This window comes from Ovis aries, chromosome 15 (assembly GCF_016772045.2).
Source record: "Ovis aries strain OAR_USU_Benz2616 breed Rambouillet chromosome 15, ARS-UI_Ramb_v3.0, whole genome shotgun sequence".
Taxonomy (NCBI): domain Eukaryota; kingdom Metazoa; phylum Chordata; class Mammalia; order Artiodactyla; family Bovidae; genus Ovis; species Ovis aries.
In genome coordinates this window covers 51,831,813-52,984,116 of record NC_056068.1, presented here as the reverse complement: position 1 = coordinate 52,984,116, position 1,152,304 = coordinate 51,831,813, and the positions used below count along the sequence as shown (strand labels likewise).

The 1,152,304-nt window shown below is 41.7% G+C and overlaps 19 protein-coding genes, 1 long non-coding RNA gene, 4 other non-coding genes and 2 pseudogenes across 71 annotated transcripts; 14 read left to right on the top strand and 12 right to left on the bottom strand.

Moving 5' to 3' along the window:
• Positions 1 to 14,217: 14,217 nt before the first annotated feature.
• SPCS2 (signal peptidase complex subunit 2) lies at positions 14,218 to 41,046 on the bottom strand. The gene is made up of 5 exons (XM_060400028.1): positions 40,600 to 41,046; positions 26,230 to 26,313; positions 25,471 to 25,630; positions 23,849 to 23,984; positions 14,218 to 15,001 (listed from the first exon to the last, which is right to left on the bottom strand). The coding sequence occupies exons 1-5, from the start codon at positions 41,044 to 41,046 to the stop codon at positions 14,815 to 14,817; spliced, it is 1,014 nt and encodes a 337-aa protein (XP_060256011.1). The 3' UTR covers positions 14,218 to 14,814.
• On the top strand, positions 40,876 to 107,954 carry XRRA1 (X-ray radiation resistance associated 1). 10 transcript variants are annotated; one of them, XM_027979533.2, is made up of 19 exons: positions 40,876 to 41,075; positions 48,076 to 48,143; positions 50,094 to 50,191; positions 56,077 to 56,258; positions 59,260 to 59,331; positions 60,619 to 60,691; positions 63,985 to 64,082; positions 70,379 to 70,512; positions 80,821 to 80,949; positions 81,703 to 81,920; positions 88,384 to 88,424; positions 91,417 to 91,542; positions 101,124 to 101,217; positions 101,989 to 102,104; positions 104,812 to 105,153; positions 105,712 to 105,907; positions 106,679 to 106,794; positions 106,996 to 107,101; positions 107,482 to 107,954. In XM_027979533.2, exons 3-19 carry the CDS (start codon positions 50,098 to 50,100, stop codon positions 107,733 to 107,735), a joined length of 2,391 nt encoding a protein of 796 aa, XP_027835334.1. In that variant the 5' UTR covers positions 40,876 to 41,075; positions 48,076 to 48,143; positions 50,094 to 50,097; the 3' UTR covers positions 107,736 to 107,954. The 10 variants fall into 10 exon arrangements, with proteins under 10 accessions (XP_027835334.1, XP_011951441.2, XP_060256003.1 ...); XM_012096051.4 differs by having other exon boundaries at positions 56,074 to 56,258; XM_060400020.1 differs by having other exon boundaries at positions 40,876 to 41,767; positions 56,074 to 56,258.
• Positions 107,955 to 110,606: 2,652 nt separating this feature from the next.
• Positions 110,607 to 207,857, bottom strand: RNF169 (ring finger protein 169). Its single transcript, XM_012096605.5, has 6 exons — positions 207,340 to 207,857; positions 174,860 to 174,933; positions 141,153 to 141,299; positions 135,280 to 135,398; positions 117,006 to 117,105; positions 110,607 to 116,556 (listed from the first exon to the last, which is right to left on the bottom strand). The coding sequence occupies exons 1-6, from the start codon at positions 207,839 to 207,841 to the stop codon at positions 115,372 to 115,374; spliced, it is 2,127 nt and encodes a 708-aa protein (XP_011951995.3). The 5' UTR covers positions 207,842 to 207,857; the 3' UTR covers positions 110,607 to 115,371.
• Positions 150,851 to 150,988, bottom strand: LOC114118628 (small nucleolar RNA SNORA57). The gene has a single exon (XR_003591863.1). It is a non-coding gene; the product is annotated as a small nucleolar RNA SNORA57 (small nucleolar RNA).
• LOC121816700 (glyoxalase domain-containing protein 4-like) lies at positions 165,670 to 168,907 on the bottom strand (annotated as a pseudogene).
• Positions 207,858 to 230,308: 22,451 nt separating the features above from the next.
• On the top strand, positions 230,309 to 265,448 carry CHRDL2 (chordin like 2). 3 transcript variants are annotated; one of them, XM_012096048.5, is made up of 12 exons: positions 230,309 to 230,925; positions 242,063 to 242,175; positions 247,175 to 247,268; positions 249,164 to 249,306; positions 251,956 to 252,049; positions 253,721 to 253,776; positions 255,756 to 255,924; positions 256,794 to 256,988; positions 260,060 to 260,233; positions 261,057 to 261,111; positions 264,530 to 264,622; positions 265,286 to 265,448. In XM_012096048.5, exons 1-12 carry the CDS (start codon positions 230,844 to 230,846, stop codon positions 265,374 to 265,376), a joined length of 1,359 nt encoding a protein of 452 aa, XP_011951438.1. In that variant the 5' UTR covers positions 230,309 to 230,843; the 3' UTR covers positions 265,377 to 265,448. The 3 variants fall into 3 exon arrangements, with proteins under 3 accessions (XP_011951438.1, XP_004016370.1, XP_060256002.1); XM_060400019.1 differs by lacking the exon at positions 230,309 to 230,925 and adding an exon at positions 230,972 to 231,365; XM_004016321.6 differs by lacking the exon at positions 261,057 to 261,111.
• A 56,618-nt stretch (positions 265,449 to 322,066) lies between these two features.
• Positions 322,067 to 366,540, bottom strand: POLD3 (DNA polymerase delta 3, accessory subunit). Of its 2 annotated transcripts, XR_001020892.5 has the most exons (13): positions 366,374 to 366,540; positions 364,567 to 364,622; positions 352,794 to 352,896; positions 348,817 to 348,856; positions 347,501 to 347,633; positions 342,453 to 342,717; positions 341,749 to 341,821; positions 339,526 to 339,691; positions 336,216 to 336,322; positions 330,247 to 330,356; positions 328,356 to 328,434; positions 323,668 to 324,291; positions 322,067 to 323,128 (listed from the first exon to the last, which is right to left on the bottom strand). XR_001020892.5 is itself a non-coding variant. In XM_004016320.6 (12 exons), exons 1-12 carry the CDS (start codon positions 366,431 to 366,433, stop codon positions 324,089 to 324,091), a joined length of 1,395 nt encoding a protein of 464 aa, XP_004016369.1. In that variant the 5' UTR covers positions 366,434 to 366,540; the 3' UTR covers positions 322,067 to 324,088. The 2 variants fall into 2 exon arrangements, 1 of the variants encoding a protein (XP_004016369.1); XM_004016320.6 differs by having other exon boundaries at positions 322,067 to 324,291.
• A 40,308-nt stretch (positions 366,541 to 406,848) lies between these two features.
• TRNAE-CUC (transfer RNA glutamic acid (anticodon CUC)) lies at positions 406,849 to 406,921 on the top strand. The gene has a single exon. It is a non-coding gene; the product is annotated as a tRNA-Glu (tRNA).
• A 26,552-nt stretch (positions 406,922 to 433,473) lies between these two features.
• On the top strand, positions 433,474 to 435,878 carry LIPT2 (lipoyl(octanoyl) transferase 2). The gene is made up of 2 exons (XM_027979043.3): positions 433,474 to 433,942; positions 434,459 to 435,878. The coding sequence occupies exons 1-2, from the start codon at positions 433,495 to 433,497 to the stop codon at positions 434,686 to 434,688; spliced, it is 678 nt and encodes a 225-aa protein (XP_027834844.1). The 5' UTR covers positions 433,474 to 433,494; the 3' UTR covers positions 434,689 to 435,878.
• Positions 435,879 to 453,678: 17,800 nt separating this feature from the next.
• KCNE3 (potassium voltage-gated channel subfamily E regulatory subunit 3) lies at positions 453,679 to 465,507 on the top strand. 8 transcript variants are annotated; one of them, XM_042233224.1, is made up of 5 exons: positions 453,679 to 453,840; positions 455,277 to 455,368; positions 462,089 to 462,288; positions 462,416 to 462,547; positions 463,567 to 465,507. In XM_042233224.1, the coding sequence occupies exon 5, from the start codon at positions 463,604 to 463,606 to the stop codon at positions 463,901 to 463,903; it is 300 nt and encodes a 99-aa protein (XP_042089158.1). In that variant the 5' UTR covers positions 453,679 to 453,840; positions 455,277 to 455,368; positions 462,089 to 462,288; positions 462,416 to 462,547; positions 463,567 to 463,603; the 3' UTR covers positions 463,904 to 465,507. The 8 variants fall into 8 exon arrangements, with proteins under 8 accessions (XP_042089158.1, XP_042089156.1, XP_042089157.1 ...); XM_042233222.1 differs by having other exon boundaries at positions 455,274 to 455,368; XM_042233223.1 differs by lacking the exon at positions 462,089 to 462,288.
• Positions 465,508 to 514,098: 48,591 nt separating this feature from the next.
• On the top strand, positions 514,099 to 574,532 carry PGM2L1 (phosphoglucomutase 2 like 1). The gene is made up of 15 exons (XM_042233221.2): positions 514,099 to 514,188; positions 514,284 to 514,544; positions 544,734 to 544,901; positions 547,032 to 547,138; positions 547,865 to 547,949; positions 550,810 to 550,893; positions 556,814 to 557,007; positions 558,397 to 558,586; positions 559,136 to 559,233; positions 559,965 to 560,145; positions 562,403 to 562,496; positions 562,817 to 562,946; positions 563,170 to 563,359; positions 567,033 to 567,166; positions 568,991 to 574,532. The coding sequence occupies exons 2-15, from the start codon at positions 514,413 to 514,415 to the stop codon at positions 569,091 to 569,093; spliced, it is 1,890 nt and encodes a 629-aa protein (XP_042089155.1). The 5' UTR covers positions 514,099 to 514,188; positions 514,284 to 514,412; the 3' UTR covers positions 569,094 to 574,532.
• P4HA3 (prolyl 4-hydroxylase subunit alpha 3) lies at positions 571,943 to 649,829 on the top strand. 6 transcript variants are annotated; one of them, XM_060400016.1, is made up of 16 exons: positions 571,943 to 581,774; positions 582,445 to 582,536; positions 583,120 to 583,240; positions 583,709 to 583,864; positions 603,767 to 603,909; positions 604,911 to 605,134; positions 610,082 to 610,231; positions 615,185 to 615,236; positions 617,188 to 617,351; positions 617,596 to 617,772; positions 626,156 to 626,220; positions 628,448 to 628,607; positions 629,561 to 629,623; positions 632,591 to 632,659; positions 633,982 to 634,078; positions 635,071 to 635,686. In XM_060400016.1, the coding sequence occupies exons 2-16, from the start codon at positions 582,452 to 582,454 to the stop codon at positions 635,139 to 635,141; spliced, it is 1,797 nt and encodes a 598-aa protein (XP_060255999.1). In that variant the 5' UTR covers positions 571,943 to 581,774; positions 582,445 to 582,451; the 3' UTR covers positions 635,142 to 635,686. The 6 variants fall into 6 exon arrangements, with proteins under 6 accessions (XP_060255999.1, XP_042088691.1, XP_060256000.1 ...); XM_042232757.2 differs by lacking the exons at positions 571,943 to 581,774; positions 582,445 to 582,536; positions 583,120 to 583,240; positions 583,709 to 583,864 and adding exons at positions 594,605 to 594,827; positions 648,415 to 649,829 and having other exon boundaries at positions 633,982 to 634,062; positions 635,071 to 635,208; XM_060400017.1 differs by lacking the exons at positions 571,943 to 581,774; positions 582,445 to 582,536; positions 583,120 to 583,240; positions 583,709 to 583,864 and adding exons at positions 594,605 to 594,827; positions 648,415 to 649,829 and having other exon boundaries at positions 635,071 to 635,208.
• On the bottom strand, positions 645,106 to 696,152 carry PPME1 (protein phosphatase methylesterase 1). 2 transcript variants are annotated; one of them, XM_012096032.5, is made up of 14 exons: positions 695,947 to 696,152; positions 674,705 to 674,798; positions 674,070 to 674,162; positions 670,258 to 670,315; positions 669,757 to 669,808; positions 665,142 to 665,296; positions 664,178 to 664,268; positions 660,297 to 660,362; positions 656,462 to 656,585; positions 650,914 to 651,043; positions 650,028 to 650,072; positions 648,435 to 648,499; positions 647,652 to 647,719; positions 645,106 to 647,520 (listed from the first exon to the last, which is right to left on the bottom strand). In XM_012096032.5, coding segments are annotated over exons 1-14 (1,143 nt in total). In that variant the 5' UTR covers positions 696,048 to 696,152; the 3' UTR covers positions 645,106 to 647,519. The 2 variants fall into 2 exon arrangements, with proteins under 2 accessions (XP_011951422.2, XP_004016366.2); XM_004016317.5 differs by having other exon boundaries at positions 645,106 to 646,322.
• On the bottom strand, positions 681,079 to 681,150 carry TRNAE-UUC (transfer RNA glutamic acid (anticodon UUC)). The gene has a single exon. It is a non-coding gene; the product is annotated as a tRNA-Glu (tRNA).
• Positions 696,153 to 696,568: 416 nt separating the features above from the next.
• On the top strand, positions 696,569 to 818,083 carry C2CD3 (C2 domain containing 3 centriole elongation regulator). Of its 10 annotated transcripts, none has more exons than XM_060400008.1 (33): positions 696,569 to 696,704; positions 699,345 to 699,614; positions 701,765 to 701,922; positions 711,781 to 711,986; positions 712,569 to 712,816; positions 722,171 to 722,303; positions 722,769 to 722,885; positions 727,318 to 727,465; positions 730,244 to 730,392; positions 730,977 to 731,183; positions 731,611 to 731,723; positions 738,645 to 738,763; positions 743,171 to 743,293; positions 747,602 to 748,096; positions 749,750 to 749,901; positions 751,940 to 752,186; positions 753,829 to 754,009; positions 755,492 to 755,675; positions 756,446 to 756,618; positions 758,252 to 758,375; positions 763,579 to 763,730; positions 764,304 to 764,393; positions 767,527 to 768,129; positions 771,560 to 771,898; positions 781,090 to 781,228; positions 782,703 to 782,767; positions 786,460 to 786,665; positions 787,639 to 787,772; positions 790,031 to 790,192; positions 794,126 to 794,346; positions 796,431 to 797,352; positions 803,186 to 803,297; positions 817,309 to 818,083. In XM_060400008.1, the coding sequence occupies exons 1-33, from the start codon at positions 696,650 to 696,652 to the stop codon at positions 817,447 to 817,449; spliced, it is 6,888 nt and encodes a 2,295-aa protein (XP_060255991.1). In that variant the 5' UTR covers positions 696,569 to 696,649; the 3' UTR covers positions 817,450 to 818,083. The 10 variants fall into 10 exon arrangements, with proteins under 10 accessions (XP_060255991.1, XP_004016364.2, XP_060255992.1 ...); XM_004016315.6 differs by having other exon boundaries at positions 763,579 to 763,847; XM_060400009.1 differs by having other exon boundaries at positions 696,569 to 696,723; positions 763,579 to 763,847.
• Positions 774,671 to 774,742, top strand: TRNAC-ACA (transfer RNA cysteine (anticodon ACA)). Its single transcript has one exon. It is a non-coding gene; the product is annotated as a tRNA-Cys (tRNA).
• On the bottom strand, positions 788,383 to 852,678 carry LOC121816635 (uncharacterized). Its single transcript, XR_006056281.2, has 6 exons — positions 852,630 to 852,678; positions 816,605 to 816,718; positions 803,842 to 804,007; positions 803,319 to 803,428; positions 797,501 to 797,630; positions 788,383 to 790,423 (listed from the first exon to the last, which is right to left on the bottom strand). It is a non-coding gene; the product is annotated as an uncharacterized LOC121816635 (long non-coding RNA).
• UCP3 (uncoupling protein 3) lies at positions 821,343 to 831,785 on the top strand. The gene is given in 7 exon segments (NM_001308581.1): positions 821,343 to 821,431; positions 825,617 to 825,836; positions 826,317 to 826,527; positions 826,785 to 826,985; positions 828,092 to 828,193; positions 828,887 to 829,067; positions 831,433 to 831,785. Coding segments are annotated over 6 exon segments (936 nt in total). The 5' UTR covers positions 821,343 to 821,431; positions 825,617 to 825,710; the 3' UTR covers positions 831,548 to 831,785.
• UCP2 (uncoupling protein 2) lies at positions 852,073 to 858,649 on the top strand. The gene is given in 8 exon segments (NM_001280682.1): positions 852,073 to 852,184; positions 852,961 to 853,117; positions 855,497 to 855,720; positions 855,877 to 856,087; positions 857,008 to 857,202; positions 857,284 to 857,385; positions 857,710 to 857,890; positions 858,203 to 858,649. Coding segments are annotated over 6 exon segments (930 nt in total). The 5' UTR covers positions 852,073 to 852,184; positions 852,961 to 853,117; positions 855,497 to 855,594; the 3' UTR covers positions 858,318 to 858,649.
• A 2,973-nt stretch (positions 858,650 to 861,622) lies between these two features.
• On the bottom strand, positions 861,623 to 874,192 carry DNAJB13 (DnaJ heat shock protein family (Hsp40) member B13). Its single transcript, XM_004016312.5, has 8 exons — positions 874,072 to 874,192; positions 870,074 to 870,177; positions 868,871 to 869,032; positions 865,545 to 865,702; positions 864,393 to 864,506; positions 862,915 to 863,028; positions 862,555 to 862,631; positions 861,623 to 861,962 (listed from the first exon to the last, which is right to left on the bottom strand). Exons 1-8 carry the CDS (start codon positions 874,137 to 874,139, stop codon positions 861,809 to 861,811), a joined length of 951 nt encoding a protein of 316 aa, XP_004016361.1. The 5' UTR covers positions 874,140 to 874,192; the 3' UTR covers positions 861,623 to 861,808.
• An 8,651-nt stretch (positions 874,193 to 882,843) lies between these two features.
• Positions 882,844 to 923,594, bottom strand: PAAF1 (proteasomal ATPase associated factor 1). 6 transcript variants are annotated; one of them, XM_042232749.1, is made up of 14 exons: positions 923,526 to 923,594; positions 922,489 to 922,600; positions 922,229 to 922,339; positions 921,930 to 921,970; positions 918,327 to 918,430; positions 914,640 to 914,729; positions 906,956 to 907,054; positions 906,188 to 906,338; positions 898,260 to 898,454; positions 894,515 to 894,606; positions 893,041 to 893,156; positions 891,425 to 891,507; positions 886,434 to 886,516; positions 882,844 to 884,359 (listed from the first exon to the last, which is right to left on the bottom strand). In XM_042232749.1, exons 2-14 carry the CDS (start codon positions 922,578 to 922,580, stop codon positions 884,282 to 884,284), a joined length of 1,335 nt encoding a protein of 444 aa, XP_042088683.1. In that variant the 5' UTR covers positions 922,581 to 922,600; positions 923,526 to 923,594; the 3' UTR covers positions 882,844 to 884,281. The 6 variants fall into 6 exon arrangements, with proteins under 6 accessions (XP_042088683.1, XP_042088684.1, XP_011951415.2 ...); XM_042232750.1 differs by lacking the exon at positions 922,229 to 922,339; XM_012096025.4 differs by lacking the exon at positions 922,489 to 922,600.
• LOC101104176 (cytochrome c oxidase assembly factor 4 homolog, mitochondrial) lies at positions 923,046 to 926,995 on the top strand. 4 transcript variants are annotated; one of them, XM_042232755.2, is made up of 2 exons: positions 923,046 to 923,212; positions 926,292 to 926,995. In XM_042232755.2, the coding sequence occupies exon 2, from the start codon at positions 926,304 to 926,306 to the stop codon at positions 926,556 to 926,558; it is 255 nt and encodes an 84-aa protein (XP_042088689.1). In that variant the 5' UTR covers positions 923,046 to 923,212; positions 926,292 to 926,303; the 3' UTR covers positions 926,559 to 926,995. The 4 variants fall into 4 exon arrangements, with proteins under 4 accessions (XP_042088689.1, XP_004016359.2, XP_011951419.2 ...); XM_004016310.5 differs by lacking the exon at positions 923,046 to 923,212 and adding an exon at positions 923,780 to 923,853; XM_012096029.5 differs by lacking the exon at positions 923,046 to 923,212 and adding an exon at positions 923,780 to 923,939.
• Positions 926,996 to 931,524: 4,529 nt separating this feature from the next.
• Positions 931,525 to 986,116, bottom strand: MRPL48 (mitochondrial ribosomal protein L48). Its single transcript, XM_004016309.6, has 8 exons — positions 986,015 to 986,116; positions 975,520 to 975,572; positions 974,453 to 974,490; positions 963,427 to 963,515; positions 948,097 to 948,266; positions 937,430 to 937,532; positions 935,809 to 935,898; positions 931,525 to 935,103 (listed from the first exon to the last, which is right to left on the bottom strand). The coding sequence occupies exons 1-8, from the start codon at positions 986,033 to 986,035 to the stop codon at positions 935,029 to 935,031; spliced, it is 639 nt and encodes a 212-aa protein (XP_004016358.1). The 5' UTR covers positions 986,036 to 986,116; the 3' UTR covers positions 931,525 to 935,028.
• Positions 986,117 to 1,022,804: 36,688 nt separating this feature from the next.
• RAB6A (RAB6A, member RAS oncogene family) lies at positions 1,022,805 to 1,106,277 on the top strand. 2 transcript variants are annotated; one of them, XM_042232748.1, is made up of 9 exons: positions 1,022,805 to 1,022,865; positions 1,023,015 to 1,023,310; positions 1,066,196 to 1,066,254; positions 1,077,440 to 1,077,493; positions 1,079,048 to 1,079,153; positions 1,080,926 to 1,081,037; positions 1,087,405 to 1,087,498; positions 1,102,933 to 1,102,999; positions 1,104,003 to 1,106,277. In XM_042232748.1, exons 2-9 carry the CDS (start codon positions 1,023,241 to 1,023,243, stop codon positions 1,104,065 to 1,104,067), a joined length of 627 nt encoding a protein of 208 aa, XP_042088682.1. In that variant the 5' UTR covers positions 1,022,805 to 1,022,865; positions 1,023,015 to 1,023,240; the 3' UTR covers positions 1,104,068 to 1,106,277. The 2 variants fall into 2 exon arrangements, with proteins under 2 accessions (XP_042088682.1, XP_060255990.1); XM_060400007.1 differs by adding an exon at positions 1,048,833 to 1,048,964 and having other exon boundaries at positions 1,022,805 to 1,023,310.
• On the top strand, positions 1,046,416 to 1,048,450 carry LOC114118430 (quinone oxidoreductase-like; annotated as a pseudogene).
• Positions 1,106,278 to 1,119,573: 13,296 nt separating the features above from the next.
• On the bottom strand, positions 1,119,574 to 1,134,888 carry PLEKHB1 (pleckstrin homology domain containing B1). 5 transcript variants are annotated; one of them, XM_042232744.1, is made up of 8 exons: positions 1,134,639 to 1,134,888; positions 1,131,565 to 1,131,640; positions 1,130,045 to 1,130,197; positions 1,129,350 to 1,129,452; positions 1,128,187 to 1,128,226; positions 1,125,415 to 1,125,519; positions 1,121,394 to 1,121,493; positions 1,119,574 to 1,120,827 (listed from the first exon to the last, which is right to left on the bottom strand). In XM_042232744.1, exons 1-8 carry the CDS (start codon positions 1,134,654 to 1,134,656, stop codon positions 1,120,691 to 1,120,693), a joined length of 732 nt encoding a protein of 243 aa, XP_042088678.1. In that variant the 5' UTR covers positions 1,134,657 to 1,134,888; the 3' UTR covers positions 1,119,574 to 1,120,690. The 5 variants fall into 5 exon arrangements, with proteins under 5 accessions (XP_042088678.1, XP_042088679.1, XP_004016354.3 ...); XM_042232745.1 differs by lacking the exon at positions 1,134,639 to 1,134,888 and adding an exon at positions 1,132,428 to 1,133,007; XM_004016305.5 differs by lacking the exon at positions 1,134,639 to 1,134,888 and adding an exon at positions 1,132,925 to 1,133,007.
• Positions 1,134,889 to 1,152,304: the final 17,416 nt, after the last annotated feature.

Genomic DNA, 1,152,304 nt, shown 5'->3' with positions numbered 1-1,152,304 from the left:
GATGCTCTTGAACTGTGGTGTTGGAGAAGACTCTTGAGAATCCCTTGGACTGCAAGGAGATCCAACCAGTCCATCCTAAAGGAGATCAGTCCTGAGTGTTCATTGGAAGGACTGATGTTGAAGCTGAAATTCCAATACTTTGGCCACCTGATGCGAAAAGCTGACTCATTGGAAAAGTCAATGATGCTGGGAAAGATTGAGGGCAGGAAGTGAAGGGGACGACAGAGGATGAGATGGTTGGATGGCATCACTGACTCAATGGAAACGGGTTTGGGCAGGCTCAAGGAGTTGATGATGGACAGAGAGGCCTGGCGTGCTGTGGTTCATGGGGTCACAGAGAGTAGGACACGACTGAGTGACTGAACTGAACTGAACTGAAGACCCTGAAAGTGAAAGTGTAGTCCCTCAGTTGTCACCACCTTTGCGAACATGTGGATGGTAGCCAGCCAGGCTCCCCCAACCATGGGACTTTCCAGGCAAGAATAGTGGAGTGGGTTGCCATTTCTTCCAGGGGATCTTCTGGACTCAGTGATCAAACTCAGGCCTCCTCCACTGGGGGCAGATTCTTTACCATCTGAGCCACCAGGGAATCCCACCTAAGACCCTGCACATACCCTAATCTTGTCAGCAATTCTACCCTTTTGAAACTTTGCAGAACAAAGAATACAAGACCAGTACTGCCTCAATCCTTATCACATACTCCTTCCTGACTATGTAACCTCTAGATAGGAAATCAAGAGATACTTGGGGTAACAGGTAAATTTGGCCTTGGAGTACAAAATGAAGCAGGGCAAAGGCTAACAGAGTTTTGCCAAGAGAACTCACTGGTCATAGCAACACCATCTTCCAACAACACAAGAGAAGACTCTACACATGGAAATCACCAGATGGTCAATACTGAAATCAGATCGATTATATTCTTTGCAGCCAAAGATGGAGAAGTTGTATACAGTCAGCAAAAACAAGACCGGGAGTTGACTGTGGCTCAGATCATGAACTTCTTATTGCCAAATTCAGACTTAAAAAAGTAGGGAAAGTCACTAGATCATTAAGGTATGACCTAAATCAAATCCCTTATGATTATACAGTGGAAGTGACAAATAGATTCAAAGGATTAGATCTGATAGACAGAATGCCTGAAGAACTATGGACAGAGGTTCATGACATTCTACGGGAGGCAGTGATCAAGACTATCCCCAAGAAAAAGAAATGCAAAAAGGTAAAATGGTTGTCTGAGAAGGCCTTAAAAAAAGCTGAGAAAAGAAGCTAAAGGTAAAGGAGAAAAGGAAAGATATACCCATTTGAATGCAAAGTTCCAAACAGTAACAAGGAGAGATAAGAAAGACTTCCTCAGCATCAATGCAAAGAAATAGAGAAAAATAATAGAATGGGAAAGACTACAGATCTCTTCAAGAAAATTCGAGATACCAAGGGAACATTTCATGCAAAGATGGGCACAATAAAGGACAGAAATAGTATGGACCTAACAGAAGCAGAAGATGTTAAGAAGAGGTGGCAAGAATACACAGAACTATACAAAAAAGATCTTCATGACCCAGATAACCATGATGGTGTGATAACTCACCTAGAGCTAGACAACTTGGAATGGAAAATCAAGTGGGCCTTACGAAGCATCACTACAAAGCTAGTGGAGGTGATGGAATTCCAGCTGAGGTATTTCAAATCCTAAAAGATGATGCTGTGAAAGTGCTGCACTCAATATGCCAGCAAATTTGGAAAACTCAGCAGTGGCCACAGGACTGGAAATGGTGTTTTCATTCCAATCCCAAAGAAAGGCAACGTTAAGGAAGGTTCAAACTAGTGCAAATTGCACTCTTCTCACACACTAGCAAAGTAATGCTCAAAATTCTCCAAGCCAGGTGTCAATAGTATGTGAACATGAACTTCCAGATGTTCAAGCTGGATCTAGAAAAGGCAGAGGAACCAGAGACCAAATGGCCAACATCCATCGGATCATTGAAAAGGCAAGGGAATACCAGAATAACATCTATTTCTGCTTTATTGATTACTCCAGTCTTTGGCTGTGTAGATCACAGCAAACTGTGGAAAATTCTTTGAGATAGGAATATCAGACCACCTTACCTGCCTCCTGATAAATCTGTAAGTAGGTCAAGAAGCAACACCTAGAACCGACATGGAACAACAGGCTGGTTTCAAATTGGGAAATGAGCACATCAAGGCTGTATATTGTCATGCTTATTTAACTTATATGCAGAGTACTTCATGCGAATTGCTGGGCTGGATGAAGCACAAGCTGGAATCAAGATTTCTGGGAGAAATATCAATAACTTCAGATATGCAAATGACCACTCTTATTGCAGAAAGTGAAGAGGAACTAAAGAGGGTCTTGATGAAAGTGAGAGGAGAGTGAAAAAGCTGGCTTAAAACTCAACATTCAGAAAACGAAGAGCATGGCATCCAGTTCCATCACTTCATGGCAAATAGGTGGGAAACAATGGAAACAGTGAGAGACTTTATTTGGGGGGGGCTCCAAAATCAATGCATATGGTGACTGCAGCCATGAAATTAAAAGACACTTGTTCCTTGGAAGAAAAGCTATGACCAACCTACACCGTATATTAGAAAGCAGAGACATTACTTTGCCAACAAAGGTCCGTATAGTCAAAGCTAATGTTTTTCCCATAGGCATGTATAGATGTGAGAGTTGGACTATAATGAAAGCTGAGCACTGAAGAAGTGATGCTTTTGAACTGTGGTATTGGAGAAGACTTTTGAGAGTACCTTGGACAGCAAGGAGATCCAACCAGTCCGTCCTAAAGGAGATTGTTCCTGACTGTTCACTGGAAGGACTGATTTTGAAGCTGAAACTCTAATACTTTGGCCACTTGATGCCAAGATCTGACTCATAGGAAAAGACCCTGATGCTGGGAAAGATTGAAGGCGAGAGGAGAAGGGGACAACAGAGGATGAGATGGTTGGATGGCGTTACCGACTCAATGGACAAGAGTTTGACCAAACTCTGGGGGTTGGTGATAGACAGGGAAGCCTTGCCTGCTGTAGTCCATGGGATCACAAAGAGTCAGACACGACCAAGTGACTTAACTGAACTGAACTCACCAGGGAGGGGGTTAGAATTCTTGAGGTGACAGCCGCTTTTGCTTGGCAAAATAATAAAGCCACTCTTTCTTTCTCCTCCCTAACTCTTGTCTCCGTATTTCTGTTTGGCATTAGTGTACAAAGAGCAAAGATTTTGGCAATACTTCTAACAATCTCTGGATGAATCTGAATCTTGGGAACCCTCAACCAAATGCCATATATAAATTTTAAAAACATGTAAAATAATACTATCATATATTGTTAATGGATGCATGTGTGGAGAAAATGCACAGGAAGAGTAAATAGCAAATTCAGGATTAAAGGGTATGATTAAGTTTCCAAGAGACTTCAGTTATGTCGGTGATACATATTTTTTAAGGTGGAAGTGGGTTCATGGTTATCCATTTTATTATTCTTTAAACCTTATTATTTATCTGAAATATTTCACTTTTAAAGACTGGCTCATACAAAGTCCGAGGGTTTTTCACCAGACATCTCTAAACACATAATCACCAACTCTGGATCATTACATCAACTTTAGAAAAATATCTAAAGCTAATGCCAAATCTCTCTCAATTCTTCTTTAGTGGTCTCTATTTAATGCCTGAAGCAGTGAAGTTTAGTAGCAGTCTTTGTATTTGGAGGTGACTTGACTCCAAGCCTGACTTTTCACTTCCTAGCTGAGTAAGCTTGGCAAGTTATTTCACCTTTTTTTTTTTTTTTTTTGCTCTACCGGCTCTTCGTTGTGGCGCACGGGCTCTCTGTTTTGGTGCATGGGCTTCTCATTTGCCATGGTTCTCTTGTTGCAGAGCATGGGCTCTAGGGTGTGCAGTCTTCAGGAGCTGCAGCAAGCAGGCTCAGTAGTTTCAGCTTATGGTCTCTAGAGTGCTGGCTCAGTAGTCGTGGCTCACAGGCTTAGTTGCTCTGCAGTATGCGGGATCTTCCTGGACCAAGGATCAAACCCATATCCCTTACATTGCCAGGCGGATTCTTGACCACTGGACTACTGGGGAAGTCCCAAGTTATTTAACTTCTGTGCCTCAGGTCCCTCATCTGTAAAATAGGCACACTTGGTCCAACTCTTCATTCATAGCTCAGATCAAAATGAAATCTTCTGTATGAAGAGCTCCCAGGCCTCCATGCTAAACAGTTATTTCTCTTCCAAACTCTATTATACTTTGTACAGATGGTTTCTGATGAATTTTGTGTTTGCCAATCTCATCGGTCACTCTAATTAATCCGATAGAGATGGAACCAAATCTATTTTAACGGTCTCATACAGCATTTAATTAAGGATACTATCTGACTATACATCCAAGCAACAGGATGAGACCAATCTGCAGAAATGGCCTCAACCACACCCAAGGGCCTGGACCCAACAAGCTGGAAAAACAACCACCAAAACAACAATCATAAGCCATTATGATCTACCTTGGAGACCAGGTGGTATGCTCCAGTTTGTTATTGACCTTTGCCCCTTGCCTGTGGCATTCATCCAAGTACAGTAGGTTATATTAGCCATGGCAGACTCTATCTTGGCCTACAAAGAAGAGCAATTCTATAATTCATAACCACAGTGGCCAGTGAGTTGAGGTTCACTTGAACACTTTCCAGGGCTGAGGTGCATTACTGATGACTTCAGCTGAAGTTGGGAATGAATTTCATATCAACATTTCCAAAATGATGACTCTCATGATAGAGATAACCTTCTGCTGCTGCTGCTGCTACTGCTGCTAAGTCGCTTCAGTCGTGTCCGACTCTGTGCGACCCCATAGACGGCACACACCAGGCTCCCTGGTCCCTGGGATTCTCCAGGCAAGAACACTGGAGTGGGTTGCCATTTCCTTCTCCAATGCATGAAAGTGAAAAGTGAAAGTGAAGTTGCTCAGTCATGTCCGACTCTTCACGACCCCATGGACTGCAGCCCACCACGCTGCTCTGTCCATGGGATTTTCCAGGCAAGAGTACTGGAATGGGGTGCCAGTGCCTTAACCTCCTGCAGAAGTGCATAAATGAGTAGGGCACCCCTCCAGGAAGTTCCCCTGTGTAACCAAGGGAAGCCTCATTTTGGAGCCATATCCACAGGCACCTGAAGTTTACCTGATCTGCTGGTGGTGTGTCCTTAAAACACTTGAAGGTTGTTCATGATCCTATGGTTCAAGACACCATGTTTTCAGGGAGGAAGGCAAGTTCATGCCTGGCTCCCACACAGGAAGTACGGTCCTGGGGACATATATGATGTCTCTAATTGTTGGGGCCTCCCAAGTGGGACCTACATCATTCAGGGGACACAGATTGACAGTGTCTGTAATGTAACCTCCTGGCACCTGGTAGGCCTCTGGGTTCCCAGTTCATTTATTTTAATCTTTAAAAATTTTGTTTTTGGTTGCGCTGGATCTTTGTTGCTGTGAATGATGCTAAAGCTGAAATTCCAGTACTTTGGCCACCTCATGTGAAGAGTTGACTCACGGGAAAAGACTCTGATGCTGGGAGGGATTGGGGGCAGGAGGAAAAGGGGACAACAGAGGATGAGATGGCTGGATGGCATCACCGACTCAATGGACATGAGTTTGAGTGAACTCCAGGAGTTGGTGATGGACAGGGAGGCCTGGCGTGCTGCAATTCATGGGGTCACAAAGAGTCGGACACGACTGAGCGAATGAACTGAACTGAACTGAAGCTTTCTCTAGTTGCTGCAAGTGGGGGCTATTCTCTAGTTGTGGTGCACGGACTTCTCATTATGGTAGCTCCTCTTGTTGTGAAGCATGGGCTCTAGGGCGCTCCAGCTTCAGTAGTTTGGCATGGCCTTAGTCACCCTGCAGCATGTGGAATCTTTCCAGACCAGGGATCGAACTTGTGTCCCCTGAATTAGAAGGCAGATTCTTAACCACTGGACCACCAGGAAGTCCCCAGTTCATTTAGAATCATTGAAAACAGTTCTTATTTTTGGAAAGACTGCCTGATGACAGTTAGTCCAACCTGTTCCATTTGTCCATATCACCAGTCAGGTGACATCTGTCCATTCCACAGACTGATGAGCTACAAGAATGAGGGTGAGGGACACATGTCCAAAGATTGTGATGTGTTTTGCCTGAGACTACAGGAGTTGAAAGTACACCTGATGTTTCTGATAAGATTTCTCAGCAGGTTAAAGAATTGAACTGTGGTCAGAGCCACCTGGCTCAGTTCAGTTCAGTCCTGTTGACTCTGCGACCCCACGGATTGCAACATACCAGGCTTCCCTGTCCATCACCAACTCCTGGAGCTTAATCAAACTCATGTTCATTGAGTCGGTGATGCCATCCAACCATCTCATCCTCTGTTGTCCCCTTCTCCTCTCGTCTTTGATCTTTCTCAGCATCAGGGTCTTTTCCAATCAGTCAGTTCTTTGCATCAGGTGGCCAAAGTATTGGAGTTTCAGCTTCAAAATCAGTCCTTCCAACGAACACTCAGGAATGATCTCCTTTAGGATGGACTGGTTGGATCTCCTCGCAGTCCAAGGGACTCTCAAGAGTCTTCTCCAATACCACAGTTCAAAAGCATCAATTATTCAGTGCCCAGCTTTCTTTACATTCCAACTCTCACATCCATACATGACTACTGGAAAAACCAAAGCTTTGACTAGATGGACCTTTGTTGGCAAAGTAATGTCTCTGCTTTTTAACATGCTGTCTAGGTTGGTCATAACCTTTCTTCCAAGGAGCAAAGTGTCTTTTAATTTCATGGCTGCAGTCACTATCTACAGTGATTTTGGTGCCCCTCCAAATAAAGTCTCTCACCGTTTCCATTGTTTCTGCATCTATTTGCCATGAAGTGATGGGACCAGATGCCATGATTTTCATTTTCTGAATGTTGAGTTTTACGTCAACTTTTTCAGTCTTCTCTTTCATCAAGAGGCTCTTTAGTTCTTCACTTTCTGCCATAAGGGTGGTGTCATCTGCATATCTGAGGTTATCGATATGTCTCCTGGCCATTTTGATTCCAGCTTGTGCTTCATCCAGTCCGGCATTTCTCATGATGTACTCTGCATATAAATTAAATAACCAGGGTGACAATATACAGCCTTGATGTACTCCTTTCCCGATTTGGAACCAGTCTGTTGTTCCATGTCCAGTTTTAACTGTTGCTTCTTGACCTACAGGTGGTCTGGTATTCCCATCTCTTGAAGAATTTTCCACACTTTGTTGTGATCCACACAGTCAAAGGCTTTGGCACAGCTAATAAAGCGTAAGTAGATGTGAAGAGGAACTAAAAAGCCTCTTGATGAAAGTGAAAATGGAGAGTGAAAAAGTTGGCTTAAAGCTCAACATTCAGAAAATGAAGATCATGGCTTCTGGTCCTATCACTTCATGGCAAACAGATGGGGAAACAGTGCAAACAGTGTCAGACTTTATTTTTTTGGACTCCCAAAATCACTGCAGATGGTGACTGCAGCTATGAAATTAAGACGCTTACTCCTTGGAAGAAAAGTTATGACCATCCTAAATAGTATATTCAAAAGCAGAGACATTACTTTGCCGACTAAGGTCCGCCTAGTCAAGGCTATGGTTTTTCCTGTGGTCATGTATGGATGTGAGAGTTGGACTGTGAAGGCTGAGCACCGAAGAATTGATGTGTTTGAACTGTGGTGTTGGAGAAGACTCCTGACAGTCCCTTGGACTGCAGGGAGATCCAACCAGTCCATTCTGAAGGAAATCAGCCCTGGGATTTCTTTGGAAGGAATGATGCTGAAGCTGAAACTCCAGTACTTTGGCCACCTCATGCGAAGAGTTGACTCATTGGAAAAGACTTTGATGCTGGGAGGGATTGGGGGCAGGAGAAGGGGATGACACAGGATGAGATGGCTGGATGGCATCATTGACTCGACGGACGTGAGTCTGAGTGAACTCCGGGAGTTGGTGACAGACAGGGAGGCCTGGCGTGCTGCAATTCATGGGGTCGCAGAGTCGGACACAACTGAGCAACTGAATTGAACTGTTTTTCTGGAACTCTTGCTTTTTCAATGATAGCAAACCCAGCAGTTAGTGGGATTTAAGGAACCTACAACAGTTTGAGATAGTTATTCTGGGCCATTTTCCTTTGAGAGGAAGGCTCCAGGGGTGACTCTTTTCCAAATGTCATGATCTAGGACTATGTCAAATCAACGAGAATCTAGGTAGCTGAATCAGAATTAAATGTGAATATTCTAGGCCTCCTTTCAGTTAAGCTGGCACCCAGAGGATGTGGCAACCAGGTTGGCCTGTAAACGCTGTTTAGACAAAGAAAACATGCCTGGCCAAGGCCATGGCATATACTAAATTTTCAAAATAAATCTATACAACAATCTTCAACCCCTCTCATTCTTATCATTACTCAGTAAGCTGCTATAATAGTTAACTGTAAGGTCAACTTGCCTTGGACAGATACTTGTGTCAACTTAACTGGACAGTCCCCAGATATTTAGTTAGACATTATTCTGGGTATGTCTGAGGGTGTTTCTGGATGAGATTTCTATTTGAGTCAATAAAGCAGACTTTCCTCTCCAGTGCAGGTGGGCCTTATCCAATCTGTTGGAGGCCTGAATAGAATAAAAGTCAAGGTAAGGGAGAATTCATTGTCTCTGCCTGACTGCTTTCAAGCTAGGCAAGTCTTCTGCTTCTGGAATGGAACTCATACCACTGGTTCCCATCAAGGGCCCAATGAGTTAGTAGCTTTGCTTCAGGCAGCCTGGGGGAATACCTTTCCTCTGAAGGAGTAGCTGTCCCCCTTTTCATGTGAAGACTAAAATGTGGTGGGACTGACTGCATCCCAGAACATGCCATTTCCTCTTGGCTAGGGGACTGCTGGGCTCCTTTTGTTAGTTGTCAAGTCTGAGTTAGTACGGCCCCAAATGGGATCTTAGACCAGAGTAAAGAGGCTTCCATGGGTCAGATATTTAGTTTCAGCAATAGCTCTGTAGTAGCCTAACAGTTGTCCACCTTTTAAAAGATGTACTTAGCACCTGAAAAGTATACTATCATACTGGGAAATGGCCTGAGTACTCCGCCTGTTACCAAGTTTCCAACTGAAACTGTGGTTTTCCTTTCTTTCTTCTACTTAGGAGTCTCTATTATTTTTGTTAGACTACCCAAGAGGAGACAGGGGTCACTTCCCTCTATGCAGCGGTAGTCCTAGAATGGGAGACTTATGAGCATTCACAGTTCAGTCAAACGTACATTTGATCTCAATAACACTTTGAGGCAAAACTGATAAAATGTTAATACGTTGAATCTGTTTAGAGGCTTCCCCTAAAGCTCATTTTAATTTTCCCTTCCCATTGCAAACTGTGTCCAAACCTGTCAGTGGATACATGCTAAGTTGCTTCAGTCGTGTCTGACTCTTTGCGACCCTGTGGACTCTAGCCCTCCAGGTTCCTCTGTCCATGGAATTTTCCAGGCAAGAATACTGGAGTGGGGTGTCATTCCCTCCTCCAGATGATCTTCCCAACTCAAGGATTGAACCCGCATCTCTTACATCTCTTGCATTGGCTGACAAGTTCTTTACCACTAGCACCACCTGGGAAGCCCCAAACCTCACCAGCTGAATTCCGGTACTTTCCTCCCATCACAGGAACTCAAACCATGTAGTTTAAAGTAGGTCACAGCCAACTGACAGACTATGCTTTCTCCCAGCCAGGAGTGTGGGGACATCACAGGAGTGGGAGAGGCTAACCTAATGTTCAACTGGGTCAGTGAGGCCTTTTCTCCTGACTCCTGCTCCATGGTCCATGCCACCTCTCCCGTTCTGTACCTCTCGGCTCCAACAAGCATCTGCAGTTCAGGGACTGCTGGTTTGGTTTTTTGCCACTACCCCCCCCCCCCCCCCCCCCCCCCCCCCGCCAACCCGGCACATCACTGTGAATTTCTGCCACAGTTTCTCGGCACTTTTGACCATTCTGCACTGAGGGCTCCCTGTCCCCATGGGGTGAAGTAGGATGGTGACTTAGATGTTTATATTCAACAGAGCTATAAAAAGGGAATCCTTCTCCTCCTCAAAGATCCCCCAGCATACACAAAGTCTTTCCTTAAAGCAGGAGAGGGAGTGGATCATGAATTTATTTTTGCTTCATGGTTACCTGCCTGGACTCAACAAACTCCTAATACTGAATATTTTGGGTTCACTTAAAAAGCTTTATATCCTTATTTCTGACACCACTTATTTCAGCTTTGGGGAAGCTATTACTCATCAGTCAGCCATACTGCCTTCAACTGGGGCCACAGACTTGCTTGCCTCATCGTCAAAACATCCTTTCATTCTCCTGCTCTGAAAATTGAGCTACAACCAGTCGGACAGTGTGTTTCAATCTCACCTCTTGTTGCTTAGCCTCAAAACATTCATTAACATGTAGGACAACGAGAGGCCCTTACTCCCCTCCTCACATGGCAGCAGTTGCTACCAGGCCCCCGGTTATCCTCTCATATCACTTGGCCCATGACCTTCCTCTTCTGGAAAGCCTTGTCTGTCATGATCCCATCCTTGTTACCAAACTATCAACAGTAGCCCATGAAAGGTTTCAAATTTTATCCTCCTTGCAAACAAGTTAACTTACTTTTTTCATGAAGACTGGCAGATGCCATGAGACTTCTGGATCAGAGACAAATTACTTATAATGCAGCAAACAGCAATGGACAGGTTTGTGCTAGTTCCCCATTCCCCTTCCCCAACAAAACTGACACAGGTAGGCCTAGATGGGTGCCTACATGTGCAGTAGGTTGTATCATAAGAAAAGAACCCAGAGCTTAGGGGGAGTCAACACTTTAGTGAACAGTAAGCAAACCTGCTCCAGGAGAGATATTACCTCCTCTCCCAAGGCTGCCCACTACCAAGAGAACACTGAGATTTGGCCCAGAAGTGGCCGAGGTCTTTGCACTTACACGAAGAACTTGCAGGGATGTGCTCACGGCTTCTGGCAGATTGCCTTTCCCAACACTCATTCCCCAGGGGGTCACCTTTGACAGCATTATACACAAAATCCAGGGCAGTAAGAGCCTGGATACCGAATACTATTCGATATTAATCAACTGTTTCCTAGAGCAGTTTGTCAGTCACAGGGAAATCTCCCCCAGAGAGCCAAAGCTCCCTTACAGCAGCCAAGATTCACTGCAAAAAATTTGGAGTTTTACTGCTGTCTCCGAATGGATCTAAGAGTGGCATGATAAGCAGCAGGAGGGAGCTGGCTGCAAGACAATCCAACACCTGCCATCCCTCCTCACCCAAGCAAACCAAGGTTCCTAACAATTCACCTGGTTTTTGTTCACAAAAGTAGGGAAATTTCCCTCTTCACTCTTGTGTAGATGTGTGTCTCTGTAATGGCTGTCTGAAAAGAAGAGAAATCTACTGCCCACGGGGAAGAATGTTAGTGTCCATGGTTACAATGTAGCAAATCTGAAGCTGATTGCCAGATTAGTCAGAAATCCTCCTGCTCAGAGGAAAGTGAGTGCCAAGGCATACCTTCTGAGCAACTGTCTTTAAACCTACTTCCCAGTACTAGGAGCTTACAACCACCTCCCCAGTGTTCATTAGCAGGCAAGAGTATATTCAAAACATTCTGAGAAGGGGGTCACAGAGAACACCAGACTGTCATAAAAGTTCTATGGCATATAAAAAAAAGCTAATTCTTGAAGTATCTGTGGATAGCAGAGGAGTCACTTGAGCAAATGTGCTTTCGGGATGGACTGTTAAGTAATAACATTAGAGGCTGTCTGTGGGGACAGGGCACATTTTATAAAAAAAAATATTGTGATATTATTAACAGAGCTTCCCTGGTAGCTCAGCTGGCAAAGTCACCTGCAATGCAGGAGACCCTCAGCTGGAAAAGGCATAGGCTACCCACTCCAGTATTCCTGGGCTTCCCTGGTGGCTTCGCTGGTGAAGAATCCGCCTGCAATGTGAGACACCTGGGTTTGTTCCCTGGGTTGGGAAGATTCCCGGGAGAAGGGAACTGCTACCCACTCCAGTATTCTGGCCTGGAGAATTCCATGGACTGTATAGTCTATGGGGTTGCGAAAAGTTGGCCAAGACTGAGTCACTTTCCCTTTTCATTATTAGTAGAAGCTTCCCCAGATATTGTAACTTTCATCAGGGAGAGAAGGTTTGGGTCAAGGGAAGCCAGGGGTGGTGAGAAGATAAGAGAGTTGGTGTTAGAAAGCTGTAAATTGAGTAGGAACTTGGACCCAGAGAAAAATACAACTGTGGGTAGTCCAAGGAACTTTCGCATTTTCTTTCATTCCCTAAGGCTGTTCTGAAGCAAAAAGACTGTTTCTAAAAATATATGAAGCACCAATTGTCAAATACACGTTAGCAGCTCAAATTTGCAAATAATGAAAAACACAGCTGTCTCCCCACTCTTCTTAGCAGTCTTATCCTAGAATACCACAACTGGATAGATGAGGGGTAGGGGTGCATGGCTAGGCTGCTAACCCACTTCTTTATTTATTAAATCAATACTGTCTCAACTGGTTACAGAGTCAGGGGAACACCTTAAGACATCCACACAGCCTAAGAAATCTCAAAGTAGGGTTTAAGGGCAGATTTAAGGGATAACAGCATTCATATTCTTTGTATATAGGCATCTCTAGGCAGTAAGGAACCTTCATTATCTCAAAGGGTACACTGTCTGAAAACTCTTTTGAAGGGTTCTTTTAGTCCTAGAGAAGAAATGAGATTTTCCCAAGGTCACAAATTAAAATACAGCTGAAAACCCAGGTCTCTTGTCTATCACTGAAGGATATCTCTTTTTCTCCCCTTCTCCCAAACTGACTTCTCCCTCGGGATAGTGAAAAACCAGAAGAAAACAAACATACCAATTAATAAAGAAATATCACAGTTAAATTAAAACCATTTCTACCATGGAATATTATGCAACTATTAAAAGTGCATTTGACCCATGTATACTGACAGGGAAAGTACCTAAGAAATATCAAGTTAAAAAAAACACAATGTAATTCAATATTCGTAAAAAAAAAAAAAAAAGAAAGAAAGAAAATACATGTTCATATATGGAAAGAAAATGGTACAGCTGGTATGAAAGAATTCCAAGGAATCATCACGGAGAGGGTTATTCCCTAATAGTAATTCCTTCCTTATAAAAATATGATTATCTGATTATACTTTCAAAAGCTTCAAGTGGCTGACAGAACAGAATTACCACTTGGGGGGTGGGGAGAAGAAACTAGGAGAGAATTACAAGGCCTACCCAAGGTTCATGGAAATACCGAATCCAAGGCTTCAACTTCCTATCTAGTGATACCCACAATCTTCTACTGAAGTGAAGTGAAGTGAAGTCACTCAGTCATGTCCTACCAGGCTCCTCCGTCCATGGGATTTTCCAGGCAAGAGTACTGGAGTGAGGTGCCATTTCCTTCTCCAGAGATCTTCCCAACCCAGGAATTGAACCCGGGTCTCCCACATTGTAGGCAGACGCTTTACCGTCTGAGCCACATCTTCTACTGTGTGAGCTAAATAGGGCAACATTCCCAAGTCAAAGAGGAAAATGTGATAACTGGGGTTTCTTATAAACTGATTATAGTATTAGGTACTAGGCTCAGCTGGAACTGTACTTACAAGGTGAGAAGGACAATATTCCTATAGGACACAGGATCTGGGCAACTCCCAGTTCTTCTCTGACCCTAGTGTGAAAATACTAGAAAAGATGCTGCTCACAACTCTGGAGCCAGACAAAACAGGTTTAAATCCCAGCTCTATTGTTAGCTGTGTGGACACAAATTAACCAATTTTTGTGTCTCAGTTTCCTCTCCTATAAAATGGGGATAATTAAGAGTACCTACTTTCTTAGGGCAGCTGGGAGCACTAGTGAGTTAATACACATACAGAACTTGGAATGCTACCTGGCACAAAGTAACTACTGAGCGTCATTACTGTCATCACTGGAAAGCGAGCAGTTCCTCACCTCCAGGTTCTCAGGGGCCTCTGGCTGAACAGAAACAAAGGAAACCTATGTAGTAACACTGCCAACAGGCACTGCTCTGTTCCTTCCATCAAGACCATGACTCCATGTTTCAGATCTTCTTTCCTTTTATTGAAAAAAATTTTAGAAAATGGCAGTTAATAAAGGGCACAAACAAATCAACAGGGATATACCAGTGGAAAACATAGACAACATAAAACTAAAAATGCCATTGGCTTCTTTAATTAGTTAAAAGCACAAAACGTAACAGGCAGAAAGTCTCTCTTAAACAAATTAAAAAGCTATGTTTTTTCCCCCAATTCTCCCCAAGTCAGATATATACACACCCACAAAAATGGTGTGTGAAATGAAACTGTCATACATAAGAAGTTGTATCCTGAATTAAGGGAAACAGCTGTTGAAACAGGAATTAACATAAAAAGGTCAGCAACAGGTTAACAATTTTAAAAATTGAGTCTTCAAATGCTGCATGGCACAAAGCTATACTCTATAAAGTACTGCTAGGTATGAAGGAGGAAGTCTGTATGGTTTTTAGCAAAAATGCTTTTCCAGAAGAGCAAATCAAAACAATGCAATCAGCAGACCAAAGAGGCTATAGCTAGATATCAGAGCTACAGCTTCTCATAACTGAGCTAGAAGTTTCTACGTATCCAGAATGAACTAAAATTTCAAGACAAAACAGGGACATTTTTAACATTTCTTACTTTATTCATATTAAGTTCTCGGTTTCTTTCTCCTTCACCCCTTAATTTGGCAAGATCCAGCCAAAAGACAGCTGCTTTTAGAAGCAGCTATTTTATTTTTCTTTCTGTGGCAAGACTGTCATGGAGTCTTGATATCTCAGGCTCATATGCGTCCATGACCAGAGTCCCGCTGTGATCAAAAAACTTAGCAATGGACTTGGTGAACTCCGCTTCCCGTTGCTGCTTCGTTCTTCCACTGATGAAGGTCAGTTTCAGAGTGTATTTATCATCGAACCTGAGCAAAGATGACAAACCAAAAACCAAACACAGACATTCAGCCAGTAACAACAGAGCACCAAGAGTTTTTGAAGAATAGCACTGAGCAGGCTACTGGTGATGTAGGGAACATACAGCGTTATCCTTTCCAAAAAAAAAAAATAAAAATTAGGGGACGTTCAGGATAAAAAAATCTGATTTGTAGGTGCTGCTATGTCCCCCCGATTTAAGTACTACGTGCCTCCTTTACCTTGTCATAGACTGCTAAATCACATGGACTATCTTCTTTCACTTCTGCCCTTTACTTCGCTGTTATGGTAGAAGGGTATTGCCAGTATCGTCTTACCTGATTAGGTCCCATTTCTTAATACTATACTTGGGCATAAACTTTTCTGGGAAAATCTTCCCAAATTGAGTTAGATGTCTCGCCTTTGTCATACATACACCATCCATCAGTCACTCCAAATACTTGGTGCCCATCATCTGCTAGGTCTAATGATAGGCTCCTGTGCTGTCAATGAAATTATCTATTGAAACGATAATCACATATTTGTGTTCTTTACTAGTTTCAGGGATTTTTGAGGGGAAGGATTTTGTCTTGTTTTCTATTCTTAGCCTGGCACTTGCTAGGTAATCAAATCATGATGAATAAATGAAGAACCTTTGCTTTCACAGATGTTCCCCAATTCCAGGCTGCTGGGTCCTTGCTCCGTGTAATCAACCTAGCTTCAGGTTCTGTCCTGATCCCAGGCTAGCAGTATCTTTTACTCCATGAATTCCAGAGATCCCTTTTAGCTAGACCTTAAGGTATCCTGAAGGCCTTTACTATCTCCATTCATTCAAGAGGATTTATGACATCAACCCCTGGTAGGCCAATGTTCCTCCCCTGCCATCCCTACCTGTTTCTGTCTCCATTTAATTAGGGCATATTCAGTGGATTGTCAGGTTGATATTACCTTTAGAGGAAGCAGATGCTTGAGCCTCAGATTTTTTCCTGCATATTTAAAAGAGGGAAAGTCCCACCCACTTTATAGGATCATTGTTATAACAGTGCCTATCATTAACCAGTGCTCAAAAAAAAAAAATCACTGCTCAATAAATTGTTGTCTAGCCAGTTACTTTCAACCTGGATAGATAGGAGAAAAGGTCCTTGAATACTTTCAACACCTCAAAAAATTTTTTCAAGCTCTGCTCAACTGCTTCTAACTGATATCACAGTAATTTTTGGACTTTTGAGCCCAGTTCCATGGCTCTGATGGCAGGACACAATCTAATCTAATCTAATAGCTACTCATTGATTCAACAAATATTTATTCAGGACCAACCAGTATTCAGGACTAGGCAGTATTGGATGCTAAGGATATACATCAATGAATACAACAGACAAATCTCTCTGTCTTTTGAGACTTTCAGTGTGTGTGAGGGAACCAGCAATAAAATAAAAATTATGATGTTCTTTTAAATATGCAAAGTCGTCACTAAGCAGATGTTTGAGCATAGCCTAAAAGAACGTGAGAGAACAAGCTATCTGGAAAAAGTATATTCCAGGCAGAATACAGTAAATGCAAAGGCAAGCACATACCCAGAATGTCTTAACAACAGAAAGGAGGCCAATGCAAACAAAACGGAGAGGGAGAAGATGAGAGCCACAGGCTATGGTGTGTCTGCAAATGTGTAGAGGGTGCAGCTACATAAGTATGGACTTCTAAGCTATGCTTAGGATTTTAGCTTTTCTCTGTGTGAGAGGATTTTGAGCTGAGGATTGAGTTGATCTGCCTTATGTTTTAAAAGGATCATTCTGCCCACTGTATTGGAAATAGACTATGGGCAGGGAGAACAGCTGCAGAGGTCCATTAGGACATTATTACAGTAACCTAATTGAGAGATGATGGTCAAGGTGGAGATATTAAGCGGTCAGAATGAATATAATTAGAAAGTAGAGCTGACAGAATTCGCTGACAACCTATTCAAAGGACTGAGAGGTAGAGGAGACAAAATGATTCCAGAGTTCTGACCTGAATAACTAGAAGGATGGAGCTGCCCTTTACTGAGATGAGGAAAACAAGGAAAAGCAGGCTTAGATGAGGGATAGCAGAGTTAGGTTTTAGATATGTTAATTCTGAGATGCTTATTAGGATCCAATGTCAAATAGAAAGCTGGGACAGTGGAGTTTGGAGAAGAGGTCTAGGATGAAACACAGATTTAGAAATCTTCACTATTACAAATGGTATTTAAAGTCCTGGAAGTCTGGCTAGGATTACACCTAGTGAGTGAATACAGACAGAAAAGAGATGCTAGGAATAGGCACTAGTGGCATTTCGAATTTAGAGAAAGGGGATAAGGAATCACAGAGGACACTAAGGAACAGACACAAAAAGATAAGAATTATAAGATTATGGTATTCTAGAAGTCTAGTTTTTCAAAAAAGTGTAACAAGGAGAGAATTATTCACTGTGTCAAATGTGACAGGTCAAACAGAATGAGGAAAGAGAACTGAAGAAAAGCAAATCCAAGAGATAATGGGAGAAGACAACAAAAGGAATAGAGAAATGACAAGACCATGTGAGGAGGATAAGGGAAAAGAAAAACAACTTTCTCACTTGGGACAAATTACAACTTACTTGTATGCCAGGAAAAAATGACCCAGCAGAGAGGGAAGCACCAAGTAATCAGGGAGGGATAGAATCAAGTGGATGACTGGAGAGGAGGCTTCAGATAGGAACTGAGGAAGAAGGCAGAGTGTGAGGAGTGCTGCAGGTGGATAAAGATGGCAGACTTCCGGCTGCTGCTCTCTCCCCAGAAACAAAAGCAGCTGACAGTGAAGTCGGGGAGGAGAGCAAGAGGTTTGAGAACAGAGAAGGTAGGAAAGACCTTCAAGGACAGTGAGAGAGTAACTGGAATATAGAAACACCACGGAAGCTAAGCTAGGTAAGGAGTAAGTGAGACAATGAAGAGAAGAGGGCCAGGGAAAAGATGGTGGGCTCAAGGATTATGGATGCCACTGGGGCTGAAGAACTGTTGGGGCAAGAGAACAAGAAAGAGACAAACTAGAAAAATATAAAGCAGTGGTCAGAGAGTGAGATATTTAAAAAATGAAATTAATTATCAATAATACCAGATATGCAGATGACACCACTCTTACGGCAGAAAGTGAAGAGGAACTAAAAAGCCTCTTGATGAAAGTGAAAATGGAGAGTGAAAAGGTTGGCTTAAAGCTCAACATTCAGAAAAAGAAGATCATGGCATCCGGTCCCATCATTTCATGGGAAATAGATGGGGAAACAGTGGAAACGGTGTCAGACTTTATTTTTCTGGGCTCCAAAATCACTGCAGATGGTGACTGCAGCCATGAAATTAAAAGACACTTACCCCTTGGAAGAAAAGTTATGACAAACCTAGATAGTATATTCAAAAGCAGAGACATTACTTTGCCGACTAAGGTCCGTCTAGTCAAGACTACGGTTTTTCCTGTGGTCATGTATGGATGTGAGAGTTGGACTATGAAGAAGGCTGCGCACCGAAGATTTGATGCTTTTGGACTGTGGTGTTGGAGAAGACTCTTGAGAGTCCCTTGGACTGCAGAGAAATCCAACCAGTCCATTCTGAAGGAGATCAACCCTGGGATTTCTTTGGAAGGAATGATGCTAAAGCTGAAGCTCCAGTACTTTGGCCACCTCATGCGAAGAACTGGCTCATTGGAAAAGACTTTGATGCTGGGAGGGATTGAGGGCAGGAGGAGAAGGGGACGACCGAGGATGAGATGGCTGGATGGCATCATGGACTCGACGGACTTGAGTCTGAGTGAAGTCCGGGAGTTGGTGATGGACAGGGAGGCCTGGCGTGCTGCGATTCATGGGGAAAGAGTTGGACACGACTGAGTGACTGAACTGAACTGAATACCAAGATCTAGGGTGTCTCTCAAAGGAAGTATTTAAGACACTGCAGAAAACAAGAAAATCAGAGGAGAGAAAGTAAAGCTAAGAGGCCAGCATCCTAAAACAATCATCTACTGGGATACTGAAATCATTGATTAAGCCTTCTGAAAGGAGCTATGTTAAAGAGAACGTCAATGAACCAGGAGCCATCTCCAAGCAGAGAGAAGTGAGTCTGTATTTAACTACAAGGAGAATGAACAAGGTGGCATACTTCCTCTCCAAAGGCACCAACAATGTGGCAGTTGGTAAAAGTCAGCAGTCAATGTGGAAAAAAAAAATCAGAACCCTCATATACTGCTAGCGGGACTGTAAAATGGTACAGCTGTTTCGGAAAAGAGTCCGGCAGTTCCTCAAGCAAAGAGTTACCAGACGACACAGCAATTCTTCTCCTAGGTATATGAGAAATTAAAATGTTTGTCCACATAAAAACTTACACATAAATGTTTACAGCAGCATTATTCTTAACAGCCATAAGGTGGAAACAACTCAAATGGCCCTCAACTAGTAAGTGGATTAAGAAAAATGTAGTATATCCATGCAATGGAATATTATTTGGCACAAAAAGGAATAAAATATTGATGACATGTTTGAACCTTGAAAATATTATACTAAGTGAAAGAAGCCAATTACAAAAGATCACATATTGTGTGATTCCATCTGTATGAAATATCCCAAAGAGGGAAATATAGAGACAGAGAGCAGATTAGTGGTTACTTAAGGTTTCGGAGAATGAGGGGATAGAGAAATAACTGTTATATAAAAGGTACAGAGTTTCTTTTGGCAAGGATAAAAATGTTTTAAAATTGACTGTGGTGATGATTGCAAAATTTTTAAAAACATTAAGAAACCATTGAACTACTTTAAATATGGTGTGGAAACTGTATTTCAGTAAGGCTATTAAAAAATATTTAAGTCAGAATGTATACAATGAAATTAGGATGTTGCTTGGGTCTAGAATTCTGCAATTCTGCTTGAGTGCTCTGATACAGAGTATAGATTTATGACAGCTGAGACCAAAATGGCATCTATGAGTCCTGCCAGCAGATAAGAACTCTGGTGCAATATTAGAATGAAGCCCAGCTCCTCCTCACAGGCATCACCACAGGCTGGTAATGAGAGGCTGCATGGCATTGATGCTACACTTACCTTCATATATGTGAGTAATTGGAGAGGCTACTACATGCTAGAACATTACCATGTGTTTTTAGGATAGTGACTGACAGCATGAGTTCAGGCATGGGCTAAATTCACTTCTGAGCTTTATAACCATGGAAAAATTAATTAAACCCTTTGAGTCTGTGTTCTTATCTTTAAAATGGGTTGTTCTAAGGTTTGAATGAGACAATGAGGTTGGCACAATACTCAGTACATAGTAAATGCTCAACAGATACTTGCTTTCACAATTCTTGGTGTACAGCTGAACATTACGGGGGCAGTGTTAAGGTTGCTGACCCTCTGTGCAGTTGAAAATCCACATAGAACTTATAGTTACTCCTCTATATAGATGGTTCCTCTGTATCCACAGTTCCAAATATGTGGATTCAACCAATAATAGATCATGCAGTACTTCAGTATTTAACTGAAAGGAAAAAACTCCATATATAAGTGGACCCATGCAGTTCAAACTCCTATTGTTCAAAAGTCAACTATGTATACCAGCTGGCAACCTAACAACAACTCTACAAGTCATTTTTACCCTCAGTTCAGTTCAGTCGCTCAGTCGTGTCCGACTCTTTGCAACCCCATGAATTGCAGCACGCCAGGCCTCCCTGTCCATCACCAACTCCCAGAGTTCACTCAGACTCAGGTCCATCGAGTCCGTGATGCCATCCAGCCATCTCATCCTCGGTCGTCCCCTTCTCCTCCTGCCCTCAATCCCTCCCAGTATCAAAGTCTTCTCCAATGAGCCAATTCTTCGCATGAGGTGGCCAAAGTATTGGAGCTTCAGCTTTAGCATCATTCCTTCCAAAGAAATCCCAGGGCTGATCTCCTTCAGAATGGACTGGTTGGATCTCTTTGCAGTCCAAGGGACTCTCAAGAGTCTTCTCCAACACCACAGTTCAAACGCATCAATTCTTCGGCACGCAGCCTTCTTCACAGTCCAACTCTCACATCCATACGTGACTGCTGGAAAAACCATAGCCTTGACTAGACGGACCATAGTCGGCAAAGTAATGTCTCTGCTTTTGAATATACTATCTAGGTTTGTCATAACTTTTCTTCCAAGGAGTAAGCGTTTTTTAATTTCATGGCTGCAGTCACCATCTGCAGTGATTTTGGAGCCCCCAAAAATAAAGTCTGACACTGGCTCAAAGTGAGAAATAGATTAAGGGCCTAGATCTGATAGACAGAGTGCCTGATGAACTATGGAATGAGGTTCGTGACACTGTACAGGAGACAGGGATCAAGACCATCCCCATAGAAAAGAAATGTGAAAAAGCAAAATGGCTGTCTGGGGAAGCCTTACAACTAGCTGTGAAAAGAAGAGAAGTGAAAAGCAAAGGAGAAAAGGAAAGATATAAGCATCTGAATGCAGAGTTCTAAAGAATAGCAAGAAGAGATAAGAAAGCCTTCTTCAGTGATCAATGCAAAGAAATAGTGGAAAACAACAGAATGGAAAAGACTAGAGATCTCTTCAAGAAAATTAGAGGTATCAAGGGAACATTTCATGCAAAGATGGGCTCGATAAAGGATAGAAATGGTATCGACCTAACAGAAGCAGAAGATATTAGGAAGAGATGGAAAGAATACACAGAAGAACTGTACAAAAGGATCTTCATGACCTGGATAATCACGATGGTGTGATCACTCATCTAGAGCCAGACATCTTGGAATGTGAAGTCAAGTGGGCCTTAGAAAGCATCACTACGAACAAAGCTAGTGGAGGTGATGGAATTCCAGTAGAGCTATTTCAAATCCTGAAAGATGATGCTGTGAAAGTGCTGCACTCAATAAGCGAGCAAATTTGGAAAATTCAGCAGTGGCCACAGGACTGGAAAAGGTCAGTTTTCATTCCAATCCCAAAGAAAGGCAATGCCAAAGAATGCTCAAACTACCGCACAATTGCACTCATCTCACACGCTAGTAAAGTAATGCTCAAAATTCTCCAAGCTAGGCTTCAGCAATACGTGAACCGTGAACTTTCTGATGTTCAAGCTGGTTTTAGAAAAGGCAGAGGAACCAGAGAACAAACTGCTAACATCCGCTGGATCACGGAAAAAGCAAGAGAGTTCCAGAAGAGCATCCATTTCTGCTTTATTGACTATGCCAAAGCCTTTGACTGTGTGGATCACAATAAACTGTGGAAAATTTTTCAAGAGATGGGAATACCAGACCACCTGACCTGCCTCTTGAGAAATCTGTATGCAGGCCAGGAAGCAACAGTTAGAACTGGACATGGAACAACAGACTGGTTCCAAATAGGAAAAGGAGTACGTCAAGGCTGTATATTGTCACCCTTCTTGTTTAACTTATATGCAGAGTACATCATGAGAAACCCCGGACTAGAAGAAACAAGCTGGAATCAAGATTGCCGGGAGAAATATCAATAACCTCAGATATGCAGATGACACCAGCCTTATGGCAGAAAGTGAAGAGGAACTAAAAAGCCTCTTAATGAAAGTGAAAGAGGAAAGTGAAAAAGTTGGCTTAAAGCTCAACATTCAGAAAACGAAGATCATGGCATCCGGTCCCATCACTCCATGGGAAACAGACTGAGAAACAGCGGGAACAGTGTCATACTTTATTTTGGGGGGCTCCAAAATCACTGCAGATGGTGACTGCAGCCATGAAATTAAAAGATGCTTACTCCTTGGAAGGAAAGTTATGACCAACCTAGATAGCATATTTAAAAGCAGAGACATTACTTTGCTGACTAAGGTCCGTCTAGTCAAGGCTATGGTTTTTCCAGCAGTCATGTATGGATGTTAGAGTTGGACTGTGAAGATGGACTGTGAAGAAGGCTGAGCACCGAAGAATTGATGCTTTTGAACTGTGGTGTTGGAGAAGACTCTTGCAAGTCCCTTGGACTGCAAGGAGATCCAACCAGTCCATTCTGAAGGAAATCAGCCCTGGGATTTTTTGGAAGGAATGATGCTAAAGCTGAAACTCCAGTACTTTGGCCACCTCATGCAAAGAGTTGACTCACTGGACAAGACTTTGATGCTGGGAGGGATTGAGGGCAGAAGAAGGGGACGACCGAGGATGAGACGGCTGGATGGCATCACTGACTCCATGGACGCGAGTCTGAGTGAACTCTGGGAGCTGGTGATGGACAGGGAGGCCTGGTGTGCTGCGATTCATGGGGTCACAAAGAGTCGGACACGACTGAGCAACTGAACTGAACTGAAAGGCTCAACTAGTTTACCCAATATACCAAAAGTCACACAGCTAGAGGTGAGCTGGAATTTGAACCCTGTTCTGGATACTTAGAAGACCTGAGGTGTCAGTTGCACAAAGTACACCTTTCACTAGTCAGAAACAGACTGAATTGTGCTTCTCTGAGTTGCCCCGTTCACTGCTTCAGGATTTCTGATTACCCAGACTGCAGTCAGGATCACAGAAGACAAAGAAGCTAAGGAGGTTCTTCAAAGACAACTGACTTCATACCTCTGGCCTTTATAGTTTTATATATAGTTTATAGTTCTGCTCTCTAATGGCTTCATTTATTGGCCACAAGGAAACAGAATTGTTCTTCATTCTTCCACCAAAGTTACTTTCTCCCACAATTTATCCTCAGAGCACTTCTGTGATAATACAATCTCAGAAGTGTGAAAGGAAAAATCTTCTAGTTCATTCATAATACTTTCTTCACTTTATATGACTAGCACTCTGATCTGCGAAGAGTAGACATATAATAGTCTGTTGATAATGACTAAACACCCAGAGAAAATCCAACCTCAGGATTTAGGAATCTGTGAGGACAGTCATACCTTTTGAGACTGGACGACAGTTGCCAGATATCATCAGGATCCATGCCTGTAGGATCTTTCCTGTGTGCCACAAGAAAAATGCTCTTCTCCTTATACGAAGTATAAATGGTCAGGATCCCCATCATCACAAAATAGGTGCAGATACAGTTAAGGGGAAAATACACAACATACACACAAAAGAGAAATAACACAAACTGACAGGCAAGGGCTACAAAAACTTCCATAATAGTTTTAAAGAACACAGTTTTGTCTTGCTGTAAAAACACTAAATTTTAATTACTTCGTATTCATGCTTATGTTTATTGCAAGAGACGCAAGGATCTCTCTGGTTAGTTCTGCAAAGAACATCTCAGGAAGAAAGGAAAAAGGTAGAGGGCATAAACCAGCTCTCTCTCTTCTGTTCAAGGACAACATATATAAGATCCTCTATTACCCAGTTTGTCAAGACTTGTGTTCATTTCTCCATACAATAAAAAACAAATAACCACAGTGGACTTGACCACATAACTAATTTCAAGGGTGATTAAAAGAAAGGGAAACTGACTTCAAAGCAGTTTACCGAAGAGTCTCATGCTCTACTAAGTAGGCTAGATGGGCAACTACAACAGTTTAGCTTACTGTAAGAACAATTACTTCGTACATACATGTAGGCTTATTATTAAACTCAGTTTTTGACAGTACTAGCTACCGTGTTTGGGTTCTTGCGTGCCAGAAACTGGCATAAGAACTCTGTGTACATATGTCATTTAAATATGGGAAAGTGAATAAGCTTTGGAGTAAAGTAGTCCTAAATTTGAATTCTATTTTTTAACCAATGTAACCTCGATAAATAACTCCTTACTCCAAGGCTTAACACTGTTGCCTCTAAAATGGCAACTGAACAGACTTTTTAGAATTGTCATTAGATTTAGTGATGGTATATATACATTTTAGAGTATAGCACACAGAAGACATTTATAATGGTACTCATTACTATTGTGTATTAAAATGGTATGATTATAAAAATGGCAAGATCCTGTTTTGTTTTAAGCAAGTATAACCAAACAAACGAAATTCCATTAAGGCAGTTTCTTGGGAGGCCATATAATAAGGTTGCTGTCATTGTTCAAACCTCTTTGGAACTCCTTTGGGAACTGTCTCTAGAACCCATGGCATATTCTTCTGAACTGCCTTAATTGTGAAAAAGGTCATAATGGGTTGGTTTGTGTGATGCTGAAGAGTCAAGATGCAAATTCTGGGACTATGACTTGAGATCAGTTTGTACACAGAGGATGAGATGGCTGGATGGCATCACCAACTCAACTGACATTAGTCTGAACAAATTCCAGGAGATAGTGAAGGTCAGAGAAGCCTGGCTAAGTGTTTTGCCACTAGGTGCTCACACTTAACCTCTACAATAATAACTGACAGAATTAAAAATAAAATAACCATACTGAATCTAAAATATCAATAATTATAACAAATTTACAGATGCTCACGTTTCATGATGTTACATCCTAACATCAGCAGGCCCCAAGGTGAAAGTCTGGTTGTTTTTTTTTTTGTAGGAAGCAGAGAAGAATATCAGTAGAGATTTTTTAAAAAACTGTCAGTAGAAAACAAACCTGAGCTTAAAGGATATGATATAACACACAAGGCCAGAACAGGTTTGGACTCTGGGAAGGGATGCATATAATCCCAGATCAAAGCCACAATGGCAAAGAAACAGGAGATGGTACAGATGATGAGGCGACCATCAATTAGACCAAAATTCTCCACATACTTGTACTTTTCCAGAAGTACCTAGTGAGAAGAACAAGGAACCAAGATAGTAGGACTACTTCCCTCCTTGTACCTGCTTTTTTTCTTAATTTCCATGATGAAAGTTATGATAATCATTTAAATGACCAAGTAGTTCTCTCCAATCAGGATTTTGCCACTCAGAGCAAAAAAAAAAAAAAAAAAGACTAAATGTGTTTACAAAAATCGCAGAGAAAAAGCTCATCAACTTCTGACACATTTTAAATCCTTATCTTCTTCTTTAGACTGAAGCTAAAATTTTCTTTTCCCTTTTAAAATAGAGAGATAATCAATCATGCATGCCCGTCCTATATTCCCTCAACCCTCTTGCCTCTAGGCAATTAATCTCAAAAACAACAGATTACTAGTTTTCTGGAATTAAAGAATTTGAAGAGAAATTTGAGGTAAGTAATAATTATATTTTAACATATGCTCCCCTATATGTACTGCAAGGTTCAGAAAATGCTTTCTGTCTCAATTCCTAATACTGAAAACTAAAGTCATTCCAACACACAGAAAAAAAAAAGTCCTGCAAGAGATGTGCCATCAGCTGTACATGAACTAAAAGACACTCCCCCTCACCTCTGTCCCCAATAAAGTACCTTTTTGGCAGAATCATCCAAAGAATTTTTCACAGCTGATCCATCCCATTTGTCAATTTTTACAGGCTTATCGTCAATCTTCCACTGTAAAACAAATTGATAACCTGTGCATTAAAAGACATGGCATCTCACTAAAAGTAAAGTGAACTACTTCCTTAAGAGCATCCTCAAGTATACATAACATTCATTCTCTCTCCTGATGTTGAACAGCTAAACAACAAAACACTTGAAGATGAATTTGAAGGAAACTAGGTCACTAGAATCAGCTGGTAATCATATGATGTTGCCAGTCTCCATGCTGAAAAGTCAAATCTACAAGGGTAGAACACTGGCATGGGTTGTAGAGACTGTAGTGTGAGCTCAAATATCCCATCCCCATTATATCCAAATGTGGGAACAGAAAGGAATTCCATTTGTTCATCCTATCACTCTGCGACTACAAAACTTAGACAACATCCATCCAGACACTAACAAAAGGATGGTCTTCTTTAATACATTTTTGTCTCCCGACATTTTACCAGCACATCTAAGTAAGAAAACAGCAGATTCAGTGTAGCCTTTTGGAAAGAACATTTTGAATTAAAAACTGAGTCCTATCACCAATTAGGTATGTGACTTTGGACAAAGCCTGCTTCAGTTTCCCTCATCTGTATAGGTTTATAAAGGTTCCCAAATACTGTGCTAATTAAAGGCAAATGATTCTCTCACACGCACTGCTGGTAGAAGTTCAAAAAGGTGTAACACCTACAGAAGATAACTTAGCATCTTGGATTCAACTTCCCACTTCTGGGAATTTTTCCTTATATGCACAGACATTAAATAATATAAAAGGTTATTCACTGCAGCACATTTGCAACTGTAAAAATATAACTCAAGTGCTCACTTACACCAGACTGGTTAAACAAACTATGGTTCACCCAGATATCCTGAAAAGGCTAAGGGACATGGGTGGGAAGGAGACTTTTCAATGTGTACCTCTTTCATTGTTAACCATGTGAACAGATTCTGTAAATTTTTTTTTCTCAAATGCAAGTGATTATGTGAATGTAGGTTAAGTGAAACAGGGTACAGAAATAATCTGATAAACCTGTCTTTTTTACAGATCATATGCCCAACTCAATTTTTTCAGATCAAGTGAACAAATATCGAGTGTCATAAAAATTACAAACAAGCAGACAATCCAAAATTCATTTGACTTTAGTATAGATTTTACTGAAGGACAGAGAAGAAATCTTAATATTATTTAACTCTCTGAGCACAAGTTCAGAGATACTGCGGACAAGAAATAAAGAGATGGAATAAATATCTGTAAAACGTGAGATTTTAAAGGAACACAAAAATATAATTCATCAAACTTAATTTTGTAATTCTACATGCTATTACATAGAAAAGAAAAACTACTCTGTGAAGTCTGTTGGGAGAAAATGCATGAGCTAAAACAGTCATACTTCAAGTGATTAAAACTCAAATCAAGGCTTCTCTCCTTTGTGTCTCATAAAAACAAGAATTTTCTTTGAGAAATTACTACCGGCAGCATGCTGTAATAAGATTCTAACAGCCTGCCAGCCTACAAATCAAACATGACACGTAATTTTAAAAACACAAATCGAACCAAGAAGAAATTAACAGGCTATCTAGCTAAATAGCTTGCTTATACTTACTTTTGTAAATCCCATTTTGGTAACAGCGAGCAAAAGAAGGAAACCTGTACAGCCAGAATCCGTGACAGAATTTGAATTATTTATGAATGAAAGTCATTAAATCTTTTTTGGCTCATTCCAAAAAAATGATGTTCTTATAGAAACTCAGCCACACGTCACTACTTGCAGTGCATTAGAGAAAAGAAACTTGCTTCCACAATTCAGAGTATAATTTCTTGGCAATTTTGGGGGATAAAATGCATTAGAAGCCATCACAATCTGTTCTAATATAGCCTCAGTTCTAATTCCACTGATACCTAGAAGGATCTTCAATAAGTGGAACAACAACATTTCCAGTCAGTTACATGACCAAGAAAATTTATAACTGATTTCTGAAGAGATGGGAGCATCATTCATTCGGTGTACATGAAAAACCTTAGCCTATGTCACAGCAAATAGCATCTCTGCTGTAGCACAGAGACACATCTGGAAAAGGGGCAGGAGGGTGGACATTTTCCATCATTCTCAAAAACTGTCCATCAACTAAAATGTATGATATTCACCATGTTCTCTCCACTGCTATTCAAGGTATTTTAGAAACCATTTTCTTACCCTCACTTCTCTTCCTCAACCCTAAGAGTGAATTATCTTCCTTTGTAGTTAATAAATAAGACAAAGCAAAGGTTGGTTTCTTTTATGTTGAACCTCCCAGGATAAATCACAAGAAAATTCTGTGCAGAAAAGAAATATAGATCTTAGACTGCCATCCTTAGAAAAACCTGTGTAAAAGGATGGCTCTTGGCTGGCATGTGGGAGGTTGGCTGGTAAATGGATTCCTACACTGATATTAAAACTTTCCCCAAGTGATAAAGAGTAGCTCACTATGCCTAAACTGTTTGCATAAACAATGTGGTTTATGCTAAATACCTGTTTTTCTTCTAGGAGTCTGGAATTTTGGCACGGACCAGGGAGATGGTGCCTATTTAATCAGCCCCTTAATAAAAACTTGGGCACTGAGTCTCTAGTGAGATCCCCTGGCAGACAACACTTCACACACATCATATCACATTGTTGTTAAAGGAATTAAGCACAACCCGTGGGATTTTAGTGGGAGAGGACTCTCGACTCCTGCCCTTGATTTCCTCTGGACTTCACCCTATTCACCTTTGCCCTTTGCTGATTTTGCTTTGTGTTCATCTGCTGTAATAAATCTTACCCAAGAATATGGCCCTGCGGGTACTTCTAGTGACTAACAGAGCAGGGCGATCCCTGGGAGCTTTGATACACAGGCAGTATTGCCAACTGAGATATAGCAGATGTGGTAACCTGGCACACAATTCCTCTTCCCCTCATTCCTTATGTATTAGAGATACATGTATATTGGGCACAATCAACAATCAGTGTTGACTAAGCTAATATTTGCACTAAGGTCATATACACACATGGTTTAAAGAGTTCTGTTAAGTTATTAAAATTTAAAAAAAAAAAAAAAAAAAAAGAATTACCAGTCCTGCTTTCCCTCCCTTGAGACACTCCTGACCATTGTCCATTTCCCATTCCCCACAGACACTAACTTCAATTCCTTAGGCTGATTTTTGGGGTATCCACCTCCCAAATCTTAGGGAAAAGTTTATAATATTATTTTCAGTGTTCAGCATTAAGTCTTCTGACTTTTTTCACCCACCATGAAAGATGAGATTTAACCAATTCATCCCCTACCACTTTCACATTTACTTTTCCTGCTCCTCCTTCACCATCTTTTGAATATAGTTACAGTAGACCAATATTGATTTGTTATTACATAATACCTTAATTTTTCCTAGATCATTATTTGCAGTTTACAATATGATCATAAATGCTGTTCACAGATTAAGTCATGTAATAGATTAGGATTCCTTTTCTGCATAGTTTTTTGCTTTCCTTGGAGCTATTACTGTTTTCGTGGTCAGACAGTGTATTTCTCACCAATATATTCTCAAATTCTTCCCCAGTTCTTAAATCTCCTCTCAATATCTGCAATCACATGGAGCATTCTGTGAATTTCATCTTACTAGAGAAACCTCTCTGGAAGCCTTCTGACCTGCTTCAGTCTAGGTGGCCTTCTTTCTAGGCCCACTGTGTAACTGTCATCCTGGAGCCTCCCTTTACCATCTCCGAGGGGTCCCTTAACCTCCTCTTGAGCTGATCCCCCTTTCCTTAGATGCCATGTCTTACTCTTTGCCTGGTTTACTATTCCAGCCTCCGTCCATTATCCCCATCCCTCTCCTGCTATCCAAATTCATATATTGAAATCCTAAACCAGAATGTGATGGTTTTAGGAGGTGGTAATTAGGTCATGAGGGGCTTCACGAAAGGGACTAATGCCTTGATAAAAAGACATGAGAGTTTGCTTCTACTGTTTTCCACTATGTGAGGATACAAGAAGGTTGTCTGCAAGTAGTTAAGAAGGCTGTCACCAGATGCAACCATGCTGGCACTGGATCTCAGACTTCCCAGCCTCAAAACTGTGAGAAATAAATTTATGGTATTTTTATTAGAGCAGCCCAAACTGACTAGCATCCTCTTTTTACACATAACATTAACGGTCTAAGAAATTTGCCCAAGGTGAAAGCTAGAAAGTAGTAAAGCTGGGACCTAATCAAGTTCTCATGATTTCAAAACCTGTACTCTTTCATTACTTTACACTGCTTCCCACAAAATACAAGGAAAGGAATTATTAGCCATCAAAACCAAAAGGAAACAGATCTCTGAAGTGACAGTCACATAAAGTATCTTGACTTTTATCTAGTAAGTTATAGTTAATAACTTAAGAAAAGCTTAAAAAGATTTTAATCTTAATATGCCAACAAAACCTATAGGATATAAAATATTTGGAATTTTCCATTTTCCTCCATTTGAAACCAACTGCTATTTGGCTGAAAATATGGTTCAAAAAGTCCTATCTTAAATAAGTCACTTCCCTGCCACTATCAACACAACACACTTTATCAAGCCAGCATATCTGATATCAAACCTTGATGATGAACCATTCACAAAATTTAGGCATTTGATGGCTTTTAGAGAACATTACAAAGATTCAACTTCAGTTATGATTCTCCACTGCAAATTTGAAATAAAAAATTTTAGTACAGTGAAAACTGAAGTAAAGTTATGCAGTGATAAAGATCTCAGTGGATTTCTTCATAAGTTCCTTAGCCTGACAACTGGGCAGTAAGAATCAAAGGATTCCTCAATTCACACTGAAGAGATGAGGATACCAGAGGTAAACTGTGTCAATAGAAGGACCCTACTCTGATTTTAAAGGAACTCGAAGAAATATTATTAACTTTTTATTAATGTTGGCTTGAAGAAATATTAATAAACCTTTTTTCTCCCTTCTTTGGCCTCTCTCAGATTAGACGGTGGCTGCAGGCTGCAAAGACAGAAGATAGCAGGAGATGTGGCACGTGACAGAGGGAGCATATCCTAGATGACCTTATCCACTGGGTTAAGGGACTTGAGACTTTATTCTGAAACAAGCAATGGAGAATATTTTAAGCAGATGAACAATACAACCAATCTGTGTTTTTTTTTAAAAGTCATTTTTAGAGGCAACTTAGCAAAAGGTCTGGAGGGGAGTAACACTGGAGATCAACTCATCAGATGGGGCCCGATTTAGATGCAGGCTTGAATTAGAGCAGCAGCAGGGGGATGAAAAGGGAATATTTATGAGGTACAACTGGCAGGACTTACTATCAGACTAGGTACATTAAATGTGAAAGAGAAAAGACAGAGGTGACCACTCTACTAGAATTTGGGCTTAGATAACTAAGTGGTCATGTTGTTTTCCAAGAGAAGGAGCGCAGCAGGAAAGACGAGAAATACCCATTTGCATATGCTGAGTTTGAGATGTTTAAGCTCTACAGTTAATAGTGATTTCAGAATTTTCTAAACCAAAATAAGATTATGAAAACTTATGGCAGACTCAGAAGCTGATATACTATTTGAGTTGAAAATAACACACCCCTACCTCTCACATGTACACATTTGCGAAAAGATCACAAAGCAGTAAGTTCAAAATAAGAAAAACTTCAATTTGGGGAGCAAATGATGTTTGTCTTGAAGCTTCAGTTCAGTCGCTCAGTAGTGTCTGACTGTTTGCGACCCCATGAATGTCAGCACACCCGGCTTCCCTGTCCATCACCAACTCCCGGAGTTCACTCAAACTCATGTCCATTGAGTCGGTGATGCCATCCAGCCATCTCATCCTCTGTCGTCCCCTTCTCCTCCTGCCCCCAATCCCTCCCAGCATCAAGGTCTTTTCCAATGAGTCAAATCTTCGTGTAAGATGGCCAAAGTATCAGAGTTTCAGCTTCAGCATCAGTCCTTCCAATGAACACCCAGGACTGATCTCATTTAGGATGGACTAGTTGGATTTCCTTGCAGTCCAAGGGACTCTCAAGAGTCTTCAACACCACAGTTCAAAAGCATCAATTCTTCGGTGCTCAGCTTTCTTCACAGTCCAACTCATATCCATATAGGACCACAGGAAAAACCATAGCCTTGACTAGACGGATCTTTGTTTACAAAGTAAAGTCTCTGCTTTTTAATATGCTGTCTAGGTTGGTCATAACTTTCTTTCCAAGGAGTAAGCGTCTTTTAATTTCATGGCTGCAATTACCATCTGCAGTGATTGTGGAGTCCCCCAAAATAAAGTCTCTCACTGTTTCCACTATTTCCCCATCTATTTGCCATGAAGTGATGGGACCAGATGCCATGGTCTTTGTTTTCCGAATGTTGAGCTTTAAGCCAACATTTTCACTCTCCTCTTTCACTTTCATCAAGAGGCTTTTTAGTTCCTCTTCACTTTCTGCCATAAGAGTGGCGTCATCTGCATATCTGAGGTTATTGATATTTTTCCTGGTAATCTTGATTCCAGCTTGTGCTTCTTCCAGCCCAGCGTCTCTCATGATGTACTCTGCATTTAAGTTAAATAAGCAGGGTGACAATATACAGCCTTGACGTACTCCTTTTCCTATTTGGAACCAGTCTGTTGTTCCATGTCCAGTTCTAACTGTTGCTTCCTGGCCTGCATATAGGTTTCTCAAGAGGCAGGTCAGGTAGTATTCCCATCTCTTTTAGAATTTTCCACAGTTTATTGTGATCCACATAGTCAAAGACTTTGGCATAGTCAATAAAGCAAATGTTTTTCTGGAACTCTCTTGCTTTTTTGATGATCCAGGGGATTTTGGCAATTTGATCTCTGGTTCCTCTGCCTTTTCTAAAACCAGCTTGAACATCTGGAAGTTCATGGTTCACGTATTGCTGAAGCCTCTTACTATCATCTAATTTAGAGTACAATTCAGCAATACCAAGATATCTCAAAAAGAGATATTATAGCTCCTGGTAACATAATCTTCAATTTCCATCTTTTTTTTTCTTTTTTAATAAAAATGGCCAAAAAATACTGCAAAAAAATTACTTCTGAATAGTGGCTTATTACTGTCTATGGTTATCGCTAGAGTTAAGTTGTAGGTTAGAAATTACCATGTTAATTATGAGCATGAACATTAATGGCAACACCAGAGTAAATGGAGGTAAGTAAGTGGAGGTAAATAAGCGGAGGTTAAGTAAGCGGAGCTAAGTAAGCGGAGGTAAGTAAACTGGCTCCAGCTATGGCAAGTAGGCACTGAGACATATAAATCTGGGGCTCAGAACAGAGGTCTATATTGAAAACATATATGTGGAAGTCATTAACTTACATACAGTATTTAAGCCAGGACACTGTGTATCTCCTTGGGATGTGTACATAGACAGGGCCAGGGGCTTGCCAGTATTTCCAGGTCAGGAAAAAAAATAACAACAGTAACAGAAAACATAGATCATGGCATCCGGTCCCATCACTCCATGGGAAATAGATGGGAAACAGTGGAAACAGTGTCATAATTTATTTGGGGGGGCTCCAAAATCACTGCAAATGGTGATTGCAGCCATGAAATTAAAAGACACTTACTCCTTGGAAGAAAAGTTATGACCAACCTAGACAGCATATTCAAAAGCAGAGACATTACTTTGCCGACTAAGGTCCATCTAGTCAAGGCTATGGTTTTTCCAGTGGTCATGTATGGATGTGAGAGTTGGACTGTGAAGAAGGCTGAGCGCTGAAGAATTGATGTGTTTGAACTGTGGTGTTGGAGAAGACTCTTGAGAGTCCCTTGGACTGCAAGAAGATCCAACCAGTCCATTCTGAAGGAGATCAACCCTGGGATTTCTTTGGAAGGAATGATGCTAAAGCTGAAGCTCCAGTACTTTGGCTACCTCATGCGAAGAGTTGACTCATTGGAGAAGACTTTGATGCTGGGAGGGATTGGGGGCAGGAGGAGAAGGGGACAACAGAGGATGAGATGGCTGGATGGCATCATTGACTCGATGGACGCGACTCTGAGTGAACTCCGGGAGTTGGTGATGGACAGGGAGGCCTGGAGTGCTGTGATTCATGGGGTCGCAAAGAGTTGGACACGACTGAGCGACTGAACTGAACTGAACTGAACTGAACAATACAGACAGATAAGTGGAGGAGGAAAACCAGGGCAAGTGGCGTTCTAAAAGCCACACAAAGAAAATATTTCAAGAAAGAACTGATCAATGAATCATAAACTCAAGATCAGTAACAAGAAAAACCACTATTGAGATCTGACAAGATCGAGGTCAGAACAGAGAAACGGTGCAGGCAACAGCTAAAACAGGGAGCTGGGCTGTGAGAGGTTATTAACATTTATGATACCACTGTGTTATACAGTGATGAGTAAGTAGTTAAAAAAAATAACTTGATGCTTTAAAGATTACTTCATAAATGCTATAAAAAGAATGAGTTTTAAAAACAGATCTAATTCATGTATCAGAAAACTCATCATATAAAAATGTGCAGTGGTTTTTATTCTTTTCACAACATTATGCAACCATCAACATCTAATTCCAAAACACTGTCATCATCCCCAAAAGAAACTCCATACCCATAAACAGTTATTCCAATTACCACGACCCCACTCCCAGCCTTGGTAACCACTACTTTCTGTTTGCATGAATCTGCCTATTCCAGACATTTCTCATCTATGGAATCATATAATATGTGGCCTATTGTGATTAGCTTTTCTCATTTAGTATATTTTCAAGGTTCATCTGTATCGTGTCATGTGTCAGTGTCTCATCCCTTTTCATGGCCAGATAATACTTCGTGCCATGGATATACCACACTTTTATGGCTTGCTTCCACCTTTTAGCTATTGTAAATAATGCTGCGATGATCAAGTTTTGTGTAGACACATTTTCAATTCTCTTGAGTTCATAACTAGGAGTGGGAGATGCTGAGCTATAACTTTTTCATCATTTTACGTTTCCATCAGAAATGCAGGAGGGTCCCAATATCTCCATATCCTCACCAAAAATGCTTATTTTTCTTTTTTTATGATAGCCGTCCTAGTGGCTTCTCATTGCAGTTTTGATTTGCATTCTTTAGTAACTAATGGTGTTGAGATCTTTTCATGTGCTTACTGACCATTTGTATTAATAGATCTTCTATGAAGAAAAGTCAATTCACAGCCTTTATTCTTTTCAAAATTGGTTTGTCTTTTTTATTATCAAGTTATAAGACACTTTATATAGTCTAGATCCTAGACCCTTATCAGATATATGACTTGCAAATATCTTCTCTCATGCTGTGGACTGTCTTTTCACTTTCGTGATAATGTCCTTTGATATGAAAAACTTTCTTGATGAATCAAAAATAATGAGTTTTGACATGTTTTTTAAGTTTGGTTTGCAAAATGCGATTAAAAGTCTGCATCTTACATCTTTAAACACAAACACAGGCATCACAGTAGTGCCATAAAACTGTTCACTCTGTCAGAGCTTGGTTAGGGTACAGGCATACTACCCTGTTCAAGTTTGGCAAGCAAAGATCCCACTGAACAGAGCAGAAGAGTATATATGACCTGTCTAAGGATGCATGGATGGTGGGTGACAAAGCCATGGCTTCAGCCTAGGTCTTCCAACTTCAAATCAGATGCTCTTTCCACTACTATATTAGCTAGAACATGGTCTGCTCCAGTATGAAAGGCAATGTGCTAAGTAAGGTAAGAGTACTGGATTAAGAGTTGGGCAGCCAGGTTCTGGAACTGTAACTGATTGTGTGGTCTTGGATAAATCACTTCATCTTCCCCTCTCCAACTGTATCAATGTCTGTATGTATGTCTCTAAAATGAGGAGGCTGGAACAGATGAACTTCAAGGTCTCTTCAATACAAACACTTTAGAAAAATCACTACTGATTAAGCAGAATAGTTGAAAATCAAACAAGAAAAAAAAAAAATCTTTAAATGTCCAAATCAGAAGGGATTTAAAAAGTCATCTAAGACAGACGTTCTCAACCTGGATGTAACTATTAAAATGTAAAAGAAAAAAATAAATAAATAGCTATGTGTGAAACCATGCAGCTGTCCAGGCCCCACCCCCAGAGAACCTGATTCGGTTCTGGGATGAGGTCCGGAAGTTTGTATTTTTAACTGAAATCTCAAGAGGGTCTGATGCAAATAGTCTTCATTACACGTTACAAAAAATATTATCTAATAAGTGAAATCCAGAGAAACTAGCTAGTTAGTGGCAGCTGTTTCGTTCAATGTTTACTATGTACCAGAAACCAAGGTAAAAACTATTATTATCCTCACTTTACAGATGAGGAAACTGAGATACAAAGAGATTTATTAATTTGCCCAAGAACACATTTCTGATAAGTGGCAGAGCAAGAATTCAAAGCCAGCCAGCCAGCCTGGCACCAGAACCTATATTCTCAACTACGAAGATATAAAAACTCTGCGTTAAGATCAGGTTGACAGTTCAGCCAGGAGCCACAAATCCACATACGAAGTTAAAAGGGCTGGGTACAGCCTCTAAAAAGCATATTTTAATACCACACGTCAATTTTAATAGCCAAAAAATCCAGCCAGGAGACAGAAATCTGGCTATGAGATTAAAATCTGGATACAGTTCTAAAAAGCATGCTTTAATAGTGTAGTAGTGTCAGTCACTCAGTCAAGCCCAACTCTTTGCGACCCTATGGACTGTATGTAGCCCACCAGGCTCCTCTGTGCATGGGATTTTCCAGGCAATACTGGAGTGTGTTGCCATTTCCTCCTCCAGGGGATCTTCCTGACCCAGGGATCAAACCCAGGTCTCCCACAGTGTAAGCCAGATGCTTTACTGTCTGAGCTACCATGGAAGCTCTGGTGCTTTAATACCACATGTCAATTTTAATAGCCAGAGCAAATTAAGTAAACAAATTTTTTTTATAGCCTGCTACACAGAACAAAATACTTTAATGCATTCTGGGGACATAAGTTATTACAATGATCTAAGTTATTCTGTGATGGAAGCCAGAAAGTTATATTTGCATATCTATTTTTAAGATCAGGAAGCTAGAATTGCTTTGTTCTCCAAGTCAGTTTCAAAGGACCAGAAACTCACATCTGTTTAGGGAAAACTAGAAACACATTTGCATTTCTTTATTACATTTCTTCACAGCAAATAAAACTACAGCTGCAAGAAATAAAAACCCTCCAAAAAAGAAATCGAACTGAAGAAATGTAAAGTAACAGCCCCTCATTTTCTCCATGTTCTCTTCCACAGTCCCTGGTTTTCAGACAGTTAGAAGCACCATGCTCTAAGGCAGTTTCTGAAGACTAGGGTAGCAGATATGAAGTTTTCTCTTTGCTAAATTCAATGCTTCAAGTACTTATTCTATGTTGATCACCACAGAGAACCTCTCATGGGAAACTGACATACTAATTGGGGGCAGGATACAAAACAATATGTCACATTAAGTGACAGCTAAATTCCCACTGCAATAAATGCTAAAGACTTCAGAGGAAGAACAACTCAATGTAAGGCTGAAATCAAGGTTTCCAAGTAAAAACAACTAAACAGCTCCTGATTTATTTTCTCTCTCCTCAGCACCTCACTTCTTGCTTAATTCTGCCAACGTTCTCTTTTGTGAAGCCTTTCATCTATCTCTGCTAGCAAGTTAGGGTTCTCCTCACCTTGTCATGCTGTTTTTATAGCCCTTTACAAAGACCATATAGCAATTTATTATATGACAATATTCACAGTAAGCCACAATTATGTATGGGCATCCACACTGTTTATATAAGGAAATTTAAGTTCAGTAATACCACATAACTTATCCAACATCATATAGTTTTCAACATGCTGCACGAAAATTCAAACATGTCTTTCTTTTTGTATTAAACCCCATATAGCAGTATGGTATGAGGCCTATGAGAAGACTTTTAAATTCTACCACTCCCAACTATCTGAATGATTCTTCCAAAACCACTTAATATATTAGACTCAAAAACCTTCAGCAGGCTCCCTACTCCTACTTCAGGCAATCCATCCATGCCATTCTCTATCTGATTCCAGTCAGTCAACGGAGTACCTAAGAAACAACAGGCATCAACCACACACCTTTGTTCAAGGACATTTTTACCTGGTATGCCATCTGTCTCTCAAAATAAGGTCCCAGCTCCACCAGGGCTCCCACCCCTTTTCAAATGGATCTCAGGGATCATTCTCTCTCTCACGTTAACTTCGTAAAAAGTGCCTAAGTGAATGCCAAATTCTTTTATGTTCAGTATTTTGGACTTACACTCTGCTATACCGAGTATTTTCTGACAGCAGGATTTTTATTTTTTTTTCCTCTGCCATTACATGTCTGAATTAGATATTCTTAAGCTACAGAGGTCATTCATGCGTATCATCTGATTCTCCCCCAAACTCTAATATTTCAGGTGAAGAAAGGAAAACAGTGACGTTAAATGACTTGTTCATCTTCATGTTACTTTTCAGTAATCACTGCCTTAGCAGACTGTCCATGCTTAATATCTGCTTGAAGTGGAGGAAAAAGCAAGAGCACTCAATGGAACAGAATGAACACAGGCCATGAGGTGCTCACCCAGCAAGAAAACAATTCCCAATGACCATCAATCCTCAATACTTTCATATAGCTTGGTGCAATTTCCCATCTCAACTGCTGGACGGGAACAGGACAGAACATGTTCCTATCTCTTAAAGGTTAAGAGTGTGTGTATGTATGTGTGCTCAGTCACGTCTGACTCTTCGTGACCCCATGGATTGTAGCCTGCCAATGAGATTTAGCAGGAAACCCCATCTATCTATGGGATTTCCCAGGCAAAGAATACTAGAATAGTATTTCCTACTCCAGGGGACCTTCCTGACCCAGGAACTGAACCTGAGCCTCTTGTGTCTCCTGCACTGGCAAGAGGATTCTTTACCACTGTGCCACCTGGGAAGCCCTAAAAGGGTGCTGTGCTTAGTTGCTAAGTCGTGTCCAACTTTTGCGACCCCATGGACTGTAGCCCGCCAGGCTCCTCTGTCCATGCGATTCTCCAGGTAAGAATACTGGAGTGGGTTGCCATGCCCTCCTCCAGGGGATCTTCCTGACCCAGGGATCAAACCCAGGTCTCCCACATTGCAGGCAGATTCTTTACCGTCTGAGCCACCAGGGAAGCCCATGTAATTAAAAACCAATGACACCCAGAAAGAGAAGCAAAAAGATCTGGATAGGAACCTCTCAATAAATTTCTTAAGCACTCAGCAGGTGCTTAAAGACACATGAGTCTGAAAGCTGTTTTCAATGAAAAGTTAACAATCCTGACTATGTTAAAAACCCCAAGCTTATCATTTCTCATCAAACTGACCCAGGACCGTACAATGAGAAAACTGGAAGAAACCTTAGAATACATTCATTTTACAGATAAGGAAATAAGACACAGGGAGAACAAGCACATTTCAAGGTCATGCAACTAGAGGCAGAAGCAGTACTGGGATCCAGATCTCCACGCAATTGTTTCTTTCAAAATGCTATGTAAAGGGCAAGAAAGGCCAACTCAGGAAAATTTTTCTTTTATCCCAGTTCCTAGGTCCGCATTAAAAAAAAAGAAAGAAAGAAAAAAAAAAAAACCTGGATGGAGAGAGGGGAAAAGAGGTCAGCGTGAACAGGTAGCAAGCTTATGCATTCTATTCACCCAGGACACATTCACCTGGCCCGGTAGCAGGCGAGAAGAAGGGGGAGGAGGTACGAGGTGGGGGGTGTAGAAGGAGAAGAAAAACAAAAGAAGATAAATCTTAAAGACTTCCTGTTAGGCCGTAGGAGAAGTCGGTACTCGAAGTTCAGTATTCGGGTATCGGGATAAAACGCCTAGAAACTGCAGGAAGCAAAAACCCAAGAGCACTCTGGAATCTGTAGCAGCATGCTAGTGTGGCCGTCGTGGTGGGAGCTTGGAGACTATACTAACTTCGAAGAGTTGCTTTCCTTCAGTCGAGACTCAATCTTCCCTGTCCGTGAAATGAGCAGATTCAACAGTGGCTCCCCAGCACCACCGAGGAAAAGCAATGGCCGCTCTGAAATGTGGGAATAATCAAATTATCTTAAGAAGCTATAGTGGCCGGCATTTAGAAGGAACACTTCCCAGAAGGAAAAAAGTCCTCAAGAGGAGAGAGCCCAGGTTTGAGGTATGTAGGGAGCTGGCTACAAGCGCAAGTTAAGGTTCCCACGGTGGGCCAACGAGAACTCCCTCTGAGAAGCCGCAGAAGAAAAGGGGGGCGAGGATGGGAAGAAGGACTCGCTGCCTCCCTGGCGCTCCCCAGGCCTCGACTGTCCCCAAGGATCGACTTCTCACCTTGTCCAGTAAACCGCTACGACTACTGCCTGTCCCGCAGCCGGAGCCACCGCCAGCTCCACTACTGCCTCCGCCACCACCGGCTCTCCCGCCCTGAGAAGCCGCCGCCGCCATCTTGCTTGCCTCTGCGTTTCCCTCCGCTCCTAAACTTGTCCGAAGCCGATTGGCTGAAACTGACGGCGTGACGTACTGCGCGGAGTCCATCGGGATCCGTAGTTGGGGCTGGCTGACGCGAAGTTGCCAGCGGAAGTGGCCGCGAGGCTTGCCGGGACTTGTAGTAATTAGAAGCTCCAGCCATCGGTTGCCGCTTTCTCGGCCGGCCGCCGCGTCGCGGTTACTAAGGGGTGGAGAAGGTAGTGGCAGGCGCCACGGTGGAGCGGCTCCGAGATTCCCGGGAGGCTCGGAGGCGCGCATCCCGCCCGACCGGGACGTCGCCCCCGCGGACATCTCGGAGGCGGAAGCGACGCCGGAGGCAGGTGCGGCTGGAAACTTAGTTTGCGTGAGGGGTTAGAGTCTCCGCCGCTCCACATGTAGTGTTTCCCAAGGATGGGGTAGGAGCTCGTCCTTATCCTTTTTTAGCCTTGTTACTGCACTTACTGGTTTTCTGGTGACTGTCAGCTGTGACTGTCATATTATTTTCGTGATAAAGAGAACTCACAGTCACTGAGTGCCTGTTGCCTACCAGTCGCTGTCTTAAGTGCCTATATATCCATCCTCTTTTAGTCCCCTGACGAAACAGTTAGATGAGGAAACTTAGGAAATTAACCAAAGCCAGATAACATGTATCAGAACCTAGTTTAGCAGCCAGGTGTTTGTGTCATCGAACCCGTGCCATGCTCCCTTTGTTACCACCAGGGGTCCTTGGACTCTAATCAATAGGAATTGATAAGAGGCCAGGCAAGGAATTGAGGCAAGATTTTATTGGAACTCCACTTGCAGCAGGCTCCCCTGATAGCTCAGTTGGTAAAGAATCCGCCTGAGTTGCAGGAGACCCCTGTTCCATTCCTGGGTCGGGAATATCCCCTGGAGAAGGGAAAGGCTACCCACTCCAGTATTCTGGCCTGGAGAATTCCACGGACTGTGTAGTCCATGAGGTCGCAAAGAGTCGGACACGACTGACCGACTTTCACTTTCCTCTTGCAGCAGCAGAGAGGAAAGCAAGAGACAGGTGTGTGTGTGGGGGGGGGGGGGTGGTGGTGTGTGGCGAATGAGCTGGTCCCTTAAATGGGGTGAGGGTAGGGAGCCAAATGGGTGAGGTGGGCGAGTGGCTTACTGTGGTCTGCCCACACCCTTTGTGGTGCTGTGTGCAGGAATCACGCACAGTATCCTACTTTTGCTCCTGGCACCTCAGAAGTGGCAGTTGGATTTTGGCCTTGTTATGTGTTATTGTTCATAATTTGGGCTTTCCTGGTGGCTCAGAGGTTAAAGCGTCTGCCTGGAATGCAAGAGACCTGAGTTTGATCCCTGCATCGGGAAGATCCCCTGGAGAAGGAAATGGCAACCCACTCCAGTACTCTTGCCTGGAGAATCCCAAGGAGGGAGGAGCCTGGTGGGCTACAGTCCATGGGGTCGCAAAGAGTCAGACAAGACTGATCGACTTCACTTTCACTGGCCCCACCTGTGCATGCATGTAGTTATTTTTAGTCCCTTCTAGTTTATTTGTATTAGTATTTTTTTGCTGTACAAAGAGGTGTTTGTCCAGGTACTAGGTCTGTCTAGTCAAGGCTATGGTTTTTCCAGTGGTCATGTATGGATGTAAGCGTTAGACTGTGAAGAAAGCTGAGCGCTGAAGAATTAATGCTTTTGAACTGTGGTGTTGGAGAAGACTCTTCAGAGTCCCTTGGACTGCAAGGAGATCCAACCAATGCATTTTGAAGGAGATTAGCCCTGGGATTTCTTTGGAAGGAATAATGCTAAAGCTGAAACTCCAGTACATTGGCCACCTCATGCGAAGAGTTGACTCATTGGAAAAGACTCTGATGCTGGGAGGGATTGGGGGCGGGAGGAGAAGGGGACGACAGAGGATGAGATGGTTGGATGGTATCACTGACTCAATGGACGTGAGTCTGAGTGAACTCCAGGAGTTGGTGATGGACAGGGAGGCCTGGGGTGCTGCAATTCATGGGGTCGCAAAGAGTTGGACATGACTGAGCAACTGAACTGAACTGAACTGAATGTAGATGAGAAGCATTAGTCTGTGTGTGTGTGTGTGTGTGTGTGTATTTTGGAGCTGGGAGACACTACCATCAGATTGAGATTAGCTGCTCACATTTGAGATAGAGACCAGAGGTGGCTGAAACTAACTAGGTAGGCAGCCTCTAAGTCTGGAACTTGGTCTTTCTTTTTTCCATCACACAGGTAAATGCCGTACTTTTCTTAGGAATTACTTCCTAGACAGTGTATCATGGGGGTTATGTGCCCTTCCTAACACATTAGTCATAAGTCCACACCTTCTCATCTGGTATTCCTCATAGGAAACTGTAGTTTCCAGGATACTTAGTGAATATCTTTTCCCAGATTGTGTCTTTAAGTTTTGTCTTTGCTGCTTTTGTTATGCATAAAAGTTTATTTTGTGTAAATGGTGGTATAAATGATCCTTTCCTTTCTAATTTGTGATTTGCACTTCCTATTTAAGCTCTCTGTTGCTAAGTCTGCTAAGTCACTTCAGTCGTGTCCGACTCTGTGCAACCCTAGAGACGGCAGCCCACCAGGCTCCACCGTCGCTGGAATTCTCCAGGCAAGAACACTGGAGTGGGTTGCCATTTCCTTCTCCAATGCATGAAAGTGAAAAGTGAAAGTGAAGTCCCTCAGTTGTGTCCGACTCTTTGCGACCCCCTGGACTGCAACCTACCAGGCTCCTCCGTCCATGGGATTTCCCAGGCAAGAGGACTGGAGTGGGGTGCCATTGCCTTCTCCATTTAAGCTCTCTAGCCCCAGAGGAAACAAACCAATTTGATCACATGGACCACAGCCTTGTGTAACTCAATGAAACTATGAGCCATGCCATGTCGGGCCACCAAGACGGACGGGTCATGGTGGAGAGTTCTGACAAAATGTGATCCATTAGAGAAGGGAATGGCAAACCACTTCAGTATTCTTGCCCCATGAACAGTATGAAAAGGCAAAAAGATGATACTGAGAGATGAACTCCACAGGTAGGTAGATACCCAATATGTTATTGGAGATCAGTGGAGAAATAACTCCACAAAGGATGAAGAGATGGAGCCAAAGCAAAAATAACACCCAGTTGTGGATGTGACTGGTGATGGAATTAAAGTCCGATGCTGTAAAGAACAATATTGCATAGGAACCTGGAATGTTAGGTTCATGAATCAAGGCAAATTGGAAGTGGTCAAACAGGAGATGGCAAGAGTAAGCATTGACATTTTAGGAATCAGCAAACTAAAATGGACTGGAATGGGTGAATTTAACTCAGATGACGATTATATCTACTACTGTGGGCAAGAATCCTTTACAAGAAATGTAGTAGCCATTATAGTCAACAAAAGAGTCCGAAATGCAGTACTCGGATGCAATCTCAAAAGTGACAGAATGATTTCTGTTCGTTTCCAAGGCAAACCATTCAGTATCACAGTGTTCCAAGCCTATGCCCTGACGAGTAATGCTGAAGAAGCTGAAGTTAAATGGTTCTTCTGAAGACCTACAAGACCTAGAACTAACACCCCAAAAAGATGTCCTTTTCATTATAGGGGACTGGATGCAAAAGTAGGAAGTCAAGAAACACCTGGAGTAACAGGCAAATTTGGCCTTGGAGTACAGAATGAAGCAGGGCAAAGGCTAATAGATTTTTGCCAAGAGAATGCACTGGTCATAGCAAACACCATCTTCCAACAACACAAGTGATGACTACACATGGACATCACCAGATAGTCAATACCGAAATCAGATTGATTATATTCTTTGCCGCCAAAGATGGAGAAGCTCTATACAGTCAGCAAAAACAAGACTGGAAGCTGCTGTGGCTTAGATCATGAACTCCTTATTGCCAAATTCAGACTTAAATTGAAGAAAGGAGGAAAAAACACTAGACCATTCCGTTATGACCTAAATCAAATCCCTTATGATTATACAGTGGAAATGACAAATAGATTCAAGGGATTAGATCTGATAGAGTGCCTGAAGAACTATGGACAGAAGTTCGTGATATTGTACAGAAGGCAATGATCAAGACCATCTCCAAGATAAAGAAATGCAAAAAGGTAAAATGGTTGTCTGAGGAGGCCTTACAAATAGCTGAGAAAGGAGAAGCAAAAGGCAAAGGAGAAAAGGAAAGATATACCCATCTGAATGCAGAGTTCCAAAGAATAGCAAGGAAAGATAAGAAAGCCTTCCTCAGTGATCAATGCAAAGAAATAGAGGAATATAATAGAATCCGAAAGACAACAGATCCTTCAAGAAAATTAGAGATACCAAGGAATATTTCATGCAAAGATGGGCTTGATAAAGGACAGAAATGGTATGGACCTAACAGAAGATATTAAGAGGTGGCAAGAATACACAGAAGAACTGTACGAAAAGATGTTTCATGACCCAGATAACCACATTGGTGTCCTCACTCACCTGAAACCAGAAATCCTGGAATGCGAAGTCAAGTGGGTCTTGGCAAGCATCACTACGAACAAGCTAGTGGAGGTGATGGAATTCCAGCTGAGGTATTTCAAATCCTAAAAGATGATGCTGTGAAAGTGCTGTGCTCAATATGCCAGCGAACTTGGAAAACTCAGCAGTACCATAGGACTGGAAAAGGCCAGTTTTCATTCCAATCCCAAAGAAAGGCAATACCAAAGAATGCTCAAATCAAATTGCCAACATCCGCTGGATCATGGAAAAAGCAAGAGAGTTCCAGAAAAACATCTATTTCTGCTTTATTGACTATGCCAAAGCCTTTGACTGTGTGGATCACAATAAACTGTGGAAAATTCTGAAAAAGATGGGAATACAGACCACCTGACCTGCCTCTTGAGAAATCTGTATGCAGGTCAGGAAGCAACAGTTAGAACTGGACATGGAACAACAGACTGGTACCAAATAGGAAAATGAGTACGTCAAGGCTGTATATTGTCACCCTGCTTATCTAATTTATATGCAGAGTACATCTTGAGAAACGCTGGACTGGAAGAAACACAAGCTGGCATCAAGATTGCTGGGAGAAATATCAATAACCTCAGATATGCAGATGACACCACCCTTATGGAAGAAAGTGAAGAGGAGCTAAAAGCCTCTTGATGAAAGTGAAAGAGGAGAGTGAAAAAGTTGGTTTAAAGCTCAACATTCAGAAAACGAAGATCATGGGATCCAGTCCCATCACTTCATGGGAAATAGATGGGGAAACAGTAGAAACAGTGTCATACTTTATTTTGGGGGGCTCCAGAATCACTGCAGATGGTGATTGCAGCCATGAAATTAAAAGACGCTTACTCCTTGGAAGGAAAGTTATGACCAACCTAGATAGTATATTCAAAAGCAGAGACATTAGTTTGCTGACTAAGGTCCGTCTAGTCAAGGCTATGGTTTTTCCTGTGGTCATGTATGGATGTGACAGTTGGGACTGTGAAGAAGGCTGCACGCCAAAGAATTGATGCTTTTGAACTGTGGTGTTGGAGAAGACTCTTGAGAGTCCCTTGGACTGCAAAGAGATCCAACCAGTCCATTCTGAAGGAGATCAACCCTGGGATTTCTTTGGAAGGAATGATGCTAAAGCTGAAACTCCAGTACTTTGGCCACCTCATGAGAAGAGTTGACTCATTGGAAAAGACTCTGATACTGGGAGGGATTGGGGGCAGGAGGAGAAGGGGACGACCGAGGATGAGATGGCTGGGTGGCATCACCAACTCGATGGACATGAGTCTGAGTGAACTCTGGGAGATGGTGATGGACAGGGAGGCGTGGCGCGCTGCGATTCATGGGGTCGCAAAGAGTCGGACACGACTGAGCAACTGAACTGAACTGAACTGAACTGAACCGCACAATTGCACTCATCTCACATGCTAGTAAAGTTATGCTCAAAATTCTCCAAGCCAGGCTTCAACAGAACATGAACCATGAACTTCCATATGTTCAAGCTGGATCTAGAAAAGGCAGAAGAACCAGAGATCAAATTGCCAAAATCCCCTGGATCATCAAAAAAGCAAGAGAATTCCAGTAAAACATCTACTTTTGCTTTATTGACTATGCCAAAGTCTTTGACTGTGTGGACCACAACAAATTGTGGGAAGTTCTTCAAGAGATGGGAATACCAGACCACCTTACCTGCCTCCTGAGAAATGTGTATGCAAGTCAGAAAGCAACAGTTAGAACTGGACATGGAACAACAGACTGGTTCCAAATAGGAAAAGGAGTACGTCAAAGCTGTATATTGTCACTGTGCTTATTTAACTTATATGCAGAGTACATCATGAGAAATGCTGGACTGGATGAAGCACAAGCTGGAATCAAGATTGCCAGGAGAAATATCAATAACCTCAGATATGCAGATGATACCACCTGTATTTATGGCAGACAGTGAAGAAGAACTAAAGAGCCTCTTGATGAAAGTGAAAGAGGAGTTGGCTTAATGCTCAACATTCAGAAAACTAAGATCATGGCATCTGGTCCCATCACTTCATGGCAAATAGATGGAAAAACAATGGAAACAGTGAGAGATTTTATTTTGAGGGGCTCCAAAATACTGCAAATAGTGACTGCAGCCATGAAATTAAAAGATGCTTGCTCTTTGGAAGAAATGTTATGACCAACCTAGACCGCATATTAAAAGCAGAGACATCACTTTGCCAACAAAGGTCTGTTTAGTCAAAGCTATGGTTTTTCCAGTAGTCATGTATGGATGTGAGAGTTGGACTATAAAGAAAGCTGAGCACCGAAGAATTGATGCTTTTGAACTGTGGTGTTGGAGAAGGCTCTTTAGAGTCCCTTGAACTGCAAGAAGATCCAACCAGTCCGTCCTAAAGGAAATCAGTCTTGAATATTCATTGGAAGGACTGATGTTGAAGCTGAAACTTGAATACTTTGGCCACCTGATGTGAAGAACTGACTCATTTTTAAAGACTGTGATGCTGGGAAAGATTGAAGGTGGGAGGAGTAGGGAATGACAGGATGAGATGGTTGCTTGGCATCACCAACTCAATGGACAGGAGTTAGAGTAAGCTCCAGTGGTTGGTGATGGACAGGGAAGTGTGGTGTGCTGCCGTCCATGTGATTGCAAAGAGTCGCACATGACTGAGCAACTGAACTGAACTGAGCCCCACCTCATTGTCATAAAATTATTTTCTTCTTACATCTTCCTGTCTATGTCTCTGTCTTCTTTTCTATTTCTGGAATCTTTAGTCCTGTGGCATTTTTCTAGGCCCCAGGCGAGACACATTTTGGAACAAAGTGTCACAGAAGGATATAATTAATGAGAAAGTTAAAGAGATCTAAATGACAGACTAAGAAGAAGTGCAATATCTTATTTTATAGGTGAAGAAACAGGGGAAGAAACAGAATAAAAAAGAAGTCAAGAGGTCTCTTCCAAGATCAAAGATCAAGTAAGTACGAACTAAAGTCATCATATTCTGTAAGTTATTGAGATGTTCTCCAACAGTCATCTCTGACCTTTCCCAGGTGACTGTGTACTCATTCATTCATTCATTTACCCATCTAGCAGATTGTGGTTAGTCCCAAGAGGGATTTCCTGAAAGACAGATTGACTCCATGACTGTGTTTCCCCATCCAGTCATCCATTCATCCCTTCATCTTCCTAACACATTTTTAATGAGTTCTAGGCTCCATGCTAGGCTCTGGGGTTATATAGGTAAATAGATATTATAGGCCACATAGCAGGTGGGAAGTTGGTAAGGGAATAAAAATTATAACAAAGTGATAAGTATTATACTAGGAGAAGTAGGGAGTATCATGGAAATACATGGAAAGGATCTCCAACCTTTTTCAGGGTGGCAGGGATCAGGAAATTCACAGTGCCCTGTGTTGAACCAGAGGAGATAACAAGATCACTCATTCATTCCATGCTGCTGCTGCTGCTAAGTCGCTTCAGTAGTATCCGACTCTGTGCGACCCCAGAGACAGCAGCCCACCAGGCTCCCCGTCCCTGGGATTCTCCAGGCAAGAACACTGGAGTGGGTTGCCATTTCCTTCTCCAATGCATGAAAGTGAAAAGTGAAAGCGAAGTCACTCAGTCGTGTCCGACTTCTAGCGACCCCATGGACTGCAGCCTACCACGCTCCTCCATCCTTGGGATTTTCCAGGCAACAGTACTGGAGTGTGATGCCATTGCCTTCTCCCATTCATTCCATAGGTGGAGTCTATTATGTGCCAGGTGTTAGATGCTGGGAGTGAAGAGATGAGCATCACAGATGCTGTCCTTCCTCAGAGCCTAATTAGGGAGATTAGAAATATGTATTAAAAATCTCTGGGCCAAAAAAAAAAAAAAATCTCTGGGCCTTGGGAGGACCACTGTATCCTTCATTTGACTCACACTTGTTTATTGAGTGCTTCCTGTGAGCTTTCCAAAAGTAGAAGAGAGACAATGAATTGGACGTGTTTCGAGACTTTCAGGTTCAGAGACCATTAAAAGAGTCCCTTTATGATTGTTAGTAATCTCACGAGGTAGAAGGGGTTCCAACCACAAAAGATGTACAGAAGAAACATGCCAGAGTTTAGCTAAAGCAGCAGTTATTTACCTCTGGAAGTTTCAGTGAAGGTTTTATGGAAGGGATGGCATCTGGATTGAGTCTAGAAAGAAGCTTTTTTTTTCTCTATTACCTCATTTAATTCTTAGAACAGTTCTCTGAGGCACAGGTTTAATCCTCATATTATATTTGAGAAATCTGAGGCACAAAGAGGTAAAGTGATTTGCCCAGGGTCACTGAGCTCAGTGGTAGAAACTAGCCTCAAACTTAAGTCCCTGTCTGTAAAATTGTTACCCCTTCCTGTTGCACCCATCTCCTTGTCATATGTTTCTCTTCTGGGAAACATTTTCTCAGGACACCTGATCCCAGCTCTCTACTCTGCTCCTCCCATGAACTGAATCTTCCCAGACCCTCCGTCTTAGGGTCCTACCTTCTTGCCAGGGTCTCCTTCCCCCTGGCCAGGGTCTTAAAGGTTCCTAAACCTCTGCTACCCCAAATTGTCTAAAGCTATCCCAAAGCAGGTTTAGGAATTACTGGATCCCTTTAAAGAAAAATCTCAGTCTCTAAGAGCTCAAGGTTTAAAGAATTTAGATCTTCGATTAGAAATTTCTTTTCCTAAAGGAAGTGGCATTGGAGCCTAATCTTAAAGCATGAGATCAGTGAGATGTATAAGATAGAAGAGCTGTTCTGGGCCAAAGGAACACTAAGAACAAAGACATGGATCTGTAGGGCCTCAGAGAGAGGGTGTGTGTTGGGGGTGGTCCTGGTGGGCTCATAGGCTGTGTTGGGGTGAGAGCAGCCCTGCCCCTCCTCACTCCTCACTTCCTGTTTTCCGTGCTTGGCTTTTAGGGTCATGGCCTCCACAGGACTCTACAAGCTGGATGATGGGAAGCCTCACCTGAGCAACTGCTTTCCAGCCAAAAGCCTGCTTCGGATGCCAGAGGAAGGTCAGGTGACTTCTCAAATCAGAACCTTGCCTCACACCCAGCACCTGCTTCAGAATGTCTCTAACACCCATGTCTTCTTCTTCAACCCATTCACTAATGTTCCCTGCCCCATCCTATTCCTTCCCTTCTAATCCATCTTCCCCCCAGCAGCCTCAGAGAGTCTAATTTTTTTTTGTCCTATTTATGTATGTATTTGGGCTTACCAGGTAGCTCAAACGGTAGAGAATCTGCCTGCAATGCGGGAGACCTGGGTTCGATCCCTGGGTTGGGAAGATCCCCTGGAGCAGGGCATGGCAACCCACTCTAGTATTCTTGCCTGGAGAATTCCATGGACAGAGGAGCCTGGTGGGCTATAGTCCATGGGCTCGCAAAGAGTCTGACATGACTGAGCAACTAACATGTATCTGTTTAAAATGTCTTATTTTTACACAATTGTTCAAGATTACTTTTCATTTACAGTTATTACAAGATATTGGCTATATTCCCCATGTTGTACAGTACATCCTTGAGCCTAACTTACACCCAGGAGTTTGTACCTCCCATCCCTACATGGCCCCTCCATCCCTCTTCTCTGCTTGGAACCACTAATTCTCTGTGTCTGTGAGTCTGCTTCTTCAATTTTTTTATTCACTAGTTTGTTGTGTTCTTTAGAATCTACCTATAAGCAATATCTTATATGGGCAGTTTTTCTCTTTCTCTGTCTGACTTACTTCACTTAATATAATGCCCTCGGGGTCCATCCATGTTGTTGCAAATGGCAAAATTCCTTTTTAATGGTTAAGTAGTACCCCATTGTATATATGTCCCACAGATTTTATCTGTTCATCTGTTGATGGACGCTTAGGTTGTTTCCATGTCTTGGGCTGCTGCAGATAATGCTGCTTTGAACACTGGGGTATGTTTTTGAATTGGTAACTTTGATTTTTTAAATTTATTTTTTTAAATTATTTGTTTATTTTTGGCTGTGCTGGGTCTTTGTTGCTGCTCGGACTTTTCTCTAGTTGCAGTGCATAGCAGCTGCTCTTTGTTGCAGTGTGTGAGCGTCTCATTGCAGCAGCTTCTCATGTCATGGAGCACGAGTTCTAGGGCATGTGGGCTTCCGTAGCTGCAGCGCATGGGCTCAGTAGCTGTGGTTCCCAGGTTCTAGAGCACAGACTCAATAGTTACAGCGCACGGGCTTAGTTGCCCCATGGCATGTGGGATCCTCCCAGACCAGGGATCGAACTGGTGTCTCCTGCACTAGGAGGTAGATTCTTTACCACTGAGCTACGAAGGATGCCCAGTGACTTTGTCTTTTGTGGATATACACCCAGGAGAGGAATTTCTGGATCATATGGTCGTGCTATTTTTAATTTTTTGAGGAACCTCCATAATGTTTTCCTCTGTGGCTGCACCAGTTTCCATGCCCACTAACGGTGTACAAAGGTTCTCAGGGAACCTTCTAATGTACACCACAGTGTTCTCATCTGTTCAGTGAATTCTCACTGCTGTTCTTTACCTTTCTGTTCTACCCCATGCCTTGATTTATGCCCTGTTTCATAGTGTTCTATTTTGACATAGCTTTTTTTAAAAATTGCTTATTTTTTAATTGAAGGATAATTGCTTTACAGAATTTTGTTGTTTTCTGTCCAACCTCAACATGAATCAGCCATAGGTATACATATATCCCCTCCCTCTTGAACCTCCCTCCCATCTCCCTCCCCATCCCACCCCTCTAGGTTGGTACAGAGCCCCTGTTTGAGTTTCCTAAGACATACAGCAAATTCCTGTTGGCTGTCTGTTTTATATATGGTAATGTAAGTTTCCGTGTTACTCTCTCCATACATCTCACCCTCTCCTCCCCTCTCCCCATGTCCATGAGTCTGTTCTCTATTCACATAGTTTTTAACCATTTGCCTGGAATGTTCCAGCTCTCATTCCAGTTGTCCAGACTCCTCCCATCCCACTGGCTCAGCTTGTCTCCCACATCTTCCAATAAGCCATGTCCAGCTACTCCAGCCCTCAGTGCCCATCCTCTCTTGTGAGCCATCTTCCTTTCTGTGTTTCTTGTTTGATGTATAGTCATATTCTGCCTAGCTCCTAAATAAAGTGGCTTAAACTTGACTCTGCTAAATAGTTTTTCAACCATTTATCTAATTAAAGACTCCCCTGGGGCAGGGACCCCTCCTAATGCTGAGCAGAGTCCTGCACATGGAACACTGCTGAGAAGTGTGGTTTCACTGGATTGAATTTATTGCTTTGAAAGTGTAGAGCAAGGGAAAAGTACCTCTAGCTTACCCTGGATGGAGTGGCTTGCTGCTCAGTCTGTACATGGAAGAACCATGTACAGTGGAAGAACCTTCTCCTTCAGCTTGTCCTCCCTACTTCTCTTGAGTGATTTTTCTTTTCACATAGGACCTTCTTTGGCCACCTAGTTGTTTAAAACCTTCCTGTGGAGCTGTCAGTAAGAACTCATGATTTCACGCCCACACTCCCTCACACACACATAGATGGACAGAGAAATAAATATAGCTGTATATATCTTCATGTGTTAGTATACATATGTATATTTCCTGGCCCATGGAGGGCAATAATACCTCAGTTGCAAAGGGATGCTTGGCACCTTAGTGTTGGTTTCTAAATACCATTCTCCAATAAAAGAAGCCAGGGCTTCTCAGGCAAAAAGTTGTTTCTAGGGCTGAGTCAGGAGAAAATACACTTTGAGCCAGAAAATAAAGCAGTGCTCAGAAAAACAATGGGGGCAATTTGAAAGGACATAGGTGCCAACCTGAGGGAATGCCCAGTGGGCAAAGCTGGAACAGTATGAGCTGCAAAATAAATAAAGGTAAAATTGGGTTGTAATCTGTAGAATAAGTTTTAATATACAGTCATGATCTCATACAATATAATTAAACTGATTACATAAATAAGTGGGGGGGAAGAGCAGCTCTTCCTTACAATAGAATTCTAGTTAATAAATGTAGAAGGAATGACGGAAATAGAAAATCACTATCAAAATATCACAATATTAATTTTTACAGGCAAGAAGCTCTACAATATTCTTTAGAGAAATAGAACCAGTAGAATATGTGTGTCTCTATGTATATCCTGCATGTTTTGTTTTCATATACATATATGTGTATATATATGTGGACAAACACACAGATAAATTATATATTTCAAGGAATTGATTTATGAAATGTGGAGGCTGGCAAGTCTGAAATCTGTAGGACAGGCAGGCTGAAAACTCAGGTTTTCATGCTCATGCTGCAGTCTTAAGGGAAAATTTCTTCTTCCTTTGGGAAGCCTGTTTTTTTGTTTTTAAGCTCTCAGGTGAATGGGTAGGCCCACACATTATCCATGGATTGTTTCAGGTACTTAAAGTCAACTGGTTGTCAGAAACACCTAGATTAGTATTTGATTGACTAACTGCTTACCATAGCCCAGCCAAGTTGACACATGAAATTAACCATCATAGATGCTAGAATTCATGGGTTAAAGTATGATGAAAAACAGGTTATTTGTATAGTCTTGAGCTGTCTTTATTAATTTCAAAGGGACTTCTTAGTAGAGTAACTAAGCTGACACCACCTTGGCTGAGTGATCAAAATTAACATCACCAGTAATAAGACATAATTGGCATCATGTGTGCTCTGATATGTTGTGCTGAGGAGGTCACAGCACCACTTCTTGCCAAACTGCAAGACCTTTAGTCTAAATTATGGGGGGAAAAAAATCAAACAAACTCAAATTGCGAGACGTCTTATAAAGCAATTGACTGTTGATTAGTACTCTTCAAAAGTGTCAGGATCACACAAGAAAAATAAAAACTGCAAAACTGTCACGGATTAGGGGAGACGAAGGTGATGTGACAGCTAAATGAAATGTGAGTTCTTGGATAGGACCCTGGAACAGAAAGAGAGCATTAGTGAGAAAACTGAGGAAAGTCAAATAAAGGCTGTAGATTAAATTACTAATATTATGCCATTGCTAATTTCTTGGCTTCAGCCATTGCACTATGATTATATACGATGTTGCCATTCGGGAAACTGGGTGAAGGCTGTACAGGAGCTCTGTGTTACTTTTACAGCTTTTCTGGAAGTCTAAAATTATCCCCAAATGAAATTTACAGGTGTGGGGAAACCTTCCTATGGACAGATACTCTTTCTGCTAAAAGCCTACCACATTAGAACCGACACTCCTTATTCTGACCCTTAAGACCTTTCAGATCTAACTCTGCTGACCTCCTAAGCCTCATCTCTTTTCCTTCATGTCCATCTCCTGACACATTCCTTCCTGGGTGTGCGGGCAGTTTTGGAACCAGCTCAGGCTGGAGTGTTCAAGAGTTTGGACTGCTGGGATAGGACAAAGGTCCATGTGCTAGATGAGGGCAGCCCTGGGAAATGAGTGCCCGGGCTGTCGGGCCCCGGGTGGGAATAGGGACTGGCTCACATCAGGCATAGGGCAGAAGCAGCATCCAAGAGCCAGGATTAGTAGCAGTACTCCGGTGAGCCAAGGCAAGCACCTGAGGCGGGGAATGGGCTATGTGGCAGGGAAACGGTGGTCAGAGGCACCAAGCTGGCCCCCACAGCTCTGTGCTGCTCTTCGCAGTCCCAATCTTTCATGCCTCTGAGTACTTTTTGTGCCCTTTTCTCTGCCCAGGCTACTTAGTTTTTCCCTCTTCACCTGGTCAACTTTCAACATACAAGACCCAGTTCATCCCCTAGGCTGGTAGCTCCCCACTCTAGGCTTCACAGCACTCTTTACATTTATTGAGCACCTTTGAATCCTCAGTCATATTCTTTATAGTCCCAACTCCTGCCATAAAGTCAGTGCTTAGAAAAGGTCTGAATGGATGATTGTGGGTGGGGGCTGTGGCTCAGGGTTCATTCAACCACACTCAGTGTGGTAAGCTCTGTGTAGGCCTAGGGAACATTGAGATGAATGAATCAGAGCCTGTATTCTCATGGAGCTTTCATTCTAGACTGCAAGATAGGCAATAAACAAGTGAACAATGATAGATATTGAACAATGAAGAGTGAACAATGACCAGTATCTGTCCCTAGGAAGGTTCCCCCCCCACCTGTAAATTTTCATTTGGGGATAATTTTAGACTTAAAGAAAAGCTGTAAAAATAAAACAGAGTTCCTATACAGTCTTCACCCAGTTTCCCTAATGTTAAATGAATAAATTACTGATGAAGGAGAGAACAGGTTCTAGAATGTTGTCACAGTTTTTATTGGATAGGCTTAGTAGTGAACCTCATATTCACTTTACTTGTGTACAATTTCTAGTTCTTTCTACAGTGGACATGTATTATTGAGTCTTTTTAAAATGGCAGCTGTCCTTTGATTTTTTTTTATCCTGAGCTCCTAACATGACCTTTGCCTTGTAACGATAGAATTCAGGGTAAGGTCCAGGAAGATGGAACCCATTGAGTTGGTGTCACACAATGGACTTTACCCAAGAGATAACAAATGGTGCAGTAACTAGCTGGCCCAGGAAAAAAGGATCTGCTTAACTGAGGATAGTCAGGGAAGGCTTCACAGAATAGGAAATACTTTATCTGCAGTCATGAATGAACCGTTAAGAGTTCAAAGGCAAAAATGTGGAGGAAAGAACTGGGCAAGTCATTCTACACTTTTGAGTCTTTGCCTTTTTGTCTGTAAAACAGGGGCAGTAGCATGTTTCATTGGGTTTGGAGGCCAATTAAATAAGACAGGTATATAGACGTTCCCCTGCCTCCCACAATCCCAGTTGTGGCACAGTATTTGGTGCATATTAGGTAAAGAGGAGCTAATTTTCATTTTTGCATTAAAGATAAACATTCTGGAAGGGCACTAGTTTTGGCTTTGAAGGAGTTTACTCCTGTTCTCATCTTTTCACTGTTCTCATCTTTTCAGCAGGCCGAGGACACTGGCTAGTGGCTCGGAAAGGTAGCCTCAAGAAGAAGCCCAAGAATGTGGCTGAGACAACAGCTGAAGGTCAGGAAGGCCAGAAGGTTTCTTTTGAGGTTGGAGGGAAGAAAGGGTCTCGACAGGAAAACCGGTCGGACACTCCTGGACAGGCGCTGGACCTGGCTTTTCTGGTGAGAGTGAATGCATTCTGGAAGGGTTGGCAGCACCAGTTGACGACTGTCTCGGTTGGAGGGTGGGGGGCGGTGGCAAGGCCTTGCCCTGCTTTTCTCTGGTACGGTTACCTCCCATCCATCCCAAACTATTCTAATGGGCTTGGCAAATGGAGTGTAGCCAAGATGCTGAAGGGACCCAGAGCTTTCTTTATATGTGAAGTTTTCTTTACATCCACTTTGTGAGTTAGGAGTTATCATCCCTGTTATATTGTTGCCATTGTGCAAATGAGAAAACTGAGGCCCCCAGAAGTAATGTGCCTTGGCTGAAGTTCCTCAGCTAGTAATGAGGACTCTAGTTTACCCTGGATTAGAACTACTCAGAATTAAAACTCTGGTCTATTGACTGTAAAGCCTGTGCCTTTACATTTTATCAGGTAAAAAGTCTTCATTGAGCCAGAGAGACAAAGCAGTAGGTCAAGGTAAACAGTAAATTTAAAAATCCTATTCCAGCACCCTACTGGCTCAGTTGGTAAAGAAGCTGCCTGCAATACAGTAGACCTGGATTCGATCCCTGGGTCAGGAGTATCCCCTGGAGAAAGAAATGGCAACCCACTCCAGTATTCTTGCTTGGGAAATCCCATGGACAGAGGAGCCTGGCAGGCCACAGTCCATAGGGTCACAAGAGTCCGATGCAACTTAGCAACTAAACCACCACCACTATTCCAGCACATAGTAGGGTGTAAAGGCTTCTATTGTGCTCTGGGGAGACTCTGTAGGAGCAGGGGAACTAGGGAGCCTCACACACCACCACTACCTTTGTCCTTGGGGTTTAGTGTCTGGCTGAAAGTCAAGGATGCCGACTAGATATACCTAGTGTCTGAGTCAGGCTTTACAAAGAGGACTGGGATGGTAATTTTTATTTACTCTGTGCAATGCCTCAGTGGCTTTACACAGAAAGACCTATTTTGTAAACCAGTATTAATGTGCGGTCCAATGCTCATAGCTTCCCAAGAAGAACTCCCTGGCAGCTTACTTAGTTCCCAGACTCTGCTTATGGTTCCTGCACAGATCAAATGTTGAAAGAGAACTTTAAGGAGGCATCTCACCTTAAGGTGGGTAGCATAGGCTTTTTGCAGAATACTGTGGTCTTTCTTTGATTATCAGGTCCACTTCTCATTAGGGATGAGGAAGATTGAAGCAGTAGTACTGAGAAGGGGCAGAACCACTTCCCATAGTGTTCTTCTTTTCCCCTTTATTTTCAGCATTTCAACATATCCACATTGAGATCACTTGTTACAATTCTGAGATGACTGTGAAACTCTGGTCATCATATTTAAAGCATAACATCCAGAGGTAGAAAAGGGAACGTCACTGTCTTATATTGATTTTTAAATATAAGCAGCTTCCCAGAACTGGCCTCCTATCCCCAGCAGCCTGCATCTCATTGGCCAAACATATATCACAAGTCCCAGCAGTCACTGGTTAGGGGACCATGACCACCTTGCTTGGATTAGAGAAAGTCAAGACTTAGCCTGTAGAGCGGGGGTTGAAGGATACATCTAGTTAGAGAAATGTGAATGATATTGGGTTCTTTCACAATGAGAAGTAGAGAAGTGGCTCTAGAGAAATGAGCTAACAATGTCTGGTATAGTGGTTTCTCTCCACCCTTTTCTTTCTTCTCATCCTCTATGTATGTCAGATATAGCAGTTTTTGTAAAATTGCCATCAGCCCTCTGCCAAAAAACCTCTTGACAGCTTTCCATTGACTGTGGGCTAAAATCCACAATCGTTTGCAGAGCCACCATGAATCCGCACGATCTAATGAGTGCATCCATAACCTTACCTACCTGTTTTTCATCCTCTCAGAAACACCTTGCTTTCATTTGCCTTAATAGCATTTACAAACCCTGCCACCCACTCTCATGGGACCAGCTCATACTTAGCACTTAAGGTATCAGCTGAACTATTCCTCAAATAGGTACTTCCTCACTTCTACCTAAGATAAGGATCTCCCATTACTGTCTCCCAGTGGCTTCTTGAATTTCTCCTTTAAAATACTTACTGTATTTGTAAATACTTGCTTGCTCATTGGCTTCCATGCAATTTTAAGCTTTATGAAGGCATGAAATACTTCTGCTTTTCTTTGTTGACTTTTAAGTTCCCAGTTCCATGCCTAACCATAAAAGGCACCATAGCTAAATGATTAACTGAAAGAAGGAATGAGATTTGGTTAAATAGAAATAGCAACTTCAAAGTTGAGATTTTTCTTCTACCTTTTAATTGTGAAGGACAATATATGGTAGTCCTAAGAGCACAGTGTTTAGTAATTACAGATTTGGATTCGAATCATAGGTCCATCACTTATTGGCTGTGGAACCTTAGGGAAGTCATTTTCTCTCTCTTAGCCTTATTTTTCTCATTTTGAAGACATATATTCCCTTATGTCAAAGAGTTTAGTTAGGATTAGGAGAAAGTCCTTTTTTTTTTTTGCCACACTGAGTGGCTTATAGGCTCTTTAGTTCCACAGCCAGGGATCAAACCTGCACCCTTTGCATTGGAAATACAGAATCTTAATCAATGGACCGCGAGAGAAGTCCAGGAGAAAGTTTCTTGATATATTTAGCGTGACACATGGCCCAAAGTAGTATATAAATATTTGGCAAATAAATGAATGGATGAGCAAACACAAAAGTTATGACAAATGTTTTGATAATGCCCCAGAAATAAAGATTTTATTCTAAGAACCAGTTAGAGGAAGTGGGAGCTCTGAAAAGACAGAGAAGGAACAGAGAGGAATGCGGCCTCCTAAGAGCCCCATAAAGTCTATGTTTCCACCCCTAACTTATATACGAGAAACAGAGATGGGAGAGCCAAGGTGGCAGCTTGATTCTGAGCAGCTCCAAAGCCTGTTCTTCCACTGTACCAGGCTGCCCTTTCACCAGGGAGTCATTTGTTGTCTTGGCCAATTATATGAGCTTTGCTGGCGCCTTGAGTACTGATTCTTTGTATTGTGTTGCAGCTGAAGCACCACTGTGTGAAGGATCCATCAGACCTCTGCAACATTAACGTGAGCGGCCTGAAGTTCTCCAAGGTACGGCTAGCCACCAGAGGTGTAATTGTGGTGAGCTACACCTGAGGTGGCTCCTGTCTGATTGACCATCATAACTTCCAGAGTCTCTGTGAACTGGGAATCTGGGCATAGGAAGGAGGAGAGTCACACAGGGACTTGCTGGGTGGAAACAACATTCGCAGACACTGTCTTTTGCTATAGATTTGGTATTGCCGTTATCCCATGTGAGGTGAGTTAAAGGAAATAAATAACCTTATGAAAGTGGTTGAATGTGCATAGAATTTTATTGGGGTATGATTCATTGTGTGCAGAGAGTTCCCATCAGAAGAGCCTACAGGAGAAATTTCTCTCAGGTTTCAGCGCCAGGAATGGTATTGGTTCTCCCAAGATGCTGATAACTGGTGTTTTTTTTTTTTTTTTTTTTTTAACATGGCATGCTGGGTCTTTCCGGAGCAGCTATCGAACCCGTGCCCCCTGCATTGGGAGGGTGGAGTTTTAATCACTCGACCTCCAGGGAAGTCTTGGTTTGTTCTTAACTCACAGACTCTGTGACTTATATAATGAGTCATGTTTCTTTCCTTGCACTGGCTAATGGGTAGCTTGGAGCTAGATTTGTGGCCTGTCATCCCCAGTATATATATTATAGCCCATATTTTTAATTTGTAGGCCTTCCATGGCATATAAAGAGAGATTGCTTGTAGAATGCCACACAGAAATTAAAATGTATTAACATAAGTAAATCTCAAAAGATCTGTGTATCTCAACACAAGTGAATCTTAAACATGTGGTGTTGAGTGAAGAAAGCAGGTTGCAGAATGGTATCTACAGTATGATGGCACTTAATATAAAATTTTAAAACATGTAAATAATAACTATATATGGCTTGTGGATACACATACATGTAATGCAAGTATTAAAGAGATGTGGGATGATCACCAATTCAGGATAGTTGTATTTTATGAGAGGGTGAGAGGGAGAGTAGGGATATGTTGCAGGGATATCAACTCTCTGTAGTGTTTTATTTCTTTAAAGAAATTTGAAGCAGAGACAGCATAATATTCAGACTTACTAAAGCTGGATAGTGGTTACACAGGCCTTCAGAGTAACACTTACCACACTTTGCTGACTATTTGAATTATTTCATAATAGGAAAATAAAAGAAGCAGAAAAGCCCTTCCTGCCTTCAGCAAGTAAATGCTCTTGTTCTTAACCCTGAAGTCTTTGCTCCTTCTGATAGCAGCCCTGGAGCTTCAGCAAGGCCTCCAAGCAGGGAACTAATCTTGTGTTCTTTGAAATGCCCTTTCACAGGCTAAGGAAAAGGATTTCAAGCATTTTAATTCAGTGATTTACATCAATGCCTCAGAAAACCTGCTTCCTCTAGGTAAGTTTTCTTCCTGAAAACCACCTCCTGCTTCCTGGCTGCCAGTCTTTCATGTTAGAAGTTGCCTGTCTGTTCACCTGTAACGCCATACATCTTTTTTTTGGAGTGCAACGAGCTGGGTGTGGGAGAACACACAGACCTGGATTCCAGCCCAGAGCCAGCACTACCTATGCAGAACACTTCTCTGTGAGCTGCCGCTTCTCTCTCTATAAATGGAGATGATCCCCTTCCTTTCTTCCTCCCTAAGGCAGGATACTTTGTAGACTCAGACAGGATCAGTACGGTCAGCCCTCCATGTCTGTGTTTTCCATATCTATGGATTCAACCAAACAAGGATATAAAAAATTTAGAAAAAATCCCAAGAAGTTCCAAAAAGTAAAATTTGAGTTTGCCATGCACTGGCAACTATTTACATAGCATTTATATTATATTTACAACTACTTACAGAACATGCTTCCTTGGAGGCTCAGTTGGTAAAGAATCTGCCTGCAATGCAGGAGACCTGGGTTCGATCTGTGGATTGAGAAGATGCCCTGGAGGAGGGCATGGCAACCCACTCCAGTATTCTTGCCTGGAGAACCCCCATGGACAGAGGAGCCTGGCGGGCTGTGGTCCATATGGAATCACAGAGTCGTACATGACTGAGCGACGCAGCACAGCACAGAGCATTTACTTTATGTTTAGTATTAGTAATCTAGAGATGATTTAACGTGTACAGGAGGCTGTGTGCAGGTTATATGCAAATACTACATCAATTTATACAAGGCCCTTGAGCTTCCACAGATTTCAGTGTCCTTGGTGGTGATGCAAGATGGAGGTGGAGGTTGGGGATTGGGGTAGGGGGTGTGTATGTAGGGGTGAGTGGTCCTGGAACCAGTCTCCTACCCATACCAAGGGACTGTATGTAAAAAGTTTTTAAGTCCCTGAGAACTCCTATAGGAGTGTAAAGCCTTCTCCTTTATTCAGCAAATCCACAGCGACCCCTGCTGGGTGTCAGGACAGTATCCTGTTTGGCTTTTAGCAATCAGTGTGTCCAGTTTTCTGTTCTTCTGAGCTCAGTTATAGCAGGATGCGGTAAGTGCAACGATAGAGGGAATCAGAAAATCAACTGGGCCATCAACTGGGCCTCGAGTGTCAGAAGATACTTGTGAGAAAAGGAGTATGTAAGCTGAGACCTAAAACACGAATAGGAGTGACTCAGAAATTAGAAAGTGAGAAGGCATTTCTGGCCAACAGAACAACAGATAGGGGGCAGCAGTGCCTGATCAGGGACCCTGAAGAAGCTTTGTATGTGTGCAGAGGTATAGTAAGAGGAGAATGGAGACTAGGAAGGTGGGCAAGGGGCCCCATATTATCAGCAGCACTGAGTGACATGGACTTAACTCTGCAGGCAAAAGAGAACCTTGGAAGGCTTTGAAATAGAGACTCAGTAGTGGCTGTGAGGAGCATGGATTGTAAGATGGGAGCCAGGAAACCTGGGAGATGGTTGCATTTTTCCAGGAGAGGGGAGGTGAGGCCTCAGGTGGGGCTGTGGCCATAAGGGTAGAGGGGATTGAGACAGAGCAAGAGAGGAGGTAGAAATAAACCAGTCGTGGTAACTAAGGGGCATGTAAAGAAAGAGAAGAACCAAGGGGATTTACTGAGACAGACAGCAGTATAGGAAAGGCAGCTTTAGGGAGAAACAGGACGAATTCAGTTTTGAATGCATGGAGTTTAAAGGGTGTTTTTTAAAGAAGTATGTGACAAAGTCCCTGTCCTTGAGGAAACAGTGTGGTCTCTCAGGAGCCTGAGTTTGAAAATAAAGGCCAGCAGGCATATGGAAAGATGCTCAACCTCACTAGTAAATAAAAGAGCATCCAAGAACTATTTTATGCCTATCAAATATTGACAGAAATGAGGACTGATGACTGCCAGCATTGGTAGGGAGATGGGTACTCTTGTATTCAAGTGGAATAAATTGGTGCAACATCTTTGGAAGGTAGTTTGACAATGTCTCTTAACATAGTCTAGTAGTTCCACTCCCCAAAATTTATTCTACAGAAACACACTTAAACAAGGATGTTCATTGGAAATACCCTGAAAGCACATGTTTCTATTTGACTCTCTAGAACATTCCAACTCACAAAACCAACATAGGCCACACTTGACACCAGGTTTACTTAGAAGGCTCTGGGTAATTCCCCACGTATGCCAGCAGCACAGCATCAGCACTTCATGTTCAATGGAATCCTCATGGCAGTTCCTGAGCAGTTCATGTAGCTGTTCAGGTAGCCATCTGTGAGCCACTGGCTGCTCTCAATGGGTTGATGCCAGCACTCTGGCTTAGAAGCCTTTTTCACCACAGGAGCAAATAGCTGTTGTTACACTCCATAGACAAGGCCCCCAGAGTTTCTGAAAAGGACATGGCCAATCATAGGAGTGCCCACACACAGAGAAGCCCAAAGTTATGGCGCCCCCTTCAGATAGGTATAGTTCTTTTTTAGTTTCTCCTAGTCCAGATGTGACTTACCAACCTGGCGTCATTTTTACCACAGCAGTTTTGCCTAATAACACAGTGACTGTACCATTTTTATTCCGGTTACCAATGGAAGAGGGCTAGAAAGTTAACACAAGGTCCAGTTCTCAAGCAGAAGGGGAAGTGTTCTTAACCTTTTATTCAGATAATCTAGCCACTATCCCTAGGGGTATGGTTAAATAAAATAGGGTATGTCTATACTGTAGAACATAATTCAGACTTTATGCATATCTGTATGTTTTGACTTAGAACATCGTTAAATCATATTGTTAAGGGGAAAAAAAAGCAAGTCACAGTACAATGTGTGTAGTATGAGTCCCTTTTTGTAGAAAGAAGTGTGTGTGTTTCAGTGTACACATAAAAAGTCTAGAGTATTACATGTGAAACTTTGAATAGTTATCTATTGAGATTAAAAGGAACTTTTATTTTTCTATTTTTTAAAAAAACTTTGGTGGAAATGTTTACTTTTATAATCAGAAATAATAAGGATCATTTTTTAAAATGGGCTTTGGAGTTAGATTCAGTTCTTGATCTTTCCATTTAGCAATTCTGTTTCTAGCAAATCACTTAGCCTGGTTGAGCCTTGGATTCTTCAGCAGTGGAATGGAAGTAGTAATCACTCTTTTTCAGAGTTGTTAGAGAGTAAGAATCCCTGTAAGTAAAGCACTTTACACAATGCTGGGCCTAACCCAGTGGGAACCCAGTAAATGACCACTATTTTATCTTCCTGTTATGTCTTTTACAAGTTACAGTTTCCCTCTTTCTCCTCCCTCTTTAGAGGCATTTCACACGTTTCCAGTCTTAAAGGAACTGGAGCTCGCATTTAACGGCATCAAAACAGTCTACGTGAAATACGGAGACTTTAAGTCCTTGGAAGTAAGTTGGAGGTAGGGAGTTTTTGGTGCCCACCTGTTTCCCTGTAAGGAATGGGTGTAAGGAGTCTAGTGATCATAATTTTGGGGAAGGAGATCTCTGGGCCTTTATAGCTACCTTGCTTCAGGTGGTCCTCTGGGAAGGGTGGTGGAATTGGTGGTGATGATAAGGGAGTGGGTTGGTGGAGGTGAAGGCATTATACCTATGCCCATGGTCTTGGAAAACAAATGCCAAAGTAGTCTGTCTAGGAGAGTGAGTTTAAATAGAGTATTTTAGGAAAGAGAATTTGAGGGGTGATCTGGATCCATGAGGTTGGGGCATGGGGTTAAGTGCTGGGCACAGCAGACTGGCCCAGCTGAATGAGAGGTGTTGTGAACTTATTCCTGAGATCCACCCTGGTATGAATCAGCCAGATTGGTTCTAATAAGCTTGGATAAGGTTATGGGCCATAGACTCAGGGATGAGTGTGAAATAAAACAGGGTCTCTCTAAGTTCTATAGCAGACTCTTGGCATCTATATATCCACAGCTGTTTTGTATTTGAAAATATTTTTTTTAATTACACTCTTCTTAGAAATCTTTCTCTTAGATTTCCCATCGTCATGCATCTTCTATACATGTTCTCATACTTCAAGTTAATCACCTATCAGCATCTATGAAAACTTTAGGGTAATTTTGTTTCACAGAAAAGCAAAGCTTTTGTCACCACTTGAGAATCTGCGTGCACAGAGAGTAGAGAACAGCAGAGCTGGATTGAGGTGTGGGGCAGGCATCTGGCCAGGCTCACTCACTAAGTAACGGGCTCTTCCTTACATGTTGGCCTTCTAGAAAAGCTTCAGAGTCACACCTCAGCAAAGTGTCTGCATGTCATGATCCTTGGGGTTTACCTCAAAGAACTGGTAACTTAAATTACTTAATGTACAAACATCAAGAGACAGCCATTCTCCATAAAAACCTCATTTAACCCAGTCTGACCAGAGAGAAACCTTCCACAAGAGTGCACTTTTAAGAGTTACGTGCCAAAGTTTTAAGGTGTTTTAACCACCTGGGATGGTGATCTTCCTGAAGTGGATTATACGTCCTTGTATTTTTAAAGCATGCTATACTGAATGTAATGGTACCTTTTCTCCACGGTTTCCAGTCATATTGAGGCTCACAGTGCTTTACTAGGATTTCTGACAGGAGTGGTTCTCATACTTACCCAGGAAGTGAAGTTCTTGAAAGTCCAATAAAACAAGGAAAGAGAGAGAGAGAAAGTTTACAACAACTCATGCAGCTTTGTGCTAGGTTAAAAAACATGTTATACCAGAGTTTATTATAGACAGAGGGAAACAGGTTCCAGAAGCTCTAGAGATATAGGGAGCCACTTTTTTACCCACAGGCCTGGGAGCTTCTTACAGGTTTCCATTAATTTGTTATTTTGCTTTTAAAAAAGTAGGTATTGAGCTCCTGTGTGTTGTACATTGTTCAGAGACTCCTACATTCCTTACCCCAACCATTTCACACTCCTACTTCAAGTGCCTGTGGGCCCACAGGGAGGGGACATGACTACAGGCACTGACCCTACAGCTGACTTACTGGTTGATCATTAATTGACTTTTTGGAGGCCCTGCCTCATAGTGTGATTGCAACTGATGAAGATTATTTATCCAGCAGACCAATCCGATCCAACGGAATTTGTTTACATAAGAGAACAAAGTCAAGATTCAGAATGTAAATGAGAAGAGGAAATCTGCTCAGTCATTTATCCCCCCTCTCTCTATGGTTTGCGAGGGCTCTCTAAGAAAAAGGATAAACCTGTCAGATATCCTGAATTTGCAGCCAATAGCAGTGAATACTTTAATGTGTAATGAAACTTGATGTCACTCAGCAGATGCAACATCCAAGTTAGGAATCTTCTCTCCTTGTTTGCCAGAAGGGCTGTCACCCAGAGTAGAACTCTTCAGGAGTCAGTTTAGAAAAACAGCTTTGTCATGATTTGATTCTCTGTGCACAAGTCTGAAAAAGAGTCAGCTGGAGAACTGCCTTAAAAGTCAGGACACCTTGTTTGCAGTCTTGGTCCACCACTGCTTTTCCCTAACCTCCTTGGCCAAATAACTTACCCTCTCGGTGGAACTTATGTCTCCCCCTCTGTAAATTCTGGGCCAGCTGTGAAATTCTTTGCCCTGCAAGTTCTAAGACTGTTCATTTCTTTGAACTGTCCTTACTTCCGTAGAAAGCAGATTTGGATCCAACATTAAATAGCCCAAACAGCCAGAGCAAGGGTCAGCAAACTTTTTCTGTAAGAGGCCAGTGACTGTTTTAGGCTATGCAGCCCATAGGGCTATAACTAGTCATAACTGTCATAACTAGTCCACTCTGCTGTTGTAGAAGGAAAGCAGCTGTGGACAGTATGTAAGCAAATGCGCAGAGCTGTGTTCTCATAAAACTTTATGATGCTGAAATTTGAATTTTATTTAATTCTCATACAATGTTATATTATTGTGTTTTTTTCCCCCACCATTTAAAAACATACAAAGCGTTCTTAGCTCACAGGCCATACGAAACAGACAGCAGGCTGGATATGGCTTACAGGCCTTCGTTTGCCAATTTCTGAGCTAGAACACTGATGGAACAGCTCAGTATGGTTGGAATGCAGTGAGACACAGTAGAATATGGTGATAGATGAGCCCAGGAGGAAACAGAAGAGACTGTAGAGAGCCTTGGAAGCCTTTTTAAGAACTCTGACCCTTATCCTATGGATAATAGGGATCCACTGAAGTATTTGGAGCTGACGAGTAATAGGGTCCAAACTATATTTTAGAAAAACCACTGTGGCATGGCTGTTGTATAAAGAATGGATTGGAAGGAACATATGTGAGAATTAGTAAGGAGATAGAATCCATAGGCTTTGTTGACTGTCCACGTATGTGTATGGAGGAGAGAATTATCCCCATCTTTATCTGTTTACCCAAGCCAGATTTCCAGGTGTTCCTTCTTGAAATCTTCTCTCTCTGCCCCTGCCAAGTGGGATAGCCCATTTGTGTGAATTCTCATTGGAATTTGCTGATGGTGGTATGAACTCGGCAGTGCTTTGGTGCTGGGCATCTTTCATGGCCTGTGCAGTCCAATCAAGCCCACTCTATGCCATGGGCTCTAGTCATACCCAAACCATTTGCAGATCTCAGAATAAGCAAGGCTGCCTTTTGCCTCCTGACTTCTTTACATACCACTTGCTGTGCTGTATGTCTTTCTGTCCTTAACAATTTCAGTTCAGTTCAGTCGCTCAGTTGTGTCCAACTCTTTGCGACCCCCTGGACTGCAGCATGCCAGGCCTCCCTGTCCATCACCAACTCCTGGAGCTTGCTCAAACTCATGTCCATCAAGTTGGCGATGCCATGCCACCATCTCATCCTCTGTTGTCCCCTTCTCCTCCTGCCTTCAATCTTTCCCAGCATCAGGGTCTTTCCCAGTGAGTCAGTTCTTTGCATCAGGTTAATACAGTCAATACTTTGCAAAGTATTGGAGTTTCAGCTTCAACATCAGTCCTTCCAATGAATATTCAGGACTGATTTCCCTTAGGATTGACTGGTTTGATCTCCTTGCAGTTCAAGGGATTCTCAAGAGTCTTCTCCAACACCACAGTTCAAAAGCATCAGTTCTTCGGCACTCAACTTTCTTTTTAGTCCAACTCTCACATCGATACATGACTATTGGAAGAACCATAGCTTTGACGAAACAGACCTTTGTTGACAAAGTAATGTCTCTGCTTTTTAATATGCTGTCTAGGTTGGTCATAACTTTTCTTCCAAGGAGCAAGCATCTTTTAATTTCATGGCTGCTGTCACCATCTGCAGTGATTTTGGAGCCCAAAAAAACAAAGTCTGTCACTGTTTCCATTGTGTTCCCATCTGTTTGCCATTAAGTGATGGGGCTGGATGCCATGACCTTAGTTTTTTGAATGTTGAGTTTTAAGCCAACTTTTTCACTCTCCGCTTTCACTTTCATCAAGAGGCTCTTTAGTTCTTTGCTTTCTGCTGTATGGGTGGTATAATCTGTGTATCTGAGGTTATTGATATTTCTCCCTGCAATCTTGATTCCAGCTTGTGCTTCATCCAGCCTGGCAACTTGCAACATGATGTACTCTGCATATAAGTTAAATAAGCAGGGTGACAATATACAGCCTTGATGTATTCCTTTCCCTATTTGGAACCAGTCCATTGTTCCATGTCCAGTTCTAACTGTTGCTTCTTGACCTGCATGCAGATTTTTCAGGAGGCAGGTCAGGTGGTCTGGTATTCCCATCTCTTGAAGAATTTTCCACAGTTTGTTGTGATCCACACAGTCAAAGGCTTTGATGTAGTCAATAAAGCAGAAGTAGATGTTTTTCTGGAACTCTCTTGCTTTTTTGATGATTCAACAATTTGGTGAATACCAGCTAGTCTCTGAGGACAGCTTATGTGTTACCTGCTGTGTGAAGCCCGTCTGGAGCCCCTGGTAGAGGTCAAACATCTATGCTAGTAGCATTGCTACTTAACAGACACACATTATGTATCTAGCTGCCCAACTAGGCTGTGAGCTCACACAGGGGATGGATTGGTTCACAGTAAGCCTTCAATACATAGGCCTTGAATGAAGGGATGTGATGACCATGACAGGCATCATTAAGCATTTACTGTGTTCCAAGCTCTATGCTACAGGCTTTACCTACACAATTTCTCATAAAAATCCATTGTTATTTCTACTTTATAGATAAGGAAACTCAGCTTAAGTAATTTGTCCAATATCACAGTTAGTCAGGACTTAAAGCCAGGTCTGCGAGGGGTATCAGTTAATTTCTGCAGTGGACTCATACCAAACCCAGCCCTCCTCCAACAGTGACCTAGTCAGTTATGTTTATGTGTGATTGACTGTGTTTCACTGAAGTGGTAAACTAGAAACCTTGCCCCTGCACCAGCTGTGTAAGATGCTGAAACTGGCCCCATTCAGTAGGGGTGTGTGTGGGTGGATGTGTTAGCAAGTACTGCTTGCCACACAACAGGCCAGTAAATCAAGAGACAAGTTGTTGGGGCACCAAATAGTGAATTTATTCAGAAAGCCAGCAAACCGAGAAGATGGTGAAGTAATGTCCCAAGAGCCATCTTGCCTGAGATAGAATTCAGGCTTCTTTTCTACTAAAAGAGGAAGGAGTAAAGTCAAACATTTCCGGGTTTAGTCAGCCTCCTGAGAGGAAGTGTTAATTTCTTCCTTCCTGCAGTCATTCAGAGGTGGGCCTGTTCAGGAGTTTTCCTGTGAGCTAAACAGGAATTTTAGCTTATGGCTCATTACCTGGGAGGCAGGATTCCCAGAGAAGGGCCATTACATATAATTTAATTTTATAGGCAACATCCCTTTAGTGATTACCAGGTAATAAAATAAAAAAGGTTCATCCCTATTACAGAGAGGGAGGGAAGGGAGCAAAGAGCTAAAGTAGGTGTCTGGAGAGGCTCTTCTGGAAAGAAAGACTGGAGTGATACCAGGTATCATAATTGCCTTTGTGTTTGCATAGAGAAACTCAGTTTCCTGGCTGGCCCCCAACCCAAGTCGACTATATCATGAATCTCAGTGGCTAGTTAGAATGCGCTTTGTGTTGAGGTGACAGTTTGGGTCATTGTCCTCATAAGCCAGTTCATTTCAACTGCTTATTTTATGTGCACCTACTGTGCCAGGGCCTATGCTAGATTACAGTGACAAGGCGCTTCACCTCAGAGAGTTTATAGCCTAGCCTACTGCTGTGCACCAGGACCTGCTCGCTTGGCACATCCATGTACCAAAATCTCTAGTCCTCAGCCTTATATCCCGTTATCACAGTTACCTGGCTGCCTATAAGAAATACCCTGGAAGCAGTCTAGATAAAGCACTCAAAGTCAAAGGAGGGAGAGAGTCCATCTGGCTGGGAATGAAAAAAGCTTTCAGAAGGAGGGAGCTTTTGAACTGGCCTTTTAGGGCTTGGATTTTGATACATAGAAAGAGGGCATTCCTGAGTGAAAAGCTCAAGCAAAGATCTCTGGATGGGGTGGGGCAAGGAATAAGGAGGAGTCACTTTGGCTAGCACCAGGGGATAAGCAAAAGCTTGCAGTATGGGAGCAAAGGCTGGCAAATTGGTTGGGAAGTAACTCTTGTAGACCTTGAATGTTAATCCAGAGAGTCAGGAGGGTTTTAGTCTGTGGTTGGTGGGCCCCCTAGAAAGTTAAAAAAAAGTAGCCACCTCCCACCTCATGTATGAGCATGATTATCACGAGGAGTGCTTCTGCTTCTCTGTCTTCTATCTTTGCACCATAGTTCCTGGACCTTTCCTTCAACAGCCTGACGGCGGAGGCCATCTGTGACCTGGGGATTCTGCCACACCTCCGTGTCCTGCTCCTCACAGGCAATGGCCTCACCTCTCTGCCACCCAGTTTGGCTGTTGCAGAGCAGTAAGTCCCAGAGTACAAGTATCCAAAGAAATAGTCCAAAGCAGTTCTAAAGGGCTGTAAGGACAGACTGTGAGTGTTCAAAGCCGGGAGAATGCCACCTACTAAAGCTCCCAGTAAAGGTACCAGTAAAAGCAAAGCCCCAAGAGTTGGGGAGGCCTCAGCTAGGGAGTCCACACCCCTCCCCAATAGGGAGTGACACGGGTGTCTGCACGTCACTGTCGTTTCCTCTGATTGCTCATTCGTAAGCTGTGGCTATTGCTCTTGCCAGATTATTTCCCTTCATGAACCCTCTAAATAAGCTTTGCATATTTCCATTCTGCACATTTGCTGAGGCTGTGCCTTCTGGCCAGAATGTACTGGCCCTTTCTCTCTTAATAGTAATACATGTGTAATGCTTACTATGTGTCAGATACTGTTCTGACACTCTTCGGTTCAGTTCAGTCACTCAGTTGTGTCCGACTCTTTGCAACCCCATGAATCACAGCACGCCAGGCGTCCTTGTCCATCACCAGCTCCTGGAGTTCAGATTCATGTCCGTCGAGTTAGTGATGCCATCCAGCCATCTCATCCTCTGTCGTCCCCTTCTCCTCCTGCCCCCAATCCCTCCCAGCATCAAAGTCTTCTCCAATAAGTCAACTCTTCGCATGAGGTGGCCAAAGTACTGGAGTTTCAGCTTCAGCATCATTCCTTCCAAAGAAATCCCAGGGTTGATCTCCTTCAGAATGGACTGGTTGGATCTCTTTGCAGTCCAAGGGACTCTCAAGAGTCTTCTCCAACACCACAGTTCAAAAGCATCAGTTCTTCGGTGCTCTGCCGTCTTCACAGTCCAACTCTCACATCCATACATGACTACTGGAAAAACCATAGCCTTGACTAGACACTCTTAATATATACTAACTAATTTAATCCTCACAGCCCTATGAGGTAAGTGCCCTATTATCATCACCCTCATTTTATAGATGAGGAAATTGAGGCACAGGTAAATTAAATAACTCAACCAGAGTTACAAAGCCAAGTCGCAGAGGCAGAATTTGAACCAAGTCCATCTGACTCCAGAGAGCAGGCTTATGACCATTACTTTCTCATGTTGCTTCTGTACATATTCCAAGGGCTACCTTAGACTGTCCTCTTTCCCTATCAGAAGCCTTTCTATCTTAAGGCTTAAGAGCTTTCTGTCCTAAGGCTTTCTATCTTAAGGCAACATTAAGTACATTCACACTGTTGGGCAACCATCACAATCATCCCAGTCCAGAACTCTGTTCACCTTGCAGAAATTCCATCAACTTTGACTAATGGACATGACGCTTTTAAGAGGAATATCAGATAATTCTTTGGATTCCAAAGATATTCCTTTTTGCCCTCAAGGTAGAGCAGCAATCATACTTACTTCTGATAATTGGTATCAGTCACCTAGCCAATATAATAAACCCCTCTTTCCCTGCCTGTTGGTTCAGTGGAATAAAGAACCCAAGAGGCCAGCATTAAACTTAACTTCCAGTTAAGTCGAACTATTTTTGTGTCCCCTGTAAAAGTATTCCTCCCAAGGAAACTCAGAGCTCTAACTTAGGAACTCAGAGCTGCAGGAATTAGAAGCAAATTGTAAGAGGAGCTGCTTTCATTTTCATTCATTCATTCCTAGGCCCTTATGATCCAGTATGAGAAAAACAGAATCAGTTTTAGTTGCTAGTTTATGTGATACTCCATCCTGTAAGTCAGCATCCAACCTCACAGTGGGTAGTCTCCTAGCTAGTGGAATAAATAAGTTGTCAGAAGACTGTTTTACAGTTCTGTTAGGTCAGCTAGTCCTGTGTGATGGAGTACATGGCAAAAAATTAAACTCCATGTCCTTGAGTCCATTATTGTACTTCTTTGCAATGAAATGTGTTCCATGGTTAAAAACAATGTTATGTGTACTATTTAAATAATGAATAAGACGTTCTGTAAATCCACAGATTGTGATGCTTGGCAGAACACTGTGGTTAGGCAGAGAAAATCCATGTCTCAAATACATACATATTTCAGTAAGAAAAAAAAAATCACTGCTCCTTTTATGAAAGTAAACGTCCACTCTAGTCATCCTTCTACTGGATGGCTAATCCTCCTAGAAATAGTGCCATGTTAGCAACTCAGCATTAGCCTCTGTTATTGGCAGGTTGGGTGTTCAACAGGACTGGTAGCCAAATGAACTTTGTGGAGGGGAAGTATGTAGTTTTCTTCCCTGCTGCCAAGGCCATTTTGCAAGTAGCAGGGTATCTAACTGACATTCATGGAATGGGTCATCTTGTTCACCTGATCATCGAGAGTCTTCTCTGAAGTGGATAGTCTTTGTGAGAATTCACACGAGATACAAATAATTCTCATCCTATTCATTCTGAGAGGTCCATTCACATAATTCTCCCTCAGTCCTCCCTGTCAGCAGTTTTACATTATGGTTTCCAAGCTTTGACTCATCAGCTAAACCACTGCCCATGAATCAGCACAGACCTGCACTTTTGGCTATCTCACCAACCAAGGAAAATGAACAGTCAGATCTATTGTTCTGGGTTTTATCTCTTGGGAGGATTTCTCCTCCCCTGTCTTTCAGAGCCACCTTTGTATGGAGCTATAATCCTGCAACAGTCTGGTTTTGGTTAGTATCAGCATATCATGCAAAACCATTTGTAAATCCAGTTGCATATTGTTTTCCTGCACCCAGTGGTCCTAGAACATTAGTTATGGGTTGACGGAGAAGAAACAGTACAGCAGGAGTAGGCATCATAGAAATCTAAGCAATGTTAATTCATTCAACTTTCCAGATTTGCTTGAGCTGATCTCCAGTATTATTTTCATGTGCTGAGAAAGTTCTGAACATTCAGGTCATGATGCACAGCTTAGTAAATGTGGTCACCTTAGTGAACTGTGGTCAGGTATTCGGTCTCTACCAACATGCAGGAGTAAGCCAGAAGCTGTTTTTCAAAAGGAAAATAGTTACATGAAGAATAGAGCATAACTTTGCTCAAAATATGATTCTGTAATTGATGCCTTACAAAGGCTGTATTCATAGAATGAGTGACCATTCACTCTATTTTTCATCCAAACCAGGAACATCGTTGAGAGGGAAAAGCATCACTATTAATTATATGGTGATAACAGGCGAAAATTTAAACTGTCCTTGAAAACCAGCATATATGGTAACCCTATCTATACAGCCTTAGACAGAACACAGTTGGACCTGCTAAGTCATAATACCCAATACCCTTGGTAAATTACATAATGCCCAGAGAGCAACTTGCATGGCAATTGGGCCTGTTGCAGAGCCTTGCCTTGCTCTTCCTACACAAAACTAGCAGCCTCAGTAAATGGATCAGAACAGCACAAATATTTTATGTGTGGCTGCCCCCCCCCAAAAAAAAGCCAACAAAGCTTTGTAACTTTTTCTTAGTAGAAGGCAGTGAAAGATGTCTTTCACATTGGAGGTATATTCCAACATGCTCCAGATACCTGGACATCAAGAACATTAATCACGGTGTCAGTTTCTTGAATTTTTGTAAGGTTTACCTCCATCCCGTGGCACAATCCATACTGATGTATCTAAAGTATTTTAATTTCCTGCCCTTTAGCTCCAGTCAACATAGTGTTCTGTGGAATACCAAAATAATCAAGATTTCCAAGGATTAGGTTATGATAGAGCTAAAGAATTAAGGTAGCCCCCCAGGGAAGAGAACAAAGGTATACTGCTGTCCCTGTCAGGTGAAAGCAGACTGCTTCTGGTGGTTCTTGTTCATTAATAAAGTAACATCTGGAACATCCTTAGCTATATCACAAGTTCTAGGGGCTGTGTTGATGTGCTACAGTAAGAAGAGTTCACATAGGGAACAGTGGCTGAAATTGGAGTATCACAAGTTCTAGGGGCTGTGTTGATGTGCTACAGTAAGAAGAGTTCACATAGGGAACAGTGGCTGAAATTGGAGTCACCGTGTGATTGAGTAATTTACAGTCATTCTTTGAGACCTGTCTTCTGCACAAGTCAAATAAACAAGATAAACAGGGACGTTATAGGACTCATCATCCTTCTACCTTTCCAGTCTTTAGTGTTTGCAGTAATCTCTGCAGTTACCTCAGAGATGTAGAATTATCTTTGATTTACCGTTTTGGAAGCAAAATTCCTAGGGCTTCAGTTTGGCCCTTCCTATTATAATAGGCCTCATGTTATTGGTCAGTAAAAAAAGTGTGATTATTTTGTCAGTGGCTTAGTGCATCTTTTCTAATGATGTAAGAACTGGGGAGATAACCACAAAGTAGGTTTGTGAGTTTACCAGGTCCCTTCACCTGCTAAATTTCCATTCTTCCTTTGAATCATCACACTTGCCCACTTTTGGTATGGACCACCATGCCTTTCATACCCCAGACTTAGCACCAATTTGCAGATATTTTCTAGTTATATTTGAAAGCGTTCATTAGCATTCTCTATATTGTTGGAAACGTTCTATAGCTTCATTGTCCAGTATGGTAGCCACTAGTCATATTGAGCACTTGAAATGTGGTTAGTGTGACTGAGGAGCTGAATATTTCATTTTATTAAAGTTTGATTAGTTTTAATTTAAATGTAGATAGTCAGGAACTGAATGAGAAATGATGACTCCCCCTGTGGGCAACTCAAATCACTTTTTTTCCTCACCAGATCTAGAGTTCTTTTGGCTATATAGGTCACCAAAATCAGCTTAATTCATTTACAGAAATTGAAGTTGTTTGAAGCTAGTCTTCGGTCCCTGCAAGGATCACAGTTTTCTAGTTCACACTTCCTTTTTGGATTTAGTCTTCCATTGCCCTAACTTAAAACAGGGCCAGTTGATTGGGGCTCCCTTTCTATGACATACTCTGGACCCCAGTTTTTGACCTCCTGGACTAGCAAGGTTGTCAGAATCTCTGCTTAGCTTCTCAGCCACTTCTGGAGTCAGCAGAGAGCCCTAGGCAAAAAGTGGCCCCAAATGTTACATGATTCCCTTCAAGTTTTCTCCTTCTTCCAAATCTTGGTGCCCTAAATTTTCACAGCTTATTAGTTCCCAGATGCCCTAAAGAAGATTGTCTTTTATATATATATATATATGTATGTATGTGTATATAGTCTGGATTTTATAGTTTATACTTGGGAGAGAGTTGGTTCATGGTATTTAGTCTGCAGGACCATAAGCCTTTCCATTTATTTTGGCCAGGTGCCTAGGTGCCTGGTATGGAACCATTTTAAACTAAATAAACTAGCTGGCTATTTTATGAGCCACTCCAATGATACAAATATCAGCTGGAGTTTTTCAGGAAGACAAGCTTGCCCTCCGCCTTCCCCTTCTCTGTTCACTCCAAGGTAGTTTTCCCTTGGTTTGGGGATGAGAGGAATGGGCTTAGTTCTGGTTCTGAGGATACCTGTCTTTAGGATCCCAGACTCAAGTGAGGATCTCCAATTATATGCCCCACCTTCTCTTTCAATAATATCAGCAAATATCCTTATGGCAAAAGTAGCTTTTTATGCCCGGTTTCTATCTCTGGAGTTTTATTTTTAATTTTTTTTAAGATTCTTTTTTAACGTGGGCCATTTTAAAAATCTTTATTGAACTTGTTACAGTATTGCTTCTGTTGTTTGTTTTGGTTTTCTGGCTGAAAAGACTGTGCGATCTTAGCTCCCTTACCAGAGATGAAACCCTCACCCCCTACACTGGAAGGTGAAATCTTCACACTGGACCTCCAGGGAGATTCCTGTCTCTGGAGTTTTAGATTTTGGCACAGTACTTTACTGTCTTTGCATCTCTTACATCTTTTTATTTGTTTTTTTTTTTTTTTAATTTTTATTGGAATATAGTTGATTTACAATTTTATGTTCATTTCAGGTATACAGCAAAGTTAATCTGTTATACATATACGTATATCTGCTCTTTCTTAGATTCTTTTCCCATATAGGTCATTATAGAGTATTGAGTAGAGAGTTCCCTGTGCTATACTGTAGGTCCTTATTAGTTAATCTGTTTTATATATAATAGTGTGTATGTCAGTCCCAATCTCCCAATTTATCCCTCCTTCCTCCTTTCCTCCCTGGTTACCATAAGTTTGTTTTCTCCATCTGTGACTCTTATTTCTGTTTCATAAATAAGTTCATTTGTACCATTTTTTTTAGATTCCACATATAAGCAATATCACATAAGATTTATCGTTCTCTGACTTACTTCACTCATTATGACAATCTTTCGGTCCATCTATGTTGTTGCAAATGGCACTATTTCATTCTTTTTTATGGCTGAGTAATACTCTATTGTGGAGAAGGCAATGGCACCCCATTCCGGTATCTTGCCTCGAAAATCCCGTGGATGGAGGAGCCTGGTGGGCTACAGTCATGAAGCGTCAGACGTCACTGAGTGACTTCACTTTCACATTTCACTTTCATGCATTGGAAAAGGAAATGGCAACCCACTCCAGTATTCTTGCCTGGAGAATCCCAGGGACGGGGGAGCCTGGTGGGCTGCCATCTCTGGGGTCGCACAGAGTCAGACACAACTGATGGTGGCTTAGCAGCAGTGGCAGCAATACTCTATTGTGTATGTATATATATACCATATCTTCTTTATCCATTCCTCTTTGATGGACGTTTAGGTTGCTTCCTTGTCCTGACTATTGTAAATAGTGTGGCAGTGAACACTGGGGTGCGTGTAACTTTTCAAAGTATGGTCCCTCTAGATATATGCCCAGGAGTGGGATTGCTGGATCATGCAGTAGGTCTAAATTATAGGTTTTTAAAAAATATATATATATGTACTTTATTCATCATTCTAGTTGTTTCCAGTGGAAAGTCTATAAAGTAAGACAAGTCTTCACCACCCTGTACTTCGTATTTCTTTACATATAAGAAAGAGAGAATAAATATACTCCTGCTTACATCAGAGAATCAACTGAAATATTTATGCTTTGAAAGCAGTGCGGCTTCAGACAAGTATTATTGTCGTTTTTTTCCTACACATCTGTCCACACTCAGTATGCTCTGTTGGGTCTCCTTTTCTGCTAATCTCTTAAATCTTGGTCCTCCATTGTCCACTCTCAACCCACTGTTTTTCTTTATAGTCTTAGTGTTCTCATCCCTTCCCAAGTCTTAAGTTATTTCTCTACTTCACTTTTGTCATCTGAACTATACACCCATGTATCCTACCTACCGTATCAAACTCATCAGACACATGCCCATGCCAGCATCTCCTCCTCCTGTGTCCCTGGCCTCATTGATGGGCACTGCTTTTCATCTGCTGTGCAGTTGTCCAGGCTAGAAACATGGTCATCAGCCTGAATTCTTCTCTTCCTCACCTCTTACAACCAACTAGGCCCAGAGATGCTTGAGACCAACTAGAAACCACACAACAAGCAAAGCAGCAGCAACACCAGAACCAGAGCCCAGGGCTCCTGATCTCCATTCCCATGCTTTTTCTAATATGGTACTCGAATTCCCATTCCTGAATAGAACCCAACCACCGGGGCAGACTCTTACCTTCTAAGCAATTCCATAAAAGCTACCAGATTTTAAATGGTATCACTTCCCTTTGCTGAGAGAAGGTATAATAAAAAGAGCACTACAGCTGGAAATCTTGGTTTCTTCATTACTGACGGACTCCTGCCACTTCAAAGAACTCTTCTCCCAAAACTGCTGTGGGAAGGGCTCAGCAAGAGAGTCTGATGCTTTCCTGTGAAGCTTTGCATCTTGTCTTCTCACCTACCTATTGATGCCCCCCATATTTCAAGGCATGTGTTTTAGAGAGAAAATGAAACTCCTCTATATTATAATTGGAGCTGAACTTTGAAAAGGCAAAGTAGTGTGACTTTTCACAAGAGACAGGTCAGAGCTAGCTTTTTTATTATGGAGCTTAAGAGGAATTTTTTGAAATCTTACTTCTTAGCTGTTTCATGTTTCACTGGAGTAAAATAAAGATTGGCCAATTAGCTATAGATCAACAGAGCTTCTGTGCACCATCCTATAATTGCTTTCAGGCAGATTAAAAATTCACTGTGTGAAAGTTGGTCCGTTCAGGAAGAGGAAGAGAATGATCTGTGACTCTGAAAAATACCAGGAGCTAAAGGCTTCCTTCCTGCTCTGTTGAGTGTCTCTGGTCTTTGGATTTCAAGCCTCTTGCCCCTCACCTTGCCAGGGCTCTTTTGGAAACAGTATCTGACCCCTTCCTCTTTTTATTCAGAATTATCATGGTTATAATCTACAGAAATCCATCACTATTAGAGTAACAAAAAAGGAAGAATTTACTCTAAAAACAACGAGGTGTCTAACACTCAGGCCTGGGGTCATGCTGAATATCAGTCCTGAGCATTGTGGAGCACCCCAGAAGTTCTGTCTGTCAGCTCTCATACCTACTCCTCTCAGTGACTCACCCCATTTGTCCACAGGTGCATGCCTGTGTTTCTCTGAGCCCCATGTTGAGGCACATGACCAGCCAGAGCTCCTAAAAATACTACAGCTGCAGCCACAAAACAATGATTTGTCTTCCTGTTCCTCTCCTTCTCTCACAGTTCTTAAGAAGATAGCAAATTCTCTCTCCCTTTTTTCCTTTGGCCATGCCTCATGGCTTGTGGGATTTTAGTTCCCCAGCTAGGGATTGAACCCAGGCCCTCAGCAGTGAAAGCCAGTGGTCCTAACCACTGGACCAACAGGGAGTTCTCTCCTTCTCCGTCTTCATGGTTTAGCTTAAGCATTGCCTTCTCTGGGCTCGCCCCACCTGAGTGGGTGACTCCCATCAAGTTTTGTGCCTGCCTCTGCTCTAGTATTGGTCTCACTGTGTGCTGAGCATCTGTTTCCTCCACGAGACTATAAGAACTTTGAGAGGCGAATATGTTCTTTTTCTCTTTGTATTCCCTGTGCCTGGATCCACAAATATGTGTAAAAAAATTCTTGAGTGCGAATGAATGAATGACTGCACAACTGGCTGTGTGCTGTCTTTAAATTCACCTTTAAAATATTGCTGCCTTTAGGTGAACTGTTCACAGTCCCTTTGGGCTTTCGATCTCACTGTCTACCTTTGTCAGCCTCTCTCTCACCCAGCCAGCAGCAACCCTTCCACTTCCCCACCCTTTAATTCACATAGGGCTTGAAGATGTGATGTGAGAGGTGGGCGCTATAGCGGAAAGGGCCTAGGGTTTGGAATCGAATTGGAGCTCTACCACTTTCTGACTATGAGATTTTGGGCAAGTGACTCTTAAGTTTGAATTTCTTCATTTGAAAAGGAGAGTGATCACACCTGTCCTTCCCAGTGCTCCTCTGAGATGACATATATAAAACTACACAATGTCAGGAATGCAGTAGGCTCAGAAGAAAGGCTACTTTCCAGTCCTCTTATTGTAGGCCTGTGATTCACATATGTGTATGTGTGTGTGTGACCAGGTATCCCTATGTGTTTGTTTTTGTGTATAGAGAGGATGAGGTTAGAGGGAACCATGAAAACACAATGTGAGTCATCTATCTCTCATGTGCTTAGAAATAATTACCTAAGCCTCATCCACATGGTGACACAAATGAGGTCATGTTGATGGTTGTACCTAAAATACCACCACTTCTTACCCCACATGTGATTCAGGACCTCGGCCTGTTAAATCCCACTCTCAAGTGTTTCTGAAAATCCTCAGAATTAGAATTTAAGAAAAGACTTCTCAGTTCCATACTGATGTGTGCACTCTACAAAGGCGTTTAGAGGAGAGCCTCACTGCGGCCAGAAATGGTGCCCTTCATCTGTCCTACCTTACCCCACTTGGCCTCTGCCAGGGTCATTATCTCCAAGTGCTTCTGTGGTTACCAGTTGTTGGGGTGACACAACATACTTGGGAGTCTTCCCTGACCCCAGATTGTGCAGTGTTCTTCCTATAGAATTTTTCCCCTAATTTTGCCACCCTGGTATCTTCCATGAACATTACTAATGCCTCTCCATCCTGCCCCAACTTGGTCTCGCTGAGTCCGTCAGTGGATATACGCAACCTTTCTCCATATGAAAGATTGGATGTGTGAGTGGAGTTTGGGGAAGGGGGTCAGTTGGAGAGGGGATTCCACTTTCTGGTACCTCTGTCTGCAAAAACTATTCTTGGGCACTAGAGAAATTTCCAAGGTGGTTAGGCTTCTTTTTTTCGGTGGGAGGGGACCACACCACACAGCATGTTGGATCTTGGTTCCGAACCAGGGATTGAACCCATGTCCCCTTGCTTCAGGAGGCTGGAATCTTAACCACTAGACCATGAGAGAAATCCCCTGGTTAGGCCTCTTGATTGTCCTGTGCCCTTGATCATGACCCTAGGTCTTTGTGCACACAGGGAGGCGTCTGTCACATCGCTGACCACCAAGAGGTACATCCTGAGGTTCCCAGCGCTGGAGACACTGATGCTGGATGACAACAAACTCTCCAACCCCAACTGTTTTGTCAGCCTGGCCGGGCTCAAGAGGTAAAGCTAAAAGCCTGTCTCTGCAGTGCCCTCTGTAACCCCCAAGCTGCTCACACCTTGAGTACTGCTCTGGAAGCCAAAAGGCCTGGCTTTAAATCCCAGTTCCTCCACTTATCTCAGCTGTGTGGCCGTGGGTAAGTCATCTCCCCTCTGAGCTTTAGCTTGAGCCAAAAAAGTGGAGCATTAGTAAAGATATTTCTGATCACATGATTGGTTTAGAAGCAGCAAAGAGGAGATTAGGATGAGATGTTATCAGAAACGAGATCCTAACCCTAAGAGAGGAGATGGAATAAAAGAAAAAAGACTGAGAATCAGATAAGTTAAACTCTTGAGTTCCATCTATAGAAAGCCCTCTATACATCCAGAGATTCAACCAGCATAGAACCCATAATTGTGGAGGCCTGACTATATTTGGTTAAAGCAATGAAATGCTGGCCTTTAAATGATTAAGTTTTGGATCTCTGGAAATTTTACTTGGGGTTCAAATGCTATTTACTGAACACTACTTTGTGCCATATTATTTATACATTTTGTCATTTAATCCTCACAAGAACCTCAAAAGGTTAATAAATGCTACCTCCATTTTAGAGGTAGGGATATTGAGACCCAGAGAGGGTAAGTCATTGGCTCAAGGTCACAGAGGAGGAGTAAGTGTCCAAGACTGATTCCATGTTCATTCCCTAAAGTTGCTTGGTAAATGTCCCTGAGGTATCATTACTGCTGTGATTCTGTATTCACTTTCCTTAATTAAAGACTGAAGAAGTTAAGCCTGGACCAAAACAAGATTTTCCGGATCCCGTACCTACAGCAGGTTCAGCTCCGAGATGGGTCTGGAGATTGGGTTGGAGGCAGGGGGAGTCCCCGGAAACAGCCCCAATCCATGCTGCAGCCCAAGTCGTGGATCTATGAGGCCTCAGATGACCAGCCGGATTATACTATACTGCCCATGAAAAAGGATGTTGACCGGACAGGTTAGTAATACCCCTTGTTAAAGAGACTCTTGACCCATGGTGTGAATAAGCTTCTAAGAATTGATTCTGAAAGTCTATGGCTCCCTGGGGAGCTCCTGCTTCTCAGCTGCTGGGTCTGGGGAGATTGTGGTCTCACATGAAATATTTTAGTAACTTCCTACCTGTTCTATCAGTCAAGATGTTTTTACAACCCAGGTATAAATGGATTTTTTTTTTTTTTAATCTCAAATAGTAAGAGGCTAGAAGTAAGGCTTTCCAGTGATGGTTAATTCTGGGGTGCACTGGCATTCTCAAGGGACTTGGGCTCCTTCCATCCTCTCTTCTCCATCCTGGGCCTGCTTGCTTGTCCTTCCTTGCTTGTCCATTTGCATGTCTTCTTTGGAAAGATATCTATTCATATCCTCTTGATTGTTTATTTTTTTGCTATTGAGTTTTGAGTTTTAAAAAAATTAATTTTTGGATAGGAATCCCTTGTCCAGATACAGTAATTAAAAATATTTTCTCTCCTTCATTAGGTTGTATTTTCATTTTGTTCATGGTTCCCTTTGCTGTGCAGAAGCTTTTTAGTTTGAGGTGTGCAGCAGAGTGATTTAGTTATACATTTATATGTATATGTTTATATTTTTTCGATTCTTTTCCACCGTCATTTATTACAAGACTTTGAAAATAGTTCCCTGTACTATACAGTAAATCCTTGTTGTTTATCTATTTTATATATAGTGGTATGCATCTGTTGATTCCATACTCTAATTATGCTTCCTCTTTCTTCCCCTTTGGTAACCATAAGTTTGTTTTCCATGTGAGTTTTCTGGTTTCATAAATAAGTTCATTTGTACTATTTTTTAAGTTCTACGTATAAATGATATCATATGATATCTGTCTTTCTCTGTATGACTTCACTTAGTGTGATAATCTTGAGGTCCATGCATGTTGCCGCAAATGGTATTATTTCACTCTTTTATATGGCTGAGTAATATTCCATTGTGTGTGTATCACATCTTCTTTATCCATTCATCTATTGATTGACACTTAGGTTGCTTCCGTGTATTGGCTGTCATATATAGTGCTGCTCTGAACATTGTGGGGTTACATGTTTCATTTGACATTAGTGTTTTCATCTTTTCTGGGTATATGCCCAGGAGTGGGGTTGCTGAATCATATGGTAACTCTATTTTTAGTTTTCTAAACAACCTCCATACTGTTTTCCATAGCAGCTTCATCAATTTACATTGCCACTAACAGTGTACAAGGGTTCCCTTTTCTCCACACCTGCTCCTACATTTATTATTTGTAGACTTTTAGTTGATGGTCCTTCTGATCTGTGTGAGATGATACTTCATTATAGTTTTGATTTGCATTTGTCCAATGATTAGCAATGTTGAGCATCTTTTCATGTGCCTGTTGGCCCATTTGTATGTCTTCTTTGGAGAAATGAAGGAATGTTCTAGTTCTGTAAAAAATGTCACTGGTAAATTGATTGCATTAAACTGTAGATTACTTTGGATAGTGTGGCCATTTTAATAATATTAATTCTTCCAATCCAGTGTGTGGTATATCTTACTATTTCTTTAAATCATCTTCATTTCCTTTATCAATGTTTTACAGTTCTCAATATATAAGTCTTTCACCTCCTTGGTCAGGTTTATTCCTAAGTATTTTATTCTTTTTGGTTTCAATTTTGAAAGGAATTTTTTTTTAACTTTCTCTTTCTTATATTTCTTTGTTAGTGTAAAGAACTACAAGTGGTTTCTGTATGCTAATTGTTTTTAAATTTTTATTTATTTATGTATGGCTGTGCTAGGTCTTCATTGCTGTGTGAGCTTTTCTCTAGTTTTGGCAAGCAGGGGCCATTCTCTAGTTGTGGTGCACAGGCTCTCACTGCAGTGACTTCTCTTGTTGCAGAACATGGGCTCTAGGGTGCTCAGGCTTCAGTAGTTGCGGCACCTGGGCTCAATAATTGAGGCTCCCAGACTCTAGAGCACAGGCTCAATAGCTGTGGTGAATGGGCTTAGTTGCTCTGCGGCATATGGGAGCTTCCCGGATCAGGATCAAACCTGTGTCTCCTGCATTGGCAGGTGGAATTTTTACCACTGAGCCACCAGGGAAGCCTTCTATGTGTTAAATCTTGTATCCTGCTACCTTGCTGAACTCATTTATCAACTCTATTAGTTTTGTGTGGAGTCTTTAGGGTTATATATATATAGTATAATGTTATCTGCATATATGACAATTTTACCTCTTCCCTTTCAGTTTAGATACCTTGTATTTCTTTTTCTTGTCTGATTGCTGTGGCTAGAACTTCCAATACCATGCTGAATAAAAGTGGTAAGAGTGGGAGTCCTTGTCTTGTTCTAGATTTTAGCTGAAAAGCTTTCAGCTTTTCACAGTTGAGTATTATGTTGGCTGTAGTTTGTCATAAATAGCTTTAATTATGTTGAGATATGTTCTCTCTGTACCCACTTTGGCAAGAGTTTTTTTTTTTATCATGAATGAATGTTGAATTTTATCAAATGCTTTTTCTGCATCTGTTGAGGTGATCTTGTGATTATTGTCATTTCTTCATGTATCACATTGATTTGAGTCACCACATCTGTTCTCTATGTCTGCATCTCTCTTACTGCCCTGCAAATAGAATCATCAGTAATACTTTTCTATATTTTATATATATGTGTGTGTGTTAATATGTGATATTTGTTTTTCTCTTTCTGACTTACTTTATTCTGTGTAACAGGCTCTGTGTTCATCCACCTCACTAGAGCTGAGTCAAATTTGTTCCTTTTTATGGCTGAGTAATATTCCATTGTATATATGTACTACAACTGTTTTATCCATTCCTCTGTTGATGGACCTGTAGGTTGCTTCTATGTCCTGGCTATTGTAAATAGTGCAGAAGACATCGGGTGTGTGTGTTTGTTTTAGTCGTTAAGTCATATCTGACTCTGCAACCCCATGGACTGTGGCTTGTCAGACTTCTTTGTCCATAGAATTTCCCAGGCAAAGCATACAGGAGTGGGTTGACATTTCCTTCTTCTGGGGATCTTCCCAACCCAGGGATTGAACCCGAATCTCCTTTGGTCCAATTCTTTACCACTGGCAGGTGGATTCTTTACCACTGAGCCAACTGGAAAGCCCCGAACATTGGGATATATGTGTCTTTTTCAATTATGGTTTTCTTAGGGTCTTTGCTGGGTCTTCATGGCTGCATGTGGGCTCTTCTCCAGTTGTGGTATGTGGGCTTCTTACTGTTGTTGCTTCTCGTGTTGCAGAGTGCGGGCTCAGTAGTTGTGGCACACACGCTTAGTTGCTCCATGGCATGTGGGATCCTCCCAGACCAGGGACTGAACTGGTGTCCCCTGTGTTGCAAGGTGGATTCTTAACCACCAGACCACCAGAGAAGCCCAGCACTTTAATTATTAGTCTTTATAAAGTTTCCCTTGCCCTATTTTATTTTTTCTCCTTCATTCTTAATTCCTCCTACCATTTCCCATTTTCATGTAAGTATCTGTTTTTGTGCTGAGTATACTTTCCTGGATATATCTTTGTAAAATATATTAGTTTGTGTGTAATGTGTTTTTTTAGTTTACATAGTGGTAATATGCTGTTGAGCCCATTCTGTTAATTTTCTTTCCACTCAGCACTCTGTTGAAGGTTTTTCTTATTGCTATATGCCCATCCAGTTCTTCCTTTTATCTAATACACAATATTCCACACTGTGCTCTAACCACACTTTATTCATCTATTCCCTTGCTAATGGACACCTACGTCACCTAACCTTGTGTATGTTTCTTGCATATACCCCTGGCCAGAGTTTTTCTGGAATATTTACCTAGGAGTGAGTTTGTTGGATCACAGAGTATATGCATACATAATTTAAATAAATGGTGGCTCTGGTGTACACTCATACTTGAAGAACATCAAAGTTCCTGTTTCCTTACAACCTTGCCTGCGCTTGATATTTCCAAGCTTTTTAATTGCTCTAAGTTTTGTTATTTTGGTAGGTATAAGTGATATTTCATTGTTTTAATTTCTATTTTATAAATATTGGTGATGTTAAGCATTTCTTCATTTACTTAGTTTTCAGCTTTTATGAATTGCTATCTCATATCCCTTGATAGTTTTAATATTTTCTATTTCTTCTTTTATTTTGTAATCACCTGACTGTTTATTTCATCTGCAATGGTAGAGATGACATTTTGAAGAGAAATTCTTAAGTTTGATTTACCCAAGTATATTAGTTTGTTAAGACTGCTAGAATACCACACACTGTTTGGCTTAAACCACAGATATTTATTTTCTCATGGTTCTGGAGGCTAGAAGTCCAAGATCAAGGTGTTGGCAGATTCAGCTTCTTTTTCAGCCTCTCTTTGCCTTATAGAAGGCTGCCTTCTTCCTGTAACCTCATTTGGTCTTCTCTCTGAATTGTCTATGTCCTAATCTTCTCTTCTTACAAGGAGAACCTTCATATTGAATTAGGGTGTATCCTAATGAGCTTATTAACCTCAGTTACTTTTTTAAAGATGCTGTTTCCAAATATAGTCTCATTCTGAGGTACTAGGGGGTTAGGACTATAACATATGAATTAGGGAGGTGATGGGGGATAACACAGTTCAGTCCACCACATGAAACCGGTGCAGTTTTATCATATGGCTTATGCCTTTGGGTTCTTGTTTAAGTATCTCCCTTTCTCATGGTCACAAAGATAGTTTCCTATGCTGTATTGCTTTTCATTTTGCCGTTTGAGTTGATTTTTTCAAAGAGGGTTTGCATATAGTAGATTTTTCTCAGCCCATAAAATATCCCAAATTACCTTTTTTTTTGTTATGATGCTCGAATGCTAGCTCACCGAATAGAGAACTGTAGCCTTAAAATAATTTTTCCTGAGAACTTTGAAGATATTACTTGATTGCCTTCTAAATTCATTGTTACCATGAGAAGTCTGATACCAGTCTGATTCCCATCCCTTTATAGGAAACCTATTTTTACTTCCTGGAATAAGATTTCCCTTTTTTCCTTTGGAAATTTGACTAAGGTGCTTCTGGGTATGCAGTTCTTTTTGTTATTTTGTTAGGTACTTTGTTCTTTCCAAGATAGTTTCCTTTATCTCGGAAAATTTGTATTATCCTTCATCCCATTCTCTGTTTTATGAATTAGCCCCTCAGATGGACCTTTTCTTCTGTACAAGACATTTATTAAATCTTTTGATTATCATACTTTAAAATTACAAAATTAGTAACAGTGTCTCTTCCATAATGACCTAATTTTGTCTTAAAATGAAACAGTCTTTTGAATTCCTTAGAAGACATTAATTATTCTATTTAAAGTTTTTATTCTTTTGGTTAAATGACCTCTCTTTTTTTTCAGATGCTGGTTCTTCTTTTATATTTCATAACTTTCTTTCATGGTGCTAATTTTCCTCAAATATTAGGAAGTGCCTGACTGTACATCTTTTGAATGGTTCCCAGTCTGAACCTTAGAACCCAGGTTCTGGTTTCTGGAGTTCTTTCTTGTAACTGTGGGAAGGGCCAGGACCTGAGTTCAGATAGAGTGTACCTCAGTTCATCTTCCTAGATATGGGGGCTCTCTATCTCCCCAGAAGATCATTGCTTAGCACCCACACTTATGACCATGGCTCATCCTTTAGCTAACTCCTTCTTTTTTCCTTGCACAGACCTTTCACAGATTCCTTTCAGACCCTTGTCATCGGAGTTGTTCTTGCCACATGGTGTTCCACCCATATTATTGCTTATTTCATTTTAATGTAACCTCCTCAATATAGTGTCATTAACATGTGGAAGGGGTCCCATTAGTCAGGGCAAAGGTGAGTGGTCCCTGTATAGGATCCAGACCCAGCAGATGCTTTGCTTTATTAGGTTGAACTCAGCTCTTTATTGGCTCCTCTTTGATGATTTCAAGAATGATATCACTCTGCAGCCTCCTTCTCACTTGTCTCTCCTGAATTCACTGTCTTAACACATTCTATTTTACTAATATAACAAATAGTATTTTCAAATCCTCTGACAGAATATCTTTTATGTCGATTTTTCTCTTCTAAAACAGTTGGTTTTCCTTCTGACCAATACTGACTGCCTGTAGTTCTGAGGCTCCCAAGAGCTTGCATGGTACAAAGTCAGGAAGAAGATTAGTGTGGCTGATATATAGTGAGTGAGGGCCAGGGTAGTATGAGATAAGACTGGAGGAGTAGGCAGAGGCAATCAGAGTTCATCAGGCAGGATCTCCAAAGCCTAGCCAAGGAGTTTGAATTTTATTCCAAGCACAAAGGGCATATTACCCGATGCATGTCACAGCTGACTCCTCTTCCTAGTTAGCACTGAAGCTTAGGACCAAGGAGTACCCCTTCCGGGAGATACTCTGCTGCACACAGTGGGTGGCAGACGCAGACCCTGGCCTCCTGGGGGTCAGTTAGTGCTCTCACCAATCTCCATTCTTTTCTCTTATATTTCAGAGGTCGTGTTCTCATCTTATCCTGGATTTTCAACCTCAGAGGTAGGAAATGCCTACTTTATATTTGTGTCCTTGCATTAAAACATTAGTTTTAGTAAACAAAAATAAGTTGACAGAGCCATGAGAGGCATTTGCATATATAACACTGAGGAAGCCCATTCACTGAACACATATTTCCTGAGTCCTGACCATGTGCCAGGTGCTATGCTGGCCTGTGGAGATATAGCAGGGGACTCAACCGACAGGTCCCAGGCCTCGCACAACCCACAGACCAGCTTCCATTGTTCTTCAGTGGGGATGATTCCTGCCTCAAGTGATCAAGCTGGCATTGAACTGAGGCTGCCACTAGGATGAAGCCCAGTAGTTCCTTAACAAGAACCCTCACCACAAAGCTAGAGCGATCCTGGCCAAACACACTGCCATCTGGGATCTAATCCTTGGTGTCACAGGCTTAGACACTTGATTTTTGTCAGCACAGAAAATTGTCTTTTTTCTCAGGGTAGATACTCACTAAGCAAGTGCAAGAAGACTGACACACTAGTATTTATCTATTTATTCATTTACTAATTTATAGTAAGAAGTACCATTATGCAGTTAGGCAACCTACATCCTTGGGTCACAGCTCAGTATACCCCCTCCCCACAGATGCAACTGGGTGAGAAATTATATCAATTGCTATATTATTGCCACTTAACAAGCCAACACAGCTGTTGACTTCAAACAATGGCAATTTATTATTTCTCACAATTATTTGGGTTGGTTAGGTGGTTCTACTGGTGTTTAGCTAGGGCGCATTCCTGTAGCTGGCAGGTTATCTGGGAGCTGGACTCATAGACAGCTGGCAGGACTTGTCATCTGTATGTTATCTTTTCATCCTGGACTTCTTTGCAGCATGGTGGCATTAGACTTCCAAGAGCAAGGTTCTGAAATTCAGGCAACAGCATTCTCTGTTGATCAAAGCAAGTCATAGGCCAATATAATACTGCAGTGCAATTCTGATGCTAGCATGAGCCCGCAAGAGCAGAGTCCCCAACAAGACTGCCCTCACTTTAGGCACTAGTTGCAAGTGGTGGGGTTCCTGGGCTATTTGTAATAGCAATGAATTCTACAGCTTCCACGATCCCCTCAGGTTCAGTAATTTGCTAGAATGACTCATAGAACTCAGGAGACCATTATACTTCTGATTACAAATTGACTATAAAGGGTGCAAATCAGGACCAGCCAAATGAAAAGATGCACAGTGAGGGCTGGGAGGGCTCGAAACAGAGAGCCTCTTTGCCCTCTCACTGTGGAATGAATTTGTGACACACTCCCAGCACAGCTGATGGGTTCACCAGCCAGGTAGCTCACCAGAGCCTCAGTGGCCAGGACTTTCATTGGAGTTTCATTGCATGGCCATAATTGGTAGAACCATTAGCTACATGATTGCACTCGATCTCTAGCCCCTCTCGCCTCCCCAGAGGTAAGGCTGGCTCAAACCCCAGTCCTCTGATCACATGGTTGTCTTTATAGTATGGCCAGCACCCATCTTAAGTTATCTCATTAGTGTGAACTCAGGTATGATCCAAGGGGTTATGAATAACAAAGACATTCCTATCACTCTGCAGATTCCAAGGGTTTTAGAAGCTCACTGCCAAAAACCCAGGACAAAGACCAGACAAATTCTTTATTGTGCAGCAGCCAGTCTGGTTTCAAAGGATTAGAGATACAGACTCCAGGTCTGAATGGGAGGAGCAGCCAGGTCACTCTGCATAAAGTTGTGCCTAATGGATAGAAGGGCTTGTGGCCATAGAAGCCAGAGATTATTGGCAGGTTGCTTAGTGCTCAGGTCCCAGTTGTGTGCCATCTGAGAATACAGAGTGATTTGAATGGATGGAACTTTTAGTGGCCCCTCTATCAACATCAAATACATCCCCCTCCAAGACAGGGCCCTCTGTGACCCCAGCAGAGCCAGTCATGCCCTCAGGTCAGGACCTTCCTGGCCCTGGATAGGGCTAGATAACTCCCAAGCCTGGCTGGTTTTTTCTTCTCTGTGCTTCAGTCTGACTTACCCTCTTTGGCTCACATGGCCTCCCTCCAGATCAGGAATGGCACAGCTGAGGAGATGCCTTAACAGACTGCCACCACCTTCCCCTCCAGCCTCTGGGAGACTGCATTCCGATTCCCCTGAGAGGAGAGTTCCCAAGCCCCATCACTGGTTTTCATTTTACTCTCACTCATGACTCATCCACTTGTGGCTGTACAAGGTGGAGCCCAGGAAGAAACAAAATACTTGGCCCAAAATAGGTGCTCCACAAATAGTCATTGAATGAGCAGGTGAAATATAAGTGACTTGCTCAAGACTACACAGCAGTTAATGGCACCTAGATGAATCAAGTTCATCTGAAGCCACTCATTAGTCCAGCATCTACCCTGTGATTTCCTTTGGCTCCATCTAACTCAAGGAATCAGCAAGTAAACTGAGTTTGGCATAGTTAATCCAGCAACTTCCATTTTCAACTTGATCATCATCCAGGACTTAGCTGCTGTTTTATCCTGGAATGAAGAACCCTCCACTGTAGGATTGGATGGGTGCATCAGAGCAGTAGTTCAAGGCTTAGCTCACTCCTGCTCTGTCTCCTCACTAGGAAGAGTCCCCTTAATGATGCGAGCATGCACCTGCCCTTTTGCTTTCTGGAGAAATCTTAACCCAACTGTATAGAAGGGCAAGTTCAGGATAAGCCACTATAGGGCAGAAAGTGGGAGGTGAGCAGGGAGCTTCTGCTGTCTGCACTGCTACTATGTCATCCTTTGGCTTCAGAGAACTTGAGACTGGAACTTTGGGTACCAGAGAACGAACTAACTATGTGACATCAGGGAACTTGGAGCCAGAACTCTAGGCCCTTGGTGACATCCCCCCCTTATGACCCCAGAAGCCTCCTTTGGGCCAGCCCCTCTGGAATGGTCATTCTTTCCACCGCCTTCCCTAGGAAGGGTCTGTTGGTCCACTTCTTTATCACCAGGGCGCTTTGACTTTGACTCTTTTCCTTCTAAGACGACCAAGGTATGTGCACTTCCGCCCATATTCGAGATTCTTCCTGTGAAGTCACTGAAGGCAAGGAACCAGACGCTGGCCCCACCCTTCCCAGAGCTGAGATACCTTAGCCTGGCCTACAACAAGGTGACTCTTGGCTTCTCTACCTCTTTCCCCAGGAGAGATGGGAGGGTGGGGTGTGAATTGCTCTGGCCTGAAAGCCAGCCCTCCTGTTCCCTGCATCAGCAGAATGCAGGTTCAGAAATTCTCAGGGTGGGGGTTCTCAGGGTTGAGGAAACAGAAGGCAAGCAGGCAGAGGCAGGAGTCCATTGATTCAGTCACAGGTATTGATTTACCACTCACCATGTGCCAGGCTCTGTGCTGGGCACTGGGGATACAATTGCATGAAGAGATTTGACCTCTGCTCTTGCAGAGCTCGTCACCTACAAGGAAGACTGAGAGTGAACAAATAATCACAGTATAAACATGCCCAGTGTTGCAAAGACATTCACAGTGCTATGAAGTATGTGAAGAGTAGGTCTCATCTCATATTTGGGACCAGGGAAGGTACTCTTGAGAGTGGTGTTTAAGCTGAGATGGAAATCAGGGAGCTTAGTGAGGTGAAGATTGAGGGTTGAGTGACTTGAGATATGTTTAAACCAAAGAGAACAGCAGATGTAAAGTCCATAGAACAGATTTAATATGTGTTTCGTTGACAAGTTTTATGTTACCATGTTTTTCCATGTCCTGTAAAACTTCTGTAAGCCCCACTAATTGAGCCCTACTCAGGTGTGAAATGCCAGCAACTTTTAAGAAACCTGGCTTACATTGCTCCTGAGGCAAGCAGTTAGTACAGCCAAACTCCCCAGGTATTTTCCTCTAAGAGTTATAATTTTAGTCATAACATTTAGGTCTTTGATCCATTTTGAGCTAATCTTTATATGTGGTGTGAGGTAGGGGTCCAGTTTTATTCTTTTGTATGTGGATATGCAATTTTCTCAACACCTTTTATTGAAAAGACTGTTCTTTTGCCATTGAATGGTCTGCTCACCCTTGTCAAAAATCAGTGGACCATAGATGTATCAATATTATGGATTATCCTATTGTTCTTGAAACTGTTAATTTTCATCTTTTCTATTTATTGATCCAGAATAGAAGTTACCCTTTTATTGACTTAAAGAATAATTAGCTACTGCTTTCTTTGGATCTCTCTATTGTCTGTCTACTATTTCATTGATTTTTGCTTATAATTTTCTTTCTCTCCTACTTACAATGAGTTTAATTGACTCTTCTTTTTCCTAGATTCCTAAGTAGTGTAATTTTAGATGTTGATGTAGACCTTTCTTCTTTTTAATATAAGCAACTATAAATATCTTCTTTAAGCACTGTTGGAGCTGCATTCAATAAATTTTGTGTTTTGATTTTCATTCAATTAAAACATTTTTAATTTTTTTGTGATTTCTTCTTTGACCTATGGTTTGTTTAGAAGTGAGTGGTTTAACTTCCAAATATATGGGGCTCTTCCAGATAACTGATACTTGTTGAGTTCTAATTTAATTCTGTTGTAGTCAGATAACGTAATCTGTAAGATTTCATCCTTCTGAAATGTATTTAAACTTATTTTATGGTCCACCCTATATTCTAGGTTGGTGAATGTTCTGTGTGCACTTAGGGGAAAAAGTGTATATTCTGCATTTTGGGGGGATAGTGTTCTATAAAAAGTTAGTGTGGTTGCTACAACAGCGAAATTGAGTAGTTGCAATGGAGGTTGAATGGCCTGCAGAGCCTAAAACATTTATTATCTGGCCTTTGACAGAAAAAGTTTGCTGACCTCTGGTCTAGATGATCAAATTTCAGAATTCTTCAAGGTCTACTCTGAATCTCCTTCTCCTCTTCCTCTGTATTTTCTCCTGAGACTGGCTTCACATATCCATTGCCTATGACCAGTGCCTTATAAACTTTTAACTCCTTATTGTACCCCAGACCTACGTGAATTTCTACTTGAAAGTCTAAAAGGCACCTCCAAAGTAGACATATCCAAAGTGAATTAATGATCTTACCAATTCAAATTTGAATGTTCTTCCATTGTTCTGTATCTTAGTCAATAGCTGAGTTACTTGAGCTGTTGACTCCATTCAGCTACTTGAGCCAAACCCTGGTTGTCATCTTTGATACTTCTCTCTCCTGTACATCCCTCCTCCCCACACACATCTAATCCATTTCCTAGTCTTGTCCAATTTAGGTCTTCATATTTTTTTATGGAATTGAATTAAAATATTGTGTTAATTTTAGGTGTACAGCATAGTGATTCAGTATTTTTGCAGATCATATTCCATTATAGGTTATTACAAGATAATGAGTATAATTCCCTGTGCTACATAGTATATCCTTGTTGCCTATCTATTTTGTATATAATAGTTTATATCTCTTAGTCCCATAACCCTAGTTTTCCCTGCTTCCTTCTCCCCTTTGGTAACTAGAAGTTTGTTTTCTGTATCTGTGAGACTTTCTGTTTTGCATATACATTCACTTTCATTATTATTATTTTTTAGATTCCAGTATAAGTGATATTATATAGTATTTGTCTTCCTCTGACTTATTTCACTAAGCATATTTCCTAGGTCCATCCATGTAGCTGCAAATGGCAGTATTTCATTTTCTTTATGGCCAAGTAATACCACCAATTTACATTCCCTCCAACAGTATAAAAGGTTTCCCTTTCTCCACATCTTCTCCAACATTTGTTATTAGTAGACTTTTTGATGATAGCCATTCTGACAATGTGAGGTGATATTTCATTGTGGTTTTGATTTGCATTTCTCTAATAATTAGTGATGTTGAGCATATTTCATGTGACCTTTGGGCTTTTGTATATCTTTGGGAAAATGTCTATTAAAATCTTCTGCCCAAGTACTATTTACAGTAGCTAGAACATGGAAGCAACCTAGATATCCTTCAACAGCTGAGTGGATAAAGAAACTGTGGTAAATATGTTCAATGGAACACTACTCAGCCATAAAAAAAGAACACGTGTGAGTCAGTTCTAATGAGGTGGATGAACCTAGGGCCTGTTATGCAGAGTGAAGTAAGTCAGAAAGAGAAATATAAATATCATATACTGATGCATATATATGGAGTCTAGAAAGATGCTACTGATGAATTTATTTTCAGGGCAGCAATGGAGAAACAGACTTAAGAGAACAGACCTATGGACATGGCAGAAGGAGAGGAGGGAGAGGGTGAGATGTATGGAGAGAGTAAAATGGAAATTTACAATACCATATTAAAATAGATAGCCAGTGGGAATTTGCTATATGACTCAAGGAACTCAAAACAGGGGCTCTGTGATAAAGTATAAGGGTGGGATGGGGAGGGAGGTTCTGGAGGGGAGGGGACATGGATGGGGTGTACCTATGGCTGATTCTTGTATGACAGAAAACCACAAAATTCCGTAGAGCAATCATCCTTTAATTAAAAAAATAAAGTGGCAGAAAGCAAGAAAAAAACCTTCTGCCCACTTTTCAATTAGATTATTTGGTTTTAGTTTTGATAATGAGTTGTATGAGCTGTTTGTTTTAGATATTAACCCCTTGTCAGTTGCATCATCTGCAAATATTTTCTTCCATTCCACAGACTGCCGTTTTGTTTTATCAGTGGTTTCCTTTGCTGTGAAGCTTTTAAGTTTAATTAGACTTCGTCTGTTTATTTCTGCTCTTTGTTTGGCCTTAGAAAATGCAAAATAATATTGCTGTAATTTATGTCAAAGAGTGTTCTACCTGTGTTCTTGTAGGACTTTAATGATTTCAGGTCTTAAATTTAGGGGATGAAACTGTTTTGAGTTTTATTTTTGTATATATTGTAAGAGAATGTTCTTTTTTTTTTTTTTTGGTTATGGCATCCAGTTTGTGGGATCATAATTTTCCAACCAGGGTCTAAGTAACCTGGGCCCTTGGCAGTAAAAGCATGGAGTCCTAAACACTACACAGCCAGGGAATTCCCAAGAGAATGTTCTAATTTTTTTTTTTTTTTAACACGAAGCTGTCCAGTTTTCCCAGCATCACTTATTAAGGAGACCGTCTTTTTTCCAGTGTATATTCTTGCCTTCTTTGTCATGGATTGACTGTAGGTGTGTGGCTTTATTTCACAGCTCTTTATTCTGTTCCATTGATGTCCATGTTTTTGTGTCAGCACCACACGGTTTTTATGACCATAGCTTTATAGTATAGTCTGAAGTATGAGAGGATTATACCTCCAGCTTTGTTCTTTTTCCTCAGGATTGCTTTGGCAATTCTGGGTCTTTTTTGATTCCATATAAATTTTAGTATTATTTCTTCTAGTCTTCAGAAAAAAGTAATAGGCATTTTGATAGAGATTGCATTAAATTTGTAGATTGTTTTGGGTAGTATGTCCAATTTAATAATAATAAGATATCATGGGATATCTTTTCATTCACTGAATCATCTTTAAATTCCTTCATCAAAGTTTTATAATTTTCCAAATACAAGTCTTTCATATCCTTGGTTAAATTTATTCCTAGGTATTTTGGGGGTGTGATTTTAAAAAAATTTTTAATTGAAGTATGCTTACTGTACAATGTTATATAAGTTCAGTTCGGTTCAGTCGCTCAGTCGTGTCTGACTCTTTGTGACCCCGTGAATTGCAGCACGCCAGGCCTCCCTGTCCATCACCAACTCCTGGAGTTTACTCAAACTCATGTCCATTGAGTCAGTGATGCCATCCAGCCATCTCATCCTCTGTTGTCCCCTTCTCCTCCTGCCCCCAGTCCCTCCCAGCATCAGAGTCTTTTCCAATGAGTCAACTCTTCGCATGAGGTGGCCAAAGTATTGGAGTTTCAACTTTAGCATCAGTCCTTCCAAGGAACACCCAGGACTGATCTCCTTTAGAATGGACTGGTTGGATCTCCTTGTAGTCCCAGGGACTCTCAAGAGTCTTCTCCAACACCACAGTTCAAAAGCATCAATTCTTTGGCACTCAGCTTTCTTCACAGTCCAATTCTCACATCCATACATGACCACAGGAAAAACCATAGCCTTGACTAGACGGACCTTTGTTGGCAAAGTAATGTCTCTGCTTTTGAATATGCTATCTAGGTTGGTCATAACTTTCCTTCCAAGGAGTAAGCGTGTTTTAATTTCATGGCTGCAGTCACCATCTGCAGTGATTTTGGAGCCCCCCAAAATAAAGTCTGACACTGTTTCCCCATCTATTTTCCATGAAGTGATGGGACCAGATACCATGAGCTTCATTTTCTGAATGTTGAGCTTTAGGCCAACTTTTTCACTCTCCTCTTTCACTTTCATCAAGAGGCTCTTTAGTTCCTCTTCTCTTTCTGCCATAAGGGTAGTGTCATCTGCATATCTGAGGTTATTGATATTTCTCCTGGCAATCTTGATTCCAACTCGTGCTTTTTCCAGCCCATTATATAAGTTACAGGTGTACAGTATAGTGATTCATAGTTTTTAAAGGTTGTACTTCATTTGAACTACTATAAAATAATGCCTATATTCCCTGTGTTGTACAGTATATCCTTGTAACTTATTTCATACTTAAGGGTTTATACATCTTTCTTCTCTACACCTATATTTCTCCCTTCCCTCTCCCTGCTGGTCGCTGCTAGTTTGTTCTCTGTATCTATAAGTGTGCTTCTTTCTTATTCACTCATTTCCTGTATTTTTTAGATTGCACACATAAGAGATATCATACAGTATTTTCTTTCTCCATCGCACTTATTTCACTTAGAATAATACTCCCCAAATCCATCTGTGTTGCTGCAAATGGCAAGATTTTCTGTTTATGGCTGAGTATTAGTCCCTTGTATATATCTATGATTCACGTCTTCTTTGTCCATTCATCTGTTGATAGCCACTTAGGTTGCTTCCATATCTTGGCTGTGGTAAATAACACTGCTGTGAACATTGGGATGAATGTACCTTTTCAAATTACTGTGTTGTTTTTTTTTCAGATGTTTATCCAGGAGTAGAGTTGCTGGGTTAATGGTAGTAAATGGTTCCTTCTAGTGTATTTCTCATTTCAGTTATTGCATTCTCTCTAATTCTTTGTTTAAAAACTTCCGCCTTTTCCTCCGGATCCATTCTTTGTCCGAGTTCTCTGGTCATCCTGTTGATCGTTACCCTGAACTCTTTCTCAGGTAGATCGCCTATATCCACTTAGTTTTTCTTCTGAGGTTTTACCTTGTTCCTTCATCTGGAACATGTTCCTATTTCACCTCATTTTGCCTAAATTGCTGTTTCTATTTTAATAGACTTGGCAGGCTGATTCTGTTTCTTTTCTGGTAGGTTCTGGTCCTTGTCATCAATGGTTGTTCTGTAAATAGCTGTGATTTTGATGTGCCTGTGAGAAGAGGTGAGCTCAGGGTCTTTCTGCTCCACCATCTTGGCCGATCCCTGGTCTGGAACGGATTTTTTTTGTGTGGGAGTACCATATGTTGGCTGGGTGTCCCCAGTGTCTTCAAGGTGAGGGCTGGATCTGAGGTGGACAGCAGCCCGGTCTTTGCTCAGGGGGTGCTGGCCTCTATGATAGAGGGTGTGGCTGGTGTTGGATTAGCTGGCACTCCCAGCAGAGACAGAGGCTACTCTATCAAGGGCCAGGGTCTGCTGCCTAGTTGCGGTGGTGGAAACCTTGAGGGTCTGACTCAGGCTGACTCTGTTCCCTTTAAGTGTGTGTGGTTTTCCTTCTCCCGCACTGGGGCCTTTGCCCTGAAGGAGGGCCGTGCACAAGTAAGTGGGGCTCCTGTGCTTTACAGAGGTCCAGCGCTGTGCCTGTGCAGGTGTCTGCAGTTCTACTCAGCTGCAGTCCAAGCTGCATCTTTCCCCCCGTTATGGTTGGCCCAGATCTAGTGCACAGTCGTAGCACAGAGTGGGCAGGGCTGGTGCCTTCACTAGGCTGGGACTGAGAATCTCGGCATTGTGCTTGTGGGAATTGAAGCGCTGCTCAAGCTGTAGGAAGTTGGGCTGCTTCTGTGTAAGTGCCAGCAGTGGCCACCATTGCCCACCAGGCCCCCCGCACCACCTCTGCATCCCTAAATGGATTCTTTTCCTAGAACCTGACTGTCCTAGATCACTGCTGGCCTGGGGTGTTCACTCAGCTCAGATTGAGTGTGGCAAGGCGGCAGCTGCTAGGGTAGACCACCCCCTGCCCTGTCTGGGGGTGAGCCAGCACCCACCCCCTCCTCCCCAATGCAGTCTAGGCTTCAGCCTTTCTCTAGCCCATCCCAGCATTTCTCCAAACAGCCACAGGGTTTGCCTTTTCTGTGTAGGACCCCAGGACTGGACACCCTGTCTGTGTCCTGACCCACTCACTCCCTGGGATAGTATCTACCACGCCATCTCCCTCTTCCTCTTAGTCCCCTCCCAGGGACACAGGTCCTGACCAAGTGCCTTTCTTCTCACCCTGCCTGATTATGTGGGAGTCTCTCTTGTAGCCTTGGTGGTTTAGGAGCTCATCTGCCAGATTCCATAACATTTTCCATGAAAATTGTTCCATGTGTAGATATAGTTTTGATGTGTTTGGGGGGGTGAGGGGAGGTGAGCTCCATGTCCTCTTTACTCTGTCATCTGGATCCCCCTCCTGAAGCAATAGCCTAGGTCTTCATATTTCTAAAAATTCATCAAATAGGTTCTCTATGGACCAACATCTTTAATAAACTTTGGTCTGGCCCATACTTGCACCTCCAGTCTCATTTTGCACCAACCACCCTTTCTCTTTGCTTTTAGTCACACTAGTCTATGGGGTCACACAGAGTCGGACACGACTGAAGTGACTTAGCAGCAGCAGCAGCCTTCTTTAAGTCCATCCAACAGGGTTTCTCCTCTTTGCTGTGGTATCTTTCACACATTCTTCTTTATATGAAATGTTTCTTCTCTGCATTAGAGGAAGTAATGCTACCTGCTGTGACAAACTTAAAATGTCAATGAACGCCAAAGTGTATTTCTTGCTTTTACAAAACCCATTGTGGATATTCCTGGCTGGTAGGTGGCCTTTCACGTGATTCTTCAGAGACCCAGATCTCTTCTGGCCATAGCTCTGTCATCCCATAGGACCTTAAGAGAACTTTACTGAATCCTGTGCAACTGGTCAGGTGGCTCAGTGGTAAAGAATCCACCTGCTGATGCAGGAGACGTAGGTTCAATCCCTGGGTCAGGAAGATCCCCTGGAGCAGGAAATGGCAACCCACTCCAGTACTCTTGCCTGGAAAATCCCATGGACAGAGGAGCCTGGCAGGCTACAGTCCATGGGGTCGCAAAGAGTCAGACACGACTTGGCGACTGAGCATGCATGCACACAACTGGTGGGAAGATAGTTGAGTGAGGAGAGGATCCTGCAGGAGGTTTTGAATGGGCTGCGCCTGGAAATGGCGTTGCCCATTTATCACTTCCACACAGGTGGCATTGGCTAGAACTGAGTCATAGGCCCATGTCTAGCTGCCTAGGAGGCAAGAAGAAACAGTCTAGCTGTATGCCCAGAAACTAGAGGGAATGTTTCGACTAATACAGAGGTTTCTTTGACACGTACTGCATCCCCCATTGCGTTCATTCATTGACTCCTGCCATCCTTCGGATCTCAGGGATGCCCCCTCTTAGCTCTGTGACTAGGTCAGACCACCCTGGTGCTTCCTGTGCCTCTCTTCTGCGGCACTAGTCACTGTTGTAAATGTATGCTTCTCTGTGTTACTCTTCTTCAGTGCTTATTTCGCACCAGGTACTATTCCTCCAGGATAGGAACTGTATCTCTCTCTCAGTCCCAGCTCAGAGCTTGGTACATAAAGTCATTCAGTAAATATTTGTTGACTGAAGGAACCAAAATGAAAGGCACTGAATAGGTAATTGCCCCAGGGCCATCTGGCACTACCCATTGAGGCTCCAGAGGAAGTCAGACTGAGCTACCACCCACTCCCGGCACTTGGTGCTCTCTCTGGGCCCCAAATCTGACTAAACACCTTCCAGTGTGTCGAGGCATCTGAGAGGCCACTGCCCTGCTCCCAACCGCTCTGACTCTATTTCACTGCTAACAGACACCCGGCCCAAGGTTGTCCCCAGATGTTCTCACCATTCTTCTCAACAAGGAGTGTTTTTTGCCCTTCAGAGGCTGGCCTCATGGGGTAGAGTGGCCTCTGGGCCCCGGACACTGGCTGAGCTAATCGTTTTGATGCACGTGTCCCCCCGACCCCCTGTCCCCCAGCCCTCCCTTGATCAGTGCCCAGACAGGCTACAGTGAAAGAACTGTCACTGCTGTTGACAGACTGACGCATGTGTAGAGGTCACACTGAGCAAGGGGAAGTATCAGACAAATTGTATGCTGGAGTCAAAGTCAGTGCCTTGCCACATTTCCAGGCTTCTTGTGAGACAAGTACTACATATATTTGTTCTTATTTTTGTCGCCAACATCCTCAATACTTGGTATAAGCTACATATCCAATATGGAGAAGGGGAAAAATTCTTAGGTTTCAATGTGAAACAGTGATGGTGAGATTTGGGCCAGGAGAGGCACAGGTATTCTGGGTGCAAACAGGTGAAATTGCAGAGACAAGACAGTCCCAGCAGTAAGTCCTGTCCCCAGCAGCCTCACTCCCCCAGCCCCAGTCCCACCCCAGACCTTGCAGGCACGCAACCCTGCATTGTAGGGCCTGGAAGCAGTTGGGGAGAGGTGCGGGGTGGTGTCCATTTGATGCTCTCCTGCATTCCTTACAGATTGCAAAGGAAGATGCCATCCTACCGGTAGCTCTCTTCCCATCCCTCTGTGAGCTCATCTTTCACAACAACCCTCTGGTGACCCATACGAGAGGTATGGTACCTACAAACCTGCCCCCTGAACCCAATCCCCAAGAAGCAATGTGGAGAGCCTCATCCGTGCCTCAGTGCCAAGCCCTGCTCTGCTCTGTGTCACAGGGGGACAAGCTTCATAGTGCACTGGGGGCTGTAGAAAACAGCAGACACTGCTGAGCACATGCTCTGCACTGACTCATCCCAACAGCAACCCTGTGAAGCAGGCATTATTGTCCTTATGCACAGAAGATGAAACTGAGGATCAGAGAATCACAGTCTACCCAAAGTCACACAGCAAAAAAAGGCAGCACTGGGAATGCAATACAGAATTATCTAGATCCTGCGTGAGCTCCATAATGACGCTCTGCTCTGTGGGATAAGTCTGCTGTGACCCCACTCCCCACTTCCGAGCTGGGGAGGCGCATGAAGCCAAACTGCAGAGCCCTCCCCCTCCCAGAACACACTGTATACAGTAGCTGCCGTGTCAGTAGTGGAGCCACCGTCCAAGACGCAGCAGCTGGAGGCATTTTAGAATCCTGGGTCTCTGGAGTGACACTAGGGTATTCTAATCTCTGCTCTACACTGTCTTCATTGCCTCGGGAAAATTCCTCAAACTCTCTGTGCCTCAGTTTCCTCATTTGTCAAATAGGCATAACATAGGTTTCTACCTCCTAGGGCTGGTGTGAGAATTAAGTAAGGTTATACATGTACATGAACAGTGCCTGGCACATAGAAGCCCCCAGTAAATGTTAGCTAACAAAATAATCTTATTTTCCCATCATGGCTCCAGGGGTCCCACCACTGCTAAAAAGCTTCCTCCAGGAGCGGCTGGGAATCCGCTTAATTCGAAGGAAGATCGTAAAGGCTAAGCATCATATATTGATGCCTCGGAAGGACTCTCGGAAGGTAAGGCTTCATAGGCAGGACCCCCAAGCCCAGAGGGAGTGGAGCCTATTCTAATGCTGCAGATCAGCCTGGCAGCAGAGCCACTCCCACCCACAATGCCTGGGATCATTGTTAGGTTTGTAGTAGCAGTTTTGTCTTCTCCTTCCCTCCCTGTATGACATACAGATATACCCAGGAGAGATAAGACAGACAGAGACCCAAAAATCAGAGTAGGGAGGAGTATGGGAGGGCATTGAGTCTGATCCCCTAATTTTCCAGAGGAACTGAGGTCCAAAAAAGACACTGTGGAGAAGTGGGGGGAAATCAGTCAGAAGACCCACATGTCAGTCTGGTGCCATCATTTCTCATAGCTGCCTAAACTTGGACAAAATTTCCAGTGAGTATCAGCTTCTCAACTCTAAAACCTCTGAGTTGCTGAGAAGACTGGATGAAATTGATACATTAACTCCCCAAACCCCCTGCCAGTGCAAGTTACGGTCACCCCTGGTATCATGAATGGCTGTGCCAGCCCTAGAATACACATCTCCTGCCTGACTCTTGGGAAGCATTTCCTGGTGTGGAGAGCGGTCCGCCGTCTCAGTACCTCCCCTTAGCTAGTGGTTCAGACTTAACTTCTGGGATGCCATAAAGTAAGATCCCTCTTTCATCCAAAGGATTTCAGAAATTTCTGTGAAATGCTTCTCCCTCCTGAACTTTGTCTTCCTACAGCCAAAAGCTGGACCAGGCATTGTTGACCCCAGAAGTTAAATAAAGATATTCCCTAGGCCCCTCCCTCTAGAGTCTGCCTGTGTACAGCCAGGCTCTTGTCTTGAGCCTTCAGGGGACCAGAGCTGCATTTAAAACCAGCAATAGAAATCCAGAGGTTTTCCATAATCTTTGCCCCCATCTGCTGCCTTATCTAAGGGTCCTACTACCTCCCTTCCCGTCAGGCAGCTGGGGAGGGGCGGAACTGGGGTGAGCCAGATGCTCAGTACGTAATCCTCTCTCCCGTGTACAGGGCACCCATGCTGAGAACTTGCACACACGCTCCCCCGCAATCCTCACCGCAGACAAGGAAGCAGGCCCAGAGCGGTGAAATAACTTACTTGTTAAAAGGGAATGTTGGGGTCCAGGGGCACCACCATCATTCCAACTAATGGAAGATAAACACACATACCAGTGGCCAAATGAGAAACGAATCAGTGCTCTGTAAATCCTGTCTGACCTCCAACACGGGCTATGTGGAGAGTGTGGTGTGGGCTGCAGGCAGGTTGGAGATGCCTGCATGTCCCCAGTGTGCTCCCAGAGATGGGTTTGGATGTACAGCCTTTTACTCAGTTATATAGACCAAGGTTGCTGGCACTCCTTCCTACGAGACTTGGACAGAATAGGCGGAAAATGGAGAACCTGCCAGAGCAGGCCTGGACCCACACGTGGAACCAGAAAGCGGTGTGAGGTTTCTGTGTGAGAACACAGATGGAGGATAACATGGCCTGCTCTGGATGCTCAGCAGTCCAGCATGCAGGACCCAGTGACTCTCAACCTCTGGCCAGTCAGATTATCCAGTCTTTGCTCAGGAGATAAAGTGGTGGGATAAAGGAAGAACATCCCCAGCACTCCTCCAGCACAAACCTGTGAGAGGGAGGAATCAATGTGGCCCCTTCCCCACCAGCTGGCAAATAATGGCACTTGTTTTGGCCACTATGAGGCATGGGTTCTGAAAAAAGACTGGGTCCCTCAGGCTTCAAATCTAAACACTGAGATTTTATGTATTTCAAAAAGGAAATACTTTCTTAAAAAGAACCTTATTTTATAAAATAGTCATCCTTCCCACTCCCTAGCTCACCAGGCACATTTGAGTACACCATTGAGATCTCACTTGGGAAAACTCTGCAAGATAGGCAGGCAGGGACTGTTTTCCCCTTGTGTGAGCTCAAAACGTAGACTGTGCTTGAGACCTTTCCACTGCACTGCATGGCCTGTCAAAGTACAGATGTAAGTAGACGAAAGACTTCTGACAAAAAATAAGCAATCCACCAGGTAACTAGGGAGGGGAAGCAGAACTAAGCCCAGCTGAGGGAAGCTGGGCACATGGCTCTCTCCTGGCAGATGAGCAGAGGCATAGAGGGGAGGTGACAGGCTTTTGCTAATTAAGAAAGCTGAGCAGTTCAGTGGGAAAGAAATTATTTCCTTGGGTCTAAACCCTGAGAGAGATTTGCCTTATAGGTCTTTGTTATAAGGTGCAGAGACTGGCACCCTGATAGGGGCCTGGTGCTGCTATCTTCCAGAAAATGTGGGGCCATCTCCCCCAGGCCCTCCTAGGAGTCCCTGAGGAAAGTCATGGGCACTGCAGAACGCCTTGATCAGAGGAATGAAGCTACTGAAGGGCAGAGTGATAGAGTCAGGGATCCAGAATGAGGCCTGAAGCCTCTGCCACTGAATAACTCTGTGACCTTGGACAAGTCATTTTACCTCTCTGAGCCTCCATTTTCTTATTTATAAAATGAGGACATTTATTCACTGGGTAGTTTGAGGTGTAAATAAAATGTAACATATCATGTACCAGGCACATCGTAGATGCCCCCTAAGTGTGATTTTTGTCCCTTCCCTCCCCATGAGACCTACCCCAGTGCTTTGACCACTATACTGGTTGGCCTTAGGCTGCTTATGTCCAGGAGGAGAGATTCTGACTAGGAAGCAGACCAATTCAGCCCTTCTCCCGTGACAGGTGAAAACTCAAGTTCCCAAGGTGCCAAAGCAACCTATGATTCTCCCTCACCCATCCATGATGACCAAGTCTTCCTCAAAGGAGATGCTGGAGTCAGAGGCAGAGCTGACTAAGGAGCCGTCTGCCACCAAAACCATTTCTGTGGAGCGAGAGATGCCTATCGAGGGCCTGGGGGGCCCTCCCATGCCCCTCCGGACCTTCGTGCCACTGCCGCCCATTTGCTCCAACTCCACTGTGCATAGTGAGGAGACATCCCACCGGAGCGATGCTGCTGGCCGCCTCAGCCCAGACCACCTGTCAGATGAGGACAGCAAGAGCACAGAGTCCATCTTCTTGACCCAGGTGCCTGGACCCCACCTGCTCCCGCCCACTTGTTCCCAGCTCCCATGGATTCCTGTCCATCCTTAGATGGCTGAACTGTGATAAGGCAACTAGAACTAAGCACAGGGCAGATCTGGAAACCAGAAAGCAGCACCCTTGGCAGAGACTGCCAGCCCCTTCTTGGAGTTTGCAGCCCCCCACTGATCCAAGGTTACTGGTAGGGATGCCCATGGGGACAAATCACGGTCCTCCTTTCTCATCACTTGCAGACCATTCCCCAACCCCAGCCTGGGAATGGCTCTCCTGGTTCTTCAAGACTTAGCTCAGGCTAAGGTAGCAATCCCTCTGAGCAGCTTCCTGGCCTCCTTGGCTGTGTTAGAGCTTGCTGTGGGCTCACCCAGCACCCTTGTGCTCCCCTCTGTTACAGCATTTACCTCAGTGTACGGTCAGTGTCTGTTTCCGTGTCTGCCGCCTCTCACCCCAGACTTGCTTCTTGCCCTTAACAGGATCCAGCATGGGGACCCACACAGAGCTCAGAGGTGTTCATGGAATGCATTTTCTTTTCCTTCTTGGGCACAGGTCAGTGGGTTATCTTCCTCCATCTTCCGGAGGAATGATTCAGAGACAAAGGAGAAAGAACAAAGACCACCATCCACACCCGGAGAGGCAAAGAGGACTCAGAAGAAGCCCCCATCTGCCTCTTTCCCCAGGAAGTACCATGGCTATGAGGAGCTGCTGACAGCCAAGCCTGACCCCACCTTCGTTGAGCCAAAAGGTATGTGAGGAGAATGTCTCTAGGGCAGGGAGCCCTCTCCATGACCCAGAGTAAGTCAGGGCAAAGCCAAGGCTGGTGCCAACACTCTTTTCCAGGCCAGGGTGCTATTTTCCATCTGAATGTCTGTCAAAGGGCCCCTGGGAGTGTCCTGGTCTAGAGCCCTACTTGTCAGGACCCCTGGCCTGGACCTTCACTGGCTTTGAGGGAGTCACAGCTGTTCAGAGATTCTAGCCATTCTGGACCTAACTGCTTTGGTTGGAAGTCTCTCCAGGAAGGGTTTAATGAATAAACACCCAGATTAGTCAGATTCCCCAGGTCCTCCCCCAGCCCAGTTAATCCCTAAAGTGAACATCCAGAATCCTCCCTGTTTGGTTTGAGACAAGGGAGGCAGCATCTTCTCCCACCCCTTGTTTTGGATGATGTGTTTTGTATTGGTGCTCAGCTGTGCTCCTGTGGGTGTCAGTCTCTGCAGTGTAACCCTCCGAGGTTAATGGGTTACCTTTCCCCACTCTTGTGCTGTTTTTCCATTAGGACTTGTTCTGTGATACAAGTATATATTGAATGATGGCACCTCTGGCACCACAACAGATCAGGCCAGGATATGAGAACAGTGTCTTCTTGGCTAGAAAGGGTCTTCTTGGCTAGAAAGGGTCTTCTTGGCGCCCCCATCCTTTTACCCAGGGCTGCTATGAAATGGGGAATGAAGAAGTCAGGGGAGGCATCCAGGAGAAGGGGAATGTGCCTTGACTCGACGTTGTCCTTTTGACCTAGGAATCCAGAAGAATGCACAGGCCTTGCAGCACATGTTGAAACACCCGCTTGTGTACCGCTCCAGCAAGCCCAGGCTGGATACTCTGCAGAAACACTATGTTCCCAAGGAGAAGCGGGTAAGCCTCCACCTCACTGTGCATGTGAACTGCCCCTGTGGACCCTAAGGGACATAAATGGCTGTCACTTGGAACCTCCAAGAGCCACACTTTTCCCTAGTGCCCCCAGTTCTCCCCTGCCTGTTGTTGTGACTGTATGAGGAGGTGAGGCCACGGAAGTCTGTGCCTGTGCTAACACTCTGCTCTCTCACCTCCTGTCAGACCCGGAGGATCCCTGTTCCGCCCCAACGGAAGACTCGAGCCCAGCTGCTGGATGACATCCTCATTCGCATGCGGGCCACCCAGAACATTACAGAGGTGCCACTAGGTATGGCTCAGGGCCCCCCGTCCTCATCAGCCAGGCTCTGAGGTCTAGACGTTTACTCCCCTGCTGGGATAAGGCAGAGGGCTTGTGTCGGAGCAGGAAGAGCCCTTTAGAGCATCTGCCCGACCTTCCTGTGTGCAGATGGAGGAACTGAGCTGAGTGAAGCGGAGAGCTGCTTGAAGTCACAGCATGTTTCCAACGGCTTGAGACGGACTCAGAAGGCGATCCCTCTGGCCTTCTAGTGCCCAAGCTGGAGGGACCATCAACATCCTCTTCCCACTCCATCCCACTTTATGGGGGAGCTCTGGACCCAGTCCCTGCTGCTCTGGGATAGGTGGGACCCCAGGTGACCTGGGTGTCCCTCCTGGCTTTTCTCCCTATAGGAGCCGTCCTGCGCCAGCGGACAGAGCAGCGGCTGGTGAACCAGAAGCAGTTCCTGGAGGCCAAAAAGCTGCTGAAGGAGTTCCGTGCACGCTACCGGCGGCTGGTGCGCTGCTCGCTGCGGTCAGTGTTTGGGACCACAGCACCGCCCCAGGCCCGCCCGGCACTGAGTGGGAGCCAGCCTCAGTTGGGCCGCTTCCTCGAATTCATGGATGAATTCTACCAGGAGCCCACAGCCAGTGACTTGAAAGGCTAGGGCTGTGCACAGGGCCATGGGTGCCAACTAGCCTGTGCCCTGCACCCTTCACAAGGGTGCCACACCCTTGACCGCTCCTTGGGACAGGTTCAGGTCTCCAAGCTCTGCTCAGCCTTGCTTGCTGGCCACAGAGAGTGGGGAGCTGGTCAGGACCTCCCCTTCCTGGGCCAAGCAGGAATCAGCACCTTGTCCAACAGCAATAAAGAGTGAGTGCATAGAGCAAGGTAGCCCTCATTCCTTTCTGGAGCCTGGGCCAGGTTGTTCTATTGTGGGAAAGAAGCCCCAGCTGATACACATCCTTAAGAGTCCCATGGGAAACCTGCCCGAGTCACACAGGTGATAACAGTGTAATCCCACAGAGCTGGGGTAAGCACTAAGACACAAAATGGTTGACGAAACAGAAAAGCAGCACAGAATCTTAAGGCTCAGAGAGGTTAACTTGCCCACAGCCAAGTGTGTGTGTGTGTGGCGGGGGAGGCGGGGGACAGGTCCAATAGTGTGTGTTGGGAGCAGGGCTCAGGTGCAAAACTGAGGCCTCTAGGACCTTGAAATCCTTGAGGCTCTCTCTGTTGGGTAGCCTCTTCCACTGTGATGGCAAATGGAAGGGAGAAGAGGATTGGGGATTTCCTTGTTAGATGGATATCACCACAAAGTTGGGACAAGTTGAGGGAAGGGCTTACATGGAGTTTCCCAAGGTCTTCTAATCCAGGATATAAACCAAAGTCCCATGTGCAAGTACAGGGGGACATGACTCTAAAACTGGATTGTGGACTGTGGAGTGTGCAGGGTCAGCCTGGATGCAGGGTAAGTAAGCTGGTCAAAGCAGCCTAAAGGGTTGCTCCATTCTTGTGCATGCAGTCCTCCACACCTGCTGCAGAGGAGAAGGCCACTGGGGCTGAATTCTGGAGAGTGCACTTCGGGACGGACACTGGGTGTGACCTAGTCACCTGGCCAATGACTGCTCCTTAGACTGCTCTCCTAGAGGTGCCTACAAGTCAGACCTGGCCTATAGTTCCTGGGGTCCAGGAAGTGGTGGCATAGAAATGAAGGATCCACAGCAAGGCACTAAGTCTCACAACCTAAGGTGTAATTAAGGCGATTACAGAAGTAGTCTGGTTGCCACAGGTCTGTGGTGCAGTGTCTGCTGTATCCCAAGTGTGAGACTATTAGGACACAAGTGTTTGCACGCCATCATACTCAACCACAGCCACAAATGGGGCCAGACACATATTTACACCAAGCTGTGTCATACCAGACATACACATTCAAGTTCAGACAGTCTCACGCACGATCACACACACTCTCATAGACATGCCAAGTTCCGAAGTCAGTTCCATCTCACTCACACAGGCACTGGGACCAATTCAGGTAATACCTACAGTGCTACCCTCCACGGCACTCCTGTGCTGGGGCCTGTTGCTGAATTGCCACGTTGGATCACCTAGGCCCAAAACCACCCTTCTGCTAACGTTAGGAAAGAGAATCCACCCCAACATTCATGTAAACCTCACTAGGTTCGAATTCAGATCTGGGATGCTCCCTTCAGCCAGAAACACCTATCAAACCATAAGCTCATAGGCCTGAAAGGCTCCTGAGAACATGCTCGCCCAGCTTCAAGGCAGGAAGTCTCTTGCCGTCTCCCCAGCAGATCACTCAGTTTGTGCTTGCACATCTAGTGACAGGGAGCTCATTCCCTCTGAAGGCTGTCCCTTCCTTTGTTGGGAAAACTAGTGGATGGCTCAAGTCATTGGGCTAAGCATCTGCTCAAGTCCCTCAGTAATCCTAACTCTGCTTTTTGGCCCAGAGCATATCTGCTCTCTCTGCCCAGTCAGGCCAGTCCTTTACCTGTATGAGACTATCCTGAAGAGGCTATACTTATCTAGATTAGATGCTCTTACCTTTCTGTTATTCCACATGGATACCATCTGAATAAACTGGTTTTCCTATCATTTTGAATGCTGAAGCAAGACATTCCAATATGGGGCATCTTCTAAAGCAAAAATGGCACCAGAACTCATATACAGTCTACACTTAGCTCAGATTTGCCTGAGATTGCTCTCCAGAGATAAGACTTTGACTAGAAACAGAACATTCATGAGTTTGCTTTACTGTATTCTCAACTTGGGCCTCTCCTCAGCCTGGCAAACCTGCATTGAGGAATGCACTCTAGTACTGTTCAAATAACACATCATCCCACTTGGTCCTGTGTGGGCAGAAGCATTCCTGATAGGCATGCCCTGTTCTGAGTCCTCTTTGTCAAAACACTCTTTCTGAAGAGTTGGAAAGGAGGCATCTAGCAGCGGCACTGCCAAGGATCCAGGCCCCTTCTGTACTCTACTGCAGACAGCAGGTTGAATAAAACCAAAATCCAAACTATTTTTTTCCTGGGTGTAAGGGCCTAAGGCCTTAAGGATAACTGTACGGAGAATGTACATCAGTCACACACTGACAAGAAAATCCATTAGTTGGCACTTGAGACAATCATATTTCCCTTACATAATTATCCATTCTCACTGGAACTTTTAAGGTTCTGTTGGAGGTTAAGAGTTGAACCACTGAGCAAAATCCCCTGCCTCTGGTGGCACAGCATGGGGAGAATGCAGGGCCAATAAGGGAGAATCTGCCACCATCTGGAGCCAGGGCCCAAAAGCTGCTCTTGAGCTCTCACGGCTTGATCTTTGAGGAGTACACTCCCTATTTTTACCCTTTATTAAATGAGAGGAAAGGAAGAACAAGCCTGGCCTTGCCTTGGCTTTGTCCAACTAGTTGTTAAGACCCCAGAAAAGGTAGAAAGGGAGGCACCCCAGTCTGAGGTTGCCTCCTACAACTACTGAGACAAGGCATTAAGGAAGCAATTATTCACAAAGCAAAGTGTGTAAATATTTTTCTTAGGAAAAAAATACTGATAATACATAGAACAATGTGCACATTCAGTCTTGGCACGTTTCCTTCATCCAATATAACCAGTTTCTAAACTGAAGACTTCTGTATATTTATCTTAACTGTGATGACACGTGTCAAGATGCATTTCTGGACCATCTTCGGAGTAAAGCCTATTCAAGCAGCCTCTTTTCCGAGTTTTCCACCCCTCAGAAAATAAAAAGCAGACCTGCTTCCTCACTGACACAAGAATAAGTCATTCTCGTTGAGTCACAACATAAGTAGCTGTATTTACTGAAAGCCAAGCCAGATGACCAATCTGTGGGTTGTTAAAAAATGGCTGGCCGAGAAAAATTAAGTCCCTATGGAGTTTTTGATTTTCAAAGAAAAGTGAAGAGCTGACTGTGTTCTAATCCCTGGTAGTTAAAAATGACAGGCTGTTCAGTCAAAATATATCATTTCCCAAGATTTCATGTTCACATTACTCTCACTATGGGGCGGGGCGGGTGGTTCCCTGTGTATTCAAGGGATCTGAGTACATTTTAATTCTATCTGAAAAAAAGCAGGAAGAAAAACCTGTTAAAATAATCATTTGGCTATCTCCTTCATGAGCAAATTGTGTGTGTGTGCAGCTTCGAGGACTTAGAGGACTATTGATTCAGACCTTAGATAACTGTAGTACAAAATATGACACAGGGCACTGAACCCCGAGTTCCTTGTTTCTTAAAGAGAAGGAGGGCATCGGGTGGGATAGTGTGGCTTGGGTAATCCCCATGCCCATTCCAGCTACATAACATTTTGTGATGATGATCCAGCCTTCATTTTTCTTCCCCTCCTCACCAGCTGGCCTTCCATCTCAATGAAAAGCCATGCAAGAAAAAGGAAAAGAATCCCAAGTTGCTGCCAGCTTTGGTGACAGGTCTGGTTCATGGAGAGGTTGGTAGGTTGCTAAGTTGAGATTTGAACCACCTCTGACCATGTCAGTGATCCACAGTCTTCCTCATTTCTTGGGGCTTTATGCTAAAAGCAGCTCCTGGAGAACTCTAATTGTCCTATAATCATGGGAGGAGAAAGATCATTCTCTTCTGGTAAAAGTACTTCAGAAACAGAAAGCAATATTGCAGTCAAGTTCACAGAACTGATGGGGGTATCTAAAATGTCCAAGGGTGCTGGATGGTACCTTGAATGGGCCATCCAAGATCATCACTATGGCCCTTTATGAAACCGTTAACGAACTCTCCAGCCACACATGCATTCAAATACATTCCAGGAGACACTGAGTTTAAGAGCATGGACTGTCCTTTCCTTCTTTATATCCATGACCCAGCACAGGGCTGGCAAAAGTTTGAAACTCAGGAAATACCTGTTAAATGGAACAAAAAGGATGAGCAATACAGCCTTCGGTCATCAGCTTCACCAGTCAAGCCAGTGGCAGCTTTCCATCTTAGTTAGTTTGTAATCACATAGCAATTAATTAAGCAGCTTTAATCTCTTAAGGGCATTTTTAAGAGAAAATGAACAACAACAAAAAAACACAGAAGGCATTCATCACTAGTGCTTCCTCCAGGCAAAAATTTAAAGATTCCATTTAAAAAAATAAATGAAGCCATTTACAAAAGGTTTTCTTGGGAAGCTTCAGCCAGAAAGAATCAACCTTCTAAAAAGAGGCAATTATATGAAAGGGGCCCGGGGCTGGATACATAATCCCCAAACTTGACATCAACCCAACAGGCCCAGATAACTTCTTCCAGCGGATACAATCAATGGGTCATGAACATGTTCCCAAAGTATCTTTCCCACTTGTTAAAAAAAGGGCTTCGAGCCCCTTGTCAGGAACCATGTTTCTTGGATTTCCCATTAGGATGACCTCCATCCTCCAACCTCTCGTAACTTCGCCTTTAATAAGAAAAAACACAATGCATATACACAAGAAACAGAGTAAACAGAACGTGGGAAATTTCTATGGTGAAGCAGATTCCAATGATCTGTGAGAAATGTTTGTTTTGGGAGATAGCGTATCTTTCATTCTAGCTCACAAACCCTCCCCATCATTCTGTTTTCCTTCCGTGTCTTTTTCTCTAAAGAATTCATGTCAACAACTCCATTTGTGGCCAACTTCACAATTAAGCAACAGGGGAGGGGAATTCTTTCAGAAGTGTTCAGGTTTTAGTAGTTAAGTATGGGAAGCCTGTTAAAATACAGATAATATCTTAGTGGTTTTACCCTCCTCCAAAGCCAGGGAGATGAAAGATTAACCCTCCTCCTTCCTTAGCCTAAACTACTTGCCTATGTTTGAAGGACTGCTGCTCAGCTGGAAGTCTGGAAACAACTGTCAGTACCATTCAAGGCTCCACAGTAGGGGGTCACTAAACTGGATTCAGCTTTTGGAATATTCACGTAACAGATTTTCACTCTGCAACCTGATGCTGAAACTTGTTGCTAGTACTAAGCAATTTCTTAAAATGAAAGTATTACTTTGGGGAAATATTTAAAATATATATCTTTTCTATTAAAAATATTCATCTTTTTTTTCCAAAAACTAAAATTAGCTCCAACTGAAAAGTTTTTCAAATTATTGGAGATACAGAAAAAGGTGACAAGTGGAAAAATAAGTGTCTTTGCTACTACCAATGAGACTAGCCTTCCAATAACATTTACTAAGATCAAAAAGGAACTCCATGAAATGGCAGTAACTGACATCTCTGAGGGTATTTAGTAAGTCACCCTCCCTGTCCTCTACAGACTACTGCCAGCTTTTCTATCCTGGGCACCAATATGCCCTCCAGCAGCTTTTGGAGGGCCCATGTTGCTGGGAGGACCTAAAACTGAAGTGGTGTGAAGATGAAGTAATGAGATTGGTGTATATCTTCTAAACACACATCTGCACGTGTGCACGCACAGACACACAGAACACACATGTTCAGGTGAGTGACATTCCCCACCAAAGCAGCCACTGAGGAAGTCCCACGTATCTCAGTGATTACCCAGGTACTTCAGACAGCTCTGGAACTCCTCTGGGAATTGTTTATGAGTTGCCCAAGAAAATGACTGACTGCTTTACAGCTGCACCTTGTTTCTGACTCCAAACCCTCTTGATAACCTACTTTCTGTTCCAAAGATTAAAGAGAAGTAGGGAGGTAAATCTTCTAAGAATCAAAAGTAGGAGATACAGTAAATCCTTTGTGATCTGGATAAGCGAGTTATTGTTCTGGACCTTAGCTTCTGCCTTAGTAAGAGGAAGAAGCTGGAACAGACAACCATTAACGTCCTTTCCAGTTTGAATATTAGATGTCTAGATGTCTCCAGACTATGAGGACAGTTCCAGAAATGTTTTCACCAAAGACAACATCATTGGAAAAACTGTGCAGCATCCAGCTGAGGCCACCTGAGGGGGACAGTGTACACTGGGATATGTAAGATCTGAAAGGCTTGTTAAAATGCTAGTCACATGACTTTATAGTAACAGCTCATACGTGCACAGGGAATGCCAGCCCACCAGAGATTCCCTAAAATTCTATCTTAATCCCTACTCTCAATAAGCCCAGATGGGCAGAAGCACCAAGCACCACCAGAGATGCAAAAGACACACGGTGTCACCTGCTAAGGAAAATAAACCCCAAAGATCCATGGGACTGAATTGACCAGCTGCATCCAGCTAGACACCGTGTTTCCACAGTAGGGAGTCTCAGTGCTGTTCTTGCCTGACTTCTGGGCAAATTTTTTGGATTTTAGAACAACACTGCAGATAACACTTGTCCAAAAGGAGAGTAATAATGAGGTCCAATCATAGTTTATCTAACAGAGTGGAACCCCAGGAAAACAGAAGGCTGTAAACTGGAGGGATGTGGATAACTATACAGTATATGTTTGCACTTCCAGTCAGTCTGCACGTGGATTTTGCACAATCAATATTCAAAGCCCAGCCAGCTTTCTCTAGGCTCCCCTGGTATGTCCTTGGATTGCTGTCCATTATGGCAACCTCTTAAGTGTGGAAAAAATCCATGGGATTTGTTGTCGGGAGACCCAGCAATCAGTCTGGGCTGTGTATGCCCTTAGTAGTTGAGAGAACCTGAACATCTGCAATGCAGTTTCATCATCAAAAACTGGGGCTAATACCACTTACATGTGAGGTCTCCTGAAAAGACCAAATTAAACAATGACTATGAATGTGGTCTGTCGACTATATAGTATTAATTGTTATTTTTTAAAGAAGGAATGTAAATTAACTTTTATAGAAGCATAAAAACTGATTTCATTAGGTATGTTTACTTGAAGCAAAGGTAAGAAGGGGGAACACAATCTTTTTGGATTTGCCAGAGAACTACACTGTTGCACTTCTTCGGAGAAAAAAAAAGATGGAACTAATTTTTATCTGCAAGGCTGATTTGAAACACCACCTGCTGAAAGAAGTCAGGAGGTCTATCAATGTAAGAAGGCATCCCCTTTCTCCTCTGCCATCTAACCCTGGCCACTCTGCTCCTGAATCTCATGCCAAGCAGGTGCTGCCAGATTTGGCCCAGATACCCTAAGGGGTGGGCCACCCTAGGGAGCGAGGAGTGCTTCTGGCCTGGGTCACAGGGAGGCAGAGACGGAGTTCCCTTGGATATAGTCTACAAAGGCCCCAAAACCTCTCAGAATCATATTTGACAGTGTTTTGCCATTAAAAGAAACCCAAAGTGAGAACACTCATTTCTTCAGGGTAAATGATCAAGCTCAAAGACCTCTGAGAAAAACAGGTAACACTGTCCATCAGGTGCTACTTGGCCCCCGCCATGCTGCTGGACCGCAGGAGATACTGATCCACACTTCCTTTTCGCCGACTCACAGTCCGCCTTTCGTTGTCAAACATGCGCTGCAACTGCAGAGCCAGCTGCCGGTCCTCTTCCTCTTGCTGCAATTTCTGCTCCATCTCTCGCAGCACTGGGTCTGTGGGGACCAGACCCACCTCGCCACTGCTTTGTCGCAGTTTCTTAAGGGAGCCATTCTGTTCCAAGTGCTTGGTCTTACAGCGTCTTTTCCTGCCCCGACGCAAGGAAGGAAGTGGCTCATCACCTAGGTTGTCTGCCAGAACACCATTAGGCAGATCAAAATGATTCACTGTCTTCAACTGTTTCTTTGTTTTGAGGACCCCACCCAAAACACTGTTTTTAGGTAGCACTGAGTTAACTGCTGAGATTTTCATAGTTGCTGTTATACAGGTTTTATCTAACTTGGCATCTGGGGGTGACCCTGACCTTTCCAACTGCTCTCTCTCCAAAGAAGTCCCACTGGCCCCCACTGGGAGTTCTGAAGAGCAGCAGGTTTCCAATGGGATCTCAGTGCTCTTTTTATGGTCACTGCCCTGTTCTGCTTTTGTCTGGCTAACAGAGGAAAAATAATCAAGGTCAGGGGCGGTAGATCCTGTACACTCAGAGAGAACTTGCCCACTGGACAGTCTCGTATTTAAAGCCAGAAGAGGCTTCTCCTTGCTAGACTTCGTAACTTCAGAGACCAGTAAGTCGTCCCCTGTTTCTGGAGCCAGGGAGGTGAGGGTGGCTTTTGAAAGGGTCTTTTTGATCTGCCGCTCCTGAAAGATCTGCTCCCACTTTTTGAGGATCCGGGGACTAGCCTCATAAGAAGTCTGCTTCTGCAGGCTTCTGTTTAGGTTGCGGGGTGTTGACTTGATGATGAGGGGACTCAGCACGCGGCCATCAGGGAGCCTCTTGGGAGGAGTACACGGTGAGCAGACAATGGGCTTGAAATGGTTTAGCTCTTCTGAGATGCTGTCGTTACTCTCAGGGCTGACAGAGCGCTCTGGCTTATGTAAGGAAGCCAAGGCTGACAGTGAGCTGAAGGGCAGGCGCTTCTCAACAGTCAGGTCGGGAGCCGAGAGGCAGCGGTGGTTCCGGGTGGATAGCAGGACGCCGATGATGGGGTTGGAGGTGGGGGTCATGGCTGTGGCCTGAAAGAGATGAAAAGACGTATGTATACATACATATATAACCTTTTTCTTCATCATTCCTTCTTGATGGTAGAGGGGTAGAGAAGGGTAAGAAAAGACATAAAGGGTGATAACAAGTCTAAGAAATGTAGAAAATCCCTCATTTAGAGTGCACCCACCGTTTAGAGAAATTCCTACACATGAAACAAATAATGAGATTAAAAACCTTTATGAAAACACCTCATCTAGAATTTTGAAGAAGGTTTTTCTAGGAGGCCTCATTCTACTTATCTTGCTACTAATTCAAACTCTCTTCCTTCACATCTGCTTTGTAAAATTCTCCAACATAATGAGTTTGCCTAGGATCCACTGTGCCTCTTCTCATCTGAAACCGTTCTCTTGTGGCCACGTGCAGGAGGCTATGGGATGGGACGAGAGAGCCCAAGAAGCAGCCTGTGTCTGAGGTCTACCTTGGCTCTGCTGGCTGGGGCTGCTCGGAGTCTGCTCTTTGCTCTGTCCTGACTGGTGTCACTGCAGCTCTGACTCCTTTCCATCTTGGAATTTAGGTTCCTAAAAGAGAATGAAGACAAAGCATCAACCGTAGCCTATGACTGCTAAGGAAGAAAAAGATGACAATCTTGTCTGTGCTTTCAAAGCTATGCAGCTATAACAGAAAATGCATTAATTAACAAAATAAGTCTAAGACCAAATCCTGTCCAAAGAAAGAGTTCTCCAGAGAGGACATCTGGTTTAAGTCTTTGTTTCCAAACTTAGATCCTGCCTAAATAACACAAGACCAATGAGAGCAGGCATTATTACTATCCCCATCTTACAGACAGTGGAAACTGAGTCTTGAAGAGACTAACTAAACAACTTGCCCAGAGGCTCACAGCTGACAAGAGGGGACTGGGCATGGACTCAACTCTGACCCCAGGCCTTGCTTATGACCTCTGACCCATACAGTGTGCTGCTGAGTTGGGCATCCAGGCCTTCCACAGTTGGAACCAAGGCTCAGAGGTTAAAGTGTCTGCCTCCGATGCGGGAGACCCGGGTTCGATCCCTGGGTTGGGAAGATCCCCTGGAGAAGGAAATGGCAATCCACTCCAGTATTCGTGCCTGGAGAATCCCATGGATGGAGGAGTTTGGTGCAGGCTACTATCCATGGGGTCGCAAAGAGTCAGACATGACTGAGCGACTTCACCTTCACCTTCAATGGCTATTTCACTCATGCTTAGAGAAATGTAGGGACACCTCACCTTCCTTCATAGAATGGATAGAAGTCCAGTGGATAAGAATCTGCCTTCCAGTCTAGGGGATGCAGGTTTGATCCCCCTTCAGGGAACTAAGATCTCACATGCCTCAGGGCAACTTAGCCCATGTACTGCAACAAGAAGTCCATGCTCCCCAAGAGAAGCCCCTGTGTGCTGCAACTAGAGAAAGCCCACACATTGCAAGGAAGAGCCAGTGCAGCCAAAAAAGAACTTTTAAAAATAATAGTAATTTTAAAAATAGGATGGATACAATATTAAATCACCTTTAGAAACATTTTTTTTTCCTTTGCTTAGGCCCAGACCTCTTCTCAAGCAATCTAAATCATCCATGAAACAAATATTTAAGCACTTATAAAACACCTAGCAATGCACTAGATTCCCATGTAGGGAGTAAAAATTAAATATGCTCTCTCCCTTAATCTACTACATTTAAGCTTCCAAAGGCCTACATCCTGGTGATTAAGCGTTTTCAAGATCACAAGATTTGTCTTGTGCATTATATTATGATTTTACAATGCAAACCAAAAACCAGAGTAGCTGTATTATAACACTGATCTTACTGGGTAACAGCTCTACTCAACAAGCATTTAACATACACTTACTATATGCCAGTCACCTATGAGCATTATCTGGGCACTGGAAATACAGAAAAGAATGAGGTACAGTCTAGGTCGTCAAGGAATCAGAGTCCAGTGAAGCAGACAAATAATTCAATATAACACAGTTAAATGGTACAGTGAAAAATTATGCCTAATAATTTTGCCTAATAATGGCATAAAAGAGTTATTAATTAATTACGTGGGATGGAGTGAGAACAGGGTTGGAAAAGCCTTCAGTGGCATATGTATTTTAAAGGATAAATAAGAATTTACCAGAAGACAAGGTGGACATGTAGCCATGCAGATGATCCCAAACAGAAATTATTTCCTTGAGTGATTTTACTTAGCTCTGGAATGGGATAGTCATATCTACTCTTTTGAGCAAAAGACTTAAAATTTTATGATAGCAGATTAGTTAAGAGAAAACTTATAAAGGAGGTAATGAGGTACATGTCCTCTCCCAATTTGGGACCAGTCTGTTGTTCCATGTTTAGTTCTAACGGTTGCTTCTTGAGCTGCATACACATTTCTCAGGAGGCAGGTAAGGTGGTCTGATATTTCATGTCTTGAAGAATTTTCCACGGTTTGTTATGATCCACACAGTCAAAGGCTTTGGCGTAGTCAATAAAAAAGTAGATGTTTTTCTGGAACTCTCTTGCTTTTACGATGATCCAATGGATGTTAGCAATTTGATCTCTGATTCCTCTGCCTTTTCTAAATCCAGCTTGGACATCCGAAGTTCTTGGTTCATGTACTGTTAAAGCCTGGCTTGGAGAATTCTGAGTATTACTTTGCTAGCATGTGAGGTGAGAACAGTTGTGCAGTAGTCTGAGCATTCTTTGGCATTGCCTTTCTTAGGGACTGGAATGAAAACTGACTTTTTCCAGTCCTGTGGCCACTACTTTCCAAATTTGCTGGTGTATTGAATGCAGCACTTTCACAGCATCATCTTTTAGGATTTGAAGTAGCTCAACTGGAATTCCATCACCGCCACTAGCTTTGTTCGTAGTGATGCTTCCTATGGCCCACTTGACTTCACATTCCAGAATGTCTGGCTCCAGGTGGGTGATCACACCATTGTGGGTGTCTGGGTCATGATCTTTTTTGTATAGTTCTTTGTATTCTTGCCACTTCTTCTTAATATCTTCTGTTTCTGTTAGGTCCATACCATTTCTGTCCTTTATCGTTCCCATCTTTGCATGAAGTGTTCCCTTGGTATCTCAAATTTTCTTGAAGAGATCTGTAGTCTTTCTCATTCTGTTGTTTTCCTCTATTTCTTTGCATTGATCACTTAGGAAGCCTTTCTTATCTCTCCTTGCTATTCTTTGGAACTCTGCATTCAGATGTATGTATCTTTCCTTTTCTCCTTTGACTTTTGCTTCTTTTCTCAGCTATTTGCAAGACCTCCTCAGACAACCATTTTGCTTTTTTGCATTTCTTTTTCTTGGGGATGGTCTTCACTGCCTCCTGTACAATGTCACACACCTCCGTCCATAGCTCTTCAGGCACTCTGTCTATCAGATCTAATTCCTTGAATCTATTTGTCACCCACTTTATAACTGTAAGGGATTTGATTTAGGTCATACCTGAATGGTCTAGTAGTTTTCCCTACTTTCCTTAATTTAAGCCTGAATTTTGCAATAAGGAGTTCATGATCTGAGCCACAGTCAGCTCCCAGTCTTGTTTGTGCTGACTGTATAGAGCTTCTCCATCTTCGGCTGCAAAGAACAGAATCAATCTGATTTTGGTATTGACCATTTGGTGATGTCCATGTGTAGAGTCTTATCTTGTGGTGTTGGAAGAGGGTGTTTGCTATGAACAGTGCGTTCTCTTTGCAAAACTCTGTTAAGCCTTTGCCCTGCTTCATTTTGTACTCTAAGGCCAAACTTGCCTGTTACTCCAGGTATCTCGACTTCCTACTTTTGCATTCCAGTCCCCTATGATGAAAAGGACATCTTCAGGGAGGCCTGGTGTGCTGCAGTCCATGGGGTTGCAAAGAGTCGAACACAATCGAACAATTGAACTAAACTGAACTAGAAGGTCTTGTAGGTCTTCACAGAACCATTCAACTTCAGCTTCTTTGGCATTAGTGGTGGGGGCATAGACTTGAATTACTGTGATACTGAATGGTTTGCCTTGGAAACAAACAGAGATCATTCTGTTGTTTTTGAGACTGAATCCAAGTACCGCATTTTGGACTCTTTCGTTGACCATGATGGCTACTCCATTTCTTCTGAGGGATTCCTACCCGCTCATCTGAGTTAAATTCACCCATTCCAGTCCATTTTAGTTCGCTGATTCCTAGAATGTCGATGTTCACTCTTGCCATCTCGTGTGACCACTTTCAATTTGCCTTGATTCATGGACCTGACATTCCAGGTTCCTATGCAATATTGCTCTTTACAGCATCAGACCTTGCTTCTATCACCAGTCATGTCCACAACTGGGTATTGTTTTTGCTTTGGCCCCATCCCTTCATTCTTTCTGGAGTTATTTCTCCACTGATCTCCAGTAGCATGTTGGGCACCTACTGACCTGGGGAGTTCCTCTTTCAGTATCCTATCATTTTGCCTTTTCATACTGTTCATGGGGTTCTCAAGGCAAGAATACTGAGGTGGTTTGCCATTCCCATCTCCAGTGGACCATATTCTGTCAGACCTTTTCACCATGACCCACCCGTCTTGGGTGGCCCCATGGGTATGGCTTAGTTTCATTGAGTTAGACAAGGCTATGGTCCTAGTGTGATTAGATTGACTAGTTTTCTGTGATTATGGTTTCAGTGTGTCTGCCCTCTGATGCCCTCTTGCAACACCTACCATCTTACTTGGGTTTCTCTTACCTTGGATGTGGGGTATCTCTTCACGGCTGCTCCAGCAAAGTGCAGCTGCTGCTCCTTATCTTGGATGAGGGGTATCTCCTCACCGCCACCCCTCCTGACCTTGAATGTGGAATAGCTCCTCTAGGCCCTCCTGCGCCCATGCAGCCACTGCTCCTTGGACGTGGGGTCTCATATTAGTTGACTGTGTATGCACGGGCTTATTACTGAACTCACTAGTTAGCTCTAATAAGTTTTTTGGTGGAATCTTTAGGATATTCTTTCCTTTAGGATGATATAAGATGATACCATCATAAACAAGGACAATTTTACTTCTTCCTTTCCAATTTGGATGCCTTTTATTTGTTTTTCTTCCTTGACTGCTACAGTTGGGACTTTCAGTACTATATTGAATAGGAGTGGTGAGTGGGCACCCTTGTTTTGCTCCTGATCTTAGAGGAAAATCTTTCAACCTTTCATTCATGCATATGATGTTAGCTATGGGCTTGTCATATATGGCCTGTATTAGTATGTTCCTTCTATGCCCAATTTGTCGAGAGTTTTTATCATGAAAGGATATTTGTATTTTGTTGAATACTTTTTCTGCATTAAGATCTTACAATTTTCATCTTTCATTCTATCAATGTGGTATATCACATTTATTGATTTACCTGAGCTGAACCACCCTTGTGACCCAAGGGTAAAACCAGTTGATCATGGTGTGTGATTCTTCCAATTTGTTGCTGAATTCAGTTTGCTAATAGTTTGTTTGGAATATTTAATCAAGGATATTGACCTCTAGTCTTCTTTTCTTATAGTATCTTTATTTGGCTTTGGTATCAGGGTAATGCTGGGTTCGTAAAATGAGTTAGGGAGTGTTCCCTCCCCTACGGTTTTTTGAAAAAGTTAGAGAAGGGTCAGCATATTAATTCTTCTTTAAATGTTTGGTAGAATTCACCAGGGAAACCATCTGGTCCTGAGTTTTTCTTTGTTGGGAGGTATTTTACTACTGATTCAATTTCATTACTCATTATTTGTCTATTCAGATTTCCAATTTCTTCACAATTCAATCTTGGTAGGTTGCATGTTTTTAAGAATTCATCCATTTCTTCTAGGTAATCTAATTTGTTGGCATATAACTGTTCACAGTAGTTTTTTTGGATCCTTTGTGCTACTGTGGTATCGAGTGTGATGTCTCCTCTCACATTTCTGATTTTTTTTTTAGTCTTTTTCCCCTTAGTTAGCCTAACTAAAAGTTTAGTAATTTTTTTCTCTTCAAAATATCAGCTCTCGGTTTCACTGGTCTTTTCAATTGTTTTCCTGGTCTCCATTTATTTCTGCTCTGGTCTTTGTTATTTCCTTTCTTCTGCAATCTTAGGCTTAAGTTGCTCTTCTTTTTCTAGTTCCTAGAGGTATAAAGTTAGATTGTTATTTGAGCTCTTTCTTTTTCTTAATAGGTCTTCCCTGGTGACTCTATCGGTAAAGAGTCAGCCTGCAATGTGGGAAACTAGGGTTTAGCGCCTGGGTTGGGAAGATCCCCTGGAGAAGGAAATGGCAGTCCACCCCAGTATTCCTGCCTGGAGAATTCCATGAACAGAAGAGCCTGGTGGGTTACAGTCCACAGACTCACAAAGAGTTGGACACAACTAAGTGACTAATGCTTTCACACTATATACTTCCCTCTCAGAACTGCTTTTGGTGCATCCCATGCGTTTTGGTATGCTGTGTTTCCACTTTTGCTTCTTTCAAGGTATTTTTTATTTCGCTTTTAATTTCTTCTTTGGCTAACAGGTTGTTCAGGAGCATGAATTTTCCAGTTTTCCTCCTCTTATTCATTTTGAGTTTCATACCATTCTGGTCAGAAAAGATACTATGTATGATTCTGACCTTCTTAAATTTGCTGACCTGCTTTGTGACTTGTATCATCTATCCTACAGAATGTTCCATATGCAGTTGAGAAGAATGTGTATTCTGCTGTTGGGTGGAATGTTCTATATATGTCTGTTTGGCTCATTTGGTCTAAAATGTAGTTCAGGTCCAATATTTCCTTATTGATTTTCTGTCTGGGTGAGCCATCCACTGTTGAAAGTAGAGTGCTAGAGTCCTCTACTAATATTTGTATTGTTGTCAGTTTCTCCCTTTGGATCTGTTAGTATTTGCTTAAAATATTTAGGTGCTCCAATTTTGGGTGCATATATTATATATTTATGATTATTTTATCTTCTTGATGAATTGACCCCTTTTTCATTATATAATGCCTTTTTGTCTACTCCTACCATTTTTGGCTTAAAGTCCATTCTCTTTTCCCACTTCGGTTTTCATTTGTATATAGTATCTTTTCCCATCCTTTTCATTTACAGCCTACCTGTATCAGCCGAGCTGAAATAAGCCTCTTGTAGGCAGTATATAGTTGAGTCTTGTTTCTTTATTCAACTTGCCACTATATGTCTTGTGATTGGAGAATATAACGCATTTACAGTTAGAGTAATTATTGATAGGTAAAGATTTACAGTGCCATCTTAGTCAGTTCCTAGTAGTTCTGTACTTCTCCTCTAGCCTTCTCTTGTGGCCTACCTTTGTGAACTGATAATTTTCTATAAAAGTATGCTTTGACGTCTTTGTATTTTTTGTGAATTTACTGTAGGTTTTTGCTTTGTGGTTATCATGAGGCCTACATAAAACACAGATATGAGAGTCTATTTTATGCTTGATAACAACTTATCTTCAATCACATACAAAACTTTATGCTTTTACTCTCCTCCATTTTGTTTCTGATGTCACAAAACACTTTATGTCTTTTTATATTGTGTATTCATCAACAAATTAGGTTAGCCGTAGTTATTTTTCAACACTCTTGTCCTTTTAACATTCATACTAGAATTAAGTGGTTAACTGAGAACTTCCCAAGTGGCTCAGTGGTAAGTAATTAATGAGGACAGCCCGTCTGCCAACACAGGAGATGCAGGTTTGATCCCTGGGTCAGGAAGATTCCCTGGAAAAGGAGATGGCAACCCACTCCAGTATTCTTGCCTGGAGAATCCCATGGACAGAGGAGCCTGGCGAGCTGTAGTCCACAGGGTCACAAAGCATCAGACACAACTTAGTGACTAAACAATAACAATAAATGCTAACACATTGCCATGTTACATTATTATTCTTAACCCTAACCCCTCCCAGCTAGTGACTGTTCTAATGTTTAGATCAGAACATCTCTACAATGATAGTTCTATCAAAGGGGCAGTGAGGGGTGTTCCCCTGGTAACTAATGAGCCAACCTGACATCAGTTTTCTTTATAATTAATAACCTCCCTCTCTCTCTGGTTGTGAAGATCACTGCCATGTCCTGCTGTCTGCTGCCCACAGTGGGATGTCACTCGAGTACCTTGCTTCAGACATGGAAGATCCCTCTTTAATCCCATTAAACTACTGATGTCTATATTACTGCCTCTGGGCTCTTTCTTTAGTCTTGAGGCAGGGCAAATACAGGCTTGCAGACCTATAGGGTACAGCTCAACAGACACTGGGAGCATGCACAGGGAGGTGGCCACAGGGTCAGAGCATTTGTGAATGAGGCATGTGGAATGATGGGAGTGCCCATTGGCCAATGGGGAGGAGGCACAGGAGAGGTATCCCCAGTGGCTTGTAGGTGACGTCTGTAATGCAATTAGTAAGAGCTTCATCTCTTTGAAACCCTCTGGAGTACTATCTACTGCTTTCCTAACCTATTCCTTTTGCTCAGTGATTTGGTACCCTGGTTTAGGCAGAAGAGAAATGGGCTTCATCTACAGTTGGAGCCTTTTAATTAGAGAGTTTATTTACATTTAATGTAATCACCGATAAGGAAGGACTTCTGCCACTTTTCTATTTGTTTTCTACATGTCTTACACCATTTTTATTCCATAATGCCTCCAATAATGCCTTCTTTTGTGTTAAATATCTCCTACTATAACCATTTTGATTTTCTTCTTATTTCTTTACCCATATGTGTTATTTTCTTAGTGGTTGTCCCAGGGATTACAATTAATATCTTATTTGAAAACAATATTTCAAATTAATGCCAACTCAATTTCAGTAGCATATATACGCTTTTTTCCTATATAACTCTACTCCCCCAATGCTGTTATTATCACATGAAGGTCACAAAAATCATGAGTGTGAAAATATTGTGGAAACTATCAACATAATATATACATATTATTATTGCAGTATTTGGTCAGGTTAAGAGGCTTCAGTGCTGGCTGAGAACAGTCAGCAGTGAACTTGATAATGTTCCTAAGATTTAAGAGCTCAAACAATACCTTTGCTAAAAAAAACCGGAGAAGTAATTACACCTCCCACCTTTGTGCACATCCATTTCTATATTCCCAAGCCCTAACAAGTACCTGAAACACAGTGGATATATTTAATAAATTTCTTATAAGTAAATAAAAATATGTACAGAAATACCTATGACCTCCTTAAGGAAAGGAGAGAAAACCTCAATATTTATTAGGAATCTATTATCTCTCAGGTATTGTATGTTTTAAATATATTATATCTCATTTAAACCATACAGAAACCCTGTAAATCAGCATCCCCAATTTTATAGACAAAGAACCGGAGGAAGTGATTTTTTTTCCAGGTCACACATGAATCTCCAAAATTCTAAGGCATGTGCTTTTTCTCCCTCAGCATACTGATCTCGCAGTCCGCTCTATTCTGCCACAGCAGATCCAGCACATCTAGGGAAGTTCTCTTTTCCAAACACACAATGAAGTCATAAACAAGAGAAAGCAGCATTGTCTGAAAGGTTTCTAGCTTAAAATTTCCACTGCCAAGGGACCAGATGGTTTCTGGGATGTCTCGTTAAGCTAAAAATACCCACAACCACAATAAGTCTGACTTACAAACAAAGAAGAGGAGGAGCAGCCAGTGTCAACATGCAGCTGGAAAGCTAGAAGACTTAATGCTTATGAAACACTGCTTAAAGGGTTTTCAAATGGTAATACATGATATAAAACATGAGATAGCTCATGTTATTAATTGCTTACTCATCACTCTCCCTCACATACCCATACCACATTAGTTCCCCCCTCCCCGCCACACTATTTTCTTAATGAGACTCTCAGGCCTGGCAGAGCCGAGTCCCACCAAGAAGCTGAAGGCAAGAGAGGATCCTGCTCCTGGCCCCTAACCTAGGTATGTGAGGCCCCTCACCCCAACACATACATACTTAGGTAAAAGCAGAAGCAGCTTCCTAGGGCCCAACTGTAGCTGCCATGCACCCAGATATGGATAAGATTTTGTTACAACCCTTCCCTTGAATATTTATTATTGGGTTATCTACCTTGTGTACACTAGCATTCTTTTTTTTTAAGTGTACAATTTAATGGTTTAAGTATATTCACAGTTATTTAACCATTACCACAATTTTAGAACATTTCCATCACCTCATAAAGAAACCTCATACCCTTTAGCCATCACTCCTAAAACCCCACTTCTCCTCCAGCACTAAGCAACCACTGACCCACTTTCTGTCTATATGTATTTGCCTACTATGGACATACACTAGTATTTGTTTGCTGATGGATGGAACCATTGTTTCCACAGCTATATTGCAAAAGTAATGCAAAAGGATTTGAATTCACTCAAACAACAGGATAACTGGGCAGCTTCTTACCCAGCTCTATACAACTTTGTGGTTTTTTAGAACAAAGTGAAAGTGAAAGTGAAGTCGTGCCCGACTCTTTGCAACCCCACGGATAGTAGCCTGCACCAAGCTCCTCCGTCCATGGGATTTTCAAGGCAAGAGTTCTGGAGTGGGTTGCCACTTCCTTCTCCAGGGAATCTTCCCAACCCAGGGATCGAACCCAGGTCTCTCACATTGTAGACAGATACTTTACCATCTGAGCCACCAGGGAAGTCCTTTTTAGAACAAGACAATGTATAAATTATTTAAACTAACAGAAAGAAGGAAGCTCTCTGTTACAAAGGTAGATCATTTCAAGACAAAGCTCTAAGTGCAGAGTCTTTTGTCACAGGATTCTGACAACGGTTTGCTAGAAAGAACACAGGTTTGTGGAGTCAAGAGAGACCTGAGTTCCAATTTCATCTCTGTCACTTTATTGAGGTGAGAAGTTCTAGGGTGAATTGCTTAATCTCTTTGAACTGCATTTACCTTAGCTGAAAAATAAGAATGTTAGAAATCTTACAGGATTAATGTAGAAGCTAAAGGAAATGAGGTATGTAAAGTACTGAATACGGTAGAAGACCTGGGAGAAAGCTCGTTCCCTGATGCTACTTGTCACCATCCTGCCATATCCCTCTGAAAACCACCAGTATATTTCTATTGTAGTATAACAGAGAGATTCAGTTCAGTTCAGTCTTTGCTACTCCTTGAACTGCAGCACACCAGGCTTCCCTGTCCATCACCAACTCCCAGCGCTTACTCAAACTCATGTCTACTGAGTTGGTGATGCCATCCAATCATCTCATCCTCTGTCATCCCCTTCTCCCGCCTTCAATCTTTCCCACCATCAGGGTCTTTTCCAAGGAGTCAGTTCTTTTGCATCAGGTGGCCAAAGTACTGGAGTTTCAGCTTCACCATCAGTCCTTCCAATGAATATTCAGGACTTATTTCCTTTAGGATGGACTCATTGGAGCTCCTTGAAGTCCAAGGGACTCTCAAGAGTCTTCTCCAACACCACAGTTCAAAAGCATCAATTCTTCGGCATTCAATTTTCTTTATAGTCCAGCTCTTACATCCATATATGACTACTGGAAAAATGATAGCTTTGACTAGACGGACCTTTGTTGGCAAAGTAATGTCTCTGCTTTTTAATATGCTATCTAGGTTGATCATAACTCTTCTTCCAAGGAGTAAGTGTCTTTTAATTTCATGGCTGCAGTGATTTTGAAGCCCCAAAAAATAAAGTCTGTCACTATTTCCACTGTTTCCCCATCTATTTGCCATGAAGTGATGGAACTGGATGCCATGATCTTCGTTTTCTGAATGTTGAGCTTTAAGCCAACTTTTTCACTCTCCTCTCTCACTTTTATCAAGAGGCTATTTAGTTCTTTGCTTTCTGCCGTAAGTGTGGTATCATCTGCATATCTGAGGTTATTGATATTTCTTCTGGACAGAGAGATTACGGACACCTCTAAAACCTACTACTTAAGTTCCACATCACTTCTCCTTAGGATATCTTTCTTTTCCAACTGTAGCTGCCAAGCCTACATGAAATCCACACTTTTAGCAAGATTTGTCCTCTAAACCAGTTCATCTACTGATATCTGTTTTTATCCCTCCCCCAACGATATGCAGATGACACCACCCTTATGGCAGAAAGTGAAGAGGAGCTAAAAAGCCTCTTGATGAAAGTGAAAGTGGAGAGTGAAAAAGTTGGCTTAAAGCTCAACATTCAGAAAATGAAGATCATGACAGCCAGTTCCATCACTTCATGGGAAATAGATGGGGAAACAGTGACAGACTTTTATTTTGGGGGGGTCCAAAATCACTGCAGATGGTGACTGCAGCCATGAAATTGAAAGACGCTTACTCCCTGGAAGAAAAGTTATGACCAACCTAGACAGCATATTCAAAAGCAGAGACATCACTTTGCCGACTAAGGTCTGTCTAGTCAAGGCTATGGTTTTTCTTGTGGACATGTATGGACGTGAGAGTTGGACTGTGAGGAAGGCTGAGCACCAAAGAATTGATGCTTTTGAACTGTGGTGTTGGAGAAGAAGACTCTTGAGAGTCCCTTGGACTGTAAGGAGATCCAACCAGTCCATTCTGAAGGAGATCAACCCTGGGATTTCCTTGGAAGGAATGATTCTAAAGCTGAAACTCCAGTACTTTGGCCACCTCATGCGAAGAGTTGACTCACTGGAGAAGACTCTGATGCTGGGAGGGATTGGGGGCAGGAGAAGAAGGGGACAACAGAAGATGAGATGGCTGGATGGCATCACTGACTTGATGGACGTGAGCCTGAGTGAACTCCGGGAGTTGGTGATGGACAGGGAGGCCTGGCGTGCTGCAATTCATGGGGTCGCAAAGTGTCGGACACGACTGAGCGACTGAACAACACACACACACGCATGCGCACGTGCACACATACACACACACGATCTGCCCTAAACCATCATTAAGTCTTGTGGTTTCTCTTAAATCACTACCTCAGTTTTCCTTCATAGTCTCCTTTCCCTGACAGTTATTGTTTGGACTATTCCCCACATATAACTTGCTAAATCCTATCCTGAGATTTTTACAGAACCCACCAACTGCCCTTACCCTTTCCATCTCATGCCCTGGCCACATTTCTTCCACCCTTTAAAACCCTACTTTAAACCACTTCTAGATACTTCAATCTCAGAGGTGAAAAGAATCAAATCATTCAGTGAAATCCCCTGCCCAGCAAGCAAAAAGTAGGGTCTAACAACCTGTATTTTACATAAATGATATAGAATGAGGTCAACTGATTTTACTCAAGCTCACACTACTGTTTCCCTAAAACCTCCCAAGACTGACTTCTCCATTCTCACACCTCTCTGGCTTGTCTCTTTTCATCAGTTCTAAAGTTAGTCCTCCAGTATCACATCATTTATGGGTCTGGTATCTGTCAGCTCAAAGAGTTCCTATTTTCATGTGTTTGTTTTAAAAATGAGGAACAAGTCAGGATAGTTCAATTCATCCCAACACTAACTGGGCATGCAGTTATTATGACTGAGTCAGGAGTCACTCTCTGTCTCTATCTCTTCTTACACACACACCTTACAGGAAGCACAGACACTGCAAGGCTCTTTTGCTGAGCCCCACTCTGAACCACAAACTCAGGCTTAAAGTATAGGAACATTAGCAAACAAAATAATGTAGTTAATTTCTACTTAATTAAGGTTTAATTATAACTTGGTGCAATACAGACTTTTCTCTTACAGAATCTATAAAAGGATCCCCATAAGCTACTGCTACTGCATTAAAGGGAGAAGCTAACTTTATAGTATAAAGGCTTTATCAGTGTGGTCACTAAATCCCCCCCCACCCAAATCCCACATTAATCTTATAGAATCTACTCTAAACAACAACCACCAGCCAATCTGTTTCCTCCACAACTCCCAGAGTCCTCTTTCCTAGAGACCCTGCAAGTTTGACAATTCTGACAAAAAGCCTCCTTTAACCCACCCACGAGCACAAAGACCTATATCATTAAGCATTTCACAAGTATTTACTGAGCCTCTCCTGTGTGCCAGGTACTGTACTAAATATTGTGAATATAATGGCAAACAAGATTTTTGTCACAGCTTGCAAAGGATTTAAAGTCTAGTGGGGAAGAGACTTTAGAAGGGATTTTATAAAAATCGGGATCTAAAAGAAGGTCAAGGGGGACAAAAGAGTACAGTGGAAAGAGAGAAGAAATCTATCTAACTCATCGTCCTTCTATTCCAGCAGTCTAAGATTTGACAAGCCATGTTTTCTTGCTGGCCTTTAGTCTTTTCACTCTGAAACAAAGGAATTAGATAAGACAATATTCATGATCCTTTTCAGCTTTGGGTTCTAAAATAAAATACAAAATAGTGGCGGCAATACTCACTGAAGACTTAACATATGCCAGAAATCTCACTAGGCACCATTTGCTTAACCTACAGTTTTGTACAGCAGTACTGGCAATACTGCCTCACTTTCCTTTTTTCATTTTTTAAACTGGAAGGAGGATAGACGGTTTGACTATATTTTTTTTAATGGCTAGACCCTATTTCCCAAGCAGAAGTTTAAGTGATTTACAGTAAAAATATGTAAAAACTGAGCCTTAATCAGTTCAGTTCAGTTCAGTTGCTCAGTCGTGTCCGACTCTTTGCGACCCCATGAATCGCAGCACGCCAGGCCTCCCTGTCCATCACCATCTCCCGGAGTTCACTCAGACTCACGTCCATCGAGTCCGTGATGCCATCCAGCCATCTCATCCTCTGTCGTCCCCTTGTCCTCCTGCCCCCAATACCTCCTAGCATCAGAGTCTTTTCCAATGAGTCAACTCTTCACATGAGGTGGCCAAAGTACTGGAGCTTCAGCTTTAGCATCAGTCCTTCCAAAGAAATCCCAGGGTTGATCTCCTTTAGAATGGACTGGTTGGATCTCCTTACAGTCCAAGGGACTCTCAAGAGTCTTCTCCAACACCACAGTTCAAAAGCATCAATTCTTCGGCACTCAGCTTTCTTCACAGTCCAACTCTCACATCCATACATGACCACAGGAAAAACAATAGCCTTGACTAGACGGACCTTAGTCGGCAAAGCAATGTCTCTGCTTTTGAATATACTGTCTAGATTGGTCATAACTTTTCTTCCAGGGAGTAAGCGTCTTTCTATTTCATGGCTGCAGTCACCATCTGCAGTGATTTTGGAGCCCAAAAAAATAAAGCCTGACACTGTTTCTACTGTTTCCCATCTATTTCCCATTAAGTGATGGGACTGGATGCCATGATCTTTGTTTTCTGAATGTTGAGCTTTAAGCCAACTTTTTCACTCTCCTCTTTCACTTTCATCAAGAGGCTTTTAGCTCCTCTTCACTTTCTGCCATAAGGGTGGTGTCATCTGCATATCTGAGGTGATTGATATTTCTCCCAGCAATCTTGATTCCAGCTTGTGTTTCTTCCAACCCAGCGTTTCTCATGATGTACTCTGCATATAAGTTAAATAAGCAGGGTGAAAATATACAGCCTTGACATACTCCTTTTCCTATTTGGAACCAGTCTGTTGTTCCATGTCCAGAGCCTTAATAAAGACCACATTAAGTAATAAATATGAGAAGAGTATACCAAATGTTATTTTTAAAAATCATATGCCATGTTGTAAGGCCATGATGACCGAACTAAAAACTCTGCCATGATCCTAAACTTCTTGACAGTCAAAGCACAGAGGAAAATGGAACTGGACATGTAGCTCTTAGAAAAGACACTGGCTCAACAGAGAAAGTTTTTCCAGATTGAACTTTTGGTATAACTTGCAATCAGGTTTTTTTTTTTTTTTTTGATTCTTCAAGTGGTAAAGAGGGTATGAGGAATGAAGGGAAATAAATTTAAATGAACAACAAACCAGTTTTTCAGATATCTAAAATAAGACCTTAACTTTATAATTTATATCTTATGGTTCAAGTTATTAAATCTTTTCAATTCACATATATTTGATAATTAACTTAGAGATGACCTTGAGTTAACTATTACTCTACCTGCCTATTTGAAAGAAGCTTCATTTTCAAAGAGCTATAGGAGTTTATTAATAGTGTAGCAAAACATTCTTTGTTTTGAACGTTTCAAATGCAAGTAGTCTGAGCTGCGCTCGCAAGATTCAGCCAGAATCTACTGATAGACTTCTTCCAAAATAACCATCCTACCAGGCCTACTTGCTCTTACCTCCATGCTTCTGGGCTTAAGAAAGAAAAGTTTATAGAGTAGATAAGTAAAATAAATGCAGATTAATTTGATTTAAATACAGATGTTTTAAAAAAACGTTAAAACTAGTACAAATGAATTCTCGTTAGGAAACACACTTGCAGAGAAAACCTGTTCTTTAGCTGTTGCTTACCAGATAGAAAAAATGTATTTGAAATACTCCCAAACTATTACCAATGCTAATTCCTTTTTACTTGTGCCAAAACATATAACATAAAACTTACCATTTTAACCATTTTAAGTTCAGAGGCACACTGTGATGCAACCATCATCATGCTAATTCTTTTTTAATATATCCATAAACCTCATCTCAGTGTCAGCACTAACAACTCCACACTATTTTCCTAAATATCATCTAAAATTGAAACAATATTTTCTTAACTAAGAAATAAAACATGTTGACTAAATAAGAGATGCAGTTCACAGTATTACCATAATAGATTTTCCAACCTAAAGTTTCCATAACATCAACAAATAATTTCCTAAAAAGATAACTGTACCAACCAAATCCAATTAATTTTTTTTCAATTGTACTAGTAATTGAACTCAGCCCACAACCTTGTATATTTGGAGGAAAATGCTGAAATTCATAAATGTAGAATATGACTGTAAACATCTCAACAATAAAATGTTAAATGAATATTTTCCTATAAATTAAGCCCATTGTGACTCAATGTTACAAACTACGAGAAAAGATGAGCCAAGGAGCAGGAAAAAAAGATGTCCTACAGATATTCCAGAGCCACACATAATCAGAAGCACTCCCCTTGGTATATATAGACTTTACATTTTGCCCTTCAGAGAAGAATTTTCAAAGTTCCTTGCTAGGCATTTCTAAGTAACAACATATTAACCTTCTAATCACTTTAAAAGAATGAATTACAAGGGCAGAGATCAGAATTGGGAATAAGTAGTTCACCTATACAACGTCTACTCCAATTAATTGGGGCAATTTGGCCTCGACATCGTATTTGGGTTTAATTTCCTTTTTTTCCAAGTAATTTCAAATGAAGAGATATTGAGTAATTGCAGATTGCCGAGAGCAACATTTTTTTGTTTCAGGGGATATTTATTGTAACTTGATTCGAATTAATGATATGATCTTTTTCTCTTTTTCAGTAGATCTCTCTAAAAACCATTAAGATATTTCTGCTATAAATGGGAAAATGTTCTATATATACATTCTGCAGCTGACAATTCTTAGTCAAGCAATCTTGAATTTTTTAACTTTACAGAGCATTTATATTTCAAGCACATATGCACAAAGCAAGAGTTTATCATCATCATAAATGGTAAAGTACACTGGCTTACACATTATATACTGGGTCCTTATTACATCAGTCAAACTGTAATAGAGTGGCCGTTCAACAAATTTCAAATGAATGAATAAATAGTCTAGGAAACAGCCTTCCTGGAAGGAGTCACCATCACCCAGAGAAAGGAAGGCATTTAAGGGAAAGAGAAGTTTAGTGAATTTTACTCACAGAAATACTCAACATTCTGCAATAATCTATATGGGAAAAGAATCTGAAAAAGAATGAATATATGTATAACTGAATCACTTTGCTGTATACTTGAAATGAACACAACATTAAATCAACTATACTCCAATAAATTTTTTTAAAAAAAGAACAGGAAAATCAGAACATATACAAAAAGGATTCAGATATAAAAACATCAGGGATCACAACAGTATGAACTTTATGACATTCTTAAACTTGGTAGATTTTTTTGGTTTTATTTATTAGTGACTAACAATAAAGAGCATTCAGACAAAAAGGATCCAGGTGTATGTCCACAAGTAAACAAGAAAGGCCACTTCATAATGCTGTGTTAAGGAAGAGAAGAACCCTAGAAGTAAGAGTGAGCAACACCAGCTAAACCAAAACAGACAACAAATGGGGTAAAGATCGTGTGTTTTCATATTAAAACAGAGTATGGCATGTAGTAGCTGTCCCCAGAATGTCCACTGAATAAATGATTCCTTCCAGCCTTCCTCCCTTCTTTCATTTTTCCTTCCCTTCCTTTCCCTCCTATCTATCTATCCATCCTTCCTTCCACTGAGGCCTTCATTATTCTTCCATCACCCAACATCCATCCAATTTCTCCTTCCTTTCCTTCCCAGGGCCTGCAAAGTGCAAAGTATCAAGAGATTCCTTGACAAGGGTCTTAAAAACTTTTCAGTTTGCCCTCTTGAAACCTATCAAGATATATTTTACTTCCAGGCACTGAAAAAAAAAAAATCAACTTTGGCCTCAAGTTCCTACTAAGAGAAAAAAGTTCACAAAGAAAATCCATGGCTACCGTCTTCAGTATCAATGGATACTGAATAAGGCTTTATTGTTTCCTCCCAGAATAGAAAGTTCAACTCTTCTGTTCAGCAGAGCAATTAGTACAATCCTATCCTGACGATACCAGAAAAGGATAAGGTTTACTTTTCTTTAAAAATTCAGTTCAGTCCCTTATTTCTTTCTAATCCATATTTGAAAACCAGTTTCCCCCTTCCCCGACTCCCACCTCCCCCAAAGTAACTACAGTAAATCCTTTTGCTCCCCCGCCCCACCCGCAACCCCGTCCCTTTTGCCTCATACCCCAGAATGAAAGAACCCTGACTGAGTTCATTATCAGTCTCTTACCCTGCCAGGAAAGCTAAGGAGTAGGAGCTGCTCTTGGAAACAAATGCCGAGCGGTGTGTCTGTATCATCTTGCCTCGGGAAGGCTCTTCATTCTCTGAATCTGAGAGGCGTGCAGGACACTGGCAGGAGACAAGGGAGACAACACTGTCTATGCGGGTTCCCACGGACCCCCCACAGCTAGAGCCCAAACCTCTCTAACACATGCCCCTTCCCTCAGTCCAAGCGATGATGCCAGCTGCCTCCTGGGATCCCAATCTGGATAGCTCAATACAGCTCAAACTGAATGTATCCAAAATCAAGCTCGCTATTTCTCTTCTCTAAGTCCCACTATGAACCCAGTTAGCAGCCTCGATGTCATCCATGACTCCTTCCCTTTTTTCAAAGTCATAACATTGCACAGAGCTCTTGAGTACCCCAACACACCCAAATATTTTATTTCATTTATTCTTTAACCAGTTCAACTAAGAAAGGCCTATTATCTTTTACAGATGGCAAACTGAGGCTCAGAGCAGTTAATTTGCCTAGGATCTTAGAGTTAACAGGTAGCTAATGCTGGTCCTTCGATCCAGAACATGTTTTCACACTGCCTCCATGCCACTCCTGCTTTGCCCCACTGTACTGAGATGTCTCTCGGATCTAATACCCTACTCTGTCTCTCACACTCTACTCATCATCATCGCCTTTCCTTACATTCTCATCATCTCCTGCCTTGATTATGGCAACAATCTACTTACAGGTCTTGCTCTTTCCAGCCTTTCTTCCCTCTAATCCTCTCCATCCTATTAAGCACACAGAGCCCATCACTCCCCTGCTTAACTGTTGGTGACTTTAGGATCAAGTCTAAATACCTCAGCATGATCCAATAGCCTTCAAAACCTGGATCCAACCTTCTTTAAAGTTTTTCTCCCAGCAGTTCCAACAAAGGTAACTCCTTGAGCTCTACAGCAATCAAACTATTCTCAACTCTCCACATGTACCATCACAGTCTTTCAACACTTCTATTCTTTTGGACATGCTATTAGTCCCTTTCCCTAAGATTCTCCTTCTACATTTTCTGCCTATAAAATATTCACTAGCCTTTCAGAGGCATCTTAAATGCTACTTTCTCTTGAAAGGTTTTTCCATCAGCTTTTTCCATCTTGCTGATACTATTTCATTTACCTTCACTTTATTTTTGAGTTTCGAGTCTTTAAATTTATATTCAATGTTTCTTTTACATGTGCCTTTTACATACAACATATGAGAATTTGCTCATGATTTAATATGAGTTTCTTCTTTATAGTGGAGAAGGCAATGGCACCCCACTCCAGTACTCTTGCCTGGAAAATCCCATGGATGGAGGAGCCTGGTAGGCTGCAGTCCATGGGGTCACGAAGAGTCAGACACGACTGAGTGACTTCACTTTTCTTCTTTATAGTATGTATGTGTGGGCTAAATCACTTAAGTCATGTCTGACTCTGTACAACCCTATAGACTGTAGCCTGCCAGGCTCCTCTGTCCCTGGGATTCTCCAGGCAAGAATACTGGAGTGGGTTGCTATTTCCTTCTCCAGGAGATCTCTCCAACCCAGGGACTGAACCCGTGTCTCCTGCGCCTCCTGCATTGGCAGGCAGGGGGAGCAACTATCACACTGAACTGTAGCTTCTTACTGAGGAGTCTGACTTCTGTTTTAGACAACTGACTTGGACAGTAAATGATTACCTTTTCTCTAAAACTTCTGATACTATTATACAGTAGGTAAACAAAAAAAATGTATAATCATCTAATGATTAACCAGTTTTCTAATGATTAAGTTAATATCAAAGTTAGAGTTATGGACGGAGGCATGCAAGGCATCTTATGGCTCAGAGTACATTGTATTCCTTAAATGTTTTGCTATTCTCTAGGCTGATAGGCACATTCATACAATAGGCTAGGTTTAAAACAGCCTGCAAGAAAGAATTGAAGGATTATAATTTACAGAGCAGCTCTTCAGTTTTGTAGGGTATCTATCATTCCTTAAAACCCTGTTGTACAAACTATTCACTGGAGAGATGTTAATAGCACTAACTCATTACCAAATATTGTGGGAAGCAAGAAAAACCTTTGACATCAATAGACTCAACAGGGGAGGGTAAATAATGGCAATTCTTCTTTATTTAGGATTTTCTACACAATCAATTCAGTACCGAATAAAAGAATGTTCAAATTCCAGCTCTACTACTAGCTACCACTGTCACCAGAAGTTAGCTGCTTTACCTTTCTGAGTCTCAGTTTCTCATCTATAAAATTAAGAATTATCTCTCTACTATTAATACACCTATTGTGATAAACCATTAAAAACACAAGGTGCATTAGCTCACAAGTAGTAAATGGTCAACAAAAGACAGATTTTGTTTACATCAACTTAAGTACTATTACTCTTTTAAGAAAACACTTTAGTGTTATAATACAAATATGCCAGGTTTCTTTTAATTGTTGAAAATAAATTTACATTATTATAAATAATTACATAAAGAGAAAGTACTCCAAACCCCAACTCCTCTCTATTTCTATTCCCACAAAAACCTAAAACCATAAGATAGGAAAATATTTACCTCTCATCTTTAACACTGCATAAAAATAAACCTATAGCATAGATCCCCTGGAAGAGAATATGGCAAACCACTCCAGTATTCTTGCCTGGACAATTTCATGAACAGAGGAGCCTGGTGGGCTAGAGTCCATGAGGTCTCAAAGCGCTGGACATGACTGAGAGACTAAGCATGCACACAGGCAATGAGACACATGGATATCATCACAGTGGTGGTTTAAGACACAAAATATCAATAGGAGATTAATTAGGTAAATCCTACAGTAAAGAATAACTAGCGGACCTCTAAATAATGACGCAGGATTCTTTATTTACATGGCAAGACATCCATGATTTATAATTTATTAAAATAGATCACAAAACAGTATGTATACTAGGTTGCATTTTCTGAAAATAAAAACAAAATATGTTATACATACACACACACACACACACACACACTTAGAAATCTGCAAGGATATTCACCAAAATGTTTATAGCAGTTATCTCTAGGTTGTGGGATGACAAGCAATTTTCCACTTTCAGCTTTATAATCTTTGGTATGGCTATAATTGTTACACCAAATTGTTTTCCAACAATTTGAACTATTATTGGTATTAACTGTCATAACAGATCATAATAAACACTGTGCCTATTTTATTTCCATTCTAAACAAATAACAGATAACTGCTTCCACAATCAGCCCTTGCCTTCCTCTATTTGAATTCAACTTGATAAACATGAATCAAACTCTTGTGATGTGCAAGGTACCATGAGAGATTTTTTAAAATGGTTAAGACATATTTCCTATAGTCAACAAACTTACAAATCAAATAGAGAAACACAAACACACAAATAACCATAACATAAGGAAGAATTAAATAAGTCATATAAAAGTTACAAACTGAGGAAAGGAAAGTTGAGGGGGAAGAGAATGGATAATAGAAGTGGAGAAACAAGAAATTCCCACCAGTTCCAGGAAGGCAACAGCTTTGAACTGGCCATATAGAGAGATTAACAGCATTTCATCAGGTAAGGTTAACGGTGTATCAATGAGATGAAATGCAAGAGCAAGGATCCTCAGAAGAGAAAGCATGGGTTATATGTTTGGGAAAAAGCAAACAGTTCAGCAAACAGTCCCTAGAGTTCTGGGATATAAGCAAGGATAGAAACAGAAGCTAGACTAATACTAAAGACTTAAACATGAAGAGTTCTCATTTAGTTCCACAGGAAATGGGGAGCCACTGAGCTTTTCTTATTTTATTTTATTTTTAGCCACTGAGCTTTTTGATTCAGGAGGGTAAAATGATCAATCCAGCTCTAATCATAATACTCTCTATTAAAAATAATCCTTTAGCTGACCTTCCACTGAGACCACTTGAACTTCTCTTCAGTCCCAATGAATGTATCGTTGGCTAAACTAAACAAAATTACTTGTCCTACACCAAAATTTCTTAAGAAATATTTTATGGTAAAAGTCTCAAAAATATGAAATATAAATGCAGGCAGAAAAAAGGCAAAATCACAAAATCTAAAACTTGAAGTGTTCATAGATCCAATTTTATTCAATGTATAGGCAATTTTGCAAAACTGGCCATGACCAATCAGAACTGGTATTAATACTTCCTGATTCCTTTTAAGATTAAATTTTAGGTTGATGTAATTAATTCCTATTACAAAGATTGAAGTGGCAAGATAAAAAATAATTAGAGCAAATTTCCATCTTTGTTATGAGTGGATATTCGAGATATTTCCTCGAGGAAACCTGGGTCTGGCAAGGTCAACAACAACAGGTTCTTTCTATCAAAGGGCCATAGTAAAGAGTAAGCTCTCTCCCAAAATTGGTTTGTTCTGAAAAGAAATATCTTTCTGGGCAGTTTCCGATGAGAACAATAATGGATAGTCCTGTTGGGGTGAAGAAGCAGAGTTTGCAGTTTTTAGAGACCACAGACAACTATTAGTTCGGGGCTATTAGTCAGAAGAACTACTATACACACAAAACTATCATGTATTTTATTCTTGCCTTCCTAGATGAACCATATTCTCTCCAAAAGCAGTCTTTTTCCTTTTGTAGTTCCCAGTGAACAGAGTTTTAAGAGTACATAAGCATTTCATATTTTTTAAACTGAATCTTTTCAGAAGGTTGGAATACAAATGGTTATTTTTAACAATCAAATAATAACAATTATTATAACTGGGATCAAAAAGCCCCACATACACACTGACAGTCAGCAAATACTATCAATTCAAGAAAGCTTATGTAACCTCAGTTTCTAAAGTTCAGGGAAAACACCTTTGCAAAGAGTAAACCAAAAGCACTGAGAAATTATGTAACATGGCCAAAGTTGTACAATCTGTTATAATGCTGGGACCTGTTTAACAGGCAGACTTCTGGTCTAGAGATTTTTTTCCCTCTATTCTGTTATGCTGTCTTTATATATAATAAAACTTTATTAGTCCACCTAATTAAAAATATAACCTGAAATACGAACAAGACAGAATCATAAAACATTTTAACAGGTATGACTCTAAAGGTATTTAGCTAAGTACATACAGCAAGTAATAGAAGATGTCCGACCCAATATAAATTGCTAAAGAAAAAGAAAACCAATTGTAATCATACATTTGAGCCATAATCAGTGGATCCTCCAAAGGGCTTTCTTGTATTAGTTAAATATACAATTTAAAACCTTTTACAGTAATTTGCTTGGTAAATAAGTAATGAAAAGAATTCAGGCAAGATTTGGCCCAATTAGAAATTTAATTAAGTTAAGTTTAAACAAAGTATCTCATCTAATTTTGAGGACTGACCCTGTAAGCCTGGTGGACTACATACAGTTCATGGGGTCGCAAAGAGTCGGACATAACTGAGCACACACACAGACACACACACACACAAACCTTGTAACTAGAGAACTATGCTGTTTGGGTTATTATAAAGAGTAAAGGGAAATAAAATACAACCTTTAAGGAAAGTTCATCCTCCTAGTTGAGGATATAACACACACAGAACTCCATCAAATAACAACACCTAAGTCAAAATGACAACGTATGTATAAAGCTTACCCAAAGCAGCATATACCACACTAGGTTTTCCTTCTCACTCACCATTTTTCCCCACTGCTCTCCCTTAATCTTTTCACACAAGTCTCATTGTCCTGTTCACAAATCATTTTCTCCAGCTCTCCATCTGGATGCTAAGGTCCTAAGTTGCATAGTCAATGACTGTTACTGATCATCAAGACAGGTTTTTCAGATCCATGTCACCTGGGCTAATGGCTGATTTTGAGACAAGTGTCCATCAAAAAAGTGATCTACTTACATGCTCTAGATTTGTCTTCAGTACTAATGGCTCATCTCTTTTTTTCTGTTCATCTATTTTCCTTTTTCCTATTTCTGTGTCCTCTGGTAACAACTTGTGGATTTGATCTTCAGAGGTTTTCTCCTCTTGTAACTTTTCTTCTCGCAGCTAAAAATACAAATCACATCGAGACAGTAGTTTTAGGCAACAAAAGGCTTAAAAATACCATTTATTCAGTAGTCTATTAGAACAAACAGGAAAGTTCTGAGACTATTTCCTTATTGGATATAAAGCCTCTTATTTTTTAAGTATGTCAGCTTCTACTTGACTCTTACCAAACACCCACTTCATGGCTTAAGATTTAACTGCTCTGCATTCTTGAGCAATATGAAATCACAAAAGCTAAGATAATACACATAATCAAGAACTAAGGTTTATTCACTTAGCCAAAAACTTTCTTTATTTCCATAATCCAAATATAACTGCACTAGGCCAGGAGAATAGCAAAGATGTATGCCACAGAGGGTCAGGGAAGTTGGACTAAGCAAGAAAGGGCTTTGGGCCTATTGGCAACAGAAAAAATGGCTTATAACAGTCCCAATGTCCTACAGTTTATGCTGTTATCTTGTTACCTACAGAATAGGTCAAGTACATGGTCTACAAAGAAAGTTAAGGCAGACTAATATGCTCCTCATTTGAGGGAGGTAGCCTGGCATTATGAAAATAAGATGGCTTTTGGAATTAAGTAGTATCTTGCTATATACTTATGGTATATCAAGAGTTCCTTTCCTAACCTCCCTTTATTCTCTTTTCATTGCCTGGGACTTTAATAAAATTTAAATGGCATAATGTATATGAAAGCAATTTTAGGCTACTAATATTTTTAATCATACTTATAAAACATAAAACTAGAGAACAAATTTTTTCATTGGCTGTCAACTCAGAGTTATAAAACAACAATAACAATAAACAACAATATTCAGTTTTTAAAATTAATATTTCTTTTTTATTTAAGTTATGAAAGTATAACTCATTTATAGAAGACCTGGAAAACACAAAGTTACATATAGTCCCACTATACATTACTATTATTTTTTAAGCAGGCAAATTAAAATTTTTAGTTGGAATTTCAATATCAAACTGAAAAATTAATAGAATGAATAGACAGAAGAGTAGAAGAATACAGTAGACTCGAGGGCTTCCCAGGTGGCGCGAGTGGTAAAGAACCTGCCTGCCAGTGCAGGCTCTCTTGGTCAGGAAGATCCCCTGGAGGAGGACATGGCAACCCACTCCAGTATTCTTACCTAGAGAATCCCATGGAGAGGAGCCCGACAGGCTACAGTCCATAGGGTCACAAAGAGTCAGACATGACTGAAGTGACTTAGCACACACGTGCTCATACTCATGAACCAATTGGCACCATGAACCAATTCCAGATAAATTAAGATTTATACAATTTTCACACAACAGAAGGATACAAATTCTATTCAAGTTCCTATAGACTATAACCTAGAAGACACTGGAACATTTCCAGGGACATAAAACAAGGTGCAAAAATTTCACGGTCTAAAGGCATTAAAATCATACAGAGCCTGTTCTCTTATCATTGTGGAATTATGTTAGAAATCAATATCAAGAGATATTTGAAAATAACCCACATATTTTTAAGTGCAATATGACATCTACCAAGAGAGTTCATTAACTTAGTCATTTAAAGCCTCAATAAAGTTAGACTGAAAAAAACACAGATGGTGATTGCAGAGAAGAAAGCATTTAAATGAGAAATTAATATCCAAGACACTTTAAAAACCCCATGCATCCGGAAATTAAATGTCCATTTTAAAATAATGGATGTATCTAAGAAGCCATAATAAGGAAAATAAGAAAATTTTTGTAACAGAATAAAAATGAAAAGAGAATTTATCAGAATTTGTTGAGCAGCTGAAACTGCTCAGTGTAACTTAAATACAATGTGGAATCTTGAAAAAGGTATGAAAACAAATAATGGACACTGGCATAAGATTTTATGAAATTTGAACAAAATCTGTACTTTAGTTAATAATATCATATCACATGTTAATTTCTTGTTTTGATAAAGATTTAGCCTTATATTTCCAATTTCCATAGGTATGATTCCAATAAGCCTGAACTAGTCTTAACATGCTGAGTCTAACTAAAGAGGTTATGAATATGTAAAGAACACAAAATACAATGTTATATAAGGAGGAGATTCAAATGAAATAATGTACTCCCAACTTCTCAAGTCAAACAAGAACACAAGAGGATGAAAGCTGATCCATAGCTAGAGAGAAAGCAAACCTGAATTCTATGCTAACTGCCTACATGAAAGATCAAAGCCTTTTAACAATCTTAGATGAGAAATTCTCATTCAACAACATGAACACAGGCTTCACTAAGGGGCATTGCACTTGAAGAGAATAGAAAGGCAGAGTGGCAAAAAGAAAACAAGTTTCAGTATCACCTTATCACTTACTGAACTGTGTGTGTGTCAGATGTGGCGCTCAAAAAACAACAACTAAGCTTTACGACTTAGGTTCAGTTCAGTTTAGTCGCTCAGTCGTGTACGACTCTTTGTGACCCCATGGACTGCAGGACACCAGGGTTTCCTGTCCATCACCAACTCCCAGAGCTTGCTCAAACTCCTGTCCATCATTGTCAGTGATGCCATCCAATCATCTCATCCTCTGTCATCCCCTTCTCCTCCTGCCTCAATCTTTCCCAGCATCAGGGTCTTTTCCAATGAGTCGACTCTTCGCATCTGGTCACCAAAGTATTGCAGCTTTAGCTTCAGCATCAATCCTTCCAATGAATATTCAGGATTGATTTTGTTTAAGATGGACTACTTGGATCTCCCTGCTGTCCAACGGACTCTCAAGAGTCTTCTCCAATCAGTTAAGTTCAGTCGCTCAGTCGTGTCTGACTCTTTGCGACCCCATGAGCTGCAGCACACCAGGCCTCCCTGTCCAACACCAACTCCTGGAGCCTACCCAAACTCATGTCCATTGAATAGGTGATGCCATACAACCATCTCATCCTCTGTTGTCCCCTTCTCCTCATGCCCTCAATCTTTCCCAGCATCACAGTCTTTCAAATGAGTCAGCTCTTCACATCAGGTGGCCAAAGTATTGGAGTTTCAGCTTTAGCATCAGACCTTCCAATGAACACCTAGGACTGATCTCCTTGAGGATGGACTGGCTGGATCTCTTTGCAGTCCAAGGGACTCTCAAGAGTCTTCTCCAACACCACAGTTAAAAAGCATCAATTCTTCGGCGCTCAGCTTTCTTTATAGTCCAACTCTCATATCCATACATGACTACTGGAAAAACCATAGCTTTGAATAGATGGACCTTTGTTGGCAAAGTAATGTCTCTGCTTTTTAATATGCTGTCTAGATTGTTCATAACTTTTCTTCCAAGGAGTAAGCGTCTTTTAATTTCATGGCTGCAATCACCATCTACAGTGATTTTGGAGCCCAGAAAAACAGTCTCTCACTGTTTCCACTGTTTCCCCATTTATTTGCCATGAAGTGATAGGACCAGATGCCATGATCTTAGTTTTCTGAATGTTGAGCTTTAAGCCAACTTTTTCACTCTCCTCTTTCACTTTCATCAAGAGGCTCTTTAGTTCTTCTTCGCCTTCTGCCATAAATAAGGGTGGTGTCATCTTCATATCTGAGGTTATTGATATTTCTCCCAGCCATCTTGATTCCAGCTTGTGCTTCTTCCAGCCCAGCATTTCTCACGATGGACTCTGCATATAAGTTAAATAAGCAGGGTGACAATATACAGCCTTGACATACTCCTTTTCCTATTTGGAACCAGTCTGTTGTTCCATGTCCAGTTCTAACTGTTGCTTCCTGACCTGCATACAGGTTTCTCAAGAAGCAGGTCAGGTGGTCTGGTATTCCCATCTCTTTCAGAATTTTCCACAGTTTATGGTGATCCACACAATCAGAGGCTTTGGCATAGTCAATAAAGCAGAAACAGATGTTTTTCTGGAACTCTCTTCCAATACCACAGTTCAAACGCATCAATTCTTTGGCACTCAACTTTATAGTCCAACTCTCACATCCATACATGACTACTGGAAAAACCATAGCTTTGAATAGATGGACCTTTGTTGGCAAAGTAATGCCTCTGCTTTTTAATATGCTGTCTAGGTTTGTCATAGCTTTTCTTCCAAGGAGCAAGCATCTTTTAATTTCACGGCTGCAGTCACCATCTGCTGTGATTTTGGAGCCCCAAAAAATAAAGTCTCTCACTATTTCCAGTGTTTCCCCATATTTTTGCCATGAAGTGATCGGACCGGATGCCATGATTTTAGTTTTGCCAAATTCAGGCTTAAATTGAAGAAAGTAGGGAAATATTGAGTTTTAAGCCAACTTTTTCACTCTCCTCTTTCACTTTCATCAAGAGGCTCTTTTGTTCTTCTTCACTTTCTGCCATAAGGGTGGTATCATCTGCATACCTGAGGTTACTGATATTTCTCCTGGCAATCTTGATTCCAGCTTGAGCTTCATCCAGCCCAGCATTTCACATGAAGTACTCTGCATATAAGTTAAATAAGCAGAGTGACAATATACAGCCTTGTCGTATTCCTTTCCTGATTTGGAACCAGTTGGCTGTTTCACATCCAGTTCTAACGGTTGCTTCTTGACCTGCATACAGATTTCTCAGGAGGCAGGTCAGGTGGTCTGGTATGCCCATCTCTTGAAGAATTTTCCAGTTTGTTGTGATCTACACAGTCAAAAGCTTTAGAGGAGTCAGTAAAGCAGTAGTAGATGTTTTTCTGGAACTCTCTTGCTTACAATAATCCAACAGATGGTGGCAATTTGATCTCTGGTTCTGCTGCCTTTTCTAAAACCAGCTGAACATGCAGAAGTTCATGGTTCATGTACTGTTGAAGCCTGGCTTGGAGAATCGGAGCATTATTTTACTATTGTGTGAAATGAGTACAATTGTGCGGTAGTTTGAGCATTCTTTGGCATTGCCTTTCTTTGGGATTGGAATGAAAATTGACCTTTTCCAGTCCTGTGGCCACTGCTGAGTTTTCCAAATTTGCTGGCATACTGAGTGCAACACTTTCACAGCATCATCTTTTAGGATTTGAAATAGCTCAACTGGAATTCCATTACCGCCACTAGCTTTGTACGTAGTGATGCTTCCTATGGCCCACTTGACTTCCCATTCCAGGATGTCTGGCTCTAGGTGAGTGATCACATCATCGTGGTTATCTGGGACATGAAGATCTTTTTGTACAGTTCTGTGTATTCTTGCCACTTCTTAATATCTTCTGCTTCCATTAGATCCATACCATCTCTGTCCTTTATTGTGCTCATCTTTGCATGAAATGTTCCTTTGGTATCTCAAATTTTCTTGAAGAGATTTCTAGTCTTTCCCATTATTTTTATTCTTTTTTAAAAATTTCTCATTGTTTATTATTTTCCTTTATTTCTTTGCATTGATCACTAAGGAAGGCTTTTTTATCTCTCCTTGCTATTGTTTGGAACTCTGCATTCGAATGGGTTTATCTTTCCTTTTCTCCTTTGGCTTTCGCTTCTCCTTTCTCAGCTATTTGTAAGGCCTCCTCAGACAACCATTTTGCCTTTGTGCATTTCTTTTTCTTGGGGATGGTCTTGATCACTGCCTCCTGTACAATGTCACGAACCTCCATCCACAGTTCTTCAGGCACTCTATCAGATCTAATCCTTTGAATCTATTTGTCACTTCCACTGTATGCTTTGATTTAGGTCATACCTGAATGGTCTAGTAGTTTTCCCTACTTTCTTCAATTTAAGCCTGAATTTGGCAATAAGGGGTTCATGATCTGAGCCACAGTAAGCTCCCAGTCTTGTTTTTCCTAATTGTATAGAGCTTCTCCATCTTCGGCTGCATAAAGTAGAATCAATCTGATTTCAGTATTGACCATCTGGTGAGAGTCCATGTGTAGAGTCTTCTCTTATGTTGTTGGAAAAGGGTGTTTGTTATGACCAGTGCTTTCTCTTAAACTCTGTTACCCTTTGCCCTGTTTCATTTTTGTACTCCAAGGCCAAACTTGCCTGTTACTCCAGGTATCTCTTGACTTCCTACTTTTGTATTCCAGTCCCCTACAGTGAAAAGGATATCTTTTGGGGGTGTTAGTTCTAGAAGGTCTTGTAGGTCTTCACAGAACCATTTAACTTCAGTTTCTTCAGCATTAATGGTAGGGGCACAGACTTGGATTACTGTGATACTGAATGGTTTGTCTTGTAAAAGAACAGAGATCATTCTGTCATTTTTGAGACTGCACCCAAGAACTGCATTTTGGACTCTTTTTTTGACTTTGAAGGCTACTCCATTTCTTCTAAGGGATTCTTGTCCACAGTAGTAGATATAATGGTCATCTGAGTTAAATTCACCCATTCCAGAATTAGGTAATGTGTTCAAATTCAGAGCTATAACCTTTGAACTGGAATTCAAATCTACATTTACCTTGGTGGTTCTCAGCCAAGGATGATTTTACACCTGGCAGTGTCTGGAGACACTTCTGGCTATCACAACTGAGGGGACAGGTGTATGTTGCTACTGGTATCTAGTGGGTAGAGGCCAGGAACTGCTACTAAACATCCTAAATGCATAAAATAGCCCCCAATAATATATATATACACAGATATTGCCATTTAAAAAAAAAACTAAAAAATTTCCTGTTTTATGTATTTTAGCGTTACTTTGTTCAGTGATTAATTGTGTTTACATACTATGTTGTCTGGCTTTTTAAGTGTTTCAGAATGCATCCTTTGCTTCCAAATGATGTTTATGGCTGCTCTCAAAGTTTTTGACAGTGAACTTGTGCTATTGGCAGAACAACTTTTTCATTGCAATGCTGAATCTCTGTGAACACAGCATCAACTTGAAGTTAAAAATTTGCAAAACTGAAAACCCCATATATCTGTTTAAATCTTCATATGAATCATGTTGGTATTTTCTCTACACTGGATTCTGTAGATGCTAGTTTTTGGTCCCTTTTGATGGTTATTTATAAGGACTTGAGAACTTGGTCTCTAGGAAAAGAGTTTTTATACTCAGGGAAAATGGCTCAGATAGTGTCAGACAATAGCATATAACCCTGAATAAGAAGTACTGATAGGAGAAGGAAATGGCAACCCACTCCAGTGTTCTTGCCTGGAGAATCCCAGAGACGGAGGAGCCTGGTGGGCTGCCGTCTATGGGGTCGCACAGAGTCGGACACGACTGAAGCGACTTAGCTGTAGTAGCATCAGTGCCACAAAGTGAAAATATAGGTCACTAACTACAAACCACCAAAGGGTTCCATTCCCACTTAAACCAAGGTCATACACTTTATGTCTGAACTTTTTTTACTTTTCATCTTCATTCATATCTTGGTAGTTTTCCCTGCTTTCCAATAAAGTTTTTCTACGAGGGCTAAAAAAAAAAAAAAGAAGTATTGACAGCTGCTGTTTATTGAACTCTTCCATGTTTCAGACATGAAGTTTATAGAGCTTACCTTATTTAATCCTCAAGGGCTTTGTTTGTACCTATCATCACCATTTTATAGACACAAAAATTAACACTCAGTGGTTATTTCATAAAGTCTGTGTTTGAATACTGAAGAGCTTAGGTTTTAAAGCAAACCACTGGCTTCAAATACTAGGGTTTCCCAACCTCAGTACTATTGACATTTTGGGCCAGATAGTTCTTTGTTAAGGTGAGCAGGTCAGAGTCTGAGCAGAAGGCTTTTTCAGGAATACTTTGCTGGGGAGCAGGAGTTAAGGATGGAACGGTACAACAAGAGACAGCAAGCCAATAAAAGTGGTTGGCCTAATGGTTGTCCTACAGAGGACAGTGTGAGAAACTGTAGGAAATGCAGCTCAAGACTCAAATCTGAAGTGAGAAATGGGTAAGCAAATACTATATACGTATATATGTACGTGTGAGTGTGTCTGCATAAATAGACTCCCACCTCCTGCTGACCAAAGTTTGCTTCACTGGATGTTAAATATCCCTCACACTGGCTTGTACAACTCCAGTAAGTTCCCATGGTAAACACTGTACAGCAACCATAGAGGAGTCCTAGAGCTAAAAGCAAGAAACAAGCAGTGAGAGCCAAAACAAGAGATCTCAGACTGTACCAAGTGAAGTTGCCCACCTCTGTAAAGTGGAATGCTTTTACTGCCTCCATTTTTTTTAATGTTTATTTATTTACTGGCCATGCTGGGCAGCTCATGGGATCTTAGCTCCCTGACCAAGGATGGAACCTGTGCCCCCTGCAGTGGAAGGGGTGAGTCCTAATCACTGGACCACGAGGGAATCCCCTGCCTCTATCTTTAGATACTATTACTGACAACTATTGACTTCCGTATAGTAATCTCATTCTCAGCCACACTCCAAGAATACCATGTAATATTTTTCCTCAAACTATCTTTACTTTGTCATTAATTTTTAAAAATAAACTTTTCTTTAAGGCTGTGCTGTGCATGTGGGATCTTAGTTCCCCGACCAGGAATCAAAGCCATGCGCCCTACAGTGGAAGCATGGGGTCTTGACCACTGGACCATCAGGGAAGTCCCCAAAATAAACTTTTAAAAATCATATCACTATACACACAGTTTACAAATGATAAATGTAAAACATGAAAAATTCTACAAAATAAGCACATCCAGGTGACTACCACCCAGATCAGGAACCCTTTGTGCCTACTCCTCACCCCAAAATATCCACGATCCCAGCTTACAACACCAAAAACATACCTTCACCTGTTCTTGAGTTTTTACATAAATGGAATTTTATGTATTTATTGAATCTCTCTTTCTTCAGTCAACATTTCATTTGTGATCCGAGAGGGAGGGGATGTATGTACACATATAGCTGATTCGCTCTTTTGTATAGCAGAAACCAACACAACATTGTAAAGCAACTACTCCCAATTTAAAAATAAACATTCGGTTTATGAGATTCATCCATGTGGGTGTATTTAGTAGTTTGTTCTTTCTCACTGTTTTATAGTATTCCAATGTTTGACTACCAAATAACTCAATGATTTTATTGCTATAGATACCTGTGTAACTATTAATTTTTTTATTCACAAATAAACTACGATGACCATTCTTAAAAACGTATCCTGATACATATACTATTCTGTGGGATATATTGTAGAAGAGAAGCTGTTTAGTCATAAAGTGGGGGTACACTGCCATAGCTTCCCCAAATTCATTGTACAAATTATACTCTCACCCCAATCTGCAATGTAGCAGGAATGACAGTTGCTCTCAACCTTGTTAACACTCAGAATTGTCTATTTTGGCCATTTCAGTGCATACATATTAATACTGCATTATGACTTCAATTTGTATTTCTCTGATGACTAAAGATCTAGAGCAGTTTTTCCACATGCTTATCGATTATTTGGAAATTCTTTTTTATGACATGCCTATTCACATTGTTGCCGTTTCTCCTTTCAAATATTTGGAATTTCCCCTAATAATTTATAGGAGTTATACTTTTTGGATATGCAGCAATTTTCAAGAAAAAATACATACCTCTAAGAAGCACACACACACACTTTTCCCCCCTCTCATACTAGCTCGCCTTTTTCATTCTCTTGGTAGTGCCTTTTAAAGGCAAGAAGCTCCAGGTTTTAATGCAGTTTAACATTAGTGATTATTTTTAAAGAAATTGTCTCATAGTATCTATTTTTTGGCTCTGTGTCCTGGCGCTTGAGGATAGAACCAGAGGACTGGAAGCTGCTGGTACTGAAGACACGATACCAAGGAGGCCAGAGCCCATTCCTTCTACCTCCATAAATTACATAGATCGGGAATCCCTGCCAAGAAAAGGAGGGTCCAGAGGTACCACCCCCCTTCCCCAAGATCCCCAGCACAAACCCCATGTCTACAAAGTCACACTCACTCAGTCATCGCCCTCATAGTATCTTTAAGGAATTATTTTTTGACATTTCACATACAGATCTACAATCCACCTTGAGCTGCTGTTTTTTCTTTTTTAAATCAACTATGTTAAGGAATAACCTACATATGATAAAATGATCTCATATGGAATGCACAGCTCAACGAATTTCAACAAATGTATATATCCAAGTAACCATATCCCTAATCAAGATACAGAACATTTTTACCACCAAGAAAGTCACCTCAAACCCAATAGTGGGAATTCCCTGGCAGTACAGTGCTTAGACTGTATACTTTTGCTGCCAAGGGCCGGAGTTTGATCCCTGGTCAGGGAACTAAGAATCCACAAATGGAATGCAGCACGGCCAAAAACAAAAACAATTTTTAAAAAAACCACTAGTAATCAATCTCCCACCCTACTCAGCTCAGTTCAGTTCAGTTCAGTTCAGTCGCTCAGTCGTGTCCGACTCTTTGCGACCCCATGAATTGTAGCACGCCAGGCCTCCCTGACACTTAATTTTATAACTATGACTACAGATTAGTGTTGCCTACTATAAAATCATACAGCATATATTCCTTTATGTCAAGATTCATTCACAGCACATTTTTTGTATTCATCCATGCTACTAAGTTCATTATAATACTATATTCCTTATATTCTTTTTATGGATAAGTTATATTCCATTGCATGAATATACCACAGTATGTTTATCCATTCAAGTATTATACATGTGGGTTGTATTTAGTTTGGAGCTGTTATGAATAAAGCTGCTATGAACATTCATGTCTTTTTCTGAACAGATGTTTTTATTTTGCTTGTCTGAACAGCTACAAGTAGAATTGCTCCGTTAAATAGTTGCCGCTGCTGCTGCTAAGTCACGTTAGTCGTGTCTGACTCTGTGTGACGCCATAGATGCCAGCCAACCAGGTTCCCCCGTCCCTGGGATTCTCCAGGCAAGAACACTGGAGTGGGTTGCCATTTCCTTCTCCAGTGCATGAAAGTGAAAAGTGAAAGTGAAGTCACTCAGTCATGTCTGACTCTGCGACCCCATGGACTGCAGCCTAGCAGGCTCCTCCGTCCATGGGATTTTCCAGACAAGAGTCCTGGAGTGGGTCGCCAGTGCCTTTTCCATCAAGTAGCTAAGTGTATGTTTAAACTTATACACTGCCAAAATGTTTCCCATGGAGATATACCATTTTATACAATCAGTCCTCCATATCCATGGGTTCCACATCAGTAGATCTAATCAACCACAGATCAAAAATCAAAAATCAATCTGCCAGATTCCCTGGTAGTGCAGTGGATAAGAATCCTCCTGCCAATGCAGAGGATATGGGTTCAGTCCCTGGTCCAGGAAGATTTCATGTGCTGCAGAGCAACTAAGTCCGTGCACCACAACTTCTGAGCTCGCACTCTAGAGCCTGTGAGCCTCAATTAATGAGTGCCTGTGCCGCAACTACTGAGCCCATGTGCTGCAACTACTGAAGCCTGTGCATCTAGAGCCTGTGCTCCGCAACAAGAGAAGCCACTGCAATGAGGAGCCCACGCACTGCAATGAAGAGCAGCCCCAGCTCTCTGCAACTAGAGAAAGCCTGCATGCAGCAATGAAAAGCTGTGCAACCAAAAATAAAATAAGTAAGTGTTTTAAAAACATCAATCTGCCTTTGGTGGAACCTGTGTACACTGAACCTGCAGATGCCAAAGGCCAACTGTACTCTGCTTTTCATAAGGGACTTGAACATCCACGGATTTTGATATCCACATGGTTTCTGGAACCATTACCCTGTAGATATGGAGGGAGGATCTACTCCCATTAACAATTCATGAGAAATCCAGCTTATTCTCATACTCATTTGGACACATGGAATTCTTAGCCTTTTAATTTTAGCTATTCCAGAGAAAGTAGGGGATATCCCATATGTGATTTTAGTGAGTATCTCCCTGCTGGTTAACTATGTTGAGCATCTTTTCACATTTTCGGTAGCATGTCTTCTTTTGTGAAGTGTCTGTTTTCAATCAAGTTTCTTTTTTAAAAAAATTCTAAATAGAGGGAGGGAAAGATGGCGGAGGAATAGGACGGGAAGATCACGTTCTCCCTCACAAATTCCTCAAAAGAACATTTCAACGCCGAGCAAACTCCACAAAACAACTTCTGTAGGCTGGCAGAGGACATCAGGCAACCAAAAAAGCAGACCATTGTCTTCAAAAACAGGTAGGAAAAAATATAAAAGACGAAAAAGGAGACAAAGGAGGTGGGGAGGGAGCTCCGTCCCGGGAAGGGAAGCCCGTCCCGGGAAGGGAATTTTAAGAAGAGAGGTTTCCAAACACCAGGAAACACTCTCCCTGCCGAGTCTGTGGCGAGCCTTGGAAACACAGAGGGCAACATAACAGGAAGGAAAAATAGATAAAAAATTAAAACCAAGAGATTACAAGCCCACCAGTAACTCCCCCAGCGGAAAAGCAGCACAGACGCCTGCATCCGCCATTGGGAAGTGGGGGCAGGGCAGGGGCGCGCGGGAGGCGCGGGCTGCAGAGCTTTGTAAGAATCGGGCAGGAACGCCCCACGCTCCACCAGAACGATCTAACTTGGGCTAGCAAACCAGACTGTGGGATAGCTACCACGCGAAAAGCTCGAACATAAGACACCGCCAGGACCGAGCACAGAACAAAGGACGGAACGGAAAAAGCCGGCTGCAGACCATTCCCTGCCCGGGGACAGGCAGCCAGAGCCGTAAGGACTGGAAAGGGGCAATTGCAGACCCGGAGAGACTTTACTTACCTAACTGCAAGCAGGCTCCTTTGCTAAGACTTCTGGGGGTGCTGGACAGTCACAGTCTGCCTCACGGGGTGCGCCAGCGGTCCACCCAGAGAGCTAAGCGGCAGCGGCGGAAAAGGTGACAAGCCACGGCGATTGCGCTCGCCAAACTCCTGAACTACTCGGACCTGGGAAGGGCACAAAGCGCAGTCCCAGCCGCATTTGTGCCTCTGAGGGCTGCCTGAGGGCCGAACCTGAGCGGCTTGGACCGGGGAAGTGCACGCAGCCTAGGGCCGGCCCCAGACGGTTCCCGGCTGAGCATCGTAGAGCCGGAGCGGTTTGTGCGCCGCGAGGAAGGACAGGTCAAGCGGGGCAGAGATACTGTGTACACACGACAGTGCTATTTGTTTGCAGCATCCCCGCTCCCCACAGCGCGACTGAACTAGTGAGCCTAAAAACTAGCAAACAGAAGAAGTTAAACAGAGGGAACCACCTTGGAAGTGAGCCCACACGGCCCATAACATCAGAGAAGAGCCAGATATATTTTTAATTTTTAAATATTTTAAAATCATTCTTTTTTTTTTGCCTTTTGCTTTTTTTTTCTTTTTTCCGAGCTTTTTTTAATTGTTAAGTCTTCTATTTCTCCTCTAATTTTTATTTCTATAACCTAGTATTACTATTTAAAAAAAAAAGACTTTTTTTTTTTTTAAGGCAAACACCATATATACTCTTTGGATGGTTGTTGGTGTTTTGTTTTGTTTTTTTTTGTTTGTTTGTTTGTTTTTTAATAATTCTTTTTTTTTTCTTTCTTTCTTCCTTTTTCCTTCTGCTTTTCTTTAATATTGTATCTTTGAAAATCCAACCTCTACTCCAGATTTTTAATCTTTGTTGTTAATTTTGTACATTTAAAAACCCAAACTTCACTACCCAAGTTTACCTGAGAGCGAGATTACTGGCTTGACCACTCTCTCCTCCTCTGGCCTCTCCTTTTCTCCACCAGGTGGCCTCTGTCTCTTTCTCCCCATCTCTTCTCTATCCAACTCTGTGAATCTCTGTGTGTTCCAGACGGTAGAGAACACCTAAGGAACTGGTTACTGGCAGGATTTGTCTCTCTCCTTCTCATTCCTCTCTCTTATCCTCCTGGTCACCTCTGTCTACTTCCTCCCTCTCCTCTTCCCCGTATAACTCTGTAAATTCCTCTGAGCAGTCCAGACTATAGAGCGCACATAAGGAAGTGACTACTGGCTAGCTTGCTCTCTCCTCTCTTGATCTCACCACATCTCATTCCAGTTACCTCTAACTACCCCCTCCATCTTCTCTTCTCCTTGTAACTCAGTGAACCTCTCTGAGTGTCCCTCAAGGTGGAGAAACTTTTCATCTTTAACCTAGATGTTTTATCATCGGTGCTGTATAGATGGAGAAGTCTAGAGGCTACTGTGAAAATAAAACTGAAAACCAGAAGCAGGAAGCTTAAACCCAAAGCCTGAAAACATTAGAGAACTCTTGAATTCAGGGAACATTAAGCAATAGGAGCTCATCAAAAGCCTTCATACCTACACTGAAACCAAGCTCCACCCAAGGGCCAACAAGTTCCAAAACAAGACATACCACGCAAATTCTCCAGCAACACAGGAACACTCCCCTGAGCCTCAATATACAGGCAGCTCAAAATTATCCCAAAACCTTTGATGTCTCATAACCCATTACGGGTCACTCCATTGCACTCCAGAGAGAAGAAACCCAGCTCCACCCACCAAAACTCCAACACAAGCCTCCCTAACCAGGAAACCTTGACAAGCCACTGATAGAACCCCACCCAAAGTGAGGAAGCTCCATAATAAAGAGAACTCCACAAATTATCAGAATATAAAAGGCCACCCCAAACGCAGCAATATAACCAAGATGAAGAGACAGAGGAATACTCAGCAGGTAAAGGAACACGAGAGTTGCCCACCAAACCAAACAAAAGAGGAAGAAGTAGGGAATCTACCGGAGAAGGAATTCCGAATATTGATAGTGAAAATGATCCAAAATCTTGAAATCAAAATGGAAACACAGATAAATAGCCTAGAGACAAGGATTGAGAAGATGCAAGAAAGGTTTAACAAGGACCTAGAAGAAATAAAAAGAGTCAAAATATAATGAATAACACAATAAATGAGATCAGAAACACTCTGGAGGCAACAAATAGTAGAATAACGGAGGCAGAAGATAGGATTAGTGAAATAGAAGATAGAATGGTAGAAATAAATGAATCAGAGAGGAAACAAGAAAAACGAATTAAAAGAAACGAGGACAATCTCAGAGACCTCCAGGACAATATGAAACGCTCCAACATTCGAATTATAGGAGTCCCAGAAGAAGAAGACAGAAAGAAAGATCATGAGAAAATCCTTGAGGAGATAATAGTTGAAAACTTCCCTAAAATGGGGAAGGAAATAATCACCCAAGTCCAAGAAACACAGAGAGTCCCAAATAGGATAAACCCAAGGCGAAACACCCCAAGACACATATTAATCAAATTAACAAAGATCAAACACAAAGAACAAATATTAAAAGCAGCAAGGGAAAACAACAAATAACACACAAGGGGATTCCCATAAGGATAACAGCTGATCTGTCAATAGAAACTCTTCAGGCCAGGAGGGAATGGCAAGACATACTTAAAGTGATGAAAGACAATAACCTACAGCCCAGATTACTGTACCCAGCAAGGATCTCATTCAAATACAAAGGAGAAATCAAAAGCTTTACAGACAAGCAAAAGCTGAGAGAATTCAGCACCACCAAACCAGCTCTCCAACAAATTCTAAAGCATATCCTCTAGACAGGAAACACGAAAGGGTGTATAAACCCGAACCCAAAACAATAAAGTAAATGGCAACGGGATCATACTTATCAATAATTACCTTAAACGTAAATGGGTTGAACGCCCCAACCAAAAAGACAAAGACTGGCCGAATGGATACAAAACAAGACCCCTCTATATGCTGCTTACAAGAGACCCACCTCAAAACAAGGGACACATACAGACTGAAAGTGAAGGGCTGGAAAAGATATACCACGCAAATAGAGACCAAAAGAAAGCAGGAGTGGCAATACTCATATCCGATAAAATAGACTTTAAAACAAAGGCTGTGAAAAGAGACAAAGAAGGCCACTACATAATGATCAAAGGAACAATCCAAGAAGAAGATATAACAATTATAAATATATATGCACCCAATATAGGAGCACCACAATATGTAAGACAAATGCTAACAAGTATGAAAGGGAAATCAACAATAACACAATAATAGTGGGAGACTTTAATACCCCACTCACACCTATGGACAGATCAACTAAACAGAAAATTAACAAAGAAATGCAAACTTTAAATGATACATTAGATCAGTTAGACCTAATTGATATCTATAGGACATTTCACCCCAAAACAATGAATTTCACCTTTTTTCAAGTGCTCATGGAACCTTCTCCAGGATAGATCACATCCTGGGCCATAAATCTAAACTTGATAAATTCAAAAAATCGAAATCATTCCAAGCATCTTTTCTGACCATAATGCATTAAGATTAGATCTCAATTACAGGAGAAAAACTATTAAAAATTCCAACATATGGAGGTTGAACAACACACTTCTGAATAACCAACAAATCACAAAAGAAATCAAAAAAGAAATCAAAATATGCATAGAAACTAATGAAAATGAAAACACAACAACCCAAAACCTGTGGGACACTATAAAAGCAGTGCTAAGAGGAAAGTTCATAGCAATACAGGCATACCTCAAGAAACAAGAAAAAGTCAAATAAATAACCTAACTCTACAACTAAAGCAACTAGAAAAGGAAGAGTTGGAGAACCCCAGAGTGAGTAGAAGGAAAGAAATCTTAAAAATTAGGGCAGAAATAAATGCAAAAGAAACAAAAGAGACCATAGCAAAAATCAACAAAGCCAAAAGCTGGTTCTTTGAAAGGATAAATAAAATTGACAAACCATTAGCCAGACTCATCAAGAAGCAAAGAGAGAAAAATCAAATCAATAAAATTAGAAATGAAAATGGAGAGATCACAACAGACAACACAGAAATACAAAGGATCATAAGAGACTACTATCAGCAGTTGTATGCCAATAAAATGGACAACGTGGAAGAAATGGACAAATTCTTAGAAAGTACAATTTTCCAAAACTGAACCAGGAAGAAATCGAAAATCTTAACAGACCCATCACAAGCACGGAAATTGATACTGTAATCAGAAATCTTCCAGCAAACAAAAGCCCAGGTCCAGATGGCTTCACAGCTGAATTCTACCAAAAATTTCAAGAAGAGCTAACACCTACCCTCCTCAAACTCTTCCAGAAAATTGCAGAGGAAGGTAAACTTCCAAACTCATTCTATGAGGCCACCATCACCCTAATACCAAAACCTGACAAAGATGTCACAAAAAAGAAAACTACAGGCCAATATCTCTGATGAACATAGATGCAAAAATCCTCAACAAAATTCTAGCAATCAGAATCCAACAACACATTAAAAAGATCATACACCATGACCAAGTGGGCTTTATCCCAGGGATGCAAGGATTCGTCAATATCCGCAAATCAATCAATGTAATTCACCACATTAACAAATTGAAAATAAAAACCATATGATTATCTCAATAGATGCAGAGAAGGCCTTTGACAAAATTCAACATCCATTTATGATAAAAACTCTCCAGAAAGCAGGAATAGAAGGAACATATCTCAACATAATAAAAGCTATCTATGACAAGCCCACAGCAAACATTATCCTCAATGGTGAAAAATTGAAAGCATTTCCCCTAAAGTCAGGAACAAGACAAGGGTGTCCACTTTCACCGCTACTATTCAACATAGTTCTGGAAGTTTTGGCCACAGCAATCAGAGCAGAAAAAGAAATAAAAGGAATCCAAATTGGAAAAGAAGAAGTAAAACTCTCACTGTTTGCAGATGACATGATCCTCTACATGGAAAACCCTAAAGACTCCACCAGAAAATTACTAGAGCTAATCAATGAATATAGTAAAGTTGCAGGATATAAAATCAACATACAGAAATCCCTTGCATTCCTATACACGAATAATGAGAAAGTAGAAAAAGAAATTAAGGAAACAATTCCATTCACCATTGCAACGAAAAGAATAAAATACTTAGGAATATATCTACCTAAAGAAACTAAAGACCTATATATAGAAAACTATAAAACACTGATGAAAGAAATCAAAGAGGACACTAATAGATGGAGAAATATACCATGTTCATGGATTGGAAGAATCAATATAGTGAAAATGAGTATACTACCCAAAGCAATATACAAATTCAATGCAATCCCTATCAAGCTACCAGCCACATTTTTCACAGAACTAGAACAAATAATTTCAAGATTTGTATGGAAATACAAAAACCTCGAATAGCCAAAGCAATCTTGAGAAAAAGAATGGAACTGGAGGAATCAACTTGCCTGACTTCAGGCTCTACTACAAAGCCACAGTCATCAAGACAGTATGGTACTGGCACAAAGACAGACATACAGATCAATGGAACAAAATAGAAAGCCCAGAGATAAATCCACACACATATGGACACCTTATCTTTGACAAAGGAGGCAAGAATATACAATGGAGTAAAGACAATCTCTTTAACAAGTGGTGCTGGGAAAACTGGTCAACCACTTGTAAAAGAATGAAACTAGATCACTTTCTAACACCGCACACAAAAATAAACTCAAAATGGATTAAAGATCTAAATGTAAGATCAGAAACTATAAAACTCCTAGAGGAGAACATAGGCAAAACACTCTCAGACATAAATCACAGCAGGATCCTCTATGATCCACCTCCCAGAATGCTGGAAATAAAAGCAAAAATAAACAAATGGGATCTAATTAAAATTAAAAGCTTCTGCACAACAAAGGAAAATATAAGCAAGGTGAAAAGACAGCCTTCTGAATGGGAGAAAATAATAGCAAATGAAGCAACTGACAAACAACTAATCTCAAAAATATACAAGCAACTTATGCAGCTCAACTCCAGAAAATAAATGACCCAATCAAAAATGGGCCAAAGAACTAAATAGACATTTCTCCAAAGAGGACATACGGATGGCTAACAAACACATGAAAAGATGCTCAACATCACTCATTATTAGAGAAATGCAAATCAAAACCACAATGAGGTACCACTTCACACCAGTCAGAATGGCTGCGATCCAAAAATCTGCAAGCAATAAATGCTGGAGAGGGTGTGGAGAAAAGGGAACCCTCCTACACTGTTGGTGGGAATGCAAACTAGTACAGCCACTATGGAGAACAGTGTGGAGATTCCTTAAAAATTGCAAATAGAACTACCTTATGACCCAGCAATCCCACTGCTGGGCATACACACCGAGGAAACCAGAATTGAAAGAGACACATGTACCCCAATGTTCATCGCAGCACTGTTTATAATAGCCAGGACATGGAAACAACCTAGATGTCCAGCAGCAGATGAATGGATAAGAAAGCTGTGGTACATATACACAATGGAGTATTACTCAGCCGTTAAAAAGAATTCATTTGAATCAGTTCTGATGAGATGGATGAAACTGGAGCCGATTATACAGAGTGAAGTAAGCCAGAAAGAAAAACACCAATACAGTATACTAACACATATATATGGAATTTAGGAAGATGGCAATGACGACCCTGTATGCAAGACAGGGAAAGAGACACAGATGTGTATAACGGACTTTTGGACTCAGAGGGAGAGGGAGAGGGTGGGATGATTTGGGAGAATGACATTCTAACATGTATACTATCATGTGAATTGAATCGCCAGTCTATGTCTGACGCAGGATGCAGCATGCTTGGGGCTGGTGCATGGGGATGACCCAGAAAGATGTTATGGGGAGGGAGATGGGAGGGGGGTTCATGTTTGGGAATGCATGTAAGAATTAAAGATTTTAAAATTTAAAAAATAAAAACCAAAAAAAAAAAAATTCTAAATAAAAGTTGGCTGTTAGATATTTTGAGAATATCTTTTCCCAGTATTTGCTTTATTTTCTAAATGCATAGAAGATTTTAACTTTAATAAAATTCAATATATCATTTTTTTCTTCTGTGATTAGGATTTTTGGAGTTCTTGTCTAGTAAATCTTTGCCTACCCTAAGAGCAATATTTTTTTCTTCTAGGTCTTCTTCTGCATAATTTTAGCTTTTATGTTTAGTCTATGATCCATGGTATACAGATCAAGACTGATTTATTCACAGGATAAGTCTGTTCCAACATCACTGTTGAAAAGACAGTTCTTTTGCCACTGAATTACTTCTGTGCCCTTAGGAATATCAATTGACTATTTATGAGGGGGTCTATTCCAGGACTATATTCTATTCCATTGATCTATGTCTTTTCCCTATGCCAGTACCATATTCTCTTGATGACTATCATTTAAAAATCAGGTAGTAAAAGTCCTTCAATAAAAACAGTCATTATTCACAGACATGATCCTCCATGTAGAAAATTCACTAGAATCTACAAAAAAAAGCTACTACAACTACTAAATGAGTTTAGCACAGTTGTAGGATAAAGTATCAAAATGTGAAAACCAATAGTATTTTTATATACTTGCAAGAATTGTAATACTACTTACAGTAATATCCAAAAATGTGAAATATTTAAGATAAATCTGATAAAAGAGCTGGAAAGTGAAAACCACAAACCACTGCTGAGAGAAACTAACGAAGAACTAAATAAATAGAAGGATATCATGTTTATGAGTTTGAAGACTCAATTACTGAGATATCAATTCTCCCCGAATTGATCGATAGACTCTAGGCAATCTGAATCAGAATGCCAGCAAGTGTTTTTGTAGAAACTGGCAAGCCAATACTAAAATTCAGATGGATATACAGTGACCCAAGAAGCCAAAATAACTTCTTACTAGAAAGCTACAATAATCAAAACAGCATGGTACTGGTGTAATAATAAACAAATAGATCAATGATATAATACAGAGTTTAGAAACAAATCCACAATATGCAGGTAACTAATATTTGACAAAGGTGCAGAAAGCAATCCAATGGAGAAGGACAGTCTTTTCAGCAAATGTGCCAGAATAATTGGGACATCCATATGCACAACATATATAAAAATTAACTCAAAATGGATCACAGACCTAAATGTAAAGCCTAAAACTATAAAACTTCCAGAAGAAACCACAGGAGAAAATCTTTGTTAACTTTGGAAAAAGAATTCTTGGATATAACATCAAAAGCAAAATCTACAAAAGGGAAAAAAAAAGAACAAAGTGTACTTTTGGAAAGTTAAAAACTTCTCCCATTCAAAGGGCTCTAAGAAAATGAAAAGAGACTGATACAGGGAGAAAAATATTTACAAAGCATATACCTGATAAGACTTGTATTCAAAAATCTTTCCAAATTCAACAGTAAGAAAATACAAATAAACACATGGAAAGATGCTCAACATTACTAGTCATTAGTTAAGTTCAGTCACTCAGTCGTGTCCGACTCTTTGCGACCCCATGAACCACAGCACGCCAGGCCTCCCTGTCCATCACCAACTCCTAGAGTTCACCCAAACCCTTGTCCATCGAGTCAGTGATGCCATCCAACCATCTCATTCTCTGTCGTCCCCTCCTCCTCATGCTCTCAATCTTTCCCAGCATCAGGGTCTTTTCAAATGAGGCAGCTCTTCGCATCAGGTGGCCAAAGCATTGGAGTTTCAGCTTCAACATCAGTCCTTCCAATGAACACTCAGGACTGATCTCCTTTAGCATGGACTGGCTGGATCTCCTTGCAGTCCAAGGGACTCTCAAGAGTCTTCTCCAACACCATAGTTCAAAAGCATCAATTCTTTGGTGCTCAGCTTTCTTCACAGTACAACTCTCACATCCATACATGACCACTGGAAAACCAGTGGTTTTGACTAGACGGACCTTTGTTGGCAAAGTAATGTCTCTGCTTTTTAATATGCTGTCTAGGTTGGTCATAATTTTCCTTCCAAGGAGTAGCGTCATTTAATTTCATGGCTGCATTCACCATCTGCTGTGATTTTGGAGCCCAAAAAACTAAAGTCAGCCACTGTTTCCCCATCTATTTGCCATGAAGTGATGGGACCAGATGCCATGATCTTCGTTTTCTGAATGTTGAGCTTTAAGCCAACTTTTCCACTCTCTTCTTTCACTTTTTCAAGAGGCTCTTTAGTTCTTCACTTTCTGCCATAAGGGTGGTGTCATCTGCATATCTGAGGTTATTGATATTTCTCCCACAATCTTGATTCCAGCTTGTGCTTCCTCCAGCCCAGCATTTCTCATGATGTACTCTGCATAGACTTTAAATAAGCAGGGTGACGATACACAGCCTTGACGTACTCCTTTTCCTATTTGGAACCACTCTGTTGTTCCATATCTAATTCTAACTGTTGCTTCCTGACCTGCATACAGGTTTCTCAAGAGGCAGGTCTGGTGGTCTGGTATTCCCATCTCTTTCAGAATTTTCCACAGTTTATCATGATCCACACAGTCAAAGGCTTTGGCATAGTCAATAAAGCAGAAATAGACGCTTTTCTGGAACTCTCTTGCTTTTTCCATGATCCAGCAGATGTTGACAATTTGATCTCTGGTTCCTCTGCGTTTTCTAAAACCAGCTTGAACATCGGGAAGTCACAGTTCACGTATTGCTGAAGCATGGCTTGGAGAATTTTAAGCATTACTTTACTAGCATGTGAGATGAATACAATTTTGCGGTAGTTCGAGCATTCTTTGGCACTGCCTTTCTTCAGTTCAATTGCTCAGTCGTGTCTGACTCTTTGCGACCCCATGAATCGCAGCACGCCAGGCTTCCCTGTCCATCACCAACTCCCGGAGTTCACTCAGACTCACGTCCATCAAGTCAGTGATGCCATCCAGCCATCTCATCCTCGGTCATCCCCTTCTCCTCCTGCCCCCAATCCCTCCCAGCATCAGAGTCTTTTCCAATGAGTCAACTCTTCTCATGAGGTGGCCAGGGTACTGGAGTTTCAGCTTTAGCATCAGTCCTTCCAAAGAAATCCCAGGGCTAATCTCCTTCAGAATGGATTGGTTGGATCTCCTTACAGTCCAAGGGACTCTCAAGAGTCTTCTCCAACACCACAGTTCAAAAGGGAAATACAAATTAAAACCACAATGAGATACCACTACATAACAACCAGAATTGCGAAAATTAAAAAGACTATCACTATCAAATGTTGGCAAAGACTGAGAGAAACCAGAACATTCATACACTACTGGTAAGAAAATGGGAAAACCACTTTGGAAAAGTTTGGCAGTTTCTTAGAAAAGGAAGCATACATACCATATGATCCAGCCATCTCAAGTCAAGTATTTATTTAAGAGAAAAAAAAATTATTTTGTACAAAGACTTGCAAGTGAATGGTCACAGTAGCTTTATTTGTAATAGCTAAGAACTGAAAACAACCCAAATGTCTATTAAGAGGCAAACAGATAAACAAACTGTGACATGTACAATGAAATACTACTCTACAATAAGAAAGAATAAATTATTGATACATGTAACTAGCTGAATGAATCTCCGAATTACTACGCTGACTGAAAAAGTGAAACAGAAAAGCATTAAGCAATTTAGACCAAAAAGAAAAAGCATTAATTGGACTTCATCATAACTAAAAACTTTTGTGCAAAGGATACTAACAAAAAAGTGAAAAGACAACCTATACAGTGAGACAAAATATTTACAAATCATGTATCTGGCAAGGATTTAATATTCAGAATTCATTAAAAAAAAAAAAACTTACAACTCAACAACAAAAACACAGCTCAAAATTGAGCAGAAAGACCTGAACAAACATTTCTCCAAAGAAGAAACACAAAGTTATCAATAAGGACATGAAAAAAGGCTCAACATCATATTCATTAGGGAAATGCAAATCAAAACCTAATGAGATACCCACTAGAATGTTTATTTTTTTAAAAAATCAGAAAATAACAAGTACTAACAAGAATGTGAGTAATTGGGGCCCTCACACATTGTAGGTAAGAATGTAAAATTGTACAGCTGCTGTAGAAAACAGTTTAATGATTCCCTTGACCTGGCAATTCCACTCCTAATTATATACCCAAAATAAAAGAGGGAGTCAAACAGATACTTGTATTCCAATGCTTATGAAGCATTATTCACAACAGCCAAAAAATGAGAACTCAAGAGTCCATCAGGAGACCAAAGGATTAACTAAATGAAACGCTGTTGTTGTTCAGTTGCCCAGTCATGTCCGACTCTCTGGAACCCCATGGACTGCAGGACGCCAGGCCTCCCTGTCCCTCACCATCTCCCAAAGTTTGCCCAAGTTCATGTCCATTGCATCGGTGATACCATCCAGCCATCTGATCCTCTGATGCCCTCTTCTCATTCTGCCCTCAATCTTTCCCAGCATCAGGGACTTTTCCAATGAGTCATCTGTACACATCAGATGAACAAAACACTGGAGCTTCAGCTTCAGTATCAGTCCTTCCAATGAGTATTCAGGGTTGATTTCCCTTAAGATTGACTGGTTTGATCTCCATGCTCCCCAAGAGTTTCAGGAGTCTTGTCTAGCACCACAGTTCAAAGATATCAATTCTTTGGTGCTCTATCTTCTTTACAGTCCAGCTCTCAGAACTATACGTGACCACTGGGAAGACCATAGCCTTGACAAAATGGAATATCCAGCCATAAAAAGGAATGAACTACTAGAACATGCTACGATGTGAATGAACCTTGAAAACATGCTGCGTGAAATAAGCCAGGTCACAAAAGCACAAATATGGTATGATTCCACTTACTTATCTAGAATAGGCAAATCTGTAGAAAGAGAAAGTAGGTTAGAGGTTAACGGGGGTTGGGGGTATGATGGAATGAGGCGGTATGGATTAATGGGTACAGAGTTCCTGTTTGGAGTGATAAAAATATTTTGGAGAAAGAACAGCGATGATTGCACAACACTATGAATGTATACTCAAGGCCAATGAATTGTATACTTAAATTGGTCAAAATGACAAATTTTATGTCAGATATATCTCACAGCACTTAAAAGTTTTTTGTGTGTGTCATATAACTTACTATATAAGTATCATTAAGTTCCAGCTAGCGTTGTATCCTTTTAGATACAAATAAATAACCTGTATGACAGGTTCACTCAAGGCAATCATCTAGCAGGAGGCTTCAACTAACCTTCAGGTTAGAATCAAATAATTGAATTGTCTGACAGCTAAACACAAAAGCAAATGGAATTCCTAGCCATAGGGCAAGCCTCCACTGAAGGAACAGGCTGTGGAGCTCACTAGATTCTTCAATCCTGTTCATTCAAGGGTGGAGATGCCTACAGAATATTTGTAGCTAATCATGTCATGAATAATGCCCATTTTACCATGAAAAATTATTTATCTTCATAATGACAAAATATGAGTGATGGGTATATAGGTATTCATTTTATTGACCTTTTTATTATTTGTTTAAACATTACAAAAATTAAAAATTTAGAAAACATTTATAATATTCACTATGCTGGTCAACAAACCTCAGCTACTGGATGATTGCAGAAATAACTAAAGGGCTTATAGGAGCCTCTGTAGAGAAAGTTCTGATTACTGTCTTTCAAATGCTAAGTAACTACTCCAGAGTATTTATTCCCTATTATTAATAGTACTTCAAATGTTAACTAGCCATACTTAAGAATTTAGAATAAAACAAATATGAACTTCTTTCAATTTGGAACCATGTCCTATTCATCCTTGATATCTCCTCTCCCACTTTAGTACTAGACATAGGGCCTGTATGCACTAAGTTTAATTCCACAAACATTTACAGCACATGAGAATCTATGTGTTAAGAACTGCTTTTAGAACTAAGGATATAGCCCTGACCAAAAATGACAAAGTTTTTTGTATGAGGCTTATACTCTGTAAGAATGTGATTGAAATGAAAGATGTGATTGGACTAATCAATTTTTAATAGGTCTCCCATCAAATATCCCCTGCAATACAAACTATACCTATTTTGGTGACCACAGCAGTCCCCACGTTTTGGGGGAGCTTCTCTCAATTCCACAGTGAAAGATAATCAATGCAGTGGTGTCAGGAACACAGGGCTTGTCGGAAGAATGCTGTTCAATGGCACTTTAAAAAAAATCTGGATGTAACTGCTCTCATTAAAGTTACAGGCTTATCAAAATTCCCTCAATCAAAGGTAATGTTCCATACATCTGTCTCAGGCTAGAGAAGAATTTACTACTAATGCAATACAGTCACACATAGAGTGTGCCCTTCCAGTAATGGCAAGGATGACAGTGAGAGTTCTCCTCTAAATGGACTAATAATGATGGGATTTTTCTAAAATATATCAGACGTTTCAAAGATTAAAATACACAGATCTTTACCACCCCAGCCTCTCTAGCTGTGCAGGAAACAACCAAGTTATGAGAGCATTTATCACATAATGCATGCATTAGGCCTCACAAGTGTTGAAACAGGAAACACTAATGCTTGTTACACATGATGTCTTCAGTTAACCTGAAGCCTTGTTTTATTTTGTGAAGCAAACCATTCATCATTTTCATCTTCTGCCATGGCATCATCCAATAATCTGCTTCTCTCTGGATCCATCTTTTAGAGTTTTCAAAATGCTTCATCTCCCACAAAGCAAATTTCATGTCCATCAGAGCCAGGCAGAATGATCACTTGCACTGTTGCTTTCCCTAGAGTGTCCAGACTCACAAGAGAAAGTCAGAATCCCCGGTTCTCCCATTTTATCAAGTCTTCTGACAACTCTTTCTAGGGGCAAGAAAAGGCAATTTGGCCAAAAGCTGCTGCAAGATCACTGCCTCCTAGATGTTCTATAGCTCCAGCTTACACTGGTTATCAGCAGAGCCCAACAAAGTCCTCTGCTTCTTTTCATCTTTTTCATAAACTTTCATTCCTACTAAATTATACCAGCAGCCAAAGGACTTCTCAAGATCAGACTCTGGAAGAGTTACTTTTAATATAGGATCTGTCTGCGGTGGACTGCAGTTCTGCAAACAGAATTTATATCCTCCAGGGGCTTTGGTTTCAAAAACACCTTCTGCAACCTCATTGAATGGCCACTCCAGCTTCCTGGCATTGTTGACAGCCTGGCTAGAAGAGTGAAAAAGTTGGCTTAAAACTCAACATTCAGAAAACTAAGATCATGGAATCCAGTCCCATCACTTCATGGCAAATAGAGGGGGAAACAATTGAAACAGTGACAGACTACTTTCTTAGGCTCCAAAATCACTGCAGATGGTGACTGCAGCCATGAAATTAAAAGACACTTGCTCCTTGGAAGGAAAGTTATGACCAACCTAGACAGCATATTAAAAAGCAGAGACATTACTTTGCCAACAAAGGTCCATAGAGTCAAAGCTATGGTTTTTCCAGTCGTCATGAATGGATGTGAGAGTTGGACTATACAGAAAGCTGAGCACCGAAGAACTGATGCTTTTGAACTGTGGTGTTGGAGAAGACTCTTGAGAGTCCCTTGGACTACAAGGAGATCCAACCAGTCCATCCTAAAGGAAATCAGTGGTGAATATTCATTGAAAGGACTGATGCTGAAGCTGAAACTCCCAATATTTTGGCCACCTGATGTGAAGAACTGACTCATCGGAAAGACCCTGATGGTGGGAAAGACTGAAAGAGGGAGAAGGGGACGACAGAGGATGAGATGGTTGGATGGCATCACCGACTCAATGGATATGAGTTTGAGTAAACTCCAGGAGTTGGTGATGGACAGGGAGGCCTGGGATGCTGCAGTTCGACGGGGTCGCAAAGAGTCATACACGGCTGAGCGACTGAACTGAACTGGCTAGAAGCGAGTGTGATAATCACGAAGTCATTGTCAAGTTTTTAGTCTCCGATGCCCTAATTGTAAGTCAGTTCTACAACAAAATGATCAGCCTCAGGTCCAAATCCATCCATCGTTTTACTTCATTTCCCACCATTAAGGCCTTCATTGCCAGGACATCACGATAGAAATGCCGTTAGGAAATGGTTTTCCACTTTGAACATGAAGTGCAGAACCCTGCAAGTCACCATGACCTCCTACAGTACCCACCCCTCACACGTACAGTGCCACACCACCCACAGATGATCCCAGCACAGTAGTCCCAGTGGCACTTTAAAAATTAGAAGCTTGTGCATCCATAATTGTCTCATTTTCTTATCTAAATTGGTAAAATGGTATACCACCCAATGACAGTAGACTACAGAAATAATTTGTGAGAGTTGTAGGACCTCTGGCCTCTTGGTGCTTCCTTAATCTTTCCCCTGTGCTCATTCACTTTAGTAGGATCACACTCTCTGCAATCCGAAGGACTGTAACCTGCCAGGCTCCTCTGTCCATGGGATTCTCCACACAAGAATACTGGAGTGGATTGCCATGCCCTCCTTCAGGGGAAGCTCCCAACACAGGGATAACAAAATTCTTTCCCCAATCAATGCAACAAGATGGAGGGCTGAGCACATTCTAATATTCTCCTTCTGCTTAAAACAACATGAAATGTCAGGAAACTTCTCTTTAATGGAACAGATCTATAAAAGTACAGAAAAAAATAGCATGCCATTAGCAAACAAGATCACAAATATGCAGAAGATGGAACTAGTTTTCGCACTTAAAGGTGTGAAATTGCTAAATAAGCAATTCACACACACAAAAAAAGAAATGGCCAGTAAGCACAAGATGCTCCTCCTCTCTAGTAATTCAGGAAATGTAAATGAATACAATGAGATATTTCATTCAGGAGAGAGCAAAATATTAAAAATAATGAAAAGGGACTCTTTTTTACTGTTGATGAGTTAGGTTGAAAAAGTCTTTTTAATATCCACCAAAATACAAAGTGTATATACCACTTGACCCACACTTTCACTTCTAGGAATCTAACTTAACATTTGCTCAGACATATTCACACATGTTCAGTGCAACATCTCTTCAAAATTGGGGAAAATGGGAAACAATTTAAATGATTAGTGGTTAAATGAATTACGTACGCCTCATCCACACTATGAAGTATCATTCGGTATGAAAAAAGTACCTGTATGAAAGCACTTGCTTCCCATCCACACATACAAAAAAAACATACCATCAGGAAAAAAAAAAAAAAAACTGGCTACAGAATAGATCATATCTTTCCTCAAAACTCCTAGGTTCTTTGAAGTCTTTACCATTAGACTGTAACACTCAAAACCCTTCTCTGGGGTAGTCACCTACTTTGCCTGTCAACTTCCCTTATTCACAGAAAACCTCAGCACCCAAGTTTCTGCCCAGATGCTCCAGTGATCATTCCTGAAGATTTCAATAGCAGTATTTTCTCTCAGGTTCTTCACTTCCTTCCAGATAAATCTTTTCTTCCATCCTATCTCAGTTACCTCCTCCCATAATCATACCCCAAACTATCATGCTCAATAACTAAAACTACGTCTCAGCATCACATTTAAGCCTCTTACATTTAGACTGCTGCTTCTAGGTTTCCAGCTTCACTAATATGCTAGTCACCCTACTTTCATAATTCTTCATCACCGTCAAAACTTCCAGTCCACCAACTCTACCATTCTCACTGCCCACCATGCCCCTCATGTTCTCAATTCCTTCCTCAACCAACCTTTTTAAAGTAACCACAGTCCAAAGTTACAACTTCCTCGCATACACCTTCAGGCCCACTGCACCACTCCCTCTCATGCTTCTTAGCATACTTACGAATCCTGGCTAAACCCAACCCATTGCTTACTCCGTGTTCTAATTGGTCTTGTTTCCATTTTTGTCCCATGAGGCAGAGACAGCTAGCTGCCTACCCAGTATTCATTTTTTCATTTCTTACTAAAAGAATCCTAATTTTACTGAGGAAGCTAATGTACCCAGCTAAAACACTATGTTTCCCAGCTTTCCTGACAGCCACAGGGAGTCTGTGACACTGAACTACAAAATATAGGCGAAGTCACTGGGTGGGGCTTTGGAGAAAGCTCTTTAAAAGACCAAATTTAGCTGACATATGCCCTTCTGCCTTACCTTCTATCTAGATGGAGTTCTAGAGAAGGATCAACTATCTCACACCACAAGGAGACAGGCACACTAAAAGATGTCTAAACAGAAAAACAAAAGGACCCTGAACCTCTGATGTCCTAGAGCTGCCTATCAGTCCTGGACAGTTTACCTCCAGCTTTTTTGTTACTTGAAAAAATAAAACTCCTAATTTATTTGAGTCATTATGTTGGGGTCTCTACTGCTCCGCTTAGTTGCTCAGTCGTGTCTTACTCTTTGCGACCCCATGGACTGTAGCCTGCCAGGCTTCTCAGTCCATGGGATTCTCCAGACAAGAATACTGGAGTGGGTTGCCATTTCCTCCTCCAGGGAATCTTCCCGACCCAAGGATCGAACCCAGGTCTCCTGCACTGCAGGTGAATTCTTTACCATCTGAGCCACCAGGAAAGCCCAAGAATACTGGAGTCTCTACTATTGATAGTAAGTACAATTCCTAATTCCTAGCCCCATTACAGTTTATTCCCCACAAGGCAAATAGAGACCGTTTAAAAGTATGAAAGCGAAAGTCACTCAGGCATGTCCGACTCTTTGTGACCCCATGGACTGGTCCATAGGATTCTCCAGGCCAGAATTCTGGAATGGGTAGCCTTTCCCTTCTACGGGGTATCTTCCCAACTGAGGGATAGAACCCAGGTCTCCATTATTGCAGGCGGCTTATTTACCAGCTGAGCCACAAGGGAAGCCCAAGAATACTGGAGTGGGTAGCCTATCCCTTCTTCAGTGGATCTCTCTGACCCAGGAATCGAACTGGGGTCTCCTGCATTGCAGGCAGATATAAGGAAGATCATATTACTGGCTTCCCATCACACTTGAAATAAACTTAGGGTCCTTACCAGGCAACTAGGTGGTCTCTGATATGGCCCTCCTCTCTCTCGCAACTCACATCATACCAAATCCCCATATCGCACTTCCATCCACAACTTGTACACTCAGTTCCAGCCAAGTGAAGAAGTCGCTCAGTCGTGTCTGACTCTTTGCAACCCCATGGACTGTAGCCTATCAGGCTCCTCTGTCCATGGATTTTCCAGGCAAGAGTGCTAGAGTGGACTGCCATTTCCTTCTCCAGGGGATCTTCCCAACCCAGGAATCGAACCCGGGTCTCCAGCATTGTAGACAGATGCTTTACTGTTCCAGCCAAGGTGTTCCTTTAACAAGGAAAACCTGTTTCCATCTCAGGGCCTGTGTATTTGCTGTTTCCTTTGCTGGGAATGCTCTCTCCTCACAACTTTACTTGGCTTGCTCCCTCACCTCTTCCAGGTAGCAACTCAAATGTTGCCTTCTCTGACATTTTCCCTGATCCCTATATTAAAAACAGTCGTTTTGTGTCTCAAGTTTCCCTTCCACTCCCCTGTAACTCTTCCTACCTTACTTTATTAATATATATTAAATACTTTTTTGCTTATTTACTGTTCATCTTTCCCACTAGAATGGAATCTCCTTGACAGCAAGAACCTTGGGTGTCTTTTCTAGCATCATATCCCTAGTACTTGGCACACAGTAAGGACATAATAAATATTTGCTGAATAAATGAATATACATCACGATCTCATTTATACTGAAAAAGACTAAAGCATATGTGAGTGTGTGTGTGTAAGTACATTAAAAATCTAGGATATACACAAAACAGTTGATGCTAGGTATCTCTGGGGAAGAGAGTGGAAAATAAAAAATGAAGAACTTTCACAGTTTGCTCTGCATATTTTTGCATGAAAAAGACAAAATTAGCTATAACACATGACAGGAAGAAAATTTTAAACATATTTAGAAATATAAACCTATTTATAGAATCATAAAATTTAGACACTCATAGCAACCTCAGTAAGCATAACACTACACCATGGGTAGAAGGATCTATGATTACAAGCAAACATCTTTTAAAAGACCTAGAATCAGGGGAATAAAACTTCCTGATAACTTTTTTATAGCCTTTATAAAGGTTTTACTGTCATTTAAACAAAATAATAAAGTATACTAAGCAAAGTGTATTGTACATCAAATTAGTAATGAGTTGTATAGAATTAATTTCCATCACTTGCTCAGTAAAAACTTTTAAATATCTCCCTTCCCTAGGGATTCATCTAGATAATTATATATTTGTTTTGTTTCAGAAAATAAGCATTCTAAAAGACATCTTTTTTATCAAGTTCTCCATCCAAACGTCTAGTATCTTAATTTTTTTACTTTATGGAGGCATTATTTTTACATGTTATATAATTCATCCATTTCAAATATATAATTCAATGATCTTTAGTAAATTTACCAAGTTGTGGAACATACCATAAATCAGTTTTAGAAACCTTTATCGCTGCAATAAAATCTCCATGCCCATTTACTGTTAACCCCCATTCCCACCTCTACTCAATCAGCATTAATCTACTGTCTCTACACTTTTGTCTATTCTATACATTTTCTATAAATAGAAACATACAATATGTGGTTTCTTTCATCTGATTTCTTTCACTGAGCATCTCTTCCAGGTTCATCTATTTGGTAGCACGTGTCAATGTTCCATTCCTTTTTGTTGCTGAATAGTATTCCACTGTATGGTTATGCCACAATGGTGGCGTATCCGCTATAATTTGGTTCTACAACTTGGATTTCCATTTTCCAGATAATACAATGGGTGAAGGATAACTTGGGTACTTGGGGAAGGGGGGCAGGGAGACTCTATGGCTAAATTTATTCAACACAATGACATAGGTGAGTGCTTTTCAATTCCAATCCAGTTTATACAGAATGAGATTGTCATGGCTTCACTCAACAACATTATGCTATCAGTCACTTTTAAAACTATTTTTTCTGTCCCTCCCTCCTAACAGGAACAAAAGGATAGTTCTCCAAGGTTTCTTTCTCTCTACTAAGGTTTATAAAAAATCTCTACACTTACTATGCCTTCTGCTTTACTTCTTTTTTCTACCTCTGAGTCCTTATTTTCTCATTATATTCAAGCTGGTAGCTTTAAAATTTCCATATTCTCCAAATTTCTAAAATGTTGCATTAAAACTAAATATCTGCATATTCTGGAATCTTATTTAAAAGAAATCTGTGGTTCTCTTCATGTAGCCCCTGAGAACAATTACTTTCTATGTAGAAAAAAGCTTTGTAACTGATTTAAAATGAAAAACAAAAAACTCACAACTCTAATATAAAAGGAGCAAGTGGGTCCATGTCAACATTTGACACTCTCATTTAAAAGGAAAGATCAAATATATAGTAATTAAGCATAGTCTTTTTTCTCTTCTCTTTCTCTTTAACATGACCTTTCATTCAGTCTAAAATGCCACAATAATGTTATTGTCTTGCCTCTGCTTTACGATGATGTCCGATTCAGATTAAGTGGGTTATTTGTCTTTATAAAATATTAAACATTTACATGTAGAGTGATTATCTAACCATTATGATCTTAGGTAACGGATGGTGGTTCAGGGAGAAGGCCGGGGAAGGATAATACAAATCTTATACTTCTTATAATCAGACTTTTTGAAGTTTTAATTTTCCAAATGATTCCCAGACTATTAGCTTGAAAACATCAAAAATAAGATGATGTGGACACAGCTAAAAGCTTTCCCGATGGTAAATGTTCTCTAACTAGAAAATTATTCCACTACCCCTTTATCAGTCTAAGTTACAGTTCTTACAGAACACACGTAATTAGAGTAACCTTATAAGATAATGAAAAATAATACAAGCTATTATTACTAAAGGTTAAATGTTAGCTTTTAACTAACATTTAAATGCCAAGAACTCCTCTCCTGGTAGCCAGTTACTGTGGCAGGTATATGATACGCTCTGTGAGCTACATTATCATCTGTTTGCTATAATGCAGACAGGTTCTACGTTATCAATTTTTAAATTACCTATTAAATTTAAACTTCCACTAAGTACTCTTTATTGTCATTATTCCAATTTACTTTAAGAAAACGAATGGCATAATAATATGTATACTATACCTTTTTCAGGCTTTCATATTCCTCACGGAATTCCCCAGGCTTGCTTAATTTGATTGGTGCTCTGAATATAAACTCTGGAGAAATGAGAAAAGAAAACACATTTTAACAGAACCTTCTAGGAACGAACCAAGATCTTGTCCTACATCATAAACCACATAAAAACTGTGGTCATCTTCCCACAATTTGAAAATTCATTCATTCATTTAACCAATACTCATTAAAGGGTATAAACCAGGCACAGTCCTAAGCACCGGGGAGAAGCACTGAAAAAATAAAGTCCTTGCTATCATGGAGCTTACAAGATTGTGGAGGGAAACAGACAAGTGTGTGTGTATAATACCGCTGATGGTACTAAGGGCTATGAAGGAACACAACATAAGATGGAAGGAAAAAACAGTACGCAGAGTGGTCTGAAGGGTCTCACTGATAAAGGTAACATGGTAAAAGACCTCAAGGAAAACTGTATTTAAAGCTCTTAGTTCGGGACTTCCCTGTCAGTCCAGTGAGTAAGACTCTGTGCTTCCACTGAAGGAGGTGCAGGTTTGACTCCTGACCCAGAAACTAAGATCCCGCACACTGCGTCACTGGCACGGGAAAAAGTTATTTACTTAATTTTTTTTTTAAAGTTCTCAGTTAAATATTACCAAGTGACATTTTTAAGCTAACGTTTTACTCATACTGTTTCTACTTCTTTTTCAACACTGCCAACAGAGTACAACCTATAAATATTTTCAGTAAATACCCTGATTTTTTTTTTTATCCTCAAAGCCTTCAGCAGTTTTGATCAGCCTATAGAATAAAGTCAAAACTCTTCAATGTCACTGAAGGTCTTCCAGAGACTGGTCACAACGTCATCTTTCTAAAGCACTGTCTCTCTCAACTCTTGACTACCTAATTACAATATATATGCCACATATTTCTAAACCTTTTATGTTGCTTTCTCGGCTGAAATTCTGTGTTCTTCTCTTCTCTATATATAGTTTTAAATCCGAGATTCCAGACCCACAAGAGGCACACAATACACATTGGTTATATAAAAAATAAAAATCCAACTTAGGAACAAATAAACGGTAAGTCCTAAATGCTATAAAAAGGAAGGAGAAAACACACACTTCAGCCTTCCAACATGTACATGACACTTCTATACACCCCCATGTATATATTTAGTGACTTAAACATGGTATTTAAGACTTACTAATAACTCTACATCCATTCAGGTTGATAATATCTGTTGTAGAAAAGTGGGCTCCTCAAAAAGGTGACTTTCATCCTTTTTCAGTTGTCTCAACTACTTTAGAAAGACTCATTTACACCAGAGAAATGTGGAAGACCCTTAGACAGAAACACTGGACCTAATGCAGATGCGGAAAACAGGAACTTAAAGCTGTGCCAAACAGGAGAGAATTATTAGACCCAGGGCTTGGGAGGAAAACATTCCATCACCTTCATCCACTTAAAAAATAAACTCCTGATGACTATCTTAATCATATCGCTTAAGAACATTTCTAATTATAGGCAAATAGTATTCAAAAGCAGGTGCTCTAAAAGAGCAGTGGAAAGGGAAGAGAAAAGCAAAACCCTTAAGACAAAAAAAAGGAAAATATTTTTAACCCATTTATGAAGAACTTATTCCTGAACAATATTTCATATACATTTTCTCAGTGAATCTTCACAGAAACTTTGCAAAGCAGGTATTATAACCATTTTACAATAAGGAAAATGAGGGGTTAATGACTTCCCCAAGACCACAGAACTAGTACATGGCAAAATTAAGAGAAAAAGAATTAAGGTATAAAGACGGAAACTATATATGATGAAAAAATGAACTCATCAAGAAGATACAATAATTATGAACTTGTATGAACCTACCACAGAACAAAACAATAAGACTATAAGAGAAACTAATAAATCCAAAATTATAGTAAAAAATTTTAACATATCCCAATTCAAAACAGATCAGGCAGAGCAAAGGTAATAAAAATACAGAAAAATTGAACAATAAAGTTAACAAACTTGATTATGTATTTATGAATTCAATGAACAAAATATATATTCCTTAAAGCAACAAGGAACAATTAAACACACACTAGGTCTCAAAGAAGTTATAAAAATTTTCAAAGAATTCATATTATACAGACTTTGCTCTTGGATTTAACTGCCATTTTCCAAGCCAAGTTCTGTAGCTACCTGGCTGATAACTTTAGCTTACCCAATATTCTTTCTCAATAAATTCCTTTTCTGCCCGAGTAGACTTCTACTGATAACCACCACTGGGAGGGGAGTTTGGGAGAGAATGGATTCATGCATACGTATGGCTGTCCACCTGAAACTACCACAACATTGTTAATTAGCTCCAATATAAGTGGTTTAGTCGCTATGCCATGCCCAACTCTAGCGACCCCATGAACTGTAGCCCACCAGGCTCCTTCATTCACGGGATTTTTTTCCAGGCAAGAATGCTGGAGTGAGTTGCCGTTTCCTTCTCCAAGGGATCTTCCCGACTCAGGAATCAAACTCTCGTCTTCTGCACTGCAGGCAGATTCTTTACCAACTGAGCTACCAGGGAAGCCAATATAAAATAAAAAGTTAAAAAAAAAACAAACTAACAACTACAGGCTGACTATTTTTCACATGGTACTATGAGATGATTCAGAAGCAAAACTCAAAACTGGTTAAGGAAAAAAAAGAGAGAGAAGACAAATCACTCCTAAGGATAAAAATGAGGACCAAATTAGAGGTATGAAGTGACTTTAAATCTCCAGTAACTATTAAAACAACATTACAATGAGTGATCTTGCATATGAATTGTTTTGCGTATCTACAAGTATATCCATAGATTAAGTTGCTGGAATCAGAACTGCTCTAAATCAAAGAATATGTGCTTCTGTAATTCTGGCAGACAATACCAAATCCCCCTTCATAAAGTCTGTGCACACTTATAGTCCCCCCAGTGATGCATGAGACTGCAATTTCCTCACACCTTTGAAAGCACAATGAGTGCTGAAATTGTTTAGCTTTTCCAATCTAATTGGTGAAATTCTGTACCTTATGTGCTTAATGAATGAAACTGAGTACTTTTCATATATTTGAGTAATTTACATTTCCTTTGATATGAAAAGTATATACATTTCCTTTACTCTTGTTGGAGTTAACTTCTTCTTCCAGATTTGTTAAAGCTGTATGTAAGAAAAATTACCCTTGTGTCACATGAAGAGCAATACTTTTCTCAGTTTATCATCTGTCTTGACTTAGCTTACAGTGGTGATTTTTGTGTAGTTATATTAACCAAACTTCTCCTTTATGACTTTTGCATTTTGCATCATATTTGGAAAGACCTTCCTCGGGCCAAAATATAGTAACAAATTCTATCACAGTTTCTTCTGGTACTAAGTGTAAGCCTTCTCATATCTACTTTTAAAAATTCTAAATCTATATTTTCATTTGGAAGCAACATAAGGAGCATACTCTTATTCAGGCTTTTAATAAGTCTACTATCCAACACAAGGGACCAAAAATACTTTAGTGACAGACTAATAAAAATGATTATAATTTTTACTTACTATTAGAGAATTTGTTTTCTTTAAAACAATTCTTGATGGCATTTAGAAGAAAATGCCCAAAGAGCCTAACATCTTTTTTATATAGTGTAAATAATATAAAATTAAAAGCCTGATCCCAAACTTAAAAACTTCCAGAGTCTCAGATAAGTCAGTCAGTCTTAACTTCCTCTTCTAAAAATCAGAAAAATACCTACTACGACAGCCAAGTATGAGGATCAAATGAATATAATGAAAAGTGAAAACACTTTGTAAACTATTTTCAGACAGTAGAGTGGCATGCAGTAGAATCTAATAACTATAAAACTGCCTCTGGTATTGACGAGATTAAGATATGGTAGTTCGGTCTTGTTTATTTGCAAGTACAACTTAAGAGAAACGAAGATAATTACCCAACTGCTTTGATACATTTATTATATGAAAAGTTAAATTCACTTTGGGATACTTACTAAGAAATCTCAAAGTTCATATATAAGGCCAAGTAAGAACTCAGCATACTGACAAAATATTCCTATGCCTTGACTTGACTCATTTGAGGGTAAACGGTAATGACAAGGGTAGGATTAATTTCTACTCACCAAGATTAGTACTGATATAGATTATCTTACTGTTGGATTAAGATTAATGAATCAATGCTTTAAAGATAAAAAATGCTAAACAGTCACTTTTTGCAACTTCTCCCAACAGAACTGTGCTTCATTAACTGGCATCATGCCCAAAAGTTCAAAAAATTACACAGTCAACAAAGTAATTCTTGAATACAAAAAAAGTTAAGCATAAAAGGTCATGAACTGGTCCAATGTGACATTAACTTAAATATTTAAGCCTTTTCCTATTTTAAAAATGCCCTCTAGAAATGTCAACAAGGCAAAAATAATTTTTTTCTTCCCTACTGGCTTACAACAAGAACATATTAGGTTCTGACACCTGCTCTGTCAGTTAAGTGAGAGTATCTAGATATATCAAAGATTCTCTTTGCCTTGGTCTCATCTATCAAATGGAAATTAAAATACTGGCCAAATCTACTTCACAGGAATGCAGAGGATCACATTTAGTAGTAGCAGTAATCAATGAAGAATCCCTATAATAAAAGCAGCTAACATTTAATAAGAGCATCACATGCTAAATGCTACATACATATACACACACACACAATGCAGAAAAGACAACAATAGCAGGCCTAACTGCCTATCTTAAAGCTTGAGTACAGGGTTAGCCCTTAACTGGTGGCTAGGAAGATTTTGGGAGAGTTCTCAGGCACCCTGATTAGGTACAGGCTCACTGTTACCTAACTGTCTGCATAAACTATGTAGTTATGCTGAATACCTTTTTTCCTGATGGGATTCTGGAATTCTGAAACATGTTAGGCAGACAGTCCCTATATGATCAGCCCCTAATAAACTTTGGGCAATAAGCCTCTAAGAAGCTTCCCTGGTTCGCACCATTTAACACGTGCAGACACAACTTGTTGCTGGGGGAAATAAGCATGTCCTGTGAGACTCAACTGAGAGAGAATTCTAGAAGCTTAAGCCTGGTTTCCCCTGGACTCTGTCCAATGTTCCTTTTCCCTTTGCTGATTTTAATCTGTATCCTTTCACTGCAGTGAATCACAGCCACGACTGGGACTATATGCTGAGTCCTGGGGGCACTGCTAGTGAATCATCAAGCCTGCGGGGGGCGAGGGGGCAGTGTCTTGGAGCCCTCCTGAGACACAGACACACAAGGCATGGATTAAAATCTCGTCAGATCTCAGTTTCTGCTGGAGAAATGAGATTAACTTCTCAGGAGAATGTTTTACCACTGAGCCACCAGGGAAGTCCCATATATGGTTTTTTGTAAATATAAATTTATTTATTTTAATTGGAGGCTAATTACTTTATAATATTGTATTGGTTTTGCCATACATCTACATGAATCTGCCACGGGTGTACACGTATTATCTGGCTTTATGGTGCTTCACTTTCTTACACTTGACAGGTATCGTGGTTTTTACAAATTGAAGGTTTATGACCACCTTGTTATGGTCAGATGATGATGAGTATTTTTAAATTAAGGTATGTACACTGTTTTTCAAACCATGATGCTACTGCCCACTTAACAGACTACAGTGTAGTATAAAACGAACTTTTATGGGCACTGGAAAACCAAAAACTTTGGTTTTATTGCTTTATTGCAGTATTCACTTTATTATGGTGGTCTAGAACCAAATTCTCAGCCTCTCCAAGGTATGCCTGTAATAATATTCTTATCTCATTTTCATTTACTACTCAATAGGTTTCTCTAAATTCTGAAATACTCTATTATATAATGGGTAAAAGTGCTATTAGGATTTAAACTTACGTAAGTATAGCTATAATATCAAAATAATTTCTTAGAAGCCTTATGAAATATGGTTTCAATCCACCTGGACTATTATGAGAAATGAAGCAGGAAAAAGGTCAGAGAAATGAAAATCTCCTCTTTTAAATCAAAGTCATTTACAATGCCTCTTAAAGGTTACTGGAGAACATGTATACACTTAACATTTTAATTATACTAAGATATTTATCAATCATGATTAACCTTTCAGGTTCCCTGAATTTTAGTACAGAAAGAATACTAATTTAACAACAAAAAATAGTTCCTATCTGCTGATGTGGGACTTAACTTTTCTTAATTTTCTCTTTACTTCCCTCTACCTTTCTAGAGTCATATCAACTCCCTCCACTCCAAAAGCTGAAACTATGGTTGCAATGCCTGCAATACTATCAAAAAAGGAGAGCAACAGGAGAAAATCTACATGATTTGGTAGCGTGATGCCTTTTTAGATAAAATATAAAAGACATGATTCATAAGTAATTCACAAGACAGACTTCATTAAAATTAAAATTTTCTGCCCTGCAAAAGACAATGAGAAGAAAAGCCACAGACTTGAAGAAAACATTTGCAACAGATGTATTTGATATGACTGTTAACCAAAATAAACAAAGAACATCAAAACTTAATCAGAAAACAACCTGATTTTTTTTTTAATGGGCAAAGACCTTAACAGACACCTCATCAAAGAAGGTTTAATGTAAAGAAGATGTATCAAAAAAGCAAATGAAAAAAAAAATGCCCAACATCATATGTCATTAGGGAATTACAAATTAAAACAAGATGCTGCTACACAATGTTATGCCTCAGCAGGTAAAAAATCCGCCTGCAATGCTGGAGACACAGGAGATGCAGGTTCAGTCCCTAGGTCAGGATAATTCCTCGGGTCAGGAAGATCTCCTGGAGGAGGGAATGGCAACCCACTCCAGTATTCTTGCCTGCAGAATCCCATGGACTGAGGAGCCTGACGGACACAGTCCAAAGGGTCACAAAGAGTCTAAGCGCGCATACACACACTACATCCCTAATTAGAAGCACTAAAACCCAAATCTCTGACAATACCAAATGTTGGTGAGGATGTGGAGCAACAAGAATTCTCATTCATTGCTGGTAGGAATTCAAAATGAAAGAGTCAATTTGGAAGGCAATCTGGCAATTTCTTACAAAACTAAACATATTTTTACCGTGTGTGTGTGTTTGTGTATGTGTGTGTACGTTACTTCAGTCATGTCCGACTCTTTGTGACCCTATGGACTTATAACCCATCTGGCTCCTCCGCCCATGGAATTCTCCAAGTAAGAATACTGGAGTGGGTTGCAATACAATCCAGCAATTGCACTCCTTGATATCTACCTAAATGAGTTAAAAACTTACATCCACACAAAAACCTGTGAATAACTGTTGATAGTACTTTTGGTCATAACTGCCAAACTTTGGAAGCAACCAAAATATCCTTCAGTAAGTAAATGGATAAATAAACTGAGGTACATACTGTGAAATTATTAATAATCAAAGAAAACTCAGCCAAAATTAGAGTAGGGACAGGCCTGTAGGGGGAGTGCTCATGTCCCTCTGTATCTGTCAGTTACTCCAAATAGGAAGAACTATAAGGAGTACGTCAAGGCTGTATATTGTCACCCTGCTTATTTAACTTCTATGCAGAATACACCATGAGAAACGCTGGACTGGAAGAAACACAAGCTGGAATCAAGATTGCCGGGAGAAGTATCAATAACCTCAGATATGCAGATGACACCACCCTTATGGCAGAAAGTGAAGAGGAACTAAAAGCCTCTTGATGAAAGTGATAGAGAAGAGTGGAAAAGTTGGCTTAAAGCTCAACATTCAGAAACGAAGATCATGGCATGTGGTCCCATCACTTCATGGGAAATAGATGGGGAAACAGTGGAAACAGTGTCAGACTTTTATTTTGGGGGGCTCCAAAATCACTGCAGATGGTGACTGCAGCCATGAAATTAAAAGACGCTTACTCCTTGGAAGAAAAGTTATGACCAACCTAGATAGCATATTCAAAAGCAGAGACATTACTTTGCCGACTAAGGTGTGTCTAGTCAAGGCTATGGTTTTTCCTGTGGTCATGTATGGATGTGAGAGTTGGACTGTGAAGAAGGCTGAGCGCCAAAGAATTGATGCTTTTGAACTGTGGTGTTGGAGAAGACTCTTGAGAGTCCCTTGGACTGCAAAGAGATCCAACCAGTCCATTCTGAAGGAGATCAACCCTGGGATTTCTTTGGAAGGAATGATGCTAAAGCTGAAACTCCAGTACTTTGGCCACCTCATGCGAAGAGTTGACTCATTGGAAAAGACTCTGATGCTGGGAGGGACTGGGGGCAGGAGGAGAAGGGGACGACCGAAAATGAGATGGCTGGATGGCATCATGGACTCGATGGAAGTGAGTCTGAGTGAACTCCAGGAGTTGGTGATGGACAGGGAGGCCTGGCGTGCTGCGATTCATGGGGCTGCAAAGAGTCAGACACGACTGAGCAACTGAATTGATACACCTGTATCTGTGACAGCAAGGTGTTGCTTACTTTACTATCTAGCAAGAAGAAAACTTCCTTCCACCGAAAATCAACTCTACCAATCAGACGTGCAGCAGCTCAACCGATGAGAAGCCTCCATACTTTGTACTCCCAGCTTCCTCCATGGACTCTTTGGCTATTACAGCCCTTCCCAACATCCCTATTTTCCCTGTAAAAGCAAATTCCCCTTCCTTGTTCTCTGGATTTGCCTCCAGTCTGCCATAGTTTGCATATCTTAAATTTCAATTTTTCTGGCTATTCCCAAATAAACTCACTTTTGCTGGTAAAATAACTATTATATTTGAAAGCTGATAATCCGGAGAATGGAATATTATTCAGTGCTTGAAAAAAAAATGAACTTTAGACACTCATGAAAGAAATTAGAGATGACCCTAACAGATGGAAGGATATACCAGGTTCTTGGATTGGTAGAAATCAATACTCTCAAAATAATATACTACTGAAGGCGATTTACAGATTCAGTGCAATCCCTATCAAATTACCAATGGCATTTTTTCACAGAATTAGAACAAAAAGTTCTAAAATTTATATGGACACACAAAAGACCCCAAATAATCCAAGCAATCCTGAGAAATAAAACAGAGCTGGAGGAATCTGACTCCCTAACCTCAGACTATACTACAAAGCTACAGTAATCAAAACGGTCTGGTACCGCTGCAAAAACAGAAATACAGATCAACAGAACAGGACAGAAAGCCCAGAAACAAACTCACACACCCAACTAATCTATGACAAAGAAGGTAAGACTCTACAATAGAGAAAACAGTCTCTTCAGTAAGTAGTGCTGGGAAAACTGTAAAGCTCTATGTTAAAAAAAAAATGAAATTAGAACACTAACACCATATAAAAAATAAACTAAAAATGTATTAAAGACCTAAATATAAGGCTGGACACTATAAAACTCTCAGAGGAAAATACAGACAGAACGCTCTTTGACATAAATCACAGCAATATCTTTTTTGATCCACTTCCTTGAGTAAGTTAAACTAAGGAATTTGAGGGATTTATGAGGTGTTACTGCACATCCATCCTTGGTAACAAAGCTACCATTCTGGTGAGTGACAGTGATAATCGGGGTAGCTATGTATGTGTGGGGGCAGGGATCATATGGGATAGCTCTGTACGTTCCTCTCACTTTTGCTGTAAAACTAAAACTTCTCTAAGAAATAAATTTGAGGGCAGGGGAAGCACTGCAACAAGATGTCAAAAGAACCAGAAAAGGCAACATCACCCTCCTTAATCCAGAGAAATTAGTCCCAAATCCCTCCACCAGAACCTACTGGGATTTTCCAAGTGTTTCAGTAGCACAGAAACAACCACTCACCCTTCCTTCATCTCACAGAAAAGAAATACTAGAAACTATTTCAGGTGTCACTGAATGTTGAGTATCTTAGTATTTATGAATCCAGTGGTGGAAATACTTTTTAATGCCTGTCCTCTGACAATCACAGTTGACCCTGGAACAACACACGCTTGAACTGCACAGGTCCACTTATACACAGATTTTTTTTTTTCAATAAATACCTACTACAGAATCATATGTTCTGAGGTTGAATCCAAAGTTGGCTGAATCCACTTATCCATCATAAAGCTACATATAGATTTTCAACTGTGCAGGGGGGTTGGTGCCTCTAATCCTCGCAAAGTTCAAGGGTCAACTGCACCATGCATATAAGGAAGAGAAACTCTGTAAGGCTACAATACCCTAAGAATGACAGACACCCATGGTCAATGACCAAAGCTGAGTACTGCTTTCGGTCTAATGTGAACTGTAGGAGCAGCTGTACTTCCTTGATGGTCCTTCCTGAAAAGGATCTTCTCTAGGGTGGTGTGACTGGTTATTAATAAAGGCAAACAAAACAAACTATAAGACTAGTATCTTGCTAACTGTACCAAACCCTCAGGAATAAAGTGTCATTGTCAAAGCATCCACACTCAATACAAAATCAGAAAAAGAACCTCTCTGAACTATACTCAGAAGACACTACCCCGATAACTCTCAAATCCAAAGATACCTATGCTTGAGTTTTTATCCCCGTAGGTTCAGTTTCTTATCAATGCAGCAAAATGAAAAAGAATAAAAAGAACTCTAGCCTTAAAGAGTCCCAAAATCTAGATCCTAATCTGGACACTCCCACTTACTAGTTATTTGTCGTTGGGCAAATAAAAAAATCTCTTTGCTAATTTCCATCTCTATCTCCACCACCAACATCATTCTGATGACTGGCAGTTATGTAGTATTTTCACTATGCCAGGTCCATTTCTAAGCACTCTATGTATTTTTAACTCATCTAATCTTCATAATGACCCAATGGGGAGATGCTATTATCCCTATTCTACAGATAGAGAAACTGAAGCACAGAGCATATAATTTGCCCAAAGCCTCACTGCTGTAAGTGAAAGAGCTATGATTTAAACTCAGGCAATCTAGCTCCAGAATCAGTGATTTTATCCATTATTCTTCATTACCTCTTAAACATTTAAAAAAAAAAAAGAAAATGGGAAAAAAAAGCTGAACAATCCTATATAATAGTGGGCAAAAGGACATGTACAGGCAGTAGATGTATTTTTTTGGAAAAAAATAAATTCAGATGACATTAAAATATGCTCAATTTCACTCAAGATATTAAAAACTTTTAATTTTTACTATTTTATTATGCATTTTTGGCTGCACTGGGTCTTGGCTGCTGCACATGGGGGCTACTCTCCAATTGCTATGTGTGGACTTCTTATTCTGGTAGCTTCTCCTGTTGCAGAGCACGGGCTCTAAGGTGCTCGAGCTTCAGCAGCTGCAGCCTATGGGCTCTAGAGTGTGTGGGCTTCAGTAGGTGCGATGCTTAAGTTTAGCTGCCCCAGGGCACATGGAATCTTCCTAGACCGGGAATCAAACCCAAGACCCCTGCGTTGGCAGGTGGATTCTTAACCACTGGACCGCCAGAGAAGTCCTATTAAAAACTTCTGAAACAAAATACTTTTATGTATTAGATTCACATACATAAAAAAATTTGATAAAGACCAGAGTTAGCATGGGTATTCATTATCTTAATGATAATACATATGTACAAAGATATAGAACAAGAATATCCCCTGCAGATCAATCACAATACTACAGAGTGGAGACAACCTAAATGTCCTTCAGTTTCAGACTAACTGAGTAAGTTATCAGTGTCTGGCATACAGTGGATCCTTCTCTGCACTGTCTGGTTTTATTCCTGGTCTGGTCTCTTGGTTTACATGGTAATTTTTTTTAGAATGCCATCTACTGTGCAATGAAAAACTATAAAGGCTGTGGATGATATTGGACTCCTATAAAAGATTCACCATGTTCTGTGACTGGCAGTCAGACTCAGAGTAAATCACTTCACAATCCAATCAGGACATGAGCTGATTCAAGGTTGGCTGCAGGCTTTGTAAAGCTTGAAAACATCTATCCTAGTTGGTAGCCCTCCCAGTCTAGGGTATTTACCAAGACTGCCTTCCTGGAAGGGTCCTAAACTCTTTTCTCCTCAACGATGAAGAAATGCTGAGACCTCTTTGCTTTTCATTAGCCTTCTGTGGAGCTTTTTAGCCTTTTACCCTGCACCAAGACTTTGCCTCAACAGAAAAAAGGCAGGTGGAGAGGCTGTGGAGGTGGGGAGATGCACCCCCCTTCTCTCTGGGATTTTGGCCTCTCAAGTTCTGGTTAGCTTGGCAGCCCTGAACTATAATTTTTGTATCCCTAGCCCCATGAAGAAAGCTCTGCTGGATTTTTTGCTTCTTAATAGCAATACTCTCCCTTTGCCAAGAATCCACACAAGTCTGAAGTCCTGGCTGCCTTGGCAACTCACCAATGCCTTCATATAGATCTTTTCTTTTTTTTAAGTCAGGCTTTTCTAGTTATTCTCAGCAGGAGTTTTGGTCTGCGACAGTCTGCTCCATCATAGCCAGAAGCAAACTCTACACTCTTTATAAGCAGTGGAGAAGACAAAGTTTTTATCATGAAACCACAAACCATTACTAAAGAGGGAATAAGCAATGAGGGAGAAGACAAAAGGAGAGAATATTCTTTAGAGAAAGTCAAGAAAGGAATCCAAAAAAAGGTAGGAATACATGTGGGCAAGTCCTAGAGAAACTTACAATCTTACAAGGGAATAAAAAAACATATGTGAGTGAAACTACTACAGAATGTCCAAGAGTTATAAAAGTGAACAGCTAAGTGCTGCATGAGGTAGAGGTGCACAAGAGCAAAAGGAGGCAATGCATCAACATCCATCTTCTACAACAAAATCGACGTAAGTGCAGAGATGCACAGGAAACAAGAGGCCATTATCCATATTAATCTCAAGGTTACCTGCTTATACTGCCCACCAAACTTCTGAATTACCCTCAATAAGGAGAAATTTTAATGTTAAGTTAAGCTTCCATTTAGAAGTAGGAAGGTGGAAACAAGGGGAGTGAACCACAAACATGGTCTAAAACAAAACTAAAGTGCTTTCCATTTTATCTGTATTTTCAGTTTACCCTTCTGACTCTCCAAGAGTGCAGATGATAGTCAAGTGGCAACTGTCTTAAACTAATGCCACTGCTTGTTTACCTACTTGCCCAAGACAGTAACAATTTACAGTAGGCAATATGAAGAGTGTTTACCTGGAAAGAGGAAGTACAGAGAGAAAGAATTAAAAGCTAATAAAATGTTCATGCCAGATTTTAAGGCTGCTTACCTAAGTACCATAATTAACACTACAGATCACTTCTCTAATAACTTAAAGCCATGATTTAAAACTATCCTTGGCAAAGAATTAATAAAATCAAAGGTCACTGCTCACATACCAAGAAGTTAAAAGATGTTTATAATTTTTGACCTAATAATATCATTTTGTCAACAAAGGTCTGTCTAGTCAAGGCTATGGTTTTTCCAGTAGTCATGTATGGATGTGAGAGTTGGACTATAAGGAAAGCTGAGCATTGAAGAACTAATGCTTTTGAACGGTGGTGTTGGAGAAGACTCTTCAGAGTCCCTTGGACTGCAAGGAGATCCAACCAGTCCATCCTAAAGGAGACCAGTCCTGGGTGTTCATTGGAAGGACTGATGCTGAAGCTGAAAAACTCCAATACTTTGGCCACCTGATGCAAACAGCTGACTCATCTGAAAAGACCCTGATGCTGGGAAAGATTGAGGGCAGGAGGAGAAGGGGATGACAGAGGATGAGATGGCTGGATGGCATCACGGACTCAATGGACTTGGGTCTGGTTAGACTCCGGCAGTTGGTGATGGACAGGGAGGCCTGGAGTGCTGCGGTTCATGGGGTCGCAAAGAGTCAGACACGACTGAGCAACTGAACTGAACTGAATAATTTCTAAGAATCTAAGAAAATAATCTAAAGTATAGAAAAACTTTATATATGAAGATTTTCATTGCAACATTGTTCACAATTACAAAACAAAGACTGATTATAACCTAAATATCGAATACTGAAGGACTGACTAGGCTAATTATGCAAGTCGATAGACTGAGTATGCCTTATAATTTCAAACAAGAACATTAAATATGGAAACAGCAATAACAAATGGAAAAGAAACAGCAATATAATTATAGAAGTCACAAAGGGAGAAGAAAATATTAGTGATAACATATCATATCAAGTTATCATACGTTAAGTGTGTAAGAATAATGGAAACCATAATCAGAGATCAGGAAGTTAAAAAGGGAAGTGAGCAGTGAGGAAGAGGGAGGTGCCGTAGGAAGAGAAAATACACCAAAAACAGGCACGAGACTCTTTCCCCAAAGCCCTTATTAATAGAGCTTATTAGCTAAGACAAAGGCATAAAAAGTTGTAAGAGATTTAAATAATTATAGAGACAATGACAGGTGCAAAGTCACAAGATGGAACAACTGCCAAACGCATCTTACAAGCAAACGCTGCAATAGCTATCTGTAGGAGCAAGAGATCAAAGCCTGGGAAGGAGAGGCAAGGCTTTGGGAAGGTGGAATGAAGCTAAGTCTAACTGGTAAAACTCAGATCAGTTAGAAGACGGAGGAAGAGCAATTCATGTGAACAACAAAGCATGACCAAGAGTGTGATAACACTACTGAACTGCACACTTGAAAGGTTAAGATGGTAAGTTTCAAGTTATGTGTTTATTAACACAATTTTAATTTTTTTAAGCATGAAAGCTGGATAGTAAATAAATATGTTCTACTCGAGCAGAAAGTTTATGTAGGAGAGTGGGATAGGCCAGAAAGGGTAGGTTGAGGCCAAATTAGATAAAGAAATGTAAACTCATCCCGTCAACAACAAGGATCATACTACCATATTTAATATTATTAATATAGTAAAACTATTAATAAACAAGAAAGCCTCAGTTATCCAGCATGCTTGGGGAACACAATGTTCCTTAAGTTTATGGGGTAACAATGCCAAATTTGGGCAGGATCTTCCCCATACACAGTTACAGCACTTCACCATCCACACATGTCTGCCTGGTAACTTCCATAAGTAGAAAGATCCCAGGCTGTGGAGACCAACCAGACTCCACACTTACCAATGTGCACTCAGCACAACACAACTTGTCTAGCCCTCAGTTTCCCCAATCCTCAAATAAATTGTTATAAATGATTAAATGACATGATTTAAAGTAATGCTTTGTACAATGTTGGATATACAACTGATAATTATTAAATGTTAGATACTTCCTTAAAAGGAAAAATTCTACTTAATCTTTTCAGGGATAGCAATTTCTCAGAATTGTAGGAAAGTATAAGGAATTTATGAAAAAAATGGCATCAGAGATTTTTTTCCTCTATATATGCTCATTAACTTTTAACGAAAATTAACAATAAATTTTCAAATTCCAAGTTGTATCTTGCTTCCTTAGTTTAAAAAATTAACATGATTTGTAACTCAGTCTGGAAGGAATAATAAAGGAGTCTTAAGCAGCCTAAGGCTTTGTAGACTCATGGCCAGATAGTAAATACCCAGTTTTGCAGACCAAGACACCTGCTCAATTCTACCAGTGCAGCATAAAAGCCGTCATAGGCAATATAAACAAGTATGGCTGTGTTACAATAAAAATTTACAAAATAAGCAGGAGGCTGGATCTTGCCTGCTGAATGTAATTTCCTAACCCTGGTGCTATAGATTCAATGCTGTGTCCCCCACAAAATTCACACATTGAAACCGAATCCCCAGCATGATGGTGTTTGGTGATACGGTCTTGGAAAAGTGAATAGGTCATGAGGGCAAAAAGCTCTCATGAAAGGTTAGGGTGCTTTACAAGAGACCCCAGCGAGCTCCTCTGCCCCTTCCACCAAGTAAGGACACAGCAAGAAGACAGCCCTCTATGAACCAGGGGAAGGCCCTCAAGAGACACTGAGTCTACCAGTCTTGATTTTTGACTGCCACACTCTAGGACTAAGAAATAAATTTCTGTTATTTATAAGCCACCTAGTCCATGGTATTCTGTTGTCACAACCCACATAGATTAACACATCTGGACTATAGAAAGACAAAGAGTAGAATTTGTGAAAGCAGGTATTAAGTAACAGTAGAGTCGAAGTGTGAAGAGTACAGTCAAGGTGTGAAATTCCTTGTTGAATCCAGCAGCGGCCCAAACAGTAACGCAGAGCAAGGCAGCCCACACTGGGTCAGCACAGTCAGAGCATGAGGCACACCATACAAGGGGCCACAAAAGCAGACGTCGGTACAGGACTGCTGCAGAGACAAAGGTCCTGCAGATCGAGACCATGTGGCCGTCTCCATCACTATATCCACAACCGCACTGGTAAACATGCCTTTGGGCTTAATTTCCGCTCTTAGAGTGTAGGATGTGGAACCATATCAACCTGCATTCAAATCTACTATCCACTGGATTTGTATCTACCAGTATTTACCCTTGTGAAGCCTGTTTCTTCGTCCATAAAATGGGAGTAATACCTACCTAACAGTAATACCTACCTTATCATCTAATCTTCCAGTACTTTCTTGGTAAAGACTCTTATGTTAAATGGTAGCCTAACTGACCTGTCTCTAAGACTCTTTTTCTATCTATCTCCAATACTGCTTTCCTAGTTCTTTACAGAGATCTGACCCTATCATCCTCCTACTTAATAACTTTCATTGGCTTCCCTCTGCCTCCAAGATTTATAAACAAGACCAAGACTGTCACTCCAGCCACATTTCCACATCCCAACAGTCTCCCCTTCCCAGTCTTCACACAATCACTGTTCCCAGATATGCCAGACCCAGTCTCTCTCTGACTGTACACATGACACTTTCTCTTCCCACGGTGTTTTTTCTCTTTTCACTATAATTAGTTCAAAGCCCTGTTTATTGATCTCTCTTCTGTAGGCCCTCGCAACATTCTGCACTTAGCTCAGTATTGGCAGGACTTATTATCTGTGTTATAATTACTTGTTTCTGCCTCTGATTCCTCAAACTAGGAGATTTTCTTGAACCCATGGGGATGATCTCTAGGTATAGTACATATAAAATAGCGATTTAAATTTTTTTGTTGTTGACTGAACCAGTGATAAACTGCTTTAATGCCAGGACCCCTTTGTACGAAGTTCTTTTAAAGAATTTGTTGTCTGAAAGAAGATCAATTTGTAAAGTTTTTCTTTATAATGAAGGCAAAGGTAAACTTTTGAACCTGCGTCTCATATGTCTCCTGCTTTGGCAGGTGGATTCTCTTTACCACCAGCGCGACCCGGGAAGCCCAGGTAAACTTCAGTAAAGTCAAAGTCAACTTCAAATTAACAGAGCTCAGTCTTTTGAGGTTTTACCATAATAGTTTTACAGAAACAAACACTAGATGGAACATAAGAAAAATGGCAAGACGTCAGTAAAGGGAAAATAGTTCCACTGCTATTTAGAAAAATAAAAACCAAAACTGGATAAAAGTTGTCTTCAAGCTGAAAAGTTTAATTGTACACACCTCTGATGAGGAAGACTGGCTTAATAGCAATTCATGAAAAAAAGAAAAAGAAGTTCTATTGCCTACAATTTCAGGATATGCAAGGCCAATGCAACTTTTGGCAGTATTAATAAGAATTTAGCATCCTAGAGCTTCCCTGGTGGCTCAGTGGTAAAGATTCTGTCTGCCAACACAGGAGATACAGGTTTGATCCTTGGTCTGTGAAGATCCCACATGTTGCAGAGCAACTAAGCCCGCACGTCACAACTACTGAACCTGTGCCCTAGAGCTCAGGCACCGCAACTACTGAGCCCATGTGCCCTCAAGCCTAGAGCCCGTGCTCCACAAAAGAAGCCACGGCGACGAGAAGCCCAGGCACCACAACTAGAGAGTAGCCTCCACTTGCCACAACTAGAGAAAGGCTCATGCAGCAACGAAGACCAAAAACAGCCAAAAATATAATAAGTAAAATTATTTTAAAAATAAAAAATAGAACCAGTTGTTATATGATTTTTTTAAAAAAAGAATTTAATGGAGTATTACTCGGCCATTAAAAAGAATACATTTAAATCAGTTCTAATGAGATGGATGAAACTGGAGCCTATTATACAGAGTGAAGTAAGCCAGAAAGAAAAACACCAATATAGTATACTAACGCATATATATGGAATTTAGAAAGATGGTAATGATAACCCTGTATACGAGACAGCAAGAGACACAGATGTACAGAACAGTCTTTTGGACTCTGTGGGAGAGGGAGAGGGTGGGATGATTCGGGAGAATGGCATTGAAACATGTATGATATCATATATGAAACGAATCGCCAGTCCAATTTTGATGCATGATACTGGATGCTTGGGGCTGGTGCACTGGGACGACCCAGAGGGATGGTACAGGGAGGGAGTAGGGAGGGGGGTTCAGGATGGGGAACACGTGTATATCTGTGGTGGATTCATGTCAATCTATGGCAAAACCAATACAATATTGTAAAGTAATTAACCTCTAATTAACATAAATTTATATTAAAAAACAAACAAACAAAAATAAATAAATAAAATCAATTCTGATTCCCCCCCAAAAAAAGAATTTAGCACCCAGATGGAGAAACAGTAAACCCCACTACTTTTTTTCTTTTGCACTGGTCAGGCATTATTTAAAGCATGAGGGTCAATTCTAAGTGGCGTTTTTAAAGATGAGCAGAAGGGTAAAGGAATATATAATCAAAAATATTTTAAAGGATTTTTTAAGAACTTTTAAATGTATTAAACGTTTACTGAGTATCTAACACAGTCTAGGTACCATGTTAAGTGCCGAATACACAAAGACATAGTCCCTGACCTCAAAGAGTTCAGTGTAATGCCAGAGACAGACACACAAACAAGGAACTGAAATCCAGTGACATGACCAATACACATACTTGCATGGTGGCACAAAGGAAGGTAATCAACTCTTTTATGAGAAAAAATTCAGAGTACTTGTTTCACCTGAGTATAACCTGACAGAAGGAAGGAAGAATACAAAAGGTCAAAAAGGTTTCAAAAAGCATTCTATATTACAAGAACTCTAAGTAATGTAGTGAAAGTGAAGTTGCTCAGTCGTGTTCGACTCTTTGCGGCCCCGTGGACTGTAGCCCACCAGGCTCCTCTGTCCATGGGATTCTTCAGGCAAGAATACTGGAGTGGGTTGCCATTTCCTTCTCCAGGGGATCTTCCCGACCCAGGGACTGAACCCAGCTCTCCTGCATTGCAGGCAGACACTTTAACCTCTGAGCCACCAGGGAAGACAAGTAATGTAGTATGACCAGAATATGGGAAAGGAAGATAGAAGACCAGAGGGATGAATTTGAGAAATTTAACCTAAAACTTTAGATGGACACAATCCTGGCATTTAAATATCTGAATACCGAAACTAAAGAAGAATGTCTTGATTCACTGGAAACTTAACCTTCAAACACTGGACAGTAATGAGTACAGAGTCACTGGTTTGGGAGAAATATCCCGATACACGTATAAGGTCTATCTGCCCCTGGTATTCTAGAACTCATCCCTAATTACTGAGAGCGAACATCATTCCAGATGTTTTATTGGTCTTTCAGATTCCCTTTTTGTGAAATGTCTATTCAAATTCCCTCACCATTTTTCTAATGAGGCGTTTGTCATAATGATTTGTAGTTCTTCATGTATTTTGGACATTAATTTTGGTTGGTTATTACGTTGGAAATATCTTCTCCCATGCTGTGGTTCATCTCCCTACTTTATCTTTTATCACACGAAGTTTTTAATGTGACCAAATTATTAATCTTTTCCTTTATTCTGCATTTCCTATTTGTATAAAAAATTTTTCCTATCCCATTATAGATACTCTTGGTATATTCTAAGTTTTATAGCTTGACCTTTTGCTATCCATTTGCTATTAACTTTTTGTGTATGGTGTGAAGTAAAGATTTTTCTTATTCTCTATAAGCTAACCATCCACAACTGAAAATAACTTTGCCCCACTGATTTGTAATGCCACCTGTCATGTATCAAATTCAAATATATGAGGACATATTACTAGACTCTTCAATTACTTTTTTGGGCCTGTTAACTACTTTTTGGGCCTGTTCAGTGTTCTTGGCCACTAATCATTTGTATTGACAAATTCCACTAAAAAAATTAAAATAAAAAAAATCCCACTTATTCCAAGTGTTCTAGCTTTTACAGTTAATAAATGAACAATAAATACTATCAAATGCTCTTACGGTAAAGCGTCTGCCCACAATATGGGAGACCCGGGTTCAATCCCTGGGTTGGGAAGATCTCCTGGAGAAGGAAATGGCAACCCACTCCAGTACTCTTGCCTGGAAAATCCTATGGACGGAGGAGCTTGTTAGGCTACCGTCCACGGGGTCGCAAAGAGTCGGACACGACTAAGCGACTTCACCTCACTTCAAGCATCTACTGAGATGATCATATGGTTTCACTCTTAATTTATCAACATGGTAAATTACATTAGTCTTAATATTAAGCTGAACTCTCATTCCCAGAATACTACTACTTGATTGTGATTGTGATTGAAAACTAGACTACTAGACTAGTGCAGATTTCACTTGGACTGGCCTCTTTTATTCCTCTCTATATTGTCTTTGTGTAATTTTGATATCACACTGTAAAAGCCCCCTGAAATGAGTCTAGAAACATTTTTTATTCTCTGGAATAGTCTGTACAAGGATTAACCATCTGTCTATATCTGAATAACCTGTAAAACCATCTGTGCCTTGTGTTCCTTTAATAGAATCTTTTCCTGCTTTTTACTATAAAAATGTCTCAAACATTAGAGACCAGTACAATGAGCCCCAACATATTCATCACCCAGCTTCAACAGTCAATCCACTGTCAATCTTATTTCATCTATTTCCCTAATGGTGCTTGTCCTCTCTCCCCTTGAATGAATTATTTTTAAGAAATCCCAGATACCATATCATCTAACTTCTAAACTTAGCATCTCTTAAAAATAATGACTCTTTAAAATATGTAACCAGAAAACTGCCACATTAAAAATCTGGTAACTTTTAATACCAACATCCAGTCAGTATTCAAAATCGAACAAATATTTTTATAGTTTTTCAAATAAGAATCCAAATTAGTCCATACACTTAAATTGGTGGCATCTTTTAATCGGCAGGTTTTCCTTTTTTAGTTTTGGCTGCACTGGGTTTTCGTTGGTGCGCTCGGGCTTTCTCTAGTTGCGATGAGCAGAAGCTACTCTGTTGCAGTGTGTGGGTTTTCATTGTGGTGGCTTCTGTTGCAAAACATGGGTTTTAAAAAATCCTGATATTTACAGTCATATTTCCTGCTTCATTTCTAATATTATTTATGCTTTTCTTTTCCTTGATCAATCTTGCCTGAGATTTGTCTATAATACAGAACCTATATTAATATTTTCAGTGAATTAGATGTGGGGTTTATTAATCCTCTTCAAAAAAGCAAAGAGATTCCAAAAAAGCATCTACTTCTGCTTTATTGACTATGCCAAAGCCTTTGACTGTGTGGATTACAACAAACTATGGAAAATTCTTCAAGAGATGGGAATACCAGACGACCTGACCCTGCCTCCTGAGAAATCTGTATGTAGGTCAAGAAGCAACAGTTAGAACTGGACATGGAACAACAGACTGGTTCCAAATCAGGAAAGGAGTATGTCAAGGCTGTATATTGTCACCCTGCTTATTTAACTGATATGCAGAGTACATCATGAGAAACGCTGGGCTGGATGAAGCACAAGCACAAGATGGCTGGGAGAAATATCAATAACTTCAGATATGCTGATGACACCACCCTTATGGCAGAAAATGAAAAAGAACTTAAGAGCCTCTCGATGAAAATGAAAGACGAGAGGGAAATTTGACTTAAAACTCAACATTCAAAAAACTAAGATTGTGGCATCTGGTCCCATCACTTCATGGTAAATAGTTGGGTAAACAATGGAAACAGTGAGAGACTTTATTTTGGGGGCTCCAAAATCACTGCAGATGGTGATTGCAGCCATGAAATTAAAACACGCCTGCTCCTTGGAAGAAAAGTTATGACCAACCTAGGCAGCATATTAAAAAGCAGAGACATTACTTTGCCAACAAAGGTCTGTCTAGTTAAAGCTATGGATTTTCCAGTCGTCATGTATGGATGTAAGAGCTGCACTATAAAGCTGAGCACCAAAGAACTGATGCTTTTGAACTGTGGTGTTGGAGAAAACTCTTGAGAGTCCCTTGGATTACAAGGAGATCCCACCAGTCCATCCTAAAGGAAATCAGTTGTGAATATTCATTGGAAGGTCTGATGTTGAAGCTGAAACTCCAATACTTTGGCCACCTGATGCAAAGAGCTGACTCATTGGAAAAGACTCTGATGCTGGGAAAGATTGAAGGCAGGAGGAGAAGGGGACGACAGAGGGTGAGATGGTTGGATGGCATCACCGACTCAATGGACATGAGTTTGAGTGAACTCCGGGAGTTGGTGATGGACAGGGAGGCCTGGGATGCTGCAGTCCACAGGGTTGCAAAGAGTCGGACACGACTGAGCTGAACCCTCTTCACTGTTTTCTACTCTACTAATTTCTATTCTTATCTTTATTCTTTCCTATCTTCTACTTCCTTTGGGTTTAATCTGTGACTTTTCTAGCTTCTTCAGTTGGCCACTTAACTAAGTAATTTTCAGCTTTTCTTCTATTCAAAAACCTGGGACATCAATTTTTTCATATTAATATTGCTGAAATCGGGATATTTCTTACAATTAGCCTTACAATCACTGTCAGGAAACAGTGATGGTGCCACTGTCACTGCTTATATATGTACTAACATAAACAATAAGCTCACAAAAGTAGCAGTTATTTGGTAGTTCTCTCTGGTGGCATGGCTAGACTTGTAATTTCTCAATGTTAGTCAACAAACCTTTACAGACCATCTGAGAAAGAACTATGAGTCTCACCTGAAAACGTTCTGTTGATACCTTCTGGCCAGTTCAACAAAACATCAGAATCAAAACTGGATGGGTGTCAGCAGTTTGAAGAAAATGCTGGGGATCGCTTAAGAAATGTTCTTCACCAATGCTTTCAATGACATAGTGAGCAATACTATATAGGAAAACACAAACCTCTATGACTCCACCAGTGATTTGGAAAATCAGACTGTGAATATGAAGTCACAGGAACATTCTAATTTATTACTTTATGTCCTTTTATAAATCTGTGTATGAGTGATATGCTAAATCTATCTCTAAGTAAACCTAAGAGTTCTTTCAGTAAGTAAAAAGTTTAAAAGTCTAAGTGATAGAAAAGCACTGTATTTGGAAAGCAACAGTCCATCTGCTGATGATGACATCTTAAGATTTAATGAAATATGATATAGGCACTTATATTTATCCCAGACCAGGGATAGAACCCATGTTACCCTGCATTCACAGAGAGATTCTTATCCACTGTACCATCAGGGAAGTCCAATCCATACATTTTTTGTTTATTTTTGCTTTTCATTTTAAAAATAACAAGTTAGGAGGTGAGGGGAATCAGTCATATCAATATTTGTCATTAGTTTCTAATTTTATTGTATTAGGGTCAGAAAACATGGATTATATATTAAGCTCTGGTATTTGATGAAATGTTTTGTGCCTAGTTACATAAATATTTTACATTTGATTAAAGAGAATGTATAGTCTTTAATTTGGGAAGTGTATGGTTCTATATATGTATAGTAGATCAAGTTATACATTGTATTTCTTTTAGTGGTTATGCTTAAATTTTTAATATGCATTTGACTGAAAGCCTAATCAATATCTCTATCCTCCTCCTGAACTATATATAACTCTTTAATGCTGACCACTTTCCCTCCCAGCTTATACTTTTATCATCTGGTATTTTAGTTCTACTTTAGTTTTAGCCCCCACAAATCAACCATAATTATTTTTGTTTTATACAGTCAATGCTTAGTTTACCTATCAATTTCTTTGTTCATCATGATTTCTTGTATCCTATTCTCTCCTCTAAGTTATATTTCTTTCTTTCAGAAGTGGGTACTTTTACGTAATAGTTGTTTCAGAAACAGTACGGTAAATTCTCTGTATTTTTGTTCATCTGAAAATACTTTTGATTTCACTCTTGAATGATAACTCAGCTGAGTATGAAATTCAGATCTCTCTCAGTACTTGGAAGACATTAGTCAGTCTTCTGGTTTCTCCTATAAAGAGACATCTGCTCTCAGTCTGGTTCTTGGTCCTCTGGCTTTCCTTTTGGTTGCTTTTAAAGTGTCTCTGGTGTTCTGCAGTTTCATTGCAATGTATTTAGTCGTGGGAGTTGTTTTGAATTGCTTGTTTAATCCTTGCTAGGCTCTCATGGATGAGATGATTGGATGGCATCACCAACTCAATGGATATGGGTTTGGGTGAACTCCGGGAGTTGGTGATGGACAGGGAGGCCTGGCATGCTGTGGTTCATGAGGTCGCAGAGACGAACATGACTGATGAACTGAGGTTCTCATGAACCTTAAACTTAAAACTTCACTGTCTTTTATTAATTCCAAAAAATTCTCATCTCTTTTAATTCCATGTCTCCCTCATTTTTCTCCTTCTGAAATTGCTGTTAGATGTTAGGTCTTGTTCCGTTTTTCATTTCCCTACCTCTTTCATATTTTCCTTCATCTTACTATTCTGCATTCTCAGGATTTCCTCATACCTAACTCCAGGCTTACTATTTTCTCTTCATCTGTGTAAACCACTGCTTATTTGTTGTTGTTCAGTCAGTAAGTCGTGTCTGATTCTTTGCAACCGGTGGACTGCAGCACGCCAGGCTTTCCTGTCCTTCACTATCTCCCAGAGTTTGCTCAGATTCATGTCCATTGAGTTGGTGCTGCTATCTATACATCTATCCTCTGCCATACTCTTCTTTTGTCTTCAGTCTCTCCCAGCATCAGGGTCTTTCTGAATGAGTCAGCTCTTTGCATCAGGTGGCCAAAGTATTGGAGCTACAGTATCAATTCTTCCAATGAATATTCAGGGTTTTTTTTAACCTCTCTGATTATATTATTATGTTTCTTTTCAAAGATATGTTTCATGTCTTATTCATTTATTGGGCTGCAATTTTTAATGTCTTTCATCACTTAAAATAGGCTAATTTAAATTACCTTTCAAACTGCTTCTACTATTCCAGTTCTTAGAGCTACCATCCTGCTTGTTTTATCTACTGATTCTCATTTGTGGTAGAAAATGGTTTTCTTGTGTGTCACTTTTAATTATAAATTTATCTTCTGCTGGGTTTATTCTTCTGCAAGAATTCCTTGTGGCCCAGGATATGGGAATACTCCTTCAAGTCTTTCCTTTCTCCAGATGATCCAGGCGTATCACTAGCTTGAAGCTAGCTTTTATATTAATTTCTCAGCATGGAGATACCTGAACCGTATAATATAAACTCAGGTCCCAAACATGAACAAGGCATAGATCTTGTACTTCAATTCCTCAGAGAAGCTTTTTCTGTTTTCTCTTTGTATACAGTCCAGGCAAACCAAGCCAAGATTTCTTATTAACAATATTTGTGTCAGTGGGAAGATTTTTCTTTATCTCACCTTTTCACCTAGGATGCAGCACATCAAGAATCCCAGCTTGATGAAAAAGTCTTGGTTTTGGTTCCTTCTTCCACACAGTTAAAACTCAATTACTAGGAATAAAAAGCCAGAAATAACCCTTCACTCCATTCCTTCATTCTTGTCCAGGGCAACACAGCATGAGCTCAAGGGCTTAATGAAGTTCTGGGTTTTAGTTCCTTTTTTTGGGGGGGGGGGGGGGGAAACGTAGATATCTTTCTGTCTTTTTCCTGCAAACTCAGAAATGCATTTAATTTAAAAGAACTGTTGTTTATCACCCAGCTTTTCTGGATACCTGTAGCAACAGAGTCACAGAATCTCAGTGACTCATCTTGCTAAAAGAAATTCGGGATCTCCAATCCATTTGCTACATTATTCCCTATAGGAGTGATCTCTCTAAAATGCAAAGATGTGCTCCTCTTTCAAACTCTTCCTAGCATGGCATTCAGAGTCCACTATTATCCAGTAACTGCTTATTTCTGCAATTCTGCCTCCCTCCACTCTCCCACACATACTCTGTGCTCAAAAACTATCCATATTTGCAATCCTCACAACTCTCCTTTTGTTTCATACTATGCTTTTTTATTAGGGCTTCCCTAGTGGCTCAGAGAGAAGGCGATGGCACCCCACTCCAGCACTCTTGCCTGGAAAATCCCATGGGCGGAGGAGCCTGGTAGGCTGCAGTCCATGGGGTCCCTAAGAGTCAGACACGACTGAGTGACTTCACTTTCACTTTTCACTTTCACGCATTGGAGAAGGAAATGGCAATCCACTCCAGTGTTCTTACATGGAGAATCCCAAGGACGGGGGAGCCTGGTGGGCTGCCGTCTATGGGGTCGCACAGAGTCGGACACGACTGAAGTGACTTAGCAGCAGCAGCACTGGCTCAGATGGTAAAGCGTCTGCCTGCAATGTGGGAGACCTGGGTTCGATCCCTGGGTTGAGAAGATCCCCTGGAGACAGAAAAGGCAAGCCATTCCAGTACTCTTGCCTGGAAAATCCCATGGAAGGAGGAGCGTGGTAGGCTACAGTCCACGTGGTCGCAAACAGTCGGATGCGACTGGGTGACTTCAATGCTTTTAAATGTATTGGTTCCCCTCACTTTTATCCTGCCTTCATCCACCTACTAAATACTCATGGTCAAGTGTCTGCCTTTCACTGAAGCCACTGGTGACCCATCTAAGCTAGGTTCTCTTTTTTTGTGAAAAGAGCTAACATTTGTTGAGCTCTTTAAATGTTAATAATTCACTGAAATAATTCAGTTAGTCTTAACAACAACCTTACAATTTTGTTATCATTACTATCTCCATTTTCAAAATGAGGAAACCAAGGTACAGAGAAGTTAAGCAAGTGCCCAAAGACAAACAGCTATAAATGGCAGACCTGGAATTTGAACACAGTGTCTCCAGATCCTGCTCCATTAACTTGCCCTATTAACATATACTATACTGCCTTCTACAATTATATCTTGCATTACAGTCACTGCATTTATTACCCCACATTCCAGCTGCATGCTTATATATCAATCTTCTTAACTACACTGACCTTAAGAGGCAGAATTATGTTTTATTTCTATTTGCAGCCTCAGTGCCTAGTACACAGAAGGCCCACCTGAAATCGTTACAAAATTAATGAATAACTGAAGGAAACATCTCCAGAGTCACTTTTTTAGTCTAGCCCTTATTCATCTATTGTCTGAACTACTAAAATAGTCCCCTAACTCCCTTCCTCCAATTTCTATTCACATTTCCTCCACACTCCAACCAACACTGTCTTTCTAAAGCATGTTATGACAATGTCATGCCATTACTTAAATATTTTCAAGGGCTCCACACTGTCTATAGGATAAAGTCCCAAATTCCTTCAGCATGACATACCATGACCTTCATGAACCAACTTCTGAAGTCTCTTCTCTGCTCCTTCCCCACTGCAGCCCCACATTCCATCTATATTTAACTTCTTGTCATCTCTGAACATGCCAAGTGCCTTCGTGCCTTTGCACATGCAGGTTCTTCTGCCAGGAATGGACATCCTCTCCTCCTTCACCTGGTGAATTCCTGCACTTTTTCCAATACACAGTGCAAGTGCCTTCCTCAAGTTTCCTCAAAAGATTGTCAGTTACCCCACTGCTCTACTCTTCCTGGCATTATGCATTTACCTACCACTTGGTATTATTATTTGATAAGGTGTGCTGCCCCAACCAGACTCTAGTCTTAAAGGACATGAACTATGTCTTATTCATCTTTTTTATTGTATTATCTTACACAAGTGTGTGCCCTAAATGCTCACTAAATTAGTGAAATGAAATTTGGCGATTTTTTCCTGCATCCTACACTAAAGCAAACTACTCAAATACAAATGAATTCAAGACAGTCAAGTCTTCTAAGATTAAATGGAAGTCAGAAAGTGGAAATATGAATGAAAAACAAATACCACCTAAATTCCTGCTCCTCAATCTTGAAGCCTATAGCATGGAGCTATTCTGTTAACGGTGATTAAGGCTTAGTTTACAAGGCAATCTTATCCTGAGTTTTAAAAAACACAAAGAATATATTTCCACATTAGTAAGACACATAAGGACACTCCAATTCTGGAATATGTGTTAGTATGGATTAAAAAGTTGAGTCATTTTATACATTTTAAGACAAATCCCTTCAGACAAGGGAAATTCCTGTCCTTTTACACTACAATCACATGATTTCATTATTCACTAGTCCTAAATGCAATTTAGGTTGCACACATAGCAAACACTGTCTGCCAACTGAGTAACAAACCAGAACTACTTGCTTTTCACAGAAAGAGGAAATTTTTTAAATGCTAAATATTAACCCTAAGTGAACGGGGAGGTTGGATGGGATAAAGGGAAGGAATAAATGGGGCACTCTTCAATATTTTTTTATTTATTCAATTTATGAAATGCATTTTAACACTACCAAGAGAAAAAAAAATAAACTGTCAGTCTGAAAGATTCATCAGCCTTTGTCTACATTTTCTCTTCAATTATTACTCATGGCAAAAAGAAAAAGAACTGTCCTAAAAGATCTTGGTTTCAAGTACAAAGGCAGCATAATTTAGAATGATCATCCTTGATCTCAAATCAAAAGACTAAATAAATTCTTAAAATTAATTATTATCAACAAGGCGTAAATGTTCTAATAGTTGCAAATCTACCTATGTACCATGTGGTAAATTTTCTTTAAAAAAAAAAAAATCAATGGCTCAGGGACCCCTGCTGGTGGTCTAGAGGTTAAGAATCTACCTTGCAATGCAGGGGACACAGGTTTGATCCCTGGTTGGGCAACTAAGATCCCACATGCCACAGAGCAACTAAGCCCGAGTACCAGCACTACTGAGCCCAAGTGATCCAGAGCCCACATGCCACAACTAATGCAGCCAAAGAAATAAACATTAAAAACAAAATCAATGGAGCAGGACTGTTTCTATATTTAGAATATAAGTTGTAAGAGGGAAGGATTTCTGAGTATTTCATTCACTGATGTCACCCAAGGCTCTAGAACAGTGTCTGGCACAGAGCAGACACTCATTACATATTTGCTGCCTATTGCTCAAGATGGTCCAAATACTTTATATGTCAAGACAAACAATGAGCTGCAGATCCTCAAAGAACACAAAGTTGAAATCTAGGTTCATCTTGAAATGATCATTGACTTAGCCCTCAACACACAGGGCTGCACAAATTAACTGATATAGTATCCAAAAGCAAATTGACAATGTATACAAGAATAAAATAAAATATTTTATACAGAAGTCCTTAAGGTTCTGAACTTTAAAGTGCCAAAAAGCTGACAAAAACAAATATATCACCAGCACAACCAAAATTTTCAACACATACAAACTCTTGCACTTTTTTTCAGAAAAAAAATTCGATTTGACTCAATTCCAAAAGAGCCACAGGGCTTCAAGAAATTTAAAACAAAACAAAACAAAACAAAAAAAACACTAAGAATTTCACTTAAATAGCAGTGATTTTACTACAAAATTTCATTTTCAGTTTTACAAAGCAGGACTACCCTTGCTTTTATCAACAGACCTAACTATGCCAAAAGAACACTACTAAGCAATATACTTCAGAATATACTGAAGTATAATGATATTGCTAATTCTATTGTTTCCCACTCAAAAAAGTGTCATGTAAATATGAAGCTGGTGTTTTTTACTTTTTTAATTAAAAGCCATCATGGGACTTCCCTGGTAGTACAGTGGATAAGAATCCGCCTGACAATGCAGAGGACACAGGTTCTACCCCTGGCCCAGGAATATTCCACATGCCACAGGGCAACTAAATCCCTATATCACAACTGCTGAGCCCAAGCACCACAATTACTGAAGTCTGAGTGCCTAGGCCCTGTGCTCTGCAACAAGAGAAGCCACCACAATGAGAACCCCCACACCAAACCAAGAGCGGTCCCTGCCTGATGCAGTAAGAGAAAGCCCACTCGCGGCAACAAAGATCGAAGGCAACTAAAAACAAATAAATAAAATAAAAGCCATCATGAATATTTAACTGTGAGTTAGGCTATGTTTTAGCCCTTATGTAAAGTTTAGCCTTTCAGCCCTTGTTATCGGCTACTAACCAACAATGACCTGGTCACTCTGTTCTGGGCTTCAGTTCTCTCTTCTGTAGAATGAGGGGCCTGGGTTAAAACAACAATTCTTAATCTTTTTCTCTGCAACCCTTTGAGAATCTGATGAAAGCTACAGGTGAACTCTTCATAAAACTGTACATAAACATTGTATAACAATTTTATAAACAATTGATAATGGCAGAACATTGGAAACAGTCTAAATATCCCCCAGTGGATGATTAAGTAAATTATATTACATCCACTCAATGAAATTCTTTGTAACTATAAGTAGAAAGAAAAAAACCTTCTATGTACTGATATGAAAAGATACCCATCATGTATTGTTTTATGAAAAAAAAAGCAAGTTACAGAACAGTAGTTATAATGCATAACCTTTTGTGTAAAAAGACCAAAAAAATAAAATAAATATATTTGAATTTCCATGTATAAGCATAAAGAAATTGGAAGAATAAACATGAATCTCTGGTGAAAATGGAAAATGAAGAAAGGGATAGGAACCTTTTCATTGTATACTTTCTTTTATTTTTGTTTGAATTGTGTGAATTGTCTATTAAAGTCTAAACTTTTAAAATATTGCACATAAACTCAAGAGATCTAGACAACCTGCTAAAGCTAGATTATTATTCCCAAACTCTGTTCAGCAATATTCTTCTATAATGTTTTGACTTAACAAGTATATAATTATATACACTCAATGATCCAACAGTAAGAACATTTAAGGAAAAATATTTTTCATAATGGTCCTTATACAAACATACAAAGTAATCGGTGGACACTCAGTGCCTCAAAACAGCCTAATTTGGAATCTCATTTTCTATCATTTTTCTTAATCACTGATACACAAATTTCTTCAAGGAAAAAGTTCGCACCAATTATCAAGTCATATGTCCGCTTACCGTTCAAATCTCAGACCAGTTATTTCACAAGGAAGCCCAAGTTTTGGAAACAAATTTCTGTTTTACTTGACCATATAAATCTATAGTACGAGTAGGAAGACCAGAGAAATATTCTCTTATTTTTTTTACCATAATCTCAGAATTTGAGGCAAATTAAACAGCATACGAGATCATCACACGCATTCACAAATTAGATGATGTTTGGGAAGTCCTTCATCTTATCTGAGCAGCAATCAGATGCAACTGGGTTTTCATCCTTGGGCAAGTTACTCAACCTCTCTTGGCCTCAGTTCCAGGTGTAAAATGGCAATAAAAGTACCTCATAAGGATGTTATTAAGCTTAAAAGGAATAGGAAGGTACACAGAAAGTAAGACAGAAAATAAAAGGTATCCTAGGATAGCGGCAGGTGTCTGACTGCCTGAATCAAAACAGACTGCATTCTGGAACCTGTAGTTTTTAGGGACTGCACTTTCATATGCAAGCAATGCCTCTTTTTCCCTACTGAAAATAACACATGGCAGAATTCCCGACCCCAAAGATGCAAATATCTGGCTTTTCCTAATTATGTTTCTCGAAAAATCTCTTCCTGGGTAAGCTTTTATCAAAGAACTCTAGCTGTTGTGTTGACTGGATATGTCTGAATCCTAAGTTATAACATAATTTTGTTTTGTGTTTTCAACAGGGCACTTTCTATGTCAAGCTCAGCACCAGACTGGCAGGCTGCTGGGGGGTGGGGAGGGGAGGCAAAGCCGTCGAAGGCAACAACAGTCCTTCAACAGACCTGTAACTGGCAGGAAAATAGTAGGAAACTTACACTGCCATGGAGACAGAAGCAGCCGCAGCCAACCAGTCTCGACTTTCAAAACTTTTAAACCCCATCCGTCTTTTTTTGCAGAGCACTACTGGAGCTTATTATTAGTATTATTATAAATATAAATAGCAGTTACTTATTACTTCTCTACATGCCAAGCTCTTGCTAAGCATATGTTTTTCAAGATTCTGTGAAAATTGCACATATGAGCTCATACTCTCAACCCACTCTACCCTCAAGTCTGAAAAGCTCCCTTCACATCCTCAAAATCAATCTGCCCCCTAAACTTCGTATACTCCACACCTCTCACAGACCCACTCAGGCCCAGGAGTCACATCTTCACAAGCCCAAGCTCTTCACCCAACATTAAACCAAGCACTTCTCGGAACCTCCACAGCCCCTGCGAAGTTTAGTACCCTCCTCCACTCACCAATTCCAATCTGGCCCTAACTTGTTCCAAGAAATGCTACGACTCCCTCCAAACTTCTGACTCCAAACCTATCGTGCCTGTACTTCATTCCGAAGTTCAAAATTCAGAAACACAAACTGAATCCGGGCAGAGCCCGGTTCCAACCCCACGAGAACTCTTTACACCCGCTCGAGCAGGGCCTGGGACCCTCCACCCTCTAAGCAGGCCAGGCCGGGGCGCGGCGGCCTCGCTCCGGACCCCAACGGGAGGAGGGAAAGCTCCACCTGGCTCCGCGGGCGCGGCGCGCGACTCCAGCTCCGGCCTGGGCCCCGCGGCGGCCGCGCCCCCGTCCCGACGCGGGCGGCAGCGCTCCGGTGGGCCGCGGCGGGCGCGCTCGCCCAGCACCTCCGCGTCGGCCTGCCAGTCGTCGCGGGCCCGACGGCGGGCCCAGCCCGCTCCGCGGGCGCGGCAGCGCGGGCAACGCGGGCCCGCCGCGTCGGCAGCGCGTTGGGCGCAGCCTCGGCACAGCGAGTGGCCGCACGGCAGGGCCGCCGCCTCCCCCGGGGTCTCTAGGCACCCGGCGCAGTCCGACTCCTCCGGCCGCGGCGGTGACGGCGGCTGCAGCAACGGTGGCGGCAACACCAGCAGCGCGGGGCCAGCGGCAGGGCCCGAGGTCCCCGTTTTGGCTGCCGCCATCTCGTCACAGCGTCCCCGCCGACCCCGCCGACTCAGAGCTGCCGCCGCCGCCGCGGAAGAAGCCCGAGTACTCGGACCTGCCGCCGCCATCTTGTTTCCCGTTTGTAGGGAGAGTCCGTTGCGAGGGAGAAGAGTAGAGGGCGGGGCAGTGGGCGGTGGGCAGCCCTGTATGCATATTCATGAGGGGCGGGGCCCCGGGCGCGTTCTCCCCGGGTCGGGTTGGCGGGAGGTGAAACCTCATTAATATTTATTAGTCACCCTTTATCTGGGGCTTCCCTGGCGGCTCAGAGGTTAAAGGGTCTGCCTGCAAAGCGGGAGATCTGGGTTCAGTCCATGGGTCGGGAAGATCCCCTGGAGAAGGAAATGGCAACCCGCTCCAGAATTCTTGCCTGGAGAATTCCATGGACGGAGGAGCCTAGCAGGTTACAGTCCACGGGGTCGCAGAGTCGGACACGACTGAGCGACTTCACTTTCACTACCTTTTATATATCTGGTCCTCGGCCTTGCTTTTCAGTCTTTGCCACTTCCTCTTAGCTGAGCCAAATCACGTTGAGAACTGAAAGGATTTATTTGGAAACTCTAAGCGATATTGAACTTTATGAAGCTATTACACTCATTTATCCTGCAGTATCCTGATAACTAAGGCTACAGAGAGTGAGGACTATGTGAATTACCCAGAACCCTGCCTCAGTGCTTCATTTATTGTGAGGTTAGCTGTTGTGACTTGAGTCTAGCCCTACTAGCAGCTTCTTGTCAGTTCACACCTCAGTATACACTCTCTTCAGATTCCTTCCTGAAACTCCCCTCCTTTGGCTGGGAAAAAACACAGTTTCCTTGATTTTTTTTTTTTTTTTTTTCTGCCCTCAGCTCTTTTTCAGACTCTTTCTTGAGTCCTCCCTCTTGTTTTAGGGGCATAAGTGGGGTTATTCCTCGAGGCTCAGACCTCAGTCCTCTTCTCTTCTCACTCCTTTCCGTGTATTGCCCCCTGCCCCCAGCCCCTACCCCTACCCTATGTCACATTTTCTTCCAGCTGAAACTCCTGAATTGATACTTTCGGTCCAGACCTCCTGAGTCCAGCCCTGCATAGTCGACTGTCTGATGGAAACATAGTTTTGGATGTCTGCATCCCTCATGTACCAAACTAAAGTCACTGTCTTCCACCCTCCTTTCAACAGCTTTTCTGATTTGCCTCATTCTAGTTCAGTTCAGTCGCTCAGTCATGTCCGACTCTTTGTGACCCCATGAACCACTGCACGCCAGGCCTCCCTGTCCATCACCAACTCCTGGAGTCCACCCAAACCCATGTCCATCGAGTCAGTGATGCCATCCAACCATCTCATCCTCTGTCGTCCCCTTCTCCTCCTGCTCTCAATCTTCGCCAGCATCAGGGTCTTTTCCAGTGAGGCAGCTCTTCGCATGAGGTGGCCAAAGTATTGGAGTTTCAGCTTTAACATCAGTCCTTCCAATGAACACCCAAGACTGATCTCCTTTAGGATGGACTGCTTGGATCTCCTTGCAATCCTAGGGACTCTCAGGAGTCTTCTCCAACACCACAGTTCAAAAGCATCAATTCTTCGGCACTCAGCTTTCTTTATGGTCCAACTCTCACATCCATACATGACTACTGGAAAAACCATAGCTTTGACTAGACAGACCTTTGTTGGCAAAGTAATGTCTCTGCTTTTTAATATGCTGTCTAGGTTAGTCATAACTCTTCTTCCAAGGAGTAAGCGTCTTTTAATTTCATGGCTGCAATCACCATCTGCAGTGATTTTGGAGTCCAAAAAAATAAAGTCAGCCACTGTTTCCCCAGCTATTTGCCATGAAGTGATGAGACCGGTTATTTCTAGTAAAGGTGCTATTCTTCCAGTCCTTCAAGCTCCAAACCTGGTAATCTTTAATCTTTACTTCTCCCTCACTCCCCACATCTGTCAGTTTCTTAGTCCTGTCAATTCTTCCACCAAAATGAACGTTTTCCTACCTATCCTCTCCTCTTCATCCCATTCCCACTGCCCAATTCAGTCTCATCATTCTCTCACCTACGTTATTGCAATAGCTTCTATCAATTGTCTCGCTACCCACAGACACTCTTCCTCCAATCCATCCTCCATAGCTCTAGATTTACTTCCTGAAGAACAGCTCTGACCACACCATTCCTTCTTGGCTTAGTCACTGAATGAGGTGCTCAGACTTTGATGCCAGGGCCCTTTCTGGATGCAGAGGGTGTGGGAGAAACAATGGCTTCCCTCTGACAGAGAGATGGTCCTGCTACAGCAATTCTCCCACCCTTTGCTTTTTTTTTTTTTAACTTTAAGTAGATTTGGAGCAGGAAGGCATTAAGCAAATGGCATTTCCTGTTGGGAATCTTTATAGGAAAGCACAAGTTTCGTAAGGAGAGCAAAATAAAAAAAAGTACATAATGTAATGGAAGGGATCAGAGGCCCTGGGTTTTCATGAGATTGCCTGGAAACAGTGTCTGAGCTGATAGTAAACCAGTCCAAGGCAGAGTGATTGGTGGAAGTCAGACAGCAGAGAAAAGAAAGACGTGGATTCCCAAAATGAGAACCAGATGGCTACAGGACAGTGAAGAATTGAAGAAGGGTCAATGAGTAACTGAAACAAGGGCTTGTGTGCACGGAGGCCCAGACAGTCAGAATCCTGCCAAACACAGAAGTATGGGCTTAGCCAGGCTGTCCTTCATCCAGAGGTCCTCTTTATTACACTTCCCACTTTAGGTTCCTGAGGACGCTTTAGCCAGATTGTGACAAGGGGAGGGGTGAGGGGCTGTGGTCCAGAGATCAAGCCTATTACCGTTAGAGATGCGGCCCTTGGTGTGGGTTGTTCACTCTTGACAGTCGGGGGCTCTTAAGCTGAAGTCTGTTTACTATTGAAGAAGCTGAACCAAAGAAGTGTAGCATGGCTTGTTAGATATGAATAAAGACAAGAAATTTCTTTTTGCAGTGGGAGAAAGCAAGAGTTCAGAGTAGTACTAGATCAAAAGCCAGGAGATCTAGAATTGGTCATGACCACTTTCTCCCTTTCACTGGGCTTCCCTGGTAGCTCAAATGGTAAAGAATCTGCCTGTAATGCAGGAGACCTGGGTTCAATCCCTGGGTCAGGAAGATCCCCTGGAAAAGGAAATGGCAACCCACTCCAGTATTCCTGCCTGGAGAGTTCCATGGAGAGAGGAGCCTGGTGAGCTATGGTCCATGGAGTCACAAAGAGTCAAAACATTACTTATTTATTTTGGGCTGTATTGGGGTCTTTGCTGCTTCGAGGGCTTTCTCTTGCTGGGGAGAGCAGAGGCTACTTTCTAGTTGTGGGGCATGGGCTTCTCATTGCCGTGGCTTCTCTTGTGGAGCACAGGCTCCAGGATGTGTGAGTTTCAGTAGCTGTGGCACGTGGGCTTACCTGTTGTGGTGCTTGGGCTTAGCTGCTCCATGGCGTGTGGGATCTTTCCGGATCAGGGATTGAACGTGTGTCTCCTGCATTGGCAGGAGGATTCTTTGCCACTGAGCCACCAGGGAAGCCCCTAACTTATATAATTTCTAACAAACTCTCTCTGGACCTTAGTCACCTCATCTTTAAAACAAGAGTGCTCAAGTTCATCAGTTCTCAACCTGGGGAGCATTTCAGAAAGACACACACACACACACATATGCCAAAGTCCCTTCTCAGATCTACTGAACCAAAAAAAACTGAGGATGGGATGCCAGCATGTAAATTTTTTATAATGCCACAGGAATTCTAATGAATACTCCCAGATCAGGCCACTACAATAGAGTGGTCTATTCAAAGACCAATTCAAATGTCCTTTCTAGCTCTAACAGCCTAGAAGTTTCTGTTTGAGGGAACGCCCCATTTTATGCAGTTTCGCTGAGACTGAGGAAGCTGAACCACAGGGGTAGTCTTCTCCCTGCCCCAGGGCAGACAGAACATGACATATGACCTAGGCTCAGCCACGTGGCCACTCCTCTCTGAACTTCAAATCTTCAGGGGATGACACAAAAAGATATCGACAAGTTTAGAATTATTCACAGGAACGGATGGACTTCCCAGGTGGTACAGTGGTAAAGATCACGCTTGCCCATGCAGGAGACAAAGCAGACACAGGTTTGATCCCTGGGCCGGGAAGATCCCCAGGAGTAACAGTAATGGACAGAGGAGCTGGCGGGCTGCAGTCCATGGGGTCACAGAGTCAGACGCAACTGAGCACACACAGCAGGCATGGACACAGTAGGTGTCCAACCACAGTGGGTCCCTTGGGCATTGCGGTAGAGGGGGAAGTGTCCCTACCATGGTGACGGTGGTCATGCCAGAGTGCTCCTGAGGCATAAGCTTGGCTGTAGTGCCTGCTGCCTGGCCTTCCTAGGTTACAACCTATTTTTCCACATGCAGGTTACCAGCCTTCCTGTCAACTCTATACCCTTTGAGTAAATTCCTTTTTTTCCCCATTAAATTGCTCACAGTGTCTGTTGTTTGTAACAAAGTACTCCAACTTAGAAACAGGTTGTTTCTAAAGTGGCACCTGATCATAGTTGTCAGGGCTGCTTCCTACATTATGAAACCATCTGAAAAGCTGAGCCCAATAGCCTGGAGCAGGAGAAGCTGGGGTGCAGGTGATGTTTTTCCCCTATGCTCCCACCTGTGACACAGTTAATGCACTCATCGAGGATGCCAGCTGGAACAGGTTGTGGCACAGCCACACCTACCAGGGCTTCCTCTCCAGCTACCTTTGCTCTGCCACTCGTGCCATACTTCGTGAGGGTTGCATCACTGCCATCCTTCTCATAGTGGTCCATACCACTGCTCTGGCTTTAGCCCTCCTCATCCTCATCACCCTATGGATGGAGGGGCCTGGTAGGCTGCAGTCCATGAGGCCGCTAAGAGTCGGACACGACTGAGCGACCTCACTTTGACTTTTCACTTTCATGCATTGGAGAAAGAAATGGCAACCCACTCCAGTATTCTTGCCTGGAGAGTTCCAGGGATGGGGGAGCCTGGTGGGCTGCCGTCTAAGGGGTCGCACAGAGTCGGACACGACTGAAGCAACTTAGCAGCAGCAGCAGCAACATCCTCATCACAGCAAACCTTCCCTCTTCCGGCCAGGTGGAGGCTCCAGCTACTTCCTGCTAGACTAAAGGCTATTGTTTTGGTTCCAGGTGGAGACAGGCTGTTCTTCCTTGCAGCCCCCAAACCTCTTCTTGCCAGCCCAGGCACTGAGTCCCTCCACAGGCCTCACACACCTAGGAAGGCTCAGGCCCTCAGACCCTTCCAGCCCCACCCCTCCCTCACCTTCCTTATCTCTCCTGGTGGCCTCTTCTCTTCCTCCCTTAAACCAGATTTCCCCTTGTGATTTGCCCCTTTCCCTTTTGCTTTAAAGATTTTTTGCTGCATTCCTAACTATCACTCATCTTCAGGGCCTTCCCTTTTGTTTCAGGGGAAGAAGCAGTTTTTGCAAAACTAATCCTTCTACCTGTCATCTTTCCAGCCTCCTCCAGATTCTTCCCAAATACTCCACAAACACGGAAAAGACTTGGTCCCTGCCCCAGTCAAGGTCACAGCCTAAACAGAGAGACAAAATTATACATAAATGATTATCACGGGGGGCGGGGGTGGTGAAAAAGACAATTAGAACTACAAACTCTAAAGCTGAGACACATACAAGGTGCTTTGGAAGCAGAAAGCTAAGTTGGGGTGGGGAGGGAGGGAAGGTTTCACAGAGGGGGAGACCTGTGAACTCTGATTGGAGGGTGAGGAAGAGTTCACTAGGTAGACGCAGGGAAGGCATTCCAGGCACAGGGAAAAGAGCAGAGGTGCAAATGTATGAAAGTTCAAAATCTGTGTGGGACTGGTAAAGAATCTGATGTGGCTAGAACAGTGGGTGGACATGAGCCTAGGACACTGGAGAAGCAAAGGAACTAGAATTTATTAAGTAACTACCTACCACATACTAAGCACATGCCCAGCAGTAATCCATCTATCTCATTTAAACATAAAGAAACCAGATAATCACAATGGTGTGATCACTCACCTAGAGCCAGACATCCTAGAATGTGAAGTCAAGTGGGCCTTAGGGAGCATCACTACCAACAAAGCTAGTGGCGGTGATGGAATTCCAGTTGAGCTATTTCAAATCCTAAAAGATGATGCTGTGAAAGTGCTGCACTCAATATGCCAGCAAATTTGGAAAACTCAGCAGTGGCCACAGGACTGGGAAAGGTCAGTTTTCATTCCAATCCCAAAGAAAGGCAATGCCAAAGAATGCTCAGACTACCACACAATTGCACTCATCTCACATGCTAGTAAAGTAATGCTTAAAATTCTCCAAGCCATGCTTCAGCAATACGTGAACAAACCATAAACTTCCAGATGTTCAAGCTGGTTTTAGAAAATGCAGAGGAACCAGAGATCAAATTGCCAACATCTGCTGGATCGTGGAAAAAGCAAGAGAGTTTCAGAAAAACATCTATTTCTGCTTTATTAACTATGCCAAAGCCTTTGACTGTGTGGATCACACTAAACTGTGGAAAATTCTGAAAGAGATAGGAATACCAGACCACCTGACCTGCCTCTTGAGAAACCTGTATGCAGGTCAGCAAACAACAGTTAGAACTGGACATGGAACAACAGACTGGTTCCAAATAGGAAAAGGAGTACATCAAGGCTGTATATTGTCACCCTGCTTATTTAACTTATATGCAGAGTACATCATGAGAAACACTGGGTTGGATGAAGCACAAGCTGGAATCAAGATTGCCAAGAGAAATATCAATAACCTCAGATATGCAGATGACACCATCCTTATGGCAGAAAGTGAAGAAGAACTAAAGAGCCTGTTGATGAAAGTGAGAGAGGAGTGTGAAAAAAAGTTGGCTTAAAGCTCAACATTCAGAAAACGAAAATCATGGCATCTGGTCCCATCACTTCATGGCAAATAGATGAGGAAACAGTGGAAACAGTGGCTGACTTTGTTTTTCTGGGCTCCAAAATCACAGCAGATGATGATTGCAGCCATGAAATTAAAAGACACTTACTCCTTGGAAGGAAAGTTATGACCAAGCTAGACAGCATATTAAAAAGCAGAGACATTACTTTGCCAACAAAGGTCCGTCTAGTCAAGGCTATGGTTTTTCCAGTGGTCATGTATGGATGTGAGAGTTGGACTCTAAAGAAAGCTGAGCATTGAAGAATTGATGCTTTTAAACTGTGGTGTTGGAAAAGACTCTTGAGAGTCCTTTGGACTGCAAGGAGATCCAACCAGTCCATCCTAAAGGAGATCAGACCTGGGTGTTCATTGGAAGGACTGATGTTGAAGCTGAAACTCCAATACTTTGGCCACTGGATGTGAAGAGCTGCCTCATTGGAAAAGACCCTGATGCTGGGAAAGATTGAGGGCAGGAGGAGAAGGGGACGACAGAGGATGAGATGTCTGGATGGCATCACTGACTCAATGGAAATGGGTTTGGGTGGACTCGGGAGTTGGTGATGGACAGGGAGGCCTGGTGTGCTGTGGTTCATGGGGTCGCAAAGAGTTGGACACGACTGAGCGACTGAACTGAACTGAACCCTGTGAGCTGAGTATATTATTGTCTCCATTTTACAGAGAAATAAAATCAGGCTATTGCGTGATCATTGGAAGGTTTAATATTTGAAACAAGGGAGTGATGGGTATAGATTTGTATTTTATACGGATGCCTCTTGATCCTATAATTATCCGTGAAAAATAAAAACAATCTAAGTAGACTTCATCCCACTCACATGAAGTTGAGATATCACTGGAGTAAGCACGTAACATTCATATATTCAACAAATATCTAACAAATACTACTATGTGGTAGGATAATACAGGATGCAATTCCAGTTGAGGTATTTCAAATCCTGAAAGATGATGCTGTGAAAGTGCTGCACTCAATATGCCAGCAAATTTGGAAAACTCAGCGGTGGCCACAGGACTGGAAAAGGTCAGTTTTCATTCCAATCCCAAAGAAAGGCAATGCCAAAGAATGCTCAAACTACCACACAATTGCACTCATCTCACACGCTAATAAATAATGCTCAAAATTCTCCAAGCCAGTCTTCAGCAATACATGAACCGTGAACTTCCAGATGTTCAAGCTGGTTTTAGAAAAGGCAGAGGAACCAGAGATCAAATTGCCAACATCCACTGGATCATAGAAAATGGAAGAGAGTTCCAGAAAGACATCTATTTCTTTTTTACTGACTATGCCAAAGCCTTTGACTGTGTGGATCACAATAAACTGTGGAAAATTCTGAAAGAGATGGGAATACCAGACTACCTGATCTGCCTCTTGAGAAACCTGTATGCAGGTCAGCAAACAACAGTTAGAACTGGACATGGACCAACAGACTGGTTCCAAATAGGGAAAGGAGTACATCAAGGCTGTATATTGTCACCCTACTTAATTAACTTATATGCAGAGTATATCATGAGAAATGCTGGGCTGGATGAAACACAAGCTGGAATCAAGATTGCCGGGAGAAGTATCAATAACCTCAGATATGCAGAAGACGCCACCCTTATTTATGGCCGAAGGCAAAGAAGAACTAAAGAACCTCTTGATGAAAGTGAAAGAGGAGAGTGAAAAGTTGGCTTAAAGCTCAACATTCAGAAATCTAGGATCATGGCATCTGGTCCCATCACTTCATGGCAAACAAGTAGGGAAACAGTGGCTGACTTTATTTTTCTGGGCTCCAAAATCACAGCAGATGGTGACTGCAGCCATGAAATTAAAAGACGCTTACGCCTTGGAAGGAAAATTATGAGCAACCTAGACAGCATATTAAAAAGCAGAGACATTACTTTGCCAACAAAGGTCCGTCTAGTCAAGGCTATGGTTTTTCCAGTGGTCATGTATGCACGTAAGAGATGGACTGTGAAGAAAGCTGAGCACTGAAGAACTGATGCTTTTGAACTGTGGTGTTGGAGAAGATTCTTGAGCGTCCTTTGGACTACAAGGAGATCCAAGGAGTCCATTCTAAAGATCAGTCCTGTGTGTTCTTTGGAAGGATTGATGCTAAAGCTGAAACTGCAATACTTTGGCCACCTCATGCGAAGCGTTGGCTCATTGGAAAAGACTGATGCTGGGAGGGATTGGGGACAGGAGGAGAAGGGGAAGACAGAGGATGAGATGGTTGGATGGCATCACTGAGTCGATGGATGTGAGTTTGAGTGAACTCCGGGAGTTCGTGATGGACACGGAGGCCTGGTGTGCTGCACAATTCATGGGGTCACAAAGAGTGGGACATGACTGAGCAACTGAACTGAACTGAACTGAATACAGGTATGGAGAATTCAGCAGTGGACAAGACAGGGAGGTGTGGATGCTGACCCAGCTTTGGTGGGACCAGCTTTAGTTACAGTATCTGGCACATTTCAGATGTTATGGAATGAATGTATGTTCTCTCCTTTCAGCTCAGTTCAGTTCAGTTCAGTCGCTCAGTCATGTCCGACTCTTTGCAACCCCATGAATCACAGCACGCCAGGCCTCCTTGTCCATCACCAACTCCCGGAGTTCACTCAGGCTCACATCCATCGAAACCCAAGTTAGATGGTAGGTGTTGCAAGAGGACATCAGAGGGCAGACACACTGAAACCATACTCACACAAAACTAGTCAACCTAATCACACTAGGACCACAGCCTTGTCTAACTCAATGAAACTAAGCCATGCCCGAGGGGCAACCCAAGACGGGCGGGTCATGGTGGAGAGGTCTGACAGAATGTGGTCCACTGGAGAAGGGAATGGCAAGCCACTTCAGTATTCTTGCCTTGGGAACCCCATGAACAGTTCCCTCCTTTAGTTATGTCTATAGTGTTTAGCAAGGTTTAAAGTTCAGTGCATTGCCAAAAAAGAAAAAAATTCTCTTTAACACATAGGCACATTGGTGGAGAAAAAAAACTCTTTGATTTCTTTAAGTGTCTCCCTCTAGATACCTAAAACCCCACCTTGAGTCTGCAACTTGTTTCACTTTCTCTCTCTGCTGCTCCCTCCCATCCCCTGGTCTTGCCTTCTCCTTTCAGTACCCTCAGGCTCTGGTCCAAGATACCAAGCAAAGAATTCCCTCTTTTATTTGGTTGTTCTTCTAAGGGAATAAAGTGAAAGTGAAAGTGAAGTCGCTCAGTCGTGTCCGACTCTTTGCGACCCTGAGGGCTGTAACCTACCAGGCTCCTCGGTCCATGGGATCCTCCAGGCAAGAATACTGGAGTGGGTTGCCATTTCCTTCTTCAGGGGATCTTCCCAACCCAGGAATTGAACCCAGGTCTCCCACCTTGCAGGCAAATGCTTTAACCTCTGAGCCAAAGGCAATGGCATTCTAGTACTCTTGCCTGGAAAATCCCATGGATGGAAGAGCCTAGTAGGCTGCAGTCCATGGGGTCACAAAGAGTCGGACATGACTGAGTGACTTCACTTTCACTTTTCACTTTCATGCATTGGAGTAGGAAATGGCGACCCACCCTAGTGTTCTTGCCTGGAGAATCCCAGGGATAGTGGAGCCTGGTGGGCTGCCATCTATGGGGTCGCACAGAGTCAGACACGACTGAAGTGACTTACCAGCAGCAGCAAGAAGCAATATCAGATATGCAGATGATGCCACTTTTATTACAGAAAGTGGAGAACTAAAGGGCCCCTTGATGAAAGTGGAAGAGGAGAGTGAAAAAGTTGGCTCAAAGCTCAACATTCAAAAAACTAAGATCATGGCATCCGGTCCCATCACTTCATGGCAAATAGATGGGGAAACAGTGGCAGACTTTGTCTTTTGGGGCTCCAAAATCACTGCAGATGGTAACTGCAGCCATGAAATTAAAAGATGCTTACTCCTTGGAAGGAAAGTTATGAGCAACCTAGACAGCATATTAAAAAGCAGAGACATTACTTTGCCAACAAAGGTCCATCTAGTCAAGGCTATGGTTTTTCCAGTGGTCATGTATGCATGTGAGAGTTGGACTCTAAAGAAAGCTGAGCGTTGAATAATTGATGCTTTTGAACTGTGGTGTCAGAGAAGATTCTTGAGGGTCCCTTGGACTGCAAGGAGATCCAACCAGTCCATCCCAAAGGAGATCAGTCTTGGGTGTTCATTGGAAGGACTGATGTTAAAGCTGAAACTCCAATACTTTGGCCACCTGATGCAGAGAGCTGCCTCATTGGAAAAGACCCTGATGCTGGGAAAGATTGAAGGCGGGAGAAGGGGACAACAGAGGATGAGATGGTTGCATGGCATCACCGACTTAGTGGACATGAATCTGGGTAAATTCTGGGAGTTGGTGATGGACGGGGAAGCCTGGCGTGCTGCAGTCCATGGGGTTGCAAAGAGTCGGACACGACTGAGAGACTGAACTGAACCAAAATTTAAAAAGCCCTTTAGGTCCAACAGATAGCAATTAAGGAAATAAAATGGGAAAACACCCCGCCTTAACTCTCCTTCAGAGTGAGACACCTAAAAGACAAAACTTTCAGGGCCACTGGGAGTCCACACAGGTCAAATTTCTGGGACACAGGACAGGTGGAGTGGAGGGACAGCCTATCTGGCAGGGCAAGCAAGAAGTATCCTGCACGCTTTCCATCCCATCCTGCTTTCTTCTATCTTCTAACTCACAGTCTGCATGATCTTTCTGAAGCATGAGTCTGGGGAGTGGGGAGGGGAGGGGATTAGATGAAGAGGATCAAAAAGTACAAACTTCCAGTTATATATGATACCAAGTACTGGGGATATAATATACTACTTGATCTCCTCCCACCTTCAATCTTTCCCAGCATCAGGGTCTTTTCCAATGAGGCAGCTCTCCGCATCAGGTGGTCAAAGTATTGGAGTTTCAGCTTCAACATCAGTCCTTCCAATGAACACTTAGGATTGATCTCGTTCAGAATGGACAGGTTGGCTCTCCTTGCAGTTCAAGGGACCCTCAAGAATCTTCTCCAACACCACAGTTCAAAAACATCAATTATTCAACGCTCAGCTTTCTTTAGAGTCCAACTCTCACATGCATACATGATGACTGGAAAAGCCATAGCCTTGACTAGACAGACCTTTGTTGGCAAAGTAATGTCTCTGCTTTTGAATATGCTGTCTAGCTTGGTCATAACTTTCCTTCCAAAGAGCAAGTGTCTTTTAATTTCATGGCTGCAGTCACCATCTGCAGTGATTTTGGAGCCCCCAGAAATAAAGTCTGACACTGTTTCCACTGTTTCCCCATCTATTTGCCATGAAGTGATGGGACCAGATGCCATGATCTTTGTTTTCTGAATGTTGAGTTTTAAGCCAACTTTTTCACTCTCCTCTTTCACTTCCATCAAGAGGCTTTTTAGCTCCTCTTCACTTTCTGCCATAAGGGTGGTGTCATCAGCATATCTGAGGTTATTGATACTTCTCCCGGCAATCTTGATTCCAGCTTCTGTTTCTTCCAGTCCAGCGTTTCTCATGATGTACTCTGCATATAAGTTAAATAAGCAGGGTGACAATATACAGCTTTGACGTACTCCTTTTCCTATTTGGAACCAGTCTGTTGTTCGATGTCCTGTTCTAACTGTTGCTTCCTGACCTGCATACAGGTTTCTCAAGAAGCAGGTCAGGTGGTCTATTCTGGATGGACAGTAACACTGACCAAACTGAAACATTTGCCCCCAGGAGGTTCTCCCCTCCAGGCGAGATGAGGCCCATTTCCGCTTTGTTCTGGATGTTCAATGGCTCTCCTATAAAATATGTATTGGGTTTCCCTGGCGGTTCAGAGGTAAAATAAAACCCGCCTGCCAATGTAGAAGATGCGGGTTCAATCCCTGGGTTGGCAAGATCCCCTGGAGAAGGAAATGTCAACCCACTCAAGTATTCTTGCCTGGGAAATCCCATGGTCAGAGAGCCTGGTGGGCTACAATCCATGGGGGTCGCAAAAGAGTCAGACACGACTGAGCAACTGAACAACATCAACAAAATATGTATCAGAAAGACTGAGAGGGAGGGTGAGAGTCGGAGGACACTGGGATTCAGGAGTGGAACTTCAAATTCACCGATCTTTAGATTCAAATTTGGCCAAGAGGGACAATGGATTTCGTACCACTATCCCTGTCTAGTTCTTCTGAACCCAAACTAGCTGGCGACAGGAGGTAGTGCACTGAGGATCAGTGTCTTTTCATGTGAAATAAAAACAAAGAGAGAATGGAGGAGTACAATTCCTCAATTATTCCGAAAACAGGAAAAAACAAAACAAAACAACCTGCCTTAGAAGAGAGTACTGTGATGGGAGCAGAAGAAAAAGTCAGGGGGAATGCAGAAGAGCCTCATACAGACAGACTTGCGCTGGTTTGCACAGAAACAGATACGACATGGGTTTAGTTCCTTTGTCTTAAAGGAGGATAGGATTCTGTACCAACCCACCAGTGACTGACTGATTTGTTCTCTAGAATGGCCATTGTTCCACAGTTCTTTGTTTTCTAGGCTCCGGGCTTTGCTACCTCCATCCCTGAGAAAAGCCTACGGCCAAGTCTCCTGGGACTGTGATGTTGCTGAGTGACCACCAGGGGGCAAACCAAGACTACGAAGCTCTCCCCACCATCCCTTCCACTCAGTTTCCATGGAGTCAAATTCAGCCGGAATCTGCTTTAAAAATCACCCAAGGCTTTTGATCAAACATCTTTGTTTACAGGCAAGAAAGCCAAGGTCTAAAAAAGAGAAATCATTTGTCAAGGCCACGTAGTGAATTAATGGTGATGTTGGAACCAGAAACCAAGTGTACTGGCTATTTCAACGTTATACAGGTTCTACCACATCAAGCTCTCTTCTGTCTCATATTTATTCTAGAATACACTGGTTTTTAGTAATGTATTTTCCATAAAAACGACTTGTCTCTCTAGTTAGATTGTAAGTCCTTGGGCCCAGGGACCATGGTTTGCCCAGCACTGTGTATCTTCTCCTTCAGGACCTAGCATTCGGCTCTGTAAACAGCCTAGGCCCAACACCAGATGCAGGATTTCAACAGACATTGTGAAACTGCTATCTGGTGGGCCCAACCATGGTTCCTGAGAACAGAGAGATGGAAACAAATGACTATAATTCAGGAGGTGAGGTGGTTTTTTTTTAGGCCACACTGTGAGGCATGTGGGATCTTAGTTCCCTCACCAGGGATTGAACTTAGGCTCCCTGCATTGGGAGCACACAGTCTTAACCACTGGACCACCAGGGAAGTCCCAGGAGGTGAGTTTTTAACAGTGGTGTAGACAGAGTGCTGTGGAAGAACAAGAAGAGGAAGTGACCTGGATGGGATACAAAATTGAGTTCTAAAGGAAGAATGAGAACTCATCAAAGACAGGAAATGGGAATTCTGAATAGAAGAAATGGTAGAATAAGCCAACATATAGAGGCATGATAAGCTACCCACTCCAGTATTCCTGGGCTTCCCTTGTGGCTCAGCTGGTAGAGAATCTGCCTGCAGTACAGGAAACTTGGGTTTGATCCCTGGGTTGGGAAGATCCCCTGGAGAAGGGAAAGGCTACCCACTTCAGTATTCTGGCCTGGAGAATCCCATGGACTGTATAGTCCGTGGGGTCGCAAAGAGTCAGACACAACTGAGCAACTCTCATTTTCACTTTCGTAGAGAACGAAGGCATGGTGTGTCAGGTGAAAGCGATTGGTTCTGAGTAGCTGCTGCTGCTGCTAAGTCGCTTCAGTCGTGTCCGACTCCGTGCAACCCCATTGACAGCAGCCCACCAGGCTTCCCTGTCCCTGGGATTCTCCAGGCAAGAACACTGGAGTGGGTTGCCATTTCCTTCTCCAATGCATGAAAGTGAAAAGTGAAAGTGAAGTCGCCAGTCGTGTCCGACTCTCAGCGACCTCATGGACTGCAGCCTACCAGGCTCCTCCGTCCATGGGATTTGCCAGGCAAGAGTACTGGAGTGAGGTGCCATTGCCTTCTCCATCTGAGTAGCTGCAGGGTAGTAAAGAAGCTTGAGGTCAGTTGCAAAGCTGATGTCTACTCATTCACTTTTCATTCTGCAGACAGTAAGTACCCGCCAAGTGCCGTACAGCACTGTTGTACATAATGATGGTTGTGAGATGATAATAAAAGTGAGGTTAGTAATAATAATGATGAAAATAAAAGTGTGGTTTAATTCCAAGGATTTGGTGTCTTGAATTTAGTGTTCATTCCTCACGGAATCAGATAATCCAGATAAATATTCTATCCTTCTTTTATTAAAAAAATATTCAGTAAGCCCTTTGTTATGTGCTCAGCACTGTTCTATGAACTAGGACTATAACAGTGACAAAGAATTGAGGTCTAGGCTATTATAGAGCTGTCATTGCTCATGGGGAAGGCAGATAATAAACAAATGAAGACATGCCTTTCAGATAATGATGTGACACAAAGGAAGTGAAAGAAGGCAACAGGACAGGAAATAACTGAAGGGGGACATCATTAGACAGGTGGCACAAAGGACACCTTACTGAGGAAGCGCCGTTTGAACTGAACGAACTGTCAGCTGGGGGAAAGCTGAGGGAAGAACATCCCAAGCAGGAGAAATCTCCAGGGCAAAGACCCTCTGGAGTGTATAGGCAGCCTAGGGACAGAAAAAATTAGAAAATTAGAAAAAATTAGAGCCTAGCAGGCACTGGGAGGATGGTCTATAGTCAGAGGGCAGGCAGAGGCCAGGTCATGGAAGGGTGTTCAAAATATGGCAAAGGGTTTAGATTTTACTCTAAATGCAATGGAAACTTTTGAAGCAAGACAGTGATGTTGAATGATTTATACTTTTAAAAGCTAGCTCTGGTGGCTCCTCACTCTACCTTTGGGTGGATACAGTGCCTGCCACTGTCTGGCTGTGGAATCCAAAGTCATGTAGCACTGTTTACTGGTGCTCTAGCTTCATCTTCACAGACCTATGGAAGGAAGTCTCTGAGGACAAACTGCTTTTTGAAAGTCCCCCTGAGCTTGGGGGAGGAGGAACAGAAGGTCCATTCTCCTTGGTGCTTGGTGAGTGCTGATGCTGGCAGTGAAGGAGGCCTCTGGTCAGTTGCTAAGCTTAGGACCTGGATGAAGGATGCTCCCACTCCACGCCTTCCATTAAAGACACTTTGTCCCCACTCAGCGCCCCTCCTGAGGGCTCTGTGAAATTAAGAGCTGTGTGTTCCTTCATCCTGCTTTCCTCAGAATCACTGTGTGCAGGCTGTCCCATGAAGAGACATAAGGAGGAAAAAAGGACTTAGGAATATCCACATAGCCACATAAGTACCCATACAAATAAATATGGATGGGGCCATGGACCATGTTTTGCCCAGCGCAGTATATCTTTTTTCATTCCAAAAGCAATTTACTTAGGCTAACTATATGCACAATATCTGGAGATCCAAATGAATATATCCTAAAATAACTAGTTTTTTAATTTTGTATCAAAGCTATCTATTTATTATTTTTATGGGTGTGTTGTATGGTATGCGGGATCTTAGTTCCCCAACCAGGGACTGAATCTGCACCTCCTGCAGTGGAAGTGTGGAGTCTTAACCACTGGACTGTCAGGGAAGTCCCAACAGTAGGTCTTAAATGATTTTTACATGGATGAATAACTCTGACCTGACTGAAGGTTGGAAATGGAATGGTGATTATTCACTTTACAATAACATCAACTTTAACAGCTCTTTTAAATATGACTCTCCTATTTAATGTATCTAAATTGGATCTAACTTTCAAGAGTCAATTCATTCATCCTTTCCAGGACATCAAGTAGAGACAGTGTACTGAAACTCGCTTATAAGGGCTCTGGAGAAAGTGAAAGTTGCTCAGTCGTGTCCGACTCTTTGCAACCCCATGGACTATAGAATTCCATGAAAGGCTATGCACTCCAATATTCTGGCCTGGAGAATTCCATGGACTGTATAGTCCATGCGGTCACAAAGAACTGGACACTACTGAGCGACTTTCAGATATACAGGATTATAGAGTCAGTGGAATTCTCCAGGCCAGAATATTGGAGTGCGTAGCCTTTCCCTTCTCCAGGGGATCTTCCCAAGCCAGAAATCGAACCCAGGTCTCTCTCATTGCAAGTGGATTCTTTGCCAGTTGAGCCACAAGGGAAGCCCAAGAGTACTGGAGTGGGTAGCCTATCCCTTCTCCAGTGGATCCTCCTGACCCAGGAATCAAACCGGGGTCTCCTGCATTGCAGGTGGATTCTTTATCAACTGAGCTATCAGGGAAGCTGGAGAGACCAGTGGTAAATTTTCAGCAATTTTCCAAGCTGATGGTTAAAACTGATCATTACTAAACATTAAATTAATAAATTTACAATTAAATGTTATACTTGAAACATTCAAATTCTTGCCTGCTAATTAGTTTACTGCATTTTACTATCAGTGTTCTTGAAGTTATTTACATGTCCCTGTAAGATGGAAATACTGCATAATGGTGTCCAACTGTATGCTGCAACCCCATATTCAATGATGTCCATTTGTAGCCTGAAATTGGCCCTGATGGGAATATTTACACCATGGAAACTGGCAAGTGCTCTAAACCAGGGCTTTTTTCCCCCTGGAGAATGGACTGTTAAACATTTATCAGCATACCTCAGGTGTAGTATGTATTATGTAGTCACCTTATATTAATTCTCCTATGGTGAATCTTGCTTTTAGAATCTTACTTACAGAACTAAATGGACTGAGTTCAGAAAACTTGCCTTGACACTGAAGTCTATGATCCTTATTGCTATATTAATTTTACATAAGCAAGCAGCCTGCAGTCCAGGAAGCCTGTTGGTCACAAATAACACGTCACAAGAGAACTATTTGAAAGAATAAGAATCTTGTTCAACAAACCTCTCTTTAGCAGTTACTATGTACAAAGATGTATGCTGAAGGCTAGGGAAAATATTAGATAAATACCAGTGTATGTTCTTTTAGAGGAGATGACAAAAAACCTTTGGTGATACAATGTGAGAAGTGCTATAATGAAGATACAGAAGCATGGGGGAAAGAAGGTCATCAGAGAGACTTCAGTGAGAACCTGGACTATAAGCATCAGTGTCTCTCTTGTTCTCCACTGTGTTCCTAGCACCTTGCACAGTGCCTGGCACAGGGTTGGTTATCAATAACTATTGGATGAATGAAGGAATTTACCTTGATCCTGGAAAAATAAGACAGATAAGAGTGTGTAGAGGCAGGGTGTTTGAAAAACACAGGGACTTCCCTGGTGGTCCAGTGACTAAGACTCCGCATTCCCAATGCTGGGGGCCTAGGTTCAATCCCTGGTCAGGGAACTAGATCCCACAGGCTGCAGCTAAGGGCTCAGAGGCCACACCTACAGATCCCCTGTGCCACAACTAAGACCTGGCAGAGCCAAAACAACAAATAATTTTTTAAAAAAAACACACCATAACGTACAGAGACCTGGGTAGGGGAGAGAAGAGGAAGAGCTCAGCATATTTCAAGAGAGAGAAAGTTTAATTTTAATGTGGCATGAGGGGTCCAGGGGCTAGAACTGATAAGGATGAGAGTACAGAAGAGGAGTTCTCTGCCTCAAATCTCTGTAGAGCTCCAAAAAGACCAAAGGAGTTGGCTTGTTCTGTGCAGCCCTGAGGTCAGCGTTAGGAGCAATGTGGGGAATCTCAAAGAAATCAGATTTAGTTAGAGAACTTTCTAACAGATCTGTCCAACATGCGATGGGCAGCTAGGAAGGCTGTGGGCAAGTTCTCTAAGAGGGTAGCAGACAGGTGGCAGACAAATAGTGCAACAGATTGTTAAGGGTAGATAGATTTTTTTTTTCCTGATTAGATTTTGGAAGAATTGATCAAATCTCCTTTTTAAGAGTATTAGATAATATTTGGGCTTCCCAGGTGGCACAGTGGTAAAGAATCTGCCTGCTAAGGCAGACCACACAGGAGACATGAGTTTAGTCTTTGGGTGGGGAAGATCCCCTGGAGAAGGAAATAGCAACCCACTCCAGAGTGAGTTTCCAGGCAATTTTCTTGCCTGGAAAATTCCATGGACAGAGAAGCTTGGCTGACTATAGTTCATGGGGTCGAAAAGAGTCAGACGCAACTGAGCAACTAAGCACAGATAATACATGGAAAATCATCATGAACAGCATTTCTACAGAAGACACAGAAACTTTCCTCAAGGGCTTGTTTCTTTTTTTTTTCTTTTTGCTGTTTTTATTTATTTATTTTTTTGGCTGTACTGAGAGGCATGTGGGACCTCGGTTTCCCAAGCAGGGATGGAACCTGTATCTCCTGCGCTGGAAGTGCAGAGTCTTAACTGCTGGACCGCTGTAATTTCCAAAGGCTTGTTTCTTATGTCAATCACTGAGAGCAATAGGGGTGCTGAAGGGTCTCCCATGAGAAAGTAAATATCTTTTCAAGTCACTGAGGTCCTCACTCCATCATGAAGCAGTTATCTATCCAGTATCTGTGTGTATCAGGGACTTTGCTAAATTCTGGAAATATAGATACAAAAGAAAAAAAACAAACCCTGCCCTCAGAGTGCAGGGCGGAAAAGCAAATATTTACACTTCAATAGTTAAAATACCATTTGCTACCAAAAATTTGCTTCGCTTGGGGGACTCAGGGAAGCCCTGAAAGAGAAATGACTCGGAGCTGACTTTTGAAAAGTAAAACAGAATTCACTACATGAAGGAAGAGAAAGATAGTCTAGACAGAAGGGAGACATAGAGAAAGCCATGGAGATTAGACAGTGCGTGGGCAGGTGGGGAGGCAAGTGGCTGGTGAGAGTAGGGTAGGTGGCAGTACGTGCCACAATGCAAGCGGCCTTGAATCCAGAGCTGCCTCACTGGAAAAGACCCTGATGCTTGGAGGGATTCAGAGCAGGAGAAGAAGGGGACGGCAGAGGATGAGATGGCTGGATGGCATCACCGACTCGATGGACGTGAGTTTGAGTGAACTTGGAGAGTTAGTGATGGACAGGGAGGCCTGGCGTGCTGCGATTCATGGGGTCACAAGGAGTCGGACACGACTGTGCGACTGAACTGAACTGAACTGAATCTGTCGACAATTGGAAGTCGATAATGTTTTATCCTGTTATTTATTTAATAAACTTTTTATTTTGAAAGAATTTTAGACTGACAGAAAAGTTTCAAAGGTAGTACAGAGTTTTTATCTAAGAACCATGGATCTTTCACCCAGTTTCGCCCAGTGTTATCACCTTACATAGCCATGGCACCTTTGTCAAGACTAAGAAACCAATGTTCGTACATGACTATAAGTTAATAGACTTTATTCTCCAGTTTTTCCACTCATGTCCTTTTACTATCCCAGAATCCAAGCCAGAATATCACATTGCACTTAATATTTTTTTTTTCTTTTTACTTTCAATAATGGTCTTAAGTGGGAAGATGATGTGATCAGGTTTGTCAGTAGGAATAATCTACGTAATTTTTACGGCAAGTGTGAAGAAAATAGATTGGAGGTGCCCACACTAGGGGCGGAAGACTTGCTAAAAGGCTACTAGCGAAGTCCAGTAAGAGATGATGATGGCCTGAACTCTGAGAACATTAAGGATGGAGAGGTGTGTTAACACCTTTTTGATCTTATGGTAGAGACCTTTCCTGAAGTAGAATGGATAGGATATAGGGGAGGGCAATGTCAATCCATCTCCTTTATCTGAGTTGAATCTATGTATATAGCAGACTTTAAACAAAGATGGAGAAAGGAAAAGATCTCTGTCCCAGATCCTTGGGATGAGATTATTTCTTCAATTAAACACTAAACTTAACTCTGAGTGCCCTGAAAGCCTAAGCAAAAAGGGAAGCACGATGACATTTCCTTCTCCAGGGGATTTTCCCCACCCAAGGATCTCATCATCTGTTAAAACGAAGCATATTCAAGGGAGAGGAAGTGGCCAGGTTGGAGAAGAAGAAATTAAGCCTAGAGGGCACCAGTGGCAGATAATGTTTGTCTCTGATTCAGAGGGCTCTGGGGAGGCTCTGTTTATTTTCTTTCTTTCTTTTTTTAAGATTTCATTGATGTGGACCATGTTTAAAGTCTTTATTGAATTTGTTGTAATATTGCTTCTGCTTTAGGTTCTTATTTTTTGACTATAAGGCATGTGGGATCTTAGCTTCCAAACCAGCTATTGAACCTGCACCCTTCCCACCCCAACCCCTACACACTGGAAGGCAAAGTCCTAACCACTGGACTGCCAGGGAGGTCCCCCAGAAGCTCTGTTTCTGGGAACACTGGTTCCTCCAGCACTCTCTGTTCTTGGAGAGCATCAACTGGCAACACAGGAGGTGGGGACCCCAGTTATCTTTACAGACACAGTCAGAAGTGTTTCAACCTGGAAATGTGATTCCCTACCAGAGCAGGATGTGGTTCAATATCCCTTCTGTCTTATCTCTTACTCTTCCCAGTCTGCTCCCCTCCAACATTTACTGAATTTCCAGCAGCTCTGCAAGAAGTTCCCCTGGGGAGGAAGTTGAGGTCCAAAATGGGGATGGATGAACTTACCCAAGACATTCAAGCAAGCTAGGGAGAGAGCCAGGACAGGGGCCCTGTCCTTTTGAGTTCAGAGTTTGAGCGTTTCTTGTCTGGACAGAGCTGGTGGTTCTCTTCTCCAGTTCAGTTCAGCTCAGTCACTCAGTCATGTCCGACTCCTCTTAGGTCCTATTAATTCATACACTCATTTACCACGAGGTATGGGGCACCAAGGATGGGCTGAGGTGGGGGGCTCCAGGCCCTTGCCCCCACCCCGACCCCATCAATTTCAGATAAGAAAGACAATGCTTCCACCTAAGGCACTTACTCAAGAGGATTGATATGACCAACCCTCTCAGAAAGGTGCAGGCCCTACCTGCAGAGGCAAAGGAAAGACTGAGTCCTGCTTCTGGAGTGCCAGGGTGGGGTGGGAGGGAGCAGAAGATTCGCAGAGGAAGGGCCAGGGATCCCGCATGGTGCCTCTAGATTCGGGGATAACTCATCGGAGCATTCCAGGCGCATGGAATTCGGACCCCTTCTCTTTGAGATCTGAGTGATTTGACGTGCTCATCCCACGTGCGAAACAACTGTGGGAAGACATTAAAAACATTAAAAGATACTTAAGATACTAAGGTCCCCATTTTAGCATGGGGATCTGGGAAACAGACTCAGGTGGAGTGGCCAAGACAATTAAGAACAGCAAGTGTCCCGATTTCATCCAGAGGCGGGGTTCTGTGCAAGCACCGTCGAATTCCCTCACCTGAGCGCCTCTCGGTTCCACAGCCCGCTTCGCCTCTCCGACCCCGACATCTCTCTCTTCCCCACCAGAAAGTTTCTAACAGGGTTCAGTCCTCCTGGGCTCAGGGCGCCGCGGGGAGTCAGGGGTTAAAACCCGTGGCCCGGGTGGCTCCTTCCTCCTCCCCAGCCCCCTCGCCTCCTCTCGGCGCGGCGCCTGGAGCGTCTGTCCCAGAGACCGGCACGAGAGAGGAGGGGGAAAGTGGGCCTGTTTCTCGGGTGGCCAATCCACCGAGCCCGCGGTGCCCCAGAGGAGGCGCCAGGGCTAGGCCAGCGCCAGGCCGGGGCTGCCTGCTTCCCGCGGCAAAGTACAAATGCGCCCGAGCGCGGCGCCTGGCGCCCTTGGCGTGCACAGCCGGCCCGCGCGCAGCCTCCCCCCGTGGCCGCCGCGCCGTCGCCGCCGCGGGTACCGCCGCGCCGCCGGGCTCCAGGACCCGGCAGCCCGACCCCGAGCTCTGCGAGCAGGGGGCGCCGGCCGCTTCTAGCCCGCACGCCCGGAGCAGCCCGCCGGCCCCGCGCGCCTGGCCCAACGCTGCGCGCTCGGCGGACTCCGCTCCTCCCTCTCCCGTCTTTCTTCTCCTCCCCTCCCTCTCACCTTCTCCTTTACTTTAATTGCTTTCCCCGCGTGCATACCTTCCTGTATCCCTCCAACCCTTTCCCTGCGTTTGCTTTCCACCTTCCTCCTGTTCCACCGTGGACCTCCCTTTTTGTCCTCACCACCTTCTTCCCAACCCGTCTCTGAATCTCTAACCCTAACCCTCGCCGGGTCTGTGGACTGCTTTGTGCCCCTGGGCGTCGGTGTCCCCCTCATCTCACTTTCCCCCAAGTCCCCTCCCGGCTCAGCGCTTGAGGGCCTGGCCCTGGGGAAGAAGGATGGTTCCCGAGGTAAGGGTCCTCTCCTCCTTGCTGGGACTCGCGCTGCTCTGGTTCCCCTTGGACTCCCACGCACGAGCCCGTAAGTAGCGGAGTGGGTGTGCTGGGTGGCAGAAGAGGGAGCCCTCGGGATGTACTGGAAAGCGCCGGGACTTGGAACCCCAGACTGTTCTGACAGCCATCCAGGGAGCACCTGTGCCGGGAGGGTGGCGGCTTCTCTGCGGACCAGTTCGGGCTGACCAGACTGGGGGGAACTCGGCAAGACTCAGAGCCAAGGGGGCTGCGGCCACGGACCCGAGGGTGAGGGACCTGAGAGCGGTGGGAGAGAGGGCAGGGCACGGTGCTTCTTCTGGAGGAGCGGGGGATGCTTATTCCTAGCAGAGAGTCTGGCATGTTTGGCGGCAAGTGTGTGATGATGAAGAAGCTATTGCATTTAAAGAGAGCCGGTGGAAAGAAAGAAGAGTTAACTAGGAGGACTTTCCCGTTGCTTTTCTCTTTTGAGGCTTACAACACTCCGGTCAGGTGGGTATTATCATTTGCATTTTACAGATGAGAAAACTTAGACTGAGAGAGGAAGAAACTTGCTCACTGTTGACAGAGCTAGTGAGCCATCTGAAGCCAGAACCCTTTAATTCTCTATCTGATGCTTTCCCCCCAGTCCCACAGCACCTGGAAGGAACTCTGATTTTGAGCTGTGACATTGGGAGGCAGCAGGGCACAGGGAGATAGACCAGGGTCTTCATTATCCCAGATCTGCTGACCACCAGCTGGTAGGAGGCAGATATGTCTCTGAGCCTCAGTTTCCTAATCTATAAAATGGGAGTGAAAATCCCAGGACTGTTCTGAGGATTAAACTGAAGAAAACATGGAAAGCAACCAGCACCAGCAACTAGCTGGTCCATGGTAGGTTCTCGAAAAACACGTTCCCTAAATCATGTTTTTCCACTTGTACACAGTGTAACCTCCGTCAGTTGATATCAACTCTCTGAACCTCAGTTTCCTCACTCTTTCCACAATAGGCTGGTGGCGGACCTCCTACCCATCTTTTGACCCTCTCTTGGAAGGCGGGGAGGGTGAAGAACAAAACCAAAGATTCTCTTAAAAAGAAGGAAGCATCTTAGTGTAAATGCAGACATACCCAGTAAAGAAACCAAGGCCCAGCACGGGCAGTGGTCCCCAGGTTACGCCGGGTGCAGCCTGGGATGAAACCCCATTTTCCCAGCCTAGAGCACGTTCCTCTCCACAGCTCAGCTCCTCCATCTCTGCCTTCTTTTGCACATGACTTTCTGGAGCCAGCATTGCTGGGTATTGTTTCATTCCTGTCTCTGATCATCAGGGCAGGCTGCATGTCTGTTCGTCTCTGGGCGGCCACCAGCATGAGATTCACAGAAGTCCTTAGTAACAAGTCCTAAAAAGAGCCCAGTGTTAGTTCCAGTCCTGGCTCTGCCCCTTAGTAGCTGTGTGGCTTTTTGGAAGTGACAACCTCTCTGAGCCTCACTTTCTGCATCTAAGACACACACTCACCTGAAGGCTTCTTGGGAGGATTAGAGCAGATGACTGTTAAGTGCCCAGCACAATGCCTACTGCTCTGTCAGTGTCTCCTCCTCCTCCCTGAGGCCTGGAGGTTTCCTCCCAACACCTTCTCGTTGCTTCTTAAAAGAGAATTAGCACAGGATGCCCTTACTGCCTGCCTCCCTTCTACTGGGCACATGGCTCTTAACCCCCCAGATTTCATTGCCCTGGATGCATCTTAGAAAGATGGCCTAGAATCATCTTTATGTAGATTGCTCATATCCTCCCCACAGCTCTCCTCCTTGCTGCCCAGAGCCTGTCAGCCCTCTACAGCCTAGCTTAGGTCACACCTCTTCCAGCAAACTCTCCCTGCCACCTGATCCACTCTGATCTTCCCTCCTCTGTGTTTCCACTCTTTGGGCCATACTGCTCACTAGGTGCTGCCAGTATTCCATCTCCCCTAGACTGGAGCCTAGTTACCGACATGCAAGAAAAACCTTGGAGCAGAATTGTTGAGTTAAGGTGACATGGAGGTAGTCAAAGGGGTGTAAGATGCTGCGATTTCAAAGCTGAAAGAACTTTTGAAAGTCTTCTGTTTCTATCCCTCAGTGTACCAATCCTTACAGTTAAACCGAAGCCCAGAAAGGGCAAGTGACTTGCCCAAGGTCACACAGCAAATTTATTAAAGAAAAGAACAGAGACCTGGATCCTAGTCCCTGATTTATCACTGACTGGTTGTGTGAATTAGGACAAATCATTTCCTTCTTTGAGCCTCATTCTGTGTAATGCTAATAACCTATGAATCTAGAAACAATCCTATAGTCATTTGCTAAGGTCTTGTTTGAAGGTCTCCTGTGAAGGCCCTCATTGGAGAAGGAAATGGCAACCCACTCCAGTGTTCTTGCCTGGAGAATCCCAGGGACGGGGGAGCCTGGTGGGCTGCCGTCTTTGGGGTCGCACAGAGTCGGACAAGACTGAAGTGACTTAGCATCAGCAGCAAGGTCTTGTTTGAAGGTCCCCTGTGAAGGCCCTCATCTTAGTTTAGTAAGTTTAGTTAGTAAGATCTGGGGCCTGTTGTAAGTAAGAAATCTCCTGATGACATCTTAGGTGCTTTCAGAAGTGGTACCCACAGATAGAAATTCTCAAACCCTGTGGTGTCTGATTCCTGAGATGGCCCCGTCCTGCAGAATGTGTAGGGCCTGTGAACATGTATGGCAGCTTGCTCATTAGTTTAAAGTGTAAGGGTATTCAAGCAAAGGTTATTCTATCCTTGGCTCTATTTCCAGCCACAGATTGAGCCTTGATCCCAGCCCAGACTGAGTCTCAACTCCAGCCACAGACTGAGCTCTAATCCTCAGACGCTACTATGGATCAAGCCCCATTTCCATTCCCACCTAAAGCCCTTAGCCACGGTGAGCCCCTGATCTGGTCGCTCGCCAGTGCAGTCCCAGGCTGAGCCACATGCGTGTATGACGTCAGTCACGTTGGGCACCCATCCCCACTTCTGTCTGTGGAATGAGAACCCGCCCAGTTCCTTGACTCCCTCTCCAGTGCTCTCTCCTCTGTCAGCTCCTCTTCTCTGTGCTCTTCCTTTGCCAACTGTACCCCCTCTCCTAACTCCCCCCCCCAACTTTAAGGTGTACAGCTGCTTCTGTTTTTTCATCTCTCCCTCCATCCAATCCTGACTTCAGGAGAGAGTTGGTTATCAGGCAAAACCACTAGCTCTTCTACTTCCAAGGTTTATGTATACTATGGGAATCAAAGTTTTTGGTCCCAGGTGACAAAACCTCAGACCCCAGAGGCAGGGTGGGGCAGGAAAGGAGCTTCCCTGATATGACATGGTACAGATGGAGTCAGAAGGTCAAGGCTCCAGTCCTGGCTCTGCCTCCAGTTCCAACTGTGACCCACGGCAGGTTGCCTTTGTCTTCCCTTGACTTTTCCCAGCTGTAGAGCAAGACGGTGGGAGTCAAACAGATAATCTTTGAGGATCTTTCCAGCTTTAACATCTCATGATCCTAAGACCCAAAGATGCTATTGCCTTGGTTCAGGGTCTGCTCTGGCCTTTGGAAAAGGGAATTGGGGGAGTGTGGGTCTGCAGCCTGGTACCCTTGCCCTCCAAGGAGGAGTGGATAGACAGACATCCACTGAGAATCAGAAACCAACAGAAAGGGCCTAGAGGGCCTGAGACAGTGGGTACAGAGGGCTGACATCTGGCTCCGGTCAGACCCCTCTCTGCCTCTATCTAGAGGTTCTGCACCTCTCTCCCACCAGTAGAGGTCTCTGTCTCACTCACTCGCTTGCAGGCTGTCGAGCAGACAGAGCTGGGCAGCAGCTGTGCAGTTGTTCCAGCTGTTGCACCTGTTCCAGGGCTGGCCTCTCAAGTTCCCCCAGCCGCCGGCCATGGCACCAGGCTCTGGGAGAGAGACTTTGAATCCTTGGACTCCCAAAGAAGAGGACTGGCATGCGAGCAGTGCTGCTGGAAGGTGCAATGCAGAGGTCATTGCCAGCATCCCTCTGCCTCTGGGCAGGATCTCATCCCAGAGAAGCCTGTTTCATACTCTTTTACCCATACTTATAGTCAGGATTCTTCCTTTATCTCAGCTAAAACCTTCCGTTTGCAATTCAAACCCATTTCTTCCGATCCTGTCCCTTAGGGGATGGGCATTCCTATGAGAAGCCCCCATCTACCTGGATCCGAGGACTGGCATTGGAGTTCATGCTGGCAAAAATGAATTATCTTAGACCAGGCTCAGACTCTCTTTGGAACTGTGTCCACATCTGTAAAATAGGGGATTGGACATAATCTCTCAATCCCTAACTTTCTAAGATTTTGTGTGTAAGTCACTCAGTGTGTCCAACTCTTCGCAACCCCATGGACTTAGCCTGCCAGGCTCCTCTGTCCATGGAACTCTCCAGGCAAGAATCCTGGAGTGGGTTTCCATTTCCTTCTCTTTCTAAGACTTTTTGAACCTATAAATGTATTAATACATGTCCATGGAAGAAGAGAATGTAAACAGAGAATGCAAATGTAAATAGTTTCTTCTCTACCCACTGACCCTTGCCAGGCAACTGAGCTGTCTTTCCTGGTTTGCTGACTCTCTCCTTTAAGGTCCCTCTATGCTCCTGAACATTTATCATGTGCCAGATAAGAATTCAGGTTCAGAGAAGCCAGGGTCCTTTCCCTAGACTGCACAGCTCATCTACTGAGGAGCCGAGGTTTTTACTTCTGATTCCCTTAGGAGGCCTCCCTCATTGAGTGCCAGTACCCAGCACAGAGCTTATGTCTCAGAGAGGAGCAAGTTTGTTGGTGTGAAAGGGAACTATAAATAAATAAAGTACAGCAGAGTGGGCATGAGGGAAGAAATGTAAACGTTCTCACATCCCCATGCAGGCTGGCTCACTCAGGTTTCCTGAGTTCTTGCAGGCTAGGGTCAAGCCAGTCGCAGTTCCAGCCCCAGGTCCACCTGGTGCCCTTCTCTTGGTCTCATCCTGCCTGTTCTGCAGCCCGGAATATTCTTGCTGTCTTTTCTGCCTCCCCTTGGAAGAATTCCCAGCAACACTACCCACTCCTGACTACTCCTTAAGAGATCTTAAGAGATCTTAAAAGACCATGAGAGTCTCAAGGCAGACTGTTGGGATGACCTTGGATGGGACAGCTTGGAAATTTGGACTTACATGTGAAGATCTTGAAATCACTCAGCCTCATACCTTCCTGGGCTCCTGGCTTTTTTGTACATAATGTTTGGTGAATAGTTTAGGAGTTCAGATGATGGGAACTGGAAAGGGGAGGTCCAGGGTCAATTTCTGTTAGGCGGCAAGGTCAAAGTGCCCAAAGAGATTTGGCTCTTCTGTCACAAAATGAAGTTCTCTTTTTGTTGAAGCAGGAGGTTTCCAAGATGAAGGACCAGCAATAGCCTCCTCCTCCAGAACTTCCCTTAACTCCATTCTTTCATCCCACATTCATTTACCAAGCGCGGATTCTGTGTAGGCTCTGCACAGAACACTGGGGATACAGAAATGTATGCCATTGGCCCTTGCTCTCAAGAGACTCACAGTTTAGTAAGGAAGAGAAGTCCATTCAAAAAGTACTTCTAACCTAGTATGATGCAAATTGTGGCAGAGGGCTGAACTCAGTCTGTAGGACTGCCAGAAAGGACTGGCAAGTGGCCTGGGAGTTTGGGATGGCTTCACAGGATGGCATTTAAACAGGCTTTGGAGGATGAGGAGCTGGTCCAACATTGGAGATGGAGAATCACATTCTAGGTGAAGAAAGAGCATGGGTTAAAAAGGTACAGAAGCATGAAGGAGCAAGGGTAGGGGCTGGGTGGGGATGGGAAGAGTGAGAAATTTAGCAGGAGGATGTGAGGCTTAAAAAAGGGCCACCACAGAGAGTTCTGCTGAAAAAGCAGGTGGGAGCCTGCTCATCATAGGCTGGAGTGACATGATAACACTGTAACAAGATAGCAGAGTCTGTCTGATAAACGTGAGTGAAGTCACTCAGTCGTGTCCGACTCTTTGTGACCCCATGGACGGTAGCCTGCCAGGCTCCTCTGTCCATAGGATTTTCCAGGCAAGAGCACTGGAGTAGGTTGCCTTTCCTTCTCCAGGAGAACTTCCCAACCCAGGGATCGAACCCAGGTCTCCCACATTGTAGGCAGACGCTTTACCATCTGAGCCACCAGGGAAGAGCCCTGATAAACGTAGCGACCTTGAATTCAGATTAGGTCAATGAAATTCAATCATCAGGCTAGGTACAGAGATTCGGCTTTGGCCTAGCCAAGTGGGTGTTTCCTGCAGGGAGAGGGACTAGCACCCAGCACACCCCAGGCACCTTCAGGGGACTACCTGGACCACAGTCACTCCCGCCCCTGTGCCTTTGAATGCAACTTCTTCTCTGCCCGACTCCACCTTGTTAACTCCTTCCAGATCCAGTTCAGGCATCTGCTCAGGGAAGACTTCCCTGAAGATCCCGGGCTTCCACTGTTATGGCATTTGTCTGACTGTATGTATTATATCTATCTGTCTTCTTCGTTAGGCTGTAGCTCCTTGAGGGTGGGCACTATGTCTTATTTAGGCATGTACCAGGTCCATGGGCACGTATAGCTTGATATACAAAATGCTCAGTACATGAATCAAGGAACCAATGTTACTATTACTAATGATAATAAAACATCAAAATTAATGATAACATTTACTGCCTATGTGCTAAGAACCCCACATTCACTTGGTTATTCAGGCATGAAACCCCAGTCCCACCCTTGACTGCCCCTTCACCCTCTCCACCCTTATCAGTCTGTCTGAAAGCCTACCCACTGTACCTAGTAGGTAGTCCTCAAATCTGTATTTCTGTCCCCCAGCACTGCTTCTGCCTTGCTCCAGGTCAGCATGATCTCAGAAGAGATGACTGTAACAACCTCCTGTGGTCTCTCTGCCTCCAATCTTGAGATCTAGAATGTTTGGCCTTAGTGGCAGGTACCATGATGTTCTGGGTACCTGGGGGTCTGCCCGTAGGATTCTGGGAGTAAAAAGAATAAACTATGAGAAACAGAAATTGTTAGGGTAATTTGGGGTCAGCAACAAGGTCTGCTTTTTCTCTCTTTGTTTTTAGTCTGCCATTTGGCTGAGCATCTAATATGTAGCAGGCATTAGTCATATTATATATGTTATTTGACTTAATTCTGCAATAACCCCCAAAAGGTCAAGATTATTACTCGACCATTTGACAAATATGGAAACTGGGGCCCGAAGTGTTTAAATAGCTTGTCTAAATGCACGTCGCAAATAAAGCCAAATTCAATTGGAACCCCAGCCTATCTGACTCTGAAATCAGAGTTTGGGGACTATATACACACTGGGTGAGGGGTATGAGACCTGTCCCTGTTCTTCTCTGTCTCTCTAAAGTCTAGAACAGCTCCAGTCATCCTCCTCAAGCAAAAACTTCCTCCACTAATGTCTTCCTGGTTTAGACATCACTGCTGGGGGCCATTAACTCCTTAAGTCCCCTGAGAGAAGGAGCAATTGGTCCCCAAGTTGGAGACAGAGATGATGGGTGGCCTGAGATGTGGTGGCGGGGTGCCAGGGCCGGAGTGGGAAGACCACAGAGGACCACAGGAAGGAGATGAGAAGGGAGGGGATGTGAGAAACAGACTTTGCTCCTTCTCTGTGTCTCTCAGGATCGGCTGCACTGGCTGCCTGGGCCTCATCCTACCCTGTTTGGAGCCCCTGCGAGCCTAGGTGCACAGAACCATCCACATATCCTGAGTCATGGAAGCTTGAGTGATCAAATCTTAGAATCACAACATCATGCAGTTCTAGGAGCTTTGTTGTCTCATGATATGCAGGCTCTCAGAAGCTTGGAACTCTCAGATCTTAAGTCTTAGAAAATTAGAACCTTAGAGTCTTAGAATGTTGACATCATGGATTCATAAACCATCTGTACAGAAAACCTGTGAAGATCAGAGTTCATGCCTACTCCTTATTTTGAAGATGGGAAAGTGAGGCCCAGAGAAGGGAAGCAAGAGTCTTCCTCAGCATCACACAGTGAATTCGTGGCATAAGGAGCTAGAGCCCCTTACCAGCCAAGTGCAAGGATGGGGCGCGTGCCAGAGCTGCATGACGGAGGCAGCCTGCAGTCTTGCCAATTCCTCCTCCTGCCTGGTTTTGGTGTGGCCTTGGGCACTCACCTCCCTAGAAAAAGAGGGAGCTCCAGGCAATGCCACCCTTCCTTGTGCTTCTCACCTTGGAGGGCGTAGTGGGGTGGGAATTGTAGCTCCTGGGGTTGAGGGACAGTTTGCCAGGCCCCCCATATTCTTAGCTGCTGCCAGGTCCATCAGTGGGGGGCAGGCGCCTCCTGACCTGGGCATGGGCTGATACATTCTCTCTGTCTTCATGCTCTAAGCAGGCGAGGGGATGGAGTGGGGGTGCCAGCTGGCACAGGGGCCAGGCTGCAGGGAAGATGGAACAAGATTTCTTCAACAGCAAGGCTAAGTCCTGAGGCCGCAGCAGTGTTGCAATTGCGCCCTTTCCTGGTCGGGGGAGGGGACTGAGAAAGAAAGACATTATTCAATCCTTGGAGAGTTGGGCTGGCTCTGACAAGCACCCCAGCTGGGCCTGTGTCCTGCCCTCTTTGCCAGCGGAGGCTGAGAGATAAACACAGCTCATTTGATATGGGCCAGCCGGGGCCTTGCTGGGAATGGGATCTGCTGTCTGATCCCCCCTCTACTTTGTGGGGCTGGGGAGCAGATGGGGCAAACCAAGCCGTGGTCCCCAGTGGCCACCGAAGCACAGACCCTGAGGGCGTCATGGCCATGGCCTCAAATCTTTGTTCTGGGAAACCCAAGAGACACAACAGAAGCAGTGCAGGGAGCTGAGGAGGCTGCTCTCAGCTTCTCACAAAGGCAGCTTTCTAAAGGTTAGGAATGGCCCTTAGCTCCTGTCCTCCATTCCAGCCCACCCTCAACGTGGAGGGGGAATTCCTGTCTCCAGGGCGAGCTGCTCCTGCTCCTGTAGTGCTTTCGACGCTCTGCGATTCTGCAGAGTTTAGGTGTCTAAGAGAATGATTCAGAAAGTGTGAGACTCTAGAAAGTGTGCAGGACGGAGGCATGGAGAGCAACCTCTGGGTTCTAGATTAATAGAGGACCAAGGGAAAAAAAACCTCCAGTACTTTGGCCACCTCATGCGAAGAGTTGACTCATTGGAAAAGACCCTGATGCTGGGAGGGATTGGGGGCAGGAGGAGAAGGGGATGACAGAGGATGAGGTGGCTGGATGGCATCACCGACTCAATGGACATGAGTTTGAGTGAACTCCAGGAGTTGGTGATGGACAGGGAGGCCTGGGGTGCTGCAATTCATGGGGTCGCAATGAGTGGGACACGACTGAGTGACTGAACTGAACTGAAGAAAAAAAATTTGGGAAAGGGGGATGGTGGCCAGTGGGGACAAGAAACCTCTAGGCCCTGAGTTTGAGCCAAAAACCGTAGCAGGTAAGGTGGACTGCAGGGAAGTCTGCTTGGGAGCATGGGGTCCTGGGTTCAAATCGATAGCTGGGTGGCCTCAGACAAGTCAACTTGGTCTTTGCGGCTCCTCAGTTTTCTCATCTAGTTTTCTTACAATTAACAATGGTAAGTAACAATCCCAATGACCCTGCAAAAGTGCCTTATCCTCTTGAATCTGGAACAGATGATAATGCCCATCCAGCAGGGTCATTGTTACCATAATCGTCGTAATTATAGCATTCAACTATGTGTCAGGAACTGGGCTAAGTGAGTGTTTTCCAAGCATTATCCAATTTAATTGTCAAAACATTGATGCTAATAAGATAAGTAATTTATATAAATAGAATATCATCGATAAACATTGGTTCCTTTCTCCAACTTTCAATCTCATTTAATTTAGTCTGTCTTTATGGACACTTAGCTTGTTCTGGGCCTTCCAGATTCCCCCCTAAAAGAGCTTAGATTATTCTTTACGTAACGGAGAGTGTTTTGTAGAATGATAGCATCCTTTCTCTGTTGTAAAAATCACGAGGTACCTGTATGCGGGAGGGTTGGCAAGGGATAGGGCCAGAGGCAGAGCAGCAGGGCAAGGAGGCCTCAGCCCCCAACACGAAGCCCTGACCTGGGGCTGAGCTGGTGAGGGGTGAGGACACGAGATTCAGGACAGAGCTCAAAAGACTGGGCAACTGACTGGCTATGGAAGGACAGAGGGGTGGAGGTCTCAAGAAATCAGGATTGCAGGAGAGATACTTAACCCACATAAGGAAATAAACTATTTCAATCATTCTTAAAAGCATTCATCTACATATTGACAACATATCAATATGACAACATATCAACATATCAATTGCTTGTATCAGTTGTAAATCATTTGTAAACATCATTTGTAAATCATTACAAAAACAATCAATTGATGTGCAAGTGGTAGCACCATTGACCATTTTTAAGGATATTTTAAAAGTCAGTTTTGTAGCAACCTTTCACTGGGCAGCACTTTGCTTTCCTGATTCAAACACTTAACGGTCAGAGCTCACTGAGATATAGGGACACAGAATAGTATGAAAGCAGGAAAGCTGCTGTCAGTAGCTTTATTCGAAAGATATATCCGTGGCCCGGAGTGTGTGTGTGTGTGTGTGTGTGTGTGTGTGTGTGTGTGTGCGTGCGCGCGCGTGCATAGGCAGGTGAGCAGCAGGGGGCAAGAGAGGATGGTGCAGAGATGTAGTAAATGAATAAACCAAATGGGACAAAGGAAAGGGAAGCAAGCGTGACTGTGAGAGCAGAAGGAGCCGTGCTCTGAGAGTCAAGAGGCTCCGGGTGTCATCCTTGCTCCATGACTGACTTCCTGTGTGTCCTAAGAGGTATAGTCTGGCCTCTCTGGGCCTCAGATTATTCATCTAATTATAATAACTAACATTTCTACCACAGTTTAAATCTGTAAAAGGCGTGTTCACTGCTTGATCCTCTAACCACTCTGTGAGAGAAGTGTCAAAGTTCGGAGAGGGCCAGTGACATGCCCAGAGTCACACAGCCAGTCAAGCTGATATTGAAACTCAGTCATTCTGGCCCCCTGACTAGGAGAGCATGTCCTATGGATTCTCTTTTGCTTGAGTGTCCAGATGACATCCTTCCTAGAGCCAGAACGAAGGAGGGATGAAGCAGGGACTCCGGGCTGGAGCCTCCTGGGACTCACAAAGTACTGGTTGGTTTGCCAGGCCCAGACATGTTCTGCCTTTTCCATGGGAAGAGATACTCCCCCGGCGAGAGCTGGCACCCCTACCTGGAGCCTCAGGGTCTGATGTACTGCCTCCGCTGCACTTGCTCCGAGGTAGGTTCCTCTGGCCTCCTGTGACGGTATGTCTGGGAGACTGAGGGAAAGAGGACAGCCTGACTTTGGAGTGGAGGGTACTCTGGAAGCAGGCCCCATAGAATTGGGATCTATCGGCAGCAGCTGAGGGACTTGGGGCCACACCACTTCCCTACTGAGTACTCAGGCATGGGCATACAGGCCTACTGTGGGCCTCCCAAGAGAAATTGCACAGTGGATCAGTGGCTGGGCTGGGATGAGCACACGGACCTCCCCCCTCTCACCCAGCCTTCTTTCCTGCTGCCACCAGCCTCCCGTGCCTACACAGCAGAAGGCAGAGCCTTCCTGACCTGACCCCCTAATCCTTCCTTTCCTCCTGCTTTCTCCTCCAGTGGCCTTTCTTGCCGCCCAGCCTTAGGATGCATGTCCCAGTGCCGCTGGTCTAAATGTTTGTTCTTTCCAACTTTGCACAAATGCCACCTCCACCAATAGCTTTACCTGATCCCTCACCTGAAAGTATTTTCTTCTTCTGGGAGGCCACATAAGTTTCTCTGTCCCTTTCTCCTGATCACTGTCAACCAAGTACAATGGTTGTCTGTCTGTCAGTTACTGCCCCTCCTCCATGGAGCTCTGGGAACAGGTCTTCCTGGGTACTCACTCTTGCCCAGGTTGGGGTCTTGCTGAAGGCTGTGCCAACTAGGGCAGAGACCAGATTTTTTTTAATTTATTTATTTTAATGGGAGGCTAATTACTTTACAATATTGTAATGGTTTTTGCCATACATTGACATGAATCAGCCATGGGTGTACATGTATTCCCCATCCTGAACCCCTCTCCCACCTCCCTCCCCATCCCATCCCTCAGGGTCATCCCAGTGCATCAGCCCTGAGCACCCTGAGAGACCAGATTTTTTTGTAAACCTCTGTCCTCCCACCCCACCCCAACCCAGCACTCTCCGCAGGACCTTGTATAGCCAACAAGGTGGGGTAAATGAAACCCGTATGGGGTCCAGAATTCCCAGGCCAGGTGTGGGGCTAGAGGATGGGGAAGGAGAGAGTGATTGAGGACGCTTGGATCCCCTTGGCCCTGGCTCAGCTGCCGGAGACCAGCCTCACTGTTGTGAAGTCCAGAGCTCTGTCTGTCCAGGTGCTGGTGCTGGGGAGGGGGTACTTAGTCCCAGCTAGGGCCAGCCCCTTGGACCCCTCTTTCCCTGCACGGCCAAGGCTGTGAGAGCCTCCCTTGTTAAAACAGTCCTCAGAGTGGGAGCAGGGAAGACCTTCTGAGGAAACACCAGAAGGTGGAGCGGTGTGGGCCAGCCCCTCTCCTGACCCTGACCACGGGGGTCTTAGTCCTCTGGGGTCTTTTCCTCTGACTCCCCACTGCTTCTACCATGTTGGCCCCTGGTCAGACCTGATGCCAGTGGGAGCACAACCCCCAATCCCTGCTTCCCCTTGGTTTCTTAGCACATCTGAGGCCAATCAGCCTTTTCAAAAAGAACTTTGTGAAATATAGCCAAAAAACAAGAAGGAAACCATAACAGAAAATTCCAGACATATCATGCGGTCCAGTTGACCAAGTCCAAGTTTTGTGATCAGTGGAGCTAATTCATTTCTCCCTCCCTGGAGTTCACACATACACAGCTTCCTCACCCCAAGGGGCTGCAGCTGACATCCCCAAAACACACTCTGAATTCCTTCCTTCTTCCCATCATCATCACTTCCCCTAATCTAAGCCGCTTTCCTCTCTCACCTGGGCTGCTGTGTGAACATCCCAGTCTCCCTATACCCCTTTTCCCTTTTTTAAACCTTTTTTGGTGTTGACCACTTTTAAGGTCTTTATCGAATTTGTTACAATATTGCTTCTGTTTTAGGGTTTTTGGTTTTTTGGCTGTGAGGCATGTGCTATCTCAGCTCCCGCCCAGTTAGGGATCAAACTCGCACCCCGGCATTAAAGGCAAAATCTTAACTCTTGGACTGCCACGGAAACCCTCTTCCTGTGCCCTTTCTAGTCTGTCCGCTGCAAGGCAGCTCAAAGGATCTTTTCTGAACATAAAACTAATCATGTCATTCAGAAGCTCTTAAAACCCTTCAATAGCTTGTCATTGCACCTAAAGAAAAATTCAAATTGCCCGCTGTGGGATCTACCCCATCTGAACCATCTGATTTCTGCCTTGTTCTCCAAGCTCATCTCCTACCTGCGTCAATGCTGCAAACTCATTCCAACTTGCTCCTCCACTCGGAATGTTCTTCCCCCAGATCTTCCCAGGAATGGTTCCTTCTCATCTCACAGTGCACGACATAAAGTTACCTCCTTATGAGGCTTTCTCTACAGCCGTTTCTAAAATAGTCTAACCTTGTTAACGCAATCACGTTACCCTGTTTTATTCCTGTTATAAATTTAACATCTGACATGATCTGGTTCCTACTTGTTTATTTTTTATAGTCTGTCTCCTTCTCCGCTAGGATGGAAGCTCCGTGAGAGCAGAACTCTTGTCTCTTGCTCACTGTCCCCAGTGCAGAAGAGGACATGGCACCCAACTGCCATGCAGTAAATATTGAGTGAATGAATGAGGCCCTGTTCCCTCCACCTGAGGCATTTCCGGCATCACGGAAAGTGCACAGACCTACACAGTGCTCACCTGCTGTGTGTCTTAGGCAACCTCTCAGAGGCTCTTTTCTCATTCTGAAATCGTGAATAATAATACCTACCACTAGGGTTGTTGAGAGAATGCAGTGAGATAATACATTTCTATATAACATAATGCCTCTAGTAGCCATTCAATAAATGCCCCTAATTATTAAAGGCCCATTTATTTTAGAGAGCTGGCAGCGCACCAGGCTCCCCCGTCCCTGGGATTCTCCAGGCAAGACCACTGGAATGGGTTGCCATTTCCTCCTCCAATGCATGAAAGTGAAAAGTGAAAGTGAAGTCACTCAGTCGTGTCCGACTCCTAGCAATCCCATGAACTGCAGCCTACCAGGCTCCTCTGCCCATGGGATTTTCCAAGCAAGAGTACTGGAGTGGGGTGCCATTGCTTTCTCCGAATTATTCAAGGCCCATTTATTTTAGAGAGCCTATGATAGAGATGCTAAAATGTTTGAATTTATGAGTTACACTGCAGTGGTTAGATTTTTATGATTTTGCAACTGTACTCCTTATACTCACAAAATTTGTCTTGTAAAACCTGTTTTGGGGGGCAAGTTTGATAAAATCATTAGCCCTCACTGATACACCTTAATGTTACATGTTTGAAATCATCAGAACCACTTGAATGCTTCCTCCATGAAAGCTGTATCTTCAGTAGCTGGAATAGTACCTATACAAAATAGATGCTTAATAAGCAGTTTTTATATAAATAAATAGAACCTCATTTTCTTCGATTAAAACAGAATAATGACTTTAAAAAAATAAATAAATAAATGCCCCTAGTAGCCATTCAATAAATGGTAGTTATGATTTTCCTGAGAGATACCCTTTGACTGCAAGGCCTCATGCCTAGCCCCCACCACCACCTTTTGTGCCCTGGGTATTTCTACCTTACTTCCTGCTGCATCTCACTCATCATCTCCATTCCTTGATACCTTCAAGGCCAGAATCAAGAGACAGATTCTAACTCTTCAGATACCAAAGTTCCTTGCATTCTATCCCAGTTTCTCATCTGAAGGGCTCCATTCATGCTCTGGATGTTTATCCAGCACCCCTGGGTCCCAGGCCTCAGGAAGGCCACTTTTAGAGCTCAGACAGATTCTGTGGACTCTAGGATGCCCTTTAGCACTGATTAATCCTTGTGATCACCTCTGGCCATTTTAGGAAGCCGTGAGCCCAGAAGGACTAAGGCCTGGTCCAGGGTTCTCCATGAGGCAGGAAGCTGCTTTGGTAGAAGTGTTTTGGGGGCTCTCAGGTGGGCCAAAGGTCTGGAATCTCACTCGGCAACTTCAAAGTTTAAACAAAGCTGACTCCAGTTGACCAAGAAAGAGACCATCTCTCCTTCCCCTGCTGGTTCTCATTCATTCACTCATTCAGACTTCAGCAGGCACTCGCTTGGAGCAAGGCCCCGTGCTGACAATTCCGAGATGAACATAATGAGGTTTTGTTGTTGTTCTGCTGAACAGAAGAGACAGATGTACTGTTACAACCCAGGGCAACACCTCTTAGAGCAGAAGGGGAAGGTGTGAGCTGCCTGAGACAGGCCGACAGACTGCCCGGGAAAGCCTCCAGGGGGGCCTCCAGCTCTTCCACGTCTGCCCGTTGTCCTGTGCGTGTTTCTCTGCCCCTTCTCTCTCCTTTGCTGTATTTGAAAAAGCCTAAGAACTTCAGGCCCTTCCTCTGGTTCCAGTCCCAAGGCTGTGTGTGGGATCACCCACACCTCTCCGAGACTTAGGGAGCAGATCACAGAGCCCTGAGTCTTCTCCACTTCCCTGTCACCTGCCTTCATGTGTCACAGTCCTGCATTAGCCACGAGGCTCAGGTCCAGAGGTAAAAGAACAAAGCCTTGGAGTTAAGACAGCACAGTCAAGATCAATGTTGAGGGACTAATCTGGCAGTCCAGTGGTTGAGACTTGCAATGTAGGGGGTGTGGGTTCACCCCTGGGGAAGCTAAGATCCCATGTACCTCAGGGTAAAAACCCAAAACATGAAACAGGAACAATGTTGTAACAAATTAAATAAAGACTTTTTAAATAGTCCATATGAAAAAAAAAAATCTTAAAAAAAAGTCAATGTCAAAATAACCCAAGTCTTTTACTCGGATTTCTCTCCTTAGTCCCTCACCACTAAGGGACACAAGATCTGTGCAAATCCAGGCACGTGGTGTGCTCCTCCTTGGTGGGAAGGAACATGGATGAGTGCGCCACACAAGTGAGCAGGCGGGAGGGAGACTGGACATGTGGAATTTGTCACTTTTATCCCACTGCAGGCTGAAAAGGAGTGCAGCGCCCCATAGTCGGGAGGGGGTTTGAGGAGAGGACGGTGGGAGGCAATGGCTCTTTGGAAGCAGGACTGACCCCTGTGTCCCCTTCAGAATGCCCACGTGAGCTGTTACCGCCTCCACTGCCCGCCCGTCCACTGCCCCCAGCCCGTGACTGAGCCGCAGCAGTGCTGTCCCCGCTGTGTGGGTGAGTGGCCTCGCGTCTGCCCCTGTACCAGCCTCCCACCTGCCCAGTGGCCCTTGACCCACTCCTGACACAGCCAGAGGAGGTCCCTGGAATGAGAAGGGCAGACTCCAGCCACCAGAGCTGCTGAGACCCCAAGGTGCTCATGGAATGCATCCTCCATGGATCCGCGAGGAGGGCTGGGGTGGCCACAGACTTCTCAGCCTTGAGTAGCTGTGCTTGGCAGGAGGAGGGAGGGAACGTGGGAAAGAGCTGAAGGAAAACAGGCGTGCTTGACCTCTTGATGGCACAAGTGGGCTTCGTTCTCTCAGGGGCTGGCCAAAGCCTGAGAGAGTGGATTTACCCTGTGTAAGTGAAGGTGAGTGAACTGGGGCTGGGAGGCCCTGCAGGGTGACCCCAGGGTTACCGCCCGGGGCTGGGAATGGCCACAGGAGTTGACTATGTGCTCTGAGACTCCTCCTGTGCTGTGGTTTAGAGGTTCTAATATGTGCCCCAATGCTAAATGTCCATGATTTTAAGAATCTACGAATAGCCTCTGAGACTGGGATTCCAGGAAGCAGAGGTAAGAGAGGAGAGAGGGGAGGTGATCTGAGAAGAAATTGACATAACCAAGGGGCAAATGAGGGGCAGTCAGCAGGGTGGCCAACTCGGAAGGCAGGAGATGCCAAGAGGAGGACCCATGTTTAGTAACATCGAGAAGGTGATGAGGGGAGGGGTTCCCAGGTTGTAGCCTCAGCTCCAGACTCTGGAAGCAGCTCTCTTGGGGGATTGGGGACCTGTGTGGAGTATGGTCGTAGAGGGGCTTCTATTCCAAGTGGGATCCCAGGAGGGATCTGACTGTGACTCCAGCTTGGGTCATGGTTTCCTGGCTCTGGGTTCACTATGGGAGCGGGGTCTCTAGGCTTCATCCTGCCCAGTGAGGGGGCATCATACCTCCTCCCAGCAGAGGCTGACCCCAGGAGTCCTGACCGCTCCCTCCTGTGCCTCAGCCCAGCCCCCTTCTTTCTGCCATGCTCCTCACTCCCTCTTTCCCAGCCTTGCCCCTTTGCCTGCCTTGTCTGCATATTCCTGAAAACTCATCTCAGCCATCGGCCCCTTCAGGAAGCCTTCCCTGACAGCCCTTCCTGGCTGAGTTAGGGGTGCCTCTTTTACGCTGCCACAACTTCTGTGCTCCCATCTCCCCTAGCCCAGACCATACCAGTGTCACTGCCTGGGGCCTGTCTCTCTACCCAGTGAGACCATCAGTTTCCTGATGTGAGGGGGCTGGGCCTTATTTGCACTCCATTCCCAGCACATAGCATGGCACCTGGTGCAGAGAAGGTGCTTAGGAAAGGTGCCTTGAAAAAAGGAGCAGGAGGGCTACCCCTCTATCCAGTAGGGTGAGGACAGGCTAACTGGCAGGTGATGCAGGGGGTGTCTGGTGGCCAGGGAGCGGAAGGCACTTACTCCAAGATCAGGCACAGTCCAGATCACACCAGTGAACTCCACTCGGATGAAACTCCATACGGAACCTTGTTTTGTTCTCCTCTGTATCCCCAGAACCTAGAACAGTGCCTGGCACTAACAAGTGTCCATGGATGCTCACTGAACGTTGAGTGAACTAGCACAGGTCTCAACTGAGTGGCACTCAGTGGAGCTGAGGCTTCTGGCCTTGCCTTATTGCTTCAAACAGAGCCACCTCTGACACTCAGGGGCATAAAGGCCATGGGAGGGAGTGACATGGTCAGAGAGGAATGTCAGGGTTCTTCTTGGTTCATCAATATGAGGTCTGGCTGGGAAGGCTGAGGCCAGAGCTTGGTTTAAGGGATAAGATACAAACATTTCAGAGAAGTGGCCCAGTTAGTTCTGATAAAGCTCTAGACCATTTTCTTCTTCCTCCTTCCCCTCCCCACCTACAGAACCTCATACCCCTTCTGGGCTCCGGGCCCCACCAAGGTCCTGCCAGCATAATGGGACCACGTACCAACACGGAGAGATCTTCAGTGCTCACGAGCTGCTCCCGTCCCATCTGCCCAACCAGTGTGTCCTCTGCAGCTGTACCGTAAGAACTTCGACTCCCCTCTCATGTAGGCCAGTGGTCTGGGCCCTGGGGGATTGTCCCTTCTGGTCAAAGGGCATGAGAATGAATGGGCTCCAGGGAAGGGAACATCTGTGGGTGGGAACCTCCTGCTCAGGGCTTCCACGCAGTTCTGAGCTGCCTGGTCACCTCGCTCTGGCCCTGGCCATTTCTGTGTCCTCTGTAGACTGCACTCCTTGAGGGCAGGAGACATTCTCAACTCATTTCTGTATCCTGCAGGGCCCCCAGCTCAGGGCCTGGCACATAGCATGAATGAATGATCAGTGATCAATCCTGGGGTACAGAGACAGGGCCAGAGTCTGTAGTAAATGTAATTTAATCTGAAGCTAATTAAACTCCCCCTGCTTTGGGCAGAGCTGGGCCTGGGGTCAGGTCAGGCAGAGCTGAACCAGCAGTGTTATCAGCAGACAGAGACTGGAGTCAAGCAGGACCTGAGCTGGAAAGTCTTCCCCTCTGCCTCGGGGGTTCCAGGCGTGGCCCTGCTGCACATTTGTAGGTGGCCTTCAGCATGTCATCCTCACTCTTGGGCTTAGTGCATCTGTGCACTGGTGGGAGAAACCCCTGCTATCTCGATTTCCCTACCACCTGCCCAGCAAACTTCTCTGAGCCTCAGTTCTTCTGAGTGCTTAAGGGGGTCTAGGCTTCCCTGGTGGTGCTAGAGGTAAAGAAACTACCTGTCAATGCAGGAGGCATAAGAGACATGAGGCCGGGAAGGTAGTCTGCAGGAGGGCATGGCAACCAACTCCAGCGTTCTTGCCTGGAGAATCCCACGGACAGAGGAGCCTGCTGGGCTACAGTCTGTAGAGTTGCACAGAGTTGGACATGACTGAGTGTGCATGCATGCACACCCGGGAGTCTAACAAGGTGATCTCCAAGGTCCTCTCTGATTAAATAATCATCTGATTCAGCAGTGATGAGAGGGTACGAGGTCCATTCTAGGTGTCAGGCACCCAAGTTTCAGCTCTGGTTCTGCCATGGTTCCATCCGTGACCATCAGAGACAGTCATCTCTCTCGGATCTGTCTCCCATCTTTTCAGTGAGAGGATCCCATCATTCTGAGTCTGAATTGCAAAGTATCTGTGCTGCAGAGCAAACAACTTATAATAAAAGGGACCACTTAGAAATCAACCTAGACAATGGTTATTTTTGCAAGGCCTGGGCCTCTTGAAGTAAACTAGGGCACTGTACCTACTAGGAAATGCCTTATGTTTATATACAGTATCCCAAAGGCCCTATGAGAAGGCTATCACTAATCATAGTCTATAGATAAGAAAACTGAGGCTCAGAGCAATTAAATGATTGGCCTAAGGTCACATGACTTCTCAGGTGGCACAGCAGTAAAGAATCTGCCTGCTAACGCAGGAGAAACAGGAGATGTGGGTTTGATTCCTCAGTTAGGAAGATTACCCGGAGTAGGAAATGACAATCCACTCCAGTATTCTTGCCTGCAGAAACCCATGGACAGAGGAGCCTAGTGGTCTATAGTCCATGGTGTCGCAAAAAATCAGACATCACACACACACACACACACACACACACACACACACACACACACACAGCTAGTTAAGTGGCATACTCAGAATTCAGACGCAGGGCCACATGGTTCCAAACCCACACCGTTTTACCTGTACTGTGCTGCACCTGTAGAAGAGGGGGCTGTGGGAAGAGAGAACTCATGGTAGGGGAAGGTGTTATCTTGGGGCCTGGAGTGAGTGGGAAAGGTGCAGGGACCCTCCTCTGAGCTGCCTGGGCCTTGCCCCAGTGCTTGTGATCCCTTGTCCCTTCCCCCTGGATACTTGGGTCTCCCCTTCTTTCTTCTCATCCCTGTTTATATGGGACTTGTTTGAAGGATCAGAATCCTTACTTCTGAGACTCGCTGGAAAAGGAATAGGGGAAGGATTCAAAGTAATCTCACTCCTTCCCAGGGATACATTGTGCCTTGCAGTTTAAAAGGGGTTTTCATAACTGTTCCCTCATTTGATTTCACAACCCAGATGGAAGTGTCCCCATTTCACAGATGAAGAAGCTGAGGCCCAGAGAAGTGACTCACCAAAGGTCATCTGGCCTCCTGACTCCCAGAAGGCCCTTTCTGCTGCAGTCTTGCCTTTCCAGGCTGGGTCCTGAAGTTGGGGACCTAGAGTTTGCATAAGAGCAAGATGAGCTCAAGGAGACATGCCCTCGTCCTGCTCATCTATGCTGGTCTCCCTGTTCTAGGCCAGGGGAGAAGGACATTGACCCAGGAGGAAGAGCCTGAAACATTCTGCTGTGTCTCTGACTTCAGGGGATCCAGGCCTCTCCATAGTCCCTTCCAATCTGTAGGTTGGGAAAATCTCACCTCACCATGGCTTGCTGTGAGAGCCTAGGAAGAGCCTGGGTATGAAAAGGCTCAGAAGCTGGAGGATAACTGTTACCTTGGGGCCTGGAGTGAGTGGGAAAGGTGCAGGGACCCTCCTCTGAGCTGCCTGGGCCTTGCCCCGGACACTGTGCTGCTCCCCCTCTGCCCACCTCAGAGGAGACCTCAAGCCGTGGACCGCCAGGGTGGGGGCTATCCCAGCCCCAAGGCTGGTCCTCAGCAGAGCTCGTCTCCCAGCTCCTGTGTGTTCTGTCTGTCAGGAGGGCCAGATCTACTGCGGCCTCATGACCTGCCCAGAACCAGGCTGCCCCCCACCCCTCCCGCTGCCTGCCTCGTGCTGCCAGGCCTGCAAAGGTGAGTCTGTCCCTACATCTGGCAGTGCGCACCCACTGCCTCAGGGACCCAGCCATGGACTGTTCAGGGGACCCTCAGGGGTCACCCGGCCCCTTCCTTCCTCAGGGTGGTGGCTTAGCTGCACCCCTCAGACAGCTGAGCCTGCGCCAGAGACTGATGTGCAGTATTTGTATTATAATCCCAGGGAGCAGGAAGGAGGGGACAGAAAGTGAAGCAGGGAGGGAGGCAAAAACAGCACAGGAATGTGTTGGGGAGCTGGCCTTGACTTGACATCAAGCGTGACCTATTGCTCCAAGTAGCCTTCTGCTCCTCAGAAAGGCCTGGAGGTGATAGAGGGAGAGGAGGAATTGGTCCACCAGCCACCAACTCCCACTGGTCAAAGATTCACCCCAAGGCGGGGTCACTCCCTCCCACTCCCCGCTGTGTTGGGCTATCCTGGGAATGGGAGCGGGAGTGGGGATGGAGGGGGAGATAAGACATGGGGGCGGAGACATGGAGGAGGTGTGGCATGAGGGCACCTGCTGCCAGACTGAGTCTGAAGGAAGCTGGCTGCAGTCCATGTGAAGAGGGTGCTGCTGCAGTGCCTGCAAGGAGGGGACAAAATGCCTGCCAAGATGAGGCCAAGAGGATCAGAAGAGGCACAGGAGAGGGGTCTGTAGAGCAGAGACCATGTCTCTTCCTGTCTTCCTCATCACAGAGCTGGGCACAGGCCTGGGTTCACTGGGGCTCCAAGCCCCTGTGTCAAGCAGAATCCTGGTAGCATCTCTGTACGGAACAGAGAGAGACAAGACAGTGGCGAGGGCAGGGTGAGCAGCTTGGGCAAAATGAAGTGCCTGGATGGCCAGATTGTTCCCTGTGGGCCGAGGTAGTCCAGGAAAGCTTCCTGGAGGAGGCAGACCTCGAGGAGGGTGGTATTCCACCATGGAATGCTTCCCCAGATGTTGGCATTGTGGAAGAGCACTAGATCAGAAACCAGTTTAGTCCTGGTCCTTCCAGTGAATTCCTGCAGAGTCCTTCCCTTCTGTGGGCCTCAGCCATGCTGTGTATGTACGGAGCGAGTGCGCTTGGTAATTTCTAGCAAGCAGTCTGATTCCCGTGTTCTGGGTCTTTGAATCCAGATTGCTCAGTGGCAGCCAGACTGTATGTGAGGCAGGGGTAGAGGGGCTCTAGGAAGCTGCAGGACTTCACAGGGTTTTGAGTGCTGGGGCCCAGAGAGGTAGGGGTGGAGGAGTCCTAGGCTTTTCCAGTGGGAGGGACAGAGAGGCTAAGGGTAGCCAGGGAGCGTATAGTGTAAGCCAAGCCTAGTGACTTCAGGTGTGGCTGGGCTGAGAGGCTGCTGGGGGTGGGATTCACAGCCCCTACACCATCTGAGATGAGCACTGAATGACCTGCTCTGGCCTAGCCAAGGGGTTCAGTCTTAAGTGACCAAGAGGCCAATGTGGAGATACAGTCTGCAGTTCAGTTGCAGGGATTTCACCAACCCAAAGGTGAGGAGACGTGTAATGAGAAGTGAGAATAAACACCCATGGGGCCAAGGGAACTACTGGTAAGGGGCTGCAGGAGTAGGGCCAGGCTTTGGAGGGGCAGAGTCTAGAGGTGGGGAGGCCCACAGGGCTCCGGCCAGGAAGGCTGAGGAGGTGGAGGCTCACGGACTTCCCTTTGGGTTTCTAGATGGGTCCAGTGAGAAGTCGGCTGAAGAGGACACCACGCAGCCACACCGAGGGGTGGTGAGTGCATAGCTTTATGGAGAGGGTGGGGAGGGGGGGTGAGGGGGCTGGTATCCTGGGCCTGAATCTCCTTGACTGTGGAGCAGGCAATCCCAGTTATTGCCTTCATGTCTCATTTGTCCCCTGGGTCGGTTCCATTAGCCACCACCAGGTTCCAGGCTCCTCTTTAACTTCCATTACAGCTCCCAAAGTGGCTGGTGAGGAAGGAGAGGGCTGAGGGGAAGAAACAAAAATGCCACACAGGGCAGAAGCAGGCCTCAAGCATCCTGATTTCCCTCCTGGAAAATTCTGACACTGTCCTGTCCAGAGCCTGTGTCTGTCCTTATTCAGGCCACCTCTGAGCAGCATGTCTTCAGAGGGAGTGGCCTCTGACTTGGGCCAGCCTTCCATCCCTCTCCTAAGGGTCCAGTTCTCTGGGGCTACCTCACGTTTCCGGCTCCGTCTTGACCCCTCTCCATCTTGGTCTAGCGTTCAGATGAGCTAAACTGCCTGACTCTCTCTGGTCAGAAAGGAAAGAGCTGGGAGAATGGGCTCACACACTGACTCACGTTCCCGTCCACCAGCCGGTGCTATGCCTACCCTGTGAACAGCTCTGCCTGCGCTTACCGCCTGGCTCACCTGGACCCTGGGGCAGTCGAAGTGGGACTCCCCTCCCCAGAGACTCCTCAGAGGTCTGAACTAATGAGCCCTCCCTGCTCCTCTGCCAGCTCACCCCCTTCCCAGGTGGGCCTTCTCGAGAGGGTCCTGACCACGCCCCCACCTCCCTCCCTGTCCCTGCCATGCGTGCGCATGTGCTGTTGCCTCAGCTGTCTCCAAGTCTCTGCAACCCCATGGACTGTAGCCCGCCACACTCCTCTGTCCTTGGGATTCTCCAGGCAAGAATACCTGCTGTGCTCTCCTCCAGGGCATCCTCCTGACCCAGGGATTGAACCTGCATGTCTTATGTCTCCTGCATTGGCAGGCAGGTTCTTTATCACTAGTGCCACCTGGGAAGCCCCTGTCCTTGTCATAGGAGGCAGCTAAGTGAAACCCACCAGACTTAGTTGCAGTAAGTAGTTCCAGCTATTCACTGAACTGCTGGATGACGTGGGTAAGTCATATAGGGGTGTTGGGCTCTTCAATCCCTTCTTGCCTCTATTTTACTTGACAAATATTTCCTGGCTACCTCCTGTATTCCTGGGCCCGTGCTGGGGGCTGGGACATAGTATTCACTCTGGGAACTCCTGTGGGCTCAGTGCAGACATTGAAGGACTGTCTCAGAGACTGTACGGTCAGGAAGGGGCTGCAGAAGAAGGAATGTGACTCAGTGTCAGTGAGGGGGTGATAAACCCCACCCCTGTCCCCAGCCCACTTGCTCCTTTCTCAATCCCCGATTTTTGGGCCAGGGAGCTCCTGCTCTGTTTCACGGCCGTCACACACACCCTTTGCTTTCATCGCCAACCCTCTCAAGACCTGATCTGGCAGTGTGGGGTCTTGAGGTGTTGGATTCAGAAAAGGGGCTCCTAAGATCCATCATCTCTGGACAGGACCTGCTCTCAGTCCTCTCTCCTAGGGGATTCTGCAGTTGGGTGGGATCTTTGGAGGTCCAGCCCCTGTCCCATCACCTAAATCTTCTCAGGCAAAGAATGTCCTGACGCTCATGCTCACTCCGTTTCTTGAATATTAAGTCCTCGGGGTCCCTGATCACTCACACTTTCCACATCAAGACCTCAGCCCCCTCTGGTTACTTTTCAGCCCCAAGGTTCTGGCGCTGCCAGCTGAAGAAGGGCTCTGTGGAGGCTGGACTTCCAAACCACTGACCTCCGAGAGTCTTCAAAGATTCATTGCCTGGGAGTGTCTTTGACCCTATCAGACGTTCCTTCTGCCTAGAGCCTATGCTGTCCCAACAGCCACCTTCAGGCCTCTCACTGCAGCCTGTTTTTCTGCTTCTGCGCTGGCAGCGGGCCTTCAGTGATCTTCCTCTTTCCTGCCCTTCGCAGAGACATTCCCAGGATCCGTGTTCAGGGGACAGCGGGAGAAAGAGAGACCTGAGCACCCCGTCCCCCACCGGGCCCAGCGCCTCTCTGGGCTTCATCCCTCGCCACTTCCGACCAAAGGAGGCAGGCAGCACCACAGTCAAGATTGTTCTGAAGGAGAAACATAAGAAAGGTGGGAACCGGAGCCTCTGTTGACCCTGAGGTGGAAAAGGGGGCCCCTGTCTGCTCCCACTTCCCATCCCTGCAATCTCAACTTGGCCATGGGCTGGTAGACTCATAGAACATTAGATCTAAACTTCCATCTGACAGATGAGGACACTGGGGTTCAGAGTATTGAGTTAGAAACAGAACCAGTCCTGGAACTAGGACTACAGGCCATATAACAATATTCTTTTGAGCATGATTTTGCTGGGAATTGAGAGGCAGAGAAGAGAGAGATGAAAATGGTCCCTTTCCTCAAGGGACTCATAGACTAGTAGGGGAGACAAGCATGTAAATCAGTTATTACAAGATAAGGAGGTACTGAGGGAAAGGTTTTGATGAAGGAAGGGGGAAGCAGAGCTGGGCTGCAGGAGGATGATTGGGATGGCAATCTGTGGCAGCAGACGGGCAGAGAGACCTCACTGCACGTCACCCTGATTGGTGGAGAGGGAGGAGCCACAGTGGCATCTGACAGATGGGACACTGAGGTTGTGAAAACAGACGGGACCTGCCCACACTCGCATGGCCCACTATTGACAGCACAGGTCTCCTACCGTCAGGCCAGCCCTCTCCACACCCCACCATGGGTGCCCATGGCAGGCGGGGAGGACTCTTCATCTTCAACAAGAACTTGCCGGCCCCACCTCTGTCCTGAGTGCTGAGATGGGGGATGTCTGGGACAGGGGACTGGTTTATTCCCTGGCCTCTGCTTTACAAGCAGTGTGGCTGGGCCAGACTGGTGAAGCAGGGGCACCCCAAGGACCTACCCCCACCCATTATTGGACTCTGTCCCAAGCCCAAGGTACTGACCCTCCTCCCTTCCTGCCTTCCTCGGCCCAGCCTGTGTGCACGGTGGGAAGACATACTCCCATGGGGAGGTGTGGCACCCGGCCTTCCGCTCCTTTGGACCCCTGCCCTGCATCCTGTGCACCTGCCAGGACGGCCGCCAGGACTGCCAGCGGGTGATCTGCCCCACTGCGTACCCCTGCCACCACCCTGAGAAAGTAGCCGGGAAGTGCTGCAAGATTTGTCCAGGTACAAAGAGAGCCTGGGGGCAGGGAGGGCACTGGCTAGAGCAAGGCCTGGGTCTCTCTCCCCAGGGCACAGACACGTAGAACATCCTGTTTGGGCATGGATAGATGGGGCAGGGGCTCAGAGTCACGGGATTCAGGGGCGTTTAGATGTACGGAATGCTAGAAATATGGCAGTGAGAAACGCCCAACTCAGTTATGAGGCTTACAGAACCATGTAGTGCTACAGATTCAGAGGCTCTCAGGCACACACAGAATCAAGTAATGTCCTGGATTCGGCGAAGTCATAAAAGCTTAGGCTATTAGGACTTCTTTTTTAACTAATTTATTTTTTATTGAAGGATAATTGCTTTACAGAATTTTGTTGTCTTCTGTCAAACCTCAACATGAATCAGCCATAGGTATACATATATTCCCTCCCTTTTGAACCTCCTTTTAAGAGGAATGGTCAACATTTATTGAACACTTACCATGTGCCACATAGGTGTTTGGCATGAGGTCATGCAATCCTCACCACAATGGGCAGGGTAGTCACCTACATCTTCATCTCCATTTTACAGGATGAGAAGAGAAATACCTTGTCCCAGGTCCCAAAACTGTAAGCGACAGAGTTGGGATATGAACCCTGTCTGTCTTATTCCAAAGACAATGCTCTCCTTTTTTTTTTTTTTTTTTGGCCATGCCATGAGGCTTGCTGGATCTTAGTTTCCCGACCAGGGATTGACCTCAGGCCACAGCAGTGAAAGAGCCGAGTGCCAACCACTTGGACTGCCAGGGAATCCCCACAAACACAATACTCTTGATTACTATTGTCTTCCTTCAGTCCTCATAAACACATGGGAAAACTGAGACCCAGAGAAGGGAAGGGACTTTCTTAAGTTACACAATGGCGCTGGAACTAGAAGTCCTTCTAAATCCTCTCCCGTATCACACTCATCATCGTCATCACTGCCACCATCACCTCAGCCTCTCCCAAGCCTTTCCTTCTATGTGTGTTCATTGTGGGCCTGTGTTTGGTGGTATGAGTCACTCAAAAGACTTGATTCCTTCCCTTGACCTTATGGGTCTATTTTAGAGAGAAAACACAGCCGAGCAGTTTTAAGGCAATGCAGGGCAGTGTGGGATTAAGGGCATGAGTGGAAGGCATAAGCAGGAAGATTTTAAAAGCTAAGGGTGGGAGGAAACAGCGCAGGGTGGGGGGAACAAAGCTTCTAGAAGTCAGGCCTCCAGAGTTGCCGGCTGAGTTCTTTCAACAGTGACCTTAGGATTAATGGCTGTGCAGGAAAAAACGTCAGAGCATCTCATTGAGAAGAGCAGCCTGTGACTGTCAGCAGGAGCTGTTGTAAGGGGCGGGCCTGTTCCCTCAAGCCTGGAAGGAAGGCAGGTGGGGTCGAAGGCACTGTCCTGGTCATGTCTCTGACAGGGCTGGCTACAAAACTGGAAGGAGAAGAACGGGGAAGAAACAGAGGAAGGAAACGCTGAGAACCGACTGTGCACCCAGTATTATACTATCATTTCAGAGTTTACTTAATTTTTCCATCTCAGTTATTTCACAAATGAGATAGCCGAGTGGCTATGATTACCCTAAGTCTCCACCTGCCCCAGAATTTGCTGTCAGGAGATGTGTGTGCATGGGTTCGCTCCCTGACATACTCATCTACCTAACTTACTCTTCTAGGCAAAGACAGGTTACTTTACCTTTCTGAGCCTTAGACATAGAGCTGATGAAAGTGCTTTATGAATTGCAAATCAAAACCTAGACATAAGGGATAACAGTCACTTATAGGTTAATAAACGGTAGGGGCAAGGTGAGAGAGAAGCACGATGGCATGATGGTTGAGGGTTCACCTTGAATTCTCTTTTTCATTTGGCCATGCGTGCAGCTTGCAAATTCTTAGTTCTCCAACCAGGGATCAAACCCAGGCCCACAGCAGTGGAAGCGTGGAGTCCTAACCACTGGACAGCCAGGGAATTCCTTTTCCTTTCTTTATTTTAAAATAGATTTCTTTTTTTTCTTTTGGCTCCACTGCACAGTTTGCAGGATCTTAGTTCCCCAACCAAGAGTTGACCAGGCCCTCAACAGTGAAAACACAGAGTCCCAACCACTGGACCACCCAGGAATTCTCTCGAATTCTCTATGAGAATGGCTGCGGCTCGCTGCTGGGCTCCTTCACAAACACATATGGTCTTGGGCTCACCCTCAGATCCTACTCCATTTTCCCTTAAAGGGGACAGCTTACAGCTTTTAGCTGGACACCTCAAAGGTCTTCATAACTAGTAAGAGTCTAGAAGGTGGGGAGATGCGTAGGGATTTAGTCCTTCAGTCCCTGAAAGACAATCAGGGAGTATTGATACATGGAAAGTTCTGGGAATGTACTTGAAATTCCAACATGTCAAGGCTTTAGGACTGGATCCAATTTGTAGGATCCAGAAACAAACTTACCACCATCCCCATCATCCTCACCCCCACCCCCTACCCCTCCCACCACCCTACAGTCGCCATCATCACGATTATCACCACCTCTTCCATATGACGCTCCATCATCATTACTGCCATCAGCACCTCAACCTCTCCCAAACCTTTCCTTCTGTTCCTTGTGAGCCTGTGTTTGGTGATGCGAGTGACTCAAAGGACTTAAAGAACAGGATTCCTGCCTTTCCCCCTGTGGGTTTATTTTAGAGAGAAAACATACCCAAATGAAGCAACCACAAGGCAATGCAAGGAGCATGGATCTAAGGGCATGAGTGAGAGGCATAAGCAAGAAGGGTTAACAAGCTATAGGTGGGAGGACATAGGGTGAACTAAGCTGTTCCAGGTGGGCTGCCTGGAGGAGGTGGATGGAATGTGAGCTGGGCCCTGAAGGGTCAGAAGCTTTCTGACAGGCTAATCAATGGGAGGAGACTAGGGGAGAGGCCCCCTCTCTGTTCCCCAGAAATCTCCTTGTCTTCCCAGGGGCACCAGAACTTCCCCAAAGGACCCTAAGGACCCTGAGGGAGATGTCAGCCCAGTGGTCCCTCTTCCTGGGCTATCAGGAGTGGGGAGACAGAGCGTTCACAGCTCCTTGTCTCTCCCAGAGGACAAGGCAGACCCGGGCCACAGTGAGATCAGTGCCACCAAGTGTCCGAAGGCGCCAGGTCGAGTTCTCGTTCACACGTCAGTATCCCCAAGCCCGGACAGCCTGCGTCGCTTTGCCCTCGAGCGTGAGGCCTCTGAGCAGGTGGAGATCTACCTCTGGAAGCTGGTGAAAGGTGAGCACTGGCCCGTTCCCACTCTGGCCTGACCCCCTGCCTGTGCTCCAGCCGCCCCCTCCCGGGGTGTTAGGGAACTGGTTAAGTGCCTCTGGCCCAAGAAGACCTGCCTCAGGTCATCTTCCAGCTCTGAGTCCCAGATTCCAAGAGAGAGGAGGACAGTGACTCTGACAGTTGCGATACTCTCACCCACTCTGAGATGCCAGAGCCTGGCAGTGCTCCCTCTCCTGGGGGAAAGGGGTTGTTACACTTTGTGAGGAGCCAGGACAGAGTACTGCCTACCCCGAAGAACCAAAGAGCTGTCCATTGGTAGAATTTCAGCAGACTGGGAGGAGAGATCTTTTCAGGCAGGAGGGCCCTCACAGCACCCTCAAGTCCTCAAGGCCAGTCTCATCTAGCCTTTCCTTTATGGTGGATCCTATCCCTCTACGGTAAGTCAACATATTTCTCATTCTGTGAGAAAATTACCCTGATCAGTAGGCTGCATCTATCACCAACTGAAGGTTAAGAGAAGGGAATTGCTGAGAGTTCAGCTTTGGGGCTCTTCTTGTTAAACGTAAATCCCCTGGGTAGAGTTAAACAAATTAAACCTTTAACTGGGAATTAGTTCTAAGGTCACTTTTCTCTACTGATGTGGTTGGCTGGCAGTGGGGAGGTAAAGGGGATGGGGGGGTGGAAGAGGGAATGATAATAAGAATGATGACAATGATAATTACAACCAATGTGTGAAGCACTTTGAAATTTACAAAGTGCTTTCACATTCATCATCTCATTTGATCCTCAACGATCCTGAGAGTTAGGTATTATTATCCCCATTTTACAGATGAGGAAACTGAGGCTCAGAGAGGTGAAGTACCTGGCCCAAGGCCACACAGCCAGTAAGTGGAGGAGCTAGAGCCCAGGTCTTGTGACGTCAGATGCGGCTCTTTCCCTGCTCTACTCTGCCCCCTGTCGTGGGAGGAATGGACCAAGAAAGCGGAGCTGTTCAGCCTGGAGAAGAGAAGACTCAGGGGAACAGGAGCGCTGGCTTCATGGCTCTGAAGGACTGCCCCAGGCAGAGGGAGCAGTTGTGCTCTGAGTGACCACAAGGGTCGAAACAACAAGCAGGGGCTTTGGAATCAGACAGACCTAGGTTTGAATCCCGGCTCTGCCATTTCTTAGCTGTGTGGCCTTGGGCAATCACTTGACCTCTCTGGGCCTCAAATTTCTCTTCTGTGAATGGGGGAGAAGGGGCTTGAGAGGCTTAAGTGAAACGACATAGGTACCACCCCTGACCCATAGTAAGTGCTAAAAATGTCTGTATCCTTCTCATCCCACCTCATTGGCTGAGTTAGAATGGCAGAGAAGCACGTTTCTTTTAATGAGAGGAAGTGCCTTCTCAACCTGAAGTCTTCCTGCAGTGGAAGGCAGGGAGCAAGTTCCATTCACAGAAGTGTGTAAGCAAGAGCAGGGAGGGGACTTGACCGGAGGCTGAGGGGGAGATTCAGTAATCCTTATGGTTGCTCTGAGCGTTGGGAGTCCTTCAGTCCCTGGACAGGTGGGGTTGCAAGTTTATGCTGGGCCTCCTCCCATCTGCTCTGGCATCACAGAGAGTAAAAGGCTTAGCCTCTGTCCTCAGGCCCTCATGGCTTGCAGGAGCTCTCTGGGAGTCAAGCTGGTCAGGGAAACCTTCATGGAGGGTGGGCCTGGACTGGACAGGATGTAAAAAGGCAAGAGGGGCACACTGCAGCGACAGCCTCAAACTCTTGCTCCAGAGCCCATGCTTATATGTCTGGCGCTCTGTGACTGGTGAGTAGCAGGTACTATGTATAATGTGTTGCAGTTCACAGGTGTAAGAAACCGGAAGGGTATGTATTGTATTAAGCCCCCATTTTGCAGATAAGAAAACTGAGTCTGAGAGGTAAAATGACTTGCTCAAAATCACACAGTTTAAACAGTAAAGATTCAAACCCAGGTCTTACTGTCCCCAGTGTCACCTCCACAAAGGTGACCTTATGCTTTTGGGGAAGGACCCGAGGAAGGTGCAGGATGGCAGAGATGGGGGAGTCACAGCTCAAGGCCAAATCTCATTACCAGGGTTGCAGTGAAAAGGAAGAAGTGGGGAGGACTCCTCAATTTCACAATGCCAGGCCCTGCCACCCTCTCACTAGCAAACCTACCCACCCTATCACCTCCTAAGCCCCTGGGTGGCTGAAATACCCCATCAACACCCCCATTCCCTCCCTGTCCCAGACAGAGAAAGTCAAAACGAACTCTCCCAAGGGCCGATTGTCAGTGGGAGACTGTTGCTGTTTCCTCACCCAGACAAGTGGAAACAGCAACCTTGGGAGCCAGGAGAGGAAGAGGAGAATTGACCTGGAGACAAAGTGAGCTGAAAACTGGGCTGAGGCCACCCCAGAGCGGGGCCAGCTCCAGGCCCAGAATCTGAGCAGAGAACTGGCTTAGCGTTAAGGATTTTTCAAGTCTAGCATTTCAAGAGAAGGGACCTCAGGGTTCTCAATTCCTCCTCCACTAGGGAAGGAAGTCCCTCTGTTAGCCTCCCTGATGGTCTTGAGCCCCTGGCTGCACTCAGCCCCACCTCACCTCCAGACAAGGTGGTTCACTTGCCATTCTGGGAATGGCTGTGCTCGAGAAGGTTCTTCAGTAAGCTGAGCCTGTCCTGTCTCTTGGAACTCACCCACCACTACACCTCTGCCTGGGACACACAGAGCCCAGCCACTCTCAGGCCTGGAACACCCTTCAAAGGCCAAAAGGCACAACCATGACCCTCAGACAAGCTCTTGCTTCTAGGCCCAAGAGCCCAGACCTTTCAATCACGCTTTGCAAGGGACAGCATGGAGACGACCCTCTTCCCAGTCACTTCTCCAATTTGTGTTTGGGGGTTTGTTCAGTGGCAGGCGGGGGCACCAGGACCCATCCCCATCTCATAATTGTGATGCAGCCTGGACCTCTGGAGCAAGTCTCTCCCATATTCTGTCCCTGGTACCTGGGTGGGGGGGGCCTGAGCACAGCGCTGGGCATTCCCAGCTTCCTCGAGCTCAGTCCCAGGACCAGAGCAGTCTGTGCCCCTAGGTGGGACCCCACCCGGATTCCCATAGGCAAGGCCAGTTCTTGGTTTTCTTGAGGGTGGTACTGGCCTAGCAGAGGCCTTGCTGTCACATCTGTTCTTTCTGGCCGCAGCCCCTGGTGGCAACAGCTGGCGCGACCTCATAGCCCAAGTGCTCAGGGCTTTAGCACCATGTGTGGTGCCCGTGGCCAGCTCCCCGGGGGATACAAACATCGGGAGATCCAGCTAATACCTCATTCCCCCTCAGGGCCTGGCCTAGACTGGGTACTCATATATTTGCTTATCCATGCATCCAGGGATTCATTCATTCATTCCTTCAGCATGCCCAATATGAGCCAGGTTCAGGGAACCCAAGAAGAGAGTCCTCTCCATTCCCAGTCTGGTGGAGGAGGCAAGAACAGACACAATGGTAGCATATTAGAAACAGGAACAATCACAAACAGAAGCCAAGAGGTGTGGGCAACCCAAGGAGGAAATTATAACCATTTAAGGAAGGAGGGAGAATCAAGAAGACTTCCCAGGTAAGGCTGGGAGGATGAGAAGTTCACCTGTGGCAACAGAAGCCGGAGTTTGGCAGAAGGGATGGCAAATGGGAAGGCTTCACCCCTTGAGGGACCTCAAGGAGTTGGTTAGACCTGGAGCACAGGCAAGGGATGGGGTGAACTGAGCCTTGAGTGGAAAGGGAGCCTACAACCCTGACACCTGTAATGCTTTGGTGTCTGAAGCAAATCACCTGTTGATTTTTATCATACGTTCTACAGTCCAGAAAAAAAAAAAAGACTGATTAGGCCCTACAGGCCTGGTGGCTTCCCAGCCTCCCTCCCTCCCTCCTTCCCTCCTTGCCCCTTTGCACTGTTGACAGATGAAGGGTGTGAGCACAGGATGATGATGGTGAGAGGAGCAGGGTCATGGAAGGAGGGGGTGACAGGGTAACAGGCATGTTTTCCAATGCCTGCAGCCGGGATCACAGATGAGAGGCGGGGGTTAAAGGTCAGAAGTCTAGGGTAGTGACCCAGGTAAGACACGATGGGGTCTAGAGGGGAAGGGTGACATTGGGGGATAGGGTAAACAGATTCAAAATATTTAGGAAACTGAGTCCTCAGGATTCAGTGTCTGGTCAGAGTAGGGGAGGGAAGGGAGGTGACTGAGTCTGTCCTGGGTCTAAGTCACCCCGTTTCACTGACCACACACCCTCTCTTTCCTGCTCATGCCTTTGTCTTTGCCCTCAGGAATCTTCCACTTGATTCAGATCAAGAAAGTCAGGAAGCAAGACTTCCAGAAGGAGGCGCAGAACTTCCGGCTGCTCACCGGCACCCACGAAGGTGGGACCCTGGGCCGAGGACAGGGGCCTGGGAAGAGAGTCGGGCTAGAAGCTGGGGAGTTCCAGGCTGCTGGTGCTGGGAGGGGGGTGCTGTCAGCCACAGACGTCAGTTCCCGGCACAGGAATCCAGTGGGTGTCTGGGCCAGAGATTTCCCAACTCAGGCGCTCGAGAGCTCGGGAGCGGGAAGGTGAAGCAGAGCCAGCTGGATCTGGTCTTGGGGCAAGGGAGACAGGGCTGTCAGAGGGGACTCTGAGCCCCTAAATCTTGGTGCTGAGTAGTCCCTCTACTGGAACCTCTCCCACTGAAACCTCCTAACCACCTTGCTACAGAGGCCCCCAGCTTACTCCCCACCACCCTGAGGAAGATGGATCCAGGTGGGTGGAGAGGAAGTCACAGAGGGGAGGGTCACCAACAGGTGTCAGGTTAAAGGTGGGCTCCTATGCCAGAACCCTTTGGGATTATGGGGGTAGGATGGGGTCCCCATCTCCTTCCTCTCTGGGCTTCAAACCCAGCCTACTCGGTCCTCCTTGTCCCAAGTTTTCCCCACCCCAGTCACCCTGCCTCAGTTGTGCACATGTATGCACACGCACATACCACCAACACACCCTTACACATACATAGACTGCACACCCACACACGACTCTTCCTCTTTCCTCCATTCAGGTCACTGGAACATCTTCCTAGCCCAGACCCCGGAGCTGAAGGTCACGGCCAGTCCAGACAAAATGACCAAGACCTTATAACAAAGATCTGAACAGTTGCAGATATGCGCTTTATCATTTTTGTTGTTATATATTAATAAATAAGAAGTTGCATTACCCCTTAACCCTGCCTGTTGAGTCCATTTCCAGTCTCTGTGTGTTCTCATGATTACAGGCAGGCCTGGTCATCCCCATTTTACAGGACTGGGAACTGAGGTGCAGAAGGGGCAGAGGCTGGCCCCAGTCCTCACAGAGAGTAGTTTTGAGAGCCAGGGCTAGTACCCACCCCACGCCCCACCCTGCCTTCTGACCCAGGCCCTTGTCTGCCATCGTGGCCTCTCCCCTGCTCTGGGCTGCTGCTGTCCCCAGCCCCCCAGCTACAGCGCCTTCTGCTTTTGTGGGCAGCCCCCCTTCCCATAACTCTTTGGCACTGAGCCTAGTGAGGGGGATTGACTCTAGTCAGCCAGCCGAGGGGTATGCATGGAGCCTCAAAGTACTTTCCCAGCAGATAGTGCAGGGGTCCTGACAACCGTCAGCTACACTCTACAATGAGGACACAGAGTTGAGGGAGAAGCAGTAATTTGCCTGAAGCCGCAGAGCAGGGTGGTAGCAGATTCGGATTTGTATGCCAGGTCTCTCGCTCCAAGCTCGCACTCCTTCCCGTTCCACCGTGACCAATGTTATAAACCCGAATATTCTCACCTCAGAGGCTTTCCAAGGCTTGGCAGTCAGATTGCCAACCTTGGCACCACGGTCTGGGAAGAAGGCCTAACAGTTACAATTAAAGACATCAGTCCTTTATCCTGCCCATGGGTACAGTTCCTTTCCCTTTCAAAGACGTTTTAATGCCCATGATTCTGCTTAATGTGAACAATATAGGAATTACTCCTATTTTAGAGAGGAGAAGACAGAGGTTCAGGATCACCCAGTGTCTTCCCCAAAGCCTCACAGTGATGAGTGGTGAAGCCAGGACCAGAGCTCGGACCTACTGACTTGCAGGCCTATGCTCCCATCCACAGTCACATGTCACCCCCCCATCCCCAAACCTGATGGGAAGCCATGGAGAGATGGTGTCAAGTGGCCTGTAAGCTGGATTTTGCCACCTGCAGCCACTTGGCTCTGCTCTGAGCCCCTGTCTTGTCCCTGGGCATCTGAGGTTGGGGAAGTCAGCTAAGCTGCCTCCCAACACCGCCCTCACTGAGCAGGGAGGGGTATCATCCTCCCCAAAATCCCCCTGCCCACTCCCAGGGCCTTTTCTGAGACAGTGGGGTTTGAGGAACATGCCTGAAGTCTTCCCCTCATCCTTGGAGTAAGAAGACATCCAGCTCCTCCCAGCTTCTGCCTGTCCCTCCTGGAGAAGACTCCTCATTCCAGCCTGGCTTGCTCACCACATGGGGTTAATGTGAAGTCCAGGGTGGCTTCTGAATCTCCTGAGTTGAAAGCCTAGGAATCAGTTACCACTGTTAACTGGTCATCCTTCAGCCTAGCTCAGGTGTCTTCTACTCAGTGGAGACTTCCCTGCCTCCTGGAACCTACCCCTTCCCCTCCCAGCACAGGGACCCCTTCCCTCACTGGAGAATGGGGTTGGAGGCAGGGATCTGTGAGCAGAGGCATTTCCTGGGCCTCAGGACAGGAATGACTTCCCCGTATACTTGTCCTGATGTTGCAGGCCAACTGCCTCCCTGGTTTCTCTGAGGACTTATTTGAAGATTGTGCTATACACCCCAAATCTTTCCCACCGTGGGAGGTATGTTCAGCACATCAGAACCTCCTGATTTTGATCCAGAGCTTTCTGAGTGTGTCAACACACTCAGAATCTCTAAGCAGCTCTCCCAGGGTTTGACATCACTCTGAGTTGTCTTTTCCTTTCCTTTATTCATTCTTAAAACACTTCCTGAGCTACTCTGGTCTAGGCCTTGTGCAAGATGACCAGCACGATATAAGGAACCGACATGGTTCCCTGCCTGTCCTGAGTGAGCCAAAATCTTGAGCAGGAGATGAGTCTTTACAACACCATGAGTGCAAGGGCTGTGACCACAGGGCCATGGGGAACACAGCCCCTGCCCAGATGGAGAACACTTTGCTGGGTCTGAAGGATAAGCAGGAGTTAGAAGAAAAGGTGGAGGGGAGAGAGGGGAAGGTAGGTGGACAGTGGCACAGGAAGAGACCGCTGCGGGGAGATGGAAAACAGCTTCTTACAGGGAGGACCACAAACAGTTCACTGTTGCTGGATAATAAAATGTGAGGCAAAGAGCAGAAGGAGCTGAGGCTAAATACCTAGCCGAGAAGCTTTGGCATCACCCCGAGGGCAGCAAAGAGCCCTGGAAGCGTTTCAGTGCTTCGGTCAGGTTTGTGGTTAGAAAGCTGGCCCTGCCTGCTGGTGAAGGGCCGGGTGGAGGAGTGAGACGGAGACCAGGTAGGAGGCTGTTGTGGGATCCAGGGAAGGGAGGACAGTGCCTGGGCAGGAGAGAGGTGCCGGGGCTGGGATAGACGTCAGGCTGAGGAAGAGCAGGGAGTCTGGTGGAGCTGGTGCCTCACGGGGTGGCTGAGGGGAGAACCCAGGAGTTTCAGCTGTGCTGAGTCTCAGACGAGAACCCCAGTCCTTCGGGTATACTATGGTCTAGAAAGGAGGCTGCGCCAGAGACAGAGATTTGGGAGCTGTTAGCCTGCAGGTGGTAACTAACAGCTGGAGATGGGAGATGCTGGCCTGGGAGAGACGGTAGAGTGGAAAGAGGAGGGAACTAGGACAGAGCCCTGGGGCATCAGCAAAGGAACCGCAAGGAGGCAAGAGAGAAGTTAGGAGAGGGCATGGCTGAGTCCAGTGGATGAGACCTGGAAAGGGCTCTCCACGGGGAGAGGGGGCTTCTGGGGCCCATGGCAATGGACATGTCAGGGGAGCTGGGAGGCAGGAGCAGGTTGTGGGGGGCTGAGGCAGTGTCTGGGAGAGGAGGAGACAGATTGAGTGGTGAAAGAGGGGAGAGATGCAGGGCAGTGGCTGACAGTAGACATAAGATAGAAGAAGCGGGTTTTTCAGACAGGATTCAAGCAAGTCTTGGTGATGAGGAGATCTCATGGGAAAGGAAAAAGTAGAAGAAACAGGAGTGAGGATGGAGGAAGGGAAGGTTTAGGAACAAGTTAAGATCCACTCATACCAGGGGCTTCCCTGGTAGCTCAGCTGGTAAAGAATCTGCCTGCAATGCAGAAGTCCCCGGTTTGATTCCTGGGTCGAGAATATCCCCTGCATAAGGGTTAGGCTACTCACTCCAATATTCTTATGCTTCCCTGGTGGCTCAGCTGGTAAAGAATCCACCTGCAATGTGAGAGACCTGGGTTCGATTCCTGGGTTGGGAAGATCCCCTGGAGAAGGGAACAGCTACCCACTCCAGTATTGTGGCTTGGAGAATTCCATGGACTGTATGGCCCGTGGGGTCACAAACAGTCGGACACGACTGAGTGACTTTCACTTTCACTTTCCATTCACTTTCTACTCCATAGTGACTTTCCATTCTTCCTCAGTCACCAACTTGCTGCCTAACTCTGGCTGGGCTCCCCATGAGTGTGACGCAGGAGGAGGATGGAGTGGTCTCCAGGTGCTCCCCAAGACTGCTGTAGGGAGTCCCGTGGGATCCGCCATCCTGCTTGGTGGCCAGGCTGGGCATAGCCTGGGCTCTGGGTGAAGCACGTACACCCCTTCCCACATGCACGGTCAAATCCAGTGTCTTATCTGATGCCCAGGACGACCCAGTGAGGTGGAGACGGTCAACTACATGGTGAAGAAGAAGAAACTTCTGGGCAAGGAAGGGACCTAATCAAGATCACACATCAGTAAGTGGCGGGGGTTGTGGGGGAGAGGGTGGATTCCAGGAGGAGGTCTGGGATTCTGCTCCTGAAGGATCCCAGAGCACTGGAAGGGCCAGGTCTTGGGCTAGGACAGGCACAGCCTCTGCTCCACTCAACTTTCTCACGTAGCTTTCTGGCCTCCAAACTTGATCATCCTGTTATAAGGCCAAGCCTGGCCTCCAGGTTTCCTGGAGAGGCTCCCTCCTCCTCCTCTAGCAACTGTGAAGCCACCTCCCCGTGTCCCCTCACGAACCCTGGGCTCTGGGAAATGGCAGTATTTCTGAGAAACAGGACGTGGCCTGTGGTTTGGGGCTGGCCTGGGGGTGAGGGAAGGCCTGGGGCCCCACCAGGCACAATGGCATCTCTTTCCAGGGCAGGCCTGGCCACCCTCCTTCCCCTCACCCTGGTCCCTGGAATAGACCCACTGCCGGCTTTCTTCTCCTACAGGCTCAGTCTGTGGAAGATTAACAGGAAGTGCCTTAGGAGGTTGGCTGAGGTTGGGAAGGGGTGGGGTAGCATGGGTTTCTGCGCACAGGAGTTATCTTCAAAGTCAAAGTGTTAGTTGCTCAGTTGTGTCTGACTCTTTGTGATCCCATGGACTAGAGCCCGCCAGGCTCTTCTGTCCATGGGATTTCCTAGACAAGAATACTGGAATGGGTTGCCATTCCTTTCTCCAGGAGATCTTCCCGACCCAGGGATTGAACCTGGGTCTCCCACATTGCAAGCAGATTCTTTACCACCTGAGCCATAACCTTCTCTAATGGGAACTGGGACGAGGATCTCTGGCCCCCAGCTCAAGGCTGTTTGAATGACCACATGACATCTAATGTCTCTCTCCACATTTATCCATCCCCAGCACAAAACAGAGCCCACATAACTCACCCAAAGTCAAAGAGCAATGAAGAGCTGGGGCTGTGACTAGAACCCACAGGGTCTGCCCTCTTCCCTCTGGCCCACGATATCTGGGATGAGGATGAGATCTGTCTTTTCACAAGCCCCCTGCCATCAGCCTCTCCTCTTCACCCCTTCTCCTTCCTAGCAAGTCTTGCCTATCAAAACAGCATGATCTTTAAAAACACAGATCTCACCCTGTCTCCCCTCCATTAAGCACCTGCTTTAATGTTTTCCCTTTGTCCTCAGAATACTATCGAAATTCCCTCTCCTGGCCCTTGGGGATCTGGCTCCTGCTGCTCCAATTCTCTCACCTCTTCTCCCAGCTGCATCCCAGGGTCCAGTTTGCTGCTTCATCTGATCAAGCTGGGATGAACGTGGGCTCTAGGAAGACTTGGGTCACAGGTTTCAACACCATCAGGGTGTTCTCTCTCTCTGTTTCACCCTGCATATCAGCACTTCCTTTCCAATCAACTCTTTTAAGAAGCAGACATACTGTGAACTGTTCCTGATAGCTGTGAACTGTTCCTGATAGGAGAGGCTGATAGCATCCTGATAGCTCCCTGTCAGATAACATACAAAGGCTCTTCCCTTCCAATTCCAATAGAAAGTTCCTAGGGAAGAACTCAGATGGTCCATCTTGGGTGATCAGGAAGGAGGTATTAGAATCCTGTGATTGGATTGGGGGAGTAGCCTCCCCAAATAAGAGTGTGGATAGCACACACAGGGTCAAAAGGAATCCCTGTTTCCAGGCTATCATTTCTTAAACTACTGTCCTCTCTTCCATAACTTAACCACGCTGTTCCCACTTTCTGGAATGCCTTTCCCTATTCTCTGCCTATAGTGGCCCAACTTAGATTTTAAGCCCTCCTCTGAATGGCTCTCATGGTCCCCTCTGCTGCCCCCGGCATTGCACATTCTTCTGTAATTCAACTTTCTGTATCGCAAAGATCTGCTCCTGAGCCTTTATCCCGCTGGTCAGCAAGCTTCTTGAACCAGAGACCACATTGCAGTCATCTTTGCATTCCCAGCCCCTATTACAGCCTCCATAATACATGCTTTTTGAAGAAGAAAGTAAGGGAAATAATGATGGTGAAGACAATGGTGATGTGATGTGGTTGACTACTGACCTATAGTAGATGTTCAATAAATGTTGAGCCTTCAGATGATCACCACTACAATTTGTACCATCATCACCACCATTTCCACCACCATTGCTGCTGCCTCCATCACAAAGACCACCCCTCTCATTTGCAGGGTCCAACCAAGAATACGAATGGAGCCTACTTATCATATCCTAAACATTTAAAAGCTATAAATCAAACTAAACAAACTATTAAATAAATATCTTCTATCTTCCTACTTTGACAAACGTAATTTCTTAATGACCCGGAAGGCCAAATTTTAAAATTTCTGACTTCTCTGAATTCTTTGCCAGAACACAGAAGCACAGAAAGGGCAATCCCCAGGTTCCAACTTTTGGCCCACCTCTCTTCTCATTCCAGCTCTGCCTAAACTATGAGGGGGCTTCATACACACATGGACTAGGTGGAAATACCCTAGCCTGCATGTCTTTGGTGGTTTTAAAACATGCCTAACATGTCTACAAGTGCTTTTATACTGCTCTCATTGAGAGGTGTGGCCCATGTCCCCTCCCCTTATATTTGGGTAGGCTATGACTCATTTGTAACCAATAGATTATGCTGGGTGACTTCCAAGGCTAGGCCAGGAAAAGCAACACAGCTATTTCTCTGTTTACTAAGATATTTGCTCTAAATAACAAGTCCAACTACTCTGAGACCACCATACTGTGAGGAAGCCCAGAGCACATGGGGAGGCCATACATAGATGCTTCAGTCAACAACTCCAACTGACCTCCTAGCCAACAGTATCAACCATCAGATATACAGGTAAAGACCCCTCCAGATGACTCTAGCTCCCCGTTACTGAGTCATCCCAGCTGAGGACCAGACATTATGGAGCAGAGATGCACCATTCCTATTGTGTCCCATACAAGTTCTTGACCCACAGAATTCACAAGCATTAAAAAACAATTGTTTTACAAATAGTTCTGAAGTTTGTGTTGAAATACAAAAAACCTAATAGACAAAATAATCTTGAGAAAGAAGAACAAAGCTAGAAGTATGGTGCTTCCTGATTTCAGACTATACTACAAAGCTACAGTAACCAAAAACAAAAACAGACACGTAAGTCAGTGGAGCAGAATAGAGAGAATGAACCCACACTTACATAGGTCATTAGCATACAATAAAGGAGGCGAGAATGTACAATGGGGAATAGACATCCTCTTCAATAAATGGTATTTGGAAAGCTGGAGAGCTACATGCAAAATAATCAGACTGGACTGTTTTTTCATACCATATTCAAAAATAAAGTAAAAATGGATTAAATAGTTAAATGTAAGATGTGAAATCATAAAACTCCTAGAAAACATAGGCAGTACACACTCTGACGTCAGTCTTAGCAATATTTTTGGGGATGTGTCTCCTCAGGCAAGGAAAACAAAAGCAAAAATAAACAAATGGGACTACATCAAACTAAAAAGCTTCTACACAGCAAAGGAATTTATCAACAAACTGAAATGGCAGATTAAGTGAATGGAAGAAGGTATTTGCCAATGATACATCTGATAAGGGGTTAACATGCAAAATATACAAAGAATTCACATAACTGAACATAAAAAAAAAAACAATTAAAAAATGAGCAGAGGATCTGAGTAGTCATTTTTTTCCCAAAGAAGATAGACATATGGCCAGCAGACAAATGAAAAGATGCTTAGCGTCACTAATTATCAGGGAAAGGCAAATCAAAACCACAATAAGATATCACCTCACAACCTCAGCATGGGTATTATCAAAGAGACAACAAACAACAAGTGTTGGAAAGGATGCGGAGAAAACTGAACCTTTGTGCACTATTGGTGGGGTGATAAATTGGTGCAGTCACTATGCAAAACAGCATGGAGATTCCTCAAAAAATTAAAATTAGAACTACCATATGAACCACAATTCCACTTCTAGGTATTTACCCAAAGAAAAAAAAATACTAATTTGAAAAGATATGCACATCAATGCTCACTGAAACATTATTTATAATAGCCAAGATATGGAGGCAACCTAAGTGTTCATCAACATATGAAAGGGTAAAGATGTGATATATATACCTACGTACAGAACAGAAAATTTCTCAGCCATGAAAAAGAATGAAATCTTGCCATTTTTGATAACATGAATGGACTTAGAAGGCATTATGCTAAGTGAATAAGTCACACAGAGAAAGAGAAATACCACATGATCTCATTTATATGTGGATTCTAAAAAACAAAACAAACAAAATAAAAACAGACTCATAGATACAGGGAACCAGTGGATGGTTGCCAGAAGGGAGGGACGTGGGTGGTAGGCAAAATAGGTTTAGGGGATTAAGATTACAAACCTCTAGTTATATAATAAATAACTCACAGGAATGTAATATACAGTACAGCATAAAGAATACAATCAACAACATTAGAATAACTTTATATAGAAACAGATGGTTACTAGACTTATAGCAGTAATTGTTTCATAATGTATACAAATATAAAATCATTATGTAGCAACCTGAAACTAACATAATATTGTACATCAATTACATTTCAATAAAAAAATGTAAAATTCCCTCCAAAAATATTTGTTTTAAGCTAAGCTTTGGCATAATCTGTTATGTAGCAATAGTAACTAGAAAAATGTCCCGGTTTCATCCAAACCCTCCTCCCTCTGCCCATTCCCCCTAGGAAACACCCCTCAGGCTTAGAGAACAGATCTGGGGAAAGGACTGCACAGCCCTGGAAGCAGACTTGGGCCGTCTGGGCAGAGAATTCCAGAATCCTGGGTTCCCTGGTCTAAAAGCGGGATAAGTACACATCCTTTTGAACCTATGGACTCCTTGCACTACATGGGTAGGGGTGCAGCTGAAAGGGGGTCAGAGTGGGGCCCTCTAGAGGGTGTGGTCCAGGATGGTGGTCCCCCCTGCCTGGATCTAAGGGTGGTCCTACCCTTCACTATCACCACCACCATCACCACCCATTACTACCAGCACTGGTGACATAACTGTCCACCGTGTCTCAGTGTACTCTCAAAAAGATCCCAGTCTGATGAGGAAGAAAGCCATAAACATGACAGCTGAGGGTGACAAGCACTCTGATAGCAAAAAGCACTGAGGGGCTGTGAGAGACCATGGTGATGGGGGAGGGGTTTCAGAAAAAGCTTCCTGGAAGAGGGGATACCCAACTAGTGACTTTAAGGGAGTAGCCAGAGAAAGTGGGGAAATCACATTCCAGCCCTAGGAAACAGCATGTTCAGAGGCCTGGAGACAAATAAGTGTGGTACATCTGGAGAAGTGCAAGCAGATCAGCCCAGCAAAACAGTCGGGCTGGGCAGCAGAGGCGGGCTGTACAGGCAGCCGGGAGCAGGAGCAACAGGCTCTAAAGGAAAGCCTGGAGAGGTAGGCAGATGCCAGCCCTTGCAGGGCCCTCGGAACAGGGATGGGACTCGGAGGATGCCCTCCCATGGCTGTCAATGCTGATGCCTATTCTGATTGCCCAGAGCCTATGCCAAATCAGGAGTAATTCTGAATATCACCCCCATTTTTTTTTTTTTTAAGCCTGGAAGTGTTTTTAGCAAAGAGGTGACTCAATCACATTTGTGTTTTACAATGATTCCTCAGGCTTCTGTGGGAGACAAAGCCTTGGAGGGAGCCAAGAATGGAAGCCATCCATGAGTAATTTATCACAGCTATCGTGAGAGAGATGATGGCAGCAGGACTAGGGTGTGGCAACAGAGAAGCAGATGGAGTTAAGCACCATTCAGAGGGTAGAATCAAGGAAGGCAAAGGTAAGTGAGACATGGCCTCTATATTCAGTGAGCTCACAGTGCAAGAAAGCAGAAACGTGGACGTGCATAGCAATTAAAACCAGCTCATTTCACCCTCATCATGAATCTCAGAGGCAGATACCAATATTTCTCTTTTGCAAATATTCTGTGGCAGATGCTGTTGGTTGCCCCCTTGGCAGCCATTCCCCAACCTCCTCTTTGCTAGCAGAAGCCCATTTGGTTAGGTGTTCAGCAACTGGAGTGAACCATGACTGACCAAACGCAGCTCTGGCAACCCCACACTCCTCTGCCAGTAACTGGTCTAGGGCTGGGCCTCAACCCCATTTCTGGCAGGATGTCGGTGGGGGAGGGGCACAGGGCTTGTCCTCCACATTGTAGAGAAGAGTCACAGGAGAAGAGAGCCTTCTTGCTGCTGCCCTCCCTCTGCCTCCTGCTTCCTACTTCAGAGGCGATCAGTTAAGGACATAAGACATGGAGCTGAAGCAGCCATCTTGTGACCATGAGGCAGAGGATTATGAACGTCAGTAATGCTGAAGAAGGCTGTAGGTAACTGAATTGATGAACCACAATGAGCCAATCTGGGGGCCACTTACATTTTTTTTTAATTAAGAAAACAACATATATCCTCATAGCTTAGGCCACTGTAGCAGTACTGCCAATGACCCTCTCATCCCTTCCATATTTTCATACTTGTATGCTTCCAGTGTTGGAGAAGACGATGGCACCCCACTCCAGTACTCTTGCCTGGAAAATCCCATGGATGGAGGAGCCTGGTAGGCTGTAGTCCATGGGGTCGTGAAGAGTCAGACACGACTGAGCGACTTCACTTTCACTTTTCACTTTCATGCATTGGAGAAGGAAATGGCAACCCACCCCAGTGTTCTTGCCTGGAGAATCCCAGCGATGGAGGAGCATCGTGGGCTGCCATCTATGGGGTCGCACAGAGTCAGACACGACTGAAGCCACTTAGCAGCAGCAGCAGCAGCATGCTTCCAATGTGCTTTCACTTCCAACAGTCAGTATCGATTTTTTCTTATCAGAAGACTACCCTCAGATTGCTGGAGCCCACATTGCCTGTGAGTGTGGAAAGCCAGAAAAGCTTGGGAATTTACACACTCCCTCCCACTCAAAGGTGCCCCTTAACCAATGATGGATGAGTATGGAGGTATTGGTCCTCCAGCTTCCTTGCACTGATCTGTATAGCTCTGAGGAGAGATCTGTACTATCCCCAGAAATCCTCTGCAAGATGGCACCAAAGTTCCCTTTTGTGGGACTTGGCCTGTAGAGTCCTCTTCTCTACAATGTGGAGGACTCGCCCTCTCAGTCCCACTTCTCTCCTTCCTTACAGCTGGTTTGTCTTGGAAATACTTCCTAACACAACATTTTCACACTCTCAATTTCCTCATCTCAAATTCTGCTGCTGGAAAGCCATCATTGGTCAATTTTCTGTACTTTCAACCTAAAGCATCCTAACAGATATAACCCAGCAAGGTGAAGGTCTCATAGCAAGTTTGCACAAAGGTAGGTTTCCTGCTTGCAAATTCTATTTGTTAAATTCACTAATTAACAAGCAGAAGATTAAAAACTTAATTTTGTAAAGTGCTATATTCTAAGCATAATAACACTAATAACAATGGTAACTAATTACAACCACTTACTGAGCATCTCCCATGAGCCTGGCACCAGGCTAAGGCTTTGTGTTGCGTGTGTGTGTATCAGGTCGCTTCAGTCTTGTCCAACTCTTTGCGGCCTGTGGACTGTAGCCCACCAGGATCCTCTGTCCATGGGATTCTCCAGGCAAGAATACTGGAGGGGTTTCCATGCCCTCCTCCAGTTGAATCTTCCTGACCCAGGGATTGAACCCATATCTCTTGCATCTCCTGCATTGGCAGGTGGGTTCTTTATCACTAGTGCCACCTGGGAAGCCCAAGGCTTTACTTTAGTGACCTCTTAATCTTTACCAGAACCCTACAGAGTAGGTACAATTTATATCAGTTTTTTAGACTGAGTAACAAACTACCACAAATTTAGCAGCCTAAAACACATTTATTATGGGTGGGGCACTGGGCGAAATAGGTGAAATAGGTGAGATGGATTAAGAGATACAAACTTCCAGATATAAATAAATTGCAGGACATAATCTACAGCATTAAGAATATAGTCAGTGATACTAATAATTTTGTATGGTGGCAAATGGTTACTGGACTTGTCAAGGTGATCATTTTGTAATGTATTTGATTGTCAGGTCACTATATCGTACACCTGAAACGAACATAATACTGTACATTAACTATTCTTATAAAAAAATACATTATCGCACAGTTTACATAGGTCATAAGTGTGAACACAGCTTTGCTGGGTTTTCTGCTTTAGTGTCTCACCAGCTCACAATCCCCATGTCAGCAGGGGCTGAGGTCTCATCAAAAACTTGACTGGGGGAAAGATCCACTACAAAGCACTCTTGGGTTATTGGCAAAACTCAGCTCCTTGTGGTAAAAGGACTGGGGTCCCTGTTTTCTTGCTCACTGTCAGCTAGAGGCCACTCCTGGTTTCTACAGACCACCACATGCCCTTTACATGGGCCCTCTCACAACACAGGGTTTCCCTTGTGGCTTAGCCGGTAAAGAATCTGCCTGCAACGTGGGAGACCTGGGTTCAATCTCTGGGTTGGGAAGATCCCCTGAAGAAGGGAAAGGCTACCCACTCCAGTATTCTGGCCCAGAGAATTCCATGGATGTATAGTCTCACAACATAACAACTTACTTTTCAAAAGTCAGCAACAGAGACTATCTGACTCCAAGGAGGGTCTGGTTCCTTTTAGGAACTTTTACTTTATTAAATTAGGTCCAGGCAAGATAATCTTCCTTTTGAGTAACTCAAAATCAACTGATTCGAGACCTTAATCACATCTGCAAAATCCCCTCACCTCTGACACACTCCACTGGCCGGAAGCAAATCACAGGTTCCACTCAGACTCAAAGACGGGCATTGTACAGGATATGAAATCACAAGGGCCATCCCATAGTCTATTCGCTACATGAATATTGTCCAAATCGCATAGCTGTGGAAACTGAGGCAAAGAGGGATTTTAGTAATCTTACCCAAAGTCATAGGCTTCCCAGGTGGCTCAGGGGTAAAGAATCCACCTGCCAGCGCAGGAGACTTAGGTTTGATCCCTGGGTCAGGAGGAAATGGCAACCCACTCCAGTATTCTTGCCTGAAAAATCCCACGGACAGAGTAGGCTGGTGGGCTATGGTCCACAGAGTCACAATGCGTTGGACACAACTGAGTGACTGAGCATGTACCCGAAGTCATACTGCCAACGAGTGGAGGCAGAATTTCAAACCCATGCCCTCTAGTGCAAAGTCTGAAGTCTTAGCCATGACACTGCAGTGACTGCCCCCAAGCACTTTCCCTTTCCTTAAGTCCCCAAATCCCCTCAGTAATCACAAGGAGGAAATAGAGGCTCAGAGAGGCTAAGGAACTTGCCCAAGGCCACACAATCATGGCAACAAATCAGGTTTATCAAACTTCCAAACTCAAGATCTTAACCAGCGTAGATGGTAATTAGTGCTTTAACAGAGGACTAAATAGTGCTGGAATATTTCGTAGAAGACTGATGCAGGGGCAGGGTGGGGCAGGAATGGAGGTAGCCCTTCAACAGGATAATAAAGCAGTGACAGAATTTGTCTATTTGAAAATGGGGGAGATGAGAGAGGGAGGGAGTGTTATGTCCAACTGGGACAAAGGCAAGGAAGCAAGAAAGCACAGGTGTCTGTGTAGATTCCGGGGACTTAAGGACAGGGTTGCTAAGTCGCTTCAGTCGTGTCCGACTCTGTGAGACCCCATAGACGGCAGCCCACCAGGCTCCTCCGTTCCTGGGATTCTCCAGGCAAGAACACTGGAGTGGGTTGCCATTTCCTTCTCCAATGCATGAAAGTGAAAAGTGAAAGTGAAGTCGCTCAGCCGTGTCCGACTCTTTGCAACCCCATGGACTGCAGCCTACCAGGCTCCTCTGTCCATGGGATTTTCCAGGCAAGAGTACTGGAGTGGGGTGCCATCGCCTTCTCCATGGGACAGGGTAGGGATGCTGTTTTGGAATAAGATGGGGGACTATGAGAAAGGAGGCTGGAGATAAGGCCAGGACCCAATTTAGAACGTTAGGCTGAGGAGTCAGAGTTTTAATTTGAAGGCAGTCGGGATTCACAGAAGGCTGTTGAGCAGCATCAGTCATGCACACACAAAAATGCCTTTAGAGGGGTTGGTTAATGGCTGCGCGTGGGAGAGGGGCCTGTTTCGAGTTTCTTGCCGCTAATACCCTTTCCCACAAAAGGGCACCTTTGGTCCTTCCAGAGCCCCAAAAGGGAGAGTGGATGAGCCAGGCTGTGCCCATTTTACGGGCAAGGACACTGAGGTCTAGTGAAGGACATGCTGCTCTATGAGGGGAATGAGGGGCTCAATGTCCCTCTTGCCATGGTGCTGGGGGAGTGGGGACCAAGGATTACATTTTTTCCTGCAGACTATGGAAAAGCCATAGTCTTCATTCACCCTCTGCACACCCCATATTCGCCCACAAGAACCAACATGGGGACAGTTCCAAGCATCGGTTCTGGGACCCCAGGTCATAGGTTGAGATTCAGCAGGTGTGGAGTAAGGCCAGGCTTTGGCATTTTAAACAAGCATCCCAGGCAGAGCTGAAGGTCCTGGCTACTCTTTATGAGGCCTCAAGAGTGTAAGGGTCAAACCTCAGGTAGTAGAAGGCTGCTCATGGCGGGACCTTCCCCTTCAAGGTCCCCTCCTCACCGCCCCCCCAAATCTGGTGGCTGCCTCAGCCCCTCATATTGGCCCTCATCACAAGCCACTGGCTCCAGTCCTAACCCTTCAACTCCCTCTGCCATAGGGCAGTTGCCAAGTGAAATTTCCAAAGAGCCAATCTGCCCTTTCTCACCCGTGTACACACACACACACACACACACACACACACACACACACACACACACACACCACGCACACACATCCCACCACACCACCCCCCACCACCACACCAACCCCCCACCCCTGTTCCCTGGCCTCTCCCCTAAGAAGCGTTTTCGGTGCTTTGCCTCAGGGCTAGCCCTTCTATTTCCTGACGTCAACCCTCCCAGCGCCCACGTTAAGGGCGGGCTGACCGGGTGAATGCTATTATTAACGGACACACCGAGGTTCAGAGCGCCAAGAACGTGCCCTGGGTCCCTCCATTGTAAAAAGGCGAGATTCGAACTCAAGGCGGCTGCTGGGGAAGGCTCCAGTTCCCGCAGCAGCCAGCAGGGGTACGCGGAGCCCGGGGGATCCGCGAGGCTGAAAGGCGGGGGTCGGGGCGGGGACGCTGGAAGAACGGGGGCTTTGATTCCCATCTCCCGGCGCAGACCCAGACACTAATTAAAATCGCCTGGGCCGCGGGGGCGGCGGGGCGGGCACAAAGCCGGCTTTGACCTGGCGGCGGCGGCGCTGGCGGGCGCGGGGCCGCGCGGCACAGGGGCCGCTTGTGGGCCGTGTTTGTTTTCGCTCGTAAAGCGCAGCAGCCGAGCGGTGCCCTGGCGGCGAGGGGGGCCGGGGCCGGGAGAGGGCCCCTGAGGCCACGACCGCCCACCCCTGCCCGGCCTGCCCCCCGATCGGCGGCTCTCGCCACCCCCCACCCCCACCCCACTCGGGGGGCCACCTAGAGCCCCATCTCTTCCCTCTCGGAGTGTCCCCATGCAGTCCATGGTAAGGATGGTAACCTAGCAGTATCACTAAGAGCTCAGATTTGTTGAGTGCTTACTGTAGTACAGGCCCTGGGCTAAAGCTTCTCCCACTTCACTTTGTGTCTCCTACCCTCATAGCTCATTGGTAAAGAATCCGCCTGCAATGCAGGAGAACCCGGTTCGATTCCTGGGTCGGGAAGATCCCCTGGAGAAGGGATAGTCTGCTGCTGCTGCTGCTGCTGCTGCTGCTGCTGCTGCAGCAGTCGCTTCAGTCGTGTCCGACTCTGTGCGACCCCATAGACCGCAGCCCATCAGGCTCCACCGTCCCTGGGATTCTCCATGCAAGAACACTGGAGTGGGTTGCCATTTCCTTCTCCAGTGCATGAAAGTGAAAAGTGAAGGTGAAGTCACTCAGTCTGTCTGACTCTTCAAGACCCCATGGACTGCAGCCTACCAGGCTCCTCCGTCCATGGGATTTTCCAGGCAAGAGTACTGGAGTGGGGTGCCACTGCCTTCTCCGAGGGATAGTCTACCCACTCCAGTATTCCTGGGCTTCCCTTGTGGCTCAGCTGGTAAAAAAATCTGCCTGTAATGCAGGACACCTGGGTTCTAATCCCTGGCTTGAGAAGATCCCCTGGAGAAGGCAATGGCACCCCACTCCAGTACTCTTGCCTGGAAAATCCCATGGGCAGAGGAGCCTGGTAGGCTGCAGCCCATGGGGTCTCGAAGAGTCAGGCAGGACTCAGCGACTTCACTTTCACTTTTCACTTTCATGCATTGGAGAAGGAAATGGCAACCCACTCCAGTGTTCTTGCCTGGAGAGTCCCATCGACAGAGGAGCCTGGTGGGCTGCGGTCTATGGGGTCGCACAGAGTCGGACACGACTGAAGCGACTTAGCAGCAGCAGCCGGTATTCTGGCCTGGAGAATTTCATAGGCTGTATAGTCCATGGGGTCACAGAGTCGGACAGGACTGACTGACTTTCACTTTCACTTTTCACTTTCCCCATTTTATAGATGGAACCCCGGGGAGGTTCAGTGCCTTGCCCAAGGTCACAGAATTCTAAATGAAGAGCCAGGCCTGGAATCCAAGCCCAGTGACTGCAGAAGCTACAGGAGGCTGCCTCTCAGCAGAGGGGGACCAAGGCTTAGGCCAGTGGGGAGTGTCACAGGACGATGGGTTTCAGCAGGAATTATTTTCCTGGTCAGAACCTGCTCCCTGCCTGTCAAGCAGCAGGTCAGAGTGAGCTCCCCAGTGCTGGAGTATTCAAGCAAAGACCCAGCAGGAGCAGGGCGGCTGTCTGAGGTCCCTTCCAGACTGATCACTAGGTTCCCCTGGGAATGTACCTGTGGCACTGCCCTCCAGGGGAGGCTTTCATCCTGGGCTGTCCTGGGTGGTGGGGTGGAATGGAGTAGTGTGTGTGCCTGCAGGGGTGCAGGTCTGTGTGGGTGGGAGCCTCCTCCTGGGGAGCCCCTGTGTTTGGAAGGTTCCCCTGGCCACTCAGGTCACAGAATCACTGAACTGTAGGCCTACTCTCTGGGCCTTTACACCAGGGCCTCCTGTGATGAGAACTTGCTCCCACCATGTGGAAGTCCCTTCCAACCACTTTTTCACCTGACTTCTACTCATCCTTCAGTTGTCAGCTCTAAGCAGGTGGCACCGTCTCAGCACCCTGGGAAGACACACTGATTGAGCAGTATTAAAATTCAAGGCATTTCTGGTGCCTTGGGATCAGAGTTCAGCCTCAGTCAGAACAGACTCAGTGAAGACCGGGCAGGGGACTTGGGGTGAGGGTGGGCATCATTAGAGAGATACCGAGCCTACTGGGAGCCTGGGTTCATCACGTGCATGCAGTCGGGGGTGGGGGGGGGGGGCGACAGACCAGGCAGCTGACAGTTCCCATCCAGTGACATGACCACTGACAGAAGGGCGCTGTGGCTGGGACTTTCCCATCTGAGACTGGGCCTCTGCCGACCCCAGCTATAAGCCTCTTCACCTCCCTTCCGCCACATCAATCCCCCCGCATTTGCCCTGTGTCTACAGATGCCTGGCTGGGGAGAGCTCTGACCTGGATGGAGCCCCCCAGTGATCCCAGGCACCTGTGAGGAGAAGAACACAGATGAGGAGGAGGGGAGGAACAGGAGGGAGGGAGTTCTTCTCAAAGACTCTCTGCCTCCCTAAGCCCTGGGAGCCAGAGTTTGGACAGAGACACTATTAACACAAAATTTGCAAACATGGCTTCTAAAAATAGCCCCAGCTGGCAAGGCCCACCTGGCACACGCTGCACCTTTGCGGCTGCTGGCCTGCTCCCCTCAGAGCGCCGCCTTGGTCTGTCAGCAAGCGTGTCACTCTGCCCTCCCCCCACCCAGCGTGAGGGCGGCCACAGCCCTGGGTCCAACCCAAGGGAGAAGCTGAGGCTTGTCCCAGTCTGATGGGGGCTACGGGGATGTACAGGCCGAGGGAACGGCGGTTTTGCCTATAAGGTGGTTGGAGGAGACGGTGCAGCCTCCAGGGAGCTCCCCAAATCAGGGCAGAGGTCAGGGATGGGGGTGGTTAGGACACATAAGTACAAAGAGACCAAAGTGGCATTTAAACACCTACAAAGAAAACTGCCCGATTAGAGTAAAGCATACCAAGAAGATGAAGGAAGAAAACAGGCATGGAGGAGGTGGGACCTGGAGAATGGTTCATGGATCCAGATGCGGGTGAGCATGTGATCAACTCCCAGCACACCCTTAGGCTCTCAGAACTGAGAAGCAGCCTGAGGGTTCTTCTTATCCAACCCCCTTGTTGAACAGATGAGGAAACTGAGGCCCAAAATGGTAGTCTGACTTCCTCCAGGTTCCTTAACAAGCCAGTGGCAGGACTGGGTCTGCCGGCCCAGTGCCCTTTCCACAAGGCCCCTTGGTCTCCTCTGTTGGCTGATGGAGTGACCCTTGTTAATAATGAGTCTCAAAATGCTCCTTTCCCATTATTGGCTTATTCGGGAAAGATTTACTGAGCACCTGGTGCATGCCAGACTCTGGGTTCACAAAGGTGAACAGGACAGGCAGGCCCCTGCTTCCTGGTAAGTCCTGTTACACTCTAATGGCCAGAAGGGCTCAGGTGTGCACAGAGCTCTGCTGTGTTCAAGGTGCTTTCACGTGAACCTTCAAAACAGAATCCATATTGTGTTTCCCAGGTGACAGTTGAAGAAACCGAGGCTTGGGACAGTTGATGTCTTGTCCAAGGTCAGGCAGTAAAGTCGGAATTGGAGCCTCTGCATATTTCCCTAGGAGGCCTTGGATTCCTTCTCAATCAGTGAAGACAGCCTGTAGGAGGTGTCACTTGCCTCTGGAAGCCTTCTGTCCTGGATGTCCGGGTGGATGCGAGCTGAGAGGGTCCTGGGACGTCCCGTGACTAGAAACACCAGATTGCCCTCAGTGCCTCATCTTTGGCTGGATTCAGTGGCAGCCTCTGGACACGTTACACAGGTTGATCCCAGCCCTCAGAGAGTCACGGCAGAGCCTGGCTGCTCCCCACTAGGTAGCTTCTCCCTGACCCCGCCACAAGTCAGACCAGATGCGAAGACCCTTTCCTGGAATAAAAGCCAGAGCTGTAATCTTCCTGGCCCTCACACAGGCCACATGCAGGATCTAGAGCAGGAAGGGCCAGTGGTCGGCAGGGCAGACACCTGACTTCCCTCCAGGGGGACCTGACTATGCCGGGTCCCTCACGAGAGCCCTGGGCATTGCCCCCTGTGGTCTCTAGAACCCCAGGCTTACCCGGAGTAGGGGTACCTACCATTTCTTCCTCTTTTGGCCTTGCCACAGTGAATTCTACTCTGCAGTGGGCTCGTTCCGGGTGGGCTTCTCTAGGGCCTGCACAGTCACTCTAGCCATTCCCCTACACCCACAGGGGCACCTAACCACATCCACACCTGCCCACTTGTTGCCTAGAACTTTCCAGAACACCTCAATGCCACAATTGCCTTGAGTCCTCATCTGTCACACATCTGGTGGGCTGACAAGGTTCTGACCGTGAGCCTAGGGAGTCACTGACTGTTTCACTCTGTTCACACTCCGAGACTCATCTACAGTGAAGAGATGACTCTTGCCTTGGGGAGCCTGCCACTCGCATAGCCCCTGCTGATGAAAATGGCTCCTGTGGACACATAAATTGACAGGTTTGAGTTACATGCCCCTTCTACCCACCACACCTCAGGCAAAAAAACCCCCATCTGTAGACTGGACCTCAGATAGACTAGTGTTCACCCTGGCCTGGAAATCCTGCCCCCTAGGGGCACTCCAGGATAAGTAGTTGTTGTTCAGTTGCCCATTCATGCCTGACTCTGCAACCCCATGGACTGCAGCACGCCAGGCCTCCCTGTCCCTCACCATCTCCCAGAGTTTGCCCAAGTTCATGTTCATTGCATCAGTGGTGCCATCCAGCCATCGAATCTTCTGAAGCCCTCTTCTCCTTCTGCCCTCAATCTTTCCCAGCATCAGGGACTTTTCCAATGAATCATCTGTTACATCAGATGAACAAAATACTGGAGCTTCAGCATCAGTCCTTCCAGTGAATATTCAGGGTTGATCTCCCTTAAGATTGACTGGTTTGATCTTTTTGCTCTCCAAGGGACTTTCAGGAGTCTTCTCCAGCACCACAGTTCAAAGGCATCAATTCTTTGGCATTCTGCCTTCTTTAAGGTCCAGCTCTCAGAATCGTACGTGACCACTGGGAAGACCATAGCCTTGACTCTACGGATCTGTGTCAGCAGAGTAATGTCTCTGCTTTTCAACACACTGTCTAGGTTTGTCATCGCTTTCCTGCCAAGAAGCAAACATCTTCTGATTTCCTGGCTGCAGTCACCGTCCACAGTGATTTTGGAGCCCAAGAAGAAGAAATCTGTCACTACTTCCACCTTTTCCCCTTCTATTTGCCATGCAGTAATGGGGCTGGATGCCATGATCTTAGTTTTTTTTTTAATGTTTAGCCTTAAGCTGGCTCTTTCACTCTCCTTCTTCACCCTCATCAAGAGGCTCTTTAGTTCCTCTTTCCTTTCTGCCATTAGAGTGGTATCATCCAGATATCTGAGCTTGTTGATGTTTCTCCCACCTATCTTGATTCCAGCTTATAACTCATCCAGCCCAGCATTTCTCATGATGTGCTCAGCATATGGGTTAAGCAAACAGGGTGACAACAGACAGCCCTGTTGTACACCTTCCTCAATCTTGAACCAATCAGTTGTTCCATACAGGGTTCTAACTGTTGCTTCTTGACCCTCATACAGGTTTCTCAGGAGGCAGGTAAGATGGTCTGGTATTCCCATCTCTCTAAGAGCTTTCCAGTTTGTCGTGATCCACACAGACAAAGGCTTTACCGTAGTCAATAAAACAGAGATAGATGTTTTCTGAAATTCCCTTGCTTTCTCTGTAATCCACCGAATGTTGGCAATTTGATCTCTAGTTCCTCTTCCTTTTCTAAACCCAGCTTGGACATCTGCAAGTCCTTGGTTTGCATAATACTGAAGCCTAGCATGCAAGATTTTAAGCATGACTTTATTAGCATGGGAGATAAGTGCGATTGTCCAATAGTTAGCATCCTCCTTTAGGGATCTGAATAGTTCTGCTGAAATTTCATCGCATCCACTAGCTTTAATAACAGCACTGTTTCTTAGGGCCTGCTTGACTTTGCATTCCAGAATGTCCAGCTCTGGGAGACTAGCCACACTATCACAGTAATCTGGTTCATTAAGATCTTTTTTATACAGTTCTTCCATGTATTCTTTCCATCTCTTCTTGATCTCTTCAGTGTCCACTAGGTCTCTACCATTTTTATCCTTTATTGTGCCTATCTTTGGGTGGAATGCTCCCTTGATGTTTCCAATTTTCCTGAAGAAGTCTCTAGTCTTTCCCCTTTTGTTGTTTTCTTCCATTATTAAACACTGTTCATTGAAGAAGGGCTTCTTGTCTCTTCTAGCTATTCTTTGGAACTCTGTGTTTAATCGGATATTTCTTTCCCTCTCTCCCTTGCTTTTTGCTTCTCTTCATTCTTCTGCTATTTGTAAAGCCTCCTCAGATAACCACTTTGCTTTCTTGTTTTTCTTTTTCTTTGGGATGGTTTTGTTTGCCCCTTCCTGTATAATATTACAGACCTCTGTCCATAGTTCTTAAGGCGCACTGTTATCTAGATCTAGTCCCTTGAATCTATTCATTACCTCCACTGTGAATTCATAAGGGATTTGATTTAAGTCATACCTGACTGACCTAGTGTTTTTCCTGGTTTTCTTTAGTTAAACCTGAATTTTGCTATGAGAAGTTGATGAGCTGAGCCACAGTCAGCTCCAGGTCTTGTTTTTGCTGACTGTATACAGCTTCTCCATCTTTAGCTACAAAGAATACAATCAGTTTGATTTTGGTATTGACCACTTGGTGATGTACATGTGTAAAGTCATCTCTTGTGTTGTTGAAAAGGGGTATTTGCTATGATTAGTGCATTCTTTTGGCAGAATTCAGTTAATCTTTGCCCTGCTTCATTTTGTTCTCCAAGGCTGAACTTGCCTGTTACTCCAGGTATATCTTGACTTCCTACTTTTGCATTTTGGATTCTAATCCCCAATGCCATCCGGTCCCATCACTTCATGGCAAATATATGGGGACACAATGGAAATAGAGACTTTATTTTGGGGGGCTCCAAAATCATTGCAGATGTTAATTGCAGCCATGAAATTAAAAGATGCTTGCTCCTTGGAAGAAAAGCTATGACCAACCTAGACAGCATATTAAAAAGCAGAGACATTACTTTACTGACAAAGGTCCATCTTGTCAAAGCTATAGTTTTTCCAGTAGTCATGTATGGATGTGAGAGTTGGACTATAAAGAAAGCTGAGCGCCAAAGAACTGTGGTGTTGGAGAAGACTCTTTGAAAGTGCCTTGGACTGCAAGGAGATACAACCAGTCAATCCTAAAGGAAATCAGTCCTGAATATTCATTGGAAGGACTGATGCTAAAGCTGAAACTCCAATATTTTGGCTACCTAACGCAAAGAACTGACTCCTTGGAAAAGCCCCTGATGCTGGGAAAGATTGAAGGCAGGAGGAGAAGGGGACAACAGAGGATGAGATGGTTGGATGGCATCACCGACTTGATGGACATGAGTTTGAGCAAGCTCCGAGAGCTGGTGATGGACAGGGAAGCCTGGCATGCTGCAGTCCATGGGGTCACAAAGAGTCAAACACGACTGATTGACTGAACTGAACTGAATTGCTGATGATGAATAAAACATTCTTTTTAGGTATTAGTTCTAGGAGGTCTTCTAGGTCTTCATAGAACTGATCAACTTCAGCTTATTCGACACTGGTGGTAGAGGCATAGATTTGGATTACTGTGATGGATAAGTAGAGGATAAGTAGAGGCAAAGTCAATCTGAAGGCAGTAAGGATATTCACACTGGCTCAGTGGTAAAGAACCCACCTGCCAATGCAGGAGACTCAGGAGACATGGGCTTTATCCCTGGGTGGAGGAGATTCCCTGGAGTCAGAAATGGCAACCCACTTCCGTATTCTTGCCTGGAGATTCCATGGAGGAGCCTGGTCGGCTACAGTCTATGGGGTCACAAAGAGTCTGACTTGACTGAGCACATGGATAAGAATGTTCACAGCCTAACCTGTCCAATACTTTCTTCTAGTAAAGCAGCTACCATGAACTCTTTTGAGAAAGCACTGCTGGGCAGGTGTTTTTGTCCAGGGAAGGCCATTGATCTGTCGAGAGGTCAGGAGAGCATCGGCTCTCAGGGTCTCTGGACCCCTAGTTGTTGTCTGCAAAGGGTCAGCTGGTGAAATGATTAGCTCACCAGTGGTGACTAGCTCAGCCTGTCTGCATGTATCCCTGCAGGAGTCTGGACTGAGCGGGTCAGAGCAGTGGCATGTGAGAGTGGAGTGGGTGGAGGGCTGCCTTGGTGCCTGAGCTCTTCCCAGTTCCAGACCATGTGTCCCCTCAATGCAAAAATTGATTCCTAAGATGGCCTGAGAGAACTGCTGCTCCTTGCAACCAAAATGCTTGTCTAGCTAACAGATTCTGTGTTTTAGGGGGTTTAAGTGGGAGGTACAGAACACAGGCAGGAAAGAGAAGCCGACACTGCAAGAGGCTGGGTCATGGGACCAGGAGGGGCTAAGGTGGGAGCTGAGGCTGCACCTCTCAAGGGGGATGGAGGGGCTGCTAAGCCAACAAAGCCACAGTTTAGACCCTGGTATCAAAAAGGCCATTCCTCCTGAGAAGTCCCATGCTCCCTTGCCACCCCAACATGTACCCACAATAATCAATGGGTCTCCGTTCCTTGCAACCTGGAGCAACTCACACTTAGCACTGGACTCCTGCAAAAACCCTCGGGCTGGAAGGGAGAAGAATGCCCCAGCCATGGCATTAGCTGCCAGGTGACCCAGATCAGTCACTCAGCCTCTCTCAAGCTCAGTTTTCCCATCTGGAAATTGGGGCAACCAATTCCCATTTCTCCATTTCCTCTTGCAAAACATGATGTTAGCAGGGGGCGGGGCTGTGCGAATTAAATGAGATCACAAATTGGAAACCACACAGAGACTCAGCATCCAATTACACGTGATTCATCGTTTATGACCTCAGCCGCGTGAAAACACCAAATGGCAAATCCTTGCTTCTTTCCTTTCTCAGGTTAGCAGATTCTTCAGTTATTTTCAGGAAAAAAAAAAAAAAAAAAACCTTGGGTGCCTGGCACCATTTGGGTCTGAGGGGCAGAAGAGAAAAAGACCTTAACACAGCCCTCCAAGGGTTCATTGTCTGGGAAGACGGGACTCACACAGAACATAATTGCCACCATTTTGGAGAGCACCCACTGTGCCAGCGCCATGCAGAGGCTGTGCTCTGTACATGATATTTCATGGAATAAATCAACCCCATCAGGAGACTACCCCATCAGGTATTATTCTCAGGCTGCAAATGAGAAACTGAAATTCAGTGAGGCGACTGGGAGGCTTGTCCTGCTTTGTACTGTTAATGGCAGAGAAGCTGTGCTGTGCCCAGGAGGAGCTGCCTCTGAGCATGTGGTCATTACAGCATCCCTGGCTGCCTGTGGGTTATATTGAGAGGGTCTGGATGAAGCAGGAGGGGCTGCCCACTGTGACTCCCTAATAGACATTAGACTCTACCCTGGCCTTATGCTGGGAACCAGCGTTCAGAGCAGAATCAAACTTTTACCCCCAAAGAGCATGTGGTGGGGCCAGAACTGCCTCTCCACCCCACATCTCCAGGTGTTCCCCTCCCAGGACATCTGCTCCCGTTCTGGCATATCTGATCCGTCAACAGTAAGAATCACAGCATGCACACCACTAGCTCCTCAGAAAGACTGTGAGTTCTGTGACAGGTTAGAGGGAAGGAATCCCCCTCACTTTTGACCCTCCATGCTTTTGACCCTTAACATGCTTGTTAAGGTCTAAGGAATTGGGTACAGCTCAGGGTCTTGGCAGAGCACCCAGTGTGAGCCCAGGACATCTGCTGAAGACACACAGCTGCCCCTTACTGTAGGTAAATGTGTGTGCCAGGCTCTGTGCTGGGTGCTCACTCTACACCATCTTATTTAACCTGCACATGATATGTTATTGTGATCCAATTTTACAGACGAAGGAATGGGAGCTCAGGGATGTTCAATGACTTGCCCAAGGTCACACAACTAGTAAATGATGGAGCTCGGTCTCCATCCTGTCTCTTGACTCACAATGCCTCACAGCATCCTTTTGGGTAAAGATTAAATTCATCTGGCATTTGAAACCTTTTGCAGAATGACCTCTAAACCATGCAGCAGCCTGGTCTCTCTCATCACTGTACTCAGGCAGGCCGGCTCATTCCCACCAACACACATCTGTGTTTCAGAAAACTAGAGAAAGGGGATGTACGAACACTGGAGGAGAGGCCGTGTCTCCTTGGGACTTGTGAGTTTCTTTCTCCCCAACAGTACGCCAGGTTGGGCATACAGTCAGTAGGAATCGAATGACTGAACGCCGCAGACTGTGTGTGTTATCCTGGGCAAGCACAGTCCCTCTGCGCTCCGGCCCTCTTCTGTCTGGAAGGAACAGGCTTCAGAGGATCTGAGACCTCACCAGCTCTGAACCTCTTCCCCTGAATGGATGCAGCTCCCAGGTCTCGGCTGGTCCCCGTTCACCTCTGCTGCAGGCCCTCCCTCGCTCCAGACCATGGCAGTGGCAGTGACCGACACCCCATGCCCAACACACAGCACACCAGTTCCCTGGAAGCAGGTTTCTGTGAGTGGCCCAGCCCTAGTGGTGGGGCCCCATGAGAGAGGTCTCAGGAGCGCTGAAACAAGAGGTAGGGACCCCTGCTTCTTGTCCTGTTATCGACTCTGCAAAGTGATGCCAGGCAGATCGGTTCTCCCCTCTCAGCCAGTTTCCTCAGTAAACTGGGGGGAAGAGAGGATACTGGATGGTCTCTTAAGTGTGCTTTCTGTCCTGATCACCAAAGTGAAAGTGAAAGTGAAGTCACTCAGTCGTGTCCGACTCTTTGCTACCCTATGGACTGTAACCTATCAGGCTCCTCTGTCCATGGGATCTTCCAGGCAATAGCACTGGAGTGGATTGCCATTTCCTTCTCCAGCGGATCTTCCCGACCCAGGGATCGAACCCAGGTCTCCTGCATTGTAGACAGACGCTTTACCGTCTGAGCCACCAGGGAAGTCCCACCAAGGGGTTCGCTAAGTGAAGGCATTTCAGACATTAGTGGGGAAGATGGGAGGGACTTGACAAGTCTTGGGCAGCAGGACTTCTGCCAGGAAGCAAAGCTGTTCTGTCCACCTGGACAGCTGAGCAACTCAGTGGAGGAGGGGCAGTGACCTAGAAGAGGAGAGGTGCCCGAGACAGGTGGGACAACCAGGGGAGGGAATGACTGGAGAAGGCAGTGAGGCTGCGAGGGGAGAAAGCAGAGAGGTGGAGCCGAGAGGGAGGGTGGGGAGCACAGAAAACAGACCAGAGGGGAGGGAATGGGCGTGGGGCTGCACTGGACCAGTCCTCAATGGCACTCCTGGGGCAGGAACCAGCAAGGGTGACAGGGTACTGCTGATCGCCCAGAATCAGATGTGCAGACATGGAGCTGGTCCAAAGTCACTTTCTGTTTTCCATAAGGAAAAAAACAGAACCGCTAACTGAGGGAGTGTTGGGGACAATGCTGCCTCTCCTAAACTCTTCTGGAACAAAACTGTAAAATCACAGTGACATCAACTAACTGAAAACAATATGCACAGAGAGAAACCTGGAAGGACCTCTTGTCAGGGAAAGAAGAAATACAATAGGAAAAAGATACACCAGACTTCAATTGTATACATAACAGTTTATTTCTCAAGCTGGAGGGTGGGTTCATGGTTGTCAATAACATTACTCTTACACTTTTTCATATGTTAAAATATTTCATATTTTAAATCTCCTTATAAGGAAATTGGGCTTCCCTGGTTGTTCAGACAGTAAAGAATCTGCATGCAATGTAGGAGACCTGGATTTGATCCCTGAATTGGGAAGATCCCCTGGAGAAGGGAATGGCTACCTGCTCCAGTATTCTTGCCTGGAGAATTCCATGGACAGAGGAGCCTAAGAGGCTGCAGTCCATGGGGGTCACAAAAGTATTGGACACAACTGAGTGACTAACACTTTTCATAAGGAAATTTGCTAAAATCTTAACAGTGGTTCTTTGGGACTGTGGAATTATTATGATGGCTTTTTTTTAATAGTAAATATCTCCATTTATTTAGGTCTTTAATTTCTTTTAACAATTCACTCTAATTTTTAGTGAAGTTTTTCCTTATTTTGTTACATTTATTTCTAAGTATTTCATGTTGTTTTGGTACTATTATAAAATTTTTAAAAAACTTTTTATTTTTATTGGAGTATAGTTAATTAACAATGCTGTGATAGTTCCAGATGAACAGAAAGGAACCCAGCCATACATATACATGTATCCATTCTCCCCCAAACTCCCCTCCCGTCCAGGCTGCCACATGACATTGAGCAGAGTTCCCTGTGCTGTACAGCAGGTCCTGCTGGTTATGGAAGTACATGATTGTCATATCTTCCTTTTGCTTTTAGTATTTTCCAAATGTTCTACATTGAGCAGATATGGAAAAAATAACTAAACTTTTTAAAATAAATAGATACACTCCTCCTGCCATGACCATAATTTTAATCTTTAGTGGAAATTAAACACAACTGTTTGAGCCACCTCATCCTCACGTTCTTTCCCTCAAAGATTTCCAGGCTCAGTAAATCACTAGCCTCCTCTTTCACCCTCCGCTGCTACCCTAAAGCTGATACTTCTCCAAAGTAAAGCTTCCAGGCCTCTTAGTTCTCAAGCCCAATAACCCTCTAAGTTGAGAGGAAAGACATTAGGTTTATAATAAGAAAGACACAGGTTTGAAACTTAGCTTTAGTAGCTACTGGTTGGTCATTTAACTACTCTCAATCTTAGTTCCCTATTTGTAAAATGATCCAAGGTTTTCATGAAGATCAAAGGAGATGATACATTTAAAATACCAGCACTAATTAGCAGTGCCTGGAACATAGGAAGTATTTAATAAATTATCATTATCACCATCTTCATTACCATCATCATTGTTGACTGCCTACCACTTCCTCCGGGAAGCCTTCTTGACTTGATGATAGAAAGACTTCAGTCTGACTTGGGCACCAAGCTGGTCTTCTTCTGCAAAATGTCTCGATTCCCATCTCAACTCCATCACTGTGTGACAGGGAGGGTAAGTTCCTTCTCTTTCCTATGTCTTTGTTTCCTCACCTACAAAATGGTGGTGTAATAGTCACAGACTACTGTAATAGTCTGTGACTGGGGTAACCATACAGTTTATCCTTCAAGCCAGAATAAATGTTATCAGTAATCTCCCTGGGATGACAGGTTTAAGCCAGGATAGCTCTGGGCACACTGAGAAGTCTGATCACTCCACCCTGGACAAAATCCATTACCTTCCTGCCCTCCAGTATGGTAGGCAGAATAATCCCACCCACTCCACCCCCCACTCTGCCCCCACAAAAATATCTGCTTCCTAATCCCTAGAACCTGAGGGTTTGTTAGATCACATGGCAAAGAGAATTAAGTTTGCAGATCAGTTGCTTGAGATGGGAGATAATCCTGAATTATTTAGGTGAACCCAGGGTAATCATGTAACCCTAATACACTGACTTCACTGGTGGCTTAGACATTAAAGTCTGCCTACATTGTGGGAGACCCGGGTTTGATCCCTGGGTCAGGAAGATCCTCTGGAGAAGGAAATGGCAATCCACTCCAGTACTCTTGCCTGGAAAATCCCATGGACGGAGGAGCCTGGTAGGCTACAGTTGATGGGGTCATAAAGAGTCATACACGACTGACCGACAATACTTTCTACTTTCTCAGTACACTGACATGGGAGGGAGAAGAGGAAGAGTTAGAGTGATGCAGTTTAAGAGAGACTTGACCAGCCGTTGCTGACTTAAAGATGGAAGAGGGCCTGAAGTCAAGATATACAAGCTTCTAGAAGCTGGAAAAAATAGGAAAATGGGTTCTCCCCAAAACTTTCAGACAAGAAATCAGAACTGCCAATGTCTTGGTTTTAGCCCAGTGAGACACATTGTGAACTTCTGATCTCCAAGACTAGAAGATAAAAAATATGTACTGTTTTAAGCCACTTAAGTTTGTGAGGATTCATTACAGCAACAATCAGTTCAGTTCAGTCGCTCAGTTGTGTCCGACTCTTTGCGACCCCATGAATCACAGCACACCAGGCCTCCCTGTCCACCACCAACTCCCGGAGTTCACTCAGACTCACATCCATCGAGTCAGTAATGCCATCTAGCCATCTCATCTTCGGTCGGCCCCTTCTCCTCCTGCCCCCAATCCCTCCCAGCATCAGAGTCTTTTCCAATGAGCCAACTCTTCGCATGAGTGGCCAAAGTACTGGAGTTTCAGCTTTAGCATCATTCCTTCTGATGGAGGAGCTGGTGGGCTGCAGTCCATGGGGTCGCTAAGAGTCAGACACGGCTGAGTGATTTATGCATTGGAGAAGGAAATGGCAACCCACTCCAGTGTTCTTGCCAGGAGAATCCCAGGGATGGGGGAACCTGGTGGGCTGTCCTCTATGGGGTCGCACAGTCAGACACGACTGAAGTAACTTAGCAGCAGCAGCAGCAGCAGCTTCCAAAGAAATCCCAGGGTTGATCTCCTTCAGAATGGACTGGTTGGATCTCCTTGCAGTCCAAGGGACTCTCAAGAGTCTTCTCCAACACCACAGTTCAAAAGCATCAATTCTTCGGCTCTCAGCCTTCTTCACAGTCCAACTCTCACATCCATACATGACCACTGCAAAAACCATAGCCTTGACTAGACGGACCTTAGTCGGCAAAGTGATGTCTCTGCTTTTGAATATACTATCTAGGTTGGTCATAACTTTTCTTCCAAGGAGTAAGCGTCTTAATTTCATGGCTGTAGTCACCATCTGCAGTGATTTTGGAGCCCCCAAAAATAAAGTCTGACACTGTTTCCACTGTTTCCCCAGTATTTCCCATGAAGTGCACACCCAGTATGGCTCAGTGGGTCCATTTGGCTGGCTGCTCCAGCAATGCTGTCCTTGGAGTGTAAGAGAACTAAACTCCAGGAGAGTCAGGTTCTAGTCCCTGCTCTGATCCTAACTCACCCTGGGACCTTGAATAGCTCAGGAATTCCTCTTGGGACTCTTGTTTTCTCTCTGTAATATGGAGGTTAACACTCCTGCCTCATCTCTCTTTGTGGCGGGTGGGAGTAGGGTTGTCAAATGTTCAGTGGCTAAAGCTATGCTCAGCTCTGTGCTGGGGAGGAAGGCTCCTAGGTGAACCAGATCTGATCCCAACCCCAATCCCTGCTCTTGAGAAGCTCCTATTCTAGATGGGGGAACAGACAGACTTGTAAGCCAGTGATTAAAATACAGAGTGATGAACACAAGGATAGATGGTTATAAGCATGCATAGAGGACATAGATAGACCTACCTGCTGGGAGGATGGTCAGGGAAGGCTTCCTGGAAAAGGTGACATAGGAGCTGGGCCTTAAAGAATGAGTAGGAGTTAGCCAAGTGAAGGAGATAAGGAGGACTGGGAAGAGGAGAAAAGAACAATCCAGGGACTTCCCTCATGGTCCAGTGGCTAAGACTCCTCAATCCCAATGCAGGGGTCCCGGGTTCAATCTCTGGTCAAGGAACTAGATCCCACATGCTGCAACTAAGAGCTTGCATGCTGCGACTTAAAAAAAAAAAATCCCACAACTAACAGCTGGCACAGCCAAATGAACAAATAAATATTTTTTAAAAAGAGAGAGAACAATCCAGACAGAGGAAGCGGCAGAAGCAAGACCCCAGAGATGTGAATCAGCACAGCGGGGGGGTCAGAGGTACAAACAGCCTGGTGGTGTTGACTTGGAAAGCCTGAGTGTAAACGGGATGCCACAGGGATTAAGTGGGATGACGGGCGAAGGCATGACGTGAGCAGGCTGCATTATGGGTCTGTGTGTCCCCCAGACCAGTGCTGGGTCAGGAGATGGTCTGTAACATACAATTCCCTTGACCTGGCTTAAAGTGATCCCTTCTGCTTGTCTCATCCTCACATTTCCCCCAGACGGGTGCCAAAGGCTTGGCAGCTTCCCCAGTCTGCTGTGGGGGAGGGGTGGGATGGTGCCATGCAAAATTACAGCCACTGCAGAGAGGCCGGTGTGACCTTAGGAGCTGGGTTTCATCACTCTGAAATCATGTTCCTGGCCTTAGCCAGAGCCAGAGAGGAGGGGAGGGGAGGGTGGGAAAGCAGAGTGGGTGGCAGCAGGTTTGGGCAAGGTGCCGGGGCTGGAGGAGAAAGCAGCTGGGACCAGCGGGGGGTGAGATTCCAACTTGGGTGCCATCCATCATGCTGTGTGAGCTCAGGCCACGTCCTTGCCCATTCTGGGTCTCTCTGGGTAGCACAGGTCCTGGGTACCATTCCCAAGGCCCATGCGCCCTGGAGTCTCCTTGCAAAGGGCAAGAGGCTTGGACTCTCCTGGTCATTTCTGTAGAAGTGGCTCTTTGGGGTGGGCAGGAGCCCAAGCTGGGCCCGTCAGGCTGCAGGGCAGGGCTGTCCTGAAGCATCCACACACGCAGGAGACCCATCACACACGCAGGAGACCCACGCCTCTGGGAACCTGTGTGATGTCGATTGGCTCCTGTCAGGGTCAGACCTGGGGCGATAGCTCTGAGTTTCAGGTTGCCCAATGCACACTGCCCAGTCGTCCTTCCTGCTTGCATTCTGCGTCTTTGGTCGGTTCTTTTAAGTGCTGGTTCCTGGGTAAGCTTGGGTGTGTTAGTTTGCTATGGCCGTCATTACTAAGTACCACATTATTAAGTACCACTCAAACAACAGAAATTCATTTCTGGAGGCTAGAATTCCAAGATGAAAGCGTGAGCAGAGTTGGTTCCTTCTCCTTGGCATCTCACCTCTGCTTGTAGATGGCCATCTTCTCCCTGCGTCCACACTTAGCCTTTTTGCTGTGTCTGCCTATGTTCTATTCTCCTTCTCTTATTAGGACACCCATCATACTAGATTAAGTCCCACCCCCTAATGACCTCTTTTAAGTTAATTACTTCTTTAAAGGCCTGTCTCCAAATATAGTCACATTCTGAGGTGCTAGACTGCAACATATGAATTTGAGGGGGGGGCACATTTTAGCCCATAACACTGGGCTTTTCCAGTATTTTCTGACCACCAGTGGAGCCATTTTTTTTTTTTTAATTGGAGAATGATTGCTTCACAATATTGTGTTGGTCTCTGCCATATTATCAGGTCTTCCCAGGTGGCGCTAGTGGTAAAGAACCTGTCTGTCAATTCAGGAGATATAAGAGATGCTGGTTCGATCCCTGGGTTTGAAAGAGCCCCTGGAAGAGGGTACATTAACTCCAGTATTCTTGCCTGGAGAATCCCATGGACAGAGGAACCTGGTGGGCTACAGCCTGGCAACCATATGGTCACCAAGACTCAGACAAGACTAAGCGACTGAGCCAGCACTCCCATATGTCAACATGAATCAGCCATAGATATAAGTATGGCTGAGCCTCCCTCCACCTCCCACCCTCAGTGGAGCCTTTGTAACACAGATGTCTGGGTCCCTATCCAGAAAGTCTAAGTGTAAGCCCCTTGTGGGCAGGGACTTAGCTCATGGCTGTATTCCTACTGCCTAGAACTGTGTCCAGTATGTGGAGAGTGCTCAGTAAATATTTGGGGAATGAAGGGATGATTAGTAAGTTTGGGATGAGGCCCACATGTTTGCCAGTAGAAAGTTCCATGGTTGATTTTGAATCATCTCAGGGTGAAATCCCCTGAAATGTGATTGGGTTTCATCCTTCCTGTTGCTGGATAGGAAGCCTAAGGCTCAGTAAGGAACAGAAATACCAGGCCTGGCATCCCAGGAAGAATGTGGGCTCACTGTACCTGCCCAGTACCTCTCCAGAAGGCCTTGGCGTCTAAGGAAAGGAAAAGGGTTGGACTTGATAACCCTAGGCTCACCAGCCCCAGTCACCTTGAGTCTGGCCTTTTCCTCATCATCCAGAAGGGTGTTTCTAGAATGCATGTTTGATCATTTCCCTTCCCTACTCAAAATTTTCTTTGGCTTCCGAGTCATTAACAGGATCAAGTTCAAACATTTACCTGCTGTGATGCTGTTGTTTATCATAAGAAATATATATTTCATCTTTATCCCTATTTATGGCACTAAAATCCATGGAATTTTCTAAGTTAAGAGAGCTGCAAGTGTGTCTTTTGTTATTTATAACAAGCACCTTTTCAGCACTCCTGAGTTGTTGCCAGAGGAGCCCACCCTAGATTTCAGGGTTCAAAACTGTCAATCTCACTACCCCCCCATATCTGACTCTAGGGAGGGGAGGGGGTTGGGGTTAGAATTAATCACTGATGACCAATGACTCAATCAACTGTGCCTCCATAATAAAGCCTATATACAAAGCTCTAAACAAGATTGCCGGGAGAAATATCAATAACTTCAGATATACAGATGACACCACCCTTATGGCAGAAAGTGAAGAGGAACTAAAAAGCCTCTTGATGAAAGTGAAAGAGGAGAGTGAAAAAGTTGGCTTAAAGCTCAACATTCAGAAAACGAAGCTCATGGCATCTGGTCCCATCACTTCATGGGAAATAGATGGGAAACAGTGGAAACAGTGTCAGACTTTATTTTTTTGGGCTCCAAAATCACTGCAGATGGTGACTGCAGCCATGAAATTAAAAGACGCTTACTCCTTGGAAGAAAAGTTGTGACCAACCTAGATAGTATATTCAAAAGCAGGGACATTACTTTGCCAACAAAGGTCTGTCTAGTCAAGGCTATGGTTTTTGCAGTGGTCATGTATGGATGTGAGAGTTGGACTGTGAAGAAGGCTGAGCGCCGAAGAATTGATGCTTTTGAACTGTGGTGTTGGAGAAGACTCTTGAGAGTCCCTTGGACTGCAAAGAGATCCAACCAGTCCATTCTGAAGGAGATCAGCCCTGGGATTTCTTTGGAAGGAAAGATGCTAAAGCTGAAGCTCCAGTACTTTTTGGCCACCTCATGTGAAGAGTTGACTCATTGGAAAAGACTCTGATGCTGGGAGGGATTGGGGGCAGGAGGAGAAGGGGACGACAGAGGATGAGATGGCTGGATGGCATCACTGACTCGATGGACGTGAGTCTGAGTGAACTCCAGGAGATGGTGATGGACAGGGAGGCCTGGCGTGCTGCGATTCATGGGGTCACAAAGAGTTGGACAAAACTGAACTGAAACTACAGGGTTTAGTGAGTTCCTGGGTTAGTGAACATGTCCACATACTGGGAGGTGGGGATGGGACACCCCAGTTCCATGGGGACAGGAGCTCTTGCACTTGGGGCCTTTCCAGACCCTGATCTTTGTATCTCTTTATCTGGCTGTTCATTTTTATCCTTTATAATACCTGGTCTGACAAACTGGTGCTGTGCTGTGCTAAGTTGCTTTCAGACATGTTGACCCTTTGTGACCTCACGGACTGTAGCCCACCAGGCTCCTCTGTCCAAAGGGTTCTCAGGTAAGAATACTGGAGTGGGTGATAAGCTGGTAAACATTAGTGAATGTTTCTCTGGGTTCTGTGAGCCACTCCAGAAAATTAAGTGAACCTGAGGAGGAGGTTATATGGACCACCCACTCTCAGCTAACCTGACAGCAGCTCAGGTGGGGGTGTTCTTGTACACTGGAGCCCTTCACCTGTGGGATCTGCCGGTAGAGGATGTCAAAACTGCATTCATTGTTTGGTGATGTTGGAAAACACACTGTGGACCTGCCAACAGCTGTCTTCTTCTCCCGTGGCCTCAGTCTCAGCCCCTGCTCAGCCTGTGGATCAAGGCACGTGAACCCCACACCATCTCCTGAGCCTGTCCCCCTCCTCACCTCAGTGTGCCATGGGAATTATCTCCTCAAGCTCCCACTGAGCTTGAGGCCTTCCCTGATGGGCTGGGTTGGGGGTGGAAGGGGCCCCGGGGCTCTCCGCTGTCCTTCCCTCCCTCATATACTCCTCATGCTGGCAGCAGGGCATTCTCATGTCTCCTCAACTGGACAGGCTGTGCTGGTAAGCTGTGTCTGTGTCTTGGCGCATGCAGGGGGCATAGTGCTGGGTCTAAGTCCTCAGCCGGGCTTCGAGGAAGGAGGATGAACTTTGAAGGGAAGAACAGACGCTCTGGGAGGTAGCAGCAGGAAGGGCAGAAGAAATTCCAGCACAGGGCCTCAATGGGAGAGTCATTCTACAGAAGGTGACATTCTTTCTGTGCCCATTCCTCCCCAGTATTGGCAGAAGTAGACCTGGTGATGAGGTTCCTGACCTCCACCCTGTCCCCTGCATCACCTACCCAGGAAGGCCTGTGCACCAGACAGGTAGGGAAGCAGAGGCTCAGCCTCAGGCTGGTAGGGCTGGCCTGGTAGCTCAGGGAGGTGAAAGAGCAGTGGTCTTGAGGGGAAGAGACTGGAAAATAACATTAATGGGGAGAGGCAGATGGCCGGGGGTGCTGGAGTCCTGATTTCTGCTCTCTGCATCATAGTTCAGCCTCAGAGAAGCTCCCCTGATCTGACCTTCCAGTAGGTTCTTGTCTTTCCAGGCCTCAGGTTTTTCAGCTGAAAACGGGGGCAAGTGGGCTGGACTAGGTGGTGGCTGAGGTTCTCTCTCACCCTGGCCTTGAAGCTTTGCTGAGAGTGTGGCTACCTCAGAGTTGCTGTTTGAGGGGACTGTCTCCAGGCTGGCACATAAATTGCTGGGGCTCACATCTAGCCAGGCACCGGGGAGACGTGTCTCTGGGCCTGGAAAGAACTGGAAGCAGCTTCCTCAAGCTTCCTGCACTGGACTTTGTCCCGCAGTGCTGGCAGGCCCAGGGCGGCCCTGGGCTCTAATGAGGCTGGCCACCTGGAGGGTCATGGGAGCCCAGCTTGGCCTACTTCGTGGTGAAGCCATGGTCATCTCGCTACCTAACCCTGAAGTGTTGCTCCCGACTGTGGCCTCGGGGATGGGCAGCACCCTTCATGGGCCACCTGGGACCCTAAGGAGGACATCTGGCTGGGCAGGGCCTGCAGGAAGCTCCAACCCACAGGGTCCCAGGGACCAAGTCTCTGGCCATGTGGACACCTCCATTGGCCCCACACTCCCTGGGGCCCGCCTGGCCAGGACAGGGCCTGCTGTCCTGGGCCCGTGCCTGCAGCCATTCGCTGGGCCATGAGTTCAGATTCAATTGGTGAAGACAGGCCTCCTGGGATGAGCCAGTTGGCCCCTGTCTCTTATTTGCTTCTCAAAGTTGGAAAAACTATGCTGTGCCCCTGGCAGTACTTGCTGCTGCTGGTTTTTCTTTCTTCCTTTTTTTTTTTTTTTTTTTTAAGAAACAGAAAGTAAGCCCTGTGCTTACTGCAACCAAATCCATTTTATTGGCCCTCTGCATCTCCCACTACAATAATAATAATCCCTTACATTTGGTGAGTCTTTTACAGTTTACAAAGCACTTTCTTATGCTTTCTCCCTTTTTAGTCCAGGCAACAGTTTGGGGAGGGAGAGGGAACTGGCATTATTGTCCCTGATAACAGGTGAGGAAACTGAGCCTCAAACAGTAAGGTCAGCTGCCCAAGGTCATGTAGCAAGATAGGGTCCTCAGACCCTAGTCCTGGGTTCTGTCCCCTGTACCACACACCCCTCTTGTCACTTGAATACCCAGGGTCTCAGACAACTTCTTCCAAAAAAAGAAAAAAGGGCAGAAGGCTCAGATGCACCCTTGCCCCTGGCTCTTTTTATTTCTGAACTTTTTGCCTTGGTAAACTTAACCATTGTCTAACCAAGACTATCACCTCTAAGTCAATGACTCCAATCTGTGCTTCCCTCTGAGACCCGAGATCTCCAGAGCCTACCAGGTCTCTCCAGGTATCGTTCATGCTTCTACCTGCTCCTTGTACACCCAGCTTAGAAAACTCAGCATTAGCTTAGTTTTTGTTCTCTTTCAACTTCTAAAGCCAGTTGGCCGGGTCCTGAGCATTTAACTTAATTCCTTTATTCGTTCAGCAGATACTGATTATATGCTGTACCCTTTGAGTCGACTCTGCATACCATTGTTACATACTACACAGTCCTGTGTTCCTGTCTGCTTTTGCTTCAGTTCAGTTCAGTGGCTCAGTTGTGTCCGACTCTTTGCGACCCCATGAATCGCAGCACTCGAGGCCTCCCTGTCCATCACAAACTCCCGGAGTTCACTCAGACTCACATCCATCGAGTCAGTGATGCCATCTAGCCATCTCATCCTCTGTCGTCCCCTTCTCCTCCTGCCCCCAATCCCTCCCAGCATCAGAGTCTTTTCCAATGAGTCAACTCTTCGCATGAGGTGCTCAAAGTACTGGAGTTTCAGCTTTAGCATCAGTCCTTCCAAAGAACACCCAGGGCTGATCTCCTTCAGAATGGATTGGTAAGATTTATAAGATTCATTCATGTTATGGCATGTATTAATACTTCACCCCTTTTTATAGCTGAATAATACTTTGTTGTATGAATAGACCACATTTTACGTATCTGTTCAGCAATTGATGGACATTTAGTTTGTTTCTACTTTTTGGCTATTAGGAATAACACTGCTATGAACGCTTGTGTACAAATTTCTGTTTTGACATAAGCTTTATTTCTTCTGGATACATATCACTACCTAGGAGTAGAATTTCTGGGTCATATGGGAACAACTATATGTTTAACTTCTTGAGGAGCTACCAAATGGTTTTCAAAAAGGGCTGCACCGTTTTACATTTCCACTGGCAAGGCATGAGGGTTCCAAGTTATCCATATCCTCAAAAACACTTGTTACTGTATTTTTTATTAAAGCTATTCCGGTGGGTGTAAAGTGTTTTCTTCTTGTAATTCTCATTTGCATTTCTCTAATGACTAATGATGCTAAGCATTTTTCTTTTCATGTGTTTATTGGCTGTTTGTGTATCTTCTTTGGAGAAATTCTATTCCAATTCTTTGCCCATTTTTCAGGTAGGTTATTTATTTATTGTTGAATTGTAACAGTTTATTATATATTCTGAATGCAGTTCCCTTATTAGATAAATCATTTACAAATATTTTCTCCCATTCTGTGGGTGATCTTTTTTTATTTTTAGAAGCATCCTTTGAAGTCCAGTTTAACTATCTTTTCTTTCATCATTTATGCCTTTGGTGTTTTAAGAAGGCTTTATTTAACCCAAGTTTATAAAATTTTAAGAGTTTTATAGTTTTAGCCCTCATATTTAAGTCTATAATCCACCTTGAGTTAAATGTTTTTATTAAAAACTTTTAAATTGTGGTAAAATATCCATAACATAAAATTTACTATCTTAACTATTTTAAAGTACACAGTTCAGTAGTGCTAAGTACATCCATACTGCTGTGCAATCAATCTTCAGAACTTTTCATCTTGTGAAGCAAACTCTTATTAAAGAATTCCCCATTCACCCCTACCTCCAGCTGCTATTCAGTTTGCTTTTACATATAATGCAAGAAAGGGACCCAAGTTTATTTCTTAGCATGTGAATATCCAGTTATTGAAAAAACTATTCTTTTCTCATGAAGTGTCTTGGCACCCATGTCAAACATCAGTTGACCATAAATATAAGTATTTAAATCTGGATGATGAATTCTGTTCCATTGATCTATATGTCTATCCTTATGCCAGCATCAGGCTGTCTTGATTGCTATATCTTGTAGCAAGTTTTGAAATCAAGAAATTTGAGATTCCAACTTTCATCTTCCATTTTGAGATAGTTTTGACAATTTATGGCCCCTTATATATGCATATAAACTTCAGGATTGGCTTGTCAATTTTTGCACATACACACAAAAGCAATCTTTTGCTAAAAGATTTTGATAGAGACTGCATTGAATCTGCAGATCAATGTAGACAGCATTCCCATCTTAACAATATTAAATTTTTTGATTTATGAGAGAGGGGTATCTTTCCACTTACTTGGGTCTTCTTTAATTTCTGTTGACAGTGTGGTGTGGTTTTCAGAATACAAATGTTGTATTTCTTTGTTAAATGTATTTCTGTTCTTTTTGATACTGTTCTAAATGGAACTGTTTTCTAATTTAACTTTTAGATTGTTCATCTCTAGTTTGTAGAAATACAAGAATTGACTTTTGTGTATTGATTTTGTATTCTGAAATCTTGCTGAACTAGTTTATTAGGTTTAGTTTTTTAGTGGATTCCTTAGGATTTTCTACTAGAAGTTTATGTCTTCCGAACATAGAGATAGTTTTACTTCTTTCTTTCCAAAATGGGTCCTTTTTATTGCTTTTTCTTGCTTAATTGCTCTGGCTAGAACTTCCAGTACAATATTAAATAGAAGTGGTAAGAGATATCCTTGTCTTGTTCTTGATCATACGGGGAAAGCTTTCAGATTTTTACCATTAAATATGCTGTTGGCCATGGGTTTCCATCAGTGCCTTTTATCAGGTTGAGGACGTTCTCTTCTATTCTTTTTTTTTTTTTAGTGTTTTTTATTTTTAAATCATGAAACCATGTTAGATTTTGTCAAATACTTTATCAGACTATTGCGGTAATCATGTAGTTTTTAACCTTTATCCTATTGATAAGATGTTATAGTAACTGATTTTCAGATGTTTAATCAATCTTACATTCCTAGGATAAATATCACTTGGTCAGGGTGTGTAATTTTTTTTATATGTTGCTGATTCAGTTTGATAGTATTTTGTTGAGGGTTTTTGCATCTTTACTCATAAGAGGTACTCGTCTGCAGTTTGTTTGTGATGTCTGGTTTCTGGTAGTAGGGTAACAGTGATCTCACAGAATGAATTGAGAAGTGTCTTCTCTTTGAATTTTTGGAAGAGTTTGGCAAAACTGGTGTGAAGTCTTCTTTAAATGTTTGGTAGAGTTCATTTCTTTCTATTGCTGAGTTGCATTCTGTTATATGAATATAGCATAATTTGTTTATCCATTCACCTGTTGATAGATATTTGGGTTGTTTCCAGTTTTGGAATAAAGCTGCTATGAGCATTAGTGTAAAAATCTTTATATGGACATATGTTTTCATTTTCGTGGGTAAATATTTACAAGTGGAATTGCTGAGTCATTTGGTAGGTACATGTTAGCTTTATGAGAAAGTTCCAGACTGATTTTCAAAGTGATTGCATCACTACACTTTACACTCCCATCAGCAATGTATTTTGCTTACTCCACATCCTCACCACATTAGGTATTGCCAGCCTTTTAAATTTTAGACATTCTAGTGGGCATGTTGTGATATCTCAATGATGTTTTCATTTGTTTCATTGATAAATAATGATATTAAGCACTTGTTCATGTGTTTATCAGCCATTTGTTTATCTCCCTTTGTTTAGAGTCTGTTTTTCTTTTGCCCACTTTTTAAAAACTGGATTTTAACTTGGTATTCTTAATGTTGAGTTGTAGGAGTTGTTTATATATTCTGAAGAAAATTCCTTTGTCAATATAGATATGGCTATAGATAAATGTATCATGACTATTTACTCTGTCTATTGCTTTCCTAATCATTTTCTTAATGGTGTCTTTTGATAAGTAGAAGCTTTAAATTAAACCTTTAAATTTTGATGAATACTATTTTATTGACTTCTCTTTTATGGTTATTTCTTTCTGGGACCTGTCCAGGAAATCTGTGCCTAGCCAAAGATCATTAAAATAATCTATGTTTTCTTCTAGAAAACATTTTCATAGCCATTTGTTTCAGCACTGTTTGTTGAACAGACTTTTCTTTCCACATTGAATTGCTTTTGCTCTTCGGATGAAAATCAGTTGTGCGTGCTACATCTCTTCAGTTATGTCTGACTCTTTGTGATCCTACGGATTGTAGCCTGCCAGGGTCCTCTGTCCATGGGATTCTCCAGGAAAGAATACAAGAGTGGGTAGCCATGCCCTTCTCCGGGGATCTTCCCAACCCAGGGATCGAACCCAGGTCTCCCGCATTGCAGGCAGATTCTTTCCTGCTGAGCCACTGGGGAGGCCTGAAAATCAATTAACTACTCATTATTTCTGGACTAAGTATTCTGCCCCATTGATCTATTTTTTTCATCTTTATACCAGTATCACACTGTCTTGATTACTGTGGCATTACTGTAAGACTAGAGATCAGGTAATGCAAATTCTTCAACTATGTCCTATTTCAAGATTGCCATTTGTGACAACATGGATGGACCACAGATTATTCTAGATCTTTTATATTTCCATATAAAAATTTTTCCCAGTTTTATTGAGAAATAATTGGCATATATCACTGTATAAATTTAAAATATATAGCATGACAATTTGATTTACATATATTATAAAATGATTTTTGGAGAAGGAAATGGCAACCCACTCCAGTATTCTCACCTGGAGAGCCCTGTGGACAGAGGAGCCTGGTGGGCTGCTGTCCATGGGGTCACATGGAGTCAGACACGACTGAAGCAACTTAGCATGCATGCATGCATTGGAGAAGGAAATGACAACCCACTCCGGTACTCATGCCTGGAGAATCCCAGAGATGGAGGGGCCTGGTGGGCTGCCATCTATGCGGTCACACAGAGTCGGACACGACTGAAGCGACTTAGCAGCAGCAGCAGCAGCAAAATGATTATACCACATTTCATTAACATCTATCATCTCATATACGTATAGTAAAAAGAAAAGAAAAAAGTAATTTTTAAATTTATAAATGTTATAAGAGATAAAGAACTCCACCTCTCCTTCCTCATCCTCTTCTCCAAATTTTATCATAATTTTAATTATATTGATAATTAGCTTTTGCATCATTATAACAATGAAAATATTATCTGGGCTTCCCTTGTGGCTCAGCTGGTAAAGAATCTGCCTGCAATGCGGGAGACCTGGGTTCAATCCCTGGGTTGGGAAGATCCCCTGGAGAAGGGAAAGGCTACCCACTCCAGTATTCTGGCCTGGAGAATTCCATGGACTATATAGTCCATGGGGTTGCAGAACATCTTAGGAAACAGTGGTTATATGTCCTTTTTTGTTGTTGCTAATTGAAGTGTAATTGATCTACAACACTATGTGAATTCCAGGTACACATCATATGATTTTATATTTCTATAATTACAAAATAATCACAGTCTAGTTACCATCTGTCACCGTACAAAGTTACTATAATATTATTGACTGTATTTCCCATGCTCTACACCTGACTCCTTTATTTTGTAACTGGAAGTTTGTACTTTTTAATTTCTCTTGCTTATTTCATTCATCTCCCATTACCTCCCCTCTGGCAACCATCTTTTTGTTCTCTGTATCTGTGAGTCTGTTTCTATTTTGTTCTATAAAACATTATACATACACACCACATCTTTATCCATATATCCATATATCTAATAATGGACACTTAGATTCTTTCCAAATCTTGGCTTTTATAAACAATGCTGCAATGAACAGTGCTGTGCCTATATCTTTTTGAATTACTGCTTTTATTTTCTTTGGGAAAATATCCAGAAGAGAAATTGCTGGATTGTATTGTAGTTCTATTTTTAATTTTTTGAGAAACTACCATATTGTTTACCATAGTGGCTACAACAATTTGCAATAGCACCAACAGTGCACAAACATTCCTGTCTTCCCACATCCTGTTATTTATTATTTGTTGTCTTTTTAAGGATAGCCGTTCTGACAGTGTGAGGTGGTATCTCACTGGTGTCTCATTTCCCTGATGACTGGTGATGCTGAGTATCTTTTCCTGTGACTGTTGGCCATCTGTCTGTCTTTGGGAAAATGTTTAGTCAGGTCCTCTGCTCGTTTTTTAAATTGGTTGTTTGTTTCTTTGATGCTGAGTTGTTTGAGTTCTTCATGTATTCTGGATTTGAATCCCTTGTCAGATATATCATTTGCAAATATCTTATTCCATTCAGTAGGCTGCCTTTTCATTTTGTTGGTAGTTTCCTTTGCTGTGCAAAAACTATTTAGTTTGATTATTCTCATCTGTAATGGTAAATTCTTTACCTCTGTTCTATTTCAGGATGGCTATATTCTAGATCTTCTATATTTCCCTATAAATTTTAGAACCAATTTGTCAATTTCTTAAGAGGATTGCTAGAAATTTGATATTGCTTTGAACCTCTTTATCAATTTGGGGGAACTGACGAATTAATATACTGGGTTCTTCCAACCCATTAACATTATATTTCTCCATTAATTTTGAATTTAATTTCTCTTCTCAGTGTTTATGGTTTTTGTTGTAGAGGTCTTGCACACATTTTGTTATATTTAATCCTAAATATTTTGTTTCAATGCTATTATGGATAGTATTTAAATTTTTAAAAAATTTCAGTTGCTTATTACTAATTTGTTAATACAATTGATTCTTGTATGTTGACTTGGTATCTCATCACTTTACTAAACGCACTTAGCTCCATAGTTTTTTTTTTCTTGTTTGTTTAGATTTTCTTAGGTTTTTCTACGTTCATGATCATGTTCTTTGAGAATAAAGACAATTTTACTTCTTCGTTTGGAAGCCATACTTTCCTTTTTTATGTCTCTTATTTAGTTGTCTTATTCTATTGGCCAGAACTTCCAATGATATAATATTAAATGAATTAATAATGGCCAGTATCACTGCCTTGTTCCCAGACTAAATCGGAAAGTGTTCAGTATTTCACCATTAAGTATATAATTAGCCACAGGTTTTACATACATTCTGCTTTACACATTTAGAATGCTTTGTTCTTTTTCTAGTTTTTGGAAAACTGCAGGGGGTTTTCCCTTTTTATCAAGACTAGGTATTGAATTTTGTAAAAATATGCATGGCTTATTTTCCATGCACTGTTGAAAAGAACAGATATTCTGCAGTTATTGAGTGCAGTGTTCCGTAAATGTCAATCAGGTAAAATTGGTTGATAAGGTTTTCAAATCTGCATATTGTTGTATTGACTGCTTTTCCCCCGTGAATATGGATCACACTTTCCCATTTCTTTGCATATCTCATTTCTTGTGTTTGTTAGATAATATATTCTAGCAATTCTGAAATCTGGTCTTTCTTCTTTTAGGGGTTGTGTTGTTTTGGGTGGTTTAGTAGTTTGCCTGGAATAAATCTGTGGAACCTATAGTGTGCAGCCATTGGTATCTATCTTATTTTTGTTTTGTTTCTTGAATTCTTGACTTTATTTTTAAGCCTTGCTTCCTAGGGATTGCCTCTGTGTCAGCATTGCTAAGTAGTCAACCAGTCATTGGTTAGAGGTTGTATTCAAACACTCTAAGCCCATAAGATTTTTGTTTTCTTCACTGGTTCTATGATGAATCTAATGTGTGGGTTAGAAAGTACATTCAAAATCGTAGCAGTTTACAAATCTGCCCCAGCTCTTACTTTCTGTTGAGTGCACTCCTGTCCCCTCTGCCTGTTTATATGGCCTTAAGTTCTACCAGGACTATGTGGACAGCCAGGGCACTCTTTGGTCTCTCCGTGTACAGTGTGCACTTTTGTCCACAGATCTCTGTGTACACTCTTTGGTCTCTCCGTGTACAGTGTGCACTTTTGTACACAGATGTCTCCTGTGTACACTCTTTGGTCTTTCCATGTACAGTGTACACTTTTGTACACAGATCTCTCCTGTGTACACTCTTTGGTCTTTCATGTGTTTTGGTGGAGCTGTTTGGGAGTTTATCAAGGCCCACTATATTGGCTCATTTGTGGTATATCCGTATTAAATTTCTGGTCCTTTGCTTGCCCCAACCAACACTGCAAACTCAGGCCACCTGAGTTGTTGGCTTTCCCTGTTTGTGTGTGTGTGATCAGCCACTAGTGTGTTTCTTAGTTTTTGTTTTGTTTCTTCCTCTGCATGACCTGACCTTTTAAACCTCTTCAACCTTGAATCTGAGCTTTCTTGACTTTGCTTCAGCCATATTCGACTATTTTCTTAATCTATCCAGGCCTTTACACTGCCTTCTTCTCTGTATGAAACTGTATTATTCTTTTTTTAATTTATTAAAACTGACTCAAATTAATTTTTTTAATTTATCAGAACAGACTCAAATGTGTTCCTTCTTATGGCTGAGTAATATTCCATTGTGTATATGTACCACCACTTTCTTATCCATTCATCTGTCGATGGGCATCTAGGTTGCTTCCATGTTCTAGCTATTGTAAATAGTGCTGCAATGAACAATGGGATACATGTGTCTTTTTCAGCTTTGGTTTCCTCAGGGTATATGCCTAGGAGTGGGATTTCTGGGTCATATGGTGGTTTGATTCCTAGTTTTTTAAGTAATCTCCATACTATAAAACTCTTAGAGGAAAACATAGGCAGAACACTCGATGACATAAATCAAAGCAGGATCCTCTATGACTCACCTCCTTGAGTAATGGAAATAAAAACAAAAGTAAACAAATGGGACCTGATTAAACTTAAAAGCTGTTGCACAGCAAAGGAAACTATAAGCAAGGTGAAAAGACAACCCTTAGAATGGGAGAAAATAATAACGAATGAAACAACTGACAAAGGATTAATTTTCAAAATATACAAGCAGCTCATACAACTCAATACCAGAAAAACAAACAACCCAATCAAAAAGTGGGAAAAAGACCCAAACAGATATTTCTCCAAAGACATTCAGATGGCTAACAAACACATGAAAATATTCTCAACATCGCTCATTATTAGAGAAAAGCAAATCAAAATCACAATGAGATATCACCTTATACCGGTCAGAATGGTCATCATCAAAAAGTCTATGAACAATAAATGCTGGAGAGGGTGTGGAGAAAAAGGGACACACTTGCACTGTTGGTGGGAATGTAAATTGATACAGCCACTATGGAACTTTATTCCTCAACTTGGCTTACCGATTTAGAAATTGGCATCACTTTATTCACTCCTCCTCTTGTGTATTCACTCATCAAGCATTTATGGAGGCCCATCATGTAGCCCCTCTGGAGGAGGGCATGGCAACCCACTCCAGTATTCTTGCCTGGAGAATCCCATGGACAAGAGGAGCCTGACAGGCTAGAGTCCATAGGGTTGCAAAGAGTCGGACCTGACTGAGTGGCTAAGCAAAGTGGAGCATAATGTAACAGGTGCTATGATCTAGCAGTGAGAAGGGTGTACATAGTCCTTGTCCTCATGAAATTTACCCTGCCTCCTTACCATATGCACCAAATCTCGACTTGAGGCCCCTTCTAATCGAGAAGTTTCATGGTGTCCTGTACTTCTCTCTCATAGCCCTTCTCTTAAATATTGTAATTATTATACTTCTTACCAACAGTCAACCCTCACTAGATTGTAAACTCTGTGGAGGCATGAACCACGTCATCCTGATCTTTAATATTTCCCCTCCCTAGCACCACATTAAACATTTGTTCAATCAACAGTAAATTGCTGAAAAGTCAGTTTGGCTCTGAAACATACCCAGAGCATAGTCTGTGCAGGGCCCTGTAGGAGACAAAAGCACAGGCCTCTCCCACCAGCCAAGTGCGGGTAGTGAGCACCAAGATCTCTGACTCTTGGGCCCATAACCCCACTCGGGAAGCCAACAAGCCCATGATGATACTCTCTCAAGTCTGCTGGCAGTGGTCACTCATGCTGATCTCCCCACAGACTCAGCTTCTACTAGTTTCCTTCCTTCCCAGTACTTTCTTTATGACTGTGCTGGGTCTTCATTGCTGCTTGTGGGCTTTCCCTAGTGGTGCAAGGTCTTTTCACTACAGTGACTTCTCTTGTTGCAGAGCATGGGCTGTAGGTATGGAGGCTTCAGAGTTGGACCATGTGGGCTCAGCAGTTGCAACTTACGGGCTCTAGAATGCAGATTCAGTAGTTATGGAGTACAGGCTTAGTTGCTCCACAGCATATGGGATCTTCCCTGACCAGGGATCAAACTCGTGTGCCCTGCGTTGGCAGGAAGATTCTTAACTGCTGGACCACCAGGGGAGTCCCTTCTTAGTACTTTTTTTGCCCTCAGTCCACAGGGTTCTATCAGCTTCACAGACCCCCCGCTTACATCTCCAGGAACCACACCGCATTCTAAGACGCAGCAGCCACACATCTGAGTACTCCCTGTCAGTGAATGACCAGACCCCATGTGAGGTACCTTTCAGCTTCCTCCTAGGCCTTGGGGAGTTGCGTGCTTCCTATAGCTGTTCCTGTTTCCTGTCCCTATAGCTATGGAGAGAGGAGTGGACTGAAAGGTCAAAGATGAAGTTCTGCCACTGACATGCCCAGTGGTCTTGATAAGTCACCTGGCCTCCCTAGGCCTGGTTCCTTATCTGCAAAATGGGGTGCTATCTGCCCACCTATCCTCGGATGTAAGGAAGGGGTACAGATTTCCCTTTTGACTGTACTTGGGCTCTCTCTGTAATGGCAGGTCTTGTCTTCCATGGTTTCCCTTTGCCTTTAGAGTGACACAGTCCTTTCCACAGTCACAGGCTTCTCAACAGTCTGGCTCAGCCTACCTCTCTGGCCTCAGCTTGGGTACAATCTTCCTGTCGATCACTGCACCCCAGCCACATTCCCCCACCAGGGCCTTCACGTGTGACTGAAATCCTTTAGCCGCTTTGCCTGGCCAACTCTTACTTATCTGTAAAGTCTGAGCTTAAATGTCATTCTTGCTGGGATAGCACCCTGGATGATCCCCAATATAGTTAGGCCCGTTATATCTTGTCACAGCGGCTTCTGCAGATCCTTTGCGGGGCTTATCACAGCAGTCCTTAAATACCTGTGCATGCCATAATTTATTTGGTTGCCTCTCCCTTTCAAAACTCTATGAGGGCAGGTTCTGTTTCTGACTCATTTGTGACTGTATATTTTCAGGGATTGGCAGAGTGCCCATCCCAGACACACAAGGTAACTTCAAATATACATATATATTTGGCTGCACCCAGTCTTAGTAGCAGTACATGGGATCTTCTGTCTTCATTGTGGCGTGTTTGGGTTCTTTAGTTACAGCATGTAGGACCTTTAGTTGCAGCATATGCAAACTCTTAGTTTTGGCATGTGGGATCCAGTTCCCTGACCAGGGATGGAACCCAGGCCCCATGCTTTGGGAGTGTGGAGTCTTAGCAACTGGACCACCAGGGAAATGCCAAAGTAACTTTTTTAAATGAATGAACTCTTATCTTAGAGCATCAGGGATAGAGATCTAATGGCTTCATTTTACAGCTGACAGAATGAAGGCCCAAGGAAGAGAAAATGATTTTTCCCAGATCTCATGGCCAGTGAGTAGAAGAGGTAGTTTTAAATTCATTAATTCAAGAAATCTTCTCTAAGACCCTACTATGTTCCAGGCACTGTCCTAGGTGCTGGAGATGGAACTATGGCCAAAGTAGGCCCTGACCTCCTAGGACTGACTACACTGTGGTGGAGGAGATAAGCAGAAAAACAAATAGCACTTATCATCATTTCAGGTGTTATATATCTGTGAGGAAAGAGGTGCTCTGAAGACAAAATCCCATAAGCAGCAAGGACTCAAACCCATGTTTTCTGCTTCCAAGTGCAGGCTCTTTCCACTACACCACGCTGCCTGCTCTAAGTAAACAAACAAAACCATAATTTATGAGGCTCCTTCAGCTGCCTGTGTGTGTGCTTGGTGGGGTGAAACCCTCATGAAGTCCATGAAAAAGGGCCAACATCATCAGAAGCAGCAGCTGACTGGCTTGCCTGCTAAAGCAGGTGTCCCGGCATTAGCCAGCCTGGCCTCTCCTGCCTTGAAACTTCACATCTGGCGCCCAAAGAGAGAGGGAGTGTGTTTAAATAAGACAGTTATTGACCAAGTGGATTGAGGAGGTTGGAGTTGGCTCATCTCTGGGAATGATGCAAACCACAAGGGGACAGTACTCAGGAGGCGGACAGAAAAAACAGATGGGCTCAAACTGCAGGCGTGACTATGAGCACCCCAGCCCCCATCACTGGGGGAGGCAGGAGGAGGCCTCTTTGCTGCCGAAGATCTGTTTACTTTTCACTTATAAAAGAGCCCTCTGATGCCTGTTTTTGGAGAAATAGAATGTGTACTCAGACCCCTGGCTTTCCTCTAAACTGTTGCAAGTAGAAGTGGGGTTGAAACAAGAGTTCAGAACATATGCAGAAGGATGTGTCAGCCCACTGAGAGGGACAGGTGCTGGTGGCTCAAGGATCGGACAGGTGAGCAGAATCGCAAGGCTGACCACTCAAACACTCCCTCCTCACTTCGGCAGAGCATCAGATGTGATAGGCCAATGTGTTGTCTATAACAAAGGTTAGTTGAAAAAGAAACAAATGAAGGATGACAACTCACTTTACTCACACAGGTAAGATTAAAGTCCAAAGCACTGCTTTGAAAATAATGATAATTATTTACTGACCAAACACTATGAACTGGACACTTCCTGGTCTCTCATCCTCATACTCATCTGCTCGTAGATACTGATATTATCTTCATCTTACAGATGAGCAAATCAAGGCTCAGGGAAGTTCAGTGACTTCTGAAAATTCACACTGGTAGTGAATGGGCATTCAGCTCCAGTCTGTCTCAACTCTAAAATCCAAGTACTTTCTATTAATACAAAACCAAGAAGTGACATCCACTTGCTTGAAAGCAAAAAGTGACGCTTTCTAGCTGCTCGGCTGCTTCTAATGTGTCATTGGCTAAGAAGTTATGCAACTCAAGCTGTGAGTTACACACAATTCTAAGTAAGGGTGGAGGCTTTACGCAAAGGCTTCAGGATAGCTGGTCCCTTATTTTAGGGTAAACCTAGGAGTTTGCAGCCAAAAGTCCCCACTGCTAGAGTAGAAGCCTATCACTGTCCAGTCCCAAGCATAATGGCTGTTCAGGGAGCACCTGATGAGAACCCTCATTACAATATGAAAGATGGCTTACTGTGTTCCACGCCACTGGGAAAGAACTCAGGAGAGGATGGTGATGGGATCCTCAGTCTGCCCCTCAAACCCCAACTCTGCCAAGGCTAGTCAGGTAGCCTCTCTTCATTTCTTAATTCATAAAATTGGGCTGATATCTCCACTTCACAAAATTATGAGTAAATGATAAAGTATATGAAAGCACCTGGTGTGTAATAGGTGTACAATAAATACAACCTTGTCATATTTATTCATTATTCATAGGAGATGAGTTTAGTTGACCAGTCTGGGACTGTGGGTCATTTTGGCCCAGAAAATTCCAGGGAGATACAGTCAGTTCCAGGTCTAAATCAGAGTGTGTGTTCGTGCGTCAGAGAATGGCCTACATGGTTCCTTAGTGGAACTGTGGAACCAATCCCATCTCCATGGTTTAACGAGGACCATGGCTCAGGCAAAAGCCAGAGGATTTCCAAGCATGAGATGACCCAGCAAAAGGCTACCCAGGCCACATTTGAAGTCACCCCAATCCTCTCCTGTCCTGAGTTTCCAAGGGGATCACAGAAATTTGCCTAAAACTGAACTAAATCCAATTTCATATTATGTTCATCTGGTTGTTCTATCTCAAGATACAGGTGCAGTTTGGCTTTGATTTGTGACCTATTTCAGATTGGTGATTCTCTCTTCAGGCTACAAAAGGCGATTTTTTTTAATGTACGAATCTCAGATGTTACAATTTATCAATGGCTTTCTACTGCCTGTAAAGTCTAGACCACTTAGCAAGCCTCTGTGATGTGGCCCCTGCCTACTTGTCTCAAAGCCCCCTATTCCTTCCCTCGCTGAACCACGTGTGTCTGTGTTCTCAGCCACATCTGGCCCTTTGCGGCTCCATTAACGCTCTGTGCTCTCTCACGTCTATGCCTCTTATGTAATATGTCCTGTTCCTTTCACCTGCGGTGCCCTTCACTTTCCCAGTTGACAAACTTTTATTCTTAGTTTAAGAACTTCATCCCATGAACCCTTAATCCCTAAGGCAGTCACAGACAACCCTTCTCTGGGCCCACACCGACTGTGGGCACATCCTTCCTTTACGCAGCGGAGGGAGGACATGACACAATGGAAAGAAAATAGGTTTCAAGTCAGAAAGCCTAGAATTTAAACTCCGGCCCTCCTCCGGGCCAGCTGGAGAGATGTAGCCTTCCAGCCTAATGCATGGTCCACTCATGTAGTTCCCCTGACATAAAGACAGATGCAGGGACTGTAGCCAAAAGATTTAGTGACCTGAACCACCAGTAAGGTCATCTGTATCTGACAATTCGGAAGTTGTAATTCATTTTACTCCTTTTGTCCCAGCCTCCACATTGGCCCACACATCCATCTGACAGGGTCAGCTTCCTATACAGATCTGCTAATCGCAGTCACTCAAGTATTCTAGTTCCTCCAATTTTTCATTATAAATTTATTATTGAAAACAAATGCATCTCACCTCTGCCACTTACTGGCCAAATCATTTAAACTCTGAGCCTCTGTATTATTTGTTGATGAAAAGTGTGGTGAGGATTAAAGAAAATAGATCTAGCACAAATTCTGGCCCACAGTAAGCACTGCTGCTGCTGCTAAGTCGCTTCAGTCGTGTCCGACTCTGTGTGACCCCATGGATGGCAGCCCACTAGGCTCCCCTGTCCCTGGGATTCTCCAGGCAAGAATACTGGAGTGGGTTGCCATTTCCTTCTCCAATGCATGAAAATGAAAAGTGAAAGTGAGGTCGCCCAGTCGTGTCCGACTCTTAGCGACCCCATGGACTGCAGCCCACCAGGCTCCTCCATCCATGGGATTTTCCAGTCAAGAGTACTGGAGTGGGGTACCATTGCCATCTCTGACAGCAAGCACTAGTGTTTTATCATTATAGCACATTTTAACTATTTGTCTATGTCTCTCCCTCCACTAATTCCTCAAGGGTAGGAAATTCATCTTTGTATCCCCAGCATCTAGCACATAGTAAACTTTTGACAGAAGTCTGTGAGATGCACAAAACATACATGTTTGGCCTTTACAATGACTTTCAGTTCCAGGAAGCAGAGAACTTGTCATGTGCTTTTGTCTTTCATAGCAGCCACCGTGACTGCTGGGCAAATCGGTAAGCATTCATTCAAGGCACATTCATGAGAAGACCAACACATTCTTCTTAGCAGTTGCTCTACAGTGGAAAAGTTACATGATGTGAAGTATGAAGACCTTGGTTCTAGCCTTAGTCCACCTCCTTACTGGGAGGGGGTTAAGCATACTTGATAAATGACCTGGGCTTGTTTTCTGCAAAACAGGGGAGAGAAAAATCTTGAGGTTTATCACAAGGGTTGAAATAAGGTCAAGTGAAGCAACACAAAAAGGTGGAATATAACTTAACAGGGACAAGGGAAACTCTCCTATCAGGCTTCATGGTTTCAGGAAAATGGTTCTGCTTCTTGTACCTCCTATACCAGGAGAGGCTAAAAAAAGAAGGAAAAAAAAAAAAAACCCACAATACCAGATTATGCTGTTTATGTAATCATCACATATCTTTTAGGAAAACCTGGTTTGGGGAAGACTCCCTTGGTCTAATCCAGAGCCATCAGAGGCTAACAAGTGTCCTGAAGCCACTTTACTATCTGTGAACTCAATATGGCTTCAATAGGGCAAAAAATTGCCAAATTTCTTGATTTTCTTACAGAGGTTAAGTTAAAGGCAAGGCCAAGAATTGGACAATCTTTTCCAAGGAAAAATAGTGTTCTTGATTTAGACTAAAAGCAACTAAATGGATTACTTAGCAAACTATGTTCTATTTAGAAGAATTTCCTGATGATCTAAAAATTAATCATAAAATTTTATTCTAGCTTCTCTTTAAATTCTTCCCAACAGTTATTAGTTTACTTGTCTAACTATGTAATTTAGTAAGTATGGTATACTGAACATAATTGAATCTTTGTTTATGGATTCAAGACCACTTGGCAGGAATGCTGTAGAGAAGACTCAGGCAGAAGATGGGTGGTTGAGTTGGATAAACAGTAAGATCGCCTTCAAATCTGACAGCCTGGGATCTGAACAACCTAGCTGTATTGTCATTTGTAAAAATGCACATGACTCATAATCAGGCAGTATGGAAGTGTGAGCTAATATAGAGCCAACAGCGGTACAGCATAGGGTTAAGGCTGCAGGCATTGAAGCCAGATTGTCACAACCGATAGCCTGCCTGTCACTTGCTGACTCTGTGATTTCGAACAAGTTGTGTTATTTCTGTTTCAGTTTCTCATGTGTAAAATGGGAATAAAAGAAAGAAAAAAAAAAGTACTTGTCTCTTAGGGTTGCTGTAAGGATTAAGAATTAATATATCTGGGAGGAAGAGGCAAGATAGGAATAGGCGATTAAAAGGTACAGACTACTAATATAAAATAAATAAGCCGAAAGGATTTACAACACAGGGAATATAGTAAATATTTTATAATAACTATAAACTATAACTTTTTAAAATTGTGAATTACTATATTGTATACTTAATATTATATATCAACTATACCTCAATTAAAAAAAAAACCTAATACATTCAACATTCTTGGAACAGTACCTGCCACACAGTAGGTATCCTGTTTTGTGTTAGCTAAAGTGGAAGTGAAAGTTGCTCAGTCATGTCCGACTCTTTGCGACCCCATGGATTATACAGTCCATGGAATTCTCCAGAATACTGGAGTGGGAGCCATTCCCTTCTCCAGGGGATCTTCCCAACCCAGGTTTTCATTGCAGACTCTTTACCAGCTGAGCCACTAGGGAAGCCCTTGTGTTAGCTAAATATATGTCAAAACAGGGCTTCCCAGGTGGTGCCAGTGGTAAAGAACCTGCCTGCCAATGCAGGAGACCTAAGAGACGCTGGTTTGATTCCTGGGTCAGGAAGGTCCCCTAGAGAAGGAAATGGCAACCCAATCCAGTATTCTTGCCTGGAGAATCCCATGGACAGAGGAGCCTGGCGGGCTACACTCCGTAGCCTTGGAAAGAATCTGACACAACTGAAGCGACTTAGCACAGCATGCATGTCAAAATACTAGGGACTAACTGCCCATGCATCATTTCATTAGAGCCTGAAAACAGCCCTTTAGGGTAGATGGTATAGCTCATTCTAAAGATGAAGAAACAAACAAAAAAATAAATAAAGATGAAGAAACAAGTTCTTGGAAGATGAGTACCTCACTTGATGTCAGTGCCTGGCACAGGGTTTGAATCCAGAGCCCACTGCCTCCCAACTTGTGTTTCTTCCATCACAGCTCTCTGCTTCCCCAGTATGTCAAAATTGTGTGTGCAAAACTGAGTTGAATTTACACTGATCCAATATATGTAGATCCTGCCTTTTGGAATAACCCTGGGCACATGTTTGCTATCTTGTCAATATTCTCATTTTTAAGGTAGGGCAGAAATAACCCCAGTAAGGATTCACTTTATCATGGTTTACTTACACTGTGATTATGTAAATAGTCATGTTCAAATAGCTAGATAAAAATCCACTAAAATGGTGAACCTCCCTTAGCCTGTTTCTTGTCTTAAATCCTTTGTTATTCTTTACATGGGACTATAAATTTTGCCCATTATGATTATCCCGGTTCTCTTCTGAATTAAGTCCCTCTTGCCCCTCACCTAAGCACCATCTCAGCTGCTATACAATGCTATTTAGTGTGCGTGTGCTCCACTCCAAAATGCTAACCTCTGAGCTCTTGCAATCCCTCAAGTGCCTTATCTAGGACTAAATATAACTAGTATTCAACAACTCCTTGACCCTTTGGATTTGAATGACCCAAGGTAGATGCTGAACAATGTGATTTTTTCCCATTCTTCAAGAGCAGTTCAGTAGAAGACATAAGAACCTTGAGGAAGCAAGCCTAAAGGACTGAAAAAAAGACTAGCTGTGAAGAACTTTTAGTGTTAAAAAGAAAGGCGGGGGGAGCCAAAGTGAAGCCTCAAAAAACAAGAAGTCTGGCAAAAAGCAAATGAGAAAAAAGAAGGGCAGAGGTGGTGGAGGAGCCAGACGATAGTTAGGGGTTGAAATGAAGGGGAATTCTAGAGTTAAGGTGGGTTTGGATCAGAAGCCTTCCCAAGTTTCTCAGGCTCAAGAGCCTGGGTGGCAATCTGTGGGTGGCCCACACTTAAGAACACACGAAAAAAAACTGGACACAGATACAAGTGGTGAGAAGTGTCAAGCAGCAGGGAGTGGCAAGAGTCAATCCTAAATGCAGTCATTTGGGTACAATGTGCCCTTCAGAGAGGGCATGGTGACAACATGGGCTGATTTACAGAGCCGCCAGGGTAATAATTCAGAAAGCAATACTGCCTTTTCCCAACAAAACGAGGCAGCCCCAGAATGTTTCATGGTGGTAAAAAGCTGCATGACAGCATACTGAGGTCCCAGAACCAATGAAAGGAGACAAGTTTACCAAAACGAGTCTTGACACAGAGTACGTTTCTGGCAAATATGTTATTATGCACTCACCCTACTCAGGTCCTGGAGCAACTATTTCATTTCCTTATATGGCCCTTCTCTTCAGCTCTCTCCTGTATAATAACTAATGTCTTCTTAGAGAAACAAAGAAAAGGAATAGAACTGTTCCACTCGTCCTCTGTTTTTCAGGGAAATGAGCAGAGGCACATATCACTGAGACGTCAGAGGAGAACTACCAGTTTTTTAAAATCACTTTTTGAAAACTTGAAATCACTTCTGCTAGAGAAAGCTGTGTTGATGCAGGAAGACAAGGGAAAATACTGCAACTGCCTATCCTGACTGCCAGAATTAAGCAGTCTTACTTTAACCAGGACATTTTTAATTCCATTAGAACTTTAAATACCACTAGAACTAAGATACAATGTGTGAGCATGAGCAGAAACACTCCCTATATGGCACACAAAATCAAAGAAAATGCCAGCTGTCATGCTTAAATAAAAATCAACTTCTAATGTTCCTCTTCTTCTTAAAATTCTTCAGGTGGCCCCCACAGTTTTCAAATAAAATCCAAATTCCTTAGCAAGACCCCGACTTCACTTCTTGGTGTATTTTCCTCCCTATCCCAAGTTCTAACAGTTCCTTTCCCCCTAAAAGTCATGTTCCTCTGCCTGGAAAAATCCTTTCATCTTTGCTCGGTAGACTCCTACTCATCCTTCAGAAAAACTGCTTAGTTTTCTCTCTTTTGGGAAGACTTCCCCAACACCCACCCTCCCATGGGCTCTCAGAAGACCCTGTGCTCATTTACGATTGCACACACCATGTGATGCTACAATTTCATTTTGCTTCCTCGTTTCTTCTACTAGTTCCTGAGGACAACTAGTAGAAGAAACTAGGATTTCTATAGAATTTCTAGGATTCTATATTCCAGTGGTCACGACAGACGCCTGACATGATGCACAATGTTTTCATGAATAGTAAAGATAGTCATTTGTGAATCTTACTTTCTCTCAGTAGGAAAATACACCCTTCTAAAACCTTGCATAAAACACTATAACAATCTTCCTTCCCTCTTTGACTACATCTACAGCCGGAATGATGATTTTGAAAGAGTGTAACATCTGGGTCATATCCTCGATAACATTTCAGGAAGCTGGTGGCTAATTGCATCATTTATGACATCAGGAAGGAAGCCATCGTTTGCAAAGCACCTACGTGTTCTGAATTTATTCCGTGTATAAATTACTTCACTCTTGACAATCCATGGTAACTTGTCTGAGCTCTAGTTTGATAAAGAACCTGAGGTTTAGAAATCTGCCCATGGTCATACAGCCAGCAAGTGGTGAAGCCAGACTACAATGTGCAGGATCAGGACAAGATTTCCTTCTGAAGGAACTAAAAAATGAAGTTGGCTGAAACTAAGATTTCCCACAGGGCTGAAAAGTGATGAAGACAGCAAATAACTTGTCCATCTCAGACTATGGGTATGCTATTTTAACAATATAAACTGAAAACCAGCCTTCTTCCTGTTCAGAGTTTGAATAATTGCATACACTCTTGCTGTCCTGTCAAATAACAGACTCATCAGACATTCAGTTTGAAGCACTGTTTTAAAACAACTTCTCAAATTTATTTAACTCATGTGAATAACATGGTAGGTTTGTTTTTTTTTTTTTACAAAAAGAAAAAAACAGCCAGTACTTACTACTTACCAAGCCTTACAGACGGCTCAGAGTGTAGGCAGCGTACTGGGCACAGTGATCACAGGATTTGCATTATCCTTGCAAAGACAGAACTCCACCAGCACCAGAGTTTTCCAATTCGAAATGTGATTTTATTAGAGATCCCAATGTAATTTTTTAAAAAACGATTAGATTGTTGCTTTTTTAATTTTCCATTTCTAGTTAGAAAAATGACTAGAGGCAATGACAAAAATAACCATTTAAAAGGGATTTCTCTCCAGATATTTTTTTTGTAAAGGTTTAAGTTCAGCCTTTCCAGCCTTCTCTCTGTCCTTTTACGTTTTAAAAAGAAAGGGGTTTGGAATACATCAACCTTTACTCAGCTTGCTCACAAAGCCTCTGTCTTCTCAAGTTGTAGACATATCGCCAGGACTCATCTCCCAAACCTCTGGTTTTAATCAAGTCCATGGGGTGCCTGGCTGGAGGGGCCTGGGTGACAGTTGCTTAAAGAAGCTCCTATTAATTCAAGGTCAGTCACAAACCTAACCTTAAACGGTAGATGGCTGACTGCATCACTTACGACATACACCAGGCGAAGGTGGATGGAGCAAGAGGCAAGTCAGACATCCCTCCTCTGTTAGTCATGAGTCAGGCCAGCAGCTGAGCCTGTGTTCCTTTCCTCTCCTCGGAGCTCACTGCGCAAGGTCAACCACACCACCTCATCCCCCAAGCTCACTGTCCAGCCATACAGGAAGGTGCTTCCAAGTTTTCACCAGAATAAATTATTTTCCACGAATAAAAAATGAAAATGTTTAGAGGTACCAATGACTTGGCTCTCTCCAGCTCTCCTTGGGGAAGCTCTACTTTTAAGCACGTGGGGAGTTAACATCACAGAGGAGCGACACTGGCAGCCAAGGTGCTTTGCTTCTTCCTCATTACCTTTCTGGAAAGCTGCTGTTTCTAACATTCAGGTTGCCTGAAAAGGAGAAATTGTACTTACTGTTGCACACTGTGTGTAAGAAGGGACTTCTCTTTTTAGCCTTCATTTCACTGTGTGGGCTTCCCTCTCTAGGTCTTGAGAGTGGGAAAGGGAGAGTGGAGAGGAGACAGAAATCACAAAGAGCAATAAACAGCACACCCTAAGTCAGCAACATGACAAGTCCTCTAATATCATCAGTGCTGACTCTACGTAAGTCCTGGTGGGGTTGAATACATCATTACTTTCCATTTGTGCTCTGCCTCAGGCTTTTCCCTAACCACTAATTGCGAGTAAAGGTCTAAGAGTAAGAGCTTTTGTGAAAGGGCTAGAACACAAGTAACATGCAGGTCTGTGGCCAGGTGTGTCAGTGTACTTTATAATGGAGGAAAAGAGGAGTACAGGCAGATTTTTGTTTCAGCCTTAGTCCAAGATTTAAAAGACTTACAGAAAATACTTCACACAGAAGGGTGGTAGTGGGGAAGGGAGGGTGGGGGAATGACAGACACACCCAGTAAAATTCAGGGATAAAAGAATACCTGCACAAGTCCGCGGAATACAAAAGAACAAGGAGGATCACTTCCTGAGCCATACATGGATGGGTAAGGGCGAAGGATGGGTAGGCCACAGTGGATTAGCCACTAGTGGCTTCAGTGATAATTCAGAAACCTGTTCCAATATATTTCTGCAGTGAAATCTTCTCCTGGACAGGTCAAAATTGTGCTTAAAAATATGTCATTAGAAGGTAACAGCTTTTCAAATATTCTTTTGCCTCTTGCGTCCAGGTGATTTCTTTTTTGTTGAAAACCAGAAGCCATATAAACCTTACAGGGTGGAAGAACAGTCTTTTGACACAGGCGAGGCGAGGCGCTGGATGAACTTACACAGTAAGTGAGAGTCTGTGCGTCCTGGGCTTGTCCCTTGACCACACCACATCTCCGACCTAACAGAGATGGCAGTTCACTTTCTCTGGAAGAAGCCAGTAATGGCCGCTTGTCTGTTGGCTTTGCCCATAGCAGCAGTTCCCTTCTTTGGGCCCTTTCGTTCCTCTTTGGGTTCCTTTTTCACAGCCATGGCAGGAGGCCTATGGACAGAGGAAGTCTTCATCTTAAGCTCTTCTTCACTATCTGTGCAGGATTCACTCTCGTAGACTTTCTCAGTCACTGGTGGAACGAGGGGAAAAACAGGATATGCGTGGGTTAGGTCATTTAGAACACTGCTCTCTCGAGAGACTAAGCTGTCTGGTTCACCCTGATCCCCTCAGCCCCACTGACCGAGGGAGGTGTGCTCACCGATCACCACAGCTTAATACTGCTGGGAGATCAGATCCCACCTCAGGTAGGAGGCAGTATCTTGAGCTCACAGCCTCGAGCTGTGGCTCAAAATCATCATTACCCCTATTCTGTCACTGCTGTGTCCCATGACTTTGAGTGGGCCCATATCATTTGGCTGCCCAAATCCTGCATTTGGGCCTTGGTCTGTGCCAGCTAACTGGCTGAACTCTGCATCAGAACCGTCTGCTTCCGGTCTCAAACACTTGCTTCTACCTCCACGCTCTCACTGACTTCTTAGTCTCACCTCCTGACCCACAGTGCTGCCATCGCCACCTCTGGTTTTCCTGCTCTTAATCTCGTTCCACCCGCTAGTCCCTGTCCTGCCTAGCTAGGCTCACTGCCATGGTACCTCCTGGCTAGCCCTGCCCTGGTGTCACCGAGGGTCCGCATGTCCTAAGTACAGAGAACTGGAGATTAGTTAGTCCCTCCCTTGTTCAGTTCTTGGTTCTCAGTGACCCAAGAGTTAGAAGTGGCCTGCATCGTGAAGATACTATCTCAGGCAAACTCAGTCAGATGGCAAACCTGATAGTTTTAAGGAAAGAGGATGATAAAATGAGAAAGTTAACAGTGCTTTTACTCCTCATAGGCCAAGGGCATAGTTTGCCTTTTCTCCTACCAAAATATTCACTGAATTCTTCCCACAGGAAACTTGAAAAAAATTTACATGAGTGAGGCGTCACTATAAGGAAGCCCCACAGGGCACAGGCACAGACAATGGCTTCCAACAATGATGTTCTGGAACCCACGAGGTTCTTCAGTGCTACTGCAGTGTACACGGCTACCACAAGGAACAGCACAATGCCACCCTCCTGTGACTTCAGAGAGATCAGCAGCTCCACAACCAACATCATCTAAGCCCTTTCTCAGCAAATGACGAGAAATGGAGAACACCTTTTCTTAGCGGAAGAGAGTAACCTAATATGCATAATAAATATTCAAATGAGCAAACTGAAAGGTATTTTTTTCCCATTAAGGAACAGTGATAGTTTCAAGCTCTCAATTATTGATCATTTCTTTCAAATAAAATATGTCAGTCAAACTGTTCTCCAGGGATAGGCTTTGGCATCAAATACACCTGTGTTCTAATACCTAGTCTGTCACTTACCTAACCTTAAATTTTAACGTGTATCAGAATTACTTGAAGTTTTGTTTAAGCATGGATGGCTGGGCTTTATTTCCAGAGTTTTTAGATTCAGTAGGTCTGGGGCAGACCTGAGAATTTGCTTTCTAACATGTTCCCAGGTGATGCTGACATGCCGCTGGTCTGGGGACCACACCTTGAGAATCACTGTTCGTTGCTTCCCTGTAAAAGGTCATCTGCTGCCTCAGAGAAAGTACAAATACATCCAGTAATCTCTGGCAAGCTCTCTTTAATGCTGTATTTCCCCTCACAATTGGCCATGCTGCAGATCAACTGGCTCAAGGTTGGAGTATTCCTTCACCTTATCCATCTACTCTTATTAAGGCTGCATAATTAATGGTTGTCCTCCCGCCCCCACCCCGCAAGAGTTCCTAGGATTTATCATTACTTTCAAGAGCCTAGAATTCACTTTGGCTGACTCCTGCCAACTTGGAGGCTAAATAAACACTAGAAAGTTTAAAATATATACTGAGCATTCTTGGAGGCCTTAAGGCTTCCCAGACCAGAGGCATTAGCATCTCCCATGAGCTTATCAGAAATTCAGAATCTCAAGTCCTACCCCCAGGGCCTACTGAATCAGAATTTGAAATGTGGCAAGATCTTCAAGTAATGTATATACTCAGCAAAATGTAAGAAATGTTGCTCTCAGATTATTTAGAAAACGTCCATGGTAGACCTATAGTGCAACAACTATGATTGCAGAACATCATCCCCATTCTGATGCCAAAGTACTATATAACTGGATTTTGGAACAAAATTATGAGCTGTTATTTACTCAATATCTCAAATCAGGCCATACAGAAAAGACAAGAATTACTACAAAACTTGCTCCTCCATAAGCTATATTCTGTATTAAACTGGTGGCATGTCTATAATATTAAACTTCAGCATCAATTAGCTCATTATTTCATGACTAACCACTGGCTGTCTCATTGCCAATTCTATCCAATCCATTGCTTAAAGGAGTTAAAAATCAGTCAGGGCAGCATCAACAGAATTTCTTAAGCAGAACACTTGGTATAGCCCTTAAGAGCTAAAAGGAGCATTTCTATATTCAAAGCTGTAGCTACTTCAAACTACAGAACAAAGGAGATTTCAACTTAAAAATACAGGACCTTTATTTTAGCTGAACAACATGCCACTTTTCTGGGCTGCCATAAAAAAAAAAAAAAAAAAGGCCCAGTTTGTGGGGGTAACAGAATTCTTTTCCACTCAACTGTTTTGCTCTTATAAATCTACCCTGTCCAGAAGTCTACCCCACACATATCTCAGGGGCCCAACTCCCCAGTCCCTGCAGTGAACTTACAGAAAGGGAAAGATCAGCTTTTTAAATCTACAGAATAACTGCTATCCAGCACAGGACAGGACAAGCCCCCTGAGTTGGTACATTTGGAACAGTCTGAGCACAGAGAGGAAAGCAGAACTCTTTTGTTGGTTACAGGAGCCAAGATTCATTAAGCTGAGCTTGGAATAAAAACTTTTCAAAAAAAAAATGTGCTATGTGAGCACAGTTTTCATTGTTGCATCCAAGGCTCTTAATAGTCCTGTCTGGAGACAGGAGTACAAAAAAGTTCACATCCCATACCTGGCCAAAACTTGAGAACTGGGTTTTGAACAAAGCAATATGTATTTAGCCACAAATTCCCAATGAACTCTCATAAAGGTATTTTTGATGCTTTTCTTTTGGGGTAGCAGGAGGAGAAAACTAGCACTGATGCTTCTGTCCTCAAATTTAAAATGAAAATGAATTTAAAAATTCAATAGTAAATACATAAATTACCACTAACAGTCAAACCAAGAGACCTGAAATTCATGACTAGAAGACTGAAAGCAAAAACAAATAAAACAAGACTAAAGTCCAGAATTCACAGGCTCACGAGAAAGTTGGCACTGCAAAGACAAAAATCTCCTGTGTAAGGAATTTTACTCCCCAAGCATATGCACAGCGAAAATGGCAGAGGCCTTTTCAGATGAGTGAGGTAGGGAACCCGAGAGGCTCAAGATTGATGAGATGTCTTCACTAGTTTTAACAACCACACTGTTTGGAAAAGTTGATTCTTCATAGTCAATTAAACCTTTTTAAGACAAAAATGTGAACCAGAAAAGGAAAATCAAGAAACGGAAAAAATACTTCTCTACAAGAGCTGAGGTGTGGCAGGTGCCACAGGAAAAAAGAAATGACACTTAAGGGCCATCTCACTAACAACAGGTTGAAGAGCCTAAACCCACAAGTCTTCACAAACACAAAAGGTAGTACCAGGATTTGAACATTTCATCGGGACTCAAGTGATGACTCAAAGCCCGAATACTATTTTCCCTCTAGATCTCTGTAAAAGGTACATGCTTTTATCTAACATGACTTACAAAACAGGAAACACACAGGAAGTGATATGAAAGTCATACCCCTCTAAAGAACAAATGGGACAAAATACGAAGAGGACTCCTGACACTCTCTTCAGGGTGTCATCTGCAGGAGCCTCTTTTCCACAGTTCAAATGTATAAAATAAACGTTCTAAACAACCCCACCTGTTTCTCAGAGTCTTTGATAATACTTTTATCCGAGATCTTGAGTGTACCAACCAAACAGGAAGCAGGTACTCTGTAGTTGCAGCGTTCCCCGTACTCAGCCACTCAGTGTGGGCCACAACCAAGCAGCCAGCATCACATGGGCATGAGGCACCCTGCTCTGTGAGGGATTAAGGTGCTCTCTACGGTCATAACTCTATCCCTGGAGCCAAAATTTTTTCTTACCCATGCAGCCCTCCTCATCTGTAAAGGTTTTAGATTTCAGCACACGTTTTCGTTTTCTTTTGTTTTCTCCATCGGAGCCCTAAAGGGTCACAGGAAGATCAGAGGATACAACGTTAAACTAACCAGTCAAGCTGTAGAGAAGAATAACAAAAACTTTTTTATCTTTTAACAATCACCCTCCAATATTTTATGAGGATAACAAGTTACACAAGGCATCTACAAATTTCCCTTTAGGGGACCAGCTCAACCACAGACAAGTTATGCTTATTGATACCTCATTGTGAGAAGAGAAGCAGCATGTTGAGCAAAGAACTGTGTTCATTCAGTCAACAAACTTTTGTTGGAGAGAGTAGGCACCATGGTTAAAAAGACCAATAGGACAATGGCCTTAGTTGGAGGAGAGAGACAAGGAAAACAGACCACTGTGATAAGGGCTTTAATGGAAGGCCACAGCAGATACTAGAAGCGCCCAGAGAAGCCCCCTAGACTGCAGGTCTCCAAGGCATCCACCCTTGCTGTGGATACCTGCTAGTTCAGCCTCGACACTGCAGCATTACAACTGTCTAACTTAGTATCAAAAAGATTTTACTTATACCAACTTCTTTTTCTCTCCACTGGTCTTTCACTCCGTTTTCTTTTAAGCTAATGAGGAATTTAGTGCAAAATTTAAATGACAGTCAATGAATTAAGGAAAACTAATAACCACCCTTACGGCAGAAAGTGAAGAGGAACTCAAAAGCCTCTTGATGAAAGTGAAAGAGGAGAGTGAAAAAGATGGCCTAAAGCTCAACATTCAGAAAACGAAGATCATGGCATCCGGTCCCATCACTTCATGGGAAATAGATAGGGAAACAGTGGAAACAGTGTCAGACTTTATTTTTTTGGGTTCCAAAATCACTGCAGATGGTGACTGCAGCCATGAAATTAAAAGACGCTTACTGCTTGGAAGGAAAGTTATGACCAACCTAGACAGCATATTAAAAAGCAGAGACATTACTTTGCTGACAAAGGTCCATCTAGTCAAGACTATGGTTTTTCCAATAGTCATGTATGGATGTGAGAGTTGGACTGTGAAGAAAGCTGAGCGCCGAAGAATTGATGCTTTTGAACTGTGGTGTTGGAGAAGACTCTTGAGAGTCCCATGGACTGCAAGGAGATCCAACCAGTCCATTCTATAGGAGATCAGTCCTGGGTGTTCTTTGGAAGGAATGATGCTAAAGCTGAAACTCCAGTACTTTGGCCACCTCATGCGATGAGGTGACTCATCGGAAAAGATTCTGATGCTGAGAGGGATTGGGGGCAGGAGGAGAAGGGGACGATCACTGACTCGATGGATGTGAGTCTGAGTGAACTCTGGGAGTTGGTGATGGACAGGGAGGCCTGGCGTGCTGCAATTCATGGGGTCGCAATGAGTCGGACACGACTGAGCGACTGAACTGAACTGAATAATCATAAACATTATTTATACTCAAAGATGCAGACAAGACCCAGCTGAAGATTACTGAAAACTGTATTCCCCCATCTGCAGCCCTTTTCTAGAAGAGCAACAAACACGCATAAGTTGTTTGTTCTACTCTTTCACAAACTCTGCTACACTTAACTGTGCACAACGCCAACAGAAGCTGGACAGCACAGCTGCTCTGAAACTGGAAGTCATGAAACACTAAAGAGCCCCCAGGATTGACCTCGGCTACATTCCTGAGATGATGCCCTACGGCTAAACTTGCCCCACCTGTGAGAAGAGAGGGAATGCCCATCCTGTACCACCTACAGGAGAGCAGGATGAGACACGAGCCAGCTACTGCCACATGTGAAGCGCAGAGGAGAGAACTAATGCAGCAGAGTGGCTTCATCTTTGGGCGATAAAGGACACATCCCAGTAAAGTTTTACCTTGACAGGAGGAGGCTCCGGCTCAGTCTTCAGCACTGGTTCAGGAGAAGGAGAAGGAGGAGGTGGGGATGGTGACTCAGCTTCATAAGCTCCAGGAGAGTCTGGTATGACTGAAATAAGGGAACAAGCTTAGATAAGAGAACTACGGCAGCGTCTGGTACAACGCCCTCTCCACTGGCTCTCTACACTCCCATGTCCAGCAAAGGGTATTTTGCAAGCAGTAATTCATGACAATGAAGGATTCTACAGTTATATATCTATTTATTAATATATAGATAACTAGACAGATATCTTTAAAATACACATTTTATCAATTTTTATACAAAGACAATCAAAGAATCAAAAATTTTTAGAGCTGACATTGTAAAGCAATTATAATCCAATTAAAAAAATTATTAGAGCTGGAATGTACCTTAGAGATCATCTTAGCTAGCTTCTAACTTTATAGATAAGTCAGGGTATGCAGTTGTTTTAAAAATATCCACTGGTTATCTATCATGTGTCATCTATTTCACTGACATTACTTCACTTTCTCCTCACAACAAAACTAAGAGACAAATACTATCATTCATACATTAGAGTTGGGTAAACAGAGGTTGTGAGAGGTTGATTAGCTTGCCAGGAGCACAGAGCTTGCAACTGGGGCAGGAGGTTTTAAACTCCCCAGTCAGTCTGATTCCACAGCCTGACTATTTCAACTATCCCATGCTGCCTACCACTCAGGGACAGACATTTTCTTAAGATGAAGTGGAGAGAGTCCTCAGATTATACCAAGTGTGAGCACCTTTCAACTGAAGAGCTACAACTCCATTACAGCTACATTTGAAACACACCAAAGCATTTATCATTCCTTACGCTTATGTCACTAAAAGCATACTGAAGGAGAACACTTGGGTTAATAATAAGTTAATAATAAGTTAAGGCAGACCAATATGGATCCTAGCATATGAATGTGGGGAAGTTTTTTAAAAATCTCTTTGAATTTCTGTTGTATGCAATAAATAATAGTAACAGTGATTTTGTGACTGTGATTTAAGGATTATTTGCAATCACCTGAAATGTCTGTAAGACTTAAATTTTCCAGCTGACAGTGAATAGCATAAACCATGGGGTTGTGGAATTATCTTTGAAACAATGATCACAATTATAGCTCTAACAACGAAGACTTACTCATTAATATGATCAGCAGGAAAAGAACATTTTAAGGAGAGAAATATCACTATGGAAGTGGTACCACCTGAAAGAGAGCACCACCAGAGGGATCCCATCAGTTTTGAACAGTTCCAGAAACTGTAGTCTTAGTTTAAGGCCCATGAGAAGGGAAGTGAAAATCCTCAGCTGACCCATTGCTTAATCACCGCAAAGAAACTGCTGGTCAAGAGACTGGGGAGCTGCTTAGCCTCACCTGCTCCCTGAATCTCCTGGCTGTATTCAAATTCTTAGCACAAGTCTTGGATCTGAAATTCTCCCAACTCATTAGGTCAGTGTTAAAAATTATGACAGTGGAGAGTTCAAGGCCAAATGACCTAAAGAGGTGAAGCAGAACAGCCAGAAAGAAACAATAAATTACACACTTCAAGTATGAAATGGGCCCCCAAACTTTATAAACTGTAGGAAACAGAAACATAAAAGCAAAGTGGTCCAGCTACTAACCAGCACTGGGAGGCTAGAACATGACAGGAGCCTGAGAAAGAAAAAGTCCAGTCAAACCACCAGAACCAAGCACCCATCCTCCTGAAGGTATAGCTATTAAGAAAGCTGTGAAGCAATGAGTTACAGTGGTAGGAGAGAAGTTTATGCAGTGAGGACGCCAAAGAAAAGGAATTTTGAGTACTCAGTCATAAATTTATGAGCTCTTATTCTGTTTCCAGTTCTGCAACCACTTGACTTAACCAAGGAAAACACATAATCCCAGTGGCACCCTCTAAGACCCCTCTCACTGCACGTATGGAGCTGTTTAGAGTCCCCCTTCAGACTCTAGGCTCCATACAGGCAGAGGCACCACCATTTCCCTAGCGCTGAATATACAGTAACATTTTTAATAAAAGAATCATTTTCTGAACTATAATTGGGATGAGGAGCTTCTAAGTCAAGGAAGATGCAGCATATGCTTCCCTCTCCCTTCCACACAACCTCACTGAGAAACCTAACAATAATAAAGGAAAGAAATGTAACCCCCTCATAATAGGGAAGAGAACATCACAGGAGCCAAGAACTCTTAAGGAATAAGAAATTTCAACAAACCCTTGGAAGATGGAAGGCAGATGGGAAAAAGTTGACAAGAGAAGCATCAGTCAATTAGGTGAGCCTGATAGGAGAGGTTACTAATATATAAAACTTGTACTTTATCTGATTTTTGAAATTGTATATATGTATTACTTAGTTTAAATTTTTTAAAAAAATTTACAATATTTTAAGAAAGGATAGGGAAAACAACTAGAATTTTCTGGGCTTACAAATATTAATCATTCATTTTTATAATAACCCCACAAAAATCACTATTACTATTTGTTTTATACAACCAAGGTTCAAAGAGGTTAAAAAAAAAAAAACTTGCCCACTTTCATATGTTAGAATCCATGTCAGTCTGCCTTAGTCTTTATTACCAAGATGACCATACTCCTTCAACATATTTTTAGTGACATAAGCTATGGAATGATGGATGCATTGGTGTGTTTTAAATATATTTGTAACTGATTTTGCAGCTCTTCAGATGAAAGGTACTCAAGTGGTGAAATATCACTTATCCCAGGAAAGCACCCTTCACTGGGGCAGAATAAGAACTGTGGTAAAGATAATTGCTGGGATCTAGCAATGTAACCACTGTTTACCAGTTTTCTGGAAGAGATGGGTAATTAGAATTCCTGGAAACCATTCATAGCTTCCTAGGAAATTTTTTAAACTACTTATCTTAACCTTCAAAAAAGGGCTGGGGGTGGGTCATTTGCTTACCATTCTCTATAAACAATTTGCAAGGACTGAAAACGGTAGCCAAGACTGAAACATACCAGTTAAAACTACTTTTTCCTAGCAATACAGATATTACTCTTCATGTTATTTCTTTCTGGGTCTGGCCTTTCTTTACTTTAGAAAGAGAGTATACAGAACTGCTAACGGTGCTTATGATTCTGCCAGGGAGAAAGAGAAAGAATACTTTCTTGGGTATATAGTTAAGAATATGAAGTTGAAGGGAGTTTTCTGAGACAAGGTACTTTCAAGTATATTATTACCATTAAATGCTTACTGAATTTCAACAGGAAAAGTGGGGTGAATATTAAGAAAACTGATTATATGTTAAGCATTGCCCTGGCACTTTTCAAACAGCATTTTGTTTGATGTTCATAAAAGGCCTATCTTATGTGATAACATCCTATCTTAGAGAAGAGAAAACAAGGAACTGAAGAAGTAACCTGCCTAAAGTCAGTCACTAGTGGAGGTAAGATTTTAAACCCAGGTCTGTCTGACTCCAAAGTCTCTGCCATTTGCTCCACTTCTGTCGCTAACTTCTAGCTGAAGATAGCCTACTGAACTGACAGCACATACTCAGCATAGCAGGAATAAAGCAATAGTAGGTTAGAGACTGTATGAAGGTTTAAAGTAAAATCCCACTGGCTCTGAGACAAAGAAGAAATTTAGGAATAAAATGGCAATAGTTTATAAATTTAGTCAGATGCCAAAAATTATCTTTCCCAGATAAAAAAATCTGAGAGCCTCTGCTCTATATCATGTTATTATAGGCTGTCCACCTCTTTCACATTTCTTCTCCCTTCCAGACTAAATAACCCTACTCTTATTTCTAGTCACTTAAGAGTATCATTTTTGTGAGCTAAGGATCAGAACTACAGAGAGTATTTCAGAAGTATGTAAAGAGTGTTCAATCAATCACAGTATTACAGCTGACTTCTTCACTAATACTAGTTTATTTTTAAACTAGTATTAGTATTTATTTTTAAACTAGTATTAGTTTTAAGTAAACTAGTATCTAGTTTATTTTTTAATGTATATTAAGGCTAATGATTTCAAAGACTTATCCAGAATCTTCCTCAAGTTCTTTTCCTGGTTGGAATTAGGGATGACTGTTCTAGTTAGCACACCTTCCTAAGTTACCTCCTAAGTTATTTTCCTGTGTATCTGCAGAGTTGCCTCTATTTCTTCAACTCAACCAATCCAAATGTTTCTTGATGGCTGTTTCATCTACACACTTCTAAGTCTTCCTTCTGTGGTCTTGGTTAAAGCATTTTGATAAATGGCATGGAATGAGGACTCAGCATCCCACCGGGATGCTTACAATACCACATTCCTATCTGTTTCACAGTCAACGAAAACCCTGAGTCCAGGGAGGAGTCAAAGGTACAGCTCTGCCATAGACACAGTCAACCTGCTTGTACAGTTTCTTAGGTCTGTTCATTTCCTTTGTGTGACTGTCATCTATAATTTGTTTTTCAACTCACTCGAGTTAATACCCCCTCAGTTTGGGTTGCCTGTTACCACTTTTAGTGCTTCTTACAGTAGGTTCTGGTAACACTGGAGTTTAAGAAGTTTAGCTTTGCCCTTCAACAGCATAGCATTCATTTTGCATTCATTTCTCTTTAATCTCTTAAAGAATCTCTCAGTTTGTTTGCTTTCATCTACCTTTGTATGATGCTGAATCCCTTTGGATGAGAGCTCTGGCCATTTCCTAAAATGCTTTATATGCCATGAATTCATGGAGAATCAATCATAGCACCTCAAGCTTTTCACCACCAGTTCTCAGAGCAGGCTTTTCAGAGTTGAAGTCATATGGCATATCAGTCCAACCCAGGAATCTTTCTCTTTGGACTTTAAAAAAAAAAATTGACTTGGCTGTCCTGGGTCTTAGTTGCAGCACTAAGGGATCTTCATTGCCACGTGCATGAAGAATCTTAGTTGCATGTAGGATCTAGTTCCCTGACCAGGAATTGAACCTGGGCCCCATGCACTGGGAATGCAGTCTTAACCACTGGACCATCAGATAAGTCCCTCCTTTTTCTATGTATTTTCATTTACACAATTTGGGATGAATACTTGAATTGGCTCTTAGACTACTTGATATTCTCTTAAAAGGCACAATAATTTTCCAGGCGAGATTCTTGCCCTTACTCTATTCACTTATTTTACAACAGTGTCTACAACTTAAAACTAGGAGGGTCCACAGGGTCATTCCTTTTCAACAACAACAATGCAGATTCATCTTGGTGTGGTTTTACTTACGTGGTACAAAACAGTACCATTACCCCTGATGCCTACAATCTCACTTTTTATAAGACACACATGAAGGTACCCAAAGGAAGAGCTCCATTTTATTTTTTTAAAAATAAAATATCCTTGATAATAAATATAATAATAATCCTTATTCTCCTCCTCTTTGTGTTTGCTACTTTCACAAATTACCAGAAGATTATGGTTCTTGTTAAAAGGTTAAAAGTTGGTTTTGAACAGAAATAGGTACACTGTGTCTCTCAGTGCTAGGATTACTATTGTCACTGCAACCCATAATAAGCAACTTTTTAGCTTCTTGAACTAAAGTCATCACAAGAAGAACTGACCCTTCTGTGGACCGAATATTTGTGTTCCCTCAAAATTTATACGTTGAAGCCCAAATCCTCAATAGTAGCAGGAAGGGGACCTTTGGGAGATAAAACGAGGACAGGATCGTAATGAATGAGATTAGAGACACAAAGAAGATGATTTCTTGCTCTACTATGAAGAACACAGCAAGGAGGTACTCTTCTACAAATGAGGAAGAGAGCCCCTCCCAGGAACTGAATCAGCTTGTACCTTGATTTTGAACTTCTCAGCCTTCAGAACTGTAAGGAATAAATTCCTGTGGTTTACGCCTCCCAGTCTATGGTATTCTTATAATAGCAGCCCAAATTGACTGAGACAATCCCACTAGCCAAAAATTAAATTTTTAAATTAAACTTTAAAATAAAAAAATTAGCAACGCCCACCTTCATCTTCACTGCTATCAGACTCAGGAAGTTTGATTCTCCTCCTCTTTTTCTTCACGTTTTCAGGTTCTTTCGTCTCATCATCAGATAACTCCGCTTGCTTCCTCCTGTGGCCATTAGGGAATAATTTAAGCATGTTACACAAAATAAAAATATAAGTATTCATATGCTACTCAGGGCCTTGCTTCATAATTCATGAACTTAATTCCAGAGGGTAGAAAATAGAAGTCATAAAAGACCAAAAGGATACTCCGCTCACTGACCACATACAACTAAGTCACTTCAGAATAAAAACTTTCTCTAGCTCTCTAAAGACCACTGTAAGCTACTTACCAGATTATTGAAATTTTCTCTAAATTCCTTACTTCCCCTACTCTTGATTCAGTTATTCAACAAGCATTATGAATGCAACAGTTGAATGACTGTTGATTCAGTCATTCAACAAGCATTAAATAAGCAGCTACTACTTACATAGACTTTTTATTAAACACCAGATGCAAAGATCAAAAAAGTACCATTGTTCTCAAGAAGCTCTGACAGGAAAAACAGATACAAATACCACTGACTATAAAATACAATATGATAAATTTTTCTGAACAAATAAATGTTAAGTGACATAAGTCTTATTTTAAAACTTCAAAATCTAAACAGTTTATCAGATAGAAAAGGGAGACATAATTTTAAAAAGAAAGAACAATATGAACAAAGGCACAGGTAGAAAACACTAAGGTGATTCTAACTCTAAAATCACTGTGGATAGTGACTACAGCCATGAAATTAAAAGACGCTTGCTCCTTGGAAGAAAAGCTATGACAAACCTACACAGCATATTAAAAAGCAGAGACATCACTTTGCTGATAAAGGTCCATATAAAAAGCTATGGTTTTTTCCAGTAGTCACATACGGATGTGAGAGTTGGACCATAAAGAAGGCTGAGTGCCAAAGAGTTGATGCTTTTGAACTGTGGTGCTGAAGGACTCTTGAGAGTCTCTTGGACTGCAAAGAGATCCAACCAGTCCATCCTAAAGGAAATCAACCCTGAATATTCATTGGAAGGACTGATGCTGAAGCTGAAGCTCCAATACTTTGGCCACCTGATGCAAAGAGCCAACTCACTGGAAAAGACTGATACTGGGAAAGACTGAGGGCAGGAGGAGAAGGGGACGACAGAGAACGAGATGGTTGGATGGCATCACCAACTCAATGGACATGAGTCTGAGCAAACTCCAGGGGACAGTGAAGGACAGGGAAGCCTGGTGTGCTGCAGTCCATGAGGTTGCAGAGTCAGACACCACTGAGCAACTGAACAGCAACAATGACCTAATAAAAAACCTAAATCCATCTTGACATTATTTAGCTCTTCTATCTGGATATTCCACCACACTATTCATTCAATCAACAATAATTTATCAGATACAAATAAGGATAAGACATAGTTTTTACCTTCAATCATATTTCTTATATAACAAATATCAATACATTTTTTTTACCTTAAGCTAGAAAAAGAATAAACACAAAGTAGAAGGAAATAATAAAGAGCAGAAATCAATGAAACAGAAAATTTTAAACGGTAAAAGTTATTTTTCAAGAAAACTTATAAAATCAGTAAGACTTTTATCAGATTGATAAAAAGTATATATTACCAGTACCAGGAATGAAAGAAATCTGTAGCAATACCTACAGATTCTATAGATATTCAAAGAATAAGGTTATATATATTAAGAACAATTCTAACTTAGATGAAATAAATTCTTTTAAAAACACATTCAAAACTGACCACAAAAGAATAAAGATATACTTGAATAGTTGTATTTAAAGAAATCAAATTCATAATAAAAATTTTCCCACAAAGAAAACTCCAAGCCTAGATCCACTGGTGAATTTTATCAAATTTTTAAGAAAAAAACAATACATCTCTTACATAAACTCTTTTGGAAAACAGAGGAAGAAGAAACTCCTTTTAACTAATCACATGAAATGAGCGTAACTGTGATCCTGAAATCTGGTAAAGACATTACCAGCAAAGACAATATAACTGACTCTACCCCCATAAATGTAGATGCAAAAAAAATTCTTAACATTAACAAATCAAATCTAGCAATATATAAAAAGGATAATACATCATGACCAAGTGGGGTTTATCTCAAGAATGCAAGGTTGGTTTAAAATTCGAGAACCAGTCGGTATAATTCACCACATTAACAGAAACACCATACGTTACCTCAATAAATGTAGGAAAAGTATCTGTCAAAATTCAACACTCATTTTATAAAACATCAAAGTAGGAACAGAAAAGAGCTTCCTGAATCTGGTAAAGTTCATGTATTAAAATGCCAACTCTGCGACCCCATGGATTGTATAGTCCATGAAATTCTCCAGGCCAGAATACTGGAGTGGGTAGCCTTTCCCTTCTCCAAGGGATCTTCCCAACCCAGGGATCGAACCCAGGTCTCCCGCAGATTCAACTGCCAGGCGGATTCTTTACCAGCTGAACCACAAGGGAAGACCATGTGTTAAAAACATATAGTTAACATCCCACTTAGTGGTGAAATACTGAATGTGATCCTGGCAATAACCATCAGTGAGTGTTGTACTCATGGTAGGAGACATTTTAATCCATCCCTATCACACGTTCTGAGGAGGTGAGGCCCACTGGACAGAGCTCTGACCCTCTGGAACTTCAGCATTTTGTTTATGTTTTCTAATAGAGTGGCCGCAACCTTGCCACAAAAGTTAAGTATTTCCGGGCCTATCAGTGCTGACAGTGTCCTTTAGAATTTCTTTCAACACACCAGTTCCTACCAACTATGAGGTAGTGTCTCAAATTCCTGGATTCATTTTTAACAGCTTGTGTGCTTTTTATTTTCTTTTCTAATTACATTTTACCACTTGAAAAATAAACTCATTGATACAAAAAGAAAACAAAGAACTTTTTCTCTTAAATTTCACTTAAACCCTCATCTGGCACTCTAAGGTGAAAAGCAGACACAGAGACATATGCTCAGGCACACTTAGGCCATGTCCACAAATATAAACTGAAGTAAAGGAGAGAGGACCATCAATTTAGATCAATGGGGCCCAAAAACACTGGCTTTGGGCTCTACGTTATCCAAACTGGTTGATTCAAGTTCTGCTTCATTAGATAAGCTATGGAGCGTCTCTCTTTATTTTGGTTATACAGCTGTATCCCTAAGGCATTAAGTAGGATTTAGTACTCAACTGAAAACTGCCTGCCTGTCAATAAGCCCAAACAGACCTTTTCACCCCCAGCAGAGACACTTTTCCCTCACAAGCAACAAAATTTTCCTACCTTTTTTTTTCTTTCTGTTGCATCTTAACAGGCTCTGCTTTTTTGCTAGATTTCTTCAGGCCCACAGGGGCTGCCAGCTTTGGTTCAGTGACAGACAGTGGAGGTTGCTCCACTTTTTTTTCTTCTTTCACTTCTTGTTCTGAATCCAAATTGACTTTAAGTTTATCTATAAATAAAGTATAGCAGATGATATATAACCCCGTCGTGCAATATTAATTTATCATTCCTTTGACAGTTTACTAAGTGCCAGGTAATATATTAGGAACATGGGCTAAAGGGATGAAAAACAGTCCCCGTCCTAACAGAGCTCATGGTCTAGTCAAGAGAACATTTCTCCTTTCCAACTACCACTCTAGTTGAAACTGTTTTCATTTCTGCCTCCTGCTAATCCCTCATTATATCATAGCCCCCAGGCCAAATGATAGTAAAAGTAGGACTTAGAAAAAGATGAATACAAATTTATGAAGTACCAACATTCTCATTTGTTAGACGAGGAAATTAAGAGTCAGAGGGATTAAAGATGTTTCCCAAGAGTATGCAGCTTATGAATTATGACAGCAGAAAAGCATCTCCTTTTTATACTCAAAAAAATATGAAACACCTTTTTAAGCAAAGAAAGATAACAGATGACGACTTTCTAATTTGTCACCAATGCTGCAATTTTTAAAAATATATAAAACATTAAGGTGTTTGTTACTAAGACAGAATTCATATATCATAAAATTTACCCTCATAAACTATACAATTCAGTGCTTCTTAATTCCAACACCACTATCCAATTTTAGAACATTTCATCACCTCTAAAAGAAATCCTGTACTCCACACACCATCCCTTAACAACCACTAATAGACTTTCTGTCTCTATAGGTTTGCCTATTCTGAACCTTTTGTATAAACGGAATCATGTAACATGTGGCCTTTTGTGTTCAGCTTCTTCTATTTTGCCATTTTCAAGGTTCATCTATTTTGCAGCATGTATCAATACTTCATTGCTTTTTATAGCTGAAAAAATTCCATCTGTCACATACTGTTATCCATTCACAAGATGACAGACCTTAGCATGATGTTTTCATACAAGGAGGAAGCCCTCCTTATGCACTGTGTGTGTACATGTGCTCAGTCATGTCTAGCTCTGTGCAACCCCATGGACTGTAGCCCACCATGCTCCTCTGTCCATGGGATTTTCCAGGCAAGAATAATGGAATGGGTTTCCATTTCCTCCTCAAAGGGATCAAACCCGCATCTCTTGTATCTCCTGCACTGGCCTTATGCATTGGGCCTGAAATAACACAATCATGCTTTCCCAGTAACCTGAAAGTAGCAAATTTTCATTATTTTTTTTAGAATATAAGAATGTTTTCTGATAGCTTTTATAGAAAATAAAAAAACTATCACCCCAATCTATCCCCTAACTACCATTTTGACCATCACAGAAAAGCAGATTTCTGACTAATTTTGCTTGCATAGGCATGTAACAAAAATGCTTCCCACAGAATCTTTGTAAAGCATTATGCTCCAAGAAGTGTGCCATAATTACCCTTCAACTCCTGCATTCTTCCTGGTATTCTGGCCACATACCCTCAGGGAATGTGTATTTGATATGAGAAGTACTGAAATATGTGATTATTGGTTCTTTTTATTTGAAAGAATTCTCACCCAAATATATATTTTTAAATAAAGGAGATTTGCTTTCTCAAAATGTAAATATTTATAAATGGCCGTTACTACCTGGGCCCTCCTAATTCAAACTGAAGTCTAGTTCATTACTGTAAGTAATCTGCAAAAATAAGAAAGGCAAAAAATTTGTTTTTGTAGCCCCTTAGGAAACAGAATGGTCATACCAGGCAAACTGACAAAGCATCCAAGATATTAACACTACACTGTTTAACCAAGCAACTTCCCTTTTACTTTAATCACTCATTTTCAAGAACCCTATGAAACAAATATTTAACTCTCTTTCCAAGGCAGGAAGTAAAATCAGAAATAAGTAAACTATCCTTCAGATTTCAACCAAACCCAGCTCACCCGTAAAATCCACTGTTTCAGTTGGTTATGTTCATCAATACACAGGTTTATAGACTGCAAATTTATGTCAGGATGTAGGAAAACCACATAGTAGTGTGTTAGGTGGATAAAAACTGTACAAGGTGGCCTTCACCTCAGATAAAAGGTTATTATATTAACATTCACATATTAGTCAAAGGAACCTAAGAACATGCTTACTCATAGCAGCTTTTCCAAAAAAATTGCTTATGACATTCCCCTTCCCTGGTGCCTTGGGGCCTACTGAAGATGCCTGAAAGCAAAGCAAAAGAAAACACACATGATTTTTTTTTCTGTGTTTAGGCTGCTCTTCAAGAAACAGTCAAAAATGTCAATAGTGGAAGACACTGTCATGATCATAGAGCCTCTATATTATCATGCCAAAATGAATACAGATACTAGGTATAAGAACAAAGCCAGACCACATAGTGTTTGGTATTCATTTCCAAAGCTTAGTTTCTCATAGTTTTTATAAAATTATTATCCATGAGTGTGCCTAAACATTTTTTTATTGTATTTAAAAGAACTACTTACTTTGACAGAATTAAAACAGATCAGAGGCAGTATGGTACAAAACGGGGAAAAACCTCCAGAACACTACATTTGTAATCATCATAAAGGGAACTGAATTCTGGTTCTACCACTTAACAGCAATATGACATCCAAATTACTTAACAAGATGATTTCTCCCTCACAGAACAGAAAATGAGGATTTAAACAAAGATTAAACTATCGGCCCAAGAATTAAACAATTTACACCAAAGTAGAAAAAACTAAAACTAAATATCAGAACCTTATATAATTAAACTACAACCACTGGAATTATTAAATGCTTTTCTAGTTACCCATTCTGAGCTGTAAACGCATTTTTATAGAAGGCTTACATTCGTTACTTCTTTAGCCTCTGTTTTGGCTTCCTTACTGGCATCTTGGGCTTTAGAAGCAGCTTTAGAAGCAAACATGCCCATGATCCCTCTGGGCTGCTGGGGACTCTGTCTGGGGACAGGTGGGCCATGACCATTGGTGGTCAACTCGTTCCCGGCTTGCGTCTCAGGTGACACCGGAGGATCTGACTGCTCAAACTTTTCAGAAGATGAGGGTTCAGCAGGAGCTCTAGGGACCGCAGCTGCACACTGGATGGCACTAAACCTGAGGACAGAAATGTTACATTAAATTAACTGTCAATATCAAACCTTATTTTCAAACTCTTGCCTCTTCTACACAATACTTTCTAACCCTAATACTATAAAATTAGGAAATTGTAAAACTAAAATGGATTTTAGAAATAAGTTTGTGCAACAAGTATTTGCACACTTGAGAAAGGTGAGTGAAGTCCTAGATTATACATCTTGTTGGTAATAAAACTAAGACTGAAAACAGGTGTCTTCTACCAAATTGTACAGGTATTTTTGCTTTTATGAAAAAGCATCCTAATTCAAAATAGTAAGAATATACCAAACAATAAGAAAATATTAGTAATTTCACCAACTTTGGTAAACCAAATGGTTTATTTTTCAAGACCCTCCACCTTATAGGGCTAGATATACCATAAATATTGACTGACTCAAAATTAAAGCTTTAAATATTAACAAATTTCCTGGCAACTCTCCTGACCAGAATAGATCATGGTTTAGAACACGGAATAAGCTGGGAACAGAGCCACTAGCTCCTGTAACCTGTGGTCCTTTATAGTTATTTGTTAATAATTTATAATAATCTCAACTAATAGCACCAGAGAAGTATGCCCATAGCCAAGTGAAAACTTTGGCACAATTTGCATGCCATATTAAAGGGAACATTCATCTCCTCCTCTGTCATCATTGTAGATGTGCCTGTTTCACAAAAGTCCATAATATAGTGTTCTATGTTGTGAATGGGTAACTCATCCATCCTTCTCAAATGGTTGTACTTAAAGCAAAGTTTTCCAACATTTCCTGACAAAGAACAACATTTTATTTCCCTCAGTCTTTTGCTTACTGAGGATAGGTGAGAGCTCCTTGAGGGTGAGTGTATTATTCATCTTTTGTATTTCAGGTACCTAGTACAAGACCTGGCACATACAAACACAGATTCAAAGACAGATTATTTAAGACAGTGAAAGTGAGTCTTCTGGCTTCTCTCCCTTCTTTAGTGTATCATCTCAACTCGGGATGGGAGAAGATGCAGGTTGAGAAACTACGTGATGACAGCAATTACCTTAGAGATCAACCAGGCACAACTTTGAGATTAACTGGCCCAAGGGAAAAAACCTGGATAAAATCATTTAATTTTTGAAGTAACTTTAAGGCTCAACAGCCCCCAAGCTAGAGTTCACAGCTCCAGAACCCTTCCACTGATTTATTACAGTCTATACAGAAAAACCTCGCATTAACACAAATATTCAGTGCATCAGAGTTAAGAACAGACGGAAGTCATTTCCTTTCAACCACCATTCTTCCTCTCTGGCCCTGCAACGCTGCCATGCACAGGAAAGAGCAATGTTTTAGTTCACTGCCAGCATCTAAAGTTGGCCCCAAGACAACTCTTTCTCCATTTGGTCTACATTTCCACACCTTAGGGTCAGGACCAGAAACTGGCCATGAGGAAGAGACCAAGCTAGACTGGGACCATGTCTGAAGAGAGAAGAACCTGGTCAATCTAAAATTTCAGCTTTCTTCCTGTCATAGCACTTCTTAAAACACATGAAACAATGAGTCAGATCTCAGTTGACCCATAATTCTCAGGACCAAACACAAACTTCTTTATTGGAAATAAGTTCTTCACATTTCTTTTTTATTTTTTCTTCACATTTCTACTGAGGATATTTTAAGTATTTAAGTAAAGTTTCATTAAAGTGCCTCCTACTATCACATTTCTACTTGCCATGTTTATTTTAGTGCTCTCTATGCAAATTTAATTTTGGGCTTCTGTGTCACTTTTATTCTAGTTTCCTTACTTGCTAGATACAATAAAATTGATTTTTAGAGCTTGACATGCCAAAACTAGATTTTAATGCAGATTATTTTTGAAATCTAATAAATTACATAAACATATCAGGGTGTTTATGTTTTCTTATAATCCTTCTCTAAAAGACACCAGACATAAATTACTCTTTAGCAGTATAATTATATTTATCTAATAAATATTTGTATGCCCATTACATTCAAGGTTTTAAGCAGAAGAAAAAAAAAGAGTCAATGTCTACCATTAATTCACTCAACAATTATTTATTTAATAGTTACCAGGCACTGTTTTAGGGATACAGTGGTTAACTAAATAAACGATCCCTATTCTCATGGAACTTACAGAAATTATTTTTGGCAATTCTATATCCACCTGGATATAGACCCAACTGTATCAGTTAATCCACCTCTTCCAGCGTTGTCAACCATTTCTTCTTTTTATGGCTCTTTACTAATAATACAAGTTCAAGGCATTCTCAACTTTAAAAATGGATACATTTCCCCCACCCCCAAGTCTCCATTCCTCTGTAGCAGGTTATCTCTTTTCCCTCTGTTTTACCATCAAATTTCCTAGAAAGTTGTCCCTATTTGCTATCTCACTTCCCTATATCCCCATCTACCCAGGTGACCAGAATCTGGCTGCTCCACTGAAACTGCTCTTACTAAGGCCATCACCTTCAGTTCCTATTACATTCCACTTCTCAACAAGGTTTGATACTGTCAACTATTCCCTCCTCCTTGAAATTCTCTTCTTAAGTTTTTAGAACTCCATACACTCATGATTTTCCTCTTATCTCTGGCTGCTTCCACTTAGGTCCCTCTTTTTCTGCCCACCCCTTAAAAAATAGCTATTACTTAAATAGGGCTTACTGTGTGCTAAGCACTGTTCTAAGTGCTTTACAAGTATGTATTCACTTAATCCTCTACAACCCTGTTAGTCATTCAGTCGTGTCCAACTCTTTGTGACCCCAGGACTGTAGCCCACCAAGCTCCTCTGTTCATGAATTTCCCAGGCAAAAATACTGAAGAGGACTGCTATTTCTTTCTCCAGGGGATGTTCCCAACCCAGGGATCAAACCCAGGTCTCCTGCATTGCAGGTAGATTATTTCCTGTCTGAGCCACCAGGAAAGCCCCTACAACCTTGAGGATGATACTATTATTAGTTTCATTTCAGGAAAATGAAGTAGAAAGGTTAAATAATTTGCCCAAGGTTACACAGATAGTAACTGTGGCTATAGTTTAAATTTCTGCTCTTCTTTCATCCTATACATTCTCTCTGCATGATGGTATCTACTGCTGTAGCCCAACTAATTACCTATTTTCTCTGATTCCAAAATGTCTGTCTTTACCTCCTATTTCTCTCCTTAGCTCTAGACCCCCGTATCTATTGCACTGGGCATCTCCACTTGGACTCCCCATCCGGTACTCAAACTCAACATATCCAAACCCAATTCATTATTTTTCCCTTCTCCCAAAGCTTGCTCCTCCTCATATATTCCCATTCTTAGTGAGAGAATCATCACCTATCCAGCAATTCAAACCAGAAACATGGCCATCATCCTTAATGACATGAAGCACCCCCCCATCTCCACCATAACACACTCTCTTGGTCCCTTAACACTACCAAACCATCCAGGTTTTGATGGTATGATTCTTTAACCTAGGTACTTCTCCACTCCCAATACCAACTCTATACTTCAGAGACTATCATCTCTACCCTGAATCACTGCAACATTTCTCCTTCATACTGGCCCGTGTACAGATTATTTCCTTCAGATCCACTTTCACCATCACAGCCAGAGTGATCCTTCTGTAATACAATTCTCATCACTTCAATCATCTGCTTCAAAATCTTCAGTGGCTTCCCTGTGCAATAAAGCCTAAACTTATCCTAGTAGTCAAAGCATAGTGTCTGACTCCTTGCATCATTATCTCCTGCCCCTCACTCTAGTTTTCAGGTATAGAAAACTACTGTGGTTCTGCATAAGCATCGTGTTTCCTCTCAGCCCTGTCCTTCCTCTCCCACTTCCCTCTGATTGGCTACTTCTACTAGGCCTTTAAGCTTCAACTTAGATGCCATGCTCTTCTACAAGCCATCTGTGTCTTCAATCTTCACTCCACCCCAACAGAAAAGGCGGGGATCCTCCTACACACTTATCCCTATTGTAGCACTGTCACACTATACCATAACTGCCTCCCATAAGACCATCAGTTCCCCAAGCAGGCATCAGGCTACAGTCACTCTACAGTATGTGGCATGTCACACGTACTCATCAGACCTTTGCTGAATTAATTCAAATTATCTTGCTTAGTGCATGTCAAAGCAGTAGGTGTTCAATATATGTCTGAGAATCTGCTCTGAACCCTCCATACCACCTCACAAAGTAGGCATTATTATATCCAACTTAAAAATGATGAAACGAAAGCCCAAAAGAGTTTAAGTAACTTGTCCAAAGCCACTGGGCCATTAGCAATGAAGTAAAAACTCCAGCCCATGACCATTAATTTCCAAAACCACGTACATTATAGTCCACCTCCTCCCCGTGCTGTGAAGGATACAAAAGATGAATAAGGTCTGATACTGGCTGTGGAAGATCAACTGATTTTGGATGGGAGGTAGAGGGATGTCAAATTAGGAATAGTTTTTTGAAGGACAACATGTCAACTGGTTCTTGAAGGGTGGACAGGAATTAGACAAGCAGAGACTGGGGTAAAGGAGTAATGAGGGGGCACAACAAACAACATTTCTGGTGGCAGTGACAGGATAAATACATGAGAAGTAGATTTATGGGGAGTCTAGTGGGGTTTGCAATATGGGTTGTGGCTATTTTTCACCTTATGATGTACTAATAAAACCAGGCATGTGTCTTACTGCAAGATAAATGAGGTTTTACTAGACTTGGCGTTCACTCTTAAGAGGCAGCCACTGTGTAAACATCTTACAAAATCAATTCGTAAAGAAGCCCACAAGGAACATTAAGGAGCTCACTTGCTGCAGTTCTGCAAGTTGCTTTTAAGGATGTCATAGTCGGTATTGAACAGAGGCCCACTGTCCTTCAGCATGGCTTTCTGGATGCTGTACACATGTACGCTGGCAGTCACCGCTAGCTTGGACTTCACTGCTACAAGTCAACAGGAAAAGCAGTCTGTTAATACACAAACTTCATAGCATGTGGGGACTTTAACAAGAAACCCTTCTGCATTAACACCATTTGTAATCGGTGGTGGTCCACAAAAGCTCTAAAAGGCCAAACAGTCATATATACAGTATAGTATCAACTCTTCTGTCTGTGACAAGGACATTATGATGGGTAGGTGATGATGAGTCAGTTCTAAGTACAGTACTATGAGGGTATCACTCATTCAGGGGATACTCAGTAAATATTAATGAATAACTGATGATACTATGATGTTGTTTTTTTATCCAGTCAGGGTAGAATCTTATACTCTAGCATATATACATAGCAACTGAGGAGTAAGTAATTTCTACCTGAGAAGTCTTCGATTTTAGTTTATAAAAAGAAACTCTAAAACAATACTACTAATAATCAGGTAAGTCTTCAGAGGAAAATCACAAGAAACAATTTTAGGCTCCATGACGGAAGGGACCATGCCTCACTTGTTCCAAGTCCCTAGTGCCTAGCATAGAGCTTGACATAGAGTAGATACTTACTATGTATCTATTGAATGAATAAATCTACCACTGTGGGAATTCAGAAAGAAAATATTGGACATTTTCACTATATTGAATAATTCAGTTAATTTATAAGAAAACACTCCAGTGGTAAGCATCTTTATATACAAAGTATGACAGTGGGTTTTGTCTTGAGACATCCAAGATCACATGGCTGTTACAAAATTCCTTTGACTTGGGTATTAAAAAAATAGAACAGTAGCATTAACAGTCTTGAAGTGGTAGACAAATTTAACTTAGAAGTTATACTATGCCTTTCTGACTTTATAAAATCATTCTTTAATTTTCTTCCTAAAAAATTGCTATGGAATACAACACAATATTTAGAGATCATTGTCTTTTTATAGTTAATGAGGTGTTCCATATAGTATTCATAAGTGTTTTACACATCTATCACGAGTTTTGAAATTCTGTGATAAAAGTGCTTTATAAATGTTAGCAGCTACTGGCCTTAAAAATGGTAAGTTAGTGGAGTATCATATTTTAACATGTTTCAGAAACTACTAATAAAAGAATACATGGCTCTCCAGTAAAACAGCTAAATATATATGCAATGTTAATGACACTGGTGCCCTAAGAGGAAAAACTTGCTAAATCGCTAAAATACTTACCTTCCAATTTATCTTCTCTCACTACTGCAACCTTGTGGCACTGTAAGGAAACAACACTTCATTAGTATTTAAAGTATTAATAGTGCAACCTGCAGTTTTAAAGTTTCCTTACCAATAATTCAATTGCATTGGGATGTAAAATTAGAAACATTAGGTTCTTCTGAAAACATATGTTCCAGACTCATTTTTAACTTGCTTTCTTTAAAACTTCTCAATCAGGTTAAGGAAAGTGAGAGAGTATATGTAAATCAATAACAAAAACAAAAAAACCCAAATTAAAAAAAAACAGCATCTCTAACTTGCACTTTGCCTACTGCAAGGAAAAGAGGAATTTTCAGTAAGTAACATAACGAGAATTACTGTATAATCATATGGAACCAGTTAAAAATTGGATCTGTCTCATACCATACAAAAAAAAAAAAATTCTAAATGGATCCGAGATCTAAAAGTAAAGAATTAAACCATATATGCACAAGAAGAAAATATGGGTGAATTCTTCTACAAACTAATATAACCTGAGAATAAAGAAAAGTTTCTTGACTGCAATTCAAAACCCAGAAGTAACTGAAGTTATCCATAAAACTAACAAATCATTTTTGGATAACAAAAAAACGATTTTAAGTAAAAAGACAAATGGTCAAGTGGGAAAAATATCTACAACTTACATCACAAAGGGCTAACACATAGCTTCTAAAACAGAGAAAATAATCAGATTGTAAATAACTCAAATAACTATCAATAAGGGACTGCTGAATAAACTAAGGTATATCCATCAACGTAGGATCATGTGGCTATAACGAATAATGAGGAATATTTCTGGGGTCGGCCCATTTTAAAAAAAAAGAAATATTTCTATAACTGCCAGAGTAATGCTCGGGATCACTTACAAACCTTAAACTGCCTTTAGTCATCATATTGTCAGTAAAATTATTGGTTTTGCTTTTCTCAATCTCATGTATCTAGCTAAAGCAAATACATGTTCATTTTAATGTTAGGACAACCAAAGTTTACAACATAAGAAAAAAAGAATAATATAAAATTAAGTTTTTAAAAAATGTAACTGTAAATTTGAGCTGAGAATACTGGTATGTCTTCATAATGCATTTTCTTTAAAAAAAAAAGAAGCATTCTTAAAAATGTCACGTTCTGCAAAACTGTACAATAAAAATTACAGAGCTTGTAAGAAAAAGAGCATTAGGAGCTAATCAAACTCAAAAGGAGCCCTAAAAACAATAATTGGTACCCTCAGGAGAAAACATGGCAGCTGAGACAGTTTAGTATCTCTAAACGCTGCCTTAGGGGATATTCAGTTCAGTTCAGTTACTCAGTCATGTTCAACTCTTTGCGATCCCATGAATTGCAGCACACCAGGCCTCCCTGTCCATCACCAACTCCCGGAGCCTACTCAAACTCTTGTCCATTGAGTCGGTGATGCCATCTAACCATCTCATCCTCCGTTGTTCCCTTTTCCTTCTGCCTTCAATTTTTCCCAACATCAGGGTCTTTTCAAATGAGTCAGCTCTTTGTATCAGGTGGCCAAAGTATTAGAGTTTCAGCTTCAACATCATTCCTTCCAAAGAACACCTAGGACTGATCTCCTTGCAGTCCGTGGAACTCTCAAGAGTTCTCCAACACCACAGTTCAAAAGCATCAATTCTTTGGCGCTCAGCCTTCTTTATAGTCCAACTCTCACATCCATACATGACTACTGGAAAAACCATAGCCTTGACTAGATGGACCTTTGTTGGCAAAGTAATGTCTCTGCTTTTTAATATACTGTCTAGGTTGGTCATAACTTTCCCTCCAAGGAGTAAGCATACAATTTCATGGCTGCAATCACCATCTGCAGTGATTGTGGAGCCCTCCAAAATAAAGTCTCTCACTGTTTCCACTATTTCCCCATCTATTTGCCATGAAGTGATGGGACCAGATGCCATGATCTTAGTTTTCTGAATGCTGAGCTTTAAGCCAACTTTTTCACTCTCCTCGGTAAAGCATCTGCCTGCAGTGCAGGAGACCTGGGTTCGATCCCTGGGTTGGGAAGATCCCCTGGAGAAGGAAATGGCAACCCACTCCAGTACTCTTGCCTGGAAAATTCCATGGACTGAGGAGCCTGGTAGGGGTCCATGGGGTCGCAAAGAGTCGGACACAACTGAGCGACTTCACATTCTTTCTTTTGCTTGCATCAAGAGGCTCTTTAGTTCTTCTTCACTTTCTGCCATAAGGGTGGTATCATCTGCATATCTGAGGTTACGGATATTTCTCCCGGCAATCTTGATTCCAGCTTGTGCTTCATCCACCCCAGCGTTTCTCATGATGTACTCTGCATAGAAGTTAAATAAGCAGGGTGACAATATACAGCCTTGATGCACTCCTTTTCCTATTTGGAACCAGTCTGTTGTTCCATGCCCAGTTCTAACTGTTGCTTCCTGACCTGCATACAGGTTTCTCAAGAGGCAGGTCAGGTGGTCTGGTACTCCTATCTCTTTCAGAATTTTCCACAGTTTACTGTGATCCACATAGTCATAGGCTTTGGCATAGTCAATAAAGCAGAAATAGATGTTTTCCTGGAACTCTCTTGCTTTTTTGATGATCCAGCGGATGTTGGCAATTTGATCTCTGGTTCCTCTGCCTTTTCTAAAACAAGCTTGAACATATGGAAGTTCATGGTTCATTCACGTATTGCTGAAGCCTGGCTTGGAGAATTTTGAGCATTACTTTACTAGCATGTGAGTTGAGTGCAATTGTGCGGTAGTCTGAGCATTCTTTGGCATTGCCTTTCTTTGGGATTGGAATGAAAACTGACCTTTTCCAGTCCTGTGGCCACTGCTGAGTTTTCCAAATTTGCTGACATATTGAGTACAGCACTTTCACAGCATCATCTTTTAGGATTTGAAATGGCTCAACTGGGATTCCATCACCTCTACTTACTTTGTTTGTAGTGATGCTTCTTAAGGCCCACTTGACTTCACATTCCAGGATGTCTGGCTCTAGGTGAGTGATCACACCATCGTGATTATCTTGGTCTTGAAGATCTTTTTTGTACAGTTCTTCTGTGTATTCTTGCCACCTCTTAATATCTTCTGCTTCTGTCAGGTCCGTAACATTTCTGTCCGTTATTGAGCCCAACTTTGCATGAGATTTCCCTTGGTATCTCTTGAAGAGATCTCTAGTCTTTCCCATTCTGTTGTTTTCCTCTATTTCTTTGCATTGATCATAGTTCTGTTTCTCCTTGTAAATCACTAAATTGCCATTCCAGTCTGGAATCTCACATTCTTAAGACTCTATTGATACAAGACAAATCCAGTAAGTATTTTGATAAATATGGCTTCTGAACTTACGAGTCACAGGGAAAGTCAAAAGAGAAGAGGAAAACATGCATCCGTGATTCTCTGAGGATCTTGATCCTTGGGCTAAATTCTCTAGGGCTAGTGGTATGGGAGCAAAAGAACCTTCAGGTGAGGTTTAGGAAGTGAGAACCGAAGAGGTGTTCCTCAGTTTGGGGAGGAAGCAAGAAAGAAGGAATTAAGTTCCTAAGAATCAGTCCAGTACAGGAGAAGGAATGGAGTTATTTCAGCAGAGCTTCTGGGGTAAAAGCTCAAATTAAAATCAAGTTCATTTAAAAAATAATTATACTTGCTGAACACCTGTGTGGCTTGACATCTGAACAGGCTGGAAATTAACCACCACTGTCCCCAATATAGCTTCAAAAGGAAGAAAGAGGAACAGAAACAGCCTGGAATGTCTTGTTGCCTAAGGAAATTGTACAATGATGATAATAGTCTCTGTTTTGATATTACCCAAACTTCTTGAGAGTTTTAGGTTTAGTCTAAAAATTCAAAATAACCACTGTCTTCAAGTAGCTTTTTAAAATTTCCATAATACTGGATCTTGCTGTTTTTGCCCTGTGTTATGTTACATAACACTATTAATAGCTCAAACACATTTAAACTCACTATAAGATTCTGAGAACTTACAGAATGTCCATTCTGAATGAGACTGCCAGACACTAAATAGGTGACATGCAGTTGGGCTCCTGAATTTTCCTTTCGCTTCCTTTCAACGTAATCATAGAGCATCCTGTTACAAACAAAATACACAAGTAAGTCATTAGTAAAAGTTTATCTCACCCACTCTTAATTCATGACTTAAAAGTCAGGTACAGTAAATCTGACAGTCCATCAAACATTATACAGAATATTTTTGCTCTGTTCATGGACAAAGAATTAAAAAAAGATGAATGGAACATAGAGGGTGGGGTCAACTTGTATACAGCCAGCACAGTGACCAAACAACTGAAATAAAAGAAATCTAATAATCGGTCAAGTGAGACTGAGCCTGCATTAAAAGAAGTAAAGACATACAATGGCTAGAATAATCGATCAAGAATAAGTTCAGTCACTATCTAGCCATGTGACCCTAGACAAAATAGTTTTTCTAGGCCTGTTTTTGTCTTGAGGTATAATTACAGAGGGCTGTATGAGATTGGCAATTCTTTTACCGTGGGATCCATAATCCTTCACCCCTCAATATTTTAAGCAAAATGTGTGTTTTGCAAGGGGAAGGAGGCGGGGAGAGGGTGCAGATAGTTCAAGGTTTTCAACAGATTTGCAGAAGGATTAATGCCAAAACATTAAGAACCATCTTGTAGATGATCACAAGGGTCCTGCTCTGAAATTCCAATTTTAGGATCATTCAGAATCAATGTTTCAAAACCACAAAGTAACAGTTTACTCACACTGCCCAGTAATCATTAACCTAAGACTGCCAAACATTCACTATAGAAATAATGTTGCTTTTAGTAACATTCCCTAAATTTGTTTTTATCCTTGCGATCTGATTAGCATCAGAAGTTGACTCCCCTCAATAACTTACAGTTTAACATCAAGGAAAGAGACATCATTTGTGTTGTTTATTTCAAGAAACATTTACCAAGCCTCTAGAATATGTCATACTTCTGCCAAGGATGGCGAGAAACGAAAGTTCCAAGAGAAACTCAACCTACACTGTGGACTACTCTCTTAGCTTCCTTGATCTAATGCCTCACTCACCTCCTGCCACTCTTGAACTGGCTCTGCTCTACTTCCTGCACAGACTTGACCTCCTCCTCCTCTGTACTGCTGGGGTTGTCTTCAGCTACCTTTTCACTCTCTATTAGAGTGGCCAATCATCTTGGTTTGCCTGGATCTGAGGTCTTTCCTAACATGGACTTTTAGTGCTAAAACCAACAGGGCACACCAAGGATGACTGGTCACCTTACGACATACTCTCCTTGACCCATTTCATTCATCCCCCTGGCTTCATTTATTCCCAACAACAACATCATCTGCTCAAACCATCCAAGCCAGAAATCTGGGAGTCATTATCCCTCACTTCTCCCAGTATGGTGAGGTGCCAAATCTTGTCAGTTTTACCTCCCAAGTAATCCTCGACTCCCTGCCCTCCAAATCTCTTGACTGGACTATTTCAATTCCAAGTGTCAATGCCTTCCTCACACCCCCTTCCCCTTCACTATCCACAAAGCGGCCAAGGTGAAGTTTCAGAAATGCAAATCAAGTCACCTGTCAACAAAACTTAACTGGGTGACTACTTCATGCTCTATCCCTTGGGGACAGAATAGTGAACAAAGCAGTCAAAGTTCTTACCCATTTAGAGTTTGTACTGCAGAAAAGAGAGACAAATAATAAGCAAACAAGAAGTTAGATGATAGTAAATCTACAGGGAGAAAAAAAAACTAGAAGAATAGAGTGTCTAAGAAGTTTTGCTATTTATATAAGATTAGGGAAGGCCTCATGAACAGAGCCCTGTGGGAAGTTACAGAGCCACCAATGTGGATATCTCAGCGAAGAATGTTCTAGGCAGAAAAAGCAACAAATTCAAAGGTTCTGAGGCAAGAATGTAAGCAAGGTGCAAGGAATAGAAAAGGTGAGTGTGCTGAATAAGGAAGAAGGAAAGAAGAGAGCCAAGCGCGAGACATGTAGGGCTTTGTGGCCCATTAGGAAGGAAGTCATTACAAGGTTTAGAGCACAAATAACATGATCTCACTTTTTAGGATTTCTGACTGCTGTGTGGAGAATATACTATTTAGGAGCAAGGAAGGGAAGCAGGAAGACCAGTTATAAAGCTACTGCAGTAATTCAGGCTAGAGATGACAGTGGCTCAGACTAGGGTGGTAGTAATTAGTGGATGAATTCTGGGTACATCTTAAAGGAAGAAACAACAGGATTTGCTGATGGACTGATTGTGAGGTATGAGAGAAACAGAAATCAAGGATAACTGGACTAAGCAACTCAAAGAATGAAGTTGTCATTCACTGAGATGGAGAAAAGCAGGAGGAGGTGATAGTGGGGGTGGGTGGAAAATAACTAGAAATTAAGTTTTCAGTCCAGTTCAGTTCAGTTCAGTTGCTCAGTCGTGTTCGACTCTTTGTGACTTCATGAACTGCAGCACGTCAGGCCTCCCTGTCTATCACCAACTCCCAGAATCCACCCAAACCCACGTCCATCGAGTCGGTGATGCCATACAACCATCTCATCCTCTGTCGTCCCCTTCTCCCCCTGCCCTCAATCTTTCCCAGCATCAGGGTCTTTTCAAATGAGTCAGCTCTTCGCATCAGGTGGCCAAAGTATTGGAGTTTCAGCTTCAACATCAGTCCTTCCCATGTTTTGGGGCATGTTAAATCTGAGATGCCCATTAGCCATTAAGTGCTGTTGAAAAGGTAGCTGGTTATTCTTATCTGAAGTATTACTCTTTGTTCAAAAGTTTTCAAAGCGCCCTATCCCCTAAGGAGCCACAGGTCCATCAGTGACGTATACGACTTTTCTTCTTCTGGCCCCTGTATTTCTCACCATTCTCCCATACTCACACTATTTTCAGCCTTATGAAACATTCTGAAGTTCTCCTAGCTCTTCTATATGCCCTGCGTTCTGCCTTCTGCTCAGACCTCATCTACCTAATTCTTCATCAAGACAGCAGCTCAGGTATTATCTCCTATGTGAAGCCTTCCCTAACACTGCTAAGCGAGCAAGGCAGCCTTGCCTTCTAGGTTCTAACAGGAACTGTCCCACATCTGTTATTATAGCACTTACCACACTGTATTCTAATTGTTTATATATCTGCCATCCCCATTAGACTATAAACACCTTGAGAGGGGAAAAAAATCAGCATTTTTGTTGATTTCTTTCTCCTGTTCTCTTTAGTATTTCCTTCCATGCAGCAATTATGTTAGAAAAGATGAGGAACACAGAGTCATGAACATTTTGGTTTATTTATGCTAATTAGGACCATACTAGCAGAAGAAACGGTAGGCAGGGATTATACCAAGATACTCTCAGCTTGCTGGTGAAACGCATTGTCTTTTATCAACAACTCATAGTCTTGCTTGCATCAATACAGTCATTGTCCTCTGTGCACCCGTCTCACCAGATCAACCAGTTCTGTTTTACATTAACAAGATGGTCAACACTGCACAAACTCTTTAAAATTTTCTGCATGTCTTTTGAATCTTTAAAACATGTTCATCTAATTTGATTATGTCAAACATCTCAGCAACAAAACATGCAAAATATTCTTAAATATGAATGACAAATATGACTTTCTACAAGATACACTTCCTACCCACATGATTAACTATACACCTTCTCACCTCTTCTGATCAGTTCCACACATAATTTTCCCTAAGATATATAAGGAGTATAGTCTATATTATCTTCCCTAATCTAATTCCTTCACAGCATTTTTAGAGCCTGAAATTATCTTAAATCAATGATGGGAAAGACCTTGTCTGTTAAGTTTGCTGTTTTATAACAGAGCCTAGAATAACGCTAAAAATATAGTAAAACCTGAAAAAATATTTCTTTATTGAATCCAGGAAAACAGTAACAACCATGCCCAGTCACTGCCCTCAGTGCCAACAGTGATAATTTAAATGCTCTCACTATAGATAAGAGAAAAAAGGATGCCAGGACATGCTAAATCTCTGTTTTCTCACGTGTTAAACGAGATTGATAATACCCATTATATTGGATTGTTATAAAGATTACATGAAATAAACATTTGTGAAAATATCTACCATAGTGCCCAGAACTCACTCAACAAATATTCACTGGCACCTATTATGAGCTGGGAAAGATGGAAGGCAAAAGGAAAAGGGTGTGGCAGATGATGAGATGGTTAGATAGCATCACTGACCCAATGGACCTGACCTGAGCAAATTCCAGGAGATGGTAGAGGACAGAGGAGCCTGGTGTGCTGCAGTCCATGGTGATGCAAAGAGTTGGACATGACTTAGTGACTGAACAACAATATTATGAGCCAGGTGTGAAGATACAATGAATGCGGCAGATGTATTTTCCAAAGACGGCTGCCACAACATCTCCCATTCTGCATGCTCTTCTTCATCCTCCCAAAGACAGGTAGAGTCATCCTCTCCCCTTGAATCTGGGAAGGCTAGAGATTCATTGTAACCAAAAGAATGAAGCAGACACAACACTGCTTGACTTCTGAGGCCAGTAAGAAAAGGCAATCAGCTTCTGCCTTGCACTGGGACGTGGGTTTTTACAGCCATGAATTGCTGGGTAAGAAGCCTCACTACCTGAAAATATGCTCTTAAGAAGCCCAGGCCATATAAACAGGTCATACACAATGACTGGTCAATAGCTCCTGCTGAAGTCCGAGCTGACAGCCAGCAACAACTGCCAGACATGAGAATAAAGATGCCTACACACGATCAGGCTTCAGTCACTGACACCTCTCAGCTGAGGCACCAGACACTATGGAACAGAGACAACCATTCTCATTGCACCTTGCCCAAGTTCCAAATCAGAAGAATCTATGAACATAATAAAACGGTTATTTCAAGTTGCTAAATCTGGGGGCAATTTGTTACAAAGCAACAGTAACTGGAACAGTGATGACCCTGATAAACATGTTCCCTGCCTTCATGGAGTCTATATTCTAGTGGGAGGAGGGCATACAATAAGTAAGAAAATGTCAGCTGGAAATAAGAATTATGAAATGCTGGAATACTATATATCCACATGCAAAAGAATGAAGTTGGGCCCTTTGCTTATACTATATGCAAAATGATATCTGAAAAAATAGTTATAATTTATAGGCATACCCCAGAGATATTGTAGGTTCACTTCCAGACCACTGCAATAAACTGAATATCAAAATAAAGCAAAGCAAATAAATTTTTGGTTTCCCAGTGAATATAATAGCTATGTTTACACTATACTGTAGTCTATTAAGGGTATAACACCATTATGTCTACAAAACAATGTATACACCTTAATTAAAAAATAATTTATTGTGGACTTCCCTGGTGGTCCAGTGGTTAAGAATCTGCCTTGCAATGCAACAGGCACATGCTCGATCCCTTGTAAGGTAAGTAAGATTCCACATGCTGCAGGGTAACTAAGCCTGCGCATCACAACTGGAGAGTCCAAGCGCCACAATGAAAGAGCCCATATGCCACAGGTTAGGACCCAATGAGGCCAAGTAACTAATTTTTTTTTTAATTTGTTGCTAAAAATGCTAGCCATCCTCTGAGCCTTTAGCAAGTCATAATCTTCTCACTGATGGAGGGTTTGAAACATGATGAGAATTACCAAAATGTGACACAGAGACAAGAAATAGGCAAACGCTACTGGAAAAATGGCACTCATAGATTTGCTCAACTCAGGGTTACCACAAACCTTCAATGTGTAAAAAAAAGAAAGAAAGAAAGAAATGTAGTATCTGCAAAATGCAATAAGGAGGAGTACAATAATATAAGGTATGCCTATACACATTTTAGGGCTTCATTTATAAGTTACCTTGACCCAACATCTAATTTGAAAACTACAGTGTACTCTAACTGTGAGGAAGTATAATAAGAACAAAATATGTAGAAATGTTAAAGTGATAATTACTGATTTAAGAGCTAAGGCACAGAACTCTCACAAGAAAACACAAAATTAAATCTTCATGATTTACTTGGGTTAGACTATGCCTTAGATACAATATAAAAAGCACAAGCAAGAGAAGAAAAAAAATTAGACACTATCAATAATAAGAACTTCTGTGCTTCACAGGACACCATCAAGGAAGTGCAAAGACAACCTACAGAATGGGTGAAATCATTATCTGATGAGGACAGCGTTTCTAGAATATGTAGAGGGACGTCCCTGGTAGTCCAGTGCCTAAGACTCAGCACTCCCAATGCAGGAGGCCACAGTTCAATCTCATACGCAGCAACTAAGAGTTTGCATACCACAACTAGGAGATCGCATGCTGCAACTAAAAACATTCCACATGACACAACCAAAAAGGATCCCTCACGCTACAACTAAGACTCAGCACAGTCAAATAAATAAACAAATCCAGACTTGACTACATAAAGAACTCTCACAATTCCATAATAGTAAAGACAAAAGAAAAACCCGTGGAAAAAAATGGGCAAAGGATCTGAACATGTATTTCTCCAAAGACACGTATGGTCAATGAGCAGAGGAAAACATGTGCCATTAGCTAAAACATTAGCCATAACAGAAATGCAAATCAAAAACATAATGATAAAACTTCATACTCACTAGGATGGCTAAAATTAAAAGACAGATGGTAGAAAGAGTTGATAAGAATGTTGAGAAAGTAGAACCTCATACCTTGTTGGTGGGACTATAAAACAGTGTAGTCACTCTGAAAAACAGTTAATCACCTTAGCTCCTCAAAATGTTACATATGACCCAGAAATTCCAATCTTAGGTGTATACTAAGAGAACTGAAAACATATGTCTACACAAAAACTTGTACACAAATGTTCACGGTAGCATTATTCATTAAAGCCCCAAATGTGGAAACAACCCAAATGTCCATCTGTTGATTAATGGACAAATAAAGTGTTGTATATCCATATGTTATGGGTTGATTTGTGTCCCCCAAAAGAGATATGTTGACGTCCTAACCACCAGTACCTCAGCATATGACCCGATTTGGAAACAGGGCCTTTGCAGGTGTAATTAGTTAAGACAGATCATACTGGAGTAGGGTGGGCTCCTCATCTACAACTGTATCCTTATAAGATGGCTATGTGAAGAGACAGACACACAGGAAGAATGCCAAGCGACTATGAAGGCAGACAGTGGGATTACACAGCTACAAACCAAGGAATGCAAACCACCAGAAGCTAGGAAGAAGCAAGGAAGGATTTTTCCGTACAAGTTTCAGAAGGAGCATGGCCTGGCCAACATCTTAATTTTGGACTTTAAGCCTCCAGAACTGAGACAATAAATTTCTGTTGTTTCAAGCCGTCCATTTGTTAGTATTCTGTTATGGCAGCCCTAGAGGACTTACACCATATAGTGGGATATTATTCAACCACAAAAAGGAATGAAGTACTAACACATGCTTTAACATAGACAAACCTTGGAGATATGCTAAGTGGAGGGAATCAGACGCACAAGATTGCTTATTATATGATCCCATTTATATGAAACGTCCAGGATAGGCAAATCTATAGAGAGAAAGTGTGTTAGTGGCTGCCTGATGCTGGGGGGTTGGGGGGCAGGAATGATGAAGGACTGCTATGGATACAGCATTTCTTTTCTGGGGTGATGAAAACCTTCTCAAATTAACTATAGTGCTGACTGCACAACTCTGTAAATACATTAAAAACCAGTGAGTTGTACAGTCTAAATAGGTGAACCATCCGATATATGAAATATATCTGAAGAAAGCTTTTCAAAAATAATTATGAAAAAAAAATTACCAGAGAGAGAGAGGAACAGAGGATTAGGAAAGAGCTCTTACATGAAGTAATGTGTGAAATTTGAGCTGAACTGTGTACCATGAGGACAGCTGTGAGAAGAGCATTCCAGGCAGAGAAAATGGCACAAATTTCCTTGGGTGAGAACAGGCTTGGCATATCTAAGGAACAGAAAGGTAAATATGGCTAGAATATAAGTGAGGTAGAAAGTGTTATGGGATAAAGTTGGTAGACAGGCAAGGGCTAGAACGTGTGCATTAATTCCATAAAAATTATAGGAAATAAGGGTAGCTACAGTAAAATTCCACCTCCTGAGAAGAGTTGACTCACTGGAAAAGACCCTGATGCTGGGCAGGAGTGGGGGCAGGAGGAGAAGGGGATGACAGAGGATGAGATGGCTGGATGGCATCACGGACTCGATGCACATCAGTCTGGGTGAACTCCCAAGAGTTGGTGATGGACAGGGAGGCCTGGCGTGCTGCGGTTCATGGGGTCGCAAAGAGTCGGACACAACTGAGCAACTGAACTGAACTGACAGTAAAATTCCAGGCAATTTATATCATCTCCAGTCCTCAATATGCACCTTTAATCTCAATAGGCTTATATATTAGTAGTAATAGTTACCTCATTTCATATTTAAACATTCATAACTGTAACAATTATTCTCATGGGTATCCAGTCCTAAAGTTACCTGAACCTGCTAGGTTTGGGCCTGGACTAGTCTTAGCAAGAGTAATCTCAAACAGTCAAAATCAGTATAAACCTAGCCCTAAGCCAAGAGTTTTAAGTCTTGAAGGCATAAACATCTCAGTCAAAACTACGGGACTTCCTTGGTGGTCTAGCGATTAAGAATCCATCTGCCAATGCAGGGGGCACAGGTGTGTGCCGGGGGCCAGCGTGAGGAATTCCGCCCATGGCAAAGGTCATGAGGAAGGAGGCTTGGCATACGCAAAGGCGTGATCAAGCCTCAGGAAACCCCCTGTTCCCGAACATCTAACCCCAAAACCAGAGTCTGTTTTATGCTCTCACCTACACCTCTGACTTTACGGGGGGCTCTCCCCCATAACCGTTTCTCTCTGAGAAGGAGTAAACGTGCAGCTCCAAGGCAATAAAGGTTCTTGGGCATGACAAGAGTGTTTCAGCTTACGGACTCCTCTGAAGGTTATCTAGCCCACCTGTATAGGTTTGTCCGGCCACATGTGATTGTTTACAGCCTCCCAACCTGAGAGGCACGAGATGTTTCAGACTTACTAAAGGCAAAATCTTTTGGGGAGTTGGAAATTATTAGTATAGTGTGTTGGTTGGGAATTATATTGGTGAAGGGTTCTTCATTTGTTGTGTCAATAATTGCTGCTAATTCCCTGCTCTGGGTGGGACAAGAATGTCTCAGGTCAAACCTCTCTGCTGACAGATTAGCTTGTGTGACAGGATTATCCATACTCCTGCCACTAGGCACATGATTGTTTACTACCTCTTAACCGTAAACAGCACAGAGAGTTTTGGAGTATTTTGAGAGTCTTAATTAGCATAGGACTTTTTCTTCTTGTTGAGTCAATGACTGCCGCCAGGCCTCCATATCCTTAGGCACTTGAGAATATATTAATCAATGTATTTGGAATATAGCAAAGGAAATATAGTTGTTTGATGTTAGCAATACTAGACTTTTTGAGTTAATGGATTTTCTCTTTTGTAATAGATCACTGTACTTTGTTATAAATCACTGTGTCCTTGCTATCTAAAAATGTAACTTTATCATATCTTAAGACTAAATAGATCTTAAGGGGAGCATTGGTGAAAGGATTTTCATTTGTTGGGTTGATGTTTGCTGCTAAATCGCCATGTTCCCTACCCTTATAATGAATATAACTAGCATATAGGAAGAAATAAGTATTAACCTTTAAGCATATAGGAGAAATAAGTATTAACCTTTAAGACTAATCATGTTAACCTTGGGTTGAATAAATTCCTTTCTTGATTGTAACTCACTACACCCTCACCCTATAGGAATGTAACTTTATTTGGAGGATGGTGCCTGGTTTAAGAAAAAACACCCTTGGAAGAAATAAGTTTTTTGGTTATCAGAAAGAAAGGATCATAAAATGTCAGCAGGTCTCACTCATGGCCAGAAGATGATGTAATATCCCTAAGACCTTTTTTTTATACATTTATGTGAAGCACCTGATTTTGACAAAGGTCAGGACTGCTGACCCCCACGTGACTCTGTATTCATCCCTATGTGTAACAAAAGGTATATAAGCAAACCCAAAAATAAAGAAATCGGATCAGTTTCCGGAAAGACTGATTCCCCCATGTCGCTTCTTTCTTGCTCCCGTTTTTCTGGCTAAATTCCCATCTGGAGCATGGATGCTATTCCACGTAATCCAAGTTATTCAGCCTCCTTTTCTCCACTAATCTTCCTACTACACTATCCATTTCTAATCTCTCTATATCTGTGATTAAATATGTATTTTTCCAAAGACGCCGACTCCGTCCCCACCTTCGAATCACCCTGGATCCACCGGGGCTGGACCCCGGCAGGTTTGATCTCTGGTTTGGGAAGACCCCACATGCTATGGAGCAATTTAGCCTGTATGTCACAGCTACTGAAGCCCTCATGCTCTAGAGCCCTGGCTCCACAACAAGAGAAGCCACAGCAGTGAGAAGCCTGTGCACTGCAACCGGAGAGTAGCTCCCACCTGAGAAAGCCCACGCGCCAGCAATGAGGACCCAACGCAGCCAAAAATAAATAAAACTCCTAGAAGCTCTGTAAACACTTAACTGTTGTGTTGAGGAGCTGAGGAGGGACGTGAACCTCAAATATCTGCTGGGACTGGAGTGGGGGAGTAGGGCATGGGTCTAGAAATCAAGTTTCTACCTATACCTTCTGTAAAGTAGACCCTCCTCTCAGCTTCAAACTCTCAGCTAGTTTACCTCAGTTTCCTGGGCAGGAGAGCTGGCCCAGGAGCCCCCTGAAGCGGGTGTTCCGGTGTGGCCTAAGCGCAAGCACCTGAGAGCGGGTGGACACGTGTATGTACACCAGACAGGGACACGAGGCTGGGGCTTTCAATTACAAATAAAGACTGAATTCCTAGTTGTAATTTTTACTATGAATGTGAGATTTTTCTCCTTGCTTCTGTCATTAAGAATAAAAAAAAACCTGTGATCTACCATAAACTCCTAAATCTGTCAAACAAGCAAGCCAAATCAACCCATTCTAGAGATCAAGGATTTTTCTAAGACTCACAGAATGTTCCTATGATTCAAGGAATAGGGAAAAATAAGACCACCATCAGGAATAAAGCAAATGAAATAAGTATTTAACTCAGTATATGTGCTCTCAGTCTATTCACCAATTCCTACCCACTGGACATTTGCAGGTGAAGAAATTTTGAAGTTAATCCAAAAGCCTGCCTTTTCCATTTTGGTTCCAAGCTGGACTACCAGTTTCAGCAAGGAAGGTGATAGGGCAAAATTCAAGAAGGGTGATAATCTGTGTCATCCTAAACTCTCCCTTTTTAGTTTCTCTTAAGTGTTCTCCCCTGTCTTATACTGTTATATAGCCTGCGTCAAACACCTGTTGACCTCATTATGGAAGTAGTTCAATAACACCCAGAGACGGGCCTAAGAAGCACATGTGAAAGTGCAAAGAAGATGTTTGAGATAACAGACACAGAAATATGAGATGTAAACAACTGGCTAGCCCATTTAATAAGTTTTTTGAAATAACAAAGTGATTAACCAGAAGGCAAGGCTACAAATAAATCCAATAAACATATCACCACACATTTGTATACAAGTCCACCCATCTCTTAACTAATAGACAAAAGCAGTAAAAGGCAATAGAAACACTATGCGTTCCCATTTCCCTGGGTAGGGGAAGAGGGGGTGGGGAGTGGAGTTCTAATCAAGAGACTCTCTGTAAAGCTAACAACAAAGTAAAAGAAAACAAACAAACAAAACAAAAAGTTCCAATCTGATTAAAGTTAGTGATAAATTGTACTTACTGTTTGGCCTGATTAACATGAACCCCTAGTGTATAGCTCAGCCATTTGTATGTTACCTGCAAGGAGTTTTTAAAAAAAATTTTATTAGATGACTGCAGAGTGTAGGTCAGCCCAAAGGGCTCCTAAAGATTCTGAGGAGATTACACCTTATAAATTACATTAAATGCCACCCCAGTTTTGCCAAGAACCATCCATCTGGGCAGGTAGGACTCAGACATTTATTTTAGAAAGAAGTCTGCATCACAGATTAATACAAGAATCTAAAAAGGTTGAATATACAAAGAAAAAGCTCTCAATTTCCTTACACTCCCTGTTTCACCCTGGTCCTTCTTTTCACATTTCTGTCCTTTTATGGGGCCACCACCAAAAACTATTCTCAAACTCACTCAGAAACTTAAGTTACTTTGGAGTGTACAACTCAGAAACTTCTGAAGAAAGTTGCAGCCACATAAATAATAAAGGGCACAGGTGGTGCAGGGGTCAGGGAATGAGTGAAGTGGATGAATACTCTATCAGAGGTTAGATTGGGAATTACTGGCCTCAAGCTTTGCTCTTCCTTCCATTCTTCCTTGAACTGTCATTTGCCACTTCCTTGTAACCTGTCACCCTCCCCTCAAAGCCTTCCAATTCGAAATGCTGAGTTTCCAGTAATTAGAAGACTTAGCACAGATTGGGCAAAGACAGTGTGATGTAGAGGAAAGCAACAGCAGAACAGACATAGACTGGAAAATTGATTATCCCGTGTGTGTGTGTGTGTGTGTGTGTGTGTGTGTGTGTGTTAGTCTCCCAGTCGTGTCCTACTCTTTGTGACTCTCATGGACTATAGCCCAGTAGGCGCCTCTGTCCATGGAATTCTCCAGGCAAAAATACTGGAGTGGTTGCCATTCCCTTCTCCCAGGAGATCTTCCCAACCCAAGGATCAAACCTACATCTCCTGCGTGGATTATCCCTTACTAACCACAAGTTAATCTTCCCTGGTGGCGCAGAGGTTAAAGCGTCTGCCTCCAATGCGGGAGGCCCAGGTTCGATCCCTGGGTCCGGAAGATCCCCTGGAGAAGGAAATGGTAACCCACTCCAGTATTCTTGCCTGGAGAATCCCATGGACGGAGAAGCCTGGTAGGCTACAGTCCACGGGGTCGCAGAGTCGGACACGACTGAGCGACTTCACCTTCCTTCAATCACAAGTTATTGGCCCCTCTGCTTCAACTACCTTTTCTAAGGCTACTCCCACCGACCTCTATGGGTCACTGTAGAAAAGTAAACGCAATAATGTATATCCAAAGCTCACAGTAGGCACTCAATCATCACGATTTGAGAAACCCTCTCACATCCATCGTCTCACTTGATCTTTACTTCAACCCTGTAAGGCAGGTCAAGCCTGAATCAATAACAAACTTCGAGGAAAACGAAACCAACTGACGGTCGGATTAAACAACCTGTTACTTAACCCGGTCAAAACACAATTTCCTCAACTGTAAACTTGAGACTTCAAACGCCAACCACCTTGCCAGAAACGTGTAGAGACACCTTAGAAACAACATCAACTAAGGCTCCTCCCTCCCCGCCCGACCTCCGTGGCCCTCGGTCTGCGCAGAGCCCAGCACGCCCACCCGAGGAACCTGGATCTGCCGGCGGGGCAGAAGTCCTCCCCGGCGAGTCCCCGCCCTGCCTGGGGCATCAGGAGTGGGGACCGTCTCCACTGGACCAGCCCCATGCGGGAACACGCAGAGGGATCAAGGCCCCTGCCGCCCTCGCTGGGCCCGAACCCCCAGTCGCACGCCCGCATTCCCCAGTCCTAGCTCCTCACGATCTTGTTCTGGTCCGTGACGAACTCGTCTATATTTTCCAGATAAAACTGGTCCGCCATGGTGCCGCGGCGTTCTGCTCCGCCGCAGCTGAGCTCCCCTAGCCGCCACAACCGCAGCTCCCGCCGGCGGGAAACGTCTTTTCTCCCTCCCAGGTCCCGGGTCGTTTCCCACGGCAACGAAGGCGACGCGCTACGGCGGCCGCTCGAGGGTCAAACTAGTCTCGGAGGCGGCGCAGGCTGAAGTAGGTGGAGCTAACAGGAGCTGACGGAAGGGAGGAACAAGGGGCTCAGGCGTGGTCTGGAACGGCTGACTGTAGAACCTTAGTGTCAATCCAGGCTCTGCCAGTTCGTGGCTGACACACTGCAAGACACCTCACCTCTCTAGGAGTCGCGGTCTTCCCACCCGTAAACTGATGAAATAATCTTGCCCTGTCACACATTGAGTCAATGAATATTAATTAGGTACCTAGCCTGTTTCCAGCCACTTCCTAGGCACTAGGACACAGCAGTGAACAATAAAGACAGAAATAAATATTAAAAGTCCTGCCAGCTGGGATAAAGTACTGCCTGTTACAATCTCTCAGAATTGAGAGATTAGGGAAAGTTTTCCAGAATGAATGAGAGAGGGGATGTTTGCTGGGAAGAGAATAGTTTTCATTATAGCTGAAATGTTGGGAGAAAAGGACACGAGGAGAGATGAGACGAAGGAAGAAGCCAAACTATGCTGTGCCTACAAGGTTTGCGTTAAAGGGCACGTGAACTCTATTCTCAAGAATTGGGGAATTTCAAATAAAATTTCTCCTAACATCAGCTAAAAAAAAATCCTTCCGTATAAGCTGTGTATTTCAGAACGGCAGCACAGTGAATAATGGAGCTGGCACTAGAGTTAGGGTTTTGATATTTGTTGTGTGAACTTAGGTAAATTGCTTAACCACTGCAAGCTTGTTTCCACATCTGTAAGATGGATATAGTAATAGCCAGAGAAGGCGATGGCACCCCACTCCAGTACTCTTGCCTGGAAAATCCCATGGGCGGCAGAGCCTGGTAGGCTGCAGTCCATGGGGTCACTAAGAGTCGGACACGACTGAGCGACTTCACTTTCACTTTCACTTTCATGCATTGGAGAAGGAAATGGCAACCCACTCCAGTAATCTTGCCTGGAGAATCCCAGGGACCGGGGAGCCTGGTTGGCTTCCATCTATGGGATCGCACAGAGTCGGACATGACTGAAACGACTTTGCAGCAGTAGCAGCAGTAATAGCACCCACTTCAAATGTTTGTTGCAACATGCATTCATTCAGGATATAGTTAGCAAAAGCCTAGTAGGGGCCTGGCATTGTTCTGCAGATACAGCTGTGATCAATAACATAGGGAGCCTGTCCAAATGTAGCTTACATTTTCTTGGAGATTTTTGAGTGAGGGATCATAGCAGCTTAAAAATTAATTTCTAGTGTACTAGAAATTGAGAACCCAGTAAACTTGGTTTCCTTTTGAGTCAGGAAAACCCACTAATGAATTAGATGAGTGGAGAATGAGAAAGATGGTAATAAAAATTGCCTAGACTTGGAACCTAAATCTATATGTTAATAGTGATATATTTGACTGTGAGATATGAAGACTGAGAGAAAGTGCAAATGAGAAAATTAAAGAATTTTATTTGGCCAGAATATAAACCAGATAATATATACATAACCCTTGTGCCATGCCTGCACATGATGAAATCAACAGTTAGTATCTGTACTTGGGATTGGTGGGCTTCCCTGGTGGCTCAGATGGTAAAGAATCCACCTTCAATGTGGGAGACCTGGGTCAGGAAGATCCCCTGGAGAATGGAATTGGCTACCCACTCTAGTATTCTTGCCTGGAGAATTCCGTGGTCAGAAGAGCCTGTTGGGCAGTCCATGGGGTCACAAAGAGTCAGACACAACTGAGCAACTAACACACACACTTAGACTGGTGACACTGGCTTTGCTGGTGGCTCAGATGGTAAAGAATCTGCCTGCAGTGAGAGAGACCCAGGTTCAATCCCTGTGCCAGGAAGATCCCCTGGAGAAGGAAATGGCAACTCACTCCAGTATTCTTATCTGGGAAATCCCATGGACAGAGGAGCTTGGAAGGCTACAGTCATGGGGTCGCAAAGAATTGGACACAACTGGGCGACTAACACACTCCCTGGTGACATTGAGCAGAGGAGTGAAAGAGGCACAAGCGCCAGATTTCAGTGATTCAAGAAGTGAGGAAGAATGAGAAAAAGAACTGAAGATAGAGCGTAGAGACAACTCTGGCTAATTAACTCCGTGAAACAGAGAGGAGAGTGGGGTGAGGATCATGACTTTCACAACAAGTCTGTCTGAGCAACAGGGGTGGGAGATGGTGGTGGGTGTTTGTCTGGGAAGGAAGTAAGATAGGCCTTCTGGAGTCTTTTCTATGTAGAAGATCCTCATGCAGGCTTGCCTCAGAAACTGCAGGCCTGAATCTGCAGGAGGAGAGCTTGTGACACACCCTCAATTCCCATTGAATGGAAATTTTTCCAAAGGCCTTTTTCCCCCTGGATTCCCAGCAGCCAGCATGGCCATCGCTGGCAGGGCGTAGGCCCTTAACAAATATTTGTTGACTGATAACTAAATGGCAGAATGAGTAGATGGATGGATGAATGGAATTGAATTAAACATTGTTCTGCTCTATAATCCCTCTTGTTGATTTTCAGAACATTGTGGAAGGTTTTGTCTTTCCTTTCCATCCACCTCTGAAATGGTTACATAGTCTATTATCAGCGGGAGCATTATTGATAAATTAACTGGGGAGATTCAGCTGCCTTCAAAGTCCCAGTGATCAGAAAGAGGGGACAAGGGGTGACCTTTTGTGGACAAAAGTCAGGACCAAGCCCATATCCTAAACAGGCTTGAGACTTGCAAAGAACACTGCTGCTGGAGACTCCAAAGGGAGGCGCCATGCATTCCTACATGTACAATCTTTATAGACAGGATTTTATCTAGTAAACACTCCATATACTTTGAGTTGACTAATTTGAAGCGTCTTTAGTTCAGTTCAGTTCAGTTCAGTTGCTCAGTCATGTCTGACTCTGCAACCCCATGAATCACAGCACGCCAGGCCTCCCTGTCCATCACCATCTCCCAGAGTTCACTCAAACTTACATCCATCGAGTCGGTGATGCCATCCAGCCATCTCATCCTCGGTCGTCACCTTCTTCTCCTGCCCCCATCCCCCCCAGCATCAGAGTCTTTTCCAATGAGTCAACTCTTCACATGAGGTGGCCAAAGTACTGGAGCTTCAGCTTTAGCATCATTCCTTCCAAAGAAATCCCAGGGTTGCTCTCCTTCAGAATGGACTGGTTGGATCTCCTTGCAGTCCAAGAGACTCTCAAGAGTCTCCTCCAAGACCACAGTTCAAAAGCATCAATTCTTCGGTGCTCAGCCTTCTTCACAGTCCAACTCTCACATCCATACATGACCACTGCAAAAACCATAGCCTTGACTAGAAGGACCTTAGTTGGCAAAGTAATGTCTCTGCTTTTGAATATACTGTCTAGGTTGGTCATAACTTTCCTTCCAAGGAGTATGCATCTTTTAATTTCATGGCCGCAGTCACCATCTGCAGTGATTTTGGAGCCCCCAAAAATAAAGTCTGACACTGTTTCTACTGTTTCCCCATCTATTTTCCATGTAGTGATGGGACCAGATGCCATGATCTTTGTTTTCTGAATGTTGAGCTTTAAGCCAACTTTTTCACTCTCCTCTTTCACTTTCATCAAGAGGCTTTTAGTTCCTCTTCACTTTCTGCCATAAGGGTGGTGTCATCTGCGTATCTGAGGTTATTGATATTTCTCCCAGCAATCTTGATTCCAGCTTGTGCTTCTTCCAGTCCAGCGTTTCTCATGATGTACTCTGCATAGAAGTTAAATAAGCAGGGTGACAATATACAGCCTTGACGTACTCCTTTTCCTATTTGGAACCAGTCTGTTGGTCCATGTCCAGTTCTAACTGTTGCTTCCTGACCTGCATACAGATTTCTCAAGAGGCAGGTTAGGTGGTCTGGTATTCCCATCTCTTTCAGAATTTTCCACAGTTTATCGTGATCCACACAGTCAAAGGCTTTGGCATAGTCAATAAAGCAGAAATAGATGTTTTTCTGGAACTCTCTTGCTTTTTCTGCTTTTGAATATACTATCTAGGTTGGTCATAACTTTTCTTCCAAGGAGTAAGTGTCTTTTAATTTCATGGCTGCAATCACCATCTGCAGTGATTTTGGAGCCCCCCAAAATAAAGTCTGACACTGTTTCTACTGTTTCCCCATCTATTTGCCATGAAGTGATGGGACCAGATGCCATGATCTTCGTTTTCTGAATGTTGAGCTTTAAGCCAGATTTTTCACTCTCCACTTTCACTTTCTTCAAGAGCCTTTTTAGTTCCTCTTCACTTTCTGCCATAAGGATGGTGTCATCTGCATATCTGAGGTTATTGATAATTCTCCTGGCAATCTTGATTCCAGCTTGTGCCTCTTCCAGCCCGGCGTTTCTCATGATGTACTCTACCTTTCAGTATTTCTTCCAAGACTTCATAGAGTAAGAGACAAAATCAGATGGTAGACTCTCCCCAAACTGACTCTCCTCATCTCCCTGTTCCCTATCCCATGAGAAAATGCCTCCATCCTTCTGATCTCCCTGGACCTGCCCTATTTCAGACCTTCCTTATCATCAGTCTTCTGTTTTTAAGTTGTTTTTCATCGTATAAAGGAAATGCATGCTCATCCACATCTTCTCTAGCCTGATCTCTGTTTCAACCTTCCCCCAACCCCAATCTGGGTCCCTCTTTAACACCAGTTTCAGGATGACATTTCTAAAACACAGAACTGATGATGTTATTCCCGGCTTAAAAAACCACAATCCAATTTTAGAACACTTCCATTGCCCCCCAGAAGTGCTCTTGTGCCCTCATTCCCTGCTTACGCAAACAGTCCCTATTCTCACCCCCAATATCAGGCAACAAAGGGTCTGCTTTCTATCTCTATAATTTTTTCTCTTCTAGAAATTTCATATAAATGGAACCATAAATATGTAGTTTTCTGGGTAGGGTTTCTATTATGGACTGAGGTGTGTCCCCCCCATAAATTCATATGTTAAAGTCCTAGCCTTCAGTAGCTCACATTATAACTGGCAACAGGGTCTTTAAAGAGATAATTAAGTTAAAATGAGGTCATTAGGGTGGGTCCTAATCCCTGGTGTCCATATTAGAAGAGGAACCTAAGACAGGCAATCCACTGCACACAGAAGACCATGTGAAGACCCAAGAAGAAGATGACCATCTATAAGCAAAGAAGAGAGCCCTCAGAGGTCAACCCTGATGACATCACGATCTTGGACTTCTAGCCTCCAGAACTGTGAACAAATAAATTTCTATTTTTTAACTCTCCCAGCCTGGTACTTTTTTATGGCAGCCCTAGCAAACTAATATAGCTTCTTTCATGAGGCACAATGTGTTTGAGCTTCTTTTAAGATAGTGTAAATATTAGTAGTTCTTTACTTTTTGTGCTCGGTAGTATCCAGTGGATGTACCATATTTTGTTTATGTATTCACCAGTTGATGGACATTTGAATTACTTCCAGTTGTGGTGCTAAAACTCCTGCTAAAAAATTTGCATACAGGTCTTCACATGAACATATGTTTTCATTTCTGTTGGGTAGATCCAAGAGCTTTCAAGATCAAGTTTAAGTTTATTACTTCTTCAACCTCACCTCTCATCCTTCATTGCTTCTTACCTTTACTTCAGCACCATAGATTACTCATAAGTCCTTGCATATACTATTCTATTTCTCACCTATAAGTCTTTACATCCATGATACCCTCTCTGGGCTTTTGTTTCCTCATGGTAAAATGGAGATAATAATCAGACATATTGAGTTTGAGATACTAGTGGAATAAAATCTAACTAACAGTACCTCTCTTGCCTGGAAACTCCCATGGACGGAGGAGCCTGGTAGCCTACAGTCCATGGGGTCGCTAAGAGTCGGACACGACTGAGCGACTTCACTTTCACTTTTCACTTTCATGCATTGGAGAAGGAAATGGCAACCCACTCCAGCGTTCTTGCCTGGAGAATCCCAGGAACAGGGGAGCCTGGTGGGCTGCCGTCTGTGGGGTCGCACAGAGTCGGACACGACTGAAGTGTCTTAGCAGCTCATCTAGACAGTGCTTTACACAAGTTTTCAAAGCTTATTTACATCCTTTATCTCCTTTGATCAACTTTCTCCAATAGTCACAGATTATAGGTTAGCAGCTATGACTGTGAAAGATAGTGAAAGTCGCTCAACTGTGTCCAACTCTGCGAGCCCATGGACTATACAGTCCATGGAATTCTCCAGGCCAGAATACTGGAGTGGGTAGCCTTTCCCTTCTCCAGGAGATCTTCCCAACCCAGGGATCAAACCCAGGTCTCCCTCTTTGCAGGCAGATTCTTTACCAGCTGAGCCACAAGGGAAGCCCAAGAATACTGGAATGGGTAGCCTATCCCTTCTCCAGCGGATCTTCCTGACCCAGGAATCGAACTGGGGTCTCCTGCATTGCAGGCGGATTCTTTACCAACTAAGCTATCAGCAGACTGTAAAAAGGGCCAGAAATTACTCCCTTCTCTCTATCTATATCTTTCGAAAGCATCCTCCCACCCTGACTCTGGTTTGCTTTTGTGATTCACTTTGACTAGAAACATGCTTGAGTATAGGGGTTTCCCTTCTCTTATTTCATGAGGAGTCCAGAGATCACCATGTGGATGAGCCTAGGTTAGGCTGCTAGAGGACAAGAGGCCACGCTGGAGGAGAATGAAGGTACCCCATATATGTGAGTGAGGCGACTACCCAATTCGCCAGTGGACTATAGATCCAAGGAGGAGCCTAGCACAGATCCGTTGAGCTAACCAACACCATTTATTTATTTATTTAGCATCTGAGCTAAATAAAGTGATCATAGATTTAAGACACGATGTTTCAGGTTGAGTCATTTTATGTCAATGCTAACTGATACAGATATTCAGTACAATAAAGCTTTGAAGCTAAGCAGTCTGGGTTTGAATTCTAGCTCTGCCATCTACTAGCAGCGTGGCCATGGGAAAGCTACTCCATCTTTCCAAGCTTCAGTGTCCTCATCTGAATAAAGAGGGTAATGGTAGTGCCCATCCCCTGAGGTTGCAAAGATTCAATAAGATGATAGACGTCAGGCATTCCCTCATGTGCTACTGGGCTCAGCATAATTCCCTAAGAGGGACCTATTGTTCAGATGAGTCACTAAAGATTAGAAAACTAAACTCCCAGATGTTTAGTGACTTTCTTCAAGATCACATGGCCAGAAAATGACTGAACCTAGGGCTGACGCTAGGACTTTGTGACCTCCACCAAGTCCAGGATTCATGATAGACAGTGGTGGAGATTGACTGGTGGTTGGGAGGGTCATTCATTGTTCACCTGATGACAGATTTCATACTGGTCTCAGTGTGAAAGCCAAAATAGGCCAAAGTTAATGAACGACCAAACTGAAGTTTTATGAAGATTAGTTTGGTAACACAAAGTACAAATCACTGGCAGGCATTGATGGTCCCATATCTTCATTCTCTGAACTCCATGTCTATCCAGGTCTGTTTTTTGTTTGCACTGTTTCTCACATCCACTCTTTTCTTTCCATTTTCTTACCTTAACCTGTGCCCCTTTCTGAAGCTTAACTTCCTATGGTGTGGCCTGTTCCAATCCTTTCTCTTCTGCCTGAAACTTCTACACTTTGGACTCTGTGCTAGTATGTCACTGATGCTCACCACAGGACAGATTCTGCATGTGGGTTTTACCCAGCAGCTGGCTAGATGTCTTCCAGATAAGAAATGAAAGACCTCAAGACATCTCATTCAGAAAACCAAGGGCCTACAAGGATCCGACCAGTTCTGCAGGCAGTATCCAAAGCCTGACAAAGACTGGCAGGTACGTACCATCACTGAGCAGCAGATGGCAGTGTCAGCACTTCCTTTGTCATCTCCCAGCAGGAGCTGCTGGTGCTCCTTTTCACAGGAAAAATAAGAAGGAAGATAGGACCTTAACAATCAATCAGAAAACACTCTGTGGTCAAACTTTAACTGATTTAGTTGCCTGAATTGAAAGAAAAGGGGATTTCATATAAAAATAGGGTTTCAGGCTTTATTTATTAACTCAAACATCCACCTGCCATCTTTTGTCCAGCCTGTGCTCTCCTGTTCAGTTTAGTCTAGTCGCTTGGTCTTATCTGCCTATTTGTGACTCTATGGACTGCAGCACGCCAGGCTTCCCTGTGCATCATCAGCTCCTGGAGCCTGCTCAAACTCATGTCCATCGAGTCAGTGATGCCATCCAACCATCACATCCTCTGTCGTCCCCTTCCCTCCTGCCTTTTAGCTTTCCTAGCATCAGGGTCTTTTCCAGTGAGTCAGTTCTTCACATCAGGTGGTCAAAGTATTGGAGCTTCAGTCTTTCCAGTGAATATTCAGGACTCATTTCCTTTAAGAGTGACTGGTTTGATCTTCTTGCTGTCCAAGGGACTCTCGGGTCTTTTCCAACACCACAGTTCAAAAGCATCAATTCTTTGGTTCTCAGCTTTCTTTATGGTCCAACTCTCACATCCATACATGACTACTGGAAAAACCATAGCTTTGACTAGATGGACCTTTGTTGTCAAAGTAATGTCTCTGCTTTTTAATATGCCATCTAGGTTGGTCATAGCTTTTCTTCCAAGGAGCAAGTGGCTTTTGATTTCATGGCTGCAATCACCATCTGCAGTGATTTTGGAGCCCAAGAAAATAAAGCCTGTCACTGTTTCCATTGTTTCTGCATCTATTTGCCATGAAGTGATGGGACTGGATGCCATGATCTTTGTTTTTTGAATGTTGAGTTTTAAGCCAGCTTTTTCACTCTCCTTTTCACTTTCATCAAGAGGTTTTTTAGGTCCTCTTCACTTTCTGCCATAAGGGTGGTGTCATCTGCGTATCTGAGGTTATTGATATTTCTCATGACATTGTACAGGAGGCAGTGATCAAGACCATCCCTAAGAAAAAGAAACACAAAAAGGCAAAATGGTTGTCTGAGGAGGCCTTACAAATAGCTGAGAAAAGAAGAGAAGTGAAAGACAAAGGAGAAAAAGAAAGATATACCCATCTGAATACAGAGTTCCAAAGAATAGCAAGGAGAGATACAAAAGCCTTCCTCAGTGATGAGTGCAAAGAAATAGAGGAAAACAATAGAATGGGAAAGACTAAAGTTTTCTTCAAGAAAATCAGAGATACCAAGGGGATATTTCATGCAAGTTTAGTTCAGTCGCTCAGTCCTGTCCAACTCTTTGCGACCCCATGAACCACAGCACGCCAGGCCTACCTGTCCATCACCAACTCCCAGAGTCCACCCAAATCCATGTCCATTGACTTGGTGATGCTATCCAACCATCTCATCCCTTGTCGTCCCCTTCTCCTCCTGCCCTCAATCTTTCCCAGCATCAGGGTCTTTTCAAATGAGTCAGCTCTTAGCATCAGGTGGCCAAAATATTGGAGTTTCAGCTTCAGCATCAGTCCTTTCAATGAATATTCAAGACTGATTTCCTTTAGGATGGACTGGTTGGATCTCCTTGCAGGCCAAGGGACTCTCAAGAGTCTTCTCCAACACCACACTTCAAAAGCATCAATTCTTCATCTTCTTTACAGTCCAACTCTCACATCCACACATGACTACTAGGAAAACATAGCAAAGATGGGCACAATAAAGGACAGAAACAGTATGGACCTAACAGAAGCAGAAGGTATTAAGAGGTGGCAAGAATACACAGAAGAACTATACAAAAAAGATCTTCATGACCCAGATAACCATGATGGTGTGATCTCTCACCTAGAGCCAGACATCCTGCAATGTGAAGTCAAGTGGGCCTTAGGAAGCATCACTATGAACAAAGCTGGTGGAGGCGATGGAATTCCAGTTGAGCTATTTTAAATCCTAAAAGATGATGTTGTGAAAGTGCTGCACTCAATATGCCAGCAAATTTGGAAAACTCAGCTGTGGCTATAGGACTGGAAAAGGTCAGTTTTCATTCCAATCCCAAAGAAAGGCAATGCCAAAGAATGTTCAAACTACCGCACAATTGCACTCATTTCATATGCTAGCGAAATAATGCTCAAAGTTCTCCAAGGGAGGCTTCAATAGTACGTGAACCAGGAATTTCTGGATGTTCAAGCTGGTTTTAGAAAAGGCAGAGGAAACAGAGATCAAATTGCCAACATCTGTTGGATCATAGAAAAAGCAAATATCTATAGCAGCATTATTCATAATGGCAAAAATATGGAAAAGACCTTTAAAAAAACAAAAATCAACAGAGTAAACTTGAAGATCTAATTGGCTTTATTCAATTGTTCTGCCAATGCAGGAGACATAACAGAGAGGGGTTTGATACCCCAGTTGAGAAGATCCCCTGGAGGAGGGCATGGCAACCCACTTCAGTATTCTTGCCTGGAGAATCCCATGGACAGAGAAGCCTGGTGAGCCACAATTCATGGGGTCAGAGTCAGACACAACTGAGCGATTGAGCATGCATGCAGTGATTCATGAATCCAGCAGCAAATAGCGTATTTACTAGATAGGATGTACTCAAAGGAGTTGTACAAAATGGAAGGTCTTTTTAGGTAGAAAAAATTTTTTTAAAAAAGAGACAGGACAAGGAAGTTATTTGCAAAAGAAAAGAAAGAATTGTTTCAGGCTAGCTTACCTTCCCTAGGTGAGCAGCACAGGGGGAGTCTTATCACACTTATTACCTCACTAGTGTTGACAGGAAATTCCAGACTGACAAGTTTACAGTTCCACTCCTGGGAGTGGCTGAAACTGCATTCAGGTTAGGTATTAACACTTAGTGAGGTTTAGCAGAAGTGACTCCATTTTGGGCTTATTTATTTTGAACAGACCCAAATGTCCATTAACAACTAAATGGATAACAAAAGCTGTTATATATTCAGCTGTTATATATACAGCTGGAATAATATTCAGCCGTAAAATGGAATGAAGTACTGGTACATGCTACAGCACAGATGAACCTTGAAAACATTGTGCTAAACAAAGTAAGCCAGTTACAGATGACCAGATACCATATGATTTGTATGAAAGCCCAGAGTAAGGAAACCTGGAGACAGAAAGTTGATTAGGGATTTGCTGTGCCCTGGGAAGGGACAAGGGAAAGGGGAATGATAGTTAAAGGGTATAGAGTTTTTCTTTTTGAGAAGATAGAAATATTCTAAAATTGACTGTGACAATGATTGCACATACCTATGCATATACTAGGGCTTCCCAGGTGGCTCAGTGGTAAAGAATCCGCCTGCAGTGCAGGAGTTGCAGGAGACAATGCTGGATCCCTGGGTCAGGAAGGTCCCCTGGAAAAGGGAATGGCAGTCCACCCCAGTATTCTTGCCTGGAAAATTCCATGGACAGAGGAGCCTGGTGGCTACAGTCCCTGTGGTCACAAAGAGTCTGACGCAACTAAAGTGACCAAGCACGCACACATGCATATACTAACATGTGAACTGTATAATGTAAATGAGTGAATTGGAAAAGACTCTGATGCTGGCAAAGATTGAAAGCAGAAGGAGCGGAGGGCAACAGAGGATGAAACTGCTGGCTGGCATCACTGGTGCAATGGACATGAACATGGGCAAACTCTGGGAGATGATGAGGGGCAGGGAGGTCTGGCGTGCTGTAGTCCATGGGGTGGTGAAGAGTCAGACACAACTGGTCAATTGAACAACAACAACAACAAAGCTGTTAAAACACTGGCAGAAACAAAGGGAGCCAAGGCAGGTACAGCCTCAGCCCAGATCATGCTACAGATGCAATTCAATAAGAACACCTCTGCCACCCTTACCCTTGCTCTGAATATTGGACCCAGAGGCCACTATCAACTGTTGATCTTGCTGCCCCCAAACCTAGATGTTACAACTACTGCCCCACCACTACCAAAATGAATTCTCCATTGTCCCTGCTTACTTGGAATAAAAATGTCTTATTCTAGGTTCTGGGAGAATGTACCCGATTGACTGAGTCTGAATCATATGTGCATACATACTCTAGCTGTAAGAAAGGACTGGGAAAGCAAATATCTGGCCTTCATCACTTCTGTAAAGAAGATAAGGTCTGCCCCATCCAAGATTCATATGGTAGACAATTCTCCAAACACAAGAAAGGGGTTTCAATGTTGGGCAAATGAGCAAACCAACCAAACAACAAACAAAAATGAACATCCTGGGCTCTGTACATATGTATGCTTGCTAAGTTGCTTAAGTTGTGTCAGACTCTTTGTGACCCTATGGACCGTAGCCCTCCAGGTACCTCTGTCCGTGGGATTCTCCAGGTAAAAATATTGGAGTGGGTTGCCATGCCCTTCTCCAGGGGATCTTCCCAACCCAGGGGTCAAACCTGTGTCTCTTTCATCTCCTGCATCGGCAAGAGGGTTCTTTGCTACTGATGCCACCTGGGAGATAGATGTGAAAGTGAAAGTCACTCAGTCGTGTCCAACTCTTTGTGACCCCATGGACTATGCAGACCATGGAATTCTCCAGGCCAGAATACTGGAGTGGCTAACTGTTCCCTTGAAGCCACCCCAGTTAAAATGCAAATATTCCAAGGGACTTCCCTGGCAGTTCAGCAGCTGAGAGTCCTTGCTTCCACTGCAGGGTACTTGGGTTCGATCTTTGGCAGGGAAACTAAGATTCCGCATGCTGCAGGGCGCAGCCAAATAAACAATTCTAATACTCCAGAATGCTCATTCAGCCATGTGTGCTTGCAATCACTGTGAGAATTTATTAAGAACCTAAAAACTCTTTGTTAGCTCCATGCTAAGCCTCATGGAATCAGAAACAAATAAAACACTGACCTGGACCTCAAGGTGATCACTGTGAGCAGGAGGAAAAGATGGAGTGTTATGGGTCACAGGCTAAAAGTACAAGGAGTGAAAGAGGGGCTCACAGGAGTGACTGGTCAGCTCTCCTTGGGGAGAAGGTTAGAGAGCCTTCACAGAGATGACCTCGAGGAAAATCTTAAGAGGTGGGTTGATGCCTTGCTAGGTGGAAGGGAGGATATAGGGGCCTTGTGCACCTAAGCACAGGGGGGAACCAGGAACAACGCTGGGCTGGAAGTGTGGGGTGACTCAGGGCACAGCAAGAGCAAGTGGAGAAATCACTGGGACCAGATCAGACCAAACAGTTTGGTGTTCCCTCCTTTCAACAAAGAACTGCTGAAGGGTATTTTGTTTTCAAAACTTTGTTTTGACGCTGTGCAGAAGGTGAACGGGAGGAGAGAATGGGCAAAGAGGTCAGATGCCACTGCCATGATCTCAACGTTAGATGGCAGAAGATGATCTAGCCCAGGGTGGTAGCAGTGGCTATGAGAGGGACAGAAATGGGTGTGAGATATGTGTCAGTCACGCAGTTGTGTCTGACTCTTTGTGACCCCATGGAATGTAGCCTTCCAGGTACCATTCTGTCCATGGGATTCTCCAGGCAAGAGTACAGGAGTAGGTAGCCATTCCCTTCTCCAGGGGATCTTTCCAACCCAGAGATTGAACACAGGTCTCCTACATTGCAGGGAGATTCTTTACCATCTGAGTCACCAGAGAAGCCTTAGATATGAGATAATGGGTAAGGAAAAATTTAGTTTACCTTATCTTTGCAGAACTGCCTAAGGGGGGACTTCCCTAGTGGTCCAGAAGCTAAGACTCTGTGCTCCCAATGCAGGGGGCCTGAGTGGTCAGAGAACTAGATCCCACTTGCCAAAACTAAAAGATCCTGAGTGCTGTGCTGAGTCTCAGTCTCAAAAGAAAAATGAGCTGTTTAATAGAGAGAAGGACCCTGATGACCTTCAGGATAAACCCTTGCACCCATCTGTCCCATCTACACACTCACTCACTCACTCCTCCCTAACACTTTTTGAATCAGAGCTGGAGATACAAAAGTGATTTGCAATTTAGAGGAACCCTATCTGGAGAGGAGACAGGAATCGAAACAGACAGTTGTGAAGAGTGGGATGGTTGCTAGGAAACTGCTGGATGGAAGACGCTATGAGAGCGTTGTGACTGGGGATTTCAAGGAAGACTTTATAAAGAAGAGTTGAGATCTCTTTTAAAAGATCAGGAGGAGTTGGCCAAAAAGAAAATGCTGGGAAGGAGGCAATGGAGGCAGAGAGAAGAGCTTGTTTTGCAGCCATGAAAAGGTGCCTTGCAGTCCTCCAACTAGGGGAGTGTCATAGACCAAAGGCAGATGGTACCCAGATGGTACTCTTTAGAGTCCAGCATCCAGGTCTGCGATGAGACTAGCACAGACTCCCATGAGTTGTTCTCAGTGGAGGACAGGGCACAGCAGGGAGACTAAGGCAGGTATATTCTTAAGGAGCAAGGGATTCCTCTGACTTCTGACAGCCATCTTTGGCTTCAGGATAACACAAGCTTTCTTAGACCAAATGGCCATCTAGGACACCTGAGGGTTCACCCAACCCTCATCTCACTTCTGCTCACTCAGGGTCAGACTTGAATGGAGGATTCATGATTCAGCCATACTCTCCCTTCCCATTTTTGTAAAATCTTGTAGGCTTTGCTTCTTGGAGAACCCAGATTAACACATTTGTGTAAAAGTATACATTCTTGAAGGACTTTGGACTTCACTCTGGACTAATTCACAAGACTAGGGACACTTTTAGTAAAGTATAATGAGACAAAATCTGAAGCTTGGAGATGTATGGCCTAGGGATGCAGAGAGAATGGAGAAGGTATGAGAGAGCAAAAAGTTGTACAGTTGACCTTTGAACAATGCAAGAGTTAGGGGTGCCAACTCTGCACAGTCAGAAATCCAAGTATAACTTTATGGTTGGCCCTCCATATTCATAATTCCTTCTTACCCACAGTTCCTTTCCATCCAGTTTCACATCCACAGATTCAACCAAACGCAGATGGTGCTGTACCTGTAGTATTTACTATTGAAAAACATCTGTGTATAATTGGGCACACGAAGTTCAAACCTATGTCAACTATGAGGACCTTTTCATGTTTGGAGAGTTTCTCATCTTATGACACAGACAGAACTGGCTTCTTAACTCACTTTCCCAGCATTCCCTACAACTAAGACACAGCACATGATGAATATCCTACCAATTAGATATATCTGCCTTAGGCTTTGAATTGGAAGCTAGTGCGGTAAAGAAGCAGGAGTGTGCAGAATCAGTGTTAGCCATGGCTGGTAGCATGGCAGAGAGGCAGAGTCCAGGATCTTGGATTGGTCATCTTGATGGTACTTGAGCGGTCCCAGTCCTCAGGGCAGGGACTGCCAATGTGTTCACTGGACCACTTCTATATGATAAATTTGGGAGTTGATCCTGGGAGAAAGTTCCAAGCCTGGTTCTTCACCTTTCATAACAAAAGTGTGTTGTTCAACCACTCAGGCATGTCTGACTCTTTGCAACCCCATGGACTGCAGTATGTCAGGCGTCCCTATCCTTCACTATCTCCTGGAGTCTGCTCAAACTCATGTCGTTTGAGTTGGTAATGCCATCTAACCATTTCATCCTCTGTCGCCTCCTTCACTTCCTGCCCTCAATCTTTCCCATCATCAGGGTCTTTTCCAATGAGTCAGCTCTTTGCATCAGGTGGCCAAAGTATTGGAGCTTCAGCTTCAGCATCAGTCAGTCCTTCCAATGAATATTCATGATTGATTTCCTTTAGGATTGACTGGTTTGATCTTCTTAAGGGACTCTCAAGAGTTTTCTCCAACACCACAATACAAAAACATCAATTATTTGGCACTCAGCCTTCTCTGTTGTCCAGCTCTTATATCTGTACACGACTGCAGGAAAAACCATAGCTTTGACTATATGGACCTTTGTCAGCAAAGTGATGTCTCTGTTTTTTAATATGCTGTGTAGGTTGGTCATAAATTTTCTTCCAAGGAGCAAACAGCTTTTAATTTCATGGCTACAGTCACCATGTGCAGTGATTTTGGAGTCCAAGAAGATAAAATCTATAAGTTTCCATTTTTTCCCATGAAGTAATTTTTCCCATCTATTAGCCATGAAGTGACAGGAATGGATGCCATGATCTTTGTTTTTTGAATGTTGAATTTTAAGCCAGTTTTTTCACTTTCCTTTTTCACCTTCATCAAGAGGCTCTTTAGTTCCTCTTCACTTTCTGCCATAAGGATGGTGTCATCTGCATATCTGAGGTTATTGATATTTCTCCCAGCCATCTTGTCTCCAGCTTGTGCTTTATCCAGCCTGGCATTTCACATGATGTACTCTGCATAGAAGTTAAATAAGCAGGGTGACAATATACAGCCTTGATGTACTCCTTTCCCAATTTTGGACCAGTCTATTGTTTCATGTCTGGTTCTAACTGTTGCTTCTTGACCGACATAAGAAAATCTATGGCCTTAAACAGTGGAAATCTACCCCTCATGGTTCTGAAAGTTGAAAAGTCTAAAATCAGGTTGCCAGCTGATTCAGTTCCTGGTGAGAGTCCTCTTTCTGGTTTGCAGAGTGTCTCCTTCTTGAGGAATCCTCACATCGCAGACAGACAGAGAGAGAGAGAGTTCTGGTCTCTCCTGATAGGGGCACCAACCCTTTATAATGGCCTCTACCTGATGCTCTCATCTAAACTCAATTACTTCCCAAAGTCCCCCCTCCAAATAATATCACTACTGGGATTAGGATTTCAACATATGAATGGCAGGGGTAGGGGGACAATCAGTCTACAGCAACCTATTCACTGAGTGACCTTGAACAAGTCACTGATCTTTCTGAGCTCCAGCTATCTTATCTGTAAAATGGGAATATTGAGTTTTACCTCCTTCATTGTTGTTATTATCTGGTCCCTCAATCATGTCTGACTCTTTGCAACCCCATGGACTGTAGCCCACCAGGCTCCTCTGTCCATGGGATTATCCTGGCAGGAATACTAGAGTGGGTTGCCACTTCCTCCTCCAGAGGATCTTCCTAATCCAGGGATCAAACCCACATCTCTTGCATCTCCTGCATTGCAGGTGGATTCTTTACCACTAAGCCCCTTGCAAAGCCCCCTTACCACCTTCATGGGACTACTATGAAGATTAAATGAAATAATAGGTACAAAAACACATTGTAAACAAAAAGGTGAGCTCTACAGATGTTTGTAATTTAACAGGGCCAAGCACACAGTGTGTTAGACAGAGGTGCTTTTTAAATGTTTCAAGTAAGAAGAAAGGATAATAATTGTTTTTAGAGCAATTACTGTGTGTCAGCCACCATAATAAATGCTTTATTAAAATTTTCTTTCTGATAGCCTAAGGTGATCAACTTCCCAGTTTGCCTGGGACTCCCCTGAAACTCACATATCCTGGGAATCCCCTGAGATCTGAACATAGGTTTGAGTATCATTTCCATCTTGTTGATAAGAAAAATAAGACTTAGCAGATTATGCAACATGCCCAGAATCACATTTAATAAGTGACAGAGTCAAAATGTGAACCCATGGAACTTCCCTGGTGGTCCAGTGGTTAAGAATCTGAGCTTCCAATGCAAGGGGTCACAAATTCAATCTCAGTTCAATCTTAGTTCAGTCTCAGCACTAAGATCCCACATACTGAGGGGCACTGTCAAAAAGTAAGAAAAAAAGGAAAGAAAGTAAAGAAAGAAAGAAATTGTAATCAGAGCTATCAAAGAGGAAAAATGAAAAGAGAAGTCCTTAGAATGAAAGAGGGTATCAAAACATGCTGTCTTAACCATAGGACTCTAGTCCAGTTTGGTCTCAGTGGCTGGTGCTGGGAAACTTGTTTAGAGAAGGTCATAAGCTGGGCCCAGCCCCAGGTCATCTGCTCCTCCAGGGCAGTTCCTGGCAGATCACAGTACTTTGTTTTTTTACTTCTTAGAAAGTCTCTTGTCGTATAGGGTAATTAAACCCTCATGCTTCATCCTGTTTATATTTTGCGTTTGTCTTTTGTTTTACTTATGAATGAAAGAGCTCGTCAACTTTCCTAATCCAAACTGCTTATCCTCTTAAAGCAGGTGTTTTGGGTCTTACTATAAATATGTATAGGCTTCCCAAGTGGCTCAATGGTAAATATCTGCTTGCCAATACAGGAGACACAGGAGATACATATTTGAGCCCCAGGGTGGGAAGGTCCTCTGGAGGAGGGCATGGCAACTCACTCCAGCATTCTTGCCTGAAAAATTCCATGGACAGAGGAGCCTGGCAAGCTACAGTTCATGGAGTCACAAAGAGTCAGACATGACTGAGCAACTGAGCATGCACACATAAATAGGTATACAGAGGTGGAGGGATTCTATGCCCAGCCAGTGTCAGAAGCAGACCATTTCTTAGATGATAATAGGTAGGTTTTGCTCAGGGTAGGTCAGGAGAGAAAGAAAGTCTAGTTAACCTCAAGATCAAGATTCCTTCCTGTTCAGATACATCTAAAGTGGCCTCATCTTGTTGTTGTATAGATGCCCAGTTGTGTCCAACTCTTTGCCACCCCATGGACGACAGCATGCCAGGCCTCCCTGTCCTTCATCATCTCTCGAACTTTGCCCAAGTTCATCTCCCTTGCATCAGTGATGCCATCCAGCCATCTCCTCCTCTGATAATAGGTAGCCTATTAGGTAGCCTAGTCAGGTTACCATAGCCTCTTCTCCTTCTGCCCTCAATCTTTCCCAGGATCAGGGACTTTTCAGATGAGTCGACTGTTCACATTAGGTGACCAAAATGCTGAAGCTGAAGCTTCAGCATCAGTCCTTCCAATGAGTATTCAGGGTTGATTTCCCTTTAGATTGACAGGTTTGATTTCCTAGCAGTCCAAGAGACTCTCAGGAGTCTTCTCCAGCACCACAGTTTGAAGCATGGATTCTTTGGCGCTCTGCCTTCTTTAAAATACAGCTATCACACCTGTTTGATATGTTGGGAAGACCATAGCCTTGATTGTATGGACCTTTGGGGCAGAGTAATTTCTCTGCTTTTCAATACACTGTTTATGTTTGTCATAGCTTTCCTGCCTCTGTAGGAGGGAATGCAAACCACGCCAGTATACTTGCTATGAGAACCTCATGAACTGTATAAAAAGGCCCCATCTTATCTCCTGTCAATTCTCTCATGCTGTGCTGTTTAACTGAGGGTCCAGAAGCTGACATGTGACCCCAACTCTGCCTCTAGTGAAGTGTTTGCCCTAGATAAGTCTCTCCCTTCTCAGAGTTTCAGTTTTCTCATCCATTGAACAAAGAGGAATCAGGTTACCAGATTAGGTACTTTCCTACAGAGTTCCTATGGTATTGACACCTATGATACTATAATAGTACATATAACTGAACTGCTTCCTCAGGATAAGGATATTAAATTACTATTTACAAAAAAAAAGAAAAAAAACAACAGTTAGAACCAGACATGGAACAACAGACTGGTTCCAAATTGGGAAAGGAGTACGTCAAAGCTGTATATTGTCACCTTGCTTATTTAACTTCTATGCAGAGTATACCATGTGAAATGCCAGGTTGAATGAAGCACAAGCTGGAATCAAATTGCCAGGAGAACCATCAATAACCTCAGATACACAGATGATACTACGCTTCTGGCAGAAACCAAAGAACTAAAGAGCCTCTTGATGAAAGTGAAGGAAGAAAGTGAAAAAGCTGGCTTAAAATGCAACATTCAGAAAACGAAGGTCATGGCATCTGATCCCATCACTTCATAGATAGGGAAATAATGGAAACAGTGACAGACTTTATTTTTTTGGACTCCAAAATCACTGCAGATGGTGACTGCAGCCATGAAATTAAAAGATGCTTGTTCCTTGGAATAAAAGCTATGACCAACCTAGACAGCATATTAAAAAGCAGAGACATTGTTTTGTCAACAAAGGTCTGTCTAGTCAAAGCTATGGTTTTTCCAGTAGTCATATATGGATGCGAAAGTTAAACTAGAAAGAAAGCTGAGCGCCAAAGAATTGATGCTTTTGAAGTGCGGTGTTGGAGAAGACTCTTGAGAGTCCCTTGGACTGCAGGGAGATTCAACCAGTCCATCCTAAAGGAAATCACTCCTGAATATTCATTGGAATGCCTGATGCTAAAGCTGAAACTCCAATACTTTGGCCACCTAATGTGAAGAGCTGACTCCTTGGAAAAGACCCTGATGCTGGGAAAGATTGAGGGCAGGAGGAGAAGGGGACGACAGAGAATGAGATGGTTGGATGGTATCACCGACTCAACAGATATGAGTTTGAGCAAGTTCCAAGAGTTGATGATGGACAGGGAAGCCTGGCATGCTGCAGTCAAGGGGGTCACAAAGAGTTGGACACGACTGAGCAACTGAACTGAACTGAATATCCTCAAACTGACAAAAGAAGAAAATGTTTCATTTATAAAATATAAGGGATTGCAGAACAAAAATAGGTAGATATGAAATAAAAGCAACTTGATATGATAAGACTATAAATGCTATAATTGAAAAACATATATATATCAAGGGAAGAATTTAGAAAATATAAACTTCAGACTAGATCCAGTTAAAAAGTTGATTATTGAACCACTGGGGGCAGTGTACCCTTGTATCTTGTTTTTCCCCAGTGAATTGCTTCTGAAGGCATGTCTGGCTGGGTTGTGTATGGGGGTAGATGTGAATGTGTGCAAGTGTGTTTGCATGAGTATGAGTGAGAGTGTGGGTGTGTATACAGGTCATTCTCAAAACAGATAACCTCAGGGCTTACATGAAATTCCCGATCTGGTGAAAGCCATTCCCTGCCTGACTCTCCTGAATTGGCTTTTCCAGACTCAGCTCCTCCATAAAGACAGGAATGAGCACTAATGCTGGAGTTACACTTGGGCTTGGATCCTAACTCCACCCTGTACTTGCTATTTGACCTTAAGCAAGTTTCTTGCCTAATCCTGAATTTCATCAATGGTGACAAAGAGCTAACAGTCCCTAACTCAGCATAGTTAGAGACTGGAATGGAAGGAGTTATGTCAAGTACCTGACTTAGAAACTAATGCATTGGATACCTACATCAGGATCAAGTATGCAACTTGTGAATCCCAGGGCAAAAAAGAAAATATGGGCCTCTTGTTCAGAAATTATCAAGAATTTCAAGATGGCAAGGACAGAACATTAAACCAAGCACAAGCCCCTTCTAAGCACAAGGCCCTGGGCATCTACACAGGTTACATCCTCTTGATATTAATTTTCTTTCAGGCAGGTTAGCTGAGCTGTCGGAAGAAGAATGATGGATGGAAGAGGGATGTCATAAGTAATGGCCCTCAAGTAACTCAGGAAGCATTAATTGAGGCTTGGAAATCTTTCCATCCCTACCCCCTCCCTGAAGTTGCCCTGGCCACGGGAAGGCACAGATGAAGGTCAGAGCAGGTGAGTCACTTGTTTCCTTAAACACTGAGAATATTTTTTCCTACTCTATGAATTCGGCCTCCCTCCCTTCCAGATGCAGAGGCTTAGCTCAGGATAAGACAACATGCATCCTTTCCCAGAGAGTCAGTCTTCACTTCTTTTACGTCACCTAAGTCCTTCTGGATCCCCTGGAAAGGAACTGAGGGCCTGGGGCCCAATGACAAGGGAAGGAGTGGCTGAGGGAGGTCACTGTCCATTGGGCAGAAGGGATCCTCCAGACCAAAGTACCTCTGAACACTTGGAAGCTGGGAAGTCAGCCAGCGTTTCATCTTTTGTTTTTTCCTCCGGGGGCTTCCTGTCCCAAAGGTGGATGGAGAGGGGTCATGGGGGACTTCCTGACCTCTACAAATAAATCTTTCCATTGTCGTTGGCCAGGCAGAACTTCCAGGCCAGACAGACCAGGTAGATGGGCAGTAACAGACGGAGACAGCAATGCTGCCTGCAGAGGAAGCTCACCCCTAGTTCCATCAAAGTTCTCAGCAAGAGGAGGCTACACATTGCTGGGTGGAAAAAGTGATCATGGAAAAGGCCAGGACTGACTGCCTACAGTGGGGGTTGGGGTGTATAGAAACTGAGTTGAGGGGAGCATCAGAGAATGTGAGGGCTGAAAGAGACTCCAGAGTCATCTAGCATGTTCTTTGTTGATTCCCAGTACCCAGACAGTTTCTGGCACATAATAAGGCATTTAATGAATAAATGAGAGAATCTAGTCCAATGTCTTTCTTTAACTGAGCCAGAGAAGCAAGGCCCAGAATGGAAAAGAAAGTTTCTCAAGGACACACAATGAGTTAGTATCAGAACCCAGACTAGAGCTCAGAGTTCCTGAATCCTAAACCACTGTTCTTTCTATTTGGCATAGGGGTGTATGTGTGTATGTTCAGTCATTAGGTCATGTCCAGCTCTTTGCAACCCCATGGACTGTAGCCCTCCAGGCTTCTCTGTCCATGGGATTTCCCAGATGAGAATACTGGAGTGGGTTGCCATTTCCTTCTCCAAGGGATCTTCCTAACCTAGGGATCAAACCTGTGTCTCCTGCTTAACAGGTGGATTCTTTACCGCTGAGCCATCTGGGAAGCCTAAGCATAGGGGAGAGTAGCGACTTTCTCCTCCTTCTCTATGCTGAGGAAGAAAGGGGATTTCAATAAACCTGCTCAGAGAGCTTGACATGTGACTCTAAAGTTGAGTCATCATAAGACACAGAGTTTGACATACATTTGAGAAATATAAAAAGGAGAGACTGATGAACTTGGAGGACAAAGAGAGAGGTGGTTACTGCCAAGAGCTGACTGTTCTCTCACTGGCCATGGGGCAAAGACACGTGTATCCTGGGGACTGGTATGGATCTAGAAGAAGAGAGCTGACCTGGATCGTCTTAAAAATGACATGCCCTCAAAGCATGGAGGGCACTGTGACTCCAACAAAGAGGATGATGGACCGCTAGAAGCTCAGGAGCTAACCTGGAGGAGAGGCCTTGATTTGTCAAGGGAAGTGCAGGTGGAGCTCTGGGGGAGGATGTCCAAAGGACCTGCTAAAGCCTTCTGAGCAGAACTGGTTTTAGACATCTGATCTGCTCCAGAGAGCAGTGTCATATCAAAGCTGGTGCTCTGTGTTCCTCCTCTTCTCTCTTCCTTGGAGGCAGAGATGATATTTCTTGAAATTAATGAAGCTTATATTTCAGAACTTCTCACTTGCATGGGCCCCCTTAGGCCCATAAATCTTATATTTAATTTTTATCCTTTTTCCTCAAGAGTGTATTAGTTCTCTAAAGATGTGTAACACATTACCACAAACTTAGCAACTTAAAGCAACACAAATTTATTATCTCATTACCATATGCTGGAAGTCTGATATAGCATGTGTGACTCAATTCTCTGCTCAGGGTCCCAGGCTGAACAAGCTATTAGTTAGGTCTGAGGCTCAAGGGCCTCCTTGAAACTCACTGGTTTTGGGCAGAATTGTGTTCACTATGGTTGTAGGACTGAGATCTTAATTACTCTGCTGGCTAACAGCTGGGGATCCCTGTCAGCTCCTATGGTCTACTCCCGATACTTTGCCATGTAGCCACTTATTATGAACTGAAAGTCTTGTGTTCCCCCCTCCCCAAATTCATACGTTGAAGCCCTAAATCCAAATGTGAATGTATTTGGAAATGGGACCTTTGGAAGTTAAAATTAAAATTAACTGAGTTACCCAACAGGATCAGTGTCCTTATAAGAAGAGACCTCAGAGAAGGCTCTGTGTGCACCTAGAGAGAAAGGGGCTGTCTACAAGCCACGAGGAGTGCTCTTACCAGAAAGTGACCATGTTGGCACCCTAATCTCAGACCTCCAGCCTTCAGATCTGTGATAAAATGAATCTGTTGTTTAAGCCAGTCATTCTGTGGTATTTTGTTACAGCAGCCTGAGCTAATACATTACATGCCCCTCCCCCACCCCCCAAATCACAACACCGATGTTTGCTTTCTTCCAGACCAGACAGAGCACATCTCTCTCTCTGACTTTATCTTCTTTTTAACACTTAATAAGAACTGGAGAAATTTCATTACCTGAGGATCAAAAAATACCTACACATCAAGCAGCAAGGAAAGATCTATTTGGTAACCTAATTTTAGAGAAACTGGTGGGGAAAATAAGTATTCTACTTGAGACAGTATGAGTCCAGCTTGTTCAACAAATTAGTTGCACTTATAAAAGAGGAGGCATAAATACAGTAAAACAAATACACAGCACAGCAACATGAGCACATAATGGTTCTGAAAGCGGCCCAAGTGGAGAAATTCCTAGACTGGACCACGAGGGATTAGATTGTAGTCCTGACTCTTTCACTGACCACTTAAGTTGCCGTGTGGAATGTAGTTGCAGTGTGGAATATACACACAGCAAACAACCCACAGAGAAGAATGGACAAATGATAGTAATGCAGACAATCCATAGAAGAGGAAATGGAAATGGAAACTAAACGTATGAAAAGATGGTCAAATCCACTCTTTGTCAGGGAAATGCACATAAAAAAAAAAAAAAGAATAAAGTTTTTAAACAGTATGTCTAGTAAAAAAATAAAATAAAATATTGAAAATACCCAGCCCTTGTTAAAGAGTAAGGAAATGGTACCACATTACTGGCGAAGGTATAATATTGTACTATAATCTGTTTGGAAAATCTTCTGGAGGAATCTATTTAAATTTAAAATGTATATTCCCTTTGGTCCAGAAACCTGTTACAAGACTGAATACCATTGGAGTAAAAATATCAGTACCTAAATATATACATAAGAATATTTATAAGTACATTGTTTATAGTGGCAAACAAAACAGAACTAGAAATAACCTGAATGTCCAACAGGAAAGAAATAATTGAATACATTTTTATGTACTTATATTACATTATGGAATATAATCTAGCTATTAAAAACATGAATTAAATCTATCTGTATTAACCAGGAGGAATGAGCACGACATATTAAGTGAAAAAGCAAACTGCACAGTAATGTGTATTGCATGTCCCTATTTTTCTTAAGGGAAAAAAGAATCCCCTTTTTTATACTTTGTTCTTTGTATCAGAAAAAAGAAAGATATGCAAAGTTACACAACACAACGTTAATGTTGGGGTGGAAGATGGTATTAAGGGAGTGGTAAAGGCATTAAAAGGAAGAATGGGGGAAATTATTAGTGTGCTTTATATGTTAATTTTTTCATTGTTTGACTTACCATCAAGTATATGTATTACTTTAGATTTTTAAAAAATATGTTTAAAAATTAAAAGAAAAAAAGAGTAAAAGCATAGGTTTAGCAGTTCAAAAAACTCAAACTTGACCTCTCCTTCACTGGCTGGGTAACCATGAATGACTGATTGAAACCTCTCTGAGCCTCTGTCTTCTCATCTGTTAAGGTGGGTATGATACCTAGCTCCTAGAGTTGTGAGGATTAAAAGAGATCATGTATTTAAATGCTGAGCACATAGCAGGTATTTTAATAAATAGTAGTTATTATTAGCCCCACTCAAGATAGGGGCGGGGATTGGATTCACTTATGGATTGGATTGACTTATAGTCATGTATAGATGTGAGAGTTGGACTATAAAGAAAGCTGAGCACCAAAGAATTGATGCTTTTGAACTGTGATGTTAGAGAAGACTCTTGAGAGTCCCTTGGACTGCAAGGAGATCCAACCAGTCCATCCTAAAGGAGATCAGTCCTGAGTGTTCATTGGAAGGACTGACATTGAAGCTGAAACTCCAATACTTTGGCCACCTGATACGAAGAGCTGACTCATTTGAAAAGACCCTGATGCTGGGAAAGATTGAGGGCAGGAAGAGAAGGGGACAACAGAGGATGAGATGGTTGGATGGCATCACCGACTCAATGGACATGAGTTTGAGTAAACTCTGGGAGTTGGTGATGGACAGGGAGGCCTGGCATGCTGCAGTCCATGGGGTCCCAAAGAATCGGACACGACTGAGTGACTGAACTGAACTATATGAAGGACCTAAGCTACTCCATTTTGTTAAAGAAGACTCCATTTTGTAAAAATTCCCAGAAAAGAGCTTTTTGGAAATCCCTTAACCTCATCCCACCACCCTGGGACCAATCAGAACCCATGGCAAGCCCGGGAAATGGGAACCAATCAGAACCCAACACCTAACCCATCAGAAGATAACCAGTTAGACGTCTCCCAACCCAGAAACTCCCGTTTTTCAAATTTCTCGCACGAGAATACCCTATATAAGCAATGAAACCCAGAGCTCAGGGCTCCTCCCTATAGCCGCTGTGTCGATATCGGTGGGAGCCCCAGCTCGAGCTTGATAATAAAAACTCTCTTGCTTTTGCATCGAATATTGGCTCCCTGGTGGTCATTGGGAGATTTTTGCCACTCAGGCATAACATATATAGGAACTCTGAGCAGGTTAATGATTTGGCAGCTTTCAGCAGTTTCATCCTTCAGGAAAACAAAATTCACCCTAATCATGTTAGTAGAATTTCAATATAGAGACTGTAAGGTATAGTCTGGGCAGAGGCAGAAAAGAGGGAAAGATGACCTCAACGGAAGTAGGTTACCTTTATTCAGGCAAGGAGGGGCGACAGTTGGCCTAACGACCAGGCTGAGTGCAAGAGGGATCAGGGAGGCTTCATATTTAAAGGGAGGTTTGTGGAAGCGATCAGGGAAACTTTAGTCAGGTGGGATGTTTTGGTTGAGATGGCATTTAGTTGAGATGGCATTTGTAGTTAAACAGGGAGTAGAAGGTTTTGGGCAGGGGGTGATAAGTCCCAGGTAGATGTAACCGGCCCGGAGCATCAGGGCGGGACTTAAAGTTCGGTTTTGTTTTCGCTGAAGTTAGATGATTCAGCAAGGGCCTTTGAGACCGTTGTTTTCTTTTCTAGGCCCAAGAACTCCTTCAGAGACTTCATTAAATTGGGAGTTGGAAGACTGAAAATAGAGAAAAAGGCGAGAAAAGAGAGGATGACTGGGACTTCCCTGGTGGTCCAGTGGTTGAGAATCTGCCTTCTAATGCAGGGGACACGGGTTCAATCCCTGGTAGGTGAACTAAAATTCCCCCACATACTGTGGAGCCACTGAGACCACTCACCGCAACTACTGAGCCCGTGCTCTGCAACAAGAGAAGTCACCACGATGAGAAGCCCGCGCACCTCAACTAGATAAAGACTATGTGCAGCAGCAAAGACTCATCACAGCCAAAACAAGGAAGTAAATAAATAAAATAATGACTGCATTAGCAGTTACCTCCCCAGGCATGGACAAACACAGAGAAGAGTCATCAATCAAGAGGTTTAGACGTGTTCTGGGAGGGCGCCTTCCCCAGCAACCCTCAGATCTGGAAACTGGCACCAACTGCTGCTTTCAAGGTCAATGACCTTTGCCAAGGAGACACTGACAGGAACAAGAAATAGAACAAAAGGAACAAGTCCCATCTGCCTCCTGCAGTGTTCTAGTCTTCCTCCAGTGCCCCTTGCAGGGACAGCTTCATAGAGGACCACGCTGGCAAAGGAGAAATGGGGTTTGCAGACTCGCTGCCCATCTCAGGGTTTGGAAGGGTAGATTGGCAGCTAAGAGATTGCCACAACTTCTTCAAACCAGCTTTCTTTAACTATTGTTCTACAATTAGACAAGAGGAAGGGCAGAAAGGAGGACCGGAGGTGGTAAGCTAATCCTCACCTTTATTTTCCGGGGCAATCCAGCTGTGAGTCAAATTTGCTTACTTCATTCCACAAAACAAAAGCCGTTTGTTGGTCCAATCTAGACTCCTCAGGAAGCTGTTGAGTGAGCACTCATTGTTATTCATCCTTATCTTAAATTAATCAAAAGTGTCTTTACAAGGACTGGAATTCGATGTCCTAGAAGGGCTCTCATATACAGACACAAATTTTCCTACCTTGTTCAATTTCTTGTAGTGTTTTGGTATCCAGAAATGTTTGTACAATGGGTATGCTCAGTCGCTCCAGCGTGTCTGACTCTTTGGATTGTAACCTGCCAGGCTCCTCTGTTCATGAGATTCTCCAGGCAAGAATACTGGACTGGCTTGCCATGCCCTCCTCCTGGGGATCTTCTGGACCCAGAGATTGAACCTGCAGCTCCTGTGTCTTCAGCATCACAGGTGGATTCTTTACTGCTGAGCCACCAGGGAAGCCCACCCAGAGATGTCTGGGCTCCCCTTACAAGCCAGAGTCTTATAAACTGGAGCAGCTGCCTACACCTTCCTCTAGGTCAGATCACCAGCAGGTCACTTCATCTCTTTGGGTCCTCAATTTCCTCTTTTAAATAAGAATTTTAGGCTCCATATTCCTAAAATTCCTCACAATTCCAGTATTGTATAATTTTGCCCATTCTACGAACAAAATGAAACATGGCTCTTCTTTTTTGAAGAATAATAAACTAAAAATGGGTTTTCAAGAATGTTAGATGACTCAGGCGAAGCTTAGGGTTTATTACTGCTATTGCATTTACATTAAAACTGCACCTTGACATGAAAGAGTTTGATACTTTCACTGAATCTAGGTATCAAATATCAATTAGATTTATTAAGGGCCAACATGGGCCAAGTTCTACAATGGAGATCCAGAAGAAAGATAAAATATCACTTTAACTCCTGATGAAACCATAAGTGTAAGAATAACTAATAATGAAACAGAGGGAAGGGGGCTGGGCACAACCTTTGTAAGAATAACAGAAACTGAGGACGCAACATAAATTGGTTAGAACCAAATGGATCCAAGATGGCAGACAGGTCGACTTCCACTAGACTTTGAGCCTCAGTATATGCTCACTGTAGCACATCACCAAGCTGTGACACGTCCACAGGTGCCGTGACAGTTCCAAGACCAACCACCCAACACCAAAAAGTGGGCAGTGGCCCATTTCCTGGAAATCTCTGCCCATCCCCTCAGTAGTTGGAACATTCCTCCCACTCATTAGCCTGTGAAATTACCCAGCCCATAAAAGCTGCCCACACCACGTTTCAGGGCCCTGTCGCCTTCTCAGATGGGCCACACTCTGTCTATGGAGTGTGCTTCTCTCTAAACAAACTGACTTCTTTGTCTCTCATTGCATTCTTTCTGCGATGAGACATCAAAAACCTGAGCTTCGTTAAATTCTAAAACCAGGAGTGTGATCTCAGTTGGAAGACTGTGGGTTTTGGCTGGGTTCAAGTCCCAAGCTCATGGGTTCAAGCCCCAATCTGAGGTGCATGTTTTCAATATGATAACAAAGCAAAAGGTCAATACTCGAGTAATATACCAAATTTTGTTCTGGGATGAAATTGGTTTGGTGCATTGAACTGCTTTGTTGGTTGGTGATACAAGAGTAGGGCAGTTTCTCAAAGCAAATAAGCTGAGTTTTTTTTGAATTTTATTGTTGTTGTCCAGCTGCTAAGTCCAACTCTTTGTGACCGCATGGACTGCAGCATGCTAGGCTCCTCTGTCCTCCATGATCTCTGAGAATTTGCTCAAATCCATGTCCATTGAGTCTGTGATGTTATCTCACCATCTCATTCTCTACCACTCTCTTCTTTTGCCTTCAAACTTTCCCAGCATCAGGGTCTTTTCCAGTGAGTCATCTCTTTGCATCAGGTGGTCAAGGTATTGGAGCTTCAACTTTAGCAACAGTCTTTTCAATAAATATTCAGGGTTGATTTCCTTTATGATTGGCTGGTTTGATCTCCTTGTAGTCCAAGGGAATCTCAAAAGTCTTCTCCAGCACCACAATTCAAAAACATCAATTCTTTGGTGTTCAACCTTCTTTATGGTCCAACTCTCACATCCATACATGACTACCGGAAAAACCATAGCTTTGATAATATGGACGTTTCTCGGCAAATTGATGTCTCTGCTTTTTAATACACTGTCTAGGTTGGTCGTAGCTTTTCTTCCAAGAGGCAAGCATCTTTTAATTTCATGGCTGCAGTCATCACTTGCAGTGATTTTGGAGCCCAAGAAAATAAAATCTGTCACTACTTCTTCTTTTCCCCCTCCTATTTGCCATGAAGTGATGCTACTGAATGCCATGATCTTTCATATCTACCTCACTTATTTAAAAAGAGGGAGAAAAACCCTCTGGCTACTAACAGGGCAAGCAAACTTGATAATTGACTCAAAAAGACATTAATCATCTTAGAGGCAATAAAGAAAAATTTCTAAGTTAAAACTGATCTACAAAATAAAATTTTGGATGGAGTTTATCAGACTGAAAGAGTGGCTTAATCCCCCCATTCCAATTCTGTACTTGTTCTGCTTTTCTTTACTTATGCCACTGACCCAGCCTAAAGGCCCTTTTCATGGCTTGTTTGAATATTTCTCATCTTCTGTCATCCTCCAGGATCTACACAGTTTAGCTCAGCTCTTATCTGAAAACTTTCCAGGGTGTAAAACATTGGCTTACAGTCATCTGTCCTGTCTACTGAATGGACAGGGCTGAATTGAACAATATCTGACCGTATCCCATCTCCTATCATCCACAATTACAATCTCTCACAAGAACATCTGCTTCTGAAGATATCAGGTCCTAATCTTTGAAAATTGTGTTACCTTATGTGGAAACATGGCCTTTGCACAAATATGTAAAGACCTTGTTACAGGAAGATTATCTTAGATTATTAGGGTGGGGCCTAAATGCAATCACACAACACCTTCTTAGAAGGAGAAAGAAGGAGATCTGATGACTCGCAGTTGAGGAGGAGGCGATATGACTATGGAGGCAGAGATTGGAGTGATGTGGCTGTAGGCAAGCTCTGATAGCCATCAGAAGCTAGAAGAGGCAAGGAATGGAGGGAGGCATGACCCTGCACTGTCACCTTGATTTTGGCCCAGTTAAAATGATTTTGGGCTTTTAGACTCCACAACTATGAGGGAATAAATTCTGATATATTTTTTATAATTATATATGTAAATTATATATAATTTTATATAAATACAATAATTATTTTATTATAATAAGCCACTAAGTTTGTGGTAGTTTCTCACAGCAGCAAAAGGAAATTAATATAACCCCATTGAGATTTAACCATACAAACTAGTAGGGTACTGAACTCTCTGCTGAACCATGGCATTTAGAGCTGGTCCTGCTCACATGAAGACATCAGAATTATGGGATAGAAGAGAACTAATGCTTCTGTAATTCTTGCTGTTGCTGGTTGGGTTCTTCAGAAGCAGATGCTCAGATGGAGTCTAGTGTGCTGGATATTTTTTAAGGTGAACACCTGTGAAGAGAAGGGAGGTTTCTTTTTTTTATATATTTATTTGGTTGTACTGGGTCTTAGTTGCAGGGTGTGGAATCTTTAGTTGTGGCATGCAGGCTCTTACTTGTGGCATGTGGGATCTTAGTTCCCTGATCAGGGATCGAACCTGGGCACCCTGCCTTGGGAGTGCAGAATCTTAGCCACTGGACCACGAGGGAAGTCCCAAGAGGAGAGGATTAACATAGACCAGGAGCAGAACTGTAAATGTATTTTGTGCCCTGTCCATGTGAATATGAACTGTTTCTGATATTCTTCTCTGATTGAAATAGAAAAAAAATTTATTTTGCAAGTCAGCAGCTGCATATCATGTACCTGAGGCCCTGTTAGTCTGTCCCAACAAAGAAATCACAACTTGCTCATTCATAATTGCAACTACTGCTTGGTTGAGTTTGCTATGGTGTGCTATCATCCTCTAGGATCTATCTAGCATACTATTTAGTAGCTATAAATGAAGGTACTACTTGGTTAAATTTATGAAGCCTACTGTTATCCTCCAGGATTACATTATTTCTGATGAATTAAATGGAATATGATGTGGACCATCTCCCTTGCATCACTTAGATCTTTAAAACTGTCACTAATTTCCAGCCTCCTGCCTAGGGTATGATATTGTTTCTGATTTATGACAGGATAGGAGGTAGTTTCAGAGACTTCTATTTGGTCCTTCCTTCTATGATAGCTCTTATCACACAGGCCAAAGACTCAATGTAAGGTTGTATCAGCTACCAAATATGTCAGCTTCAGTCACACACTTGAATAATGGGAAAAATTATCATTGAGTATGGCGGCAAGCCTAGTAGACCCACGGAAAAAAGAACCAGCTATTATTGGGTCTCCATTCTCAGAGAGGAGCCATGATAATGCTTTGGATCTCTGGGTATAAATGTCAACTTGGACCCTATAATCAACTCTCTCCAAAATATTTTGGTGTTCTCATTTTCACAGTAGGTGTAGGACTGCGAGGAAAATCATCACTGTGTGTACCTGCCAGAATGTTACAGTGTTTTTTCCTTCGGGGACTTAGCCTCTTCTTCATTCAATGCGTCTGGTCTAAGTGGCTCAGGATGGTCAAATTTTAACTGGGGCCAGAACTTTCAATGACTCTTTCAAAGATCTTAAATTGTACCCACCTGGTTTCTAGTCACCTCTATAATCTAGTGGTTAGGTACTGCCACCTGGTTCCTATTATTTTTGTGGTTTAACATGTTCATTTCTGTTCACTGTGCCTAGTTCCGTAACAGCTTCTCCTACCACTAGTCCTAGTGTTCCGAGGAGAGCCACCACTGAATTTTTCAGTCATTGCAGTGCCTCTCTTAGCAGCGCATTCATTTTAGCCTTGGTAAATGGTGTAAAGTTCCTCTGGAGCATAGTTATCTGCGAATCTTCTGGCCTTCCAGAGGGTATCCGCTTCCTGGAAACTTTTCATTCTTTCTTCCACCAATTGCATTGGCACTTGTGACTTAAAAAAATTTTTTTTAAATTTTTGATCCCTGGTCAGGGACTAAGATCCCATGTGGGATCAAACCTGTGCCACCTGCAGTAGAAGCATGGAGTCTTAACCACTGGACCACCAGCAAAGTCCCTACTTGTGACATTTTTACTTTTACTTAGTAAGAGCTATCAATTTTCCTAAGCTTCTAGGAACCATCCTTACAGGAAGTGTGCTTATCTACTAAATCAAACTCTCCTCTGTCTGGTCTTAGGTTTTGGTTCCCTAGATCAAGCCTCCTCAGAATCCAGACTCATGTACGGGTGGCTCATGCTAATAAATGATGGTTAGGCCCTGTAGTTCCTTTGCAGTTCCTTTGGTGAATAATCCTTTTCTTCCTTTAATAGGCTCAGCACATCTCCAGCTGGATTTGCTATGACTTTGCCCCCAGGGTGGGCCTAGCGTGAAAGTGTTAGTCACTCAGTCGTGTCCGACTCTTAGAAATCCCGTGGAATGAAGCCTGCCAGGCTCCTTTGTCCATGGAATTCTCCAGGCAAGAATACTGGAGTGGGTTGCCAAGCCCTCCTCCAGGGAGTCTTCCAGATCCAGGAATCAAACCTGGATCCTTTGCATTGCAGCCAGATTCTTGATGATCTGAGCCCCCAGGGACTAAGGCCTAGTGGCCAGGGGTATAGGTGGGGACAGTACCTGAGAAGGCACACTTTTTTCTTAAGGGTCTGAGTTCTCTGCTTTACTTTCAAGTAAGAAGGGTGTGCTACCTCTTAAAAGAAGAAGAGGGGTCCTGCTGCATGCTCAGAGGATTTAGAGGAGTCTGGAAGATCAAAATACACCCAGATGTCCTGTCCTAAGTGTCAGAGTCCCATTAATCTTGATATAACCTGCCTTGGTTAGTGATTTACCTTCTCTGGGACTTACGTACTCTATTAAGACCCCGTACAGGTCTTCAGCCTTCTCTGCCCTCCTTCTGCAGGAAACGAGAACCTCCTTGTTAGCTTTCACACTTGGCTTTCATTGCTTGTTAGTCACCTGCAGCTTTTTTTTATTTTCTTTATTTTTTTCTAGAATATGCATGGATTTTTTTCCAATAGTCACTCAGTCCCGTTATCCTTATAGTTACTATTTCTCCTGTATTTCTCAAATGCTTATGACATCATACTGAGGACTTCCCCAGTGGTCCAGTGGTTAAGACTTCACCTTCCAAAACAGGGCATTCAGGTTCCATCTCCGGTCAGGGAATCAAGATCCCACATGCTGCATGATGAGTGCAAAAAGAAAAAAAATGAAGACATGTCACCAGTTAGTCTAGCGCATTCCCCTCCATGGGCATATAATCCTAATTTGTCACCAATAAGAACTGAACCACTACCTTTCCTGCCCCACCCATTGCCAGTGATGCGATCCTCATTGCCAATGAGGTGGTTAGTGATCTAGTTTTAAAATCTCATCTTACCACCTGCTTTTTTGGACTGCCAGTTTCCACAGGTTAGTCCTCCAGGTGCTGATGGTGATATCTGTAGAAGGAAGGCCTGCAGAAAATTTATTCAGGATCCGTATCTGTGGAAAGGAGGGAAAGGAAGAAAAACTGGGCAGAGGGAAAAGCTCAGATGCCATGCAGGTCTGACAAAGCTTCAGCCAACCATGGGATCTCTGGAACATTTCTAACCCATAAGAATTGCCCCAGGGTGGGCCAAAGTGCCCAAAACTTTATACCCCTGTTTCACTCCTTCACTGAGAATCAGGTGCCCCTGCAAGACCAGACCTTGGGTAAAATAAATCTCTAGAAAGCTGAGGCAAAACCTGAGTAAACTGACAGAAGCTGTCTTAGAGCAGCACTCCTAGCATTTGGGGGCAACCAATCCTCCTTGAAGTGAGATCTGGGGCAGCATATCTATAACATTAAATTAGGTTACAGGGCAATTTATTCCCCAGGGCATTGATGAAGAGAGTAGATCAATCAGCCAGCAATTAATGGAGCCAAACATCTTGGTGTGATATCAATGAGGAAGACAGCTTAACAGAGAAATCAAGGAAAAAAGACAGAGAGCCCTGATAAAACCACTGTTAACCCAGAGTGACACAGCACATATTGAAGGCTGTGTCATCTGAGAAGTGACATCAGAGGCTTCACACTATGGAGGAAACAGACTTCACTAAATTATTGCAGCCAAACCCTTAAGTGAATGAATAAGCAAACATCAACAAAAGCCTCAGAGAGGAGAGAAGGGAATTAGGATCCAAAGTGGCTGCAATACATTACCTAAAATGTCCAGTTTTCAACAAAAATTACAAGACATACAAAGAAACAAGCAACTGTGGCCCATACACTGTTTTGTTTTAAAAGCAGGCAACAGAGACTGCCTATGAGGAGATATTGATGTCAGATTGAACAAAGATTTCAAAGCAGCCAATATGTTTCATACATTCAATGATCAGCATTCAAAGTTCAAAGAACTCAAAGAAACGTGTTTAAAGCAAAGGCAGATAAACTGACTGTCTCATCAAATTGAAAATGTTAACCAAGAGATAGAAATTATTAAAAAGGAACCAAATGGAAATTCTGGAGTTAAGAATTAGAAATAAGTAAAATTAAAAATTCAATAGAGTGGCTCAACAGTAGATTGGAATTGGCAGAAGAATCAGTAAACTTAAAGATAAATTGATAGAAATTATGCAAATTAAAGAACAGAGAGAAAGAAGACTAAGGAAAAATGAACAGACCTTATGAGACGCTATTAAGGACACCAACATATGTGTAAAAGAAATACCAGATAAGAGGAAAGAGAGAAAGAAGCAGAAAAAATATTTGAAGATACCTGGCTGGAAACATCTCAAATTTGATGAAAACCACTGATACGCACATCCACACCTACCAAGCAGGAGATGTGAGTTCAATCCCTGGGTTGGGAAGATGCCCTGGAAAAGGAAGTGGCGATCCACTCCAGTATCTTGTCTGGGAAATCCCATGGACAGAGAAGCCTGATGGGCTACAGTCCAAGGGGATCGCAAAAGAGTTGGATACAACTTAGCAACTAAACAAAAACAACAACACATCCAAGTAGTTTAATGAAGTTCAAGTAGGATAAAAACAAAGAGATGCACACTCAAATGTATTACAGAAAAAAATGCTGAAAGACAAAATTTTGAAAGCAGAAAACACAAGCAACTTGTACAAGAAAGCCCCAGTAAAATTAACAATTGATTCCTTGTAAGAAATAGTGGAAGCCAGAAGACAGTGGGAAGATATATTCAAAGTGCTGAAAGTAAAAAATTGCATCCAGCAAAGCTTTCAAAAATGAAGGTGAAAAAAACACTCCCAGATCAATAAAAGCTAAGACAATTTTTCTTTTTTCTTTTTTTTTTTTTTGCCAGCAGACCCACTTTGAAGGAAATGCTAAAGGAATTCTTCAGCCTGAAAGTAACTCACCCAAGATGGTAATTCAAATCCACACAAAAAAACAAAGAGGCTGGTAAGAGTAATTATGTTATCTTTATAATTATAAAAGATGAACAAATACCTTATTTCTTCTCTTTTATTCTATTAACTGATTTTAAAAGCAACTGTATAAAGCAATATGTACACTTTTTGAAAATGACATTAAAAGCTAAAACAACAACATTAAGAAAAAAAAAACACAACACACAGAATAGAGGCACACAATGCTTCCTTTCCCTCTTGTGAGTCTCCAAGTACTATTCTTAATTATATTTGTTTTTATTTTTCTTCATCTATCTTTAAATGGGTCCTGACTCTGTAAGGGCAGGAAGTGTCATTAGCATAGTTCAGTGAGTACTTCAATAAATAATTGTTGATAGTGAAGATAGTCTGAATCTACCACAGCAGGGAAAGAACATTTTGAATAGGAGAGTAGTTACATGTGGACTCAGGAAAGTTAGCCAACCTCTATTGTAATCACCTGTGGAATCTAGACAGGAGGTACCCTGGAGCCAGCTTGGATTCCATCAATGTTATCAGATTATTATTTTTTTTAATCCCACAAGCTAAGAAATCTTTCTATCCTGATAACAGTCTGCCTGCTTTCATTCCTGATAAAATTCTCTGTGAAGTCCAGACAAGAATAATGGCACCGGCCCTAGGCCTCTGGGGGTATTTAACAGCCGGGGCCATGATTTCTTGGTGGTGTCAGCAACTACCCACTTATCTGCAGCAACCAGCACAAGCACAGGACCACGTAGGCAGGCTCATGATGTGAATGAGTGAATAGAACATCAAAGAGAGAGAATTCAAGGCCAGAAACAGAATCTTCAGGACAAACTTTTATAATAGAAATACTTTAGCCTACACCAGAGGACATCAGAAGATTTAATAATAATCATCTTCAGGTTTTTATAGCCTGGGATCAGTGGCGCTGGTAAATGTGTAACCAGTCTAAGAAAAACAGAAAGCCATTGCTGATTTCAATGGTATAAGTCCTCCTGCAATGGCCAATTTCAATCTACTAACATGCACACCATAGCTTTGAGAGCAAGCTCACTTTTCCAGCACCATAAAGTATTTCAACACTGGGGCACACCTGTGCAATCATTTTATTTTTCTTTTCTTAGTTTATACTTCCCCAAACTCTCTCACTACTTTGCACTTTGCATTCCATGATCTCTTTAGCATCTAGCCTTTTCCCAGTGCTCATCTTCCCATGTCCTTTAAGGCTCATTTCAGGAATCACCTCCTTTGAAAGAAGACATGTTTTCAGACTTCCCTGATGGTCCAGTGGCTAAAACTCCATGCTTCTAATGCAAGGATCCTGGGTTCGATCTCTGGTCAGGGAAGTAACTAGATCCCACATCCTGCCACTAAAAGTTTCCGGGTGCTGCAACTAAGACCCAGCTCAGCCAAATAAACAAATGTTAAAAAGAAAAAGAGAAAAAAGCCACAGTTTGACGATCTCAGCTGGATTCGGTGCCTCTCTTTGCATCCCCACAGTCCCTTGCTCTTCCCTGAGTCACTGCACTCATCACATCTCTATTGCTTTGTCTGTTTGCCTCTGTTTCCTGGCCCTCCTCCATACCCACCATGTAGTCCTTATGGGAGCTGCCTATTACACTATACCTTCGCTGTCCATGGGGCAGGTGTACAACCGAAGTTAGATGAATCTGAGTCTGGCCATAGGAGTTTTTGAACTGGAACTACAGAATTAAAACTGTAAATTATGAGATGGGGATTTAAGCCATCAAGGCAGAGGCTAATCTGAGAAAAGTCCTAGATGCAAAATAAACAGAAATGGATGGACAGATATGTGATAAATTAAATACAGCAAATGTTAACCACTGTAAAATTTAAGTGGTAGTATATATATGTACAAATTTTTCAACTTTTCTGTATATTGAATTTTTAATAACAAACTATTGAAGGAGGGGGTAAGAAATAGACAAGGGTCACAGAGTGAGAGAATTCTGGGGAGATTCCACACTCTGGGTTCAGCCATCTGAAGGGCGTGTCTGATTTCTTGCTCTGCTCATCATGATTACCTAGAAAATTTTTTCCCCTTTTTGCTACGCTAGATCAAATTGGAATTCTGTCACTTGCAATCAAGAAGGTCCTGACTAAAAGAATGTATAATGTAGTAGAATGCAACTTTTTTCATGCCTACCTTCTCTGTTAAACTTTAAACTCTGAGAGGGGCCTTCCCTGGTGGTCCAGTGGTTAAGAATCTGCCTGACAACACAGGAGACACAAGTTCGAGCTGTGGTTCGGGAAAATTACACATGCTGTGGGGCACTAAGTCCTCATGCTGCAACTACTGAGCCTGTGTGAGCAACTAGTGAAGCCTCTGTGCCCTAGAGTCCCCACTCTGCAACAAGAGACGCCACCGCAGCGAGAAGCCCACACACCTCAGTGAAGAGTAGCCTCCACTGCAGCAACTAGAGAAAGCCCAAGAACAGCAATGGAGACCCAGCTCAGGCAAAAACAAATAAATAAACTTTAAAAAATAAAAATTAAACTCTGAGCGGGCAGGGATCCTGCATTATCTATCTATCTATCTATCTATCTATCTATCTATCTATCTATAGTCATTCCATGTTCTCCAAAAACAGGCAATTTAACAGAGTGGTAAAAAGCATAGGTTTAGCAGTCAGACAGGCCTAAATGTATATTACAGCCTAGCTCTGCGATCTTACTGTGGGATTGTATACAGCTACTTAACTTAAATCTTTCTCATACTTGGTTTCCTCATCTGTAAAACGGAGATTATTTGCTGAATAGAATGTGAGAATGAAATAGGTAATGTATGGAGAGCATTCAGCCAATTGTCTAGCCTGCAAAAAGTGCTTGATAAATGTTAGCAATAATTACTGTTATCAGGTGATTCATATGACCTCACATTCTCTTATTCTCTGTCCTCAGTTTTTTTAATTATTAAATTTTCTCTGTTCTAAATTGCCACTGGTTATAAACCACATTATAGATTTAATAGCAACTCATCATAAAAATAAGGAAATAATAACACATAAAATATATGGTAAGGCAGTATAGTTTGATGGTTTAATATGTGAGTGCTAGAGACATATTGCTGCTGCTGCTGCTAAGTCGCTTCAGTCGTGTCCGACTCTGTGCGACCCCATAGACGGCAGCCCACCAGGCTCCCCCGTCCCTGGGACTCTCCAGGCAAGAACACTGGAGTGGGTTGCCATTTCCTTCTCCAATGCATGAAAGTGAAAAGTCAAAGTGAAGTCACTGAGTCATGTCCAACTCTCAGCGACCCCATGGACTACAGCCCACCAGGCTCCTCCATCCATGGGATTTTCCAGGCAAGAGTACTGGAGTGGGTTGCCATTGCCTTCTCCCCAGCCAGACTAGGAAAACTTATATTTAATGCGACATTGGGTGGAGCAATCAGGAAGGTCTTGGCTCAGTAGTGCCATAAACAGTCAGGAAAATGTCACTTTCAATGAGAAGAATATCAACCCATTGAAATGGACCCAGAACTGACTCAGATGTTTGAATTAACAGAGCAGAACATTAAAACAGTTGTTATAACTGTATTCCATATGTTCAGAAAGTAAAGGCATGGAAGACATAAAAAAGACACAAATATAACCTTTAGAGATAAAAACCTCAAATGTCACTGATGATAAATACACTGGATGGAATTAACAATAGATTCAATATAGCAGAAGAAAACATTAGTGAATTTAAAGGCATGGAAATATAAACTATACAAATGAAATAGAGATAAAAGTGAGTTAAGAATAGTAAAAAGAACATGAGTTAAATGTGGGACAACTTTGGTCTAACATACACGTAATTGGAGTCCCCAAAGAACAGAACAAAGAGGAAGACAGAAAAAATATTTGAAAAAATAACTGCTGAATTTTCTTCAGATTTGGAACACAATACTCAGTGAATGTCAAGCTGAAGAGACATGAAGAAAACAAGGCACATCGCAGTTTAATTGTTCACAATCAGTGATAAAGAGAAAATACTGAAAGCAGCTAGAGGAAAAGGCAAGTTACATTCAAAAGAGTAAAGATAAGGGTTACAACAGTTTTCTTATTGGAAACAATTCAAGTGAGACTATAGTGCAGTAAGATCTTCAAAGTACTGAAAAAAAAATGTGAAAGTAGCATTCCATATCCAGTGAGAACACCATTTAAAAAAAATCAAAATAAAGAAGTTTTCAGACATAGGAAAACTGGAAGAATTCATCACCAGGTGACAAACACTGAAAGAAATGCTAAAGGAGTTTTTTTAGCAGGAAGGAAATACCTGATGAAAACATGAATCTTACACAAAGGAATGAAAAGCACAAGAAAGGGTATCTGCATGGGAAAATATATGAGTTATCATTATCTGTATTTCTTTAAAAGAAAATAGGGACCTCCCTGGTGGTCTAGTGGCTAAGACTCTGCACTCTCAATGCAGGGGGTCCAGGTTCCATCCCTGGTCAGGGAACTAGACCCACATGCTCAACTAAAGATCCTCCATGCCACAGCTAAGACCCAGGGCAACCAAATAAATAAATAGAATAAAAATAAATATTAAAGAAACTGAACCATTTAACAAAAAGAACAAAGTAATGTAGAGTTTATAACATATGTAAAAGTAAAATGCATGAGAACAATTGCACAAAGGGCAGGAGAAAGGAAATGAAAATACACTATTTTACAATTCCTGTATTGTACTAGAAAAACCTTGGTGTGTCTTCTGTGTCGGAGAAAACCTAGTTCTTCCTTGCAGTGTTTCTCTTCTGTGTGTTTCCTTGACTATTCACACAGACCACTTCTGGTCACTAAATGTGCAGAGGCTTTCCACCACATCAACAAGCAATTCTCAAACACCAAGAGAGTCCCACAGGACTGCTCCTTGCCCCTCACACACACTTCAGATACCAATCAAAAATCCAGATCATCACCTGGGCTTCTGACCAGCTGGCTATAAATCAGAGGGTTCCTTGAGAAGGTTCAGTTAATTTGCTAGAGCTGCTCACAGAACTCAGGGAAACACTGACTTACATTGAACATTTTATTGAAGTAGATGGTAAAGGAAACAGGAGAACACCAAGATGGAGACAATGCACAGGGTGAGGCAGATGGGAAGGGGCACGGAGGTCTATGCCCTCTCTGGGTGCACCATTCTCCCAGAACATACCCGGAAGTTCTCTGGACCCCACACTTGTGAGTTTGTGAAGGCTTCATCACAAAGGCATGATTGATCATCAACTCTGTTTTCAGCCCTTTCCTCTTTTCAAGAGGATGGACCTGAAAATTCCAAGCTTCCAATTATGGCTTGGTCTTTCTGGCGACCAGCCCTCATCCAGGAGTCCAACCAGAGTCACCTCATTGGAACAAAAGGCACTCCCATCACCCAGGAAATTACAGGAGTTTCACAAACTCTGTGTCAGGAAAGGTGGTCAAAGACCAAAATTAGAACAAGAGATGACCCTAGTGTTCTTATCACTTAGGAAGTTACAAAGATTCTAGGAGTTCTGTATCAGGAACTAGGGGCAGAGACCAACATATAGCTTCTATTATCTCACACAGACTATATGTGAAATGGTAAAATATTGACTGTAAAAAATCTAAAGATTTATAGTCTAAACACTAAAGCAATCACTAAGATACAAAACAGTTAAAGCCTATTAGCTAACAAAGGAGATAAAACAGAATTATTTTTTAAAATGTAATTAGACCAAAAGAAGGCAGAAGAAGAGCAAAGAAGATGTGCAAAAGGAAAAAGAATACAGATAGATACTCTACTTGCTGTGCTGTGCTGTGCTTAGTCGCTCAGTCGTGTTCAACTCTATGCAACCCTATGGACTGTAGCCTGCCAGGCTCCTCTGTCCATGGGGATTCTCCAGGCAAGCATACTGGAGTGGGTTGCCATGCGCTCCTCCAGGGGATCTTTCCAACCCAAGGCTCAAACCCAGGTCTCTCGCATTGCAGGCTAATTCTTTGTTGTCTGAGCCACCAGGGAAGCCCAAGAATACTGGAATGGGTAGCCTATCCCTTCTCCAGGGGATCTTCCTGACCCAGGAATTGAACCAGGGTCTCCTGAATTTCCGGTGGAGTCTTTACTAGTTGAGCTACCAGGGAAGCCCAGATACTCTATACAGATAAGTAAGTAGAATACTTGGAGCAAAGACTAATATAAGTACCAAAGAGGATCATTTCATAATGATAAAGGCATTAGTTCATCTAGAGCAGTAGTCCCCAACCTTTTTGGTGCCAGGGACTGGTTTTGTGGAAGACAACTTTTCCATGGTCAGAGGAGGTGGAGGGGAGGGGATGGTTTCAGGATGATTCAAGCACATTACATTTATTGTACACTTTATTTCTATTATTATTACATCAACTCCATCTCAGATCATCCGGCATTAGATACATTGGGCACCCCTGATCTAGAGGACATAACAATCCTAAACTTAATTAAGGCAACATAATAAAAAAGTTTTAAAATATGAAACAAAAACTGATATGCCTGTAAAAACAAATCCACAATTGTAATTAGAGTTCACTTTCCCTCTCTAAATAACTGAAAAAGAGAATAGGCAGAAGAGGATCAAAGAATATAGATTTAAACAATAATATTAAATACTTAATTGATATGTATAGTATACTCCATCCCAAATAACAGAATATCCATTCAGTTCAAGTTCATATGGAACATTTCCTAGGACTGATTGCATTTGGGATTGTCAAACAAGTCTCAATAAACTTAAAACTATACTGAGATCACACAAAGCATGCTGTCTGAATGCAATACAATTAAACTGAAAGTCAATAATAGAAAGATCTCTGGAAAAATCTCCCAAGTATTTGAAAACCAAATAATATGCTTCTATATAACACATGGATCAAAAGAGATGTCAAAAGAGAAATGAGAAATTATTTTGAACTGAAAGGAAATGAAAATACAAAATATCAAGATTTGCAGGGTAGCAGTAGCACACCAAAGCAGTGCTTAGGGAGAACTGTACAGCATTGGATATATATATTTAATATATATAATGTATGTAATATATATATTATGTGTGTGTATATATATATATACATAAGAAAAAGAGAGGTCTCATTATGTCCTTTTCCATCTAAAACCAAGAAAAGGAAAGGCAAATTAAACCCAAAGGAAGTGAAAAAAATTAAGAGCAGAAATCAATGACATCAAAAAGAGAGAAACAGAGGTGAACAAAATCAAAAGAAAGTTCTTTGAGATCAACAAAATCAATAAACCTCTAGATACACCGATGAGGAAAAAAGAAAGATGACAAAATTATCAAGAATGAGACCTGTGACATCCTTACAGATTCGACAGTTATTGAAAGGACATTAAAAGAATATTATTAATAACTTTGTATCAATATATTTGACAGCTTGAATGAAGCGGACAATTTCCTTGAAGGCACAAACTGCCAAGGTTCAGTCAGGAATAAATAGATATTGAAAATGCAAACTAATCTATAGTTTCAGAGAGCAGACTAAGAATTGCCCAGGAAAGCATAAAGGTGTCAGAGGAAGGGATTGCCAAGCGGCATGAGGAAATTTGGGGAGGTGATGGAAATGTTCATTATTGTGATGATGATCTCAAAACACATATGTCATACGTCAAACTTATCAAATTATAAACTTAAAGTATGTGTAGTTTGCCTGAGTGGGTGCTAAGTTTCTTCAGTTTTGCTAGACTCTATGCAACCCTATGGACCGTAGCCCACAAGGCTCCTCTGTCCATGGGATTCTCCAGGCAAGAATACTGGAGTGGGTTGCTGTGCCCTCCTCCAGAGGATCTTCCCTACCCAGGGATGGAATCTGCCTCTCTTACATCTCCTGCATTGGCAGGCAAGTTCTTTACCACTAATACCACCTGGGAAGCCCAGTGTAGTTTATCATTTGTCAATTACATCTTGATAAAATGTTAAAGAATAAAAAATGAAATGAATCAATTCTTCATGCCATATACTGTGGAAGATCCCTCTTTCACATCTCCAAGGGTTTGGGAAGGTGTCTTACCTTCTTCTCCATCAGTCCCAGTTGCACTGGGCTGTTTTAGCAGCTCTACTGGGTCCTGCTTCTGACCACTGCCTTTGGTCCTTGCTGTTCTATACCTGATGCCCTTTGCCCCATGCTGGACACCAACACCCTCCTTCCTGTCCTTTTTTCTCCCAAGACGGTATTAACACATGGCTATTACTAAAGAAATACAGGTGATGGGGAGCAATTACATCACAGACAAGAAAGAAATTGAATGTCAAATATCACTCCCCCAAACGTTTATTTGGAGTACGAAATGGCAACCTACTGCAGTATTCTTGCCTGGAAAATTTCATGGACAGAGGAGCCTGGTGGTTTACAGTCCATGGGGTGGCAAAGAGCTGGACATGACTGAGTGACTGAGCACAAAGTTTTAATAGCCATCTGTATCAGAAGATTCTTTTCCACTGGCTACATCTCTCTGTAGGCTCTTTTTCTCTCTTTAAATTTCATATATTTCCCCTCTCCCTATTCTTCTTTGGTGTTTTAGCAGGGAGGCAAGTGTGATCTTAACTCCCTGACCATGGAGAAAGACTCACCTTTTATATCCCCAAAGGCTGTTGTGGTATTTTTCTAGACATATACAATCTTTTCTCTACTAATGAATATGGCATTCATTCCCTGGAAGGCAAATAAGACTATGCTAAGTTTTGTTTTCAGTATTCATTTTTTCCCCTTCTTGCAATGATTCACGAAGATATACTACAATAAATGTTATTACAGCAAATGCCAAAAAACTTAACCTGGCCACAGGCCTTATGCTGATACTCCAACAAAACAACTTCAGAAATCATAGAATGTTGAAGCTAGGTAGGACTTCCCCAAGCACTCATTTCCCTCACCCATACCCCTACCCTCATTACACAAAATGTGAGAGTTTAAATGATTTGCCCAGATTAGATACTGTAGTCAAGGTCAGGGACTGGAGCCCAAGTCTCCTGGCTCTATTCAATTCCATTCAGTATAACAAACACCAAGTGAGCCCCTGGGAACCCAGCCAAGGGAAAGGAGTGGTGAAGGTTTTCTGGGAAGGGGCTCTGGGTCTAGGTGACTTCACTAGGTCAGGGCTCGGAGCCAGAGAATGTTTGATTGTTCCCAGACTCTGGATAATCTGTCCCCATCTCCCACCCTCAATGGGTGTGTCCTGGGTAAACTGACCCTGTATAGTACAAAACTAGATTAAATTCCTACAATTCATGAGGCCAAGCTGAAGGTATGAGCACACAGGAGGAGAATTTAACTCCAGTAAGAATTTTTCAACCAGCAGGCAGGATTAACACAGGTGGGGTTTGCAGGGTGTGCGTATTTGGGGCAATGGTCATAAACTAAGGCAATCTGCATGTCTGAGAGTTAAATTTGAACTCCAGTTCTGCTGTTTGAGCAAATTCCCTTCATCTCCGTGAGTCTGTTTCTTGACCTATAAGATTGAGATTAACTATGTCTATGCAAGGACTTCCCTGGTGGTCCAGTGGCTAAGGCTCCATGTTCCCAATGCAGAGTGCCTGGGTTCAATCTCTGGTCAGACAACTAGATCCTACATGTTGCAACTAAATTTCCCATATGTTGCAATGAAGATCGAAGATCCTAGAAGCCACAGCTAAGACCCAGGGCAGCCAAAAAAACACAAAAAAACAAAAAAAATCTCCATGTAGACTGGTTGGCAAGATTAGATGAGATAAAGTAGGAAATGTTTTTAGTATTAATGGTAGCTATTAGAATAACTGTTACTGTATTCCAAGCACCTGCTCAATTAATCCTCACAACAGCCCTGAGGGGTAAGGTTTTATTAGCCTGACCTGAAGCTTGGAGAACTTAAAGACTTTACCCAAATTACTCAGTAGTCATCACCAAGGTATCAACCCCAGAAGCACGGCTGCAGCGGAAGGTATACGTATTGAGGGCAGCAGAAAACGGTAAAGGAAATGTCAGATGTGCCTAACCCTGGAAGATGCAGTTGCCTCCTAGAGGCCCTGCGCACCTTTTCTTGGAACTACATGATAATAGGTTGTTGGTTCATCTTCTTGGAGGTCATTCTGACCTTAGGTGGATGAGAATGTACACTAAGGAGCTAACAGAATGTTTCTCAAATTCAAGTAATGAATAGGTGGGGCCTCTGTTTAAAATTCTCACAGACTCACCCCAAAGTTGACTTAAGTTATTTTAATTTTAATACCACTTACATATTTATAAGCACAACACAGTATATATGCCTATGCTTATGGCTCTTCTACAACTCTAAACAAAAACATGTAGAAAATAAAACTATAAAACCTACAAAATTCAAATATACACTTCAATTTAATGTGACTGAAGATGTTGTCTGGCTGAAATTAAACAGCTGTTTGAAACCTGACTGGGGCACAGTTCTTTTGAGCCTGGTACCCATTGCACTGTATTACTATGCCATCTACCACCATGCTTCCCTGGTCAAACTCCTGGAAAATCTTCATCTTGACAGCATACCAAGACCGCATGTGACTTTCACTTTGCACAGAAACATCATTTACAGTAAGTCCACCTCCCTATTTTCCTGGCCAGGCTACAATTCACATAGCATGATTGGGTACTAGAGTGACCACAAACATAAAGTGAATGCCAAAATGGCAAGGCAGGTGGGGGTCTTTTAGCCAATTCAGAACACATTTATATTAACTTGTCTGGATCATTGCCAAAATAAAATGCAACATTTAGAAGATCTCAGAGACACATCTCAGGCTCCTAAAAATACATCTATTGGGCTCAAGGGGGTCCACAGACTCAGATTTGAGACTCTCTGACCTAATCATTTCCAAAACTCTGGGATGTCTTTTCCTGAAGAACTATAATGCAGAACACTCGGCTCCTGTGATGGGTCATACACTTCTGCATTTGCTATTCTGCTGTTTCCCCCTTTATCTGCCTGGTGACCTTCTACTTGTCCCTCAAGTGGATTGTTCATCTGGAAGCCCTACCTGGCCTCTGCAAGCTATGTGAGACTTGCCTGCTCTGCATCTCTACCGCACTGCCTACACTCAGTCCCCAGGCTCATAGCCCCTGCTGGTATGATCGTTTATTTACCCTTTTGCCTTGCCGCCACATCATCCTTTCTATCCCTTAGACTGCAAGCTCAGAGCAGTCTGATCCATTTCTGGTCCATACTTCCCTGCACAGGGAACTAGATCCTACATGCTACAACTAAAAATCCCAGCACAATCAAATAAATTTAAAAAATAAAAAAATTTTTTAAGTATATCCTAGACTCATAGAATATTAAAGATAGAAGCTAAAGTACAGAAAGGGGAAATGACTTGCCCAGGTAGCCAGCTAGGATGTGAAAGCATCAGGCCAGAAACCATGTGCTCTGATTCCTATTTCAGTGTTTCTGGGGACATTATTTATTTCCCATTTTTTCATTCACTTATTTTTGGTTTGGGCTGCCCTGGGGAAAAACTGTGATTCCTTGTGACCTCACTTTCCTGTGACAGTGTTTTGGGAACAAATTGGATTCTCACGGTTCTCCCAATGGTGGCAAGGTGCCCATGTCAGGCAAGGTATTTTTCATAATGAAAAAGAAACAAAGATAGCGTCAGACTTCATTTGTAATTTCCCCATAGCAGCCAGAATCTAGAAATCTCTTTGTTCCTTTCTCAGCTTATTATGCTGCCCTTGTCCTTGGTAAAGTGAAGCAAGAAGGTGGATTTGGAGACTTAAAAAAAAAAAAAATCTGTACTCTTTTGTTCATGTATGTATTTACTTAGAAAAGCATTTATTTTTGCCACACAGGCCAGTATGGACATCCTGAGATTCCCACCCAGCTTTCCTCCTTAATTTAGCTATCTCACTTCTCTCCCATGGCCACAAACACTAGTGTCATCCCTGACCTCCGGACATCCTCTTCCTTCCAGGCAGGGAGGCAGCCCGCCTCCTCACGCCCTCCCAGCGAGCCATCCTGGCTTTGACCCCACAACTACCAGATCTTCGTTCAACATTTAATCACTTCCTCCCCCGACACCGGTTTTGCACTCCTTCATCCTGCCTCTGGGCCAAGGCCCGGAACCCAGGTGCAGAGAAATCCAGAAGCAGAGAAGAAAGAAACTCAGACACACAGGTCATCTACTAGGTACGAGGGACCTGCTTTGTGTGTGTGTCTGACTTCTTTTACTCAGTATATCATTTATTTGTTTATTTTTATTATATATATAATATAAAATGTACCATTTTAACCATTTTTTAAAAGTATACAGTTCAGTGGCATTATTGCATTTACATGGTGGCACAACCATCACCATGATCCATTTCCAAAACATTTCCATCATCCCAAACTAAACCTCTGTACCCACTAATAATAATTACCAGGCCCCCTGCTCCCAGCCTCTGGTAACCACCAAATGCTTTTATATAAACTATTTCATTCAGTCCTCACATCCACCTTATGAGGTAGGTATTGATATCTCCATTCTTAACATCTGAGAAACCTGAGGCTCAGAGAGGTTAGGTAACTTACCCCAAGGTCATTCAGCTCCTGAGAGTCCAGGCTGAGAGTCAATTTCATCTGACCAGGCTCTTCCATTCTTTTCATTTGTGGGCTCCTTCTCAGTCCGTGGGACTTCCCTGGTGGCTCAGACGGTAAAGCATCTGCCTACAATGCGGGAGACCTGGGTTCAATCCCTGGGTTGAAAAGATCCCCTGGAGAAGGAAATGGCAACTCCAGTACTATTGCCTGGAAAATCCCATGGGCGGAAGAGCCTGGGAGGCTGCAGTCCATGGGGTCGCGAAGAGTCGGACATGACTGAGCGACTTCACTCTCAATCTGTGAGAGAGTGAGGTGTGATGTGGAAAAAGTGGTCTTTGCCTTTAAACAGCCTGTTCTTTAAAGAAGAGCAAGTTCTGTTTGTCTAAATGTGTGGTTCAACATGTGCAGAGGTTTCACAGTGACAGTACAGCTGTGGTGCCAACAACTGGGACTCTGTGTTACCATCCATTCCTTCAATATTTACTGGAAGATTTCATCACATCTCCTGGGCCCAGAGAGCCACCAGACACCACCCTGACCTGGAGGAGCTGACTTCGTAGTACAGAAGGCAGGGATCTAAACAGAAGTATAAAAGGCAGTGTACTCTCCTCTATGTGGAGGGCCATGGAGTGTAGACAAGGAGCAGAAGGCCTCCGGAGGAGGAGACATGTCAGCTGAGCCCTGAGGGATGAGGGGGAGGAGGGTGGCCAGTGGAGAAGACGAGCTAGAGTATTCCAAGCAGGGGTCCAGGAACAGAATGTCCTAGAACACAGAGGGATCAGGAAGCAGCACGGTGGCAGGGGTCCTGGCTGGGAGGTGGACCTGGGAAGACAGGTGAGAGCTGGATGATAAACACAAGGGAGTTTGGACTCAAGTCTGTTGGCAACAGAGAGCCAACAATTCCCATCTCCAGCCCAGAACTCTGTTCTCAACTTCTATCCATTTGCATAATATTGTGCTGTTATTTCCTCTTGGACATCTTTTTTTTTTTTTTGGCGGCGTCAGATCTTACTTGTAGCACTCAGGCTTCCCCCTAGTTGTAGCCCATGGACTCTCTAGTTGTGGCACAAGGGTTTAGTTCCCTGCGGCATGTGGGATCCCAGTTCTTCGACCAGGAATCAAATCCAAGTCCTCTACGTTGGAAGGCATATTATTAACCACTAGGCCACCAGTGAACTCCTTTACACTTGGATCTCTTATAGTCATCTCTAATTTTATATTTCCCAAAATGAACTCTGATTTACATGCTTTCTTGCCCAATCCCAAGAGCAGTGCTACTAAAATATTTAGGGCACAAGCCCCCAAAGGTCCCCAAGGTTTGGGATCAGTATCTTGAAGGCCATCGCTGTGCTGGGTATTAACTCTTTAGATGCTGGAGAGTGGAAGGATCTGAGGGTCCCAGAGGAAAGTCCAGCCAGCTAGGACAGCAAAGTGGCTTGGAGCAGCAGTGCTTTTTGTGATGGGTGTGGCCAGTATCAGTTGTATGCAACCCTGCCCCCATCAAACCTAACCCTCCTGTGCTTTCCTCATCTCAGTAACAGCATCACCATCTGCCCAGGTACTCTCACTGGAAACCAAGGCAATATCCCTGGAGTCCAGGCCAAAAACACAATGGGATTCACATAATGTAAGTCTAAATATTTCAAAGTTATAGATCACATTAAATCAGTTACTTATTAAGATACAAAGTCTTCTTAACTATATCAAGGCATTTTTTTACATAAAATAAAATGCATACATTTTAAGGGTATGGTTTGAGGAGCTTTGACAAATATATTATGCAACCACCCCAATCACTCATGAATAGAGAATATACCCATTACCCCAGAAAGTTGCCATACGCCCATTTATAGTCAATTTTCCCTGCATTCCACTCCAGGCAATCATCCATCTAATTTCTATCATCATTGTAAGCTTATTCCAGAACATCAAATGTCAGGATTCTTTTGCTCAAAACCTATGGATTTTTGAGCAATGATTGAATGTTGATAAAAAGTCAAAGATGACTGAATTTAATGGTGTCCTATTGGTGGACAGTAATATTCAATAAAAGAAATATACAGTTCATGGATGATAACATAATTCATAAAAATTTTTCTTACATTCACTTAGAAGAATCAGTAATTATGCAGTCATCAACATTTTCAAATAATTTTGTTTAATTGACAATAAAGCTTAAAATTAGATAAACTTTGTCGAGTCACATGTTTAAACTTTTTTTTTTACCTTATTAATATCCATTAGAGAAACTTTTCAGTAGCAACTGAAATTGTCAACAAAATCCTTGGAACAATATTTTAGATTAAAAAATACACATTGTGAGTTTTATGTACTATGATCAAATATTATGGGAATCCATAATAAGTTACAACAGTTCAGTTCAGTTCATTTCAGTCACTCCATCGTGTCCAACTCTTTGTGACCCCTTGGACTGCAGCATGCCAGGCCTCCCTGTCCATCACCAACTCCCGGACTTTACTCAAATTCGTGTCTGTTGAGTAGGTGACGCCATCCAACCATCTCATCCTCTGTCATCCCCTTCTCCTCCCACCTTCAATCTTTCCTAGCATCAGGGTCTTTGCAAATGAGGTAGCTGTTCGCATGAGGTGGCCAAAGTATTGGAGTTTCAGCTTCGGCATCAGTGCTTCCAATGAATATTCAAGACTGATTTCCTATAGGATGGACTGGTTGGATCTCCTTGCAGTCCAAGGGACTCTCAAGAGTCTTCTCCAACACCACAGTTCAAAACCATCAATTCTTCGGCACTCAGCTTTCTTTACAGTCCAACTCTCACACCCGTACATGACTACTCGAAAAACCATAGCTTTGACTAGATGGACCTTTGTCGGCAAAGCAATGTCTCTGCTTTTTAATATACTGTCTAGGTTGGTCATAGCTTTTCTTCCAAGGAGTAAGTGTCTTTTAATTTCATGGCTACAGTCACCATCTGCAGTAATTTTGGAGCCCAAGAAAATGAAGTCTCTCACTGTTTCCATTGTTTCCCCACCTATTTGCCATGAAGTGATGGGACTGGATGCCATGATCTTAGTTTTCTGAATGTTGAGCTTTAAGCCAACCTTCACTCTCCTCTTTCACTTTGATCAAGAGGCTCTTTAGTTCTTCTTCACTTTCTGCCATAAGGATTGTGTCATCTGCATATTTGAGGCCATTGATATTTCTCCCAACAATCTTGATTCCAGCTTGTGCTTCATCCAGCCCAGCATTTCACGTGATGTACTCTGCATATAAATTAAATAAGCAGGTGACAATTTACAGCCTTGATGTGCTCCTTTCCCAATTTGGAACCAGTCTGTTGTTCCATGTCCCTTTCTAACTGTTGCTTCCTGACCTGCTTACAGATTTCTAGGGAGGCAGGTCAGGTGTTCTGGTATTCCCATCTCTTTCAGAATTTTCCACAGTTTATTGCAATCCACACAGTCAAGGCCTTGGCATAGTCAATAAGACAGAAACAGATGTTTTTCTGGAACTCTTTCGATGATCCATCACATGTTGGCAGTTTGATCTCTGGTTCCTCTGCCTTTTCTAAATCCATCTTGAACATCTGGAAGTTCACAATTCACATACTGTTGAAGTCTGGCTTGGAGACTTTTGAGCATTACTTTATTAGCGTGTGAGATGAGTGCAATTGTGTGGTGGTATGAGCATTATTTGGCATTGCCTTTCTTTGGGAATGGAATGAAAACTGACCTTTTCCAGTCCTGTGTCCACTGCTGAGTTTTCCAAGTTTTCTGGCATATTGAGTGAAGAACTTTCACAGCATCATCTTTTAGGAATTGAAATAGCTCAACTGGAATTCCATCACCTCCACTAGCTTTGTTCATAGTGATGCTTCCTAAGGCCCACTTGACCTTGTATTACAGGATGTCTGGCTCTAGGTGAGTGATCACGCCATCGTGGTTATCTGGGTCATGAAGATATTTTTTTTTATAATTCTTCTGTGTATCCTTGCCACTTCTTTTTAGTCTCTTCTGCTTCTGTTAGAGCCATATAATTACTGTCCTTTATTGTGCTCATTTTTGCATGAAATGTTCCCTTGGTATCTCTAATTTTCTTGAAGAGATCTCCAGTCTTTCCTATTCTATTGTTTTCCTTAATTTCTTTTTCACTCATCACTGAGGAAGGCTTTCTTATCTCTCCTTGCTATTCTTTGAAACTCTGCATTCAGATGCTTATATCTTTCCTTTACTCCTTTGCTTCTCTTCTTTTCTCAGCTATTTGTAAGTCCTCCTTAGACAGCTATTTTGCTTTTTTGCATTTATTTTTCTTGGGGATGCTCTTGATCCCTGTCTCCTGTACAATGTCACGAAGCTCCGTGGATAGTTCTTCAGGCACTCTGTCTATAAGGTCTAATCCCTTGAATCTATTTCTCACTTCCACTGTATTATTATAAGGGATTTGATTTAGGTCATACCTGAATGGTCTAGTGGTTTTCCCACTTTCTTCAATTTAAGTCTGAATTTGGCAATAAGGAATTCATAATCTGAGCCACAGTCAGCTCCTGGTCTTGTTTTGGCTGACTGTATAGAGCTTCTCCATCTTTGGCTGCAAAGAATATAATCAATCTGATATCGGTATTGACCATCTGGTGATGCCCAGGTGTAGTGTCTTCTTTTGTGTTGTTGGAAGAGGGTGTTTGCTATGACCAGTGCATTCTCTTGGCAAAATTCTATTAGCCTTTGCCCTGCTTCATTCTGTACTCCAAGGCCAAATTTGCCTGTTACTCCAGGTATTTCTTGACTTCCTACTTTTTCATTCCAGTCCCCTATAATGAAAAGGGCCATGCTCAGTAAATCTTTAATCCAATTTTCTGTTGATGGGCGGGGTTGTGTCCCTTTCCTATTGTTTTTCCTGAGGCCAAATTATGGTAGGGGTAATGAAGATAATCCTGACCTCCTTCAAAAGGACTTGTGTTTTGCACTGTTGTATGCAGTGCCCCTGATCCTGCAGCAGGCCAGTGTTGATCCAAGCCTCCTCTGGAGATTCCTAGACACTAAAGGACAGAAATGGTATGGACTTAACAGAAGCAGAAGATATTAAGAAAAGGTGGCAAGAATGCACAGAAGAACTATACAAAAAAGATCTTAATGACCCAGATAACCACAATGCTGTGATCACTTACCTAGAGCCAGACATCCTGGAATGTGAAGTCAAGTGGGCCTTAGGAAGCATCACTACGAACAAAGCTAGTGGAGGTGATGGAATTCAGTTGAGCTATTTCAAATCCTCAACAATGATGCTGTTAAATTGCCTTACTCAATATGCCAGCAAAGTTGGAAAACTCAGGAGTAGCCACAGGACTGGAAAAGGTCAGTTTTCATTCCATTCCCAAAGAAAGGCAATGCCAAAGAATGTTCAAACTACTGCACATTTGCACTCATTTCACACACTAGCAAAGTAATGCTGAAAATTTTCCAAGCCAGGCTTCAACAGTACTTGAACAGTGAACTTCCAGATGTTCAAGCTGGATTTAGCAAAAACAGAGGAACAAGAGATCAAATTGCCAGCATCTGTTGGATCATCAAAAAAGCAAGAGAGTTCCAGAAAAACATATACTTCTGCTTTATTGACTACACCAAAGCTTTTGACTCTGTGGATCATAACAAATGTAGAAAATTCTTCAAGAGAAGGGAATATCAGACCACCTGACCTGCCTCTTGAGAAATCTGTATGCAGGTCAAGAACCACCAGTTAGAACTGGACATGGACAATGGACTGGTTCCAAATTGGGAAAGGAGTACATCAAGGCTGTATATTGTCACCCTGCTTATTTAACTTCTATGCAGAGGATATCATGCAAAATACTGGGCTTGGTGAAGCCCAAACTGGAGTCAAGATTGCTGGGAGAAATGTCAATAGCCTCAGATATGCAGATGATACAACCCTTATGGCAGAAAGTGAAGAGAAACTAAAGAGCCTCTTGATAAAGTGAAAGAGGAGGGTGGAAAAAGTTGGCTTAAAACTCAACATTCAGAAAACTAAGATCATGGCATCCAGTCCCATCACTTCATGCCAAATAGATGGGGAAACAATGGAAATCATATCACTGCAGATGGTGACTGCAGCCATGAAATTAAAAGATGCTTGCTCCTTGGAAGAAAAGCTATGACAGTATACTAGACAGTATACTAAAGAGCAGATACATTACTTTGCCAACAAATGTCCATCTACTCAAAGCTATGGTTTTTCCAGTAGTCATGTATGGATGTGAGAGTTGAATCATAAAGAAGGCTGTGTGCCAAAGAATTGGTGCTTTTGAACTGTAGTATTGGAGAAGACTCTTGAGAGCCCCTTGGACTGCAAGGAGATCAAACCAGTCAATCTTAAAGGAAATCAGTCCCGACTACTCATTGGAAGGACTGATGCTGAAGCTGAAACTCCAATATTTGGCCGCTTGATTGGAAGAACGACTCATTGGAAAGGACCCTGATGCTGGGAAAGATTGAAGGCAGGAGAAGGGGATGACAGAGGATGAGATCGTTGAATGGCATCACTGACTTGATGGACATGAGTTTGAGCAAACTATGGGAGTCTGTGATGGACAGGGAAGCCTGACATGCTGCAGTCCATGGGGTCTCAATGAGTTGGACACAAATGAGTGACTGAACTGAACTGAGACCCAATATTTCCCTTTATGGTCAAGATTGCTAGTAAAGGTCACTGTTAAAGGACATACATTTAGTTATTCATTCAATTAATGAGTCATTCATTCATTCTACAAATATTGACAGCCTAAGAACTTACTTGGCACCAGGTACTAGGCTAGGTGGGATCCAGAGATCAAACTATACATTACCTACCACAAAGGAGCTCATATTCTCAAATCAACAGTGATAAACACAGGACATGAATTCAGATCCCCAACTTCCCAGCCTAGATCCTTCCAATTCATACTAGAACCTTTCTCAGGCTAAAGCACTGAGTTCATCTTTTATAGGAACCAGGTCATTTGAGTTACTTTCCCTATCACATATTTATTTATTGATTACAGCCTCTCTGGGACAGGGCCTTATGTAATCCAACCTCTGATAGCCTGGAGCTATCTAAATGTTTTGTTTGCTTTTAAACAACAGTACTTCCATTGATGACTCACAATAACTTTTGTAATCTGTTCTGAAACCTACCATTGTATATGTCTGTCCATGCTATCTGGTCTCTTTCTTAATTTCTTGGCCCAGAGCCTGATTTTGATTGTTATTCCTTGTTCCAGCTCCAATTCTCACTTCCTTCTTCCCAACCTCTGTGGACTAGTCCTATACACAAAAATTAATTGTAGATTAGGTCCATATAGTCAAAGTAATGGCTTTTCCAGTAGTCATGTACAGTTGTGAGAGTTGGACCATAAAGAAGACTGAGCAACAAAGAACTGATGCTTTTGAATTGTGGTGCTGGACTATTGAGAGTCCCTTGGATTGCCAGGAGAGCAAACCAGTCAATCCGAAAGGAAATCAACCCTGAATATTCATTGGAAAGGCCAGTGTTAAAGCTGAAGGTTCAGCATTTTGGCCACCTGATGCAAAGAGCCGATTCATTGGAAAAGACCCTGATGCTGGGAAAGAGTGAAGGCAGCAGGAGGAGGTGGCAGAGGATAAGATGGTTAGATACCATCCCTGACTCAATGGTCATGAGTCTTGAGCAAACTCCAGGAGATAGTGGAGTACAGAGGAGCCTGGCATGCTGCAGTCCAGTCCATGGAGTCTCAAAGAGTTGGACACAACTTAGCGACTGAACAACAACATATCAGCGACATAAGGATTAGTTGATAGTTAATGTTTAAGTGCCTGTACTCCCTTAGCTTCACCAATTGCATATAGAATCTGGCCACACGCTCTTTGAGGGGCTACTTTCTTGTCTAGGAGTGGGGCTGGAGCCAAGAGAGATCATACCACTGTGGGTTCCCTCTCTTGGCTAGTGGCCCCATCATCCTTGGACATCTTGTCCATTTTAACTGCTGAGCAGTATTTCATTGTATGAATATATCACACTGTATCAGTTCTCTTACTGGTAGATACCTGGGCTGTTCCCAATTTGGGAATATTATAAATAAAGTTGCCATGGGCTTTGCTGTACAAATCTTTTTGTGGTATAAATGTTTTCATTTATCATGGGTAAATTCTTAGGAATAAAACTGGGTCATAGGATAGGTGTATATTTAATTTCATGAAAAATGTCAGACCTTTATCACAAGTGTTTATGCCATTTTACACTATCACAAGCAACACGTGAGAGTTCTGATTACAATTTTGCTAACACTTGTTGTCTTTATTCTTCTTCATTTTAGCCATTCTGGTGATGGCATAACAACATTTCATTGTGGTTTTAACTTACATTTCCCTGATGACTAATGATGTTGAGCACAGAAAGACAAGGAAAAGAAAACAGACAAATAATAAACAGAGAGAACAAACACAAATAAAATAAAGGGTCAGACTTAAGCCTTAATATGTCGGTAATCAAAAAAAAAATGTCAGTAATCGTGTGCTGCGTGCTCAGTCATGTTCAACTCTTTGTGATCCTATAGACTGTAGCCCACCAGGCTCCTCTGTCCATGGGATTTTTCAGGCAAGAATACTGGAGTGGGTTGCCATACCTTCCTCCCGGGGATCTTCCTGATCCAGGGATCGAACCTGGGTCTCCTGTGTCGACATGCAGTCTTTTCCACCAAGCAACCCCGGAAGCTCAATAATTACCTTAACCTAAAGGACCTAAATAGACCAATTAAAAGACAGATTGGCCTAATGGGGAAAAAAAAAAAAAAAGCATAACCCAACTGCTGCTGCTGCGGCTAAGTCGCTTCAGTCGTGTCCGACTCTGTGCGACCCCATAGACGGCAGTCCACCAGGCTCTGCCATCCCTGCGATTCTCCAGGCAAGAATACTGGAGTGAGTTGCCATTTCCTCCTCCAATGCATGAAAGTGAAAAGTGAAAGTGAAGTTGCTTAGTCATGTCCGACTCGTAGCGACCCCATGGACTGCAGCCTACCAGGCCCCTCCGTCCATGGGATTTTCCAGGCAAGAGTACTGGAGTGGGGTGCCATTGCCTTCTCCGATAACCCAACTATATGCTGTCTACAACAAACTCACTTTACTATTTTCTTAAATATTTATTTGGCTGCACTGAGTCTTAGTTGCAGCACACAATATCTTTCATCTTTGTTGTAGCCTGTAGGATCTTTAGCTGCGGCATGCAAACCCTTAGTTGTGGTATGTGACATCTAATTCCTTGACCAGGGATTGAACCCAGTCCCCCTGCAATGAAAGCACAGAGTCTTAGCCACTGGCCCACTAGGGGAGTCCCTAAACTCACTTTAAATATAACAATAAAGGCAGATTAAAAGTAAAAGGATGGAAAGATAAATCATGCAAAATTAATCAAAGGAAAGTGGGAGTGGCTAGAGTAATATCATATAAAGTAAACTTCAGAGCAAGAAAAATTATCAGAAACAATTACATTATAAAGTGATAAAAAGGGTCAGTTCATCAAGAATATATAGAAATCATACATGGATATGCAATAAACAATGGAGCTGAAAACCATGAAGCAAAAACTGATTGAACTTAAGGAAGAAATAGGTAAGTCCACAATTAGGTAAATTGGAGACTACAGTACCTTTCTCTGAACACTAGTTGATAGAATAACTAGACAGAAAATCAGCAAGGATATAGAAGAACACACCAGCACCACTGACTAACAGGTTCTAATTAACATTTATAAACCACTGCACCCAACAATGGCAACCACTCCAGTATTCTTGCCTGGAGAATCCCAGAGACAGAGGAGCCTGGTGGGCTGCTGTCTATGGGGTCGCCCAGAGTCGGACACGACTGAAGTGACGCAGCAGCAGCAGCAGCAGCAGCAGCAGCAGCAGCAGCACCCAACAACAGCAGAATACACATTCTTTTAAAGTGCCCACAGAACATATACCAAGACAGACCGCATGCCGGGCCTTAAAAAATATTTTTTAAGAACTGGGATCGTACAGAGCGTGTGTTCTCCATCCACAATGGAATCAAATTAGAAATCAGAAAGATAACAGGAAGACAACATACTTCAAAGTAATCCATGGGTTGAAGAAGTCTCAAGGGAAATTTTAAAAAATATGTTGAACTGAATGAAAGTGAACATAGATCACTATGAACATATGAACATAGATCTACGAACATAGATCAACTTTGTAGGCTACAGCTAAAGTCACACAGAGAGGGAAAAGTTTAGCTCTAAATTTAGCACCAAATTCATACAGTGAAAAAGAGGAAAATAATCTCAAATCAATTATTTAAGCTCCCACTGAGAACACACAGGAAAAGAACCAAATAAAGCAAGCCAAAGGAAGGAAATAATAAAGATAAGAGCAGAAATAAATGAAATTGAAAACATAAAAACAATAGAAACAATAAAACAAAGAGCTGATTCTTTGGAAAAAGTAATAAAATTAACAACCTCCTAGCAAGACTGACAAAGGGGAGATAAGATAAAAATTACCAACATCAGGAATGACAAAAAGGACCCCACTATAGATCATGTAAACATAAAAAGGATGATTAAGTGAATACCACAAACAGCTCTACACACACAAATTTGACAACTTAGATAAAAGGGACTAATTCCTTGAAAAACACAAACTACTGCAACTCACCCAATATGAAATAGATCATTTGAATAGCTCTATAGCTATTGAGATAATTGAAGTTGTAGTTTTAAAACTCCCCCAAAGAAATTTCCAGATGGTTTCACAGAGAATTCTACCATACATTTAAAGAAGAATGAAGACAATCTACACAATACGTTTCAGAAAACAGAAAAGGACAAACTATCCAATTCATTTTAGAAGCCAGCAATACCTGAAAAACCAAAGAAGGACAAAAGAGAAAACTATTGACTAATATATCGCATAAACTTCGATGCAAAAATTCTCCACAAAATACTAGCAAACAAAATACAGCAATGTATAAAAAAAATTATACAGCACAACCAAATGGTATTCATTGCAGTTGTGCAAGGTTAGTCAACATTCAACAATCAATCCAAAAAAATCAGTCAATGTAATCTACCACATTAATAGGCTAAAAAGAAGAAAAATCTCATGATTATATAAATCACTGCCAAAAAAAAAAAAAAACTTTCACAAAAGTCAACACCCTTCATATTAAAAACTCTCAGAAAACAGGAATAAAGGAAAACTCCCTCAACTTGATAAAGATCATCTACAAAAAACCCTACAACTGACAGAGTACTTAGCAGTGAAAGACTGAATGTTTTCCCCCAAAGATCAGAAAAAAGGGAAAGATGTCTGCTCCGACTACCCTTGTTCAACATAGCATTGGAAGTTTTATTCAGTGCAAAAAAAGCAAAACAAGGGAATTTAATTCTGATGCATATTCATCAGAAAGGAAGAAAATAGAACTGTCCCTATTTGCAGATGATAAGACTGTCTAAGGAATCTACAAAAAAAACCCCAAAGTCTTAGCACTAATAAGTGAATTCAGCGAGGTATCTTGCAGGATGCAACACAAATGTTCAAAAATCAGTGGCATTTCTATATATTTTCAATGAACATATGGACACAGAAATTAAAAATACAATACTATTTATATTCACTCAGGAAAGAGAGAAAACTTAGGAATAAATCTAAGAAAGCACATGTAGACTTATATACTGGAAACTACAAAATGCTGATAAAGGAATTCAAAGAATATCTAAATGGTAAGAGTACCATGTTTATGGACTGGAAGACCCACTGTAGCAAATATGTCAAGTTTTCCCAAATTGATATATAGGCTTAATGCAATTTTTCTCAAAATTCCATCAATATTTTTTCAGATATAGACTATTCTTAAATTTATATGAGAAAGCAAATAATGAATACATTTTGAAATAACTAAAACAACTTTGGAAAGAGGAAGAATAAAGTAAGAGGAATCAGACCACCTGATTTCAAGACATTATTACAACAGCCAAGAATACGTGTGGAGGGAATGACACGCAGATTAACAGGAAAGAACCCAGAAATCGGTCCACTCAAGGATGGTCAACTGATTTGTGACAAAAGTGTAAAAGCAATTAAATACAGGAAACATAGCTTTTTGAACAAATGGTGCTGGAGCAATGCAACATTCGTAGGCAAACACACACATACACATACAACAAAAAAAACTAAGCCAAAAGCAAACAAAAAAAAACCATGACCAAAGTTTCAAAACTTAGGGGGAAACAGGAAAAAGTCTTAGGGCAAGGCAAAGACTTCTTGGACCTAAAACACAACCCATAAAAGGAAAAGTGGATAATTTGACTTTATCACAAAAGACCCTGTTAAGAGGATGAAAGTACAGGCCATAGAAGGATAGAAAGTATTTATAAACCAGACGTCAGTACTTAGAACACATAAAGAACTCTTACAACTCATTGAAACATGTAAAATATCATGTAAGAAAGGAATCGCCAGTCTAGGTTCAATGCAGGATACAGGATGCTTGGGGCTGGTGCACTGGGGTGACCCAGAGAGATGGTATGGGGAGGGAGGTGGGAGGGGGGTTCAGGATTGGGAACACGTGTATACCCGTGGCAGATTCATGTTGATGTATGGCAAAACCAATACAGTATTGCAAAGTAAAATAAAGTAAAAAACAAAAACAAAAACTCAACAGTAAAAAGACACAATCAGTTAGAAAATGGGCAAAATACATGAACAGATATTTCATTGAAGAGGAAATACAGATGGAAAACAAACACATGAAAAGATGTTCAACACCACTAGCCATTAGAGAAATACAAATTAAAAATCACAGTGAAATACCATTATACACCTATCAGAATTTCTAAAATAAAAAGTAGTGGTAAGGCCAAACACTGGCAAGGATGCAGAAAAACAGCTTTCATATGTGTATTGCCAGTGGAAATGTAAACCAGTACAGCTACTCTGGAGAGCAGTCTGGCAGTTTATTGAAAAACTAAACAGACAGCTACTATATGACCCAGCAACTATATTCTTGGGCATTTATTCTAGAGAAATGAAAACTTACATTCACATTAAAAATTTGTATACAACTATTGGTAGCAGCTTTATTCATCTGACAACTGGAAATAACCTAGCTCTTCTTCAGTGGGTGAATGGTTAGATACAGTATATCCATATCATGAAATATTGCTTATCAATAAAAGGAAATGAATTATTGATACATACAACAACCTGGATGGGTCTCTAAAAATCATGTTGAGTGGAAATAAAAGCCAGTTCCCACAGTTTACGCACTGCATGATTCCACTTATACAACACAGATTATTGTTTGCTGGGAGTCAAGTAGTAGTGTGGCTATAAAAGAGAAATATGAGAGATCCTTATAGTGGTGAAAATGTTCTGTATCTTGACTGTATTGCTACCAATATTCCAGTTGACACTAGCAACACATTACCTTTGAGGGAATCTAGGTAAAGGGCACACAGGACCTCTCTGTATTATTCCTTACAATTGCATGTGAGTCTACCATTTTCTGAAAATGAAACATTTAACTAAAATATTACCTGTTTGCTTTTTCTCTCATCTAAATCCTGATTGATGCAACACACTTCATCAAATTGGGGAATTTCTCCTTGCTTCCTAGTTTTATGAGAATTTTACTTAGAATAGGTGTTGATTTTGCCAACTGCTTTTTTTTTTTTTTTTTTGCATTTATTGAAAGCAATCATATGGCTTTTCTCCTTTTTTGGTGAATTATATTGTTTGATTTTAGAATGTTAAGCCAATCTTGCATTCATGAGATAAATACTACTTCATGATGATATATTAATTCTTTTACACACTGCTGAATAAATTTGCTAATATTTGCTTAGGAATTTTGTCTACATTTACGAAATGTCTTTCAGACACCTATGAAAGTGATCAGTGTTATTAGCTTTAAAAATTAAAAGAGACTTGAGCAAAAGTAATAAAATATTAAAATTTGATAAGCCTGGATGGTGGGTAAATAGTAATTTGCTATTTTATTCTCTATACTTTCTGCTTTCTTTTCATTCTTTCAATTAAACTATCCTTGGTTGCAGTTTAGAAAACAGATTCAGAGGACAGATTGAGGACATAAAAACTGGGTTCTGTATGCTATTAGGATTACAGAGGTAGGATAGCTTTGTGTAACCTCTTCACATAGCCTAACACAGTTGTGCTGTGCTGTGCTAAGTCACTTCAGTCGTTTCCAACTTCCAACTCTTTGCAACCCTACAGACCCAAGCCCACAGGCTTCTCTGTCCATCAGATTCTCCAGGCAAGAGTACTGGAGTGGGTTGCCATTCCCTTCTCCAGGGGATCTTCCTGACCCAGGGATCAAACCTGCATCTCTAAAGTTTCCTGCTTTGGCAAGCAGGCTCTTTACCACTACCACCACCTGGGTACTCAGTAAAAATTTACTGAGGGGTTTCCCAGATGGCCTGAGTGATAAAAACCCGACAGCCATTTTAAGAGACAAAAGAGACTCAGGTTCGATCCCTGGATTGGGAAGATCCCCTAGATGCGGGCATGGCAACCCATTCCAGTATTCTTGCCTGGAGAATCCCATGGACAGAGGAGCCTGGTGAGCTATAGTTCATAGGGTCACAAAGAGTTGGACATGTGAAGCAGCTTAACACACATACACACACACACACGTTTATTGAATGAACTTAGATTTGTTTAAATCACACTTCAATACAACATAATGGATACTATGATCCAGATCCACCCTCAGGATCTTGTCAGTCATCCCCCCAGTTTCTGGGGGTAGTTGCTCATAAATCCTAATTCCTCCCAAGGAATTGCCCTCTTTGAAAGGAAAGAGTCTTGCCAAAAGTCACAGTACCTCTCCAGATACAGCCTCTATCACTGATCAATGCAAGGATATAAATTTCTCATTCCCTTCCTTAATTTGGAATAATTCTGAAAGGTCATCCCAGGCTCAGAGCATTCTTGGGGATTGGCAGAGGCTTCTGATGAGCTAATTTCACAACTCAACCTCTCTTTCTGGCCAATCCTGCTTCCATCACTCCATTACAAGCTTGGTGTTGACAGTAACTTCTCCCCAGCCTACCCTAACTAACCTCTTGAATGTTAAGCTCACTCTTCCTCAGGGAACTCCACTCAGGATACACATTATCCTATTTTACTTTTCTTTTCATAGCAGTTATCAACATGTGCAATAACCTTATTTATTTAATACTTTAATATTTGCTTATTGCTTGCTGTAAGAATGTAAGAGCTACAGGGCAGATTTTTTGTTTTCCATACACGGTGCACTACTATATCAAGCACCTAGGGCAGGGCCCGCAGAACATCAGTAGGTCCTAAACACTGGTTGTTGGACTGAATTAAATGAGACACACCTTGCATTGCATTCAATATCACAGTAACTCAAGTCCATGCCCCAACCAGTAATACTGAAGAAGCTGAATGGTTCTATGAAGACCCACAAGACCTTCCACAACTAACACTCAAAACAGACGTCCTTTTCATTATAAGACACTGGAATGCAAACGTAGGAAGTCAAGAAATACCTGGAGTAACAGGCAAACTTGGCCTTGGAGTACAAAATGAAGCAGGGCAAAGGCTAATAAAGTTTTGCCAAGAGAATGCACTGGTCATAGCAAACACCCTCTTCCAATAACACAAGAGACAACTCTACACATGGACATCGCCAGATTGTCAATACTGAAATCAGATTGATCATATTTTTGCAGCCAAAGATGAAGCAGCTCTATACAGCCAGCAAAAACAAGACCAGGAGCTGACTGTGGCTCAGATTATGAATTCCTTATTGCCAACTTCAGACTTAAATGGAAGAAAGTAGTGGAAAGCATTAGACCATTCAGGTATGACCAAAATCAAATCCCCTATGATTATACAGTGGAAGTGCGAAATAGATTCAAGGGATTAGACCTGATAGAGTGCCTGAAGAACTATGGACAGAGGTTCATGACATTGTACAGGAGGCAGTGATTAAGACCATCCCCAAGAAAAAGAAATCCAAAAAGGCAAAATGGTTGTCTGAGGAGGCCTTACAAATAGCTGAGAAAAGAAGAGAAGAGAAAGGCAAAGGAGAAAAGGAAAGATATACCCATTTGAAAGCAGACTTCAAAAGAAAAGCAAAGAGCGATAAGAAAGCCTTCTTCAGCAATCAATGCAAAGAAATAGAGGAATACAATAAAATGGGAAAGACTAGAGATCCCTTCAAGAAAATTAGAGACACTAAGGGAACATTTCATGCTAAGATGGGCACAATAAAGGACAGAAATGGTATGGACCTAACAGAAGCAGAAGATATTAAGAAGAGGTGGAAAGAATACATAGAACTGTACAAAAAAGATCTTCATGACTCAGATAATCAGGATGGTGTGATCACTCACCTAGAGCCAGACATCCTGGAATGTGAAGTCAAGGGGGCCTTAGGAAGCATCACTATGAACAAAGCTAGTGGAGGTGACAGAATTCCAGCTGAGCTGTTTCAAATCCTAAAAGATGATGCTGTTAAAGTGCTTCACTCAATATGCCAGCAATGTTGGAAAATTCAGCAGTGGCCATAGGACGGGAAAAGATCAGTTTTCATTCCAATCCCAAAGAAATGCAATGCCAAAGAATGTTCAAACTACCGCAGAATTGCATTCATCTCACACACTAGCAACATAATGCTCAAAATTCTCCAAGCCAGGCTTCAACAGTACATGACCTGTGAACTTCCAGATGTTCAAGCTTGTTTTAGAAAAGGCAGAGGAACCAGATTTCAAATTGCCAACATCTGCTGGATCATTGAAAAAGCAAGAGAGTTGCATAAAAACATCTACTTCTGCTTCATTGACTATGCTAAAGCCTTCGACTGTGTGGATCACCACAAACTGTAGAAAATTCTTAAAGAGCCGGAATACCAGACCACCTTACCTGCCTCCTGAGAAATCTGTATGCAGGTCAAGAAGCAACAGTCAGAGCCAGACATGGAACAACAGTTTGGTTCCAAATTGGGAAAGTAGTAGTCAAGGCTGTATATCGTCACATTGCTTATTTAACTTCTATGCAGAGGACATAATGTGAAATGCTGGGCTGGATGAAGCACAAGCTGGAAATCAAGATTGCTGGGAGAAATATCAATATATGCATCTCAGATATGCAGATGACATCACCCTTATGGCAGAAAGTGAAGAGGAACTAAAGAGCTTCTTAATGAAAGTGAAAGAGGAGAGTGAAAAAGTTGGCTTAAAACTCAACATTCAGAAAACTAAGATCAAGGTATCCTGTCCCATCACTTCCTGGCAAATAGATGGGGAAACAATGGAAACAGCCAGAGACTTTGTTTTTCAGGGCTCCAAAATCACTGCAGATGGTGACTGCAGCCATGAAATTAAAAGAAGCTTGCTCCTTGGAAGAAAAGCTATGACCAATCTAGACAGAATATTAAAAGCAGAGACATTACTTTGCCAACAAAGGTCTGTCTAGTCAAAGCTATGGTATTTCCAGTAGTCATGTATGGATGTGAGAGTTGGACTATAATGAAAGCTGAGTGCTGAAAAATCGATGCTTTTGAACTGTGGTGTTGGAGAAGACTCTTGAGAGCCCCTTGGACTGCAAGGAGAGCCAACCAGTCCATCCTAAAGGAAATCAGTCCTAAATATTCATTCGAAGGACTGATGCTGAAACTGAAACTCCAATACTTTGGCCACCTGATGGGAAGAATTGAGTCATTGGAAAAGACCCTGATGCTGGGAAAGATTGAAGGCAGGAGGAGAAGGGGACAACAGAGGATGAGATGGTTGGATGGCATCACGGACTCGATGAACATGAGTTCGAGCAATTTTCTGAATTTGGTGATGGACAGAGAAGCCTGGTTTGTTGCTGCCCATGGGGTCGCAAAAGGTCGGACACGACTGAGCGACTGAATTGAACTGACCTTACTGCTGCTGCTGCTGCTGCTAAATCGCTTCAGTCGTGTCCGACTCTGTGCGACCCCATAGACGGCAGCCCACCAGGCTCCCCCATCCCTGGGATTCCCCAGACAAGAACACTGGAGTGGGTTGCCATTTCCTTCTCCAATGCATGAAAGTGAAAAGTGAAAGTGAAGTCGCTCAGTCGTGTCCGACTCCTAGCGACCCCATGGACTGCATCCATCCATGGGATTTTCCAGGCAAGAGTATTGGAGTGGGGTGCCATTGCCTTCTCCCACGGAGGAGCCTGGCGGGCTACAATCCCTGGGGTCGCAAAGAGTCAAAGAGTCAGTCTAAATTGTTAGACTGAGCGACTAAGAATTCAACACCTGCGTGGCGTGAGGCCAAAAGACTGGACAGAATAGACGCTGGACTGTGGTACAACCCCTGCTCACCGTCCAGAAGGCTCGGAAGCTAGGAACTGACCTTACAGTATCAAAACACTCCCTCAACAGCCAGTAAAAAGCATTTAGGGGTGGAGGCTCCGAGTCCCCGCCCCTCCCGGCCCGCCCCTAGGCCCGAAAAGGAGGCGGGGCTCCGCAGACGGCGCGGCGGGCGAAATGCCGCAACCGGCGGTACGGCTGGTGTGGCTGAGTCAGGTTCCCTACGCCGAGTTGCTGGCGTTGCAGCAGCGTTGGCTGCGGCGGCTGCAGGCCGAGCCAGGGCCCGAGGCGGGTGCCCTCCTGCTCTGCGAGCCCGCGGGGCCTGTGTATACCACCGGGCTGCGCGGCGGTCTGACATCCGAGGAGACTGCGCGACTGCGGGCCCTGGGTGCCGAGGTGCGCCCCCTTGGCCGGGGCGGCCTGGCCACCTTCCACGGCCCGGGCCAGCTGCTGTGCCACCCGGTACTCGACTTACGACCCCTCGGCCTGCGCCTGCGCACCCACGTGGCCGCGCTGGAGGCGTGCGCCGTGCGCCTGTGCGAGCTCCAGGGCCTACCCGGCGCCCGCGCGCGGCCCCCACCCTACACTGGAGTTTGGCTCGGCGAGCGCAAGATCTGCGCGATCGGTGAGCGCCTTGGGGCGGGGCCTGGCGGGGCCAGACCAATGGTGGTGAGGGCAGAGCTCCGGGCGGGTGTCACTGGCGCGGGTTTTGAATCATCTGCCCACTGCCTTTATCTAAGGCTCTTCTCACTGATATCTTCAGAACCAGGTCACTTCGGAGGTCACGTGGTTCAACACACTCATATTTAGAAATGGAGAGACAACGAGAAGTGAGTTGCCAGGTTACTTCACAATATCTGGACAATAAGGGTGAAATTTTTTTTTTCATAATTTTTTTAAACAGCGGAATCTTTGTTAAAGGACATTTCTGTAATGTCCATAGTAAGTGCAGCCAGTGTGGAGTCACAGGCGTCTCCTCTCATTTTGTCCCGCTCCCCGATCTGTGTCCAACCTCTTGGGTGCTCTAGAAACAGAATTGGAAAATCGGTGGTCTAGTCCAGTTTCTTCATCTCACTGAGGACCATCATGAAGCCTGGGGAGGGAGGGTGTCTATTCTAAGAGCCATTGGTTTGCCTTGCAGGTGTCCGCTGTGGAAGGCACGTTACGTCCCATGGCCTGGCGCTGAACTGTTCTACGGACCTCACGTGGTTTGAGCACATTGTGCCCTGTGGGCTGGTTGGGACAGGCGTCACTTCTCTGAGTGAGGAGCTCCAGAGGCATGTCACTGTGGATGAAGTAATACCACGTTTCCTTGAGGCCTTTAAAGAGACCTACAAGTGCACGTTGACCTCAGAGGACAGCCCCAGCTGAAGGGCGTTTATATTATCTCACGCTAGAGGTCTTGTCTCGGAAAGCAACGCACCAGACTTGGGAGTCACTGATTCTAGAACTGGCCCTGTCATTCACACATCAGGAGACTGTGGGCAGATCATGAGCTCTGGGCCCTTGGTTCCATATGTATACGGTTTATTTATATCTTCCCAACCTGCCTCAGATATAGATATGAAAACATTGTGAAAAGCACAAATATAAGGCATTAGCACTACTGTCGACACCCATTTCTTAGCTCAGAAAAACTCAGGTATCATAGCGTGTCATTTCTCAAATATTTCCTCAGTAATGTATTTAATTGGGAAATCTGGGCTCCAGTTCCTTTGATTGTTGTAAGAATCATTTTTCAGGATCATCCAGGTGAAGGTGATGTGATGTGGATTTTTTTTTCATTCTCAGGAGACCTGGGAGCTTTCTGCAATGACAGGGAAGTGGAAAGACTTCTTTTTTTTTTTTTTTTTTTTTTGACTTCATTGTTGCTTTTATTTCTTTATTCAAGAGTACATTCATCATAAAAGATACAGAAACAATAAAACTAAACAGAACAAAACCAACAACAATAAAACATATAAAATTAGACAAAGCAACAGCAACAACAACAAAAACAAATACAAAAACCAAAATGAAATGCTGCTGCTGCTAAGTTGCTTCAGTCGTGTCCGACTTTATGCGACCCCATAGACGGCAGCCCACCAGGCTCCCCCGTCCCTGGGATTCTCCAGGCAAGAACACCGGAGTGGGTTGCCATTTCCTTCTCCAATGCATGAAAGTGAAAAGTGAAAGTGAAGTCGCTCAGTCGTGTCCTACTCTTAGCGACCCCATGGACTGCAGCCCACCAGGCTCCTCCATCCATGGGATTCTCCAGGCAAGAGTACTGGAGTGGGGTGCCATTGCCTTCTCCAAAGGAAAGACTTCTTTAAAGAGTAATATGGGATTCTGTCTTCCTGGGTTGGATTCCTCAAGCCTGATGGCTTTTTTAGTTAGGTAACCTGAGCTAGGCCAAAGGCTAGGGGAAAGAGAATAATAATTTCTGACCCTGTACAAATGCCAAAAATAGAAGGTTTTTTTTTTTTTTTAATATGAGATCTCTATAAAGGTTGTATGTTAATTATCTATAACATGTCACCCCAAAGCTTAATGACTTAAAAGAATAAACATTTATTATCTCATATACTGTGGTTTGGAAATTTGGGAGAAGCTTAGCTGAGTGGTTCTGGGTCAAGGTCTCTTCTGAGATGCAATCGAGATGTCAGCTGTCGGAGGACTTCCCTGGTTCTCCAGTGGTTAAGACTCTGTGCTGCCAATGCAGGGGCCACAGGTTCAACCCCTGGCTGGGGACCTAAGATCCCATATGCTGCATGGTGCAGCCAAAAGATTTTTTTAAAAAAGATGTTAGCCGGGGCAGCTCTCATCTGAAGACTTAGACTAAGGCTGTGGAATCAGCTTCCAAGATGACTGACTCACATGCTTGGTTGGTACTGGTTATTAACTGGAGGGCTTAATTCCTCTTCACTCCATGTTGCTCAGTCACTCAGTAGTATTTGACTCTTTGTGACCCGCCATGGACTGCAGCACACCAGGCTTCCCTGTCCATCACCAACTCCCAGAGCTTGCTCAAACTCACATCCATTGAGTCGATGATGCCATCCAACCATCTTGTTCTCTATTGCCCCCTTCTCCTGCCTTCAATCTTTCCCAGCATCAGGATCTTTTCCAAGGAGTCAGCTCTTTGCATCAGATGGCCAAAGTATTGGAGCTTTAGTTTCAGCATCAGTCCTTCCAATAAATATTTCAGATTGATTTCCTTTAGGATTGATTGGTTTCATCTCTTTGCAACCCAAGGGACTCTCAAGATTCTCCTCCAACACTACAGTTCAAAAGCATAAATTCTTTGGCACTCAGCTTTCTTCATGGTCCGGCTCTCACATCCATACATGCTACTGGGAAAACCATAGCTTTGACCAGACGGACCTTTGTTGGTAGTGTCTCTGCTTTTTAATAAGCTGTCTAGGTTGGTCATAGCTTTTCTTCCAAGGAACAAGCTTCTTTTAATTTCATGGCTGCAGTCCATCTGCAATGATTTTGGAGTCCTAAAAAATAAAGTCTCTCACTGTTTCCATTGTTTCCCCATCTGTTTGCCATGAAGTGATGAAACCAGAAGCCATGATCTTCATTTTTTTAATGTTGAGCTTTAAGACTCTTTAGTTCCTCTTCACTTTCTGCCATGGGCGGGGTTGTCATATGCATATCTCAAGTTTTTTATATTTCTCCTGGCTATCTTGATTCCATTTTGTGCTTCATCCAGCCTGGCATTTCGTATAATGTCCTCTGCATAGAAGTTAAATAAGCAGGGTGACTATATACAGCTTTGATGTACTCCTTTCCGAACTTGGAACCAGTTTGTTGTTCCATGTCTGGTTCTAACTGTTGCTTCTTGACCTACTTACAGGTTTCTTAGGAGGCAGGTAAGGTGGTCTGGTATTCCCAGCTCTTTAAGAATTTTCCACAGTTTGTGGTGATCCACACAGTCAAAGGCTTTAGCAGAGTCAGTGAAGCAGATGTAGATATTTTTCTGGAATTTTCTTGCTTTTTCTGTGATCCAACAGATGTTGGCAATTTGAAATCTGGTTCCTCTGCCTTGTCTAAATCCAGCTTGAATATCTGGAAGTTCACAGTTTACGTACTGTTGAAGCCTGGCTTGGAGAATTCTGCCATTACTTTGTTAGTGTGTGAGATGAATGCAATTGTGCGGTAGTTTGAACATTCTTTGGCATTGGCTTTCTTTGGGATTGGAATGAAAACTGACCTTTTCCAGTCCTATGGCCACTGCTGAGTTTTCCAAATTTGCTGGCATATTGAGTGAAGCACTTTAACAGCATCATCTTTTAGGATTTGAAACAGCTCAGCTGGAATTTCATCGCCTCCACTATCTTTGTTCTTAGTGATACTTCCTAAGGCCCACTTGACTTTGCACTCCAAGGTGTCTGGCTCTAGGTGAGTGATCACACCATCGTCATTAACTGGGTCATTAAGATCTCTTTTGTATAGTTTTTCTGTGTATTTTTGCCACCTTTTCTTAATATCTTCTGCTTCTGTTAAGTCCATACCATTTCTGTCCTTTATTGTGCCCATCTTTGCATGAAATATTCCCTTGGTATCTAATTTTCTTGAAGAGATCTCTAGTCTTTCCCATTCTATTGTTTTCCTATATTTCTTTGCATTGGTCACTGAGGAAGGCTTTCTTATCTCTCCTTGATAATCTTTGAAACTCTGCATTTAGATGGGTATATCTTTCCTTTCCTCCTTTGCCTTTCTCTTCTTAGCTATTTCTAAGCCCCCCTCAGACAACCGTTTTGCCTTTTTGCATTTCTTTTTCACGGGGATGGTTTCACTTTATAGGGCTGCTTGCATATTCTCATTGCCTGGCAACTGGCTTTCCCCAGAGCAAGCGATGCCAGAAAGAGACAAGGTAGAAGCCACAGTGTCTTCTGTGACCCAGCACTGGAAGTCACATAGGCATTTCTGCAGTCTCCTAAGATGTGAGCCCTATTTATTCAGTATAGAAGGGACTACACAAGGGTGATAGGAGGTGCAGGTCATTAAGGGCCGTCTTGGAGACTGGCTACCACAGGCAGTTAGGGTAGAAGGAGCCTTGAATAAGAAGTCAGGCAACCTCAGTTCCAGTCCTGGCTCTGTAAAACAGTAACCAACAACATTCTAGATGGCAGCTGCTTCCTGAGGGACTGCAGAGAACAGAGCTCCCTGCTGTTGATTGGCGTGTACTGGAGGTAAGCCACCAAAGTGTTCATTTGTGCCACAACTAGTGAAGCCCTCACCCTTTAGAGCCCGTACTCCACAAGAGAAGCCACCACCGTGAGAATCCTGCTCGCTGCAACTAGAGAAAGCCCTCACACAGCAATGAAGACCCAGAGCAATCATAAATAAATGAATAAATAGTCAAGATGGTAAATTTTAAAAATCCAAGAGTGGAGCTGTGGCTGGCTCCTGAACAAAACCAGAACTGGTAGTCCTTAGGAACCCACATGGTCTCTTCTGTTCTCTGCCGTGCTTCCTGGTGTGTTTGCTTCATTCTGTCTTACTCTAGTCCAGCTTTCTCTGTTTCCCAGGCCATGTGGTAGAAGATGGCTTCTGCTGCTGTTACCCATGTATGTTGGAGTAAAGTCAAGGAAAATCCCCAGGTTTCTGGATGCGAGGTATTACTGGAACAGAGAACACTGGATGATGACCAAGTTTGGAGAGGATGATAATGAGTCTGCTGCTGCTGCTGCTGCTGCTGCTGCTAAGTTGCTTCAGTCATGTCCGACTCTGTGCGACCCCATAGATGGCAGCCCACCAGGCTACCCCTTTCCTGGGATTCTCCAGGCAAGAATACTGGAGTGGCTTGCCATTTCCTTCTCCAATGCATGAAAGTGAAAAGTCAAAGTGAAGTCGCTCAGTCGTGTCCGACTCTTAGCAACCTCATGGACGGCAGCCTACCAGGCTCCTCCGTCCATGGGATTTTCCAGGCAAGAGTACTGGAGTGGGGTGCCATTGTCTTCTCCAGATAATGAGTTTAGTTTTTGATGAGTCAAGGTTGAGATACTTGTGGAAGATGCATGTGGAGAGGCCCAGTTGGGTCTGTGGATCTGGAGCACAGCTGTCTTGAGTGACAGTTTATGTCTGGAAGCCCAAAGAGAGAAGGGGAGGGCAGAGGGCTGATAAGTGTGAGGTGCAGGCCAAGGAGACCGAGAAGCAGTCTAGGCAGAGATGTAGCACGGGACCCAGAATGAGACAATACGCCAATCTCATTCACTCTTCTGGCTGCATAGCAAGATAGGGAGGTTTATTTCACAGATGACAAAACTGGCTTGGGAGGCGGAGTGACTTCTATGAGGTCATGCACTTAGGGGCAGAGTCAGTCCCTGGCTCCTAAGCTGGGTCTTTCCGCTCTTGCACAGCTGTCTCTGAAGGGAGAGCAGGGAGAGCCAAGGAGGTCGCTGGGCCTGTGGAACTGGGTCAGGCCACTGCTGCGGGTTCCTGACTCCTTCCTTCCTGGTCAGAGCCCACCTCCGGTTTCCCACCCGGGGCCCTTCCTCAAGGAAGGAAGCTAGGCATACGAAGGAGGGTAGTTAACACCCTGGCTTTCCCACCTCCAAAAAGTCTCTTCTTGTTTATGCAGAGTCTTTTCCTCCTAAATAAACAAACTGTCCAGGGTCTGGTAAATGAGTGCTAAGTGCGAGGACGTGACCGACTGCAGTGACTTTTCCAGCATCTTGTTCTCAGCGAGGCTGGCAGGAAACCAGACAGGACCTGCTCTGGCAGTATGACCAGGTGCGCCTGGCTTCATGGCAAGAGCCTCTTTCTGAAAACCTTTATGGAAATCAGATGTTTGCAATCAAAATGTGTTGTTTTTTTTCACTAAATTGTAATTTACATATCATCACACCGTGTTACAATAACTATACAGTTTTAAAGAAACAAGAAAAATTTCACTCCCACCTAAAAAACATCCTTTCCATTTGTGTGCGTTTCCAGTACTTGATCGTAAGCTGACATCTTTTATTATTCTAACCCATTATTCTATCTTATAATTCTATTATTGTAAAGTATTACATGGAAAAAATTTTGTTTATATAAGGACTCAAAATGTAACCACAATATATTAACACATGTAAAAAATACATCTTCAATATGAACAAATATTCAATTAATACTCAGATCTCTCTTCGCCCGTCCCTCTTCCTATAGGCGACTTGTTCAAACCAGAATTGAAACAAAGTCTACACACTGAATTTGGTTAAGGCTCATAAATGTCTCTTAAGTCTTTTTTCACCTATAGGTTCCTCCTCCCTCTTTTGAAGATCTTTTCCTCCTGTATTTCCTGAAGATTAAAACGTAGATCCTGATATTTGGTCTGATTCAGATTTGATTTTTTTTTTTTCTTTTTTTAGCAAGCCTCCTTCATAGGTGATGGTGTGTTTTTACATCAAGTGGCACACAGTATATGTTTTGGGGTTTAATTTTTTTTTCCCTCTTTCTTGTGATGGCTAGACCCTAGATCTATTATTTTATTGAAAGTGAAAGTCACTCAGTTGTGTCTGACACTTTGAGACCCCGTGGACTATACAGTCCAGGCCAGAATACTGAAGTGGGTGGTCTTTCCCTCCTCCAGGAGATCTTCCCAACCCCTGATACTATCACCCCTTCTTCATTTACCAGTAGGAATATGTCTATAGAACTGACAGCTTCAAATGAACTCAGTATGACCTGTAGCATTAGTGTTATCAATATTAGCATTTTATTAGCTTATTGTTTTGTCCATTTTCATTAAAATGTGTACTTAAACACTGTATAAAAGAGTAGCTTTTACAGCTGCCTTGAAGTTTAAACTGAGTTTAAATTTGAATCATATTTAGATTATTAGCACTGAGTACTGCCTTTGAAAAAGGGGGTTCATACATCATTCAAGTCCAAGAGACACTAGCATAAGGCTACAGTGTTACATTTTTTCAGTTTACCTAAACTGTGAGCTTTTTAAAGCCAGAGATCGTTTCTTTGGTTTGTTTTGTCTTTGTATCCTAGCACGTGAAAGGAAACAGTGGTTCAATGACTTGTAATTATGAGGAATTCCCTGTAGACTCCCCTTCAGTCCTTCTGTTGACAGACGTCAGTGTCTGTTCTATGAAGCGGTCATCCCAGCCCCAGATGTAGAGCATTCTTTATAGTTCCGATTGTTAGAAAGTTTCCTCATCCCAAACTGAAACCTGCCCCCAAGCGTCATAATTCTGTCCTCCTGCAAGTCCTCTTCTGAGAGCCCTTCCCTGGCCACACCCTGCACCCCAGTCACTTGTTTCCAAGTCTGAGCCTGTCCGCACTGGGAGCTTCCCAGGCAGGGACTATAGCTGTATCACCCATGGCCCCTCAGGACCAGCCCAAGGCCTCACATGCTGATGCCCAGTAATGCCTGTTGAGTCAGCAGATGAGCTCTATCCTAAGAGCAGTCTCATCTTCTCATTACACGTTCCTGATTTTTCTGCTCTTCATAAAATGTGGCCTCCAGACTCTACCCCACTTCAACAGGCTCCACTTGGCTAACATGCCCTTAACCTGTGTTGCTTGAAGATAACACGCCTGGTGTGGTCTGGCCAGTGCACGGTGTGTTACTGGGGACACAGAGATATATCAGACTTGGTTCCTGTCTTCAAGCAGTGTCACTGGGGACTGGGGACTTGAGACACATCAGACTTGACTCCTGTCTTCAAGGAGCTCACAGCTTTGTGGAGGAGACACACCAGTAAAGAATGTTCACAGCAACCAATTATAAGGACCATGAGAGAAGTTTGCATGGGTACTGTGGAACACAGAAGTGAGTAATCTTAACAGGGAACAGGGGAAGAAAAGGCTCAAGTGACTCCTAGCTTGTAAGTAAGAGAAAAATCTAGCTCTAACTCAATGAAAAACAGTATCTTAGATCTCGGGATAGACATTAGCACAGATTCATCTCATCCCTGGAGTAGGAAATAGCAACCCACTCCAGTATACTTGCCTGGGAAATCCCATGGACGGGGGAAGGAGCCGGTCAGGATTTCTTCACCCCTTTCTTTCTTCACCTTCTCTTTCACCCCGTTGCCCAGAGGAGACTGGAAAGGAATGGGAGGATCCCATCCATCTGACTGTTGCCACCGCCTCTGCTTGCTCCTCCCACTTGCCCCGCCAAATGCTCACACACTTTTTCACCTAACAAGGGCCTTACCTCCTTGCTCTTGAGTTCCCATCTGGGTTGGTGAATAAAGAGGCACCATAGGGTGGGAAGAGACAGAATGGGGGGAAAGGAGGAGGGGTTCCTACGTGACATCACAGTCCCAGCCTGGCCACCCTCCTTAGGTTCCAGTAAATACACCCCACCCTGGCCCTCCAAACCCAGCAATGCTTTCCCTCCTCACTGTTGCTACCGGACCTGCTTCCATTCCCTGTCGATTTCCTAAATCCGCCTTCATGCTCTCTTCAGAGTATCTAGTTGCAAGGTGCCATCCGACTTCTGCCGGAATACTGACTTAAATACAGCCCTGATTTGCAGTCAGAGGCTGGACAGGGAACATGCTATGCCCTGTGAGATGTTGGGTGCTGGCAAGGAGTTCCTGTTATTCAGCTCAATTTCACCCCTCTAGCTCAACCCACATGGGCACAGGGCTATACTAAGCATAACTTTATAGTCATTACTTAATCATCACAGCAAATAACAAACCCACAAGTTTGTATTGCTGACTGTGTTCTGAGAAGAAGAAAGTGGCTCAGATGAAGAGTCGCCGAAGTTCATACAGTTAGCTAGAGGCAGATCCATGATTTGAACTTGGACTCCAAAGACTGTACAATAAACAGCACTCCTATTGTAGGGGAAAGAATCTCTTTCTACTGGCTTTATTCACAGAATATAGTGTATACATGGAACAGCAGGCAGACCATCTTGTTACCACAAAATGAGATCCTGCCTGAACATGGAGCATCGGTGAGAAAAGCAGAGCCCAAAGATGCAAAAAGATAAATTCCTGAAAACATCATCTGAGCTTCTGGATCTAGCTATGGCTGAAGCTACATATGTCAGGATATTGAAATTTTGTGCCACGTGCTCAGTCATGTCCAACTCTTTGCTGTCCCATGGACTGCAGCCTGCCAGTCTCCTCTGTATGTGGGATTTTTCAGGCAAGAATGCTGGAGTGGGTTGCCATTTCCTCCACCAGTGGCTCTTCCTGACTGAGGGATTAAATCAATGCCCCAGTGTCCCCTGATTCTGCATTGGCAGGCAGAGTCTTTACCACTTATGAGCTGATAAATTCCCTTTCCTACTTAAGTCAGTTCGCACTGAGTTTTCTGTCTGTTACAGCTAAAGTTCCTAATTGATACACCTACCTCCTCTATAAACTCTAGTCCTCACTGAACCCACATTCTTCTGGATTCACATAGTCCTTATTGTTTAAACCATTCAAAAGTCCATATTCATACAACCATGAGCACACGTGCCCTTTTAATTAAAAAAAATTTTTTTTGCCCATGTTGCATGACTTGCAGGATCTTAGTTTCTTGACCAGGGATTGATCCTATGCCCTTGGCAATGAGAGCAAGGATTCCTAACCATTGGACTGCCGGGAAATTCCCAATAGTTATTCTTTATGAAATACTTGCTATATGCCAGGTACCAAGTGAAGCGCTTTAAATATAATATCTTACTGTAATTCACACAACAATAAGATGCAGTTGTTTTTATACCTATTCTACAGATAGGGAAACTAAGACTCAGAGGGGTTAAGTGCTCCCAGATGATATTAATAATTGGCAGGGCTAGGATTCAAACCCAGCTCCACTGGACCCCAGAAGCTGTGTTCTTCACCACTGTTCTACCTTGCCGGCCAGGACCCAGCTTGTGTGAGGGTGAAGTGGAGAGAAGAGGCCACTGAGATGTTCAGTCTCCTGACACTGCACCTTGCTCCACCTCCTCCAGAGCTCTTTTCACTGCTTTTTGCTGCCTGAAGAGGCAGGAGAATGGTTAAGCTCAGAAGGAGAAGACAGGGACTTCCCTGGTGGTCTAGTGGCTAAGACTCCACGGTCCCAAAGCAGGGGGCCCAGGTTTGATCCCTGGTCAGGGAACTAGATCCAACACCCTGCAATTAAAGATCCCGCTTGCTGAATCTAAGATCTGGTGCAGCCAAATATATATATATATATAAAGAAAAGAATGAGAAGACAAGTATTCTGCAGGTTAGACTGACAGGTCAAAATGAGACAAGATTGCGGAAGCACAGACACAGGCTCCTGATGAGTAATGGAATAAAATAACTTGATGTGACGATTAAACTTCCTCTGTGATTCATGCTGTATTTTCCTTGGTAACCTAGGCTTCTGAGACTGTTGACGACGGATATCGTTCATGCTCATCCTCCCTCCCAACGCTTGTTCCCCCACCTCCTAGATAGACACTGAGTTATATCCTGGGTATTCCGTGGTGAAAAAGATACCTGGTCTGTGTTCTTATAGTGCTTACCGTCCAGCAGGAAAGACAGACCCCAAATCAGTACACGGAAGTGAAAAAAGTGAAGTCGCTCAGTTGCGTCCGACTCTTTGTGACCCCATGGACTGCAGTACCCCAGGCTCTTCTGTCCATGGGATTCTCAGGCAAGAATACTAGAGTGGGTTGCCATTTCCTTCTCCAGGAGATCTTCCCGACCCAGGGGTTGAACCCAGGTCTCCAGCACTGCAGGCAGATTATTTACTATCTATGCCACCAGGGAAGTCAAATCAGTACATAGATAAATAGAAAACTGGGTTGACTCTTATGAAGGAAACAAACAGGGGACTGCATGGATGATGGTTCTGTTGACCAAGAGATAGAAGACTCAAGGGAGCCAAGGAAGAAGTCACGAGCTCCAGTCCCAAAACGTTATCCAAACAGAGACTTTAGGTAGGTAGTTACATATAGAGTCTAGCGTTCAGAGGAGAGAGGTCTGGCCAAGAGGCTGAAAGAGCATCAGCTTCTCTCAGGTTCTATCCCTTCCTGGAAGCTTTCCCTGATAACATAATTCTGAGTGATCTTCCTCTTCATTACTTTTATTCATTCATTTATCAACAGGTTCTCAGTAAGGTCTACTCTGTGTAGACTCTGTGTTAGCTTAGTGCCCTTAAGGAGCTTATATTCTAAGTGTGGAGTCAACAAATAAAGTAGGCAATTAAAAGTACTGTGTTCAAGGGAAGTGCAGGGGGCTGTAGGAGAATGGCCTTCTGCATCAGCCAGGTCTGGCAGGAAGCAGGTGGCCTTCTCCCGTCAATAATTTGAGGAGGTCCTATTCAAATAGGTGGGCAGGGAGTAGGGAAACCACAAGGTGTTGTGAAGTACCCTGGATCTTGAAACATTTGGACATCACTACCACCCAAGGCCTGAAGGGGAGCAGGAAGGAGGTGGTAACAGAAATTCAGAGAAGAAAAGAGTACTGAGATAGGACTGACTGACAGGAGCTGTGACCTTCACTTGAGGGATACAGCAAGAACAGTAGACATATATATCCCATCACTTCATGCCAAATAGATGGGAAAAAAGTGGAAACAGTGATAGACTTTATTTTCTGGGGCTCCAAAGTTACTGCAGTCAGTGACTGTAGCCATAAAATTAAGACGCTTGCTCCTTGAAAGAAAAGCTATGACAAACCTAGACAGCATGTTAAATTAAAGGAGAGACACCACTTTGCCAACAGAGTTCTGTATAGTCAAAGCTGTAGTTTTTCCAGTAGTCATGTATGGATGTGAGAGCTGGACAATAAAGAAGGCTGAGTGCCAATGAATTAATGCATTTCAAATTGTGGTGTTGGAGAAGACTCTTGAGAGTCTCTTGAACTGTTAGGAGATCAAACCAGTCAGTCCTAAAGGAAATCAACCCTGAATATTCATTGGAAGGACCAATGCTAAAGCTGAAGGTCCAGTATTTTGGCAGCCTGATTCAAAGACCTGACTCACTGAAAAAGACCCTGATGCTGGGAAAGATTGAGGACAGAAGGAGAGGAGGATGACAGAGGATAAGATGGTTGGATGGCATCACCAAGTCTATAGACATGAGTTTTAGCAGATTCCAGGAGACGGTGAAGGACAGGGGAGCCTGGTGTGCTGCAATCCATGGGGTTGCAAAGCATTGGACATGACTTAGTGACTGAACAACCACAACATATATATAAATATATATATGTGTGTTTGCATGTATATATATATATATATAAATTTTTTATTTAAAAAATTTTTATTTTGACCACATTCAGGATCTGTTACCCAACCAAGGATCAAACCTGTGCCCCCTGCAGTGAAAGCATGGAATCTTAACCACTGGACCATCAGGAAAATCCCTATTTTTTAAAGTTAAGTGTTGATAGATTAGATGATGTTAGATGTTATTGGAAAGCAAGGCAGGGAAAGGCTTTGGGGAAGGCAGGAAAAGGAAGGGATTAGAACTTGTAAATAGATGGTCAGGGAAGGCCTCACTAAGAAGTGGCATTTAAACAAAGACTTGAAGGAGGTGTATCTCGAGATGAGTCTTCAGTTGGCCCACTCCACTCCCTCACCCTCCCTGTTTCAAGGTCCAGGCCTTGTCCCCAACCTCTCTGAATTAGAGAGTTCCCTGAAGGTCCTTCTCAGGTTTGTCCAGAATAGGAATTCTGTTTTGTTCTTCCTTTTCTCATCTAATAATAATGGAGGCTGCCATTTATTAAGTATGGGCATCATATTCTTATCATGTTACTCATCCGGTCATCTAAGCCTCATAGTAAGACTGAAAGTCACAGATGGGGAGATAAGGCAGTCTAGCCTACTTTCCATTGACTCTTTGGCCAGCTGCCTTTCCTGACAGGGTTCCTGCCCCATCCTCACTCCAAAGGAAGTGGAAGATAGACCTAAAGTTTTTGAAGAACTGAAAAAAGGAACAAAGCATGTACTTAATGTCTCCATTGGGCACAAGGACCAAAGTGTCCTTAGAAGGCAGTATTTGTTAAAATGTGAGAACATCCTAACAATCAGAGCTTCAGATCCCTTGGAGGCAATGAGCTCCTAGTCACTAGAGGTGTGCAAGAGAAGCTGATCAATCTGTTGTCAAAAATTAAGTCTTGCCCATTCCCCAGCCATCAGTTTCACATGCCCCAAAGGCTGAGGGCCTGTGCGTGACTCTCCTCTGCCCTGTGAAGGGTGTGTGCCTCCTGCAGCTAAGAGCCTTGGAGCCACTGCCCTCATTTTCTCTTGTTGTCTTGAATGTAGTCCAAGGGAGGTACCCTGCAACCAGCATGTTGAGTGCCAGCAAAGACCAGGAAATGGAATTGGAGGCACCATGTGCTATATATGAAGGAGATGAAAAGTTTCCAGGAATTAAGTCCAGTTTCATTTCATTATAGGATAGTAGAAAATGGTGACCCCAAAGCCTTTTTTATAGAAGTTTCCTGGACAAAACAAATCCTCAAACACCTCCAATCATGTCTATGAACGCATCTTTTAACACCATATCATCAGGTATAAGGCAGCACTTATCAGCCAAGTTACAGGAAGCAGTGAAAGTTAATCTCAAGATGGCCATGTTGCTTGTATACACCAAGGATAATAAAGAGTAGTTTATGGAGAATCACCATCCCCATTAATTCTACCACATCCAAAAACAATAACATCTTGGCTGAAAATCCTAACACATCCCATCAAATGAGAAAAAAAAAGATAAAGAAAACAACTTTCAAAAGCCCAGAGGGAACTACATCCAATCTCTTGGGATAAACTATAATGGAACAGAATATAAAAAAGAATGTAGTGACGAAAGAGCGGGGGCTGGTGCATGGGGATGACCCAGAGAGATGTTATGGGGAGGGAGGTGGGAGGGGGGTTCATGTTTGGGAGCGCATGTAAGAATTAAAGATTTTAAAATTAAAAAATAAAAACTAAAAAAAAAAAATTTAAAAAAAAATTTCCTACTTGTGTTGCATAATATGCCCTTATAGTTTTCTAATAAAAAAATAAAAATAAATAAAAAAGAATGTACATATGTGAATAACTGAGTCACTTTGCTATACAGCTGAAATTAGTACAACATTGTAAATCAAGTATATCTCAATTTCAAAAAAACAGTGACTAAAAAACAGAAGACCAGAAACATAAATTAACAGATAAACCATAAAGGAGAACTTCCTCAAGGATGGAATTGGATTGATATAGGAAGAAAAGTTATGACCAACCTAGACAGCATATTGAAAAGCAGAGACATTACTTTACCAACAAAGGTCTGTCTAGTCAAAGGTATGGTTTTCCCAGTAGTCATGTATGGATGTGAGAGTTGGACTATAAAGAAAGCTGAGTGCTGAAGAATTGATGTTTTTGAACCGTGGTGCTGGAGAAGACTCTTGAGAGTCCCTTGGACAGCAAGGAGATTCAACCAGTCCATCCTAAGGGAAATCAGTCCTGAATATTCATTGGAAGGGATGTTGAAGCTGAAACTCCCAATACTTTGGCCACCTGAGGGGAAGAACTGACTCCTTGGAAAAGACCCTTATGCTAGGAAAGATTGAAGGCGGGAGGAGAAGGGGACGATAGAGGATGAGATGGTTGGATGGCATCACTGACTCAATGGACATGAGTTTGAGTAAACTCTGGGAGTTTGTGATGGACAGGGAGGCCGGGTGTGCTGCAGTTCATGGGGTCGCAAAGAGCTGAACACGACTGAGTGACTGAAATGAACTGAACTGAGTCAAACAAAACTGGCTCTACAGATGATGAATGGCACTAGGAATTTGAGACATGGGAAGAGTATCCTTTAAAAACTAAATTGCGTTCAAAATCTTTTATTATTCTTTTTTAGGACTGAAGTGGCTTTTTATAAAACAGATTTTGTTGGTTTATTTCTTACATTAAAAATATTTTAAGCTGAAAGTCATGAGGATATCTGGTTGTATTAAATTATTTTCACAAACTTGCCTTAATAAAAGGTAAAAATGTTATTGATTGATATACTTTATGAAGCCATTTGAGCTTTTTAAATGACAAATATAGGGAATAATAATCATTGTTAACTTATGTGATCTTAGTCTAGTGGATGTAATTTTTTCTAGAGAAATATAACGCTGTTTTCAAACTCTCACTCCAGTGGAACAGAATAATGAGTGAGCAATTAGCCCACAGCGTGATGCATGCTAATAGGCTCCTCATCTTATGAGGGAGCCTGGTGGGCTGCCGTCTATGGGGTCGCACAGAGTTGGACACAACTGAAGTGACTTAGCAGCAGCAGCATCTTAATAAAGTCTTCATCACTTCTTTCTCTTAATTACTGAAGCATAAATTGCTTCAGAGAAACTTAAATACTAGTATTTGTACTTTATACATAATATTCTTTGTAGTTCCTTTTTCTTTTCAAGGGCAAACTGCTTCTTTATAATAAATGAGAAACTGTTTATATTGATACTTTTCTCTTGGTTTGGGTCACAATGTTCAATTATGAGAGCTTTCCATGGAATTTTGAACAGGAGAATATAAAAACAAATCTGCCAAATGCATCAGAAAGTATTTGAATAGAAGTGCTGGTTCCTATTTAAAATATTTCTCTTTGCTGCAGATAGATGCCTTATATCTAATTTTTGTATTATTAGAGACCATGGTTTTAAGAAATTCCTATTTATCTGTTGTATGTTTTTAGTTGTTTGGTAACTGAGGTCTTCTAAATTTTTTAACACAAAACCACATTCGCAGTCTTGCTTCTTTTCAAGTATCCAAATGTATTCTCAGGGATTTCCCTGGTGGTCCAGTGGTTCAGAATCCCCCTGTCAAGGCAGGGGAAGTGGGTCTGATCCCCGGTCTGGGAAGATTCCCACATACCTCTGAGCAACAAAGCCCATTCACATATCTACAGGGCCCACACAAAGCAACTACTGAAGCCCAGGCGCCTAGAGTCCATGCTCTGCAACAAGAGTTCAGTTCAGTTCAGCTCAGTTCAGTCGCTCAGTCGTGTCCGACTCTTTGCAACCTCATGAACTGCAGCACGCCAGGCCTCCCTGTCCATCACCAACTCCCAGAGTCCACCCAAACCCACGTCCGTTGAGTCGGTGATGCCATCCAACCATCTCATCCTCTGTCGTGCCCTTCTCCTCCTGCCCTCAATCTTTCCCAGCATCAGGGTCTTTTCAAATGAGTCAGCTCTTCGCATCAGGTGGCTAAAATATTGGAGTTTCAGCTTCAACATCATTCCTTCCAATGTAGCCACCACAATGAGAAGCCCTCACACCGCAACTAGAGAAAGCCTGTGCACATCAACAAGACCCAGTGCAGCCAAAATAAATAAACAAATACATTAAAAGTTTTAAAGAACCAAAAGAAAAAAACAAAAGTATTTCTTAGTACCTTTGTCAGAGAAGGCAATGGCACCCCACTCCAGTACTCTTGCCTGGAAAATCCCATGGACAGAGGAGCCTGGTAGGCTGCAGTCCATGGGGTAGCTAAGAGCTAACACAACTGAGTGCCTTCACTTTCACTTTTCACTTCCATGCGTTGGAGAAGGAAATGGCAACCCACTCCAGTATTCTTGCCTGGAGAATCCCAGGGCAGGGGAGCCTGGTGGGCTGCTGTCTATGGGGTTGCACAGAGTCGGACATGACTGAAGCGACTTAGCAGCAGCAATAGCAGTACCTTTGTAATAAAAGACACAGAAGTCTCTCAAAATGCTGAACTGTAGTATATACTTACTTAAAAAAAAATCATTCATAGGGGAAACTATTGGTGTAGTTTTACCAGGAAGTTTTTAATATATACGTGTGATTCACAGGGATTCTGTATGCACTCCCCAGCTAAAAAAAACACATAGGACTACTGCGGTGGTATCTGGGAGAGTTGCTTGTTGGTTCATCAAGTCACAGCTGTGCAGCTTGGGTCTGAGTTTTTAAAGAATAGCTGTTATTAAAAAGTTTCCTTAGCAAAAGAGCAATTGAGCTGTGTCCATGAATTTTACTGGGCTAATGTTGGCATCAGTTAAATCGTTTGAATTATGAAGTATAATTACAATAAAGAAGATCAGCTTCATGTTTGAAAACTGAGTCACATTTCTTAAATTAGTATGATAGAAACATTAAAATTCAGGACCATTGGGATATTTTGATTTGTTTGCTGTGTTTTTTTTTTCTTTTTAAAGAAATTGAAACTAATACATTTGCTAGTGGAAGAAAATGGTTTGTTTTGCTTTGAAGATTCTGAAATTGTTCAGGCTTATTATGGTTCATAGATTACAAAAAATAATGCTAGTGAAATGCAAATCTACTATTTTTACTCTTTTTTTTTACATGAAATGTACAAGTTTCAGCAGGGTGGTGATGGTGGCAGTGGTGCCTCTTTACTATCTTATGTAAAACAGTTGAACAATCTCATCAATAGTGCCATCATCTATTTAACACTCCCAGTACATTTTCTAAGTTTGTTTAATTAAAATTGTATGAAATGACACAATTAACAAGCAATAAAATCTCTATTACATACACACAGATACACACAACACAACTTAACACATACACACAGATACAAAGAAATGTAGGGGAATTCTTCAATTCAGTTCAGTTCAGTCACTCAGTCATGTCTGACTCTTTACAACCCCATCGACTATAGCACACCAGGCTTCCCTGTCCATCACCAGCTCCCAGAGCTTCCTCAGACTCATGTCCATCGTATCAGTAATGCCATCCAACCATCTTATCCTCTGTCATTCCCCTCCTCCTCCTCCTGCTTTCAATCTTTCCCAGTATCAGGGTCTTTTCCAATCAGGGGGCCAAAGTATTAGAGTTTCAGCTTCAGTGTCAGTCCTTCCAATGAATATTTTGGGGGAATTCTTGGGTAAGAGATTTGACTAGATAACTCTGAGTCCTTTCAACTTAGGTTCTATTACTAAATGATTCTAGAATTCTAACATGGTATGATTCTAAGGCTGTGACTCCAGAATTTTATTAGGACAAGAAACAGTCCCTATTTTCAAAGAACTCACAACCTAGTAGATGAGGAAGACAAATAGTTACTTTTGATAACTGTAATAAATAGTCCTATAGATTAGATGCAAGGCCTTGGCAGGATGTGGGAAGGAAGGCTTACTGAGGCAGGGCTTGTTTCCTCAAGGCTGGTCTCAAGAACCATTTACATCACAATCTTTCCGGAAGCTTTCTTTAAAAAAAAAGAACAACTAATTTCTGGGCTCTATTCCAGATCTCCTGAATCAGAAACTCTGAAGTGGAACCCAAAAGTCTACTTCACTTAAAATAAGGGCTGAGGGGATTCTTAAGTAGACTGAAATCTGAGACTGCCTGCTAAGGGATTTCTCTGAGAGATGATATACAGTCTGAGAAAAAGAAGTAGCTGGGTCAAAATATGAAACTACAGAAGTCACACAGAAGTAGTGTTTTGATGAAGATTTTGTACAATTTTGTACAACATTCCCTCCATGGGATAGGCCTTTTTTGAATGATAGCACTTCTTAGGTAAAATCTGAGGTTCTGTGATTGAGGGTATATGCTTCAGATGTCCCAGGACAGAGTTTTCTTTGCACAGGAGTCAGAGCTGACCTCAGTTTGTTAATAACTATTCCAAGGCCGTAGGCTGGCAAAGAGGTCCCTGATGCGGACTTCCCACAGAGTCCCTGAGAGTCTACTCCCTGCCACCGTCCGCTCCATTGCCAGGCCTCCTGGCCCTCATTTCCCAATTGTCCCTGGCGTCTTCTTTTCTTTGGAACCTGCAGTGTCTACAGTAAGGAAGCAACAGCTTGAGTGAGGGCCTGATGGCCAGAAAGCACACAGTGTGCAGGATAGGGAGCAGTGAGACGTGTCTGGACACCAGTTGTCTGCGTATGTGAGGGACTGCTGAGACTTGGAGGAGACAGTGGTTAAGGGGAGAAGAGTGGCCTAGTGGATTTTGAGTCTGAGCTCTGCCAGCAACTTCCTTGGTGAGCCTGGGACAGTCCCCTTTCCCAAACTGGGCCCCTTACCCAAACTGTATCCTGTCTGGAAAAGAGGGTTTGTGTTAAAATCAGATGATTCTCCAGTGACCATCTGGGTTTAGCATTTTGGATTCTAAGATCTCGGATCCTAACCATCGTCCTGTGAAGAATGCATGCAAGAATTGTACCCATTTTACTGCGAGGAAGCCGCGGCTCAGTGAGGAGCAGTGACTTGACCACCACCACACAATCACGGAGGAGTAGAGTCGGATTCCACCAGCACCCGGCTCTCTGCCTCCTCAGACCGGGCAAGCCGTCGTGAAGCAAGAAAACAGTCGGTCTCTGGTCCAGGAAGCAGGCGCTGCAGGGGACGGAAGGGTCGGAACCCATAGAGCTGTGGGGCCAAGCAGCTGGGCGGAGGTGCCCAAAGCCAGCTCGCGGAGGAGAAGTGGGTGGGTTAGGGGCCGGGCGGGGCCGGGGGTGGGGACGCCCGGGGGGAGGGAAAAGAGCTCAGAGAGCGGGTCGGAGAGCGAAGCAGAGGGGGCGCAGGCAGAGCTGGGCGCGGACTGCGAGCCGAGGGGCTGGCGGAGCGCCTTGGGGCGCAGTGAGGGCACCCGCGAGCCCAGGGCGAAGAGTCCAACAGACTGCGCTCTGGGAGCCTTACAGATGGGCAGGTAAGACGCACTCGGAAGGCCGAGCTGGAGCCGGGGATAGAAATGAGCGATCCGACCGTCTCCCTGGAGGCCGGTGACCCGACCTTGGGGGCAGCTCGGGTACAGACCCCTCCTCTCCAGGAACCCAGCCACAGGAATCCCGGGGCGCACGTGGCGAGGCTGGGCCCCCGGCACGCCTTGGCCGGAAATCTGGGGGTTTGGATCGGCACTCACGGGCTCCGGGAGGGCGGCACCAAAGCTCCTTCTACATCCACAGATGTGCGAGGGAGCACCTGCGGCTCAGCCGCGAGCGCACACGCGAGTCTTCTCGCTGGGCGGGAGCCGCTTGCTCTGCGAGTGGACTTGCCAGTTCGCCACTTCGCTGTGTTTCTCGTCCTAGGCGCCCCAGTCCCGGGAGAAGCCTTGGGGCCCCCTTAGCCATATTCCAGCGCTAATAACATAGATCTAGGCTGGGGGTCAGGAGACTTGCGTTCTAGTTTACAGCTTGTGTAAAGCTGTGCCAATCGCCCACCTACCTGCTCTATGCCTTGTGCCTTCTCCTCTTGGGTTACCACCTGTAAGATGAGCCTCCCGTTCCTGCCGCCCATGTACTCCGCATGGCCTGTGGGGAAGGGGGACTGGACCCGAGAGTCTCTGCTGTAGAAAGTACAGGAGTTCAGTCCCTTTTGTGAGGGCTCGTGGAGCAGTATCTCCTCCTATCCCCTCTTCCCACTTATCAACAGTTTGCCTATGGGGAAACAGGTCCAGAGAGGAGATGGCTTGCCCAGGGTCACAGACAGAAGTAGAACTCAATTCTCCTCACTCCTATCTCAGGGCTGACTCCGCTTCAACAAGCTGCTGTTGTTCAGTCACTATGTCCAACTCTTTTGCAACCTCGTGGACTGGAGCCTGCCAGGCTCCTCTATCTGTGGGATTTTCCAGGCAAGAATACTGGAGTGAAGAATACCCCATATCCTTCTCCAGGGGAATCTTCCCTAACCAGGCATTGAACCTGTGTCTCCTGCAGTACCAGGCAGACTCTTCACCACTGAGTCACCAGGGAAGCCCCTTCAGCCACAAGAGTGCATTGAAGATGTGTTAGCTGCTCCTTATCTTCTGGTATCCAACCAGTTGTTGGCTCTAAGTGGGGGAGAGCCATACTGGAGGCAAGGAAACTGCTTTCAGATTTTCTTGATTCCTTGAGATGATAGCAAACAAACTTCTTCATTCCTTTCTCAGTCCACGCTTTGCAAAGCACCTTTCTACCTATAAATTGAATAGGTGAATGCTCCAAATTACGACTAAGAGGGTAGCAAGACAAGAAAGCCCATCTTACTGATGGGGAGAATGAGGTCCAGAGTGAAGAAATGACTTAACCAAGACACACGGCTAGACACACCTACAAAACAGAACGAGTCTCTTGACTCCAATTCCATTGTGTTCTCTATCACCAGCAGGACTACAGAATAGTACCCCTAAATGGAGAGAGATTACAGGGCTGATCAGAAAGGATGAGAAACAAGAAAGATACTCTTTATTTCTGAAAGAGGTAAGTGTATCTGAGAATCAAGAATAATAAAGAACCTCCTGGCTTTCTCTGAGGCTAAGAGAAGGAAGGGAGGGGAGAGGAGACATAGAGTTGGCTGTTCTTGGTAAAACTGGGAGGCAGGGTAGGGGAGGTAGGTAGGGAAACAGAAAAGAAAACAAAGTGACCGGCTGCCCAGTAATTCTCTCTAATGTTTATATGATATGTTGCAATTTCTTTTTTTCTTGTTTTCTAAATATTTATTTATTTGACTGTACCAGGTCTTAGTTGCAGCAAGTGGGAACTCTTAGTTTCAACACGTGGGATCTAGTTCCCCTATCAGGTATCCATCTGGGGCCATCTGCATTGAGTCTTAGCCACTGGACCACCAGGGAAGTCCTTGCAATTTCTAAAACACTTTTCCCCCATGGTCTCTCTCCAAATTGCGGTGTGAGGCAAGTTGGGGGGTGGATAATTATCCCCATCTCATAGATGAGATTCAGAGGAAATAAATGCAGTGCTCAAGGTCACACAGCCAAGCAGACAGCCGAGATTGGAACCATGAAAGGCGCACTTGAAAGGCAAGATTAGAGGCTGGGAGACTGGGATTTGGACTGTGTGTGTGCAGCAGGTGGGTGTGTGTAGCCACACCCTGGGTAGGTACACAGGGAAGAGGGTTGCAAAGCCGCTGCTGGTGTTCCAGGCCAAGAATGTTTGCCCTTTGGATTGAATGGGGTTCAGGTGCAGGGAAATCTGTGCTTCTAAAGGCGGCTTAGAATGCCTCCTCCCCAACCTCGCTTCCCCACCTGACCAAGATAGTGTCTTTTCTTTGAGCTTTCCCTTCCCATGACCAAAAGGAATCTATTTCCGCCTGCCCTTGAACTTGCTTTGTAAGTGCTTTCATGAATGTGTATTTGTGTGTGCAGGAGGGACTAGTCTAATAAGAAGAGGTATTTATCCATGTGTTCTTGAGTGCCTACTATAAAGAAACGTATGAGGCACAGGTCCCTCCCCTCACCCTTCCCAGCTCACAGTTTAGCATATACATCTATATCTATTTATATTTCTACACCCCCAATATCAGTATACACCCCCAATATCAGTATAGTATAGTGCTCTAATAGGATTTTATGCAAAGCCCTTCAGGAACAGACAAGAGGAAGAGACTTAACTGGCTAGGGAGTGGAGAAGAGGATGTCTCAGGAGAGGGTCTACCCAGGTGACATTGGAGTGGGTCTTGAAGAATGTGTGGGAGTTTGCCAGGCAGATAAAAAGAGGATGGGCATTTCTGCCTTAGCAAACATCATGAGCAAAAGCAAGAGGGGGCAAAATGCAAGGAATGTTTGGAGAATGGCCTGTAGCTCAGTATCATGGGGCATGGGCAATGGGGAGAGCTGCAGTGAGATGAGGCTGGAGGCAGGGTCATATCTAAAGGAGCTTGAATGATAATCAGCAGAGGTTAGACTATCTTATAGAGAACAGAGAACTTACAGTGAAAAGATACGGAGATAACTGTTTTTCGTCCCAGTTCCCAGGCTATGAGACCTTGAACAAGTGACTTCCTCTTGGCGGTTGGGGGGCGGGCGGGGAAAGTGCATGGTTTTTCCCACTGGTTGAATGAGGGGGTTACACCAATGACATGATTGTTAAGATCCCTTCCAGCTCAGATTCTATTTCTTTGTCTCCTTCTAACTGTATGTTAAGCTTCCTTTCACACCAGCCCATGGTGGTGATAAGACCACCAGGCAGGCCAGAGGCAAAATTTGCAGTCCCAGGAGTTATCTTTGGATTCCCTACCTGCTTTATGTGACTGCTTTCCCATGCCTTTCTACTACACTTCCAAGCACTTCAGACACTCTTTCTTGAAGAATAGCTAAAACAGAGCAGTAGGGAAACCAAAAGAACCAATAGTGGAGTTTTACTTTTCCCCAGAGAAACCTGAAAGAAAACCTCACTAAGATACCCAATTTATCCTTCAGGTCACAGCTTTATGCCTCCACTCCCAAGAAACAGGTCAGGCAAAATGAAGTCAAGAACACATTGGGTGAATCTGTTAATGTGCAGGGAAGAGTAGCACCAGGGTGTGGAGGAAGAGGGTGCACTTGGTTTGTATGGGGGCAGAAGTACATCTGGAGCAGAAAAGACCGTGGGAGACAAGACTGTAAAGTAAGGTGAAGTGTTAGTCACTCAGTCGTGTCTGACTCTTTGTGACCTCATGGACTGTAGCCCGCCAGGCTCCTCTGTCCATGGAATTCTCCAGGCAAGAATACTGGAGTGGGTAGTTTATTCCCTTCTCCAGGGGATCTTTCCGACCCAGGGATCAAACCTTGGTCTCTTCCGCTGCAGACAGATTCTTTACCATCTGAGCCACCAGGGAAGGTTAACTCCTCCCAAAGTCACCAACTTCTGCCTTTATTGGATCCTCAGTTACAACTGGTGAGAGGGACTTCTCTTGTGGTCCAAGAGAAACCAAGAGCTTGGTCCATAGAGAACCAAGCTGTCCCTTTAAGAGCTCTCTGCCTCTCCTGAAGCCACAGGATGTCCTTGCACACAGGCCCTCCCTCCCACCTCAACCCAGCTTCTGCTGCTAAGTTGCTTCAGTCGTGTCTGACTTTGTGTGACCCCATTGACAGCAGCCCACCAGGCTCCCCTGTCCCTGGGATTCTCCAGGCAAGAAAATTGGAGTGGGTTGCCATTTCCTTCTCCAATACATGAAAGTTAAAAGTGAAAGTGAAGTTGCTTAGTCGTGTCTGACTCTTAGCGACCCCATGGACTGCAGGCTACCAAGATCCTCCGTCCATGGGATTTTCCAGGCAAGAGTACTGGAGTGGGGTGCCATTGCCTTCAACTCAACTTCTAAAGACATGCGACTATGGCTCTTTTGCGCCCTCCATCAGAACCACAAATATCCAACCAGTGTGTCCAGAGAGGAGCTGGAAGAAAGTCTGAGGAATGAATGGTTTTGTGAACCTTTACTTTCCTCATTGAACCCTGCCTCAGAACCCACCCTGTCCTCCATGCTTTCCCCCTAACCCCACTTTCTAACAGACAGAGTCTGTCTCCCCAGGCTAGATCTCACTGGCAGGTGAGCTATAAAGAGGAAAAATGAACAAGTCAACAGATTTGGCCTTCAGTTTATCTGGGCTGGAATATTAAATATAACAGTCCTGGGACTCTGAAGAGTCTTAACCTTGGAGGAAAAAGTCTGCAGTCTTCTCTATCTTGTCATCTGTGGGACTCTAGAGAGCCCCCAAATCCTCTCCCACCAGCCTACCCAGTCTCCCAAATCTCACAGTGTGGTTTTATGGTATCTTCATGGGATGTTAGATCGGGACCTTACAGAATCACACAGTAAAACCCGTTCATTTTACAGATACACACAGGAGCTGGGGCCCAGAAAAGGGAAGTCACATACCCAAAGTCACACAAGTAGCAACTGAATCAAGACAGCTCTTTGGTTTTCATTTCTTTCACTGTAAAATGAGGGAGGTTAGCTAGATGGACTCTGAAGCCCCTGCCAGCCTCTGCTCTGCACAAATAAAACCACCACCACATCTGTGGCATGTCTAGTGCCATGCACTCCCTCATTTTCCCCTTTAATTTTCACAACAAAGCTATGCTACAGCATTGATGTCATGCCTGTGTTTATACCCAGTCTATCCAAATAGGCAGATTGGTAACATGGTTTTTTCCTATGTAAAACAGCAACCCAGTTCTGGCCGCCATTCTGCCACTCACCTCATTTCCTTGGGTCTCAGGTCCTTTCAGCCTTTTAGAGACTCGTAATGAGATGTCAGTACTCAGGGAAAGGGAATGTTTTAATTTTATTTATTTATTAGACTGCATCAGGTCTTCGTTGTGGCACTAGGGGTCTCCATGGAGCACAATTGCCTGGAGCACAGTTTCTCTTTCATTGCGGCACATGGACTCTCTAGTTGAGGCACACAGGCTCAGTTGTCGCATCAAGTGGGCTTAGTTGCTCTGAGGCATGTGGGATCTTAGTTCCCCAACCAGGGATAGAACCCACATCCCTTGCATTGCAGGGTGGATTCTTAAACACTGGACCAGTGTTTCTTAAACCCAAAAGGGGATGTTTTAGACTGCACTGTTAGCTGATCCCTGAGCAGCAGCTCATGTGTTGAACTGAGGTTTCTCATGAAGTCACCCAGTTGAGACATTGTGAACCTGGTGTTGGGGGACAGCAATCAGGGGTCCCTTGGTCATGGCACAGTTCCCTTAACTACAACCCTAGGCTGGCCTGATCCCGCTGCTGCAGGAAGGGGAGGGGAAGTGGGAGGGAGTGATCACCCACAGTAAAGTTATTGCACAATTCTTGGGGCTTGGCCTTAGGCGATCCACCGTGGTTCTGAGGGGTTTTTTCCTGTGTGTCTGGTTCCTTCCTTTTCTGTCCCCCAGCCGCCCCCGCCCCCAGGTCTGGGCCTTCCCAGCTTCCAAAGTCCATGTGTTGCAGGAAAAGGGACCCCTTCCAGGGCCGCCTGAAACTGGGCTCTTGTCTAACACTCGGAAATGAATTGTCCGAGGAGATACATCTGCTGACAAAGCAAGAGATTTTACTGGGAAAGGGCACCCAGGTGAAGAGCAGAAGGGTAAGGGAACCCAGGAGAACAGCTCTGTCACGTAGCTTGCAGTCTCGGCTTATGGTGATGGGATTAGTTTCCGGGTTGTCTTTAGCCAATCATTCTGACTCAGAGTCCTTCCAGGTGGTGCACACCTTGTTCAGCCAATGTGGATACCAGAGAGAAGGATTCTGGGAGGTGGTCAGACATGTGGTGTCTCCTTTGGACCTTTCCCGAACTCTTCCTGTTGGTGGAGGCTTATTAGTTCCATGTTCATTACCAGGATCTCCTATCCTAAAACAACTCATGCAAATAGTTACTATGGCGCCTGGCCAGGGTGGGCGGTTCCAGTCAGTGTGCTTCCCCTAACACATGCTGAGACCTCAGATGTGTCCAGGGACATCCTGAAGAGGCTGCAGAGCTAAGGAGCCTTGGGGCACCCACAGGGAGATTCCTGGAGCTGACGAGGAGCCAGTGAATTTGCCCGCTGTTCCATAAGCCTTCCCGGGGGAGGTGGCCCTCCACCTGCCCTGTCCGTTCAAGCCCCCTCACAAGGATATCTAAGGGAGGTGGTGACACTATCTGCCCTGGGAAGGAAACCTGGGCCACTGGAAACAGAGAGACTGCATTTTCGTCTTGCATACTGCTTCCGTTTTTCATTGTGTATATGTATTTACTTCACAAAAACAACAAGTAGATTTTCATTTTAATGAAAGCCGTGGTCTTTTTTTTTAAATTAAAATGTGTTTTAAAACTCCTCTTCACCATAATAAATGTATATGCTCAAGCAAGCCTGAAGAGGGGGCAGAGCAAAGATAATAATCTTCTTCTTTCTAATTAATGAGATTTTTAATGTGGTTAAAAAAAAAAAAGCAATGTAAATGTTATCATCTCAACCATCTCAGTAGTGTTCATTGTTATGAAACAGACCTCTAGATCTTTTTCATCTTGCAAAACTGAAACTCTACCCATTGAACCACAATTCCTGGTGATAATCTTTTTTGATAGATGAGGAAACTGAAGCGCAAACAGGGCAAGAAACTTATTTTACTCAAAGTGAGTTCCTCTAGCATTTATGCTATCTGTCTGTTGTCTGCCTATAAAACTATCTGAGGCCCCTTCTTCCTGCAACCATTACACTAGCCATCCCCTCCCTCAAGTGCCCCTCACATCTTCCATCTGTCCCTGCCCCCACCTTTATATCCCCTCCAGCTCAGCTCATGTCTCAGCATCTTAAACCTAGACTATTTCACCTGTCATGTAGCTCCCTGCCTCCATTCTTGCCCCTTTCACTCCACACTCCACATGGCAGCCAGAGAGTCCTTTCCAAGTACAGATCTGATCATTTAACCCCACCTTTAAAATGTCATTCTGTGGTTCTTCTCCACCTACATGATAAAGTTCCAACTCTGTAGTCTGGTACTCAAGGCCCTCCCTGATCTGGTTTGGACCAGCATCTCCACCCCACATCGTATCCTTCCAGACATATTATGCTCTTTTTGCTACTTTTCATTCTTTAAAACATGCTTTCTTGTTATGCCTCTATCCATCTGTTTCCTCCCCTTGCCTCTTCTACTTCCAAAAGATTCTTCAAGGTCCAGGTCAAATTCTTCCATTGCTGTGAACACTTTCCAAGCACCGATCAGAATTCATCCCTTCTTGCTTTAAGCCCCAGTACCTCCTAGGTTGTCTCCTACATTAAGAACTGGTGATGTGCCCTATGTGTAGGGACTGGTCTCCTGGAACTCCCAGGGTGAGCCTCCCAAGAGTGAGCCCCATTAGTGATGACTGGCCAGATGATTCATTGAGCCATTTGTCTCATTGTGCTGCTCCTGCTTCTCATTAGCCCATATGAGGAAACACGAAGGCACAAATTTCTTGCCTGGTAAGTGGGATAGTACATGAGAACTTATGCCTCCCGGATCTTAACTCTTCCCTCCTCCATCCAGACAAGGTTGTCCAAGTTCTAGATGGCAGAGGGCCCCAAACGCCTTGCACAAAATGTGAGCCAGTCCTGGGTTATTGCTGTATTACTTAGATTCTTCCCCCCAACATCTATATTCATAGCATTATTCATGAATATTTCTTATGAACATAACTAACTGTCAACTTTTCTGGGGAAAAGACCTTATGGTTAATAGTCAAGTGTGTTAACTTTGGTTGACAGCACTACCTTAGAAAAAAGAGTTGGAACCAATGTTCAGTGAACACTGAGTGCTTGGCCCGTGAAAAATCCAAAGTGGCCATTTTTACTGGAGACCACCAAGGGAAGGAGAGCTAAGGTAGTCCCCGCCTTGCCGACCAGGAGCATGTGGCTGCTGATAACCCTTATCAGTAACAAGAGGACAGCCTCACATTGCCTCATATGTAAGTGCTGGGGCAAAGGGAAGGCTGTGATGATAAAGCTTGTGGATTGTGGTGGGAGTGCACAAACGCTTCCTGAAGGAAGTGCGTGTGGAGCCTTGTTTAAAAGGAATGACATGTGTTTTTTCAGAGACTAGGATGCAAGGTTGTCTTTGGCAGTTTTTCTAAGCCATAGACTAAGGATATCTGAGCCACGTACACACACAGTGATGTTGTTCCGGAAGGCAGAGTAGTGGAGGTGGCCAGTGTCTTTTTATCTGAGGTAGGTAAAACCCCAAACCAGACTGAGTGCTCCTTTCACTCCACTCCCCTCAGGCCCAGTGCCTGCAATGGTTTCAGCCCCTCCCTGCTTCCCCAGCCACCTGTTTTCCGACAGAATTTCCTCTTAATAGCTATGAATACCTAGAGTGGGACCTAGGATGCTTTAGCGGTCAAAAGCCCCAGTGTCTGCTTCTCGAGGCAGGGGGAAATCTAAGCCATCCCCAGACATCTTCTACATGGTGTCTGCGAAGCATGGAAAAGAACTGAGCTGTGGTAGAGTTCAGAGGCCTGTCTTCTCACTGTGCTATGTGGTCCTGCCCATAGCTGGCGTGGAGGCTGCAGGAGCTCTGAGCTAGTCATCAAAGAGCAGGGCTCTGTCTCGGCTCTACCGCCGATATTCTCTGTGATCATGGACAAGCCACCCGGTCTCTCTGGGCCTCAGATTCCCTATGTGTAAAATGGAAAGAATTATAGCATTAAATAATTCCTAAGGTCCTTCTAGCCTAAAGCTCAGTGACTTATAGAGTCCCCAGAAGAGGATAGATCAGCATGGTTATAGTGCTTAAGGAAGACTTCCTTCCACAGGCATTTATGGAGCACCTACTGAGTGCCGTCATGAGTGCTTATATATAGCAGTGAATAAAACAGACATAGCAGGATTTCCCTGGTAGTCCAGTGGCTAAGAGCCCATGCTCCCAACGCAAGCGGTGTGGGTTCAGTCTAGGGAACTAGATCCCACAAGCTGCAAGTATGAGTTCACATGCCACAGCTAAAGATCCCACATACCACAATAAAGGCCCAGCAGAATCAAATAAATAATATTTTTTAAAACAACAACAAAAACCCAAAACAGACATAGTCCCTAACTTCCTCGGGCTTGCAGTCTAGTGGAGAAGGTAGGTAAACAGGTAGTTAGAATAAACTGTGAGGCTGGGATTTTAGCTGGGGTCTGAAGAAATGGTAGGGTCATTCAAGCTTTAAGTAACAGAAACCATCTTCTCTCTTTTCTGTCACTGCCAGGACATCCTCCAATTCTTCCCTCACCTTCCCTGTTGCTATGGAGACCACCAGTGGGGCTGAGACCTGGCATGAGAGCCTGCACGCTGTGCTGAAGGCTTTAAATGCCACTCTTCACAGCAACTTGCTCTGCCGGCCGGGGCCAGACAACCTGACTGAGGAGAAGCGGGCCAGCCTGCCTGGCCGCAATGATAACTCCTACATGTACATCCTCTTCGTCATGTTCCTCTTTGCTGCCACTGTGGGCAGTCTCATCCTCGGATACACCCGCTCTCGCAAAGTGGACAAGCGCAGCGACCCCTATCACGTGTACATCAAGAACCGTGTGTCTATGCTCTGATGCTAAGAGGCCGGGAATGGCAGAAGATCAAGACACCTGAGGATTATCTTCTGGGGCCTCCAGAACTCAGCTAGGGGCCATATCCAGCCTCTGTGTCCTTATCTGTAAGACTAACAAGGAACAGTGCTAAGGGAGGTCATTGTCAGGATGGGAAGAGAAGATCTGATGGACCTGGGCCTTGTGGATAAGGATTTTTTCCAGCAAAGATAGACTTTCTAGCCTGTGGGAGCCCTATGAACAAATACATAGACACAGCAACATATAATAAAAAGTGAGTGGCCTAGTTGCCAGAGTGTTGGGGGCTAGGGGTTCAAGGAAGGAGAAGAGGAACTCATAGCAAAGGGAAATGAGATAGGAAAATACCCTGAGGACACAGTTTTTTGATGTGTTATGGTGATGATTATCCCATATCACAGATAGGAAATCTAAGTTATGTTGCTTTTTCATAGTTGTTCACATTTTACATTTTTCAGACCATTCAACATTTGTGATGTTACCACCCCGTGAGGGAAGCAGAGCAAATGCTCTTCTGCCCATTTGGGCCAGAGTGGTGCCATGACTGGAACCCAAGATCTCTGGTCTCTTTGCCTAGTGCTTTGCAAAACTCTGTGCTACCTAAGAGTGGATCTAAGCCTGAAATTTACATAATTCTAGGGAGTCCTCCTTAAGAAGAGTAATTTTCAAATATCTTATTTTTGCAAATATTCCAAAAACATATCAGCATATTAATACATTGTTAGGTCCCCTCCTAAGACCTTAAGAAGGAGCCATGTGAGTACAGAACCCTAAATGTCAAGCCTCATTAGCTCCATGGTTCCTGTGCCCTTCCAGCCATGTCCCCCTGCCCTTCCCAGTCCCATCGCCAGTCCTGGGAACTTCACTACCTCTAAGGCAGCTTCTAACATTCTGATTGAATTCTGTGAGAAATCTTCTGATACAAAGTTGAAATCTTGCTTCTAGAAAATTATTATTACACCTAGAAGATATCATATTAAAAGAAGCAGGTACCTGATTCAGTGGAAAGAGAACCAGCTCTGATTCTACTACCAGTGTGGTGTATGATCTGCTAGACACTTTTCTGACTCTTGTCCTTCTTCAGAACCTTGAAATAGAAGGAAAATTGAAATAGTTGAACGTCTCTAAGTGCTCGATCAGATCTGACATTCTAGGTTTCATGTACATTGATTTGAACCATATAAAACTGCTGTGCTTGTAGATTAAAAAAACAGCTGAATATCAGTAGTCTCCCATGGTTCAGCTGAATTCCTCAAATGTGGCAAGCTACAAATCCCAGAATGGAACCTTCCACTCTTCTGTTTCATTTCTGTTTTTAAGGGATCTCCATGGGGTCTCCAGAAAGCCCTGTCAAAACATACACATTTGTGTACAGCAAACACTTTGAAAGAATATTTTGATAGCACTTACCACTGAAGAGGAGGATTATGGGTGATTTTCCCTTTCTACTTTAAAATTTTATGTAATATTTGATTTATTTGACTATAAGTATGTGTCTTATACGATAAGGTCAGGTGTGGGGGAGGGAGCTACTTCTGCTTCGAAAAATAAATGCCTGTGTGTTCCTTGAATGGAGGATCACAGAACAACTTTGCTTCCCCGAGCAGTTAGTTATGTTGATTCCGTGCAAATTCATGTGCTCAAGCCTTTCCTCATATCTTCTCGAGGGAGAAGGTGGAGACCTGATTAAGAATATGTGATGTAAGAGTGTACAATGGACTTGGAAGTCTACAGCTGGATGGGACTTTGGCGACCACCCAGTCCAAACGCCCAAATAACATACAGAATCCCGTGAGGTATGAGAATGAATGTCAAGTGATGGGTGCTATCAGGATTTGGGGAGATGAGATTGAGGAGATGTAGAGGAGCCACAGAAAGGTAGGATTTGAACTGGGCTTTGAAACAGGACAGATCCCAGTGGACAGAGTGAATGAAGGGAATGAAACAAGGAAGCCTGGAGGCAGAAATGTGGTGAGACCACCCCCCTGAAGAGAGCAAGGTCAGGTGGATGTTGGATGGAGCAAGAAGCAGCCCAGAGTGGCTGCATTGGGAGTTCAGTGTCCCCATCGATGGGGGAAACTCCCCTTCACACACCTGGAGAAGGAAGTAGCAACCCACTCTGGTACTCTTGCCTGGAAAATCCTGTGGACAGAGGAGCTTGGCAGGCTGGGTCCATCAGATCACAAAGAGTTGGACACAATGGAGCACACACACATGCCCCTTCACACAGTCCTTATAACTCACAGGGCTTAATAATAAAGTAATACAAATGCTTTGGAACACGAGTTACAGAAATCCAATGTGCATTAGCATACGCACAATAGAGGATTTACTGAGAGGAATATGAGGTAGTCACCAGTCCGAAGGAGGAGCTATAGACACTAGGGCAATTCCAGGGATCTGGGGCCTGGAACTACTTAATTGTATGGATTTACAAAGTCGGGGCTCAATAAACTTCATTGTGCACACCCACAGTTGGGCTAAATAGAAATCTAGGCTTTTGAGGTATAATTTAAACATATTAATATTTAATGATGTAGGTACATCCCGGCCCTCCCCTCAGCTCTAGCTGACTAGCTATCCCACTACCTCCTTCAGCCCACGTGCTCTTTTTGGCTGCACTGGTTCTGCCCCCTGCTGGCAAGATCGCAGCACGTCACCTCGAGCCTTCAAAACAAAACTTTGATAATCACATCAGTTCAGTTCAATTCAGTCGCTCAGTCGTGTCCGACTCTTTGCGACCCCATGAATCGCAGCACGCCAGGCCTCCCTGTCCATCACCATCCCCCGGAGTTCACTCATACTCATGTCCATCCAGTCCGTGATGCCATCTAGCCATCTCATCCTCTGTCATCCCCTTCTCCTCCTGCCCCCAATCCCTCCCAGCATCAGAGTCTTTTCCAATAAGTCAACTCTTTGCAAGAGGTGGCCAAAGTACTGGAGCTTCAGCTTTAGCATCATTCCTTCCAAAGAAATCCCAAGGTTGCTCTCCTTCAGAATGGACTGGTTGGATCTCCTTGCAGTCCAAGGGACTCTCAAGAGTCTTCTCCAAAACCACAGTTCAAAAGCATCAATTTTTCGGCACTCAGCCTTCTTCACAGTCCAACTCTCACATCCATACATGACCACAGGAAAAACCATAGCCTTGACTAGACGGACCTTAGTCGGCAAAGTAATGTCTCTGCTTTTGAATATACTATCTAGGTTGGTCATAACTTCCCTTCCAAGGAGTAAGCGTCTTTTAATTTCATGGCTGCAGTCACCATCTGCAGTGATTTTGGAGCCCAAAAAAATAAAGTCTGACACTGTTTCTACTGTTTCCCCATCTATTTGCCATGAAGTGATGGGACCAGATGCCATGATCTTCGTTTTCTGAATGTTGAGCTTTAAGCCAACTTTTTCGCTCTCCCCTTTCACTTTCATCAAGAGGCTTTTTAGTTCCTCTTCACTTTCTGCTATGAGGGTGGTGTCATCTGCATATCTGAGGTTATTGATATTTCTCCCGGTAATCTTGATTCCAGCTTGTGTTTCTTCCAGTCCAGTGTTTTTCATGATGTACTCTGCATAGAAGTTAAATAAGCAGGGTGACATACAGCCTTGACGTGCTCCTTTTCCTATTTGGAACCAGTCTGATGGTCCATATCCAGTTCTAACTGTTGCTTCCTGACCTGCATACAGATTTCTCAAGAGGCAGGTTAGGTGGTCTGGTACTCCCATCTCTTTCAGAATTTTCCACAGTTTATTGTGATCCATGCTGGCGACGGAATGAAACCAACACTGCAGAGTGGTTTGAATCTTTATATTTTAACACTTGCTTCTTACAGCTGCTTTATTTTATATCCCTTGCACAACAACCTACAGGGCAAGCTGCCAAGCACTATGATTCAGAGACTATACAGTGCGCAGGCGTAGGGCGAGATAACCTTTACCTTGACTTATTTACTGCAGCTAAGACTTTGTTTTGGGGAACTTCTTTATCAACTTAGAATCCGTTTTGTCCCTGGGTCTGTTCCTTTTGAGGAATCAGAGAAACATCCTTGTGTGCAAGAAATGTTCTTTTCCCACAGGAACAAACAGGATTCTTGGCTGAACATCTCGTTTGCAAGAATGTTCAGCCCTGGTTGAGAGTCTCGTTTGCAAGCACTTCTCAACCTTCCTTATACCTAGTTCCCTACAGATCCACACAGTCAAAGGCTTTGGCATAGTCAATAAAGCAGAAGTAGATGTTTTTCTGGAACTCTCTTGCTTTTTCCATGATCCAGCGGATGTTGGCAATTTGATCTCTGGTTCCTCTGCCTTTTCTAAAACCAGCTTGAACATCAGGGAGTTCACGGTTCACGTATTGCTGAAGCCTGGCTTGGAGAATTTTGAGCATTACTTTACTAGCATGTGAGCTGAGTGCAATTGTGCGGTAGTTTGAGCATTCTTCGGCATTGCCTTTCTTTGGAAGTGGAATGAAAAGTGACCTTTTCCAGTCCTGTGGCCACTGCTGAGTTTTCCAAATTTGCTGGCCTATTGAGTGCAGCACTTTCACAGCATCATCTTTCAGGATTTGAAACTACTCATCTGGAATTCCATCACCTCCCCTAGCTTTGTTCATAGTGATGCTTAATCACATAGTGGCTACTATGTGTCATCGACTCATCTAGGCACACTTGAAATACATAAGCAAACGAAGATCAAAGAAATCCCTGCCCTAATACTTAAGAGAATGTAGGATACTGACTGTGGCCTAAACATTTTAAGGACATTAACTCATTTAGCTGTTAAAACCTTCATGATAACCCTTTGTGGGGCTTCCCAGGTGGCACAGTGGTGAAGAGTCTGCCTGCCAATGCAGGAGATGCAAGAAATGCGGGTTCGATCCCTGGGTCAGGAAGATCCCCTGGAGGAGGGGAAATGGCAACCGATTCCAGTATTCTTGCCAGGAGAATCTCATGTTCAGAGGAGCCTGGTGGGCCTACAGTCTATGGGATCACAAAGATTTGGTCACGATTTAGCAACTGAGCATGCACAACATCCCTGTATAGTAGGTATTACAGCTACTTCAGTAGAGCCCATTTGTTCAGTCAGCCCCTCAGCCCACTTTCAGCACCATAGCACAGCCAGCCCAGAGCATGGGTCTGAACAGTCCCCAGAGATGGATGGGAAAATGATTTTGGAAGATGATGGCAGAGTATTAACACCAGTAGACTGAAGTTGGGTTCCCTAGAAGCAGAGTCTGAGATAGGCATTTACTGAGGGAGCATTTCTGGGGGGAAACAGGCAATGGAAAGAGTGAAGTAGAAAAGAAAGGAAAGAAGACAAACAAGGAATGTGTCAGGTCACATCTAGCCCGGGGGCCTGACCTACTGGGAACTGGAGCATAAACCACATGGCAGAATCACACCCACTTGAGGGTCAGACACGACTGAAGCGACTTAGCAGCAGCAGCAGCAGCAGCAGAGGCAAGAGGGGGCGGGGTTTTATGCCTCATATCAGTCAGTCATTGGTTGTGGGCCACCCTGATGGGGCGGGGGATGAGAGGAGGGTTACAAGGAGGTTCCATCATCTGAGAGCAGGTCTATGGAGAAGAGTGGCATCTGTGAGCAGTTGCAGCCTAGAGCAGTTGGCTTGGGTGGAGATTTGCAACAGCCTAGTTCCTCAGGAAGGTTCAAAGCTTAATTTTCATCACAGGATCAGTCTCATCTTTTGTGACTGTTTCTACTGCATGTCACTCATCACTGACTGCTGGATGCTAGAGGGGGCACATAAACTCCCACAGATGCTTACATCTGTCTGAGACCAAAACTCTGGAGAAGGGGCAGGTCTGAGCTGATGACAGCCAACACTCACGGCAGCTGGAGAAGGGGGCTGCATGGGGGCTCCGTCAGCATCCACAGCAGCTGTGTCAGTGGGGAAATGGGAGCAGAAGCAGACCGTCACATCTTGGGATCGTCTAGCTTAACAGCCAAGAAGCACGCACTGAATAAAAACAAAAACAAGATAACACGAAAAAGAACCAAGTAGGAAACAATACAGTTAAGTATCAGAAAATGTAGGAAATGATATTAAATGTGATGATCAAGAAGAGGGAGAGAGACATATTCATAAAGTTTCCTGGCGACAGGATTTAATTAGAAGCTCTAGTGTATATGGTCCAAGGCAGCATTCCAAGTAGGTGGATGGCTGTCCTCTATGCGGCCTTTTAGGGACTTGGGATGATGAATGCCATTCTCAGCATGTCGCTTCCAAGTTTACTCTGTAGAAGCACTTACAGTTAGTGGGGAGAGAGGAAGAACAGAATTCAAGGGCCAGAGATTTACTCTTAAGCCAGCAAGGCAAAAGCTGCCTGTGTCCCATCTGCTCACATCTCTTGACAAGGATTTGGTAGCATAGGCACAACTGGCTGCAAGGGGAGCTGGCAAATGATGTTCCTATCTGGGCAGTCACGTCTCAGTCAAGCCTCAATTACTATGGGAGAAAGAATGGATTTTGTAGACAGCTGGTTCTTCACTCCATCCTCCTCACTTTCCCCAGAACAGATCATGATTAAAAAAAAATATAGTCCTGGACTTCCCCGATAGTTGAGGAGTTAAGACTATGCTTCCATGGCAAGGGGCAGGGGTTCAGTTCCTGGCCCAGGATATTCCACATGCCATGTAGAAGGGAAAGAGAAAGAAAAGAAAGAAAACGTTCAGTCCTGCCAAGAAGGAAGAAGTGTTCTTTACTCTGATTCTATCATGTTTTCTGAGGGGTGCAGGTGGGAGCCTTGTAGGTCTAACTAAGCACGTCCTGGGAGTGTGACTTGCACTGGTGAGTCTGGTCTCTTCTGGCACTGGAGTGGTAATACCCACGATATTTGTTTAGGCTAAGGGGAAATAGACAAAGTAAGGCTTTCAGCCAGCTTTGTGTAGGATAAAGAATCCTCTTTCAGGTGCCGCTAAGAAACCAAGAACATAATCTGCCTGGATGAAACCAGAGAACCTATCTGAGATTAAACTGTGACAGAGAATCAGGTCTGGGAGCAGGAGAGAAAGAAATTTAGTGAACAGGAAAGAAAATGGGAAGAAAACCTAATATTTGATGAGCAGTCTATCTCTGCCAGGCACTGTGCTGGGAAACTCTTGAGGTGATTATTTTTTTAACCTCATTTTATAGACAAAATAACAGAAGTTTAGAGGTGAAATAGCTTAACATTCACTTAATTATTATGGAGTGCTGTCTAGATTTTAACACAGACCTGTCTAAATTCAAAGCCCATGTTTTCCCCCCTATAGCTGGTCCCTTTGAAAGTCACATTAGATCTTTTCTTGAGACTCATGGTGATGATTTAGCTGCTTAGCCGTGTCTGACTCTTGCGACCCTGTGGACTGTAGCCTTCCAGGCTCCTCTTCCCATAGGATTTTTAGAATAAACATTCCTAATCTCCCAGCAGATTCTGTGGCTGGCCTCTCGGCTCCCCTTCCTGGCTCTAATAGAGAGCAGCCAGGATCCTGTCCTCACCTAACTCCTTCTACACCCAGGCAAGATGATTCAAAGAACAAAGAGGGAATTGTCATAGTTCTTAGGGGGAATAATAAGCCAACGGGGACAGCTTTTGGGTGAGAGTCCTTAAGTCCCTACTGTGCTAACTCAACACTGGGACAAGAGAAGAGACCAGCCACAGAAACTGCTTGGAGATTAGAAACGTTAAATCTCAAGAAAAGGTCTAACGTGAATCGTTGGTGACTCTCCCTCAGTTAGAGAGAGGATGAGATTATTTAAATACCTTTCAAAAGATCTCTCTTGGACAGCTACAGGCTTACCTCTGCTCTTGGTTTATCATTCATTCATTCAAGAAATATATTAAGTACCAAGATGTTAGGCAATGTGTTTGGCAAAAGAATACAGCAAATGTGAAAGGCACAGACTCTTTGTGGGCAAGGATTAGCTTACTCACTTCAGGTTTTCTACCTATAAAACTCTTCTGTTTCTATGAAGCTCTACTTTGAACTCCCTTCCTCTGCACAGGTCAAGGCTTCTTTCATTCATGTTATGGCCCTGCTTACAATTCTTTGATAATTTTTACCACATTATACTCTCTAGGCATTTCTTTTCCCCACCTAGAAACACTGCAAAGGTGCAAGCAGGGACCATGTCTAATGCATCTCTCTACCCTCATCAACTAGGCTGAGGCTTGGCACAAAGTGTCTGCTCCATAAACACTGGTGAAAAGAATCAGCATGATTATGAGTATTGTGCTACATAATCTCACCCATGTGTATGTGTACGGTGCATCCAACCTTTCAAGACATCTCCATCTCCATTCTTTCATTTGGTTTAGAGAGTTTGGTCTGGTGGATTCCGTGGATGCGAGAACACTTTGTAAAATATGAATGGTACGGATTGTTATGAACCATATTGAATATGACCAGCCCTGAGGCCAGGATACCTTAGGTAACATACTTAAGGTCATGCAGCAGGAGTCTGTGCTAGAATCTGTGTCTCGTGACATCTGTTTCTGGACTTCTCCTCCCTGCATCAGGGATCATTGACAAAAGAAAGGAACAGACACAGAACTCAGGAACCCCCTAAATTGCAAACTCCCAGGAGTGGAGATAGTGGTGCTCTGCCCAGATCTTTGGGGCCAATACACCCATCATCCAGCTGCTGAGAACATGGGCTACTGACAGCTCACGGCTGCAGCCCTCGCTGTGCATTTTCCTGGGCACAGGGTCATAGCTTTCATCCAAGGCTATGACCCCTTCTGGGGAGCAACTCATGGCCAGTGACACTGATGCAAGGATACAAAGATCTGGTTCCATCGTATCAATTTGGGACAACTCTGAGGAGCCATCTCAGCTTCAGAACTCCCAGGAGATTCAGCTGAGGTTTCAGTTGCAACCATGATGTGGGTTAGCTTCTCCCTCTGCCCACTCTGCCTTCCTCACTTCCTTATTGATGTGTCTCCCAAGAGCGCTCTCCAAAAGACCTGCAAGCCACTCTCCACCTTAGTCTATTTCCCAGGGAATTGATTTCTCCCTCAAGAACTCTTCCCTGGCACTGAGCCTGTTCCAAAGTAGTTGTCAGTAATAATAGAGAACTGGGGTGATAGAATATAGATGGAGACAGTTAGCGCTTCTGCTGCTGCTAAGTCGCTTCAGTCGTGTCTGACTCTGTGCAACCCCAGAGACGGCAGCCCACCAGGCTCCACCATCCCTGGGATTCTCCAGGCAAGAACACTGGAGTGGGTTGCCATTTCCTTCTCCAATGCATGAAAGTGAAAAGTGAAAGTGAAGTCGCTCAGTCATGTCCGACCCTTCGCAACCCCATGGACTGCAGCCTACCAGGCTCCTCCGTCCATGGGATTTTCCAGGCAAGAGTACTGGAGTGGGGGTGCCATTGCCTTCTCCAGTTAGTGGTTCTAGCAAATCCAAATTGAAGACAAGGCAGTTTGAGAGACTGGCAGTGTAGGAAAAGGCAAGTTATGGTCACTGAGTAAGAACTGGCCACTAGAGGGCCCAGCACTACACTTCTATAGCTCTGGGGCTACCATAGAGCAAAATTCTAATTTTGCCCTTGACTTGGCAGACACCACCTAACTGTCTACACTAGGGGGGAAGCTGCTGGTCCAATGCGTCCTTCTCTTTTATCTATGCTATGCACATCAGTGTCCTAGCCTGTTCCAATCCCCTGTCACCATCTATACCATTACATATAAATATGTTCCCATAAATCAAAGCTTCCAAAACCTGTGTTTTTCCCACCCACTGCTCTCATTGTTCCCACGGGGTTCCAAAGATCAGAAATGTGGAATTCCAAACAGTTGACTGCTGCAGTTCTTACCCAGAAATGGAGAGAATCAGCAGCATAACCTGTCTAGTCCTGTCATACCTCCTTCCCCACCCTGCTTCCCCAGTTTGCGGTAAAGACACACAGGATTGCAGGTGAATTATAGTGGCCAAGGGAGAAAGGGGTCATGGGAGTCTACACAGAACATGAGAAAGTTTGAGAACCTCGTGTATGAATTAATGATTACTTGATTAAAGCAATGATTTTTTTTTCCTGTATGGACTTAGTGAAAAGATTTATAGAAAATTTTTCTCTATATCCTTTATGGAAGGACAGTTAGTCCTTTGTAGGCTGGGAAGCTTTCTTTGAGGAATTGGGAGGGAGGGTCTGGACCATTTAGAGGTCTCTGTTTCCAATATATACATCCTTTTTTTAAAAAAATGTATTCTTTTTTTAACTGAATAAAAATTCTTTAAAGTCTGTAGCTGCTTTTTATGATTTCCAAAAGTTCCACACACAGAATTTCATGTAATCCCATAAAAACTTTTTCCCCCTTACTTCTATATTACCCTTCCCCCTTCCTTCTCCCCACTGGTAGCCACTAGTTTGTTCTCTAAATCTGTGAGTCTGCTTCTTTTTTGCTTTATTCACTGGTTTCCGACATACACATTCTTAAAAGGACAGAGCTGGGTTGTTTGGGTGGAGGAAAGCTCTGAAGATTAAAGAGGAGCAGACTTGGAGTCTACACAGGCAGGAAGATGGAGGGGAGGCGCGGACCTGAACTTGGCTCTCTCCCAGTGTCTCTGGCAGCGGTGACTACAAGCACACCTGAGGAATGAACACCAAGCCATGGCTTTGGGAGCGTGCAAGAGTTCTTGGGGACTTGCTTTAGAACAGAACGATCAGATGATTTGAGCGACTGGCTGAGATACATCTGACTTGGAAAAATGAGCTACAACTTCAATGGACCAAAGATATTTCCCCAGGTTTTCTAGACTGGGTAAGCTCTGAAGGTGTTAGTTTTGTTTTGTTTTGTTTTTAAATCCCCATAAAAGTTCTGATACTGAATGTCCCACCAACCTGATAGGTGAGGCTGAAGTTAAATTTGATTTGAATTAGAAAAAATAAAATTTAATTTGATTCAGAAAAAAAGTAGCTACATCTAATGTCCTTGCACTTGCAACTGAACATGTTAAATGGGTTCCAATAGTTGGAGCTCTGATGTGTGCTGGTCACACAGTCGTGTCCAACTCTTTGTGATCCCATGGACTGTAGCCCACCAGGATCCTCTGTCCATGGGATTCTCCAGGCAAGAGTGCTAGAGTGGGTTGCCATTTCCTTCTGCAGGGGATCTTCCCAACCCAAGGATCAAACCCTGATCTCCCACATATCATGGAGCTCTGATATCACGATAGTAAATCTAGCCTGGGTAGGTTAATAAAAGAATAGGAATAACGTTTTGAGAGACTATCATGTGCTAGGCAATACACTATTGCACAGCAGTCCCCAACCTTTTGGCACCAGGGACTGGTTTCGTGGAAGACAATTTTTTAACAGACCAAGGTGGCGGGCATGGTTTCAGGATGATTCAACTGCATTACATTTATTATGTACTTTATTTCTATTATTATTATATCACCTCCACCTCAGCTTATCAGGCATTAGATCCTAGATATTACATTAGATCCCTGATATTACATTTAACCCTCACACTCTACCGATGAGGTAGGCTGAGACCAAGAAAACTTAACTGGGTCAACCCCAGGTCACGTGGTTAGTAAATGGCAGAATCAGGTTTGCTGGACTCCACTTCTATCTAGCTTCTATAGTCACACATTCCCCGTCATCTAGCCAAGCATTCACAGACATCTAGTCCATTGCTCACTAATTCATTTAGTCAGATATTCACTTAGACAGTGAGTGGTATCAATATAGTTATTCTGTTATTTGAATAGTAAGATAGATCGAGTAGTAGCTTGAAGAACAAAAAATCTTAGAATTATAGAATGTTTGCCCTGATATCTGTATATTACAAGTACTAATACACATATATTAGACTGATGTAAAGATGAGAGATATAATCTGTCTCATACACATATATACACGCACACAGAAAAAGCTAAAAAAATTGCTACATTATTTTATGAGATCCCGTGCAAAATGAAGATGCAAAACCCCATGTTTAAAAATTATTAAGAATTTCGAAGGACTTCCTGGTGGTCCGGTGGTTAAGAGTCTGCCTTGCAATGCAGGGGAGGCAGCTTTGATCCCTGGTCAGGGAACTGGGATCCCACATGCTGAGAAGCAGCTGAACCTACATGCTGCAACTCCTGAAACCCGTGTGATCTGGAGCTTGTGCGCTGCAACTGCTGAGCCCACGTGGCACCACCAGAAAGCCTGAACCACAGCAAAAGCTCTCACATAATTTAATGAAGATCCCACATGCCACAACTAAGACCTGATGTAGCCAAATAAATGGATGAATGAATGAAGAAAGAATTTCAAGATGATGATAGCAGATTATACTAAGCATGAAGTGAAGTGAAGTCGCCCAGTCGTGTCTGACTCTTTGCGACCCCGTGGACTGTAGCCCGCCAGGCTCCTTGCCCATGGGATTCTCCAGGCAAGAATACTGGAGTGGGTTCCCATTTCCATCTCCAGGGGATCTTTCCAACCCAGGGATCAAACCCGGGTCTCTTGCATTGCAGGCAGACGCTTTATCCTCTGAGCCACTAGGGAAGCCCCTAATACCAAGCATGGGGCCCCTCTAAGGACCCTGATGGCATGTCAGTGCCTGGCACAGAGTACATGTGCAATAAATGGTAGTCCTTTTTACTCTCTAGATTATTGATTGTAACCCTCTCCCTTTGCGTCTGAGGAAACTAAAGTCCAAAGAAGATGAAAAATGCAAGTTAACAGTGGAGCCAGGACCACAACCCAGACCTCCTCTCTTCCCAGTCAGTAGTCTTCCCTCTGCATTTCCCAAGTGTTCTCTGTACAGAAATAATAGCTATTCCATGAATAAAAGTTTCCATCAATAAGCAAGTTTGCAAAACACTGGGTTAAGGGTAAGGACACATCCTTTTCAGAGCTCTTCAAGACTTTTTTATGAATGAAATGAATCTCCATGACAAAGATATAAAGTGGAACATCCCCCCACTGCCCATCCCCACTGTATGAGTATGGAATCCTTTCTCAGGAGCGTGTTAAATATCTCCTAGAATGCTTTCTTATACATTGCTGCACGGCAGTGGAAGTTTCCATGGATTTTGATCTTAAGGGTGTGGTTGTTCTTATTCTAAATTAGAAGTAAACATATTCCTTCCATTAGGCCTTTCTGTCCACATCTCTGCCTCAGCTGACTTGTGAGCCTGAGGATATAAAAATAATGAAAACCAGACTCTAGAAAGAACATATTTATTTAGAGTCACCTAATTGCATCCAAAAGGCAGATCCATTCTGCCTCTCTCCCAGGAGTAGGAATATAGAGAAAAAACATGCATCATGACCCCTGAATTCTTTCCGTTCTTGGTAATTTGCTCACAGCTTCCACATCACAAAAGTATCAGTAATAGTCCCTTATGAAAGCACACGGGAGGCCAGGAATGCATGATTCTCATGTTAGCTCTTCCTCTATTAGCTGCTGGACCTAGACTCATTCATACATCTGCAGATTGGAGGACAGGGAAGCCTAGAGTGCTATAGTTCATGGGGTCACAGAGTCGGACACGACTTGGCTACTGAACGACAACAATCCTCTTATTCTTATTGAAAACCCTCTTGCATCAAATTAACCTCTAAAGGGCTACCATACACTTATATTTTGTCTGTAGCACTCCTCCCCCTAGGCCCTTGAGTATGTCTTTGGGGCACAGTTGGAGAACCAGCAGACTAAATGATATCCACAGTCCCTTTCAGTTCAGATAATCTGTAATTCAAGTTTGTATGTAGTTTTGCAAGCTATTGCCTCCACCTGTTAATAAAGGACCCTAGCTCCTTGAGAAATGCATCTCGTAATTTCTTAGAGGCCTGAATTTCTTAGATTCTCACTCACTGGGTTGTGAGATGCCAGGTGATGCTAACTAACCCTTCCTGAGTCCCCAGTCTATAGAATCCATTATATGAATTGTGCAGAGGAGAGAAGAACACTTTTCTCCCACCATTGTGCTATATGAGCTCTCAGTATGTTCTCTTTATGCCTTTTGCAGAGGCTTCCCTGGTGGCTCAGCTGGTAAAGAGCCTGCTTGCAATACAGGAGACCCAGGTTTGATCCCTGGGTTGGGAAGATCCCCTGGAGTAGGGAATGGGTTGCCTGGGAAATCCCACAGACAGAGGAGCCTGGTGGGCTACAATCCATGGGTCACAAAGTGTCAGACATGACTGAGCAACTAAGCATGCATGCAGGCATGCCTTTTTGACTTGCAGAGTTTTTAGCAAAGCAGCTCTTCTATATTTTGCTGATTACTCCTCACCCCCACCCCCCTCCATAAATTACTAAGCTTGAACCAATGGTGGGGTAGGGACAGGGCTGCAGTGAGGCCAGGAAGCAAATGTGAGTGATAAACCTAGCACTGATTGAACTTTGACTCACTTCTGTTTGACTCTGACGATTCTGTTGCTGGACATAATTGCCTAACTTCTTGCTTTTTTTAGGATGAGTTCCTGCCCGAAGGGACCTAAGGTCTTCATGAAAAATAGACTTTGTGAGTTGAGCCCTCTAAGGTGGAAGTGCCTGTTTGGGTCCTCTGGGAAGCAGATGTCAAGATGAAGCAAGAGGTGCAAGAGACTCACTAGGAGAAAATATTTAGGAAGGATACAGAGGAGAAGGAGGAGTAGGTGGGAGAGCCATAAATTGCAATGCAAGAGTGATGCCTTTGAAAGGAAAGCGAGAAGGAAGGAGGCTTGGGCAGGAAAGTCTCAGACTGATGCAGCTCTGAGACTGTCTGAGCCAGGCCAATCAAATGCCACAGAACAAGACTGACCATTGGAGGATCCCCATGTTAGGCAGCAATGGCTTGGTTCTAGCATGACTGCAGAGCTCATTGACAGAGAGAAAGAGAAGGAGAGTGCGACGGTGGTATAAACACAGCAATACACTGTGAAGGTGTTACAGCTAGAGGCTGTCAGTTAACAACACTCTTCCCAGCAGGCTCTCTGTGTGGGAGATCTGAGCAGGGTACTCTCCATTCCTGCCACACTAGGCATGTACACATCTGTGTGAACTCAAAAAGTGAATACAATTTAAGCTCAAGCTTAGGCACATTTGATATATTTATTACAAATATTTATTGAGCCTATAAAAAGTATTACACTAGGCACTATAGCAGCCCTACCCTCTCCAGTGGAATGACTGAGTCTGAGAAGGTTTCAGATATCCTGGTAAGTTTTTTACTACCATTATTGTCAACACAAGGCATGTTTTATTTTCCTGGGCTCCAAAATCACTGTGGACAGTGACTGCAGCCATGAAATTAAAAGATGCTTGCTCCCTGAAAGAAAAGCAGTGACAAACCTAGATAATGTATTAAAAAGCAGAGATATCACATTGCCAACAAAGGTCTGTATAGTCAAAGCTATGCTTTTTCCAGTAGTCATGTATGGATTTGAGAGCTGGACCATAAAGAAGGCTGAGTGCCAAAGAATTGATGCTTTTGAACTGTGGTGCTGGAGAAGACTGAGAGTCCCTTAGACAGCAAAGAGATCAAACCAGTCAATCTTAAAGGAAATCAATCCTGAATATTCATTGGAAGAACTCATGCTGAAGCTCCAATACTTTGGCCACCTGATGCAAAGAGACAACTCATTGGAAAAGACCCTGATGCTGGGGAAGATTGAAGGCAGGAGGAGAAAGGGACGACAGATGATGAGATGGTTGGGCGGCATCACAAACTGAATGGACATGAGTTGAGTCAACTCAGGGAGACAGTGAAGGACAGAGAAACCTGGCGTGCTGCAGTCCATGGGGTTGCAAAGAGCTGGACATGGATTAGCAACTGAACAACAACAAGGCAAGTTTTACTAGCCTCCATTGTAAGTGGTGCTAGTGGTAAAGAACCCGCCTGCTAATGCAAGAGACATGAGAGACATGGGTTTGATCCCTGGGTCATGAAGATCCTCTGAAGGAGGAAAGGGCAACCCACTCCAGTGTTCTTGCCTGGAGAATCCCATGGACAGAGGAGCCTGGTGGGCTACAGTCTATAGTGTCTCAAAGAGTCAAACACAACTGAAGCGACTTAGCACACATTGTCTACTAACACTGGGTCAAGCTTAATACAACAAAGAAAAATCCTTAGGAAGCTCAAGATAAGGTTCCAGTATAATATCCCTCCCCCTTAGGGAGCTCAGAGGAGATTTTTTGAAGATTTCTTTCATGCCAATCACCAAATGTACCAAGGAGGAAGGAAACTTTTAGTAGAATTGACCTTGGAGTTTACCAGAGAGACCTTGAAACACATCTGGCAGCCATCCGGGTGGCACAAGGGCTTGCTCCACCCCCAGGACTATGCCAGCCAAGAGTCAGGATTTGCTGAGAGGCAGGCCCAACACCTGTTGTAGCTCCTGGATCACAGTCAATTTTGGGAGGGAAATGGGGGAAAAGAGGAAGGAACTGGGAAAGAGGGATTTGTAGTGGGAAGAGATAAGACAGCAGGCTTTTCAGAAGCATGCCAGAACTCATCTCAACCTCACCACTTGGCAAAAGAGATAGTGTCTGTGGCAGAAAGAATACTGAGCATGACACCCAAGCTCTGCCTCTAACTCCCTGGCTGACCTTTGTCACTCAATGCCCCTGTGGGCCTGTGCTCCTTGGCTATAATCTGCAGAGCTAGGCCAGACACTCCTTAAAGTTCTTCCCATTTGAACATCCTAACATTCTTTTCTACCCCCCCCCCACCCCGAATGGATTTTTACTGTATCTACCAACAAAATGAACCAAATACTATTTTTTCATTTTAATCTCATAGTTTTTTGATACTTAAAAATTTTAATTAGAGGATAATTACTATAAAATATTGTGATGGTTTCTGCCATACATTAACATGAATCTGCCATAGGTATACATATGTCCTCTCCCACTTTAACCCCCCTCCCACCTCTCTCTCACCTAAACAGACATTTCTCCAGAGAAGACATACAGATGGCTAAAAACACATGAAAAGATGAACAGCCTAACCTTATAACGGCTTCCAGAAAACAATCCTGGAAGAGCCTGCAGAGAGGCATGAACAACTGGGGGTAGAGGATGAAAAGAATTTCCAGTGAACTCAGGAATAATACAACATAATATAATGTAAGGAAACATAAAGCAAGCATTGTGATAGGTAGCAGAATGTAGGAATAGGGGCCAGTAAAAACCTCTAAAGTTGGGTTCATTTAATGATCAAGACATTCAGGACATCCAAATATGACTTTATATACAGGTACAGTTGATCCAGGGAGGAAAGTATTTCCCCCTGTCAGCTGGTTCTAAAAGATCTGAGTTCATAAACATTCCATCAATACATGAAAAACTTCACTACTATCAAAACGAAGAGAAAGCACTGTCCCTGTTCTTTGCTGAACACTTCTCCAGTTTTCTCTTATAAAAACAAACCATTTCTACCCTCCTTTCAGCCTACATTTTCTGTCTGTTTTCTTACAGATAAGAACGCTGGGAGAGGAGAGCATACTGTGAGGGTTTCCCCCAGGCCTGACATTTTAGGATTCTAAGAACAGGATTGCATCCTCCCTTCTCATCTATCTCTCTTATTGAGCTAAGAAAACATCACAGTTAAAACACAAAAACAAAAAACCTGCAGTCCAAGGAATGGCATAATTAGCAGCCAATCAGGAGAAGGCTCCAGGCCCTCAGACACTGCATCTTCCAGGCTAGCCCCTCCCAGAGAGGATCAGGTTCTCTCTTGGGTTTTCTTCCCTTTTGAATTAAGCACGACTGACGGCTGCAGTCCGAAACACAAACCCTAAACCTAGTCTCCGGTAGACAAACAGGTCTGGGAAGATTGTATGACCCACAGGGATAGAGTGCTCTGGGCTCCCTGGGAGACCAGGCTGGGGTGAAGGGAAAAGGTGTCCATGGGGACGCAAGAGCAGCCATGGGAGGACTGAGTTACCTAAATAAATAATGGCGTGTTTGGCAGCAGACCCAGCTTATGTCTGGGCCTCCAGGTAGGGAGTCTGCTGACTCACTCTCAGCCTGTGGGTCTCAGCTTAAGTCGGATCTCCTCTGGAAGCAGGTGCCTCACAAGGCTGCGCAGGTTGCACACGGCACATACCTAGGATGTGTCGCAGTATAGGTATTACAGATTTACATGTTTTTATGACAATTTTCCAACAGTTGGTCATCAAGGGTTTTGAGGAAAGGCATCTTGCTTTGCTGATTCATAAAATGGTGCCACATGGGCTGGCAGTGATCCTGCTGAGAAGCCTCTCCTAACTCAGCTCAGGTTCAATGCCCCTCTCATCAGCTGCAGAAGGACCCTGTACTTCCCTGTACCATCACATTGGCCACACTTTATTCTAAATGCCTGTTTACTGGTCTTATCCATTCTGGATCATCAGCTTTGTGCAGGCAGAGTCTGTGTCTTGTCCAGCAGTGTACCCTGCGCTGAGAAGGGTACTTGGCCTAGTGCAGGCTCCACGGTATTTGGTGAATGAATGAGTAACATATTCTGAGCCAGCCCAATGCTCTTGCCCAGGTGGACAGAGAGCCTAGCATAGTAGAAAGAGTCCTAACCACATCTTGGGTTCAAGACCTTGCTCTTCCTGTCCCAAACTATGTGATTTTGGGTAAGTCATGCTGTAATTTTACCCCAGTGTCCTTGATGCAGAATAGGGACAACCCTGCCTTGCCCTGTTCACCTCAAAGTGTCATGGTGAAGGACAATTTAAACTTCCACTTGGCAAACTATAAAAACAGACGAAACATGCGAAGTAAACAGCTGTTCCAGGGAAGCTGGATCTTTGAGAAGCCCAGGACCAAGAGTAGCCTTGTATCTGGACACAGTGGCCTCCAAGAGAAAACTCAAGACTTCTGGGTCAGGACAGTACTTGTTCAGTTGCTAGGAACAGTAAACCCAAAAATGGTAAAAAGCAAAATGTATTACTTCATATAACAAGGGGAAAGGTGTAGCTGGGCCTCCGGGACAATGGAAATAAACACAAGGATGCAGCGAGGTAGACATCCTTCTTGTTCTCCCCTTTATCCTTTCCCTCGATGCCGCCATCCCCAGCCCCTGCATCTGTCTCCCTCTCGTTTCCTCCTGCCTACTACAAATGGGCTCACTCAACATAGCAAGGGACATGGCTACCTGTAGTTTCTGGCTCCATCTCACAGTTTTGCCATCTGAGAGGGTTGTTACTATTTAGTTGCAAGTCAAATCCAATTTTTTGTGACCCCATGGACGGTAGCCTGCCAGGTTCCTCTGTCCGCGGGATTTCCTAGGCAAGAATACTGGAGTGGGTTGCCATTTCCTTCTCCAGGGGAACTTCCTGACCCAGGGATTGAACCCACATCTCCTACTTGGCAGGTGGGTTCTTTACCGCTGAGCCACCAGAGAAGACCAACTGAGGGAAGTCTCTCTGAGAGGGACTGAGCCCCTTCTCTTAATTCCAATTTGCAGAATCTCCCTTTGCCCTGGCTTGAGTGATGTATCCAACTCTACACGGATGGTGAGGGACACAACCTCTGGCCCACATTGGAACCACATGACTAGAGTGGGGCAATCAATGTGCCAACAGAAGGGAGGTTACTGTTCCAAGAAGAATGGGTGGGTGCCAGGCAGACAAAATAATAAATGTGGTCCATCTCCCTTTTCTAACAGAATTCCCACACTGAGACATGAAATGCTACCATTTGCAATCAATTAGCTTTGGTTTGGGTTCTGCTCCTCTAGACTCATTTTGTCATATGAGTTCCCTATAACACAAGGAGGTGAGCAGAAGGATGAGCAACAAAGTAAAATCAGAGTGTGATTTCCTCTGCAAACCTTCAGTGAATAACGAAAGACCAGCCACAAGTCTAGAAAGGTTTACGTCTTTTTTAGAAATGGTATCTACTGACCTCACCTGCTCAACATGAGACGCTAAAATCCTCTGTACTTTGACCAGGTTGTGGATTGAGAGATGATTTTACTGAAACAGAATACTATTCATCCATTCTGACCTCTTTCACTTTCGGTCCTACAGCAGAACAGAGACAAGACCACCCTCTTTCTCATTGTAAATAGTCCAAACCACACACCTCACAGATGGAGAAACCAGTCTCTGAGCGGGAATATTTCTTATCCAACCTCACATATTAAAAGGGGGTTAATGGCCACATCAAGAGCAGATGCCATGTCATCTGACACTTGTTTTTCCCATGGGGCCACCCTTTGTTTTTCTGCACACTTATGTCCCGAAAAATGAGCTACCCTTTCATCTCACCTTCTTCCCAATCTTTTGTCTCTCTGGATCACCTACTGGGCTACTTTCTCTAGGTCAGTTTTACTGTATTACTGTTTAGTCACTTCTAGGTCCCAGTCAATTGGCTATTGCCTTATTCTCAGCTGTCAGAAATGAGAGATTTCCCCATCAAATACAAAATATTCTCTTCACTACTCTTCAACATAAATCCGCTATTTAAGCAAACCAGTCTTGACTCGTGGCAGAATTTCAGGCATCAACTTGTTCACTCATGTTTATCTCTCAGATATCCATTTAGATTACTTTATTTTGGAAGCGAAATATTTTTTATTTGGTCTGTCTCTCCTGGCTGAGTCAGGAGCACCTCCTACAAGCACCATTAGTGCCCCATACTTCCTCCAACAAAACATTTACAATATCACCCTGGATAGTAATTGCCTGCTTATTTTATCTCTGTTTTCTACTGTAATTTCTGTGAGCACAGAGACTATTCATTCCTGTTTCCCAGGACCATTGTTTCCCCCAAGACCTAAGAGTGCAGCACATGACAAATGCCGCATAAATATTTATTGAATGGATGACCGAACTCTGACTCAGTGGTTTCTAATTTATTTTCACAGTAGTGATCAAATGACAAAAAGATGTGAATATTAATACTTTACATTGAACACGTTATATGAAGGACTTATGTCAAAGAACTCATTAAGCTGGCTATCACTATAATAAAAACCTTCTTTGCTTCTGGTACAGAGATGCAAAACAAACAAAAAAAAAATCAACATTTCATCCACAAAAGACTCTTAAATATTTAAAAGGGCCCTGCTACTGCCATAGGTAAACATCATCACCAGAGTCAAATGCTGCCTTTGTGACATTATCCTGACCTCAAGGGCAGGCTGGACTCCCTGCCTCTGGTCTCTTCCTCAGTTTACTTGGTATTCCTGTACTGAGTCTTCACTGTGAGTCAGTTCCTAAATTTTCACATGCTTTATCTCATTTAATTCTTACAACAGCCCTAGGAAGAAAGTTCTATTTTTATTTCCTTTTAACGATGGGAATACCAAGACACAGGGAGGTTATAAAACTTATGCAAAGACACAGAGCTATCACCTGGAGTATTCAAACCCAGCTCTTGCTCTTAATTGCTATAAGACCCTTCTTTCTAATAGTTCATGGACAACAATCTTCCATCTTTCTTAGAATGGCCTCCTCCTGTTATCTAAACACACCTAAGGCCAACCAGCTAGGAATTGAGGTAGATTAAGTATGGCCACAAATTCTTTTCAGTTCCTTTTCCAACTCCATGAATCTAGAACACAATTCTATTAAGAATTTGAAGAAGCCTGCTAGACTATCTTAGTGAATAATCCTGTGGTTCAGACAATAAAGAATCTGCCTGCAATGCAGGAGACTCAGGTTTGATCCCTGAGTCAGGAAGAGCCCCTGGAGAAGGAAATGGCAACCCACTCCAGGATTCTTGCCTGGAGAATTCCATGGACAGAAAAGACTGGCGGGCTACAGTCCCTGGGTTGCAAAGAGTCGGACATGACTGTGCTACTAACACTATGCTATGCTACGGTGTCTCTGACAAACACTAGTATGTACCATGGAAACAGTACTACCTTTGGAACAAGGAAGCCCTAAAGTCAAAACTTGACTGTTTTTGTTACCTATGGTTGTGTAACAAACCACTCCATAACTTAACATTTAGAAAAACAGCAATTTTTTATTTTTCACAATTATGTGAATCAGCGGGGCAATTCCTCTGAGGGTTTCACTTGAACTCATTCATGGATTGGCAATTAGCGGGATAGAATGTTCATCATGGCCTCATGTCTGGCTTTGTTGGGGTGCCTGCCACATGGCTATTCATCTTCCAGAAGGCTAGACCAGTTTCCATAAATGGTGGTGTTGGTGAGAGGAACTGAAAAGATTTGTGGCCATACTTGATCTACCTCAATTCCTAGCTCTTTGGCCTTAGGCAATTTATTTCTCCTGAGATCAGTTTCCTTATCTGGGAAATTGTGAAAGTAATCCCAGTTGTCTCCAGTTCTTATAAATATAGAAGATAATATATGTCAAGTACCTAGGAAACTCCCTGCCATTAAACAGCTATTTATCTACTGTTATTTTCATTTGCTCTAAGTCTTATAGTTACTCAACATTCCTAGGGTCTGGAGTGAATGCTTCCTCCCACTCCCCATCATCTCTGCAGTCTGCTTAAATCCTATACTTCACAAAAATTTCCAAAGTCAGTAGGCTTCGATAATTGTCCATATTAGGAAATTCCGAAGTTCTATTTATAAATTAAAAGTTCCCAGCCTTTCCTCATCCCTGAAGAAAAAAAATAGTTAAATTACATGTGAAAGAATTTACTGTTGTGCACAATTTGTAACTTCTGGATGCTGCTGCTGCTAAGCCGCATCAGTCATGTCCCACTCTGTGCGACCCCATAGATGCAGCCCACACGCTCCCCCGTCCCTGGGAGTCTCGAGGCAAGAACACTGGAGTGGGGTGCCATTGCCTTCTCCAAACTTCTGGCTGCTGCTGCTGTTGCTAAGTCACTTCACTTGCTTCCGACTCTGTGCGACCTCATAGACGGCAGCCCACCAGGCTCCCCCATCCCTGGGATTCTCCAGGCAAGAACACTGGAGTGGGTTGCCATTTCCTTCTCCAATGCATGAAAGTGAAAAGTGAAAGTGAAGTCGCTCAGCCGTGTCTGACTCTTAGAGACCCAATGGACTGCAACCTACCAGGCTCCTCCATCCATGGGATTTTCCAGGCAAGAGTATTGCAGTGGGGTGCCGTGGCCTTCTCCGGAACTTCTGGCTAGTTGGATATAACTCTACCCCATTTCCCCCAATTGAAGAAAGTATACTGAAATGTGGATAGAAATGTCTTTATTATCCTAATTTATTTTATAAAGGCAAATTGTTTGCAAAATTTGCTCCGTTATTAGCAACAACTTACTAAATCACTCATTTGGCACTAAGCATATGCCCCTTTATTTTTTTAATCTTTTTAAAGATATGTCCTGTCTTCTAACAAGGTTAAAAACACTAATAAAAGCAAAGACCCTGATACATACACATATACCTATATAAATATGTGCATATATATATATTTAACTTATCTTGTGGTTCTATCAAAGTGAACTGAGTGTACTAGAAAGGCAATACATATATCCCAAACCCTTTCTGTTGAGATTTGTGTCGAGAATAAGCATGAAGCCGCTTGGACAGTGAGAAAGAAAATTGGATTTAGAAGCACAGGTTCCAGGCTTATATGCTGGATTCTGGATCAAGAAGTACCTATTTATTCCTAAAACTTCTATGTTAAAATACAAGAAAAATTGGATGAATAGAGTGTGGGCCCTTGGGCACTCAAAACTCACTGTCTTAGGCCAATAATTCCCAAAGATCGGAGGGGAGGCCTTTTTTATCAAAATACACAGGCTTGATCCTTCCCTCCTCTTGCTCATTGATGTACTCTTGGATGGGAATGCAACAGAGAAAGATATATTTGGGAAATGGTGTCCTGCTGAGAACCACTATAGTATTAGAATCAGATTAATTGGTGTAGTTAGCTCCAACAGCTTTATGCAATGGCAGGGAGAAATCATCTTTCTTCATCAATTCAGTTCAGTTCCGTCACTCAGTCGTGTTCAACTCTCTGAGACCCCATGGACTGCAGCACACCAGGCCTCCCTGTCCGTTACCAACTCCCAGAGTTTACCCAAACTCATCGCCATTGAGTCAGTGATGCCATCCAACCATCTCATCCTCTGTCGTCCCCTTCTCCTCCGGCCTTCAATCTTTCCCAGCATCAGGGTTGTTGCAAATGAGGCAGCTCTTCGCATCCGGTGGCCAAAGTATTGGAGTTTCAGTTTCAACATCAGTCCTTCCATGGACACTCAGGACTATTCTCCTTTAGGATGGACTGGTTGGATCTCCTTGCAGTCCAAGGGACTCTCAAGAGTCTTCTCCAACACCACAGTTCAAAAGCATCAGTTCTTCAGCACTCAGCTTTCTTCACAGTCCAACTCTCACATCCATACATGACTACAGGAGAAACCATAGCCTTGACTAGATGGACCTTTGTTGGCAAAGTAATGTCTCTGCTTTTGAATATGCTATCTAGGTTGGTCATAACTTTCCTTCCAAGGAGTAAGCGTCTTTTAATTTCATGGCTGCAGTCGCCACCTGCAGTGATTTTGAAGCCCCCCAAAATAAAGTCAGCCACTGTTTCCATTGTTTCCCCATCTATTTGCCATGAAGTGATGGGACCAGATGCTATGATCTTAGTTTTCTGAATGTTGAGTGTTAAGCCAACATTTTCACTCTCATCTTTCACTTTCATCAAGAGGCTCTTTAGTTCTTCTTCACTTTCTGTCATAAGGGTGGTGTCATCTGCATATCTGAGGTTGATATTCCTCGTGGAAATCTTGATTCCAGCTTGTGCTTCATCCAGCCCAGTGTTTCTCATGATGTACTCTGCATATAAGATAAATAAACAGGGTGACAATATACAGCCTTGACATCCTCCTTTTCCTATTTATAACCAGTCTGTTGTTCCATGTCCAATTCTAACTGTTGCTTCTTGACCTGCATACAGATTTCTCAAGAGGAAGGTCAGGTGGTCTGGCATTGCCATCTCTTGAAGAATTTTCCACAGTTTGTTGTTGACCCACACAGTCAAAGGCTTTGGCATAGTCAATAAAGCAGAAATAGGTGTTTTTCTGGAACCCTCTTGCTTTTTTGATGATTCAGTAGGTGTTGGCAATTTGATCCCTGGTTCCTCTGCCTTTTCTAAAATCAGCTTGAACATCTGGAATTTCATGGTTCACATATTGTTGAAGCTTGGCTTGGAGAATTTTGAACATTACTTTACTAGGGTGTGAATGTAATTGTGTGGTAGTTTGAGCATTCTTTGGCATTGCCTTTCTTAGGGACTGGAATGAAAACTGACCTTTTCCAGTCCAGTGGTCACTGCTGAATTTTCCAAATTTGCTGGCATATTGAGTGCAGCACTTTCACAGCATCATCTTTCAGGATTTGAAATAGATCAACTGGAATTCCAACAGCTCCACTAGCTTTGTAGGTAGTGATGCTTCCTAAGGCCCACTTGACTTCGCATTCCAGGATATCTGGCTCTAGGTGAGTGATCACATCATCGTGATTAACTGGGTCATGAAGATCTCTTTTGTACAGTTCTTCTGTGTATTCTTGATAACTTGTCTTAATATCCTCTGCTTCTGTTAGGTCCATACCATTTCTGTTCTTTATTGAGCCCATCTTTACATGAAATGTTCCCTTGGTATCTCTAATTTTCTTGAAGAGATCTCTAGTCTTTCCCATTCTATTGTTTTCCTCTATTTCTTTGCACTGATCATTGAGGAAGGCTTTCTTATCTCTCCTTGCTATTCTTTGGAACTCTGCATTCAGATGGGTATATCTTTCCTTTTCTCCTTTGCTTTTCACTTCTCTTCTTTTCACAGCTATGTGTAAGGCCTCCTCAGACAGCCATTTTGCTTTTTTGCATTTCTTTTTCTTGGGGATGGTCTTGATTCCTGTCTCCTGTACAATGTCATGAACCTCCTTGTATCATGACTGTTCTGATTATTAAGAGCTATTTTTATTCAATTGAAACCAATAACTGTTTTTTGAAGAAGAGTTACCAACTCCAGGAGACTGAAGAGGGAAACACAGAGATTCATAAGTGTCCCAAGCTCTCTACAGTCTACTTACAGAACCCACTTGGCCAGATTCTAACCATCACCTTCAGTGCTTTCCCTCTTGTCATGGCCAACTCCTAAAAGCCCTTATATTGATAAGAGTTTGCATAATGCCTAGAAGATAGCACAGTAAATGTTTGCTGCTTCTCCAGTTATGTTGGGCTTCCCTTGTGGCTCAGAGGTTAAAGTGTTTGCCTGCAAGGCGGGAGACCTGGGTTCAATTCCTGGGTTGGGAAGTTCCCCTGGAGAAGGAAATGGCAACCCACTCCAGTATTCTTGCCTGGAGAATCCTATGAACGGAGGAGCCTGGTAGGTTACAGTCCACGGGGTCGCAAAGAGTTGGAAAGTTCACTTTTCCAGTTATGTAGAGGGACTACTCTGTAATAATTCATGTTAACAATTTGTTATGGTGGTGGTGTTGCTCAGTTGTGTCCGACTGTTTGCAACCCCATAGACTGTAGCCCGCTAGGCTCCTCTGTCCATGGACTTTTCTAGGCAAGAATACAGGAGTCAGTTGCCATTTCTTCCTCCAGGCAATCTTCCCCCCCCAGCCAAGGATTGAACCTGGGTCTCCCACATTGCAGGCAGATTCTTTACCGTCTGAGCCACCAGGGAAGCCCCAACAATTTGTTTTGGTTATATTTATATCTAGCACAGTAGGAGATATCAGAACTGCTTAATAAACATTTTTGGATTGACTAGAATGACCTGTACATCTTGGTTCTTTTCCAAGACAGTCAGGGGAACCCTCTAATTTAATACCACTCTGGATCTTAGTACCTCAGAGAAAAGTCTCTAATGAAAAGGGAAGAAGATGAAACCTTAGGGGAGTTGTAAGCAATTTAGCATTACTGAGTCAGGTGGGAATGTTTAATTTGCCTACTAAAGAGAGCAACATGATCTCCAGGGTATGGCAAGAACAAAGCTACTGCTAATAAAAAGCCTTCACATTTGTTTAGCCCTTTATATTAGGTTACAAAGTGCTTTCATAGTGCTCATCTCACTTGAGCCCCCAACAACCTTGTTAGGCAGATATTATTCATCTTAATTTTATAGAAGCAGAAACTAAATCTTAGATGGCTTATGCAACATACCCAAAGTCACACAAATAGGAAATGCAGCAGCGCTAAGACTATTCCAAAGTTCTCCTCGTTGAATTAATTAGGGCTTTTTCAAGATGAAAAAGAAATTTAACATACAATAGATTAAGCAGGAAATGGCTTAGATAGCTAATAGGGTATAGAAGATATGTGATTATCTCCCCAATATCTATTTCGTTTTCTCTTGGTATCTCCCCTGTTTGTTGTTCATTCTCTGTTCTCCCCCTCCATCCCTACTGTGAAGCCCATGTGCTTTGGGAAAACTGACCCACCCCTGCCTGACTCAGAGAGGAGCTCATGCTCAAGTTTAAACTGATCGGTGTAATCCCATCTCCTGGCCACAGTTATCAGTTCAAAAATGAACATGTGACAGACAGTATATGGACTAATGAGAAGCAAGGAGGGGTTTGCTAAGAGTTTTAGGGAATTTAATGAGAAAGTATATGGAAGGAAATGTCTTCCATCAGATGTGAGGGGAATGGACACAACTTCCCTTTTACTATGTAGAAAACCAGCCTTAGAACAAAGATGTCGATGTGGATGGCAAACAGGGTCTTTGGTAACATTACTAAACTACTAGATCAACTATTTTGGAAGCCCAATATATCTCTGGACTTTGCAGTTTCATAAGCCATGAGCTATCTTGGTATACTTCATGGCAAGTAATAGAAAACTCAACTCAAATTGGCATAGACACTCATTGGCTTCTTGTTACTTGCCTGTTTGGCATGGAGTCTGCTAAGGTAACTGAAGAGATGGAAGGAAGAGCTGTAGAAACAAGTGCTCCAGGGACTGAAATTCAAATCTTGGTGGCATCAGGACTTTCCCTCTTCACCTTGTACTTTCATTCTCTCTCGTTCTCTTCTACTTGAGACACGCCTGTTCCACTATATGGCAAGTAAATGATCACCTGGCACCTCAGGGTATCAGAGAGAGTGCTGACAGGAAAGAGAGGCCTTTCGGTTTGAGTCATGAGGAGAGTTCAAAGAGATTGCATACACACATATGGGTAGAAACACCACAAAGGATAATGTGGTATTATCTAGCCTGGACGTAGTGCCTGGGGGGGAGATGTTACCTCCCCAAAGCCTGACAGGTTAGGGGAGGCAACAGTTACTGGAATCAGAGACCAAAAAGCTGCGTGAAGAGGGTCACTTGACAGGAGGTGTGCCAAGGGATAAATCAGATTGAGTTCCAGCCTAAATCTCCTCCTTCCTCTAGTGAGCTGCTGGTGTTCTCCCTTGCCCAAACAGACTGGAAGCGGAGGAGAAGGAACCCTGTGGATGAACTTCATACAGGTCAACGCCATGAGGCAGAGTGAGCTGTGGAAGGGTGGAGGGTTGATTTAGAGACGCCTTTGACTGTGTGGATCACAATAAACTGTGGAAAATTCTGAAAGAGATGGGAATACAGACCACTTGATCTGCCTCTTGAGAAACCTATATGCAGGTCAGGAAGCAACAGTTAGAACTGGACATGGAACAACAGACTGGTTCCAAATAGGAAAAGGAGTACGGCAAGGCTGTATATTGTCACCATGCTTATTTAACTTCTATGCAGAGTACATCATGAGAAATGCTGGGCTGGAAGAAGCACAAGCTGGAATCAAGATTGCTGGGAGAAATATCAATAACCTCAGATATGCAGATGACACCATCCTTATGGCAGAAAGTGAAGAAGAACTAAAAAGCCTCTTGATGAAAGTGGAAGAGGAGAATGAGAGAGTTGACTTAAATCTCAACATTCAGAAAACTAAGATCATGGCATCTGCTCCCATCACTTCATGGCAAATAGATGGGGAAACAGTGGAAACAGTGTCAGACTTTATTTTGGGAGGCTCCAAAATCACTGTAGATGGTGATTGCAGCCATGAAATTAAAAGACGCTTACTCCTTGGAAGGAAAATTATGACCAACCTAGATAGCATATTCAAAAGCAGAGACATTACTTTGCCAGCAAAGGTCCATCTAGTCAAGACTATAGTTTTCCCAGTAGTCATGTATGGATGTGAGAGTTGGACTGTGAAGAAAGCTGAACGCCAAAGAATTGATGCTTTTGAACTGTGGTGTTGGAGAAGACTCTTGAGAGTCCCTTGGACTGCAAGGAGATCCAACCAGTCCATTCTAAAGGAGATCGGTTCTGGGTGTTCTTTGGAAGGAATGATGCTAAAGCTGAAACTCCAGTACTTTGGCCACCTCATGCGAAGAGTTGACTCATTGGAAAAGACTCTGATGCTGGGAGGGATTGGGGGCTGGAGGAGAAGGGGAAGACAGAGGATGAGATGGCTGGATGGCATCACCAACTCAATGGGCGTGAGTTTGGGTGAACTCCGGGAGTTGGTGATGGACAGGGAGGCCTGGCGTGCTGCAATTCATGGGGTCGCAAAGAGTTGGACACGACTGAGCAACTGAACTGACTGACTGACTGACTGGGTGGCTCAGATAGTAAAGAATTTGTCTGCAATTTGGGAGACCTGGGTTTCATCCCTGGGTCAGGAAGATCCCCTGGAGAAGGAAATAGCAACCCACTCCAGTATTCTTGCCTGGAGAATTCCATGGACAGTACAGTCTACCAGGTCATAAAGAGTTGGATATGACTGAGCAACTAACACTTTCACTTTCATGGAAGAATCCAATGTACTAAGGTTAGCAGCCTCTGCAGAATAAGAGCATTTCTTTCCCACATCATCTGAATGTCAACATATAAATAATTCCTTTTAGGGTTGACCTTGGAAGAATATCAGGGAGAAGATTATTATAAAGGAGTATCAGGGAGAAGTTTATTATAAAACATAAATATTACCATGAGTGGGCAGAATATTTCGATCTTACTTGATTTTCCACTGACCTTTTAAATTTATGACATAAAATACAAGGCTAGGCTATTATAAACATCTCAGATCAATGTAGCAGTTTTATGATGGCAATCATGTCATTTCTTAGTAGTAGTACCACTAGATTAGAGTATTATTTTTACTACTGTTAAAACAATGTATTATTATTAGATTATAGCCTAATGGTTAGAAGTTGGACCTTTGCTCATAACAGCAAAACTGAAAACAACCTAAACTTTATTGTTATGTGCTTACAATGGAGTATTAATCAGGAATGAAAATAAAGTGACAAGAAAACTTTAGTAACACAGAAAATCCTCAAAGATAACATAGATTATTAAAATCTTTTTATAAGAATAAAAAATAAGTAAAACAAGCAGTATGTGATAAAAAATACACCCCCTCCCCTTAAAGTAATGATAAAAACAAAATCAGGAAGGTGGGAAACTAGGGGAATCTAGGTTTTTCTAAGGGGGAAGCTAGGGGTAGGGATAGGAGTGGGGAACACAGAAAGATGTAAGTTAGTTGTTGTTAGCTTGGATGGTAGATTCATGGATGTTTATTTATTAGTACAGATAAAAAATTGAAAAGAAATACATGAATAATAGGTCTCTGCATTGGACCAGTGATGGCATTGTATCATAAACCAAGGATCATATTTAATCCAATACTCTCTTTACCAAGATTAGGGTTCATAGCAGCTTTATTTGCAATAAAGAACCTGAAAATAAACCAAACATCGAATTCAAACAACACCAACTAAAGTAGTGAAAGGTTAAAAAAAACTTGGTACCTCCATACAGTGGAATACTACCCAGCAAAAAAAAGAAAAAAAAAGAAAAAAAGAAAGCAGAGGGAGGGGTGGGGAACTAGTGATAAACACAATAACCTGGATGGATATCAAAGGCATCATGTTTAATGATAAAAGCTAATTTTAAAAGGCTGTTTACTGCATGACTCCATTTAATAACATTCTCAAAATAACAAAGCTATAGACATGGCAAACAAAGTGGTTGCCAGAAGCTTGACAAGGTGGGGTAGGAATATTAATGGGTAGTGCCAGGGAGTTCTTTTGTAGTTATGAAACAGTTTTACATATTGAATGCGGTGATGGTTTCACAAATATACATATGGGAGAAAATTGCACAGAGCTACACACACACACACACACACACACACACACACACACACACACAGTATTTTTAAAGATACAGTATTCTGTGCATGTGGGCTTCCCTGGTAGCTCAGCTGGTAAAGAATTGACTGCAATGCAGGAGACCCTAGTTCAATTCCTGGGTCAGGAAGATCCCCTGGGGAAGGGATTGGCTACCCACTCCAGTATTCTTGGGTTTTCCTGGTGGCTCAGGTGGTAAAGAATCCACCTAAAATGGGGGAGACCTGCATTCAAGCCCTGGGTTGGGAAGATCCCCTGAAGGACAGCAGGGCAACCCACTCTGGTATTCTTGCATGCATGTTGGTACAGACACATGAATGGACAAAAAAGATCAATGAAATGGAAAACAGATCAGTTACAGACCTCAAAACAGAGACATTAAGTATCTGATAAGATATTTCAATCAATGACAAAAAGACAAAAATAATTTAATAAAAATTATCTGCCCTAAATAGGTCAAAGATATATATAAGTAAAAAAGAAAAAAGAAAAAGAATTAAAGTGCTAGGGGAAAGCATGAGATAATTTTTCTTAAAATAATCAAGCAGATACTCTGAAAGCATAAAGTAAAATACTTACATAGATGACCACATCAAAATTTAAATAATACAATAAAGTCAAAAGATAAATGACAAGATGGAGAAAATGCTTGCAAGATGTGTGACAAAGAAAATTGTTCTTGATAAAGAGTTCTTACAATAAGAGACAACCAATAAAAAATAGAAAAAAACACAAACAGAAGTTAATAACAAGCTAAAAAATGGCTGCAAAATATATATGATGTGTAATCTCATTCATAATTTTAAAGATATAAATTAAAATAAAAGATTCTTTAAAAAGTTGATATTAATTGTATTGAACAAGGTTTAAGGGGAGAAAAGACTAACTAATTGATACCTTAGAAGTCCAGACACCTTAAACCTTTCTAGTAAGTATCATTCAGATGTTTGTTCATTCAGCAACTCACAATACGTAGCATTTACGTGTGCCAGGTATTTTTTATACTGAATGTGCAACAGTGAATAAAATAGATTACAAAAAAAAAATCCTGCCCTCGTGAAGCTCACATTCATTCTGGGAAGGAATGGAGAGGCATCCTAGGAGCAAGCTTTGGGGGAAGAGAAGAGCAAGATGGGAGAGACAGGAATAAACTTGACCTATTTTACACCTCGGTACATGAATTCCTTCTCTCTCAACTGTCTGGCAATGGCCTATCTGTCTATATCAGGGTTCATCTCTAATGAATCTTACTGCCTACTTGACTGCTTCCCATCCATCCCAGATTGTAAAAAATATTTTTAAAAATTATGAAACAGTATATAACGTGGTGTTGTTTTCACATTTCCTGCAATGTGTACAATTGTGCTGTGGACATATCAGATGTCAGGTAAATGAATAAGTGAATTTTTGTCAAAGGCAGCATGTAGGATATGTAAGCAGTAGAGCTGTCACAAAAGAAAGCAGATGGCTTGCAGAGAACGGGCAGAACAGATGACCAGGCTGCTGCTTCAAAACGCAAAGTATACCTCATATTAACTGTGTAATAAATGTGAGTCATCAGTACTGTGTCAGCAAATATGACATCATTTTTAGTAGGTCATAGTGTAGCTAAAGGAAGTAATTAAATACAGGAAAGGCAGTCTAACATGCACACACATTTTTTCTTTTTTTTTTTAACTAAAGTATAGTTGATTTACAATGTTGTATTAGTTTCAGGTATACAGCAAATTGATTCAGTTATGCATATATCTATCTACTCTTTCAGATTCTTTTCCACTATATGTTGATACAAGATACGGAAGTATAGCTCCCTGTGCTAGACAGTACGTTGTTGTTGTTTACCTATCTTGTATATAGTAGTTTATGTCAGTTAATCCCAAACTCCTAATTTATTCTTCCCCACCTTTTCCCTTTGGTAACCATAAATTTGATTTTTTGTGTGCGAAGTTATTTCTGTTTTATAAATAAGTTCATCTGTATTATTTCTTCTTTTTAAATTTTTTCCTTTTTTAAATTGAAGTGGTTTGTATCATTTTTTTTAATTCCACATATAAGTGATAGCATATCTGATTTACTTCACTTAGTGCACTAATCTCTAGGCCCATCCATGTTGTGTAAATGTCACTTTAATTCTTTTTGAGGACTGAGTAATATTGATGGCTGTGTGTATATATACACACACAAAAGACATCGTCTTTATCCATTCATCTGTCAATGGGCATTTAGGTTGCTTGGCTATTTTAAATAGTGCTGCTATGAACATTAAGGTGCATGCATCTTTTCTTTTTTTTTTGCATGCATCTTTTCAAATTAGAATTTTCATCTTTTCCAGATATATGCCCAGGAATGGGATTACTGGATCACGTGGTAACTCTATTTTTAGTTTTTAAAGAAACTTCCATACTGTTCTCTACAGTGGCTGTAGCAATTTACATTCCCACCAGCAGTGTAGAAGGGTTCCCTTTTCTCCACACCCTCTTCAGCAGTTATTTGTAGACTCTTTGGTAACGGCCATTCTGACCTGTGTGAGGTGATACTTCATTGCAGTTTCCATTTGCATTTCTCTGATAGTAATGTTGAGCTTTTCAGCTTATGCATTTTTGCTTGTCTATTTGAAAACAAATATTAATAGCTAACCTGGTGGCTCAGTGGTAAAGACCTGCCTACAATGCAGGAGCCGCAGGAGACATGGGTTCGATCCCTGGGTCAGGAAGATCCCCTGGAAGAGGGCATGGCAACCCACTCCTGTATTCTTGCTTGGAGAATCTCATGGAAAGAAGAGCCTGGCAGGTTATGGTCCATAGGGTTGCAAAGAGTCAGACATGACTGAAGTGACTTAGCACAGCATTAATAGCTAAGGCTATAAATACAATTAAAATACATGTAATTAATAGCTAAATAAAAACTATCAGGTCAAAGAATTATTTTTTAGGCTCTTCATCACCCTAATTTTAACTAGCTACAGCTCTTTAGAAGTAGAGCCTATTCAGTCTTTTTGAAATAGAATATATTCCCTAGTGCCATTATTATAAAGCTGGAACACAACATCCTTGCCTTAGCATGTCATAAAAGCCACTTCTTTTGTGTATACTTGTAATTCAAGCAGGCAGTAAAGAGAGACTGCAGAACATTCAGGAGTAAAAACTGAGAACGAGTGGAAAAGAAGCATAATAAAAAGCTGGGATCATACTGCTCAAATGACGTGGTACTGGGAGCCTTAATGATTGCGCTTTTCAAAGATTACACACCACCAAACTCTCTCTTCACTAACAGGAGGCCAGGGAGATAGAAGAAGTAATACAAAAGGCAGATTTACAATAAAGATGTGACATAATTCAAATCAGCGATTCATTATGGAAGAGTTCCTGAGGGTCAAATGACTTATCAATTTTAAGCAGTAAAAATTTCCAAATCCTATTTTGGGGAATAAGCACTTACTCTATCCCTACGTGGAATCAGTATTGCAATAAACAAAAAGACATGAGTAAAAAAAAATTAATATTAGAAGTTTTAAAATGAAAAACAAGGGAGGGGTTCTGCATCTGTGATGGACAGAAATCAGAATCAGTTCTGAAACGGTCCCTGCGGCAGCTGAAGCCCAAGAGGTGGCTGTGCCCATGGCAGAAGTGGGCAGAATGACTTGCCAGGAACGGCATCCTGTGTGAGCACAAGCCTTTACCAATGTGTACCGAATCAGGCCAGGTCCAAATTAGGCCATGTCCAGCTTGGGAACAGCAGCCCCCTTCTAAGTTAGTCTCAGCTTGCCAGTTGCCAGTACCGATCCCCAGTGTCCCTGAAGTGGATGATGTTCCCCCACACACCTTGGCTGATCCATGTTAGGGAATTGCTGACTTCTGCACTTTGGAAAGGACTTGTCAAGGCCAGCTGCTGCTACTCTGCCACCAAGTCCCTTCCCCAAGGGCACTCTAGCAAGACAGCATCAAGCCGTATTCTTGTCAAGATGTATTCTTCTGCCCAAGATGTCTTGATAATGGGGAATGGGGCTGGGGGAGGGGAGGGATTTTTATTTAGCTATTAAATAGATATATTTTCACTGTGTTAGTGCCTTGGCTGATGAACCGGGTAGATCAGGCACTCATACCCTGGGGTGGATTAAGGCACAGAATCTGTGGTGGGAGAGAGCAAGGGACAATGTGGCTGCACAAGAATTTTCTGCTCCACTGCCTCTAGGTTTTCCATGACTCGCTCAAACACTCTGCTTTGTAATTTTACTCAGCATCATGCCTGTCTTCCCCATAAAATGACATAAAATGCTCAGTAGTCTCATCTACATAGCTCCCAGCTCTTAGTGTATTTGTTGTTCAGTCATGTCCAGCTCTTTGTGATCACATGGACTGTAGCCCACCAGATTCCTCTGTCCATGGAATTTTCCAGGCAAGAATACTGAAGTGGGTTGCCATTCCCTTCTCCAGGAGATCTTCCCAATCCAGGAATCGAATCCAGGTCGCCTGCATTGCTCAGCAGAGACACATCCAAATAGCCCCCAGCTCTTATGTTCCCTGATTTAAATCCATGTTTCTACACCTGTCCCAACTCTTCCTCCTACTCAGTCCAGCAGTCAAAACAATTTTTCTCCCTGATGAGCCCTCCAGTTGTCATGGTAACCAAGACATGTGCAAAGAAAGAATCAGGTAGCGAGCGTAGATACAAAATTTGAGCTATTCCCAGGTGACTGGCTAAGAACACTTCATTTCTTTTTATCTTGAATGCATGTAATAAATAAACTACAGTCTGTGTGGTTGGTTTTAACTGTTAAACTTGACTAGCTAAAGAAAGGAGGTGGGGGGGTGAGGACTAGCTCAACCTATTTTTTTAGAAGCCTTTTTCCCTTAATTTATTTGGCTGCCTCTGGTGTAGTTGCAGCACTCTAGAGATCATTGTGTCCTGTGGGACCTTCCACATCCCCTGCATTGCAAGGTAGATTCTTAACCACTGAACCACCAGGGAGGTCCCTCTCAATCTATTTTAAAGAGACTTGTTGCCAACCTTTAAGGTAGCTTGCTTTAACTACTTCAGGTTTTATAGACCTCTGAAAAAAAAACTTCAGATGGACTCACCAGTGAAATTAATGAATTCCACTCCAGGCAAATAATACTCCATCACTTGATGATAAAGAATGCTTTAAGTAAAAGCAAGTAGTCTACAGCAGTCCATCCTAGCTTACTTTGCTTTAAGATCAAACATAGAAACAATTTCTCCAAGTACTCCATAACTCCATGTCATAGGGAGAAAGGACTGCTCTCAGGACAGACCTTATGCCAAATATTTGAAAAAAATGTTTCATGAGGTCAATTATTATTTCCTCTAATGTAAACGTCCATGCACCGAAAAAAAAAAAAAAAGAATTGAACACCTGCTAATCTCTACATTAACTTGTCTCTCTCTTGAGGACCTGTGGAAAATATATGACATTTTGATGCCTTCCTCCCCCAGGAAATGTTGATGTTACTGTGCATTCAAGAGCTTAGGATTGTATAGCCTCTGCCTCTTGCTCACTCTTTTATGTCTCTGCCTCTCTCTCCTTGTTGTTACTTTTCCTGCCTTTAGCAGATATTGTTGAACCTTTTCCATATGCCACTTCTTCCTTTTCTCATGCCAGCAGACCTCCACTTTTGAGTAGAATCCATCTTCCTGCCCCAGGCTCTCCTGCCTATGCCAGGAGTGAAGGATGGTGATCCAAAGCATTCATGTGGTCTCATTCTCCTTGCCAGGGACTGATTAGGCATGGATCTAATTTGGGCAATTAGATATGAGTAGAAAGCTGCCAAGGACCTCTGGAAAAGGTTTCTCAGGCTAATAAAAAGATACACACAGTCGTTTTTTGCTCTTGGACATTACTGGATTCAGATGTGACGATTGGAAATAAATTAGTCCCTTACAACTTTGAGGATAAGAGTGACACACTGAGGATGGCAGAGTTCTGAGCCACTGAATGAATCAACGCTGTTGTAGTCCCAGGGCAGAACTTCTAGTTATGGGAAATAGTATATTCCTCTAAGGTCATAACCAGTTAAAGTTGGTTGTTATTTACAGCTGAAATATCCTAACAAAATTTCTTACAAGTTTTCCATGGATAGCTAAGACATGAACACACTATCAAATTTTATTCAGTTTGTAATAACCATTCAGTCCAGTTCAGTTGCTCAGTTGTGGCCGACTCTTTGCAACCCCATGGACAGCAGCATGCCAGGCTTCCCTCTCCATCACTAACTCCCAGAACTTGCTCAAAGTCATGTTCATTAAGTCAGTGATGCCATCCAACCATCTCATCCTCTGTTGACCCCTTCTCCTCCTTCCTTCAATCTTCCCAGCATCAGGGTCTTTTCCAATGAGCCAGTTCTTCGCATCAGGTGGCTAAAGTATTGGAGTTCAGCTTTAGCATCAGTCCTTCCAATGAATATTCAGGACTGATTTCCTTTAGGATGGACTGGTTTGATCTCCTTGCAGTCCAAGGGACTCTCAAGAGTCTTCTCCAACATCATAGTTCAAAAGCATCAATTCTTTAGCACTCAGCTGTCTTTACAGTCCAGCTCTCACATCCATACATGACTACTGGAAAAACCATAGCTTTGACTATATGGACCTTTATCGGTAAAGCAATGTTTCTGCTTTTTAATATGGTGTCTAGGTTGGTCATAGCTTTTCTTCCAAGGAGCAAAGGTCTTTTAATTTCATGGCTGCAGTCACCATCTGCAATGATTTTGAAGCCCAGAAAATAAAGTCTGTCACTGTTTCCATTGTTTTCCCATTTATTTGCCACGAAGTGATGGGACCGGATAACCATTACTGTTTGAACAATTAACGTCAGACTAAAACTGACAATGGCTAAAGTTGCACACAGTAAAATTTGTTGTTTGCAGAGAATAAAATCTTCTTTTCAAAGGATTTATCTATCTCATTTTTTTATTGTGGAAAAATTCAATATAATTCAAAAGAACAGGAACTAGTATAATGAAGTACCATGTACTTATTATTTAATGGCAACAATTGACCTTGTTATCTCAAGGTCAATTCTGTTTTACTTATACTCACATCTACTCGCCTTACGTCTAGAATGTGCGAGTGTATGCTAAGCTGCTTCAGTCGTGTTAGACTCTTTGTGATCCTATGGACTGTAGCCTGCCAGGCTTCTCTGTCCATGGGATTCTCCAGGCAAGAATACTGGAATACTGGAAGAATACTGGAATGGGTTGCCATACCCTCCTCCAGGGGATCTTCCCGACCCAGGGATGGAACCCATGTCTCTTTTGTCTCCTGCATTGGCAGGCAGGTTCTTACCACTAGCACCACCTGGAATCCATCTCTGGAATTCAGTTCAGTTCAGTTCAGTCCCTTAGTCATGTCCAACTCTTTGCAACCCCATTAACTGCAGCACGCCAGGCCTCCCTGTCCATCACCAACTTCCAGAGTTTACCCAAACTCATGTCCATTGAGTCGGTGATGCCATCTAACCATCTCATCCTCCGTCGTCCCCTTCTCCTACTGCCCTCAATCTTTCCCAGCATCAGAGCCTTTTCAAATGAGTCAGCTCTTCGCATCAGGTGGCCAAAGTATTGGAGTTTCAGCCTCAGCATCAGTCCTTCCAGTGAACACCCAGGACTGATCTCCTTTGGGATGGACTGGTTGGATCTCCTTGCAGTTATTTTGAAGCAAATATGGAGACCTCAGTATTGTTTCATTAAGAAATACCTCTAAGAGTAACAATTTTGTTCAAGATATACAGACTTGTAAATAGATAACAGAAAGAGCATTATCATACCTAAAAATGAATGACTCATTTCCACCAGTCATTTTATTTTATTTTTTGGCTGTGCCACATGGCTTATAGGATCTTAGTTCCCTGACCAGGGATCAAACCCATATCCCCTGCACTGAAAGGCAGATTCTTAGCCACTGCTCTACCAGGGAAGTCCCTGAATAACTTATTATTACCATTATATACCCTGTCAATATTAAAATTTTCCAAGCTGTTTCATGCCATATGTATATACACATACATATATACACATACATACATACATATATAGTGGTATAATTTCCAACATTTCATGTATAATTTTAATTTTGTTCATTTTCTTTACAGTTGGGTGCCTTGACTGCTTTAAGTTGTTTCATAATTTTTATGGCTGCTGCTGCACTCCTGCGAGGTTGCTTCAGTTGTGTCCGACTCTGTGCGACCCCATAGACAGCAGCCCACCAGGCTCCTCCGTCCCTGGGATTCTACAGCCAAGAATACTGGAGTGGGTTGCCATTTCCTTCTCCAATTTTGATGGCAAATTATTTAAATCAGGCTCAAACAAGTTACACAGATTGGATCTGAATGACATGTTTCTTAAGTTCGTTTTAATCTACAGTTTTCCCTCTCCCTGTTTTTCCTTATAATATATTTGTTTCTCAACAAAATAACATTTAAAATATCAATACCAGAAAAATTAGATTTTGTGTAAAAAATGACCACAAAAGAAAATGCACAAAGGCAGAGGTTATGGAAACATTTGACGTGCATGACAACTTATCAATGAATTAAATCTTTGTTGTAAAACGTAAAGGGAAAATAATTTATTTTAAAACAATTTTAGACAAGATAAAAATAGAGAAAACTAGGAAGAAATAGTATAAAATATAAAATTTATCATGCCAATAAATTAATTTGATAGAATTTACTCCATAAAATGAGATTCTTTACTCTCAAAATGTCTTCATGGTTGAAATAGTGGTGTTAAAATAGTAAAAAACAATCAAATCAGAATATTTAATATTTGTCTATGAGATATCCAAGTGAAAACACTTGATAGGATTGGGAGGCCAGAAGAAAGACAAAGGCTTGTGTCCTTGGTTGACAAACATGATCAATTAATTCATGATTGAAGCCACAGGAACATTAAAAAAAAAAATCACCCAGGATAAATGGGAAAATTAAGGTCTTCAAAGAGAACATGGATTTAAATAATGTGCTTATAGAAGAAAAGCCAGCAATGCAGACAGCAAAGAATGTCATAAATTGTAGAGGAAAAAATAGGAGAATGTGATGTTTTGAATACTATGGCAGCCTAGAGAATATACCTCCAGACTTCCAACCATAGGGAACGTAACTGATCAGGGTTCCCACTACCAGACTCTGTAAGCTACTGCTGTATTTGCCACAGAACCATGCTAGGTATTGGTCTAGATGTTGTCTAAATCATGCTGATATGCTCATCAACTTTCCAGAAAACATGCTATAGTTTCTAAGAGGTTAAGATGATACACCCCTAATAATACATTATATAGTTTGTAGATTATCAAGGTCTTGAGCCTCTATTTGCCACTTCTGGTAAATACCTACTGATAGCCATTCTTCTTTTTCCTTACCATTAGAAGTTTGATTTGCCAGGAGTGGCCAGGTGACATACTTCTAACCAATGAGATGTAAGGGGAACGTCTACTGGGTAGGGGTCATGGGAAAACAACTGCTTTTTCTGGTTTAAAAGAAGATGGGTGGGCTAACTTGACTGACATACACTTTAAGCCCTTTACCTTTCACTCCTCTTCTTATCTAGAATTCAGATACAATGATAAGGCGGTTTAGTGATCTTTTAAAAATAGTCTCTTTTTTTTAAGAGCAATTTTAGGTTCACAGTAAAATTAAGTAAAAGAGTTGGACATGAAGATACACAGATTTCCCCAATACCCCTGCCTCTATACACACATAGTCAGCCTCTCCAACTATCCACATCCCCCACCAGAGTAGTAGTTTGTTACAACTGATGAACTTGCATTGGCACATCTTACTCACCTAAAGTCTATAGTTTACATTACCTTTTATTCTTGGGGTTACATATTCTATGAGTTTGGACAAATGTATTGTGACCTATATCCACTGCTACAGTAGCATATGGAATAGTTTCACTGCCCTAAAATCCTTTGTTCTCTCATTCCTCTCTCCTCACTAATTCCTGACAAACAATAGTCTTTTTACTGTCTCTATAGTTTTGTATTTTGGAATCATACAATATTAGCCTTTTCAGATTGGCTTCTTTTGGCTTAAGTTTCCGCCATGTCTTTTCATGGGTTCATTTCTCAGGAGGGAAGAAGATAGTTGACTCTTGGACAACACAGATTTGAATCGTCAAGGTATGTTTATATTGTACATATAATTTTATATTGTATATACATATATGGCTTTGATTAGAAGGACCTTTGTTGGCAAAGTGAATAGTATGAAATCTGGGAGATGGAAACACAAATAAAGCGGGCCAACTATGGAGTTCAAGCATCTGTGGATTTTGATAACTGTGGTTAGTCCTGGAATCAATCCCCTGCGAATATCGTGGGACAAGTGTACTATGTGGTCCAGATAATCCAAGTGTTTTTATCCACTCACCTACTAAAGGACATCTTGGCTGCTTCTAAGGTTTGGCAATTAGGAATAAAGCTACTATAAACATCCATGTGCAGGTTTTTGTGTAGGTATTAGTTTTCACCTCCTCTGGGTCAATACTAGGGAGTATAATTGCTGGATTTAATGGTAAGCATATGTTTAGCTTCATGAGACACTGCCAAAATTATCTTCCAAAGCAGCTGTACTATTTTGCATTCCTAGCAGCACCAAATGAGAATTCTTGTTGTTCCACATCCTTGTCAGCATTTGGTATTGTCAGTGTTCTGAATTTTGGCCATTCTAATATGTGTGTAGTGGTATCTCATTGTTGTTTTAATTTGCATTGTCATGATGGCAGATTATGTGGAACATCTTTTCATTTGCTTGCTATCTGTGTATCTTCTTTGGTGAAATGTCTGTTGAGCTCTTTGGTCAATATACATATTTTTGGGGTCCATTTTTTTAAATTGGGTTGTCATTTTCCTATTGTTGAGTTTTAAGAATTTGTTGTATATTTTGAATAACAGTCCTTTATCAGTATGTCTTTTACAATTATTTTCTCCCAGTCTGTGTGTTTTCTTTTCATTCTCTTAACATTGTCTTTCACAGAGCAGACATTTTTAATTTTAATGAAGTCCAGCTTACCAATTCTTTCCTTCAGGGATTATGCTTTTGGTGTTATATTTAGAAAGCCATCACCAAACCAAGGTCATCTGTCACGGCAAGGTGTAGAGGGAAAAGAAGCGTTCTGTAGTTCTAAGACTGGGTTGCTGTTGTTTCGTTGCTCAGTTGTGTTTGACTCTTTTGTGACCTCATGGACTGTAGCCTGCCAGGCTCCTCTGTCCAGGGGATTTTCCGGGCAACAATACTGGAGTGGGTTGCCATTTCCTTCTCCAGGGGCTCTTTCTGATCCAGGGATCAAACCTGCATCTCCTTCTCCAGAAAGCTTAAACTAAGTCCTCTACTTATTAGATATTTCTTTTCTATTGTGAGATAATATCCACCCAATAGACATTATTAGATATTATTACAAGGTTTATAGCTGCAGGCGCTGGAATTCAAAAAGAATGTCCTTTTTGTTGTGCTTGTTACTTCAGTGGTACTTTTTCCATGGCAGTATGATAAAAGAGGCTTGATACTTGTCATTTTGATCTTTCAACATCCAAATATTCTTATGGTTGCTGTGGAGAAGGATGGAGGGAAGGGATAGTTAGGGAGTTTGGAATGGATATATACACACTACTATATTTAAAATGGATAATCAACAAGGACCTTCTGTATAACATATGGAATTCTGCTCAATGTTATGTAGCAGACTGGATGGGAGGGGAGTTTGGAGGACAACGGATACATGTATATATATATGGTTGTATCCTTTTGCTGTTCACCTGAAACTGTCACAACACTGTTAATTGACTCTACCCCAATACAAAAAAAAAAGTTTTTTTTCAAATAGTGAGACTTATTTTATTAATTTTGCCTAACTTTCCATATCCCCATTGCCTAACTATTTATTCTTCAGTTCCAAGCTATGCTATAAAATGAAACCATTTATATCTGTTTAAAAGAGAAAATATTTAGGAATATGCTTAAGACTTGTAAGACCTCTACACGGAAAACTATATAACCTTCCTGGGAGAAATTAAAGAAACCTTTTAAAAATAAACAGATACATCATTTTTATGGATTGGAAAATTCAGTATTGTTAAAATAACTATCCCCAAATTGATGTAGAGATTTAACACAATTCCAATCATAATCTCAGTTGGCTTTTTTAGGGCAGAAATTTACAAGTTTACTCTAAAAATTACATGGAAATGCAAAGGACCTAGAAAACTCAAAGAATACTGAAAAATCAGGACAAAGTTGGAGTACTAAGGCTACCTGTTTTCAAATTTTACTATGCATAGCTATTAGTTCTCTTAGGATATCTTCCATGGCCCTTCCAGCCTGGGTTAATTGTTTCTCTTCTGTTCTTCTGTAGCATTCTGTACTACCGTCATTAAAGCACTTACCACAGTGCATATCAATGATGTATTATTTGCTTATGTTCCCCACCTTAGGTTTCATAAGGGCATAGACCAGGATCTATCAGGTTTATCACTGAATCTGCACCATCTGCAGAAGGGTGCCTGCACACTACAGACATGCAAGTATTTACTGCATTAAGTTGTACTTAAATAATTTTTATTAAAAAGTTAATATTTTAAAAGAAAATTCATAAAGATCATCTTTTACTTGAGAGCTATTTATACAACTGGCCAGGATTAGTTTATCTGGCTTAATTTTAAAAGACAGTACTATGGTAACCCACTCCAGTATTCTTGCCTGGAGAATCCCATGGACGGAGAAGCCTGGTAAGCTACAGTCCATGGGGTCACAAAAGAGTCGGACACGACTGAGCAATTTCACTCACTTAATATTACCATGGAGCTTCCCAGGTGGCGCTAGTGGTAAAGCCACTAGCCTGCCAATGTAGGAAATGTAAGAGACGTTGGCTAGATTGAGAAGATCTCCTGGAGGAGGTCCTGGCAACCTATTCCAGTATTCTTTCCTGGAGAATCCCATGGACAGAGGAGCCTGGTGGGCTATGGTCCATAGGGCCACAGAGTCAGCATGACTGAAGCAACTTAACATTCATACAAGCACAATATTACCATGAAAGAAATAAATAGATTAAGATCATGCAATTCAACTCAAAAAATTATATCAACCCTTTGGAAATTAAATGTCTTAAGCACATACAATATATTGCTCAGTAATTGTACTCCCAAGAAGCTAGATGTATGAAATAATGTAAAAGGCAAAACAGCTTTATGAACAAAATGTTCATTGCTATTGTTATTTTTTATAGAAAAAATGGAGACAAGCTAAGAGTCACACAAAATGAGATTCATTTAAAAAAATTATATGGCAGATCAACTTGATGTAATATTTTACAGACAAAAGATGATTATCAAAATAATATAATAGCTCTTAAAATGGGTTTTTTAAATTAACCTTCCTGCTATATATAAGTAGATAACAAAGCTCAATTAATATTTTTCATCTTATTTTAAATCATGGGAGAAAGGTGACAAGCCAACAAGAAATTACCAAGCCAAAAGTAAAGGAAAAAGAGAGGTAACGATTGAAATGTGGCTTTTTTCTTGAAAGCATTTGTCAATCCTTAAAATTTTGAACCTGAAATTAAAAAAACCTTTTGGGCAAGAAAGAAAATAAACCTTAGAGCCTACAAAAGACTGAGAGTCTCAGGAGAAACTTCTCACAACATGTTGGGACTTCACACCCAGAGTAAAGATAAACTAGGAGAAAAATATCTTACACAGAATGACACCCTAAGTAGGATGGTAAGAGCACCAGAGAATTATAAGCCTTAACGTAGTTGAACTCAGGAACTTAGCAGAAGCAAATACAAATCCTCTCTAGATAAAAGTACTTTCCTTGCAAGTCTAAATTTATTCACACAAATAGTTGGTCAAAGATAATGTCCAACACAAACACAAAACTCACAAAGAAACTATAATCAAGAACTCTATAATCAGACTCTATAATCAAGAACTAGGCAAAGGAAACAAAGTCACAAAGATTTCACATACTGAACAACAATGCTGACTATAGATAAAGGACATGAGTTTGAGTAAACTCCGGGAGTTGGTGATGGACAGGGAGGCCTGGCGTGCTACGATTCATGGGGTTGCAAAGAGTCGGACACGACTGAGCAACTGAACTGAACTGAATATTCCATTATATAGGTTTACTATATTTTATTGGTCTATTTATCCATTGATGGACATTTGGGTTATTTCTGCCTTTGGCTATTATGAATAATGCTGCTATAAACATTTATGTACAGTTCTTGTGTAGAAAAATAAACTGGACCTCTTCATGACAAAAAACTTCTGTTCTTCAAAGAGTATCAAAAAAAATATGGAGAATTCCCTGGGAGTCCAGTGGTCAGGACTCCGAGGTCTCACTGCCAAGGTCCCAGTTTCAATTCCTGGTCGGGGAACTAAGATTCCACCAGTCATTGCCAATAAATAAATAAATAAATAGGGATACTTAAAAATATATGTATGAAAAGACAACCCACAGAATGAAGGGGTGAAGTGAAGTGAAATTGCTCAGTCGTGTCTGACTCTTTGCAACCCCATGGACTGTAGCCCACCAGGCTCCTCTGTCCATGGGATTTTCCAGGCAAGAATACTGGAGTGGGTTGCCATTTCCTTCTCCAGAAGATCTTCCCCACCCAGGGACTGAACCCCGGTTTCCCACATTGTAGACAGACGCTTTACCATCTGAGCCATTTGCAGATCATATACCTGATTTAGCTCAGGGGCTATGTCCAGAAACATAAAGAAAAGTTACAACTCAATAATTAAACAATTTAAAAAATGGGCAAAAGATCTGACTTGATATTTCTCCCAAAAAGACAAATGGCCAACAAGTACATGAAAACACCTAAACATGATTAATCTATAGGGAAATGCAAATAAAAACCACAATGAGAATCCACTTCACAGTCACTGAAATGTCTAGAATCAAACTGAGATAATAACAAGTGTTGGAAAATCTGTGGATAAACTGGAACCCCAATACACTGCTGGTGGTAGTATAAATGGTGCAGTTACTGTGGAAAACAGTCTGATTGTTTCTTAAATGATTAAACATAGAAGTTAGCACATGATCTGGGAAATTAATTCTTAGGTATATACCAAAGGGAAATAAAAGCATTATATACAAATACTGTACATAAATGTTTATAGCAGCATTATTCATAATAGCCAAAAGGCAGAAATAACCCAAATATCCATCAATGGATAAATAGACCAATAAAATATAGTAAACCTATATAATGGAATATTCAGTTCAGTTCAGTCGCTCAATCGTGTCCGACTCTTTGCGACCCCATAAATCACAGCACGCCAAGCCTCCCTGTCCATCACCAACTCCCGGAGTTCACTCAAACTCATGCCCATTGAGTCGGTGATGCCATCTAGCCATCTTATCCTTTGTCGTCTCCTTCTCCTCCTGCCCTCAATCCCTCCCAGCATCAGAGTCTTTTCCAATGAGTCAACTCTTCGCATCAGGTGGCCAAAGCATTGGAGTTTCAGCTTCAGCATCAGTCCTTCCAATGAACACCCAGGACTGATCTCCTTTAGAATGGACTGGTTGGATCTCCTTGCAGTCCAAGGGACTCTCAAAAGTCTTCTCCAACACCACAGTTCAAAAGCATCAATTCTTCAGCGCTCAGCTTTCTTCACAGTCCAACTATCACATCCATACATGACCACTGGAAAAACCATAGCCTGGACTAGACGGACCTTGGTTGGCAAAGTAATGTCTCTGCTTTTTATTATGTTATCTAGGTTGGTCATAACTTTCCTTCCAAGGAGTAATCATCTTTATTATTCAATTACAAAAAGGAATGAAACACTGATATATCTACAACATGGATGAACTTTGAAAACACTAGGCTAAGTGAAAGAAGTCAGTCACAAAAGACCCCATATTCTCTGATTCTATTTATATGAAATGTTCAGAACAGGGAAACCAATATAGAAAGTAGATTAGTGGTTGCTTAGGTCTGGGAGTGGGAGATAGGGCAACAGGATAGCTCAAGGTGATAAAAATGTTCTAAAATTTACTGTGGGGATGTTTGTGAATAAAACAAAAAAAACATTAAATTGTATACATTAAATAGGTAAATTGTTTGGCATGTGAACTATATCACAATAAAGGTGTTTTAAAATCTGTAATGGGACACATCCTCAGGTGCCAATTCTACAGTTCCATAAACCTAATAGGAAGTGTCTCCTTAGATTTTGCACCCTAGGTTCTTTGCCTTGCTTCATCCTAATCCTAGGTGTGCTCTTTATCTTTCCCCTTATACAAAGAAAACCACTTCTTCTTTGTTGTTGTATCCCTTGTCTCAGCAGAGGTTTTACATAAAGGAGCTAAAAGTAGAAAGTTGTTTGTAAGATACTCATTTACTTTCCTTCCTTTTTTTTTTTTTTAAATACAGCATTCACTAGAATTTATGACAAGCATCTTTGGGAACAATAAGAAAATATTATTCTTTTCAGAGTGATCACAAGCAGAATGATAGATTTCTTCCTATTTTAAAGTTTTAACATAGGAGGGTAACAAGACCTGAGCTCCGCTTGGTGGCAGTGTTTCAAGGAACTGGTAGGATTTAGAGGGGATGGCCATGTGCCTAGACAGAAGCTTTGGGGTTTGTAGCCTCAGTCAAGTTTCCTGGCCATACCTGAATGGTATGCAAGGGGAAAGCTATCAGACTTCAAGACCACTATGACCCTGGACAATATAGATGTTAGCAGAAACCTTGATGATCTAGAGCTGTCTGCTCTTCCTCTTTCCCCAGTATCATTTAAAGCCTGGGCTGGAGATGAGAGGCTCCAATATTGATGAAAATTTAATTTCTTGCTACCTTGACCAAAAGAGAGCTTTGACTATCTTAATTAGATTTTTAAAAACAATAAATAAAAGGTGTATATTAGGACTAATAGAGAGATTCTCTTTCATAACCAGAGAGTTGTCACATTTAGCAAATAAAAATACAGGATATTGGGCAAATTCCAACAGAAATGAAAGCTTCTGAGCTTTCCTGACTAGGAAAACTATTATATTCCCTTTTCTGGACACACTTTTAGATATTGTTCTTGAATTTGATGAGTTCTGGGTCCTCTTGCTTACCCTTCAAATCCTAAGCAACAAGTTGGAGATGCTGGGCAAAGCTTCTGGTAACTAGTTTATGTCTGTCATGACCTTGATGATAAAAATGGGGACTAGTTAATTCTGGTATTGAATTAAAACTTGCATTTCTCCCATCCTTTATACTTGCGCTATACAGTTCCACCTCTTGAAAGTTCTGTTGACTCAGTAGTGTTTCTCAGAATTAAATTAGAGTTGTCTTTATAAAAACCACTGCTTAATCACATTTAATATATATATACAAATCATCACTGGATCTTGTTAAAATGCAGATTCTGATTCAATAGAATTGGGATGGGGCTTGAAATTTTTTATTTCTTATTAAGTTCCCAGAGGACTGGTCCTCCTATCACACTTTGAGTAGCAAGATTATAACCACTTATGTCACAATCAATACAGTTGATTGTGGCAAGCACTTGCTGTTTATCATGAGCTCTTTTCTTGTATACATATGGTCTTCCCAGACAGATTTCATTCTTACTTTCATTTTTTATTTCTTGAAATGAACAATTTTATTATATACTTTCTCTTAGCCTCGGCCCCTAGCATAAAACTTCGCATAGAGTACATGTTTACTTAACGTTCATCACGGACAATAATGGTGATGATAGTGAGTGATGAATTTTTCTCCAGGACTCATGTGTATTTCCCAGGCCTAGTGTGAATAAAATAACCTGCTGATTCTGTAAAGGAAATACTTAACTGACTAGCAAAAACTGTAATTCTCAACTATGGCACACTATTTTTCAGGGATAGGTAATATAATCCTTCTATACCTTGGTATTTGGGATTTTATTATGATAAATGGCATTTTTAAAGGAAAGTAAAACTTTGAATTTATTATATCTTTTATCTGTGAACCTCCAAGTACTTTAAAACCATTTAAGTTACTGCAGCCAAGGTGTAAATACTATTTCACTCTCCTTGCAAAAAAACTGAGGAGAGACAGAGTCACTTGGTCAAAATCGTAGAACTACTGTTGAAGAAGCTACACCAAGAGACTCTGGAGCAGCTGTGTCTGACAGGTAAGCACTTGTCAGAATCTCCCACACCTGTTCTGTGACTTGAAAGGTGAACATTCCGTAGAAGAGAGGAGGCCAAAATAAGGAGAAATTTAAGACTACTTCTTTTCAATCTTTCTTCTTGCTCCATATTCCTATTGCCAATATTTTTTGCACGCTAACGCTTATTCATTTTTGTGTTATGGTTAAATGCTGACACATCCTCCCTCTTTCACAACTTGGTTGTTTTCCCCAGTTATCTTCTCCCTACCTCCTAGTCCACTGTAACAACAGAGGAAAATGAGCTGCTATCTGAGACCTAAAATGAGGTTGGATTGCTCGTTCAACTACTTTTGAATTCCGCCTCTTTGAAAAAGTCAGTTCACTCAGCAGCTTCCTCTTTGTGTGTAAAATGAGAATGGATCACGTCACACGATGGTTTAGACTTCAGAAGGCAATTCATAAACTGTAAAGTACTGAATAGGTATCAGCTGTACCCTTCCTGCACCTGCCCTTGTTTAATCTAATTGAAGCCCAGGGACACAACTGCAGTAGACCTAACGCGGACGGGAGGTTTCTATAGGAAACAGCCTAGAGGTGTAGCTTTTTTCCTTTGAGAAAACGCAGGGCAAGGAGCTGCTGGGAGTTGTAGTCTGCGGTGGTCTTTACACGCCTCGAGGCGGGGGGGATGGGGGGATGAAGAACTACAACTCCCGTGAGGCCATGCGGGGACAGCCCTCGCACTCTCCCGCCAGGCGCGCTCCCCAACACGAAACAGGAGGGGGCCTTCGCGCGCCATGGGATTCACAAAAGCTAACTCTGAGGCGGGCGCGTCGTGGTGGACATGGCGTCTGATGCAGAAAAGGAGACGCGTGGGGATGGGTGGGGATTGTAACAAGAATAAGACACGTGGAAAAAGGCAAAATAAGAAATAAAATGGCCCTGCCCCTATTCCTCACCCCGCAGCATGGTCCTAAATCGCGCCGCTGGGAAGGCGTCGGGAGCGCGCTTCCAGGCTCGCGCCGCGAGTCCCGGGAGCTTAAATCGACTGGGAAGGGGGGCGGGGCCAGAGGCGCGAGGGCGGGGCCTAAAGCTGAGGGCGGCGGTAGCGGCGGCGGCCAAGACCCAGACATCTGGGACTGTTGTTGTTCTCTCGAGGTGGGACCGCCTCAGTCCGTTCGCCCAGAGAGACCAGGAGCTCGTCTAGTGGGAAGGAGGCGGCCGCGTAACCCCTCTCTCCTGTTTCCCCAAAGCTGCGGCAGGACCTGGCACATACGTCCTGCGGTAGGTCTCCGATGCCTTTCAGTGAGGAGGGGTCGTCGAGGTCCCGGTGAGCGCGCGTCAAGCTCCTCTAGCTCGGTGTCTTCGCTGGATCCCCATTCATGCACCCTAGACTGGCTGCCATGACTGAAAACGCAGAGGGAGACCTGAACTCCAACCTGCTCCACGCCCCCTATCACACTGGGGACCCTCAGCTAGACACAGCCATCGGGCAGTGGCTCCGTTGGGATAAGGTGGGTACCTGGTCAGCAGGGCATCCTCCCCCTCCTCCTGCACGCCCTCCCACACCGTGTACGCCCTTGCCCGTCCCCACCCGGTGCTCGGCAGGCTGTGGGGGAGATGGCTCAGGCCATGCGGCGGGAGCTAGCGGAGCTGGGCGTTGCCACCCACCTATGCCTGTGCTGCCTCCCTGGGGCCGTCTGAGCTGGAAAAGGACGCCTGTAGTCGCTTCATTTTGCAGGGCGAGAAATTGCTACCTTCCTTCCTCCTCCCCCCTTCCCGCCCCCCTTCTAGTGTATATCATGTCCCTTTTCTCAAAAAAAAAAAAAATAATAATAATTAATCATCATCATCGTAAGTTATACCCTTAATAGAGATATTTATTTCCTTCCCCCTTTCTTCTCCCTTGACTTCCTTCTCTGCAAATCTGAAAGTGGGTGGTTTTTGTGTTGTTGTGTTTTGTTTTTTTTTTTTTTTTTTCCGCCTTCTGGGACGATATCTAACCACTGTCTGCTTTAGCGCTGGTCTGATGTGTTTCCACCTTACGTCGCTAGGTAGTCGCTGGTCTTTTATCGCTCCCGCTCCCGTGTATTCTCTAATACCACCTTTTGCTCTTGAGAAATATAAGGGTTCTCTTTTTTCCGCTGGCCAGAAGTTATTTTCTGAAAGTGTCCTCTTCCAAAAATCATGTTTTCCAGGTTTCATGCGATGCTCGGGATACAGACTTGTATCCCTTCCTCCTCTGTTCCCCGACCCGTACTCTCTCCAAATTGTTGCGGTGTTTATCTTGTGGAGGCATACGGGATGGATATATGAGAGCTAGAATTAAAATGCAGCCATCTCACTTGTAAAAGAGGCCCTTAGCTCCAACAAAGGAAGATGATCCAAGCTTTTGCTTTGTCGAGTATATTAAATGCATTTGTTGAAGCAGAGACGGCAGCGTATTTTAAATGGAATTAATAATACTGAATTAAAGAATTAATGTGGTCATATGTGAAATCACGTTATTCAACTTCCTAAAGGATTATTAGCCTTCTGAAAAAGTTTTATTTTCACTCTGTTCAGTCATTCATGCGTTCAGCAGAAAATATCCATTGAGTACTGGGTGATGTTTCAGGGCCTGTTGGGTCCAGGGCATGCTAGAGGTGAGGAGGCTAGAAAGGGTTCCTACCCTCAAAAAGCCTTCAGTCAGCAAATAAGGAAGACCAACAAATAAGCAATTACTTCTTTAGTGTTACATGGTCATATGTATCTTGGACATTCTAATTCTTCCTCTGGAGTCTAAACCAGTGCATTTCAAACTCTTGAAGTGCATGCAGATCACCTGGAGATCTTTAAATGCAGATTGTGATTTAGGAAGCCTGGGGTGGGGTGTGAGATTCTGCTTCATAATAAACTCCCAAGTGATACCAGTGCTGCTGGTCTGTGGACCACACTTTGAGTAGCAAGGCTCCAGAATGTTCTGAATGAGCTACTAGAGAGCTAACACCCTCTTTGTAGGATTTGACTGTTTATGCAAAAAATACATATGTACACACACTTTTTTTAGTCAGGTACAAAATCTGTGGTATCCCGCTGATTACAAGGATGTGAAAAATGCGAATAACTTTACATCCATTTTGCCTGTTTTTATTATTGCCTGCTGTGAATATAGTTCCTTGTTGTGGAAGGATAGAAAAGAAGTGAAGATTTACAGATTACTCTTCTGCTTTTGGTTCATTAGGGAGGAGGAAGCCTAGTAGGAAAAAAAAGCTAAGGCTTAGCATACTGTAAATGATATATGCTGTAAACTGACCATATATATCTCTTCAGCAGAGAAATCTAAATTACAAATGAATGTTATCTTTGTAGGTTTAATATAGGTAATTGCTATTGTTTAAAGCCATCTGCTGTCAGTAAAGAAATGTGATTGCACTTGTGTCTTTGTGAAGTGAAAGGAAGATGTATGATATTCAAAGACACTTGTAGAATTCCAACACAGTTTAATTTACTGGTAACTATTATGTGTGTCAAAGCCTTTGGCCCTTCAACAGTAGGAGTTTGTTTCATTGCCACAGGTGAAATCTTTTGTTCTATTTAGGTGCCAATTTTGACTATACTTTTCCTAATGGGTCTTTTGATTTGATTATTTCTAAAAATATTGGCTGAGTGAATTTATATTAATTGTTCATGCTGTACCTAGACATTGTTGGATATACTGAAATGTGACAAGACTATGAAATACATATACACGTAAAAAGATAATTCTGGGATGGTATTGGTGGCAATTTAATGGTTTATAGGCAGTTGGTTTTTATAGGAGTTTAAAAGTAAGTGACCTGTGGACTGGGATAGTCAAGGAAGACAATAAGAAGATGGGATACATATAAAAAGAATGGGGAGAGCCCTCACCGAAAGTGGAAGAGAAATTAATTTATATTTAAAGGGCCTTCTGTATACAAGGTACTGACTGAAAACCTGTGGGAGACACAAAGAGTAATTAGATATGGATCATATTGTCAAAGAACATAGAAGGGAATATAAAACAAAAGCTTACAAATATAATACACGTAGCAAGTAACAAGGAGAAGGAAATGGCAACCCACTCCAGTGTTCTTGCCTGGAGAATCCCAGGGACGGGGGAGCCTGGTGGGCTGCTGTCTATGGGGTTGAACAGAGTTGGACATGACTGAAGCGACTTAGCAGCAGCAGCAGCAAGTAACAAGTGCTTTTAACAGATTTAAATAAGTTTAATAATTATTTAATAAAAATATTTACTTAACCAATCCCTCTCTCAATGGGAAAAATGCTTTTAATTAGTAAGGAAAGATACATCTATTGTAGATTAATAGTATAGGTAAGCTAGACTATGGTGTCCCAGGGCATTGAAACGTGGAGTGCAGAAATGTGAAACAATAGTTTGGATTTACAGCATTTATTGCATTACATGTTGGTGATGACATGTGTGGTCTTCCAGCATAGAGAAAGTGAGGTAATACCTGATTAATACCTTTTTTTTTTTTTAATAGTGAAACAAAGAACCTACCAAATGCCCTGATCCTTGATGACTCTGGTGAGATACATAGTACCAAGTCATAAGTTGATCTAAAAGCAATTTGTTACTTGCCCAGGTCACTAATATTGCTAGTTTTAGTCATGGTGGGTGGTGTTCTTTGACATTTCTTCATAAAACAGGTGTTATCTGTGCTAAACCCTTCAGAATTAGTTAAAATTTAGACTTGTCAACATTGAGAGGAAGAATATTCCAAGTAGAGATAAAAACATTAATGTGTATACTTAGAAAATTTGTTTCTGCAGTAGCTTAGGGTACATAGAAACTGTTTGAAAGGCATGTAGACCAGGTCATAGAAGGGCGTTAGTATGTGGTTAGTGGCCTTGAATAAAGGTTTATGAAAGTGTTAAAACAAAAATAGTGCAAGAAGACAGGGTGTTTATTGGAGATGTCCCAGGTACCCCTTGCTGTTGCTATGGAGTGACATTCTTTTGCTCTGTTTACTATAGTCCAGGATCTGACCCTTGGTTCTTATGCCTTCAGACTAATTTGTTAGTCTGTCTTGTCTCTAGGATGGACTCATGCTGCTCAAGGTCACAGTAACTGATGTCAGAATTCAGAAAGCTGTTTTATTAATTTATGGTACAGATGTAATATAGACGAATTTGTCTCAGTCAGGCCATTTTCTAGATGCACCATTAGGGAAGTGAAAGAATCTGAAGATTTGTAGTGATTATGAAATCAAATCACAAGGAGTCAGATATATGGCATAAATGTTTAACAGCATTAGCCTGTAATAAGTAAATGCATCCATCTCTCTGATGGGACTGTCCTACCACTGGAATCCAACAAGTTTGTGGATCAAAGTGTTCCTCCTCCAGCCAATGCACAGATAACACCACTGCAGTGCTCTCCCCTTCTATCTTTTAGAGCTAAGGTCCCCACTTCCTTCATAATGCTTTCAGACATTCTATCAAATTACAGACAACCTGGCTAGAAGCTAGGTTCTCTATAAACATTGACAACTCTCTCCTGTTTTTGATATACTGTAAATTTTACCATTTTTGAAAACAGTCTCATCAAAGACATTAAGCCCTGTCCAAGTTTGGGTGTGTAAATATGGGTAGGGAGTGGGATGAGGCCCAGGGCAAAGCTGCTCAGCCAGCTGTAGTGGCAACAACTATATACATGTTGACAACAGTGTGGAGGCAGGAATTGGCCATGGCATTTTGAGAAATAACAAGTAGAGTGCTGTGGTCTCTGAAGGTAGGTTTATGTTGAGAAAGAGTAGAATGTAAAGATAGATTAATCAGGTTACAGTTATGAAATGCCTGAAAATAGAAATAAAAGACTTCATCCTAAAGGCAGTGATTTTCAAACATCTAGCAATGAAAGTTTTCAAGCAAAATACAGCCCGCATTTTTTAAAAAATGGTGAGTGAATTTCCTTTTAAATCATCATGGTGTAATGGAAAACACACCCATGAAGCACCTTTACAGAGGTTGTCTAGTCCAGTTTCGTTGTGCAGAGACCCAAAGAAGTGGAAATTATCAATGGTGGTGGATAGAACCTGAATCAGAACTTGAATCTGCCACCTAGTTCAATACAGTTTTTATAATGGTTTAGTCACCGACACCAAGAATCGTGTCCGACTCTTGTGAATCCCATGGACCCCATGTGACCCTGCCAGGCTCCTTTGTCCATGGGATTCTCCAGTCAAGAGTACTGGAGTGGGTTGCTATTTCCTTCTCACTTTTTTTTTTTTTAAATAATACTAGTCTATATTGCATTTTTTGTTAACCTTTTTCTAATACTTTACATAATTTGGCATTTGATTGATGAAGAATACTTATCACCTTGTTAATTTTAGAAAATATTAGTAGTTATTACTTGAATTTATTTGCGTAGTGTTTCAAACCTTGATGCTCTAAATAATTTGATATTCACAGCAACCCTGTATGGTAGGCAGGTTAGGTATAGTTATCCCCACTTTGACTACTAAAGAAACTTAGTTTCAGACAAGGAAAATGACCTGCTCAAGGACATATGGCTTTTAAGTGGTAGACTTGGAACTAAATCTAAGGATATCTGATCTTTACTCTAGCTTTCTTATCACTGTACTAGACTCTGTAACTGGAATGTTTAATAGATGTTAGTGACATCATAAACCAAGTTTCAAGGACCTCATTAAAACCATTTTATTGGTTTTTGTAAAAGCTGAAGTAGACTATAATATTCTGCAGAATAAATTGCCATGGAATTTTTTTTTTAAGAGCTGAATTTGCTGCTTAACAGTTGCTTTGGTTTCCTTGGCAACAACATTCTCCCTCTGTCCAAGACATTTAGTATGTAGAAATTAGGGTTTGGAGGTATATATACACATATATATGTATGTATGTGTGTGTGTATATATATACACACACACAAACATACACACATTTATTTGTTCCTTTTGTATATTTCCAAATTTCTTACATTTGCTCTTTAGTTTCTACAATTTTATTTTTAAATTTATTTTTATTTATTTCAAAGAAATACATGCTTATGGTTTTTCTAAAAATAGTAAAAAGAGGTTATAATGGAAAAGCAGTGTTCCTACTTACCTCTTCTCATCCTCAGTTTGCTCCTTAGAACCCATTTTTGACTTCTTAGTTATTGTCATGACCATAAAAGCTAGTGCCACTATTCCTTGATTTATTTTACATATTATCTGTCAGATACATACTGTGAAAAATGAGAGCTCACTCACCCTGTTCTCTGTCCTGACTAAATTACATTATGCCATTAGTTTTACTTATTCTTTTGAAAACTTAAATAATTTAATTAGTGCTAACAAAGTCTCTAGGACTGTAAGCCCAACTCACAAACACAGAGCTCCCAATTAGCCATTCTGTTTGAGAAGAGATTAGCAGAAAACATGCCCATGTATTAAAAACCAGGGAAAACCCGTACCAGCTTCCCAGAAAAATTGGTAGATATCAGTGACTTACCAAGGATCAAGTTATGTAAAAAAAACAAGCAGCATGAAGAGTGAAAACAAAGCAATGAACCCAGAAAAGAACCAAGGTGAAGGAACCTAACAACTTAAAATCTATTTTAAAAGGTAACCTCCAATTAAATAAATTTATATTAAAAATAAATAAATAAAAACATATTATTAAATTTTAAAAGAAAATTATTCTAACAAAGAAAGATGCTATGTAAAAGGAACAGGAAAGAAGAATGAGCTCTTGGAAGTTGGGGGGCAAAAAACTGTATCCCTTCACCCCCTGCCAAATGCAATAGAAAATATAAAAGTTCAAGTTGAAGAAACCTATAGCAAAAGGAAATAGAAAATATGAGAGAAGCTGACATGAAGGAACCACCCCAGGAGTCCATTGTAAAGAAATCACACGTGCCCTGTGCACTAGTTCGACACTGGGCTTTAGAGAAATGTATCTTAAAAAAGAATGCAGTGTCTGTGCCATAAAAGAGAGCTGGAAGATGTTAATGATAATGATGACGATGGCTTGTTATTTCTGGCAACAGCAACATCAAAAAAAGAAAAGCAGTTAACCGCAGATGGAAGAAAGGGAGGAAGGGGAGGAGGGAGGGCAGGGAGGAAGGAAGGAAGACAGACTTGAATAAGCAAGTTATGGTTCAAAAGTGAAGCAAACTAAAATAGGGTGTGATTTTTAAGGACTTAATTGATGGAGCTTAAGGGGAAAAAAATCCATTTGATCTCAGCACCTTCAGGCGACTCAAGGTGAGCCTGGAAAGATGACATTTTATCCAAGCCCGGGGTCTGTAGTGAACAATATTTACATAATCTTAACCTAATACTGTTCACTACAGACCCGGGGCTTGGATAAAATGTCATCTTTCCAGGCTTACCTTGACCTGGGGTCTGTAGTGAACAATATTTACATAATCTTAACCTAATACTTGGAGAAGGCAATGGCACCCCACTCCAGTACTCTTGCCTGGAAAATCCCATGGATGGAGGAGCCTGGTAGGCTGCGGTCCACGGGGTCGCTAAGAGTCAGATATGACTGAGTGACTTCACTTTCCCTTTTCACTTTCCTGCATTGGAGAAAGAAATGGCAGCCCACTCCAGTGTTCTTGCCTGGAGAATCCCAGGGACGGGGGAGCCTGGTGGGCTGCTGTCTGTGGGGTCACACAGAGTCGGACACGACTGAAGCGACTTAGCAGCAGCAGCAGCAGCAACCTAATACTTGCAGTATTTTCAGTTTTGAGGATTAAATCTGAAGACAAAACAGAAAATTTAAATTTTTATTGTGGTTAAAAACACATAAAATTTACCATCTTCACTGTTTTTAAGTGTGGGACTTCCCTGGTGGCTCAGATGGTAAAGCATCTGCCTACAATGCGGGAGACCCGGGTTCAATCCCTGGATCGGGAAGATCTCCTGGAGAAGGAAATGGCAACCCACTCCAGTCTTCTTGCTTGGAGAATCCCATGGATGGAGGAGCCTGGTAGACTATAGTCCATGGCGTCACAAAGAGTTGGATGCGACTGAGTGACTTCACTTTTTCAATAGCATTAATCAGATTCTCATTTTTATGAAACAGATTTCCAGAACGTTTTTGTTTTGTGAATCTGAAACTCTGTACCCATTAAAGAAGTCCCCTTACCTCCATTCTCTCTAGCCCCAAAACACAGTGTTAACAACAGGGGAAACAGGTGGGATAGGAGGGTTTAAGGGAACTACCTGTTCAATGTTCTGTAAACCCAAAATTTTTCTAAAAATTCAAGTCTTTGATTAAAAAAAAAACTTGAAAGGATTCTTATTTGAAAGCACCCTCTTCTTTCCCATCTAAAAATGTCAAAATAGGTAGACTGACTATTTCTTCCTTTTATTTAGGGTCTTCTTTGCCCTGTTTTTTCTTTCAAAAAGGAGTTTTGTTTAGTTCCTTTAAGTTTTCTACAAGGCCATTAGAAATCTATTTGGTTATATCTGTAATCTAGAATTATTTTTTCCCCATCTCTTCCTTTCCTCCTTTTTGAAAAATCAGAGAGCCAAGAGAAGCTAACGAAAAGAATTTGTCTTTATTTGGCTCTTCCAAATTATACTTACAAAAGTGAAAGTGAAAGTGTTAGTTGCTCTGTAGTGTCTGACTCTTTACGACCCCATGGACTGCAGCCCACCAGGCTCCTCTATCCATGGGGTTTCCCAGATAAGCATACTGGAGTGGGTTGCCATTTCCTCCTCCAGGGGATCTTCCCGACCCAGGGATTGAACCCAGATCTCCCACATTGCAGGCAGATTCTTTGCTGTCTGAGCCACCAGGGAAGTCATGGGAAAGTAGCAGTCACTTAGTCTTGTCTGACTCTGCGACCCCGTGGACGGACTGTAGCCCACCAGGCTCTTCTGTCCTTGGACTTCTCCAGGCAAGAATACTGGAGTGGGTAGCCATTCCCTTCTCTAGGGAATCTTCCTGACTGAGGGATTGAACCCAGGTCTCCTGAATTGCAGGCAAATTCTTTAGTGTCTGAGCCATGACTGGGACTGCCACAACAAGAGACACCTCTGCTTATAAGATACATTAACTTAACCAAAGAATGTAATTATTAAATGCCTCTAACTCGGATTTTCATGGTCTCTCCCTGGACAATCTAAATTTGATTTATCTATCCTTGTGGGAAGAGAGTGTGTTTTGCTTATTTAGTTGTTTTTATTTATTTCATATGTCTGTTCTATATTTTAAAAACACTTTTTCCCCCAAATAAAAGGTTGGGTAGTAATTTAGTGTAGATTTTGCTAAAGGAGTATTTTTTTCCATTAGTTACTCTCCGCATTATTGCTAATCAGTACTGAAGCTGCTGCCCTCTGGTGTTGGGAGTTAATGAAGAAAATGATTAATGCTGGTGGAAAGGGTACAGATAGTGTATCCAGTCTTGCATAGGCTCTCTTATACCAAGTAATTTAATGAGGACTATATTTTACCAAACAAAACTATGAAGATGGTCTTATTGAATGCTCAAAAGAGTATGAAAATTATAATGTAAATGAATATACTGGGCTTCTTAGATGCAAAGTCATCTTAGCTTTCAGCTCACCAGACTTTGTTAGAAAATCTTTTCAGTGTAAGTAGTAGTTTTGTGGTTTCTGCTTCAAAATTTTCTCATGTAATTTTCCCTCTGAAATATTTTATTATTTATTGCAAGTAAAAACTATTAAAAACCTAAATGCCCACCAATCAGGGAAAGGATACATAAACTAGAATACTGCAGCAGTTGAAAACCTATCGGAAATTAAACTGAATAGGGGACATGCAATAACAGTGAAGAGATTTTTTAAAATTGAGGTATAGTTGATATACAATATTGTATGTCAGGTGTACAGCATAGTCATTCAAAATTTTTATAAATTATATTCCATTTGAAGTTATAAAACATTGGCTATATTTCCTGTGATGTACAATATATCCTTGTAGTTTATTTTATACCTAGTAGTTTGTACCTCTTAATCACCTACCTCTATTTTGCCCCTCCTCTCTTTCCTCTCCCCACGGGTTTTTCTCTGTATCTGTGAGTCTGTTTCTATTTTGTTATATTCATTTGTTTTATTTTCTGTATTCCACATATAAATGATCACATACGGTATTTGTCTTTCTCAGTCTTATTTTATTAAGCACAATACCCTCCAGGTCCATCCATGTTGTTGCAAATGGCAAAATTTCATTATTTTTTATGGGTAAGTACTTTTGCATTGTGTGTGTATGTGTGTATTACATCTTCTTTATCCATTCACCTGTGGACACTTGGGTAGCTTCCATAGCTTGGCTATTGAAATACTACTGCTATGAACATTCAGTTCAGTTCAGTTCAGTCGCTCAGTCATGTCCTACTCTTAACAACCCCATGGACTGCAGCACGCTAGGCTTCCCTGGCCTTCACCAACTCCTGAAGCTTTCTCAAACTCATGTCCAACGAGTCAGTGATGCCATCCAACCATCTCATCCTCTGTCATCCCCTTCTCCTCCCACCTTGAATCTTTCCCAGCATCAGGGTCTTTTTCAATGACACAGCTCTTCACATCAGGTGGCCAAAGTATTGAAGCTTCAGCATCAGTCCTTCTCATGAATATTCAGGACTGATTCCTTTAGGATTGACTGGTCAACCACTGTTTCCACTGTTTCTCCATCTATTTGCCATGAAGTGATGGGACCGGATGCCATGATTTTCATTTTCTGAATGTTGAGCTTTAAGCCAACTTTTTCACTCTCACTTTCATCAAGAGCTGTTTAGTTCTTCTTCACTTTCTGCCATTAGGGTGGTATCATCTGCATATCTGAGGTTATTGATATTTCTCCGGGCAATCTTGATTCCAGCCCAGTGTTTCTCATGATGTACTCTGCATATAAGTTAAATAAGCAGGGTGATAATATACAGCCTTGATGTACTCCTTTTCCTATTTGGAAAAGTTGTTGTTCCATGTCCAGTTCTAACTGTTGCTTCCTGACCTGCATATAGGTTTTTCAAGAGGTGGGTCAGGTTGGTCTGGTATTCCCGTCTCCTTCAGAATTTTCCACAGTTTATTGTGATCCACACAGTCAAAGGCTTTGGCATAGTCAATAAAGCAGAAATAGATATTTTTCTGGAACTCTCTTGCTTTTTCGATGATCCAGCAGTTGTTGGCAATTTTATCTCTGGTTCCTCTGCCTTTTCTAAATCCAGCTTGAACATCTGGAAGTTCATGGTTCACATATTGCTGAAGCCTGGCTTGGAGAATTTTGAGCATTCTTTACTAGCGTGTGAGATGAGTGCAATTGTGTGGTAGTTTGAGCATTCTTTGGCATTGCCTTTCTTAGGTATTGAAATGAAAACTGACCTTTTCCAGTCCTGTGGCCACTGCTGAGTTTTCCAAATTTGCTGGCATATTGAGTGCAGCACTTTCACAGCACCATCTTTTAGGATTTGAAATAGCTCAACTGGAATTCCATCACCTCTAATAGCTTTGTTCATAGTGATGCTTCCTAAGGCCCACTTGACTTCACATTCCTGGATGTCTGGCTCTAGGTGAGTGAGCGATCACACCATTATGATTATCTGGGTTGTGAAGATCTTTTTTGTACAGTTCTTCTGTGTATTCTTGCCACCTCTTCTTAATATCTTCTGCTTCTGTTAGGTCCATACCATTTCTGTCCTTTATTGAGCCCATCTTTGCATGAAATGTTCCCTTGGTATCTCTAATTTTCTTGAAGAGATCTCTAGTTTTTCCCATTCTATTGTTTTCCTCTATTTCTTTACATTGATCACTGAGGAAAGCTTTCTTATCTCTCCTTGCTATGCTTTGGAACTCTGCATTCAAATGGGTATATCTTTCCTTTTCTCCTTTGCTTTTCGCTTCTCTTATTTTCACAGCTATTTGTAAGGCTTCCTCAGACAGCCATTTTGCTTTTTTGCATTTATTTTTTGGGAGATGGTCTTAATTCCTGTTTCCTGTACAGTGTCATGAACCTCCGTCCATAGTTCATCAGGCACTCTGTCTATCAGATCTAGTCCCTTAAATCTATTTCTCACTTCCACTGTATAGTCATAAGGGATTTGATTTAGGTCATACCTGAATGGTCTAGTGGTTTTTCCCACTTTCTTCAATTTAAGTCCGAATTTGGCAATAAGGGGTTCATGATCTGAGCCACAGTCAGCTCCTGGTCTTGTTTTTGCTGACTGTGTAGAGCTTCTCCATCTTTGGCTGCAAAAAATATAATCAATTTGATTTCGGTGTTGACCATCTGGTGATGTCCATGTGTAGAGTCTTCTCTTGTGTTGTTGGGGTTCAGTTTGTGTCAAATGCTTTTTTTGATTTTTTTTAAATTAAAACTTTATTTTTAAAGCAGTTTTAGGTTCACAGCACAATTGAAGGTAAAGTACAGAGAGAGATTTCTCATATTCCCCGTACCCTCACTCATGAATAGCTTCCCTCATTATCAACATCCCCCACCAGTGTGGTACACTTGTTAGAACTGATAAACGTACACTGACACATTAATCACCCAAAATCCGCTGTTTCCAGTATGCTGTTGGGCCTCACCCCACAGACCTTCATGCCTTGTATTTGCCTAGCCTCAAGGCTGAAGAAAGAGCCTACAGTCAGCAACAGAGACATCAGTGACTTAATGGACAGGGGCATCTTACATGTCTGAAGCAAGGCCCTGGAGCAACACCCCATCATGTATGGCAGATGGCATGGCAGTAGTCTTAGTTATTGGGAAAGGCAGTGAGGGAATTTACCAGTTAGCAAAGGAAATTGATGTCAGGTTGGCACATCAGTTACCAGGGAAACCAGCAGAGGAGCATCACTGCCCCTTTGAAAAACTATCATATTGGAGCTGTTCTGATCTGGAGATTAGAGCAATCACTAGCTGGAGCTGGGGGCAAGTATGTCTCTGTGATTAGGAAGGAAGGTTAGTCATGTGAGTAGAGTGTAGGTGAAGCAGGGACTGATCGAATAGGGTGTATTCAGGGAGGAAGAGAACAGCCATCTTGGCCAGCCTTATTATACGTATGTTTTATTCTTGGTAGTGTACATTGTATGGGTTTGGACAAATGTGTAATGATGTGTGTCTACCATTATATTATCATGCAGAATAGTTTCACTATTTTAAGAATCCTCTCTCTCTCTGCTTAGTCGTGTCCGACTCTTCGTGACACCATGGACTGTAGCCCACCAGGTTCCTCTGTCCATGGGATTTTCCAGGCAAGAATGCTGGAGTGGGTTGCCATTTCCTCCTTAAGGGCATCTTCCTGACCCAGGGATCGAACCTGCATCTCCTGCATTAGCAGGTGGAGTCTTTACCACTGAACCACCTGGGAAACCCCAAGAATCCTTTATGTTCCACCTGTTCATCACCTCCTCAGCCCTCAGCCTCTGGTAGCCACTGATCCTTTTAGTTTCCACAGTTTTCCCTTTTCCAGAATGTCACATAGTGAGAATCACACAGTAGTTAGCCTTTTTAGATTGGCTTCTTTCACTTAGTAATATGCTTTTAAGTTTCCTCCATCTCTTTTCATGGCTTGAGAGCTCATTTGTTTTTATCACTGAATAATAGTCCATTGTCTGGATGTACCATAACATTAAACAGTTTTTTTACTTTGTGATATCATGAATTATAGTGTTTTTTGAATGCTGATTCAACTGATATTCCTCAGATAAATACTACTTGGTCATAATGTATTATTATTTTTATATATTTTGTTAAGGATCTTTTTGTATATTTGTTAGATTTTTGTATTAGGATTATGCTGGCCTTGTAAAATTAATTGAAATGTTCCCTGCTTTATTTTCTGAAAACCTTTTTGTATGATGGTATTATTTTTTCTTTAAATGTTTGATAGAATTTGCCACCTAACCCATCTGGGCCTGAAGCTTTTTGAGAACAAATACAATTTCTTTAATGATTATTGGACTTTGAGGATTTTGTTTCATTAGTTTCAATTTTGGAAAATTAACTTTCCTCAGTTTATTTAGAGGTAATATTATACCACTAATATTGTAAGTTCTTGCAACAGTGTTGGCCCATTTTTTATCAATACCACCTCCATCCTTTATCATTTGTATCACTTTTTATAAAAGTGTTATAGTTTTTGCTTTAGTCAGTCCTCTGCATTTTAAAGACATTAAGAAGAAAAAACAGTCTGTTTTTATTTATCCAGCTTTCTACTATATCCAGTGCTCTTCGTTCTTTCCCCAAAATTCAAGTTTCCAAATGATATCCCTCCCCTTCAACTTAAAGAATTTCCTTTAGCCCTTATTATAATACAGATTCACTGGCAATGAATTCTCATAGTGTTCTTTATACATATGTTAGATTTCTTGGTATTGGATACATCTCTGAGACTCTATTTATTTTTATCTTTTTTCTCTGTGTATTTCAGAATAGATCATTCCTGTTGATCTGTCTTCTAGTTCGTGGACCCTTTCGTCTCCATTCTGCTATTAGGACCATTCAGTGAATTTTTAATCTCAGATATTGTATTTTTGAGTTCTAAAATTTCCATCTGGTTCTTTTCTATAGTTTCTATTTCTTCTATGAGATGTCTCATCTTTCCCTGCATTCCAAGAGCATTTTTCTTTAAGTCACTTATAATAGCTCTGTTGAAATCCTTGTTGGCTAATTCCAACATCTGGATATGTTAGGGTTGGTCCCCACTCATTATCTGTGCTCCTGAGAGTACATCGTGTTTCTCTATCTCTTCATTCGTCTGATGATTACGGATGCATCATGAGCATGATGAGTGTTATACTGTGGAGAGCCTGGAATCCGTTTTTCCTCTGGAGAGTCTTTATTTTGTTTATTTTAGTATGTAATTAACTTGGTAGAACTCAGACTATACACACTGTTTCCTGAGAGGTTTCTCAAATCTCAATTTGTTTTTTTATCCTTAGCTGATTGTCTATCCCACACTTATGTAGTAGAGGAGTCAGCTAGAGTTTGGGACAGTTGATGGACAGAATGTGGGGTTCTCCCTGTCTAAATCTCCCCTTTCTTGGATGTGTACTCTAGTGGGTATGGTTGCCCTGAATCCGGTGCTCTGTTTCTTCGGGCCATAAGGACCGTGGGATTTCCATTGGTATTTCAGCCACTGCACAAGGCTCTGACTGCTGTCTGTTCTCAAAAACCATAAACTTAGGAAACTCATCTGTGCTGGTTCCTTCTCCTAAGTGTTAATTCCCTTTTAGAATCAAATCTGTATTTATTCACTCTCTCGGACTTTAAGGTCTTGTGGATTTTGTTTTTGTTTCTCTGTTTTTCATTTGGTCTGAGAGGTCACAGTTGTTATCTGTGGGAAGGTCAGATATGATTGGAATTTTCTTGGCCAACACAGGAAACAGGTGGTACATGATATTTTCTATGCCATTTAAAATTATTACTTTCTGTTTGCTGGTATAGAGAAATACAGTTGTCTTTTGAACATTGACCTTGTATCAAAAAACTCTTACTATATTCTAGTAATTCTAAAAATTATTCGTTCTCTTTAATGTGCCCAATCATTTCATCTGCAAATTATGTGAGTTTCATTTCTTCTCTATTCTTGTACTTTTTGTCTGTTTTTCTTGCTTTATAGGTTTGACTAGGACTATAGGATTTTCTGTCTTGCCCCCCCATCCCACCCTGCCTTCCTCCTTCTCATTCTCCTCCTCCTTATAGCTTGCCATTATCAGATTCAGGAAGTTCCTTTCTATTCCTTATATGCTGAAAGTTGAAAGTTTAAGCTTACTTATATATATCTTAGGGGTTTGTTCCCTAGAAGCAAAGAGGAATTTCTGTGCAAGTGATTTATAAAAGGAATGCTCTCAGGAGAAACCTGTAAAGGCGTGAGGGAATCAGGATAGGGAAAGGAAAGAACTAAGCAATGATATAATTCCAGGTGAAGTTTAATTAATCAAGTTTAATCAGCTTGATTCTATGCTTTCTGGAGTGTTAATTGCACGATAGAGTTATACTTCTGCACCAAATATCATTAGCTGTTGGCCATGAGGAAAAGGTGTGTATAACTCTCAGGTCTTTTGCATAAGCTGGTTCCAGTCATCCCAAGGAAGTTCTCCAGAGAATGTTGCATGTGGGAACTCATAGCAGTAGTACCTATAGCTGCTAGAAATGGACACAACCATCCATTTAAGAGGATCTCTGGAGAATCTTAATGGGATCTTAGGACACACATCCTGAGTTTTTCTATATTCCTTGTTTGCTAAGATTTTATCATATGTAGTAAGTGTTTTACTTCATTAGGTACTTTCTCTGTGTCTGTTCAGATTATCATTTGGTTTTTCTTTTTAAACCTGTCAATGTTGTGGATAACCTTGATTAATTTTCAAATATTATACCAACACTATATTCTGGCATAAAAACACATTGTCATGATTTATTATTGTTTTTATATATTGCTGGATTTGATTTGATAGATTTTACTTAGGATTTTTGCTCCTTTGTTCATTGGTGAGGTCAGACAATGATTTTTTTCTTTCTGATGATGTCTGTTGTATCTAGGTTAAGCTAGACACAGGAGAAGAATTGATGGGAGCACACTCTTTTATCTTCTCTGGAAGAGTTCTTTTAAGATTTGAATGATCTATTTCTTAAATATACTTTGGAAATTGCCAATAAAGTCAACTGAGGCTGGAGCTCTCTTTGTGGGTACATTTTATGGTTTAATCTCTTGCATGTTTATAATTCTAATCAAGTTTTTTTCCCTTGAACAAAATTGTCTATTTGTCTAAAATTTCAAATTAGAGTTTTTGTCTTTTCCAGGAAAGTGGGATTTTTGTATACCAGAGTGAAGTTGCTGGATCATATGGGTTGTTTTTGTTTGTTTTTTTTTTTTTTTAGTTTTTTAAGGAACCTCCATACTGTTCTCCATCATGCCTGCACCAATTTACATTCCCACCAACAGTGTAGGAGGGTTCCCCTTTCTCCACATCCTTTTCAGAATTTATTACTTGAGAATTGTTTGGTAATGGCCATTCTGGATAGTGTGAGGTGATACTTCACTGTAGTTTTGATTCGCATTTCTCTGGTGTTAGAGGTGTTGAGCATCTTTTCATGTGTCTGTTGGACATCTGTATGTCTTTTTTGGAGAAATATCTATTGAGAACCTCTGCACACTTTTTTTAATTGCATTTTTGCTTGTTTTGATTACAAATATTTTTTCCTCAATTTGTCTTTTGGATCTATTTATGTAATTTTTATCATGCAGAACATAATTATAATTTTATTGACAGATAATATTTGGCAGATATGTCACACTTAACATTTTCTGTTTGTTGAACATCTTAAAGTGTTTCTGATGTTTGTCCAGTTTTGTTTTTTTTTTTGAGAAATAATTGATATACATCACTGTATAAGTTTAAGGTGTACAGGACTTCCCTGGTGGTCCACTGGTTGAGTTCATGCTTCCACTGCAGGGGGCACAGGTTTAATCCTTGGTTGGGGAACTAAAACCCCACATGTCTCACAGCGATATATGGCATGATGGTTTGATTTACATATATTGTGAAATGATTACCACAGTAGGTTTAGTTAACATCCATCATCTCATATAGATAAAATAGAGTATTTCTGATTTTTTAAAAGCTACTTTAAATAATGCTGAGAGCACTGTTTTGCATGTAGCTTTTTCCCTCTGGTTTATTTCTGTAGCGTATGTAAAGATGACATATACATGAGATAAACCTATTTAATTTTTGACCATAGACCATTAGTCAGACCATAATTGTAGCATGATTTCAGAAGAATATGAAAATTGGGCTTTATTAAAAAAGAAAAAAATCCATCTTATTGTTTCCTTTGTTGATAGTTTTCATTCTGATGGGAAAGTTTTTCCTAATTATTGGTAGTATTTTTACTACTTCAGAATATATATTAAACATCAGGCCATGAATCTTTTTCTGGTACAAATTGAATTAAGTATAGTTATAGAATCTCAATTGACAGGATTCTAGATATCATCTTGTTTAAGCTCCTGTTCGGAATTAAAATGTCTAAAATATCACTAATAGGTAACTTCATTGTCAGAATATCCCTGGTACTGGGGACTCTTGTCTTACTTGGGAGCTAGATTCTAAACTCAATAAATAATGAAAATTCCATAAAGTAAAAAATTACTCTTGGAAAACTCTTAAATTGCCTATGAACTATAGAATATGTGACTTCAAGTATCTATCTTTATACAGTAATATATAACAATAATATATATAGTACTTTGGGCTTCCCTGGTGGCTCAGTGGTAAAGAATCCACCTGCCAGTGCAGGAGACACAGGTTTGATCCCTGGGTTGGAAAGATCCCCTGGAGAAAGGAATGGCAACCCACTCCACTTGCCTGTGTAATGCCATGGACAGAGGAACCTCGTGGGCTACAGTCCATGGGGTTGCAAAAGAGCTGGACATGACTGAGCGACTAAACGACAACGTATAATAATTCACTATATATAATGGAACACGTGCACAAAATGTAATTCTTAGCAATGCTTTGGGAGGTAGGGCTAAGTACATACAGTTGACTATGTGTAAGTTAAGTGTATATGAAACTAATGTAGTACAATATTGTATAGCAGAAGGATTTCTGGGTCTAATAATGGCTTCCCTGGTAGCTCAGCTGATAAAGAATCTGCCTGCAGTGCAGGAGACCTGGTTCGATCCCTAGGTTGGGAAGATCCCCTGGAGAAAGGAACAACTACCCACCAGTATTCTGGCCTGGAGAAACCATGGACTATGACAGAGCCAGACATCCTGGAATGTGAAGTCAAGTGGGCCTTAGGAAGCATCACTACGAACAAAGCTAGTGGAGGTGATGGAATTTCAGATCCCAAAAGATGATGCTGTGAAAGTGCTGCACTCAATATGCAAACAAATCTGGAAAACTCAGCAGTGGCCACAGGACTTGAAAAGGTCCATTTTCATTCTAATCCCAAAGAAAGGCAATGCCAAACAATGTTCAAACTACTGCACAATTGCACTCATCTCACATGCTAGTAAAGTAATGCCCCAAATTCTCCAAGCCAGGCTCCAGCAATACGTGAACCGTGAACTTCTTGATGTTCAAGCTGGATCTAGAGAAGGCAGAGGAACCAGAGATCAAATTGCCAACATCCGTTGGATCATTGAAAAAGCGAGAGTTCCAGAAAAACATCTACTTCTGCTGTATTGACTACACCAAAGCCTTTGACTGTGTGGATCACAACAAACTGTGGAAAATTCTGAAAGAGATGACAATACCAGACCACCTGACCTGCCTCCTGAGAAACCTGTATGTAGTTCAGGAAGGAACAGTTAGAACTGGACATGGAACAACAGACTGGTTCCAATTCTGGAAAGGAGTACATCAAGGCTGTATGTTGTCACTCTGCTTATTTTACTTATATGCAAAGTACATCATGAGAAACACTGGGCTGAATGAAGCACAAGCTGGAATCGAGATCGCCGGGAGAAAGATCAATTACCTCAGATATGCAGATGACACCACACTTACAGCAGAAAGTGAAGAACTAAAGAGCCTCTTGATGAAAGTGAAAGAGGAGAGTGAAAAAGTTGGCTTAAAACTCAACATTCAGAAAACGAAGATCATGGCATCTGGTCACATCACTTCATGGCAAATAGATGGGAAAACAATGGAAACAGTAACAGACTTTATTTTGGGGGGCTCCAAAATCACTGCAAATGTTGATTTCAGCCACGAAATTAAAAGATGCTTGCTCTTTGGAAGAAAAGCTATGACCAACCTAGACAGCATATTAAAAAGCAGAGACATTACTTTACCAACAAAGGTCCATCTAGCTAAAGCTATAGTTTTTCCAGTAGTCATGTTTGGATGTGAGAGTTGGATTATAAAGGAAGCTGAGTGCCGAAGAATTGATGCTTTTGAACTGTGGTGTTGGAGAAGACTCCTGAGAGTCCCTTGGACTGCAAGGAGATCCAACCAGTCCATCCTAAAGGAAATCAGTCCTGAGTATTCATTGGAAGGACTGATGCTGAAGCTGAAACTCCAATACTTTGGCCACTTGATGCAAAGAACTGACTCACTGGAAAAGACCCTGATGCTGGGAAAGATTGAAAGCAGGAGGAGAGGGGGATGACAGAGGATGAGATGGTTGGATGGCATCACCGACTTGACAGACATGAGTTTGAGTAGGCTCCAGAAGTTGGTTATTTACAGGGAAGTCTGGCATCCTGCAGTCCATGGGGGTCGCAAAGGGTCAGATGATTGAGCGACTGCACTAAGTATATTCCTTGTGTGAAAGATTGTATTTTTCATATATATTTTCCATCCATATGTATGAAATGTTATGTTGCTCTGTCATTTTTTGGTATCCTATGCATTTTTATTTTGTGTGTCATATATACAGATCCCATCTAACATGCTGTACATTCGGTGCACCTTATTTGAAAGGTAGGATGTTTAGTTCCTCATCTGACACCTGGGGAGACTTTTGTAACTGTCTCCAGAAATACAGAACAGTGGAAGTGAAGCTTCCTGACTTTCTTTTTTTGTTGTTGTTTTTAAATATTTATTATTTATTTATTTGGCCTTCCCAGGTGGTGCTAGTGGTAAAGAACTCACCTTCCGACACAAGAGATATGGGTTCAATCCGTGGGTCAGGAAGATCCCCTGGAAAAGGAAGTGGCAACCCACTCCAGTATTCTTGCCTGGAAAATCCCATGGACAGAGGAGGCTGTTGGGTTAGAGTCTGTGGGGTCGCAAAGAGTCAGACATGACTGAGTGACTGAGCACAGCACATTTATTTATTTGGCTTCACCTGACTTTTAGCTGTAGCATGTGGGATCTTTAGTCGCAGCATGATAACTCTTAGCTGCAGCTTGTGGGATCTAGTTCCCCAACCAGGGACTGAACCCAGGCCCCCTGCATTGGAAGTGTGGAGTCTTAGCCACTGGAGCACCAGGGAAGTCCTTGAAGCTTCCTGACTTCCAAGGCTAGATCATAAAAGGTAATGTAACTTCCCCCTGGCTTGCTTGTTCTTGAGATACTTGCCCTTGGAGCCATGTCACATATAGTGACCACTATAAATATACAGTTGACAGCCCCAGCTAGCCCCATCCTGGCTCTGCCCTTTCTAATTCATGACCCGTAGAAACTATGAGAAATAAATGACTATTGATTAAGCCACTAAGTTTGGAGTGGTTTGTTACCCCTGCCATTGTAATTATTATACCCTCCCTTCCCAGCACTGGGCTTACAATTTTGAAAACTCTTAATAAAATTTCTAAGTGAAAAATGGTATCTTATTTCAGTTTTTATTTCCTTGATTACTGGAAGAAGCTATTGGGTAGGGAGGTAATAGTTGGCATGCTAGCTATAGATATCATTTCAAACTTAATAAATAAGTCTAATGCTGAAGGCATTATTTCTCTACCCTCAACTTGATCTTCACCCTTTTTCCTCTAATTTCTACTCATATTTCAGCTCAGATATTACTTCTTCCAGTTAGCTTTCCCTGGCTCTGCTCTCTATCTTTCAATCCGTTCTGGGTTAGAGGCTTATCTTATGTGCTCCTGTAGAACCCTGTTACTTACTCCTATTTTAATACTTTTTATATTTGATGTGGTAATTGCCCTTTTACTTATTGTTATGCTTCAGTAGATCTTGAGCTTTACAAGAGCAGAGACACTATCTTGTTCCCTATAGCGTTTGCTGTGCCTAGCATACAGTGTGTGCTTAAAAAGGAGATATTTTTAATTAATTCAACAAACATTTGAGTATCTACCGGGTACCAGGTTCTGTTCTTGATAGTGAAAATACATTAATAATTAAAGTAATATGTTGATTGATCACAAATAGTATGTATTTGTGATTTAATTTAACCTCAAAGATAACATGAAATTATTTTTCCAAAGGCCTTTATCTTAAAAACTATATCCACTTAATTAGAAAATTCATTTCAATTGGGAATTCTATTTGATCGCATGGTTACTTAAACATGTTCTAATATTCTCTTTCTCTAATATTTATGTTCCCTGAGAGAACATGGCTATTTTGTCACTATTTATGATTCTGAGTCAACACATCTTCTGTGTACAAGGTACAAGCTAGCTCCTGTGACTGATATAATGTTGTTGAAAATATGGTCACTGCTATCAACTATGAAGATACCACCATTATGTAGTTGGGCTTCCCTGGTGGTAAAGAATCCACCTACCAATGCAGGAGACCTGTGTTCATCTCTAGGATGGGGAGATTCCCCTGGAGAAAGAAATGGCAACCCACTCCAGTATTCCTGCCTGGGAAATCCCATGGACAGAGGAGCCTGGCAGGCTACAGTCCATGGGGTGGCAAAAAGTTGGACACAGCTTAGCAACTGAGCACATGCCACCATTATGTAAGTGATTACTCTTTTTAAGGAAATTTCTACTATCATCTGTTAACTTTTATTTTAATACTTTGAGTAACATTGCATTTGGGATTGTAGCAAAAATATAAGCATAGTTATTTTCCCCATAATGTTTGCAAAATAAAGACTTTGATGAATGTTGATTTAATGTATTAATGGCAAGAAGAATGCTTAGATAGGTAGGAGAAGGAGAAATGATAGGGGATGCAATTCAGTGTATTGAAAAACTATTTTATTGGGAGTCAAGAAGGCTCAACCTTATTTCACATCAGAACACAACCATCACCTACTGTATTAGGGTACAATCAAAGGTGTGTAGCAAAGATTATGAAATATAATGGTTCAAAGCAGAGAGAAAATAATTTCTCTTATAACCTTCAGAGGTTAGTGGCTGACCAGGTCTGGTAGAGGGGACCTGTGCCATCCTCAAAATGTGACTGCCATTACTGATCCAAAATGACTTCAACCCATGGGAAGAAGAATAAAACTTAGGAGAGTGTACACTTAATCCTTTCCAGGGAAAGACCTGAAAATGGAACATATCATTCCCGCTTTCATGTCATTGGCCAGAGTTTAGTCACATGGTCACACTTATCTATAAGGTAGACTAAATATAGCCCTTAGCCAGGCTGCTGTGTAAGTACCCAACTGTATGATTAAAGGAGAGAGAAATATTGGCAGATATCTAGCAGTTGGGTGCTATTACCAGTCTGGGATCCTCAAATGCCTGACTTAACTGTCAACCTTGTAAAACACCTTGGGAAACTTATATATGTGTCTGTTTATCATCCATATGAAATACTAAGTTCTCTTTGTTTTTGATTGAAATTAGGAGTGTATATGGTAGTACTTGAGGAGGGCATGGCATTCCCACTCCAGTATTCTTGCCTGGAGAATCCCCATGGAGAGAAGAGCCTGGCGGGCTATAGTCCATGTGGTTGCAAAGAGTCAGACACGACTGAGCAACTAAGCACATGGTAGTACTTAAGATGCATTTAATTTTTAGCAATTGGCAATTGTCCTTGATTTAAAGTTTTTAAATAAGCCGATGTATTTTGTTGGACAAAAATATTTCCAAGTATGAACTTCATTGGAGAAATAATTAATAGAGAGCAATGAAGAAGTTAAACTGTTGACTAGATTCCAAAGTGAATCTAACAATCAAAATGTTAGAGTTTGAAGGGATCTTTTCTTTCTTCTTTTTTAAAAAAAAAATGCATATAGAGAAGCTATATACCAGAATGAGGTCTTTTCAGATTAAATTCCAACCCCTAAATTGTACTGATGAGCTTCAGAGAGAAGTGACCTGTCCGAGGGCTCATAGTTTATTCAATAAAAGAGACTGAGTAAAGAACTCAAGGCTTTTAAGTTTTAATCTGTTAAAGAAACTGACAACGATATGGAAAGAGTAAGCCCAGCCAGGATACTACATAAGCCCTGAAGATACAAAGTGAAGTAATTACTTTCAGTCTACCACCCAAAAAAAGTTTTGAGTGGTATGTGATATTCCTCTGTGAATACTAAACTAGGGCAGGTTAGCTGTAGTAGCAAATACTCCAAAATTTGTTGGCATATTTGTGAGGTAGGAGGTAGAGGGGAATTTTGCTCTGTGAATCACCTATTCCGTCTTGATGCTACATACTCCTGTAAGTCCTTGGAGCCCTCTCTCTTTTGTGGCTTGATGGGGAAAGAGAGGATGGGGAGGGGGCAGAGGTGGCTGGTGGTAAGGGAGTGTTTAATGGCCTGGATTGACACACATCTCTTTTACTCAGATCTGTTGACCAAAACTCTGTCACATGATCTCATGTAACTCTAAGGGAGGCTGGAAGATATATTCTATCTGTGTCCCCAGGAAAAAGAGCAGAACATCATTTCTGTTTCTTACAAGAGAGGATACTGGAGTAAAATTATCTGTTCAAAGTACTAGTAAGAGATGCTACTGACTGGAGATTTAATATAGTCCCTCACATGATCTCTTACTGTAGAGCTTGAAAAGATAATCTAAAAAGTTATCACACTCTACTGAGAATATAAGGTCTAGGAGGGGGTCAAGTGATTTGTTCTGGATTATCTAGCTAACCAATTGCAGACTCAAGATCAGGACCACTCTTCCTAGAATCATACGGTCTGTGGTCTCTTCATTACCCTGAAATGACCTCCTGAACTAGTTGACCAACAGTTGGGTTCTTCATTTGTCAAAAAAGGTGAGATGTATCAGAATAAATAAAACAGTAACTATTTGAAATGTTTTATTTTGATTACCTTATATGAGAAATATTTTTATGTAAACCTTTATAGAGATACTGTGTCACTAAATAGTCAACTTCAATTAAGTTTATGTGCTTTGTGATTACAAAAAAAAAGAGTTAAAAAAAAGACTTTATGTAATCTTAAGCTTTGAAATAAATGGATTGTTTTTATATTTCACACTAATCTTGGCATGATCAATATTATACTTAAATGGTAACAATGTATTTTTTTAATTTATTTTCTACTTTTGGAGTAGTTAGCATCTTTATTTACTGGATTTGACTTTTATATTCATTTAGTGTTTATTATTCAAATTTTATTAAGCCAGTTGTCATTAAGTAAATATCATTTCTTATGACAAGTGTAATCATTCAAGTTTTTTCCTAAGCCAATTTAGTTTACATTTCCATAATTTTTTAAAGATGGAGAAATTAAATTTAGAATTAAACCAAGATTAAAGAGAAAAATATTATTGCTTTAACAAGAGTGTATTTTGGACTCAGTCAGGAAGCATCTGGTTTAGAAAACATGTTCTGCTTCAGGACTCTACACTTGGATCTCCAAGCTGGCTGACCCTCAGAAGTAAATGTCAGTTACATTCACTCTTCAGATTTTCAGATTGCAGTTTCCTATTTTAACTTGTCTAGAAATAAACTAGAAAAAAAATAAATTTTTTCTCTGTAGTTAATATAAAACTGATGTTTACTGTTTAGACACTCGTCTCTATCAGAAACATTTTAAAGTGTTATTTACAGTTTTGTAATTTTAGGTATATTTGAGTTATTAAAAAATCAATTTTATATATTGTCTCCTATTTAAATGCTTAACAATATTAAGATTTGGAATTGTTAATATATCTATTCTTTCTTCAAATTACAGGCTTCCTAAGAACCAAGAATTAGGTTTGAATTGATTGTGATATATAACAGAAAATACTTTTAGGCTTTATTCTAGTAGTTGTGCAATTAAATATTAGGAAGTGTACTCAGTAACTTAATGTCTGGTGATCATTTTTATATTTATATAGCTATAATAAAAAGGAATATTGTTTGCTTTGTAGCTGGAGTTAATTATTGTTAGAAGTATTATTAACCTGCCCTACATAATTATTTTGTTTATAGTGAAATGGTACAGGCTTTAGAAATAGAGGAAAACAATAGAATGGGAATGACTAGCAATCTCTTCAAGAAAATTAGAGATACCAAGGAAACATTTCATGCAAAGATGGGCTCGGTAAAGGACAGAAATGGTATGGACCTAACAGAAGCAGAAGACATTAAGAAGTGGTGGCAAGAATACACAGAAGAACTATACAAAAAAGATCTTCACCACCCAGATAACCACGATGGTGTGATCACTCACCTAGAGCCAGACATCCTGGAATGCGAAATCAAGTGGGTTTTAGGAAGCGTCACTATGAACAAAACTAGGGGAGGTGATGGAATTCCAGTTGAGCTATTTCAAATCCTAAAAGATGATGCTGTGAAAGTGTTGCACTCAATATGCCAGCAAATTTGGAAAACTCAGCAGTGGCCACAGGACTGGAAAAAGTTTTCATTCCAATCCCAAAGAAAGACAATGCCAAAGTATACTCAAACTACCGCACAATTGCACTCATCTCACACGCTAGTAAAGTAATGCTCAAAATTCTCCAAGCCAGGCTTCAGCAATATGTGAACCATGAACTTCCAGATATTCAAGCTGGATTTAAAAAAGGCAGAGGAGCCAGAGATCAAATTGCCAACATCTGCTGGATCATCGAAAAAGCAAGAGAGTTCCAGAAAAACGTCTGTTTTATTGACTATGCCAAAGCCTTTGACTGTGTGCGTCACAACAAACTGTGGAAAATTCTTAAAGAGATGGCAGTACCACACCACCTGACCTGCCTCTTGAGAAATCTGTATGCAGGTCAGGAAGCAACAGTTAGAACTGGACATGGAACAACAGACTGGTTCCACATCAGAAAAGGAGTACGTCAAGGCTGTATATTGTCACCCTACTTATTTAACTTCTATGCAGAGTACATCATGAGAAACGCTGGGCTGGGAGAAACACAACCTGGTATCAAGATTGCCGGGAGACATATCAATAACCTCAGATATGAAGATGACACCACCCTAATGGCAGAAAGTGAAGAACTAAAGAACCTCTTGATGAAAGTGAAAGAGGAGCATGAAAAAGTTGCCTTAAAGCTCAACATTCAGAAAACTAAGATTATGGCATCCGGTCCCATCACTTCATGGCAAATAGATGGGGAAACAATGGAAACAGCGATAGACTTTATTTTGGGGGGCTCCAAAATCACTGCAGATGGTGACTGCAGCCATGAAATAAAAAGACACTTGCTCCTTGGAAGAAAAGCTATGAGCAACCTAGACAGCATATTAAAAAGCAGAGACATTACTAACAAAGGTCTGTCTAGTCAAAGCTATGGTTTTTCCAGTAGTCATGTGTGGATGTGACAGTTGGACTATAAAGAAAGCTGAGCACCAAAGAATTGATGCTTTTGAACTGTGGTGTTGGAGAAGACTCCTGAGAGTCCCTTGGACTGCAAGGAGATCCAACCAATCCATCCTAAAGGAAATCAGTCCTGAATATTCATTGGAAGGACTGATGCTGAAGCTGAAACTCCAATACTTTGGCCACCTGATACGAAGAACCAACTCAGAAAAGACCCTGATGCTGGGAAACATTGAAGGTGGGAGGAAAAGGGGATGATAGAGGATGAGATGGTTGGATGACATCACTGACTCAATGGATATGAGTTTGAGTAGGCTCCAGGAGTTGGTGATGGACAGGGAGGCCTGGCATCCTGCAGTCCATGGGGTCACAAAGAGTCAGATACAACTGAGCAACTCAAACTGAACTGAACAGGCTTTAGAGCCGGATCAACTTGGATTCAGTTCCTGTCTAGACTGGCAAAATTAACTCAGTGTTAGGAGGCTCCGTCTCTAAATCTTAATCTCTTCATCAATATGATGGTAATGATACTACTGGCAGTAAGATACTGCAATGGATATTCTTGTATGAATGAATCTTGTTCATTTGAACATATTACTGTGGACAGAGAAATCTATGGGTCAAAGGCATATGCAGTTTGATATTGATAATTGCTGCAAAATCTTTCTAAAAATCCTGTCCTAATTTCAGTGTAACTAACTGTGTGATACTGCCTTGTACCGTGTATAGTACTGGAGTTTCTCAGTCTTTTCATTTTTGTTTTTCTTTCTTTTTTTTTTAATTTTTATTTTTACTTTATTTTACTTTACAACCGGTGGCTCAGAGGTTAAAGTGTCTGCTTCCAATGCGGGAGACCTGGGTTCGATCCCTGGGTCAGGAAGATCCCCTGGAGAAGGAAATGGCAATCTACTCTTGCCTGGAGAATCCCATGGACGGAGAAGCCTAGTAGGTTACAGTCCACGGGGTCACAAAGAGTCGGACACGACTGAGGACTTCACCTTCGTTCCTTACTTTACGATACTGTATTGGTTTTGCCATACATTGACATGCATCCACCACGGGTGTACATGAGTTCCCAAACATGAACCCCTTCCCACCTCCCACCCCATATCATCTCTCTGGATCATCCCCGTGCACCAGCCCCAAGCATCCTGTATCCTGTATCAAACATAGGCTGGTGATTCGTTTCTTATATGATAGTATACATGTTTCAATGCCATTCTCCCAAATCATCCCACCCTCTCCCTCTCCCTCAGAGTCCAAAAGTCCGCTCTACTCATCTGTGTCTCTTTTGCTGTCTCGCATACAGGATCATCATTACCATCTTTCTAAATTCCATATATATATGTTAGTATACTGTATTGGTGTTTTTCTTTCTGGCTTGCTTCACTCTCTATAATCGGCTCCAGTTTCATCCATCTCATTAGAACTGATTCAAATGTGTTCTTTTTATTTTTTATTTTTTATTTTTTTCAAATGTGTTCTTTTTAATGGCTGAGTAATACTTCATTGTGTATATGTACCGTAGCTTTCTTATCCATTCATCTGCTGATGGATATCTAGGTGGTTTCCATGTCCTGGCTATTATAAACAGTACTGTGATGAACATTGGGGTACATGTGTCTCTTTCAATTCTGGTTTCCTCGGTGTGTATGCCCAGCAGTGGGATTGCTGGGTCATAATTTTGAAATGTTGCTGCTGCTACTGCTGCTAAGTCGCTTCAGTCATGTCCAACTCTGTGCGACCCCATAGACGGCAGCCCACCAGGCTCCCCCGTCCCTGGGATTCTCCAGGCAAGAACACTGGAGTGGGTTGCCATTTCCTTCTTCAATGCATGAAAGTGAAAAGTGAAAGTGAAGTTGCTCAGTTGTGTCTGACTCTTAGTGACCCCATGGATTGCAGCCCACCAGGCTCCTCCGTCCATGGGATTTTCTAGGCAAGAGTACTGGAGTGGGGTGCCACTGTCTTCTCCAATGTTAATCCTCTTCAAATCTCTTTGACTTCTGTATCAAATTTGGTGACACTGGAATAATATATAGTAGTCCAGATAATTTTATTGTTTTATTGTTTTATTTTATTGTTTTGATTTTTCTCTTAATAGCTATTCATATTTTAAAAGTAACTGTATTTTTTAGTTTGTGTCATTTATGAAATAGAGACTCCTTAAGTCAAGGCATGCTCACACTCTCTCTCTATATATATATATATACACACATATATATATATATATATATATATACATTTTTATCATCCATCTAGTTTAATCAGATTACAATTTCAGTTAATCGAAATTTCTATGTCTTCTCATTAGTTTTTGGCATGTATCCCAATAACTTTAATTTTCACTATTACTAGAAAACTTTTTTGTTTAAATTATGTATTAACATGATTTTATTTCTCTATAAGTGCAAATATACTCTAGTATCTTTCATATGTCTTGGCTTATTCTGAATATTCATTATCATTGTATAGATTGTAGATATAGACAATCTAAGAAGTTAGTAGGGACTCAATCCATATTATGTATGGTAATGGGAGAAGTTATGTTTTACCTTATTTTCTTACTTTTGACTCTTTCTCCTAAAAATAAACTACTGGAAAATTCCATTTAAGTTTTATTCTTATTTATAATTACATTTCCATTTAAAACTTGCCACTCACTTGTGAAGCACTATTTTCAGTTATAGACATCCTGAGCTTTATGAAAATAACTTGAAGTATGTGCTAATGAAATAGGAATCCTAAAATGAAGATATTGGCAAGTCTTGCTTCACAAGCCAAGTTTGAACTGAATTTTCATTCTCATTCTTAATCAAGTCCATATTTAAACTTAAGACCTTTTTATAGTCAGAATTTTTTTGCTATAGATAAATTGAACAGTTTTCTGTGATTTTAAAGAGCAGTAAGGCTTATCTGCAACTTCCCAGTTGGTGCAGTGATAAAGAATCCACCTGCCAATGCAGGAAATGCAAGAGACACGGGCTCAGTCTCTGGGTGGGGAAGAGCCCCTGGAGGAATAAATGGCAACTCACTCCAGTATTCTTGCCTGGAAAACCCCATGGACAGAGGAGCCTGGCAGGGTATAGTCTGGGGTGTCAAAGAGTCTGACATGACTGAGAACACACACACGCACACACACACTCACACACACAAGGCTTATCTGACCATTTTGAATTATAGATGTTTAGGAAGTATTTAATAGGCATGTTGTAATTACATTTATTTAATAGCTCCCACATTTCTTTTAAAACTTAACATAGTTGGTAATAATTGATGTCATTTTTGACTGAGTTTTATTTGGGGTCCATAGCTCTTAAGGTCGTCAGTTTGTTAAAATTTTCTTAAATATAGTATTTTTAAAAATATGATTAGAGATACATAAACCACCCTCATTAGGGTCTGGGCACTTTGGGGACTCAGTAAATAGCAGGTGTGTTTTATTACTGTTGCTGTTGTTCAGTTGCTCAGTCATGTCCAACTCTTTGCGACCCCATGGGCTGCAGCATGCCAGGCTTCCCGCTATACTAATATATTTATAGTAAATGCAGAACCTTGTAATATATGAATAAAACTTATTGGCTCCTCAGAAGGGCTTCCTATTAGGACTCTACTTGTGATTCTGATTAAGTTTTAATGCATCTTTTTTTTAATAGAATCCAAAAACAAGAGAGCAAATTGAAAATCTGTTAAGGAATGGGATGAACAAGGAGCTGCGAGATAGGCTTTGTTGCCGAATGACTTTTGGAACTGCAGGACTTCGTTCTGCTATGGGGGCAGGATTTTGCTATATTAATGATCTTACAGTAATACAGTCAACACAGGTAAGTATTATTATTATATGTGTACTTTTATCACTGTTTTTTGCTTTATAAATTAGGTTTTAAAAAAAAAGTAAAAAAGCTTTATATCCAGCAAGATACTTACTTACAAATGAAAAATGTAATATAAATTCTGATCTTTGGTCTTACACAAGACTCATCTTAGAGGTCATGTATGTATCTTTAGGGTTACAGACTGACGTTCTGGTTATTTTGGTTGCCATCATCAACTTCTTGACAGTATTACTTTGCATTTCAAACCAGGAAATGGTTATTGACATTTTCATTTAATACAAAGAAGCAGACTTAGATAGAAGGCGATCTGTTTTGGCATGTGGCCACTGATAAAGGTGAACCAGAGTATTTGGAAATTTTAGTTGAAAATATTTCCCTTTAACATGGCTTTCCATATAATTTGAGAGTTAAGGCAGTGTTGATATGATTCCATTTGTTTTATTTCTCCCCATTTTTATGCAGTTTATTCTAGAAACAATTCTCTTTCCAGCGAATCATCTTTAACTGTTTCAGGGAGCTCCACTTTGGAGGCCAAAATACATTTAGCATATACTAAAAATAGTCCTAAACTATAGAATTGCTCAATAGATATGATTCTAATCAATACTGGCAAACAATAGATCTTATTCTGAGGAAATTCTTTAAACTCAATGGCTAATGCAGGGGTTTGGGAACAAATAATGACAAGATGACTGAATAGTAGGATGCTTGCTAGCTCCTGTCCCCATCCCCTTTCTTTTCCTCGTTCAGAAAAGCTTCAGTTAGATCTTTCTGATATGTTGGGATTCCTCATAAGATTTCATTTTGACTAAAGATTCCTTGACTTTACAAAAAGGAGTGGAGGAGGTGTTTGAAAATCAGTTTCTACAGAAGTGCAGATTTTTACAGGAGCTGAGATTCCAATATGTGAAGTAGAAAAGCCAGATTGAATCTGATTCTTAAACTCTTAGCTTTTTTTCAGAACCTAGGTATAGTGGGATAAGATAAGATGGATTTTTACACCAAAGTATGAGATTCTGTGAGATTTTAGGATAGCATCATCATTAGAAATAAATAAGTTGGTCAGTTTGGGGTGTAATACATGCGTGAGTGCACGTGCAGACACAGACACACTCACTCATAAGGAGGAGGTTGGGAAGAATAATTATACTTGAAAGAACTGTGAAAGAAGTTCCCAGTTCCCAGAAGTCACTGGGACCTTATTTGGTACTGGCATCATAGTTACGTGGCAGTGCCTGCCATATCGTAGGTCTTCATTAAATTAGTATAACATTGTGAATGAATGGCCTTGGGCAAGTCATTAAATGGAGCTTCAATCTTATTTTGTCTCCTTTCTTTTGGAAGAGATGTTGAACAACAGAGACAAAAATAAAACTGGTACCTGCATTTCTTTCTTTTGGGGTTATTGTGAGGATTAAATGTGGCAACATTTTAAAAGTGTTAGTTTTGTATAGTTGAAAGTGTTTATTAAAGTTAGCAAATCATTCATAAAATAGTTAAATGGCTTTGGCTTATTGTGGTATTTTCAATATTAAATACTTTATTCTACTTTCTGTCTCCTTTGGTGCAAATTTTCCTTGTTTATAAGATTTTCTTTGTGATTTTAAAACTAAGGAATGGGATCAGCCATCTTAAGAAATATTCTAATGAAGGTTTATATTGCTGATTTAAAATGTTTATGTCATAAGTAGATCAACTCTTATGGTTAGCTTCAATCTTATGATTTAGTAAGACCTAAAATGGTCAAACTTCCATTCTCTAGAGCCTTAATGCAAACAGCAATTTCTTTTGGTTCTTCTAACAGTTTTTCTTTTTTAGCCTACTGACTTTCACGTCCCATCATTTTTTACCTAATGTTTTATGCATTGTATTATATTTAACAGTTTATTGATATTTCTGTGTATCAAATGTGTCCAAAACTTCAGGAAACGGGTGTTTGTCATCTCACATTTGAGGACTGAAATTTGTTGCTCTCATGTTGGTGAACACGGGCAAAATGAGGAGGCCAGTTCCCTGGGAGCCAATTAGCTGCACACCACACATAAAAAGCATAGACTTTAAGTCACTGAAAATGCAGGCATTACTCAGGAATTAATCTTTTCTGTTTATCTGCTTCAGGGGATGTACAAATACCTTGAGAGATGTTTCTCAGACTTCAAGCAAAGAGGCTTTGTAGTTGGGTATGACACACGGGGTCAAGTAACTAGCAGCTGCAGCAGCCAGAGGTACAGTATTAATTGTTTCAGAGATTAGACTGGATTGGAGTAAAATCTGAAAAAAATTTTATGCCCAGTAATAAGAGTTCTGAAACAGAAAACTGTCCAAAAAATGTGATCACATGCTGGTGTTTATTTAGAGCTGAAACATCAGCATTTCAAAGATAACCTTTGCTTTTTACAGAAAAGAGTAAATTTTTAAATGTTTAAAGTTAGTATTTAGAATGACATCATAGATTATCTTATGATTTTATTATTTTGGCAAAGGCACTGGGTAGCAATATTATGTAAGTTGTATTCTCTCACTATAATCCCATTTTATTAGATTCGGCATATTTTCACACATAGATAATCATGATCTAATGATACTTTTTTTAGGGGGTAAAAAGGTATATTGTGTTTGTCAAAGTCTCTGTTTTCACTTTCTTCCATGTTTTTTGCCTTTTGCAAAAGGAAAATTTTATTTCTTGGTAAAATAGCCACCAAAAGCTGAATCAGGAAAAAGGAGAAAATTAAAATGTCAATTCTCTTCCCTGTTAAAGTTCCTTTTAAAAAATCTTGTTTATTAACAATTTAAAGTTGAAGCATGAAGCTTAAATAACTAGTGATTATAAGAATTGGTTGGATTAGATTGCTGTATATTCAGAACAATTGTAATGCATTTATTTTGTGGGAGGTTGGTTTTTTTAAGTATGGTAAACTAAGGACCAAGTGAAATCTCTGTCCCTTTTTCAGGCTTGCTAAGCTAACTGCTGCAGTCTTACTGGCCAAAGATGTTCCTGTGTATCTTTTTTCAAGATATGTTCCTACACCTTTCGTAGTAAGTGTGTTATATCATTGATCATACAGATTGCTGCTCTTGAAAAAGTATTTCTTAAATCAAATAGGGTTCAAATCTTTGTCATGCATAAAGTTCTGTATTAAATGATACGAAGGACCTAAAGAAAACAAATATTGCTCTGACTTTATTTTCATTCAACACATATGTGTTGAACCACATAAGAATTTGATCTATAACAAGTTGATAAGTCTAGAGTCATGGTGGGATATTTTAATATTCTTCTTTCAGAAACTGATTTATCAAGCAGGCAAAATTACTATAAAACACTCACTTGAGTGTTCTATTTCTTCTTTAAAAATTCAAGAGTGTGAACAGTGCTTGCTTCTTGTCATATAACTTAACAATGAGTGTGCGTCTTTTCTATGCCTTGGTGAATTATCAAAGTCCCTTCTAAGTCTGGGTCAACTTTCCACATTTTATCTTTTGCACATTCAATGTCATAAAATGTTTTCGAGAATTTCCTTTTTTGCCAGTATCACTTACTCTAGGACAGCCTCATAGTTTTCATCACAAACACATCCTTAACTTATATCCATACATTCACCTTCACTAAGCTGATCTGATTGCCTGTCTGGAGTCTCTTGAATGACAGCAGTGTCAATGTTCCCAGCTATTTTTCTATAACTTCATTTATGATTGATTCAAATGTCACTTCCACCATTATTACTTTTTGCTTCTTTGCTGCACTTTCATCTTTGTTGGCCATTTCCTAATTTCAGTCATTCAGTTTTGCAAAACTGTCACATGAGTTATCTCTGGGAGGTAAAGCAGCAACACAGCTACATGTTTTACTGTCTGTGCAATAGCTCACAGATGCACAGTGACCAACAGTGACGTGATCAGTTACTAATCATGATGGATCTCATATATACATAGTTGTTTCAGACTGAAGAGCCAGGAGCCAAGTTTTTACTTGATATAGTTACAGCATAGGCAGCTGAAATTTGAGCATGTTTTTAGGAGACTGGTATTATTTACTTAAACATGGTATCAGAAATTCATGTGTATTGGAACTTTGCAAAGCAAGGACTGTCTGGATTTTAAGAGCAGCAATGAAAACACTAAGTAGCAAAAAAAACTATGAGATTTAACTAAAGCTCTACTTAAAGGGAAATTTATAGTCTTGATGAATATATTAGGAAAAAAGTTTTAAGTAATGAACTAAGACTTTAGTATGTTAGGATAAAAACAGAATAAATCCAAATAAAATTTAAAAAATAATAATGATAAAGGAAAAATCAGCTAAATAGAGAATAAAGAAAAGGAGGGTATCAACAAAAGCAGGAGTTGGCTTTCTGAAGAGACAAATAGTAAAATAGACCTTTTGGCAAGAGTACTGAAGAAAAAAAGAAAAAAGACAATCCCTGGTGGCTCAGATGGTAAAGAATCCTCCTGCAATGCAGGAGACCTGGGTTTGATCCCTGGGTTTGATCCCTGGGTTGGGAAGATCCCCTGGAGGAAGGCACGGCAACCCAGTCGAGTATTCTTGCCTGGAGAATCCCCATGGACAGAGGAGCCTGGTGGGCTACAGTCCATGGGGTCGCAAAGAGTTGGACATGACTGAGTGACTAAGAACAGATTAAGAAAACCACAATATTCTGAACGTGATGCAAATAAATGTGAAACTTAGGAGAACTGGCCAATTTTCTTGAATAATTAATACATCAAAACTGATAAGAAATAGAAAGCCTGAACAGACCTGTAGTCATTAAAGAAATTGAACTGATTTTTATTACTCTTCTCAAAATAAAAATGTCAGGTCTACGTGATTTTGTTGGCAAGTTTTACCAATTGTTAGATGATTAGATAATGTCTCCATAATCTGTTACTAGTGATTTATTGGCTGTATACAGAGTGGATCAAAGAATTGAAGGAATTTTTAAACAGTTAACTCTAATGAATGACAGTAAGCAAGGAGGGCCCAGAAACGCTGAACTTTTTTGTAGGAGTCTGCCTCTGGGTTACCATTTCCATCTGTAACTGTGTGTTGGCCTTCCTCTCTTATTGCAAGTGGATCTGCTCTAACTGCTAGGGAAGTTGTTTTTGGCACTCTTTATCACCATGTCTTTGAGTCAGAGGAAATCTACTTGCAGCAAAAACATCTTGGAGAAGAATTGGGTCTTATGAGCCAGCCTCTGAGTTAAATCATCAAAGGAATAGGTTACTGTAGTCAGATCAGTGTCATATGCCCATTCCCCCATGGCCAAGAGGAGAGAAGTTGGATGTGATGGTAGAATGGAGGAACATCTTAGGCAAATAAATAATAACTGTGATGTAAAAGGGAAATTCAACCTGGCAATTAACTTTGGGAGAAATGGTAAATTCATTTTTATATGCCATAGAGGCCACAGAGTGTATGTAAAGATCTTCAAATCAAAAGGCAAGAGACCTATGTTCCACGCTTATATAATTCTTGCTTATGATTACATAATATTGAATAAACAATATATAGTGTGTAAAATATGATAGATTAGATTATTTCTAAATTTACTTCCAGGTATAATATTTTATGAGTAAATTCCCCTCTCATATCTCCAGAGTCTGGTGGAATATCTGGTATATAGTAGGTGTTTGTTAAATATTTGTTAAAGGAACAAAATAATTATAAGACTAAGTTAAATGAGACTGGGGGGGAAAGCATTCAGTCTAACAGTTAGGTGGTTATTGATGACCTAATAGTTGGCTTTAGTTATATCCCACCTAGTGAACCTGGAGTTGATTATTAAGTTTTTAGGCTATTTATATCTTAATGTCTTTTCCAGTTATTTAATCAAAGTTATTCTTGTGTCAAATGTATGAGTAGCTAGGAAACAGAATTACAGTATTATTGCTTTTTTAGCCTTATGCAGTCCAGGAACTCAATGCAGTTGCAGGTGTGATGATCACGGCATCTCACAACCGCAAAGAAGACAATGGATACAAGGTAAACCTTGGATTCTTCATCTTTGGTTATTTCATAGTTCTTATTTTATTTAAATAATATGTGCTGAGTATATTTTCTACAGTGGGAAGCAGGGTTAGACATTAGAAGCAGGAAGATGAAAACACTGAGGCTGCCTCTCAGAGAATGGCTTCCCAGGTGGGTAAAGAGTCTGCCTGCAATGCAGGAGACACAGGAGATGTGGATTCGATTCCTGGGTCGGGAAGATCCCCTGGAGATGGGCAGGGCAACCCACTCCAGTGTTCTTGCCTGGAGAATCCCATGGACAGAGAAACCTGGCGGGCTACAGTCCATAGGGTCGCAAAGAGTCGGACACAATTCAAGCTACTGAGTACCACCACCACTCAAAGAATGTGTATCCTTACTGGCCCTTATTACATCTCAATATGTATTATTGTACTTTATATACTTATGTACTATTACGAAAGTCTCTTCAGTGGTCTTTTTACTTCTGATATCTTACTGCCCTTGATTTCCCCAGCCCATCCCAAATCATCCTCTCTACCATTTCAGAGATAAAATCATTTTGTACCAAGAACTTGAAGAATGAGTGGTAGTTTGAAGGAAGAGAGCTGGAGGAATGGTACTTTGACCTCATTCTCCTCCTTTCCCTCCAGTCTTCTGCTGGGACTCCTTATTGGCCACAGGATCTGTTTGTATGTCAGGCTTCATGGCAGAAAGTGGGGTGGGGAAGGGTGAAGGGTGCTCAGAAGGGGCAAACAGAAGATACAGCAGTGTTGAACCAGCATTTGGGGCTCCTGGCTCATGAGTCTATAATTTAATATTTCTTTTTCTTGTTGTGTAGGGGGGGACTCCAGGCACACTAAACTCTGGTTTACTGGGGAAAAGAATATTTTATACTAATCTAAGATTTTGACCCTTGCCAGCTAAGTGGGGACTATTACCATTTACAGAAGCAGTGAAGAAGCCTAATTCATTAGTTTGGGACATAATTAAGTGTGAGGGATTTGTGGGTCAGTCAAGCAGCAGCAACCTTTGGGCAGTTGAATATGCAGATCTGTTGTTCAGGGAGAAATTTGGGATCACTGTACATATTATGTTAGAGCATTTAAGAATATTTGGAAGTTCTTTATTTGGATGGGCAGCCCAGAGACAGTGTAGGTTAGAAAAAGAGGACAAGAATGGATCTCTAGGGAATATCAACTTCAAAAGAAGGGAGAAAGAAGAGGATCTGGAGATGGGACAAAGACAGGAAGAAACTGATGTTACAAAAACCGAAGGGGTAAGAGAGTTGCAAGGAGGGAGAGGTCAACTGTCAGAGAGTAAAGAACCCAGATCTGTTCTCTGATCATCAGACTCCTACATCCAGCTGCCAACCTGATATCCATTGGGATGCCTAACATGTCTCAAAATTAGTATCTCTAGAACAGAGGCCTTGATTCTTCCACAACCTGCCATATATACACTCGAGTGTGTTCCTCCCCAAGTCTTAACCCATCTCTATAAATTCAAACTACCACCCACCCAAGCAAAAACCAAAATTCATTCATGATTACTCCCTTTCCTTCACTCCAGACATTTAATTTACTAACAGGTTCTACAGATTCTGCATCCAAAATCTATGTAGAATGTGTTTACTTCTGCCCATGTCTTCTCCCTCCACGGTTCTAAACCATTGTCTTTGCCTGAACAACATCGTCCTAGCTGGTCTCTTCCCTGCTTCCATTCCTCTTCCCTGCAGTCCATTTTCCACTAAGCAGCCAGAGGATCTTTTAAAATATAAACAGGTCATGTTAGCTTTCCTGCTAAATCCAATCTCCTTACCTTGGGGCTTATAGGATTCTGTCTCTTGCCTGCCTCTTCCACCTCATTCCATTCAGTCCTCTTCTGTGCTCACTGTGTCCTGGTCACACTGTAGCTTCTTTCCATTCTCCCAGTTCCTCCAGAGCCTCCAAAAGGCTCTGAGCCTTTTGTTTGTTCCTCTGCTTGGATTGCTCTTCCCCAAATCTTGCAGACTTGCTTATTTTCATCCTTCAGTTTCCTGCCCAGATGTTGCTTCCTTGGAAAGACCTTCCTTGGCCACCTTATCTGAAGTGGCTTCCCTCAATGATCTCTTCATTTTATTTATTTTCTTCACAGAACTTATCACTGTCTATAATTACCTGCTTTCTTTATAATGAATTATCTTGTTTGTTTATTGACTTGTTTGTTCAATCCTCCTCCCCCACTAATTCCCCAATATAAGCTCATGGGTGGTGGGACTTTGTTTTGATATTTACTGTTATTGAACATACTTGTCATAGAGTAGACCCTCAAAGATTTTTTTTATATTATATATATGTATTTTTTCTTATACTTTAAGAAATATAAGCACAAGGTAAAAAGTATAAAAGTTAAACATTATAAAAAGTTAAAACAATAAAGAGTATTTCTCCCACCCCTTGCCCCGAGCATCTCTTTTCAGAAGCAAATACTGTTTCTGGTTTTAGTTTCCTTCCAGAGGTAATCTATGCCTATGTAATCATATGTGTAGTATTGGTCAGTCCCTCTTTTTCCCCTCTTAAATGTCAGGGTATTATATATAGTGTTCTGCACCTTGTTTTTTTCACACAACAGTGTGAAACAGTCTCAGAGATCATCCTCTACATCAGTCGATCTATAAATAGGTTTGCCTCATTCATCTTTAAAAACCTATATGGATGAATCCTAATTTATTTAACCAGTCCTTGTTGATAAACATTTTATTTTGTTTCTAATCTGCTACTGCTTTCAAATAATGCTACAGTGAATGTTTTTCTACACACATCTTTGTTTGTATACACAAGTAGATTTATAGAGTCCTTATAGAATAGTGGTTAAGAGTGTTATCTTAACCACTTGGGACTTCCCTGGTGGCTCAGATGGTAAAGCGTCTGTCTACAATGCGGGAGACCCAGGTTTGATCCCTGGGTCAGGAAGATCCCCTGGAGAAGGAAATGGCAATCCACTCCAGTACTATTGCCTGGAAAATCCCATGGACAGAGGAGGCTGGTAGGCTACAGTCCATGGGGTCGCAAAGAGTCAGACATGACTGAGCGACTTCACTTTCACTTTTCACTTTCAAGAGTGTTATGGACTGGGTTTGAAACTTACCTCCACCACGCAGAAGCTTTGTAACCTAAGATAAATTACTTAATTTCTCTATGCTTTGGTTTCCCCAGCTGTAAACTGAGAGTAATAATAGAACCAGTATTTTAGGGCAAGAGTTATGATTAAGGGAGACAGTGCATGAAAAATGCTTGTATAGTATCTGGCTCTGATAAATACTCGATCAGTGTTACCTGTTGTTTTTATTCTTATTCTCGGTAGCTGCACTGTCCAATCTGATAGCCACCAGCCACCTATGATTACCCAACACTTAAAATATGACTAGTCTGAATTGAGATGTGTTGTAAGTGTAAAATACACACCAGATTTCGAAGACTTAATACAAAAAAGGCATGTGAAACATGTGGCTTGCATTGTGGCTCACGTTATATTCCTATGGCCCTGCTGAGTTATAGAATAAGTTTCTAGATGTGAAACTTCAGAGTCAAAGGATCTATGAAATAAAGGTTGTCATTCTGTATTCAAGGTGGTGGTTCCAGCTGCTACTCCCACCAGCAGTATAGGAGGGTCTTTACCCCACACCATCCATTATTGTTTGTCAGACCTTTTCATCTTTGCCAGTCAGATATGTGGAAATGTCATCTTGAATCTGTGCTTGTCTTGTGAGTGAGGTTGAGCATCTTTTCATACATTTATAAGATATTTGTGTTCCCTTTCCTGAAAAGTCTATTAAAGGCTTTACTCATTTTTGTCTTCGGTAGTTGCTCTTTTCCTTGTAGATTTGTGAAAACTCCAAAGTAGCTCTTGGTCATCTGTCTTTCAGGTATTTCTCCCCATATTATTGTTTACCTTTTGACTATTTTTCTGTGAATGTTCTTATGGTATTTTTCTCCATCTGGAAAAATTATTTTGGCTTTTTTATTGGTATCATATTTCACTTGTACATTACTTTAGAGAGCTTCAGTATTTTTGTAATTTTTGAGTCTCTTTATTCAAGAACAGAATGTATCTTTCTATTCTTCCAAGACTACTTTTTAGACCCTTTAAGCGAAGTTGCTCAGTCGTGTCCGACTCTTTGCAACCTCGTGGACTGTAGCCTACCACGCTCCTCCATCCATGGAATTTTCCAGGCAAGAGTACTAGAGTGGATTGCCATTTCCTTCTTTTAGACCCTTTAGTCACATTTTAAAGATTTTTCATCTTTCATATTTCTTTTTAAGTTTATTCCTGGGTATATTTTTTTGCACCAATTTCTCTGTTACTGTATCAGGGAGGGATGCTTTCTGCTACAGGTTCAGAAAACCCACAAAAGTGGTTAAAGTTGATAGGAGTTAATTTGTCTCACATAACAAAAAATCCAGAAGTATGTGGCAACTGGTATGGTTCTACAGCTCAATGTTGTTGGACCTAGCATCCCTGCAGTTTTGTTTTGGCCTTTTCTTCAAGTGCTCATTGTATAAGGGGTGCTGTACCTCTAGGCATCACATTCACATATAAGGTGAGAAGAAAGGCAGGGAGAAAGGCCAAGATCATTTTTCTCATGTTAAATAAATTTTCATGGAGAGCCTTCAGGGCTCATGAACAGGATCTTGTTGGCTGCTTGGAATGTGGGAGCATCCCTTCAACTGGATTTTTGGTTTTGTTTTTTAAATTTCTGCAGGAACCTCAGGAGTTTCACCAACTGGGAGCAATTTTTATGTTAATGTAGGCCTCAGATTTGAAATTTTTTAATCAGCCAGAACTTAAGAAGAGAGACATCCTACCTTATCATCTTTCAGTAATAGTGGACAGAACTTTTTCTATTCTATATTTCCACTAAGAAGGACATCTCAGTTCCATTTTCCTGCTTTCCACCTGGGCATTACAATCAAGAACCAGATAAATGGCAAGTTGGCCTTCTCAAAGGCCAGTTGGCCACAGCATCAATGCACAGCTTTATCATTCAAGTTTATCATTCTTTCATTTTTTCCCACTGCCTGGAGTTTTCTCTTTCATTTTTGTGAACTAAGCTGTGCATTTTAGACAATACTTTTTCTACTTTAGCTTTTTGAGTCATCTAGTCTACCATATTGCTTGGCACAAAGTTTAGTACATAGTATATATTCAAGTATTTTTCTTTCCTTCATTCAAGATGTGGTAGAAGGGATTGATGTCAGATACATGGGAGAAGTTGGTACAGATGAGTCCCTTCTAACTTTGAGATCCTGTGAATTATAGAAATATATTTTCTGCTTTTTTTGTTAACTGTTCCTAATGTCTTGTTGATTTGGCTACTTGACAGACTGACAACTTAATGAAATGTATTTTCATTAAATACTGAAAATACGTATACTGAAATGTGTATGGAATAATTAATATGTTTGTTGTCTTCCCTGGAATAGACTTTATTTGGTGTGACATAAATTCTAGTTTAATTTATAGCTGAAAAATAAATTCTTCTTTATCATATAACAGAACCACTTTATAATGCTAAAATTTTATAATATCAAGTTTTTTCCATGGTTTCTTAGATCTTCTTTAGTATATAATTATAGATCTAAGATTATGATTGGATGCTACGATATATGCATATTTTAACAATATCATAATGGTGCCCTGATTATATTTTACTTGTATTGTTATTAAAATGTACTTCTTCTAAATGAGAAAATAATACAGAATCATTTTGTTGAAAAGTCCCTTTGGAATCATTACCATCAATATCCTTAGGTATTTATTAAGTTAGTCCAACATTGACATTGTCTACTTGACTAATTTGGTATGCTTCTTTGTAAAGTCAAATATCCCTACTGTAGCTAAGAAAACATATGGTCAACATTTCAAGTGCTTATAGCTGTGTTTACCTATCTTCTAGGTTTATTGGGAAAATGGTGCTCAGATCACATCTCCTCATGATAAAGAAATTTTAAAATGTATAGAAGAATGTGTGGAACCCTGGAATGGTTCTTGGAATGATAATTTAGTGGATACCAGCCCACTAAAGAGAGATCCTTTGCAGGACATTTGTAGAAGATACATGGATGATCTGAAAAAGATCTGTTTTTACAGGTATCCAAGGGGGAATGTAGGATAATATTACCTTAACATAAAATTAACAACAAAAAAAAATAAGGATAAAAATGTGTTGGCTATTCATTATATTAAAATTGTAGGTAAATAATACAGTTCATAGTAGTCAAAAAGTAGAAATAACCCAAATATTCAAATATTCATCAATAGATGAATGGCTAGAAATATATTCATAGTATATCCATACATTGAAATATTATTCAGCAGTAAAAAAGAAATACTGTTGCATACTACAACATGGATAAATTTTAAAAATAGGCTAAGTGAAGGAAGCCAGTCACAAAGGACCACATATTGTATGATTATATTGATATGAAATGTCTGCTGCTGCTGCTGCTGCTGCTGCTGCTACTAAGTCGCTTCATTCTTGTTCGACTCTGTGCAACCCCATAGACAGCAGCCCATCAGGCTCCCCCATCCCTGGGATTCTCCAGGCAAGAACACTGGAGTGGGTTGCCATTTCCTTCTCCAGTGCATGAAAGTGAAAAGTGAAAGTGAAATCACTCAGTTGTGTCTGACTCTTAGCGACCCCATGGACTGCAGCCTACCAGGCTCCTCCGTCCATGGGATTTTCCAGGCAAGAGTACTGGAGTGGGGTGCCGTTGCCTTCTCCAATGAAATGTCTAGTGTAGACAAATCTATAGAGATAGAAACAGAAAGTATATTAGTGGTTGCCTATGTCTGGGAAAAATGGGAGGGTTAGGGTGTGGTGGCTCTGGGGTATGGAGTTTTTTGGAGGGTAATTAGAATTTTCTAAAATTGATTATGGTAATGGTTGAACAACTCTGTGAATATGGTGAAAACCACTGAATTGTGTACTTTAGAAGAATAAATTTATAGTATATTGATGGGTTTCCCTGGTGGTTCAGATGGTAAAGAATTCACCTGTAATGCAAGAGACCTGGGGTCAATCTCTGGGTCAGGAAGATTCCCTGGAGAAGGGAATGGCTACCCACACCTGTATTCTTGCCTGGAGAATTCCATGGACAGAGGAGCCTGATAGACTACAGTCCACGGGGTCACAAAGAGTCAGACATGACTTAGCCACTAGCACTTTTAAACTACTTTTTAACTACTACTAATTACTTCTTAATAAAGTTTTAAAAATTATAACTCAATATATATATTCACTGTATATAAGATAAGGAAATTTCCTCTAAAATTTGATGTTTCTATACAATTTCCATGTTTCTATAACTGTTCCATAAATAGCTAACACTGTTTTCAGAAAACATTATGGTTTATGGTTTGTTGAGTGTAGTTTTCCTATCCTGACAAAATAGATTTTAGCCTTTTCTTGAGATTATTTTAATTATACCACAAGTAATGAGTTTTATGACAGTGATTGAATGATATTTTCCTTTACAGGGAATTAAACTCAAAGACCACCTTGAAATTTGTACATACATCTTTTCATGGAGTCGGACATGACTATGTACAATTGGCTTTTCAAGTATTTGGTTTTAAGCCTCCAATTCCAGTACCAGAACAAAAAGATCCTGATCCAGACTTTTCTACTGTTAAATGCCCAAATCCTGAAGAAGGAGAATCTGTACTGGTATATTTTTTCTGTATTTAAATTATGGTTTAGTATATTAAAGTTTATCTTGTGGATAGGACTCTGACAATTCAAAGATTACTTACAGAAGCAAAAACTACTTTAGCTTACATCTTTTAAATTATATTAGAGCCATATATTCTGTTTTGTTTGAAATCCCTGTGGTGGATTTCCCTACTTCCTAGTCTTATTTTAAATTTAGCCAAACTAGATTAGCAGATGCAAACTATTACATATGGAATGGATAAACAACAAGGTCCTACTATATAGCACAGGGAACTATATTCAATATCCTGTGATAAACCATAGTGGAAAAGAATGTGAAAAAGAATGAATATATATATGTGTACCTGAACCACTTTGCTGTACAGCAGATATCAACACAACCTTGTAAATCAACTATACTTCTACGAAATAAAGTTAAAAAAAGTTAGCCAAACTATATTCCTTCTGAAATTCATTATCACTAACATAGTGCCTACATTTAGGAATATGAACTTTGAATTTAACATCGTCAATGTAATTCAGCTTTTTGGGTCACTATTTCAGGAACTTTCTTTGAGACTGGCAGAGAAAGAAAACGCCCGGATAGTGCTGGCTACAGATCCTGATGCAGACCGACTAGCAGTGGCAGAACTTCAGGAGAAGTAAGTAGAAACTGTTACTTGATTAAAATCTTAAACTTTGAAAAACAGTTTTTGATTTTAAGTCTTACAGGCTCATTGGAAATAAATTTAAAAAAATAAAAAGAAAAGAAATCTCCTGTAAGCCCACAATCCAGAGATAACCGCCTAGGTTGATATTTTGATGTTTCCTTCCTATGTTTTCTTCATTCAAATATTCAAGATATATTTGTTTTTTATAAAATTGTGATCATCCTGTATATATATATATATATATATATAAATACTTTTGTGTCTTGATTATTTTCCACATAATACTGTACTATGAGCATTTTTCTCTATCTTTAAATATTGTTTAAAATATTAATTTTTAAACTAGTGTAGTATCTCAAAACATTGCTTTATGAATGTAATCATTTCCTAATCATGGTTCTTTGGGTTGTTGTGTATTTTTGCCATTATAATGTCATGACTAATGTCCTTACATAAAAAGGACACCATATTATAACCTTTTTCTCTTTAAGTAAGAAAATACAAGTAACAGTGTCATAGCTTTTCAAAGTACATTGCTGCCATTCCTACCCTAAGCTCACCCTGATCAGTTAGAAAAGTAATAGTAAATGTTTTCTCAAAAATCCCATACAGTAGTTTTTAGGTTTTCCTTTGTGAAGGATGGTAATTTGTAGGTCCTGGGGTCAAGAAGTTTTAATGAGAAGTTACAAAGATCTTGACTTGAATTTTCATTCTCTCTACAGTGGTGTTTGGAAAGTTTTCACAGGGAATGAGCTGGCCGCCTTGTTTGGGTGGTGGATGTTTGATTGCTGGAAGAAAAGCAAATCAAGAAATGCTGATGTGAAGAACATTTATATGTTAGCCACCACAGTCTCGTCCAAAATTTTAAAGGCAATTGCACTAAAAGAAGGATTTCACTTTGAGGTAAGAATAGGTAATATCTGTGTGCTCCTTTTCTAAACCTATTTCTGTAAGCTAAAGCCATCTCCCCACCAAAGTTGACTTCTATTGATTTCATTTCTAATTCCCTTTTTTTTTTTTTTTTCAAATTCTATTAACACTTAACTAAAAGATTAAGTCTTTTTGATAGTTTGGAAACCTTGAGCCAAATTCATCCTGTATGTGAGTTTCTGAAACTAAGATAACATTCTTACAAATTGCATTAATGCTCATTTTTCCATACAACAGTATCTGGCTTTCTTACCAAGAAAATCTGGCTCCCAGTGACCTCATAAATAACATAAACTCCACTCCAAAAAACTGTAGGTGTCATGACCACTTGTTTAGCCTCTTCAGGTTCAGTCTTAAGGAACTTTTAAATAAAATTTAAAAAAAGAAACTTTAAGTAGTCTCCTAAATTGCAAATTAAGACCCAGTGATCTACATCCAAAAAACATAATGATTCTCTCTCAGCACAGATCATTAACCTTTGTGAACCTTGGGCAGTTAAACTGACCCCTTTTATAGCTACTGGGACTAATGCCAATTAAGTTGTTTTTCCTCTGCCCACTTGGCCAAGTATCAGTGAAAAAGTCATCTCTGGGCCTTGAGCCACAGTCAAGCTATAGATCTTGATATAGATATAGATCTCCTAACACTAATAGGCTAACTAAAAGAAAATTGTACCTTTCTTAATGAAATAGAACTTTCAATCTCTGGCTTTCTAAATTACAAACAGCAAAATAGAGGAAATTGAAAATTCATTCAAACCTAAAATTCTGAATTACTATTGTTGTTGTTCATTCACTCAGTCATATCCAACTCTTTGCGACCCCATGTACTGCAGCACGCCAGGCTTCTCTGTCATTTACTATCTCCCGGAGTTTGCTCAAACTCATGTTCATTGAGTCAGTGATGCTATCCAACCGTCTCATCCTCTATTGCCCCCTTTTCCTCCTGTTGTCAGTCTCTCCCAGCATCAGGGTCTTTTCCTTGTAGCAAGAAAATCCATAATGAGCACAAAAGAGAAAAAACATGATTCTAAAGACCAATATTATATATGTGCTTTCTTGTTTTTATTCCTGGAGGTGGTGCTGCAGAGATTTTGGGCTTTTTTTTTGTTTTTTTCCCAGTGAGGAGGTGGAGAGGTGAATGAGAAATCTTAAATTAGTAAGAGAGCTCTAGAGTCACTGTGTATCACATGCTCTTTCTGACTCTAAAGCAGTTCGTGTCTTTAAAATGAACACTAGCTCATCAGATGGAGAAGGCAATGGCACCCCACTCCAGTACTCTTGCCTGGAAAATCCCATGGACGGAGGAGCCTGGTAGGCTGCAGTCCATGGGGTCACTAAGAGTCGGACACGACTGTGCGACTTCACTTTCATTTTTCACTTTCATGCACTGGAGAAGGAAATGGCAACCCACTCCAGTGTTCTTGCCTGGAGAATCCCAGGGATGGGGGAGCCTGGTGGGCTGCTGTCTATGGGGTCGCATAGAGTCGGACACGACTGAAGGGACTTAGGAGCAGCCACAGCAGCAGCTTATCAGATGAAAAGTCGTAAAATCTAATTACCAAAGAAGAACCTAGTAACTTTCCTGATGGTTTTATTTGGGCCATGGTGTTATGGTAAAAGGATACTTGGTTCAAGTATATGTTGTGATAATGTTGAAAGTGCATTGTTAAAAAGCTTTATGGCCTTTGGTTACTCAGAGGGACTAAATTACAACCTTTGCAGGCACTTTTACATTAGTGCTTTCAATGCAACTTGAAGAGCAGTTTCTGAGAAGTGATATTGAATCCTGGCTCTCTCATATGCAGGGTACTCTTGGGCAAATTTACTCAACCTCTGAGCCTCTGTTTCAGTAACAGAGTTTTTGTGAGCATTGCAAAAGATAACGATGTAAAGCACCTATTACAGTGCTTGATATACAGTGCTTGATCATAATATATGTGTGGATTTATAATACTTTGTGACTATATACATCACCACTTATTGGATTATATTTGGTGAATTACATCATTATTACTATGCTCGATAAATAGCAGGTCATCAGTTGTGGCAATGTATATATATCCATGCACTTTATGACTATGTTTACCACTGTATAAATCTTTGTGGACTGAAGACCATAACAGAAGATCATTATTGAAGTGTTACGTGCATTTAGTGATGGGCTTTTCTCTAATATATATATTTTTTGAGAGAGTCACTTAACTAGAGTGGCCTCTTCTGCATTTCAGGAAACATTACCAGGTTTTAAATGGATTGGAAGTAGGATAAAAGACCTCTTGGAAAATGGGAAAGAAGTCCTTTTTTCATTTGAAGAGTCTATAGGTATGTAGTAAATATTAAAATATTTGAAATATGAATGAGAGCACTTTTTTCAAATATAGTGATTCTATAGAGAGGAATTTTTGTCATCTGGTTTTACACTTTGAGTTATAAAAACTATCAAGAACTCAGAAATGTGTAGATACATTTCTCATCAGAAAAAAAACAAACCCTTAAAGGTCCCCTACATATGCTCAGTATCAGTGGGTTTCCTTTATTACCAGGTTCTTAAATGCATTGATCTTTCTGAAGAAATATGAAACTACTGAAATTATATGTAGGCTTATGTTTTCCTCATTTTTAAAGAGTTTTTTAATTCTTAGGTTTTCTGTGTGGAACTTCCGTTTTGGATAAAGATGGTGTGAGTGCAGCCGTTGTTGTTGCTGAGATGGCATCTTACCTGGAAACCATGAACATAACATTGAAACAGCAACTGATTAACGTTTATGAAAAGTAAGTTCTACTATTTGGAATTTCGTGTTCTAATTTTTTTGGTGCTACTTTTAACTTTATAAACTTGTTTTGAGGAATAGTCATTCCTTTTTAAAAAGTACTAATATTGTCTGCATTAAGTACTGCCACTATCTGCTTAACACAATAATAGGCTTATCTTTAATTTGTACTTTTCTAAAGAGTGACTTGAAATGTGATTTTAACACTTTAAATCTTTGTACAGATATGGTTATCATATTTCAAAAACTTCATATTTCTTATGTTATGATCCAACTACCATCAAAAGTATATTTGAAAGGCTTCGCAATTTTGATTCTCCAAAAGAATACCCCAAGTTTTGTGGGACATTTGCTATATTGCACGTACGAGATATTACCACTGGATATGACAGCAGCCAGCCTAATAAGAAATCAGTAAGTACCTATATTTTTAAGTTTTTAACAATTTGTAATAATTCATACTACAGCAAAATGGAAGGTCAAGCCTGTGAGTTTCTTAAAACTTAGGATCCTTGTTTTTCTCCAGAGCAGTTGTAAGTTCACTAACTGACTCTGACTCTCACCCATCCCGTCCTCATCACTCCCCAGGGGTATAGTATGCCCTGAGGGTGGGGAATGGGAAGGAGGATGAGAGACAGAATGAGGAAGGGAGGGTGGGAGGGAGGGAAAAAGTGTGATAATGCTAAGTAATGTTGAAAATTTTTTTAAGTCTAAAAGCCTAGAATTTCATCATATGATATTGCTTTTATGTGGAATCTTAAAAAATATACAAATGAACTTATTTACAAAACAGAAACAAACTCACAGACATAGAAAACAAACTTTTGCTTACAAAAGAAGAAGAGGGATGGGGGATTAAGTAGGAGTTTGGAGTTAAAGGTGGCTCTGTCGGAAGATGGAGCAATGCGGGAGACCTGGATTCCATCCCTGGGTCAGGAAGATCCTCTGGAAAAGGAAATGGCAACCCTCTCCAGTATTCTTGCTTGGAGAATTCCATAGACAGAGGAGCCTGGTGAGCTACAGTCCATGGGATTACAAAGAGTCAGACACGACTAAGTCACTTTCTTTGGAGTTAAAATGTACACACATTAAATAAATGACCAACATGGACCTACTTCATAGTATGAACTATACTCAATATCTTGTAATAACCTAAAATAGAAAAGAATCTAAAAAAGAATATATATATATATATAGCTGTACACCTGAAACTAACACATTATAAATAAACTATATTTCAATTAAAATTTTAAAAATAGACTATATAATTTTAAAAGATGAATGTTTTACTGATAATCTTAGCACCTAAAAAAAATGAATAAATAAATAAATGCCTATAATTTCAAAGCTATGTGTCTTTTTAGGGAAGTTTTAACTTCCCATTCAACCTTATTTCCTATGAATGCGTGGCTTCCTAGGTGGCTCAGTGGTATCCCTTTTCAATCTTATTTCCTATACCTCTAACCAAATGGAATAACTTACAAATACTTCTTACCTATATACATTAACAATTATTTTTCTATTTTTGCTCAAGCTTTTTCCTTAATCCACCTTTTCTTCCTACTGCTGCAGATTCACACTTTAGCCATTATTTAAGACTTCATGCAGATGTCACCTCCTCCATGTACCTTCCAGGTCTCATAATCAGATATCTTCCTCCTGAGGTTTCTTTATATATTGTGCCTTCCTCTGCTCACTTATCACTTTCTATGTCATGTTACCATTGTCTTTTGCATGGCAGATTCATTTCTAATATACCTTTATGCCTCTCAAAGCTCTTGCCTACATAGTAGGTGCTCAACTAACATTTAAATGCCATAGATTGCTGATTATATTTATTTTATTATTATTATGATTGTTATTATTAACCTAAGTTTCCATGTATAATGGTCTGATATTGTCTCAAGAGTCTAGAAGCATAATATATTTTGGAAAATCTGCAGCCTCTTATGTAGAATACTACTCATATTCCCTTTGTGTATTTTCATCCAGTCAACCAGAATTGGCTCTTTGTTGTTGTTATTCTGTCTGTATGCATGTATGTTCTTCTGTGTTTATAAACTACTTGAAAAGAAGAACCAAATGTTTTGCTTCTTTTTATTTCTCTAGTGTTGCTATGGTTAGAATAGTTCTTGGTATGATGCTTTTCCCCTCTTGACTCCCTTTAAAGTTTATGATATTTGTTATTCCAAGTGCTTTCCTATCTATTCTCCACTTATGCTTGCAACAAATTTTGTAAGGCTTGTAGTATGGATATTTGTTAATCCCCTGGGGTCATATAGTGACTGTCAAAGACTTCCTGAGTTCTTTCTTCTCCAACTTCAGATTGACATTCATCTGTGTGTTCAACAGGCATTTATCAGAACCCTTCTGTGCTACACTGAGAAGACAGTAATGACAAAGACACCATAGGAGTCTAGTAGGGAAACAGTCAAGTAAACTGATTACAAAATGATTAGGGGGTGCATAAGAGTGCCATAAAGGAGCATAGGAAAGACCCTTACTCAGATTTGAGGGGCTCATGCAGGGCTTTGCAGAGGACTTTGTGAGCAGAGTTCTAGAGTTTGGGCAGGAGTTATCCAGGTGTGGGAGGGACAGAGGATGTTTGAGGCAAAGGGAGCAGTAAGCGCTATGTCTGGAGGTGAGAAGTCATGTTTTCTTTCAAGGAACCGCAAGTAGTTCTCTACAGCAGTAGTATGGAGTGCAAGGAAGGATGGCATGTACAGTGAGTGGGTTGGAGAAGGGTGAGAAGAAGATCAATTAGTATGCTGTTTCAGTAACGGAGATGAGAGACGACAGGAGCCGGAATGTAATATGGTGGCAGTAGTGAAGGACAGAGCCTGACAAAGTTGAGTTAAATAAAGGATAGAATAACCAGGACTTGCTAGTTGATGGTCTGTGAGTGGAACAGACGGGAGGGAAGGAAGGTCTCTGTCTTGAGCAACTAGGAGTACCAGTCACGGAGAGGACCAAGCTCAGGACACCTGAGGAAAGGCTCCACTGTCAACCCCTCCACCCTAGTACAACCCCCATGGTTCCCTCAAGATACCTTCACAGACTGATTTGTGGTTCAGGAAGAGTACCTGTGTTAATCTATATATTTATGTCAGTAAAGCTTCATTCTTGTTTAATTTTTAGGTAATTATATATATTTGTACCCCAGTGGATTATTTTGCCTGCCCTCTAGGGTGTGTGCACGCTGCTTTGGAGACTGTTGAAAAACTATCTGCGAAAGTGTCTTGAAATTGTAAAGCACTTTGCAAAAGTAGGGGTAGTTTGGACTTTGGGACAGATAGGCCAGGTTTCAACTTCTTGCTCTGCCACTTAGCTGATTACCTTGAACAGGTCGTTTACCCTCTTTGAACCTTCTCTGTAAATTGTTGGTAATATTTACTTTGCAGGATTATTGTTGAGACCTGGAGATCATGTGTATAAGGTATATAATCCAATACTTCTACAATTATAAATAGTAAATGGTACAGTTATGAATTATTATGAATGTAATCTTTTGTATTTTAAAGTTCTTTAAAATATTTAAAAATTTTTTAATTGCAGTAAAAAAAAAAAAAATGCAGGGGCTTCCCAGGTAGCTCAGTAGTAAAGAATCTGCTGCCAGTGCAGGAGCCACAGGAGACACAGGTTTGATCCCTGAGTCAGGAAGATCCCCTGGAGGAGGAAATGGCAACCCATGCCAGTGTTCTTGCCTGGATAATATTATGGACAGAGGAGCCTGACAGGCTATAGTCCATAGGGTCGCCAAGAGCTGGACACTACTGAATGACTGAGCACGCAAAAATAAAAAACATAAAATTTATCATCTTAACTATTTTTAAGAGCTCAGTAATGTTAATAATCACATTGTTGTATAACAGATCTCCAGAACTTCATCTTGCTAAACTGAAACTCTATACCCACTAAATAAGTCTCCATTTCTCCCTCCCCCTAGCCTTTGGCAACTGCCTTGCTTCTTTCTCTTTCTATGAGTTTTACTGCTTTACACACCTCATATAAGTGAAATGCATTTTACAGCTCTTGAAAATGAGAAAGGTACCAAGTGTAATTGAGCCGTTGTTGCAATTGTGCCTAGGTGCTGCCTGTAAGCAAAAGCAGCCAAATGATTACATTCACTTTTCAAAATGGTTGTGTTGCTACTCTTCGGACTAGTGGAACAGAACCGAAGATAAAGTATTATGCAGAGATGTGCGCATCACCAGACCAGAGGTAGGAATCAACTTTTAAAATATTATGTATATATAAAAGCTTGATTGATTTCAGAACTGATTTCACTTTGCTGTACCCCAGAAGCTAACACAACACGGTATAGCAATGTACTCCAGTAAGCATTAACTAAAAAATGCTTTATTTAAGAGATGTAATTCACATACCCTATAGCTCACCCATTTAAAGTGCACAATACAGTGGTTTTTAGTATATTCAGAGTTGTAGAAACATCACTATAATCGATTTTAGAACATTTTCATCACCTCAGAAAGAAAGCCCCTCCCAGTTAGCTGTCACTCCCTATTCTCCTTCTTCCCAGCCCTAGGCAGCCACTAATCTACTACTTGTCATTCTGGATTTTCTTATTCTGGACATTTCATATAAATGGAATGACACAATATGTGGTCCTTTGTGACTGGCATCTTTTATTTAGCATAATGTTTTCAAGGTTCATCCATGTTGGCATGAATCAGTACCTTATTCCTTTTTTAGAAATTTTGTTTTCATGGCCCAGTGATATTCCACTGTATATACACCATATTTTTAATCTGTTTAGCAGAGGAGGGACATTTAGGTTATTTCCATATTTTGGCTGTTATGAATAATGGTGATCTGAATGTTTGTGTTCAAGTTTCTGTGTGGACATATATTTTCTTTTAACTTGGGTGTATATCATATTTACATAAGGAGAACTGCTGGGTCATATGGTAAGTTCTATGTTTAACTTTTTGAGGAACTGCCAGATTTTCCCAAAAAACTGCATTATTTGGGAACTGAGTCTTAATTTTTTAGTGAATTTATATTCCTGGGAAGACTCTGCAAAGCTTGAACTATTTAGGCTAAGCATAAAGAAATGATCAACAAATAATTTGTTCATTGCCAAATATTCATTTTCTACATTTAATATGATTTGACTTAATATGCTGAATTAATATCCTTTTAAGAGTATAAATTGTGATTAACTTGACTTTAATAACATTTAGAGAGTATTTAAACTTTTATGAGTAGTATCTCCTATAATGTTGTCATTGGTCAATACGTATTTGGGAAGGAGATTTTTTCTCTTTGGAATTGCCTTCACAGCAATGTACATTAATTATTTAGTATTTCTGTAAACCTTTGTGTTTAAGAGTAGATTTTATTTCCTTTGGGGGGAGAAAATGACCTCCTGAAGTCATTCAGAGCAGAGTTTAAAGTAAAGCAAATTGAACAGTGCTATCTTTGATTTAAAATGAAAGGTGATTATTAACATAATAAAAATTAAATTTGTTGCATAGCTTGTAGAATGACTGTGAAGGCAGTCCGAAAAGAGAGATATTTGGGGTAATGGCAGCTCTTCAGGTGATGACTTTGAAGGGAATACTTGGTACTTTTTTAAACATCTTATATTTTTAGTCACACTTCTTTCTTTACTTCCTAAAAGATATGCTGTATCATCCCATAATAATCGGTAAGAGGTGTGCCTTGAAGTATTTCAGGAAGCCAGTTTATCTTAATACCTGGTGTTGGTGTTCTGAGCCATTTAAATTGCCTGCTTTAGGAGCAGTCTTTAGATATACTCTAACTCATCCATGTTTCATGTACTAAGGACCTCCTGTTAATGCAGTGCAATTTCAGTTTGTGAGAAAGGTGTTTTCTGTGAGTGTGACTCCCCTCTTGCCACTTTCGGTCTTGTTTTGTTTTACCCGAGTGAATTTCTGTCTTGTTTACCAGTTATTTAACCATCCCATAAAGTGTATGCACTCTTAAAAAATTACAACAATTTAAGCACATTTTAAGGCTATGGAAATAAAGAATTTCAAAACTGTTAACCTTTTCCCTCAGTGACACTGCCTTACTAGAAGAGGAATTGAAGAAACTGATTGATGCTTTAATTGAGAATTTTCTTGAGCCCAGTAAAAATGGACTGACCTGGCGTTCTGTTTAGCCTTCGCCAGAACATCGCTGCTCTGCCCCGGTCTGTGGAACAGAGCAACCAAGAACTCCATGCATTGAACTCATGTTAGCATTCTCTCTGTGTGTCATCTGGCCAAATATCTTTTTCCTTTATTTTCTTTCTTTTTGGTTGGCTGGCTAAACTGTATAAATATGAAATGAAATGGCTGGAAAGAAATAATTCAAATTTTTTCATAATCCTGAACAAAAGTCATTACATTAAAAGTATTATGGTAACATGTCATTCTTCCTTCAACAGAAACAAAATACAAATGTGAGTGTTCTTATTCAAGTGTGATTAAGCTTAGTTATATATTCTTGTGATTGTGTATAGCACAGTTTTTCTTAAAGGAAGATAATGTTGTATAATTGTAGAGTTAGTTAAGGAAATGAATCCGTAAGATTGGCAAGTGGCACTGCTCCCAGAATACTGTGGAAAAGTGTCATTGTTACATCGCAGGTATTAACTTACAAATTAGAGTATTTGAAATAGGATATTTAGCATTTCTAGGTTAGAACAGGTGTTACAATTTGTGGTTTCAGCACCTCTGTTTCAGGTGCTCTTGGTGCAGTGTAAATTTATTGTATTTATTTAAAATTCTAACATTTATCGAACATAAAACAATAGTGGCAACACTCCTAGTGGCTTGGTTCTTTCTCAGTGCCTTTTCAAGGCATGGTTTGAATTGAAATAGTGTTCTTCCATTGAGTATAATTTAATCACTTAATTTGCAGACAGTTAAAGAAAGTCTTCCAAACTATATAGGTACTTCTCCTCTATTTAAAATAGATTGTTGATTTAAAAATCTTATGAATGTAAGTAAAAATCTTAATAAAAACAGGCTCAGTATAACTAGCTAAGGATCTTCATGTTAGAATTGTGTCAGCACAGCCTCTAAGTAAAGAAAAATACTGGAACTAAGAAAGGAGCTATGAATTTTTAATTTAAAAGTCTGACCTTTAAATTACATTTTTTTTACAGCCCTTCATTTTTGTAAAATTTAAATTTATTTATTTTAATTGGAGGTTAATAAGAATATTTGTTTCTTTATCACATGAAGTAGTGCTCATTTTACTAAGAAATAAAACATCCAGATTTTAGATCTTACAAAACAAGCTACATGTTTTAAAACTAAAGTCCAGTTTATCCTAACATCTTGCTGACTTCTGTAGAGTTTTTTTTATCATGAGTAATATTTATCTCTCTTAGTGGGGGAAAATTTTTTGGGAAGGGAATGTCATTTTTGGTTGATTCTGCATCTCTAAAAAAGAGTTAATAGAGAAGTGTTGTTTAATCTTCTCAAAGTGTATTCTGTCCTGTATTGCTCACAGGGTACTTAGCACACATGGTATAGTTAAGAGTTAACCATCATGAGGCCTTGGATGTACATAATTATACTAAACAAATTGCCTGTGGGAGATAACTGGTATGAGAGAATTTATTTCCTTGAAAAATAATACAAAATTAAAACAGACTAGAATATTTGTTAAATCATGGTTTGATTTGTTGCAGTTATCAGCTAACATTTGGCTGACTCCAGATAATCCAAATGTGATTTTCAAATTACTGTACTGCCACTATTGTTCATTTGTTCCTTCCTTACTTTCTTATAGCTGAATCTTGTGTGACTGTAGATAATAGAGCTAAATGTAGAATACTATTCCTGAATGAGTTTGTTTCCAAAGGCTTTGCACTAAAGAAGAAATGTGTAGAATGTTTTGCTTTATTTGCTTTTAGGAATGTAGATTGTCATTTAGGAAATGGCCTATATTCTACAAAGTAGTATGAACAATGCTATATATATATATATATGAAAAATAATGTATATTCTGTTTTAGTATCTGTGTTTCAGTGACTGAAGAACAAAATGGAGCTAAAATGATACAACAACTCATTCATAATCACTAAAGCCATGCTTGTCATTCTATTATAAAGAGAACAGTTTTTAATGCAACAATATAATGCAACAGGAGTCATCTTAACCAAGGTGAAAAGTCATTAAGGCTTGGATTCTTATGTCAAAAATTTAAATATCCAAAGTTAAAATTTTACAAATGTTCTCAGAGTATAGATTGAGGGAGTTATTTGATTCTAGCCAAGCTCTTGAGCATGATATTTAACAAGAGCCCATAGTGGGTGTACACTTGTCAACAAAATAAATTCAGTTGCCCAAGACAACCAAGAAAAATAGAAGTACTGGCCAGTAGGGCTCAGCCTTAGGATCTACATTATCTTTTTCTTTATGAACAGTATCATGGAAATGAATGCCTTCTCATTAAGTGTGTAGATCAAAACTGCTATTTTTCTAGAGCTTTGAGGAAAAGAAAAGAATTAATCAGGCAAGCTTAAAGCACTAGAAATAAACAGTAGAAATAAACAAGAGAAAAGTCAGTAAAGTGGCAGAGAAAATGCTTCATGTGAAGAGCAAACTTACCACCTGAAAAGTGGGAAATGAACTGGCTGTGGGCAAGTTGTTTACTTGTTGTTATGATGAGTAGATAGTGATGCTTTTGTCTCCTTTATTTAGTGACTGCTAAGAAGCAGCCAGGGAGGCCTTTGAGGTGGTGAGAAAAAGTACCCCTCATAGGATTCAGTTCCTGTTAGGATGTTATGTTTTCGGATTGTACGGGAACTGGAGAGGGGTGAATATAGCAGAAATAAAAAGGAATGAAATATAGATTGAAAAATAAGACCTATAAGAAAAAGCACAAATGATTAAGATCATTTAACTCGGAGAGGAGGAAGTTGTTGAGATAGTTTAGTAAATCTTGAGTTATTATTTAAATCTTTTATTGAAGAACTCAAAATAAGAGGTAATATGACAGACTGTTCTCCATCTTCAGCAGGGACAGTATAAGAGGGAATAAGGATTTTTTTAATACAATTAAACATTTCAGAATTATGGCATATGCTAAAAAGCTGTTTAGCACTTTTTAAAGTTCCTTCATTGAAATCTCAGGTTGGAACAAAGATGATATCATAAAGAGCATTGAAAGTAACATTTGAGTTTCACTCCATATCTGGAAGAATTTAGCTCACAAGATAGTTTTAGTATATGTTGAGTAGTAGATGCATGAGTGCAGTCTTTATTCACTGTCTAAAGAACTGCCTGATTAAACCTGTAAATTAAGTGCGACTTGAACATAATTCCGTTCATCTTGAGGAATGTATAGGATATTTGAGGAGTTTGTTTTAAATATAAATTATTATTACTTGGATGTTGTAACTTCAGCAGACAGAAAGGTTCTAAGAGAGTGGATGCCTTGGAATATCTATATAAGGAATAGACCTCCTATTTCTTAAGCAAGTTGCTTCTGGAATTGATGCAACAAAGATACTCGCTGAAGTTTAATGGAGAAATTGTTCTACAAACTCTGCTGCTATTGGTGTTTCTCTCAGATGTTTTCCATTGATGTTTGTGATGCTTGAGAAATCCAAATTCTGCTTGGATAAATTTGTTTTATGCCTTTTTCTCTCTACCTCCCTCCTTCCCTAGGTGCCCTTCCATATTCTGTTACTGTGAAACACTGTTGCCCTGTTACCTCACTTATAAGAAATCTTAACTGTATTCATTCAGACTGCTTTAAACTTATTCCTAAGCTGTTTTTGTTTATGGACTTTTGGTTATTTTGTTATTACTGTGAGAATATTTAAGACATTGTAAGAAGTAATTTTAAATCTATTGTATAATCTTTTTTGATCTGCTTGGATACTACTGTATATTAATTTATTATAGCCTTTTACAATTCACTTGTGTTCTGAGATTGCTCTAGAAACTGATGAAGAAAGACTCCTACTAACCAAAATGAATGGTCAATTGATCTGGCATTTTATTTCAGGTTTCCTTGTACTTTGGGCATCCAAAGCACAAGCTCTGAGGAAATAATTTTTTTTTACATTTGTCCCTCAAACCATCTTACCATAAACCATGAGGAGTCTAAGTGGAAAGGAGGGAATATCTCATTGTTGGACTCTTTACACAGCCTAAGTTTACTCCTGGTTGGAAACAAAGTTAATGTTTTCTGTTGGTGACTTTAAAATATTCACCATACTATTACATTCATTAAGACATATCTTCCTTTGTTAATTCAATACTTAAACATAGAAGAATGACTAAAGTGACCAAGATAAGGGCAAAGTGGCATATCTTTGAAGTTTGCCTCTCGAATTTTTCCACCAGCATAATCCTAAAGCAAAGGAACATGAATGTTTGGGGGAAGGGGCCTGAGAGCAAAATCAGAAGCAGCCTGCACTTGAAATTTTGTGTTCTGTCTTGAAAATGTGATTTTTGCATTCTCCGTAATAAAACTGTTTCAGTGAAAAATGATGCCTTCAGTCTTCGTGGAAACTGATGCCACCAGAAAGAGGCACCATGTTTATCATGTGGGCTCTCAGTTTTCTCCCCCATCCCCTGCCTCAGTTGCTGTATACCCCTGAGGGGACACACGCTGACTCTAGTGTGACAAATATATGTAGAATGTACGTAAGATATTCCCTTTAGAAGGTGACCTTTGAAGATATTAATGCCAAGTTGAAGTGACCTGAAATAGTTTTAGTACCACTGAACCTTATAATATAACCCAAGGCATTTACCAGTTTGTTCACATTAATTATTAGCATCCCTTGGCTAGGAAGGAGCACCTGACTCTCAGCTCCCTGAAAGCAGGGATCATGGTTTATTATTTTTCATATCCACACCACCCACCACCTGTTATAGAGTACTTAGTTGGTGAAAATAGGAATTATGGAATTTTATTCTAAAGAAACAAATAGTTTAGGCAATCGAAAACATGACTTTTCTGATTCAGCTTTTAAAACAGTTTTCAGTACTGATATGTACACTAAGTAATGTTTATCAAGCATGCACACTCTTAAATACTCTGTTTCTTTGGCAAGAGGAGAGCATATTCCATTTTGAAATTGTATGTAATGCCTACTATTTTACACTCAAAGCAAGATGCTGGCCAAGAAGGTTAAGAAAATATCTGTGTAGACTTGGTATCACTAGTATTAGTGCTGTTATAAGCCTACTAATGCTGCCTTCCAAGGGAGTCACAACTAATTGGATACTGTTTGGTAAATTTTTGTCCGGTGTATGATTCATCATATGTCTGAAGAGAGCCACCCAAACAAGATTTGCACCTGTATGTGATGAGGCCTTGTGTTATAGGCTGAAACAAACTCTTTGTATGTCATTGAATATGCGAGATAAAATATATGCAGTTAAGAGTTAATTATTTTTCTGTATACCAGTAGTCCAAAATTGTACCCTCGTTTTAATAGTTTCTGTCAATATCTTCTCATTTTTCCTTACAGACTACCAGGGTGTATCATAAATACTCCCTATGACAATTTGCACTTTAAGTATTTGTGTGCGTGGTTTTAGCCAAATGAAGTGTTATCAGTAATAAACAGGTCTCTTCATAGGCATAAGTTTCTGTGTAATTTTTATTATCTTAGATATTATGTAGTTTATAAAGTTTGCTATCCAAACTGAACATGTTCTTGAAATATGTACATGATATTCCCTAGAAACTACTTTGACCATAAAAAAGTAGTGTAGCTCATTACTCGGTAAATATTTCTTGATTGGTTAACCAAAAGCTTCCCTGGTGGCTCAGAGGTTAAAGCATCTGCCTGGAATGTGGGGGACCTGGATTTGATCCCTGAGTCGGGAAGATCCCCTGGAGAAGGAAATGGCAACCCACTCCAGTACTCTTGCTTGGAGAATCCCATGGAGGGAGGAGCCTGGTGGGCTACAGTCCATGGGGTCGCAGAGTCAGACACAACTGAGCGACTTCACTTTCACTTTCACTTTAGCCTAAAGTCCCAGAAGAAAGAACTAATACTAAATATTTTTCCACATTATTTTTCTCCTTCTCTTCTTTAATTGACCTAATTTGTCTGCCCATGTTAGCATCAACTAAAGGAGAAGGCAATGGCACCCCACTCCAGTACTCTTGCCTGGAAAATCCCATGGGTGGAGGAGCCTAGTGGGCTACAGTCCATGGGGTCGCCAAGAGTCAGACACAACTGAACGACTTCACTTTCACTTTTCTCTTTCATGCATTGGAGAAGGAAATGGCAATCCACACCAGTGTTCTTGCCTGGAGAATCCCAGGGACAGGGGAGCCTGGTGGGCTGCTGTCTATGGGGTCGCACAGAGTCCAACACGACTTGGCAGCAGCAGCAGCAACATAATAAAAAGTTAAAGATTTGGAAATCCCTCAAAGAAGTAACTATGTATCTGTGATAGAGTGGTGATCATGCAATTAGTTTCCAGGATTGTTAGGACTCTGTGGTCCTGGTCTCCACTGCCTGCTTCCTCTGATAGGTTCAAAGGTAACATGAATGAGAATAACATTCTACAAGATCATTTTATCACCTTCCTTGTATATTCTGAAAACCATGCTAACCCCAGCCTTACCTTTTCCTCTTATTTTATTGTTGTTTAAGCACATAAAAAATACAGCAAATTTAAGTAGTAGTATTACCTATCTCTGTAGTCTGCACAAGCATAGCCTTTTCACTACATTACTATTGCCTAGAACAGTGCATGGCACATAGAAGGTATCCAGTAATATTTACTGGTTGAATTAATCCATCTCACATTTCTGCATGAAGAAGAAAAGCCCTGAATTCTGCTTTGATTCCACACATGCACAGGGTTGCACGTGATGAGAAATATGCAGCAGTGATTCCACCCCCTTTAGAGATTTACAAGCCCATTAATCAATATCTCATTCAGGCAACACCTACTTCTCACTATCTCTGGGTCGTCTCTGCCCACGTCCTGCTGAAATCCCAAGCTAAGCATTTTCTTCCCACTTTCCTGGCCCCATATTTTCCTGGCTTGAAACCTCCAAGTCATCTTTTACTTATCGTGCCACAGGATATGTACTAATTGACAAATTAATTTGTTTTACTTGGAGTACTATATTAGTTGATTCGCAATGTTGTTAGTTTCTGGTGTACAGTGAAGTGATTCAGATGTATGTGTGTATTTGTGTTTATGTGTGTGTGTATTTTCTGTTTCATATTATTTTCCACTATGGTTTGTTACAAGATGTTGAATACAGTGCCCTGTGCTGTACAGTAGGAACTCGTTGTTCATCTATTTTATACATTGTATCTGCTAATCATAAACTCCTAATTTATCCCTCACCCCTCTTCCCCTTTGGTAACCAATTAGTTTGTTCTCTATATCTGTGAACCAGTTTCCGTTTTTATAAATAAGTTCATTTGCATCATTTTTTAGATTCCACATAGAAGTGATATCATATGATACTTGCCTTTGACTTAGTGTGATAATCCCTAGGTCCGTCTACGTTGCTCCAGATCACATTGTTTCATCCTTTCTAATGGCTGAGTAATACTCCTTTTTATATGCACACCACGTCTTCTTCATTCATTCCTCCATCCGTGGACGTGTAGGTTGTTTCCATGTCTTGGCCATTGTAAACCGTGGTGCTATGAACATTAGGGTGCATGTATCTTTTTGAATTAGTTTTCTCCAGATATATGCCCAGAAGTAGGATTGCTGGATCATATGGCAACCCTATTGTAAGTTTTTTGAGAAACCTCCAGACTGTTCTCCATAATGATTGCACCAGTTTACATTCTCATCAACAGTGTAGGAGGTTCCTTTTTCTCCACACCCCCTCCAGCATTTATTATTTGTAGACTTTTTTTTGACCAGTGTGGGGTAATAGTTCATTGTAGTTTTGATTTGTATTTCTCTAATAATTAGCAATGGTGAGCATATTTTCTTGTGCCTATTGGCCACCTGTGTTTGACAAGTTCTTTAACAGCCTCTGAAGGTAAGGACAAGTCCATTGGCCTGAAACCCACCTAAAACAGAGACCAAGAAGCTAACTCAGCCTAAAATAGCAATGGGACTGTTACCATCCCCAAGGGAGAATTCATGTGTATTTAGATTGAGATGTATTAGAGGAGGGATTATAATAAAAAGGCTTCCCTTGTGGCTCAGCTGGTAAAGAATCCGCCTGCAATGCAGGAGACCCTGGTTGGATTCCTGGGTTGGGAAGATCTGCTGGAGAAGGGAAAGGCTACCCATTCCAGTATTCTGGCTACAGTCCATGGGGTCACAAAGAGACACAACTGAGTGACTTTCACTATAATAAAAATGTTTGTTTATTCTCCGTCTTTCCTCTCTTGTCTTCCCCAAACTAGCACTTCTTCATTCTTGTTAGTGATGTGACCGTTCTCCTGTTTGTCTTTATTTCCCTCTCTTTACCTCTAGTTCTAATCATTAAATAGACCAGTCTTACATGTGATTTGCTTTAGATTATGTCTTTGACCTCTGCTTCATTAAGGGCACTGCAGAAGGCTAAGAAGTAGGAAAAAAGACACAGCAACCATGTTACTGCTGGAACAGCAGGATCAGAACACTGTTGCCATGGCCCCACACCACCAGATCACCTGTGTTTCTTCTTGATGTTTTTGGAGTCAAAGCACCTGAAGAGAAGGCCTCAGTGGCCTGGACTCTTGTTGCATGCCTGCCTCCTGGCTGAAACTAGATCCTGGTAATGGAAGGATCTGACCCCTCAGCTTCCTTCTGAATGACAGCTGCAGTTACCCTTCCATCAAGACACAGTGACAGGAAGTGAACTCATCAGTTGAAAACTCTGGTGCAAACAGAAGGTGACAGTTCACTGCAGTGCCAGAGAACTGGAGAAGAAGTAAAAGCTCGGGCACAGGAAGAGGGGGGCATCTTAAGCACAGACACAGCACACGCATGCAGAGAACCACGAGCAGTTCAGTACTGCCATGCTGGGAGCAGGGATGTGAGCGCAGACTGGGGAGAGGGCCCTGTGTGCTGTGCTGCAGAACTTAGACTTCAGTCAGTAGATAATGAGAATCGTGGGAGGGTTTAAGCAGAAAGATGGTGGTGGGGGCAGGGAAAGTATGAGAGAAAGAACCTTGGAGTTCATCTTATCCAATCTCATCATTTTCTACCATTTCACTACCAAATGGGATAAAGATTTGAACTCCAGTGACAACTTGCCAAGACAAGTTATTCTCTTTGAAAGGAAGACTAGTAGAGAGTTTTTATTATGTTCAGCTGAAATCTGCCTCCTGCAGCTTCTATTCTTTGGTTCCACTTGAAAACTCAATGTTATCCAAAAATCTGTTTCCTTGTCACTTGAAGGCTTTTCCCCTCAGTCTGAATATGTGTAATTCAGTAACTGTTCCATGTGTGACCTGATTTTTAGATCCCCTTCACCTTCCTAATCACCCCATAGACAATTTCCAAAGAGCTGGGTCCAACATAAATATAATACCATAAGGACTCTAGACTGCCAGGCTCCTCTGTCCATGGAATTCTCCATGCAAGAATACTTGAGTGGGTACCATTCCCTTGTCCAGGGGATCTTCCAGACTGAGGGGTCGAACCCGGGTCACCTATGCAGACAGATTATTTACCGTCTGAGCCATCAGGGAAGCCCCCATAATACTATATATATATATATATATATATGTATATATATTATATAAATTTAATAAATATAATTTATAAATATAAACTATCAGTTCAGTTCAGTCGCTCAGTCATGTCCAACTCTTTGTGACCCCATGAATCGCAGCACGCCAGGCTTCCCTGTCCATCACCAACTCCCGGAGTTTACTCAAACTCATGACCATCGAGTCGGTGATGCCATCCAGCCATCTCATCCTCTGTCGCCCCCTTCTCCTCCTAGCCCCCAATCCCTCCCAGCATCAGAGTCTTTTCCAGTGAGTCAACTCTTCTCATCAGGTGGCCAAAGTACTGGGTTTTCAGCTTTAGCATCAGTCCTTCCAATGAACACCCAGGACCGATCTCCTTTAGAATTGACTGGTTGGATCTCCTTGCAGTCCAAGGGACTCTCAAGAGTCTTCTCCAACACCACAGTTCAAAAGCATCAATTCTTCAGTGCTCAGCTTTCTTCACAGTCCAACTCTCACATCCATACATGACCACAGGAGAAACCATAGCCTTGACTAGACAGACCTTTGTTGGCAAAGTAATGTCTCTGCTTTGAGTATGCTATCTAGGTTGGTCATAACTTTCCTTCCAGAGTAAGCGTCTTTTAATTTCATGGCTGCAGTCACCATCTGCAGTGATTTTGGAGCCCCAAAAAATAAAGTCCGACACTGTTTCTACTGTTTCCCATCTATTTCCCATAAAGTGATGGGACCAGATGCCATGATCTTCGTTTTCTGAATGTTGAGCTTTAAGCCAACTTTTTCACTCTCCTCTTTCACTTTCATCAAGAGGCTTTTTAGCTCCTCTTCACTTTCTGCCATAAGGGTGGTGTCATCTGCATATCTGAGGTTATTGATATTTCTCCGGGCAATCTTGATTCTCCCACAATCTTCCAGATTGTGTTTCTTCCAGCCCAGCATTTCTCATGATGTACCCTGCATATAAGTTAAATAAGCAGGGTGACAATATACAGCCTTGATGTACTCCTTTTCCTATTTGGAACCACTGGTTTTCCCTACTTTCTTCAATTTAAGTCTGAATTTTAATATAAATTTTGTTTTATATTGTTTATATAAATTTTTATAAAATATAAATTTATGATAAATATAAATATACATTATATAAATTTAACATATAAAATTTAATATATAAATAAGATTAATATATATGCCAGCCCAGAGTAGAAAAAGGTGAGATTTCTAAGTGATATGGGAGCAGCACAGCAGGTGTCAGGGAAGAGGGCTCTGGCCTACCGCACACTCTTTTGTTGCAGGAAAGGAGACCTCTTCCAGGACCTGAGAGTGGGCTTTTGTCTAACAGTTGGAAATGAGTTGTCTGATGAGACACAGAAGTTGACAAAGCAAAAACCTTTATTGGGAAGAGGCACCTGGACTGAGAGCAGGAGGTTAAGGGAAACTGGGAGGTCTGCTCTGCCATGTGACTCGCTGCCCTGGGTTTTATGGTGATGGGCTTGGTTTCTGGGTTGTATCTGGCCAATTATTCTGACTCAGGGTCCGTCCTGGTGGCACATGCATTGCTCAGCCAAGATGGGTGGCAGCAAGAAGGCTTCTGGGAGGTGCTAGGACACGTGGCATCTCCTTTTGACCTTTCCTGAACTCCTTCAGTTGGTGGTGGCTTATTAGTTCCATGTTCCTTACTAGGACCTTCTGTCATAAAATAACTCAGGGAAATAGTTACTATGGTGCCTGGCCAGGTTGGACGGTTTCAGTCAGTGTGTTTCCCCTAACACTTTGACATCTTTTGCTTTATGAACAACTGCTCCCTTAATCCTCAACTCAAGCATCATCTCTTCCAAAAAGCCTTTCCTGGGAACTTCCCTGGTGATCCAGCAGTTGGGACTGTGCCTTCCAGTGCAGAGGGTGTGGGTTTGATCCCTGGTCAGAGAGCTAACATGCCTCTCAGCCAAAACACCAAGACATAAAACAGAAGCAATATTGTAACAAATTCAATAAAGACTTTAAAAATGGTCCACACCAAAAAATCTTAAAAAAAAAAAAAAAAAAAGGCCTTTCCTGCCTGCCAGAACTCCCTTTGTTACAGCACTTCCCACGCCACAAGGAAATGGTTTCTGAATGTGTCTGACTCTCCCAGTGGATTGTGAGCTCCCAAAGGGCTGGAATTGGCTGACTCAGTGCAGTTCCCCAGAGCCCAGAACCAAGCCAAGAGGATAATGAGCCCTCAAGGGGGAAAAAATGTTCAGCTGAAGTGAACTGAATTGGAATTTGAGCTGCATTACAAGGGCAAGTAGGCTGTGAATAAGCAAAGGGGATGAGGCGTACTTGGTATATGAATAAATTCCACTCAAAGCAAAGAAAATCTATGGGTGACAACTGGGAAACAGGGAGACTTGAGACTTGCTGGAGGCCTTCCTGCCAGACTGGCTGCAGCAAAGTCATGAGCTGAAGTTGGAAGGGTGGGTAGAAACCAACCTGAGGCTAAATTAGGAAAGTTGGAGTAGGGAAAGAGTAGGAGAGTGGGCAGGGAGCAAGGGCAGAAAAAAATAGTAACTGGATTCGAGGTGTTTTTTTTTCAGTTGTTTGCTGTTCCCACATCTGCATGCTTCCCCCTAGTGGACAGAGATCAGAACCCCAATTCAATACAAGCATCTCTCTTTACAGTTAGGAAAGTCTGAGGGTCAGGTTGGGGATCAACTTGAGTCCACAGAGTGGATTGCTGCAGAACCCAAGTCATCTTCTTCCCCTTGCTCTTTCCTCCATGACCTGAGAGTGCCTGGTTAATATTCATTCAGTGAATCTTAGTCTTCAGCCAGGAGTCCTCTCTACTTGTAGTCAGAGAAAACTAAGGTCCAGAGAGCAGTGATCCTTTGATTTACAAAGCAGTTCAGGGGCAAATCTGGGACTAATACTCAGGTCTCCCAAATAGCAGTCCCTTTCTCCTTCTGTATAAATATTTAGTAATCAGAGCTTCCCAGGTGGCTCAGATAGTAAAGAATCTGCCTGCAATGCAGGAGACCCAGGTTTGATCCCTGGATCAGGAAGATCCCCTGGAGAAGGGAATGACTACCCACTCCAGTATTCTTGCCTAGAGAATTCCATGGACAAGAAGCCTGGTGGACTACAGTCCATGGGATTGCGAAGAGTTGGACACAACTGAGTGACTAACACTTTCAACCTACCAGAAGCAGGACCCTGAAGAAAAAGTTGGTAAGATGTAACCCACATATTTAAAAGGACAAAAACAATTACAATGCAATAGAATTGCAGTAGTAAAAGTAAGTATAAAATGCTGCAGGAATAGAGGGTTATCTTTGCTGGATCCAGGAATGGCTCTAAACAATTGCTGGGAGCCTTGAAAGAATAGCTAGAGGTAGAGAAAAGAGGAAAGACCTTGTAGACACAGGAGACAACAAAAAGCAGGAAGAAGCATCCTGCAGAGACTGGAAAATAGGTTTCTGATCTCAGCCAATGGCATAGATTTTACACACTTTTTCTGGGTGAAATGTCCGAAGTTCCAACTATCACTCTGAAGCTGGTGACCTACACACAAGTCTATGTGTGTGCATACTCTCGTATGTGCAACCAATTTAATTTCTAAGCTTCAGAGCCACACAGGATTTCAAGAAGAAGAACTGAAACATGCTCTTGAGGCATCTTGAGGCTTAATAGTGCCACTGCTTCATTCCATAGGCCAAGAATGTCACAAGGCCACTTCAGATTTAAGGAATGGAGAAACCGTCTCCAACTTTTGATGGGAGGAACGGCAGGGTCACAACTCAAAGAGTATGGATTCAAGGAGGATTGAAAGGTTGTGGCCATTTTTTAATCCACCACAGTATGTACTCCGTGACTGTAATTGTTCGCATTCCTTCCACAGGCAAAGTATGCTTACCTCCATTTCAGAACCCCTAAAGTCTCTTGCTGTTACGTCATCAGGCTGGAAGTCTAGGATCTTATCATCTACATCAGGTTTGTAGGTGCCTTGATGAATGTTGTTCTTTCTGATCTTGATACCCATGTATTTAAAAGACAGCTGGCATTTCTATTCAAGAAGGAAAAGCATGAGAGATACATAATCATCCTTAAACAGAGGCAGTTCTGGACTCCACGTTGGCAAAGTTTGTCAGGTCCCCTCTCCTGGGAGAGGGAGTATTCCTTGCTGAGGCCTAAATTCTGCTCCACGGGAGCAGTTCCCTAGTCTATTGATCTCTGTGCTTCTTGCTCTGCCCTCTGGACTATGCTTTGTCCATCACCTTCCTTGCCTGCTTCTGAAGAAGTGGCTCATATTGGCAGCTGAGTGGCAATTCGAATTATTTAAGTCCCTTTTAGTCCAGGTTGGTGATACTCTCATATGTGCAACCAATTTAAAATTTTTGTGGGTCTTTTATGTATCTGATTGTAGTCTACTCCATACTCTAAATGCCACCCAATCATTTTTGAGACATCTCTCAACTTTATCATTGCTATTTTGGTATTAGGTTTCTATGGATATTGCGCTTAAGATTTCAAGAAGTCTAGGAGTCTACTAGACATCACTTTAATTCTCTCATAGGTCTTTACAAAGTGTGTTACAGCCACACCTTTGGTGTGATTCACACCTCCAGGCTCTATTTCCCCATAAGAATTCTTCACTGGCTAGAGAGCCTCAAGATGAAGTTTTATTTTTTAACGTGGTAAGTCCTGGCCCTCTCTCTTCTCTCTAAATTCGTGTTTCAAGCAGGCCAGTTCTTTCTTTAACTCATACCTCTCTTCCTGTTATAAAGTTATCACACCCAGTTGGGAGCACCCAACTGACACAACATTCTCCCTAGAAATTTCCATAGTTGAATCAAAATTTTAGTATTTTCTCCCATCTTCCCCTAGTTACCACAGGCAACAGTTTTGTCCATTGTTTTGCCACTATAAAACGCAGATTACCATTTTTCTAGCCAGTCACAATTTCCTCATCATTTTCCCAGATTTCACTGTTTACTTGCCAGTTTTCCAATCTCCACCCATCCCTGATCCCAAAACCAATGCCATGAATTTTGGGACTTTTCTTAAAAGCAGCATTTCAGACACCAGTTCTGTAACAGTCAACTTTTGCCATAAAACAAACTACCCACAACTTTAGTGACTTAAAACAATTATATATCTCACAGTTCTGAAGTTTGGACTGGGATCAGCAGGCTGGTTCTTCTGGTCTTAGTTGGGTTCACTTATCAGATGGAGGTCAGCTGCCAAGTCAAGTTGCCTGGGCGCTGCTTAGCTCACAATGGTCTCAGCTGGGTCGGCCAAGCTCTGCCATGCTCCAGCAGGTGAGCCCAGACTTGTTCACATGGGTGCCTGCATGGGGTTCCGAAAGAGGACTGAAGCATGCCAGGCCTCTTGAGGCCTGGGCTCAAAACTGGCACATTGTCCCTTTTGTTGTATTTCATTGTCTAAAGAAAATAATAAGGGGAAATTGACTCCTTGTTGGAGGGAGATGCAAGCTCACACTACAAAGGGTGTGGATACAGGGAGGAGTAAGGATCATGGCTGTCTTTATAGTCTACTTTGCCTTCTCAGAGGCCACCTCCTGTTGAATTTTTTGTGTCCTTCCCTTCCAAATTTTAAAATTTATGTATGTGTATGTATATACATGCACACATATGGTAGTATTTTGTCAGTTTTCAGTTCAGTTCGGTTGCTCAGATGTGTCTGACTCTTTGCGACCCCATGGACTGTAGCACGCCAGGCCTCCCTGTCCATCACCAACTCCCAGAGTTTACTCAAACTCATGTCCATTGAGTCGGTGATGCCATCCAACCATCTCATCCTCTTTCGTCCCCTTCTTTGACTTTAAATGAATAGCTTCATATATACTAAAGAACTTATGTAACCTAAGTATAAAATATAAAGAATATAATACTTTTGTACCTACCACTCAGAGAAAGAAATGGAATTTTACCCACACATTTAAAGCTTCCCATGTACACCTACCTCCTAACTAAACATTCGTTTCTCACCTGGATTATGCAGCAGCTTTCTAACAGGTCTTTCTACCTGTGACCTTGCCTCCTCCAATCAGTTCTACCCACTAAAGTCAGAATGATCTTTAAAAAGCAAAAATCTAATTGAATCATTCCTCTACTTAAAACTGTTCAGTTGCTTCCCATTGACCTTAGTGTAAAAGTAAACTTAGAGCCAGGGGCTTCCCTGGTGGCTCAGATGGTAAAGCATCTGTCTGCAATGTGGGGGACCTGGGTTCGATCCCTGGGTCGGGAAGATCCCCTGGAGAAGGCAATGGCACCCGACTCCAGTACTCTTGCCTGGAAAATTCCATGGAGAGAGGAACTTGATTGGCTACAGTCCATGGGGTTGCAAAGAGTCGGATACGACTGATCAACTTCACTTTCACTTTCAAACTTAGAGTGACCCTTCAACATTTGGCTCCAGCTTTTACTTCATGCCTCATTTTTGCCATGCATCCCTCCATGTGCTGTGTTTTTTCTCAAAACTGTTCATTGGTTTTTAGCCAAATGGCTACCATAGTTCCTTGCACCTCCCCCTACGAGGCATATATCACCATTGTTCTTGACTGTTTGCTTGCCCGTCTCTCATACTTGCTATAAGGACTCCGAGGACAGGGAAGTCATCTGGCTCCTCTGCTGTATTGCTGGTTACCAGGAACAGCACCTGGCACAACGGATGCTCAGTAATGGTTAAATGAATGAATGGATGGGTGGTACGCTCTGGGGACAAAGAGACACTCCACAAAAAGCTAGTCCCTAGCCTAAGGGCTTCCCTGGTGGCACAGTGGATAAGAATCCACCTGCCATTGCAGGGGACGTGGGTTCAGTCCCTGGTCCACCTGCCATGGAGCAACTAAGCCTGTGAGCCGCAACTACTGAGCTTGCACACCCTAGACCCCGCATGCTGCAACTGCTGGGCCCATGCACTGCAACTACCAAAGCCTGCGCGCCGAGAGCCTTGCTCACCAACAAGAGAAGCCACTGCAGTGAGAAGCCCTTACACAGCAACAAAGAGTAGACCCCACTCACAGCAAAGCAGCGAAGACCCAGCATAGCCATAAATAAATAAATATTTTTTAAAAAGCTCCTAGCCGTCTATGGGGTCGCACAGAGTCAGACACGACTGAAGCGACTTAGCAGCAGCAGCAGATACATACACTGAGAAATTAATCTTGTTTCTAAGCAAACAGCAAGTGTTTGACAAGGATTATGGTTTTGAGTTGACTTCTAAATTTCACCAGGGGGCGCTATAGGAATGCCTCAGGTTTCTTAAAAAAAAAAAATCAGGTTTCTATAAGAGAGCTGCTGCTGGGGCTGCTAAGTCGCTTCAGTCCCTGGGATTCTCCAGGCAAGAACACTGGAGTGGGTTGCCATTTCCTTCTCCAATGCAGGAAAGTGAAAAGTGAAAGTGAAGTCGCTCAGTCATGCCCGACTCTTCGCGACCCCGTCGACTGCAGCCCACCAGGCTCCTCCGTCCATGGGGTTTTCCAGGCAAGAGTACTGGAGTGTGGTGCCATTACCTTCTCTGCTACAAAAGAGCAAGTAGGGTCTTTTCAAGGAAATACTATTTTCAGAGATGGTAGTGGTGGTTTTGTGTTAGAATAAACTCCCTATTCTGTCCATTTGAAAGAGCTATAACAGCCATCTGCAAATTTGAAGGACTGAAGTAACCTCTCTTGGTGTCCATTTTATATACCTGTAGTGGTTCTTCGATTTGGAATCAAAAGAAGTTTGAAATACATGATTTAATTTATCTTCCACACCAATTACTAGAAGCCAAAATAGGGATTGTTGTTATTATTTCCATCTTAAAAGATGATAACTCTAAGGCTCAAGAAGTGAAGTAATTTTCCCAAGGAATCACAGCTGGTAAATACCCAAGCAGGGACTTGAATCTGTCTTCCAAATTCGAATGTATTCATTTACCAAAAATAGTATGTATTGAGTTCATAGCTCTGGAAAAGATGATAGGGCTATAGAAGCCTGGCCTCCAAATTCAATGTCTTAGAAGAAAAGACTGTCAGAGCTGGAGGAAGCTTTGGAAACCACCTAAGGAAGCGTTCTCAGCTTAAACGTGCACAAGAATCACCCCATGAGCCTGTTAAAAATGAGTCCTGGCCTTCGCCTCCCCTTCTCCTACATTTTGATTCGATGAGTCTGACAGCACTGTGTCTCCTAAGCACATCCACTTCCCCCCACTATGATTCTGGGGCAGATGTACTGTGGACCACGCTTGTAGGAACACCAGTCTGTTGGTTTAAGCCTTTCATAACACAAAGGAGAAGAGAATGAGACATGAGTATCCCAGAAATGCTCCTTGAAGGGAGACTGAGCCAGGAGCTGGTAATGAGCACCTGAAGTAATGATGTAGTGGAAAGGGTACTCAGCTGAGAACTGGAGACCCTGGGTTCAATTTCAGGCTTTACCATCTTGCTGTTGAATCACTAATCTCAATGAACTATGGTTTTCCCAACCATAAAATGCAAAGGAACAATACATATCTCATAGGCTTATTGTGAGGATAAAGGAGATGAATATTAGAAAAGACCTGGCAAAGGACTGTCACATAGAGGACCCTCAATAAACAGATTGAGTAGTAGGATTATTCTGAATGCTCTATTTGCTCTATTCATTCTTTACAAATGAGTACCCACTATTGCCAGGTACTCTGCTAAGCACAGTCCTGCCTACATAAAACTTATGCTCTGGTGGAATAGATAGACATGAATTATAGAAAAAAGAAATTACAACTGTAATAAGTGCTACCAAGGGAAAATATAGGGGGTGTTTTGAATATTATGGGGATTCGACCCTAATCTGCAAGCAAATGAAAGATTCTTGAGGAAATGAGTCAAAGGATGAGTAGGAGTTAGTCAGAAATTACACATGAATCAGGAAAGAGGTTGGCAGGAGCAGGAAATGAAAAGGCCAAAGGCCAACGTGGCTGGTGTGGAGTGAGCAGGGGAGAGTGGCATGACATGAAGCTGCTGATGATTTCTGGGAAAGCCTTTCTCTTCTCTGCCTTGATATTTATTTTGAAAGTCATGATCTTTTCCTCGATCCTTTTATTTCTTAACTTGCTGTTTTTGCACTTAAAAAAACTAAAATAATAGCAACATTTCTTTAAAGCTAACATCATTTTTTAGTTTTTAACATTCCAAAATAGAAATTGTGTAATAATACAGGTCAAAAAACAAACAAAAACACCTTGCTGAATACCAAACAGGAACAAAAATTGAACCTCACAAACTTAGCTCCCTTGGAAAAGATCAATTCTATTGTCACATAACTATTTGTCTTTGTAATATAATTTAGTTAAAATTCAGTTTGGCTTTAGTCAAACTTGGAACCCTGTTGTAATTTAGAGTGACTTAAAGTCCTCTCTGATGCAGAATTAAAATAAAATGTTATAATGTAGGAAATTCTGTTTGTTGGAAGATGTCTTGCCCACTGAATGCAGCTATAAAATCTAGACAGAACAGAGTAGGCATTTGAGGACTCTGTAGTCAGATTCGGGGGGAAATGCCAGAATTTGAAGCACCGCTGAACTGGCAATGAGTTTCCTCTTTTTGATCCTCAGTTGCCTTAAACCTGTAAGTGGACCCCAGGTTGAAGACTGGGAAAGCTACAGGGGAAGCCCTCTAGCTCTGGCTCAAGAACAGGGAAAGATGACCCTCACATTGATGTGGAGGGGCGGGGTGGGGGGGTAACATCCATTGTTTTTTATCTTCTGTTCTCCATCCTCCTGCACCCCTCCCCTCAGGCAATCCTGCAGTGATGAGCCACAGTGGAAGTGGTGTAGTGAGTGCCTATTCAAGTTATCTTATGTATTCTATTCGCGTACATTAAAACCATATAAAATAATGCAATAATTTTTTTCTTTCAACAGTCCCAGTAGGGTGGGGTAAACCCCTGTTGAGTTTTTTCCTCCCTCTATCCTCCTGTGACTTGGCCCCAGATACATGAAAAATACACAGGAGAGAAGAGGAACTGAACCTCCAAGTTTTTTGGCCAGAGGGCTCAAAAGTGGGGGTTTATAAAGACTGGAAAGTATCAGAGAAATCACAAGAGAGGGAGGAGCTCAGGAGAACAGCCCATAGTTTCTGACCTCACCCCTGAACTGTGCAAGCATCAGTCTGATTCTAAATAGCATACCACATACTTGGGTACTGAGTATGGAATAGACCACTATCCAGATCTGAAACTGATAACTGGGTGGCGTACACCCAGGACAAATCTGAATAACATGGCAGAAACTTTGAAAACTGGATGACATTTTGGAACCACAGAAGCAGGTCAGTACTTCTGAATCAAACTGGGTGAGCTACATGCTAAAACAAACAGCAAAATAAATAAATACTATTATCTATTAGATTTAAATGAAATCTAGACATTTATAACATAATATTCAAAATGTCTGGGGCTTCCTAGGTGACACTAGTGGTAACTAGAGGTATGAAAGTTAAAGTGTTAGCTCCTCAGTCATGTCTGACTCATTGCAACCCCATGGACTGTAGAGTACCAGGCTCCTCTGTCCATGGAATTCTCCAGCCAAGAATACTGGAGTGGGTTGCCATTCCTTCTCCAGGCAATCTTCCCAGCCCAGGGATTGAACCTAGGTCTCCTGCATTACAGTCAGATTCTGTACCATCTGAGCCACTGGGGAAACCCAGTAGTGGTAAGAACATGCCTATTAATGCATAAGACAGATATGGATTCAATCCCTGAGTCAGGAAGATCCCCTGGAGGAGAGCATGACTACCCATTCCAGTATTCTTGCCTGGAGAATCCCAATGGACAGAGGAGCCTGGAAGGCTATAGTCCATAGGGTTGCAAAGAGTCAGACATGACTGAAGTAACTTAGCATGCATGCATACATTCAACATGTCTAGTGTTTAATCCAATGTTATTCAGCATATAAAGAACCAGGAAAATCTCCATTAGTATGAGAAAAGACAATCAACAAATGTCAAGGAAACACAAATGTTTAAATGATTGAAGATTGTTATAAAATGCTCCAAGAAGTAAAGGTGAATGCTCTTGAAGTGAATGGAAAGGTAGAAAATGTCAAGAAAGAAGAGATATAAACAGGAGCCTAATGAAAATACAAAAACCAAACTAAAAAATTCACAATTTATTCAACAGCAGAATACAGCTGATAAGGGAACAACTCACTGAACTTGAAGATAAATCCATTAAAATTCATCTAATCTGAAAAACAGAGGGAAAAAGATTTTTTTTTTAATGAACAGAACCTTAATGACCTGTGATGCAGTACCTAATTTATGTCATCATAATTCCAGAAGATTTTGAAAAAGAAATATTTGAAGAAATAATATACGGATATTTCCCAGATTTGACAAAAGACAAAGTGAGAAGTTCAGTGAAGCACAAACAGCAAGCTGAATCCAGAAACAAAGAACAAGGTTTATCCCAGAATGCAATGTTGGTTTAACAAACAAAAATCAATCATTATAATACAAAATATTAATACAAAAAATAACCACATGATCATCTCAATAGATGCAGAAAACATATTTGACAGAAACATTAAAAAAAATCAGGAACAGAAAAGATCTTCCTCAACCTAGGTAAAGCATTGACAAAAAAACCCACAGCTAACATCATACTTAATGGTGAAAGACTGAAACCTATCCATCCAGGATCCGAAACAAGACAAGGATATCTTCTTTTGTCACTTCTACTCAACATTACACTGGAAGTCCTAGCAAAGTGTTGATAAATTAGTTAAAAAGATATAGCATCTAGATTCACATGGAGGAAATAAACTTCATTTTCCAGTGTTTTGATCTTTCATGTATATAATCATAAGGATTACACACAAAAACATTAGACATAATAAGCAATTTCAGTAGAGTCACAGGATACAAGATCAATATACAAAAATCAATTGTATTTCTATTTGCTAACACTGAACAATCTAAAAAAATGAAATTAAGAAAACAATTTCCTTTACTGTTCAATAATATCAAAGGGAAACTATTTATATGAAGCATCTATAGTAGGTAAATCCATATAGACAGAGGTAGATTGGTGTTTGTCACATGGGAGGGGGATAGAGTGATAGCTAATGAGTATTTTTGGCGGGGGGAAGGTGAAGAAAATGTTCTAGAGTTAAATAGCTGTGGTGGTTTGCCGGGGGCCAGCGTGAGGAACTCCGCCCATGGCAAAGGTCATGAGGAAGGAAGCTTGGCATACGCAAAGGCGTGATCAAGCCTCAGGAAACACCCTGTTCCCGAGCATCTACCCCAAAACCAGAGTACTTTACGGGGGGCTCTCCCCCATAACCATTTCTCTCGGAGAAGGAGTTAACTTGCAGCTCCAAGTTAATAAAAATTCCTGGGCGTGACAAGAGTGTTTCAACTTACGAACTCTGAAGGTTCTCTGGCCTGCCTGATCAGGTTCGTCCGGCCGCATGTGGTTGTTTACAGCCTCCCAACTGTGAGAGGCACGGGATGTTTTAAAACTTTCTAAATACAGACTCATTTGAGAAGTTAGAAAATTATTAGTATAGTATAGTGGGTTGATTAGAAATTATATTGGTGAAGGGATTTTTCATTTGTCGTGCCAATAATTATTGCTAATTCCCTGCCCTGGATGTGACCAAGGGTGTCTCAGGTCAAACCTCTCTGCTAACAGACTAGCTTGTGTGACAACCTCTCAACCATAAACAGCGCAGAGAGTTTGGAGTATTAGCATAGGGCTTTTTTTCATTGATAAATCAATGATTGCCGCCAGACCTCCATATCCTTAGGCACCTGGGAATATATTAATCAATGTATTTGGAACATAGAAAAGGAAATACAGTAGTTTTTGATGTTGGCAATACTAGACTTTTTGAGTTAATGAATTTTCTCTTTTGTTATAGATCACTGTACTTTGTTATAAATCACTGTGTCCTTGCTATGTAAAAATGTACCTTTATCACTATCTTAAGACTAAATAGATCTTAAGGGGAACAGTGGTCAAGGGTTTACATTTGTTGAGTCAATATTTGCTGATAAGTCCCCATATTCCTTGCCGTTATAATGAATATAACTAGCATATAGGAGAAATAAGTATTAACCTTTAAGATTAATCATGTTAAACCTTAGGTTAAGTAAATTCCTTTCTTGATTGTAACTCACTACACCCTCACCCTATAGGAATGCAACTTTATTTGGAGGGTGGCGCCTGATTTGAAAAAAAAATAAGTTTTCTGGTTAACTGACCGGTATCAGAAAGGGCCATAAAATGTCAGCAGACCTCATGGCTAGAAGATGATGTAAAAACCCATAAGACCTTTGTATAATTTTATGTGAAGCACCTGATTGTGACAAGGGTCATGTCTGCTGACCCCCGCATGACTCTGTATTCATCCCTATGTATAACAAAAAGGTATATAAACAAACCTGAAAAATAAAGAAATCGGATCAGTTTCTGGAAAGACTGATTCCCCTGTGTTGTTTCTTTCTTGCTCCACACTTTCCTGGCTGAATTCCCATCTGAAATGTGGGTACTCACCAAGCCTGCTAATTCTGCCTGGGCTTCTGAGATCGGACCGGGGAGGCCTCAGTGCCTCCTCTCCTTCGGGAGAATGGAAAGACGCCTGTGGCCTATGTAGGTGGTGATTGGTATTCCATGTAAACCAGTTATTCAGCCTCTTTTTCTCCACTAATTTTCCTACTACACTATCCGTTTCTAATCTCTCTATATATCTGTAATTAAATAAGTTTTTTCCAGGGCGCCGATTCCGTCCCCACCTTCGAATTACCCTGGATCCACCGGGGCTGGACCCCTGCAGTGGTTGTACAACCTTGTGGCTATGGTAAAAATGAATGGATTGTATAATTTTAAAATGTGGATTTTTAGCATATGTAAATTATACCTCAATTTTTTATATATATCTCAATTTTTAAAAGAAAAAAAACACTTAGGAAAAGTTTAACAAAGTTATATATAATTATCTAGTTCTGTCTGCCTAAAGGACCTGGGAGCAGAGACATTTCAGTTGCAATCAGCATACCTAGCACCCAGATCTTGGTTTCTGAATACAAGGAACCAGGGCTCATGGGGGGAATGCTTGATTCCAGGGCAGGAGAAGGGAAAGTACAGACAAGTTGGAATATCTTGAAAGTAATAAAGTATGGAAGTCCTCAAGGAATAAAGGGAACATATCAAAAGGACACAGGAGCCAGATTGAAGGGCCTACCACTGGCTAACTCTAGGGCAATTTGAGTTTCAAAATAAGCAAGTAATGAATTATAATTCATTCAATGAAATTCACAAGCCCATACTGATGTCAAATAAGTGAATATGTAACTGGGGCATCTCAGGATCCTTAAATTAATCACACCTGCAAATTTCCTATTGCTATGTGAGGCACCATAGTCAGTGGCTTTAGGAATTAGGACATTAGCATCTTGGGGAGGGGGTATTATTCTTCCTACTATAATGCTCAACCTTCTATGAGCAGAAAGCAGGCTAAGATGACTACTCAGTTGCAAATACAGACCCTTAGCCATTCCAACATTGCCACCATAAGGGGACGTGTGATAAAGAGGAAGTCAGAGTGGAAAGAGAAAACTTAAACAATTGTGGTTAAAATACCTTTATTTTGCAAATTTTACAAATACATATAACAATAAGAAAATAATGTTGGGTTCTGCCACCCCTCAATCCTGAGGGTGTTAGGAAAGGATTTGTGCAAGTTAGGGGCCTTGAAGCTTAAGCTTCAAAAGCTTCATGGCAAATCTGCCTCTGGTAGCAATTAAGAAAATGGTACCCAGACCCAGACCACCTGCGTTCAGGTTACTGCTCTACACTTATCAGCTGTGTATGTTGATTGTGCTGCTGTCACAGGTTGGGTTCTCCAGAAGCAGATGCTGAGATGATGCTTGATATTGCTAGGGATCAGGGTCTGTGAAAGCACAGGAAAAGCAGGAAAGGGCAGAGGAAGAGGTCAAAGAAGCTTGACAAAGCTTCGGTCTATGTGTCAGGACGACTAGAGCCTGTCAGAGCTGTCTCATGTTGGCCTAAATAACTGGGCTTTTATTACCTCACCTTACTCAGTCACTGGACGACTATTAATGCCCTTAAAAAGTTTCACTGGTGGGATGCAGAGGGTGAGAGGGAGGTTAAAAAAAAGAAAGAAAGAAAAGGTTTCCACTGGATTTTCATAGCAAACAGCCCAAATTTCTTAGCATGACATGCAAAACCCCTTCACAATCTGACAGTCCCAGCCCCAAGGAATTTCTCATCATTTCTGCAACTCAACCTATTTTCCATCTTCAGATCTTGGTATAGGTAAGTACCTTCTCCAGGAAAGACCATCCCTCCCGTGCAGTAGAACAGGTGCTAAATATTGTTAAATGAATGAATGAGTGAATCAACATTCCCTGGGAAAGAGGGGGAAAGGGTAAGGAGTAGGATTAACAGTACTTTTGTTTGCTTAAATGACCATGGGTATGTAGTGCAGAGCAATGACCCAGGACCCCAGAAGTTTTGGTTGTATAGGTCCTAGATTTGTCACGCACTGACCCTAATGGCCTTCACCCTCTTCACCTCCGGTCAATGTTCTACTCATCCTTGGAAATAGTTCAGACGTCAGGTCCTGTGTGAAGTGTTCTCCTCCTCCCTGGTCTGTCACAGCTCTTTATTCACACCGCTGTTACCATTCCACAACGTTTACTCTCCTGATTTGTCCATCAGAATCCAGGAATGTTTCTGTATTTCCACCCCTTGATCCAGGGAGTGAATATTTTTGAATGACGTTGTACAGCCATAGACTGATGAATTAATTCCTCACCACACCCGTTGCCTTAATTTCCCCAAGTGCGAAATAGGCGCAGTGGAAATGCTTCCCCAGGGATGTGATTGGGGCAGGGCGGGGGACACTGAGGTTGCAGGCAGCCCACATGCAGTCCGAGGGGCAGGAAGGTGAGGGGTGGAGAGGGGGAGGAGGGGTTAGCGAGGAGTCGGGGGCGGGGCCCGGGGGCGGGCGGGGGCGGAGCGGCGAGAACGGGGCCCGGCGCGACGTTCGGAGAGGACGCGCGCGAGCGCCGGCGATGGGCCCCGCGGCGCGGCTGGCGGCGCTGTTGGCGGTGCTGGCGCTCCGGGCAGGGGACCCGGCCGAGGTCGCGGCTCGCGGGGACACGTTCTCGGCGCTGACCAGTGTGGCGCGCGCCCTGGCGCCCGAGCGCCGGCTGCTGGGACTGCTGCGGCGCTACCTGCGCGGGGAGGAGGCGCGGCTGCGGGACCTGACCAGGTGAGGGCACGGGGGGCGGGGTGTGAGCCCGAGAGACTGAGTCTCGGAGGACGGACGAGGCCCAGACTTTGTGCCGCCGAGTGGGGGGTAACAGGTTCGTGGTCACCCTGCTGGGACTTCGGACGCGGTGTCCACCCCGGAGACCAAGGTACCTTGGCCCAGTGTGACTCCCCAGAGCCATCGTCATCCTGAGGGGCACCCCGAGACACCGTGTCACACTGCGTAGCACCTCAGACTCCGTGCCTCGCACACACGCAGTGGCACCCCCATCCAGCCTCACGCCGCCGAGTTGGTCCGCTGTGGGGACGTGCGGTGGAGCGACTGTGGGGCGGAGTAGAGCTTCACAAGGTCAAGCAGTGTGGGCCCCCAGGTTCTCTGTTACAGAGACCCAGCGACCCTGAGAGAGTGAAACGGAGAGAATACGGTGACACTGTAGCCACACGTGTGTTGACCATGTGACCCAGGGAACTGATGTTTAGTATGGGGGGACATTCTGTGACTATGTATGAGATTTACATGTCATGGTGACTGGGGGGCACGACCCTATGGATATCATGCCAAGTAATTGTCCAGGTCTCAATAGGAATAACGCTTCAGGTTTATCAGTTCATTCAAGGGATATGTTTGAGTGTCTACTATGAACCAAGCACTGTTTGAGGCACTGGGGAGAGAATGGTGAACAAGAACCTACCCTGCCGTCTAAGAGCTTGGAGTCTGTAATATCATGATTGTTAATCTGAGATGTCTTTTCTCTACACACACATAAGAACTCTAAATACTATCACTGAGATGTATATGTGTATGGAAGTATTTGACAGCAGGAAAACAAAACCACTGGGCAAAACCATACTTGATGCTTGGAGATGCTGAGTGTAGCACACACTAATAGATGCTCAGCCAGTGTTGTTTTGCTATACAATCAACCAGGAAAACATCTACTTCTGCTTTATTGACTATGCCAAAGCCTTTGACTCTGTGGATCACAACAAACTGTGGAAAATTCTTAAAGAGATAGGAATACCAGACCACGTAACGTGCCTCCTGAGAAATCTGTATGCAGGTCAAGAAGCAACAGTTAGAACTGGACATGAAACAACAGACTGGTTGCAAATCAGGAAAGGAGTACACCAAGGCTGTATATTGTCACCCTGCTTGTTTAACTTATATGCAGAGTACATCATGAGAAATGCTGGACTGGATGAAGCAAAAGCTGAAATCAAGATTGCTGGGAGAAATATCAATAGGCAGATGACACCACACTTACAGCAGAAAGCGAAGAAGAACAAGCCTCTTGATGAAAGTGAAAGAGGAGAATGAAAAAGTTGACTTAAAACTCAACATTCAAAAACTAAGATCATGGCATTCGGTCCTATCACTTCATGGCAAATAAATGGGGATACGTTTCACTGGAAACAGTAAGAGACTTTATTTTTCTGGGCTCCAAAATCACTGCAGATGGTGACTGCAGCCATGAAATTATAAGATGCTTGCTCCTTGGAAGAAAAGTTATGACCAGCCTAGACAGCATATTAAAAAGCAGAAACATTCCTTTCCCAACAAAGGTCCGTCTAGTCAAAGCTATGGTTTTTCCAGTAGTCATGTATGGATGTGAGAGCTGAACTATAAAGAAAGTTGAGCGCTGAAGAATTGATGCTTTTGAACTGTGGTGTTGGAGAAGACTCTTGAGAGTCCCTTGGACTGCAAGGAGATCCAACCAGTCCATCCTAAAGGAAATCAGTCCTGAATATTCATTGGAAGGACTGATGCTGAAGCTGAAACTCCAATCCTTTGTCCACCTGATGCAAAGAATTGACTCATTTGAAAAGACCCTGATGCTGGGAAAGATTGAAGGCAGGAGGAGAAGGGGATGACAGAGGATGAGATGGTTGGATGGCATCACCGACTCAATGGACATGAGTTTGAGTAGGCTCGAGGAATTGGTGATGAACAGGGAGGCCTGGCGTGCTGCAGTCCATGGGGTCGAAAAGAGTTGACCATGACTGAGCGGCTGAACTGAAACTGAAAATACAATCAACAAACTCTACTGTAAGACTTGGAACACTGAGGCGCTGTAATCATGTATTGACTCTCTCAAACAATGAAAGATAAATGAGTGGATATAACACCATGGTATGAATATGTGCTGTGCACCTTCTCTTGGGAAACTGAGAAACTCACAAAGTGAGAAATGGGTATAACCATATAGTTACTTGAATATTTAATGCTATATTTATATCCTGTGACCCTCAGCTGAGCTGGGACAACAGAGGGTTATCTCACAGTTTGCTGCTTATAAAACTATGAGTGAGTGTATGTGGTAATACTGCTTCCAGGGCATATGGGAAGAAGGTGTGAGGGCCACGATGGCTATGTGGGAGAGCCCATGTAGAAGAGAGTCAGTGATTGTGAGGAAGTATGTGTGAGAGATCTTGTTTGTTACTCAACGGTAACTGAATGATGATATAATTTGGTACATGCTGTTAAGCATGTAGCTTGTATATAAGCAGTTGTATGCCTGTTTAAATTTACTGTTAGTTTGATCTCACAAGCTAAGATCCCACAAGGTGCATGGTGTGGCCAAAAATAGCATGGTAACACACACATACACACACACACTATATATAGTGTATATAAGTGTGTATTAATTATAATAATCTGCTGTGCTCAGTTGCTTAGTCGTGTCTGACTTTTTGCGGCCCGTGGACTATAGCCCGCCAGACTGCTCTGCCTATGGAATTTTCCAGGCAAGAATACTGGAGTGTGGTGCCATTTCCTACTCCAGGGGATCTTCCTGATTCAGGGATCGAACTCAAGTCTCCTGTGCATCTCCCAAATTAGCAGGCGGATTCTTTACCACTAGCGACACCTCGGAAACCCAATTATAACAATAAATGATAATTTTAATAATTCGTGTCACTCTTTGGAGTAGCATTGTTGCCTAGTATTCTGTGGACCCATATTTACAGAGTAAAATAATTTAATTTGGGGAATCCTTGATGGTCCAGTGGTTAGGACTCTGTACTTCCGCTGGTGGGAGCCAGGATTCAATCCCTGATAGGGAGAACTAAGATCCCACAAGCCACATGGTGTGACCAAAAAAAAAAAAAAATTCATTTTGTTCTTAATCTGTATTCATTGGAGTCCAAGTTCATTGGTGGAAATAGAGGAGACTTTTTCCTTTGGTTTGAGGTACCATCATGCTCCCTGCTACCCGTGTGCTTGTTCGCATTCTACTAATCTCTTTATTTGGGTGGCTCAGATTGAGATAAGGGTCAGAATCCTGATGCTAGGCTTAATAGGGAATAGAATCAGAAGAGCGAGCTAGAGATGTTGATCAGAGTGGCTGGCTAGAATTCCCCCTTCCAACATGCGTGCTGGTCTCCTTTACCATCTTCTCACCATTGTCATTGTCACAAATTTGTCACAGTGGGAGTCTTGCCACAAGCCTTATCTCATTTGATTCTCTCTCACACAGTGTTTTGAAATAGGTTTGTATTACTCTTTTAAGCAAATGAGAAATCATTGAAAAGTGTGAAAACTACAGTTTAAGTACCGTAATCCAAGATTATAAAATCTAGTAAGTAGCAAGGACTTCCCTGGTGGCTCAGTGGTGAAGAATCCACCTGCAATGCTGGAGACACCGGTTCGATCCCTGGGTTGGGAAGATCCCCTGGAGCAGGAAGTGGTAACCCACTCCAGTATTCTTGCCTGGGAAATCTCATGGTCAGAGGAACCTGGCAGGCTCCAGTCCATATGGTCACAAAGAGTCAGACATGACTTAATGACTAAACAGCAAAAAATAAGTAGCAAAGCTAGGACTAGGACATAGTTCCTTTGATTGTTTCTTTCTTTTTTTTATTTTTATTTTTATTTTTTTTTATTTTTTAAATTTTAAAATCTTTAATTCTTACATGCGTTCCCAAACATGAACCCCCCTCCCACCTCCCTCCCCATAACATCTTTCTGGGTCATCCCCATGCACCAGCCCCAAGCATGCTGCATCCTGCGTCAGACATAGACTGGTGATTCAATTCTTACATGATAGTATACATGTTAAAATGTCATTCTCCCAAATCATCCCACCCTCTCCCTCTCCCTCTGAGTCCAAAAGTCCGTTATACACATCTGTGTCTCTTTCCCTGTCTTGCATACAGGGTCGTCATTGCCATCTTCCTAAATTCCATATATATGTGTTAGTATACTGTATTGGTGTTTTTCTTTCTGGCTTACTTCACTCTGTATAATCGGCTCCAGTTTCATCCATCTCATCAGAACTGATTCAAATGAATTCTTTTTAACGGCTGAGTAATACTCCATTGTGTATATGTACCACAGCTTTCTTATCCATTCATCTGCTGATGGACATCTAGGTTGTTTCCATGTCCTGGCTATTATAAATGTGATTGTTTCTTTCTATCACGCTATAATGTCCCTGCTGCTTGCTTTGTATGATATGCCAGGATGCTGACCAAGCCCCATAGCTGTTGAGGTTAAATGGCAGCAGGAGTACATGGTGGTTAAGAGTCTGGATTCAGGATTGTAATGTTTGTTAGAGTGCTTGGCTCTGACCTTGGGCAAGTTCCTTTACCTCTTTAAGAATTAGTCTCCTAATCTGTAAAATGATGATAAAAATAGTACCTACCAACATGGTTTGTTGGAAGCATTAACTACCATATAAAGGAAAGTAGTAATTGCTCTACAAATGTTAATTCTTTATGATTGTTGTTTAAGACTTGCTGGTGAAGCTAGACACAACTTTTGGCTCTACACAGTAGCTAGGATTGTGAGAGCCCAGATAATAAAAAAGAATCAGAAAAATTCTAGAGTCTCTTTCCATATGACTTATGAACATTTAATTCCAGAAAGCTTAGTTTGATAACTTAGAGACTGTCTGTTCTCTAGTCACTGCTCTAAAACCTGGTGAAATATTTGCTTTTTAAAACAAGAATTCTGGCAGTTCCTGCTCATTTTCCTATACTTGCAATCTGGTGATCTAATGTAACTTGAGATGTTATTTCTAAGAGGCCTAAGTTGATATTCTTTGAATTTCTAGTTAGAAATTAAATATTTTTTGATATTGAAACTATACTCCCTACCCCAAATTAATGAATAAAAATTACACTAGTTACAATATATATAGCTATGTACTAATATAATATTGTGTATACTCATCATATAATATTTAGATAGTTAACCCCTAGCTTCTTTTGTTGTTGCAGTTTTTAAAAAGTACCAAGATTTAGAAAGTAGTATCATCAGCGATGACTTCTGTGCTAGGAATTAAGCATTCAGAATGTCTCAGAAGAACTGAGACAAAGCCATTTCTGAATTCCAAAGGAAAAACATAGTGAATTAAAACAGCCCATGTATTGTGGTTGGGTAACCTGTCCCAGGCTATGTTTAATGCAGGGATTGGGTTGCAGCTTTTATGTGCAGATTCTTGAAGGAAAGGATCCGATTTTCCACTCTCAGCAGCATTTGTTAAAGCAAAAAAGCTGTTTAGGAAACCCTGAAGTTTGAATTCAGCGTTCAGTAACTTGATCTCTAAAAACCAGCTATTGGCTTAGAGGCTGGGCACAGGGCCAACGTTTGGATTCCAAACCAGCCTCAGATATTGATTGATAGGTTTTTTCTTTTTTCTTTGTGTGACAGAAAGATGACGTACATGAACATTGAACTGAATTATGTTCTTCAGTAGAGATCAAACCTCTGTCCTAAATAAATTGACACCGTAACACAAAGTGGGATGTGAAGAGAACAAGGAGATGGTACCTTTGATTTTCACCCCTCTGTCATGCTTCCTTTGCCCCTCAGTTTCCTCTGAGGCTTGTTATATTGGGTTGGCCAAAAAGTTCATTTAGGTTTTTCAGTCAAGATGTTATTTTTTGGCCAACCCGATACATTAGGTCTCAAGCACCAGATGAGGAGTTTGTTTATTCGGTTGTGGAAAAGGTGATGGAAAGAAAGAACAGAATGGTTGGCCGAGAGCATCCTTAGAGATCTTCTAGACTAGACCAGGTTTACCGTTTTGTAGGAGAGGAAACTGAGGGATAGCTAGAGGCTGGGTCAGGATACCTCTCACGTCTCCTCCCAGCTCCTCTCCATGCAACTGTCTTGTAAAATCCCTGCCACTCAGCCTCAGTGGTCCCTGGACACTTACCCTTCAGTCTGAACTCAAGCCTGAGTCTCTGCTTGTATTTTCGTCTAGCAGTGGAATATCTTTCACTAAGTAGTTCCATATGGAGCTGAAGCAGAAAATAATGGGTATTAAAAAAAAGTCCCACACCCTGGAGGCTGGTTTAGTTTTAAAACCCTTGAGTAGGTTTAATTTTAAAACCCCCCTGTCTTGGGGATCAGAGATATCCTGGGACTTAACAGGTTTCCTGTTTCCTCCCTGGGGCACCCAGGAGCAGACTATTTTTCTTAGTTTATGCTTGAATTGAATATTTGGCTCACTAGAAGCATCTCTACCCAAAGCAACTATTCTGTTTCAGGCTGTGTTTATAGTTGAGGCCTCACCCTTGAGAAATCCTTAACTCAGACTGTTTCAAGGGATTGAAGTCCTGCACCTTCCCCCCACCCCATCGCTCCCTCTATTCCTCACTTCCATCCTTTCCCACTCACTGAAGTCCTCCACTCTGGCCAGAAAATTCTTCTATTCTCACATACTCTTCATACATTCAGTTTGCACCACAGACACCTTTTCTTTTATTTCTATTGTTATTATTATATTATTTTTGAAAATAATGTTTAAAACAAAGGGAAAAAGTCTTAGAGAGCAGAACTAGAACTCTTAAGTCTGCCTTACTGTAACTAATAAGTTTCAATAATATAAATCCTAGTAGGGAATTAGAAATGGGATAACCATAGTATGCCAGGAAAGTAAACAGTTATCTCTTAATTGTATGAACACACTTAAAGGACATTGAGGAGGAGAGAAATTGATGAAAAAGATGATCACTTCTGGCCCCTACATTTCTGCCCCTTTACTGCAAATGTTGGTAAACCAGAAAGGTTGGAAGCGTGCTGAATAACCCACCTGTTCATTCCCCATTACAGTCTTAACCAGTTTCTGTATGATTTGCTTCCTAAATCTCTCTCTTGAAACCATTCCATTCTCTGCCCCCACTGTCACTGTTTTGGTTCAGACTGTCCTATCTCTTGCTTACAGCTTTGAAATGGCCTCCTAACTGGTCTTTCTGCTCTGGTAGTAACCCTGCCACTTCTAATCCCTTCTCCTCACCCTCTCACAGATTTATATATGTAACATATCATAGTCCATCCCACTCTCACTTAAAACTTTTTGCTACTCCTAATTGCACTCAGGGAAGAACCCAGATTTCTCAGCAAGGTCTATGAGTTACTCCTTGCTTCTCCAGTCTAGTCTCCCCATCCTCCTAATACACTGCGTGCTCCAGCAATACTCAACAGTTTGTAATTTCCCTACTGCTTCTCTCTGTGCTTTTACACATGTTGAACTGTCTCTGCCTTCCTGGAAGGAGACCTCCTTCTCCCTCCCTCATTATTTGCTTTTACCCATCAGGTCTCAGTTTATTATCTCCTCTGTGATACCTACTGTGATCTTCTCTGGCAGATCTGTGTACTTTCCTCCAAGCTTTGTTCTTAAATCTGGGGTTGCATCTGTAATGTAATTATCTGTAATCTCAAATGTTTTGAGATCAAGGTTTTTGTCTTATTCAAAATTTTGTGTCTAGCTCATAGAAGAATATATTTCATTCATTGTTTCATAGAAATGTATATTGAACTTAGGAAAAGGGTGATAAGAGGAAATTCCCTGGTGGTCCAATGGTTAAAACTCAGTGGTACTTTCACTGATGTGGCCCAGGTTCAGTTTCTGGTTCAGGAACTAAGATCCTACACATTGCACAATGTGGCCAAAAAAAGTGATGAGAAATCAGCTATTTTCTTGTTCATGAAATTCTTGATCATTGGACCCTGTCTTGCCTTTTTATCCCCAGCTTCCAGCATGGAGTTTGACTTCTAGCAAGTGACTTACTGAATGATTAAATATATGTCAAGCCTCTGCGCCTTTGGATACATTGGTCCCTGTTGGCTCAAAAAACCCACTCTCCTCCCTTCTTTGTTCTGACTCCATGGGAAACAGTATGGCAAAATCAGTCAAGAACCCCAGCTTCAGAGTCAGCCAGGCTTCAGTTCATTCCTGGCTTTGTTGTTTTCCAGCAGCATAGCCTTGTCCTCAGTTTCCTCTTCTGTAAAATGTGCATGATAATATCTATTCTGAGCATTTGGGGCAGGGGGAATTAAATGAGACAATATGTTTAAAACACTTAATAGGATGCCTGGTAATGGTAAGGGCTCAGTAAGTAGTAGCTACGCAAAGAGTCGGACACGACTGAGCGACTGAACTGAACTGAACTGATCAATATTTTAACCAGTCCTTCCAAACTCCGATTAGGTGCCGTATCCTCTGTAAAGTCCTCCCTTACACCTTCTAACTCCCACCTGGGTCAGGTGCCCTGCTTACAGATTGCCAAAGCATTTCATAGCATTATATGCTCTCTTCTCTCATAGCACATACCACAGTTATCGTTATTAATTCAACAATGTTTTTTAAGCTTCTATCAGGTTCTAAGTTTTGATTATAGAATAATGAGAGAAAAAAAGATTTTCTTATTTGTAACCTCCTAGAGAGCTCCACCCTCTCTTGCCTTTGGGTCTCGAGCATCTAGCATGATGCCTGACATATAGTGATTGACCAATGGAGACTGACTTGAATGAACAAGTGAGTGGACCTGCTTTTGTTGTGTTGATAGTTTTCATCCTCTTTGTTCATGTTGCTTAGAATATTGCGTGAGTCTCAAGGGGTTCAGCATTTCATTTTTAGCTGCTCTAACTGTGCCTTCACTTGGTAGAGCGCTTGTATCAGTGGGTGAGGTCATTCTACTCCTCTCTTTCAGATTCTATCACAAGGTGCTATCTTTACATGAAGATTCAGCAACCCCTGTGTCTAACCCTCTGCTTGCATTTACTCTCATCAAACGCCTACAGTCTGACTGGAAGAATGTGGTACATAGTCTGGAGGCCAGTGAGAACATCCGAGGTAATGAGGAGGAGGGCTGGAGGGTAAGAGAAGATTCTATCTCCTGACTCAGTGGAAAGGAGAGAGATTCTGATGGGATGTGATGAAGGATAATGAAGTGGGTAGGTATTACTTGATCTCCTTAGCTCTGTTGCAAAGAACTAGGTTCTTTTGTTAATATGTTCATGCAATTATAATTATAAAGCAATTTGGTATCCATTATCTCATTTTAAAAAATAGTTTTTTGGCTAAACTGCATGGCATGTGGGATCTTAGTTCCCTGACTAGGGAGTGAACCCATGTCCCCTGAAGTGGAAGCATGGAGTCTAACCACTAGACTGCCAGGGAGGTGCCTCCATTATCTCATTTGATCTTCAGTCCTGTGAAGAACTATAGGTTATATCATCCCATTTACATATGTGTAAAAGTGATGTTGTCTATTAATTTCTGTTTTATTAAGTTGCCACTACAGTGTTATCTGTAGTAAGATCACTTTCCTAATTTACTCTACTTTGTACTTGAAAGGCTTCCCCTGGGGCTCAGCTAGTAAAGAATCTGCCTGCAATGCCGGAGACCTGGGTTCAATCTCAGGGTTGGGAAGATCCACTGGAGAAGGGAAAGGCTAACCCACTCCAGTATTCTGGCCTGGAGAATTCCATGGACTGTATAGTCCATGGGGTCTCAAAGAATCGAACACGACTGAGCAACTTTCATTTTCATAATTGAAGAAGTTTGTTGACTTTGGGGAAGTTAAGAAGAAAAGTTTTCCCCTCAAAAGGCAAGACTCCTGGAGACAGAATGGAACAACATGATAAAGATGCTTAGTTTTTACTCTGAAATGTTTATTCCTCATTCAGAAGATTTTATTACCCTGGGAACAAAATCAGATAAAACATTATCTTTGCTCATGAAAATATTACAAGCTTAGTGATTATAGTAATTAAGGTGATGATGCCTCGCTGCATCAAATGCTCACTGCCTGTTTTCTGAGTGATGGATTGACACTTTCGTGACCTCCACAGCTCTCAAGGATGGTTATGAGAGGGTGGAGCAGGACCTGCCAGCCTTTGAGGACCTCGAGGGAGCAGCAAGGGCCCTGATGCGGCTGCAGGACGTGTACATGCTCAATGTGAAGGGACTTGCCCGAGGCGTCTTCCAGAGAGTCACAGGCTCTGCTGTCACTGACTTGTATAGTCCCAGGCGACTTTTCTCCCTCACCGGGGATGACTGCTTCCAAGTTGGCAAGGTAATGGTATTCAGAGAGAGGGCAGATTGCTCAGCTCTCTTTCTTTCTAGGGGATAAATCACTCTACTCTGATTGCTGTTATTAATACATATTTCTAATCCTGCCAGCAAAATTGGAAAGTGGGCATTATCTCTATTTTCAGATGAGATGAAGAAACTGAGGTTCAGAGAGGGTAAATGACTTGCCTAAGGTTACACAAGTTTAAGTAGAACTAAATTTTGAACCTATGTCTTTTAACTCTGAATCCCATGTTGGCTCCATAATAGCTAGGGTAATCACATACTTAAGACACTCTTGAGAGTGAAGGAAGTGTTATTAGCCAGGCTGACAGACATAAAATGGGACTGTCTTGGGCAAAATGGCCCTTTGGTCACCATAACCATAGCACTCCACCAGTAGATGGACAGCCAAGTGGAAAGGAGAAGCAAGGTCAAAGGATGCGGGAAAGGAAAGGAGATGGTGATGTGAAGGTAAGATCACAGAAACTCAGCCTCCTGGGGCTTTATGAAATCCCTTGCAACATTTCCTAGCCACTTAGAGATACTAAATTAAAGTAGTGTCATAAAACAAACCATTTGGGAATTCCCTGGTGATCCAGTGGTTGGGACTCCATGCTTCCACTGCAAAGGGCATGAGTTCAATCCCTGGCCAGGGAACTAAGATCCCACAAGCCAAGTGATGCAGCCAGAACTAACCCCACATTGCTATAAGATTGTTTGAGAAAATAGACTTTAGGAACCTTCCATATGAGATAGTTAACTGATCTTTGTTCAGAAGTTTTGAGTCCACTTGAGGTTATTTTACAATATACTCTTTGTTAGCCTTTGCCCAGGATGTAATGGAGTAAATCCTTTTTAATTTTGAAGATGCATGCTGCAGGAAGGTGAATTTCCCCAGCCCCTGCAGTATTTGTTCACCAGTCTGAGAGTGGGCCTCATGTGTCCTAAATCCAAGTTTTGAGACTACATCCTCCAAATTAACACAGAGTGGGTTGCCCTAAGCCTCTCCATGTATAACTTTTCATTTTCTGAGATCCTAATAGAATCAAGCTCAATCATCATGTTCATGGCTAATTTAAAATGAAGTCAGTTAAAACAGTTCCATATATGGTATCAATATATGCTTCCTTAGTGATTCTGAGACTAAAACCATATGTTGAAAATTCAGTTAAGTCATTTCCTAAAAGTCTCACTGACAATCATCATTTCTGTATTTACTTATTTTGAAAGATAAAACATTTCAAATATAAGAAAAATACACATAAATAAGCAGTTTTATCTACAATTGAAATGAACATGTTCAAATTTTGCTGTATTTGTTTCAGATTTTTTTTCCAGATTTTTAAAAAAGAATGTAAAGATAGCCAAACACCCACTCCTTTTTCTTCTCACCACCCCAACCCTTTCTGTTCTCCCCTTGCCCAGGTACCAAGCGACCACTGTCCCAAACCAAAGAGTAAATGCTCTTGAGTCACTTAGCACCTTGGATCTGTGACATTTTATCCGTGTTGCTGCATTTATCAGCTCAGTTCAGTCGCTCAGTCGTGTCCGAGTCTGCAACGCCATGGACTGCAGCATTTATCAGCAGTTCATTCCTTTCTATTGCTGAATAGTATTCTGTTGTTTGCCTATGCCACAGACTGTTTATCAGTCTCATGTTGATGGATTCTTAGATTTGTTCCCAGCATCAGCTGGAATAACGCTGCTGCTTTATTGATGTGTCTTTCTGTGGACATTTGGGTTCATTTCTCTCGGTTAAATACCTGGGTTGAAGAATAAACGTGGATAATTATTAACATGTAGACAAGTCTGTTTTATCTACATGCCCTCAATTCCCTCCTGTATTGATTATTTTAAAGCAGATCAGTCTTTTCTTCTGAAATGTTTAATTGTCTAGTTCTTCTGTTCCACTGTTGTGTCAGTTGACTCTTGCTCATGGTCTGTTATTTCCTGACATGGTTTATCATGTTTGATTGTGAGCTTATTTTTAGCAGGATTCCTCCCCCACCCCTGAATCGAGTCTTTCTGCCCAGAATTGTGGGAATATCCCTTCATAGAGTTTGGGGTTTTCTTCTTTCAGGTACTCTGTGGTATCACTAGCCTTAGAGTCCTTTCTTTTTCCCCCTCTACATTACATCCCCATGACTTATTTATTTTATAACTGGAAGTTAATACCGTTTGATCCCCATCATTCATTTCACCAGCCCCCTACCCTGGCCTCTGGTAAGCAAGCTGGTTCCTATATTTACGGGCTTGGGGGTTTTTGTTTCTGCTTTTTTTGTTTAAGATTTTGTATGTAAGTGAAATCATATGGTATTTGTCTTTCTCTGTCTTATTTCATTTAGCATAATGCTTCAAGGTACATCCATGTTGTCACAAATGGCAAGATTTCATTCTTTTTAATGGTTGAATTATATGTGTGTGTGTGTGTATCATCTTATTCATTCATTCGTCTATTGATGGACCCTTAGGTTGTTTCCATTATCTATTTCTCTGAATTGAAACCAGACAGAAACAAACCAACTTTCTTGTCTCCTTGTCGCAGTGGATAGATTATTTTTCTGGTCAATTCTTTCCCTTAAAGTGTAGTTTTTCATGGGTTTCAGTTTTATGAGTGTGTCTTAAATCCAGTTTTTAAGTTTTTTGAGGTCTACAAAAGGCTCGTGTACTGTCCTCCTGTGGGCATTATAACCTCAGACTACCAAGTACGGAGGTTACTAGGACTAACACGGAGGTTACTAGGACTAACACCCACCCCATCCCAGGCAGCTTCAGCATTTGCTCATCAGCTTGTTACTTGGATTTTCAGCTTCTCTTTTATTTCTGGTACTTGGATATTTCCCAGTCTTTCTAGAAAATATATGATTAAATACTTTTTATATTTTATTCAAAATTTCTAAGTCTTTGTGATTAAGGATGGATTCCAGTTACCTGTCTGCCATGTTGCTAAGACTTAGATAAATTGTTAACTTAGCAGGAAAATTTCAGTCAATTTTTGGTTATTCTTCAAATTAATGTTTTTCAAATAGGAAACTTAAGGACCAGAAAGATAACACAGCAGGCTAATGGCAGATGGGGATAGGAATGGACTTGCTGTTTGGGCAGCAGAATTGCAGTATCTCCAGGTTCTGCTGTTTTTCTGCCTGTGGGGAATTACGCCTAAATTAGATCAGTTTGCAAGAGGCCTTCCAAATCTGTGACTCTGTAATTCCATGCTGTTTCTGACATCAATTTCCAGGAAATTCCACCTGCAGGTCTGGTATTCTAGTTAGCTGTAAGCTCTTAGGAGACAGGAGCTATGTCTAGTGCATGTTGCACTGAGCTCTCACAGCATTCCAGTGTCCACCTTCATTAAGGTGTCTAATGCATTATGTCACAATTACTGGTTTACTCACGTGCCCCTTGGTTGATTGCAAGCTCTTTAAGGGCAGGAATCTCCAGGTACATTATAAATACAATAAATAAATAAATGCATTTAATTCATTAGTCACATTGATCCCAGCAATATCTTCCTAAAAACATGACAGTCACAACTCTAATTAGTGAAGCCCATGTAGCCTTTTTATGTTTATTCCCTGCTTCGCTTTGCCTTAGACTATAGTCACAATATACTACTTGAACACATTCTTGATTTTGGCTTCTGTTTCTACCATTCCCTCATCATAAAATGCCCTTCATCCCAATCTCTGCTCATTGAAATTCTTTTCCTTGTTTAAGGAAGACTCAGATGGCATTTTTTTCTTAGTTCTATATTTTTTATTGGAGTATAACTTCCATGGTAGCTCAGATGGTAAAGCATCTGCCTACAATGTGGGAGACCCAGGTTCAATCCCTGGGTTGGGAAGATCCTCTGGAGAAGGAAATGGCAACCCACTCTAGTACTCTTGCCTGGAAAATCCCATGGATGGAGGATTGTGGTAGGCTACAGTCCATGGGGTTGCAAAGAGTTGGACACGACTGAGCGACTTCGCTTTACTAGAGTATAGTTGATTTACAGTGTTGTGCTATTTTCTTCTGTACAGCAAATGAATCAGTTATACATACATATATCCATTCTTCAGGTGGCACTTCTTCCATGAAGCTTGCTGAGATTCTCAAGTCTCCTCCTTTCTTTATGCCTCCACAGCACGTCATACATATTTCTTTCAAGTAATTGTGCCATTCTGCTCAGTATTCTAGTTAGTTCAGTTCGTATTTCTCACCTCCCATTTTTGGCTGTGCTGAGTCTTTGTTGTTGCACCTGGGCTCTCTCTAGTTGTGACGAGTGGGGGCTACTCTCTAGTTGCGGCGTGCAGACCCCTCGTTGCAGTGGCCTCCCAGGTAGTGCAGTGGTAAAGAATGTGCCTGCCAATACAGGAGATGTAAGAGACGCAGGTTCAATCCCTGGGTCAGGAAGATCCCCTGGAGTAGGAAATGGCAACCCACCCTGGTATTCTTGCCTGGAAGATTCCATGGGCAGAGGAGACTGGTGGGCTACAGCCCATGGGGTCACAAAGAATCTGACACGACTGAGCACACACGTACCCTTGTTGCAAAGCATGGGCTCTAGAGCATGTGGGCTTCAGTAGCTGCAGCTTATGGGCTCCAGAGCATGGGCTCCAGAGCATGGGCTCGGCAGTTGTGGCTCATTGGCTCAGCTGCTTCTCAACATGTGGAGTCCTCCCAGACCAGGGACAGGGCTGTGTCCCTTGCATTGGCAGGCTGGTTCTTAACCACTGGACTATCAAGGAAGTACAATATAAATTTTTTAAATGTGAGAACACTTCAGTATTCTCCACACCTAGTTACATTGTCTTGTATATAATAGATGCTTAGCATATTTAACTTAAATGAGTTGGGAAGAAAACTTGCCTTCTTGGGTTTCAAAGGCCCCTCACATTTTTGCATTGTTATTTCCTTTCTCTACCTGTGGACTCAACTTTAGTGATGGTACTTATGTTCCCTGCAGGTGGCCTATGACATGGGGGATTACTACCATGCCATTCCATGGCTAGAGGAGGCCGTCAGTCTCTTCCGAGGCTCTTATGGAGAATGGAAGACAGAGGATGAGGCAAGTCTTGAGGATGCCTTGGATCACCTGGCCTTTGCCTATTTCCAGGTAGGGGAGTAAGCAAGAGACCCACTCCTTTCATCACAGTAACCATAATGCTTTATATCTGCTTTACCACTTTTTCAGCATTTTCATGTCTCTTAATTTATTTCATCTTCCCAACAGGACTGAATGTGTCAGGCAGGGCAGTTTTTTTTTAATTATTATTATTTCCATATTTCTCATGTGAGTAAACTGAACCTCCAAAGAATTCCTAAATTGTTACAAAGCTCACAGAGGTCAGATTAGAGCCTGAGTCTATTTCTTCCTCAGTACTCTTTCTAATGCACTGACTACTTTAAAATCATCATCTCCAATGTCGGAGGTGGTTTCTCACCTGTATCAGCAGCAGCTGCATTTACAAACGTTTAGTGGCTTCATAGTCAATGCAGGTCACTCTTTGGCACTCTCAACAATTCATAACTCTCGCCATGATATTGCCAATGTCAAGGAAGAAGTTTGACTGTTATCTTCTCCCATCTACTGTCAAGTCCAACTGTGACATGAATCGTGTCCAGATACAGAGCTGGTGTCATTGGTCCAGAGCATCAGCTCATTGCCTCCTGTAGGTGTTGATTTTCATTGGCACTATTGACCTGTGATCTGTTGTGTCCCTCATGAAAGCTCATATCTCTTCTTGTGGGAGCTGCCATCCTAACCCCACGTCCCCCAGAGTTGTACAGTCTTTAAGAATAGGCTGGAAAAATCACTACAGAGTCAGTTCCCTAGAGTTTCCAGAACTAATAAACCATTTCTGCTCCACACATTCCTTTTTCTTTCCCCCTTTTCCTGAGAAAGGGAGGAGGATGTGGGTGGTCCAAACCTGTGTTTTGCTGCCAAAACAGATTTAGTCTCAGTGCTGCAAATGGTCCTTTTCTTCTCATAGAAGTTCCTGGCTCTTTGTTGTAAAACTTTCCAAGGTGCTCTTCCTATCTCTCCTGTTTAATTGCTATTAAAGCTGAAATAGAGTCACTGTGATGCAATAAAGGGTGAGAAGTAATTTAATTTTAACAGAAGAAAATGGAGAATTGATATGGAGACTCAGAGAAGATAAACTAAAGCAGCCCATTCTGAAAGATAGAGTTTCAGATACATTTAATAGTTTAATAGTTTTGGTTTTTTTTCCCCCTATGATAACTTAGATTTCTCTTCTTCTCACTTGTAAACTCTCCCATTCTACAGTTGTGCTTTGTCTGGTAACTGTTATTCATCTTAGCAGGTGTAGCTCAAATGTCTCCTATTTTGTGAAGCCTTCTTTAATTCTTTTTAGACCCCTCAGACTCTCCTTCTTTGTGCTCTTATAGTGTGTGTGTGTGTGTGTTTATGCCATAATAGTAAAACACATTGGTATTGTCTTATAGGCAATTTCTGGTCCCCTTTTTACCACTAGTAAATTAGGGATGAATGTTCCTCATGGATCTTTCATTATCATATAAAATTGTGTATCTATATACACCACAAAAAGTATAATATATCATATTATATGTAGTACTATCATTTAATACATTTTCAGGATATGTTTTAGTAAAAAATCATTTCAGTAACTACAAATAATGAGAAACAGTGTGTAGTAACTAAACTATAGGCTCTGAAGTCAGGCAGACGTAGGTTTAAGTTCTGTGAAAACTTGGGTAACTTACTTAACCTCCCTAGACCTTAATTTTCTTTCTTTTTGTTTTAAAGCTTCAGTTTTCCTCTGTGATCAGACTTTTCTTCTTTCTTCTATTTTTAAAAAATACTTATTTACTTTTATTTATGTGTTTATTTGGCTGCATTGGTTTTTTGTTGTTTTTTTTTTTTTTGCATTGGGTTTTAATTGCTGGACTTGGGATCTTTGGTGCACAGGCTCAGTAGTTGCGGCCCGTGGGCTTAGTTGCTCTGCAGCATGTGGGATCTTAGATCCCCGACCAGGGATCGAACTTGTGTCCCCTGCATTGGAAGGCAGATTCTTAACCACTGGACCACCAGGGAAGTCCCTAATTTTCTTAACTTTAAAGGAGAATAGTAATGATAACGTGGGAGTGTGGAAATAATTTTCCCCATAACCTTCTGAGTTTTTGGCTGAGCCCTCCCTGTAATATAAGACAGATTAATAAGAGGAACAATAAACATGAGTTAACTAACATGTATACCTCCTGTAGACATGGGAGATACTGAGGGGCAAGGCATGAGTAGCTCTCTGAGAGGATCTAAACCTTCATCTTAAATATGATGTATCCAGCTAAAGACAAAAGAAGGAAAGGTATGGAGGAGCCGGTTCTGGGAGGTGACCAGACCAAGCAAGCAAGAGTAAGGCTGTTAGGTACCAATAGATTTAGGGTGCCTTCTCCACTGGTAAGGTTTTCTTGTGATGCAGAGTCATCCTTCTCTTTCAGGTACACGGGGGAGATAACCCTCACAAAAGGAGATTTCCATTGTAAATATAAATTTCCCTTATGAAAGCGTAGTTTCTACTGTGGTTTAAAAAACTTCTCCTGTATCTCTGATGTTTCTCAAAATAATTAGCTCAAAATAATCCTTATGCCAAAGAAGCATATTTGGGGATGGCATATTCTGCTACCCTTTGTTGACTTAAAAAAATGCACAGTGTGAGAGTTGTGCATCAGGTTTTATTTGGGGCAAAATGAGGACTGTAGCCCAGGAGACAGCACCTCAGATAGCTCTGAGAAACTGCTCCAAAGAGGTTAGGGAAAAGGTCAGTATATATGTGATTTTAGTGAAAGGGGAGTGCATGCAATCAAACACAAATATATATATATATATTTTTTTTTTGCAGAAAGTTTCTGTTAGTCTTGAGGAGCAGTTGTCACCATGAAAATTTTTAGTGCTTTTCTAGATATGAGGAAATACAAGAATTGGGCTTATAAAATCAGCTTCTGAAAATATCTAACTATATGAAGACCTGTTCTGCTGGTTTTTCCCAGTGTGCAGAGTGCCTCATTTCTGCTCTCCACCCTGAACTATTTTCAGGGGCGTGTTGAAAGCCAGTAGCTGCTGCAGCTCGTGATTTAATCCTTGTGGATATAGATGGACGTGCCCATGGCAAGTGCCAGTTTGTAGTTGGCACATTCAGCGCTCACCTCAAAGGGTCGGCATGAGGATTAAATGAGCTAATACACGTAAAGCCCTTAACCCATTCATAGCACATATGTTCTCAATAAATGTAAGCTGTCTTTACAATATACACAAGTGTGTGTTCTGCTTTTTCATTGAACATTATTTACTATACACATTTCCAGAGAAATTTAACTGGGATATCAAAAGTAGCTCTAACTGTTCTTGATAAAACATAATTTTATCTCCTGATAAAGCCCTTGAGTTTTAAAAATATATAAAATTAATATTTTAGCTTTCTTCATCTCAAAGGGTTTGAAAATCTATAACCCTGAGTTAATATCTGACATTATAAGATATTAGTAGATTAACTACCCGTCTGTTAAGTACACAACAGAATAATCATGATATTAATTAATTAGAAACAGTCTATATGCCTAACAGTGGTGGAATGGTGAGATTGTGATGGAGCTTCTGGATGGAGTGATATGCAGCCATTAAAAATGCTATCTCTCTTGTACACGCATGTTCGTAGCAGCACTGTTCACAACCGCCAGTAGGTGGGAAGCTTTCCAAGTATCCATCAGTGGGTGAATGGACAAGAAAAATGTAGTGTCTATGTACAGTGGAATACCTTCAGTCTTTAAAAAGAAGGAAATTCTAACACATGCTACCATGTAAGTGAAACTTGAGGACATTATGCTAAGTGAAACCAGTCACAAAAAGACAAGTATAGTTTGATTCCATTTATATGAGATTTCTAGAAGAGTCAAATTTATAGAGACAGAATGTAGAGTGATAGTTACCAGGGGCAGGTGGGGAGGAGATAATTGGGAGTTGTTGTTAATAAGTAGAGTTTCAGTTTTGCAAGATGAGAAAACTCTGGAGGTCCTTTGTACAACAGTGTGAATATATTTAGTACTACTGACCTGTACACTTGGAAATGATTAAGATGGTAAATTTATGTTTACCACAGTGAAAAGTACTAATTAAAAAATGCTGTTTCTGAGGACTATGTAAAAATATATAAAGTACTCTGGATTACACTGTAGAGGGAAACAATCAGGATATGAAAATGTGTAATAAATATGACTGTAACTGTGTACACAGTATGTATTGTTCCAAAGTTTTTGAACTGTCTGGGTTTCAGTGAAACCTTTACCCCCATTTCTCATATGTTTTATAGTATCCTTCTTCTTGCTTTTATCATTAAAAATGCATTTTTTTAACATGCAAAAGCGAAATGATCAAAAGGAAATACAGGTCTAGTGACTTATCATCATTTCACAGCACCCAGAGCAGGATGACAGCCCACCCGCCCCGAGTTCTGTTCCCCAGACTTGTCTGGAAAGCCCGTGTTTACTTTCAACGGTGTGTAGCCCAAGGTTGAATGGCTGCAGGGAGAGTCATTGCTATGCAGTGGGAATGGTTCAGGTTTAGCTCTTCCTTTTGCTTCCTCTCACTAACTTTATGGATTCTCAGAAGTTCTGAACCTGGAGAACACATCATATTCTTAGTAGGATTGTTGCAGTTCCATATTAACGTTTACTAATAAAATATACCAAAATAACAACACTCTACAATTACATGGTTTTGCATGCTTTGAAAGATTTGAGGGAATTTTAAGAAAGTTTATTTTTATTTATTTTTCTCCCTTCCCTGGTAAGGGTGGTAATAAGTCATTTGTAAATGAGGAAACTGAGGAGACCTGATTTGCATCAGGGCTGCAAATCCTGAATTAGGACAGAGAACCTCTACATTTTAGTCTGCAGCTCATTTCAGTGAGTCTTACTATCTACTATTGGGAAGCTTATTTTAGAGTTTTTTTTTAAATCCATTTAATGGTTCGTTAGGGGAGATATCCTCAGCGCCGTTAACTCACTCTTTTCCTTTTTTCTTTTTTTACAGGCAGGAAATGTTTTGTGTGCCCTCAACCTTTCCCGGGAGTTTCTTCTGTACAGTACGTAATGGTAAAAGATAACCACAGGTCAGACCTGTGGGAAATCCTTCTTGCTCTTGGCCTTTCATCCCTGCAGATGAAGTATAGCTATTTTTATTTTTTGAATTTCATAATCCAAGGCACATTTCTGATTTTTGATTAAATCTTAACATACTGTTCAGTGCAGCAGGGGTAGTTTTTAAGTTCATTGGAAGTGCTAAGAAAAAGATACCAGAGTATGCCTTCCTCCTCCACCCCTATTGAGTCATACGTATTAGTGTTGCTTCAGTGGGGAACAAGTCCTAGGTTGGGAGCCAATTTCTTCAGGGACATTTAAAGATCCAGGTTTTGGGAATAGACCTGGGAACGAGTGCAGTCAATGAGAGCTGTGTGTGCAAGAAGGAGAGCGACTCAGCAGGGTTGTTCACTTTGGCTGCTCACAGAAAGATAGCAATTCTTCTCTTTATACTGGAGCTCACTCTGCTATGCAAGCCTCCTGCCCAGCTGGCCACAGAGTTCAGCTTCAACCCTCTCAGGCAGCGTTTCACCAGAGTTAAACTGGGAGAGAGATTTGCTAGCTTAACTCTGCTTAGATATTTTTGCTTAAAATTTTGGAGATAGATGGCTTCCCAGGTTTTCTTTTAATAAGATGAATACTAAAAAATAGGTACATGTTACAAATATGTGTATATACAGATATGTATATGTATCAGGTATGTTAAGATACGTAATAACCATTCACAAAATTAGGTTGGCCAAAAAGGTTGTTAAAACCCTAAACTTTTTGGCCAACTCAGTATTTATGATGTATTTCCTGTAGAACTTCACAAAAATATGTATCACTTTTTAATGAATACATTTAGTAAAGTTATTACTTTGTGATAGTTTGGCAAACAGTAGGATAAGGCAGTAGCTGTGTGGTCTGGAAACATGTGGACAGTTAGTGGTACAGACAAAGTGATAACCCAGCCCCTCTATTTTTTTGTGCTTGAACTATTAAAATCTCTGCATATCCCAGAGAATGTAAATTGTGCACTATTAAAGGTGAATAAGTAGACACAGCAAATTGAAATTCCTTGTTCCATAAATGGTCTCACAATATTTTCATTGGTATTTTGGGCCCACTGTTTCTATTCCTCCAAACTTCATTTCTCCTTTGGTTAAAAAAAGGATGATAATTTCTGTCCCCTTGTTTGCCAGAATGATGGTAATGGTGGAAGTGGTTAGAAGCACATTGAGCTCCTCAGAGAAAGATGCTTTGTGACCCTTACAGCAGTGGAGCTCCTCCTACCGAGACACACTGAGATAATGCAGAGGCTACTGGCCATGGGTACTGCCAACTCATGGCGGATCTGCACCTAAAGTGGGCACAGACAAGACACAAGATCCCTGTCGGGACCTTGGCTAGAACCAAAGTCTAGAACACCTTTTTCCCATACTGCTCTGTTGTGTCTAGGCCAGGCAGGGATTCTGAGGAATCTAGTAGAGCTGGGAATAATTTAGCTTCCAGTTCTCTAGGGAAGAATAGAGCGAGTCTCTCTGCCGTAGGCTTTGGCTCTCTGGACTTCTCTTTCATAGCACTTTCTTGTGTTGTGTTGTATGTAGTTAATGTGTCTTTTCTCTGATAGATTCTAAACTCTGAGAGTTTAGCCTCTAGCACCGGAGAGTTACTGAGTAGATGGGTGAATGAATGATTGAAGCTTCTTCCCTGTACATAAAACTGACCATCACACAATCCTGCAGCCCCATCCTCATGATCCCTTGGTCTAAGAGTGTTCCTTCAGCTCTACCAGGCCCTGCTTAATCCTACTCTAGGGGTGAGGGCCTTACATCCTCCTGTGCATGGACATAGGAAGTTGTCCAGGTGCTGGTGGTGTGTAACAGTGAAGCTGCAGGAAACCTTGGCAGCACTCCCTGGGACCACTGTTTGTTAATCTGTTAATTCGTATTTTTCCCTGCTGATTTCTTCCAGGCCCAGATAATAAGAGGGTGGCCAGAAATGTCTTGAAGTATGAAAAGCTCTTGGCGGAGAGCCCTAACCAGGCTGTAGCAGAGACTGTCATGCAGAGACCCAATGTGCCCCACCTGCAGACCAGGGACACCTACGAGGGGTTATGTCAGACCCTGGGTTCCCAGGTACCACTGCTCACGGGAAGAAAAAGGGGGAACCAGCTTGGGGGATGGGAGAAAAGGTAGAATTGGCACAATTTGAAGAGAAAAACTGGTGCGTTAAAAAAAAATAATAAAGCTCACTTGGACAGCATCAGTGACTGAATTCTGAATCTCCTGAATTTCAGGTTTTTTATGCTGGAGTTCCCATAAATTGGTTTCCACTTCTAGACCCTTCTTCTTCTAAGCTGATTCTAGTCTTTCCTTTCAGCCTACTCACTACCAGATCCCCAGCCTCTACTGCTCCTATGAGACTAGTTCCAGTCCCTACCTGCTGCTCCAGCCGGTACGGAAGGAGGTCATCCACCTGGAGCCCTATGTTGTTCTCTACCATGACTTTGTCAGTGATGCTGAGGCTCAGAAGATCAGAGGGCTTGCAGAACCATGGGTGAGTGTCCCCAGGGCCTGCCGAGAATCTCCCTTTGTTTCTTTGCATGACTGATGTTCAGAAGTGTGAGAATAGGCAGCCTGAACAACTAGATAGTTCATCTGTTCAGGAGTTCAAAATACCAGTCATTCCATAAAACTAATCAGCGGTGAAAAAACTCACAGTCGTGGTTGCTTCTGGCTGAGAAAGGTACAAGGGGATTTTCTGGGGTGTTCACAATGTGCTTTCAATATATTGTTAGGGATGTGGAGTACATGGTTGTATGTTTGTGAAAACTCAGCAAATGGTACTCTTGAGATCTATGTATATCACTGTATGTAAATTTAATCTAAAAAAATTAAAGGAAGCCCCCCATCCCCAGTATCAATCATTCCATATAAGTGATAGAAGGAAAAAAAAGGTGGGAGAATTCTGTGGTGTTTCAGTGGTTAAGACTCAGCGCTTTTAATGCCTGCCTGGGGCCTGAGTTTGACTCCTAGATGGGGAACTAAGATCCCACGAGCTGTTTGGTGTGGCCAAAAACAAAAAGAGAAAGGAAGAAAAGGGGTCAAATGACAGGGGAAAGGAGAGATTTCCTAGCACAGAAAAAAAGCATGAAGATTATTTAGTTAAACTTCATTATTTTATTAAAAAGAAATCCGAGGCCCGGAGAGGGAAAGAGACCTCGGGTCACGTATATGGCTTGGCCCAGAATTGGAACCCAGAAGTACACTGATTGCTGCTCTGCTATTCAGCCTTTATGTATCAGTTAACTTAGGCTGTTACATTTATTTGGTAATGTTGCAGGAAGTGGAGGGACCCCCTTCAGGGCCTGAAAGTGGGCTCTTGCCTAACACTCGGTAATGAATTGTCCAAGGAGATACACGTGCTGACAAAGCAAGAAGCTTTATTGGGAAAAGGTGCTTGAGCAGAGAGCAGGAAGGTAAGGGAACCCAGGAGGACTGCTCTGCCATGTGGCGTGCAGTCTTTTTTTTTTTTTTTTGGTGATGGGATTAGTTTCCAGGTTGCCTCTGGGCAATCATTCTGACTCAGGGTCCTTCCTGGTGGTGCACACATTGCTCAGCCAAGATGGATTCCAGCAAGGAGGATTCTGGGAGGTGGTAGGACATGTGGTATCTCCATGTGAGATGAATTTTCCCAAATTCTTCTGGTTGGTACTGTCTTATTAGTTTCGTGTTCCTTATCAGAACCTCCTATTATAAAATAACTCACACAGATGGTGCCTACAGAATAGGCAGTTACAGTTAGGGTTTCCTCTAACAGTAACAAGCAACCCCCAAATCTCAGGGAGGACAACAGCAGTAGAGGCTGGCTTGGTCCTCACATTGTGTGTCTGTCTTGTGCTGGTTGCTGCTCTGCCCCATGTTGTCTTTACTTTCGGACCCAGCCCAACAGAGCAGCCTCTGTCTGGAACATTGCCATCTCATGGGAGAGGAAAAAGGCAAAGATGGCAAACTACTAGCTGGCTTGTAAAGCTTCTGCTTGGAAGCACCAGGCATTACTTCCATCCACATTTCCCTGCTTAAAGCAAGGCTTGTAGCCAACACTGCAGTCAGCTTGGCGGGTATATCTCCTTCTTCCATGGAGAAGGCTCTGCAGCCACTGTGCCAGGCTTTATGTTGATGGGGAGGGGAGTTAGTCCTCCAGAAAGTGTTGTTGTTATTCAGTCCTTCAGTTGTGTCCAACTCTTTGAGATCCCACGGACTGTAGCACACCAGGCTTCCCTGTCCTTCACAAATTCCTGGAGTTTGCTCAAATTCATGTCCATTGAGTTGGTGATACCATCCAGCCATCTCATCCTCTGTCATCTCTTTCTCCTCCTGCCCCCAATCGTTCCCAGCATCAGAGTCTTTACCAATGGGTTGGCTCTTTGCATCAGGTGGCCAAGTATTGGAGCTTCAGCTTCAGCATCAGGCCTTCCAATGAATATTCAGGACTGATTTCCTTTAGAATGGACTGGTTTGATCTCCTTGCAGTCCAGGGGACTCCCAAGAGTCTTCTCCAACACCACAGTTCAAAAGCATCAATTCTTCAGCGCTTACCCACTCCAGTATTCTGGCCTGGAGAATTCCATGGACTGTATAGTCCATGGGGTCGCAAAGAGTTGGACACGACTGAGTGACTTTCACTTTCACTTTCCAGCCTTCTTTATGATCAACTCTCACATCCATACATGACTACTGGAAAAATCATAGCTTTGACTAGATGGACCTTTGTCGGCAAAGTAATGTCTCTGCTTTTTAATATGATGTCTAGGTTTGTCATAGCTTTACTTCCAAGGAGCAAGCATCTTTTAATTTCATGGTTGCAGTGGCCATCTGCAGTGATTTTGGAGCCCAAAAAATAGAGTCTGTCACTATTTCCATTGTTTTCCCATCTATTTGCCATGATCTTAGTTTTTTGAATGCTGAGTTTTAAGGCATTTTTTTCACTCTCTTTCACCTTCATCAAGAGGCTTTTTAGTTCCTCTTTGCTTTCTGCCATTAGGATGGTATAATCTGCATATCTGAGGTTATTGTTATTTCTTCCAGCAATCTTGATTCCAGCTTGTGATTCATGTGGCCCAACATTTCACATGATAGACTCCATATATAATTTAAATAAGCAAGGTGACAATATATAGCTTTGACGTACTCCTTTCCCTATTTGGAACCAGTCTGTTGTTCCATGTCCAGTTTTAACTGTTGCTTCTTGACCTGCATACAGGTTTCTCAGGATGCAGGTAAGGTGGTCTGGTACTCTTATCTCTTTAAGAATCTTACACAGTTTGTTGTGATCCACACAGTCAAAGGCTTTAGCATAGTCAATGAAGCAGAAATAGATGTATTTCTGGAATTCTCTTGCCTTTTCTATGATCCAACGAATGTTGGCAATTTGATCTGTGGTTCCTCTGCCGTTTCTAAATCCAGACTTGTATATCTGGAAGTTCTTGGTTCACATACTGTAGAAGCCTAGTTTGAAGGTTTTGCCCAATTGTGTGGTAGTTTGAACATTTTTTGGCATTGCCCTTCTTTAGGATTGGAATGAAAACTGACATTTTCCAGTCCTGTGGGTACTGCTGAGTTTTCCAAATTTGCTGGCATATTAAGTGCAGCACTCAATAAAACTATGAGCCATGCTGTGCAGGGCCACCCAAGATGGATGGGTCATAGAGGAGAGTTCTGATAAGATGTTGTCCATTGGAGAAGGGAATGGCAAACCATTTCAGCATTCTTGCCTTGAGAACCCATGAACGTATGAAAAGACAAAAAGGTATAACACTGAAAGATGAACCCCCCAGGTCGGTAGGTGCCCAATATGCTACTGGGGAAGAGTGGAGAAATAACTCCAGAAAGAATGAAGAGCCTGAGCCAAAGCAAAAAACGATACCCAGTTGTGGATGTGTGTGATGGTGAAAGTAAAGTCTGATGCTATAACCAACAGTATTGCATAGGAAACTGGAATGTTAGATCCATGAATCAAGGTAAACTGGAAGTGGTCAAACAGGAGATGGTAAGAGTGAACATCAACATTTTTGGAATCAGGGAACTAAAATGGACAGGAATGGGTGAATTTAATTCAGATGACCATTATATCTATGACTGTGGTCAAGAATCCCTTAGAAGAAATGGAATAACCCTCATAGTCAACAAAAGAGTTCGAAATGCAGTACTTGGATGTAGTCTCAAAAATGACAGAATGATCTCAGTTCATTTCCAAGGCAAACCATTCAGCATCACAGGAATCCAAGTCTGTGCCCCAACCATTAATGCCAAAGAAGCTGAAGTTGAACAGTTCTATGAAGACCCAGTAAGACTTTCTAGAACTAACACCAAAAATAGATGTCCTTTTCCTCATATGGTGCTGGAATGCAAAAGTAGGAAGTCAAGAGATTCCTGGAGTAATAGGCAAGTTTGGCCATGGGGTACAAAATGAAGCAGGACAAAGGCTAACAGTTTTGCCAAGAGAACACACTGGTCACAGCAAACACACTCTTCCAACAATACAAGAAATGACTGTACACATAGACATCACCAAATGGTCAATACTGAAAATCAGATTGATTATATTCTTTGTAGCCGAAGATGGAGAAGCTCTACACAGTCAGCAAAAACAAGACCTGGAGCTGACTATGACTCAGATCGTCAGTTCCTTATTGCGTAATTCAGACTTGAATTGAAAAAAGTAGGGAAAACCACTAAGCCATTCAGATATGACCTAAATGAAATCTCTTATGATTATACAGTGAAGTGACAAAAAGATTCAAGGGATCAGATCTGATAGAGTGCCTGAAACACTATGGACAGAGATTCATGACATTGTACAGAAGGTGGTGACCAGAACCATCCCCAAGAAATGCAAAAAGGCAAAATGGTTGTCTAAGGAGGCCTTACAAATAGCTGAGGAAAGAGAAGAGAAAGGCAAAGGAGAAAGGGAAAGATATATCCATCTGAATGCAGAGTTTCAAAGAATAGCAAGGAGAGATAAGAAAGCCTTCTTAAGTGAACAATGCAAGGAAATAGAGGAAAACAATAGAATGGGAAAGACTAGAGATCTCTTCAAGAAAATTAGAGATACCAAGGGAACATTTCGTGCAAAGGTGGGCACAATAAAGGACAGAAACAGTGTGGACCTTACAGAAGTAGAAGATATTATGAAGAGGTGGCACAAATACACAGAAGAACTATACAAAAAGATCTCAATGACCGGGATAACCACGATGGTGTGATCACTCACCTAGAACCAGTCCTCGTGGAGTGCGAAGTCAAGTGGGCCTTAGGAAGCATCACTATGAACAATGCTAGTGGAGGTGACAGAATTCCAGTAAGTTATTTAAAATCCAGGAAGTGTGGCAAATATTTAGAAAGGTCATGCAGTTGACCTCACTGCTGTAAGTATATTGCCTCTTTACAAATGGCACATAAGACAGTTTCAGAATTCCTGTGTCAAAGCAGACATCATGCCCTTCATGGTGTGCTGTTTGCCCTGGCAGCCAGACAGTCATTCATCACTAGAACAGAGCGTGCTGTGTGCTAGATGCTGTACTGGGTTCTGGGCTGTTACACGGTTAAGTATTGCTCCTCCTGATTTCAGAGCTTCCTGAAGAAGGGGAAAGAGGTATTTACAATGCACTGTGATACATCCTGTAATAGGTATTGGTGTTGTGCTACAGCAGCATAAAAATGAGAACCTTCCTCCAAGGGAAAGGCAGTCAGGTGAAGAGCAGATAGGGGCGGGGGGGCCAGGAAAAACAGAGGCTTCCCCGTGGATGTGAGATTCATCCGAGTGAAAGGTGACAAAGGATATTCCAGGAAGACAGGCAGTCCGTGCGCAGGCCTGCTGTGTGCTGTTGAGAGAGTAGGGGGAAGCCAGGGGCTGAAGTGGGCAGGGGTGGGTGTGGGAGGTGATGCGAGATGCAAGGTGAGACACAATTAGAAGCTCCAGAAGTACCACGCTGGGGAGTTTGGATCTTATCCCAAAGCCAGGGGAAGCAGTGGGACAATTTGAAATCGGAGAGCGCCCTGATCAGGCCTGCAGATTTTGAGGGAGACTTTGGCAGCAGACAGAATTGGAGGAGCAGAATAGCAAAATAATTCCATCTAAAAGCTCTTCAGACGAATCTGGAATCTTTGTACAGAAAGTTTTTGAAGCCATTAAGCTCCCCGTGAATTGGAACGATGTGTTTTCAATATCTTTGGCTTCTCCGTGAGCCAGCGGCAGCATTTGGCCTGAAGCTCCCTTTTCCTCAGGACAACTCTGTTGCTGTGGTTACAGGACAGGCGGCACACTTGGAGATGTTCATTTAATCTCCCGTGGCCAGGTCATCTGTCTGGCATCCACAGACCTTGCCACACTCCCTTCCCCCAGAAGTGTCTTGCCAGGGTTGCTGGGCCCTGTCTCGCCTTTGGCTTGCCCAGGAACAAGTCCTGGGTGTGTGTGGTAGTGGCTGCCCCACGGGAACCAAGCCACCTCAGTGGCTTGTGTTGAATTTCTCTGCTCCTGTTCACTGTCTGTTTCTCAAAAAAGAATTTCTCTGCTCTCTCATCATTCCTCCCCCATCTGCATTCTGCCCATTCTTGAAGACTCAGTTGAAACTGGACACCTCTTTTTGCTTCCTAGCCCTTACCACTTGGCCCACTTTCACAGATGCTTTCAGTAGGAGCATTTTTTCCAGAGCACTTTTTGGGGCCATCTCCAATAACCTTCCTCGTCTCAGCTCAAGAGTTTTTGTCTCCAGTTGCTTGGTATTTTCATTTATCCTGCCATTTACGTGTTGTCTGGAGTTGCTCACAGTTTTGCGAGTTAGTCCCTCATCGCCCTCAGCCAGACTGTAAGCTAGCAGGGATCATATGTTGTCCTTGAATGCCTGGCCCTGTATTATGCCTGTTGCAGCTAGAGCAATCTGCAGCCGGTCACTTGCAGCTGAGTCAAGCCATTGCTTAAACTCTTTAATGGGTCCCTTTGCTCTCAAATGATAACAAAGCCCCTTGGCCTGGCTACCGCCACCCTTTCTGCAGATGCTCCCTTACACTGACACCCCAGAAGCACTAAACGACTGTGCCTCCATGAACAGGCAGTGCTCTCACTGGCCTCCCCGCACACTCCTCTCTCCGCCAGAAGCACTCTCCCCTCGGCCTCTTTTCACCTGTGTGATTCCAGTTGTCTTTTGGGCATCCTGGGAAGCCTTCCTGTCCTTCATAAGAATGGCTGGTTGTTCCTTCCGTAACCCTGTACTTTTCCAGCAGGGCCTCACTGAATGACTTATGGTTATCCTATATTGTGTTTACAATGTCTAGCACGGTGCTTAGTCAGAGAACAACCGGTGAGTATTTGTCCCCACAAATGAATGACTTGTGGAGGCACAGTAAATAATTGTTATGCAGAGTGTATAGTGCAGTATACAGACAATTTACACAAATAATTGTGTGAATGCAGTGTGGCTCTGGAAGGGAGCGCTGGCAGAGTGGAGTGGCGATTCTGTTTTTGAACCATTGATATTGTCCCAGAAGAGCAGCAGGGACTCTCTCCTCACTATGAAGGCTCGGGAGAGGAGCTAGACAGAGGACCACACAGAGACGGTATCAGTCACTTACCAATTCTCTGCATCCTAGCATTATAGACAGAGAGGCTGAGAAGGCCTCCAGGAGTGTGTTGTTCACATGCTGCATTTTATAGCTGAGGAAACGGGTCTAGGGAAGGGGAAGAGCCTTTTCCAAGGTTCTCTACCTGGTTTAGCAGCAGGAACAGTAATATTGTTGAAGCCTCTGAGAAAGGAAAGGGTGCCCTTTGTTGCTCCATGCTCTACTCTGACTGCACATGAAGCACCAGGACTGTGTCGTTAGGCTCAAGACTGGTTCATTCACTCCTGGATGCATTTCACCAATATTTAGCACCTACTCCCTGCCTGGCCTATTCTGCACCCTCGAGATACAGCACTGAAAAAGGGCCAAGCGCTTGCCCTCATGGAGCTGACATTCTGGTGTCAGATGCAGGAGCAGACAACCTCATGTAGATACTTCTCTTTCTGTCCTTGGTACAGTATTTTTGCAATTAGAGCCTACTTTATTTAAAAGTAATTTAAAATTTCTATCCGAACATTCAGAACAAAATAGAGACATTCAGTTGAATTAGTGACTTCAGACCTGTTTGGTTGTTTTTCCCCATAACAAAGGCAGCTGCAAGCAAAACAGATTTTGGTTCTCTGTAAGGAAGGGATTTTATCTGAATTGTTCAGAAGGAGCAGGCTGTCTCTGAGGGTAGCGTGTCCTGTCATTGTCATTTAATTTGACCAACACTAAAGTCAAAGCTTAGCTGACCCAGACACTGGGATATAAAGATGAATAAGAAATAACCCTTAGGGACTTCTCGGGTGGTCCAGTGGTTACGAATCCTCCCTGCAATGCAGGGGACATGGGTTCCATCTCTGGCTGGGGAACTGAGATGATCCCACATGCCGTGAAGCAATAAACCCATGTGCCACAACTAGAGAATCTGTGTGCTGCAATGAAAGATCCCACGTGCCGCAACTGAGACCCGACACAGTCAAATAAATATTAAAAAAAAGAAACAGCCTTGTTCTTACAGAACTTTCAGTCTTGTAGATGCAAAAGGGATTAAAAATCACTTTTATTTTAGTTCCAACAGAATTTTTTGAACATTTAGTATTTACCAGATATGAAGCTCAAGTTTACTGTCAACTCTGAGTTTTTATGTCACTTATTATTATTTTATTTTCAAGATCAATAGCTATCACTAAATTAGTAGCGAGTGTAAAATATCCTTTAATTAAGGAGAAACTGGTGATTGTTAGGTTTATGCTAAGAGAGGGGAATGTCTATGCAAATGAGAGTCCTTCCCTTTGCGTGGTAACCACTTGGACTTTCTCTTACATCCTTCACACCAGTTACAGAGATCCGTGGTGGCGTCAGGTGAGAAGCAGTTACCAGTGGAGTACCGCATCAGCAAGAGGTAAGAGGGGTCCTTCCTTGGCAGGGACTCTGGTCACCCCTGCTGGCCGCCCTGGCACAGATGACTAAAGGTCAGCAGCAGTCATTCAGGTGCCATCGGAGATTCCACTGGAGAACCTATATAGTTCAGGTTTTATCTGTGCATTCTTGCTGAGAGGGAGCAATATCCACTCCCCTCACCCAAGGGCCTTTCACAGGCTGTTACCTGGTCTGAGGACTTAACTAGGAGACCATTAGGGGAAGAGCTGAAAAAGCTTCTAAGCCCTAGACCAAAAATTAAGTATGTAGTTGTTCTCCTAAGCAGGATTGCTTTTCCAGAAAGTCTGTATTCAAAATTTGACTTTACAGAATTCTAGTTCCACCTCCTGATTCATATTCAAAGTGTGACTTGCCACCACTCAGGCAAGAGGGAAGGCCAGAATCTCTGGATCTGGTGGCTTCTCTAGAGGGGAAGATCCAGCCGCATTCCCTCCCCTCCATCCCTCATCAGCCCCACTGCAGCCCTTGGTTTGCGCTCTAAGGACAGTATGGATGATACAGTAAGGGGAGGGTCCCCACCGGAGCCGTGGGAGACAGCGAGGACGTCCTTGGGGAGAGGCCAGACCTCAGGCTGGGTGGATGGTTTTTGTAGTCTGGGAACTGAAGTGAGTGATGAAAGCTTTGATTCAGAATCCTTTGGCTTAACTTACTTGGTCTGGTTTACATTAGGAAGTTATTTTCTAAGTTTGGGACCTTTTACATTAGGAAGTTATTTTCTAAGTTTTGAAAGATCCATATAACTTCAGCTTCATTGCTTTGCTAATCTTTCTGACATTGAGGTGTCAAGGGGAAAATTCCACTTTCTGTTCTGCTTTCAGGGGAAGGAGGTGGTATTCTCCTTACTTTCCAGGTAAAGAGACGGAGCCCCTCATTACCTCCCCTCAGTCACCACCCCCACCCCCAGCCACTACATTGCACTCATTTGAATTGGGGTTCTGCCCTCACAGGGCTTCCCAGTGGCTCAGATGGTAAAGAATCTGCCTACAATGTGGGAGACCAGGCTTCAGTTCCTGGGTGGGAAAGGTCTCATGGAGGAGGAAATGGCTACCCACTCCAGTGTTCTTGCCTGGGAAATCCCATGGACAGGGGAGCCTGGCGGGCTACAGTCCATGGGGTCGCAGAGTCAGATACGACTGAGTGACTAACCTTTCACTTTCTGTCCTCACAGCTTCACTAGAACTTCTCCCTCAAAGGTCACCAGTGAATTCCTAATCACTAAATTGTTTTCCTGCACAGAAACCTCCACTGACTCTTCGTTATCCACTAAGACCAGATTCCTGAACCCAGGGTCCTCAGCTTACACAACGTGCCCTGAGCCTGCTCTTCTAGCCTGATTTCCCGTTACTTCTCTCATAGACCAGATGCTTTCATGTTGATATATGTCACCCCGCCGCATCTGCACCTACACTATTTCTTCAGCCTGAAATACCCCTATGTTTTTTGTATCTATTGAAATTTTATGCACCCTTCAAAATTTGGCCTACATATCCATCTTACTGCCATGCCAGTCAAAATTAACATCTCATTCCTCTCTGCTGCTCAGGACTTTAGGGGCTGGTTCTCATTTTTCTACTTCGATTTATACTCGTTGTATTTGTGTATATTTGTGTGTCTCTTCAAATGAGCTCTTTGAACACAGAAGCTTTGTCTTGAGTACCTTTGTAAACCTTAGCTCCCACAGCATAGCACTATGCATGCACTCTATACAAAGGAATAAACAAATTAATCCATCATTTATAGACCCAGATGTGCCGGGATACTTCCCTTAAGAGCCCTCACCATCTCCCTAGGAGACGCACTGGTTTGCTTCCTTACTTCCCAGGGACCTACATTCTGATCCCAAATCCTCCACTTTATCAGAACCTCAATAAGACATTCAGGAAAAAAGACTGAACTTTGCTCTTTGGCCTTTGACCTATCATGGTTTGTCTTGGAGTAGAGCAGAACAGAGATTTTTCTGCGTTTTACAGCAATCACCAGCTTACAGCCTACAAAGCATTTTCATAAGCATAGTCTGTCATGATCTTCATAAGTCTCTGTAATAGATATTATCACCCCTGTTTGATGGATGAATGCATTTCCTGTCCTCCCTGCCTGCCTTCCTTCTGGCAGTTGACATCATTCATTCATTCACAGTTAGTCATTTCTGGCATCAGATCACTAATGCTTCAACTTGTGGTGTGTTTTAGTGCCTGGCTGAAGGACACAGTTGACCCAGTGCTGGTGACCCTTGACCATCGCATTGCTGCCCTCACGGGCCTTGATGTCCAGCCCCCCTACGCAGAGTATCTCCAGGTGGTGAACTATGGAATTGGAGGGCACTATGAGCCTCACTTTGACCATGCTACGGTAACTATGGGGTCAGTGACCATCTCCGGGGGGTAGGGAAAGAGGGTATTATTTATTTCTCTGAGGCAGAGCTCTAATAGGGCCCCCAGGGAACACTGAAATTTTAGAACAAAGGTTCATGTTCTAGGTAGATCTGAAAGTCTTAGTTTCAAGCTGATAGCTGCTGACTCATCTTTTTACTAAAACTCATTGAAAAACACTCCTACAATGACTGGATTTTATGACATGTAAATTATATCAGTTAAACTTTTCTGTAACAAAATAATATGTCTCTTTGGCAAATAATTAGGAATTCCAGTCTTATTACTTGGCATGTTTACAGAATAATTATCTGTAACATTTTATATATTATTTCACTAAAAATCTGAAGATACAATGAACCACCAGTCCTTTCACTGAAAAGTGAGAGTCACTTAGTTGTGTCTGACTCTTTGCTACCCCATGGACTGTACAGGTCAGAAGACTGGAGTCGGTAGCCTTTCCCTTCTCCAGGGGATCTTCCCAACACAGGGATCGAACCCAGGTCTCCCACATTGCAGGTGATTCTCTACCAGCTGAGCCACAAGGGAAGCCCAAGAATACTGGAGTGGGTAGCCTATACCTTCTCCAGCTGCTCTTCCTGACCTAGGAATTGAACTTGGGTCTCCTGCATTGCAGGCGGATTCTTTACCAGCTGAACTATCAGGGAAGCCTTTCACTACTAACAAGCAATTTAGTTTGATTAGTATACAATTCACTTATATGTGTATCTAATAAATTGGTAAAAGGAAAAAAAGTATACTGAGTAACTGCCAGCCAAGACAGGCACATAGGTGACCAGGTATAGCTCAAGCTCTCCGTCTGGGACTCCCCCATTTTTCTCCTCCCTGTATTGTGGTGGAATACCGGTACCTTCTGGTTGTCGCTCTGGTGCCTTCTGCATAAAATAATGATGTGTTCTATTTTTGTCTCAGTCACCAAGCAGCCCACTGTACAGAATGAACTCGGGGAACCGGGTCGCAACATTTATGATCTATGTGAGTCTTCCTCTGGAGGGACCGGGGTTTCTTAATGATTATTCCTCTCTCTTTTATTTTATGGTTTTCAAAGCAATATAAGATACTGATTTTATGTGATATTCACAGCAGAAAAAAATCTCCAGGATGTTTGTAAGTTTCATATAGCACTCTCATTAGGCACCATAGGAGGAATAAAAAAATACATGTCAGCTCCTGCCCTCAAAGAACTGACGTTATGTAGACCTAACTGTGACCTTGTCGTTGGCTGTGATTAGGATGGGAAGTAGCGTTACATGAAGGCCAGGAGATCCTGGGACCTGAACAACACAGAAAGGGGATGTGGTTCTCTTTCTTTGAGGTCCCATAGACTACTTGCTGTTTAAAAGCATGGAGCTTTTAAAGGTCCATGATGAGGTCGTGGAGCTGTGAGGGTAAGAGAGGAGAGAAATGAAGCAGCTGAGATTATGAGAAGGAAGAACAGAGATGCCTACAGAGAAATTCAGTAAGTGTGGCTTTCTCATATGTAATGAAAATTTTCTTATCTCCTTATAAAGTCTTCAGTTAACTCTACATTACACCCCCTTAAAACAGTAAATTGGCCTCTTCTCCTAGTTTCTGATCTGACCCTATCGAATTTGGACCCGGTCTTTATTATCTCACCGGTCCTCTTCCTGTCAGATCATGTGGTTTTGCCTCCTTCTCTTTGGACAAGTCATAATATCAGTCATCTGTCCTTTAAAGCATAAGAGGTGTATTATAATGTTAAATATAAATGCTCTACATTACGGCCTAGGATGAGGGCCTGGTTTCAGGCTCGTTAAAGTAGCAGACACCCCAGCCTAGCACCCCCCCTTTCCTTAGCCCTGTATCTGGTCTCCACGGTGCAGCCAAGAAAGGACAGACGCCAGCACTCTATAGTCTTATTGCTGGCAATCCCAACGTGGCTTTTTTCACATGGCTCGGTTTTCACTTTCTGCAAAACTGGAAAGCTGCCACTGCCAGTGGTGTCTGGCCTCTTGTGGTCATTCTGAACATTCTGATCAGGAGGAGGGATGGCTGATGTCAGCTCTCCGGGCAGGGCACATGGCTTGGATCAGCAGCTAGTGCATCTCTGGTTGATGACTCAAGCTGGCATGGGAGGTCACAGACGTCCAGGGGCCACAATCTCTCTGTTCTTTATCCCCCTAGTGTCTTCTGCAGCTGACTCCCTGACTACAGAGGCCTGGTTACCATGGTAAGGATAGCACAGATGCAGGAGTCCAGCAGTTTTAAATGGCAAATGCAAGTGTGTCTGTGTTTGGATTTTAAGCCTCTGATACACAGTGGAATGGCATGTGTTTGGATTTGGAGTCAGTTGGCCTGATTCAGGTTCTGCCACTTAACATATGGCCTCAGCACAACTCACAAGTCTCTGAGCTTGTTTTCTTGCTCTGCACCTCCTCACAGGGCTGTCAGGAGGACCTGATGAAGTCAGGTGAGGGGATATCTCTCTGTGAAGTTTCATACAGTATATTTTTATCGTTCTATCCTAGAAAGCAAGTATAGGATTCCATGAAAGGGACTGTGGGACCTAGGAAACGATAGCTTATTCCCAGTTCTTTCATCTTCAGATTAGGGTTAAGACCATCATAAACATTTCTGAAGACAAGAGATAAGGTTTGTGGAGAATATAAGAATAATATTATAGGGGGAAAATAATCTTTAAGAAGTAGAGGATTGAGTTGAAATCAGGTTAGTGATTTTCTGCTCAGACTGGATATAAGATCAGTCCCAGTACAAAGCAGTGGAAGGTTTACAGAGGGAAGATTTCCCTGCCCTCCACCAAGCTCACAATCCATGCCCTGCTCTGGAGCCTCTCTGCACACTGATCCAATTCTCTTCAATCTGTTGTTTGAGTCCTTCCACCCCACTGTGCTATGACAACACAGGTAGTGTGCAAGAGTGCCGTATAGTGGTTACCAGCAGGGTCTTTGTAGTCAGATAGCATTGGCTCAGCTCCAGTCCTGGCTTGGAGTTATGTGACCTTTTGTAAACCACTCAGTCTCTCTGAGACTTGGCTTCCTTATCCCTAGACTGTGAATAACAGCAGTCCTATCTAAGGATGATATATTTGTTGTGAGGAATAAGGACTTAGTATGATGCCTAACATACGGTCATTGCTCAATAAATGTCAACTATTATAAAGTGGTTTTTTTTTTCCTGAATGGTAAGATGATGAATAATATAAAGTATTTTAAAGTATTTTCCAGTATTTTTCAAAGTGTTTAGGTTGTGTATTCTTTGAAAATCAGTAAAAAACTCTTCAAATTAAGTAAACATATCTATAATTCTAGAATATACCAGTGGTGAAGCTCTTTAGCTGAGGTTACCTGGAGAGGGTCTGAGTGATCTGGGTAAGACATAAGACACCAAAGGGGCAATCAGTAGTTCCTATGAAGCCCAGCTTTCAAAACAGCAAGTGTTCTGTAAGCCATTGGTCATGATGCATTACTAGGCTGTGAAATCAATTTAGTGGATCTGGTCAGCATTTAAGAAATCTGAACTAGAAGAGAATAAAATAAAATGGAAAATAACAGACAGTATCTCATGTAGTAAGAATGTTCTATGAAACTTAGGGACATGTCTGTGTGTCTTGGGCTGTGATATAAACTAAATTTCTTCCTGAGGGTCTCAAAGTTTGGACCTACTCATGGTAACCCTCAATAAGGATGTTAGCTGGAAGGATAAGGATGTTAGCTGGAAGGGTAAAGAAAGGGGGGATTTCTAAACGTTGTCCTCTCGTGGCCATGCAGGCAAACACTGATGCCACTGAGTAGGCTGTCTTCATTCCTAAATTGGGTGATTGTCTTTCCATAAGTATTGCTCCTAGAGTCGAAAGAGGGGCACACAGCAGGGAAATTTATGCAGAAATGACATCATATGTCACAGGGAGCAGAGTAAGGCAGTCGGGCTACTTCAGCTCTGGCTTTCCCTCTGGCCTTGTAGTTGAGCTCGGTGGAAGCCGGAGGAGCCACAGCCTTCATCTACGGCAACTTCAGCGTTCCTGTGGTCAAGGTAAGTGTGGGTCTGATGCCAACGGGTGATTTTTAGGATTGTTCAAACTAACACCTCAACTTTCGTGCTGTCTGTGCTTGCACGCCTGTCCTGGGAGGGGCCAAAAGAGAGGTCTTTCTTGATTTCCAGAATCAAAGATAGTTCCTCAGTTTTCTTGACTACTGCATTTACTTGTATCTCTATTTATTTAAATTTTATTTACACTTGTATTACAAGTAGATGCCTTCCTATTACAGTAGAACTCCTCAAAGGTGAGAAATCTTTTATTCCTCTTCAGAATCTCAGCAACAACTGGTCCCTTCAATCATTCTTTCAGTAAATACTGGGGACTAGAGGCACTCAGAGTACAGAGGAAAGGTCATAGTCCTTGCCTCCAGGAGCTCACCGAGAGGTTAACAGGCAGTAATGGAATATACTGCAAGAAGAGCTAAAAAGTCAAGCAAGGCATTAAAGGAGGGCCAATGTGGTAAGAGGTTTACTTAATGAATGAGTATCTCCCCCAAATTTCAGAGCAATCAATCAGTCAATCAGGGATGACAGCCCTTAATTACTTCAGGAATGAAATGAAGACAAATAATTGAGATCGTGCCTTCTAGCACTTAGCACAGTGCCCAGCACATCCTAAGCATTCAATAAGTAAATGCCGGGTGTTTAGCAAAATTCAGCGGTTTGGCCAGGGATAAAGTAAGTGTATAGGAGAGAAATCTGAGTATAAGAGGTAGAAAGAATAGAAGATTTGGAGTCAGAACACTTGGGTTTGAGTTCTGACATTGATCCTCCTTAGTTACATTATTTAAAGCCCCTAAGCCTCAACTTCCTTTCTGCTAAGGTGGAAATGACAATGATGCCTGCTTCCTGGGGGTGTTATTAGGAAGTGCCTAAGAAAGGCTAAGCATCAGAATGAAGTTCTTAGTTGTGTGAGGAATATTTTGCTCCCCCTTGTGCTTTTTGTTGAGTGCCTGGCCTCAGTGATCCCGTGACACCCTGTGCTCCCCTTTCCCCTGACACCTGTCAGTCTCCTCCTGGTTTGTTTTTATGTCTCTCTCCCACGAGACTATGAGCTCCCTGAGAGCAGAATTGATCATGATTTGTCTCTGCATCCACAGGGTCTGGAGAAGGGCAGGGCCCTGTCAGTAAGGCATCAGTGAATGAGTCAATGGCAACTTGTCTACCATTTTGTGCCATTTTATGTATTCCTTGCCCCCATCTGCATGGACGGTTTTCTTGGTTAATGACATGTATGCATTTGTCCTCAGTCAGGTGCTTCCCTAGCACTGAGACTCTGGGCTGACCTTGCCTGGGGCGGGGTCTGCTTCTTTCAGAATGCAGCTCTATTTTGGTGGAACCTGCACAGGAGTGGTGAAGGGGATGGTGACACACTTCATGCTGCCTGCCCTGTCCTGGTAGGAGATAAATGGGGTAAGGCCTGCCTTTCTGGGCATGGGAAAGGGGTGAGGGGTTCAGGGGAAAGTGAAATCGGGGTTGGATAGAACATAACATAGCCTGTCATTCCAAAAGCTTCGTAACAGGGACTTCCCTGGTGGCCCAGTGGTTAAAACTCTGAGCTTCCATTGCAGGGGCCCTGGATTTGATCCCTGGTCTGGGAACTAAGATCCCACATACTGTGTGGCAAAAAGAAATAAAGAAGAAAATTTCTTGAACTGAATAAAAATGAAAAAACAACAAATTAACTTTAAAAAAATTAAATGGAAAATAGCAAAATTAGGGGAAAAAAAGCTTCATAGCAATGTCACATTATACTGAGGTGATCAGATTCTGGGCTAGTGGCCACCAGTACCTTAGGAACCCATAAAGGGGAGGCTTCTGTCCTATAGCCAGTGTCAGTAAAAGTTGACTGGCCTGACCAGACAGGCCTGATTCCTCAGGACAGCTAAAGAAGAATCAGTGCAAAGTCCCACTCCTCTGTTCCAAGGAGAAAACCATCAGGTGCTTTCCCATAAGGAGAGGTCAAAGAAAGATAAGTAAGGGACACACGCACATCATACATGTGTCCACGAGAACTTAGCTCTTAAGACAGAAACAGTAGAAGAGGGACTCTTGTGCTGAGGTGGACCTGACCAGGGAGGGTCCATGCCTTTTCTCTCACTACCCTGAAATGGTACCCTGTGGGAGGAGGGGCTTTCAGGAGCTACATGAAGGGGAAATGACCACAGTACCCATGGGTTTGAAAATTAAGTCTCTAGTAGATAGGACCTGTGGGGATTTTTTCCAGGGACCACTGCCCTTCTTGCTCTTTATTGCTACTGGAAGCAACATCTTGTAGTCTGTGACAGGCCTGGGACCAAGGTGAGGCAAGCGAGTCCCCAGGGGTATGGAATTTCATGGCCCTGTGAGTATCGCCTCTGTCTGATCTGCTGAGCCTGCTCCTCTGCCTCCCCGTTCTCCCTCAGTGGCCAACAAGTGGATACACGAGTACGGACAGGAATTCCGCAGACCCTGCAGCTCAAGACCTGAAGACTAAAGTGTTGGCAGAGAGGAGCTGGAGGAGGCCTTCGGCTTTCCAAAGAAGCCGGAAGTAAAAAGCTAGGGTAAGAGAGTAGAAAGGGGAGCAAGCTTCTGGAGGAGGCCCTTGTCAGCACTGTCTGTTCCTTGCAAATGGGAGACAAGGAAGTGGTCTCTAGCAGGGACATTGTTTCTCCTCAAGCCATGACTCACAGCAGAATGACCAAGACAAAGGAGGGGGCCCGAAGGCTGGAGAGAGAAGTTTCTGGAGCTCAGACTCTCTTTTGGAAACAGGGCCTATCAACAGTCTCCAGGGTTTGGTCGGTGGGGCCTTCGCCACTTGAGCCTTGACCACAGGGGCCCAGAGTGGCAGTGAGGCCCCTGCAGCCGACGCCTGACTCCCACGTGCCCTTCTGCCCACTGACTCCTGCTGAAGGCTGAGCAGGGGGTGTCTCTGTATCAGGAGTGTACCTCATGTGATGACTTTTTCATAGCAGACAGTAACTTTTTTAAAAAATATGATTTTTAAATACAGCCATTAAAATGTTTTAATAGTCATAAAAAGTGTTTACAGATCATTTTTCACAACCATGAACATTCTTATGTTCTGAAAACAGCAGAGCAGAATGTTTTATTTATGTATAATCTCATCTTGGCTCATCTCCCACCACTCCCCACTCAGTGCATTCCAGATGCATTCTATTTCTTAAAACCGACATTGGTCCCACTCTTCAGGTCTTTGCACTCACTGCTGCCACCGGGGCTGAGCCCTCCTCATCATTCCACTCTTGAATCAGTGTCGCTTCAGAGAGAACTTCTTTGACACCCATCCTTCTAGCCATTTTGTTCACATAGGCCAACTTTATTTTCTTCCTAACACTTTTCTCAAAGTTACTTTATTCATTTAATTGTGGTCAGTTGCCTGCTCTGCATGGTGAGTGCTTTAAGATCCCTCTCTGCTTTGTAAATGCCTCACTCCATTTTTCAGTATTTGTTTATTTGCCTAGCTGCTTGCACTCCTTATACCTCTTGGTATACCCCCCAGAAAAAGGTCTGTTTCAAATAAGTAGGCATTCAGCAAATATTTTTGGATAAATGAGTAAGAAGGCCTCCTTTGAGCTATGCTTTGGAGGACGGGTAGGATTCTTATAGGCAGAGTCTAATGAGGAGCAGCACTTCCCAGCAGGACTGGCATGAGCTAAGGCTGCAGTGATGAGTGACTGATATTTGAGCACTTGTGCAAAATGAACATTCTAGGCAACGTGGCTATTTCCTCAACAGGAGATGAGGGTGTGTGTTGTGCTCACAGAGAAGCCACACAAGTAAAAGGCTAGATGCTTAGAGGCTGTGCTGCCTCTGCCCCCTCCCTGTACCACACACACCAGGATTTCTGCCTCCCAGAGCTCCGTGGGCCCCGAGGAAAAGGTCCTGGTGTGCTGATATCCGGGATCCAGCACAGCCTCTGTGAGCACCTGTCACCAGTAGTTCTGCTGAGTGCATCAGGACTCTGGACGCCCTCTTACTAAATTACTGTCACATAAGTGAGCAAAAACACTTTCCCCCTCCCCTTCTGAATTCTTAGGAGCTCTGAGTTCTGAAACCTCTATAGTAAAAGACATTAACAGGAGGAACATAAAGAAGTTTATTAACATGTATATATCATGTATACATGGGAGATACCCAAGGGAAAATGAGTAATTTCCTGAGGTGGCTTAGAACTCAGAATGAAGTACTGTCTTAAGAGAGAAAGGAAAGAGGGGAAGTAAGCCGCTTAGATTTTTAGGAACAATGAATAGTCCTTAGAAAGGGCCCACAGATGGGAGATACGATAGTGATTGTCTGGGCGTGGTGTCCACTTGTGGTCTCGTCTCCTGTGCAGTTTTCCTTGGTTGGTAAAACTCTCGAGGGAATTTCAGACAACTGAGTTCCTTTTGGAGCATCTGTCTTCAGGCTGGTGAGGGGAGTTTAGAGAAAAGGGTGCAGCTGTGGGGTCCCAACAATGCTTAGTATGTAGGTAGCTATTTCTAAATAGGACTGACCATGGCTTGGTGCATAGCTTGTTTATAATTTTGCTTTTCTTTCTTGCACTGTTCTTCGGCCATTTTTCTAACAGCTTTCTCTCCAAACTGGGCTCCTGGTGTTGCAACTGTATCCTCACAAGACTTGCTCCAGGGAAGATTATTTACGTTAATGACTGTTAACATTGTCAGTAGTAACATACTAACCACGTACTCTTGGCCAGGCACTGTGCTAAGAACTGAGGTAGGTGTACTTGCCTCCTTCAAGCCTCACAATGAACAGGTACTATTATCTCCACTTTATAGATGAGGGAAACTGAGGCAGAGAATATGTAACTTGCCTGAGGTTACATAGCTATAAAGTGGCAGAGGCAGTATTCAAAATACAGGTGTCTCCCCAAAGATCTCTTTTTCAAAATTTCTTTTAAAAATTCACACAACACTGTAAAGCAACTATATTCCAATAAAAAATTTTTTATAGCAATGAAAAAAATTTTCAATTGAAGTATAGTTTCAGGTATACAGTGAAGTGATTCAGTGACATATGTGTCAGGGATTCAGATTCTTTTCCCTTATACACTGTTACAGGATATTAACTATAGCTCCCTGTGCTGCACGGTAGGTCCGTGTTGGTGATCTGTTTTATCTATAGTAGTGTGTATATGTTAGCCACAGACTCCTAATTTACCCCCCGCCCTTTTCCCCTCTGGTGACCATAAGCTTGTTTTCTATGTCTGTGAGTCTGTTTCTGGTTTGTAAATAAGTTCTTTTGTATCATTTTTTTAGGTTCCACATATAAGCAGTATCATGAGATATTTGTCTCTCTTTGTCTAGCTTACTTTACTTAGTATGATAATCTTTAAGTGCATCTATGGACTAGAAAGAAATAGAAAATATGAATTACCAATTCCTATTTACCAGTACTTAAACAAAATTCTCCAAGCCAGGCTTCAGCAATACGTGAACCGTGAACTTCCAGACGCTCAAGTTGGTTTTAGGAAAGGCAGAGGAACCAGAGGTCAAATTGCGAACATCCACTGGATCATGGAAAAAGGAAGAGAGGTCCAGAAAAACATCTATTTCTGTTTTATTGACTATGCCAAAGCCTTTGACTGTGTGGATCACAACAAACTGTGGAAAATTCTGAAAGAGATGGGAATACCAGACCATCTGACCTGCCTGTTGAGAAACCTGTAAGCAGGTCAGGAAGCAACAGTTAGAACTGGACATGGAACAGACTGGTTCCAAATAGGAAAAGGAGTATGTCAAGGCTGTATATTGTCACCTTGCTTATTTAACTTATATGCAGAGAACATCATGAGAAATGCTGGGCTGGAAGAAGCACAAGCTGGAATCAAGATTGCCGGGAGAAATATCAATCACCTCAGATATGCAGATGACACCACCCTTAAGGCAGAAAGTGAAGAGGAACTCAAAAGCCTCTGATGAAAGTGAAAAAGAGAGTGAAAAAGTTGGCTTAAAGCTCAACATTCAGAAAATGAAGATCATGGCATCTGGTCCCATCATTTCATGGGAAATAGATGGGGAAACAGTGGAAACAGTGTCAGACTTTATTTTTGGGGGCTCCAAAATCACTGCAGATGGTGACTGCAGCCATGAAATTAAAAGACGCTTACTCCTTGGAAGGAAAGTTATGACCAATCTAGATAGCGTATTCAAAAGCAGAGATGTTACTTTGCCAACAAAGGTCCGTCTAGTCAATTACGGTTTTTCCGTAATTGGTCATGTATGGATGTGAGAGTTGGACTATGAAGAAAGCTGAGCGCTGAAGAATTGATGCTTTTGAACTGTGGTGTTGGAGAAGACTCTTGAGAGTCCCTTGGACTGCAAGGAGATCCAACCAGTTCGTTCTAAAGGAAATCAGTCCTGGGTGTTCTTTGGAAGGACTGATGCTAAAGCTGAAACTCCAATACTTTGGCCACCTGATGCGAAGAGTTGACTCACTGGAAAAGACTCTGATGCTGGGAGGGATTGGGGGCAGGAGGAAAAGGGGACGACAGAGGATGAGATGGCTGGATGGCATCACCGACTCAGACATGAGTTTGGGTGAACTCTGGGAGTTGGTGATGGACAGGGAAGCCTGGCGTGTTGCAGTTCCTGGGGTCGCAAAGAGTCAATTCATGGGGTCGCAAAGAGTCAGACACGACTGAGCGACCGAACTGAAACTAATCAGTGTAAAACTCCCAACAGAACTCCCAGGTGGCACCAGTGGGAAAGAGCCCGCCTGCCAGTGCAGGAAACATTAAGAGACATGGGTTTGATCCCCAGGTCAGGAAGATCCCCTGAAGAAGAGCACAGCAACCCACTCCAGTATTGTTGCCTGGAGAATCCCATGGGGACAGAGGAGCCTGGTGGGCTACAGTCCCTAGGGTCAGACAGGACTGAAGTGACTTAGCACACATGCAGTACACACGCAGCAACGAACAAGTCCAGCACCAGATGCCTTCACAGGCAAATTCTACCAAACATTTAAAGAGTTAACACTTATCCTTCTGAAACAATTCCAAAAAAAACTGCAGAGGAAGGAACACTTCCAAGCTCATTCTATGAGGCCACCATCACTATGATACCAAAACCAGACAAAGATATCACAAAACAGAGAGAAAATTACAAGCCAGTATCACTGATGTAGATGCAGAAGTCCTCACTGAAATGCTAGCAGACTGACTCCAGTAAAAAGGATCATACAGTATGATCCAGTCGGATTTATCTCAGGGATGCAAGGATTCTTCAACATCCACACATCAGTGTGATATACCACATTAACAAATTGAATAAAAATTATATGATCATCTCAATAGACGCAGAAAAAGCTTTTGATAAAATTAAACATCCGTTTATGATAAAAACTCTCCAGAAAGTGGGCAAAGAAGGAACCTACCTCAACATAGTAAAGGCCATATATGACAAACCCACATCTAACATACTCAGTGGTGAAAAACTGAAACATTGATTATCAGGGGGGAAAAAAACCTCTCTCCTTGTATTGCTCAGTTAACTACCCAGTTAACTGTTTCCTCCATCCACCTATATGGCCAGCCAGTTGGCTAGTCTCAGGTTCCGAGGTTTCGCCTGGCTACAGGCTGGGTTTCTAGCAAACTGCTGGGAGAGGAAGCCAGCTCTAGGAATATGGGAGCCTCTTGAGTTTACATAACTTTCTGAGCCCTGGACCCAGACTGAGAATGTGTTGACTCTGGCCACTGATGGGGCAGCCAGCTGGGGCAGAAGAGTTGGCTTGAAGATTACAAACAAAACACTGTCCCTGCAGTAAAGGGTATGACTGCTGTTTGCTTTCTCAACTCCTGCTGTAGATTCTCTTCTTACTTTCCTCTTGTTAAAAGTCATGACCCTCTTAATTCCCCAGCTCCAGTTTTGATGACACAGGCCCTTGAATCCAACTTAAGGGTCCTTGGCACCTCACTGTCCAAATCTGTTTGTTTTATCCATTCCACCTCTAAAATATCGAGCCTTTCTCCTCCCCTCATCCCTGCAGCACTTACCTAGTTCAGAATACTTTTGCCTTTTACCTAGACTACCACTGCCTCTGTACTGCTATCTAGTCCAGTGCCTGCAGTCCAGTTCCACAGGTACCAGAGTGACTCTCCTTAGTGTCTGGCAACTCGCCATCTTGCCACTATAGGCCTTTATATCCTGCCTCCTCCAGCGTCTCCTGTCACAGCTTTTACTCCAGCCACACTGATCATACTCATCTACCAGCCATGTCAGACTGACCTTGGTGGGCTTGTGCATGCTGCCTGCTAGCCCTACAGTGTACTTCCCTTCTCCACCTCCACCTTGTAATGATGCTTCAAAGCTCAACTCACATGCTACCTACTTTGTGAAACTATCCCTTGCCTGTTTCCAAAGAGGTTTAGTTGTCCCCTTCCCTTTGTACAGTGTGGTCACTGTTTCGATAATGGTCTTTCTAGACTATGAGCTCATTTGAAAGGCCTCATTATTTATCTCTGTCTCCAGAGTCAACTGGAAGCTTGGCACAGAGCAACTGCTCAGGTTTGCTTAGTCAGCAAATAAATGTTTGTAATAGCAGCTTTAGAAGAGGATAACAAGAAGTCGTGCCCAACTCTCCTCAGCCCTTTGAGTCTTCTCAATCACAAGATTCTGGCCCCCAACATTAGATCTGTGTCTGCCCTATTTGCCCACCTTCTTCTTTCAGGAAGTTCTCCTTGGACATTCTTTAGTGTATGTGTCTGACAGATTGTCCTCTGGTTTGACGCAAATATGTTCCTTCTGGCTTTGTGGAAATACTTCATTCAAAGGGTCCAAGGGTCTCCTTTATTCTCTTCCTGAGTTTGGAGTGCTGATCTGTAGGCTTCACAAGGATGCTATATCCAGCACATAGTAGGTGCTCCTTAAAGAGTATATTATGTGGAAACCAACACAATACTATAAAGCAATTACCCTTCAATTTAAAAAAAAAATACATTATCTGAACATATGAATGGTCTCTTCTCTACTAGGAGATAGTGCAATGCTCAAAGATCCTGCCACCTCCTAGCCATGTCTGTGGGCAAGTCATTTTACATCTCTGAAATTCAGTTTCTTTGCCTTCAAATTGGGGAAAAACTGGATAGCTACATGGAAAAGACTGAAATTAGAACATTCTCTAACATCTTAAAATGGATTAAAGACCTAATAAAATAAACTCAGAATGGATTAAAGACCTAAATATAAGACCAGATACTGGACTTCCCTGGTGGCTCAGTGGTAAAGAATCCACCTGCCAACACAGGAGATTCAAGTTCAATCCCTGGTCTGGGAAGATTCCATATACTGTGGAGCAACTAAGCCCATGTACCACAACTACTGAGCCTGTGCTCCACAACAGGAGATGCTACTGTAATGAGAAGCCCATGCATTGCAACTCGAGAGTAGCCCCTGCTCTCCACAACTAGAAGCAATGAAGATTCAGCACAAAAATAACAAAATCATTAAGAAAAAAGACTAGATACTATAAAAATCTCTGAAGGAAAACATAGAACACTCTTTGACATATAATCACAGTGATTTGTTTTGGATCTGTTGCCTAAAGTGATGGAAATAAAAGCAAAAATAAACAAATGGGACCTAATTAAACTTAAAAGCTTTTGCACAGCAAAGTACAGTGTAAACAAAATGAAAGGAAAACCTACAGAATGGGAGAAAATATTTGCAAATGATGTGAACGACAAGGAATTAATTTCCAAAATATACAGACAACTCATATAGCTCAGTATCAAAATAACCCAATCCAAAAATGGGCAGAAAATCTAAATAGTTCTCCAAAGAGACATGTAGATGGGCCAATAGGCACATGAAAAAATGTTCACCATTACTAACTAGTCAAGAAATACAGATCAAAACTACAGTGAAGCATCACTTCACACCAGTCAGAATGGCCATCATCAAAAAGTCTACAAATAATAAATGCTGGAAAGGGTGTGAAATGCTGGAAAAGGGAGCCCTCCTACACTGCTGGTAGGAACGTAAATTGGTGCAGCTGCTATGGAAGACAGTCTGGAAGTTCCTTAAAAAACTAAAAACAGAGTTGTCATATGATCCAGCGATTCCACTCCTGAGCATGTATCTGGAGAAGATGAGAACTCTTAATTTGAAAGACACAGGCACCCCAGTGTTCACCACAGCACTATTTACTGTAGCTGAGAAATGGAAGCAACCTAAATGTCCATCAACAGATCAATGGATAAAGATTTGGTGTGTGTGTGTATATATGATATGTGTGTGTGTGTATGTATACACAATGGAATACTACTTAGCCATAAAAAGAATGAAATAATGCCATCTCCAGCAACATGAATGGACCTAGAGATTATATTGAGACAGAAAAAGACAAATATCATATGATAACACTTCTATATGGAATCTAAAAAAATGATACAAATGAATTTATTTAAAAAACAGAGACTCACAGACTTCAAAAACAAATTTATGGTTTCCAAAAGGGAAAGGTTGGGAGAGGGGTAAATTAGGAGTTTGGGATTAATGTGTACACAAAATATATACAAATAAAGTAAACAACAATGACTTATTTCATACCACAGGGAACTATATTCAATATCTTATAATAACCTGTAATGGAAAAGAATCTGAAAAAAGAACACACATATATAACTAAACCACTTTGTTCTACACCTGAAACTAACACATTGTAAATCAACTTAAAAAAATAATATACTTAAATTAAAAAAATGATAATTTATGTGAACTTTAAAAAAAAAGATAAATTGAGAATAATGCCCATACTTCACAAGGATTCAGAAGATTAAGATGTAACTAGGAGAAGGCAATGGCATCCCACTCCAGTACTCTTGCCTGGAAAATCCCATGGACGGAGGAGCCTGGTAGGCTGCAGTCCATGGGGTTGAACAGAGTCGGACAGGACTGAAGTGACTTAGCAGTAGCAGCAGCAGAGTATCTAATATAAAGTTAAGTGAATGTTTCTTACTTTCCATCCATCAAGCCTGGTCATCATCCTCTTGCCAGGTATCTGTACCAAAATGACCTCTGCCCAGGGTCACCTATATTGTCCAGGAGGCAGTGTAAAGAGGAAAAAACCCTAAGTTTAAATTCTGACACGTCTTCTGAGCTATATGAATTTGGACCTAATGCCTGCCTGTCAAATGACATCACCTACCTCATAGGGTTGTCATGAGGATTAAATAGTTGTGTGAAAAGTCAAATAGCTGCTCAACTTTGATAACTATTATGACTTAATCTGGTGAACAAAATTGGCTGTGTCCCTGAAAAACACACATTTGACCATGCTGCCCCCCTGTGGACAGAGTGCAAACAGGCCAGCAAAGAGACCTTGGTAGGCCCCTCCCTCCCCAAGAAGGGCTTGGTGGAAGCGCACAGAACACAGGGACTTTTCTTCTCTGCCAGGGAGCTCATGCTTTACTCAGATATATTTAGTGAACATCCAAACCAGAATTTCTCAGAATAATGTGCTTCTTGGAGTGTAGATCCGTACTGACTCAATAAGGACACAATCTTGAACAAGCTTCCAGATGATACTTAATGCTGCTGACCACAGGCCACTCCGAGTAAAGAAGGTCTTGGGAGTGACATGATAGGAACTATTTATTAGGTGCTTACCCTATGTCAGTTACTGAGAGAGTTAACCCATATTAACTTGTGTAGTCCTCAAGACCCTATGGGGTAAATACTGTTGACCTCTATTTTTCAGATGAGGAAACCAAAGCACAAAGAGAGGAAAGTACTTAGCTATCTGATACATCCAGCAAGGGATGGGCCTTAGGTTCTAATTTAGGCAGCCTAGCTCCAACACCTGCTAAGACTCCAGCAATGTGTAGAGAGTAGCCAGGGGAGGGGCTGCGGCAAGGAGAGGAGGAGACATAGAACACAGAGTGGATGGCAGTTGTGAATGTGAGAGAGGAAGCCATCAAGGACACTTTGGCTGCCTTGTTTAGACCAGTCGAGAGATGGGGGAACCTATCACTACTGAGCTAGGAATATGGGAGAACAAGTTTTAGGGGGAAGGTAGTTCAACTTAGGAATGGTCAATGTGAGTGGCTTTTGGTCATCTGGACAAGTAGACAGACCTAAGTGTCTAGAGTTGAGGAGGTGCTTGAACTTGTAAAGAAACTTTGGGCATTAGCAAATGCGAAACTCTGAGAGCTTGAGGTCATGTGGACAGTGCCCAGACTGTCCTGTTCTAGGCCAAAGTCAACACAGTACATAACTAGAAGAGAGAGGATGGAATCTAGTCTCCCTGGCTGCAGTGGAGGCTGGCTCTGTCCATTCTAATGGGCATTCTGATTCTGGGGAGCAGGCAGAGCATAAGATGTTGATGGGCTGCAGGCAAAAAACAGGTTTTTCTGGAGCTCTATGGTGTCTAAATCCAATGAACTGTCCCCAACCCCTAGATCAACAGAAATAAGGACAACTCCATAGAGAAAGACCAGATAAAGGTTGGGAGGTATTTATTTTCTTTAAACAAGGTCATAAATAACAAAGAAACAAAGAAGGTCCCAGACTTCGGACCCTGAAGCAGGACAGGGATAGGAAGTTGTGGGGTCAAAAGGTGGAGGGGGCTACGCATCACCTAAGACAGTCACAGAGAAGATGGGCTGCAGGAGACTGCCCCTCCCTACCCTTGGAAATGGCGTGCCTGGGCAGCAGGGAGGCTGAAGTGCTGTGATGAGGCAGCTAGAAGAGGGCAAATGTTGAGGATGCTGGACTGTACTGTTTCTATGAAGGGTGACATGGAAACCACAAACAACTAAGATAAGCTGTGGGTCTAGAAAAGGCAAGCGGGCACTCTGCATACCTCCAGGGACCAACTATGAAAATGGTTAAATCTGCTTCTTAAAAACAACTCCACGGGCCTTAGCCTGTGGCTTTGTGCATGGGCTGTAGTGAACCTGGGTTGCTTTATGGCAGGTGAGGGCTCAAGAGGCCCCTGGAGCAGCCTGGCCTCAGCCCAGGGCAGGTGCCCAGAGATGTGGGAGTGGGACGTGGGCCCTCCCCAGATGGGAGGCCATGTGCTTGGACTGGCTGAGCCTGATTTTCAGGCTAGTTTCTTGTGATGCTATCCACCACCCCTCCCTCTACCTAAGGATGAGATCCTGACCTCTCTGTGTCTTCCAAGCCTAGAAGAATAAGATGGGGATAAAAAGGTATTTGACTGGTGTTTTATCTAAAAGGGAAAAATAGAGACCATCTTGCACATGGTCCAGCCCCTGAGGCAAGGCAGGACCATGGCAAGAACAATCTCAAGCAATGGAGGTTCCTGTACCTGGGGAAACATGGGGACCCAGGTACATTACCTAATGCCAGGAACAGGGGTCAAGGGTGGCAGTTCTGATGGAGGCTTCACCCAAGGCAAGGCAGGGAGGACAGGCAAGAGCTATCCCTGAACGGGGAAGGGAGAGGAGCTGGGGAGCCTTAGACTGGGGAGATCAATGTTGATCGAAGGCCCTGGAAAATAATGCTTTGGGCAGGAATACACGAAAGGGTTTGTATATCTGGGGATGCCCGTCTACAGGGAGCCGGTGTCACATGGTCGGGCGGGATGGTGAGCAGACAGCGGCATCACAGTGGCCTCTGGTGCGATGTATTTACAACAGAGCTCAATGTTGAGGGAGGGAAGGAGAGCAGGTCACTAACAGCCAGGAAACACACTGTGAAGAGTGGAAAGAGAATGGAAAACAAATGTGACTCTCACTGGCTTACCCCGCTTACCCTGTCTCATCCAGGAAGCCCTTCCTAATGATCACCAAGGCCTTTGCAGATCTCTGCACCTCTTCTCAGCCCCATCCAGGGCTAGATACAGGGTATGCTCTCAGTGTACGGCTGATCAGACCACAGCTCCAAATGGGCCAGGGCCCCCAGACACTGCTTACTGAGAGAAACTAAGTCTTTTATTGTTGATTCCTGGGATCCATCAATGGTCAGCTGCTTGAGGGGTGGTCTGACATCAGGGAATCACTGTGGCTCACTGTACCAGGCTCCTGGCATTTTCAATGCCCACCTTGCTTTGTCATCCAAACCGCTTAGGCCCTGGCATTTCGAACTACCTTATGTAGAAACTATTTATATTTCTTCAACATTTTTTCTTCAAACTTTCTGAGGGTGGGGAACAAGTTCCCTTGGACCATCATCAGAATCAGAAAAGAGACTTTCCGACTGGCCTGACTCTTCACATGGCCTGCGGAGCTCTGTGAGGATGGGGGCTTCTGCAGCAAAGACTGGGAGTTCCTTGAGGTGGGACCAGGACCATGTGGTTTGGGTCACCATGCCCCTCTTCCTCCTCCTCCTCCACAAAGAAATCTACTGTGTCTCCCAATCCGACATAGAGTTTCCCAAGAAGAGAGGCATCCTTTTTCCTCTAGACCAGTGGTTCCCAAATGGGAATGACTCTGCCTCCCTTAAGACAATAGGTAAAATCTAGGGATGTTTTTGCTTGACACAAGTATGTGTGTTGAGAGGGTGCTACTGGTTCCTAGTATGTAAAGTCCAGGGATGTTGATCATCATGCTACAGTGCACAGAATAGCCCCACCACCACAAAGGATTACCTGCCTCAAACGTTAACAGTGCTGAGGCTGGAAACCCTGCTCCAGATCTCTACATAGCCTCAAGGTCTGCCTCACCTTCCTCGACAGCAGGGCGGGAGAAGGCATATAGAATTTTTCTAAGAGCCTGGAAATGGACAATTCCCATCCCAGCCTCCACAGGAAGGGGCATCTCAAGAAAAAGTACACATCACAAAGGGGGTAGGGGACTAGGCACTGTTTAATGTCAGTTTAGCAACAACTCACTGGACCAGAGCACACGGAAAGAACCAACCACGGCTTTGCAGAAATACACACGCTGGGCTCTGTGTTGAGGAGGAAGAAGAAAGGCATGGTGACCTAACCCAGGCAGGGGTAAGGCAGAGATATTTACAACCTTGCAAATATCTCTTTGTTGGGGTACTGCTGGGCTCTTTAAATCTTTGTACTTCCTTACCACTGGAATCCACCGATAGGCTCTGCAAACCTGTGCCGAATCAGGAAAGTGGCAACAGCTTCAGCTACCTGGAAAAGGGAGAGATATTCCAGGCTATGTTAAGGGTAGCTACGGGGTTCAGCCTTGGAGGTCCTATGGGCTTCTGTTGGAAGTTAAGGCGTTATAGTGTCATGGTCCTGCAGTTCTGGGGAGCCTGAAAGCAAAAGGACCTGGGTCCTGCAGGGATGGCTCCAGAAACGCCAAGAGGAATGATGTGAAGGCTTAGTTATCCCCGTAGAGTTACAAAGCACTTTTTTCCTACAGGAAGAGCACATATTAATTCCTAACTGCGTGTGTTTTAGGGAACAGTGTCTACCACAGTTATTTCTTCTTCCATCTGGCTTTGGGGATAATAGAGAAGTAGAGCTTACAATCTTAACCACAGTGCGTTAGTCGCTCAATCATGTCCAACTCTTTACAACCCCATGGAGGAGGCTCCTCTCTGTCCATGGGATTCTCCAAGCAAGAATACTGGAGTGGGTTGCTATTCCTTTCTCCATTTTAACCACAGGGCCCTGGGTAAAACAGCAGGGCGCCAGTAGCTCCTCAGCCCATACACAGAAGGGCAAGACCAAAAGCAGCTGCCAGGGAGAGGTCCGGGGGGCTGGTGGGACTGCATGTGTGTAGGCCCCACAGCAGCTGCTGCAAGCACCACAGGCTGACTCAGAGGCTTATGCTGTCTTCCATGAGACTCACAGTTACTCTCTCAGTTGCCCTTTTACAGGCATCCAGCACCAGACTCACCTTGTCTGGAGCATCCTCATGGACTGCGTGGCCACACTGGGGCAGGACCTGCATCTGGAACTTCCCTGGGGAAGACATAAACCAAAGCCACCTCAAGGACTAAAATGGCCCTCTCCTTACCATCTTTGCAGCCTCACAGGTCACGTTAGCAGGCCAGGACCTCCCCATCACCCCACCCCAACAGTCTGGACCCAATTAACAAGCCTGTGAGGAAGATGGTAATACCTGACATTGTAACCTTGAGCAAATCATTTCCCTTCACTTCTTCCTTCTTCACCTACTTAATATGCGTTTACTTTGGGCCAGACACATAGAAACAGTTCCTGTTTACACTATAGTCTAGTGGGAGAGCAAAATATAAAACTCAGATTTTAATGCAGCATGTAGTTCCTAGGCTAACACTAAGCACATAGAACTGGAAAAAAACAGGAATTGGGTCTTTGCAATAAAACAGGGATCCAGGAAGGCTTCCTACACAGAAAAAGTAACTTACACAAAGAAACGGAGGATGAAATGGTATTTGCTCCTAAGAAGAAAAACTTTGGCATGGTGCTCATCAGAGTTAACAATGAGGCTGGAGATGTAAGCAGGGGCCTTATCATTAAGGGATTTGTAAATTAAAGATTTTGAGATTTATTATTACAATAATAAGTTACTTAACTATGTTCCAGACAGTACTAAACACTTTTTCACACTGTCCTGTATAACACTGTAAGCTCAAACAAATGTGATCATTTTATTAAGAGTGGACAGAGATGACTGATAGAGAGAGATCTCTAAGGAGACCAAAGAATATGGAACCCATCCCCGGTCATCAAGGCCGTGAGACATCGCTTTGTAAGTTATCAGGGTGTAAATGGGAACCATGAGATTGCCCAGGGAGAGTAAGTAGAAAAGAAAGAAAGTCAAGAACAGAATCTGCTTAAGCCTGAAACCTTGGCTCTGGAGTTGGCACCTTTTTTCATATAACCCGAAGTTGCCAATGCCTAGTGACTTCACCTTCATTAAGCCTTTCATCTGCTCTAAAGCCAAGAGCTTCCATGAAATTGGTTCCACTGCCTCCATAGTCATCTGGCCAACACATCTGAACCTGAGCACATGTCACTTTCCTACTCATTACACCTCACAATCCCTGTCAGGCTGCCATCAATTTTCTCATTCTACAAATTGAGAAAATTAAAGCTGAGGCAGGTCAAGTAACCTGCCCAGGGTGAAAAAAAATTAGTAGGAAAGAAGTAGTACTCAAACACAGTTCTCCCAACCGCAGAGTCCTTGCTTTTACCACCTCATCATGTTGTCTTCTAAACAGAACTTGTATCTTTTTGTATTTGGGTTATCTTGGACCTTTCCTTTTCCTAAGAATTCTAACAATAATAAAAATACTGTCTAGTATTCAGAATATCTCCTTTCATAATATATCTGCACACAGTACTTTATAATGCCCCTTTCAAAGACACTGCATCACTTTAATTCTTACAACTCTGAGGTCTATGTGGTAATATAATTCCCATTTTTAGATAGAAAATTTCCACATGACTTTGCCCATTTCTCTGCCCTGAGGGGACCTAGGAATGTAATTTCTTCATAACTTACCTTGCATTTGGCCAATAGTCAGATCTTTATCCAATCTATCAACACCTAGAATAAAATAAGAGAATCCACAAGTAGCTTACTTGAAAAGGCTGTATGAAATAGGTTTTGCTGTTATGAAGTAAAAATTGTTACAAAGTGGTAAACAGGATGACATTCTCAATTCATGTTAATGCCAATCCTAACTTCCTGAGTATATAGTCTCATCACATGAAGCTTTCGAGGCTGATGTTCCCTAAAATCACTTTGCTTGTTTAAGCTGCTTTCTGAAAACAGGCTTTACTTTTTAAATTTCCTTTTTACTCAGAATATCCTTATACCACTCAAGGAAAAGGACTTGGGTTTGACCAGGTACAGAGTCCAGGCCAGAATTAGCTCATCCCTGGTGGATGCTCATGCTTAGTTAGTTATGGATTTGTCAAAGGAAGGAGAAAGGGCACAAATGAGTAAGCATGGTATTTCACTTTGGAAGTCGCTACCCATATGGTAAACGCTTTTAACAAAGACATAACTGAGATGACAGTATACATACACTGCCAGAGACTGAATTGTGTCCCCCCGCCCCAAAATGTATATGATGAAATCCTAATTCACAATGGGAACACATTTGGAGATATGAAGGTAATTAAGGTTAAATGAGGAAGTAATGAAGGTTAAATGTGGTCACAAAGGTAGGGCCCTCGTAAGATAAGCCTGGTGCTCTCGCGCGCTCTGCCACATAAGAACACAGTGAGAAGGTGGTTGTTTGCAAGCCAGTAAGAAAGCTCTCAGCAGAACTTGACAGGCTGGAGCCCTTATTTCAGACTTACAGCTTCCAGAACCGTTTAAGCCACCCAGTATCTTGTTATGGCATCCCAGGCTGACTAATACATAACACATGCACACTTACCAGCCAAGAGCAGCAATTTAGGAATAGGACAACTAAGAAAGAGATTGGATAAGCCTCGGAACCAGCCATCCCAGTATTTTTCTGTTTTTGCCAGTTCAATTCTCCAAGTGTATGGATGGTCTTTCTTGGTCTAGAGGAGTAAGAGCAAGTTTTGAGTCTCTGAGGGCAACCCCAGGAGGAACAGGATAAAAACTAGGGCTTTGGGAAAAGGAAAGGGAAAGGAATTAGCACATATTAAGGGCTTACCATGTCCCAGACATTTTAATATACATTTAATCCTTATAACAGCCTTGTGACATAAGTTATTGTTGGACTTGCATGTTTAGATGATTAGAAGCATACTTTTTACTTTTTATTAGTTTCAGTGAACCTAGGAAACTTTCATAAGATCACAAAGCCAGTAAACTGGTACAGCCAAGATTGAGCTTCTTATACTCAACTGGCAAAAAAACACATTATCCAAAGAATAACTACAAAAAACACTGCAGTATGGAAAAATGCTTATGACGTAACATTAAGTGAAAGAAGCAGAGTACAACATGTCATCTAAGTTAGGATTACTACTGGAAAAATATGGTATGCTTTGAGAAAGAACTAGAAGGGAAAACTGAAAATAATGTTGATAAAATATTTTTTCTTATATTTTTATATGTGACAATGATATGATGTAAACATGTATGTTAGTGTGTGAGCGTGCTCAGTCATGTCTGACTCTTTGCAACCTCATGGACTGTAGCCCACCAGGCTTCTCTGTCCATGGAATTCTCCAGGCAAGAATACTAGAGTGGGTTGCCATTTCCCTCTCCATATGTATGTTTATATAAACAGAAATTTATATATAATTTAAATAGTAATTTTAAGAAGGAAATGACCAAATATAACAAAATCTGTTAAACCTCAATATAAAGTAGATGGCACAGAGTATGTGCTCATCAAATACAAGCTGAACAAATGTGCATCATGAAAATTTTGAAATATTATAACTGAAATAAGTAACTGGAATACCACATCAACCACAATATGAAAATCTAGAAGTAAACATGAGACAGCATATATTGTGTTAAATGGTTAAGGTGTTCATGTTACCCAAAGTGATTTGTAGATTTAACACAATCACTTTCAAAATCCCAATGGCATTCTTTGCAAAAATTCATATGGAATATTAAGGGATTAATATTTATTAATTTAGGCAAAAAATTCATATGGATATTAAGGGATCCCAAACACCAAAACAATTTTAATAAAGATGAACAAAACTGGAGGACTCATACTCTATTTCAAAATATATTACAAAGTTACAATAATCAAAACAGCACAGTACTGGTATAAAGATAGACAAACAGAGCAATGGAATAAGCTCAAGAACCCAGAAATAAACCTCACATATATGGTTGAGTGATCTTTGAGAAGGATGCTGAGACCATTCAATGGGGAAATGACAGTTTTTTTCAAAAAAACAGTGCTGGGGAAACTGACTACCCACATGCAAAAGAATGAAGTTGGAGAATATATAAAAATGAACTCAAATGGATTAAAACCTAAATATAATAAGAACCTACAACTAACTATAAAATAAAGTTGTAGGTTCTTGTAAACTTTTTAATAAAGCAGTTTAAAAAAAGAGATTTATGCATAAAGAAATATCTCTTGGACAACTGAAGGTTATTCAAGAACCAAAATAATGTTTTCCCTTTTTTTCCCTGTATTTTAACCATTATATATTAGAGTCCCCTCATCCCCAATAAAAATGTATAGCTTGTTTTCTTTTACAGAACAGAATGGATGCAACTGACCTCTTATGTATGTCTCAGGGCAATTTCAAACACAACTTTTTATACTGTGCTAAAGAGAGATGCCCCTAAGAAGCTGTGCCTGGTTTTTTGTGTTGTTGTTGCTACATTTAACTGGCATTACTAATATTATCTCCATCATTTTACTCTTCCTTTATTGTGACATCACTGACATACAACATTGCTGCAGGTGTACAACACGTTGATTTGACACATGTATACACTGCAGTGATCACCACCATAGCGTGGTGATCACCTCTATCATGTCATGTAGTTATCCTTTATCTGTAGTGGGAACAATTAAGATCTGCTGCTAAGTCGCTTCGGTCATGTTCGACTCTGTGCGACCCCATAGACGGCAGCCCACCAGGCTCCCCCGTCCCTGGGATTCTCCAGGCAAGAACACTGGAGTGGGTTGCCATTTCCTTCTCCAATAATTAAGATCTAGTCACTTAGCAACTCTGAAGTTTATAATACAGTACTGTTGCCTATGATTACTACTGTGCATTAGATTTCCAGTACTCATCCACTAGCTGCAAGAAGTTGTGACTATTGGGGTTTCTCTGTGTCCTTCCTCAGGTGGAGACTGTCTAGCTAAGTTCCTCACTGATTGATGTGCCTCAGTTTGTCCTCCTAACAGAACTGCTGGAGTTCATAAAACCCCATATATTAGGGCCTATAAAAATGATAAGAAAAAAATGAGTTGGAATTAAAAACCAGAGGATCTGGATGTGTGTTAGCACTAACATTTACATGTGACCATAGGCAAGTACCTGCATCTGAGTCACAAAACTTAATATTTACAATGCAGAGCCAAAATGAGAACTAGAGAGGTTAATGTGAATCATTCAGTATAGATCCTAGCACACAAAAGAGAAAAAGTAACTGACAATTTGTAGCAGAGTTTCAAATCTACTAAACACTATTTGATTACCTTGGACAAGTCTTCATCTCTTGAGTCTCAGTTTCTACACTGTTAACGTGTGAGAAAAGATCTCTCCTCACCTCACAGACTGTGGGAGAGCAAACTGATCACGCATTATTCATAATTTTGTGAACTCCAAAAAGGTACAAAGTATTATCTTAAGGATGACAAGAAGATCCTCACTAAATTAAAAATACTGTTTTTAAAAATGTACTCTCCTTGCTGACACTACCATCTCCAAATGCAAAGGAATACGTGGTGTACACTGAGTCCATTCCCTGGCATAAGTAAGATAGTCATAATCCATCCCTGAAAGTCTGTGGCTCATACTCACTAATCATTTCTCAGAAAAAGCACCCCTTCCCACTACCATCCTCAAACCAGTTGCTCAGCAAGTTGTCACAGAACACTTACTATGCACACAGCCTTAAGCTCTATGTTGAGGGAAATTCACACATAACATCAGTTCCTCTCCTCCAAACACACAGGTTATTTTTGGGGGGAGACAATGCTTGTTATTAGAGGACAGTGAACCTGTATTATAGGAATGACTATTAGAAAACCATATATTATGAGTGTGGCTTAAGAAAATCAGTTATATGACTCAGTCACAACTTCAGAAAAGAAAGTGCTAAGTTGTGTCCTACAGACTCTCAGTGCTATACTACAGACGGACTAATATAAACTGAGGTCAGAAAGCTTCCCAAGGAGATACACCCTGAAAGATGGGTAGGATCTGATCAGTTCTGTGTAGACTGGTGGTAGGAAATGGGATTTTCTCATGAGATAAACCACAGGAACAGAAGTAGAGGTGAGAAAGGGCCTGGTGAGAGAGCAGTTCTCTCTGAGGGTAGGGTAATACTGTGAGTTTTATGTTCCAATTTGTCAGAGTTATCAAGAAGTACTTTGCCAGACGCCAGCATGAGGAGTCCCTCCCGTGGCAAAGGTCATGAGGTTAAGGGGTCCGACAGGCAAAGGTAAGTCCGGCCTTAAGGGAGCCTTGCTGGATTTTCTCGAGCATCTACCCCCAAAACCAGAGTCTGCTTGCCATACTGCATTATGCTTTTCACTTACGCTTCCGACATTAACGGGGGTTGTCCCCCCACCACCTTTTTCTGGAAAAAGTTAATTTAGAGCTTTTAGATAGTAAGTCTTCTGGGCATAGTAAGAGTGTTTCAATCCAAAAACCCCTCTGGTGGCTTTCTAGCCTGCCTATAGGATTCCTACAGCTGCACATGTGATTGTTTGCAGCACAGGAAGCTCAAAACATCCTAGGAATGTAGGGGCTTCCGAGGAGTCAAAATCATTAGAATAGGACTGTTGAGCCAACACCTGCTGCCAAATTTTCATATCTTTTATTTGTTGATATAGTTGGTATATAGAAAAAAAAAAACAAGTAACAACATAGATCTTTGAGTTAAGTACCTTCTTTGTTATAACCCACTGCACCTTTGCTCTATAGGGATGTAACTTTAGTGCTTGAGAGTGATGCAGATTAAAGAAAAACACTTCAGGGGAAATGAGATTAACATTCATTAAGGAAGAGAGCCATAACGTGTTAACGGGCCTCTTGGCCAGAAGATAATGTAAATCACCTGAGACCTTTTGTATACAAAAAGATATACAGAAATGGTGAGGACTGCTGCCCCTGCATGACTCTGTATCTTCCATTATGTAAAACTTAGGGTATATAAACACCTTTTAAAAATAAAGTTGGGGGTTTTTGCACAAGCTTGGCCTCCCCTGTGTCAACTCTCTTTCTCCCTCTCCCTCCCTCTCTTCTTCAGGCTGATCCCTTGGAACACGGAGGCTCCCCACGTCTACTTATTTGCCCGGGCTTCTAAGACCCACTCGAGAGGGAGCCCAAGGTGGGGCACCCTCCGCTATTCAAGCAGGCGCCTGTGGCCTAATGTAGACGGTGCAAGTTTCTTGTCTTGAAACTTTATTAGCTTTCCGTGTAAACCAAAGAATACCAGCCTCTTTTCTCCACTAATTTTCCTACTACAGTAGTTTTTCCTAATCTCTCTTTATATTTCTAATTAAATAATTCTTTCCTAAGACACCAACTCTGTCCCCCCTTCGAATTGCCCTGGATCCACCGGGGCTGGACCCGGGCAGTACTCTATGCTTTCAGCCAGAACCACCATCTTCCAGTAATTCGCTAAAATGACCAACACAAAGAGAAAGAGGAGGGGCAACTGCTACATGTTCTCTAGGCCTTTTAGAAAATACGGAGTTGTTCCTTCGGCCACATACACGCAAATCTACAAGAAGGGTGATACTGTAGATATCAAGGGAATGGGTATTGTTCAAAAAGGAATGCCCCACAAATGTTACCAGAGCAAAACTGGGAGTTTACAGCGTTATCCAGCATGCTGTTGGCATCACTGTAAACAAAGAAGGGCAAGATTCTTGCCAAGAGAATTAATATGCGTATGGAGCAATTAGGTACTCTAAGAGCTGACAGCTTCCTGAAATGTGTGAAGGAAATGATCAGAAAAAGAAGGAAGTCAAAGAGAAAGGGACTTGGGTTCAGCTGAAGCACCAGCCTGCTCCACCCAGAGAAGCACACTTCATGAGGACCAATGGAAAGGAGCGTGAACTTCTGGAGCCCATTCCCTATGAATTCATGGCATTTTGGGTGTAAAAATAAAGACCTGGATTGTAAAAAAAAAAAAAAAGTACTTTATATCTTATAGTCAATCTAAGTATCTATTATGATAGTATCTTTGTCCCTTAAAATATCTAATGATGGACAAAAAGAACAATGTCACCTTCCTTTCCCCACCTTACACACTATCCCATCCTTCGAAGAATACTGATTTTCACTCACCTCCATGTCATCTTCCTTTTTCCTCTTGTTTACTGACTCACTTCCTTCTTCGTCTTCTTCTTCTTCCTCTATGATTCCTTCCACTATAGACTTTGAGCCTTCTGGACTTGTAATTCCTTCACATCTAGGTATTTTTTAAAAAAAAGTGCTATCACACACCTCTCTCCTACACACAAATTAGAGAAGCTGATATTTATAGCTTTTTATAATCAAATACAAGTTAAAATTTAACAATGCTCCAGGAGAAGGGTGTGAAAAATGTGCATTTAAAAGTGTACGAAAGTAGAACAGGGCTATAGAAGGTCATGGCCAACATTTCACTATACTCCAAGGGCTGGTTTCTGGTTCTTGAACCGATGCATGTTTTGTTACTCAGTCGTGTCCAGCTCTTTGTGACCCCAAGGACTGTGACCTGCCAATCCATGATCCACAGTCCATGGTCTACAGGGTTCTCCAAGCAACAACACTGGAGTGCGTTGCCATTTCCTTCTCCAGGGAATCTTCGCCACCCAGCGACTGAACGCAGGTCTCCTGCATTGCAGGCAGATGCTTTACCGTCTGAGCTACTACTGACCCACAGAAGGTAGTAACCATTTCTGAGGCCTGGTGACAAGAGTTTTATTGGCATTATCTTATATAATCCTCATAGCAATCCCTTAAAATAGCTCTGAAGAGTTAAAAAATTGTCCAGGATCATTTAGCTCATGAGTGGATGAGGCTAGTGCTTTTCTACTGTACCCTGTTTATAGTACAACAAGGCTGAAACAGATTGGTAAAAGGCCCCCACTTTTAATTAGCTGACAGAAACTGGCAATTACAATAACCAGGGCCAGATAAACCTTAGAGATTAGTGCATCTGATCCAACCAATTATTGTTGTTTTGCATCTAAAAATAATATCTCTTTATTTTATATAATTAGGTAGAAAAATTATTACAGGAACAGCTGGTACCATAATTTCTTTTAAAGAGAACTCGTTGAACAAAAATACATTGGCAGATGCTAAAAGTAAAACTTCAAGAGCCTAGGTAGCAGCTAGGGCCAAGGTCTGTTGTTCATGATCATTTCTCATTTTGCCCTTGAAAAAGGAGAGAGAAGGGAGACGAGGAGAGAGAACAGCAAGATAAAGAGAAACTGGGACTAATTGAAGGGTCAGTCAAACTTCAGTTGTAGATTTTTTAAGAATGATAACTTCTGTCTTCTCTACCAAACCTTCAGTGATGTGTATGTTGACAAGTGTTTTGTTAAGTGGGGGTTTTCTTAGGAACTTGAGGTGTCAAGTTTCACAATTAGGTCAAAGTATTAATGAAACAATATGTGCTTTGGGCTTCCACAGCAGTAATTTGGGAGGTTCAGGGGAATTATACCTAGATCAAGAAGGGCAGGGAGGTACCAGTGGGCATCTAAGTGACAAAACACAGATTCTTACATATATAGTTTTACATATTTAGAGAAACCATCACTTGAAGTAAAAATGTAAAGATAACTGAACTACCTGAATACAAACCATGTAACTCTTCACTGCTTAAACAAATCAGATCTCAAAATATTCAAACGTTGAAAAATGAGCATTCTCACAACTTATTTAAAGTCTCTGCATTGTGCCTGCCAGATATTACTACTGAAACTGCTCTTTTGGATATAAAATCCATTATGTAGGCCTTAAAGTCAAATACATAGGAGTTTGAGTTCTAAGAATATGAGTTCTATCATTCATTAGCTATGTGATCCTGGGAAAGTCACTTTACCTTTCTGAACTTCCATTTCCTCCCATATAAAACAGTCACCTTGAAGAGGTATTGTAAGGATTAAATGAGGTAGTGCAAATGAACGAATGAATGAAATGAATGAATGAATCCAGGTAGTTATCATCAATGGCTGCTAATATTAAAAAAAAAAAAAGACAACCAGACATTATGTGCTTCCTGATAGCAGTACACAAGATCACCTATTGCTGTTGCTGTTTAGTTGCTTAGTTTTATCTGACTCTATTGTGACCCCATGGACTGTAGCCCACCAGGCTCCTCTGTCCATGGTATTTCCCAGGCAAGAATACTGGAGCGGGTTGCCATTTCCTTCTCCAGGGGATGTTCCCAACCCAGGGATTGAACCCAAGCCTCTGGTATACATCTCCTGCATTGCAGGCGGATTCTTTGTGAACAAATAAAAAATCAAAATAACAACACACAAACCTGAATTTGATCAAACCTCTGACCTAACAATTTCCAGAAAATACAAGGAATAAAGGAACATGTTAAATTACACCTTGAGGAATCAATCAGCAAATCCAGATTGTGGGAGCTTCTACAGAGCAAACAACCAGGTTTCCTCAACAAATAAATTGCCGGGGGGAAAAAAGAAGAGAGACAGAAGGGTAGCCTATAGATTAAGATACTTATGAGATTTATTAATCAACTGCTATGTATAAATTCCTATTATAGTTCTGGTTTGAACTAAAAAAAAATTAAGACAATCAGATAAGTAGATACTGAAGACATTTGATGATATTAAGGAATTGTTAATTATTTTAGGTGTGATATTGTTCTTATGACTGTGCTTAAAGTGTCCTTACCTTTTAGAGCATACTAAAATTTTACAAAGGAAATTATATGTGAAATTTTTTTCAAAATATTTTGTCCTTAGGGGAAATAAAAAGGGGCACAGATGAAACATGAGTTCATAACTGTTGAAGATGGGTAATGGGTACATTGGGCTCATTCTATTTGTGTATGTTTGAGAATTTTCCATTATACAAGGTTTTAAAATTACACAGTGTATATAAAATGCCTTGCACAATGCCTGGCAAAGAGCAGGCATTTAATAATGCCATTATCATTTTCATCCACTCTTGTACTCCCTGTCTATCCTGGTGGGCAACCTTTTCCCAATTCACCTGAAGTTTATTTTGTGACTACACAGCAATACCCAGGACTCATGTAACCCTGTCTAGGAGGATCAACTGGGCTAAATAATCTTTTGAAGTCAAGTGTTAGTTGCTCAGTCATGCCCAACTCTTTGTGATCCCATGGCCTATAGCCCACCCAGCTCTTCTCTGTCCATGGAATTCTCCAGGCAAGAATACTAGAGTGGGTTGTCATTTCCTTCTCCAGGGGATCTCCCCAACCCAGGGATCAAACCCAGGTCTCCCACATTGCAGTCAGATTCTTTACCATCTGAGGCACCAGGGAAGTTAAATAATAAATAATCTTAGCTCACCCTTAAAATCTGACTTTCACTCAGGCTGTGCCAAAGCTTTTTATAACGTGATTTCCTCACAACCAGGTTTGGCTTAGGAGACTGTTACCAGAATGAAACCATGGCTGCCAGCACCAGAGTGAACGCTTAATGTCCTTTCTCTGGTATTCTTCATCTTTCAACACCTATAGTTGTGCTAATAAGGTAATCCATTATTATACAGAACAGGGGTCCCCAGCCTCCAGGATCTAATGCCTGATGATCTGAGGTGGAGCTGATATAATAATAATAGAAATAAAGTACACAATAAGTGTAATGTGCTTGAATAATTCCCAAACCATACCCCCTCGTCCCCCAGTCCATGGAAAAATTGTCTTCCATGAAACCAGTCCTTGGTGCCAAAAAGGTTGGAGACCACTGATATAGAAGACATTATTTGGCTTTGGGATTTCTGAAAAAAAAAAGAAAAAGAAGAGAAAATCTATACAACTGGCCAAACTGAGTTCTCTTATAAAAATAATCTAAAATAATGAAGGCATTCACCAACATGGTAGAATAGATGTATGACCAAAAAAGCAACCTATAATTCCTCATTATGTTTCAGCCTCTGACCAGTCCAAGGGGTTAAAAATAAAACCTACTGTTTGACTTGGCCAACCATTGAGACACGGGCAGACTCCAGATTTCGAATCTGGCCACTCTTCACACTAGAAAAGTGAGACAGGAGAGAGAAGGTTATTCATCTTTATCTTATCATATCAGCAGGGTCAAATCAACAATTTTGCGATTCTGTGGGAGCTACTAAAACGGTGTAGTTATCCATGTAACTTACTATGGAGATTACCACTACTTCCCATTTCGTTATTATGGTGATAAGCCAAGCAGTAAAAATTAAGGCCCTGAAATCACTTAAGTCCTGGCAATACTTACCAAGAGGTAGATACCATATCCCATGCCTGAGCTCAAGAAGCACATAATTTAGTGGGGAGAAAGAAATGAAACAAATAATTTTAATAGAATAAGGTTCAAATGAACCTCATTTATTCTGAATGAAGTCAGAGAAAACTTCCCAAAGTTTTGCCTAAACTGAGGACTAAGGATAAGTGGAAGATAAGAGAGGGTGGTCAGAGCAAAACAGGCAGAAGGCACACTGTGAACGAAGGTACTGTGATGTGAAAAAATCAGCAGGACGATGATCTTAGAGGGAAGAGAGCAAGGAGGAACAGAGGAGAGTAACAGGAGAGTGTGACAGAACAGGACAGGCAGGGTTAGCCCCTGGAGGGTCTTACATGCCATGATATAGAGGCTTAGGAGCTCAAACTCTATAAATAGAATTGTCTTCCTGGAGTTGGCTAAGGGCCAAGAAAATGACTGCCTGTCCCAGGGGACCTGAAAACACTGCCTGAAGCAAGCCATAAGAACACATTTCTTTAAATCTCATTTTTAGCTTAAAAAAAAAAATCACATAAAATTTTATACTGTAACCCCCTTTAGATAATGACTTTGTTTCTTTTTTAATGATAAAAAGAAGCAATCAGAATTACTATTTCATTTTTCTACCACCAACTAAATCTACAAATCCACCCGTATTATAATCATATACTCTACCTTGAAGAGTACGAATATATGAAGTTATCTCTGTTCCTATTCAAGCCCAACGCTGGGCACTGGTTGAATCCTCTTTTGTTCATGAAGATCTTGTTCCTTTACTTACCCTGTCTCTTATTTGTGTCACTTTTTTCCTCTAGTAGATACTACATAAAACATCTAGTGGATATTATAAAACATCCTTTAAAAACATCTTCAACCCCACATTCACTTCTAGATACTACCTTACTTCTCTGCTCTTCTATCTCAAAAGAGTTATCTTACTTGCTTTCTCCACTTTGCCACCTCACATCCTTTTCTCAACCAACATCCCCAACATACATCAGCTTTTAATCTCCTACTTACTTTTGGAGATTTCCTTTGTCAAGGTCACCTTCATCAGGCCAATTCTAATGGTCATTTCAGTCTTGACCTCACTCGATCTCTCAGCAGCACTTAACAAAGATTTTTTCTTCTTCCAAGAGAGTGCTAACACACTCTTGCTTTCCTTCTATCTCACCAACTGTGCCTTTTCAGTTTATTTTGATGGATATTGCTTTCCTTTCCAAGGTCTAAATACTGTAGTGTACCCCAAAGCTCAGTACTTGGATCTTTTTTCTATCAACTAAATGACTGCATTCAATCTTTTTTTTTTTTTTGCATATTCAAAGAGAATATTTTTATTTGACCATGTGAATAAAAGGCCTGATTCCTGCCCCTTGCCTGCCCTCAAATCTGCTGCTCTTTGTCATTCATCAATTGTTGGGTTAAAAACCTAGCAGTCATCCTTGAATGCCACATCTCCCCTCACCTGCTCTCCCAACACACAATCCATAAGGCAATGCTGTCAGTCTGCCTTTAAAATACATTCCAAATATGACCATATAATTTCCTCTGTTGCCATCACAGTCTATGCTGACCAGCATTACTCTCTTCTACAATTGTTTCCTAACCAATTTCTCACTTTTGTTATCACCTTTCCTCCTCAACTGCTTCCCCTATTCTGCTTTCCTCAGAGCATCTAGGTGGTAGAACCAAGATCCAAATCCATTCCTGACTTCAAAGCCCAGGCTTTTAATGACTACACCCTACTGCCTCTTATTTGCATGACCAAGAGAACAAAAGCAGAAATTCACTGTGCTTTAAATCTTTACTGGATTAAATAGATGGTCTTGTATTTCAACATCTTGTCCCCACCTCGAATCTGGAATAACCAAAATGGCCATGAGTCATAAACTATTCAGATACCCCTCAGACACAAAATAAAATGACCAAAAAGCTGGTAGTATTCTTTCTGATTCTTACGCTCAAAAGATATCTAAAAATCAGTGGCTGTCATAGAACCCAGAACATTTTAACATTCAACAAATAGAATGCTTATTCTATCCCACATCTGACACTAGAATCAAGACTCTGTCTCCCCTTAAGAGAAGGTGCACCATGACCCTCAGACTGGTTTGGGTACTTGTCTTCTGTACCTCCTTCATTGTGTTGTATTTATATAATTACTTGTATGTATTCCAGTTTTTGATGAAAGGAACTAAGCCCAATTCCTTAGTTCCAGTTCCTTAATAATTCCTTAGTTATTAGTTCCTTAATACCCAGTTCTTAGATCAGGTACTGATACATCTTAGGTACCTGAAAAAAAAGTGTTAACTGAATAAATTTTAAAAGTTATCTGTGATAATTTTTCCACTGGTTGTTACTGGGGAGGCAGGTAGGATGCCCAAGATACAAGTTGAGCTAGTAGCAGTTGCATTCTCAGTGTGGCTGCTTAAGCGATCTTTGGTACTCCCAAGAGAGCATCTTACATCATGGTAGTAAACAGGGGAGGCAAAAGCAACCATATCAAAGACAAACATCATTCTGGCAAGCCATATTTGGCATGAGATCCTCTGTCCTAGGAGGAATCCCTAAGATACATTTGCCAGGTTCTTAATTCTCACTCGATATCTCTGACTCAGTAAATAGATGCATTCTGCCTGCTAAAGCCCCCTGCAGTACGGTATATGTTATATGAAAGTACAAAAGAAATAGAGAATAGCTTCTGATCTTATGATGCAGGAAGAGCATTAAGATAGAAATAAAAATTAACAATATAAGCATGTCCCTTAAAGAAGGATTAGAAGACTTAGGGGTAAACAGTATGATGTAATATAGACTTGAAGGTTTTTAGCAGTTTTGCCGAGGGAATGACCGGGGTGGTTTGGAGGAGTTATAGGAAGTATTCTGGAGAGGGGAGTAGAAATGGATTTTGAGGAATAGGTAGGAAAAAAGGATACCGAAGACATTTTATCCCAAAACTGATCTCTGTAGGGGAGGGACAGTGTTTTACTCATCTTTGCATCATTACCCTTTAGCACAAAGTGTTCAATAAATATGTGTTTAATAAATGGTCAAATAATTTATTGAATTAGTGAATAAATTAATGACTGAACAGCCTTTACTTAAGTGGAAACCATAGCCAATTCTATCAGTAATTTCTATGAAAACTATTTAGCAAAGGGTTTGTATTTAGGCCAAACGCAAATAAAAGCCGAGAAGGGAACCTAAACCCATCTGTTTCTCCACCTTCTCTGAAATAGAGAAAGTGAATCTAGAATCATGGCACATCAGAGGTGGAAAAGGCCTTACAGTCGCATTTAGTCCAAAATCTCACCTTAGAGATGGAACAGCTAGACAGCAGGTAATCCATAATTGTTAAGATTCTAGGAGGTACTATAGTATATTAGATAAAGGATGGGTTTTAGACAACTGAGCCAAGTCCAAAACGTTTATTTTTTAAAACTGCTCTTTATATAAATGTTTCCATACATGATATTACAACAAAGCTAAGGCTTGGAAACTGAACCATTCCCTTCAACTTGGTGCTTGAGCTGATAAAAAAGCTAAAACCTAACATTTAAAATATAGATAATATAAATTTGTGGGTTACCTCCATTCAATGGCATTCTCCAGAGACTTGAAGGTTTTAGGACGACCACGTAAGAAATTCTGCATGCTGTTAAGTGCGTCCATGGCTGTACCTAGATGTTAAACAGAAAATTTTAACCACAGTACTTAACATATTCTGAGTCAACATAAAGAGTCAACTATATACTATGTATCTCCCCTCAATGACAGAATTAAGTGACCATGGAGGGAAAAATCAGTTTAAAAAAATTCAGAAGGCTAATGTGATTGCCTCCTTCTAAGATGTCCTCCAATGATTTTTGCCTCCTGGTATTCAGTAGTTCCTCCACATTGACTAGAGCTAACTTACACAAGCAATAGTGTGACTTCTGAGGCTGGATCAGAAAAAACATGGTAGTTTCTTTTTAAACAGTAAATAAAACTATGGGATATACATACAATTGAAATATTATGCAGCCATAAACGATGTTTATGTCGAGTTTCTGATGGCATGTAAAATGATTATATAATGTGAGGTGTGGACAAAATGAGTGAAGGTGTGAAAAGTACAAACTTCCACTAATAAAATAAGTAAGTCCTAGGTATGTAATGTATAGCATGGTGATTATAGTTAACAATACCATATTGCATATATGAAAGTTGCTAAGATCTTATAAGTTCTCATCACACACACAGATACACAATTCTGTAACTTTGTGTGATAACATATGTTAACTAGATATGTTGTGGTGATAATTTCACAATATACAAATATATCAAGCCATGATGATGTACATTTGAAAAGTTAAATGTCAATTATATCCAAATAAAAAAATACTTGGAATGCCTTTGCTACAAAATAACACTAAAAATAAAAGATACAAAAGACAGAGGGACATACTTCAAGATGAAAGTCAACAATAAATAAAGACAAGATAACAATAATCTACCATGGATATCTTTAATATATCAAAGATTTTGATTTAGTCAACACTAAGAAAACTTACCTTCCACAACATCAATCATGCACAGACCCAAGAGGCTTGGTACCAGGTTGGACGACGCTGTGTGGACTGCAATAGCACCGCCCATGCTATGTCCAATGAGCATAATTGGAGGAGGGAGGTCCCCATACATGGCTTCAACCACATTGCCAACATCTCTGCAGAGAAGAGAAGGAAGTAAAGCATGGACTATTACTAACAACACTGTAAAAATAGTTTTCTTTCCTAATTATCTCCTTTGGTCTGTAACTAATAATCCCAGGACTGTAAAGGTCTAATAGACCATCTTGCAAATGCACCTAAGTAAACCTAACACAGTCCCCAGTACCTATACAAGAAGAGCTAAGAACTAAAACTTTGATTTCCCTTTACATCACACTTTCACTGTTCTACACGTTTAGTTCAATTACATAAATATCTATCTTTATTTTAAACTGAAAATAAACCTGAAACTCTGAACAAATCATTCAACGGCTCTATGCCTCAGTTTCCTATCCATGAAACAGGAAAACAATCTTTTTAAGCATTATAATGTAGCGGTTTGACATCAACTGCAAGATGAACTGTGGACCTAGTTTATTTTTTACTATGTGAACTTGGATTAGCTACTTAATCTCTTAGAGTTTCAACATCTATAAAATGAAGATAAGAATATCAATTACTATTCTGGATTGCTCTGAGGATTACTGAGACACTCAGTGGTGAAAAGAGTACTTTCATCACTTTACTCTGAAAAGAGTAAGGTGTTATACAAATATTAATTATTATTTACAATTTGGCATGTAAATTTGCTTGAAGTATGAATGCAAATTTAGTGTTCTGAGAAACCAGAAAAATGTTCAGAGCTAATTTTTACTGGCTTCTGTTCCAGTCTTTAATTACGAGTGAACCTATTTAACACAGTCAAACCCCAAAGCTTTGAAAAGGAGAAGTAAAGCATAACTTTGTTTTTCATTCGTGTATGGGCCTTCTTTGCTATAGGAAGAGTAAGCAAGGTGTGTCTCTAGAGACCACTGGCCCTGTCTTCTGGGAGTGAGTCAGTCAGGCAACTTCAAGCAGTTTTGTCTTGTTGAATGTCACTGCATACCTCAGGCACTCACACACTGTCAGCCATATAGCAGCTGTGAATGCAGGGACACAGTCTTTCAAATATGGTTCTCCAAAGTATTCAGAATGGCAAAAATAAATGTTATTATTTCTGAAGGAATTAATTTTAAAAATCTCATACAACAATTGTAGATATGAATAGGATAGTTGTAATGTCTACAGACAATGTGAATGAAAAATAAGCAGGCCACTCAATTTTATAAGCAAAAACAAATAATTTTTAATATTCCCTCAGAGTTAAATTTAAGGCTAAAAGTTTTGGTTTGTCAGGTATAATGAGTAAAATAAAAGGATGCTATGAAAGATTATCTAGTTAGTAACTGAATATATAATTTTGGTAGATGCTATCTAGGGGAATCCTGTCATATTTATTAATACTAGTTCATTTCCTGAAAAGCAGTATAGCGTATCACAGACATAACAGAAAATGGAGTATCAGAGTAAGCTGAGCTCGAATCTTGGCTCTTCTACTTTCAGTGGAGTTTCATTTTACATAGAGTTTAGGTTCTAAGTTGATGTGAAAGGCAAAACCCATGCTGTCAGGGCTACTTGAAAACCCACCAACTGCCCATTAAAGTGCCCATTTAAAGATTTTTGTTTCACAAAGTGATTGAATTCAGAAACAATATAAATGTTTTATTGCTTCACCTATTTCAGTAAGAATCCAACTTGTTGACTCTTCTGATTCTTGGTAATTATCTTCAGCTCTTACAGAAGGTTTTAACCATTTATTTTCTTTTGAACTTTTTGTGTGAGTTATCAACTTATTATCTCTTAGCTCTTATTCACCTTTTACATGTTCCGCAATAACTGGATGAGGCCTTTAAATATTTTTCCTTTGCTAGCTGGCAAGATGTCAAGCTATGCCAGTAGAGGGCAAAGGAGAGAGTGCAGAAAGAGAGGGTTTTGTTCCTGATGTGCACTGACTCCACAAGCTCCTGTAGCTTGTCTAGCATCCAAGACCTGCAGCACACACAGCTTTTCCAGTGACCAGCTCTTGCAACACACAAGGATTCTCCAAACACTCCATCTCCCCATAATGTTCTTTTATTCTCCCTAGATTTTTGAAGTATAATTGGTATATAAAAATGGTACATAAATTAATGTATACCATTTGGTAAGTATACACTCCTGTTATTATCACCATGATCAACTCCTGTTATCATCACCATGATCAAGGGAATAAACACATCCATCACCTTCAAGATTCCTTGTGCTGTTCGTGTGTGTGTGTGTGTGTGTGTATGTGTGTGTGTGTGTGCGCGCGTGCACACATATGCATGGTAAAAAGACTTTACATGAGAGCTACCCTCCTAACAAACTTCTAAGTGCACAGCATCATTAACTATAGGCATTATGTTGTACTGCAGATCTCTGGAACCATCCCTGGTAATTTTGCTACAGAGTGCCTCTGGTGAGACAACTCTATGAGAACAGCTTCCCCTGAACCCGAAAGGGCAGATTTCTGGCAAGTTCTGCCAACAAAGCATCAAAGTGACTTCTATACCTTCAGTAAGTCATCGTTAGTACCCTCTCCAACAAGGGGATCTCAATCTTTTCCACTCAGGTGCTGTCTCAGACTGAGGGAAAATAGGAAGTGGCTGCTTCTTACATCTACTATTTCTAGTCTTTCCTTCTCTTTTTCAAACCTGTTCCCAGTTTTACAGAGATGTAACTGACAAATAAAATTATATTTTAAAAGTGTACAACGTCATGATTTGACACGTATACACTGTGACATTGATTCCCATAATCAACTTAATTAACCCTATATTCTTTAGAAATCTTACTTTTTACTAGCCAATTCCTCATTACTCCAGTCCTGTTATAATTAATAAATCTTTATATTAAGCTTTCCTTGTTTATTACTATCCGATTTCTCTCTCCTGATTGTCCCAGATTCATACATGATTAGGCAGTATTTCCTTAAGGTCATTGTCAATTCTTTAATTTCTTCTTGAATGTCAGTCAAGCTATCAGATCCTTGTCTGGCTGCCTGGCCACTTAAGATGATATATTTCACTTTTTTGTACCCTTTAAAAATCATCTGCAAATCTTTCTATGGGTATTACATGCTTGATTATTTCAGGCATTACTGTTCTCACATTACAAAGGGAAAAATGAGGGAGCAGATTCTTGGCTCTCCTTTCATGGTTTTTCAGGCACACAATTATTGAATGGAATGGTTCTCACACATTGTTATTTCTCTCTCTTTGCCAAGCACTATGGTTGAATGATCACAGTTCAGGTCCATTAACTGTGTGACCTCGCATGATTAGTTACTGTGCCAATTTCCTCATTGATAAAAAGGTGACAATATTTACACTATGGATTGAAACAAATAACTTATTCTAAATGTATGTTTAATTTATACTTAATAAAGCCTGGAAGATAGAAATCACATAAATAACATCTACTGTAACAATACAATTTTGGCCACATGAATTTGGGTTCTGAAGGAAAAACAGAACTTTTACATCCAGATTCAAGCTGCTAAAGTAAGAAGGGACAAGGTATTTTTGGTGCCAAAAAAATACTTGAGAGAGCATGCATTAAAAACATGAGAGACCATGTATTAAAAGCAAGGTAGCTTTAAAAAGCCTGTTTACAAAATAGAACATTGTATGTGTATGTACTCAGTCATGTGCAACTCTTTGTGACCCCATGGACTGCAGCCCACCAGGCTCCTCTGTCCATAGAATGTTCCAGGCAAGAACACTGGAGAGGGTTGCCATTTCCTACTCTAGGGTAACTTTCCAACCCAGGGATCAAACTTGTGTTTCCTGCATCGGCAGGCAGATACTTTACTACTGAGCTACCAGGGAAGCCCATACAATACAGAATAGTGGTTCCCAAATACCAGTCATGGGACTGGCTGCATCAGATTCCTCTATAGAAATTTATCAAAATATAAATGCCCAAACCCACTGGTAGAAGCATGAATTCAAGAGCTGTGAGGCAGGGCTGAATGATCTGTACTTTAAATCATTTCTCAGATAATTCTGATGAATGGCCAGGTTTGAGAGCCACTGTAGGTGCTATACTCATCTTTTACTTTGCAGCCCAGGGTATAATCAGTTATTCTTTAATACCATGTTCCCATCTTACTATAAAGCTGGAAAAAGTATGTGGGCAGGATATCTTAAGAACACCTTAGAGGGCCTTTTGTAAACAACTATTTTTCAAGCTTGGGTCCCCAGTAGATATTCAGGTTCTATTCACCTCTGTGAACAGAAAGAAACTTTTCAAAAGCTAACAGAGACTAAACTGTTCCCTGAAAAATTTTCAGGGCACCATTTTAAATGATGACTATCATACTGAATATAACAAGAAACTGGGGGTTTCTTTCAATATTAAATAGTAAAGAAACACCAGATATAGAGGGGAAAAAAAGAAGTAAAATGTTCTTTGTTATTTATTGTTCAACAATCTCACCAGGACAGCCATAATGATATATTATTATTTATGGTAGTAATGTAAGCCAGGTGATTGTATAAACAGTATTACTTACTTTGCCATTGTTTCTGCAGACAGGTCTTCAGAATTCCTGACTTTTGTTTCGCCTAAAAAGAAAATATTTTAAAAATAAAATTCCCAAGGAGATAAATGATAAAATCAAGAGTACTGTCTTCCAAAAATCTCACTTAAGGATAATGAAATGGGGACTTTATAATTGTACATGATAGGCACAGCAAGGATTTTCTGTTACAGACATATCTTTATGAAGGATAATTAGAGTAGCAAAGAAGGAGGATAATTACAGTAGCAGATTTTTCCACATTCCTTATACACCACCAGCATTGGAATTTGGTTACATTAGCAGACATTTTCTCAACAAGATATACATGTGTGTGAATTTATAAAATATTTGTGAAAACTAAAAGCTAGGATTTTCCTCAAAATGCCCAAATGGAAATGACCAGACCCAGTGAACTTTTTTAATACTTTACACTATTCAAAAGGGTTGGCAAATGTGTCATTGAGTCAGTGAGTAATTAAGAACTTCACTCACCATGACCTCGAAGATCCAAAGCCACAATCCTACACTGAACTCTACTAATGATTGCTGCCTAGGAGGAAAAGGAAAAGTATTAAGATACATCAAGGTTAGCAAATCTTTCCCCATTACTAATGATAACTTTGTTGGGTGAACTGCTATCAGAAATAAACGATCCCAAGAGAATTAAAGGAATTCCCCTTTAAAGAAAAAATTTTAAACTAATGACTCTGTTTTTTTGATACACATTCTGGCTCTATCCCAACTTCAAAATATGAAATCCCTCTTTAAAATTTAACTCTTCCTAGCTTTCCATGAAACAGAATAAGCACCTCTAAGCTAAGCCCCTCTGAACTCTGCTATCACCTATGATTTTCATCCACACTCAGTGGTTATCTTTTCCCTATTCTAGAAGGGAAATTCTCTAGGTAAGAACCGTGAGTCAGTCTATATCTTGGTTCAGCATATCACACAAATATGACACTCAGATAATGAAATAACCTTGAAAGCAGCACAAGTTATAAAATCTACCAAAGATTCACTTAAGATAGAGCAGCAGTACACGTAAGTTTGTGCCAATTAAAAATATATTGAAAAAGAAATCATAATATCATGAGCCAGTACAATTTTATTGGTTTAAACAAAGCTGAAATTGAGGATCTTCTTCCTCAAATGAACTAGACTCTTTGAGAGTAATATATCACAATTAGTGTTAGTAAACATCATCAACGCTTTTTTAACTTTTAAAAAAAGACAGGACAACTATCTAGGCTAACTGCTACATTTCATGAACGAGGAAACGGAAGTCAAGAGAAAGGAAACTGTCTTCTCAGGACCACACAACTAGCAGTAAAAATGAGAACCAAGGTAAGCTACTAACATAACAGTCAATGTATAACATAAAACAAATCAAAGCTCTTAAATCACATTTTCTTATTTTATTTTTAATCAATGTTTTTCATACATTCACATTATAAAAATATGGAAAATTAGTAAGAAAGAGAGGAGAAAAAAGCTCATATGATTTGCCATCTAAATGTCATCTCTTTGGATGTTTCCTATGATCTTTTCTCCCAACTCTGCTGGAATATTATTGACATATAATATTAAGGCACCGGATGTGATCATTTGATACATGTGTATATGCAAAATGGTTATCACAATAACCTCCAACCTCTCACATAATCATCACCTGTGTGTGTGGATAACATTAAGATCTATTCTCTTAACAACTTTCAAGTGTGAATACCATAATTAATTACAGTCACCATGCTGTACATTTAACAGATTCCCAGAACTAATTCATCTTACAGCTGGGAGTTGGTACCCTTTGGCCAACATCTCCCCACTTCCCCCACCTCCTAGCTCTTGACAATCATCATTCTAATCTCTATTTCTATGAAGTCAGCTTTTTTAGATTCTACATATAGCTGAGAACATATATTATTTGTCTTTATCTGACTTATTTCATCTAACACAATGCGCTCAAAGTCCTCCATGTGGTTGCAAAAGGCAAGATTCCTTTCTTTTTCATGGCTGAATATTCCTGTGTGTGTGAAAAAGATACATTTTTTGCATGGAGCTATTCAGTTTCCCCAACATCATTTATTTTAGAGATTATCTTTTCCCCATGGAGCCTGCTTGGAGTCCTTGGAATTTTTGGTTTCAGTGAAGTTGAACTTATTAACCTTTTTTTTATGGCTTCCACTTCATGTGGCTGCACCACACCATATATTAATGTTCTTATCACCTTTTTAAATTCATTAGTTAATCCATTAGGATTTTTTTATATTAACATTTTTATACATGGCTTATTTCTGGATTCTTTCTGCCAATACCATACTACTGATAAGAGTTTTAGAATATGCTTTGGTTCATGTAGTGTTGAAGCCTTGCTTAGAGAATTTTGAGCATTACTTTACTAGCATGAGATGAGTGCAATTGTGTGGTAGTTTGAACATTCTTTGGCACTGGAATGAAAACTAAGATTTTCAGTCCGGTGGCCACTGCTGAGTTTTCCAGATTTGCTGGTATATTGAGTACAGCACTTTCACAGCATCAGCTTTCAGGATTTGAAATAGCTCAACTGGAATTCCATCACTTCCACTAGCTTTGTTCAGTGATGTTTCCTAAGGCCCACTTGACTTCGCATTCCAGGATGTCTGGCTCTAGGTGAGTGATCATACCATCATGATTATCTGGGTCGTAAAGATCTCTTTTGCACAGTTCTTCTGTGTATTCTTGCCACCTCTTCTTAATATCTTCTGCTTCTGTTAGGTCCATACCATTTCTGTCCTTTATTGAGCCCATCTTTGCATGAAATGTTCCCTGGGTATCTCTAATTTTCTTGAAGAGATCTATAGTCTTTTCCATTCTGTTGTTTTCCTCTATTTCTTTGCACCGATCACTGAGGAAGGCTTTCTTATCTCTCCTTGATATTCTTTGGAAGTCTGCATTCAAATGGATATATCTTTCCTTTTCTCCTTTGCCTTTCACTTCTCTTCATTTCACAGCTATTTGTAAGGCCATTTTGCTTTTTTGCATTTCTTTTTCTTGGGGATGTTCTTGATCTCTGTCTTCTGTACAATGTCATAAACCTCCATCCATAGTTCATCAGGCACTCTATCAGATCTAATCCCTTTAATCTATTTCTCACTTCCACTGTATAATCGTTAAGGGATTTGATTTAGGTCCTACCTGAATGGTCTAGTAGTTTTCCCTACTTTCCTCAATTGAAGTCTGAATTTGACAATAAGTAGTTCATGATCTGAGCTACAGTCAGCTCCCAGTCTTATTTTTGCTGACTGTATAGAGCTTCTTGGCTGCAAAGAATATAATCAATCTGATTTCGGTATTGACCATCTGGTGATGTCCATGTATAGAGTCTTCTCTTGTGCTGTTGGAAGAGGGTGTTTGCTGTGAACAGTGCATTCTCTTGGCTAAACTCTGTTAGCCTTTGCCCTGCTTCAATCTGTACTTCAAGGCCAAATTTGCCTGTTACTCCAGGTGTTTCTTGACTTCCTACTTTTGCATTCCAGTCCCCTATAATGAAAAAGATATCTTTTTTGTATGTTAGTTCTAGAAGGTCTTGTAGGTCTTCACAGAACCATTCAACTTCAGCTTCTTCAGCACTACTGGTCAGGGCATAGACTTGGATTACTGTGATACTGAATGGTTTGCCTTGGAAATGAACAGAGACCGTCATTTTGAGACTGCATCCAAGTACTGCATTTTGGACTCTTTTGTTGACTATGATGGCTACTCCATTTCTTCTAAGGGATTCTTGCCCACAGTAGCAGATATAATGGTCATCTGAGTTAAATTCACCCATTCCAGTCCATTTTAGTTCAGTGATTCCTAAAATGTTGACATTCACTCTTGCCATCTCCTGCTTGACCTCTTCCAATTTGCCTTAGATTTGACTGATTTCCAATTTGATTCATGGACCTAACATTCCAGGTTCCTATGCAATATTGCTCTTTACAGCATCAGACTTTGCTTCTATCACCAGTCACATTCACAACTGGGTGTTGCTTTTGCTTTGGCTTTGTCTCTTCATTCTTTCTGGAGTTATTTCTCCACTGATCTCCAGTAGCATACTGGGCACCTACCAACCTGGGGAGTTCATCTTTCAGTGTTCTCTCTTTTTGCCTTTTCATACTGTTCATGGGGTTCTCAAGGCAAGAATACTGAAGTGGTTTGCTATTCCCTTCTCCAGTGGACCACGTTTTGTCAGAACTCTCCACCATAACCCGTCCATCTTGGGTGGCCCTACACGGCACAGCTGATAGTTTCACTAACATTAACTTCCACTATCAACTACTTACCGTGAACACAGCCCAGGAAAGGGCAGAATGGCCTCCTCCATGCAGAAGGAGTAGGACTGGACCCTCTGAACCACTCTTGTAAACTCGAAAAGTGTATGAATAGTTAAAGAGAACATATTTAAGCTTTTGCTCACTGAAATTTTTGATTACTTAGTTATGATGATACCAATCAGAAAATTCAGACAGGACCAAATTATAAGCAAAGCTACAGCCTTCCAAGCTTAAGAGGCACTTATGGAGAAGTTTCTGAGACACCAGACTTGTTTTTGAGGCATGGGAGCTGTGTGACCACTTTTTCAATGGAAAAAAAAACACCGAACTATTCCCTTTGCCCTAATGAGGACAGAATTCCTGGTTTCTAGACACTAAACTGGTTCAACTCACTTGACTCATGAAACCATCCCCTCAAAAGATATATCAGTTTCAGGAATTTAATTCTTAATCCCCTGCCATGTGTTAGACAATTATAGCCAAATAAGGTATTAATAGTCTTACAAGTAACATCCCATGTCATGCAAGGAACAGACAGAATAAAAATGAAATAAGCAGCAAAAATAAAGAACATTTTAGCAACTACACAAATCTTTGTAGACACTATAAATTTATTAAGGAATAAGCCAGTTTGCAAAGGATATATCCTTGCCAGTTTCATTCTCTACTTCTACATCTTCCATGGACTCAAAGTACTGACTCCAAGGAACAGGAGAAAAGTCCCGCTTTCTTCCAGGGCTAAGGGCAAGAAAAAGAGAGAGATTACAAATAAAACATAGTCATGCATAAAAAGATAAAATCTTGATCAAAATATTAAACCTAAAATGAAAACAGCAAGATATTTTCTCATAAAGATATGAAGTTTTTATACAGTTGTGTTTTAAAAAGCTCAAATATGTATAAAAACTTTAGATTTTAGGAAATTTTATTAGTATATTTTAATCACAAATATATTACATGTATATACACAACACAAGTTCTCTCACCTTATTCTTGGCTATAGGCTCATTCCTATCCTTTCAATCCAGTTTAATATTGTTCCTACTACAATAATTTTTGGTCACTATTGCTTCATCGTACCTTTAATCTTCCATATTTTTTCATGCTTCTATTTCATTTCCCAACCAAATGGCAAACTGGCCGTATCAATACCTTGAATTTCAGGGTATTTATCTGAAGATAAGCTTACACAGAACTGAAATGACTTATCTATTCAATGTACCATTGTCTGTAATAGAGAAAAACTGAAAATAACCTAAATATCAGCAGGTAACTGATTAAAATAAATTTTGGTATACAGAGAAATAATAGTTATAAAAAGCAATTATATATTGATAAAATTCCTTATTTATAGATATGATACACTATGACGTAAACAAACATGATGCACATACTACCACATGGGTAAAAATGGGAAATACATATAAATGCAGTTCCTTATGTATGTTCAGACTATCTCTGGAAGTATACTGATATAACACTGATGGTAACCTGGGAGAGGAACTATGACTAGGAGGTGAAGAGGAACAATTTTCAACACACATCCCTTTCTATCTTTCTATTTTTGAACCATGTATAATTTAAAAATATTAAATCATTTAAAAACAAAGCTAATCAATAAATATCTACTTACAACCTATGTCTTCAACTTTGGATGGAATATAAGAAAGAAATCCTGAGTCTTCCTTTATTTCCATATCTACTCTTCTTTCCAGTAATGAAGGAAATTCAGAATTCTATTAGAAGCAAAACATTAACTACTGCCTGAGATCTTCTTATACATGCTATGGGACCAAACCGCAGGTATGTATAAAGTATAATATAAAGTCCCTCTTAAAAATTTAAGTGAATACAGAAGTACTCTAGGTTGGCTATAATATGGAATGAATTACAGTGGGGTAGCTGGGCAATCAAGGATGTATTCGGTCAACAGTCAAGTATTTATTGAATATCGTTTTCTACTAGGCACTGAAACAGATTAGTGGGTCTCAATCCATGTAATAAAATTACCTGAGAAGTTTATAAAAATACTGATGCTTAGGTCTAACTCTAGAAATTTATTTAAACCATCTGGGATGTGGCCTAGGTACTGATAATTTTTAAAGTTTCCCAAGTTGAGAGAGAGGTGCTAGAAATACAAAGGAGTATATGGTTTGGAAGGACAGAGGAGTTCAAACTCCTCATAGTTCCTACCATTTTCCTGTAATTCCTAACACAGTATGAACTTGAGCAAATTCAATTGATCTAAACTCTTTCTGCCTTAAATTATAGTGACTAAGTAAAATAAGATATCTTTTAAAAGAATCAAATAAATCTGGTAGTTGCTCAGTAAATGTGTAAACCTACCTTCTGATACAAAAACTTCTGTGGAAGTAAACTATAACGTTAGTCTAGATCTATATTTCTGGTTTGCTGGTTACACTTGAATTCCTGCTGGAAAACTAAGAGCAGAACTCTTTAATTTTACTTATACTCACAAACTCATCTATGCATATATTAATTTGGGTATATATAATACAACAATAACACGGCATGCCAAACATATTATAATAGATTCTAAGGATCTTGAATGAAGTTTTAACGTCTAGACCTAGGGATATGGTAGCAGTAGTACCTAATATTTACTGTACACAACAGTGAGTCACTGTTCCAATTTACAGGCATGATTCTATTTAATTCTTACAAAACTTTGAAAGTTATTTTTATCCCCATTTCACAGATGAGAAAACAGATTAGATACACAAAGCAACTTGCCCAAGGTTATACAACTACCAAGTGGCAGTAACAGTATTCAACCCAAGTTCCATCACTCTTCAAAGTCTCTGTTCTTTATTCCAATGCTGCACTAATTCTCAGATTTTTAAAAAAAATCTATTTGGTTGCATCAAGTCTTAATTGTGGTACACAGGACCTTTGTTGCATCATGCAGAATCTTTCACTGTAGCACGTGGACTCTCTAGCTGTGGTGCAAGGGCTCAGTTGCTCTGTGGCATGTGAGATACCAGTTCCCTGACCAGGGATCAGACCTGCATCCCCTGCATTGCAAGGCAGTTTCTTAATCATAGAACACCAGGGAAGTCCCCTCAGACTTTTTTTTTTTTTCTTTCTCACGCTCTCATTTATACTTCTGAAAAGTAATAAGGCTTTATTTAGAGCATATTATCAAAGGTTTCCTGTTCAGAATCTAAATATGATTAACTTTGCCAAGGCCACAGAAACTTTCTGAGTTGGCCAGGCACAGGTTAAAGAAAAAGTACTTTCTACAATCAAAAATTATTGACAGGAGAACAGCCTCTACTTCTATCTAATCTTCCTTTAAAAAAAAGTTTCAGGGACTACCCAACTTTACCAACATATGAGTAATTCCCATTTAGTTTAAAAGGCAATAATCTATACCTCAAAATGCTATTCCTACTACCACAGAGATTTTTCAGACATACTCCTAATATCTGCATTTCAACAGATAATTGTTTATACACTCCAAGACTTGATGACATTTGGTAATTTAGACAAGAAGTAAAATAGTAAGGGCCTTGTATGAAAACTAGTTCTAAAAAATACATGTACCCTAATATTCATAGCCGCACTATCTACAACGGCCAGGACATGGGAGCAACCTAAACGTCCATCAGCAGAGGAATGGATAAAGAAAATATGGTACACATATTCAATGGAATATTACTCAGCCATAAGAAGGAATGAAATAATGCCACTTGCAACAACAAGGATGGACCTAGAGATTATCATACTAAGTGAAGTAAGTCAGAAAGAAAAAGACAAAAACACCATCTCACTTATATGTGGAATCTAAAAATACGACACAAATGAACATACCTATGAAATAGAAACAGACTCACAGATATGGAGAACAGACTTGCGGTTGCCAGCTTGTGATTGGGGTGGGGAGAGAAAGGATTTCAAGTTGGGGATTAGCAGATGCAAACCAGAACACATAGGACAGATAAACAAGGTCCTATATATTCCATGATAAACAACAGAAAAGAATATATATTTATAACTTAGTGACTCTGCTATACAGTGGAAATTAATTCAACATTGTAAATCAATTGTAGTTTGATAAAATAAAAAACCCCTTGGCCTATATGTTGACCTTAACAGTCTATTTCCAGCAGAAATTGGAAAAATTTTTACGATGAAAAGAATGAGGGGCTACTGCACTCTTAAAACTTTTAAAATCTAAATTAATTTTCCATTTGCTAGAGACTAAAGCGTTGTTCTCCCATTATTAATTGTGTGACCTTGGGCAAGTCACTTAACTTCTCAAGGCCTGAGTTTCTTCATGTCAGATAGGTTTGTAGCATCAGTTTTATATGCTTTGTTGTGAGGATTAAAGTAGTCCTTTGGTTACTCTCAAATTATCCTCTTCTATTCTCCGGTGGCTCAAATGGCAAAGAATCTGCCTACAATGCAGGAGACCTGGGTTTGATCCCCAGATCAGGAAGATTCCCTGGAAAAGGGAATCTTTTCCATGGCAACCCCCTCCAGTATTCCTGCCTGGAGAATTCCATGGACAGATGAAGATGAGCCCAGTGGGCTACAGTCCATGGGTTCACAAGTCAGTTGTGAGTCAGTCAGCAACTAACACTTACTACTTTTGTCATGGAGCCAGTCATTTTCAAAATTAGTTTATTCCCTGGATGTATGGATACCAGTGAGGCTGCAGGAGAGGGTGGTGAACTGGGAGAACAGGACTGACATATACAGTATCATGTATAAAGTAGGTATCTAGTAAGAACCCTACTCTATAGCACAGGGAACTCGACTCAGTGCTCTGTGGTGACCTACATGGGAATGAAATCCAAAAACACTCCATTTTATTTGATGGAACACATCCTCCATTAGCTTCCCGAGAAAGGGGAATCAATTTTGAAACTTTGCATGTCAAAATGCTGTTACCCATTTTTACACTTGACTGACAGCTTTCTTTGATGTTGAATTTTTTATGTTACAGACCATTTCCATACTGTGGGAGGAAGTACTTTGATAGATTCAACTTTGGAAGCATTCGCTAAAATTATATGTACATTTGTATAAAAATATGTGAATATATAAAAATAATATATATAAGATCACATTTATATAATTATATTTTAAAACATATACAGGGAATTCCCTGGTGGTACAGTGTTTAGGAGTTGGCACTTTCACTGTGGTAGCCTGGGTTCAATTATTGGCTGGGGAACTAAGATCCTGCAAGCTATGTGGTGTGGTCGGAAAAAACACAAAAACAAAAAACAAAGGACACCACTGAAAATATGAAAAATCATAGATCTGGTAAGGAACTTGTATGTAGACTACATAAAGAACTCATAATACAATGACAACCCAATTTCTTAATGAACAAAGGATCTGAATAGACATTCTTCCAGAGAAGATATACAAGTGGTCAATAAGGACATGAAAAGATATTCAGCATCATTTAGTTATTAGGGAAATGCAAATCAAAACCACAACAAAGAACCACTTCACATCACTAAGACAGCTTTTGACAGAAAGACTGCCAATGACAAGTGTTGGCAAGAATGGAGAAAGTTAGAACCTACATACGTTGCTGATGGGAATATAAAATGGTACAGCTGCTTTGAAGAACAGTTTGTCAATTCCTCAAAAGGTTAAACAAAGATATCATATGATCTAGCAATTCCACTCCTAGGAAATTACCCAAGGAAAATGAAAACATCATGTCTACATAAAAACTTCTATACCAATGTTCACAGGGGCATTGCTCATAATAGTTAAAAAGGAGGAACAATTCAAGTCTTTATTAACTATTGAACAGATAAACAAATTTGGTATAAATCCACACAATGGAATATTATTTGGCAACAAAAAAGGAATAGAATAATTCAACATGCTACAATAAAGATGAACTTAAAATATTATGGCAAGCAAAGAGGTCACTCACAAAAGATCACATATATTAACTCCATTTATTATAAATGTCCTGATTAGGTACATCTTTTTTTTTTTTTTTTTTTTTAGGTATATCTATTGAGAAAGAAAACGATGGCTGCCTAGGGCTTGGAGGTTTAAGAGAACGTGAGAACTAAAAAGCAAGACATATTGCTCATGGGTATAAAGTTTCTTTGGGGATGCTAAACATGTTCGAAATTGCCTGTGGTAATGGTTGCAGAACTTTGGGCATATGCTTAAAAAAAAATTGACTGTACACTCTAAATGAGTCAGTTGTATGGTATGTGAACTCTATCTCAATAAAGTTGTTACCAAAAACATGAGAAGGGAAACATTTAAACAATAGATTATATCATTACTACCCTAATAGAGAAAAAAATGAAATGAGAAAAACACAGGTCAGATGAGACAAAATATGATGGCAGAAATAAATCCAAATGTATCAAAAATAAACTAATTACTCTAGGTTTTAAATCTCTTAAGATGAGTTTTTTTTAATTTCCAACTATATACTTTTTAAAAAAGACAAAAAATTCCAAAATAAAAGAAGATGGACAAAAACATAGTAGGGCAAATATTAGACAAAACAATTTTAATTTACATTTTAACTTACATTAATTTTATATTATTCTCTATCAAACTTTAGGGCATTTTTCTATCAGCTTCTAATGGTATTGCTGTTGAGTTCTTTAAATTTATAGATTTTCTGTCATTTCTTACCATTATATACTTTTTAAATTTCATTTTATACTGCAGTTGAGTTTTAAAGAATTTTTTTATCCCCCACATTTCTAAACTTTAATCTTAAAGTAGAACAAGCCTCTTCTTAGGAGATCCCTTAAACTTTCTCTTCTACTGAATTATATCTACTATACATGTTTTTATTCCCAACATTTACATTTTGTTCTCTGAAACCAGGTTCCTCTTTTTTTTTTTTTTTTTTTAATATAAAAGAGCATTCTCTTGTTTCACAGATGCCATACTGTCTCATCTCTAACAAGAGATGTTGGGGGGCGGGGGATGTGTTTGGTTTTTTGTGGGGTTTTTTTGGCTGCACCCCAAGGCTTGGCTTGCAAGATCTTTGTTCTCCAACCAGGGATTGAACCTGGGCCATAGCAGTGAAAGTGCCAAGTCCTAACCACTGGACCACCAGAAAATTCGAGATGCTCGCTTATTTAGTATTTTATTTTGTTCTATGCACTACTGTTTCCTTTTCTCATTTTGTTTTGGTTTCTGTCTTTTGCACTGGAGGCTTTCCCTGGATTGCTGGTGATTCTATGAAAAAGGAGGGTTTGCTGACTATTGAGTATCATTGTACAGTTATCAAGTAGAGACCTACACTTTTAAATGACGGACTCTTCCCCTTCAATATCAATATCTATATGTCTTTTCTCTTAGGCCAGCCATTTCTCCAGAGATAAATCCTCCAATCTTCTGCTTGGGGACATAAAACTAGCTGTGAGCCTTCTGAAAAGGATCTAAAGAGTCTCATTTGTTCACTCAACAAACAGGCATTAATAAGCACCTATGAGATATTATTTGAGGCACTGGGAATACTGCAGTGAACAAAAGACAAAACCCCTACTCTTGTGTTTACACTTAACAGGAGACAGGAGCAAAAATTTGCAAGGTGGCAATAAGGGCCATATAAAGTCAGGAAGGGTGACAATGAATATCAGAATGAGAAGGAATGAATTTTAAATCAGGTGATCAGGGAAGGCTTCTTTAAGCAAAGACCTGAGGAAAGTAAAGAAGAAAACACAAACATATTTAGAAGACAAAATTATGTCCTTTCACTTAATACCTGTTTCATCCAGCTGCTTTATCTTTGCCCTCATATCCCTATTGTCTCTAAGTCCAGAGCCACTCTGGTTCAATTTTTCCAGAAGTTAACCTGTCTCCCAGTATTGAGAAATATATTTTCAATAAATAGAAGGAAAGGAAAAGATGTGAGAGTCTAATGGAGTCAATCAATCCTATTTTTAGCCCCCTTTCAGAGGTACCTAGCATCTACAATTCCTGAATCTTTATGGGGTTATATGGATTAACTTCAACTTTCACTCTCTTTCTACAGACAGTTTGCTCTTCCCTGTCAGAGAATTAACAGTCTTCAACTTGCCATCTTCCTAAATCCTGCTGGTATCTTACCTTCCCTCCTCTTTGTCCTTTGATTATTCCTTTTTCCAAGTTACTTTACTATAATTTCAAGGGACTTGAGGAGAAAATGGAGATGAATTAATGAATTAATTTCAACAACTCTCTAGGGTAGCTGCTATAATTCCTCTTTTGCAAATGAGAAAGCTAAACCCAAGAGAGGTTAAATAACTCATCCAAAAGCATAGAAAGTAGCTCAGCTAGGGTCACTTCGTTATTAGTTTTTAATACTACCCTCAAAATAATATTAGGTTCTCTCTGCACTCTTAAAACCATCAAAGCTAACAATAAGCACCCAGAAATCCCCAGGAAGAAGTGGAAGAGGACTGGTTCCTGCCATAGGGATAATGATTGGTAGAGGACTCTTATTAAAGCAAGCCTGAGTACCATGGAGACTAAGAAGAAAGTCAAGGTTTACTACTATAATTATCATCATGGGAGAGAGCAGAAGGGTAGGGTGTAAAGGAAGAATCAAAGACAATTCTCAAGTCTCTCTGAAGTTATTCACAAAGAAAGAACAGAGGAAACCTTTTAAAAGAGTTCCAACTTACAAAACACTGATTTACCAGGTGCTTGAAAATTCTACATCCCACTCCTAATACTTCTCTGCATTGGCCACTGATGAAAATGTTCCTTATTAACCGGGCATCATAGAATCCAAAAATGGAAATAGTAGGATTTTACACAACATCCTGTATTAGACAAGAAAGGATATTTATGGCCCAATATACGACATGGTTGTATGAATGAAACCTTACCTTACTTAAAACCACTTTCAGATAAGATACTTAGTCTATGGGAACTTCCAACCTGCTGAGTCAGATCACACAAAAACCTGCTTTGTTTTAAATGGATGGATAAAGACAACTGCTGCAGCACAAGAACAGCTCTAATCTTATACTTCTGCTAATAAAGAACTGTGCTTTACCCAAGTTAGAAAGTTTTCTAAATTTTATTTCTACCACTCACCCAATATAAGAACAGCGTAAGTAGTAACATCGTTTTCGAAAACACTAAAGTAAACAGAAAAAAGGATATAACGTGATCTGGCCTCAAACAAAAACACAACCACTGAGACATCAGTAATGAAAGCAAAAAAGCAGACAATAGAACACTTTATGATATTCTACAAAGATCAACTGGAGTTGTTCACTCTCATCACTGATGCATGGCCATTCTCAGTCATCAGAACACATGTAAGCTGCTATTCTGCTTAGACATATCACAATAGGAAGAAAGAGTTTTGAGGTCAGAGCTTAAAGTCAATAAAATCCTTATAGAAAACCCTAATATTTCAGAACCAATGGTTCTATAACCCCTACCCTAGACCCATCTAAATGCCATGATGATCCAGGATAAAAGACAAACAGCAAATATCTTTAGGGCAATTATTTAAGGGATTTTTTTCCAGTCACAACTTATTTATATAAGCAGCTAACTTAATTTCAATTAAAGAGACCTTTGGGTATGCCTTGTATGGCAGGCCCTGATACACTTTCTGGGCATGAGGGAAATCAGCAGGCCTGAAATTTTCATCAATGAAAACTTGGTTCTTTACCTCAAAGAGCTAATGCTTGGAGGGAGATAAGCAAGGAAACAGTCACTGTATACTATAGCTATGACAGAAATAAGAGAGCTCACACATGGAACATTCAAGCTTGTTCAGGACACTTATGGGGGTGGAACCAGGTCAGAGAAGGATTCACAAAGGTTACATCTGGTGGGAAAATTTTGTTAAATCAAATGCTATAAAAAGTGGAAGTACTATTTTTATTAAATAATGACTTGGATAGTGAATAGGCAAAAGTACAAACCTAACTGTCGATAAAAATGTAATTTCCCAATAGTCAGTGGAAAAAAATGTTAGTGTATTCTCCAACTTAAAAATGGGCTTATATTCCAAAGGTTTGTAAAGTAAGTTGTTGGAAAAACTGAAGTACATTTCCTCTGATTAACAGTATTATAAAATATTCATAGATTCTCTGAGAAGCTCCATCCCCAAGTCTATTTAGCCATAATATGTTACAATGCTATTTGTGATGAAATTCAGTTAATAACAATCATGTAGTTCAGGTGGTTCACATAGGAAACGGAATTTAAATTGATATTAATACATCTTGAACCATGGTTCTTATGCTTAAGGAAAAGCTGGTTTAATTAAATGGATGAGAAGGATTAAATGAAACAAACCAGACACATGTGCATTTGTGCTGGGCACTTGACAAGCATTATCTAAATTTAATCCCCACAACAACCTGGGTTGCATTTTCTTAACAGGATAAACACAGAGGGATATTAAATATGGAATCATAGAGGGATGTAATAGGGTACAAGTTCATATTTATATACTGTTAATAACCAGTTTTAAAATTTCACTTCTATGCTCAACAAATCTGGCTCTTCCCTCACATTTACTTCCCTGCTAAATTGAGGGTGCACAATTCTAAGCTGATGGAAAAAATGTCATATATCCACTGTATCTGAGCATCATTCATTCATTGATCAAATGTTTATTGACCTCCTGTGTGCTAACCACTTCGAGGCTACTACACAAAAGGAGATTACTGTTAAATTAGTGAAGACTAAGCAAAATAGATCACAATCAAGTTGTTAGATGAAATACTGTATGTACAAGGCACCAATGACTTATGATAAACCATGATTTTTGTAACACTAAAAAGAGAGCTACCAGGGAATTCCCTGGTGGTCCAGTGGTTAGAACTCTGCACTTTCACTGCCAAGGGAGCAAGTTCAAGCCCTGGTCAGGAAACTAAAAATCCCACAAGACATGCAGTGTGGCCAAAAAAATAAAAAGAGCTACCAACTAAAGTATGACACAATACGTTATCACGCAGAATTCATTTTACATTTCTTTTTGTAACTTCATATCTTTAGTTAGCTATTTTTGGCTACTCTGGGGCTGTACTGCTGGGTGTGGGTTTTCTCTGTTGTGGCGAGTGGGGGCCACTCTCCAGTTGCAGTGCACAGACCTCTCATCACAGTGGCTGGCTTCTCTTGGGGCAGAGTACAGGTTCTAGAGTGCAGGCTCAGGAGTTATGGTGCCAGGATTTAGCTGCTCCATGGCCTGCACAATCTTCCTGGGCTTCACAGGTGGCTCAATGGTAAAGAATCACCTGCCAAGCAGGAGACCCGGGTTTAATTCCTGGGTCCAGAAGATTGATCTCCTGGAGAAGGAAATGGGAACTCACTCCAGTATTCTTGTCTGGGAAATCTCATGGACAGAGGAGCGTGGTGGGCTACAGTGCATGGAGGCACAGAGTTGGATACGACTTAGCAACTAAACAACTAACTACTCTTATAGTAAGGACTCACTTCAGTTTTGGAGAATGAGAGAGAAAGAGAAAAAGTGTCAAGTTTTGTTGAAGTAAAACTAAGCAACAGGCATGAATCTTTATATACAAGAGACAAACTCCAAGCACAAGTTTCAACCATATGAGCATTTTAAATCTCAAATTAGTCAATGTATTTGTAAACACAACACACTCAGCCTAAATGGCTTGGTGTTGAAATAAAGTATTGATTCTATTTATGAACTGAAACGATTTTCAATGGAGTATCACTTAAGTTACCCCATCTTAATGGAACTGGTGAGGAAATAAGGTTTCTTTATAGAATGAAGCTAAACAGGTCTAGGATTTCAGTTTCTCATTCAGTCAGCACTTAAGCAGCCAGCACGTTAGACACCCAGGAAATTAAGACATGATTCCTACCCTTAAGAAGCTCACAGACCTGAGTAGACAGCAGATCAATAATTACAGGAGTCAGAGGGCTAAGTGTTGTATTTACAGAAGACTATGGGGACATAGAAGATGTGCTCCTTGACTACTATGTGATAATGCCTACTAGGAGATAATAACCAAAACCAACAAAACTGTATGACCACTATGTATCAACTGTTAAGGAAATGAGGGAGAGGAGGAAGAAAAAGAGAGGAAAAATTATTCCCTGCCTAGAGACAAGGAATAAGAAATAAAAGTTGTATGTCTTTAGGTGAATGTCTCAAATCCAAATAGATATAATAATATTTCAACATCTACTAGGCTGCTTGTCTGTTAGGAGGGCGAGTAATGAGTCATGAGCTGCACAGTAGCAGTCCTAGTCACTGCTGTCACAAATTCTCCAGCTTAGGAGACTTCTGGTGGGGACAAAATACTGAAGTTTAATTGCAGCCAGCTATTTAAAGCAAGGCACCACTGCTCTTACACATAAAAAAGAAAAGCTCTCATTAGCAATACTGAAGAGAATGGAAAGAATGGAAAGGAAGGCAACCAAATGGCTGTCTGGGATCATGAGAGTTCACTACTATTGACAAGGGCATCTTATTAAAGCAGATGACTTAGATTCTAAAAACTGTGTACTGAAGCAGGCTGTTAAGAGATCATCTAACTCAAATCTTACTTTATGGGAAGGAATAATTAGCTGTCTATTATGTAACAAGCTGGATTTTGAATTCAGCAAGAAAAATATTCCCTTTAAAACATGTGAAAGACTCAAAGACATAAATTTCCCAGAGCCACTCTCTACAGGACTGGAGCTTAAACTCAAGCATGTCTGGTGCCACCGAAGTCTTTACAGTACACCTCAGAGTTCCTTCTGAGGCCCAGAAAGAGGAAGACTTGACCAAGTCACATGGCTTATTAGTGGCAGAGATAGGATTCCCATTTACACCTGGAAAAAGTCCATGGCAAGGACATACACAGAGACACAGTGGAAAAAGACTGATAGTAAACAACTTCAGCCTTCTGCCATGATTTTGAATGACTAGAATTTTCAACATAATCTCTTATTCAATCTTCAAAATACAGAGTTGACCCTTGAACAACACAAGAAGAGGGGCTGGGTTTGAGGGTATATGTGTGTGTAACCCTTCACGCAACTGAAAATTTATGTATAACTTACAGTTGGTCCTGCATACCTGTGGGCCCTCCATATTTGAGATTCCACAGAGGCAATTTCAACCAATCATCAATTGTATTAAGTGTAGTACACCTGACCCTTCCACAACACAGTATGAACTGCATGGGTCCACTTATACAAGGATTTGTTTTCAAAAGCAAATATTACACAAATGTAATGGTAAATAAAACAGAAGTGGAATTTGGTAGAAGCTGCAGACACTAAACCATGGAATATGGAGGGGGCCAACTGTAAGTTATACCTGGATTTTTCACTGTGGGGAGGGTCGTCACCCCAACTCCCTGTTGTTCAAGGGTCTATGGCATTCACTCTCAAAAAAAAAAAAAAAAAAAACCCACGTATAACAGGACTTGCTCAGTTAAACCATTGCTGTTCAAGGGTCAACTATATAGGTAGTATGTGCTTGGGACTGGTTGTCAATACTGAATTTGAAGGACATCTAAGTGTGGTATATAAGTGGACCATGCTTTTAAAAGAGCTATTTATTACTTAAAAGTTTCCTCTCTAAAAGTAACTATTTCACAGTATAAAGGAAAAAGTTTTTCGTAACCAATCAAAGGTGTTTCCTCAAATCTGACATCAAGTAACGTAACAAGAAAGTCTCATCAGGTTAAAAAAATTCCAATTACCCAATTATGGAGAAATAGATTTGCTGGCAATAAGTCTAGCAAAAATGGGAAAATCGACATTCACTCAGAAGTGCTCAGGTCAAGGGGCTCAAAAGTGGCATATAGGGGAAAGGGAGAAAATGGGGGAGGGAGGGAAAGAGAGAAACCACTTCCTAAACCTGTGCTGTAAAGAAAACAGTAGGGAATCTGAAGTCAGATTAGCCTGTTCCTCTTGTTAATATCAAGACTTAGAGCAGTTGCTGTTTACTCTCTACTCCAGACATCCCTTTCCCACTTCCCAACATTCTCTATTCCCTAAAAGAATTCCAAATAAACAGTAGCTAATAAAGATCTTTGTTATCTCTCCTCCACCCCAAAAGAATGAATCAGAAGTGGTCTAAATCAGTCACAGTAATCCCATTCCCTGCTGCTAAGTCACTTCAGTCCTGTCTGACTCTGTGCGACCACATAGACGGCAGCCCACCAGGCTCCCCCGTCCCTGGGATTCTCCAGGCAAGAACACTGGAGTGGGTTGCCATTTCCTTCTCCAATGCATGGAAGTGAAAAGTGAAAGGGAAGTCGCTCGTGTCCGACTCTTCGCGACCCCATGCACTGCAGCCCACCAGGCTCCTCCATCCATGGGACTCTCCAGGCAAGAGTACTGGAGTGGGGTGCCATCGCCTTCTCCAGAATCCCATCCCCTACTGTCAGTGATTAGTTTTAGGATATATGTGTGAACCAGTTCTAGACAGAGACTTAAGGGAAAAACCTGCTGGGGAGTTTTCCATTCTAGGGGAAAAAAAAAAAAAAACAGGGACAAGCTAAGTCAGGAAAAGGTCTTTGTTTCTTCCTTTTTATTTGGAAAGACAGAATAACGTTAAGGCGCAAGTGGAGTTGCAGCAGAGCAGCCATCCTGCAACCATAAGGTGACCAGTAAGAGAAGGAAAAGCCAACATTTCTAAGGATGTCAAAAGAAAGGATGCCAAAAGTCTGGGTCCTGATTGATACAGCTGAATAACTGAATCAACTCTGAACTTCGTATTTATAAAAAGTATTACTTCAATAAATAGTTTTTCTGCTTAAATCACAAGTTGTTAACAAAAAATTAATTTCACATTAACGTAATATTGTTAATCTGAATTTGAGGAATTTTGTAGGCTGTGTTTAAATAGTAAATATATTTAAATAGTTTTCTAATTATATTACTCTTATACATAGGAATTTATCCCTTGTTTTAATTTGTACATATTTAAGTAATATTAAATACAATATTAAACAAGTCTACATTATGTAATATAAAATATTAAATGCAACATATCAGTACTTTCCATTGGAAATATTTTTCATTCAAAAGGGATTTATACAAATTGAAGAACATACTTCAAGGAAGACTCAACGTCATCAAAATGTTGATTCTAAGTTAATTTACATATTTAATATAATGCCAATAAAAATACTATTAGGCAATAGTCTAGTTGATTAAAAAGTTTACATGTAAAAAAAGTAAGAGGAGCCAGGAAAATCCTGAAAGAGAATGAAGGGGAAGCTATCCCTACCATTTACTGAACATATTAAAAATGCCTCTCTGATTTAAAGCATAGCAGCGGCACATAAACAGACTAATGGAAAAGGAAAGAAAATTTGTAAACAGACCCAAATCTACATAGATATTTGGTGTATGATAAAGAAGTAATTTTAATTAGCGGGGGAAAGGACTAATTTTTACTGAGGTGAAATTCATGTAACGGGGTAAGGATAAAGACTTTTAAAAAATTGTGTTACACAATTGGACCGCCTATGGATAAAGATTAAAATGGCTTCCTAGGTGGCTATAGTGGTAAAGAACTCGCCTACCAATGCAGGAAATGCAAGAGACATGGGTTTGATCCCTGGGTTGGGAAGATCCTCTGAAGGAGGAAAAGGTAACCCACTCCAGTATTCCTGCCTGGAAAATGCCATGGACAGAGGCACCTCGAGGGCTACAGCCCATAGGACTGCAAAGAGAAGCAACTCAGCATACAAGCACGCAAAAGATAAAAAAGATACATCTGTTCACTTTGCATATCAAGATAAACTTCAGATGGATGTAAAAAAGAAAGCATACAGGTCTCAGGGAGAAAAACATATGAATTACTTTATAACCTAGAAGAAGGAAATATCTTTCTGCAATCCAAAATCCAGAAGCAATGGGTTTTTCTACAGAGGTCTGAGTATATTAAAATTTTAAAACAGAACTTTTTACATGGCAAAAATTATTATAAGCAAAGTAAAAGGGCAACTTGGAAAAATATTTTTTAACACTTATAAGGAAAAAAAACTCCTAATATATAAAAGGCTTTGAAGCAATTCCATTCTTAGGTTATATCCAAAGAAATACAAACATTATTTCCACACAGAGATTTGCATATGAATGTTCACAGGATCATCATTCATAAGAGCAAAACACTGGAAACTCAAGTCCAGCAACTGAAAAATAACTACATAAATTGTGATATATCTATACAACGGAATATCATTCAGCAGGAAAAAAAAAAAGAATGAAGTACTAATAAATGCTACAACATGAAAATACTACGCTAAGTGAAAGAACCCAGTCACAAAAGGTCACATATTGTATGGTTTTATTTATATATCTCCAGAACAGGCAACTTCATGGACACTGAAAATAGATTAATGGTTGCCAGGGGCTAGGGGAAGGGGATGTGACGTGAACAGGTAAGTAGTTTCTTTATGGAATGATGAAAATGTCCTGGAATTAGTGATGATTGCACAACCTTGAACATACTAAAAAATCACTCAACTGCATACTCTAAAAGGGTGAATTCTACAGTATGTGAATTATAAATTAACTGTTTGATTATTAGCATAAACAGATTACTCTTTTAGTAACATAAGATTTAACTCTTTAAGTAACTTAATATGCAACCTTGAGCAAATCACTCCACTTTGCCCTTTATTTCTCTATCTGTGGTAAACAGCCCCTTAAAGCCTTCCTAAGAGGCCCTGATATTTGTAACACATTTAAGAAGTTGAATGAAAAACTGTCTGATCAGATATGAATAAATACACAGCTTGAAGGGGAAAAAGCTAACATAAGATACTGAAAGAAGTGCTTCTATTTCTTAAAGAATGAGCCTTTCTCATTGTTCTTAACATAATCTACTAGTTACTATTCCTTAAGAGCCTGTGTGTCAGGAAGCATAACTGCTTTTCATATATTATCTCGTTCTCACCGCTCTAAGGTAAGCAGAAATATCCCAGTTTTAGAGTTAAGAAACAGACCATGAGAGGTTAAATGACTTAACTAAAGTAAATTCAAGCTAGCCTTCAAACTCAGATCATTATCACTTCAAACAACCATCTCTTTTGCACCAAAGTATAACGAGAACTGGGCTCCAGAATCACTGTGGATGGTGATTTCACTGCAGCCATGAAATTCAAAAACAACTGCTCCTTGGAAAGCAATGACAAACCTAAACAGTGTATTAAAAAGGAGAGACATCACTTTGCCTACAAAGGTCTGTATAGTCAAAACTGTGGTTTTTCCAGTAGTCATGTATGGATGTGAGAGTTGGACCATAAAAAAGGCTGAGCACCAAAGAATCGATGCTTTTGAACTGTAGTGCTGAAGAAGACTCTTGAGAATCCCTTGGACAGCAAGGAGATCAAACTAGTCAATCCTAAAGGAAATCAACCCTGAGTATTCATTGGAACGACTGATGCTAGAGCTCCAGTGCTTTGGCTACCTGATGTGAAGAGCCAACTCACTGGAAAAGACCCCGCTGCTAGGAAAATATTGAAGGCAGGAGAAGTGGGTTGCAGAGGATGACATGGTTAGATGGCATCACTGACTCAATGGACATAACGTTTGAGCAAACTCTGGGAGAAAGTGAAGGACAGAGGAGCCTGGGGCGCTGCAGTCCATGGGATCACAAAGAGACAGACACAACTTAGTGACTGAACAACAACAAGTAAGAACAACAATAGTAACAAAAACCCAATATAAATCTGGGTTTCTGAAGTCTTGTTTCTGCCACTTAAGGATTCTGTGATATTAGGCAGGTCAATGAACATATGACTTTTGAGTTTTCTCAATAAAAGAAAATATTAACCTTTGCCCCAACTTACCACATGGAATAATATAAAAAAGGGACTAATATATATGTCATTTAAAGCACTATAAAACTGTAAGAGATAATTGTAGAAACAAAGTACTTACTATTGATGAACCAAAACTATACTGAAAAATGACTTACAGTCTCTCTAATCGTAATGGAATGTACTAAAATAGTGACTTTCAAAACACCCTTAAGCACACCACAGGATATAGACTAAATGTTTGTGCCCCCAAAATTCATGTTAACTCCTAACTTCCAATGTTACTTTTGAAGGTGGAGCCTTTGGGAGGTGATAAAGTCATGAGGGTGTAGCTCTCATAAAAGTGATTAGTAACCTTATAAAAGAGACCCTACAGAGCTTCCTTTCCCCTTCCCACAGGTAAGGACACAGTGGGAAGACTGCCGTCTATGAACCAAGAAGCAGTCCTCACCACACACAGTATCTGCTGGTGCCTTGATCTTGGATTTCTCAGTCTTCAGAACTCTGAGAAAAAAAATGTGGTATTTTTTTAATGGTAACCCTAACAGACTAACTCCAGTTGCAAGCAGGGCTCTAAAGTCAGAGTAGTTTCAAAAACTTTTAAAAAGTTCAAAACCACTGTTCTGAGCATCATCTACTGGCATCTATCAGGGAACAATAAAACCAGGCTTTCAGGCCTTACCCAAGAAATAACATACATAAAGCTACTGCCACAATGCCTGGCACACAATACTAACAAAAACAAAAAAGTAATTGCTATTATAGCTTTATCCAGTAATACTTTGGAATTACCAAATCCAATTGGAAAAAAATAAATTATGGAAACTCAAGAAAAAACAAAATTTCAAAACCACCCTGAATATGCAAACACAGCTAAACAAGGTTTATTGAAACTAAAGGCAAGAGATTATGAAAAATAGTTGAAAGAGTAAGTCATATAAGATACTGCCAAAGGAACAGGTCTAACCTGAGAGTAAGAGAAAGGCTGGGGAGTGGAAAAGATGGGAAGATTAAAAAAAAGCAACTGAGAAGAAGTTAGAAATAAAGGATGATTCGAAACTGGCAGAAGTGACACTTTATAAACTAGGACTGACTAAAAAAAAAGGAAGACTGAATCCCAGGGTATTTGCAAAGGAATAAGACACATAACTCAAATTAACTATTGCCAACAATAATAATTATGAACCCAAAAAACACAATGGGTCTCAGAGTCCTGAGATCCAAGTCCTTAGTGGCCCTACTGCCAAGCTTCTAGGAGGCGTAAGTATGAGGAAGATCTGCATTTCAGTTTTCTCATTTATTAAGAGAATATACTACTCCCTGCTTCCTAGTTTACCTAACAGAATTCTCCAAGGCTCAGTTTCCTCAACTATATGGTGAAGCAGTAAGACCATTTCAAAGCTCTCTTCTAGTTTGATGACTCTAGGGAAGGACAGTCATTATCACTAACATTAAGGTTACATGAGGCATAACTATGCTCCAATAAGGAAGTAAAAATTCAGGAAAATAAGCCCCTTGAGGAACACATAAAATTCACCAATATATGCTCTTCTTTCCACAGTACTATAAAGCAGCATCTTTCTAAAGAACTTTATTTTCCAGAATAAGCAGTTAACCTAAATTAAGAGGATCAAACCATCTATTTAAAGAGGTTAAAGTGAAAGTCACTCAATCATGTTCAACTCTTTGCAACCCCATGGACTGGTCCATGTAATTCCCTAGGCCAGAATACTAGGGTGGGTAGCCTTTCCGTTCTCCAGGGGATCTTCCCAACCCAGGGATCAAACCCAGGTCTCCCACATTGCAGGAGGATTCTTTATCAGCTGAACCACAAGGGAAGCCCTCAAAGAGGTTACTGCTGCTGCTGCTAAGTTGCTTCAGTTGTGTCCGACTCTGTGACCCCAGAGACAGCAGCCCACCAGGCTCCCCCGTTCCTGGGATTCTCCAGGCAAGAACACTGGAGAGGGTTGCCATTTCGTTCTCTAATGCATGAAAGTAAAAAGTGAAAGTGAAGTCGCTCAGTCGTGTCCGACTCTTAGGGACCCCATGGACTACAGCCCACCAGGCTCCTCCATCCATGGGATTTTCCAGGCAAGAGCACTGGAGTGGGGTGCCATTGCCTTCTCCGTTAAAGAGGTTAAGTTACTAACAATTAAGCTAATCAGTAGATTTTAGTACATGTGCTGCCCCAAGTGGATGCTAATCAGATTTTACTCTCTTAGCATTTTTCTTCAGTTCTTCATCTTCAGAGAACTTGTTTTGCCAAAACGAGAAGCTAAGCTCTAAACTTATCTGAAGCACATATGGTTATTAAAAGGCTAGTATTTTTATGTATTTTCACAGAAGAGCACAGGAATACTGAAAAACCAAAGTTTAGATTAAGAAAGGCACCAACTAAGATACATATTAACAGTAAATGCTACATTAATTTTATAGTCCAGGTTAATCTTCCCCAAATAATCTACCACAGATCAGCTTGCAGATCCTCCATGATCATGTTACAGCCCTACCTTAGTCTTCCAAAGTCAAAACAATCTTCATTTTACCTTACATGCAGCCTTCTGCCACCTCTTCGTACTGTGTGCGTTCACTGACCTACCTTTTACCTTCATCTGTCAAGGTTTTCTCATTTTTCTACTCTGACCCATGGCCAGGTCTCCACTTCAAGTTTTTGTTTCCTTCTCCGGTTTTTCCAACCATTCTCACTACCCCTCTACCCTACTGTTTTAATCTCCTTTCTCTCCATTCCTAGGACCTGTTTTCACAGCACTGTATCTCCTATCTTTGTCTCCTTTTTGGTAAGCTTTTGTACATGTTACTTCTTCAGAACCTAAGATTTTTTTTCTCTAGTCCTTATTCCAAGAATATCTATCAATCCATCTCTAGAATTCCAAACACACTCTTGATTACCACATACCTAAGTATTTTTTCTATCCCTTACAGTCACTAGTCTCCAGAATCCTGTCTGATTCTACAAACACACCTCAAAACCGACTACCTGATCAATTACCTATTTTCTAGCAATTACCTCTCCCAGGTGCAACTCATTACACTCTCTCTCCTACATCTTAGATCCCCCAACCCGGCCCAGTCATTCAACAACCTAAAATTCCAAATGCCAACACAGCTCCTCCCATTCGAGCAAACAGTGGTTTCCCTCAAAACATTTTAAGATGCTACTCTCAATACTTCACTGAGTTTTATCAGACCAGTACATAACTTCCACCAGACCTACCTGCCCTGCAAAAATCAATTGCCCAAATCTTCGTCTTTAACCTTTCCCAGACCTTCTGTCTGCAGTAAGCCATTAGTTAAACCCGTTTTCTACTCATTTCTCAATCTCTGGAGCCCACACTCACTCTCTAAATCCCTGCATGCTCTCTCTCATCACTCCTCCCCTTATTCCCTACCCTCACTTCTCAGCACATTCCTATCACCCCTACCCCTAACAGTCTTCCTGGCTATCCTATCACCCCTACCCCTAACAGTCTTCCTGGCTATGTTCTCCATCTTTCCTTAGGCCTATTACCCACACTTTCTCAGCATCCCTTAAGAGACCTAATCTCTAAGTCACTTGCTCACTCCCTGAATATGCCTCTTCACCTTTAGAAACTCTCTCCAGAACCTTCTGCTCCCTAGTTCTCTTTCCTTCTCCAACCCTACCTCAGGTGTCCCGTTTCCCCCAGCTTCTTTCTCACAGTTTCTCACAGAAACTAGATAAAGATTTACTCCTCCCAAATCTTTCCCTAGTTCTCCTCCTAATTTCCCTCAACTTTTCACTCAGTCATTTCTCATTTCCCTCAACCGTCCCTGGAAGATTTCCCTCCACCTTTGTCACAACTCTTTTTCCTTTTCTCAAGCCTCCACCCGTTCTTCTGAGGTGCCTCCTTCATCTCTTAAACTATCTTCTCAGCTTCCTCAATCTCTGCCTCATTCCCTTCTCCCTCCAATACTATTTGTCCTCTAATTTCCAGTGACTTGGCGCCTCCCCTAGTCCCCAGATCTGCCTTCTACTTCATGTAAAGGTCTCCAGGCCGCCGCCAACATTCTCTCAATCCTTAGCCTCCCTTGCCATGCCACTCTAAACGCCGAGAGCCACCATTCTCCAACGGTCGGGGCCTGGCCTCTAGGGAGAAGGGGTACGGGTCACGTACCCCATTCGCATCTTGGCTCCGCTCTGACTGCCCCCGCTGCCGGGTAGCGGAGGGCGAGAGGGCAGGCGCCCAAGATGCATACTCTTCTCGAGGGCCGACATGAAGGGGAGGCCGCAGGTAGTCGAACAGTAGCCGAAGCTTCGTCCCAAGCTAAGCGCGGCCCAACCGGTCACAGCTCACTCCCCTAGCGACGCCCTGTAGCCTTTAGACAGCACCCAGCTACCGGCAGCACCGCCCACCGGCTCTGTAAACTCCACCCCCTCGCCCCAGCACTTCCACCGGAAGTGCGCAGCAACACTCCACAAAGGGTGCTGGGTAACGGAGTCTCTGACCCTTCAGACCCCTACCGGAGAACTCCACGACCTTCGCCGGAAAGAGAAGCGCTCCTATGTACCCTGGGCAATGGAGTCCGCAAAGAGCGCGTTCTGCGCTTGCGCAGTTGGAGGCGACCGCGTTCAACCCTGCAGAGGTAGCGTAGCAAAGCATCCTGGGTGTTGTAGTCTACTGGTAGGAAAGCGTCTTGGCGCCTTCTTTTCCCGTCGCTTCCCAGAGACTGTTAAAGAAAGAACCACTTCTTCCTGCCTCCCAGGCTGCCCAGCGGCGCCGGTTGCTGGGGAACGCCAGCGCCCTGGGAAGGGATGGCGGGAGGCTACAGCTTAGGTGCTGGAGCCGTAGTTGAGTTGGTGAAGAGCTCGGGGTCGTCATGAAGCAACGGAAAGCTCAGGGGCCTGGGGGCGGCCGTAGCCGCAAGAAGAGAGGTAATCTGGACGACCAAAGGTGGAAGAAAGCTTAGTTGGGCGATTGGGCGGAGTTCGGGGAGCGGGGCGCTAGGCATTCTAGGAAGACCTCCCACAGCCGCCTGTTAAAAAAGGGGGGAAGAGGATTGCGGAGGGAAAATAAACCCAGGGCATCGGAAGGTTAAAAGAGTGCATTTGACCCCCCCTAGAATGGAAACGGTATAGGGTCTTGACTAGGGGACAAAGTGGGTGAATAAATGGAATGAGGGGAGGGCTAAAAGGAAATGCTTCCAAAGGAAGAGAACAAAAAAATTGTAGGTTTTGTTTTGGCTTTTACTTTTTAAAAATTGAGGTATAAGTAACATATAACATTATGTTAGTTTTAGGTGTACGTTTGGAGTGGATATTTGTATATATTTCGAAATGATTGTCAGTTGTCTCGTTAGCATCCTTCACCATACATAGTTACAATTTTTTTTTCTTTTGCAGAGAACGTTTAAGATCTACTATTTAGCAGCCTTCAAACACACAGTACACTACCATTACCGTCACCAAGTGTACCTTAAATCCCCGTGACTTAGGAATGTTTTTGATAAGCGTGTGAGGGCAGGAAAAGGGGATGTAGAGCTTTGCGGGTCCGTATGGGACTGGAAGGAAAACAAGTTGGAGAGTGTGTCGGTAATCCTAATAGGCAAGAATCACGTTTTAGGCCGTAGCGAATCCCCCCAAACTAGCACACAACAGAACTCGATAAATGTTAGTTGAATGACTGAGGTGTGAGGCAATCATGAATCATGAAGGGCTACAGATGGGAGTAGAGAAAAGCCAGTTACAGAGGAGAGAGAAAGAAAGACTGGGGATTGACAGTGTGATAGGAGGTGAGGGTATGAAGATCTCTGAAGGATTTGAGATGGTGAAAGTGTTTAACAGGACTTTATCAAGTTAGTCCACTTAAGGAGACCAGGGGAATGTTAGCTTCAGCAAGAACAGTCACCCTAGGAACCCAGGGCAGATCAGGAAACAAAATTAAATCTCTGCAGAGCTGCCTCAAAACAAAAACTGGGTGACTCTGCCTTTTTACATTATAGGCAAAGAGGTATTTGGAATAGTGATATTGCCTTAGGCCACTGGGTTGAGGACTAAAGCTGCAGTCTAGAAATGAATCTTATCTGCTGTTTAAAGATAACTAAGGCAGTTTTGAGGCAATGTGTTTCCTTCCAGGAATGATGCAAGAGATGAAACAGAAGTGTGAAAGTGTTCAGTGCTATGCTACCTACATCAAACCAAAGTAGATTTGGTTGATAGGAGGGAAATCAAAATTGAAATAACATACTAATGTCCTTCTCACTATACCATCTGCATGTACAGTAATAGTCATGTACACGCCTGTATATAATTTTTATATTAAAACTAGTTATTCATAAATATTATGGTGAGTCATCACTCAAGAAAGCAGAGGGGGTGTTCTCTTAGAAATCCAAAGAATTAGTTATATAAATTTCTGATCTGGTAGACTTCAGGGTATTTTCTTCTTGAGGCATGACCACTCTCCAAAGGAAAAGTGAGAATAGAAAGGTGTGTATAATATTGGAATGAGTTCTTAAACTTCCTGTAAGTCATGGTTAAAAGATACTGTGAAGGGGAAGACGATCAGGGTCATTAAAGGAAAGCTGTATAGAAAGTCAGGGTTAATTGCCTTATTTACATGTTATTATCGGTCTAAAAGCCATAAATATTATGAACATGCATGCTAAGTCGCTTCAGTCATGTCCGACTCTGTGTGACCCCATGGACAGCAGCCCATCAGGCTCCTCCGTCCACAGGATTCTCCAGGCAAGAATACTGGAGTGGGGTGCCATTTCCTTTTCCATACTTACTATAGGGTTGGCCCCAAAGTTCATTTGGTTTTTTTGTAACATTTCATGGAAAAACCCCAACAAACTTTTGGGCCAACCAATATATTTCCAGGAAGTGACATGCTATTCACAAAGTGACCTGAATTAGCTGGGGAGAATTGACCTTCTCTCACTGCCAGAGTTACATAGCACTATGCTAAAGAATAGTGGCGGAATCTAAAGCTGATACTTTCTGTCCTCATTGATTATATGATATTGGCAGGAAGAAAAGACACAGTTTAAGGTGAGGTCTTTTATGGAAGCACTGAGTTGTATGGTGTACATGTCATTTGTGAATTGACAGGAGTTGATGCTGTTTATATTTAGTGACAGTTTTAAAGTATGAGAATTATGTAAAAATAGCGTCTTTTAAAACTGGACATTGCCATAATCAGAATAGCAGTACTTGGAGGAAAAATTTCAACTACTTCAGAGGTTTTTTAAAATCTATATACTGTATCGTTGTAGTTTTCATTTAGTATCTTTCAGTTAAAGAAGCGTATGTCTTAAGTTGGTGTGTTCTTTCCTCACAGTAACCTGAATCCAATCCTGAATACTAACTAGTTTTCAGGGTGGCTTAAGTGACCAGATAGGTTATTTTGTGGTCTGGTTTGCCAGTTGCTTCTTCTCGTATATTAGGATAAATAGAATTAGCCTTCTCTCTGTAGAGATTAAAATGTTTTTATGTGTTTTTCATTCAAAAAGCAGATTATATGTTTTCTGTATTTAGACTAAATTTTGACTTTATTCTTGGATTCCTCCGCAGGTTTAAGTGACATTTCTCCATCTACAAGCTTGCCACCCTTGGTTGAAGGCCAGCTACGCTGCTTTCTGAAACTTTCTGTTAACAAAGTCATATGGAAGATTGCAAAGCCTCCTGCTTGTGTACTTGTCCGGGTGAGATGGTGGGGAGAAACATCGGAAGGAACCCTCTTTTGTCCCAGAGATGCATTGCAGACTGAACCAAAAGCTGTGAGAACAACTACACGTTACGCTATTCGCTGTGGTCCGAAGCAGTTTACCTCTTACCTAACAGGTATGTTTTTGTCTTGTCAGTTCATCTGTAGGCCTAATAAGAAGCATGTAGCTATGTCGTTAACAGTAGGTATTATTATGTTCCTAGCAGCTGTGACACTGTTAGTTATTGAGGATTCAGAGATGTTATAATTGCCACCATTATTTTGAGTATACTATGTGCTACCAGTTGATCCATATTATTTCTAATCTTTAATAACCCTGAAAGATAGATATCTTCTCTGTTTTGTAGACAGTGAGACCAAAGTTCAGAGGGATGAAATGAATACTCTATATAAGGTTCTATAGTTGATAAATGGCAAAACTAGAATTTGAACCCACTTCTCTCTGACACCAAGACTCATTCACTTGTCACTACGTTGTACTTCTTTAAGTAATAACTATAATCTCTACTCTGGAGCTTCCATTATACTCAAGGAAAAAAACTACTAATAATAAGGATATAAAATTTACTAATAGAAACTTTAGTAATAATACAAGATAATACATGCTAAATACCAATTGAGTGTTTTAGTGAGTTAGTAGTACAGGTTTTCAGAGAAGGGAGAATCCCTCTACTGGGAACCAAGAGCCAAAATTTCATTTCTAGTCAAGGAAGGCATTCTGAATATACTGTGTTATTTCTCTATTCAAGTCAAACTTTCATATAAACATTTTAGATGGTGGACTTACCAAATCAATTCAAAGTCAGTGAAAAGCATTTATCATGCAAATATTGTTGGGCTAAGAATACAAGAGAGCCAGAGGCGAATTAAAGATTATCTTGTGCTTAAGTTTACATTATTTCCAGAAGAAATTTTTGAAGACATCAAAATATAAAGAAAATTCAGTTATTCAAAAAATATGTATGGAATACTTAGCGTGCATCAGACATTGTGCTTAGGTGCTGTGGAGATTATAAAAATGAATCAAAAGATTTAATCCAAATGGTATTGAATTCTAACCAAATTCACAGAGAAGTTTAGTTATGATGTTAGATAGAAAGTGATAAGAGCTTTTAAAAGATACCCATAGATATCTGATTAAGAAAATTAATGAGACATAGGTGAGCCTGGCTGTTAATAAATAAGCAACAAATATTGATAGATTTCTCATATTCTATACATGCACATTATTTTATATTCTACAGAGCACTTTTATACTTATGCATAGAATTTCCAGGTAACTTACATGATTAGATAAGTCAGGGACTGTGATATGTTAAGTAATTTGCCTAAAGTCATAAAACAGCCATTAAGCAACTGCCATATAAAAGGATTCTGTGCTATGTGTTTTATTTACAATACTACGATTCCTCACAGCCATGATACAGGTATTGTGATGCTTATTTTATAGACAGCTGTGGCTTTCACAGAAATAGACTGTGAATATCAGAGCCACAACACAATCACAGATCTTGTAATTGTAATCCAGTGCTCTTTTCACTACAGCATTCAACAGATGGTGAAAAAAAATCATTTTCTCAACTTTGGTAAGAAAATATTCAGAAGTTACACTGTTCTGAAATAATCTCAAATTGCATATGCATGCATTGTATTTCTCCTGCTATAAATTGGGTCCGTGAAGGTGTTAAGTCAAAGGAACCAATTGAAGAATCCAGTTAAGGAGTTTATTTCCATTCCTTTTGGTTCTAAGTGCTCTCAGCATTTCAGTCCTCCAGATATTATTGAGGAATAAGTAATAAAAATACTCCTGAGAAGCAGGGACCAGCTGCTGCATCTATATAAGAGAAGCCCTTTGTCCAGTTCAAAACTAGATATGGTGAGAATTTAAAAACTGAGAATTGTTACTTTTTTATTTCAAAACTAAAGCCTGAATCCTTGCCAAATATGTAAAAAAAAAAAAACAAAAACTCTCTTAAAGGTATTTTCCTTATCAAATAGTTGATATGCTAACTATTTCTGTGTGATTTTTTTTCCCTCCATTTGAGATATTTGTCATTGCTTTTCTTTAAAACTTTGTTTTTTGATCTTGGGTTCACTCTTTCCCACCCCCTGAATGATATGGTAATACATAGTTTATTTGAAAATAAAGTGATTTTTTTTTTTTAAGTAAAAACATTTGGTAATGTATACTCCTCTGCCCACTTCCAAAAAAAAAAAAAGTAAATGAAAAATGTCTGCTGATGTTGTTATAACTGTTTCTGATTAGATATGGCTGTGCTGGTGCTGGAAGTAATCACCAAACTTGAACATCTTCCAGTTGGTAGAGTTCAGATCAGTGGACTAGCTCAGCTTTCTCCAACCCATCACATCGATGGATTTTTTACCATTGTTTCACCAGCATCTAAGAAACTTGGAGAACTCCAGGTAAAAATATCATAATTCTCTGCTACATAGAGTAAAACTTTAGGGGCACAAATATTTGAGTCTGTTTGTAGAATGGGAAGGTACATGACTCCCAAATGCCATGCAAATACTGACTCCATGCCTTTGTTCTTACCCAGTGACTGTTTTGTACTTATTTCCCACTTATCCATATCCTCTTAGATCTTTGCTGCCCATCTCAAGTTCCAAGAATCCTTTACAGCTCCTACTGTACTCATTCTTCTCTGTGCTCTCTATTAATTTTATAACATGAATTACATAATCATTGTTCAGTTATAATCTTACATAGTCTCCAAAATCATGTATCTGTAGTTTCCTTTTACTTTCCTTCCCTTTTAGTTTATAGATTCCTTGAGAGACAGGACAGTATTTTCTACTTTCTTTGTTTTTCCCACACCTCCTAAGGTAGTGACCAGCAGTAGTAGCTTGTTTGACTCATTTAAGTGGTATCTTTGATGTTCATTCATTGATTCAGCCTACATTTCTTTGATAGTTTATTATGTGCCATTAACTTAGGATAGGGAGATAAGAGATAGTCCTTTCAATTAGTTTTCCAAAGTCAGGTAGGATGAAATAGAAGATAGTAACAAATAGAACACAGTGTGATACATATATAGTAGATATATGTACTGGATAGTGGGAAAGAACATAGAAGGGTCCCTTTCTGAGGGAGACTGGGAGTTCTTCCTGGAGAACTCTGAATATTCAAATCCTTGAGAAATTTGGTGAGTTTAGTACTTTGTCAGATATATTCTAAAATATGTATAGAAATTTAAGAAGATATTTAGAAAGCAGTTCGAAAAAGAACATATAACATTACCAGATTTAAGAACTTGTTACAAAACCACAAGCACATAATTGTGTCAAAGGAAGAGAATAAAGTCCAGAAATAGATTTAACTACATAAAAGAACTTGGGCTTCCCTGGTGGCTAAGTGGTAAAGAATCCGCCTACAATGAAGGAGCCTCAGAAGACTCAGGTTCAATGCCTGGGTCAGGAAGATTCTCCTGGAGGGAGAGCATGGCAGGCCACTCTAGTATTCTTGCCTGAAGAATCCCATGGACAGAGGAGCCTGGTGGGCTACAGTTTGTAGGATCACAAAGAGTTAGACACAACTGAAGAAACTGATTTGGCATGCATGCAAGTGAAAGAACTTAGCATTTTCTATACTCTTTATCATATTTTTATTTATAATATTATTGAAAGATAGTGACACCTTATAGTGGTAACTTTGTGGTAAAATGAGACTGGATTATTCCTGCTTTTCTCATATGGTACAAAATTGCATCAGACCAGCAAAAACAGTTTGGCATTGTGTTTCAAGAGCCATAAAAATGATCATATATCATTTACCTGAATAATTCTACTGCTAGGGACTTATATTAAGGAAATACCATAAGAACTGTACAAAAAAGATCTTCACGACCCAGATAATCATGATAATATGATCACTAATCTAGAGCCAGACATCTTGGAATGTGAAGTCAAGTGGGCCTTAGAAAGCATCACTACGAACAAAGCTAGTGGAGGTGATGGAATTCCAGTTGAGCTGTTTCAAAACCTGAAAGATGATGCTGTGAAAGTGCTGCACTCAATATGCCAGCATATTTGGAAAACTCAGCAGTTGCCACAGGACTGGAAAAGGTCAGTTTTCATTCCAATTCCAAAGAAAGGCAATGCCAAAGAATGCTCAAACTACCACACAATTGCACTCATCTCACATGCTAGTAAAGTAATGCTCAAAATTCTCCAAGCCAGGCTTCAGCAATACATGAACCGTGAACTCCCTGATGTTCAAGCTGGTTTTAGAAAAGGCAGAGGAACCAGAGATCAAGTTGCCAACATCCGTGGAAAAAGCAAGAGAGTTCCAAAAAAACATCTACTTCTGCTTTATTGACTATGCCCAAGCCTTTGACTGTGTGGATCACAATAAACTGTGGAAAATTCTTCAAGAGATGGGAATACCAGACCACCTAACCTGCCTCTTGAGAAATCTGTATGCAGGTCAGGAAACAGCAGTTAGAACTGGACATGAAACAACAGACTGGTTCCAAATAGGAAAAGGAGTACGTCAAGGCTGTATATTGTCACCCTGCTTATTTAACTTATATGCAGAGTACATCATGAGAAATGCTGGACTGGAAGAAACACAAGCTGGAATCAAGATTGCCAGGAGAAATATCAATAACCTCAGATATGCAGATGACACCACCCTTATGGCAGAAAGTGAAGAGGAACTAAAAAGCCTCTTGATGCAAGTGAAAGAGGAGAGTGAAAAAGTTGGCTTAAAGCTCAACATTCAGAAAACGAAGATCATGGCATCTGGCCCCATCACTTCATGGGAAATAGATGGGGAAACAGTGTCAGACTTTATTTTTTTGGGCTCCAAAATCACTGCAGATGGTGACTGCAGCCATGAAATTAAAAGACACTTACTCCTTGGAAGAAAAGTTATGACCAACCTAGGTAGTATATTCAAAAGTAGAGACATTACTTTGCCGACTACGGTCCGTCTAGTCAAGGCTATGGTTTTTCCTGTGGTCATGTATGGATGTGAGAGTTGGACTATGAAGAAAGCTGAGCGCCGAAGAATTGATGCTTTTGAGCTGCGGTGTTGGAGAAGACTCTTGAGAGTCCCTTGGACTGCAAGGAGATCCATCCAGTCCATTCTGAAGGAGATCAGCCCTGGGATTTCTTTGAAAGGAATGACGCTAAAGCTGCAACTCCGATACTTTGGCCACCTCATGCGAAGAGTTGACTCACTGGAAAAGACTCTGATGCTGGGAGGGATTGGGGGCAGGAGGAGAAGGGGACGACAGAGGATGAGATGGCTGGATAGCATCACGGACTTGATGAATGTGAGTCTGAGTGAACTCCAGGAGATGGTGATGGACAGGGAGGCCTGGCGTGCTGCGGTTCATGGGGTCGCAAAGAGTCAGACACAACTGAGCGACTGAACCTGAACTGAACTGAACCGAACCATAAAAATAGAGGAAAGTAATACATTTAGGACTGGTTATGGAAATGCACGTCTAATATTGAAAAAATTCAAACAATTTCATTAGACAGTATTACAACCAAAGTCTATTAGTGGAATATTTTGTTTCCATAAAAGATGAAATTATGTAGTTATGACTGTGTAGCAACATCGAAAAATTATTTTAGATTGATAGCAAAGAGAATTGAAAGTGTACTCGTGTGTGTATGATCAGTGACTAGGGGGGAAAAAACGGGAAAATAAAAACAGTTGAAATATAGAATTCTAGATGGGTTCTTTCCCTATTTTTTAAAAGATCTATGCATTTATTTTTGAGTGTGCTGGGTCTTCATTGCTGCACACAGGCTTTCTCTAGTTGCAGCGAGCGGGGCTACTCTCTAGTGGTGCACATGCTTCTTAGGATGCGGTGGCTTCTCTTGTTGAAGAGAACCTCTCTTGTTGGAGTGGGCTTTTGGCGCACACGGACTTCAGTTGTTGCAGCAGTTGAGCTCAGTAGTTGTGTGTCAGGGGCTCTAGACCACTGGCTTGGTAGTTGTGCACAGATCCAGTTGCCCTGTGGCATGTAGAATCTTCCTAGACCAGAGATTGAACCTGTGTTTCCTGCATTGGCAGGTAGACTCACAACCACTGGACCACCAGGGAAGTCTTCTTTTCCTATTTAAAAAAATTAGATATACTTCACATGCCATAAAATTCACCCTTTTAAAGTATACAACTCTGTAATTTTTAGTATATTCATAAGAATGTGCAACCATCATGATTATCTATTTCCAGAACATTTTTATCACCGCAAAAAGAAACAGTATACCCATTAGTAGTCATTCCCCTTTTTACTTTCTCCATCCCCTGGCAATCACTGATCTACTTTTTGTCTCCATAAATTACCTATTCTGAGTATTTCGTGTAAATGATGTAATATGTGGCTCTTTGTATCTGCCTTCTTTGACTTTTTATAATGTTTTAAAGGTTCATCCATGTTGTAGCATGAAGCAGAACTTTATTCCTTATTGTAGCTAAATAATATTCTATTGTATGGATATATCACGCGTTGTTTATCCATTCTTCAGTTGGTGGACATTTGGACATTTTTTTCAACCTTCTGACTTTTATGAATAATGCTGCTATGAACATTTGCATACAGGTCTTTTGTGAACAGATGCTTTCAGTTCCTTTGTATATACCTTGGTGTAGAATTGTGATCATGTGGTAGCTATTTAAACTTTGAGGAACTGCTGGCCTGTTTCCTAACTGTTTTCTAAGGTGTTGGATCATTTTTTTCCCCTTATTTGAATGTCAGCTGATAAAATAATACTATGTTTTTAATTTAAATATCATTGGATTTGTTTGAGAATTGTGTTTATAGAGTCTTGGAGATAGAGGTCAGATTTTGAAAGATTATGGAATAAGTACATGCATAGTAATTACAGTGAAGAAGTAGAAATAACAGAGACTTCTATTTTCCAGAGAGATAGTGTAACCTAATGGATATAGCACCAGACTTGGACATGGAAAAATTGGTTGGTGTTCATTTGTACTCTCTGAGTTTCAGTATCCTATTTTATAAAATAAAGATCATAACATTTACCTTACAGCCTTGTTGCAGGGATTAAGTAATATGAAAAAAAATATGGAAGTACTTAACATGGTGCTCAGGCATATGAGAGGCACATATAAAATTTACTTGAATTGTAGAGGAAAAGATTGATAGTGAGTGGTAGAATTGAGAAATTTGTTGATACTTTAGAAGAGGAATTGGCACACTTTGCCTAGTGGTCTGAATCTGGTTTTCTAACTGAAAGTTTTCTTACATTTTTAAAGGGTCATTAAAAAAAAATTGTTCAATAAAGCTGAAAATATTTACCCTCTGCCCCTTTACAGAATGAGTTTGCTGACCCCTTGTAGAGAGTAAGAGACCCGATTTGTAGACCAACAGAAAAGCAAGTGAAGAAAGATACAGAAAATAAAGGAGGATAATTAAGCAAGGTTAATTATCTGGAAAAGGTCAGTTTTCATTCCAGTCCCAAAGGCAGTTTCAGAGAATGTTCAAATGTACAGTTGCACTCATTTCACACACTAGCAAAGTAATGCTCAAAATCCTTCAAGCTAGGCTTCAATAGTATGTGAACTTAGAACTTCCAGATATACAAGCTGGATTTAGAGAAGGCAGAGGAACCAGAGGTCAAATTGCCAACATCCATTGGATCACAAAACTAGAAAATTCCAGAAAAACATCTGCTTCATTGAATACTGTAAAGCCTTTGACTGTGTAGATCACAACAAACTGGAAAATTCTGAAAGAGGTGGGAATACCAGACCACCTTACCTGCCTCCTGTAAAACCTGTATGCAGGTCAAGAAGCAACAATTAGAACCGGACATGGAACAATGGACTGGTTCCAAATTGGGAAAGCAGTACATCGAGGCTGTATATTATCACCCTGCTTATTTAACTTATATGTAGAGTACATCATGCAAAATGCTGGGCTGGATGAAGCGGAAGCTGGAATCAAGATTGCTGGGAGAAATACCAATAACCTTAGATATGCAGATAACACCACCCTAATGGCAGAAAGTGAAGAGGAATTAAAGAGCCTCTTGATGAAGGTGAAAGAGAAGAGTGAAAAGGCTGACTTAAAACTCAACATTGAAAAAACTAAGATCATGGCATACAGTTCCATCACTTCATGGTGAATAGGTGGGGAAACAATAGAAACAGTGACAGACTTTATTTTCTTGGGCTCCAGATTTACTGCAGATGGTGATTGTAGCCATGTAGCTCACTCCTTGGAAGAAAAGCAATGGCAAATCTAGACATCATATTGAAAAGCCAGAGACATTACTTTGCCTACAAAGGTCCGTATAGTCAAAGCTAGTTTTTCCAGTAGTCATGTATAGCTGTGAGAGCTGGACAATAAATAAGGCTGAGCACCAAAGAATGGATACTTTGAACTGTGGTGTTGGAAAAGACTCTTGAGAGTCCCCTGGACATCATGGAGATCAAACGAGTCAAATCATAAAGGAATTCAGCCCTGAATGTTCATTGGAAAGACTGATGCTGATGCTGAAGCTTCAATACTTTGGCCACCTGATGTGAAGAGCTGACTCATTGGAAAAGACTCTCATGCTGCAAAGAATTGAGGGCAGGAGGAGAAGGGACGACAGTGGATGAGATGGTTGGGTGGCATCACCGACTCAACAGACATGAGTTTGAACAAGCTCCAGGAGTTGGTGATGGACAGGGAAGTCTGGCGTGCTGCAGTCATGGGGTCACAAAGAGTTGAATGCGACTGAACTGAACTGACTGAAATACAAAAATGAATTTGCAAAATAATATCTTAGATAAATAAGATATTAAAAACAGTGAATATTCTTTGGCTCCTCAACCAGGAGGGATTAACATTTCTTAAAATGTTAATAGGGGGAAAAAGAGATATTAACTGGAATAAGTCAGGTTTGATAGTCATCCATATTATTTATGTATCAATACTTCTCTTTTATAGAGTTGTGTTCCATTGTATGGATATTACACAGTTTTTATCCATTTGCCTTAGATAAAACAAGGAAGATATCTTTGCCTTGTTCTTGTTCATGGGAGGAAAGCATTTGGGTCTTTTCACTGTTAAATATGTTAGATGCAGGTTTTTCATAGATGCCCTTTATCATTGAGAAAGTCCCAAGTTTTCTGATAATTTGATCATAAATGAGTATTGTATTTTATCATACTCAATTGTTGCTAGAGGTTAAAGGTGAGAAGATATGACTACAAAGGGAGTATTTTAGGGGTGATGCAGGTGTTCCATATCTTAAATATGGTGGTGGTCACTTGCATCTAAGCATAGTTTTGGCCTTTCTTGTTGGCTCAGCAGTAAAGAATCCACCTGCCCATGCAGGAGACACTGTTTCTATCCCTGGGTCAGGAAGATCCCCTGGAGGAGGAAATGGCAACCCACTCCAGTATTCTTGCCTGGGAAATCTACTCCAGCTAATTTTTGCCACATTGCAATGGGGACCCAGGATTGTTGGAACTTCTGATTATTCGAGAGAAGCCAGAAATTCAAATTTTTACCTAAAATCTGTTTTTTAAATCACTGTTAAATAATTTTTAAATCTTCACAAATGCTATATTGACCAGCATAAGTCTGAAAAATAGATACACTAGTTTTCTCTCTCTAATACTGATATGTTGTAAATGTAGAAGATGACTGTGGGCAGCTTAGTGCTAAAGAGAGCATTGAGTCATTGAGAGAACACTGAATTGTGTTCTTAAGGATATTTTATTACACATGTGTGAATCATGTGGTATATTCAAGGCATTTGTGGATGGCATGGAATTTAGAAAAGCTGTGATATGTTTGGGCAGTAGAATGATGGTCTGGCAATGGCACCAAAAAGGAGTAAGTCAACCTCCCTTATCCTAGCTAGTAAAAGAAGTAGTTTCCTTTGGAGAAACTTTGGGAGAAATGAGGATACTTAAAGAAAGAGATGTTCAGTTAAAGTGTAAAGTGATAAGGTAGTATGTATCCAATAGAAAATCTACAGGGCTCAGTGAAGGGGTTGTCAAAGGAGCATCAGGATGAACTTTGATTGGGGCAGAGCATAACTGCTGTGGACTGAAATGAGGATCTGCCAAGATGAACACAGGAGTGTATTGGGTATACTGTATGGAAACAGAAGGGTTAGGAGTCGAGATCGCTTGGACTGGTAGGAATTGCTGGAACAGTATTCTGTTTTACACCTGCAAAACTTGACTCATGCTTTTTTCTCTGCCTGGAATGTTTTACCTCAGTCCCTGCTCAACTTTATTGCTCATTCATATTTAAGGTTCTGAACTCGAGTGTTTATTTTTCAGTCCTGGAAGCCATCTCTAGCCCTTCTTCCTCACTTCTTCCCCAAGCCCAGACCCCTCTTTCCTGTTTTTGCAGCACCCAGTACACATACTTATTCTTAAAACTCATCATTTTATATTAAAATTACTTCTTGTTAAATTTCCCTACAAGATGGCTTCCCTGGTGGCTCAGATGGTAAAGAATCTGCTTGCAATACAGGAGACCCAGGTTCAATCCCTGAGTTGGAAAGATCCCCTGGAGAAGGTAATGGCAGCCCACTCCAGTATCCTTGCCTGGAGAATTCCATGGACAGAGGAGCCTGGTGGGCTGTAGTCCATGGGGTTGCAAAGAGTCGGACACTACTGAGCAGCTAACCCTTTCACTTTCACAAGATACTCTGATCCTGTGGGTCAGATTCCATGTTTTATTATCTCTTTGCCCCAGGCAAGTAGCACAGAACTTGGCACTGAACTGATCTCAAAAAATACTTGTTAATTGAACAAAGGAGTTAGACCAGCACCTGTATTTTCATTGTAAAGTAGGTGTGGCGGGTACCTGGACTTGCCTTTTTTCCCCCCTCACTGGTAATAAAGACCTTTGAGTTGTTTCGTAACTAGTTCAAATTTTTTAAGGAAAAAGCAAAACTATGACCAGCCAGTAGGTCATTGTTAATGCCAGGGACTCTATCTTTATTCTCAGTGTCTCCTTTGTTTTTAGAATACAGTGGCAGTCTTCTGGCAAGTGATGAATGGTAGGGGACAATTTTCTGACGCATTTGGGCAGCCAGGATTTTATGTGATCCTCTTAGAGCAATGACTGCATGAAGTATTTATCCCACTGCATTCTGGTCATTTGTAGAAAATCTTGATGAATAGATTTGAAGGACTTTGTGCTACCTTCATGAACAAAGTTCTCATCAAGACCCAGGTGTGTTTATTGAGTCTCTGCCTTGACAATTTCTCCACACAAATCACTCCATTGACTTCCTAAAATGTTTAACTGCAGTCTTTCATTTTGGCCTTAGGCCATTTATCATTATGTAACTCTCTTCGGCTCCTCTAACAACTCCTCTGCTTTCTGTGTCATTGTAGCCTAACTTTCAACACTGCTCTTCTTTTCTTTGGGGGAGTACATTATTCAGTTTCTTCTCTAAAGTTTTGCTTTAGGCTGTTTTACTTTTTACTCCCCCATTGGACTTTGTTTAGCTTTTCGGAGAACTGGAGAGTTTTTCAGTAGAGGGCCTGAATTCAGTGGAGTGAGATGATAAAAATTCAAGAAAACTAAAAGTTTACATCTTACTGTTCTTCCTCTTCACCCTGCCTCCTCCCCAGCATAGAACTAGGGCCTTATTTTTCTCAAATGACCAGCAATAAGGATGCAACAAGTTGTTTTTTTATTTGTCAGACCATTAGTCATTGTGTGTACTAAGTGTGTGCTTATTCTGATTAGTCTACAGAAACATGAATAAGACAGTCCATGCCTTCGAGAAATTCATAATCTAATTAGGATAACAAATAAACTGAAAGTACAAATACCTCCTTTAAGCATCTGCTTTTTTTTAATCTTCAAATTAGGATAATATACTTTAATAACAATTATATCATCGCATCAGCTTCTCTATGTGAGGAATGTAGCACAGTTTCTGGCCTCTTATAGTATTCAATAAATGGAGGTTATATGAATGGATAGATACAGAGTAAGTAGAAAAATGGAAAACGGAGTGGCCATAACGTCTCTTCCTAGACACAAAAATGTTTTCCTAGAGGAAGTAATACCGGAGGAGATCTGCATATAGAGGCATAAAGGAATGAAATATAAGGTAAATTTAGAAAACTCTTAAGTAATTAGTAAATCTAGGAGAGGGATGGGGAGGAGAGCACAGTGAGAGATGAGACTTCTGATGTAGGCAGGAATTTGAACTTGATCCTATAAGAAATGGGGGTCATTAATTAATATTAAACAGTTTAAAAATTAATCAATGCTAAAAAATAAAACTTCTAATACATGTCTCTTTCAGGTCTCACTTGCCCTGGAGCCTTTGTCAGAAACTTATGACAGCTATAATCCTCTTCCTACCACAGAAAATGTGCTTTTATCTGAGCAGGGATTCAGAGAATATTCTGAAGCAAGCAATACTCAATTTCTGGTTCCATCAAGGATCCCTACTACCAAAACTGATGGAAAAGATTTAGCAGCTAATAGCAGTAGTTCAACCCCGCCAAGGTAATTACCACACCTAATACCAATCAGTCTGTCAGCTAACTCCCACTGAATGCATAATTTTTGTCTTTCATTTGAGGTTGCTTAAAAGACTAAAGGTAGTCATTTCACCAAATAAGTATTAAGTACTCACTGTTTCCTGGTGCTGGGCATAGAAATTAATAAGAGGCAGTTCCTGTTTTGAAGAAGGCTCATAATCTAGTGAGGAGGCCAATACACAAATAAATAAGTATGTCTAAGTCATATAGAGATGCTATGATAGATGTGCAATGAGGGAAAGAGGGGAAAGGCAGTGTTTTATGAAAGGGAATGAAGGAAGAAAGATAGATTTTGATTTTAAGTAATTATCAGGCATTTGCTTTGTGTCACGCTCAGCACTGAGCTCTTTGTTTCATTGTCTCACTTTAGCCACAACCATACCATAGGTAAAACATCTATTATTTATTTCATTTGGGAGATGAAAATAAATTTACAAAGTCTGAGCTACACTGCTATACGCCAGTGATCCCCTTTCTGTCTCTGATGAAGCATAATGTTACCATGACGGTTAATATACTGCTGAAGTTCTCCTTTATTTTAAAACAGGGGGAAAGACCACTTGTACTTTGCAGAGAACTCTGATACAGTAAAGGACTCTTTCTCTGGACTTCAGCACCATCTTAATTCAGGACAGAGTTTAGAGTCTGTGACTCTGAAAGGCAAAGCCCCATGGAAGCAGATGTCCCTTCTCAACAGTTCTGAATTCCAGCCTCAAATTAGCACAGTTGCCAAGAGTCACAGTGACTCATGCGTTCTTTCTTCAAACAACCCCCCTACGAAGGACCTTCTTTCAGGTATGAATGTATCTGTGAACTGAGACTAAGCTATGTTTACTGGGACTCTGCTCGTTAAGCAACGTACAAAGAGAAACAAGACTTCTGTTTGAACTAAATAGGCAAATAAAAGTGAGTAATCTTACTAGAGTCCAGAATCTCTAACCATTGCATGGCAGCTCTATTAAACCACTGAATTAGTTATAAATAATTATTGGGTGCTTATAATTTTAAGTTTAGAGAAGGCCATTTAAAGTGAACCTGAGTGTGCAAGAAAAGTCTTTATCACAGAAAAATATTCGTCCTTGTTTTTTCCCAGATAATTCAAAGCGAATAAGAATTTTGTCTCCTCATCAGAGTTTACTTATACCATTGTGCAGAGGCTAGTACTAAATCTGTTTCATATTCTGAAAATTGTTGGTTTCATTGGGAACATTCATTGCACAAAAACTGCTAAACTTAAGCCTGGGAGTTAAATATGACTGACAGCCAAACAGAAAGGAGTAGTACCTGTGTAAGAACTTAGAGTGAAATTTTAAAAGAAAATAGCAACTGAATTGGATCACTTCATGTTGGAGAGTGGTATTCTAAAAGCAGTTTTGGTACCTTGTGTTGCACTGCAATGGTCAGCCATATATCTCTGTGACATCAACAGCATGACATGAATTTGTTGCCATCCTCACAAGTAAAATTTCCAAAGTAGAATATCTATGACAGTAGTAGAAAAATCTTTTAAATTAAAACTGTTTGGGTACATAATTTTCATTAATAAGGATTTTTTTTAATGAAGAAAAACATTGTGTTCATTATTTTTCAACTAAAGTGTCTGTGATCTCCTATATTTAAAAATATATCCTGATTATAATATTTTATGCTTTAATGTAACCCTAGGCTGCACTAACGAAAATTGTCCCACTATACTCAGCACTTGTCATCTCACACCTGGAATGTTTTGTATAGACCTGGAAACCAGACTTTGAGAACCAGGCTTTCATTAAGCAGTTACTTCTTCAGTGCTTATCAAATGTCTAACACTCTTCTAGGTGTGAGGAATACAGCAATTTATTTTTTTTTTAAGGCCCAAAATCTTACCCTATGGATTTTCTATTCTAGATGGGAACAGATGATAAACTAGGTGTATGTAGTGTTAGATGGTGATAACGGCAGTTGTGAAAAATGAAACAGGGAAAAAGAGGGAATGCTGTTTTATGCATCTTGGCAAAGGAAGGCCCCTTTAAGAAGTTAATATTAAAGATCTATAGAAGATGAGTTCCTTCTAAGGAGAGTATCTACACTAGAGTACTAATTTCACATGCTAGCAAGGTAAGGCTCAAAATCCTTCAAGCTAGGCTTTAGCAGTACATGAACTAAGAACTTCCAGATGTACAACCTGGATTTAGAAAAGGCAGAGGAACCAGAGATCAAACTGCCAACATCCGTTGGATCATTGAAAAAGCGAGAGAGTTCCAGAAAAACATCTACTGCTTTATTGACTGTGCCAAAGCCTTTGACTGTGTGGATCACAACAAACTGTAGAAAATTCTTAAAGAGATGGGAATACCAGACCAGCTTACCTGCCTCCTGAGAAATCTGTATGCAGGTCAAGAAGCAACAGTTAGAACTGTACATGGAACAACAGACTGGTTCCATATTGGGATAGGAGTGTGTCAAGGCTTGTCACCCTGCTTATTTAACTTCTATGCAGAGTACATTATGAGAAACACTGGGCTGGATGAAGCACAAGCTGGAATCAGGATTGCCAGGGGAAATGTCAATAACCTTAGATACGCACATGAAACCATCCTAATGGCAGAATGCAAAGAGGAACCTAAGAGCCTCTTGATGAAAGTCAAAGAGGAGAGTGAAAAAGCTGCCTTAAAACTCAACATTCAAAAAACTAAGATCATGGCTTCTGGTCCTGTCACTTCATGGCAAATAGATGGGGGAAAAATGGACAGTGAGAGACTTTATTTTCTTGTGCTCCAAAATCACTGTGGACGGTGACCGCAGCCATGAAATTAAAAGACACTTGATCCTTGGAACAAAAGCTATAACAAACCTAGAGAGAGTACTAATTAGCAGAGGCATTACTTTGCCGACAAAGGTCTGTCTAGTCAAAACTATGGTTTTTCCAGTTGTCATGTACAGTTGTGAGAGTTGGACCATAAAGAAGGCTGAGCACTGAAGAATGGATGCTTTCAAACTGTGGTGCTGGAGAAGACTCTTGAGAGTCCCTTGGGTAACAGAGAGATCAACCCAGTCAATCCTAAAGGAAATCAGTCTGGAATATTCACTGGAAGGACTGACGCTGAAGCTGAAGCTCCAATAGTTTGGCTACTTGATGCAAAGAGCAGATTCATTGGAAGAAGACCCTGATACTGGGAAAGATTGAGAGCAGGAGGAGAAGGGGGCAACAGAGGATGAGGTAGTTGGATGGCATCACTAACACAATGGACATGAGTTTGAGCAGACTCCAGAAGATAGTGAAGGACAAGGAGCCTGGTGTGCAGCAGTCCATAGGGTCCCAAAGAGTTGGACATGACCGACTGAACAACAACTTAGACTAGGGAAGGAACCACCACGAGATATTTAGCATTAAGAAAACAGCTAAACAGCTACCATTTATTGAGTATCCATTATTGCTAGCTACTATGCCAGGTGCCTTATACACTTAACAAAAACCAAGTGAGATTGTGATTGTTCTGTTCAGTCGCTCAGTCGTGTCTGACTCCTTGCAACCCCATGGACTGCAGCACGCCAGGCCTCCCTGTCTGTCACCAACTCCCGCAGTTCACTCAAACTCATGTCTGTTGAGTCGATGATGCCATCCAACCATCTCATCCTCTGTCGTTCCCTTTTGTTCCCACCTTCAATCTTTCCCAGCATCAGGGTCTTTTCAAATGAGTCAGTTCTTTGCATCAGGTGGCCAAAGTATTGGAGTATCAGCTTCAACATCAGTCCTTCCAATGAATATTCAGGACTGATCTCCTTTAGGATGGACTGGTTGGATCTCCTCGCAGTCCAAGGGACTCTGAAGAATCTTCTCCAACACCACAGTTCAAAAGCATCAGTTCTTCAGCACTCAGCTTTCTTTATAGTCCAGCTCTCACATCCATACATAACTACTGGAAAAACCATAACCTTGACTAGACGGACCTTTGTTGGCAAAGTAATGTCTCTGCTTTTTAATATGCTGTCTAGGTTGGTCATAACTTTTCTTCCAAGGAGTAAGCGTCTTTTAATCGGATTGTTATTCCTTTTAATGGGATTGTTATCCCTATTTTAAAATGAAGACATGGGCTCACTTGGAGTTTCTGTTCTATCAAGGGGGAGAGCTGCTTCTTGGCTCCAGTTCATTGTTATCTTGGACTCTAAGGCAAGTCCTTTGCTTCAGTCCTGTTGTACGTTCATTGTTTTCTTAGACCTGCTTTAAAAAAGAAAAAATCAAGAACTCTGCTGGCTAACTGTTCAAGCCAAACAAAGTATGCCAGCTGCAACCCATGGGCTGCCAATGTGCAAATCTCTTCCATAAGGGTTACTGGGATCATTGGGTTTAAACATAAAACATGACAGATTGTGACTAAGTCTAAGTTAATAGTCCAGTATTCCTACCTGTGCAAAAATGGGAAAGGATAGCTTTAAGAGAGAGTGAATTCTTTATCACTGATAATGGTCAAGTGTGGACTGGATAACTTTGTGATGGGACTCTTACAGATGGGATTAAATCACCAAGTAGACGTCTATCTTTAAGATCCCTTCCAACCACAAGACTGTGGAGAATGAAGATTTAAGTGGACCACTTTAGTAAGAAGGTCTAGAGCTAAGGTCATGGAGGATTATAATACATAAACCTAACCACCTTCCTGGTCTTTATTAAAATGACCTCATAAAAGGGGATACAGAGCTAAATTAGTCATCAAGCTAGGATTTATAAAACACTAACTATACTTCCCTGGTGGCTCAGACAGTAAAGCGTCTGTCTACAATGCAGAAGACCAGGGTTTGAGCCCTGGGTTGGGAAGATCCCCTGGAGAAGGAAATGGCAATCCACTCCAGTACTATTACCTGGAAAATCCCATGGACAGAGGAGCCTGGTAGGCCCCAGTCTATGGGGTCGCAAGAAGTCAGACACGACTGAGCGACTTCACTTTCACTTTCCAGCTATACATCCTACTTATAAGAGTTGGGATTTAGAATAGATAGCAAGGAGTAGGAGCAAAAACCAGAAGCTTTATACCTCCCTGTTTAGCAAGGGCTGTGCCCCTGACATGTAAGAAATAAACAAGGGAAACATTAGTCCTAAACTCACAAGTGCCTTTCCTTTGTGTTCACAAAATGATTATTGAGTTGACGTGCAGGAAGATCCTATGACAGCTTTCTTAGTGTGGAAACCAGCTTCCTCTTATGAAGAGGAGATAAGGTGTTTTTGTTGCCATGCCTTAGACTTTAGAGAAACTTTTCTAAGACTGCTTGTTTCAAGGAAGAAACCAATCAATGAAAGCCAATCAGTGAACCATCCTTGCTCAGATTTGTTCATTTGTTGCCATCAGTGTTTCTTTTTTAAAATATGCTATTGGAAAGAATCTTCAGTGCCTGTTCTTATTCAGATGTTAATAACTAATTAAATCACTCTTAAAATATTACCATTTCAGAGAAATTTTTATTTAGCAAAAAAATGCAATTCAACAGAAAGCTTTTGAGTGCCTATTTTATGTCAGCCATTGTTTTGAGTATTGGGGTTACAGTGAGAAATGAGTCCCTGACCTTAATGAATTCATTCTAGTAAGAGAAATAGACTCTAAAGCCGATATGGTATAATTATATATGATATATACAACAGTGGAAGTATTTATTAAAACATTTAATCAGGGAGGGAAATGAGAAGAAGGTTCAAGAGGGAGGGGACATATGTATACCTATGACAGATTCATGTTGAGGTTTGACAGAAAACAACAAAATTCTGTAAAGCAGTTATCCTTCAATTAAAAAAAATGAATGAAGTGAAAGTCACTCAGTCACGTCCAATTCTTTGTGACTCCATGGACTATACAGTCCATGGAATTCTCTAGGCCAGAATACTGGAATGGGTAGCCTTTCCCTTCTCCAGGGGATCTTCCCAACCCAGGTCTCCTCCATTGCGGGCGGTTTCTTTACTAGCTGAGCCACAAGGGAAGCCAAAAAAAAAATTTTTTTAATCAAATTCCTGATACGTACCAGGCAACAAGGATACAGAGACTCACAAAAGCCAGTCCATCACCTCAAAGTTGATTGGGTGAGATAAACAATTTTAATATTGCATGATAATTCTTTGATGGAATGGAATACCTAGAACTTTGAGAGTACAAAGGAAGTATTGTATTTAAGGAATTAAAAACAGTTGTGTATGAGTAGATCATAAAGTACCAAGACTCTTTGTCTCTGGACAATAGTCCATGTCAGTTTTCCATGTCAGTAGAAAAACTATTTTTCTACATGGCCCTAAAGTCAAATGAAGTTTATTATTGACATTGCTTTTCATTAACTACTTTATTCATAAAGCATTTATTGAGTGTGCCTACCTCATTAAAGATCTTTAAACCATATCAAATTAAGCCAAGTATTAACTGGAAACTAAAACAAGGAGGAGTACATGTCATATAACAAGCTTCTTTTTCTTTTTTTTTAATTAATTTATTGTAATTGGAGACTAATTACTTCACAATATTGTGGTGGTTTTTGCCATACATTGACATGAATAAGCCACAGATGTACATATGTCCCCCCACCCTGCCCCGAACCCCCCTTCCCACTTCCCTCCCCATCCCATCCCTCTGGGTCATCCCAGTACACTGGCTTGGAGTGCCTTATTTCATGCATCAAACTTGGACTGGTCATCTGTTTCACATATGGTAATATACATGTTTCAGTGCTGTTCTCTCAAATCATCCCACCCTCACCTTCTCCCAGAGTCCAAAAGTCTGTTCTGCCTCTTTTGTTCTCTTGCATATAAGGTCATTGTTACCATCTTTCTAAATTCCATGTATATGCGTTAGTATACTGTATTGGTGTTTTTCTTTCTGACTGACTTCACTCTGTATAATAGGCTCCGGTTTCATTCACCTCTTTAGAACTGACTTAAATGTATTGTTTTTAATAGCTGAGTAATACTCCATTGTGTATATGTACCACAACTTTCTTATCCATTCGTCTGCTGATGGACATCTAGGTTGCTTCCATGTCCTGGCTATTGTAAACAGTGCTGCAGTGAACACTGGGGTACACGTCTCTCTTTCAGTTTTGGTTTCCTCAGTGTTTTTGCCCAGCAGTGGGATTGCTAGGTCATATGGCAGTTCGATTGCCAGTTTTTTAAGGACGATTCCTTTGGAGGGAATGATGCTGAAGCTGAAACTCCAGTACTTTGGCCACCTCACGTGAAGAGTTGACTCATTGGAAAAGACTAATGCTGGGAGGGATTGGGGGCAGGAAGAGAAGGGGACGACAGAGGATGAGATGGCTGGATGGCATCACTGACTCGATGGACGTGAATCTGAGTGAACTCTGGGAGTTGATGATGGACAGGGAGGCGTGGCGTGCTGTGATTCATGGGGTCGCAAAGACTCGGACACGACTGAGCGACTGAACTGAACTGAACTGAACTGAACTGAAGGAACCTCCACACTGTTCTCCGTAGCACCTGTACTAGTTTGCATTCCCACCAACAGTATAAGAGGGTTACCGTTTTTCCACACCTCTCCAGCATTTATTATTGTTTGTAGACTTTTTGATGCAGCCATTCTGACCAGTGTGAAATGGTATTTCATTGTGGTTTTGATTTGCATTTCTCTGATAATGAGTGATGTTGAGCAACTTTTCACGTGTTTGTTAGCCATCTGTATGTCTTTGGAGAAATGTCTGTTTAATTCTTTGGCCCATTTTTTGATTGGGTCGTTTGTTTTTCTGGTATTGAGCTGCTTGTATATTTTGAAGATTTATTCTTTGTCAGTTGTTTCATTTGCTATTATTTTCTCCCATTCTGAAAGCTGTCTTTTCACCTTGCTTATAGTTTCCTTCATTGTGCAAAAGCTTTTACGTTTAATTAAGTCCCATTTGTTTATTTTTGCTTTTATTGCCATTACTCTGGGAGGTGGGTCATAGAGGATCCTGCTGTGATTTATGTCAGAGAGTATTCTGCCTATGTTTTCCTCTAGGAGTTTTATAGTTTCTGGTCTTACATTTAGATCTTTAACCCATTTTGAGTTTATTTTTGTGTATGGTATTAGAAAGTGTTCTAGTTTCATTCTTTTACAAGTGGTTGACCAGTTTTCCCAGCACCACTTGTTAAAGAGATTGTCTTTTCTCCATTGTATATTTTTGCCTCCTTTGTCAAAGGTAAGGTGTCCATAGGTGCGTAGATTCATCTCTGGGCTTTCTGTTTTGTTCCATTGATCTATATTTCTGTCTTTGTATAGCAAACTTCTTTAACCAGATTTTCAGTGCTAGCAGACCATGTTTTCCTCATCCTTTCTCATTGAATAAACAAGATAACCATTTTCTGGCTGAATCCCAAAGAGGTTTTTTTAAAAAATAAAAATGCATACAGTGATTTCTGAATGGAATATTATAGAGCCATTATTTATATAGAAAAAAGTTAATGCATATTGTTAAGTGAAAAGGCAGTTATAAAACAGTATACATGATATGCCATTTTTGCAAAAGAAAAAGTTTATATATATATATATATATCACACACATACATACACATACCTGTACAGGAATATGTATGCATAGATTAAAAACTACAGAATATACCAAAATGTAAATCAGTATTCATGGGTAGTGCCATTAATGGGAATATTAATTTTCTATTGCTATATAACAAGTTACCACAAACTTAATGTCTTAAAAATAATACCCATTTATTAGTCACAGTCCTGTGGATCTGAAGTCCAACAAAGGCTAAAATCAAGTTGTCAGCCCAGCTAAATTCTCATCTGAAAGCTCTGCGGGGGGAATTCACTTCCAAGTTCATTCTTGTTGACAGAATCCAGTTCCTTGTTATAATAGGACTAAGTTCCTTGCTGGTGGTCAGCTGGGGTCCACTCTAAGCTCCTAAAGGCCATGTGCATTTCCTGCCATGTGGCCATCTCCATCTTTAAGACAGCAGCGATACATTGCATCCCTCTCATGCTTTAAATCTCTGACTTCATATCCTGCAAACAGCCAGAGAAAACTCTGCTTTATAATGGTTTGGGACGACCAAGATAATCTCCCAATCTTAAGATAGATTGATTTGGAACCATAATTACTTCCATAAAATCCCTTTACAACATTGTCTAGATGAGTAAATCACTAGGAAAAGGCATTTGTATTACCAGTGGCTGGAAATCTGAGAGGAGCTGTTTTAGAATTCTACGTACATCATTTCTCAGCCTTTTGGCTAAGATCAAGTGAAGAATTCTGCATACCATAATTGGTAACCTTTATTTTTCTTTTACTTATATTTTCACATAACACATTGAACATATGACATTTCAAGGTTTTGGGGGGTTTGAGTTTTGAGTTTTTAAGCTATATGTTGAATTCTTTATACTAAAAAATGTTGAATGTTTATGGATCTGTTTGGGGTTTTTTTGGCCTGACTACCGTATCTTTTTTATTTTTAGAAGCTATAAAAACTCTAGATCAAGATAGACAAGCACTTGGTATCTAGACTTACTTTACCTCCTAAACAACTGGGGAACCTCAAGAAAATAATAATTCTTCTCAGTATTCCTTGAAATAATGCCAGTGGTCCTAAGCTTTTAAAAAGTCTAAGAAAAGGTGGGGTCATATATGTATAGTGATGTAGAGTCATCCTGGTTATACTGCATGATATATTGGGCAAGTTACACATTCTCTGTGCCTCAACTTTTTCATCTGGAAAATGAAGGAAATAATAGTACCCATTTCAGAGGATTGTTGGGAGGGTTAAATCAATTCTTGTATATAACATACGTAGAGAAGTGCCCAGAAAGTGGTAAGGGTTCAGTAAATGTTATCCACTATAATTGTTGTTACTTAAGGATGGGAAAATTATTTTACTAAATTTATTATGTGCAACCACCAGTTGGAAGAGTCAATGTATGTATATAACAACTGCAATAAGGAGGTCAGTCTCTGGAATAGAGAGACTCCATTCATTGCTGTAAAGCCAACATCTAAAACAGTTCACATAATAGAAGCTCAGTAAAAATTTGTTGTAAAGTGAATGTCCTCAAGAGATTCTCAACCTAGTGGGGCACAAATAAGCAATTATAGTACACTATAGTAAGTTGTGTGATAGAAGAATGGGGGCTAAATATTGCAACTATTTCTGCTGGATTTAGATTTCTTGTGTTCTGCTTTTGCCCTCTTCAGCTCTGTTAGAACAAGGCAATAAACTGCGTAATGCCATGGTGATTTCTGCAATGAAATCAAGTCCAGATACTAGCATGTTGTTGGAAGAAGTTCATCCTTCTGTGAAGGAAGATTTTCTTAGAGCATCATCACAGTAAGTTATGGGATAAACATGAATTCCAATAGTTCATTTCTTAATAGTTGTTAATGTGTCTTTTTTGTCAAGATATGGACTAAATAGTCTTGGAAATGTTCAGCAAGTAATTTTTTAATGTGGTGGGAAAGAAGCCTAAACTAGGAGTTAAGATACTCAGAATCTAGACCTAGGACTGACACTTGCTAAATATGTAAATAGCTAAATCTTGATCTTTCTCAACCAGCATGCTTGTATATAAAATAGGTATATTTTTTCCTCCCTCTCTTACATAAATGAAATGAGATTCTAATGTAGGAAAAGGCTTTGTAAATTGTGAAGTTTTATATATATATTTAAGGTAAAGTCTAAAACATTTCAAGTCTTCCATGTTGAACTGTCTCCATGTATACTTCTCAGCTCATTAAATTCTGATTTAGATTTTCCCATATGTTAGCCACTGAAAACATTTTTTTCCTTCCTTAGAATCAAAGCCTTATCTAGGAATCAAGATAAAGACCACATTGAAGGTCACCTCCTCCCTCCAACTGAGAAACATGACACAAAGGCTGATACCAGAGCCATACAGCTGCTGTTGGGCAGGTGAGAGCTCTTAACTCTCTTTTCTTTAAAATTTTCCTCCAGTTTATTGTGTATATTGTTAACAGCTTCATCCTCCTAAAGCAACAACACTTCTTTTGAATAACTAAGTCATTCCTTTGTTATTCATTATATATTAAATCATTATTCATTATCTACTAAATGAAAATCCAGTCTTTAGCCTTTTATTCTTAGCTTCACTTATAGAATGGGCTCCAGTCTACCTTTCCATTCTTATTTCTTGCCTGTTTCCTTAACTCCAGTGTCAGCAGTGTATAATGAAAAGAACATGGATTTTAAACAGACACAGTTGCAATTTGGGGTCTCTTATTACCTATATGGCCTGTACAGTTAGGCAGGAAAAAAAATAAAAGGGTTCCAAATTGGGAAGGAAGAAGTAAGACTGTATTCACAAATGACATGATCTGTTATGTAAAAAATCCTAAAGAATCCACTGTGAGACAGATTGTAGGATAACATGATAAGTCAGTTATACTTCTATTTACTTGCAGTGACCAATCAAAAAATAAAATTAAGGGAATTCCCTGGCGATCCATCAGTTAGGACTCAGGGCTTTCACTGCCAGGGCTAGGGTTTGATCCCTGGTCAGGGAACTAAGATCCTACAAGCCATGCAGTAAATAAATAAAATTAAGAAACAATTCATTTATAATAGCATTGACAAGAATAAAATGCAAATAAATTTAGCTGAAGAAGTTTAAAACATAACTGCAAATTGTTGAAAGAAATTAAAGGAGACCTAAATAAATGGGGAAAATCTCATGTTCATGATTCAATAGAAATCCCTGTCAAATTCATAGCTGACTTCTTCATAGATATTGACAAGCTGATTGTAATTACTGTGAAATTACAGGGTACCCAAAATAACCAAAAGAATCTTAAAAAAGAAAAAAATAGAAGAATTTACATTTGCTATTTTAAAACTTACTACAAAGCCAGAGTAAGCCAGTCAGTTTGGTACTGGCATAAGGATAGACATGTAAATAAATGGAATAGAATTGGTAGTCTACAAATAAAGCCATATCAACTAATATTCAACAATGGTGTCAAGACCAGTAAGTGGAAGAAAGAATTGCCTTCTCAATAAATGGTACTGGGACTGCTGGCTAGCCACATGCAAAAAATGAAGTTGGACCCTCAAACCATATTAAAAAAATTAATTCACTATGAATTAGATAGCTAAATGGAAGAGCTAAAACTATAAAACTCTTAAAACAGAGTAAGTCTATGTAATCTTGAATTTGGAAAAGGATCCTTAGATATGCATCGGAAGTACAACCAACAACAACAAAAAATAGATAAGTTAAACTTAAGAAAATTAAAAATGTTTGGGCTTCAAAAGATTCTATTAAGAAGTGAAAAGATAATCACAGAATGGAAGGAAATATTTATAAATCTTATATCTGATAAAAGACATATTAGAATATGTAAGGAACTCAACAACTTAATAACTAAGGCATAAATAATACAATTTAAAAGATAGGCAAAGTTTCTACATAGAGATTTCTCCAAAGAAGATAGTTAGGTGGCTAATATGCATATAAAAGTTGTCAGCACCGTTAGTTATCAGGGAAATGCAAATCGAAACTGTAAACAAGATACTACTTCATACCCACTAGGATCAGTTCAGTTCAGTCGCTCAGTGTCTAACTCTGCAACCCTGTGGATTGCAGCACACCAGGCTTCCCTATCCATCACCAGCTCCTGGAGCTTGCTCACACTCATGTCCATCAAGTTGGTGATGCCATCCAACCATCTCATCCTCTGTCATCCCCTTCTCCCACCTTCTGTCTTTTCCAGCATCAGGGTCTTTTCCAATGAGTCAGTTCTTCGCATCAGGTGGCCAAAGTATTAGAGTTTCAGCTTCAGCATCAGTCCTTCCAATGAATATTCAGGGCTGGTTTCCCACTAGGATGGGTGAAAGTGAAAGTGAAGTCTCTCAGTCATGTCCGACTCTTTGCGCCCCCGTGGACTGTAGCCTACCAGGCTTCTCTGTCCATGGGATTCTCTAGGCAAGAATACTGGAGTGGGTTACCATTTCCTTCTCCAGGGGATCTTCCCGACCCAGGGATCGAACCCAGGTCTCCCGCGTCGGAGGCAGACACTTTAACCTCTGAGCCACCAGGGATGGTTAGAATCAAAAAATCAGATTAAGTGTTGGTGAGGCTGTGGAAAATTTGAAATCTTCATAGACGGCTGGTAGCAGTGTAAAATGATGCAGCCACTTTGGAAGATAATCTGTCAGTTCCTCAGATTGTTGCACATCAAGTTATCGTGTGACCCAGCAGTTCAACTCCCTAAGTATATATCCGAGGAAAATGAAAACATAAGTCCACACAAAAACATGTACGTGAATTTCAATAGTCATAACAGTAAAAAAAAAACGTTCATCAACTGATTAGTAGATTTTTTAATGGAGTATTATTTGGCCAGAAAAAGGGAAAAAAATACTGTTAACATGCTGCAGCATGGGTGAACCTTGAAAAATCATGCTAAATGAAAGAAGCCAATCACAAAAGAGGACATAAAGATCAAGAATCCAGCACAGGGACTTCCGTGATGGTCCAGTGGCTAGGAATCCACACTCCCAACGCAGGAAACCAGAGTTTGATCCCTACTTGGGGAACTAGGTCCCACATGCCACAGCTAAGAGTTTGCATGCTGCAATTAAAGATCCCACATGCTGCAACCTGAGTGCCACAACTAAGACCCAGTGGAGCCAAAAATAAATAAATGTTGATATATATTTTTTTTTAATTTAATTTTATTTTATTTTATTTTATTTTTTTAAATTTTAAAATCTTTAATTCTTACATGCATTCCCAAACATGAACCCCCCTCCCACCTCCCTCCCCATGATGACCCAGAAAGATATATTTTTTAAAAAGACTTTTCTACCAGCTCCATGGAAGGCAGTGGAGTGTGACTTTCAGGATTCTGAAAACTCTTAATTATCAATCTGAAATTCCATTTCCAGTCAAACTATCAATCTTGTGAAGGCAGGGTAAAAATATTTTCATACATCCAAGGACTCAAAACATTGCCTCTCTTGCACTAGTTCTCAGGAAACCACAGGCTACTCTCTGCCACAAAGAGAATCTAGAAATAAAGAACAAGGGTTGGAGTCCAAGAAGCAGGGGATGTAATAGAGAAAAAAGAGAAAAGGAGCTTTATGATCTGTGTCCATATATAGAGAGCAGACACTGCTTGTGGAAGCAGGACAGGGCTTCTGTAGTGATACTTCCTAGGAGAGGAAAGGATAGGTGGAAACACATTTCTCCCATGTTTGACCAGATCGAGAGGAAATGTTCCATTCTCTTGGAGAGTTCAATAATGAAATAATAATTGTCACATAGAAAGCTACTTTAAACAAAAATTAAGGCGGTTATTAAAACAAGAAAAGCTAGATGTTGTAAAGAAAGTTTAGTAAATTATACTTGGCTCTGATATGATGTTGAAAAGTGAAGTTGCTCAGTCGTGTCCTGCTCTTTGCAACCCTGTGGACTGTAGCCTACCAGGCTCCTCAGTCCGTGGAATTTTCCAGGCAAGAGTATTGGAGTGGGTTGCCATTTCCTTCTCCAGGGGATCTTCCTGACCCAGGGATTGAACCCAGGTCTCCCAAATTGTAAGCAGATGCTTATAATTTGAAGATAGTGATTGTGTATTATTTTCTTGAGAAAGAAGGGGAAAAAAAGTATAGCAGCTGCCTTGGAAGCAGAGTTGAAAGAATTAATTGCAATGCTTAGCGCAGTGTTTGGCACATATTCGGTAATTAACATGTTCATTAAGAATCAATAAGTTCATTTATAGAATATTTATTAAATGCTAATTACTATAAGAGAAACTAAAATTAAATATACATGCATTTGTATGATTCTCTTCCTTATTAGTTTACAAACTCTTTATAAGTATCTGTTTTACTTATTTCTCTATTCCACATAGAGCTGATCTTTCCATAAATAACCTAAGTACATATATTTTTGCTAAATAGAAGAAGACATGTTTATGAATTAGTCATTCTTCATAAAAACAGTATATAACATTTAACTCCATTGAATTATAGTCAGTTCTTTACTTTTTTTCCCCTCCCTAGTAGACCATGAGCAGCACAAGAGTAGAACAAGTTAGCCTAGCCATCTCTGTACCATTCAGGACTTAACATCATGCCTGGCACATAATAGGTGCCCAGTAAAATGTTTGTTCAGTAAATGAATGAGATCACAATCAGTGTCTGTAATGTATTTTTTGAGTGCTAGTTGTTGACATCCCAGAAGAGGAGGAATATGATATAAAAGTATTAGATAGTCTTCTATATAATGTAAGTCTTCTGTTTCATGTGTTTTTACCCCCCCAAAAAAGAATAACTAAGATGAAACTTCTTTTAAAGCTCTGTTTTATTTTTCTTATTTCTGCAGTGCTGAATTGTCCCAAGGTCGCTATTGGGATGGCCTAGGCTCTCCTCCAGATTCCCCATCTCCTGGGAGTGATGTGTATTGCAGCAGTGAGCCCAGTGACCCTCAGTATGACCAGAGTCTCCTGGAGAACTTATTTTATACAGCACCTGTAAGTTACTGAATCTGAAAGCTTAGGAATTGGAGAAATTAAATAATTACTTCTCTTGTGTTAATCATAGAGTTATTCATATTATTAATGGGTATAGGCACATTACCACTTGCCGGACAGAAAGCTGTTCATTTTACATACTTTAATTATAACAACAGTCTGAAAAGGAGGGTGTTACCTTCATTCTACAGATGAGGCGATAAGACTAGTAAGATTAATTATTTTATCCAAGTGCACATACAAATAAGTATTAGAACCAAGATTCAAATTCAGGTTTGCCTGAGTCCAAAGCCTATGGTCTTAATATATTGTATGGCTTCCTTAGAGCTCTTTGAAGGAAGAGCTAATGTAGGTATACTCTCAGAACCACCCTTGACTGGTATCTTTTCAGATACAGATGTTCCAGAAGTACCTCTACTCATGGGGAACGAATATCCCTACTGATCCTTAAGAAAGAACATTCTCTTTTCAGGCAGTTTTAGCATTTTCCAAGTTCTTTCTTATATCAAGCTATATGTTCCATTCCTTGGTTTAGCATCTTGTAGAGTCTGTGGGGCTTCCCAGGTGGCACAGTGGTAAAGAATCCGCCTGCCAGTACAAGAGATACAAGAGACTAGGGTTTGATCCCTGGATTGGGAGGATCCCTTGAACTAGGAAATGGCCACCTGCTCCAGTATTCTTGCCTGGAAAATTCCGTGGACAGAGGAGCCTGGCGGGCTACAGTCCATGGAGTCACAAAGAGTCGGACACGACTGAGCCGCACAGAGTATATACAAAATAAGTTCATTTACTGTTCCACAAATAATACTTTTTATTTTTGAAGATCGCTATCATATTCCCCATTTTCTGTTTCTCCAGGTCAGCACAGATACCTGAAATACAATGTAGTTTATATCAGCTCAGTGGAAAGACTGAGAGCTACCAGGGTACAGAAGAAGCAGGGAGAACTTTAAATGAGATTGTCAGGAAGGGGCATCATGAGGGATAAGGGATTTTAACTGAGACTTGAAAAATAGTTTCAGAGCAATAAAGGATGTGAAATAGGAATAGAAAGAATGACCTGTTTAGAGAAGCAGTTTATGTACTACCAGGCATCTAGTTTGATTAGGTAAGAATTCATATGGAGGGGATATCAACAAGGTGAGCTAGCGCACTGCAACCAGTCTGTGAAAGTATTTGAATATTATGTGAGGGGGAAACGACATGACCTAAATAGTGTTCTAGCAATGTTAACCTAGCAATTATGTAGGAGGCCAGCTGAGAGGAGAATAACAGAAGCAGATAGAAAGCCATTTTTGGTATTGTAAGCATGAGACAGAGAGAAAGACAGAGACAGAAAGAGCCCGAATGAGAGTGGTAGCTACCAGTGGCGTTGGAAAAGAGGAGATGGATTTAAAAGACATTGTGAATTGTTAGGATTTCAAGACTTTCTTCAATAAAAGTCATCACTGATACTGTTACCGTAGGAGAAGAGAAAGGGAGCTTACTTTGTTCTTTAATTGGAGGATAATTGCTTTATAACGTTGTGTTGGTTTCTGCTATACAACAACATGAATCAGCCCTAAATATAAATGTATCTCCTCTCTCTTGAGGCTCCCTCCAACCCACCCTATCCCACCCCTCTAGATTGTCACACAGCACCAGATGGAGCTTCCTGTGTTTTACAGCAACTTCACACTAGCTATGAGAACGTACATTGATTACACATTTTCTGTGTGTCAGAGAATTTATGTTACCTGTTATTAAGAGCTGTCCAAAATGTTTTAAATTGATTGTTTCACTTAATTCTTTTGCTAGCCCCATGAGATAATGTCATCTCTTTTACATATCATGAAATAAAGACTTAAGAGATGTTAATGCTAGTAATTATTAATAGGTGGCAGAACTAGAATTCTTACCATAGTCTGGCAAAAAGCCCATGTTTTTCCCCCTAGAACATATTACCTCCTAAGCCTTGAGCACTGCATTAGAGTGGTGAAAAAAATTAAGTCTTTGCACCCATATAGTTAGGTGATACTGTACAATCATTTTGCCCCAAACTGTGGTAAAAACAGAGGCTTTGGAACCCACGGAGAGCAAGATCTACCTCTATTACTGACAGCTGTAAACCTTGGAGAAAGAAATTGCTACCCAGTCCAGGATTCTTGCCTAGAGAATCCTACGGACAGCAGAGCCTGGTGGGCTGCCGTCTATGGCGTCGCACAGAGTCGGGCATGACTGAAGTCACTTAGCGTGCATGAATGCATTGGAGAAGGAAATGGCAACCCACTCCATTATTCTTGCCTGGAGAATCCCAGGGACAGAGGAGCCTGGTGGGCTGCCGTCTATGGGGTCACACAGAGTCGAACCCGACTGACATGACTTAGCAGCAGTGGCAGCAGCTGTGAGTTTTAAAGGCTCCTAACTTCTCTCAGCATTCATTTTCTCATTTGTAAAAATTAAGATGAGGATGCCTTATAGGAATGTAATAAGTACTAAAAATACACATGCAGCATTTAACATAGTACCAGATACATAGCAGGCAATCAGTAAATAGTCATTGTTATTGTTATTGAGTATTTGAAAGAAGAATCTAATTTTGTTTATTTTCTTTGAACTGAACTTGTAGGTTATTTTTATGAACTTCGGGCTATTTTTGTGTAGCCAAGAGAAACATGGGATTGTCTCCCTAGTATCAGTTTGTTCTTGATTGCTACTTTCAGAGAAATGTTTTCATTACCTCTGTTCCCAAAGCAGTTATCTTTTAGTGCCTCTCTTCTCTTTTCTCTCCCTCAATAGAAATCTGATACCAGCGTCAGTGATATCTTCAGTGAAGATGATGATGTCCCTTCTAAAACAATGAGCCAGTCAAAAGCTCTTGCCAGATCTCCTAAGGTTCTAGAGTCAAATGATCATAAGTCGAAGAAGGAGATGGGTAAGAAAAATAGGTAAGCCTCTTTATGAATGCTTGTTTAGAGGCAAAAACAAGGAAAGATTATTTTCAAGATCTCCTCATGGGAAATGACCTGTGTTTGCCAACGCTGTCAGACTGGTTAAGTGAATTACAGTAATGCATTAAGTATTGCAATCCTTAAACATGTAATAACACGAAAAGATGGATTTAGTAAAATGATTAAGAGAGAAAGCAGAATTCTGGGTTGTATTTGTACTCTGTTGCACTTAATGTAGAAAGTATACATAAAGAAAGCAAATGAAAAGGAGTACACGAAAGTGATGATAGTAGTTTATATTAAAGTAGTAACTCAAGTAAAGTCTTGTTGAAAACCTGATTCTATAATATCAGTTTCTATACTTGTGTGGAGATAGATAAGCCTTTGGATTACAAGAATGTTTTTATAGTTTTTGAGATTTTTTTCACTGTAAATTAGGACTAAAGCCGTTTCTCAGTCCTTGATAACTTGTGCATTAAGATGCCTGCTGCCCTTCTTTCCTCCTGTTGCCTGTACAAACTAGATCATTTCATATTTGGCTTCTGACAGTCTGCCTCACTACCTGTATGAACTCCTTTCAGAAATCTTGTTGAACAGCAGATGCTATCAAAAACTCCAGAAGATGCTCAAGTGATGACATTAAGTGTGGATAAACTGGCCCTTCTGGGTAGAACACATTCAGCCAGAATCATCATTGAAACAATGGGAGTTCCTCCAGATAGTCCTCAGGATACCTCTGGCAAAAAAACTTTTCCTGGGAGACCACCTAAGCTGACATCAAAAAAGCGGTATGTCTCTCACATGGGAGAACTAAATGTGACATTTCTGGAAAGTATTTGTGATGAGAAGAAATGATTATATTGTACTAAGTGTTTTCATATGCTTCATCAATCAATAAAATGTACTAAATCTGCCACTAGGTCCCAAGCACTAAAACTCTTGAGAATAAAGAAACTTAGAAGCCAGGCTCTGTTCTTCCATGCCTTACAGTCAGCAGGAGAGAGAAACATTTGAAGTCTGCTGTAATAGGGCTTTTGGGGCCAAAAGAGATATTTTATATGAAAAGTGCTATAGGAACACAAGATTGGTGAAGGCTTTGAAAAGAGGAAGTCCTCTGAGGACCTGGGGTTCTAAAAACCAGGCCTTGAAAGATATGTAGGCTTTATCAGAAGATAAGTTTGTTGTTTGGTTTTTTAATTGTTTTGATTTTTTTAGCACCTTCTTTGTGGAATATCACTTTCCTGTGGGCTTTTCCAAAAATGGATTGACAAAGACCACTTTGATCACTGAGGTGGTTCGACTTGCATCCAGTAAAATTATAGATGGAGGTAAGAGAGAATTTGATTTCTGCTCCTTAGACATTTTGACTTTGGGAGGATTTGTGAATCTGTAATTACTCATATATTCGTGTATTATCTTAGAATCTTAGAGGTAGAAAGAATTTTGAGGTGACTTTATCTTACTCCTTTTCAAGTGAGGAAACTGGCCCAGGTTTATCCTGTCCTCTGGCTGGCCTCATACAGGGCAGTGACATAGCTGATACTGTAATTCAGAACTTGACTCGTAAATCATGTTCTTATAGCTATTACGGTTTTTCTCTGCTTCTCTTTTTAAAATATCTTTATCAAGATAACAATTCACATACCATGTCATTCAACCGTTTGAAGTATACAACACAGTGATTTTTAATATATTCACAAGTTGTATAACCATTACCACAATCTTAATTTTAGAGCATTTTTATCTCAACTAAAAGAAATCCCATACTTACTAGCATTCATTCTTCAGTTCCCTCTTAGCCCTCTTTCACTAAGCAACTCCTATCCTACTTTGTCTCAATTTTCCCATCCTGGACATTTGATTTAAGTTGAATTCATACAATATGTGATTTTACTGACTGGTTTTTTTGACTTGCAATAATACTTCAACTTTCAGTATTTAAGTTGCTTTCTATACATTGCTATTAAAAACAGTGCTTCAGTGAATAGTATTGCACATACATCATTTCTTATTTGATATATTTCCAGCCCAAATATTAAAAATAAATACCCTTAAAATAAATCCTTATTTGCCCTTAAAAATAGCACCTAAAGTGATTTAAAATACTCTTTAAATGACTTAATAATTACTCTTTCAATTACTTACTAAAATACTCTGTAAATTACCCCACTGGAGTGGGGAGCAATGGCAGCCCACTCCAGTACTCTTGCCTGGAAAATCCCATGGACGGAGGAGTCTGGTAGGCTGCAGTCCATGGGGTCGCTAAGAGTTGGACACAACTGAGCGACGTCACTTTCACTTTTCACTTTCACGCATTGGAGAAGGAAATGGCAACCCACTCGTGTTCTTGCCTGGAGAATCCCAGGGACGGGGGAGCCTGGTGGGCTGCTGTCTCTGGGATCGCACAGAGTCGAACACAACTGAAGTGACTTAGCAGCAGCAGCAAGTGACTGATAGCAACAAAAGGTACTGTATAGGTTTGTTCAAAGCATTTGAGAGTGTATAATTGATTCTGCTGGCTGAAGTATGTTTGAGAAGCTTTAACACAATTAATCTGTTTTTATCAAACCCCAATGCAAACAAAAATGTTGGATTCTTTTCTCAGGTCTTCCCTCTTCTACCTTCTCTCCATATGATATTTGATGAGCTCCTTAAAACTTCTCTGAGCCTCATGTTCCCCATCTATAAAACTGAAATACAGCAAGGACATGGTTCTGATATGCATGAGTTTCAGTTAACATAGTATCTCCAAAGCAAGGGCTGCCTGTACTACACAAGAGCTTAATGTACAGTCAGATAGGATAATGAATGTAAAAGCATTAAACTCTAAAATAGCATATAACTAATAATAGTTTTCCCACTAGACCATTCAGGTATGACCTGAATCAAATCTCTTATGATTATACAGTGGAAGTGAGAAATAGATTTAAGGGACTAGATCTGATAGACAGAGTGCCTCATGAACTATGGACAGAGGTTCGTGACATTCTACAGGAAACGGATCAAGACCATCCCCATCCCCATGGAAAAGAAATGCAAAAAAGCAGAATGGCTGTCTGAGGAGGCCTTACAAATAGTTATGAAAAGAAGAGGAGCAAAAAAGCAAAGGAGAAAAGGAAAGATATAAGCATCTGAATGCAGAGTTCCAAAAAATAGCAAGAAGAGATAAGAAAGCCTTCTTCAGCGATCAGTGCAAAGAAATAGAGGAAAAGAACAGAATGGGAAAGACTAGAGATCTCTTCAAGAAAATTAGAGATACCGAGGAACATTTCATGCAAAGATGGGCGCGATAAAGGACAGAAATGGTCTGGACCTAACAGAAGCAGAAGATATTAAGAAGAGGTGGCAAGAATACACAGAAGAACTGTACAAAAAAGAGCTTCACGACCCAGATAATCATGATGGTGTGAGCACTCACCTAGAGCCAGACATCCTGGCATGCGAAGTCAAGTGGGCCTGAGAAAGCATCATGATGAACAAAGCTAGTGGAGGTGATGGAATTCCAGTTGAGCTATTTCAAATCCTGAAAGATGATGCTGTGAAAGTGCTGCACTCAGTATGCCAGCAAATTTGGAAAACTTAGCAGTGACCACAGGACTGGAAAAGGTCAGTTTTCATTCCAATCTCAAAGAAAGGCAATGCCAAGGAATGCTCAAACTACCACACAATTGCACTCATCTCACATGCTAGTAAAGTAATGCTCAAAATTCTCCAAGCCAGGCTTCAGCAATACGTGAACCGTGAACTTCCAGACGTTCAAGCTGGTTTTAGAAAAGGCAGAGGAACCAGAGATCAAGTTGCCAACATCCGCTGGATCATGGAAAAGGCAAGAGAGGTCCAGAAAAACATCTATTTCTGCTTTGTTGACTATGCCAAAGCCTTTGACTGCATGGACCACAATAAACTGTGGAAAATTCTTCAAGGGATGGGAATACCAGATCACCTGACCTGCCTCCTGAGAAACCTATATGCAGGTCAGGAAGCAACAGTTAGAATTGGATATGGAACAACAGACTGGTTCCAAATAGGGAAGGGAGTACGTCAAGGCTGTATATTGTCACCCTGCTTATTTAACTTATATGCAGAGTACATCATGAGAAATGTTGGGCTGAAAGAAGCACAAGCTGGAATCAAGATTGCTGGAAGAAATATCAATAACCTGAGATATGCAGATGACACCACCCTATGGCATAAAGCAAAGAACTAAAAAGCCTCTTGATGCAAGTGAAAGAGGAGAGTGAAAAAGTTGGCTTAAAGCTCAACATTCAGAAAATGAAGATCATGGCATCTGGTCCCATCACTTCATGGGAAATAGATGGGGAAATGGTGGAAACAGTGTTAGGCTATTTTGGGGGGCTCCAAAATCACTGCAGATGGTGATTGCAGCCATGAAATTAAAAGACGCTTACTCCTTGGAAGGAAAGTTATGACCAACCTAGATAGCATGTTGAAAAGCAGAGACATTACTTTGCCCACAAAGGTCCATCTAGTCAAGGCTATGGTTTTTCCATATAGTCATGTATGGATGTGAGAGTTGGACTGTGAAGAAAGCTGAGCACCAAAGAATTGATGCTTTTGAACTGTGGTGTTGGAGAAGACTCTTGACAGTCCCTTGGACTGCAGGGAGATCCAACCAGTCCATCCTAAAGGAGATCACTCCTGGGTGTTCGTTGGAAGGACTGATGCTGAAGCTGAAACGCCAATACTTTTTCTACCTCATGCAAAGAGTAGACTCATTCACAAGACCCTGATGCTGGGAGGGGTTGGGGGCAGAAGGAGAAGGGGATGACAGGAAGAGATGGCTGGATGGTATCACCGACTCAATGGACATGAGTTTGAGTGAACTCTGGGAGTTGGTGATGGACAGGGAGGCCTGGCATGCTGTGATTCGTGGGGTCGCAAAGAGTCGGACACGACTGAGCGACTGAACTGAATAGTAGTTTACATTTGGGGCACGCTATATTATCAGTGTTACAGGTACGTTCATCATGTGATCCTTTAAAACACATAAAGGTAGATGAGGAAAAAGGAAGCTAAGGCATAAATCAATTAAATAACTTGGCTAAGATAATACAGCTGATTTATGGTTGAACTAGAATTTGCACCTAGAACTTTTTTGATTCCAAAGTGTATTCACTTAATCTGTATTGTTTCTCATGCATTATTATTTTTGGCCACAGAGACTGAGTTTTCCTTTTGTCATTCTGAGAAGGATAATATGGGACATATGGAATAAGCATCAAGTCAAGAATTGGAAAAGTTCTAGCTCTGGTTATACCAGACACTTAATTCTGTGGCCCTGAACACAATGGCCTTTCCATCTGTGGGCCCCTCTCAATAATGACATGCAATGGACAAGATATTTTCAGTAACTGCTTCAGCTCTTTTAAAAAAAAGTGTTTTAGGGATATTGCTAGCAATTTGTTTATATGAATTTCTTCTTCCATTATTGCCTTAACTCACTTTTAGTTTAAAATAATAATGAGCTTATGAAACAGAATTATATAAGAAATAAAATAACAGTGCCAAGACATACTTAAGTAGTAAGGAGAAATCCAAGTAGCACCAGGTTGATATAGAGTTATTTTTGTAAAAGAGATTTTATAGTGTTTTAAATGTTTCATAGTGTTTTAAAGTTTTAAAGTGCTCTTTTATCTGTTACCTCAGTTGATCTCAGCACACCAGTGAGGTGTAGGTGTTGTCTTACTTCTCTTTCCATGGTGGGAGACGCAGGGAAACTGCTCTAGTGAGTGTGGGCTTGCTGGGACCAGACCTTTTGTTAACAGTTCCTGTGGATGGATCCAAATAACAAGGCCCAGATTCTGTCCATGAGTACCAAGAGAAATAAATAGAGTCAAGAATTAAGATGGCAAGGATAGAGATCAGTGGATCAAGTGGGCTGTTTGAATGAATATTAGAGATAGTGGATTCCCTGTATCTGGGCATTTTTGTGTGGGTTCTTCAGATCCATTTTAAGGGTCTAGAAGTGAATGAACTGGAAGATCATTTTACAGGTGATAAATTGTGGCTGAAGCGGTTCATTAGTAAATAACAGAACTTAGTCATATATCAAATGATTCTACCCCACATTCCTGTTTTTAAAAACCTATTAAAGCCCCATAGCAGGGAGCACAGACTCAGATACTACCATCATTTATCCCATTCACACTTGCTATTACAGCAGAAACCTTTTCTTTCTGTGTAAAAAACAGACTCCATTTTGCCCAACACTGCAAATGAACATCACACTTGTCCAATTGTGACAAGAGGAGTCCCCTAGTCTTCAGTCAGAAAATAAACTCATTTTCATTATCATAGCTTTTGATTCAGTTCTTCTCTTCATTTATCCCTCATTGTCCAGCCATCTCCCTTCTTTCATTATACTACCTATCAACTTGTCTTTTAAAACACTAAGCCATACCTTACACCCAGTGAAGTGTATGATATGTCTCTTTACACATCCAGTGTGCATATGCATGACACTGATTATTTCTCGTAGCAAAGCAGAGCAGCGTAGCCCTCCTTATCTTCTCTGTACTGTACCCAGGGTTTTCTCTTTGTCTTTGTTATTTCAGTCTTATAGGGATAGTCGCTCAGTTGTGTCCAAGTCTTTGTGACCCCATGGACTTAGCCCGCCAGGCTCCTCTATCCATGGAATTCTCCAGGCAAGAATACTGGAGTGGGTTGCCATTTCCTTCTCCAGGGAATATTCCCGATCCGGGGATCGAACATGGATCTACTGCATTGCAGGCAGATTTCTTTACCATCTGAGCCAACAGGGAAGTCTACTATTAAGAGACATTTCTAAGTATAAAGACAGGTCAACTTAAAATGGCTGATTCACATTGAGATTTGATAGAAAACAACAAAATTCTGTAAAACAATTACCTTCAATAAAAAATTTTTTGTCTAAGTATCAGCAGATATAGCCTTGGTGCTGCTGCTGCTAAGTCATGTCAGTCTTGTCCAACTCTGTGCAACCCCATGGACGGCAGCCCATCAGGCTTCTCCGTCCCTGGGATTCTCCAGGAAAGAATACTGGAGTGGGTTGCCATTTCCTTCTCCAGTGCATGAAAGTGAAAAGTGAAAGTGAAGCTGCTGAGTCGTGTCTGACTCTTAGTGACCCCATGGACTATAGCCTACCAGGCTCCTCCATCCATGGGATTTTCCAGGCAAGAGTACTGGAGTAGGTTGCCGTTTCCTTCTCCAATATATCCTTGACTTGACTTTACAATCTGTAGACAATACATTAGAATATGTAATGAATCTCTACCCCTTTTCCAAAGTAATACCCGAGATATAAATAGCAATAAAGTTATAAATGGCTGTCATCAATCATATGAAATAATTTAGATGAAGCTTATCTCTTGAAGAGATGGGGACTGGGAAAGTGGTCAGGAAGGAAATACAATTGCTTTTAACTTTGTATGAAAAATAATATTCAGTTCCATGTTGCTGAACCTTGTTCTGTTTTTGCCAAATAAATCCTCTACTTCCAAGTACTGTCTGAATGCTTTATTAAAACTCTGCTTCTGGCTTTGTTTTGGAATCTGTTACTTGTGTAGCCACCTCCTGCTCGCTGTCCTCTGAAGCTTCTACTTCTTTTCCGCTGTTCCCTGACACCCTGGTTAGCCTCACACTGTCCCCTGAAGCCTCAATTGCCTTCCCTCTGTCCTCAGAATTTGTAATATCCTTCCCATGGTCCTTCCAGCTCTGGTTGCTCCATGGCCACAGAAAGCTGCCAGCACCGTGAATCATGCCACTTTTCCTGTACTTCTGTTCCTGATGCAGCAGGGATATCAAAGCAAACACCCTGCTTTCCTTTGAGAAAGACCTTTCCCTTCACTTTAGAATCAATATCTTCACCCAGTTGCTCTTTAAGTTCTTTCCAAGCATAACTAATGTTTGGCATTTCCATTGAGCACCGCAAGATCATGGTCACAAAGCCCGCATCTCAAATAAGGAGTACTGGTCTACCGATAGGGCCCTGAAACGTGGGCCAGCACTGCTGCCGGGGCTTCCTCGGCTCCCTCTCCTCAGCCTCTCGGCTGACTGCTCGAAGTGACTCATCACAGTGGGAGGAGCAAAGTCCTGTAACCCTAACACTCTGGGAAATTACACTGACTGGGTTCCTAGAAGAGATTTTAGTTAGATTTGAAAGAGAGGTGGGTGGTATCAAGGCATGAATTGATGAAATGGCTCTAGTTGGATGGTATGACATGTGCTTATGTGTCTGGTTCTTCTTACAGTGGTGAAATTCCAGCAGAGATCTGTGTTTCCAGTACAGTTTGGTGGCCCAATGATCAAACACTGGTGGAATTCCAATCTTACTTTCCAAATTTACACAAAGAAAGCCCCACAGAAAAAGGTACTTCAAGTGATTATGACTTTTGTCTTACCATTTAGTCACATCAGGATTTGGAGCATACTTAAAATTACGCTCGTATCTTACACTAGAAATTTTTCCAGTCTCAAACAATAGTAATACTTATGAATTATTGTCTATTATAATTTTAAATTTCTGTTTAAATAAGGTAGATATGCTAAAGACTCTGCATGGATACTATCAAATTTAATCATTAAAACAAGTCTGAATTAGGTACCTGTTATCTTCAATTTGGGCTTCCCTTGTGGCTCAGCTGGTAAAGAATCCGCCTTCAATGTGGGAGACCTGGGTTCAATCCCTGGCTTGGGAAGATCCCCTGGAGAAGGGAAAGGTTACCCACTCCAATATTCTGGCCTGGAGAATTCTACGGACTATATATCTATAGTCCATGGGGTCGCAAAGAGTCGGACACGACTGAGCGACTTTTATCATCATCTTCAGTGAATAACTTAGGTCTAAGATCGCCCGAATAATAAAGCTAATAAAAGACAAAGCCAGGACTATTCCAAGTCTTTATAGATCCTAAGTTCTTAAGCTCTTTGCTGTGCTCCCTGCTGTGGAGAGTTGACTCTTTGGATTGATACAGAATAGTAGCCTTAATCTGAGACTCTACTTTCTTTTTTCAGACAGAATATATAAGATATCCACCCCATATCCAAAATAATATATTGTGGGTAGCAGTTTTATCAGCTAATTCCAGCTTTATAAAATCCACTTGCAGTTGGTACAACAAGAATCAATAATTATGAGCAATTTTTACTTCCTTCAACTAAAAGAGTAGTTTTTATAACATTTGACCTCTTTGGTATGGTTAGCATGAAGAATGCACCTTATTTTCTTTTTGTTTGTATTTTCAGGGGATTTAAATAATATAGGTTCATTTTGGAAAATACAGCAAAATAGGAGCATTTCAGTATATTTGCATTGAATCAGTAGTTAATAGCTTTTTCTAGTTGTAAAGAATTATGTTTTTAATAGAAAAATATTTTTAAAACACAAAAATCACCTATAATTTCATCACCAAGAAATAGCTGTTGTTAATGTTTATGTATGTCATTTTTATCTTCTTCAAATGAATACAATATATGTATAAATCTTTGACAGTATTAGGATAATTTTATATGCAACTTTTATCCTTTTTTAATTTAACATTGTCGTAAGCATTTTTATTCATTTTTTTCAAAAATGCATATTTACTCTTCCACATAATTTTATAAATATGTGGAGGTTTTACTATATGTATATAACTTAATACCCTATTTCTCATAAACATAACAAAAATTGTTCATATTATTTCAAATTTTAGTAAAAATCATTTAACAGCTATGTATTCCATTCTAGGAATGTGGTATAATGAATAATCCCTGATTATTGAACATTTAATCATTTCTCATTGTAACTTTTAAAATATACATTGCATATAAAATTATCAAGTATTGTTATTTCTTCAGTATAAATTTCCAGAAGTGAAGTAACTGGGCCAAAGAATATGAATATTAAAAGCTTTTTATATTTTTTGCTAAATTTCCTTTCAGAAGTAATGCTGCCAGTTTATATTCCCAACTTCAGACAGATGACAGCCTCTGTTTCTCCATAACCTTGACAGTATTGGGTATATTTTTAATAGTTTTCCTAGTTTTAATGGCAAACATTTGTATCATCTTAATTGCACTTTTTATTTTTAAGACTGAAGTTAAACTTTTTTTGTAGGAACTAACTCTTAAAAACAGAAAAAAAAATCTCCTAACTTCTTTCTGACTCCTGAAACGCTCTCTAATCTTTCACAGAGAAGTGGTGAAACCCGAAAGGGAGACCACAATGGCAGAATATGGGCTACCACTTAAGAGCTGCTTCAGCCAAATAATTAAGCTATTGGGGACTGGAATGCAAAAGTAGGAAGTCAAGAAACACTTGGAGTAATAGGCAAATATGGCCTTGGAGTACAGAATGAAGCGGGGCAAAGGCTAATAGAGTTCTGCCAAGAGAACGCACTGTTCATAACAAACACCCTATTCCAACAACACAAGAGAAGACTACACATGGACATCACCAGATGGTCGACACCGAAATCAGATTGATTATATTCTTTGCAGCCAAAGATGGAGAAGCTCTATACAGTCAGCAAAAACAAGACCAGGAGCTGACTGTGGCCCAGATCATGAACTCCTCATTGCCAAATTCAGACTGAAATTGAAGAAAGTGGAGAAAACCACTAGACCATTCAGGTATGACCTAAATCAAATGTCTTACGACTCTACAGTGGAAGTGAGAAATAGATTTAAGGGACTAGATCTGATAGAGTGCCTGATGAACTATGGATGGAGGTTCATGACATTGTACAGGAGACAGGGATTAAGACCATCCCCAAGAAAAAGAAATGCAAAAAAGAAAAATGGCTGTCCGAAGAGGCCTTACAAATAGCTGTGGAAAGGAGGGACGTGAAAAGCAAAGGAGAAAAGGAAAGATATACCCATTTGAATGCAGAATTCCAGACCATAGCAAGGAAAGATAAGAAAGCCTTCCTCAGCAATCAATGCAAAGAAATAGAGGAAGACGATAGAATGGGAAAGACTTAGAGATCTCGTCAAGAAAATTAGAGATACTAAGGGAACATTTCATGCTAAGATGGGCTCAATAAAGGACAGAAATGGTAGGGACCTAACAGAAGCAGAAGATACTAAGAAGGGGTGGCAAAAATACACAGAACTGTACAAAAGAGATCATCACAACCCAGATAATCAACATGGTGTGATCACTCACCTAGAGCCGGACATCCTGGAATGTGAAGTCAAGTGGGCCTTAGAAAGCATCACTACAAAAGCTAGTGGAGGTGATGCGATTCCAGTTGAGCTATTTCAAATCCTGAAAGATGATGCTGTGAAAGTGCTGCACTCAATATGCCAGCAAGTTTGGAAATCAGCAGTGGCCACAGGACTGGAAAAGGTCAGTTTTCATCCCAATCCCAAAGAAAGGCAATTCCAAGGAATGCTCAAACTACCGCTCAATTGCACTCATTTCACATGCTAGTAATGCTTATAATTCTCCAAGCCAGGCTTCAGCAATACATGAACCGTGAACTTCCAGACGTTCAAGCTGGTTTTAGAAAAGGCAGAGGAACCAGAGATCAAATTGCCAACATCTGCTGGATCATTGAAAAAGCAAGAGAGTTCCAGAAAAACATCTCTTTCTGCTTTATTGACTATGCCAAAGCTTTTGACTGTGTGGACCACAATAAATTGGAAAATTCTTCAAGGGATGGGAATACCAGACCACCTGACCTGCCTCTTGAGAAACCTATATGCAGGTCAGGGAGCAACAGTTAGAACTGGACATGGAACAACAGACTGGTTCCCAATAGGAAAAGGAGTACGTCAAGGCTGTATATTGTCACCCTGCTTATTTAACTTTTATGCAGAGTACATCATGAGAAACGCTGGGTTGGAAGAAACACAAGCTGGAATCAAGATTGCTGGAAGAAATATCAATAACCTCAGATATGCAGATGACACCATCCTTATGGCAGAAAGTGAAGAGGAACTAAAGAACCTCTTGATGAAAGTGAAAGAGGAGAGTGAAAAAGTTGACTTAAAAGCTCAACATTCAGAAAATGAAGATCATGGCATCTGGTCCCATCACTTCATGGCAAATAGGTAGGGAAACAATGAAAACAGTGGCTTACTTTATTTTGGGGGGCTCCAAAATCACTGCAGATGGTGATTGCAGCCATGAAATTAAAAGACACTTACTCCTTGGAAGTAAAGTTATGACCAACCTAGACAGCATATTCAAAAGCAGAGACATTACTTGGTCAATAAAGGTCTGTCTAGTCAAGGCTGTGGTTTCAGTGGTCATGTATGGATGTGAGAGTTGGACTATAAAGAAAGCTGAGTGCCGAAGAATTGATGCTTTTGAACTGTGGTGTTGGAGAAGACTCTTGAGAGTTCCTTGGACAACAAGGGGATCCAATCAGTCCATCCTAAAGGAGATCAGTCTTGGATGTTCATTGGAAGGACTGATGTCGAAGCTGAAACTCCAACACTTTGGCCACCTGATGGGAAGAGCTGACTCATTTGAAAAGACCCTGATGCTGGGAAAGATTGCGGGCAGAGGGAGAAGGGGATGACACAGGATGAGATGGTTGGATGGCATCACCAACTCAATGGACATGGGTTTGAGTGGACTCTGGGAGTTGGTGATGGACAGGGAGGCCTGGCGTGCTGCGGTTCATGGGGTCACAAAGAGTCGGACACGACTGAGTGACTGAACTGAACTGAACTGATTGACTTCATAAAGGATGGATTCCTTTATAAGTCATCATATGTTGTCTTATTTAGTCCCTGTGGCTCCTCTTTAATTTAACCTAAACTTTTTCTTTCCCTCTTTTCTCAGCCAGAAGTCATTGGTTCTGCATCACTTCCTTTACGAACGGTCATTCAGTCTGAGCTGCTTTCTTTCAGTGACCAGCTTCCAGTACAACAGGAGAATGGTCAGACTCCTCTTGGCCCCATCAAGGTAGGTTGATACACATTCAGGTAGTCAAGCATTTATGGAGCATGTGTTACTGGCCTGGCCTGAGAATGTAGCAGTGAACGAGAAGATCAGCATCTTAACTTTTGCAGCTTATGTTAAAATAGGATAACACAAGTTCTGTGAACAAGCTAAAGGGTGTGCTATGTGATACCCTGGAGGAGGGCATGGCAGCCCCCTCCAGTATTCTTGCCTGGAGAATCTCATGGACAGAGGAGCCTGGCGGACCACAGTCCACGGGGTTGCAAAGAGTCGAACACAACTGAAGCAACTTAGCATGCACACACATATGATTGTAAGTACCTGGGAGGAAATAGGAGATGGAAAGATGTCTCCAAGAAGGTGACATTTAGGTGGTAATTGAAGAATGAGAGGAAGAGACCACCAAGTTAAACGCACGAGGAAGATCATTCCAGAGAAAAGAATGGCACATGCGAAGACCCTAAAGTGAGAATGGGCTGACTTCATCAGGGGACAGAATGTTGCCACAGGACAGTGATCCAAATGGGAGATTGGCTAGACAGGCAGGAGTCATATTGTTCAGAGCTTTGTAGTAAGAGTAAAGGTCTTACTAAGAGCCAAGAAGAACATTGAAACAAACATGAAAGTAATACCTGATTTACATTTAAAAGATGGCCCTGTGGAGAATATTGTAGGGTACAGGAGGGAAAATAATGAATCGATTGCATCCAGAGAAGAAATGATTGATGGTTAGGATTAGAGAAGTGGCAGTGAACAAGGAGAGAAGTGACTGAGTTTGTGCCTGGATGCTGAATGTAATTCATCAGAGCGAGAGTTCTTTCCTTTTATTCAGAAGCATCAGTTTCTTAGGTGAAAGAAATTTTTTTAGAGCTTACCCTAATCATTTCTTTAATTGAAATATAGTTGATGTGCAATATAAGTTATGGGTGTACAGTATAGTGATTCATGCTTTTTAAAAGTTATATTCCATTTATAGTTACTGTAAAATATTGACTATATTCCCTGAACTGCACAATATATCCTTGCTGCTTATTTTACATTGTACATAATAGTTTGTGCCTCTTAATCTGCTGCCTCTGTTTTGTTCCTGCCCCATCTCTTTCCCCACCATTAATTTGTTCTCTGCATCTGTGAGTTTGTTTTTTTTTTGGTTATATTCACAAGTTTGTTGTGTTTTTAGAGTCCACATATAAATGATACAGTATTTCTCTTTCTCTGTCTGACTTATTTCCCTTAGCATAATACCCTCCAGGACCACCCATGTTTTTGCAAATGGCAAGATTTTTGTTCTTTTTTATGATTGAGTAGTATTCCATTGTATATACAACATCTTCATTATTCATTCATCTGTGTTGGATACTTAGGCTTCATCCGTATCTTGGTAATTGTAAATAATGCTTGTATCATTGAGGTGGGTGTATTTTTTCAAATTAGTGTTTTTGTTTCTTTCATTTGTGTATCCGTGAGGGAAATTGCTGGATCATATGATAGTTCTATTTTTAGTTTTTTGAGTCACCTTCATACAGTTTTCCACAGTGGCTACACCAATTTACATTCCCATTAGGTGGAAGAATTTGAATGTGTGGCTTCAGTATAGCTCTGTCCTATTGTCCTGGTGGGCTTTTGAAATCATCACAGCCATGCTTAAAACATTTCCATGACTCCTTATCACCCAAAGGATAAAAGGGCCCATCTTATGACCCCAGACCACTGCAGCTATCTCTCTTGCAGCTTCCCTACTAATAGCCATGTCAAACTATGTAAAGAATTGCCAAGGTGTTCATTCTGGTTTATGCATTCTTGCTTTTGTTCTTGATTTTCGTGCTGCTTCTCCTTGGAAGCCCTCTCTGACCTCTTTCTGGCCTTCTTAGTAATAAATACCATTTAGAGACTTGTTTCACTTATCATTGAAGAAAATGAATATCACATTATTCTTCCCCTACCGAAGTCTAATTTTTTTTGCTTTCCTAGTCCATTCTGGACTCTAAGGTTTGTAATCAGAAAGGAGTAATAAATAGAATTGATGGACTAGAAATTGTTTCTCTTTGTTGAGAGAAGTACTGTTCTAGATAGATTGCAGTCTATATTCAATAGAGCAAAAGAGTTTTGCTGTGGATTTCAAATGAAAGGTACAAGTCCCCATTATCTCTAGTAATTCAGTCTCATAAAATAGTGACCATTTTCATTCAGCATTTATCCCACATCCTTTTTTACTTTTTAACATTTTTAAACTTTGAAAAATAACTTCAAACTTAGACAGAAATTGCAAAAATAGTACAGGGAATTCATATACCCTTATTACCTGAACTCAGCAATTATTCTTCATATTTGCTTTATAATTATCCACCTCTTCTCTCTCTGTTTTTGTCTCCTTCCCCAGTCTCTGTTTCTGTACACATATACAATTTCTAGACTATGTTACAGACATTAAACCTTTCTCCTTGAATTCTGTGTTGTTTTTCCTCATAACAATTAGGAAAATTGTTATTCTTGGGTTTCCCTGGTGGCTCAGCTGGTAAAGAATCCTCCTGCAGTAAGATCCCCTGGGTGGATCCCTGGGTTGGGAAGATCCCTTGGAGAAGGGAATGGCTACCCACTCCGGTATTCTGGGCTAGAGAATTCTATGGACTGTATATATAGTCCATGGAGTTGTAAGGAGTCAGACACAGCTGAGCGACCTTCACTTCACTTCCTAATAACAATGGCAGCATCATACATAATGCTGTACAGTGATGAAGATCAGTTGAACAGCAAAACTATATTCTATCTATAGGTCATACTCCGATTTCACCAACTGTACCAATACTTCCCTTTGTAGCATTTTTTCCAGTCCAGGATCATCTGTTACATTTATTTATTTATAATGAATTAAATTTTGCTTATTACCTTTATTCATATGATAAGTAAGAGAGCTTGCATGTCTTACATGAAACATAAGATAATAGGGTAGCTGATTCTGAAGAAGGGAAGAACCTTTAAACAATTAATTAACCTCAATTTACATAGTGGTCTTATTTGCATAGCAAATAGGGAGGGTTTGATTATAGGCCATTAACAGTCATTAATAAGTGAAACTGTGTTAGAAATACTACTTGGGTTTGTTTTTCAGACTCAAGAACCAAAGCTCTGTTGCATTTAAATGTTGTATCTCTCTCATCTCCTTTCGTCTGGAACAGTTGTGCTGCGCTTCTTTGTCTTTCAGTACTGTACTGTTTCTGAAAGTAAGGCCATCTCATTTTCCTTGTTATGGCTTGTTAGAAACACCCAGCATTTAAAAGTGGACATTTCATTTCCAAATACATGGGCTTTTGTTTAAAGTATTGTTAATAATAATTTATCATTTTATTATTAATTTCTCATTTAAATGCTTTCTTTTCTGCAATCACTCTCTGAAAAGTTTTTGGGTTTTTTTTTTCCAATAATAAAGATACTTCATTACCTTTGATGAGACTTTTGATGCCTAAGTCAAAGATCTCTCTTGGTAAATGTCACATTATACTTGAAAATATGTGGATTATTCTCAGATATCTCTTAATATTGATTTCTAATATAATTCCACAGTGCTAAGAGAACAGACTCTGTTTGATTTCAGTACCTTTAAACTGTGACATTTTTGCACCTTGTTTTATGTCCCTGGATATGTTCCAGTGTCTCCTAATTTATAGTCTATGGGAACTTGAAGAGAATTTGTATCCTACTGTTATGTGAAAATTGTATAAATCTTAATTGTGTTTAAAAAAAAAAGTAAAGCCAGTTACTTTGTACAGTGCCCTCCATTTGGGGTTTATCTGAATGGCTTATTACTATGATAATTGAAAGGATGTGATTTTCTAACTTCGCTATTAACTCCACCCCCCCATGCATTTATTAATTGGCATTCTATACAGAAGAGTTGTCCCTTCTCCCTTATTTGTTGATAGTCATATGGACTCATGGATTCTGACATTATTCAAAAGCTTATAACCCACTACTATTATTATTCATTTTGAAACTCAACTTGTCCCATATTTTTGTCCAATGGGAGCCCCTTCAACTGAATTCTGTCCTTACAGTATGTCTCCATTCTTTTCTGAGCATTTCCCTTATTTTCTGGCACAAGATGATGTTGTAGGCTCGTCTTGTGTTATTGATGAATTATCTGCCTTTCTTAATCCTGGTAAGGTAAGGCAGTCTCTTAGTGTTCCTACTGTTGTGATATTTGAGTATGAATTAATTTATATCCTAACAATCTGATGCTGCTTCTAGCTCCAAAATTCTGATTCCGATTCTAGAAGATATCCCTATTAACTTTCTTCCTTTTATGTTTTCTAGGTAACAGTGGAGCTTGTTTTAGATAACAAGGATTTCACTGGTGTCAATACAGAGTTGAGTAGCAACACCCAACACACCCCACTTAGTGCTCTTACAAATCCAGATAAGACACTGCCAGAAACTGTTCAAGATGTTACTTGTAGCAAAAACCCACAGACCCTAAATCAAACTTATGAAGAAACTGTAAAGAAAATGCAGAATCTGATGCTCCCTACCCCAAAGTCACCTAGCCCTTTTATACCAAATTCTTCAACCTTCATGGCAGCGCCAGCCTCTCATGATTTGGTAAATGAGATGAATGGGTCAACAGAAGAGAGTGCTTTGCTCTTGCATGTGCTATTGATGGTGCCAGATGGAAAAGATTTCGTTACTGGAGAATCTGAGAAACAACCATCAAGCAATGTTTATTTAAATTGCAAACTCTTCAGCACAGAAGAAGTCACCAGATCTGTCATTGCATGGGGCACAACAAAACCAGTCTTTAACTTTTCTCAGGTAACTTTGTACATGTCTTAATGTTCCATATGCATTAAGGATGAAGATGGGAGTTGGGGAGGGAAGAGAAGTATGTTTCCCAGATCACAAGTACACTGTAAAGGAAACAGAGAATGTTCAGACTTGGAGGGGGTGGGCACTTTTATCATCATCTGGTGTGCAGATCCAATCCCACTATTGGATAGGAGGAAGAAAAGACATTGCCAACATTTTGAAACATTTTGTGTCTTTCTTTCTTTCTGTTCTGTTTATATGGTTTCCTGCTATTTCTTTTGCCTGAATTCTGAGTTCTGTTTCTTTCTGTTTCCTCTAGGACTTAGATCAGTTAAACTTTTTTCTTTTCTGTTTCCAGTCTCTCATTTATTTTTCCTTAGACTCATTTATTCCTCCGCTGATTTAAATACTCATCTTACTTGATTTCTCAATAGATTTTATTGCTATTGCCTAAATTGTTTCCTCCCTTGATTTTTGTGGTTCTCTCCTCTCATTTTCCTTCTGACTCAACAGCTGTTCTTCTCCAGTCGTTGAGCTAGTAGGAACCCTAGGAAAAGGACTGTGACCCCAGCACTTCTCCGTGTCTCCTACTTCTAATTGTTAGTATCCCTGTTCATTACTTTATGCTTAGCATTCTCCAGACCAACCCTCTTTTCCCCATAGTCACCTCATCTACTCCCATAGCTTCATGTGTGTGAAGATGACTTCCAGATCCACACTTCTTTGTAGGCCAGGCATTTCCTTCTGGTTCCAGATCTCTGTGTCTAGCTGCCTTCTGGTCGTCACCACCTAAATCAAGCCCTTTCCTCTTGGTACCTAACATGTCCCCTGGCAAATTGCAGGTATTCAATAAAGTTGTGTAAATGGAAAATTAATTCAGATGTATTCAAATCTGAATTTATTATTCCTTCCAAATCTGTTCCTCTTCCTCCTATCTGCCCTAATTCATATTATAATTCACTGAGAAACCCAAGCAGAACCTAGAAGTTGACTTTGAGTCTTTCTTTACGTAATAACTTACCAAATCCAGTAGATGCTACAAACTTAATTATCTCTGGAATAAATTGTCTTACCTCTACTCCATTGCCACTGCTTTCATTCAAGCCCTCATTCCTGTTCCAGATAGCTCGCCGACTGTCCTACCTGTTTGTCTCTCGCTGTCCATTCCTTCTTCTGTGTACCAACGGTAATGATCTTTCTAAAACACTAACCTGAATATTTTACTCCCCTGCTTAAAACATTTCAGTGATTCCGCATAGCCTTCAGGCTAGAATTCGGATCCTAATTTGGGCTATAAGACCCTGCCTGTACTTCTCCAGTGTCCCCTTCTCTGCACGCTAGATACTCCAGCTGTGTTCAACTACTTGCAGTTTTCTAAACATCCTCTTTTCCCACCTGTGCCCCAGAAGCCCTGTCTAGATGAGCTTTGTCATCAGAGAATTCATGCCTTTATGAATTTGGCCTTTATGTGTTTGTCTCTAAACAAGGCTATGGCTTGAGACTGAGGATACAGAGTGGGTTTTATTTTGATGTCTTCAGCTCCTACCACTGTGCATAGCAAATAGGCTTTTAGTAAATGCTTGTTAAATAAAAGTATAAGTTAATACTTTGTCTCAGATGTGGGGTTTGGTTTTGTTTTTTGGTTGTCTCTCTCCCCAGGTGATTCCTGTCTCTCTGTCTTCCAAATGTCTGGAAAGGCTTAAGAACAATGTGATGATAATTGAAACTTGGAACAAGGTGCGGAGCCCAGGACAGGACAAGCTTCTCGGGCTGGTGAAACTCCCCCTGCATCAGTTTTACATGTCATTCAAGTAAATAGGACCTTTTGAAGTATTCTTTTTTTACATTTTTAACTTTGTATGAACTTGAATAGGAGTATTTGCAGTTTGCAAACATATCCAGCCCAATAATTCCTTGGAGGACTTTTCTCAATTTCACTACATTTGCTGCTCTTTCTCCTAGGTTATAGCAATCATACAGATACTGCTTTCCATGTTTCAGGCCCTATGCTAAGAACCTTACATACATTAAGTCCTTTAATCCTCACAACAATCCTCTGAGGCAGGTAAATTTTATTTCCCGTTTACAAATGAGGTAACAGAGGCACAGGAAAGTTAAATATTAATTTGTAATATGTATTAAAGTAGTGGAACCAGGATTAGAACCCAGAGAATCTGGCTCTCTAGTCCACTCCCCTCACCAAGAAGCTCAGTTGCCAAAGTTTATCACCTCACAGAACTGGTGGTTTATCTCTGTCACAAACTTTAGTTAGTATTGTTCACATCAACCATTTGTAAGATTTCTATACTGAGCATTGTCTTTTAGACCTTCAGATTTGATTGCTGTACCTCATTTATCACTATTCAAAGTTAGATGGGATATTGATTTATCTGAAAATCATTTCCATCCTCAGTACAAACTGTTCAGTTTTTGTTTCAAGGTACTGATTTTTAGTTATTCTAGAACTGAACTCTTTCCTAACCACCTTTTCATGGTTCTGTGTTTTAAATGCTGCACCTTGCACTTTGCAAAGAGCACTATTGTGGGCAGTGTCTGACAGGAGCCTTTCTATAACTCCAGGAAATATTATCATTATCCCCATTTTACAAATGAGGAAGCTTATCATTTAACTTGGAGATGTCAGCCTCTCTGTGTGTGTGAAGTCGCTCAGTTGTGTCCAACTCTTTGTGACCCCATAGACTGTGGCCTACCAGGTTCCTCCATCCATGGGATTTTCCAGGCAAGAATACTGGAATGGGTTGCCATTTCCTTCTCCAGGAGATCTTCCCGACCCAGGGATTGAACCTGGGTGTCCCGCATTGTAGACAGACGCTTTACCATCTAAGCCACCCGGGAAGCTCGTCAGCCTCTCTGGCTTTCTTTTTATCATCTGTAAAATGAGGGTAATCAGAGATATCCTACCTCCTTCTTGGAGCAATTATGAGGATCCAGTGAGAAAATAAAGGAATAAGCCTCTAGTGAACAGTTTAGTACTTACATGATGGTAACAGTGGGAAGCCTGGTCAGCCTAAGGAGTTCTGCTGGAATCATGGATGTTGTTGTCAGCTGTAGGCGTTTGGCTTTTTCCCCTTTTTTGTTGTGGTGTTAGACTGGTCTGATATTCCCCTTTGTTTTTCATTTCCTTAGACCCCTTTCATTTCATTGCTGAGTGTGTAGAACAGTAATAGCTATCAATTACTAAGCACTTACCATGTTGGCATTTTATATCGGTTATCTCAGTTTAGTCCTAACAACAGCCCTTTGATGTAGGTTTTCTTACCTACAGTTTACAGAGGTGGAAACACTTTCAAAAGTTATACTGATTACTTAGTCATACAGTAAGTAAGAGGCAGATGTTAGATTCAGCATGGTAATGAAGAGCATTTAGACTTTTTTCTCATATGTGAATAGTGAAGAATAGCAACCTTTGCCATGTTAGAAAGATTAAAGAAACTAAAGTGCTTATAACATAGTAAGTACTCAGTAATTAGCAGATATTATTTGTAATATTACTCAAAACTTATCTGCTGGACTCCAAAATTTATATGCTTTTTCTAGTTGGCCACACTGCCTACCTCTAAAATATGCTCTTTAGCAACCCTTGGGGCCATGATGATGCAGAGATAAGTTAGACACATCACTTCCCCCTCAGATTGCTGCATTTGGAACTTATCTGCCTGTCATTTTTACTTGATGGATTACGGGTAGAATCCTATTTTTTCAAACCACCATTACTTTTCTATTTGTAGCTCTGTTTTTAACAAACTGAGAAAACAAATAAGAAATGGAGCAACTCTATGACATGATTGATGATTGTTGTTTGCTCATGCACAATTTCTCTCTCTTTAGAGATCCCAAGGTTTCTCGCCTGCTGCTTGATGCTCGGTATCCAGTTGTTGCTGTCGACAGCTACATGCCTGTGATTGACGTGTTCTCAGGCCACCAAAATGGGAGTCTTCGGGTCTTTTTAGCTATGGGCTCTTCAGATCAGATAATAGCACTACAAAGATTAAGGAATGAAGAAGGAACACTTACTCCCTTCAACCCCAGGCCAGCCCATTTCCTGGACCAGCCGTCTGTAGCATCTGTTGCTATGGTAGTGACCAAACACTTGATTGTTTACAAAAAACATAATCTTATTTTAAGGATTATAAAGTGATGCTTTAATAATTGAAGTGAACCTAAATCTGCCCTAAAAAAAAATAGTCTCAGTGAAAAAAAGAAAAGGTAATCTGGGGGAGAAAATGGGGATGGGGTGAAGAGTGATCCTAAATGTAAACCAGCAAAATATTCTGTTTCTTGACCAAAACCATGTTGCAGTTTTCAAGTGACATTCTTAACTTTTCTACTTATAACTTAAAAGGAATTTGTTCTTTACAGTTGTTAAGAAAGCACATTGACATACTTCATTGTGTTTATTCCCTTATACATGAGGTAGGTCATTGTCATTCTCTTTTTTAAGTAATGAAATATAATTAGAGTTTATGTTACTCATCCAGGGTCACGTAGCTGAGAATGGGAGAATTGCTGTTCAGCAGGTCTTCTTGACTCTTAAGTCCACTATATCAGGTCCTCCTGTATCTTACATTTGATGTCTTTACTAGAATAGTCAAATCTTAGTCTCCACTGTATGTTATATTTTTAAATCTGAATCTAAATGACAAATTGATTGCCTCTAGCAGAGAAAGAACTATTAGGAAAATATCTATTCATTTCAGTTCAGTCGCTCAAGTCATGTCCGACTCTTTGCGACCCCATGAATCACAGCACACCAGGCCTCCCTGTCCATCACCAACTCCTGGAGTTCACTCAGACTCAACGTCCATCAAGTCAGTGATGCCATCCAGCCATCTCATCCTCTGTCATCCCCTTCTCCTCCTGCCCCCAATCCCTCCCAGCATCAGAGTCTTTTCCAGTGAGTCAGCTCTTCGCATGAGGTGGCCAAAGTACTGGAGTTTCAGCTTTAGCGTCATTCCTTCCAAAGAAATCCCAGGGCTGATCTTCAGAATGGACTGGTTGGATCTCCTTGCAGTCCAAGGGACTCTCAAGAGTCTTCTCCAACACCACAGTTCAGAAGCATCAATTCTTCGGCGCTCAGCCTTCTTCACAGTCCAACTCTCACATCCATACATGACCACAGGAAAAACCATAGCCTTGACTAGACGGACCTTAGTCGGCAAAGTAATGTCTCTGCTTTTGAATATGCTATCTAGGTTGGTCATAACTTTTCTTCCAAGGAGTAAGTGTCTTTTAATTTCATGGCTGCAGTCACCATCTGCAGTGATTTTGGAGCCCCCAAAAATAAAGTCTGACACTGTTTCCACTGTTTCCCATCTATTTCCCATGAAGTGATGGGACCGGATACTTAGCTGCTTCAAATATGTGTTCTTTATCTTGTTAAGGAAATAGCCTTCTATTCTTAGCATACAAAGAATCAGAAACATCTGATTAAATTTTATCAAATACCTTTTCAGCCTTTATTGAGGTAGTCACTTTTTTCCTTCCTCTATTAGTGCATTGGATTACATTTATGGATTTCCTAATGTTGACCCAAGTCTCACAGTCTAGAGTAAATGCTCCCTGATCTGATTACAGTGAGCAGTTGTGAGATTTATGCACAATGAATATTAACTGTCTGCTTATTTCTTCATCTCTTCTCAGACTATAAGATAATAAGCATGAACACTCTATACACATTACTCTTTAAAGCTCACCAGCATCTCTGTTTCGTTTCATAGGCAGGGGACCATGGAAATGGATTGATGGAGCACCACTTTGAACTCCTTGTAGACAAGGTTAAAGGGCTCGCCCCTCTTCAGGCCACAGTCTGGGGAGAAGCAGATTGTTATGTCCAGTACTACTTTCCAGTTCAAGACTCACAGTCCAATGTGCTGAAAGGACCTGAGTTCCTTGAAAATGGTAGGTTTGGGAGATTAGGCCTTCTTAGTCTTCTGTGGCTCTTTTATTGAATATACTTAGAGATTTTTCTTCCTGAGTGAGTCTTGTGTTCCTCAGTATTTCTAGTCTTAGCTGAGCAATGCAGGAGATACCCTGAGTTTTTGCTTTTCTTAAATTGTTTTTCATAACATTTTATTTTGATTTGATTTCAAATTTATGGAAAAGTTGCAAAAATAGTACAAAGTATTCCTGTATACCCTTTACCTAAATCCATCAATCGTTTACATTTTGTCTCATTTAACATCATTTACAAGCCTCTTCACTCTTATCTATTAACATATAGTCAATTCTTATTATCCATCATAATTATATTCTATAAGATCATCAAGAGTGCTAAATTAAGAGAGAATACTGAACCATTGTTACTAGGGGAAATATATACATATATATCTCACGTAGATCATAATCTTAAATCCTAAAGCAACTTACCCTGGTAGATTCTAGTGTCTTTATTTTACAGAAGAGAAAGCAAGGTTCAGAGTGTTAGTGACTACGGCCACCCCACTAACAAGTCCCAAGGTTGGCATTTAAACCCTGTCCAACTGGCCTTAATGTCGAGTTCCTGCACTACATTGTACTGTCCCTTACTATCTCTATCCTTGGGTCATCTCTGAGAGCTCGAACAAGAGGACAGAAGTGTCGCCTTATTTGATTGCAGCTGGGAATGAGCAAGTTGGGTGACTCAAATTTTCTGTCATTCTGAGCATGTCCTTAAGTGCTGCCAGGATTGGTTTTGAGGTTCAAATAATGGACTTGTACCCAGGATATATAAAGCACTCTTAACAAATCAGTAATAAAAAGACAACCCAGTTTAAAAACGGGGAAAGGATCTGAATAGACACTCTATATAGAAGTGGCTAATAAGCACATGAAAAGATGGTTAAAATGATTAGTCACTTGGGAGATAAAGATCAAAACAATAGCAAGGTACCACTTCATACTCGCTGAGATGGCTATATATATATATTTTTTAAATAGATTAATAAGTGTTGGTAAGAAAGTAAAGAAAATAAAGTGCTGGAGCTCTCACACACTGTCCACCAACAAAGGAATTTCTTCTGTATTATCGTGGCACCTTAGGCGACCATAGCTACTAAGGAAGTGGACCTTGGTAGGAGTAATGCAGTCAGAAGATACAGTTTCTGGTTCCAAGTCTATGACGTACTAGCTCTAAGACCTTTGGATTGACTGTGTAACTTCAAGGTAGCCATATCCTCATCTGTGTAACAGGAGAAATACCTGCTTTCTTTTCCCCTGGAGAAGGGAATGGCTACCCACTCCAGTATTCTTGGCTGGAGAATTCCGTGGACAAAGAAGCCTGGGGGGCTACAGTCTATTATGAGGATACAATTGAATAATACTGGATATTAACATTCTCTCTTATTATATTTAAGGCACTTAATGATGTGTTGAATTTTTCTGAACTTCTTTTCTTTTCCAAAGGAATCACCCTGAAGCCTTTTAGATCTGCAGCCACGCTCTGTGTTCCAGACCCCGTCTTTAACAGTGGACACCATCACTCTCTCCTGTTGCCAGCTGAGGTTCCAGTGCAAAGGCTCCTGCTTAGCGCCTTCTCTGCACATGGGCTTGTCCCTGGAGGTGGAGTCCAGTTTGAAATCTGGTGCAGGTACAGTATGGATAATCCATCCCTGTGCCTGGGAAAGAAGTGCACAGTCATAGAGCATCCTTCCGTTAATTAGCCCTGGTTGAACTGTAAGCAAAGTGACCCCTTCTGCCCTGTTTAATATTATTTAGGATTTTGGTAGTGACTCTTATCCAGCTTTTACCATAATCTGTTAAATTATTAGGCTTTTGGGAGCACTTTGTATCTCTTGCTTCTAACCACTACTTACATTTGGAAGAGAGGTTTTCATTTTTATCTCCTACTGTCACTTAACATGTATTAGTCACCTTTCTTCTGCTTCTCTTTTTGCCTTACGTTATTCAGGCCCTTGCTATATCATGCCTCAATTACTGTAATACCCTCCTAACTGGTCTCTTCACTTCTAGACTCATTTCTTGTAATCTGTTCTTCCCACCACCAGAAGACTAGCCTTTGTGAAATAATAATCCCACTCATGGCACAGAACCACTTGTGCTGCAGGATGGATGTTGTCAGGAGCGGCTACTCCCAAAGGGCAAAGCCAGATGCTGAGTCCTCAGCCGAAAACCTGTGAGAAGCTGGGCTTTGTCTTGAACACAGAGTATAATTTACGGGGTTCCTCCTGCAGGTTATGGGCAGTAAATCCAGCCAGACACAACCACAGCTGCATACCACAAATACAGAACAGTCGGGCTCCAAAGAAAACTGGATACTGAAAGCTTATCCCTGAAACTGAATCATTCGTCCACCTAATTCTTTGAGCTGACGACAGCTTGTGCTTTTGTGGCTTACAGATACTATTATCCTAATGTGAGAGACCAGATGGTCGCCAAAGGAACCTTGCCATTATCGAGGATCTGTGCCTTGGTAACCATGCAGCACCGTGAGGATGGGGGCATACAGACCTTTAATCTCCCTTTAACCCCCAGGCTTGAGAATAGGAAAGAACTGAGGAACCAGTCATCAGGTAATTGAAGATGTTTACCTTTCGCTTTCAAAGGTAGGATATGTGAATATCCCTTTTCCCTCTAAATTAGTGATTCTTCACATTTTGTGGTACTTACCTTTTCAGAATTTGATAAAAACTGAGGTACCTTCTCTTAGAAAGTGAATAGAATACATACTGCAAATTTTGAATATAATTTTAGAAAATTCATAGTTATGTAGATTGTGTACATAAATGTTGCTTATCTCACCTTTAACTTCAGTAGCATTTGACAAGCCCTCAAGACACAAATCCCAAGTATTATGTAGGTATACTCAGAAAATTATTATTCTAAGGCAACATGATGTAGGATTGGAAGAAAATGGCATGAAGTGGAAATTCACTGTGAGGGAAGAGAGAGTCAGGATTTAAAGTTAGAAGGGATTAGTTAGAATTGGAGTTTTGAATTCTATCCTAATGGTTCCAGCAAGATGACCTATCCTTCTAATACATCATGAATAACTAGAATGAGCCTCATAAATCAAGTTACTCTTCCCTCTTACTGGAGAGTATCTGCCTAAACAAAGGCTTTATCTTGTTAGATTGAGTTGTTCCTCCTTACCCTCACTGATCAGCTTGTTCTGTTCCTTAAAGCTTTCCCTGGGGACTTCTCTGGTGGCACAAGCGATAAGAATCCACCTGCCAGCGCAGGGGATATGGGTTTGACCCCTAGTCCAGGAAGATTCCACATGCTGTAGAGCAAGTAGAGCCCAAGAGCCGAGACTGCTGAGCCCACCTGCTGCAACTACTGAAGCCTGTGAACCTAGAGCCTGTGCTCCGCAACAAGGGAAGCCTCCGCAATGAGAAGCATGCATACCGTAACTAAGAGGAGCCCCCACTCTCTACCACTAGAGAAAGTCCACATGCAGCAGCTGAGACCAGTGCAATCAAAAATAAGTAATTTAAAAACAATGTTTATTTTTATTTTTGGCTGCACTGGGTCTTCATTACTATGTGGACTTCTCTAGTTTCAGCAAGTGGGGGCTACTCTTTGTTAAGGTATGTGGGCCCTCTTGTTGCAGAGCATAGGCTCTAGGGCACATGGGCTCAGTGGTTATAGTACTTGGGCTTAGTTGCCCTGCAGCACATGAAATCTTCCTGGACCAGGGATCAAATTCATGTCCCCTGCATTGACAAGTAGATTCCCAACCACTGGAATACCGGGGAAGTCCAGGAGAATTCTTATTAAAAGATGGCATGTGAAGGTGTTTCAGGTGGTGGTAGTAGGAGGGTGATAGAAATGTGTGAGTGTGAAAACCTTTTAAAGATTGTAGAAAACAAAGGTTAGAGTCCATCTCGATTCTATAAAAATAATTGGGATTACGTTCTGCCTCTGTTAGTTATGTGATTTTTACAAGCAGTTGAATCTCTGAGCCATAGTTTTCATAGATATAAAGTGAAAATTGTGACTTCTATTCTGCTTTATTAATCCTAAAGTACAAAAATATAATGTGATTCTGACCATAGACAGATTGTTTCACTGCTGAGGCCCCTTACTGTTCATTAGGATTATAGTGTTTAACCTCTTCCTTCCTTCCTGACTAAGATTTAGGATTTGGTAGAACAGATTATTTCAACCAACCATTTGATTTTTCCTTTCACCCTCATTCTTCAGGTTTACTGGATGTGGGCCTAAGGTACAGGCGTACTCCAAGGACAGCAGAGGGAGTTCTCGCTGCCCGAACTGTCTCCATCTCAGTCCAGATTATCAGAGCCTGTGGTTTACAAGCAGCAGCCAAGTAAGTTCACCTTAGAAAAGCAGTTCTCAAACCAAACCTTTCTCCACTGCAGTCCACAGAATTTGTGATGCTCAGATAACGTAAAACTTCCTTGGGTACAATCTTCAGTTTATTAACCACAATTCTGCTCTTTTCTTTTTCTCTTAAGAAAGCACATAGGAATATAAGTGAATAAATCACTTGCAGATATTGCTATTTTAGCTGTTATTAGCAACTTAGTTCCTTGACCTTGTCTAGCAGTTTATCGTCTACCCTGTTGCTGCTGATGTTGAGTCTCATAAGTCATGCCCGGCTCTTTACAACCCCAAAGACTGTAGCCCACCAGGCTCCTCTGTCCATGGGACTCTCCAGGCAAGAATACTGGAGTGGGTTGCTGTTCCCTTCTGCAGGAGATCCTCCTGACCTGGGGACTGAACCCAGACCTCCCCCGTTGTAGGCAGATTACCATGTGAGCCACTAGGGAAGCCCTCTACCCTACTCACCCCTTAACCCAAGGTCAGACCCTATGCTCTCCACCATGCCAAGACCAATCGCTATTACAGATCCTCTTATAGTATCATGTTCAGTCTGAGTACCACCTTCTGTTTTTCTGGCTCATTCCCCTTTAGTCTGTTGTCAGTACAGAAGCCAGTGAGCTTTTAAAAACTTAAATAGATCTTGACACACATCTACTTAAAACCCACCAATGCCGTTCCATCTCATTTAAAATAAAAACCAGAGCCTTTTAAATGGTTGTAAGGCCCCCATGATCTGACTCCATTATCTTTATGCCCTCCTCTCCTGGAAGCTGCTGCTCTGCTCACTCCACTCCAGCCACTGGCGTTTTTATTGCTTCTGCACACATGCTCTTCTTCCCCTCAGGGCCTCTGCCTCGCTGTTTTCTCTGCCTGAAATACTGTTTGTATAAACAGCATGGCTTCGCTTGCCTCCATTGCTCATTCCTCTCTCTACTTTGGATGTTCTTCCTTATTTTGTCCTCTAAACAAACTTCCGTTTTCATCAAGGCTTTGCAGCCTTCCTCCATCTCTCCCTACATGTTGATAGAATTGGTGCTTTGTCCTTTGTCTGCTAGCTCCATGTTGCAGCACATAGTAGTCTGTTTCCATTACTTGCAGACATGAGTTTTCCTCCACTAGGCTGTGCATTCCTCTGCATGCACACACTGCCTGAACTCTTCTCTGTACCCCTACCACAGAGCATTGTTCCAGCACATAACAAGTGCTCAGCTAAGAAGGAGAATTTGGGACTTCCCTGGTGGTCCAGTGGCTAAGACGCCATGCTTCCGATCCAGGGGGCCCAGGTTCAGTCCCTGGTCAGGGATCTGGATCCTGTATACCACAAGTAAGAGTTCATATGCTGCAACTAAAGGGCCCATATGCCGTGACTAAGACCCAGTAGAGCCAAATAAATCAGTTCAGTGTAGACACTCAGTGGTGTCCGACTCTGTGACCCCATGGACTACAGCATTCCAGGCCTCCTGTTCCATCGCCAACTTCTGGAGTTTACTCAAACTCATGGACATTGAGTCAGTGATGCCATCCAACCATCTCATCCCCTGTCATCCCCTTCTCCTCCCACCTTCAATCTTTCCCAGCATTAGGGTCTTTTCCAGTGAGTCAGTTCTTCATATCAGGTGGCCAAAGTATTGGAGTGTCAGCTTCAGCATCAGTCCTTCCAATGAATATTCAGGATTGATTTCCTTTAGGAAGGACTGGTTGGATCTCCTTGCAGTCCAAATGACTCTCAAGAGTCTTCACCAACACCACAGTTTAAAAGCATCAATTCTTTGATGCTCAACTTTCTTAATAGTCCAACTCTCACATCCAAACATGACTACTGGAAAAACCACAACTTTGACTAGATGGACCTTTGTTGGCAAAGGAATGTCTCTGCTTTTGAATATACTGTCTAGGTTGGTGATAACTTTCCTTCCAAGGAGTAAGCATCTTTCAATTTCATGGCTTCAATCACCATCTGCAGTGATTTTGGAACCCAAAAATATAAAGTCTGCCACTGTTTCCATTGTTTCCCCATCTATTTGCCATGAAGCGATGGGACCAGATGCCATGATCTTCATTTTCTGAATGTTGAGCTTTAAGCCAGCTTTTTCACTCTCCTCTTTCACTTGCATCAAGAGGCTTTTTAGTTCTTTGCTTTATGCCATAGGGTGGTGTCATCTGCATATCTCAGGTTATTGATATTTCTTCCAGCAATCTTGATTCCAGCTTATGCTTCCTCCAGCCCAGTGTTTCTCATGATGTACTCTGCACTGAAGTTAAATAAGCAGAGTGACAGTATACAGCCTTGATGTACTCCTTTCCTGATTTGGAACCAGTCTGTTGTTCCATGTCCAGTTCTAGCTGTTGCTTCCTGACCTGCATACAGATTTCTCAAGAGGCAGGTCAGGTAGTCTGGTGTTCCCATCTCTTTCAGAATTTTCCACAGTTTGTTGTGATCTACACAGTCAAAGGCTTTGGCGTAGTCAATAAAGCAGAAATAGATGTTTTTCTGGACCTCTCTTGCCTTTTCCATGATCCAACGGATGTTGGCAATTTGATCTCTGGTTCTTCTGCCTTTTCTAAATCCAACTTGAACATCTGGAATTTCATGGTTCACGTACTATTGAAGCCTGGCTTGGAGAATTTTGAGTATTATTTTGCTAGCATGTGAGATGAGTGCAGTTGTGTGGTAGATTGAACATTCTTTGACATTGCCTTTCTTTGCGACTGGAATGAAAACTGAACCTTTCCAGTCCTGTGGTCACTGCTGAGTTTTCCAAATTTGCTGGCGTATTGAGTGCAGCACTTTCACAGCATCATCTTTTAGGATTTGAAATAGCTCAACTGGAATTCCATCACCTCCACTAGCTTTGTTTGCAGTGATAATTCCTAAGGCCCACTTGACTTCACATTCCAGAATGTCTGGCTCTAGATGAGTGATCACTCCATGATTATCTGGGTCATGAAGATGTTTTTGTATTGTTCTTCTGTATATTATTGCCACCTCTTCTTCATATCTTCTGCTTCTGTTAGATCCATACCATTTCTGTCCTTTATTGAGCCCATCTTTGCATGAAATGTTTCCTTGGTATCTCTAATTTTCTTGAAGAGATCTCTAGTCTTTCCCAGTCTATTGTTTTCCTCTATCTCTTTGCATTCATCACTGAGGAAGGCTTTCTTATCTTTCCTTGCTATGCTTTGGAACTCTGCATTCAAATGGCTATATCTTTCCTTTTCTCCTTTGCCTTTCACTTCTCTTCTTTTCACAGCTATTTGTAAGGCCTCCTCAGACAATCATTTTGCCTTTTTCATTTCTTATTCTTGGAGATGTCTTGATCCCTGCCTCCTGTACAATGTCACAAACCTCTGTCCATAGTTCTTCATGCCAAATAAATAAATATAAATATATTTTTAAAAAAAAAGAATAACTGGATCATGATCCTGAAACAAGCTAGCTCACTTTGGACATGAATTCAAGAAAGAAGCAAATGCTGCTTAATTTGGTCCCTGTTACAACTTAAGAGTCAGAATATTTACCTTTAACTTCATGGTCACTAAATAACTATTGGGATTACTGCCATGTGAGATCTTACGTGAAAGTAGCTGATAATATGTTCAGTCTAATTAATACTTTTCCTCACTGAATTCTCCAAATAGACTTTTCTAGTAACCACTCAAGAACATCTTAGTGAGATACCAGGGAGGTTTTTTAATCATGTTCTACCATATAGTCAAACTTCTAATGGTTTCTCATAGTCAGTAACAGTGGTCTCCTAATTTTAATTCTACCTTCCTATCATTTAAAAAAAATTAGCATACTCTCTAAATATATGGACACTTATTCATATATGAGTCATCTTCATGTACTACTGTACTAATACATATATTGTTAAGAGTAGTAAAACTTTAATATATGAAATAACAGCTCTAGAAATTTTAATAAATTTTTTCCTATGCCCAAATAGTTTACTGTCTGAACCCCCTAGATGGTACTCACTACATTCTAGGGTGGTGGTCCACAGGATAAGGTCCAACCTGCTTGCTCAACATGGCATTCAGGACCCTTCAAAATAATCTGAGTCTTGAAAGAAGAGTAAGAGTTAATTAAAATGCCCAAGAAAGCAGAAAATTATTCCAGTCAAAGAGAAGAACATGTGCAAAAGCCATGGAGGCATGAAACTTATGTATAATGGAGTACCCGTTCTGGGTAAGACCCAGCCCATGTCAGAATCATAAACATAGTGTTAAATAAATTGGTTACTATGTAACTGACAAATTAAAAAGCAGAAACATTACTTTGCCAACAAAGGTCAGTCTTGTCAAAGCTATGGTTTTTCCAGTAGTCATGTATGGATGTGAGAGTTGGACTATAAACAAAGTTGAATGCAGAAGAATTGATGCTTTTGAACTGTGGTGTTGGAGAAGACTCGTGAGAGTCCCTTGGACTGCAAGGAAATCTAACCAGTCCATCCTAAAGGAGATCAGTCCTGGGTGTTCATTGGAAGGACTGATGTTGAAGTGGAAACTCCAATACTTTGGCCACCTGATGCGAAGAGCTGACTCATTTGAAAAGACCCTGATGCTGGGAAAGATTGAAGGTGGGAGGAGAAGGGGACAACAGAGGATGAGAGGGTTGGATGGCGTCACCGACTCAATGGACATGAGTTTGAGTAAGCGGGAGTTGGTGATGGATAGGAAAGCCTGGTGTGCTGCAGTCCGTGGGGTTGCAAGGAGGCAGACACGACTGAGTGACTGAACTGAACTGAATTGACAGAAAAGGACTCAGAATTTCAGTACTCAGATCTCAGAGAGACTGAGTAATAGGTACGAAATTCAGTAGTTTCTCTGGGAACTCATGGGGAAAGTCAGATTAGATGGCAGGCAGTTTTTTTTTTAAGTCCTGCATCTGGTCTGTGTTGTACTTTCAAGCAAAAAGGGCAAGAAGCCAGACCAGGGCAGTGGAATGTCCTTGTAGTATCACTCTACTAGGCAGATGAATATTGTCTTCTTCATACACACGTATGCTGTGACATCTCTATTGCTAAGAAAAAACGCTGTGGCCCTGCCAAAGCCTAGATAAGAAACATATGGTCTGTGAGTGTTCTTGGTGGCCTCATGGGAATGGTGATATTCCTTAGGCAGTCTACTGATTTCTGATACTGAATCCTTCTCATTTCTGATATTCCTACCCTTCTCCCCTACAGGGCTTTGGCTGAGCAGGAACCTGCTCTGCAGTTTAGTGCCACAGTCGGGGTCAATGCCTTTGTCACCACTCATCTGTCCTTCCTGCCCAAGGGAGAACAGCGTCAAACCCACCCTGTGGCCTGTTCCTTCTGCCCCGAGTTCTCCCATCACAGTGAGTTCTCATGTAACTTGGTAACTCAGCACTGCAGTGGAGAAGCCTGTTTCCTGGCAGAGCTGTTAGAGTTTGCAGAAGTTACTTTTGCTGTTTATCATGAAGATACCAAGTCAGGTGAGGACAAATGGCTCACAGTCACAATTAAAAAGAGTTCTGTTCTGAATGGTATAGTGCTTCCAACTTACTTCTAAAGGGTATAGCAAAAATATGTAGAATATGTATTGAGTGTGTTTAAGAGAATGTAGAAAAGTAAGGCAAATGTGTCAAGTTGTTAGCAAGTGAATCTAGGTGAAGGATATATAGGAGTTCATAAATATTCTTGTAACTTTTCTGTATGCCTGAATTTTTCAAAGTAAAATTACTTAAGTGTGGGTATACACATACTTAATGATTTAATTTAAATGATTTAGAAGGCATTCAAGATTTGACTGGAGCAAGATGATCTCTAATGCACCGTCCAACACTGAAATTCACTGAGTGTAAATGGATTCTCATATGGCTATATTGTAACACAAGCCCTTTAGTCAGTAGACCACCAACTAATTTCCCTTTTTCTGTTTGATTTAACAGCCAGTGATATAACCAGTATCCACTCATTCAAAGATTACCTGCTTGGAGTAGTAAAGATTCCAACAAAAGATCTGCTGATGAAGAGATCTGGTAGGGATCCTGGATTATCAGTTTCTGATCCTGTTCTTTCCTGTTCACCTCCCTGCTTGAGATCATCTTGTTTGGCTCTCTTGCAAGATATTGGGTAGGCAGGGGGGAGGGGGGGAGACACCTTAGCACATACTTCTCAATTCTGCCAGATACCTCAGAAGTTTTCTCAAAAATATTGTTAAGTCCTTTGCTAGTTATTTCAGAAGTCTTCTAATAAAGCAAAGAAGCTCAAAACAGTGTACTGTCATCTTCCTCCAGGAAAGAGAATGATGATGATACTACTTACAATAAATATGGCAATACCTATTGCATTATATAGCACTCTGTAAAATATTTTCTCAGATCTCATTTGAACCTCAGGGTAACTCTTACTGTCAGGAATACTAGGATTGTCTTCATTTGACAGATGAGAAAATTTAGGCTCACAGAGTTTAAGTGATTAGTCAGAACAACACAGCCACGTAGTAGAGTCCTGGAAATCAAATTCAGGTTTGCCCATTCTTTTTCACTATACTCTTCTGTCTCACTGAAGAAGGAATGAAGCTGTGAGATAGAGACCTGAAAGAAAGTACAACCACCAAGACAGCAGTCTGGAAATACTGGTCCCATCCTGCTTTTTACTAGCTCAGTGACCTTGACCTCTCTGAGTCCCACTTAGAGATGGAGACTGTTAATGGTAACAAGTCTATGAGGTAGGACTCAGTGAGATAGGATATGTAAAGTACCTGACACATAGTAGGCACTCAGTAAACATCAAGTTTCCTTCTTTTGCCCATCTTCCTCCCTAGGATTATATGATCTATTTTCCAAAATTTAGCACACATCTCCCAGTTTTAACTGTGAATTGAAATTTGAGCAATACTCAATAAGCAAATACTATGTGCCTGCCAGAAAGAATCTCTAAAGCTTGATAAAGCATTCAAATCTCACTTCTGTCTGTCACTTTTTGTGATCTAGGACAAGTCACTTCATCTCCCAGCTCTCTAAATGGAAATCTCTGAAAATGGAAGTAATAGGATATTGCAGGATTAGTGAAGCATTTGATGAAGTTATACATTTAAAAAGATCTCTGCACAGGGCTGGCCACATGGTTTCTTTCCTTCTGAAACTTACTACAGAGTTTGTCAGCAAATAGGCACCATCTGAGAAATCCAGCTTCACAAATTAAATTTAACCACTTGGAAATAAACCTTTTGACGTAGCATTTGTCTTTATAGTCAGTTATTCTAAAGTGAACTTTCTGTTTTGTTTCCTCCTGTCAGTAATCTCAATTATAGAATCACAGAGCCAGAGGAACAGTCCTGTGTAGCAGTTCTTAAGTGCTAAAATGGTGTGAAATTCTTTGTGGATTTATATTTGAGCATTGTTCTGGGCCAACTTTCGTTGCCGCCAAAGGGATCTGTGACCAAATAATATTAAGAACCACTCGGTTGTAAGGAAATTAATACCCAGTGATGAGAAATTACTAAACCAAAGCTGTAGGTTTTTAGACTAAAGTTAAAAGGAGTCTTGGAGATCTACATTCTCATTTCAGCATCCTCATTTTATAAATGAAAACTTGGAAGGCCCCCCAAAATTAAATGCGTTAAATCATAATACCGTAAGTGACCTTTGGCAAATTCATCTCAATAAGTCTGAATCTTCTAATCTGTAATTTTAATTAATAAAATCTCAGATAATTGCTGTGAATATTATACCAGTCTATAAACTGCTTGACATAATTATGAAATCCAAAAAACTCAGAAAATTACAAGTTTTTTTAAATTAGATAAGCAGCCAAACCTGATACCAACTGACATGAGACTGTTTAGGCTTCATTTCTGACTTGGGCCACTTCCTGATTATATAAAGTTTTATTGGAGCACATTGTGCCCATTCATTGACATATTGTCTATGTCTGCTTTCTTACTACAATACAGTTGAATAGCTGCAACAGAGACTATATGGCCGAAAAGCCGAAAATACTTACCATCTGCCCTTTTACAGAATAAGTTTACCAACCCCTGACCTCCGTGACCACTGAGTAGTACATAGTATTCAATTTATGTACCGTATTACCTTTCTAAGATCTGAACATTTTTAAAAGTGTAAACAAATCTGATCCTGAAGATTCTAGATAAGATATTATGAACTTATAATAGGTGGACTGTAGACTTTAAAGCCAGCTATACCTGGATTCAAATCCTAGCTTTACTGCCTGGTAGCTGTAACAACTTGGGAAGGTCTCTGAGCTTTCATTTGCCCATCTGTAAAATGTGGATTATTGTCCTGTTTAATCCTCAGAACATGACAGGGTTACCAAGAAAATTAAATGATGTAATATGTATAAGGGCTTCCCAGGTGGCGCTAGTGATAAAGAACCCGTCTGCCAGTGCAGGAAATATGAGACATGAGTTTGATCTCTGGGTCGGGAAGATCCCCTGGAGAGTGGCATGGCAACCCCTGAAGTAGTCTTACCTGGAAAATCCCATGGACAGTGGAGCCTGGCAGGCTACAGTTTAGGGTCACAAAGAGTTGGAAACAACTGAAGCAGTTTAGAACGCAATATGTATAAAGCATAAGAGAATTTCTGACACATAGTAGATACCCAGTAACAAGTAGCTAATATTTAAAATTTTCATTTTGAAGTCTAGTGCCTGGTCCTTTGTATGTATTCCGTAAGTGGCAGTTCCCTTGGTCAAAGACCTGTGGCTAGACATCTCTCAGATCTCCTGATCCTGTCCCATGCCTTCTCCATTGTACTCATCGTATCATAATAATATTTCACATTTTTAATTCTCTTTCAAAGCTCTTGCAGAACCATTATTTCATTTGACAATCATAATAACTTTGTCTGGTAAACAAGATTGGCACTGTTTTTCCCATGTGTCAGGTAATGAAATAAGGCTAAAAGAAATTAATGGCTTACCCAGACTGAACCACTAATTTTGAGCTGAGCCAAGGAGAAAATTGAGATCTTCCAGCTCCTAACCTTTGTTCTTCCACCTGATTTCATTGTCTTTCAGCTGTCAGATGAAACAAACTTCAGCGCACTGTGGGTTTATGTTTTCTTTTCTATATTGGACCAGGGTGATGGCAGAAAGTCTTTTTACTTATAAAACAATAATTGAAAAACTTTCTTTTCTCTCATAAGGGATCACAGGATGGTATCCTATCGTTTTCCCAGAAGAGGGGGGCCTGCCTCATGGCTTGGAACTCATGCAGAAGATTGTTGGTGGTCTGGAGCTTTCAGTCTCCTTCACCCATCCTGGAGACAGAGAGCGGGTATTGGAAGCTGCTAAGCTATTGGGCTGGAGCTTTGAGAATAATCTGAAGGATTTTGTCAAGATGGATGAAGAGGAGCCAGCCACTGTTACCATCTCCACCCCGAGGCTCTGGCTGCCCACCCATTGTGTGCTGCTTGCCGGCCACAACCACATTCATAAGAGTACATATTGCTACCTCCGCTACAAGCTATATGATCACGAAGGCTTTTGGACCCCTCTCAAGAAGCCTAAGGAATCTACAAACAAAAAGCAGGTCATGGTTACTTTCAAGGCATCCAAAAGAGCAGAAGTCACCAGGAACCCATCACTGCTTTGGTACTTCAGAGAGGAGAGGTTAGAGATCCAGGTGTGGCGGGCTTATGGCAATGAGAGCGTGGAGAGGCCCCACCAGACAGACAGCTGGATTGGCTCAGCCTATGTGGACTTGACCAGACTTGGGGAGAGGTCAGCAAGGACACTCACTGTCAGTGGTAAGTGATGAACAGCCTTAGCTCTTGTGGTTTGAGCACCTCTGCTCTGTGACAAGTACCACGTGAGATATCCTCTCTGACATTATTTTATTTGGTCCTCCCAGAAATCTATAAGATAGATACCAAACTCATTTTTCAGTCATGAAAATGGAGGCTCAGGTAGGTTGGGTAACTGCCCAAGGTCACATATTAGTAAGTATTCTGGCCATTATTGCATGTTGAAAGATTAATAATAATTTAGTAATGCTTCTTGAAAGTAAAGAGATTTCCGAAAGAGGTCTGCTGGCTGCTTTAAGAAGGGCATTATCTAGTGACAGTATACCTTAGTGGAGCCTAAGGTATACAGTCTAAGATCTAAGAACTGGCTCTGAACTTTGTAGCCTTAAAGTACATCCAAATTCATCAGATTGTTGCACCTAACACAGTGCCTAGAACACTAAGTCCTCAGTTAATACATGTGAAATAAGAATGAGTGAATTTAGGGTCTACCTTTAATCCCATGTATAAGAGCCTATATGATAATCTAAAATGTTGGTTTTTAAATACACTGAGAAGTGTACCTGCTAATGAGATTAGGATGTCCTTTCTCTCTGGTCAACACATCTTGGAATCAGAAAATCTACATGATAATTAACTGGTTCACAAGACAGAAAGGAAAAAAGGTAGTATTTTGCAAGTGGCATTATGAGTGCTTTTCTTTCAAGCGTTTGTTCAGTATTTGCTCTATGTACATGACCCTGGGAATTCAAAAGAGTCAAAAATAGTTAATGAGTTTGTTGTTTAATGGGGGGGTGGAGTAGTAAACACATACAGTAAAGTGTAAGAACTATGAAAAGGTATTCTCAGTGGCGCTGTGGGAGCACAGGGACACAACAGGTCTTTGGTCCAAGGATGACATGTCAGTGGAAGTGATGCTTCACCTGAGTTTCAAAGGATTTAGAAATAAGTCAAGAAAAGGCGGGGGAAACGGTTTTCTAAACGGGAATAGCATGGGTGAAGGCATAGAGTCAGGAAGCAGCCTGATACATTTTAGGTGTTGTAAGTAATTTGGTGCTGTTGGATCACAGGATATATAGGTTGGGAAATGGTGGAGAATGAAGCTAGAGAGGTGAGCAGGAGGATTGTGTGGGAAGCCTCTTCTAAGCAGGAGAGTTTAGGCTTTTTTCTGAGAGCTATGGAAAGCTATTTTAATGAGTTCTGAATAGAAGAGTGACATAGCTTTACGTTCTAGAACAATAAGTCTGGCAGCTATGCTACAGAATGAATTGAAGATGACCAGACTAGACTCTTCCAGGTTAGTTCAATTCACTCTGTCAGTCGTGTCTGCCTCTTTGCGACCCCATGGACTGCAACACGCCAAGCCTCCTTGTCCGTCACCAACTCCCGCTTACCTAAACCCATGTCCATTGAGTCGGTGATGCCATGCAACCATCCTCTGTTGGCCCCTTCTCTTCCTGCCCTCAGTCTTTCTCAGCATCAGGGTCTTTTCCAATGAGTCAGCTCTTCGAGTCAGGTGGCCAAAGTATTGGAGTTTCCGCTTCAACATCAGTCCTTCCAATGAACACCCAGGACTGATCTCCTTTAGGATGGACTGGTTGGATTTCATTGCAGTCCAAGGGATTCTCAAGAGTCTTCTTTAACACCACAGTTCAAAAGCATCAATTCTTCAGCGCTCAGCTTTCTTTATAGTCCAACTCTCACATCCATACATGACCACTGGAAAAACCATAGCCTTGACTAGACGGACCTTATACTCTTTACAAATGTCATATTTATGTACCTTAACATTCCCATAAGGTAATTTTCCTCACTATACAGTTGAAGAAACTGAGTCACAACGCTGTCGTAGCTCTGTTAGCCTTGTGCTCCTACCGTATTACCGAGCAGGTAGCCCAAGCTAAAGGAGGACTGAGTATCAGGGTGATCATCCTAGATTTTCTGATTCTCTCTGGACCCAGCAGGTATAATTCTGACTCTGGTGAGCACCTTATCAAATTCTGTGTGTCCTGTTCTGTCTGGGCTTCAGACAGACTATACTTCAGGGAGACTACAGAAAGAATCCTTGAGGTATGCAGAGCTCACTGGAACTAAAGTTCATAAAAATAGGCTTATTTATAACTTCACTCGGCTGAAGCAGGTAGGTTTGGAAAACTGAATATAGATTTAAGGATCAGAACTTGAACATAAGTAACTCTTCTCCCCCCCTCACTCCTGTCAGCTTTTTATCCACTTGTAAAAGGGCCTTATACGAAGTGTAGCATTTTATGTTTATTGAATGGGTTGCAATCAGTTCATCTAATCATCCATCCAACCATCTTTCCAAGTACTATTAAATTACTTGAGGATAAGGAGGTAACAGTGTTGCTTTTGGTATCTTCCTTTCTATGACTTGCCCTTATTTTGTGCCTGTTATAATCATAATAATCTACACATTGCATGGGAAAAAAACAGATTGCCTAAAAACAGAAAAAGACAGGAAAGACTCCCTCTTATAGCAGTCTGAATCAGTAAAGTCCATTTTCCTGAACTGTTTCTTGTTGTTCAGTTGCTAAATCATTTCCAGCTCTTTGTGACCCCATGGACTGCAGCAGCACATCGGGCTTCCCTGTCTTTCACTGTTTCCTGCAATTTGCTCAGATTCATATCCACTGAGTCTGATGCTATCTAACCATCTCATCCTCTGCTGCCCTGTTAATTGGAATGAGTCTTATGAAGCAAACTTTGAGATTCTGAAGAAACTATTAGTGCCCTCTGCTCTATAAATAAAATCTCATGTTAATACCCAGCAAACCAGAAAAGTTATATCCTGGGGTTTAAATCTGCCACTTATTGGAAAAGTCATTTCGCCAGGTTACTTAACTGCTCTGAGATTCTAGCACATAAAAAATACTCAACAGACTCCCTTTTCTTTTTGCCTCCTGCCACCGCCTCCTCTTTCCCTTCCAAATGATCTTCAGGGCTACTGCTAAAACCTATATTTGGTGAAACAGGCTAAATTGAGCATCAAGTCAGATTCCTAATAAGAGGCCTAAGAAGAGGAACCAGTAGGACTTATGGAAGAAAAGACAGGCTACTCTTGATTTCATCAAATGTTAAAACTTTTAAGAGACTCCAAAAGTCATTTAAGTCTAGCTACCCCCTCAGCTCATGGATTCCTTCTATAGCAGCTGTACCTGGTAGTCATTCAGCTTTGGCTTAAAATCCAGCCTCTCATTGCTTTCCATTATTTCAGATAGAGTTGGGGGGTTGCGGGGGAGACAGTAAAGTCTCTCACAGTGTATATTAACCTAACAGTTTCTTTTGCAAATTGGTATGTTAGGGCCTGTGGCCCTACCAAACAAGAGTGGACCATGAGCACCCTCAGTGAACATCTCCAGGCTTAGAAAGTGTCCCTGCTTGCCTCAATTTATTCTCCTCCATCCTCTTGCAGGTATTTATCCCCTATTTGGACGAAATGCTTCCAACCTCTCAGGAGCTGCCTTGAGAGTTCATGTGGTTCTTTCCTCTCTTTCTCCACACCCTGGGCCCACTCATGAGCTGGACTCCATGGACTGCAGCAGCCACAGTGAGTCTGAGCAGGTCCCCAGAGGAATTGATGAGATCCAGCTCTCTCCACCACATGGCCACCGGAAGTCTCCAGCCTCCACCCAGGTCCCCTGCAGCAACACCACAGCTGAAGTCTGCGCAGCCCAGGAGGGCCCTCCTGAGTCAGATGGAACTTTCACAGTCAGCATTCTGGTAGAGAGAGCAATGCACTTAAGCTTGAAAGGTATGTTCTTCTCACTTATCTATAAACAGGTATCTGACTTTGCGGGCTAAAGTCCTGTCTTCATAAATCTTTCTAATCATGACTGAGTCTGGAGGAATTACTAATCATCTTAATCAATAATAATTATATTTTTCAAGCCTAAAGGTTTAAGCAGTGTGAAAGCCTTTCTGAACTTAAGTGGGCCTTGTCAGTTATCTTGATTTTGTATATCATAAATTCCTCAGTCCAGAAACCAGAGTATCAATTTAGATGCACCTCTTTTCCTTTTTCACCATCCATTAAATTACTGTGTCTCTGAAATTTCTGTTAGATCTCCACCTTGGTCTCTATTCATACCAACTTTATCCCTCTTCATTATACACCTAGGGTCAAGGATTCTTAGCACTGGATCCATAAGCCCTCAGGAATCCAAGGACTAAAGTCAGGGTAGGTGATCTTGGATAGGAAAATAATTACATCTTTATTTTTATTAACCTCTAACTAAAATTGAGGCTTTCCAGGTAGCCCAGCGGTAAAGAATCTGCCTGCCAAGCAGGAGACACGGTGTAATTCCTGGATCAGAAAGATCCCCTGGAGGAGGAAATAGAAACCCACTCCAGTATTCTTGCCTGGGAAATCCCATGGACAGAGGAGTCTGGCGGGCCACAGTCCATGGTGTCGCAGAGTTGGACATGACTCAGCAACTAAACAGTAGCACAGCAGCAACTGAAATTGAACATTTCTTCCAATTGTGAGTGTAGGCAATAGAGCCTAGTAGGAGAAAGCAATGGCGCCCCACTCCAGTACTCTTGCCTGGAAAAGCCCGTGGACAGAGGAGCATGGTGGGCTGCAGTCCATGGGGTCAGTCGCGAAGAGTCAGACATGACTGAGCAACTTCACTTTCACTTTCCACTTTCATGCATTGGAGAAGGAAATGGCAACCCACTCCAGTGTTCTTGCCTGGAGAATCCCAGGGACGGGAGCCTGGTGGGCTGCCCGTCTATGGGGTCACACAGAGTTGGACATGACTGAAGTGACTTAGCAGCAGCAGCATGAAGCTGTCAACAGTAGAAATCACAGGTATTTTCATATCCCATTTTAGTTACTGCAGATATCTTGGCATGTCGTTTATTCCTGTCATTACTTCAAAGTTTCAGTAGTTATTCAGTTCAGTTCAGTTCAGTCGCTCAGTCATGTCCAAAACCAAAGTAATTATTAAACCTAAAACTTAATCTTGTTATATATTAATAAAACACGTATATTGCTGTGTCACAGTTTTTTAATGTTTTGGTAACTTTGATTTCTTTGTAATCTTATGTATTTTACATTATTCATTTAAAAAAAAAAAAAAAACTACTACTAGAAGAGGCCCATAGACTTCCCCAGATGGCCAAAGTAATCCATGGCACAAAGAACCCCTGCCCTACATTTTTTTCGCCCTTGCCCTACTTGTATTCAGCCTTGTAATCTCCTAAAATTTTCCCTTTTGCCATCACCTTACTTTTTTGCCTACTTAATTCCAATTCCTCTCTCAAGACTCAGCACAAACATCACCATTTACCAGAGTTTCCTTGATGTGGGCCATCACCTATTTGCCCTTTTTATCATAGCATATATTGCATACATTAATGCCAACATTTGCATGATTTTCTTCTCTGCTAGGTAGGAGCTGTTTTAAGACCAGAGACCTTATCTCATTCATTTATTCATTCATTCAGCAACAAAACATATCCTGTTTGCTGTTTGAGCACTGTCCATGGTGCTGGGGATAAAGCAGTGAACAAAATGACAATAATAGTGCCATTATGAAGCTTACATTCTAGTAGGAATATATTCAACCCTGTATTTCCAGGCAATAAGTCGTGTATGTTTGTGACTTTGAGCAGTTATTGTCTCTCTTTGTCTTGAATTTCTCATCTGTAAATGGCTTTGATTATCAGTTCTGAGATGTGTGATTATTCTGAGAACTAAAAATCCATAGCTTTGTAAGTCCAGAAGATTTCAAAATATATCTTTTGATTTGGCCTTCCTACTTGGCTCCTACAGATTCTGTGTTGCCTCTCAGTTTTTGCTGTGTATCCTTATTACTTTGGAACAGAAACAAAATTCATGTTCACAGTAACTGTTGTCTGTCTTTATTTCTATTTTTCCATATACATACTACCAACAAATGTTACATCCAGAATTATAAGCTTCTACAAAGACCCTGAGGTTCTCAACCTTCTCATCACCTTTGTGTGTCAGAGACCTTGAAGCGTTCTGTCTCAGGACAGAGTCTTCTCCACATACAGTCTTGCTGTGCTGTATTAGAGATACTGAGGTGCTGCATGAGTCACAAAATTAGGAAACAGTTTTCACTTTTTGGCTGCCCTACCAATGCAGCCCATCTGTGACAAGTCTGATAAGGAATGAATTTAAGGAAAGCACAAAAAAGCTTTGATTTTTGCAAAAATTGTTTTGTTTTTTTGTTTTTGCATTGAAAATAAAACTTAATTTGCAAAAACATGCTTATGTTCCATTTTAGGGGTTGCCTCCATGTTGCAAAGAGCAAAATATGCTTATAACTTCTCAGTTAGAAGATTGTATTTTTAAATATGGCTTGACAATTAGCAGTAATTTATTGAACATCTCTTTGTACCAAGTTCTATTCTCACTTTTGAACATTAATTATCTCACTTATTCCTTACCACTATCCAGTAGTCTTGGACTTCCCTTGTGGCTCAGCTGGTAAAGAATTTGCCTGCAATGCAGGAGACCTGGGTTCAATCCCTGGGTTGGGAAGATACCCTGATTTCCCTGGTGGCTCAGATAGTAAAGCGTCTGCCTACAATGCAGAAGACCCAGGTTCGATCCCTGGGTTGGGAAGATCCTTTGGAAAAGGAAATGGCAACCCACTCCAATACTCTTGCCTGGAAAATCCCATGGATGGAGAAGTATGGTAGGCTACAGTCCATGAGATCGCAAAGAGTCGGACACGACTGAGCAACTTCACTTTCACCCACTCCGGTAGTCTGGCCTAGAGAATTCCATGGACTATATAGTCCATGGGGTCACAAAGTCGGACAAGACTGAGTGACTTTCACTTTAATCCTTACCACAAAGGATTATTTTATGAGCAGATTACAGTATATAACCATTTTATAAATGAGGAAAGTGAAGCTCACAAAACTGAAATGACTTGAGTTACACAGTTGATAAGCTCTATAGAGCTGGAATTTTAATCCTAAAGCCTGACTTAAAAGAATTTCACCTAAATCCTGTGCTCTTTGGTCTAGTACACAGAGTCTTTACCTTGCCTCTCAGGATGTATTTATCAGTTTATCTGTGTTTATCATGTAGTCCTGCTTACACTCTGTATTACCACGGTAATTATGTACTGTGTGTCCAGTCCTGTGCTTATGTTGCAAGAATGGTAGTTCAGTTCGGCAAGTAGTAAATGCTAGGCCAGTGCCAGGTACAGAAAGCGCAGAGCAAATGGCACACAGTTTCTGTCCCCTAAGAGCTGATAACCCAGATACGGGGATATGATGAATTGATGTGATTTTAGAGGGGCCGTGGACACAGTGTTGGCACCATGCTGACTTTCTTTCCCTTCTAGTCATAATATATAGCAAGCCAGTCCCTGGCTCATTCACCTTTCTTAGCCTAGATTCCTTTCTCCTTTCCCCAGCATCCTGCTCTTTCTCTCTGTCACCTTGTTCCAGCCATGCTGATCTCTTTGCTTTTTTCCTAAATGTATAGGCAGACTTCTGCTTTGAGCCTTTTGAATCTGATGTTCACTGTATGCCTGGAACATTCTTCACTTTTGGCCTGGCTTTACTGAAATCGCTGGCTCAGCCAGACCTTCCTTGGTTACCCGTCTAAACTTACAGCCTCCCCCAACAATACCTATCCCTTTTTCCTGCTTTATGTTTGTCTAAACATAAAGGCCTTTAAATAATGTGTTTTGTTTATCTTCCGTCTTTCTAGAAAAAGATTAAGTCCTACAGAGACAGCAGTTTTTTGATTTATTGACTGCTAAATCCTCAACACCTCAAACTGTGTCTAACACATAATATAAGCAGTAAATATTAAATGAGGAAGCAGAGACCTTGTTCAAATGCCCTTTCTCTCCTTTTAATATGTTCTCTGATTTTCTACTTTGCTTCTGCAGGAAAGTTGCTTATGTGGAATTTAACAGAGGATAGTAGGGATTAGTAGATTCATTCAACAAATAGGTATTAAGTTCCTGCTGTATCCAGTACAGGGTATAGGATCATGTACTCTTACCCAGAAAGTTTTATATCACCTTTTCTCTATTCTCTCTGCTTCCTTGCATGTTCAGGCTTCAGGAATTTAGATTAATGGGATTGCCCTCTCAACGATTGCTGTGAACAGTATTCTCTTTCAGTATCTTCATTCTGCTACTGAGATTATCTTATGTCTGGTCAACAAATGTGACCTTATCTCTCCACTTAAAATACTTTGTTGGCTTCATGTCACTGCAGTCACAGTGGCCTAGCACGCAGAGTACTGCTGTGTGGCCTAATTAGTCTTTCCAGCCTCATCTCTCACTGTTTCTTATATTAGGCAATTTGCTTTTTGCCAGTGCCCCATCCTCTATCATGTTACCCTTGATCACGGTCTTTCGTCTACCTGGTATGGCTTCTCTCTTATTCAGTGAACTTGCTCCTCATCCTTCAAGAGTAAACTGGATGATACTAACACTTTGCAGCCTACTGACCACCTCTATTAGTAGAATACTTTCCTCTCTGTTCCCAAAATTTTCTTATTCCACCACCATCCCTACACAGGTTTCCTCCTTCATATCACTTATTATTCTGTACTGAAAATGTTTCTTAACATGTCTCTCCTTAGGCTGCCTGTTCGTTGGGAACAGGGACTGTATGTTTATTTCTGTGTCTCAATACCTGTGCCTTCATGATGCAGCTAAGCAGCCATAATGTCCTTTTGTTTGTGAATATGATACTCACTGCCTCTTGTATTTCTGGCTTGAGTTACAACTCTGTAAATCACTTGTTCTTTTGCCTCTTTCTGTTTAGCCGGGGCAGATTAAGCATCAGAGTGGACACTTTCAGAGGTCTCTTGTCTCCCACGTCCTACTCTCACAGTGATAGGCCCATATAGTCCTTCCCCCGCAAATATTGATGGTTCACTCAGGCCATGTGCTGGGCCCTTAGTGTACAGACCTGCGCATCATCTCTATGAAATGTGCTTCCAAATGATGATATAATAGGAAGACTTCTGGAATGGGATTCAGAAGACTGGCTTCTGGCCCTAGCTAAGCCATTAACTTGTATAGTGACTTGGGGCAACCCGTTTCTCTTTTCTTTGACTGTGAAATGTAATAGTCTTATAAGATCATCTCTAAGCATATGGTGCTGAGGGCAGCATATCCCGCGCTGCGAGTCAGCTATAAATTGCCAAGTTCTTATGAAAGTTCTGGGTGGATGCTTCTTTAATATCCAAATTGACCGTCCTGCCTTCAGCAGTGTTGTCAGTGTGTCCGTCCCTCTCATGCCTTAGAAGCATCTTCATTGATGAAGGAAACAAATGACTCTTTAGTGCAAAGCTGAATGCAGAGGCTTCATAAACAGCCCTGAATTATGCCTTACACCTGAGACAGTATAGTCCCCACTGTGGTCCTGGTTCTGAAATACAAGAGTTTCTTGGATACTTTTATTAGGAAAAACTCTGAGGAACCTTCAAGAATCAGCTTCAGTACTCATAAGATTTGTGTCATAAGATTTGTGTACATACACTAGACGTGACCAGTATCTCTAGCCCTGTCTTACAGATGAAGCCATCAAGGAACAGAGAGGGAAAGTGATTTGAGGTCATCTAAATTATACCCAGTGAAAACCAAAACCATCTCCAGTATCATCAGCCTTTAGAGGCTCTCTTTAAACTACCCAGGCAGGGTTAGGGGTCCTTCCGCGTTCCCACAGCCCCCTGTGTTTCTGGTGTAGTCTTTATCGTACTGCATTATAACGATCTGTGTGTGTCTGCCTCCAGATCAAGAATCAGACCTGACTCATCTGTGCATGTAAGCCACAGAGCAGGGGTCAGTTAATGAGAGCTTAGCAAAACTGAGCCAAGTTTTTACTACTGTGCAAATCTGGGCATTGCTTGAGGGAAAGTTTCCATCTGTTTACTCCAGGCCAGAAGGAGAGCTTTTCTTTCAACCAGGTAGAACTAATTAGAACTATTGCAATGGAATATCCCTGGAATAGGAGTTAGGAAACCTTCCAGTTGACCAGATATGTGACGAGCATGCCACTTTACCTCTCTGTTCCTTGGTTGCCTTGTTTGTAAACTAGAGATAGAGACCCCATCTTATGTGATTATCAGGGATGTTATCAGCACAAATTTAGTGTTGATAAGAAAACTTATCAACACTAAAATAAGGAGTTATGGGACTTCCCTGGTGGTTAGGATTCTGAGCTGCCAATGCAGGAGGCACTGGTATGATCCCTAGTCAGGGAACTAGATCCCACATGCTGTGTGGTACAGCCAAAAGATTTTAAAAATTAAAAAAATAAGGAGTTATTGTTTTAATCTCATTGGAGAAATTATGCCATTTTTGATGCATGAAACTACTACTTTCCACACTTAGGTGAAACACAGAAAATTCAGTGAAAACTCATAAATGATAAAGATGGCTCATCTCAAGTCCTCTTAACTGCTCTCAGTGTGTGTCCCAATTCAGTAGGAGGTGTAGCAGTTTTCATCTTGGCTGCCTCCCAGAGTATTTCAGAACTTGACCTTTTTCAGGAAGGGAAACAGGCCCAGCCAGATTTCCAACTGCAAGGGGAGACTTGCTCTCCCAAGCTGATTTATCACCCGACTGTTTGGCTGAAAGGAGTGTTTCTGTTCAAGACTGAATAAGGAACAATTTTTTCCAAAGTAGAAATAGTACTTCTGTTTCACGGCCTCTAGCAAATAGCAGCCTCAAAAATAGTAACCTAAAAAGAGAGGGTTGAGGTATGAGAGAGATCTGGGCAGTATTAGTAGGTATCTAGCATCATAGAATTTATCGTAGGTAATTATTGAAGTAATTTGAGAGTATGTGTTTCTCATGAAGAAACTTGACCCAGAGGGTCAGAATGAAGCACCCAATATATCACGCTAAATCAGTGCAGAGTACACCGGAACCGAGGAGTCCTGTCTCCCAGAACCCCAGGTGGCTCTCTGCTGGCCTCTGAGTACTGACCTGAGCAGATGCTGCTCTCCGCAGGTACACGCTGCACACACACGAGGCAGCTTCTCTCTCTCCTCCTCTCTCTGTGTCTCCTCCTTCTTAGTAGCTCTCTCTCCTTCAACCCTGGCAACCCTCTCAGACCAAGGGCAGCAGGGAGTCTGCAAACCATTCATAAGAGCTGTGGGCCTCCTCTGTGCATTTAAGAGACTCTTAGTTTAGTGAGGGAAACATAGACACAGATTATTGTAGAATCTCCCTTGCTGTGAGGATTTGTGACATTTTATTGGAAGAAATCAGTTGAGAAACTTGAGACCTACTAAACAAAATGGGAGACAGAGAGAGGAGGGGTGAGACTGAGAAAGAGAGAAATGGAAGCTACGTCAGGGAGAGTCTAGTTGCCGGAAACAACTCACCCCAGCTGTTTTAAACAGAAGTTTAATGTAGAATGTTAAGGTATTCAAGTTACTGGAAGGGCTCAGGGAGTTGACTGTAGGCTAAGCTTTTAAGAAAGAACCAGTAGATCTTTTAAGTTAGAAATAACAGTGCCAACAGTGCAGTCCAGGGATCAGGAAATCATCTCTATTACCATTGGGCCTCTGGGGACCCAGAGACACAACCCCTGAGCAGGAAATTCAGTGTCATCCATGCTAGTAGCAAATGGAAAAGGAACATGTCCTCTGCCTCCCGTCTGCCTTCCAAATCTGTTGTAATGGCATCTAATACATAGAGACCAGTATGTATCCATCCATACTCTAGCAAAGCAGAGTGGTGACCCTTTCAATCTCTACAGTAAAGGAATACAAAACAGTAAAAGTAAGTGAGGGTGGATGCTGAGCAAGTCAGTCCGTGTAATACTGTTAAGTTTCACGAAAATATACTTTTAAGACGATAGCTCAGTAGATAAGGTAATATTAGTGTTATTCTGTACATTTCACATTACTAATGATGAGAGCTGTTTTATTGATTTCTCTTAGTTATTCTTTGATTACTGCCATTTTATTAGAATCAGTGTTTTTCCTGCTCTTTCAAAAATATGCTTGTAAATTGGTTTTACCAGGTTGTAGCCAGTCTGTCTGTACCCCAGTTTTTTTATCTATATAATGAGAAGAATAATATCTTCCTCACAGGTTTGTTGAAAGGATTAAATGAGTTAATACATGTATAGTTCTTAGAAAAATGCTGGCATACAGCAAGTGATATATGTTATCTACTATTATTATTTTTAAGGTTATATACTATGTGACTCCATCTATGTGATAATTTTTTAATCATTTTGTTTTTATCTGTTTTTGGCTGAGCCTCGTTGCTTCATGGGCTTTTCTGTAGTTGCGGTGAGCAGGGCCTCCTCTAGCTGCAGTGTGCAGGCTTCTCATTGCAGTGGCTTCTCTTTTTGCTTAACATAGGCTTTAGAGCACACAGACTTCAGTAACTGCAGCTCCTGGGCTCAGTAGTTACGGCACATGGGCTTACTTGCTCCACAGCATGAGGGATCTTTCCAGACCAGAGATCAAACCCGTGTCTCCTTCATTGGCAGGCAGATTCTTCACCACTTAGCCACCAGGGAAGCCCTGTTATTTATTTTTAATCCTTACAACATCCAAAGAGATGTAAATATCATACACATCATTTGAAGAGGGAGTGGCCAAGATAGGCCTTGCCTGAGGTCACACATTGCCACAGTCACACAGAATGTGTGTGGCAGAGCTGTCACTGATCATTGGACTTTTAAGTCCAGGTTCTTTGCAGTTCTGTCTTTTTCCTCTTAATCCAGTGTTTTCCACAGAGTACAAGGAGATGGGAGAAGTTGTTTCTTGCTGGGTGGTATTTATGAACTGAGCCTTGAAAGAACAGTTTCAATAGCAGAAACATTTCAGACACAGGGAATAGCTCAAACAAAGACCCAAAGGTAGAAGATAGGAATGGTTCTTCTTGTACCTGTATAATGAGAGGCTTCCAGCACATTCTTTTTTGGTCGCCTAAAGTTTAGTCACTTCACTGTTTCCTATTTCAGGGAGCCCCTTGACACAGCGGAAAGTATCAGTACCCAGCTGTTGTGTATCCTTTGTAACAGCTGATGAGCCATCTCCTGTCTACACCCAAGTGGTTGAAAACACAGATTCCCCCATCTGGAATTTTCAACAGCAGTCAAGGTTTGTATTTTATGATGTACCATCAGCCTTCCAGAATCTGCTTTCTATTCCAAGAGACAGACTCAAACCGAGGAATGTAACAGACACTGCAATACTGAGCAGACTTGGAGAATGCTTTCCTTAGCAAACAATTATTTAATCCTAGTGCTTATGAATTCACAGCTAGTGGTGGTTTAAAGGTTTTGTTGTGGTATTTTTTAACTCTACTCAGTACAACTCAAAAATTATTCAGTGGAGTCCTCTTATTTGCTCTGCTGTGTTCTTGGGCAGTGGGAATTAAAGACAGTGGATTAAGACAGTCCCTGTAGACACCTCAGCTAAGTGTGAAAGAATGTATACAAGTTATCTAAGTGAAAAAGGTGGAGATCTCCAGAAAGGCTATGGATTATGCATCTTTGGGAAAGATTTCTGGTGCAGTAGAAAGAGCCTGGGCTTTGAAACTAGAGAGACTTGGCCTCCAACCCCATCTCTGTCATTCACTAACTGTGTGAACGAACAAGTTGCATAACATTTCTGAGCCTCAGATTCATCATGTGTAAAGTTGAGGTAATTTTTACAGAGTTATTGTGAGGTCCAAATTACATGAAATTTAGGAATATTACCTCATGGTACATGGTAGGTACATAACAAATGTCAGATCTGATTTGAAAGCTCAAAAACGGAGGAGGTGGAGGAGTCCTGTCAACCATGTGGCCTGCAGCTCAGAGGTTGGGGGCTGGCACAGAGGCCTGCTGCACAGGGCTCTCCTCCCTTTTCTGCTGTTACCTGTTTCATCATTATTAAAAGTGCGAGTTCTGTTACTAATTATTGTTAAGATTATCTTTACACTGCATCACTTTTTGTAAAATTTAATTCTTGTCCACCAACACGAGCCACACACATGGTATCTGATCTGCTATTTTCTCACAGTGTTTATGTACCTAGTTGAGTCTCAGCAGTTGCTCACATGTTCAGTGTTTTTGAAATTTGAGAGGTTGACCTGAGTCAGGAGCTCTAACTGCAGTGACAGTTCAGTACTGTCTGTGGTGAGCTACTGGAAACTACAGAAATTCTGGCCATAGTGGCCAGTACTGTATCTAAAATACCAAATCTGCCTCCAAAGGTAGGCGATCCGAGGGCTAAGCCCAGCGTAGGTGCTCAATAAACATTCTTTTCCTCTCTTCTCACTGCCTCCACCTGCCACCACGAGACATGAAAAGAATCCTTACCTGTTCCAATAAAACAGGGGCCACGAGTGTTAGGGGAAAGAATACCACGTCCAGGTTGCATGTTTTCAGTTCTTGACAAGTTACTCATTACATCACCTCTCTGAACTTCCATCCCCTGCTTTTAGAGGATAAAAATATATCCTAGAAGATGGTCATGAGCATGAAAGGAAAGTGATTTGCAAATTTTAAGATACCCTTCAAGTCTGGGTTTCATACTAGAGAAGCTTCCTACACAGTTAATTTATGGTGCTTGTTTTACTTACTAGGCTTTCGAAAGAGCTTCTTTTGGACCCACAACAAACTCTGGTCTTCAAAGTTTGGCATAAAGGAGGTATGAACTGTTTCTTTGGTTATAAAATAAGTCCACATCATATTAATTTACCAATCTTTCTTTTTTTAACCAAGTAAAACCATGACATGGTGCTGGGAACACATGAGTGTGTTAGAGGTGATCTCATAGAATGGCATGTCATTCTCTGGTGGAATTTGAATCCTTAGAAACCATATCATTTTGTTTGACTGCTTGCTTTGTTTTTATTAGTGAATGGCAGTATACTTTTATACCTTCAGAAATATCTGTATAATCTTGTAAGGTAAAAATACAGCTAGTTAGATTTTATATATATAAAAACTGAGGCCCAAGAAAGTTTAGTGGCTTGACTAAGGTCATATATCTATTAACTGATGGAGCTAGGATTCAAACTCACTTTTTTTTTTTTTTTTTTTTTTTGCCACACACAAGGTTTGCAGAATCTTAGTTCCCCAATCAGGGATTAACCCAGGTCCCGGCATGAAAAGTGCCACGTCCTAACCACTGGACAAATAGGGCATTCTCCTCAAACCCAGTTCTGACTAGCTGTTTAGCCTTTACCGTTTGTACTTCACCAGACTAGTAAGATTGAATAAGTCAGAAAAATAAGGTGATTAGAACATTCAACTATCTCACAGCTTTTAGAAAATTTTGTCTCACTGAATGCCTCCTTACAAACCTAGCTCCTTTAAGATTCCTGCTGGATCTTGCTTTCCAGACCTTCAGTGATTTTGAGTTATCTATAGCATCATAGTGTTTGCTTGCCCATAATGGGTAACCGTAAAACCTAGTAAAGACCTGAGGGTAGTCTGGGGGTAAAGGAGATCGACTCACCAGGCTCCCTTCTTGTGCTCCTCTTTGGGAGTGATGCCTCGGATCTGGTTTTGATGATTGGTCCCATGCTGCTGCCAAGGATTCCCAACCCCGCCCAGCCTCATTAGTGGGTCAGGAACTGACCGTAATTCAGTCTTCTCTGAATCATTACAAGGAATTCCTGCTATATTCAGCTCAGCACAACACTCCTCTCTAGTGTTCTATTCCTGTCTTCTGTCTAAAGTATTCCAGAAATTATCAAGTAGACCAGACTTTGCCTCAATTCAACAGTTACTTCAGCAGGAAAAAAGAGTAAACTTCAGTCTTATGCAGTTCTGTATTCAAATCTTGGCTCTGCTATTTACAGACTGTGTAACCTGAGAAAATTGTTCTACCTGTTTAATTCTTTGTTTCCTTATTTATAAAATTAAGACTAATAGAACCTGCAACGCAGGGTTTTTGATGGAGAAGGAAATAGCAACCCACTCCAGTATTATTGCCTGAAAACTCAATGAACAGAGGAGCTTGGCAGGCTACAGTCCATGGGGTTGCTAAGAGTTGGACATGATTTAGCAACTGAACAATAATGACAACAGTTTTTGTAAGGGTTAAAGATAATTATATAAAGTATTTGGGACAAATTGGCACTTAATAAATGGAGCTATTTTTATTATTATGCCTACTATGTGTAAAGTACAGTGCTAGGCCTGTTAGGTATGGAGATGAAGAAAATACATTCCCTGCCTTTCAGGACCCCTAGACAATCGTGTAGAACCCTGGTGTGGGGGACAGAGCTCATCCAGCTCTGTCTCTCAGTGTATGTAGACTTACTTAATTCCATCCTTTTCTTAACTCCATCCTTTCCACACAGATTGAAGGAACCTATTGTAAAAGGTACTCAGACCAGACCAAGCTGTGTTCAATAAATATTTGAGTTCCTACTCTATGCCAGGAACTGTGCTAAGTGATGGGGATACAAAAGTAAAACAAGACATATAGGATGCTCTGGTAGCAGACATCTGACCCAGACTTAGGATGTTAGAGAAGGCTTTGAGGGGCATACCTCTGATGAGAAATGAAGGGACTTGACATTGTATGGTCAGAAGGGATAGCAAATACAAAAGCCTAGAGTAAAGAAAGAGTACACAGGAAGTTCAGGATCACTGGAACGTAAAACTGCGAAGGGAGAATGGGGGCTTGGCTGCTAAATCTGATATTAAATTTAATTACAGGGGACTTCCCTGGCGATCCAGTGTTTAAGACTTTGCACTTATACTGCAGAGGGTGTGGATTTGACCTAGGATAACCGCGTGCTTTGTGGCACAGCCAAAGAAAAAATTTTTTAATAATAAATAAATTTAAGTTGCAGCTTGTGGGGTTTCAGTTCACTGACCAGGGATCGAACCTGGGCCACAGCAGTGAAAGCCCGAAATCCTAGTCCTTAAGCAACCAGGGAACTCCTGATTTTTTTTCTTGATGATCAATTTAGCCGGATTTCTCCTCCACTATGTTTAGGATGAAGTGCTTTCATGTTAGGCAGAACCTTCAAGTGGGATTGCCTAAAGTTATTATATAACAAGAACAGGTTCCATCTTTGATAACCAAAGAGAGCAAGATTAGCTTTCTTTGAAAAGCAAGAATATCTTTGGAGAACAAATCAATGGCTCTCCATCATTCTTCACACCCAGTGGGTAAGAATTACATGAGCCCTACTCTGGGAAACACGACTTCAAGTGTTCCTATAATCTAAGACTGTCCAAGTTAAAGAGAATCTTACATCTGGTTCAGCACTTCTCCTATGTATGAAACTTGAGGCCCAGGAAATTAGAATAATGTGTTTTCAAGTCAAAGCCACATTTGGATTTTGCCGTTGTAGTGCACTGCTTCTTAGTCTCATTTTACAGTGGCTGGTTCACGCATGCACTCAGTGGATGTCTTATCAAGTTCCTGTAGGGTAGGAAGATATTATGCCAGGTATGGAAAGTTCAGGGAACGTAAAGTGAGTTATACTTGGTCTCAGCTTTTAGGTAGGTCCCAGTCTAGAGAAGAGCAAACTGTGTAAACAAATGTTAGACAGTGTGTGATGAGTCCAGTGTCAAAGAAATCGGAAAACTCATGACCACTCTTCTTGAAAATTTGCGTTCCTTGATTTATTCAGCAAATTGAAAACTGAGAATTGTGTCCGTGTTGGGAAGAATCAGTCCTTGATTCAGTGTAGGGAGTGGAGCCTATGCAACACAGAAGCATGTAAAGGGACAGGGGTCTGTTTGTCCTCAGTTACTTTCATGTCAGAAGTGAGAAGCAGTAAATCTGAATATAAAGGTCATTGCATGGTAGCTCGTCCAGTCAAGAAGGGGTCTTCTCTGACATTAAGAGCAGCCTGAGCCCAAACTCATTTTGTACCCTGTACTGGTTTTTTAGGGGGTTGTTTGTCATGTGTGTATATGTGTTCTTAATTAAATATAATACATGTGTATGTTTTAGAAAATTTGAAAAATACAGACAACTATAAATAAGAAAATGCAAATCATTCATAATTCTAAGAGTGATGGTCTTTCAAGTGATTTTTTTCAAGACCCACTTCCCTAAGGAAAATCAGTGAGACCTGGTGCCCTAGGGAGAAGAACAAGTGTCTCTTATGTTTAAGGGATGTTTTCCAATTGCCTATATCAAGAGGACAGAGCTCAACCCTGCCAGCTTTTCCCTACCATACAAAAAAATATACAGTAGTTCGAAAACAGGCTGTGGTTGCCAGTCTCTGATCCTCATTATCGGTGTTCTCCGTTGATTGTGGAATCACTGAACCCTCCCACCCCCTGAATCACCTCTGTGTGCCACCTCGAAGCCCAGTGGCAAGACGTGCCCAGCAACACTGCCCAGCTCTTCTTTCTCCCCCACAGATGAGGAGAGGGTGATTGGCTTTGCCTCTGTGGACCTCTCCCCACTTCTCTCTGGCTTCCAGTTTGTTTGTGGCTGGTACAACATTACAGACTTCAGTGGAGAGTGCCAAGGGCAGATAAAAGTTGCTATCTCCCCTTTGGAGAGTTTGATGCATTTCAAAGAAGAAAGGCAAGCAAGACGTGAGGTGGAGAACCCAGGATCACTGGTATGTATCTTTATTCACATCCTTAACCAATAAGATTCTACTGAGCAAAACCTATGAAAAGATAATTTACGTGTGTTTGGTACTTTCCATTGTACAGAATGCATTTCTGTTTTATATTGACTTCATGACCTTTTGGAGTGTAAAATGTTCTGAAATTACATGGTGGTGATGGATGCTATTGAAAAACCACTGAATTGAACACTTACTTTCAAAAGGTGAATTTTATAACACATGAATTAAATCTCAATTTTTTAAATAAAATAAGGTTAGATACAGTGTGGAATCTGAAACCACATTAGATAAACTTTAAAAAGTTACATTAACATCTTTGGTCTCTTAAAAAAATTTAAGAGAAAATGGGAAGAGGGAAATTGATGACAGTAAGTATAGACAACTCTTTCAGGGAGTTTTACTGTAAAGGAAAAGAGAATTTTCCAGACTGTCCCAGATAGGGGAGCTCTGTCAAGGGAAGACTGTGTCACGCATGCCTGATCCAGGGTTGGCAGAGTGGGATTCAGTAAATATCAGATGAGTTACTGAGTGAATAAATGAATGGATGAGAAAATGATAGTTTAAATAATCCCCTTTGTAGGAGGGCCTTTTCTTTACATCAACCTGAGTAATCATGAGATAAGAACTATCACAGCCAGATTATCCTCACATGTAAAGAAAATGTAAGATGTCCAACCAGGGGTTCACAAACTAGATGGAGGAAACAAGAGCATAAATAAAAATAAAGCAACTTTTAAAAAGCAGTCTGACATTGTAGTTTGTGAAATGGGGATGATGATAGTACCTCCCTTATAAAAGTGTGATATTTAAATGAGAAAATACATATAAATTGCTTGGTACAGGGTTCAACAGAAAATAGTAAGTTCTACATATACAATAAATTTTACAAATTTATTTATACTGCTTTATTCCAAAAGGATTTGTGACAACAAGTGTGCCGTTTTCCTCATTGCTTCTGCAGATCCCAGTATACAGGGCCTTCTCCTTCCCTGCCTCTGCTGTGTATGCTGCATTCCCTGGCCGCACTGTGGGACAGACTCCAGAACTGCCTGCTCACCCCTCATCAAAGGAGGCTGATTTCTCCTCTCCTGGGACGTGAGTGATTTCTTGATGACAGGAAGAGATGGGGTCCAGAACGGAAGTGTGCAAACTAGCTTGTCATTTCTCTTTCCTTTATTAGAGGGAGAAATGAGAAACAGGCAAAGACTAGTGACCTTCTTTCATAAGCCCAGGGAATCCCTAGATCATATGAAAACAATTTTTATAAAATTAAGTACTAGAAGTTTTACTGCTATTAAAAAGGTAGCTTCAGTGCAAGGGACTCGTTTCTCCTCAGAGGCCTTGAACCTTCATGCCTAAAATCAATCATCAGCTATGTGAGAAACATATCATGACCTTTCCCCTCCCAAACCTATGTGCCAGGTTATTTTGTAAAAAGCACCTGGCGTTCTCATTTCACCAAACTAACTGTATATGCTTATGGATATTAGGGCTAGAGTACATTCCATCCTGTCAAAGGATAGAATCTAAGATTTAAGGTTGCTTCTTTCCACCCCACTCTCCTCAGGTCCTAGCAGTGGTTCTCAGACATTTCCACTTCAAAATCCTTTTATACTCCTAAAAATTACTGGTGACCTCAGAGAGGTTTGTTTCTATAGGTTTTAACTATCAGTTTTTACCGTATTATAAATTTAAACTGAGAAACTTTAATGTCTTACAATTCTTTTAATTTTTATTGAAATATAATTGATTTACAGTATACAATTTTATTGAAATATAGTTGATTTAAAATACCATGTCAGTTTCAGGTGTACGGCACAGTGATTCAGTTATTCCTTTGCAGATTCTTTTCTCTACAAATTATCACAAAATGCTGAGTACAGTTCCCTGTGCTCTACAGTAGATTCTCACTTTTTTTTTTATTTATTGGCTGTGATAAGTCTTCATTGCTGCACATGGGCTTTCTGTAGTTGCCATGAAGTAAAGTGAAGTGAAGTCGCTCAGTCGTGTCCGACTCTTGCGACCCCGTGGACTGTAGCCCACCAGGCTCCCCCGTCCATGGGATTCTCCAGGCAAGAACACTGGAGAGGGTTGCCATTTCCTCCTCCAGGGGATCCTCCCGACCCAGGGATCGAACCCAGGTCTCCCGCACTGCAGGCAGGCGCCTTAACCTCTGAGCCCCCAGGGAAGCCGTAAGTGCGGCCTGCTCTTTGTTGTGGTGTGTGGGCTGCCCGTCGTGGTGGCTGCTCTTGTTGCGGAGCATAGGCTCCAAGTGCCCTGGCTCCAGTGGTTGTGGTGCATGGGCTCAGCTGCTCCTCAGCATGTGGGATCCTCCTGGCTACTAGGGATTGAACTGGTGTCTTACATTGCAAGGTGGATTCTTAACTGCTGGATCACCAGGGAGGCCCTATCTTTTTTTTTTTTTAATGTTTTTATTAACATTAACATTTATTAACATTAACATTTATTAACATTAACATGTAGCACACGGGATCTTAGTTTCCCAGCAGGGGATCAAACCTGTTCCCCCTGCATTGGAAGTGCAGAGTCCTAACTGCTGGACCACCAGGGATTCCCAGTTATCTATTTTATATATAGTAGTGTGTATATATATTAGTATGCTAGTTTTATATATATATATATATATATATATATATATATTAGTTTTATATATATTAGTATGCTAATCCCAACCTTCTAATTTATCCTTCCAGCACCACCCCAAATTGAGAAACTTTTAAAACATAATATATAAAATCAGTTGTGTTTCTATACATCAGCCATGAATGATCCAAATGAAATTGAAAAAATGAGTACATTTACAATACCATCAAAAAGAATAAAATACTTAAGAATAAATTTAACCAGAAAAGTGCAGAACGTATTCTCTGAAAACTATAAACCATTGTTGAGAGAAATTAAAGTTCTAAATAAATGGAAAGATATCTGTGTTCATGGATTGGAAGACTTAATATTGTAAAAATGACAGTATTTCCCAAATTGATCTACAGATTCAACATATTCCCTATATCACAAGTCCTTGCTGGATTCCTTATGGAAATGGGCAGGCTAGTCCTCTATAAATATTGTGGTTACTGTTATTTCAGATCTGTGTATTTTAAAAATCACTGAGGCTATAAGGTAGATAATTTATCAAAGGAGAATGAATAAAACTGTAGGCAGAATTACTCAGGAGGTAATTGTAATGCAAGCACTTGAGCCAGGGAAGCCAGGACTGTGGTGGTGGGGATGCATTGGCAGTGCCATGGCAGGAGGGTGAGTTGTTTGTTGTCACAAATTTATTGTTTTCTCATCGGTTGGGAATATATTTTGCCCCCACTTATTCTCAACAGAAGCGGTTCCACAAGAAGCCAGACATCGCGCCATGAAGAGCATGTGCAGAACATCCGCCGATTCCATGAATCCCTGCAGCAGGCAGAGGCAGTCTTGCCAGACGCCGACAGACTGGCCGCATCGCCCTTGTCCTCGCGCACCTCCATTCTGACTTCTCTCAGGTGAGACTCCACTGAGAAGGGACGCAGAGAACCATGGTGGAGCACCAGGTGGATGGGCAGAGGCAGCCTGCAGTGTGTTTTCCATCAGCTGCCGCTGCTCTGGGATGTTTTGCAGGGGCTTTCGTTGTATGTTAGTGTCAAGGTGGACCTGGAACCTCGCAGGGTTCTTCACAGATGAATCTGTCTCAGCTTGGTGCCTTCCATTCCTTCGGGGCTATAGTACTGGCCAACCTATAAATACAGAAACTTTAGATGAGTCACCAAATAACCACCCTCACATCTACTCTACAATTTACAAAGCCTCATCCTGCCTACTGTCTTTATCCTCAACCACTGGGTTCTTCCAGACCAGCATCTGCTCTGTTAATGCTTCCCTGTCTCTTTCTTAGCTCAGTCAGCATCTGAGCCAGAAAAGCACTGTGAGAGTTGAAAGGATCTTTATAGATCATCTGGACCAGCCCCTGGATTACCTAGTAAGAACAGTGGTGCAGGGGGAAGGATTTGGCTTCAGAGTCAGATAGACTTGATTTCCAATCATGGCTCTGCCATTCCCAGAGGAGACAGCCATGTTGCCATTATAGTTATAACCATGTATATATGATAAGAGTTCCAGATTTCCTGGCCAAGAGTACATGGAGGAATGAGTAACATTCTAGGTTGGTCATGGAAAGATATAAAGAAGTCACATTTGAACTGGTCCTTAGAGGAACAAGTCAACAAATGAGAAGGGCATTCTGTTCAGGAAAAAACTGTTGTAAGGAGCATGAAACAATAAGCCCAGTTTGGGAAAGCAGTGAAGTTAGAGTGAAGCTGAGCATAAGATGTAAGGAGCAGGGCAAGTTCTGTGGGAGGCAGATCTTGAAGGGCATTGAGTGTCAGGCTGAGTTTGGACTTGATTCTCAAATGGAAAGGTATGGGGCTGGGAGGAAGAGAATGTGTGAAATTTGACAAAACAAATATAAAAAAGGATTTTTTTTGAAAAAATTAATAACCTATTATTTGATTTCATAAAACAAAATGAAAGATTAGCAGAATCTTTTTTGGTGGGACATGGGTTAGAATGGACTGAGCAGTTGCGCTATAGACTGGGGAACTGCTCAAACTTATAAGGAAGCAATATGTTCAGTTTCTCAGGTTAGTAAGATGCTGGAGACTGCAGGCCAAGTAAAACCATCAACAGTTTGGCTGCATGTTATTAGATCATTCACATGACACGCTGGAACCCAGTGAAGAAAGAGAAAAAGGAACTCTGCTTTGCTCTAGAGCAGTTTCTCTCAGCCTCAGCACCTTTGACATCTGAGCATGTATTTTGTCTGTGGGGGCCTGTCCTGCGCATTGTAGGATATTTAGCGGCATTCCTGGTCTCTGTCCACCAAATACTAGTAGCACTCCTCCCCCATTTGTGACAACCAAAAATGTCTCCAGATGTCCCCTTTGGACTACAACCATCAGGCTATAAGTCACTGCCCTAGAGGAGTGGTTCTCAAAATTTAGTGTGTATCAGAATCATATGAAGGGCTTGTTAAAACAATGATTGCTGGAACCCACCCATAAGTTCCTAATTCAGTAAGTCTAGGATGGGGCCTAAGAATTTGCATCACTCAGGTGACGCTGCCGCTAGTCCTATAGCCAGGTTTTGAGAACCATTGCCGTAGACAGATTCTCTACAAAATAGAGATGAAACAAGATACTGTCAATTTTGCATTACTTCTTTGGGTTCACGAAGCCCTAAAACAAGTGTTTCACTTGAGTCACAGCAATCCTGTGAGGCCTGCAGGGTGAGTATTACCAAACTTTTTTTGCAGATGAGAAAATTGCAGCTTGGTGTCAGTAGGTTCCGTACCCAGAACCTCAAACAAGGGCAGTTGGGTTGACATCTTTTCTAAAGCTTCACCACGTTTACATGTGGCTGCATGCTCCTACTGCAGGTATTTAATCTGTGTGGCATAAACCCAGATGTAAACACCTAAGTAAATCAACTGTGGTTTGATAGAGTTGTGGCTTCTAGTGATAGAAGGATCAGCTTTGTCCTCCCATTTAATTTAGATTTGACTCTAAGATATGCAGACTGTTCTGGTTTTTTTTTTTAGTTTTATTTTTTTAATTTTAAAATCTTTAATTCTTACATGTGTTCCCAAACATGAACCCCCCTCCCACCTCCCCTCCCCATAACATCTCTGTGGGTCATCCCCATGCACCAGCCCCAAGCATGCTGTATCCTGCGTCAGACATAGACTGGCGATTCAATTCTTACATGATAGTATACATGATAGAATGCCATTCTCCCAAATCATCCCACCCTCTCCCTCTCCCTCTGAGTCCAAAAGTCCATTATACACAGCTGTGTCTTTTTTCCTGTCTTGCATACAGGGTCGTCATTGCCATCTTTCTAAATTCCATATATATGTGTTAGTATACTGTATTGGTGTTTTTCTTTCTGGCTTACTTTCACTCTGTATAATCGGCTCCAGTTTCATCCATCTCATCAGAACTGATTCAAATGAATTCTTTTTAACGGCTGAGTAATACTCCATTGTGTATATGTACCACAGCTTTCTTATCCATTCATCTGCTGATGGACATCTAGGTTGTTTCCATGTCCTGGCTATTATGCAGACTGTTCTTAACAAAAGGATAGAAAGACTTTCTGTTTACTTCACAGGAGTTTAATGTCTGTGTTGTGCCAGTTGTGCCAGGCACATTGAGAAACCTAGAGAAATAAAAGTTTGATATACTGTCTTCTGTTAGCAGATGCTCATGGCCTAATTAGGGAAGCTAAACTAACACATAGTGAAAAAACTAAGGGAAATTTTAAGGCAGAAGGTTAGATGCCAAGAGTGAAGGAGCTGAAGGGAGAGGTGGTCCACTGATTTGGGGCAGTAGACTCTGAAAGGGAGAGATATGACCTATACCTTAAAAAAGTGAATAGAATAGGGACAGAGATGAGAGCAGCTTGAACTCACATTCTGGCATGCAGAGGTAAGAGGCAGAAATGAACCAAGTTGGAACAGAGCCTTTACTGTAATGGAAAAAGCATAAGTCTTGGAGTTCCAATTTCTGAGTAACTGTGTGCTACTGTGTGTCAAATCATTTAAATTCTCTGAACCTCACATTCCTTATTTGTAAAACAATAATTGCTGGCCTCATCTGGTTGGATGAGTATTAAACAAGATAATGTATTTGAAAGCATAAAACATAAAATCCTATGCAAGTGAAGGTGATCGTGGTTGGTGTGATTTCTCATTGGAATAGTAAGAATGAATGGGGCCCCATTAAAGACTTCTGAATTAAAGATTTAAGTCATTTATTCATGTCTGTTTATCCATTCAGCATTCATTTTTTGTGCCAAGCACTGTCCTAGATGCAGTAGATACCAAGGAGTCAGCACAGTTCACATTAGGGGAAATTGATGTGAAACGAATCATGTGGTTGAAGAGTACAGAAAGAACTGTAGAGCACAGAGGAATGGCCCTTAAACCAACTTAGAGGGTCAGGGAAGGCTAAGAGGTCACTTGCTTAAAGGGTCAAGAATGGTGGTGGTGGTTCAGTCACTAAGGCGTGTCCAGCTCTTTTCAACCCTATGGACTGAAGAATGCCAGAAATGGTTTTAAGATAGTACGGATCAGTGCTAGCCCAGAGTTAGGGAAAGTGAGGACTAGAACGATAAGAATGGTTCCCTGTAAGGAGGTAGACTATTTGCTAGACATGAGAAGAGGAATTACATTAGCCAGACAGAAGGAAAAAAGTGTCCTTGGCAGTGGGATTGTAGTCAGTGAAGGATGAATTGGTGGATTGGAGAGAGAGGGGCCCTGCTGTTAGTAGATCAAGTGAGAGTAAGTTCCTAGCTCAAGCAATAGAACGTCAAGGGAACATAAAAGATGCTCATAGTCCTAGTAAATGACCCTTTTGTCTTCTCCCTCTCTTCTTTTGCAGGAGGAATCTGAGTGAGCTAGATCAGATGCAGCGGTACTTCAACCAGAAGCTCACCAAGCCTTTGCTTCCCCTCAGCCCTCAGATGCACACTGCCATCTTGCAGTGCCAGGAGAGTCAGACGGACTGTCTTCGGCCGGCAGCCAGCAGCCTAGACCCCGAGAGCCAGTGCATCCTGGAGAAATCCAATAACCTGGTGTTGCAAGTCAGCTCCTTAATCACGGGTATGGCTCTTGTTGAGTTACTGTCACTGGGTGCTTATTCAAAAAGCATTTAAATGTGTGCAGACAAGCCCTTGTGACAGATACAGACCAACAACTGTCACCATCTTACTTACTTGTCATCTTCCTTTTGGCAAGAGAAAATGTGTGCAATGGAAAGAGCATTGGACTAAGAGGCATGAGACCCAAGTTGAGTCCTTGATGGATTTCTGGCATGGACGTACTATTTGATTCTTGAGTATATACTTTCCCTTCTTAAGCTTCAGTTTCCCCAACCAGAAAAAGGGTTGCTGGGGAGTGGGTTAGATGATTTCTGCAGTGGCAGTTTCTGAATACATGCCACTGTATTTTCTGAAAAACTCAACTACAAATATTAAAAATCTTAATTCTCAAAGGCCAGAAGACTGCATTTTTAGCAAGTATCCCAGATGATTCTAGATGTTGGTGGTCCACAGTCCACCCTTTCAAAAACCCCTTAAAATGGTAATTCTTGCTTAACTGCATTTAAATTATTGAGAGAACTTTAAAAACTCCAGATCTCGGGCTGCACTACAGGTCAAGTGGAGCAGAATCTCCGAGGGTGGGGCCCGGGCATCAGGATTTTTCAAAACTCTCTGGGTAATTCTTTTGTGCAGCCCAGACAGACACTGCTCTAGAACGAGTATTTCCAACTTGCCTGAGCATAAGAATCACCTGGGAGACTTATTTTGAAATAGGAATTCCCAGGTCCTGCTCTGCTCCTCTGAATCAGAATCTAGGGTTGTTAAGCTCTGGAAAACTGTACGAAGTTCACTCGAGGGAATACTGAGAAATTAACTAGATCAGCATCTTTAGCCCTCACTTGGTATCACTTTTGCTCAAGCAAAATGTGTAGATTCTACAGAGGGATGAGTAAGTCCAGTTTTTTCCCTTTAAAAGGAGGGAAAAAGCCACCATGGTTGCTATTAGACACAAATCTAATCTTCTCCCAGATATAACCTGTTGGTAGCCAGGACCACAGAAGTGTACTCTGTATTTGGCTTCCACTTGCTTGGAAATAATCAGTCAGCTCTTTATTGATCACCAACTATGCCAGACATTATTGTGTTTCTAGTTTCAGCAGTATACAGTGGTGGACGACAGGCATTGTCTGTGCTTTCATCAAGCATACATTCTATAGTCCCCAGAAAGAAAGCATAAGAACACAACAGAGGGAGGCTTGTTTGAGGTGGAGGTGAGGGTGGATTAGGGGAATCCCTTTAAAGGTTAGAGGTAAAGAGAGCAAGGAGAATCAAAGGCTTAAATCCAAAGGGCCTTAAAGACAAGCTTGGGGGCTTAATCTTTATTCTGGAAGAAAATGGGGAGTTCTAAAGCAAGGAATGATGAAGGAAAACTGATTTTCACAAGGAGAAAATGAATGTTGAAAGGAGCTACTGACTGCCTATGTATGGGCTCATTTATGTTCATTCATCTCATGTATTTTTTCACCATAACCCTGTGAAAAAGGTGGTGTTTTATCACGTTGTAAAGATAAACAGACTCATGATAATTTGCTTGTAACCACAAAGTTGACAAGTGACAGTAGAGATTTGAACCCAAGATTGGCTCCAAAGCCTGTGCTCCTTTCACGCTGCCTCCATTCTCTCTGTGTATCTCCCTTCCCTACCATTTGGGTGATGGGTATTTCCTTGCTTTTATTTTCCAGGTAAATAGTTCTAGTAATTGTCATCAAATAGGTAAATAAGTGGATTCTCATTTTGGTTTTTGATATAGGTAATTACTGAAGTAAATGGAAGCTTGAACATGCCCACCAGGACTCCCAGCTCCCAAGAATTCCTGAGCATGAGCAGATAGTCTCTGAAAGCGTTTCCACAGATGTAACCACAGCTATAAATAGATTAGATTTTGGTCCTCCGATATTAGAATAAAGTGCTAGAAATTGTATTGCCTTGAATATAGTTTCACTGATTCTTGGGAGTGAATTATTATCTTTGAGGTTTGTTCGAAGTCTGATTGCAAGACTCCATCTGAAACTGGAAGCTGGTGTGGGAGAGTTGAGTGGTCTGTGGCCATACCTTGTAGTAAGAGTGATATCTGTTACTGTTCAGATCTGCAGACTCTCACCAGAAATTCTCAAGGATCTGTGAGTTCTCACCAAGCCAGGAGTAGAAGTAGAGAAGTCACCACCCTCCCAGATGCTCAGGACAGAGGGACCATGCAAGAACGAAGCACAAGCCCAGACCTGTCATTGGCAAGAGCTCCAGATGAGAGCAGGAGCTCCCCACCTCCCTGTGCTCTTAAAGAGACTTCAAGTGGAAGAGGAAAGCTTCATGAGGCCCTGGAGCACAGGATACCCATCACAAAAATGCAGAGCACTGAGGACACCGAGGCAGGCCTGGCCTTCAGTGACGAGGACTATGAGGAAGACATCGTTGAGCCCAGGACCCTCAATGAGATCACCACTGCGACAGACAAAACTAGCCCGTGGTCCAGTTTCATGTCAGATGCAAGTGAGGGCAGGAGCCCTCAGCCTGATGAGGCCCAGAGGGAAGGCTTCTCTTGTCCTTCAGAGTCTTTCCCCAGAGAGGAGCTCAGGGTCAGAAGTAGCTTTCTGTCCAGCCCGGAAAGGAATGTCGATGCCCACTTCCATAGGCAAGGTTCTCCGAGCCAAAGTACTGTGTCTTGTGAGGGTGTGCTGTCTAAGGCCAGGGTTGGAGAGCCTGCCTCAGCAGACCCGCAGCTCACCTCCCACATGACCCTCTTAGGAGGCCAGCAGAGTGACACTTGTGTTGGGTGGCACTCACCAAAGGCAAACCAGGACCAGGGCCCCAAGCCACAGTCCCAAGCTAAGAAGGAAGTGGCCTCCGATGAGCTAAGTGACTCTGCTGATAGCTCCGAGAAACTCGCTCTGCAGCCAGCATCCCAAAGCAGAAGGGAAAACCATAAGGAACCACCCATCACCTGCCCTGACATCAGGCAGAAGCAGACAACCTCTGGGTCAGAGGTGTCCACGAGACAGAGCCTCCTCCTGTATCCTTTGGTGTTTCCCCCAAGTAGCCCCTTAAGCCATCTTTAGGCATTTTGGATGCTGGTATTTAGACCAGCCACTTGAGTGACCAGTGCCCCCCATCGCAATCAAATGCACTCAGAGGCATAGGAATATCCCCTTCCAACTCACCTGCACTGACCAGGTGCTGTGATTCTACCATTATCATCAGACCTCTGGAGCGTAATGCTTTGCACTGGGTTTAGCTGTTGGCAGCACAGTCATTGGGCTTCCCTCATGGCTCAGTCAGTAAAGAATCCGCCTGCAGTGCGGGAGATAGGGTTTGATTCCTGGGTTGGGATGATCCCCTGGAAGAGAACATGGCAACCCAGTCCAGTATTCTTGGCTGGAAAATCCTGTGGACAGAGGAGCCTGGTGGGCTACAGTCCATAGGGTCACAAAGAGTCGGAGTGACTAAACACAGCACCTTCATTAGCCTATCCTAGCCTGATTTATCTGATTAATTTCGGGTATTTTACACCTGAAGGCAGAGCTCTCCATCTGAGGTATGAGACAACTAATCTCTCAGTTGAAGTTTCAGGGGAGGGTATAGAGAAAGGGGAAGAAGAGTCCTACCAGTGATTGAGCATTTACCATGTGCTGGCTGCTTTACATACATTCCAAGTTCAGTTACCACAAGTCTTTAAAGTCGGCATCGTGTTTTTCTTTTGTTTCTTTGTTTTTAATATTTGTTTATTTTGGTTGCACTGGGTTTTAGTTGCAGCATGAAGGGTCTTTAATTCTGACATGTGGAATCTAGTTCCCTGACCGGGGATTGAACCCAGGCCCCATGCATTGAGAGCTTGAAGTCTTAGCCACTGGACCACCAGGGAAGTCCTTAAAGTCAGTATCATTTCTGTTTTGCATGTAACGAAACAAAGACTAAGAATTATAGTGACGTCTACTATTTAATTTTTTTTTTAGGCAAGGGATGTAGCCAGATAGAGGGGAAGTGGATACCTCTGAAATGGTCTTTGCTCACTCCCCCCAGGATGGCAGTGTTTGTCAGGAGAAGTGTATCTAACACTCCCTCTCTTCCTCCTTTGAAATGCAGATGGGCATGTTATGGGGAAAGGAAACCTCTTAGCACCATCAGTAACCCTCTCACCCATAGCCTAAACAGCTGATTGATCAGCTCACATGATGTCACAGTGACAGACGGGTTGTCGCATGGCCAGTGGGGAAGCAGGCTGCCTTTGTGGTGCTTTGCAGTGATTTCTCTCCTAGAAGTCAGGGACCTGGCTTCGACCCTTCAAGACCCAGCTCTTACTACTTTTATAACTTTAGGTATATAGTTTAACCCTTCTGAGCCTCAATTTCTTCACTTATAAGATGGAGGTAATCATCCCTTATCAGACTATATGCTCCAGGGAAGTCAAGGGCCTTGTCATTCTCTATGTCTGGCATTGCACACAAAAAAGGTCAGTGATACAGACTGAAGTGAACTACCAGTTTTGCAGGATTCTTGAGAAAATCAAATGGGTGGGAACATTTGGACATACCACACAGATATGATTCTGGATGCAAGACAGAAACCCGAGGGTTGGGGAGTATGGGCTCAGGAGAGACTTAAGCAGGAAATGGCTGGAGGCTGAGCACTGAGAGAATTCTGCTCGAGGTTCTTTCCTGCCTCATTCACCTGGCTTCTAACACTTCTGCCTCTGCAGTCAGTCTTTGCTCAGAATTTGAGATCACTGGAGGAGCAGTCACATGTGCCCAGGTCCTAAGGGCGTTCCAAACTACTCATTCTTCCAAAAAGTAAGGATAGCCAGGCCCTGTGCTGTGTAATTGCAGGCCTAAAAGCACAATTGTTAAAGTGCTGCACTCAATATGCCAGCAAATTTGAAAAACTCAGCAGTGGCCACGGGACTGGAAAAGGTCAGTTTTCATTGCAGTCCCAAAGAAAGGCAATGCCAAAGAATGCTCAAACTCCTCCACAACTGCACTCACACACTAGCAAAGTAATGCTGAAAATTCTCCCAAGCCAGGCTTCAACAGTATATAAACCATGAGATTCCAGATGTTCAAACTGGGTTTAGAAAAGGGAGAGGAACCAGAGATCAAATTGCCAATATCCACTGGATCATAGAAAAAGTAAGAGAGTTCCAGAAAAACATCTCTTTCTGCTTTATTGACTATTCCAAAGCCTTTGTGTGGATCACAACAGACTGTGGAAAATTCTGAAAGAGATGGGAATACCAGACCACCTGACCTGCCTCTTGAGAAACCTATATCCAGGTCAGGAAGCAACAGTTAAAACTGGACATGGAACAACAGACTGGTTCCAAATAGGGAGAAGAATACATCAAGGCTGTATATTGTCACCCTGCTTATTTAACTTAAATGCAGAGTACATCATGAGAAATGCTGGACTGGATGAAGAAGCAAAAGTTGGAATCAAGATTGCCAGGAGAAATATCAATAACCTCAGATACGCAGATAAACCACCCTTATGGCAGAAAGCGAAGAACTAAAGAGACTCTTGATGCAAGTGAAAGAAGAGAGTGGAAAAAGTAGGCTTAAAGCTCAACATTCAGAAAACGAAGATCATGGCATCTGGTCCCATCACTTCATGGCAAATAGATGGGGAAGCAATGGAAACAGTGAGAGACTTATTTGGGGGGGCTCCAAAATCACTGCAGATGGTGACTGCAGCCATGAAATTAAAAGATGCTTGCTTCTTGGAAGAAAAGCTATGACTAACCTAGACAGCATATTGAAAAGCTTGACCAACAAAGGTCCATCTAGTCAAAGCTATGGTTTTTCCAGTAGTTATGTATGGATGTGAGAGTTGGACTGTAAAGAAGGCTGAGCGCCAAAGAATTGATGCTTTTAAACTGTGGTGTTAGAGAAGACTCTTGCGAGTCCCTTGGACTGCAAGGAGATCCAACCAGTCAGTCCTAAAGGAATCAGTCCTGAATATTCATTGGAAGGATTGATGCTGAAGCTGAAACTCCAATACTTTGGCCACCTAATGCGAAGAACTGACTCATTGGAAAAGACCCTGATATTGGGAAAGATTGAAGACAGGAGGAGAAGGGGACGACAGAGGATGAGATGGTTGGATGGCATCACCGACTCGATGGACATGAGTTTGAGCAAGCTCTGGGAGTTGGTGATGGACAGGAAAGCCTGGTGTGCTGTAGTGCATGGGGTTGCAAAGAGTCAGACATGACTGAGCAACTGAACTGAACTGAACTATATAATAAGGACAGAGGTTTGAATCAAACCCTCCCTCAAGAAGTTCCCATATGAGGTAGGAGACAGGTAATGACAGTAGCAGATTAAAACAGTACTTTCCTTATGGGGGCTTTGTGAAAATTAACAATGTAAACTACTTAGTATAGTGCTGATAGGCAAACAGTGTTCAGCAAATGTTAGTGGTAAGCAAGTGCATGGTTGGTCAGATTTACACATTAGAGAATTCTCCCAGTGGCTTGTAGAGGGTGCAGTAGGTCAGGAGAGAACAGGTAGGAAACTTGGGAGTGATAATAACAAATAAAGAAAGTCTGACCTAATGCATAAACTGCTTTATGATGAGGAAGAAGGGGAGGGATTTGATAGGATTAAATAGGGGCAGGGGATGAGAAAGACAAAAACAGAAAGATATGACTTAGAGATTTCTGTCACAAGTAGGTCATTTACCAGGTAGGGAACAGCGCACAGTTAATCTGGAGGGAAGAGGCAGATTTCCATTTTGCATATTTGCATTTTGCCAAGAGAAGAGGACATGCCAGCTTGGAACTCTGCTATAAAGGTCAGTGTCTCTAGAAACAGACGAGGTTGGCAGGGAGAACCACGTGAGACAGAGCCCGGAGGATCACCAGCATGTGAGGGCAGGGGGAGCAGAGACCAGCACAGAGGAGGCAGAGGAGGGCTGGTCAAGAGATGAGGGCAGCAGTTTCAGGGAGTGGTGGTCAGCACCCGGATGCGTAAGGTGGATCCAGCAGAAAGTGGGCTGACGTGTATTCTCTGGCTTTTGTGTTAGGAGGACAGTGCAGAGGTAGGAATGGAAAGCAGGTTTCAGTGAGGGAGGAAACCAGTGGTAACTTTTCCCTCTCAACTGAGGAGACAGGAACAGCTGACATTGAGTACATGCTCTGTATCGGGTGCCATTCTAAGCACTCTGCATGTATAACATCATTTAATCCTTAAAAGGTATAATTATTATATCCATCTAATAGGTGAAGGAACAAGCCCAAAATGTGAACTTGCCTGAAGTTACCATCTAATGTGAGACAGATTACAGCTAGAGTAGGACCCTTAGAGGAGAAGGCAATGGCACCCCACTCCAGTACTCTTGCCTGGGGAATCCCATGGACAGAGGAGCCTGGTGGGCTGTAGTCCATGCGGTTGCTAAGAGTCAGACACAACTGAGTGACTTCACTTTCACTTGTCACTTTCATGCACTGAAGAAGGAAATGGCAACCCACTCCAGTACTCTTGCCATGGACGGGGGAGCCTGGTGGGCTGCAGTCCATGGGGTGACACAGAGTCGGACACGACTAAAGCAACTCAGCAGCAGCAGCAGCAGGACCCTTAGAAAGGCAGGTGGTTGCCGGGCTGGCAAGGGAGCTTGGTGTTTCAGAACACCTCACAGCAGAGCTGTTCTCCCCACAGTATCAACCGACTCTCAGGCAGAGTCCCCAGCAGTGAGAGCAGCAACAACAGCTAGGCCCTACCTCACTGAGGCCTCTGAGGATGTCTGAGTTTAAAGAGTTCTTTTCTTCATGGTCTCCAACTCCACTCCCACTCATTCTGTAGATATTTATTAAACATTTATTGTGTCCCAGGTACTATAGTAGGTGACAGGAATGTAGTATGAAAAAGAGCTCATATTTGCCCTCCCCAGGTTCAAAGTCTAGCATTAGAACAGCATTAGACCAGCTTGCATCAGAACCATACTTAGCTTACTTAACAGAAACAAAAATGTAGACCATCAAAATAGTCCCCTCCCTGGAATTCCCTGGCAGTCCAGTGGCTAGGCCTCGGTACTTTCATTCCATGGCGCAGGTTCAATCCCTAGTCGGGAGCTAAGATCCTGCAAGCCTCGAGGAGGGGCCAAAAAAATAGTCCCCTCCCAAACTCAATCAGCACTTTGAACCAATAGGACTGGGTATCCCCAGAGCATACAGAGAAGTGCAAGTACAGTACCTGCCTTCTAGAGCTCACGTCGTGATGGTGGGTCAGCTGTGCCCAATCAGAGCCATTTCTGGATGTGAGCACAGAACACCCCGTGGGACAGGCCCTCCTTCAGTGCCCGGCACCACCTTCCAGCCTCAGGCACTGCCCTGGAGCTGCCTTCCCACCCCGACCCTGTCTGTCAGGTTCTGACCAGCAGGCCCTCAGCAAGAATGATCCAGTGCTTGCTACCTGTCAGCCTCATGCAGGCTCCAGGGAGTTAGTGAGGTGACTGAAGGAAGTACAGTGCCTCTGCCTTTGAGAAGCTTAGTAAATATTGAGGGAAACAAGTGGAGAATCATATGAGATTAAATAAGCATTAGCTTTTGTTTCAGACTCTGCTCTGGACTAGGAAGGAGGGATCATTGTGGGCTATAATTTAGAGAAGGCTTCCTGGAGAAGGTGAGATTTGAACTGACCTATAAAGTGTAAACTGATGTGTGTCTATACTATATCTATATCTATACTCCTGACGGAGTTCACAGGGCCTTCTCAGCAGAGGGAACCACTTGAGCAAAGGAGTCATGCACAGGAGTAAGTTGGGTGGGGCTGGGGGAATAAAGGAGTGGTTGAGGTCAAAGGATACTGGTCAGGAGACGGTTTCCAGGTATTTGTGTCCCTTAACTACCTTTACAGCCCAGAGCCCGTTGTGGTCCCCAACTTCTTTCTACCTCCCCAGGAGTTGGAGGCCTCCCTGCGGATGCTGTCCATTTCCGCAGCTTTGCCACCACCCGCCACAACAGATCAGGTAAGAGGATACCCAGCCGACCTGTTTCCTGTAGAGTCATCTCTTCAGTGAAAGTGTACAGAATGCAGAGTGGCCCCGGCCACACTCCTGTGTGGTGGTCACGGTGGTCACTGTCTTGCGCTGAGCTTATCCTGTGGGCACAACAGTGAAGGAGCTCAGGAAAAGTGAGGAAGTGCACATGTGTAAAGAGCAAGGCATTGTTCGCTAAGATGACAGATAAGAGAATTAGCACAGAAGCATAAAAACAGGACTCGGCTAAGATATGCATACTGAGTGCTTTGGAAGCTTCACGCAGGAGATGCAAAGACAGATGATTCATCATGCAGCCAAGTTAGGTGCTTAGAACCTTGGTACAAATCCTGGCTGTCTTTTCTGCCTTGGCATAGCACCTCACCTTTCTAACATCTACTTCTTGAAATCATTCAGCATATATTTACTGTACCTGTGCTGTATCAGGCATTGTGCCGGGTGCTGAGTATACAGTAGTAAATAAGGCAAATTCCCTGTCTTAATGGAGTACAAATCGTAAAGAAAAAGTATTTACCAATTGTGACGAGTACTGGATGCTCTGAGAAAGAACAGCTGTCTGAAGAGGCAGTGTTTGAGCTGAAAATGATCGTGGCAGTGCTGGCCAGGTTCCCCACACTGTTTGAAGCACTTTGTTAGCTCTTTACTTCAGCAACCTTATTATGAAGTACATCCTTGTATCTCTGTTTTAAGAGGAGAAAACCGAGGCACAGAGAGGTAAAATAACTTGCTTCACACAAGTAGTGAAGTGGTAGAAACAGAATCGGAACCCAGGCATTCTGGTTTCAAATCCTGTGTTTCCAACTACTGTACTCTGCTGAGGAGACACAAAACCACTGCCTCGGGCAGCTTTTATTTTTAATTCCCCTTTTTATTATTTGGGCACCCAATTTATAAATGAAATTTTGGAGTAAATTTCTATTGGTTATACAGTCACAATGATTAAGGTCATCTCACCTATAGTCCAGTAAAGACTTTTTTAATTTTTATTTTATATTGGAGAATAATTGATTTAAAATGTTTCAGGTATACAGCAGATTGATTCAGATATATATATATACACACACGCACACATTCTTTTTCAGATTCTTTTCCCATATAGGTTATTAGAGAACATTGAGTAGAGTTCCCTGTGTTATACCGTAGATCGTTGTTGATTATCTGTTTTATATTTATTAACAGTGATGTCTGTATGTTAATCCCATACTTGCAGTTTACCCCTCCCACACACACACCTTTTGTCTTTGGGAATCGTAAGTTTGAAGTCTGTGAATCTATTTCTGTTTGGTAAACAAGTTCATTTGTATCATTTTTTAGATTCCACATATAAGTGATATCATAGATATTTGTCTTTGACTTAATTCACTTAGTATGATCAGCTTTAGGTATACCCATGTTGCTGCAAATGGCATTATTTCATTGTCTTCTATGGCTGAGTAATATTGCATTGTATATGTCTACCGTATCTTCTTTATCCATTTTTCTGCCATTGGACATTTAGGTTGCTTCCATGTCTTGTCTATTTTAAGTCGTGCTGTAGGGAACACTGGGGTGCATGTATCCTTTTGGATTATGGTTTTTCCCTTGATATAAGCCCAGGAGTGGGATTGCTGGATCATTTGGTAGCTCTGTTTTTAGTTTTTGAGGAACCTCCATACTGTTCTCCTTAGTGGTTGTACCAATTTACATTCCCTTTTCTCCACACCCTCACCAGTATTTATTATTTGTAGACTTTTTGAGATCCAACCAGTCCATCCTAAAGGAAATCAGTCCTGAATATTCATTGGAAGGACTGATGCTGAAGCTGAAACTCCAATCCTTTGGCCACCTGATGCGAAGAACTGACTCATTTGAAAAGACCCTGATGCTGGGAAAGATTGAAGGCGGGAGGAGAAGGGGATAACAAAGGATGATATGGTTGGATGGCATCACCAACTCGATGGACATGAGTTTGAGTAAACTCTGGGAGTTGGTGGTGGACAGGGAGGCCTGGAGTACTGCAGTCCATGGGGTTGCAAAGAGTTGGGCATGACTAAGCGACTGAACTGAACTGATGATGGACATTCTGACCATTGTGAGGAGATACCTCATTGTGGATTTGATTTTCATTTCTCTGGTAGTTAGTAGTATTGAGCCATCTTTTCACGTACTTTTTGGCCTTCTATATGTACCCTCTGGAGAAATGTCTGTTTAGATCCTCTGCATTTTTTGATTGAGGTCTTTGTATGTTTTAGAGATTAATCCCTTGTCAGTTGCTTCATCTGCAAATATTTTCTCGCATTCTGTGGGTTGCCTTTTCACATTGTTTATGGTTTTCTTTGATGTGCAAAATCTTTTAAGCTCAATTAGGTCTCATTTGTTTATATTTTATTTTCATTACTCTAGGACGTAGATAGTAGAGCTTTGAAAACCATTTTAGAGAATAATACATGCTGTGAGCAAAATGTATTAGCTTGTTTGTTAATTATAATAGCTAACTCCTGTTTAATGCTTACTATGCACTAGACATTATTCTAAGCACTTTACATATATAAACCAATTTAATTCTCCCAAGAACCTAACAAGAGAGGTACTATTGTTATCTCCACTTAATAGATGAGAAAACTAAGACTAATACACAACTTCCCATACAGACCTACAAGGTATTGTAGTTTTTATTCTATAGAAACTGAGACACATATAAAGTGAAGTATGTTCTCACCTGCCCAGGGTCTCCTAACCAGTAAAGAAAAACATATGACTCCAAACTGTGCTTTCCATTGCACCATTTTAAAATCATGACATTTGGCTTACAGTATATTTTTCTAGCTAATTTACCTTCTTTCTGTAGGTCTTCTGTTGCAGTTAACATTTGAACATTCTTTGTGCTCTTCCAGAGCCTACTTTGATGACAGATGGAATCAGTCCAGAAGTATCCTGGAAACCTGAGGTGTAGTCCTACAGAGATGTCTGTTCTTTCACTGGTTTCCTTTCCCTCATCTACCCCAGCACCGTTTTAAGGACACCTCATTTATTTGGCACATAGATCAGTCTTAAGTTCCCACACGTCTCAGTTTTTATCAGATATGTATTCCTGTCCTAGAGGAGGAGAGGTGCCAGTCCCCACCAGGAGCTCTGCACTTCTGGGGCCTTATTTCTACCCTGGCTCAGGTCACTGGTTCATCTTCTGCTCTGCATCCCCCCTTGCATGTCCTTTGTATACACATCAGCACTTACGCTAGCGTAGCAGGGCCGTGTCCAGCACCAAGCACAAGCTTTAGAGCAAGACCACCTGTGAAGTGAAATAATGTCACGTAGCCTAGTGATCTTGGGCAGGTGACTTGGCCTTTCTCTCTTTTTTTTTTTTTTTTTTGGAAGTAACATCAGGCTAATATGATTCTTACCTAATAAGAGAATGATAAGAATTAGCCTAGAGAAAAAAAGCAGACCCTGTTAGTTTCCTTTCCCTCTTCCCCTCCCAGCCAAGTGGGTGAAATGTCAGTGAATTGTGCCCTGTAGGAAGGGAAGCCTTCGAATCACTGTGTCCAAGCCAAACAGAACTGCTCTTCCTGCTTTTGTGTTTCTGCCTTCATGATATGCCAGCTCCTGGGTGACTTATTGTCTGTAATCTATTAAAGATAAATACAAAGGATGGGAGGGAAAGATATAAGAATGTTTACTTCAGTTAAAGGGCACGTCTAGTTCTGAGAAAGATAAGTCTCAGCCTTGTTTCATTGTTATTTATTTTGGGTTGCGTTGGGTCCCTGTTGCTGTGCGGTCTTTCTCTGGTTGCAGTGCCCAGGTTTCTCATTGTTGTGGCTTCTCCTGTTGCAGAGAAACTCCAGTGCACACGGGCTCAGTAGTTGTGGCACAAAGGCTTAAGTTGTCCCGAGGCATGTGGAATCTTCCCAGACCAGGGATCCCTGAATTGGCAAGCAGACTCTTAACCACTGGATGACCAGGGAAGTCGGCCTTTTTTCTTTCTTTCCCACAACAAAACTCCATTGTGTGCCGCTCTCAGAACACCTGTCTCCTCAGGACCTCATCTTGGGTCCTAATTAGGATAGCCAGTCGTCACAGTTCACCCAGAATTGTCTCATTCAGCATTGAAAGTCCCCAGGACCCAGGCAACATCAGGATGTTGGCCATCCTCCCTGGTTATGAGCCTCTCACTCCTTGATGTGTTGGGAGCAGTATATTTTCTCCATCCTATGCTCTTGGCTTCATTCCTCCTTTACACCCTGGTCTCAGCCTATTACCGTTTCCCTTCAGCATGAAGAACTTCCTTCAGAATTTCATATAGTGCAGACCTATGGGGAACTGATGCTTTCAGCTTCAGTTGGCTGAAAATATATTTTACCTTCATTCTTCAAACATTCTTTTCCACTGGATATAGAATTCAAACTTGAATTGTGTTTGTTTTAGCATTTTACTTATTTATTTTTGGCCACTCGAAGGATCTTAGTTCCCTGACTAGAGATTGAACCCAGGCCCTCAGCAATGAAAGCTCTGCATCCTAACCACGGGATCACCAGGTAATTCCATTTAGAACTGTCCCTCCACATTTAGAACTATCCCTCCACATTCTACTGACATCCAATGTTTCTGATGAGAAACAACTATAATTCTCATTGCTGTTGCCTCAAATGTTATATGACCTCTGTTCTTTGGCTGCTTTTAATATTTTTGTCTCTGGTTTTTAACAGTTTGACTACAACCGTTCATAGTTTGTAGAGGCAGGGGATTGGATGAGGAAGAAGAGCACATAGTCTATTCAACAATATTGACGATGCTTTAGTTCTTAGGTTGGGTTGCAGATTTATAGATGTTCATTTTTATTATGCTTCATAATTTACATATGTTACATATTCTCTGGTATGTTACACAGTGAAAATACAAAATCATATGTAATTTAAATTTTAAGAATGATTGAATGGTGGCAAAATGGAGACACCAGCTTCTTCCATAGATTTGGCTATGACTATGGATCAGAAGTGTAGAGTAGTCGGTGGAGTAGCATCTGAGATGGGGAGTTTGTTTTTTGTTTTTATACAAAAGGCTACAGCTTTTTCTGAGTGCCAAGTACAGTGACCAGTAGAGAAAGAGAGAAGAGGAAGATGCTGGAGAGGGAAAGAGAATAGAGAAACTACGCCCTGGGTTGTAGAGATTGCATGGGATCCAGAGCACATGTGGGTTAGCCTTTTGACAAGTAGAAAACTCACCCTGCAGCATCCATGCAGGCAGAGAAGGTGGGTACTAAAGCAGATGGGGTTAGATGTGGTAATAGAGTTTCCTGTTTGATGAAAGCTTCTGTTTTCTTGTCTTCTGTTTTTGGTTAGGGTTCAAGCCCAGTCAACAGCTCAAAGTGAGAGGTAGACAGGGGAGGGCAGGAGCCTTGTCATGTGTCCCCAGCTTGAGGACTCCATCTATTCTGCCTCTTCCTAAGGCCCTGAAGGCTGAAGAGGAGCCTTTGAGAAGCTGGACTTTTCTCAAGCAGTGTCCTGGGACAGCTATATAGTAGCTCACCTGGCTTCACAAGATCTAAGGGAAGGCCTAGTCCTTCCACACTGAAACCGAGCACCTGAACCCAGGAGCTTCCCAGACAGTCTCCACTCCAGCGTTTGTGAGGCTGGCATTTCCCCTCCATCCCCCACAGTACAGCGGATACGACTCTGTGTGACCTTCGGCAGATCTTCTGATCTGAGTCGGTGTCATCTGTCAGATGGGGTTATGAGGCCTGAAAGCCTGGTTGTACTGAACAGAACCAGGTGTCACACAGAGAGGGTAAGGGGAGCTCTCAGCCCTCCTTCCTCATGACTGTTTGATCTTCTGGTTTTCACCTCTTCAAGAAGCAAAAGAGGGAGAAGGATGGCGGGTCTGGCAGGGAACACTCCAGCAGCACATTAGAAATTATTGGGTTGGCAAAAAAAGTTTGGGTTTTTCCATAACATCATGCAGAAAAAATCCAAACAAACCTTTTCGCCCACCCGATACTTATGAATCAGTCAGGTTCTGCTATTTATGCTTTCTCTTCCTTCTTTATGATAAAGTAACTCTTCACCAGGACAGCTCCTGGGTTTTATTTATAGTTACATCTGATTCTGTTTGCTTAGTTGCCAGGGGCAAACTAATTTTATCAGATTCCCTAAAAAGGAGGTAGAGGGTGCAACAGCATTAATGTATGCGTTGTTTGCCCCAGGCTTACGTCTTCTGCTCTTGCACATGTTTCTTTGGGAAAGTCTCAACCACTTCAGTTATTTCAGTTGTTATTACAGTTTGACTCTCGAATCCTTACTTTCAGCCTAGACTTCTCTGCCATGCTGTAGACACATGTGGGTCCAGCAGCATCCTGAAGTCTTTTAGTTGATGTTACAAACAGTTCAACACATCCAGAACTTGAGCCTGTTATCTTCCTTTGCACACCTGCCCCTACTGCGTTCATCCCTTATCTCAGTAGATGCGACCACCATCCTGTAGTTACCCTGCCAGAGTGTATGTGTCATCTTCCCGTCCCCACCCCCCCACTCTTTATCCCCCACACCTACAGCCGGTCTATCACCGAGACCTTTTAATTCTGGCCCCTAAATACCATTGAATCCACTCACTTCTCACCATTCCATTATCTCATCCCAGTCCTCTCCTCCATAGCTGTTTCTAGCTAGTCTACTCATACCCATACCCTCCCACTACTGTGCCTCCCCATACTGCATCTCCACCAGGCTTGCCCGCTGTAATTGACTTTTACCACACTCTACCTCCAGAGGATGGAAGGATTCTTCAAGGTTGTCCAAAAAAGAAACTTCTGTATTCCTAAACTGGTTACTCAGTCCGAGTGCCCAGTTTATTTGACCTCTCAGCAGCATACGATACACTTGATCTCTCTCCTTTAAACAGTTTCTTCACTTGTTTCTAAGGCATCAGTGCTTCTTGGTTCTTCTCCTCCCTTGTTGGCAGCTCCTGCTCAGCCACCTTTGCCGGTTTTCCTCATTTCTTCTACTTGTGAATACAGGGGTGACCCAGGATGTGGTCTTAAACTTCTCTATTTACACTTACTTTCTAGATGACCTTGTCTGATCTCAAGGCTTTGAATCCCATTTATACATTGAAGACTCATAATGACCATGTTAGCCCAGACCTATCCTCTGACTCGAGGCTCATATGTCTGACTGCCTATGTAGCATCTCAACTTGGATATCTAATAGGTATCTGAAGTTCAGCATACCTAAAACTCAGCTCCAGAGTATTCCTCAAATCTGTTCTTCAGTCTTTTCCATCTCAGTTAATAGCTGTTCTCTCTTTCTGGTTTAGTTGTTCCTGCCAAAACCCATTGAATCCTCCCTGATGCCTTGATTTCTAATCCACCAGGGAATTCTGGCTGCTCTGCCTTTAAATTCAGACCTAGCTCACACTCCCAGCATTACCTGGTCTAAACTGCCATCATCTCCCACCTAGGAGCCTCCTAACTTGCCTTTCTGCTTCTGCCCTTGCCCCTTGCAGCCCACTCCGCATACAGTATCCTGTCAAGTTTTTAAGACATTAAGTAACTCATGGGATGAGTCGTGTGACTCCTCCTCTCAGAACCCTCCAGTAACTTACCATTGATGACTAGGAGAGCCCAAAGTGACCGGAGGACAGGCAGGCCAGAGAGTAGGAAAGTAGTTAGGGCCTCAAACTTGAAATGTACATCTTTCAGCAAATTTCAAAGTCCTGAACTCTGTACACAAGTAGAGAAGGAGCTGTGGCCCCTTCCTCACCCCCACGCTTCCACACACCCCCACACCCGCCAAAGCTTACAGTTCCCCAGGGGACTTATCTGTATATGTTAAGTTCCACCAACTCCATCAAGTTCATTTATCTGATGTAGAAATGGTGGACCTGGTGCCATGGACCCTGTCTTCAGGGAGGGCACTGGCCACCAAACTACTCAACTGACTTTCTCAAATGCCATTTAGCCTATATTAGTCCTGAACAAAACAAAGAGAATGAGTACAGGGAAAGGCTGACAGAGCCATGTAGGGCGGCATGAGCAGAAGTCAGCAAAGATGAAGGAAAGGCTTTGCAGGCTGTGGATATGGAGAAAAGAAACCTCTCAGAGAATCAACAGAAGGTGGTAACCGGGAGGTACAAACAGTATGTGCTAGAGAAGAGGCCAGAGATGGGGCGAGATCGGCCTGGCCTGGGTTGAAGCAGTCAGGAGAGAAAAAGAGAAGGGCAAGAATCAAGCTGTCATCTGAGTCCCTGGAGTACCGCAGGCCTGGGGCCAGGTGCTGTTGATCATGAGGGGTCCTATAGGAGGCGGAAGACAAGGCCAGGCATAAGTGTCCCCTTGAAAGCCTTCAGTTGCCCAGCCCCCTCCCACCCAGCAGTTTCAGACATCACAGGGATCGAGGTGCTCCAGGCCAGCTGGGGAGCTGAGAGCTCCTGGCTCTGCTGCTGACCTTCTGAGGTCCCACACACAGTCGAGGGGGCCAATATGGACCTAGTTTGTAGCCGTGCCTCCCTCAAAGACTCCCACACAGTTCTGTATCGCGGTTAAGTGCCTGGCCTCCAAGTAAGACAGCCTAAGTTCAGTCAGCTTTGCCACTTTCTAGCTGTGTCACCCAGCACAAGCTACCTAACTTTTCTATGCTTCAGTGCCTTTATCTGAGTCCTGAGGCAGCTGCTTTTCTCCCAGGAGCTCAAATAATATTTCTGTCCCTTGGTTTTCCTTCCCCAGCCTAGAGCCATTTAAGAGAAACACAGTCTTACTGGAGGAACCCAGCCTATCACAAGATCACCAGACCGGATGGTTGGAGTCCAAGGGAACTTCCTGGCTGACCTGCCCCTCTTGGGGCAAAAAGCCTGACCTATTGCCTCCCTCTTTCAGCTGCCGAGTCCCTAGCCCTCTGCAGAACCCCAGGAGGAGACCCAAAGGTCAAAGCATTTCTGATTAAGGCCGCACAAAGCTTTAGGGAGGAGAAGAGCTCTCTGGCCAAGGGTGTACAGAAGTCAGGGGACACAGCCACAGTTGGCTGGTGGCCGCCCTGGCCCACAGGCATTCAGCAGGCACCGAGAGGGAGAGGGCCTGCAGGGCTGCAGACAGGTGCTCGGCTGGAGTTGCCTGAGCAGCTCTGCGGCCAGAGTCTTCCGGGAGTGTCACTTTACCTTTTCCTGCCCAGGAACCAGGACTTTTGAGCCCTCTTCCCCAGGCGGGGCGTGGGTTCAGAAGGCTAAGGCGTCTTGATCTAGCCCAGCTTCCTTGTTGTGCAGATTAGGAGACTGAGGTCTGGGCTGAGGGGTAACTCAGGGCCTGTGGAGTAGGTCTGTTTTCAGGGAAGCCTTCTCGGAGGAGGGGAGGGAGGCATCAGGGCGTGAGGAAAGGTGGGAGTGTATAGGTAGTGAGAGCCACATGACCAGAGCTCTACAGCAGGATTACAGGGGGCCCGTAGAGCATGGAGCCCCGCCATGCTGCAGCCAGGCCCAGTCAGACTTAGGACTTGCCTGTCAGGGCTGGGCCCCCGGCCTGCGCATCTTGTCCTAACTTACCCCCTGCTCCAAGTTGCAGCTGCTGAGTCTGCTACTTCCTGCAGCACAAGGAAGTCCTAGTCTCAGCCTTCAGACGGGACTCTGGGCGCCGCCCCAGGGGAGGCAGCCAGCCAAGGGGGTGAAAGGTGAACAGGCGGCGGCAGTGCTGAGCCTCGCTCAACTCTCGGCAGCGCCATCCAAGCCAGAACCAGGCGCTGTTTACTTTCAGTTTTCAGCTCTTTGAAAAGTTTTACTTCTGGCTCCTGAGTCAGTGTTTATGTCATATAAGGGATCTGCTCTGGAGTAAAAAGCGACTTCAGCCCCATTGCCAGGCCCAGGAGCTCACTGGTGAGGGGCGGTAGGAGGGGAGCGTGGCCAGCGCTGGGCTTGCCTTGGGAGGCGCCGCAGCCACTCGCACTGCACCTTAAGTGCAGTGAGAGCAGCAAGTCTTTGTTCTGCTCTCCGCTCTGGTGCCACTTAGCCCTTCCCTTGAGAGGATGGCATATCGGACCAGAGCCTTGGTCATGTCTGAATTGTATTTCAGCTTCACAGTAGACGTGGGGCAAGGAAGGGGAGTTCTCTTGGTAACGAAGGTACCAGGACCCAGAGAGAGAGCGTTTTGGCCTCAAGCAAGTGAGGCAGTTGAACTGGCTGTAGCCCAGTGTCCCTTCCACTCCACCCTACCACCTCCCCTCTGAGAAGGTCCAGGGACACCCTGAAGCAGGGGTAAATGGGGGCACCTGCACCCACCACCCTCCAGGGAACATGTGGCCTATTTAGGGACATCCATCTGGGGACTGGATGGAGGGAACCCAGACCACAGGGGCTTCGATCAGATCACATTTCAGACCAAAGAAGAGGGCTGGAGCATTCTGAGAAGGCATTGCATCACAGGGAGTTGGCCGAACAGGAAGCCACGGACCGAGAGAAGTCCCTGGGTTACAGGGCAGCTCCTCTTGTATTATCTGCTCATCTTGATCTGTTCTCAGATGAGGAAACCAAGGCCCAGAGAAGTGACTTGCCCAAAGTCACTTGGCTAAGAAGTGGTAGAGCCAGGACTAGAACCAGCTCCCTGGCCAAGGTTGGAGAACCCAGCTCCTCACTTTGAGGAGCCCCAGGAGGCCCCATGTTTTCCTGCCACCACTGTTCCTTACTTGTTCCCTGATGCTTTATTTTCTCCCGGTGGAATTCTGCCTACACTGAAACTCCTTTGAGACTTCAGTCTCAAACAACAGACTGAAAGGCCTATCCATGTTCATGGCCTGGGTGTCGAGGTGCCCAGAAAAGAGCAGGTCTCCATATTTGGAAGTGGAAGAAGTTAATGGCAGGCCTGCATAGACTGGGTGGGACAGTCACACCCCTGATGTAGTGCCAGGCTTAACACACAGACCACTGAGAAGTCCAAGGGCAGTATGGTCAGTTGCTCCCCAGACATTCAGGAACTGTAGCCCCCGCTCTGGGCTTGTCTTCTGCCCTCCATTTCTGCAGTCAGCCAGGCCCGTCCCCACTGTTTTCCCAACAAAGACATTCCACACCTTTGCTCAAGTTGAGCCTCCACCTGGAACATCTTTTCTCACAGGCTTTGTTCAGATTCCACCTTCATGTTGTTTTAAGTCCCTCTTCTGGAAAGGACCCTTGCAGGGACTTCACCCCCCATATTACATCCTCAGTCTGATGATCCTGCTTCCATATGGGCTCCTCCTGCTTCCCCAGGAAGGCTGAGACTCCTCAAAGCATAGCCATAGTGACAATTTCCCAGTGCCCCCAGAGCTCCAGTGAGGAATAGTTAGGGGTGTCCTACTCTGCTGCTAAGTCGCTTCAGTCGTATCCGACTCTGTGCAATCCCATGGGTAGCAGCCCACCAGGCTCCCCCGTCCCTGGGATTCTCCAGGCAAGAACACTGGAGTGGGTTGCCAGTTCCTTCTCCAATGCATGAAAGTGAGAAGTGAAAGTGAAATCACTCAGTCGTGTCCGACTCTTCGCAAACCCATGGACTGCAGCCTACTAGGCTCCTCCGTCCATGGGATTTTCCAGGCAAGAGTACTGGAGTGGGGTGCCATTGCCTTCTCCGGTCCTCCTCTAGGCAGCTTCCAATTATCTGAAGAGGAGACTGCCTCTTGCGGCAAATACCTCATTCATTTTTTCATTCATTCCAGAACCAATGATGGCTCAAGCTGGAGGGGAGACAGATGCTGATGTACCCGACAACCACAGAGATGAAGCTCAGAGCCTAGGAGCTTGCCCAGCCCCTCTAACGTTGTATGTCCTGGGGTAGCAGCCCTGATAAAGAAGGAAACTTTACTGTTAGGACGATTTTAGACCCTTTGGAGATCAACATAAGCCAAATGCTGCTGACCTTCCATAGCTCTGCTCTGCCCAGGACACAGAGCCAAGCCCCGTCCTGTCCGGGTCCCTGGGTCTGGGCCTTGCAGATAAGCCCCCCCGCCCCTGCAGGTTACTGGGCCCGGGTGTGAGTACTGGGAGGTTGCCTGTGGCTGGTTCACAGATGTGGGCCCAGCTGGCAGGTACAGGCCCCGCTCAGGCTGCTCCCTCCAATGGCATGACCTCACCCCCACCCCAGCTGGGCTGAAACCCTGTGTGTCTCGGGTACCACCTCTGTCTGAAGCTGCCCCGTCCTTCCCACTGTCATGAATTTCTCTCTGTGCTCCCAGGCTCTGAGCTTCATCTCTGTGGTTGAGGGGTGCATCAGCATCTGTCTCCCCTCCAGCTTGAGCCATTAACTGGCTCTGGAATGAACAAATGAAGGAGATTCGCTGCAAGAGGCAGTCTCCTCCCCAGGTAACGGAAGTCTCTGGCCACCGTGGCTGGACCCATTCACCGGTCCAGAAGCTCTCAGTCTCCCGTCTCAGGCCTGTCCCAGTGGGAGACACAGCACCAGACTCCGGCCATGCCCTGCAGGAGCACTCAGTCTGGAGGGAGAAGGCCTCAGGCAGTGGCTGGGTGGCTGGTCTCCCTGGCCTGAGGCATCAGGGGTTGCAGGTACCACCAGCACAGGGTGGGTTTCCTTTTTCCCCTTTTAGCCTCGGCCTGTCTGGGAGATTGGGAGCGGTATGCTCTCACCTCTGTTGAACATGCCCAGCCACATGCTACGTTCTGCTCTCAGTTCTCCAGCAGAGACCCTACCTGTGGCCTCTCGGTGCTGAGAGCTTGTCAGGGTGTGTGCCCTCCCTTGGCATCTAGAATTCCAGATTGGTGGAGACCCTCAGGATTGCCTGACTGCCATTCCCCGTATCATATCCAAGCTGCTGTTTTAACTCCTGAAATAGTTCTGTCTTCCCAGCTCAACTCTGAGCTGTGGAGGTCAGGAACGGTTGGTCTCTCCCTCTCACAGTAGACAACAAAGTGGGGAAATGAAGGAAAGAAGGGCCGCTCAGTATACTGATCCCAGAAGCAGCTGGAGCTGGGCCTCAGCTTCCCATCAGCAGAGCTACTAAGGAGCAGGGAAAGTCTCCACCTCTAGGATCTCCACCAAGCTGGTTCTAGGTGCCTAGGGAGTGGTAGTGTGCGTCCAGCATGTGGGGGCAGGGAGGAGATACCCATCCACGGGATAGACTGCATGCTGTGAGGTCAGCCAAGTTCACCTGCCTCTTCCTCTGCCAGGCCTCCACCTCCGCCCGAGGGCCTTACTCTCCACCACCAGCCTGGGGTGGCTTTCCTGTATCCTTCAAGCTCCTTCAGGGCAGGAACCCAGCACAGAAATAAAGGATTGGTTAAACAAATGGATGAAGCATAAAAGAATCCAAAGGACCACAATGCCATAAGCCAAAAGCACTCACCTTAAAGGAGGAATTAATGGGACTTCCCTGGTGGTCCAGCGGCTAAGACTGTGCTCCAGTGCAGGGGGCCCAGGTTCAATCCCTGGTCGGGGAACTAGACCCCACATGCTGCAACTAAAAAAAAAAAAAAAAAAGATCCTGCATGCTGCAGCAAAGAAAATTGAAGATCCCACATGCTGCAACTAAGACCCAGTTTAGCCAAATAAATAAATATTAGAGGTGAGGGGATTAGTGATAGCCATCAGCCCGAGACAGGGAAATGTTTGGTAGCAGGGCTGTGGGTATGTGCTTCACGTTACCTGGCAGGTCACACACAGGACACCCACATTTCAGAGGACAAATGACTTGCCTAGACTCGTGCAGCAAGAGAGAGACCACCCCTGTGCTGGAGGAGACCACCCCTCCTCCAGAGGCACAGGAGGAGTCTGAGCAGCAGTTCACATCTTAGCTCTGCTACTCTGTGAGGGTGTGTATATCCTGAGTTTATCTCACCTGAACTGTCGTTTGCTCATCCATCCATGAACCACATACCAGCCTGCAGGGTCGAGGTGAGGCTTACACACACTCAGGTGTGTAAGGTGCCTTGTGAATCCGCCAGCTCTATACCAGCATTAGCCGAAGGAGCGAAAGACGAGAGGAGTCAAAGTCATCTCTAGGCTGTGCCATGTGCGCAGTGCTAACCTTGCTGACCTCTTCCTCTCCAGGACAAGAGCAAGGCCACCAGAGGATCCCTGTCCCAAAGGCCTTGTCGCCCCAGACCCAGCTCGCTGCCGCCCACCCTGCCTGAGGAAGAAACTCGCAGGATTGCACGGATATTTTCTTCCCAATTCTCGCAGAAGGACTAATACAGCCCAAAAGACTGAGGGAAGGACGACCCGCCCACTCACCCTCAGCCTTGTCCAGCTTCCTTCAGGGCTGTGAGAGCCCTAAGACCACCACCAGCCTAGTCCCTGGACACCAGTCACCCCAGACTAGAGGAGCATCCCAAACCAGGGCCGTGTCCACCTGCCAGGACTTAAGCTTCCTGAGGCAAAGGCGGGACACAGTGGATTCCAATGCCCAAGTGGCCCACCATCTTTTGACGAGAGGACCCAAGCAGATATCCTTCAGCTGGGAAGCTCCTCCCGTGTCCTCCACAGAGCCTGCTGCTGACACAAGCCTACCCTCTCCCTGAATATGATGGGCCCTTTTGCCTTTAAGGGTTGGGGAAGGTGGGTGGAGAGTTTGGGCATCGGGCATAGCCAGGGAAATCCAAGGACCACTTCCAGTTTATTTGCTTGCGAATAAGGGTATTTTATAGATAAAATTATTTTTATGCTGTGTTGAATTAATCAGTAGGAAAGGAGGGGGAAATTACCTCCTTCGAACTTTTTATCTGATTGTCTGAAATTCTAACCATGCTTTTAACTTATTGTTTTTACCCAGCTCTGAAGGTCATTGTTCCTGCCTGTGTTTGAATAAAATGATACTGTATTTGTATTCTGTGCACAAGTGTTTACTGGGTTGGCCTCTGGAGTGTTAGGAATTTGTGCTCTAACAGCCACAGGGAAAGCTTGACAACCATACCGGCCCTTGGAGAAGCTCATCTGGAACCAGGGGGCTAGGGTCACCATGAGACTTCTGACTCCCCCAAAGATTAGGTTGGTCCAGATTGGAGTAACACCTAGTATTTCCTCTGCTGGTTCCTCAAGTCTGTCAGCCAAGTAAAGGGGTCGCATGCTACAGGCCTGCTTGAATCCCCCATCTCTCTGGGATGAGTACATGTTTCTGGCTTAGACTGTCAGACTCCACACATTTGAGCAGCTACCACAGACAGGCCCTGTGTGGAGAGGATTAGAAAAGGGCAGAGGGGAGGGGAGAGGAGGGAACATGAAGGGCCCCGCTTTCCACCCCAAGCACAGGTCATCTCAATCCTCAGAGCAGCTCTACAACCCACATACTGTGGTTCACATCTTATAATCTGAAGCTCAACAGAGTTACGTGACTTGCCTCTGTTCATGTACCTAGGAAGTAAGTCACCACATGAGACACCTCCAGACACATCAGAAGGCTTCTGTGCCCAGGGTACGGTCAGTTAAGTGTTGTGAATTCAGAGGGTTTGGGGAGGTTGTTGGGGGGGGGGGGCGGACCATGTGGACTGGAACAGTCAGAGAAGGCTTCCTGGAAGTCTGGGGGTTAGCCAGCAGGGCATCTGGGGCCACATGCTGTGGAGGGGAGAGCAGAGAGCGGCTGGTTCTGCTGCTTCCTGATAGGCGCCCTCAGGCCTGACTACGCCTCTGTCTGAGCCTCTGTCACCTCATCTGTAAAGCAAGATAACAAGCCCCATTTCAGTGGGTTGCTGCTAAGCTTAGATGATGACATTTGTGAAAGTGCTTCGCCTGCACTTGGCCCTTGGCGGAAGCTCAAGAAATGCCAGCCCCACCCACTCCTCCCCCACTGAGCAGAGCAAGTCAGTAGACAGGCGAATTCACCACTAACCATGAGACAGGCAGGACAGGCCCCAGAGGGGACCCAGAGGAAACAGGCTGCCTTCGTCGTCGGTCAAGTGCCATCAGACCAGCGGGTCCCCTTCATCTGTTCATCTGGGCCCCTAACCTTCAGGCTGCCAGCTCACCCCCTCCCCAGCGTCTCCCTCTCAGCTCACCAGCTGCCTGCCTGCCAGGAGATTTCAAGGCCCAGGTCTCCACCTGCCTTGAAGCTACACACAACCCACAGAGGGGCCATCAGAAGTCCAGGCCTGAGGGCTTTAGCCTCAGGTGACGAATATTTGTAAATCCTGCTCCAACTCCTGTAAATAACTTGATGGGTTCGAGTTAGGATAAGGACTCCTACCCAGGCGGAGGGCAGCCTCTAGTAACACAGAGGTACCCTGAGGGTCTGAACCCCCCTCTACTCCTACAGATACTCTACCAGCGTCTTCTCCCCAGAAGGTAGTTGTCTTTCCCAGCAACAGCTCAGAAGCACCCTGCCGAGCATGCAGCACAGGGTGAGGCCGGAAGGAGCATGCTTGTTCCCACCACAGCCAGTAGAACCAGCCGCTGTCTCCCCACTGCCCTCAGCACCCCCACCACAGAGCCCCACAAATGGGTGCTGCTGATCTCCCAGAGGCTGGTTGATTTCAACCCATAACAGCCAACTTTGGAACTTCTAGCACAGGCTGGATTCTGGGGAAACGGAGCCAAAGCAGACAGGGCTGGCCCTGCCCTCAGAGAGCACCCAGGCCCACGTGAGCTCAGCTGCCCACACTCTGGGTTTCTCCAGGGCCCACTGCCCCTATTTACCCCTCCACACCTCCTGGCTGCAATTCCCCCACCGCCTCCAGACTGCCATTCTCAGGTCTGCATTCCAGACTGCCAAAAACCTCCTTCCAGAGCCCTCCTCACCTCGGAGACCTGAGCAGCTCCCCTTATAGGACTAACCCAGCTGCCTGTTCTGTTGACATTAGAGCAGGGCCTGGCCCGAGGAGGAGGACCTTGGTATTTGATCTGGACCCATAACCACTTGTTCTGTGGCCACGGCTCTACACCCAAGTCTAGAAGTGGCCTCTGCCCCACCAAATTAACTCCCATCCCTCTCCACCTCTTCCTCTCTCCTCCTCTTCCCCTTCCCCTCCCTCTTGGTCACCAGGTTCCCAGGTTCAGACTTGCCCAACCTTTACCCTCAGTGCCTATCACTGGCTGCTGCAAGGGACCCTCCCCAGATCCCTTTAGCTCCAGTGGTGTCCATGCTGAAGCCTCCAAGTGTCATGTCACAGAGAGTAGTATTCACAGCAGATAGGTCCAAAGTACATTATCATTTACAGGCTGGAAGTCAGGCCCTGCCACATAACTGTATGACCTGGGCACGTCCCTGTCCCTCCCTATCAGTTCTCTCCTCTGTAAACTAAGCATTAAAATGCATGAATCCTCAGTCATAAAAAGGCATGAAGTGCTGACACATGATCCAACAAGGATGAACTTGGAAATCACTATGGTAAGTAAAAGAAGCCAGTCACAAAAGGTCACATATTGTGTGATTCTATTTGTATGAAATGTTCAGGAGAAGCAAATCTATAGAGACAAAGTAGATTAATGATTGCCTGGGTGGCTTTGGAGGGAAGGGAAAACAGAAATGACACTGTTGTGTACGGAGATGTATGGGGAGGGAGGTAACGAAAAGGTTCTAAAATTGTGATGACTGATGGTTGTGTAACTGTGAATATGCTAAAAACCACTGAACTGTACCAGTTAAACAGGTAAATTGCACGGGAATTATATCTTAATAAAGCTTTGGGAAAAAAGACTCCTAATCATACCTACCTCATAAGAGTTGTGAAAGAAATAATGTATGTAAAGTTTCTAGCACGTGGTAGGCACCAAGAAATGAGTTAGCATCCATTGTTACTATTAAGAGAAGGCCCAGGGAAGCCCTGACAAGACCATCGTGGCAGCCTTGGCCTTTGGACTCTCAAAAGTGACAAGTCCAACCCCCACCACCCCATATACACCCTCATCACCCAAAGGAGCTCTTCTCTCATCAACTGCAATGGGGTGTTTTAAAGAAGCCCAAGTCAAGGGAACTGAAGCAGGTCTGGAACTCTGACCTCCCCCCTCACATCCCTGCCCTGCACCAGCCGCCTCTGGTCAAGTGACCAGGCTGTCAAGTAGCTACTCCAGGGTAAGGTTTCAGGTCAGCCAGAGTGTATAAAGACAGGTGCCAAGCCAGAGGCTGCGGAGACACCAGCAAATGGCAAAGGGGCGATCAGATCCCTGCTGCCGCCTCCTGGGATGGAGCCCTGAGGAGCCTTAAAGAGGCCCCATGCTTCTGCCACCCTGGCTGCCCCTACAGGTAAGACCCCACCCTCCAGCCCATCTTCCTCCTCCATGTTCTCCCAAAGGCAGCTGGCAGCCAGAGCTGGTAGCACACAGCAGGTAGAGCCTGAGTCAAGAGGAGGGAAAGAGCCCTGATGAGGGCGCTGCTGGCGCCGGGACTCCACCCCCACTCCTGTCTCTCACCAGGGACTCGCTTCCCTTTTGCTCTGCTGGCGGCCTCTGCTGTGACTTTGCAAATCCCCAAAGAGAAGATGTGGTTTTCTCCTTAGTCTGGCCCAGAGTACCCGCAATTCCTCCAGAGCATAAAGCCCTTTCCGAACCAGGAGGCCCTCCTCCCTGACTCAGCAGGCGTGCAGGAGAGGCTTTGCCGGGAAGGTGGGGTCAAGGGCATCTCAGAACAGGAACTCTGATCCCTGCTCCAGAGCCACCACGGAAAACTTGTTTCTAATGCAGATTTCCAGGGCCCTGGCTCAGACCTGAATCTCCGGCTAAGGGCCAAGAATCTGTTCTGTAAATAAGCAGCTCCAGGTACCCTGAGCTTGCTCTGAAGTCTGAGACTGGGAGGTGGGCCTGGAGCAGGTGCCATACACTGGGCTCGAATCCCTCTCCATCCCTCTAGCCTTGTGACTAGCTGAAGCCCTCAAAGCCTCGGGGCCCTTGGACCCAGACAGTCCTAGTAACTATCTCGTAGCCTTGTAAAGGGGTTGAATTAGTCACTGCTTCTAAAGCCCTCAGCGCAGTGTCTGGTGCGAAAAGTGCTCAGCAGATGTTAACGGGGCACCACTACTCTGGGTGTGCAAGGCTGGAATGACTCATTCCTCATGCTCCAGCAGAGCAGAGAGAAACTTCTGCTCTACCCTTCACCTATGTCAGTGGGATAGGTCTGCTGGCCGCTGCTGCTGTTGCTGCTGCTAAGTCGCTTCAGTCGTGTCCGACTCTGTGCAACCCCATAGAAGGCAGCCCACTAGGCTCCCCTGTCAGTTGCCATTTCCTTCTCCAATGCATGAAAGTGAAAAGTGAAAGTGAAATCGTTCAGTCATGTCTGACTCTTTGCAACCCCAGGGACTGCAGCCTACCAGGCTGCTGGCCGCTAGGGCTTCCCAAGTACCCTTTCAGGAGGCTGGAATAAAGGAAGAGGTTGGGGAGCACCAGCCTCAGGACCCGTATCTCTGCCCACCCTGGTGGCCTCCCCCTGTCCCGCCCCCACGTGACCAGTGAAAGTCTAGAGCCCACCCCGCCTGAGTCCATGCCCATCCACTCCGCCCCCGTCGGGGGCTCAAGACAGCCTCTGGAACAAGTTCTGGCTTGCCTCCTGGCCGCTGCTCTTGACCAAGGCCAGGCTCCAACACCTCTGGTGCACCATCCCTTCAACCTCACTGGTCTCAGAGTCTCCACTGGCTCCCTCCCTGTCCAGCCCCAACACCTACACCAGCCTGACCTAAACACAGGTCTGATGGTGTCATCCCTCAACTTGAAAACACCAGCCAGTCCCCATTCTTGCTAGATTAAGTACAGCTAGAGCATTTGAGCCCCTCCATCAAAGAACACTGTGGGCATCTATCTCAGCTTCTTCCCCATTTCCCCACGTCGGCCCATGGGGTCCCTTGGTCAACTGGTCCTCCCTGGGCCCCTCTGGCCCTGGGCCATCTGGATACCAGGCTGCACCGAGAAGCAGCATAAATAGCTCCTGTCCTTGCTTTGGGGCCCCCATCTAGGGAAAAATCACGGCAGTTAATGAGCTAATTCTAGGGACTTCCCTGACTGTCCAGTGGTTAAGATTCCATGCTTCCACTGCAGGGGCCACAGGTTCGATCCCTGGTCAGGGAACTAAGATCCCACATGCTGTGCAGCCAAGGGAAAAAAAAGTGAGCCAATTCTAAAGAAGGTCTGGGACAGAGGCAGCCAAGGACAAAGGAGGTTCAGAAGGGAAGCCATATCTGATGGTTCAGCCCCCTGGCTGGGGACACAGGCTCCCCAGGGAGACAGACCCAGCCCAGAAGGCACAGTTCATGAAGCGCTCAAAGCCACCCAGTGGGGCCTGGCCCATCACAAACACTCCATACCAGGCGCCAAGGGCAAGGAACACAGCTCTAGGGGCCCCACCTCTGCACCTCAGTTCCTAACTCTTGAGAGTGGAGTGAAAATACCTAACTTGGCAGAGTTCTTCTATTAGAGCCTGGGTGGCCACCAAACATTTTGGAAAAGGGACACTCGTACAACCAATAAGAGACACTAGAGAACACAGCGCCCCGGGGTCTCTCCTGCCCTGGGAGTCAGGCTCTCAGATTTCTGAAGCTGAGGATCTCGGCAGCCCTGCTCCTGTCAGAGGAGGAGCTGGACAGGGGAAAGGCCGGGGCCTGAGGGAAGAGAGGCTGAGGGATGTGGACACTGGGAGCTGCTCCTGCACTCCCTCAGACACATGCATTCCAACCCCAAAAGAGGAGCCAGAGCCTCCCCACCAGGGACCAAGCCTCCTGGCAGTTGCTGGGCTTCTGTCGGGTGAATGGGAAGGAGGACGGTATTCCCTCGGCTGGCCCGCCATGCTGTCCCCTCAACCAGACTCAGCTCCGCATCGGCCCTCAGGGAGCAACGCAGAAAGGCAGGCAGATAGGCTGTGGGACGAGCACTGCTGGGGGAGCCCAAGCCCTGACTGTGACAGGCGCCGGTCTCGGCCTCCCCGGGCGCTTTGTCTTCCTCTGCCAGCCTGGACAGCCGTGCCCACCAGACCTCCTCACCAAGCTGCTGTTGCACATGCTTAGCACTTAAGTCCCCAGAGAGGGGGGTTGCATGTAATTCAAAGGGCTTTGAATATCCACAACAAAAAGGCAAGATGGTGGACATCCATTCTACCACATCCATTGGGGCCGCTGTGTGGAATGAACAGCGAAAGGGGTCTTATTGCCACCACAAGACCCTGGCTGCAGTTCTGTGAATTTGAGGAAGTCTCTCTCCATCTTAAGCCTCTCTTTTCCCATCTGTAAAATAGATTTAAATGCCATCCTGCCCTCTTTCCAGCACTGTTTCAAGCCTAGCAGAGCAGAGCAACCCACGCTCTGACACTGGTGACTCTGAGCAGGCCAACATCTCTGAGCCCCCACTGAATCAGCCCAAAGTGGGGAGAGGAGAGAAGCTACCCCACAGCCAAGCTGTGAGAATTCAGTGAGACGGTGTGTAGAGGTCCGCCCCCAGAGCCCCATGCCCCAGCCATTCCCTCCTCCTCGTCTAAACCTGCCCTGGACTGCCTCACAGAGCAACCTGGAGCCCCCTCCCACTTCTCCAGCTGCTGCAGTCTTGCCCACCTTCCCAGGCTCTCCTCCCACCCCTACCATGTTGATTTGGGATGGCAGGACCTTAAGTGATAAGGCTGGGTAAGCTCTCCATATACCAGCATATTAAACAAATAGAAACATCACTTTGCTTACAAAGGTCCATATAGTCAAAGCTATAGTTGTTCCAGTAGCCATGTACAGATGTGTGAGTTGAACTATAAAGAAGGCTGAGCTCCGAAGAACTGATGTTTTTGAACTGTGGTGCTGGAGACAACTCTTCAGAGTCCCTAGGACAACAAGGAGATCGAACCAGTCCATCCTAAAGGAAATCAACCCTGAATATTCATTGGAAGGACTGATGCTGAAGCTGAAACTCCAATACTTTCACCACCCGATGTGAAGAGCTGACTCATTGGAAAAGACCCTGATGCTGGGAAAGATTGAAGGCAGGAGAAGGGGACGACAGAGGATGAGATGTTAGGATGGCATCACCGACTTGACGGACATGAGTTTGAACAAATTCTGGGAGATAGTGAAGAACAGAGAAGCCTGGCGTGCTGCAGTCCATGGGGTCACAAAGAGCGGGACATGACTGATCAACCACACAACAACCATACCCCAGGGAGCAGGCCTTCCCCAGGAAGCAGCTTGAGGCTGGGGAAGGCGAAGAGGGTTGTGGTGTGGAGTCTGTCTCTGCCTGAGCCTTTATGCAATAAGGACCACTTCCAACGGGGAAGGGAAAGGGCAGGGTGAGGATGGCAAGAGATTAGGGAGGAAAGCGGCCTGTTCTTATAAGTCAAATCCACACAGCTAAGACAGCCCTGCTCAGGCTTTTCACTTAGAAACCCACTCCTGGTGCCGAGGGGAATCTGGGGATGGGCCTGGAGGGCACACGTCCCATCCCCTCCCCTGGCCTGTCCCGTCCCCTGCAGCCTTCTCCATGCACTGAAGCCCAAGGCTGGGCTGCAGCCTCTCTCCTTGGACCTCCACTGGGCCCTGGAGGGACCGGGCAGAGCCTCTGGGACCATGGTTGGACTGCAACCTTCAGAGAGGCCCCCCACAACGGCTGTGAAGTTCCTGGGGGCGGGCACAGCGGCCTGCTTTGCTGACCTCCTCACCTTTCCACTGGACACAGCCAAGGTCCGCCTGCAGGTAGGTGCCCTTTGGCCAAGGGTCATTGTTCCCAACAATGGAGGGGCTGAGTTCTCCACCAGGGCACCTACGGCGTCTGCCCACCTGCCCTTCCTCACAAAGAACCCTGAGCAGGTCACTCACTATCTACGACCCTACCTCACCATCCTCGCATCACCATCACCCAAGATCTTAATTTCTTGGCAGGACATGCCAGGGTCCTTATATGGCCTTGCCCTACTTTGTAAGCCATAAAGTGAGAAGTAAGGAATTACCGTGTGAGCGTGGGCAAGTCACAGACGACTTGTAATGAGAAAAATCATCACCCTCTGTTTTACCACACTATGTACAACAGTTTGTGAGCTGGCAACTGCTACACAGAACTGTCATTTTTACTGAGACGTGACACTGTGACCAGGCTTGTTCCGAGGTCCAGCCCCAGGCAGGGCCCCCTGCACACAGCCCCACCCAAGTCCTCATACTCTGTGGGGTGTCCCTCAGATCCAGGGGGAGAACCAGGTGGCCCAGGTGTCCCGGAGTGCCCAGTACCGCGGGGTGCTGGGCACCATCCTGACCATGGTGCGCACTGAGGGCCCCTGCAGCCTCTACAGCGGGCTGATCGCCGGCCTGCAGCGCCAGATGAGCTTCGCCTCCATCCGCATCGGCCTCTACGACTCCGTCAAGCAGTTCTACACCCCCAAGGGATCGGACCGTGAGTGCTGAGGGGTGGGTCAAAGCAGGATCTAGGCTGTGGGTCAGGAGATCAGGGCAGTGCAGACTCAGAGGCAGAGCTGAGGCTTGGGAAGCTGGTAACAGGGGCTCGTGAGGAGACTGAGCCTCTGTCGTGGATCCAGAACCCTGGCCTGGGAGAGGTGGGCTTGGGGCAGGGGCAGCCCCCAGAGACCAGCATCAGGCCCGCAGAGGTGCGGGGTAGTACAACGCTGGCCCGCTTGCTCTCCTCCTCTCCAGACTCCAGCATCGTTACCCGGATTTTGGCGGGGTGCACCACGGGGGCCATGGCAGTGACCTGTGCCCAGCCCACGGACGTGGTGAAGATCCGCTTTCAGGCCAGCATGCACACTGGGCCGGGGAGCAACAGGAAGTACAGTGGGACAATGGATGCCTACAGGACCATCGCCAGGGAGGAAGGGGTTCGGGGCCTGTGGAAAGGTAGGTCTGGACTCCAGACTTGGGGGGCTTGGGCAGTGTCTTCTCCACCCTAGGGCTGGGACAGGGAACTGAGCAAGCAGGGAGCTCCCATCACGACTATTCCAGCAGTTCTAAAGGAATATCCTAACATATCCCAGTGTGCCAGCTGACCAGCCATACTGCCCCAAATTCAGTTCAGTTTACCAACCCTTCACCACGGGCAGGGCTGTGAGGGAGATAGAAATGAACAGAGGATACCCTCAGGGCTCACAGTCACAGAGGAGGGGGCCATGTCAAGGAGCAGCCATTCCACAGGGCAGGATGTGCTGAGTTCACACAGAGGTGCAGGCCACGAGGGCTTAGGGGGTTGGGGGGCAGAGGCAATGTGAAAGTTGGGCCTCAAAGTTCCAGTGAGCTCCCGGTGTGTTTAAAGGGAAGGAAGGGCCTCCCCTATGAGGGGTGACTGCTGTGCATGGAGAAGAAACAGTGGCCACTGAGGGAAGCAGTCATGAGGAGGGGGCTTCCTTGGGAACAAAACTTTCAGGTTCCCTGTGTGTTTAAGTGGTGACCACCTTGACAAATAACGTTGTCTCTCCCACATGCGGCCAGGGCTCACACGAATCTTGCAGAAGAAAACAATGACCCAGTGACGGTTAAAGGCAGGACGCCTGAGTCACAGCCTTGCTTGCTGCGTGCCTTCCTGGAGCCCAGCCCTCATCTGTGAAACCAGCAGGCAGTCTTGACCCTCTCCAAGGGCCCTGCCATGGCTGCAACCTGTCACTGTTTCAAAAGCCTACCATTCCTCTCCCAAGAAAGGCTTCCTTTTCTGGGTCTAGCCAGGTCTCAGGGAGGCATGTTTTAATTTTGATGGGTATTGCAGTTTATCCTCTGAAATGTGGCCCAAACACACACAAGAGGGTCTCTCTGCTTTTTGTCTCTAAAATGGAAGTGGGTAATCTGAGAGCTTTTAACATCGGAAAGGAGAGTATGGTATCTGCCCGTCTAGGGTGGGCTCCTCTAGACCGCTGGAACGAGGCACCATATCCCCACACTGCGCCTGTGGCCTTGCAGCCAGGGGGTCCGCTTCTTCTATTTCACACTTATCAGCCCCACCCCCTTCCTGACAGGAGTTCTGCCCAACATCACGAGGAATGCCATTGTCAACTGTGGTGAGATGGTGACCTATGACATCATCAAGGAAAAGCTGCTAGACTACCACCTGCTCACCGGTGAGGCCCTGGGCTCCAGGCAGATAGCCCTCCCAGTCTGGAGGGGACTGGGACTCCACAGAGTGGGTACCACCCACAGGCAACCGGGCTTTAGAAGGAGTGGAGGGAGGCACGGTGCCCAGCATTGTTAGGATGAGTAAGGAAGAACCCTAGATGGGAGGCCAGAACCTGGGCTCCAGCCCAGCACCATTTCTCCCTGTGCACCTTCAAGCAAGGGCCACCTTCTCTGACCAGTTTCCTCTAATGAGGTGATTGGGCCGGATTAGCTTCCAACTCTGGGACAGCCCAGCTTTGTGAGTCCTTATCAAGAGCCCCACCTTGGCACTGCAAGAGATTTGGAAAACACTATCCTCATACTTGGGCTTCCCTGGTGACTCAGACGGTAAAGAATCTGCCTGCAATGCAGGAGATACAGGTTCTATCCCTGGGTCAGGAAGATCCCCTGGAAGAGGAAATGGAACCCACTCCAGTATTCTTGCCTAGGGAAGTCCCATGGGCAGAGGAGGCTGGTGGGCTAATGTCCAGGGGCTCGCAGAGAGTCAGATATGCCTGAGCACAGGAACTAGACTATACCAACCTCATGCTCAAGGAGCTCAGCTTCATCAGGGACAAACGACGAACACACGTGAAACAGAAAACAAGGGCCCTCTTCATCTCACAGCCCAATATCTGCTCTTCCCCACCCTGCGACAGACAACTTCCCCTGCCACTTTGTCTCTGCCTTTGGAGCTGGCTTCTGTGCCACCCTGGTGGCCTCCCCAGTGGACGTGGTGAAGACGCGGTATATGAACTCGCCCCCAGGCCAGTACCACAGCCCCTTCGACTGTATGCTGAAGATGGTGACCCAGGAGGGCCCCACAGCCTTCTACAAGGGGTGAGCTCCCCTCCTGCCACCAGCACCCCTTCCTAGAGAACCAGGCCTCCCTCCCCGTCTCCCTTCCTCCCCTCCACGTACAGTGTGTCTGCCATGGGATCACCTGGAAACGCAGTGTTGAACAGCACAGATGTAAATGCCACAAAGGAAAATCACAATATAAAGACCTAAGGAAATGTTTCTTTGAAAAGAGGGGACCAAATCTGAATTGAAGATCAGGGAGCCCTATCTGAGGAAAAAAAAAAAAGGAGTCTAGGCATAGATCCAAGTGCATCCCCAAACACACAGGAAGGGGAGGAGGAGGGAAAGGTGCTTGGTAATCCTGAGGCTTTTCCCTGACCCACCGCCATCACTACGGATCACCACTGCCGACAGCCCATGTGCTTCACATGTTCCTGGCATTTACCATTCCCTCTGCATGGAAGCCATTCCTGCGCCGTCCACGTGCTCTACACCTTAACTGTCCTTCAAGACTAGTTCAAACACCACCTTCTCCCTAACACTCGCAGATACAAATTCTCCCCCTCTGTGAACTTCAGCAATACTTCCCTGATACCATTTTTATGGTACCCACCACTTCCTACTTTGTAGGATAGTATTTGTAAGTTTAAATGATCCCGCATGCTAGAGTGCAAGCTCCTTGCAGCTAAGGACTGTGGCTTATACAGCTGACCCTTGAACAAATGCCAGGGTTACAGACACGCACCCCATGCAGTTGAAAATATCAATACATGTACAACTTATAGTCGGCCCTCCATACATGTGGTTCCTTTGATGCCATGGTTTCTGCACATCCCTCGTCCCACACCCACAGATTCAACCAATCTCAGATCATCAGTATTTAATATTAAAGAAACTCTATAAGTGGACCCACACAGTTCAAACCTGTGTTGTTCAAGGGTCAACTGTATACATCTTCCACTTCCCAGAGTCCCCAGCACAAAATCAGCTCTCTGTAATAAAGTTATGAACAGTCACCGTGACCACCAAGTCACTGAGCATGAGGACTTGGGTTAACGCTTCATATATATTATCTCCACACTCCCCCTGAACTGAGCCAGTTCTCCACATTTACTGAGGAGGAGAATGAAACTCAGAAAGGTCATGGAACTTGTTCCAGCTCACAAAGTTTAAATGGAAGAGCCACGGCTCAAACCCTGACCTTTAGATACCACCCACTCCATCCCACACTGAGCTCTTTGCTTGGTCCTCGTACCTCCACCACTGAGGATGGTTTTCTGGCACCCATCGTTGGATTAGGCCCAACAAGCACACATATCCTCGACCCCGGGATGATGTCACGAAACTGAGTTTCAGCTGACAGTTCTTTTCCCGTAAGTGCCGCCATCAGAAGGCTCTTCATCCCACTTGTCTCAGTTTGTACTTTCACCTGGGAAACATTCCCTGAGCACTTCAAGGGTGCTGGGCCCCGTGCTGTGCTTCTTTTGAAGAGCAGCTAACAAGCAGGGAACATTTATTGAGGATTTACTAATACTGAACCCTGTCCATTATCACTGAATCCTCTCGACAATGTCCTCCAGTTACAGGTAAGTAAACTGAGGCTGAGAAAGATTAAGAAGCTGGTCAAGCTGGGATTTGAACTCAGGACTATCCCCAGAGTTCACATTTGCTGTCCCCGTGCCATCTTCCCTGTGAGAGGCCCAGGCTGAGGGTTCAGGAGAGGCCCTGGTGTGAGATTCTGGTGCCCAAGCCAAGTCCCACAGAGACAAGAACAACCAGCCCAGCAAGGAGAAGAGCAAGCAGAAGGACCAACGTGGGCAAAGGTGTGGGAGGAAGGGTCTGACAGGAGCTGAGAGAACCAGGAGGGGATTAGCGGAGAGACAGGCTGAAGAGGAGAGCAGGAGCCAGGCTCCTCCCGGAGTCGGTGAACCATAGCTGAGGTGAGGTGGCCACAGGACGGGCTGGCTCTTGGGAGATTAGCTAAATTTGGCATCAAGTTGTTTTTGCCTTGCGATGCCTCCAGCTGGGGGCAGGGGCCTCCTCAGGGATGGCTGCTCAGGTTGTAAACGAGCCCAGAAACACTCAGCGGTGGAGCGGAGTCAGGGGTTTCAACTGAGCTATCTCACGTGGGTCTCTAAAGAGAAACTGGCAGCAATCATAGCTACCTGATAAAACGGTGAGAATTAACTGCCTAACACAGTAACTCTGCTCAAAGTGCTAGGTTTCTTTCCTTGCCTGACTCCGACTTCTGCCTAAATTCCTTCAGTAGGAAGGAAATGACAGAACAATCTCAGAAGTGCTCCTGACTAATGGAAGTTCAGCAGCAGCACCGAGTGGGGAGGGCACACAGATCTATGCGGGACTCCAGTCCACCCACCTGACCAATGGTTGTCTCTCTCATCAGATTTACACCCTCTTTTCTGCGTTTGGGATCCTGGAATGTGGTGATGTTCGTCACCTACGAGCAGATGAAACGGGCCTTGATGAAAGTCCAGATGCTACGAGACTCTCCATTTTGACTAAGACAAGGCTACTTAGTATTTAACTAGGACAAAACCAGTTCAGGTTGGAATAAAGCAGTGGGTCCACGCCACAGGGACACAGACCCATACATGTTTGTTTACAGAACTGTTTACTTGATGCTGACTCAAGAGACAGAAGAATAGGAAGGATTGTGGTCTTCAGTGCTTTGTCTTAAGAACACCTTTGTTTTGCACTGACAAGGTGGAAAATAAATTATATTAATTTGTGAAATCCATCAGGTTGGATGCCTAACATTTAGGCAAGGAAAAATAAACCAAAACAGATCTATTTGGGTAAAACAGAAGTTTGCATACTTATATCCCCTGGAAGATCTGATTAGATGATGAATTATAAACAGGAATGACTGCAAGCATGGAACAAGAGTGTCCCGCACTTCCCTTGGAAATCAGCTAAGGAATCTAGTGAGACACCACCAAAGCAACACAAAGACTTTTGACTGCAGCCTTCGGTTAGCCACAGATGATCAGCTGTATTTGTTATGTGCCTGCATGTAGAATCCACTGGGATTGTGGGAAATGTGAGAGAGGAAAAAAAGAGAAAACCTAGAAACTGTGTCAAAGGAGCACGGCTGGGCCAGTGTGAGGCTGAGACCCGTAAATGTTCGCTGACAACACTGGAGAACCAAAAGGGCAGCCTCAGTTTCCTTTCCTGTAAAATGGGAATAATAATCCTTTTCCTCCTATCTCACTTGGGGTGTTTATGAGGATCAAGTGAGAAGCTGGGCAGAAAAGCACATTATGAAAGCAAAAGCTCTGGACAAGTGTGCATAAAAGGACAATGCCTTGGAAAAGATTTTGTCGATTAGTGAGGAAGTGCCAGGGAAGAAGTTTTTGAAAGACACAGTTGCCTAGAGGTGAGACCAAAGGAACTAGGAACTCGGGGGCCAGGGGTGACAGAGAATGATGTACAGCTGCCGGAGCCCCACTCCCAGGCAGCCCCCACTGCCCCACTGGACTGTGAGGCACCTTGAAGGGTGTGGAGTCTGGGGACAAAGAGGTAAAAGCTGGGCTAAAGTATCAGGACTCAGAATTTTTGAAAATTATCATGACTCAATAAAGGAATTCACACCTTGAGTGTGGGAATGAAAAGAGCCACTTTTCCGCCTTCTCTTTCTTAGATGGAATTTCCCTTTCTCATTTCAGGCATCCTGTTCATCAGTGCAGGGCCATGCCTGGCCCCTCACACATACACTGCCTTCTGCGCTTCTGCAGCCCGGCTGCTCAGCATTTTAAGGGTTTGACTCCTCCATTTATAAAAGGCAGGCTTGACCAGATGACCTTCTCCTAAACTTAACTGAATATATTTCATGTTGATAATTGGGATCCAGAAGATCAGTCTTTTTCTGGTTCTTAGCAGCTTATGTGGCTCTGATGTCAGAACTGGGTTCCAACCTCACTCACCCACACACACAGTTACTAGCAACCTAACCATGGGGAATCCTTGCATCATAGAGTCCTACAGAGAAGTGGGAAGGACAATCTACACCTCACAGGAAGGGCTCAGTGATGTCGCCCTTCCTCCCCACTCTGACTCCTCTGCATCCTGGGGAAAAATGAACATCCACTTACCCTGAGCACTTTTCTAAATCTATATCATAATTTGAGATCATTTACATATACAAACTGGAAAGTCCAAGCAAAAGCAAACAAGTAAAAATTATTTTGATTTAATGTCAGGTTTGGTTTTCAAATAAAAACCACATTTAAAACTTTTTCTTTTCACTTGACAGCAAGTACAAATCATTTCTAAACACTTGCTCTTGATTTGTAAGTTGCTAGAGACCAAGGACTATGCCTTCCGTGAATTTCTATCTGGCAATATTGACCCACCATCTACCAGAGCGTACTATTTAGATGATGCTGCTGAAACAGGATAAATGCTTCTGAGTGACGTTTTGATTGAGATCAGAAACCCAGTGACTTTCAGATTTCTGGGAAAGGGAAAACAAGACTAAGGAGGTCATCTAAGGTTTTCTGGGCAAAATACTAGATTTCTTTCCCCATTTCTTAAAGGCAGAAGTGGAACCAAGTGACCTCAGAATAAAGTTCTGTGATTTTAAGAACAAAAAGACAGCTTCCGCCAAGCCACTGCCCGCTGTCTCTGCCACCAGGAAGCCATGGATGCAGACTCACAAGGTCAGATCATCAGCTGAGGCCCACACTCACTCCCCTCACTGCACACTCACAAACACCTGCCTCCATCAAGTCATTCGGAAGGTTACCAAACTTGGACTTCCCTGGTGGCCCAGCGGTTAAGAATCCTCTTGCCAATGCAGAGGACATGGGTTCAACCCCTGGTCCATGAAGATTCCACATGCTTCGGGGCAACTAAGCCACGTGCCACAACTGCTGAGCCTGCAAGCGCCCTAGAGCCCGTGCTCCGGGCAACAAGAAAACCCACTGCAATGAGAAGCCCGCGCACTGCGACTAGACAGCAGTCCCTCTTAACACAACTAGAGAAAGCTGGCATGCAGGAATGAAGACCTAGGGCAGCCAAAAATAAGTAAATAACATTAACAACAATTTTTTTTAAAAAGGTTTACCGAACCGAATGGGTCCTCTTGCCTGAGCAGTAAAGCTGATATACTGGCATCAGGATGTGGTGAGGGAAAGCGCAGCACTTGCTTGCAGGTACCATCAATGAGTCCAAAACAGCTAGTGCTCAAAAAGCTCAAACTCCCCAATGGACTTCAGCAGAGCATTTTGAAAGGCAATGTGAGGGAGGGGCATCCCAGGGTCCGTGATCAGCTTGCGCGCAATTCTCTGATTGGCTGATGGTGAGGAACAGGGCTGTGTCTCTGGTGTTAACATTATCAATCCTTAGGCACCAGGAGGCCTGGGGGTAGCATGCTCATCAAGTATATTCCTTCCCTTTGGTGGGGGGTTTCCACATCTATAAAACAACCCAAGAAATGTGCATCAGATACTACTACTAGGTAATATTATCTAGGTACTTCAGAGAGGATTGAAAGCAGATTGTATAGGGGAGAGGTCTGTCCCAGGTAAGCCCCATGGGGTCTCACTGGGTTAAAAAAAAAAATCTGCTTTCTCACAAACTCTTCTAGTATATTAGGAAAAATGAGATAGTCTGGCCCCTGACTCAGTCACATTAGTGACATAGTGGATTACTGACTTCATAGAAAGAAGTCTTATCAGTAAAAGTAATATTTTTAAAGGAATATTTTATTCAGGAAGAATGGATGTTAAGTACAGAAATATAATTATACCTCTATAGATGAGTTCATCTGTGTCAGGACACTTTGGAAACTACAGAGTGCTATACAATGAGAGTATTCATCATGCCTACATTGTTAGCAACACATTGGACTAGGTGTTGAGGTGAACGAGGCCAGTGCTGCCTTCAGGGAGTTCACTGGGGAGGTGGATGATCAAGCAGAAGAGGCAAACGATACAGCAGGATGAAAGCCTCTGTACAGAAATGCACAAGGCACTCAAGAGCAGGAACACACATGAAGGATACCTAACCTGGTTTAGGAGCCAGGAAGCTTCTTTGGAGAAGATACCTAAAGGACAAATAGGAGTTATCCAAGTAAAGGAGGGGTAAGTCATGCTAGGAAGAGGGAATGACTCATACATACAAAGGCCCAGAAAGAAGCAAGAACTAGAGGCAATCAAGTATTGCCAGCTGCCAGTATGGCTAGTTTGCAGAACTAAAGGGAAGCAGTGAGAGAGATGAGCGTGAAGAGAAAAACAGGGGCCCTGAAAGCCTAGAGAATCCACGTATGATGGACTGAATATTTGTACCCCCAAAATTCACATGTTGAAGCCCTAACACCCAATGTGATAGAATTTGGAGTTTGGGCCTTTGGAAGGTTATTAGGTTCAGATGAGGTCATGAGGGTGGGGCCCCCATAATGGGATTAGGGTCCTTATATGAAGAGGAAGAGAGATCAGAGTTTGCTCTCTCTCTGCCACATGAGGACATGGTAAGCCGACTGCCTGCAAGTCAGGAAAAGGACCCCCGCCCCACCAGGGAGCCTAAAGGACGGGCACCTTGATCTCAGACTTCCCAGCTTCCAGACCGATGAGAAATAAACTCCTGTTGTTGAAGCCACCAGGTCTGTGGTACTTTGTTATGGTAGCCTGAGCTAAGACACCACATTAAGAAGTCTGGTTTATTTTGAGGGTAGTGTGGAACCACTAAAGTGTTTTAGGTAGGAATGACAGACTGCAGTGCAGAGAATGAATTAGCAGAGTGGACTCTGGTCATAGGAAGATGAAACTCTTGTAACCCAAGCAAGAGTACTGGAAGTGGTAATTACGTGAACAGAACAGTAATAAAATCAATAAAAGATTCCATTTGGAAGGGGTAGTGAGATCCTGCTTTCCATGCTTTGGGGTATAAATCCAGAAGTGGAATTTCTGGATCAATTGCTAAAGCGTTCTACTTTTCAATTTTTGAGGGACTTCCATACTGCTTTCCATGGCAGCTGTACCATTCTACATTCCCACCAACAGTACACAGTGTTCCAATTTGTCCCATCCTCACCAACACGTCCCATTTTTAAAAATAATAACCATCCTAATGAGTGTGAAGTGGTATCTCATTGTGGTTTTGATTTGCATTTCCCTGTGATTAGTGGTATTGAGCATCTTTTCATGTGCTCATTTGCTATCTGTATATCTTCTTTGGAGAAATGTTGATTCAAGTTTTTTGCTCATCTTTAAACTGGATTTTTGTGGGTTTTGAGTTTTAGTTCTCTACATATTCTGGACATTAACCTTTCATGAGATATGTGATTTGCAGATATTTTCTACCATTCTGTAGGTTGTCTTTTTACTCTGTGATTGTATCCTTTGATTGACAGAAGTTTTTAATTTTCATGAGCCCCAATTTGTCTATGTTTTCTTTTATTTCCTGCACCTTTGGTATCATATTTAAGAAATTATTGACAAAAGTAATGTGAAGCTTTTATGCTTTGTTTTCTTCTAAGAGTTGTTGTTGTTTTTTTTAAAAAAGCGAGAGAGTCCAGAAAAACATCTACTTCTGCTTTATTGACTATGCCAAAGCCTTTGACTGTGTGGATCACAATAAACTGTGGAAAATTCTTAAAGAGATGGGAATACCAGACCACCTGACCTGCCTCTTGAGAAACCTGTATGCAGGTCAGGAAGCAACAGTTAGAACTGGACATGGAACAACAGACTGGTTCCAAATAGGGAAAGGAGTACGTCGAGGCTGTATATTGTCACCCTGCTTATTTAACTTATATGCAGAGAACATCATGAGAAACGCTGGGCTGGATGAAGCACAAGCTGAAATCAAGATTGCCAGGAGAAATATCAATAACCTCAGATATGCAGATGACACCATCCTTATGGCAGAAAGCAAAGAACTAAAGAGCCTCTTAATGAAAGTGAAAGCTGCTGCTGCTAAGTCGCATTAGTCATGTCCGACTCTGTGCAACCCCATAGACAGCAGCCCACCAGGCTCCCCCGTCCCTGGGATTCTCCAGGCAAGAATACTGGAGTGGGTTGCCATTTCCTTCTCCAGTGCATGAAAGTGAAAAGTGAAAGAGGAGAGTGAAAAAGTTGGCTTAAAGCTCAACATTCAGAAAACTAAGATCATGGCATTTGGTTCCATCATGTCATGGCAAATAGATGGGAAAACAATGGAAACAGTAAGAGACTTTATTTTGGGGGGCCCCAAAATCACTGCAGATGGTGACTGCAGCCATGAAATTAAAAGACACTTGCTCCTTGGAAGAAAAGTTATGACCAACCTAGATAGTATATTAAAAAGTAGAGACATTACTTTGCCAACAAAGGTCTGTCTGGTCAAAGCTATGGTTTTTCCAGTCATCATGTATGGATGTGAGAGTTGGACTATAAAGAAAACTGAACACCAAAGAATTGATGCTTTTGAACTGTGGTGTTGGAGAAGACTCTTGAGAGTCTCTTGGACAACAAGGAGATCAAACCAGTCCATCCTAAAGGAAATCAGTCCTGAATATTCATTGGGAGGACTGAGGCTGATGCTGAAACTCCAATACTTTGGCCATCTGATGGGAAGAACTGACTCATTGGAAAAGACCCTGATGCTGGGAAAAATTGAAGGCAGGAGGAGAAGGGGACGACAGAGGGTGAGATGGTTGGATGGTATCACCTACTCAACGGACATGAGTCTGAGTAAGCTCTGGGAGTTGGTAATGGACAGGGAGGCCTGGCATGCTGTAGTCCATGGGGTTGCAAAGAGTCGGACACGGCAAAGCAAGTGAACTGAACTGAACTGAACTAACAGGCAAAACAAATATTTGGTGCTAGAAATTATTATAGTAGTTACTCTTTGGGTAAATAGTGACTGAGAAAGAATATAAGAGTTTGTTTCTGGGCTATTAATAATGTTTCTGTTTAAAGTATTTTAATTTTGTTGAAGTATAATTGACATATAATTAAATAATGTTAATTATATATTAAATAATGTTAATAATGCTTCTTGATGTGTGCAAATTATATAGAGACATTCACTTTCTGAAAGTGTATCTAGACTGTGCACTGTTTAATACATATGTTACACTTCTATTAAAAAAATTACTTAAAATTGCACTTAACTTGGGATCCCTGGTGATCTCTAAAGTGTATGTGTGTGTGTCTGTGTGTCTGTGTGTGTATCTGTGTGTGTGTAGGGATGATGAGAGGTGCTAGCCAGGTAAAGATCTGAGGCAAAGTGTTCCAGGAGAAGGGAACAAGCAGTCCACAGGCCCTACAGGAAGGAGCTTGGCATGTTCAAACAGAAATAAAGACTTGTGTGGCTGGCATACAGTGAATGAAGAGATGAATGTGAGATCATTCATTTATTCATCCATCAGATATGTAAGAGTTGTGCCAGAAGCTAAGCCAGAGGACAGCCAATTGTTCAGAAAGTTTGGCAGAGAAAAAAAGGAGAAAAAATAGCCACTGTAAAGGGTTAGGAAAGTCCTAAGAATATCTTTTACACACAAACACACACAGTAGAAGAAAGGAAAGACTGAAGATAGGGGGAAAATTCCTAGAAAACAGAGAAGCATAGCATAACGGGTATGGGTGGGAGGGATCACTCTGGAAAGGATATGGTAAACCTAAAATAAAATAGAGTCACATAGGCAAGGATTTTGAAATGGAGAGAAGCAAAATGAAAGCATTCTCCATGCTTTCACTGAAATTTGAGGAATAGTCACATGTGAGAGTAGTGAACCTGCAGAATTATTTACAAGAATGATGATTTTAAAAATTCTTTTTTCCTTCAAGTATAATTTAATGAAGAAACTGAGATCTCGGATGCATCCCTGACACTGTCCCCTGCCATGCTGAGCTGTCCAGAGCCCTCACCGTGCGGCAGCCCAGGGAACTCTAAACTGTAAGGCACCAGGCCTCCAGCAGGCTCCCCACCAGCTGTCCCAGGGCCTTCCTAAACAGGAAGTTGCACATCAAGCACAGCCACTCACAGAGCCAGCTGCCCGCCAACACGTGATAGGGAACTTCACAGAGGAAATATGCAAAGCTGATTGTCCTCTGCATACCCACGGTCAGTTATGATACAGAAAGATAACTTCAACATGTCAATAAAGATGAATGCAAATGCTCTGAGGAACTATTTAACAGTCAAGATGATTTCAGGCTGTGCATTTTACCATTTATTGAGTATTAGGGTAAAGGGTCTGAGGTTAACACCATTATCATAGTATACTGAGATTATAAAGGACATTATGAACAATGTGAAAAGTTATGCTTTAGGAGTTCCCTGGTGGCCTAGTGGCTAGAATTCCGGGTGTTCACTGCTGAGGCCCAGGTTCAATCTCTGGTCACAGAACTGAGATCCCACAAGTCAAGTGGTATGACCCCCCAAAAACAGTTATACTTCATTGCCCATTTTAACTAGGACTGAGTTTGTTTTCTTGGCATAAAAAGATAGCAGTTCATTGGTATTCTGAATCAATGTAGATCATTACTTCGTTTTGAAATCGGAGGAATAGTCACATCTTCTACCAATAAAGTCAGTGTGTTCATGAGTGCTCAGCCGCTTCAGTCCTGTCCAGCTCTTTGCAACCCTATGGACTGTAGCCCTCCAGGTTCCTCTGTCCATAGAATTCTCCAGGCAAGAATACTGGAGTGGGTTGCCATGCCCTCTTCCAAAGGATCTTCCCAACCCAGGGATGAACCTGTGTCTCCTGCATTGCAGGCTGATTCTTTACTGCTGAGACACGGGGGAAGTCCAATAAAACCAGTGGAAACTGCCAAAAAGTCCTCGTGGAGTGGTATAAGCCAGTCAGATCTCAAGAATGACATAAAGATACGCATTTTGCCTGAGACATACACTCAACTCTCTGAAGCACTATATTACAATATGCCACACAGTTTATATAACAAGGAATGGATTTTAATGTGTTAATATCTTTTATTAATATATTATTCTCTTGATGGTTTTATAATGAATTGAGTTCAAGATGACTAGGTGATAACTTTGAAACTCTATATTTCTTTCAATAAATGATCATATGAATGTTGCAGAGCTTGCATATATCCTTGAGATAGACATATCCCTGGCTAAGAATGTTTTCATATTGTTTCATATTGTTGCTTGGACTTTGCCCATAAGAAAAGACATAAGTAATAAATGTGCATCAATTATATTCATCATGGTGCAATGTTCTATCTGCAAAAAGATTTAAAAGTACTTTCTATCTTCAAAAGATACTCCTTTTATAAGATGACACAGAAAGTAAGAATCCTAAAAAAGAAGTTTCATCAGCTCTGATACTGATAAAAATAGTCAAGATCCAGCTGACACAGCCAATATAAGCAACTTGGTTGGATCTGTATATAGGACTCACAAAGCATAATACTGCTTTCATACTTGACTCAACACTTTTCCTTTGTAATGATGAGACATCTTGCATCAAAAGTTGACAGACTTTCCCATAAATCTCTGGACAGCTTCCTTCAGTTCAGTTCAGTTCAGTCACTCAGTCGTGTCCGAATCTTTGTGACCCCACGAATCGCAGCACACCAGGCCTCCCTGTCCATCACCAACTCCCGGAGTTCACTCAAACTCATGTCCATTGAGTCAGTGATACCATCCAGCCATCTCATCCTCTGTCATCCCCTTCTCCTCCTGCCCCCAATCCCTCCCAGCATCAGTCTTTTCCAATGAGTCAACTCTTCACACCAGGTGGCCAAAGTATTGGAGTTTCAGCTTCAGCATCAGTCCTTCCAATGAACACCCAGGACTGATCTCCTTTAGGATGGACTGGCTGGATCTCCTTGCAGTCCAAGGGACTCTCAAGAGTCTTCTCCAACACCACAGTTCAAAAGCATCAATTCTTTGGCACTCAGCCTTCTTCACAGTCCAACTCTCACATCCATACATGACCACATGAAAAACCATAGCCTTGACTAGATGGACCTTTGTTGGCAAAGTAATGTCTCTGCTTTTGAATATGCTATCTAGGTTGGTCATAACTTTCCTTCCAAGGAGTAAGCGTCTTTTAATTTCATGACTGCAATCACCATCTGCAGTGATTTTGGAGCCCAGAAAAATAAAGTCAGCCACTGTTTCCACTGTTTCCCCATCTATTTCCCATGAAATGATGGGACCAGATGCCATGATATTCGTTTTCTGAATGTTGAGCTTTAAGCCAACTTTTTCACTCTCTTCTTTCACTTTCATCAAGAGGCTTTTAGTTCCTCTTCACTTTCTGCCATAAGGGTGGTGTCATCTGCATATCTGAGGTTATTGATAATTCTCCTGGCAATCTTGATTCCAACTTGTGCTTCTTCCAGCCCAGCATTTCTCATGATGTACTCTGTATATAAGTTAAATAAGCAGGGTGACAATATATAGCCTTGACGTACAAGACAAAAAAATACTGGACTTCAAAATACTGATGATGAAGAAGAAGTGGAAACTTGAAGAGATATTTTAATCAGTCAATCACTCTGAGAAACATCATACTGTCTCTGCATCATAATAACAATATAGTCACACAACTACATAGTCAGGAAAATCAATTATGGTTTTCTTCTGAATTTCTTAAAAAGTATGAAAGCCTTCTTGATTTGGACCCTGTGACTTGTATCAGAGTTCTTTCAATGAAATTTTATTAATTTATTTATTTTTGGCTGCACTGGGTCTCTGTTGCAGGCTTCTCATTGCAGTGACTTCTCTTGTTGCAGAGCATGGACTGTAGGTGTGTGGGCCTCAGTAGTTGTAGCACAGGGGTTTAGTTGCTCCACAGCATGTGGGATCTTCCCAGACCAGGGATTGAACCCATGTCCCCTGCATTCTTAACCATTGGACCACATAGGAAATCCATGCAGTAGAGCTCTGAACAAAATCACACAATGCTTGTTTCTATGGCTCTTCTCACTAATCAATACAGACCATCAGGAACAGTACTCCTCCGAATACTAGACCGGTTATCCAGAAGCCACTGCTCAGAAGTCAGATCCCCATTTCTTTTACTTTGGTCAAAAGTAAAAGACTTCAAAAACTCTCAGATATATTTGAGAGCTAATACTGAACATTAATGATATTTTGGAGTGATAATCCTGAAGTAATCCCTACTTCACATTAGCTCAGATGTTAAATGATAGGATGAGAAAAACAGAACTACAAGGGAAGTTTGCTTGCATCAGTATGAACGTTCATCAAACACTACAAATATTAAGGAAGAAAGTGGGCTTGCAAGGATTTCTATGAATATGTCACTACATCTAAGCTTCTAGTCAACATGTAAACAGGAAACATGGAGATGCTTCTGATGAGAAAGGAGAACCTGATTTAACTTATTTAACTTCTGGCTCAGAGCAAATGAAGAATCCTGTGAAACGGTCATTGAGGAAGCCACAACAGATAACAACAACAAAACACGACTCTGATGTTGCCACAACAGAAATGACTGGCTTCCTCTTGAGCTGTGCTTTGAAACTTCACTATTTGGCTCTGCATTAAATAAGTCTGCAGAAAAACTGCTACATACAACCAATGCAGAAAAGAAAGCTTTTAAAGACCCTGACATTCCAGCAAAAAATTCTCTCTACTTGTCCTTAACTTTGTTCATTCATTCAAGGAAGGTGTTTCAACACTGGATATTCACACGGAAGTCAGCTTTCTCAAGACTGCTTTACCATCTTATGCTGATATGGGAGTTCCACTTCTTGGAAAGATTGTAATGTCAGAAATGCCATCTTAGCACAATAGTTTAGAAGGTCATCTCCCTCATGTCTCGCTGCTAGTCTTCATTGGCTGTAATTTAGTTACCCCATTTGTTTGTTGCACTTGGTGTCTTTTTTTTTTTTCTTAAGAGTGCCAGTTGCAAAAACCATTCTGCTGGTGCAGTATAACTTACCATTAAATAATGCCAAAAGTGTGTTGTATTGCAGTTGGCAAACATTTAATTTGCCAGGAGTCTTGCTCATTACAGCATATCCTAATGCAACAAAGAGCTCCTTTTTTTTTGTTGTTTGTTTAAATTGATCCCTAGGTTGTTGGTTTCTTTTTAACACAGAACTTTTTAGCAATCAGCACTGTATTTTTATTTTCAGGTAAACCTACTTTTTTCCCCCTCAGCAAGCAGCACAAAGGATCTTTGTTCCCAGATCAGGGAGGGGACCCAAGTCCCCTGCAATGAAAGCACAGTCTTAACCACTAGACCACCAGGGAAGTCTCTACATTTCTTTAGGATAACCCTTGTAGGTTTTATGATAACTGTAAACATTTATAAGCAGTCACTGAATATTGTAGTGGAGATTTTATATAACTCTAAGAAACTTGTTTACTTTTATATTTTATTATCTACCTATAAACAGACTTTTTGGTATTTAGACTATAAAGAGTATAAAACAATAAACACCCATTACTGCCAGAAGATTTGATGACACATTAAGAATTCCTATGGAGGGAATTCCCTGGTGTTCCAGTGGTTAGACTCTGAGCTTTCACTGCTCCTTGGTCAGGGAATTAATATCCCACAAGCCATGCAGCTGTGCATCGAGGCAAAAAAAAAGAATTCCCGTGGATACCTAATAAATTATGTATATCAGCTGAACTTTGTCAAAGGTATGCAAATCAGTATAATTTAACTTTGTTTGAAATACTGAAGGTATGCAAATCAGTAAAATTATGTATAATTTGACCTTGCTGTATAAGGCCTTAATTCAGACTATAAAAGTTAAGACATTTCATGAGAAGTTTTGGAAAACATTCTCTTTTTTTTAATGCATTTAAAGAATCTGCCTGCTAAGCAGGAGACATGGGTTTGATCCCTGGGTTAGGAAGACTCCCTGGAGAAGGAAACAGCAACCCACTTCAGTATTCTTGCCTGGGAAATCCCACAGACAGAGGAGCCTAGTGGGCTATAGCCCACAGGCTCGCAAGACTCAGATGCAACTGACCAACTTACCAACTAAACAATATCCTTAAAAGGATGTTAACATGGTTTGATTTGCATTTGGTTTTGTTTCTCTCTCTTCCTCTTTTTTTGGGGGGGTAGCAGCAGCAGCAGCATTATTGAAATGTAATTCACATATCACACAATTCATCCATTTAAAGAGTAAAATTCAATGCTTTTTAGTAAGTCAGAGATGTAAAACTATTACTACAATCAATTTTACAACATTTTCATCACCCCAAAACAACCACATCCCCTTAACATGTCAGCTGTCATGTCCAAATCCTCCCATCCCCCCAGCTCTACTTTCTGCTTTCTCTATAGATTTGCCTATATAAATGGGAACATACATTATGTGGTCTTTTGTGACTGTTTTTTTTTACTTAGTATGTTTTCAAGACTTATCCATATCATAGCAGGTATCAGTACTTCACCCATTTTTATTGCTGGAGAGTATCCCATTGTTTGGGTAATGACATTTTATTTATCTACTCAACAATTGGTGGACATTTGGTTTATTTTCTATTTTTGGCAAACATCCTAGTTTTAAATAAAATTTATATGTAGACTTTTTCACATTGGGTTTTTCTTTTCATAGACTGTCTAAGGAAAAATAGAACTTTTTCATTTTGGTAGCAGTGGTTGCTCCGTGATATCATCTTGATTTAAGAAGTTTTCTTTAGTTTCTATACCAACTAACATAAAGTTGAATTTGATGTTTGCAAACCAAGGACTATGATTTGAGGTTAAAATCACACATTAGAAGCATTGAGGCTATCTATGTCTTCAGGTCAAAATACTCTAGTGATAAATCCACTATGAAGACATTACTTTAGGCAATCTAGATATTAAACTGGGATTTCCTGAGTGGTTCCACGGTTAAAAATCTGCCTACCAATGCAGGAGTTCAGTTCAGTCGCTCAGTTGTGTCTGACTCTGTGACCCCATGGACTACAGCATACCAGGCCTCCCTGTCCATTACCAACTCCCAGAGCTTACTCAAATTTATGTCCATTGAGTCGGTGATACCATCCAACCATCTCACCTGTCGTCCCCTTCTCCTGCCTTAGATCTTTCCCAGCATCAGGGTCTTTTCAAAAGAGTCAGTTCTTCACATCAGGTGGCCAAAGTATTGGAGTTTCAGCTTTAGCATCAGTCCTTCCAATGAATATTCAGGACTGATTTCCTTTAGGATGGACTGGTTTGATCTTGCAGTCCAAGGGACTCTCAAGAGTTTTCTCCAACACCACAGAATTCTTTGGCACTCAGCTCTCTTTATAGTCCAACTCTCACATCCATACATGACTACTGGAAAAACCAAAGCTTTGACTAGACAGACCTTTGTTGGCAAAGTAATATCTCTGCTTTTTAATATGCTATCTAGGTTGGTCATAGCTTTTCTTCCAAAGAGCAAACATCTTTTAATTTCATGGCTGCAGTCACCATCTGCAGTGATTTTGGGGCCCAAAAAATAAAGTCTCTTACTGTTTCCATTGTTTCCTCATATATTTGCCATGAAGTGATGGGACCAGGTGCCATGATCTTAGTTTTCTGAATGTTGAGCTTTAAGCCAACTTTTTCACTCTCCTCTTTCACTTTCATCAAGAGGCTTTTAGCTCCTCTTCACTCTCTGCCATAAGGATGGTATCATCTGCATATCTGAGGTTATGGATATTTCTCCTGGCAATCTTGATTCCCACTTGTGCTTCATCCAACCCAGCGTTTCACATGATGTACTTTGCATATAAGTTAAATAAGCAGGGTGACAATATACAGCCTTGACATACTCCTTTCCCTATTTGGAACCAGTCTGTTGTTCTATGTCCAATTCTAACTGCTGCGTCTTGGACCTGAATACAGATATCTGAAGAGGCAGGTCAGGTGGTCTGGTATTCCCATCTCTTTCAGAATTTTCCACAGTTTGTTATGATCCACACAGTCAAAGGCTTTGGCATAGTCAATAAAGCAGAAATAGATGTTTTCTGGAACTCTATTGCTTTTTCCATGATCCAGTGGATGTTGACAATTTGATCTCTGGTTCCTCTGTCTTTTCTAAATCCAGCTTGAACATCAGGAAGTTCACGGTTCATGTATTGCTGAAGCCTGGCTTGGAGAATTTTGAGCATTACTTTACCAGCGTGTGAGATGAGTGCAGTTGTGCAGTAATTTGAGCATTCTTTGGCATTGCCTTTCTTTGGGATTGGAATGAAAACTGACCTTTTCCAGTCCTGTGGCCATTGCTGAGTTTTCCAAGTTTGTTGGGATATTGAGTGCAGGATTTTCACAGCATCATCTTTCAGGATTTGAAATAGCTCTACTGGAATTCTATCACCTCCACTAGCTTTGTTCGCAGTGATGCTTCCTAAGGCCCACTTGACTTCCCATTCCAGGTGTCTGGCTCTAAGTTGGTGATCACACCATCGTGATTATCTGGGTCATGAAGATCTTTTTTGTACAGTTCTGTGTATTCTTGCCACCTCTTCTTAACATCTTCTGCTTCTGTTAGGTCCATACCCTTTCTGTCCTTTATTGTGCCCATCTTGCAGACAATGTGTTCAATCCCTGGTCTGGGAGGATCCCACATACTGTGGGACCACTAAGTCACTGCACGACAACTACTGAGCCTGTGTGCTGCAACTACTGAAACCCAAAATTTCTAGAACCTCTACCCTGCAACAAGAGAAGTCACTGCAATGAGAATCCCCTGCATTGCAGCTACAGAGTAACCCCTGCTCTCCACAACTAGAGAAAGCCTACATAGCAACAAGGACCCAACACAACCAAATAAATAAATCAGTTTCTAAAATAATAAAAAAAATTATTTTTAAAAATGACAATTTTTTAAAAGGACATTAAAAAAATGTATGGATCAATTTCATCTCTTAAATGTTTTTAAAGAAATTCAGCTTTTATATCATTTTTTAAAGTATGATCATCAAATTTCCTTGATTTCTTTTTTTTTTTTGATTCCTTTTTAAAAAATGCAATCAGATAATTTTGTATTTGCTTTGGGAGGGGAGTTAATATGGCTAACAATATTCTTGGCAAAAAAATACCAGAGACATTTGAGAGCTTTTTTTCTCATGTTGGTTTTCATTACCTAATGTTTTCAGCTTTCTCTGTCATTCTTGCTTTTTTCTCATTTTCAGTGTTTCAATTTGTTTTTAAAACTTTAAATTTCCAAAATTATAAGTACAGTGGATTGCTTTTCAGCATGATATTAACATTATAAACTGTGTCAAATTGATTACTGGCATATATAACATGCGGCTTTCCAGGCGATGCTAGCGGTAAAGAATCAGCCTACCAATGCAGGAGATGCAAAAGAAATGAGGGTTCGATCCCTTGGTTGAGAAGATTCCCTTGGAAAAGGAAATGGCAACCCACTCCAGTATTCTCACCTGGGAAATTCTATGGACAGAGGAACCTGGTGGGCTACAGTCCTAGGGTTGCAAACAGTCAGACACACATGTAAAACACGTTTACAAATAAACTGGGATTTCTTTTTTCAATAAACTAGATGTGCAAAAGGTTTGTAAAATGCACTTATCTGTACTCATTGTACATCCTAAAAGATGATGCTGTGAAAGTGCTGCACTCAATATGCCAGCAAATTTGGAAAACTCAGCAGTGGCCACAGGACTGGAAAAGGTCAGTCTTCATTCCAATTCCAAAGAAAGGTAATGCCAAAGAATGCTCAAACTATCGCACAATGGCACTCATCTCACATGGGAGCAAAGTAATGCTCAAAATTCTCCAAGCCAGGATTCGACAGTATGTGAACTGTGAACTTAAAGATGTTCGAACTGGTTTTAGAAAAGGCAGAGGAACCAGATATCAAATTGCCAACATCCACTGGAGTATCAAAATAACAAGAGAGTTCCAGAAAACATCTATTTCTGCTTTATTGACTATGCCAAAGCCTTTGACTATGTGGATTACCACAGACTGAAGAGATGGGAGTACCAGACCACCTGACCTGCCTCTTGAGAAATGTGTATGAGGTCAAAAAGCAACAGTTAGAACTGGACAAGGAACACAGACTGGTTCCAAATAGGAAAGGAGTACGTCAAGGCTGTATACTGTCACCCTGCTTATTTAACTTATATGCAGAGTACATCATAAGAAATGCTGGGCTGGATGAAGCACAAGCTGGAATCAAGATTGCCAGGAGAAATATCAATAACCTCAGATATGCAGATGACACCACCCTTATGGCAGAAAGCCTCTTAATGAAAGTGAAAGAGGAGAGTGAAAAAGTTGACTTAAAGCTCAACATTCAGAAAACGAATATCTTGGCATCTGGTCCCATTACTTCATGGCAAATAGATGGGAAATGGTGGTAACAGTGAGAGATTTTATTTTGGGGGGCCCCCAAATCACTGCAGATGGTGACTTCAGCCATGAAGTTAAAAAGACACTTACTCCTTGGAAGAAAAGTTATGATCTACCTAAACAGAATATTAAAAAGCAGAGACATTACTTTGCCAACAAAGGTCCATCTAGTCAAGGCTGTGGTTTTTCCAGTAGTTATATATGGGTATGAATGTTGGACTATAAAGAAAGCTGAGCACCGAAGAATTAATGCTTTTGAACTGTGGTGTTGGAGAAGACTCTTGAGAGTCCCTTGGACAACAAGGAGATCCAACCAGTCCATCCTAAAGGAAATCAGTCCTGAATATTCATTGGAAGGACTGATGCTGAAGCTGAAACTCCAATATTTTGGCCACGTGATGCAAGAACTGACTCATTGGAAAAGACCCTGATGCTGGGAAAGATTGAAGGCAGGAGGAGAAGGGGACGACAGAGGGTGAGATGGTTGGATGGCATCATCGACTCAATGGACATGAGTTTGGGTAAACTTCAGGAGTTGGTGATGGATAGGGAGGCCTGGCATACTGCAGTCCATGGGGTCGAAAAGAGTTGGACATGACTGAGCGACTGAACTGAACTGAACTGTACCCACTGTGGACAAAGAACGTCTGCCTGCCAGAGGAGTAAACAGAGATGTTAATACCATCAAGCCACCTGCCACAGTACTCCCTGAGGGGATTCAAGATGGCAAAAAACAGGATACTGTCCCTAGATAGTTGAGGTGCATATCAAAAGAATAATTTCAGTAAGTCCAGACTGCTGCACTTTCCCATACATAGAAAAGTGCTAAATTCATTAACTTGAGATGTCTGTTTTTTCTTTAATTAGCTGTAATCTTTTGATGTTAAACTACCTGGGTTTGTTTTGTTGTTGTTTAAGAACTCCTGTATACCCAGGTGGCACAGTGGTAAAGAATCCGCCTGCCAATGCAGGAGACACAAGAGACTCAGGTTCAATCTCTGGGTTGGGAAGATCCCCTGGAGAAGGAAACGGCTACCCACTCCAGTATTCTTGCCTGGAAAACTGCATGGACAGAGGAGCCTGGCATGCTATAGTCCATGGGGTTGCAAAGAGCTGGACACGACTGAGCACTGAGCACAGCCTGTATACCCTGGCTCCTCCTCTACTTCTTCAGAATAGTTCCTCAGAGGTATCTGAGAGGCTGTATCCCTGGCTTACATCTTCAATAATGCCCCAAGTAAACATCATTCTCAACTTTTAGGTTGCTCATTTTTTACAGTTAATACTACGCATTCTTCTTTCTCCATAAGACATCTTATGACTTGGATAAGTTGCTTGCTAAAGGTCCAGAGGTACAGTGTCTGTAGCATTGTTCTCATCTGCCTAGCCCATTCCAACGAAAAGAGAATTTAACAGGACTTCTTAAGAAATCCATATTGAATCATGGTGATACCTACTTCCCTTTTTAAATGTCCACATATCATCCTTCTAACAGTCCCTTGAATTTTGCTAGGGATGAACAAATATCTCACAGGTATGGAGCCTTTGAAATACAGACTCTTCCCTATTTCGGCAATCAGGGTAGCACTTTTATTTCCAGGATTTTGGTTCTACTCTAGTTTTCATGTCTCCTCAAAGATCACCAACCAGTTCAGTAGTCTCCCCACAAATTTGCACAGCATCCTGGGAATTTGTTCATCACAGCCAAAGACAGAAGCTCATGTACAAAACCTAGGCCAGCAGTGGATGGGAGACTCCAGTGCCAGAAATAAATTTTGGGCTTGATTCCTCCAGGAACATATGCTTATTGTGTTTTTTCTTTTCTGCTGTAATTATCCAGTCCTGTTCCAGCTATGGTCTCCTGGCTGACAATTCCCTCTGCTTACAAGAAATATCCAAATGGAGCTGACTGAGTTGGGCTTAAATCATGGTTCACCATTTCCTAACATTGTGACACATGTGGCTCAGTGGTAAATTAACCTGCCAGGGCTTCCCTGGTGGCTCAGATAGCAATGAATCCACCTGCAATGCAGGAGATATGGGTTCGACCCCTGGGTCAGAAAGATCCCCTGAAGGATGAAATGGCAACCCACTCCAGTATTCTTGCCTGGGGAAATCCCATGGAGGAGCCTGGTGAGCTACATTCCGTGGGCTGGCAATGAGTCGGACACAACTGAGCACAAGTACTAGACTTAGACAAGTGTGACATCAGGCAGATGATTTAACCTCTCTGGCACTCATTTATAGATCAGAGGTTAATACCAGCCTCACAGGATTACACAGAAGGGAAGTATCCACAATGAACCTGAACATAGTAACTGCACACACTTAATGTTCATCTTCTCAGATCTTCCCACTACACTTTCCAAGGGCACTTTCAACAACAGGCCAAACAGCTGCAACTGAAGAAAAACACACAACCTGAAAGCGACCAGTTAAACTTTACTCGGGAATCTTACTGAAGAAGATAGCCTGTGAGAGGGCCTCTCAGATACCTTTGAGGAGATGTTTCAAAGAGGTTAAGAGAAAAGCCAGGATAAATATTTTGCTGGGAAAAAAAAAATGTAGTTGAATATAAAAAAATTACTGTCAACCATAAAGAACAGACGTCTCAAATTAATGATTTTAGTGGTTTTCTGTATGTAGGAAAATGTAAGAAGCTGGATTCATTTAAATTATTCCTTAGGTACGCATCTTAAATACAGAAGGCCAGTAGTACCCAAAGCACAGAATGCTTCCTGTTTTCCTCCATCCTGAATTCCTCTCAGGGCTCACCATGGTTGGGTGGTTACAGTGGCTGATGGCCAGAGCATTACAGAACTGAGATGGTGGGCAACTTTGTTCACTAGAATGGAAGACAACGTCCACAATTTCTCACAACAGTCCCAGACAGCCTATAAGGCTGAAAAGAGACAGTGGGGGACAGAAGGTACACAAAAGTAGGGACACAAGAGTCCAAGGGCGAACATAGAGTCCTTCCACACTCCATGTGCACATGTTTGTCTGGCCACAGGACACAATTACCGCTTATTTACGTGTCTGTCACCCCCAAAAGACCACCTGAGGGACCAGGTTCCTCGCCTACCATCCCTTTCTCATGCTGGGGCCTAAGCATGCGGCAAATCCAGGCTTGTTCGGCCTTCTCACTTGGGCCCGTTGGCTCGACTGTAACTGGGGGCGAGAGCGCCACGCTCGGTACCCCGGCCCCGTCCAGAAGTCCCCGGGCACCCAGGATAGAGCCCTCAGGCGGCAGGAAACCCGGCTGTGCCCAAAGGCCGGCCGTTGGAGGTGACAGGCCACCTGCTGCTGCGAGGCCGGTCGGGAGGCCCCGCCCCGGAGAGCCCGCGCTGGCGCCTGGGGAGAGCGGGCGGCTGGCGGAAACACGGGTGGCCGAGCTGGCGGTAGCGAACTGGGCCCGTGAAAGCACGGAGTGCTCTTCTACCCGAGCCTCTGCGCGCTGTTAGAAAGAGCCCCGGCTAGGGGCCAGAGGCGTGTATGACCCTGGGCAGCCTCTGCTTTCGCCCGCGCGTCAGTCTCGCCATCCTCACAATGAGGTTGGCGGGGCGAGGGGGAACCCTATGGGGTACAAAAGGGCTGACGCGGGGACCGAAGCCCGGAAATGGGAGTGAAAGAAGGCGCGAAGACGACCCTGGGGCGTGGCGGCCTCTGCGGCTAACGGGTCGCCGCCCAGTCCTCGGAGCCCGCAGGCCACGCCCCCGCCCAGCAGGCCCCGCCCCGAGATCTTAAGTCTCACGGCACCCTCCTCCCACCTCTCTGGAAGCCTAGCCGGCCGCGCCTTCGGATCGAGTACTGTCTGCGCTCCGTGGACGCGCCCTCCACCTGCCGACCGACAGAACTGCCTGTACCCGCTTGTTCTCCTTGCGGCCCGGTGAGCCCGGCCCCGGCCCGCCCCAGCCCTGCACCCTCAACACCTGCCCTCCTCCCTCTACTCCGGCCGAGGGGACCCACGCGCCACCTTTAATTTCCCTCCTCGCCTCCCACCCTATTTTGCATTTTACCGTTTTTTTTTAACCTCTCTTCCTTCACTCTTTTCCTGTTTTGCCTTTGTTCTTTACCTCTCGCGCTCAAAAGGCTGTAATATAAGCCCTCTCCTCTGCCAGGGTGGGGGGCCTTCAGCGATGATCACCTCTCCCATTCCAGGCGGCTACAGGCCTTCCTAGGGCTCTTTCTGCTGGCAGGAGCTTTGAACTGCTTGATGCGGCCTCCACTGGGCCCATTCCAACCTCTCTAACCTCAAGCCCTGCTCTGGGCCCTAGTCTCTGAACCATCCTGATGCCCCCCCCCCCCACCTCACTTCCAGCACCCCCACTCACCAGAGTCTGCTGTGTTGTGGGATGCTTCCCCAGAGTACTGAATTACACTAAAGCAGAAATCTGAAAGAGCAGCGTGTGATACTAAGAGGTCAGACCTGGGAGAGAGGACTTCTGGGTTCACCCCTTCCTCCCCTGTGTCTGTCCCTCTCCTCCACTGTGTGGACTTAATTAGCCCCCAGCTGCCTGTGGGAAATGGACCCTGTTCCCTACCCTCACATCCCCCAGGCAAGGACTGAATACGCTAATGTGCCTTGGGCCTTTTCCTTTTGCTGGGTTTGTAGTCCTTTTAAGGCCCATTTCCCTTTCTAAACTCTCCTCCTTTGCTCTACAGGACACATAGTATGACCATTAGATATTTCGTCTACCAATCATTTTCTATGGAAAACCAAAGGGACCAGGCCATGATAGCCACTGGCAGCTTTGAAGAACGGGACATCTTTAGAGAAGCTTGACCTTGAAGGCCTCAGTGTGGGACCTAACAAAGCCGGGTAAGAGTCGAGTCTAAGGGAGGAGTCTTCTGCCTCAGCCCTGTGGTCTGGGGGTGGGGTCAGCAGGATATTAACAAAAATAACTGGCACCACCATCCCAGTAAAGTCACTCTTAGAGTTCACAAAGCACTTTCCTATATCCTTGGTCTTCTTCTGGCCCTTAAATTGACCCTGACAAGCCAAGGATGGTAATCCCCATGTTACAGAGGAGGAACAGTGAGGCCTCAGTGGGACAGTGATTAGCTCCAGGAAATCAGCAGCAGAGGAGAACCTAGTGTTCTAAATACATGTTGTCGACTCAAGCTTTTGACTACCCTTGAGATTTCGATTAGGAATCAGATGTATGTTTTGGACTGTCCCTGAGACTGTGATAATCAGGTGAAACTGATTATTTGCTGGGGAGTAATATATGATTAATTCTTTCCAGTTAGACCTTAGTTTAATCTTCTTAGTAGGGTCTTTAGCACAGGGACCTTTGCTTCCCATACCTATGCCTCTGAAGGACCTGACTTATGGCAAACCCAAGGTAATATTCAAAATGGCAACTTAGCCTTTGCACTTGTCTCCAAGATGGGCTGGGTCTTATATTTCTCTGACCTTCACAACACATTGCAATCTAGATCAAGGTCAGGACATGATTGACTCATGTTGTTATCATGTCTCCAATGCCCAGAAGGGATGCCATTTTTGCCTGAACCTTCTCAGAACTGTCATATTGTCACAAGAGAACTGGGATGTTGGACTTCCTCATGAAAGGCCCTGCCTGGGCCTGGGGCTGAGAAAACAGGAATGAAGTGACCTGGGCACCAGTGTAAAGCAAATTGTATAAGCTTTGGAGCCTGCAGACGGGACTCTTACTAAGTTCCCTCACAGGGCTGCTCTGAGAAGTAAGTGAGCTAATAGAATGTGCCAGAGGGGTAAGGAAAGGTGTGGAGCACTTCCTGGGAAATGAGAATGTCAGGGCAGGGACTCTGCGGGTTCGGGAACACCCTCATCAACCCCTTCTGTTTCCTGAGTGCAGCCTTCACTGAGCCTCATGTGGGCCAGGCTCCAGGGAAACATGAATAAGGACAGCAGCCGAGTGCTGAGTAGCCTTTGGATTTCCCAGCCACCTGGGATGAAAGGCCCAGAAGGAGGAAGCCTGGTGAACATCTTGCTTCCATCCGTCTGTGTGTTCACTACTGTCACCATGTCATTCCTCTGTTGGCCAGCTCTTTCCTCACAGCCACAGCAACAGGGATAGCCAATTAGGTGGGGCTCAGAGTAGCCACTCCTCCTCAAAGTAAACTCAGGGGAGAGAAGCAGGTCACCCTCCCCCACTGGGGTGCTGGGCTCACTTCCTCCCAAGGCAGGGGAGGAGGGTGTTTTTCCAGTTCTGAGAACAAAATGGGGGTTTTGGTTTCCTTCGTCATTCTTTATAGCTCTGACCTGCACTACTTCCCCATCCCCACCTCTCATGAAGACATGGCTCCCCCTGTATTATAGGATGAGAGGAAACTGGCCAGAGAGGGAATAGTTTTCCTGTGTTACACAGCAGGCTGGGAGAGGAAGGAAGATACTCTTAGCCCTAAGAACTGCACAGTATCCTTCAAGTCCCAGCCAAATGTTACCTTTCCTAAGTCTTTTCTGACTACCCACCCTTTCTTCTCTCACAGTGGGGGTGGATGTTCCCTCCTTTGAATTTTGAGAATACGATTGATTCTGCAAGCCCCGAATGCAGCTTGAAACACCTGCCCACCCCCAGTGCCAGACAATAAGCCTCCCTCTAGGGTAGATATTGTCTCAGTGAACCAGCGCCCCGCAAAGCAAAGCGAACTCACTGAAAGAGTGACTCTAGAGAGTCCAAGCTGTGTGTGGGCTGGTGGGGAAGAGTGAGGCCGAATTGAAAGGGCTGAATAGGTCTTGTTCACTCCTTTTCTTCTAGACTTAGACAGTTCCAGACTCATAGGAACCTCTGCTGCTTAAGACATTCAGGGCATAACGCCTGTGGGTTTGTACCTGTCAGGTCTTAGTCTGGCTGAAACCTTCCCCACCTTGTTTGCCTGCCCTCTAGACAGAGCTGCAGGATCGGGAACACGGGGATCAGTGAAATCTCTGTAGCCCACAGACAAAGGGCTGGGCCAATGCCTGTTTGCAAGGCAGTACTAGGACAGCTGTGATCCGGATACTCCACGTGGTGAAGGAGAGGACTTCTCAGGCAGAAGTTACTTCTCCAGCCCCTGTTTCAGTACCTGTGGAGCTCACTCCTATTTGCCTTCAAGGGGCAGCTCTGAGCCCTTGCTTAGGAGGGGGTGATGCTATCAGAGAAGGTAGGGGCGGGATAGTAAGAGAAGTTCTGAAGGTTTGGCTGCTGATGGACCTTATCTCTCCTTGGCTTAGTCTCCGGCAGAGTTCCTCTGTCTCGTCTTGTTGCTGACAGAAGGTGCCCCCTTCTCCAGTTTTTGTTCATCTCCTGGGAGGTTGCAGGAATCGTCATTATGGTTGGGTTCAAGGCCACAGATGTGCCCCCTACAGCCACTGTGAAGTTCCTGGGGGCAGGCACAGCTGCCTGCATTGCTGACCTCATCACCTTTCCCCTGGATACTGCTAAAGTCCGGCTACAGGTGAGTGGATGAAGCCTGCATTTCTGTGGGTGGCTAGTCCGCTCCCTCCCCGAGACACAAACTCCTCAAGGGCCAGTGGGGTTTTGGGGACTGTAAGTTTTAGAGCACAGGGATGGCAGGAGATGGGGAGGGCAACCAGCTGCCTTGGCCTTGCAGATCCAAGGAGAAAGGCAGGGGCCAGTGCAGGCTGCGGCCAGTGCCCAGTACCGCGGGGTGCTGGGCACCATCCTGACCATGGTGCGCACCGAGGGCCCCCGCAGCCTCTACAGCGGGCTGGTCGCCGGCCTGCAGCGCCAGATGAGCTTCGCCTCCGTCCGCATCGGCCTCTACGACTCCGTCAAGCAGTTCTACACCAAGGGCTCTGAGCGTGAGTGTGGAGCTGGGCCATAGGCCTCTTGGCCTCTTCTCAGTGATGGTCGATCCTAGCTCTTCCAGCCGCACAGTTCCTTTAGGCCCCAAGACCTCTAGGAGGAATTTCAGATCAGAGGTCCCTGATTATTCTGATGATTCCCAGGCTGAGTTAGGCTCTGAGCAGGGCATCAGCTCATGACAGTTTTCATAGCCACTTCAGGAGCAGGTGGTATCATCCCCGTGTTCCAGCTGGAGAGGCTGAGGCTTACCTCGGGTGGAGGAGGGGACTCAGCCAAAGGCTCACAGTGAAGAGCCAGGAAACTCCCAGGACTTCAGCTTTCAAGGCCAGTGCTTTTCCATTTCACCTTCTCAGCATGCCACGTCCACCCTCCAGTTTACACTTGTGGAAACTGAGAACCCAGATTCAAAGGTTTCCTTTTCCCAAGATCACATGTCAGGGAAAAGTAGATGAGGGATGAGAACCCAAGTCCTGTGAATCCCAGTCTGAGAAAGCCTTTCATGTTTTTCAAATGGAAATGATTCTCGGGAATTCCCTGGTGGTCCAGTGGTTAGGGCTTTCACTGCTGGGGCCTGGGTTCAGTCCCTAGTTGGGGAACTAAGATTGCACAAGCTATGCAACGCAGCCAAAAAAAAGTTTCTCATTTCTCAGGGCCATTTAGGAGGTGAAATGAAGTGAATAGAAATGCTTTATGAAAGAAAATAGCATTAAGTCTCATTTTGTCCTGTTCCTTGCTCTGTCCCAGTGCCTGGCACATAATAGACACTGTATAATGCAAGACATTCTTAGAGCAGAGCTGGATTGGGTCTTATTAACAGGGGACACTGAAGACAGGTTTCAGTGATGTGGTTCTGGTGAGGAAAGGTGGACACTAGTGGAATCCCAGCTGGCCACTGACCCCCATGGCTTTCCGACAGATGCCGGCATCGGGAGTCGCCTCCTGGCAGGCAGCACCACCGGTGCCTTGGCCGTGGCCGTGGCCCAGCCAACGGATGTGGTGAAGGTCCGGTTCCAAGCGCAGGCCCGGGCTGGAGCTGCCCGGAGGTACCAGAGCACTGTTGAGGCCTACAAAACCATTGCCCGAGAGGAGGGGTTTCGGGGACTCTGGAAAGGTGTGTACCAGCTGTTTTCTCTTCCCCGTCTTCCCCTCCCCCTACTCCCTGGTCTCACATAGACACCCTTTCCTCCCATAGGGACATCTCCCAATGTCGCTCGCAATGCCATTGTCAACTGTGCTGAGCTGGTGACCTACGACCTCATCAAGGACACTCTCCTGAAGGCCCACCTAATGACAGGTGAATTAGGGGAGATGATGCTGGGTCTCACCCTTCCCCCAAAGCAGGAGCCAGTGTGGATCTGCCTGGAGACCACATCCTTCATCCCATTTCCCCTTTGCTTATGCAGTGAGTTTCTCTCACTGAATTGAAGCCAGCTGGGGTGAAGTTGCCACCATGCACCTTGAGGCCCTGAGGCTACATGGGCAAAACGACTCAGAGGCACTGGGAGAGTTTCCCACTGGAGTCCCTGGGTCTAAAACCACGAGACCATAGTTACTTCAATCATCTCCTTCTGGAATTATCGGGGGAGGAGTCCTGATGCCCCCTACTCCTCCTTGACAGACGACCTCCCTTGCCACTTTACTTCTGCCTTCGGGGCGGGCTTCTGCACCACCGTCATCGCCTCCCCTGTCGACGTGGTCAAGACGAGATACATGAACTCTGCCCTGGGCCAGTACAGCAGCGCTGGCCACTGTGCCCTCACCATGCTCCAGAAGGAGGGACCCCAAGCCTTCTACAAAGGGTGAGCCTCTGACCTGTCCCCCCCAGTTCCAGGCCTCCTGCCCCCCGTACCTGTCACACAAATGAGAACCACTGGGCCTGAGTGGCAACCACATGTCAACAGTTTCTGATCCTGGTCTTGGCATTCTCATGCTCTTAACTCCTCCCTCCTGGAGCTGCTGTCATGCCTGTTTTATGGGTGTTAGAACGGAGACTCCCAGGAGACTGTTGCCCACAGCTCCATTTCTTGGGCCATTCTGACTTCCTGGGAGGCAGAGCATCTGTCAGGATGCCAGGGTGCACTAGAGATGACCTGTGTTTTCTCCCCCTCTAGGTTCATGCCCTCCTTTCTCCGCTTGGGATCCTGGAACGTGGTGATGTTCGTCACCTACGAGCAGCTGAAGCGGGCCCTCATGGCTGCCCGCGCTTCCCGGGAGGCTCCCTTCTGAGCAGCTGCTGACCCGATCAGCATTGGCTCCAGCTGCAGCCTGGCCCTGCTTCCTTTTTCTTCCTCCCCTTCTCCCCTTCCCTCTCTTCCCATCCCTCTCTTCTGCTCCCTCTCCCACCACCTCCCTTCCCCCTCCCCACATTCTCACCCCTCAGCTCCCCGTAGCCTCTCACAGTCCAGGTGGAGTTGACCCCAGCTGACACTGTGGAAAGCCTGGCACTATCCAGGATCTCAAGCCCCCAGTCCCCTAAAAAGCCCTCAGCCTGACTCTTCATCCTGCTTCCTGCCCCTGAGCCCAACTAGCACATCATCCATAAAACAAGCTCAACCTTGGCGTCTCCTCCCTCTCTATCACCACAGGTCTTGGTCTACTGGGCCCTTTTGGCACCTGGTGGGCAGGGGAGGAGCCACCTGATTTGAAAAGTGGGGGCGGGCCCGTCTTCCTCCAGCAGTCCACTCTGGTTGGAGACCATCTGGTCCACCTCCGTCTCCAGACCAGGCCAGGGCTGAGATGGGAAGTGAAGGAGCGGCCTGGAGTCCACAGTTGGCCTGGCTCTCTCGCCAGACCACTTGAGCTTTCTCTCACCAGCTCCTGGTACTCCAGCACCTGCCTCCAACCCCTCAGTAGGCCCTGGGCGTGTTATTCTGCAGAATGAGTGTTCCTGTTTGCCCTCCATCTCCTGTGCTGCTTGGACGATTTAGAGGAACTTGGGGATCTTGGATGCTGTGACTAATTGTATTCCACTTTACAAATGGGAAACCCACCTCCCCCAAGTCCCAGGCCTAGTGAGGGCAAGTCCATCCTCCACAGCCACACCCTTAGGGGGCAGCATGGCCTACAGCAGGCTGCAGAGCAGACACCCAGCCTCAGCCTGAGGAGTCTTTCCGTTTAGTCTCACCCTCACCCCAGGCTAGAGATCCCAGGCAGGGAGGTGGTGACAAGCAGGGGTGTCAGCCTCCCTGCCCCTCTTCCTGCTGCCTGGCCTCAGTCAGGAAAACAGATGGGCAGAGCTATTCTGTTTCAAGGGTTTGGGGACTCTGAGGTTCCCTTATCTCAAGGCATCTCATGCACAGCTGGGCCCTTGGAATTAAGCCATCCAGGCCCATTTTATAGATGTCTGAAGAAGCTGAAGGCTGGGACAGGTCATGCAGCCAAGGACACATAGGAGATCTGCAGCTGAACTGAGTCTGGGAACCAGATTCCTCCCTCCCCCTGTGTACCAGTGCTGGGGAGCTGGTGCTGGGGTCCTTCAGGAGTCCTGTTAGGTGGCTGTGGAGCCACACCCAGAGACCTTCCTGCTTCAGCCAGCTGGTGCTACCAGGCCTTCCCCACTAGTCAGAGTTGGAGGCTGGGCTCTTCAGTGCTCAGGCAAGGGGTCCCACATGTCAGGGTTGTGGAGAAGGAAAGAGGGCCCAGGCAGGATTCCTCACTTGAGCTGAGGTCTCAGTCCCCAGGAGGGACAAGGTTGGGTGTCATGAATCAAGCCAGGGTGGCAAGGGGTCAGCCTAAACAGGGGATCCAGTCAGTGTGCTTAATCCACCCTAATTCTCACATTAATCCTGTGAAACAGGTTATTCACTGTTTTGCACGAGAGGAAACCGAGGGGCAGTTTGTTGCCCCAGGTGTGTTTGTCAGCTGGCTCATGGAACAGTCTTGTGTTTCAGACACTCGCTTGGGCATGAGACCACCAGACTTCATTGTTCTAGGAATGATCCTGAGACAGGAGCTGGGAGAGGTTGTAGGAACACTGACCAGCATACCAGTAGGCCGCAGTAGCTCCTCCCTCGCTGCCTGCACCAGACATGCAGCACTGAAGACCACACTGACCTAATAACAATCTCCTAAATGGCTCTCAGCAGGCCTGAAACCAGGCTTCCCTGAGAATCACCACAAGGCAGAGGTTAGGAGCAGGCCCTGCTGCTGGCCTAGAGGAGAGCTAGACTGCCAGAGTTTCACCGGGCAGGTCCTCACCCACTCGCTGTCAAACCAGGGCATCTAGTACCATCTCTCCACCTAGGTCCTGCCTCACGGCAGAGTCTGCTCCACTCCTCTGGTTTCCACTCATAACCTAACCCTGTTCAGCTCAGAAGTAAGGTGTGGAATCCTCGGCCTGCAAGATAGGGATCATAAATAGCTTCAAAGAGGTGAAGCAATTTGCCCAAAGGCACACAGCTGGCAAGAACTCCTGGGGGTGTACCTAACTCCAAAGCCCACATTATTTAATGAACCGTGGGTCAGATTCTACATCTCAAGGTCTGCGGCTTTCTCCCTGATGGTTTGAAATGGCTTAAGCTAATATGATATTTTGAATGGTGGAATCGAAGCAATATCTATTCTACGGGGCCCTCTTTTGGCCCACCTCTTTGTTTTTTTTGGGGGGAGGGGCTGCACTGCGAGGCTTATGGGATCTTAGTCCCCCAACCAGGGATTGAACCCTCACTGTTGACCACTGGACCACCAGGGAATTCCCTCTGGTGTCTCTTAAGTCATTCCATGTAAGTGTCCACCCTCTCTGTCATAAGCTTGAATCTCTCCTAGCCCAAGCCCAGACTTCAGTGAGGGGTGCCTCCCCGGGCACAGAAGGCAGACTGGGGAAGCAGGTGTGGTCTGCACAAGCCCAGGTGGGCCTGGAGGCTGGCACTCCCATAGGCCATATTGGCAGCAATGCTGTAACCCTGATACCTATGCCATGAGTTCACCAAGCACCTTCACATCAGTGAGCAGCCTGAGGAGGCTTAGGGGTTCTGCCTTACCAGCAAGATGGATAATAATGTCCAAAGGGGCAGGGGCAGGATTAGAAGCAGAGCCCAGTTCTAAGAACCTGCCTAGTTCTAGCTCAGGACCCACTGCACAGAACCAGCAATGGAGACTGGCAAGGCAGAAACCTAAGCCATTTCTGGCACTGTGTCCTTTGCGCTGCCTCTAAGCAGAGTGAAGTTGTGAGAAGTGGCCTTCAAGGTTCTGATGTAGCTTTGCCACTGAGCCCTGTGTGACCTGGGACAAGTGTTTTGCTCTCTGTGCTTCAGTTTTCCTGAGTACACTGTGACTATATCACACTAGAGACTGCCCTTCCAGAGAGTTTGTGTCATGAGAAATAGATCTGGGGACCCTCAGAGATGATGCCTCACTGCACCTCACTATCAAGGTGGGAGCACAGAGGCTCTGAACCCTCAGAGACCTGGCCAGGCTCACATAGGATGGGGTCCCAGCTCCTCAATTTCTTGGGCCCCGCCCTTGCCTCTGCTCCACGAGAAGGGCTGTATAAAGCTCTTCTCCATCTAACACATAACTCTCCTGGGTGTAGCTGGAGGATAGGAAATAAAACTTTATTGTGTCAGTTCAAAAGTCCCATGCCATCCAGTCCTCATGTCCTGTCTGTGCAGTGGGCAGGCTCCCCTGCACACCCTGAGGCTGGGTAGGGGTGGGATCAGGCCCCGCTCACCTTCCCCTCCCCCTGCTCAGCCTCCAGCCCACCCTAGTTACGAATTACGTTATGTCAGCAACGCCTGGCGCAGCATCTGCTTCTTCTGGGGTGTGAGGCGGGTGGGGAACTGGATGTCGAAGTAAATGAAGAGGTCCCCCTTCTTGGTGGGGTCCTCCGGCAGTGGCATCCCCTCCCCTGGCACCTTCTTGAAGTACTTGGGGCTGAGATAGGGGAAGATGAAAGAAGGGAACTCAGAGGGCACGAGAGCCAGACATCTGCCCCTGCTCACATAACCTCAGGCATGCAGCAGTCACCAGCTTCTAGAACCAGTGGCAGGGGAGAGGAGACTGGCTTGTTCCAGACAGCTTGCTCCCTGGAAATCCATTTACACTGAGTCTGTGATTCCAGAGGATTCCAGGAATCTCATTTAGATGGAAACCAGGACAAGGAGGGAAGGAAAGTGAGCAGACCCTGGGTTGGAGTGGGGAGTGCTTGGTTGCCAAGCTTCCCACACAGAGGACTGGGGAAGGGGCTTGGGGGATGCATCTCAGAGTTCTGGAAATTTTAGAGGATGAGGACAACAGGGATTTCCTAACAATGGGGGCCTCTAGCCTCCACGATGACTTCATACAAGTGAAAAAGGCACTCCATTTGTCAAATAAATGCAGCCCACAGCTTGGCCAGAATGGGGGCTGGATTTCGATCCCTCTCACCCCCTTGAACTGGGTGCCACCTGAACAACTGTACCAGGCAAGCCTCTAAGGACCAGGAAGCCCTTCTCCCGTCTACTGGGGCCCAAGTAAATAGACTCACTGGACTATGTCATTGATGGGGATGTTGAGCAGACGGTCATCTAGGGTCTTCACCTCTACGGTGCAGCAGGTCAGAGCCTAGGGGACATGAAGGCCAAAAGTGGGAGTGGTCGCTATGTCCATTTTGTTTGGAAGATACTTTATGAGACTATCTGATGCCAGGCTCTAAGCTGGACCTCAAGGAGACAAAAGGATGTTCAAGGACTAACAGGTGAGTGAACTGAGCAATTACCTGCCTTCCGGAGTTCACAGTCTGGGAGAAAAGAGTGACATTGATATATGTTATGATAGAGGGAGGTAAAGGGGTTGGTGGAGCCCAGGTGATCTGCCCACCCTTTGCTCCTCCACTGTGCCCACTCACCTTGCCCAAGGGGATGGAGTTCATAAAAAACAGGTTGTCATTCTCCCTGCGGAAGCGAGGGTGTAGCTTCTCTTTTACAATGAAGATAATGTCGGCTGGGATGATGTTGGGACCCTGGGCAGGGGAGGCCAAGGGGTGACATGGACTAATTGGCTATGGACCTTGGCCAAGTTCCTTTCTCTATTGTCTCCAAATCTTCATCTGAACAACAAGGAGATTAGACCAGTTTTTCTGGAAGGGCCTTTCCATTTTGGCCTTAGAAAGAAACCTACCCCAATGACTACACACACCCACTCCCTGCCCATCACCCTCCCCTTGCCATTACTCTGCAGCCCAAGTAGATCAACACAGCTGGAGGGCAGCATACTGGGTTGGGGTCAGAGTATTGCCTGCAAGACTGTCCTGCCAAGCTTCATGAAGCCCCAGAACTCTGCTGGAACTCCTGTGGGAGTTCAACAGAGGAACAGAGGAATCAGACTGGCCCCTACCCACCAGGGTTTCCAGTCTGGGGGAAGCAGGGACACAGTGAATCCTCAAGACTGAGATAAAGGGAACCCAGCGGTGGCAGCTCAGAGAGAGGTCAGGGAAGGCTGCCTACAGAGGGGAGCTTTAGAATTGGGTGGTTTTTTTTTTTTTAATTTAATTTAATTGGCTGTGATGGATCTTGGTTTTGTGACATGTGGAATCTAGTTCCCTGACCAGGGATGGAACCTGGACCCCCTGCACTGGGAATGCAGAGTACTAGCCACTAGACCACTAGGGAAGTCCTAGAGGTAGGTCTTGAAGTGGGTTTTCAGAAGTAGGTGTTTCATAAGTGAGAAAGGCAAGAGATATGGGCAGAGGAATTCATCTCTCTGGCTCCAAAAATACCATCATTCCTTCTCTTTTCAGAATTTGAGGAATCAGCACACTTTGGACAATAATTTTATATTCTTATTTAAATAAGTAATTTAAAATTATTATAAATAAATGGCTTCTGAGTAGCTCCTACAATTGAGCTTTACTCAGAGAAACACACAAGAAAATCAGGAAGGGTACTTCCCTACGGTCCAATGTCCAAGATTCCACATTCCCAGTGCAGGGTCATGGGTTTGATTCTTGCTCAGGGAACTAGATCCCACATGCTGCAACTAAGACCTAGCACAGCCAAATAAGTAAATAATTTTTTGAAAAGAAAATCAGAGCATTGATGTTAGGACTGGGATCTTCTTTCAGCTCTGGTGCTCTTGCCCTGGGCAAGTCCCTTCTCTCTCTGGGCCTGTTTCTCACTCTGCAAAATGAGGAGAAGTCCTGGGTGACCCACTCACCGAGGCACTGTGGGAGGCTCTGTCCCTCAGAAGAGGCAATAGGGATCAGCTCATCTCCCCTGCAGACTGGTCTCCCTTCCAGACAAGGGCTCCCAGGGGCCTCCTTCCTCCTCAGTCTTCCCATCACATGAACCCAGGTAACTGACCTTAGACAGCTTTCCCAACCCTCACCTGGTCCCCTTCCTTCTCAAAGGTGATACGTGTGCCCTGCCTCCAACCAGGCTTTACATCGATAGTGAGGATCTTGTCTTTGATGGTAGAGGAGTACCCATCCTCGTTCAGCACCTGTAGCGAGATGATGGGGAAGGAGGTAGGCTCAGGATTTCCCAGCTGGCTTTAACACACGTGAAAGATGCTCCATGGGATCTGTGTGCAGCTCAGTCCTCCAGCACTGGGAGAACCTGTCTGAGCCATCCCTACTCCCATCCTATTCCACTGGAATCAAGAACTTATGATTCCAGGATGGCAGGATATGTCATAGGGTTGGGGCCTGAGGTGCCAAGCATTCCCCATGAGTTGATCAAGGTCACAACTCCAGCCCTAGAAATTACGTGGTCTTAGTGACTGACAGACACACGGTGAACTCGCACTGACTTGCTGTCCCACCCCAGAGGCTCTGACCTGGAGCCTCTGGCAGATCTCTTAATCCCAAAGGGAAAAAAACGGAGGGCAACATGTCTTGGCCTCTCCCAAAGCATTCCTCTATCGTCCATCTATTTCCCAGTCACATGCCCAGTTGGGTGCCCTCCCTCCATGGAAAGCATGGCTGCGGCTGGCATCTCCTCTGCTGGGCAGATGTGTGAGGGGTCTTGCTTGGGTGCCTAGCACAGGGCTGGACCAAGGGACAGGGGCCAGGATGGGGTCTGGGACCTGAGGCACTTGAGGGTCTTCTTCAACCAGTCCCCTTCGGAAACATGCCATGGCCCACCCTCCATGCCCACATGGCTCCTTCTTACTCCTGAGGCGAACACCCAGAAGAAACCTGCAGGGGACTGGCAGGAAACACCCAGAGGTCAGAATTCACAGGAGACTACTCCCGTCCAGAGCCTTCCCACTTCCCTCAGGGATGGGGCTGAGCTGAGAAGGGAAAGAGTTGGTCCCCAGTAGGAAAGCACACAGAGGGGATTCCTACAGGAGGAAAGAGCCATGCTAAAACCCTCAACTGTCCCTTCCAAACTTCAGATTCTAGAATTCAACCATCCTAGGGCTCCAAATCTAAGATTCTATGCTTCTGTGAGACCATAGCTGAGGTCTCCACTTAGGATCAGGGAGGAGGTGACCAGTAGGGTTGGAGGGGATAGAAGATGGCTCCCAAGTACTCACCCTTCGGGAGATCTTAATTTTCTTGGTGCAGCCAAAAAATAGGTCCTCCAGGGACAGGTAGAGGTCTCGTTCGATTGGAGGATCCTGTTTCTTGACCCCTCGGCCCCGGAGCCCCCCAAATTTCAAGTCTACCTCGTTTCCTTCTGGATCAAAAAACTCTGCAGGAGGTGGGGAGAGGTGAGGAGTAAGAGAAATTATGTCCAGAAACTCAGATTCACAGACTATCCCTCACCTCTTCAGTCCCCAAGTGTAACACCTAGCCCCCCATTCCCACTTCACAGACTTGAGGCCTGTTTGGCCAGGCTTGTGTGCTGCCCTTGTAATAGGGAAGCACCTTTGAATTCTATTACAAGGTAATCACTAAATGGATATTGCTTATAAGCTTAAATTATACATAAAGGCCCATCTCTGGGAAAAGGAAATGGCTACCCACTTTAGTATTCTTGCCTGGGAAATCCCACAGACAGAGGAGCCTGGTGGGCTACAGTCCATGGGGTTGCAAAGAGTCAGATACAACTTAGCAACTAAACAACTGGGAACCCCGCCTCCCAGGTGATGAACATTAAGCTAAAATGCCTTTGCTCCGCTCACAGGAGACATGCTGACCAGGCTCACCTATGAATGACTGAAGGGAGGAAGAAATGAATACATCCTCTTCTAAGGCTGAGTGAAACTAGATGTTTGACTTTCAGTTCAGTTCAGTCGCTCAGTCATGTCTGACTCTTTGCCACCCCGTGAACTGCAGCACGCCAGTCCTCCCTGTCCATCACCAACTCCCAGAGTTTACCCAGATTCATGTCCACTGAGTCAGTGATGCCATCCAACCATCTCATCCTCTGTTGTCCCCTTCTCCTCCTGCCCCCAATCTTTCCCAGCATCAGCTCTTCTCAGCAGGTGGCCAAGGTATTGGAGTTTCAGCTTCAACATCAGTCCTTCCAATGAACACCCAGGACTGATCTCCTTTAGGATGGACTGGTTGGATCTCCTTGCAGTCCAAGGGACTCTCAAGAGTCTTCTCCAACACCACAGTTCAAAAGCATCAATTCTTCGGCGCTCAGCTTTCTTTATAGTCCAACTCTCACATCCATACATGACCAGTGGAAAAACCATACCTTTGACTAGATGGACCTTTGTTGACAAAGTAATGTCTCTGCTTTTTAATATGCTAAGTTGGTCATAACTTTCCTTCCAAGGAGTAAGCGTCTTTTAATTTCATGGCTGCAGTCACCATCTGCAGTGATTTTGGAGCCCAGAAAAATAAAGTCAGCCACTGTTTCCACTGTTTCCCCACCTATTTTCGATGAAGTGGTGGGATTGGATGCCATGATCTTAGTTTTTTGAATGTTGAGCTTTAGGCCAACTTTTTCACTCTCCTCTTTCACTTTCATCAAGAGGCTCTTTAGTTCTTCTTTACTTTCTGCCATAAGGGTGGTGTCATCTGCATATCTGAGGTTATTGATATTTCTCCCAGCAATCTTGATTCCAGCTTGTGCTTCTTCCAGCCCAGCGTTTCTCATGATGTACTCTGCGTAGAAGTTAAATAAGCATGGTGACAATATACAGCCTTGACGTACTCCTTTTCCTATTTGGAACCAGTCTGTTGTTCCATGTCCAGTTCTAACTGTTGCTTCCTGACCCGCATAAAGGTTTCTCAAGAGGCAGGTCAGGTGGTCTGGTATTCCCATCTGCTTCAGAATTTTCCACAGTTTGTTTGATCCACACAGTCAAAGGCTTTGACATAGTCATGTTTGACTTCACTCCTCCCCTTTTAGTTTAAAGGAAGGCTGAATTCTAACTCAGGCAAGATGGTTCTTTGGCACAATGGGTCCCACCATCTTCTTAGTCTCCTGACTTTGCAAATAAAGTTGCTATTCCTTGACCTAACAACCCATCTGTTAATTTATTGGCCTGTCCTGAAGTGAGCAGTACAAGCTTGGACTCAGTAAATCCTCAATTGCAGATCCAAAGATAATCATCTCTTGAGGCTCTCCACCGCTTCATCCTCCTCTTTAGACTCCCTTCACCCACACTTCCCTATCTCCCATCCCCCCCTCCCCTCCCCCAACTCTGGGCAAGTGCTCCTCAACTCTGGCTGCCTCAGGAGTGGGAGGAGTGTCCTCTGGTGGCAGTGGTTGGTAGAGCCAGAAATGACGTGTTAGCTTCCGTGGAAGACGGGTCACAGCATACAGTCCTCCCTACCCTCCCCCAGACTTCATTTCTCCTCACTATTCAGCCCAGCTCAAGACCACTACAGATCTCAGACTCAAGTTCCTATAAAGTCAGCAGCTGAGATCCGGGAGAGGCAGGGTTAATCACTAACCAGTTAGAGAGGTCACCAATATGTCCCCAAACTCCTCTTTCCTCAACTTCTTCTACCCCTGCCCAGCTCTGTGCTGTACAATGGAATCTTATATGCAACTATTAAAATAAATAAGGTAGATCTGTATGTAATATAATGTATAATAAGAGAATCTCTAAGATAAAAGTGAAAAAAATCAGTGTAAACAGTGTGGTCCCATTTTCTTAACAAGATGAAAGGCTGTGTGAAAATAAATCTAAACTCATAAATGCACAGAGTATTTCTAGAAGGATACATAAACTGTAACAGTGAGTGGCTACTTCTGGGGGAAGGAATGGAGGGCTGAAATTTATTTCTTTTTCAATAAATAGGGTTTTTAAAATATATATATATATGGGGCTTTCCAGGTGGCTCAGTGATAAAGTGGAGAAGGCAATGGCACCCCACTCCAGTACTCTTGCCTGGAAAATCCCATGGATGGAGGAGCCTGGTAGGCTTCAGTCTATGGGGTCCCTAAGAGTTGGACACAACTGAACGTCTTCACTTTCACTTTTCACTTTCATGCATTTGGGAAGGAAATGGCAACCCACTCCAGTGTTCTTGCCTGGAGAATCCCAGGGACAGGGGAGCCTGGTGGGCTGCTGTCTATGGGGTCGCACAGAGTCGGACATGACTGAAGCAACTTAGCAGCAGCAGCAGTGATAAAGAATCCACCTGCCAATACAGGAGACAACAGGAGGTGTGAGTTTGATCCCTGGATCAGGAAGATCCCCTGGAGAAGGAAATGGCAACCCATGCCAGTATTCTTGCCTGGGAAATCCTGTGGACATAGAAGCCTGATGGGCTACAGTCCACAGGGTCATGGTTGGACACGACTTAGCGACTGAGCATGGATGACTCTCTCTCTATATATATATTTTATGACTATATATATATTTCTTAAAGTAAACAAAACTACTCAAAGAAAAGCATCTTCTACAGCTATATCCTTCCCTAGTAAGGCAGAGGGGCAGGCAGGGCCTCTTACCGTTAAAGGGGTTATCTCCTCCAAAGAACTCATGGAAAACCTTTTCTGGGTTGCCATGGAAGACGTAACCAGTTGTCCATGGGGTCTGCGATCCAAACTCCAGAGGAATTCCGCCCTTCAGACCCTCCTCTCCAAACTTGTCATAGATGCCTCTTTTCACAGCTGTGGATATGCGTCACCTTGACAAGGGGCCAGCATGGGGGCTAAGAGAGCTGGAGGGCTGGGAAGCCAGAGGATATGGGGCAGAGTGGAAGAAGCAGGGTGAAAACAGACTTATTTCTAAAGTGGCCATGGTCTGGAAGTCTTTAGAGGGAGACACTAGAAGTTAGGGATTTAATTTCACCCTGGGTGGACCTACGTATGGCCCCATAGCCCAGAGGAGAGATGAGAAAAACTAAAACTTGCTGGGGAGGGTTGGGGATTGGAGAAGAAACCAGGAGACTGAGGGTCGGGCTATTGAGCTGGCGTTTGGTTTAACTCAGTCATTACAGCTACTGTCTTATGTGGGTAAATACAGTCCTAGTGCCTTGAGCCTGTAGGATATAAGAAGTCAAGAGCTGCCAAATTCTAGAGCTTGGAAATCCAAAGTCCTGAAAACCTGGGGCTGGGGAAACTTTAGTGATCTTCTGGCCACTCTTCTGCACAGTATCCACACAGCCTCCAGGACAGTGTTTAGGGAACCCACGTGGGCACTGCACCCCACAGAGGCGAGGATCTCTTTCCCCAGGCTTCAGGTTGCCATAGCAGAGAGAGATTTCCCAATCACAGACCTCTCTCTGTCCCTTGGTACTTATGCTGTCCTCAGGGAGAGAGAGATTTGGCTTCTTGGCACTCTGGGAATAACTGGGTATGTCTGCCTCAGCCTTAGCCTTCTTCCCTGGGCAGCAAGGATCTCACTTTGCACCCCTGCAGGGGACAGGTGAGGCCTGGGCGGTGTTGGGGAGCCCCTGCCCCGGGCCCTGCACTGCTGAGACTCGGGAAGCAGGTCAGCCTAATCTGGGGGCTCTCCACACCATGTCCTCTACCTTAGCTTGTGTCTACTTTGCTTAGATTCTGGGCCGGGAAGAGGAATGCTTGCTCTCCATTGGGCCCCCTCAGAAAGCCTGACACTCTTCTGAGTAAGCAATGACATTGAAGGAATGACATTGAAGGCGGGGGCGGTTTGCAGAGGAGCCACCCTCACGCTCAGCCCCAGTCACTCACGGTCACTCAGCACATCGTAGGCCTCTGCTATTTGCCTGAATGTCTCCACTGCACCTGGCTCAATGGATCTCAGCGGGTGGTTCTTAAGGGCAAGTTTCCGGTACCTAGAGAAGAAGGATTAATACCTTGAGGCACAGTCCAAGGCTCAGAGCTGGCTCTGCTGTCAGCTGCCTGCCATTTGTACAGAACCTGAAGTGGAAAAGCTGAGTATCTTTGGCTCCAAGTTTTCCTTTGACCCTTACACCCCTGTTCCAATGAAAACTCACACTGGCTTTTCGTTCTAGATAATGCTTTCTTTTTGCCTCTTCATTTCCACAACTATTGCAGAACTATGTCTTCCTATTTCCAGTCCCCCCCACCCCAACCCGCCCCCGACTCCAGTTTATTCTGTGTGCTGCCACCAGTTTGATTTCTCTCTTTTTGGTTAACTCGCCCTTTTAAGATGCTCCCTGACCAAGTCACTCTCTGCCTGAACCCTTCACTGGTTCCTCCTTTGTCTTTTTTTTTTTTCCTTCAAGGAGTCAGGATTCAAATCTCATCCAGCTCCAGAGTTTCTCTCTTTTTAAAACAACAAAAACATTTTTTAAAATATTTATCTGGCTGTACTGGCATGAGAAATCTTTAATCTTCATTTCGGCATTTGAGATCTTTTAAATGATGCTTTCAAACTCTCAGTTGCAACATGTAGGATCTAGTTCCCTGACCAGGGATCAAACCTGGGCCCCCTGCATTAGAAGTGTGGAGTCTTAGCCACTGGACCACTAGAGAAGTCCCATAAAAACTCAAAAAAATTTTTTTTGGCCATACTGCACAGACCAGGGATTAAACCCAGGCCATGGCAGTGAAAGCGCTGAATCCTAATCACTAGGCCACCAAGGAAATCCCCGCCCTTTGAATTTAGTGTAAAACCCGAATGTCTCTAAGATTCGACTCCTCCTTCTCACTCCGCCCTTCTCACTCACTCCCCTTCCTTGCTGCCACAGCCTCTCTGGTTCTTCTCTCCAGGCTCTGCACTCTGCACGCTGCACTGCTGATGCCTTCAATACTCTCCTGCTTTTACCCGGAATGATCAACCCTCTCCAGCCCCCTTCATCTCCTCCTGGCAAATATTTATTCATCTTTCCACATTCAACTCAGGGGTCCGCTCCTCAAGGATGCCTTCCCTGACTGCAGCCTCCATTCTAGATTAGATTTCCTTTCCAGCAGCGCCAGTGCCTTTGATGCTGGTATTTAGCACACAGTGCTCCCGCTGTTTGATGGGCCTGTGAGTGAGTCCCTTCAGCTGCTGTGTCCAGTTCTGCGTCCTCAGTGCCTCTCACCAAGTGCAATGAGTGAATGAGCGACATGAACTCACCATTCCACAAGGCAGCCCCTTTTGCTGTGGGACCGCTCTGACTCTTGAGTAACACTTTTCTCTTCCTGAGCTGGGTCTGCTGTTCTGCAACTCTGTCTCCATCCACAAGGGTCACAGTTCTGATCTGGGGCCTTACAGATAGAATCTGCTCCACCTTGAAGGACTTGAAGGCAATTGTCACAGCCTCCCTGAAAGTCCCAAATCAGCCCTTCTCACTTGCAAAGGTTGTAGTTAAGTATGAGAATTGCAATAAAACTCTAACAGTGAGTAAAAGTAATGAGGTTTGAGAAGAGTTCAGCTTCTCATATAAACTTGAGGGATTTTAAGATGATTCTTGGGGCACCTGCTTTCCTGAGTGGGAGAGAAAGGGGTGAAGTCACAGCCTAGAAGTGGCAGCCTAAAATGAATAAGAACTTAATAGCTGGGTGATTATGAATCACTTTGGTACTTTACTTCATTATATGTTTAGTCTTTTGGGTGTGCGTGTGTGTCAAAATCTAGGTACTCCCATAACGGAGTGTCTCAAACAAGTGATTCACGCTTTAAGGGTTGTTTCAGGGAAGAAGGGTTAAAAACTGTCATTTAGAACATAAATTGTCTTTTTAATCACTCTTTATAAGACATGGTTTCAGATGCAAATGACTGCTCTGCATTTTCATCTCATTATCTCATATAATTCTATTTCAGTACCACAACAACTTTTTTTTTTTTTCAAGAGATGGGAAGACTGAGGTTCAGAAAGGTTAAGTAATTTGCCCAGATCCTACAGCTAACAGGTAAGAGAACCTAGGTTCAGACCTCACTCTTTCTAATGCTTCAGTCAGTTCAATTCAGTCGCTCAGTCATGCCCGGCTCTTTGCGACCCCATGAACCGAAGCACGCCAGGCCTCCCTGTCCATCACCAACTCTCGGAGTCCACCCAAACTCATGTCCATTGAGTCGGTGATGCTATCCAACCATCTTACCCTTTGTCGTCCCCTTCTCTTCCTGCCCTCAATCTTTCCCAGCATCAGGGTCTTTTCAAATGAGTCAGTTCTTCCCATCAGGTGGCCAAAGTATTGGAGTTTCAGCTTCAACATCAGTCCTTCCAATGAATATTCAAGACTGATTTTGTTTAGGATGGACTGGTTGGATCTCCTTGCAGTCCAAGTGACTCTCAAGAGTCTTCTCCAAAACCACAGTTCAAAAGCATTAATTCTTCTGCGCTCAGCTTTCTTTATAGTCCAACTCTCACATCCATACATGACTACTAGAATAACCATACCTCTGACTAGACGGACCTTTGTTGGCAAAGTAATATCTCTGCTTTTTAATATGCTGCCGAGGTTGGTCATAGGTTTCCTTCCAAGGAGCAAGCATCCTTTAATTTCATGGCTGTAGTCACCATCTGCAGTGATTTGGGAGCCCCCCAAAATAAAGTCTCTCACTGTTTCCATTGTTTCCCCATGGAAACAATGCTTCTAATGCTTAGGTTATCTTTCTGCTTTCCAACTGCGCTTTCTCCTTGTGACATTTCCCTAGACACGTTTCACTGGCCAACCAAATGTTATGAACGGTGGATGACATCACAGACTATCCTGAATTGTTCTCTAATTGATTCATGAGTTTGTGTCTTATTTCTCAACCACTGTAGACTCTCTCCAGTTAGCTCACTGAGATCCCTTACTGGATGTGATCCATGGTAGGCAACAATAGTAGGCAAGGTGACTGAATATTCACTCTGCTGGTTACTAGGCAAATGGTCCTGGGATAATAATGGTACCTGCTGCTCAGGCTGTTGTGAGGATTAAATGAAATGATAGAAGGTTCTCAGAACAGCATCTGCACAGTTCAATGGAGTGTAGCTATTGTCACTAGTCCATGAAATTATCCTAGATTCCTCCCTTTTTCTTTACCCCTCAATGATCCAATTAATAACTAAGTCCATTCTCTCTTCTCTCTCCAGCTCACTGCCCTGCTTCAAGCCTCATCTTTTTGCCTTGATTATTGTGACAGCCACTGAAGGGGTCTCTCTCTTTCTAATATAGCTTCCACATGCCCTGTATGTCCCCTTTAGTAACATTCATCAAGCTTACTGTGACTTATTCAACATCTGTATTCATCAACAAAATTAAGCTGCACGTCTGATTCACAGTAGTATCTCCAGCTGCTGAGACCACACTGAACCCACATAATACTCACCAAAAAACATTTTTTCAGAAAAATCTTCTGATTCCTGCCCCGGATTTCTCAGAAATACTACAAAGTCCCCGAGACTTGATGGAACTATTCAGAGATGGGATTTATTCAATATCAAAATCCCACGTGACAGCAGAATAAAATTTGTAACATATCTGGCCAGGTCACTCTCCCGTTCGCAATCATGTGGGTCTCTACAATATTAAGGGTAAAGTCTCCTTTGTTCTCACTTTATTTCTAGGAAGACCATGGTACCCAGGAGAACAGACAGGGCATAGAGGGTAAGGGATGATGAATTGGGAACCCTGATCCAACCCAAAGCCAGGATGAGGGTGTGCAAGAAGTAAGAGAAGGAACATGGTTTACCTTGCCTGCCCTAAACTGTGCTAGAAAGTTCAGTTTGGAAGAGATGAGGGTGAGGCCTGTCCCAGCACAACCCAAAAGCTTTGCTCCTGCCCCAACTTACGCATTCTTGATCTGAGCATCTTCTGAATTGCGAGTGATCTGGAGCACAGAGTAATAATCCTGGCCCATGGCTGGCCGGTTGTCAGTCGGTGGATAGTCCTGACTCCAGTGGCAGGTCTGTTAGTCTGCATTCCTTGGTTGCTCCTGACAACCGCACAGGGGCACTCTGGGAGTTGTAGTCCTTCCTTCCTAAGCAAACCCCCTTCTCACCTGTGCCTGTAGAGGAGGGATTGAGAGAACTAGGACTGACTCTGTGAGCCTGATAAGAAACCAGGGTTTTTAGGGAGAGTAGAAATCAGTTTTAATTAAGTTTTCAGAGCAAACAGATTTGGCTTTTTTTTTTTTTTTTACTTTATTTTGCTTTACAATACTGTATTGGTTTTGCCATACATTGACATGAATCAGCCACAGGTTTATTTTAGAATGTTTTCAGATTTTCAGAAAAGGTGTGAAGATAGCATTCTCGTATGCCCCACACCAGGCTTCCCTTATCATAAACACATTACACAAGAATGGTACATTTGTCAGAAATAATAACCCATATCCATACATAATCTATGGGGGCTTCCCAGGTGGTGCCAGTGGTGAGAATCCATCCACAAACGAAGATGACACAAGAGAGGCGGGTTCAATCCCTGGGTCAGGGATTCCTATTCCTCTGGAGTAGGAAATGGCATCCCACTCCAGTACTCTTGCCTGGAAATTTTACATGGGCAGAGAAGCCTGGTAGGTTACAGTCCACGGGGTCGCAAAAAGTCAGACATAACTGAGCGACTGAGCACATACATAATCTATAACTCCATACTTTATTCAGATTTCCTAGTTTTCACCCTAGTGGAAAAAACCCTAGGTTTTTTTTTTTTTTTTTTCCTGTTCCAGGATCTGATCCAGGAAATAACATTACAATTACTTGTCATGTTTCCTTAGGCTCCTCTTATTTACAGCTATTTCTCAAAATTTCCATGTTTTTGATGACTTTGACAGTTTGAGAGTATTGATCAGGTATTTTGTGGAATGTCCCTCATTTGGATTTGTTTGATGATTTTCTTATGATTTCGACTGGGGTTGGGGTGCTTTTGGAAGGAAGACCACACAGGTAAAGTGCTATCCTCATCACATCAGGTCAAAGGTGTGTACCATCACAACTTATCGCCGAAGACATTGACCTTCCTTGATCACCTGCTGAGGCAGTGTTTCTCAGGTTTACCCGTTTCTGGCTTGTACTCTTTGGAAGGAAGAGTACATAACCCACCGTTAAAGAGTGGGGAGTTCCATTGCACCTCCTTGAGGGCAGCAGTGCCGTTTTCCTCTCAGTCACCCACACCCAGCCACCAAGCTCAGACCGTTTCACCTCCTAGACACCTCTCGAGCTCCTGCTCCGCTTGTCCTTCTCCTAGCCATGGCCTTGCTTTGGCTTTCTTCTCTCAGCAAGGCCACCACGACTTCCTCCCTGTCCTGCCACCTTGCCTCTACCCTGCCAAGACCTCACTCCACTGACTGCCCAGTTAATCCAAGCTGTTCATCCTGGCACACACTCTGTGATCGGCCCCCTCGTACTTGCTCTTACCTCTCACACCCACCTGTAGCACCAGCAATTGCCCAACTAACCATTCTCTCTCTCATACTCACCTGTGCTGCCACCTCTGCTCAGACCCTCCCCACCACACCCACCACGGACCCTGGCTTCAACCCAGATATTTTTTTCTTATGAAATAGTCTGTGTGCACAAGAGTAGCATTAGAGCATTTGTTATTGAAGGACAGTTGCCCCTGTGTTCCCCTCCCTACTTAGCCCTCTCTTACTCTATTATTATTGAGTTGGCCAGTAAGTCTGTTCAGGTTTTTCCAAATCATTGAAGAGAAAAACTAGAATGAACTTTTTGGCCAACCCAGTACTATGCATCTATGCAAATAGCATGTTGGTGCATGTGTATGACATCTTCATAGTGGCTCTTTAGCACTCACTGCTGATCCTGAATATTTGGGCATGTGTGTCAACTCTGCAAGATAATGTCAGTTTTCTGATGTGGAGATTCTAATTTATAATGGCAATGTAGTAGTATATGTGCGCTCCTTTTTGCTCCACATTCTCACAATTCTTGGTGTCAAAGTTTTAAATGTTTGCTGATATAGGTGTGAAATAGCATCTCACTGTGGATTTTAATTTGCATTTCTTGGTGGAGGTCTTTTCATTTTTATTGCCAATTTTTTTCTTCGTTGTGAAGTGCCTATTTACATCTTTTGTCCACTGTCTTTCTGGGCTGTCCTTTTTTAGAAAATTGACTTTTTACTCTTTATGTTTTATGTTTCTTTGTTGATAATATAAAATACAAACCCCTTCCACCTTGGAGCTTGTCTTTTTACCGTTTTTTTTTTTTTTTAATGGGGTCAAATTTATCAATCTGTTTCTTTTGGGTTATCCTTTCTGTGTCTAGTTTAAGAAATATTCCCTATACAAGGTCATAAAGATCTTCACCTATATATTCTTCCAAAAGTCCATTTGACTTTTAAATCTTTAATCCACTTAGAACTTATTTTTCTATATATGGTTCCATGTAGGTTTTTTTCTTTTTGATATCCCATTGTTCCAGAACCATTCATTCAACAGTCTGTTGTTTTCCCACAAGTCTGTATGACTGCCGTGTTAAGTACAGAAATCACCTAAATGTATGGTTTGTATCTGGACTACTGCTGTGGCTCCATGGGTCTGTCCCTGAGTCAGCACCTCGCTACAGCCCTTCCTCTTCTCCTCCTTCTTCCTCAGGGGTAATTTCTCTAGATACTTAGCCTCCTATTCCTCTCAAAGGGAAGTGTGTTATTAAGAAAGGAACTAATACCAGTCATACAGGGAAAGAGAGGTGCTACATTTTAAGACTCATCTCTCATTGTGGATGGAAATTCTTGATCGTTCCCTGATGACATTTCGGATACTAATGACGAAAGAACTCTCCTGGGTCCTCTGAAGCCACTACTACTACTGCCTCAAAGTATTATAGAACTTTCGTGTTGTCTGAGGCAAAAGATCTATTTTAGGTATATTTGGAAGTGACAAAACACACTTTTGGAATTGGGTCAAAGGACAGAGAAATCAGCTAGAAATCTAAGACGTAAAGGATAGCTGTTGGGGGAGTTGAGTGGTCAGAGTGACCATATCTTGATGTTGCTGAGCTCACATGGCATCTGGGTGACTTGAAGGAGGTGTACTTAGTGGCCCCAAGTTTAATTTTACTTGAATAAATGGGAGTATTACTTCCACCACTGAGTTGGTGCGAAAATATTACATAAAACTACACAAAAGCATGTATCACATGGAAGATGTTCCCTTAGCTCTGATGCAGCAGAATCAGAGCCAAATCCTGTTAGCGACTGGTTTTATGACCTTAAAACAATCATTGCTTAGCTATAGTTGTCTGCTTGTAAAATGAACATACAAACATACATACAAACAAATATACATCATTGTCTGCTTGTAAAATGAAAATGTGGAATTACTCTTTATATTTTTTGCATTTCTGAGCTTTCTCATGGATTTAATTTGCATTTTTATTTAACTACTAATATTGAACATTGTTTCTTGGGTACTGGCCATTTGTTTTACCTTTTTTTTTTCTGGTTATGCAGCTTGTGGGATCTTAGTTCCACAACCAGGGATCAAACCTGGGCTCCTACAGTGAAAGCACTAAATTCTAACCACTGGACTGCCAGGGAATTCCCTGTTTTACTCTTATTACAAAAAAAAAAAAAAATGTTATTAAACTCAGAGGGTTGGGGGAAGGCTTTGCTTTATCTGGGACTGGCTGAATGGAGAGGAAGAAGGAGACTCTAGAGGAACACCAGCTATGCAAGAGCTGTGGTGAAAGGGAAGGAGATGACCTGGGTGGGTGGAAAATTGGTTACTCACAGTGGTATTGAGCAAATGTGAATATACCGAGAATTATGAGAGCCAAGCTTCTCATTTTTGGAGAAAGGAGGTATATATAGAGAAGGTGGAGTTGGATTGGAATTGGTGACATCAGTGTGAACTCATGATTTTTAATATATATAGAATGATGGATGTAGAGACAGGTGTATAGATGTACTATCTTCTGATAGGGCCTAGAAGCAATAATACCCCAGGAGTAAAGAGCATATTATTGCCCAGATCTTGATTTCTGAATACAATTATCCACTAAAAGAAACCAGAGCTATTTAGACAAATGACTGATTCCAGGCCTGGAGTGGGAAATGATAACTTGAGGCTTGACTATCTTATGGGGCTAGAGAATGTGCAGCAGCTCAAAGAAGGATGGAAAAATGTTAAAAGGACACAAGATACAGCTTGGAGGAGCCCCCACTGGCCCAAATGGGACAATCTAAATATCAAAATAAATCACAGTATAATTATAATGGATTATAATCACAGTATAATTATAATGGATTATAATCTATAGAATAAAAAATGAATCTATGAGTTATTTATAATAATATATCTATGACAAATGAATGAGTGAATGAACAAATAAATCAGGGAGAAGGGAAAGTTCTTCCTTACAGTAGCATGCTGATTATAAATGTAAAGAGAATAATGGAATTAGAAAACCACCATTTGGCAATTATCATAGGAATAACTGATTCAGACAGAAATCATTAAAGAATGCTAAACCTAGTTGTTTCAGTTTTACAAGATTGTTGAGGAATAGGATATTTATATAGTTTCAAAGTAGTTCTCCCTCAAATACTTATTAAATTTGCTGTGGAGAAATCTCATAGATATAATTTTAATTGACTTAACTTTATCTGACTAAAATAAAAAGGATGGACAAAAACAAGAGTTGGCAAGGACATGGGAAAAAAAAAAAACCCTTACATTGGTGGGAATGTAAAATGGTGCCGCCACTTTGGAAAATAGTTGGCAGTTTCTCAAAACATTAAACCTCGAGTTACCATATGACCAAGCAGTTCCATTGTTAAGTATATACCCAATAGAACACAGCAGCACTATTCATAATAGCTAAAAAACGTAAACAACCCAAATGTCTATCATCTGATGAGTGGATTAAAACACTGTAGTATATCCATATAATGGTGTATTAGGGCAACTAGTGGCAGAATAATTTTAGGAGACAATTTTAAAGCTGCAGGCAAGAGTAGAGATTGACTGTTGTCTGTGAGGATGAACATGGGAAGTACAAGTGGAGGAGGTGGACCATCCACAGTACTTGATGACTGATTGGCTGTGCATTGTAAGAAAAGATAAAGGAGTCAGAATGACTTCAGACATTCTAGACTTGCAGTACCTTGATCAGAGATAGGGACCACTGGGAGATGAGCACAGAGAAGGCAATGGCAACCCACTCCAGTACTCTTGCCTGGAAAATCCCATGGACGGAGGAGCCTGGTAGGCTGCGGTCCATGGAGTCACTAAGAGTCAGGCACGACTGAGTGACTTCACTTTCACTTTTCACTTTCATGCATTGGAGAAGGAAATGGCAACCCACTCCAGTATTCTTGCCTGGAGAATCCCAGGAACAGAGGAGCCTAGTGGGCTGCTGTCTATGGGGTCACACAGAGTTGGACACGACTGAAGTGACTTAGCAGGGTTCTCTAGAGAAACAGAGCCAATAAGATATGTTTGTGTGCATATAGAGAGATTTATTTTAAGGAATTGGCTCATGCAATTATGGAGGCTTAAAGAATCTGATTTTGGGGGGCTCCAAAATCACTGCAGATGGTGACTGCAGCCATGAAATTAAAAGACGCTTACTCCTTGGAAAGAAAGTTATGACCAACCTAGACAGCATATTAAAAAAGCAGAGACATTACTTTGCCAACCAAGGCCCATCTAGTCAAGGCTATGGTTTTTCCAGTGGTCATGTATGGATGTGAGAGTTGGACTGTGAAGAAAGCTGAGTGCCGAAGAATTGATGCTTTTGAACTGTGGTGTTGGAGAAGACTCTTGAGAGTCCCTTGGACTGCAAGGAGATCCAACCAGTCCATCCTAAAGGAGATCAGTCTTGGGTGTTCATTGGAAGGACTGATGCTGAAGCTGAAACTCCAATACTTTGGCCACCTGGTGCAAAGAGTTGACTCATTTGAAAAGACCCTGATGCTGGGAGGGATTGGGGGCAGGAGGAGAAGGGGACGACAGAGGATGAGATGGCTGGATGGCATCACTGACTCAATGGACGTGAGTATGAGTTTTCTGGGAGTTGGTGATGGACAGGGAGGCCTGGTGTGCTGTGATTCATGGGGTCACAAAGAATCAGACATGACTGAGCGACTGAACTGAACTGAAAAAGTTCAAAATCTGCAGGACAGGTCTGCAGTGCAGTAGGAGACCCAGGGAAGAGTTGCAGTTCAAATCCACAGGCAATCCACTGGCAGAATTCCTTCTTGCTTGGTGGAAGTCAGTCTTTCTCTATTAGGGCCTTCAACTGATTGGATGAAGCCTTATATTACGGACAGCAATCTGCTTTACTCAAAGTTCACTGATCTAAATGTTAATAGCATGCCCAAAACACAGAAACATCCAGAATGTTTGACCAAATATCTGTGCAACATGGCTCAGTCAAGTTAACACATAAAATTAACCATCACAAGTGGGTTAAAAGAATGAAGTACTGATGCATGCTATTAATGCTATTAATACAACACTGATGAACCTTGAAATTTTTATGCTAAGTGAAAGAAGCCAGACACAAAAGGTCACATATATTCCATTTATTTAAAACATCCAGGATAGGCACATCCACAGAAACAGAGTCCACTGATCAGTGGTTGCCAGGGCTGGAGCATGGGGAGTGACTGCTGAAGTATATGGGGTTTCTTTCTGGGGTGATGAAATGTTCTGGAACTGGTAGTGATGGCCACACTACCTTGTAAATAAATATACCAAAAACCACCAAATTGTGTAATTTTAAAGGGTGCATTTTTTGGTTTGTGAATTATATCTCCAAAGGAAAAAAAATGTTAACATCACCAGTAGAGAGACAAATCAACATTGCCTGGCTCCCAATACCATGCTTTTAGGATGGAGAATTACTTTGGGAATATTCCTGGCCAAATGTATAACCTGAATCTAATCATGAGGAAATATCAGACAAACCCATAGTGGCCTATGTTCCAAAAATATCAGGGTTATAAAAGGAAAAACTGAGGAAGTACTCCAGACAGAAGCCAAATAAATGCAATGTGTGATCCTGGATTAGACCCTGGACCACAAAGGAAAGAGTGATTATGAAAGACACTGCTGGGAAAACCAGCAAAACTTGAATGGGGTCAGCAAACTGGATGGTAGTATAGGATTAATGGGGGTTTCCTTGTTTTGATAGATGTACTGTGATTATACAGGAGTGTCCCTGATTTCAGCAAATGCATACTGACGTACTGAAAGCTGACAGGACGTAACATTTGTGTATTACAAGTGATTCAGAAAAAATATATATACAGCATATATAACCTGTGTTAAAAAAAAATATATATATATATAAAGAGAGAGGGAGCGAGAGGGTGATAAAGCAAACATAATGAAAAGTTAACAACTGGAAGTTATGTGTGGGGATATACTGGAATCCTTTGAACTATTCTTATAGCTTATCTGCTAGTTTGAAATTATTTCAAAATAAAAAGTAAATTTAAAATATATCCACAAAGAGATCTGTTCAAGAAAAATCTTTACAAGGCTACTGTGAGGCCTGCCTGGCACACAGTATACGCTCAACAGCCACTGCCGCTGCCAGTTTTTCAGGTCTGAGAAACAGCGGTACTTTTCACGAGAAGTCACAAGGGGGCACCTGAAAACCAAGAAACAAAGTCTAAGCACAGAGCTTCCCTGGGCCTGCAGTGTTCCAGATGGGGGCTGTCAATACTTTTTCACCCAGAATGCACTTCTTGACCCAAAAGAAAAAAACTCTGCTGCAAACTGGGGATGATTCCATTCACAGTAAATAAGGCCTGGGGTACCTGAAAGCTAGCCTTTGCTTCTGTTGTTTGGGTCTGGATTTCAGGACAGCTGTCAAGAGTCACTGCATCCATCAAGATCAGGATGTCAACTCTGGAGACCTATGAAAAGGGGTTCGTGAATGTGATGGTAATAAACAAGAATGAGTCCTGGAATGGGAACTCGAGGCACACTTGCTGTTTGAACCCAGTCAAAATCTTCCTCCTCCTGTTTTGTTAATCTGACATATTAGAGGTTCCCCCAGACCTCCTAGCTTTCAATGTTTCTGAGCTCTGGAATATGTCCTTTTGAGTCTGCTACTGCTAAGGCACTTCAGTCATGTCTGACTCTGTGCGACTCCATAGACGGCAGCCCACCAGGCTCCCCCGTCTCTGGGATTCTCCAGGCAAGAACACTGGAGTGGGTTGCCATTTCCTTCTCCAATGCGTGAAAGTGAAAAGTGAAAGGGAAGTCGCTCAGTCATATCTGACTCTTAGTGACCCCATGGACTGCAGCCTACCAGGCTCCTTCGTTCATAGGATTTTCCAGGCAAGAGTACTGGAGTGGGCTGCCATTGCCTTCTCCGCCTCTTGAGTCTACCTGACCCTATCACAAATCATTCCGTGAATGAAACTGCTCTAGTCCTTGAGGTCTCGTGACCACACGGTGTAGTGGAAGGAGCACAGGCCTTGCAGACACACTGAGAAAGGTCCAAATCAAGGCTCTGGTACTTCATTTCTTGAGCCTCAGTTTCTTTATCCTTTAAATAGGAATAATACCAATTCCTTTTTAAGAGTGTTATGAGGATTAAGTATCTAAATACAGTAACTAGAACAGAATAGATATCCAATAGATATTCATTGAATTACAGTATTTTATTTTCAATTTGGTTTAGGCAAAAGCAATCAGAAGGAAAATATAGGATTTAAAGCTCAACTACGTTCAAGTTCCTACTCTGTATGACCCTTGGCTAATCACTAGATCTCTTTGAGTCTTACTAGCAGTCTTTTTTTTCTTTTTTTGGTTGCGCTGGCACAGTATCCAGGATCTCATTTCCCCAACCAGGGAACAAACCCATGCCCCCTTGCAGCAGAAGTGCAGAGTCTTAACCACTGGACTGCCAAGGAAATCTACACTTTTTATTAAAAAGAATGAGGAAAGTCCAACTGTATTGAGATGGAAAGAACTCAGAGACACTAAGTGAAAATAAACCATGGAATATATATAATTATGATTCCATTTTTATTTTTATGTTTAGGGAAAAAAAGAAGTGACCATGTTGTACCCTTGCTTAAAAAAGTGTTCTGTGGTTCCCCAATGCCAACCGAGTGAAGCTCAAGCTCCTTACCTGGCATTTAAGCCCCTTCACTATTTGGACCCTGTCAACCTCTTCAGCCTCATCCATGAGCACTGAGTTCCATCTATGACTAAACTGCCCCTAACCATCTCTTTTTGTCTCTCATATTTTATCAGGAATTAGAATCACCTGGAAATTGTTAAAATATTGACTGTGGGCCCCATTCATAGGATTTCTGATTTAAGTTTGAAAAGGGGAGGCAGTTCCCAGAATTTCTGACAAGTTCCTGGGTGATCTGATACAGCTATTCTAAGAACCACACTTTGACAGCTGTCACCTTTACAAAGATATGACTCAACTTCATCACCTGTATAAAGGCTGACCAATCATATCAGTTTGCCCAGGACAGAAAGTCCCATGTAGCAGAAAACCCCTTAATCTAAGGAAAACTGGGATGGTGGTTACTACTCTTCCTGTATAAGAATCCTTCCCAGGTTACACATGGGATACTTACTGCTACTGTCAAGTAGCCCTTCCCTATAGCCAGGCTGACAGGAAGTACCTGAGAAAGGAATCCCATCACTGTGACTGACTTTTTCCTAGAGCAAGAATATTTAACAAAGTTTCTCAAATTCAGACTCCTCCATATTCTCTTTATTTCCTGCAGAGAACAGGTTGTAGTCCTCCAGTCCTTGTAAACCCTGAACACAATCGGTGTGGAATCACACTATAAGCATCCATTTCCTTGCCCTATGTTGCTGGGCTGAGTTTAAGGGAGAAGTTGGGACAAATGCAGCGAGCACATGTGAGCTTCTTACTCAGTTCAAAGTGCGTCTTGTCATAGAATGACAGCTCCACATGGGCCAAAGCAGCTGACTTTCTATTGTTTCCAAAGGGTACCCAATACAACAAAGGTCACTCATGGTCCTTCCATGGTCCCTGATGATGTTCCTGCTCACTGTTGATCAGAGTCGATCTTTTTCATTGACTGACGGGGTCAGAGGTCTGAGAGCTGATAGCGTCGCACAAGACCATCTCGACAACATGTGTAGATCTGCTTCTCCCATGTGGCTACCTGGAACACAAAGAGTTCGCAGCTCAAAGGAAGCCTGGGATTCTTCCACTTCAAAAACATAAGAGTCTTGTCATTGACCCCTACTAGTACAATGGAGTCTGAGAAGATTTACTGACTCCAAAGACAAGAATTATATCCATGTTATATATTTTAAAAATAGCTGACCAGAATCACGGGAGCTCACGGGTACAGAACAGAGAAACTAAGTGGCCAACTGGAGAGAAAACGCACTAGTGCTGTGCATGGTTTAGAGCAGAGGGGTCTGCACAGGGGAGCATATGGCCTACAGAAAAGCCTGGGTAGAAGCGGGTGGGAGAGGATGAGCTGGTTAGATAGCATCACCGATTCTATGGACTTGAGTTTGAGCAAACTCTGGGAGATAGTGGAGAACAGGGGAGCCTGGTATGCTACAATCCATGGGTTCTACAGTCAACGGGGTCAAAAAGAGTCAGACTCGACTTAGGAACTGACAACAACACTGCCTCCTCCAGAAGAGAGCGGTGTCACATTAAACCCTAAAATCGCCTTTGACAGAGCTTAGGAATAGAGAGTTTAGGAGTAAAGAGGGGGTGCAGCTAAAATTAAGTTGGTCCCTTACATCTGTTATTAAATTATACTTGGAAGCCCTCAGGGGAGGAAAGAAAAAAAGGAAGGCCTGGGTATCCACGAACCTCATAAAATTATATGCAAAGAAGTTCTCAATATGTGCCTTTTTTTACTGAGAAGGATTTCATCAAATTCTCAAAGCAGTCTGAGACAAAGGAGATTAAGAACCATTAATTTAATGCAAACAGCATGAATTCTGGAGTTAGCTTTAATCACAGGTGTGCCAATATGTAGCTGCATGACCTAGGGCAGCCTTCTCAACCCCTTTGGTCCCATTTCTTCATTTATAAAATGAAAATGATGTGTTAATTCACAATATAGAACACTATGCAGGAATTTTATAAAATGAAGTATATCTATAAGCATTTGTCTGGAAAGAGCTCTAAAATGTTAAGTAAAATAACCCAAGTCATACAGCAATATGTAACAGAATGATCCCAATTATGTATAAAGATAAAACTATATTATTTACATAACTACATAAAAGAAGGTCTAAGTATAAATTCTCCAAAAACAGTTTTAAAAGATACACAACTATTAATGCTAGTTACTTTAGGAAACAGTGGAACCAAAAGTCTTAAAGCAGACTTTTAAGTCTGCACAGTTATGCACTGTTTGAATTTTTATACATGTGCATAAATTATGAATTTTTTTTAAATATAAGAAAATGATAGGAATAATAATATCTATATCTCAAGCTATGATAACTATTAAATCTGATACGTAAAACAGCTAGAACAATGACTGGTCAACAAACATTATTTCCCCTTTCATTTTTCTTTTTCTTCAGTTCAGCTCAGTTCAGTCACTCAGTCATGTCCAACTCTTTGTGACCCCATAGACTGCAGCACACCAGACCTCCCTGTCCATCACCAACTCCCGGAGTTTACTCAAACTCATGTCCATTGAGTTGGTGATGCCATCCAACCATCTCATCCTCTGTCGTCCCCTTCTCTTCCTGCCCTCAATCTTTCCCAGCATCAGGGTCTTTTCAAATGAGTCAGCTCTTCACGCCAGGTGGCCAAAGTATTGGAGTTTCAGCTTCAACATCAGTCCTTCCAATGAATATTCAGGACTGATTTCCTTTAGGATGGACTGGTTGGATCTCCTTGCAGTTCAAGGGACTCTAAAGAGTCTTCTCCAACAACACACTCTAATCAAATCAGTCTTGAACTTAAATAATAACAACAACAATAAAAGTAATATTTACAGATTATAGAGTTTTCATATGCATGATTTCACTGTTCTACTCATTTTACAGATAAACTGACAGACTGAGGAAGTAAAGTGACCTTTTCAGTTTCTAGAGCCAGTAAATGATGAAGACACTGACTCAATTATTTCTTTCTGTCCCACTCCTAAGTACGGTATTACCCCTAGTAATCACGAAGTTTCTGGATTCAGTTCCCTCCAAAGCCCTGGGTCCCAGGTGAAAATCACCCAGGCCTGGTTTTTCTCATGTCTGTACCTTGTACACAGGATCACAGTCAGCCCCAGTGAGCTCAATCACATAGTCTAAGTCTTGCTGGACAATGAAACAGCTTCCATCACCTAAAAGACAGAAAGAAAACTTAGATAACTAAAGAGAAAGTTGCATGCAAAGTTACCCTCAATATTTTATTTCTGTATATCACTAGCCTAAAGAAAATTGTCTTAAGACCCAGAGTGGCAGACAGGAGTCATGATGGGCCAGATATGAGGTCCTATAGGGACTCCCTAAAATGCTGGGCTCAAGAGGATTTGAAGGCCATATGCACGCTTAATGGGAAGAGTTGTCTTTGATTAGCAATAACTGCCAAGAGCACAGAGCAAGCAACTACAGACTTTTACAAGTATTTGCAAACTTATCCTAGACAATGATTTTTAACAGGGAATTTCTCTATATAAATGTTTTCGTTAAGACAGCTATGTTCCCAGGGACTTCCTTGGTGATCCAGTGGTTAAGAATCTGCCTTTCAACGCAGGGGATGTGGGTTCAATTGCTGGTCAGGGAACTAAGCTCCTGAGTGCTGAATAGCATGGTATCCAGAAAAATTAAAAAGAAAAATAAAGAAATAGAAGTTTAAAAACTTATTCATATCTACCACTCAAAGATAAATACTATTCACAGTTTAATGTATTTTTCTAACCTTTTCTGTATAAATTTTTATTTTATATGGTTGAGAGCACATTACACAGAAGAATATCTTTATGCATAAAGTTATTTCTATATTAATATTATGACTTTGTATAGAACTCTAGAGAAGAATCAAAAGATATTAACCATTTCAAACATTTAAAATTTGAAAAACCACTTTCCAAAATTAAATATGTTTAATCAATTTTATCTGTTAATCAATCTATACTGGAAAATTCTGAAAGAGATGGCAATACCAGACCACCTGACCTGCCTCTTGAGAAACATGTATGCAGGTCAGGAAGCAACAGTTAGAACTGGACATGGAACAACACACTGGTTCCAAATAGGAAAAAGAGTACATCAAGGCTGTATATTGTCACCCTGCTTATTTAACTTCTATGCAGAGTACATCATGAGAAACATTGGGCTGGAGGTAGCATAAACCTGAATCAAGATTGCTGGGAGAAATATCAATAACCTCAGATATGCAGATGACACCACCCTTATGGCAGAAAGTGAAGAAGAACTAAAGAGCCTCTCGATGAAAGTGAAAGAGGAGAGTGAAAAAGTTGGCTTAAAGCTCAACATTCAGAAAACGAAGATCAGGGCATCCAGTCCCATCACTTCATGGCAGATAATGGGGAAACAGTGGCTGACTTTATTTTTCTGGGCTCGAAAATCACTGCAGATGGTGACTGCAGCCACAAAATTAAAAGACGCTTACTCCTTGGAAGGAAAGTTATGACCAACCTAGACAGCATATTAAAAAGCAGAGACATTACTTTGCCAACTCCAGTGGTCATGTATGGATGTGAGAGTTGGACTATAAAGAAAGCTGAGTGCCAAAGAATTGATGCATTTGAACTGTGGTGTTGGAGAAGACTCTTGAGAGTCCCTTGGACTGCAAGGAGATCCAACCAGTCCATCCTAACGGAGATCAGTCCTGGGTGTTCATTGGAAGGACTGATGTTGAAGCTGAAACTCCAATACTTTGGCTACCTGATGTGGAGAGCTGACTCATCTGAAAAGACCCTGATGCTGGGAAAGACTGAGGGCAGAAGGAGAGAGGGATGACAGAGGATGAGATGGTTGGATGGCATCATCGACTTGATGGACATGGGTCTGGGTGGACTCCGGGAGTTGGTGATGGACAGGGAAACCTGGTGTGCTGTGGTTCATGGGGTTGCAAAGAGTCGGACACGACTGAGTGACTGAACTGAAATGAACTGACTGTACCCAGCAGTATACAGAGGATCTTCTTCTTTCCTGCATTCTCATTATTAAAAATAATCTTTTCCAAAAAAGAACCCTTATATTTTAGAGGTACAGGGAGGTAAGAAAGTGCAATTACTGTAGCTCTTCCTCTGCATTCAAGTTTCCACACACAAACCTACTTGATAAGCCCAAGCTTCATTCCCATTCTGTCTAGGAAGCCATCTCTAACCACCCCATATAGTAAACCCTTTCTCCCATCGACCTCTTGTAACACTTACTATTGCTCTGCAACTTCCACATACATATTTTCCCCTACACCATAATTCTAATTTTGGTGAGTGTGTGCTCCGCCACTGGATCATGATGATCAGAAACACTTTTTTAGGAGGGCACAGGGCAAGGGTTATGAGCAGGGCTTCCCTGATAGCTCAGTTGGTAAAGAATTTGCCTGCAATGCAGGAGATCTGGATTCCATCCCTGGGTTGGGAAGATCCCCTGTAGAAGGGAATGGTTACCCACTCCAGTATTTTAGCCTAAAGAATTCCATGGGGTGGCAAAGAGTCAGACACAACTGAGCAACTTTCACTTCACAAGGGCAAGGGTTAGTTACAAGAGTAAGAAGAAACTATCACTTACAGAATATCTACTTTATGTCGAGTACCTATCTCTAAGTAGAGACTTAGAAAAGTGAACTGGTTCACCAAAGATCATATGATGATTAGATTAAACCATACACAACTGCCATTTTTATATAAACATAAATTAACAAATAAATAAACGAAGACCTATTCACTAGGTCTTCATTGCTGCATGCAGGCTTTCTTGAATTGCAGTGAGTGGGGGCTACTCTTCATTGCAGTGCTCAGGCTTCTCATTGTGGTGGTTTTTCTTGTCGTGGAGCATAAGCTCTAGGCATAGGGGCTTCAGTATTTGCAGCACGCAGGCTCAGTAGTTGTGGCACATGAGCTCAAGAGCACAGGCTCAGAAGCTGGGGTGTACAGGCTTAGCTGCTCTGGAGCATGTGGAATCTTCCCAGATCAGAGATCAAACCTGTGTTCTCCTATCCACTGGGCCACCAAAGACGTCCAACACGACATCTTCTTAAGCAAGTCACCTGCTGATGGACATGGGTTGTTTTTACATCTTGGCTATTACAAATATTGCTGTTATGAACATGGGGGCACTAGCGTGCCCTAGACAAAAAATAGAGTTTTTGTCTTTTTTATATATATATCCAGGAGTGAGTAGGATTGCTGGATCATATGGCAACTCTATTTGCAGTTTTTTTAAGGAACCATCATACTGTTTTCCATGGTGGCTGTACCAATTTAGATTCCCACTAACAGTGTAGGAGGGTTCCATTTTCTAAACACCCTCTTCAGCATTTATTCTTTGTAGACTTTCTGACTGGTGTGAAATGATACTTCATTGTGGGTTTGATTTGCATTTCTCTAATACTGGCATTGCTGAGCATCTTTTCATGTGCCTGTGGGCCATCTGTATATCTTCTTTGGAGAAATGTCTATTTAGGTCTTCCGGGCATGGCATATATTACATAATTCTGATCAATGACGTAGGAGATTAGTAAATCTGCTGGGTTGCTCCTGAGGAAATGTTTCTCATTCTTAAAAAGGATAACAATATGCATGTTATGTGAAGATAAGATTTGCTGCAGCTGTCCTGCACTGTAACCTTGAGGGAATAAGCCTGAGGACAAAAGCCAGTATGCTAAGGAGGAGAGTGCCAAAAAACAGAGAAAAGCTGCATTCTTGATTTCTTCTCTTCTTCTTAAAGCTTTATTTTTTTTAACTCAATACTTTTTTGGATTTTACCAGTCTTTAAACATCCTGGATACAATCCAGGATACCACACTGAGTTAGCTGTCAATTTTTCTTATTTTCTCCACTGAATTTGTTTTCAAATCACTAAATTAATATAATCTGGAGCCACCACCATAAATCTGGATTTCTTGTAAACGAAGTACTACATTTTCTGAGTTATTGAAGCCATTTTCAGTTGAGTCTTCTGCTACTAATAGCCAAAAACATCCTAACTGATACACTGAAGTATTAAGGTAAGATGGTCCCTCCAGGCCTATAGGCCAGTCCTCCTCACCTAAATCATTCCTATGAGGATTCAGTGTCCCTTAATGGACACCTTCTTCTATGCATTTCTCCCAACCCCACTCCCAAACTCCCAAATATTTTGTACTGCTTACACCAAGGTACTCACTCACTTTACCCAGACTGTCTTTGTAAAGCGTCAAACACAGTACCTACTGCATGGTAGGTAGGCACCTAATAAAGGACAGATCCCTTCTTTCTGCTCCCTTTCACTCATCTATGACTCTGAACACACTACAGCTTTAGCCATCAATGTGCATTTTTACATTTCCAGTTGGTAAAATAGTCACTGGATTACATGTCACTTAGTCCATGAAGGAGCTTCCCAGGTCACTCAGTGGTAAAGAACCTGCTTGCCAATGTAGGAGATGTGGTTCAATCCCTGGGTGAGGAAGATCCCCTGGGGAAGGAAATGGCAACTCATTCCAGTATTCTTGCCTGGGAAATCCCAGGACAGAGGAGCCTGGCGGGCTACAGTACATGGAGTCGCAAAGAGTCAGACACAACTTAGCGACTAAAACAAGCCAACAAGTCCACAAAGACATGCCTGCAGTACTCCTACCACTCAAGTTAGCTGTTCCCCACATTCCCATACAGTATTCTGCTGCAGTACTTATCAAACTGTATTCAAGCACATGTCCACGTGTCTGTCTGCCTTACTATGAGCTCCTTTAGAGCAGAGACCATAACTGATTTGTTAACTGAATTCTCAATTATTTGTAATAAGAGCCAGTATATTTATTCTGACAATGTTTATTGAGCACCAGTTACATGGTGGACACTGAACTAAAATGCTGGGGGTAAGGCACAGCGCACTCAAGGAGCTTAGATTGGAAGGGGCACAGATAATTACAATTAGGGTGTTAAACGTTACGTGAAAAAGCATAATATGCCAAAGAATCATGGAGGATGATGCCCTTAGCCCTGCCACAGACCAAGAATTAAATCTATGTTTCACTGAATGATATAGAGCCACCTCCCTCAATTGGCCCCTGGACCCACCTTGGCTAGCAATGAATCCGTCTCTGAAACTCAGCAGAGACATAACTGGTGCTCCTGATCTGTGGATGACTTGCACTGGAGTCCTAGGATACAGAATAAATGGAGCGATTTTACTCTTTCCCTTAAATAGCAATACTTGACTATATTCAACCTACAGTACTAACTGCATAACAGCACACTGGACAAATGTGGACTGAGATTAAACATTCATATGGTTTCTTTCCTGGCAGGATCCTTAGATAGTAGATCAAAGTAGTCCATTCAAAACCACCCTGGAGGGAATCTAAACATGTCTCTAAATATCTTAATGAGCTGAATAAACTAAGTAACCACTGATACTTCCAGTTTCTAGGGGAAGTCTGACAAGGGTTTAAGATAACAATGTTAACAATATGTTAATCTCTTTATAGACAGAATTAAGTCAGCTGTGATATATTAAAATTGTTAGGACTCTGTAAAATCAAACAGAAAGATCAGAATCAATTTTTATAATTGATGATTTTATAATTTTTATAATTATGAGACTTTATAACAGTGATCAGATTCCCTATCTCTATGGAAGCAAAAGCAAGTACAAAAATAAAGTAAACTATGGAAGAAAAGGTATACAATAGTCACTCTTTAACTGAAATTTTTTCACTGCTCTTGGAATACAGTCCAGACTCCTTGGGATGGTATATAAGTCCTCTCTAAGCAAATTCCAGTTTTCCTGTCTGGCATCACTTCTCATCATTACTCCACTGGCAGGGTATATACTTGTCTTGTCAAACTACTCAGAGATACCTTACAGTGCCATACTTTCACAGGCCTTCATGCTTGTCTATATGCTATTCTACCTAAGCCAGGTCCTTCTTTTCTTTACTTGGTAACTTTCTGCTAGACAAGATCGATTAAAGCTGCATTTCCTCAGAGAAGTCTCACTTTCTTTTCTCTCCTTCTCGGTGCTTCCTCAAATTCTTGAGATCACTGATCACACTGCGTCTTAACAGTCTTTTACTTGTCCATCTTTATTATCAGACTCCAAATGCCTCAAAGGCAGAGTCTTTATCTTTTATTTCTGTTGTTTGGTGCCCTGAACAAAGCCTAATGCCTACAGGAGCCATTCAATAAGTATCAGTTGAACAGAGGAAGGAAGCAGAAAGTGACAGAAGAAAATGTTAAGTCCTGGGACAAACAGGTTATAGATTCTTTTTGGATATCTGTAAGACCAGGACAAAGCCTACATAAGATAGGTTATGATCACAGCCAAATAAAGAATCAGAGCTGGCTTTCTTGAACTATAAATGATCAATCTCAGCCCAACCCAGATGTAACACCATGAAGAAAATTATTAAGGTCCTTAAAATTAAAGGTTTTATATAATTATTGTGAGATGTTAGTTCATTATTTAAGCTTAATTTACAAAGGAATCATGACAGTATGAATCAAATTACCTTTCAATGTGATTCCAGGAATAATAAGAACAATCAGACAATTCACACTGGAAAGCCTTTACGAATGGAAAAATATACCCTTGATTTAACAGCCATCTATATGCCAGATTCAATCACTGTGAAAGCCAATAAAAATTTCCACTCTGCAGAAGACCTGCATCATGCAAATGAACGGTGACTCACCTTGGACTCCTTACATCCAGCTGATAAATGTTTCCATCCTGAGTCCCAGCCAATAGCAAGAAGCCAGAGAGAAAAGTGCAGCAGTTGAAGGCATCTGAGCCAATAAAGAGGAAGAGCTGGGAACAAGTAGGAGACAAAGATGCTGTTTAAAGATTCATTTGTTTCCAGGAATAAACAGGCACCAAGAAAAGAAGAATTTCACTATTTTTAGTATAGAATTTCTTTCTTCTTTTAAGAACTCCTGATCTAAACTAAGTATTCATCAACAACTGAGGGGGAAGCACTCCTAGGATTTCAGGAACCTGAGGCTGGCTGACGACTTAAGCAGGTTACATAGCATCATAATATCATAGTCTAAAGCAGCAGTTTTCACACTATTTCCCCTCAACACATTGTCTCATGGGATCCTAAACACCAAAAATGTTTTTTTCCCTGTTTTCAGCACAACCTTCCATTTGCTAAACACTTGCAATTCACACATTTAAGTTTTGCTTCAAGACACTGGTGACAATCTTTTGAAAACACACTTAATGTGGCAATGTAAGAAATCACAATTTACCCATGTACTTAAGAAAATAAAAAACGATTATATTTTTATTTCTTACTATTAGTTCAAAGAGTAAAGTTTGAATGTTCTAAAAAAAAAAAGAAAGAAAGAAAGAAAGAAACAAAACAAACAAAACCCTCTGACTTCCCTTTGGAAATGAAAGCCAGCATGGAAATTCAGAGTGTAAAGGCAGTATGAGCAAAAATAGTGATGCTCCCAGAATAAACTCCGAAAATGGAAACATCACCAGCACAATGAAGTAATGAGATAAAATGAAAATACAAAGTCTGTGGCCAAACCAAATCATTAATGTTGTCTGGGTGATGATGACAGCAACTGGAAAGAAATTTAATCAATCTAATCTCAAGGAACTCCAAGTTTAATTAAGAGCATAGCCTGCTTGGCAAAATCTCAGGAAATGAAGGAAGAAAACCCCATTCTTCTATAAGAGACATTCTGGTCTAATTAACTGAGAGCCCTGAATGCATAAGACCTTTACTCAAAAAATCTCCACATTACCTTAGAGGAGGAAGAAAATAGATAGAACCTCATCATTTTACATGTAGCACATTAAGGGCCGGAGCGAAAGTGACTTAATAACGGTCACAAAGCAGTAGGTCATTTGATATTATCACATAACCTCACATGTAAGTCCTACTATGACAAGTTTAGTGATGAGGAAACAGGCTCACAGAGGTTAAGTAATGAGTCCAATGTCATAGCCATTAGGAAGAGCTGGGATTTAAATGTTGCCCTTATTCCATACCACATTTACTCTCAATTACTATACTGTACTGCCTTTCACACATGCAGCTTCTGCAAAAGGTGAACATACAGAGAAATTAGAAATGTTTTCAAAACAGCTTTCCAAGAATCAGTGTGACCCAGGTTGCCCCAGTGTTCAAAGGTCTTAGAGGAACCACTTGCCGGCTGCCTGCTCTGCAGTCCCAAGCACTGAAGTTTCTTATCTTCTCGGGCCAACAGCAGCATTTTCGACTCTGTTCCAACCTCTCGTTCACCTGCATGACAGATGAGCTATGTCAATAATGGACTAGGATGATTAGCTGGCAGTACTCAGAAAGCATAGCTATTGACAGCTGTTTACTGAATTACTCTGCTAGTCACTCACTTAATAGTTTTAAAAAACATTTATTATGTTCTATATCTTGACACTGGTATTGTTTATATGACTGTACATATTTGTCAAAACTCACAGAACGGTGTGATTTAAAAAAAATGACTTTTACTATATGTAAAATATACCTCAATAAACCCAATTTTAAAATATTATGATTATCAAGTCCTTTGTAACATGGAAAGATACCATACTTGGAACAATGTACAGAGTACAATGATAAACAAAGTAGGGCCAAACATATGTAACAATATAAACGGAGGCTGCTGGAGGAGAGGAGGGACACAGGAGAGTAATACAGCTCGGTTTACATTTTTTAAAAAGTAATTTCATTTATTTTTGGCTGTGCTGGTCTTTGTTGCTACGTGGGCTTCTTCTCTAATTCTGGCAAGCAGGGCCATCATCTTGTTGCAGTATGTGGGCTTCTCTGTGGTGGCTTGTCTTGCTGTGGAGCACAGGCTCAGTAGCTGTGCATGGGCTTAGTTCCATGGCACGTGGGATCTTCCCGGACCAGGGATCAAACCTGTGTCTCCTGCATTGGCGGGTGGATTCTTCACCAGTGAGCCACCCTGGAAGCCCTGGACTTATGCTTTTTAAATGAGCGTGATGATTCCTATGAGAATGGATTACAAAACAGAGCAGGCAACAGGTACCGGCAGACTGAATCAGGATGCTGGCAGGAAGAAGAGAGACCTGGAGGGAGAGGATGAGGTGGAAAAATAAGAAACATTCTGAAGGTAGAGATGACAGACTTTGCTGATGTGGGACAAGAGGAAAGGTGGCGGTGGATCTTCAATGAATCTTAGGCTTTGGGCTTAAGCAAGGAGATGGTGGTGTCATTAACTGAGATGGGAAAAAACAGATTTGGGGTTGGAAAGAATCAAATGCTCCATACAATAAGTTCAAGCTGTCTACTAGACATTTAAATAGTCTAAAATGTAAGTAAAAGATCTATGTTTTAGATATTTTTTGGAAATCACCAGCTTAAATACAATATTGAAAGTCATGGAAATGATAAGATCACCTAAGAGAGTAACTGCAGGGCTGAGGGCCCTCCAATATTTAAAGGTCAAAGGAAACACAAAAGGAGACTAAGAAGCAGTAGCCAATGAGCTCTAAAGAAAAGCAGTGTCGTGCGGTATTACAGAAGCCAAGAAAGAGCAGGGTCCTGAAAAGAAGAGTGTCCTGTGCTGCAACCTACTGAGAATTTGGAAAGATAACCACAGAGAAGTAACACTGGATTACACAACATGGAGTCACCGGTGACCTTGACAAGAGTTGCTGCCAGTTAAGTAGCTGGGGCACAAACCCAACTGGGACAGGCTGAAGAATAACTAGGAAGTGAGGAAATAAAACAAGAATACCTTCATTTAAATTACTTTAAACCAACTGATTTTAAAAAACTCAACCTTATTTTAAGTAGTATCTGTGAAATCTTAGGTTTGAAGTAAGATGTGTATGTATTAATATATAACTTAAAAATGAGTACTACCTGAAATGATCTTGTTTACCACTAGCTGCACATGCATCACACTTTGGGGAACAGACTTTTCCTATTAATCCACTGTGGCGCTAGTTGTAAAGAACCTGCCTGCCAATGCATGAGACACAGAGACACAGGTTTGATCCCTGGGTCAGGAATCTTCCCTGGAGAATGAAATGGCAACCCATTCCAGTATTCTTGCCTGGAAAATCCCTTGGCCAGAGGAGCCTGGTGGGCTACAGTCTACAGGGTGGCGAAGAGTTGGACACGACTGAAGCAACTTAGCACACACACATTCCATGGCTACTCAGTTCCTGTCTCTTGGATTTCCTTTCACAATCCATTAATTCCCAAAGAGGGGCCAGGCTGGTAGTCATAACAGTTTTAGTTCTTGGACCATAGTGCATCTATATGGGAAGTTTAAGAGAATGAGAATACTGTCTATAATGATCGGCAAAATTAACCCAAACATATAGAGGAATACTTAGAGTAGTTTTATTCATAATTGCCCAAACTTGGAAACAACTAAGATATCCTTCAGTATATGAATGGATGAATTAACTGAGGTACATTCAGACAATGGAATACTGTTCAATGCTTAAAAGAAATGAGCTATCAAGGTACAAAAAGACCCAGAGGAACCTTAAATGCATATTACTAAGTGAAAGAAGCCAATCTGAAAAGGCTACATAGTTTATGACTTCAAAATTCTGGAAAAGGCAACACTATGAAGACAAAAAAAATATCAGTGGTTGCCAAGGGTTATAGGAGAGAAAGGAACAAAGTGGTGGAGCAAAGACAATTTTTCAGATAGTGAAATTTCTGCATGGTACTATAATGACAGATACATGACATTGTACATTTGTCCAAACCCACAGAATATACAACATCAAGAGTGAATCCCAATGTCAACCTTGAACTTTGAGTGTTAATGATGTATCAGTATAGGTCTATCAACGTGACAAATTTACCACTCTGTGGGGGATGCCAATAATAAGGAAGGGTGTGCCTTTGTGGGGGCAGAGGGTATACTAGAACTCTGTACTTTCTGCTCAATTTTATGTGGATCTAACTGCTCTAGAGAAAGCAATGGCAACCCACTCCAGTACTCTTGCCTGGAGAATCCCATGGACGGAGGAGCCTGGTAGGCTGCAGTCCATGGGGTCGCTGAGAGTCGGACACAACTGAGCGACTTCACTTTCACGTTTCACTTTCATGAATTGGAGAAGGAAATGGCAACCCACTCCAGTGTTCTTGCCTGGAGAAGCCCAGGGATGGGGGAGCCTGGTGTGCTACCCTCTATGGGGTCGCACAGAGTCGGCCATGACTGAAGTGACGCAGCAGCAGCAGCAGCAACTGCTCTAGAGGCAGAGATACTGGGAGGAAAAACAGTCCTGTTTCCATCAGAGAAGCAAATATGTTATAATCATAGGAAAATTAGAAAAGAACACAAGTTGCCTTATTAGGATCTTTATCATTCTGACTCACCAAAACTATCATTCTACTCACCTATTTCCCCTTATGAAGCTTACACCAACTTTTGGCCCAGCCAAGCGTACCTTTACCCAATGGATAATTTTACCTCCGTACTGTTTTTTAATGTGAACTGACTACCTCTACTCCTGCCCTAGGTCTCATTCTCCCATCTTTCCCAGTTCAACTTGAATCCATCCTGCAAGGTTCAAGTCAACTTCTTTTGTGACTCCTTTCTCATCTATACTAACCTAAAATACTCTCTCCTTAAAAAAAAAAAAAAAAACTATTATATTTGCATTCAGTGAATCATTATTTTAGCTAAAACTGCACTGATCTCTGTTTTACAGGCATTAGCCTCAACCGTTAAATTAAACTGTATTTACTCAAATGTAGTAACCATGACATATACTTCCTTTGTAAATTCAAAGCAACACAAACGTAGTAGATATGCAATAAATATTAGTCACGATGAAAACAGAAATACCTACAGAGCAGGAGAGGAGGAGGAAGAAAAGGAGAAACTAAGGCAAACACTGAAGGAACCTAAAGAAACAATTCATATACTGTCATCAACTCACTGGGCATCTGCTCAGGGGAGCCGAGGTTTATCGAGTTGTCAGCAGCACCCACAGCCACTCCATTGATGGAAGAACCACAGTCTGCAAGGACTCCCAGGCAGGCTGAGCGCCCACAATCCCAAAGTCGTGCTGTCCCATCGCGAGAACCAGATACCACATTCTTTCCCCGATCAACAATGGCTGTATCCAGGATACCTGGCGAGAGAAAAAAGAAAAGACTGTAAGAAGGAGCAGACAGTAAAGGAATTAAAGGGCAGAGTACATGCATGGATCTGCATAAATGACTATTTCTTTACAAATGAGTACTGGATATGTACTACATGCTGGGTACTTTCAACAGAATCCCTGTTTCCCAATAGTTCAAAGACTAGCTATGAGAAACAGACATGGAAAAAGGAGCTTTGGATTTAATTTTTAGTGGCATGTTCTAGAACCGTGGTTTTCCAGGGTTTTTTTTGGTTTTGGCTTCAAAACATGTTTTTTAAAAACAAAAGTTAAGAAGTCATTTTAGGCAGTTCAGTATGAAAATTACTGTCTTAAAAGCTCCTGCTGCTTCCATTGAGAAGTAATTGAAAGGGTTAGTCTCTCTTCAAAAAAAAAGAATGTGACTTCTCATCTGGCCAAGATCAAATAGCTCCATTCCTCCCAGGTCCTTCCCTTAAAACTGAAAAAACCTGGACATAAGACAACAAGCAAGCTCAGTTGAAAGATGTAAGAAGGCAGTTCACCTAGGGACCCCAGGACTTGAAGAACAACAGGGAAATGAGTTTCCCTGCATTTCCTTACTGCCTCCCATATATCCTAGACAGGACACTGCTGAAGCCTCTAACATAGAACTGATTTTTTTTTTTAAAGGCACACATTAATAATAATAGCAAAAAATAAAAACCAAACAACTCCAAGGAAAGTCTGTCGCTTCTAGGTAGAAGACTGAGAAAAGGGTGGCCTAACAGAATAGAAAACATTTTGGCAATATCCATCTTCCTCAAACAGCCAAAGAAAAACTGCTACCTCCCCCGCTTAGAGTTTCACTGGGGCTGAACAGGAAGTGATCTTCTATCCCACCCCTGCAAAGAAGCAGGAGACAGAACTCCAATTTTCCCCACCCAGCAATGCTGAGCAGGTCCAACAGGGTACTGTCAGTGCGGAACTGAGCCTCTACTCTCACCCATGGGGAAAAGAAGTCATCTTTCCTGAGGGAGCAGGAAGTAACACTCCACTATCCCCACACCTCCCTTGGTGTCAGTCCACAGGGAACAGATCTTACAGGCCCAAGGGGAGGCAAGGAAGTGGTGTAAAGTTGAGGTGATGCAAGCTGGTGCCCCACTTTCACCAGGAAGGCATCAGCACAGTCAAAGGGAAGCTGAGCTTCTACCTCACCTGTTTGCAAAGAGATAGTGTGAGCCAATGCTCCACTTTTGCCAGAGTAGTGTTATTACAGGAACCCAGCAGGAAGCTGCGTATATACACCTCCTGGGCCCTTGCATCATACCGTGACAGGGGACTGCCTGCTAAAAGAGATCAAACAAGATCCAGAGTGTTATAAGATCCAAAATGTCCACAGATTTTATAATTTTCAAAGCCCTTGTTACCTGTTATCTATTTGCTATGATCCCTGGCCTCAGGAGCACATAGCATAAAAAGGTAGAGACAGTCATGGACATAAAGAGCTACAATTCAGGGACACGTGTGGTAACACAGGACTGCGGAGTAGAAAGGGAATCTGACCCTATGGTGATATAGGCAGGGCTGATACTTGCTTTATTAAAACCCATGTAATTATCCTATTATAGGTGCCCAATAAACACTTGCAGGTTGAGTGATAAGTACCTGACCAAAGGTTACTGAAGTAAACACATGCTCTTTGGCTTGTTCCTATTTCTCTCAAGATGAGACAACTTCAGATATACAAACCTTGACAAAAACTCAACATAATGCACAAGAGATGGATGACCCATGTGGTTAACAAAAGGCCTCAAGTCCTACTGGAAATTTTACTCTGAAAGCCTTTTCCAGAAAAAGATGTATTAAAAAAAATGCCACAAATTGAAAAAGTAGCCAGTCTGGGGGCTGTTTGAGAAAATATGATTAGAGACAACTCAGGTAGGACCTAAGTCACAGGGTAAGTTTCCAAATATATCCAATTTAAAATAAAAATTAATGTAAGAATTAAAGATTTTAAAATTTAAAAAATAAAAAAAAAAAAAAATGAAAAAAAAAAAAAAGAGTCAGGGGAAAAAGCAAAAAAAAAAATAAATAAATAAATAAAAATAAAAATTAAATACAACCTATGTAGCTGGTTATAGTTGTTGAAAAAATAAAATCCAATCCTCATAATTATATATCAATTGGATAAGGGCCAAATAGATAAGCTTTTAAAAGTAGCCTTTCCCTCAGAAGTAGATTGAAGGAGGCAACATGTCTTATTGCTTTTTTACAGTTATTTATAACATATTTTGTCATTGTATAGTACCTTAACTTTAGAAAATTCACCTTTCCACTCTTTTTCCATAACACAGCATTCTAGCTAGAAAAGGATTTTAAACTTTTTAACAATCATGAAGAATCACCAATAGGAACAAAAGGAAGGGCCTTCAGCTCTTCCCAAGAAATCAAAGATTTATATCCTTATTGGAAAGTTCCAACCATTATTTAAAAATACTGAGTTCCATGGAAGTGATACAAACTTTAAAGAGAAAATAGTTATGAAAAATATGTACCCAAGGAGGATGCTACTGTGGCTAGGGAGCTGTGAATGGTATAACTGTGTACAAATTTCAACTAATACTCAGTAAAGAGGTTGGAGGTTTTCCCTTTTTATGAAAAGCAGAGTGGAAAACTATCACCCCCTCTCTAATAAAATGTCACAACATAGGGGCATCTAGTGTGGGTTTCTTCACTCTTAGGTGGGACGAATAAAAGAAAGAGAAGCCTTATAGGAGCAGGAATCTGGGAGGAATGACTTTAAGAAAAAGCTATAAAAGGAGTAGGAATGCCTTTGTAAGAGGAGAAGCCACACTTAACGACGTAACAGAGCTACCAAGGCTTTAGTTATCAAACCAGTCTTCAACATATAAACCAAGAAGAAAAAAAACTGCATTCAAGAAAAGATTCAGCTGATTGACATATAAACATCCTAGCCAAAGTCTGGGAAATAAGATTAAACTATGCCTGAATAAATAAATAAATGAATAAATAAATAAGAAGAGGTGGCAAGAATACACAGAAGAACTGTACAAAAAAGATCTTCATGACCAAGATAATCACGATGGCATGATCATTCACCTAGAGCCAGACATCCTGGAATGTGAAGTCAAGTGGGCCTGAGAAAGCATCACTACGAACAAAACTAGTGGAGGTAATAGAATTCCAGTTGACCTATTTCAAATTCTGAAAGATGATGCTGTGAAAGTGCTGCACTCAATATGCCAGCAAATTTGGAAAACTCAGCAGTGGCCACAGGACTGGAAAAGGTCAGTTTTCATTCCAATCTCAAAGAAAGGCAATGCCAAAGAATGCTCAAACTACCGCACAATTGCACTCATCTCACACGCTAGTAAAGTAATGCTCAAAATTCTCCAAGCCAGGCTTCAGCAATATGTGAACCATGAACTTCCAGATGTTCAAGCTGGTTTTAGCAAAGGCAGAGGAACCAGAGATCAAATTGCCAATATCCTGTGGATCACTGAAAAAGCAAGAGAGTTCCAGAGAAACATCTATTTCTGCTTTATTGACTCGGCCAAAGCCTTTGACTGTGTGGATCACAATAAACTGTGGAAAATTCTGAAAGAGATGGGAATACAGACCACCTGACCTGCCTCTTGAGAAACGTATATGCAGGTCAGGAAGCAACAGTTAGAACTGGACATGGAACAACAGACTGGTTCCAAATAGGAAAAGGAGTACGTCAAGGCTGTATACTGTCACCCTGCTTATTTAACTTCTATGCAGAGTACATCATGAGAAACGCCACAAGAAGCACAAGCTGGAATCAAGATTGCTGGGAGAAATATCAATAACTTCAGATATGCAGATGATACCACCTATATGGCAGAAAATGAAGAGGAACTAAAAGCCTCTTGACGAAAGTGAAAGAGGAGAGTGAAAAAGTAGGCTTAAAGCTCAACATTCAGAAAATGAAGATCACGGCATCTGGTCCCATCACCTCATGGGAAATATATGGGGAAACAGTAGAAACAGTGGCTGACTTTATTTTTCTGGGCTCCAAAAGCACTGTAGATGGTGATTGCAGCCATGAAATTAAAAGATGCTTATTCCTTGGAAGGAAAGTAATGACCAACCTAGACAGCATATTCAAAAACAGAGACATTACTTTGCCAGCAAAGGTCCATCTAGTCAAGGCTATGGTTTTTCTAGTGGTCATGTATGGATGTGAGAATTGGACTATAAAGAAAGCTGAGCACCGAAGAATTGGTGCTTTTGAACTATGATGTTGGAGAAGACTCTTGAGAGTCCCTTGGACTGCAAGGAGATCCAACCAGTCCATTCTAAAGGAGATCAGACCTGGGTGTTCTTTGGAAGGACTGATGCTGAAGCTGAAACTCCAATTCTTTGGCCAACTGATGCGAAGAGTTAACTCACTGGAAAAGATTCTGATGCTGGGAGGGATTGGGGGCAGGAGGCGAAGGGAAAGACAGAGGATGAGATGGTTGGATGGCACCACTGACTCGATGGACATGAGTCTGAGCGAACTCCGGGAGTTGGTGATGGACAGGGAGGCCTGGCGTTCTGCGATTCATGGGGTCGCACTGAGCAACTGAACTGAACTGAATAAATATTAGTAAAAAACAGGGCAAATTTCATATTTCTATACAGGTTTCTAACAAGTTTAATCAATTCAGTTCTCAGAAAATAAGGAGTCTTCAAGCATCTTCTATTACTTGGAGGCAGCATATCCTATTTCAAAGAAAGTATATTAGAGTTTGAAAAGAATGGCCCAAGTGCTGAAAATGTAACTTGATTTCTGAAATGTAAGTATCTTTCCTACATTTGTAAGCAAAAAACCTCAAATAATCAACTGAAATGGTGCTTCATTTGTTCTCAATATTTTCAAAGATTATGAAAGATCTGGTGCTTACTACAAAAAATTAAAACTATGAATATATATATATATCCAAATTCAGCAACCTTAATTAAATGGCCTGGGCAAGTAAAAAACTTCAGACTGATTAAAGCACACTTTAGAGCTACTTAGGAAATTCATACATTACAAACAGAACACTACTTTTAGTTTATTTTTTCATTAGAAAAATTTAGAAACACACAAAAATCTTACCTCTGCTTGTTAATTAAATAATGAATACACTAATCCTTTAATTACATATAAAATATGTATCCAAAAGTATTAGAAAAGACCAATTACATAACAACTAAGATAAAAAATATCTATTTTTCTGTTAGAAATAACAATTTCTGCTTTTCACAGTTGACAAGCATGTTACAACATCACAAGGTTCAACTTGCCTGGCAGAGTTTAAAGTGCAGTGTTACATTTTTAATGAACAACAATAATAATATTCACTGTGCATTTATTTTATACCAGGGATTATGCTAAATCGCTTATATGCACCATCTCTTTTAATACTACTATACCCATTTTACACATGAGGAAGTAAAGACTCAGAAAAGTTAAGCAACTTTAAAAGGCTTCACAGGCTACGATGTGGAAGAATTAAGATTTAAACCAAGATTTGTATGTCTCCAAATCCTAAGCTTAACCACTCTACTATACTGCCTCCCTTACTATCATGTTTCCATATACTAGAAGTAATACAGAGTCAGACATGACTGAAGTGACTTAGCAGCAGCAGAAGCAATAAACAAGCCAGGGACTTAAGCTAACAAAGATTATCCTTTATAGCAGATCTTTATACAAAGCTGCTCTATTAGTGTCCTAATGATTCTTTGCAGTAAGCATCAGGTGATGTTCAGTCAAGTCTTCCTTTTATATCTTGCTTGCCAAACTTACCTAGGCAATAAAAGACCATGTTCACTTTTTGATACTATCTTCTGCTTTTCTTATTTAGTCACCAGTTGTGAAGCTACCAAAGATCACAAATGCAGGTAATAATTCTTCTGTTTTTTACATGGTAATCTCAGAACTAGAAAGACTGTAGAAAAGGAGTCACACAGAGCAATTTGGAAGTCAACTGGGTAAAAACAATGACCCACACATGCTGCTAAATTACTGGAGATTAATCTTGATTTTGGCTCCAGACTTTTTAAGAACTGGTGGTGGTGGTTTGTTTAGTTGCTAAGTAGTGTCCGACTCTTGGCTACTCCCTGGACTATAGACTGCCAGGGTCCTCCGTCCATGGGATTCTCCAGGCAAGAATACTGGAGTGGGTTGCCATTTCCTTCTCCAGGAGATCTTTCCAACTCAGGAATCGAACCCAGGTCTTCTGCATTACAGGCAGATTCTTTACCAACTGAGCTATGAGGGAAGCACTTTTTAAGAATGGGCAAGCCCAAACCAGTCAGCTAAACAGAACTAACTGGAGAGGAGTATTCAAGACCTGACAGACATTAGCCTGGATCTGACTAACTTATGCAATTTCCCCTAAAAGTTTATTTCTGTTCAATCTAAAAAAAAAAAAAAACCAACAAAAAAAAACTCTCAAGGAAAAAGAGTCAGGGTTGTTATACTCTAGAGAAGCCTCCACCCCAAAACTTTTCTCTTAAAAGAATGGAACAATTATACGAATAAAAGCTTAATTTATCAGTGAACACTCTCTATAGTTCACTTTGAGCGACATGCATGGATTCTTAAGGAGAACTGGGAGGCTTAGGAGTCATGTGGAGGGCACAGTCCATAACTGCAGTAATCCAAAGGTATTCTGAAGTTGAGCGTGCACTGATGCTGGACATACATCTTGTTAAGTTCAACACGCAGGGCCATGCCTTGTTTCACTGGAAAGCTGCCCCGTGCCTCACATCGTCACGGTGGCCAGATCTGAGGTGAATCCCTTAGTGTTCCTCAAGACTCCCCAACTGTGCAGGCCACTTTGATGCTTCAGACCTGTCAGTTCTTTGGCCTGAATGTGAGGAAAGCTCTAAATATCCCTTCTATTCCCTCTCCACACCCATGTACTTGAGTCTAAGAAGAAAATTCATTTATTTGCCAAGGTTAACATATGTGTTTGCTAGATGATCTATATGTAATCTGACAAACCATTATAAAGAAAAATATTAAAACTTAAAAAAATCAACACACAAGTTATTTATAATATAGTCAGATACACAAGGCAAAAACACTACATTAAATACCAAAGTATAGGGTGATATATAACAAATTCTCAAATGGGTGGTGAAGATGATGTGTATTATGGTCCCAAACGAGGGATCAAGGTAAGAAATTACTGGAGGATGTTTTTACAGTTTCAAAAATATCCAAACCCATAAAAATTAGAATGACATATTTATCACTTTTTTTTAAACATTCCTAATTAAGGATAAAATGTCTAAATATCTTTTTTCCCAACAAACCAACCAATCATTTAAAGAGGGAAGATGTTCTCACTGTATCTCTACAATCTGATATCAGCAGGTTAGGACCAAGGTCTGACTCGTGTCTGGTGAGGCAGCCATTTGCAACCCAGCTTTAATCTCAACTCAGTGGGCACAGCTCTTTCTTTTCTCCCAGCACACAGAAGATGATCTCCTGTGGTGGCTCTTTTTATCTTATCAATTGTGGAAAATAACTATCTATGTAGGGCAGTTAGTTCTAGATAGCAATAACAAAACTGGGTAAGAAAGGAATTTTTAATCCCTGGGGAAATACCACTTCACTTAAATAGCCAGTTATATAAATTATTTCTGTTTTTGTGGATTACTAGATTCTATCTTTTTGGTGCTTCATTTCTGGGGATCTAATTACAGAAGCCTTTAGGAAAAATCACTCTTCATACCTCCTTTGTGACCTTTGAAGGTTACCACACAGCTAGCATCTTCAGCTGACCATATCTTCAGCTGGGCATCCATTCCCCCACTCAGAACCACAAGGCCTGATGGGAAAAACCTGCAACAATTCACATCAAACACATGTCCTTCCAATACTCTCTGGAAAAACAAAAGAGAATTCCATGCTAGTTCTCTTGTCCATCCCTTGATGTCCTCTTACCTCCCATATCCCTGGTCCCTTAAATGATACATCTACATGCTGGATTTTAAGACAAAAGAGATCCAAAGAATCTGTTTAGTTCATCTGTCTACCAGGTAATGTTCTAGGAGCTGTTGGCTCCCTTTCCTGGACTTTGGCTGCAGATGTTGTGAATTTGATCTCCAGAGCTCTCGCAACTATCCATAAATCTATTTCTACACATAAGGAGCTGAGGAGGTTTGAGGGCTCTTTTACTTACAATCCTCTGTACAGGTTGAGAGGCTCAGCCATACAGTCAGTGTAACAGCCTATGTACTCTGTCTTAGAAATGTATCACTGAAGGCAGTTCATATCAAGGTACCATCCAGACATTCACTAGCCGGGCTCTCCCACCGTTTCAGCCCCAATTTGTTCTGGCAAATCATCAAACTTGAGCCTGGTTCTCATATTAACAAGTGGAAGAATAAAGACCAATCAAAGTGTAGTGTTCCTACATTTTCAGAATGGGCCACTCTTCTTCCCATGGCCCAGTCTAAGGTTTCTCAGACCACCCTAAAAGTGTATCCAAAGCCTTTACTCTGAGCTCTCCATTGGAAGCCTGCCAGATCTTCATGCTTCCATCAGTGCCAGAAGACACACCAAGGCCTCCTCCGCTGGAAATGTCCAGGCATGTTATCTGTTCAAAAGACAAAACCAGTGTTGTAACCAGTGTTACAAATAATGAAATGCTCTTCTTTCCTTGAAATGTTATAAACCTCTCTCAGTTAACACTCCTCTAAGACTTCTTCAAGCCTGTGCTTCCCAATCCAAAGAACATGTATTTCATATGAAGGCTGAGTTATCATCGCTGATCTCCCAAAAAGGCTAGAGCCAAAACATTTTATTTCTCAAAACAAAAAGATATTCTTGTAGTCATATATAACCTCCTGCAGCTTATATAACTGTAAAGTCCCTTATTCCCATATCATTTCCATAGTTTCCACCTTTTGCTATGTTACTTTAAAATTAAGATACCTCTCCTGATTCTTGGGAACCCACTTACACAAAAGACAGACTTCCAAGATGCACCAGAAGGATTCAAGGAAAAGCAAAGATGCTTCCATTCACTACTTCACACTGCCTCTGTAAAACCTTAATTGTGTTTGTGTATTTCAGAACAAGTAACAGGAAATTCAAATTGCCAACACCGAATGCATCATCGAAAAAGCAAGAGTTCCAGAGAAACATCTATTTCTGCTTTATTGACTAAGCAAAGCCTTTGACTGTGTGGATCACAGGAAACTGAGGAAAATTCTGAAACAGATGGGAATACAGACCACCTGACCTGCCTCTTCAGAAATCTGTATGCAGGTCAGGAAGCAACAGTTAGAACTGGACATGGAACAACAGACTGGTTCCAAATAGGAAAAGGAGTACGTCAAGGCTGTATATTGTCACCCTGCTTATTTAACTTCTATGCAGAGTACATCATGAGAAACGCTGGGCTGGAAGAAGCACAAGCTGGAATCAAGATTGCTGGGAGAAATATCAATAACTTCAGATATGCAGATGATACCACCCATATGGCAGAAAATGAAGAGGAACTAAAAGCCTCTTGATGCAAGTGAAAGAGGAGAGTGAAAAAGTAGGCTTAAAGCTCAACATTCAGGAAACGAATATCACGGCATCCGGTCCCATCACTTCATGGCAGATAGATGGGGAAACAGTGGAAATAGTGGCTGGCTTTATTTTTCTGGGCTCCAAAATCACTGCAGATGGTGACTGCAGCCATGAAATTAAAAGACGCTTACTCCTTGGAAGGAAAGTTATGACCAACCTAGACAGCATATTCAAAAGCAGAGACATTACTTTGCCAGCAAGGGTCCGTCTAGTCAAGGCTATGGTTTTTCCAGTGGTCATGTATGGATGTGAGAGTTGGACGGTGAAGAAAGCAGAGCACCGAAGAATTGATGCTTTTGAACTATGGTGTTAGAGAAGACTCTTGAGAGTCCCTTGGACTGCAAGGAGATCCAACCAGTTCATCCTAAAGGAGATCGGTCCTGGGTGTTCATTGGAAGGACCGATGTTGAAGATGAAACTCCAATACTTTGGCCACCTGATGCAGACAGGTGACTCATTTGAAAAGACCCTGATGCTGGGAAAGATTGAGGGCAGGAGGTGAAGGGAACGACAGAGGATGAGATGGTTGGACTCCAGAAGTTGGTAATGGACAGGGAGGCCTGGTGTGCTGCAGTTCATGGGGTCGCAAGGAGTCAGACACGACTGAGAGACTGAACTGAACAGAAAATTCTAAGATTCCCTTATGCAATTTCAGTATTAGGAATCACTTCCTGAATAAGCCATGATTAGAATGCCAAGTCTTTTTCATATACATGCATATGTAGTATCCCCTTTATATTAAAAAAAACCCAGCTGTAAATATTCCAGAAATGTAAGACTGAGATATATAATTGCAGCCATATTCCCAGCAACTATGATTCTCACATGACCTAAATTATTTTTTAAAAAGTAGGAATTTTGGCTTTAGTTATTCAACTTTCCAGTTTACATTTCTATGCCAATTAAGCCATAATGAATAGGTGTGGCAAAACTAAAGGGATTATATAGGTCAGCTCTATCACTAAGATTTTCTCTTCTTTATTTTGATTCCTCAATAAAAGGACTGTTAACTTAATTGTAGTTCCAATTTAAGGATTATGACAACAATTAACATTTATATCACGATTCATCACTTATAAAACATTTTCAAATACACTGAATCATTTGATCTTCATAATAATCCCATTCTGCCCCTAGCTTCTCATTGGTGGATTCTGCTTTCACACTCATGTCTAGGAGACATTTCTCAGACCTTTCTTCTCCCACCGCTACCACCCTAATCCTTGGCCTGACAATGACTAGCAGTACTGTCAATTTCAACTCTGTTCTGGCTTCCCAACTACATGATGAGCTTTATAAGTGTCAGAACCATGTCCAGCACCACCTTCTTACACAAATCATAGGCTATGTACATAGTAACTATTCAACAAATACCTAATCCCAGTTTGGGAATAAGGATGAAGCACCTCATCAACAGATAAGAAAGTAAAGCCATCTGACCTATATCAAGGAGACCAACTACTGTCCCCATTCACAGGGTCTCAGAAACAAAACATATTTAACACTTTCCTACTCACCCTGAAATCAATTTAATCCCTAAAGTAACACAGCAAAACATCTTTCCTGACTCATGTGGCATCTATCTTTGGCTTTATAAAAGACACCTGAAATTTAACCTGTCCAAACAGAACCCTTTTTTTCCCCTGAAAGTGAAAGTCACTCAGTTGTGTCTGACTCTTTGCAACCCCATGGACTATACAGTCCATGGAATTCTCCAAGCCAGAATACTGGAGTGGGTAGCCTTTCCCTTCTCCAGGGGATCTTCCCAACCCTGGGATCGAACCCAGGTCTCCCGCATTGTGGCAGCTGAGCTACAAGGGAAGCCCTCTGCTTCCTACCAATACAACTACTTGTCCCCCACTTAGTAAATGACCCCAGAATTTACCCAATTCTCAGGCCAAATCTTTAGGATTATCCCAACTCCTCATTTTCTCTCTCTCATATCCAAGTCATTGACAAATCCTATCTGGTCCCACACCCTAGAATATAGGCTCTACACCACCATTCTATTCATTGCTATAGCTCCAGTGCCCAGAAGAGTATCTGGAATACAGTAGGTGATTAGTAAATGGGTGAACCACCTAATAATGAGTTCAAATAAGAGAAAGAGAGTAAGAAATAGAATAAAAGAACAATTAATGTGTGTGTGTTTTTAAATGACCTATTCCACAAAAGGTAAGCAGTTCTCCGAACACCTGAAGGAGTTCACCACTTCTTCCCCTCGAGGTCTTCAGTTCTATATTTATATATTACAGTGGGTGTCAACAAAGAGCAATTTGTTTCTAGAGGGACATGCTGCTACTGCTAAGTCACTTCAGTCGTGTCCGACTCTGTGTGACCCCATAGACAGCAGCCCACCAGGCTCCCCCGTCCCTGGGATTCTCCAGGCAAGAACATTGGAGTGGGTTGCCATTTCCTTCTCCAGTGCATGAAAGTGAAAGGTGAAAGGGAAGTCGCTCAGTCGTATCCAACTCTTAGTGACCCCATGGATTGCAGCCTTCCAGGCTCCTCTGTCCATAGGATTTTCCAGGCAAGAGTACTGGAGTGGGGTGCCATTGCCTTCTCCAGGGGGACATGTGGTGATGCATAAACACTTTTAGTTGTCACAACCGGGGGCGCTATCTAATTGACCACTTGTAGGCCAGGGATGCTGCTAAACATCCTACAGTGCACAGAATAGCCTCCTATGAAAAAGAATTATCTAGCTTAAAATGTCAATACTGCCAAGGTTGAGAAACTCTGACATACTGTTTGGTACCCTCTCAGTTAATAAACTCTCCCTGGAGGGGATGGGGATATTATGTTATCATCTCAGTTATAGATCTTTGAGGCCCTAGTTCCTCGACCTAAAAGATAATTAAGTCTGAACCATCCATTTCTTCCAAAGTGATAGTACACTGAAAAGTAGATTATAGATCATACCAGCTGTCTCCTTCCTCCAAATTTTTATTAAAGGAGGAAAGAGAATTAACATTTACTGAACAGCTATTATATGCCAAATATGTAACAGACACTATTCTCATATAATCCACTCAAAAATCTTTTAAGCATTAGTAAGAAATCAGATGAGAAACCTGAGGTTTAAGAGGTAGTTAAGTAACTTCCCTAAAGTGACAGAGCAGAGCCAGGATACAAACCTAAGTCAGAGTCTAAAGTTAAACATCTATTCCTTAGTTACAGGAAAAGAACAGACAGATCAAAGGAGCAATTATAAATACTAGATATAGATGACAATTCACGTCCCTGAGATAAAGGATGGATTATTTTGTAGTACTGGAACATGCTAATCATTTCAAAAAGAATTATTACAAACACTGTAAATCAGATATACTTCAATAAAATAATTTTAAAAAATTAAATTAGACCCCTACTTCAAATCAAGTAACAGAAATAAAGTTTGAAATGTAAAAAATAAAACATAAAAATTCAAAAATTATCATATTTATAATTGTATTTAACAAACACTATTTATATTGTGTTTGCCAGGTTCCAGGCCCAATTATAATTGCTTCAATCCTCACAACAACCCTAAGAGATAAATACTTTTACTCCCACTTTAGCACAGGAAGGTTAAACAACTGGCCTGAGGTCACACAGTTAAAGTGGCAGAACCGAAATTCAAATCCAGGGGATCAAATCCAATGAGCCTGACTCTAAAGTCCCTGCTCTTACCCATTACACTGTGTAATTTAAAGTGTGTGTGTGTGTGCGCGTGTGTGTGTATATATATATATAAAATCACAGACTACCCTAAGCAGGATCCCAAAGGCAGTCATCATAAATTGATAGGTTTTATTATCTAGAAAATTAAATATTTTATATGTCAAGATACTATAAACAAATAACAATAAATGATAAACTAGAAAAAAGCTATCTGCAAAATACACGGCAAAAGGTCAATACTCTAAATATAAGAAGAGTTCTTATCAATAAAGAAAAAAATTCACACTTAGAAAAATGGGCAAATGACATGAAGAATGGTCAATAAATATATGAAAAAGTGGTTAATTTATAATTAATCAAAGGAAATATAAATTAAAATAGCAATGAAACATCACCCCTCAATGGTAAAACTTTAAAAAATTTGAATAGCCAGCATTAGCAGAGAATGTCAAGTCAGACTGGCACAAAAGCGATAAAAGTAAAAAAAGTCTTTTTAGGCAATTGATAGGGCCCAGTTGTAGGTCAATCAGTCAGAAAATTCAGTACAAGTAGAAAATAATAAAAAAGGATATAAAAATGCCCCTATATTTTATTTTAACTCAAATACTAATCTTTTCATGAGTCCACTAATTACTATAAAGACTTGACTTTCTTGTAAAAAACTATAACCAAACGGTACACAACTTCTAGTTTCTTGAAAGCAAAGCAAATCTTTAGTCACACTTACAAAGCAATCTAAGAGCAAAAATTTATCCAGGGTTTTTTAAAGAAATCTTTTCCCTCATACTGTACTACATTTATTTTGTCCAAACTACCAAAATAGCAGGTTTAAAAAAACTCTTCTTGGGACTTCCTGGCAGTCTAGTGATTAGGACTCTACTCCAGGGGGCACAGGTTCAGTCCCCAGTTGAAGAACTAAGATTTTGCACGCTGTGTGATATAGCCAAAAAAAATCCTCTTCTGTATCAAGTCTCTATAAAGCAATCGAACTGAGTTTCCAAAGACACAGTCACTCTGCCTTTCACACTTATATTTCACTGGCTTAACATATTTAATTAACATAATTTCAAAAACAGTACAACAGACATTGTAACTGACCCTTGGTAAGCATTCAACTTAACTGGTAGCGTCAGCATGCAAACCTCAAAGACCTTACAAGCTGCAAATGTGCTGTGAGCATGAATCAGAATGGTTTACAAAGGAAATGCACTGCGACAGTTGACTCAATAAATCAGTTAAGTGGAAGCCAGGTAGAGCATACCAAAAGCCTTATGATGTACATTCCCTGTGACTCAACAACTCTACTTTTATAAATGTACTCTAGTTTTTTCTTACCTTTGTGAGTAAAGGGTTAGCTATAAGTATATCATCAAAACTATGAAGTCAGAAAATTAGAAATACATGAATGCCCAGTAATATAAGATGAGAAAAATAAATTATAGTAAAGCCATACAGTGGAATACTATGTGACTCTTAAAATAATACACATAAAGTAAACAAAGAATGATGTACACAATAAGAAATAAAAAATAACTTATGAAACAGCATGTACTATATGGTAAAATATTTAAAGAAAAAAGATTGGATCAAGGAAAATAATGATATGGAAAGTATGGTGCTGGCACATATCAAGCAATCAATAAATGTTAGCTATTACAAATATGATTATTATTAATTTTACTTTTAAAAACTGAGCTATAGTTAATAGACAATATTAGAAAGTTACAGGTATACAAAATAGTGATTCACAATATTTTAAAGGTTATATTCCACTTACAGTTATAAAAATACTGACTATAGTCCCTGTGTTGTACAATATGTTCTTGTAGCTTATGTATTTTATACATAATAATTTGAACCTCTTAATTCCCTACCCCTATCTTGGCCCTCCTCACTTCCCTCCCCCTATTTATATCCATTAGTTTCTTAATCTGCGAGTTTGTTTCCTTTTTGTTATATTCACTAGTTTGTTTTATTTTTCAGATTCCACATCATATAGTATTTGTCTTTTTCTGTTTAACATATTTCACTTAGCATATCCTCCAAGTCCATCCATGTTGTTGTAAGTGGCAAAATCACTGATTATTATTAGTAAGTGCCATATAACAAAAGCTCACGTTATCTTTATATTATAGAAATGAATGATTTTCACTTTCTTTTGTATCTCCTAAATTTTGATCACTAAATATATATTTGTTTCACAATAGGGTAAAAACAGCTATTTTTGAAAATGTATCACACAATAAGAAACAGTAGGCTTTAATATAATCCTTCATTTCTGCTTCCAAAAAGCCTATGGTACTAGAAAGGGCTTTATCACAAAAATCTCTGAAAATTATCCCTCAATATGCTGTTCTTGGAATTTTGAGAAAATGCCTCTTTCTATAGGCAAAGGGAGAGAAATATGAGCAGTAGCAAATTACTCAAACATCAAGTACTATCATCATTATCCAAAAGTAGGTAAGTAGCACTAAAGCATACGTAAGAAAATTTCAAAAAAAAAATTTTTTTTCACACAATTCCTCTCTTTAAGATTACCAGTAATTTGAATGTATCGCTGTGAACTATAGTTTTGCCCAGGTATGCGCCCAGGAGTGGGACTGGTGGATTATATTGTAATTCTACATTTCGTTTTCTAAGGAACCTCCACACTGTTTTCCATAGTGGCTATACTAACTTACATTCCCACCAACAGTGTATGAGGATTCCCTTTAATAATAATAATAATAATAAAAATTATCAGTGAGTGGATTTGTACATTTATTCTAAGGACCCAACTACCAGTTTTGCCAAACATATTGCACTTTATCGGCTGTGTTATAACACAAAGTAAATGAAAACCACATTAATTATTAATATGTTTATAGCACTAGACAAGCAGATAAAACGAAAAACTAACATGTTATTATGTTTTCTCCTCATTTTATAAAAATACTTACACTCTTCGTATGAATTCTGGAAAAAGTAGTATATGGTGCCAGAAACTTTGAAGATACATTTTCCTTTGGACATGAAACATGAATGCTTTTCTAAACAGAGAAGGAAAGATGAAATCCATCAGTAAAGCTACATCAATAGAACTAAATAAAGCTTCTTAAAGAAAACATTAGGATGAAAGAAACTCTTACCTTTTAAGTGTACCCTCCTTCTCTAATCCTCTTTCCCCAACCCATAAAACTATCACTCCCCTATAGATAAGCAGTCCTTTTACTGCAGAGGGTTGCAATGTAATTTGATATTGCTGAGCCATTATGTATTTATGTTGGTTTCAACCGAAGACAAACCAACAATAAGATACAAATGACAAACATGAGAACATTAATTTCCATAAAGAAAATCCAATACCAGTACTCTCAATCAGCAGTGTGGCAAAAAACAGGACCAACAGCATCAGCCCGCAGGTCTAGGGCACAAAAGACTTATCTAAAAGTAAACCTGCCGCCTACAAGTATTTTCAGAAAGAATGTTAGACTACTGGCATGTATAGTTACCAGAGTAAGAAAGTAGGTAAATTATGGTATGCTCATACAATGTGTAGGCCCTGGTCAGGCTTACAATCCCACCCAGGCTGAAACTGACTATATATGTTCATAGACTGGTCATGACCAAATAGCTGTCTTATGGTATCCCATGTGTTCTGCCTAATCATTACCACGTATTATTTCAGCTACCGTAGCAAGAAACCACTAGTGACATAGTATTAAATTATACCTAGGACCAGACATTAGATTCAAGTGACATGACTTGCTAAAGGCAGACTGTAACCATTTAAGCATGTTGGTGTTTCAAGGCCAAGATATAACAGGCTTGGTAAACACCTCCTCAAGGATTCTTGCAATACAACAATCCCCTACTCTAATCAGCAGAACACTAACACTGTCCCCTAAGTGTGTATCTCCTACGTAGAGCTGAGGAGCTGCTCTCACCAAAGGGACCCTAATCTGTTATCCCTTATGCAATAGTACTTAAAAGTTTCTGAAAATTCTTCTGGACAATGAAAATGTCTTCAACAATCAAGACTTTCTAAACCTCTTTATGTACAACAAGCACAGTCTTCACAGTTCATTAGAAAGAATAGTTTCAAAGTTATAATATTCTCATCACTGAAAATCAATATTCTCTTATTACAGATCTTCTATTCCTTTAAAAAGACAATTAGGTGATCTACATGGACCGTTCTTTCTTAGCCAGCATATGTATGCCTGGCTGCCTGCAGGCCTTTTATTAAATGAGTTTTTGCTCTAACCGCATGACAAAGCACATACAGCTGCAAGAGAGCTGACCTGGATTTGGAATTGTCTCCTGTACCCGAAACTAAAGTGTCAGCTAAACTTTCCTGGCTAAATATTCATACCAAGAAACGACATGAGGAGCTCTAAAAGCTTAGTGTTCCGGCCTCTGGAAGAACTGGGTTTTCTCTCAGAAGACTTTATTTCTTTGGAGTTAATTATATAAAAGATTTCAAGAAATGAGTGGCTTTCTCCTGCTCATCAATCCTGCAAATCACATTTTAATCCATAAACAGACAATGAAGGAAGATAAATGTTGAATTATCTTCCAGCAGTAGAAAATGTTCATGTTGTTAATGAGAAGATTTAAAAGAAAAGCTGTGGGAAGTATCAAAACAGACAAAATTCAGTGTGAAGGGGAAGAGTGAATACTCCACACTAAGATAAAATTAAAAGTCAAAACTTTTATCTTTTGAGGGGTTAGGTTTTTAAGCATAATGACAGATCTGTTTTAACAGGATAATGCAGCAACATCAAATACAAAGTGACTCATGGTAGTTAGGAAACATGAATGTTCAACCATAAGCACTTACTGTCTGACCCAGCAGGTATTCAGCAATAATTAGCAATGATGTTGGAAGGGCCTGAGTACAAAGGGAAGAAAGGAAGTCAGCACCCAGGCCATGAATGGATACTGGCAAACCACCTGGGGAAAATGTAGGCTTGCAAGGTGGTGTTATACTTGAAGTTAATAGAAATGGGTTTCAATTCTGACACAGTCTAGCCAGCTTTGATTATCAAGGGTTAATTAACCTCTCTGAGTCTGTTTGCTTATCTGTAAAATGGAAATTTAAAATGCTAATCCCACAGGATTGTTACAATAAACAATAACTCACTTTTGAAATATCTTAGTTTCTTTTATATGCATTCTCAATCCCCACTAATCAGCCTATGAAGTAGAATACAGTCTCTGTTTTATAGATGAGGAAACTGAGGCTCAGGTAACCAAGTTATTTGTCTAAAATTATATAGCTAGTAAATGTCACAGTAACTAAGACTTGGACTCAGATCTTCTGGCACTTTCTACAATACTGTTTATGAAAAACAAATATAAAAATATATAAAAACACATAGCTTATTTTGCACAGACAGTAGTAAATGAACATTTGCTAAAAATCTTATGTAAAAAACAAAGTACTCTATTCTTGTCAGTACACCTGAAACATCTTATAACTAAGAAAGCTTAATTACACCAAAAAAAGAAAAAAAAAAAGGCTGTTTCACCCTTTGGGAATCATCTCACTAGAACACAATGACTGCAGCCATCAGAACGAAGAAGGAAAGTCAGATCATGAGTTCTGCAACACTTAGATGGCCATCTACTCACCTCAAAGACTGATGAGAAAAACAATATATTAAGTACCATAATACAGGCCTTCACCAAGGTGTGGCCAAACACATAATGCTATATTGTACAATATGGGGTACTAGCTACATAAACCTACTGAGCACTTGAAATGTGGCTAATACAAATGAGTGACTGAATTTTTAATCTTAAAGTTTAATTTAAAAACTGATACTTGATCCAATTACTGGAAAACTTTTTAAATATGTTTGGAACTAGTTAGGTACATGAATCATCTGTTTTCAACTGTAAATTTTTGTAAACCTAAATACATATCAAGTATTTCCAATTAAAAAATTAGAGTTTGAATTGAGATGTTCTCTAAGTTAAAATATACAAAGGAGCTCAAAGACTCAATAAGAAAAAAAAAAAGAGTAAGAAGAAAGAAGTGTAAACTATTTCTAATAATTTTTTATATTAATTACAGGTAGAAATAACATTTTAGATATATTGGGTTAAATGAAATACATTATTAAAACTAATTTCACCTTTTTTTTTTTACCTTTTATATGTGGCTACTAGAAAATTCAAAATTACACATGGATACATACTGCTATATATAAAATAGATAAACAAAAGGACCTATTGTATAATACAGGGAACTATACTCAATATCTTATAACAACCTATAATGGAAAAGAATCTGAAAAAGAATACATATATAATAGCCATATACATATATACATAACTGAGTCACTTTGCTATACACCTTAAACACTGTAAATCAATGAGACTTCAATAAAAAATTACACATGTGGCTCACTAATGAACAGCACTAGTATAAGAGACTTAAGAGAAAGTTTGCATTTAAAAACCATGTCTAAGTATAAAAGAAAAACTGTTGACATTCAAAGGCAATAAAAATTATGATTATTATATGAATGGAATGGAGACGACAGTGATACACAGATGAGTATAAATATTAAAAGTAGATATATAAGATACTACCATAGTTTTCGACATGATGCCATCTAGAAGACATAAAAACTTACCTTATTTATTTCATTCACAATAAATCCTTCAGAAGCTGTAACCTCTGGGATGCCATCAAGGCCAATTCCTTGACAAGTTAGGCTGCCATACAAAGTTGGTTTCCCTATATAGACAAAGATGCATGTTTCAAAAAATAAGAAGAATTAAACATCTTTCTCCTTGAAGGCCCAATTCAGGCATCTGTATATATGGGAGGAAACTGGCTCATGAAAGAAAAGCAGGTACTTGTGTTAGTAGTGAGGTGAGTAGAAAGAAAAATAGCCTAGATGAACCTAATTTGGAAGAAATATACTCAAGGGCTAAAAGCCAGGAACAAAGATTTTGAGATATAATATAGTATTTGTAAAGCTACTAGAGTAATCTCAACCTCAGTTTTACTGCCTGTGAAATGGAATTTTCCCAAGATGAAAGATGAAGATCAACATGAACATATGCATTTATCCACAGTACAGACATATTAACACAGACTAAAGAGTTAAGCTTCAATAACTGGGAAGTCTGCTTAAGCAGGACACTGCTTTTGTAGAAATATAGGCTAAATAAAATTCCTGCACATAAATGTTAAAATGTTCTCTTCTATTCTTCTCCTGTAGTGTGTGTGTTGTTCTGTAACAGCCCACAATGTGTGTGTGTGTGTGTGTGTGTGTGTTGTTCTATAACAGCCCACAATATGTTGTTTACATTTCTGGCCTCCCCACCAGACTATGGAGTCCTTGAGTTCAGAAAACCAGCAAAGTGCTCAAATTATTCAGTAAATAACTGGTGCATGAAAATTAAATTCTAGGAGTAAGAGGGAAGTAAAAGTCATCATGCCAAAGTCATTCATTCAGAGTAGGAGAGCTTCCTAGAGAGGGTGGGACTTGAGAAGGATCTTAAAAGATACAACTAGGCAGAAAATAAGGGAAAGGAAAGGGGAAGGAAACGGCAACCCACTCCAGTATTCTTGCCTGGAAAATCTCACAGAAAGAGAAGCCTGGTGGGCTATAGTTCATGGGGTCACAAAGAGTCTGAGTGAGTCATGACTGAGTGAGCACAAGGGAAAGGAAACTCCATGTCAGGGAAGGGCATGTCGAGAATAAAGAACAGTCACACAGGAACAAGGGGAGAGGAGGCATCAATTAATATACTAGTTTAGTCACTGAAAGATATTAATGGAGTAACTCACAATCTAGGGTAGAAGTCTGGACTAGAGAAGATCTAGTGAAGAAGGTGTGGCAGGGAAGTGGCATGAAATGTTAGTTCAGAAAGATGCCACAAAAACAGGGTTGAGTGAACTCCGCGTTTTGTCCCTCTCCATGATTCCCTCCTGGCTTCAAATTATCCTAGGAAGTCTGGCCCTTTTGGTATATTATTTCTACCAATCTCCTGTCAGCACTGGCAATGACCTCTCTACATTTACAAAGCTACTGAAACGATCTGAGTCTCAGTATCTTGTCTGTGTAACAAAAGTGAGATTAATCTAACCATTCACCTTTCTACATTTCTACATATAGGCTGCTGAGTGCAGATACAGAACAGGACACAGCTGTGCAAACTGGCGCCGTTCCAACTTACCACAGTTTTCAAGCTCTGCGTAGTTTTGGAGTCCTTTTGTCCCTTTTGTTCCCAGAGCAGCCAATTCTCACTATACCTAGCCTATCAGCAAAACCTTCTTCCTGCATAACAGCCAAAAACTGGAAACAATTCAAATGTTCGTCAGCTGATGAATGGACAAAAAATGTGATATGTCCTTACAGACTATTACTTGGCCATAAAAACATACGAATGCCACAAAATGGATGAACCTTGAAAATGTTATGTTAAATGAAAGGTGCAAAAGGCCACATATTATGACTCTATTTATAAGCAATGTCCAAAACAGGCAAATCCACAGAGAAAGTCAATTAGCGGTTGCTAGGAGCTAGGAGGAGGGGAGAAAGTAGAGAGACTGCTAAACAGCATAAGGTTTCTTTTAGAGGTGATGAAAATGTGTAGAATTACTGACAGACACACAACTCTATGAATATACTAGAAACCACTGAATTGTACACTTTAAAAAGATAAACTTTACTGTATGTGAATTATATCTGAAAACAGTTATTATCTTAAAAAAAAGATCAAAATCCTAATAGTCCCTACATGTTATGGTTGACATCTAGCACATAGATAGCATGCATTTTATTTCAACAAAACTGCCATTTCAGGGGAAAACAACTCTTCTTTAAGAGCTGACTCTAACTCCAACATCACAAAGAAAATATAGGCTATAAGAAAATTTCACATTTCTATATCCAGGTCTATGCATGTATCTATTAATACATCTACACTTACCCTCACCTTTCATCTTACTCTTTTAGACTTAATTCAATCTCGCTCATCTAAGATACTGATTTTTCAGCTGGTCGTCTTTTCTACCTACAGCCTAAGTATTTGTTTCTTTTTTTAAAATATATTTATTTACTTTTAAATAAGGGCTTCCCTGGTGGCTCAGACTGTCAAGAATCTGCCTACAATGCGGGAGACCTGAGTTCAGTCCCTGGGTCAGGAAGATCCCCTGGAGGAGGGCATGGCAATCCACTCTAGTATTCTTGCCTAGAGAATCCCCATGAACAGAGGAGCCTGGCAAGCTACAGTCCATGGGGTTGCAGAGTCAGACACAACTGAGTGACTAAGCACAGCATTTTTAAATGAAACAAAGATGAATATTTTTAATGTATAACCTGTATTTTAATTGCTCTCCAATTAGTTCCCATCTTTAAAAATAAGACAAAAATCCTTGATTCTGAGACCTCCCAGCTACCACCTTTCTTTGACACAGCACCAATTTCCTCCAAAGAAAACTGTTTAAAACTCTATTTCTCCTAGAATATCTTATTATGGAGAGACGTCAAAGGTCTCTGAAAATGAAAAATAATCAGCAAAACAAAGCTTTCTTACAAATTTAAAAGCAAAAAAATTTTAATGTTACCACACTAACTGAAAACAAATGGATGAGAATAATACAGGAATGTCATTGAAAGGAAAAATTTGGAAGACTTGGGAACTAACTATATATGGTAGGGTGAGGCACCAGGTTTTTCACTCTAATGTCTAGAATAGTGATAACTTAAGAACTGAGAAAATCTAGAAAGAAAACCTGTTTGACAACAGACGCGCTCAGCATCAGATTCTGGATCTGATAAGCTCAAAACAGCAGCGAGAGTTTTAACCAGAAATGTTTAGCAGGTAACTATTCAATCTCTGCTTGAAAATGAAGAGAGGTCAGAACTAGAGCTGTAGACCAGGAATCATTATCAGGAAGATCACAACTGAAGCTACAGAACTGCCTAGAATACAATAGTATATGGCAAAGACACTGATTAAGATGCAGCAGCAATGTCTCCACAAATGTCTGTGGCTCCCAATGGGACACGAATAGGAAGCCCTTCCCCTAGAATGGAGGAGTTGCAGTGGCATCCATTCAGCACAGAATGGTCAAGAACATCTGAAGACTGTTGAAGCACATCTCAAGACTACTTGAAGCACTGTTCAAGTAGTCTAGGCCAGGAGAAAGTAGGAAGCTCTTTCCTAGGGGTTGTAAATCCTTTCTCTAAAGGGAAGGCATAGAGATTTAAGGATATTACCTGGGGGGTGACAGCTCAGCCAGGCCTCCCCTTCGTCCTTCCTATGAAGAGAAACAAAAACGTAATTAGACTCACTCAATGTCAAAATGGATGTTATTGATGAAGGGGAGAAAGAACATATAATTTCCAGTTTAGCCAGAGCACTTACACAAATCAGTCTAATACGTTATCCAGGCATAGACAAACTTTATTGAAGAAATACTTATGGATTGTGTTTAATGCATAGACCTGTTAGTTAAGTGAAGCTCAAGTACTTCATCATGAAACACTTATTAGCTGCACTATCCTGGGCAACTTACTTCTTGATTCTGAACTTGTGTTCTTGCAAAGGTAGGTGGTCCTCAATAAATGCCAGTGTTCCTCCTATTACACATCTGGTGTTGTAGTAATAAGGTTTCTTTTCAGCCCACCTAGTAAGGCATAAGTTTCTTAAACTCAGGAGACTATGTTCCATTCATCTTCACCATTGTTTCCATTTTTAAAACCTATTAGTATAATAGTTGCCATTCATGGCACTGCTGTTGGAGAAGGAAACGGCAACCCACTCCAGTATTCTTGCCTTGGAAATCCCAAGGACAGAAGAGCCTGGCCGGCTGTAGTCCACGGCAGACACGACTTAGCGGCTGAACATCTCGGTACGGCTGTACTCATTCTGGTGCCTGGCAAAATAACTTGCACAGTATATGATACACAATAAATAAATGAATGGTTTGTTGTTCATTCCAATTAAGCTGTTAGCGTCTCAAAGGCAGAAACCACCCTTAAGTTTAGAGTACACATCTGAACTCCGCCGAGCATCTATTTAGGTCAGAGTCTGGACATGGTTTAAGTGTTACACTGTTCCCTGAAAAGACCTGTGAAGTGAAGTGAAGTGAAGTGAAAGTCGCTCAGTTGTGTCCGACTCTTTGCGACCCCATGGACTACACACAACATGACTAACACACCACTGGGAGAAGGCAATGGCACCCCACTCCAGTACTCTTGCCTGGAAAATCCTATGGACAGAGGAGCCTGGAAGGCTGCAGTCCATGGGGTCGCTGAGGGTCGGAAACTACTGAGCGGCTTCACTTTCACTTTTCACTTTCATGCATTGGAGAAGGAAATGGCAACCCACTCCAGTGTTCTTGCCTGGAGAATCCCAGGGACGGCGGAACCTGGTGGACTGCCGTCTATGGGGTCGCACAGAGTCGGACACGACTGAAGTGACTTAGCAGCAGGGGTCGAGAAGGATGCCAAGACTCCTGGTAATGCAGATTGCTGGGACTTTTGGAAATAGCTGATAAGTAAGTATTTGCTAAATGACCATGACTATTTGGCCAAGAGTCTTCCTGCCTCTCAGTTTTCCTGTCTTTCTCCAACTCATTGATGCTATTCTGCCTCTGCCATCACACGACGCATACGTGTTTCCTGGGATACATAACTCTTCTGAGAAGGAAAAACAATGACCATGTGGCTTTGAGACTTCTAGGCCCAGGGTTCCCTCAACAATTGATGAGGCAACCCCTATGGACATCCTGGGTCGGGGATGGCGCTCCTTAACGTAAAGGCAACATCCGCTACCCGCCTCCTATGTCCCAGTTCTGGACCTGGATTCACCTGAGAGCCTGGGCCCAGTCGCTCTGAATCCTCAAAGGTACCGCCATCTTGGCCCGCCTCCACCAGCCCGCCCCTTCCGCTCTCTCCCGGAAGTGGATGCCCCACAGAGCCTACGTCGAGAACGAAGGGCGGGATCTACCCGAAAAGCCGCTAATGGAAATACGTGATGTATTCTCCTTCTCTCCCCGCCCCTTTGCGCGCGCGCTCCTTGCAGGAAGCTGGTTCCTGACCCGAGGTTTACTGGGTAATTCGGTAGAGTTACAGCTGCCTGCGAAGCCGACGCCGCTGTGCAGCAGCGCGCGTTCGAGTCCTCCTGTCTGCCTGTTCGGTGAGCACTGTGTGCCGCGATCTTACGCGGTGAAGCCTAGCGGGCACAGCGCGGGCTCGCGAGTGCGCTTGCGTCCTCTCCGGAAGGTGGTGGTTTTAAGTAACTTGGCCGCTTGGGTTTTTCTGCTTACCCATCCTTTCAGTGCCTTCTTAGTCCAGGCTGGCCTTCGCGAACCAACTGCCGACCTTCCATCCTGCCCTGGTCTCTGAGCGAGGGTCTTCCACTTTTTACTCATGAGAGACTGAAGCCAGGTTGAGGTGGGGAATTAAGTCCTTTCGTAGCCCATGCACTTGTCCCTTATTAGCATCTTATTCCTTGCGGTAAAGTGAGTTAAATATTACCTTAAGAAGGAAGGAAACTAAGGGATTTCCTCTGTGGTCCAGTCGTTAAGATTGCCCTTCCGCTATAGGGGACACTATATAGTTCGTTTCCTGGTAGGGGAACTAAGATCCCACATGCCAAAAAAACGGGGGAAAAAAAAAAAAAAAAGGAATGCACGCTAAGGCTTGCGCATAGTAAAACGAGGTGCCAGTATTTGAATCCGGATTTCTTGGCTTAGAATCCACGGCACTGTTCTTTCCACCATATTGTTTCAAGAGGCTTGCCCTTGCCTTTAAAGAGCTCAGTATATTTAGAAAGAAGAAACATGTATAGTAATAGGAGTTATCATTTATTGAACTCTGGACGTGCCAGGCTCCTTACGTGCATTATCTCATTTAGTTTTCAGTCCTGTGAGATAGATTTGATGTGTGTTTTTCAAGAGAGATTATAAAGTGTAATTTGCTCAAAGCATCCCAGTGAGTCAGTGACCAGGCTAATTTTCCAATCCAAGTTTGTTTTCGAAGCCCATTTTCTCCCTCCTCCCTTGCCTTCAAAGCAAATGAATTTTGTGTAGGGCCAGTACTCTTGCCTGGAAAATTCCATGGACAGAGGAGCCTTGTAGGCTACTGACTATGGGGTCACAAAGAGTCGGACACGACTGAGTGACTTAACTTCACTTAACTTATAGAGTTCTTGGGCTCTCCCAGTGGCTCAAAATGTAAAGAATCTGCCTGTAATGCAGGAGATCTGGGTTCAATCCCTGGGTCAGGAAGATCCTTTGGAGAAGGAAATGGCAACTTGCTGCAGTATTCTTGCCTGGAGAAATCCATGGACAAAGAACCTGACGGGCTACAGTCCACGGAGTATCAGAGAGTCTGGACAGGACTGAGCGATTAACACTTTCACTTTCATAGAGTTCTTAAAACCTTTTTGTGACTTCCCCATTGCCCTCTTGACAACTTAACATGTGGTCTTCCTGTGATCAGATACTTTCTCAACTCATCACTTTCATTAATTTTCCTGTTCTCATACTCTATTCTCCAGTCATGTAAAACTTTCAGTTCATCTCATGTCAAATTCTGTCTCAAATCCCCACCCTGCTCTTCCATTGACTAGAAATATTCTTTACATCTCTGGCTCTTCCCTTTTCATCTTTCAAGTCTCAGTCTAGAAATCACTTTCTGCAAGAAAAGAAGGCTTCCCTGCCTGTTTGTCCCCTTGTCTGGCTTAGGTAGTCTCCACTGTCTTCCCAATTTTAGCTGTTTATAGACACTGTACACAAGTAATCAGCCTTTTAACTTACCTAAATTATAAACTCTATGAAGGCAGGAAGTGTATCTGTCTTGGTCACTCTTGTTTTCTCAACTCTAGCATAGAGCTTGGTACATGATAGATACTCAATGATAATTTGTTAAATGAATCAGAGACCCAGGAAAGGCATTAAGGAGTCTTAGCTTATTTATAGCCTGTCATGGTTAAATTTGTACAAAGGCTGAGTCATTTATCTTCAAACCTCTCTTAAGTTCCTTCTATATGCTACCTTGTGCTGGGTGCTCTGAAGCAGGTGATCGTGGAAAGGCAGTGTGGGCAAGTGCACCTCACATTAAGTATTCTCACACTTCACAAACTTAGTTCTTGCCCTGTACCTTGTATGCTCTTTTCTCCACACAACTCTCCATTCTCCCAAATGTCAAACCCTACCCATATATGGTTACTCTCTCAAGTACTAAACTCTGTTCTTCTCTAGCCATAGAATAAGGCTAATTGAAAAAAAGAAGATTGCTTCTCCAATAGGAGAACAGAGATAGCTTCCCCAGATATGTGACATTTCACCTAATTCCAATTCTATTAGTAGAACCCATTTGAGCTTATTAGTGCTGTGCTGAGCATTCTCACATACTTTATCTCATTCTGTTCAGTTGAGACCATTTTGCAAGCCTGGTGCTGGGGGTACCAGGATGAATCAGGCCCAGTGTTTGTCCTCAAATAGCTCACAATCTCCAAGGGGAGACATAGGCATAAATAGGCTATAACAGTGCAGTGGTAAGTGTTGTTTATAACAGAGGAACATATATAATCATGTCCCTACTCTAACCTTGCTCCCATTGATATTCTAGAGACTCCAGAAGATGTCAGCTCAAGGCCATGCCTGGTCCCGACAGGTGAAGAAGGAGGATGAAGAAGAGGACCCGCTGGACCAGCTCATCTCCCGCTCCGGCTGTGCTGCTTCCCACTATGCAGTGCAGGAGTGCATGGCCCAGCACCAGGACTGGAGGCAGTGCCAGCCACAGGTGCAGGCCTTCCGGGACTGCATGAGTGAACAGCAGGCAAGGCGACGGGAGGAACTGCAGAGGCTGAAAGAGCAAAGCAGCGCCCACCACTGAGACCCCAGACCACCTATCCCCAGAGGATGGCCCTGCAGAAACTAACACCCAGACAGATCATGGGAGAAAGAAATCCTGAACAGTGGAAGTTTGTGCCAAGAACTCTAAGACTTGGGGATAGTATTTGGGCCTGGGGCTGAGAGCCAGGCAGCCATGGGTTTGGACATGAGCTATCATATTGATATCCCACACATCCTCATCCATATTGTGTCACCAATATTAAATATTGACCAGTATTTGCCATGTAAAATAGTGGGGTTAAGGGATGCTCTCCTATGCTACATCTTGGGTCAGTGTGCCAAGTACTGTGCTGATTACATGGACATTTAATTTTAAAGTAAATTCACAATCTAAAGGTAAATTGGTTTTATGAGACCTCATGTGCCATGCACTGTGTAGGAAACTGATGTAATGCAAATATATCTCCCTTCATATTGCTTTAGTCTGGTTTGAGAGAGAAACAAAACACTGGAACAACTAATTTCTGATAATGATACAAATGACTTTGTCTTTCATCAGTTGTTCTGGATGTTTCAGTCAGTCTAATGGAAGGAAGAAGGCAAATGGGAAAACAAATACTAAGTGCCTCTCATATGTCAGACTCTGTTGTATTAACAGATACAGAGTCTGATTTCAACATGCTCCCAACCAAAGAAATACATAAAGTTGACTTGATGTTTAAAAAGCAATTTAACATAACATACAGATTTTCAGCTTTTGAAAAGTTTTTAGAATCTGTCAACATGGAGCTTATATTCCTACTTTAACAGCAATTTGCTGGAGCTGAATGAATGATTCTTCTTTTAGGTGGATGTGTACTGCAGCTCACAACAGTTGCCATTGCTTTCCATTTTTCTTCCATAGAAGTGCATTACCCATTCTGTTGTTTTGCCTCTGACATTTGAGAGTGGGAAGGGAGTTGAGAGGGTGACCATTGCTATAGAACTGGAATGCAAAAGGACATGACATATGCTGTCATCATCAGAAACATTTCTTGAGCATATGTATATATATACACATTAGAAGCACAAATCTGAAATAGAATAGGCCCTAAAACTACTTTGAGCCTTTCTGTTGGTATTTGGGAAGGAGAAAAAGAGAAAAGAGGAGAAGTTAAGAGGAATTCAAGTTCGAAGAACCATAAAATCCCATTTCAAGCAGAAAGAAGTAACTGTGTGTAAAAGGATGAATGAATCTGTTGGGCCATGTGTGCTGTGCTGTGGTTCATCAGAGGTAGCAGTATGAACTACATCTGTCAGCAAGAGTCTCCAAGAGAAGGGAGTTAGTTGACACTGTTAAAGACGAAGTAAACATTACATATTTGTAATATATATAGCAGAAAGGATTACAATCTGCAACAAATAAAAAGTACCTAGAGGGATTTCCCTGGTGGTCCAGTGGTTAAGACACCACGATTCCATTGCAGGGGCATGGATTCGATCCCTGGTCAGGGAACTAAGACGCTACATGCCACTTGGGACAGCCAAAACAAAACAAAAAAATGTACCTAGAAATCAGTAAGAAAAAGCAAATAGCCCAACTGAAAAGTGAACAAAGTTAACTATGCCCCCAAAACATAGGAAAATGTAAATATATTCTACATCACTCATAATCAGAGAAATACAGATTTTAAAAACAAAAGTACAATTAGGTCATCCTGTTGACAAAAATGAGAAGTATTTATAATGACCAATGTTCTTGAGGATGGAGAGAGACACATTCACACTACCGTAGGGATCATAAATTAATAAAGTTTTTTTCAGGGCAATTTGGTGAGATTTACAAACATTTTAAATAAAAGCGATTCCTCTTTTAGGAATCCTCTTAAACATAAACTGTGTACACTATTATTTTCATTGCAGCATGTGTTTAATAGTGAATTAATGGTCACGGTATGAAGTTGCATCAGTGAGGACTATTTGCTTATACAAACATTACAAAAGAAACATACCTATTTATTAATTTGTATAATTAAAATAGAAATAATAGGTCATGAGGGGCAGGGAATTCTAACAGAAAGAGTAGGAGAATCTTCTCAGCAGGAGGAATGGCTTTCACACCAACTAAGTGGATGGAACAGGTTTGGAAGGATTCCAGTAACAGAGAGCCAACACTGGGAGGGTCACAGAATGTGTTTGGGCAAAGAGGGCTCTATTGACACCCAAGCCTGTTTCCTTAAGTATAATAAATGGGGATAATTCCTATTTAATAGGCACACAATAAGAATTAAATGAATTAAATATGTAAATACCTGGTAATAAAAGTTGTTAGCTTTTACTAAACTATTATAACTAATATATATGGAGCATTTAACCCTGGGTATCTGATTCCAGAGTCTGTGCTCTCAGTCCCTATGATATGCGGCTTTCAATCCTACTTACTAGATTAGGGGTTAGTATAGTTTGGGGCAAACTACTTAACATCTCAGGATCTGTTTTTCCTTCTGTAAAAATGCAGTTAGCAATACCTTCCTCAAAGGCATCAAAGCTAGTAAGTGTAGATCTTCTCCATAGGGTTGTTGAAAGAATGAGTTAATGATAGAGAGCTTAGGAATAGCATCTGGCACATCGGTGGCACCCCACTCCAGTACTCTTGCCTGGAAAATCCTATGGGCGGAGGAGCCTGGTAGGCTGCAGTCCATGGGGTCACTAAGAGTCAGATACGACTGAGCGACTTCACTTTCACTTTTCACTTTCATGCATTGGAGAAGTAAATGGCAACCCACTTCAGTGTTCTTGCCTGGAGAATCCCAGGGACGGGGGAGCTTGGTGGGCTGCTTTCTATGGGGTCACACAGAGTCGGACACGACTGAAGTGACTTAGCAGTAGCAGCAAACCTTCACTAAATGCTAGCTATTATCATCACTACTGTGTGCTAGTCACTGTCCTGAGTTACGTTACCTCATTAATCTTCATAACACTACTAACTCCCCTTTACAGAGGAGGAAGTAAAAGGCAGATTGCAGATCAGACTCCAAGTATGTCTTAAGCCTATGTTATTCTCCACTCTGTGCTCTCACAAGCATCTCATGCCTAGCACAGTGCTTAACACACTTATGTGGAAATACTACTTTGCTTTTTCTTAGTGCTTCATGAAAAGGAAATTAACCAGTGCAAGTTGCCCACAGTTTTCTAGATTAATATGGTGTTTTTAGTCTGTCAGTTCTGCAACCCACAGCCGTGGAGCTGGAGTTTAGGGTGGTCCCTGCCTGTCCCTGTACACTCTATACCTACCTCTGCAGAGAGGCTCAGTGCCACGGATGAGCAGAGACCTTTTGGCTGGGTGCCACTGTTGGCTAGGCCTAAGGCAGACATGATTTGGCTCTTCCCTGCAAGGTCCTTGGCTGGGGACGTGGCCAGTGCTCAATACAAAGGTGCACTGCGAAGTGTTCTACTAGATGAGTAATCAGATACTCCACTTTCCTCCCTCAGGTAAAGTTGCCAGACCAAGTCCTGGGCTGCTGACTTTAGAAATCCAAGGAGAACTGGAGGGAGTCCAGGCTGAAACCCTGTACTTTCCCCACTGTTTGGAAGGGTAGGGCTCCCTGCTGTGCTTCAGCAGGGACTTGAAGCAGGCAGAGGAAGCAGGGGGGATTTCTTCCTTTGCTAGCAATTATCTTCTGAAGAGTTTTCATTCTTCAGAGCCTGGACGTCTTGCAGAGCCTTGCTACTCTGTCTCAACGTGAAGCTGGTTCTGTAAATCTGAAATGTCTGAGGATGCAAGTTACTCCAAGGGGAATATAAGACCTAAATGAATCATTTCAAATTCTTCAGGGAGATTAGATGTTTGAAGACAAAAATGGCACAAAGAGATCAAAGTACAGATTGAACAAGTACAAGACACATTGGCTGCTTCTACCTGTAGTGCCTTGTCAGCAATTCTAGTTCCAGACATGCCCAATTCATGCTCAGAGACCTTTCCTCCCCTGAATATACTTTACATCCTAGAACAGTGAGGACTGGGGTCTGTGAGCATTGTTCCAGTGTCTGAATGCCCCAAATATCCAGATTCCATTTCTTTCTTTGCAACTAAAAAACACCCTTTCAGAATCCACAGCTGGCTTGATGGCAGAGGAGTAAGGCATCCTCAGCCAGAAGAAAAGGAGTAACATGAAGCTGAGGAATCCACCGCCTTCATGAGGAAAACTGCCCATTTAACCTGGACATTCTGTCCTTGAAAGTTACTGATCCACATAAGAATCCATTTCTAAAAATTTCAGCAATGTGTACTGAACCAGGAATCCAGTGACTTAAAGCTATCCCTGTGAGTGACCTCGGACAAGTCTCTTTCCCTCCTGGGTCAGTTAACTCATCTGTAAAATGAAAACCAGAACGGATTATCTTAAAGATTATATACTGATAGAGCCAAAACTAGAACCCAGCTACTCTGATTCCTAATCCATTGACCTTTCATTTCTTCTCTCCTGCCTTCTGCTGCTGCTAAGTCACTTCAGTCGTGTCCGACTCTGTGCGACCCCATAGACAGCAGCCCACCAGGCTCTGCCGTCCCTGGGATTCCCCAGGCAAGAACACTGGAGTGGGTTGCCATTTCCTTCTCCAATGCATGAAAGTGAAAAGTGAAAGTGAAGTTGCTCAGTCATGTCCGACTTTCAGCGACCCCATGGACTGCAGCCTTCCAGGCTCCTCTGTCCATGGGATTTTCCAGGCAAGAGTACTGGAGTGGGGTGCCATTGCCTTCTCCTAGCCCTCATGTTTTTGCAGCAGTACTAGACATATTTTAACCCTAACTGGGTCCAAAACTAAAAGTATGCTAAAGGAATGAACTACAGTTACATGCAACAACATGAGTAAAAACAGCAGGGTAAGTGAATGAAGTCAGACACAAAAGGGTATATACTCAAAGCTATTTATATATTGTTAGACAAAACTAACCTATGGCAATAGAAATGAGATTGGTGGTTGTTCCTGGGAAGAATGACTATCAAAGAATGTAGAGGAACTTTCTTGGGGGTGGAAATGTCTTTAATAGAAGTGTAGGTTTCACAGGTGACAGCATTTTCAAAACTGATCAGATATACACTTAAGATCTTTGTTTCACCATATATAAATTATACTTCAATGAAAAAATAATCTTTAAAAAAAGTATAGGGAAGTTTAGATGGGAAGGTAATCTAACATTTACTGAGCACATGCTTGCCCATTTTATACATTATCTCCATCTCAAGTTCCTAAAAGGGATTACCCCCATTTTACACATCAAAAAACAGGATTGATAAGATTAAAATAACTCACCTGAGGCCTCAAAACTAATAAATGTAGAAATTAAGAACAGCTCAGTTTTGTCTGCCTCTTTTCTTTATACTAGGTTCTTTCAGGAAGGCAGGAGAAGGAATTAATATTATCAGCCTAGAGCCCAGAGACTTGTATTCCATTTGATTTCACTGCCATGTGTTCCTAGGGAAGTTCACTTCCCTCTAAAGAGTGAAATATCTGTCCCTTTTACCAGGATAAGGCATGATGAGTAATTTTCATCTGTTTCAGGGCAGACTAATCACGAGCAACAAAAGCCCTTTGGCTCTAGTGAGAGGATAAATCACTAACTAGGTCAGTGACACAAGAGCTCCAAGGTGACAACTCAGAAGCCTCCTGTTTAAGAGGGAAGCCTGACTCATCCCTCATGATGTAATGGAAAGAGATGGACTGGGAATCAAGAGATCTGAATCCTGCTCCCAGCTCTGCCGATGAGGTGCCCTGCCACCTTGACTAAAGCACTGCCCTTCCTGGGCCCTCACCTGCACTTGCAGGATAAAAGAGGTTAGGCTGGCTGGTCTCATGTCCCTAAGCTCTAGTATTTTGTCGATTTGTGAAACCTTGCGTTTTGCTGTCACAAATTATTAACAAGGAAAGGTGAGTAGCTGGAAAATACCACTGTATTCCACGTTCCTAAATGGGGCCCACATGACATTGCCCATTGCCCATGTGATATGGAGGCACTGTGTGTCTGTGTGTATGCTTGTGTGCTAAGTTGCTTCAGTTGTGTCCAACTCTGCAACCCTATGGACTGTAGCCCCCCAGGCTCTTCTGTCCATGGGGGTTCTCCAGGCAAGAATACTGGAGTGGGTTGCCATGCCCTCCAGGGGATCTTCCCAACCCAGGGATCGAACCCTGTCTCTAATGTCTCCTGCATTGGCGGGCGGGTTCTTTACCACTGGTGCCACCTGGGAAGCCCGTCTGTGTGTATACATATGTTTAATTCACCTTATTTTCAAGTCACTACACATCCTCCAATTTTATACTCATCCATTAGCTGCTGCTCTCTCAACTTCCCTAAAGGAAACTCAGCAATGATTACTTCTCCAACCAAAATATCAGTCTTCACCTGGCAAATTCTGCCCATACTCCCAGTGGGGTTCCCTTCTAAGTCCTGGCCTGCTGAACCTTCAATTTGAATTCAGAAAAGCATTTTAATTGAGGGCACCTGCTATCTTGACAGCCCTCCCCAGTGTTACACCTTGAGAAGAAATCTGAGTTTCCCCTTGTTGCTTTTGGAAACCAAATAAACCAAAATAACTTCAGAGCTGAAAATTTCTGAAAAATTTCAGGAAAGTACATGCAATACTAAGAATGCTCTAAGCTCTCCCAGACCTCTGCATAGGTTATCCAAGAGAAGTAATGGGTAACAGAGGGGAGAGGTGTGCCACTTATTAGCCGTGTGACCCTAGGATGTTGATTCAGCTCTCCAAACCCGTTTCTTCACCTGTAAAATTGGAAATACCATCAACCCCAAGGATAATCTGTATAAAGCATAGAGCATAATTAGAGTTCAATAAATGTGAGACGCACTCACACATTTTCACACATGGTTACTATCTGCATGCACACACATATGAAGTGAAGTCACTCAGTCGTGTCTGACTCTTTGTGACCTCATGGACTATAGCCTACAAGGCTCCTCTGTCCATGGAATTTTCCAGGCAAGAGTACTGGAGTGGGTTGCCATTTCCTTCTCCAGGGGATCTTCCCAACTCAGGGATCGAACCTGAGTCTCCCACATTGCAGGCAGACACTTTACAGTCTGAGCCACTAGGGAAGTCCTTAAGGCTGCTGCTGCTGCTGCTGCTAAGTCGCTTCAGTTGTGTCCGACTCTGTGCGACGCCATCGACGGCAGCCCACCAGGCTCCCCCATCCCTGGGATTCTCCAGGCAAGAACACTGGAGTGGGTTGCCATTTCCTTCTCCACTGGGTGAAAGTGAAAAGGGAAAGTGAAGTCACTCAGTCGTGTCCGACTCTTCGTGACCCCATGGACTGCAGCCTTCCAGGCTCTCCGTCCATGGAATTCTCCAGGCAAGAACACTGGAGGAGGGTGCCATAACCCTTAAGGCTAGTGGTTCTCAAAGAGGACCAGCAACTTTGACCAGCAGCAGCAGCACCCTTGCTCAAGATCTAAATCAGAAAATCTGGGATTGGAGTCCAGTAATTTGTGTTCTTAAAAGCCTTGCAGGTGATCCTGATGTGTGCTTAAGTTTAAAAACCAATGACTTAGATCCATGTTTGACAAACTATTTTTATAAAGGGCCATGTAAAAATGTTTTAGCTTAACCGTCTTTGTCACAGCGACTCAGCTCTGCCATGGCAACATAAAAGCAACCACAGACAATATATAAATGAATGAGCAGGGCTCTGTTCCCATAAACCTTTGTCTATGAGGGTTTAAAATAGGGTTTTGGAACTGGATAGAGGTTGCACAACACTGCAAATGTATTAAATACCGTGCGATTATTCACTTTCAAATGGTTAGTTTTGTGACATGTGAATGTCACCTCAATAAATTATTTTTAAAAAGCAAATAGACAGTGGATGGGATTTGGCTCACAGGCTGCAATTTCCTGACACCTGACCAAGATCAACCTTTAATTCTCTGCTTAAACTTATTCCAGGCAACCCTAATTTGCAGTTATGTAACATCTACCTGCATACTTATGACAGGTCACTCACTACCCAACAAGGTAATCTTTTTTTTCACTTATAAATAGACCCTGATTCTATCCAGAGGGATTTTTCATATACAAAATCTCCCTCCCTGTGCCTTTTATCCATGGAGAGTTTACTTATGATTGTCTGCCTCATTAAAGGGACTCCATGCCAGGTTGATTTAAAGGATGAGTTCACTCTTAATTGGAGAAATTCTGAAGGGGAACACACTTGTGCACTAAAGCACCAAGCAAAGAGAAATCCAACCCCTTAGTTAAAGATACTCCACAGGATGGACTGACTTCTCACATACATACACATATCCATCAGCTTTTATTAGATGGAGGATACCCAGGGTTGGCTCAAAAAAAAGTGGTGACAATTGGTAAGCAAGGAGAGGAGACACTCCTGGCAGTGGAGATGGGTACTTATGATGTAGAGGGTCAGGGTCTCCTGCTCAACTCTGGCCACCCAGGAAGCTCTTCCCCTTGCCACTCAATATCACCAGTGCTGAAAGGCATGAAAGGGTCTGCAATGAGCTAGTTCAACTTGGCTAACAGTTCTTCCAGTTCTGGCCGAGGTTTGAACCTTCCCTTGAAGTCTTCTTCAGTGTGCTGTGGAGGAGAAAAAGAAAATAAGAGGGAATTATTACAGAGTCACTCAAATATGCCCAGCATCAGAAAAGGATACATCAGCCAGCTCTGTAGAAAATTATTTCAATTCAACTAACTTTTACTGAGTAGCTACTATGTACCAGGGTTCGATCCCTGGGTCGGGAAGATCCCCTGGAGGAGGGCACAGCAATCCACCTCCAGTATTCTTGCCTGGAGAATCCCCATGGACAGAGGAGCCTGGCAGGCTACAGTAACAGTGTTGCAAAGAGTCGGACACGACTGAAGCAACTTAGCATGCACACACATACTATGTACCAGACTTATATTAGGTATCAAGGACTCAAATTTGAATTGGACTTCCTCCATGCCTATTTGTGTTCTGATTACTTACACTGTATGTGACCTTAAGTCATATTCTTTCTGCTATACGGCTGCCTCAAGGGAGGGAATTTGGGGGTATAATGGGCTACCCCTAATATCAGGATGCTCTGACCGAGTTCACCTTTCATGGTCTACGAAGTATGATCCCTGATGCATTGGAACAGTCAGACTAATAATCACGGTAAAGCAGCCTGCACACCTTTCCTGATTATTAGCTGGGTTAAGTTATCCACATGACTTTTCTGTTTCTAAAGTCAGCCAGTCCAGATTTTCTTATCCATATTTTGAGCCCATCAGTGGGCCTCTTCTCAAATTAGCACCTACCTCCCTCACTGACAATTTGACTCCTTCAGGAAGATTGCTTTGGATTATTTCCAAGAAAATCTCTGCAAACGTAGCACTCAAACCGCTGATCTGCAAAAGGAAAGAAGATGCTCGAAGAGAGTCACTAAAAGTTAGGTGGTTGGGCAGAAAGGGCAAGGGCTCAAATGTCAGCACCAGTAGAGCCTGAGGGCCTTTGGGTGAAGGATTAACACCCAGAGCTGGTCTTGGAGCTCAGATTTCACAGCATTTTGATTTTTCTTGCTGATCTGCCAAGCTGTCTGATTACTGAGATGGTCATGGCCAATATCTGCTCTTCCCCCCCCCCCCGCCCCGCCCCCATATCTGCTCTTGTAGGCAATGAATGTCATAACTGGATTAAGAGGTTAAGTCCAGGATGACTTTCTGAGTCAACTCAAGTTTACCCACATAGATCACCCATTATCTGATTGTCGTCAGACCCTGTGCTGAGAATCCAAAGATATATCAGATGTGTTGGAAGAAAGGCATGCAGGGGGCAGGCAGAACCCAGAAGAGAAACATCTACCTAACTTAATCAGGGAGGTTAAAAAAAAGCTTCCCAAAGAGGTAACATCTGGTTGGAGTCTTGAAAAACAAGGGTAAATTGGGAGAATTCAACTGTAGTGTGGAGTTGAGTTTTTTTTTTTAAGGCAGAGGAAATAATATTCAGTAAAATGTGAAGGAAGAGCACAGTACTAGAGAATTAAAACTAGTTCCATGTGTGACTGGAACGAATGAAGGTGTGAAGAGGAAAAGCTGGAGAAGAATCATGAAGCCATTTAGGTGCTAATCAAACTTTATCCTATGGGCCTTGGTGGCAAGTTAGATCTGTCATAAAATGAAGCTCAAATAATTTATTCCTGATAACACTTAAAGAACCAAGATTGTAAGTACTTTAATCATTTAAAAATTTAACATAGATTTAGGGTGTTACTATCTTAACATCCTGCTGGTTATCTTCCTGATACATTTCTTGAGTGGATCAAAAAGGGTGAAGTCCATGTGTTGGAATATTACTTGGCAGTAAAAAGGAATGAAGTATTGATATGTGCTACTACTACAACATGGATGAACCCAGAAAACATTATGCTACATGAAAGAAGCTAGACATAAAGGCCATATATTATATAATTTCATTTGAAGAAGAGTCTAGAAGAGGTAAAACCACAGAAATGGAAAGTAGATTAGTGGTTGCCAGGAGCTAGGGGAATGGGGAAAAAGGACTGACTGCTAATGGATACAGAGTTAAAGGGAAGCCACTGAGGGGGGGGTCTATGTGGGAAAACGACATGATCACATTGACATGAATGTAAAGCAAAGTGGATGGATCTGAAAGGTTTTTAGGGGTAGAAACCATAGAATCTGGAGAATGAATGGATACCCAAGGACAAAGAAGGGTCAAGCATTAAGCTCAAAGGTGAGGAGGATTATAGGCAAAAAAAACACAATCCTCTACAATTAGTCTTGCATACACTGAGTGCAGGGTACCTGTTGAACATCTTGGCGGAGAAACCCAGTAGACAACTGGATATCAGGTTTGAAACTCAACCAAGAAAGAACCAGGAGAGGCAGAGACATTTCAAGTTTCTTCCAGAGTACCTACCTGAACCACTCGCTCGTGGGTGGTAAGAACTGAGTCCAGTAACATTTTGTTGCCTTGGTCCTGAAGCTGCAACACCTCCATGGTTTTGGTGGGCATCGCATAACTGTGGGAAGGAAAAGTCAGCTATTGGGAGGGTTCCTTTAAGCCAGCCACACCACTTCAGTCAGGGTAGTGCCTGAGTGCAGCCACCACTGCATGCAGTAGCTCCTGCAACCTTGGGCTGTCTATCTGCAGCCAGGGGCAAGGTAACCAGATCCTCTTACACCTTCTCCAGAAGCCTTTACACTCCGTGAGGGGATAGACCACATCTAATACTTTTATGCATCCCTAGTCACGCTTAATATAACACTCTGAGTAAAGCCTGGTGATTAATAAGTATTTGCTGCTACTAAATAATAGCCAGTTCTAAAAGAATTAAGCTCGCCACTAGGTACACTCTGGAGGCTAACCTTGGGTATTTCATCTCTTCTGAAGAAATGAGGCGTGAAACCCAATCCTGCTCCAGTTGTATTTTTATTTTACTTATTTATTTTTTTTAAATTTGGCCATGCTGTGAGGCATGTGAAATCTTAGTTCTCTGGCCAGAGACTAAACCCGTGCACCCTGCAGTGGCAGCACAGAGTCTTAACCACTGGACCACCAAGGGAGTCCCCTGCTTCAGTTCTACAGCAGGATTTCTTAATGTCAGCACTATTGACCCTTTAGAACAGATAATTCTTATGGTGGGGGCTGGCCTATGCATCCCTAACCTCAAAGTGATAACAATCAGAACTATCTCCAGACATTGTTAAACGTCTCCAGGTTGAGAAACATTGTTGTAATCTATGCTCACTATAATCAGCTTCAGTAGATCTATATACCACAATGAAAAGAGTGCTGGACTTGGGGTCACGTCTTAGCCCTGCCACTTATGAGTAATATTTACTTAGGCAAGTCCCTTCCCCTTCTTGGACTCAGTTTCTTCATGTATAATGGGGATTACAATCCAGGATTTTATCAATAGACAATTATGAGAATCAGATATGGTGATGAGATAGAACTGATGACTACACAGAAATATGATATTAGTATTGTGTTCATCTTATCAAAAAGTTCCTCAAACTGAATACTCAAATGGAATACTAATAACAACAGTAGGACTGCTGACTTTTCATGTTACACAAACTTCATGAATTAAGAGAAAGAAGCATGACCCTCTACAGATGAACTGCTACAAAAAGAAGTCTGGTGTAATGGAAAGTGTTTTGGAAACATGCAAGTCAGTACTGGATTTAAATGTTGGCTCTGCCACTTATTACCTATTTGACCTTGGACAAACTAATTCAGCTCTCTGGGTCTTTGTTTCTTCAGCTATTAAATGAAGATAATAATACCTAGTTCATAGCGTTTTCAGTTCAGTTCAGTTCAGTTCAGTCACTCAGTCGTGTCCGACTCTTTGTGACCCCAAGAAAGGCAGCATGTCAGGCCTCCCTGTCCATCAGCAACTCCCGGAGTTCACTCAAACTCACGTCCATCGAGTCGGTGATACCATCCAGCCATCTCATCCTCTGTTGTCCCCTTCTCCTCCTGCCCACAATCCCTCCCAGCATCAGGGTCTTTTCAAATGAGTCAACTCTTCGCATGAGATGGCCACATTATTGGAGTTTCAGCTTCAACATCAGTCCTTCCAGTGAACACCCAGGACTGATCTCCTTTAGGATGGACTGGTTGGATCTCCTTGCAGTCCAAGGGACTCTCAAGAGTCTTCTCCAAAACCACAGTTCAAAAGCATCAATTCTTCGGCACTCAGCTTTCTTCACAGTCCAACTCTCACATCCATACATGACCACTGGGAAAACCATAGCCTTGACTAGACGGACCTTTGTTGGCAAAATAATGCCTCTGCTTTTGAATACGCTATCTAGGTTGGTCATAACTTTCCTTCCAAGGAATAACCATCTTTTAATTTCATGGCTGCAATCACTATTTGCAGTGATTTTGGAGCCCAAAAAAATAAAGTCTGACACTGTTTCCATTGTTTCCCCATCTATTTCCCATGAAGTGATGGGACCACATGCCACGATCTTAGTTTTCTGAATGTTGAGCTTTAAGCCTACTTTTTCACTCTCCTCTTTCACTTGCATCGAGAGGCTCTTTAGTTCTTCTTCACTTTCTGCCAGAAGAGTGGTGTCATCTGCATATCTGAGGTTATTGATATTTCTCCCAGCAATCTTGATTCCAGCTTGTGCTTCTTCCAGCCCAGAGTTTCTCATGATATACTCTGCACAGAAGTTAAATAAGCAGGGTGACAATATACAGCCTTGACGTACTCCTTTTCCTATTTGGAACCAATCTATTATTCCATGTCCAGTTCTAACTGTTGCTTCCTGACCTGCATATAGGTTTCTCAAGAGGCAGATCAGATGGTCTGGTATTCCTATCTCTTTCAGAATTTTCCACAGTTTCTTGTGATGCACACAGTCAAAAGCTTTGGCATAGTCAATAAAGCAGAAATAGATGTTTTTCTGGAACTCTCTTGCTTTTTCGATGATCCACAGGATGTTGGCAATTTGATCTCTGGCTCCTCTGCCTTTTCTAAAACCAGCTTGAACATCTGGACGTTCATGGTTCCTGTACTGCTGAAGCCTTGCTTGGAGAATTTTGAGCATTACTTTACTAGCATGTGAGATGAGTACAATTGTGCAGTAGTTTGAGCACTCTTCAGCATTGTCTTCTTTGAGATTGGAATGAAAACTGACCTTTTCCAGTCCTGTGGCCACTGCTGAGTTTTCCAAACTTGCTGGCATATTGAGTGCAGCACTTTCACAGCATCATCTTTCAGGATTTGAAATAGCTCAACTGAAATTCCATCATCTCCACTAGCTTTGTTCGTAGTGATGCTTTCTAAGGCCCACTTGACTTCACATTCCAGGATGTCTGGCTCTAGATTAGTGATCACATCATCATGACTATCTGGGTTGTGAAGACCTTTTTGTACAGTTCTTCTGTGTATTCTTGCCACCTCTTCTTAATATCTTCTACTTCTCTTAGGTCCATACCATTACTGTCCTTTATTGAGCCCATCTTTGCATGAAATGTTCCCTTGGTATCTCTAATTTTCTTGAAGAGATCTCTAGTCTTTCCCATTCTGTTGTTTTCCTCTATTTCTTTGCATTGATCGCTGAGGAAGGCTTTCTTATCTCTCCTTGCTATTCTTTGGAACTCTGCATTTAGATGATTATATCTTTCCTTTTCTTCTTTGCTTTTCGCTTCTCTTTTTTTCACAGCTATTCGTAAGGGCTCCGCCCCAGTTAAATAAGATTATGTAAGTAATTTGCCTGGCATACTATGCCTACAAATGCCAATTCCCTTGCCTTTACAACAGTGAGTAAATGCTAGGTATTGCAAACTTCAGGTAAAGTCCCCTAAATAACAACCCCTTCCATTTTATAGCACAATCTCTGATCACTTCAAATTTACACTTGGCAATAACTTGTTTATAAAAACAGGGACTTCCCTGGAGGTCTAGTAGTTAGGACTCCACACTTCCATTGCAGGGGACATGGGTTCAAACCCCGGTCAGAGAACTAAGATCCCGCATACTGCATGGCACAGCCAAAAATGGGGAGGGGAGCACATTCATAAACTTGTTATGGAAAATAAAATAAAGCAATTATGTAAAAGCTTTCAGAAAAGTAAACAGGCTCTAAAATGTTCTTTTTCTTTTTTGACATTCTACAGATAAGACTGAATAAAGTGGGACTTGTTCATTCCTACCACTGAGCATGCATTTTATTCTTCAACACTTACTTCAGCAAGATTTCATTGATTTGTTTATTCATTCACTTATTCAACAAACATTTACTGAGATCCTGTTCTGTCCTAGGTGGTCTGATGGGCACAATGCAATTTATGCTTTCAAGGAGCTTGCTAAGAATGTTTTGGAGACAAGTAAGTACACAAACATTTGCACTACAGGAAGACAAAGGCAATATAGGTATATACCAAATATTACAGAGACAAGAGGGAGAAAAGGGGGAGAGCCTGGGGAAGGCTTCATAGGTGAGGCAGTGCTTTATCAAGATGTAAAGAATGAACATAGATGTTTGCCTGGAGGGCATTCCAAAAGAAGGCAGTCTACAAAGGCAAGGAGGCATGAGGCCCTCAAGGAGAACCAATAGAAAAATCAGACATAGTTTGATTTTAAAAAAATATACTGGGAACTCTAGTCATTTTAAAGTAGAATAGACCTTTGAGTCACAAGAGTAAAGGTTATTTTTCTTTAGTATCTACATATTTCTGTACTTCCCCGGTCTTCTACAATAAACATTATTTGGATGATCAGATAGTGAAAACAGAAGAGAAGAAATGAAGTAGTTGAATTTCAAGAGTCAGCCTAACATGACAAAATAGTGCTGCTTTTGAGGAGTACTGCTGGGATAGGCAATGGCACCCCACTCCAGTACTCTTGCCTGGAGAATCCCATGGATGGTGGAGCCTGGTGGGCTGTGGTCCATGGGGTCGCGAAGAGTCGGACACGACTGAGCAACTTCACTTTCACTTTTCATTTTCATGCACTGGAGAAGGAAATGGCAACCCACTCCAGTGTTCTTGCCAGGAGAATCCCAGGGACGGGGGAGCCTGGTGGGCTGCCGTCTATGGGGTCACACAGAGTCAGACACGACTGAAGCAACTTAGCAGCAGCAGCAGCTGGGATAGGACACAAGGGGGCCTGCTAGGATGCTAGGGAACTTAGAACCTGTGGGCTTTACTATATATGTTATACCTCCATTTGAACAATGTAAGTGGATTTTTTTTAAAAAGGAAAGAACAGCCTTACAGAGAAGGATGCTTTTACTCTCTACAGAGAACAGGAGCTGGTCAGGTTCAGGCTTGGAAGCTGCTCCCAGATAAGTAAGATTTCCATCTCTTCAGACAGCTGCTCGGCAAGGGAGACAGGAAAATTAAAGGACCCACAGGAGAGGCTTCTTCCTCTCCTCCTCTGGGTGAGCTGCAGCTGCAGTGATGCAGACCATTTATAGAACAAAAGCTAGCACACAGCTCCCTTGCTCAATTCCATCTCAAGGTCAGAGCCCTATTCCCAACTCCTAAAGGAAAAATGGATCAAGATAAAATGAAAATCAGAAGAAAAGAAGATCATTTTATCTCTGAAAAGCTGGGCAGCAAGAATACCTGATATAATGGTCTGAAAACCTCAATCATTCCAAAGAAGTGAATTGCTAAAAGTGAACATTTCTTTATGCTCTGCACTATTTGGAGCAAAGAACAAGGAAAGAGGCAAAAAGCAGCACATTGTTCATTCTGTTATACTAGGAATTTATCTTTATGGCTATTGGAACTAAATCCAAGGCAACAAGTATTCATCCAGTGCCCACTATGTGTCAGATACTATGCAAGGTCTTAGCATGACTGCTGATAAAGACAGAAATAGTCCCTGCCTCACAGATCTTAGAGTCTAGTAATAGTCAAGTAATTATGAGGGTAAGGAATTAGCATTATAAAAGGGAAGTTTTTTACTCTTTACTTCTCCTAAATATATAACGTAAAGACCTAACTTAATGAGGTTCTCTGAAGAAGTGACATTCAAAATAAAGCCTAAGGAAAAAAAATAGGGGTTGATTAGCTGAAGGGGAAAAAATATTCCAGGCTTTAGAGAGCATATGCAAAGGTCCTGAGGTGGGAAAAGACAAAAAACAAAGTCAGTGCAATTGGAGATAGAAGCAGGAAAGAGAAGTGTGCGTTAAGGCAAGAGAGACAAGCCCACCCAATGGAGCACCTAGCAAGACATGCGAGGAACTTTTATTTTGATCTTGAATGGGAGGCCATGGAAGAACTTAAGCAAGGGAGTGACACGATCATATTTCCATTCTAGAAAGATCATACAAATAGCAGTGTGGAGAACCAGTTAGAGGGAATTAAGAATTTGAAGGAAAAGAAGTGGGTTCAAATCAAGAACTTGCCACTGGTTAGATGTATGACTATAGGCAAGCTTCTATTATACTGCTACTACGACTAATAGCAGCCAACAGTTTCTAAACTTAACTGTAAGCATTTTAAGTATATTAACTCCTTAATTTTCACTACAGCTTTATTAGATAGGTCCTTTTATAACCTCATCTTACAGATGAGGAAACCAAGACAGAAACAGGTTAAGAAAACTGCCCAATGTCTGTCACAAAGTAAGAATGTAGCAGAACAAGGGAAAAACTGAAGCAGTCTGGCTCCAAAGTCAACGCTTGTACCCACTATGGCAAGGTGCTTATATGAATTCAGTAAAGTAATACACAGAAAAGTATTTGGCAGAGTGGCTGGCTGATAGTAGGTGCTCAACAAATGCTACTGCTTCCTACCTTTATTCAAATGTAGTCAGAGCTTTTCACAGCCAGTTTTTAAAAACAAAATATCTTTAAAAGTTCTCTGAAAATTTAAAACACTACTTCAAGGAGTTGATTCACTGAAGGTATGATAACATTCTGTAAATGGCATTTAATGCTCCTTTGCCACTACAGCTTCTGAGATGCTATCCCTAAACTGTGCCAGTTGAAAAAAACTCATTAATTATTAATAACAATAATATTATTTACAGAATGTTTACAATATGCTGGTCTCTCTGTTAAGTGCTATCATATATTTTCCTATTTAATTTTCAGAACTCAAAAAAATAGGAAAATTATCATTGCATTATGGAGTCAAAGAAACCAAGGTCAGAATTTCTCAGGTCATCTTGATGATAATGGGTAGAACTAGGATTTCAATGCAGGCAGTTTGATTCTAGAGTTTTCACTCTTAATCATTTGTTACTCAGTATGATCCAAAGACAAGCTGCTGATAAGCAAACTTGTTATCAATTCAAGACAAGATAAGAAGCATGAAACCAACACTACACACACTTTTATTCAATTAATATTTTGTTTTCAATAGCTTCCAATAGAAAGTCTTTCAATAGCAAGCCTTTCTTGATGAAGGAAGCAAAGTGTTAATGTACATTTTGGCACAAGCTCGTAATAGCTTCACAGAGTGGTACTTTGAGAAACATAGCCCTAAATTACTATGCTACTCTGTCTTCTTGAACTGACATTAAACTTTATCTTCACTTACCATCTTCCACATTATAATTATTTTTATGTGTGTGTATGTGTGTACACACACGTACACACACACACTCTCCTTGAAATCAGGGGCATTTACCTTTGTATCCTCCAGACAAAAGATACAAAGTGCCTATACTACAGAGCAAGAAGTCCAGTGCCTTTTAGTTCACTGAGCACATGGACCACAGAGCAAAAAGAGGCTCAGCCAGTAGTTTTTGATTAATTAAAAATTCGTTCATTAAACTTTGGGAAATGTATACACAACTGGATTGTGCAATCATATTCAATGACCTGTCGTTCTTTCCAGAATGGCTTAATGTCCCCCATGGAACAGTCTTTATGCTAGGTACTAAAGAAATAAAGAACATAGTCCCTATGTAGTCAGTGGGGAAGGAATCTGACACATGAAAAGATCATTACAGCCCAGAGCACTAAGTGACATGATAGAGCTATGTGTCAAGTGCTGAAAGAGCAACCAACTCTCCCAGGCATCAGAAAAAAGATAAAGCACATCTTTAGGCCTAAAATAATTGAAGTATTATCAGCTATGAGTGCTTAAGTCACAGCTGATTATCCAGTCTTCTAATGAGCACATTTAGCACAGTTATACTGTAAGTAATAAAGGTTTAAAAGTTCAAATTCGATGAAGGTGAAAGAGGAGAGTGAAAAAGCTGGCTTAAAACTCAACATTCAAAAAACTAAGATCATGGCATCCAGTTTCATCACTTCATGGCACTAGATGGGGAAACAATGGAAAGAGTCACAGACATTTTCTTGGGCTCCAAAATCACTAGAGACAATGACTGCAACCATGAAATTAAAAGACACTTCTTCCTTGGAATGAAAGCTATGACAAACCTAGACTATGTATTAAAAAGCAGAGACATTAGTTTGCTTACAAAGGTCTGCATAGTCAGTTCAGTTTAGTCGCTCAGTTGTATCTGACTCTTTGCAACCCCAAGAACTGCAGCACGCCAGGCCTCTCTGTCCATCACCAACTTCCAGAGTCCATCCAAACCCATGTCCATTGTGTTGGTGATGCCATCCAACCACCTCATCCTCTGTTGTCCCCTTCTCCTCCTGCCCTCAATCTTTACCAGCATCAGAGTCTTTTCTAATGAGTCAGTTCTTCACATCAGGTGCCCAAAGTATTGGAGTTTCAGCTTCAATATCAGTCCTGCCAATGAACAACCAGGACTGATCTACTTTAGGATGGACTGGTTGGATCTCCTTGCAGCCCAAGGGACTCTCAAGAGTCTTCTCCAATACCACAGTTCAAAAGCATCAACTCTTCAGCGCTCAGCTTTCTTTATAGTCCAACTCTCACATCCATACATGACCACTGGAAAAACCATAGCCTTGACTAGATGGACCTTAGTCGCAAAGTAATGTCTCTGCTTTTGAATATGTTATCTAGGTTGGTCATAACTTTCCTTCCAAGGAGTAAGCGTCTGTTCATGTCGCGGCTGCAATCACCATCTGTAGTGATTTTGGAGCCCCAAAAAATAAAGTCTGACACTATTTCACTGTTTCCCCATCTATTTCCCATGAAGTGATGGGACCACATGCCACGATCTTAGTTTTCTGAATGTTGAGCTTTAAGCCTACTTTTTCACTCTCCTCTTTCACTTGCATCAAGAGGCTCTTTAGTTCCTCTTCACATTCTGCCAGAAGGGTGGTGTCATCTGCATATCTGAGGTTATTGATATTTCTCCCAGCAATCTTGATTCCAGCTTGTGCTTCTTCCAGCCCAGCATTTCTCATGATGTACTCTGCAAAGAAGTTAAATAAGCAGGGTGACAATATACAGCCTTGACATACTCCTTTTCCTATTTGGAACCAGTCTGTTGTTCCATGTCCAGTTCTAACTGTTGCCTCCTGACCTGCATACAGATTTCTCAAGAGGCAGATCAGATGGTCTGGTATTCCCATCTCTTTCAGAATTTTCCACAGTTTCTTGTAATCCACACAGTCAAAAGCTTTGGCATAGTCAATAAAGCAGAAATAGATGTTTTTCTGGAACTCTCTTGTTTTCTCGATGATCCACAGGATGTTGGCAATTTGATCTCTGGCTCCTCTGCCTTTTCTAAAACCAGCTTGAACATCTGGACGTTCATGGTTCCTGTACTGCTGAAGCCTTGCTTGGAGAATTTTGAGCATTATTTTACTAGCATGTGAGATGAGTGCAATTGTGCAGTAGTTTGAGCATTCTTTGGCATTGCCTTTCTTTGAGATTGGAATGAAAACTGACCTTTTCCAGTCCTGTGGCCACTGCTGAGTTTTCCAAATTTGCTTGCATATTGAGTGCAGCACTTTCACAGCATCATCTTTCAGGATTTGAAATAGCTCAACTGGAATTCCATCACCTCCATTAGCTTTGTTTGTAGTGATGCTTTCTAAGGCCCACTTGACTTCACATTCCAGGATGTCTGGCTCTAGATGAGTGATCACACCATTGTGATTATCCGGGTCGTGAAGATCTTTTTTGTACAGTTCTTCTGTGTATTCTTGCCACCTCTTCTTAATATCTTCTACTTCTGTTAGGTCCCTACCATTACTGTCCTTTATTGAGCCCATCTTTGCATGAAATATTCCCTTGGTATCTCTCATTTTCTTAAAGAGATCTCTAGTCTTTCCCATTCTGTTGTTTTCCTCTGTTTCTTTGCATTGATCGCTGAGGAAGGATTTCTTATCTCTCCTTGCTATTCTTTGGAACTCTGCATTCAAATGGGTATATCTTTCCTTTTCTCCTTTGCTTTTCGCTTTCCTTCTTTTCACTGCTATTTGTAAGGCCTCCTCAGACAGCCATTTTGCTTTTTTGCGTTTCTTTTTCTTGGGGATGGTCTTGATCCCTGCCTCCTATACAGTGTCACAAACCTCTGTCCATAGTTCTTCAGGCACTATGTCTATCAGATCTAATCCCTTGAATCTATTTGTTTTATTTATTTATTTTTATTGAATCTATTTGCTTTATTCATAATTACCAATAAACTAGAAAGAATCCAAATGTATACCAACCAGTGAAGGCATAAACCAACTAAGGTTTACCATTTAATGGAATACTACTCAGAATTCTGAATAGGTATTCAGAATTAATGGAGTACTGAATAGATATTCAGTATGGAACTCTGAGTATCTATTCAGAATTAATGGAATACAATTCAGAATTCTGAATAGATATTCAGAATAAAAGAATGTCTGCAGAACCCCAGATAAATCTTAAATCCATTATGCTAAGTGAAAGAGGCCAGAAACAAACAGCTACATACTATATGATTCCATTTATATGATATTCTGGAGAACTTAAAACAAAAGGGACAGAAAATCAATCAGTGGTTGCCAGGGACTCTAGAGGCAAGACAGAGGAGATTAACTATACCTCAGGCACCAAGAAACTTTTTAAAACTTAATGGAGCTGTTCTGTATTTTGATTGTGGCAAACTATATACATAAAAAGAGTGAACTTTACTACATGTAAATTATTTCTCAAAACAAAAATTATATCTCATTTAACAACAACAAAGTAGAGCATGCTACCCACACTGAGAACATCCCATGCAAAGGCATCTTTCATACCTTTCCTCGACTTTAATGGAGAGATGATTGCAGAGGTTGTGAACATACTGGGCATAACTCTCTGTCAGGGCCATGTCATATGCAATCAGGTGAATGTTTAAAGCCCCATATTCATAATCTGTCCCCAAATTAATGGATCTCACTTCCACTTTTCCCTTCTTCTTTTTGGGCTGAACACAAAACAAAAGAGAAAGAAAAGTCAAAGTATTATACAAGAAATTCTAACAATACCATCTTGATATATACATGTATATATATAAATCAATCTTTCAATTAAATTTGTTTACCATGTTTCTCTCTGATTACCCTACCTACAAACTGAACTTTTCCTGGGTAGGAATGGGCAGCCTCCCTTGCCATTCTGGGCTGTAGTATCAATCAATGAAAGGAGAGGAAATCACTGATGTTATACTAGATAACAGATTCTTGAGGAGTTTCTCTTTTTTTGGCTGCCTGTGCAGCTTGTCAGATTTTAGTTTCCTGGTCAGGGATTGAACCTAGGCCCTCTGCAATGAGAGTAGAGTCTTAACCACTGGACCACCAGGGAATTCCCAACAGATTTTTTTTTTTTTTAAGAATTCTTTCTCTTTTAAAAAATTTTATTTCTTTATTTCGGCTTCCCTGATAGCTCAGTTGGTAAAGAATCCACCTGCAATTCAGGAGACTCTGGTTCGATTCTTGGGTTGGGAAGATTTGTTGGAGAAGGGATAGGCTACCCACTCTAGTATTCTGGCCTGGAGAACTCCGGGGTCGCAAAGAGTTGGACATGAACCTAGGCCCTTGGCAGTGAGAGCACAGACTCCTAACCATTGGACCACCAGGGAATTCCCAACAGATTTTTTTTTTTTAAGAACTGTTTCTCTTTTTTTACATTTATTTCTCCTTGGCTGCACTGGGTTTTCAGTGCTGCGTGCAGGCTTTCTTTAGTTGCGGTGAGCTACTCTTTAGTTGTGGTGCGTGGGCTTCTCAGCGTGGTAGCTTCTCCTGTTGTAAAGAACGAGCTCTAGAGTGCAGGCCCAATAGTTGCGGCACAAGGGCTTAGTTACCCCGTGGGATGTGGAATCTTGCAAGACCAGGGATTGAACCCATGTCCCTGCACTGGCAGTGGGATTCTTACATGGACCACCAGCAAAGTCCCAACAGATTCTTAATCTAGAACCCATTGAGGAATTTTAAGAGGTTTGTCAACCCCGAAACTTATATGCAAAATTTTACATATGTGTGTATTTTCCTAAGGAGAAAATCCTTAACTTTCATCAGAATATTAAGGAAATCAATCACAAGAAAGCACAGGATTAGTTCTCTGCCAGCCTTCCTAGCTTTGAAATTCTACAGTCCAATTATTTAGACAGCCTTTCTTTTAAAAGTTTAGAGGCAGAAAAATTATTTTATTTCTATCCTTTTATTTCCTATAAAGTACTGCTTTACTACAGATCAACCTGTTCAAACTGCTGTAAAAAGTTAAAATGAGGCCTGGAAAAATAGATATGTAACACAACATAGATCAGGATCAAGACAGCTTCTCAACCAGAAATAATTTAACCTAAATGCCCATCAGGAGGGGAATCTATTAAATAAATCATGGCACATTCTTTCAGTAGTACATTATGCAGCTGTAAGAAGAAATAGGGAACTTCTTTATGTAGTGATATAGAAAGATTTTTAAGATAAACGACAAAAGCAGACTATAGAATAATGTGTTCAGAATATTGCCATACATATAAAAAGGGTAAGCAGGGAAGAATAGATGTGTGTATGTTTAAATACTTATATATGTATTTGCTTGCATATTAAAAAATAACTCTGGAAGGATACACAAAAAGACTAATACTATTGGTAACCTATGAGGAAGGGAACTGGACGGTTGGGCAACAGGGTTGGGAAGCAGACTTTTAAACTATTTCCCTTCTATATTTTTTGAATTTTTAATAATATGAATCTTTTATCCATTCAAAGTTAGAATCTTAAAATCTACCTTGTTTTTTAAAAATTTTAAGTCAAAATATTTTTACAATATAATATTCTTGTGATATTAAAAGATGCTTGCTCTTTGGAAGGAAAGCTATGACAAACCTAGACAGCATATTAAAAAGCAGAGACATCTCTTTGCTGACAAATGTCCACACGGTCAAAGCTATGGTTTTTCCAGTAGACATGTACGGATGTGAGAGCTGAACCATAAAGAAGGCTGAGCACCGAAGAATCGGTACTTTCAAACTGTGGTACTGGAAAAGGCTCTTTAAAGTCCCTTGGACTGCAAGGAAATCAAACCAGTCAATTCTAAAGGAAATAAAAACCTGAATATCCATTGGAAGAACTGATGCTGAAGCTGAAGCCCCAATACTTTGGCCACCTGATATGAAGAGCTGACTCATTAGAAAAGACCCTGATGGTGGGAAAGATTGAAGGCAGGAAGAGAAGATGGTGGCACATGATGCGATGTTAAGACAGCATTACCGACTCAATGGACATGAATTTGAGCAAACTCTGAGAGATAGAGAAGGACAGGGAAGCCTGGCGTGCTGCAGTCCATAGGGTCACAGAGAGTCTGACACAACTTAGCAACTGAACAACATTCATATGAAAATTGCATAAATAAGTACACAGCTCAATGAATTTTCACAAACTGAAAACACTTACATAAACAGTATCTTGAATAAGAAACAGATCACTACCAGCACCCCAAAAGTATCCTCTCCCCCAAATTGGCAAACCACTATTCTGACTTCCAAAACCAAAGGGTTATTTTGCCTATTTTTTAAATTTGTGAAAATGGAATAATATACTAGGTTCTCTTTTGTGTACAGCTCCTTTAACTGATTATGTTTGCAAGATTCATCATTTTTAGGTGAAACAGTAATTCTTTACTTCCCATTGCCCTAGTAGTTTATTTATATGAATATGCTATAACTTATTTATACTTTTTACTGGAGGTAGAAATTAGAGTTGTTTCAAATTAGAGTTGTTTCCAGTGTGGACCACTATGAACAGTATTGCTACTAATGTTTCTGCATGTATCTTTCAGTGAACATGTGTATGCATTTGTGTTGGGGATATACCCAGAACCTGAAACTACTGAGGTATTTCATCTTTAATAGTTCTCTCAAACAGTTTTTAAAAATCATTTCCAATTTAGACTCCCACCAGAGTACATAAGAGTTCTAAGTGCTTTACATTCTTGCCAGTACTTACAAAACCTAGTATAGTCAGATTTTCTGGTTCGTTTCTTTTACCCATTCTGGTTGGTATGAAGTGGTAATGCACTGAGCCTTTAACTTGCATTTCCTTTAAGTCTACTGAACTTGAGCACATTTCCGTCATGGCCACCAGCCATTTGGATATTCTCTTTTGTAACCTGTTTATTCAAGTATTTTGCCCATTTTTTAGATTGGGTGGTCTTTCTTTCTCTTACTGATTTGTAGAGGTTCCTTCTATATTCTAGATATGATCCTTTGTTAAACGTACATGTTACAAATATCCTCTTCCTCCCTGTATCTTTCTTTTTCATTTTTTAATGGTGCCTTTTGAGCAAAAATTCTTGCTTTTTAATGTAGTCCAATTTACTCATTTTTTTCCTTGTATAGTTGTAATGACTTTTGTGTCCTATTTAAGAACTCTTTGCTTAGTTTAAGATCATGAGTATATTTTTGTATGTTACCTTCCAGAAGTTTGATAATTATAATATTTACATTTAGGTCTACAAAAATTTTAAATGCTTTTTGTGTACAGTGTGCAGTAGGAGTCAAGTCAGCTTTTGTCACATGACTGTCCAATCCAGTTGATTGGACACCACTGCAATCAGTGTTGTCATATAATGAACGGTCATATGCTAAATGTTCATAGATACTTGGATCTGTTTCTATATTCTTTATTCTGTTCCAGTGGGCTGTTTGTCTATTCTTCAGCTAATAACACACTGTCCTAATTACCGGAGATTTAATGTAAGTCTTGCTATTTGGTAGAAAAAAAAATTTTTTTTAAGAAATAATGAGGAGGGGCAATCTATTTACATGTCTTAAGTCACCACTATTATTAGCCAGCAGCCTAGTTATTGCCACAGCAGAGTTGTTTCTGGCTGAGCACAGGTCAGTCTAAGAGAGGAGGGGCCCAACCTGAGGGGGCAGGGGGAAGACCAAGAAATGGTCCTTTCACAAGGCCAGTAAAACTGATGATAAACCTAGTCTCATAGGGATATTCTGAGAACTGAACAAAACATTGTATATACTTAATTCAATCTGTGGCACATATTTAAACACTCAGTATGCATTAACTTTTGTTATTTTTTTTTTGTTTTCATATTCCTCATATCTAGCACAGGGGCCAACAGAGACAAAACGTGCAATGAATCACTAGTTTAGAATTTTAGAACAAGATGGCATTTAGAGATAACTTTGTCCCAGTTCTTCATCTTTGCAGGGAAAGAATATGAAGCCCATAGAGATTAAACATGTCCCCCAGAGTCACAGAGCCACACAGGACAGATCCTAGGAATTAACCCAGACCTCCTGACTCCCAATGCAGAAATTTTTCCATTGTAGCCTCTGCATTATTAAAGTTCTTAACAGGGTAGTCACCCCAGGGTCCTAGACTTTGCTATGATTGAGAGGCCAACTTCTGTCAACCAACCATCAAGGTGCAGGCGTGGTGGTGCAGAGCCCACCATACCTGAGGCCAAATGCAGCAATTCAGACTTCTCGTCATGACAGCACTGCAGTAGGAGCTGTGAAGAATGTTAAAGTCAGAATGCAGTGCGGCTGAAATTTTCCAGCAAAGAAGGGAGGAGCTTCTTTGAAGCCTGCAGGAGGCTTTTCTTAACCAGGGAAAATGCCAGGGCTCTTCAAAGGTGTCGCTTTAGGAGAACAAAAAGAAGGTTGATTCTAGTATCCCTCTTAGCAACTCACTTGCTTTTCCATGTTAACCTAGATCTGTCTGGACCGATCCACACCATCAGGAGCCCATTGTGATATTATATTTCAGTTCTGAGCCAGGACACAACATAGCCAGGAAGAGTTTGAGTGCATGAAATTTCAGATACCAGTTCCTATCATTTTACCTTCACAATCTTTCTTATCCTATCCTTTCTATTCTTACTGCCTGAGTTCAGACCTTCATGCCATGGGGAGCTATTAAAGATATCTGTGCTAGGGATGTATATGACTAGAGCTGTGTTTTGGGAAGGTTACCCTGCCTGCCTGTGAAGGAGAATTAGGCAGGAAATGAATGGAGGCTAGGAAAAAGGTGGTAGGGAAGATGGACTGCTATCTACCATCAAACTGTATACTGCTGTGACTGACCTGGATTCACTGTGGGATGGCCCAGGGCAGATATCCTTAGATCCCTGAAGGAGTACACTATGATGCCCCAAATGGGTCATGTGATACATCACTAAACTATTTTTGTACAAAAATACCCATATTACTCCTATTTTACAGACAGAAAACTGAGGTCCTCTGAAGGGTCCTCTGAAAGGATGCTGTATTTGGCCAGGGTTACTGGGAAACTTTGCTGGCAAAGAACAGATAAAGAAAGGAGTCAGATTAGAATCACGGACTGTTACAGCTGGAAGATATCTTAGAGATAAATTAGCTTCTCCTTCCTTTTCCCCCTAATTTTATATAAGGGGGAAGTCAAGGTCTAGAATGGGGAAATGACTCGTTTAAAGATTACAACAGTAAGGAAATGGAAAAGGCAACCACTTTATGTCTAGCCATAGCTAGAAGCTGAGTCTGTGGCCCAAACCCAAGCTCTCTCCTCTAGTTTCCCCCCAAATTATAATAATAGTATCCACCTATCATTATATGCGGCATTCTCCAGGGTGGGAAAGTTGGGAAGAAACTGTGTCTTCTTAATCCTCAAATGAAAGCTGACACGCCTGCAGCATATATACTTCCAGGAATTCTAGTGATGGAAATTTTAAAAATTACACCTGGGACTAAAATGATTTTGGTGATGGTACTCTGAACAGTCCATAATAAGCTGTAAGGTACATAGATATCAAGCGGTTACGTTTATAACTAACATAAACATGCTAATTTGAGTGCAGCACACTCAATAAACACATACCAGACAGAAGGCATGGCCCTGATGGGGCTGGCAGCCTGGTACTGCATAAAGAGCACTTGATTAAGATGGAAGCCCAAGAAAATCTGGGGGGCTTCCCCGGGAGTCCAGTGGTTAAGACACCATACTTCCACTGCAGGAGGCTTGGTTTGATCCCTGGTTGGGGAGCTAAGATCCCACATGCTGTGTAGCATGGTCAGAAAGAAAGAAAAGAAAATCTTGGCTCAAATACCATCTGCTTAATCACTACATTACACTGAGTAACCTTTCTAGGTATCAATCTCAACACCTAAAGTTTCTATGAAGCTCAATCAAAATAGTGAATTTTTGTGAAATGGAAATAGTGTGGACATTAGATGGATTCTGACCATCCTTAATTAAAATATTGGCTCTGGAAATTATCGTTACTTGGGCAAGTCATTTAATCTGTCTTAGATTCCTCAAACAGGACCCTTAATTACCACAGTATATCTGAGGACTAAATGATATCATTTGTAATACTATAAAATGAAATAATGCTTTTAAAAGCCTGGCACATAGTGATGACATGATCTGGTATATAGTAGTTGCTCAATAAATGATATCTTTAAAGAAAGACTAAACAATGTACACAGATAGGACAATATAGGACATTATTATTATTATTGGACAGAAGCATGCTCCTATTGGTATGCTTCACAGAATGAGGCACTCATTAAACCCCTGTTAATGCAAAGTAATGATTCAACCACTCTAAGGAAAGACACCAAAGAGAAAACACAGTCCCAACTCTAAAGGAGCTTACAGTTGAGAGAGAGACAGATATACATAAAAGAACCAACCCTCTCAATTTAATCATAACGAGAAGGCCACCTCCCATGGTAAGTTCAGCACAAGCTACCTTGCTGCACCATGGCAATTAAAACCCAAAAGCAATGACTTCAGGTGGTTGAGCCTGAAAGGACAATGAGCAAGTCAATACTCCTAGGTTTTTTGTATAACATATAAGAGTATACAGCAGTTACTCAATATAAATGGTATCTTTTTAAAAAGTTGATCGAGACATGTCTACTTCTCAGGTCTCATGTCCCATCATCTTCTACATGCCTCCTCAAGATTCCAGGATTAACACAAACTGCTTAAAGTTTCTCAACTGCATCTCCAGGATCAGTGACTCCCCACTTTTGCCCAGAATGTTTCCCCTTCCTGCAGAGAGTTTGACTCTTCACCCAACACCCTCAATGTGAGGAACTCCTAGTCATTTTTCCCCCAACCAGGGATGGAACCTGTGCTCCTTACAATGGAAATGTAGAGTCTTAACCACTGGACCACCAAGGAAGTCCCACCTAGTTTAGTCATTTTTCAAGACTCCATTCATGCTCTTTCAGGAAGCCTTTCCTCATTCCTCATGCTGAGGTAGATACTATGCTTATATGTTCCCATAGCAACCCTCTTTCCCTTAATACCACTATCACTTAGCACATGTATCCATTTATTCAACAAATATTTTCTGACCACTAGAGATAAGCCAGGGCTTCCCTGGTGGCTCAGATGGTGAAGAATTCGCCTGCAATGTGGGAGACATGGGTTCAATCCCTAGGTTGAAAAGATCCCCTGGAGGAGGGGATGGCAAGCCACTCCAGTATTCTTGCCTGGAGAATCCCCATAGACAGAGGAGCCTGGCAGGCTACAGTCCAACCCATGGGTTCACAAAGAGTCAGACACCACTGAGTGACTAAGCTCAAGTGATAAGCCAGACCAGGGTTAGCAATGGGGATATAATAGTAAATAACACAGCCACAGTTTCTGCCTGTTGAAACTTGCAATCTATTGGAAAAGGCATATATATAACAAGTAATTATAAGAGGATGCATAATTTGAGGGAGGAAAATAGAGTACTATGGGATTGTAAAAAGAGGGACTAATGCTATCAATCAACATCATCATTATTACCACTACTAACTACTCATGGGCTCCATGTTTCAGACACTGTGCTAAGTACTTTAAACTTTCTTTTTTAACTTAATCCTCACAAAACATTTAAATAACATAGCTATTTAAAGGCAAGAAAATTGCAGCTTGGAAAAGTTAAGTAACTTACCCAAGGACATACACTAGTAAGCAAAGAATTGAATCGTTAACTTGGGTCTGCCTAATTCCAAAACATTTCTCCTAATCTCTGCCTTTCCCTTTAAGGATGGTGTGCAGAGCCTGCCAGTTTTCTCAATATTCTCTCTTTTTCCATTAATCGTGGAACTGCTGAATTTTTCCTGGGTACATGACCATTCATAATAAAAATTACATTTCCCAACCAATCCTGCAGCTGGGTATGGTTCCATGACTGAGTTCTGGCCAGTGGGATATTAGCTCATGCACGTGCTTTCCCCTTCCCCTGCCTACAGGCTGGAATGTGGACATGCAGGCTGAAGTAGGAGCAGCCATCTCAGACTACAAGATGAAAGCAGTAGGATACGTTTGCAAAACAGAAAGCTGGAATATCTACCTATACTTTATATGACAGAAAAACAAACTCTATCTTATTTAAGCCCCTTGATTAAGTGAATTTCTATTATGACAGCCAAATCATTATCTCAACAAGAAGGTATTATGTCTCATTCATTTCTCTATTCCTAGAGTCCAGCAACACCCCACTTCAGTACTCTTGCCTGGAAAATCCCATGGATGGAGAAGCCTGGTAGGCTGTGGTCCATGGGGTCGCTAAGAGTCAGACACGACTGAGCAACTTCACTTTCACTTTTCACTTTCATGCGTTGGAGAAGGAAATGGCAACCCACTCCGGTGTTCTTGCCTGGAGAATCCCAGGGACGGGGGAGCCTGGTGGGCTGCCGTCTATGGGGTTGCACAGAGTTGGACATGACTGAAGTGACTTAGCAGCAGCAGCAGAGTCCAGCAACATTAAATGCTGAGTTGAACTTTATTAAATTCTGGTTCTAGATGGATTATTTACTGGCAGAATATATATATTGTCAGAGAGAAATCACTTATCCTCCTCAGTTTCCTTTTCCGTCCTGTCTACCTCACAGGATAGTTGGTGAATCGAAAAGCATGGTTTTCAAATTTGTTGGTTACAAAGGGCCTAAAAAAAACTCATGTTTCCCTTTGTGAAGCACATGAAATACTCATCAATGTGCTTTCATCATATAAAACAAGAATGACTTAACTAGCAGAAAATATGGTTATATTATATAAATGGAGTTGTCTGCATTTCAAAAAATATGAAACCATATGAGTTTCTCTGTTAACATTTATTTTCATCAAATAAAACTGATAGGAGAAAAACCTGAAATTTAGAAAACTCTATCCATTAGCTTAATATTTTCTAAAATATGGCAGATTGCCATCATTAAACTTGAAGAAGGGTTCCACTCTAGCATCACCAGTGTTCCAAGGGCCTATGGTTTGACAGGCAATGAGATAATGGACGTGAAAGCACTTTGAAAATGGAAAGAGATCATTACTTTTATTCACATCAAATATGAATCTCTAAAACTCTGACACTGTTGTAATTTAACAGAATAGGCAAGGCAGAATGAGAGCCCAGTGGGCTGGAGACCAGGGCGCTCTAATGGCGCAAGCTAAAAGTCAGGTCTTCACAGAAATCACTCTGTACCTGGAAAAGCTCTGGGAAACTCTAAAATAGTTTTTACAGCCCCAGTGTTTCCTGCTACCCAAAGCAACTGGATACTCCTAAATGAGTATCAGTTCACTTTATGTACTTAGTGCAAGAATACAGATGGTATTTAATAAATGCTTGTTGAGTAATTAGCCTCCAATTAAAATAAATAAATTAATTTTTAAATAAATAAATAAATGTTTGTTGAGCTGAACTCTGTAAGACCTCCACTGGCCCTTTCAGGGAGAACTGCTCCTTTAGCTTAGCTCCACTGATATTTAGTTCATTCCTCTAGTAAAGCATTCCCCATATGTATTTTAGTTACATTTTTGAGCACTATCCTTCCCAGCCCACTTCATAGTTTTTGTAAGAAGAGACTGTGCCCCACTCACCACAGCATCATCTGTGCAAAGCGCTGTGCTGGCACATAGCAGATGCTCAATGCCGGTTGTTCTTTTCAGTGAGTTACAAGAGGCAGACTTGAGGGAAAACACGGATGCCAGTTTAAAACAGCTCTCTGTAAGCCAGTCCTAAAATCCATGTGTAGCCCTACAGTCACTAGGCCAGCAAAACCAATCTTTCTGTTTCAAGGAAGCTAGGACTGTCACCATAAAGTGGTTTTGATCTGCTGATTTTTCTGGGAATGATGCCACAGTCTCCTCACAGACTTGTGGCTCTAAGCGCTGATCAATCTATGAGTGCTACAACAAAATAAGTAGGTGTCAGAAATGACAAACACCTCCGTTATGTCAAGAGTCAAAACAGTATGAAGTTTCCAAGAGAAAAGACATCTTGATTTCCTAGGGGCCATTCTACAAAGAGCAAGTAAATTGTCTGAGTTCAAAAATCTTACTCTCTTGCCCCAGAGCCTGAAAAATAGAACGTGTAACAGCTAAAACTGACAGCCATTTATGCTGCCTCTATTTCATCCTCACACATCTTCCTCTTGGCATTGCTTTTATTCTTCGGCTGCTATTACCCTAGGATTGGAGTTTGAACAACAGCTGAGGGCAAGTAAGTGGTCTTGGGAGATATGACCTAGCACTATACAAATGTGAAGGACTACATTCTTTTTATTTTTATCAAATAAAAATCACTGTAAACAATCTGAAGCTTTTAAAATTTTAACAGAATGATGCAGCTCCCTTGAAGGAATAATGAGATCTACACACTGAGACACAGTGCTACGCCTGGAGATATGCTTTGAAGTATGGTCCCTCACTGCCACAAGTCAAGGTGGGTCTCACATGATGAGAAAAAAAGGAAGGGAAAAAAGGGAAGATATGCATGTACAAGGACACAGAGGCATGAGACGGCATGGACGTATGAGAAGATGCACCTGAAGCACAGAGTGAAAAATGGGAAATCACTGAGAAGGAGGCTGGGTCTGTGCCAAGAGACCTGGAATCCCATGACTTGCTATCATCTTCATGCTGCCACCCAGGGGGAAGCTTCATTTTCACCTCTGCTGTCACTAACTCCTCAGAGAGGCATCAAGGACAGGATGAAGGGATGGGAATGAACCTAGAGTTATAAACCAGGCCATGCAAGAGAGAGATAAAACCAGTATTGAAAAGGAAAGCTGAGTGAAGATGTGCCTTTCCTTTCCCAAAGTTCAGGAGTCATAAGACTGAGTGTGGGACCTTTGGAAGAAGGAATGAAGAGATTAGCAGAAAAGGGACAAGAGCTTGCCACTTTGCACATGAGAATTAACTCTTGTCTCAGGGCTATAGGGTTCAAGAGAGTAGAAGAGTCAGCCTGAGTCAGAGAAGAAAAAATGGAAATCTGTCTGTTTATTATTTTGTATAGGGTCTTACTTTAGGGAAAGAAAGGAGGCCAAAGATGCCTTCTAGCTTTTCCAGTCCAATTTACCAAGGGTACAAGAGACAGGGACTTGGGACAGGGCCTCTGAGAGCTAGCAGATGAAAGTCTTCATTGTGCTGTCCCAAGCGTAAAGTAAGGAGTCTCAAGCAGCCTCCACCACTATCCAGCACTATTGTGCTAGCCACCCTGGAGCATGAATAGTATCTGGAGAAAAGCCTACAGCCCTAACGAAAGGGAGCATCACTCCTTTCAAGCAAGCAAGGTCAGCTGGAGACAGCTGTTTACAGAGAGTGGGCCGTGTTTGCCAGTTCTGATTTACAAAACCTCGGGGCAGCTCCAATAACCACATTTAGGTTCAGCTCAATCAATGTTTATTGTCCTCTACTTGATGCCAGGCCCTGGGCTGGACACTGAGGACACAGAAGAAACATGAGACGAGGCCTCTACCCTAAGGATGCACATCGTTTAGGCATAGAAACAGTCGTCAAAACAGGGTTAAAATAGAGCAGCATGTCCTACAACAGAGGAAGCACAAGGAGCCCCTTGTTCATGGTAGGAGAAGTAACCCGGTGCAAGCAAGTGGAGGTTCCTCAAAGAGGGAAATTTGTTTTTCCCCTCCTCATCCTATATTCCTCAATGGGATTTAAAGGTTCTGGATGTATTAACCAAGAAGGAAAGTCTTGCAAGTAGACAGAACAGCATGTGAGAGGTTTTGAAACAGTATGATGATCCATGAGATGGGAGAAAAGCTGGAGGGAAAGATGGGACAGATGGCATTAGACATATCATTAAGCTTCCTTTTCTAAAAAGCCAAGGAGTGGGTCAGAGCATGGTATACACAGAAAATTATCTATGAGAGAGGATCCCAAGAAATTTTAAAAAGCAAAAAACTCACACCCAAACAAAACTAATTTTATTTCCTGCTAATTTATGTAAGACTTTTAGAAGGAGGATATTCCAAAATAAAACAACTCCAAGAACTTACTCTAAGGCGTCACAACTCAGAAAGGGTGTAAATCACTCTTTCTTCTGAATTTTAAAAGCACTTTGTATCCTCCTTTTAGCACTTGTCACTTTCTCCTTTGGAGCATAGTTATTTGTGTCTTATCTCTAGTGGTTTATCAGCTCCCTGTGAGCATGAACCAGGTCTTACTCTTTCATACTATAAAACTTTATTGCAACTCAGTCTGAATAGGCAAGGTACCCCCAACAGTACCTAGCATGTAATAGATCTTGGAAAAAGATAGCATGATGGAGTTACATGATATCAGAGCTAAAAGACTTATGAAGATATTCTAATCCAGACTTTCTCAAACTTGTGAAGAATCTGACAAAAGCTATGGATTCTCTTCCCAGAAAAACTCATACATAGAAAACATTTTACATACAACTTCATGGCCAGCCATACCCAGAGAGGTATGGTTCGGTTCAGTTCAGTTCAGTTCAGTTCAGTTGCTCAGTCATGTCTGACTCTTTGCGACCCCATGAATCGCAGCACGCCAGGCCTCCCTGTCCATCACCAACTCCCGGAGTTCACTCAAACTCATGTCCATCGAGTTGGAGATGCCATCCAGCCATCTCATCCTCTGTCGTCCCCTACTCCTCCTGCCCTCAATCCCTCCCAGCATCAGAGTCTTTTCCAATGAGTAAACTCTTTGCATGAGGTGGCCAAAGTATTGGAGTTTCAGATTTAGCATCAGTCCTTCCAATGAATACCCAGGACTGATCTCCTTTAGCATGGACTGGTTGGCTAACTTGCCCCAAATCACAAAGCTAATAAGTAGCAGAACCAAGCCTAGAATACAAGTTTCCTGGTTCCCAATTCAGTACTCTTCTCATTACAAAGGAAAAAATTTAGTAGGGTTGTTTCCTGCTGGGAGGGTGCCTGATACAAGCCTCAGGTGTGGCAATGTTTCTCTTAACAAAATTCCTTGATATAAGGATGATGCTCAGAAGAATGTGGCTTCTGAGGTCCAAATGCAGTGGTCCTGGACCTCTGCTAAGGTGAGAAACAATGGGAGATGTGCAGGGTTTCATGGGACCATCGAACTAAGCCAAAGAACCAAAAATGACATTGAAATCTCCCCAAGAACAGCAAAATCTTCCTAACTATACTGTTTGCAGGTCAAAAAGCAACAGTTAGAGTGGAACAATGGACTGGTTCCAAATTGGGAAAAGAGTACATCAAGGCTATATACTGTCACCCTGCTTATTTAACTTACATGCAGAGTACATCATGTGAAATCTTGGCTGGATGAAGCTGGAATCAAGATTTCTGGGAGATATATCAAAAACCTTAGATATGCAGATGACACCACCCTTATGGCAAAAAGTGAAGAGGAATTAAAGAGCGTCTTGATGAAGGTGAAAGAGGAGAGTGAAAAAGCTGTCTTTAAACTTAACATTCAGAAAACTAAGATCACAGCATTCTGTCCCAGCACTTCATGGCAAATAGATGGGGAAACAATGGAAACAGTGACAGACTTTATTTTCTTGGGCTCCAAAATCACTGCAGATGGCCCCTGTAATCATGAAATTAAAAGACACTTGCTCCTTGGGAAAAAAGTTATGACAAACCTAGACTATGTATTAAAAAGCAGAGACATTACTTTACTGACAAAGGTTCATCTAGTCAAAGCTATGGTTTTTCCAGTAGTCATGTATGGATGTGAGAGTTGGACCATAAAGAAGGCTGAGCATGGAAGAGTTGATGCATTTGAACTATGGTGCTAGAGAAGACTCTTGAAAGTCCCTCAGACAGCAAGCAGATCAAACCAGTCAATCCTAAAGGAAATCCACCCTGAATATTCATCGGAAGGACTGATGCTGAAGCTGAAACTCCAATACTTTGGCCACCTGATGAGAAGAACTGACTCATTAGAAAAAGCTGATGCTGGGAAAGATTGAAGGCAGAAGGAGAAGGGGATGACAGAGGACGAGATGGTTGGATGGCATCACCAACTCAATGGGCATGAGTTTAAGCAAGCTCCAGGAGATGGTAAAGGACAGAGAAGTCTGGCGTGCTGCAGTTCATGGGGTCACAAAGAGTCGGACATGACTGAGCAACTGAACAATATTGTTTACAGGAAGTGATAGAATCCTGACTCAAAGACAGACTGACTTTCAAGCCAACATTGTGTCCATCCCACCACAGTCCTCTTCAAATGCACAAAAATCTAACTACCACAGAAGCAATCCTGAAGCTAGAGCCAGAACAATAGACTAAATAATCCTAGAATAACTCCCAGTTATCTGTGATAAGGGATTCAAGAAACACACACATCTTTTAAATCTGCTAACACACAAGCGAAAAGAATCAGTGATTTGGCTGAAAATGTTAATCCACTTCTATATGCCACAAACCATTCATTCAACTAAACTAAATGTATCATTTTCATTGTGAGGTCCATATTGAATGAAATACTAAGACGGTTATTTTCTTTAAGTGTCACAGATAATAAAACCAAATCATTTGCTCTTCCCTGTGATAATCTCACCTAGGGACAAGGTTGGGAACTGGCAATAACATTCCCACTCTGGATCATACCCAAACTACATAACTGGAGAGAATTGAGGGACGACCCCCTATCCTTTCTGGCTCCAATATAATCCAGCCTTTACACATCTGATCTTCTGGGTCTTTGCAAAAGCTATATACTACCTTTTCCTAAAGGACCCCTAGGGACTTCCCTGGCAGTCCAATGGTTAATACTGCACTTCCACTGCAGGGGGCACGGGTCCAATCCCTGGTTGAGGAGCTAAGATCCCACGCGCCTCGGCCAAAATGGCCAAAAGAATTCTAAAAATAAATAAAAGACTACTGCCCCCTTTACCTCTTCTGGCTTAACTAGGTGCTTGTATCTTCCAATGCCATGCGTGGGCTTTGACCTGTAGTGCCGACTGGTGGTCAACAGAATGCCACCTGAAAGAGAAAAAATAAGACAAACCTGTTTCAAAATTCCTCAGGGACAGACAGATCATACATGAGGAGACAAATTCTCCACTGCAAGATGGAATATCTGGGGATAGCAAGCCTCTCATCAGTTTAAAGAACCAGAGTTATTTATTGATCCTGAGCTGACATTCAATTTACCCCTTTTCTCTCTCCTTTTGGCCCCTGGACTACATCTAGTCCCTGCTTTGAGAAATTCTCTCCTATTAGAGCCACTGGTGTAGGGGGACAAAATACATTCTTACAATATACATATTCTCCTTTAATCCCCGTTATTTTAATTTTCATTTACAAATAAAGAAACTGCAGCTCAAAAAGTAGGAATTGGAGAGAATGCCAAGGTGATCAGTGGCTAGGACCCTGTGCTTCCACTGTAGTGGGCATAGGTTTGATCCCAGGTTGGCAAACTAAGATCCTGCATGCCATGCTACAGCCAGAATAAGTGAATAATAAATTAAAAATAATAATCAATTAATATAATAAATAACAATAATATACTAATAATATATTTTTAAAAGCAAGAATTGGCAAAGGTCATCCAGCAATTAAAAGGCAGAACTGCAATTTAAACCCAGGTCTATCTCACTAAACAGCCTGTGCTCAGATGTGTTATAACATCTGAATTTCTAGAATACAAAATCTAGCTAGACTTGATCATTCCCATATCTGATATCAGTTCCTTAATTTTACCCTTCACTGGAACCAGCTCTCTTATGTCTGTGCATCTCTCTTGCTCACTCCCCACCGTCTGGAAAAGTACTGGTCCTAGGTTCTGCCTTCTTTCCTCCTAGTTCCTGTGGTCCTGCCCTCATCTCCCCAAAACCACCACTTTGTGGGGTGCTAAATACAAAATGGTGTGGAAAAGTTTAATGACATCTAGTAAAATACTTCTTAAGTTTCTCTTTTCTAAAATGTGCTTCCAAGTAGTCTGGTCTGTGTCAGGCCAATCAAGAGTCATGGCTTCAACTATGGAGAACAGTATGGAGGTTCCTTTAAAAGCTAAAAACAGAGCTACCATATGATCCAGCAATCCGACTCCTGTGCACACATCTGGAGAAAAACATGGTTGAAAGGATACATGGACCCAAATGTTCATTGCAGCACTATTTACAATAGCCAGGACATGGAAGAAGCCTAAATTATCCATCGAGAGAAGAACGGATAAAGAACATGTGGTACATAAGTACAATGGATTACTGAGCCATAAAAAGAACGGAATAATGTCATTTGCAGCAATAGTGGACCAAAGAGATTGTCATACTGAGCGAAAGAAAGTGAGAAAGAGAAAAACAAATATATATCACTTATATGTGGAATCTAAAAAAAAAGTACAAATGAACTTATCTACAAAATAGTAATAGACTTACAGATGTAGAAAAACTTATGGTTACTAGGAGGCAAGAGTGAGGAGAGGTAAATTGTCAGACTGGGATTGACATACACACACTACTATATATAATATAGATAACTAATAAGGACCTACTATACAGCACAGGGAACTCTACTCAGTATGGGAAAAGAATCTAAAAAGGAGTGGATATATGTACATATATAACTCATTCACTTTGTTGTACATCTGAAACTAACACAACATTGTAAATCAACTATACTCCAATAAAAAGTTAAAAAAAAAAGAGTCAAGGCTTCAGAAACTTTCCCTGCATTCATAATCCACAATATTTCATCAAGACAACCCTAGGATATCATGGATCCCTTCCATGATATGCATTAGCCTGCATTTACAATTACATGCCAACAACTGTACAGATACTGGGACAGTTACAAAGATGACTATAATATGCTACTTTTCCTTGAGACACTCAGTATGTACTGGAGAAGGATAATGGGAAGGCAGATAACTACCTTATGGTGTACAAAATACTTTAATGGAGATAAAAGCAAGGAACCTAGATGAAAGAACAACTAACTCTGTCTGGGGCGTGAGGTGGGGGTGAGGGAGTGAAGGAGGGTACCAGGGAAGGGTTCAGAGAAGTAACAGCTGCATTCTTGAAAGAGAAGTAAGAGTTTACCATGCAAGGAAGAAGGAAGTATTTTTGGCAGAGATTTCCAAATAACTGAGGTATTTTTTGGTCATGGTCCCAACAGACCCTCTGAGCCTTCAGGTTCCAGACTCTACAATCAAGGGTACCACCCAAAGAGCTAATATGCAAAACCCCTTGATGGGTACACAATCATGCTCAGACCACAGCTTTGAAAATGAATTCATCCACCAAGATTTTATTATGACTTTAATACATGACCTTCCAAAAAGTACTGAACTCCCCAAAGCATGCTTACTCATTCAAAAAATATTTATTACTACCCAACAGAGTAGCCAGCAACAATTATACCCTCTCAACCATGTGACTTGCACATACCAAGAGTTATGCAGTGTACAAACCACCCAATATCCATGGAAGGCCTGGTTGGTGCTGCCCTAGATGCTGGAGCTCTAACAATGGACAAACACAAAGCCCCTGCAATACAGAACCTATGGTCTGTTGGTGAGACTAATATCAGCGCTGGGTGAAAAGGGCTCTCTATGATCAGAGCCATATACATGGGATAGGCATTAAGACTGGACTTGTGGTGTCAGGAAACGATTCTTAGAGCAGGAGAGTTTTAAGTAAAACCTGACAGGTGGCTTGGAGTTAGTGAGGCAACAACACAGAATGGGGAGAGGAAAAGTCAGAGAGAGAATTTCAAGGCAGAGTATGAGGAGAAAGGCGGCAAGAGACAAGCTTACAGAAACAGGCAAAACTTAGGAACAGCTTAATTATTCAGTAATTATGATATATCAGACACTGTACAAAGAGGTGGAGATATAACAGGGGACATGACCAACAAAACTCTGCTTATGGAGCTTATAGTCTAGTAGGAGGAGGGAATAGTCACACAAAAAATATGAAGTTACAAATTGTGAAGAATGATAAAAAGAGCTATGGCAATTCAAACAGTGGATCTATTTTAGACTGAAATATTAGGAAAGGCTTCTCTAAAATAGAATGACCTGTGAACTAAAACTAGATGTCAGAGGAAAATAATAATAATGGTTATCCCCAAGGAGAAGTGGCTAGAAGGAGAGAGAGATTTACTGCTGACTTTATACTCTTGAATCTTAAATTTTTTTTTGTATACATGCATTATCTACTCAAAAAAATAAAATAATAAATTGAGACCCAAAAGACAGATATGGAGTTTATTAGGTAAAAGATAGAGTGAACGTTCCAGGCAGAGGGAATAACATGTGCAAAGGCCTCAGTAGGTGACACAGATTGGCATATTCAAGGAACTAAAAAGGCTGTCCATGTGGCTGAAGCAAAGCAAGAGGCGCTGCATGCACCAGACATTAGGCTGGGGGGTTGGAACCTACCACTTTGGGCCTTGTTAAGGGTTTGGATTTCATGCTGAACATCAAAGAAATTATATGCCTAATGTGTTTTTAAAAGATCACTTTGGTTGCTGTGGGGGGAAGGCGAGTGTGAACAGAACTTCAAGCAAAGATTCAAGTAGTAGCCTTGGTTGAGTTGTTGTTAGTCTTCCTGTATCCATACCCCCATCTCTATTCCATCCTCTAAAGCTGACAAATGAATCCTTCTAAAACACAAACCGAATCATGTTATTGTCTTTCATTAATTCAACCATTTATCCATTGCACACACACAATTTTTAAAAAGGTCTTTGCAGTATTTCAAAATGTTTGATAATTTTCCACTGTCTGAAGTTTGTACTCATTAGGCAAGCTTTTAAGAGCCTTAATTTTGTAATTTAGTTCCAACCACTTCATGTCCTCACTCTCCATCCTCCAGGCCTTTGAAACTTTGCTTCTCAGCCACAGAGCTACACTTGGCATTCTGTATAAACCATGAAGCTCTCCTGCCTCTGTGCTGTGCCAGGCTGTCCCCCCGTGCCGGGACTGCACCTCTCTGGTGATATCCTTCATCGCCTCCAAGGCCAGCTTAAATGTCATTGTCTCTGTGCTTCCCTAAACATACAAACGTCATCAAGAGTTTACTTTATGGTTACAGCTCTCCCATGCCTCCACTGTATAGTAAAATATTTGGTGTAAATTAAAAAACAACAACAACCCAGGTGCTAGTCACCATCTTTAAGTACATAGAAACTCAATCACCCACCGCTGGCTTTACATAATAGAACCAAAAGTGATCTTGAGATGATGACACTCCTTAGGTGAACACGCCACAAATGCTTGCCTCAGCTTCCCATCTACTGCAACTCCTTGGCAAGGAGGCATTTGCAAGTTCAGTTTGGGGCAATTCCTATAATTAGAGCAGCTGGTTAATTAAGAAGTTAGTTCAAACTACTGTTAAATTAACCATTTTCTCTCTTAAATGAACGGTTTTGGTCAAATTACCAATGGTTAAACTGCTTAATTAGCCAGTTGTTTTAATTATAAAATGTACAAGTTTGAAAGCCTCTGATTTCCACTAAGTTCAACTGAATTTTTTCCCCCTGCTTGGGTCATCAAGCTGGTTTCCTGCTGTCATATCAACACTGCAGCCTCCTGAGAGAAAAGGCAACTCTTTTCACTGAAGAAGACACAAAACCCCAGGACTTCAAAAGGAGGCTTTGAAAATCTTTCAATTGGTACAATTATAGATGTAATCATGTATTGAGTTTTCCCGCAACATATCCCTTCCCTTTATATATGCCAGCGTCAACTGTCCTTCAATGTCCTTGTTTACTAAACTGGGAACTAAACTCATCAATCCAGGATGAGGATACACAACTTCTTTTTAATTATTTCTCCTTCAAGATTGGAACAAGCATTTAGAGCAGTGCTATGCAGGAGAGAAAGAGGGGAAAACTGGGGTAACCCCAGCCAAGAATCTAATTACAGGATATTTTTTCCATTCAATAGACCACAAGTCCCTGAAGGGCAGATACAACCCCCAGCACCTGGCAAATAGTGTGTGTTCAGTCAGTGTTGGGGTGCTTTTGTTTGCTTGTTTTGAAATTCTAGAGATATTTTAACAAGGCAATCTGCGATGATTTGACTCTGGCAGCTACCCACTTTTTTCAAAATCTCTTTTCAAACTTCTTTCAGTTTTTCTAATTACACTGAACTACTTGGACTTGAATGTACCATGCTTTGCTGACTCCAGCTTTTTGCTCATGCTATAATAAGAGAAGTCTGAGTTCCCTTCATTTAACCTCCTTATATATTTACCTCTCCATGTACATTTAAATCAGTAAAAAAAAAAAAAAAAAGATGGTCACTACAATCAGGCTTTTCCCTTAGAGAGAGCAGCTGGGATGGTAGCCAGGACCCACAAGGTATGATGGGTAAAGGGACACTGCTTCCTCCTCATTTTTTCTGAACACCTTATAATTCAATTTTAAAATATCTGACTTTATAGAAATGTCAAAGACCCATAAAAAATGCCAACAAAGCTGTGTCCTTTCAAAGAGAATTACCTTGGCATGCAAGGTAAGTTACCCTGGACCTGGGAGCCTTCTAGGCACTGAGATTCCACAATTGAAATGGGCAAAGGAAAAGATCAATGGCCTTGAAAATAATGTTTGTAAATGTTTGAAAATATGTTCAACCAACTAGTAATCAAAGACATGCAAATTACAAATAAAAGGGATGGCATTTTAAAACTTATTAATATCAGTAAATGTAAAAGAACAACACCCAATATTGATAAGTATATAAACAGGGATTCTAAAATACAAAAAAAAAAAAACCTACAAAATGGTGCAATCTTTCTGAAGAGCAATTTGGTAATACACATCAATAGCTGTAAAAACATGCATTTTCAAAGACTTCCCTAGCAGTCTAGTGGTTAAGACTCCAAGCTTCCAATGCAAGGGGCTCAGATTGGAACTTTGGTTGTGGGGGAATTAAGATTCCAAGCACAACCAAAAAAAAAAATCAAACCTAAAAATGTGCACTTCCTTTAGCCCACCAATTAGACTTTTAGAAATATATATCCTATGTAAATAATCACACAAGGGCACAAATACTAATGTGCAAGCATGTTTATCATAGAACTGTTTACATTTCAAAATTTTGGAGACAACTTAAAATTTCTCCAAATAGAAAGCTAAGTAAACTGCTATTGTCCATCTTTCTTTTCAAAAGGATCTTTTTTTCAATTGGACTTTTTTCAATAGCATTTAACATGCCCCCATTTGATCTAGCTTTAAAATCAAGAATAAAACAAAAAGTTACCTCAGGATTAGGTAGTTATCAGATACTAAAATACATTACAAAACTATAGTAACCAATAGTATTAAAACAACTTGGTACTGCTATCAAATATACAGATAGATCTATGAAACAACACAAAGTTAAAATACAGTAGGTTCTACATCTATATGAAAACTTAGTATATGATAAGGTAACATCCTCAAATGTATGGGGAAAATGTTGGATGTTTCAATAAATGTTAAAATAACTGGCTGCCCATTTGCAGGGGAGAAAACTGCATCCACACCCATTTCTAATTCCAGATGGACCACATGTTAAAAAAAAACAAAAACAGAAGACAAATGAAGGATTTTTAAAAATAATTTTGAGGAAGGGAGTAGAGATCTTTCTAAGCATGAAACAAAATCTAGAAATCAAAGATTAATGAACTGAGCTACACAAAAATTTTAAACTTCAATTCAGCAAAAAGGAAAAAAACAAAAGTCAAGGAATAAATGACTAGAAATAACACAAAGCATTTATGATAGGAAAATGCTTATTTCCTTTCTATATGAAAACTATATAAAAGTTCTTACAAATAAATGAAAAAGCATGCAATTCAAAAGAAAAATGGGCAAAAAATATAAACAGGCAGTTCACAAGAAAAGAAAAAATGGCCAAAAAAAAAGAGAAAAGATGACAAACTTTCTTAAGAAATGCAAATTAAAATCAGACATAATTTTCACCAGCAAAAAAGTAAGATGTTTTGTAAAACCCAGTTTGGGGCAAGAAAATAGAAATGTAAATTAATACAACTTCTCTGAAGGGCAATCTGACAATACTTACCAAAATTTTCAACTCACAACTCATTGACTCAGCAATTTCAATTCCAGGAATTTATCTTACAAATGTACAGGAACAACTTTATAAAGATGCATAAAAATGGTTGCTGCGGCATTTTTGAAATAACAAAACCTGAAAACAATCTAAGTATCCAGCATTAAGATATAGTAATATAGATATATAACATATATGTTCATATACCACAAAACCTTCCTGAAAAATATACAAGAAACTGCCATCAACGCATACCACTGAGGAGTAAGACCTGGAAACAGGAGTAAAACCTGGAAACAAAAGCTTTCATTATATACCCTTTAGTACAATTTCTATTTATTTTTAACATCTGCATGCTTTTATAATTTTCAACAGTTGATAATTTTAATTTATTTTAAAAACCTTTTCCTCAGAATACACATCAGTTCAAAATGAACTTATTATCTGGTTATGGGATAAGGGATGAGTCCAACACTAGGGGACAAAAAGGTCTTGAACATAATCCTTATTTTTTAGTATACAAGAAAAAATAAAACAATGAAAGTCTAACAAAATGTGCAGTGCTTAGTCGCTTAGTCATATCTGACTCTGCGACCCCATGGACTGTAGCCTGCCAGGCTCCTCTGTCCATGGGGATTCTCCAGGCAAGAGCACTGGAGTGGGTTGCCATGCCCTATTCCAAGGGATCTTCCCAACCTAGAGATCGAACCCAGGTCTCCAGCACTGAAGCCAGATTCTTTATCATCTGAGCCACCAGGGAAGCCCACAAACAAAATGTGAATAACTGCTAAATCTGGGCTCACTGACATATTATCTTTTCACTTTTCTATAATTTTTTATATCTTTCAGAATTAAGTGTCATTAAGAGAAACATAACCATTAAAAATACTCTTTCCAGACCTCCCTTTTGGGCAGTGTATAAGAATTCACCCGTGGATGCAGGAGACATGGGTTCTATCCCTGGTCCGGGAAGATTCCACACACTGTGGAGCAACTAAGCCCCCACAATACAGCTACTCAGCCCCACTCTAGAGCCCTCAAGCCGCAACTACTAATCCCGCAGGCTGCAACTACTAAAGCCCAAGCACCTAGAGCCTGTATTCCACTACAAGGAAGTCACTGCAACAAGAAGCCTGTGCACAACAAAGAGTAGCCTCTACTCGCTGAAACATGAGAAAGCCCACACAAAGCAACAAAGACCCAGTGCAGCCAGAAATAAACAAACAAACATATATAAAATGATTAGTTTTTCATCTTTCCTTAACCCCACATTCCTCTCCAGCTCCTGCCAGTTCTCTCTCCTTCCATTCAAAAACAAACTTCTTAAATATATTGTCTGTAACAGCTTTCTCTAACTCCTGAATTCCCATTCATTTGTCGATGCAGTTGATTTTCACAACTGACCTCACCACACCTACACAGATACTACTCTCCCTACGGTCACTTCTATGTTGTTAAAACCAAGGGATATTAATTAGTCTATATCTTTTGCAAGCCCCTCTCAGCAGCACACAGATGAAACTGGTTAACCACCCTCTCCTTCTTAAAGCACTATCATTTTGGTTGCCATGATACTATACCATCATGGTTTTCTCCTACCATGCTGGCCTCCCTTTTCAAGCTCATTAGCCGTCTCTTTCACCCTCTACCCAATTGTTTAATGTTGGAGTTCCTCAGGGCCTGATCCTTGGGCCTCTTCTCTACTTGTGTTCCCTGGATAGTCTAATTCATTCTCAAGAAATATCAACAGTATGATGACTTTCAAATTTAGTTTCAACGCAGACCTATATTTTGAGCTCAAGATCAGTGTCTCCAGTGGACTACTTAGCATATTTTCCTCATAAGCACTCCAACTTAACATATTCAAACACCAGACTCAGATTCTTACCCTACAAATTGTTTCATTTAAGGCAGTATATTCAAAACAAGTATGTAGAATATTTATTTATTATAGTGGAAACATATTCACCATAGATTAAGTGGAAGAAAAAAGCAGATTATGAAGCATTATATATAATTTGTTCCCATTACTGCAAGACAAAAAAATACATATATACACACAGAGATAGAGACAGAAAGAGAAAGAGAAAAGGCTAGAAAAAGATATACCTAGGCTAGAAAAGATACACCTATGTTAAGCAATAATTTCTGGAGGATAGGCTAGGATTACAAGTGATTTTTATTTTCTTCATTTCCTTCAGTTTCTTCGTGTGTGTGTGTAGTATTTATTTTCCATATTCTCTAAAATGCATGCTTTTCACTTTTATGATCAGATTTTCTTAGCTCTTTTTCCCTTCCTGATAGGATGTAATATAAAATTCAGAGCATCAATTATTAAGTTTTCTTGCTAAAACTATTTAATTTAAATCTAGTGAGAATTTTAGATCTAACTTCCAGTTTGCAGGAAGGGGACAGAAGAACATGTCATAAAATACCACAAGAAAATAATCAGACAAATTAAAAAGCAAGGACATTCTATAAGTCAAACAGTCTAGCCTAATCAAAAAGCATCTGCGGCTGAAATAAAATAGTGAAAGAACTGTTCTATATTAAAGGTGACATTATAGCAAAATGCAAAGCATGACCCTTCTTTGGGCTCTTGGTTATAAACAATCTCATAAAAGACTTTTGGGGGACACCCAAGGAAGTAGATAGAGTATTAGATGACACTGAGGCATTATTATTAATTTTCTTCAAGGAGATAATGCTATTGTGGTTCTCTAATAGAATGGTAAGAATATCCTTGTTTCTAGAAATGCATGCTTAAGTATTAGCATTGAAACATCATAATATCTGATCAAGAAAGCTGAACCTGACAAAATGTTAACAACAGTTGAATTTAAGTGATGGCTCTAGAAGTGTTCATTATATTATTCTTGGAAAAAATAAGAAAATAAGAAAAAATATTTCTTACAACACTTTAAGTTTTCTAATGGCAAGGACCATATCATCTTAATTTTGTACCCCCAGCACCTAAAACGCAGCCTAGTCCAATAAATATCTGTTGAGAGAATGAATAAATAAAAAGAAGCACATATTTTGAGAGGTTGGGCTTTAGGTCTGGTGGAAGTGGTGATTCTCTACACATTGCTGCCATTGTCCAAAATAATTAAGAGATGTAAAACTTAGGTCATGCATGGCACATAATAAGCACTCAGTAAATGTTAGTTCCATTCCTTACTCCCATTCTTTTATTTCTGATACTTTTTTTTTGGCCACACCATGTGGCTTATAGGATCTAATAAAGTTCCCCAACTAGGTGTCAAAACCATGCTCCCTACAGTCGAAGTGAAGATTCCTAACCGCTGGACCACCAGGGAATTCCCTGTTTCTGATACTCTTTAGTCATATAACGGATGTCATTATCTAACGGCTGCTTTGAAATCTGTCACATAATAAAGTAAAAATGGCAAGTAATAGGACTGAAACGTTGAAATTCATTGAGCTAACCAGATTGAATGGATTTATTTTGGATAAAATCGTGTAGAAAAAGCCTTAGCCTGGTAGATAATGGACATGAAAGACAGGTCTGGAATAGTAGCAATAATAATAATAACAATAGTTAACATTTTTGAGAATTTTATATGTTTCACCTCACTGAATCTTCAAATAATTCACTGTAGTTTGTACTATAAATTCCCCTCATTTTTTAAAGTGAGAAGACCAAGTCATAGAGAGGTAGTCAAAGGTCACAGAACAGTATGTGTGAGAGCTGGAATCTAAACCTACTACAGAACTCTTGCTCTTAACCCACAATTTATGTTCTTGCCCACTGATCAATTCGATGCGAGGGGCAGGACTTAGTCCCAGCCAATCTTCCCGAAGATATATTTGGCAACTTTTCAGACAAAATTATACTAGTGCTAGAGGGTCACTTAAATCAACTAGACCACATCAGGAAATAATTGCTTACCTGCAGAACAGATGGGATTCTCTCCTGAAGTTCTGAACCTAAAAAGAGGGAGAAAGCATGTTCAGTACAGTTAGATATGCACATTTTATTTGCACAGCTACCAAAACTTGTATGCTCCTCATTATAGATATGTCAATACGACACTTTTCCTTATTCTATCCTTCTCTTCTTTCCATAAATATTATTAAGTACTTATTATGGGGCAGACAATGTGTTAGGTCCTGAAGATGCAAAAGTAAGTAAAATATCTCTATCTATGGTCTAGTTGGAAGAGAGATGTGTAAACAGATATGAGCCACAATATAGTCCTGGTACAGAGCAAAAACACATACAAGATTTAGTGGAATACATAGGAAAGTGTGATGATTTCTACCAGGGGATGAAACTAGTGGAGCTGAGTTTTTAAAAACAAAGAACTATTCTCAATTGTTTAGCCTTACAAAAAAAGCATTCTAGGCAGAGATATGAAAGCAGTATATCTGGGAAACAGCAAGCAGGTGGGTGTGAGTGGCATTTCAGCAGCAGGGAAGGGGGCAGGGCAAAAGAGGCAACCAGGGACCAGCTTACACCAGGTTATGAAGACTTCATAACCTGCGGCGAGGAGTTTGATCTTTGCTCTGCGAAGGCAGTGGGAAGCTCCTGGTAGAGTTTAATCACAAAAGTGATGTGATCAGGTTTGTTTTGGAAAGTTAACTCTGGTGAGGAATGAATGGGAAGAAGTGAAACTGAGACAAGAGAAACTACCAGTAAAGTGGTTCTTACAATAGCCCTGTGTTATTAGAACATATTTCAAAAGTAAGGCTGATGGGATTTGTCCAGGAATTAGATGTAGAGTAAGAGAAACAACAGTATCAAGCATGACTCCAAAGATTCTGTCCTGTGCAACTAGATAATTGGAGTTGTCATTTACCGAGAATGGGGAAGGAGTAAGATAGCAGGGGAGTTAATGCTTGAGATGCTTAAGAAACATGTAAGGGGAGATGATGAAAGAAGAATGCTGTGTGAACGAACATTCTAGTGGGATGCAAATATTAGCTATATTTAATTACTGTTATTAATATCCTTACCTCAACAGGGAAAAGGCTTGCTTAAAAATGGTGTCATTCTTCAGACACAGCACCTATAGCAAAACAGCCACATTAGACCAACCATAAGCATTCACAGACCTCCAAGTACCTCTTCACCAAGAGGCTAGAAAGCCACAGCACACAAACCAAAACAAAACCCAAGTCTCTTGTCTAGCAAAGAAGCTTCTCTACAGTTAATACTAAACATGCAGGCAAACCAAGGCCATGTTCTTTCCTATTTCACCCACCACAGAAAATGCTGGAAAAATAGAAGCCCCCCTTTTGGGGGCTGCTTTTTTTAAGTTCACCCTATTTCCCCTTTCTAATTTGATTTATATTTTCTAATATCAACAACCATTATGCGTATGTCAAGCACAGGCACCATGCAAGGGACTTTGAATTCTAATTCTCAAAACACTGCAAGGCAATTCTACAGGTGAAGCAACTAAGGCCCACAAAAGTTATATTCCAAGAAATTACAGCTAACAAGTGGCTAAAACGACTGCTTTACTCCAAAGACTATGTGTCTATTACAGAATACTGTCTCTTTTAATAGTAACAACAATAATAACAACTATACCAACATGAACAAAATAATTATAATGAAAGGAGGTAGTTGCAGTGGCAGCCTCCCTTCCCAATCTTACCCCTAATAACCCAGTTATTTCTATCTCACTCTGCCCTGCTGGCACTCACTCAAAAGATCACTGGTACAGCTTTACTAAGGTAGTCCTTAACACAGAGGAGGTCTTTTCATAAAGTAACTAGATAGAAAGCAATAAATGGCCTTAAGGTTCCATAACATAAAGAGAAAATCCTGTCCACTATGATAACAGTTTCAATTCCTTCAACATGTATGTGTTAAGTCCATTATGTATAAAACCCTTCAGAAACAAAGGAAAGTCTGAGAAACTGTCATAGACAAGAAGAGTCTAAGCAGACATGACTAAATGTAATATACTAGGTAGGATCCTAGAACAGAAAAAGGACCCTAGATTTTTTTTAAAATGAAAGAAATATTAGTGAAACATGGACTTGATAATAATATATCAATATCAGTTCATTAATTATAAAAAGTATACCATACAAATATAATAGGGAAAATCGGATATGGAGTATATCCAGTATTGTCTTTGCAACTTTTTTGTAATTCTGAAACTATTCTAAAGTTTTGTTTTGCTTTTTTGGCTGTGAGGCATGGCACGTGGGATCTTAGTTTCCCCACCAGGGATCGAACCCATGCCCCCTGCAGTGGACGCACAGAATCCTAACTACTGGACCACCAGCAAAGTCCTCTAAAGTTTATTTTTTATTTCTTTAAATTTTATTTATTTATTTTAATTTTTATTTTTACTTTATTTTACTTTACAATACTGTATTGGTTTTGCCATACATTGACATGAATCCACCACGGGTGTACATGAATTCCCAAACATGAATCCCCCGCCCATAAAGTTTATTTTTTAAAAGCCTAATAGGTGCCAACTATTGTGGCACTATGAAAGGGACTAGAAGAACAAAATGCAACAATATGAATGACCTTGGAACCATTATGCTAAATAAAAGAAGACAGTCACAAAGGGCCAGTATTGTATGACTCCATTTATATGAAATATCCAGAAGAGCAAATCTATAGAAAAAGAAAGACTAGTGGTTGCCTTGGGTTGGAGGGTCTGGGAAGCTGGGGATGACAATTAAGGGATATGGGACATCTTTGGGACTTCTTTCTGGGGTGATAAAAACATTCTAAAATTGCTAGTAGTGACGGTTACACAATCCTGAATATATTAAAAGTCATTGAATCATACACTTTAAATGGGCAAATTGTATGGCATATGACATATCTCAATAAAGCCTTTTTAAAAATGTAAGCACGACCTCCGTTTTATAGGAGTTTGAATGGCTGGAGATATGAACATACATTTGTATTAAACAGCTAAGTAATACCACAGCATCATATTATTAAGTCAAAATAGGTGGCACAAACAACTGATACCTCTAGCAGGAAATCTGGGTGTTAATGGCAAGGAGTTCTCCAGCTTTGGAGATGTTACAGATATTGCTGAGAATCTGCCCAAAGTCATGAACCTTCTCCCCAGACATATATAGACACAAATATACAAAAGGCTGCATACTGAGCACAGAGAATTATATTCAAAATCTTCTAATAACCTATAATGGAAAAGAATCTGAAAAAGAATATGTATATATTAATATACGTCTATAACCGAGTCACTTTGCTATACACCTGAAACATACTATAAACCTACTATACTGTAAACCTACTATACTTCAATTTTTAAAAATGCAGGAAAAAAAATGCAAGATGTAGAACCAAATAAAGTGAGGGAGGAAAAAAAGTTTACATACTACTTCAAGAGATTCACTGAAACTCTTAATATCCCCCACAAACCACTATGCTAAAACAAGAGATCCTCAAAGGCAAGAGTCATGTCATCTTCCTCTCAGGCACACCATTGCTTTAATAAATAAATAAATGATTAGGAAGGAGTGAATGACTGCTAATCATTGCTACCATTGATTACTACCCACATCTATTTTGTTGAGCACCTACTATGTGTCTAAATCATAATTTCACTACCAGATAAGTATTATTATCCCATTTTACAGTTGGGGAAACTGAGATTAAGTATGATTAAGTAACTTTAATTGTAACAAAGTCAGACAGCTACTATCAGAACTAGCATAGGATATTAGGTTTCTGACTCCAAAGCCTGTAATTTTCCCCTATTCTACACCCTTTCTCCCATAAATGAAGGTGTTAGTGCTTAGGAAATCAGGAGGAAATGTTCAAATTTAGGAAAGGTCTCCCGGAGAATGTGAGGTCATGAAGATTGGGATATGAATAGACAGAAGGAAGGACAAAGTATATGGACAATCCTAAAAACTATAATTAAACCAGATACTAAAAGACTCTGTAAACATGTGTACAATATTCTTAACCTAATGTTGGCCAGCAAAAAAGAGCAGTCACAGGGGCTCCAGCTGGCTCCCCCACCACTGGCCACCATACCTTGGTCAGTAATTTTCCCCTCTCTGGAGTTAGAGCCAATGCCTCTAAGCTCCCTCCAGGGCCAAGATCTATCAACCACAACAAACAGAACAGAAATCAGAGTGAACAGAAAGTACTCTTAAATGGGTCACTTCATACAGAAGAGGTATTGGATGGGAAGAAAGAGTCAGGTAGACTGATCTTTCCTCACTTTAAATGTTCAGATTTCTGAGTCTCCATAACTGCTATGAATTTAATTATCTAAAAGCCAACCCTTTTTAACGGTGGACAACTGTCTGGAAGACAACCAAATTATGGCATGAACTCTTCCTTTCAGCTCTGGGAAATGTGCTTCCTCTTCCCTACAGTGCTCAGCATTATTTACCAGGACAAAAGTAATCTATTCTGGGACTGTATCCACAAATATTCTCTCTCCCCAGACAGCAAAGGAACAGCAGCTCCAGCTCTGGAGCAAATGGAAGAGGAGGCCAGTGACTCTAGTGAATGAATGAATGAGGACATAAAAGCCCCAGCAGTTTACAAAAACACTTGTCCCATAAGCTTGGGAGTCAGGAACTGGGAAAGGACTACACAGCGACTTAAGAACCAGTCATGGGGCAAAAGCTATAGTGTGTGAGTAGCTTCAGACACCAGAGTCCTGGGGTGGGTGGTGACAGTAGTGGGTAAGGGTCCCATGAGGCAAGCACCTGAGAGCTCTTCTATGAGTATTAACAGAATATATCTGTATACTAACAAATATTACTTAAAATAGCATTGTTACTATCACTTACAGAGTAACCTTTGTTCTAAGCACTTTGCTCAATTTTTCATCAATCCTCTAATACAGGAATTGAAATAATTGCCTCTTTTTATAGAGGAAAAATATAATTTATATAATGATGTCCTTTTCATTATAGGGGATGGGATGCAAAAGAAGGAAGTCAAGAAACACCTGGAGTAACAGGCAAATTTGGCCTTGGAGTACAGAATGAAGCAGGGGAAAGGCTAATAGAGTTCGGCCAAGAGAATGCCCAGGTCATAATAAACACCCTCTTCCAACAACACAAGAGAACGCTCTACACATGGACATCACCAGATGGTCAACACCAAAATCAGATTGATTATATTCTTTGCAGCCAAAGATGGAGAGGCTCTATAAAGTCAGCAAAAACAAGGCTGGGAGCTGACTGTGGTTCAGATCATGAACTCCTTATCACCAAATTCAGACTTAAACTGAAGAAAGTAGGGAAAACCACTAGGCCATTCAGGTATGACCTAAATCAAATCCCTTATGATTACACAGTGGTAGTGAGAAACAGATTTAAGGAACTAGATCTGATAGACAGAGTGCCTGATGAACTATGGACAGAGGTTCATGACATTGTACAGGAGACAGGGATCAAGACCATCCCCGTGGAAAAGAAATGCAAAAAAGCAAAATGGCTGTCTGGGGAGGCCTTACAAATAGCTGTGAAAAGAAGAGAAGCAAAAGCAAAGGAAAAAAGGAAAGATATAAGCATCTGAATGCAGAGTTCCAAAGAATAGCAAGGAGAGAAAAGAAAGCCTTCCTCAGCGATCAATGCAAAGAAATAGAGGAAAACAATAAGAATGGGAAAGACAAGCAATCTCTTTAAGAAAATTAGAGATACGAACGGAACATTTCATGCAAAGATGGGAACAATAAAAGACAGAAATGGTATGGACCTAACAGAAGCAGAAGATATTAAGAAGAGGTGGCAAAAATACACAGAACTATATAAAAAAATCTTCATGACCCAGATAATCACAATGGTGTGATCACTCACCTAGAGCTAGACATCCTGGAATATGAAGTCAAATGGGCCTTAGGAAGCATCACTGCGAACAAAGCTAATGGAGGTAATGGAATTTCAGTTGAGCTATTTCAAATCCTAAAAGATGATGCCATGAAAGTGCTGCACTCAATATGCCAGCAAATTTGGAAAACTCAGCAGTGGCCACAGGACTGGAAAAGGTCAGTGTTCATTCCAGTGCCAAAGAAAGGCAATGCCTAAGAATGCTCAAACTTCCACACAATTGCATTCATCCCACACACTAGTAAAGTAATGCTCAAGTCTCCAAGCCAGGCTTCAACAATACGTGAACGATGAACTTACAGATGTTCAAGCTGGTTTTAGAAAAGGCAGAGAAACCTAAGATCAAACTGCCAACATCCGTTGGATCATCAAAAAAGCAATAGAGTTCCAGAAAAACATCTACTTCTGCTTTATTGATTATGCCAAAGCCTTTGACTGTGTGGATCACAATAAACTGTGGAAAATTCTAAAAGAGATGGGAATACAGACCACCTGACCTGCCTCTTCAGAAATCTGTATGCAGGTCAGGAAGCAACAGTTAGAACTGGACATGGAAAAACAGACTGGTTCCAAATAGGAAAAGGAGTACGTCAAGGCTGTATATTGTCACCCTGCTTATTTAACTTCTATGCAGAGTACATCATGAGAAATGCTGGGCTGGAGGAAGCACAGGCTGGAATCAAGATTGCCCAGAGAAATATCAATGACCTGAGATATGCAGATGACACCACCCTTCTGGCAGAAAGTGAAGAGGAACTAAAAAGCCTCTTGTTGAAAGTGAAAAAGTTGGTTTTAAAGCTCAACATTCAGAAAACTAAGATCATGGCATCTGGTCCCATCACTTCATGGGAAATATATGGGAAAACAGTGGAAACAGTGACAGACTTTATTTCTTGGGGCTCCAAAATCACTGCAGATGATGATTGCAGCCATGAAATTAAAAGACGCTTACTCCTTGGAAGGAAAGTTATGACCAACCTAGACAGCATATTAAAAAGCAGAGACATTACTTTGCCAACAAAGGTCCATCTAGTCAAGGCTATGGTTTTTCCAGTAGTCATGTATGGATATGAGAGTTGGACTATAAAGAAAGCTAGGCGCCGAAGAACTGATGCTTTTAAACTGTGGTGTTGGAGAAGACGCTTGAGAGTCCCTTGGACTGCAAGGAGATCCAACCAGTCCATCCTAAAGGAAACTAGTCCTGTACATTCATTGAAAGGACTGATGCTGAAGCTGAAACTCCAATATTTTGGCCACCTGATGTGAAGAGCTGACTCATTTGAAAAGACTCTGATGCTGGGAGGGATTGGGGGCAGGAGGAGAAGGGGACGACAGATGATGAATTGGTTGGATGGCATCACTGACTCAATGGACATGAGTTTGAGTGAACTCCGGGAGTTGATGATGGACAGAGAGGCCTGGTGTGCTGCAGTTCATGGGGTCACAAAGAGTTGGACATGACTGAGCGACTGAACTGAACTGGAATGATAGAGGAAAAAAACAAAAGCTTTTAAGTTGCCAGAGTTTTAGGTTTGCTAAGACATGCCAAGAATTCAAACCAAGTCTAACTCCAAAGTCCATGTTTTTCATTCTGGGGTGTGTGTGTGTGTGTGTGTGTGTTTGTATACATGCGTACTCAGCTGCTCAGTGGTGTCTGACTCTTTGCAACCCCATGGACTATAGCTCACCAGGCTCCTCTGTCTATGGGATTTTCCAGGCTAAAATACTGGAGCAGGTTGCTATTTCCTACTCCAGGGGATCTTTCTGACCCAGGAACTGAACTCATGTCTCTTGTGTTTCCTGCACTGGCAGGCAGATGCTTCACCACTGCACCACCAGGGAAGCCCATTCTGCCATACTATCTCTCAAAAATACAACAGCAACTAACAGCAGCAAAATTCATATAATAATAATAGCCTAAACAGTTCTACCATTTTTTGAGTACTTGCTATATGCCAAACATGATTTCCATTAACCCTCGCAACCATTCTATGAAGCAGGTATTTATACCCCCATTTTACTGTGAGGAAACCAAAGCTCATAAAGATGAATTAACATACCTGATGCACATACCTAGTAAGTGATGTTTGAACTGACCTTTTCCTAAGTTCTTTCAAAATTGCTTTTGTTTGTAGTTTTCCCTTTGGCCATTCTTCTGAATATGTATAATATGGTGGCTATCAAAACCTGTCTTTGCCCTGAGTTGTTATAGCAGTTAGAAACACAAATTAGAGATTCACACAGATCTGGGTTTGAATATCAGCTCCTCTGTGTTACTAGCTGTATGATCTTTGGCAAGTCTCTTAAAAAATATTTGGCCTCACATACTATATGATTTCATTTATATGAAAAGAGCCAACTCATTGGAAAAGACCCTGATGATGGGAAAGATTGAAGGCAAAAGAAGAAAGGGATGGCAGAGGATAAGATGGCTATGATATGATCATAGGATATGATCACTGACTCAGTGGATATGAATCTGAGCAAACACCGGGAGACAGGGGAGGACAGAGGCTGGCCTGCTACAGTCCATGAGACTGCAAAGAGTCAAACTTGACTTACTGATGAACAATATCAGCAACTTTAGGCCAAGTATACTGTAGGTTGGGTACCTACAGACATGAAGAAAATACAATTGCCCACCCACAATCTTTCTAATGAGGAAAGCAGATGTGCAAATTACTTATTATATTGCAATGAGAGATCAGTATAATGGGCTGCACAGGTCACAAAGGAATGAAGGACTGACAGCTGGGAAGATCAAGGAAGGTTCTCATTCCTCATTTCACAGATGAAGGAAACCAAGATTATTATCAAATTAGGGAGATGTAAAATACTCAGAAAAGGAAAAGCAGTGGGGTTTTAGGAAGGATAGAAAATCTAGGCTCCAATCTCAGTACTACCACAAAAGAGACTATTGACCTATAAGCAAGGCATTCATTCATACAGGCATTTGGTAAAGCATTTGAGAACTAGTATGTATCAGGTATTGTACCAGTAGTTTCCATCTCTTTATTTGTTGCGCCTGCCAAGATTATCTCACAGTGAGATTAAATGAAATTATGAAAATGAAAGCAGTTCATTAGCTACAGAATAATGTTAACATTCCTATTTGTATAGTTCTTCACACAAAATACTCTTACTGACATTTTTTCTATAATTTTTATAATTCCATATGATAGGCAATATCACTTGCATTTTACATATAAGAAACTGAAGCAGAGAGGCCAAATTACCTGCCTAAGGCCACACAGCTAGCAAGAAGTAGAACACAGCTCTGATGCAAATCCCATAAATGTAAAGTATCAACTAACACTTCAGACAGACAAATACAAGACTGCATATGATTAGGTGCCAAAAGATAATACCAGCTAAGAGTTCAAAAAATAAACAAGCACTTTGACTAGAATGGTCTGAAAGGTTTTAAGGAAAAGAGATCTGAGCTGCACTTTGAAAATGGAGCATTGGAGCTGATGAAAAAGCAAGGGCATTCTGAGAAAGCTCCTGGAGATCAAAGATTAAGAATTCAGTATTGGGTAAATAAAGAAAACACTACCTGATCAAAAGCGACAGGTCAGAATAGAATAGGGAAATCAGTAACAAAGGAACCTGGAAGGGAAGAGTGGCATCCGACTCAGAGGGGCCCTATATACTCTTACATCTTAAGGTGATAGCCTATGACAGATTTCCATGGGTTCTTCAGGAGTATGTGTGTTGTGTGCTGTGCTTAGTCGCTCAGTCGTGTCCAACTCTCTGTTACACCATGGACTGCAGCCCGCCAGGCTCCTCTGTCCATAGGGGTAGAATGGCTAAAAACAGTACACGTAGAACAATGAACCCTCCCTTTCAGCAGCATTCCTCAGATTCAAAGCTTTTAGAGTAGGAGCTTGGAGTCACCAATCTGACCATCTTTAACAAATTTAGAAACTTTCCAGTTTTTTTTTTTTCTTCCTATAATCCCTTTCACCAGATCTAGTCAAATTCTCACAATCTGGCTAAAGTGAACAACTGGGAGTTATTTCGTTAAGAATAAAGTGAGGTTTGGGATGCTCAACATCACTCATTATTAGAGAAATGCAAATCAAAACCACAATGAGGTACCACTTCACACCAGTCAGAATGGCTGTGATCCAAAAATCTGCAAGCAATAAATGCTGGAGAGGGTGTGGAGAAAAGGGAACCCTCCTACACTGTTGGTGGGAATGCAAACTAGTACAGCCACTATGGAGAACAGTGTGGAGATTCCTTAAAAAATTGCAAATAGAACTACCTTATGACCCAGCAATCCCACTGCTGGGCATACACACCGAGGAAACCAGAATGGAAAGAGACACATGTACCCCAATGTTCATCGCAGCACTGTTTATAATAGCCAGGACATGGAAACAACCTAGATGTCCATCAGCAGATGAATGGATAAGAAAGCTGTGGTACATATACACAATGGAGTATTACTCAGCTGTAAAAAAGAATTCATTTGAATCAGTTCTGATGAGATGGATGAAACTGGAGCCAATTATACAGAGTGAAGTAAGCCAGAAAGAAAAACACCAATACAGTATACTAACACATATATATGGAATTTAGGAAGATGGCAATGACGACCCTGTATGCAAGACAGGAAAAAAGACACAGATGTGTATAACGGACTTTTGGACTCAGAGGGAGAGGGAGAGGGTGGGATGATTTGGGAGAATGGGAATTCTAACATGTATACTATCATGTAAGAATTGAATTGCCAGTCTATGTCTGACGCAGGGTGCAGCATGCTTGGGGCTGGTGCATGGGGATGACCCAGAGAGATGTTGTGGGGAGGGAGGTGGGAGGGGGGCTCATGTTTGGGAACGCATGTAAGAATTAAAGATTTTAAAATTAAAAAAAAAAAAACTAAAAAAAAAAAAAAGAATAAAGTGAGGTTTGGGATCTTAAGGAAAAAAAGCTAGAGACATTCAGGGGCTCCCCCAAAGTAAGGACTAGTAGATCCGTGAGCGACAATGATCATGTTGATGTATATGTATCATGGAGGTATAGTCTCCAAATTAATTCCTCAAATAAAATTTTAACATAAATTGCTAAAAAACAAAGTCATTATTCTAAACAGTATGATACAACTGAAAGAGCACAATTTTAATCTGTTAAGAGGGCAAAGGAATGCTTTATGGTGGTTCATACGGTTTTACTGCAGTCACGTAACTAAGGCTTTGTAAGTCAAAACGTTCTTTTTATTATTACGCTTCCCTATCGCCAAGTAGCCTCACATCCCAATCTGTTCAGCGAGTCAAAACGGTACTCTTAGAAAAAAATCTGGAAGTTGATGACTTAAAGCAAAAATAAAATGACCTGCTCAAGGTCATAGATACTATCTGGACGTATACGGGTGATACCCATTGCAGATCTCTTTCCAGGCCAATGTGCGGGGAGGGTAGCACGCTGGGGGCGTGGCGCGCGGGTTACCGCAGCCATATCCTCCCCGGAACAGAGAAAGCGCAACCCTTTGACAGGGCGCCGCACGTGCTGCCGGGAAGAGCTTGTTCTTGCCCAAGTCTCTTACCCGGATGTCGGCAGCCGCGTTATAGCCCCGCCGCCCCTTCCCAGCTCCGCTCTCCTCACCACCTCTCCCGTGCCCAGCTTGGATGGACTGCATTACCTTTCCTAGTGCTCCGTTCATCCTTGCCGGCAGCGCGGCCCGTACTTTTGCCAGATGAAGACGGGCTCAACAAGCCGCGACCCTAGGGTGTCTGAAAACACTGACGGAACGGCCTCGATCCAGTCCGGCAACAATATCCGACCGAGACTCACTCAACTCCTGTAGCACCTTGGTTCCGGCAGCTTCTGAGACTCAAGGTCTAGAAATACTCTCAGTCTCCGTTTTCATTACAGCTCAAATGTCACTTTCACTACTACTTCTCCAGGCAGAAATAACTGCCATCTCTGTTTTGCCCCCAATGATTTGCAGACAATGCGGCTATTTGTTCTGCCATACTATATATTATCGGTTTCCCTGAAACCTGATAGCTCAGTTGGTAAAGAATCCTCCTGCAATGCAGGAGAACCCGGTTCGATTCCTGGGTCGGAAAGATCCTCTGGAAAAAGGAAAGGCTACCCACTCCAGTATTCTTGGGCTTCCCTTGCGGCTCAGCTGGTAAAGAATACGCCCGCAGTGCGGGAGACCTGGGTTCAATCCCTGGGTTGGGAAGATCCCCTGGAGAAGGGAACGGCTACCCACTCCAGGATTCTGGTCTGGAGAATTCCATGGACTGTATAGTCCGTGAGATCTCAAAAAAGTCGGTCACGACTGATCGACTTTCACTTCACTCACTATATATCAACTATTTGTTAATTTCTCTTTCCCATGTTTAATTGCGAAATTTCTCACACTAGGTAACACGAGAGGTAAAGAATCTGCCTGCCATTGCAGGAGGCGCAAGAGATGCGGTTCTATAACTGGGTGGGGAAGATCCCCTGGAGAAGGGAATGGCAACCCATTCTAGTATTCTTGCCCAGAAAATCCCATGGACAGAGGAGCCTGGCAGGCTACAGTCCTTGGGGCTGCGGAGAGTCGGACACGACTGAACAAGTAAGCCGCAGCAGGGACTGAAACCCTGCCTGATTAATTCATGGGTCTAGCACAGGACACGGAAATCTGACTTCCAACCTCTATTTAAAAGCTGAATGACCCTCTTCCTGACATTCAGTTGCCTCATAATAATTGATAATAGCTATTTTTTAGTGCGTGACCACTGTGTGCAGCGCATTATGCTCAGAGCATCAATTTATTCCTTATAACAAGCCTATTAGTGAGATATTATCACTGGATTTTACATATAAGGATTTTGCAAAAAGGTTAAAAAGGCTTGTCTAGGGCCAACCAACCGAGGCAGGAACTGAGGTTCAAACTGTCTCCTTTATGCAAAGTGTTTTCCCTCTGACAGACACCTTCTCACGAGATAATAATGTCACAGCACACACTCATTTACTTATTTACATACATCAACCGTTTACTTAGTATGACTTTGTGCCAATCCATTGCTTGAACATTGGGAAAACAGAGATGAGTATTATACAGTCCCTGCCCTCAAGTGAGAGCTTCCCAGAGGGCGCAGTGGTAAAGAATCTGACTGCTAATGCAGGAGGTGCAAGAGGACACGGGTTCGATACCTGGGTGGGGAAGATGCTATAGAGTAGGAAATGGCAACCCACTCCAGTATTCTTGCCTGGAAAATTCCATGGACAGAGGAGCCTGGAAGACTACAGTCCACAGTGTCACAAAGAGTAGGATGCGACCGAGTATCCTCCTCTTGTAGAGATTAGTGAGCTTCCTTTTTGGCTCAGTGGTAAAGAACCCACCTGCCAGAGTAGGAGAGGCAGCTTCAATCCTTAAGTGGCTGATAGAGGATTGCATCAAAGTAAAAGTTTTCTGTGCAACAAACAAAACAACAGAGTGAAGAGACAACCTACAGAATGGGAGAAAATGTTTCCAAATAATACATCTGATAAGGAGTTAATATCTAAAGTATATATATATATATGGAACGCAAATTGATAGCAAGAAACCTGGTTTGAAATTTGACAAAGGATCTGAAGAGACATTTCTCAGAAGATGTACAAATGATCAATAGATATATGAAAAGAGGCTCAACATCACTAATCATCAGCAAAATGCAAATTATAACCACAAGGAGATACCTCACACCTGAGTGAATGGCTATTATCAAAGAGATATTTAAAAAAATAAGCATTGGTGAGCATGTTGAGAAAAGGGAATCCTTGCACGTTGTTGGTGGAAACGTAAATTGTTATAGCCATTATAGAAAACAGTAAAAACAGTATATGTATAATGGAATATTATAACAGCGTTTAAAAAGAAGGAAATCCTGTCATTTATGATATGGATGAAACTGAAGGACATTATGCTGAATGAAATAATCCAGGCACAGAAAGACAAATACTCCATGATCTCACTTATGTGGAATGTAGAACAATCAAATTTGTAGAAACAGAGTATAGAATGGTGGTTACCGGGGTTGGGGTAGTGAAGATGAAGAGGAGAGATGAGGAGATGTTAGTCAAAGGGTACAAATTTCCGGTTATGTAGGATGAAAAAATCTAGCGATCTAATGTACAGCATGATGACTATAGTTGTTAACACTGTATTGAATACTGGAAATGTGCTAGTATTTCAGGTGCTCTCATCACAAAAAAGGCTATGTGAGGAGGTGATATATTAACTAGCTTGACTGTAGTAATCAATTCACTAGGTATACATATGTTATATTATATTTTTTAATTTTTAAGTGGCTTGTAGAGATTAGTGAGCTTCCCTGGTGACTCAGTGGTAAAGAACCCACCTGCCAAAGTAGGAGAGGCAGCTTCAGCCCTTGGGTCGGGAAGATCCCCTGGAGAAGGAAATGGCAACCCACTCCAGTATTCTTGCCTTGAAAATTCTATGGACAGAGAAGCCTGGTAGGCTACAGTCTATGGGGTCGCAAAAGTGTCAGACGAGACTTAGCAACTCAACAACAACATAGAGATTAGTAGGGAGGCCAAGTTGTAAACAGACAATTATAAAGCAATGAGGAATTCCACTCACAGAGATGTACACATAAACCCTGTATATGAAGGGAGTGCATGGTCACAAAGTCAACATCAAGTGAAATAACCAATATGCAGTCATTTTTCTTGTTGTTGTTATTATTACTTTGCTTCTGTTTTTGTTATTATTTGTCTTGTTCTTAGCAAGTAAAAGATGTAAAAACTGGTAAATATGAATGGGTATTCAGTAAGTCAGAGTTTGCTTTGTTCTCAGAAACCCTGCCAAGGTACCTTATCCTATTACAAAGGGCTATTGTAGGTAGTTGCTCAGCAGCATGTGGGATCTTCCCTGACCAGGAATCAAACCAGCATTCCTTACATTACAAGGCGGATTCTTAACCACTGGAACACCAGGGAACCCCAGAAATGAGCTTCCAAATAGGGAACAAAACACTTCAAGTTCTTAGTTTGTATAAGGTCAGATCTCTTCAGGTATGTTTATTTGATTCTCCCAATAACCCTGAGAAGCTGGGCATCATTATACCCATTACATAGATGAGGAACAGAGGTATGAAGAAGTTACCTAATTAGCATAAGTCACACTATGAGTGATGGGCTGGCTGATTTCATCACCTGGACTCCTTCTACTCCATAGAACTGCAACTGCAGGTTTCCAAAAGGGCAGTCTCAGCTGTGGGAGTCCTGTGATTGCTTTCCTCTTAAAATCCCCCTTTCCCTCTCCTCCAAACCACTCAGTGTTGCCATCAGAGTGATGTTTTTAAACAAAATATGACCATATCAATCCTCTGCCCAAGGACATTTTAAACTTCCCACACACTTCCTATAGCAGTGTTATCCAACAGAACTTCCTGCAAATATATTCGTGTACTATATCTGCTCTGTCCAAAACGGTAACTACCAAACACTTGTGGCAATTAAGCCCTTCAAATGTGATTAGTGCAACCTGGAAAATGCCATGGATGGAGGAGCCTGGTGGGCTGCAGTACATGGGGTTGCTAAGAGTAGGACACGACTGAGAGACTTCACTTTTCACTTTCATGCATTGGAGAAGGAAATGGCAACCCACTCCAGTGTTCTTGCCTGGAGGATCCCAGGGACGGGGGAGCCTGGTGGGCTGCCATCTATGGGGTCTCACAGAGTCAGACACGTCTGAAGTGACTTAGCAGCAGCAGCAGGAGTTGGATTTTAATTTAATTTTAATTAAAATGTAAATAGCAACATATGGCTAGTAGCTCCCCGGAGTAGTCTATAGGATCAGGTCTCAATTCAGTTCAGTCACTTGGTCCCATCCGACTCTGAGACCACATGGACTGCAGCACGCCAAGCCTCCCTGTCCATTACCAATTCCCGGAGTTTACTCAAACTCATGTCCATTGAGTCGCTGATGCCATCCAACCATCTCATCCTCTGTTATCCCCTTCTCCTCCCACCTTCAATCTTTCCCAGCATTAGAGTCTTTTCAAATGAGCAGGTTCTTAGCATCATGCGGCCAAACTATTGGAGTTTCAGCTTCAGCATCAGTCCTTCCAATGAATATACAGGACTGATTTCCTTTAAGGTGGACTGGTTGGGTCTTCTTGCAGTCCAAGGGACCCTCAAGAGTCTTTTCCAACACCACAGTTCAAAAGCATCAATTCTTCAGCAGTCAGCTTTCTTTATAGTCCAACTCTCACATCCATACATGACTAGTGGAAAAACTATAGCTTTGACTAGAAGGACCTTTGTTGGCAAAGTAATGTTTCTGCTTTTTAATATGCTGTCTAGGTTGATCATAGCTTTTCTTCCAAGGAGCAAGTGTCTTTTAATTTCATGGCTGCAGTCACCATCTGCAGTGATTTTGGAGCCCCTAAAAATAAAGTCTTTCACTGTTTTCGTTGTTTCTCCACCTATTTGCCATGGAGTGATGGGACCAGATGACATGATCTTCGTTTTCTGAATGTTGAGTTTTAAGCCAGCTTTTTCACTCTCCACTTTCACTTTCATCAAGAGGCTCTTTAGTTCTTCTTCGCTTTCTGCCATAAGGGTGGTGTCATCTGTGTATCTGAGGTTATTGATATTTTCTCCTGACAATCTTGATTCCCGCTGGTGCTTCCTCCAGCCCAGCATTTCGCATGATGTACTCTGCATATAAGTTAAATAAGCAGGATGACAATATACAGCCTTGACTACTCCTTTCCCAATTTGGAACCAGTCTGTTTTTTCATGTCCAGTTCTAACTGTTGCTTCTTGACCTGCATACATATTTTTCCGGAGGCAGGTCAAGGGGTCTGGTAGTCCCATCTCTTGGAGAATTTTCTACAGTTTGCTGTGATCCACACAGTCAAAGGCTTTGGCATAGTCAATAAAGCAGAAGTAGATATTTTTTGGAACTCTCTTGCTTTTTTGATGATCTAACAGATGTTGGCAATTTGATCTCTGGTTCCTCTGCCTTTTCTAAATCCAGCTTGACCATCTGGAACTTGACGGTTCACGTACTGTTGAAGCTTGGCTTGGAGAATTTTGAGCATTACTTTATGAGTGTGTGAAATGAATACAACTGTGTGGTAGTTTGAACCTTCTTTGGCATTGCCTTTCTTTGGGATTGGAATGAAAACTGACCTTTTCCAGTCCTGTGCCACTGCTGAGTTTTCCAAATTTGCTGGCATATTGAGTGCAGCACTTTCATAGCATCATCTTTCAGAATTTGAAATAGCTCAACTGGAATTCCATCACCTCCACTAGCTTTGTTCATAGTGATGCTTCCTAAGGCCCACTTAACTTCGCATTCCGGGATGTCTGGCTCTAGGTGAGTGATCACACCATCGTGATTATCTGGGTCATGAAGATTTTTTTGTACAGTTCTTTTGTGTATTTTTGCCACCTCTTCTTAATATCTTCTGCTTCTCTTAGGTCCATACTGCCCTTTATTGTGCCCATCTTTGCATGAAATGTGTCCTTGGTATCTATTTTTTTTTAAGAGATCTCTAGTCTTTCCCATTCTATTGTTTTCCTCTATTTCTTTGCATTGATCACTGAAGAAGGCTTTGTTATCTCTCCTTGCTATTCTTTGGAATTCTGCTTTCAAACGGGTTTATCTTTCCATTTCTCCTTTGCCTTTAGCTTCTCTTCTTTTCTCAGCTATTTGTAAGGCCCCCTCAGACAACCATTTTGCCTTTTGGCATTTCTTTTCCTTGGGGATGGTCTTGATCCCTGCCTCCTGTACAATGTCACGAACTTCCATCCATAGTTCTTCAGGGACTCTATCAGATCTGATCCCTTGAATCTATTTGTCACTATCACTGTATAATCATAAGGGATTTGATTTAGGTCATATCTGAATGGTCTAGTGGTTTTCCCTACTTTCTTCAATATAAGTCTGAATTTGGCAATAAGGAGTTTGTGATTAGCCACAGTCTGCTCCTGGTTTTGTCTTTGCTGACTATATAGTGCTTCTCCATCTTTGGCTGCAAAGGATATAATCAATCTGAATTTGGTATTGACCATCTGGTGATGTCCAGGTGTAGAGTCTTCTCTTGTGTTGTTGGATCCAGATCAGGTTTAAACTCCAGAGTATAAGAATATAACATGCCAAGTCCTTCACTCTCTAGAACTTGCCTATCTATCTAGCCTCGTTTCTCCCCCCTTTCAACACAAATATTACTCCCCAATCAATAAATTCCTACAATTCCTCAATCACAATATACTCTCTCACACCTACCTGCCTTTGTATCTGCAATTTCCTCTGCTAAAATGACCTTTCTTTACTCATCCTCCTGGAAAATATCTACTCATCTTTCAAGACAGAAGATAAATGTTACCTTTCCTATTTAGCTTCTAGCATCCATTTCACTGGAATGAAATGAATTATACTCTACTTGTCCAGCCTATTTTTCATGCCCTCAACACAAGGGTATTATAACTATTTATTCATTTGTATATCTTTCCCACTAGATTGTAAGCATTTTTAAAGGAGTATTTTTTCCACCTCAAAGATTAACACAGATATTGTTTATTGGTTTGTACTTTCCAACCCATCTATGTGAACATTATGTAGTTTTATCACAGATAATATGATAAGTATCTTTTCTCACTTTGTACGTGACAAAACTGAAGGGAAGAAGATAGGTAGCTTGCCTAAGCTTAAACAGTTTGTACATGACAAGGTTGCCAGAAGAAGTATCAACAACCATAGAAATGGAGATGATACCACTCTAATGGCAGAAAGTGAAGAAGAACTAAAGAGCCTCTTCATGAGGGTGAAAGAGGAGAGTGAAAGCTGGCTTAAAACTCAACATTCAAACAAAACATTAGTTTTAGCTTAAAACTAAGATCATGGCATCCGGTCCCATCACTTCATGGCAAATAGATGGGGGGGAAAAGTGGAAGCAGTGACAGATTCTATTTTAGGGGGCTCCAAAATCACTCCAGATGGTGATTGAAGCCATAAAAATGCTTGCCCCTTTCAAGAAAAGCTATGACAAACCTAGACAACATATTAAAAAGCAAAGACATCACTTTGCCAACAAAGGTCCATGTAGTCAAAGCTATGGTTTTTCTAGTAATCATCTATAAATGTGAGAGGTGGACCAGAAAGAAGGCCAAGCGCCAATGTTTTCAAACTGTGGGGCTGGAGAAGAGTGTTGAGAGTCTCTTGGACAGGAAGATCAAACCAGTCAATCCTAAAGGAAATCAACCCTGAATATTCATTGGAAGGACTGATGCTGAAGCTGAAACTCCAATACTTTGGCCACCTGATTTGAAGAGCCAGCTATTTGGAAAAGAACCTGATGCGGGGAAAGATAGAAGGCAAAAGGAGAAGGGAGTGGCAGAGGATGAGATGGACAAGAATTTGAGCAGACTCCAGGAAATAGTGAAGGACAGGAAGCCTGGAACTCTACACTTCATGGGGTCACACAGAGTCTAACATGACTAAGGAACTGAAAACAGCAACAAAAACAAGTGACAAAAACAGGATAATGACAATAGATTTTTTTTTTTTTTGCTGTGAAACTCCCTTTTATGGTCAAGAGCAAAAGCAAACTAGAAGCTCTGAGATCTTCTCACTGCCAATCCCAAATCTCAAACCAACACTTGGAGACTTGGCATTTACATGACAAATTAATTTGGCCCGAAGCAACTTAACTGAGGAACTAATACTGATCTTCCCAAATAAGAATGGAGGCTAAATGCTCTGAAAGACCAACTTCTGCTTCAGCTTTGTAAATTTCTCCTCCCCCTCAAGACAGATGTCTCCTAGTCTTTGTCAACTTAATATTATAGAACATGTGTACACTCGTGGCGGATTCATGTTGATGTATGGCAAAACCAATACAATATTGTAATTAGCCTCCAATTAAAATAAACAAATTTAAACTTTAAAAATAAATAAATAATTAATTAAAATAATTTAAAAATATTATACTTAGTCCTGTGTAGCATATCCATAATGAAGCTCCTAAAATGTTGAATGAAATAATGAATGAGTGAGTATTTAAAGGTACCTCAGTGGTTCTTATGGATTTAGATTTTTCTCCAGATCTCGCACCACACATACACACACACACACACACACAGCATGGAGAAACTTTTGCCTTTCTGGCTTTATTTTTACAGGCCAGCTGTCTTTAGAAGCTTTTAAAAATACTTCTCCATCCTTCAGCACAACCACATCAGAGAAAGCTTTAGGGAATAAGAGAGGATAAAAGGAGGCCCTTTAGAAGAAAATGTTTGATCTCAGGTTAAACTCCCTTTAAAATAATAATTCTATGGACCTATTATGAAAAGTTTCCCAAAAATGTCAAATAGCTCTAATTTTTAACTTACGTGAAAAGATATGCATTAAGCTACCTCCAACTGAAACTATTTTAGTTTCAGTAGGACTCTTCTGCTTCTATTTTTTGGTATGATTTTGGTACAAAGAAAATCATACTTGAAAGGGGAAAAAAATAAAAGGCCAGAAGTGGAAGAGAACTGGCTACCTAAAAAAGCCAGAAAGAAATGGTGCTGACTCTCCTGCCTATAATTTACCTGGAGTTTTCTGCTTGTGCAGGGCTGGGCTGGGCCGAGTGAATGGGAATTACCTAATCCTGAAGAGAGGGAGAAAGGATGATGAAACAGGCTGCAAGAGGAAAGCTCAGGTGGTTAGTAGGATCTTAGAAGTCCAGAAAAAGGGAGAGAAAGGGTGCAAAGAACTTCTCACCAAGCAGCTAGATGTGCAACTCAGTTGAGACTCTCTCTTGAAGCCTGGATCCTATGTTCAGGTTGGTCCAACCCAGCCTCCAGCCCAGGGGTACTGGGAGAGTTCCTGACGCACACAGCTCTTCTGGATACCTGAGAGGCCATCTTTTCCCGCCTCCTCCCATCCCTTTCAGGTTGAGCTGCACAAAACCACTTCTTTAGTTCACTCCATTACTCAATATAAGAAAACTCTTTTTTTTCACTTTCAAATATTTTAAACAGACATAAAATTACACTTGAATAAACAGAATTGAAACAAAACATAGGTTGAAAGAAAAACACTACAAAAGCTGCACTTTGTTCACTGAAAGTGTACATATAGGTGATTAATATAGACAATTGCTAATATACCCTTAATTTTCTATCATTTCATGGTCACAAGTAAACAAAAGGTTGGTAATGAAGTAGAAATTTTGTATATTAAATACTGTAATAATATTTAACATTTACAAGCAAGAAGCACATTCATCATGTTAAAAACTTTAAATATTGAAAAACTCTTCTTATGGACTAGGAAGAATCCTTTGTACTGCTGCTGCCCAGGCCCCAGATATCACATGTGTACTGAAAAATAGAAAAACTGTAATTTCACTCTAGCAAACTGCTCACAGTTTCAAGTGTAATTCTCCTTTCCAGCAACTTGGGATCAGAGACACAAGTGCAGATTTTATAAAATCGTGATGTGAAGGCTCATTTTAAAATAAATTCCTCAGAAAATACTAATACTTCCTTGACCTACTGAAATAGGAGCTTCTAACCTTCATCTCCAATTATCTTGTCCCTGACTTTATTTGAATGCCTCCTCCTCTTTGCCTCCACATCTACCTTCCAAGATCCACCTGTACTGTCTCTCATGTGAACTATTGTGCTGGCTTCTTACAGCCTTCAGTCTCATCCCCGTTCCAGTTTATTTCCAAAAGCTGTGTTCCGGAAGTACATGTCATGGAGATCATAATTTTAAAAACAACATTGGGGAATTCCCTGGCGGTCCAGTGCCATGCTTCCACTCAGGGGGCACTAAAGAGTCTGGTTGGGGAACTAAAGATTCTGCATGCCTTGCAAAACAGCCAGGGGTAAAAAAAAAAACAGAAAGAAAAAAAAAATTTTTTTTAACCCCAAACTTCAATCGCCACTTGTAGCCCTCCAGTTTAACAACACACTCTTTTCCTTGGAATTCATAATTCTCATGATCTATTGCCAATTTGCCATTCCAACCACTCCTATTCATATACTCATTGCTTCTATTACACTGAAAGTCTGATCTACCTCTTTTCCTATACCTCTCTTTTGGAGTTCACCATTTGTATTATAGTTGAAAATTAACCACTAGATAATGCTCTTTGATTTGAGAATCCCTGTCTGATTCAGCATTGTGTTTCTCTCAGCATCTTTATCGCATGTACATATTGAAGGCACCAGAAAATATCTGTGGACAAACACTGGGCCTGCAGAAGAATACTAACATCTTTGCCCCCAGGTTTTCTAATCGAAACGTGTGTGTGTGCTTAGTCGCTCAGTCATGTCTGATTCTTTGCAAGCCCATGGACTGTAGCCTGCCAGGCTCTTTGTCCATGGGGATTCTCCAGGCAAGAATACTGGAGTGGTGTTGCTATGCCCTCCTCCAAGGGATCTTCCCAACCTGGGGATCAAACCCAGATATCCCGCATTGCAGGTGGATTCTTTACCATCTGAGCCACCAGGGAAGCCTAATCAAAACATAAATAGTTCTAATAATATGCTACTCTTATTTGGGTCCCTGAGAGCCTTTTCTTAAAAGGGTGGGGAGGACATACTTACTACAAAACATTTGGATAGAAAATCTAAAGCATATAAAGAAAATCATTACTAGCCAAAGACAGCCAGTATGCTAACATTTCATTATATTTCTTTTTTATCCATGTATTTTGAAAATAGTTTTGACATAGTCTGCATCCAGTTTTAGAAGTAGTTTTATTTCCGTTTATTAAAAAACTCATTGCAAATATCATATTGTAGCTGCATAATATTCTATTACAAAGATATATCATTGGATCCTAAATTGTCTACTTTCAATATTACAGATCGTACTAAATTTTCATGTTAAAATTACTTCCTTGAGACTTCCCCTGGTGTTCCAATGGCTAAGACTCTGAGCTCTCAACACAAGGGGCCCAGGTTGGATCCCTGGTCAGGGAACTGTATCCCACATGCTTCAACCAACAGTTTGCATGCCACAGTAAAAATATCCTGCATGCTGCTAAGAAAATCAAAGATCCAGTGTGCCACAACTAAGACCCCCACATAGCCAAATAAATATATAGATTTTTTTCTTACATTAAAAAAGTTACTTCCTTATGATAGCTATCATGAGAAGCAGAATTACTTCTAGATAGATTCATTTTGAAGTTTTTGGTATATTTTGTCAAATTGCTATCACTTTATTTTTTTGTATTTCATCTTTTTACCACATTCATGAAGCACTGAATGTTAATATATTTGAAAATTTTCTCAAAGCTCATTAAGTAAAAAGTCTCATATCAAAAATCCTCACAAATTTGATAGTTTATAAATTGCATAGTTTTCATTTTCTATTGATAGTATGGCTGAACTTTTCCCTATGCTTGGTTATGCAATTTTATTTCCTTTCTGAATTGCTGGCTACCAATTTATCCTTTGGTGTCTTAATACTCTTATTTCTGCCAAGTTCAGCCTTTTATACATACTTTTATCATGTTTTAGGAAGCAGCTTGTAGTCAGGGAAAGAAAACCACACTGAACTTCAAGAAATCTGGTTTCAAGCCCCAGCACTACCATTACATGACTCAGAGGAAGTTACTGTTCTCTAGACCTCAATATTCAAAACTATACAAGAAGGGTGATACACTAGGAGCTGTAAGATCAAGGGAAAGGCCAAGTGGCTACCGTCCAAAACTCCTGCCTTCTTCTTCAGCTAGAACAACTGAAGAGCCTAAGCTACTCCATCTTGTAAAAGAGCTCCATTTTGCAAAGGTACCAGGCAAACAGACTTAGACTTTGGATATTGCTTAAACTTGCCCCACTGTGCACGAGCCAATCAGCCCTTAGGTTAAACCTCCTGACTTTAAGTTCAAGAATTTGTGATTTACCTGGGAAGTAATGATTTACTTTTGTGATTTACCTTCGAAGTAATGAGTTACATTTGTGATTTACCTTGGAGGTAATGAGTTACATTTGTGATTTACCTTGGAAGTAATGATTTACCGTGGAAGTGAAAAAAAAACAATTAGAAATCCACACACAACCCTATAGAGGAGGGTAACCAATCAGTAGTCCTTCAGCCTGAACACCCCCTTGGTTACCCTTTCACCTGAATATTCCCTATATAAGCAGTGTAACCCAAAACTCGGGGCTCCTCTCCTTAGCTGCTGCATTGGTAATGGTGGGAGCCCCAGCTCGAGCTTGGTAATAAAAACTCTCTTGCTTTTGCATCGGATACTGGCTCCCTGGTGGTCATTGGGAGATTTCGTGACTTGGGCATAACACAACTCTCTTTTAATCTATTATGTAGTGAAGTGAAAGTCACTTAGTCGTGTCCAACTCTTTGCAACCCCATGGACTACACGGTCCATGGAATTCTCCAGGACAGAATACTGGAGTGAGTAGCCTTTCCCTTCTCTAAGGGATCTTCCCAACTCAGGGATTGAACCCAGGCCCTCATTTACATACAATTCCTAAGGCCCTTTTATCTCTAAAGGTCTTGGATTCCATTATTCTGCCATACGTAGGCAATGTGTTGTTTTTTTTCATTTCATAGACGAGCAAACTAAACCCAAATGGACAGATTATTCTTCAAGTTTGGCTAAGAGGAAGCCAGACCTTCCAACTCTATTGTGGAATCCAGAACCACTCCTTCTCCCTGCATTCCAACTCTCCCTGAAACTGAGCTGCTCAGCATTTCAGGGTTCTCCAGCATGTGACTCCTTACCATGAAATGCTCAACAAATCTCTACCCTAAATCACTTTAGGTAACTCTGTCCCTTACAAGCCAAGGAAGCAAATTCTTCAAAGTAAAACAGAAATCACCCCTTGCCAATAATGCTGTCATGACATAGGAAGTGGGCACTGACCTCCGGAAGGACTCCCCTACATGCACAGCCATATAGGCCTAGGGGAGTCACTATGTCACCTTACTTTTGCCACATCTCCTCCTCCAATTTTTCTGGATTATGATTCTTAAAAACTTTCAAAACTTTATTTAAAGTGTTTATGCCATCTAATAATAACAATGCAGTGCCTTCTTTTTTCTATTAATAAAACATCTTCACAGACATTCTTTCAACTATCCTTGTATATACAATCTTCCTTATTCACAATTAATAAGGAAGACTTATCTTCATCACAAGATGAGGAAATTAAGACTCAAAGAGGGGACTTCCCTTGTGATCCAGTGGCTAAGACTCCCTGCTCCCAGTGCAGGGGGCCCAGGTTCAGTCCTTGTTCAGGGAACTAGATCCTACATGCCTCAACGTAGATCAAAGATCCTGCATGCTACAACTAAGACCTGGTACAGCCAATTAAATAAATATTTTTTTAAAAATAAGACTCAGAGAATTGAAGTGACTTGCTCAATATTAGACAGCTAGAAAGTGGACTCAGGTTTTAATCTCCTAGCCCAATGATCTTTTCATCCAACCTCCACTACTCAACATTATGTGTGTGCTCAGTCATTCAGCTGTTCTGACTCTTTACGATGACCCCTTGGACTGTAGCCCACTGTCTATGGGTTTTTCCAGGCAAGAATATTGGAGTAGGTTGCCATTTCTTACTCCAGAGGATATACCAACCCAGGGAATTCCCAACGTGGAATTCCCAATCTGGGTCTTTCTCGTTTCCTGCATTGGTAGGTGGATTCTTTACCACCATGCCACCATCACTATATCGTTTGATAATTGTTACTTGGAGACTCACATTCAGGCCAGTTTATCTTTATTACAGGATCCTTGAGCAGTCAGTCTCTCTACTCCTATGGAAGGTCTCATGGAAGGGATCAAAACTTATTTCTCGCCTATCAAATAAGTGAATAAAATCATGAAAAACTCCCCCTTCTTATCCTGCTTATCTGCCTAATTAGAAACTGCAGTGTGAGACAGATACCTAGACAAGCTTATAGGTAGGAAGACGTTGGGGCTATACCACCTGATATTTCTTGACCAGGCTGTGAAGAGTTGTTAGAGCCATTTTAACACAGGAGAAACACTGAGTATATCTAGTAAGAGGTGTCATTGTTTTTTTTTTTTTTGAGGGGTTGGGGGGTATTTTGGCCGCATTCTAAGGCATGCACAACATTTTGGACCAGGGATCCAACCAGAGGCCCCTGCAGTGGAAGCTCTGAGTCCAAATCACTGACCCACCAAGGAAATTCAGAGGTGACATTTTAAATGTGAAGGACCTGACTTTTGTGAAGACTCTGATTGTTAGATATTCACCATTTGGTGAAGTTTGGATTTGTTTCTTCAGAGATCCTTACACCCCAAGATACTATGATTCTGAGTTTCTCAAGATTGTAACACTCTACAATCCTAAGACTGTAAAGTCTCTGAAGGCTCTACAATTTTGTAACTCTTATGGAAGAACTTTCCAAAGGAAAATCAATTTGTGGACTAGCCAGTTCTTAGCTCTCTCTCCTTCTCTACCTGCCTCACCTCCAATCTGCTTTTCACTTAAAGTCTCAGGTGTTTACTGTGGTCCAGTGGTTAAGAATCTGCCTTCCCAATCCAAAAGAAGCAGGTTAGGACAGGGTTAGAGCCTGCCTTCCTTGCCATTCAACCTGGCAAACAGGCCACAACGAAGACCTAAGGCAGCCAAATAAATAAACATTTAAAAGCCTATTGGTGGAATACAAAAATTATGGCACATTCATCCACAGAGTACTTTATACTATGTATTCAATTAAAATAGTAAAAGAAATATTTACTTTGTAACAAACGATACATAACTTTATAATGCATTGCCCTGATTGGGTACACAGAAGAAAATAAAAGGAAGAACGACAAAAATCAATCATGATTATTTCTGGTCGGTGGATTTTTCATTATTCTTTTCCCAAGTTCCCAGTTTTCTAAATTATGTATATGTTTTCACAATCAGAAAAAAAAAAACCTTTTAAGTTCAAATATGTTAGGCCACACTTGGAGCCGCCAATTTATTGTCGGGATATAGAGATGAGTCACCTCAAAGGCGAAGGAGGGGCCAGCGGGGCAAGGACAAGGGCTGGCTTTGAAGGGGAGGGACAAGCACTGGATACGGTGGGGACTGATCAGCTAAGTTTGAGAACAACCCGGAAGCGCTGACGGTGGCACCCTACTGGGCAAAATCCAGCGGCAAAGCATGGAAATAACGTGGCAGCCGCAAAACGCCAGCTGGGCCGGCCTCGCCCGAGTGGTCCCAGAAGGCCTTCTAGCCCACGCCCTTGGCGAGCGCCCGCCCTTTGCTTCTCCTCATTGGTCCACTGAAACTTATTTGGCTTCTAGAGCCCGCCCCCCTGGGCCTACGAAAGGTGGTGCGTCCCTCCTCCACTTCCGACAGGAGTAGCCATACTGAGTGTGGCGGGACGTGGAAGCGGGTGTGGTTCGCTCTTTGGCTTTTACCCGTCCCTGTGTTTCTCTGTAGTCTCGGGTTGTCAGGACCCAGAAGAAAGGGTAGTTTGCCCAGTTGGTAGCGGGGCGTTCGTGTAATGTGCAGAGGTCTCCTGCCCTGCCTCCAGTTTCCGGGAGTCCAGTGGGACTTTTAGTTTTCCAGAGGTGATGTCATCGCAAAACCTTTCCAAGGTCCTAATGCCCCGTGGTTAGGGTCTCAGAACCTTAGATCATTAGAGACAGGGTGACCGAAGAGTTTATTGTTCGAACTGCGACAGCTTTGAATGCCTAAGTGGATACTTAATAATTAGCATTGACACAACAGTCATAAATGTGAACTGTTTGGGAATTTAGAGCCACCCTACTCCAGATCATCAAATCCTAGGCCCGGTTCTTTTGTTTGTGGTGTGTGTGTGTGTGTGTGTGTGTGTGTGTGTGTGTGTGTTGAAATATATGCAACAAACACTTCCATTTTAACTTTTTTTTTTTCATTTTTATTTTCTAATTTTAGTATAGTTGATTTACAATGTTACATTGGTTTCAGGTTTATAACATACTAATTCTATATTTTTATAGCTTTTACTCCATTTAAAGTTATATCAACTGTACATTACATATTTGTATCATTTATTTTATAGCTACTACTTCATGCATCTTAATCCCCTTAACCTATCTTGCCCGTTCCCCACCCTGCTTCACAGTGGTAACCACTAGTTTGTTCTCCGTATCTGTGGGTGTGTTTTTGTTTTGTTATGTATATATATTTGTTTATATATTTTTGTTATATTCATTTGTTTATTTTTTAGATTCCACGTATAAGTGAGAACATACAGGATTTGTCTGTGATTTATTCATGTAACATAATACCCTCCAGCTCCAGCCGTGGTGTCGCAAATTCTTTTAAACCATTTTTAGTATTATGGAGAAGTATGGAGAAGGCAGTGGCACCCCACTCCAGTACTCTTGCCTGGAAAATCCCTTGGACGGAGGAGACTGGTGGGCTGCAGTCCATGGAATGTCTAAGAGTCGGACACGACTGAGTGACTTCACTTTCACTTTTCACTTTTATGCATTGGAGAAGAAAATGGCAACCCACTCCAGTGTTCTTACCTGGAGAATCCCAGGGACGGGGGAGCCTGGTGGGCTGCTGTCTGTGTGGTCACACAGGGGCAGACATGAGTGAAGCGACTTAGCAGCAGCAGCATGGAGAAGTATTATGGAGAAGGCAGTGGCAACCCACTCCAGTGGGCAACCCACTCTTGCCTGGAGAGTCCCATGGACAGGGGAGCCTGGTGGGCTACAGACCATGATGTCGCTAAGAGTGGGACAGGACTGAGCAACTTCACTTTCACTTTTCACTTTCATGCATTGGAGAAGGAAATGGCAACCTACTCCAGTATTCTTGCCTGGAGAATCCCAGGGACGGTGGAGCCTGGTGGGTTGCCATCTATGGGATCGCACAGAGTCAGACACGACTGACACGACTTAGCAGCAGCAGCAGCAAGTAGTAGTAGTTACATTCACAGTATAGTGCAACTATCACCATTATCTGTTTCCAAAAACTTTTTATCACCTCAAGCAGAAACTCTACCCATTAGGCAATAAGTCCCCACTCCCTCAGCCCCAACTGAACTAGTCCCTGATAGTCTCTTTGAATTTGCCTGTACTAGATATTTCACATAAGTGGAATCATGCAATGTTTGTCCTTTCAGGTCTGACTTACTTCCTCAGCATATTTTCACCCACAGTGTAGCATGTATGAGTACTTCATTCCATATAATGAAATAATAACCTTACATTGGTTATTTGTTCTTGTTATTGAGTCATTAAGTTGTGTTCCACTCTTTTGTAGTGGTGGACTGTAGCCCACCAGGCTCCTCTGTCCACGGGATTTCCCAGGCAAGAATACTGGAGTAGGTTGCTGTTTCCTTCTCCAGGGGATCTTCCTGACGCAGAGGCTGAACCTATGTCTCCTGCATTGGCAGGCAGATTCTTTACCATTGAGCAGCCAGGGGAGTCCTCCATTGGTTATACCACCATTTGTTTATCCATTTATTAGCTAGCTGATGGACACTTCAGTTGTTTCTACCTTTTGGCTATTGTGAATAATGTTGCTATGAACACTCCCATATGCATTTTTTGTTTGACTCCACGTTTTCAATTATTTTGAGTATATACTTCGGTGTACAATTGCTGGTTCATATGGTAATTCTATGTTTTAACCTTTTGAGGAGCTGTCCTACTGTTTTCCACAGCAACTGTACCATTTTACATTTCCATCAACAATGGATAAGGATTCTAATTTCTCCACATCCTCACCAACACTTGTTATTTTCCAATTTGTGTTTTTACTTTTTATATTCATCTTGTAGGTATGAAATAGTAGTTCACTGTAATTTTGGTTTGCATTTCCCTAATGACAAATGATATTGAGCATCTTTTCATATGCTTACTGGTCATTTGTTTGTCTTCTCTGGACAAATTTCTATTCAAATCCTTTGCCCATTATTTTTGAACTGTTGAGTTGTTGGAGTTCTCTGTATATTCTGATTATTACTCCTTATCAGCTATAAGATTAGCAAATATTTTCTCCCATTCTGTGAATTGTCTTTTCCCTCTCTTGATACATTTGTTGGTACATAAAATTTTTAATTTTGGTAAAGTCCAATTTATCTATTTTGTTGTTGCCTGTGCTTTTGGTATCATACTCAAGAAATCTTTGCCAAATCTAAGGTCATGGGGCCCATCTCGTTTTAGATATGAGGAAATTGAAGACTACATGGGGAAAAGCCTAAGGGCTCAATGTTGCCATCAATTAATGACAGTTGGGACTAAAATCCAGAGTTCCATTCAAAATCATCAATTTTTAAAAATGCTTAAAAATTATTGAGGGGAATTTTACCTTCAATAATAAAACAGTATAATAGAGTAGAACCTTCAGAATAACTTTGCTCATAGAATAAACAGAGAAGATTGTATGTATAGTTCAAATTATTGTGACAGTAGACAACTCTGATTGAATCATTTTTTAGAGTTGGTATTAAACAAACAAAAATTGATCTCTTTGAGAAAGAAACAAGCAAGAACCTGGCTTACTTAAGGACGTAAAATTTATAGACTGACCCTTTAATTCATGGCCTTATATACCAGGAATTTAGAAATCTAAATCTTTACTGGCTGAGTTACTTGAGGGGGCTCCCTGTTGAGGTCAAGAGCCAAAATGTCAATTTCACTTAAATTTTTTTACCAGTGTACATGAATAGAAATACCTTGCAAAATTGCCTTAAAAATTGAGCACATATGTCTTAAGTTTAAAATCATTTTATTCAACAAATACCTATAGGGAACTTTAGGTCTGTTAGGATCTTTATTCCTATTTTGTTCATTAATTTGTAAGTATTATGAATTTCTCTTTTTCTGAAATTTATATGGTGCTCTCTATTAGGGCTTGAACAAGGCTATTCCTTCTAACATGTATACAAGTCAAGAAGAAATGCGGTGTATCTGTAGTGCCAGTGCTTCCCCATCATATTTGTTTCTGGACATCTTAGTAGCATCATTATTTTCCCTTGAGACTATAAGGTTTGGAATAGAGATCAATTAGAAATCACAGGAATAGGAGGGATCTTAGACCCTGTCCTAATTGAAGTAGGTGGTAAAGTTGGTGGGGTCATATTGTGTTCTTTTTTCTTCAAATCATTTTAATACTCTGGCAGTGATTCAAAGTATGGGGATGCTACCTTGCCTTACAACAAGCATGATCAAAGGCAATAATGAGACCAGATTCTGAACAGCAAGAGTTGTAGGAAGGCTTCAGGGCTCACAGATTGAAGAGCTTGGTTTCAGAAAGTCTCTTGAGAGCTAGCAGGTAGCAGAAGAGACATGAAATTTTAAGAGCTCCTCAGAGGATGGGGGAATGGTTACTGAGTCGTGAGTACCTTGAAGCATTCCTTGATGGTAGTTGGGTGTCAAGAGTATTTATGGTCTGGGGTTAACAGACCAGAATGGGATGAGCAAGTCTGTTGTCCCATAGGGTCAAGTTTCTTCACTGTATAGACCCAGCCTCCTTGATCCTTGAGGTAATACTTGAAAAATATGATCACCTCGAAGTCAGAGGTTCCAATTCCATCTGTCCATATTATGTTGTGCTTTAAAAAAAATATGGAAGTTTTTACTTAAAAAATTTTTTTAAATTGTCCAAAATAAATGTTGCATGCACTAAGCAATTAATTTAAAAAGTGAAGAAATTGCCAACTATAATACTGTCTCTTTCAAACCTTTCCATGAATCTTCCCACCCCTCAGCCCATCTTCTATCAGAACTGCCTTTAAAAATAAACAGACCTGAAAGAAAAGTGTCTAAATATGATTTTTGTACCTGCAGAGCATATGTCTTCTCAGGAATATAAAAAGGCATAATAATTATCTCCTTCCCAATTTTTCTGCAAATAATTATAGTGAGTATTTTAATCTATCTTCTATAAAATCTGACCATTATAGTACATGTTTTCTATTTCAGTCTCTCTGTTGAGCATGTGAGATTGCTTGGTTCTAAAGCTTTCAGATTAAGGCAGAAACCCTTAGCGAATCTGTGGGAGTGCAAGATCTGATTTCTTCCTAAATGTTACTCATAGCGTTGCAAGATTTAGCAAACAAAAATAAGGATGCCCAGTTAAATTTGAATATAGAATTTAAAATTCTAATTTAATCTGATATCAAGTGTTTTATCTGGCAACACAATCCAATTAATATACCAATATTTTACATTTATTATTTCAACTTATTATGTTTTATTGAACACCACTATAGTGAAATGTTGGGCTAGGCTTTGTAGGTCAAACTGAAGGTAAAGTGTGTGTCCTCAAAGATTTTATAATATTGGAAGATACCAGGCAGACACTGAAATTATATTAAGCAAATGAAAATTATATTTATAGTAAAATTAATATATAGAACTGACTGTCAATGTCTCTGTAGTTTGTTTCTTTGCATGTTGAGTATTGGTACTTCTCAGGTGTTTGTAAGAACAATGAGTCCTTCCTCTGTAGTGAAGTTCTATCTTGAAATAGCATGGCTTTTCCCTGTTCATTGCTACCAAAGCATAAATATTGGTACTGAACAGGGCTGTCCAATATTTTAATTCTCTCTACAGTAAAGTGAAAAATTAGAAAATATACACTTAGATGCTCTTTTTTTATTATAATTTCAAACTTGCTGTATCTTCATTTGTGATTGATATTTAATCAATAGTGGTTTGTTATACTTGAGCTTCTGGTTTGCCTTCTCTTAAGAACTTAATGGAATTTAATGATCTCTGAACAAACACTTAAAGGGACTTCTCTGGCAGTCCAGTGGTTAAGATTCCATGCTTCCACTGCAAGGGCATGGGTTCAATCCCTTATTGGGGAACTAAGATCCCACACTCCGTGTGGAAAAAAATAAATTAAATAAATACAAATAAACACTTAAGAAGATGGTACTAAAAGGAAGTCTGTGACCCCTTTGCAAGGGGTGAATTGTTTTGCAATATGAATAATTTCACTGTCCAATTGATGAGTTTATAAGTAAAATGGGTTAGTAGCTCGTACTAATGTTAACTTTTCTATCAATACAAAAGTGATGTTATCCCATGGGGAAGAGAGCAACATCTCTACATAAACACTTTTTTACCTTTCCCTCCAAAGGGTAACTGTTTATTGAGTTCTTTTTCTGTACTGGTATACTCAGTGCTTTACAGATATTATTTGATTTAATCCTGATGGAGAAATCAAGACTAGAGAGAGATGTGATCCAGTATTTTTGTAGGCTATTTGGCAGTCTTTTAAACACAAACAACAGAAAACAAAACAGCACACATTGTTTCTTAAATGAAACGTTCTTCTTAGAAGAAATGTTTTTCTTAAATGAAAAGTTTGAAAGCGCTTTATTTTGAAAAGAGAGAGCTGAGTTCAATACAAGTAAAAACTTCCTGATAGTGAAGAACTGGAGTGGGGAGGTTGGAGAGATTTTCTTTACTATATAGTATGCTAAAGAATCAGCTGATATTTATATGCCTAGAAACTGATAGTGATGATTAAATATTCTCTGAGCTCAGTAATTATGGGAAATAGAGTTTGCCTGGAGATCAAAGAGGGGAATTTTATTTGATTGCTCCCTTTCCAGCTTCAATCCTATGTCCACCTATTGTGGAACCTTATACTACAATTCCTCAGTTCAGTTCAGTCGCTCAGTCCTGTCTGACTCCTCACGACCCCATGAATTGCAGCACGCCAGGCCTCCCTGTCTGTCACCAACTCCCAGAGTTTACTCAAACTCATGTCCATCGAGTCAGTGATGCCATCCAGCCATCTCATCCTCTGTCCCCTTCTCCTCCTGCCCCCAGTCCCTCGCAGCATCAGGGTCTTTTCCAGTGAGTCAACTCTTCGCATGAGGTGGCCAAAGTATTGGAGTTTCAGCTTTAGCATCAGTCCTTCCAGTGAACACCCAGGACTGATCTCCTTTAGAATGGACTACAATTCCTACTTCTAAACAAAAACTAATAATTATCTAGCTATTTGGATTCTTACTTCAAATGCAATATGTCTAAAACTAAACTCGCTATCTTCCTCCCTTCCTTGACCTTGTATGTCTCACCTCTTTATTTGCTACCTTTTTGTATCTTTACTTCTCTTCTGAACCAAATTCCTTGGATGAAAGAACCTCCATTTGCCTCCATTTCTTCTTCTCTTTATTCTTTTTGTTGTTGTTGTTGCCTCCATTTCTTAATCTCCCATTTCCTCCTAAACCCAAACATGGCTTTTGTCCTCTCTCCATTGAAACTTCTAACTCAAGCCAGTGACCCTTTAAAGAAAATGAAACTTTATTGAAATATAATTTACCTATGATAAAAATCATTCATTTTAAGTGACTTAATTATAATCCAGTGATTTTTAGTAAATTTACAGCATTGTACAATTATCACAATAAAATGTTAGAACATTTCTAGTGCTTAGAAAAGAACCTTGTGCCCATTTGCAGTTACTTACCTTTTGAGAACAGATTCAATGACTGATTTTCAGCCCACAAGTTACCTAACTGCTCTGAATATATTTGGCCCTACTGACCACACCTTTCCTTTTGAAACTTTCTCTTCCCTTCTTTTTGGCCATCACTTTCTCCTGGTTTCCCTCCGAACTTTTTGCTAGTTCTTCAGAGATTATTTTCTCTGCCTGACTTCAAATATTGCTATTCCATCCAGTTCTGTCCTCACCTTTCAGATTACTCTTTACTTAAATGATTACATTCATCTTTATGGCCACAACTGCCATCTGTAAACTTATGACTTCAAAATATCTATTTCCAGCTCAGACTTGTGCCATGAGCTCCAGTCTGGTAGAGTATAGTAGTAAAATTGCTTATCATCAACAGTGGCTCTTCTCTGTCTGTAATAAAATGCAACAGAAAACTCATCAAATTAGCGGATAAATACTGTTCCTCTTGGGAAAGGAAATTAAGATTCACCCATCCTGTGTTAAGTTTCAAAGTGGTGGATGAAATATGGAATATATATATGATCTCTGAAGTCTCTAAGACTATATGTAAGACCATAATATACTCTTCTTAGCTGATTGTGTATTTTAAATAGAATTTTAATGTACCTGCAACTCTGTTACTTCATTCTAGTTAACACTTTTACATATGTGTCTCACCAGTCGATTGATATAAATTCAAGAGCAGGGACCAAATCTATTTCTGCTTTGTCTTTCCAGTAGGAAAGCACAGCGCTTGGTATAAAGTAGGTAAAAGGATTTGTAGAATGAATAAATGAATGTGTCAGGGCAGAACATACTTGAAACTGAAATGGTGTGTTAATGTAGTGCACAATGGTGATGGACTGCCAAATGTCATTTTCCATCTTTTCTTCCTTATCATAAAATTGTAATTTTATTATAATAACCCATCTCCCTCCACACAGCCATACACATGTATTTATCAGAGTAATCCCGTTTCTCTTGCTGGGGACAGATTTAGGATGGATATATAAAGAAATTCTGGCCAGTGAGATGTAATGAGGTGTCTGCTGGGGAGATTCTGGGGAAAGTTTCTCACTTATAAAGAAATACATTGGGGAATTCCCTGGTGGCCCAGTGGTTAGGACTCCATACTCTCACTGCCCAGAGCCCAAGTTCAATCCCTCATTGGAAAACTAAGATCCCACAAATCACACATGGAGCCAAAAAAAAAAAAAAAGATACACAGAAGTGTCTTCTTTCTTGGAACTTTATACTATCTAGAACTACCACAGCCATGTTGTGATTATTTGGTAAGCTAGTATCTAGAGGCAAAGTCAATATACTGAGGAAAGCAGAACAGAAAGACAGAAGAAAGTAGTCTTTACAGACATTGTTGGATAGAAATTAACCAAGTCTGAAGCTGCCCTAACTTGGGACTTCTTTATGTGAATTGCCCCCACTGTTTAAACTGTTTGAACTCTTTAGAGTTGAGTTTTCAATTTCTTTCAGCTGAAAGATTCCTAACTGATAATTTCAGTAAAAGGATAACATAGTAAATAACCTATGCCTTTTCTTTTCCTCGTTAGACTACGTGGACTATGGACAAAGAGCACACATTGACTCTGTTGTCTGTGTTGAACTCAAGCTGTAATGCAGATGTTCTGGCAAACCTCCTCTGAAAAGACTTTGCATTTTAACCTTGATAATCTCAGATCTAGACAACAAAAACAATAATTTGCATGTCAAGTGAAGCTGCTGCTGCTGCTGCTGCTAAGTCGCTTCAGTCGTCTCCGACTCTGTGCGACCCCATAGACGGCAGCCCACCAGGCTCCCCCTTCCCTGGCATTCTTTGCCATTTCCTTCTCCAATGCATGAAAGTGAAAAGCGAAAGTGAAGTTGCTCAGTCGTGTCCAACTCTTAGTGACCCCATGGACTGCAGCCCACCAAGCTCCTCTGTCCACGGGATTCTCCAGGCAAGAGTACTGGAGTGGGGTGCCATTGCCTTCTCCGTCAAGTGAAGCTAGGAAGATGTATTTTAGGATCAGTGATATGGAAACTTCTTGCTTTTACTGATGAAAATAATGAGAATTTTCAGCCTGATTCTACCACTCAGTGCTGGAATTTTCTAACCTAAGGGGAGAATTCTAATGGTAATTATATTCAGGAGACTTAAAAATAAATATTGATACCAGTTCTTTGCAGTTGTTACAATATTATTTATACAAATTTTAGTACTTTTACTTTTTTCTCCTCCCTTTTCATCTATTCTGCCAGTATGCCAAAATGCAACTGAGATTTCACCCTTGTTAGAAACGCAATGACTCATGATGTTAATGCTGATGCACCAAAATACCTGTATTTCTGATCACCAAACACTGTAAACCCCTATAAGTACATTATATACACAAGGTAAAGCCCTACCTTGAATAATTTATGATCTAATTGGAAAACTAGGACACAAAAAAAGTATGGAATAGCATATTGGTTCTCAAACTTAGGGTGCATAAAAATCCATTTAATAAACCTGTTAAAAATGGATTTTCTAGGCCATACCTTTAGAGACTTTTGAGTCACTCATTTCAGCTTGGGGCTCCCTAATCTTTATTTTTGAGATTCCTTAGACTGAATTTGATTGTAGGTGTAATGAGACTTTCTATTTGAGAACACAGTGGAGTGAGAGAGTGATATTTTTTGTTTCTTTGGACTGTGGTACCATGCTGAAATGGGCCTGTGGTAGGAGTATAATGATAAAGGCCTAGATTCATTCATATTAATAGTGGTAACATGGCATCCGGTCCCATCATGGTAAATAGATGGGGAAACAGTGGAAACAGTGAGAGATTTTATTTTGGGGGGCTCTAAACTCACTGGTATGATCATGACCAGTGCATTTTCTTGGTCATGGTCATAGCAGTGAGTTTAGAGCCCCCCAAAATAAAATCTCTCACTGTTTCCACTGTTTCCCCATCTATACGCTGGTTTTAGAAAAGGCAGAGGAACCAGAGATCAAATTGCCAACATCTGCTGGATCATGGAAAAAGCAAGAGAGTTCCAGAAAAGCATCTACTTCTGATTTATTGACTATGCCAAAGCCTTTGACTGTGTGGATCACAATAAACTGTGGAAAATTCTTCAAGAGATGGGAATACCAGACCACCTGACCTGCCTCTTGAGAAACCTGTATGCAGGTCAGGAAGCAACAGTTCGAACTGGACGTGGAACAACAGACTGGTTCCAAATAGGAAAAGGAGTACGTCAAGGCTGTATATTATCACCCTGCTTATTTAACTTCTATGCAGAGTACATCATGAGAAATGCTGGGCTGGAAGAAACACAAGCTGGAATCAAGATTGCCGGGAGAAATATCAATAACCTCAGATATGCAGATGACACCACCCTTATAGCAGAAAGTGAAGAGGAACTAAAAATCCTCTTGATGAAAGTGAAAGAGGAGAGTGAAAAAGTTGGCTTAAAGCTCAACATTCAGAAAACAAAGATCATGGCATCTGGTCCCATCACTTCATGGGAAACAAATGAGGAAAACAGTGGAAACAATGTCAGACTTTATTTTTTGGGGCTCCAAAATCACTGCAGATGGTGACCACAGCCATGAAATTAAAAGACACTTACTCCTTGGAAGAAAAGTTATGACCAACCTAGATAGCATATTCAAAATCAGAGACATTACTTTGCCGACTAAGGTCCATCTAGTCAAGGCTATGGTTTTTGCAATAGTCATGTATGGATGTGAGAGTTGGACTGTGAAGAAGGCTGAGTGCCAAAGAATTGATGCTTTTGAACTGTGCTGTTGGAGAAGACTCTTGAGAGTCCCTTGGACTGCAAGGAGATCCAACCAGTCCATTCTGAAGGAGATCAGCCCTGGGATTTCTTCGGAAGGAATGATGCTAAAGCTGAAACTCCAGTACTTTGGCCACCTCATGCAAAGAGTTGACTCATTGGAAAAGACTTTGATGCTGGGAAGGATTGGGGGCAGGAGGAGAAGGGGACGACAGAGGATGAGATGGCTGGATGACATCACTGACTCGATGGACGCCAGTATGAGTGAACTCCGGGAGTTGGTGATGGACAGGGAGGCCTGGCATGCTGCGATTCATGGGGTCGCAAAGAGTCGGACACGTCTGAGCGACTGAACTGAACTGAACTGAAACTCACTGCAGATGGTGACTGCAGCCATGAAATTAAAAGACACTTGCTCCTTGGAAGAAAAGCTATGACCAACATAGATAGCATATTAAAAAGCAGAGACATTAGTTTGCTAACAAAGGTCCATCTAGTCAAAGCTATGGTTTTTCCAGTAGTCATGTATGGATGTGAGAGTTGGACTATAAAGAAAGCTGAGCACTGAAGAATTGATACTTTTGAACTGTGGTGTTGGAGAAGATTCTTAAGAGTCCCTTGGACTGCAAGGAAATCCAACCAGTCCATCCTAAAGGAAATCAGTACTGAATATTCATTGGAAGGACTGATGCTGAAACTGAAACTCCAATCCTTTGGCCACCTGATGCGAAGAATCGACTCATTTGAAAAGACCCTGATGCTGGGAAAGATTGAAGGCGAGAGAAGGGGATGACAGAGGATGAAATGGTTGGATGGCATCACCAAGTCGATGAACATAAGTTTGAGTAACCTCTGGGAGTTGGTGATGCACAGGGAGGCTTGGCGTGCTGCAGACCGTGGGATCACAAAGAGTCGGACACAACTGAGCGACTGAACTGAACTGAACTGAACTGAATAATGGTAATGGTGAAGATGGAACTAATTGTAACAGAGGGATGTTGAAGAGATAGCTATCACAGGGTTGGTGACTAATTAAATATGAATGATAAAGAAGAAGAAAAAGTCAAGGATGACAGTAAATATTCTGATTTCAGTAATTCCCAACTCTTGTTAGCTCTAGGACTGATTCTCTTATTCCCTTATCTTTAAATGAAGATAATAATATCTACCTCATAGCATTATTGTAAAGAACAACAACTAAATTAGGGTGCTTATTAGACACTCAAATATTTAGTTTTCTGGAAGAAATTTAATAATAATAGATGGTAACATATGGTTACTACTTAATGAAGGACTGGCACAAATTTTAAGAATGAAAATGAATGTGGAGTAGAAAAAATCAGTGTGGCCTGGCATAAACCATCTCAGTCCTTTAAAGAATCACTTACATTTTTAAATTTTGATTTATTTCTTTATTGCGGGAGCATTGGTTTATAACATTATGTAAATATCATGTGTAAAACATTCTATTGCTATATACCTTACATCACTTCTTCTGTCACCATAGAAGGTGATTCCCTTTATCCATTTCTCTCTCCCCTCTGCCACTTCCTTCTTGGTAACCACTACTCTATTTTCTGTATCTATGGCTTTATTTTTTTCCGATTTAGTTTGCTCATTTATTTAGTCTTGTTTTTTTTTTTTTAATATTCTACAAATGAGTGTAATCATACAGTTTTTGTCTTTCTCCATCTGAGTTATTTCACTTAGAATATTACCCTCAAGTTCCATCCATGTTGTCACAAATGGCAAGATTTCATCTTTTTATGACTGAATAGTATTTGATTTTACATATATATATCACATCTTCTTTATCCATTCATCCATTGATGGGCACTTAGTTTGTTTCCATATCTTGGCTATTATAATAATGATACAGTGAATATAGGGGTGCATATATCTTTTGAATTAGTATCTTCATGTTAACTGCTTCTTATTTGGATAAATACCCAGGATTAGGATGGTTGGATCACGTTAGTTCTATTCTTACTTTTTTGAGGAATCTCCATACTGTTTTCCATAGTAGTTGCACCAATTTACTAACAATTGTGCAGCACAAGCGTTTCCATTTTTCCATATCCTTACCAGCATGTGCTATATCTTGCCTTTTTTATAATAGCCATTTTAACAGTTATGAGGGGCTTCCCTGGTGGCTCAGTGATGAAGGATCTGCCTGCCAATGCAGGAGATGCAGATTTGATCCCCTGGAGAAGAAAATGACAACTCCAGTGTTCTTGCCTGGGAAATCCCATGGACAGAGGAGTATGGCAGACTAGTCCATGGGGTTGCAAAAGAGTCAGACATGACTTAGAAACTAAAACAGCAACAAACAACAGTTGTGAGGTGGTATCTCATTATAGTTTTCATTTGCATTTCCCTAATATTCTGTGCTGTTGAGCATCTTTTTCTGTGCCAGTTGGCCATCTGTAGGTCTTCTTTGGGAAAATGTCTATTCAACTCCTCTGCCCATTTTTCAATTGAGTTGTTTGCTTTTTGTTGTTGAGTTGTATGAGTTCTTTATTATTTTGGATATAAACCCCTTATTGAATGTTCCACTTGCACTTAATAGGTTGTTTTTTTGTTGTTGTTGATAGTTTTTTTTTTTGCTGTTTGGAAGCTTTTTAGTTTGATGTTGTCCCACTTGTTTATTTTTGGTTTTGTTTCCCTTGCCTTAGTAGACACACCTAGAAAGATATTACTAAGACAAATGTCAAAAAAGTACTGCCTATGTTTTCTTTTAGGAGTTTTATTGTTTTGTGTCTTACATTCAAGTCTTTAATTTGTTTTGAGTTGATTTTTGTATATGGTGTGAGATAGTGGTCAAGATTCACTTTTTTGCATGTGACTGTCCAGTTTTTCAACACCAATTATAGAATTTAATTACATTTAATCAAAATGTGTATATGTATAGTTTTAAAAAATCTAATGGTGCTATAGTTCTCTTTTCATTTGTCTAGGTTTTTTTTTTTTTTTTTCTTGCACTCGTTGGTAAGTTTTCCTTCAACTCCATTTTCCATATGGTCAAATTTAACTTTATTATTCTCAGGACTTCTCTAGCAGTCCAGTGGTCAAGACTCTGCACTTCCAATGTAGGGGATGCAAGTTCGATCCCTAGTAGGGAAACTAAAATCTCACAGGCTGTGTGGTGCAGCCAAAAAATAGAGATAAAATTAACTTCACTCTTTTCTGTCTGGGTTGATTTCTCTCTAGATTTTATTTTTTGGCTTTTCCTAGGAACACCCTTTACTTCTTTTGTGTGTAGATCTACTATATCTAGATCTATAACTTCCTTCTCTTTGATTTAACTTGTTATTTAGCTTCTTCAATGGCTTTTTTGAAAAGAATGAATTTTTGAGACCTTGTATATCTCGAAGTATTTTACTCTACCTGCACATTTAAATGATAGTTTGCTTGGGAATAGAACTCTCGGTTGAAAATCTTTTCACTTAGAAGTTCCTTCATCCACCCTACACCTCCCCCCCCACGACAATTTCCAGTGTTATTATTGAGAATATTGATGCCATTCTGGTTTTTAATCTTTTCACATGTGTTGTTTTAATTTCTGGAAACTTTTAAGATCTTTTCTTTGATACAGAATTTCATAATGATGTAACCTGAGATATTCTTCTTTCATTTTTGCTGGATGTCTGACATACCCTTCCAGTTTGGAAACTCATGTTTCCCAGATGTGAGAACTTATTTTATATGATTTATTTTATAATAATCTCTGCATTAAAGTTTTCTTTATTCTCTATAGAATTTCTATTATTTGTATGCTGAGTCTTCTGGATTAATCCTAGATACTCCTCAAACTATCTAGTGTCCATTTCTTAGCTTTTTGCTATGCTTTCTGGAACATTTCCTTAATGTTATTTTCCAAATATTTTATTTTTAAACTTTGGCTATCATAATTTTAATTTCCAAGAAAGCCTGTTTTGAAAGTGTCCCTTTTTTAAAAATAGGATCTTGCTCTTCCTTAAAAAATGCAATAGCTTTTATCATACATTTTCTTTTTTTTCCTGGTTTATTTATATTCTCTACTTAATATTTGAGACTTTATCAAATATATAGCAAATCTTTACAGCTTGTTCAGATTTAAGAGAAGCATCAAAATAATTGGAAGCTCAGTGTGAGGGGGTTGCATTTACTGATTAGAAGGGTTCAATATAGGATGATTTGATGGTGAACTGGCGGAATTTACCTCTATATTCAGAATTCACTTGTCTTTTCTCTGAGATGTTTCAGCTTATATAAAAAAGGATCTTCCCTCTGTTTTTCAGACTTATAAGTTGCTGCCCGTGTTATGAAAGTTGCTTGGAGAAATGGCTATCAAGCCCCATATCTTCTGACAGCACCTCAGTCTAGTACTCTACTATGCCTGATATGTATATGCCTAGAGATACTATGCCTAGAGCCTCTTATGTTCATTTCCTCTACTTTTAGGGATAGGTTTTTAACTACTGTTTATATGATCTTTGATACAGTTCCCTTGTTTTGTGTCCCTTTTTTCCTCCCTAACTTCTGTGGTACCTGGAACTTCACATTCCTGAGCCTTTCCAGTGTTCTGCTTGCCTGATTGACTTGCTTGTTACTTTTCCCTTCTGTAAGCACTTTCTATCCTCTGTTTAGTCAGCTACCATTGTTCTTTGTCTCCTAACTTAAAATATTATGGAACTGGGTTAGAGATGTTCAAGCCAGAGTTTGCATTTTATTTTTTTTTGTTCTTGTTTTGGAACAGTTTCAGAGAAGGAAGAAAGCAGAAACAACTTTAATCTACTATGCTAAAACTGGAATTTTGTTCAGTTTTTCCAAATGATATTGTAGCTTACCATCTCACTGGATACTTTCAGCTACAAAATAATGATTTTGATATCTTTTGATTTTTGTTTAAAATTCAAAAATCCAGAAATATGTCCACAAAAAGATGGTTTCTCTTGGCATTTTAGGCAAGTTACAATTTGGCTGTACAGTCTGTTGGCATTTAAGTGCAAACAGTATTGGTCTCATTTTTCTGTCCTAAGATACTCTGTTCTTTACATAAACAGCAATAGAAGCAGTTGTTCTCTTCTTCTGTGAGAGTGATAATCTCTTAGTAGCAGGTGGGATGATTCAATCTCCTGCACATCTTAGAGGAGACTATTATTTGTGGGGGATAGAGTGTGGGGAGTTGAGAGCTCCAGCAATGTGTCAGGTATTACACATTCTGGACTAGTTTTAAAAGAAGCAACCTCTTCCCCCACTGCATTTCAAGGCCTTGAAGTAACATCTCACATCTAAGGCTCTGAGAAACCGCATTATTCATAACAGGGTCCATGATTCACATGAACAGAACAAAATGGAACTATCAAAAATAGATTGTGTAGATCACTCTGTAGCAAAAATAACTTCTGACTCAGCTTATGAATTGGCCATAATCATAGGAAGAACCATTCCCTTGAGGTTCTACCTGCCTTCTCCTCCACCTTGACTGAACAACCTTTATACTACTCCCACAGCACATAAGGTGTTTGGAAAACAGGTTTTGATATGAGGCCTCCCACTTCTTTTTTTTTTTTTTTAATTGTACTCCTTTTTTTTTTTTAAATTGTACTCCTTTTGAAATAGGACTTGCTTAAATATATCTTGTGTTAATTGTGGTCATTTAATTGGTCACCTTGAATTAATGGGCATTTGTCATTTTTTATGCTTTGTAATATTGATCCACTATTATTTTTAGTAGCAATAATTTTAATAACTTTCAGAATAGGTTACAAGGGCTTCACATTTGATGGAATTTGAATTCCTGCCAGAGTTATTATTTGTTTCAAATATGAGCAATATGAGTTCAGTTCTTTTACCTGGGTAGTTTTTCTCCTTTTATTGATTTCCTGCCTCTCCAAGAGTAATTAATTTTTTTTAGGGAGTAGTAAGCAGAAAAAGGCATTCCAGTATGGTAACTATTACTGTATTATATATACATGCACACGCACAAAGTATTGAGTTCCTAATGTTTAAGGAGTTGTATGAGGTATTTTAGGGGATCTAAAGATGAGACTATCAGATGCTTCCAGCCACAAGTAACAGCGACAAAGACATATTGTGAAGACATTAATACATATAAGGTGAGGTGAAGTCGCTCAGTCTTGTCCGACTCTTTGCGACCCCGTGGACTGTAACCTACTAGGCTTCTCCGTCCATGGGATTCTCCAGGCAAGAATACTGGAGTGGATTGCCATTTCCTTCTCCAGGGGATCTTCCCAACCCAGGGATCAAACCCGGGTCTCCCGCATTGGAGGCAGATGCTTTAACCTCTGAGCCAAAGACATTTATTATTTTGCTAAAAAGAAACCCAGAGGAAGTTCAGTGATAGGATGATGCCTTTTAGCTTTTTGCTCAGCCATCATCAGTGAGTTGACCTTTTTCTTCAGGATTATATATTAATGTTCACGTAATGTGTTTGCTCTAGATATCATGTCCTTATATAACCATACTCAGTGGCAGAAAAATGGCAGTTTTTCCTCATCTATCTCTTCTTATCAAGGAAGAAAATTTATCTTAGAAGTCTCTGGCACATTTCCTTCATATCCCATTGGCTCAGACAAAGTCAGGTGCCCATATAGCTTAGCTGAAGGGAAGCTGGAAAAGTATTCATCATTTCCAGTATATATTGTGGAAGTGTGTGTGTGTTGGTTTGGATAGGCAACAAATAGTGTCTGTCACAGGAAATAAGATGAAATCTCGGTCCTCCCTCAGGAGGTTTTTTTCTCTGGGGGCAGAAAGACAAGCTGTAATTGTACTACGATTTCTGTGTGTTAGATTCCTGGTCACACTCATGGGCTTTAAATTAGCAATCCTTTTTAAACTAATCAAAGAATGCTGCTCTGGTACTTTCCCAATGGAGCTGCCAAGGCTGTCCTCTCCCACTGTCCCCAATTTTTAGTTATGAAATTCTGATCTGGGCATCTTTGCCATAAGTGTGTTAAAGGAATGCAGTATCCATTTACATCACATGATTTTAAGTGATGTTCTCTTTCTCCAAAATGCTCTTGCCCTTCTATCTCCATATGCCCAAATCGCATTCACCTTTTGAAGAAAACTAAAAATAATCTCTCATTTATTTCACAAAAATTTGTTACATGCTTACGGTGGAGCAAGCACTCTGCAAGTGTTGGGAATACAAAACATGAGCTTTTACCTCATTAAGCTTGTAGTCAGGTTAATCAGACAATTAACAAATACAATTAAGTGATGGGGAAGAATAGGATACAACAGAGGGCTTTCCAGGTGGTGCTAGTGGTAAGAACCCACCTGCCAATGCAGGAAATGGAAGAAACAAGGGGTTGATCCCTGGGTTGGGAAGATCCCCTGCAGGAGGTAAAAGCAACTCACTCCACTATTCTCGCCTGGAGAACCCCCATGGACAGTGGAGCCTGGCAGGCAACAGTGTGTAGGGTGGCAAAGAGTCAGACCCAGCTGAAGCGACCTGGCATGCCCACAGGATGCAGTGGGAGGACAGGGAGGGTATTTACTCCTGGTGGGAATGGGGGTAGAATGAGGAATTTTTAAAGAACTTTTAAAAGATGATTTTAAAGAATGAGTAGGAATTGGGAAGAGGAAGGAAGGTGTTCAAGATAAAGAGAAATCACAGAGGTGAAAGTGTTGGGGGAAGCACCCTTTGCGGAAAGCACCCTTGAAAGAGGCCCCTTTAATTCCTTCTTCTTCCAAGTAATTTCTCCATTTGATGAATGGATTTGCATAGTACACAATATGCAGCTTTTAGACCATAAGATCTCTAAAGATAAAACATATTGCTTACACAGAGCACTTGATAAATATGAATTTAGCTTCAGAAGAGAATGAGGCTGTTTATGTGTTGATGCAAAATGCCAAGTTAAAACATTAAAAACATCTGAGGTAAGAGATGCCTATGTAATATTGCTCTTTAGAATGGTAGGAATAGTCACACCCACCCAGGTGATTACAGAGATCAAAGCAGCAGGGAAGAATTGATTCATAAAGTTCTGGAGGGAGCACAAAATAATTATAGTTCCAATCCTCAGATGTTCCTTTAAAGGTTATTTTAGGAAACATAATGAAGACCTGGTACACATCAGAAAGAAAAATCGCCACTCATTTTTATTTGCAGTTTTTCTACTTGGTATTAGCTACTCTTTTTGTGTACTAAGGTTCTGGATTACCGGTGGAGAGGGCCTTAGCAGACCTGACAAATTACTTTTAAAATCAAATATTAAAAAAGAAAAATCAAAGTTGTTTCCATGTCACAACTGAGGTTTTTACCATTTCATTTTAGGTGTGTGTTCTAAAATCTTTCTGCTACTTGGTTGACAGGAACTAGACAGAAATAAATTTTGATGGAGAAGGAGATTCGAGGATATATCTGTTGTCTTGATAGGCCAGAATAGATGAAGACTTAAGAATCTCTTTTCCTCCCCTCAATTTATCCTAGTTCATTCAGCAATTCATCCCTGGGTTTGAGAAGGCAATTGTTTGATCCTGTCATTTCTATAGCTAAGTAAATAACCCTCAAATAATGAGAAAATGTACATAAATGTGTTTTGTGAATGGTATGGCTCGATACACAAATTTAATAACTTTTTATTATTAACTTGGAAGTATTTTTTATACGCGTTTTCAAAAGTGTCTCTTTCAAGGGCAAGGATTACTTTTTCATATGCTGTCCTATAGTATGGTGAGTTGTGACTGAAGTATGGTAGGGGTTGATGCCAAATTCTCTAATTTGACAATTTATTCGATAATTCTTAACATTTATTTATCTTTTATTAATAGACTTTATTTTTTAAAAGTTTTAGATTTACAGAAAAATTGAGAGTATAGGAAATCCCCATGTGCCTCTCCTCACCCCCAGTTTCCTCTATTACCCTGCATTAGTATGATATGTTTGTTACAATTAATACCTGAATATTGTTACACTGTAATTAACTAAAGTCCATATATATTTAGATTTCCTTAGTTTTTGCCTAATGTCCTTTCTCTGTTCCAGGATCCCATTCAGCTTAACAGTTTAGTTATCATGTTAGTGTGTCCACATTACTCTTGGTTGTCACATCTTCTTGAGCTCCTCTTGAGTGTGACATTAGTTTTGGGGGCTCATCTTCACTTTGGGGGTCATGAACTGGGTTGAAAGTTATGGATTCTCTTCACAGAAAAATAGGCAAGCTGTAGATGGCTAATTTAAGGGAGGTCTACCCACAGCTGATTCAGAAACCCTGCTTTAGAAGAAACAGATGATCCTTAGAATATCCACTTCCCCACATCAGGGCCATGCTCTATCTCCAATTTGCTGTGTGACCTTTCTGCAAACCCATTTCCTACATGAGCCTCAGTTACACCAGCTGTAAAATGGAGCATCTGGTTTACCTGATATCTAAATCCTTTTCTATCACAGTAGAAGGTGGGGTCACCTAGAGCTGTCCATATCTGAACAACAAAGATTGGTAACAGAAGACCATAACAGGTCAGGCAAAGAAAGTGAATAGGCTTATCAACAGGAGTTGTGGAGGTCCAATGGGGGAAAAGACAAAACCTGGGTTCCACTTTATGACTGTGGATTTTGTAAGTCATTTCCTTCCCATGAGCTTCTGTTTCTTCATCTGCAAAAAATATGAAAGCCCTGCTTCTGGTAGTTAAGAAACTCCTCGGAACAACAGCGGAGACTGTACCAAGAAGGGTATCATGCAAGGAATTAGAAGAAAAAAAAGGAGAAAGTGGGTGAAAGGCGGATGTGAGGAATGAGAAGCAAGGTTGAGGGCTCAGGAAAGAGGAACCATCTGCACACCTAAGGCCTTCCGACTTCACCTGCACTTGTCTGGGTCAATTCTCTTTCCTTTCCGGCTCCGCCTCCGCCCCAATTCCCACCCCTCCTCTCCCCTCCCCTCAGGCTGGGCCTGGCCACACTTCGCATGGCCGCCAAGCTCAGCCGCTTTCCACCACGCGAGGGTAGCGCGCGCGCTCTGGCGCCGCCAACTCACTCCCATCTCTGCCTGCCCTTGACCTCTTTCGATTGGTTCATCCAGTAACTGACGTAAGTGCTCCCTATTCCACCTCCAACAGTTCCTCCAGCCTCCGCCCCACCACCTCCCTGCATCTTCCCAAGCCGGTGGAAACCTAACCACCCCTGATCTCCGCTGAGCGGGCGGAACCGGGAAAGCAGGCAGAACCAGGAAGGCGCAGTCTGTGGCGCGCACGCGCACGCACGCACGCACGCCGGGGCTGGCTGGGCGGCAGGCTCGCGCCCGGGCTCGCCCCGCGCCGCGCCACAGGCTCGCGCACTCAGCAGGTTGGGCTGCGGCGGCGGCAGCTGTGGAGCTGAAGCGCTGCGTGTGAGAGGTCCCAAACGCTTCTGCGGCTTCCACTCCGCCACCCTCACCTCAGTTTCGGTGCCGGGTGCTCAGAGGGGAAAGGCGCTAGCCTTGGGATCCCCCCCACCCCTAGCACACCCCTGGCTGCTTCCGACACCGCCTTCATTCCCTTTCTAGCTGCGGGCCTCGCCAGGTGCTAGGCGACTCCGAGGGGAGGCGACGGCGACGGCTGCCTGTCTGTGTAGAGGAGCCCTGCTCTCCAGCCTTGCTCCACCGCCGGGCCCTGCAGGGGCCGAGAGAGCTCGGCGCCGGCCCTTACTCTAGCCTCTTCGTCAACCGGTTGGAGCGGCGTCGGTCCGGGAGGTCTCTGGGCTGAGGCGGCGGCAGCTTCTCCGGCTCCATCATGTCCGCGGGCGGAGACTTCGGGAATCCGCTGAGGAAATTCAAGCTGGTGTTCCTGGGAGAGCAGAGCGGTGAGTGCGCGGCTCCCCCACTCCTGGCAGCTGGCCGTGGCTTCCCCGCACCGCCCCCCAATGCGGCCCTTCAGTCCGTGGAGGCTCCCTGCGGGCCTCGCGTTAGCGCTCGGTTCTACCCCCCGCAGCCCCTGCCCGTATTCGGTTCGCCGACCCCTCTTCGCCACCCGTTCCTCTTCCCGTGATCCGTCGCTCGGATTTTGACCCTTCAGTCCACGGGCTCCGTTCCCCGCAGCCCGGCCCTCTCCAGTCGATCTGCCCTCCCCACTCCTCACCCCGCCCAGCCCCAGCCTGCTGTCCATCCCTTTCTTCCTCCGGTCTCCGTCGTCTCGCCAACCCCAGCTCCCTCCCTTGAGCCCCACCCTTGTTCCTTGCTCTTATCTCAGTTGGTCTGCTCTGTGAGGCCCACCCGGGAAGCCCCACGCTGGGTAACCGGCCCTCTTCAACCTTGTGCTAGGAGGGTGGGATCTGGGCGTTGTTTTCCCCAGAGGTTTAGCCGCGAGAGGTGCGGGTCTTACCGAAGGTGGGAAGTAGGTGGGGGGGGAGGTCCTAGGAAATTATTGGATTGTTTTCACCTGGGTGGGGGAATTGGCCGGGGTTTTGGAGGATATGTATCTGAATTGGAGGGGACTTGAGGATGGAGTGGTTGGTGAGTGAGGGAGTGGCGGCGGCAGTGGCGATTTTTGCCCCTTGGGTTAGGCTGTGGCTCGTTGGAAAACCTCGTTTTTTTCTCTTGACTTTCATCCCTGACGATCCTTTCGGCAGTGTTCATGCCTTTCCAATCTCTGCCAGATGCTATGTCATGATCGTTTTACTTGGAATTTTTCACATCACACCTCTCCTTTTTCTGCTTCAACGCGAAGCAGCATCTGATTCTCCTCACGGTGGTGCAGACAGGAATTACTGGGGAGGTGTTAATTATTCCATTTCATTAGTATTTTCCAAATATATATCAATATTTAGGATTACTTTGAGAGACAGGTTTAGAATAATGAACATCTTTGTTTTGTAGGATTTCATTTGGGCTTTGGGAGTAGAGAAGAGAGTAGAGAAGAAATCGATTCATCCACTTGTTATCTAAATTAGATTTGAATATGTAATATCATTTTGACTAAATGATTCTTGTATAGTTAATATTAGTTCGTATCTGATGAGTGAAATTGTTGTGTCATTTACCTGGTCAAACTTGTGCTGTCATTGTACTACAAAGTAATACAAATTAGGTATAAGGTTCTAATTTTGTGATGACCGTTTCTAAAATTACTTCTTATGGTAATTCTAATTTTATGCTATATTATGTAAACTTCATACTCTGTAGTTTAGCGATTATCATGCTCTGTTGTTTCTCTCACATTTTTCTTGTCTTTAAAATTGAGTCATTGAGAGATTAATTAGTTTCTCCCGAGTCATCAGACAGTTGAGTTATCTGCTAGATATTTTAGGTTAGGCTATAGAAAACATTTATTTCTTTTGATGGAAAAGAAAATAACTGATAGATAGCAAATAAATTCGGAGCTCTTATTACTACTTTGAACTATTTATACTAATTGGAATGGCATTAAAATAGGTTAATAATAGTTGCAAAATTGCTTCCAGTTGGTCTTGAGGAATTGTTTTTTTCCTTTCATAAATAATCTTTTCTCCCTGACCTCTTATCAAGTCTCCTCGTTGCGTATTTTTCCTTTATGTATTTCCAAGTAAATATAAACTTGTTCCTTTAAATAACTTACTGAAACCTCTGAGATTGATCCCTGTCTATGTATTTTATGACATTTTCAAGACAGTGCCATACATAAAATACACCTATTGGTCATTATTGATAAATAGGACACACATACACATACACACACAAAGTGCTTATGGTGCACTCTAGGGATTTGATTGCCTGCCTTACATTGTGATGCAGAGCTATTCAGTTTGCATGAAAAATACATTAATCTCTGTCTTAGGAAGATTTTAGTATGAATAGAGACCATAATTTAAGAATCTGCAAGTTTCCTTTGAATTTCTTGAGTATTTATATTCTAATTCACATTGCAGAGTTTTATGGCTTCTCATTTAATTTCTTAAATCTTAACTAACTCCCCTTCCTTCCACCGTCTTAAATTTTTTGTAACTAGACTTGATTTTTTAGAGCAGTTTTAGATTTACAGAAAAATTAAGATCTTGCAGAGTTCCCATCTAGCCCCACCCGGATTCCTCTATTGTTAACATCTTGGTCGCATTTGTTATTGTTAATGAACCAATATTGGTACATTATTAAGTAAAATATATAGCTTATTCAGGTCTTCTCAATTTTTATCTCTTTGTCTTTAAACATTCAATTCAGGATGCCACATTACATTTGGTTGTCCTGTCTCCTTAGGCTCATCTTAGATTTTTTTTTTTAGCATTGTGTTTACATGCTTTTTAACTCTGTAGAACTGTGAGATTTATTATCTTTTGAGACCACTGTATTGCTCAGTAATACCGTCCATTGGCATTGGAAAGATTGATCTCTGTTTTCACAGGCAGTGTCTGTAGTTTTCTTATGCATTAGCAAAAGTCTAGAGTCCATGTCATCTTGATTTAACTCATGAATTTTTTATTTTTAGGTTTTAGAATTCCACAGTTCATCTTTCAAAGACTAATCTGTAGCAAAGCCTTGTCTCTTTAATAGCATTTACCATATTTCTAATTCTTACTTGTGTTTATTTTTGTCTGTTTCCCACAACAGAATGCAAGTCCCATGAAGATTAAAAATTATTTTTTTGTTCATTGTATCCCCAGTGCCTAGAAGAGTGCCAGGCTTATAGCAGGTACTCAGAATGAATGATGATTAAATCTAATAGTAACCAAAGCCAAAGTCATCTTTGTTATGGTGAAGTCTACATTTTTTCCTTATGCAATTAATAGTAACAGTAACTCTTTTGGGAGGGGAAGGCTGCACTGCATGATTTCTGGGCGCAACCCGGGATTGAACCCAGGCCAGCCAGTGAAAGTGCGGGGTCCTAACCACTGGACTGCCAGTGAATTCCCAACAATAACATTTTGTACTTAAATTGTTTGATTGTGTATGGGGATAGTACATATGCTCAGGGGACATGGATTCCAATAATTTACATACAGCCTTTATCATGGCATGTAAAAAAAGTGACCATAATTTTATATGTTTTTTTTTAGTTGAACAAAATTAGTTTTGTATTGTTAAAGTTATTTTAAATTATTTTCTTTTATTATAGTGCCTAAAATGTGTCAAATAATTATTAAAGACAGATTCATGGAACAGATTTGAAGTTAGATAGACTATTTTATTTAGCTTTTCAAAAATTAAGGATCTCTGCTGTATAGTGAAGATGAATTGTTTAGTATTACGAAGTCTCATACTGAATTAATGACTTCAGTCTTGGTAATCTTACTGTAGTAAACTTTTGTGGTTTCTTTGTATTTCAGTAGTATTGATGATTTAATAAAGAAATGTTGAAATACACATCTTAAATCTGTGTATTTAAGTTTTATTTGAGGAACCTCTTTTGTTACTACTTTCGATCATTGTCTTGAAATGCAGAGGCACTTCTAAGAATGTCATGATAGTTTAGAGTAGAAAATAATACAAACAAATGTTATGAGTTACAAATTAGGAAGTGTAATCTCAAAAAGAAACACATACCTGGCTTAGTACTGCTTATTTTTTTACTTATTACCTTTTTTACATTAGTTGTTTTGAATTGTAGTATGCAGTGTTGGAAAAAAAAATCTTAATATCAGAGACAAGAAATACTGAACTGTTTTGACTGGCTAGGTCAGTGCTCTTTGTTTCTTCTTAAAATCCTGTTACACTTTCACAAATTGTTGAGGCTTCTAAAGAGCTTTTTATATCCCTGTTTACTGCATCAAAAGTTAATTGAGAAAATTTTAAAATATTTATTTCATCTAAAAATAATAGTATAAAATCTATTACATGTTGACATAATCATTTTAATGAAAGAGAACTATTTTCCAAACAAAAATTTAGTGAAAGAGTCTCATCGTTTTGCATATTTGCAAATCTCTGTAATAGCTGATGTATTAAACGTCATCTGGTTCTAATAACTGCTTCTGCATTCAGTCTCTTATAGTATCACACACCACATAGGCTCTGAGAAACTCCACTATACACTCATGAGAGAATGAAAGTGATAAAAAGCCAAATAACATCTTGATATTCCGAAAATGGTTTTGACCCTCAGGAGAGTAGTGGGCCCAGCCAAAGGGTCCTAGAGATCCTTGGTGGACCATATTTTGAGAACTACTAGGTTCTAGATAATATTAAACCAGTTGTATCTTATAGCTTCATATTGTATTTAGAACAGAAGGAATTTTTTCCATATCTTGTTCTGAAATGGTAAAGCTAATCAGTAGAGCTAGTAATTATGAGCACTGTGTCTGGGTTTCATATTTTAACTCTAATCACTGATGAGGGGCAAATTATTGACTTCTTTTTCTATAAAATAAAAATAATAGGACCTATCATATACAGGTACTGTGGAGATTAAGTTAGTTACTAAAAGGTAAAGTATTTAGAAGAGTGCCTGGCACTGAAAACTGCTATGCGGTCAAGTAGTTTAATATGAGCCTACTCTTAAGAAATAAACATTTCATCATGGAAGATATATATAATGGGATTCCCAGATGGATCAGTGGTAAAGAATCCACCTGCCAGTGCAGGAGACACAGGAGATTCAGGTTTGATTCCCTAGGTCAGGAAGAGCCCCTGGAGGAGGAAACAGCAACCAGCTTTATTATTCTTGCTGGGAAAATCCCATGGATAGAGAAGTGTGGTGGGCTACAGTTCTTGGGGTCACAAAGAGTCAGACATGACTGAGTACAGTATAGTGTGATGAGTGCAGTTACTTTGAAAGGTATAAGTAAAAGGTACAGAGAAGTGACAGAGGAGTATGGTGTTTCGGGAAAGGTACGTTGTAAATATGACTAATAGTTTAAGCATCTTCTAGTTGAAATTCTTGAATTAGAGCTTCCAAAGTTGAAGGAGATACTTAAGAAGTCAATCCATTTCTGTTAGGACTTTAAACTGGACCACTTTTTTTCTCCCCTAACTTTATTTTTAACTGTTAATACAGTCACATATTTCACAAATCAAAATTATATAAAATTATATTCAAGAAAACCTTACTACGGCTTCTGTTCGTGTGACCTCATTCCTTATTTCCTCCTCCATTAGTAATTATATATATATGTTATATATACTCTGGGATTTTTTTATGCAAGCACAGGCAAATACGAATATAATTTTTTATTCCTCCTTTCATAAGATGGCAGATTTTCTTCAGAACTTGAATGTATCAGGTTTTCTCTCAGTTTGATCTGCCTGGGACATCTCCCCCAGAATCTTACAATCCTTTCTAATTTATTTGCCTGACCTTCAGCGTCTCCCAAAGTTTGCTCAAATTCATATCCACTGACTTTTCTATCCAACCATATTATCCTCTGCCACCCCCTCCTCCAGCCCTCAGTCTTTCCCAGCATCAGGGTCTTTTCCAGTGAGTCGGCTCTTTGCATCAGTGTGGCCAAAGTACTGGAGCTTCAGCTTCAGAATCAGTCATTCCAGTAAATATTCAGGGTTGATTTTCTTTAAGATTGACTGATCTTCTGCTGTCCAAGGTACTCTCAAGCATCTTCTCCAGCACCATAATTTGAAAGCATCAATTCTTTGGTGTTCAGCCTTCTTTATGGTCCAAATCTCACATCCATACATGACTACTGGGAAAACCATAGCTTTGACTATAGGGACCTTTTTCGGCAAATTGATGTCTCTGCTTTCTATACTAGTTACCCTCCATGAGTGATGTACAGCTGTCAACCTTTATTTTTATTTTGAGGTTTTCCTTGTCTCTCATGTGCATGGATTCCTTGTTTCTCAGATTACATTTTTCTTCTTTATTGTTCACTCCCTCATTATGTAAACCTATCTACCAGTAAGTAGCTTCCTAATAAAAGGAACGTGTTCAGTTGAGATGCTCAGTTGTGTCTGACTCTTTGCGACTCCATTGACTGCAGCACACCAGGCTTCCCTGTCCATCACCAACTCCTGGAGCTTACTGAAACTCATGTCCATTGAGTCAGTGATGCCATCCAACCATCTCATCCTCTGTCATCCCCTTCTCCTCCCGCCTTCAATCTTTCCCAGCATCAGGGTCTTTTCCAGTGAGTCAGTTCTTCCCACAAGGTGGCCATAGTATTGGAGTTTCAGCTTCAACATCAATCCTTCCAATGAATATTCAGGACTGTTTTCCTTCAGGATAGACTGGTTGGATCTCCTTGCAGTCCAAGGGACTCTCAAAGAGTTTTCTTCAACACCGCAGTTCAAAACCATCAATTCTTCAGTGCCCAGCTTTCTCTATAGTCCAACTCTCACATCCATACGTGACTACTGGAAAAACCGTAGATTTGAGTAGACAGACCTTTGTTGGCAAAGTAATGTCTCTGCTTTTTAATATGCTATCTTAGTTGGTCATAACTTTTCTTCCAAGGAGCAAGCGTCTTTTAATTTCATGGCTGCAGTCACCATCTGCAGTGATTTTGGAGCCCAGAAAAATAAAGTCAGTCACTGTTATTGTTTCCTCATCTATTTGCCATGAAGTGATGGGACCAGAGTCAGACTTTGTTTTTTTGGGCTCCAAAATCACTGCAGATGGTGACTGCAGCCATGAAATTAAAAGATGCTTACTCCTTGGAAGAAAAGTTATGACAGCATATTCAAACCTAGACAGCATATTCAAAAGCAGAGACATTACTTTGCCAGCAAAGGTCTGTCTAGTCAAGGCTATGGTTTTTCCAGTGGTCATGTATGGATGTGAGAGTTGGACTGGGAAGAAAGCTGAATGCCGAAGAAATTATTCTTTTGAACTGTGGTGTTGGAGAAGGCTCTTGAGAGTCCCTTGGACTGCAGGGAGATCCAACCAGTCCATTCTAAAGGAGATCGGTCCTGGGTGTTCATTGGAAGGACTGATGCTAAAGCTGAAACTCCAATACTTAGGCCACCTCATGCAAAGAGTTGACTCGTTGGAAAAGACTCTGATGCTGGGAGGGATTGGGGGCAGGAGAAGAAGGAGACGACAGAGGATGAGATGACTGGATGGCATCACCTACTCGATGGACATGAGTTTGAGTGAACTCCCAGAGCTGGTGATGGACAGGGAGGCCTGGCGTGCTACGATTCATGGGGTCGCAAAGAGTCGGACACGACTGAACGACTGAATTGAACTGGTGGGACCAGATGCCATGATCTTAGTTTTCTGAATGTTGAGTTTTAAGCCAATTTTTTCACTCTCCTCCTTCACTTTCATCAAGAGGCTCTTTAGTTCTTCACTTTCTGCCATAAGGGTGGTGTCATCTGCATATCTGAGGTTATTGATATTTCTCCCAGCAATCTTGATTCCAGCTTGTGCTTCATCCAGCCCAGCGTTTCTCATGATGTACTCTGCATATAAGTTAAATAAGCAGGGAGACAATATACAACTTTGACATACTCCTTTCCCAATTTGGCACCAGTCTTTTGTTCCCTGTCCAGTTCTAATTGTTGCTTCTTGACCTGCATACAGATTCTTAGGAGTTCTCGCAGAAGATGAGCATGTGTCCTTCTACTCCACCATCTTGGAGAAAATCCCAAAAAGGAACATGGGAGAAAGTTTTTTTAGACCTTGTATATCTGAAAATGTGTTTGTACAGCCCTTCCACTGAAGTTTGGTGGCGTTAGAATTTTAGGTTGGATGTGTTCTTTCTTCAGAAATTTGAAGACATTAATATATTGTCTTGTAGTGTCTAGTGTTGCCATTATAACTCTTCGTCTTTTGATCTTTCATGATAATGTGTTTGTTTTCATTTTATATGCTGAGTAATAGGTATAAATCCTTTCAAATTGGAAACATAAGTTTAGTTTCAGGAAAATTTCTTAACTAATGTGATATTCTGTTCTCCATTTTCACTCTGGAATTCTTATTAGACCTTGTGGATTGATCCTCTAACTGTATCTTATCTTGTCCCTTTTTCATTTGTTTCTGTTTTAATTCTCAAAAGATTTTCTCAACTTCTATTACATTTTATTTGTGCTATCATTTTAATTTCAAAGATCTCTTTGTTTTCTGATTGTCTCTGTCTGTAGAATCTTTTTTGAGTCTAGCATCTTCTCTTGTCACTAACATTTTTTTATTGAAGTATAATTGATTTTCAGCATTTGTTAATCTCTGCCATATCTCTTGTCATTTTGAGAACATTAAAGGGATATGACTTTCTCATTACTCAGTTTTTTATAAATTGCTTTTCACTTTTTATTCTGGTTTTTTAATTTCTTGTTTGATGTGGTCCTCAGAGAACTAGTAATTCTTAACTGTCTGCCTTTTTTAAGAGTTGAACACAAAAATTTGCTTTTAAGCTCTTATGTGGGTTTATTGGGCGTCTCTGTAGGACAATTTGCCTGATTTCTTTTGGGGGAAAGTCTCTGATGTTAGCTCTTTTAAGTCTTTTTGCCAGTCACATTTCTTAAAGAAGAGTTGTCCAGTGTTTTGCTGGAGAGGATAAGCTTGGTTGCCAGCTTTCTTGGAGCTGAATGGAGATGTGTACTTTAAATTAGAAGGTGAGTTAAGTTGTTTATAATAGGGAAATAGAGAATGTGATTTAGACAGATTTTAGGCCACCTCTGGACTAAAAATATTTTGACCTATAGTTCCTTTTCACAAAAAGACTGAGTTCGTTTAGTTTTAGATAAAGCATTCCTTTTGTACTTCCAAAATTCTTAACACTTTCCTCTCCAGAATATTGTACATTTGTTTTCAAAGTTTTTACTGTAATGTTCTTGTCTTTTATGTAAACACAATCTAAATGGTTACTTCAGTCTCAATCTGATAGTTCTTAAGGCTGCACAAAATCCATCTTAGATCTTTTAAATTTCTGTCCTTGGTGTCTAGCATAATGTCCTTCATATAGGCAACCATACAATATTGAATCTGTCCAGTCATTAGGAAACTGAGTAAATAGGACTTTCTTTAAGAAGATGACATAAGCACCAGCATATTGACATTAAGTAAATAGAACAAAACAGGATGGCTATTGCAGTTATTAATTTGTAAACCTCTTATGTTTGTTTATCAAGTTGTTTAATATGGAATGTTTATTTCCTTTGGTTCATGAAATTTTTATAGTTAATGTGATGTGGCGGAAAAGTTGAAGGGCAAGAGTAAGGGATACTGAACTATGATCTTTGCTCTACCACCTTATATATTATGTGCTCTTAGAGTTTATTTTAATCTCTATGTAAAATGAGAAGAATCTACCCATATAATTTGGCCTGCATAGATGATCCTCTGTAGGCTCCATGCAGGGATTTACTGTCAGTACCCTCTCTATTCCTACCAATTTAATCCTCACAAAGCCTCCAGAAATTGAAAATAGTTCCTCTCCACAGAAAGACTTGAGTATGTTTAGTTTTATATGGAGGATTCTTTTTGTACTTTCAAAATTCTTAAAACTTTCCTCTCCAAAATATTGTACATTTGTTTTCAATATATTTACTGTAGTATTTAGTCTTTTATGTAAAAACAATCGAGGTAGTTATTTCAGTCTCAGTCTGATTGATATTCTTTCCTATATGTTTGTTTATTTGACTGTCGGGTCTTACTTGCATCATGCAGGATCTTTTGATGTGGTGCATGGACTCTCTAGTTGTGACATGCAGGTTCAGTCATTGCAGCATGTGGGCTCTCTAGTTGCAAGGCATGGCCTCCGAGTGCTCAGGCTTAGTTGCTCTGCAGCATGTGGGATCTTAGTTCCCCCATGAGGATTGAACTTGCCTCCTCTGCACTGCAAGGCGGATTCTTAACCACTATTTGTTCTCATTTTACCATGAGGAAATTGAGGCGCAGATAGGTTCAAATAACTTTTCTCAGTAGTGTTGAGTTGGCCAAAAAGTTAATAAAAGACACATTTTTCATTTTCACCAGGTACTTTATTGAACAGCCTATTCACTGTTTTGTTCCACTACCTTCTACCATTTTTAAGGCAACTTCATAATTCCGTCTTCTCAAAAAACTTTTTATCTTTTTGAACAAAGAACTGTTCCAGGTGCCTTTTACAGTCTTCCAGGGAGTTGAGAGTTTTTCCGTTAAGAGAACTTTATAAAGACTGAAATAAATGGACATCTGAAGATACAGTGTCTGGTGAATATGGCAGATGAATCAGAACTTCCCAGCCAAGCTGTAGCATGTATCATCAGAGAAACATGCAGTCTTGCATTATCCTGATGGAAGATTGTGTGTTTTCTGTTGACCGATTCTGGATGCTTTTCCTTAAGTACTGCTTTCACTTGGTCTGACTGGGAGCAGTTCTTCTTGGAATTAATCATTTGATTTTCCAGAAGGAGTTCGTAATAGAGGACTCCCTTCTAATACCACTGTGTATACAGCATCATCATCTTTGAATGAAGACCAGCCTTTGGTGTGGTTGGTGGTGGTTCATTTTGCTTGTTCCACGATCTCTTCATTCCACATGATTGCACAGTATCTAGTTTTCATTGCCTGTCACAGTTTGTTTTAAAAACAGAATGTTTTTGGAGCCGATTATACAGAGTGAAGTAAGCCAGAAAGAAAAACACCAATACAGTATACTAACACATATATATGGAATTTAGAAAGATGGCAATGACGACCCTGTATGCAAGACAGGAAAAAAGACACAGCTGTGTATAACGGACTTTTGGACTCAGAGGGAGAGGGAGAGGGTGGGATGATTTGGGAGAATGGCATTCTAACATGTATACTATCATGTAAGAATTGAATCGCCAGTCTATGTCTGACGCAGGATACAGCATGCTTGGGGCTGGTGCATGGGGATGACCCACAGAGATGTTATGGGGAGGGAGGTGGGAGGGGGGCTCATGTTTGGGAACACATGTAAGAATCAAAGATTTAAAAAAATAAAAAAGAAAAAAGAAAAAGAAAAAAAAAGACCATCCGAAAAAAAAAGAAAAGCAAAAAACCAAAATAAATAAATAAATAAATAAAAACAGAATGTTTTAATAGAGATTTGCGTACAAAAATATGTGAACTTATATGGAACCCAAACATCAAAATGATTAACAAAACCAAGCTGATTGTCAGCCCATGGTTTTCAGCACTTGATTTAGATATTTTGAGTATATCAGCTATTTTCCACATGGTATAACGTTGATTGTTCTCATTTAATGTCTTTGCTTTGATTGCTATCAACTTCAACTGGTCTCCCCAACTGTGGAGCATCATCTATTGAGAAATCTCCAGCATGAAGCTTTGCAGACCACTTTTGACATGTTCCATCAGTCACGGCACCTTCTTCATACACTGCGCAAGTCTTTTTTGCATTTTAGTTGGTTTTTACCTTTATTAAAATAATAAACTTAATATGCCGAAAATGGTCCTTTTTTCTTCCGTCTTCAAAATGACTACACAAAAATTCATGAATTTTGATAATTTTTTTTAAATGCACACTGATATGACAGCTGTCACAGTACAATCTAATTTTGTTTTGAATGAAGTTAAAGATATCTGAGTGCTACTAGAGCCATCTTAATGGGGAAAAAAAGAATGAACCTTTTATTTGGCTAACCCTAATATATAGTTTACTAAGTGGCTACACTTGGGTTTTGGCTCAACAGTCTGGTTCTGGAGCTCTAGTACTGAAACACAAATCTGTACTACCCTTCCTTGATAAATTTTGTATAGGTGAAATATGTGCAGAAAGTACAGGATACTTTGGTGTTCCTGAAACAACAAGAGTGAAAAAACTGTAATCATCTGTGGAAAGCTGAACTATATGAAGTAAATCTGTTACATAAATTTAAGTGTTTCTCAGATATTTTGCTGTACTAGAATTTTGTAATTTATATGACAATTTTTAATACCTGTCACTTAAACTGTTAAGTAGATAGTAAGATAAACAAATTAGTTTTAAAATTCAGTGGCTTTGATAAAATTTGCTTTGTTGATGATTGTTACTGGCTAATACTGAATTATCAGAATCGCTTCAAAATGTTCCTTATACACAAGGAAAATTATAGGTTTATTTAATCATGGAATTAAAATGTGATATTCAAATGAGAATTGTTTAGTCACCTCAAGAAGCAAAAGTACAACTGAAAAAAGTTTTGAATTTGTAATATCTTACAGAAAAGATAGGGCTTCCCTGGTGGCTCAAAGGTTAAAGCATCTGCCTGGAATGCTGGAGACCGGGGTTCAATCCCTGGGTCAGGAAGATCCCCTGGAGAAGGAAATGGCAACCCACTCCAGTAATCTTGCCTGGAGAATCCCATGGAGGGAGGAGCCTGGTAGGTTATAGTCCATGGGGTCTCAAAGAGTCGGACATGACTGAGCGACTTCACTCACTCACTCACTCACTACAGAAAAGATAATAGCTTATTAATTTTCAGTTTAAGATCTGAACGATAGGAGAAAGGCTTAAGCTAAAACATGTGAATTTAAGTCATATATATGGAAGAATTTCCTGACTGAAAAGGTTGTAGAAGCATTAAGAGTGGGTTATGAAATCACCTGAAGATGCTTCCCTTTTTCAAACAGAGAAATGATTTCTTGGGAGAGCTAGGCATGTTCAGACAGAACCAGAAGTATAACTACAATGCTTACCATTCTATTTTGTGTTCTGCAGAACCATATTTGTTGATAATTAAATGTTCTTATTTGTTTCAGTTGGTCTTAACCTCAATATAAGCTTCATTTTATCAGACCTTCTGGTGATGGACTGAATAAATTTATTTATATAATATAGAATAAATTACATGACATGGATTGGGAGTGGGATAGGAAAAAAGGTATTAGAGTATAATGCTGTGTGAAGTTTTGTATGTATGGTTGCACAGGAGTGTTAGGTACAAATGCTGAAACTACTGTTGAACAAAAAATGAATAGCCACAGTGTTCAGTATGAGATTGGTTAGTGTTGGAAATGATCATTAAATTGCTTTTATATGGGAGGACATAATGAATGTTGTTGTGTAGTCACGAAGTTGTGTTCGACTCTGTTTCGATCCCATGCACTGTAGCCCTCCAGCTCCTCTGTCCATGGGATTTCCCAGGCAAGACTACTGGAGCAGTTGCCATTTCCTTCTCCAGAGGATCTTCCTGACCCAGGGATCAAACCCACATCTCCTGCATTGCAGGCGGTTTCTTTACTGCTGAGCCACCAGGGAAGGCATGTAATAAATGTACTAGTAGGGATTTTGAAAACTGTTTTGGAGAAATAAGCTTAGCCAAAGAGCTCTGAATGAATACAGAAGAAATGCTGTTTTAAAAGTAGATATGTTTAATATTTATGTGAAAAGGAGCTATTCTAATTTCTGGAAATCTTGTGACCATAAGTGGGTAGGAATATTTCCAAGAGGACTAAAATATGTCTTTACATTTTTATGTAAAGGAGCCACCTAAGTGGACTACTCTTTCTTTGAAATTTTGGGGTACTGTCCATGTAAGGAAGATACAACAACTTCAGTGCTTGACCAGATGAGACATTGAGATCCTGATCTACTATTTGGAGATTCTGTCTTTAAACAAAACAAAAACTAGTTGAAAATGTTAGTTTTAATGTAGATAGATGTATCAGTCTATAAAAATCTGAATTTTGTGTCCCATTTTAAGTAGTGTTTCCACAGTGTGAGTAATGAAGATAGCTTCCCATATAATACTTTAGAAATTTAGCTTTGTTTTTTGCGTTTTGTATTAAAGAATTTATCCTCCACACCTAAATAATATATACCTATATTGTAAGGTATGTTTATTGCCAGTTTTAAACCCCATGAGAGCAAAGCCTGTAGTTTTCTTATTTCTTATAACTTTAAAAAAAATTAGTATGCTGGAAATGTGTTTTAATAGAGTTGAAAGGAGGGTATTTTTGAGCTTTGCTTTTTTCTTTGGGTTTTTAGTTTTGATTATTTTATTGTATTATCAGAAGTATTTTTCCAAATCAGAAATTATCTGCTTAAATTCTGCCATGGACAGAAAAGTTAAGGTGCACATCAGAGAGACTATACTCACAGTTAAAAGAAAAACTTTAAGGCAGTGACAGAGACACTGTGATAACTGTTGCTTCATCCTCCTTCAAAACATGTGTCCTTTATTCTCCATAAAGAAGAACAAAACGTGTAATTTTTTTCTTCTGAATAGGCCAACTTATGCTTACTTGCGTTTTTCACTCTTAAAACTTTTTCATAGAAAATGTTAGTTTTAATGTAGATAGATGTATCAGTCTATAAAAATCTGAATTTTGTGTCCCATTTTAAGTAGTTTTTCCATAGTGTGAGTAATGAAGATAGCTTCCCGTATAATACTTTAGAAATTTTGCTTTGTTTTTTGTGTTTTGTTTCGCCTTTCACATTTAGATTTATAATCCACCTGAAATTGATATTTATGTGTTCTATCACATAGATGTCAGGTTTAGTTTTTTCAATATGGATGTGTAATTATCCCAACATCATATATTTGAAAACATTTCTTTTCCTCAGTGCTCTGCCATGTCAATTTTTTAATGAATGTCTGTCTGTAAATTCATTTTACAGACAGTCTGTTTCTGGAATTTCTGTTCTGATAATTGCTTTGTCTACTATTGCAACAATACAAAACCTACCCAGTATAACTTAAATATAAAAATTATTGATTTACCAGAGAGCAAATCCTCCCACCTTATTCTTTTTATTTAAGAATGGCTTGGCAATTCTGGACTTTTGCAACCATGGGGAAATTTTTTTAAATGGAGCTTAAATTTTTTAGTAAGATTTAAGATTTTCTTTTCTCTTTCTTATTTTTTCTTATATTTCTAGGACTGTGTACATTTCATTTAATGTTTCAAACTTATTAGCACAAATTATTCATGTTCTAATGTCTACAGAATCTGTCTGTAGTCATGCTTCATTAGTTTCTAATACTCGTTATCTGTACCTTTCATTCCTAGGTAAGATTTACTTAAGGTTTATAAGTTTAATTCTGGAGAAGGAAATGGCAACTCACTCCAGAATTCTTGCCTGGGAAATCCCATGGACAGAGGAGCCCAGCGGGCTACAGTTCATAGAGTCACAGAGTTGAATGCAACTGAGCACGTATAAATTTAATGTGTTTTTTTTTTCCCCCCAGAAAACTATTTACCAGCCTTGTTGATTCTCAGTCATGTGTTTTCTGTCTTATTTCTGCTTTTTATTTCCTTTCTTATGGTTTCTTTTGTTTATTTCCTGCTGTTTCTTAAGAGAGAAATATATAGCTCTGGGTATTTTTGTTGTCATTGTTTTCCTAATACATGCTGCATATAAGTGTGTGTGTATAATTGTATAAATTTCCCTTTAAGTACTGTTGTAGTACTGTTTTGGAGATTTGTTATGCAGCATTTTTGTTATTCAGTACAAAATGCTTTCTAATTTCTGATTTCTCTTGACTCATGGGTTATTTAGAAGTTATTACTTTCAAACACTTGGGGAGTTATTTTTTATAATTTTCTTTAAATTTTTGATGTCTAATTGTACTGTGGTCAGAGAATATATTTTCAGTGTTTTTAATTTTCTTGAGACTTTATTTATAGTCCATATGTTATGTCGGTTTTAATAAGTATTCCTTGTGTGATTGAAGAGAATGTGTATATATTAGGTGCAGAATTCAATATATGGTCACTGGATCAGTTTTGTTAATCAAGTGGTTCAAATATTCTGTGTCTTTTTTCAGTTTTTGTCTGTTCTATTATTGAGAGAGGTATGTTAAAATTTCTCATGATTGTGTCTCTGTATATTTATCCTTATAGTTTTTCCATTTTTAACTTGTGTTTTTGAGCCTTTGATATTAGGTGTGCACAAATTTGGAATTGTTGTTATGGTCTTGGTGGCTTGAACCTTTTATCATCATCAGGTATTCCACTATTTCTAGTAATGCTTTTTGCCCTTAAGTTTACTTTGATGTTATCCACTTGCCAATGCAGGAGATGTGGGTTCGATCCCTGTGTTGGGAATATCCCCTGAAGGAGGAAATTGCAACTCACTCCAGTATTCTTGCTGGGACATCCCATGGACGTAGGAGCCTAGTGGGCTACAGTCCATGGTGTTGCAAAAGTCGGACATGACTGAGTGAATGAGCATGGACTAATTAATGTACTTACTCTGATATTGGTATAGGTTTTGTTGGAGAATAATTACTTTACAATATTGTGATGCTTTCTGCCATACATCAACATGAATCAGCCACGGGTGTACCCATATCCTCTCTCTCTTAAGGGCTTCCCAGCTGGCACTAATGGTGAAGAACCTGCCTGCCAGTACAGATGCAAAAGATTTGGATTCAATCCCTGCATTGGGAAGATTTCTGGAGAAGAGCATGACAACCCACTCCACTATTCCTGACTAGAGAATTCCATGGAAGGGGAGCCTGGTGATCTATGTCCATAGAGTTGCAAAGAGTTGAACACAATTGAAGTGACTTAGCACACACACTCCCTTTTAAATCTCTCTCCCACCTCCCTCCCCAATCCACCCCTCTAGGTTGTCCCAGAACACTGGCTTTGGGTTCCCTGCATCATATAGCAAATTCCCACTGGCTATTTTACATATGGTAATATATGTGTCACAAGCTGTCATCAAAGATTGCCTGGAGAAATATTAGCAACTTCAGATATGCAGATGATACCACCCTTATGGCAGAAAGTGAAGAGGAACTAAAGAGCCTCTTGATGGTGAAAGAGGAGAGTGAAAAAGCTGGCTTAAAACTCAGCATTCAAAAACTAAGATCATGGCATCTGGTCCTATCATTTCATGGCAAATAGAAGGAGAAAAAGTGGAAACTGAGGCAGATTTTATTTTCTTGGGCTCCAAAATCACTACGGACAGTGTCTGCAGCCATGAAATGAAAAGGCGCTTGCTCCTTGGAAGGAAAGCTATGGCAAAGCTAGACAGCCTATTCAAAAGTAGAGACACCACTTTGCTGACAGAGGTCCGTGTAGTCAAAGCTATGGTTTTTCCAGTGGTCATTTGTGGATGTGAGAGTTGGACCATAAACAAAGCTGAGTGTGGGTCGGACATGACTGAGCGACTGAACTGAACTGAACCATGGTGCTGGAGAAGACTCTTGAGTCCCTTGGACAGCAAGGAGCTCAAACCAGTCAATCCTAAAGGAAATCAACCCTGATTCATGGAAGGACTGATGCTGAAACTGAAGCTCCAATACTTTGGCCACCTGATGCGAAGAGTCAGCTCATTGGCAAAGACCCTGATGCTGGGGAAAATTGAGAGTAGGAGGAGAAGGGGGCAGCAGAGGATGAGATGGTTGGATAGCGTCACTGACTCAATGGACAGGAGTTTGAGCCAACTCCAAGAGATAGTGAAGGACAGGGAAGCCTGACACGCTACAGTCCGTGGGATCACAAAGAGTCGGATTGGGACATGACCTAGCAACTGAACAACAACAATGTATGTGTTTCAGTACTACTCAAGTCATCCCGCCCTCTCCCTCCCCCATTCTTACCAAAAGTCTGTTCTTCATATCCTTTGTGTGCTAAGTCGCTTCAGTCATGTCCTACTGTTTGCTACCCTATGGACTATAGCCTACAAGGCACCTCTGTCCATGGGATGCTCCAGGTGGGAACACAGGAATGGTTGGTTGCCGTTTCCTACTCCAGGGGATCTTCACCAACCAGAATCAAACCTGCCTCATATTTCCTGCATTGGCAGGCGGATTCTTTACCAGCAGCATCACCTGGGAAGCTGCCCTGCAAATAGGATCATCAGTTCCACCTTTCTAGATTCCATGTATATATGTTAATATATGATGCTTGTTTCTGTCTGACTTACTTATTCTGTGTAATAGGCTTTAGGTTCATCCACTTTATTAAAACTGACTCAAATGCATTCCTTTTTATAGCTGACTAATAGTCCTTTGTATATGTACCACAACTTCTTTATCCATTCATCTGCCAGTGGACATTTAGGTTGTTTCTGTGTCCTAGCTATTGTAAATAGTGCTGCAGTGAACATTAGGGTACATGTGTCTTTTCAGTTATGGTTTTCTGAGGGTATATACCCAGCAGTGCAATTGCTGGGTCATATGGTAGGTTTTTTTTTTCCTAGTTTTTTAAAGAATCTCCATACTGTTCTCTATAATGGCTGTATCAGTTTGCATTCCCACCAACAGTGCAGGAGGGTTCCCTTTTCTCCATACCCTGTCTAGCATTTACAGTTTGTAGACTTTTTGATGATGGCCATTCTGGCTGGTGTGAGATGATGCCTCATTGTAGCTTTGATTTGCATTTTCCTAATATTGAGCATCTTTTCATGTGTCTATTAGCCATCCATACGTGGATGCAGAGTCTTAACTGTGGGACTATCAGGAATGTCCCTCTATCTTTTTACATGCATCGTTTTTGAATTCTTGTGTTTCAGATGTGTCTTAGTAGTCATCTAGTTAGGTTTTGTGTTTGTCCAGTCTGGTAATTGTTTTTAAAATTGGAACATTAGTACATTTACATTTTTTAAAAATATTTATTTATTTTTGGCTGTGCTAGGTCTTCATTGCTGCACGGGCTTTTCTGTAGTTGATGCAAGTGGGGATTAATCTCTAGTTGCAGGGTGGGGGTTTCTCATTGCAGTGGTTTCTCTTGTTGCAGAGCACAGGCTACAAGGAGCTTGGACTTCAGTATTTGTGGCACATGGGATCAGTAGTTGAGGTTCCTGACCTCTAGAGCACAGACCCAATAGTGGCGGTGCATGGGCTTAGTTGCTCTGCAGCATGTAAGATCTTCCCTGGATCAGGGATCGAACCTGTGTCTCCTGCACTGGCAGGCAGATTTTTTATCATTGAGCCACTAGGGAAATCTAGTACATTTACATTTAATATAATTATGTATTTGGATTAAAAGTAAATCTACCATAGTTTTAATGTGCTTTTTTTGGTCCTGAGTATTTCTTTTTTCTCTTCTTGTGTTATTTGGATTTGTAGTCTTTAAAAAAATTATTCGATATTCTTTATTAATTGGGATGTTATACCTTTTTTTTTTTCCTTGTTATTAAGTGATTACCCTAGAAGTTGTGGCACACAGCCATGACTTACAAGTCTACAGGTAAGTGATTCCTTTACCCTTCTGGACAATTCAAGGACCTTGGCACTCTAACTCTACTTACCATTCTTCCTTCTGACTTGACTTAAAATGTGTACTTTAAGTGGGCGTGTGTATAAAACTCCATGTTTCCATTTCAGGCAACGACTAGATTTTTATTTTACAAGGAAACGTTTTTATTGAAGTGCAACATATAGAAAAGCATATAAATCAGAAGTGTCAGCTTGAATGAGAAAATTTGCTAGTCATATTGACCTGAATATTCCCATCCTTATGAAAGCTATTTCTTACATTGATTAGTAAATTTGGCCTTCTGGTTCTAAAACCTGTTTATTGAGTTTTATGATGTGTGTCCCTGTGAGCTATATCTATTTTAACTTGCCAAAAATGCAGACTCTTGACAACCTTAGTGAATGCTGCCTACTTGGTGGTTTCTTTCATTATTTCATTTAGTGCAGGCAGGTACCAAAACTGTGAGTATAGCTGTGATTAAGATAGATAAGGTCCGTATTCTGCAGCTTATCATTTATAAATTGGGAAAGATAAAATGGTAAACAATGCATAAATAAGGTAATTTGAGATGTTTCTTATATTGCCATTTTTTCTAGTTTTCTCTCATAAAAAGTGGATCTTGCTTTTCCTTACCTTGTGTGTGGGTGTGTAGTCACTCAGTTGTGTCCCAACTGTTTGTGACCCAATGGACTGCAGCCTCCAGGCTCCTCTGTCTATGGGGATTCTCCAGGCAAGAATACTGGAGTGGGTTGCCATGCCCTCCTCCCAGGGGATCTTTGCAACTCAGGGGTCGAACCCAGGTCTCCCGCATTGCAGGCAGATTCTTTACAGTCTGAGCCGCCAGAGAAGCCCTTCCTTACCTTCAGTGTAGTTGCTCAGTTGTGTCCGACTGTTTGCAACGCCATGGCTCCTCCATCCATGGGATTTTCCAGGCAAAAATACTGGAGTGGGTTGCCATTTCCTTCTGCAGGGGATCTTCCCGACCCAGGGATTGAACTCAGGTTTCCCGCATTGTAGGCAGACGCTTTACTGTCTGAACTACCTTAAATTTCTACAATTAGACTTTAAAAGTTCTTGAGTAAAGCTAATGTAAAACTTACACTAGAATTTTGAACTTTCCGCTCAACTGTTCTTTGAGGATGCAGATTTTTTTCCAGCTCATCTTTTTAAAATAATTTTTGTATTGAAGTATAATTGATTTGTGTTGGTTACTTGTACACAGCAAAGTGAATCAGTTTTAGATATATTTGTATATGTAAGTGTGTATATATTCTTTTTCACATTCTTTTCTGCTATAGTTTATTATAGTATATTGAATATAGTTCCCTGTGCTATAAATAGAACCTCTTTATTTTCTATATAGTAGTTTGTATCTGCTAATCTCAGACTCCTAATTTATCCCTCCCCCACCTTTTCCCTTTGATAACCATGTTTGTTTTCTAAGTCTGTAAGTCTCTGTTTTGTAAATAGGTTCATTTGTATCATATTTTAGATTCTATGTATAGGTGATATCATCTGGTATTTGTCTTCCTCTTTGTGATTTATTTCACTTAGAATGATAATCTCTAGGTCCTACCATGTTGCTACAAATGGCATTTTTCATTCTTTTTGATGACTGAGTAGTATTTCATTGTATATATACACCACATCTTTATCTGTTCCTCTGTTGATGGACATTTAGCTTGCTTTTAAAATTAATTCAGCTCATTTTATCCTTAAGATACATTCATAGATGGATGTTGACTCTGTTGTGAGAATAAGTTAAGAGCCCTGCAGCCATCTAAAATACTTCTCGAAATACAGTCTTAGGCTGAAAGTAATTTTTTTTTTTCAATGCACCACACAACTTGCACAGTCTCAGTTCCGTGACCAGGGATTGAACCTGGACCACAGCAGTGAAAGCCCCAAATCCTAGCCACCTGGCCACCAGGGAATTCAGCTGAGAGTAATGTTGAAAGGTAATTTAGTTTTTCTCTCCTCCACGCAGAACTGTATCTGATATTGAATTCATAAGTTCATAATGTAACCAGAAAGAAAAGTTCCACAAAATTAGGTTACATGAGCAAAATCTCAGAGGCTCAAAGGAACATGTTATGCAAGAAGAATAACTAATAGCCTTCCATCACTGTCAGAGGTTTTTTATGTTTGGCAGGGGTAGGAGATGACAGTAGAAAGGCTAGTCTCCAGTTTGAGTGCCTGGTAAGGATCTTTAGCTTATGGATACTGGGGAGCATTAGAATGTTTATAAATTGATGAATGACACCTCTGGCATTGGGCTTCCTAGGTGGTGCAGTGGTAAAGAATCCACTTGCCAGTGCAGGAGACGTGGGTTTGATCCCTGGGTCAGAAGATCCCCTGGAGGGGGAAAAGCAAACTTATTCCAGTATTCTTGCTTGGAAAATTCCATGGACAGAGGAGCCTGGTGGGCCCCAGTCCATGGGGTTGCAGAGAGTCGGACATGATTGAATGACTGAGCACAACGTAACAGCAAACTGGCAGCGCATAGAACGGACACTTACTTTGCACAGTGCTTTCTTGTTGACTCTCTTGTACGTGTGCATATTTGTGTCTCAGTGCATTGTAAACTTCCTATGTGTTCAAGGCCTTACTCTGACTTGGTTTTCAGTCTCACTCTCCAGCCTCGTTTCCTAGCAGTTGGTGGTTTTGGAATGAAGTGAGAAATAGTAGCCGTCCAAGAATTAATATATTTGTTTAAGTTTTATTCATCAGTGAGTCTTTACCTGTTTGTGAATATCTTTTCTGTCTTCTTGTGTAATTAACTATTTTTTGTTTTTACTTTGGATATCTCCATTTCATCAGCCTGGAAATTCGTATCATAGATATAATGCCTTTAACATAAATATTATTGTAAAGAAGTAAAACATCTTTATTAAAAACAACTTTTGAGCCATATTGTGAAATTACTTATTTTAGCAATTAATTTATATGACTGAATTCATTCTCCCTGGTTTTTAAATGTGATTGTACAAGTGTAGTTGCAGTTTTCTTCTTTTAAAAACTTTAGGAGAAACAATATCTTTATTCAATTTTGGTCCTTAGAGAAAGGTTACTAGCTTTATTGGACTTCAGTGTTGTTGATTAGATTTGCTACATGGGTGTAGTGTTAGCTTGGTTTAATTGATTTTCTGTTTTGCTCTAAAATTGCATCACCTAGGTGAGACATCCTGGGTTTAATGTTGCAGTGAGTTTTGCTTGCAGCTGAGCTTTTTTTGTGTGATCCCTAGGTACCTTTTTCAGGTGTCTTTGTTACCATGATGGACTACAGATAGTGTTGTGGTTTGTTGTTCTCTAATCTTTAGTAATCAACGCCTTTTTTTAGTTATCTTTGGTGTTCCAATATTAAAATTATTATACATAGCAAAATTTACCATTTTAACTTATTTCTATTTATACAGTTCAGTTGTTGTTCAGTCGCTAAGTTTTGTCTGACTGTTTGTGACCCCATGGACTGCAGTGCACCAAGCTGTCCTTTACTGTTACTATCCCCCGGAGGTTGCTCAGATTCACGTCCATTGAGTTGGTGCTACTATATAACGATCTCATCCTTTGCCACCCCCTTCTCTTTTTGCCTTCAGTCTTGCCCAGAATCAGGATCTTTTCCAGCATGTCAGCTCTTCGGATCAGGTGGCCGAAGTATTGGAACTTTAACTTCTACAACAGTCTTTCCAAGGAGTATTCAGGGCTGATTTTCTTTAGGATTGACTGGTTGGATCTCCTTGCAGTTCAAGGGAGTCTCAAGAATCTTCTCCAACACCGCAGTTCAAAAGCATCAATTCTTCGGTGCTCAGCCTTCTTTGTGGTCCAGTTCTCGCATCCAGTATATTCACCTTGTTGTACAGTAATCACCATCATAGATTTTTAATCACAGCTTTATTAAGATAGAATTGTATACCACACAGCCCTGCTTTCCTGTGGAATCTGAAGGAACTCTCTCAGATTTTCCCCCTCTAGAACTGATACCTAGGTTAGGTCATCATGGTGACTGGAGAGACGTTGATGAGAGCTGTTAGTTTTTAAATTTGGTGGATCAAAAAGTGCTGTAACTTCAGTGAGATTCAGCAAGATCATTCTGCAAGACCATCAGGTTCTAATCAAAGTCCAAGCATGTGATGTAAACCTAGTAAACACATTTACTTTGGTGCTTAAAGTAGAAAACCACTTCTATCTTATACTCCTGGTTTAGTTTTAGTTGGGATAATAGACGCTGTTGGAGGACATGTATTTGCTTTCAAGAAAGCTGACAGTTTTTACTACCAGCACATTTCGGGGGGCTACACAAAGTATGGTCTGGCAGGCAGTCAAACTTGTTTACACACTGCCAGAAAATCTGGACTTTAAACAAGGAGCTCCTGTGTTTTACTGCTTACTGAGCTCTGCTCCCCACGCCTGTGAAAGCTGGAGGAAGTATTCAGGTTATGGGGCTGGTGGAGGAGTTGGGTAGGCAGTGTGCCACATTGCTAGAGCTTATGGCTTAAAGGTTTTGTGCACAGCTGGTTCTGAAGAAGGACAAAACATTGTTTAGCAGAATGGACCCCATGAAGTATTTAATCACAAAGAAGCTAATTAAGTTGATAAAATTAAGAAGTCTCTTGGTGAAAAGAAGTTGATGTGATTATTGAAATGTTAGCTAATGTAAATCTTAGCAATGATTTGAATCTTTTGTCACATGGAGGACAAGTAATAGTTGTTGGCAGCAGAGGTCCTTTGAAATAAATCCATGGGACATCATGGCAAAGGAATCTAGAATAGGAGTTGCTCTGTATTCATCTACCAAGGAGGAATTTCAGCAGTTTGCAGCAGTCCTTCAAGCCAAAATGGAAATTGATTGGTTAAGATCAGTAATGGGTCCTCAGTATCCATTGGAGAAGGTGGCCTAGGCTCATGAAGATGATATTCATAGCAGTGGGACTAGTGGAAAAATAATTTTTTTAAAATGATTGATCCTTTCATAGATTTCCTATGTAATTAGAGGTTTCTTACTTCAGTTTTGTGTACACTACATTTTCTTTAATTACCATTCATTTGACTCAGTGAGTTTTCTAATGTTAAAAAGATTTATCTTTAGAGATCATAGGCATTGGAGTGCAGTTTATTTAATACTGGCAGTATTCTTTATGCTTTCTGTCTCTCATCAAAGTACCATCATAGTAGGAAATTCTTGATACTTGATCATTAATTCCATGATTTTGACTAAAACATCAAAATAGGACTGCTTGATTTCCAAGCCTACTTCTTCGTATAAAGGTTCTTTAGCCTCTGCATGCATGCATGTTCAGTCACTCAGTTGTGTCTGACTCTTTGTGACCCCATGAACTGCAGCCCACCAGGTTCCTCTGTCCATGGAATTTTTCAGGCAGGAATACTGGAGTGAGTTGCTGTTCTCTCCTCCAGGGAATCTTCCCAACCCAGGGGATAGAATCCCTGTCTCCTGCATTAGCAGACAGATTCTTTGTCACTGAGCCACCTGGGAAACCCTTAGTCTCTGATTAATTCTGAAGATTTTTTGGGCTAAACAAGACCCCCTTTCAAAACTAATCTCATCTAGATCTGTAAGTCTCTCAGAAGGGCAAGATGAACAGTATCCAGATAAATTTGTTAATTTTCCAATATTTCCCAATACATTGTGACATTAACTAGTTTAATGGTTGATTACCAATGATCCATATATTCTATGAGGACAGCAGCCTTATCTTTGGTATAATATGGTACTAGGTATGTAGTTTCCAAACAGATAATTATTCATTGATTCAATTTCAAGGTAGAGTTAAAATTATCTTTTTATGTGATTGGGATTAAATATTTTTACTTCATTAATGAATTCGGCACATTAAGAATGATCTGCTTTTGTTTTCATAACATGGTAGCTGTAATAAATTCTAGAGGAAGTTTAAAAAATTTTTTTAAATCATATACCATACAGTTCACTCATTTAAAGTATACAATTCCATAGTTTTTAGTATATTCGAGAGTTTTGCAACCATCACCAATATCACTAATGAACATAGATACAAAATTTCAACAAAATACTAGCAAACCAAATCCAGCAATACATTGAAAGGATCGTACATCATGATCAAGTGGGATTTCTCTCAGGGATGCAAGGACTTTTCAGTATCAGCAAATCAGTCAGTGTAATATACCACATCAACACATTGAAGAAAAAACCATATGGTCATCTCAGTAGTTACAGAAAAAGCTTTTGACAAAATTCAACACCCATTTATGATAACAACTCTACAGAGTAGGGTATAGAGGGAACATATCTCATATAATAAAGGCCATATGTGACAAACCTACAGCTAATATCATAGTCAACAGTGAAAAGCTGAGAACATTTCCTCTAAGATCAGAAACAAGACAAGGATGTCCACTCTTATCTTTTCTATTCAACATAGGTTTGGAAGTCCTAGCTTCGGCAATCAGAGAAGAAAAAGAAAGGGAATCCAATTTGGAAAAGAAGTAAAACTGTCACTGTTTGCAGATGAAATACTATACACAGAAGATCCTAAAGATGCTACCAGAAAACTGTGAGAGCTCATCAGTGAATTTGGTGAAGTTGTAGGATACAAAATAAATACACAGAAATCTGTTGCATTTTTTTAAACTAATTTATTTTCAGCTGTGCTGGGTCTTTGTTGCTGCATGTGGGACAGATTTCTCTAGTTTCAATGGAGCAGGGGATACTCTCTAGTTGTGCTTGGGCTTCTCGTTGCGATGGCTTCTCACTGCAGAGCACTGGCTCTAGGACACATGGGCTTCAGTAGTTGTGGCGCATGGGCTTAGTTGCTCTGTGGCATGTGGAATCTTCCCAGACCTGTGATCGCACCCATGTCTCCTACATTGGCAGGTGGATTCTTTACCACTGAGCTACTGGGGAAGTCCTCTGTTGGATTTCTATACACTAACAATAAAAAATCAGAAGGAGAAATTGAAGAAACAATCTGGACTGCTACATGTTAAAAAAAAAAAAAAAGAAAGAAAAGACATTCTTTAATACCATAAGCAAAAATAAACTCAAAGTGGAGTAAAGGCCTTAAGTCTAAAAGCAGATACTATAAAACCCTTGGAGGAAAATATATGCAGAATACTCCTTGACTTAAACTGCAGAAATATCTTTTTCAGTTTGTCTCCTATAGTAATGGAAATAAAAATAAAAAGGATCTAATTAAACTCAAAAACTTTTGCACAGAAAAGGAGAACATAAACAAAACGAAAAGACAACCCACAGAATGGAAGAAAATATTTGCAAATGATGTGACCAGCAAGGAATTAGTATCCATAATGATACAAATGAACTTAATCAAAACAGAAAGAGACTCACAGACTTGAGAAGAAACTTAAGGTTACAGGGTCGGGGGGCGCGGTGAAGCAGGGAGGAGGGAAGGGTGGGTAAGTGGATAAACTGGGAGTTTAGGATGGACATGTACATACTACTATATTTAAAAGAGATAACCAACCTCAGATATGCAGATGTTATCACCCTAATGGCAGAAAGTGAAGAGGAACTAAAGAACCTCTAAAGGAACTAAAGAACTAAAGAACCTCTTGAAGAAGGTAAAAGGAGAGTAAAAAAGCTGACTTAAAACTCAACATTCAGAAAACTAAGATCATGGCATCTGGTCTTGTCACGTCATGGCAAATAGATGGGAAAGATGGAGACAGTGGCAGATTTTATTTTCTTGGGCTCCAAAATCACTGAGGATGTTGACTATGGCCATCAAATTAAAATACACTTGTTCCTTGGAAGGAAAGCTATGACAAAGCTAGACAGTGTTTTACAAAACAGAGACACCACTTTGCCGACAAAGGTCCATACAGTCAAAACTACGGCTTTTGCAGTAGTTATGTACTGATGTGAGAGTTGGACGATAAAGAAGACTAACACCGAAGAATTGATGCTTTCGAACTGTGGTGCTGGAGAAAACTCTTGAGAGTCCCCTTGGACTGCAAGATCAAACCAGTCAATCCTAAAGGAAATCAACCCTGAATATTCATTGGAGGGACTGATGCTGAAGCTCCAATATTTTGGCCATCTGATGCAAAGAGCCGACACATTGGAAAGCACCCTGATGCTGGGAATGGTTGAAGGCAGGAGGAGAAGATGAGATGGTTGGATGGCATCACCGACTCAATGGACATGAGTTTGAGCAAACTCTGGGAGATAGTTAAGAACTGAGAAGCCTGGCGTGCTGAAGTTCTTGGGGTCAGAAAAATTGGACACAACTTAGTGACTAGACAACCACCACCAACAGCAAGGATATACTATGTATAGCACAAGGAACTCTGCTCAGTAGTCTGTAATAACCTAAATGGGAAAAGAATTTGAAAAAGAATAGGTACATGTATAACTGAATCACACTGGTGTACACCTGAAACTAACTTAACAGTGTCAATCAACTATACTCCAGTATAAAATTAAAAGGAAAGCATGATAATAAATTCTACAATAAATTCTACTGGAAATTTTAAGAAAGCAAAATTCACGCATTTGGAGTGTTTGTAGTTTTTAGTATATTCACAAAGTTGTGCAACCATCACCATAAGCAATTTTTAAAATTTATATTGGCTATGCTGGGTTTTCATTGTGGCCCACAGGCTCTTCCTTGCTGCATGTGGGGTTTCTGTTTGGACGAGTGGGGCTACTCTGTAGTTGCGATGCTAGAGCATTTCAATGCAGTAGCTTCTCTAGTTGCAGTTGCATGGGCTCTAGGGCTTCAGTAGTTGCACCATGGCCTCAGTAGTTGTGGCACATGGGCTTACTTACCCCATGGCATTTGGAATCTTGATTCTCCAATCAGGGATCAAACCCATATCCCCTGCATTGGCACGAAGATTCTTAACCATTGGACCACCAGGGAAGTCCCACCATAAACAATTTTAGAACATTTTCATCACCTCCAGAAGAATCTTTGCGTCTGTTAGCTATCATCACCCAATTCCCCTACCCTCTTCAATCCTTAAGCAACCACTTATCTACTTCCTGTCTCTATATATTTGCCTATTCTTGACAGTTCATATAAATGGAGTCATATGTGGTCTTTTGTGACTGGCTTCTTTCACTTAGCATAGTGTTTTGTAGATTGATCTTTTTTGTGGCATGTATGAGCACTTCTTTCCTTTTTATGATTGAATAATACTCTATTATGTGGATATACCACACTTCGTTTATTCATTCATGAGGTTATAAACATTTGACTTTTATGAATCATGCATAACATATAATATTTTCATTATCATTTAGTTGAGATTATTTTAAAATTTACATTGTGATTTCTTCACGAGCCCGTGGGTTATTAGTGTATTAGTTTATTTCCAAACATTTTGTGTCTTTCTAGATATCTTTTGTTTATAAATCTCTTTTTCAGCTTCACTGAGGGCAGAAAATATATTGTGTATCAAATCACTGAAATTTGTTCAGGGTTGCCTGATAGACCAGTATTTGTTTTCAGTGAGAGGATAACTAGATTCTAGATTCATCTAGAATTATTCTCATCCTTCTGTTGAAATCTTAAATCATTATGAAGAAAACTTTCTTCTAAAATGCTTCCTAATAATTGTTTATACTCACTGAGCATGCTTTTTGTATGTATTAATAACCACCCTGTGATATAGGAGTTATTATTATACTTATTTTATAAATGAAACTGGGGCACAGAAAGATTAAGTAAACTGTGTAGGTTATGTAGCTGGTAAAAAAGTGGGCTAGAGAATAGGCAAATCCATAGAGATAGAAAGTAGATTAATGGTTGCTAGGACTAGGGGGTTTTGTGGAGTGACTGCTAATGGGTATGGAATTTCTCTTTTGGAGTGATGAAAATGTTCTGGAATTAGTGGTGATGGTTGTACAACTTTGTGAATATATTAAAAACTATTGAAGTTTGTACTTTAGAAGGGTGAATTTTATGATATGTGAATTGTATTTCAATTTCTTTTAAAAAGACAGAACAGGAATTCCAACTCAGGAATTATTTCCCCTAAACTGCTTATTCACTCACTCAGACTTTTGAGGTTGCGATAGGTTCAATATTAGAAATAAAATCTCATCAGCCTGTAATTTGAGAGTTATATCCTATATATAGCTTATTGCAAATGCTCTTTTCTGATTTGTTTTTGAAGAATTTGGGTACTTCTATATAGAAATGGAGTTGCATATTTAATTCTTTTTAGATGTATTTCAGGTAAGATTGGAAAATCAAATGAAGCTCCACAAGTAAGCTGTCTAATGTAGGGTAGTTCATAATGCTTGTTGAGGTCATGAGATGCCATCTTATCTCTCCTAGCTAACTAATCTGTTTTTCACCTTGGCTTTAAAGGTTTTCTCTCAGAGGTTTTTCCTGGTCTTCCAGCCTCATTGTGTAAGACTATTCCCACCCACAACATTCTGTACATATTTCTACTTTTAAATCACATTGCATTAGTTTTTTTCTATCTTCCCTACTTAATTTGAACAGGAACACCATTTGAATTAGATTTCATACCTAAATTGTTCTTCAGTGATTGTTACAGTAAAATAAAATAGGAATCCCAATAAGAACTTATCAATGCCTAGTCTGTAGTGAACTACAGGAGAGTAGAAATAATGCTTTGCTGATGGTCTGATTTCAGACACATTGTTACAAATGTTGGAATTGGGCTAGAATTTCTGTTTCTGGAGGTGGCATTGAGGCAGCATTTTAAATGCCATTCTAGTCTTTTTAGAGATTACTTGAAAATACATGACATTTGAATATTTCATTTGTTGTCATTCAGTCACCCAGTCATTTCTGTTTGCGACCCCATGGACTGCAGCATGCCAGGTCTCTCTGTGTCCCTCACCATCTCCCAAAGTTTGCCCAAGTTCATGTCCATTGCGTCGGTGATGGCATCCAGCCATCTCATCCTCTGACGACCTCTTCTGTCCTCGGTCTTTCCCAGCATCATGGACTTTTCCATTTAGTCAGGTGTTTGCATCAGATGACCAAAATACTGGGAGTTTCAGCTTCAGCATCAATCCTTCCAATGAGTATGCAGGGTTGATTGCCCTTAAGATTGACAGGTTTGGTCTTGCCGTCCAAGGAACTTAAAGAAGGCTTCTCCAGCACCACAGTTCAAAGGCATCAGTTCTTCAGTGCTTGGCCTTCTCTACGGTCCAGCTCTCACAACTATATGTGACCACTGGGAAGACCATAGCCTTGACCATACAGACCTTTATCGGCTTTTCAACACACTATCTAGGTTTGTCATAGCTTTCCTGCCAAGAAACAAACGTCTTCAAATTTAATGGCCTCAGTCACCATCTGCAGTGATTTTAGAGCCCAACAAGAGGAAATCTGTCACTACTTCCGCGTTTTTCCCTCTGTTTGCCATGAAGTAATGGGGCTGTGGGTTTTTTTCATATTTAGTTTTAAGCTGGCTCTTACACTCTTCCTCCTTCACCCTCAAAAGGCTGTTTAATTCCTCTTCACTTTCTGCCATAAGAGTGGTATCATCCACATATCTGAGGTTGTTCATGCTTTACCCACCTATCCTGATTCCAGCTTGTAACTCACCCAGCCTGGCATTTCTCATAATGTCCTCAGCATGTAGATTAAACAAACAGAGCAACAGCAGTCAGCCCTGTTGTACTTCTTTTTTGATCTTGAACCAATCAGTTGTTCCATACAGGGTTCTAACTGTTGCTTCTTGACCCACATACAGGTTTTTCAGGAGACAGGTAAGATGGTCTGGTATTCCCATCTCTTTAAGAGCTTTCCACAGTTTGTTATGATCCGCACAGTCAAAGGCTTTGATGTAAGTCAGTGAAACAGAGGTGGTGTTTTTCTGGAATTCTCTTTCTCTGTGATCCAACAAATGTTGCAATTTGATCTCTGGTTCCTCTTCCTTTTCTAAACCGAGCTTGGACGTCTGAAAGTTCTTGGTTCACATAATGCTGAAGCCTAGCATGCAAGATTTTAAGCATAACCTTACTAGCATAGAAGATAAGTGCAATTGTCCCATGGTTAGAAAAAAAGCTTTTGTTTCTTCCTGGGGGGTCTCTGATTGCATTTCAGTCTTAATTGCATAACAGTACCAATTTTAGTTTTTTAAAACATTGATATTTGCTACTTGAGAAAAAATTATTGTATTTAACTTCCTTGACCTCCAGTATTTTATAGTTGTCTTATTCCCATTTAATTTTACTCTGAGAGGGCTTCTCTCCTTTAGTTGTTTATTCTCCTCTAACTTAGATTTTTACTATTAGAAATCGTTTTGCTTTTATAAGTTTTAATTATTATAGATGTAATCTTTCTTGATTGTGAATAATTAATACATATGTTTGCTTTACCAAAATTAGGGTAATAAAATTATACAGATTTTTCTTTTACAACTTTATTTTACCCATTTCCTCGGTCACTAAGATTTTATAGCAGAAATTTGAATTAGATACATAGCACTGTGGAACTTAGGAAGATGTTATAATTGATATAACCATGGATAGCCCTGTTGTAATAGCAGGCTTTTCCTAAATTTTACTCTTAAAGATAGTGGTACCTATACTATTTAAGGCACAGTCTTATACCTAAATCTTTGTGTATATGTCTGGTTATTTTCTTACTTGTTTAGATCAAACTGCATGCTGGATTGAACTACACGTTTTGTTTCTTAATTAAAATATTTTGGCTGTGCTGGATCTTTATTACTGCGCTCAGGCTTTCTCTTGTTGAGGTGAGCAGAAGCTTCTCTCTAGTTGTGGTGGGTGGGGTTCTCATTTCAGTGGCTTCTCTTGTTACAGAGCATGTGCTTTATAGAGTGTGAGGGCTTCAGTAGTGGCTCAGGGACTTAGTTGCCCTGCAACATGTGGAATCCTCCTGGAACAGGGATCAAACCCGTGTCCCCTTCATTGGCAGTAGGATTCTTAACCACTGGACCACCAGGGAAGTCTGAGCTCCATATTTGATAAATACAGCAAAGTGGCTCTATAGGAAAGGTTGTCCTTATATTCCCAACTATGCAACATTTTGTTAGCTTTGCTAATACTGGAATTTGAAATAAAATACCCCAGATGCTTCTCCCATTTTAAATGAATGTACTTAAGTGACCTAACACTGTTGTTCAGTCACTCAGTCGTGTCCAACTCTTTGTGACCCGATGGACTGCAACACACCAGGCTCCTCTGTTCTCCACTATTGCCTGGAATTTGTTCAAATTCATGTCCATTGAGTTAGTGATGCTATCTAACCATCTCATCCTCTGCTGCCCCCTTCTCCTTTTGCCTTCAGTCTTTCCCAGCATCAAGGTCTTTTCCAATGAGTTGGCTGTTTGTATCACGTGTCCAGAGTATGGGAGCTTCAGCGTCAGTCTTTCCAATGAATATTCAGGATTGATTTCCTTTAGGATTGGTGGGTTTGATCTCTTTGCTGTCCAAGGGACTCTCAAGTGTCTTTCTCCAGCACCACAATTCAAAAGCATCAATTCTTTGGTGCTCAGCCTTCTTTATGGTCTAACTCTCACATCCATACGTGACCACTGGAAAAACCATAGTTTTGATTATATGGAGCTTTATCAGCAAAGTGATGTCTCTGCTTTTTAATACTGTCTAGCTTTGTCATAGCTTGCCTTCCAGGGACAGAGTGTCTTAAATTCATGGCTGCAGTCACCATTCTCAATGATTTCGGAGCCTGAGAAAAGAAAATCTGTCACTGCTTCCACTTTTTCTCTATTTGCCATAAAGTGATGGGACTGGATGCCATGATCTTAGTTTTTTGACTGTTGAGTTTCAAGTCAGCTTTTTCACTCTCCTCTTTCACACTCATCAAGGGGCTTTTTAGTTTCTCTTTGCTCTGTGCCCTAACCTTAATAACCCTAAGAGTGGGATCATCTGCATATCTGAGGTTGTTGATATTTCTCCCAGAAATCTTGATTCCAGCTTGTAATTCAGCTTGACATTTTGCATGGTGAACTCTGCATATGTTACATAGGCAAGGTGACAATATATAGCCCTGTTGTACTCCTTTCCCAATTTTGAATCAGTTATTTGCCATGTCTGGTTCTAGTTGTTGCTTTTTGACTTGCATACAGGTTTCTCAGGAAACATCATAAGGTGGTCTGGTATTCCCATCTCTTTTAAGAATTTTCCACAATTTGCTATGATCCACGTAGTCAAAGGCTTTAGCGTAGTTGGTGATGCAGAAGGAGATGTTTTTCTGGAATTCCTTCTCAGTCTTTATGATCCAGCAAATGTTGGCAATTTGATCTCTGGTTCCTCTGCTTTATCTAAACCAACTTGTACATCTAGAAGTTCTTGGTTCACTACCCATACTATTTAGGATTTATAGCCTTTGTAATATTACTGTCAGGACCATTTATTTATTTGTCTTTCTATAGAAGAATCCATTCTACCTAAGGAAAAGGGTTGTCATTAAGGCTGTATTTACTGTCAGAAGAGCATAGAGGATGAAGCTGTAAAGACTTGGATAAAGACTTCATGTGAAATGATATTTGAACTAATGACAGAGCATCCTTTGACCTTTATAATAATTTAATTGTAACATGCTGATTTTCGCATTGGGGCCATGATATATTAGATTATGAAAATATTTTCAAATGCTTTTTATTATGGACTTTTTCAAATGTATATCATATAGTTCAGATAGTATAATGAACTCTGTTCAGTGCTTACTCCCTGAAAATAGCACTAACACAACCTGTTGTTAAGGTAAATCTGAGTTTATTGCTTACCACTTTAAGGAAGATAATGCTTAGTTTTAGGAGCTTTATTAATTTCTTAGGACTGCCATAGCAATTACCACAAATTAGTGTCTTTAAACTACTAAAGTTTATTATCTCACAGTTCTTGGAGGCTAGAAGTCCCACATCAAGTTGTCAGGGAGGTCATTCTCCCTCTGAAGGCTCTGTAATAGAAACCATCCTATCTGTTTCTCTTAGCTTCTGATTATTGCCAGAACCCATTCTAATCCATCATGACCAGAATTTAACTTGATTGTATCTGTGAAGAGCCCTATTTCCAAAGAAGGTCACTTTTCAGTTTGCCAATGAACAGGAGCTTTGGGGATACACTATTCAAACCAACACTGTAGCCTTTTGGGAAGGAGGAGAGCAAAGTTGGGATGTTTATGGTTTGGGAGGTTTGATTTAAGGAGGCTATATTAATATGGAGGCTTGATTAGAATTGGGTAAAGATTGTTGCAATCATTTAAAATTTGTGGACACTACAAAGAGTGAGCATTTTGAGACAAAGTTCAAAGAATCTGTGAGACTTCCCTGGTGGGCTAATGGCTAAGACTCCAAACCCCCATTACAGGGGGCCCTAGGTTCAATCTCTGGTCAGAGAACTAGATCCCATATATGCTGCAACTAAGAGTTCACATGCTGCAACTAAAGATCTTGCATGCCACAACTAAGACCTGGTGCAGACAAGCAAGCAAACGTTTTTTAAAAATCTGTGAGAGTAAACATCATTTTATGCTATCTTATGACTAGATGGACAGTTTTATGTTAATTTGATGAACTTTGGGGAATTTCCTGAAGGAGCAGTAGTTATTTGCAACTCTGATTCCCTAGATAAGAATTTCCAGGTGGTGCTAGTAATAAAGAACCCACCTCCAAGTGCAGGAGACATGAGAGTCATGGGTTCAGTCCTTGGGTTGGGAAAATCCCCTGGAGTAGGGCATGGCAACCCACTCCAGTATCTTGCCTGGAAAACCCCATGGACAGAGGAACCTGGCCAGTTACAGTGCATACGGTCACAAAGAGTCAGACATGACTGAAGTGACCTGCCTGCACACATGCAGGCCAGTAAAGTCAGGTTGATAACACTAGAATGGTAAGTGATGTTTATGTAGATAGTAAGCTGTGTGATTGTAATTGTTTTTGATTTTCAGTCCCCAAGTACCATCAAAGAGCTTATGTTACTAATGTTTTGCATTTCTTGTTTTATTTCTCTCATATGTTCCTTCTCTGCTACCCTGAAAGAGTAGCAATCAAGCTTCCCTCCCTGTGGTCCTTTCTGTCTGTCCCTCTTTCTGTCAAACCTATAGATTTTTATTAACCATTTGCTAGCAGCCAGACATAGAACTCTTCATACAGTCTGTGTAAACTTGATGAAGTGTCCCTGTTTTCTGATCTTTATGATGATTCTATCCAACTTAAATGAATGGTTTACTCAAGTGGATATAGTATACTCAGTTCCAGGATACTGTTACTTTTACTGTTTAGTGCCAGTTAACCTGAATCCTCTGACCCATTATCGTTCTCCTCTGATCCCCCTTTTTAGGGATCAAGCATGTATAGGCTCTGAGACTTGTTAGATTTCTTTTTTTTTTTTTTGATTAGACATAATATATACACAGTAAAGCATACAAGTCTTTTAAACTTTGAATTCAGGGATTTTGTGTGTATGTTTTACCTTTGTTAATGAACTTTTTATTTTAGAATAATTTTAAATATGTAGAAATATTACAAACAGTACCGAATTCCCATTTAACCCTCTCCTAGGAGAAGGCAATGGCACCCCACTCCAGTACTCTTGCCTGGAGAATCCCATGGATGGAGGAGCCTGGTGGGCTGCAGTCCATGGGGTTGCGAAGAGTCGGACACAACTGAGCGACTTCCCTTTCACTTTTCACTTTCATGCATTGGAGAAGGAAATGGCAACCCACCCCAGTGTTCTTGCCTGGAGAATTCCAGGGACGGAGGAGCCTGGTGGGCTGCCGTCTATGGGATCACACAGAGTTGGACTCAACTGAAGTGACTTAGCAGCAGCAGCAGCAGTTTACCTCATGTTAACATCTAAAATTACTATGGTACATTTGTCTAAGAAACTGGCATTAGTATATTACAATATATAACCAAACTCTCTAGACATTTATTTGAATGTTACTAGTTTTTTTCACTAATACCCTTTTTCTGTTCCAGGATACAGTCCAGAGTGCCATATTGCATTTAGTTTTCATGTCTTCGTAGATTCCTTTGGTTTGTGACAGTTTCTCATTCAGCCTTTGCTTGTTTTTCATGATCCATCTTGAGGCAAGATATCCTTTAGAGCAGCAGTCCCCAAAGTTCTTGGCACCAGGGACGAGTTTCATAGAAGATACTTTTTCCACAGACAGGAGTGGAGTGGAGTGTTTCAGGATGATTCAAGAGCATCACCTCCACCTCAGAGCATCAGGCATTAGGTCCTAGAGGGTGGGGACCGCTGCTTTAGAGTGCCCCCAGTTTGGGTTTATCTATTGTTTTTCTCAGGTATAGGGTAGACTGCAACAGAAGTAAAGACCCTTCTTAATACAATAGATCAGGATTACATGATATCCACATAAATATATGCAGTTTTTATTGGGAATCACATATATATAATTAAGTATTTTACTTAAAAAAAAAATTCTTTTTGTTAAAGTGTAATATCTGGTAAGGTCATAAAGTGAAGTCGTTTAGTTGTATCTGACTCTTTCTAAGCCCATGAACTGTAGCCTTTCACGCTTCTTAGTCCATGGGATTTTCCAGGCAAGAGTACTGGAGTGGGTTGCCATTTCCTTCCCCAAAGGATCTTCCCGACCCAGGGATCAAACCTGGGTCTCCTGCATTGTAGGCAGACACTTTACCGTCTGGGCCACCAGAGAAGTCCATAAAGTAGACAAATTTTAAATGTATGGCTTGTTGAAAATTTTACATATTAATACATTCTTGTAACTACTCCTCAGATAAAAATATAGGTCTTTCTAGCAGTCAGAAGTTTCCCTGACTCCATATTCCAGTTAGAAACTCCAGAAGTTACTACTACTTTGACTTCTATCTTCACTGATAAATTGTGCCAGTTTTGAACTATATGTAAGTGGAATCATACAACATATATTTTTTATATCTGACCCCTTTCACCCCATGTATTGTCTGTGAAATTTGTCCATGTTGTTGTGTATATAGACTTCCCTGGTGGCTCAGACGGTGAAGCGTCTGCCTACAATGCGGGAGACCTGGGTTGGGAAGATCTCCTGGAGAAGGAAATGGCAACCCACTCCAGTATTCTTGCCTGGAAAATCCCATGGATGTTGGAACCTGGTAGGCTACAGTCCATGGGGTCGCAAAGAGTCGGACACAACTGAGAAACTTCACTTAGTTGTGTATATAAGATGTTATTTTTGCTTGTGTAACATTTTGTTATTACTATGCCATAATTTACTCATTCCCCCCACCACTCCCTTCTTTTTAGTCCCAGGGCATGTTCAATTTTAGTTCCAAGACTAAAATTGAATCCATATCCCCACAATGGAAGCACGGAACCCTAACCACTGGACATCCAGGGAATTCTTAATCCATTCTCTTGTTGATAAAGATTTAGATTACTTCTGGTTATTGGCCATTATGAATAAAGCTGTTTTTAGCATACTTGTACATGGCTTTTTTGTTGTTGTTCAAATACCGCAGACATTCATTTATTACTGAATTTTAGTATATTTTCTTGAGTAAATGTTCATTTGCTTTATGCCTTTAGGACTGTTTCCAGAGATTTTAAATGCTTTTGGTTTTGTTTAAATTCTTCCCAGTTTCACTGGGAAGTTGGTGTGTGCAGCTCATTACAATGTCATGCTGAAACTGGTTTCCCTTTCACATATCTCACAATCTGGGTTTTCCTTCTCACTCTCTTAATTGTCTGTCTCTCTCTTGTTAAAATTATTTATTTATCTATTTATTTCTGGCTTTGCTGGGTCTTTGTTGCTCTGCAGGAGCTTTCTCTAGTTGTGGTGAGTGGGGGCTACTCTTTGTTGTGGTGCTTGGGCTTCTCATTGCAGTGGCTTCTCTTCTTCCCAAGCGTGGGTTCGGTAGTTGTGACCCACAGCCTTTGTTGTTCCGTGGTGTGTGGGATCTTCCTGGGCCAGGGATTGAATGTGCGTTCCCTGCATTGGCAGACAGATTCTTAACTGATGGACCACCAGGTATTACAGATCTGACAAGGAATTCTCTCCCTTTTGTTTGTCTGTAATCTTTGCTTGTCTGTGGATTTCCCTGGCGGCTCAGACGCTAATTATATCTTCCTACAATGCAGGAGACCTGGGTTCGATCCCTTGGTTGGGAAGATCCTCTGGAGAAGGAAATGGCAACCCACTCCAGTACTCTTGCCTGGAAAATCCCATGGACGGAGGAGCGTGATAGGCTACAGTTCATGGGGTTGCAAAGAGTCGAATACAACTGAGCAACTTCACTTTATGACCTTAGTTTATAATCTTCAGTTAATCTTCATTTTTGAAAGGTAGTTTTACGAGATATAGTATTTAAGTGTTAAAAAATGTATTTTCCTTAAGAAATTTAAAGAGGTAATTCCATTGTCTTGTGTTCTCATTTTCTCTGTGGAGGAGTTCATAAAAATGTACATCACTTTCTCCTCCTGCCTCTTCCCCTGTCCACCTGCTATGTGTAGTACATTTTCCCTGGATGTTTTCAACGATTTTCTTCCTTTATCCTTGGATTTTCATAGTTTGTCAAGGTATGGTTTTCTTTGTATTTGTCCTGTTCATTGAATTTCTTGGATCTGTAAGTTCTTAACGTTTCACTATATGTGAAACATTTTCAGCTATTATTTCTACAAATATTTCCCCCTAATTTCTTCTATCTTATCCAGTGGGAACTTCTTTTATATATATATTAAACTATTTAATCTATATTCAGCTTCACTTCTTTCTTCTGCCATTTCCATCATCTGTTAAATCCATACAATTACTTTTCTGATTACTTATTGTAAGTTTCAATTTACATTTGATTCTTTTTTCTCATTTTTGTTTCTCTGTGGACATTTTCCTTTTATTTATTTCTTATACATATCTTCTTCCAAGGTCTAGAATATGTCTCTGATAGCTGCTTTAAATCCTTGTCTGCTAACTACAAAATCTGACTCATCTTGGAGTCTTTTGGTTTAGTTTTTTGTTTTTGTTTATACTTTTTATTTTGTATTGGGGTATAGCCAATTGACAATGTTGAGATAGTATCAGATGAATAGCAGAAGGAATGCAGCCGTACATGGACATGTATCCATTATCCCCCAAACTCCCCTCCATCGAGGTTGGAGTTTGTTTTTTTACTACTTTTTTTCTTGGGTATGAATTATATTTTTTTATTTCTTTGCACATCTACACTTTTTTAATTGGATACAGGATGATGAAGAATACATATATACAGACTCTAGATTTTATTGTTACTCCAAAGAGTTGTTTTGTCCTAGAAGGCAGTTACTTTGGCTGGATTCAAATTCTGAACTGTGTGTTGGACTCTTTTAACATCCATCTGCTGCTGGGAACCCTAAGGTCTGCCCTTCAAGTCCTCATAGATCATTGAGGACATCAGCCAAGAATTAGGACACGTTTTAAATGCAGATCTCTCTATTTGGAGCTCTCTTTTCTTGCAGAAGTCTACTTTCCCAATCTTTCTAAGTGTTCTTTGAGTCCTGAACTTTGTCCTGTGACTCAAACCTTTTAGGAATTGGGTCTTCTGCTACCAGAAGCATGCCCATTGGGTTGTGTTTCATTGTTGTTTAGTCACTAACTTATGCCCAGCTCTTTTGTGACCCTTTGGACTCTTGGCTGCCAGGCTCCTCTCTGTATATGGGATTTCCCAGGTGAGAATACTAGAGTGCTGGAGTGAGTTGCCATTTTCTTCTCCAGAGGATTGTCCCAATCTGGGGACTGAACCTGTGTCTCCTGCATTGGTAGGCAGGTCCTTTACCACTGAGCCACCGGGGAAGCCCTTATGTTTCCTAGTGCTTCAGGAAAAAAGTTACTGCCTGAAAACTCTCATTTTTCGCTGTTTTTTCTTTCAAAGATATACTCCCTTTCATTTTCTATTTCTTATGGTCTATGTTCAGGTTCTTTAAAACCTGGAGGCTAGGTAGGTAGTAACAATAGCTTTTCTGCTGTGGTGACCATGGGTGTTTTTTTGTGTGTGTGTGTGTGGTGGGGAGGGGGCTTGTTTTAAACAGCAAAAGAAAGTAGTATATTGAGAAGAACATGACCTTTGGTTAGAAATGGAATGGCATTGTGTTGTAGTAGGGAACTGAATTACCTTGGGCAATTTTCTAAACTCCTGAGCATGTTACCTTTTCTTGAAAGATGGAAATAAAATTTCACTTCTTGCAAATTAATGTCAAGGTTAGCATTGTCCTATAAAATACCCAGTATAGGATCTGAGGCAGAAAAAGATACAGTATTCCCTGCTTTTCACAAGTCTGCTTTATGCCACTTTACTTTTGTGTAAGACCCATCAGTACTTGTTTTCACTACCTGAAAGAAATCTGAAGAGGATTTTTGCTTTTACCAAAAAGTGAAAATAGCATTTGGTGTTTTTTACGTAGAGAGGTTATTGTTAAGGCAACACATACCCCAGGCAGCAAGAGTGGAACCTCCAAGCTCCTTCCCTGGGAACTATACTTAGCATCAAGCTGTTAAAGCTTTGAGCTGTGTGGGTGAGCATCTGTGCTTTAACTTGATTTTATTTTGTGCATCCATTTAGCAAGATGTGTCCTAAGGTAATTGCTGCTTTGCTTTATGCCATTTTGGCTTAGGAAAGGTTTCATACGAACACTCTACTTTCAGGTAGTGGAGGAAGCTGGTTGGTTAAATTTTTTTAGAAGCAAACCCATTGCCTTGGATTTACAAACCATAGGGTTTGTTGTTATTTTTTTTTCCGTATAACTGGCTTTATTGCAATACTGACTTTACTGTAGTGCTATAATATGTAATATGTAGTCCTTGTACTGAACAAAAATTATTCTCATTAGACATCTTTAAAAATATAAAGTATATTATCACTTTGTTGTGTTTTGTAGTAGAAGTATTTATAATAAAATAACTTGTTTAATTAAAAATAAGGTTTATTTGGAAGAACCCTAGATATGTATTTTTTATCTTCTGGAAAATTATCAGTTCAGCAAAGGTGTGTCAGACTCTGATGATGTGGACTAAATAAGACAAATATGGGCCTTACATTTTATCAAGGAAAGCAAACATTAAGCAAATCATTATAAGTTTACATACCATTTTACAGAAGGTTTTGGGGTAAACAAGAATAATACATTTACAAAGATCCTATATTGAAGAATCATATTTAAAATGCTTAGTAATGAAATTTTAATCATTGGAATAAAAACTGTTTTAACAAGGTACTTTGTATTTCTTCACTGTATATTTTATATGTACCTTGGCTTTTCTCTACCTCTCTTTCCCTCATCACTATTTTGCCTTTTATCTCTTCAGATTTTTAGATTTACTTTTTATAGATTCTGATCGGTGTTAAATAATATTAGTAGTAGTATATGTATTGTTCCTGACTATTATGAATGGTTCTAGGGTTTTGCCTTTAAGTACATATATATTTTTATATATAAAAGCATTTTAGAAAAATATATACTAAAGTTTTAACATTAGTTATATATAGGTGGTAGGATATACATAATTTTCACTTTGTTCTTGGTCTGTTCTGTATTGCCTGCTTTAGAGCATGCATTTTGCTCATTTTATAAAGAAGAAGGGACATTTTTCAAAACAAAATAAAAACTATACTATCTACTATTGGTGATGGACAGGGAGGCCTGGTGTGCTGCAGTCCGAGGGGTTGCAAAGAATTGGACACAACTGAGCGACTGAACTGGACTGATTTGTTAATGAAGAAGTGCATCGGTCTACTCATTGCTCCAGATAGAGATGCAAATATTAATTTGACTGTGATCTAGGGAAACTAGCTTTAGCTCTTCTACCTACTACTTTAGACTCTTTGAAATGAGACATTTGGGAGTAGGTGATTTTATGAGATTCTTATCTCTTTGGCTCAGTTTTTTCCTCATGTTTTCATATGAAACATGGATGGAGGATGCAATAGAGAGGCCCCAATCAGGTCTCTTAAAAATCAGAAGTTGAAATCAAAAGTTACTTAAATCCATACAAAAATATGAATGACCAGGTATTGTTTCTTCTTCCCAAAGTATTTACATTTTGGGGAGCATTTGAAATATTTTATTTGCCCAGTTGTTTTCTAATTGATAAAATTTATTGTATTCATTTAGTATTTATTGAGTCTTGGCCAAGCTACTGGAGAAATAAGAAAATTAGATATGGTTCTTGCCCTTGAACAGTGTGCCTGTGGATAAGGATATTGGCAATATACCACTATTTTTTCCTAGTGGCACTTCCTTGTGGATTAACCTAAAAATACCAATACAAGATAATATTATGAATCTTTGGGACTGCCCTGTCAAAGAAGTATAGAGCTCTGATCCTGAGATGAATTTCAAAACAATTTTCCAGGTCACTTCATTAAGCAGTCTAGTTTTTACAGCCCTCATACCCCTCCTGGAACTCTTCATCTTTAGTCTCCTACTTCCAGAGATTAAGCTTTGATTCACTGAATGAAGTGGATCTGAGCTTCATTTTCCCCAGGTTACTGTCCAGGAATTTACTATAATTTCTTCCTAGTATAATCCTAATTCTTTTTGTTAGGACCCAAGTAAATATCTGCTTGCCTTTTGTGAATTAGAGATGTCAACATAGTTGTTTTCCTTCATGTTTCTCTTTATTTTGCTCAGCTCTTAACTAAATGAATATGCTTTATTTGTGCTCTCAATTTGAGAGATTATCTGTTGTTAAAGACATTTCAACAAACTCAGGGCTATGTTTTTAAATTATCATTAGTAGAACCATTGCAGATATTTCTCAATGAATTGAATTGCAGTTCTCTGTAGAAAAATACTTGAGAACCCAATTTAATGTGCTAACTAAGTGAATCTTTTTTTTTCTTTTCATTTCAGTTGGAAAGACATCACTGATTACCAGATTCATGTATGACAGTTTCGACAATACCTATCAGGTATTTTGTTTTTTCCAGCCTACTAGTTGTCTTTATTTTGTTTGCAAGTAATATTCAAGGTGCTTTTAAATATTCACTTTTTCACATTGTCATAGATATAAAAGCACTTTCTGTAACCTGTAAAATGCTGTATAAATACAAAGTATAACTGATTATGCTCGTAGTCCTCAACTTTTTCATTTGATTTCTTTAGCTTCTCTTGCAGAATCTATTGAAAGGTTATTGGTAATACCATCTAGAATAGAAGTAGAGTGTTTATATCTATAGATATTCTTTTGGAGAGATTTCTTCTAAGTCTAGGGTTCTATGACATTTTGGTCAATACTTGAAGTCAAGAATAAGTACTGTAATTAGAAGTCATTAATAGAAGGAGATTTGGGAATGGGTCAAAGACAGTCACAAGGGAAATTAGGAAGTATTTTGATAAATGAAAAAGAAAACACAACATTCCAAAACTAATGGGATACAGCTTAAAGCAGTTCTATAAGGAAAAGAAGAGATATATTAACTCAGTAATTTAATCTTCTGTCCTAAGAAACTAGAAAAAGAAAAGTAAACTTAAGCAGAAGTAAGAAACTGCTTTAAAATGTAGGTTTTATTATTATTATTCAGGTATGATGAAGCCAACAGATCAGGAGATGATTGCTACTGAAAAGGCTGTTATACTCACAGATTCCAAGAGGGAGGGACACTCCAGGCCATAGTAGGAGGGCAGATGAGAGCAGTACTGATATTGATCAGGAGATGGGGTAGGGGACAGGAAATGTAGGTACTAGGGTGCTAGCCTTTATTGTGATTTTTTTTGTGTGTGATTTTTGTGAGATGGATCGGTAAAACCAGCAAATAAAGGATTGCCTAGTTTTAATAATTTCAGTGCTCCCTGGGCTGTGGGGGCTGTTCTTGGTTTTCTGGTACTTGGCCTTGGGGTGATTAGGGCAGGGGCATAGTGGCTCTGAGTGTGATCGAGGAGATGGTTGGGGTAAGGGTCTGGATTGGTTGGTTTTCATATGAAAGTCCCTCTCACGGGCAAGTTTGCATCTCTATGGAACTGGCAAACTCTGGAAGTGCCAGTCTCTCTAGTGTTAGGAAGCTCCCAGATACCAGGACAACAAAAATACAGAAAATAAAGACATGCTTAACCAACCATATGGAAATAGAGATTACTATGAGAGAATATTATAAGAGAATAGTGTAAAATGGTTATATGCCAACATATGAGATAACCTAGATGAAATGGACAAAGTCAAAGAAAGATACACTACCAAAACTAACACAAGAAGTAATAGAAAATTTGGACATACCTGTAATAAGTAGATAAAATTAGCAACCAAAAAACTTGTCACAGGACTTCACTGGTGGTCCAGTAGTTAAGAATTTGCCTGCCAATGCAGGGGACACGGGTTTGATCCCTGCTCTGGGGAGATTCCACATTCCACAGGACAGTTAAGCTTGTGCGCCACAACTATTAATCCTGTGCTCCAGAGTCTGTGCTCCACAGCAAGAGAAACCACTGCAATGAGAAGCCCGTGCACTGCAACTGGAGAGTAGCCCCTGCTCGCTGCAACTAGAGAAAGCCCCATGTGGAGCAACAAAGACCCAGGACGGCCATGAAGAATTTTTTTCTTTTTTAAACTGACAAAATTGCAGGACTAGATGCCTTCACTGATCACTTCAATGAAGTATGTGAAGAGCAACATTAATACTTCATAAATTTCCAAAAATAGAAGAGGAAGAAACATTTTCCAACTTATCCTATGAGGATACCCAAACCAGACAAAGACATCAAAAATAAAACTACAGTGTATATCTTTTACGAATAGAAACACAACAGACCTTAGCAAAATACTACCAAACTGAATTTGCTGACTTGTAAAAAGGATCTATGCCATTTACCGGGTGGGATTGGTAGATGAGTATCGAGGTTGCAAGGTTGATTTAACATACAAAAAGTAATGGAATATGCTATATGAATAGACTAAAGGACAACATCGGAAATCCTCCAGTGGTTCAGTGGTTAGGACTCTGCACTCTCACGCCTGAGGGCCCAGGTTTGATCTCTGATTAAGGAACTAACACCCCACAAACCGTACCTTGTGGCCAAAAAAGAAAAAGGACACAAATCACATGATCATTTCAGTAGACACAGAAAAAACATTGGATACAATCCGGTAGCCTTTGATGATAATGATAGCTTATGGTGAACAATGTTGGATTCGTGATCTCTGAAGAAGATTAAGCTTCGAGACCAGGGACCAGGCTTGATCACTCAAGAGATTTTGTGTAGCAGAGTTTTATGAAAGTAAGAAAAGGGACAGAGAAAGCTTCTGACATAGACATCAGAAAGGGGACAGAGAGTGCACCTCTGTTAGTCTTTAGCAAGGTGTTTTATGTCTATTAGAAAGCTATTAATCAGGTAAGAGAGACACCTCAAGGCTTACAGAGTTTCACCAGGCCCCTCTCCCATAAAATACATTTTTGAGATAGGATGGCACGAAGTGTGTCATCCCCCAGCCATAAAACAATTAATATGATTCCTGGTTTGAACTAATATCAGCCCAAGGTTTGAGAAAAGAAAAAAAGTTGATCTTAGGTGGAACCATTTTGAAGAAAGGCAAATTCCAAAGCAAATACATAGTTTCATTAACATAACTTAGGAAAAACATTTCCATAGAGAAACCTGCTTTTAATTTTGTATGGAGAAAGAAAAAAAATCTGACACTTGTAGTTTGTTTCCTCCAGATGCTTAAGGGAGAGAGAAAAAAATGTCTGACACTTGCAGCCTATTTCCTCCGTTTGGAGACCCCTGGCTTTCCTGCCTGTTACCTTCTCAGTAATACACACTCAGCAAGCTATAAATGCAAGGGAAGTGTCCAGACATGATAAAGAACATCTCTATGAAAAACCCACAGCTAATATCAGACTTCATGTTTGAAGGCTGAATGTATTCTCTAAGATCAGAAACAAGACAAGGATGTCTGCTCTCAGTTGCGTATATATCTGGTTATATATATATATACTGCTACTGCTATATATATATATATACACACTGGTACTGCTCTGTGTGTGTGTGTGTGTGTGTGTGTGTGTGTGTGTGTGTGTGTATATATGCCCTACTGCTGCTACTGCTAAGTCACTTCAGTCGTGTCTGACTCTGTGCGACCCCATAGATGACAGCCCACCAGGCTCCCCTGTCCCTGGGATTCTCCAGGCAATAACACTGGAGTGGGTTGCCATTTCCTTCTCCATTGCATGAAAGTGAAAAGTGAAAGTGAAGTCGCTCAGTCGTGTCCGATCAGCGACCCCATGGACTGCAGCCTTCCAGGCTCCTCTATCCATGGGATTTTCCAGGCAAGAGTACTGGAATGGGGTGCCATTGCCATCTCCGATATATATAACCCTAACCCTATATATATAACTATATATATGTATATGAATATAACCATGTATATCTGTATATATATATATGTTTATGTCTAAGTTATATATATGTATATTTTAAATAGCTTAATTGTAAAACAAAAACCAAAGAATAAGTTAAAAAAAATAAATCAGTAATCTTCAAACCAGGTACTTTCACTTTGTGAAGTATTTCATTATACTCAAGTTCTCTGTGAAATTAAAGAGATCTTTAGGTGTCTTAAGTGCTGTTGCTACTTATTCATTAAGACTATTGCTGTTGTTCATGCAGACATTTTTTAAGGGAGGTAATGTTGATGGGGTGAGGTTACATTTGACAGATAAGCAAAGATTTTTGTTCTTTCTATAAAGTTGTTGAAGCCAAAATACCATTGTACTGTGGAATTAATAGGAGACATTGATTAACCATGTAAGCTACAAGTTTTTATAAGAGTCAGGCACAGTCCTAGATATTATCTTACTTTAACAGGGTAATTAGGATAATGTAGTACCCACATCCTTACCTAGGGAAATTATCTTGACGGTGTATTAAGTATTACTTTGAAATATGAAGAATTGACCATGTGTAGTTAGCTGCCAACTTAATTATCAGGTGAAGAATTCTTCAGTGGATTATTTTTTAAGATTCCCTATTTTATGCCCTGACCATACACTCAACAGAAAGACTTCTGAAATAATTGAAGAGCTAGTCTCATAGCTAGAAATTTATTATTGAGCCATATGTAATGTATATCTGAAGCTTAGTTTAAGTGAAATTTTATTTCACAAAAAAGAGAAACTTTATATATAATTCATAATTCATGCTATTTATGATTCCTTTGCACTAAATTAATTTTATTTGAAAAAGACTAAACTGGTTGGCCAGAAGAGTCCTTTATTGACCATATTTAGTCAGTTATTTCAAAATAAAGCAAAAAACCTGAGAAGTCTGGTAAACATTTGTAGCTAGAGGCTGGAAGTGATTTTTTAAGTTGCTCTAGTTTTTCCACCAGTTTTTTGTTTTTGTTTTTCTTTTTCTAGTTGGAAATTTGTCCAGTAGTTTCAGATGTATCAGTTTGAACCATATTACATAATTGCTATTTTTATCATTCAAAAATGATAGAATATTGGCAGTTTTATATTATATGGTTCAACTTAATATAAATAAGCTCAAGAAAGATTCCTACAACTAGAGTAGATTCTTTTGAGGAAGATTACATTACTCAGGGTAACCTTTGAAATTTCTTTGAATTTAGAGGATTTCTTATTCCAAGGACTGTTACAAATCAACAATTAAGTTCAGGATGGCATAGATTAAAACAGTGGGTTTTAGACACTAATGAACTTGTCCAGAAAGATGATGGTGGTGGTTAAGTATATCCTTAACCTGTATAAGTTAAAGCTCTAGGTTGTTCTATTCAAAATTCTAGTTATCAATGGAACCAAAATCCTTAACTAGATGGACTGTTTTTCTTTTTAAAATTATCATTATTATTTTTATTTTTTGGCCTCAAAGTATGCAGGATCTTAGTTTCCCAGCGGGAATGGGACCTATGCCTCTTGCAGTGAAATCGTATAGTCTTAACCACTGGACTGCCAGGGAGGTCCCAGTGGACTGTTTTTCTGACTCAGTGTTTGATTTGTCTTTTTATTTTCATCTAATTTTTTAATGACTTTTTTCAGGATTTTTGCCTTTTCTAGAGGTGTTGTCATTTTATTTGGGATGGGTTTCTTTTTTTTTTTTATTGTGGTAAGAATACTTATATGAGATTCTAACTTTTTATTGTACTTTAAAGTATACACAATATAGCACTGTTATCTACATGTTCGTACAATGCTCTGCAGCAGATTTCTTGAATTTGTTCACCTTGTATAACTAAAATCTTATTCTCATTATAATGACTCATTTTTAAAATCCGCAGACTCTACCTAGTTTCTGTCCTAATGGACAGAAATGTAGTATGGCAGAAAGATATCAATACAAATATATACATTTTCCCCCCGTATATGTACATATATGTAAGGATATTTTTAAATGGGATTCTCTTCTAAATCAGATTATGTATCAACATCTTCTTTCTGGGGTCCTTCTTTTTAAAATTATTTCTGTTAATTTTAGATTCTTTAACTTATCCACTCTTTTCTTTCTTTAGTCATTGCCTCTTTCAAATCCTTCTCTATTTTCTCTTTCTAGAGAAGGCAGCAACCAGGCAACAGAACTTTATGTGTATTTGAACTACAGAAGGAAGCTGATTATCATTGCTTTGTACAGAAGAAAACTTGTTTTCCTTACTGAGTTACTTTTGTAACTGGGTAAAATACATTCCCCATGTGAAAATCATGTTTATGAGTTTCTAGCTTCTCTGGCATCAGGACAGGGGACAAACCACCATATACAAAGTCAGACAGAATTGTAACTTATATCTGCAATCTTTCATAAATTAGCTGTTGGGATAAATAAGCACCTCTCTGAGTGAAGAGCATCCAAATAAAATAAACAAATGGAAGTTATCATCCTGACACTGATATATTTGGGTAAGCTGTTGTTCACTCTTGATTTGTAAGTTCCTATAAGAGTACTGTTTAATTTTTTTCTCTTTTTTTTTTTTGCAAAGTAGACACTCCCCCCAACATCCATGAATTAGTTAACATTTAAAATAATATGTAAAAAAGTAAATTAAGGTATATGAGATAATTCTCTCTTTTAATTTCTTCTGTAATGATTGCTTTTTGCATTTCTCTAAGGAGATGAGCAAAAGACTGCACTAATGTCTCATCTGTCTTTTATGAAAGTTTGAATTAGTTCCACATCAGTAGCATTCAAGATGCTGAAGTAGTTGATAATGCTTAGTTTCCCAGGCATCTCCTTTCTGTTCTTCCTGCTGTTGGCTTAATTCTTAAAGCTGATCAACTTCTTTGCTGTAGTAGCTCAGCTTGAAATAAAATTAACTTAAAAAAAAGAGCAGCAGCAGGCTATTTTTCAAATTAGTTTTGATCTTTATGAGTTCAGTGGTATAAATGATGCCCCAAAACTTGGATAGTACAATGGAAGGGGAGGACTAATGTAAAGTCTGACTTTGTACTAATTGTAAAAACATTTATATCTTGACTGTGAGATGTGAAAATACTTGTTTCTATTTATAGCCATTAAAAATTATTTTCAGCTGTTTATAACAAATATAAAATAACATTGATAAGTGACATGACAATTGTTTTTTTCATGTAAAAGAAGTGTAAAGGTAGTGTGTTTCAGGGCTAGTGCGGCAACTCCATGGTCATCCAGGACCAAAACTTCTATTTTCTGTCTAACCTAATCTAATCTATGGTTTCCATATTGAATTTTGCCTCACAGTTACTGAATGATTCCTGAATTCCAGCCTTGGTATCCACAGTTCAGGAAGGAAGAAGGATGAAAGGGAGAAAAAACAAGAATCTACCTCCTAACTGAGTTAGCCCCATTTATTTAAAGTTCAAAGAAGGCTGGAAAATGTAGTTTTTCAAATGGGAAAAGTATGGATTTAAATAAATGTTTGATTGTGTTAGTAAGGAAGAAGGAGTAGATGGATATTTGTGTAGGTAGTTAACTACCTCTGCCACACTGTCTGAGTAAATGAGGTTCTACTAGTCAGATTTCTTAAATGCAGCCATGCCACTCCTGTACATACCTGGGGTTTATCAATTAGATTCTCTTGCATAGTAATTCAAGTTTATAAGCCCATTCCACCATATGAAAGAGTGGGATATAATTCTCAAATTGAATGTCATAAGGTAGAATTAGTACTAGGTTGTATGTTAGTCACATAGTTTGGAATAAAGGAGGAAGCTGCTTCTTTTGTTGTTTGTTTTAAAATATAAGTCTGTGTGAAATTGAAACCTACAAAACTACTCAAAAAAATAAAAGAAGACCTAATTAAATGGAGAGACATCCCAGGTAAATGAATCAGAAAACTTAATGTTGTTAAGATGTCAATACTTGGCTTCCCTGGTAGTTCAGTGTTTAAGAATCCACCTGCCAATATAGGAGACATGGGTTCGATTCCTGGTGTGGGAAGATCCGTCATGCCATGGAGCAACTAAGCCTGTGAGCCACAGCCATTGAGCCTGTGCTCTAGAGCCCAGGAACCACAACTGCTGAGCCCATGCACCACAACTACTGAAACCCGAATGACTTAGAGCGTGAGCTCCTCAACAAGAGAAGCTACCACAAAATGAGAAGCCCATGCACCACAACAGAGAGTAGCCCCCACTCTCTGCAACTAGAGAAAAGACTGTGCAGCAGTGAAGACCCAGCACAGCCAAAAAATAAATAAATATAAAATAAAGTGAATCTCTCTGGGAAAAAAGATGTCAGTACTAACTACTCAAAGCAAGCTGCAAATTCATTGCAATCCTTTTCAAAATCCCTATGCCTTTTTTAATAGATATGAAGAGATTAATCGTAATTTGCAATAGCTAAGACATTACTGGAAAATATGAAAAAGTTGGAGGACTCACACTTCCCAATTTGGGAATTTCCTACAAAGCTACAGTAGTTAAAACAATGTGGTAATGGCATATAGACACAATGGAGTAGGATCAGTCCTGTCCAATTCTTTGAGACCCCGTGGACTGTAGCCTACCAGGCTCCTCTGTCCATGGGATTCTCCTGGCAAGCATACTGGAGTGGCTTGCCATTTCCTTCTCCAGGGGATGTTCCTGACCCAGGGATCAAACCTGTGTCTCTTATGTCTCCTGCATTGGTAGGCAGAGTCTTCACTACTAGCATCACCTGGAAAGCCCCATGGAATAGGGTAGAGAATCCACATATATGTATATAAGCACACACACAGTTGATTTTCAGCAGAGACACCAGGCCCAACCTACAGAATAGGGGGAAATATTTGAAAGTTATAAGAATTTAATATCCAGAATATATAGGAACTTGTACAAACCAATAACAAAATGACAACATTTTTTTCCTGCACTGGGTCTTTGTTGCTTCACGCAGGCTTTCTCTAGTTGTGGAGAGAGGGGGCTGCTCTTCATTGAGGAGTTGTGCACAGGCTTCTCAACACAGTGGCTTCTCTTGTGGAGTGCAGGCTCTATGGCACGCAGGCTCAGTAGTTGCGGTGCACAGGTTTAGCTGTTCTGCAACATAAATCTTCCTGGACCCAGAATCTAACCCAGTTCAGTTCAGTTGTTCAGTCATGTCCGACTCTTTGCAACCCCATGAACCGCAGCATGCCAGGCCTCCCTGTCCATCACCAACTCCTGGAGTTTACCCAAACTCATGTCCATTGAGACGGTGATGCCATCTAACCATCTCATCCTCTGTCATCCCCTTTTTCTCCTGCCTTAAATCTTTCCCAACATCAGGATCTTTTCCAGTGAGTCAGCTCTTTGCATCAGGTGGCCAAAATATTGGAGTTTCAGCTTCAACATCAGTCCTTCCAATGAACACCCAGGACTGATCTCCTTTAGGATAGACTGGTTGGATCTCCTTGCAGTCCAGGGGACTCTCGAGTCTTTTGCAACACCACGATTCAAAAGCATCAATTCTTCTGCACTCAGCTTTCTTTATAGACGAACTCTCACATCCATAACTTGACTACTGGAAAAACCATAGCCTTGACTAGACAGACCTTTGTTGGCAAAGTAATGTCTCTGCTTTTGAATATGCTGTCTAGGTTGGTCATAACTTTCCTTCCAAGGAGTAAGCATCTTTTAATTTCATGGCTGCAGTCACCATCTGCAGTGATTTTGGAGCCCCCCAAAAATAAAGTCAGCCACCATTTCCACTGTTTCCCATCTATTTGCCATGAAATGATGGTACTGGATGCCATGATCTTCATTTTATGAACGTTGAGCTTTAAGCCAACTTTTTCACTCTCTTCTTTCACTTTCATCAAGAGGCTCTTTAATTCTTCTTCACTTTCTGCTATAAGGGTGGTGTCATCTGCGTATCTGAGGTTATTGATATTTCTCCCAGCAATGTTGATTCCAGCTTGTGCTTCCTCCAGCCTAGCATTTCTCATGATGTACTCTGCATATAAGTTAAGTAAGCAGGGTGACAGTATACAACCTTGACATACTCCTTTTCCAATTTGGAACCAGTCTGTTGTTCTATATATCACTAGTGGGAATTTAAAATAGTGCAGCCGGGAACTTTCTTGATGATCTAGTGGTTAAGACTCTGCACTTTCATTGCAGGAGATGCAGGTTCAAACCCTAGTCCAGTAACTAAGATCCCACATGCCATGCAGCTTGACCATAAAGAAAAATTAACTGATTAATTAATTAATTAAAATAAAATAGTGCCACTGCTGTAGAAACTTTCCTCACAAAGTTAAATAGAATTACCAATATGGCCCAGCAGTTTTACTCCTAGTTTTATACCAAAAAGAGTTGAAAACAGGAACTATTAATAGTCAAAATGTCTATCAGTGGATGAATGGATAAACAAATGGTATATCCGTACACTGTAATTTGGTATTGCTTAATGGGTACAAAATTTCTGTTTGAGGTGGTGAAAAGCTTTTGTAACTATTACAGTTATACAGTTGTGAATGTAATTAATGCCTTTGATTATATACTTAAAATAGTTCAAATATCATATTTTATGGTGTGTATATTTTTGTTATTGCTTAGTTGCTAAATAGTATCCAAGTCTTTGCAACCCCATGGACTGTAGGTCACGAGATCCCCCTTGTCTATGGGATTTCCCAGTCAAGAATACTGGAGTGGGTTTTCCTTCTCCAGGGAACCTTGCTGACCCGGGAATCAAACCCTCATCTCCTGCATTGGTAGGCAGATTCTTTACTGCTGAGCCACCAGGGAAGCCTGTATTTGTTTTACCACAGTTTGAAAACAAAGCTTGTCTTTAAAGAATTACATCACTGTCAGTGTTAAGTTCATCATTTGTAACAAATGTAGTACCACTCTGCTGGGGAATGTTGATAACAGGGATGCTCTGCATATGTGAGGGCAGGGGCAAAAGGGAATCTCTGAACCTTTGTCTCAGTTTTGCTGTGAACCGAAAACTACTCTTTAACCCTCTTAACCATTTTTTGAAAGACTTCTTAAAAGAGCAGTTGTGTATTTTACCACAAATATAGTGTATATAAAATGTATAACATATGAAGTATATATGATACATGAAATTATAAAATATGTATATAAATATAGATTTTTTAAAAAGTATATATATATAAAGTGAATATAGAATTATGTATTAGAAAGAGATACAATTTTACTCTCAACTCCACAGCAGAAGTTGTGTGTTCTTAGACAAGTTATATAACTTCTCCAAACTCTAATATTGTTTTGTATAAAATGAGAAAAATAATGAAGCTGGTAGCTACTTTGTAGGGATGTATTAGGATTAGAGATGATCATGTAAAGGGTCTAAAAGAATCTCTAATGTACAGCAAGTGCTCAATAGGTAAAAGCCATTATCCCTGAAAATTTTGTTCATTTATTATTTGGCTATGATAGTTTATATATTTATTCACTTTTTTTCCTACAATCAGAATGCTCACTTGAACTCTAAACTGCTGACTGTCATTGTGTGTTAGTCGCTCAGTCGTGCCCGACTCTTTGCAACCCCATGGACTGCAATCCACCAGGTTCCTCTGTCCATGAGATTTTCCAGGCAAGGATAGTAGAGTGGGTTGCCATTTCCTTCTCCAGGGGATCTTCTCAACCCAGGGATCGAACCTGGATCTCCTGCACTGCAGGCAGATTCTTTACCAACTAAGCTACAAGGGAAGCCCAACTATTTTTAACTTCTTTGTTTTGTTTTGTTTTATAGGCAACAATTGGTATTGACTTTTTATCAAAAACAATGTACTTGGAGGATCGAACAGTGAGTAATGTTTTCAGTGTTCAATTTTCTGCAACACTGCAGGACAGAATATTATGCTTGAAACTATAATCAGTGATTGTTGCCATAAGAGTACTTAGCAAAGTTGCCAAAGTTGGTGTACAGGCCTTGAGAAAAACTGTTATTATAGAATGAATAGTACTTAGCACTTTTAATTCTTTATCCTCAAGTAGACTCCAAAGGGGAGAGAAAGCCATTATTTCTAATACTCTGATAGCCCTAGGCTTGTTAAACAAAATATATTGTCTTGACTTGGAATATTATAACAAATAGCATTGAGATAAGAATATTTTCATGACGAAATTAGAGCTGCTAAAGACCTTTTGTGTACCACTCTGAACCATTCAAACATTTCATTTGAATATCACACAATTTGTGAACTTCCAGGCTTTGTCGGAATATGGTATATACCAAAGTGACTGTGAATAGACAAAAGTAATGTGTATCTCCCTGTTTGATTTTTGTCTTCCATCTTTTGGAATGCTCCCTTTAAGTGCGATATAAATTCTGTATTCTAGCCTGCTGTCCCTTGAAGAGATTCTTGTCACCTAAACAGTAACTCTTAAATGCATTATTTTGGGACCTGTACCCAAAAAGCATTATCTCTAATGACATTTCTTTAAGTTTATAAGTCTTTTTCTTTTGGATGTTCTCCTTTATGTTTTAATATATAGCATTCCATTTCTTAAAATTTGAAAACAGAAACTGCTTTATGATGATAAAAGAACTTAATGCTTGTTTTCAGGCTTTTCTTCCTGGAATGTAGATGTGAAGAAGAAAGTAAAGACACGTTTAAGTAGGGTTGTAAAAAGATATTTCTCCTTTTTGGTAGATTATATATAATGTTCTAGAAATAAATGTGTGGGAGAACAAGCACAGTCGTCAGAGATCCAGTTTCAAAGTGTTCTGTATCCAATAGAGAAAAGAGACATTTTATTTTCATTTCAGAGGGGCTGATCATTGACATTTACCTTTGTTTTTCTCTTTTATTTTCACTGAACATGAGCAGTCTGCTTGTGCTGTCTGGAAGGTATAGGATTCAAAGAGAGGTTGTAGAGAGGGGGGATAAAAAGGAAGCTGTACTTCTTGTCCTGTGAAATCTTTCCTATTGCTGTTCTTTTTTTTTTTTTTTTTTTTTGAGTTATGTACCTTCAGAGCAAGCAAATTTTAAATGTTACTCCCTTTTGAAAAAGGGAAGGAATTTTATGTTGTTTTCATTCCTCATATCCCTGCAACCTTTTGCATGAGTTTCCTTTTTACCTCCTTGCCACCCTCCTCCCTTTAAAAATATTATTTCTTTTTTCTTTTTAGTATGAGTTTGGTTTTTTGTTTTTTTTTTTTATTTATTTTTTCCCATCCCACAGATCAGGCTGCAGCTGTGGGATACTGCGGGTCAGGAACGTTTCCGTAGCCTCATTCCCAGTTACATCCGTGATTCTGCTGCAGCTGTAGTAGTTTACGATATCACAAGTAGGTATTTTGCAACGGGTTGACCTTTCTTATTTTTCTTGCTTGTTTGACTGATTTTATTGTTAGGTACGATTGCAATTGTGGGACACAGCAGGTCAAGAGCGGTTCAGGAGCTTGATTCCTAGCTACATTCGTGACTCCACTGTGGCAGTTGTTGTTTATGATATCACAAGTGAGTGGAGGGGGAATTACGCATTTCTAATCTTCTTTCGACCTTTAGCTTAGTTGCATGCATGTTCTTGTTTTGTGCTTGTTTTCTATACCGGCATGTAAAATTGAGTTTTATCATACCAAACCTTATCACACACCATCTAGGTCAGAGTATTTGCTTCATTGTTTGTACCAATATATCTTATTTCTACTGTGCCAGTGTTTTTTGCCCCAGAAATTTTCGTTTGGGTCTAATTATGAACCCTCTCCAAGGCTTTCTTAGTATCCTGTAATCCCTAAGTTATACCATAATTATGATTGGAAGAGTGTCTCCTTTTTTGTTTAATTTGATTTCAGATTTCTCTAAAATAATCTGCATTTATGTCTCTTGCCAAGTTTTCCAAATCCTTCAAGGCTTCTACTGAGGCTGTTAAAAGCTTCTGATAACCAGCTTTTCTCTGCTTTCACCTTCTAGCCATCCTCTCTATAGAGGAAGAGCAGAGAAAACTTAATTTCTGTTAATCATTTTCATTTGAGTGAAATCTGGATTCTCTGACTAGTTCATTTGCTTTGTTGCTAACAAGTGACACTTTTCATTTCTCTCCAAGAAAAACATTTAAATGGGAGACTAAAACAAGTGATGGTCTTCCTTTTTCTTTTCCCTCAAGACTGAATAACAATGCCTTTGGCATTTTAAGTGACTGTAAATTTTGAATAGAGCCTTGATGACTGACAGGGACATATTATCTGATTAAAATTGTCTTTGTAAATTGGTTTATGATATATTAGGCAATATTAAGTATCATTCCATATAGTGCTCCATAATTTAGGAAAACCAGGATAGTACCACATCTTGGTCTTCTTTAAAAACATAAACTATAATATTAGCGTACATTTTTATAAATTTGCTCAAACAGAAATCATATTTACTTAAGAATCATTACAATGGCAGAATTATAAATTAGAGGTTTGCATTCAGAAACTTTTTATTTTGGTTAGGTGCCAAATGCAGTCCTTCTTTTCTTGAAGCTTTTCTTTGGGTTGCTACCTGTTTTAAAAATGTATGTTCATTATTGTGCTGTCATAAGTTTTGCAGCTTTAAAATGTTTGTGCTTACTTTAACCAAATCAAGTAAAACCAGGTGTGTTCTTTGAAATTTGTGCACATGTGGTTAAAATATTAGCAAATTATTTTCTTTAGCTGCTGTAAGAATTATTGAAGTACTCAGAATCCAGGGCTGGAAAAGATGGGTTTTGTTATTAGTGATTCTGGTACATTGAACTAATAAACTCCAAGTTAAAGTGATCACAAACTGAATAAGCAATGCAAACAGAGTGGTGTTGAAAGCTATTGAAAGGCTTTACAAATTTTGTGGATGTGTTGGGACTTACTGGCTGATGTACTTTTGGAGATGCTTTCTTTGTCACGTTTGGTATGTGTAAGTAATCAAAAGAGCATTGTGGCAACATGACACCATATTATCTGCCATAGTTATCCTTTCATCATTTAAATTGTTTTTTCAGTTACATATAGTATATTATACTCATCTGGTCACGTACAAAAATTTTAAACTATTATAAAAGGTACCTTGTGGATTTTATTCTTATGATTTGTTTAGATCACTGATATTTGTATTCAGATAAAATGGAGTCATGTTGCAGGCACATTAAAGGTGGGTTCTAATGTGCCAACCCCCTTCCAACTTCCAGTGCTTTTTTTTTTTCCTTTTTTGGTCCTTCACTTGGGAAGTTACTTGCAGTAACACTAATCTCTGTCCACCTTCCTATGTACCAGATGTTAACTCCTTCCAGCAAACTACAAAATGGATTGATGATGTCAGAACAGAAAGAGGAAGTGATGTTATCATCATGCTAGTAGGAAATAAAACAGATCTTGCTGATAAGAGGTATGGAATGATTTCCTATATATATATGGAATGTTTGATTTCTTTGTTAAGCAGCCTATTATTTTTGTTAGTTTTAAAAGGAGACTTGTTTAATCCTTAATCTTATGCCCCCACTCCTTTTCTTTAATGTAAGAACCTGAAATAGATAAACTCAGTCCTGGAAACTCCCTGGTAGTCCAGTGGTTAGGATTCTTTGCTTTCACTGCCAGGGGACATGGGTTCAATCTCTCATTGGGAAACTAAGATCCCACAAACCCCGCAGTGTGGCAAAAAAACAAAAACATTGAACTCAGTCCTTAAAGGAAAATAATTTTTTTGTGTGTATAAGCCCATGTATAAATAACTTGTGCAAGATTGTTTACACATGAAGCTCATAGCTATTTTGTATTTTTAGGTCTCATATTAATAAAGCAGTATTCTGTTAGAGAACAAAATATTTTTAAAAACAAATCCTGTCTTTAAAGTATTCATAATGATTAAATGCACAGTCTTTTGCTAGCCTTATAAATATTCATTATAATTCAGTAGTGCAGTTTTTTCTTTTCTGTTTTTAATTGTATGGTTGAGCCAAACTGTGAGGTTGAACTGAATAGCTTGATTGTGATACCTTAGTCAAATGAGCAAAGATATATTCAAGTCACAGGATGTAAAATGTATTAACATTCACTGTAGAACCCATGGCTTGAATATCTGCCTTTAGCATTCCTCAGTGATCTACTAGACATTCTTTCTGCTTTAAGTAATCTTGACAATTTAATATTTGAAGTTTTTACTATTTATTATTTGTTTATTCATTAGTTGGATATTGAAATTCCAGTAATGAACTTTTGCTGTTAATTTAAAAGTTATAAAGAAATACAGTATGTTCAAAGATTTATGAAATGTAAAGCCTATTTCTGCTCACAGTACCTCATTTGGAATTGGCAAGAAAGTCTTTCTTTATTTAAAAATAAAGTCAGCATATGACTTCATCTTTTCTTTTTGAAAATCATTTTTCAGACTTCGATGCTATTATATAAATTTTCATTATTTATCTTCACTATGAGAATTTAAAGATCTTATATGTATATATTCTTATGTGGAGAGTCCCAGGATACCTTCACTATTAAAAGAAAGATTATATATATATTTGTTTCTCTTTATAGCTGGAATTATCTAAAAGGATGCATACAAGCATCTGTTCTTTTTAGTGCATAATAGTTGAGTATACAGATATAGAAAGTTATCTAAATTGTTTATAGTAACTTTTCTTTAAGATAATATTTGTCCATTGCTTTAGAACTTCTTTCTCAGTAATTTTTGCCAGACTATTGCCTGTTAGCTTTCACATTTAAAAGAATTAGTCTTAAAAAAAATTTAATTAAAAAAAAAAGAATCGGAGTCTTGTTCATTCCATTAAAATAATTTTGTTTTTTCATCTATTTTTATTATTATTTATTACTTTATCTACTTTATTTTATTAATGTAACAGTTGCCTTGTTTTTTAATTGAAGTATAGTTGATTTATAGTGTTTCAAGTATATAGCAAAATGATTCAGAAAAAAATGATTGTTATATTAATACATATATATGTATTTATCCTTTTTTAGATTCTTTTCCATTATAGTTTATTATAAGATACTGAATATAGTTCCCTGTGCCATACAGTAGGTCCTTGGTATTTATCTGTTTTACATACAGTGTGTATCTGTTAACCTGAAATTCCCAATAAAATAATTTTTAAATGAGGAAAAAAGTTAAAAAAATTTTTTACAGCATTAAAAGAAAATCTTTGGTAGTAGGTGGCCTTTCATAAGCATAACATGGAATCCTAATGCCTTAAAGGGAAAGATTGATAAGTTTGAATACATAAATATAAAAATTGTATTCACCTATTAGGTTGGCCATTATTCAAAAGATTGATAATGTACTGTATCATCAAGCATCTGAATAGATTCATACACTGAAAATGTAACTAATACAATTTTCAGCAGAAACAGTTTAACATCAGTATTTAAGATACTTTTTGACTGAAATCTACCTCCAATAACTTATTCCATAGATATACCCACAGAAATGTGAAAAGATGAACATAGAGGAGTTATTATTGCACCATTATTTGTAATATTAAAGAATTAAAATCAGTCTAAATGACTGGTAGTAGTAGTAGTATTTTAATAATATAAATGAAATTCTTCCAGTCAGTAAAAAAAAAAAAAAGTGAGGAATTTATTGCTGGCTTACACAGAAGCTTAAGAAAAACCCTTGATCAATGCATATACCTGAATCCTTTGTCTTTAAAACAAGTAAATAAATAAGATGGTTCTTTGGCCTAGAACAAATCTGTGTAAGAATAAATGAAACTTAACTAGCATTTTTTGGGAAGAGAGTGGGATTATATAGGAGTTTATTGTATTGGTCTTTTAAAAATTACTGTTGTAAACAGAAAAAAAAAGTTTTAATAACAGCAATTTAAAGTTAAATGACCTTTTCCACTTTCTTTGACAGTTAGTTTTTTCATGAAAACTTGGAGGAAAGACTGGAATATATCTGTTACAGTGTCTTAGCACCTAGATGCTCAGTATTCTTTTTGTCCTCTGTAGCCCAGTGCTTTGCAGATGTTTCAAACCTGAGAATCACTTGTTAAACATGGTATATTAGACCCTCTTTTAAGATTCTGGCTATAGAGGATTGTGATCAACTTTAGATTTTTTGATGTTTTTGAGCCTTCTTTCAGATTCAGTTAATCCAGAGTAGGTCCCTTGAATCTATGTTTTAATTAATCTTTCTAGGTATGTGCATGCTAAGTCGTTTCAGTCATGTCTGACTCTGTGGGACCCAATGGACTGTAACCTGCCAGGCTCCTCTGTCCATGGGGATTCTCCAGGCAAGAATACTGGAGTGGGTTGCCATGGCTTCCTGCAGGGGATCTTCCTGACCCAGGGATCAAACCTGTGTCTCTTGTGTCTCCTGCATTAGCAGGCAGGTTCTTTACCACTCGTGCACCCTAGGAAGTCCCAGGTTCTGGGACTTCTGACAAATCCAAACCACTGTTGTGAACCTTGGTATAGCTGACTTTCAACCATTTTATTGAGGTGACTTATAGTTCTACAACTAGGTAGAATTTCTACCTGGAATCCTTCACATGTAGGGTCTATGGACTAATAATCATTGATTCAGAAGATGTTTGTTGAGTATCATGTATATTTCAGAGGATGCTATATATATTTCAGTGAACTGAAATCTTCAAGGAGATTTTATTCCAGTGAATAAACCAGGCAATAAGTAAATAAAGAAAAAATAGCATGTTTTATAGTGATATATGCTAAGGTTGAAAATAAAGCAGGGAAAAGGAATGTGAAATGTTAAGGGCAAGTTTGTAATATTAGGTGGGATAGCAGTGGAAAACCTCCCTGAGAAGATGACTGGTGACCTTTGAGTAAAGAAGCTAAGGAAGTGAGGGAGTTAACTATACAAGTATGTTGAGGAAGAAAAGGTCCCAGGCAGATGACCCAGAAAATACAAAATTACTGAGTTGGGAATACACTTATTTGAGAGACAGCAAGGAAGCCTATATAACTGATAAAGAGAATGATGGAAAGAGCAATATGGAAATGAAATGAAATTAAAATAAAATGAAAGATAATGAAGGCCAGATCATGAGGCACAAAGTAAAAACTTTCTGGATGAGATTGGAGGGTTTAAGCAGAGGAGTAGCTTCTCATAGGTCGCTGTTTGCTCTGTTGAAAATGCATAAGGGGAGAAGAGAGGAGGATAAACTAGACTTTATTCCAAGCAGGAAGTAATGATGACTTGGACCAGGATAGTGGTAACTTGTGTGGTGATCAGTGGTCAAATTTAGATATTTTGAAGATAGAACTGACAGGATATACTGATGTGATAGATAGAATATATACTGATGGATGGAATATATGATGTTGGGGAAGGAGTCATCAAGAATGACCCCTAGATTTTTGGCCTGAAAAATCGTCATTAACTGAGACAGAAGAGACTGCATAAAGAAACAGTTTGGGAGGGAATATCATGACTTCAGCTTTTGGTCATTTTAAGTGTAGAAAGGCTATTAGCTATCCTAATAATTAGAGGTCAGGTAGGCAGTTGGCTATGAGCATGCAGTTCAGAGCAGCAATCCAAGCTAGATATATAAGTTGAGTCATCAGCATATAGATGATATTTAAAGCCATGAGACTGCATAGGATCTCCAAGGCAGTGATTGTAGATAGAGAAAAGGTCCAACGAGTAAGTTTTAGGGCATCTGAAATCGTTTTTCAGAAATCCATACTGCTGAATGGGGTCGCAAAGAGTTGGACATGACTAAGCGACTGAACTGAACTGAACTGAAGTGTTTAAAGTTCTGCTGCTGATTGTCTGTCAGCTTACTTTCAAATGGTTAAAAATATATATTTTTAAAAATTTATAGATTAATACGTAGAGAATGAGTGGATTTAACAAGCAGATAGGATAAAGCATTAGCAGTTGAAGTATTATATATAAAGGATGATTCTGCTCTAGAAGGTGGAGAAATTGTAGAATAATATCTTCTTGTAGACAAGAAGAGAGTGGAATCTAGTACATTGGTATAAGTTTGAGGAATAAGGACAATTCTTCCACAGTCGTGGGTCTAGAGGTAGAATATGAGGCACACACACAAGTAGATTATAGGATAGATGTGGTGTGAGCTTGTAGAAATTCTCTTACATTGCTTCGGTTTTCTGTTTTGTAAGAAGCAAGATTTATCAGCTGATAGTTTAAGTTCAATTCAGTCGCTTAGTCGTGTCCTATTCTTTGCCACCCCATAAATTGCAGCACGCCAGGCCTCCCTGTCCATCACCAACTCCTGGAGTTCACTCAGACTCACGTCCATTGAGTCGGTGATGTCATCCAGCCATCTCATCCTCTGTCGTCCCCTTCTCCTCCTGCCCCCAATCCCTGCCAGCATCAGAGTCTTTTCCAATGAGTCAACTCTTCACATGAGGTGGCCAAAGTATTGGAGTTTCAGCTTCAGCATCAGTCCTTCCAGTGAACACCCAGGACTGATCTCCTTTAGAATGGACTGGTTGGATCTCCTTGCAGTCCAAGGGACTCTCAAGAGTCTTCTCTAACACCACAGTTCAAAAGCATCAATTCTTCGACGCTCAGCTTTCTTCACAGTCCAACTCTCACATCCATACATGACCACTGGAAAAACCATAGCCTTGACTAGATGGACATTTGTTGGCAAAGTAATATCTCTGCTTTTCAATATGCTATCTAGGTTGGTCATAACTTTCCCAAGGAGTAAGTGTCTTTTAATATCATGGCTGCAATCACCATCTGCGGTGATTTTGGAGCCCCCAAAAATGAAGTCTGACACTGTTTCCACTGTCTCCCCATCTATTTCCCATGAAGTGATGGGACCAGATGCCATGATCTTTGTTTTCTGAATGTTGAGCTTTAAGCCAACTTTTCACTCTCCTCTTTCACTTTCATCAAGAGGCTTTTTAGTTCCTCTTCACTTTCTGCCATAAGGGTGGTATCATCTTAGATCCATTTAATTAGAATAGTTGCTTATTCATTAAGCACCTATATGATTGCTGGGCACTAGGAAGACCACGATAAATGAGAGAATACTGCTCTTGAAGAGCTGACATCTTGAGAAGCTTCCCTGTAAAAGAAGCATTAATACTGTGTATCAAGAAACTTTAACATATGTCTTTGACTCACTTGTTCCAGTTACAGAAATCCACAAAATCCAACCTAAAGAAATGATCCAAAATGCTCAAAGCACAAAGATGTCCATAGCAACATTTTTCATAGTAGTGTAAAATTTGAAAGCAACATACATTTTTAATACTTTGAGACTGGTTAAAATAGATAAATGTCTAGCCATTAAAAATTGTTTTACATTAAAAAATTTTAATCACAAAACTAAATTTTTATAATCTGATATTAAAATATTGGGTTGGCCAAAAAGTATGTTTGGGTTATATATTCTTTTCCATTATGGTTTATCATAAAATATTAAATATAATTCCCTATGCTATACACCTCTGGTTATTGTTGTTTATCCATTCTGTATAGTTTGAATCTGCTAACCCCAAACTTCCACTCCATCCCTCCCTTCCTCAGCAGCCACAGGTTTGTTCTTTATGTTTGTGAGTCTCTTTCATTAATGTCATATTTTAGATCCTATATAGAAGTGATATCATATGGTATTTGTCTTTCTGACGTAAGAAGTGCACAAATTTTAAGTATATTGCAGTTTGATAATCAAACTAGTCTTACCTGTATAACTAGCACTGTATTAAGAAAAGTTCAGAACCTTGTTTATAATCTTCATATCATCATCTTTCAAAAAGGTGAATTTGTTTATTTTATTTTTCTACAGGCAAGTGTCAATTGAGGAAGGAGAGAGGAAAGCCAAAGAGCTGAATGTTATGTTTATTGAAACTAGTGCAAAAGCAGGATACAATGTAAAGCAGGTAAGTTATTTGAGAATGAGTGGGTTAAGGTTATCAAATTGAAAAAATATATTTTAAAATAATTGTATGAGTTTTCTATTCTCTAGTGTAAGATTTTCTTCTAGTTGACAGTAGCAGGCCTGAATTAGCAACATACTACAATGAACAGTGAAAAATCTAAATGTGACATAGTTTGGGAAAAAGAAGAGACTTGTAAAACTTTTCAGATTGTTCATAGAACGAGTATTTCATTATGATTAGAAGATGATTGCTGGGTTGTAAACTGGCCATACTCTAACTGCATCCCTACTGCCTTGTTTTAAGGTGAATTTTCTTCATTTTAGTGTTTGATGATAAGATTATGATAAACAAGTATTTGCTTTCAGGCTTGTTATAAAAATACATTCTGATTATTTTATCCTTAATAACTGCTGGTATTAACAGTATTTATAACAGTGTTTATTCCTGTTTTGGAGAACAGGAAAATATGGGGAGACCTCACATTATCAAGTTGTTACCTTAAAGACAGGGTAACCAAAAACTTACCTGCTTAATTCTTCAGGTCTACATATCATATAGAGTACTGGTCCCAGATTTATAGGCTTTACCTCCCAATAAATTATTTTTAAATTGTATGTTATCAGTAAAGGGGTAAAATTAGATCCTTGAAACTGAGTGAGTAGAGCTTTATGAAAAATTCTCATTATTGTTTTCATTTTTGGCTCTTCCCAATTCTCTTTACCTTGAAACATATGTAAGTAATACTGAATTGTCACTAATTCCCTCCTCATACTATATTGTTTCATGGCTCCATATCTGCATTCATGCTGTGTTCTCTTCGCTTAGAATACTCATTTTCTTCTTTCCTGACTGATACCTACCCATATTTTTAAGTTTCAGTTTAGATGTCAGCATTTAGAGGTATTTTCTCTTACATTCTCCACGGTGCTGTTCTGTGCTTAGTTGCTTGGTTGTGTCTGACTCTTATGTGATCCAATGGACTGTAGCTTACCAGGCTCCTCTGTCTATGGGGATTCTCCAACCAAGAATACTGGAGTGAGTGCCATCTCCTCCTCTAGGGAATCTTCCCAACCCAGGGATCGAACCCAGGTCCCCCATTTCAGGTGGATTCTTTACATTTGAGCCACCAGGGAAGCCCATTCTCCACCATACCTCCAGGTATTATCACTTAGTGATAAATGACTCTCTTGTGTGCTTTCACAGATCCTTGACCCCTGTGAAACCCCTGTTATAGAACTTACCACATTGTATTGAAATTGCTTTCCCATCAAAATTATATATTCTCAGAGCCTGCAAGTATATAAGGAATTTATTAAACAGTTTGAGTAGTAAAAGTTGCCATAATATTATCATATGTTACTGTATTAAGACAAAGAAGTGGGTAGCTTCATTTACCTTTCTCTATTACAGATGTTTTGATAAGGATGTGAAATAGTTGCTTATATGTTAGAATATGGACTTCTCCAAGACATCTTTGGATCTGGGTTAACCCCAGATCCAACCCCTTCTAATGAAGGGGTTGCTGTGGTCCCCTAGTCCCAACCTTAAGTAATCATAGGTTTAGTAACAGCTTTCTTGAGGTATAGTTTGTGTACCACAAAATTCACTTGTTTTAAGTGTAGGATTCAGTTATTTTCAGTGAATTTACATCATTGTGCAACCATCACCATAATTCAGCTTTAGAACATTTTCATCACTTGCCATGCAATTTTTTCTAGAAGCCTGACCTGTACAGACAGATATTGGTACCCATTGATAGTGAAGAGAGACTTTTTACAAAACAATCTTATCCTGAATTTGAAACCCATGTGCTACTTTATTATTTCTCCTTATTTAGATGATATGTCTGAATGTGTGGTTTTGCTAAAGTCCCTATTCTATTAGGACCTGATTTTGTTATTTTTTTAAATGTAAATGTGACTAAAATTTCTGATTTCAAACTTTGGAACAGAACTGCCCTTTAATGTTTTTGTAGCTTCTTAACTCATAAAAACCATTACGTTTTATTTTATAGAGAGTACCAACGGTGTGTTTAGAATTTTATTTCAATATTTAAAGACCTATGCTTTGTTAGCTTATATAATTAAGTTAAGGAAGAAAGAAATCCTGGGGTTCTCACATGCCCGTGAAATAATGAAAAATTAAAAAACGATTAAAATCTTATGTTAATAAGCACATTTAAATAATAGGTTTAAAATCTTCCCCAACTATATATAGTTCATCATTTAGAATGCATTTCTGCCATGTGTGGAAATTACTGACTGATTTTAACTTTTCGATAAGAAATAAATCATAGTCCATTTTTAAAAATTATTTTTTATGGATTATCTGTTCCTTGAGTTAGGTTTTATAAAGGAACTTAAAACTAATCAGCTAGAGTATCACTTTTAAAAACTTAATTTTTAAATGACCAGTGTTTTTAAAATGAAAGTGTTTATCTTTTTAGTTGCACCACAAGTCACTCCAATGTATTTTTTTAAAAATGGTCTTTGATACTGGTTAGCTGGTATAGAAAAATTCAAATTTTCTTAAGTAAAATTTTTATCAAATCTGCCCAGTAACCATTGCCCAATTCTTGACTGGACAGTGCACCTTGTGTGGTTGGAGTTCAGTGCTTATTTTCCTAGGATAGAGATTAATGGGTCTCAATTTTAATGTGCATCAGTTACCTGAAAGTTTGTATAAACTACTAGTTCCTGAGGCATGACTTACAGATATTGATTCAGTAAGTCTAGGTTAGTATCCTAAAATCTACATTTTTAATAAGAATACCAAGGGATTTCTCATGCAAACCATACTTTGTAAAAAGACACAGAAAGCCATAGAGATGGTTTGTCATTTATACCAAATATATTCAGTGTGATAATTGTTTGAACAAGTGTTAGTTAATTCCCTAATCCCTGTTAGATGCAGAAGACAGGCCTCCTACACTCAAACCCCTCAATCTTTTGTAGAAGCCAAATTTAAAACATGAGGAATTAAATGTCATGCGTCCCAAGTGTCAAAATGTGTCTTCGTAAAATAAGAGGACGAATGTAGTGAAACCCAGAAGCTCTCTTGATTTGGTTGTTTCCACACTTTAGGACCATCATTTAGATACCAGGTCTTGTTGATTCTCCTTTTTCCGTTGGTGTATTAAGGTACTTGTCTATTTATTGCCTTGTTTGCTCCCATAACTTATTAACTGATAGCTGCTCCAATGTTGCCCAACTTTAGTTTACTCTCCATTCTGCTGCCAGAATGATTGTTTTACAATACAGATCTGCTCAGGTTACATCTGTGAATTTTATCCTGAATTTTAAGCAAACTTCTTAGTGTGCTATGCTCTACTGTTCAGAATATGTGATCTGGCCCCTCCATATATCACAATTCTAATCTTTGGCCACCACATACCCATACAATACATCTTAAAGTGCCTGAAGTTTACTGTGTTCTCACATTTTCATTGTATGGGATTGTCCTTTCTAACACATTCCTTCCTCCCTATTTGCTATCTGTAATTAAAAGCCCAGTTTAAACAGTCAAATGTAGATGTGCCTTTCCTATTTGTTGTAGTAGCTCTTTTAATATTGAAGTTTTTTGTCAGCTCTGCCTCCCATTAGACTGAACTCAGTACATGTTCATTGAATGAAAGAATAATATACTGAGCTTGATTAATAATTTAATGACTGTGCTTGACTATGTCTTAAGCTTAGAAGATCTAGGTTACATGGGGAATTTTACTTCCTTCAGTACCTTGACTGCAACTTAGATAAAGATACATTGAATTTGTTTTAATTTAGCTAAATTTATATTGAACTTTTTCCATTAGTTTATTAAGATAAGTATTTATAGGGATATGTACACATCTTGAGTTTATAATTAGATGAATTTTGATAAATGTAATGACCACATTAATGAAGATACAGAAATAGGTTGTTTGATTTCCAAATATTTGAGGCATTTCTAGAGTTTGTTATGGCTTCTAATTTAATTGTGCTGTGATCAGAGAATATCCTCTGTAACATTTCAGTTGTTTATAATTCACTGAGACTTGTTTTACGGCCTGGCACGTGGCCTGTGTTGATGAATGTTCCATGTGCCCTGGAAAAGAAAAACTTTTCTGCAGTTGTCAGGTACAGTGTTCTATAAATAATATCAATTAGGTCAAAACAATTGATAGCATTGTTCAAATCTTAGATAGCCTTAGTAATTTTGGGAGGTGGGTAGTTCAATCAATTACTAAGAATGGGGTATTAAATTTTTCTGTAACAATATTTGTATTCATGGGAGCTTAGTTCCCCAACCAGGGATTGAACCTGGGCCTTCAGCAGTGAAAGCATGGAGTCCTAACTACTGGAGCACCAGGGAATTCCTTCTGTCAGCTTTTAGTTCATGTGTGTTGAAGTTTTGTTATTAGATGCATACATGTTAATGTTGTTATCCTCCTACTGTGTTAATTTTAAAAATAATGAGAAATATTGTTCTTTATCTCTGATAATACTGCTTTCCATTATTTGATCTTAATATGGCCACAGCAGCTCTCTACTTATTGTTTACTTGGTATCTCTTTTTCTTTGTAAAGTGAGTCTCTTGTAGATGTTATACAGTTGGATTTTTTTTCCCCCTCTGGTGTGGCTATCTTTTGAGTGTTTGGTTTATTTAGATTTAATTGTAGTTAGGTTTATTTCTACCATTTGCTCTTTGCTTTCTACCTGTCCCTCTGTCATTTTTGTTTTAATCAAATATTTATATGTTGTGTTTTAATTCCTCTTTTGATCCTTAGCTTTTGTTCATAACCTTTTTAGTGGTTGCTCTAGGGGTTAAATTAGAGTTAGTATTATGCCATTTCATATGAGATTATGCACCCTGTCCTTTGTGTTCTTGTTGTCACGTATTTTGTATTTACATATATTTTAAACCTCCATATTAAGTGGTTTTTTTTTTTTTAGATTTACTTTTATTTTTTGACTGTGGTGGATCTTTACTACTGCATGTGGGCTTTCTTTAATTGCAGCTCATGGGGGCTACTCTCTAGTTGTGGTGCATGGGCTTCTCATTGCAGTGCCTTCTCTTGTGAAGAACTGGCTCTAGGTGCATGGGCTCAGTAGTTGCGGCTCATGGGCTATAGAGCGCAGGCTCAGTAGTTGTGGCATACAGGCTTAGTTGCTCTGCAGCTTGTGGATCTTCCAGCACAGGGATCTAACTAGTGTCCCTTGCATTGCAAGGCAGATTCTTAACTACTAGATCACCAGGGAAGCCCAATAAATATTTTAATTTTCGCTTTAAACAGTAATTAAAAGAAGAAAAAAGATAATCCTGTTTACCTATATACTTACCATTTCCAGTGCTCTTCATTCCTTCTTACAGATCTAAGTTTCACCTGATATTTTTCTTTAGCCTAAATAACTTCCTTTACTGTTTGTTTCAGGGGTCTCCTAGTGATAAATTCTCTCTGCTTTCACATATGCCAAAAGGCCATTTGAAGAATATTTTTGAAAGTTTTAAAATTTTGTTTTGGGAAGAAATTTTTCACTTCCAGTACTTCAAAGTTGCCTTTCTATTGTCTTCTGGCTTCCATTGTTTTTAATGAGAAGGGAACTCTAATTTATATCATTCTGTTTGTAATGTGTTGTTTTAAAGTATTTTTCCTGTCCCATTTTCTTATTTTCTCCAGTGGCACATCTATTAAATGACTTGATATTATCCCATGCCTGCTAGTCATTAAGGCTCTGTTCATTGTTTTTATTACCTTATTTTCCTCTCTTTTCAGATTATATATTATTATTGATGTGTCTTCAAGTTCACTGATCCTTTTTCTGCCATATCTAAACGGTGATGAAGTCCATTCAGTGAATTTATTATTTCAGATATTGTAATTCAGTCCTAAATTTTTTTTATTTCTTAAAATTCCCATTTCTTTGTCAGAATTCTCCATCTGTTCAGTCATTATGGCCATTGTTACCTTCAAGTTCTTAAACATATTTGAGTAATTGCTTTGAAATTCTTGTCTGCTAATTCCACCATGGGAAGTATCTGATGGCTCAGCAGTAAAGCATCCACCTGCAGTGCAGGAGACGAAGTTCAATACATGGGTCAGAAAGATCCCCTGGAGAAAGAAATGGCAACCCACTCCAGTGTTTTTGCCTGGGAAGTCCTGTGGACAGAAGAGCTTGGCAGGCTACAGTCTGGGGGGTTGCAAAAGAGTCGGACATGACTGAGTGACTAAACAGCAACAAATTCCAACATTTGGGTCAGCTAAGAGCCTATTTCTGATGGCTGTTTACTTTTTCTCTTGACTCTAAGTAGATTTTTCTTTTCTGTTTCATGTATCTAGTAATTTTTTTATTGTATGCTTGGCGTAGTATATACATAGAGATTCTGGTTTCTGTTATTTTTCTCTAAAGTTTGGGATTGTATTATGGCAGGTTGTTATATTGCTGCCTGGTGATCATGAATTTGTATAGTCTTGATATTATGCAGTTCGGGTGGGCCTGTAGAAAGCCTGAGATATTTAGCAAGGTTTCCTATTTTGGTGAGACTCAAACTCTAAACTGTATCCCTGATGCAGGCGGTAGCTGAAATCTCTGCTCATTTCTTTTAGCATTCTTTCTAGCTTTTGCTTTCAAGTAGTTCCTTGGAGTCACCTACATGGTGACTCCTTAGAACTTCTCCTACATATGTACCATTAAGGAGTTAACTGAGGGTTTGTAGGAATTCTATGTGTAAATTTTAGGGCCTCTTGGCTCCCTCCTTTTTGTTATTTCCTTCATCAGTATGGCCATCCTGGTAGTCAGTTGACACCTCAGACATGTAAAACTCTAGTTTTTGCTTGAGTTCTAACCACCCTTTATTGTACAAGCTAGGATTGACTCTTGGGAAAACCTGTTGATAAGCATGACTCTCATCCATTGAGTGTGAGTTCTGTTTTTCCCAGGATTGAATTATTCCTAGTTTGTATCTCCTCTTGTTACTCTTGAAAGTCTTCAAATAGTTGTTCAGAGTTAATAATTGCTATCTGCAAGAGTGTTAGTCCTATACAAGCTGCTGTGCGTTACCAAAAGTGGAGTCTATCTTGAACTGGGGTAAAAATTAAAATATCTGATAAATGAAATAGCTGAGACTATTTAGCATGTACATACTTAGTCTTATTTAATATTGAAGGTTAGTTTACTCCTGGATTCTGTATGTTGTTGCTTATCTAAGATCAATGTAAGTAGATCTTTGAAGTAAATTATTTGGTCAGTGAGTAACATATCAAAAGAAGTGATTTTGAAGAAATAATGTCAAATTTCTTCCGAATTTTTGTTGTAGGTCAGTACAATTTAGAAATGGTGCTTGTATTCAAAAATTTACCAGGTAAATTTACAGTCCAGTCACTACCCTGGAACACATTGGGAATCACACTCTTGTGAGCTATTCAGTGACCATTGTGTGTGTTTGTTCAGCCATGTGTTTGCAAAACAGAGTTCCTTTTGATGATTGTGCATTGTACTCATTTTATTTGACAAAATCATGCCTTTTCACTGAAGGTAAACAGAAGTCATTCTGTATATAAGACATGTTTATCAGTACTAAAGGTACCATCTAGTTGTACTTTACATATACACAGATGTCTTTTTAGTTTTTTCTGCTAATTGGATTCCTCCTCCCCACTCCCTCATGTACTGGCTTATAATACATATAATAAAAGCTTAAAATGGGCTTTCTCTATTGCTTGTTTTCCTTTTTAAACAATTCTAGAAGAGAGTTCACTAATGCATCATTTAATGTCTAACCATGGTTCAAGTAATTGGGTCTTAGTGCCTGAGAACTTTGGCTTAAAATAAAATAAATTTATTCCTACTCATTATTGCTACTTATTCTTCTTATTTAAAAATGATCTTTGCTTAAAACCTTTTACTCTTTAGTCTGGTTTAAGCACTTAACTCTAAAATCCTCATGGAAACACAGCCTAAGAAAAATTTACCCTTTATTTTTCTAAATTTGTTCTTAAAAAAAAAACACACACACAGTAATATTGTTTTCTTTGTGAAAGTGGTCTCATATTTAAATTGCTGAAGGAAATGGTAATGATACGGTAATATTTAAGGTTCTACCTCATTTTTCATCTGATCATTAATACATTATTTTAGTAAAGTATTCACTGTGTGGGTGTTACCCTTCTTGCTATATTGTATAATTTTGCATTACTGGAAAATAAAATAGAACTGAAACACTCCTTGATCTTTCGCTTCTAAAATCATCAATACTTATCAGAAGAAAAAGATTTGTTTTTTTTTTTAAAGTTATTTATTTATTTATTTAAATTTTAAAATCTTTAATTCTTACATGCGTTCCCAAACATGACCCCCCCCTCCCACCTCCCTCCCCACAACATCTCTCTGGGTCATCCCCATGCACCAGCCCCAAGCATGCTGCACCCTACGTCAGACATGGACTGGCGATTCAATTCTTACATGATAGTATACATGTTAGAATTCCCATTCTCCCAAATCATCCCACCCTCTCCCTCTCCTTCTGAGTCCAAAAGTCCGTTATACACATCTGTGTCTTTTTTCCTGTCTTGCATACAGGGTCGTCATTGCCATCTTCCTAAATTCCATATATATGTGTTAGTATACTGTATTGGTGTTTTTCTTTCTGGCTTACTTCACTTTGTATAATTGGCTCCAGTTTCATCCATCTCATCAGAACTGATTCAAATGAATTCTTTTTAACGGCTGAGTAATACTCCATTGTGTATATGTACCACAGCTTTCTTATCCGTTCATCTGCTGATGGACATCTAGGTTGTTTCCATGTTCTGGCTATTATAAACAGTGCTGCGATGAACATTGGGGTACATGTGTCTCTTTCAGTTCTGGTTTCCTCGGTGTGTATGCCCAGCAGTGGGATTGCTGGGTCATAAGGTAGTTCTATTTGCAATTTTTTAAGGAATCGCCACACTGTTCTCCATAGTGGCTGTACTAGTTTGCATTCCCACCAACAGTGTAGGAGGGTTCCCTTTTCTCCACACCCTCTCCAGCATTTATTGCTTGCAGATTTTTGGATCGCAGCCATTCTGACTGGTGTGAAGTGATAACCTCATTGTGGTTTTGATTTGCATTTCTCTAATAATGAGTGATGTTGAGCATCTTTTCATGTGTTTGTTAGCCATTCATACGTCTTCTTTGGAGAAATGTCTATTTAGTTCTTTGGCCCATTTTTTGATTGGGTCGTTTATTTTTCTGGAGTTGAGCTGCATAAGTTGCTTGTATATTTTTGAGATTAGTTGTTTGTCAGTTGCTTCATTTGCTATTATTTTCTCCCATTCAGAAGGCTGTCTTTTCACCTTGCTTATATTTTCCTTTGTTGTGCAGAAGCTTTTAATTTTAATTAGATCCCAGAAGAAAAAGATTTGTTTGAAAGAGAGGAGGACTTTTTGGGAAATTAATGATAACTGATGGGCATCAGCACTAACAACTCGGTGAAAACTTGTGTACTGTTCATCGTGGAGTTGCATGTGTATATGAAAAAAATTGTTTTATATGTGCTGAGAAGACATACTTACTTTAAACATTGGTAGGGATGGTGTCTCTTCCACACCACCATATCCCATGTCAACCATAGTTCTTGACTCATAGCAGATCTTAATCTTGTAATTTATCACATACCTTATTCCACAAGTATCAAGTGCCTACAGTGTGTATTACCACTGTAGGTTCTTTGGAGAATATAAAGTGATATAAAATACGGTTCTCGACTTCAAAACATTTATAGCTGAGGAAAAGAATCACATTCTTATGAAATCTGTGTAGTGAAAGGTAGGTAGTATGTGATAAAAGATGCAAATGCTACATGATAGTAAGATTCACATAATTATTGAGATGTAAAATGAATAGTGACACAAGGATATATATTTGTTGCAGAAATGAATAAGATCATATTCAAATAGGATGATCAAGGAAGACTTTGTTTATAAATGCCGTGAAAGGGACTTCCTTGGTGGTCCAGTAGCTAAGACTCCGTGCTCCCGACACAGGGGTCCCAAGTTTGATCCCTGTCTGGGGGCTAGATCCCGTGTGCCACAACTAAGACTTGGTGCAGCCAAATAAATAAATAATTATTTTAATGCCATGGAAAAAAGTTAAATCCTTGAGAAGTATATTTGAGGACTTCCTGATGGTCCAGTGATTAAGACTCCACACTTCCAATGCAGGATACATGGATTCAGTCCCTGGTCAGGGAACTAAGATCCCACGTGCTGTATGGCTCAGCCCCTAAAAAGAGTATATTTGATTTAGATACATAAAAGACAGATGATACTCCAAGAAAGAAGAGAAATTAACATATAGTACAAGACTGCCTAGTACACATTGTATAAATACTTGTCATAAATCATAAATATTAAGTTTAAAACACTTCTTTGTTGTCTTCTTACCAAGTACTTTACATACAGTATATAAAGGCTTAGATTTTTGTTGAATACAAGAATGAATCCATGTAACAGTCCTCTAAGTCTGCTGCTATTGTTGTCCTGATTTTAGAAGATCTGAGACACAGAAATTATACAGTTTTCTCCAAATTACCCAGCTACTATATGTTAGAACCACTTAATATACCAAGTGTTAATCTCACTTATTTTCACAGTATCCCTTGAAGTAGATAGGTATATCCATCTCACTGTGAGGAAACCAAAGTTTTAGAGGGTACGTGACTTGCTTAAGATTAGAGCTGAAGCTAAAATTTGAACCCAGATCTATTTAATTCCAAAATCTGTGCTCTTAACCCTATACCACTCTGCTTCTTTCGTATTTAACCTTACCCCTAATTTATCCGTTTGTGCTTTATATCCCTAACACGGTAGGACTTTAATATCACTGAATGGTCAGGAATCCATATACAAGTGGATATGAACTGGTTAAATGAGAAATTATTATATTGACCATGTTCTTATTAATTCACTCATCAGGATCCCCTCCTACATGCCTAGTTCTGTTGTGTTATAGGCCCTGGAGATAAAATAGTTAGCAAAATATCATAATTCCATACCATTATGAAGTTTGCATTCTAGTATGAAAAGTTAGGCAATAAATGAGAATACAGTACTTCATGAGGCTGTAAGTGCCGTGGAAAAAAGAAAAAGTAAGGTCAGGGAAATAAAGAGTAGTAGTTAAAGTGCTAGGATATTGATATTTTATGGAAGATAATCAAGAAGAGCTTTTCTGATAAGGATATTTGAACAGATATCTAAAGGAATTGAGGAAGTATGTTGTTTATGTATTTGGGGAAGAACATTCTAAGCATCAAGTGCAATGAGAAGTTCAAAGATACTTGGCATGTTTAAGGATTAGTAAGACTGCTTCAGTTAGAATGAAGTGAAGGAGGAGGCAAGTGATAGGAAATAAACTTACAGAGGGATAGTACTTGGGGACAGAGGTCCATGTCCATGCAGGCTGTAACAAGGATTTAAACTTTTATTCTGAGCAATATGGGATTCCCGGTGGCTCAGCGGTAAAAAAAATCCGCCTGCCAGTGCAGGGACATGGGTTCCATCCCTGGGTGTGGAAGATCCCCTGGAGAAGGAAATGGCAACCTATTTCAGTATTCTCGCCTGGTGAATCTCCATGGACGGAGGAGCCTGGCTGGCTGAATAATCTGAGTAATATAGGAAGCTTTTAATCAGAGATTTGACATGCTGTGGTTTAGGATTTAAAAGGTGTCACTGGCTACTCTGTAAAAGTAGACTGTAGAGGGATAAGAGTAAAAGCAAAAAGATTATTCAGAGTTACTGGGGGAAAAACAAAACCAAAGACCCAGGTAATAAAGTAACCTTTTGTTTAAGAAATGCTTGGCTACTAAAATTAAAATAGAAATCTAGCAAGAAAAATGAAAGTTAACAAATGCTGAGCACACATGTGAGATTTATAGTGATGTATAATACACTCCGTGCTCTTACAAAGATTATGTTCATAATGGGAAAATTTTTTGTATGTTAATGGAGCTGATTAGGATAGCTTGCGGAATGGAATTTCCTCTTGCTTATAAAATACTTAGTTACTTTTATAATAAAGGTAAGAACTGATAGCAACAGTGATTTTACTTTGAGATCTCCAATTTACCCCTTTAAATGAAATACCTTAAATTATAGCCCAAACTTTATTCAACTTTAAAGTTTCTGTGGAGACCCAAAATTCAGCTTGTCATTATCCCCAAAGCTAATTCCTGTAGCTGTCACTGCAATTTAAAATGTCTTATTTCCCCCTAGAAATTACAAGTAAAATACCATACACCTGGAGGTCCAAGTGGAATTGATACGATTTTTCCAGGAAAAGAAAATGTCCTAGTAAGAATGTCTGTAGAAAGTGGATTCTTGAAACTTCCTTGGTGGTGCAGTGGTTAAGATGCCATGCTTCCAATGCAGGGGGTGTGGGTTCAGTCTCTGGTCGGAGAACTAAGGCTCAACATGCCACATGGTGCAGCCAAAAAATAAAAACAAAAAACTTAAAAGAAAGAAAGTGGATACTCAGTAAATACAAGTGAGAGGATTTAAAAAAAATATTACCAACAGTACTGACCCCATAGTTAGTCAACTGTCATTTCTAATTTAGCAGAACCTCTGTTAGCATATTGTTGGCATTTAAGACATAGATTTTCCTTTAATAATTTAAAACAGCTTAAACCTCTAAAGTTTTCTCCTTCTTGTCTTTTACATTTATTTATGTAAGGGTTGAACTTGGTTTTTGTAAAGCATTTTCTTGGCCCATTTTCAGATGTCTTAAGTTTAGTATAAGTTAGTTAAGTTAGTGACGTTGACCTTTTTAATTGACCCTTTTAACTGAAATATTTTGGAGGAGGACTAAATTTTTCAAATACATTGATTAAAGCTATAGGTAAAAATGTTAAGTTACAGAAAATGGATTAAATTTTTATGTCTGTAATTTGTGTGTAATCAGTGTTTCACAAAGCAAACTCCTATACCCAGAATCGATTGTTAGCTATTTCTTAACATAGCTCTTCCCACAGAAGAAACAACTTCCATTTATACTAGGCAACATAAGATAATAGGAAAAATATGAACTTCAGAATCTTGGCTCTGCTGTTCATTTGGTGAACGGCAAATACTCTCTTTAGCCTTAGATTTCCGTAAAATGGGGATATTAATGCCTTCCTTACAAGTTACTGCAAGGATAAAAATGAGAAAATATGTGAAGTTAAACACTCAGTATTAGCTTCTTTCTTGCCTTACTTGATTTGATTACTTCACACTCCTTACAGGTTATTGTTAGAGCCTTGGCCTTTAACTTTCGCAGTACATTAGAACCATCTGGAGATTTTTGAATGAAACACTGAAGATCCAGCCCCACCCCAAACTAGCTTACTTTGTCTTTGGGGGTGGAACCCAAGCATCTGGTGTTTTGTTTATTTTTAAGTTTCCTGGGTAATTCAGATGCACTGTAGGTGTTGAGAACTACTGGTCTAGAGCAAAGGACTTCACACATAACCTTTCAGTAAAGCTTTCCTGAAATATTTAGATCTAATTACTCTCAAAGTTAAATAAAACAGTGGGAAGAACCTATGGGATCATGTTAACCTATTTACTCTTCTGTGTGTAATATATTTAATTTTGTAGATAATGGAGGCTTGTTGCTTTAAGTGTATATTTATCTGTGTGTGTGTGCTCGCTCAGTCACGTCCAACTCTTTGCGACCCTATGGACCATAACCCACCAGGTTCCTTTACCCATGGGATTTTCTAGGCAAGAATACTGGAGTGGGTTGCCATTTCCTCCTCCATTGGATCGTCCCAACCTAGGGGTCAAATTTCTTTGGAAGGAATGATGCTAAAGCTGAAACTCCAGTACTTTGGCCACCTCATGCGAAGAGTTGACTCATTAGAAAAGACTCTGATGCTGGGAGGGATTGGGGACGACAGAGGATGTGATGGCTGGATGGCATCACTGACTCGATGGATGTGAGTCTGAGTGAACTCCGGGAGTTGGTGATGGACAGGGAGGCCTGGCATGCTGCGATTCATGGGGTCACAAAGAGTCAGACACGACTGAGCGACTGAACTGAATGGCTTAATTAATTGTATAATTAATTAATAATTAATGGACTTTCCTGATAGCTCAGTTGGTAAAGAATCAGCCTGCAATGCAGGAGACCTGGGTTTGATCCCTGGGTTGGGAAGATCCCCTGGAGAAGAGAAAGGCTACCCACTCCAGTATTCTGGCCTAGAGAATTCCATGGACAGTCCATGGGGTTGCAGAGTTCGACATGACTGAGTGACTTTGACTTTCACTTCACTATACAATTAATGTTGCGTTTATTTGATTGATAGTAATTTATACAATTATTCATGATCTTTAGTCATGTACAATTTTTTGAGTAGCAGAAATGATGTTATGGTAAGCATTCTGCAGTTTTAAATCTAATAACTCATCTTGGTTGAATATTGAGGCTAATGCCTAACTTTGGCACATCTTTAAAATGCTACTAAATGTTATAGAACCAAGACAGTTATACTTTTATTCATATCTTGCTTAATCCTACCCCATCAAGCTGTTGCCTACAGATAAAGATTTGCTCCTTTTCTATACTTCTTTCCCTAAACAGATTATTTATAGTTCCATTCTGTCATCTCTGCCCTTCTTTCTGTTACTTCTCACTTCTCATTTTAATACAGCAACATTTATGGAACATAAACTCTGAGTGCTTTCCATGGTATGGTTTTCAACTGAGTGAAATCTTTAAATCCCAACTCAAATGTCATTGCCTAAGAATTTTTCTCAATTGCTTGAACAGGGCCTTCTTACAGCTGTATTCACCTATCATTTTCTACTTCCTTAGTTTATAGCACTCATAACATTGTATCACAAGGAATGGTTTGAGTCTATATCCTATGCCAAATTTTGAGCTCCTTACATCTATAAACCACATCTTGTTCATTTCTGTGTCTCTGGAGAACTTTAGACAGTGCCCCAAGTAAGCAAGTGCTTATTTATTTAGTACAAGGTGGTGTGGTGGTTTCTAAGATAATGATTTCCGACTAGACTGACCTTCTCATACTGTACACTAACTTTAGAACCTAACTCATTATAAATAAGATAGGAATGCCACTATACAGTTTAACTAAATTAATATTCGGTCCTTAATCTGAATTCCTATAGTACTTTGTTTATGTGACTCAAATTATATTTTTACTGCTTAGTTCTTAGCTGTTTGTTCATGTCTAATCTCACTTGTTGGAAAGCAAGGATCATATCTTTATTCCTCTTTGTGTTTGGCATATTGGTTTTCATATAGCATTCGTTTATAGAATAAATAGACATTTTAATGTGTTTTAATTGTGCTAAGGTCTAAGGAATAACCGAGAAGCCATATCCTTTAGCTCAGCCATCCAGTGGTCTTTACTTGATGTCATTTGCTGAATTTCCCCTCCCAATTATCATGTCTTTTTTTTCCCCATAGCTCTTCCGACGTGTTGCAGCAGCTCTACCTGGAATGGAAAGCACACAGGACAGAAGCAGAGAAGACAGTATCCTTTTTGTTTCATAAGAAAATTTGTTGTTAACATAGGCCTTTAAAGCCCAACTTTGTTGACTTAGGAATATTATGCCATTGCCTTTTAGAGCTAAGAATTGATGGTTTGGGAGCAAAAAAGCTCTGAGTTTTTCTATAGTAAATGCAGTCTGGTTATCCAAGTGCACTCTTTGCAGCCTGCTGCTCACTACAGTTAATCAGTGACAGGGTGTTTGTTTGTTTTCCCTGCTTGGTTTTTAATGAGCAGGAAACTCTTAGCATCCCACCCTGCTGCTGCTTAATTTTGACTCCTCTTGACTCTGGGCTTTTTCACCACAGTATATATCTTACTTTCTTCCCCTGTGTTTTCTAACATTTGAGCTTTCTACTTGGAATAGGCAGGAGATAACTCAGTCTAGAGCTTTATCACTGCCTCTGCTTTCAGAAATGGGGACAGAACAAAGCACATATAAATTATTTATTTAAAAGAGTTTTTATATTTTCCTTATTTGTCACATATTTATCTTCTAGTGTTTTTCTATATGCAGACATTTTTATTAAAAGCCATGGAATTCATAGCACTTTATAGTCAGCTCTTCCCATTTCTAAATGTTATGTGTTTTCTAAGCCTTTATTAATAGTGTGATGTGTTCTACCGAGTTGAAGCCCAGTTGTTTGTTAAATTCTGTCCCTATTGTTGGAACTCTCGTAGGCTGTTTTCAGATTTTTGTTACAGATAATTCCTTAAGGAACATCATCTTTGTATGGTTTCTTATTCCTGTAGAATAATTACCTTAGGATAGATTCTGATGAATAGGAATTAACCTTGTTCGGAAACTTGCGGCATATAGGAGATAAAAGCACATTTATTTCATATGAGTACTTCATGTGGTGGACTAGCTATATAGGAAATAATGGATGAGTAGGCTCTGAAGCCAAATAGGAATGGGAGAATCGTTGGTGTCCAGGAGAATTGGAATTGTACTTCTCTGTTTATGGTTCCTTAACTTTTGTTTCAGTGATTGACATAAAACTGGAAAAGCCTCAGGAGCAGCCAGTCAGCGAAGGAGGCTGTTCCTGCTAATCCCCCATGGCATCTTCAACTTTGCTCCAGAAGCTCACTGCTTTGGCCCCCTTACTCTTTCATTGACTGCAGTGTGAATATTGGCTTGAACCTTTTCCCTTCAGTAATAACGTATTGCAATTCATCATTGCTGCCTGTATCGTGGAGATGATCTATTAGCTTCACAAGCACAAAAAAGTCAGTGTCTTCATTATTTATATTTTACAAAAAGCCAAATGATTCCAGCATATTCCAGTGATAACTTTAAAAATTAGATACATTTTCTTAACATTGTTTTTCATTTTTAATGTTACGAGAATGTACTTCAAAATGATGGAACTCTCAACAGTATGTGGCTTGGTTACAGAATAGTTATTCATAGGAGTACTTGCCTATGCCGACTTACTTGATCTCTCCCTGCTGTACTCACTTTTCCTTTACCCCATCTCCTAGTCCTACCCACCCTCCCTCAACTAACAAGAGGAGGCAAAGCCAGACCAAGTCAGACCAAGCCCACTGGATTTACCTTGTATTTTAGCGATACCACTTGCTCTAGGCCTTCAGCCAAGATATCCAAAATTATTCTTGAGCACTGATATAAATTACTTAGACCTTAATTGAGGTCAAAGCTCAGCTATCATGGAAGGCAGTGCTGGAATAAGGAAAGGGTTTCTGATGTGTCTTCAGAATGAGTCCCAATGACCAATACTTATAAGTAAATGAACATAAAATATATTTCTGACCAAAACAAATGATCCTTGCACATGTTAGACTCTGGGAGAGAAAAGTAAAAGTGCTTCAGAACAAGTTTTAAATATTTAATTCTTCTAAGAGCTAATTCTCCCAAGATTTTAAAATTGTCAAAATAGAGTTCTGATTGAAAAAGAAGACTTTTTTAAGCAATAGATTTCTCTTGAGTTTATTTCTTCCTTTGTTTCTTTTTTTAAAAATGCTATGCAGGCAAGTCACTGTAGAAATCAAATTCCTTTAAGAAGAACCAGTGTAAGAATTTAAATTTGGCATCTTGATCAAAACTACTGTAACAAGTGGAAACAATGATATCTAAAGCGTACCAACTGTAGACTCTTCAGCAGAATAGCAAATGCTTTGCCCAGGACATTTGAGATCAAATTAAAGATGGAAAGTTTTCTTATAAGCCCTTAGAGGCAGATCTGAACAAGCATACATAGAAGAGGGAAAAGAGAGAATGAAAATAAAACTTAACATTATGCAGATTTATGCCTTATTTTTCAGCATTTTTTTTTATGTTGGTTCTCTCAACCTGGTTTTGCTTTTTATTAGATCTGTATAGTTTGGTTAATTAGTGATTCAGTTTTATATTTAAGCTATAATTAATCTTTTTTCTTTGATATTTATTTCTTTGCCTTTTTAACTATTAATTTTTAGATATTTTATTCAGTCTTTAGAGCTTCATCACAATGGCAATATGTATTTCCCTTAAAACACTGCAAACAAATATACTAGGAGTGCACCATTTTAATCTTTACTAGTTATTGTGAGATTGCTGTGTAAGTTAATAAACATATTTGTAAATACATTGTTTGCAGGAAGTAAATTTCTGAGTTATAGCTCAGGAAAAGCCTGCTGAATTTATGTTGTAAGCATTACTTAACACAGTATAAGGATGAAAAGACAGCAAAAATATCTTCATACTTCCTCATCCCCTCATTGCAACAAAGCCCTTAACTGGGAGAACCTTATTCCCCTCTCTTTCCTCTTCCTCCTCCACTTCCCACTTACTATATCACCTTATAATATTCAGAGAGCACTTGGATTATGGGTCTGAATAGAGAAATGCTTTCAGATAATCATTAGCCCACATACCCCAGTAACTTGTACTCAAAGATGGGATGGAGTTGTAAAGTGCTTTTATAATACAATATTATTGTTAAAGGCAAGGGTTGACTCTTTTGTTTTATCTTGACATGGCATGTCCTGAAATAAATATCAATTCAATATGGCAGATGGGTCGGTCATATTCTTTATTTGGAAGAAGTTGTGATTTCTGATATGGGGATGATTGTCTTCCTACACTGTAGCATTTGATGTATCTTTAAGGCAGTAACCAGTTATGCTGCTTTTAATATTGGTCTTTTTATTTGGCTTGGGGATCTTCAACAGAAGCAGTGAAGTGTGTTCATAGTGCAGATTTTCTGTTTAATAAAGTTTTGCTGCCAAAAAAATGTATAAATAAACACAAAAGAAAACAATTATTGACTTGGTTTCCCATTCCTGCCAAAGTAATGAATTACCATGTGCTACTTACTTCCTCCCAAGAACTATAAAGGGAATATGGAATCCAGATAAGTAACAACAAAACTGAGAAACCTCAGGGGAATCAGAAGACTCTCTTCAGCAGTTGAGAGTGAGGGAAAGTGGCTGCAACTTGAAAGATAGGGTCACTGGTGGAGGCAATAATAAGATGTTTCAAGGAAAGCAGTTTAAGTTTTGCTTATGCCATCTCACTCTTAACTCCACTTTTGCTTTGAGACAGGAGTGACTAACTACCCTTCCACCAAATCCAGCCTGCAACCTGTTTTTAAATTAAATTTTGTTAGACCTCAGCCATACTCGCCTACAAAGACTGGGTTGAGTAGTTGTAACCGACTTTATGGCCCCCAAAGCCAAAAATATTTATTATCTTTTACAGAAAAAGGGGCTGATCCCTGCCTTAGGGCAAACCACAACTAGCCCCATTACTATAGAAATGGAGGCCCCAACCTAGATTACAGGTGGCAGATATCCGCAGGGGTGAAGTCAGGGCAGAATAGAATCTGTGAGAGGGAGTTCCTTGGTGATCTAGTGGTGAAGATTCTGGGCATTCCCTGCTATGGCCCAGGTTAATCCCTGATCAGGAAACTGAGAATCCCTCAAGCTGTGCAGCATGGCAAAAAAAAAAAAATCCTTGAGTAGTGAGAATGAAACTAGGTGGGAAATAACTTATCTACCTTAGGCCTTTCACTCACTCTTTATCCTTTGAAAACATCAGTTACTGGTCTGTAATCTAGGGAGACTGCCTCCTGCAAGAGGTGCTTCTTCCTAGACTGGGTTTAAAGGTTTGGTTTGGTGGGATGAAACTGAATGGAAACAATTATATGTGGTCTTGTGGTTCCTAGAAAGCTGTGCCAAGGTTTGTCCCTTCCCTGCCTTAATACTTGACATTCTGGTCTTTGGCTCTTGCCCAGTGTACCTTCCCAGAGTTATAGCCCAAACCCTAGGAGAATTCGGACTCATAAGCTAGAGTAGTTGGATATCTGAAAACTGCCTCAAAAGAAAAAGTGAATACCATTTGAAGCAGAAATACTTGAAAAGACAACCAATAATTTAAATATGGTATGATAAATATTAAATAAGATAATGTTAATATGTGGAGTAATAGTGAAAAATAACCAAAAATACAACTATTAAATGAAAAATATAATAGCTGAAATAATAAATACAGGTAAGTAGTAGACTGGATTGCATTGATTGAATTAGCAAATTAAATTGAGGAGCTGTTTCATTAGCAAAGAAATAGAAAAGTAAAGATTAGGAATAGAATAATATACATAGCAACATTCAGAAATTCCAGTAAGATAAAAACAAAGAAGAATTATAAAGTACTGAAAAAGAATTTTGAAGATAATATTTGTATAGGCATCTGTGTATCTTCTGAAAGCAGTTTCTGAAATGGTATATCTGCCTCTAGTATTCATATTCATACATTTCATTATCCTTTTCCCTAAAATATAGTCTGCACCTGGTGACGTGCATCTAAGGAATAGAATACAGCAAGGGTTGCATCATCGCTTTGAAGGTTAGATTATAAATAATTGTGGCATTTGTCTTGTCCACACAATCTGACTCCTCATTTGCTTCTATGCAGCAATCTGCCACATTTGAGCTGCCTGTGGAGAGGCCCTGCAATGAGTTGAAGGCAGCCTCCAGTCAATGAGGAACTGAGGTTCTTAATTAGGCAGCCTGAAATGAACTGAACAAAAAGTAAGCTACAGATTGAGAAAATATTTGTAGATTGCACGCTTGATAAAGGACCAGTATTCAAAATACATGAAGAATTCTCATAAGTTGATAGGGAAAAAACCATGAAAAATGTTTGACATCATTAGTCATTTGAGAAATGCAAATTAAAACCACAATGAAATATATACATATCAGAAAGGCTAGAATTAAAAAGATTGGTCATACTAGGTGTAGGTGAAGATGAGCAACTGGAATTCTCGTACTTAGATATCTGAGATTTTGGAAAAACAGTTTGGAAATTTCTTTAAAAGTTAAATAAGTATTTATGTAAAGTTTCCATTCCACACCTAAGTACTTACCCACAAGAAATGAAAGCTTGTTTCTACGCAAAGACTTGAACACAAATGTTCATAGCAGTTTTGCTTGTATTAGGCAAGAACTAGAAATAACCCAAATGTCCATCAAAAAGTGGCTATGTAAACAAATTATGGCACATACTATGGAATCATATACAATAAAGCAGAAGGAACTATTGATACCCGCAACATAAATGAATCTCTGAAACTTATCCTCAGTGAGAAAAAAGTATTGAAAAAGAAAAATATGTTTTCATTTATATAAAATTCTAGTAAATGCAAACTATTCTAAACAACAATCTGTTTCTCCCTTTCCTCAGTCCCTAGTAACCTCTATTCTGCTGTGTATTTGCCTATTCTGGGTACCATATATAAGTGGAATCACAAGTCCTTTTGTGTCCCCCTTCCTCCACTAGGCATGATGTTTTCAGTGTTCATTCATGTTGTAACGTGTATCAGATTTGCTTCCTTTATGTGGCTAATATTCCACTGTATGTATGTACAATATTTTGTTTATTCATTCATCCACTACTGATGGACACTTGTGTTGTTTCTATCTTTTGGCTATTTTAAATAATGCTGCTGTGAACATTAGTGTACCAGTCTCTTGAGTCTCTATTTTCATTTCTTTTTAGTATTTAGAAATGGAATTGCTGGATCATATGATAATTCTATATTTAACTTTTTGAAGAAATGCTAAACTGTTTTTCACAACATCAACACAATTTTATATTCTCAAGCAGTGCATGAGGGTTCCAATTTCTCCACATCCTCAATACTTTATGTTCTGACTTTTTAAATAATAGCCATCCTAATAGGCATGCATTGGTATCTTTCTCATTGTGGTTTTGATTTACCTTTCTTTAATGACTAACGATGTTGAACATCTTGCTTACTTGCCATTTGTATACATTCTACGTTCCTTGCAGGCTGTTCTACTGAGATTTTGGAGGTATGTCTATTGAAGTCCTTTAACCATTTTCAAATTGGGTGGTTTATTAATATTTTTTGTTGCTATTGAGTTAATTCTTCATATAGTCTAGATATTAATTTGATATATGGATTTACAAGTATTTCCTCCCATTCTATGGGTGTTCTTTTCATTCTCAAATAGTGTCCTTGATGCACTAGTTTTAAAATTTTAATCAAGTCCAATTATCTTTTCCTTTTTTGCTTATGTTTTTGGTGTCATATCAGAAAAATCCTTGCCAAATCCAATATCATGAAGATTATTTCTTACGTTTTGTTCTAACAGTTTTATAGTTTTGCTCTTAAAGCTTAGATCTTTGATCAATATGAGTTACTTTTGTAAATGACATAACATAAGGGTCCAACTTCATTCTTTTTAGCATATAAATACTGTTTGCATAGCAACATTTATTGAAGACTGTCCTTTCCTCATTGAATGGTCTTCATACTCTTGTTGAAAAGTGGCCATATGTGTGAGGGTTTATTTCTGTGTTTTCTGTTGTGTGTCTGTCCTTATGCATTACCACACTGTTTTCATTACTGTAGCTTCGTGGTATACGTGGAAGCCTCGAAGTGTGAGTCTTGCTTCTTTGTTCTCATCACTTTGGGTAGTTTGTCATCTTAAGTTTTACAGTCCATGAACACAGGATGTCTTTTCTATATTAGTCTGTTCAGACTGCTGTAACGAAATACCACAGACTGGGCAGTTTATAAACAACAGAAAATTTACTGCTTACGGTTCTGGAGACTGAGAAGTCCAAAATTAAAGCACCAGTGTGATCACCTGGCGAGGTGCTAGTTCATTGCCATAACCTTTTTTTCAGTGAACTCACAGGGTGAAAGGTGTGAGGGATCTCTCTGGAATCCCTTTTATAAGTAGTCCTGTTCGTGAAGGTTCCACCCTCATGACTTAAGCATGTGCCAAAGCCCTATTTACTAATACCATCATCTTTTGGAGGATTTAAGGTATAAAATTTTGGAGGGACACAAACTTTCAGACCATAGCTTTCTTCCCCTGGCCACCCAAAGTCCATATCCTTCTCACATGAAAAATACATTCATTCCATCCCAGTAACCCCCAAATCTACCTGTTCAAGTACTGACTCTAAAGCCTAAATCTGTGAAATTGTTAGTCACTCAGTCGTTTCTGACTCTTTGCAACCCCATGGACCGTAGCCTGCCAGGTTCCTCTGTCCATGGAATTCTCCAGGGAAGAATACTGTAGTGGGTACCCACTCCTTTCTCCAGGGGATCTTCCTGATCCAGGGATTGAACCCAGGTCTCCTGTATTGCAGGCAGATTCTTTACCGTCTAGGCCACCAGTCTCATCCAAATTAGAAATGGGTGTTGACCTAAAACAGATAAACTGCGAGTTACTTCTCCAGGTGGGGGAAGAAAAGGCTTTATTCAGAATCAGCAGAGAATTGCAGTTTGGGATCTGCAACTGTGGCAAGTCCCTGCGTGGCAAGGGAAGGAGAATGGTTTATTAGTGAGGAAAAGAAGGACTGTGAGAAAGTTCATGGCTTTTCATTGGCTAATTCCTTGCCAGGAAAGACTATCATTGCAGAGTCTGAGAGCTCCCTCTTCTGGTCTCCTGACTCTGACGCTTCTGTTGATTAATTTTTTTACATGGGTGAGATTCAGTGTTGATTGAACTTATGAACCCATTAAGTCAAACAAGTTATGTGCTTCCAGAATACAATGGTGGGACAGGCATAGGATAGACATTCCTACTTCAAAAAGGAGAAATAAAGGAATTCCTTTGTGGTCCAGTGGTTAGGACTTCATGCTTTCACTGCCGAGGGCCCCAGGTCAATTCCTGGTCAGGAAACAGATCCCACAAGCCACGTGGCATGGCTAAACAAAAGAAGAAAGGGGTAACAAGTCCTAAGCAAGTCCAAAACCCTAAGGTACACTGGGGCAGGGACCTGCACTTTGGACCTACTGGAGTGGCCACACCCCAGCTCTTGTGGGTTGGAATCTTGTGCTTGTGGCTCTGGAAGTGGAATCTCACACTCAAAACTGGCTCTACCAGTTTGGGGGTTTGAGAGCAGTCCCACCCCCACAACTCTTCTGGGCTTTGCCATCATAGGAGCTCTCTGCTGTACCCTAAAGTGGTTCTCTGATGGGGTTGCACACCAGAGGCCCAGAAGGGTCCATTCTTTGGAATCTGGGTGGACAAAGCTGGCTACACCTCTGAAAGAGCTGCCACCATGGCCTGCACTACACCAAGGGCAGCTGCGGGGCTAGATGCCAGAATTAGGGGATCAGATCCTGCAATGTGAAAGGGTACCAGGCAGCAGAAGCCTCTCCTTTGGAATTAATCTGTCCTTATATGCCCTTTCAGTTTGGGACAGTGATGGCAATGCCTTTGGGGTCATTCTTCTATCGCCTTGGACAATAGGTCCTGTCTTTAGATGACCAACCAATCTCCCCATTGTCTAGAATAGCTCCTAGCTTCTGTTGAAATGGTAGCTCCATATAAATCTTACCAAATCCTGCCACACCCTTTGTATTCTCTCTTAAATGAACTCTCTTATTCAATATGAATAGGCTGAGAATTTTTCAAATTTCGAGTTCCTGTTTCCCCTTTGATTAAGAATTTCACCTTTTTATTATTTTCATTTTCATTTCACTTCAGTGCACCACGTGGCATCAGCTCTCTTAGTTCCACTCACAGGGATCAAATCTGCACTCCCTGCAGTGGAAACACAGAATCTTAACCCCTGGACTGCCAGGGAAGTCCTAAGAATTCCACCTTTTAAATCATTTCTCTCTCCTCATATGTTAAAAATGAAACAACAAACCCCAAATGGAGTCACTTGAGCTAAGCCACAAGTCAACAGGACTTAACCTAACCTAATTGCAGTTTCAGCTTCTTGGAATGTGACCTTTAACCACTTGACCTGGAATTACCTGGTCAGCGCTAGAGAGATAACCCACCCAATAGATCCCATTTGTCCCCTCTAGGAAGATCAATCTGTTCTTTACTAGAAACATTTTTTTCCAACCCCCTGTTGCCTATAAAAAGCCTTCTGTTTTGTAGAGGTCCTCAGAGTCCCTCTCTATCCACTAGATGGGTTACTATTAATGGATCATTGAATAAAGCCAATTAGAGCTTCAAATTTACTCAGCTGAATTTTGTTTTTTAAACATTTGCTGGCAGCAGTTGAACTGAAGGCTACTTCTGATGGCTTTGGGGATGATGAGAAACACAGGCAAACCCATGAACCCTTTTGAGTTCTCTGTCTTTCTCACCATTTTCAAAGATGGTGGGCAAGTTCCTCTTGTTTCTGAGCTCTGCTCTCTTTGCATGGAGCTCCCAATCTAATTGGCTTTCCACCATTCCCTATTTTGAGTGGAAAACCCCATCATTTGGTTCTATCCCCAGATTCCACATCAGGAACTATTGGTGGTTACTGACCACAGTTCAACTGGGTCTGACTTAAAAACCAGACTGGGTCCATTGTGTTTTGTGTAGGTAAAGGCTATTGCTAACAGAAATCTTGGGAGCAGCTATAAAATTGTTGGGCATGGGTTGAGCATTTAAAAGCTGATAGAGCACTTGTCACCAATGCAGAGACTCCTTTGTTAGGATAAGCTGGTCGCAGAACAGGTTACATTGACAACAGGTCACCTCCTAACCTTAAGAAAATTTCCATGCAAAAATACACTGTAAAACATCACACAATTCCCAACTCAGCTGCACATCCTTTTTTTTAAAATTAATTTTTATTGACATATAACTGATTTACAATGTTGTGTTTCTGCTATACAGCACAGTGTATCAGTTATACATATATTCACTCTTTTGCATTTTTATTTTTTAATGTGTTTTTAAAAATATTTATTTTTTAAAGTTTATTTTGGCTGCACTGGGTCTTGGTTGCAACACACAGGACCTTCAATCTTCATTGCAGCATGCATGATCTTTTAGTTGCAGTATTCAAGCTCTTACTTGCAGCAAGTGGGATCTAGTTCCCTGACCAGGGTTCAAACCCCCACCCCTTGCACTGGGAGCATGGAGTGCTAGCCACTGGACCACCAGGAGGTCCCTATCCACTCTTTTTTTTAGATTCTATTCCCATAGAGGTAGGGCTTCCCATAGAGGTAATTGCAGAGTACTTTAGTAGATTTCCCTGTGCTATACGGTAGGTTCTTACTAATCATGTTTTATATATAGTAGTGTATGTATGTCAGTCCCAATCTCTCAGTTTAAATGTATTTTTGACTGCGCTGGATCTTTACTGCTGCACGCAGACTTTCGCTAGTTGCTGTGAGCAGGGGCTACTCTCCAGCTGCGGTGCATAGGCTTCTCATTTTCTCTTGTTGCAGAGCACAGGCTCTAGGGTGCAAGGGCTTCGGTAGTTGCGGCACTTGGGCTCAGTAGTTGCAGCTCTCAGGTTCTAGAGTGAAGGCTCAGTAATTGCAGCTCAGCTCTCGGGTTCTAGTTCTAGCCCTACTCATGAGGCCTCTAGTAGTTGCTGCTCTGACCTCTATAGAGTGAGGGGTCAGCCCCGAGGCATGTGGAATCTTCCCAGACCAGGAATCAAACCCATATTTGCCACTTTATAATAAGAATTGCCAATTTTCTCCTGTTTCCAGTAGCACATTCTTTATTTCCATCTGAGACTTCATTACAATGGTTTTTTCCATCTGTATTTCTACCAATATTCTGGTCGCTACCACTTAAGTATTCTTGAAAAAGAGAGGCTTGCTTTAAGCTCTCCTTCTGAGCCCTGCGAGTCCATTCTTATACCATATAGGCTTTTTTTCAGCACATACTTCCAAACTCTTCCAACCTCTGCTTATACCCACTTCCAAAGCTCTTTTCTGTATTTCTAGGTATTTGTTATAGCAGCACTTCCACACCTTGGTATTATTTTTTCTCTCTTAGTTCATTTAGGCCACTATAAAAAGATACTACAGATTGGGTACCTTATAAACAGCAGGAATTGATTGTTCACAGTTCTGGAGACTAAAAATCTGACAAGATCAGTGTGCCAGCATAGTTGGTTGGATTAGGGCCCTCTTTTGTGTCACTGACTTCTTGTAGTATCCTCACAGGGCAGAAGGGGCCAGAGATCTCTCTGGAGCATCTTTTATAAAGGTACTAATGCCATTGATATAAGGGTTCTGCCCTCATGATTAAAGCACTTCCCACAACCCCATCTACTAATACCATAACCTTTAGAGTATAAGGAATTTTTTTTAATTAAAAAAATTTATATATTTTTAAATTGACTTATAGTTGATTTACAATGTTGTTTTAGTTTCTGGTGGGATTTTAATATATGAATTTTGGGGTATAGAAACATTCAGACCATAGAACTTTGCATTTGTTTATGTCTTAATTCTTTTCAGCAGAGTTCTACTTTTCAGCATAGAAGTCTTTCACCTCCTGGGTTAGGTTTACTCCTAAATATTTCATTCTTCTTTTGGTTAATTAAAAGTGTTTTTTGCTTTATTGCATCTATGTTGCTGTACACAGGCTTTCCAGTTGCAGCCAGGGAGAGTTACTCTTCACTGTGGCACATAGGCATCTCAGTGTGGTGACTTCTCTAACTGCAGAGCATGGGCCTTAGGGTGTGTGGGCCTCAGTAGTTACAGCACATGGGCTCTAGAGTGCGGGCTTACTCAGTAGGCTTAGTTGCCCTGTGGCATGTGCAGTCTTCCTGAACCAGGGATCGAACCCATGTCCCCTGCATTGGCAGGGGGATTTTTAACCACTGGGCTGCCAGGGAAGTCCAGTGTTGTGTTCTTTTTGATACTAATGTAAGTGGAATTTTTCCCCTTACTTCTCTTTTCAGATGGTTTAGTACTAGTGAATAAAATGCAACTGATTTTTGTGTTGACTTTGTATCTTGAAACTTTGCAAAATTGGTTTATTAACAATATTTTGTGGAATATATAGCATTTTCTACATTTAAGATCGTGTCATCTGTGAACAAGATGATTTTACTCTCTTTCCAATTTGGATGCCTTTTATTTCTTTTTCTTGCCTAATTGCTCTGGCTAAAACTTCCAGTAGAAGTGACAAAAGTAGGCATGCTCTCATTTCTGATCTTAGAGGAAAGCCTTTCAGTCTTTCACCACCAAATATAATATTTGCTGTGGGTAGTATATGTAGTATTTATCATGTTGAGGAAGTCGTATTCCTAGTTTCTTGGGTGTTTTTATCATGAAAATGTATTGAATTTTATGCTTTTTTCAGCATCAGTTGAGATGATCATGGGTTTTCTCCCTTTGTTTTATTAATAATGCTATTGCTGCTTAGTTGCTCAGTCATGTCTCTTTGAGACCCCATTGACTGTAGCCCTGCTCGCTCCTCTGTCCATGGGATTTTTCAGGCAAGAATACTGGAGTGGGTTGCCATTTCCTTCTCCACAGGATCTTCCCAACCCAGGGATCAAACCTGCATCTCCTGTGTTTCCTGCATTGCAGGCAGATTCTTTACCCACTGAGCCACTGGGGAAGCCCTAATTTTATTAATGTAGTGTACTAAATCGGAGAAGGCAATGGCACCCCACTCTAGTACTGTTGCCTGGAAAATCCCATGGACGGAGGAGCCTGGTAGGCTGCAGTCCATGGGGTTGCTGAGGGTTGGACACGACTGAGCGACTTCACTTTCACTTTTCACTTTCATGCATTGGAGAAGGAAATGGCAACCCACTCCAGTGTTCTTGCCTGGAGAATCCCAGGGACGGGGGAGCCTGGTGGGCTGCCACCTATGGGGTTGCACAGAGTCGGACACAACTGAAGCATCTTAGCAGTAGCAGAGTATTAAATGGCTGAACTTTCATATGTTGAAAGTTCCTGGCACTACAGGAATAAATCCCACTTGATCGTTGTGTACATTCCTTTTAATACACTGCTGAATTCAGTTTGTTAGTAATTTTCTGAGGATTTTTACATGAATATTCGTAAGGAATATTGGTCTGAAGGTTTCTTGTACTGTCTTTGTCAGGCTTTGATATCATGTAATACCGCCCTCATGGAATGTTAGGAAGTGTTTCTTCATTTTATGAGGAAGAGTTTAAGAAGTGCTAGTGTTAATTCTTCTTTAAATATTTGGTAGCATTCATCACCGAAGTCATCTAGTCCTGGACTTCTCTTTATTGGGAGGTTTTTGATTACTGATTCAATCTCCTTACTATAGATCTATTCAGATTTCTTATTTCTTTATGACTCAATTTGGGTAGGTTGTGTGGAATTTTTCCATTTCCTCTTTGTCATCCAGTTGGTTGGCATACATACTGTTCATATTATTCTCTTTTAGTCCTTTTTATTTCTCTATAACCAGTAGTGATGTCTCCACTATTATTTTCTGATTTTAGTCTTCTCTCTTTTTTTCCCCCTTAGCTAAAGCTTATCAATTTTGTTGATCTTTTCAGAGAACTAACTTTTGGTTTCACTGAATTTCTCTATTTCTTTTATCTCTGCTTTAATTTTTATTATTTTCTTCCTTCTCCCAGTTTTGGGTTTAGTTTGCTCTTTTTCTGATTCCTTAAGGTGTCTAGTTAGGTTACTGAGGTCTTCCTTTTTTAATGTATGCAATTATAGGTGTAAATCTCTCTCATATAACTGCTATCATCTTCCTGATGTATTGGCTCTTTATGAAATGCCCCTCTCTTATTTCTGATCATTTTAGTCTTATGGTCTGTTTTGTCTAATACTACAATAGCTACTCCAACTTTCTGCTACCTACTCTTTGCATGGTATATCTTTTTTTTTCAGCCTTGCTGCGCAGCTCAGGGATCTCAGTTCCCTGACCAGGGACTGAACTCAGGCCCCAGCAGTGAGAGCACTGAGTCCTCACCACTGGACCACCAGGGAATTCCCTGGTGTATCTTTTTCTGTCCTTTCACCTTCAACCTATTTGTGTATTTTAAAGTGTATCTTTTATACACAGTTACATAGTTGTGTCTTGCTTGTTTATTCTGATAATCTCTGCCTCTTAATTTATGCTTTTTGTCCACTTAAAATTAATGTAATTATAGTATGTTTGAATATGAGTCTGCTGTGTTGGTGTTTGTTTTCTTCGCTGCATCTACTCTTTAAACTCCTCTATTGGCTTTTTTAACTTAACCTCTTCATGTTATATTTTCATTGGTTGTTCTAGGGATTCCAGTGTGCATCTTTGATTTATCAGCATATACTAAGGTTGATATTACACTACTTCAATAAGGAAGGGGAAACTTGTCATAGTGTAACTGTTTTCCCACTCCCACCCCCATTCCCCAATTCCTCTCTGATTTTTTTGATTCACTCATGATTTTGTGTATACTTTTGGATAATTAATTCTTATTGACTAGTATTTCATTCTGTGAATGGAATATACCAATGAATCCACCTATTCTAGAATTTGAGTTTTCTTCCAGTGTTTCTATGACACATTTGTACCTACTGTTTTTAGGTGAATACATGAATACATTTGTTTGAGAGTACCTGGGAGTAGAATCGATGGGTTAAGAGATATGCATATGTTTGGCTTACCTGATCAGTTTCCAAAGCAGCGGTACCAGTTTATACTTATATGAGATTCCCAGGGGTGTTCCACATCAGTATTTAATGTTGTCTTTTTCACCTTTAGTCATTTAGTGGGGTATGTAGTGATATCACATTTTAATTTGAAACTGTAAAAAACCACTGTGGTGACCAGATAAAACAATATGTGGGCCAGATGTGATCCTGAGGTCAGCCACCTTCAGATCAAACTGCGTTGTCTGTGAGAATGAATGTTTGTCTTAATGTGTGTGTGAATAATGTAATAACTGTCTAGTGAACAACTGGAAGATGAAGTCATGCTGTAGTCATTAATGGAGAGATTTTGAAGTAAGGGAAGCCCTAGTGGCTCAGATGGTAAAGAATCTGCTGCACCTGGAACATCCATTTGCATCTTTCTAGCCCTGTCTGTGGGAGGTTCTCAATAACCCGGCCCACCTACTACCCCTTCTCATCACTCAACTTGCTGTGACATCAGACCATTGCCTAAATTTCTCAGTACTCTCGAATCTAAAATGTTTTTAGGCCTTTGCATGCCGTTTCTTCTGTTGTTTTTCCTTTTTCTGTTTGCAAACTCCCACTCACCTTTCAAGGCTCACACTAAATTTTCACTTCCTATCCCAAAGCTTTTGCCAGTCTCCTTGGCACAGTTGGACACCTCTTCCTCAGAGTTTCCACTGTACCATGTTCCTGTCTTACTTCATGGAATCATTGCTATTTGTTTATATATCCCTCTTAAGTTCAGGTCTGGAAACATAACTGAGTTGGACACCTGATATTTTTGCCTCTCAGCTCTCACTTATTCATCTACTTCTGGAAACAGTGCCCTAAATTTCCTTTGGGACACTACCCCAGACCTGCTCTAAGCTCTGTTGTTTTAGACCATCTTTTCCAGATCACAGCAGATTCAGTGGCTGTAAAGATAGGAACGAAGCATAGTTTAAGTGATAATATTCATGTCCCTGGACCACACAGTTTCTGGGTTCTCAGGTTTGAGGCCCAGTATTTTCCCTTGTGTGTGTATGTTAGTCTCTCAGTCATGTCCGACTCTTTGCGACCCCATGGACTGTAACCTGCCAGGCTCCTCTGTTCATGAAATTCTCCAGGCAAGAATACAGGAGTGTGTTGCCATTTCCTTCTCCAGGGGATCTTTTGAACCCAGATCTCCTGAATTGCAGGCAGATTCTTTACCATCTGAGCCACCACGGAAGCTCCCTGTATTTTCCCTTCTCTGGCTTAAATCAGTTTGAGAAGGGATTTCTGTAACAGCCTCAAAAGGCCTGATTTAAGATGGTTGTTTCCTTCCGTAGGCACCTTGTCTCTATGAGTACAACTGATTGTCTCAATTCTAGAAGGATGGGAACCTCTTGGAAAAGACCCTACCCAATACCACAGGATGCTCAGACAGGCAGGGCATGGCCTGGATCATGCATCAGCTCAGATGACAGAGATTCTCAGGCAACCTCTCCTGCCAAGCCCTCAAGGATGGCCAACTTCAACCTGCCAGCTTCTAGTAGGAAAGCCAGGTCCAGAACGGTCAAGTGACTTGCCCCCAGAATTCCTCATGGCAGCTAATGTGCTGCCACCAGTTCTACCTGACCTCAGAATCCACACTCTTCTCACTATACCAGAGAAGGCACTAGTCAGTGCTGAGTCATAGAAATGTCCCAGGGAGACAGGGCACCCTGGGGGAACAAACAAAGCCAGAGGCAGGGCTAGAGCCAACCACACCTTTATTAGTTTCTGCAGCAGGGCAACTGGAGCCCCTATCTACAAGGGAATTTAAGCACGCTACTCTGGCTACTGGGCAGGAATGTTAGCATTTCTGCTAGTGACTGGGACAGGATGGGAGAGAAGACTAGAAGGGGACCAAATGAGACTGCTGGGCCACCTTCAGGGAGGCACGTGTGGGGCCTCCTGGACTGAGACAAAGATGGATCAGGTCCCAGAGGTGAACACTGCCATCTCTCCCAGAGTGAAGCAAGGGACAGAGCCTGAGATGGTGACAGCCACAGCTATGGATAGAGGGCCAACCTCCTGGGGAGTAGAAAATCATTTATTGATGGAGGCACCAACCTAGGGGCAAGTCACAAATAGAGCTCACCTGCCCCCTAGCTGACCTCAGGTTCAGCTCAATTGCTGCCCCAAGTACCCTGACATGGAAAATGGGCTTTCTGAGCATTGAAGGAACAAGGGACCCAGAAATCTAGTAGTGGGGAAAATGGGGCTAAATTCAGGGGGTGTTAGGGTATTAAAACAGGCAATATGTTCATTATAAGTACAATCATGTAACTTCCCTCCAAAGGCTCACATCTCCCCCTTACTCAGCACCTTCTTAGCCTGGGGGACCATCATGATCTGGCCCCTGCCCACACCCCAGCCCAGAGGACTCCCTTTCAACTCTTTGGACGTGCCATTATGTTCACAGCTCTGGACTCCTGCCAACAACTGCAGCCCTAGCCTACCTTCCTCACTCTTTGCCCTCATACTGTCAACAGATTGATAACTCCACCTTTGTCAAATGTCTCTTTACTCCTGTTTGTCCCCACCAAGCCTGGAGCTGCCAGAGGAAAGAAAGAACCTGATTCTTGTGTCTCCAGTGACTGAGGAACTTGAAGCCCCATGACTTGCGTTTTCTGTGTCCTGGTGTATTTGGGAGAAAGATATCCAAACGTCTATAATGGATTTCTGGAATGTCTAGCAGTAGATAGAAGGATTTTGAGCTATGTTTGTGCCTGGGATAATAGCTTCCAAAGTGGGATTGGGCTTGGCTAGTGAAAGGTGGGACCAAAGAGACAGGGGCTCTTTTTGGTCTATGCGTAGGGTCCAGGGCTCAGAACCAACAGGGCGACCACATGAGCGAGCCAAGTGCGGCACCTGTGGCGGCTCCCGCAAGCATGCCCATGGCCAGGGGGGCGCCCGCGCTGTAGCAGGGATCCTCCCGCACCACTACGTGCGTCACTCCAGGCCCTGCGGAGAGAAAATCTGTGAGGGCCGCGGACCTGAGAGAGCAGAGAGATCATCCGCCTCCTTCCACTAGGTCCCGGGCCCACTCTCTGGCTCTCCAGTCGGAGAAACTGAGGCCTTGAAAGGAAGGATGAGCGCTCTGTGCCCACGGCTTCTACTCCCTGGATCTGCTATGGACGTTCTGGGACCATGGGGTTAGGGTCGACCGGCGAAGAAAACGTGGGGTCTCCTAAAAATCTCTGGACGACACCTCATGATGGGCCTTCCCAACCACTAGACCCTGGAGTGAGGGGAGGCCGCGTCTCCAGCATTAGCCACCAGGGGTCGCTACCAACTCAGGAACGGGTATTGCTGGGCAGCCAGCGAATAGGGGCCGGCCTAGAGAAGAGGTCCGCTCTGGAGTGGGGAGGGGCTCTGATCCCAGGGCTGTTCTGATTTATGGGATGGGGAGGGCCTTGCAGAGGGTCCCGTTTGGAAAATACGTGGTCACTAAAAGGGTAGGGCCTGGTCCCGACTGACAGACCGTGGGTGGGGATATAGGCAGGGGCAAGGGCGGGCCGGAGACTTACCCGCGTAGGGCGGTCCATAGTAGCTGCGGACATATGTGGTCTCGTGCGCGTTGGGGGGCACCACCTCATAGTAGTCCTGGTACGGGCTGTAGACACGCACCTGGGAAGCCCTGCCTGGTCAGCTGCCAGACCAGGGGCCAGGCTTTGGTCCCCTACCCCTCACATCTGGTTCACACCCTTCTAGGCCCACAGCGCCACCTCACCAAATTTAGAAATGGATCTCCAGATACCAGCAAGCTCCTGAAGAAAAGCCCCACCTCCCCACAAGACCGCTATTATCTAAAACTTCAGCTCCCAGTGAGGCCATTTTCCTGCCCCCGTTTTCCTACCTAGCCCTCCCCTGATCATAAATTCTCCATGGCTCCCTACTTCCTTTGATAGATTTGCTATTATCTGCTAGCAAATAGCAGCTTTCTAGTGGTCACACTTGGAGAAAGCCAATGGATTTCTCTACTCTCCCAGTCATGGAGAGGGGGGGCTGGACAAGGCCCAGGAAATAAAAGGGGGGTGTGGAGGAAGGAAGAGAAAGGAAGGATAAAGATGAGAAGTAACTAAACTATCATTAAGCATCCATTATATTCCAAGTCCTGGGGGAGGAAATAATATGTTATTTCCTCTCATCCTTACAGCAGGCATTGTTTTCCACTCTACCACACAGCCAGGGATGTAGGCTCAGAGGAGAACAGTCAGCATTCTCTCTGGAAGGAAGGAATAGATGTCCATTTTCCCTCCCTCATTAGATTTTTATCAATCCCTCAAAGCCTGACTCAAAGGTCACCCACTCCAGGAAGACCTTCTGGTCTCAGAAAAAATCCTTTCTTTCTGAGTTCTCTGTGACCTATGCTTGTGCCTCTTGTTCCTGGCCTTCCTCCTGACCTCTCCTGCCTGCACCACCGACGTGAGCTATAGGCAAGGACTTTAATTCATTTGTATTGCCATCAAGGCCTAGTGACTAGCATGGAGTAATAAATATAAGCTGAATTAAACAGAAGTTCCTAATTTCCTAAAAGACCTAAAGTTCCTAAGTTCCTAAAGACCCTAAGTTCCTAAGTTCCTAAAAGACCCTCATTTTACCCAAAGGGAACAGACCTGAAGAGGGGGCAGCATCCCCTTCTCTTCTGGCTCCCTCTTCTTAGCCCCTTTGCACCTTATATTTCTGAACTTTAACCTAAATGGTCCAGGTGGTCCCTTGGAAGCTCAGGTGTCCAAACTTAATGCATCTCGCAGTGATTCCATCATCCTTCTACCCCTCAGCCGGCTCTTCTGTAAATGCTCTTCTGTAAATGCCACCACTGCCCACTTAAACCAAGACATCAGGTTGGCACTTGTGTCTTCACACACATCTCCCACATCACATTATCACCAGATCTCATGATTTTATCTTCTAAATATGTTCTATCCATTCTCTTGTCCCGTGCCAAGAGAATAAGCCGTTGGTTTTGGCATCTTGGAAGTTGTGGGTGACCTTGAAAACACTTTTCAGAGGAGGAAAGAAGGAAGAAGCCAGACTATGGCGGATTGAAGAATGGTTGAGAAGTGAGGGATGGAGTCAACATATCATGACACCTCTTTCAAGAAGTTTGGTTGTAAGGAGAAGTCCTCCAAGCACGCCTTGTGATTTCAAATATCTATGCCATTTCTCTTTGATAAGGATGCCTTTCTCATCTTTTTCTATTCAACTACCTAACTTGTCTTTCACACTCAACTCAACATATCACTCTCTCTGAAACTCAGGTTTTGTTAGGGCCCCATCTGGGGCACCCACGGCCCTTAGAATTCCCTCATCACAGCACCAGCCACTCTGTGGTTTTACTGTTGGTATTCCTGTGAGGTGTTTCTCCCATCACACTTGAAGAAAACACTCCCACCACTACCTGGGTCTAAAAATAGGCCTGACTGGAATATGGCAGGTGTCTAATATATTGAATTTATCTCGAGTCAAATACAGAGTCAGACTGGAACTATAGTCACCCAATTCTTAAGTCCAATTTCAAGTCAGGGACAATGACCAGACCCAGAGCAATGCAGAAGGCTCAGGCAAACAAGGCTTAGTCTCAAGTGACGTTCCTGCTGTGCTCCTTCCCCAAGGGTGATCCAATAGGGGTTTCTGCTGGGGGTGACCAGGATCTGAGCTCTAAGCCTTAGAAGGGACTAAGGAGATCTATGCTCTCAGATCCTCAGTTTTACTGGTCAGGAAGTTGAGGTCCAGAGCCTACATCTGCCCTGCAGTTGCACTGTGAGCCAGTGACCCTCCCAGGCCCTGAAGAAAGTGGAAAACACCACTTCATGTCTCTGTGGGGCATTTGTTTCTATCTTCCATGCCTAAGAGGCCCCGAGGTAAACTCATGTGAGTTACCTGGCAACGGGGCAGGGGACTCCCCAGAGACCTCCCAGACAGACCCTAAGGGTTTGATCCCAGATCCCCTCCCTCTCCTCAGGTCCAGCCCCTTTTGTAGGTGGGGACACAGTCAATCAGGAGGTCACATACAAATAGACCCCTCCCCTCAGAAAAGCTGTTGTACATTAATAATCATTTTACAGTATACAAATATATCAAATCATGTTGTATACCTTAAACTAATATAATGTTATATGTCACATAACTCAATAAGACTAGAAAAAAGGACACACAAAAGGGGAAAAAAGGAAAAGCTGCTGTGTATACATAGGTTTATAGCTTTTAAAATTCTATTTTTAGGCATCTCCACTGTAAACAATTTGTATCCTAGTTTGGGTATGAGGATGTCTTACCTATAGATGCCTTAGAATTCTGGGCTGGGAATCACTGACAAATTAAGTGCTCCCAGTCATGTTAGATAACCTCTCAGAGCTTCAGTCTTCTGGTCTACTAATGAGGACAGTCTTTCCTACACTGCCCACTCCCAAGGCACAGTGAGAATCTAGCAGAGCCACGTCTATGCAGCCAGGTGATGCTAGCACTGCTGGGCTCAGTGGTTTTGCACATCAGAATTGTCTGGAGAAATTTCTGAAACCACAGATTTCCAAGGCACCACCCCAGAACTACACAATTAGAGCATCCAGAGGTAGGATCTGAACATTTCCATTGTTTTTAAGTCCTTAAACGATTCTAACACACAGCTACATTGAGTGTCACTGTGTTAGAAAAGTTCACAATTGACCACAGGTACTCTAACCCAAGCCCCCTCACTGCGCCCACCTCATGCCAGGCTGAGCACTGGGGACAGAGAGAGGATTCGCACCCAAATCCTGCTTTCTGGAAACACTGGCTGGGGTGTGTGGCAGGGAGACAGACACGGACTAAGTTATAATATGCAGTAGTGAGGCCATAACAGGGTTTTTTACTCCTTCCTTTCTCCCTTTCTTCACTCATTCATTTGCCCATTAAGTGAACTCTGCCTGAGGCCTTCTTGCGCCCCAGCTTCATGCACCAGGAGTAGGAGAATCAAAATAGACTGCCCACATCACTGAGCACTCATTGCACACCTGCTGTATACCCAGCACTGTGCCAGGCTCCCAAGGGGCACAGCTGACCTAACCTGATTCTTGCCTTGAAGGAAGTTCCAGGTCTCGTGGGAGACTAGAGACAGAAAGGAAGGAACTAGAAATCAGGCAGAATGAAGACAGTACCAGCACTAGTGCAGTGGGAGGGAGTGACCATGGCTGGAGGTTTGGGAAGTCCTCCCTGAGGAGCCAGCAGTCTTTGCGGGGTGTCTCAGAGGATGTCAGGTGAGTAAGGAAAGTAAAGGTCTTTGCAGCAGAGAGGGCAGCATATACAGAGGCTGGAGAGAGGGAAAAGGTCTGGCACAGCTGGGAGCAGAGGATAGAGCAGAGCAGTTGGAGCACAGGGGACAAGCAGGACGAGGTGAGCGAGTCTGGCCCAGGCCAGATCCCAGGGGCCTTGAAAGCAGGGTTGGTTGTCCTACGAATGGTTGGGAGCCATGGAATGTTTGTGAGCAGGGAGGGGATGTGGCTGGGCCCACTTTAGGAGGCACATCCTGGTGGCCAGAATGGTGGCAGGAAGGGCTGAATCCGCACTTACCCAGATCCGCCTCTCAACCTTACAGGGGCTCCACGAGCGGGTCACACACCTGACCTTGGGGCAAACCCGGCGGCTCCTGGGAGGGACGGTGGCTCCAGCTGGGGCCTGCTCAAGCCACAGAAACCCAAGAAGGGGAGGAAGGGGGGTGTCAGAGGCCCTCTACATATGGAGAGACTCAGAGCTCCTCACAGGCCCTAGCAAAGCCCTCTGCCAGCTGGGCAAGGGAATAGCTATCCTCTTCTTCTTCAGCCCACGGTAATGGTGGAGGGCTCAGAAGAGGTGGTGAAATTGCCAAAGTTACACAGAGAAGAAGGATCAGTAGTGTCTCTCCAGAACTGGCCCACCTTCACCTGTTCCAGGCCGCTAAGGCTCCCAGTCTCCAGGGAGCACAGCATAGCTCCGATCACTGACCCATCCACCGGCACCCATCACCCATGACTGTGCCCCCCACCCCTGTGTTCCCTGGAACAGCCAGAGTCAGGGGCTCCTCCTGGAACCTCCACCCAGTGTAGGGTATAACCCTGCAGGATGTAGAGGGACGAAGCAGAGGTCACTCCTAGGTAGGTACAGGACAGACAGACACAGGCGTGAACACTCAGAGGGGGGCAGACACTGGTACAAAGACACAGAGACACAAATACATCCAGTTCGAGCAAGCCTAGGGACCAGAGGGAGGTGTGCATGTACGTGTGTGTAGAGCAGTGGGAGATGGAGTGGAGGTCGGAGCAGAGAGATGTAGGAAGCAGAGCAGCAGGAAGGTGGGCGCAGAGAAGGGACAGGCAGCTTCATAGAGTCACAGAGTGCAGACGGCCAGCCCTCACCTACTTCTTTCTGACCCTCTTGGGTGGGACGACAGGTCTGCCCTGCCTCAGCCAGATTTGGAGCTCAGAGCCAGGTCACTCTACCCAGCTGATCACCACCCCAGCCTCCTCTTATACCGCCTCTACCCAGAAGCTCGAGTCTGCTCCCCAAAGCCTGACCACAGCCCCCCTGCTTAATGCCCTTTATAGTTCCCCACAGCCCTCAGGATAAAGTTCACTTCCTTCCTGGACTTCAAGGCATTTGTGATGCGGCTCCTCAGAGGTCACGTCTCATTTCTTTCCCTCCACGCTTTATCCTCCAGCCAGGTCAGGCTCCTGGCCTTTAGACGTACGTGTCTGCACATACACATTTGCACATACCACTTACCCAGCTTTGCTCGTGTAGCTCCTTCTGTGGATAATTCCCTTCCCTCAAAATCTCACTGACCTAGGTTCCAATCCACTGATTTATGACCATGAGACTTTGGACAAGCCAATTCCCCTCTGAACCTCAGCTCCCCTTTCTGTAAAATGGGACTAAGAATACCAGCCCCTCCTCTTTCTTATTGAAGATTAACTGATACAGTGGATGCTAGGTCCTCAAGCACAATGCCCAGCCCTCAGCAGGTGGATACTGCGGGAGTTTCTAAATGCGTTCCAGTCTTACCTGCCACTTCCCAACAGACTTTTTCTCCAGATGAGAAGAGGCTCTACTGTGCCACAGAGAAGGAGCAGGCACAGAGTCTGGGGTCAGGCAGATGGGGGCTGAGGCCAGGCTGGGCCACCTTAGAGCTGGGGGCTTTGGGCAGTTCCTCAAAACCTCACCTCCATCAGTCACTGAGCTCTGTTGACTCCACCTCCTAAATGTGTCTTGTCCTCCTCATCAGCTTGTCTCTGCCAGCAAGGCCTTAGTTCAGACCCCCAGCCAGATGGCCTGCACCTGTCCCAGCCTTCTAACAGATCTCTGGGCATCCACTTTGACCTTCTTCAGTCCATTCCCTACCTAGCAGCCAGATTATCTTTTTAAAACCACAAGCCTGGTCTTAATAAACTTTTAATGACTCCCAGTGTTCTCAGCAGAAACCACTCTCCTTAACGCAGCTTTTCGTGCCTGGTCTGCTAACCCTCCATCCCCGACTGCTCTCTCCCTCCCTGAGCTGCAGTCACCCCAGCCTTCCTTCTGTTTGTCAGCTTGCCAACATCATAACCTTTCTCAGGGCCCTTGCACCTGCAGCTCCCTCTGCCTGGAAAGCTGTTCCCCTCAGCCCACCCCTTTCACCCAGTTGATATCTGGTATCCTCCAGGTCTTATCTTAAGCCTTGTCTGGACTCCCACCTGGGTCAGGGCATCATGGTGGATGCATACTGAATGCACTCTGCCGTCTCTGTCTGAGCAGCTCTCATCACTGCGGTGGAACCACCAACTCTAATCTGTGACTTCACATCTAGCTCCCCACTAGGCTGAGTCCAGGAGGGCAGGGCCCACATCTCCTCTGCTACCTCCTGATTATGGTCCTTGGCACAGTGCCTGGCATATAGTAGGAACTCAGTAAATATTTGTTAGGTGAATAAATAAAGCTCAACCTTATCATCTGCAGAGGGGGAACAATAATCCCAACCTCACAGGAAGGCTGTGAGAGTAGCTGGTGTTACAACTATACCACACCTGATACATAATAGTTGCTGGATAAAAGATAGTTCCTTTCCTCCTGCTCACATGCCACCCCCTTCAACAAGCCTTCTTGGAGGCCTCTCTCTCCCTCCTCCAAATCTTTTGGTGAACATCTTTTATTCACCCATTGGCTGTCTTCTGTCCTTTTCCACTTGGGACTCAGGGCCTCTGAGTTTGCACAAGTCTATTCACTCACATATATGGAAACTGAGAACTGCTGGCAGGCGGAGACTAAGCCTGAGTCACCCTTGATTCCATGGCAAGTAGGGGTGGGGAAGAGACAGGGAGGAAGGGGGCTCACCGGCGTGGAGTTCGCCTCCAGCAGTGCCGTCTTCCACGCTCTGCAATGCAAACCCACGAGACCATGAGGAGGGAGTGCAGAAGGGAGACTGGGCCCCACATTTTAGACTTTCCTCCCCTACCCCGCCTCTAGCCCCAGTCCCTTGTGAAGGGGAGATCCTCTTCACTCCCTTGGGAAGACAAAGGGGACCCCTCAGCTGCCCCAGTCACACAGAAAAGCCCCCAGCTGAGCTGCTGCAGTTCAATAACTCTCTCAGTCCACAGTCTCCTCACCGCTGGGGAGATTCCAGTTTTCCCATCTAGACAAAAGACAGCTGGGCTTGGGTGGTCCTTTAGTGGTTCAGATTCTGACATGCCTAGGCTGGTCCTCTGGCTGCAGTCTACCTCCACATCCCAAACCTACAAACTCGGTTCCCCTACACTCTGACCCCAGAGCCCCGGGAACGCCTAGTGGACACCGGACAATTGAGCCTTTGTTGGTTGCCATGGCACCTGGCTGGGGTGGACAAGGAGGCTCTGTGCTTTGTCTACCCCGAGCTCGGCTTCCCCTGCTCCCACACATCCCATCTCTTTCACTCTCCTATAGCCTGAAGGCCAACTGACCCCCTGCCAGAGAGTAGGAAGGGAAAGAATGTGAGTGAGCAAAAGGCGCCTGAGGAAGACACACCCAGGCTCTCACAGCATGGACCTGCATCCAACACAGGGCGCCCCACGGGCTACCTCTGTTAGGTGCGTTAGGGTCTATCCCTCAGATCAGAGTACCCCCCACCCCAGGCCATTTTCTAAGAAGGGAGTGAGAGGAGGGCTCTCTGAAGATGCCACAGGGCTGTCTGTTCCTGTGTGTCACCCCAAGTGAGGGCTTACCTAAGAGGCTGTTAGATGCCTGACCCTGAGGAATGACCAGGGGCCACACCTGAGGCAGCTGTGCACACACTGCTCCCACAGCAGTCTTGAATTCATTGTGGACCATGTCAGGAGTTTACTGGATACCATACCAATCACTGTGAGTCATTCAAACCCACTCTGCCCAACCTCCACTGAACCACCATGCTCACTGGTCTTTGTCCCGCTCTCCTACCGTTAGGGTGCTAGCGGCTCAACGAGGAGGAAGACATTGGTCATATTCCCGAGATACCGCCCCATCCTCTCCTGGGAGTGACTCACATGGCGTCATCTCTGGTCTCAGCACACAGGTGCAGGCGGGAGCCCTCCCGTAGGTTCACAGTCAGCAGGCCATCTCGGCTCCGGCCTTCTGGGGGCTGCACATCTAAAGGCCAACACACGCGTATGGGGTTTCCACAGGGCACAGGCCCTGGGTCTCCCCAGCAAACCAGGAACAAGAACAGGAACTGACTTCTCTGGGTCCTGTTGACTGGCCACTGCTGACCTCCTCTGATCTCACATACTTTCCTTGGGATTTTACTCAACTCTTTAGACCCTTCCACCTTTCCACATCGCCTGCTTCCCTAGCTAGGTACATCTCTCTCCCAGTTTCCCTGTTATAATTATGACCTGAGCCTTGGTCAAGGATATTTGCTGGGTAGCTCTGGGCCAGTTACTTAACTTCTCTGAGCCTCCTTATTTCATTTCATTTTTTCCCATTCCTAGCACTGGAGAGGGCAGGAACTGTGTCTGACTCACCTTTATGAACCCAGCATAGGGCCCAGGTTCAGCACAGGGTAGGAACTCAGTAAGGAACTCATTTCTTAACTTACACCACATGAACTGGATTTGATAGAGGCCCAGAAGCAACGTCTGTGGAAGGCCTCTGAAAGCTGCAAAGAACGCCTGAGAATGGCAGGTGTTCTCAGACACAGTGGGAGGGCCGAGCTTGTAGTCACAGAGAGAAAGAGGCTCACCATGGCACTCTTGGCCGATCTTTATGTCACGGACGTTGAAATGGATGAGCACGCGGTCCTCCTCATCCTGGGCAGTCTCATCGTGGTAGTAGCCCAGGGTCCCATCCAGCCACAAGGCAAACCAGTTCCGCTTCCAGCGGCGGAGGATGGAGCCTGTGCGATATTCCAGACCCACAATACGGGCTGATCACAGAGCCTGAGTGGGGGCAGGAGCCGTGGGTGGGCTCCCAACATCCCCTTATCCCCAGCCCCCAGTGTTGTAATCACCCCTTCCTTGTCTGTCTACTCCCTGAAATGATGGCAGGGCCTCTCTCTGTCTTGCTCACCCATTGCCTCCCATTGAGCCTAACAACATAGTCAAGGATCCATACATGTGCTGAATGGTAAATGAATGATCTGATTCCTTCCTTGGGGGAGGCTGGAAATCTTTTAAGTATCACAAGACATGTGATAGTTTAAGTTCATGTCCAATTGAACATTTGTTTCTATATGTACAGTTTGTCAGAGAAAAAGCATTAAATTGTTTTTGTATGAATGCAGAATAGGATTTTTGCAAGAATTAATAGAAAACTAGTTGTCACACGCTTGCCTTAAGGAAACCTTCAGTTTCCATTGCATCCATTCTGCTGAGGGTTGTACAGTTATTGAGTACTTTAAAAACAAAGGCCCCGGGGGACAGTCATTTGTATAGTGTCAGTTTCTTCTGCCAAATGGAGAGCAGAGGGATTGTCCATAGCTCACCTCACAGATCCTAGAACCCAGCGGGACCTGGACTCAGTGTTTTCTGGACTGAATGAACTGAGGATGGGCCATGGGGTATCGGGGAGCTCCTAGCCCAGGACAGCTCTTATTCAGACCATGACTCTGGTCAGAGGTGGATCTGGAAGACCGATCTCTAGCTTTAGACATTTCGAGACTGGAAGTCTTAACAGAAATGGGTAAAGACTAAGAGAGCTTTTTACTTTACAAATTCTGTTTTTGCTTTTTTTTTTACTTTACAAATTCTGAAGAACAGAGGCATTTTTCATTTTGTTCTGTGCCTTGTTCTGTGGCTAGCTCTGGGCCACAGGGGGTTAAACCCAGTCCCTGCACTCCGGGCGCTCACAGTCTGGAGACAGTATGCGGTAGGGGACTGGTGAGGCCCACAGGTAAGGATGGTGAAGTATTGATCAGTGCTATAAGAGGGGTATGTGTGAGGCACTGGGAACAGAAAAGAGAGCTGCTAACCCAGCTTGGTGCTACAGCAGGGGCTGGGGTGGGGAGTAGAGAAAAGGCAGAGAAGGCTCTTTTCAGAAAGAGACACCTGAGCTGGGTCTTGAAAAATAAGTAGTTTACTAAGCAGTCAGGAATGTGAAGGACATTCCCAGCAGAGCGAAGAGTATGTCCAAAGGAGGGAAGGATAAAAAGGGCATGGTTTCTTGAGAGAAGGGTTCACTGTGCAAGTCCAACAGGCCACTTCCCTGACCCCTGGCCCCAGATAAGGTACAGGACAGAAAAGGGCTTGGCCCAGGGTCACTCACTCTGTCTCCACAGCCAGCCGCCCCTCACCAGGGCCATTTCCTCAAAAGGACTTTTCAGGGTGGAGTCAGGCGGAACCTGTCAGAGGGATCACAGACTTCATCAGCTGCTCCACTGAGGCTCCCCTGAGAAAAACCCCCACCCCGGTCCTCCCTGGGGGAGCCACTGAGGAAAGGTTTAAGGGAGTGTGAATAAACAAACAAGGGCAAGCCTGTCTGTCTCCTCTCCATTCTTGGCTCTGGGCACATAATGAGAGCACTGTGCTTGTGGGGTCAGCAGGGCAGCCACACTTTGCAATGGGGTGGGGGTGGGGGTCAGAAGCTTGGATTCCAATCTCATCCCCATAACCTTGACCAAGTCCCTTTTCCCAGCCTCCACATCTAGATCTGTATAAGGATGTCCATCAGGGAGGTAGAGACTGGAGTGAGGAACTCTGAAAATGTTAGAAACCCTGGAATACTGAAATGCTGGCAGCAGAGACTAGTAGAAGCATGGCAGTAAACAAGGACTTTCATGATAAGAAAGCCCTCCTCACATCTGAACCCCACCAGGGTTTCCCAAGGTGGCTCGATGGTAAAGAATCCACCTGCCAATGCAGGAGACAGAGGAGATGCAGGTTTGATCCCTGGGTCAGGAAGATTCCCTGGAGCAGGAAATGGCAACCCACTCCAGTATTCTTGCCTGGAAAATTCCATGGACAGAGGATTTGGCGGGCTACAGTCCCTGGGGGTCGCAAAGAGTAAGACACGACGGAGCACACACAAAGAACCCATTTACAAAGTGCACAGAATAATAGTTCAACAGCAACTATGATTTATCGAGCACTGTATGCCAGGTATACTTCTAAAGTGGTTTCATCTATTACCTCACAATATTCCTTGTTATTTCCAGGAAACTGGGGCCTGGAGAGGTCCAGTCACTTGCACAGATCTTCTTGATTAGTAAGCAGTGGTGCCAGGATTCACACCCAGCAGTCCTGTCTTCTAAGCATTATCCCCATAGGAGTTTTAAAACTCCCAAATATCCAGCCCATATCACATAACAATAAAATCGGAATATCTGAGGGCAGGAGGTAAGCACTGATAGTCTTCAAAGATCCCCAGGTGAGTCAATGAACAGTTTGGGCCCCACTGCAACTCTGTCCAGTGCTTGTGTGATGGAGCTTGGATTGGAATCCAAGTGCCCTCCCCAACTAACTTACACCTGTTATTGCGTAGCAAGGGCTGGCTGGCACACCTGGGGTGGAAGGCCCGGCCTTGTCCCTGCTTCTCCGGCCGCTCCCTCCCATCTTCACGCTCTGACATAGGTCAGACAAGAAGGCCAGGTGTAAACTCCCTCTTCAGCCCCCCTTAATGCACCCACCTGTCTACACCTGTTGCGGTGCTGCTGCCAAAACAGCCGGTTACTTGATGCTGCTGCCGCCCAACCCGCTGCGCCTGCGCTTTGAGTGCCCCAAAGTGCCTGGGGCAATTCACTCTCCAGCCCAGAGCCTAGCTGCCTCGGGGCCCCACCCCCAGGGAGGGGGCGGGGCGTGTAGCGACGGGCTGACAGGAGTCCTTCTGGGACTTGTAGTCTGCAGGCCTAGACCTGGGAACTATACAGCCTCTAGTGGGAGGTAGCCCTGTGCCCACTTGGAGCACAGGTGCGAGGCTGCATCTGTGATTTTATTTTGCTTTTGTCATTATGTTGTTCATTCATTTAGCATGAAATACTTTTCCCCAAGAATCTCGAGCTCTAATTTTCTAGAAAAATGTAAAACTACAGGGAGAAAACCAAGCTCCTAGTTTTGCCATGTTTTCTTGATACTCAGTTTGTGCCTGGTACTGGGCATTAGTAGAAGGCACAAAGAAACATCCGACAAGCCCCTTCATTTCCCAGTTTCCAGTCTGGGAAACACACAAAGTATAGTATTTATGTTCCAACATAAACACACAAAGTAGAGTATGATCTGACAATGGGAAAGTAGAGTTTGATGCTGATGAAGAGATTCAGGAAGGCTTCCCAGAGGAGGCTGCAGGGTCTTGAAGGATAAGTATGAGTGTCTCATTACTTTATGGCAAATAGAAGGGAAAAAATGGAAACAGAGATTTTATTTTCCTGGGCTCCAAAATCACTATGGACGGTGACTACAACCATGAAATTAAAAGACACTTGCTCCTTGGAAGAAAAGCTATGACAAACCTAGACAGCATACTCAAAAGCAGAAACATCACTATGCCAACAAATGGTTTTTCCAGTAGTCATGTACAGATGTGAGAGTTGGACCATGAAGAGTGCTGAGTGCCCAAGAATTGATGCTTTCAAATTGTGGTACGGAAGAAGACTCTTGAGAGTCCCTTGGACAGCAAGGAGATCAAACCAGTCAATCCTACCGGAAATCAGTCCTGAATATTCATTGGAAGGACTGATGCTGAAACTGAAGCTCCGATAATTTGGTCACCTGATGGGAAGAGAGGACTCGCTGGAAAAGACCCTCATGCTGAGAAAGATTGAGGGCAGGAGAAGGGGTCAACAGAGGCTGATTTGAGCAGCCTCCAGAAGATAGTGAAGGACTGGGAAGCCTGGTGTGCTGCAGTCCATGGGGTCGCAAAGAGTTGGACATGACTGAGAGACTGAACAACAATGAGTGTCTAGTATTTCAGTGTTTGGAAAGCAGAGTGCAGGGGTTGGGGTGGGAGGGCATGGGGATCGGTGGGTGATGAAGCTGTAGGGGTTGCAAGGATGTAACATGAAGGCCTTGGAAGACAGGCTTAGGAGCCTGGGCATTTTAGTGACTGGAGCTTGGGATTGGGTGAGGAGCTAGGTGGTACAATTTGTGGCCTGGAAAGGCATTTCTAGGACAGTCAAAAATGGATTGAAAGGGGCCCAACTAGGGAGAGAAGACTATTATCTACCACCACGGTCTGTTCCTCCAGGATCATTTCCTTGGATAGTTCAACCCCACGAAGCCCCACCTAAGAGCAGATCCAGGATGTCATTCGAGAGGAGATAGACTGTCCAGGCCTGAAAGATCCCTTGAGAACAGAACCCACCCTGCCCTGGGTCCTTTGTCCTGTCCCAGAGACCTCTCTCTTACCGGAGCTGCGGGACTCATGGTTCCTGGGCGGTCAGAGCAGCATTTCCCAGAAGGCTCCTGCAGGGGGGCATATCCCTAAGAGCCTCGGAGATAAGGGGATCAGGAAGGTGCTACCAAGTGGAGACCGGAGGGGGTGGCGAAAGGGGGCACACAGCTCCCAGAGAAGCCGGCCTTTCTCTCAGTCCGCTCCCCAAGCTCACCGGTGGATCCCCTATTTGACCTTCAGTTCGCTGGATAACAAGTCATCTATGATTCGGAGGTGGCGTTGCACTAGCATCGATAAGATTCCCGGGGTGGGAGGCGGGGCTCGCCCTCCCCTCTCGGTCGGGGGCGGGGCTGAATGTTCCTTCAGCCGGGCTTGACCGTGCCGTCACCCCAGTCCTGGAGACACGGCTTGGCTCTTTAAGCTTCCCCGTGTTGCTCCTGGGTTTCTGTAATCCTGACCTCAGCTAACCCTGTACTTCGGCCCTTCGTGCAGTGCATGCCTTGCTGAGGGATCCACCAGGGCTGATCCTGCTTGCCCCGGAGCTCATCCCCTCCGTGCAGCTCCAGAAATCAGTTCTCCCAAGTCACGCTTTGCATCCCTGTGTCCTGGATGGACCGTCCCACCCCTCCGTTCTCCAGACTACAGTTGCTGCCTCTTCTGTAGAAGGATGGAAGGGAGGAAGGGAAGGGTGAAGCTGACCTCAGAGAATCTGGGTGCTGCCGCTCTCCCCAGCTCTGCTTGCTCGCCTGGGGTGGCTCCTTCACAGAGGGATGGTGTGAGGGAACAGTGCAGACAGCTCCAAAATTACCTTCTCTGGATTTAGTAACAGATGAAAAGAGATTTTCCAGCATCATTGTGGAATTCATAAGAAGGTCTCCCTATTCCCCCAACCAAAGAGGGGGTGCTATGACAAGAAAAAAGGGAAGGGATGCTTGGCAAACTAAAACCACAGATTCCACTACAAAATCTAAACGCAGCATGTGTGTTAGTCGCTGTCATGTCCGACTCTTCGCGACCCGGTGGACTGTAGTCCGCCAGGCTCCTCTGTCCGTGGAATTCTCCAGGGAAGAATACTGGAGTGGGTTGTCGTTTTTGTCTCCAGGTGATCTTCCCGACCCAGGGAGCCAACCCGCGTCTGCTGCACAACGCAGCATGACCTGACATCAATCTCTGAAATGCTGGTCAATGACCCTGTTTGAGAACCTGATAAATGTATTCTGCCCAGGAAAAAATGCACACACGTGTCCCATTTTACTTATAATTCTTGGGATTTCATAGATGCTTGAAGCTATGATGATTGCTATTGAGACTGTTTTTAATGTTCACAGCTGTGTAGATAAGTGGAAAGAGTATTGGCCTGACAAGCAAGAAGCGCTGAGAGCATAGTAGGGATCATAGCTCCATCAGTGATGGCTTTGAGAGACTGTTTAATCAACTAAAATATGTTAAGACTAACAAGCCGATAAGTATCTACATTTCTGTTGTAACTGTGGTACAGAGCACCATTCGCAGAGAGAAAGTGTTTTGTTATTTCAAATGTCTCTGGTGGGTGAACAGCTCTCAGATAATGTATTGTTTAGAGAATAGTGGGCTGGCTTATCAAATGAAAGTTTACTACTTACATTTTCTAGAAAGTAACATAATGAGAATGATTTATATCATCTCTATTTACTAAGAGAAAATTCTGAGATTTCTATCAAACTGCAAATGGAACAAAAGTAAAACCTCTTATGTAAAAGTTTAATAATAATTTTGGTGGGATATAACTTACATATAATGAAAGTGTATGAAAATGTATGTATGAAATGAATGTATGAAAATGTACTCTTTTAAAGTACACAATTCCCTATTCTGATAAATTCACAGAGTTGTGCAACCATTCCCACTATTTAGTCTCATGTCATTTTCTTTTTTTTTTTTTAGCTGCACCCCTCCTTTGGCTTGTGGAATCTCAGTCCCTCAACCAGGGGTTGAACCCAGGCCACAGGAGTGAAAGGCCAGAATCCTAACCACTAGGCAACCAAGGAACTCTCACATATCATTTTCATTACCTTCAAAGGAAATGTATATGGTTAAGACATTCAAGATGGCTGTTCTCTTGCTCTCTGTACATCCCTTGCCTGACCAGTGCCTGCCTCACCACTCAAATCATGGACCTTCCTACCTACTTGCCCCAGGCCCCAGCTGGTGATTGTTCTTAGCAAAGGGGCAGTGAGGGGTGCGCTCTTTACTGGTTTCCCTGGTAACTGATGAGCCCACCTGACACCAATTCCCCTGTAACTGGTAACCTTCCCTCCCCCTCTGCAGTGAAGGTTGCCCCCAGGTCCTCTCCTGCCAATTTTCTGCCGCACACCGTGGGGCACCGCTTCAGGACCTTGCTTCAGACATGTGAGCTACCCCCATCCTTAAACCGCTGGTGTTTCTGTTGCTGACTCTCGGATCTTTCTTCAGTCTTGAAGCTGGGCAAGCACAGGCCTTGTAGGCCTGTGAAGTGCAGCCCAAAGAAACTCTATACCCTCTAGCAGCCACTCTCAATCCCCTTTCCCCCAAGTCCCTGGCAACCTCTACTTGGTTATGGTTGCTGTTGTTTAAGTATTTATTTATTTGGCTGCACCAGGTCTTAGTTGGGGAGTATGGGATCTAATTTCCTGACCAGGTTTTGAACCCAGGCCTCCTGCATTGGGAGTGTGGAGTCTTAGCCACTAGACTACCAGGGAAGTCCCATGGAACCACTACTTTGCATGAATTTGCCTGTTTTGAACATTGCATATGTACACGCATGCATCCTCAGTTGTTGAGTGGTGTCTGGCTCTTTGCGACTCCACGGACAGTAACCCATCAGGCTTCTCTGTGTATGGAATTTTCCAGGCAAGAATACTGGAGTGGGTTTCCATTTCCTACTCCAGGGGATTTTCCTGACCCAGGGATCGAACCCACGTCTCCTGAGTCTCCTGCATTGGCAGGCAGATTCTATACCACTGCACCACCTGAAAGGCCCTCACATATGTGACCTTTCATGATTGGCTTCTTTCACTTAATGTTTTCTTGGTTCATCCATGTTATAGCAGGTATCAGTACAGTTGACCCTCTGTATCTGCAGAGAATTAGTTCCAGGATTCCCAACACACACACTCAGATGCTCAAAGTGAAAGTGAAAGTGAAGTCACTCAGTCGTGTCCGACTCTGTGTGACCCCATAGACGGCAGCCCACCAGGCTCCCCTGTCCCTGGGATTCTCCAGGCAAGAACATTGGAGTGGGTTGCCATTTCCTTCTCCAGTGCATGAAAGTGAAAAGTGAAAGTGAATTCTCTCAGTCGTATCTGACTCTTAGCGACCCCATGGACTGCAGCCTACCAGGCTCCTCTATCCATGGGATTCTCCAGGCAAGAGTACTGGAGTGGGGTGCCATTGCCTTCTCCAGTCCCTATATAAAGTGACATAATATTTGCATATATCCTACACACATTCACATCGGTATACTTTAAATCATCTTTAGATTACTTATAATACCTAATACAATGTAAATACTGTGTAAAGAGTTGTAAATACAATGTAAATGTTTTTACAACTATGTAATATTTGCCTGTCCTAGACAAATATTTTGCTCTTTGAAACTTACTGGAATTTGTTGTAGTATTTTTGATCTGTGATTGATTGAATTCCCAGGTGCAGAACCTGTTGATATGGAGGACTAACTGTATTTAATTTCTTCTTATTGGTGAATAGCATTCTAAACCATGTTTTATTTATCCATTGATTAGTTGATAGACATTTTGGGTGGTTTCCATCTTACAATACTGCTGTGAATATTTGGGTACAAGTTTTTGGGAGAAGGTATGTTTATATTCCTGTTGGGTATGATATTGCTAAATCATTTGGTAACTCTGTTTCACATTTTGAGGAACTGTCAATCTATTTTCCAAAGTGGCTGCACCATTTTACAATTCCAACAGCAATCTGTGGGCTTTCCAGTTTTTCTCATCCTCGCCAACACTTGTTATTGTCTCTTTTTTAAAGTTTTATTTATATTTAAAATTTTTTGGTTATATATCGTGATATGTAGGATCTTGGTTCCCCAATAAGGGATTGAACCCTTGCCCCCTGCAGTGGAAGTGGGTGGGTGGGGGGGAAGTCGCAACCACTGGACGCCCCCCCCCACCTCAAGGAAGTCTCATATTATAAGACTGTCTCTCTTTTTGATCATAGCCACCCTAGCAGGTGAAAAGTGTTGTTTTGTGGTTTTGATTTGCACTTCCCTGCTTACTCCTTGGAAGGAAAGTTATGACAAACCTAGATAGCATATTAAAAAGCAGAGATATTACTATGCCAACAAAGATCCATCTAGTCAAGGCTATGGTTTTCCCAGTGTTCATGTATGGATGTGAGAGTTGGACTGTGAAGAAGGCTGAGCGCCAAAGAATTGATGCTTTTGAACTGTGGTGCTGGAGAAGATTCTTGAGAGTCCCTTGGACTGCAAGGAGATCCAACCAGTCCATCCTAAAGGAGACCAGTCCTGGGTGTTCATTGGAAGGACTGATGCTGAAGCTGAAACTCCAATACTGTGGCCACCTCATGCGAAGAGCTGACTCATTGGAAAAGACCCTGATGCTGGGAGGGATTGGTGGCAGGAGAAGGGGATGACAGAGGATGAGATGGCTGGATGGCATCACCGACTCGATGGACATGAGTTTGGGTGAACTCCGGGAGTTGGTGATGGACAGGGAGGCCTGGCGTGCTGCGATTCATGGGGTTGCAAAGAGTCGGACACGACTGAGCAACCTAACTGAACTCAATGATCAGTGATGTTGAGCATCTTACTAGTCATTGTATATTTGGAGAAATGTCTGTTTAGGTCGTTTCCCCACTTTTTGATTGGGTTGTTTTTTTCTGGTATAGAGTTGTATGAGCTGCTTGTATATTTTGGAAATTAATCCCTTGTCAGTTTCATTTGCTGTTATTTTTCTCCCATTCTGAGGGTTGTCTTTTTACCTTGTTTATAGTTTCGTTTGCTGTGCAAACGCTTTTAAGTTTAATTCGGTCACACTTGTTTATTTCTGGTTTTATTTTCACTATTCTAGGAGGTGGTTCATAGAGGACCTTGCTGTGATTTATGTCACAGAGTGTTCTGCCTATGTTTTCCTCCAAGAGTTTTATAGTTTCTGGTCTTACATTTAGGTCTTTAATCCATTTTGAGTTTATCTTTGTGAATGGTGTTAGAAAGTGTTCTAACTTAAAAAATGTAGATAATTCTCAAATAATTTTGAAGAAAAAGAAAAATGAAATGGCCTTGCAGTGTTTCAGGGGTTTGAGTAGAAGGGTTAAATGCCTATTCAAAGAACCTGGAAAGTAGTGTACTTCTATTTCCTGGACAGGAATGTCCAGAGAAAAACTCAACCCATGAGGAATGATAAGGACCACAACCTCTTGGGGGAAAACCAGCCCTGAGGGGTTCATCCAGGCTTCTGGAATGGAGGCAGTTCTTTTATTTATGTCTAGGCTATAATACTGTTATTCAATCAAACGCTAATCTAGGTGTTACTGTGAAGCTATTTTGTAGATGTGGTTAACCTCCACAATCAGCTGACTTTAAGTAAAGGAGATTATCCTTGATAATCATCCAATTAGTTGAAGGGCCTTAAGAGCAAAACAGAGATTTCCCTGAAGAAGACTGTATGGTCTGTGGACTGTAGTCTCAGCTCCTGCCTGAGAGTTTCCAGTCTGCTGACCTGGGCTGCAGGTTTCAGACTTGCTAGCCTCACAACCCCCAATTCCTTGAGATAAATCTCTTTATATGTATGTATAACCTACTGGCTCTGTTTTTCTGGAAAGCCCTAATACAGGGAAGAAGGTATCTTCTTGTCAGAACTCCCCATTTGAAACTATTGGAAATACCAGGTTTGGGAACAGAGGAAGAAAGCCTGGCAGCCCAGGAGAAGGTCTGAGGGGAGGGGTGTTGAGATCTTCCTATCTCAGAAGAACAGTACCCCATACCCAGAGATGAGTGGTTGCAAATGCTCCCTGGAAAATGCTCCATCTGGATCATAGAGAGGTTTCTTTCAGCTTCCTGTGCTCTTGTCCAATGATTGGGACCTTTTGGTTCAAGGAAAATAATTTGGTTTTGAGAACAAATGATGCTTTCTAGGTTTTCGTAACTGTCTTTGATGTGCTGTCTGAAAGTCTTTAGCTCTTCATTTGTGTGTTCACCTGGTCATTTGCTTCAGAACTTGCTTCCTCTTGCTCCAAATAATGACTTTCCTGGACAGGTAATTTCTTAAGAGACTCCATTTATTTCTCTTGACAGAGTTCAGTCACTTCATTTCCTCTTCCCTGAAGACTCTGCACTTTTTCAAAAGTCAAGATTTGCTCAGCTTGACTACTTGTAAGATGATTAGGCTTCAATGACTGTGTTTCCTTCTTTAGTTGTCATAGAATTGATTTCTCTCTCCATCTTGGCTGTTTAAATTCACACTTGATTTTTCAACATCAGTCAGTTTCCTCTTGGCTCTTCTGGTCTGCTCATAAATACTGTCTCCATTTCCAAGTCCAAGTCATTACCTGTATTCTCTTCTCCAAGTGGAGCTGTTAGATCATTCATCTTTAGCCAACATTCCTCCAGAGACTTGATCTGACTCTTTATGAAGGGCTGGAGTCTTAAGTATTACTTTTGCTTTTTCCACTTGTATTTTTTCCCCCACACTGTGCAGCAAATGGGATCTTAGTTATGTGACCAGTGATTGAACCCATGTCCCCAGCATTGGAAATGTGAGTCTTAACCATTGGACCACCAGGGAAATACCCGACTTGTACTTTATTTCTTTATTTTTGGCTGTGCTGGGTCATTGTTGCTGCACAGGATTTTCTGTAGCTGTGGCAAGCAGGGCTTCCTCTTACCTGTGGTTCATGGGCTTCTCATTGCGGTGGCTTCTCTTGTTGTGAAGTACAGGCTGTAAGGTGCAAAGGCTTCAGTAGTTGCAGCAGTGACACTTAGTTGCTCTGGGACATGTGGAATCTTCCTGGACCAGGAATGGAACCAGTGTCTCTTGCACTGGCAGGCGGATTCCTTACCACTGAGCCACCAGGGAAGCCCTCCCACTTGTATTTTTGATGGATTTAGTTTCTGCTTCTAGAGACAGGATCTTTCTCATGTTATAAGAGATTGGCTTATCTTGATCTACATATTGAGGTTTTCTTTTCCTAGCTTGTTTCCTGTTAAGCCATAGGTTCAGTTCAGTTGCTCAGTCGTGCCTGACTCTTTGCAACCCCATGAACTGCAGCACGCCAGGCCTCCCTGTCAATCACCAACTCCCGGAGTTCACCCAAACTCATGTCCATCCAGTCGTCTCATCCTCTGTTGTCCCCTTCTCCTCCTGCCCTCAATCTTTCCCAGCATCAGGGTCTTTTCCAATGAGTAAGCTCTTCACATGAGGTGGCCACAGTATTGGAGTTTCAGCCTCAGCATCATCCTTCCAATGAACACCCAGGACTGATCTCCTTTAGGATGGACTGGTTGGATCTCCTTGCAGTCCAAGGGACTCTCAAGAATCTTCTCCAACACTACAGTTCAAAAGCATCAATTCTTTGGCGCTCAGCTTTCTTCACAGTCCAACTCTCACATCCATACATGACCACTGGGAAAACCATAGCCTTGACTAGACGGACCTTTGTTGGAAAAGTAATGTCTCTGCTTTTGAATATGCTATCTAGGTTTGTCATAACTTTCCTTCCAAGGAGTAAGCATCTTATGGACCAAATCACGTGGTTAGCCATTACCAGGGTATCAGACACTTCTTTCAGTCTCACAGGGGTCTTTGATGAGGATTCAGACAGATGGTGGAGAAGGCAATGGCAACCCACTCCAGTACTCTTGCCTGGAAAATCCCATGGATGGACGAGCCTGGTAAGCTGCAGTCCATGGGGTCGCTAAGAGTCAGATAGGACTGAGCGACTTCACTTTCACTTTTCACTTTCATACATTGGAGAGGGAAATGGCAACCCACTCCAGTATTCTTGCCTGGAGAATCCCAGGGATGGAGGAGCCTGGTGGGCTGCTGTCTATGGGGTCGCACAGAGTCGGACACGACTGAAGCAACTTAGCAGCAGCAGCAGCAGCAGCAGCAGACAGATGGTGGCTGGGGATGGAATATCCAAGAGGACTTCACTCACATGTGTGGCACATTGGTGGGACGGCTGGAAAGGCTGTGACTGCTTTCCCTGTGGGCCACAGCTTGGGCTTCTTTACACAACAGCCGGACCCCAAGTATGCAAAAGTAAAAGCTATAAAGTTGTGAATCCTGGGAGGTGTGTTTCATTGGAGGCAATCTTCAGACACTCACTACCTCACCTTGGGAGGCATGTTATGATCTAATTGAGGTTGTAGCAATGCGATGTAGCAATAGAGAAAGATGGGGAAATTTAGAATGTTGGTGTTTTCTGGCTCCTTCATGCTACTTTTAGCAAAGTCCTACCAGAGAGAAAGAGACAGAGAAGCGCAAGCTAGATCTAGCTACTCTGTACAACTTTTCTAAGGGAGGAGCTCTTTGCTATAACCTGTAATCTAGGTTGACTGAGAATCTTGTAATTTTAAATTTTGCAGAGTTTAAAAAGCCAGTTGCTTCCTCACTGAAGCGCTTATGTGTAGTCATGGCAAAATGGCAGCCTTAGGAGGAGCTGAGACTAGTGCCCTCTTTAGAAAAGCTGTGAGCCTGTTGGTAAAGAATGATGCAGGCTTCCCTGGTGGCTCAGAGAAGCCACCACAGTGAGAAGCCCCACACCACAGCTAGTAGAAGCCCCTGCTTGCTACAACTGGAGAAAAGCTCTCACAGCAATGAAGACCCAGCACAGCCAAAAATAAATAAATACATTTTAGAAAAGAAGAGGAAGAATGGTGCTGGAAGGCCACCCAAGCCTGTTGTTTCAAATGGTCTGAAGAGAGCCATCAGTTGAAGAAACAGCAAGGAAGTAGAAGAGCAGAATGTTGTGTTTGAAAACCAAGATCTTTGACTATAGTTACTCACATTGGAACTGACCAGAACCAAGTAGGCCAGAGGTCTACTACATTTTTGAGGGAATCTTGCTATTAAGGAAACCCAAGTGAAAAGTGAAAGTTGCTCAATTGTGTCTGACTCTGCAATTCCATGGAATTCTCCAGGCCAGAATACTGGAGTGGGTAGCCTTTCCCTTCTCCAGGAGATCTTCCTAACCCAGGGATTGAACCCATGTCTTCCACATTGCAGGCAGTTTCTTTACCAGCTGAGCCACAAGGGAAGCCCCAGAATACTGGAGTGGGTAGCCTATCCCTTCTCCAGCGGATCTTCCCGACCCAGGAATCAAACCAGGGTCTCCTGCATTGCAGGAGGATTCTTTACTAACTGAGCTATCAGGGAAACCCATGAAACCAAACTCAGCCTGAAAAATCCTGTGATTGCTCAACCTTCAGAACACTTCTTGGGTCCTTGAACCCTGCACAAGCAGGAAGTGAACTGATGATGGTGAATCTCCCAAGAAGCATCTGCTCTCTCCTATCCAGCCTTGAGCTTAGGTGCTGCTTCTCAGTAATGTGGTCAATCTAGGAATTAAGTGAGGACTGTTGACTTACTCATGAGTTTAACCAATTTTTACCAAATGCTTCTATGTGTCTTGTATGGGGTTAGTACTGGGGATGTAGCCGTGAAGGGAGGGAGAGGCAGCTGAGTCCAGAAGGTCTCGGGGAATCTTCATTCCCTTAGCACATTGTCCACAGCTGTATCTCCTCAGTGAGGCCTTTTGGAAGGGCTCCAGAGTTCCCACATCTGTCCCTGTAACTGATGCTTGGTGCTCTGTATCCCGGCTGTACCAGCATCCTTTCATTTTCTAGATAAGCCAGTTCTGTTAGATCTCCTAGACCATGTCTATATCTGGGCCTCCTGCTGACATTTCCAGTACACTGGTTAGATAGGTTGCACAGGATAGGGCTCTCGGCCCTGGTTCTCTGAGGCAGGGATGCCCTCAGATGGAGGGACGATGCCCTGCATCCCCACAACTGTGCAAGGCAGTGACTTGCACTGTATTGGAAGGCCACACTCCTCTTGCCTAAGAAACCTATCCCAAGTAGGAAGAAAACCTTGTGATAACAGCAAGAATTTTTGAGACTGTATTTTAGTTTTATGCTTTAGCAATAGGGGCATGAATAATTTAGACATGAATTCTAACATACACATATCATCTAGTCATAAAAATGTCATAAATCCCATCCCATTGCAGATAAGAGTGCCTGATCAGGAGAAGCTTTTAAAAATGGCCTCTATTAGGCAGAGCTTCTAGTTGTACATCCAGAAAGCCGAGTCTAGCTTAAGCAAAAGGTGTGTTCTCTCTCTCTGCCCCTGGCCTCTGTGTGTCTGCTTCGTTCTTGCCTATCTGCCAGAGGAAAACGTTCCAGGGGAGGATTCTGCCTGGCCAGCTTCTGTCACGTGTCCATCTAGGGCAGATTCTGTTTCTGAAAGAAAAGGCAGGAGGGGAGGAAGGGCTGCTGGGAGGACAAACGATGGACTTGGTTGCCTACATTCGTAACTGAAGGGAATGCTAACTTACATTAAGGGTTAATGTATATAAATATCATATATTTTACTACACAGACCCCGTGAATTTTATGGGCCCATGGACCTCAGATTAAAATGCGCTCTTCTAGAAAGAAAAAAAAACAGTTCCTAGAATGGGTGCTCATAAGTACTACTGCAGCTTCTTCCGCTTGTTAAAGTGACCCATGAGCCAACATACATAGATGTGTCTCTCTGAACAGATGTGTCTCTCTTCCTGGAGACTTCCACTCCAGGAAGCCTTCCCTAGACCCCCAAACTGAGTCATGAGCTTCTTGCATTCTCTCATAGTTAAGGGCTTCCCTCCCTATTAGAGTCTGGCACATCCATGTCCTCCTTAACCTTCTTTGTTCTGTCCACACATGTTCATTGAGCTCCTGTTATGGACCATACATTGTGCTATGTCCAAGTGATCCATTAATGAAAAAACAAAGTCTTAACATTCTAGAAAGAGGGGAGAGGAAAAATGCGAGAAAAATAACAAGCAAGACAATAGGATAAACTCCAAAGGAAGTAAATAGTGTGCTGTAGTAGAAATAATAGTGTGGGCGGAAGGGGGAGTGCTGGTTAGGGTTACCTCCAAGGGAGGCAATGTCTAAGCTATGTCAAGAAGGAGACAAAGGAGCCAGGGCCCAAAAAGAAAAGCATCCCAGGCTGAAGAAACAGCTGATGCAAAGGCCCTGGGGCAGGGAATAACCTGGTTGTTTGAGAACAGAGAGGGTGGGCCTTCGTGAACAAAGAGAGAGAGATTGGTATGAGGATGTTCAGAGAGGAAAATAGGAGCAAACATACCCTGAGCGAAATGGAAGCCCTTGGAAAATCTTTGTCAAGTAAATGACATGATGTGATTTATATTTTTAAAAGCCACCTGCTAGGTGAAGAGTCTTCAAGTGGGACAAAAATGGACCAGGAAGACTAGTTAGGAGACCGTGCCAAGCACGAGGAGGTGGAAGTGACTTGGGAGGGGGAGATGGCAATAGAAAAGGTGAGAAACGGATAGATCGTATGTAAATTCTGGAGATTGTACTAACCTACTGATGGACTGAGCGTAAATCTTGACAGAATTGGGGGAAGGTTCTCAGGCTTCTAGCCTGAAGTGGAGGTATTTGCATATATATGATATATATGCAAGTGTGTGTATGATTTGTTTAAATATGTACAAAATATTTCTAGAAAGCTGTACGAGAAAGTCCACGGCAAGCAAGTTTGGTAGATTGCAAAATATGGCCACGAATTTCATCCAGTCTCTGCGTGCGTGACCTTTTGCTATGTGACTTTGCTGCTCCTACCATCGAGAGATGGAGTCTGTTTCTCCCCTCTCTCACAGCTGTCTGGCCTGGAAACTTGCTTTGACCAATAGAATGCAACTGAAATGATGTTTGAGTTCTGGGCTGAGGCCTAAAGTATCCTTATAAATTCTCTCCTTTCCTTCTTCTTGCCCTGAAACCACCATGTGAAGGAGCCTCCCTGGGAATGAGAGCCCACAAGGAGAAAGAGGTCCTGCTGGCAGCCTGAGCAACACATGTGCGAGTGAGGCCATCTGAGAGCTATAGCCACAGTCCATCTGCCAAGGGAGTGAGTAGCATGGTTCACCCTGGGGGAGGCCAGCAGAAGCACCACCCAGCTGCGTCCAGCCCAAATTACTGACCCCCAAAACTGTGAGCAAACAAGTGGTTGTTGCTTTAAGCCCCTAAGTTCTGGGGTGATTTATTGTACAATAATAGATAACTGTTACAGGAGGGAACTCAGTGGCTGAGGAACAGGAATGAGAGAAAGTGTTTCATTCACCTTTTTGTAGGATTTGAATTTTGAACCTTGTGAATATATTACCTATTTATTCTCAAAAACTTTTATGCTACATTCAGTGTATAAATCACTTATTTTGAACAAAGTAAGTACAGTTTTTAGTTGACTTATCATTACCATGGATGTTTTATTGATTTTTTTTGAAGCATAGCATATCTACAGAAAAGTACATGTATCATAATATCCAGCTTAATGAACTTGCACAAAGTGAACACGGCTGTGTAACTAGCACCCAGATCAAGAAACAGCACCAGCCTCCTTCAAGCCCCCTCCTAGCTGCTGACCACAAGGGATGTAGCTATGCTTATATATTTACACATGTGTTTGTTGTTATTATTTTTATTTATATATATTTATTAACAGAAAAGTAGTTTCTTTTCCTCCCCACTAAATGAATTTAAATAGGTATTTGAAGAACGTCATTTTAAAGGCACATCAGGTTATTTGCCTTCACCAGGGTACCCACAGATCTCCACCTGGCTCTGCTGCTGTTGCAGGGTGAAAGCATCTTGAGGTGTTCCTGGTTGTAGCCAAACCCCTCCAGTTGTGAAAATGTGCTACTGCCCCCTTGTGGTCATATTTGGTTGCTGCACCAAAGCGGGCACCCAAGTCAGTTTAAGACTTTCCAGTGCTTTAGCCACCACCAGTGTTCTCATTTTTATGGCTTACTTTGTGGCTCAGTCGGTAGAGAATCTGCCTGCAATGCAGGAGACCCAGGTTCAATTACTGGGTAGATTCCCTGGAGAAGGAAATAGCAACCCACGCCAGTATTCTTGCCTGGAGAATCCCATGACAGAAGAGCCTGGCAGGCTCCAGTCCACTGGCTTGCAAGAGTAGGACACGACTTAGCAATTGAACCACCACCAGTGCTTTAGCTAAGGTGAAGAGTTAGATAAACTGGGCTCCATTCTAGACTGGCATTTTATTTATTTATTTATTTTTGGACCTGCCGCATGGCTTCAGGATTTTAGTTCCCTGACAAAGGATTAAACCCAAGCCCTAAAAGTGAAAGCACAGGCTCCTAACCATTGGACTGCCAGGGAATTCCCTGGACTGGCATTTTATTTCATTTATCATTTATTTATTTGGCTGCCCCCAGTTCTTAGTTATGGCTTATAGGATTTTTTAGTTGCTGCACTTGGGATCTAGTTCCCTGGCCAGTCAAGGAACCAGGTTCCCCTGCATCGGGTGCTTGGAGTCTCAGTTACTGGACCATTGAGGAACTCCCTGGACTGGCATTATTCTTTTATTTTTTTATTCTATATTTATTTACTTGGCTGTGCCAGGTCTTACTGAGTCTTAGTTTTGGCATGCAGGATCTTTAGTTGCCACCTATGGTATCTAGTTCCCTGACCAGGGATTTGAACCCCAGCCTCTTGCATTGAGAGCTCAGAGCCTTAGCCACTGGACCATCAGGGAAGCCCCTGGACCAGCATTCTAGAGCAACCCTTCTAGTTGACAGTCCTGGCTTGAGTAGCACTTCTAAAGGTACTGTAGTGGCTAGTAGATGATTGCCACCAGCAGGCTGTCCTTCACGGGGAGAAGGGTCAAGATGGGGAAGCACAGCTGAAGGTCCCTCCTGAAAGAGCAGCAGCTGCTAGAGACTGGCCTTGACATTCTCAGAACATAATACTTGGGAGGGCCCTGGGTGGGCCCACATGGCTGAAACCCTGAAGCCCCACTTCTCTGGAGCTTCTCTCCCCTCTCAGGTCCTATGGGAGAGGTGTGGGAAGTTTCTGGGAAAACCAGGGGACATAGCCACAGATGCCCTGGACTTCCCAGGCTCAGTTCAATTCAGTCACTCAGTCGTGTCCAACTCTTCATGACCCCACAGACTGCAGCACACCAGGCTTCCCTGTCCATCACCAACTCCTGGAGCTGGCTCAAACTCATGTCCATTGAGTTGGTGATGCCATCCAGCCATCTCATCCTCTGTCATCCCCTTCTCCTCTTGCCTTCAACCTTTTCCAGCATTAGGGTCTTTTCCAATGAGTCGGCTCTTGACATCTGGTGGCCAAAGTATTCGAGCTTCAGCATCAGTCCTTCCAGTGAATATTCAGGACTCATTTCCTTTGGGATTGATCGGTTGGATCTCCTTGCAGTCCAAGGGACTCTCAAGAGTCTTCTCCAACACCACAGTTCAGAAGCATTGATTCTTCAGTGCTCAGCTTTCTTTATGGTCCAACACTTCACAGGGTAGGACCCACCAGTGAGCAGCACAGGGAGGAAGACAGGCATGAACACACAGAGTGTGATGGAGTGTGTTGGAGAGGTTTTGACAAAGAAACGACATCATGTGATTTATGTGGGAAGAGGAAGGAACTGGTGATTTCTTGAGATGAAGCCTGGTAGATGAAGAGCCACGGAAAGTGGATCCGCTGGGGGGGTCTCCATGAGTAGGCGGTGCTGCTGGGGCTGAAGGCTTTGCCCCCCGCCTCTCACACCCGGGACCTTACCCTGTATGTAGCTTGAGGAGCAGGTCTGGTTGAGAGGACAAAGCTGGCTGCAGTCAGCTGATGTTGACACTGGCCAATTCTAGTTTATGGCTACTTTTATTGTTGTTGTTCAGTTGCTTAGTTGTGTCCCACGCTTTGCAAACCCATGGAACTGCAGCACACCAGGCTTCCCTGTCCTTCACTATCTCCCTGGGTTTGCTCATACTCATGTCCATTGAGTCGATGATGCCATCCAAGCATCTCGCCATCTGTCAACCCCTTCTCTTTTTGCCTTCAATCTTTCATACCATTAGGGTCTTTTCCAATGAGTCAGCTCTTTGCATCAGGTGACCAAAGTATTGGAGCTTCAGTGTCAGTCCTTCCAGTGAATATTCAGAACTGATTTCCTTTAGGATTGACTGGTTTACTGGCTACTTTACTGTCTTTATCTTATAGTCTCCTCTTTGCCTAATGCTTTGTCACACAAAGAAGTTATGGGACACACACCACTAGCCCCACTCAGCAGGGCAGGTGTATAATGGGGGAAACAAACAAGTAGAGAAATCAGGTGCAGGTTCCAATCCTTGGAACTCTATTTACCCCACTGCACCATGGCCACAGGCCCAGTAGACAGGGCCCTGTTCCTGCAGTGCTGAAATGGAGACGGAACAGATTCTGCTGACAGGAATGATTTTCAAAGAGCAACTTTTAAGTAGAGTGGGTTTGGGGAAGGGAATAGCTATGGGTCTGTGTCACACTGGAAGCTCCCCTGTCAAGGGAGTAGACTCATTGAAAACGGGGAGCTGAACCCAGTGACTGACCCCACCGGGCTCACACTGACATGTTACACTGGCTGTCTAGGGGGTGCAGTGAGCCTCCATCTAAGGCCATCCAGTTATGTCTCTTTGCAGACTTAAAAAGATATTCCATGTCAGTTAGGATGTTTGGGGCTTTCCCAACAGAAAGTGATTTAAGCCATAGAAATTTTATAATCTTATTTACCAGGAAGTCAACTGAACAGCCTCTAGTTTGACTCAGTGGCTCAACCTGTCACTCAGGACCTTGCTGTCTCTCCCCTCAGCCACCCTCCCTGGCAACATCTTCCTTCAAGGTTATAAGATGGCTGCTGCAGATGCAAATATCATAGCATTACCCAACAGTGTACAAGATCTCCCCCATCCCTATCCTTGTCTTTCTCTGTATATTCTTTTTTATCAGGAAGGGAAATTTTTCTTAAAATTCTGCTCCTACCTCCCACCAGGAGGCCTCTACTTTCATCCCACTGGTCAGTAGTGGGACACACAGGTTCCACTAAACCAACTGCAAGGGACAGAGGCTGGTTCGCACCAGCCATGATTCATCCTACCAATCATGATTCATCCTACCAGTAGGGGGAAAGAGAGTAGGCCTGTTGGGAAGTGACTGCCTTTGCCATTGTATTTTGTGTTCTCATCTCTGATTACAAAGGTCATATATAAACATTTCAGAAAATTTTGGGAAATCCAGAGAAGGATAAAGAAGAAAAGAAAATCTCCAAATAGTCTACCACCCAAATCCAACCACTGGCTTATCCATTTTGCACTGGTTTTGTCCCTCTCTTTGCTTCACTCCTTCCAGCCCCCTCCATCCTCATTTTGCACCCGCCCAGTTATCTGCCCACCCACTCGGGTACACAAAAGGTTGTTATAGGCCTTGGCCCTAAACTTGTTGTTACTTTTTTTTTTTTAAACCAGGTGTGTATAATGGATATGTATAGCTTAAAGAATAACAACGTGATGAATACTTGTGAACCCACCACTTGGCTTGAAAAGTGAAGCATTGCTAATACCTGAAAGCCCTGATCATATCCCCTCCTTTCCCTTCCTGAATTTGCTGTTGCTACCTGTATTAGTTGGTTGTTGTCAGAAAATTCCACATATTCCCTCAAAACCCAGTGAGCATTGTCTTACCCTCATGCTTCACACCAACCTAGGCTGGGCTTCCCAGATGGCTCAGTGGGTAAAGAATCCACCTGCCAATTCAGGAGATGTGGGTTCGATCCCTGGGTCGGGAAGATCCCTTGGAAGAGGGCACGGCCACTCCCTCCAGGATTCTTGCCTGGAGAATCCCATGGACAGAGGCACCTGGGGGCTGTAGTCCAAGGGGTTGCATGGAGTCAGACACAACTACAGTGGCTGAGTGTAGATGCACACACAACGTAGGCTGGGTGTGGGTTCGTGTGGACCTGCTTCATTTAATAATAGTTTTTTAAAGTCTATAGGGTTTGAGAAAGCAACTGTGGGGTTCTCCCCAGACCAGTTTTATATGCTTCAGGTTATGGATTGGTTGGATTTGGATCCAGTCTGCTCTACATGTCTCATCCTATTTGGATCAAAGTCTACCTGGGGCCTATTCTTCTGGCAGCTCAATGAAGTGTGAGAGCCACATTTGACAGCACAAGCACATGTAAGGCACCGCTCCTGGCTTATCTGCTAACATCCCACCGGCCAAAGCGAGTCACGGGGCTGAGCGCAGCCTCAGTAGTGCGGGGAAGTACCGTCCCTCCCAGTGGAGGGAGGTGCAGCGAATGTTTGCTAACCCATAATCCAGACTGTCACAAGTGTACCTTTTGTTTTATTTACCAAACAGGAATGTATCTTTAAATCACATTACTTATAATATATAATACATGCAGATTAGTTTTCCTCTTTTTCTGAACTTTGTATAAGTGGCTTCAGAGTGGATTTTTTTTTCTCCCTCACTTGCTCTCTCCCTGTCTTATCAGTCAGGCTGCTTGGTTATGATTGCAGACATCCGTCTCAGCTCACTTAAAAGAAGGGGACTTATTAGAAGGGTGATAGGTGGTTTATAGAACTGATGGAAAGGTTG

Coding starts and splice junctions, on each gene's coding strand:
- PPME1 (XM_004016317.5), bottom strand. CDS start 696,047: ATGTCGGCCCTCGAGAAGAGTATGCATCTTGGGCGCCTGCCCTCTCGC. Junction 651,044..656,461: donor AAAAGGAAGATGACATGGAG/GTGAGTGAAAAT, acceptor TTACTCCTCTAG/ACCAAGAAAGACCATCCATA. Junction 650,073..650,913: donor TAAATTGCTGCTCTTGGCTG/GTAAGTGTGCAT, acceptor ATTTTATTCTAG/GTGTTGATAGATTGGATAAA.
- DNAJB13 (XM_004016312.5), bottom strand. CDS start 874,139: ATGGGCCAGGATTATTACTCTGTGCTCCAGATCACTCGCAATTCAGAA. Junction 869,033..870,073: donor CTACGATGTGCTGAGTGACC/GTGAGTGACTGG, acceptor GCATATCCACAG/CTGTGAAAAGAGGCATCTAT. Junction 864,507..865,544: donor AAATTAAGATCTCCCGAAGG/GTGAGTACTTGG, acceptor ATCTCGCTACAG/GTGCTGAACGAGGATGGGTA.
- XRRA1 (XM_012096051.4), top strand. CDS start 50,098: ATGGCCTCCACAGGACTCTACAAGCTGGATGATGGGAAGCCTCACCTG. Junction 105,154..105,711: donor AGTCCATCTTCTTGACCCAG/GTGCCTGGACCC, acceptor TCTTGGGCACAG/GTCAGTGGGTTATCTTCCTC. Junction 107,102..107,481: donor CATTACAGAGGTGCCACTAG/GTATGGCTCAGG, acceptor TTCTCCCTATAG/GAGCCGTCCTGCGCCAGCGG.
- C2CD3 (XM_004016315.6), top strand. CDS start 696,650: ATGAAGCAACGGAAAGCTCAGGGGCCTGGGGGCGGCCGTAGCCGCAAG. Junction 749,902..751,939: donor CAGTTTTACATGTCATTCAA/GTAAATAGGACC, acceptor CTCTCTCTTTAG/AGATCCCAAGGTTTCTCGCC. Junction 787,773..790,030: donor GATTTCTCCTCTCCTGGGAC/GTGAGTGATTTC, acceptor TATTCTCAACAG/AAGCGGTTCCACAAGAAGCC.
- P4HA3 (XM_060400016.1), top strand. CDS start 582,452: ATGCTTACCTCCATTTCAGAACCCCTAAAGTCTCTTGCTGTTACGTCA. Junction 610,232..615,184: donor TGGCCTTTGCCTATTTCCAG/GTAGGGGAGTAA, acceptor CTTTTTTTACAG/GCAGGAAATGTTTTGTGTGC. Junction 626,221..628,447: donor GAGTACCGCATCAGCAAGAG/GTAAGAGGGGTC, acceptor GGTGTGTTTTAG/TGCCTGGCTGAAGGACACAG.
- RAB6A (XM_042232748.1), top strand. CDS start 1,023,241: ATGTCCGCGGGCGGAGACTTCGGGAATCCGCTGAGGAAATTCAAGCTG. Junction 1,077,494..1,079,047: donor TGTACTTGGAGGATCGAACA/GTGAGTAATGTT, acceptor TTTTATTGTTAG/GTACGATTGCAATTGTGGGA. Junction 1,081,038..1,087,404: donor ACAGATCTTGCTGATAAGAG/GTATGGAATGAT, acceptor ATTTTTCTACAG/GCAAGTGTCAATTGAGGAAG.
- PGM2L1 (XM_042233221.2), top strand. CDS start 514,413: ATGCACCCTAGACTGGCTGCCATGACTGAAAACGCAGAGGGAGACCTG. Junction 550,894..556,813: donor AAGAAGACAATGGATACAAG/GTAAACCTTGGA, acceptor CCTATCTTCTAG/GTTTATTGGGAAAATGGTGC. Junction 562,497..562,816: donor TTCATTTGAAGAGTCTATAG/GTATGTAGTAAA, acceptor TTTAATTCTTAG/GTTTTCTGTGTGGAACTTCC.
- PLEKHB1 (XM_042232744.1), bottom strand. Junction 1,130,198..1,131,564: donor CGGCTGGCTGTGGAGACAGA/GTGAGTGACCCT, acceptor AATATCGCACAG/GCTCCATCCTCCGCCGCTGG. Junction 1,125,520..1,128,186: donor TGGAGGCGAACTCCACGCCG/GTGAGCCCCCTT, acceptor TGGCTTGAGCAG/GCCCCAGCTGGAGCCACCGT.
- SPCS2 (XM_060400028.1), bottom strand. CDS start 41,046: ATGTCCGCGGGGGCGACGTCCCGGTCGGGCGGGATGCGCGCCTCCGAG. Junction 26,314..40,599: donor GTAGCGGTTTACTGGACAAG/GTGAGAAGTCGA, acceptor TTTGTTTTACAG/TGGAAGATTGACGATAAGCC. Junction 25,631..26,229: donor TGGATGATTCTGCCAAAAAG/GTACTTTATTGG, acceptor TCTTCTCACTAG/GTACTTCTGGAAAAGTACAA.
- LIPT2 (XM_027979043.3), top strand. CDS start 433,495: ATGCCGCAACCGGCGGTACGGCTGGTGTGGCTGAGTCAGGTTCCCTAC. Junction 433,943..434,458: donor GCGCAAGATCTGCGCGATCG/GTGAGCGCCTTG, acceptor TTTGCCTTGCAG/GTGTCCGCTGTGGAAGGCAC.
- POLD3 (XM_004016320.6), bottom strand. CDS start 366,433: ATGGCGGACCAGTTTTATCTGGAAAATATAGACGAGTTCGTCACGGAC. Junction 336,323..339,525: donor CAACAGAAAGAAAAAAAAAG/GTAGGAAAATTT, acceptor TAATGGCCACAG/GAGGAAGCAAGCGGAGTTAT. Junction 330,357..336,215: donor TGATAGCAGTGAAGATGAAG/GTGGGCGTTGCT, acceptor CCCTTATTTCAG/TCATACCAGACTCTCCTGGA.
- PAAF1 (XM_042232749.1), bottom strand. CDS start 922,580: ATGAGTACAGCCGTACCGAGATGTTCAGCCGCTAAGTCGTGTCTGCCG. Junction 907,055..914,639: donor CCAGAATTCATACGAAGAGT/GTAAGTATTTTT, acceptor TCTTTTGAACAG/ATAACATGCCTGGACATTTC. Junction 884,360..886,433: donor ACTGTGATCCTGTGTACAAG/GTACAGACATGA, acceptor TTTGTGTTCCAG/GTAGCCACATGGGAGAAGCA.
- MRPL48 (XM_004016309.6), bottom strand. CDS start 986,035: ATGAACGGAGCACTAGGAAAG. Junction 974,491..975,519: donor CAAGCCTTTTCCCTGTTGAG/GTAAGGATATTA, acceptor CCCTCTTTTTAG/GTTCAGAACTTCAGGAGAGA. Junction 935,899..937,429: donor CCCACGAGCGAGTGGTTCAG/GTAGGTACTCTG, acceptor TTCCTTTTGCAG/ATCAGCGGTTTGAGTGCTAC.
- LOC101104176 (XM_042232755.2), top strand. CDS start 926,304: ATGTCAGCTCAAGGCCATGCCTGGTCCCGACAGGTGAAGAAGGAGGAT.
- RNF169 (XM_012096605.5), bottom strand. CDS start 207,841: ATGGCGGCGGCAGGTCCGAGTACTCGGGCTTCTTCCGCGGCGGCGGCG. Junction 174,934..207,339: donor CGCCGCGCCCGCGGAGCCAG/GTGGAGCTTTCC, acceptor TCATTTCTCCAG/AGTTTATATTCAGAGCACCA. Junction 135,399..141,152: donor TGAAGACAAATCTAGAGCAT/GTAAGTAGATCA, acceptor GTCTCCTGCCAG/TGTCCTGCACGCCTCTCAGA.
- CHRDL2 (XM_012096048.5), top strand. CDS start 230,844: ATGGTTCCCGAGGTAAGGGTCCTCTCCTCCTTGCTGGGACTCGCGCTG. Junction 242,176..247,174: donor TCCGCTGCACTTGCTCCGAG/GTAGGTTCCTCT, acceptor TGTCCCCTTCAG/AATGCCCACGTGAGCTGTTA. Junction 264,623..265,285: donor GCTCACCGGCACCCACGAAG/GTGGGACCCTGG, acceptor TCCTCCATTCAG/GTCACTGGAACATCTTCCTA.